This window comes from Pan troglodytes, chromosome 12 (genome assembly GCF_028858775.2).
Source record: "Pan troglodytes isolate AG18354 chromosome 12, NHGRI_mPanTro3-v2.0_pri, whole genome shotgun sequence".
Classification (NCBI taxonomy): Eukaryota; Metazoa; Chordata; class Mammalia; order Primates; family Hominidae; genus Pan; species Pan troglodytes.
The window spans coordinates 64,391,665-65,545,097 of NC_072410.2; the positions used below are offsets into that span (position 1 = coordinate 64,391,665).

The 1,153,433-nt window shown below is 35.3% G+C and overlaps 4 protein-coding genes, 2 long non-coding RNA genes, 1 other non-coding gene and 1 pseudogene across 35 annotated transcripts; 3 read left to right on the plus strand and 5 right to left on the minus strand.

Moving 5' to 3' along the window:
- Positions 1-1,221: 1,221 nt before the first annotated feature.
- LOC107971642 (uncharacterized) lies at positions 1,222-22,176 on the minus strand. The gene is made up of 4 exons (XR_001714552.2): positions 21,808-22,176; positions 3,985-4,340; positions 3,469-3,512; positions 1,222-1,632 (listed from the first exon to the last, which is right to left on the minus strand). It is a non-coding gene; the product is annotated as an uncharacterized LOC107971642 (long non-coding RNA).
- Positions 22,177-55,198: 33,022 nt separating this feature from the next.
- On the plus strand, positions 55,199-137,338 carry FANCL (FA complementation group L). 5 transcript variants are annotated; one of them, XM_063789060.1, is made up of 15 exons: positions 55,325-55,497; positions 64,602-64,660; positions 66,839-66,899; positions 69,921-69,977; positions 74,655-74,755; positions 92,352-92,448; positions 97,929-98,012; positions 102,309-102,353; positions 130,700-130,850; positions 133,047-133,130; positions 133,490-133,535; positions 133,617-133,698; positions 134,928-135,044; positions 136,402-136,473; positions 136,781-137,338. In XM_063789060.1, exons 1-15 carry the CDS (start codon positions 55,402-55,404, stop codon positions 136,814-136,816), a joined length of 1,188 nt encoding a protein of 395 aa, XP_063645130.1. In that variant the 5' UTR covers positions 55,325-55,401; the 3' UTR covers positions 136,817-137,338. The 5 variants fall into 5 exon arrangements, with proteins under 5 accessions (XP_001157414.3, XP_063645130.1, XP_009440767.3 ...); XM_054678412.2 differs by lacking the exon at positions 102,309-102,353 and adding an exon at positions 65,499-65,706 and having other exon boundaries at positions 55,343-55,497; XM_063789059.1 differs by lacking the exon at positions 102,309-102,353 and adding an exon at positions 65,499-65,706 and having other exon boundaries at positions 55,343-55,497; positions 97,929-97,997.
- On the minus strand, positions 134,914-249,711 carry VRK2 (VRK serine/threonine kinase 2). Of its 20 annotated transcripts, XM_063789057.1 has the most exons (16): positions 249,135-249,286; positions 247,293-247,433; positions 237,761-237,897; positions 236,044-236,160; positions 212,958-213,111; positions 212,139-212,188; positions 211,328-211,397; positions 209,862-209,949; positions 207,840-207,945; positions 206,563-206,655; positions 173,087-173,219; positions 164,343-164,463; positions 161,391-161,449; positions 156,750-156,916; positions 150,104-150,262; positions 134,914-137,232 (listed from the first exon to the last, which is right to left on the minus strand). In XM_063789057.1, exons 9-16 carry the CDS (start codon positions 207,933-207,935, stop codon positions 136,888-136,890), a joined length of 1,173 nt encoding a protein of 390 aa, XP_063645127.1. In that variant the 5' UTR covers positions 207,936-207,945; positions 209,862-209,949; positions 211,328-211,397; positions 212,139-212,188; positions 212,958-213,111; positions 236,044-236,160; positions 237,761-237,897; positions 247,293-247,433; positions 249,135-249,286; the 3' UTR covers positions 134,914-136,887. The 20 variants fall into 20 exon arrangements, with proteins under 20 accessions (XP_063645127.1, XP_063645121.1, XP_009440770.1 ...); XM_063789051.1 differs by lacking the exons at positions 247,293-247,433; positions 249,135-249,286 and adding an exon at positions 238,972-239,039; XM_009442495.4 differs by lacking the exons at positions 212,958-213,111; positions 236,044-236,160; positions 237,761-237,897; positions 249,135-249,286 and adding exons at positions 141,795-141,838; positions 249,395-249,711.
- LOC134807785 (formin-2-like) lies at positions 248,787-747,804 on the plus strand. The gene is made up of 7 exons (XM_063788893.1): positions 248,787-248,856; positions 249,261-249,739; positions 255,203-255,352; positions 378,212-378,360; positions 379,277-379,374; positions 630,762-630,814; positions 747,717-747,804. Exons 1-3 carry the CDS (start codon positions 248,787-248,789, stop codon positions 255,218-255,220), a joined length of 567 nt encoding a protein of 188 aa, XP_063644963.1. The 3' UTR covers positions 255,221-255,352; positions 378,212-378,360; positions 379,277-379,374; positions 630,762-630,814; positions 747,717-747,804.
- On the minus strand, positions 534,264-535,263 carry LOC134807816 (actin-like; annotated as a pseudogene).
- A 6,926-nt stretch (positions 747,805-754,730) lies between the features above and the next one.
- Positions 754,731-754,795, minus strand: LOC112208270 (small nucleolar RNA SNORD78). The gene has a single exon (XR_002942684.1). It is a non-coding gene; the product is annotated as a small nucleolar RNA SNORD78 (small nucleolar RNA).
- A 5,592-nt stretch (positions 754,796-760,387) lies between these two features.
- Positions 760,388-767,323, plus strand: LOC134807817 (uncharacterized). Its single transcript, XR_010149123.1, has 3 exons — positions 760,388-760,559; positions 762,618-762,824; positions 766,364-767,323. It is a non-coding gene; the product is annotated as an uncharacterized LOC134807817 (long non-coding RNA).
- Positions 767,324-1,071,878: 304,555 nt separating this feature from the next.
- LOC107973470 (embryonic stem cell-related gene protein-like) lies at positions 1,071,879-1,138,328 on the minus strand. Of its 6 annotated transcripts, none has more exons than XR_010149127.1 (7): positions 1,138,219-1,138,328; positions 1,089,334-1,089,442; positions 1,085,634-1,087,870; positions 1,079,777-1,079,936; positions 1,078,038-1,078,124; positions 1,074,548-1,074,639; positions 1,071,879-1,072,059 (listed from the first exon to the last, which is right to left on the minus strand). XR_010149127.1 is itself a non-coding variant. In XM_063789061.1 (5 exons), the coding sequence occupies exons 3-5, from the start codon at positions 1,085,660-1,085,662 to the stop codon at positions 1,071,979-1,071,981; spliced, it is 270 nt and encodes an 89-aa protein (XP_063645131.1). In that variant the 5' UTR covers positions 1,085,663-1,087,870; positions 1,089,334-1,089,442; positions 1,138,219-1,138,328; the 3' UTR covers positions 1,071,880-1,071,978. The 6 variants fall into 6 exon arrangements, 1 of the variants encoding a protein (XP_063645131.1); XR_010149124.1 differs by having other exon boundaries at positions 1,078,038-1,078,129; XR_010149125.1 differs by having other exon boundaries at positions 1,078,038-1,078,315.
- Between the last annotated feature and the right edge of the window lie 15,105 nt (positions 1,138,329-1,153,433).

Genomic DNA, 1,153,433 nt, shown 5'->3' on the forward strand with positions numbered 1-1,153,433 from the left:
TTTCTGGTCCAAAGACTTTTTGAACCACAGAGGTATAGCGTTCTAGCTCCCCTGGGATTTGAGTGGAAGGAGGTCTCAAAGATCTGTAAGAAGCCTTCCTGCCTTTCCTTGTGTTCTTCCAGCAAGACTCTCTAAAGGTTGAGATGAGAAAAAGATAAGATCAAGAACTGGAATGTCTTTATTCCATTTTTTTAATCTTTCCTGGGGCTTCTCTTAACTAAAAATAATCGTTTATACCACTAGTTTACAAAAACCTCCTGTAATAGGATGTTAGAAAGAGAGCCCATCTGATCAGCTTTAAGGAGTTAACCCAGTGACTTTGGCAAATAATTTGAGACCTCAGATTCTATCATTCATACCACTAATTAAACAAGAATATCAATATATCACCAACAGAGAGATGAATACAAATTAAAATGCTAAGGTGTTAGACAGATTAGAACTTTAGTTGTCTAGTTATATTGATAAGCAAAAGAGGTTTTCACAAATTATACTGATTTTGAAAATGGAGACTGGGAAAATATTCCATCCAAATGATATTTGACCAAACAGAGAATTTAGTTCAGAAGCACATATTTCACTGTAATTATTATATTTGCTTTTTAAAGTTGTAGTTAAATTAGTAAACCCTTCCCCAAAACAAAACATTGAAAAACAGCTTACATCTGACTGAAAAGTATTACTCAGAATAAATAGCACTAACAATACTGTTTTTTGAGTCTACATATGAAATTCAAAGAAAGATTCTTGAGGAGAATGTTTTCCTTTAATTTTCTCCTTTGCTGCAGAAATGCACATGCATTCCCTAAGCATGAAGAGAAAAAAAATACTCACAATTTCCTGTACTTTCTTTCTTATCATTGAACTTTTGTTTAGCTGAAGGATAAATTTGCTTTCCCCTAGCTACAGACTTTGAACACAGAAGTATGCTTTATAAAGGAGTAGCCACTACATGCAAAGCCAACTGCAACTCCTTGGAAATGTGGATTCTAAAGGACTTATTTTCCACAGCTTAAGCCAAATCACTTCTCTTATTCTGAGATGAGAATATTATGGTCATTTAATTTTTTGAGAATTTCTCACAGTTTTAATCTATTTTTGTAAAATCTTCTATTCAAAGTAATGATATTCCCAATACAAACTGAATAACTCTTCAGGGCATTAGATTATATTTCTTACTTAAAATGGTAAAAATCAGCCTGCAAAAAGGGACATAGTTTTTGTATGTTTTATTTTATAACACCTTGCTCATTGCTTGGCATGGAATAGGCATGCAACAAATACTTAAGCCAATTATGTAGATAAACTGAATTTTCAAGTTTTGTTTTTAAAGAATAATCATAATTTGAATTAAATATACCAACTTTCTGTCTACAATTACATTCTGAAATACACAATGCTAATGTCATTAGAGGTTGTAATAGAATATTTCTTCACAGTGCTTATACGTCAATTGAACATAACATATAAGCCACTGCTATAGGCAGAAGGATCTTAAATGCAAACTCAGATTGCCCCGGAATCTTTGATGTAGAATCCTTGCTTCAGGGTCTTCTTGCAACCATAACGTCCCTTGTCAACCAGACAGCTCTGACTGTTAGTCCTTGAGAGAGTTTCCATTTTTTTCATGACCTAAAAAGAAATAAAGAAAAAAAAAAAAAACAACACTGACATGAGTTATTGGATGTGAAAATTTAAAGTGATGCCAGTAAGAAATAGAAAGTATTTAATATACCTTTCCTTAATATTATTGTTAATAAATGTATGACTCTATATTTTCCCAACATTTCTTGTTTTATAAGGTTCAGTTTACACATCTCTTATTATTATTACTGTAATAGAATTCCTTTCATATACTAAGATTTAAGGTTTTAGGTTCCCTGATAATTTTCCTAACTAAAATGATGGGCACTGGGCTAATACATCTCATTGGTACATGTGAAATCTAACTTGAAAATTCTGTCTAATTCTATAATGCACTAATACTGATTACCTATCAGATTCCCCCATTCATTCAGAAATAAGAGTTTGTTACCACACGTTTTCACTTATAACTGGGAGATAAACAACGGGTACACATGGACATAATGATGGAAATAACAAACACTGGGGACTCCAAAATGGGGGATGGTGAGGGGAGGATGAGAGTTAAAAGTTACCCTCAATATTGACTATGTGGGTGATGGGTACACTAGAAGCCCAAATCTCACATTTACACTCTATATCCATTGAACAAACTTGCACATGTACCCTCTGAATCTAAAAGAAAAATAAACATGAAATTGTGTTTGTGGGTGGGGAGGTGTTATATATCTGCATAATCCTTCCCTACATAATCCTTACATACCCCTTCGTTACATAATCCATAATTTTAGGGAAAGTTGACCCTACTCCCAGTTCTAGGAGAGACCTGTAGATTAGCTTGAAAACTTTTTCTCCCATGAATTGAAGAAGCATGGAATCCCACTGAAGCTGGAAGCATCATCTCACCACAGTGGGAAGCAGTCATGGGGTAGAGCCCTTCCTGGAACCCACAAGAACTAACTGGAGAGGTAGAAAAGCACTCGAGGCAAGCTGAAGTCTCTGGATCAAGTGGCCCTGAAGTTTGCCCTACCTCTTTATTTTCCTTGCTTGAAGAATCAATCCTCTTTCTCAGTTGGACATTCCTGAGTTGAGTTTTCTGTTACTTGCAGCTTTACAGGTGCTAACTGATTCTCTAACTTTTCATTATGTAAATATATTTTCTTTCTTATTTTGTTATTGCCACAAAGGACATAAATCATTTATGGCAAATCCTATGTTTTGTGTTTTTGTGGCAACATAGCTGTGCCCCAAATTCCACTATTTGAATATTTAAACTCCAAATTCATTTTCTCAGTTGAGTTTTCGTTAGTTTTAATATCATAGTCAATATGGAATTACATTTTCAAAAACACCTATTTTAGACCTGACTGCCTCCCAAGTGACTCTGAGCCTGGGGATGTTAAGGTTTCATAAAAGATACAGCCCTGATAGAGAAATACTCTAATAAGAGCAGAAGGTTTAATCCACACCCTGCACACTCTGTGCACAATAAATCCTTTTACTCAAACAAAGAGTATAAGCAAAGTAACATTATTTGAACATTATCCTTAAAAAATTGATATATATATATAATTTCATTAAGGTACATTTTAAAATATACATACGTGCCATTAAACAAAGTGGCATTACAAAGAGCCATCTTTAAATCATTCCATTAATCATATCATAAAAACAATATTTGTATTGATAGGAATCAAGGAAACACTTTTCCAAAGAAACTGAGTGGCTATTACATTTTCTATTTTTAAGTTCCTCAATTGACGAATAATGTAGTTTTTTATATTTTTGCTGATAACTTTGCAAGCAACTTTAAGAAGACAGATGAACGTTACAAATGAAATTAACATATGTCTGGCAGCACCGTAATGCACTTAGTATACTTACCATTTGTTTTGATTATTTGGTTAGCATGTTCTTATTTACCCTTACTGTAAGAAACAGGATATGGTTAATCACAGGACTTTTAGCAACAATAAGAAAACACAACCAAAACCTGCTACCTATTTTTTCTGTATCTGTTAACATTACCTCTAGAACTCTCTTTTTGGTGATGAGGGCTCAATGCTCTTAAAATAGAACAAAGATGAATCACAATGAATAGAATAAATTTACTCCTAGCATTTGCGGTAAAGAAATAAATATAAGACCGACAGGAAAATTTTAGCAAACTGTTTATATATCTATAAACTATTCTGTATTTGTACATATAAAATATCAAGTATTCTGAATAATTTTAAATAGTTTGAAATCAGTCATTCTTTTTCTTGAGATTCATATTCTGGAATGATTACATTAGTTATCAAAGTAGCTAGATAAATAATCCTGAGCAAAAAAAATGTCATGATTCAACATTCTGGGTGTATGTTGCCTATGACTGAGGCATGGTGATTCTCCACTTACCAGAGCAAGAAATTCCCAGGAGCACAAGGAACAGAGATATGGTTCAACAAGAGCAGAAGAGAAAAAACAGGGGACCCATTCAGGCAGAGTTGGCTTAGAGATTGTGCCCAGTAAGTTAAACCCTGTGCACTGGATCCCTTCATTACTCCAGAAAGCACTGCAACCAACGAGTCTAATCATGTAGACAGAGGGCAGTTGCCAGAATGCAGAAAGCAACCTTCTCTAGAGTCGAGCAAAAGAAGCTGGTCATCTGAGAGATGTCCATCCTTTATCTTGGGGATGAAGCTTCTGGATACAATCAAGGGAAGATGACACCATCTCCATCAATAGATGAGGATTCAGGGCAGGCTTTCAAGCTAATAATAACACAGGAACTGAAGTTAGGTAATACAAAGAAAAACAGATGAGCCTAATGTCTCAGGAAATCGACCTAAAAAGTGTAACACTTTCTACCAGGAAATTAACACTGCTACTTATAGCATAATGCTGAATGATTTCTCCAAAAACTACAAATTGAAGAATATTTTAGATAATAACTTGATGAAACTGTATTAATAAAAGCTATGATACAGGCTTAAGGAAGCAGAAGATGTGAATTGTAGTTATCTTCACACATTGTATTGTAGATGTGTAGTTCTTGTAGTTATCTGCATCCGCATATTATAGACTGAACATGGTATACTGAATAGAGCACAAGTCATAGATTGTGCTTTCCAGACTTAGCTTTTGCCAGTAATTGCTTTGCTTTGTGAAAGCTAGAGCCAGTATGAGCCACAATTCCCCCATTTATAAAATGAAAATGAGGAATTCAGTCAGGATGATCTCTAAGATCTCTCAAAAATTCCATGCTTTATACATTGTTGGTAGATTTCCTGAAACAATAGGCATCATCTCTATTTTTAGTTTTCTCACCTATCTTGTAGTCATGTCAATATCCATTATTATATATAAGCTGATTTTCCTAAATCACTTGTCTTTTAAAGATTAGCAGCTCTCTCAATCTTTCCACAGCATCTAAAGGAAGCTGATCATATCAAACAGTGTTGAGTCACTACGGTGATTCTAAACAAGGAGAAACAAAGCATCCAGCAGCGATGTTGGACAAGAAATAGTCTCCAAAAGGATAAAAGTAAGGCTGGCAAAATCATTGTTTTGTACCTGCCTCCAATACATTTGCGAGGGGGTGTTAATGAAAAATGAGAGTGATGTTCCCATCACACATTTTTGGATTACTGTGCAGCAACATCAATTGGAAACCTAATGAAACAGAGACCACCTACAGAGGAGGGATAGTGTGTTCCTCTGTCTTCCTGCATCCAATTTACCAACTGACTCTATGGAACAAGCTGCTGGTTTGTTTGTGGCCTTCATACTGATTGGTCATACATTTAACACTGATAATTGGCAGTGCCAATTTCCACTATCTTTCACAAGTAAAAGAATGTTGTAACGCTTTACAATTGTGTGGTACTTGTAACAGGTAACAGGCACATTTTCTTCTACCCAGGTGATCTTAAAATTCCAGCACTGATATCATCTCATGATGGTGGACTGTTGGAATTAGACTAAGTCCCAGATGAATTGGTCATTCCCCCTATTTCATTGTTTCCATTGACTAACAGAATATGCTATGTATTCATCAAATAGAACTTCTGCCAATCAGGGAAATAGCAATAAGAAACTTGGTAGGTGAATTCCCACAAAACATATCAGGGACTACATAAAGAGCTGATGTTCCAAATGGAAGTGTTCTGTTCTTTGTTTTTGCACCTGTTCAAACTGGCATCTCGTATGAGGCTTGTGACTAGTCAAACATTACTACTTTCTGTCAAGCTGGCTGGGAGAGACAAAAGAAAGAGAATACAGTGTAAAATATTAGTTCATCCTTGTGTGTTATTTTGTGACCGCATTTTCCTTGTCAGCCTCCCTCCCTGTGCTTATCGTCAAATGCAGTTTATTCTTTTTTTTCTCTCTCTCAAATTTGACTTCTAGAAGCCATCTGGCATTCATTCTAATTCCCACATTACAGCTCTCCATAAGTCAGTCTGCTGACTGCCTGTCAGGTTATAGGATTAAGTTTAAGATTTTCCTAATTCGTTGTGAGGTTCTTCATGGATTTGATCTATTACATCTTCCTGAGCTTGTCCAGTTGTAGATTTCTGCATGTGATTTATGTCTAACAGGTGTTAGTTTGCTACAGCTTTCTAAATATTGGCTTCCCAATGCAAGGGAGGCTTGGGAAGACACTAGAACCCAAATTGTATTCCTACACAACTGGAGAATGGCCTCCCTGCTGAAATTCAGCATTGCAGAACTATTTATTAAGCTAAAAAGATTGATGTTTCAATATATGGAAAAGTAAAGAGACTCAAATTCCATCATCAACTCACCAGTTGCACCTATGTATCTGTGGCTCTCAGGATACAGTATATTATTTAACAGGTGGAACAACTAGGTGAGTTTTAAAATACAGATTTACCCCTTGCTATGAATTACTGTGAATTTGAGTGTTGTTTTCTAACGTCTTACTTTAAGCTGAATGCCTTTGTATAATTTTTGTTTTCCTGGTGTAAAGTTAAAATGCCTAATGGAAACCTACTCATTGTTAGGGAGAGAAAAAGGAAGATTTCTTTTAAAGACTGTATCTAGTAAAGCATTTTAAAACTCATTATTATACTTTTGAAAGATGTATATAGCATTGAAGAAAACAGCATAAGGAATAAAGTTTATTTAATAATGAACGTCCACATAAGTCTGACACCATTACAAATGTTTATTTCTTATGCTAAGTACATTTTAATAAAATTTCTAGATTGAGATATGGTGATTTCCATAGTTTTCATGTTGGGCCATTTATCTTATCTTTGTGTGAATGACATAACTCTTATGTTTATTAAACCCATAAAATCTTTAGCCTCATATTGGTCTTTTGTGTGATATATAAAGTGCTCTTTAGTTTTAAGCCACTGTATGCTTCATAGTTATTCCTCACTTTAGCTACAGCAAGAAAATTGTTACATTCATATTATAGATGAATAATCCAAGATACAGGGAGATTAAGGCACTTGCCTGTGGTCACACTGAGAGTTAATCAAAATTAAAATGCACAGCTCTGAGTTCCCAGGCCACTGCTCAGCCCCTGGAGCAATGCCACTTTGCACTATAAATTGTTCCGATAATTTTAAAAATTTATAATGTGCTCATCAATTTGCATATCTAAGTATGAATTACAAACATTAAAATTGGCTACAACTCCTCTTCAACCAATTACTAACAAGAAGCACCTAAAAGGTCAAAATCATGAAATACCAAAGTAAACAGACATGTGTGCACCTTTTGCTAAATACCAGTCACATAATCCAACATGTATTCATTATATTTTTGACACTAGGAAATAGTTTAAACCTTGGTTTATTCATTGTAGTTGACCTTGAATTATTAGAAGAAACTAAAGTGATATTTTAAAAAATTACTTTCATATGATTCACACATGATATGATCTTTAGATAGCAAATATTAAGGGAGTTACATATAGATGTCAGTATTAAGATATAGTGTAATTTGTCAATTGGAAATTGGCACTATTAAAAGAAAAAAGTCGGTAATATGTATTTAAAAAGCTATTCCGTATTATAAAATGTATTAAGCACTGACTACGTTCTGTTTGGGGAATTTCTTGATTTCTAACAGCATTTCTTGTATGATAAGAAGTTTTCTACAGTTTTCTACCTTCAGCTGTTGTTGTTCTCATTCTTTGTCCCATCATGGTTCCATTGTTTGGTTTCTCACAGTCAGCCTTAATGGGGCAATTAACCATACAGCATTGATGAAAATACTAACTCGAGAAAATTGTCAAAAGAACATAGAACATTCAGGATCATTTTTAAAAGGCTAGCGGTCTCACTGAAAACTGTAATTAAAGTATGTGTGATTTTGCTTGTGTGTTTGTTACATAATTCTCCTGGTCTACAGTTAAAGAAAATGTGGGCCCCTACAGTAGACTGCAATGGGAAAGCACTTTTATTCTCTAGTCAGTGATAATAAAGCATAACTCCTTGGGGAGGGACTTTTTCCCTATGGTATTCGCACTACCTTTCTTTTAAATGCTGCTAAGTGTGAAATTAGTGTTGTCCCTGAAAGTGCATAAGATTAATTGTTAGTAATTGAACAGAGTTTGGAGGCTAATTATATAAAAATTGATATTAAGAGAATACTACCAGATTGATTGAGTTTTACAGTTAGCATTTAGTTTTCAAATTACATGAGTTGAAAGCCAGTGGTAAGAAACAATAAAAATCCATTCAGAGCTGCTAAAGCAAATTAAGGTTTACTAGTCTTTGAAAGACAAATGAGTCAAATGCTGTAATATAGGGAAATCAGTAAAAATGGTTCTAAAATTAACTACAGAATTAAAATATCAATACCCCTAAGATTGTATAGGTTGACCACATTTTGTGTAGGTGACCTGACTTTCCCTGTGCACCTGACTAGATAAGGTAGAACAAACCAGGAAACTAGGACCATTCTTTGAAAATATAAGTTATGATGATTTGAAAGAAAGAGGGAAGGAAGGAAGGAAGGAAGGAAGGAAGGAAGGAAGGAGAGAAAGAAAGAAGGAAAGAAAGAAGGAAAACAAAGAAAGAAAGAAAGAAAAAAGAAAGAGGAAGAAAGAAAGGGAATCGGCTTGATATAGTGTGTGTTTGTCTCCTCCAAATGTGTTGAAATGTAATCCCCAGTATTGAAGGTGGGGCCTCATGAGAGGTATCTGAGTCATGGGGAAAGATCCCTCATGAATAACTTGGTGCCATCCTCACAGTAATGAGTGAGTTCTCCCTCTATGTGCTCACGTGAGATCTGGTTGTTTAAAAGACTCTGAGACTTCCCCATTACCTCTCTTGCTCCTGCTCATGCCATGTGTAATGCCCACTCCCCCTTCACCTTCCACCATGATTGTAAGCTTCCTGAGGCATTGCCAGGAATAGATGCCAGCACCATGCTTTTTGTACAGCCTGTAAAACCATGAGCAAAAATAAACTTCTTTTCCTAATAAATTACCCAGCCTCGGATATTTGTTTAGAGCAATGCAAGTAGAATAACACACAGCCTTACTACAAATGGAAACACGTAACTCTATACTAATTAAAACAGTAGAATTCTGGTATAAAAGTAGACAGAGGGGTCAATGGAATGGAAAGATATCCCTAAAATAGAATCTATCATGGGTAGTAAATTAATATATAAAAGGCATTTTCCAACTCAATCAGGAAAAAAGGGCTTACCAATAATTAGTTTCTAGATAATTGGTTGGCAATTTAGGAATAGGATCAATTTTGACTTTTACTTTATACCATATACCAACCACTGTTTTTAAATTTACTTTTGAAAAACTAAAGATACTTCAAATATAGGACCATGGTTGAAAGAATCAGATGGGCTGATTGAATTTGCATTCTCACACAAATTCACTTAGACCATTCCACTTTCCCTTTTTTTTTTTTTTGAGACAGGGTCTCACTCTGTCACCCAGTCTGGAGTGGTGTGCGGTAGTGTGATTATGGCTCACTGCAGCCTTGACGTCCAGGGCTCAAGTGACCTCCCACTTCAGCCTCCCGAGTAGCTGGTACTAAAGGCATGTGCCACCGTACTCCTGTGATTTTTAATTTTTTTAAAAAGGGAGGTCTTATGATGTTGCCCAGACTGGTTTCGAGCTCTTGGGCTGAAGCAATCCTCCTGCCTCAGACTCCCAGAGTGCTGGGATTACAGGCCACTGCGCCTGGCCAACTTTCCAATTTTTATAAATTAAACTTCCACCTAAGATTCCGTTTGAAAAAAAATTTTTCTACTAAAAAGAAAACAAAAAGGCTTGAAAATTTGCCATATACCAAAATACATTTAGACAGATTAAATATTTATTATTAAAAATAAAACACTGAAAATCCAAAGGAACACATAATTTACCAGAAGCAAATATCTGAAATAAGTAGAATTTTCCAAATATACATTCAATAGAAGAAAAATATGTGTAGGAAAGACTGAGAGATGACTACATGAAATTTAAAACTTTCTTTACATCAAAATAAACCAAAGTAAAAAGATGACAAAAATATTTGTATCACATATGAACTTAAATGTGTTAATTCCTTAGTTTTAAAAAGCCAATGAATTAAAACTACAAACATCTTAATTTGAGGGGAAAAAAAAAAGCACATTATGTGGGCAACAATTTTCCAGAAGGAAAATCCAGGTAAATATCATCATAATAAAGAGATAGTGGATGAGAAATTTCAAACAATTTTTGCAAAATAGAGAGTGAGTGAAAGAGTGGTTACTGATGAAAGAGCAAAGGGGGAGCCTGAACCTAGAAAGTACAGAACGGGCTGACTGATCTGCCCTACTGAGCCCCAGAGAGAAGCTGGCCTCCAAAACCCCATGAATGACACATGGGACTCTAAAGACAGGGGTTCATAGACAGAGTGTACATGGAATTCAGTCACTGTTGTTTCTCTCCACCCCCATCTCACCCTCTCCTTCAGACACATACGCATGCAAGCAGAATCCTCAGAAGTCAAGCTTTTATTTCCCAAGTTAAAAAGAAAACAAAATCAGTGTTTCCTTTTCCAAAGAAAATGAACCACTTCTCTGGGAAGAATTCAGGAGTGTGATAAGGCTGTTCCAGAGCAAAGTCTTCTTTTGTTGCTTTAGGGCCTCCCAGCATGATGGCTGGCTTTCACCCTACTCACCCTCCACCCTACTCACCCTACTCACCCTCCACCCTACTCACCCTACTCACCCTAAAGCAAAGCATGCCAGTGGATAAACTGCTCATGTACACAGCACACAGTCACTTATTTTTATTGTCACATTCTGAAACATCGATGGATAAGAAGGAATCACTTGGAATTGAGTGAAGCATGTATTATGAAAGAGAATGATCAAGAAGTACAAGCAGAAAGAAATGACCATCAAAGAAGTATAGGGTTCAAGCTAAAGAAAATAAAGAAAAAAAAATCTCAATAATACCTTACAAATATTTCAGAAAATACTGTAACCATAAGGTATAAACAGAATGCTATTTAAAAAGGAGGGTAATTCAGAGAACAAGAAGAACTCATGAAAATTAAAATCTGATGGCAAAACAAAGAACTATCACTAATAAAAAATATATGGGAAAATGAACAGCATCATGAGTATGCAAATTATCCAAATTAACACAAAAATACTCTGCTCTGTTTCACTATTAAGCATTAACAAGAGCAAAAGAAAATGTTAATAAAAATACTCAGTGTTGGGGAAAATGCAGTCAAACTCTGCTTGTGGTATTATAGATTTGTACAACTCTGGAAATAATTTAGCTATATGTATATAAAAAGAGAAAGACATAAAAACAAACTTTTGGCCTAGTGTAGAACAGTTCTCCAAGTAGCCTTATACCAACCAAGTTCTTCCCCCTTTCTTTCTTGTAGTTCTCAAGAATAACTGTAGAATGATCTGGAAATGCAACATCCTAGGATAGGAAAGGATTCACCAGAATAGCCCAAGCTCTATTGCAGTCCAATCCTGAAGACAGGATGTCCTTCAGTGCTTTAGCCCAGTGTGTCACATGTTCCTGAGGTACAAAACCCAAGGCTAGATGCTTTCTGGAGTCCCTCATCTGTGGCACACGTGGGACATCTGCAGCTGAGACTCCACGCTCCACAGGCAGCTTTCCTGAGCCTTGAGGGAATGACTGGTAATGAACCCAAGGCTTCTGTTGTCCCTTGCTACCTATTTATAACTAATAAACCCACTTCATGTAACTTATGTGTGGAGGTGTTCTGTCTCACTGGACTCAGACTACTTGGTAACTGGTGCACAGTTAATCTACTTCACACCTAGACATTTTTGTTCCCAAGTGAAAGATGTAAGGAAATGGAAACAAAACCTAGAAAGAGCTAGGTATGTAAATATATTATCATAATAGTATTGAAGAATAAAATACTGCTTTTGCAACAGCTGTTCTTGAATGAACCCTCAATAATCATTGCGTGCTTCTGAAATACCCACAAAGGAGCACTGAGGATATTTAAAATATTGGCCTGGGTGCGATGGCTCACGCCTGTAATCCCAGCACTTTGGGAGGCCTAGGCAGGTGGATCACTTGAAGTCAGGAGTTTGAGACCAGCCTGGCCAATGTGGTGAAACCCCATCTCTACTAAAAACATAAAAATTAGCCAGGCGTGGTGCCAGGCATCTGTAATCCCAGCTTCTTGGGAGGCTGAGGCAAGAGAATCACTTGAACCTGGGAGACGGAGGTTGCAGTGAGCTGAGATCGTGCCACTGCACTGCAGCCTGGGCAACAGAAAGAGACTCTGTCTCAAACAAAATAAATAAAAATATAAAATAAAAATCACCCAACACTAGGCTTGCATATCTTGCCTTTGGAAGTAAACCGCTTTGGCTTTTCCTATTCTCAGAATCACTGGTCAATAAAAGTTGTTTCCTAGATGAAATAATGTCTGGGATTTTGAAAGGTTAATAAGAACTATACAGAGTAAGAAAAGTTGGAATAGCATTTCAGGCTGTAGAAAAAGCACGAACAAGTGTGCAGATCATAAAACAGCACAGAGAACATGGAAAACTATAAGCAGCTTAGAGTTCCTAATGTTTAAACCATGAGGCTCGGAGTGGCTGGAGATGAGACCAGGGAAATTGGTAAGGAAGTGCAGATCAAGGAGGGTCTCATGATATACCAGTTAAGAAGTTCTGATTTTAGGTAATGAATGAAGAGCCAGGAAGGCTTAAGCAGAGGCATAACAAAATTAGATTGTGTTTTGGATATAGCATCATTGCTATAGATGTGGCAGGAATAAATAAGAAATATGGGGGTGGGGGTGGGAGTTGAGTTCAGTTTAGGACATGTTACATATGTTGTGATTATAAGACATCTAAAGAAGTATGTTTGATAGGCAGTTGCTTTTATAAATATAAAGGAGAGGGAATAGATTAGGATTGAAGATACATTTATTGAGGCCATTAGCATTATAAGTAAGAATTAAAGTCATGAAAATGATGAGATTGCCACACATTTACACAAAGAATTTATAAAAGAAGAAAATAAATAACTGTGAGTAAAAACTGGAACTTTGTGGGGCATCAGTATGAAAGAGACAGGCAAGAAGAAATAATCCCAAAGAAATGAAAAAGGAAACAACAGAGGTGGGAGAGAATGAAATAACAGTAAAATGTCAACCAAAGGGTAGAGAGTTTCAAGAAAATGTCAATAGTGTTAAATGGCATAGGGGGATTCATTTAGATATGGAACAAACATGACCATTGGACTTGATTATCTGGACATCATTGGTAATTTTTTCCAACACTAGTCCCTGCAGAACCGAATTGCAGGAAGTTTGAGTATTAGAAAGTCATAGAGGAAGCAAGAATTATGTCCTCTTTAAAAGCAGCTTTTGATAAAGCAATACAGGAGAGTGGGAGAAGTAAGTAGGAGAGAGCATAGGATGTGGAATTGGTGGGGGGGGGTGTAATTTAAGACTTGGAGACAGTTGAACATATTTATAGGACAATAAAAACATATAAGAGAAAATAAAGCATGGAAATAACAAAAGAGTACAATTTTGGAGTAAACAGTAAGTATTAAGATCTAAAGAATAAGAAATGTAGGTTTTAAACTGGGGAAGTAGACTTTAACCTTTGACAGGGTTCAGGACACACTATCCCCACATTTGGCACCCTGGCACTTGAGAAAAGAGTAGAAGCAGGAAGGTCTTTCTGACCTTCTCCTGTGGCTCTCCCCTGAAGCAGACTATAAAATAATTCTCTGACCATCCTTTAAAGTAGGTCATAAGACACTCATTCCAGAGGGATCCTCCCTATACCCAGAGGAAAGAATGAAGACACAGAGATACAAAGAAGAATTTGTACAAACAGGCCTTGCTAAGTTCCCCCTGGTTTATTACCATTAGATCATACTTCCTTTTGTCCAATCATAATTCTATACTGTTGTCCACTCTTAATCAAATCTAAACATAAAATAGATAGTGTATTAGGCCATTTTCATGCTCTTAATAAAGACATACCCAAGACTGGATAATTTATAAAAGACAGAGGTTTAATTGACTCACAGTTCAGCATGGCTGGGGTGGCCTAAGAAAACATACAATTATGGCAGAAGGGGATACAAACACGTCTTTCTTCACATGGTGGCACGAAGGAGAAGTGTTGAGGAAAAGGGGGAAAAGCCCCTTATAAAACCGTCAGATCTCGTGAGAACTCACTCACTATAATGAGAACAGCAGCATGGGGGTAACTACTCCCATCATTCAATTATGTCCCATTGGGTCCCTCCCACTACACATGGGGATTATGTGAACTACAATTCAAGATGAGATTTGGGTGGGGACACAGCCAAACTATATCGCATTGTTTTTTCTGTTTCTTTAGGTCTTTATTTCCAAAAGCTTGTGAGTTGCATAAAATTTATATTAAATACATTTGGAAGCTTTTTGCTTCTCAGTCTGTCTTTTATTATAGATGCCTGAACCATGACTCTTGTGATGGGTGAGAAAAATATGTTACTTTCCCCCCCTACACCCCTGAGACTTGAGAAAAGCAACTAAGAATGAATGGCAGGTATAGATCAACTAGTGGTCATGAGGGCAGGGGATGGCCAATGAATTGGTTGGGATCTCAAACCTCATAGCTTTATATTTGCTGCAAAATAGAAGGCAAGTTCATTTGGGTAAGAAAATTAAAGAAAATGGTAAGATGTTGAAGAGTCATGGAATCCAAATGGGAAATGGAGCTGGTAGGGTGCAATTTAAGTATTGTGAGATGGCATTGAGGTCCCAAGCCTCAATGGAACCTCTAAAATCTGAGAGCATTTTAAAAAAATACTACAATTGGTCCTCTGTATCTGTGGGTTCCACATCTGCGGATTCAACCGTGATTAGAAATATTTGGCAAAATAATAATAATGATACAACAATAAAAAATAACACAAATTTCCAAAAAGTGTAACAACTATTTATAGAACATTCACATTGTATTAGGTATTTTAAATAATTTAGAGATGATTTAAAGTATATGGGATGGTGTGTATTGGTCATCTGCAAATGCTATGCCATTGTATATAAGGAACTTGAGCCTCTGAGGATTTTTATGTAGGGGTTCCTGGAACCAATCCCCCAAGGATACCAAGGGTGAACTATAGTGTGCATATGCCATATATTATGCTAACCTCTTTGTATGGTCTGGGGAAGCACTGTCATAATCAAACAAACATTTTACTATTTCTGCAAATAAATTTATGGGTCAAGTTTTACCCCCAAATAAATTTGCACCAAACAAAAAGGCTTCTGGTTTTTAGAGTTTTTTAGATTTTATAATTGCAGGTAAGAGACTATCATTCTGCAAAGAGCAAGATAGCCACAAGTTGATAGGGGAGCATCTAGAAGCCAAAAGAGGAAGGAATTAGGAAAAGGTTCCCAACTATGGTGAATTTTGAGCTAAGTTTTGAAGGATAGTGAGTAATTAGCCAGGTGAATGAGGAGATAATAGTGTTCAAAACAAGAAATCTACCTTTCATCTTCTGGAATTAGTCATACATTTCATGGGTTAATCTTAATTTAGGTCTTCCCTGGGTTTCCTTAGAAATCATTTTATTTATTTATTTAGAGACAAAGTCTCACTCTATCTCTCAGGCTGGAGTGCAGTGGCAAAACCACGGTTCACTGCAGCCTCCATCTCCCAGGCTCAAGTGATCCTCCCACTTCAGCCTCCAGAGTAGCTGGAACTAAAGATGCACATGGAGTCAGGGTCCCACTGTGTTTGTTGCCCAGGCTGGTTTCAAGCTCCTGGGCTCAATCAGTCCTCCTACCTCAACCTCCCAAATTGTTGGGATTACAGTGTCAGCCACTGTGCTCTGACTAGAAAGCATTTAACAAGAGCTTCTACAATGGATCAATTTACACCTGATGTTTTGGTATTAATATCGAGTAAAGCCAATGACTTCTGGACTCCTGATAAAAGCTATTTGAATATTAAAAGGAGTCCTCTATTTAGCAGTAAAATTCCGAGTGAGAAATAGCAACAATAAACACATCTAGATCACATACAGGTATGGATTAATTAAAGTATTATTAACTCAAATAGTCGAGTACCTCATTACTAGAATTTAACTGAATCAAAGGATGCTTATATTACAAGAAAACTTTTTACCCTGGAAGAAATAACTTTTTAAGGGGAAAAATGCTTATCTATCATTTTGTACACTAGCATTAGCATTTGCTAGTTCAAATCTAATAAAGCCCTCTCCATGAATGCACCATTAATAAAATCTGCAAAATGGCTTCTCTCAACATTTTCTTTTTGATTTTTCATGATTTAATTAGAAACATCTTTTAAAAGGCTGGTTTTACTATGGTAGTATCACATCTGCATTTTCAGCAGTATGCTGTTTAATCACAACGGGTTATAAAGTGAAACTCCCAGTACTTATTGTATTATCTAGTAGAACCCACACATTTTGTATTTTTAGTGCCCCTGAGTCATCATCTTACATTTGTTCATCAACATTTTAACTGCCCCTCTTAAAAAAAATGTAATTTGATAGTTAATTTTCTAAACTTGTCATCCTTTTATTTTTTTCAAAGTAACGACATTTCATATGCCTTTGATATGCTTCATCCTGCACCTGAACCCTTTTCTCTAACAAGTCAAAATTTATTTCTCTTTTTCTACCTTATATTAACTTTTGCAATTTTTGTTTAGAGATTTCAAACTAAATTCTTCTAAGATTTTATGATCCTCAGTAAAAATGACTTAGCTATTTTATGCCACATCACTGGATAGTTTTAGAATATATGTAAATGCTATGGTGGTAATGTTGAAATTTGTAGTGTAAGATTAGTCTAGGAAAAAATGAAATATATATTATACATACATATAAATTTAAATATATTATACACATATAAAGTAGGTGTTGGGTTTTTTGGCAGCAAATTTTTTTTCTTTCAAGTTATTAACAAAGGACAGATTCCTTTTTCTAATAGAGACAAATTCTCCATTAAAAATACTGTCTTAAACTGACAAATAATAATTCTATATATTCTTAGGGTGCATAGTGATGTTTCGATACATATAATGTACAGTGATCAGATCTGGGTAGCTGGCATATCCATCATCTCAAACATTTATCATTTCTTTGTGTTAGAAGATGGATTTTTTTAATACCCAAAGGATGGTGAAAAGTTTTTGTGGGTTTAAGTGCTAGCTTGAGAGTTTTTTGTTCACTGTTCCTTGTCTGGAACAGAATCAAACAGGTGTAAATTGGATCAAAAACCTGTTGAAGAACTAGGGCTGTTTCCCTCTCCTACCCTCCGTACCTTCCTTCCATCATTCCTTCTTTTCTTCCTTCCTTCCTTCCCTTCCTTCCTTCCTTTTCCCTTCCTTCCTTATTTCCTTCTTTTCTTCCTTCCTTCATCCTTGCCTCCCTGTTTTCTTTCTGTCTTCTCTTAAATTGCAAAGAAAAAGCAAGAGCCAATTATTCAGATAAACATGTATTGTTAATTATTGTAAGCCCCCTTGAAAGCAGGAGCTGATTCTTAGCATCCTCCACCACTCCTAGCACAGTACCTTTATCACTGTCTACATTACATGGAGTAATAGCTTAGAGCATGGGTTCAAGAGTCCAGCTGCCTTGGTTTCAGCTCTAGTCCTGTCTTACTACATGTGTGGCTGTGGGCAAGTAACTGGACCTTCCTTTATTCTGAAAAATCTAATAATAATAGGATTCCACTTATACAGTTGTATTAATTAAATATGACATTTAAAGTACTTAGAACTCCTGACACATAATAAGAATTTAATAATTGTTAGTTACTGATATTGTTTTTCTGTTTCATTTTGCTGGCAAGATACATACATTCTTTTTCCTTTTTTGTGTGTCTTTTTAATTTACTCGACCAGCACTTCTTTATTTATTCATTGATTTATTCTTTTATTCAACACATATTATTTGAGCACTTGCCATGTTTCAGAAACAGTACTAGATTCTGGAGACTTAAAAGTAAACAAGAAACACATGGCCCTCTATTAATATGAGAGCTAAGAAGGGCTACCCAACTAAACAATAAAATACAATGCAGTGTTCCTAAGTGTTGTAACTAGAGTGGTGGGGGGTGCTACAGAGTTGGAGGGTACACACCCAACCCAGGTTGAGAAATGTACCTGGTGGGGACCCCCACCAGGTGACAGTAATATCATCTTGTTGGAGAATACTCTGCCTTGCCACTCTCTGTTTGACTCTCTAACTCCGAAAACATGTCCCTCCCTCATCTTAGCAGGCCTCTGAGGATTCACAAATTGGGTTATTTGACCCCCCCAAAAAGGATGGGGCCTCAAGAATCCATATACTTAGAAAGCACTTCAGTTGATCTTGAAGTAAGAGTCTGAACATTGAGCAATAACTGTTAGGCAAAATGGACAAGAGTAGCAAGATAAGAAATATTGGAATAAAATCTCAGTGCTGCTTCAGCATATCCAAATTATAAACAAATTGGTACAACATCCCAATATTGCATTAAAGAAAAGACCTTTCAGGTATGATGCATTTCAGAGAGATATTAATCCTAGACAGGACAATTAATGTCATCACCTTATATTCAGCGGTACATCTAAACCATGCTGGAAAGACCCAACTATTCGATTTTAAAAGACTTCCAAAGAAAGGGATTTTATGGCATTTCTTGTTGACACTTTCTAATAATTTTAATGTTAATTCTTATCACATTCTTGGACAAGATTAGGAACTTTGTCTCTTTTGCTCCTGTATTTCATTTTCTGCAGATTTTTCACCCTTGCAACCCCCTCTAATTCTCTCTCAACTTCTTAGTTCCTCTCTGTTATTCTACCTTGTTCTCAAACTCTTTGTCTAGAAAATATGTGGAGCTCATACTCATTAAAATCATGCAACTAGCCAGGTATGGTGGCTCATGCCTGTAATTCCAGCAGTTTGGGAGGCCGAGTTGGGCGGATCATTTGAGGTCAGAAGTTCAAGACCAGCCTGGCGAACATGACAAAACCCTGCCACTACTAGTAATACAAAAATTAGGCATGGTGGCACGCACTTGTAACCCCAGCTACTCGGGAGGCTGAGGCAGGAGAATCGCTTGAACCCATGAGGTGGAGGTTGCAGTGAGCTGAGATTGCACCACTGCACTCCAGCCTGGGCAACAGAGTAAGAGTCCGTCTCGAAATAAATAAGTAAATAAAGTAAAATAAAATAAAATAAAATAAAATCATGCAACAATTATAAGCTTCAAAGCATCATGTCTCTCCAGGAACATTTGTACTTTAAGGTGAGAAAGGCTTTTTAAACAATACAAATATATTTTGGAATTTTAGACAGAAGACAACTAATGAGGTAGAGCTGAGTTTTCTAGCTGTCCCTTAACAACCATCCTGGTTGGCTACGATCGGCAACTAATGCTTTATTTGTGGGTATTTAATTACTAGGATAATTCCTTTTATACTCCCTACTAGTTCTAGTTTGAGTGTATAGCTCATGTGCTGAGAACTACGTACTTCGATTGTTTCTGATTTATGGGGAAGCAAAATGAAATTGTCCACAATAGTTTTAAAAGCCAATTTTAACTTTTTATCTATGGCAGAATAATAATAATAATTGTCACCACCACTTAAATAGTGCCTTTCATCCTTAGACCTCAAGACGCTTCAGCGTTGTTCCTTTACATTATTTGAGTGAATATGTTTTGGAAGAGGGGACAAACTGAACAACACACAATACATCGTTAGCTATGCTAATTTTATTCCCTCCCCTCCCCTCCCCTCTCCTTTGCTTCCCTTTCCTTTCAGAATGAGTCCTGCTCTGTCACCCAGGCTGGAGTGCAGTGACACGATCTCGGCTCACTGCAATCTCCACCTCCTGGGTTCAAGCGATTCTCCTGCTTCAGCCTCTCTAGTAGCTGGGATTACAGGCACCCACTACCGCACCCAGCCTTGTTTTCTTTAACTAATGCAAAATAAATAGCCCTACTAAAAAGCCAGATAATATCTTGAAGATAAACTCTTTGGAAAGTAGGTTATTCTAAACAGAGGTGTTCAATGTAAGTTTGAAAATTTTTATTCACATATACACAAATCCCGAACTTGATTAACCAATACTGAATTTTTGGCTTCCATTTTATCATATAAAGAAACAAGCAACTTGCTTGTACACAGAAAAACGGCTTTAATGAATAGTAAAACTACAGCTTTTTAAGGCTTTACTGCCTTCTAAATTTTATGAGTAAATTTTGTGGAAAACTCTGTAAATACAGCATAATTATTTTGAAAATAGGAGCCTTTGTTATTAGTCATCTAACTGTCATGGTATATGAAGCCCCCTGCTGAATAAACAACAGACTGAAAAAAGTTACCTGTAGAGAGTTTTTGCTACTGAAAGAATAAAAACTAAAGCAATGGGGCGAACTTTTTCTTGTTCATAGACACAAATACTGAATGCTAAACCTGGCTGAGAAAAAAATCACTTTAGCCTGATAACCGGATTACTTAGAACAAAAATAGAGAAAATTAAGAACTGAAAGGCAGAAAATTAAGGTGGAATGCAATTTAAAGAGTAAGTAGATGATGTAGGCTCTCATTTTCTTCTCCCCCTGTGTCCAGCTAATTAAAATTACCATCAAAATGAAAGAGTCTAAACTTGTAAATATCTTTAGCTAATGATTTTGTCTTTTTAATCATCTTCACATTCAAAGTCTTCTTTTATTCATTTAGGGCTTTACAATAAAATGAAATTGTTTTTCCCCTGTAAAAATCCTTCTTTTAGTTTGCCTTGTCTGCTTCACTTTATATTATATACACTCTAGTTCTTATTTCTCTTTCTCTACATTTTTTTTTTCAACTTTTACTTTGAACATACTTTACAGAAGGCAAAATCTATATTAGTATAGAGTTTGTATTTTATTTTAAAATTTAAGTGCTGATCCAAATACAATGCTTCTAGGCTCTGTCACACACAAAAATACTTATTATAATGTATACCTTATAAAATTAAACTTTCAAAAATTAAGTAGATTCAATTTTCTTACTATAAATATTTCTTTATTGCATTAAACACTAGGAAAAGTCTTTATATTCCAAAGCAAAATCACAGCTAAAGAGCCTGCTGATCCATGGAAATTTTGCTTTATATCTATGTTTACAAATGTATATGCTTCAAGCTGTCCTGGAATTACTGTGTTTGGGGATCCAAAAAATTAAAGGCACCTAAGAAACATGAAGTCCACCATGGTGGGATCCTTCAAGTAACCAGGTCCAGTACACATTAATTGGTCACTGCCATCCACACCCTTTATTAGATGACTTGTGTCCAAACCTGGAGGTCAGATCTGGGCTTTGCATAGCATCCTGTGTCTCTCTTGATCAGTTTCTGCCCTAGCTGCTTCGGGGTGGGGGGGTTACTTTATTTTCCTCCGTGTTAGTGCTAAAATATCATTTAAACCCTGGCTGCTAAAAGTGTGTTCTTGGGGCAGAAACAGTCACATCCCCTGGGAGCTTTTTGAAAACATAGGATCCCAGGCATCTCATCAGATGTATTGAATCAGAATCATGTGCACATTAAAAGTTGAATCCCCAGTTAATGTGCATGTTGAAAGTTGAGAGTACTGTTTGATGAAGTCACCTCTAAGCACTCTAGATATATTTCTGCTTCTTTTTTTTTTTTTGCCTTTATACTTCTCCAACCTCCACCCATGAATAGACAGCATATAATGTCTAAGGTAGAAATGAGAGGATTGGCTTTCATACCTTATCAGCACAGTATTTGGCCTATTGTTACCAGGTGGTCCTTGCTCCCAGAGCTCCCAAGATGGTGGTGGGCCACTTCCAAAATGGCGGCAGGCTGCTTCCAAGATGGTGGCAAGCCTCGTGTTCTCTGACCTGGGGTTCTTGGCCTCACGGATTCCAAGGAATGGAATCTTGGGCCATGCAGTGAGTGTTATAGCTCTATTAGAAGCCATGGGTCATGGAAGAGAACCGTGGAACCCAGTGACTAGTGTTCAGCTTGATTAGGATGAACCCGGACACTTAGCCGTGCAGGAACAGTGGCAAGCCTTTAGCCCGACTGGGAGCTGTAATGGGCGCCTCGCTGGATCAGGAGCACAGCAGACACCTTGCTGGATCTGGACGGATGGAAGTCAGCAGCAGGTCTGCGACAGCGGCAAACAGCAGTGGTGGACGGCGGCGAGAGAAAGCTCAGCTCGAACCATGACAAATGTGGACCAAAAGAGAGTGCAGCTGCAAGATTTAATAGAGTGAAGACAGAGCTCCCATACAAAGGGAGGGGACCCAAAGAGCGTAGCTGTTGCTGGCTCAGATGCCTGGGTTTATATGCTGATCATTGTCCCTCCTGCTGTGCTCTCAGGCAATAGATGATTGGCTATTTCTTTACCTCCTGTTTTTGCCTAATTAGCATTTTAGTGAGCTCTCTTTACTATCTGATTGGTCGGGTGTGAGCTAAGTTGCAAGCCCCATGTTTAAAGGTGGAAGCGGTCACCTTCCCAGCTAGGCTTAGGGATTCTTAGTCAGCCTAGGAAATCCAGCTAGTCCTATCTCTCACTATGATGTCATTTCCCGTGACTCAGGTCCCTTCTTGATAAGCTGGCTAGAATGCCTTAACCATTCAGCCTGACTTAGGTAGTGATGATGATATGCCAACTAAGGCCAACTTGTTGGCCAACAATGCCTACCTACCTCTTGGATAAGGAACCAGCATGGGCCAGCCACACCCAAGACCAAACACAAGGGCAATAAAGGGACATGTCTGGGGCTGAGGGTAGTGTACTTCTGCTTTCTATAGCCAAGGATGGATTTTCCCAGCAGGTAGAGATATCTGTATACCGTATGTGATATCCCAGTCTACTGCCAAAAACACTTTGGTTGGCTGATAAGGGAGGAATCTAGCACTATGTTTCCAGCTTTCTTTTTCATTCATTCATTCCATGAACACATAGGATGATGTTTTCATCCTATCTCTCTGATAACTTATTTTCAATATCTTTTGCCAGCCATTTTCTTCTACCCATTCTTGAAATGTTTGAATTCCTCAAGGCAACCCCTTCTTTACTTACTCAATATATTGTCTAGATTCCATTCTCTCAGCAGTATGGTGGCTTCAATTACCATGTATATGCCAACTACTCCCATTTCTGTCTCTAGCCCAGATCTTTCTTCGATGCTCAAGACCCATATATCTAGTGTTCATTTTACAGGTCACTTGGATGTCTCGCAAGCAACTCAATCTCAATATGTTCAATAGCAAACTCACAATTTTCCATTTCAAGCCAGTTCTTTCTCTGATGTTCATCGATGCAGTAAATAATTCAACTCTGCTTTCAGCTATGCTTATCTTACCTCATAGCCAATTAATCAGCAAGCCTTATTGATTCTATTTGTTGTCTTTTGAATCCTTCTACTCTTCCTATTTCTATTACTCCACCTGAGTCCAAGCATCATCATAGCTTACTCACGTTCTTCAATAACCTCTCAAATAATATTTCTGTATCTGCTCTACTGTATGAAAAGCACAAGTTATAGCCTTGGGAAAGTTCATTTCAAAATAGCACTGGAGACATTCAACGGGCTAGCTAGAAGTTAGCAAAAGTAATTATCTAACTAGCCTCTTAACTGATCCCTGGTCCTTCTATATTTATAACACAGCCACTGAGATTTTACATACCAAGCAATGCCGTATATATTATAGTAAGTGATTTTTCCCCCTAAAAACTAGGATCTAATCACGTCACTCTCCCGCTTAAAGTCCCATAAACTCTTCCTATTTCCCTTAATCAAAATTCTTTACATTGGGCTCATTGACTTCAAGGTTCCCTAAGACCTGTCTCTTGCCTCACATATTACAATCATTTCATTCCTCTGCATACTCCTATTCTTTACATTCTAGTTTCTTGAAAATACTGTGTGTCTTCCTGGCTGGTACTCCCATATTTAGTATCCTTTCTTACCTAGCCCACTCCTAACCATTTTTCAAATCTCAGATTAGTCACTTCCTATGAGACTTTATGTCTTATACTTTAGACTAGGCCAGGTCTAGGTAATATGCTTTCTCATCAATTTCTATTTCTTTTTATGATAGATATTGCAATTGTAGTATGGTATATCTGCCTCTTCAGTTAGATGTAAGCTCCATCCTGGAAGCATTATTTTGGTTCTTGTTCACTACTTGTCTTAGTATGTTTTCACATTGCTATAAAGAACTGCCAAGGACTGGGTAATTTATAAAGAAAAGAGTTTTAATTGACTAAAAGTTCTTCATGGCTGGGGAGGCCTCAGGAAACTTATAGTCATAGAGGAAGGTGAAGAAGCAGCAAGTATCTTCTTCACAAGGCAGCAGGAGAGAGAGGAAGAGAGAACGAAGGGGGTAGAGCCCTGGTAAAACCATCAGATCTCATGAGAACTGACTCACCATCATAAGAACAGCATGGGGGGAGTTACCCCATGATCCAATCACCTCCCACCAAGTCCCTCCCTTGACACAGGGGGATTACATTTGGAGATGAGATTTGGTTGGTAACGAAGAACCAAACGACATCACTACTTTAGCTCCAGAAGTGCCTTATACAAGTAGTTCTCAATAAATATTTCAAATGAAGAAATAAAGTACCAAAGGAATGAATAAGTAGAGTATACTAGGTTCTAGGGATGCAGAAGAATCAGACATGACTCTATGCCTGGGTGAGAGGACTTTGAGCTCCATCATCCCACTGATTGCCAAGTTTGGTATGGCTGGTGTGGCCAAACATCCTTCTCATCCTCCATTGTTCCGTATGAGCCACACATAAAGTCATAGGCTTCAAAGGATTCTGGCATCTGGTGTAAATAGGTATGCAAGAGGCCAGGACATATTTGTAAGTTCATGATAAGGTTTGTAGCTTTATCAAGTAGTACACTTTGCACTTTATCAAATTAGTACAGTAGGTTCAGTTGCCAATATTCCCTAAGACTATTTCATAACTAATTTTATCCAACTGATGACTGCTTTTTATACCAACTCATGACCCATGATTCAAGAAAAGTCCGAATAGGGAATGTGTAAAGCCTGCAAGTGATGAAGTACTCAACAATGGTCACCTGCATATAGCATTCATTTCCATGAGTGAAGGCCTGGGTTAAGTTAGTAACCATTAGGACCAACTGATCGACCAAACAAATTTAACTTTTTAAAAATTCACAATCATCTGTATCTGAAGGCCACAATCATCTGTATCTGTATCTTATAGCCAGAACAATTCCCAGTTCAACTGCAGTTTGGGAAGTGTGAGGATGAATCAGACTTTGTCCCATCACCTCAGGGCCATAGGTCCTGCTCAGGATAGGTGCTTGTGTGATTCATTCTGTTGAATATGTTCCTCAAATACGTTCAAGATTCCAATATATTACAATTTATAGGAAAATGTGGTACTCAATATTTTGTAGCTCATTTATTTGTCTTTTTATTAATGTTTCTGTGTTTCTAACATTACCAAAAACTAATGAAATTCAGGCAAAATTTCTATATGTGGTAATTCTCTCAACAAATATTTATTTGAGTTTGTGTATGTTTAAGGGACTAGACTAAGTGCTGGAGATATGACAGAAAATAAAGCAGGAAAAAAAAATCCTGTTCTATGGAGTCTATATACACTATTGAGGGGAGATAGACAATAAGCAAAATAAACAAGTTACATTTATAGCTGTTAGAAGATAATAAGTCTAAGGGGGAAAAATCAAGCAAGCTAAGGGGTATGAGGTGTGGTGGTAGAGAGCTACAATTTTAAATAGAGTTGACTGAGAGGTCTTTTGAAAAGATGACATTCATACAATGACCTGACGAAAGGGACAGAGGGAAAATCCATCTGGGAGACAAACTTTCCAGGCAGTGGGGAGTTACCAGTACACAGCTGAGACAGGAACATGCCTGGGAAGTTTAAGGAATAACAAGGAGACCATTGTGCCTGGAACAGTGAGCAAGAATAATAGGTGATTGTATTAGAGAGGAAAAAGAGATAGTGAGAGAGATCATCTGGGGCCTTGTGAAATATTAAGAAAACCGATTTTACTTGATTGAAATGGTAAGCTGTTGGAGGGATTTGAGCAGTACAGTGACATGATATGATTTCCATAAAAATGATCTTAGCAGCGTCCACATTTGTAATAGAAAAGCAAGCGTGCAAGCAGAAATCAGTTAAGGTACTAGTTAGGGAACTATTTTTTTGAACTTCGTGGTGGTGTTATTACATCTTCGGTGACAATTTTAAATGAATTGCCTTAAGTTATGAATTTTAAATCTTATTTTTCATATAGTGATGGACCTGGTATAGGTGGATTAAACATAAACTAAATAAGCTTAGCATAACTATTCTTGCCTTTCTAGAAGTGGTAGAATTTCCTTGTGGAACCTGAGAAATGTTAATAGCAGTTCTGTGGCTGGCAGATATATATATATAGGGCACTGCTGGGTTAAAGCACATAGCCATGTTTTGTACAGTGAAGAAAGGCTGTCACTTTGTTACCATGCCATTCAGATAGCTTGGAAACCTATGATAGTCATTCATAAATTTATTATAGTAATTTCTTGAATTTTTATTGTTGCATAACACAGTTTTTAGTTGCTTTAAGAAACAGAAACAAATTTAATACATGTTCGCAGCCTTAAGAAACTTACTTGTAATAAGCCAATTAATCAACAAGCATTATTGATTCTATTTTCTGTCTTTTGAATCTTTCTACTCTTCCCATCTGTATTACTTCATCTGAGTCCAAGTATCGCCATACCTTAATCAGGTTCTTCCATAGCCTTTTAAATAGTCTTTCTGCATCTGCTCTAATGTAAGGTAATTTCATGAGATAAGGTTATAATGGAATAAGAATAATTTTTGTGGGGAATCAGAATTATTACCTACTTTATGATAACATACCACATATGTATGATCTGATATAGTCTAATTTCCTAAAGTTTTATATGAAAAGTTACTATAATCAACTTATTTCAGTGAATAATCTCACCAGATTTTGTGCCTAACCATTATATATGGCAACAGAAATTGACCTTCAGTGTAGATATAGATTGCTCATGAAAAAATAAAAGGCATAACTGTTAAAGAGTATCTGTTGCTTATAGGAGAGTTGAGAAATAGTCTTTGCAATGTTTTGTTAAAGGTTAAATAAAAAACAAACAGGGTCTACACTAACAACATAAAGTAGCAACCTGGAGCAATTCACTCAGAATTTCCAGACTTCAAAGTTAAGTTCTAAAATAACTTAAAATAGCTAAAATTTAATATAAAATTTTAATTTTACTAGAGGCCAAATAATGAAAATGTTTCTAAGCATTGGTGAGTGATCTATATTTTGTTAATCTCATTTTAACATTTTATATAATCAACAAATTTATAATAAGCACCAAACCACATCATAAAAATTGATGCATGGACCACAAACATTTTTCATATATATCTATATATTTATATTTGCAAGGAAGATAATGGCTTAACCTGGGTTTCATGATGCCTAGCCTGGTGTCTTTTCTCCCTCATCTATAGAATTCAAAGCACAAAAGGATCAGAAGAATCATCTATCTTGTCCTTCTTCCTGTCAATGCAGCATTCCTTCTGTAAAACCCAGCACGAATGAGTAATCCATCCACAATTTATAACTGGCCATAAAAATTATGTTAAATAGCCTTTTAAAAAATATTACTCTAGATCAGACTTAAATAATCTTATCTGGAAATGGTTAAAATGGTCCAGTTTCTTAAATGCCAGATTATTTTTAGACTTACATGTGCTGCCATTGAACAAGCCTTTTAATATGTAATGCTCAGAATCTTTGACGACATCCATGAAATATGTAAGCCTAAAACAAATAACGTATTATTTTGAGGGTTGTTTAAAAAATAGTTTATCAAGCCCTGACAGAATATTTTATGAACAGAGTAAACAGTATTTTTTTCCAGAGGAAATATTTTCTGTGACATTACAAAACAGCATTTGTCAAAATGAAATCTATCTGAACTCAAGGATTCAGTTCATAAGAAGGCCCCATGAAAAATGTTAGTACTAAATTAATTAATAGTGTCAGTATTAAAACAATAAAACAATTTATGGTATTAGAACTATTCCAATGGCAGCATAGATTAGCTTGCATTCCCTTTATTAACAGTTTCAATATTTCAATATTTTTCCATATAATTTTCAATTATGGATGATATCTCCTCTAAAAAATGATTACTATTACTTCTTCTCTGGTATAGTCTTAATTGTACAGAGTTCATACTCTCCCGCTGAATCTCAAGTTAAATTAAAGCATTCTAAAAGTGCATTTTATTGGTTTCAATGCTTCTGGGTTTTAAAGTTCATTTAAAGTTCACAATTTTTATTTTTTGGCAAAAATAGCTTTTCAATATGATTCAGTTTTGAAAAAGCAAAAGTGCAAAACTAACATTCAAACCTTTACTTTTCATCTCCGATAAAAATATAAAATTAGATTTATCAGTAAAATCTTGGATTCAACAATTCAGAACATATCCATCCATATGATTCAAATCAAATAAAACATTTTTAACATCTCTTTTGTATCAACATGCACACTGGTGAACACACCAAGCTAGAGTACTTGCCAGCAATAGTTTAGTTTGGGTAGGGAAGCAGAATAAATGAAACAGATGAAACAGAACAATGAAGCAAGTAAAAACATAGTTTCATAGAAACATCAAGTCAAGTTATTATAAGGCAGAGTCTTCATACAGTGCTAGATTAAGGATGGATTAAAATTAGGATGTAATTAGGATGATGTTGGAGATGAGTTTTGAGAAAGGTTTTGAAAAGTTTTAGTGTATGAATCAGCAGGGGGGTAGGGCAGGCAGGGGGCAAGAATTTCCAATGAGAGGAGTAGGGTGAAGATACGGAAAGAAACAATTGTAATACTGGTCAAGAAAATACTAACGGATAAAGCAGAGTGGGCAAGACTATACCACTTTGACCCATACAATCCTCTCATCTTTCATTTATTTATTTAGTCTACCAAGTGTTTACTTTGACTATTTAGCATAGGCCCTGTAGTATAACATTGCAATCACTCTGTGGCCAGAACACTCAATGCCTTAGATCCTGTCTTGCTGGACTACCCTCAGGCATGGCCAGTTTCAGACATCAGAACAACAAACTTTTTAGTTCTGTGCAGTGGATGCTAGTGAAAAACAGATGATTAAATTTGAATTATCTTTCTAATGTCAGTCACAATCCTACTCTCAAACTACTTCCTCTTGCCTTTTCATCATAATCTTGACAACTTCCAAGTCAAACTACTAACTCTGCAAATTTTTTTTCAAAGAGCTACTACCAATGTTGGAAAACAGAGGATTTTTCTCAGAGAGAGCAATGGCTCCCCTACTTGCTCTCCAAGTCTCACCTCAAGCTGTGGTACTAGTTACAGCCACCTGTAAACTCTGAAATTTGGATCAATTCTGCTTTTCTGTTCCTACACTCAGGATATTGAAGAAAAAAATTATACCTGCTCCTGCCATAGCTACAAATCCATCATCTCTGGATTCATCTGGGTTTTCAGAGGCATTTGGCAGAAATTTTATATGTCTCCTGTGTTTTTCAAGGTCCTCTCGCATTTTCCATTTTCTCCCTTCTGCCTTCCTCAGATCTCCTACCCTAACACCACTCTATTGATAAGACCATTGATCAAATTGAGTCCAAAGATAATACTGCCACTTGATTATATAAAGTGGGTTCATTTCCACTGGGGACCTTCTGGTGAGTATTTACTTGAGGCATAACCATTTTTAGGCTCTAGGACAATTTTAAGAAATCCACCTTCTATATACATGTATTCCATAAGCTTGCTTTTTACTAATCATATGATCTTGTTTCTTCCAAATACCCCATATCACTACTTCCTGCCCAGGAATCACTACATGACCTGACTTATGGGCCAGATCTGCTTCCATGAAAAATATCTAGCATGTGAAGCACAAGTTCTACCTACCAAAGGGATTTCTATTCTTCAATTTTCTAAGAGCCAGCAGTCTTGTACTATCCGGTATAGACATATTGTGTGTGGAACCGTCCTTAAATCAGTCTTAAGGCTTGACCTTCTCAGTCAATTGCTTATAGGAAACTACCTTTAAGCTATAGATGTTAGTTGAAGCCAGTGTGGGAATTTGGAGAAGGCATAGGAGTGTAGGACCTGTGCAGTTATCTGATTTTTCAGGGCACCTCAAGCTTTATAGCTGTGTTGATTCACTACTGGCAGCATAAGCTAAATGGAATCCCATGGTAAATGGTCTCCTGCAAAGATATTATCAAGTCAGGAACGGTATTAGTCCATTTTCACACTGCTATAAAGAACTACCTGAAGCTGGGCATGGTGGCTCATGCCTGTAATCCCATCAATTTGGGAGGGAGAGGTGGGCAGATAGTTTAGGCTTAGGAGTTTGAGACCAGTCTGGGCAACATGATGAAATCCCATCTCCACTAAAAATACAAAAATTAGCCAGGTTTGGTGGTACACACCTATAGTCCCAGCTACTTGGGAGGCTGAAGGGGAAGGATTGCTTGAGCCTGGGGTGATGGAGGCTGCAGTGAGCTGAGATCATGCCACTGAATTTCAGCCTGGGTAACAGAGTGAGATCCTGATTCAAGAAATAAAAATTAAAAAGTTAAAAGGGAAGAACCCTCAGTTCCAGGAATTGCCCATGTTTAAAAAAAAAAAAAGAAAGAAAAAAAGGTGAAAGGTGAAAGGTGAAGGGATGCAAGGCACATCTTACATGGTGGTAGGAGAGAGAGTGCTCCAGGGGGAACTACTAAATATTTTTAAACCATCAGATCTCATGAGAACTCACTATCAGGAGAAGAGCATGGGGGAAACCCACCCCATGACCCAGTTACCTCCCACCTGGTCCCTCCTTCAACACATGGGGATTATAATTGGTGATAAGATTTGGGTGGGGACACAGAGCCAAACTATATATTGGCTGCTGAATAGGGCATGGTCTTTGTCCAAACGTGAGAGTTCTATTTTATATCCTACCTGGAGTTACTAAGTCTTACTTCAGTATCTCAGTTTATTACGGAAGTTCAAGCACCATCGGAGGTCATAAGGATCAATTGACACAGTTACTTGCACTGAAACCCTGGACCAGGTGCTAAGCTTTCTTATACTATGGACCTCAATTATAGATGGACAAAAGTTGGATCACCTTGTTTGTGGTAAGGGTAATGCAGACAAATATGTTGCATCTAAGATTTAGACACCATTTTGAAAGCAGTAGCTGGACATGCCACAGATCCTCAAACACCAGGCCTGTTACCATCACATCAAATCTCTTTACTTTCACAGAATTTCATAGTCAAACATATGACTTAAGAAGTCATTCAGAATTGTTTCTACTTCCTGATCTTCATATCCTATCAGCATGATGTTTTGTGGGTATTGGATCAAAGTAAATGGTAATGTGGTCAAGATCTCAGCAAACTAGACTGTAGACTACAGCCAGAAAGCTGACATTTCCCTGAGGCATGACAATAAAGAATTACGGGTTCCTCTGTCAAAGATAGCAAACTTCTGGTGATTCATGTAAACCAAAATGGGAAAAAAATGTTTTAGCAAGATCAAGAACTGCCTCAAAAGTGCTAAAAGATACGTTAATTTATTTTAACAAGGAGGAAAAAAAATGCAATAGCAGCCACAATTTGAGCCTCAGCTAATGTTGTTTCCAATAATCTGCTATCATTCTTCAAGACCTATCACACTGCAAAAGCCAAGCCGGCCTATTAAATTCATCACCATATCTTCCCCTTTCAGGAAGCAGCTTCCAGGGTTGTAGTGCTCTTGTTCATTCTCTATTTTGGCAGGTAAGGAGAGTCAAATGACTGCACTTGGCCCTTCCTAAAACAATAGCCCTTACTTTAAAGGTCTGGGAAACCATGTGGGGATTCAAGAAACTGCCAGTTTCCTAAAATACCGATTCCAGCAATTCACTCAGGATCTGAGAATATGTTTTGGAGGATCCTACTGGGCCTACCATGCAATAAACTCAGATCAGAACTCCATTTATCACCTGAGCTCCATAATAATCCCCAACTCTTACCTGCTGACTACAGTGGAATTATAGGTCCCTAAGAATCAGTGATAACTTTGAGCCAATATCCAGTATTTCCTGAGTTTAAGTGTTTCCCTTTCCTCAATCCACAAATATTCAGGTTAACAACTGCCAGCCCCATTAGGAAAGACAAGGCGAAAGGTTCACAGTGTGCCTGTGTAGTGTTACAGCAGGGTCTTTCCTCATAGGTACTAGCCTTGCCTGCATTGGGTGGTACCGGGTCTTTGAACCCAAAATTCTCTAGCATATTGGCTCCAGTGAGGCCTCTGTTCACCAGACCTAGAATAGCTTTGGTTAAATAAATCAAGACACACCTTAATTGGCTGTCTGTCTGTTTCATTCCTGGGGACCCCATGATTAATTAACCACAGCCAGAGATTTCTGCTACTGAAGCCATTCCCTGATCCCTGAGTGTAGCATCTGGCTATTAAAACTATATCCACTTTGCTTCAGACTGTTAATAGTCATCACCTGGGCCATGCCTCAGCTGGCTTCTCATATCCCCACTGAGATCAGGAATACAAATGTTACTGTTGCTCCTTCCACAAGCATTCCCAGCCCAGAAAAAAAAAAAAAAAGCCAGCAGAGCACTTTTTAAATATTTGGGTATTTCTGTTTTTTGTTCTATTTTTACTGGCAAGGGAGAGAACTTTTTATGGCCCTAGCAGGATATAGGAGTGAAGCACATGACCCGTTTAATCTACTTCCTTATCTCCTAAATTCTTTAATTAATTAATTAATTAATTTATTTTTTATTATACTTTAAGTTTTAGGGTACATGTGCACAATGTGCAGGTTAGTTACATATGTATACATGTGACATGCTGGTGCGCTGCACCCACTAACTCGTCATCTAGCATTAGGTATATCTCCCAATGCTATCCCTCCCCCTCCTCCCACCCCACAACAGTCCCCAGAGTGTGATGTTCCCCTTCCTGTGTCCATGTGTTCTCATTGTTCAATTCCCACCTATGAGTGAGAATATGCGGTGTTTGGTTTTTTGTTCTTGCGATAGTTTACTGAGAATGATGATTTCCAATTTCATCCATGTCCCTACAAAGGACATGAACTCATCATTTTTTATGGCTGCATAGTATTCCATGGTGTATATGTGCCACATTTTCTTAATCCAGTCTATCATTGTTGGACATTTGGGTTGGCTCCAAGTCTTTGCTATTGTGAATAGTGCCGCAATAAACATACGTGTGCATGTGTCTTTATAGCAGCATGATTTATAGTCCTTTGGGTATATACCCAGTAATGGGATGGCTGGGTCAAATGGTATTTCTAGTTCTAGATCCCCGAGGAAACGCCACACTGACTTCCACAATGGTTGAACTAGTTTACAGTCCCACCAACAGTGTAAAAGTGTTCCTATTTCTCCACATCCTCTCCAGCACCTGTTGTTTCCTGACTTTTTAATGATTGCCATTCTAACTGGTGCGAGATGATATCTCATTGTGGTTTTGGTTTGCATTTCTCTGATGGCCAGTGATGGTGAGCATTTTCTCATGTGTTTTTTGGCTGCATAAATGTCTTCTTTTGAGAAGTATCTGTTCATTTCCTTCACCCACTTTTTGATGTGGTTGTTTGTTTTTTTCTTGTCAATTTGTTTGAGTTCATTGTAGATTCTGGATATTAGCCCTTTGTCAGATGAGTAGGTTGCGAAAATGTTCTCCCATTTTGTAGGTTGCCTGTTCACTCTGATGGTAGTTTCTTTTGCTGTGCAGAAGCTCTTTAGTTTAATTAGATCCCATTTGTCAATTTTGTCTTTTGTTGCCATTGCTTTTGGTGTTTTAGACATGAAGTCCTTGCCCGTGCCTATGTCCTGAATGGTAATGCCTAGGTTTTCTTCTAGGGTTTTTATGGTTTTAGGTCTAACGTTTAAGTTTTTAATTCATCTTGAATTAATTTTTGTGGAAGGTGTAAGGAAGGGATCCAGTTTCAGCTTTCTACATATGGCTAGCCAGTTTTCCCAGCACCATTTATTAAATAGGGAATCCTTTCCCCATTGCTTGTGTTTCTCAGGTTTGTCAACGATCAGATAGTTGTAGATATGCGGCGTTATTTCTGAGGGCTCTGTTCTGTTCCATTGATGTATATCTCTGTTTTGGTACCAGTACCATGCTGTTTTGGTTACTGTAGCCTTGTAGTATAGTTTGAAGTCAGGTAGCGTGATGCCTCCAGCTTTGTTCTTTTGGCTTAGGATTGACTTGGCGATGCAGGCTCTTTTTTGGTTCCATATGAACTTTAAAGTAGTTTTTTCCAATTCTGTGAAGAAAGTCATTGGTAGCTTGATGGGGATGGCATTGAATCTATAAATTACCTTGGGCAGTATGGCCATTTTCATGATATTGATTCTTCCTACCCATGAGCATGGAATGTTCTTCCATTTGTTTGTATCCTCTTTTATTTCCTTGAGCAGTGGTTTGTAGTTCTCCTTGAAGAGGTCCTTCACATCCCTTGTAAATTGGATTCCTAGGTATTTCATTCTCTTTGAAGCAATTGTGAATGGGAGTTCACTCATGATTTGGCTCTCTGTTTGTCTGTTATTAGTGTGTAAGAATGCTTGTGATTTTTGTACATTGATTTTGTATCCTGAGACATTGCTGAAGTTGCTTATCAGCTTCAGGAGATTTTGGGCTGAGACGATGGGGTTTTCTAGATATACAATCATGTCGTCTGCAAACAGGGACAATTTGACTTCCTCTTTTCCTAATTGAATACCCTTTATTTCCTTCTCCTGCCTAATTGCCCTGGCCAGAACTTCCAACACTATGTTGAATAGGAGTGGTGAGAGAGGGCATCCCTGTCTTGTGCCGGTTTTCAAAGGGAATGCTTCCAGTTTTTGCCCATTCAGTATGATATTGGCTGTGGGTTTGTCGTAGATAGCTCTTAGTATTTTGAGATATGTCCCATCAATACCTAATTTATTGAGAGTTTTTAGCATGAAGTGTTGTTGAATTTTGTCAAAGGCCTTTTCTGCATCTATTGAGATAATCATGTGGTTTTTGTCTTTGGTTCTGTTTATATGCTGGATTACATTTATTGATTTGCGTATATTGAACCAGCCTTGCATCCCAGGGATGAAGCCCACTTGATCATGGTGGATAAGCTTTTTGATGTGCTGCTGGATTTGGTTTGCCAGTATTTTATTGAGGATTTTTGCATCAATGTTCATCAAGGTTATTGGTTTAAAATTCTCTTTTCTGGTTGTGTCTCTGCCCGGCTTTGGTATCAGGATGATGCTGGCCTCATAAAATGAATTAGGCTTATCTCCTAAATTCTTTACATTGTTTCTTCTATGCTTTGCCAAGGACTTTCTGGCCTTTTATTTCACCAAATGAGGCCGAGGGTTTGCTTTAGCAAACCAAAAAAAAAAAAAAAAAAAAAAAAAAAGAACTGTTAAAATGACACCCAACTGCTTGAGCTTCCATATTGAATGTAGTACGTCTTATGAATGAAGCCGTCATAATGAATACAGCTTATCTGTGTTCTGGGGAAAAAAAGAAATTTTAGATTTCAACACCATTTTAATGTGATTGCACATTAAAATAATAAAAGGAGGTTTTTTTTATTGTTGTTGTTGTTTTAATATGATGCTAGTCACACTCCCCACTCCCAAAAATTTAAATAAGAGTTTCTGGGGTTAGACCAAGCGTTGCTTTTTCGAACCTGCCCAAATAATTTTGATCCACAAGGAGGTTTGAGAACCACTGCCAAAAAATCCTCATTCACTCTTATTAAATCAAATTTAGCCTAAGGCAAAACTCCTTACATATTTTAAGTTCAGCCTAAAGGTTTCTCCATGCATTGTGAACTATAACATCCATGGAGATGTAAACAGACTGTAGCCTACACTTGTGCCAATCACTGAGTTTTGGCCAATCAAATGTAGCCAACTGTTAAAACTGTGCTCAAATAAGGCAAACATGGAGCTATAACCAATCCAGTTGTTTATGTACCTTACTTCTGTTTTCTGTACATCACTTTCCTTTTTCTGTCTGTAAATCTTCCACCATGTGGCTGCACTGGAGTCTCTGAACCTATTCTGTCTCAGAGGCTGCCCGATTCATGAATCATTCGTAGCTCAATTAAATTTAATTCAGCTGAAGTTTTTCTTTCATCAACTCCCAAGATTTCTAGTACCACTTATATGCTGATAACATACATTTATAAATCATTCTAAGAACTTTCTCTGGGCTTCCCTCCTCAAAACAATGTCTCTTTGCCTCCTCTCCCTAATTTGCCAAGAATCTGGAGGCTTACACAATAGAAAAGAGATTATCAGATATTTTCACACTTACCTTATGCCAGGATCTGTGCCCAAGCTCACAGCAAGTAAACCGATTCTAGTCCCTACCTTCTTTGTGCTTACATTTGATTGCCTATTGAGTGTTTACTAACCTTTGTACTATTGACATTTTAGGGTGAATCATTCTTTGTTGTGGTGACCCTCCCATGCATTGTAGGGTGTTTAGCAGCATTCTAGGCATCTACCCACAGGAAGCCATTAATATTCCCTACACCCCCATTATGACAAACAAAAATGAATTCAGATATTATCAAATTTCCCCTGGGGTTTAAATTTGTTGTCAGTTGAGAACCATTGGCTTATGGTTATCTGTACATAAAGGTTTCCCAAGAACCTACATTTTAACTTGTTACATACAAAATATATTCATTTCTCCTCCATTGTTCCTAATCTTAGATGTTTATACCATTACCAATACTTCACCAATCCAGAACTCTGTATTTTCTGGGAAAAATGAATATTCTCACAGAGCTGGTGTGTTCAAATCAGGATTCAAACAAGGTTTCTGTTATGATTTAAATGTCCCCTCCAAAACTTATTTGAAATTTAATTGCCAACCTAATGGTATTGGAAGGTGAGGCCCTTAAACAGCAAATGGGTCTAGAGGGCTCTGCCTTCATGAATGGGTTCATACTATTGTCACAAGAGTGGGTTACTTATCATAGGAGTGGACTCCTGATAAAATTTCTTTCTTTTTTTTTTGGAGACGGAGTTTTGCCCTTGTGGCCCAGGCTGGAGTGTATGGTCTCTTCTCATTGCAACCTCCGCCTCCTGAGTTCAAGCGATTCTCCCACCTCAGCCTCCCAAATAGCTGGGATTACAGGCACCTGCCCCCACACCTGGCTAATTTTTGTATTTTTAGTAGAGATGGGGTTTCGCCATGTTGGCCAGGCTGGTCTTGAACTTCTGACCTTAGGTGATCCACCTGCTTTGGCCTCCCAAAGTGCTGGGATTACAGGTGTGAGTCACTGCGCCGGCCATTAAATTTATTTTCCTTATAAATTACTCGGTCTGTGGTTTTCTATTATAGCAGCAGAAAATGGACAAAGTTTCATATTGCTCTTGAGTCTTATATTTCTTAAGTCTCTTTTAAACTAGAGCAGTCCAGTCCCATTCTGCCTTTTTTCTCCTCATGCCATTGCCCAGCTGAAGGAATTGGGTCAGTTGTCCAATTGTATATTTGACATTCCAGATTTGCCTGATCACTTCCTCCTGATGTCATTTAACTGGTTCCTTTACCCACCCACCCCCTTTTTTTTCTGTAAACTAGGAGTTATATCCAAAAGCATGATTGGATTCAGGTCAAATCTATTTTTGGTGCTGTACTTTACATTGCAGCATATCAGTTGACACATAATGTCCTGCTTTTATAGAATGTCATGTCCTGATTATACCATTATAAAGTTGACAATTTTGTATCTTATGTATATATCTTTCATTACTACCTTTCATTACAATCTTTCATGCTTAAAGAGGTTTAAGCATCTCTTGAGGCTTATTGTTTAAGTCAATTATTTCTTCAGGAATTATTAAATGGTCATTGTCTGGAGATTCAATTTTGGCACAGACAATCTGAGATGACAATTAGACATCTAAAGTAATACCTAAAGTAGACCTTAAAAACCATGTACAATAAATAAAAATAAAAAATATTTTCCTCTTGCTCCTTCCTCCTAATTTTCCAAGGTTCCAGAGGCTTACACAATCTAAAAAGGGTAACCAGAAAGATAGTCACTTTACGATAGTCATTAGAGCTATTAGCCAAATATACTGGTTCTCCTGAGCACAAAGGGGTATGTACTTTTCTGCTCCCCTGAAGAAAGAAGTGGCTATGGTGCTTGCTTTGACCAATGAAATGTGAGCAGGAATGACATGTTTCACTTCCCTGAAGAAGCCTTTAAAGCCTACTACTTGATTTGTCCTTCCCTGCCCTCTGCTGCTGTGGTGGTGTTTCAACCTGTGTTGGAATGCAGCATGAGCAAGAGATAAATTTTGTTGTATTAAGCCACTGAGATTTAGAATTGTTTGTTAGCACTGGAAAACAGAGCCAATCCTGGCTGACATACACACCAAACAGGGAGAACCTAGAGTCTGATGATTGTCACAAGTAAGGCTAGTAACCAAGCCTGGCATCTGGAGAGTCTTAATGTACATCCCTATAGTGCAGGGTTTCTCAACCTAGTCACATTTGACATTTTGGGGGGATTATTCTTTGTTGAGGGAGGTCACCTTGTGCGTTGTAGGATGTTTAGCAACATCCTTGGCTTCTATCTACTAGACACCAGTAGTACTCCCCACACACAAGTTGTGGTAACCAAACTGTCTCCAAGCATTGCCAAATGTCCCCTGGGGGTCAACATTGCCCCAGTTGAAAACCATTGTTTTAGGGCATTCAGGTCTGCTGTTGTTGAAACACTGTACACAGGCTACTATAGATCTTAGAGGGAGAAATATCACCCTGCCAATCCTGAGTTCTGTCAGTGTGCCTTTGATTGGGTTCCCAGATTCAGAGTTTTTAAGGTGTGGCTCTTCCAGTCCATGGGGCAAAAAACACTCCCTTCCTCACTCCAGCCACCCCAGAATCATGGCGTTAGAGCTGGTTCTTCTGCCTGCTTCTTGTGATCCTGTATCGACTACCCTTAGAGATACATATCATCAGGGATGCTGTATTATTCTCACACTGCTAAAAAAGACATACCCGAGACTGGGTAATTTATAAAGGAAAGAGGTTTAATTGACTTGCAGTTCCACACGGCTGGGGAGGCCTCAGGAAACTTGCAATCATGGTGGAAATCACCTCTTCACAGGGCAGCAGGAGAGAGAATGAGTTCTGAGTGTAGGGGGAAGCCCCTAATCAAACCATCAGATCTTGTGAGAACTCACTATGACTAGAACAGCATGAGGGTAACCACCTCCATAATTCAATTACCTCCCACTGGGTCCCTCCCACAACAAACACGTGGGGATTACAGGAACTACAGTTCAAGATGATTTGGATAGAGACACAGCCAAACCATATCAGATGGTATAGCTATCATTTTTGACTCTGAAAAAAAATATCTAATTCATGTATATCCTTTTCAGGAAAGTAGATGTACCAAGCCATTTTTGACTTGGCTAACCTTATGGGACTCCAGATAAGCCAAACACTTCCCTTTGAAAAGTAGAACTAATCACAATGCCTCAGAGTAACTTGTCCTCTGTGGGCATCTCTCTCAATGGGAAAGAATGAAGAAACCTTACAAGTTTAATTTCTGGTGGGATATCCTAATAATTATAACTATAATAATAGTAACATTATTTTTAATAATTGCTAACATCTGTTGAGAGCTATGTACTAAGCCATGTTACATATATCTTATTAATCCTCCCAACAGTCCTAAAGGTATATATTTTGTTATTCCATATTTAAGAGATAAGAAAATAGGGGGAAAGAAGAGTTAAGTAATTTTCCCCCAATAATACACTAGTAACTTTCAGAGTCTGGACTCAAGTCCATTCATTCAGTTTGACTTCCGAGATCCCCTCTCTGAACTCCTTACATTAAAAATATAATCAAGTGAGAGTTCCACTTCTGGAAAAAAGGCAGGAGAACCTGTTGGAGACCATTCCCCAGTGATACTACCACAACTGGTGAAAATTATTTAAAAAAACAAAACAAAACATTTAATGTCTCTGGAAATTGTCTTAAGGGCATACAGTTTCTTCTTAAAGTAGGAAACAGTTATTCAAGAAACTCTACTAAATCTCAACAATGATGGCATCTGTGTCACTTGAGCCATAACACATTGTTTCTCTTCTGCCTTCTAGCTCAGGGTGACAGAAGCTCTACTTTGGATGGTTTTCACCAAAATGGTGCTCCCTCTCCCCTCAGTTCACAGTTATGGGTACAAAATCTCACTGGGAGAGGCAGGCCACAGGCATTTCTTTTTTTTCTTTTTTTTTTTGAGACGGAGTCTCACTCTGTTGCCCAGGCTGGAGTGCAGTGGTGTGATCTTGGCTCACTGCAAGCTCCGCCTCCCAGGTTCACACCATTCTGCCTCAGCCTCCCAAGTAGCTGGGACTACAGGCACCCGCCACCATGCCCGACTGATTTTTTTTTTTTTTTTTGTATTTTTTAGTAGAGACAGGGCTTCACCGTGTTAGCCAGGATGATCTCCATCTCCTGACCTCGTGATCCACCCGCCTCCGCCTCCTAAAGGGCTGAGATTACAGGTGTGAGCCACCGCGCCCAGCCGCCACCGGCATTTCTTATCCCCTCTAGCTCCAAGCTGCAGAGCCTAGATTCTGGTGAGTGCACCTAAGAAGTCAGACTCTTTTCCTCCATCTAGCCCCTACTAATAGGTCCTACCCTAGGTGCAGCATGGCACGGAACATTAGGGTCTCTGATCGTGCGCTTCAGCTTGCTTATACCGTGTAGGTCTCATAATGGGAGCCATAAGCTAAAAATAAGGTATACAAATGCCTAATAAGCATATGAAAAGATGCTCAATATCATTAGCCAGTGGGAAAATGCAAATAAACCACACTGAGGCATCACTTCACACCAACGAAGATGACTATAATCAAATAGGGATATAACAACAACTTTTGAGGAGTATGTGAAGACATTGGAACTGATATACTGCTGGTGAGAATGTAAAACAGTGCAGCATTTTGGAAAACAGGATGACAGTTCTTTAAAAGGTTAAATATCTCCAGAATTACTTTATGACCCAGCAGTTACATTCTAGGTATATACTCTAGGGAAATAAAAACATATCCACATAAATCTTGTACATGAATGTTCTTAGCAGCATTATTCTTAATAGCCCAAAAGTGGAGACCACCAAAATGTCCATCTACTGATAAGTGGTTAGTAAATAAAATATGACATATCCATACAATGGAACAATATTCAATCATAATTGAAGGACTGATAGGAGCTACAACATGGATGAACCCTGAAAACATTATGCTAAGTGAAAGCAGCCAGTTGCAAAAGACCACTTACTGTATAATTCAATTTATATGAAATGTAGAGAATAGGCAAATCTATAGAGACACAAAGTAGATTATTGTTTGCCTGGGGGTGCAGGTAGGGGAAATAGGGAGTGACAGTTAATAAGTATGGGGTTTCTTTGGGGGGATAAAAAATGTTCTAAAATTGATGGTAATGATGGTTGCACCACTCTGTGAATTAGTTAAAATGCTTGAATTATACAATTTAAAGGGATGGTTATATGATATATGAATTATGTATCAATAAAACTGTTATAAAATTACAATCAAGTGCTATAGTGTCTTCCTAATATTAGGAAGACACTATATAGTATAGTGAGAGTAGGAGCACAGTAGAGTGTAGTTAGAGAGCAGAGAGTAGGAGCTACATCTTATGTTATCTTTTTTCTTGTATCATAGAGGTCTAGTACAGAGGCAAAGAGCATGGATTTCAGAATTAGATAAACCTAAGTTTGAGTCCTAGTGTTGTGACATACTAGTTGTGTGACCTTGGGAAAATCATTTAAGTTCCCTAAGCCTCAGTTTTCTCATTTATATAACGGAGATGATAGAACTGTCAACAGAGATTCAATGAGATAATGCATGAAAAGCACTCACTATAGTGCTTAGCACATAGTAAGTTCTCAAGAAATGTTATACTGCATTTATAGCAGTTGCTCAATAAACACGTTAAAGAATAAATGGAAGAAGGCAATATAACGTGTGTGGACAAAGAACTGGGAGTAAGATCTTGAAAAACATTCAAATACAGTTATGACATTGAATTTCATACTGCCAGGATGAATAGGAACTTACTATGCATTCTTGGGTTGGGGAATATGGTAAGAAATTTTGAGCTAGAATTTTATAACAATTAGGAATAAAAGTCTTTTAGAGAAATGGTGCTATAGGCAAATAATAAAACTAGGAGAAAATAGAAATTATGTCTGCCTGGAATCAAGAAGCCACTTCTCTCCAAGCCTTAGTTTACAAAGCTGTAAAATGTATAGTAATCCTTGCTCCGGCTACCTCGCAGAATAATTGGCAAGCCCAAATTACATAATGTATATGAAGGAGTTTTGAAAAATATACAAATGAAAGTAATCACCCTTATTAAATCATTAGTCTTAAACAACAGCATCAGCTACCCTGCACATATATTTATTCAAATATTATTTTATGATCATCACTGGTTGGATTGTCTATGAAGCAGACTGTGAGAGAGAATGTTTAGGCCAGGCATGGTGGTTCACACCTGTAATCCCAGCACTTTGGGATACTGAGGCGGAAGGATTTCCTTGAGCCCAGAGGTTTGGGTTAAGCCTGGGCAACATAGTGGGACCCTGCCTCCACAACAAATAAAACATTAACCAGGTGTTGTGATGCATGCCTGTAGTCCCAGCAACTCAGGAGGCTGAGGTGGGAAGATTGCTTAAGCCCAGGAGGTTGAGGCTGCAGTAAGCCATGATTGTGCCAGTGCATTCCAGCCTGGGTAACAAAGTGAGACCCTGTCTCAAAAGGAAAAAAAAAAAAAAAAAAGAAAGAGAGTTTCTTAGAAGGAAGTTTCTTGGGACCCCTGGTGGAGTCAACACCTGTGGGAAAAGGGAAGAAGCCGGGTTGATTGGAGGGAGAAGCTGGACTGGGATTTAGGCACAAAAAGTCATCATCTGATTGTAAAAGGAGATCTGAAGCTGAGATAGCCCTTCAGAGTTATTCTCTATTGGAAGGAGGGGGCATGGCCTTCTTACTCCTGCACTGGCAGGCATTAAATCAGTGCCAACCTGGGAACTTGAGCATTGACTTTGAGCATTCAGCTCACTTTTCAGCAAAGGTCAATTCACAGAAAAAGCTGGCAGTTGAGCACTGTGGCTGGACAACCTTCTCAGCAGGTGAGGCAACGTCAATCAGTCCTGAGGAGAATGTGGGCAGCACAGCACCTCATCCTTAAAAATGATAAAGTAGAAGTTTGCCAGTCGTGAGGTAAATTCTACCAAAAAATTTCCCATTTGGATAAGTCAGGCCAATTGGTGCTGTTTTTGTCTCAATTACCTAATTCAGAAAAAACCCACCTTCTTCCTATGTAAATCAATGACTAAGATCATTTTAACTATGTCCATTTTTGGTAATGTTTTAAATAGAAAAGACTGGCCCGGCGTGGCGGCTCATGCCTATAATCCCAGCACTCTGGGAGGCCGAGTTGGGAGGATTGCTTGAGCCGGGGAGTTGGAGACCAGCCTGGGCACCATAGGGAGACCCTGTCTCTACGAATAATAAAAAAAAATTAGTTGGGCGTGGTGGCCCACGCCTGTGATCCCAGCTACTCAGGAGGCTGAGGAAGGAGGATTGCCTGAGCCTGGGAGATTGAGGCTGCAGTGAGCCTGATTGTGCCACCGCACTCCAGCCTAGCCAACAGAGCAAGACCCCAGCTCAGAAAAAAAAAAAAAAGACATGATTATTGAAAATATAAGTAGTCAAAATATTTAAATGTAGTCATTAGATCATTTTAGTTGCTAAAAAAAGAATTTCTTTTCATGAAATAAGTTCATTAGGAAGATTTGGTACAGAGAAATTATTGATTGCATCAGATATACATTTCTATTTTACCGGCATTAAGTTACTTTGATGTTGAAGTTTTGTATACATCTGGAAAACAATCTACTTTAAGATAATTAGAATAGCAAAATAATGTGGGTTTTAAAATACTTTGATAATAAACAAATCTGAGGCACATAGAAAATTGATTATATCATAAGATAAATTAATTTACTTTTAACACAAAAGCCTTTTTCCTTTTTCTTAAACAATAAAAGTATGCTAACATATTTGTCCATTGGAATCATCCACTTGGACTGCTGTTGCAAAGATTTTAAAAGTCAGTTTAAAATGCATTTTTTCCCCAAAAGCTTAAAAGCTTTAATTCTTGATAAGTTTTTTCTCATTTTAATGACTTTTTTCTACCTTCTGGGGTTTTTATTTTTTATTTCATTTTATTTTTATTTCTTTGAGACAGGGTCTTGTTCTGTTACCCAGGCTGGAGTGCAGTGGCATAATCTTAGCTCACTGAAATCTCTGCCTCCTAGGCTCAAGCAATCCTCTCACCTTAGCCCCCAGAGTAGCTAGGACCACAAGCATGCACCATCACACCCAGCTAATTTTTTGTATTTTTTATAGAGACAAATGTTGCCATGTTGCCAGGCTGACCTCGAAATCCTGGGCTCAAGTGATCCATCGGCCTCGGCCTCCCAACATGCTGAGATTACAGGCGTGAGCCGCCATGCCCAGCCCTTTCTGAGATTTTTAGATGTTCAGAATTATTGACCTTAGAAATAAGGAATAAAAAAGGCAAGAGCAAACTTAGGTGTAATAAAATATTCCAGAAATTCAGCATGAATTTGTTACCAGTCTGTAGTAATTAGTGTTCCTAAAGGTATTCGGTTTCATTACTCCACAGTAACAAGAGGCTAATGAAGTGTTTTCAAATGGAAGTTCAACAGAAAAAAACTTTGATAAATAGACAGTATTATTTATAATTGTTTATCTCAGGGTAGTTGTTTTAGACTCATTGAATGTATCTGAGTGTGCATCCTTAATCTGCACTATATCATTCAGGTTTTATCATAGAAACTAATTGAAGAATAATTATGGTGCATCAGAGCAGTGGTCTTTAAATGTTTTCAGTTACATGAATATTCTCTAAATTAATATTTTTGATTGCATATATTTCTGTTGACATCTAAAATTTTTCATTGTAAGTTTAGTTCCAAAGGATATGCTTTAGGCATATTGTAAATGTTTGGCTTTTTACATAAAATTGTTTACAATAAAGCTTTTTACAATAAGCTTTACTTTCAAACGTTCAAATGGAATCTAAATATGATACTCACCATTTTACTTAGAATAATGCATGCTGTATACGAGTGTAACAAATGAACCTCACAATTTCAGTGCCTTAATACCAAAAAGTTTATTCCTAGTTCATATCAAGCCGATTGGAAGACATTTGAGACACAACTTTTACTTTGTAGGTTTATCATTCCGAGGGCCCCAGAATCCGTTATTCAAACTAGCGGATAGGAGGAGAGAATGTTGAATCAAGCATAGAAGGTTTTTAATGGACCACCCACATTCCATTGGCTGCCACTCAATCACTTGTACATCAATCTGAAAGAAAGGTGGGAAAATGTAGCTTAGCTATGGGCCCAAGAGGAAAAGGAAATGAGTTTGATAAGCACTTAACAGACTCTACTGTAGTTTACCCTTCTGATAGCTGAATAGCCTTCTTCTTCCCTCACATAAAATTTACTCATCCCCTTCCCAAAGTGGACAACCCAACTGTATTTATCTCAAATTCCAGGACTGCTGGTGGTGCATGCCCTTCTATGAGAATCTGGATTTAGATTCCTCTGGTCACTGCAACTACCCTCCCGCCACCCAGACACACACCTGATACAAACAGACACACATACAACATCGGAGATGCAAAATACAGTGGTACAGCAGGAGTAGGATAAATACAATAAGCTTACCTATTTTGAAAAAGGAATAGCAGAAAATACAGAGCAGTTGCCGGTTCATAGCAGCAGTGAAATCCTACAGGGTAAGAACTGGAAAAAGCCTCTGCTCTGGCAGGAGAAAATATTTCTTGAATCAATTTTAATTCTGATCATTGGAAAGAAGTCCATTGTTCTCTGTGGTCCCTGGCTCTACACCACCCTTTCTTGCAAGATTTATCTTTGTCCATTACTATCCATAGTCACATCTAACATGGGTGTTGTTACTCCATTTTTAAATGGCCTAAAGACTTAGGGTTTTAGCTCAATACATCCTCCACAGTATATAAAGTTGTATTTCAATTAAATTAGGTTCACTGAAAATTGACTAAAGGAAAAGCCAAGAGTATTCTTGGGAAGGAATTGCCTATGGGGATTTATCTTCATTGAGTGAACTCATTTGCTTATCCAATGGGGCCATTAAAATTTCACATTCTTCTGAATCTACATCGGTTTTTCAGTCTCAGGACAGTAGGTGAAGAGTGTGTAATTTAGGTTGTGCTGTCTATGAAATGATGGAACACTAAGGTAAGGTAAAAATACTTAGTTTTAGAAAATTGAACAAATTTCAAATGTAGAAAATAACTTTATGTTAATGTTACCAGATTTTATTTATATTTGTTTACTAGGATAAGTATCAATATTCTAAAAGTCCTAAAACTTGTACGATTTTATCTTTTATCTTTGTCAGTCCGGTTTTCATTTAGAAGCCCAGCTACAAAACTTGGACTAGTCAGCCTTGACATGTGATATCTTTTCCTTTGTGCCTTTTTCCTTTCATAATATCTTTTTCTTTGTGCCTTATTTTTTAGGCCATAAAGGAAATGAGATTAAATTGAATCCTCCTCAAGTGGACTATTTGAAGAATAACCATTTTTCTTTTTAAAAAAACAACTTTATGTACTTAGGAAGAGTTTAAAGAATAGTTTTGAATTCCTGTTAATTTTCAATAATTACTTAAAATGTTTTTGTCATTTTAAAATGATAATATATAATCATTTTTGAATGATATAAACCTACAGAAAGGAGATTATCTACATCTGAATTTGTAAGGTTTTTATGTTCATAATTTGAATATAAGCATCTAATAAAATTTGGGAATTCTCATCAAACAAAATAGTAAAACTTTATGTAAAGATATTTTGCCTCAATTGCTTGTTGTTGCTCACTCTATACTGAACATGAACTTCATCTCCCAGTGCAATAATTGGTTCATAACTTTACAACATCATTTCCCGAAAGTACTTATTTTCCAACGGAAAATGTATAAGCTTAAACTTTCTTCTCTGTTGTTGACGAAATAGTGAAAATACCCAATGTTGGCATTTCACTTTAGATTTCACAAACATTTTTATTAAACAGAGTAACAAACAATATGAATAACAGTTTCAAAGTAAGTTCTTTTTTAGATTTATCATCCAGATAATTCATATTTAACTGTAATTATTTTGTAAAACCATTCATTTTTCACAAATGCATTTTTAGAGTTGCAAACAACCTCAGAAATCATTAAGTAACTTATCCAAAGTCAAGCATTCAGCCAGGTGTAGTGGCTCACGCCTGTAATCCCAGCATTTGGGGAGGCCGAGGCGGGTGGATCATTTGAGCCCAGGAGTTCAAGACCAGCCTGGGCAACATGGCAAAACCCCATCTCCACAAAAAAATACAAGAATTAGTTGGGCGTGTTGGTGGGTGCCTGTAGTCCCAGCTACTCGGGAGGCTGAGGTGGGAGCATTCTTTGATTCCAGGGAGGTTGAGGCCACAGTGAGTCATGATCTTGCCACTGCACTCCAGCCTAGGCACCAAAGTGAAATCCTGTCTCAAACAAACAAAGAAATAAACAAAACCCCCCAAAACTGAAGTCTAGCATTCATGAAAAGAAGGCCAACCCACAAAAGGAAAATGAGCACCCCCCCAAAAAATATGCAGAATTCAAGAAAAGGAACAATTAATGGATCTTATATAAAAGATGCTTGGCTTTATCATAATAAAAGAAATAATAATTTAAATTATAACACAATGCCACTTTCACTTACATATTGGCAAAGATCAAAGCATTTGATGACACATGTGAATTGATAAGGCTATAGAAAAGCAAGTACTCATAAATAACTGTGGGAGAGTGAACTGGTACAACTTCTCAAGAGGGCAATTTTGCAGTATCAATAGAAATTACTCTTGAATGTATACATTGGTCAAAACTTATACACACTAAAAAGGGTAAAATTTATGTAAATCATATCTTAATTTTTTAAAATGAGAAAAGTTAGTATTAGTCTTCTCAAAATAAACTTTATGTTACCTTTAGAGAGAATGAGGTTGATCTATAGTTACTGGTATGCAATAAACTCTAAGATATATTAAGTGAAAGCAATAAAATCAACTATTTGAACCCAAGTTTCTTTATTCTCTTTTCATGTTACTGTGCTTCCTTTAATTTAATAGATGACTTTTTAATTCTGACAGCATTTAGATTTCTGAAAATCTTTGCTAATGTCTTATTTTTAAGAATTCATTGTAAAGTAACTTGCTTTAAATAGAAAAATGAAAGATTCTTTACTTTTAAAATATCAGCTAATTATATATCCTTCTCTTCATCTTGGCATTGTTTTGGTCTTTTTCACACATTAGTATCTTATATATACTTCTTATGTTCCAAAATTGTATGCCTACATGTAATTTTAATGGCTTTTAGACATTCTACTATGTTACTATAACTTACCCATTTCCAACTTATTGGATATTTGGTTGTCTCCTATTTCTAGGAACATTTCTGGATTTTTTTTTGGTATATACTTCTATATGTGGTACTTGCTCAAAAGAAAATCATTTTTATGTTTCCTGCTGTATTTAAGCAGATTGTTTTTTAAAAAAACCTTTTGCCAATTACACATAACCATCAGCAAATGCATAATTATATCTGCTAATAATGACTTTTATATACTTAAGATTTTGTAGAATATAAGAAAGTGTTGCTAAGATACTTGAAATGTTTTTGTTATTTTGAAATTACTGTATACTTATAAAAATCCATTTTAAATTTTGGAACAAAAGTTAATTAACTTTTTAAAATTTATTTAACAACATTTCATAAAGTCAGGTATTTTCAGATTACAGGTAATATATGTTATTTTATTTGTTGTATTTAGAAACAAACAACATTAAATAGAAACCAAATTGTTATTTCAGCAAATCCTACCCCAATCAACAAAGGATTGTTTAAAAGAGATGGCATAGGCCATAACCAAATCTTATTTATTTTTCATAGATGAAGGACATTTTAGGATAAAAAAACTATAATTTCATTATCTCCTTATTTATTTGAGCATATTTCATTACTGTATAGATGACACATTCTCTAAAATGTAAAACTGGTTCCTTATTGCTTCTTATAATGTTACCCATCCATCTTTAGTATTTTCATAGATGATGTTCACTTCAGGTAAGCAACAAAATATAAATTAATTTTAGTAGTCACATGAAAGAAAAAATAGTTTTGAAAAAATAGAAAATACCTGGAAAACATACTGTAATATCTTTGGAATTACAGTGATCATATTGGATCTTCAGTCTGAAAATTCGTCATATAGAGTATACATTTTATTAGTAATGCAATGCCAAAAAAGTTTTAATTTTTGTGTGTGTTAGAAGGATTTCATAGTGTTTCAGAAATGGGGAGTAGTGCATCTCGTAAACATTCTCTTCTTTATTCTTACTAATAGAACTCTAGGTAATATATTAGCTTAAAAAAACTGTATTTCCCAGCCCCTTTGCATATGAGAATGGCTAGTGTTCGAAAGGACCTCTGAGAAAGCTATTATTGTCCTTCCCTCTAGTGATGGTTAGAGTTCTGGCAGCCATCTGGGACTGCAATGGACGGGTCAAGAAAATTTCAGCTCCCTAATGTCTGATCCAAATTGAGATAGATTTTTTAGCTTAAAAAAAAAGTTTATCTGTTTATAACTAAAATAATTTTTACATTAAGAAGTTCTTTTAAATAATGGCTTGACACTAACAAACTACATTTATTTAGCTGATATCCTCTAAGCCTTAAATATGTGCCAGGCTAACTCTGAGTTTGGCACTGTAAAACTTCTGTCTGAACAATTATTCATTTGATTAATGCAATAACTTTCAATTATAGCTGCACAATAAAATCAGATATGAGAATTTGGGTTTACTAAGTCTAGGTTAATGGTGTTAGCTTGTATCAGATTTGCCCAATTAAAACATAAATTTTTGTTTTGTTTTGTTTTTTATTTTTATTTTGAGACAGAGTCTCACTCTGTCACCCAGGCGGGAGTGCAGTGGTGTGATCTCAGCTCCCTGCAACTTCCGCCTCCCGGGTTCAAGCAATTCTTGTGCCTCAGCCTTCTGAGTAGCTGGAATTACAGGTGTGCACCACCATGCCTGGCCAATTTTTGTATTTTTAGTAGAGATGGGGTTTCACCATGTTGTCCAGGCTGGTCTCAAACTCCTGACCTCAAGTGATCTGCCTGCCTTGGCCTCCCAAAGTGCTGGGATTATAGGGATGAGCTACCGCGCCTGGCCCATGAATTTGGTACACACATACTTGTTAAAACAGATTGTTGAATCCTTCTTCCCGAAATGAGAGATCCAGTAGATCAGAGTTGGTGTGTTCTTTTAAGGTGATGCCGATGCTGCTGGTCCAGAGATCATACTTTTGAGAACCGTTCAGCATCACCTAGGCACCTATGTATTAAAATATTTTAAAATGATTTTGATGGTTTAGGGACAGTATTAGAAACTTTTATTGAGAATGAGTAAGATTAAATCTGTTTCCTCTCATTCCCTTTGATCTATTAGCTCAAGTTTCCAGAGTAAAAGTGAGGGATTTGTGCATCTTCTTTCCTCTTTGGATGTTGGAAGTCCTTTTCTCAGGGATGGAATTGCTTTCCTTTTGGTATCTTAGGGCAAGTGGGATTGACTAGCCTCAAGCAGAATTTCAAAATAAACGTAGAGTCATTTTTCCCTTTGATTTATCTTGCTGCATGCTTCATCCTCCTCTTAACAACTACTCTTCTCTAATCCTATGTACTTATTATTCTCTTTTTTCTCCTAACCTCTACAACTGTGGCCTTCTCAAGTTTGCACCCCCTGTAAATAGGTCTCTTCTATTCTGCCACTGTCAACTGCAACATTTATTTCCTGAGTTGTAATTTTTGTTAGATGCTAGTAATCTGAGGACATTTCTCCCAGTGGCTTATTAAAAAGTACAAAAGAGCTGTTAATCTCTCTAATCAGTGGCTTTCACTGGGTGTGGGGATGATGTTTCTTGGGAAGAGGGTCTTCGTGCTTTGCTAAGAAGAGGGTTGTTTAATAATCTGGATTCTTCTATACTTTTAAATGGCCCGTTTACATTCTTATCCTTTCTTTAGATGATGACCCCATAAATATTCTTCTGATTCCAGCCCAATCTTTGTAACCCATCAACTCTTTTAGCAGACTTAACCCTTAAATGGTCTTTTGTTTACCTGTAGTTGGGTTGTGGGTATCATTGCTCCTCAAGTCTACAGCCCAGAGTGAAGCAGAAATTGTTATTCTGTACCTGCAATGGATCTAGACTCATTATTGGTAAAAGCTACCTACCAAGGGAGTGTGCTCCAAAAGAGTTGGGGTAGGGTTATAGGAGCCAGGTTGTCTTCTCCATATATCACCCTACCAGACTTTGGTCACATAATTAAGTCTTCGTAGTTTATTTCTTATGGATATGCTCTTTTCAAGGCTGAAAAATTATTCACTACATCACAATTTATAAACTGCTATTTAGTGCATGGATAGAAAAACAGGCAAGAGCAAACTGATCTTTCAAATTAATAAATGCTTTTGCGTGATCAAATCCAAAGGCCTCTGTATAATTCTCAGTTTTTTCAACCTTTAGGTAGCATTTTACACTCCTGATCATGCCTTAATCTTGAATATCTGCTGTCTTTTCCATTCTATGACACAGTGCCACAGAGAATAGGATATTATTGGCTTGCTTTTCCAGTTTTTTTGAAAACTCTTTTAAATGGCTATTCTTCCTTCACTTTCCCCTAATTTTCATTTTCCCTTTATTTTCACATTTTGCAAGTTTCTTCCTTCATCTTTCTTCTCAGCAGACTCAAACAATCTCTCCTTTATTAATCTTATTAATGTTAATGGCAGGCATCCTATCTTCTTCCATTACTGGTGGGAACTGGGAGAAGAAACTCTTGGGACATGGCTAAACATTTGGGCTATAAAATAAGGATAACAGATGCTAACTGGAATGGTATAAGCATTTTAAATTTTAATTTTTAATTTTAAGACTAATAATTCTCCTTTAAAAAATTAAAATATAAAAGATAAAAGTCTCCATGGGCCATTATCTCCATTCTTTGTTCCCATCTCCCTCCCCTAAAGTAACCATTGCTAGTAATACAGAGCAACTTTACTTATATATTTGAATATAAATGTTATAATAGTAAGCATACCATTCTGGAATTTGTGCTTTTTATTTGTCAAAATGTTTGGATATTTTTCTGTGTTAGAATATAAAGTTCTTCCTCAGGCCATAGCATTTAAATAGTAGTAATTTTTGTGGCAAAGTATATAAATGAAATCCTGCCTAGGATACCTGGTGGAACTTGAACTTTAATGAGGATCTTTGTGCAGTTTGTCAGAGTGATTCCAAAATTGAAATCATGCTGATGGTGGTAGAAGTATTTCCTTGGCTTTCTGATCTTTAAACATATTGAGCATTTTTGGTTTTTTTTTTTGGATTTTGGGGTGGCTGACTTCAACTGGGCTATATATAAATGGTTCCAGCACAACCACGTATGAATTGATGATGGTAGTGAGTATCCAACTTTCAGTCTTGAACACCTAAGGATAATAGTCGAGTAATTGAATTAAAAAGTCTTTATATGGTGTCTTACCTTGTTCCCTGGTCATTGGATTTCTTCAATTATAGATTTTATTGATAAGGAATGCTCATTTACAAGTTCAACTATCATAACAGTGACTTGGATGTCTTTTCTTTAAAATCTAAGACGATAAATTAGCAATAAACGTGCTGGAAATCTTTAAGTCTAGTTACCTAATTATGGGGATTCCGAATCAAGGAGCCAACTGCTTTTGGCAAGTGGTTACACTGTCCAGTGTATCAATAGTAAAGGTGAATGTGATGTAAGGTCACAGCCAAAAGACTGTGTTCCAGGAAGTGACTCCTCACCAGACACCAAATCTTGTCCTTGCGTCTTGATTTTGGACTTCTCAGCCTCCATAACTGAGAAATAATTAATTTCTGCGGATTACCTATCCAGTTTATGGTATTCTGCTATAACAACCCAAATTAAGATATTTAGTAAATAATTTATTAGCACCTACGATGCAGCAGGAAGTATGCTAAATGATTAGGGAGAGCAATAATTTTCAGAAGATTAAAAAAGCTTTCCAAAAAGACATAGCACTTGAGAAGAACTTTCAAGAAAGGGTAGAAGTTCCATGGGGGAAAGTGTGGTGGTGGGGAAGTTTAACATACTGGATACAATAAAGATCTTAATTCACAGATAAATTATAAAGTGCTTGAAGTAAGGGACTATATGTTCTCTTAATCTTTGTGTTGATCCCACTTTTGCACAGCCTTTACTTTATTCTTATAGGAAAACATGTAGCATGGCCGTCCTTAATTACCAAATTGCAAAATAAAGCAGGTGTTATGTCCTGCCCCTGCAGAGATCCTCAAACCTTAGCATGCATCAGAATCACCTGGAGAGCTTGTTAAAACGCAGACTGCTGAGCCCTATTGCCAGTGTTTGGGATTCCCGAGGTTTGAAATAGGGGCCTGTAGGGAATGAGAAACATCTTTCTTTCCTGTTGCTAGATTCCTGTTTGAGTCCCTTATAAGAAAAGACAGATTAATAAGAGAAAAGCATGCAAATTTATTTAAATTTTATGTGGCATGGGAGCCTTCAGAAATGAAGCCCAAAGAAACAGGAAAACCTGTGCATTTTTAGAAGGAACAGTGGACAGTTGTGGGGAAGTACGGTTGGACAAAGTATGGTCTAATGGTAATAAACTGGGGTAAGTTGTCAAAGGTCTTTTTGTTCAGATTCTTTTCTATGTCTCCGTTTCTTTAGAGATAAGGATATTTCTTTCCTGTGGGTATAGGAAGAGCACCTCTGGATTGAGGATCCAATGACCCGCCTCAGGGAAGAAGGATGGGAGAAGGTCAGAGAGTGATCTTAGGTTTTGCTGTTTTCTCAAATGTCAAGGGGCCATATTTTGGGGTAGCATATCCTGAACCCCATCAGCGGTGAAAACTTGTATTTCTACATAGTTCCCAGGTGATGCTGTTGCTAGGTTCTAGGATCACATTTTGAGAACCACTGCTTTAATGTAATTTATATCTAACCACTGCTCCAGCATTCTTTTCTGTAAGCATCCAGAATGCTGTGACAAATTCTTGTCAAACTTTAAGAATCTTCAGGATGTCAAATTCTGTCTTGAGGTCAATAAAGATGGGCAGGGGACGAAATAATCTTTGCACAACCTTTGGCACATTACAATGATGTTTTTCAAATAGTAGGGCTCAAACGTGATGCATTGGAAAATTGGAAAATTGGAAAATCAAATAATCATATGGTAAATATTTTAGTAAGTTTCTTATTTAATCAACTCTTAATAAGACGGGATGGATAACATTCCTGAGTTAGAAAAACATATTGCAAGGGCTGTCAGAGGAAAATTAAGTTCAAGTCCATCAGCAATCTTTACTCATGTTTTGCTTTATATATTTGTGAGTGCCGTACACAGAACTGAGTCCAGTGTTGACTTGAGTCTAATCAATACACATATACGTATACATGTGTGTGCCTCAAATATATCTGATTGAACTTAGTAAGCCACAGAACTGTAATATATATGATATAATCAATGTTATACATTATATTACAATAATTATACACAAAATAATACATTATTCTGTATGTTAAGGGAGAGAGGACAACAGCAAAGAAGACAGAGTGCTACAACGTCCAGGCTGTAAAAGTCATTTTATTCTGGAGGAAATGCAACACCAAAGTTGTAACAGTCTTTCAATAAAGTAAAACAGAATCATCGAAAGGGCTCCTGGGACAATTGAGGCTAGAATGATCTTGGTCAGTCAGTCCTGTGGACTTGAGGGCAATCTTCCCTCCCACTACCGGTTGGGGAGCCCTGATGTCGCCTCCCGCAGAGCGCCACTTGGCCTGGCCTGCGCTTCACCTTCATTTCCGCCCGCGGAATCCTCCAGGATCTTCCCGCCAAGGCTGGGGTTTCCGCTCCGCGGCGTCCGAGCGCCAGCGGACTGCGCATGTGCAGGACCCAGCAGGTCTAGAGCTTTTCTGTGTTTCTCCGGACTTCGAGCCATGGCGGTGACGGAAGCGAGCCTGTTGCGCCAGTGTCCCCTGCTTCTGCCCCAGAACCGGTCGAAAACCGTGTATGAGGGATTCATCTCGGCTCAGGTACCCGCCCAGTGGTTGCTCTCTAGCTAAGAGAGCCTCTTGCAGCGTAGCTGCGCGCAGAAGTCTGTGACGGGCTAGGAGGTTAGGGGCCCAGACTTGTGGGGATTGAGAGGGGCGGCGCGTAACGGCTCTTGGGAGACTAAAGGTTTGAGAAGCGCCGCTGTCGCCGCCACCCCGGTGGTCGCCGCGCGGGATGGGGAGCGAGGAGGCGCGCGGCGTGGAGCGGGGCTGGGGCCACGCCTCCTCTCTCCCTAGCCCTTCCCCGAGTTTGGCTTCCATCTTCGTTCAGTGTCCCGCAATTGAATGTTTTTTAAATTTTTTTTTGTAAATTTTGCCTTAACTCGATTTTAACACCCTCCACCTTCACGGATGTTGATGAGTTCACTCGGGAATCTGGGCTAATTATTTTCGTGTTTCCTGTAGAAAGAACATTTGGGAAGAAAACCTTATTTTGGCCCTTTGCCAAGTCGTATGTACCTGTACACCCACAGTTACAATATCTTCCAGGAGAAGCGTGACAGCAATGGAATTAATTACCTTTGCTGATTCCAGTGGCCTCTCATATGGAGTTTATTACACATACTAACACATGTGTAGGGTTTTGAAGTTTACAAAGCGCTTTCCAGGTAAATAGCTCACTTAATCCTCAGCCCTTTGAGGCAGAAATTTTTAAAAGAATCATCATTCCCATTTTCTAGTTGAAGAAATCAAGGTATGGGAAACCGGAGACGTTATTTGCTGATGATCACATCAGAATCCCTTAAACGCAGGCTGTGTGATTTCAGTCCTGGATTTTTTTCTCTTTACATTGCACCAGGATACCTTAGGTTAGGATTTTGAGTGTAGACTTTTCCTTTCTGACCATTACACTCAACCTTGTGCCCACTTCCCCACCATCACGCATAGTCTTTGAGTATATGTGGAATTACCATATGACCATCACAGAAAGTAGAGATTAAAAATTCATTATTCCATATGGAAAAAAGTTAATCCACCTTTCCCTCTCCAATTAGAAGTATTCTTCTTGAATTACCTAGCTGAAAATATGATTCTCTTGTAGACAACATTTAGAAAAGTTGAAAAATTTTAAGTTACTTTTTTTTTTTTTTTACAGGAAGCATGTTATACCTAATTTTAGGCAAAATACTGCTATGTATGTCTATATCTGCTAAGGCCTTTTAGAAAACAAGTACACCCATTAGAGTTGAGATTAGATGAAAGTTTCTTTTATGACCATTGCTATAGCTAGAATTCCAATTTGTACCTGCCTTAGCAGTTTATTTAAATCTTAAACATTTTACGTGTCTAAAAATATTTTGTATATATTTTAAATTTACAGAAAAGTAGCAAGGATATACAGTACAAGTAATTCCAGTATACCCTTTACCTAGATTCACCAGTTTACATTTTCTCCATTTTACTGATCATTGTTAAGTATATGTATGTGGGTGGGTGTGTATACACATTATTTTCCTGAACCATTTGAGGTCAAATCAGGCATAGTTCCCCTTTATCCCTAAATAGTTGAGCATACATTCCATAAGAACGAGGACACACTCATACATAACCACAGTACAGTGATTAAAATCAGGATATTTAATGATATACTATTATCTAAGATAGAGTCCATATTTCAAATTTTGTTTATGATACAGTTGTATGTTTTATACCCCCATCCCCTACCATCTGTTGTTAAGATCCCACATTACATTTAGTTGTCATGTCTAACCTGGAACAATTCTCAGTCTGTTTGTGTTTTTTATAAGCTTGACATTTTTAAAGAGTACAGATTGGCTATTAGGTAGAATGTATCTCAATTTGGGTTTGAGTGATATTTCCTCACTATTAAATTCAGCTAATGCATTTTTGGCAGGGATACTACAGAAAGATTGTTTTGTCCTTCTCAAGGCTTGTGAGGTTACCTGGTTGGTTCCATTATTAATGATGTTAACTTTGATCACCTGGTTAAGGTATCATCTGCCAGAGTCTCCTTTTGTAATTAGTAAGTACTTTTGGGGAGGTACTCTGAGGCATCAAACTTTCACACACATTCTCTGGTTTTAGCGTCCATTGACTTTTGCTTGAGTCGACTATTACTATCACGGTTGCCAAATGATGATTTTCTAACTCTTGTCATTTCTATATTTATGAAGTGGCAACTCATTATAAGGAGTAGCATTGCCTGCTTTCTCATTTATTTAATTATATTAGAATGGATGCATGGACTTTTAAAAAAATTATTTGATTATAATCATTATTTATTTTGATCCTCGAATTGTCCCACATTTGGCCAGTGAGCAGGTTTTATGTATGTAAGTTTTTAAGGCTTTGCATTTCCTCTCATCAGTGTTTTAAAAGTATCCTATAGATGCTGACATGTAGTCTTATAACCACCATTTTTAGAAGCTATATGATGTCAATTTACTATGCACCTTAATAGGTTGTAAAAATTTTCTTGTGGAAGGTCCTTTTTGGTTTTTAATTTTGTTGCTGATTTCTAATTTTCCTTGTATTGTAATTAGACAGTATTGTTTATAAAAAAGTCTCCATGGAACTTACTGGTACTTTTTCCTGTGACCTAATATGTAATCAGTTTTAGGTGTTGTCTCTATTATCAGATTATCTCTTTCCTTTTGAGTGAGCTTTGGTAGTTTGTGTCTTTCAAGGAATTTGTTAGTTTCATCTAGGTTTCTGATTTTATTGGCTTAAAGTTATTTACAATAATCCCTTATTATCCTTTTAATGTCTTTAGGATCTGTAATGATGCTCTCTATGTTGGTTATCTTTTGCTGCTATTTACTTCAAACCTTAGTGGCTTAAAACAAAAACAATTATTGTCTCACTGTTTCTGTGGATTTGAAATTTGCGAACAACTTGGATGGTAGTTCTTGATCAAAATCTCTCATGATCTTGCAATCAAGATATTTGCCAAGACTTTGATGGTCTAAAACAGGGTGTCCAATCTTTTGGCTTCCCTGGGTCACATTGGAAGAAGAAGAATTGTCTTGGGCACACATAAAATACACTAATGATAGCTGATAAGCTAAAAAAAAATCACAAAAAATCCCATAATGTTTTAAGAAAGTTTATTAATTTGTGTTGGGCTGCATTCAGAGCTGTCCTGGGCTGCCAGTTGGTCAAGCTAGAGGTGGAGGATTTGCTTCCAAGATTGCTCATTCACATAGCTATTGGCCATGAGACCTCAGTCTGTTACTGCTCTTAACAGGAGGCCTTAGTTCCTCACCACATGGATCTTTATAGTGTTGCTTGACTGTTATCACACATGGCAGCTAGCTTCTCCTGAGTGTATGATACAACAGAGGGATCAATAAAGATGCACATTCTCTTTAATTTCTTAGTCTCTGAAGTCACACATATTTACTTCTGCTTTATTGTGTTAGACGCAAGTTTCTTAGTCTATATTCAAAAGGAGGGAAATTAGGCACCAACTCCTAGAGGTAGGAGTGTCAATTTATGGATATACGTTAAAAATAGCTTTCATCCTCATATCTGATGTAGGTAATTTATGTCTCATTTTTTCCCCCGATACATCTAGATAGAGGTTTATAAATTTTACTGATTTCTTCAAAGAACCTGTCTTTAATTTCTTCAATTTTTTTCTATTATTTTTATGTTTCTATATGATAGTTTTCTGATCTTAAGTTTCCTGATTTCTTTAGATGGAAGATTATTGATATGAGATCTTTCTTCTATTCTAGTACGGATATTTAGTGCTTTAAATTTTCTTTTGAATACTGGTTTAGCTATATCACACACATTTTGGTGTGCTGTAGTTTTGTTTTTATTCAGTTCCAAATGCCTTTTAATTTCTTCTTTGATCTATGGCTCACTTAGAATTATGATTATCTTTCTCAATATTAAGGATTTTCTAGATATCTTTTTGTTATTGATTTATAATTTAGTTTCATTTTGGTCACAGACTATAACTTGTATGATTTGAATTTTTAAAATATTTATTGAGCCTTAATTTTATGACCAATAATATAGTCTATCCTGGTGAATATACTGTGTGTACTCTAAGAGAATGACTGTTCTGTTGCTATTGGGTAGAGTATTATATAAATGCCAGTTAGGTCAAATTGGTTCAGAGTGCTACCCAGGCCCTTATTGGGTAGCACTGTGCTCACTGACTTTTTTGTCTGCTTTTTCTATCAGTTAGTGAGAGGGGGTGTTGAAATCTCCAACGATCTTTGTTGATTTTTCAATTTCTATTTAATTTCTATCAGTTTTGCTTCATATATTTTGAAGTTGTGTTATTAGGTCCATAAACTTTTAGAATTGTTAAGCACTCTTTATGAATTGACTCCTTTAGGATTATGAAATGACCTTTTTTATCTTTAGTAATAATGTTTTCTCTGAAATCTGTATTTTCCAATATTAACATATAGATTGCATCTTTCTTTTGATTGATGTTACCATGGTTTATCTTTACTTCTTTATTTTAAACTTATTTGTGTTTTAATATTTAGTGTGTTTCTTCTGTGCTTTGCTTTGTTATGCAATATGATAGTCATTGCCTTTTACTTGGGGGTGCTTCGACTATTTACATTTAACGTGGTTATTCATATCTTCGGATTTAAATCTACTCTTGGTGTGTGTTTTCTGTTTGTCTTACATATTTTTAATTGTTTTGGTATTTTTCTGCATTTTATATTATTGGAATTCTTTTTTATAATTCTGTTTTATCTCCTTTGCCAGTTTATTGGCTGTGTGTGTGTGTGTTTTTTTTAACTAGTTGCTTAAAGGGTTTATAATATACATATTAAATCTATCATGGTCTGCCTTAACGTAATATTAGGATTCCATTTTTTATGCACTATTGGTTTATCAACTATATAATTTTGTCACTTTTGATACTGTAAAGATGTTACTTCACTGTCTTGCTCTGTTTTCTATGAGAAATCTCTGCTCTTTTCTTTGTTTCTCTGTAAATAGAATATTTTTTTCCTCTGGCTGCTTTTAAGATTTTTCTTTTTGGTCATTGGTTTCAGTCACTTTGATGTGTGTTGTACCTTGGTGTAGCTTTTTTCGTGTTTTTCCTCCGTAAGGTCTGTGGAGCTTCTTGGATCTCTGAGTATATATTTTCATTTAATTTGGAAAAAACATCTGCCATTATTTTTTCTTTCTTTCTTTCTTTTTTTTTTTTGTTCCTCCTTTTCTGTCCTCTGTGTTGGGGACTCCAAATACATGCATTTAGGTCACTTTAAGTTGTCACAACTCACTCATGGTCTGTTCATTTTTTTTTCCCTCAATGTCTTTCTCTTTATTTGGGATATGTCTTCAGGTATACTAATACCTTCTTTTGTAAGGTGGAATCTGCTGTTGATACTATCTAGCATATTTTTTAAAAATTTCAAACATTATGTTTTTTGAGGGAGTCTTTATTTACATCTTTCCTGTCTCTATTTAGTACGCTCATGTTTTCCTTTACCTTCTTGAACGTATGAAATATAATTGTTTTAATTTTTTAAATCAGGTTTATCATCTGTGCCATTTTTATGTCTCTCTTGATTTTTCTCTTCATTGTGGGTATTGCCTTGCTTCTTTGCAGGAAATATATTGCTTGGTATATCTTGATTGGACGCTAGACATAGTGAATTCTACCTGTTGCATGCTAGATATTTTTGTTCTCTAAGTATTCTTCAGATTTGTTGTGAGCTACAGTTAAATTACTTGGAAACAGTTTGATCTTTCCAAGTAATTTTAAGCTTTAAGCTTTTAAGCATTGCTAGGTAGACCCAGAGCAGACTTTAGTCTAAGGTAGTTAGTCTCTACAAGTGAAGCAACACCTTCTGAGCACTCTATTTAATGGCTCTTACATTGCAAGGTTTCCACTCTGGCTGGTTGGAACATGGCTATACCCAGCCTTGTATGAACTTTGAGATTGTTTTGCAGACTGTTCCTGTACGTTCCCACCTTTGCGTGTTTTCCTCATATCCCTGGAGCAAGCAGTACTCAGCTGAAGACTCCTTGTCAGGAATCCTCTGAAATTCGCTGGAGTTTCTCTGTGTATATTTCTCTACTCTCCATGCATTTCTCTCCTGCTTGGTACTATACCTTGCAAATTGTACAGTTGTTGGCCTCCCCTTGATCACATGTTTCTTCTCACATCAGGGAGAATATTATGCTCTTATTTGTTTGTCCATCCCTATCTTGCAGCCTGAAAATACTCCCATCATAGAACCAGACAATTTTAGGCATTTTCACATTTGTTTCCCTTATTTCAAGGATCACTGTCCTGCGCTGCCTATTGTTTAATGTCTGAAAATCATTGTTTCATATGTTTTGTCCAATTTTTAAATAAGGAGGGAAGATAAATCCTGTCCTTTTTACTCTATAATAGCTAGAAGCAGTTCTCTTCAGTTTCTTAACATTTTCTATTTCATTCTTGCTTCATTTTTTAATTTGCTATAAGAAGTCTGTTTCCAATTATATTCTGTTTTCTATATATTTGATCTTTTACCTAGAGACTCTGGACTTTTTTCTTATTTTGAAAATCTGTTGATTAAGATATATCTCAGAGTTGATCATTGTGAATCACTTTTATCATGTGGCCACTTATCCCTTTTGGTATGTGGAACTCCAGAAAGTGTACTTGGATTATATTTTTTAATTTTTTTTTCTACTATTTTATTTTTCTTTCCAAGATCTCCAATTATATGTACTCTGGACTTTTTTGGATCTGTGTTCCACTTCAACTCCTTTTCTCTGATGGTCTTTAATTTTTTTCTCATTTGGTAAATTTCTTGCTTTTTCTTTGCCCTTTGTGACATTTGTATTTCATTTTGTTCTTCCTTGGACTCTTTTTAAATTTATTCCTTCACTTTCATATAATTTTGTGTTTTTCTTTATTTTCATTTCACCCTGCGTTTATTCAGCTCATTCATTTCTTTTCATTTTTTAAAATACAATTTCTCATTTTAGTTTTAAAATGTCTGAATCTGGATACAAATGCTCACTTATTTCATTTATTATTATAATTTGTTTATGGTTTCTGGGTTTTGTTTGCATGGAGTCTGTTATCACCTGAAATCTTGTGAGTCTCTTTTTGTTTCTTTGTCTCATAGTAGCTTTGCATTGATGAAGACAGTATCTTTGTATTCATGGACATTTTGGCTGTTTGCAATAGTTTATAAAATTCCTAGTTTAAGAATACCCTCTTCTGTTGGGTATTTTATTTATTGTACAATTTATTTAATGGATGAAATGTTGGCGAGTGCTGGGTGGGAAGGAGTTGTTTTTTTATTTACTCGTATAAGAGCCTAAGTTTCCCACTTTTCTTTTTCCTCCTAATACCCAGTTTCCAAAAGGTGTCTCTACCTATCTTTTCTCCTATCTTCTGCCGCTAAAGCATTCTTTCCCAGGACTGGCTCCTTGACTTTTGTGTTAATGCACATTAAGTCTTCTCTTTGTAGGTCAGTGTTCTGATTTACCAGAGCTTGTTACTATTTTTTTTACACTTACTTAGTCCTCCCAGTCTCTCTCCCATGCATTTTTTTCCTGACCTTCCTAGCACTCTAAAAAGAGTTGCTGTAGGAGTCCTAGAGTAGGTTCTATTGGAAAGTGCTTCATATTTTTCTTCCTGTAGGTAATTTGAGGTTTATCGTGTACCCTGTCTTCTGGCTGAAAACATGTGATATTTGTGGTTTTATTTATTCTTAATATGTTAATTGATGTAGCTTTTTGGTATGATATGTGGGGAGGTGGAGGTTTAGGTAACTGTTAGTATTTCCGTTGCCTGAAAGCCTGGAAAATCTGGCTTTTTTGAGAACAATTAATATTTCTAGATACTTTAACTAAAATGCTAATTTTGGACATTTTCTTGAATCAGGAAAGTATCGTGGCATGTGACATGTTATTTGACCTTTTAAAATGGCTGGGCTTTGCAAATAAGGGACTTTGGAATTTTATTCTTTCAGATAACAGCACAGATTTCTATAGTAGAATAGTTCTTCTATTTTTCGTGTAAATTAAGAATTCCAAATTGTTCTTACACCTTTGTGTGGGATGTCTATAATGTTAGGTTAAAGTTACTACATAATATCTTTTAGTGCTTTAATGAAACAGTGAATTATTGTTACTTGACCTTTTGAAAAGGTCAGTAGTACATTTTGTTTCATTTTTTTAAAGGACATTTAAATGTAATGAAAGTCAGAACTGTAATATTACCATGAAAGTAAAGGTTATAGGGTACATTTAATTGTGTTCCTCTGTTTTTCAAACTGCTTTGAGGGAGACTGTGCTAAAATTCCACATGGTAATTGTTTTTTGAGAATTTTATTACTTTTTCATTTTATTCTGTTGGAGTAAAAGATTACATTTCTGTTTGTCTTTTTCTGCTATTTTTGCTCAAGTTTCATGTGTATTATCCTATTTAAGTTACAAAGTTTAAACTACTTACCCATTCACTTTTCCAAGAAAGTAAAATGGAATAAATGTCTCAGAGGTCTTTCTTCTCTTAGAAAGACTCTTGAGTAAAATTGTGTTTGTTCAAATATATAGTTAATATGTTACTGATTTCAAAAAAGTTAGAGGCCCACTAATGGGAGAATTAAATATACTCTGATTTATGCAAGTATTTCACTTATGTCTGTATAGATTGTGTAACTAAATATATTTTCATTTTATTAAAATTTAGAAAGTAAGCTGAAAACAAGACTATATAATGTTATATATCCTTATTTTATATTGTGATTTTTTCTTCCATTAAAGCAATTTGAAGGAATTTCTTTTTTCATAAATTTATTTACTAAGAAATAACACTGAAATTTCTTCTATGGGCATGGTTAGCAATTTTGTAATATTTCTTGTGTTTGTGAGTGACTTTCTCTTTAAAAACAAAGTCTTATCTGAGTGTTTTGATTTCCCAGTAACTACAAAGTTTTCGTAAGACAGTTTTGAGTTATTTTCCCTCAAATGCAATATTGTGTTGCATATATTTTAACAAGTATAAAGATGTGGATAAAATTGATACCTTTTAGAAAATAAAGGAAAACATTGTCTTTTCTTTGTGATTCTGTTTAACTTCTCAGCATTAAGTGAAAGATAAAAATTTGAGTGATCCTTTTTGATATTTTCCACAGGGAAGAGACTTCCACCTTAGGATAGTGTTGCCTGAAGATTTACAACTGAAGAATGCAAGGTGATATGGTGTTTAGTTATAAACGTGCATTTTTGCGTTTTGGTGGGACAGGCAGTACATTTGGTATAAATTGATTCTAGTGACTAGAGTTTTGCCTAAAATGCTTATTAGTCATTTGCCCCAAAAGAAACATTTCTGATTTTTCCAAACCACTGCGGCATTTTTAAATATTTACCTGTTACTAAAGTGCTTTTAAACATTAGTTCTCTCATTTTAAAAAAAATATTTAAAGCAGTACACAGCCATTGTGTACACTTCACTAACAAATACTGAACAGGTATATAAAGGGAGAACAAAAGGATTAGAAAACTTTTTTTCCAACTTTTGACTGATATTATTAATGTGTATATTCATTATATGAGAAGAGTCACATCAGTTCAGTCCTGGCTTAATTTAGGTACCAACATTGAGTGCTGGTAGATACAACTAGTCAGGATATGAGACTGAAAATTTAGGTACCACCCCAAATCTCAATTCTGCCTCTAAATATTTCTGGAGAAGAATGGAGGAAAAGGAATCCAGAGATATTTATGAGTAGAATTGAGAGGATTTTGTGACCAACAGAAGTGTAGTTAAGAGGGAAAAAGGAATAGAGGATGCTTTTCAAATTCCCGGCTCAGATCTCTAAGCTAGAGAAGAGGTCACACATGGAAAAGTAGAAGAGAGATTGTTTTAAGGCATATTTGGTGTGAAATACCAAGAGGAGCTATTTAGTAGGTAGTAATGTAGTGGTGTGGAAATAGAGTGTGAGACCTGGAGTGCAGATGTGTGTGGAAGTTACAACAGATGAAGGATTTGAGACCTTGATTATGAATAGGCTTTTTGGTGCTGTGTCTAGTGGGGTAGAAGAGAAAGCCAGTGACAAGACCTTGGGGCGTACCAACATTTAAAGGACTGGTCACTAAAGAGGAACTTACAAGGAGACTAAGGATTGACCAGAGAAGAGGAAAACTTGGGCAGCAGAGTCTTTCAAGCCAAATAAAGAGAGGCTTCAGCAAGGCGTGGTTAGCAATGCTGAGGATTACAAAGAGATAGGTTAGATGCAGGTAGTTTTGTGTGGTGGCAGAAGCCATTTGTGTTGGATGAGTGGGAGGAAAGTATAAAGTATTTTGAAGAAAAAGAGGTGGTTAGAGAATGGTATGCATTCAAGAAGGAGTTATGATGTTCTTTAAAGATATATATTTGAGCAAGTTAATTCATTAAGGAGAAAAAAACTAGCAGAACATAAATTAAGGATACCACAATAAAGGGATAATTAATTGAAGTCACCAAGTTGGTAGCAAGGGAGAGAAAGCACATTTTGAGCAGGGGTTACCAATGGACATTTGAATGAACTGCTCTGCCACTAAGAGAGGAGATAGGGATGGTTATGGGGATTTGAAGACCAAGAATGGAGAGAGCTGTGACAGTTTGAAAAGGCCATGTTGGGGAAAACTCAGAGAGGCTTCCTACTTGTAGGTAAGTAAAAGTAATTCCTTAGAAGAGTTACTTAATAGTATCGGGAGCACAGCAGAGGTCAGCCAGTAAGTGGATGAACATTAACTTATCAGTTCTTTTACAATTAATTAGAAGTATGTATCTTTCTAGCCGGGCTTGGTGGTGGGTGTCTGTAGTCTCAGCTACTTGAGAGGCTGAGGCGGGAGGGTTTCTCGAGCCTAGGAGTTCAGGTTGCAGTCAGCTATTCTACTGCACTCCAGCCAGCCTGAGTGACAGAGCGAGATCCTGTCTCTAAAAAATAAAAAATAAAAATAAAATGTATCCTTTTAGTTATATTAATCGGGAATTTGAAGATAATATTGCTACACATGCTTTTTCAAATACATGTTTGATACATTATATTTGATGATATATTGTTATCAAAACTGTTGGTTTTATTTAACCTATCTTGGAAAAGAATCTACTTCAGTGGAAAACTTTGCTTCGGATGTGTTAAAGTTAAAAAACAAGATGTACTGTTTGCATGTCATTTACTGATTGCAGTTATTTATATTTTGAAATAAAATTAGTACCAACAGTTTGAAGACAAGACTTTGAACAGTATCAGTGGTAAAAATTTTATTAACTTGTCAAAATTATGTTTGTCATTCTTTTGTATGTACATGCATGTTTGTGTTAGCATACAAATAAGTTTTTAATTCTGAACAATGAATAAACCATTTTGTCTCATTAAAATTTTAGATTATTATGTAGTTGGCAGCTGAGAACAATACTTAGTGGATACCATCGAATAGTACAACAGGTAAGTCCTTTTTAAAAGGTTTATGTTTTCAGTGAAGATAAGAAATTACTAAATTTATTGTTCTTTAAAGACCTGCTTTGCACAATGTTGTAACAAACTGGTTTAATAGTTGTTAAGTTTTGTAGGTTTCATCTCTGTGTGTTTTTAAATCTCAGTGTCCTCAGGAGATCTCCAGGCAGCCTTTGTGTTGAAATCGATTTCCATCTTTGAGACTTTAGGTTCTTCAAATGCATTCACCCTTGTCCATATCCATCACTTCTTCAGTGATTTTTCTTCTGAGACTGAATGGTGGTGATAGGGAAAAAAAATCAGACCCATTTACAGCTGTGGGATATCTGTGGCAAAAATGGGATTTTAGTCCTAGATTAGCAACAGAAAAGATGTGGCAGAAATAATTTAGGATCATGTGTACTTGCATAATGAGGGAAGATAAATTAAAGGCTGCTTAGTGTGTTAATAGGCAGGATTAATTTCTTTATTCTTAATGTTTAGGTTCCTCTACCTGAAAATTCCTTTAAAGATTAGAAAAAAAAATCAGTTACTGAAGCAAAATAATGACATAATATAATTCTTCTTTTAGAAAAATAGTTTTTAGAATTGCCTTTCTTTTTATGCTTTATGCATTTGTGTGTTTTTTTCCTGATTTTCTATATTTCTGTGTCTTAAAGGCAGGTTATTATCTATGATAACTGACAATCACAGTAACTCTCCCATAAAGCATTAAAGCTGCAAAGAAGTATAGGAGATAAACTATTTGATTTATAGAATGAAGGTTATCATCCTGGCAATATAATTACAGAAGTTTTTTTAAGGATATGTTCAAATTATTTCTGTTTTCTTTCCATCCCTGTCTCCATCCCTTTGACTATTTATATTGTACACTAAAATTTAAGAAATGAATCTGTTGACATATTGAAATAGCATGGGAAAAAATGGTTTATGTAGTCTAATATTAAGATCTATTACACTGTTTTTCGCCAGCAAGTTATCAAGAGGATTCCTAGAAAAAAATCCCAATTATTTATCTTTCCTTGCCCCCCAATTGGTTAGGTAGAACCCAGTGTTAAAGTCGTCTTTTTATTTTACAGTCCCAGTGAATATTACTATTCTTTCCTTGTATCATTTTTAATTTTAGTAAACATGGGCCAGGGATTCAACAGACTTTTTCTGTAAAGAACCAGATAATAAGTTTTTCCGGCTTAGTAAGCCATAAGATCTCTGTTGCAGCTACTCAATTCTGCCGTTATAGCAACCATAGACAAGAGGTAAGTGAATGGGTATGGCTACATGCCAATAAAACTTTGTTTACAAAAACAGTATTGAGCTGGATTTGGCCTCTGGACTTTAGTTTCCAGACCCTGTCATTTATTTATCATCTGTAATAAACTAAGGGGAAAATGCAATGTAGAAGAAGGGATAGTCAAGGATTTGCTCTACACAGACCCACTCAAAGCTATGTTAAGATGTGAATCATATGTGTTCAGGCATTGTTGAAAACAATGTAAAACTTGAGAATATTTTTTTCTGTAGTTATTTTAAGAATGAAGGATTTCTAGGAAATGGAATAGTAACTCTTAAATATTCTACTTTAGAGATTATTTCCTTTTTTGCCATTTTATTATAACAGGTTTTACTTTAATGAATGACTGTCTCCATTTTGACTCATATGGATTAGTTGTGAGAGGACAAAAATCACAATTATAGGTAGTTTTTAAGGTCAAGGGAAAAATAAAAAAAGACCATATTGTTAATTAATAATTGTTAATTTATTGCTGCAACTAGATTTTAAAAATTACATAGAGTTGCCTGATTTTTATATTTTATACTCCTCTTCCCACTCACATCACTCCTATACCTCTTCTTTGTCTTTTTTTTTCTCTTCCTCCTCCTCCTCCTCTTCTTTCTCTTCTTCTTTAAAAAAAGTAATGATGAGGTTGTTAGATTTGCTAGACATAGTAGTGATACAGAAGGGCGGCAGGGAAGTGCTGAGTAGAGAAGGATGGGTCCCTGGTGAGGGCTCCACCCCCGGGCCTGTGCCCACTGACCTAGATGAGGACAGGCATTTCCCAAGACCACCCTGGCCTGCCATACCTCCATCTTGTGCCTATAAAAACCCGAGACCCTAGCACGCACACACACACACAAGTGGCTGGACGTTGAGAGAAATATATCAGTGGAGGAACACACAAGTGGCTGGACATCGAGAGGACATCGAGAGCATGTCAAGAGCACACCGATAGACTTCAGCATGCCGGCAGGCCATTGACCGGCAGAATGACGTGGAGTTCGACCAGGATGGTTGGAGGAGAGCCTGGGCCGCTGAGCAACCCGACGCCAGGGGAAAACCATCTCCCTTCTGTCTCCCACATCTACTGAGAGCTACTTGCACTTAATAAAACCTTGCACTCATTCTCCAAGCCCACATGTGATCCAGTTTTTCCAGTACACCAAGGCAGGAACCACGGGATACAGAAAGTTCTTTGTCCTTGCAATAAGGCAGGGGTCTAATTGAGCTGACTAACACAAGCTGCCTATGGATGGCTAAACTAAAAAAGCACCTTGTAACACACACCCACTGGGCTTTCAGTAGCTGTAAACATTCACCCCTAGACACTGCTGTGGGGTTGGAGCTCCACAGCCTGCCCGTCTGTATGCTCCCCTAGAGGTTTATGCAGCGGGGCACTGAAGAAGCAAGCCACACTCCCATCGCATGCCCTGCAAGGGGGACAAGGGATTCAGTAGTAAACAGTGCTCAAGAAACAGAGTAGTGTGAGGTTTTAAGTGACATTCTAACACAGTTTAATATATCAGCAAATTAGATTTGAGGACATTAATTACTGTTTCAAAATGAAATTGGTAGGAGTAGTAAAGTTGATGACCGATACTTCATTTCTTATACTTTTCAGATGTAGATATAGCTAATCTTTTTTTCACATTCACTTGGGCCTACATTTTTTTACAGTTTTAGTGGATAGAATATTTATTGTGCAAATGAAATTAATTGGAAATGTTTTGATCTAGAGAATGCAGCACTCTCCTGATCTAATGAGCTTTATGATGGAGTTGAAGATGCTTTTGGTAAGAATTTTTTTTTTCTGACACTGTTACCATACTGCAAGTCTTGATTTCTTTTTTGTAACTCCTTCAAAAACTGACATTATTAGAATTTGTCTTCTTAACTCTCAGTCATTTGATGTTTTCTTTTACTGTGTACATAAATATAGATGACACATTTCTTGAACTGTATGAGGGACATAACTGTTTGAAGGAACCTCTTTGATTGTATCCTAAACTAGGTATTCTTGACACTAGTGTTGGGCAGGTGGTGAAGAAATAAAATGTACTCCTGGCCTGTCAGCAGAGAGTTTAACATCTAAGAAGAGATTAGGTAGTCCTACTTAAAGATATAATATGATGTATAAATAATTTTGTGTATAGCTACAGATATCTGAAAAACTTATTAGGCTTCATTTTATGTATACTGTTACATATGTACTGTTTAATCAGTGTTGCATAAAATACTTGATTATTCAGTTTATCCTGTAGACGTTTTATTATTTTCTTAAAACCCAAGTTCATTTTATTACCCAAGTTTTCAACATAAACAAAAGAAGAGGGAAGATTATAGTGAATACTGCTGGGCCTGACCAAATTTTAACATTTTGCCAATCTTATTTCCTCTTCTACTTTTTTTAGAAGAAAGACACCGTAGTATTTTAAAGGAAATTCTGGATATTGTATGTATCCCTCTGTAAATATGTCAGTGTGTATCTCTTTAACAGCTAAGTGCTTTTTATCTGTTTTTAAATATATTATTATAACCTCAACAAATTTAATAATTTCTTACAGCTGCTTTGTTTGTATTAGTATGCAAACAAGGTCCTCACATTATATTTAGTTGATAAGTCTCTTAAGCCTTATATAAGACTTATAAGGTACTTACGTATAACATCATCTCCTCTTTACCTCACCCTTTTTATTCATGCCATGTATTTGTTGAATAAAACAAATTAGATGTCCTATAAAATCTTCTACATTCTGGATTTGGCTTGTAAGATATTCATGGTTTATCTTTTAACATATTCTACTTTCTTTGTAATCTGGCAGTTAGATCTAGAGGCTTCAGCAGATTTGGATTCATTTGTTCTTATGAGATTACTTGGTGCTCTGTATTTATTATATTACATGAGGATCCACGTGATATCTGATGGTTCCTTGGTTCCTGTTTTAGTAAATTTAAGATTGATCAATAGGTTTCGATCCATTCAATATAAAGTTTCCCATCAGACTGTCACCTAATGATTTTAGCCTCTAATAACAATCATTGCCTGTATCTAATGTTTCATTAGGATTTACAAATGGTAATTTTAAAAATTCCATCATCTGCATTTGTTAGTTGAAAATCTTCTGTAGAGAACTTCTCATCAGTTGTTTGGTTAATTTGAGGTACAGCTTATACTGGAGAGACTGGATAAGTGCTTGTTTCTTTTCCTTTTAAAACAGAAACCAATTTTTAGAATAATGAGTTTGTGCCTGGCAACTGTCACAGGGATCTAAAGTGTTTTTTTTTTTTAAAGTATCTTTATGAACTCATAGATTTTTATATATTAATTTTTTTATTGTAGTCATTTTCTTTTTGATGCTTAAATTGTCCCATTTTTTTGGTCAGCGCAAGTCCCTTCATATTGGCTCTTTTATTATAACCCAAGCTTGTTTGCCTTCTGATACCAGTTGCCCCAGGTTCATTTATTCATTTTATCCCATAACTGTAATCAGCCATTTCTCCAAAGAATCATGATTTCTTTGTGGGAAATAGTATTTGGATGCCTCAATCTGGAAACTTGAGTGTGCATTGCTGTTACTTGTAGGTTTTTTCAGTGGACAAAACTGAGAAAAAATACTTTTTGGAAGGAATATAATTATGAGTTTGTATTGATATTTACAATTCAAATTGGCATTATAGAATTTTTACTTGTTTGCTTGTATCACTTTTACTCTGAAAATGCTGTTTTCTAATGTTAACATCATTGTAGTATGGTTTTTTGTTATGTTCTACTTGTTATATTTCACTTATGCTTTTCCTGTCTATATGTTATGTTAGTTTATATAAAAATTACAATACTAATATTGCTAACAATGGAAAGTTTTGATATTTCTTTGTGATCCTTGTTGAGACCATTTTATTCCTAGCAGCAGCTACTACAATATTGATAACTTAGTTGCTAGATTGTTTTCTGGAGTCCTTTTTTAATGCTAATAAGAACCTTCTAAGGTAGGACTTTGATTAAATGTGTGAGATTAGAATAATAGTTTAAAATTAATTTCTAAAGTTTGAATTTTGATTTATGAGTTCATAAATCCTAATTAATAAGGGTTATCAAACTTGATTACAAATTACATCAAAGGCCTTAATGTAATAACCTTAAAAAGGTAAAGTGAACAAGTGAAGCATATTTGGTTTACATCTCCTTGACATTGGAGAAAAGTTTGCAACATTTATTTTATCTTTTTATTATAATTTTAATAAACAATACAAATACAAGGAGAGACTAAGGGAACCAGAGTAAAAGTATAGATATCATGTCCCATTAAACTCTTCTTATCAAAAATAACTTCATTAAATTGTAAGTCACAGCTCTCTTGGCCATGTAATTTTGGAGAAACACTTATTAGTTTAAAACGAAAATAAAATTTTGAGATCTCTGATTTACAATATCTAGTTAGTATATTTATTCAATTTCTGAATAAAAATGAAATCCTGTATTTTAGCTTTCTTCAGAAATTACGGACAAAGTTGGTGATTTTATTGCTCATTTAAGATAGTATACCTAAAGATATAAGAATTATTAGTGTTAGGCTGTATTGTAAGTAATAGGGTTCCTATACTATAATCACCAATAAATATGTTGAGAGTGATGCTCACATGAAATCAGTAGTTATTGAACTTATTCAGAAAATGTTGTAACTCTTCCATGGAGTTTCCTAGTAATAACTGCATATAGTGGGAGTTCAGTATATATTTAACAAGTGAACAATTACCTATATTTAAAATAATCCTAAGTGGTAGGTTATTTTATTTCTATTTTAGAGCTGAGCCACTGAAGCCTAAGGCCTCAAAATAGGAATTGTTAAAGTCAGTATTTAAAACTTCTGTTTGTGAAGCCTTTCCGCTATGTACCTTTGCCTCTTTTCTGTGAAGAATGTGTTGCTTCTCTGCTTTTGCCTTTTTAGCTGTTACGGTTCTAGAGTAGGAGTAACTTATCTGACTCAGAATAGAAGGTAGAGTGTATAAATGTCATAAACCTAAGATTGAAAAGTGTTTTTACTATTATCCAGGTTTATTTTTACCTTCAATTTTTGTGGATAGCAATAATTAATATTTCAGAATAAAAACAAATTTCGAAAGAAGTACTATAGTATATTAATGCATTTTATTTAATAACTAGTAGAGCACAATCTTCATAGTATTAGGTTGGTGCACAACCTAAATACGAATTTATTTTGGTGGACCATCAGTCTATTTTTAGGCAACATTAGTCATTTATATTATAAAAAAGGCAGCATATACTTTGTCTTCTAGGAGCTTACCCTCTAATTAAATCCATATTGATATTCTCAGCTGTATGGATCTATTTTCCCAGTTTTTTTTTTTTTCATCATAAAGCAGATTCAGAACGAAATTGAAGTAGTTCCCGTTAATAGTTTTGGTTTTGAAGTGCTGTTTTGTAATATCTATTCTTTCTAATATGATCTCAATTTAATAGTATCCTATCCTGGTTAAAAAAATTGATATATACTTAAAAAATAAGAGTAAACATATACTTAAAAGAATAAAAATTACAACCTTTTATTAGGATTATATTTTTCAGAAGTGTTTATAATTTTCAACTTGTCCCTGTCTACTTTCGTTATTTATTGTAGCTGATTTATTTAATTAATTATTTATTTACTTACTTTTTGTAATACCGTTTGATACTTCAGACCATATGAACATCTAAGTAATTTGTAGATAGATTTATTTTTACTTTCCAAATAAGCTGTCTATCTAGGTTGGTAACTTCAAAATAATTGATAATTTTAGCTTCAGCAATTCTAGTGATGTTTATGTGTCTTGTAAAAAATTTTAGTTTTGGTTGGGAGAACATAAACATTTTAAAGCCTTCATAGATAGGCCTAGCAAGGAACGGGACTGTAATCTAGCCAGATGGATGGCGTAATACTCCGACTTACCTGCTTGAAGAATAGTACAGAGTATAAGTCAGTGAAAAAAATTAGCATGTGGATATTTGTTCTGATAATGAGTTTGTTTGTTAGGATGTGGTTCATAATGGTATACAAATATGTCAGTTTAGGTAATGTACTTAGAGTTCAGGCCTTTCTTTAGAGGTACTTTTTAAAAAATGTATATATCAAACATCATATTCATGGGAATAGAGCCATAGTGAAGCCTTGAGGATGAATTTAATAAAAAGTTTTTTTTTTATCTCCGATAGGCATAATAGTCCAGGAGAATATTAAAATCTCAAGTTATTTTCATGGCATAAAAATTGACATTTTGCATGATCTTCAGTGCAGTCCTTTAACTTTTTCTTGTCTCTTTTTCATGAGCAGGGGAATGAGTCAGCCAGATTTCCGTAAAAAAAAGGCACTTTTATTAGGCACTAAGAAGATAATGAAATTATGCTTTGCAATCAGGTATTAACAGTTCATTGTCTTGCATTCCACAGCTAATTCAGGTTTTCTTCTTTTAAACAGGAAGTTGCCTTAAAGAATAGACAAGAGCTGTATGCACTACCTCCTCCTCCCCATTTCTACTCAAGCCTTATTGAAGAGATAGGAACTCTTGGTTGGGATAAGTATGTCTGTTTTAAAATATGTTTTAAATGCCTTTGTTTTATGTATTTTAACTTAATGTATTTCTAGTTTTAGCAATTTATACCTGATTTTAGTCAAAGTGTTTCATTGTAACTAGAGTATTTGATCCTTATTGTTGCTGTGAATTAAAGAGAGGGATATCATCATAAAAAATTGCCTTACAAAGTAAAATGCTAAATATAATTTGGAAAAAATGACATTTTTATGTAGACAGTAAGATGTTACCGTAATAGATACTTTCACTGAACATACAACTGTATTCTAAATTTTCCATGTTTGAAGAGTAATGCTGAGACACATGAAAGAGACTGGAAAAATTGCAGTATTTCTGGAATAATTGTTATTTTTGGTTAATATACAATTTGGCATGTCTAAATTTACATATATATAACATTATAAGTGCTTTTGTAATTTGAGTGGTAAATTTTAGCAACTAGGGTTTGTAAGAATCATCCAGCTTTCTTTGAAAAAAATGATTTTTTTTTTTAAAACTGATGCATAAAGAAACTTAAGTTCAGTAAACGTGTATGCAAGTTGTTAAAACTTAATCCACATACCACCTGGAAAAAGTATGTGATGATTTGTTTGCTATTCAGTTTCTGAATTTAGCTTCCTTCTTAGTGTGGATACTTTGAAACATTACATTTATTATTAAGTGTATTATAACCTTTCTACTTTGAGCTAAAGCACCAGTAAAAATATGCCAATTTTTAGTTCTTATCACTTTTTTTTTTTTTGAGACAGAGTCTCGCTCTGTTGCCTAGGCTGATTGCAAGCTCCGCCTCCCGGGTTTACGCCATTCCCCTGCCTCAGCCTCCCGAGTAGCTGGGACTACAGGCACCTGCCACCACGACCGGCTAATTTTTTGTATTTTTAGTAGAGACGGGGTTTCACCGTGTTAGCCAGGATCGGTCTCGATCTCCTGACCTCGTGATCCGCCCGCCTCGGCCTCCCAAAGTGCTGGGATTACAGGCGTGAGCCACCACGCCCGGCAATTCTTATCACTTCTTAACCATTATCAATAGTATTTTAGTATTCATTTATTATTTCCATTTAGATTGCTCTATTACTAAGATAAATCGAGGGCTAACTTAGGTACAATGTGGAAGGAATGTGCAATTTTTCACCACTAAGTTTTTCTTAATATGTTTTAAACAACTTATTATTCATCTGTTTTTTAGCTATTTTCTATGAGTTGGCCTTTTGATAACTAACCTAAAAAGAACCAGAAAATCAAATTGCTATTTAAAAGAGAACAAGGAACATATCTTAAGTGCAGAATATATGTCCTTTAATATATTTTATACCATTACCTGATAACTAAAGAAAAACTAAATAGAGACTTAAACATATTTTAGAGTTCCAAATTGTTCCCATGTAAATTTGTTTCTAGAGGTGATAAAAATGCACTGTGATTATTACAGAAATAAGAATTATTTTTGTTGCCTTTGCCTTCTACTTCCCTTTATATTCCTTAAAAGGCTTTTATTTAGAACAGTTTCTCTTCTTATGTGTAGATCAATTTTTTCCCTTTTGTTTTAACCACTAAAATTTGACTGAGTGGGCCATACCTCTTTTGGTGCACCTATGTGCAGAGATAGGTTAGCCATTCCTTCAGTCATGACTTTATGTAGACTTAATTTTTTATGAATACTTCTTTACCTTACCGCCTCCCTGATTAAGAGTCAAAGTGTGTACGATCTGTACTTAAGAGCCAAGTTATTTAAATACTGGTCTTGATAAAAATTACAGCCTCGGATTTCAACTGTTAAAACCTTACTAAAATCACGATTGCATGTAATAGTGTTTCACTGCAGATGGACTGCTTAAAGTCTCTGTAATCTTATTTTATATGTTTTCTCAGTTTTACCCACGGATATTAGAACCGAACTACTTTATTTTGCTCTCTTGTATGATTGCTCTTGAGGATGCCACTGACTTGGATTAAAGGATGTTGTATGAAATAGTCCTAAGATATGCAGTAGGGATTTTATGTTTGGATGTCTTCCATTGTATGATAATAGCACTATCTTTATGAGAAGCCATGAAAGAAGTTTTATTCTGTTTCAGATGCTAGAAAAGTCATGCTTTGCCTGACTATCCAACCTGCCACTTAATGAATAATGTGAACTATGTAATTGACTATGTTCTCTTTGACTTGGCCTCTAGGAAATTTAGAGTCAAATTTTTGGCACACTTTTTAGAGCCATGCTGGATATAGGATTTATATTTCTGTATGCTAATCTTATCCTGACTTTTGTTCTCCTGTGATTCTTCTCTTCATATCAAGGGTACATGTTATCTCTGTGACTCATCACTGTTGATCTTGATCTTGATTACCTGGTGAGGTAGTATTTGTCGGGTTTCTGCACCGTAAAGTTACTGTTTTTTTCTCTCTCTCTCCACACTTTACTCTTTGGAAGTCACTATACGTAGCTCACACTTCAGGAGTGGGCAGTTACGCTCACACCTCCTTTAGGGCAGAGTATTTACACAGATTTGGAATTTTTCTGCTCAGATTTTGTTCCCTCTCATTTATTTATTTTTTCAGTCATTTATTTGAAATACTATGGACTCATAGATATTTATTTTATACTTTGGGTTATAATCAAATACTATTTTATTTTCTTGCTCAATTTGTTCTAGCTTTGGCCATTGAGATCTCTTTCAGTTGGCTCCTGTGTCCTTTTGACAGGCCTCATCATTGTGGATATATATATATATATATATATATATATATTTTTTTTTTTTTTTTTTTTTTTTTTTTTGCATGTATTTACTTTCTGGCACTGAAAGAAATTTTGTATATTTCCTGCCCTTTCCTAGAATCAGCCATTTTTCCAAGGAGTCCTGGTTGCTTTTATTTGTGAGTGGTATTAGAAACTAGGATGTGGGCACTATGGGTGCTTGTTGCTATTGGTGTGTTGTTGTTTCTAGGCCTTCTTAGCTGAAAAACGGAAAAAAAAATGTGTTTATACTAACTCATGTGTACATACTTGTAAATGTTTTTGTATATAACCATTTATATCTGTATTAAGGTAAACATGATTTTATACTGATGCCTACAACTCCAGTCCATTACCATATGTAGTTTTGTAGCCCACTTGCTTGGTATATCTGAAATCTCATACAGGGAGAAACCGAGCTCCCATTATCTGTTATCCATTTACTTAATTGTTCAGTTGCAGTATACGTGCAGAGCACTATCAGAATTATTAATCTGTACCTCCATGGGTGACAACTTTATCAACTATACAATGCTTATTTTTATAGTTTTTTTTTTTTTTTGCCTTTATAGGCTTCACTCATTTTCAGTTACTTAGGTTAGAACCATTTCCTCCACCCTCTTCAATGTACTTCTTTCCCATATTTGTAACACAGATTGTTTTGTCACATTCTCTGTTTCATCCTACGTTCCTTTTAAAAAATGATTTTAGGATCTATAGTGATGCTGCCTTTTTCTTTCCACATGAGTTTTTTGTGCCTTTTTAATTTTTCTTAATCAGTTGTGCAAGAGCCATATCAATTTTTTAAGTTTTTTCAAAGACCCAACTTTTAGCGTTGTTAATTTTCTCTATTGTATATTTTTTTATCATTAATGTCTGCTTATTAAGAATTTAATTTTTTTAGATTTGCTTCCTTTGTAATTTGTTGAGATGGATATGTAGGTCATTGATTTTTTTCCAGTTTATCTTACTTTATTATATATTAATTTAAGGCTGTAAATTTGTAAGCAATTTTAGCTAGATCCCATAAGTTTTGATGTTATATTTTTATTACTATCAGTTAAAAATATTAATTTTCATTGTGATTTCTTTTGACTTATTTAGTATATCTCTTAATTTTCAAACAACTGGAGATTTTTGGGTTATTGAGTTCCAGTTTAAGTCTACTTTTGTCAGAAATCCTTTTAATTATCTCAATACTTTGAAGTTTACTGAGGCTTGCTTTATGACCCAGCACCTTGTCAATTTTGGTATGTGTTCTATTTCCACTTAAAAAGAGTATGTAATCTCTTGTTGGGTACAGTGCTTTGCTTTTATTCATTCCTCACATTTATTAATTATGTGTGTCAGATATCCAATATGTTTAATGATTTATTTTTTTTTTTGTCCGCTTGTCCTAAGAGCTCTGGAGAGAGCTGTGTTAAATTCTCCCAATATGATTGTGAATTTTTGGAATTTTTTTTGTTCCTCAAAATTTTGCTTTATGTCTATTTGCAGTCATGTTATTGGGTACATACAGATTTATAATTGCTATATCTTCCTTGTTGGTTTTCCCTTTTGTTATTAGGACATGTTTCTTTTCATCTCTAGAAATATTCTTGTCTTAATGTCTACTTTGTTATAACTACACAAGCTAATTAGTTACATATTTTGAAAACTACTCTACCATTTGCATTTTTTAAAACAGATTTTAATGCTCTATTGAAATTCTTCCTCTTTTTCTCTATTTTCTTTCATAGTTTTAAAATATTTTTCTTGCTGGCAGCCACCAGAAACTGGAAGAGGCAAGGAATAGATTCTCTCCTAGAGCCTCCAGAGGGAGCACATCTTTGCTGACACCTTGATTTTTGCCCAGTGAACAGATGTGGAACCCCTGGCCTCCAGAACTATGAGAGAATAAATTCCTCTTGTTTTAGCCAAACATATATATATATATAAATATATATATATATGTAATGTGTGTATTTTTTTCAAAGTCCTGTATTCTGGATCCCTTTCTGTTGTTTTTATTTCTCTTTATTTCAGTCATACAGAGTCTGCAATTCCTTATTCCCCTCCTTAGTCTCTGCTGCCAAGGGTTAAATAATTTTTTAAAAATATTTAAAAAGCTGTAATAAAATAACATCAAAGGAAATGGGAAAAAGGATTAGGGGGTCAGGAATCATGAAGGAGGGTAGAGAAGCGAGCCTCTTCTCCTCACCCGCTTTACCCCCGTGCTTGGATTCCAACCTGGGCGGTAGGGAGAACTACCCCACATCTCTAGGTACATCCCAGTTGTAGGTGAGGTCAGAGGTCAAGGTATGAAGGTACCTGTGTGTGAGTGGGAAGGTGGACAGTGTGCATTCTGTTTTCACTTTTTTGTGTATGGTTTATTGTCATATGATCTTATATTTTGGCATCCCTAATACTTTTTGAAAACTAAAGGGTTTTTCTCTACTTTTCTTTATTTTCATAACTGATTCAATACAGAATTGAAATGTTCTGTAACAAAAAATGTAAAATCTTAAATCTTGTCTCTGCTCAATAAGGTAACTATTCTTTCTTTCAAAAGAACTGGTGAAAGGAGATAAATGAGGAAACTGGCTTAATTTGGAGGCATTCTAGTTAGTGTACCTTTTCTCATTGCCCCTGCTGAATTTGCCCTTGGCTATTCAGACTTCAGTGCTATGTAGTGCTATGTTTACTGTTGGATATTGCACATAAAATAGTTTAGAGGCCCCAGATGATATTATTTTCTTCTGTACAGGGTTTAGGTTTTCTCTTCCTGGGAAGATAGAGTGGGAACAGATTGGCAAAGGGCCCAAGTGGGTTCAGGATGGGTTGTAGTTTTCATAGAGGTCAGTCTACCTCTGATTGCTGCCCTTCGTGTCTCAAGCTATAACCCTTTAGAGCTTCCAAGCAAGAGCCAGGTATATTCATTGGGATTTCCCCCCTGGTAGATCCTAAACTCTAACCTTTGTGTCTCCACAAGACCTCTCAATTACAGTTTGGGGTCCATTTTTGACAAAGCTCTATCACTTTTTTGTTAGCGTTGCTTTTAGGAGCAGTCTTTCAAGAGTTCCCACAGAGATCCTGGGGTATTCACTGAGACTTTATCTCACTGGTAGGCCCTGAATTCCAATTAATTTCTCCTTGTATTATGAACTTTCTAAATCTTGTTTTTCATTGCCTTTCTGCTTGACTTTTTATCCTCTTATTCCCTACAGTTTAAGGATTTATCAGAAGTCTTGAGGGAATATTGGCAGAATGTTAGGCCAGGTTCTGGGCCTACCTTTCCCCAGATTCTGGCCTTTCCAGTCTGTTATTTTTATCTCTCTATCCTCAAGAGATTGGCGGAAATGATGCTTTTTTTTGCCACTTAATAGCAGCTCTCTCTCTGGGCTCTTTGCCCAGATCCTTCTTCTCTTGCCCTGTGCCAGAATTGATAAATATATTGAGGAAAATGGCTTCAGAATGTTGGCTTACTTCACTTCTGTTCCCTCTTCTTTAGGACTTTGGCCCTTCAAGGCCTGGTCAGTTTAGCAATTCTTTGATGCTTTCAATTTTTTTCCCCCATTTTCTTTTTATCAGCCTACTTTAGTTGTTCACTGTAGAAGTGTTGGTCTTTAGCAAGCTATTCCATTTAGGCCAGAAATAGATGTTACATGTAATTGTAAGTGTACTATATTATGATATTGAGGACTGGTTGATATTTATTCATGAGATTAGGCTTTATTTATTAAGACATTGGTCTTGAGTAGGATTTGGGATGGTTGGAGCCTTTTAAATAAAATTAAGCATAACAATAGTGAGGAGAGACAGGGAAGACAAGCAAAAACTTGAGATGCACTAGCAGCAGTTCCTGCTGAGGTTATGATTAGTTTTGAGGCATTGATGTCATGGGCCTAGTCATTCTTTAGGTATAGATTGATGGAATAAAGAAATATTATTTTGACTTATCTTCAGATGCTTAATGTTTGTTTTTTAGAGCATAGTTGGAAATGTAGAAAGGGTTTGTCAAGGACAGAGGAAATGTTCTAGTTTTATTTCTGTTGTATTGAGATGGTGAGTTTGAGGCAGCCTACCTCAGTGGATCTGACATTGTTGAGAGAAGTGCAATAAGAAAAATCAGTTGAAGCGTTAAGGATGTGATATGAGATTTTTGAATCACTCATTTTTTTACCCTGCTAATAATATTTATGGACTTCCTATAATGTAAAGCACTAAGGATACATAAGGCAAGACTTAAGATTCCTCATGGGCCAGGTGTGGTGGCTCACACCTGTAATCCCAGTACTTTGGGGGGCTGAGGTGGGGCAGATCACTTGAGCTCAGGAGTTTGAGACCAACCTGGGCAACATGGTGAAACCCCGTGTCTACAAAATACAAAAATAAATAAATAAATAAATAAATAAATTAGGTGTGGTGGTACGCTCCTAGCTTCTCAGGAGGCTGAGGTGGGAGGATCACTTGAGCCTGGGTAGGTCGAGGCTGCAGGGAGCTGAGATCACACCACTGCACTTCAGTCTAGGTGACAGTGAGACCCTGTCAACAAGAGCAACAACAATAAAGATTCCTCATGGAACTTATATCTAGTGGAAGAGTCAGAATTTAGGTAGTTGATCATAGTAATACTGAATTATGACCATGATAAGAAGGGTAGAGTATAATTATAGGATTCTTGAGAGTTATAAGAGAAATAGTCAAGTATATAAAATATGGAGTGTTTTGTGAGCTAAATAGAAAGTGTTGTCTTTTGCTTTGTATTATACCCATTGTTCTGATGTAGGAGAAAAAGGAACAGATTTCTAACTTCGATAATAGATGAAAGCCAAAAATAAGGATATGAATACCTCTATCATATGTCACTTATCACAATATAATTGCCTCCTTTTTTCACTAAGATTATTACATACTGGGACTGTTGTTTATGAAGTTTCTGTTGTGTGCCACTGACTGTGCTAGGTGCTTCATGTATTCTTATTTAATTTCTCAGGATAAATTTTAGGATAAATATTTTTATTTCCAACTTTTTCTATAAAACAAGTGTATATAGACAGGGCTGGGTACATAACACCACTCAGGCATTCTGTGTGAATGATGCTCCCTAGAGTTGTCCCATAGGGCAGCTCCGATATGGAGCCTTTAATAAATTCTCCCGAACTACCTGGAGATAGTCACACATTGAGGGTGAAACTAATAAAAAGTATCTTACCACAAATAAAATGGACGATTTGCAAAATTAACACACCCTTGGAGAGTTTCAAAATCTGTTGCATAGATTTGTGAAAGATTATAGTTTAATTATAGTTACTAAGGTGGATGAATGACTTTTTTTCCCTCTCTTTTTTTTTTTTTCTTTTTTAAGAGACAAGGTTTTGCTGTATTGCCCAGGCGAGTCTCACACTCCTGGGCTGAAATGATTCTCCTGCCTCAGCCTCCCAAAATGCTGGGATTAACAGGTGTTCGCTGCCATGCCTGGCCTAGGATGAATAAATGACTTTCGATTTAGCTGCTGTTACTTAATCATTTGTTTTATACTGTTTAAAAATAAAGAATGTTTTAGCAGAAGAGAAGTGGTGTGCATGGATTGTGAGAAGCCAAAGAAGATAATTCTGTTTGTGTTAATCCATTACTGTCTGGTAGAGTGACAAAACCTATCAACTTTATTTTTATGGCTTAACTCTTAAATTAGGTCTGGTACACACATACACTGATAAAATTGGGTTTCAGGACCTGCTGATCTAAAGCTGAGACCTGAACTGTGCTGTCCACATACTAGAATTGCTACTGTTTAAGGCCCCGCCTGAGGAGCTGGCTAAATTCTTAATTTAAATTATCTTTTGAAATGACACACACAATGATTTGCATGACAGATTGATTTAAATGTATTTACAGAATCTTAATGATTTCTAGACTCTGTCAACAAGTCTGTATTTTCCTTACACTCTAAATAATAATCTTGTAGATTTGTCAGTATAATCATAAAATCTGATACAGAAAAATCCTTGTTAGATAATGCTGGCCTTGCTGTGTTTTTTAATTACATATTTGGTATTTCTAATCAACTCTATAGGATTAGACATTATACAAATTCTAAGTTGGAAAAGAAAAAGAAATATTTAAAATAAGATGAAAGCTTCCCTTTCCTTAGAAAGAAATATGGAAATAATATTGAGAATTAGTAGTTGACCTTAAGTTTGATTGCTATTGTTATAATTTCTGTTCTTATTTCAATTTCTATAAAAACACAGTCAAAACAGCAACTTCCCGAAAGGTTAACATGAAGATGGTATGACAGGTCTGGGTTATTTTGGGTGTAACACTGGCTCACAAAGGTAAGTGATACAAAATGATGTCTTGGTGGGTTTCTGTTAACTTCTGCCCATGTTGTTTTACAGAATGGCCTATTAAAAAAATAAGAATTAAACAGTCCTTTGTGTTTAACAAGATTTTCTGTTTGGTATTAAGAGTATCTTAGAGTTGAAAGTACCAAATACTTTTGCTTTGAGTAGCTTATCATACATACCATTTTGCCTAGGACAGCCCTAATTTATGCTTTTTGTTTTGGCCCCTGTCAGTCTCAAAAATGTCCCAGTTTGGAAGAAATACATATCACTTTATGATATGGTTTGGTTCTGTATCCCCTGTGTCCCCACCCAAATCTCATCTTGAGTTGTACTCCCACAATTCCCATGTGTTGCAGGAGGGACCCGGTGGAAGATAATTTAATCATGGGGGCAGTTTCCCCCATACTGTTCTCATGGTAATGAATAAGTCTTTGGAGATCTGATGGTTTTATCAGGGGTTTCTGCTTTTGCATCTTCCTCATTCTCTCTTTGCCTGCTGCCATCCATGTAAGATGGGACTTGCTCCTCTTTGCCTTCCACCATGATTGTGAGGCTTCCCCAGCCATGTGGAACTGTAAGTCCAATTAAACCTCTTTCTTTTGTAAATTGCCCAATCTTGGGTATGTCTTTATCAGCAGCATGAAAACAGACTAATACAGTAAATTGGTACCAGTAGAGTGGGGCACTGCTGAGAAGATACCTGAAAATGTGGAAGCGACTTTGGAACTGGGTAGCAGGCAGAGGTTGGAACAGTTTGGAAGGCTCAGAAGATAGGAAAATGTGGGAGAGTTTGGAACTTCCTAGAGACTAGTTGCATGGCTTTGCCCAAAATGCTGATGGTGATATGGACAGTAAGGTCCAGGCTGAGGTGGTCTCAGATGGAGGTGAGGAATTTGAGCAAAGGTTACTCTTGTTATGTTTTAGCAAAGAGGCTGGTGGTATTTTGCCCCTGTCCTAGAGATTTGTGGAACTATGAACTTGAGAGAGATGATTTAGGGTATCTGGTGGAAGAAATTTCTAAGCAGCAAAACATTGAAGAGGTGACTTGGGTGCTATTAAAAGCATTTAGTTTTAAAAGGGAAACAGCATAAAAGTTCAAAAAATTTGCAGCCTGACAATGCGATAGAAAAGAAAATCCCGTTTTCTGAGCAGAAATTCAAGCCAGCTGCAGAAATTTGCATAAGTAACAAGGAGCCAAATGTTAATCCCCAAGATAATGGGGAAAATGTCTCCAGGGCATGCCAGAGGTCTTCACGGCAGCCACTCACATAACAGGCCTGGAGGTGTAGGAGGAAAAAGTGGGCACAGGGTCCCAGAACTGTGTGCAGGCTAGGGACTTGGTTCCCTGCATCCCAGCTGCTCCAGCTGTGGCTGAAAAGGGCCAGTGTAGAGCTTGGGCCGTGGCTGCAGAGGGTGCAAACCCCAAGCCTTGGCAGCTTCCACATGTTGTTGAGCCTGTGGGTGCACAGAAGTCCAGAACTGAGGTTTCGGAACCTCCGCCTAGATTTCAGAAGATGTATGGAAATGCCTGGATGCCCAGGCAGAAGTTTGCTGCAGGGGTGGGGCCCTCATGGAGAACCTCTGTTAGGACAATGCGGAAGGGAAGTGTGGGGTTGGAGTCCCCACACAGAGTCCCTACTGAGGCACCACCTAGCGTAGCTGTGAGAAGAGGGCCACCATCTTCCAGACCCCAGAATGGTAGATCCACTGACAGCTTGCACACTGTGCCTGGAAAAGCCACAGGCACTCAACGCCAGCCCATGAACTCAGCCGGGTGGGGGTGCCATACCCTGCAAAATCACAGGGGTCTAGCTCCCCAAGGTCATGGGAACTCAACTCTTGTATCAGCATGATCTGGATGTGAGACATGGAGTCAAAGGAGATGATTTTGGAGCTTTAAGATTTGATTGCCCTGCTGGATTTTGGACTTGCATGGGGCCTGTAGCTCCTTTGTTTTGGCCAATTCCTCCCATTTGGAATGGCTGTATTTATTGAATGCCTATACCCGTGTTGTATCTAGGAAGTAACTAACTTGCTTTTGATTTTATTAGGCTCATCGGTGGAAGAGACTTGCCTTGTCTTAGATGAGACTTTGGACTGTGGACTTTTGAGTTAATGATGAAATAAGTTAAGACTTTGGGGGGCCTGTTGGGAAGGCATGATTGGTTTTGAAATGTGAGGACATTTGGGGAGGGGTCAGGGGTGGAATGATATGGTTTGACTCTGTGTCCCTACCCAAGTCTCATCTTGAATTGTACTCCCACAGTTCTCATGTGTTGTGGGAGGGACCCGGTGGGTGATAATTTAATCATGAGGGCGGTTTCCCCCATATTGTTCTCATGGTAATGAATAAGTGTCATGAGATGTGATGGTTTTATTAGGGGTTTCTGCTTTTGCATCTTCCTCATTCTGTCTTTGCTGCCATCCATGTAAGATGGGACTTGTTCCTTCTTGCATTGCACCATGATTGTGAGCCGGGATTCCCCAGCCACATGGAACTGTGAGTCCAATTAAGCCTTTTTCTTTTGTAAATTGCCAAGTCTTGGGTGTGTCTTAGCAGTATGAAAACAGACTAATACACTTTATAAGATACATTTATTGTAATAATCATATGTTCCTAGATAATTCAGAAGTTAAATGGTTCTAGTAGAAATGTGCTGATACTTTTGTCCTTTTTAAACAATATATTATTTATCATTTAGAGTCTAGAGTGAGTACACTTCAACTAGTTGAACTTTTCAAGTTTGTCTTGGGAAAGAGCTAACTGAGTTTTACTAAATCTGATGTGCGAACTGGGAGATTGTCAACATATATTGGTAGGTTTTTGATTAAGCCCACTATCTTAGAAGCTGATTAATGGTGATATTTTGTATAATTGTTAATGCATTTTGAAGATCTGTAACATATTGGGGAAATGGAGATCCTTGTTCATACTAAATTCATTCCAATAATTATACCAGAGCTTTAATTCTGGCTTATCTGCTGTGTGATCTTGGGCAAACTTAATCTCTTTAAGTCACATTTTTTCATCTTTTAAAGGAAGCTAATAATGCCTAATAATAAAGATTTCAAAGAGGCATGTTATGTGACTCATATAGTTCCTAGTGTAAAGTAGGTGTATCAAGTTGTTGAGATACTAGTTCAACTGACTGTCAGACTGCCTCTTTTATAGTACTTAATTAGTGTTATGACTTAATTACAACCAATAATGATAATTTTCTGTAAAACATAACAGCATAGACATTAACCAGTATGGTTTTCAGTTAAACTGAAAACCTTTATAAATAGGATGATTTTTCTTCATACATAAATCCATGTCATTGAATAATTGCAAATTATCTAGTAGTAAAAAAAAAATCATGTTTTTCTAGGTTGGTAATATGCTTACCAGTATTTAATTAAAACAGTTTGCTTTCAGCTATTGTTTGAAACTTACACATGAATCAGTAAATGTGAACCAGTCTGACAACATCCTCTACATTGTCATATATACATGGAACATGGTACACTGACACATACATAGGAATATAAAGCTTTCATATTCCTTATTAAAAAGTTTATTATGTGTTTGGCAAGCTAAAACTTACATGAAAAGGAGCAATGTGAGTTTGGAGGAATTTGAAGCATTTTGGGCTACAAATAATTTAGGAGAGTTCTTAGAGGAGATGAATGTTGGGATAAGCTTTGAAGGAATATACAGAGCCTTTAAAGGGAAGGAATGGTGAAGGCAAGGTTGTAGCAATAGAAATGTGCAATTTATTTTTTGACTTTGGAGTAGATCAGTGGCTCACATAAGGGGATTAACATATTAGGGCTAAACTGAGGGGTCTTGACTACGAGGCTAATGATTCTCTATATGCAGGTGACAGGGACTCATTGAATATTTTTGAGCAAGGGATTGATATGATTAAAAATGTATTTAGGAAGATTAGACACAGAAGGCAGAATGGATTGGTGTACAGAGAGGAAGTAAAGACACGCATTAGGAAGATTGTTTCTAGTAATCCAGATATGAAGTAGTTAATGCTTAAACTTGAGAGTGGCAATAAAAGTGGAAACTTGGATGCTTTATTCAAACATGAAGGTCTTCAGTCTGTCTTTTGAAGCAGTCTGCCTGTTGATGTTAATACTACTTAAATGCATCTAGATGGCTAAAGAAAATAAAAGCTAAATAACTTAAACTCTTGGTCAATATAAGTGCAGTATTTTATGAGCTATGTAAAACACATTTCTTCTACTTTGTTTTACTTGATGACATTCAGCTATTAACAGGGACAACAACAAAAACATCCCTGAAGCCTTATTATTAACAAACATTTTAAATGTTTAAAAAATTTAACTTATAAAGAAATATAGCAAATGATAAATACTAAATGGAGTGCCAAAGTAAAATATTTTATTTCTTTAGGTTTTGTACTTCAGTTTTATATTTGCTTTGTCAATTTTAGAATATGCTTAGCTTAGTGATAATATCTAAACTCCTTCTAAATACAAATCTTAATTCTTATTTTGTGGGCTTATTGCTAGCATTTTATTTAAAAATTGGAGCTTTCCAATGATGATAGTTTCCTAAATCATTATTTGAATGATTTATATTTTATTTAAGTGAATGAAAGTTATTTATTTCCTGTTGTCTAAAGTGAGATGTCCAACTTAACATAGACTTAAAAAAAATTTAGTGACATGGTCTCTGTTTTTCACCAAGGCCAGAGTGCAGTGGTGCCATCATAGCTCACTGCAACCTCAAACTTTTCAGCTCAAGCAAACCTTCTGCCTCAGTCTCCTGAATAGCTGAAACTACAGGTGCACGCCACTATGACGAGTTAGTTTTAAAAAGATTTTTGTAAAGATGAGGCCTCACTGTGTCGCCCAGGCTGGTCTTGAACTCTTGGGCTCAAGTAATCCTCCCCTCAGCTTCCCAGAGTGCTGGGATTATAGGCATGAGTCACTATGCCCGACATGAAATAGACTTCCTTAGACAAACTGATTTGATATCACTTGTAAGAGTTTATCACTCTTTTTTTCCTTTAAGATCTCTTCCATACACCAAACACCAAGATATTTTTTTCTGCCATAAATTGATACAAATAGTCTCTATTAGTTGTATCATAGGCTAGGCCACTATTAACAAAGAGAAATGTAAATCCTCAGTAGTTGAAACAAGGTAGAATTTTATTCATCTCTCATTTAACAATTCAGAGGTAGGCAGATGGTCAAGAGTGGGTTGGTGCCTCTCTTCACAAGGACATTCAAGAATCCAGGTTTCTTTTGTTTCTCAGCCATCCGCTGTGACTGCATTGTTCAGTAGCCATGTGTGGCTATTGACATTTACATTTAAATTAACTTAACTAAAAAACCCACTAGCCACATTTTGAGACCCTCATAGACACGTGGCTGGTGGCTACCGTTTTAAACAGTGCACATATGTCATACCTTCATCATCACAGAGTGTTTTGTTGGTTAGTGCTTTATAGAGTGTTGTTCCTGTCCTCATGATCTTTGCTAGCTCATATTGGCCTGTCCAAGTTGTAGTCTACAGGAAAGGAGAGTAAGAGGAGGGAAGAGAGGAAAGCATAGTTCTGTTATAAATGAACCCCCAAAAGCACACATCACTTGTGCTTGTAGTCCACTGGCCAAAATGTAGTTATATGCCAACACCTCCTTGCAAGGGCAGCTAGGACAAGTCACTAGTTGGGTGAAGTGGATCCTGCTAAAACTTGGTTTTATTGAGAGTTGAGTGGGGGCAGGGATCCTATTACCAAACTGGAGAAGGTAAGTTAAATACTAGAGGGCAATTGACAATCAAGGTCGCATATACTCAACCTATTAATAATCACAGTAAGGTTTCTTTCTGTGCCCCAAACAAAGTGACCAGGAAGCAGCATGGGTAAAATGTACCTTGATTTTAAATGGCCATGCTGATATTAATCTGAAAGTATAAATGTTTTTTACTGCTTTATTTAAATTGCGTCTTAAAGTTTAACAAAATCAACCTCATGGCCATTTTGGCTTACAGGCCACATTTTTGAGCGTGGCACTTTTTCTGTAGTGTATTACCTCTCTGACTTACATTGTGGGATGATGATAATTTTATGTTATGTGATTACAAACAAAGAACTAAAGAGCTTTTATTTCTGTGTTATTTTATAGATGTTAAAAAATGATTTTAAACATTGTGATGGTGAGCAACAATGTGAAGTACAGAAAGTAGTAGGTGGTGATTTAGTTTTTTCTTCCACCCCTCTTAAACGTGCATGCCTTCTCTCTCCCTCTTTATATTCATCATGGTTATGAACTATTTAAGGCTTATAAAGAAAAGCAGTCTCCCATATTATTTTCTATCCCCAGTCTTATTCTTTGAGACAAATACTTTGAAATATTCATGTTTACAACTTCCATGTTTCAAAATAATTTGCCTACGTGCAATATTTCTTTATTTTTTAGGAATTATGAACTGATTAATGAAAAAGAATTTAGCTAATGTATAATTTCTCTTTTGCTTTTCTTTTTTATTTTTCCATTAGCTTTACTGTTTCTTAAACCTCTTTCACGTCCATTCAATTAAAGATGGTATCTCTTGACTTTCAAATTAGCAATTACAGATTTTATTGTTTCTAATTTTCCATTCTGGTATCTTTCCCATTTCTACTTCCCAATTTTTGTCAATTTTTCATTTTAAATTGTAGTAGTCAAATATATTTACATTAGTCTCTATAACTATAATTAAGTCTTTTAGCATTGCGTATTCCTGGATTCTAAAAATTGTAACTAGTAACAGTTTAATTTTTTACGACTACGTAAATATTTTTAACTGAAAAGTTAGTGGCAGAGTAATTACCATTTTTTAATGCAGTTTTATTGTTTATAATTTGGTTTAAAGTTTCTTCTTCCACCTTTTATCATGTACTTAAAAATTCCCATAATTTCTGCCAGTATATCAGTCATACTCTCTATCCTGAACACTGCATTTTTGCCAGCTGTTTCTGCCTGGAGTCCTTGTTCTCTCTTCTTTTCTGTTTTATCAGCCAGTGCTCTTTTAACTACTCTACATTTTCCTAAAAGTTGTTGAAATTTGCTTTAATTAATACTATTCCTTCTTCTTTTTTTGTAACTGTAGGTTTATACCTTTGAAACATTTTTTAAATGATTAATTTTTCTGGAAGTAGAGAATATAAATGCATGTGCTTAACATCTTGAATCTGAAGTGTGGGAGTTTTAAGAGTCAGGTATTGATATATCTGAACTTTAGAGTCATATGGTAAAACGTGATAAAGACATTCTAATTTTTTTTGGAGGTGAAGCATTTACAGATATAGCTGAAAGAAAATATAGTCATTGTTATTTTTATGTGTATAAAACACTTTCTAGAATAGTTTTACTTTTGTTTTCTAAGACCCTAGACTTTCTACAGATTATGATAAAATTTCTATTGTATTATTGAAGATAGATATCTTCAGATTTAGACATATTTTCATTACAGTGTTTCACAACTTCATTGTGCATTTCTTGAAATTAGCCCATTTTATCATTATATAGTACCTGGTCAGTATCTAAATGGCATATAGTGATATTAAAAAAATATATTTCCTAAGTTAGGAGGCTTATATTCTGAACTCCAATGGGTCTTAATATCAGCCTGGGTGATAAGTTTTGCAATACTCTTAGACTACTTTTTATCTTTATAAGAGAATAGCATTGTAAAAATGTCAAAAATATCCATATGCCCAGTTCACTAGTAAATATACTGCTAAATTTGAACCTTTTTGGCAGTAGCTTATGCTACTCAAGGGACCGTATTTTTACAGAATTATATATTTCAAAAGATATTGGTTTCCATTGTAGAAAATTCATGCATTTAGGGTAACTTAAAGCCAAAGCAGTTGTGCTTGTGCTATATGTTTAGAATATTAGTCATCTTGAATACATGCATAGGTTAAGTGTCAGAAGCTATATATCGTGCAGAAAGAAAATTTATTGTTAGGAGACCAGGCTGTACCTGTGCTTATACAGCATTTTCCTTAGAGGATCAATTTGAGTATATGAACAAATACCAGCTAGATTTTTGTACGGTAACATTATTGATAATATAGGAGAAGTTCATTGAGGAGAAAAACAAAGGGAGCATAAAAGTCTCATACTGTATGAAACTACAGAAATGGATCAAAGAGTTTGACAGGAAGTTTAATGTGTACATAAGTAGAGGCTGACAGGAACATGCTGTGTGTGCCAAAGGTTCCAGTGATGGAAAACTGAAACATAGTGCTCACTGACCACAGCATGAGCCTTGACACACATTGTAAATAATCCAGAGATATATGACTGCATTAAGTGCTAGGCTGGTATATGAACGGCAGTAAATCTATAGCAGCAGAAAGGGTTGGCATGCAGAAATTGCTCTGATTAATTTTTATAATGGATTAATAGGAATATAGCAAATATTTTCATTTCAAATTCTACCATCTCCAGTTCCCCTCTCCAGCTCTCCCCGGTGTGATCATTTTTTATTCTCCTCTGCTCACCAGACTTGTGTATGCGGATACCTGCTTCAGTACCATCAAGTTAAAAGCAGAAGATGCTTCTGGTAGAGAGCATTTAATCACTCTCAAGTTGAAGGCAAAGGTATGTGCCTCGTTAAACTGTTATTGTGATCAGAAAATACTTTGTGAAATGAACTCTGTGAATGCTCTCAATGTAAGGAAGTGCTAGTTGCATCTAAAAATACATATATCATGCTTTAAAACATTGATTTTGGAAAGCCTCAAAGAATTTATTCACCACGTTTCCAAAAGCCTAGACAGTTTTATGTCATATTTTAGTCCAAATTTGCTCAAAATACAGACTTTATAACAAATACTACAAATACAATTTTATAGACTCAGAGTACCATGGTGTTAATTTTGTAACATCCTACATGTAACATGTAGAAGACAGTGGACACTTCCACTATCCCAAGTTGTACTGAGAAAATCTTTTGCATTCAGCTGTTACTATAAATTTCTTTTGTAGTTCTTATTCTTATCTGTGATCCCCACTCCCTAACACAAACAACATATATGCATACTTTTTTATAGTTTGTTTGCTTTGGCTGGGGTTTTCTGACTTAAGTATTTTAAGAATTTGCAGAGGTTATGCCTCTATTTATAGATCCCTTATAGGATAGTGATCTATAATCACAAATTTTATTGGCACAAAACATGGTTGTTTCATCTTTATTTTTTAGTTCTAAATTGTGAATTTGGACAAATAAGTAAAATAAACAAGTTTAGCATATTAATCATTTACCTAGTAATCACTGGAGAAACATGAGAATTTGAAGAAAACCAGGATGTCCAACTTTTTTTTTTTTATTATTCTTGGAGTCATCAATCAACTCTTTTTCAGAAGATTGTAGTGATGAAAAAGATCAATTGTGTTTGTCCTTTTTAAAAATGTGTCTGGCATTTAAGCTTTCCACAAGAGAAAATTAATATCTAAAGCTGTACTGGATGACACAGAAAAGTTGATATCTTATAGTGGTTCTATAACAGACAGGTTGAGAAATGACTAATTCTCTCACACACAGAATATGTATGTAGGTCTGATTTTAAGATCCATATGTGATAAGTCTTGGAAAAAATTAGTGGGATGGAAATCTCATTATTTGTAAAATAAGTTAGATAATTATTTTTATTAAATTGAAAAGATTTTTATTTTTTAGTTTGTAAAAGTGTGCTTTTTTTTTTTTTTTAAGAGAAATTTGCCTTTATCCTTCCAAAGGGTCACATGTTGCCAGTGGCAAGGGTTCTGTCATTTCCTTCAAAGCTCTATTTGTTTATATTTTGTACCTTAGTAAAATTAGCCGTTTTTCTATGAAGACCAAAACTAAAGATCTTAAATACACCCTGTCCTCATTTTTACAAGCTCTTCTACTTCCTAAGAAGATGTTGCTGTAAATTTGTGCTGCCTTTAACTATACCTACAAGATTTTAATCCAAGTTGATGACATTTAGTTCATTTATTGGCAGTATTCAGAGTGAGGATGTGACAATTTAATATGGTCCATTTTGTCTGCTTTTTTCTATACTTTTTCAAGGTAGATAAGATGATGCTTTTAGTATTTCTCTGGAGAATATTTTCCAGGGTCAGTTTTGCAACATCTATAGTTACGAAGCACTTTTATAGATACTCTCGCAAAAGAGAAGAGAAAGCTTTATTTAAGCTGGGAAGGAATTTGGCAAAAAAAGAAAAAAAAAACTGTTTTGGAAAAACAGAAGCATGTAACTGAATCTTATGTTGGTATGATTTATGAGAATCTTTCTCAATTTAGCTTAGCTTTTATATATACACCATAGCTGTCTTTGAGATGTGATAATTTTTTTTTTTTTAGGAAAAAAAAGTTAGTTCTAGATTGTGAATTTGGACAAATAAGTAGAATAAACAAGTTCAGCATGTTAATCATTTACCTAGTAATCACTGGGGAAACATGAGAATTTGAAGAAAACCAGAAAGTCTTTTTTTTTTTTTTTTTTTTTAGGAAAAAGGTATAGGTATATATAAAACCACCAGCAACTAATTGTCAAAACTTTTACTTTCAAAAGTAATTTACAACAACAAAAACTCCACATATAGGAATATTAACTGAAAAATATTTTAGGAAACAAAAATTTTAGGGAAAAAAAAAAGAAATTGGGCCTGCGATTGTCAGTCAACTACACTAATAGTTGAAACGTTAACTGTATGTTAAGAGTATATTATGCAAAATCTTAATCCAAACTAAGTTTTAAGTGGAATGCTGAATTTTTTTTATTAATAACATACCTCAAAGTAGGCTTTTTTCATAAATACACAAACCTTTATTTCTGTTACTTGATTTTTTAAATATACAGTAAATAAATGCATTTGTTCTATTTATTCTGGAATACATACTTACCCAATTCTACCACTTCCCCTCACGATCTCCAAGAAACTCAGAAAGAAAACAAATACCTATTTTGACTAGATGTCCTTTATTAAAAGTAAATATGTAAATAAAAAATAAGTAGAAGTAAACCAGATAAATTTTTTGGTTTTTATAGGTATATTTTTATGCAATGCTTACAGTGCATTCAGTACTGAATTACCTTTGCTTTACAAAAGAAGTAGCCCAGGGCTTCCTCAGCTTTGGTCAATCAAGATCAGTACTACTTGAAAAACAAATTACATATATGCATCACAGGGTGGGCACTCTTTCTCTGCTACAATTTGTATGTATTTACTTGGGGATCAGCCTTACTGCTTAGGTAGTCTAATCACAGAACAGACTTGGTTAAAATTTGTTTTAGAATATATTAATATTATAGAGTCTAAAAAATACTGTGTGTGATAAAAATATATACTTAATATTATGTAATCTTTTTTTTAGTTATTGATTTGATTTTCTGCAAATGAGATTTGGAGAACTATGTTTTACTTGAAAATAATTAAATACTATACTTATTTTTCAGTTAATATTCCTATATGATATGGAGCTTTTGTTGTTGTAAATTACTTTTGAAAGGAAAAGTTTTGACAATTAGTTGTCAGTGGTTTTATATATACCTATACAACTTACTATTGAAAAGTATCTTAATTTTGATCAAGTTACTTTCTTATATTGTATTTAGTCATCTACATTGTAGTTAATGCTATTATAATTCAGAAGCTATTCTGAAAATGAATATCTAGTATGCTAGTTTATATTTTAATATTTATGATAAATCATCCAGACTTATATAAATGTTCTTTTTAAGCTCTGTACTGTTATGTGAAGTTTGTTATATAAACAAAATTGATTTTGCACATGAATGTAATTAACACATATTGCAAATACTCATTTAACTCAGATATGAAGTAAAGCCACTTGCATAAAGATCAGTCTAATTTATTATATACATATTGTATTACAAATATAAAAATATATTTGAAAGATGTCATTATCTCAGAAACTACATACTGGACTCATTTATATACGTAGGATCATATATTTACTCTAACTTGCTTTTTTGTTTAACTATTTGTGGATCTCTTTCCATATCAGTACATTGATACCATTTACTATACTGAATCCTACTTGATGTAGTATCTTACTCTCTTTTAGCATAATGAGCTGTGTATGTACTTAATGGGGCCACAGATACTTTACTTTGTGTATCTACTCCAAATACAGTAAACATTTCATTAGTCTTATTTTATCTACATTGATGATTCATTGAAGTTAGAGAGTTGATATTGTTCATTGTCAGCATCACTAAGATAAATAGCAGCAACTCAAAATGAACTAAATTTTCCATTTTTGACCCATAGAGGTTTCAAGTGCACATTATTTTTAAAGAATTTTGACATTTTAGAAGGAAAAGAGATTTTGTATGTAACACTTCTAGTTGAGTTTTGTCATTTTTACATGTGAAACAGCCAGAGAAATTAAATGACTTGTTCAAGATCATACAACTTAGTTAGCAGAGCTGGAACCAAAGAAAGCTGAGGTCTCTGTCTACATTTACTTTGAGATAATCACGATTTTTAAATATGGTATACAAATTGTTTTTCCAGTGATTACAGCAATGATACTCTGAAGCACATCATCTGATATTTTTAATTGTCTGAAATAGAACTTCCTCTTTTAATTTCAGCATGATCTTTTTTTCTTTTTTTTTTTTTTTCCCAGAAGTAGACCACTGGAATATTTTTATATGATTTCTTATCTATTTGCCTTTGTGTTAATTAGTTCTACATAGCCAGATTCCATTAGTCAGAGTGTATATTGATAGTAAATCTTTTTAGCCAACTTATTATTGTAGCTAAATGTTAATTTTTTTGAAAGTGTTGATTTCAAATGTTTGTTAAATACTGTAGTGATTTTTTTCTTCCCTTTTACTTACCCAGCAGAGTACTGAAAAATAAGAGGCTGAAAAAAGTGAAAGCCTAAAACTTCTTTTAAATAATTTGCCAAATGAAAGTTTTCCTAAAACTAATTTTCTTTCAGTACATTTAGCTTTTTAATGAAAAGAAATGGGTATTTTTAATTACATGTGACTTTGAAGAATCAGAATTGGATTATAGAGAAATCATTAAGTATGATTCTCTAATAAGGAAATTGATTTTAAGAAATTTTATGTTTTGCCTTTGTTAACTTAAAAACTTGGTTTGTCCTCATGACTGCCACTTTTTATATGACTAGTTGAAGAAATAATTTTGTATTTAGCAATCTTTCAAAGGTTTTTCTTGCTAAAAACTGTTTTATTTTTTCTTAATAAGCCAGAAGATATTTCATTCTTTTTATTTATCTTCTTGCTAAAATTAATATCTTTAATATAGAAAATAATTTTTTAAATTGACAGCTATATGTATTCATGTTTGTGTATTTCTTAATTCCTTTAACTGATACTGCCTATTTAAATAGTGACTGATGCTATTTGAAATTAAATTTAGGACTAGAAGAAAATTAAATAACTCATTTGATCTCTTATTTTAAAGATAAACAGAGATCCAGTTTGGTTCATTCCTCAAATCATAACTTCAGCAGCTGACACAACGCTGACTTAATTCATTACCTTTTACTCAACACCGATTGCTTTGGCACTTCCAAATCACCAAACTTTCACCTCCATAGGTTGACTATAAATAAGCTCTTCACATCACTATGAAAGTGGAGCAAAAATATTTATATGTAATACATTTGCAGTTATAATAATATGTTTTCCCCCAATATATCTCGTTTTTCTTTTTTTTTTTTTTTTGAGATGGAGATTCACTCTGTTGCCCAGGCTGGAGTGCAGTGGCGCAGTCTCGGCTCACTGCCATCTCCGCCTCCCAGGTTCACGCCATTCTCCTGCCTCAGCCTCCCAAGTAGCTGGGACTACAGGCGCCCACCACAATGCCCGGCTAATTTTTTGTATTTTTTAGTAGAGGCGAGGTTTCACCGTATAACCAGGATGATCTCGATCTCCTGACCTTGTGATCCGCCCGCCTCGGCCTCCCAAAGTGCTGGGATTACAGGCGTGAGCCACCGCGCCCGGCCCCTAATACATCTAGTTTTTCTAAAATACCTCAGTGATATTAACACACAGAAGCAAAAATGGTCTAATTTTATGCTTTTTTAATAGTATCCTGCAGAATCACCAGATTATTTTGTGGATTTTCCTGTTCCATTTTGTGCCTCCCGGACACCTCAGGTAAATTCTCCTCAGGTAAATTCTTAAATTTGTTTTAAGTAATTAAAAAGTACAGTTGTCCCAGAGTATCCATGGGGAGATTATTTCTTGGGCCCTCTGTAAATACCAAAATCCATGCATACCCAAATCTCTTATATAAATGGGACTTTGTTTATAGCCTGTGCACACTCTTCTGTATACTTTAAGTTATCTCTAGATTATGATACCTGATACAATGCATTTGCCATGTAAGTAGTAGTTATACTGTAAATAGTTTTGTTATTTATTTATTTTTGAATATTTTCTGTCTGCAGTTGGTTGAATCTGCACATGTGGAATCCGTGGGTAGGGCCAACTGTAACTGTTTTTACTCAGGTAGTCATTATAGCTTATGAAGTAATCTTTGTTTTTTCAGTTTTCCTTAAGCATTTATTTATAAACACACCTTCTATAATGCTTCTTTTATATTTCCTTACAGTTAATGTCCATTTTCTTTCTCCCTCTCTACGCGCACACACAAACACACCCACTCACACCCACACCCATGCATAAATACACACACACGCACACACACACACACCATCCAGCCTGTAGATATTTATGCTTCATTTTCAGTAAACATGCAGAAGCACTTTTGACAGACATTTTCCTTTAAATTTAAATTCCAAAGAACTCTGTAGAAAGCAGTGAATGGTAACTGAAAAGTTGAGTGAAATGTTTTATATTGCTAAAACTTTTGACATTGATTACATAATATCAGAGAATCCTTTTCAGAGGAGAATGAATTTATGACTGAAAACATAAACCTTGGCATTTCTACTCCATTTTTATTGTTTTAAAGTATTTGTCCTTAGTTCATCTTTAAACTTTGATTATATTCTTTTATTTTGTGCTTTAGAACATTCAATATTTTGAGTAGAGAATACAGAAGATTCTCCTGCTTCTGTCAGTTGAATTTCGCAGTACATTGATGATATTAGCAAGATAATGTTTTTTAGAAGTGCACTGTAAACTATAACATAGATATAAGGTGGTGTGATTATCGGTAGTACTATCCATTTCATGTGTGTGATTTTTAAGGATGTGGCACAATGTGATTAGTTAGGGCATAGTTCTTTCACCAAGTAAATTGTGGCAGTTGATAGCAAAATGGAGAGAACATTTTTATTCTTAGGCAAAGAGAAAAAACATTTCTAGTGACATTTTACAAATATTCCGTAAATGGAGGCTACTCATTTTGGCTATAAAATTTTGGTTAGATTTAAATAAAAAATTATGCTTGTATTTTAAAACATGAATACATGAGTAAAGTAAATATATAAGAAATTAGTAAAAAAATAAAAAGCCTAATAGGATTTAAATAGTCTTGTCAAGACCAAAATGCCATTTTAATTATATATTGTATTTATCCAAAAATTATTTTTCTCATATCCTTTTTTTGTTTTTTTTTTAAAGTCCCAATCTCCCCACAATGGAAGTTGAGAAAACATAGCAAAATAGAGAAGAGAGAGCCTGTAATTTGCTTTTGGTATTTTGATGTATGCTATAAGTAAAATACTATGTTGATTTTTTTCTATTAAAGAATTGGAATTATGCATAAATTTTATAGCTTTCTTTTTTCATTTTAAAAAAATTTCATGAGACCCATGTCCCTTTTTTTAAAATACACATTTTCTATTTGGCTCTGGAAGTTCAATCTTGATGTTTTAAGTGAGATCATGAGAAAATATTATAGCTAGGTTGTGTTACTCTTCCCAGGTGTTATTTCTAAATTATACTTTAATATTTATCACAATTCCAAGGTTGAAAAATACACTGTTTATGAGTTTCTTTGTGTTTTAGATGTAGATAATTCTAGAAGTTTCCCCAGGCATTTATCTGTGGAAAAGTTTGCAATGCCATGAAAAGATTGTTTAGTACTTTATTTTGTTATTTAACAAAATCAGTTTGTGACTCTCTACTAGACTGGAAAGTCTTTGAAGGCAATTTCTTTTAAATTTTATATCCACATGCTCAGTGCCTTATTCATATAAGCATGGAATAAATATTGTATTAATAATATTCATTCAAATTTAAGTTTCAGGTTTAATTGGGTCATACAAGTTTTGTTTTGTAGTAACTCTAAGAAAATGTAGAATTCGTAGTAATGAATGTTATAAATTCTTAATTTGTGGAATATACTGAAATTCTAAGCAAAATACAGATAAATTAAAACAGCCTTTTATCACAACTCAGATTTGACAAATGTTAATATTTTGTCACTTTTGGTTCAGATACATCTATATTTCTCTTTTTCTTAAAAATAAAATATTTTAAGAATAACTAAGACCTGACCCCCTTTTCTGTCCCTCCTTCCCATCTTTCCTTTTTTTGCTTCTCTCCCTTTAAATAGTAACTGTTTACCCAAAATTGGTATATAGGCCATCCGTGCATACTTTTTGCCATATTTGTTTATGCCATATTTGCAGTCTCTTTTTTTAACATTATATAATTTCAGTGATTTATCCATAATCTTATGTTTGTCTACTATATTTATTTTAAATACTTTATATTATTCCATTATGTTAATCAGCAACTTGATTTATCTGTAGCACTACTGATAAGGTTATTCACAAATTCTGACAAACAGTGCTGCAGTGAACATCCTTCCATGTTTCCTTGTGCACATGTATGAGACTTTTAGTATGGGTTTTTCCTAGAAGTGAAAATGCTGGATTTCAGGCTATGTGCCTCTTTGGGGTTACGCAATATTGACAAATTGCCTTCCCTAGATTGTTGTATAAGTTTATATTCCCATTCAGCAATGCATATTCTTTCCAAGCTTTAGTCTCATCTTAGTCTGACCTTCTTATAAGTTTATAGTTATTATTGTGTCCATAGCCTTAGCCTATATTTTTTTCCTTTTATTATAAACATTTTATCTATATTTTGATACTAATTTTTTGTTAGTTATATGGGATATAAATATCTCTGTGGCATGTCTTTTAACTTTGTATATATTTTGTCATACAGAGTTTAACTTTCAGTCTGGTCACATCCTTCTCTTGTGGTTTCTGTTGTGTTTCAAATAAAATCTTTCATATATTTTTCTGAAAAGATATTCTGCTATAGTTCAGAAAGTTATTTTTGCTATTTAAGTATTTAAGTATGAGATAGCCCCTATATTCTATATGCTTATACAATTTGTGTCTTCTTCTTTTGTGCGGGTTGGGGGCTGATTTCACAGTTTTTCTTTTACACATGCCATTAATATTTAGAAAGTTTAAAAAATATATCATTTACCTATAAGATTCTGGCTGTATATCATAAGGACTTTGGATGGTACCAGCAGTGTGAACTCTGAGTCTTTTAGACATGATAAGAGTGTTGATAGTTTATGTTTTGAAAATAAGAAGAAATGTGAGACTTCTTTGTTATGTGTGATCTTTTTTAATTGGCTGGCTGAAAACAATTCTGCTTGTGGGAGTTTTTTTAAAACAATTTTTAAACAGTTGTCTCTCAAGCAATATAAATGTTACTGTTGTAGTTCAATAGCAGAGTTAGATTTAAGAGATGGTAAATAGATTTCAGATAATTGATTTTTTAAAAATCCCTTTCTGCTTTTGTGTATTTCCTCTTTGGAGTCAGTGTTTCTGGACTTTAAACTTGGAAGATCTTTATTTTTCTTCTTTTTTTGTGATATAATAGACATGACTTTGTGGCATCCATATTAAAAATGGGTAATTTTCCTTATGGTCCCTGTCTTCCTGCTGGGTTGATAATGTTTTGATGTATTTTTCTTTTGCTCTGATGAGAGGTCTGCTGCTGCTGCTCTGACATATTCATTTGGATGAATAATTATAACTTGCACAATGTCAAGCTGAAGATGGTAGGGTTTTGTGCGTCATGACAAGCCTAGTAGCCAGTGCAGGTGTCTCACAGCATGATCAGCAACAGCCAGTGTATTCTGGCTCAGAGGAGACATTTAGAGTAGTAAGAAATCAGCACCAAGGGCAAGGCTGCTGCTACTATTGCTGCCATGATATGTGCCAAAGAAGCACAAAGTGCTTCTCAAAGACAAGTGTCTAAGCACCTCTTTCTAGATATTTGCTTTATTTGTTTGCTCAGTTAATCTTTTATAGATTTTAGCATAGACGATGAGAACATCTCATAATTTTATTCTACTTCCTAACATCACAAATGCTTCAAAATATATCCTTAATAATTGTTTTAGAATTTTACATACAGGTCAGATGTGTAAATACTCTTGACTGAGACTGTAGAATGCCTTAATGTCAGATTTTAAGTGCACTGATGTTATGATTATAAAAAAACGAAATTCCTTTTGTCCAGGTCACTGATCAAGCAAAAATGGATGTGAAAATTGCGATTTTGCCTGTAAGTGTGCCACTAAGTGCAGGCTTGGTGAAGTATTCTTGCCATGGGCAGTTGGAATCCTCAGGTTCAGTGTGGTGTAGTAAATAGTGGTCTTTATATTTTTTTATGATGGAAATCTTACATTCTTAGAATAATGCCATGAATGCAAGAAGAGCAAAACTAATGATAAAGCCTCTGGCTGATAATCTGATGGTGAATGAAGAATTTGTAATTAAAGGAGTCAGTCCTGTTACATAGCAGGGAGCATTATCCATTAGAGCAGTATACTAGCATTTGGGTATTCTAAGTTGTGTTTACAATTCAGCCATTAATTTAATTGTATTAGTTCAGACAAGTCACATAACTGCCCTTTGCATCAGTTCATATGTACTGTATATGGAAATGGTGAACCTTTTTTCTTTTCATGGATATGTAAAGAAAAATAAATCGAGTTTAAAACAAACACAGTGTTGGGGCAAATCCCCCAGTTTTTCACCGTAATAATCCTGTGGAAGTTCTTTTGACCAACTGGATTCTTTTTCTTTCCATTTTTTCCTCTGCTGTTTTTGTTGGAGGACTTACAGTAGTGGAATTTTATTCACTCTTAAATTGGTTAATTTCTTATGCTTTTTCTTTTTTGGCAGTCTTACTGTTGCCACAGTGGTATGGCTGAAAAGACATCAAAGGGATCAAAACAAAGAAAATTTATTATTGAGATGATGTGATATGGTAGAAAAAGTATAAGCGTAACAGTCATTTGACCTATAGACTTAGTCACCTATCAGCTGCCTTTCTTTTATTTTTCTTTCTCGATAGCTAATTATTTATTTAAAAAGCAGCCTATATTGATTCTAAAAAAGAAGAGAAAGAGGAAAAATACAAGCAACTAAAATTAAAATGTAAAGTTACCATTAATGCTTTTATTTAGGCAGTAGTATTGAGGTGTCATTGTATAATTGTTTTGAAACTATGCTTGTCACTTAACAAAGTTTCATTTAAAAAATATCATTGATAATACTGTGCATTTGTTATTCCAAATCTTAGAATTACTTGGGTTTTAGTTACAATTGGGTTTACGTTTATCCAGCAAATTAAGAATTAATATGGCCAAAATCTAGAAAAACATTATCTCTACATTTACTTAGGTCCTTCAGTAAAGTAGCAATGATTTCTTAATCTACATGTTACATATTTTTGTTGAATTTTTTCTTAAGTATTTTAAAATTTTTGTTATTTTTAATGCAATCTTTTTAATTGTATTTTTTAGTTGATCATCAGGATGTGGGCAAGCTATTGATTTTTTAAAATGTTTTATTTTGATGAAATATGTGAACATAGCTTCAGAAGTTAAGTTTGCAAGGTCTTTTGTTGTTGTTGTTTTTGTTTTCTTTTTAGAAAAAACAGCATAGCCTTCATCTCACCTGTTTCTCCAGGGGCAAACACTTTTGGCTGTTAGCTGATTCTTTCAGTAGTTAATTTGTCATTACATGCTTTTGTATTTATACTACTTTTTGTTTTAGGCATTATCTACTAAATTCCACCGTAGATAATGAGGAGTTTGTTGTTTTCTCTACCTACCCTCACTCCATCCTATCTTCCTGCTTTCCCCAAATAACTATATTGTAATTTGGGTAATAATATTCAGTGTTTACATTATTATGAACATATTTGTATCCTATGTAGATATAAGTAATGTGGTTACTTATGTCTAATGTAATGTGGTTAACTGAGATTAATTTTCCTTTGTCACCCTCGTTTTTATTATTCCTAGAGATCACTTTTTAAAAAACTTTTCCATTTCTTTAGTTTTCTAAGTTGTTATAACTCATTCAACCTCCATATACTAAAATACCAATGGTATTTCTTAAGTAAATGTGTTTTATGGGCAGTGGGATGGATATATGACTTTGAATCTCACTTACTTGCCAGATTAAAGAAGATATTATATCGCTATAGTTTCAGTTGATTTCTAAGATTATAAAAATTGGTTTAAGCTTTGTAGAAGATTTGAGATCTGTGCATTTTGAGCACATGAGATACTTGTGGAATGGCAAAGCTCTCTCATGAATTTAAAGACCCAAAGAAACTAGTTACATGGAACAGGTTTTTTTAATCAAATGCCTTCATTGGTATGTTAACTGATTTACTTGCTGATGTTAATAAATATGACTTTATTATAGACCTTCACAGTAGGCTTCATATCTGCTCAGCCACTGTAGCATAGTATAAAGAGAATACAGAGTCTTAAAGTCTGGATCAAATTCTGGCTCTGTCTTTACCAGTGCATGACCTTGTGTAAATTACTTATTTATAAAAAGAGAGAAATAATATCTGTGTCATAGATTACATATGAGAACAAATTGGGGTGTTGTATATGAAAATCCTTTTGAATTGTAAAATGCTGTACAAATGTACAAAGTGATGTAGGGAGTTAATGCAGTTTGTAAACTGGTGAACTCTTAATATAGTGAGAGCTAATATGGGCAAAGAAGTAGTCTCTCTCCATGTGTAATGGTATTGTATATTTGTGGATTTATACACACGTATCTGTCAGACAGCAATTATTATCTATATATTGAATTATGTATACGTTAAAGACTTTAAAGACAGCATTTTATTTACGTGCAGTAAACAAGGAGTTTTCTATGCTCAAAAATGAAATAGGGATGATTAATGAAAAATCATGGTCAATCTCACCAGGCTACGTGGATGTGGAAGGTGACTGCATATACATTGTACTATAAATAACAGAGATAAGAGATGTTGAGAGAAATACTGTTTGGTTTCACAGTTTTATTGGTTAATATATTGTGAGTACTTTGATGAACTTAATGCTTAATGTTATGGTTTGGAGTAACTCAGTAAAATATTCTTATATAGCAGGTGTCCTAAGTAAGAGAAAACATGTGAGTATCAGTCTCCAAATGACTCCTTTAATGTTGTGATCAATATTTTAAAATACTTTTGGATAAAAATTATTTTTTTCAATATTAGTGAAGCAAATTTATTTTAATGCGAGTATAATTTATTAACATTCTCTCATGTTTTGTTCCTGACAGGGACTCTGGTAAATTGATACACTATGTCTATATGTCTATTTGAATTTTTTTTTTTATAATCCAGGGGCTAATTTGGAATATGTGGGTGTTTATAGCTTGTGCATGCATGCATGTATGTGTTTATAAGTTTTAAACCTTCATTTCTGAAAAACATGCCCATTGGAGAATAAAGATCCAATAGGTTGAAGACAGAAATGATAGATACTTCAGTGACAAAAAGTGTTAATTCAAATATGACCTCCTAGCATCACTAAGAAATGTTAATACTTAGAGCTAGAAAATATTCCCCCCTCATCTTTTTGTGCCAAAATAAAAGTTGAATTTTAGAAGCCAAACCAATTTATTAGATAGATATAGAATTGGAAAATATTGGAGTTTGTAAATAGTAGAGACACTGAGACAGTATTAATTAATTAGTTAAATGATGTCACTGTTAGTTCCTTGGCTCTGGCTGTGAGAATAACATTGTCAGCTAGCAGCAAACTGGTATTCTTTCTATTAGTTTTGAACTTATGTGATGTAAAGGTTTTTATGATTTTTTTTTATTTCATTGATTTTAGAGTGATGAAAAATTAAATATAGCTAACTTTTTTCTTTATGGATGGTAGCACCCTTTTGGGTATAACCTAACTGGAACAAAAAGCTAGTCTTTTTTCTTTCTTTTTTTCTGGTCCACTAATTGGCTTGGCCTTTTTTTTTTTTTTTCTTTTTGAATAGTCCACAATATAGGATGCTAAGGATAAGATTGAAAGTACCTACTTATTTTCAGCATGTGCTTGAGGAGCTTTCTTTCTTTCACTTTTCAAAAGTGGAATTGCTATAGTTACTCTGTGATGGCTACACATGAGGTGACTATGTTTCATTTGGTCCTGTGGGCAGATACCCTTTTCACATGAATGAAAAACACTAGCAGATTTTTTAAATGATCGGTGATCAGTGATCAGTTATAGTCAAAATAACTTAAGTATAGAAGAGGTGATATGTTCTTTACGGATTGCTTGACAGATAACAGTGTTTGACCAAACAAATTCAGTTACAGATATACCTGTAGAAAGAGTTGAAAACATCAATGAAGCCTGTAAGTAACTTCAAATGAACTGAATATTTAGATTTATCACCTGTTTAAAGATACCTGATGGAGATATTGCAAGTAATACTAAAATTAAATTTCTTAAAAAGCTTTATTTCTTAATATTCTCTTATTCTATTTATACTTTTGGAATCCCCCAAAGATAAAGAAAAAAAAAAGGATTACTAGGGGATTTATCTGCAAGTATTATAGGGAAGAATAAAAAAGATCAGAATTGAAAGCAACTGTTGCAAGTACCAGAAAATTATGCTATTAATTTAAGTGTCATCATAGCACAAAAGATCACATTCTGGCACTTTGTGGAAATTATTAAAATACTGGAAATAATAGTACTTAAGATGAAGATATTATACTCTAAGATCTGGTTAAGTGACTGACATTATTACTTCACTTCAGGTATTATGAAAGTAACAAAATGCTTTTAAAGATAATAAGCGTTACATTCTGAGATTGGCAGTGTTCATACTTTCCTGCTTAAGTGCTTTCCTAGCTCAACATAATTTAATAACAGTTATGGGGAAATAGCTAACATCTTAGTTCTCACATATATCTTTCCCTCTTCTCCAATATATACACATTTATATATCTATATATACATATAAAAGTAATACAGTTTTATTCTTTTAAGTGTTGGGTGTATGAACTCTTCTGCATTCTTTGTCCTTACTGTGAGGATTGTTACTATTTTGTGTTTTTTAAGTTCCTAATTGTTGAGAAAACTAACGAGAAGCTGTTAGTTTCTACACATCTACTGCTGTGTAGATCCATTACTGTTCATAAATCAGAATGACTGGTTTTTTAAATAGCTTTATTGAGATATAATTGACATACAGTAAACTGAATGTATTTAAGGTGTACACTTTGCTGAGTTTTGACAAATATCTACACACATTAAATTGTCACCACAATCAGGATAATAAACACATCCATCACATCCCAGTCACCTCCTTCCTCATTATTGTCCCTCCCTTTAGTCCTTCTCAACCTTCCCCCAGGGCCTCAGGCAACTACTGATGTGCTTTATGCTACCATTGATTTGTTTGCAGTTTACAGAATCTTATATAATTCTGGGTACTTTTCTGTGCCAGTCTTTTTTCCTTGGCATAATTACTTGGAGATTCAACCATGTTGTAGCATGTAATATAGTTCATTCTTTTTTTGGTAAGTATTGATGGATGTGCCACATATTGGCCATTCACCTTTTGATGGGCATATGGGTTGTTTTCAGAATTTGGCTAGTAAAATTTTCTCCAAATTGATCTAGAGATTCAATGCAATCGCAATCAAAATCCCAACAGCTCTTTTTTTTTTTTTTTTCCTAATTTAAGAAATTGACAAAATTATGGCTGGTGGCAGTGTCTCACACCCGTAATCCCAACACTTCAGGAGGCCGAGACGAGAGGACTGATTGAGCCCAGCAGTTGGAGACCATCTGGGCAACATGGTGAAACCTCGTCTCTACAAAAAATACAAAAATCAGCTGGGTGTGGGGGCATCGTGTCTGTAGTCCCCCAGCTACTCAGGAGGCTGAGGTGGGAGGATCAGTTGAGCTCAGGAGCTCAAGGTTGCAGTGAGCTGTGATCATGCCACTGCACTTCAGCCTGGGTGACAGAGAGACCCTATCTCAAAAAAAAACCAAAAAACAAAAAAACCCCGAAATTAAGAGAATTATTCCAAAATGTATGTGCAAAGGCTGCAAAGGTCCTGTGATAGTTAAAATAACTCTGAAAAAGAAAAAAGTTAGAAGACTAACACAACCTGATTTCAAGACTTAAAAATCTACTTTTTTCAGGATAATATGGTATTTTCATAAAGGTAGACAAGTAGATCACTGGAATAGATAATTCAGAAATATACCCATACGTATACAGACAGCTGTTTTCAACGAAGGTACAAAGATAGTTTAGTGGAGGAAGGACAGTCTTTCAACACATGGTGCTGAGACAATTAGATATCTGTAAGTGAAAATGACCTCATCGATCCGTATACAAAAATTAACTTACAATGAATTATAAACAATGTAAAAACATAAATATAAAGCTTCTAGAAGAAACACAGGGAAAAGTATTTGTAACTCTAGGCTAAGCAGATATTTCTTAGTATAACACCAAATGCAAGGTCCAAAAAAGAACAAATTGATAAATTGGTCGTCATCAAAATTAAAAATTTCTGTTCTTGAAAGACACTATTAAGAGAATTAGAAGCTAGACTGGAAAATGTTTGCAAATCATATATCTGATGTGTTTAAAATATATAAAGAACTCTCAAAGTTCAATAATAAAACTCAAAATGGACGTTGTTTTATGTATACACACGTTCTAGATTTTTCAAGGATAACACTTTTACTACCATTAGAGCTTTATATAAATTTATTTCATGTGTAAAAAGTTTTCAAAATATATTTACTTAGCTCTTAGGGAATTGAACTTATGTCAGTTGCTTGTCTTGTTCTGCCTAGAAATCAGGTAATTCTTGCTTCCAACTTCACTTTCTTTGCAACACTTTTTTTTTTATTATTATACTTTAAGTTTTAGGGTACGTGTGCACAACGTGCAGGTTTGTTACATATGTATACATGGGCCATGTTGGTTTGCTGCTCCCATTAACTCATCATTTGCATTAGGTATTTCTCCTAATGCTATCCCTTCCCCCATCCCCCCCACCCCACGACAGGCCCTGGTGTGTGGTGTTCCCTGCCCTGTGTCCAAGTGTTCTCATTGTTCAGTTCTCACCTATGAGTGAGAACATGCGGTGTTTGGTTTTCTGTGCTTGCGATAGTTTGCTGAGAATGATAGTTTCCAGCTTCATCCATGTCCCAACAAAGGACATGTACTCATCCTTTTTTATGGCTGCATAGTATTCCATGGTGTATATGTGACATATTTTCTTAATCCAGTCTATCATTGATGGACATTTGGGTTGGTTCCAAGTCTTTGCTATTGTGAATCATGCCGCAGTAAACGTATGTGTGCATGTGTTTTTATAGTAACATGGTTTATAATCCTTTGGGTATATACCCAGTAATGGGATTGCTGGGTCAAATGGTATTTCTAGTTTTAGATTCTTGAGGAATCGCCACACTGTCTTCCACAATGGTTGAACTAGTTCACACTCCCACCAACAGTGTAAAAGCATTCCTATTTCTCCACATCCTCTCCAGCACCTGTTGTTTCCTGACTTTTTAATGATTGCCATTCTAACTGGTGTGAGATGATATCTCATTCTGGTTTTGATTTTTGCAACACTTTTTACTCAACCACATTGCTTCAGTCAGCTTCGTGGTGGTGTATGTTGACAAAACAATTCACTGCAGTTCTGCCACTTTACTTCTTTTTGCCCCAGGGATTTTCTAATGCTTTAAGACCAAGGATGCTTGTGGAAGCCACAAGGCATACATACGTATCTACACCTGTAAGTGTGAGAGACTGAATCCCCTTTAGGGCAATTCAGCCAGTGGCATGGAAGCCAGAAAAAAATGCTCTTGCATTCTGGTTCTTGGACAGGAATTCTGAGGAACTTTTTCTACAGCTGCTTACATAGCTACCATTGACTACAATAACCAGCTTGAAAGCACATCCTTATTTTGGCATTCCCTACTGTGTTTCACTCTTTCCAGTCCCCACTCTTCGTTCCCTGAGTTCACTTCCAATAAATTTTCCCCATACATGTCCTTGTCTCTGGCTTTGCCTTCTGGGGAAATCTCAAGCTTGGGCCAGTTGTCATTGTTGTATGCTATAGATGAAGATATGTAGGACAAGGGTCCAAATATACCAATCATACTTATGGCCCAGAAATTTACCTTCTTAAAGAAAATTCTGATGTTTGCTTTTTGATTATTTGACTTATTTTTCAAGATTGAACAAAACCTATGCAATTATATATGACCTCCTAAGCAGTATAACTTGGCAGGCCTTCTTTAAAATCAATTTATAAATCAAAGGCTGCACTAGGCTTCTCTCAAATTATTTCCTTGCCCCTAGAAAATTGTAATCTTCTTCACAGTTGCTGTCGGCTTCCTTTGACTTGTCACTATTTGAAAATTTTTCTGTGACTACTGTATAACTAACAGTGGGTAATAGGCACTGACTTCTTAGCTGCACTTGTACCTGGTTTGCAGAATGTAAGAAAAGTGTTTCTCAATATTTCCGTGATAGGTACTAATATGTTTTTTAAAATGTTTAGACCTAAGTGTACAAGTAATTCAGCAGTGGAAAATAACACTGTACAAGCCAAACTACTGATTCCTTGACTAAAATTATATTCCCTAGTCATGGAACTAACAAAATTTTTGTTTATCTCCTGATTCCTTAACTTGTGCTTCTTAAGCAATAATTCAAAAATGAGATACATTTTAAGGCTTTAGAATAATGATACCCAGTTTTCGAGTGGTTTATTTCATTTATTAAACATGAGCAAGAATAACCAACCCTGTCCTTACCCTGCTTAATTATCGGGGTCTTTGACTCATTCATAACTTCCAGCATAAAAATTGGCAAGCATTGCCAAAAGCAACTGATGGTGCTTCAGTGTTATAAGACTATTCAGGAAGTAGAATAAGCCATTTAGTTTTTTTGTAAGTTCGTGATTTGGTGACCTTTGAATAGAGTAACTTTCTAATGGTTCATGATCTCAAGGTTTAAATGTCAGATATGCTAGTTGGATGGTTTGTTCAGAAATCTTTTCAGTATGTGTGTTCAGAAACTTTCAGGTGCATTAACACAGAGATCCCAAATACAGATCTTTTCACGGACGAGCCCATATACGGAACAGTCAGGGTAATTCTGATTTAGGTGCAGAGAATTTCATTAAGTGCCATAGGAGAACTTAATATTGGATTGATCTCTTAATATCTTTATGCTTTCTCTTTTCAAATGATGTGGAGATGTCTATTTTTTCCTTAAGATTAATTCTTTTTTCTTATTCTTCTGACCTTTGATTTTTCACCATAGGAAGATTAGATTCCATATCAGGGAATATTTCCCTGTTAAACTTAGCTTCTGTGCTCCCTCTGCATGTAGTATTATAGAGGTAGTTTTCTAGTTTCTCTTGTTTGGCCTGTGCCTTTTTTTTCTCCTGCAGTCCTACCCCACGTTAAGGCATACCAACAAATAGATTTTTTAAAGTCTGTGGTGGGTTGGTGTGCCTTCAACACGGACCTTTGCTGCAAACCTTTTGTGGAAGGCGAAGTAGAATGTACTTGGCTATTATTTATTCTCACTTTGTTTTATGTTTCCTAACTTTCTCACGATGTTTCCTCCCGTTTTGGGGGACTTTTTAAGGACAGGATGTTGCTGAGAATTGTGTTCTTTTCCTTCTCATACCATGCTAAGGCTAAGCTGAGAGGCTTCTGCATTAACTTGATTTCTAGGATACTTTTCTTCCTGTAAGACAGTTTATTGCTTTTGGGGCATGCAGCCTTATGTATGTATGTTTAAGGGTTGTTTTCTGTTGCTAATTTCTGTTGTCTTTAATTTTTCTCTTATATTTTTATTCATTTCCTTATTATTGTATGTATGCACAAAACAGACGGCATTTTTGCTTTGATTAGCAGATCTAACCGTTGCAAAGTTCTGGTTGTAATTTTTGGATCTTCACTGTATTTAAGCTGTACAGTTGTTTTGCTATTCCTGTTAAGAATTTGTGGTTCAAAACCTATTCCAAAACTCAAGAGTTTATTGACTATTGCAGTTTTTCTCCTATATTTTAGACAATAATAGTAGATTTATAATGCATTTTTTACTTCTCCTTTAAATACATGGAGATATAAAGTATAATGTAATCCAAATATTTTGATTCTCATATAAAAGGTTTTTGATTCTGATGTGAAAATTATTTTGATCAAAGAGTAAATTGTTATTGTATATTAAATCATATAAATAGACATTATTTATATTTAATGGATATATTCATATTTGTTAAAATCTCTTTATAAACAAGAATTGGTAATAAATGAGATTACATTGTAATAATTGGCATCTTGAAAGGGAATCTTGGTACTTTTAAGGGGAAAGCAATACCTACTTCATGGATTTTCAAACAGTTATATTTAGAATTCTTGACTTCTATACCTGGAAGTCACCTTAGAAGTTACCTTAGAAGTTGTCTCTTGTGCCATCCACAATTATAGGTGCAATGTTAAAGCTTAGAGAGGCTGAGTATGTCTTGCTTAAGATCAAATACCTTGTTACCATCAATATGAGAGCTGTGATTTCCTTGCAAACTGGGTGCTTTTATATCAGAGAAGCCAACATAGTCCTGTACATGGCTAAAATGTTAATTTCATTGAATCAACTTTAATGTATTTTTTTGCTATACTGTGAGCATCAGGAAATGAAAGGATGGGTAACAGATCACTTATTTTTATTTCTACATGTGCTTTTCTAGGATTATAAAAATGTTATAGAAAATATGGAAAGGTACAAAGAAGAGAATAAAAAATTGTCATTGTCATAAAAGAGGATTTTTAAAATATAACCACACTAACTAGGGACCAGTGAAAGATTAGAATAAAATCATTGAAGCAGAGTGAGAACAAAACCACTCTTGATTATTCTGCAGTGGATTAAGAGCATGGATAAAGATTCAATAGGACCTACAAAATGCTGACCTCTTCACTGAGGTTTGGTAATAAAAGCAGTAACTAATAAGGGGAGTGCTGTAAGAGAGGAGCCAAACCATGGGATTAAGCTATCTCAGTTAATGATGGAAAAGCTACTTTGGAGAATTCAGACCTACACCCATATACTTAATTTTTTTTTTCACCATCCTGTAACTCTGAAGCTCTGCAATTAGTGAAATAATCTCTAAACTTAAGAGTCTGGATATTTTTATTTGATCATGTATATACTTTTTAGGGAATTAGGTCTTTATTCATTTTTTTCTATTATCTGTTCATTTTTATTTTAAATATTTTTTAGTAACCTTATATATATTAAGGGTATCAATCCTTTGTCCAATATGGTACAGATATTTTGCTATTGTTTCATTAGGCTGTGAACTTCTCTAGGACGAGTACTATATGTCTTATAATAATGGCTCCTAATTTTTATACATTTACTCTCTTCTAAGAAGTTGACATTTTATCTTCATTATCTCACTCGGATCTTGTGAGGATTAACACTATTTCCATATTACAAATGCTAAGGGAGGTAAGTAACTTGCTAAAAAGGTGCAACTAATGTTAAGTGGTAGAGCTAGGAATGAGACTTACTTGACTATAGTTTTTGATCTTAATCAGCATACTCTTTTGCATCTTCTATTTTGTTAGTACCACCAGTATCTAGTATTGACTGTAACACTCAGTAGACACATTATTCAGAGTTGCTGTATTGAATTGTATTAGGACATCATTCATTTATGTAATATTTGTTTACTTAATTTTGTATAACCTGATGTGATGTGAGGATTGCATTCTTCAGTGCTTGACTCGTATAGTTTGTTGAATATGGTTACAAATTGACTATTTTAAGTTGAAGATAAAACTGTTTCTTCCGTGGGTTAGTTGTATAAAATGGGTTTTATTTCTTACAAATTTATTGTATACCCCTCAAAAATTCCAAAATTTATCACAGGAATAAAATAGAATATTATTTTAAACATTAACAACAAAAGTCAAAGTTATGATGAAAATGTTCTTAAGGGTGCCTTTCTTTTTGTGAATTGTATGGAAGTGTGACTCTGGTAATATTTGGACTGAAACAAGCATGGCTGTTCTTCATTCTTCCACTAGTGGTTTTTAACCTTATCTGCACATTAGAATCACTTGAGAAACTTTTAAAAGTCCCAGTATAAAGGCTGTATTGAACTAATATCAATTAAAAAGGAATGGGTGGAATAGAATTTGTATATTAATGTTTAAGTTCCTTAGGTGATTCCAGTACGATTTTCATTGTGGAGAAAGTTACAGTTACTGATAATATTTCTGTGGTTTCTTACCTATATCCATAGTTGAAGGAAATGCTACATTTTCCTTAGAAGTTAAGATGTATTTTTTTAGCCTATTTAAGATTCTCTGATTCAGAATGCTTATCATAGACATTTCAAAGATTATAATTTGTCTTATATAGTGAGCTTTTTTTCTGAGAAGACATATTTGTGTGTTTTAGAGAGGGTTTTAAATATATTATTTAAATATATAGATTTGAAGATTAATTTTAAAAGGCCAGTTATTAAATATTTTTTAAATGAAGCAAATTAGTCTATAACCTAATCCGGAAATAATAATTTGGTCAGCTTTCTCAGTTATAACAAATAACTCATATGTAATTTATATCATTTATTTAATATTTTTGAGATTCATTCCCCCCTCCAATGTTTCATTACAAATTTTCTGACATACAAGAAACATTGAAAAAGTTTATGGTGAATACCCATATATCCACCATCTAAATTTGATAGTTAATCTTTCCTATATTTGCTTTATCATGTTTTTCCATTTATTCATCCTTTCTTCCACCCATAAATCCAGCCATTTTTAGTTCTATACAAAGTAACTTGCAGGTATCTGAATACTTTCTTCAAAATAGGTCATCAGCATGCGTACGTTTAACTAGAGTTCAGTTCTTTGTAAAATTTGGAAACAGTAAAGTGCATAAATCATAAGTGTTCCATAAGTTCCAGTAAATGGATACACCAGTGCAATCCACAGTCAAGATGCAGAACATTATTATCATCACAGGGTTTTGTCCCATCCTAGTAAATCCCCATTATTTTGATTGTTTTCCACCAAAGCTTAGTTATGTCTATTCCAGATATTATAAACAGAGGCATACAGTATGTACTCTTTCCTACATAGGCTTATTTTACCCATCCATTTTCTGAAATTTATCCATGTTGTGACATGGATCAATAGTTCATTCCTTTTTATTCCTGAGTAATAGTCCATTGCATGAATATACTGAGGTTTGTTTATCCTTTTGCCTGTTGACAAACATCTGGAGTGTTACCAGTTTTTGGTGCTTATGAATGTAGCTGCTATGAGCATTCTGGTAACGGTATTTTTATGGATATATCTTTTCACTTTTTTTGGAGTAGAATTGCCAGGTAAAGGTAGGAATATATTTAGTTCTTAAAGAAATTGTCAAATCTTTTCAAAACAGTTGTGCCATTTACATGCGCACTGATAGTATATGAGAGTTCAGTTGCTTTGTGTCCTTAACATTTATTATTTTAATGTTATCTCATTAATATTAGTACTCTCACTTTTTTTTCTGAAAAGTTTCGATTTCTTTTTTGATTACTTTGCACATTACAAATGGGCACACACACACACAAAACCTTTAAACAATGGCACAGTAGCTCTGGTGAGATGTGAGACCGCTTATGTTAAAAAATGAGAAGGTGGCTATTTTTATTGTATTTTATTTTATTTTTTAATTATGTTTTAAGTTCTGGGATACATGTGCAGAACGTGCAGGTTTGTTACATAGGTATACACGTGCCATGGTGGTTTGCTGCACCCATCAACCCAACATCTACATTAGGTATTTCTCCTAATACTATCCCTCCCCTAATCCCCCACCCCCCGACAGGCCCTGGTGTGTGATATTTCCCTCCCTGTGTCCATGTGTTCTCATCGTTCAACTCCAGCTTATGAGCGAGAACATGCAGTGTTTGGTTTTCTGTTCACTGAGAATGATGGTTTCTAGCTTCATTCGTGTCCCTGCAAAGGACATGAACTCATCCTTTTTTATGGCTGCATAGTATTCCATGGTGTATATGTACCACATTTTCTTTTCCAGTCTATCATTGATGGGCATTTGGGTTGGTTTCAAGTCTTTGCTATTGTGAATAGTGCTGGAATAAACATATGTATGCATGTCTTTATAGTAGCATGATTTATAATCCTTTGGGTATATACCCCATAATGGGATTGCTGGATCAAATAGTATTTCTGCTTCTAGATCCTTGAGGAATCGCCACACTGTCTTCCACAATGGTTGAACTAATTTACACTTCGACCAACAGTGTCAAAGTGTTCCTATTTCTCCACATCCTCTTCAGCATCTGTTGTTTCCTGACTTTTTAATGATCGCCATTCTAACTGGCATGTGGTAGTATCTCATTGTGGTTTTGATTTGCATTTTTCTAATGACCAGTGATGATGAGCTTTTTTTCATATGTTTGTTGGCCACATAAATGTGTTCTTTTGAGAAATGTCTGTTCATATCCTTTGCCTACTTTTAGATACGGTTGTTTTTTTTCTCGTAAATTTAAGTTCCTTGTAGATTCTGGATATTAGCCCTGTGTCAGATGGATAGATGGCAGAAATATTCTCCCATTATGTAGATTGCCTGTTCACTCTAATGATAGTTTCTTTTGCTGTGAAGGAGCTCTTTAGTTTAATTAGATCCCATTTGTCAGTTTTTGTTGCCATTGCTTTTGGTGTTTTAGTCATGAAGTCTTTGCCCATGCCAGTGTACTGAATGGTTTTGCCTGGGTTTTCTTCTAGGGTTTTTATGGTTTTAGGTCTTATGTTTAAGTCTTTAATCCATATTGTGTTAATTTTTGTATAAGGTGTAAGGAAGGGGTCCCGTTTGAGTTTTCTGCATATGGCTAGCCAGTTTTCCCAACACCGTTTAATAAATAGGGAATCCTTTCCCCATTGCTTGTTTTTGTCAGGTTTGTCAAAGATCAGATGGTCGTAGATGTGTGGCGTTATTTCTGAGGCCTCTGTTCTGTTCCATTGGTCTATATCTCTGTTTTGGTACCAGTACCATGCTCTTTTGGTTACAGCATGCCTTGCAGTATAGTTTGAAGTCAGGTAGCATGATGCTTCCAGCTTTGTTCTTTTTGCTTAGGATTTTCTTGGCTATATGGGCTCTTTATTGGTTCCATATGAAATGTAAAGTAGTTTTTTTCTAATTCTGTGAAGAAAGCCAGTGGTAGATTGATGGGGATAGCATTGAATGTATAAATTACTTAGGGCAGTATGGCCATTTTCACGATATTGATTCTTTCTATCCATGAATATGGAATGTTTTTCCATTTGTGTCCTCTCTTATTTCCTTGAGCAGTGGTTTGTAGTTCTCCTTCAAGAGGTCCTTCACATCCCTTGTAAGTTGGATTCCTAGGTATTTTCTTCGCTTTGAAGCAATTGTGAATGGGAGTTCACTCATGATTTGGCTCTCTGTTTGTCTGTTATTAGTGTATAAGAATGCTTGTGATTTTTGTGCATTGATTTTGTATCCTGAGACCTTGCTGATGTTGCTTATCAGCTTAAGGAGATTTTGGGCTGAGACGATAGGGTTTTGTAAATATACAGTCATGTCATCTGCAAACAGAGACAATTTGACTTCCTCTCTTCCTATTTGAATACCTTTTATTTCTTTCTCTTGCCTGATTGCCCTGGCTAGAACTTCCAATACTGTGTTGAATAGGAGTGGTGAGAGAGAGCATCCTTGTCTTGTGCTGGTTTGCCAAGGGAATGCTTCCAGCTTTTGCCCATTCAGTATGATATTGACTGTGGGTTTGTCATAAATAGCTGTTACTATTTTGAGATATGTTCCATCAACACCTAATTTATTGAGAGTTTTTAGCATGAAGGGGTATTGAATTTTATTGAAGGCCTTTTCTGCATCTATTGAGATAATCATGTGGTTTTTGTCTTTGGTTCTGTTTGTGTGATGGGTTACGTTTATTGATTTGCTTATGTTGAACCAGCCTTGAATCCCAGGGTTGAAGCCAACCTGATCGTGGTAGATAAGCTTTTTGATGTGCTGCTAGATTAGGTTTGCCAGTATTTTGTTGAGGATTTTCACATTGATGTTCAGGGATATTGGCCAGAAATTTTCTTTTTCTGTTGTGCCTCCTCCAGATTTTGGTGTCAGGATGATGCAGGCCTCATAAAATGAGTTAGGGAGGAGTCATTTTTCTGTTTGAAATAGTTTCAGAAGGAATGGTACCAGCTCTTCTTTGTACCTCTGGTAGAATTTGGCTGTGAATCTGTGTGGTCCTGGGCTTTTTTTGGTTAGTAGGCTATTAAATACTGCCTCAATTTCGGAAGTTGTTATCGATCTATTTAGGGATTTGACTTCTTCCTGATTTAGTCTTGGGAGGGTGTATGTGTCCAGGAATTTATCCATTTCTTCTAGATTTTCTAGTTTATTTGTGTAGAGGTGTTTATAGCATTCTGTGATGGTAGTTTGTATTTCTGTAGGATCAGTGGCGATATCCCCTTCATCATTTTTATATTGTGTCTATTTGATTCTTCTCTCTTTTCTTCTTTATTAGTCTGGCTAGCGGTCTATTTGGGGTTTTTTTGTTTTGTTTTTTTAATCTTTTTTATTATTATTATAAGTTTTAGTGTACATGTGCACAATGTGCAGGTTACTTACATATGTATACATGTGCCATGCTGGTGTGCTGCACCCGTTAACTCGTCATTTAGCATTAGGTATATCTCCTAAAGCTATCCCTCCCCCCTCCCCCCACCCCACAACAGTCCCCAGAGTGTGATGTTCCCCTTCCTGTGTCCATCTGTTCTCATTGTTCAATTCCCACCTATGAGTGAGAATATGCAGTGTTTGGTTTTTTGTTCTTGCGATAGTTTACTGAGAATGATGATTTCCAGTTTCATCCATGTCCCTACAAAGGACATGAACTCATCCTTTTTTATGGCTGCATAGTATTCCATGGTGTATATGTGCCACATTTTCTTAATCCAGTCTATCATTGTTGGACATTTGGGTTGGTTCCAAGTCTTTGCTATTGTGAATAGTGCTGCAATAAACATACGTGTGCATGTGTCTTTATAGCAGCATGATTTATAGTCCTTTGGGTATATACCCAGTAATGGGATGGCTGGGTCAAATGGTATTTCTAGTCCTAGATCCCTGAGGAATCGCCACACTGACTTCCACAATGGTTGAACTAGTTTACAGTCCCACCAACAGTGTAAAAGTGTTCCTATTTCTCCACATCCTCTCCAGCACCTGTTGTTTCCTGACTTTTTAATGATTGCCATTCTAAGTGGTGTGAGATGATATCTCATTGTGGTTTTGATTTGCATTTCTCTGGTGGCCAGTGATGGTGAGCATTTTTTCATGTGTTTTTTGGCTGCATAAATGTCTTCTTTTGAGAAGTGTCTGTTCATGTCCTTTGCCCACTTTTTGATGGGCTTGTTTGTTTTTTTCTTGTCAATTTGTTTGAGTTCATTGTAGATTCTGGATATTAGCCCTTTGTCAGATGAGTAGGTTGCGAAAATGTTCTCCCATTTTGTAGGTTGCCTGTTCACTCTGATGGTAGTTTCTTTTGCTGTGCTGAAGCTCTTTAGTTTAATTAGATCCCATTTGTCAATTTTGTCTTTTGTTGCCATTGCTTTTGGTGTTTTAGACATGAAGTCCTTGCCTGTGCCTATGTCCTGAATGGTAATACCTAGGTTTTCTTCTAGGGTTTTTATGGTTTTAGGTCTAACATTGAAGTCTTTAATCCATCTTGAATTAATTTTTGTATAAGGTGTAAAGAAGGGATCCAGTTTCAGCTTTCTACATATGGCTAGCCAGTTTTCCCAGCACCATTTATTAAATAGGGAATCCTTTCCCCATTGCTTGTGTTTCTCAGGTTTGTCAACGATCAGATAGTTGTAGATATGCGGCGTTATTTCTGAGGGCTCTGTTCTGTTCCATTGATGTATATCTCTGTTTTGGTACCAGTACCATGCTGTTTTGGTTACTGTAGCCTTGTAGTATAGTTTGAAGTCAGGTAGCGTGATGCCTCCAGCTTTGTTCTTTTGGCTTAGGATTGACTTGGCGATGCGGGCTCTTTTTTGGTTCCATATGAACTTTAAAGTAGATTTTTCCAATTCTGTGAAGAAAGTCACTGGTAGCTTGATGGGGATGGCATTGAATCTATAAAGTACCTTGGGCAGTACGGCCATTTTCATGATATTGATTCTTCCTACCCATGAGCATGGAATGTTCTTCCATTTGTTTGTATCCTCTTTTATTTCCTTGAGCAGTGGTTTGTAGTTCTCCTTGAAGAGGTCCTTCACATCCCTTGTAAGTTGGATTCCCAGGTATTTTATTCTCTTTGAAGCAGTTGTGAATGGGAGTTCACTCATGATTTGGCTCTCTGTTTGTCTGTTATTAGTGTGTAAGAATGCTTGTGATTTTTGTACATTGATTTTGTATCCTGAGACTTTGCTGAAGTTGCTTATCAGCTTCAGGAGATTTTGGGCTGAGACAATGGGGTTTTCTAGATATACAATCATGTCGTCTGCAAACAGGGACAATTTGACTTCCTCTTTTCCTAATTGAATACCCTTTATTTCCTTCTCCTGCCTAATTGCCCTGGCCAGAACTTCCAACACTATGTTGAATAGGAGTGGTGAGAGAGAGCATCCCTGTCGTGCTGGTTTTCAAAGGGAATGCTTCAAGTTTTTGCCCATTCACTATGATATTGGCTGTGGGTTTGTCATAGATAGCTCTTATTATTTTGAGATACGTCCCATCAGTACCTAATTTATTGAGAGTTTTTAGCATGAAGTGTTGTTGAATTTTGTCAAAGGCCTTATCTGCATCTATTGAGATAATCATGTGGTTTTTGTCTTTGGTTCTGTTTATATGCTGGATTACATTTATTGATTTGTGTATATTGAACCAGCCTTGCATCCCAGGGATGAAGCCCACTTGATCATGGTGGATAACGTTTTTGATGTGCTGCTGGATTTGGTTTGCCAGTATTTTACTGAGGATTTTTGCATCAGTGTTCATCAAGGATATTGGTCTAAAATTCTCTTTTTTGGTTGTGTCTCTGCCCGGCTTTAGTATCAGGATGATGCTGTCCTCATAAAATGAGTTAGGGAGGATTCCCTCTTTTTCTATTGATTGGAATAGTTTCAGAAGGAATGGTACCAGTTCCTCCTTGTACCTCTGGTAGAATTCGGCTGTGAATCCTTCTGGTCTGGACTCTTTTTGGTTGGTAAGCTATTGATTATTGCCACAATTTCAGAGCCTGTTATTGGTCTATTCAGAGATTCAACTTCTTCCTGGTTTAATCTTGGGAGGGTGTATGTGTCAAGGAATTTATCCATTTCTTCTAGATTTTCTAGTTTATTTGCGTAGAGGTGTTTATAGTATTCTCTGATGGTAGTTTGTATTTCTGTGGGATCGGTGGTGATATCCCCTTTATCATTTTTTTATTGCATCTATTTGATTCTTCTCTCTTTTCTTCTTTGTTAGTCTTGCTAGCGGTCTATCAATTTTGTTGATCCTTTCAGAAAACCAGCTCCTGGATTCATTAATTTTTTGAAGGGTTTTTTGTGTCTCTATTTCCTTCAGTTCTGCGCTGGTTTTAGTTATTTCTTGCCTTCTGCTAGCTTTTGAATGTGTTTGCTCTTGCTTTTCTAGTTTTTTTAATTGTGATGTCAGGGTGTCAATTTTGGATCTTTGCTGCTTTCTCTTGTGGGCATTTAGTGCTATAAATTTCCCTCTACACACTGCTTTGAATGTGTCCCAGAGATTCTGGTATATTGTGTCTTTGTTCTCGTTGGTTTCAAGGAACATCTTTATTTCTGCCTTCATTTTGTTATGTAGCCAGTAGTCATTCAGGAGCAGGTTGTTCAGTTTCCATGTAGATGAGCGGTTTTGAGTGAGTTTCTTAATCCTGAGTTCTAGTTTGATTGCACTGTGGTCTGAGAGACAATTTGTTATAATTTCTGTTCTTTTACATTTGCTGAGGAGAGCTTTATTTCCAACTGTGTGGTCGATTTTGGAATAGGTGTGGTGTGGTGCTGAAAAAAATGTATATTCTGTTGATTTGGGGTGGAGAGTTCCATAGATGTCTATTAGGTCCACTTGGTGCAGAGCTGAGTTCAATTCCTGGGTATCCTTGTTAACTTTCTGTCTTGTTGATCTGTCTAATGTTGACAGTGGGGTGTTAAATTCTCCCATTATTATTGTGTGGGAGTCTTAAGTCTCTTTGTAGGTCACTCAGGACTTGCTTTTTGAATCTGGGTGCTCCTGTATTGGGTGCATATATATTTAGGATGGTTAGCTCTTCTTGTTGAATTGATCCCTTTACCATTATGTAATGGCCTTCTTTGTCTCTTTTGATCATTGTTGGTTTAAAGTCTGTTTCATCAGAGACTAGGATTGCAACCCCTGCCTTTTTTTGTTTTCCATTTGCTTGGTAGATCTTCCTCCATCCTTTTATTTTGAGCCTATGTGTGTCTCTGCTTGTGAGATGGGTTTCCTGAATACAGCACACTGATGGGTCTTGACTCTTTATCCAGTTTGCCAGTCTATGTCTTTTAATTGGAGCATTTAGTCCATTTACATTTAAAGTTAATATTGTTATGTGTGAGTTTGATCCTGTCATTATGATGTTAGCTGGTTATTTTGCTTGTTAGTTGATGCAGTTTCTTCCTAGCCTCGATGGTCTTTACAATTTGGCATGATTTTGCAGTGGCTGGTACTGGTTGTTCCTTTCCATGTTGAGTGCTTCCTTCAGGAGCTCTTTTAGGGCAGGCCTGGTGGTGACAAAATCTCTCAGCATTTGCTTGTCTGTAAAGGATTTTATTTCTCCTTCACTTATGAAGCTTAGTTTGGCTGGATATGAAATTCTGGGTTGAAAATTCTTTTCTTTAAGAATGTTGAATATTGGCTCCCACTCTCTTCTGGCTTGTAGAGTTTCTGCCGAGAGATCAGCTGTTAGTCTGATGGGCTTCCCGTTGTGGGTAACCCGACCTTTCTCTCTGGCTGCCCTTAACATTTTTTCCTTCATTTCAACTTTGGTGAATCTGACAATTATGTGTCTTGGAGTTGGTCTTCTCGAGAGTATCTTTGTGGCATTCTCTGTATTTCCTGAATCTGAATGTTGGCCTGCCTTGCTAGATTGGGGAAGTTTTCCTGGATAATATCCTTCAGAGTGTTTTCCAACTTGGTTCCATTCTCCTCATCACTTTCAGGTACACAAATCAGACATAGGTTTGGTCTTTTCACATGGTCCCATATTTCTTGGAGGCTTTGTTCGTTTCTTTTTATTCTTTTTTCTCTAAGCTTCCCTTCTCGCTTCATTTCATTCACTTCATCTTCCGTCACTGATACCCTTTCTTCCAGTTGATTGCATCGGCTCCTGAGGCTTCTGTATTCTTCACATAGTTCTCGAGCCTTGGCTTTCAGCTCCGTCAGCTGCTTTAAGCACTTCTCTGTATTGGTTATTCTAGTTATGCATTCGTCTAAATTTTTTTCAAAGTTTTCAGCTTCTTCGCCTTTGGTTTGAATTTCCTCCTGTAGCTCGTAGTAGTTTGATGGTCTGAAGCCTTCTTCTCTCAACTCGTCAAAGTCATACTCTGTCCAGCTTTGTTCCGTTGCTGGTGAGGAGCTGCGTTTCTTCGGAGGTGGAGAGGCGCTCTGCTTTTTAGAGTTTCCAGTTTTTCTGCTCTGTTTTTTCCCCATCTTTGTGGTTTTATCTGCTTTTGGTCTTTGATGATGGTGATGTACAGATGGATTTTTGGTGTGGATGTCCTTTCTGTTAACACACAGACCGTCAGCTAAGAGTCCTTTCTGTTAACAAACAGACCCTCTGTTAACAAAGACCCTCAGCTGCAGGTCTGTTGGAGTTTGCTAGAGGTCCCCTCCAGACCCTGTTTTCCTGGGTACCAGCAGCGGTGGCTGCGGAACAGCAGATTTTCGTGAACCACGAATGCTGCTGTCTGATGGTTCCTCTGGAAGTTTTGTCTCAGAGGAGTACCTGGCCATGTGAGGTGTCAGTCTGCCCCTACTGGGCGGTGCCTCCCAGTTAGGCTGCTCAGGGGTCAGGGGTCAAGAACCCACTTGAGGAGGCAGTCTGCCTGTTCTCAGATCTCCAGGTGCGTGCTGGGAGAACCACTGCTCTCTTCAAAGCTGTCGGACAGGGACATTTAAGTCTGCAGAGGTTACTGCTGTCTTTTTGTTTGTCTGTGCCCTGTCCCCAGAGGTGGAGCCTACAGAGGCAGGCAGGCCTCTTTGAGCTGTGGTGGGCTCCACTCAGTTCGAGCTTCCCGGCTGCTTTGTTTTCCTAAGCTAGCCTGGGCAATGGTGGGCGCCCCTCCCCCAGCCTCACTGCCACCTTGCAGTTTGATCTTAGACTGCTGTGCTAGCAATGAACGAGGCTCCGTGGGCGTAGGACTCTCCAAGCCATGTGCGGGATATAATCTCCTGGTGTGCCATTTTTTAAGCCCGTCGGAAAAGCGCAGTATTGGGGTGGGAGTGACCCGATTTTCCGGGTGCTGTCACCCCTTTCTTTGACTAGGAAAGGGAACTCCCTGACCCCTTGCACTTCCTGAGTGAGGCAATGCCTCGCCCTGCTTCTGCTCGCGCATGGTGCACTGCACCCACTGTCTTGCCCCCATGGTCTGGCACTCCCTAGTGAGATGAACCCGGTACCTCAGATGGAAATGCAGAAATCACCCGTCTTCTGCATTGCTCACGCTGGGAGCTGTAGAACGGAGCTGTTCCTATTCGGCCATCTTGGCTCCAATCCCCTATTTTGTTATTCTTTTCAAAAAACCAGCTCCTGGATTCATTGATTTTTTTGAAGGGTTTTTCGTGTCTCTATCTCCTTCAGTTCTGCTCTGATCTTAGTTATTTCTTGTCTTCTGCTAGCTTTTGAATGTTTGTTCTTGCTTCTGTAGTTTTTTTAATTGTGATGTTAGGGTGTCATTTTTAGTTCTTTCTGCTTTCTCATGTGGGCATTTCGTTATAAATTTCCCTTGAAACACTGCTTTGGCTGTGTCCCAGAGATTCTGGTACATTGTGTCTTTGTTCTCAATAACTTGTTTCAAAAAACTTATTTATTTCTGCCTTAATTTTGTTATTTACTCAGTAGTCATTCAGGAGAAGGTTGTTCAGTTTCTGTTTAGTTGTGCAGTTTTGAGTGAGTTTCTTAATCCTGAGTTCTAATTTGATTGCACTGTGGTTTGAGAGATTTTATTGAATTCCATCCTTTTGCATTTGCTGAAGAGTGTTTTACTTCAAATTTTGTGATCAGTTTTAAAAGAAGTGCGATGTGGTGCTGAGAGGAATGTATGTTTTGTTAATTTGGGTTGGAGAGTTGTGTAGATGTCTATTAGGTCTGCTTGGTCCAGAGCTGAGTTCAACTCCTGAATATCCTTGTTAATTTTGTGTCTCGTTGATCTGTCTAATATTGACAGTGGGGGTGCTACAGTCTCCCACTATTATTGTGTGGGAGTCTTAAGTCTCTTTGTAGGTCTCTGAGAACTTGCTTTATGAATCTGGTTGCTCCTGTATTGGCTGCATATACATTTAGGATTGTTAGCTCTCCTTGTTGCATTGATCCGTTTACCATTATGTAATGGCCTTCTTTGTCTCTTTTGATCTTTGTTGGTTTAAAGTCTGTTTTATCAGATACTAGTATTGCAAACCATGCTTTTTTTTTTTTTTTTGCTTTCCATTTGCTTGGTAAATATTCCTCCATCCCTTTATTTCGAGCCTGTGTGTTTCTTTGCACGTGAGATGGATCTCCTGAATACAGCATAGTAGTCGGTCTTCACTGTTTATCCAATTTGCCAGTCTGTGTCTTTTAATTGGGGGATTTAGCTCGTTTACATTTATGTGTAAATTTGATCCTGTCATTATGATGCTAGCTGGTTATTTTGTTAGTTAGTTGATGCAGTTTCTTCATAGTGTTGATGGTCTCTACATTTTCGTATGTTTTTGCAGTGGCTGGTACTGGTTTTTCCTTTGCATATTTCACGCGTCCTTCAGGAGCTCTTGTAAGGCAGGCCTGGTGGTGACAAGATCTCTCAGGATTTGCTTGTCTGTAAAGGATTTTATTTCTCCTTCACTCCTGAAGGTTAGTTTGGCGGGATAGGAAATTCTAGTTTGAAAATTCTTTTCTTTAAGAATATTAAATATTGGCCCCCACTCTCTTCTGGCTTGTAGGGTTTCTGCAGAGAGATCCGCTGTTAGTCTGATGGGCTTCCCTTTGTGGGTAACCCAACCTTTGTCTCTGGCTGCCCTTAACATTTTTTCCTTCATTTCAACCTTGATGAATCCGACCATTATGTGTCTTGTGGTTGCTGTTCTGGAGGAGTATCTTTGTGGTGTTCTCTGTATTTCCTGAATTGGAATGTTGGAGAAGCTCTCCTGGATAACATCCTGAAGAGTGTTTTTTAACTTGGTTCCACTCTCCCCATCACTTTCAGGCACACCAATCAAACATAGGTTTGGTCTTTTCACATAGTCTGATATTTCTTGGAGGCTTTGTTCATTCCTTCTCATTCTTTTTTCTCTAATCTTGTCTTCACACTTTATTTCATTAAGTTGATCTTAAATCTCTGATATCCTTTCTTCCGCTTGATTGATTCAGCAATTGATACTTGTGTATGCTTCACAAAGTTCTCGTGCTGTGTTTTTCAGCTTCATCAGGTCATTTATGTTCTTCTGTAACCTGGTTATTTTGGTTAGCAATTCCTCTAACTTTTTTTCAAGGTTCTTAGCTTCCTTCCATTGGGTTAGAACATGCTCCTTTAGCTCAGAGGAGTCTGTTATTACCCACTTTCTGAAGCCTACTTCTGTCAGTTTGTCAAACTCATTCTCTGTCCAGTTTTGTTCCCTTGCTGGCGAGGAGTTGTGATCCGTTGGAGAAAAGGCGTTCTGGTTTTTGGAATTTTCCTCCTTTTTGTGCCAGTTTTTCCTCATCGTCGTGGATTTATCTACGTTTGGTCTTTGATATTGTTGACTTTCATATGGGGTTTTGGTGTGGATGTCCTTTTTGTTGATGTTGATGCTATTGCTTTCTGTTTGTTAGTTTTCCATCTAACAGACCCCTCTGCTGCAGGTCTGCTGGATTTTGCTGGAGGTCCACTCCAGACCTTGTTTGCCTGGGTATCACCAGTGGAGGTTGCAGAACAGCAAAGATTTTGCTGCCTGTTCCTTTCTCTGGAAGCTTCATCCCAGAGGGCCATCCTCCAGATGTCAGCTGGAGCTCTCCTGTATGAGTTGTCTTTTGACCCCTGCTTGAGGAGGCAGTCTGTCCCTTAGCAGAGCTCGAGTGCTTTGGTGGGAGATCTGCTGCTCTTTTCAGAGCCAGCAGGCAGGAACATTTAAGTCTGCTGAAGCTGTGCCCACAGCCGCCCCTTTCCCCAGGTGCTCTGTCCCAGGGAGATGGGAGTTTTATCTATAAGCCTCTGACTTTGGCTGCTGCTGTTCTTTCAGAGGTGCCCTGCCCAGAGAGGAGGAATCTGGTGAGGCAGTCTGGCTATAGAGGCTTTGCTGAGCTGCGGTGAGCTCTGCCCAGTTCCAGCTTCCTGGTGGCATTGTTTACACTGTGAGGGGTAAACCACGTACTCAAGCCTCAGTAATGGTGGATGTCCCTTCCCCCACCAAGCTTGAGTGTCCCAGGTCTACTTCAGACTGCTGTGCTGGCAGCAAGAATTTCAAGCCAGTGGATCTTAGCTTGCTGGGCTTCTTGGGGTGGGATCCACTGAGATAGACCACTTGGCGCCCTGGCATCAGCTCCCTTTCTAGGGGAGTGAATAGTTTTGTCTTGCTGGTGCTCCAGGCGCCACTGGGGTATTAAAAAAAAAACTCCTGTAGCTAGCTCAGTGTCTGCCCAAATGACCACCCAGTTTTGTGCTTGAAACCCAGGGCCCTGGTGGCATAGGCACCAGAGGGAATCTCCTGATCTGCGGGTTGTGAAGACCGTGGGAAAAGCATATCTGGGCCAGAGTGCACCACTCCTCATGGCACAGTCCCTCATGGCTTCCCTTGGCTAGGGGAGGGAGCTCCCCAACTCCTTGCACTTCCCTGAGTGAGGTGATAGCCCACCCTGCTTTGGCTCGCCCTCCGTGGGCTGCACCCACTATCTAACCAGTCCCAATGAGATGAGCCGGTACCTTGGTTGGAAATGCAGAAATCACCTGCCTTCTGCCTTGATCTCGCTGGGAGTTGCAGACTGGATCTGTTCCTGTTCGGCCATCTTGCCAGCCACCAAGAATGTTAGCTATTTTTATTTTAAAAAATATTTTTTAGAGAACTCATCTCCCTGCAAAATACTTACTGAACTTTGATTTTAATTTTGGCCATATTATTTCTTGGCATTTGTGGTGCTGTATATAAAGTATTTAATTCCATTGGTAATATTTAGAAATAATTTATTTTTTTCAATTTGGGGAAAAAATTCAAAATAAGGGTTTTTAATGATTTAATGGACAAAATAAGCAGTTGGAGAAAAAACTATTAATCGCATAGCTTACTGATATAATAGTTTTGATGTCTATCCCCTAAGTTCGTTGAAATTGCTAAGAGAAGTGTTTCTGTGTCCAACTTGTCACATTTTTTATCTTTCTTTTCCCCATCTGGAATGTAAAAATAATGTTTAATGTATCTACCTCAAATGGCTAGCTAGTAAAATCGTATAATGGCTTTTAGGGTTTAAAATTCACTTTTTCTGTAATTACCAAGTAACTTCTAGTTCCAGGGATGTTTTGTTTTTGGCTATTTTCTTATTAAGAATACATTTTTCTGTTCAAAATGCAATTAGGATTTTATTTGCAGTTGTGCATAAGAGAAATGGACAATGCCATTGGAAAAAACTTCAAATAAAAGATGCCACTGTGAAAATATTTTATAACTCTTTTTTTGGCAGGGGAATTAACCTTATCTTGGGTATACAAAGGAATAGGTAATTACGGATTTTAAATACACATGTAGAAACAGACAGAGAAAGGAGAGACAGAGATACACTATTGTACTGATTTTAAAACTAGCTTCTTGGGAGTTTAATGTTCTGATTTCTGGATTCTGTCACCTAAACTTATAGGTAAGTAAAGTATACCAGAAGAGAACAGACATTATACCGTCAATATCCTCAAAGGTTATTTTTCAGATATTAGGCTCTAATTCCTACTTCACACCTTTTTTTTTTTCTTTTTGAGACGGAGTCTAGCTCTGTCACCAGGCTGGAGTGCAGTGGCGCGATCTCGGCCCACTGCAACCTCTGCCTCCCGGGTTCAAGTGATTCTCCTGCCTCTGTCTCCCAAATAGCTGGGACTATGGGCGCGTGCCACCACGCCCAGCTAATTTTTGTATTTTTAGAAGAGACAAGGTTTCACCTTATTGGCCAGGATGGTCTCTATCTCTTGACCTCGTGATCTGCGCACCTCAGCCTCCCATAGTGCTGGGATTACAGGCGTGAGCCACTGCACCTGGCCCACTTTTTAAAAAAATATGTGTAGAAGGTTAGAACAGTTGAATCCAGCACAGTGGAACTGAGCCATGAATTCATCCAAGTGTAAACCTTGACTGAAGTGACAAAATGGGATGGGTTTTCCTTAAGTATTAGGTATAAAATACATGTTTAAGGAATTGGCTAGTTTCTTTTCATCTTAGGGTGTATCATATTCTTAAATTATTGGTGTGGCCAGTTATTTCAAATTGAAAACATTTGTAGTATGTGACTTTACATTTTGTGTACTTGAAACAATAAACCCTTCTTATTAAACTGTTTTGATTTTGTATCAAAAGTATTTAGTAAGCAGTTGTATCTTTTAAACATACCACATTGTTACATGAGAAACTCCTTTGTTTAAAAACTGATTTTTAAGGTCAGTGATGGCATTACTTATTATTTAGTGAAACTATATTTAAGCTAATTCCTATAAAGGGATTAATATATGAAATGCTGAATTCAGAGATTGGCTAAAAGTTAAATGTGGAAAAACATCATTTGTACCTTCTGTTTTAATTCTTTAAAAATGTGTACAACCTTTTCATACTCTGCCTAATTAGGTCTCCAAAGTTTTTAATAATATTTAAAGGTAATCTCACTAAATTACAAATAGCACTGCATTTAACTTGATTGCTGCAGCAAACATGAAATTAAGATTTTCATACTAAAATATTATAGACATTTTGTATAGGTCCAATGTTAGCCATATCATGTACATTAATATTTATTAAAGTTGTGTGTACATACATCTTGTAGTACTCATTACTATTGCATACATGTAGTATATCAAGCATTATAATAAAAAAATTATGATTTTTAAAAAACCATTCTTTCTCAGGTGTATAGTCTACTGTCAATAAAAAAGAATCCTGTAAACGCTGTAGGAAGAGATGTGAAGCAGGGAGAGTTGACTGCTGTTTACTGGAGTCTACTTTGTAGCTAAAATGAAACAGCTTAAAATTTCTAAATTGAGTGTATTTTAAGTAAACGATTATCTGCTATTGGTAGAGTACCATATAACTTACTCAACTTTCATTTTTTCACAGAGCTCCTTAATAAGCATTTATAGTCAGTTTTTGGCAGCAATAGAATCACTAAAGGCATTCTGGGATGTTATGGATGAAATCGATGAGAAGACCTGGGTACTTGAGCCAGAAAAACCTCCACGGAGTGCAACAGCACGCAGAATTGCATTAGGTAGGGACAAGGAGGATTAAGGGTTTGTTTTTAGGTGTTTTATTTTGTATTATGAAAATAAATCTAACAATGACAGTTGGACTCAGACTTAACTTTATATGAAGTCAACTATTAAAATTTTCTAGTATAAACTTTTTTTTGGCTACACATTTAAATGTAAATATTTTAGGTGAAAAGGAGAAGTACTGAGGTGTTTCATTATAAAAGGTGATGATCCAATGGAGGTAACATTCAGAAGTAGAGTTTAATTAGCTGCTAATTAGCACAGGAATCGTGGAACAGGTAACTCAAAATTTACATTACATAGAACAAGAAAAAAGTCAGAATAATGCAGTCTTCATTTGTGAAACTTACAATCTTCTAAGATTAGTGTGTTCAGATCTGGGAATATTTTCTGTTAGAAATACAGAGGAAGATAAAAGAACTTGCAGTAGACCATGCAACTGAAGAGTAAACAGAAAGCACAGAGAAAGAATTTATAGTTTTAAGTATTTTCTTCACAAGTATATGAAATTTATGAATGAGATATGGTATAATCATAAATACCTGTGCAATGTTATGTTCTCTTGACTATAAAATGGCTGTGTATTTTCATTATAAGCAAGCAAAACATGTGACTTCAGCCTTTCTCAAGATTTTAGATAAACTATATTTAAGCTCACATTAAATACCATAGCTAGTTTTAAGATACCCATTTCTTTTTTTCTAAATAGATATGTTGTTCAAGGGTATTTTGAAATTCTGATGTGAATCACATCCAAGTTAGTGAGCAATTTTTATACTTTATACCTAGGTATAATATAGATTATCTGGGGGAAGAATGTGACATACGTGGTATTACGAGAAGAAAGTATAGTTTACAGCAGTTCTACAAATAGTATTGTTACTTTCCTGGTTTCAAAAAGTCTGTTTAATTTGGAACAATTAACCAAATTATGGTATATTTGTGAACAAGTAGATACTAAGAATGAAAATATTTTCTTCAAAGAAATGTAGTAAATCATTATTTTCATGGCCCCATTAATTATCAGGTTATGATTAAATATACTTACTATATTTCTCATTCAGCATACATAGTCTAGTTTTTAATTCATTCCCTATTTACCTTTTAGCTTCTTTTGTCTCCTCCAGGCATGATTTGCTTTCTTAAGACCAAGTTTTGAACAAGTGAATGGAAAAATTAGTTAATATGCCCATATTAAGTGAAAGTACTGTCTGGAGCCATTACCAGATGACAGTGTTGAGGGCTAATAAGAAATTTCTGTTCATAGTAAATAATGTGTTACCAAATGAGATTATAACTTTTTGTATTTTTATTTGTCTCATTGAATGGCTAGTCATTTTTTTCTGTTAATGACCTCTTTTTGCCAGATATGCAATAACTGCATTTATGTTGATGCCAGCCTTAGTGAAAGGCTTATTCTACAGTGTATGGAATTTATCAAGACATTTTTACCATGAAAATGAAATCCAAATTGATCTTAAGCAGTTACACTATGTACCTTCAAAAAATAGAAGTAAAATTTCTGAAACTTACGCTGTAGTCCAGTACAGTTAAAATGTATAAAAGAACCTAGTGCCAATTTTCTTAGGTCTTGCGAAATTAGGTTACTTATTGTTTTGGTTATTAATGAACAATTGCCAATGTGAATTAAATCTTTTGTTAAATTATAAGGGAAAGTTTCACATGCAGCAAAATAATACAGAAAATGTTTTTATAAATTTTTATAAAACTTGAATCTTTAATGTTTGTTTTTACCATTTACTGTACTGTTGGTCTTTTTACATTTGGCCATAGTTCTATGAAATGTAAACTTTTTCAGGAAAGCCATGAAAAATAATTTAGATAGTTATTTCTTAAACATGTGACTTGTGATAGTTTTGATATCAAAGACCTTTATCACTCCATAGAACATTTTTATTTAAACTTCAACACAGTTGACCAGAATTGCAATCTAATTAAATATATCAATTTGTTGACTGGCTGAAATTTAAGATCCTTTCAATGATAATCATATCAAAATTACTTCTTTTGGTTCAATTATATTTACCATTACATAAAACTACAAAACATTTGGTTAATCTTTCCGTGGGTATACAGTGAAATAGGTAGCCAGACCAACACCTCTTTATTTTTTATTGGGTTGTTTGATGAGCTGTTCTACTTCTAAAAGATTTAATCGTGTTTCATTCTAGGGAATAATGTTTCCATAAATATAGAGGTAGACCCCAGGCATCCTACTATGCTTCCTGAGTGCTTCTTTCTTGGAGCTGACCATGGTATGACATCTGAGATTTAAACGTTTTTTAATAGAGTCATAAAATCCTTGCCTACCATTGTTAAATTATTAGACAATATTAGTATATTAATGGTAGTTTTTATTTTTTGTCTGAGACGGAGTTTTGCTCTTGTTGCCCAGTATGTAGTGTAATGGCACGATCTCGGTTCACTGCAATAATGATAGTTATTTTAAATGAAAATGTCTCAGCATTCTGAACTGTATAATTTTGTTTTTTAACATAATACATATAATTTTGATTTTCTAATCAAGTAGTTAAGAAACATTCTGTATCAAATGTGGCTTTAGAAACCAAGAGTAGAGCATGCAATTATTAAATTTTTTTTTTTAAATCTGAAGTGGTAAAACCCCTGGGAATTAAGCTGAGCAGGAACATACATTTGTGGTAGGTACCTTGGCAATATAATTTTTACTTTTTGGTGATTTTACAAAGTTCACAGCATAATTTTTTTCCCCATGCTTTCAGGGATCCAGAAAATAGTGTGTTACAAAATTTGAAAGATGTTTTAGAAACTGATTTTCCAGCTCGTGCTATCCTGGAAAAATCTGTAAGTTTTATCAGTGTTTTGATATTCCAGACAGTATTGCATAATGAAGTTTAAATGCTTCTCTCAGTGAAAAATGAGGCTGAAAAAGGAGGGAATTAGAAAAATATTATAACACAGACTTCTGATCTGCATCAAAAAACTTGTTTACCTTTGATTGGTTGTTAAGTAACAACTGTCTCTTGGAACAGGGGGATTGATTTCAGGGCTGCCCATGGATACAAAAATCCACAGACATTAAAGTTCCACAGTTACCCTGCGGGACCCATATATAGAAAAAGTTGGCCCTCTGTATACAGAGATTTCACATAAACACAGGTTCTGCATCTTGTCAGTACTGTATTTTTGATCTGCATTTGGTTAAAAAAAAAATCTGTGTATAAGTAGACCTGTGCAGTTCAAACCCATGTTGTTCAAGTGTCAACTATATACTTTTTTCATGGTCTTCAGTAGTGACATCATTAATGACAGACATTTATTAAAAATAAGGGGAGAACTCCAAAGTAGCTAATGAGATGTTTGGCTTTTCTACATAGTCTGTTTATGGATGGCTCAAGTACTGATTAGCTTGATATAAGTGTTTGTGAAGCAGTTATAGTTTCTCAAAATTGAATAGATACCACTATATTGCAAAAATAATAGAATTGATTTTTGACAAGGCTGCTAAGGTTGTAGACTACTAAATGGTAGTGAGTTTCTTTTTCCTTTAGTTACAGAATTGTGCTGTTTAGTAATCACTAGCTAATATCAATTCCTTTCTTTAAATACTATCAGGGACATTATAACAATGTATGATATGGGAAAATTACTGATGCCCAAACATCTTGCCAGCCAAAAATGGAATCTCTTTTTTTTAGCCTAGCTGTGTATATTTGAGTGAAAAAGGAAACACTCTACAATAGCTTTGCTAGGTGTTAAATAGTAATGTAATTATATTTCCTATAATACAGCAATATGGTCACCTTTATAAAAACTATATTTATAAAACATTCTTCCTGATCTTACCTTGTGTTTTAAACACATAGATGATTTCGTATTCTAAAGTAGTTAGGAGAATTGTAATGTTCCCAACATAAAAGGTAAATGTTGAGGTGATGAATATCTTAATTATCCTGATGTGATCATTAAACATTGTATACATGTATCAAAATATCACACATACCCTCCCAAATATGTACAACGAATAAGTTAGTGAGACACATACGCTTTTTATAAATATTTTTCTTTTGAAGGATTTTACTATGGATTGTGGAATTTGTTATGCTTATCAACTTGACGGTACCATCCCTGATCAAGTCTGTGATAATTCCCAGTGTGGACAACCTTTCCATCAAATATGCTTATATGAGGTAAAAAATAAAAATATTTTCAAGACTTTTTTCCGCTAACACAACATAGGAAGTATTCCTGTTTGAAATACACAGAATCTAAAATCTGTTGAGTCAATAGTGATCCTCTCTTTTGCCATTAACTCCTTTTACCAGTTTATTCCAGATGCTTATGTGCTTCATTTCTTCATCACAGTTACTAATGAGTGGAGAAATGTTCTGAAGTATCCAAGAAGGGAGAAAATCTATCCAGAATATATTCATGGACTAGCTTATTGACACATAACAAATTAAATTGATGGTACATTGGAATCTTTCTATAAATTCCTTGTTACCACAATGTAAGCTTCATAGATTTACCCAAGGTGGAGGTGGTTGAAAGTGGCAGTAATACAGTGAAAATGAAATTAGTACTATGTAGTATCTATTACTTTTCAGGCTGCATTTAAGAATAGAATATATCCAATAATACTACTTTTCATGTTGAGAAGAATGCCTTTTGTGATCTGAGTCTCACAGCACTCAGGCAATGCCACTTTACTTACTGTATGTGAAGTCTACTTTCATTCCTGTCTTTAGTGCTTGGCTTCACCTTAGGGCCTAGTTGATACATGATAAACTGTGTGTAACTATATACAGAACACCTTGCAATTGTATGTTGCCTTCGGTTTCAGTCTTCCTTAATATCACATCTTTACTTTTGTGATTAGAGGTAGCAGTTGGTGCCGTCTGTACTTTGCCAATGGAGAACTTAGGCAGAGGCATCTATTTACCTTATATAAAATCATGAAATTACAGAAATACAGGTCAAATTACAGAAATACTCTAAGGGAACGTGATTTCTTTTGTAATTATGAATATTCATTTAATTTTTAAAAATTCACTGGCTCATGCTTATAATCAATGGGTTGAAAATTAACCCACTGTTAGTGATTAAGACCAGAACTAAGAGGGAAATTTTCAAGAGCCTATAGTATCTTTAACAGCAGGAGTTGTTAATTTCCTGGATTAATTTCCTGATTAAGGGATTTAGGGAAAGTCTATGAATGCCAGGAAGTTAGTATGCATTATTTTTATGTATGTCTATTCTGGGGATAAAGAAAATGCGTAATTCTTATCAGATTCTTAAAGGGGCCCATAATCTGGTTATAAACCAGTGGTTTAGGCCTTCAATTCCATGTTGATTTCCCTTGTTACTCAACATCTTAATAGTCTGCTATTGGCTCAGGAAATACATCCCTTACTCTTGCAAAACAAAATTAAGCTAGGTCTTCTGGAATAAAAACATAATGCACTTAAAAACAAAGGGAATGACGTTTGGAGTATCTGTAATTTGTAATCATGCTGACGCTTCTCCTTTATCTTTTAAAATTTGCAGTGGCTGAGAGGACTACTAACTAGTAGACAGAGTTTTAACATCATATTTGGTGAATGTCCATATTGTAGTAAGGTAAGCAAATTGTTAATCACATCTCATAAAATGTGCCTAGCTTTCAGTAATATGTTCTAGAAGATAGATCTATATAGTATATCAGTTTATCTAAAACTTTTGAAACTCATTCTCTGTATTTCTGTTTTTCAAATTCTCTGATCAAAAACATTAAACTCCTTTTCTAGATTTCCTAGGTGATCTGAAACTTCAGAAGTGTTTTCCAAACTGTACTATGACACTATTCTATGACACTATTTCTAATACAAAGCAATTTTATTTTTTAGAGTGTCCACAAACTTTGTTAAAATATGTTCTCTTTTTAAAGCCAATTACCTTAAAAATGTCTGGAAGGAAACACTGAACTAAGAATATAACATTTCGGTGAAGAGCTGGAAACTTAAAAAATTATCAAAAGGAATTTTGGTATCATCTTCAGAGAAAAAATAAAGCAAGAAATACTAACATCAAAAGGACAGGTATGATGATGCGATAATAATAAACATCTGCGTTTGTCTCTTCACTAAGAGTAAACTGGGAAATTGTAGGCCAAAGTCCAGTTGAACTTTCTAAGTCTGTGATCCTCGTGCTGACTGTGGAAGTGTATTTATACCAAGATGGAGATCTTGACTTCTTGAATATATCTGGACTGGTAAAATCTTGATGAGGCTCATAAAATGAGCTTGGGAATTGTGTATAGCTGATTTTTTGTGGGAAACTGTTTACTTCATTCAAAGGTTCTTGAGACTCTTGATATTTCTGTCTTCTCCTTGTGCTTTCCTATGGAAAAAATACATACATAGTTTAGTTTGTTAGACGTGAGTTATCCAAGTATTTATTTTGTGTAGTGTGTAAGAATGCTAAATAAAATGTTATACAAGATCAAGTTTTTGCGTGTTATTTTTCCTGAGAAGTAATTTTTAGGTAAAGATCTTAAAGATTTACACTTTTTAAGAGTTTATAAACATCCAACAAGCAAATCTGGATATAATTTGAGTGGTTCTTTTAAACCACGTAAGTAGGCCATCTCTTAAGTAAGTAATTTATAATCTAAAAATAAATAAATAGGATAGAATATGAAAACTGAATTTTCTTGGCAAAACCAAAAAATTGGGCTTAATCTTAAGGGGGTAAGATAGCCATAATTAGAAATATTTTGGTCATTAATGTGATTCTTTACCTTTTGATTCCATGGCAACTGAGAAGTGGTGCCCACTGTACAGTGGGCAAAGGATGAGGCTGTACACAGCCAAAGAAAACTGCCTCAGGGGTAGCTATAGTGTTATGTCTCTTGGAAAGCTATACAGACGAACCAGTATAGACCGAATAGATATTAATATAAAGCAAATTAAGTGGTATTAATATAAAACAAATTAACTGGTTACTTATGCAAGTTTCGGGAGCTACTTCTATGTTTTCATCATTCCTGTTGGCCAAAGTCCCAGGAATCAGTTTCCTGATCACCACTTAACTGGCCGAAAGTCGAGTTTTTCTGCTTTGCTTTGGTGACATCTGGCATGCCCCCCCTCAGCACCATTTATCAAGTAACTAACTAACTTAGAAGAGAAGAAATTTATAAAACAAAGCAAAATACTTTAAGCTTGTTCACTGTCCATCATTCTCAGAATAGCTACTACCTTCTCAACCTTTAAACTGCCACCCTTCAAACAAACAGCCCTCCCCTTTCTAGATACAGAGTTTTGGAAGTGTCAGAAAGGAGTCCTACATAAAACAAAGGATGTTTTAAAAACTAGCTTTCCTATGGAAAAAAAGGAAATTACTTGAGAGTTAAATGACTCACTTTAGAGTTAAATAACTCATTTTAAACTACTCTTTCTGAGCTAACGAAGTCACATTAATGCAGTTTTTCATAAGTTTGTCAGCTTTATTAACTAAAGTCAAAATAAGTGAATAATTATTCCAGTGGGCCTATAAAGCATAATACAAATAATAATTATGCTATCAAATCATAGTAAGAGCAGCATTTACATATAGCTCACATGTGCAAGGCTGGGAGATATCTCCACTTAGGTAAGGATAGAAGTCGAGCTACTATAATTTCCAGAATCATCTACTGTGTAATCTACACACTTAATCTCTCTTGAACATCAGCAAATGACATCATATGGCAAGGCACTCATCAAAGAATTTAACCACCTGTTGTCTTCAGTACACTGAGGGGGTCTGATTAGGATAGTCTATAACAGGAGTTGCCAAAATTTGGCTTGGCTAGTTGCCTGTTTTGTGAATAAAGTTTTATTGGAACAGAGCCACATCAATTTGTTTATGTATTGTCTATGTGGGCTTTTGCACTACAATGGCATTGTTGAATAGTTCTGACAAAAACTGTATGGAAAGTAAACTGAAAATATTTTCTTTCTGGCCTTTTAAGAAAAGGTTTGCTGACCCCTGCTCTACGGCATTATTCTTTGAGTATTAGAAAGCAAACAGATCATCATAACTTGTTAAAATGCAGATCTCATTCAAAAGGTCTAGGAGTATGACCTGAGATTCTGTATTTCTGAGAAGCTCCAGATGATGCCAATACAGCTGGTTTGCACAACCCACTTTGAGTAGCAAAGGGCTCAAGGCAATGCAGTAATCTACTGTGATAGAGCATTGGTTCTCAGCCTGGGTTGATCCTGCCCCACAGAGGACATTTAGCAATTTCTGGAGACATTTTGGGTTGTTACAGCTAGGAGGAGATACTATTGACACCTAGTAGATAAGTACTAGGAATGATGCGAAACATCCTACATCACAGGACAGCACCCCCACAACAAATAACAGCTCAGCTCCCAAATGTCAACAATGCAACTGTCAAGAAACCCTACATTAGAATAGTTATTAACTTTGAATGCACATCAGAATCGACTGGGAAGCTATGAAAAATATCAACACTACTTCCACTCTGGCCATGAAAATCTGATACCAGACTTCCCCTTCTGCTGTGAAAACCCATAAATAAATAGAAAACAAAATTAGTCAAAATATATGAAATAACTTAGGGATCTAAAACAAAGCTCAGGAAGGGAAAATAACATAGACCTAAGAAAGGCCACAATTTAAGATTTACTGCAGACTAGGCCAAAAAAGCCTGAACAGAAGTTATAAAATGATCAGGTTTAGTCACCAGTAAGTTAACTGTCTGCCAGAACTAACCTCAAAACTCTTTAAAGGAATGCAATAAAATCTGGAGTCTAAAGACCACAGCATCCACAATGTTCAGTATACAATAAAACTACTACAAATGAGATGCAGGAAATGTGACCCATAACCAGGAGAAAAAATAAACAGAGATTCAGGGCTGATCCAGATGGTACAATTATCAAACAAGGACTATAAAACATCTACATAAATATGTTCAAGGAATTAAAGTTGAACATAATTAATGAACAGATATGGGGGAGGTGGAATCTCAACATACAAAGAAATATACTTGTGGAACTGAAAAATACAAGGTATAACATGAAAAATTCATTGGCTAGGTTTAACAGCTGATTTGACAATCAACTAGAGGTCAGGCAAAAAACAACAACAACAACAACAAAAAAAACAAACAAAAACACACCACCACCCAACCTGAGGTACAGCAACATAAAAGACTGATTTAAAAAAATAGTTATTTAGCTGCCTATGAAAAAGGTAAAGTATTCTAACATGCATGTATTTGGAACTCAGAGAAATAAGAGAGATTAAGGCATGAAACAAATTGATGAAATCATACAAAACCTTTCCAATTTGAAGACAAATATCAACCCATAGATAAAAGTAGCTCTACGAACCCAAGGCACAATAAACAAAAGACAGCCATCCTTACAAAACCAAAAATAACAAGCAAATCTTGAAAGCCACAGAAAGAAATACATTATAAATGGGCCAATAAGAATAACTGCTAACTTCTTAGCAGAAAAAAAACAGACCTATGAAGATGGAAACATCCTTTTTAAAGTTCTGAAAGAATAGATTCCATATGCAATGAAGCTTTCAAAACCAAAGTGAGGGGCATCCAGTTATAGACAAGAAAGAGTAAGCATCCCGCCTTATTCTGGTAATTAAAGAGTGGACAAAAAGCACCTATCAAAACACTGAAAATTCGAAAAATGACCCTCCCTTGAGTCTCCACCCGCCATGTACTTTAGTACCTCCTATTACCCCAGCCTGGGCCATAAAAGAGCCTGCGGTCTGGAAACAGCAATATGCACAGACTGGAAAAAAAAAAAAAAAAGACAAAAACATGAAAAACATGCTCTATCTAACCAATAGCCCTGGGGGAGGACAGGTCTACAGGACAGAATCCTTTTATACCTGCTGAACCCTAGGTGAACACCATGAAAGAAGCTGTACCTTACTTCTCTCCAGGTGCTGTGGAAACGGGGCGGTGGGGTGGGGGGGATGGTGGGGGCGGTGGGGAGGTGGCAAGGGCGGGGTGAAGAGGGAGGGTACAGTCCTGTTGAGTATCATCACCCTACACTAACCAGGGAGCACACCTACCCTTCCCCCATCAAGCACTGTGGAGACGGGTAGAGCCCTGTTGACCGTCCTCACACTAACAAGGTGATACCCTATCCCACTGGGTGTTAGGGAGATTGTGAGATAGAGCTCTGACAACCTTTCCCAGCCTGTACTACTGAGGTGGTCCCCCTTCCTTCCCACCAGGAGACTACCAAAACTGTAAGGCAGAGCCATATAGCCTGTTCCTCCCTGCACTAACACAAGCAGATGTGGTGCCTGTCTTCCTCCCCACCAGACACTGTAGAGACCTACCAACCTTCTCCACCTTGCATTGAGCAAACATCAGAGCAACAGCAACCCTCCACGCTGGCCTCAGAAACTGGAGAGGCACTTGCCCTTTTGACCGTGCCTGCTGTGCATTAAACAGCAAAGAGTTGGCATCGCACATCTCCCTAACTAGAAAGCTCTGTTCTCAGTAATTGATATAACTACTAGAGTGAAAATCAGCAGGAATATAAAATAAATTAGTAACATCACAAGATAATGGGATCTAGTTGATATTTATAGACTACTTCACCCCCAAACAGGAAAATACATGTTCTTTTCAACTGCAACTGGAACCAACTGGAACCAGGCAGACCGTCATATCCTATCCATAAAACAAACCCTAACAAATTTATATTGTTAGACCATAATATAATTAAACTAGAAATCAATAACTGAAAAAAAAATCTTCAGATACTTGGGAATTAACACATTTCTAAATAAGGTATTAAAAGTCTCAAGGGGAAATATATTTTGAACTGAACAAAATTGAAATGTATAAATATTTACAGGATGCAGTACAAACAGGGTTTAGCAGGACACTTATAGCATGGAATACTTACATTAGAAAAAATAGTGGGTTCAAATCAATAGCCTAAGCTTCTACCTAAACTGGAAAAAAGGGAAGAAAATACACCAAGATCAAGATGAAGGAAAGAAATAATAGGAAAATCTCCAAATGCTTTAAAATTTAAAGACCCCTTTAAATGGGTCAAAGAGACCCCAGGAAAATTAAAAAATACATTGAACTGAATGGAAATAAAAATACGACATATCAAAACATGGGACATAGCTAATGTCATGCTAGAAGGGAAATTTATAATACTAAATACTTGTACTAGAAAAGACAAAAAGTCCCAATTTAATAATCTGTTTGCACTCAAAGAAATTATAAAAAGAAATGACAAGTATGTGACATTTGTTAATTAGTGTGAGTTAAACATCCCACAATGTAGACATATATCAAAGCATCACATTGTACCCCATAGATATGATATATACAATTATATTTGTCAAAAAAAGAATTAAAAAAAAATCCAAAGCAAGCAGAAAGAAATAGAAATTAGAGCAGAAATCAATAACATTGGCAATTAAAAAATACAGAATGATCAATCAAAAGCTGGTTCTGAGACATGACCAATAAGAATGACAAACTAGCAAGACTAACAGGGAAAGAAAACACAAACTACCAGTATCTGGGAAAAAACAAATATCACTACAGACCCCACAGGCATTTAAGGGATTTGAATAAAGGAATAGTATGAATAATTATACCAACAAAAATTTGATAGCTCAGATGAAATGGACCAATTCCTGGAAAAATCACAAATTACCAAAACTAACTCAAGATGAAATAATAAAAATGCAAGAGATAAATAGTTGTGACAAGAGTCCATATGACCTGCAAAACCTAAATTTTTTACCATCTGGCTCTTTACAGAAAAGTTTGCCTACTCTTGAAATAAATATCTGAATAGTCTTACTAAAGAAATTGAATTCATAGCTAAAAAGGAATCTCCAGACCCAGATGGTTTCACTAGAGAATTCTGCAAAACGTGAAAAAGAAACAAGATCAATTCTATACATTTTCTTCCAGAAATTAAGAAGAGGAGGAAGGCTTCTCAACTCATAAGGTCACCATTACCCTGATACCAAAACCAACAAAAACAGTAGAATAAAAAGATAACAACAGACATCAGCTCTCATGAGCACAGATGTAAAACTCCTCATTAAAATACTAGCAAATTAAATCCAGCAACATATAAAAAGAATAATATAAAATGAAGTGGGGTTGATTCAAGGAATGGAAGACTAATTCAATATTCAACCACAAACCAGTGTCATCCACCATGGTAACAGTCTAAAGAAGAAAAATCACATGATCATATTAATTGATACAGAAAAAGCATTTGACAATATTCAGCACCTATTCATGATGAAAACTCTTAGTACATTAGAAATGGAGGGGAGCTTCCTCAACTTTATAGAGAACATCTATAAAAATGTCTACAGCTAACCTACTAAATAGTGAATGGCCAAAAACTGGAAAGAAACCAAATGTTCTTCAATGGTATATCCATACTTCAGATTACTACTGAGCAATAAAAAGGAATGAACTGCTCATGTACACAAAACTTGGATTGATCTCAAGGGCATGATGACGAATGAAACAAAGCCATTCTCAACAAGTTACATATCATAAGATTTGATTTATATGATACACTCAAAATGATAAAATTACAGTGATGCAGAATAAACCCACTGCTTTCTGAGGATTAGGATTGGGAAGAGGGTGTCACTATAGCATGAGCAATTCCTACGTGGTCATGGAACAGGTCTGTAGGATAATTGTGGTGGTTACTCCATACATATAATAAAATATCTAAGGAACACAGACATGCACGAGTACATGTCAAAATTGGTGATATCCTAATAAGGTCTGTATTTTATGGTAGTATATGAATGTCAATTTCCTGCTTTGTAAAATTATATTATGGTTATGTAAAATGTTTTCATTTGCAGGAGTTGGGTGAAAGGGTAGGTAAGGGTATAGGGAGGCTGTATGTATTTTTGCAATTTCGGAGTCTACAGTTACTTCAAAATAAACTGTTAAAAAAAGAAATGCAGAAATAAAATATAAATCCACCACTACAAAAAAAAATGAAGGTGAAATACAAATATTTTCAGACAGACAAGAGGTGACAGAATTAGATTCCAGGAAATATATACTACAATAAATGTTAAAGGAATTTGTTCAGGCTGAAGAGAAATTATACCAAACTAAGATCTATTGAAGGAATAAAGAATTTCAGTAACTGTAAATACTGGGATATGTTAAGACTTTTTTTCCTTTTCCTTTCTTAATTTTTTTAAAACGAAAAATGGCTCCTTAAAGCAACAATACCAATGCATTCTGAAATATATTACACATGTAAAAGCAAAACGTATAACAACAATAGCAAAAAGGATGAGGGATAAAGGGAAGTATATATTTGTAAGGTTCTTACACATTAAGTCAAGATAGAATGTAATATGATCAGTTAAATGTGCACATGGTAATTTCTAGAGCCATGCTGTCTAATATGACTTGAGCACTTGAAATATGGCTAGTTATAATTGAGATGTGCTGTTACTATAAAATAGACACCAAATTTTGAAGACTTTAGAAAAAGATGTAAAATATCTCAGTAATATTATTCTGATTATAGCATTGTGGATACTGGTTTAATCAGAGGACGTTATTAAAATAGAGTCTACCTGTTTCTTTTTACTTTTTGAAATGTGGTTAGTAGAATTTTTTAAATTGCATATGTGGCTTGCATTATATTTCTGTTAGGCAGGATTGTGCTGAGCAGGGATTTGCAAACTTGTTTTGTAAAATGCCTGAGAGTAAATATTTTAGGCTTTTTTGACCATACAGTCTCTGTTGCAGTTAGCTCTGCCACTATGGAACAAAAGCAATCAAATACAATATGTAAGTGAATGAGTATGGCTATGTTCCAATAAAACTATTTACAAAAATAGGTGGTTGGCTGAATTTGGCCCATAGGCTATGGAGCTGACTGACCCCTTGCTCTAGAGTGACCACCAAAAAAAAAAAAAAAAAAAAAAAAGAACAAGCATAGAAGCATAGTTAAAAAAAAATTCTCAATTAGTCCAAAATAAAGCAAGAGGGAGGTAAAAAGGGACAAAGAACAAATGGGGCAAAAAGAAAGCAAATTGCATAATGGTAGATTAAACCCAGCTATATCAATAGTTACCTCAAATGGAAATGGAGCAAATACAGTTACATGAAATAGACATGGAGCAAATAAAAGATAGTGTTTGCCAGATTTTATAAAATAGCGAGGCTCAACTATATGCTAGTTACAAAAGCCACAGATAAAAAGACACAAGTGGATTAAACAAAGGATGGAAATGGATACAATGTATAAATATTAATCATAGGAAGGCTGGAATTGTTAAAAGTCAGATGAAGTAGAACTCAAGATAGAGTATTTAATAGATATAAAGAAAGATATTTCAGAATGATGAACAGGACAGTTAACCAAGAACATATAACTACTATCTGCATATACCTAATAACAGCATCAAAATCTATGAAGCAAAAATGTATAGAAGCAAAAATGTATAGAAGAGACAAATGGATAAATTCACAATTACAGTTGGTGATTGTAACATTCCTTTGTCATTAAATGATAAAACAAGAGGACAAAATAAAACAGTAAATATATAAGATTTGAACACTATTAAACAACTTAACCCCAAACTTCATAAGTATACAAGGAACATTCACTAAACTAGGCCTTTTCCTTGGTGACAAAATAAGTTTCAGTGAATTTTAAAAGATTGCAATAATACAGGATGTGTTCTGATGACAGCAAAATTAAATTAGAAATCAATAACAAAAAAGATACCCAGTAAACCTTAAAAATACGTAGGAATTAAAAAACATACTAATAAATAATCCATGGGTCAAATAAATCAAGGGACATTAGAAAATACATTGAACTGATTAATAATGAAAACACAACATATCAAAATTTGTGAAATAGACAGCCAAAGCACAGCTTACATATTTGTAGGTTTAACTATATACGTTAGGAAAAAAATGAAGGAAAAAATTAGTGATTTAAACTTTCACCTTATGAAGCTTGAAAGAATAAATTAAACGCAAAATAAGTAGAATCAAGCAAATGATAAAGAATTAGTGAAATAGAAAACATATCAATGGTAGGTTTTTAAAAAAAAAATCAACAAAACCAAAGGTTGGTCTTTGAAAAAAAAAACCAAAAAAACCAAAGCTGGTCTTTGAGAAGATCAATGAAAATGACAAGCCCTTAGCTAGACTATTAAAAAAAGAAAGAAACCAAAAGTTACCATTATCAGAACTGAAAGAGGGACATCAATATAGATATTGGTGATGATAAAGGGAAAATAAAGAATATCCTAACTTAGTGCTGATAAATTTGAAAACTTAGATGAGATGGACAAATTCTTTGAAAAATACAAATATAAAACTGACCCAAGAAAAAAAATCTAATGATCACTCTATATATTATAGAAAGTAAATGTGCAGTTAAAAAATTTCCTACAACAAATTATCAGCCCCGATGGTTTTCTTGCTAAATTCTATCCAACATTTAAGAAAGGCAAATCTTACAAAAACATTTTCTGAAAACAGAGTGCAACACTTCCAACTGGTATAATTCAATAATGACCCTGAAAACAAAACCATACAAGGGTATTACGAGAAAAGAAAATTACAGCTGCTCTATGAAGTAGCCATCCTTTTATTCCTTTACTTTCTTAATAAACTTGCTTTCACTTTGCAAAAAAAAAAAAAAAGAAAAGAAAAAGAAAATTACAGACCAGTATCCCTCATCAGTCTAGGTATAAAAACCTTCCATGGAACTGAAATTCAGCAGGAATTGAGTTGGAATTCAGCAAACAGAATTCAGCAGGAAAACACATCATGCCTAACTGGAGGTTTATCCCAGAAGTAAAAGGTTGATTTAACATTTAAAAATCAATGTAATTCATCGTACTAGTAAAGGGAAAAAATCATATGATCATCTCAAAAGATCTCAAAACAGTATTTAATATTCATTATTTACATTTATTTTTCAACAAATATGGTGAAATTTCCTCAGCCTGATAAAAGGGCATTTAGAAAAAATCAATAGCTAACTTAATGGTGAAAGAATGAATGCATTCCTCCTAAGATCAGGAACCAAGCAAGGATGGCCACTGTCACAACTTCTATTCAACGTAATACTAGAGCTGCTAGCAGATGTAATAAGACAATGATAAAAAATAAATAAAGGGCATATATTGGAAAGGAAGAGGTAAAACTGTCTCTATTCACAGACATCATTAACTATGTAGAAAGTCCTAAGAATCTATTTAAAAAATAATAAAACCTATTGGAACTAATAAGCACATTTAGAAAGATCCCAAGACACACGATTATATTGTATATCAAATACAACTGATATAGAAATAGAAAATAAATTCTATTTCTATATACCAGCAACAAATAACTGGAATATGAAATTTTGAAAATTACTACTTAAAATGGGATCAAAAATATTTAGAGATAATTTTAATGGAAGATGTATAGACATCTACACTAAAAACTACAAAACACTGTTGAGAGAAGTTAAAGAAAATGCACATAAATGCAGAGAAGTTCCACATAAATGCAGAGAAGTACCAGGTTTATGCACTGGAGGAGTCGACATTGTTGGGATGCCAGTTCTCCATAAACTCATCTTTAGACTTAATGTACTCCCAGTCAATATCCCATTGTGCATTTTTTGGTGGAAACTAACAAGCTGCTTCTTAAATTTTATGGAGGAGACTAGGACATAAAATGGCCAATACATTTTTGAAAGAAAATAAAAGGATTAAAGAACTATTCTAATTTCAGAACTTGCTGTAAAGCGACAGTAATTGATGCAGTGTGGTGTTGGTGTAAGGAGAGACAAGTAGAATAGAAGAAAATAGAGCCCAGAAATAGGCTCACACACACAGTTAGCTGACTTTTGAAAAGGGCTCCAAAGAAATTCATTAGGAACATCTTTTCAATAAATGATGGTGCAAACTATATGAAAAAGAGAACCTCAACCTCCACCTCACACAATACACATGAATTGATTTGAGATGGCTCATAGAACCAACAATGAAAGCTAAAACCATGAGCCTTGTATAGAAATATATAGCAAAATAACTTTGTGACCTTGAGGTAGGCAAAGGTTTCTTAGGTGTCTTTACAGAAAAACAAACAAACAAACAAACAAACTATTAAAATATTGATAAATTGAACTTCAAATAAAAAAACAAATAATATAAAAAGCTTCTGCACATCCTAAGATACTATGAATTAAATGATTAGGCAGGCCACATGCTAGGAGAGGATATCCATAATACAGATATCTGATAAGGACTCCTGTGGCTTAACAATAAAAAGACAAATATCCAAATAAAAATTAGAACACTCGAAAAAGAAACTTTGTAAGAACAGATATATGAAAGGTCAGTAAAAACGTGAAAGTGCTCAAACTTAATTAGACATCAGGTGAATAATTGGAAACACAATAATACACTAATACACATGTTAGAATGGCTAAAATTAAAAAGAGTGACAATACCAAATATTGGGGAGGACATGGAATGGCCAGAACTCTTGTACATTACTGGTGGGAGTACAGAATGGTACTTTCAAGAACTATTTGTCAGCTCTTTATAAAATTGAACATACACCTGCCCTACGACCCAGCAATTCTACATCTCAGGAGAAATGAAACATGTCCATTGAAGGATTTGTGCCAGAATGTTTGTAGCAACTATATTCATGGTGGCCAGAAATGAGTAGTAGCCCAAATGTCCATTAATAGGAGAATGGCCTTGTGAATTATGATGTAGTTACACAATGGACATGTGAACTATGATATAGTTATACAATGGAGTACTGTACAGCAATGGAAAAAACAAATTACTAATACATGCATGAACATGGATAAATCTCAAAAAAAAAAAAAAACACTGAGTGAAAGAAGCCAGGCCCAAATGAATGCATACTATATGACTGCATGTTTATGAAATTCTAGAAGAGTCAAATCTAATCTAGTGATGAGAATCAAAATGGCAGAACATTCCCTAGGGGAAGAGGACTGACTGGGGAAAAGAACCAAGACTTTCCAAAGTGATAAAATCTATATATACGTATCTCATTGCCACCACAGCCAAAAAGGAATCAATTTCTTTGCATCAGTATTTTCACAGTGCCTCCCTATCCCTGTACACCAGGTGATTTTGGTGGACTTAAGTAAGGGTTGAAAAAGAATCTCTCAACTAGAGATTTTTAGAATCTCTAAGTTTTGTCACCAAGCACGATTTGTCTTTAATTTTACCAATAGGAACTAAAATATGCCTAAGTGAAGTAGTTCCTTACATAAATTTAAAATGAAACAACAAATAATGCCACTATTTTATACTCAAAAGAATGTAAAAGATTGCTATTAGTACTAAAAAAAGCATTTCTGTCTCTGGATAAACTTGCAGGCTTGCTGGCTGGCTGAAGAATGCATAAGTACTATGCTTCTAATTTTTGCCTCGGCTGTCAAGAAGTTCAGAGCCAAATTCAGTGCTCAGTTTAGTGATTAATATCCCAGCTGCCTGATATATCAATTTTCTTGATTAGGTAGGGTATACAAGGTGGGGTATTAAATTATCCTGTTTCATACTGTAAACTACCTCAAATCATTTGGGGGAAATGATGGTGTATAAATCATATAAAATGTTGGTCATTTTGACAAAATTAAATATTTTTTCACTGCAGATAATAAATGCATTGTATGCTTCTCCTTGTTGTCAAAAAAGGTTAGATTAGGGAGGATTTTTGCTGTTACTTGAATGAGTCATCTGCTAAAAGGTGAGTCACTCTCCGCCCAAATGATTGAGTGATGTAAAAAATACATCATTTTAAAATACAACCACATTGACAGGGAAACAATTCACTTATATTTGATTATAAGGGTGAGACTTGAGGAACCAATGTGAAAGTATAGAATACATTGAGTCCCTAATGGATCATAGATGGCAAAAGAAATTTAAGTGCACTTCATTACATTCTTAGAATAAAGAAATCAGATCTGTACGCAAATGTGCTTACTGCTATTCTGTTTCTATGATAACTGGTGCTGGCCGCTTTAATTTTATCAGCTGGCTAGGATATTTTCTGTCCCTTCTCATTTAACAAAACCATACAACCTTGGCCCTCAGGAGAAAATAAGATGTTTTTATTCCCAAAGGGCATATTCTAATGTAACATTAAGTTAGAAAAAACACACACAAACAACCCTCTCACCTGAGCTGCTTCATTGTTCATCAATCCAATCAGTTTCTCCTCTTTCTGCACTTTCCATGTTGCACAGGACTCAGCGCTTCTCTCACTGTGGACTTTTTTTTCGATTAACCTATTGTGTGCCTTGTTGACTTGCTTTGTTGCAGCCTTTTGTGAATCAACCTGTTGGTATAGAGTAAGTAATAATATATAATGAAAACTTTTGGTATTTCTCTAAAAAATGCATATATGTCCAGATTCTTAAAAATTCTAAACTTGCCAAGCTTTAAAAAAGAAAATAAAGAGGAAAGCAGCAAGTGGACATTACAGAAAAACTATAGTCGTTGGCAAGATCCAGACCCTTTCTCATCAATGGGACAAAACCAATTAAAATTAGTGTCACTGCATGCACACGTATGTTTCTTACGGCACTATTCACAATAGCAAAGACTTGGAACCAACCCAAATGTGCATCAATGATAGACTGGATTAAGAAAATGTGGCACATATACACCGTGGAATACTATGCAGCCATTAAAAAGGATGAGTTCATGTCCTTTGTAGGGACATGGATGAAGCTGGAAACCATCATTCTGAGCAAACTATCGCAAGGACAGAAAACCAAACACCGCATGTTCTCACTCATACGTGGGAATTGAACAGAGAACACTTGGACACAGGGTGGGGAACATCACACACTGGGGCCTGTCATGGGGTGGGGGAAGGGAGGAGGGATAGCATTAGGAGAAATACCTAATGTAAATGATGAGTTAACGGGTGCAGCACACCAACATGGCACATGTATACATATGTAATAAACCTGCAGGTTGTGCACATGTACCCTAGAACTTAAAGTATAATAAAAAATAAAATAAAAAATAAAATTAGTGTCACTGTACTCTTTAGAAATTATCTCTACAGATAACTTGCTTACTGAAAACAACGTTTTTAGAGAAAATTGTCACATTTTAAAGCTGCACATGAATTCATTATTAACCTTTGCTGGGAGTGTATCCAGTATATCTTTGTAGTTTAAATTCTTATTAATTAAAATCTTAGTTTTCTATCATTGAAGTGAGCCTAATTAATGTGAATATATAAAAGGAGCTTGTGATGTTGCTTACATTTTTGTGCAGGTAGTTTAACCTTTGAGCAAGATGAATAACAGTTCATGTCATCGAATACTGTGTACCAGTATCAGAGGTTAAGTTCTTCTACAACAAGCTTGCTGTCTCTAAGGTTTCTTTTTCACACCATGATGATATCTGGGGGATGCCTGACTGTCAATAACCTTGAAGTAGACTCAGAAATAGAAGGGCAGAACCCACAACACTGTTGGAAGATTGAAAGCTACAGCGAATGTCCTTATATGAAGTATTTGTTCAGCAGCTTCATGTTTATACCAGCTGAAAGTGCCATCACCTTTTTTTCATGAGTTAAACAGGGGGCAGAAGATAGGAACAGCACAAAGGGGAAATAGTGGAGTAGCCAGTGCCAAAATAGAGAATGAATTACATTGGCTGGGCAAGCAGAGCCTTAATTTGTAGTCTCTCAATTTTTAGCTTTTATCGCCAAGTGTGTTCACTCCTTCCCTTTAAAATATGCTGGTGTTTTGTGGCTAAGCCTAAATTGTCACAACACCACTCTATTCTCCCCTCCTCCAGGATCCCAGCTCAAAACCACTGCCTTTCAGTAACCTGAAAGTTGGAAATGTTTCTTAATCATGCAGGAATTCTTTATTTTCACCACTCAACCTTCCCAAACTACTGGGAAAATTTATGTCACCATCTTCTGAGCCACTTTCTGCTGAAGTCATCTTGGTAATAAATGTACCTGATACCATTAGTGTGAAACAAAGGGTCTCCCGTGGTTCTTGCATACTGTTTTATCCTATTAAAACATTGGCTTACCAATTCTTGTGAAAATGTGTTCCATGTTATAAAGGGTGAGATTTGCCCTCCCAGCTTTATTGAGATATATTTGACAATAAAAATTATATATAAGGTATACAATGTGATGTTTTGATACATGTATACATTGCGAAATGAATACAACAATCAAGTTATTAACACATCACCTCACGTTAGTCACCATTTCTTTGTGTGAGAATACTTAAGATCTACTCTCTTAGCAGATTTCAAGAATACAACACAGTATTACTAACTACAGTCACCATGCTGTACATCAGATCCCCAGAACTCATTCATCTTATAACTGAAAGTTTGTACCTTTTGACTAGCATCTCCCCATTTTCCCCAGGTCTCATCCCGACAAATACTGTTCTATGCTCTGCTTTCATAAGTTTATTATTTTTTTTTAGATTCCACCTATAAATGAGATCATACAGTATTTGTCCCGTGTCTGGCTTATTTCACTTAGCATAATGTCCTCCAGATTCATCCATGATGTTGCAAATGTCAGGATTTCCTTTTTATGGCTGAATAATATTCCATTGTGTGTATGTGTGTATATGTATATATATGTGTATATGTATATATGTATGTGTATATATGTGTGCATATATACATATATATGTATATACATATATACACAAACAGACACAATATATATGAATAAAATACACTTCGTGGATAAAGAAAATGTGTTCTATAACCACAAATAATATTGTGGTTATGGACCACACTTTATCCATTCACCCATTGACACACACTTAGGTTGTGCTGTATCTTGATTATTGTGAATAGTGTTGCAATGAACATGGGAGTGCAGATACCTCTTTGACATCTGGTTTTATTTCCCTTGGATACATACCCAGAAGCAAGGTTGCTGGCAGTTTTATTTTTAGCTAAGATATTATTGAAGTTTTTAGTGCCTCCTATATGCTAGGCATTTTAGGTTTAAGAGTTTTTGCCCTGGGAGCCTCTGACGTATAAGCAAAATTTAGTATAATATATTCACTCCTCTGTGAAGGTTCCTGGAAGAGATGATGCCTCCTGTATCTGCTTTTAGTTGGCTGAATGGTTAGGTTGCACTGCCGTGGGCACTTCTAGCTACTAAACAAAATGATAGCCAATTAATGGAAAATTTTATTTCTAAGGAAACTTTTATTGTAAGAGTGAAGTAGATGATAGTGAACACAGTGAAACTTTTTCTCAAAGATAGAAAAGTAAATATAGAAAACACCCTGGGCATCCCTTATAATAGAAGGATACTACACAAATGTGAGACATTTTCAAGAAAGTAGGTATGAAAATGAGGTAGTTTTTATTTAATTTTCCATTGGAACTTCACACTGTTCTATAAAATCAAGAATACCTTTGGACTCCTAAAAATTAATAAACCAAAAATGTGCTTCTAATTAAGAATCTGTATTTCACTATCCTCATATACAGAAAATAAAGAGAAGTTCATAGAATTATTTTGAGACTTAAAGCTTAGGAAAAAATTTTGTAAACCGTTAAATTCTATACAAATACTACTACTACCAATAATAATATATTCAACTCCGGATATGCTATGGGAGCCTCAGATTTAAGGTGAATGAAGGGACAACCTTTTAGCTCTGACCTGCAGCTACTTCTCTGCCTAGCTAAAGCATTTAGGAAGGATGGGAGGGCTCATTATGCCCAAGTGTCTACACTATTACAATATAGTAACATATTATAGTATATTACTGTATATTGTATATATGATTCAAGCACCATAATAAGGTGGGAGTCATTGATAAACGGTTAAAAGGATCCTCTGGTTCTTGAAAAATAGTTTATTCAAGGGTCGTAATGGGGCCTTTAGTAACGCTGTTTTCCATCTTGGCTTTAACATTCTTATCTGGTAATTCTAGAGCTTTAGCTCACCTCAATAAGCATTCTTATTGAAATATTGTTTCTTTCAGTGAATTTTGGAAATTAAATCCTAGTGGGTGGCATAAAGAGACTGTGATGGTCTTGATGAGACAGTCTTCTAATTTGATTGGCGGTGCTAACTCAGGAGCCCCCAGAACTACTAGCAAGTGACTTCAGTTTTACATCCCTCATTTTGATTCAGGCAAATACCCCAAAAGATTTGTTTTTCATGAAAAAAATATCAATATCACTACTCTCTTGACAAAAATTCATTTCCAATTTAACTCCAATAACAATATTTGAGGACTTCTCTGTCCAGGTTTACAGAGAACAGTTGATAATGTCTAGTAAAATCCAGTATTGGAAAAAAAAAAAAAAACTTTTTCTTTTGCAAAAAGGTGATGTAAGTTTGGTGAGATTCTTAGGGTAATGTGCTACCTTCTAATACCTAATCAAAATATGTTTTTCTTAAAAATACTGTTATTTCCCTCTGTATAAGTTTCATTTGTTATTAGCAAAATAACATTTAAAAATGTAAACAGTTACAACTTTTTTCCCTTGAATACTGAATGATGGCAACATTTTATTTATTTATGTATACCTTTTCTGGTCCAATGTCTTCTTTTAAAATATCTTTGTCCAAAAAATGTATTAGTCCAGAATTCATTCACTACTCTGTTAAACAGCTCTATAACTAAATACTTAACTACATATAACTATAAACCCATTTATAAAGTAATAAGAAATGATTTTAGTTACTAATAACAGGATTCTGTCTGTGACTAAAAAGAAATTTGGAGCCATGTGATTGATATGCATTTTGGAATGATTTTTGTTATGGAAGCAATCTATTGTGGAAATCATCCTATACGTGCATCATTCAGGGGAACTGGGAACAGGATGGTTTATACTGTCATACCTTGCATTTGAACATTTTCAGGTTTGGTTTTTGTAGCACTGCAAAATCTGTAGACTTTGAAAATTAAGATACTTAAAGTTTAGCCACATATGGTGAGCCCATATCTTATGCTATCATTATTAAATATATGTATGCACTTAAAATACTATAATAAATAAATAAATATTGATCTGCTGCAAAATATATCCCCATATCATCTTACTGTCTATATATCCAGGCTGATCACATTTCTTAACAGAAATTAGCGTAGGTCTTAAAAGCATGTATTATTTTTAAGTGCTTTTTTTACTCATAATCAAAATAATCAAAAGGGATAAAATATTCTTGATGGAGGCTCATTGGAAAAAGTGTTTTATGTTCTATTCTCTACATATAAAAATGGTTTCACAACAAACACCCTTGAATTTGATGAAACTGAAAATTCTGGTGGATAATAATCAGAATTTTATATCAGAGGATATAGCTATCAGTTTTTAAAATGGCTTCTTTTATATTTCAATTAAGTTTATGAAACTGAAAAACTACAAAAAGGGAAAAATCTACTTAAATTAGCATAGATTAAGTGGTGACCATTATTGCAACGAAAATACTACGTCAAGGAAATGGCTCTTTGTTTTGTTGCAAAAGTGATAAAAACACAAAAGTCAATAAAACTGTTAAAACAAGTCTCAGTAATTACCAAGATCAAAATCCAGTGGCTTTTTATTAAACATGAACTTTTGTTCTGCCTTCTGCAATACGTAAATAGTGCTGACAATTGGTTTGTGAGGCACTTGCTACAATAAAATCTAATTGTATCATGAGAGAAAGGTGACAATCAGGAGATCATGAAAAAATTACATATTCTCACTGGTAGTTAATTAGCCATGCAAAACCTCCTCAAACAGATATTCTCTTCTATTAGGAATGATTACTATGCAGGCCTACAGATGTCAATACCACAGTCATTCAAATACTTCTTTTCCTACTAATTGAAGGTTGTAAAGCTCTGGTGCCAAGGTTTTGCTTCCAAAGAGCTAATTTATGACTAGAAGGATATTTTATGTCTTCAGTTGCAGCAACTACAAAATTCAGCAAATCAGAACCATCTGTGCACTGATACTTGACTCACCATTCATCTAGCAGCCTATCAGTCACATTAGTTTGCATCCCGCATTCTTGGCTCATGAACATGTGTGATGATCCAAAGTTCATAAGAAATATTAAAAATGAATAGCATCCTGACCCTATCTTACTGTACATGCATCAGGAAAAAAATGCCCTCCACACTCTATTTTTGCATAAGGATAGTGGTCAAGGAAGACATGGATGCTGCGTTGCCTGTCCACTATTCTTGCTAATAACGGCAGTCTAAGATTTCCACCACCCGCTTAAAAATGCTCGAAATCTTAATTTTTTTTTAAGTTGGTGTTGGTCTTTGGGAAGATGGCAGACTAAAAGAAGAGGTGTAACTTTTAAAAAATGATTTTTTTTTAACCTGGATCTCTGGCATAAACTCTTTTATTTTCTGTAAAGAACTGTTTCCATGGATTGAAATATCAGCACATACAAATAACCTGGTTAAATCGAAGACTGTTATCACCAAATTATGGCCAAATTGGTAGGCAAAAACACAGGGCAATATCTAAAGAAAACCTGGAGAAAAGAAGCAAATGATGGCTTTCTCATGAGTAACATCAGATTAGCCTTTACCCTAGTCACATCTCTATGACAGTAGTGACTGCTTTCTTTCATAGTACATAGTAGGCCACAGATCCTATTTTTCTCTGTGAGACAACAGGTCAAAAGAACTTGGAACAAACTTTTTTGGTGCTGAGTTAGGCGAAATGGGAGTTAAATATAAGGAAGAAGAAAGCTGTCAGACTCATTTTGAGACCTAAAACAACTTCATTCGATAGAAAAGTATCATAGAAGGTAATCATAGGATAGCAGGGATTATGTTACTTACTTTTTGACTGTTTGGAGTATGGACATTTATACTCTGTCCTTTTGTGGAAAAGTCCAGTGGTCCTAAAGGTATTCCATGAGGGTTCAAAATTTTCTTGAGGGCTTGATAGTTTGGCTTTTCATCATATGCTAAACTATGAGCACATACCAAAAATTGGGCTATTTCACCTGTGAATTATTAAATTTTTTACATGTCATTCACAATTGGCAAGAATTGTCAAGACTCCAGTAATCTTAAAATCTTTCTGTTATCTTTGTCTTTTACACATTTACATCTCCTGAAGAAACTAAAAATGAACAATTCAATCAAAATAACTTTTTAAATGATATTTAAAAATGACTGAAATATAGTGACCTACAGAATTGATGAGACAAACTAGTAATGTTTTTAACATATTTTTGTTGATATGCTTATAATTCACTGATCTTATGAGAGGAAGTATATTGTAATAATTATAGTGATTTTGATTTATGAGGTGCAACTATTAAGGACTACATAAATAATACAACTGACCATACTTCACACTTTATGTTGAACTTCTAAAAATTCAGTTAAAGTGTTACTTATTATAAACCTCTTTATTTCTAAGGAAAAAAACCTGCAAATTTTAATTAAGGCTTTGATTTTGGGATTATAACCGTATATTTAGAAAGGACCTTGAATTCCATGTTGTTAGCTAAGATTGACTTTAGAATGCATGAAACCTCCCTCATGTCCTCCATACCTAGCTAGCCTGGTACACAGCCTCGTGTTTTTGATTTTAGAGCAGTGGGAGGAGGAGTTGCCATCTTTTATTTTTTCTCTAGCGTAAAGAAATGTTCCCCTAGAACTACATAGTAAACCCCCTTTCCACAAAAAGGTTAAGAATTACCAACTTTTAAATACAAACAGAATTAGTAACCAACAGTTACAAACATCACTGCATTAAAATATTTGTAGCTTGCATTTCTGTTTCATGTTGAGGTTCAACCTAAAATTGGAATAGAAGTGGTGATAATACCAAATACTATTTAAAAACTGGCATGTTTTCATTTGTTCACAGAGATGTTTAGATATGCCTTTCCCTTTCAAAAATATATTACTGACTCAAACTCAAGTACTTCTTACTTTCTCACTTAGTTGCTTATATCCATGGTGGGAAAACCTGGGAAACTTCATGCGTTGGCAGGAGTGACTTCCTAATCCTTCACTTCCCCTCTAGGCCTACCTCCACTCAAAAGAAAGGAAAACTGCAGAGGCACTGGGTTTCACTCCCTATAGAGAAAAATTTCAAAAGGAATAGTCATCATCGCTTTCCCCCTATTAAAGTTAAGAGTGACCACTTTCACCATATAGTACAGAGCTATTTCCTGGGAACATGAAGCTAACGTGGTTAAAATGTAAACTCTTGGTTCTGGGCTTTTTTTCCTTGACACTGTAGCAATTATGCAACCTGTTTTTTTCATCTCTTTTATTTTTATCAAATTCTGTTATCTAGCATTCGGTCAACCAGATCTCTGTTAACTAGCAAGTGCTGCTATTTTATCACCATATTTATAACTGATGCTTCATGCAGCCCCTTCACAGGGGCTCGGGGGTATCCAATTTCTAAAGGGATGATTAAAAGATTAAATTACATTCACTACTATTTTAATATAAATATTGTTGTTTTATGGTCCTGTGAAGATTGGTAAGCCAAGTTTGGTACATATTACAATTCCATTAACCAGAATATCCAAAATGAGGAAGAGAGTTGAATGTGCTGGGAACAAATCACTGTTACAAGACAATGGAAAACTCCTGGCACTCCACCAACTGATAGCAGCTGTGCTGCAAAGCCTTCATGGGACTGGGGTTTGGAAAAATGAGGTACCAGTGAGGTAGGAGGGGGAGAAAATAAAAAGAGCCATTTCCATTATAAATTTATTATTACAAACCTGAAGCGTAGATATTGTGATGTAATACTGGTTTAAATGTTAGTCTTTCAAGATCTGGATTTATTATATTAAGTACATTTTAAAATTTACTAGCATATTGCCAGAACTATAAAGCAAAATGCCTTTAGTATGAAATTATATTTTTTAATCATCTGCTTTTTAAGCCAGTGAAGTATTAAGTATCATTACTATCAAGAGATAGAAACTTTTGAAACTATTATTATTATGCTTAGTTGGACATGTATGCTGCAAACTTCTGGCTGTTTTATTTCATAAAATGTTTCGGTAATAAACTTTTGTAAATCAGTTCCTTCATTTTCATGGTTGTGTTCTTCCTAAGCACAACCTCCTAATTTAAGAGACCTTCATGTAATATTAAAGTTTCAACACTTTTTGCTTTAGAAACAGAAATCTGCATTTTATAAATAATAGTATGGATTCAATAAAATGGTTTGTGCTAAGAAACAAAAACTGGGCGTGTCTCCCATCTAGATTACTCATCTGACTCAAATCTTTAACAATAGAGTATGACATAATATACACTGCCCACAAGCATTTATCTTGTACAATTCAGGGCATCTGGGCTTTCTTACCCTAAACTGAACAGTTCCTTTTTCTGCAGGATTGACAAGAAAGGTAAGAGATATACATACACACACATATATATGATATATATATATGATATATATGATATATATTATATATATGATATATATACACACATATGATATATATATGATATATATGATATATATGATACATATATTATATATGATATATACACATATATGATATATATATTATATATCATATATACACATATATGATATATATGTTATATATCATATATACACAAATATGATATATATAATATATATGATACATATACACATATATGAGATATATATGATATATATACACATATATGATATATTATATATCATATATATACACATATGATATATAATATATGATATATATACACATATATATGATATATATAATATATGATATATACACATATATGATATATATTATATATGATATATATACCATATATATGATATATATACCATATATGATATATATACCATATATGATATATATACCATATATGATATATATATCATATATATATGATATATATATGTTAATGACATCTTCCCATGTCTCTTTCTGTCCAGTTGATTAAAAGATAAACTATACGACTTGGTAAAAGTGCCAATAAGGGCCAGGCACAGTGGCCCACACCTGTAATCCCAGCACTTTGGGAGGCCAAGGTGGAGGGATCACGAGGTCAGGAGTTCGAGACCAGGCCTGGCCAATATGGTGAAACCCTGTCTCTACTAAAAATACAAAAAGTAGCTGGGCATCGTGGCACGTGTCTGTAGTCACAGCTACTTGGGAGGCTGAGGCAGAAGAATCGCTTGAACCCGGGAAGGGGAGGTTGCACTGAGCCGAGATCGTGCCACTGCACTCCAGCCTGGGTGACAGAGCGAGACTCTGTCTCAAAAAAAAAAAAAAATGCCATTAAGAATATTAGCCATAAAGGAGTACTGCCATTTTGACCAAGTTATTGACAATTATGAAAACAAAAATTTCATCTTGCAACCCATTCCCACAATGAGGATCTCTCCTGTGTGGCTCCCTCAATCTGATGAAAAGTACTAGAGAAAGGGCAAAACAAAAGACTCATGTGTGGATAGGCTTATTGGACTTGCAAATGGAGAGGGGAAGTAGAACTGGCTTATTCTTTCCTTTCCTCCACAAATGAAAATTTTGGTTTCCAGTGAAAGAAAGGCTGTGAATATAAGTTTAAGATGAGTTAACTCTCTAATTCTCAACCAGATGGAAACAGATGCTATTAGACCTTAGCTAGAGAGGTCAGTGTACATATCTACTTTCAGAAGTCAGCTGAAAGCTAACTTTGAGATTGTCCAGTGTAAACAGAAAACAAGATTCACTCTGATTATCTATCTCTGAAAAAAAGCAAGACTGATGGTGGGCACTGGCTTTTTCGTATAAGACAGTCTAACTCAATTGTTAAATTAGTGTTGAATAACATGTTGTGTATGCACATAAAATGACAGGAATGTGGGTAATTACTAGTTGACGTGCTATTTTATACAATATGTATTGATAACATTGTCAATTAAAAATTCCATTGTATACTAACTTGAAAATATGAAAATATGAAATATACCTCCAAATCCCAAAATCATATGCCTTTGCTAATAAAAATTTTTTTTTGCTGGCAGTTCAGTCAGCATAATTCTGGTCTAAACAGCATTCAGTGTTTAATGATTTGGTTTTTTAAATGACTGATGAAAAGTAGTTTTTCCTTAGGTCAACTTTATCTTCTTTCAACAATATATAGAGGAACAAAACCAGGAAGTCTTAACTCTAGAAATACCAGATACGGTTGACTATTAAGCCTGTGCATGATTCTCAAAATAGAGATCTTAAAAAAAACAAAAAAAAAAGCACTAAGCAGAACCTAGAATTTTCCACCTCAATATCTTCTTTTGAGGTTTTTTGTGTTCTAATGTTAAAGATGATTTAAACATTGTGTTCTTTAGCAACTTATTTGCAACATGAAGAGTTCCCTCCTTCCCACCCTGATGGGAATAGGAGCAAGTGGGTTAAGCAAAAGCTACCAAACGAGAACGACAAATGTGGCAACCTGTAAATCGTAAGAGAAGGTTGAAGTTATTATTTGACTTACAGCAACTGCTTCCAGAAGGAGCCCATTTAAGCACTGACTGGGGGAGCTCGTCCAACAGACTAAAACAAAATAAGGTAATGCACAATGAACATGTTTTCAACCCTGTGATTATTTTGACTAGAAAACAAAACACTCTATGTGTTGGTAGGTCACCAAAATTGTGACTTTCAATGCTTTTTTTTTTTTTGTCACCCAACTATAATGGATAGGAAAGTAAGCAGAAGTAGAGGAGAACCCTCAATGCCCGCAAACTAATTTTATATCAATAACCTAGACTAACGTAGGGGCAGAAAGGTGTGATCTCTTTTCTCACCCACCATAAGGGTTGCAGCCAACATTCCTATAACAAAAGACCAGTTAACAGGAGAAAGTATAACAAATTTATTTAATTAAAGTTTTATATGACACGACTTGAGAAATGAAGACCAAAGACCCAAGGAAGTCTATCTTTATGCTTAGGTTTGATGAAGAATAGACAGCTGTGTAGGAATGTGACTGGACAAAAGGGTATGTTCTAATGGTACTGAACTGGGGCGGGGGGATCCAGCAAAGCCTGTCCATATTCTTGATGTGTGTAGCATTTATTCCTCCTGGGGATGGGGCAGGACCCCTTTGGAATGAGGGTCTTAAAGGGAGAAGGGAGAGGGTGACCTTCCTAAGTTTAATGCCTTGCTTGGGGTACAGGGGTTCTAGTTTCTATAACCCGCTTTGGGGGGTTTCTATGACTCTCTTCTTGGGAGGAGAAGGGATGGGAGACAAGAGGGCAGGAGAAGGTCAGAGTGAGACTTGGCCTCTGAGGTGGCTTCTGGGGCCATCCAGTCTCTTTCAGTTCAAAGGTCTCAGCGTGCCAAAGCACCACACTTTGGGGTATTGCTCTCTGGGCCCCAATACTAAACAAGATGGAATTACAGGAATTATAATATAAATGCTTTAACTCAAAGTTTATGTATGCAGAAACACAGAAGTAGTAATATTTACCATGATTTTTTTTCTCGAAAACAACAATAAAAAATTCATGCAAACATTGTATCTAAGTATATATGTGCATTGTTCTCCATTGGGCAATATTTTATGCTGTCCCATGATTAAACAGGTTTGTGGGATGCTCAACTGGTAAGTATAATGCAAATATTCCAAAATCTAAAAATATCTGAAATCTGCAACACTTCTGGTCCCAAGCATTTCAAGTAAGGAATACACAACCTATAAAAACATTCAACTAAAATTATTTACATGTGTGAGTGAGTCACCACCTCTGGCATAGGCAGAGTAGCAACAATACACACATTGATCCAGCAGCATGCTATGTCAGGAAAATAAAAGGCATAAGGGAGATACAGTGTCTTGGCTGAATATACAATCACGCCCTTATGGGGAATTTCAGTGTCATACCTTCTCAGCAAGTTGAATAAATTATGATTATGTATTATGTACTATAATAAGTTTGAAAATGTCTTTGGTTTATCTGAATTATAAACTTCATAATATGATATTAGCTTTACTAGTCTATAGGTTTACATTATTAATCAAGTCAAAATGAAGGTATTGACATATGTAAGAGTCCCCAAAATGTAAACAGAAGTTATGCTTGATTTATTAGCATTATACATGTAAAATAATAATTTTACATGACATCCTATTATAAATATGCATAAGCAGGTATATTCATTATAGATACCTACAATGAATGTATCTATATATGCATATTGATAAAAAGTTAAAGCAAGTCATATTAGTCTTATCAAAAAAACAAATATATAATCATTAGAATTAAAATGTTAGTTTTTTAAAATAGCATCATTACTTTATTACAGTATTCTAATTAGGTAAACTAGTTGGAAAATTAAATACAAAAACTGTTTATACATCACTGTGTTTTGACTTGACCCATATTTTGAAATGTTACATGAAAGTTAATATGGACACATCAATCACTGCAGTAAATAACTGGTTTAGTTCTAATATAGATTTATATAAATGTTTTAGTTTTGGGTAAGGGACTAGGATGATCAAAATTCTGAGTGGAGAAATGTTTCATATATGTCAGTATTTACAAATGTAATATGTATTTTTCTGAATCTGCAGGCTAATCTTTCTCAGTATTAAGAACTGATGCCACACTGAATTTAAAGATAGATTTCTATGAATCAGCTAATTTTCCCCGGGCTTTGTACTCTTCTGTTGTGATTGTCCTACTTAAAACTTAGCTTAGCTGCTGCTTTTGCTACCTGTGGATAACTACTGTTGAGCATATCTTGGTATATAATGAAAAACTGGCTATTCTGTGCTCTATGCAATTGACTTTTTCTTAGGCCTGATCAGTGAGAGAATTGTAAAACAGTAACATAACACACCCTGTTCTTAGTCTGACCTAATTTTTATGCTAGCCGAATCCAGGTAATAAAAACTGAATGTAGAATATTAAAAATGTTTATCTGGCTACAAGATTATCTCATATAAATAGCTCATGTAAAAATTTTGTTTCTTAAGAAAGAAAACATACTTCCTCCAAGACAGAAATAAGAGGTATGTTGCTCTCACTTGAAAAATATAAGCCCTATTTGTCCCATTTCACAGTGCTGTTTTACACAGTTAATATCAATCGTACCAAGCTCAGACTACTTCAACATACTTGTACAATGCTAATTTGAAAATATTCTTCCTTGAAAACACTACCACCTAGAATCTAAGCTTTGGAAATACCATGTAAAAGAACAGATATTTCACTTTATATTTTGCACTGTAATTCAAGTACATGTCTTTTTACAATGTTATCTTAATGGATTTTATGTGTTAGTTGTTTGGTTTTTTTAAAACATATTTTTCAAACTAAAGAAATTTGCTTTGGTTGTCATGTTGGGTGAATGCCAATCTTCTCTGTGTTGTTAGCTCCCTTTAATGTATCCCTTCAGACCTGGTGCAGTACATGATGAAATACTTGAAAATTTGTACTTTGTTTTAGCAGTCTGCACAGCCACAGGGTCCTTCAGGTTCTGTTCCCAGGGAAGTTTCCCACACAACCACCGCAGCATGCAGTAGCCGAGGATCTCAACGTCACTTCGTCTGGACAAGGCTATAGGAGTAAGCATTAGAGAGAAAGATAAGGGATAAGCAAGTCCTTGAGAAATGGAGAAATCTTTGGTTGAACTACTACTGATGAAATATGAAAAAGCCAAATAGGCAAAATGTTTTATTTGTTCAGCTGGAATAAAACTTAAACGCCCAAGCATTTGGCCCCAGTCCACAGACAGGCAGTGACTGGTTGCTGTTGAAAGTAAGGGTCAGTTTCCTCACCTCCTCCAACTTCATCTTTCCTTAGTCTGGCCTGTCACATGAACTTGATCCCCATGGCCTCTGACATGATCCAGACAACCCATAACCCAGCACCAACACTTTCTCAAAGAGCCAAGCAGTAAAACAAAGAAATAAATGTCTGCAGCTAAATTACTAACATATGTTCCAGGAAGTCCATAGGGTCTGCATTGGTCATGCAGAGACCCTCTGAGTGCAGACTAAACACTGATGGCCTTTCCTGTTCCACTCACACTAGCAGCACTTGAAGTTGGAAGAATATGACAAAACTGCCATCTAGTGTGCAGTATTAAAAAAAGGGTCTTTCTGAAGATTTTTCAATCACATGAAAATACAATAAAAATATATCTACTGCTTTGGATACAGGGTTCTACAATTTTACAAATATTATTTTTAGACATAAGTAGCAGCAAGCTAAAATTCTGGTCCCATATCTATATAAAAGGGAGGCAATGGTATCAGAGGCTGGGGGGAGAGCCAAATAGAGGCCTTCAAAATTTAGAATAAGATGCCTTTTCCTAAAAAGTACATTAAAAGCACATTTTCAGGCCCTTGTATCATTTTATATCAAGCTATTAAATGCTGTAGTCTAATTTCATAATTTATATATATTTATAAGTACCTTATATAAGAAGATGGACAATGAAACCTAGGAAATGTATGAAATATAACTGATACATATTAACAAACCACTGAAATAATTATTAAAACATCAGCAAATACCTGTAAAATAAACTCATTTTTGTAGTCATTCAAAATTGTTATAAAACAATAGGCTGGTATTTACATTTCTGTCATTACTCGAATGTTCATCTGTGTAGGGATATATAATCTCCTAAGAGCAGTAAGTGGCTGTTAAACCTGCTATAAACAGGTATCCTATTTTATTATCTTTCATGAAATAAACACTGAAAAGTTACTCAGTGAACTTAGTTTTTAATTTAAAAAGTCATCTACTAAGAACAATGAAGCCAACACATCGTAACTACTTTTGGTTACCATGTATAAGTTATTATAAAAGCAGAAGACATGATTAGCTCTTACACTCTAACTGCTATTAGCGTATTGGATTATTAAAGGCCCTTCAATCTAGCAGAATGCTACAGTCCCATGGGTGCCATTTACTTTCTGCACAAGCTTCAACAATGTCCTAATGCAAGACTTGGCTCTCATATTAAAATAAAAACACAATCTCTACCACAGTGTTCTGTAGTGATTTCTTCAGTAATAAATCTCCCATTAATAATGGAATGGTTCCACTTGTACAGATGTGTTCACAAGTCTCCTTTCTATTATGGCAATTCCTGATTACCATCACTTAAAAAATCTCATATCCTCTAATTTTCAAAAAATGATATTCTGGCACAGTGTTTGGATGATATAAGCTACACACAAGCGGCCCTTTGAGGAAAAATAATCAGAATTAAAATAGATTGAACCTTCCTAGCCATTTCCCCCTACCCCCCAATTGAGGGATTAATTGATATGAAGCTGTAAGTAATGACAAGTCATTTAGATTTCTGAAGCCAATCTTTCATAAACTGGTCTTCATTTGAAATAGCCCTTTGAGAGTTAACTTTACTTCACTATTATAGTTTGGTCTTACCTAATTAAAATACATTATCACATTTTTCAATCTTTTATTTTCTTTTTTGCACATAGGTATTAATAACTACGGTTAGGTGAATGTTTTGCCACTGTTTCTGATAAGTCCTACATAAATGCATGCAGTGATAAAAAGAACACCCAATAGTCACCCTTTCCTTTCCCCCCACTGAAGAGTGACTAAAAATGTTTCTGACTACATACATCTACCTGAAATTCCCTCTCAGAAAAACAAATTGAAAAGTTTGAATGTTTAGTGAAGTTAAAATCTTAGACTTTGCCAATGATTGTCTTCTTTCCATCTACTGTACACAGAGGAGTAATTTTAATACCTGTTAAATTAATTAAAAACAAATGTTCTAGATGACAATATTAAAATCTATGTATGCAAGTATAGTTTACACAAAGAACTGATTATAGTCTGAGACTATTAATGTCTAACTATAAAAAATTTTTTTTAATTTGAAAGTTGCTTCTTTAATTATACAATTTTCAAATTCATTTTAAAACATATTAAGTGAAGCAGTAAATAGAGCTCTGGACTAGGAATGAGATCCAATTCTATCCCTGCCACTAATATTTTACATTTTCAGCTCTAAAATCAGATGATACTGTGCAATATATTTCTTTTTAATATATTTTCATTCATTTGAATAGAAAATACGTTATGCACTGTTTTGTTTCTGAGTCATGTATTTGCACAATTTATTGTAATACATAGGGTTCTTCAGTGGCATTTGGTAATTAATGTAATTATGGACAGTATATTTTCATGCAGATGTCCTAAAATGAAGTGTTTACTTATTATTGCTTGGAACTGTAATGAGATTTAGTTTAGATTTCTAAACTTTCTCAAGTTAGTTTCTAAATATTATTAATAGCATCTAACTTATATTGAGCTTACCAATATGCAGTAATATACATCACTCTTTTTGTTGAAAGCCTGTGGTATTCTCAAATGTTCTACATTTCTAAATTATAAAGTATTGCCAAAGTAAAAACAATTAGAAAGAAATAGGCACAGGTGAGGATTTAAATTCTATTTAACTAGAAAGAAAATTTTAGAAATGGCTGATAGTAGAACGCATAATTAAAATAAAAACAATTGATGTGATTTATGGAGAGCCGCTACTATGCCTGGCACTCTACCTGCTTTTTATTATTTCATCTCATCTTTCAAACAATTTAAAGTAAGTATTAGCCCTACTGACAAGTAACAATATGGAGTCTCAGAGAGGTTAAATAATTTGGTCAATATCACAGAGCAAAAATTAATGGAGCTCAGCACTGAAATCCAAGTCTTTCAAAAACCAAAGCCCGTGCTCAATCTCGCAATTACTTTGTTGCCAGGCGCCGTGGCTCATACCTGTAATCCCAGTACTTTGGGAGGCTGAGGTGGGCAGATCACCTGAGGTCAAGAGTTTAAGACCAGCCCGGCCAACATGGCGAAACCCCGTCTCTACTAAAAATACAAAAATCAGCGGGGCTTTGTGGCACACACCTGTAATCCCAGCTACTCAGGAGGCAGAGGCAGGAGAATTGCTTGAACCCAGGAAGTGGAGGTTGTGGTGAGCCGAGATAGCACCACTGTCCTCCAGCCTGGGCAACAGAGCGAGACTCCATCTCAGAAAAAAAAATAATAATTACTTTGCCTCCATCATTAGTTTTAATACCATTCAAACAACATTACACACAGGACTTCCATAGTGAGGAAGGTATTTGAAGCAGGCATTTAAACTTAAAGCACCAAGACATACTGACACAAAAATAGTTGTTTTGGCAAGGAATAAATGAGTGGAAGATCTGGATATCTAAGCTGCAGCACTGACCAAATTTTTCATGTTACTATCCTTTCATGAAACTATTTCTTTCAAGTTATTTCATTCCAATAAAGAAGGATCTTTAGTTAAAATATTTAATTATAAAGTGACAAACGGTCCCTCTAAACTGGTATAAGAACAACAGATAAGTTATCTTAGCGAACTAGTCCTTGGTTTAAAGACAAACTGGAATAAAATTAACTAGCCCAATTCACAAAATGGACTGAAAGAGGAATTGGGAGAAAAAGAAAAGTCTAAGTATTAATTCTAAGATTTATCTCCCTGTTTGCCTAAAGCGTTTTCTGTTTATTTCTTATACTGAGTAACATTATGGAGTATGAAGAAAAACAGGGTTCGGTAGGAAATAATAAAGTGAACTTGAAAATTTCTGCATCAAGCAGAGTTCAAATGCCCAAAATATTAATATGTGTGCTCAGAAAGACAATAAGAAAGCAGAAAACATCTGAATAAGATGCTCACCTGACAAAGTGAATGGTGACTATCTGCAGAACAAATTTAAAGTTTATTCTTAGTTTTCCAACTGGTAACCTATGTAATTCAGTATTTTGTCAATTCTGATGTATAAAGATCCAGAATATTTTATGGTGACCATGACTTACTGCAATTTCAAAAAGGATATCAGGAAATATTAGGATGCAATGTGTCATATTTCAGATAAAATATTAAACCCAGGCCTCTCTTATTTTTTCAGTACCTTTTAAATTAAGGCCTAGTTTTGTGTGTGTGAAACTTAGGAAAAGTCATTCAATAGGGCAAATGTATCTTAGACTTGGCCAATGTAAGTATTCTTAACCCAATGAAAAGGCCAAGACATAAGTATTGCGTAAACCATGTCATTTCCCCAAGTTTGGTAGCACGAAAATACATTCTCAGTTTATTTCACATATATTTTGTAAGTTGGAGTGCTAGATTAGAGTGAAATGAAACCATGAAAGAAATAACACAAGACTTGGATTTCACATACCGTAGCAATTGGCAAAAATTAAAAAAAAGTATGCAATATATTTATTTCTTTGATACTAAACATATTAGATAAACAAATGGACATTTAAAATACAATTTAGATATCATATTTTATGGTCATCAAAGATGTCAAATTAAGATAGGTATTACAGACTCAATGCACAGGTCTGAAGTATTTAAAAAAGCTCAATATGTTAAATGCAGTATATCTCTAGAGAAATTAGGTATTGACTGCATGCCTCAGTGAGTAGAAAAATCTACAAAAATCTATACCACACATTGATTCAAATATTGCTTTTTAACATTACTAAGAATGTAACCAATTTTAAAATACTATATTTGACACAAATATAATTCTCTTTAATTATCAGACAATAAGCCCAAAATATGTCAGTGTTTATACATGTTAGTTTTTATAAAGAATAAAAAAATTATAGAAGAAATAAGCCCAACATATATTACTCTAATTTTATACTAAATGATGCACTTTAGCCACTTACAAAATACCTGTAGGTCACACAAGAGAATTGAGTTTGGAAGAATAAACACAATTTTTAAAAAAACATACAGATATGCAGATGTACAGGAGTTGTAGGAATAGTTATCCATCCATTCATCCATCTGTCCATCCATCACGATACATCTCCATGCATATCTTTTGGTAATAACATAATAGCTAATTTTTTTCCCTTTCAACTACCCTCCTTTTATGTAAATTTGAATTAGAAAATGCTTAGATGTAATGACTGAATGGCAGCTTATACAAGTTCCTTCATTATAAAAACTCAATCCATAGAAAAATGAGATTTAGCTTGAGTTTTTAAATAACCTGCTACAAAAACTAGCACAGAACAGACAGTCTGATCAGGCTAATAGCAGTCTCTATTGAGTGGCTAACTCATAAGTCAGTTTTACATTGAAGCTTGAGTATTTCTCTTCAGGTCTCTTGGCCTGACCAAGAAATAGACCTGGCACTTGGCAAATGCTCTGGCACCTAGAAGTTCTATATCCTAGTGACTTTTTTTTTTTTTGCTTTTTGTACTTTATTTTGCACTATTTTTCCTCAGTATTTGATCTCATAGTTGGACTGAAAAAAAGATTTTTCTGAGATTACATAGTGGCTGTACTGAAAGTAAACACATGAATATTTATGAATCTGACCTGCATTTTCCTATAGGCTTTATGGCATTGTTTATTCTGGTTTCTAGATATGGCTAAATGATTATTTATTTTCTAATAAAATCCTCGACTGAAATGTTTTGCTTTGGAAAATTAAATGTAAAACATAGGAGTGAACAGTATTCAGACATTTGAGGATGTCATACATTCCATTTTATATCCCAGACTAAAACTTCACATTAAAATGTCAGCAAATATATATGTGGGTGTATATATCTATATATGTGTGTATATATGTGTACATATGTGCACATATATGTAATGTGTATATCTATATTTATATATGTATGTATATAATATATATGTATAGATATACATATAATATATATGTATATCTATACATATATATATCAATATGCCTAGAATTTTAGTGTAAATCCTATTTAAAATGCTTTAAGGAAATCTACTATTTTATAAGACTCTGGTAAAACCTTTGATAAAAATGAATGTTCATTCTATCATATAACTTTTCAGCAAATCCCAAAAATATTTAACGTAGGTTCTTCCCTGAATATACCTCCCCCAGGGATGTAATACCATCTTTCTGTGATCATTCTCAGTTCAGTCTTCTCCCCAAAGACCGAGGGTGGTGAAATCTTACCAACATATTCAACATGTATTAAGATTTTAGAATAAAAAATATAAGTAGACTAAAAAATAAAAATGTGTTCAAATCTTTCAAGAAGACAACACAATGAAAACGACACCCTAAACAATGAAATTAATTGAATAGGTCTTTCAGATTTACCACAGTCCAAACACTGACCATACCAACACATAAAAACTCTACTCCTCTTTCCACAATCACAGTGATTTCTTAGCAATTCCACTACTCAAAACTAGATCAGAGCAGTTTAGAGCTACCAGTTGAAATAAATGACTCAAACATAAGTTGGTATCATTATTAATATAACTGGACCAATGCTTAAGAACCTGTATGATGAATTTCCAGTTATACCATTATCAAAAAAGTACTTACTGTTTCTAAAAATTCTATTAGGTATAACAGAATAAAATATTTAATTCTTACATTTCTTGAGCATTTAATTCTCATTTCTTAATGTAAGATACGTCCCATATTATCTTTAAATTCTCACTAATTTATTAACAATATGAATACTGGAAAATCACACAACACTACAAAATTTCTTACTGATCATTACTTTTCTAACCAAACTATACTTGAAAAAAAATGTAGTCATTTCTTTTACTTTGATCAGGAATATAAAAGATAATTTCCGTTTCAGAAAATCAAGCCTATGAATCTTTCTGAAAGGAAGAAGTTATACTTGTTTTACTTTTGCATTGGCCTACCTTAAGCTAGTATGGGTTTTAATGCCCTGCAAAATGATCAAGACCCTCTACATTACATGGTCAATGGTCCTTTTAATAGAAAAGGCAATAATATACAGTTGTCTTCACCAACTAAAACTTGTTAGAAGGCATCAGTTTAGGGTAACAGTTCAACAACCATTAAGAAGTGCAAATATCTAATTGTCTTTTAGTAAAAATGTGGTCCTTTCAAAACTGTTTAAAAATTGTTTAGCATATTTGAAAATACTTCTATAAACAAAGTTTACAAAGAATATAATTTTGAAAGCCAAAGTTTTTCAATAATCACCATTTTTTCACTAGCATAACATTAGAATTGACTTTTTGTCTTGCTGACAGAGCAACTAAGAAAGTACAGTTGCATTGACCATATTGATTGTGAACAAAGCAACCATCAGTGGGACTTGGCACCATATATTTTCAATATTGACCTCCTACTTCCTTTTCCATGGCTTTCTGGGTCGGCTATTGGATTTGGACTGCAGTGTAATAAACAGCTAAGGTTTAATTAATGGTAAATGAATACAAGACATAGGTTATGACTTTAACTAATTAGGGAATTGTTGAATTAAGTCTGCCTTGGAATGCAAGGCAGTACAATCAATATCCAATAAAAGGACTATGTATGTAATTTACCTGCAAATGTGTTTCCAATACCATCAAAGTGAGTTTAAATAAGTAAGATATATGAAAGGCGACTGGGAGAGATTTCCACAAATTAACACTTTATGGTTTCAGAAAAAATAACCTTACTGCTGAGAGATGTATCTTCTAAAGCTTTGGTAAAGGTACAATGGAAAAACAGGAATAATTGTTCATATGTGCAACTTTTTTTTTTTTTTTTCTGAGGGGTCTTGCTCTGTCGCCCAGGTTGGGGAGCAGTGGTGTGATTATGACTCACTGCAGCCTCAACCTCCTTGGCTCAAGTGATCCTCGTCCCACCTCAGCCTCACAAGCAGCTGGGACTACAGGCAAGTGCCAACCCTTTTGTATTTTTTTGTAGAGATGGGGTTTCACCATGTTGCCCAAACTGGTCTTGAACTCCTGGACTCAAGCAATCCTCCTGCCTCAGCCTCCCAAAGTGCTGGGATTATAGGCGTGAGCCACTGCACCTGGCCCACATGCAACTTTACCAAATCTGTAATATTCACTTCAGTATAAACATTCACTGCTGACCTCCAAGTTTTACCTATACAAACTGTGGCTTTCTGGCTAAAATGAGCAGCAAGTTTTGATTACTTGACACACTTTTGCTCCTTCATCACTTGTCACAGTCTATATTTCTTTCCACTGTTAGAAGAAATATTCATTGGCATAACAGGAATTCACTACTTTTGATAAAAACCTCACCAGTGCTCTTATGCTTTAAACTGACTATGCAAAGGTCATTTCATGCAGCCTCATTACCCTTGTCTCTAATCATTCTTCTGAAATAAAAACAAGAAAAAGAAAAAAGAAACCCACCTACTCCCTTGTGGGCATCCAAGCTGGTAAACTCTATTGTCCCATTATGGCCTTTTCTAGGATTTTCCTGATACTGTTTGTGGTTCCCATTGGGACAATATCTGTAGGAAAGTCCATAATCTGCAAGATAAACCTGGAAGACAAGCACAGACAAATGAATAATGACTTTGTCCTCTGAAAACATAACCTTTATAATTAAGTCTTAAGAAACTGATAGGTTAAGAACAGCCTCAGATTTACATTTTATTAAACCAAATGGTGCCTTAGGATAAAATATGTACAACTGGGGGCCATAACAACTAACTTTTCAACTTAAATCCTTTCTTCATCATTGGCATATCTTATTTCTGAGTTGACTTAGATTTTTAATCTTTTTATTTTGCTCCTAAATTCCCTTCCCTCCAGGTGGGCATCTAGACATCATAAACCACAATATGTCTTTTTATCTGTATTCACACAGTTGAGGAGGCTCTGCTTTTTCCTGTAACCCCTCCCTGAAACATAAAACTATTTCAAGCAGGAAGGGGAGATAAGAGCAAACATTCTAAAAAGATAAAGTTGATTCTTGAACAACATGGGTTTGAACTGCACAGGTCCACTTATACGTGGATTTTCTGCTGCTTCTGCCATACTTGAGATGGCAAGACCAACCCCTCCTTCCTCAGCATACTCAACGTGAAGACGATGAAGACCTTCATGATGATCCACTTCCACTTAATAAATAGTAAATATATTTTCTCTTCCTTATGATTTTCTTAACATTTTCTTTTCTTTAGCTTACTTTATTGTAAGAATACGGTATGTATAATACATGTAACTATAGAATATGTATTACTCGATTGTTTATGTTATCAGGAAGGCTTCTGGTAAACAGACTATTAGTAACGTTTTTGGAGTCAAAAATTAAAATTATGCAAATTTTTGACTGTGCAGGGGAGTGGGGGTCAGCACCCCTAACCCTGGCATTGTCATAGGTCAACTGTAAACCTAATGTTATGAGTCTCCTTTAACAGGAAACATAATGATAGTGAAGAGACTGTAAGAGGTAATGACTCAACCCAAACACAAGAAACACCACTATTTTATCTGTATTTATGAATGGAACATCAATGCAGAACTTTTGACCTTTCATATGAATCCATATTATCACTGTTACCTTTCTAAGTCAGTTAGAATTGCAAGCAGGGTCTCCAAACAGAATACAGATTGTTAAAAGTCAGATAGCAATTCAAGTGAATTTACCTCAGATTACTTTTGGAGAGAAAAGGAAGGGGGAGAAGTAGTTTTACAGACAGAGCATATACTGAATGGAGAAGTGTTTTGACTAGACATTTACTGTGACATGTAGTCAGAAAATAGTAGTTCCCAACTGTGGTTACCATTCCCCCTCCCCAGAAAAAGAAAGCAGTTTCAACTTGGAAAATGTATCATTTCATACACATTTCTTTAAAATTAAGGGATTTAGGCAGTATTTCATAATGCAGCTTCAAGACAATAGAGTATTTACCATACAATCTGTACTTTAAAATGTATCTATTAAGAGGAAATTCTGCATTTGAATTTTAGTTTAAGTTTTTGGTTTTAGGATAGGCTCAGTAAGAGATATTTTAAACTTTAAAATATAAACAGCACAGAGTTTTCTTCATTTGTTGGAGTAACTTGCAAGGCTGTCTGAAAACAAATATTTCAGTTTGTCTCTCTCTCCCACAGATGCTGTTTCTTAACATGGCCTCAGAAGTAATTGATCTCTCTGCCCTAACTTAACTAGACATATCAGGATCAGATATGGAACAGGTTGCTTGCTTTCATTGTGTCTGATGCATTTTTGTCTTTATTTCAAGAACTAAACAGGCTTCACATTACAAAGCAGATATCAGAAAAATGAACATATTGATAATTACACAAATGGAATTGTATTTTAATATCATAGTTTACTATTTTAAAAAAGAGCTATCAAGAAGCTGTTTTATGTACTCACTAGCACAAAGAAATAAGACTTCACTTTTATGAGGTGCCTACTATGCACCAAGCAGTATGCTAAGTGCCTTACATCCGCTGATGCTGTAAGTCCCCTTATCTCCATTTTATTCATCTGGAAACTGAAGTTTAGTGAGGTTATGTGGCTTGTGTAGTAAAATGAAGTCAGGAATCTATGGCAATTCTGACTCTAGAGCTTTTACTCTCAATCACTGTCAAAGGGCAATAGTACCAGTCAAGTTAAAAACATAAGACTTTATTCGAGACTACTGCAATAGGAGAGAGGCGAGTGCAATATAGATGAGAGTTTGAACTAAACTTCAGTGAAACAAAAGGTGGGAGTTTTAAAGCACTGGGGTGAGACAGTAGAAAAGTACCAGAGGATGTTACAGCAAGGCTGGTCAATGTGATCATGCCATCTATGTTTGCTAATTGGTACTAAGGCTCCTACCTCCCACAATGACTAATATCCTGCAAAGGAATGACCATCTTGGGTTATACAACTGGCAGGTGGCTGATAGAAAACTTGTATCTCAAAGGGAAAGAAAAGAATTTTCAATTTCAAGTATTCTTAAGTTAATGCTCTAAGAAAAGAGACGTCAGGGGCCTACAGTCAGGAAGAAGACTGTCAAGTTGTGTCAAGCTAAGGGGAATATTAAGGCTGTCTTTGTCATCACTAAGCTACAGGCCTCTGGGTTGTGCTAGGTTGCTCAAACCTTGAAGGGCATTGTAGGGTTTACATTTAATATAAAGATGAAAACCTGGCCAGGCATGGTGGTGCACATTTGTAATCTGAGCTACTCGGGAAGCTGAGGCAGGAGAATTGCTTAAACTCAAAAGGCTGAGATTGAGTGAGCTGAAGATTGTGCCACTGCACTCCAGCCTGGGCAACAGAACAAGACTCTGTCTCAAAAAAAAAAAAAAAAAAAAAAAAAAAGAAAAGAAAAGAAAAGAAAAAAATAGACAAAAAGCTAACAATACAAAGTAGACATACATTAGCTATTTACTGACTGTTTCAGTCCATGAGTATTTCAGACCTAAAAACATTTTACAACATGCATGGGTGCAACCTTGAGGAGCATGCACTCTAAGAAAGAAATCTCTCCAACAACACTTGCTGTTTTCCAACCAATGAGAAATGTTCTTGGAGGTCTTTGTAGGAAGTTACAGGTAGGATTCAAATAATCACAAAAAGCTATTGAAGACAACAGCAGAGTTGAGACTCCTTTAGCAAAATGAACAACCATCCATCCCCACCCTCAACCTTCATATAAACCTTTTTTTCCTAGTTTGGACTTTTATCCACTAGCTTAGCATATGGTTCAAAATATTTATATAAATATAAATATAAATATAAAATAATATAAATATCCTTTAGAAAATTCTACGAAATATTCTCTAAGCTTCTCATGGAAGTTTTGTTACTAGTATATATTAATATATTCTTAAAATATAGATTATGGGGCACTACCAAAGAGATCTAGGAATGACTGACTGCCTTTGGTGAGTAGAAACTAAACATAAGAAGTCAAGTCACTAATCTGTCCCAAGTAATCAAAATGTTGACAAATTAATTTGACCTGTTGGGGCTCAGAAAATAATATTCCAATGTTACAGCACTTTGGCATGCTAAAAGCTTTTTTTTTTTTTTTGAGATGGAGTCTCGCTCTGTCACCCAGGCTGGAGTGCAGTGGCGTGATCTCGGCTCACTGCAACCTCCGCCTCCCAAGTTCCAGAGATTCTCCTGCCTCAGCCCCATGCCTGGCTAATTTTTTTTTCTTTTTTTTCTTTTTTGTATTTTTAGTAGAGATGGGGTTTCACCATCTTAGCCAGGCTGGTCTCAAACTCCTGACCTGAAGTGATCCACCCACCTCCGCCTCCCAAAGTGCTGGGATTACAGGCGTGAGCCACTGCGCCCAGCCAGAACTTTAAATTAAAGGAAACTGAAAGGCCTCAGAAATAAGCCTCAGAACCAAGATCTCTCTCTGTACTTCTGCTCGCTGTCTCTGTTAGGCCTCTGAGCCCAAGCCAAGCCATCACATCCCCTGTGACTTGCACATATATGCCCAGATGGCCTGAAGTAACTGAAGAATCACAAAAGAAGTGAAAAGGCCCTGCCCCGCCTTAACTGATGACATTCCACCATTGTGATTTGTTCCTGCCCCACCTTAACTGAGTGATTAACCCTGTGAATTTCCTTCTCCTGGCTCAGAAGCTCCCCCAGTGAGCACCTTGTGACCCCCGCCCCTGCCCACCAGAGAACAACCTCCTTTGACTGTAATTTTCCATTACCTTCCCAAATCCTATAAAACGGCCCCACCCCTATCTCCCTTCGCTGACTCTCTTTTCGGACTCAGCCGCCTGCACCCAGGTGAAATAAACAGCCATGTTGCTCACACAAAGCCTGTTTGGTAGTCTCTTCACACGGACACACATGAAATTTGGTGCCGTGACTCGGATCGGGGGACCTCCCTTGGGAGATCAATCCCCTGTCCTCCTGCTCTTTGCTCCATGAAAAAGATCCACCTACGACCTCAGGTCCTCAGTCTGACCAGCCCAAGAAACATCTCACCAATTTCAAATCCGGTAAGCGGCCTCTTTTTACTCTCTTCTCCAGCTTCCCTCACTATCCCTCAACCTCTTTCTCCTTTCAATCTTGGCACCACACTTCAATCTCTCCCTTCTCTTAATTTCAATTCCTTTCATTTTCTGGTAGAGATAAAGGAGACACGTTTTATCCATGGACCCAAAACTCCGGTGCCGGTCACGGACTGGAACGGCAGCCTTCCCTTGGTGTTTAATCATTGCAGGGACGCCTCTCTGATTATTCACCCACGTTTCAAAGGTGTCAGACCACGCAGGGACACCTGCCTTGGTCCTTCACCCTTAGCGGCAAGTCCCGCTTTTCTGGGGAAGGGGCAAGTACCCCAACCCCTTCTCTCCTTGTCTCTACCCCTTCTCTGCTTTTCTGGGGGAGGGGCAAGAACCCCTCAACCCCTTCTCCTTCACCCTTAGTGGCAAGTCCCACTTTTCTGGGGGAGGGGCAAGTACCCCTCAACCCCTTCTCCTTCACCCTTAGCGGCAAGTCCCGCTTTTCTAGGGGGCAAGAACCCCCAATCCCTTATTTCCGCTCCCCAACCTCTTATCTCTGTGCCCCAATTCCTTATTTCCATGCCCCAACCCTTTCTCTGCTTTTCTGGAGGGCAAGGAACCCCTACCCTTTCTCTGTGTCTCTACTCTTTTCTCTGGGCTTGCCTCCTTCACTATGGGCAAGCTTCCACCTTACATTCCTCCTCCTTCTCCCTTAGCCTATATTCTTAAGAACTTAAAACCACTTCAACTTTCACCTGACCTAAAATCTAAGCGTCTTATTTTCTTCTGCAATGCCACTTGACCCCAATACAAACTTGACAGTAGTTCCAAATAGCCGGAAAATGGCACTTTCAATTTTTCCATCCTACAAGATCTAAATAATTCTTGTCGTAAAAGGGGCAAATGGTCTGAGGTGCCTGACGTCCAGGCATTCTTATACACATCAGTCCCTTCCTAGTCTCTGTGCCCAGTGCAACTCATCCCAAATCTTCCTTCTTTCCCTCCCGCCTGTCCCCTCAGTCCCAACCCCAAGTATCGCTGAGTCTTTTTAATCTTCCTTTTCTACAGACCCATCTGACCTCTCCCCTCCTCACCAGGCCAAGCTAGGTCCAAATTCTTCCTCAGCCTCTGCTCCTCCACCCTGTAATCTTTTTATCGCCTCCCCTCCTCACACCTGGTCCGGCTTACAGTTTCCTTCTGTGACTAGCCCTCCCCAACCTGCCCAGCAATTTACTCTTAAAAAGGTGGCTGGAGCCAAAGACATAGTCAAGGTTAATGCTCCTTTTTCTTTATCCCAAATCAGAAGCGTTTAGGCTCTTTTTTATCAAATATAAAAACCCAGCCCAGTTCATGGCTTGTTCGGCAGCAACCCTGAGATGCTTTACAGCCCTAGACCCTAAAAGGTCAAAAGGCCATCTTATTCTCAATATACATTTTATTACCCAATCTGCTCCCGACATTAAATAAAACTCCAAAAATTAGAATCTGGCCCTCAAACCCCACAACAGGACTTAACCTTACCTTCAAGGTGTACAATAATAAAAAAAAAGTTGCAACTCCTTGCCTCCACTGTGAGACAAACCCCAGCCACATCTCCAGCACACAAGAACTTCCAAACGCCTGAACCGCAGCGGCCAGGCGTTCCTCCAGAACCTCCTCCCCCAGGAGCTTGCTACAAGTGCCAGAAATCTGGCCACCAGGCCAAGGAATGCCTGCAGCCCAGGATTCCTCCTAAGCCGTGTGCCATCTGTGCGGGACCCCATGGGAAATCGGACTGTTCAACTCACCTGGCAGCCACTCCCAGAGCCCCTGGAACTCTGGCCCAAGGCTCTCTGACTGACTCCTTCTTGGCTTAGCGGCTGAAGACTGATGCTGTCTGATTGCCTCGGAAGCCCCATAGACCATCACAGATGCCGAGCTTTAGGTAACTCTCAGAGTGGAGGGTAAGTCCATCCCCTTCTTAATCAATACGAAGGCTACCCACTCCACATTACCTTCTTTTCAAGGGCCTGTTTCCCTTGCCTCCATAACTGTTGTGGGTATTGACAGCCAGGCTTCTAAACCTCTTAACACTCCCCAACTCTGGTGCCAACTTAGACAATACTCTTTTAAGCACTCTTTTTTAGTTATCCCCACCTGCCCAGTTCCCTTATTAGGCCGAGATATTTTAACCAAATTATCTGCTTCCCTGACTATTCCTGGACTATAGCCGCATCTCATTGCTGCCCTTCTTCCCAATCCAAAGCCTCCTTTGTGTCCTCCTTTTGTATTCCCCCACCTTAACCCACAAGTATAAGATACCTCTACTCCCTCCTTGGCGACCGATCACGCACCCCTTACCATCTCATTAAAACCTAATCACCCTCACCCAACTCAACGCCAATATCCCATCCCACAGCATGCTTTAAAAGGATTAAAGCCTGTTATCACTCGCCTGCTACAGCATGGGCTTCTAAAACCTATAAACTCTCCTTACCATTCCCCCATTTTACCTGTCCTAAAACCAGACAAGCCTTACAAGTTAGTTCAGAATCTGCGCCTTATCAACCAAATTGTTTTGCCTATCCACCCTGTGGTGCCAAACCCATATGCTCTCCTATCCTCAAAACCTCCGTCTACAATCCATTATTCTGTTCTGGATCTCAAACATGCTTTCTTTACTATTCCTTTGCACCCTTCATCCCAGCCTCTCTTTGCCTTCACTTAGACTGACCCTGATACACATTAGGCTCAGCAAATTACCTGGGCTGTACTGCCGCAAGGCTTCACAGACAGCCCCCATTACTTCAGTCAAGCCCAAATTTCATCCTCATCTGTTACCTATCTTGGCATAATTCTCATAAAAACACACGTGCTCTCCCTGCTGATCATGTCCGATTAATCTCCAAAACCTCAATCCCTTACAAAACAACAACTCCTTTCCTTCCTAGGCATGGTTAGTGTGGTCAGAATTCTTACACAAGAGCCAGGACCACACCGTGTAGCCTTTCTGTCCAAACAACTTGACCTTACTGTCTTAGCCTAGCCCTCATGTCTGCATGCAGCGGCTGCCGCTGCTTTAATGCTATTAGAGGCCTTAAAAAATCACAAACTATGCTCAACTCACTCTCTACATTTCTCATAACTTCCAAAATCTATTTTCTTCCTCATACCTGACGCATATACTTTCTGCTCCCTGGCTCCTTCAGCTGAACTCACTCTTTAAGTCCCACAACTACCACTGTTTCTGGCCCGGACTTCAATCTGGCCTCCCACATTATTCCTGATACCACACCTGACCCCCATGACTGTATCTCTCTGATCCACCTGATATTCACCCCATTTCCCCATATTTCCTTCTTTCCTGTTCCTCACCCTGAACACATTTGGTTTATTGATGGCAGTTCCACCAGGCCTAATTGCCACACACCAGCAGAGGCAGGCTATGCTATAGTACGAGCCACTAGCCCGCCTCTCAGAACCTCTCATTTCCTTTCCATCGTGGCAATCTATCCTCAAGGAAATAACTTCTTAGTGTTCCATCTGCTATTCTACTACTCCTCGGGGATTATTCAGGCCCCCTCCCTTCCCTACACATCAAGCTCGAGGATTTGCCCCAACCCAGGATAGGCAAATTAGCTTTACTCAACATGTCCCGAGTCAGGAAACTAAAATACCTCTTAGTCTAAATAGACACTTTCACTGAATAAGTAAAGGCCTTTCCTACAGGGTCTGAGAAGGCCACCACAGTCATTTCTTCCCTTCTGTCAGACATAATTCCTCAGTTTACCCTTCCCACCTCTATACAGTCTGATAACAGACCAGCCTTTATTAGTCAAATCAGCCAAGCAGTTTTTCAGGCTCTTAGTATTCAGTGAAACCTTTATATCCCTTATGGTCCTCCGTCTTCAAGAAAAGTAGAACGGACTAAAGGTCTTTTAAAAACACACCTCACCAAGCTCAGCCACCAACTTAAAAAGGACTGGACAATACTTTTACCACTTTCGCTTCTCAGAATTCAGGCCTGTCCTCAGAATGCTACAAGGTACAGCCCATTTAAGCTCCTGTATAGACACTCCTTTTTATTAGGCCCCAGTCTCATTGGACACCAGACCAACTTAGACTGTGCCCCAAAAAAACTTGTTATCCCTACTATCTTTTGTCTAGTCATACTCCTATTCACCATTCTCAACTACTCATACATGCCCTGCTCTTGTTTACACTGCTGGTTTACACTGTTTCTCCAAGCCATCACAGCTGATATCTCCTGGTGCTATCCCCAAACTGCCACTCTAAACTCTTGAAGTAAATAATCTTTGCTGGCAGGACTATGCTGAATCTCCTTAGGCACTCTCTAATCAGATGTCCTGAGTCGTCCCAATTCTTAGACTTTTTATACCTGTTTTTCTCCTTCTCTTATTCCATTTAGTTTTTCAATTCATACAAAACCGTATCCAGGCCATCACCAATCATTCTATATGACAAATGTTTCTTCTAACAACCCCACAATATCACCCCTTACCACAAGACCTCCCTTCAGCTTAATCTCTCCCACTCTAGGTTCCCACACTGCCCCTAATCCCGCTTGAAGCAGCCCTGAGAAACATCGCCCATTCTCTCTCCATACCACCCCCAAAAATTTTCGCCGCCCCAACACTTCAACACTATTTTGTTTTATTTTTCTTATTAATATAAGAAAGCAGGAATGTCAGGCCTCTGAGCCCAAGCCAAGCCTTCGCATCCCCTGTGAGTTGCACGTATACACCCAGATGGCCTAAGTAACTGAAGAATCACAAAAGTGAAAAGGCCCTGCCCCGCCTTAACTGATGACATTCCACCATTGTGATTTGTTCCTGCCCCACCTTAACTAAGTGATTAACCCTGTGAATTTCCTTCTCCTGGCTCAGAAGCTCCCCCACTGAGCACCTTGTGACCCCGCCCCTGCCCACCAGAGAACAACCCCCTTTGACTGTAATTTTCCATTACTTTCCCAAATCCTATAAAATGGTCCCACCCCTATCTCCCTTCGCTGACTCCCTTTTTGGACTCAGCCCGCCTGCACCCAGGTGAAATAAACAGCCATATTGCTCACACAAAGCCTGTTTGGTGGTCTCTTCACACGGACCCGCATGAAAGTCTCTATGGTCCTCTTTCTTTCCAGAAGCAGCAGGAGGGGCTCTCTCTGAAGTTCCATCATCTGATTAAGGGAAGTTCTTCCAGAAGAAACGCAACTGTCTTTTTTTTTTTTTTTTTTTTGAGACGGAGTTTCGCTCCTGTTGCCCAGGTAGGAGTGGTGCAGTGGCACAGTCTCAGCTCACTGCAACCTCCGCCTCCTGGGTTCAAGTGAGTCTCCTGCCGCAGCCTCCTGAGTAGCTGGGATTACAGCCGTGTGCCACCACGCCCAGCTAATTTTTGTATTTTTAGTAGACACGGGGTTTCACCATGTTGGCCAGGCTAGTCTGGAACTCCTGACCTCATGATCTGCCTCCCTTGGCCTCCCAAAGTGCTGGGATTACAGGCGTGAGCCACTGTGCCCGGCCTAGAAATGCAATTGTCTTAAAACCCCTTCCCCAGGAATCTCATCAAATAACCAGGAAAGATTAGTCACCAAAGAAAAGACTAAAAGTCATAACCACACCCAGACAGGCTTTTATTCTTCTGAGGGCAGTTTCAAGAGATTACCTAAAAGACTTTATCTACATATTAAGACAACTTGTGTTCATAATGAAGTTCCACCCTTCAGCTTCCCACAATGTGCTGCAATGTCCCCCAGAGCTCAGAACAACTTTGTCCGAGGCCAGTAGTCTGTTGTTTGGGCTCATTCACTTCCCCTAAAAGTCATTTGCTTCTAAAATTGCATATACTTCCCCACTTCCCTCTTCCATATGAAGAGGGTATTTAAGCCTCAACCATCTGGACCTTCTTTGAGTCTCATATTTTCAGGACTCCCGTGTCCATGTACATAATAAATTTGTAGGCCTTTTTTTTTTTTTTTTTCCTGTTACTATACTGTCAGCTCATTCCAGTGACCCTTCAGAGAAGCATGGAAGAGAAGTTTTCTATCCACCCCTACAGACTACAATTAGGTCACACTGAGAGTTCTACTAAGATAACTCAGTAGAGAAAGACAGTCTAGAATTTTGCTAGAACAAAGGAGATGTGGGGGAGGGAAGGCTAGAAAATACCATCAAATAAGTAAAGGAAGGGAAGAAATGAAGTAATATCTTTTGAGGTTCTATTATCTAATAATCACTGGGCAAAGTACCTTTCTCAAATTATTTCATTAAATCTAGACAAACACATCCAGCCTGGTAGCACTGGTTTTATTTTACATATAAGAAAGCTGAGCATCCCAGCAGTTAAATAACTTGCCCAAGTCACAGAGCTTGTAAAGGATGAAAGCAGGATTCGAATCCTGGCTGATATGACTTCCAAATTCCATTCTCTTTTTTCAAAAATACAATATAGAATTAAGGGTTCTGTCAACTTCTGAAATTATGTTGAAGTCAAAAATGAGTTTGTGCAGAACTAAATCTATAGTAGGGGTCACAGTCTAGGTCCTATTTTTATACACCCTAAAGCTAAGAATAATTTTTACATTTTATAGAATTGTAAAGGGAAAGAAAAAGAGAAGAAAATGTAACAGAGAACCATATGTGACCCACAGAGCTCATAAAAGCCTAAAATATTTGCTATCTGGCTCTTTACAGAAAAAGTTGCCAATCTATAATCTAAAATAAAACTTGTTTTGTTTCAAAATTTTTTATATATTACCTTTTTTTTTCTGTGAAATCAAAAACAAACGGCTAATATTTTTCATTTTAATTGTAAATATATGTAATACCCCTAGTTTTAAACAGGCCTGTCTGTGGAACTCAAGATTTATACCAGGATCAGGTAGGTGTGATTATTTGCGTTGTAGTAAGACTAGCCACAGGAATATATAAATAGTTACTCCCTATGCATTTATTTTTATATTTTTAAAATAGAGATGGGGTCTCACTTTTTTGCCTGGGCTGGTCTTGAACTCCTGGGCTCAAGCAATCCTCCTGCTTCAGCTTCCCAAAATGGTGGGTTACAGGGGTGAGCTGCCACGCCCAGACTCCTTAATGCATTTCAAATGATTGTCCTTTTATGCACTTTTTCTGAATGTAGCCATCATTTCCCTTCTCCATGAGTACAAGGGACAGCCTTACCTGCTTCCCTTCACCTTGACACAGAGATTTTTCTATTACACTTTATTGACTGTCACATGGTTTTCTTGCCTTTCTTAGACATTACTGTTTTTTTATAACTTTGTGAGGTAGATAGGGCAGATGGATGTCATTATCGACATTTAACAGATGAAAAATATATTCCCAAACAACGTAAGCCACTCAACACTCACTAAGGCCAGCCTGTCCAAGGGTTTTGTTATTTTAGTGAACTTCTCGACTCCTCCAATAAACAACTAATTTTAACTAACGCTTTTACAGGCTTTCCATTTTGATACTTTATGATTGAAAAGGTAGTGTTGCAGCCACTGAGGTGTAATCCCATCAAGAAAGAAGTGGCCCTTTACTTGTAAGGAATGCAATAAGTCGACACCCACTAGGGGCAGGACCACTGGGTCCTACCACAGCGTGTGCACCAAGGCCACACTCTTCCTGGGCAGTTGATCATGGAGAGGGTGTGACTATTTCTACATAGCTGGGGTCTCTCCTAATGGGCAAGCTTTGCTCTGGAGCTCCCCAATGTCGGGAGTGGGCGCTGAGATTTTGTCAGATCTGCATCATGTCTGAAGCTCTCCCTCCTCAATTCTGCCTCTGGTTCCCTTTCCTTTCACAAGTGTCAGATCAACATCCCGCTCTGGAAGCCTTCCCTGTTCAATCCTGCTTCCTCCCCTTTTATCTTACATGGGCATTAGATTTCCTGCCTCCAAAAAGCCCTTGCCCTCCTAATTCTATCTCAGTATTAGCCTCCCCAAGAACCCCATTCTTGGCAAACAAGGTAAGGAAATTGAGGAGAAACAAAAAAGTACTGTATAATAATACAAAGCACAAATTTGTATCAAAACACAGTAGCATCTGTGAGGCTACATATATTTTTTAACAGATATGAATGATTCTTGTGAACATAAACATGCTGATGCTTCATTCCATGCTTCATTCCCTTTTTGTCATATAGTTATTTTCGTAAATATGCATTTGATTTATTGTTAAGATTTTTGCATTATGGTATGTTATTGAAAAAATAGGAATATATTATGCCCTATTAAAATAAATGATTGCTTTCTGTTTTGAAGAAAAGCCTTTAAAGTTGCTACATACATGTATATACATGTTCTCCCCAATTTATGACAGAGGGGTCAATAAATCACAGCCTTGATTAAAGAATGGAATGAAGATGAAAAGCAAATTAGCCTTTGAGTATGATCATGAAAAACACAAGTTTCATATACTAAGCAGCCCGTCTAGAAAATCACCTTCATATTTCACCTGGCCAGATCACCTTCCTATTTCACCTGGCCAGATTTGTACACAGGTATGCCATATTCCCAAGTTCTACACTTAGTTAAGCCTGTACTTCCAGTCTTCTTTGCTTCCTGATGCTTGTAGGCTTTTACACCGCTTTATTTTTCCAGATGGATGGGTAAAGCTAATGATTAAAAAGAACCCTGTGATTTTGTGGGCAACAGAGTAAGACCCCATCTCCAAATATATATATATATTTACATACAGAAAGAAAGAACCCTGTGAAATCCTCTCTCTGGTGAGTTATAAGAGAAGGGCCTTTATATGTAGAACCTGAAATGGTTTGGCTGTGTCTCCACCCAAAATCTCATCTTGAATTGTAATCTGAATTGTAATTCCCATGTGTTGAGGGAAGGACCCCTGGGAAGTGATTAGATCATGGGGGCGGTTCCCGCATGCTGTTCTTGTGATAGTGAGTGAATTCTCCTGAGATCTGATGGTTTTATAAGGGGCTTTTCACCCTTTCCCTCAGCACTTCTCTCTTGCCAGCATGTGAAGAAGGACATATTTGCTTCCCCTTCTGCCATGATAGTAGTTACCTGGTGCCTCCCCAGCCATGCAGAACTGTGAGTCAATTAAACCTCTTTTCTTTATAAATTACCCAGTTTTGGGTATTTTTTTTTTTTTCATAGCAGTATGGGAATGGACTACTACAGGTCCTTTTAAACACAAGGCAATTTACTGGGTTTTCACCTTGTCCACATGAATCTGCTATTTTAACAATGTACAAAGTTATTTAGCTTTTTTAAATTTATGCTTTGGCTCCACAGTTAAAGGCTGTAGGCTCCTAGGGGTTGAGGGACCGGGATAATGTCATATATACATTTTTGTATCCATAACAGCACCTACTCTAAGGCCTTCTGCACAGTTGGTTTGAATAAATTTTAATTGATTTAATTGATAATAATTAGACAAACTGAACTAAATTTTTTTAACAGATACCTGAGTGCCAAGCTTAACAGATACCTGAGTGCCAAGCATAATAAACAGGAAATATACACTTCAAAAAAGAAAGAAAAAGAAAAATGAATGCATACTTATCAAATACTTGCTGTCAGAGCATTAAATACTTTACATAAGTCAAATCATTTAATCCTCATGACCCTAAGAAGTTTTAAGATCTTTTGAGAATGAGAAAAAAGGATGAGTAAGGGTAGGTGATCTATGTAAAACAAATAAATTCTAGTAACTGGCAAAGCTGAGATTTGAACCTAAATCAACCTGACCAGAAGTTCTGAGTTATTTTCCATATGCCTCACATAGCAGAAAGGGAGATGGCATAAGCACATCTACAGGCCTAGAGGTAACATATACTCTGACAAAAGCATAAAAGTCTATGAAATTTTACAGCAAGGAAAGGCTATTTCTAACAGGGAGACTCAGAGAAAGAAGCAACATTTAAGTTGGGTACTGAATAATTTCTAAGACTTCCACAGATGGAGACAGGGAAGAAGAAACATACAAGAGGGCAACCAGAGCATGTGTCAGTGTGTGTTGAGGGCGCAGAAGTTGGTGGAAACACAACACAAGCCAGGGGAAAAAAAAAAAGACAGAAAGGTTTGCATCAGTTTCCAGAGAGCCTTGGAAACCATGCTAAGAAGGTGGGGCACAATTTTTGTAAGCAAATAGATGTCATGGAAGGATTTTTTTGGCAAAGAATAATAATATCAGCACTGGCATCATCATAAGGAGGAAATGGATGCAGAGAGTCCATTTAGGAGAATATAACAATACAGGCAATCAACAGAACTCGGACTAGGACAGTGGTGAGCAGAAGGGAGACAAAGAAGAGATCCACAAGTTACTGGATAAGAGGGTTGAGAGAAAGAGAGTCAAAGACAACTCTGAAAACAGTGTAACTGGCTGAGTAAGTGATGATTCAATAAATAGAGAAAAAGAGAGTAAGAAGAGGAAGGGGAGATTTGGTAAGAAAATGATTCAATCACTTTTGTACCAAAAGCAAACTAGCTGACTGGTGACTAACACCCTAATCCAACTAGTTCCTGGTTTGTCCGTTTATGGAGGACTGAGTGACAGAGTAAAAGTTGATGGAAAGACGTAAAGGGCCTCTTTCCCAACAAGGGTAAAATCTGCTGCTTTCCTGCTTCTCACGCAACCGAGAATCCTGAGTAGCAAGCAGCCAGACTGGCTCAAATGGAAGCATTTCTCAATGCTTGATACGACGTTGATATAAGAAGTAGGAGAATGTAAGCTGAAGACAGGGAGAAAAACATTTGGAGCTGGCAGAGAAAGAAGCAGGACACTAACGTGAACAAATGTCACTGTCCACTGGGATGTGACCCCACATTAAATCACATTTGTTCACTATTTTATGTCCACAATGAAGATTCACATGAGAGAATAGATGCATATACAGTTCTCAAAATGAGGTCGCTTATGAAGAACAATATTAAGTAAACTAATTTTTCCTGTTGTACAATATACCACCTTATAATTTAGACAATTTTGTACAATTAAATCTTTTTAATTAGCACACCTTGCTGTAATGAGAAATGTGTCCATTAAGGTCTCATAATGAGAGACTGATGAAAATTATACTAGGAAGAAAGTCACTATTCATGACTTTTAAAAATGGCAAGCTAGACACCACTTTTTAAACTTCATAAATTGTTCCAGAAAATATCATGCGTAAAGAGAGAAGACCTTGAAACTGAATGGATTCACAAGAAACTGAAAAAGGCCAGTTACTTTGCAGTATGAACAGCATTGTAGTTAGCTGTTTTACAAAAAAATAAAAGGTCTTCAATCAATAAAAAAGAAAAACCCACTGGGAAGAGTATATATATGTATTCAGCAACTTTAAAGCTTTTCTTTAAAACAAAAAGCCATCATTTATCTTATTTGAATAGGGAATAATATTTTCCTATCTTTCCACAAAATACCATAAGGCAAAAATCTTCACAATAAATTACATGCATACTTATGAAACCACTATATGACCAAATGAAGCAGCAACATGTTTATGTTCACAAGAATCACTCATATCTGTTAAAACATGGATGTAGCCTCAAAGATGCTACTATGTTTTGATGCAAATTTGTGTTTTGTATTATCATACAGTACTTTTTTGTTTCTCCTCAATTTCCCTGCCTTGTTTGCCAATAATAAAACCCTACAAATGATACTAGTGCTTTATCACAATTCCGTGTAGACAAAGTAACAGAACCTTAAAGAGGTGCTGGCTTACTTTTCAAATATGAGGTTTATTAGAATAAGCATGAAGATATAGTTTTCAAAACTATAGTTTATCTTTTATCTTTTAGTGAGCTGTAAAAAGCAGTTTCTGTTTTGATGGAAGCAACATGTGCTTATCCTTAAAAATAATCTGCTTTGTATGTTGGATCATTTTTTCCTCCTAGATCTTATAACTATCTATTCATATTTACAAACTGAAAATTTTATTCTTTCATATTTTTTGAGAGTGAAAGACTTAATGACATGCTCATGAAGTCATTATATTGGATAACCACCAGAAAAGCTGTGCCTCTATTACTGCGTCATTCCATCTACTGCCCCATTAGGACCAAGACTATGACTGCCTTAAATACTGCCATAAATTAAAGTATCAAAACAAAACCTTGATGTATATTTAGTAATATTATAAATGATAATAGCATTTTGACCTCATGATCTGCTTTTCTATTCTAACCTGGTTCTTTTAGCAAAACATCAAAGCCTGTTTGATTAAATAGGACTGTGACTTAACAGGCTTTCCAGACTTCTCGGGAAAATTCCCTCAACAGTTCATAGGCTAGCAGTTGCCTCTTTACTAAAAATACCTTCACCTATTATAGAAAATCTTTCCAATTACAGTCTATTTCCAACTTGTCCTTTTGACACAAGTTCTCAAGGATTATAAGAAAAAACCTATGATACTCTCAATTTCCAATCTAATCAAGACACACAACCTGTGTGTGTATATTAACAAAATTAAAAAAGCAATGGAAGAGGGGAATCTGGATTGCATTGGCTTAATGGTCTTCCTCTTTGTCTGATTCAAATCTGAACCTAATCAAGACTTTTCAGTTTATCAGTAAGCATTATCAGAGCTTGGTATATCTGTAAACAGCAGACACTCACAAAATGTTAGCTGATATAATTTGACTGTCATTGGTATATTATAAAAAGGTTCAACATACATAGGCTGTGTCTACATAAAACACAACTAACCAGCATTGGAAGTAGCTTACTTGGTTTACACTAACGACATATTCTATTAAATTCAAAGATAGTATTTGAGGTCGCTAGCAATAGTGCTACCTGCATAGCCCCTTGGAGTTCCATGATTTTTAAGAGCCACTAAAAAAGGGCACCTTTTAATTCATTTAATTTACACAGTTCAAGGAGTAATTCAAAATTCAGAAATGCCATTTTCCCACACTAACTGAAAAAAAAAGCCTATATGTAACAGTTTGTGAAGCAGGATGCTCAAATATTTTGGTCATAAATTGCTCTTTGGTCATGTATGCATCTGGGTTTTAGAAAACATGTTATTTTTTGTCTTTCTCATAATAGCTACTCTGACTGGCATAAGATGATATCTCAGTGTGGTTTTAATTTGCATTTCTCTGATGATTAGTGATGTTGAGCATTTTTTCCATATATTTATTGTCTATTTTTATGTCTTATTTTAAACAATATCTGTTCATGTCTTTTGCCCATCTTTTAATGGGGTTATTTTTTTTTCTTGTCAAGTTCCTTATAGATTCTGGATATTAGCCCTTTGTCATATGCATTGTTTGCAAATATTTTCTTCCACTCTGCAGGTTGTCTGTTCACTTGGTTGATTGTTTCTCTTGCTGTGCAGAGGTTTTTCAGTTTAATTAAATCCCACTTGTCTATTTTTGTTGCTTAAGCTTTTCAGGTCTTAGTCTATAATTATTTAACTAGACCAATGTCCACAAGAGCTTTCCCTTGTTTTACTTCTAGTATTTTTTATAGTTTCAGCCCTTACATTTAGGTCTTTAATCCATCTTGAGTTGATTTTTGTATATGGTGAGAGATAGGGGTCCATTTTCATTATTCTGTATATGGCAATCCAATTTTCCCAGCACAATTTATTGAACAGGGTGTCCTTTCCCCAGTGTGCATTTTTGTTGACTCTATCAACAATCACTTGGGTGTAGATATGTAGCTTTATTTATTGGTTCTCTATTCTGTTCCATTGATCTATGTGTCTATTTTGATACCAGAACGATGCTGTTTTGGTTACTATAGCCTTGCAGTATAATTTGTGGTCAGGTAATGTGATGCCTCCAGCTTTGTTCTTTGGGCTTAGGGTTGCTTTGGCTATTCAGGCCCCCTTTTCAGTTCTATGTGAATTTCAGGATGGTTTTGTCTAATTCTGTTGAGAAATGATGCTTGTATTTGGATAGAGATTGCATTGAATCTGCAGATTGTTTTGGGCACTGTGCTCATTTTAACAATTCTTCTGATCTATAAGCATGGAATGTTTTTCCATTTGTTTGTGTCATCTACAATTTCTTTCACCACTGTTTTGTAGTTTTCCTTGTAGAGATCTTTCACTTTCTTGGTTAAATATATTCTTAGGTATTTTATTTCATTTTTTTAGTTACTGTAAATAAAATTGCCTTTTCGATTTGGTTCTTAGCTTCACTGTTATTGGTGTATAGAAATACTACTGATTTTTATACATTGATTTTATATCCTCAAACTTTGCTAAATTCATTTATCAAAATTAAGAGTTTTTTGCAGGAGTTTTTAGGGTTTTCTAAATATAAGATCATATTGTTGGCAAATGGAGATAATTCGATTTCTTCTTTTGCAATCTGGATGTATTTCATTTCTTTCTCTTGCCTGAATGCTCTAGCTAGGCTATCCACTACTATGATAAATAGGAGTGGTAAAAGTGGGCATTCTTGTCTTATTCCAGTTTGTAGGGAGATTGCTTTCAACTTTCCCCCATTTAGTATGATGTTGGCATATATGGCCTTTGTTATTTTGAGGTATGTTCCTTCTACGTCTAGTTTGTTGAGGGTTTCTATCATGAAGAGATGCTGAATTTTATCACATGCTTTTTTTCTGCATGTATAATCATATGGTTTTTTTTTAAATTCTGCTTATGTGATGAATCACATCACAAGAATACTTGCATCCCTGGAATGAAACCTATTTGATCATGGTGTATTATCTTTTTAATGCACTGTGGGATTTGGTTTGCTAGTTTTTGTTGAGGATTTTGCATCTATGGTCATCAGGGATATTGATCCAACGTTTTCTTTTTTGTTTTGTCCTTGTTTAGCTTTGGTATAAGGGTCACACTGGCTTTGTAGAATGAACTAGGGAGTATTTCCTCTTCCTTGATTTTTTGGAACAGTTTCAGTAGGATTGGTACCAGTTCTTCTTTGTACTTTTGGTAGAATTTGGCAATGAATCCATCTGGTTACTGGCTTTTTTTGTTTGTTAAGATTTTTCTATTACCGATTCTATCTCGCTACTTTCTTATTGGTCTCTTCAGGATTTCTATTTCTTCCTGGTTCAATCTTGGGAGGTTGTATGTTTCTAGGAATGTATCCATTTCCTCTAGGTTTTCTAGTTTATAAGCATATAGTTGTTCACAGAAGTCTCTGATGATCTCTTGCATTTCTGTGGTAGTAGTTGTAATGTCTCCTTTTTAATTTCTGATTATGTGTATTTGGATCTTCTCTATTCTTGGTTAGTGTAGCCAGTAGTTTATCAATTTAGTTTTTCTTTTTAAAGAACAAACTTTTCATTTTGTTGATTTTTTTATTTTAATTTTTATTTATTTATTTATTTTTTGGTCTCAATTTCACTTAGTCCTGCTCTGATCTTTGCTATTTATTTTCTTCTGCTAGCTATGGGTATGGTTTGTTCTTGTTTTTCTATTTTTTTGAGATGTGATGTTTGGTTAATTTGTGATTTCTTTTTTTGAAGTACACACTTAAAGATATAAACTTCCCTGTTAGCAGTGCTTTTTTCTGTATCCCAAAGGCTTTGGTATGTTGTGTCTCCATTTTCATTCATTTCAAAAATTTTAAAATTTTTATCTGAATTTCATCATTGATCCAAAGATCAGCGAGGAATGTGTTGTTTAATTTCCATGTATTTGTATAGTTTCAATAATTACTCATGGTATTAATTTCTAGTTTTATTCCACTGTGGTGACACTTGATATGATTTTGATTTTTTAAAATGTATTGAGGCTAGTTTTGTGGCCTAACATACAGTCTATCTTGGAGAATGTTCCCTGTGATGATGAGTAAAATGTATATTCTGCAGCTCTTGGAATATCTGTTTCATCCTTTTGATCTAATGTTCAATTAAGTCTAGTTTCCTTGCTGATTTTCTGTCTCAATGATCTGTCTGGTGCTGTGAGTGGGGTGTTGAAGTCTCCCATTATTATTGTATTGCTATCTCTTTATTTAGGTCTCGTAATATTGTTTTATGAATCCGGCTGCTCCTGAGTTCAGGGCATGTATATTTACGACTGGTATAGCCTCTTGTTGAATTGTTTTATCATTATATAATAACCTCCTTTGTCTTTTTTTTTTTTTAACTGTTTTTGATTTAAAGCCTGTTTTATCTGATACAAGCATGGCTACTCCTGCTTGCTTTTGGTTTCTGCTTGCGTGGAATATCTTTTTCAATCCCTTGGCCTTCAATCTATAAGTGTCTTTACCAGCAAGGTGAGTTTCTTGTAACTAGTATATAGTTGGTTCATTTTTTAAAAAAAATCCATTCTGGCAATCTGTGTATTTTAATTGGAGTATTTAATCCATTTATATTCAAGGTTAATATTAATATGTGAGGGCTTTTTCCTCATGATGCTTTAACAGCTTTTGAGAAGGTACAATTCAACCCACAGCAGTTCCCATAGTCAGTTTCTCTATGTGAATGTGCTAATAGAGTTTTCTGCAAGGAAATAGTCATAATGGCTATATTAAATAGTAAAGATCTTTTGACACATTGGGTAGATCTTTCCCAATGGGAATTTAAGAAATCTACAGATGACTTAGTTACTATACCTGGCTATATACAGTATATCCAGCTCTACTTGGTTGGCTTGACCTGTTACTCCTGAACACTGATTAACAAATTCATTTATGCATTAATCTATTTAATTTCTCATTGTGCCCTCATCACTTATTGAATGCTTATTATGTTTCATGCTCTATACCAGCTTCTGGAAATATAAGTTGAAATAAACACAATCCCTGTTTTCCTATTTATAAGATAAGAAACATGCTCTCCTGATGTACATATATATCAAAGAGATCACATTCACCTGGTTCTATACCAGCAGTTTCCTAAATCAGATTTTAGCTAACAACCAGTTCTACCCAGTGAGTCAGACAGAGGCTATGAGAGATAAAAGGGACCAAAGAAATCACATGATCTAGGCTGCTGGATTTACAGAAAGAGAAAGTGTGGCACAGAGAAGTCCACTAAAAAAAGTCACAAAAAAAGAAAAAGAGAGCTTAAGTACAATTAGAATAATTAATCTGTATTTCTATATTCTCATATTTTAGGATAAAGAAGAAAATGGAAGATAAAACTGTACCTGACATTAAGGAATGACTGTGAAGTTTGTTAAGAGTAGTAATCACATTCTGATAATATAGTGAATTGTCCTTAGTTTTTGGAGATGCATACATACTAAAGTATTTAAGTAAAATGTAATGATATCTATAATTTACTTTAAAATATTTCCATCAAAAATAGATAAAAAATTTAAAAGTGATAGTCATACGGAGTTCTCTATTTTTCAGTATGTTTAAAAATTTTCAAAATAAAAAACTGAAAAAATCACATTGTTCTGCAGGGAAAATTATATATCTAACAGCTTCTTACTTGCCTCGGAATCTTACGAGCACTGGAAAAGAAGCCTCACAAAATATTTTAAATATCGAAACCATGGATTCTAAATCATAATTATTATGCTGTTTTCTTCAATATTTTCCATCCATCACTACCCTCCAATAATAATAAGACTCTAGTAGCCCATATTCAGATAGCTATCATTTACATAGGATTTCAAAACAAGAATTTTTTAATATGGCTCTAATCTGGTTTGGCCCATGTTAAGAATATATTTGGACAATAGGAACACTATTCACCTAAAAAATGCATTTGATTAAACAATTTTAAAATACTTTAATAAACAAATTGATGTTTAGTAAAATAGCAGTATTAACACATTACACAAAGTTAGATGGAAATAAAATTTAGCATAGAGTTTATTTTTCTTTGAAAAATAATACTGAGAGAACCTTAAAACAGTTTATAGAACTGATCCACAAAATCTAGATATATAGCAAATTATCAAAGTTCAAAAACAATGTATTCATATGACAGTTATACTGAGACAAAGAAAAATTAAGTGAAAGTATATAATTTTAAAATAATCCTATTAATGTAAAACTCATAAAATATTAATTTTAAAAGTCCAAATAATTAAAATCACAGGAACTACTTCCAAAGTCTCTTTGCTTATCTGAAAACATACAGCAGAACCTCACAAGGAAGGAAAGAATAACATGCATGTTAATCTATACTATAATGCTATCCACATAAACCCTATCCACTTTAAAGGAGTCTCACCAGCTATACCACCTAGTAATATTATAGTATCATTAAGCTAAAATATATAACACTATTCTAGAGATAATAAAATATAGATATTACAGTAAGTAAATTTTATATTCTTTATATATAGAAGTGATTAAAACTAAATTTTATAGATGTTGAACACAAGAAACACTACTTCTAAATAGTGACCATATTATGTGCACATTCCATGCAAAATTCTTACAAACACATTCACACTCCATTTTACAAGCAACCTGGATTGATAAATGGATTGTGTTAGAATTCCCTTCAGCAAACAGTAAACAAGCGGATTTAATGAGGCTTATGACCCTGCCCTACGAATATCCTAGGAACTTTGAAAGTAAGTATTTTGCCACCAGATACAGGTCAGGTATTACAACTCCTTCTTCCAGATCACTAAATTTTTTTCTACTTTTCAACTTCCTTAACTGTACAACAATAGGCAAGACACTTTGGAAACACTATAAGAAACATTACCTTCTGCAATGAGCTTTAAGTATTTGGAGAACACATTTTCATAAAATCATAGAATTTTAGAGCTAGAAGGAACCTTTCAGATCACTTAGTTGAAATCTCATATTTTATACACTAGAAAGCCAAAACCTATACAGGTTAAGTAATTTGCAATTCTGCTTAATGGCAGTGCTGAAACTAGAACCTAGTCTCTTGACTCTTAGTCCACCACAATCGCCAGGAATCAAGAAGGCACTGTGACAAGTGTTTTTAAAGAACACAGGTATACTAACATTCACATGTTGACATGAAGAATTATTCTCTACCTGTGAGGGCCATCCTCTTTGACCTAGTAGGCAGCTTGAGAACAGAAACACATGCAGCATAATGGGGCAAGGAGCTCTACAATCAAGGTATTCCTGGCACTGAGATGACAGATATTGCATCAAGACTGGCCTCATGCCTTAAGCAGTCAATAAAGTATTTCTTAAAGGGTTATAGGAAAGGAATACAAATACACATGCTGCGAGGAATATAAAAGAAGTATATCTCAGGAGTTCATTCTAGTTCAGAATGTAAGACAACACGAAGGCATGTGAGACCTGAGCACTCACAGGCTTAAAATATACATTAGGAGCTATAGGAAATTAGAAAAAGGAAAAGCTCAGTATAGACTAGAATCATTAAGAAAGGCTTCATATAAGCTGTTGCATGAAAAGAATATGTCTCTGATAAACAAAGAGGTGCCTTTCCAGATGTGAGCATCTGCACCACTGAAATAAAAGTTGTAATCTCAAACTGCATCAACTTCCTCCAAGTGACACTGGGAGATATAGGCAAGTGGGCATTACTCAAAACACCACTATCATTTTTGATAATTCCATTATAAGTAAGGAAACCAGAAGGATACATTTGTTTTCCAAACACTAGATCAGCCCTTATAAGGCCACTGTTCTAGTTATCGATTGTGCAACACCATATCATATTCCAAAATCAGCAAGGTTTCAAAGAGAGCTTAAAAATTTAGGTTAGGTGGTCCAAGAGGATAATATCTACCTACCTATCAATGAAGCACAAATTTGTAATTATAAACATAATATTATTAAAGCATACAACATAATGCCTAACACAATAAATGACCAAAAAGTTAGTTAAAATGGATTTTTATTGTCTTTTCTTAAGACGTATCACTTCTGTAAGTACATGTTTCTTAATATAGTCATGCATTGCTTAATGACAGGGATATGTTCTAAGAAATGTATTGTTAGGTAATTTCATCATTGTATGAACATCCTAGAGTGTACTTACACAACCCCTGATAGTACAGCCTTCTACACACCTAGGCTATATGGTACAACTTATAGCTCCTAGGCTACAAACCTGTACAGCATGTTACTATAGTAAATACTGTAGACAACTGTAACACAATAGCATTTGTGTATCTAAATATATCTAAACAGAAAAAGGTATATTAAAAGTACCATATAAAAGATTTGAAAATGGTATAGCTGTATAGGGCATTTACCACGAATGGAACTTACAGGACTGGAAGTTACTCTGGATGAGTCAGTGAGTGAGTGGTGAGTGAATGTGAAGGCCTAGGACATTACTGTATGCTACTGTAGACTTATAAAACACTGTACACGTAGGCTACATTAAATGTGTTTACAGTTTTTTTCTTTCTGCAATAATAAATTAACCTTAGCTTACCATACCATACTTTATAAACAATTTATTTTTTTAAAACTTTTTGACTCTTTTGTCATAACACTTAGCTTTAAACAAACATTGTATAGCTATACAAAAATACTTTCTTTATATCCTTATTCTGTAGGCTTTTTCTATATTTATTTTCTTTTTTATTTTTTTAAACCTTTTTGTTAAAAAATAAGACACAATCACACACACATTAGCCTAGACCTACACATGGTGAAGATCATGAATATCACTGTCTGCTACATCTCATCCCCCTGGAAGGTCTTCAGGGGCAATAACATGCATGGAGCTGTCCTCTCCTATGATAACAAACAATCTTCTGGAATACCTTCTGAAGGGCCTGTGTGAGGCTGTTTTACAGTTAACTTTTTTTTATATAAGTAGAAGGAATATACTCTAAAATAATAATAGTATAATAAATAAACATATAAACTAGTAACATAGTTGTTTATTATCATTATCAAGTACTATATAGTGTACATAATTGTTACGTGCTATACTTTCATACAAAGAGCAGCACAGGTTTGTTTATACCAGCATTACTGCAAACACATGAGTAATGTGTTGCCCTATGGCATTACTATGGCTGTGATATTACTAGGCAATAGAAACTTTCCAGCTCCATTATAATCTTACAGGACCACTGTTGTATATGTGGTCCGTTGCTGACTAAAACATCATAATATGGTACATGACTGTATAATTTAATTTAAAATTTTAATTTTTAATTTACATTTTTAACCAAACCAGTATAGGGGACAAACTACATTTGCTCTGCTAAATATGATACAACTACTGTTGTCGTAGCAAGTACTACAATAAAAATTACAAACTTTCATAAATAGTCCCTCTCCCCCTAAAAAACTTGAAAGATTAAAAAAAAACACATAAAACAAGATGAAAACACAGCAAATATAGTGACAAATGTATACCAAATAACAGCAATAATTTTTATTTAAAAAAAAACTATAGGAGAACAAGGAGACAGAGAGAAACACTAATAAGAGTAGACGTTTAAACACCACTGTTCGTACAAAACAGCTTAGGTGGACAAAAAGTAAATAAAGATATAGATGACATAAACAATACAGTGAATAAGGTAGATCTTTTGGATTTTTGCTGCCTTTTACAAAAGTAAATAAAGATACAGATGACATAAACAATACAGTGAATAAGGTAGATCTTTTGGATTTTTGCTGCATTTTACACTCTGAAAATAAGACTACCTTTTTCTCAAGCAAACATGGAAGACTGACAAAAACTGATCAGCTTTTAAGTCACAATTAAAGCATCAGTGCATTCCAAAGAGTAAACTTATTATAAACAATATCATAATAATATTGTGATAAGTCTAGGCATTAATAAAAACAATATTTAAAGGCCCTTCCACATAAAAATTTAAGAATTTCCTACTGAACTACTTTTTTGGTGAAAGAAAAATACAAACTTTCCAAAGAATAAAGAGAACAAAAACATTACATATCAAAATCAATTAGATATAATATAAAACAATAAGGGAGGAAAATTCATAGCCTTAAACTCTTATGGAAGGACATCCAATTGGAGAACTAGAAAAAGAAGAGAAAGGTAAAACTAAAAGAGTATATATGAAGACAAGATAAAGAAAAAGTCAGAAATTAATAATAAGAAAAAAGAAAAAATCTCATTAATGAGTCAAAATTGAACTTTGTTGAAAAACTAACAAAAGGGACTACTACTGGCCACCTTCATAAGGATAGAAAAAGGGAGAAAGCAAAATAAAATTTAAAATAACTAGAGAGAAACAATCACTGAAGTACGAAAAATTTAAGTCATAAGAAACTACAATGCAGACCACCGCACAAATAAAATTGAAAAAACAGATAACATGAATAACAACTAAAACAGACACTCAAATAGAGATAAAGAACTTAACCAATTTCTGAAAAAAGTAGAGAATCACAAAGAACTACCACGCAGAAAAGCAAAAGAATCAAATAGTTTCACATTCAAAGACCAGACGGTTCCAATGTAACAGAAATAGTTCTAAAACACAGAAAATAAAACCTCCAAATTCTTTTTATGAACCAAATATATTGGTACCAAAATATGATAAAAACAGAGCAAAATTAGAAAACTATGGATCAATATCACTTACGAATATCAATATGAAATCACATCATAAAATATTAATGAACTTCAACATTATACTAATATTATGCCATAACACATTGAGATTTATTCCTTAAAAGGTTGGTTCAATATTAGAAGCTCAGCAATATATTATACCATATTAAAAGATTTGAGACAAATATGATTACTTCTATAGATGTTAAACAAGACTCTGAAAAAATTCAATACCCATTCCATAAAAATAAAACACATTCAAGAACATAAGCGCTGACAGATATTTTCTTGACTTTATAAACAGATACACACACACTCATATTCACACATATATTCACAAACATATACACAAACCTTAGTCCTAAAGCCATCATCACATTTAATGGGGTAATACTTCAGGCATTTCCAATAAGATTAAGAAGAGTAAAAGATGATTACATTTCTTACTATTTAATACTGTATTGAATGTATTAGACAATGCAATTAGACAAGACAAATTAAATACAAGAACTGTAAAAGAAGAAAAACTACTGTATCTACTTGCATATGACAGTTTTCTAAGAAAACTCTAAAGAACCATTACTAAAACCACTCTGAACCACAAATAATTCCGTAAATTAACAGGATATAAAATTAATGCATGGAAATAAAAATTCTTCATATATATAAACAAAAATCATAAGAAATAATAGAATAAATCCACTGACAATATCAACAAAAAGGTATAATATTTTGAAACAAACATAATAAGAAATATGCAAAACCAGTAAGAGGAAAGCTTTAAAATAATCCTAATGACCTAATGCAAAATTGATGAAAAACAGAAACGTTCCTTGTTCTTATATGAACATCTATAAATCATACAGATGTGAGGTCTCCCCCAAATCAATTTTAAAACTTAACATAATTTCAATGAAAATGCCAACAAATATTTTTTTTTTTTTTTTTTTTTTTGAGACGGAGTCTCGCTCTGTCACCCAGGCTGGAGTGCAGTGGCGCAATCTTGGCTCACTGCAAGCTCCGCCTCCCGGGTTCACGCCATTCTCCTGCCTCAGCCTCCCGAGTGGCTGGGACTACAGGCACCTGCCACCACGCCCGGATAATTTTTGTATTTTTAGTAGAGGTGGGGTTTCACCATGTTAGCCAGGATGGTCTCGATCTCCTGACCTCGTGATCCACCTGCCTCAGCCTCCCAAAGTGCTGAGATTACAGGCGTGAGCCACGGCGCCCAGCACAAGTATTCCTTTTAAATGAAACTAAACAAAATAATACAGAAAATCCAGTATAAATAGCTAAGATAACACTGAAAATGGAGAACTACAGGGAACTACTAGTCCAATCCAATGTTAAATTACATTATAAAGCTTCAGAAATTAATGCAAAAGTATTTATGGCTGGTATTGTTATATAAATAGACAAATCAGTGCGATTCAACAGAAAGTACAGAAATAAAACCAAGTACATGAGGAAACTGAGTATATGACAAAAGTAACAACTAATATTACTGAAGCAAAGATATTTTAAAATAAATAGTGTTGGAACAACTGGAAAACCACTTATAATAAAGTGTAATGAATAAGAGAGCTTTAAGTTTAAAAAATGAAGGGTACTCAATTAGGAAAAGAGGAAGTCAAATTGTCCCTGTTTGCAGATGACATGATTATTTAGAAAACCCCATCGTCTCAGCCCAAAATCTCCTTAAGCTGATAAGCAACTTCAGCAAAGTCTCAGGATACAAAATCAATGTGCAAAAATCACAAGCATTCTTATACACCAATAATAGGCAAACAGAGAGCCAAATAATGAGTGAACTCCCATTCACAATTGCTTCAAAGAGAACAAAATACCTAGGAATCCAACTTACAAGGGATGTGAAGGACCTCTCCAAGGAGAACTACAAACCACTGCTCAATGGAATAAAAGAGGACACAAACAAATGGAAGAACATTCCATGCTCATGGATAGGAAGAATCAATATCATCAGAATGGCCATACTGCCCAAGGTAATTTATAGATTCAATGCCATCCCCATCAAGCTACCAATGACTTTCTTCACAGAACTGGAAAAAACTACTCTAAAGTTCATATGGAACCAAAAAAGGGCCTGCATTGCCAAGACAATCCTAAGCCAAAAGAACAAAGCTGGAGGCATCAGGCTACCTGACTTCAAACTATACTACAAGGCTACAGTAACCAAAACAGCATGGTACTGGTACCAAAACAGAGATATAGACCAATGGAACAGAACAGAGCCCTCAGAAATAATATCACACATCTACAACCATCTGATCTTTGAGAAACCTGACAAAAACAAGCAATGGGGAAAGGATTCCCTATTTAATAAATGGTGCTGGGAAAACTGGCTAGCCATATGTAGGAAGCTGAAACTGGATCCCTTCCTTACACCTTATACAAAAATTAATTCAAGATGGATTAAAGACTTAAATGTTAGACCTAAAACCATAAAAACCCAAGAAGAAAACCTAGGCAATACCATTCAGGACATAGGCATGGGCAAGGACTTCATGACTAAAACACCAAAAGCAATGGCAACAAAAGCCAAAATTGACAAATGGGATCTAATTAAACTAAAGAGCTTCTGCACAGCAAAAGAAACTACCATCAGAGTGAACAGGCAACCTACAGAATGGGAGAACATTTGCGCAACCTACTCATCTAACAAAGGACTAATATCCAGAATCTACAATGAACTCAAACAAATTTACAAGAAAAAAACAAACAACCCCATCAAAAAGTGGGTGAAGGATATGAACAGACACTTCTCAAAAGAAGACATTTATGCAGCCAAAAAACACATGAAAAAATGCTCATCATCACTGGCCATCAGAGAAATGCAAATCAAAACCACAATGAGATACCATCTCACACCAGTTAGAATGGCAATCATTAAAAAGTCAGGAAACAATAGGCACTGGAGAGGATGTGGAGAAATAGGAACACTTTTACACTGTTGGTGGGACTGTAAACTAGTTCAATCATTGTGGAAGTCGGTGTGGCGATTCCTCAGGGATCTAGAACTAGAAACACCATTTGACCCAGCCATCCCATTACTGGGTATATACCCAAAGGATTATAAATCATGCTGCTATGAAGACACATGCACATGTATGTTTATTGCAGCACTATTCACAATAGCAAAGACTTGTAACCAACCCAAATGTCCAACAATGATAGACTGGATTAAGAAAATGTGGCACATATACACCATGGAATACTATGCAGCCATAAAAAAGGATGAGTTCATGTCCTTTGTAGGGACATGGATGAAGCTGGAAACCATCATTCTCAGGAAACTATCGCAAGAACAAAAAACCAAACACCGCATGTTCTCACTCATAGGTGGGAATTGAACAATGAGAACACTTGGACACAGGAAGGGGAACAACACACACCGGGGCCTGTCATGGGGTCGGGGGAAGAAGGAGGGATAGCATTAGGAGATATACCTAATATAAATGACAAGTTCATGGGCGCAGCACACCAACATGGCACATGTATACATATATAACAAACCTGCACATTGTGCACATGTACCCTATAACTTAAAGTATGGAAAAAAAAATGAAACCAGGTGGAGCAAATGAGATATCACACATTGCTGATGGGAATGTTTAATGGTACAGTCACTCCAGAAAACAACTTGGCAGTTTCCATGCGAAACATACACTTTCATATGACCCAGAAATTCCACTCCTAGTTATTTACTCAAAAGAAAGTGAAACATATGTCTCCACAAAAGGCTGTATGTGAATGCTTAGCTTATAGCAACTTTATTTATAACTGTCAAAAACTGAAAACAACCCAGATAGCCATCAACAGGTGAACAGAAATTGTAGCAGTTTTCAACAGAATACTACTCAGCAATAAAAAGGAATGAACTACTAATGACCTACAAAGATAAATCTCAAAAGCATTATGTTAAGTGAAGGAAAACAGACCCAAAACAGTACATACCTTACAATTCCACTTATATACCATTCCTGGAAATGTAAAAATATAGGGACAGAAATCATCTCCTGGGGCTGGGAGCAATGCCAGGAGAAGGGGACTGACTCTAAACAGGAATGAGAGAACTTTTGGGAATGAAAGAAATGTTCTACATTTTGGTGGCAGTAGTGGTTACATGATATATACATCTGTCAAAAGATATCAAACTGTACATTTAAAAGGGTGACATTTACTGTTTGTAAATTATATCTCAAAAAACCTAATCTTTGAAAAGTATGCAGATATTGCCAAATTCCCTTCCACTAACTTTCTTATACCATTTAATTTACATTTCCAAAGGGCATTCTAAAAGTGCTGGTACCTTTATCAGCCTCAATATTATCAGACTATTATTTTAGACCTCTCCAATTTGATAAGTCCTTTAAAAAGGGTGCCTCGCTGTTTTGGTCTCCTTATCTTCTCATTTTTCACAAAGGTAGCCTTTTTTCCTGTTTAGGACAGTCATATTCCTTCTCTGTTCTGTTTATTCATTCTTTTCGATCATCGCTTTAACAAGGTATTTAGTGTTTTTCTTAATTTTTTTTTTAGTACCGGCTAGATATTCTCAAATATTTGTTATCTATCTATTTCCCAGTTTCTCACTCACCTTTCATTTTGAAAAAATTTTTATTAAGAAATTTAACCAATGCAGAGATCAAATATTCAATTATATTTTTTCTAATTTTTTATAGACTCAATCATTTAACTCTTTAAACGTGATAATACAGTAACAACTAGGTATATTGTTATTTAAGTTTAAATTAAGTTAAATTAAAAATTCAGTTTCTCAATATTAATATTTTAATATTAAAAATATAATCTACATTTTTTAAACAGACTATATTTTTTAGAGAAGTTTTAGGTTTGATTTAGGTAAATTTAGAGCAATGTAGGTAAAACTGAGTGGAAAATACAGTGAGTTCCCATATACCTCAAGCCCACACAAAGTCTCTCCGCTATCAACATCCCTCACTAGAGTAGCACATTTTTTATAGTGAATGAACCAAGAATGACAATCATTATCATCCAAAAGCCACAGTTTACATTATGTTCACTCTTGGTCTTGTCCATTCTATGGATCTTAACAACCAAATGATGACATGTATTCACCATTATGGTATCACGCAGAATAGTTTCACTGACCTAAAAATCCACTGTGCTTCACTCATTCATCCTTCCTCTCCCTTCTAACCTAGGGAGATAGTAAAAAATTGATCTTTTTACTGTCTCTATAGTTTTGCCTTTTCCAGAATGTCATATAGTTGAAATTGTATAGTAACTAGACTTTTCAGATTGGCTTCTTTTACATAGTAAAATACATTTAGGTTTCTTCCATGTTTTTTCATGGCTGAAAAGTTCATTTCTATTTAGCAATGAGTAATATTCCATTATCTGGATGTATCAGTTTATCCATTCACCTACTCAAAGACATCTTGGTTACTTCAATGTTTTGATGAGTATGAATAAACCGACTATAAGCATTCACGTGCAGGTTTTTGTGTGGATGTAAGTTTTCAACTCATTTGGGTAAATATTAATGAGCACAACTGCTGCTTGTTATGTTAAGAGTGTCTAGCTTTCTAAGTAACTGCCCAACTGTCTTCCAAAGTGGCTGTATCATTTTGCATTTCCATTAGCAACAAATTTCCATGAGCAACAAATGAGAGTTCCTGTTACTCCAAATACTCATCAGCAGTTGGTACTGTACTGACCACATTTTAAGTACTTAGCCACATATTGCTAATGGCTACCATATTGGACAGTGAAACAGAATATTTTCATCATTACACAAAGTTTTAATGGAAAAGCTTGCTTAAAACTTTTTTTTTTTTTTTTTTTTTTTTTTTGAGATGGAGTTTCTCTCTTATTGCCCAGGCTGGAGTGCAATGGCACCATCTCAGCTCACTGCAACATCCGCCTCCTGGGTTCAAGCAATTCTCCTGCCTCAGCCTCCTGAGTAGCTGGGATTACAGGCACCCACCACCACACCCGGCTAATTTTTGTATTTTTAGTAGAGACAGGGTTTCACCATGTTGGCCAGGCTGGTCTCAAACTCCTGTCCTCAGGTGATCCACTCACCTCGGCCTCTCAAAGTGCTGGGATTACAGGCATGAGCCACCGCGCCCGGCCTCTCTGCTTAAAACTTAATTGGTTATACAGTAGGAAATGATGAACTAATATGACAGCGTTTTAACCTCTACATAAATCCATCTCTACTCCCACTGGATTTTGATGGTTCTTTGCTTATCTATATTTGCTCAGAAATTCAAATTCCTGCTCAGCCACTTCTTAACTGTGTGGCCATTAACATATTATTTAACCCCTCTGACTCTCAGTTTCTCATCCTAATTACTCATTAGTTTGGTACAAAGATTAAATTAGATAAGCAGGTAAGATAAATTACAACATTCATCATGTTACGCCCTCATTTGTAAACTCTTCTGGGTTAGAAGTTTGTTTTCTGAATGTTTCACTTTCATACATTAAAGACCTTTATTAAAAGCAAAAGTATGTATTTACCTGGTCTGGATTTTTGTAACCCAAAAGTAGATTTGCTGCTTTTATATCACCATGAACATATTCATTTTCATGTATATATTCCAGTACATCCAACTGTGAAAATAAATAGATAAAATAAGGTTTACTGCTATTTAGAACTCATGATCAATTTCAACATTTTGAATATAGAATAACATGGGTTTTTTCATATTAACAATGACAAAGCGATGTATTTCACAATTACTGGTTAATTATTCTAAAATATCACATCTTCTGGTTGCTCATCCTAGAAAAAAGTAAAATGATCCTCAAAAATCAAGTATTTTAGTTGAAGTTCCGAAGGAAGAAAATCAAGATTCAAAAATGCTTATGCCTAATTCCTGATAGCCCAGTAGCCAAACCGCACTGCACAAAGAGGAAAAACATAGCATAAAATCAGAGATCTATGGTGAAATAATCTTGAAGCCCACTCAGCAATTCCTCACCTAAGCAATAATTATAAATCAAGCCTTGAGAATCTCAGAACAAAATGCCATGTCCATGAGCAAAGGGAAAGGTATTCTTCCTCTGTATGGTAATAGAAAACTCCTTAGCTTCATCTCTAAAGCCCTTCAGCCTTGCATGTTACATACACTTAGTACTCAATAAACATTTGCTGGCTTCGAGGATGGATAAATGAGAAAATTAATGCATTCTATTTGCTGCATTCCAATCTGGCATAAGCAGCTTCATGCTACTCAAAAGTGAAAAAATGAGACTTAAACAAACCAAATGCAAACATATAAGACAAATATGTAGTATAAACAAATGTGTGCCTGAGTGCTATTAAGAGTTCATTGCTTCTGCTTTGGCAAAGTATATTTTATTCATTGCCACAACTAATTATTGCCACCATCCCAAACTCATAATAAAGACTTCATAGCACCCCCCTACCATCACATGTTTAAAATGTCTGACAATATATTTTGCCATAATTTGCATTGTTATAACTGACAAAAGAAAGGTTATTCTTACAGCAATGAAAGCTTGTTCTGGTATGTAAAACAAAGCTCTAAGGAAAAAGAAGATCAGACTGGAGAACCAAAGCCTAATTGAGTTTGCAGTGCCATACACAGCACATTCTGTCACTTACAGAGCCCATTGTTATCAATTTCACCAAAATAGCCTCTACTCCTAATAACTGATGTCTCTAGGGCAATAATCATTCATTCTCTAATAATTCCACAAAGGGAAAAGATTTCTATATTGCAAGAAGTAAACAATTTGGAAATAGAGCATGCGAAATAAGTAATTCTTACCATTCGGATACCTAATTGCAGGACAGTTGACTTTTTAAAGGTACCATTCTGGCCTGAGATCTTCTGTAAATCTATTCCTAGTCTTTCCATTACCATAAATCTGTAACTGTAAGAAAAAAGCATCAAAAAGAGATCATCCTGAGAAAGTAATGCTTGAAACTGTCTATTTAATTTGAAACAAGAAAAATTACGCTCAACCTAACAACTAAGTATAATGCAATCTAAACCATTAGAGAATGAATGCACGTTCATAATTCTGCTATTCTTTTGCAGAAACTGCTCAATATTTACTTTGCAGCTGGTTTTCTATAAGAGAATGCTGTATTGAACCATTCACACTGTTTTACATAATGAAAAAATCTTTTTAAATTAGATAGTACTGAATGCAATTCATTTTGACTCCATGACTTTCTTGCCATATGGCCTTGAACAAATTATTGTCCACACTTGATTTTTTTTTTGAGACAGAGTCCCGCTCTGTCACCAGGCTGGAGTGCAGTGGTGCAATCTCAGCTCACTGCAACCTCCACCTCCCAGGTTCAAGCGATTCTCCTGCCTCAGCCTCCCAAGTAGCTGGGACTGCAGGCATGCACCACCACACCCAGCTAATTTTTGTATTTTTAGTAGAGACGGGGTTTCACCATGTTGGCCAGGATGGTCTCGACCTCTTGACCTCATGATCCGCCTGCCTTAGCCTCTCAAAGTGCTGGGATTACAGGCATGAGCCACCGTGCCCAGCCACATGAATTTTATATTTGTTTGTTTCTTTATAAGATCATATTTACCATCTCTATACATTTATAAACATGTCTTTAAGTGCACTTCTTCCTTTTCTGTTCTGTTTGGCACCTTCCATACCTTCTTTCCTTCCCTTCATTTATGTATCCACATCAGCCCCTATTCTATATCTATGCATGCATACACAAACACACACACTTAGGAATTTGTTTTACAAAAATGTGATCATATTATAAGTATTTTCTCCATCTTACTTTTTTCAATAGTATCTCATCAAAATCCTTCTAAGGCAACTAGTATAGCTCTAATGGACTTCTTTAATGGGCTACATATGACATGATATGGATGTACCATGATTCAATCAGCCCCATTCAGTCCCCCAGTGGCAGTCCTTTACTTCAAGATTACTGTTTGCTCATTTCTTTTAATTTAAAGCATTTAGAGACCATTTCAACAAAGTACTGACATCTGAGCTTATCCTCTCATCTATGGAATAAAAATAATATCACCTATTTTAACAGGCTATTCAAAGGACAAAATAAGATAAAGTATATAAAAATCTCTGGCACAAAAGGGTAAATATAAAATGACAGACTTTTTTTCTTTTTTCAAACACTATTAATAAATTATATATAGGACTAGCCATATTTGGTGGTTTTAAAGATATTTCTATAACTTATTTGTTGTGCTTCTCCTCAAGAGATAGAACTGAATTCTCGTCTCTCAGGACCAATGGATCTATCTAGTGACTAGCTTCTAGCAAAGAGAATAAAGCAGAAGCGATAATATCCCTTTTAAGATTAGATTACAAAAAATGATGACTTCCTTCTTGAATGCACTTGTGTGCATGCTCTCCCCGTCCCCCAATTAATTGCTCTAGAGAAAGCCAGCTATTTTTCATAACACTCAGGTAGCTTATGCAAAGACCCACATGATCAGGAAGTAAGAAGGCCTGCCAACAATCACATAAGTAAATTAGAAGGAGATCTTCTTAGGCCTACCAGTAGCCACATGAGGAACCCTGAAAACAAATACTTCCCCAGATGAGCCTTGAAATGAATGTAACCCAGCAGACAGCTGACTACATATCCTTATTAGAGATCCTGATCTAGAATCATACAGATAAGCCACTTGCAGTCTCCTCACCCACAGAAACTAAGACAATACAAGTTTGTGGTTATATGCCAATATGTTTTGGTAATTTGTTACATGGCAATAGTTAACTCATAGACCACATAAGGAATAGTTATAAAGAAATATTTGAATATAATAATTCCATTTTACCTTCTTCCCTTGAATTCAGTCAGACCAGATCCATAAAACAGAGGAATTCCTAAATAATCAAGTTGTTTGCGTTCTATCCACTTTTTGACTACAAAGACAAATTTATTTTTAAAAAGATTCATGTTATTTGAAAAGATACTTGTCACCTTTCTACAGACAAATTTATTTAGCTAACCAAAAAAGTAATTAGATCTTCCTAGAAGATAATTTTTTTTTCAATCAAACATCTCTATCTAATGGCCTCAAACTGTTACCACTATAATTGACAAAAAATTAGAAATTTTTAAATTAAATCAATAAAAACAAGTCATAGTCTTTGTATATTGATACCATATATATTAATGTTTCAATCTATAAAAAGAATTCATTATCTTATACACTAGCTAAATTTCTAAATATAACATATGTTAACCACCAAAAGATCAGTAGAGAGATGGCTTTTTCTTCCCTATTACTTCAAAATTTAAAACCATAATGGACCAAAAGAAAAAAAAAAGCAGAAATTGGGCAGAAAAACCATCTTACTTTGAAATTACTTTATACAAAAACTGGTTTTGATTAGTTTACAAAAAATCGAATCCACTTAAATAAAGTTAACTTTCATCATTTTTTTCATGACTCTAGCCTATGTTTTTTATGTTTAAGACAGCTCTACTGATAAACAATCAAGTTTAATGGATTCTATTTGTCACTGTGACATAGTTTAAGCAATTAGTAAAGACTACAGTCTTAATGTTTAGAAGACTTTATTAAGAAAAACTAAGTTAAATATTGAGGTCAGACCCATCACTCTTATTCTTAAACATGATGTAAAGGACCTTGACTATACAGTCATTACTCCTGTCTACTTCTTTAATGTTTTTCTTAGCCCATCTATATCACATTTATAAAATGCTGTTATTTTTCCTCTCTGCTTATATTCATTTCCCATTCAAATCTTCTAACTGGTCATTCTTACACTTGGTATCCAGCTCCAATTAATTTTCCAGCATTCAAGTTTCTAACATTTTCTTAAACATCTTAAAGTTTAATCATTTCCACATTTCCACACACCTTGCCCCAATCCATTCTACAATCGTTCCTTTTTTATACATATATCTACTTCCCATTTTAATGTTTTTTCCTTATAGCCGTCCTATCCAAATGGTTTACTGTAAAAGAAATAATTTCATTCTACTATCTTTTACACGTAGGGAACTCTTGGTAGCTTAGATTAACAACCTAACATTTTATGTAAAGTAGTAGAAACAACTTTGACTTAAAATATATAACCCATTATGTATGTCATGTCAAGATTTGTATACCATCTGTCTTGCTTTTATATGTTGTAACAGTTAACTGTATCATTTTACAATAAAATTTCTATTGAAAAGAATTTTCCAGAAGGCCAGAAAAAGACCAAAATATCAACACTCACTTTAGCAAGCACATATATGGAAGTAGCTTGCTTTGCTAATTTTACTTACTACAGTCTTTTTTTGCAACTCTCTGATAAAATTTAAGTTCTGAAAATAACGGGCCATTTTCTTGATATTCCTATAAAAAAAAGAATAATTAATTTTACTAGAAAAAAAAATCCCAAAGATGGAATTGTTATTTCAATTGTGAAAATATGAACATATATATGTAGTATATAATAGTACTTGAATCACTTTTTATAAAACATAGGCACCAGATTTCCACTAAAAATCTCAGAAAACACTAAATAAACTTGAAGAATCTAATTTTTAAACAACATATTGTACCACTATCCCTATACAGTCTTACACATAAAAGTAGTTTTCTTACAGAGAACACTTACTAGAAGCACTGAGAACTGTATACATAAACATATACAACACTCACTGTATACCAACATATACATCCGGGTGATACACAGCAAACTCTCCTTGTGGTCCACTCACACATGATACCTTTACTGAATGGTCTACTATATTTCATTCATTATACTAGGTACAGGGGACACCAAAAAGAAATAAAACCCTATGCTTGCCTTTAAGGACCTTACCATCTTGATTAGAGAGGTGGAGAGGGTGGGAGGGCATTTGGGAGGGAAAGAGAAGGAATAGCTAGATAGATAACACACCAGGGTAATAGCTGGCAATACAGAAAAACAAAGGTTCTCCAGTTTTAATGTTTTAACAACGTCAAAACAGATGATAACATTAGGTTTACTGATAAGGCAATAGTTACAAAAATTAACGTGAAAAACATTCTTAAAGCAGAAAAGGAAAAAGTCAAATATATGTGAAATACAAATCTATGAGCAACACTTACCACTTTTACTACATGTCTTGCATCTTTCTCTGGTTTATTTGTGGGGAAAGCTGCAGACAAAAAAAACACACAATGGAGAAAAATAGTTATTCCCAATTACTGAATACCTACCATATCCCAAACACTATGCTAAGCATTTTACATATGTAAGTTTATTATGTCATCCCAACAACCTTTTATGGTAGTAGGAATCAATCATCTGCATTTTATACAAGATGCTACTGAAGTTTGAGACGTTGAATAAATTGCTCACTAAGAGGTAATATATTAGAGACAGAAACTCAAATCTGCCTGACATCACAGCCCATACACTTGATCATAAACCATATTTAAATATTTAAATACAGAATCAATAGACAATATGAATCATATAGATCCAAAATGTGGGGGGAAATATTTTATAGATATATGGCATTAAAGCCAATATATAATACACAGTAAAATCCATTGATTCAATTGCACTAAATTAGAACTCATAATGATTCAGAAATAAAAATTGATTCAATTTAAGTAGAAAGTTCAAAACAATTTATACTTGACAAAATTCTAGAACAAGCAAGGTTAAAATGAGAATAAAGTCTTTAAAAATATCTTCTGAACCTACTAATCAATTACTTTTACATTAAAGAATACATATCTCATAAATTCATTTCAATTTCAAGTTACCTTACTTCATTTAATTCTTATTTTCCATTTGTTGTTCAGACGGTATAACCCTACTTTTAAAAACTCCAGTGTTCACATTTTAAAACAAATTAATCTTTTCCTCTACATTACCTAAATTATTAAAAGATTGTTTTCAAATCTCAATAAACTTACGTGTATATTTATTTGTACTGCAAAAGACTAAAACTTCGTCATTCGTTCATTTGTTCACTCTCCATCCATTCATTCCTTTACTCATTTAAATAGCTAAAATATTTATCAAGAAGCTAGAATACGCCAGGCACTGTGTTAAGTGTCTGGATGATATCTGAAGGAAAGGGAAAGGAAAAAAGGTGGAACTAGTATTGACTACAATTGAAAATCAGTAAGAAACAGACTTGAGAACAGGATCAAATTATTGAGATACAATATATTTTTATATATTCAATATATTTATTAAAATGCTGTGTCCTATTATTAACATTGTCCTTTTCTTTCTTCTAATTCTGTCAGCTGTTCTCTTTTTTCCATTAATTCACATCTTAGATATAAATATGTCACAAATTTTATTAAAATATATAAATTGTACATTACAGTTGAGCCAATCATACAATTTTTAAACCATTCTCCAGTTTTTAATTATCAGTAATGCTACTAACCAGTTGAAGAAAGTATTATTTCAGTTCTAGCTAATATTAAATTGTAAACCCAGACCTCTTTACAATAACAAAGAAACTAAACTTACTTATAGCACTTAAAATTATCTTTTCGTCTTCATTCATGTTAAGTTATTTCATTTTTACCCATGCAATAGTCCCAAGGAAACTGCAGGAAGAGTGGATTAGCCAGACCTACTTTCTTCTAAGAAGAAAACTTAAGAAAGTATACACAGGGGACAGAGTCCAGTCTTGGTATAGAAGAAGTGGTGAGAAATCCTTTGTTCCCACCCTATGACAAACTATTTTACTAGTATGGTTTCCAAGGCTAAGGAGAAATATCCTGTTCCAACCTTGGCCCACATAAAACAGTACCTACTTTAGGCACTTGTCTTTGCTACCTGAGGTAGATGTCAGTAGAAACTTTTGCCTCTTGTCTAAAAGCAAGTGACCACAGCAGCAAATAAATCTTTAAGCCCAACAGAATGTAATGAGCTAAAAAGTACAGAAGAAAATTGGGAGTTTCAAACAGATAAATAACAGATTATGTTACCACTGGAAAAAAAAGATGTCCAACCAGTCCAAGGCCTGACTCCTTGCCTATTTCAATCATTATATCCCTAATACTTTATAATCTGAATTTTCCTTTCACATTTCGAATGAACATAATCATGTGTTGACACATACCTGAAAATCTCTACGGTCATCACTTGATAGCTACACAATATTCTCTATACGCTTCCAAGTCAGATTATACTGGAGGGTCTAAGTCTAAAATCAATAGACTAGAAAGCTCTTAGAGACGGGTGCTTCATATGAACAAAGAGATTGTTCTGGTTACCACGGGGGTCTTTTTATAGTAGAATAAATATTCAATTAATAAAACAATTATTTTCTACTGTAAGCCAAGCCCCATTATAGCTAGTGAAATTAAATGACGAAACACACACACACACACACACACACACACACACACACGGACATGGTATATGCTTTTGCTGTCTGGTGGAGAAATCTAAGATGTCTTGGATTATAAGATGCATCATTAAATACACGTTCATCAAATACTCATACACAAATGTAAAACTGCAATCAAGAATACGGTAGACTGAAAACATTGACAAAAACAATACACAACGTAGAAAAAACATAATCAGAGTTAAAATGCTATAATGCCCTTGAGTTATCCAAAAAAGTAGGAAAGTGATTAACCTTACAGTTTGTTAAATAGAATGAATACCTTGAAATTTTAAGGGTAAATGCTAAAATAACAGAGGTTCATAACTCCAAAATCAGTAGAGGAGCAAAGAAGATAACAAAGAACATCTAAACAATTTAATAGATGGCAAGAAAAAAAGGTTTAAAGAAAAAGAAAACACAGTTAGAATAAATAAAAAAATACAAAATATGATAAAATTTAAAATACCAGAATAAATCAATTTTTAGCCATACATTTTTTCATATGTTAACATCTCTGAAATCTGAATGCATCTTAAAAGTGATGACATCTTACAGCTGCTGTTGAACACACACAGTTATGACACAGTTTTTATTGCTTATGCACACACACACTCAATCCTGTCTGTCCATTTGTCTTTACTTAACTGAGTTATGTACATAGCTGATAGTATTACATGTGGAGTTTAACTTAATGATTTGGCACTGAGAAGAAAAATTCTTGTGTATGTAGAAAAGGTAATTAACCAGAACAAAACAGAGCAGCAGGCCATGAATTTGATATCAATGAAAAAAATGTTTATTAAGATATGACTGCAACAATTGAGTATTCTGAGTTCCTTAAGTAAGACAAATTTTAAGGGTATTCTGTCATAGTTTAATGGGCAGCATTAGGTATTAGATCTAAATCAGGTCCTACAGAAACACAAAAGAAATTACTCAAGAGGAAGTAACAATTCTGAACTTTTAAGCATCTAATATGGGCTGCACATATGTACATAATATCTTAGATTTGATTACATATGTCAGTAATTATAATAAATTTAATAAACTTAAATACGCTAAGTTCACCAGCTGAAGAAATAAACTGTCAGACTGCTAAAAATATAAATGTATTTATAAGAGACAAACCTAGAATCTAGTGATGCAGACGAACAAATTAAAAATATAGAAAATAAATTAATAAGTACAAACTAACTTTAAAAGACTAGAACAAATATTTTAAAAACCAAATAAATCTCAGGAAAAAAGAATGATTAGATATGAACTTAGTCTAACCTAATCACAAAAGGAATGGTGCAACAGAAAGATAATAATTATGAACTTGAAATCATCTAAAAATGTAATTCAAAATACATGTCAAAAATTAGCAGAATAACTAACAGGAAAAAAAATTAACAACATTGCAACAAAAATAGTGAAAGATTTTAATACAATCCCATAATGTATAGGCAAGCAGACAATAAATACATTGAAACAATGCAATTAAGTTTTTTCTCTACATGCCAGATTTTTAAAAACACTAATAATTAAAAACATTCTTTTCAAACCCATCTAAAATATTTTTTTAAACTGTCCATATTTTCACCCAGAAAACAAGTCTCAACAAATACCATAGCATATTATTAAAGCTACGTTCTCTGGGGAAAAAGGAAATCACAATGGAAATCAGAAAATAGATAGGACTGAATAGTAAAAATATCATATAAAAACTAGTTAGAATGCAGTTAAAATGTGTATTTATTACTTGTCTTCCTCTGCTAGAATGTAAACTCCACAAATAAAGAAATATTTTTGCTTTATTCAGATGTGTTCCAAGCACCTAAAATAGAGCCTCAGGCATGTATTAAATATTTGGTGAATAAATTAACGAATAAAAAAGTTACCTGGAGAAAAATTTATAGCACTAAATATTTTGATTTTAAGAAAACTAAAAAATTAGTGAGCTAAGTGCTCCCCTTAATAACTTAGAAAAATGACGACATAAATAGAAATTAATAAGAAACTGAAAAGGCCTACAGGAATAATCTCTCAGTAGAAATGAGGACACCTAGCAACCATATTATGGTTTCTAAATATCATTTTCAATGAAATGAATCAGGGCTCCTTGGAGAAATGGCTGATTCCAGAGTTGAGACAGAGAAAATAAAACTAAGCAAATTAAGCAATAAAATTTATAATATTAAGTTGGTGCAAAAGTAATCACGGTTTTGCCATTGAAATTAATCATGACTGCTTTTGTGCCAACCTAATACTAATGAACTGTAACCCATAGGAAAAAAAATCCATTGTCTACTGATTTAAGTAAATAAATAAACAAATAAATGAGAGAGTTGATACAGCTCTTTCCTGCAGCTGAAATAAATTAATAAATATAAATTAAGATATGTAGAAGAAATGATAAAAATAGAAAATCATCATTTGGCAAATGTCACAGTAATAATTGGGGCAAGTGATAATTGGGGCAAGTAATAATTGGGGCAAGTCGTTAATAGATATTAAAACAGATAGGCAAATGGATGATTAAAAGCAACATAATGCAAATACATTCAATGTCTTCCCACAAGACACTTATTAATTGTAAATGGAAAATAATGAATTTATGGCAGGCTAACCTGGCAAATATCACCTTAATTATTAAAAGGGATCAAAGTTAATGTCACTAATAATGATATACAATAAATCATGCACCTACTGATAGTACTGGGAGAAGCAAAATATCATTTCTATGATATTCTTACTAAATAACACATAATCTGAATTTAAAGCAAACCCAAATTGAAGGACATTCTACAAAATACTAGCTGGTACTCTTCAAAAGTGTCAACCTCTTTGCAAATCACCTAAGAGGTAAATATACAGAATATATAAATAACTCCTATAACCCAACATCAACAAAAGTCCAGTTTAAAAATGGGCAAAATCAGCTCAGTGCAGTGGCTCATGCCTGTAATCCAAGCACTTGGGAGGCCGAGGCAGGCAGACTGCCTGAGCCTAGGAGTTTAAGACCAGTTTGGGCAACACAGAGTTACCCTTTCTCTAAAATAATAAAAAATCGGCAAAATACTTGAACAGCTATTTCTCTAAAGATACATACGAGTGGCCAACTTGCATATGAAAACATGCTCAACACCACTAATCATTAGAAAAACGCAAATCAAAACCACAATATCACCCCCTATCCATTAGGATGACTACTATAAAAACAAACAAAATTTGTTTTAAATTTTGAAAATAACAGATGCTGGCAAGGATGCAGAGAAATTGGAACTCTTGTGCACCGTTGATGGGATCATAAAATTACCCCATCACTATAAAAAATGGTATGGCGGCTCCTCAAAAAAAAAATAAATAAAATTACCATATGATCTAGCAATCCCATTTCTGGGTATGTATTGAAAATAATTAAAAGTAAGATCCTGAAGAAATACATGCACACCCATGCTCATAGCAGCATTACAGACAATTAGCCAAAAGTAGAAGCAACCCAAATGGCCATGGACAGATAATTAAACAAAAGGTGGCATATACTTGGAATGGAACATTAATCAACCTTTAAAAAGAAGGAAATCATGTCACATGCTACAACATAAATGAACCTTGAGGACATTAGGCTAAGTAAAATAAGCCACACCACACACAAAAAGACAAATACTATATGATTCTACATTTATGAGGTATCTAGAGTAGTTAAATCCATAGAAACAAAAAAGTAGAATGCTGGTTTCCAGGTGCTGGGAAAAGAGGAAAATGGAGAATTACTGTTTAATGAATATAGAGTTTCAGTACTGCAAAATGGGAACATTCTGCAGATCTGCTGCACAACAATGTGAATATACTTAACACTACTGAACTGTATATACAAACACAGTTTTAAAAATTCTGCAGCCTTACGGGCTACCAAAGACAAGGATTCTGAAAGAGGGCAAGCTAAGAAGCTATCACATTGGCCTGAGAAGAAAAAGAGTTCTGTCCAAGAAATGACAAAACTATGTTGCCAGCTATCTCTTTGCTGGAAGTATAGAGACATCTAGGGAGTTAACAATACTTAGACAAATTTCCATGCATGAAGAAGGAAGAGCAACAGAATTCTATATGGTATTGTTGGCCTTATCCCACTAACAACAGAACTCTACAGTAAATTGTGGCAGTACGCATATTTTTTTTTCAATAGGAAGAAGAATCACTAGGATAAGTTCAAGAGAACTGCCAGAGAGGGTATGGAAGGATGTGATGAAGTGAGAAGTCTCCCAGAAAATTACTATGCTTTGATTATTATGGAAATATCTTTAGTTTAAGAGTGGTCACTTTTGGGGGCCAGATGACACTTCTAATCCCATTTAAACACCCAAAAATATATTTAAAGAAGGTTAAAAAAAATGGAGGAGAGGCTTAGAGGTATAGGTTCTTTGCAGCCTAGTCTAACCTTTTCTAAGAGACAGAAGAATAACTCACCTACACAGATTGTGGGTAGGGGGCAGGAATTCTTCAGATAAGACTGGTCAATCAATTAGGATTTAGGAAAAATATCCTGAGACAACAAAGGCCTAGGATCAATTCAACAAATTAAGAATCCGAGGACTTGTGTGGAGGAAATCATGATTCAATGAACTGATAGGGTGTTCTAGGTTCTACACAATGTTTGTCCTTTGTATTTAAAGTTCTGCTTACACTAAGGTATTTAAAGCCTATAAAGAAAATATTTCAATAAATAATTTAGAGGAGAAAAAAAAGAGTGCTAAGCTCATAAAAGACAAAAAAAGATTGAAGAATTTTCCCAGAGGGAGTTACAGAGACAATGATAACTACACATATTGTGTCATCTTAGATTTTGAACCAAAAAAGGACATTAGTAGGACAACTGGCAAAATTTTAATGAAGTATATAAATAGGTTAATAGTATTGTATCAATGCTAATTTTCTGGTGTTGATAACTATGTAATGTACTATGTGCTATTTTGTAATATATCACCATTTAGGGCAGTCGAGTAGAGAATATGGAAACATTCTTTTTTTGCAAGCTCTTTAAAATTTAAAAATTAAAAGTTACAAAATAAAATTTTAAAGTATAAAAACAAACAAAATAGGTGATATTCAAGATTTCTCTTTAAAAAGGTAACAATCCTCTTACAAAATTGTGCGAGTACTGGAAAGAGAGCAAAACCATAGATGTGCATGAGATTTTGAAAAAAACTAATGATAAACACTATCATCTGTAAACTTAAAAACTTAGAAAAAATGACAATTTCCTAGAAAAAAATATAATTTACCAAAATAATTCAGAAAATAAAAAACCTAAATAGAAATATAATCATTAAAGGAAACAAATCAGTATTTCAAAAAAATATAGACAGTCTTCAACTTACAATGGTTCAACAGGGTTTTTCTACTTTACAATGGTGAAAAAGCACTGTGCATTCAGTAGAAATCATACTTCGAATTTTAAAATTTTGAACTTTTCTCAAGCTAGTGATATGAGGTATGATACTCTTACAAGAGATACTCAACACTTGATTAGAAAATAGGCTTTGTGTTAGCTGATTTTGCCCAATTGTAGGCTAATAAAAGTGTTCTGAGCACATTTAAGGTAGGCTAGGGTAAACTATGATGTTTAGTAGGCTAGATGTATTAAATGCCTTACTGACTTACAATAATTTCAATTTATGATGGACTTATCAGGACATAACCCCACTGTAAGGAGCATCTGTACAGATAAGATGGAGTAGAAACACTCAACTGTAGCTCTCCCACTGAAAACAGCTATAAAATATAGACCAAAAAAAAAAAAAAAAAAAAGAAGACAGTAGCTATTAGAAGGCTCTTAAAAAGTAAAGAGAGGTCTCCACTCAACATATTAAGAGCTTGGAGGTCCTTACTCCTGTCTTCTTAAGGGGGAGAAAAAAGAAAAAAACTGAACAATCTGAAAATCAACAGCTTTTCTTTAATCCATCAGAGAACTGAGGTTACAAGGCAAATCAGTGCCCAACAACTGGAAAGACAAGTGAATACAGAGAATCACATCTTATTGGGGCAGAGTTTTACTATAAGCCCTCCATGTTCTCACAGTGAATATCAGAAAAATCTCCTGTTTCCAGCAGGGGAAGGGAAACTACTTTGCCAGAACCTAATCAACATGGGAGAAGAAAAATAACCACTCCAGCCTCTTCTAGCTTTCCTATCTCACCTAAGTAGGGTACAGGAAGCTGAGAAATACTGGTGAAGGTCACATCCTGGGGCATAGGCCCCCCACCAAAAAAATAGGTTTATACTTATCATTAGGTAAATCCAAATCAAAAACACAAGATACCATCTTGTACCAGTCAGGATGACTATTACTAAAAAGTCAAAAAACAATAGATGTTGGCGAGGTTTCAGAGATAAGGGAACATTTATACACTGCTGGTGGGAATGTAAATCAGTTCAGCCACTGTGGAAAACAGTTGAAAGACTCTCGAAGAACTTAAAATAGAAATACTATTCAACCCAGCAATCCCATTGTTGCGTATATACCCAAAAGAATATAAATTGCTTTACCAAAAAGACCCATGCACATGAATGTTCATTGCAGCACTATTCACAATAGCAAAGATCAACCTAGATGTCCATCAATGGTGAACTATATAAAGAAAGTGTGGTACATATACACTACGGAATACTACACAGCCATAAAAAAGAATCAGATTGTGTCCTTTGCTGCAACATGGATGGAGCTGGAGGCCACTGTCCTAAGCAAATTAACACAGGAATAGAAAACTAGATACTGCATGTCCTCACTTATAAGCAGAAGGAAAACACTGAGTACACATGGACACAAAGAAGGGAACAAAAGACAACGGCGCCTACTTAAGGGTATAGGGTAGGAGAAGGGTGAGCACTGAAAAACTACCTATTATGCTGATTACCTAGGTGACAAAATTATCCGTATACCAAACTCCCATGACGCACAATTTACCCATGTAACAAACCTGCCATGTACCACTTGAACTTAAAATAAAACAGGAAAGAAACTAAATAATAAAAATAAAAAGCAGATTTAGTCATAAGATTATAAAAGGTCTCATATTCTCCCACACCTTACCAGCACATCAACAGTAGACCCACCTTGCAAGAAATGTTTTTAAAAAGCTCTTGAGAGTGAAGGAAAATAATATACCTGTTATTACTCAGATCTGCAAAAGAAATGAACCGTGCCAGAGAGGAAATAAATGAAGGTAAAATAAAAGCTTATTTTTTTATTTTAATTGGCAAAAAGTTTGTTCAAAATAACCATGTGTTGAGTTATTATAGCTTATGAATAAGTGAAATGAATTACAGCAAGAGACAGGAGAGAATAATTATAAGGTACCTGCACTAATTGTGAAGTAGTATAGTGTTATTTGAAAGTAAACTTTGACTAGTTGTAAATGTTGCCCTGCAAACTCTAAATCAACCACTAAAAATTTCTAAAGAAGAATTGATACTCCAAGAAAGGAGAGAAAATGGAGTCATACAAAATGCTCAATTAAAAACAGAGAAGGCAAAAAAAAAAGATAAAAAACCAAGAAAGAACAAGCATAACAAATAGAAAAAAGTTACAAATACAGCAGATAATAATCCAAATATACTAACAATCACTTTAAATGTTAATGATCTAAACACACCAATTAAAAGACAGATAGTGACAGAGTAGATTGAAAAAATAAGACAACTATATGATGTCTATAGGAAACCCACTTTAAATATAAAAACGCAGATAAAAGTAAAGGGACAAAGAAAGATCTATCATGCTAACACAAATCAAAAGAAAGCTGCAGTAGCTATACTGATATCAAACAAAGCAGATGTGATAGTTAATACTGAATGTCACCTTGATTGGATTGAAGGATAGAAAGTATTTATTCTGGACCTGTCTGTGAGGGTGTTGCCAAAGGAGATTAGCATTTGAGTCATGGGCTGGGAAAGGCAGGTCCACCCTTAATCTGGGTGGGCCCAATCTAATCAGCTGCCAAGGTGGCTAGGATAAAAGCAGGCAGAAGAATGTGAAAAGATTAGACTGTCTTAGCCTCCCAGCCTACATCATTCTCCCATGCTGGATGCTTCCTGCCCTCGAACATCCAACTTCAAGTTCTTCAGCTTTGGGACTCAGACTGGTTTCCTTGCTCCTCAGTTTGCAGATGGCCTATTGTGGGACCTTGTGATCATGTGAGTTTAATACTCCTTTATAAATTCCCTTTTATATAAATATAAATATAAATATAAATAAATAAATATATATATACATATATATATATATCCTATTAGTTCTGCCCCTCTATAGAAGCCTAATACAGCAGACTTAGAACCAGAAAAATAATCAGGAATAAAGAGGGATATTAAATAATAATAAAGGGGTCAATTCTTCAGGAAGACATAATAATCCTTAGTGTGTATATACTACCAACAGAATGTTAAAATACATGAGGTGAAAACTAAGAGAACTGGAAGGAAAAACAGACAAATCCACTGTTATAGCCGGAGACTTAAACACACTTCCATCAGTAATTGACAGATGCAGCAGGCAAAAAGTTAATAAGAATACGGTTGAACTGACAGCACCACCAATCAATGAATTTAACTGATATTTACAGAATACCTCATCCAACAACAGCAGAATATACATTCTTATCAAGCTCACATAGTATATTCACTAAGACAGAAAACATTCTGGGCCAAAAAACATACCTCAGCAAATTTAAAAGAATAGAAATCATACAAAGTATGTTCTCAGACCAAAATGGAATTAAATTAGAAATTAATGACTAAAAGTCAAAATACGTGGAATTTAAACAATATATGTCTAAATAACACATGGATCCAAAAACTCAAAGTACATTTTAAAAAGTATTTCAAACTAAATGAAAATGAAAACATAATTTCTAAAAATGTAGGGATGCAGCAGAAGTAGTGCTTAAAGGGAAATTTATAGCATTGAATACATATATCTGATTAGGAGAAAGATCTAAAATAAATTATCTAAACTTACATAGTAGAAAATCTAGATGGGTGGGCCTAGATGGGCTAATTGGTGAATTCTACGAACATTTAAAGAAGAAATAATACCAATTCTCTACAATCTCTCCTAGAAAACAGAAGAAAAGGAACATTCAACTAATTCTATAAAACCAGCATCACCCTAATAACAAAACCAGATAAAAACATTAAAAGAAAAAAAACTACAAATCAATATCTCTCATAAGGATGGATACAAAAATCCTCAACAAAACATTAGCAAATCAAATCCATCAATGCATAAAAAGATTTAAACACCACAACTTAATGGGATTTATTCCAGGTATACAAGGCTGGTTCAGCATTCAAAAATCCAACACATTAATAAGCTACAAAAGAAACATCATATGATCACATTAAAAAACAAAACCATTTGGCAAAATCTAATTCATCATAAAAATTCACAGTAATACTAGAAATAGATAGAAACTTTCTCAACTCGATAAAAAAAATCTACAAATAAAACCATAGCTAAAATTAAACTTACTGCTGAGAAACTAGATGCTTTCATCTTAAGACTGGGAACAAAGCAAGGATGTCTCCTCTCACTTCTATTCAGTATCATACTGAAAGTCCTAGCTAATACAATAAAACAAGAAAAGGAAGTAAAAGGTAAACAGATTGCAAAGGAAGAAATAAAACCATCTTTGTTCACATATGACATGATCTTATACATTGAAAATCCAGAAGAATCAAAGAAAAAACTCCTGGACTTAATACATCAGTATGGCAAAGTTGCAGAATACAAATTTAATATACAAAAGTCAGTTTTTTTCTTAAATAACATCAATGAGCAACTGGAATCTGAAATTAAACACAATACCATTTAAATTAGCACCAAAAAAGAAATATTAACACTTAGTTATAAATATAACAAAATACATACAAATGAGGAAAACTACAAACATCTGATGAAAGAAAATCTTCATCATGATATGGAGAGATACATCATGTTCATAAATAGGAAGACTCACTCATATTCTTAAGATGTCAGTCTCCTCAACTTGATATATAAAGTCAAAGCAATACTAATAAAAACACAAGTTATGTTGTGGATATCAACAAATTGATTCTAAAGTTTGTACATAAAGGCAAAAGATCCAGAACAGCAAACACAATACTGAAGAACAAAGTCAGAGGACTTGCACTATTCAAGTTCAAAGCTTTCTATAAACAATAATTAAGAAAATGTGGTACTGCAAAAAAAATAGACAAATAGATCAATGTAATAGATAGCCTAGAAATAGACCCGATATAGTCAAATATAAATAGGCAGTCAATCTTTACAAAAAAGCAAAGGCAATTCAATAGACGAAGTGTAGTCTTTTCAGTAAATGGTACTAGGACTGGACACTCACATGCAAAAATGTGAATCTAGACACTGATCTTTCCTAAAAATTAACTCAAAATGGATCATAAACCTAAATGTAAAATGCAAAAACGATAAACTTCTGGAAGATAACACAGATGAAAATCTGAGTGACCTAAGGGTAATGAGTTTTTACAGACATAATACCAAAAGCATAATCCATGCAAGAAAAGAACTGTTAAATTGGACTTCATTAACATTAAAAATTTTCTGCTCTGTCAAAGACACTGTTAAGAAAATAATAAGATAAATCACAGTCTGGGAGGAGATATTTGCAAAACATCTGACAAGACATATCAAAAATATACAAAATACTCTTAAAACTCAACAATAAAAAATGAACAACTCATTTTAAAATGAGCAAAATATTTAACAGAAACTTCTAAAAAAAGATGTAAAGGTGTAAAATAAACATACGAAAAGATGCTTAACATCATATATAACCAGGAAATTGCAAATTAAAACAATGAGATACAACTACACATCTATTAGAATGGCTAAAATCCAAAAACACAGACAATGCTAAATGCTGACAAGGATGCAGCACAACAGGAATTCTCATTCATTGCAGGTGGGAATATAAAATAGTACAGCCACTTTGAAAGACAGTTTAGCAGTTTCTTACAAAGCTAAACACAGTCTTAGTATACAATCCAGGAACTGCACTCCTGGGTATTTACCCAAATGAGTTGAAAGCTATGTTCACACAAAAATCCGCACATAAAACATTTATATCCGCTTTACTCACAACTGACAAAAACTGGAATCCACCCCCAGACATACTTCAACAGGTGAATGGATAAACAAACTGTGATATTATTATTTAGCCATAAAAAGAAATGTGCTATCAAGCCACAAAAAGATATGGAGGAACCTTAAAAACATATAGTTTTGTGAAAGAAGCTAGTCTGAAAAGGTTACATAGTGTAGGATTCTAACTATATGCCATTCTGAAAATGGCAAAACTATAGAAACAGTAAAAAGAGAAAGAGAAGTGGTTGCCTGAGGTTTAGGGGCAGGGAGGAAGACGAATAAATAGGTGTAGCACAAGGCAATTTCAAGGCAGTGAAATTAGTCTGTATGAGACTGTAATGGTGGACACATGATATTATGCATATACCAAAAACCCATAAAACTATATAACATAAAACCTTGGCACAGTGTTGCACGTCTGTAACCCCAACTACTTGAGAGGTTGATGTGGGAGGATCACTTGAGCCTAGGAGTTCAAGACCAGCATGGGTAACACACCAAGACTCCATCTCAAGAAAAAACAAATAACAACAAAAAAATTATACAACACAACTAATGAGATCTAGTTTAAATTACGGACTTTAGTGAATAATAATGTATCAATATTGTTTAATAAATTATAACATATTTACCACACTAATTCAAGTTGTTAGTAATAAAGAAAACTATAACAACAGTGGGAGAAAGAGGTAGTATATGAGAATTCTGTACTATCTGCTCAGTTTTCCACAAACCTGAAATTGCTCTAAGAGAGTCTCCTGATTAAAAATAATACAATAGCAGGTAGATTATGAGAAAAAGTCACAATTCACAGTAGTATCATACTTGAATCAGATATTCCATTTCTTCCCCTCTGGTATCCTTCCGTCAGAACTCAAGGAAGCCCAAACCTTGAAAGTTGACACTGGGGCAAACAAAAAATGCCCCAGTAGAAGCTCTCTAGTTAAGAAGAGTAGGAAATGAATATCCTAACAGTCGGAGAGTGCAGAAAATGCCATTATTCTTTTTTCCTATTTTTCACCTTTCGGTTCTTTCCCATCCCAGCACCCAAACAATTCTGTGGTGATGACAGTGGCAGCAGCAGCAGGGACACACAGAGATCTGAAACTCTCAAGGAAGGAAACTTTCCTCTCCAATCAAATGAGTTGTGGTCCCAAAAGAGAGTGGTATCTAATAACTTTTTATACTCTACACCCTCTTGCCATTTTCCGCAGACACAGGTGCATGGCAAGGCACGGTAAATAAAAGCCCAGATTTCTGGTCAGAGAACCTAAAAAGGAGATCCCAGAGAATAAGTACCAAGGAGAGAGCTTGGGAACGTCACCACAATAAGTTGTTTATAAACTCCTGGACTCACTCACAAGCTGTGTATACGTGGAGCTAACATTAAACAGCATATACAGACTTCGATAAGTAAACTACCAATACCCAAGTCCCAGGCTGGTCACTGAATGGAACACACATGACCTGAACAATACTTTTGCTATTGAAAACTAAACGAACACTGTATCCCAAACACAGACCTGTTAAAACTTGAAGCCTGAATGCAACCAGGAAGACTATCTGCTAAAACAAAATATCAGTATTCTCTGTTAGAAATAAGAGACCCAAATTCTTACAACATAATATGCAACATATCCATGAAGTAATTCAGAGTTACTAGGCATACAAAGAAGTAGAAAAAAACTGATATATGAAAAGACAATGAATAGATAATAATGACAAAATGACAGGGATGTTGAAATTATCTGACAGACTTCAAAGCAACCATTATAAAAATGTTTCAATAAATAAAGACAAACACTTTTGAAACAAAGGGAAAAACAGAAAAATGCAACAAAGACAGTAAATACAAAAAAGAATCAAATGATGTTTTCGGAACTAAAAGATATATAACCGAGTTTTTTTTTTTTTTTTTTTCCTGAGGGGGTGCAATACAATTAGGGAGATGACATAAGAAAAAGTCACTGAACTTGATGACAGATCAAAGGAAAATGATCCAACCTAAACAACAGAGAGATAAACTATGAAAAAATTGAACACCACCTTAGAAACTTATAGGCAGTAACAAAACATTGAACATGTAGAATCCCAGAAGAGAAGGAAGCTTGTGATACTGAAAAAACATTTGATGAAATAATGACTGAAATGTTCCAAGTTTTATATACACATAAGCCTACAGACTCAATAATGTCAAAGAACCCCCAATAGGATAAACCCAAAGAAATCAATGCCCAGACACATTATAGTCAAATCTGAAATCTAAAAACAAAGAAAAATCTTGAAAGCAGCCAGAGTGAACAATGCATTATGTATAGGGGAACAATGGCTCAAATGACTGCAAATTTATCATCAGAAATGATGAAGATGGGAAAAAAATTATCAATCCAACATCCAGCAAAAATACCTTTTGGAAAAGAAACTAAATGAAGACATTCTCAGGTGAAGAAAACTAAGAGAATTAATGGTCAGCAGACTTGCTGTGTTAAGAATTTCTAAAGAAAGATATTGAAGTACAAAAGCCTGTAATCCCAGCACTTTGGGAGGCCAAGGTGGACAGATCACTTGAGGTTAGGAGTTTGAGACCAGCCTGGGCAACATGGTGAAACCTCATCTCTACTAAAAATAGAAAAATTAGCTGGGCATCGTAGCATACACCTGTAGTGCCAGCTACTTGAGAGGCTGAGGCAGGGGAAATGCTTGAACCCAGGAGGTGCAGGCTGCAGTGAGCCAAGATTGTGCCACTGCACTCCAGGCTGGGTGACAAGGCGATACTCTGTCTCAAAAAAAAAAAAAACAACAAAGAAAGAAAAGAAAAGAAAAAGATATTGAGGAAAAAGAAAAGTTACACAAGGAAATTTGGAATATTAGGAATAAAGGAAGAGAAAACATGATCAATAGCTGGGAAAATGTAATAGATTGTGTGTCTCTTCTTCAGTTCTTCAAAATATATTTAACAGACGGAGCAAAACATGTAACATGAACTGAAGGGATTTTCAATGAATGGAGATATAATACACAAGACAACCACAATATTTAAAAATCTGTGAGATATAGCCTAAGCAGGACTTAATGGAAAAAAATTATAAAGAAAATAACCAGAAGTCAATGAAATGGAATAGAGTAAATGAAACCAAGAGCTATTTCTCTGAAATGATCAATAAAATCTATAAACTTGTATCAAGACAAAAAAGAAAACATGATTTGAAAGAGCAACATCAAAAATGAGAGACTATCACTATAAAACCTAATTACATTTAAATATAATAAATATTAACAATTCTATACCCATAAATTTGACAACTGTATTAGTCAGGGTTCTCTAGAGGGACAGAATTAATAGATGTATATAAATGTATATATGAAGGGGAGTTTATTAAGGAGTGTATTAAGGATTCACATGATCACAAGGTGAAGTCTCACAACAGGCCGTCTGCAAGCTTAGAAGCAACAAAGCCAGTCTGAGTCCCAAAACCTCAAATGCAGGGAAGCCAACAGTGCAGCCTTCAATCTGTGGCTGAAGGCCCGAGAGCCCCTGAAAAACCACTGGTGTGAGTCCAAGAGTCCAAAAGCTGAAGAACCTGCAGTCTTTATGTCAGTCAATCTTCAAGAGCAGGAAGCATCCAGCAGGAGAGAAAGATGAGGGTTGGAACACTCAGCAAGTCTGCTCTTTCCACCTTCTTCTGCATGCTTTGTTCTAGTCTCACTGGCAGCTGATTAGATGTTGCCCACTCAGGTTGAGGGTGGGTCTACCTCTCCCAATCCACTGACTCAAATGTTAATCTGCTTTGGCAACACCCTCACAGACATATCCAGGGATAATACTTTGCATCCTTCAATCCAATCAAGTTGACAATATTAACCATCACAACTGATGACAAATGGAGCAATTCCTTAAAAACCATGAACTACTAAGTTACCTAAAACAAATAACCAGATTAGTCCTAAATAACCACTAAAGAAAGTGAAACCATTTTTTTAAAAGAATGCCTTTCTGAAAAAGATATTTCTAAACCCAGTTAGCTTCACTGTATAACTATACAAAACATTTTAAAAATGAGTAACACTTAATTCTACACACTCACTTCCAGAAAACAAAAGAAAGAATACTTCAGAGCTAATTTTATGAGGCCAGGATTACCCTGATACAAAATTAGACAAAGATGGTAGGGGAAATAAATAAATAAATAAAAGTATACACTAATAGTCCTCCTTAACAAAGATGGAAAGATTCTCAAAATATAAGCAAATGGAATCCAGAAATATATAAAAATAATACACCATAATCAAATTAATTTGAGGAATGCAAGAATGTTTCAATATTCAAAAATCAATGTCATCTACCATATTAATAATCTAAAGAACCACCTGATCATATCAATTGAAGTAGAAAAGGCAATTGACAAAATTCAACACCCTTTTATGATCAAAACTCAGTATGCTTAACTTGATAAAGAGCAGGTATGAAAACCTACAGTTAACATCACACTGAATAGTGAGAAGCTGAATACATTCTCCCTAAAAACGAGAACAAGTCAAAAATGAGCACTCTCGCTATTTCTATTCAATAAATCACTGTAAGTCCTAGCCAGCGCAGGAAGTTAAGAATATAAATGAAAAGCACACATTTGGAAAGAAAGGTGTCCCTATCTCCAGATGATGTGATTGTCTACGTGGAAATTCCCAAAGAATCTGCCACAAAAGAAAACCCAATCCTAGAATAACTGGGTTTACCAAATTCATAGGATGTAAGGTCAACACACAACACACAACATACTACTAATATACTACTAATGTACAAATGGAAACTAAAATTTAAAAACCAAGAACATTTTCAATAGCTCCAAAAAATGTATATTGTCAATATATACCCAACAATACACGTATAGGACTAGTATGCTAATAACTACAAAAAGCTGATATAAGAAATCAGGGAAGACCTAAAGAAATAAGGACACATGCTGTACTTATGGTTTGGATGACTTTACATAGTAGAAATGTTAATTTTCCCCAAATTTATCAATAGATTTAGCTCAATATCAATTAAAATCCCAGCAATTTTTGTTGTCGTTGTTCTGGAAATATAAATTAATTATGTATATGGAAAAGCAAAGGAATTAAAATAGCTAAAACAATTTTGAAGAAAAAGTTGAAGGAATCACACTACCCAAATGTCCTTCAATGGTAGAATACACAAACTGTGATGCATTCATACAACAGACTACTACTTGACAATAAAAAACTGCTGACACACACAACAACTTGGGTCAATCTCAAAGGCATTACACTAAATGGAAAAAAAAATCACAAATGACACATATTACATGATTCCATTTATAGTAATCCCGTACATTCCCCAAAAGCCACATCTATAGTGATGCAGAATAGATCAATGGCTGCCAGAGATTAGGGGTAAAAGGAGGTTATGGTCACAAAGGGATAGTATGAGGAAGATTTTAGGGTGATGAATCTGTCCTGTATCCTAATTATGTTGGTGGGTGTGTTAAAATTCACAGAAATGTACAAAGATTTTTTTCTCTTTATTTTTATAAATAAGAAAAAAGATACAAGTACATAATCATAATACAAAATAGAATATGCTTAGTTATAAAACAGAAGCAAAAATATTGCAGAAAATAAATACACAATGTAAAACTGTGGTAGAAAATGCACAAAGAAAAGCAGTAGGCTTCAAGGGAAGGTGGACTTGAAATGAGCACAAACTGAATATGTAGAAATGAGAAAGAAGGTAAGTGATAAAGAGAAAAACAGAACAAGCAAAGTGATACTGGTATTTGTTTCCTGGATTAGATTCTAAAACTATGACATGTTAAAAATGTTTGTTTTCTTAATCACACATATTTTTAAAATAAATTCTTGTATACTTGAAAAACAGTGTATTCTCTGTAACACTGTTAAAAACTCTCCAAATTAAAACTTTTCCTATTACATATTTCACTTTATAACTTATTATTATAGCACAATCAGTTATCTTCAAACTCTTTTAGTAATGGAATGTTTCTTGGAATCCTGATATTTTGGAGATACTGCAGGTTCGGTTCCACAACAATGCAATAAAATGAATATTGCCATGAAGCAAGTAGTGTGAATTTTTTGGTTGCCCAGTACATATAAAAGTTATATTTACACTATACTGTAGTTTATTAAGGGTACAACAGCAGTATCTTTTAAAAAACAACGTACATGCCTTAATTTAAAAATGTTTTATTGCTAAAAAAATTTTAGCAATCATCTGAACTTTTAGCAAGTTATCTTTTTGCTTGTGGAGGGTCTTGATGTGGATAGCTGCTGACTGATCATGGTAGTGGGTGCTGAAGACTGCGGTGACTGTGGCAATTTCTAAAGATAGCAATGAAGTTTGCCACATCAATTGACTCTCGCTCTCACAAAAGATTTCTCTGTAGCTCACAATGTTGTTTGTTAGCATTTTATCTACAACAGACCTTTCAAAATTGAAGACAATCCTCTCAAACCATGCCACTGCTTTATCAGCTAAATTTATGTAATACTCTAAAACTTTGCTGTCATTTCAACAATGTTTATGGCATCTTTACCAGGATAGATTCTATCTCAGGAAACCACTCTCTTTGTTCATTCTTAAGAAGCAACTCCTCATGAATTAATGTTATCATGAGATTGAGCAGTTCAGTCACATCTTCAGTTTTCACCTCTAACTCCAGTTCTCTTGCAATTTCTGTCACATCTATAGTTGCTTCTTCACTGAAGGCTTGAACCCCGCAAAGTCACCCACAAGGGTTGGAAACAACTTCTTCCAAACTCTTGTTAACACTGCTATTTTTATCTCCTTCCCTGAATCATGAATGCTGTTAATGGCATCTGGATGGTGAATCATTTCCAGAAGATTTTCCATTCATTTTGCCCAGATCCATCTGAGGAATCATTATCTATGGCAGCTGAAGCCTTATGAAATTTATTTCTTAAATAGTAAGAACTTGAAAGTTAAGGTCACTCCTTTGATCCATGAGCTACAGAAGGGACACTATGTTAGCAGGCATGAAAACAACATTAATCTCCATGTACATCTCCATCAGAGCTCTTGGGTAACTAAAGTGCATTGTCAACAAGCAGTAATGTTTTGAAAGCAATTTTTTTGCTTCTGAGAAGTAGGTTTCAACAGCAGGCTTAAAATATTCAGTAAACTCTATTATTCATGCAAATGTATGGGGAACATGAGAAAATCTGTTACATGCATACAACCATAGTGACCAAGTCAGGGTATTCAGGGTGCCCATTACCCAAGTACAATACATTTTTGTTAAGTATAGACATCCTACACTGCTATCAAACACTGAATTCATTCCTTTTAGCTCGCTGTATGTTTGTACCCTTTAACCCACTTCTTCATCTCCCCTCTTCTCCCAAAATAGGTGAGGGACAGTTGTTCTCACTCATATGTTAAAAAAAAAAAAAAACTTTGACATATGCCTTAAATATACACAATTTTTAAAATAAGAAAAATAAAACTAAAAAAAAAAAATCAGTAAACCATGCTGTAAAAAGATGTGCTGTCATCCAGGCTTTGTTGTCCCATTTACAGGGTACAAGCAGAATAGATAGTAAACATAATTCTTAAGGGCCTTAGGATTTTCTGAATAGTAAGCACTGGCTTCGACTTAAAGTCATCATCTGCACTAGCCCATAAGAAGAAAGGCATCCTGTCCTTAGAAGCTTTGAACCCAGGCATTGACTTCTCTCTAGCAATGAATGTCCTACACAGTATCTTCTTCCAATAGAAGGCTGTTTCATTTACACTGAAAATTTGTTATTTAGTGTAACCACCTTCATCATTGATCTTAGCTAGAACTTCTGGATAACTTGCTGCAGCTTCTACATCAGCACTTGCCACTTCACCTTCCATTTTTATGTTTTGGAGATGACTTCTTTCCTTAAAACCTCATGAACCAACCTTTGCTAGCTTCAAACGATTCTTCTGCAGCTTCCTCGCCTCTCTCAGCTTTCCCAGAATGGAAGAGAGTTAGGAGCTTGCTCTGGATTAGGCTTTGGCTTAAGGGAATGTTGTGGCTGGTTTGATCTTCTATCCAGACCACTGAAACTTTCTCCTTATCAGCAGTAAGGCTGCTTCGCTTTAGCACTTTTAATTTCTTTTAAGAACTTTTCCTTTGCATTCACAATTGGGCTAACTGGTGTTTAAGAGGCCTAGCCTTTAACCTATCTGAGCTTTCGACATGCCTTCCTCACTAAGCTTAATTATTTCTAGCTTTTGATTTAAAGTGAGAGATGCATAACTCTTTCTTTCACTTGAATACTTAAAGGCCACGTTAGGGTTATTAATTGGCCTAATTTCAAAATTGCTGTATCACAGAGAATAGAGAGGTCTGAGGAAAGGGAGAATGATGGGAGCATGGCTGGTCAGTGGTGCAGTCAGGCCATGTGCTACATTTACCAATTAAATTCACCGTCTTGCATGGGTGCAGTTCATGATTCCTCAAAGCAATTATGATAGTCACAAGAAAGATCACTGATCACAGATCACCATAACAGATATAATAACAAAAAAGTTTGAAATATTGTCAAAATGACCAAAATGTGACACAGAGACATGCATGAAGCCCACGCTGCTGGAAAAATAGCACTGATGGATTTGGTTGATGCAGGGTTGCCACAACCTTCAGTGTGTAAAAAAACACAGTATCTGCAAAGCACAATAAAGTGATGTGCAATAAGACAAGGTAAGCCTGAATATGCAACAGATAAAGCAGAAATGCTAAGGTTGAAACATGGGACAGGAGACCAGAACCCTTACCCCTTTCACCTCTACACCTGGGTTCCATACAGACCAGTGTGAAGACTTAGTGGTAACTGGTTTGTCATTTTCTGAATTTATTTATAATATCTCCAGTCATATTTATAATTTCTTATTGAAGGTCTGCTTTCTCTTCAAGGATAAAAATAAACAATAGCATTCTCATTATATTATATTCTATCATTACATTTTCACTTTGTTCTACTAACCTTTTACCCTATATACATCCTTGTTTAGCTCTCTTAATGATTTTTACTGTGGAATATAAAATAACAACAGATCCTGCTATTGCTTTACTGTTTACTTACATGTGCATGAAAAACCTTAACCTTTTAGTGTCTTTATATCTTATCATTTTAAGTATTGCTCTTTTGGCAACCGATTATGAAGTTCTGTCAGTGATCTTCTTTAATTGAGGCTTACAGACTTTTTTTCCAATGTAGTTAACTGACAATTTTATTATAATACACTAATTTATATAATTGTTATTTTTCTTTGCTGTCTTTGGCCAGTTACTTACTGGTTGTGGTATATATTACATACTTATTTCATTTTACCACAAATTATATCTTCCAACCCATTTATCTATTTCTCAAACATTAACACTAATAAATTCTAACTTAGCTGTTTTTACTATTATTAACTAAATACATTTTGAGCTTCCCTAAAGGGTTGATATGTAACTTAACTGTTAACCCTATAATTCTGAACCACAGTTCATCAATTTAATTTAGAAATTTGAACTTTGTTATGAAACTCTACATTCATAACTTACAGTTCTTAAAAAAAAAATCCCCCAAGTTTTACTAAACTGGTTTTGCTTTATATCATCAAATCTTTTCTTAATATTTTAACCCATTTATCTCTTGTAAGTCATTTTCAATCATACACTCCTTTCAAGCCTATTTTAGCGATAATCTATTAAGAAATGATTTCAGGTTTACTAAGACCTCAAATGTTTCCTTCTACCTCCTAAGAGACATTCAATTTGGCCATACAATAGAATGAGAGCTATTATTTTTCTTAGCCATCATAAATCCTATTTTCAAAGTGTATGAAGTGAGAGCTGAAGTAGTTGACCTCCCTTCCTTAAATAATACTGTAAATTCTGTAATTTAGGTTTAAAAACCTAGTATGTAAGAATCTTTAGCCCTGTTCCTGCTCTTTTGAAGCACTTTCCAATCTTTATGCTGAAATTAGGCTGTAAATAAGGGAAATCTTTCCCACATTTTTCATTATGGTCTTTATTTTGCATGTCTTTACATTTTCATGTGATATTCTTAACTATCCAAAGATACACTACATAAACAGATAATAGAACCATTATTTTTTCCTCTTGATGGTCTCTTTATCTCATTTTTCTGTGACTGAGATCTGCTTCTTTACCAGCTGCATCCATTATTGCCTTAAGGCCTCTATCCATGTGCCAATATCAACAGATCATTTATAAATTTAACTCCCTCTTTCAGGATTTAACAGGTTTTCACAGTCAGAAGGAACTTAAAAGTGCTCCCCTCCCCAAAAAAATACTTATTTTTTAAAGCAGTTCTTTATTATAGTCAATCTACATTAAACTAGTTAATTTCAGAAGATTTATCTTGCTCAAAAGCTTTCTGCTAGAGTAGACATTCTGATTATTCTGGAAGACTACGCAATTTTTTCTTCCTCTTTTCATCACACAGCAACATTTACCTGTTAGCTATACAGGTTTGTTTTGTTTTCTTCTCACTTTTCTTGAAGTGTCTTGTGTGGGATTTTTTTGTTGTTGTTGTTGGTTTTACTACTTTTTCTTCTACTATCCTCCTTACACTGTGTAAGATAAAAGGTTTACATAACTAATTCTCCATTCTCAATTATAATACATTTGACATTGGAGATGTAAGATAGAACTGTAATACATGATTTTTTAATAGAAACAAGATCAAGTATAATGAATAGCTTTTCTTTACATTCTCCAGAATTTGACATTAATAATCCCATATCCCTGTAACTGCTCAAGAACATGTATTTAATGTAGTAACTTGTGTTTGTTCATTCTTTTCCTTGCTAAATATATATACACCAAATAAAAAAGTATTCTAGTATAAAATCTTGCATTGTAATAGCTAATAACTATCTGTTCTCTATTATAAACACCCAAAGGTTTACCACTACATGAAATGTTCTAACTTCTTCATGAAATCACCCTTGAGTATGTAATAAATCATTACTACTGTATAATATCTTGAAATAACTCATTTTAGTTATTTAAAAATAATTTTCCAAAACCTAGACTTTTATTATAACTAAAGTATAGTGGTATCTGAAACAAATTCCATAAAGGGATATGTTCTTTAACATGATCCTATTTATCTTAAGTATTTTCTGTTTGTTTTACTCTTTAAAAGACCTACTTTTCTAAGCAGTGTATCTTTAAATTATTATCCAATGAAAAAATATAGTCAAGAATCATTCAATATTTATAAAGGTATCTATTTTTATATGGTGCTTATTAAAATCATATCACAGGGATTTAAACAGGTCTATTTAGATCTTCCTGTTGCTTATATGACTCAAAACAAATGTATAAAATGTATAAAACTAGACAAATGTATTCAGTTTTGCAAAGGCATGAAAATCCAACAAATCTTTCTCATCAGATTGCATGAACTATCGGATGACTATTCGCACTTTTTTCCATAAAAATATTGTTTGAGGTATGGTACATTTTTAATGTAATTGTTCCAGTGCCTAACATTAGGCTTACTATAAATATCAGATGTTCTTTCACAGATTTTGAGATCTTAATAATATCAAAAACATATCACTGATGCTCTATGCCTTGTCAATCTGAATGAAAATGACACCATTATTAGCATCATCACTAACAGATTTCTTAAATTAGCTGCCAATACTATCAGTTACATATTTTGCTGTTACTTTAGAAATGAGCTTGTCATAAGCATGCCACTTGTCACTATTTTATCTGGCTAACAATAAATTCAAGTGTTCTTGGACAAGGGACATCAGTAGGGCAGGGACCAGAGTCCAAATATAGAAGAGACATTTTTTAAATTGTGGCCAGGAGGTAATTTACGTATCTTCTTTAGGCCTCAATGTCTTCCTTAGTTAAGCTGCTGAGAGGATTCAATGAAATAATTCATGCAATGCACTTAACACAGAGCTAGGTACACACTAAGTGAAAGATTTTAGTACTTTATAATAAATATGATAATTTCCTAAAAAAAAGAATTCAAAAACTAGTCCCAGCATTTATCAGATACTACAGACACATCTGACACATCTACTACTCTTTACCAGACTCTTCTTTCATTCTTTTTTACTTTTCTGTGTTCTATGTTCATGGCCTCATCAGTGAGACTTTGGTAACACTATGTCTAGGAGGTTCATTAGGTGGCACTCAGAATACCTGAAATGGAAGCTATGTTCTCTATGCGCCTCTTTCACACACGTTGAAGCTTCCGATTGCTCTTCCTTGAAATAAATTTGCGGGAAGCTGCCTTTACTCCACACTAAGCATTGGAGAGAGAAAAATGGCCAGTGTCTCTGGGGAATAATTAACAAAAGACAGTTTGTTTCATCTTCATGATAAAATACAGCATCCCTATTAAAAGGCAAATTCATCATTCCCAAAAGTTAAATAGAATGACACTTTTAAAGTAATTCCAGCTGATTAAATTTAGGGTTTTGAAAAAAAATTAATTCATGAATATACTCTGAATCTTTCATTTGATTTTAAAATGTATAAATGTTCATTTAACTTTGAGCCCTTGCCTCTCAGTGTTCTATTCTGAGCTAGTCAAACAAGTGGTAGCAGGCATGCTGGGCTCAATAATACTGCCTCTCATATTTAAATACTCTATTTCACTTGGATTGCAAATTAAAGACAGTCTCCTGAATGCTGACACATTTTCAATGATTGATTTTGCAAAACGTGTTGATTTTTCCTACACTGTTTTGCCTCTCTGTGTGTCAACTTTGGCCTTCTTTTCTTGCTCCTTTGCAGCACTGCTGTCTCTTTGAAGACATTGTCTGCCTGATATAAAAAAAAATGTACATTAAACCTCATGACTAATTATGTGGATAGAAAATTCCCGACCTCAAACATAAAATACCCCTGCCCAGAAACCATAACAAAAGCTTCTGACTATGTACAAAACCCTTAATCAAACCTTTCACAGACTTGGATTAAAAGAAATCCCAATAATTTATTTTCTGTTAACGTTGTGCTTACATTCTTTGAAAAGTTGATTTCTTATGCATGTTACATGCATACACACATAAGTCAATCCATTTTATAGTAAACACCATGCTTTTCCCCACAAACGTTTATACTTGCTATTAGGTCTACTTCAATTAAATACTACTCAGAAGAACTGTTTTATTAGAAAGAGAAAACTGATTTGTCTTAACACAATGTCCATTTTTCAGTCCCCTCTCCATACTATGCTTTAACAGAGTAGACTCTTCACAATAAATTCTACAATCTATGGATTAAGTACACAGCTTCTTGTATTTTAAAAATATACTTGAAAAGAGAATAAACACATACTTTTATCCCTTCAAACTCCCCAAAAGATACAAAAGAATTTATCTAAATCTGAAAGTACAGTGCCTTACACGCAGGTCACATGTAGGATAGAGCATGGAATTTTGTTGTCTCATACAACCTATTTATTGGGAAAATCATAATAGAACAGTTCTAGAGTTAATTTAACACATCATTTTTTAAGAACTATAACATGCAAGGCCATATTAAGCACTGTGAGTGACTGCCTGTAAGCAGTTTATAATGTAGTGTCTGTGTGCACAAGTTGGGGGAAACAGGTTAAAAAGACAGCATACAAAATAGTGACCGTCTGAAATAATGAGGTGAGCATTGTGTGAAAGCACACTATCGGAACAAAGAAAGAAGTTATGAACACTCCCCAGCATGCCTCTTTAGCATTTCAGAATTTTCATAAAGCCTACCAAGCCACCATTGGTTTCCACAACCAGTCCTAGCAGCAGACCCTCCTCGCTTCCAGTCTACCAAGTCTAGGTATTCTGCTGTTTGGCTGTTGCTTGCCTTTTCGTTAGACCAACTCTCCTCTACCTCTAGTTGTACATCTCACACTATTACCAAGTACAATAAAAGCATCACATGCCACCACACTACTATTTTGGGAAGCCCTGCAATGACTACCAGTGTACCAATTAACCAGTCCAACCCTGGATATAAAATGTTAGTTCCTCAAACACGTGACGCAGAATGGGAAGATGAGAGGAGGTGGGGTGAGAGTAGCCACACTAGTTACTCTTCAGAAATAGCCACACTACCTAAGCAGAACAGGTTGGATTAAGGTCTGCACATGAGCCAAAGCTGAGAATTCATTGCCTTTGTTGGCTCATGTCACTTCTTTAATTAATGTCACTTTCTGTGGTTTAATATCAGAGCAAGTGACAAGAGTGCTTCTGGATGAATTGTGTTTTCCGAGGACTGTATGGCACACTCTCCTGCAGTCTGACAGAGGGACATGCCAGTTTTACTTGGCAGTTACAATGCACCAGCTTTAGTTTTAGTAGTTTAATTTGTGGCAGTTATATGTTTTGAATACGTTGAAGTATTCACAACGGTCTCATGGAATCTGTTCCATAGATAAAGTTTACACAGTGAAAAAGCAAAAGCAACGGCTATAAGGCGATTAGGAAAAGCTTCTCTTGGCCACAGCTGGTCTTACAGGCATTCCTGTAAATTTTAGAGCATTTAGAAGATATGATTAAAATGATCAGAAGGAAGCGTGCCCTCTTTCAGGGGGTGGGGGAGGGGAGTTCTGTAGTGGGTGTGAGACAATCAGAAGGAAATATGATGTTTAGAACTCAATTTTATGCAAAATCCATTATTCAAGAAGCAAAGTTTATATACATGATAGACATGCAATGAAATAAATGTAAAAATAGAAAGTTTTGTCACTTATGCATTAAGTTGGTTCTAACATTTTGGTTAACTAAGTTTTTATTGATAGAAAACTCAGAAGATTTTCTGCATTGAGGAGAAAGGACTAAACTTTTTCCTTTGGTTTGTTAAAAATCTTTCTGTTTCTGGATGAAATTTTCTGAAGGTCTTTTATTTGGAGTTTTCCCTTCATCTGCTTTATACAATTTTGTGAAGCTTCATCAGCTCATAGTGAAAAGAGCTGCCTGCCACCAAGGAGTTCTTCTAAACTTTGCCTGCCCTTTCTAAATTTAGGGTTCTTTACTGCAGCAGGTTGAAGATCTGGCTTTGATTGCACCTGGCTCTGCTGGAGAATAGAAATATTCATCTCCACTGAATGCATGCTGCTTAAGTGCTGGAGGCACTTGCAGGAGAGTAACTCTCATTGGAAACTTCATTACAATACTTTCTCTTCCCTACATGAAGTAGTAATTCTCATTCACCAAAGATAGGATTTTGCCTGACACAGCCACAGGAGCTGCTGTTTGACTTTCAAAATTAATCAACTTCTAAGCTGGAGTAGAAATGGCATGTCCTTTAACCTTAAGCACAAAAAGCTCTCAACAGACTGTAGTTTTTATATCCCTGGATGGGAATTTGGGCCCCTGATACTTAAACTTGATTCACATACTGGGTTTCTGGCATGCTTTTGCCCATACCCATCTGCTAGCCTGGCACTGTGCCCATTCAGAAGGTGTGATGCCAGTTTCAATAGGGCATAGGTGCCAATCAAAGATGGGTTTGGAGGGGCAGCATGCAGAACGCAGCAAAAGTCACTTCTTCTGCCAGAAGATCCTCCTGTTATCATATAATGCCAATGAAGGGCCACATGCTTCATTGCTTGGGATCACATTGCATCTGTAGATGTTTCTGGCCTTCAATGGATGTCTTTCTACAGAATATTTCCCTCAAGTATTACTTGATCGAAGATGTTAAAGAAAAGATAAATCTACCTGGCTAACAAAAGGCTATGCTTTTAAAAGAAACAAGGGAAGTCCTCAACAATTATCTTGAAATAATTGCTGAGTTTTCTATCTTTTCTCCTAAAATATTTTTTCATGGAGAATACAACAGAGAGTTCAGGAATAACAGTCCATGTGATGGAGCTATCAGGGACAAACATTCTAAAGAAATACTAATTGCAAAATCAAGTATCTAAGTAGTATAAAAACCATAAATGCCTTTAAGTGTAGATGATGAAGAAATTTTCATCATCCAAGTAGCTAATTTCTAATGAGCTCTCTCATTTAGAGCTTTAAAGTTTCTTAATTTTCTTCTCATTTATCTGATATAGATATTCCTGTGTCTTAAAAGAAGAAACACACCTCATACTATTTATTCCTCTTCTTCCTTATCTAAAGAAAAAAACCTAAAACACTTCAGAAGCAGAAGTCTATCCATATTTCATAAGGAAGCCAGAGCTCTCAAAAGCTGAGAATTCTTTTATTGTGTGGCAATAGAGGTGAGCTCATTTCAGGAAGAAGAAATTTCCCCACAGCAATATGTTTCAAATTAAAAAAAAAAAACCTTGACCACTGTAAACAGTTACAAGATAGTAACAGGTCCAGTGGAAGAGACATAATATATAAATGCACTGAAGAATAGAGTATTTTATAAATCTTCCCTTAAGGCAAAAGAATTTGACAGTAAAATGTTGAAAATAAAGAAGAACCATAATATAAAATATGCTTAAAAATGGATATTTAAAAAAATGAAAAAGCCAAGCAAAAGCCAAGTCTTATAAATCTCCCTTTTAATGGAAGGAACCCAAACTTTCTTAAACACCCAGATTTCTTAACTGATAGATAACTGGGTACTGCTATCTCTTTAAAAACTCAAAATTTAAATATAAACAAAATTAAAATACATCTTACAGAGACTTTTATTTCTTGTCTGTAAGTCCAACAAACATATTAAATTTACAAAACTCCAAGTGATTCCTTCCTTGTTTTGAGTTTATATTACCTATTATTTACACCTTCTGGAGACTAATTTATCATAAACACTATAGTTTCTAGTCCAAATTATTCTCATTTTCACATTTATTCAATTCTTCTCTTCACTCCCACAGTATCATTTGCAAAATTGCCTAATAACAATTGCAGTGGCACCAAAACGTTGCATTGTGTCAGATAAGGCTATTTATCTCAAAGCTCTCTATAAACACTACCAAAATAACACTTAATAATGTAATATGTAATGAAGCAATATGTATTCCAACACACTACTTTGTTGCTAGCATTATCACTGGGCTCTTCTAAACTTTATTCTGCATACCTTAAAATCAATCTATTACAGCTCACTATTTATAAAGAAAATAAAAAATTATTTTATGAAGAAGTAAAAACATTCTATGTATGTGGTTTATATTTACTTGTTTTAAATATAAATGTTTCCTTATCAGTAAAATAAATGATTTAAACTTTGGTAATTTCTAAAAACCTATCCGCCAACAAAAGATTCCTTCTATGTTTCTGAAGTACAAAATTAGGCTAATCCAACAGCATGATCCAAAAATGTCTGGCAGTCACTTTGATGAAATTTAAACATCTGTCCATGGATAAATGATCTGATTTTCAGGCTTCACCACAGTTAACTTTAGTTATAATAATGTGTTATTCTTTATAAAAGCTTTGAGATAGTATCTTTATAAAAGATATTGCTACTGATGTCCTGTCAATAAAGCACATGCACATTCTTTTAGATGATGTCATGATAGGTGCCTTGTCTCAACTTTCCTGGTGACTAAGGATACTAATCTGCAGTAGATCGAAGAGTGACATCTATAATTATGGAAGAGAACAAAGCAAACTAGCTTGTGTGGGTTAAGTACTCCAATCTCAGTCTCAATTTCTCAGGCAAATTACTGTTGAACATCTATTCTGTGCTTGACACTCCAAAGATGCTAAATGGTCATCACTATGCCACCTTCAAAAAACTAAAACTGCTACAGATAAATCATATCTTTTACTTACATAATCAGCCTTCAAAAGAATGTGGCTAAAGTTTATCCTGTAATTCTGTTATTCTCAATTTTGAATAATTTCTGAAACCAATAGCTTTAATATCTGAGGCAGATTAAATACAGCTTATATGAGAACTTTTCACTACTATAGCAAATTTTAGGGGGAGCTTTTATCAGTTAGTAAAATGTCATAAAGTCTTACGCTGACATTCTCTATGTTCTCAGTTTTACCACATTAGTAGTTAAATCCACCAAAATTCATAGTAGAATAAATAGAAAATCCACCCTTCCAATGGAGTTCTTTGTCATCATCTTAATCCACTATGGCAGCATTTTTTTTTTTTTTTTTTTTTTTTGAGGCAGTCTCACTCCGTCACCCAAGCTAGAATGCAGTGGTGCAATCTTGGCTCACTGCAACCTCCTCCTCCCAGGTTCAAGCAATTCTCATGCCACAGCCTCCTGAGTACTGGGACTACACGCACACATTACCACAACCAGCTAATTTTTTTGTATTTTAGTAGAGATGGGGTTTCACCAAGTTGCCCAGGCTGGAGCTCAGGCAATCCACCCGCCTGGGCCTTCCAAAGTGCTAGGATTACTGGCATGAGCCACTGTGCCTGGCCCCACTATGGCACCAGTATTAAGAATGGGAAAGTCTATGGAAATAAATAACTAAATTACATTTATTAAATGCTTACCAAGTTCCTTAAAAAAAATCTCATTTAATTCTCCTCACAATTATTATTATCACAATTATGCAGAATAGAAACAACCCAAAGGATTAAGTAACTAGATGAATAAGTGGCTTCATCAGGTCAGGATTCAGGTCAGATATGCCTAATGCCAAAACCTCTGCTATTATTTATGCAATTCTCCCGTAATTTACTTGGTTCTGTGTTATACCCAGCATTATAGTAAAATTCTAACCCTCAGTTTTCTCTCCTTCCTGAAATTTAAAAAACTTTTTCATTCATTTGATACTAAAATGACAGCAATTTTTCCCATCCCCTAAACCAGTTTCCTTTCTTCCTTTTTCCTCCCCTTCTCTTTTCATATTCAAAGAAAGAACTTTGACTTTGTTCTTGTATTCAGTCTTTTCTTTTCACTCTTTTAGCTATTTCTTATTAATGCTAGAAGCACATTATTTCTCCAAGTCAAGAGTAAATACCAAACTTCTCTGCCCCTTCCCCTTAACTGTAAGCTGCTGATTACCGAAAGGCCCTGGCTACTGATCTCAAAGCTAGAGGACAGTTGTATATGTACAATGAGCTAGACAGAGCAGCTAGTTTCTTCTCAGCCTTAGGCAGTAAACGCTGATCAAGTGTCTGCTGAAAGAGGGTATCTGGAAAGAATCGAAATGAATGTCACTGGACACAAAAGTATTCAGGAAAATTTGAATTTTACTGCTTCTTCTCTTCATTTATATAGAGGAAGTGATGAGAACCATGATAAAATGCAAAAACATGATGTAATTTCATATTGATTTGTTTGTATAGCTTTGAAAATAGTAAAAACTAAGTTTAGTGAAATTAAACTGATTCTATGATTCATTAGCATCACTTTTAATGGAACAGTTATAACATTTGGAACACATATCTTTATTACAAATTCTGAAGTACTGGAGCCTTTTTTCTGAAAATAGCTAAATATTTCTTTAAAGTCCTTCCTCAGTGGTGTGTACTTGTTAATCTTCCTAGGTAGGGTCCAGGTTCTAAAGTTCAGATACTAGAGAATGTTCCATTACATATTGAACCTTGAAAATATATTGTAAAACAAACAGTATTATTTTGGTAATAAAAAAAAATAAGTAGGCTGGGCACAGTGGCTCACGTCTGTAATCCCAGCACTTCGGGAGGCCGAGGTGGGCAGATCACCTGAGGTCAGGAGTTCGAGACCATCCTGGCCAATATGGCAAAACCCCGTTTCTACTAAAAATACAAAAATTAGCCAGGCAGGGTGGCAGGTGCCTGTAGTCCCAGATGCTTGGGAGGTTGAGGCATGAGAATTGCTTGAACCTAGGAGGTGGAGGTTGCAGTGGGCCGAGATTGAGCCACTGCACTCCAGCCTGGGTGACAGAGCGAGACTCTGTCTCAAAAAAAAAAAAAAAAAAAAAAAAAAAGTAAAAATATGTGACACTGTACTAGACTGAAAGAAGCAAATATTTTTCTGCATTTGAATAGGGACAAGTAAGTCACATGCCTATGCAAGTATATTCCTTTATCATAACAGTAACAATAGTGACTATGTGTACACATAGATACATACAGGTATACAGACATACACTATTTAATCTTAAACATTCACTTGAATTTAAATACATATAATATTTACATTTCAAGAAAATCAAAGAGATAAAATCAACACATCAATACTTTTCTCTAGTTCTTTGAAATTACTCAAATAATACAAATATTAGAAAACCAAAAGTGATAAGCTATGGAATCCAAGGCTATAGCTCAGCCACATCAGAAATAATTTATTCAACACTATATCTCAACCTTGAGTCAAGACAGTATACTAGAGATCTTAACTCTTTGCTGTAAAAGAGAATTCACTAAGTTCAAGTTTCAAACAATACTTATCCTCACATAGTCTTTATTTGCACTATTCTATACAGCAGCCACATGTAGTTACTGAGCATATGAGCCACATGGGCTAACTGGGCTCTTGAGACTAGATACACCTTGGATTTTGAAGACTTTCATTTAAAAAAGTAAAATATTTCATTTGTTTATGTTGAGAGCATATTGAAATAATATTTTTGATATACTGGATTAAATATTATTAAAATAATTTCACCTGTTTCTTTTAACGTATTTTAATGTGGCTCCTAGAAAATTTTAAACTACATATGTAACTTGTATTACATTTCTATTGAACAGTGTTGACTATGTCACTCAATCTAGCACTTAATAACCATAGTATTTTTTCAAGCAATTTCAAGCAAGTTCAAACCCTTTAAATGGGTCCTTTACTTGACCCATACAATTTTTTGTGCTGATCTTGTCTTTCCAACTAGAATAGACACTTAAGTATTTAATAAGCAGATATTTATTGACCAAATTTCATTCATTCATTCATTCAAAACTACAATCTTAATTTTATCAGAAGAGGATCTTTTATATTTCAGGATCCATGAAGCATGTTTTTCTGGAAATATGTGATGAGAACCCAAGATTCCCTCAATGGAGGTATTTTATCAACTCCTTAATCTCCTATAGAAATAGATGTGATCTCAAGTCTCAAGTGAGTACATTTAGGAGAATTTATCCTTGAGGGTATATTTTTAAAAATCACTACTATTTTCCTTATTTTATTAATCAATCTTTTAATGGATATCCCCTCCTCATTCCAACTCAATGATCCATTAAAGTTCAGTGTAATTTTTAAATGCTTAAATGCAATGTAAAGGCCTATCCAGCCCATGGTTCCTTACCTGTACCACAGATCACAGAAAATAATTTTGAGTGTTTATTTTTTCAATTTTCCCAAGAATGGCACATCCCTAGGACCACTCTAGATGCACGAGAGAGAAGTTAATTCATTTCACAGAATAGATGCCTTAAGTTTTATCTATGAATTCTCCAGTAGAGCCCAATTAAGAAATGACTAGACTCTTGTATTGCCTAAATATTAATGATTAAGATTCACAAACAGAAAGTGTTTTTATCTATACAGTTGTGGTTTCTCATCTGAAAAAAGCATGTTTCTAAGAAAACAAGCTCTCAAAAAAAAGAAAGTTAGCATTTTGTCTGGCAGATTGTATAATTATGCTCTAAAAAGACTTCTAAGATTTACTCAGAAAAACATGGACAACAAGGAGTGGGTCAGTGATGTCTTGAACCTAGACACTGTACTCTATTATTACTTAATCGAGTACAATCATGAATTTTAATAAAGTACACATATGAATTCCATATTTCCATTCTTAAAATACCACTAAGTAATCACGGTTACAGTCACAGATATAAGAATAATTGGTAATTTAAGGTTTTACTTTACCTAAATATATCAATCCAAATCCTCCAGAGCCAATCTTCTTGCCCAGTACCCACTGATTGCCTTCCATATCATCCAGAACCTTGCCTTCTGGAAATGGAATAGGAAGTTTGTATTTTTCATTTCTTTTTGGTGGCATCACTTCTGTTGGCAGAAGGGGTGAGATAAATGGGTAAAAAGAAAAACAAACAAACAAAATTCTTAAAATACACTTCCCAAAATGTCTTCAATAGGGAACTTTCCCAGGTTCCCAGAAATTAGGATTCTAAAGTTAATTCAGTTTGGAAAAGCCCACACATTATATTCAAATTAGAAATTCACATACATTACAATACTGAGATCTAAGAGGTACGGATATTTAAAAAAAACAGAAGCAAACTAATCAAATTTCATCCAAAATTCATTTCGGGGTTCTATAGCACATATTAACAGTGCAGGATACACCTTAAGAAACACGAAATTAACAATTTCCAATGAAAAAAGAAAATAAATTTCATGTACATGGAAATATTGCTTTCATTGAGAATGTAAAATGTTAAAAGTGAGAAGGTCTTCAGTCACTAGAAAAGAACACAGAATTGGATTGGGAAGACACAGACAATGGCAATGGACATCTCACCACCGTGACACTAGGTACTCAGTAAACATTTGTTAAATGAGCCAGGGATTTTCACGGATATGTAACTTAGCAGAATACTAGGCCATCAGTTCTCGGGCTCCCAAAATATTCTCAGCATTTTGTCTTCTTACCCTCTTTCTCAGTTCATCACAGTGAAAATAGTCCTGCCTTAGAGATTACAACTGTGCCACCAACAACAAAAGCATAATCTCCACAGCACAGCTATGCAACTTTAATCAACTAATTATAATTGTACATAGGTTAGCAAATTTCTCAATGGGAAATTCTGAGTTAAAAGAGAAAATTTCTTAGGGGAAAATATATATGCCAGCATACATGCCTGAAAATAATTTAAATGTGAAGGTAACCATGATCCTCTAAGTATTTAAAACTATTAAGAGTTTCTGACATGAAAGTTAATTAAAAACGTATATACGTAAATGTAAAGTTTTCTTAATATAATCTTCCTAGCTTCCATAAAAGAAAGTATCTGTTTTTCCTTTAACGGGTTTTTCCTCCTTCACTTAACTGCTTTTTTAGTTAGCAGCATTGTCCCAGGTAGAGTCGCTGCGTGTATCTTTAACAATATTCACCTTCCTCCTCCTGATAGGCACACAAGGGCTGGGAATTTGGATGGCGACCTATGCCTAGAGCATTGATTGTATCATAAAGCAGGAAAAGTTTTTGTGGAGGTTTCCCTTGACCAGTACATTTTATAGGCTGGTGCCTATTACAGATTTAGTGATTTAAAACTTAAAGTCTCCAAAGTGTAAACTACTGATTAAGGAATAAATTCTAAATAATTATAAAAAAGATAAATACACTTTGGGGCAAGGCAGCGGCCTCAGGGCTTGAGGCGGTAAGGGAGACTCTACGAAATGCACATCCTGGGGGCGAGTCCCGAGTTCATCTGCCAAGGGAAACGACAGCCTCTCAGGGCCGGTCCCTGTCAGGGGTGTCCCTTCGGCTTCTGGGTACCTTCCCAGGGCTAAGATGAGTCCTCAACACGAGTTTCCGAGCAAACTGGTACCCAGGGGTTAACATGTGCCTGGGCTGACCTCCAACCCCGCCGCGGCCCCTGACCCTGCGGAAGGTAACGAGAAGCAGCGCGGCCCAGCCGCCGGGTCCGTCCGCCCTTAGCACGCCGGGGACCTACGGCCAACCCCGCGCCCCAACTTCCCGCCACAATTTTTCTCTGCACCGGCAAAAAGAGAAACTCCACCCACTTTTCCGCTAACACGTCGGACCCGCTTTTGGCAAACGTGAGTAGAAGGGGACGCCTTGTTCTCACTCCCAGCGGGGAAAAAGGAACCAAACGCGGAAGCAGCGACTCTGCCCGGGCCGGAGCTGAGGCCCGGGGGCTGGGACGGCCCGGAGTCCCCGGCATCTAACTCCGACGGCAGCCGTTTTCCGAGCGGGGCCGCGGCTCCGGCACTGCAAGCGGAGGTGCCGCCCGCCACCCAAGACCCCAGAGCAAGAGACTGACCGGGCCTCAGGATCCCCCGTCGCCGGGCCGCGCGCACCGCCTCCTGCCTGCCGCTGCGACGAGGCGGAGCCCCCGGGCCTACAGTCCCGCGGGGAGGCGGGCCCAGCACTCGAGCCTGCCCTCCCTAGGACCTGCCTAACTTCTCTCCAGCTGCGTCGGCCTCGCAGTGCAGAGGCCCGCGGAGCCTCACACAGGCCGCAGCCGGTTCCTTTCAGCGGCCTGTCCACGCCCCGGAGACGCCCAGGGGAAGGAGAGGGCGCGGCTACATGGGGAATGGGAGCTGTATTACTACCTCCACCCTGGCCCGCCAGCGTCTGGACGAAGAACCGCCGCCAGACCAATTTGGTACGAAATAAGCACGACATGCATTTGTGTAGGAGGAGTGTTAGATCTCCTGTACCACAACCTGAGTACTACGAGCTTCCAAATGGCTAGTCCTTACCGAGCTCTCGCCGAGCAACTAACTATTGGTACTAGCGAAGACTCCAGTTAGGAGGGCCTGTATGTAACTCACCGCGTTTAAGTTCTCAAAGGCATATTGGTTCAGGACCTATTTCTGCCATTAATCGTAGGATAATTTAACACCGTAATTAACAAACTTCAGGTTTTTTTGTCTGTGAAATGGAAATAACCCTTGTTGTTAGATTATAAGGTTATTGGTTATAAGATTATGACAATAAGATGAGGACTTTATTAAGCAGTTTTCTAATACATAAAGACTCATAGTGGCCAGGTGCGGTGGCTCACGCCTGTACTCCCAGCACATTGGGAGGCCGAGGCGGGTGGATCATCTGAGGTCAGGAGTTTGAGACCAGCCTGGCCAAAATGGTGAAACCCCATCTCTACTAAAAATACAAAAAATTAGCCAGGCGTGGTGGCGGACGCCTGTAATCCCAGCTACTCGGGAGGCTGAGGCAGGAGAAGCGCTTGAACCCAGGAAGCAGAGATTGCAATGAGCAGAGAGCGCGCCACTGCACCCCAGCCTGGGCAGCAAGAGCGAAACTCAGTCTCGAAGGAAAGAAAAAAAAGACTCATAGTAAGCTTATATTTTAGACTAAACCAAACAAATGCTTAGACAAAGATTATTAATACGTCAGCATTCTACATAGGAACCACCAATAATTGGTTGGGATACAAATACTGAAAGGAAAATTAGAGCCCTTTAATGACTTTGATAGAATAAGGAATTGGGACTCCCTACATCTTTCAGACTGTCACCAAAATGAAAGATGGCATGAGAAGACGTTTCTAAAAACAAACAAAAAAGTATTTTTAAAGAAACAGTCCATAGAATAATTGTGCCCTTAGTCATTCACTGGTCCAACAGTGTCCTTTCTTATTTTCTTAAGATATTTATATAACAGATGCATAATTACAGATATTTATGTAACAGATGCATAATAATCCTAATATCCGTATTGGGTACTCTTTCCTCCTTTCCAAATTTGTTTAGCTTTCCACCACTTCCCCGGCTCCCTTTTGAGAAGACACAACTCCAGTAGCAGCCACAGCAGATTACTTGTAGGTGGTTCCTCTTCCTACAGGCATGTATCCAGTGTTAGTAAATCCTGTTGGCTCAACCTTCAAAATACATCCAGCATCTATCACTTAGCACCCTTACCTGCATTCTGGCCCAAACCATATTTTTTCTCTAGGTAATTGTATTACCCTCCTAAACGTTTTATACCCTCTTATCCCTTTAGTCTGTTCACAGCAAACAGCCACATGATCCTTAAAGCTTAAATAATTACTGAGCTTAAAACAATTCAGTGTTATTCCAATTTACTCACAATTAGCCAGTCTTCTCTATGACTTTAAACAGCATTTCTCAACCTGGGCACTATTGACAGTCAGCCTGGATAATTCTTTGTTGGGGGTTTGGGAGAAGGAGGAGGATTGAGAGGTAGGCTGTCCTGTGCATTGTAGGATATTTAGCAGTATCCCTGGTCTCCTCAGCACTCCCTCCCACACAAGTTAACAACCAAAATATCCCCCAACATGACGAAATTTTGCCAAAATTGCCAGTCGTTGAAAACAACACTGATCTACCTATTACGCACTCCCACTCCCCAATCTCCTATTACTCTCTTCAACCACAGTGGCCTGCTGTTCTCAAGAACTTTTCGCATTTACTGCCACCTGGACCACTCTCCAACCTGGTATCCGTATAGACTGCTCCGTCACTTCCTTCAGGTCTTTATTTAAAAGTCAGTTCAGTGAGACCTTTCCTAAACATCCTATCTGAAATTTCAGCTCACCCACAATATTTCGTAGCCTCTTTCCCTGTATTTTTCCCAGTACCTACTGCTATACAGCAATATATTATACAGTTTATTATTTATTTTGACAAAAGACAAATAATCTTTTTCAGTAAATTGTATGTTTCATAAGGTCAGGCAACATTTTTGCCTGTTTTCGTCACTACTGTATCCCTAACCCCTAGAAAGGATATGGGCAACCATTTCCTTCTTCAATGAATAAATGAACCATGCTGGCCCCATTCCAATTCCCATGATTGGTTTAGACAGTACAAAATAAGCATGTGCTGAGTCTAGGTAACGAGGTGAAAAGAAGTTTGCTGGACACATTCTTGGAAGAGATAGTCTCTGATGTGATGGTTAAAATGGCTGCAGTCATCGTGTGACCACAAAGATGGGGAAAAGTACTAATCTAAAGCCCCAGGAATGGCAGAATATTCAACAAATGTTATAACAGCTAGACATCCATATATACAAAAAAAAGAAGAAAGAAAGAAACCTCAACCCTTAATTCACACCCCATGTAAAAATTTACTTGAAACTGATCATACAGCTAAATCTAAATACAAGATCTAAATCTCAAACTTTTTAGAGAAAACCTAGCAGAAACTCTATATAATCTTTAAATGTGTGCACTTATAAAGTATAAAAAATTTAAAAGCTGGAAACCTAAAAGAAGAAATTGACAATTTAACTTCATCAAAATGAAAAACTTTTGCTTTTCAAAAAATACTAATAAGTTACCAAGGATTTGGAACAACTTGGAACTCTCTTATATTGCTGTTGATGGTACAGCCACTCTGGAAAACAGTTTGGCAGGTTCTTATAGTGTCAAACATATAATTAACATACAACCCAGCATTCGCATATTTACCCAAGATAAATCTAAACCTGTATCCACACAAAGACTTGTAGGGGAATCTTTAGAGCAGCTTCATATGTGATAGCCAAAACTGGAAATAAATTTCCATCAACTGGTGAATGAATAAGCAAATTATACTGTATCTACTATACAATGAACTATCACTCAGCAATAAAAAGGAGCAAAGCACCAATACAGTCAACAAGCTGGATGAATATCAAAAACACAATGCTATGTAAAAGAAGACACAAAGGAGTATATATAATATAATAATTTATTCGAAATCAAAGAGCTGGGATTGACTGCAAGGAGCTGAAACGTTGCAAATGTTAAATTTCTTTACTGTGGTAATAGATACATTATTATACATTTGTCAAAATTCCTCTAGTTATACACTTAAAATTGAATTATATATAAATTATGCCTTAATAAAATCGATTTAAAAGAATGGCAAAAGAGAAAGATAGGAAGATCCTGAGTCTTTGAGGCCATTATTGAACTACTAATTCAACTAATCCTGAACCACCATATTTTCATATTCATCCATGAAGTGTTAAGTGTTCTTATGATTTAAACCACTTAGCATTGGTTTTTATATTTCTTGCAGCCAAAATCTTCCTAACAGTAAAATAAAGTTTCAAGTTTCATAAGTGCCAATGATTTTTAAATGTTAATAAATTTGTACTAAATAAAAATGGCAACAGGAGCAGGTAAACCTATATTGAGAATATGTGTTTTTTTTGAGTGTTGGGATTTAATGCAGAATTTTATGATTCAGAGCATATTGCTGTGTGTATGTTTCAAGATGAAAACTGACAGAATATAGAAATACAAATTTTGGAACTAGTGAAAGAACATCTTCTGAATGAACATGATGAGAAACAAGAAAGAAAAGAGAATCTAGACATGAAAGCAGTGAAGTGTGAGTCATCAGAAAAAAAATATGGGGAAAACTAGGTTTTCAAACAAAGCTATTTTGATAGATCTTACAGGCTATGAATGATTCACCACAAATACACACACACACAAAAGGACTTTCTTGGCTGTATGCCAACTTGTAGGTATGGCATGCGTTCTGCTTTTCAAAGAACTGGGTGCTATAAAATGCTTACACTGGTGAAAAAGAAAAAGAAAAACCCAACCATTTAGTAAGCATACTTTACAAGGCCAAGATCATTTCAAATCAATTAAAATGTTAAAGATGATGCATAGACAAAACATTCAGAAAAAGCCAATTTTTGTTATTTAAAGTGAGATAAGGGGATCATATCAGTGAAAGCGTTTTGCCTGCCAAAGAAGAGCTAGTATTTTTGTTCTGTAAAAATCAGGAGGCCATTTGCACTCATAAACTTACAATCTCTAAACAGCTAGGCAGTTCCTGACATAGAAATTTTGAAATTAATAATTTTGAAAATAATAGAATTCAGGTAAATGGAATTCCAAGCCCATTAGATAAACAATCAGACCAAGTATCTATGTCCTCTGCATTCTTTACATATAAGATGATTACAAAGTATAAACTTAATCATCCAAATGACATAATTCTTCATTGTCTATATAAATGAAGAATTAGAATATTAAAAATAATTAAAAATGTCATATCAATATGTCATGTAAACCAAAAAGTATCTGAGATAAGTCTCAATCAATTTAGAAGTTTGTTTTGCCAAGGTTAAGGACATGCCCGGGATACAGCCTCAGGAGGTCCTGAGAACATGTGCCCAGGATGGTTGGGCTACAGTTTGGTTTCGTATGTTTTAGGGAGACAGAAGACGTCAATCAATACTTGTAAAATGTACATTGGTTCAGTCTGGAAAGGCCCGACAGCTTGAAAGGGGGGTGGGAGGGGGGAGTTCCAGGTCATAGGTGGATTCAAAGATTTTCTGAGTTTATCTAAAGACCTGGAATCAGCAGAAAGGAATATCTGGGTTAAGATAAGGGGTTGTGGAGACCAAGGGTATTAGTTTACTGATGGAGCCTCCAGGTAGCAGGCTTCAGAGAGAATAGACTTTAAATGTTTCTTATCAGACTTAAAAAGATGCCAGATTCTTAGTTAATTCTCTTCTGGATCAGGAAAAAGACTTGGAAAGGGAAGGGGATTCTCTACAGAATGTAGATTTTTTCCACAAGAGAAAGTTTGCAGGGCCATTTCAAAACACGTCAAAGAAATATATTTGGGGATAAACTGCTTCATTTTTTTTCAGGGCCTGGTATCTGTCATGTTGGTATCTTATTGCTATAAAAAGTCTGTCTCGTCAGTCCAAAGGTCTGTGCTTTAATATTAATGCTGGTCAGTTGTGTGGGAATTTCAAAGGGCAGAGGGTATGCATACCCAACCACCCATTTCCATCATGGCCTGAACTGGTGTTTCCAGTTAACTTTGGAATGTCCTTGGCTGAAAAGAGGGGTCCATTCAGTTAGTTTGGGGGCTTAGAATTTTATTTTTCATTTATAGTCAAAAGGCTCAGTAAAAAATTTTTAAGCATATTAATTTGTGGAACCCTGCTGCCAAACAATATGTAAATGTAAATATGTATCAGATTATCTCTCAAACAATTGAATGTAGTAAACCAAAGATTGACTAGCCAAAAGTGGTATGATTCTTACCCTGTCCATTCCCCAAATACGAGCACCATAAAAGGTTAACTATAAGACTATATTTACACTCTACATCCTTTTTCCCCCCAGTTAACATCCCTGCAGTAACCAAAAACATGAGCTGGATAAGGAGGAGAAGAGGAGCTGGCCGAATGATTTTTAAGCAGAAGCTGAATGTTCAATAAGAATAGAGTTGACGCCTTCAGAGGAGAAGTAAGAAATAGTTTTCCTGTGTGTCATGTAAGTCATGTTTTTAGGCTTACCTTTCATGCAATTGCAACAACATCCTCTAAGGGTCTTGAATGAACCTTCTATTCCCCAAATATTCCTGACCATTCCCAATGACTATCCCAGATGTGCTCCATCACTTTGTCTCTCCTACTGTGAACCTTTTGGTTGGTATCTACTGTTGAGACATAGCTTACCTAATGAACTAGGTGGAAGTACCTGGCTAATGTTGCTAGCTGCCTTCTTCCACACAGCTCTATCTCTGACATTCTGTAGCTTGCAAGTCATCAAAATGGACCTGGGTTTTCTGCAGCCCTTAAGACACTTAAACCAAGTTGTGGTCCACACAGAAGCAAAGGCTTCTCTTGTCGCTTTGGGTCACAATTTCTCTTACTGCTTTACTACTTCCACTACAGGGGCTAACAAATGTTTTAATGTAAACAGTGTATTTAGGTTTTCCTCTAAGTCTCACTGCCAATTTCAGGACCTAAGCATGCAGTTGGGAGCTAGTGGACACGACAAGTAAAAGATATTATGTTATATTCAGATTTATTTTTCTTTAGATATCATAAAAGTAATTGGACAAACCTAGTCTTCCTGACTTCCCCTTCTGTTACCTGTTATATTGAGTTATCTCACTGAAGACTCCTTGTTATTTCAGGCAAATACACTCAGATGTCTGTGGATCTAGAAATGAGTGAAAAATATAGATTCCAGCTGAGAGATACACAATTATCAAATTCCTTAAGATATACCAATATTTAAATCTATTTATTATAAAATACATGCTTATCTGGGGAACATAGCGAGACCCTGTCTCTACCAAAAATTATTAATAGAAAGTAAAAAAAATTAGCCAGGTGTGGTAGTGTGTGCCTGTATTCCCAGCTACTCAGAAGGCTGAGGTGGGAGGATTGGGAGCCTGGGAGATTGAGGCTGCCGTGAGCTATGATCACAACACTACTCCAGCCTGGGCAACAGAGTGAGACTCTGTCTCAAAAATAAAAATAAAAATAAAAATAAAAAATAAATAAAAATAAAATACATGCTTATAGTAAATATTTAAGAAAATATCAAGAAGTAATTATAGAGGGGGAATTGCCCATAAAAAATTTTTAAAAATACTCTCTGTTAACATTTTAGTGCATTTCCTTTCAGTGTTTTATTTTTTATCCCGTAAAAGGTTTTAGGTTATATGCTTTCCACAGTTATACTCAAATTGTGTGTATATAATATTTTTATTCTGCTTTTTTCAATTAACAGTATAACAAACACATTTTCCCCCTCTCCAGTCATCAGTCACGATCCCCCATCCTTAAACAATTAGTCACTAAATCCTGAGTCTTTAATATGCTTATTGGGGTAATGAGTTGGGGAAAGACAAGGAGTGATCTCAGGAAGCCAGGAAATTCATATTGAAATAAAAAGAAATGCTAGGGAGAAAAATAATTAAGAAGGCTAGAGGAGAAACAGAAAAGACAAGAATTCAATCCTATTGGATGTAGGAGAAATTTTTAGGGAATAAGGAGAGAGGAATATGAAAGTTTTTTGTGGAGAACAGCTGCTCTGAGATAACTGAGACTGAAAGAGAAAGAAAAAGAGCATTTTTAAGAGTTGAATGTACTTCCCCTTTTGGCAATGTTGTGAGGAAGTGCAATTAGGATGCACATTGCTTTCAGTTATCTTTGGCTGCAGGAGAGTTGTTTCTTGGAATATGATCCTATGTGAGGATCTTTTCAAAATGAGGGTATAAACTGGCCAGGATGATGTAGGTTGTATAATAGCTTTTAAAATTGTTTTATTTTTACGTAAATCAGATAATACCTTACTTGCTCTTTCACATCTTGATTTTTATCAACTAATAGTATTGTGGCTTCCCCAACCTGCATCAATATATAAATATTTTATCATATTCCAGTTGTACATGTCTTCTAATATTCCATAGTGTAGATATATCATCATTTAACCGTTTTTATTTAGATGGATATTTAGGTTTTTTTTGTTTTATTCCAAATTATCATGAAAGCAGAATGTTGATCAGTCTTATTTCATCAGCACCTGTAGTAGTGGCTGAGGTTGTGTGGTTGAGGCTTGCATATTAAATTGACAAAGGACAGATTAACAGGAAAAAAGGCGTATGTATCTTTATTGATGCTAAATTTTTTTATGTGCATAGGGTCTCACAGAAAGAAAGTGAAAACTCAAGGAAGTTAGACTTGTAGGCATATATACCATTTTAACAAAGTGTGATATATTATGGAGAAGTGACTAGACAAAAGAAATGAGGGCTCCTAGGGGCAGTAAACTATGGAACAGAGACTGGTAAATCTGGGGTAGATAAGGCTTGTTTAGTAAGTTTAGTTAGGCAGATAAGAATAATTATCCCACTCTCGGGACTGGAGAGAAAAACACCTTTACAAATGAAAATCTGTGTTGCCTTTACAAAGGAAAATTTATACACCACTGTAAGGCAGAAAGGAGGAGGCCAGAAAGTTCTTCCTGTGTGTGCTCATGTTAGTCCATTTTCACACTGCTATTAAGAAATATCTGAGACTGGGTAGTTTATAAAGGAAAGATTTAATTGACTTACAGTTTAGCATGGCTGGGGAGGCCTCAAGAAACTTCAAGTACCTTTTTCACAAGGCAGCAGAAAAGAGAGCAGGGGAAACCTCCAATTATAAAACCATTAGATCTTGTGAGAACTCACTCACTATCACAAGAACAGCATGGGGGAAAACACCCCCATGATCCAATCACCTCCCACCAGGCCTCTCCCTCAACACCTGAGGATTACAATTCGAGATGAGATTTGGGTGGGGACACAGAGCCAAACCATATCAATGTTGCTCCTCAATTGCTTTCAGCTCCAAATCATCCTTATATCAAAGTGGCATATTTTGGGGTGTCATATTCTAATTCCTATATTGGCATGTAGCAGGCAATGACATAAATGCTTGTTGAATGAATACTTGCTACACTGCCTGTTTTTCAGTCTTTTATATTTTCCCAATGAGATGGCAAATTATTGTGTTGTTTTAATTTTTATTTTTCTGATTACTAGTAAGGTTAAGAAACTTCTCATTTGTTTATTAGGCATTTGTACTTTGTAAAATTAGTTGTTGGCCATAGCTCTACCCATTTTTCTACTCAGTTTGATCATTTTCTGAAAACAGTTTCTTTATTGGCAAAAAGAAGGGAGACATATTGCAGGAGTATTGTAAGGTTTAAATGAAAAGATGGCAAAGAACCTAGCATAATAAATATCTCCTTAGATATGAATGTACTTCCTCAATTTTCTCAATCCTGAGAATACTCTTGAGTAGGAAGGTATTGGCCCACATCTTTTAAAACACTTTTATGAAAAATGGGGGATTTTGTTTCTGTGTCTTCCACAAACAGCTTTTTTCTTTAAGCTTTTCATTGCAAACATGCAGATATTTATGGAACAAGAGTCAAAACCTACTTCTGCACCCCTCACCCCACCTGCCCCCTTTCCCATAGAAAATAAACAGATTCTAAGGTCTTTCAGTTTTTATTCTTAGGGCCTATAGACCTTGAGCTCAGTTTGTCTCAACTAAAATTATATAGGATCTTGAGTACTTGATTAAGAGTTTAGCCTTGACATTATAGACCTTGGCTGTGTAGCACGGAAGTCATGAAACACCTGCGACCATGTACATTTAAACGAATCAAGACACTGGGAATGGTGGCTCATGCCTGTAATCTCAGAACTTTGGAAGGCTAAGGCAGGAGGATTGCCTGAGCCCAGGAATTGGAGATCAGCCTGGGCAACATGATGAGACCCTATCTCTACAAAAAATACAAAAATTAGCTGGGCACGGTGGTGCATGCCTATAGTTTCAGCTACTCATGAGTCTGAAATGGGAGGATGGCTTGAGTCCAGGACAAGACTACAGTGAGTAGTGACTGCACCACTACACTCCAGACTAGGCAACAGAGTGAGACTCTGTCAAAAAAAAATTAATTAATAAAATTAAGATTAAGCAAAATGAAAAATTCAGTACCAGCTTCATGAGTTATGTATCAAGTGCTCCTTAGCCACATGTACCTAGTGGCTACCCTATTGGACAGTATAGATTGTAAAATATTTCCATCATTATAGAGAGTTATGTTGGACGTCACTGCTGTAGACAATAGAAAATCACTGGAGACTTGAGCAGGAGGCTAACACTAACTACTTGTGTGTGATAACCACACAGAATATAGAGTGATATATATGAGAATGGTCTATTCTTTAGCCAACACCATATTTTTTTGATTACTGTAATTCTAAACTACATTTTTTTTGGTTTTACATAGTATTTCTGTATATATTAATTTGAACATAGAAAAGTTGTGGAAGGCATATACCATCTCGATACTGATTACACTGGGTTATCTCAGCATATAGAATAGAAAGAGTTAGAGTAGATTAATGCTTTATTTTAGACCTATGGTACTTTTTACCTATTACAACAAAGAAAAATTCATTTGTGTTATTTCTATGAAATGAAATTAATGATATGCCCACTGCCTCTTCACCACATTCATTTTTTAAAAAAGATCCTAAGGGAAGTTAATTTAGTACTACATAGAATGTAGATACTTTATAGTTTAAAGGAATATATATTCCTTTTTTGCAATATAGAAAGCCCAAAGTAATATTATTATATCAAAAATACTCCCTTTCCTGGTGGAAAAGGATATACAATGCTGCTTCTATTCTACTTCCTATCTACCAGATATATTAGGTGAGAAAAAAGTGTCATACAATTGGGACCACTTCAATAAGCAATTAGATAAAATTAATGGTATATTATGTTGATCTCAGTTCTGAAAAGACCACGCTTTATTTAGCTATCTCAGACATATAAGAAAAAAAAATTACTGTTTTTCAAGGATGTTTAAGAGGGTGCTTATAAGCCACTCTTACGAAGTCTTTCTAATGGATAACAACCATAACTAGTAACGGAAGTTCTGTCTTCTAAGATAATTCCCCATTTATATAGTTCAAAAGAACAACTCTATTTTGAGGACAGTGTTTTTTACATAGTAATCTCATTTTATACCCAAATATTATCCCCATTTTCCTATTTCATATTTTCACACATACGTGGTTGGGTCTCATCTGATGCCACTTCAATTCACTTATAAAATAGAATAATTCTACTGCCCTTTCATACATCATGGAGCTTTGTCTCTTCTCTCCTTCCAAATTATATAGAAGAAGGCTACAAAAATCTTCTGCCCTAGAAGTAAAGTTAGCAATGTTGAATTGATTGGATAAGGGTAATGAACATTCAAATGTCAATATATTGGAGTGAGTCAATAGTGCGAAGTATTTATGACAGTGCTGATTCATTTCATAAGGCTACTCAATCAACTATGAAATGCAAATGTTACTCGAGTCATGAAATGTTCCTCTGAAACTATCTGGACAATCTGTTACAGAATAATTCATGCTACATAGATACTCTTGAGTTTTTAATGTACATAATACTTTCCTGGAATCCAGTTCCAACTCATAACAAAAATAAACTAATAAATAGATAACAGGCGAAACAGAGAGTAAGGAGACCATAGACTGATGAAGAAATCTTTGAAAACTTCTGGGTAATGTAATGATAAGAGCAGGTTTTTATCTCCCTGCTCCCAAATTCCCATTGAAATGTCCAATATAATATTTTTAAGGGGGAAAGAGGAAAAGAATTCTATGGTAGCAGCAGAAAGGAAAGATGAATACTGGCCATATGCAGGAAACTTTGGGGGCATTTCTGTTAAAAGTAATACAGATAGGATTATACTGTTGGAAGGCATGGAGTACCCATGTCAAACATCCTCTTCTAGGAAAGCAATGTACCCATAATACAGTAGAGAACATACTAACCAATTAATACCAACACACCTTGAGATTTGGAGGTATTAGGGCTAAAGATAAATCTCAGGCATCATGTCATCAGGAGCACAGCCTCATTTATGTTGACTAAAACGTTTGGACTATATCATATGTTTGCAAGGCCTCATGGGGCAATGACCTGGCACCACTGAAGCCAAGAGCGAACCACCAAGTGTTTAGAATAGTACCTAGTGTACAGATGTTCAATAAATATTTTGAAGGAATAAGTGAAGTTTTTTTGTTTTTGTTTTTTGTTTTTTAAAAAAAACCTCTGGAACCTGGTGTCAGCCTTCCTTTAGCACTGCCTTGAGGAATGAAGAACAAAGATGAGAGATGCTCTCATGCCCTAAGGCCAAGATAAGTTGATGGAATGGAACAGAGGGTAAGATGGAATGGCCAGAAACAGCAATTCAGATTCATTCACTCACTCATATATTCTTTGAGCTTGACTGAAGAGGGAGAATGTAATAAAACAAACCATCCCTGCCTTCTTAAAACTTAGAGCCTTGTAGAAGGAACAGTTGTTAAATAATCACTGAGAAAAACGATAGGATTCTATTAGGAGCTATAATAGGAGGAGCTGATTTCAGTAGTCAGGCAGGATCATGGGAGCAACACTTTGAGGGAGTAACACTTGAAATGAGACCTGAAAGATGAGGAATTGGTAGTGGGCAAACTGGGAAAGAAAGAACATTTCATGGAGAAAAGGACATATGCAAAGGTCCTGAGGTGGGAAGAAATTTGCTAAGGCCCCAAAACAACAACTGTGAGAGGTGTTAGCAGAAAACGATTCTGAAAGGTAGGCAAAGAACAGACCATACTGAAATTTGTGAGTTTAAGTATTTTTGACTTTTTCCTAAGTAAAATGAGCAACCCACTCTTCCTTAAATAAGAAAGTAACATGATATTATCTATATATTAAGACTAGCTACTAAGAAGAGAATGATTCATAGTGAGAGGTGGCAAGTAGTTACTAACATTTGTAAGCACCTACCTAGGATCCTCAGAAATTATTTGGGAAGCAACTGGATTATCCGTACTTACATTGCATGGGAGCTTGAGTTATTTTATTTCTATGACAAAGGAAAGAGTTGATCTAGACAAGATATATTCTAGTAGGAAATTGTATCAGATTAACAGAAACCATGCCCATTTCTTTTTGGCCATAAAACAAGACAGGGAAAGCACAGATGGCTCTCTGTGGATGACCAAACTGGGGAAAATTACCAGATTTCAGGAAAGATCCTATAGTTTAGACTACATAGCTTCTTTGAAGAATCAAACCTGCCTTCTTTTAAAAATAAATTTGCTGTGATAAGCAGAAAATCCTTCTAGGAAAATTTTGATTCATATAAATGTAAATAACAATTAAAGAGGATATTTTTACTTATGAAACTAAAGGTAGCCTGTATTAATTTACTATTGTTGATTAACAAATTACCACAAACTTAGTGACTTATATGATATAAATTAATTCTCTTACAGTCTGGAGGTCAGAAATCCTAAAATCAAGCTGTCAGCAGGGCTGTGTTCCTTCTTGAGGCTCTAGGGGAGAATTCATTTCTTTGACTTTTCAGGCTTCTAGAGGCCACCTGAATTCCTTGACTTGTGTCCCCATCTTCCATCTTCAAAGCCAATGTTATAACTTCTTCCGGTTTTTCTGTCTTGAACCCTCCTTCTTCATTCTTAGAAAGCCCCTTGTGATTACATTGTGCCCACCCAGATAATCCAGTGTACTCAGATCTGTAAAGCCCTTTTTGCCATGTAAAGCAACATATTTATAGAGCTTCAAATATTCTTCTTTATGACACTAAATGAGAGAAAGAAAGGAGTGTCAACCACAGAGTTGTAAACAAAATGATGGTGCTTAAAAATTCAAAACACAGTCAAGTTATCCTTATGCATGAAAGCAAACATAGAGATATTTTCAAATACATAAATGTCAGAACACATATGCTATAGACTGAGTGTCTGTGTCCCCCCAAAATTCATATGTTAAATCCTAACACCCAATGTGATGATATGTGATGGTATTTGTGAAGCAGGTTCAGTGTGCACTGGCTACCAACTTATCTGAGTCTTGTGAGACAGAACACCCACACACAACAAATTACGTGAAGCAGATTTGCTACTTACAGATAGGCAGCAAGAGATAGCAGAAGCTAGGATTCATGGTGAGCCAGTTTCCCAAGGCTCAGGAAAGCTGGCTGGGGTGCATAGAATCTCAACTATGCATGTCCCACTTGCACATTAGCAGAGAGACTGCAAAAAGCAGCCAGTCCTGTGTTTCATACTGTGATGTCACATGAGATGCTGAGCTAAAGCACTGAAGGACATTCTATCCTATCCTGAGGGAGACTGGAACAAAGCCTAGGCTGTCCCAGCTAGCACCCCTTTATCTCAAGATTTTGCATTGCCAGCACATTCTACACTTATTCTTGAGAGGTACAATTGAGAAAGGATGGAGAACTGCGTCAGTCCAAGGCCACCCAGAGAACTGCAGTATTTGCAGGTGGGACCTTTGGAAGATGATCAGATCATAAGGGTGGAGCAGGGTTAGTGCCCCTACAAAAGGGAACACAGAGGGCTCACTTCCCTTTTCTGCGACGTAAGGACACATGCTATTTTATGAACCTGTCAGTGGATCCTCACTAGACGATGAATCTTCCAGTGTCTTGATCTTGGAGTTCTCACCCTCCAGAACTGAATACATTTGAGAAATAAATCTTTTGTTTATAAAGCTACCCAGTCTATGGTATTTTGTTATAGCAGCCTGAGCTGACTAAGACAACATACCGGGACACTTAGATCAACTAAAACCTAGGGAAAAAAACATTAAGTATGAGTAAAAAGTAAGCACATAGCTTCTTGTCTGTCTGTTCATAACCACAACAACTCCTATGGAAGAGATTTTTGTTTCCTGAACCCCTTGAAAGAAAAATTTCTATGTAGAAGTAAGAAATAATTTGGATTTGATTGAGTTTTCTAAGAGTGAGTGAATAGGAAGGAAGACAGAAAGAGAAGACAGATCAACCAGAGAGATGATTTGAAGTTGTGTAGGGTGAAAGTTCATTGTAAGACACTGATTGTGTGACGGACAAAGAATCTGTTAAGAATGATAGTGTCTACTGTTCTACTCAAAGTTGTTTGGATTGTTATAATTTCAATTCCTCTTCTACTTTCCTTCCATTTTTTTCGTTTGTATGAGTGAATGTGTAAATTGAAGAGTCCATGTTCCACATCTGAGCAGATATGATTCAAATCAGAGATAGCACATGAAAAAGCAGCAATCCAGAGGTAGCTATGAGAACAAAAGCCTCTGAAAGTCCAGAAAATTTTAGGAAGGAGTTTTGAGTCAGTTTTACCTAGATTTTCAGAGAATGGGAAAGATATAAGCTATCATTTGGATTGTAAATTAATTAGGGAAATTACATCTGCTGGACACTGGTGGTGGTAATGATCTGATGTCTACATAATCATTTTAAATATCATTTTAAAGTGTACTTGAATGTTTTCTTTATTTTAACTCTCAACTTCAGTGGTTTCTTTTTCTCTGCCCTTACTGAAGCCTATCCTTGAGGGAAAGGAGGAGATTAACAGTCATACTCTTAGTCTTCTTACCACTAAAAAACATATCCCTCCCAAGCTCAGGACATCCTATCCTATCCTATCCTGAGGGGATAGGGGACACAGGAACAAAGCCTCTCTTCTTCTGATTTTCATTACACCACATTCTCCTAGTGCTCCTTCTGGCCCACTCGCTATTCCTTCTAAGTCTACTTTGCTTAATCTGCTTTTGCTCAGTTGGTACCCACAGTGCAGACACTGGCCAACTTTCACTGAAATGAAAGGTGTGATGAAAGATAGTCACTTACCATTTATTTATGACATACCACTGCAAACTTAGCAGCATAAAGTAGCAAGTATGTTATCATACTCACATATTCTGTGGGTCAGGAGCTTGAAAAGGGCACAGGGAAAATGGCTTAACTCTTTGAGAAGGTGTGCATGCTGGGAGTGACTCACAGCCTAGGAGCTGGAATCATCTAAATGTTTGATCAGTTACATGTTTGGACTCTAAGCCAGACTGATGAGCATAGCTTGGCTTCCTCACAGCATGTCAGCTTCAGAGTGCTGGCACTTCTTACATGGTATCTCAGGGCATAAAGCATGAGTGTTCCAAAGAACACGACAGAAGTTGCTTTGCCTCTTCTTACCAGCCTCGGAAGTCATATGCATCACTTTCAACTCCGTGCAATTTAAAGTCATATGCATCACTTTCAACGCCATGCTATTACTTGCTTATAATCACAAGCAACAAACAAGCCCACCCAGACTTAAGAAGAGAGGTAGACCCACCTCTGGGTATTATGAAAAGTACAATCTGCCACACAAGTTTTGACCAATCCAGTGAGTTTCAAGCTAGTATATTTGCTTTCCTGCTTGATATTTCTACTGGGATCTAACAGGCATTTCAAATACAACCTGGCCAAACAAGAAAATATGATATTTTTTTGCCCAAGCCAAAGCTTAGGATGATGGCAAGATTGTGAGAGGAAACGAGGTAGAGTGCATTAAAGACATTTTAGATTATTTAAATGAAAGAGAAGGAATTAAAGTCTATACAGCAAAGTATTAGAGACTTACATGTAAAACCCCAAACTATGAAAATCCTAGAAGAAAATCTAGGCAGTACCATTCAGGACATTTAAAAATGATATTTAAAACAAAGATGAATAAATGAAACACCTAAGACATTTAGATTATTTTAAAATGATTATTTAGGTGTGAAATTGCTAAGTGTTTTAAGTTAAACTTATTAGATCTGAGGAAAAAGCAGCAATATGTGTGCATATTAATTGAGCAAAACCTTGGTATCAAGCTGATGAGAGCTAAAGGAGGCCTCAGACAATCTAAAATACAGCAACGGCTTTATAATGGGAGAGGTCTTATAGCCATTGAGGATAAGGACAGGCATCATGCCTGAGACCACCTACCAAAAAACTGACTCTGAGGCTAAACTGGGTTGCTAACTTAGATGAAAAGTAAAGTATTGCTGGTAGCAATTAATCTAAATAACTAGCCTCTGAAGATTCTTTAGACTGGACCAGACAAATTCAAACTCCAGGAAAATATGGCATGCCAATAACTCTAGAGTTCAGTAATATTCAGAAAGGGCAAATGACAATGATAAGTGCTGTGTTAGATGTTTCTTTCAGATGGAAATGTGCCTTCTTCATCTAGATACTCAAGGTAAAGTAGGATGAGTCAAAGATAAATGTAGACCAGAAGCTCATTAGACCCCAGAGCTGGCAAAGACATTCTGATATAAAAACAGAATAAACCCCCCAAATCATAAGAACCTCAATATGACAGGGCAGGGAATCTATGTCTGCCTCAGTGTAGCAACTGGAATAATTTAATCTGGTCATAAGAGATGATTGTGGCTAAGAAAAGAAGACAGAGAGATCTCACAAGCTATGCTAGTCATACTGCTATCTTCCGGTCAAGACTTTGGTCAATATAGGAGTACTTTTAACTTTTTCTTTAAATGTTAGTGAAAGTTTCTTTTGTAAAAGTCAAACCTTGTTTCTACCTGAGTTGACACAAAGCAAGATGGTACCATCTAAGCAGTGTTAGGAGGAAAATCAGAGCCCTTTAAGAATTTAAGTCCAGTGGTAGACATGAGGACACTGGTTTAAGACAGAAAAGAATGGTGGAAGTAGGCCAAATAGGAAAAAGATGGTGAAGGTAGAAGAAAATTGGAGATGCAAATTATGTTGATCCTTCATGCCTGGGGATTTGTCTATTATTTTTTCCTCTCTATTTCATTCATAATACAAATAGAAAATAGCTAATCAGTTTTCATAGATCTCTTTAGGCTTTTCAAGAAATTTATCAAATAGACACCTCACCTGGCTTTTTAGGAATTATTGAATAACTGAACTGCAGTTAGACCTCTCATCTTCCAGAATGTCTAAAGGTATTTTTCTAGAGAGATCAAATTGTTAAGTGTTTTAATATAACTGTCAAAAGTTTTAAGAATCTAGGAATTATTCTATTGGCTTATTCTTCCTAAGAAACCACTTCTCTTCTATATATATATATATATATATATATATATTTATTATACTTTAAGTTCTAGGGTACATGTGCACAATGTGCAGGTTTGTTACATATGTATACATGTGCCATGTTGGTGTGCTGCACCCATTAACTCATCATTTACATTAGGTATATCTCCTAATGCTATCCCTCCCCACTCCCCCAACCCCACAACAGGCCCCGGTGTGTGATGTTCCCCTTCCTGTGTCCAAGTGTTCTCATTGTTCAGTTCCCACCTATGAGTGAGAACATGCAGTGTTTGGTTTTTTGTCCTTGCGATAGTTTGCTGAGAATGATGGTTTCCAGCTTCATCCATGTCCCTACAAAGAACATGAACTCATCATTTTTTATGGCTGCATAGTATTACAGTGTGGTGATTCCTCAGGGATCTAGAACTAGAAATACCATTTGACCCAGCCATCCCATTACTGGGTATATACCCAAAGGAATATAAATCATGGTGCTATAAAGACACATGCACACGTATGTTTATTGCAGCACTACTCACAATAGCAAAGACTTGGAACCAACCCAAATGTCCAACAATGATAGACTGGATTAAGAAAATGGCCACTTCTCTTCTTTATATTCCTGACCCTTGATGTAGAGCTGTAGTAAATAGAAACTATGGATAAGACCAGGAAATTATGTTACCTCTTGTCACTCTTAAGTGTCACCTCTTTCTGGGAGCCCTGGAGTACAAAGCATTAAATCAGGATCAATACAAGTCCCAAGATAAAAACAGTTTTCCTTGCGCTCTATCCTAAAAATAACTGGCGAGTCCAGGTGCAGTATTCAGACATTTTCCATCTAGATTAAAGACCTAGATTAAGGGATTGTTTGAGTCTATTTTATAATAGATTGTCACTGTCTTTCTTACTAGGCACTTCTTCACTTGAAAGCCTAGGCTGTGGTCTTTCTCCTTCACCAGACAGTTAAACACTGTAGTGTTGGTCACATTTTTCTAAAACTATGTTGTTTATCCACATTCAATTCCTCTTCTTAAGATCTCTCTTTAAAAATTTTGGCTATATTCATGGAAATTTAAATTTCTGTTTGGGATGGACTTTGTTCCCCCTTTATTACTGTCACCATTCCTATTATTCTCTTTGGCCTCCCATGCTGGACACTTATACTTCTATAAATCTTATAGATGGAGCTGGTATTATTTTTCTAGTTTGAAACACTTGTAATAAAGTTATGTCATTATTTCTATCTTTATAGGGGCCAATAGTTACATACAATGACTCAGAAGTACAAAAAAGTAATTTTAATTTATATACTTGACTAACTTTATAATTGACTTTTTAAACTCTGCAGTCCCCGTTTCCACCAATCCACCAAGCCCTTTCCAACCCTTTTCACCACTGCCCTCCATTACTACTGCTAACATGAGAACCAACAAAATCATATATTTGTTAAGTAGGGAAAATCCTGCTTTCTGCTGTTTAAAAGGCTCCTATAGGTATATATTCATTCAATTTAGAGGTTATACTATCAATCAGGGCTGTTTTTCTACTCCATAGAAGTCTTCTTACCACTATCCACCCCTGATCCTTTACCCTGGATGTAATTTGAATACCTGTGGAAACTTGCATATGACCATAGGGTTGGATGGCAAGGCATTCAGTCCCTGGATTCTCACTGGACTCCAGTGAGATTTTTTCTCATTTTGCTGAGTCACTGGGCAATCTGGATTGATGCCTTTAATTTTGGAGTACTATGGGATGGAACACTAGATTATTAGGAAGGGAGATGGTTAAACAGAGAAGGACACCCTTAGTTTGAACAAAACATTACTACTACTCAACTTATTATTACTTTATTTAAATAAAAGTTTAAAATTACTCTTTAGTTAGCCATGGCTTGGCTAAAAACTGTTAAAGTTGGCTGGGCATGGTGGCTCAAGCCTATAATCCCAGCACTTTGGGAGGTCAATCACTTGAGCCCAGGAGTTTAAGACCAGCCTAGGCAACAAAGTGAGATCCCATCTCTACAAACAAACAAAAAAAAAAAAAAAAAAAAAAAAGAAAAGAAAAAAAGCTGTGTGTGGCATACCTGTGCTCCTAGCTACTTAGAAGGCTGAGGTGAAAGGATTGCTTGAGCCAAGGAGGTTGAGGCTTCAGTGAGCTGTGACCATGTCACTGGACTCCAGCTTGGGTGACAGAATGAGACCCTGTCTCAAAAAAACAAAAACGAACAAACAAAAAAGCTGCTAAAGTTTATAGATTCATATTCCTTCAGCAGTAAACAAAGAAAGATTTCCCTTTTGATGCCAGCCTATGAGAAAAATAAGGTTATTAAATGGTACTTTATTCCATTAAGGTCAATACATTCTAAAAATAAAACAGAACCGTACTCTTTTAAAATGCTACACATGCCAATACTGACACGCTTCATCTAAGAATTCCACATTATTTGGGAACCTGCTTATTTTTCATAATTGCATATTCATAGAAAGAGTAATTGTGTATACGTAGTTGTCAGGAGTCATATTAACTTTCCTTAGTTAAACATATAGGATGTTCTCATGCTATAGAAATTATTTACATAAACTAGATACTGCATTGTCTCCCTCTCTCATTCCCTCACTTTCTCTTTCTCACACATGTGCACATGTGTGTGTGCGTGCACACACACACACACAATTAGTCTCACCGGCAACACTTGTTCTTAGGTAACAGACATTCCAATAAGCTCAGCAATTCAAAGATTTTCTATTATTCTCTTAGAAGGGACAATGTGCTAGGCAATTTTCACTTTGTACATCTCCATTATGCAATGGAACAAGTGAGACAGAGTACAATGTGAGACAGAGTACATTGAAAGAGGGAAGACTTGCAATAGTTGAAGTATTAAAATCCCCCAGTAGAGTCACATTTCATTTCATTAACACATAGTTTTATAGAACATTATTTAATGCATAAGGAGTAGTCATCTGTACTGAAATCACAGAGACCATTATATATTGATGAATAGCTTTGTACACCTTATAAATTAGTTGAAAAGAAACTAGGAGTATGGGAGCAAAAGTTAGATAAAGGAACACTACTGAGAAAGGCTAAACAGGAGTCGGTAATCTGCAAAGGTCAAGCAAAAGGTTTTGAGTGTCCTTAGCAGAATCTTACCTTTTCTATAAAGGCCACCCACCTGGCATCTTTTCTCTGGTAAACTGAACCAACCTTGATATACACCAAGATAAAGCATTCCAAAACAGAAGGGCATCCTTAAGCCATCTTGGGGATTCATTCCATTTCTGAAAAATAAGTTCAGGCCACATTTCTTGGCTCTCTGTCAGATCTAAGTCAGACAATAAGATAATTTGTGGCTTATGAATGAGCAAAATTTATAAAATAACCTTGAGCAACAAACGTAAGGTAGATAAAAGACATTTAAATTAAAATGATTAAAATATAGCAGACATTTTGATTAAAATGAAAACTAGCCTATGATTCTCTTCCTTTGTCTGGCTGTTTACTTAGGGATTTCTCCAAAATTGGCCTTTGAATTCTTCTTAAGAAGCCAAAAAGAAGAAGGAAACGACTTTCTCAGTCATAGCAATAGTAATGGCTTACCACATAATGAGCTATCAGTATATGGCAGGCCCAGTTCTAATTGCTTTACAGATATTAACTAATAGTTAAAAAAGAAAAAAATATGAGCAATGCCTTTTCTTGTGCCTATTTTACAGTGAATCAACCTGAGGATCTGAGCAGTTTAGTTATCTGCCTAAGGTCACATATCTTGGAATAAGCAGAGACAGGATTTGAACCTAGGAAGTTTAACTATAGAATCTGTGCTATTAGCCACTCTACTAAACTGCATATGGTGTTCAGTGCAACATGGGATTAAGGACAAGGATGGCTCAACTAAAGAATGACCATATGAAGCGTACTTTGCCCAGAAGAGAAGCCTTATCACATAGCCATTCTCTCTTTATTCTACAAATTAACCCCCATGTGTAAAAGCAATATCTGTCATCCACATTTACATTTGGTTTCTGGTAAAGGATTTTTCCTTTATATTTGAATTTCTTTTGATAATGTTTAGCCCCCAAAATGATGGATTCTTCTCATAAAATTGCTCTCACACTAATCAATTAAATTTAGCATCTTCAGCATGCATTATTACTTAAATATGATGTGACATCTTAAGAGCTTAGTATTGTAGGAGTCGATTCTTTATGATAGCATCAAAACTTTGAAATAAAATGTCTTAAGAGGTTTTGGCCCTTACATGGGAGGTAACAGATTTGCTCTAAATGGATCTGTGGATAGGCTGGCTAGAAATAAAGTTGGATAGGCCCAATTTTAGGACAAACAATTCCAAAATAAAATATCAGGAAGGCCACAATTCTCTTTTCCACCAAAAATAAACAGTATTGTTAAAGCCAGTGGGAGTTTCTCCTCAATGAACTGCTGTTGACTATTACAAATTAACTGAATTTAGAGTTCCACTACTAATTGAGGTTTTACTCACTTAAGTAGTTTAATTATTTTAATGTAATAGCACCCCCCCAAAAAAAACTTCTATTAATTCCTTATTTATTTATTTTCTAATCCTGTCATATCTACCTCTAAATTGGAAATATTTGCCACTGAACCCTCAACCTATTTACAAGTGTAAATTGTGGTTGTGAAACCTAAGGCCGATTCACAGAAACTACAATTTCAGCCTAAATACATGTTTATTTCAGGACTGCTCTCCTCTCTCCTCATCTTTGTACTTTTCCTGAGAGTCAAAAATATTTTTTGTATTTTTAGTAGAGACAGGATTTGGTGGCCGGCGCCTGTAGTCCCAGCTACTTGGGAGGGAGGCTGAGACAGGAGAATGACGTGAACCCGGGAGGCGGAGCTGGCAGTGAGCCATGAGCTGAGACAGCGTCACTGCACTCCAGCCTGGGCTACAGAGTGAGACTCCGTCTCAAAAAAAAAAAAAAAAAATTCTTACCAACTAGTTATTGTTCATCATTAATACTCAATCGTGTGATTACAAACGTCTTTCCTTTTTTCAGTAAATCTCTATATTTAGATAGTTTGGTAGTGAGCATGACCACTCCTCTCCAAAGCTTCTATATTGATTCTTTAATGATGTTCAGGTGCTGTTTCCAGCTGACCCATCTTAGCAGCTCTGATTATACTAATTTTTTCATACATATCTTAAAGGCCTAGAAACAGAAATCTTTGACTTCTAATGTGTATCTTTGACTGCTATCTAAAGACGAAGACAGAAACATGAAAGGAAATGGTAAGCTTTGGGGATTTCCTTGATTTCACTTTCAAATTGATGATCATTTTAATTGCAGACATTTTATTTTAATTTGTTAGCAATTTTTAGGCAGAGGGTAGGCTTTCAAAAAGTACATTTACTATTTTTTTCCTTCATAGATAACCTTTCAGATTTGAAGGCAGAGATTTGTACAGATATATATATATATATATATACATATATACAGATGTTCATAGCAACATTATTCACAAAAGCCAAGAAGCAACCAAAGGGTCCATTGACAATTGAATGGAGAAACAAAATGTGGTGTGTATGTATATAGAAATTTTGTTATATGCACACATACAAACACACACATATACACACAATGGAATATCACTCAGTCTTGAAAGAAAATTCTGATACGTACTACAACAGGGATGAACATTGAAGACATGCTAAGTGACATAAGCCAGTCACAAAAGGACAAATACGGTATGATTCAACTTATTTGACGTGCCTAAAGTAGTCAAATTCATACACACAGAAAGGAGGTTGGTAGTTGCCAGAGTATGGGAGGAAGGGATATGTGGAGTTATTCTTTAATGGCTACAGAGTTTCAGTCTGGGAAGATGAAAAAGGTCTCGAGATGGTTGGTGGTGATGTTGCAGAACAATGTGAATGTGCATAATGCCACAAAACTATACTCTTTTGAAATGGTTAAAATGCGAACTTTTATGTTATGTATATTTTACCATAGTAAAACAACCTCTGTAATTATTTTAAAATATCTCTTGATATCTCTCCTACCTTCCAGTATGTAAACTTCCTCATATTTTTTTCTTTTTTGAGTCAGGGTCTTGCTCTCTTGCCCAGGCAGAAGTGCAGTGGTGTGATCTTGGCTCACTGCAACCTCTGCCTCCTGGGTTCAAGCAATCCCTCAGTCTCAGCCTCCTGAGTAGCTGGGACTACAGGCAAGGGCCACAATGCTCAGCTAATTTTTGTATTTTTGTAGAGATGAAGTTTAGCCATGTTGCCTGGGCTGGTCTCAAACTCCTCTGCTCAAGTGATCTGCCCACCTCGGCCTCCCAAAGTGCTGGGGTTGCAGGCGTGAGCCATCGCGGGCAGCACAGTATATGAATTTCTTACCTCTCATATTCGTTTTGTGACACCATCACAGAATTTCTCAATGGCAACATACTCTTTTCCTACATTTGCTCTTTTCCTACTCCCCTCAACTTTTACAAAATCTGCCTTGTTGCTTAAAACACTATACAAAATTTACATTAGAAACATAATGTCTACGTAGCATCAGCACTGTGGCATTCACATTTTCCCACTGTGAACTCTAGGCAATGTATCCATGACTGTCAAGCATTATAGCATTCCATGCTCACTCAATTCACAGGCTGTTCCTGGCGGTTTCACAGAACTTTTCAAGTAATTACTTTCTTTAGTATCAAGGGACTTATAACAATCAAAGAGCATGTTGCTCATCTCAGTCATTGTCTGGGTGCAGTGACACCCATTCTAAAGGCACTGACACTATTTTGTGAGCCTGGCCTCATGATTGAGATCACATAATTGCAATAATTAGGAAACTCACTTCAGGATATTATCAAAATGACCCACCCAAACCCAAGTCCATATGGTTTGAAATAGCTAATGAGTCAGTTAATGTGCTATGTCCAGGAGTAATGGGTACTCAATATGGATAGCATGAAGGTATAATTTACCAACGTTCTGACTGATTAAGGGTTTCAAGTGGACATTTTGCAACCTAAACAGGGTATGAAGTATTAAGAGTTTTGATGGTTGAGACAAAAGGAAGAAACAGTGTTTAAAAGTCAGGGACATTGGAACTTGAACAATTTCTTTCAATCATATTTTCCAGGCTTACAAAGTTAATACTATATAAAATGGAATGAAGATGTAGGTTTAGGTAGCCAATTGTGATAATGTGGAAAGGTATGGGGGATGCTACTGGCTGAGTCCTTTGCATAACAGAAAAATAAAGAAAATGCTGAAAATTCAATCCACTGATTTGGGGGTGGGGTGGGGAAAAGAGAGAAAGTTCTATTACAAAGAAAAGATAGAATTAATATTAACAGTTGTCTATATGGAAGGGATTCACTGAGTGATTAGATATATTTTTATTTCATGGTAGTATAAACCCAAATAAACGGTCATAGTATTTTTGGCTAATTTGTTGTCTGCAGTATCTTGGAGACAATAAATATTTAGTCCAAGCATACTTATAAATTGGGATTAAGAAAAATTCTAAAGTAATGTTTTAATACTAATTTGAAACCTCTATGATAAAGGTCTGTATTACATTTTTTATTTTGGATATGAAGGGATGTAAGCCCAGTGCATTCTTATACAGAAAGAGTGCTTAATTTGGAGTCCATACACACTCAGTGGGTCCCTGGTTAGATGTTAGGAGCAATCTGTGAGCTTGGAAAGGAGGGGAAAAAAAATCACATTTTAATTTTTCACTCATTTGTACTGGAATTTAGCATTTCCTGTAATTATATAGCAAATCATTAGGATTAGCATTATGTGTGATTTTTTTTCCACCAAAAGTAGTTGAAGATGTTTTCATATCACGATAGAGCTGTTTAGCTCTTCCAAAATATCATTTATATTCATCAGTATTACAAAAGTCTGGCTGATATTAGACCTACTGCCAGGTCTAATATTTAAAAACCAATTTTAACATACTTTGTTTCTTTTATAATTGTATATTTTTAGTTTTATCCATTTTTAAAACATCAAAAACTTATAGAGAATGGGTCCAAACACTCTCCTAGACTATCAAAGGGGTCTATGGCACAATAAAGGTTAAGAACATATGCTATACTATGCAGTGGATTTATCAAGGTCCAAATGTTTTATACTGGACCAATGGCTTTTAGTTCCAGGTATCAGAATTAACTCGGAGATTTTACTTTATTATTTTAGAAAAAGATAATATGTGCACTTTAAAAAATGTTCAGTTGTACAAAAAGTTATACAATGGAAAGTGTCTCATGCCAACTCTGCTTCCCAGAAGCATCCACAATTTCTTATGAGCCTTTCTGGAGACATTCATATTTAAGCATATAATACATGCAAATGCTTATGTACATACACTTACATAGAACATGTATTTTTCTGCTTTTAACACAAATAGTAGCTTACTTGGCACAATAACCTTCATTTGGCACTTAACAGTATATCATAGCAGGGCATGGTGCTTTGCACCTGTAATCCCAGTGACTTGGGAGGCTGAGGCAGGAAGACTGCTTGAGGCCAGGAGTTCAAGACCAGCCTTCAAAACATATTGAGACTCTGTCTCTAAAAATATTAAAAAATTAGCCAGACATGGTGGTACACACCTGTAGTCAGAGTTAGGTAGGAGGCTGAGGTGGGAGAATTGCTTGAGGCCAAGAGGCTGCAGTGAGCTGTTATCACACCACTGCCCTCCAGGCCGGGACAACAGAGCAAGACTCTGTCTCTAAAAACAAAACAGTTTATCTTGGCAATTGTTTTATATCATAGAAATAAACTATCTTTTTGTTTTTAGTGGGTAGGTAGTACTTGATTATATGGAAGCATCATACTTTAGTTGACCAGATCTGTTAATTGTCACTTAATTAGCATTCTGTGTTTTACTATTTCAAGCAATGTCCCTAAGTAATATTTTAACATTTTCTCCATGTAGACCTTCTACATGTTTTAATATGTTTATTCGTAGTTATGTCACATTGTTTTAGATTTATTTTTATTTTTAATGCTCCTTTTAAATCCATTCCTAAAGTGCTTTTTTTGTTTCATATGTGTATTTGTATTCGCCTTCTAAAAAGTTTGAATTGTTTGAAAAGTTGAAAGTTTATAGTTTTCTAGTTCATCCAGTTGTTCTACTTTAATTTTGTGTAATCTAATCAATTCTCCATTTCTTGAAGCAGTATTTATTTACTCTTTACTCTGAGCAATAGGAAACTAGTACTGTCTGAGAAGTAGTTAGATGCTCTGGTCATCTACAGAAATTCAGCTTGGTGAATAATATCACACAGGTTATTTTGATGTGCTGCAAACATTAAAAAGCACTTGTTTAAAGGGAGAGTTTACACCAGAACTAAGAAGCCAGGAAGTCTGAATAATTCTAAAATAACTGGAATGCTAGTTATTTTTCTGTAGCATTTGAAAATCAAAGATGGATCAAGTTACATACTTACTATCATTTAGGTCAAAGCTTTCTATTCTCATCATACACTGCAGTTACCTAGACAATTGTCTCACTTGTCTATATCTCATTTGCTATAAAAAGCTAGTATCAATATGAGTCATGGCTAAGTGCTAAAGTTAATATTGCATAATGTTTACATGTATGGGAGCACTGCTGAATTTACTAAAAAAAAGCAGATATACTTATTAATTAGTCTTAAAGCAGGCACTACCCTGACACTTAAAGTATTAATAGTTACTTGTATTCTTAGTGTTGCCAACTTTGTGATAGCAATGTAAAAATTTCTCCTTATTGTTCTAATGTTTAACATGGCCACATTATTCAGCAGTTAATTCCACAAATATTTTTTGAGAATTGGATGTTATGCTCGGCATTGTAGTTACAAATTTGAGGAAGACCTAGTCCTTGCTTGCTATGAGTTCAATTTATTTATCTCCTAAGAAAAACATTTAAAAATGCATCTAAAATATTGTATAAAAAGTTCTGTAATATTGATAAGCATATTCAGGGAATACAAGCTAAGCTTTGTGGTATAGGGAAATTTATCAGAGAAGGGGACACATAACTAATGTATATGCAGAGGTTATGTGGATGCAGTGAGGGTGTAAACCGGGAAGTGCTGAGGTCCTGGGGCAGGAGAAGCATTTCAGGCAGATGGAACAAACCTGCAGAATAGAGAGAACCTGTCATTATACCCTTATAATTGGAAGTGGTCAGGTGTGCCTAGCTCACAGAGAAGAGAATTACAAGAAAAAAAATCAGAGTTTTGTTCTTAGCCATACTGTATCGCTACTATAAAGGTAAATAAACAACACCAAAGTTTAGATGTCATTTCTCCACAGTGGTCACTATTTTTATCCAGAGGAATTAGAGGAGTCAGATGTATTCTTAGGTAGCCTGGAGGGGATATCAGATATAGAAGTATTATAACTTAAAGAAGGTATAATTCAATATTACAACATTACATTTATAAATTTTAAAACTACTTTTGAAATATAAATTTGAGGAACATAAGAATCTAAAATTCTCTGCTACAAATGGAATTTTAGTTTTAAAATATGGGGAAACACTCACATACATGATTCACAAAATTGAAACCTTTTAGAATTAACAAGGTACGATGAACCAAATTTAAAAATTGCTCTCATTTCAGAACTGGACCGAATTTAATAGTTCTAAAACTTCTGTTTTTTAAAATATATTTTCAGCCAGGCATGGTGGCTAATGCCTGTAATCCCAGCATTTTGAGAGGCCGAGGCAGGTGGATCACCTGAGGTCAAGAGTTCGAGACCAGCTTGGCCAACATGGTGAAACCCTGTCTCTACTAAAAATACAAAAATTAGCCAGGATTGGTGGCGTGCACCTGTAATCCCAGCTACAAGGCAGGGCTGAGGCAGGAGAATCGCTTGTACCTTGGGAGGCGGAGGCTGCAGTAAGCCGAGATCGTGCCACTGTACTCCAGCCTGCGTGGCAGAGCAAGACTCTGTATCAAAAAATAAATAAAGAAAATAAAATATATTTTCTAATATTCAAGTGAGATTTCTTCTACATATTTGTTGTCTCTATTATGATGCAGTATGTACTACGAATATTTTCATGTAATTATCAAGTATCAGCTTAAAAAAATTCATGTGATCTGGATTGTTTGCTTAACAGAGATTTAACAACAAATCTAAGAGACTAGCTTTACTATCATTAATAAGAAATAAGGTAACTGACTTCCCTTTCAAAGAGATTTATTCTATATTTAATCACATACTTCAAATCTGGGTTCATTATATACTAATGTCAGTGCTTTGGGAAAGCAAAGATCTCCCATAAAAAAGAAAAATAGGAGCTTTCCACTTTAGGATAGTAACGTGAGCACATATATTTAACGCTCTTTCCCTAAGTCCCAAGGAATTGATCAGAGAAATGCAAATAGTGGGAAAAGTGAAAAAGAAATCATTAGCAGTGTTGGATAACAGGAAAGAAGGCCATGAAGAGGCCCCAGCGGAGAAAATTGTCCCTACAAAATCTGCGCGGATGGGATCAAATTGGGGACCATAATAACTAGTCTCTGACTAGGCAGTTATGGTGGAGGAAGTTCACCTGTGGAATAAGAGAGCAGAATTTGAGCCTCCTCTCCAAAATTTAATATTTGAACAGAGCTGGGAATTGAGCTCCCTGGAGTAGTCAGTGGAGAGCAAATAAAATGACTTTTACTGGTGCAATAGTATTCACTAATAGGACAACTGGCTGAGGTGGGCAACATCACAACAGGTTACCCAGGAGATTAGTCACGTCAGGTGGAAAGGTAGGGACAGGTGCTCAGCTTACTTTGGGCTATTCAACAACTGTGTCAAAAGACACCTCTTACCAAAGTGGAGGGTTTTCTATCCTGTGACTGCTCCCCAGAAATTCTCGTAGTGCTCACTGCAGCCACTTGGGACTCCCAGATTTAATAAAATATAGGTACAAAAAAAGTAAACTTTTTTTCCCCTTTCGACAAGAGTTAAAAGTTAGAAAAGGAAACCCCTATAATTTCTTGTTGTTCTCATGTCAACTCCCCTAAACAAAATGTCAGACTCCGTAAAGTTGAACAAACAGAAAATTCGCTAGTCAAATGAAAGTATTTGGTAGTTCCAGGTATGAAAACTATTGTGAGGAGGTAAAGCAAATGTCTTTTGAGGATAAATAAAAACAGATTTATTCCAAGAAACAGTAGCAAGTTTTCAGAAATCTCTGCTTCATATTCTCCACGAGAGTCTAGAAAACATGTTGTCTATAAAAATGCAACAATTTAGAAATTTTTAAAAGATTGCATTTAGATGCAAAACACTGTTCTAAAACTAAAACATGGCCAGGTGGTGGCTCACGGCTGTAATCCCAGCACTTTTGGAGGCTGAGGCGGGCAGATCACCTGAGGTCAAGAGTTTTGAGACCAGCCTGGCCAACATGGTGAATCCCCATCTCTACTAATTAAAAAAATACAAAACTTAGCCAGGTATGGTGGTGTGCACCTGTAATCCCAGCTACTCGGGAGGCTGAGGCAGGAGAATCCTTGAAGCTGAGACCTGGGAGGAGGAGGTTGCAGTGAGCCAAGATTGCGCCACTGCATTCCCGCCTGGGAGACAGAGCAAGACTCCATTTCAAAAAAATAATTAATTAAATTAAAACATACAATGGAGAATCTGCAAATTAGACATTCTGCAAGAGTGTATAATTAAAACACTATCAATAATAATTAATAGTTTTTGAACACTTATGTGCTAGGCAAGTTTTACTCCTTTACGTACAATAACAAATTTTATCCTTATAACAAAACTGTAAGATGGATATTATTATGCTCTCTATTTTATAGATTAGAAAACTGAGGCACAGAAAATTTAAGCAACTTGCCCAAGATAAAAGATTTGTAAGTGGTAGATCCAGGCAGTGTAACTCAAGAGTCCACAGAATTAATTCTAGAACGAGAAAAAGGAGGAGATAGAGAACCAATCATCAAAGAAAACATTTGAAGAAATTTACCTGAGTGAATAAATGTCTTCACTTGATTACAAAAAAAAAAAAAGCTAGCTATAAGAAAAAAACAAAATCAAATTTGCCTCAGAATTGATCTGTATAAAAATCAAATGTCTGAAGACAGAGATCAAGAACTTCATATGTAACAATTTCCAATATTCTATACCTAGCTAAGCTAACATTTACATTTGAGGGCAACATGTTTTCCCATGCTATGCAATGGCTCACAAAACATACCGTCTCCATATTTTTTCTCAAAATTTTAGCCAAAAAAAAATTCTTGTCAAATGAAAGTGGATTTTAATAAAATAACTGAAACATTGAAGTGAGCAATAAAAACACTTAAATAAATTTTATTTTTTATACACATAAATATGTATGATAACAATTTAAATACTTAGTGCAAAGGTCAAAAAGAGTTCTTGAAAGGGAAGATTATGACATTTCTTGCTTATTGAGTGATTGCCTAAGTGCCAGATGCTTTTCATGCGTCATTTAATTTAATATAAAATAATAATGAGATAGGTATTGAATTCTCAACCAATTTTCCATGTAAGGTCAATAGAATCAGAAAGTCTGCATAATTTGTCCATGGTCCCACAGCCAGGAAATAGTAAGGCCAGGATTCATAGCCAAGCATGCTTGACTCCAGAACAAACATTATACTGCATCATATTAACAATGTTAATTAATAATTAGTTGAATTTAAAAAGCCGAATAATTTAACAAACACACAAACAAGTGAAGAAGGAAATGAACAAACCTAAGATGAAAAATGATGGCAAAAGCTAAATGCTTGTTAAATCTCTGATGTAGCCACACAAGAGGACTTAATAGGTGTTCTTGATTTGGCAGAGAAATATAAGCTAAATATTCCTAAAATTTGAATATAGCCACTACCAGGATAAAAAAAAAATGATTGTATAACTTCTGTATTAGTGCTCTATTGTGCCTGTAACAAATTACCAATTGTAGCTTAAAATTGCACAAATGTATTATCTTAAAATTCTCAGGGTCAGAAATCTGAAGTGGATTTTACTGAGGGAAAATCAAGGTGTTAGCAGAACCTAAAAAAAAGAAGCAGAGTTTCCACTTGGGTTCTGTTCCTTCTTGATACCTTCCTGGTTCCGGGTCTTTAGGTGGCTACTGCAGATCTACACCTATACAATAATACTCTTTTACCTCAACTACCTTTAATGTGTCTCTTTTTTATAAAACTAACAAAAGTTCTAAAATGTGGTATCATTCAATTTAATGTCAGTTTCCCATACTAGGCTATAAATTTTTCAAAGGCGAGAATCATGCCGTATTCATCTTTGAATTCCCAGGACCAAACATAGTGTCTTGCATATCTAAGTACCCAAAGCATATTTGTGAACTGAAATGCAATGCTGCATAGAGTGCAAGCAGTATAGGAGTGAAATGGGTCTTTTGGATTACTCAACACAAGTGGTAACGTGAGTTGTTGAAGCAGAATGCAAGGGTAAAGGCTATACCTGGTTTTAACTGGTAAGAATTATGAAATTTTCCCTCGCACTGAAGCTAATTGATCACTGGTTTTACGAAACTGTTTTTATTTAATATCTTTTCCCCATATCTTGAAAGATTGTAATCAGTGAATCTGCTCTCATAATAAGAAATTAGCCAGATATTTAAATGTAGCAGAAAGGACATTGTATTAATTGGAGTTATCTTTGACCATACAGTATTGATAATTTACATTACTCTTGACCAATGCACAATATGCAGATTTGGTAATTTATCTCCTTAGGAATATATCACGGCAGACTACCTAGAGCAGATTACAATATAATATGTTCCCGAGTTGGTGCACCAATTTTTAATACATGTATCAATTTTAAAACTGATAAAAATGAATCAATTAGCAAAGAATTGTCTCTGCTAAAAATAGCTGTTGTTAAATCCCTGCTGTGAGAAAGTGGAAACATAGTGATATCATTATTATTTAGGTGATATTTCTATTATCTCCTGAAAGTATTTTGAAAGTATTACCCTATAGCATAAGCAAATTTGAGTAAATTAACAAAATTTTGCAGTCCAATATGAAATTATTATGAATATTTTAATCAGTTTGTACTGAGCAAGGCACTGTATCTTTTTTAAGGCAAGAATCATATCTGTTTTTTAAAAACTTTTTAGCAGTTTATTATTACTTATTTATAAAAATATAGAAAAGGAATTACAGATTCAAACATTTCAGATAACCAAAAAATTAAGTTCTTTACAAAGTTACCACTGATAGAGCATTTTGACTTATTTCTAGCGTATTAGCAGTCAGAATGTGTAAACATATTATACAAAGCTGGATATTCTGCATTGCTGCCTCATTATGCATTTTGATGACATTAGTAGATGTGTAAATAACAGACACAAATAAATTTGAATGGAAGTTACATAAATGCCTTCTGCAAATGCATACAAGTTATGTACTGGTAATAATCAAATTTTGGTTATGATATTTAAAGATCTTTTTATGCTATACCTATTTTCATGTTTCATCATGAAAATATATTGGCATTTAAAGAAGAAACTTCAATAGATTTTTGTTTTTTGCTGCTTGATTTTTTTATTCACCTAAAACTGGAATTAAATTTTTTTATAAAAACATAGAAAGTAGAATATATCTAAAATTTAAACGTTGCTCTTTTTTGAAAGGTAATTCTTCTTTACAAGCCTCCTTCTTCCAAGTTACAATTTGTAAAACTTTGAATTTTCAGATATTGACATGTCAAGCTTTCAACACTCTAAAATACACTGAAAGTTTTACGTTTTATATTTTTCATTGAAAAACCTGGCTGCATAATGGTAACTAAAATATTTAGTGTTATTAAGATATAATACATAAAATGTCTTGGAGTAAATATGATTTTTCCACTGTGTTATAATGAAAAATTAGATTTGGTCTTTGTCCTTTTTATACCTGGCACAGAGTGTCTAAATTCTTTGGAATTTCTTAAGTGTCTGGTGTGTATTTTGTTATTTATAATGAGCCCCTTTACCTGAGTTTATGCTAACGAGTGTAGTCCAGGTAGTCCCTTACATGGTTTCAAGGGAAGAATAAGCCACAGAAGTAATTTGAGGGCTTGAACTTTCAGCCCTATCCCCCCAAACTCTGGAGAGGGGAAGAGGGCTGAAGATTGAGTTCAATTGCCAATGACAGTGATTTAATTAAGCATGCCTGATAAATAAAGCCTTAAAAAAAACCTCTTGCACAATAATGTTAGAGGAGCTTCTGGTTGCTCCAAAATATTGAAGTGCTGAAAGGGTGGTGCTCATGTTACTGGAAAGGGGTCCCAATCCAGACCCCAAGAGAGGGTTCTTGGATCTCATGCAAGAAAGAATTCAGGGCGAGTCCATAGAATAAAGTGAAAGCAAGTTTATTAGGAAAGTAAAGGAATAAAAGAATGGCTACTCCATAGACATAGCAGCCCTGAGGGCTGCTGGTTGCCCATTTTTGTGGTTATTTCTTGATGATATGCTAAACGAAGGTGGATTATTCATGCCTCCCCTTTTTAGACCATATAGGGTGACTTCCTGATTACTGTAAATTTTGCTCCTGAAAAACTGTAAATTTCAGAGCTACTCTTTTGTTTGCCTTTTCTCAGAATAACCAGCTCAAAACATGCCAAAGAAATACATTTTGGAGTAACAGTGTCTGGTGTTCTACAGTCATATTTTGGGGCAGTGTGTCTTGAGCCCTAATGTGAGATTTAGCCCTTATATCTGGGGAATCTGATGCTATCCTAGAGTTAGTGTCATAAGAGGATTGAATTATAAGCCACCCAGTTGATATTAGAAAATCAGAAAATTGTTGAAAAATGGCAGACCCAGATACTGTTTTTCACAGAGTGATATTTAGTTCAGATAATAGCATAAACTGTGGCATAACAATGAGAATCTCTAGATTTCAACCATTATAATTTCATTTTATGGAACTGTTTTTGATTTTCCCTGTGTATTAACCTTGGTGCTTGCAAAATAAAATGTCAAAATAAAATTTACAAAATAAAATATAACAAAATAAAATGTAAATACCATGAATACATCTCTTACCATCTTAAAATTTTAAGCACTATTATTAGGAAGGAAAAAAATTCATAAAGAGGAAAAACACACCAGACACAACTTGTGTATTTCTTCCCTGATTTAATGTGATTCATTAGAGGAATGATACTAAATAATTATTTACAATACTTCGTTGAAATTCCAGTTCAAGTGTCTTCTGCTGACAGCCTTGGATAGAAGCTTTCTGACTGGCAGTTGAAGCAAGCATAAATGGAGGCAGAACTTTAGAACTGAAAAGAAGTGGTGGAAACCCAAAAAAGGAATGCCATTAATATTTCTAACTAAAACCAATTTCACTGGATGATATATGTAGAGCAGGGCCTGTGACCAATCCAGTTTTTCATCTCTGTCTAACCAATATGGCTGAAGTTTTGCCCTTGCCCTAGGGCAGCTATCATTTGAAGGAAAGTTGCTGCTCTTAATGCAAATTCAGTGACTTCAATTGTCTTCTCTGACATTACCAAAAAAAGATGCCCTGGGCTGTTAAATATATATATTTTTAAATTGGCATACATTGGGGAAAGTTCAAATGATTGGTTCTAAAAACAATGCACCTGACCTCCAAGGTATGGAGGCCAGCTAGTTTCACCTGATGGAGTTCCCCATTGAAATGCCTTTGAAAACAGAACACTTGTAGAGTCACAGTTGTACTAAAAAGTAAGGTTGTTAATATATTAAAAAGCATTTATTTGAAATCTTACGCTGGGCCAGGCCCTGTTTTAAGTAAACATATAGAGGAAATTCCCTGTCCTTACGTAAACATACATAGAAAATTCCCTGTCCTTGTAGAGATATTATTCTAGCTGCCATGGAGTTGGGAGCAGACAACAAACAATTAGCCCAGTTTGTTAGAAGATAAGGAGTGCTATGGGGTGGGAGGGATACAAAGAGTTGTCAGACTCTGAAAGGATTGACTGTGCAGAAAGATCAGAAGAAGAAACAATCACAAGCATGCCTGTGCCTCTGACAGGTAGGAGATAGGAAACTCCCTGCATACCCCGATTTTCCAATGGAGACCTATATTCCAACCAAAAGAGTCACGGTTTTTCCCTGATGGGGTGAGCAAAATTAACCAACAGGCTAAGTTGCCCTTATCCATTGAGTGGTTGAAATTCACAGTACGTAAACTAGCCAAGGGGGAGTAGGGGACACTAACCCTTGATATTAAATTGACAGTAAATAATAACAGAATTAGAAAAAAAAATAGGGAGTTGGTACTCTAAAGAAATTTTTTTCATGCAGCATTTTTAGTAAAAAGTATATCTAAACATAAATTAATAAGAGCTCATACTTGTTTGTCATGAAATTATAATACTGCTGTGAGGTAGAGATGATCATCATCTCTATTTTAGAAATGTGCTAACTAAGGCAATGACAAATTAAGTGATTTGCCCAAGGTCACACCTCTAATAGGTTGTGAAGATGGGATTTGAACCCAGACAGTCTGATTTGAGACTCTAAGCTCTCCAATTTAATATACCAAGTTGCTTTCTCATTGTAAAGGAGCCAGGTAGTGGAGATAAGTAAAAATAAATCCTGCCCTAGGCTTACCAAGTAAGTGTCTTTAGACACCACAAACTTGGGGATGTTCTGTACATACCTATTGTGCTTCAGCTTAAGGTATGAGAGGAGAATTTTGGTGGTGTCCTAGTGGACATTAAGTATTGGGCACTGGAATATACACTCACCCTGTCAATTTACAACCTATAGGCCTGCATATATGTATTCTCATTAAAGGATGGGTAAGTAGGAGAAAAAAACAGTATGGAGAATAAATGAAAGTATGCTCTCATGTAAGTAAAGCATAGGCTTAAAGATAATAGAAGAATCATATCTAAATGGGAAACAAAATTTTTCTTAAGCATCTGTATTGTACTCTTCACAATTTTAATAAAATATGAGCTGTATGAATAAAGTGAAAATGAACTGGTCTGATATGTTGAATGACAGAAAGAACATTAGTGATTAGAACTGACCCTGTAGAAAATCAAGTCATTGGAATTAAATAATATGTGGATACAATGCAAGGTGTGAACATCATGGGTGAAAACAAAATGATTGAGTGGTTAGAAGACATACTAGATCTGTCAATTGTATTATTTTAAAATTAAAAATAAAGACATCAACCTTTATTAATATTTACTATACAGATTGCACTGGTGGCTTCCCTTTGTTTATATATCACATGGTCATGGCTGATATTCAGTACAAGTGGTTCACAGACAAGAAAGTAGAAGAGGCTCCATGGTACACCTTGAGAGGTTGCTTTCTCAGACACTAGTTTATTTTTTTTACTCTACATATAGCAATGTATGTATATACCTGCAAGATATATCATATGTCCAGTTAAATAAATTCACAGATTATATTTTCCTAATCATAGAATTTGTTTTTTCAGTACGAGAAATGAGAAGTGACTGTAAAAATAGTGCACGCTTCCCTAATGATATTCCCTGCTACCGTTTCAATGTGTCCCCTACAAAATTCAGGAGTTGCCAATGGGCTAGTATTAGAAGGCGAGGCCTTTAAGAGGTCATTAGGCCATGAGAGCTCCTTCCTTGTGAATGGAATTAGTTGCCCTTATTAAAGGGGTTGGCAGAGGGAATCACCCTTCTACCTTCTCCCTGTGAGTATACCACATTCCTCCTTCTCTGTGGGATGCAGCAACAAGGTGCCATCTGGAAAGCAGAGGGCAACATTCATCAGACAACTAAACTTTCCAGTGCCTTGATCTTGGACTTCTCAGCCTCTAGAACAGTGAGAAAATAAATCTGTGTTCTTCTTAAATTACCCAGTCTCTGGTGTTTTGTTATAGCACAAATTGACTAAGACATCCTCTTTCCTCCTTTATCAGATATAACCAGTCTATTGAATTATGTATTAACCATTTCCTCACTTTATAATATCCTTGTTTTATATTTTATTATCTGCTTTTATATTTATATTTTATTCCTTCTACTTTTTGGGGAGAGATGTAATTCCTTTTTCTTTTTCTTTACTAACTACATAAATTGGATGCTTAGATTGTTGGTTTCCTTCCTTCCTACCTTCCTTCTCCCTTCCTTTTTTTCTTCCTTCCTTCACGTTTGTTAACCACAGGAAAAAAACCTTTAAATAGACATTAGGCATTATTGTTAAATAAACTGTTAAATTACTGTTAAATAAACAGTAGCTATTATTGTGGATTTGTCTGTTTTCCTTTGTAATTTTCTTCCTCTCCTGCTTCCTTTCTTCGTTCCTTCCTTCCTTTTCATCTTCCTGTTTTTTCTATAATATGAACTTAAATTTGATATTATGTATTTTCATCAGTTGACAATATTTCCTAATTTTTTACTGTAAGTTCATCTTTGCCTCATGTACTATATAGATCTTATTTGACCCTAGTGTAATTGACTTTTTAAGAAATATTCAAAAGGAGTTTTTAGTTATTCTACTGTAATTGATTTCTAGTTTAGTTTCACTCTGATTAGAAAACATGCTCTGTATGATTTCAGTTCATTGAAATTTGTTACAACTTATAGTTCTTTAAAAAATGTTCAGTGTTTATTTAAAGGTTTTTTTCTTGTGGTTTTTATGTTCAAAACACTACATTCTTATTTTTTCTTCTTCCGTTATTTACAGAGACAAGTTTGTTAAAGTAGTCAGCATTATTGTGGATTTTCTATTTCCCTTTGTAATTTTAGCATATTGCTTTATGAGTTATGAGGTTATGTTCTTGGAGGCACATACATTTAGAAATGTTGTATTTACGAAAACTTTTATTATCAGTAGCTGTCTTTATCTCTAGTGATTTTTTAAAATTTTATTTTAAAGTTTTCTCTTAATATAGGCATACAGTTGACCATTGAACAATATGGGGGTTAGGGACAGTGATTCCCTGCACAGTAGAAAATCTGTGTATAACTTTTGACTTCCCCAGAACTTAACTACTAATAGGCTTATGTTGACCAGAAGCCTTCACAATAACATAAACAGTTGATTAACACATATTTTGTATGTTATATGTAATATGTATTGTATTCTTACATAAAGTAAGCAGAGAAAATGTTATTAAGAAAATTATAAGAGGAAAATATATTAAGTATTTATTATGTGGAAGTAGATTGTCATATGCCTTTATCCTTGTCATCTTTACGTTATGTAGGGTGGGAAGGAGGAGGAAAAGGAGAGGTTATTCTTGCTGTCTCGGGGTGGAAGAGGTGGAAGAAAATCCACATGTTAAGTGGACCTATGCAGCTTGAGTCTGTGTTGTTCAAGGGCCAACTGTATTCGTTCTGTTAGCCATGATTTTCCAGAGAAAAGAATCAATTACATATACATACATAAACACACATATGTATGCGTGTGTATATATACATACATATATATGAGAGAGAGAGAGAGAGAGAGGGAGAGAGAGAGATTTATTATGAGAAATGGGTTCATTTAATTTTGGAGGCTGAGAAGTCCCAAGATCTCTATTTAGCAAACAGAAGATGCAGGAGAACTGATGGTATAGTTTCAGTCTTAGTCTAAAGAACTGAGAAGGAAGAATATTGATGGTGTCAGTTCCAGTCAAAGTCCAAAGGTCTTTGGGGAAGGCTGAGAGAAAGATTAATATTATTCATTTTCGACAATGTACTGGGGTCCTTCCTCAAGGGGACCCAGCCTTGCCCTCATTAGAAGGATTCTGGATCTGTATGTAAACTGGCTTGTCTAGGAATTGGGAGGTCATGACTCTCCATTTCTATGACTCAAATTAGACTTCTGTTCACTTGACCTAGAACTTTTCTGTCCGTAAAGGTCAAGTAAGAATTTAGTAGGCTTCCTTTCTGTTTCACTTTTAGGAACACCAATAATTAAATAGCCAATGCCATAGGTCAGTTCAAGGCCAGCTCTTCTGATTGTTGCTTTGACTCTACTGTCCTTCACAGTAACCATACCCACCTTGCCTTGGAGATTGAATCCTGCCTCTTGGCCCTTGGCATCCAGGATCCAATTACTCCCATTGCATTTAGGTTTTCTAATGTAGTGACTTCAATTCCCACTGTGAGGTCTGCTCCACAGAGAAGAGTGATCACAAAGATTTTCAAGAATGCTGAGGCTTCACTTACAAATTTATTTCCTCACAGTATTGGTCAGTGGTATGTCTTCTAGACCATTCCAATATAAGTGAATGGATCTTAAATGGTAAATCCACTCTAACATTCCAATCTCCCTAAGACTTTGAATTCTTTCCACTAAGTCAAACCAAGGCATGTCTGGCATTTTTAATTTACTCACTGTGGGCCACCTTTTGGTCCATTCTTCACTTTCCACCAAACAAACTTTTAAAATCCCTCCTAACTGCCAAAGCTTTAACATTAAATGCAGAATCTCTGCTCAGTGACTCTATGCCAATACGCCTGATCCAACATTATTTGCCTTTCACTATTATCTCACACCCTTTATACCAGTTTCCACACATGTCCCCCAGATTTCTCTCTGTATAAAGTAGAAAACTCAAGTAGTTCTTCTGGAGGGTAGCACATACCCTCAGGGGTTATACTTTTTACCTTACCTCTAGGGGGATGCTGGGACATGAGTCTAGCTACAGGTCTGGAAGCAAAGAGAGGTGGTGGGGTGGGTTCTTAGGAGAATCAGCATTGCCTTGCTTACCATCTGCCTCAGGGGAGGCTATTTCAGTTTCTTTAGTCAAAGCAGCAGCAATCCCCTTAGAGGAGGTTAGAGAGGCTACTACCCTTGAGGTTGGAGAGATCCCCTCCAGTAGGGCTGGGGAGGTCTCTTCTACTGTCAAAGAAGACTCATCAGAATTTAGGAGTTTAATGTCCGTAGCTTCATCTGGGTCTTCCAACTTACATGATCCTGTTCTTTCCCAATCAATGCCCTTGCTTTAACAGTAGACACCCTACCAAAGTGAGAAAATGTTTACCTCCTATCTCACTGAATGTTTTTACTGACCCTCTCAATAATTCTTCCATGTCTTTTTATATATCTTACATATGTTTTATATTTTTCTTCTTCTTGCATTTTTATGTCATTTCAACAGATTTGTTTTGCATCAACATTTCTTCAGTTAGGCCTCATTTATTTTTTACTTTACCCATTGTCTTTTAAATTTTAATTATCTTATTATTAAAAGCAACATATAGTCCAAATTTTATAAAAATATCAATATTTAGAAGACCAGAAACAACTATATCAAAAAGCAAGAGATATCTGAAAAAGTGCTAGAGTAAGAAATTTTCATTTTAATCTACACACTTTCTATAATTTTGAAATTTTCCATTATGAGCTTGCATTACTTTTGTAACCACAGAAGATTCTACATTTTTAGAAGAAAGCAATCTATTTAGATAATATTTTAAATGTTAATATCTTTATCTTCTTAGATGTTGTTTAATCCCTGTGTAAACATGGTTTCCTGACAAAATAGTTTTTGCATATAAATCCCTACAGGCTGACCTGGCTAATTATATAGTCATATCATGCAGAATACAATATATTGGACAAAACTTAATATTTTCTAGATGATAATTAAAATTGCAAGCCTTTTTTCTTCATTGCATGAATGTTAACCTAATGTTTATACATTTCTTTGCCTTTCAAGTGTGAAATTAGAGTAAATGGGCCACTAACTGGTCCCTGGAAGTAGAATAATGACCAGCTAACTGGACTGTAAGTCTCTACATTCACTGTAACTGCTGAGAATTTGATAGGTGATTATTTAATACAGTTTCAAATGATTTTCCACTATACTGGAAGAACTAGTATATGTCTCAATAATGCCTGATCAACTTCAGGATTTTTTGATATTTCACTAAACAATACATTTATCCTATTTGCCTGTTTTATTGAAAGGACTCAGATAAAATGTTAGGTAGAGAAAAATTACCACATATATGAAAGGGAAATCTGTATTCCTTGTGTTGAGTATACTTTTCTTTGGCAGCGGACATAATTTAAAAAGTTAACCATTATTGAGGAATATTAAAGGAATAGTTTATTCCATTTTATGAACAAAATCCAAAACAAATGACAAATGGCTGTCCAAGGATGTATTTATTTTATTTTTCTTGAAGCTCAGGTTTAAACTTCTTTATTTCAAACATCACTCATTATTTCAGAATAATGCCTAGATTTGTTTCACAGGCTAAAATCATTGCAATAACAGATTAGAAAACAGTCAATTGCCATTCTAATAAAAAGCTTTTGGTAAGAGGCTCATTTACAAGTCCTGAAAGAAGGAAATAGACTTAGTCACTGAACCACTCAGTAATACATTTTAGAAAAGTCATACAAATCATATCACATCTTCAGATAATACACAGTGGCTTAGCACCTCTATGGCTTCAAGAACTACCTTGGTAGGAACTATAAAAGCATATTATAGTTCCATAGGTTGTGGTAGGTCAGGATGTGTGTGTTTGTGTGTGTGTGCTGTATGCATGTATGTATGCGTGAAAGAAAAAGAGACAAAGAGAAAAAAGAGCAAGAGATTGAGAATGAGCAAGAAGAAAAGAAGAGAGTTGATTCTTACTATTAAACACAGGATTCTGAGAAAGAGTCAAAAGCTATTAATCTTTGAATTAAAGTAAAGAGGGAAAGCATTTCCTAATATTTGCAAAATGGCAGTCTGGAATTAGGAATGCTATCTATCTGTTCTAAATAGTGCAAGTATAAATTACACTAAGAATTCAATCTATAAGAAGGCCTCAGTGACAAGATTTAACAGTTATAGTAAACAAGTTATAGTAAACAATTATTAGAAAGTTAAAATTTTCTAAATTATTAGAAAACATAATTTTGTGTGAGAAAAATGTATAAATACCAACTGCCTTGATTCAGCCTGGATTAGAATTATAACTGAAATCACAGGCCACAAGACACCATGGTATATGATGAGAAGAAAAGAAGGTTGTAGAAACAATTGCTTTTGAGAATGCAATGCGCTGTTTTATGCTAAAATTGCCAGACAAGGTAGAGGACATCCAGTTAAATTTCAGATAAACTAATTTTATAGTCAAACTATGCTCAAAATATTGCATGGAATATAATTATGCTAAAAATAATTTGCAGTTTTCTGAAATTCAAATTTAACTGTGCATCTTATATTTTTATATGCTAACCCTGGAAACTCTATATTAGACATTAACTGATAATGTAAATAATAGAGATAATATTGATACATATTCATGAATTTTAAAAAACATAAAATAATTTTCCCGGTGGTGCTAAAGCCAGGTGTTTTAAAAACAAAAAAAATGTTGCAATGTGATTTTATGTCAGTTGTTATAAAGACCCAAGGAATAAATAATAGTAAGCAGTCAAGATACATTATATGGAACCTATATTTTGTCATTTTAAATTTGAATTTCTGGTTGGATTTTCTTTTTTAAGCAAGAAGGGCAAGAAGCCCTCCTGTGATCTGCTTTCTAGTCCAAAATAATTATCTGTTACAGAATGTAACATTTACTTAAGGCTTTGATTATTGTAAAGCTTAGTTTATGTATATGTTTGTTATGGTCAATTATAAGGATGGAAATTTTACTTTTTGAGAATATACCTGTTTGAATTTGAGTTTATTTACCTAAATTGTAGTGTACATACTAACACTAGAATCATTAACTAATTTTCGACAATTTAACTTCCAACACTATTGTATATAAGTGGCATGAATTTACTTGATGGGCATCATGACCCTGTGTTGATTTTCTTTCTACAAGTCTGCATGCAAATGATGTATTTTGTGATGTTAGCAGATTAATTTCCAAACACAAAATGAAGCATGCTTTAACAGTTGTAACAGCATTATTCTAATGTCTGAAAAGAGGCATTGTTTCTGTGAAAATACATTTACAAACTTTATATTGTAAAACATCTGTTGAAGATAGCATCAACATTTCCTATGCTCATTTCTACCTTTAAATTTGGACCAATTCTTTTCCCTTGCCTAAAATATTTGTTTCTGAGCTTCCACCTATGCAAATTCAGCTCAGCCTTTAGAGCTTGGATAAAGATATATAACCATATGATTAAAAAAAATAATCCTCTGCAGTTTCAGCTTATGGTGATCTCTCCATTTTTCTTCATTCTCAAAATAAGTGTGGTCTCCACTACCTATCTTCACACATACTGATTTTACTTTTTTTTTTGGAGATGGAATTTCGCTCTTGTTGCCCAAGCTGGAGTGCAATGGCATGGTCTTGGCTCACTGCATCCTCTGCCTTCTGGGTTCAAGCAATTCTGCCTCAGCCTCCCGAGTAGCTGGGATTATAGGCGCATGCCACCACACCTGGCTAATTTTTTATATTTTTAGTGGAAATGGGGTTTCACAATGTTAGCCAGGCTGGTCTTGAACTCCTGACCTCGGGTGATCCGCCACAGCCTCCCAAAGTGCTGGGATTACAGGCGTGAACCACCACGCCCAGCCTTTACTTTTATTTTAAATATCTCTTGAGATTTACTTCCTCACCAGAATTATATACAACAAAGAGCAGATACTATTCTCTATTATATTTTTCACAGCACTCATTCATTAATTCATTTAATAAATATTTATTGAGTTGCTACCATGTTCTAGGTTTGTGAAATACGGTAGGAATTCAACCATTATTTAGATTCTTTGTAATTTGTAATCTGACAGAATTGATAGTGGTGTTAAATTCTAGTCACACAAAGGTATGAATATCATGATCTTAAAGTCCCTGGAATATTGTAGATAACTAAAAAGAGGTTGTGGAATGGAAGAAAATAAAGTCTCCAATGACTCATATTATTATTATTACTACTACTATTTTTATTATTATTGAGACAGAGTCTTATTCTGTCGCCCAGGCTAGAGTGCAGTGGCACGATCTCGGCTCACTGCAACCTCTGCCTCCCAGGTTCAAGCGATTCTCCTGCCTCAGCCTCCCAAGTAGCTGGGCTTATAGGTGCGCGACACCACGCCTGGCTAATTTTTGTATTTTTAATAGAGACGGGGTTTCATTAAGTTGGGCAGGCTGGTCACAAACTCCTCACCTCAAGTGATCAGCCCGCCTTGTCCTCCCAAAGTGCTGGGATTACAGGTGTGAGCCACCACAATGGGCCAACTCATATATTTTAAAGGACTAGTTAATATTTTATTTTCCATAGAAATGCAGAAGATTAATTCTTACATGAAACAAAGTACATTAGATTTTCCTTCTAAAACTCTCAGAAAAGCGGAAACAGTCATTTCATTTTGAATTTGTGGCTGCATTTTGGTGATTTAGGGTGCATGAATCCAAACAAAATAATAATAGTTAAACATTCTTCTTTCATTGTATGCAATGACATGTGGAAATAGCCACAAGTATTTGTTCAAGTAAGCAAACATAATTGAATATCAGGAGGAATGATTAGGTACACTTTGAAACCTGATTATTCTTCATGGATGAAGGCATAAATGTATGAAAAAAGGTATGAAATGTATGAAAAAATAGTTCGGTTTATCCTACAGTTCAAAAACTGTCTTGGGCTTCTTTTTTTATTCCATCTGCTTCTCTAATTTAATATTTCATTTCATCTGTATAGTAAGAAGTGGTTTATTATTTTGAAAATTATGCCACTCATTAAAATATTACATTATGTATATAGAACATTGTTGTAGATAGAAAAACAGAGAATTCAGTATTTGAAAACCTGATCAGCTGCTGTGCATATTTATGTTATTCTAGCCTAGATGATTTCAAAGGCATTTTCTTGTACAGAGTCATCACAGAAGCAAATAAAAGTCCAGCTTCTGAATTTCTATTTGTATTATTACTATCTAATGAATTCTGTTGTACAGCAGGTGTCAAATCATATCTGTTGTTTTGCAATCGAGTATGAATAGAAGATATATTGCTATTGCAAATGAATCTAATATGAAACTAATGAGCAGTAATGAGCAACTGTTTTGTCATTATTGGGGCAACCACTGAGCTGCTAATAAATTCTCATTTTTGCTCTTTAGAAAAAGCAGTGACCAGGATTTATAACATGGCCTTAATGTCCCCAAAGCCTGAGGCAAAAATAAATAAATAAATGAATAAATAAATAGTGAAATCCTAAGCTGAGAATAATTTAGTCATTTTCTATATGATGGTCTTTTCTCTTATTAAAATGATCTAGTTATAATGCCTTTCAAGAATTTCTATAACTGAAGAAAAAATGAAGTATGGGTGTCCATTAAATGAATATGAAGTTGAGAAGATAGGCATCTTGCCTGATTTTCCTTAATGTAAATATAATAATTCTGGAGTTTTTCACTTGCCATTTCTTTTATAGTATAATGAAGTTAATGCAGGCAACTTTTTAAAAAACCCAGTTACCTTAGAGGTAAAATTATTGAGGGACTTTTGTAATTAACCTTATTAGTTTCTGTAAGTGGCCTAACTTGGTAAATAACCAAGAGTACTTATCACACAGTATTATGGCCATATGTTTTATGTCTCTGCCTTCTCTACAATAGTGTAAGAGCAGGGAGCTCAATAAATATTTATAGGATGAATGATGAAGAAATAATGGAATGCATGGGGGAAAAGCTAGTGCATTAAATTTGCATTCTTAGGTAGAAATGAGGTTTATTGTTTGTGCATACGTGTGTGCGTGTGTGCGTGTGTGCATGTGTGTGTGTATTAAATTTTTGTAGAGATGGAGTCTTGTTATATGGCTCAGGCTGGTCTCAAACTCCTGGCCTCAAGATGATCCTTCTACCTCGACCTCCCAAAATGCTGGGATTATAGGCATGAGCCACTAACTGGCTATAATAGTTTTTAATACACAAGTATTTAATGTGTCATAAGTGCTTAAGGACTCTACTTTAACTACGTTATACTTCCAGATGAAATGTTTTAGTATGTATGATTTATGTAACTTTGTTGCTTTAACTAATAAACGTACACTAACTCTAAAAACTAATTTTGTTATCTTTCTACATATGCTTGCTACAACTGATGGTTTTGATATATAACCCAAGACTTAATCAGTATTTAAAATAACATACAGGCTTCAGTAACATTCTTTCAAAATTTTTTATATTTATATAAATTTTATAGGCTCAAAAGTTCACCCATCTGATTAAAGATAAAGCTGTGAATTATTATCTTTGCTTTTATCAGGCTGTTGTAGACTTAAGTCTACAAACACAAAGCTATTTGATTTGAATAATTCAATGTTGCTCACTTTAGTAAGGCTTTTTCCCATTTCTAATGAAGTTAACATTATGTGCATACATGTAGAAATTTTACAGTTTTTGATATGTATTATCAAACTACGTATAAATATTATATTTATAGCCTATAGGATCTACCAAAACTTGTAGTAAACATAAACAAAGAAGGAACTACTATTTGATTGTTTAAAACACACAAAAGAAGTGCATTATATGGCCTGAAATACTATTTGACCCTGAAGATCCAAAATACTGCACAAAGATATTCTTATACAGAGTGATGAAGTTGATTTAAGATGGAGGTGTTTGGCTAAATGGGCTGTGCCTTTAAAACTGTTCTGTGTCAAGTCCTCCTCCAAATGAACCCAAGTGTTCTGAGACCCCCCCACCCCCTTATACCTTATAATGTAACAACTGTCCAATAGATATAAATTTTTTCATATTTATTAATATACACACAATTCTACAAAATTCTAGGTTTTGGAATGTCTGAAAATTGAAAGTAAAGTCTATATTTTGATCTTACAGTACAGATAACTATCCATACTGACTTCAGATACCTTCAGAATGAATTAGTCCAATATCAGACAATCCTTAGCATAGGCATCTGTGTTATTTGGAAGATGCTTTTTCATAGACTTACTTGTTGCAGCCAACAGTATCTGTGACTAATTGTACTAATCATAAATTCAAGTGAAGCAATGTCCTCAAAATACAACATGTAATTATTTTAGGTCTCTTATTCTCATGGTGATCTGAAGAACAGAAAGGATAGTTAACTGTGCCATATAGATATAACTTATGGTTCATCAGGGCCCGTTCATTAAAGTAAAATAAAATTCTCAATATAATCTTTAATTTTGGTAGGAGAATCTCCTATTGTTCAAAAATGTTAATAACCTTTAAAGAAATGTGCCCTAGAGATAACCTATATGTTTTAGGCTGTTTTCCATTGTTTCCCTGTCATCATGCGAAAGAAATTAAAATTATAAATTATCTCCCAGATTAACACTCGAAGTAATTCCTTCATATATTTTTGAGAATATATGTGAAAATACAATAGAGATTTTAAAAAACTGCTACTAAATCAAGGAAACATTTACCTTCACATTTTATTTATTGATTGTATTAGACATCAATTGCTTATATACTTTAAAGAGAATAGTAGCATAGTTTTTAAACAGTGCTAATTATGGATAGGGTGGAAACATGATACTCATAATTTACGATTACTTATCATAGTAATACTTGCATATAGTAACAATTAAAACAGGGCAGAAAGGCTTTTAATAAAAAGCAACAGTTCCGCTCAACCCTGCCCACCTTTTGGCTTGTTCCTGTCTTTATTTCCTTCAGTTATTACTTCCCTAATTCTTTTTTAAAAACAGAGGTGATATGTAGCCAGTATGTCCCAGTCAGCATCCATTCTGAATATAGACTTCTGTTCTGATCATTATGTGTCTATGTCATAATAGTTATCAAATATTAAAGCTGTTTGACTAATACAATTTATATCCTAATTTCTTTCTTTTTTCCTCCTTTTTTTTCTTTTTTTTTCTTTTTTTTTCTTTTTGAGTGTCTTCCTCTGTCATCCAGTCTGGAGTGCAGTAGTGCGGTCTTGGTTCACTGCAACCTCTGCCTTCTGAACTCAAGCCTGACTCCCACCCACTTCAGCCTCCTGAGTAGCTGGGACCACAGGCGCACCCCACCATTGCCTGGCTAATTTTTGTAGAGACAGTGTTTCACCATGTTGCCCAGGCTGGTCTCAAACTCCTGAGCTCAAGCGATCTGCCCACTTCAGCTTCCCAAACTGCCGGGATTACAGGTGTGAGCCACTATGCCTGGCCTACATCCCAGTTTCTTGATTTAACACATTTAAGCATTATCTATTGACTCAGCATATCTAAAAAAATTTAGCTCATTCACAATACCTGTCCCTCTTATGTTTCCCAATTTATGACAGTTGCATGATTTTAAAAATGTCTTTTAACTTTAACTTTGTAACTTTAAATAATCCGTCACTTCAATGCATAGTAGTTTCCCTGTGTTTCTTATTGATCTTATTGCATCTCTCAACTCCCCATCACTGAGGATATTCTTAGGCCTTCTACCATTTCTTCCCATCTTTTCTGCTTGGCATCTCCAATATTGGTAATATTTACATGTTTTTCTGAAGCCATATTGAAATCTTGTCTATTGGTTAATTATATCTAGATCTAGTTATCATTATAACTATGTAAATATTTCCTTCTCTACAAATCCAGAGTCAAAATCCCTGAGCAACTCAAAGGAGAAATTTCCTGGCATCAGACAAAATCGATTATCTATTTTTTCTTTCCATCAATGACTCAAAATCATGCCTTACTGAATTTGCTTCTTATTTGTATCAGAATTTCTTGTCTGGTTTTTGTTTTTCTTTTATATCTGGATTCATCTTTCTTTCCTTGTTAAGGTAAGCAACACATTAGCCATTTGATCATATCCCTAGCTTGTTACTCATTCTACCTATTGAATGAATCTTTCCAAAATTTTTGGAAAAAATATAATAAAAAAAGTACAACAGGAAAAAAATGAAAACAATACGGTGCAACAACTATTTATATAGCATTTTCATTTCATTAGGTATTATAAATAATCTAGAGATAATTTAAAACATATGGGGGATCTACATAGGTTATATGCAAATACCATGCCATTTTATACAAGGGACTTATACATCTTAGAATCTTTCAAAAATATTGGAAAAAATATAATAAAAAATAGTATAATAATAACAATCTTTCTCTTTTTTGGATGACATTACTTCTAAAGTCTAGAGACTTCCTGTTCTAATTTTGACTGAAATTATTCTTAACCTTGTGAATACAGTTGTATCCAATCAGTTGTAACCAATTCTCTATATTCTCCTCAAGACATGAGTTTAAAAAAGGTTGACTGCGCATGTTTGACTTCCTTCAGGATATGACCAATACCTATAGTACAGAGATTTCCCTTCTAATTTACAAGTGCAATCATTAGAGGAGCCTTTGGCTCTGGTCAGAGATTGGCCCTGCTTCTTACTCAGACTCTCACAGTTCTTGCTTATTCCTTGGGCGTTAACCAACTCTTCTTTATTTTGTCAGTTTTCAGAATGTGGTCTGTGGATCTCTGGATGTCTACAGAACCATTTCAGGGAGTTTGTGAACTGAAAAATATTTTTATAGTAACACTAAGGCATTATAGTCATCCCTCGGTTTCTGCAAGAGATTGGTTCCAGGACACCCCCATCCCCAACTCTGTCTCCTTATCCCCCAAGGATATGAAAATCTGTTGGATGTTTAAGTCCTTTGTATAAAATGGCATAGTATTTGCATATAACTTATGCACATCACCCTTATGCTCTAGGTTACTTATAATACCTAATGCAGTGTAAATGTTTTATAAATAGTTGTTGCACTGTATTGTTTTTATTTGTATTATTTGTTATTCTTGTATTGTTTTTTCCAAATATTTTCAATCCATGATTGGTTGAAATCTTGTGATGCAGAACCAATAGATACAGAAGACTGAGTGCACTTTGCTTATTTCTTTGTGTTGACATTTGCACTGATGGTGCAAAAGCAATGGTGGGTAAAAGTGCTGGCACCTTAGCATAAATCCAGGCAGTAGTACCAAACTGGACTCACAGTAAAAAGGAAAGAAAAGCAGTTTCACATAGAATGTTCTTGATGAAAAAGTAACACTTATTATTTTGATTAAATCTGGATGCTTGAGTACTAGTTTTTCAATATTCTGTGTGACAAGACAGGAAGTACTCATAAAGCACTTTTGCTGCACACTCAAACAGAGTAAGCCTTGAGAAAAAGCACTTATACAGTTATTTGGGAAATGAGCTGAACTAGACATCTTTTTTCACGGCATATCATTTTTATTTGAAAGAATGACTGACAAACTGTGATGATGTAGAATTGGATATTTGGCAATATTTTTTCTTGATAATGAATGAAATGAAACTATTGCTTCAAGGAAAACAACTCACAGTATTTGTTGCCAATAATAAAATTTGAGCTTTCGAGAAAAAATAAGTTTTTGGAAAATTTGTATCCACTACTGTGAGCTTGACAGCTTCTCAATAGTTATTTTCTATTGAGATTGGTGGTGATATTAATCAATGTGATTTTTAAAATGTATTTTGTAATGGAGGATCTACATAACTCAGTGAGCCATTATTTTCCAAATGACTAGTGCATGATGATATAAATCATAGATGGGTGAAAGAGCCATTCAAAATTTAACATTGACCCATTGATTTCAATATAACAGTGTATGGAAAATTCACTGATATGATCTCAGAGTCCACATTGCAACTAACCTTACAGAAACTGCCACTTGTCATGTATCATTGTAGTACCAAAGAAGAACACCTAAATTTGTCTGAAAAGACTATTAAAATACTTTTTCCCTTTCCTGTTAAATTTCTGTATAAGAACATATTTTCTTGATATTTTTAATCACAAGGAAGATATCACAACAAATTGAATACAGAAACAAAATTCAGCTGTCTTTACTGAACTAGACATTAAAAGCGATTTTCAAAAGTGTAAGATAATGTCATTCTCATTAATTTTTTTTGTTTGGGAAAATATAGGAATTTTTGATAAAAATCAATGTTGTTTATGTTAACATATAATGAGTTTATTGTTTTTTGCAAAGTGAACTAAAAATGTTTTTTTCAGGTTTAATTTATAAAATAGCAAATATTGAAAGATATAATCCATATAAACAAATGGTCTTTGGGATCTTTAATAATTTTTATGAGTCCAAGGGGGCCCTGAGACCAAAACTCAGTGATTTGGGAACCGCTGGTATTGACTTCTTGCCTGCAAAGACCTGAAGTATTTGCCATATTCTTTATGCCTAGCTGAGTTTTTGTTTCTCGATCTTTCAGAGTATTTTTGTTCTTCTGTTATTCATTCCAGTGGATCAGTAGTGGAAATGGAGATTGGCCAGTTATTTTATTCCTTTGAACTGTGTAGACAGTAGATGTTTTAGGTCCCCAAAAACCTTCATTTTGGAAAAATAATTACCTAGTTTACTTATAGATCATTAAATTTACCAGATTATTGACACTGATGGATGTCCCTATCTCTTTAAACTTATACAGTTTATGTTATAATGTTATGTCAATTTTACCATTTCCCTCTCCATTAGTAAAGGCTGTTCTCCTGGCAAAGTTACAGATTTTATTTTCTTCCCAGAAAGCTAACCATGACCTTACACCTTTCTGATTTAAAGAGGTGGGATCTTTTAAATTTCAATGACCATAAAGTTTTCTTTAAGAAACTCAAATAGAAGCATCCATCGACATTTCTGATAATTTTCTGAAGTAATAAGAAGAGGACAAAGATGGAGACATCCTTTAAAAAGGGGAGCCTTTATCATGGTAGCATTGCTTCATCTTTTTCTATAAGACTTGAAAGGCTGTTTTCAGTAATTTATGTTAATGCTTTATTTTCGAAGTTTTCTTTCTTTCATAAGCTCTTCATACTTTGACCAAGAACTGACCTTTCCCCTCTTTGAAATTTACCCTCCAACCTGCCCCTGTCTCCAGGCTAGCTTTTCATTAGGGAACATGGGAGACATACCCTGATGTTGCTATGCATTGCGCTCTGGTGGCAGGCCTCCTGACAAAAATCAAAGAGCTGCTAGTGCCATAAGGATGAACTCTGTGATCTCAGCCCCCTAAAGAGAAGCATCCCCAGAGAGAGGTTCAATTCATGTCAGAGTTAAATCTTACTTCATCTGAGAGCTGAGAAGCAGTCAGGCTTCTGAATATTTTTATTGAGAAACATTTTCCAAATCACAGATCAAATTAATATTTCAGTTACTTCTTTGAATGAATCAAGTTCAAGGCAACAAACAAAGCCAATGGCTCATGTGCAATGCGATTTAAATGAAGTTTTTAGCATTTTAAAACAGTTTTTGCTACTTTTTTTTTTTTTTAAAGCAGAGCAGGGACATGGCTTTTTCTAGAGATATATTGCTTTCAGGAGCTACCCATTGCTTAGCACACCCATTGCTTAGCACAATTTAATTCTAATGTAACTGTACTTGGGATTCTTAAATGCCATCAACGGGAATGCATGGAGTATACTCAGAGGAGTTAGAGTCTTCCTTTTACTTTTATGATGTTAAGTACCATACTAAGCTAAATAAGATTGTGTTACAGTACTGGAACCTGTCTTAAAGTGGAAGTAAGTTGTTATAATTCTGGCTTAGGAAAGACTGAGTTTAATTTTGCTAAATGTTGAAAGATGTATCTAACCTTCCCAGGAAATGTCTTGTGGCCTTAAATTAAGTGATAATATTTACTGAACACTAAAATATACCAGTTACTCTTCTAAGTAATTTACATGCATTAAATTATTTAACCAGTAGAACCACTTCATAGGATCAGTATTTTTATTGTGCCTATTTTTTAGGCATGGAAACCGAGGTACTAAGAGTTGAAAAACTTTACCCAAGAGAATTGGTGTCAGAAATGAAATCAGAATGCAGGCACTTTGGCTGTAGAGAGCATGAATTTAACTACTACACTATTATTCCACTCTAGGTTGTCAATATGTAGTGATCATAAAGAAACAACACTGAATTCTGTTAGCAGTCTGTGAGTTTTTCGTTATTTCTCATGTTTAACTTTACTGATTTATTTCTCTTTCACTGTAAAACAACTGAGATAGTCATACCTTGGTACATGCTCCCTACTCTGGAATGCCCTTCTTTCTTACTGTTCAAATTCAACCCATTCTTTAATGCTCATTTCTCCATAAAACTATCTATTAATCAGGCTTTCAAAATTAGAGATGGTATGGAACATAGAGGATTTCTAGAACGATTTCTCCTCAAAGCAAGTACTTACTGAGGCAACACTGAATCCATTAGCTTCTGATTGAAAACATGCTGTTACAGGGTACCTAATATCTTCTCTTCATAAACTTTTACTTAACTACTAATTATTGCCACCCTAAACTAGACTGATACCTTCGTTTTTTGACAGAAATTTAGGATTATACAACTATTATTAATCTCCTGTTTATTCATATATCTGTGCTTTTGATATACATGTTTTAATGTACCACTCTTCCAGATGCTTGAAGATAAAATAATAAAGACATTGGGCCTTGTCTTTACAAATCAAATTTTTTTTTTTTTTTGAGTTGGAGTCTCATGCTGTCGCCAGGCTGGAGTGCAGTGGCGCGATCTCGGCTCACTGCAACCTCCGCCTCCCGAGTTCAAGCAACTCTCCTGTCTCAGCCTCCTGAGTAGATGGGACTACAGGAGTGCGCCACCACGCCCAGATAATTTTTTTTTTTTTTTGTATTTTTAGTAGAGACGGGGTTTCACCATGTTGGCCAGGATAGTCTCGATCTAGACCTCGTGATCCGCCTGCCTTGGCCTCCCAAAGTGCTGGGGATTACAGGCGTGAGCTACCACACCCGGCCAAAATCAGATATTTTTAAGATGTCTAACCTAGACTAGGAGACTAGGGAATGGTTCACTAACAGTAATGTTAATGTCTGTGAACTAACACATGAATGTTATATGTCTATGAACATTCTTTGGACCCTAGTTCGGTAAATGCTACAGGGTGAGTAAACTCTACTTCCCTTAGACTTTGTTAGCTCACCAGCATTCATCTGTCCAAACAACTATTTGTAATGCTTTTCCCTGGGTAACTATATCCAGATTCTTCATGACAGTGCCTCCACCTGTCACCACTTTTTGGCTTTTTTTTTTTCTAAAATATAATTTACATGGAGTAATATTTACCTTTTTTTTTTAGTGTAGTTCCATGAGTTTGGCAAATGCACACAAATAATGTAACTGCTACCACATTACGATATAAAATCATAGTGAATATTTAAAACTTAATTTCCTAAATGGATGTGTAAGTAAAGGTACTGATGGTGTGGAGAATTACTAGTAAAATTTGGTACATTCAGAGGGTTTGCCTCTTACAGCTGAAGAGTGCTCATGGGTTCACTGATAAATATAGAATCTGTTCACATTAGAGGCAAAGGATAGGATGTAGATTAAAGTTTTTTTTTTTTTTTGTTTAAAGCAATTCTTGACATTCTCTTTCAGGAAGTGAATTTTGGAATATTCAAGTATGTCTTTTTTTCCCATCTATCCCTATGGACATGGGAATTCATAAAATTCCTATTCCCAACTCTTCATAAACTTAACATATGGTTTGTGTTCTCTACTTTTGTTTAATTGTGTGTGTGCATGTGTGTGTGTGTGTGTATGTCTGTGTGTGACTATCATAATGGGAAAATAAGAGGAACAGATTACATACTGAGTCTTTTCCCATGTGAACAGCTATCAAAGTATTTTCTAAACAACGAAGTATTATTGAAATGTAAGATATACTCCTCTCATTTTCACAATAGTGCTCAGCAAAAAATGGACAAAAGTTTTTATTTAATGAGTTCTTCTTTTTAATTGATTGAATGATTGCTTCCATATGTGTGAGCTCTACTGTAACACTAGACAAGTGACACTGGAGTGAGATTTACTTTAATATTAGGCTTAGGGCTGTTTTCTGATGATCTTTTTGATGATAAGTATAAAAAGTTGCTGTGCCATTTTGAAAGGCAAACTTTAATGTATTTCTGCCTGTGATCTGGTCCTATCATCTGGACAATATTTACCCTGAATAATTCTTTTCTTTCAGCTCAGTATGACATACTCATTTTCAGTACAAGACAGGTCATGTTTATCTGTTGCACTGTCTATGGTCCAGTGATCTCTTTTGTAGTCTAAGGGGAACTGTATAAAGACTGAACTGTGTCAAGGAGACTAAGAGTGTTAAAGTTCACGAAGAAATCAAGATAAGCCTTTGCAGAAACAAGAGGGAGTTAAAATTAGTATGAATTGATTTCCTACCCCCTTTTCAGAAATTGTTCTCACATGTTGAGAGTCTTTGGCCATTTATGTTATGCTCTGTGTTAAGACTGTGACATGACTATGCCAGAGGATGGCCAAGGTCAACAATGTGACCTATTTTTATTTTTTCTTAATAGGAAAAAGTTGCCATTCTTTTCCAACACTAGCAGAATCTTTCTGTGTGTGGCTTTGCAGACTCCTTTTTGTGAACATTTCACATCTTTTCCTTTGATTAAGCTTGTTAGATTTCAGACCTCCTTGAACTTTAAACTTCTCATTTCCAGCTTTTCCAGTTAGATGTTCTAAATCGAGTGATCTATTATACAATATTATTAGCTTATCTGTCCTTTGGCCATTCATTATTAATTTCAGATTTTTTTTTAAAATAATAAAACAAACAGGAGATAAACATTGTTTTAAATCATTTCTATTTAAAATTGGATGAATCTACTTACAAGTTTGAATTATCTAAAACAAATAAAAATGCATTTATTATATGAATACTTTATACATCTCAGCTTATCTTTCAGATTTTCTTAAGCTCTGAGTTACAAAGAGGTCCTAGTTGTTTATTGATTACATCAGTGGCACTTTATTGATTTGATCTTGAATCTGCCTAGTGGATTACTAATGTATTAAAAATAATATATCATCAGTCACTATGAAAACAACAAAATTTTTATTAAACCACGAAATATTTATAGATTGAAGTCATATGATCACCAATTAAAGACAAAATTAAGGCAAACATTTCTTTGTCAAAATGTCCAAGCAATTACCTTAATGTTCCAACTCACTTTTTGTGTATGAACATAATGAAGTGATATTAGAATTATATTAAGAAATATTGCTGTGAGACTTTGTCAAGATGGCAGGCTTAGCAGATAAAATACCACCCAATCACTTTCTGGACACAAAAAGAGAGAAATTCTAGAAAAATATAAAATTATTTAAATGTATATTTGAATGTGAATCCAATAAATGGAAAGCTTTGGTGCCAGAAACAAAGACTGAAATTAGACAGAGTAGTGAGCCACCACTGAAGCTGGGTGGTTCATGGGGGTCTCAGACCCTTGAGGCTATGTGTGAAGGTGATAAGGAATTGGATCCATGCAAAATGGGGTACTGAAACTGAGCTAGTAAGGGTTGCTATGTTCAGGAAAGTGGGAATAGGGAAAAATTCCCTCTGTTTGCTAGACTGGGAGCAATAGGAAGAAATTGGTATTTTCAGGTATCTTGGGTGGGAAAAATTAGGAGCTAGAATGTGCAACCCCAATCTGTGTTTTGCATAAATATGGGGTTTGTATTAATCAGGGTTCTCCAGAGAAATATAATACATATGCTATAGAAGAGGCTTATTATGGGAATTAGAACTAAAGAGGCTGTGAATTCCCACAATATGCTGTTTGTACACCAGGGAACCGGGAAATTGGTGGGGTAATTCAGTTCAAATCTGAAGGCCTGAGAACCAGGGGAGTTGAAGGTCTGGGAAGAGGTGGAAGCAGGTGGAGGTGGTATTGGTCTGTGTCTCAAAGTACCAACTTCGGAGAACCAGGAACTCTAATGCCTTAGGGCAGAATAAGATGGATATTCCAGCTCAAGAAGAAAGAGACTTTGCCCTTCCAATACCATTTCATTCAATTTGGATGCTGGATGGATTGGATGATGCCTCCCCATATTGATTAGGGTGGATCTTTCATGCTTAGTCTACTGCTTCAAATGCTAATCTCTTCCAGAAATACCCTCACAGACACACCCAGAAATAATGTTTTATTAGCTATCTAGGCATCTTAGCTCAGTCATGTAGACACATAAAATTAGCCATCACAGAGCTCAAATTCACACTGACTACACTTGCTGGTAGAACCACAACATAGGACTTGACTCATTGCTGAAGATAAAATATCTCAAGAAGTAGAAATCATAAAACTATGTGAAGAGATTTTAACATAAATATTTTGAAAATGTTAAAGAGAAAATGGAAGAGAAAACATAAAACTTGAATAGGACAGTATGAAAATGAAATGAGTTTTTTTTAACTTTTAATTATAATTTACCTACAGTGACACACCCTTTTTTTATACAGTCCTGCAAGATTTGGCAAAGGTATGTACAGTTGTGTAACCACCACCATTACAATCAAGATACAGAACAGTTCCAACACTCCCACAAATTTCCCATGCCATGCTTTGTGGTCAATCTTTCCTCCCAACCCCAGGCCCTAGTAACAACTGATCTGTTTTCTATCTCAGTAGTTTTGACTTTTCCAGAATGCCTTGTAAATTAAGTTTTTAAGTATATGTAGTAGCTTTTTGAGTGTAGCATCTCACACTCAGCATGACACATCTGAGATTCATCTATGTCATTACATGTATCAGGAGTTGCTTTTCTTTTTTCATTGAGCAGTATTTTATTGAATGGAGGTTCCACAATCTTTTTTGCCCATTTCCTAGCCAAGGGACATATAAATTGCTTTTAGCAATTTTGAATAAATATACTACAAATATTCATATATAGGTTTTTGTGTGAACATAAATTTTTATTTCATGTAGATAAGTGTCCAGGAGTTGAATTTCTGGGTCATATGGTTCGTGTATGTTTAATTTATTAGAAACCTCCAAACACCTTCCAAAGAGGTTATAACAATTTGCATTCCCACCAATAATGTATGAGGATTCTAGATTTTCTGCACCCACATCAGGAACTGGTAATGTCAGTTTATTTTTTTTTAAAGCTATTCAAATAGGTATGTAGTAGTATCTCATAATTTTAATTTACCTTTCCCTAATTACTAATGATCTTGAACACCTTTTCATGTGCATATTTGCCATATGTATATTTTCATCTGTGAAGTATTTGTTCAGAGTTTTGCCCATTTATATTGGATTGTTTGTCTTCTTACTGAGTTTTGAGAGTTGTTTATATATTCTGGATACAAGTCCTTTATCAGATACATAATTTGCATAGATTTTTTTCTTGGTTTGTGGTTTGTTGTTTTATTATAAGCACCTTCAGAGAGAAGAATTTTTTGATTTTGATAAAGTTCAATTTGTTAACTTTTCTTATAATATTTTATGCTTTTGATATTTCATTTTTTTCCCTATGGATGTTTTCTCTGGTTTTAGGTTTTACTTTTATGTCTGTCATCCGTTTGGATTTAATTTTTGTATATGGTGTGAGGTAGGAAAGGAAGTTTATATTTTTTTGCGTGTGTATATCCAGTTTTTCCAACACAATTTTTAAAAAATATTATCCTTTATCTAACAATTACTTTTGCATTTTTGTCAAAATCAATTGTCAAAAATCAATTGAGGCTGGGCACGATGGTTTATGCCTGTAATCCCAGCACTTTGGGAGGCCAAGGCAGGCAGATCACTTCAGGTCAGGAGTTCGAGACCAGCCTGGCCAACATGGTAAAACACTGTCTCTACTAATAATACAAAAATTAGCTGGGTGTGGTGGTGCGCACCTGTAATCCCAGCTGCTTGGGAGGCTGAGGCGGGAGAATCGCTTGAACCTGGGAGGCAGAGGTTGCAGTGAGTTGAGATCGTGCCACTGCACTCCAGCCTGGGAGACAGAGTGAGACTCCATCTCAAAAAAAAAAAAAAATCCATTGAACTATGTATTATTAGTGGGTCTATTTCTGAAGTCTTTTTTGTTGCAAATATATGTATGTATATGGCTTTATAGTCTTGATATCAGGTAATATAAGTCTTCAAATGTTATTCTTTTTTCAAAATTGTTTTGACTTTTCTAATTCCTTGGCTTTCCATATAAATTTCAGAATTAGTGTGTTGATTTCTATAAAGAAATCTTGCTGGAATTTTGATTGGAAATGTATTGAATCTATATTGAGTCCAAAATCTATATTAGATCTATCAGTTTGAAGAAGCTGACATTTAAAGAATATTGAATCTTAACAACATTATGTCTTTCAACCTATGAGCATGGCATATTTTTCTATTTATGTAGGTATTCTTTTTTTTTTAAAAGAAATATAGAAGAGAGATGACTTGATTCAAGTTAACTATTCTTCTGCTCTCTTGAATCCAGTTTTTAAGTTTTCTTTCTGCTTCTCTCCCAAGTAGAACACTCACAGGGTAAAATTTCCATTTCTTGCTCTGCTTTATGCTTCAAGGTGTATAAGAACATAATCTTTTTAAGTAGGTTACAAAGGCAGACATCTAAAGGTATTCTTTAATTTTTCCTACCATTGGTTTTGTAATTTTCAGCATATAGTCCATATTTAGTTGGATTTATGTCTAATTAATGTAAATGATACAGTTTTATTTGAATTTGCAAATGTTCATTGTTACTATATATAAGATACCGTTTTTTTCATATTGACTTTGCATTCTTTGTGCTTGTTAGTTCTAGCAGCATTTTAGTGGATTCCTTAGGATTTTCTACATGATAATCCTATTGTTCATAAATAGTGCCAGTTTTATTTTGAATTTTCCAATATGGATGCCTTTTATTTCTTTTTGTTGCCTTCTTGCCTACTGAAGCTATGACCTTCAGTATGATTTTGAATAGGATTAGTGAGAGCAGAACATCCTTATTTTGGTTCTGATCTTAGGGAAAAATCATTCAGTGTTTCACCAGTAAGTATAATGTTGGCTGTAGGTTTCTTGTAAATGTACTTTATTAACTTAAGGATGTAATATAATATCATATATATAGGAGCAGTATTAAAACATGTTTGATAAGGAAACCAAAAAATGTCAAAAGAGTGGTTGGCTCTGGGGAGGACTGGAGAAGGAATGGAATTAGAGGAGAATATTAACGAATTTCAGATTTGTGTATAATGTTTTATTTACAAAATAGCCACAGAAAATATGTCAAATCTTTACGTTTATTAATTCTAAGTTTTGAGCTTATACATATTTGTAGTTTTACCCTCCTTTTCTCTAAATATTAGAAATATATCACAAGGAACGTCTTGCTGCAATGTGTGAACATCTTAACAAAAATTTCATTAACCTTTAGACTTTATGATTGCATTAGTGAATTGCAGAAATCCAAATATTAATATAATTCAAAATTTAACTATTAAACTAAGTTTCACCCAATATTTGTCTATTTATCACTCTATCCATCTATCTTCCATCCATCCACTTCAGCAAGAGACTTATTTTTTATGAAATGCCTCAAATGATCAGAAAATCAGAGAATAATATAACAAATTTGCGTAGACTTCATGTTGATTTTTTAATCCCCCTCATAACATTTTTTTTAGTTGTTAAATGCTCTATATATTTTTATGTTTTAAAAATGTTCATTCCTATTTAATTATATCTTCCAGCTTGCTTTTGCTAAAAGGAAAGCTATTGAATTTTAAATGCTTATTTTATAATGATCCCTTTTAATAATTTTAATACTGTCTAGTTGTTTTTCTTTTGGGGGGTAAACAGTAATAGTAACCAAAAATATATAATTATTTTTCTTCTTTTCAAAATGTATATCTCATTGTTGTCCTCATCTAATTGGATGGACTGGAACTACAAGGACAATGTCAATGTACTGAGCATATGTTTTTCCCCTGATGTTGAAAGGATTTAATTCAATGTGTCAGGTATACTGGGTTGAGTTAGGCATCTTTATTATGTTAAACAAGGATCTTCCCTTTGTTAGTTTAGTAAGAAGATTGCATTTTATCAAACTTTTAAAAGTGTGTGCCATAGTTAGCTAAAAATACAATGCCTTTTAGCACTTATCCATACAATTATATGGTTTTTCTTCTCTTACCAGAGATAAATTGTATTGACATATTTCCCACTCTTGGATTCTAGAAATGACCTACTTGGTCACTGAGTATTTTTCTCTTAACACACTTGGCTAAGAGGGTTTTTTTCCTCTCATTTTCAGTGATACATTTAGTTGTACTGCACAGTGTTTTTTATTGTTGTTTGCTTTTTTTTTGTTAGGTTGTGATATCAAGGTGTTCTTGATTGTCACTTTTAAAAACTATTCATATGGAACAATGATGTTCATATTTAATATAAGGCTCTAAAAATTACATTTAGACAATACATCAGCACTTTTTCTATGGCTGCTTTATTGCCACAATTGTAGAGTTGAGTAGTTGAGATGAAGACAGTATGAAACTCAAAGTCTTTAATATTTACTCTGTGGCCCTTTATAGAAAAAGTTTGCGAGCTCCTGGCTTAGAGTATCAGCCATGCAGGAAGTATATGGGAACCCCAGTGATCTTTTTTGATGTCCCCCTATCTTGCCATTTCCTAACTTATCCAATTCCCTCAAAGCTGTTATATCAATATTGATGACTTTATCTTTGATTGGCTAATTTTATATTAAGTATTGATCAAAGAAAAAATGATCAAACAATTATTTCATCAACTGTTTTCTAACTGACTTTAATATTATTGTCATACTAAGTATCACTGTGTTTAATCCTCCAAATTTTCATCATGATGGTTATTGTAATCATTATTTCAGCCAAGATTTATTTGATTTTCTAACATGTTTTTGTGCAGCATTGTATACACTCTCCCTTGCAGGCTCTAATTCCCTCTTATTGACAGTAAACTTTTCAGCAGGAGAAATAAATCCCAAAACACAAAATGTGAAAGGAAGGCAAATACTTTCGATCTAGAATCCATTATTAGTTTTTTTCTATGCCTTTCCCTCCCATTTTCTTTATACTTATATGACAGTTTGGCAGGGTTGTGGTAGCATAATGACATCCCAAGTATCTCTATGCCCTAATCTCTGAAACCTGTGAATATGTTATCTTACATAAAAAAAGGAACTTTGCAGATGTGATCAAGGCTGTGGACCTTGAGATGGGAAAGTTATCCCAGGTTACCCAGGTGGGCCCAATCTAATCAAATGAGTCTTTAAAAGTTGAGAACCTTTCCTGGCTATGGGCAGAGGACGTATATATGAAAGAAGGGTTAAAGAAATGCAGTATTGTTGGCTTTAAAGATGGAAAGAGAGAGCCAAGATGGCTGACTAGATACAGCCAGGAAGAGCTTCACCCACGAGAGAAACCAGGCCCTCAAGTAGATCAGCGTACTCTGAACAGATGTTTGGAAAGAAGGCGTTGAGAGTGGACAGAGGGAGGACACAGATGTGGGCTAAAAAAGGAGGAAGTTGGAAACCCTGGACAGAGTGGCCCAGAGTCAGGATTCATTTCTGGCCCTGAGCAGCTCCTAGGGAAGGGGTGAATGAAGTAAGTGTGGCGTGGTCCATGGACCTCTGGGATCCTAGCTGTGGGAGACTCCACAACACCCAAAGACATCTGAGCTGGCAAGGAGAACTATCTAGAGAGTTGGCAGAGACAGAAGTCTAGCCTGTGTGGAGCCTTGATGGTTTGGTGTGGGAACGGCTGCACTGGAGCATGGCCATTGGTGCCCATTCCCCAATGTTCACTGTAATGCCCTAGGTGGCTGTAGCCTTTACTGGCTGCCAGACCTGGATAGTTCAGGGCTGTCTTGCTTGTGGGACAGGGTAAGTCTGATCTGAGTGTCCTCTATTCTCCACATCTGCCAGCCCCTCTGAGGGTTCCTGCCTTGCTGCACCTGCTTGCAGGGCAGCCTCAGCTTGCCACTGGCCACTCCTGTAGCTCTTTCATCAGCAGACCCCATCTAACCTTCAGAGTGCTTTTTCAGGTGGATCCCTGCCAATGTATACCAGCCTGCAGCCTCCCACAGCCATTGCATACCTGCATGCAGCCTTCCCCCACTGGCAAGCACCTGCCTGCAGCCTTCCCCTGCTGGTGTGCACCTGCCTACAGCCTGCTTCAGCCACTTTGGTGAAGTGACACTAGTGCTTTTGCATGCAGGGACCTACTGCAGCTCCTGCCGGTGCACATGTGTGTGCATGGACTCAATGCCACCCTCCGCCCAGAGCACTTTTGCCAGCAGCCCCCATTAGAGTGTTGTTGCCAGCAAACTGGGAATACCTCAGCCCCTCCAGTGCAGCAGGTGCTTAACCTGAAGAAGCCAGAGAGCAAAGCTGCAGGCCTGGTTCCAGCTCCCCAGGCTTACAGCACATAGCCCAGGAGTGCTGAGCTGAATCTTGGCCCCTGAAAGCATCCAGAATGAAGCCAATTGACTAAATCCAACTTATACCACAGTCAAACCCTCAAGGGCATCAAAGAACATAAAAGCAAAAAGCTCCATCCAAAAGACAGAAACTTCAAAGATTAAAGGAACATCAGCCCACACAGATGAGACGGAACCAGTGCAAGAACTCTGACAACTCTAAAAAGCAGAGTGTTTTCTTTACTCCAAATGACTGCACTAGTTCCCCAGCAATTGCTCTTAACCAGACTAAAATGGCTGAAATGATAGACATAGAGTTCATAATCTGGATGGCAAGGAAGCTCATCAACATGCAGGAGAAGGTTGAAACCCAATCCAAGGACCACAGTAAAATGGCCTAACAACTGAAAGATTACATAGCCATTTTGAAAAAGAACCAAATTAAACTTCTGGAAATTGAATAAAATCTCCAAGAAATATGGGATTATGTAAAGAAACCAAACTTATGACTCATTGGCACTCCTGAAAGAGATGGAGAGAAAGCAAGCAATGTGGAAAACGTATTTTAGAATATTGTCCACAAAAACTTCCTCAATCTCACCACAGAGGTTGGCATGCAAATCATAAAATTCAGGGAACCCCTGCCAGATACTACACAAGATGACTCATCCCTAAGACACATAATCATCAGATTCTCCAAAGTCAACATGAAATAAAAAAATCTTAAAGGCAGCTAAAGAGAAGGGGTAGGTAATATAAAAAGGGAACAGTGTCAAGTTAACAGCAAACTTTTCAGCAGAAACCTTACAAACCAGAATAGTTTGGGGCCTACATTCCACCCACCCAGGGTAGAAGTTCCACCCAGGAATTACATGTCTGGCCAAACTAAGCTTCATAAGTGAAAGAGAAATGGAATCCTTTTTCAGACCAGCAAATACTAAGGAATTCATTACCATGGGAGCTGCCTTATAAAAGGTCCTTAAGGGAGTGCTAAACATGGAAATGAAAGACCAATATCTGCCACCACAAAAATATACTTAAGTACATAGCCCACTGACATTATAAAGCAACTATACAATCAAATCTACATAAAAACTAGCTATTAATAAGAACACGATGACAGGATCAAATCCTAACATGTCAATATTAACTTTGAATGTAAGTGGGCTAAGTGCTTCACTTAAAAGACACAGTGGCAAGTTGGATAAAGAAGCAAGACCCAACTGTATACTGTCTTCAAGAGTCACGTCTCATATGAAGTGACACCCATAGGCTCAAAGTGAAGAGATGGAGAAAGATCTATCAAGCAAACAGAAAAGAAAAAAAAAGCAAGCATTGCTATTCTTATTTTAGACAAAACAGACTTGAAACCAACAATGATCAAAAAGGACAAAGAAGGGCATTACATATTGATAAAGGGTTCAATTAAACAAGAAGACTTAACAATCCTAAATGTATATGCACCCAACACTGAAGCACCCAGATTCATAAAACAAATTTCTGTAGACCTGGAAGAGACACATAACCACACAATAATAGTGGAAATTTCAACACAAATTGACAGTGTTGGACAAATCATTAAGACAGAAAACTTACAAAGATATTCAGTACCTAAATTTGATATTTGACCAAATGACCCTGAGAGACATCTACAAAATACTCCACCCAACAACAGAATTTATATATATTTTTTCATCTGCACACAGCACATACTCCAAGGTTGACCACGTGGTCTGCTATAAAGCAATTCTCAACAAATTCAAAAAAACCAAAATCATACTAATCACACTCTCAGACCACAATGCAATAAAAGTAAAAATTTATGCCAAGAAGTTCTCTCAAAAACCATACAATTACATGGAAATTTAACAACCTGTTCTTGAATGATTTTGGGTAAAGAATGAAATTAGGGCAAAAATAAAAAAAATTCTTTGAAACTCATGAAAACAAAGATAAATATACCAGAACCTCCAGGACACAGCTAAAGCAGTGTTAAGACAAAAGTTTATAGTGCTAAAAGCCTACATCAAGAAATTAGAAAGGTCTCAAATTAATGATCTAACAGCACATCTAGAGGTACTTGAAAAATAAGAGCAAACCAACCCCAAAGGTAGCAGAAAAGAAATAACCAAAATCAAAGCTGAACTGAACGAATTTGAGATGCAAAGATTCATGGAAAAAGTCAATGAAACCAAAAATTTGTTCTTTGAAAGAATTAATAAGATTTATAGACTCCTGGCTAGATTAACAAAAAAAGAGAGAGAGAATCCAAATAAACATAATCAGAAATGACAAAGGGAGCATTACCACAAATCCTACAGAAATACAAAAAACCCTCAGAGACTATTATGAACACCTCCATGCACACAAACCAGGAAACCTAAAATAAATGAATAAATTCCTGGAAACACAACCTTCTAAGATTGAACCAGGAAGAAATTGAAATCCTGAACAGACCAATAACAAGTTCTGAAGTTGAGTTAGTAATAAAAACCTTACCAACCAGAAAAATCCCTGGACCAGACATATTCACAACTGAATTTTAGCAGATATATAAAGAAGAGAGGGTGCTAGTGCTGGGGTTAAATTATTCCAAAAAATCAAGGAGGAGGGACTCCTCCTTAACTAATTCTATGAGGCCAACATCATTCCAATACCAAACCTGGCAGAGACACATGAAAAAGGAAAATTTCAGGCCAATATCCCTGGTGAACATAGATGCAATATCCTCAACACAATAATATCAAATTGAACCTAGCAGCACACATTGAAAAGCTAATTCACATGCAAATCAAAGCCACAATGAGATACCATCGCATGCCAGTCAGAACAGCGATTAGTAAAAAGTCAGGAAACAATAGATGCTGGCCCCGCTATGGAGAAATAGGAATGCTTTTACACTGTTGGTGGGAATGTAAATTACTTCGACCATTGTGGAAGACAGTATGGTAATTCCTCAAGGATCTAGAACCAGAAATACCATTTGACCCAGCAATCCCATTACTGGGTATATACCCAAAGGAATATAAATCATTCTACTGCAAAAACACATGCACACGTATGTTTATTGCAGTACTATTTACAATAGGAAAGACATGGAACCAACCCAAATGCCCATCAATGATAGACTGGATAAAGAAAACATGGTACATATACCACATGGAAAACTATGCAGCTATGAAAAGAAAAAGTCAGGAAACAATAGATCATGTCCTTTGCAGGGACATAGATGAAACTGGAAGCCATCATCTTCACCAAACTAACACAGGAACAGAAAACCAAACACCTCCTGTTCTAACTCATAATTGGGAGTTGAAGATTGAGAACACATGGACATGGAGAGGGGAACAACATACACCAGGGCCTGTTGTAGGGTCGGGGGTGAGGGGAGGGAACTTAGAGGACAGGTCAATAGGTGCAGCAAACCACCATGACACATGTATACCTATGAAACAAACCTGCATGTTCTGAAAAAGACAAAGGAAGAAAGAAAGAAGGAAGGAAGGAAGGAAGGAAACAAATCAAATAAGCCAATATATCAAAAAAAAAAAGATACTTGCCCTGAGGGATCACATGATCCATGTCTCTAGTGATGTGGCACCCAATATGTCAATCAATATGATTTAGATCGGGATGGTAAGTTGGCAGCATGTTTGAAATTTCATAAAGATTGTTCTGCTTGCCTTAATTGTATGATATCAATGACTTAAATTTCATAAAATGTTTATTAAGCAAGTGACTGGCTTTTTAGGTCTTCTGTTATCAAGGCTTAGAAGTGGACATGGCTGAGATCTAGAATGTAGCTATGAGGCAAATCGAAAGTAAAGCATTATGTCCCACATTGTGAATTTGTAGGAATTACTGTAATAATTTTTTTCTAATTGTTTCTGACTATGTCCATCTGTAACCTGGTTATTTATTAACAAATTTTTGGATATGTTCAATTTTTTAAGAATCACCCGAACTTCATACTGAGTGGTATTTTTCTTTATGCTTTGGAATCAGCACCAAGTATGTTAATGAATTATTTTTTCACCCATTAAGTCGTTTTTTTGTAACATACATTATTAAACAATACTCTTAAAGTAGAAAAAAAAGCTAATTCACTATGATCAAATAGTCTTTATTTCTATGACTTAAGCTTAGTTCAGCATATGCAAATCAATACATGTGATTCATCACATAAGCGGAAATAAAAACAAAAGTCACACGATCATCTCAATAGATGCAGAAAGGGCTTTAGATAAAATTCAACACCCTTCATGTTAAAAACCCTCAACAAACTAGTCATTGAAGGGACATGACTCAAAATGATAAGAGCCATCTCTGACAAACCTACAGCCAGCAACATACTGAACGAGCAGAAGCTGGAATCATTCCGCCTGAAAACCAGAACAAGACAAGAATGCCCATTGTCACCATTCCTATTCAACATCGTACTGGAAGCCCTAAACAGAGCCATCAGGCAAGAAAAAGAAATAAAAGGCATTCAAATAGGAAGAGTGGAAGTCAAACGATCTCTCTTTGCAGATGATATCAGTCTATATGTAGAAAACATCATAGACTCTGTTCAAAGTCTCCTAGAACATAAACAACTTCAGTAAAATTTCAGGACACAGAATTAATGTACAAAAATCGGTAGCATTTCTGTATACCAACAATGTCCAACCTGCAAGCCAAATCTAAAACACAATCTCATTCACAAAAGCCACAAAAAGAAAAAAAATACCCAGGAATACAGCTAACCAGGGATATGAAAGATCTCTACAATGATAACTACAAAACACTGCTGAAAGAACTCAGAGACTACACAAATAAATGAAACAATATTCCATGCTTATGGATAGCAAGAATCAATATTGTTAAAATGGCCATACTACCCAAAGCAATTTACAGATTTAATACTATTCCTATCAAACTGCCAATGTTATTTTTCGCAGAATTAGAAGAAAATGATTCTATAATTCATTTGGAAACAAACAAACAAAATCCTAAATAGCCAAAGCAATCCTAAATTAAAAGAACAAAGCCAGAGGCATCACACTACCTGACTTCAAATTATACTACAAGACTACAGTAACCAAAACAGCAGATATTGGTATAAAAACAGACATATAGACCAATGGAGCAGGTTAGAGAACCAAGAGATAAAGCCACACTCCTAAAACCATCCGATCTTTGACAAAGTTGACAATAGGGAAAGGACTCTGTCTCTATTCAATGAACAGTACTGGGAAAACTGGCTAGCCATGTACAGAAGATTGAAACTGATTCCCTTTCTTTCACCATATACAAAAATCAACTCAAGAGGAATTAAAAATTTAAATATAAGACCTGAAACTATAAAAACTTTGGAAGACAATCTAGGACATACCATTGTGGACATAGGTCTTGGCAAATATTTCATGACAAATTCTCCAAAAGCAATTGCAATGAAAACAAAAGTAGACAAGTGGGACCTAATTAAACTAAAGAGCTTCTGCACAGCAAAGGAAATTTTCAACAAAGTAAATAGACAACCTACAGTAGGGAAGAATATATTTGCAAACTATGAATGCGACAAAGATCTAATATCCAGAAACAATAAGAAATCTATAAGGAACTTAAATTTATAAGCAAAAAACAAACAACCCTATTAAAAAGTGAGTAAATGGCATGAAGAGATACTTCTCAAAAGAAGACATACAAGTGGCTAACAAGCATACGAAAAAATGCTTGACCTGCAGAATGGCTATTATTTAAAAAGTCAGGAAATAACAGACATTCAGACGTTTGCGAGGTTACAGAGCAAAGGGAATACTTATACTCTGCTGGTGGGAATGTAAATTAGTTCTGCCGCTGTGGAAAGTAGTTTTGAGATTTCTCAAAGAACTTAAAACAGAACTACCATTTGACCCAGCAATTCCATTACTGGATATATACCCAAAGGAATGTAAATCATTCTACCAAAAGGCACATGCACTTGTATGTTCATCACAACACTATTCACAATAGTGAAGACATAGAATCAACCTAGATGCTGAACAGTGGACTGAATAAAGAAATGGGTACATATACACCATGGAATACTACACAGCCACGAAAGAATGAAATAATGTCCTTTGCAGCAATATGAATGCAGCTGGAGGCCATTATCCTAAGTGACTTATCACAGAAACAGAAAACCAAATACCACATACTCTCACTTATAAGTGGGAGCTAAACGTTGAGTGCATGTGGACACAAACGGGAACAACAGACACTGGAGTCTACCTGAAGGTGGAGGGTGAGAGGAGGGTGAGGGTCAAAAAATACCTATCAGATACTATGCTCACTACCTGGGTGAAGAAATCATTTGCATATCAAACCCCAGTGACATGCAACTTACCCATGGAACAAATCTGCACATGTACCCAACTGAACCAAAAATAAAAGTAAAAAAAAAAAAAAAAGAGAGAGAAAACCAAATATGGCATGTTCTCACTTATAAGTAGGAGCCAAATCTTAGAATCTTGGGTACATGGTTGGGGACAGGTGGTAGGGACTCCGAAAGGAAGGAGGGAGGAGTACAAGGCCTAAAAAACTTCCTACTGGGTGCTATGTTTGCAGTCTGGGTGACGGGATCAGTAGAAGACCAAACCTAGCATCATATAATATCCCCTTGTAACAAACATGCACGTGTACCCCACCCCAAATCTAAAATAAAATTGAAATTTAAAAAATAGAGATGGAGGAAGGGGGTCAGAGCCAAAAACTTCAAGATAATACATTTGTGTTATTTGAAACCACAAAGTTTGTGGTAATTTGTTAAGGCAGCAATAGAAAACTAATATAAAAAGTCTATAGAGTATATCCTTGTTTTTTGGCACTTACTGTTGCTTCTAAGAAATTTACTGTCAGTCTGATTTTGTTTAGCATTTTTATGTGTTTGGAGCATGGTTGATTTGGGGTGTGTTTCATCTCAGTCACTGATATGAATACCTTGGTATTAAATGTATCTTTGTTATTAATTTCTTGGTAACAGTATATTTTTTTCATCGTGATTATAGAATATCGCTTTCACAAATTTTACTTTAAAAATGTTAGGGGTTGTCTATGGTCTAAAATATGATGAAATAATTTTATAGCTAATTCATGAAACATAATAAATAACATGTAATCTCTATAATTTATGATATGCTGTATAAAGTTTAACATATCTTAAAACTTATATTGTTTAAATTATCTTTATCAATTTGTATAGCCTACCTGATCTCTCAAACCTATGAGATGATCAATTCTTTCATTATTATTATGTAATTTTTAAGTTTCTGTGTGTATATATAAATAGCTTTTATATTGTTTGATGGCATTATTCATCAAGTAAGGGTTGGCTGTTTTATCTTGAGTATGTTTTTGCAGTTTATTATTTTCCGCTTTTATCTTCATTAATTCTTTTTACTGCCTACTTTTTGATTTCCTTTGATGTATGTTTTCTAGTTTTAGAGTTGGCTGTTTCCTTAATCTTTAAATGTTTTCTATTTAATAATTGAAGTACATATTCCTATGAATTTTTCTCTGAAGTGGCTTTGCCTTTATCTCACAGTTTATATGTTCAAATTTTCACTGAATTCTAAAGAGTCTATACTTTCAGCTAATTTTTTAGAAGAATTTTTTTCCTATTTTTATGAGACTAGATTTATAATTTTATATTTAATTTTTTGTTCTTTGCACTGTAATAAGAGAATATGGCCTGTCTGCCTTTTTGAATTTAGTGGGATTTTGCTATACCTCTTACTACATAGACAATTTATTAAAAAATCCCATATATACTTTAAAAATGTGAGTATTTTATGTTAGTTTGTTTTAGAATTACCAATATTTTAATCTGTTGGACTTTTGTGATCAATTAAATCTTGTTTAATTGTCAAGTTCACACTTGATCTGACAATTTTGGAAAGAAAGATATTATAAAATATTTCTTTATGATTAAAGCTTTATCAGTTTTTCTTTCGATCCATTTTCTTCACAGCAGAAACAATAGCTTTAAATAAATATAAAAACCTTATATGGCTTTCCATTTTGCTTAGAATAAAATATTAACTTGTTTCTGTTATCTTTCCCAGCATTCTTTAATCTGCAACAAACACTAAGCTAACTTCTTCCTCAGAGCCTTTGCACATGTCACTCTCATTTTCTGGAACACGTCTGCCTCCTCACCTTCCACCTTACACTTTGTTTTTGGCATCTGGCTTCTCTACCTCCTTCTCATCTTACAGTTTCAGGTGCTTAAGTGTTTCTCCCTCATATAAGCCCTCATAGAACTAAAATGGGCTCTTTCTTAAAGAAGAACAATTTTCAACTAATTTTTTTTTCTCCACTAGATATTGGCCTCAGCTGCTTTGAACGCAGAGGTTCCTCTGAGACTTTTGGGGATATATATATATATCTTTCAAGAAGTGAAAACCTCTCAGGAAGTTGTCCTTTCTTTATCGTTAAATTTTAGCTCTTGAAAATGATGTGCTTCTTTGCAATTTTAATCATAGTTTCATCATATCTTCCACAAAATCCTAAAATTTACTGCTGCTTTGATGGCCCACTTCATAGTTTGACAGCGCTGCTAGATAATTATTATTTTGTAGCTCTTTTCCTTTCATCTTACTGAGAGGTAAGGCGGCAAGAGAGGTAAATATATAAAAAGAATTCGTTATATAGAAATTCAGATTTTAAAGTGAAAAAATCCAAAGGAATGGGTATTGAATGACATGTTGGCAAATGCTTTTTAGACTATTTTGAGTAAACATATTTAAATTTGATACACTTATGTATTATAATCTGTTTCTTATTAGTCAACACTCTTGTTTAGTTGGAATAAATTTACTTGTTAATAAGAGATCATACTTTTTATATATTTTGTACTTGCATTTGCTTGGCCCTTAAAAATAGGAAAATATGTTCAAATTTATCCGTAAGAGAAACGCCAATTAAAATTACACTGAGTTATTAACTTCTCCCCTATCAGGTTGGCAAAAATCCAAAAGTTTGACAACTGTTGGCAAGGCTGTGAGGAAATAGGCACTCTTATATATTGCTGGTGATAATACAAAATGGTACAACCCCTATGGAAGAAAATTTGGCAATGTCTAACAAAACTCATAAGCATTTACACTTTGACCCAGAAAACTAATTACTAGGAATCTATTCCAAAGATATTCAGGAAAAATATGAAAAGGCATGTTCACAAGACTACTCACTAGAGAACCATTTATAACAGCAAAGACTAGAAAGAACCCAAATGCTCATCAATGGAAGATTGATTGAACTATTGTACACAATGGAAATATGTAGCTGTAAAAAGAAATGAGGAATATTTTTATACATACATATGGAATAATTCTTAGTATAGGTTTTTAAGTGAAAAGGAAAAGCATGTTGTAGACAACAATGAATGATTATCTATAGGGCCAAAAGAAGAAATAAAGAACATAAATATTTAAGATAAACAAATTTATATGTTTCGTTTCTTTATAGATTTGACTTTTTAATCATGGATGTGTTTTACATAAATATTAAAAATTAAGACAAAGAATACAAACAGTTAAAAACAAAATTAAAATGAGACAAATGAATCTATTCTGTATTGAATTCATGGCGTAATCTCCCGGAAACTAATCACTCCAAGAGGTTTTAAAATATAGTAAACTGGCTAAACTTTCTTAATGGGTTATATGCTAAAGACCAAAATAATGCAGAAAAAAATAAACTGTTTCTGGTAATCTACTGTTAGTGGTATTATCGTGTAACTGTTGCATGTGTATAGTAAGATAAAGCAAATAAACACATTAATGTTATTAGGAATTAAAATTTTTGGTAAGAGAGGTGTAGATTTTTAAAAATTAAGGAAGTTGAGTCTGAAATTATACATTGGAGTTAGAAATATCAATATTATGTCGTAATATATTTTCTGATGAAACAAACAAACAAAAAACATGTTTCATAGATTTATCTACTGAAAAGCCTAGAAACAATGCCAAACTTGATAGTAATGAACACCCACAATTGCCATATTGTGGCCTCTAAGTACCATTTCCCAGTAAAACAAACCAAGGTCTGAGGCAGAAAATATGCATGATAAACTGGAATACTGTGTCAAGCCATAAAGCAAGGATGCTGTAAAAAACTACAGTGGTCAACAGGACCCCAGAGCCAACCTGAAGAAGCTCTTATTGGCCAAAGACAATTCAATGTAATTAGGTACAGTAATTAGGTTAACTGTAATGAGTTGGATACATGAAATATGTTTAAATACATGAATACATAATAATAATTTTTAAAAATCTTACCAATTACCTTTGAGATTGCTAAGGAATGAGTTGAAGCATTTTTGTTTTTACCTTTCCTATGTAAAGCAGACTTTCCTGTATTTTTTATTTTATTAAATTGCCTTCTTTTTATGTAAGTATTCCAACTAATAAGTGAAAAAATAATATAATATCATAAATTTTCAACCCTAAATGAAATAAATGGATATAGGCATTAATTATAAATGGATACTATCATCACAAAAATAGATATAAGCAGGAATTGTGAGCCTCCCAGAGGAATATTTTACCTACACAGTATTCTTTCAAAATAAATAAATAAATACATAAATAGATAAATAAAATTAAGACTGTGTGGAAAAAAGTTAGCAGTCCTGAGACATCTTATCCTTAGAGAAAGCCCTGCTTGCAAGATGGGTTGATCCTTGACTGGTGTCTGGAAGCTGAATTTCAAGGGAGTTACCATCATTACCTACTAAGAATACTTACTGTACTTAAACTGTTTAAACAAGCAATGTGGTTTATGGTGAACCCTGCTTTCTTTATGGAAGTCTTGAATTGTATATACCAGGCAGAGGGTGCCTCCATGACAATCCTCAATGGTATACAACTTTTTACATGTGCTGTCATTTACTGCTAAGTGAGTACTATGTTATCCCACTAGGAGAGGGCTCTTGCAAGTTTGCACCTGATTTCCTCTGGATTTTGTCCCACATACCTTTTCCCTTTGCTGATTTTTCTTTGTATTATTTCTCTGTAATAAATGATGGCCATGAGTATGGCTATATGTTGAGTCCTGTGAGTTCTAGTGAATTATTGAAACTGGGCACCCCAATGCTAAGACTGTCTACCTTACCACCAGTTTATAAGAAATACATGGAATAGAGCAACGTGTAAATAATACTACAGAGATGCAACCAGCAGAGTCCAGAGTGTGAAAAGCTCTATAGTCTCTTTAACAAATAAATAGCAAGAAAAACAAAAAAGGAAAAAAAATCCTATCAATTAAGAGTCTTATGAAATATTTAAAGATAAAATGTAACAATGTCTGAGACTGGTTTTAATGTAATCTAGCAATGGTAGTAGAAGGGAGAAGAGAGTAGAATTATAGAGGAAACAAGATTGGTCATGAGTTGACATTTGTTAAAATTTAGTAATGGGTTTACATAGATTTATTTTGCTTTATAATAAATTTTAATGATATTATTATGTAAGACAATTGTAATTAAAGTTGAATTTAATTTTAAATTAAACTTTGAAATTATATTTGCTAATGTTTTAAAGTACTCTTGCATATATGTTTATGTGAGGTTTTCTCCAATATCCTTTTATCATTGACTGCTTTCAAAATTAAATTTATGTTTTCTTTATATTTTCTCTATGCTAGATTTTTGTTTTCTTTGTATTTTCTCTATGTGCTAAGAAAAATATATGTTAAAAGAAGGATCTGTTTCATGAAGATAAAAAAAACCACAAAGAATTCAAGCCAAGGTCTTTTTAAATAGACAATTCTTTTACATTTGTTTTTATTTTTAATTTCTGATTTACCTTGTTACTTCTTTGTTACTATGTAATAATGGCTTATATTTTTACAGAAAATGTCCATTTCAGAAAATTCTGATTTGGGGAAAATATACAATAGTCTCATATAATGAACTTTTTTTAATGGAATGTGAATATATATGTGTATATATATGTAAATATAAATATTAATAATGTTATATTATTTATGATTTATAATATATGATTATATGTTTACATCATAAATATTACATTATAAAAGATATACATTCTGTGTATATAAATATAAATATATATACATTTTATATGCCCTTTGTCATTTGTAATTACTCCATCTTCCCTCCCATACTCAAATAAACCTAAGATTCTGGACCTTAGCTACAAAGGGTAGAATATAGCATTATATGAAAAAAATAGCTTACGGGGGGGAAACTGAAACTGAAACACGTCCATACCAAGGGGTCAATGGAATTCTTTTATAGCGAAGCTGAAAGACCTCGGCATATGGACAGAAAACATGTTTGAAGCTATAAGGTGGACAATGGGGCTACCAAATCAAAGCAAGGGTGCTCCAAAAGCAGAATAAGAGGAGAGATTTCTTAAGCTGCTTAAGCATAGCCTCAGCTGACCGCAATACAAGAAATCAGCTCAAGGCTTTTGTTTCTGCGATTTCCTCAGTTTTTCTGTTTTAGATTTCATTTATTTTTGATTTGATATTTAGTATTTCCTTTCCGTTCATTTCCTTAGAACTTCTTGAAGTATTGTTTCTAAATTCTGGAAATAAAGTTTAATTCATTTAATTTTTGATTCTCTTTGTTTAATAAAAGTTGTATATAAGATGTGAATTTACTTTTGATGCAGCTTTAGTTTTACTCCAAAAACTTAGATATATAAATAATCCTAATTTTATTATTCTTCTAAATTGTTATTTTTTTAAATTAAAAGTGTAAATAAAATAATAACTAAATTTATAATTTATTTTCTCCTTGATCGGCAGTTAGGCAAATGCATTTAAATTTTTCAGTGTTTGATTTCCAAAACCATTTTTAAATATATTTATTTTCTTGCAATTCAAAAAAAAACTTGATTTCTTCAAATGGAAGATGAAAATTGTATATGTTGCTTTGTCTACTTTATTAGTTCCCAATACATTATCCATCCCATCTTTGTCATCTTCATCTTTGTCATGTTGATCCCCTCTTTTTCTTTTTGACAAGTATTGCTTTATAATTTTTGTCTCTTATGTTTTCTTTTTAGGTCCATTTATCACAATTATTTAGGCTAGCATTTCCCCATCTGTGACTCCCCCCAAACACTCTATTTTATAATACATTAATAAGTGTTTTGAAAAAAGAAAATCTTTAATGGTAAGGGAAACCTGGCAATGAGGCTTGCCTGAGGTAAGCACAATTATATTGACATCTTTATTTTAAGAGAGATTTTAAAGAGAGATTAATATAATCATAAATATTGTGGCTTGTCTTCAGGAAGTTGCATTATGCAAACTTTCTCAAAATTGTTTGACTATGGAGTCGATTTGTCCTAGAATATTTTTTAACATTCCATGAATTTGATGTTTTCGTAACAGAACAACATTGCTTTGGGCTTATCTCTAGATTTTTAACTAATATCAATACTCACTGCCAGTCAAATCTCCAATTTCTTCCTCATTATTCAGTTTTTAGTTTTGATTTATCTCATGGTAACATGGAGCAAATTTTTATTTTTCTGTGTGTGAAAAAGTACAAAATGGTATATTCTCTGATACCATCGATAATCTTAAAATGGCATTCACGTAATAACAACAGCTTGCTTGGGTATAAAAATCCTTGAGTCATAACTGTTTTCTTTCAAGGTACTACAAATGTTTATTTTCTTCTAGCATTCTGAGACCAATTTAGTTGTTGTTCCTCTGATATGAGTCTAGCCTTACACTAAAGAATCAAGCATTTCATTAGAATATGTTTTGATAAGTATCTATTTTTTTCCTAAGTCATAGTGAGCCTCCTCCATGTCTAGATTAAACATTTTCTTGGATGAGAGAGATGCTTTTTTCTGCACCTTGATTACTTAACTTTGGATTTCCTCTTATTCTTATTATTTATAGTTCATATGTTTATTCTTTTTCCGTAGTTTTCTTTCTTTCGTGATTTACATTACTTTTTCTTTTTCTTCAGCATACTAAAGGTAATTTTTTTATGTTTGTTCTACACACTGATAATTTAATTTTTTTGCAGTTTCAGGTTGGCTCTTCTGGTGCTTCTGAGATTTAGCTACCGCAGCTTTATTTTGGGGCAATTGCTTCCTATAATATTTTTTCTCTTCTTGTTTTAATCTTTGTTTATTATTTAATTTTATCTCATGTATAATTTATCTCAGTATGGCAGGCCCTACTTGTATAGAGATAATGTTCTTTTACATACTGGGACGCTTTTCACCTTCTTTTTTGTTAATTCTAAGTTTTCTATTTGTTGTTTTCTGGCTCAGCCTTGAATGAAGAAACGTGTTGCTCCCTGTGGTGAAACAATCAGAATACGTAGATTTTTTTCTAATTCCCTTTTAATTTATTCCTGGTCAAATTCTTAGTCCTGATCCTTTAAATATTTTTATTTGTTTAATGAAAAGCTGATTAAGGAGCAGAAAATAACTATACAAATCATCTATCCCACGTCTCCTTCTTATATAGATAAGTTCCTAAGGTCCAGGAAGGATAATTGCTTAAGTGCTCTAACCTTAGCATTGGTAGAGTAAAACACTAGAACGCAGGTCAGTTACCTTTGTATTGTATCAACTGCCTCACGCAAGATTTTTGTTTTCTTATATTTTTATTTTCTTGATTTATTGAAAAGCTTTAGAAGCTGAGATTGAGAAAGAAAAATAGCTTTTTCCCCCCAAGTGTGATTAAATTAGTACTGAATATTAAAAACCACCCATGTAAATTGTTGGCTTAACCTTCTGATGTGTTAAAAAAAAAAACCACACAAACTACATGAGATTATCTATCTTATTATTATTATTATTATACTTTAAGTTCTGGGGTACATGTGCAGAATGTGCATGTTTGTTACATAGGTATACATGTACCATGGTGGTTTGCTGCACCCATCAACCGGTCATCTACATTAGGTATTTCTCCTAATGCTATCCCTCCCCTAGCCCCGCACCCGCCGACAGGCCCCAGTGTGTGATGTTCCCCTCTCTGTGTCCATGTGTTCTCATTGTTTAACTCCCGCTTAGGAGTGAGAACATGCGGTGTTTGGTTTTCTGTTCTTGCGTTAGTTTGATAATACATTTATATCAGTGAACAAATTGAGGATATAACTTAATTATCTAGGATGAATATGTAAAAATTTCCACATATTTTCTCTGAATTCCAAATATAGACACTTAAATAATTCCTCTCAAACCGAACGTTTCTACTAGACTCTCTCCTGCTGATCACATGCTGATCCTTCTCTCTAGACCTTCACTACTGTCTGGTTCACTACTAACCATTCTACTGGGATAAGTAAAAGGTTCGTGAATGAATCTTTTGGGTCACTTTTTATTAGTCAATATACATTGAATATTTCCATAGTTTCTTGGAAGATTTTTGTCCCTAAAATACTTCCATAAACTAGTAACTCTCTTAAAAATAATTCTAGAGGATTCATAACTGTTATTCTTATTTTAATATTTTGTATCTGTTTTTACTTTGTTAAGTTTCCAGAATTATTCAACCTTCATTTATTTGCCTTATTTTTTTTCTGAAAAGCTTTTGTACATATATTTAATACTTTCTGTAATTATTTGATTAGATAATGGAGTAAGCAACTTCTAAAATTCCTTGTGAGTTGTCGCCATGAAAGAACCATAGATAAAAATATTCTTTATAGGATAAAATTTTTATTTTGGAACTGGACATATGCTAAGTGAACCAAACTGGAAGGCAGTCCTTAGGGGTTGTAAACTCAAAAACAAAAACATAACAGCTTATTTCCTATATACTTACTTCCCTTTTACCTGTCTCATGATACTGAACAAATTATGTAGCTGGTCATGTAGGGAAGCTAAGTTGGTCAAAGTGACCACAATGTGACTACTAGCTTGTTTTCTGCTTGCCCTTGATCCTGTATTCCTCAGCTGCAACCCAACCCACTGTGCGCAAATCATCCATTTGGCTCATGATAATGCCCATGGGCCTTGGGATGCAAGGGGAACCTGTACAAGGCAGTACAATGATGACACATTTTCTGTTTGCTGAGTGTGAGTAATAAACTCTTTTGCTCTGCTGTAGTAAGTCTTGTTGCCTACTTCTGGCATCTATGGTGTAGTAGCAGGTTCACTCCTTGCCATCCCCTGTGAGGCTGGAGTTGTTCCCTGTTTAAGATGTTAAAGCTTCTGAATGTATGTCTGTTATTTTAACTTGAGATAACTTGAAAATACTTAAAAAGGAGTGAAAGATTGCAGGCCTTGGTGAGGTATAAAGGATTGTATAACAATAATACATATATGTAAATGTACTTTTCATCAAGGAAATTAATGAATACATTAATATATGCTATATAAGGGTATGACCAATGAAGTCTGGCTGGTCACAATGCTGACAGGGCCTCTATATTGGATCACCTCAGTTCGGGGTCTGGACTCAGCCTCGGAATCTCATGAAATGGATGTTGTCATATGCTGAACGTGAGGTAGCCTCTCATGGATGAAGTTAGTCTAATAAAGGTCATGTCTAAATCAGAAATACAGTTTATTAATTTTTAATGAGAGATACTCTTTCTGGATAAAATAATGGAAGTATTCGCTAAGTAGGGAAAGCTCCCTCCCCCTTATCAAGAAACCTGAGAAGCAAATTCATAATCAAAAGACTGCTTTGTATGATCAGAATCAGAGTTGAGACTGATGGTCATAAGTGAGGCTTGATGAAGCAGCCTTGTCTTACTTCTCCAGTGCTGCAGTTACTCTGGTTCCTATACATTATTGACTGGCACATTGCCAACTTTCAAATTTCTGGTTCCCATTCTACACTTCTACTGCCTTCTATTCCTGTTTATCTGATACATTGTTTTTCTTGAATGTGTTATTATAACAGATTTAACTATTTTCCCATGAAACTATTTTTTGAAAGAGCCTGACCAGAAAAATATCTCCAGGACTCACCCTTAGCTGTGGAGGTCTTCCGGCTTTTTAAGATGACTTTGTAAATACCCAATCTAATATTTGTTTGTTTATTTCATTGTATGATGATGATCAGTTTTCAAGGTATCCTAATGTTAAATAATACAGTATATACCTATGATTGAGTGTGTGCATAATGCGCCAACTTAATGTTAGGTGCATCTGTTTACAATCACATATAAATGATCCAAAGTTTATTTATGTATTCAACAAATATGTATTTTGCATCTACTATGTGATTAATGCTTTTGTAAGTGCTGGTGATATAGTGATTAGACAGTCAAGCTTTTACCTTCAAGTAACACCTCACATTATAGTGACAGTTTTTTTTTGTTTTTTTTGTTTTTTTTTTGAGATGGATTCTCATTCTGTCACCCAGGCTGGAGTGCAGTGGTGCAATATTGACTCACTGCAACCTTCACCTCTCAGGTGATCCTTCTGCCTCAGCCTCTCAAGTAGCTGGGCCTACAGGTGCGTGCCACCACAACAGGCTAATTTTTGTATTTTTAGTAGAGACTGGGTTTCACCATATTGGCCAGGCTGGTCTCCCAACTCCTGACCTCAGGTGATCCGCCCACCTTGGCCTCCCACAGTGCTGGGATTTACAGGTGTGAGCCACTGCGCCTGGCCTATAGTGACAGTTAATGAGTATGAACATACATTTGGCTCTTGAACAACACAGTTTTGCACTGCATGAGTCCATTTATACATGGATTTTTTTTCAATACAAATTGCTGTGAGCGTGCCTGCCTTTCCTGTCTCCCTTCTACCTCCTCCATCCCTTCCACCTCCACCACTCTTGAGACAGCAAGACCAACTCCTCCTCTTCCTACTCCTCTTCAGTCTACTTAACCTGAAGATGATGAGGATGAAGACCTTTATGATGATCCATGTTCGCTGAACGAATAGTAAATATATTTTCTCTACCTTTTGATTTTCTTAATAATATTTTTCTTTTCTCTAGCTTACTTTATTATAAGAATACAGTTTATAATACATATAACATATGAAATCTATTTTAGTTGACTGCTTATGTTATCAGTTAGGCTTCCAGTCAACAGTAAGCTATTAGTTTCTAAGTTTTGGGGGAGTCAAAAGGTATATGTGGATTTTCAACTGTGTTGGGGGAGAGGGGAAGGGGCTAGCTCCCTAACCCTCATCTTTGTTTGAGGCTCAATCATATATTTATAGCATAATTTCAGATAGTAGTAAGCTTAGGAAGAAAAATGAAGCCAAGTAAAAACTGAAGAAAGATAGAGGCGGCTATTTTAGATGGTAACATGACAGTTTAAATGGTTCCTGGAGCACTAAAGACTATACTGGAATGTCATTAAACAAACAGGTGTATTTGCAAATCCTCTTATATCCAATTTGATCATAAAAACATTGCAATAACTGTAATGTAAATATGCAACATCAGTCAACAAATCTTGTATTCACTTATCTTTGTGATGCAGACATTACTATTGATTGGTTATAAAAAGAAAATATAAAAATGCTTATTCAAAGTCAGTCAATGTGTAAATACTTTGAAGACACTGTTACTGGGACTGATACGTGAATGTGTGATTAAATGGAGTGGATGCTATAGAAATTCAGATGATGTTCAGAAATTCTCAAACTTCAGTTAGTATATTAGTCTTTTGTTCTTTCATAATCCACAAAAAGCATGCAGCATACGGTAATGTGTCAAGAATTTTTTTAAAAAATCCTATTTATGTGTATAAGTTCACATAAGATGTATCTTCCTTTGCGTATTATATAATAATGCTAAAATATGAGGTCATTTAAGGATTTGCCGAACATGGTAAAAGAAATATATTTGCAGTTTTTACATTAGGATACAATTATGCTTTGGAAAAGTACTATTGCCTAAATACATCTTGAAAATATGCTTTTGAGAGGGAATGAATAGCACACAAATTCTGATTTCTTTTAAGTCATCTTGAAAAACAGACTACAGACACATGAGCTGAGCTTTAATAAAATGCTAATTAGGAGTGCATGCTACAATTTGAATGGTGGCTATATAAAATGTACAGAAATAACAGTAGAGGACTGGTATCTAGCTTTGGGGAACTAGCTGTGACATCTAGGTGCTACTCCTTTGATGGCATGACTCTAAAACCTCTAGTGCTGCCTGGGACTTTGAGATTATCTATTCAAACTCTCAATTTGCAGAAGAGGAAGTAAGGTTTAGCATGGGTAAGTGACTTGTTCAAATCCCTTGGCAAGCTGGCCGTTACTGTTGAGTTGGTGCCACGCTTTTTGTCCCATGCTGCCTCTTATCCCTCATCCCCTCCCAAATCGATTTTCCACCATTTTGTTGAACTTCACAGCACAAAGGCTTAGAAATAAAGTGCAATTTATAGGTGTAAATTATCCTCTTGTTTGCTAGCTCCTCCAGTGAAATACTTTGAAGAAGAAAAGGATGACAGTAAAATGAAAAATGAGGTTTAGGAATTTTATTTATCCATCTTTTTCTTACATTTCTGCCATAAGAAATTTTAAAAATTCATAAACTTGAATAAGATGATATCAGACATAGAGACCGGAAATACTGCATGTTCTCATTTATAGACTGGAGCTAAACACTGAGTACACATGGACTCAAAGAAGGAAACAAGAGACACAGGGGCCTACTTGAGGATGGAGGGAGGGAGGGGGGAGGGAGGGAGGAGGGAGAGGATCGAAAAACTACCGATCAAATACTATGCTTATTACCTAGGTGACTAATTAATCTCTACACCAAACTTCTGTGATGTACGGTTTACCTATATAACAAACTTGCATATGTACCCCGAACCTAAAATAAGAGTTAAAAAACAAAAAAAAGAAATAGAGGTTGGGAGGACAGGATTGGGGCAGAGTTGGTCAGAAAAAGAAGAAAAGGTAAAAAGGGGTCTGCTGGACCCTGAGGTTGATCATAGTTCCTAGCCCACAAATTGTCTCTCTGGGAGTTTATTTTTCTTTTCTGAATTTGAAAAGGAAAATATTAACCATTCTGGGTCTTCCTTTCCTTATCTGTAGGATGAAGAGGGTTGACTAATTAACCTCTGAAGTCCTTTCTAGTCTCACTAATCAAGGACTGGATATGTACTCAGCCTTTTGGAAATGTTATTGGAAGACATACAAAATACTGTTTTTGTTTGTTTGTTTGTTTGTTTTAGAGACAAGTCTCACTCTGTTGCTCAGGTTGGAGTGCAGTGGCGCAATCACAGCTTAGTATAGCCTGAACCTCTTGGGCTCAAACGATCCTCCCACTTCAGCCTCCCAAGCAGCTGGGACTACAGGCATTTGCCACCGTGCCCAGCTAATTTTTATCTATTTTGTAGAGACAGGGTTTCACCATGTTGCCAGGCTGTGTCTCCAACTTCTGGGCTCAAGCAGTCCTCCTGTCTCAGCCTCCCAAACTGCTGGGATTAGAGGCGTGAGCCACTGCCCCCAGCCCACACATATTCTTGACTGAGCCTGTATCAGTGCTCTCTATGTACAACTGGAAAGTATTGATGTCTGTGTCCAAGTAGATATAAAGCTATCCTTGCTGGTCAGTTAATAAGTCAGTTAAATTGGAATTACAGTCAACTATTGATTAATCAGAGTAATAAGTGGGGGGGGGGTTGGGTACAGTGGGAGACAACATAGATGACCACAAATCCTATGTGAAACAAGGCCTTGTTTTCAAGGATCAGTATAGCATGGTGGTTAGTAGCATGCAGTTAGTCATGTGTTTAAAACCCAAATCTACATTTCCTAGCTGTGTGACTTGTCAATGCCTGTAAGGGCTTACATTATATATATTTTATCTTACTATATCTGTGACTTAATGTCTTGCCTCATCATCCTGTTCTCACTTTTTTCAATCACAAAGTTCTCTTGCTCTCCTGTGGTCAGGCCAAGCATGCTCTCATCTCAGGGAGTTTGCATAGGCTGCTTCTGCCTGGACAGCTCTTCCTCCTTCCCTGGACAGATAACTGCATGAAGCATCACTCTTCTCTTTCCAATTTTCTTCATATGTCACCTTTTTAGAGAAACCATCCTGGCTATGCTAATTATAATGATAGAAATCCAACTCTTTGTATTCTTACCTTACTTAATGTTTCTTTATAGTTACTTCCTGAGATATTAATACATATGTATTTTTGTTTGTCTTTTGTCTATTCACATAAGGAAGTAAACTCTTTGATGACGTCCTTGTGTCTATTTTTACCATTTCCATATCGCCAGGGTCTAAAACATTGCCTGGCACACAGTAACTGTTCAGTACATATTTGTTGAATAAATGCATGCTACCCAGTGGAAGAGCTGGTAACAGAAATGGTTACATGTTGCTCCTCTCGGAAGAGAGACTGGTGATAATGGAGGAGGGCAGGGCCCTTCCCATCTGTTATGTTTGTTTTTACCCTGTTACACTTGTTATAAATTATTTTGAAGAGATTATGGCTGGATCCTGGTCTAAAATATGCCACCAAAGTTTGCACATCTAATCTGTATTTAATTTCATTTCTTCCGCTTCAATCTACTTTGCTTCTGATCATAAATGGAAATAAGCCAGCAGAAAGGAGATGGCATCTATCCACCCAGTATGTGTGTGGGAGTTCACTGTTCTGGAACCTGAACGCCATGAACCCTCACTCATGACCATAGATATGAACCTAGGAAAATACTTGTAAATGAATTAATTGAAATGATACACATTAAAAATGTTGCTAATGTGAATGTGAATGCAAATACAAGTAGATACAATCAATTTAAGTGAATGCACCAGACCATTCATGTGGCCACAATTTCTCAAGCCCCACTAACTTCAGATATTTTCTGTATCTTGCTAGCTTTATTTATGTCTCTTCAGCAGTTTGCCTTAGTGTGGAAGAACTGTATTAGGAGAAAAGACTGATGATGCGGTGAGCAACACTGGAGGTGAGGGTTGGAGTATAACATGTGACAAATTAACTTCTCCCTGATTGTTATCTCTGGCAGGTGTTTTGTCTTCCAACATGAAGTGTGTAAAAATATATTCAGATCTGCACTCTTTTTGGTTGTATGATATTAGAGACATGAAAAACAGACAACCAATTAAAGAACACCTTTACACAAGGGCACGGAAGCATTTATATCAGTGAAAAAGAGAAAAATGTCTTTGCTTTTCTCCCCCCATCCCCCGTCACACACCTCCCCCCGCCCCACAACACAAACACCTCTCCCTCACACATCTAATTCACACACACACACACATGCACACACATCCCAATTTCTCACCCCAGGGCTCGGATGATCAATGCTCAGTCTCAGCCTTGCTCCTGCTGAAGTCACAAGTGAGTTCTAACAAACCCCCCTCTAAGGCTACCTCCTATTGCCTGCTCTTCAGGACATGAGGAACACATCCACCGAAAACCATGTTTTCTTTGCATCCTAACTGAAACAGCATTAAAGGGGGAAATGGGAATTCAGCGCTGCCAGCTACAGTATCTCTCCTATCAGTTCACCAATAAGGCCTGGTAGGGACCTGCCGAGCCTCTGGATAAATTGTATTTTCCAAGGGTTAATTAAGCTGTCTTGAGCTTCTGCATGAAGAGGAACAAACTGGCACTTGCAGCGCTTTCTGAAACCTGCTGTCGACATTACAGTCCCTGCTGCTTTTAGCTGTATCGATCCGATGCCTGACCTGTGAAATCCTTGATGGCTGCTAACACTAGAAGCTTACTGGAGCTTTCCAAGGGAGCTTCGGGACAGCTTGTGTAGTCAGGTACAATTACCTATCCCTCCAGGAGAGCCAATTAGTTCACAAAGAGCTGGAGCAGAACAAATGTTTTGTATGTGATTTAGAATCCTAAAAAAGAAAAGGAAAAAAAGAGAAAAAAAGGCTTTGTTCTGTCTGATTCTTTTGTTCCTAATTTTATGATTATTGTTCGATTCACAGTGGTCCTCACATTTCCTCACATGTTTCCGAAAGAATGATAAGAACATGATAAACCAGATTTACAGTCTTCTCTCTTTAAACTATGAAAATTGCCTTGTGCTATTTAAGATCCAGTTTCTGGACTAATTGTATGAACTCAAAGATAGAACACCCAAGTTTGTTCTACTTTCCGCATTTCAGAAACTTTTTCTCTAAATGATACAATAAATTTTAGTCATAGTGAATCGCTCCTAAAAAATAGGATGAATGGCAACGACCCCTGCCTCTTAGTTTTGCAGGTAGAATGTAAGAATAAGAGATTCCTAGATAGAAATATGCTACACATATCCAGGCCTATATTAACATTAGCAAGATTGGTTATTAAGTACAGCTAAACTTTACAGACTGTCAACTAATACTATGGTGGCCTTTGAATACAAGCAATGACACAACTGATCTACATCTGTATGCCCTGAGTCCAAGACTGTTTCCCCAGTAATAAATATCAGTGTTACTGAGATATTCACATTCCCTTGACCACTTTCCTTTGTGACCAGTGATATTAATTTATGAGCTAGCTATAGGATGTGGTCTGTTCGTTGAATACATTAAAAAATTTTATTCTGAATACTGTCTGAATCATGCAGGGATCAATAATTAGCCCTTAAAAACATAATGTAGCAGTAGAATTAACTGCACATGAAATTTAATGTACTCAAATATCAAATAAACATCAAAATGAGGGAAAAATAAAAATCGGTTATTTTTAATAATAGAAAACAAAAAACATCATTTCGAGTCTTCTAGTGAATACAATCATATATATGTGATACATAGCATATGACACATATATGATATGTGTGTGTGTATATATGTGTGTGTGTGTATATATATATATATATATATATACACACACACACACATACACACATATATACATATAACTGTGTGGTAGCTGTCAAATTAACTGGGACCAGATGCCTTGGTTCCAGCTTAGAAGAAGCTCATGTAGACATTCGATTTCTTTTTCTGGAAAGAAGTACAATGAAGCTGATAAAAAGGTTTCATTATATTTTAAGTAATCTAAGTAAAAGAAGTTTCTTGACCTAAATTAGAGTCACAAATTCAAAGACATTAAAAACAAAACATAACAAAAATATCCATCAGTTGTGTTTTACTTTAGCTCCTCTTAGTAAAATCTGATTTTATTGATTTATAATACATGGGGGTAGAGGGCAGGATCCCAGTTGTGTGTCAATGCCTGAGTGCCTGAGATCCTCCTGTGTCCTGAGAAGGCCTGATGTTTGTCTCATGGACACAGTCAGTGTCAGTGAAAGTAGATTTGCATTGCCTCAACTTCGCTATATGAGAGAATAACTGCACAGCCTCAATCTTTCGTTGTTCTATTTGTAAAATGGATGGGGAATTTGGCAGCAGTGATAGTCTATGGTTTCAGATGCTTTCCTTTCTCCCTTATTAATGTCAGATAGTGTTGAGAAGACTCCAGTTAGGGTGATGGAAAGGAATTGGTAACAGTTTTCAGTACTGGAGAGTCTTGGCATACACAATTTGGAACTGGAAAAAAAAAATAGCCCTGCATGATTTGGAGCTAAATTCACTATTTCAATTGGTAAGAGGCAAACAGTTCATTCCATTTGTGGTCAAATATCTATGTCTATATCTATATGGATATATATATATATAGAAATATATATAATATAGTATATATATCTACATATAGTTTTAAATATATATAAGTATATATATCTACATATACTTTTGTTGGTTAGAAAATAAATGTTTTGAAAATGAGATAAAAAACATAAGATTTTAATTCCTCTAGAGTCCTCACTTTATTGCATAATCACTGATCATAGCCTTATCCAATCTAGGTGATTTTTACATGTTACAAGTTATGCTCTGAGAAAGCATGGGGTAGGTAATGCAAATCCTTCACTATCACTGGAAACACAATCTAATGTTGGTTTCAGTAGTATGACCCTGAAATATGAGCTACCTGGTACTTATTTATTTTTCAAAATGTATCTTTTTACAAGAGAAAATTAATTTAAAGTACAGTGAGAATTATTTGAAAGAGGTAGTAAAAATTTAGTAAACTCTTCCTCAATGTATATATAGGCCTCCTGAATAAACTATAGCTTTTGTTCTACTTCAATTATAAAAGACTATCATCATAAGTGAGCCTGGAACCTGCAGATATGAATTAAAGACCATCAATAAAGCTTCCTTTTTTTTTTCTCACCTCCTCTATTGAGTCTTGTAGTAAGAGGGAGAATAATTTCCTAAGGAATCAAGTTGAAAGCTTTCAATCTATTTAACAGTATAAAGTATATGATCATCTGATTTTTGTAAATTGTAAGAGGACTTAGAGCTACGTGCTGAAGATACACAGTACAAATGAGATCCCAAACTACATTTGCATATTTGAAATATCAATGTGCATGATATTTAATACAATGGCAGACATTTTAAAACTGTGTTTTAATAAGGAAGTAACAAGTTAGTGAAACCTGGAGACTCTTCTGAAAGCTTCATTTCTAAAATATCAAGAATATTCTTATTGAAAAATTGCTGCTGATAGTCATACAATGCCTACTTTCTTCTCCAAATAAGGCATAAATAATCCATGCTTTTGCCCTCTGAGACATGCCTGTAATTAGAACTAAGTATGGTTCTTCATACGAAGACCTAAAGAAGAGAAAGAATGGATTCCCCAAACTTAATATATGTAGTGTTCAAATGAAAAAGTGAACAAAGAATTAAATCCAAACCTAGAAAAAGTAAGAGAATTAGAGAACCAGATAGAGGGAAGAGTGTTTGTGCAAGTCTAAATGTTTACTGCTTCACAGTCCATTAGGACATCCTGGAAGAAGGCTTAGTGCAAAACGAATGAATACTATTATTTTACTTTATATTTTATAGTATTTTACAGATAGGGTCTCACTCTGTTACTCAGGCTGGAATGCAGTCTCATGATCACAGGTAGCTGCAGCCTCTAACTTCTGGGCTCAAGCAATCCTCCTGCCTCAGCCTCCCAAGTAACTAGTACTGCAGGCATGCATCACCATGCCCAGCAGATTTTTTATTTTTTCTTTTGTAGAGGTGGAGCCTTGCTATGTTGCTCAGGCTGGTTTTGAATTCCTGGCCTCAAGCAATCCTCCGTCCTTTGCCTCCCAAAGCAGCATTAGCCACCTCACCTGGCCTGAATACTATTTTTAATGCTGCAGGGTGCTCATTTCTTTTATAAATCTATTGTTATACGTTGAACATATTTGAATGTATTTATTATTAACAGTGAAAATAGGACACTTTTATTTTCAAGTTTATTTCTACATTAAACCAAATTCATCTCTCTAGAAAACCTTCTTTGTTTGTTAACCCTTATTTATAACATCTAATGCAATCTTCCCAATGGTGAAAAACTCACCAAAAGGATATCTGTCCTTGTACCCAAAATAAAATTTTTACTTTTTGCTAAATTATGATCGTAATATTTCTAATGTGCAAAAATTCTCATTGCTAATCTCTCACAGTAAACTTTTATTTAAAAAATTTAATTCTATTTTAAGTTCCAGGATACATGTGCAGGATGTGTAGGTTTTTTCTGCAGGTAAATGTGTGTGGTGGTGGTTTGCTGCACCTATCAACCTATCACCTGGGTGTTAAGCCCCACATTTTTTTAAATAGAGAAGATGTTTTTTGATAATTTGTAGTTTAGTATTCTGTGGGAAAATTAACTGTTTTATTCTGTTTTACCTCTGGTTCTTCAGCACTTTCAGATTTTGCTGTCAATTATATTCCATATGTGTTATATCTTTGAAAATTCAGCAAATCTGATGATAATACTTTTTAATGTTTTCTAATGTAATTCCTGATCTACTCTCATTTTTATATTTTGCTATCATTATCAGTGGGATTTAGGGAGTTGGTAGAGATATATTTATGTGTTTGCATATATTTAGATATATGTGTTTGCATATATTTACAGAAATTTCACATTTGCCACATCTTTACATTCTGAAATTATTTGGATATACAGACCTCTTATAATATACATCATTATTTTTCATGGTGTCGAGGATTGCATTATGTGGTATTTAAGACTCTATGATGGTATTAAATTAATCTTGTTCAAATAATATTAATTGAAGTTTACTCTGTTCAGGAGACAATGTTGAAACAATGCTCTTCATTTCTTTCCTCATATCTTCTATCCTATTCTAGGCCATAAGATGTTCTTCACCAATTCTTATAGGCTGTCTCTGTTACCCCATGTCCTAGTTTTGGTAAATATATCATAAACATTTTTTAATAGTCCACCATATCTATGCTTTATACTTAATTGGGGGAAAATATCAAGTTAATTTAACATCTCCAATAATCTACATAATTTCCAGACATAAACAATGCACGGTTTCTTTTTTCTGTGAGATTCTATCTTTCTATGTTGCTGACTTTTGTGTAAAAATTGGTGGCACTCTCAGTAGGCAATGTCTTACCTTTTCTTCCTGAGTAGTGATGATAAATTCACCCTTACATATTGAGATACATTTCAAGTTCCATCAGGCTCATGATTTTAAAATTTACAGGTGGGCCTGGGTGTATGCAGACTATGATTAGGAAATTGACCCTATAATCTAGTATCATCATTGACATCATCATATAGCAACACTCTGAACTTAGTAACACTAAGTGCAAAGATGAGATAAACCCTATACTTTTAGTATATTGAGTTTTAGGAACTTTTTTATTTCCTAAAAGATGTAACTTAGTTTAAGAAAAAAACTTACTGCATATTGAAGATTCAGCTTTTGCAGAATGGAAAAAAGAAAACATTAGACTGGTAGGAGTCAAGAAACAACATGTTGAATTGAGTCTGGTGCTAACTGAATGGTTTTGAGGAGGGCAGTTAGCCTATCTGGACCTTTGTTTCCTCATATTTAAACTGAAGGGGTTGGATGAGGCGATATTTACTTCTTGCATACAATTTCCACTGTATAGAACTCAGTGTGAATAGAATCAAATCCATAATGAGGTCATATGGATTACTTCCTTCAGTGGCTTAAGATTTCTAGATGATTTGGGTAAAAATAAGTATTGCATAATATTTCTGGTCTAGTGTTGAAAAGCCCACTAAATGCAAGTTTATGAAAATCAACTTTTCATAAACCCTCAAATTAGTAAGAAGTAAATAAAAGATGGCAGAAATATAAATATGTAGAGTCAAATAGTGAATTTACCAAGGGGCTGCAGTGTTCTAAACACTGAAACAAGGGCTGAAATGTTGGGAGGACATGGTGGTGAGATGGGAGAGGCATAGGAGAATATAACATGGGAAAAGAAGTTTTGCCAGGGAAAGACTGAATTCAAGCTGTTATCTTAAGTAATATTATCCATTATTAACTTTTTTGTGATACGATTTTATTCAGTTTTTTTGAAGAACCTTTTTACTTATAAAAATTCTGATTAATATAATAATATCAGTTCATTTTAATTTTTTTATAATGCACAAAGTATGGAATATAGAGTCAGAAGGACTTTTTTTTCCCTCTCTTCATTCTGGGCATCTTAGTGGAAATGTCTTCCTCTGATAGCGTGGCCATCAACATGTTACTCTTCATAGCTCACTTTAAAAAAATATATTAATGAGAATTATATTTAACCTTCCTACATCACAGAAATAGCATGAAAACAAGTAAATGACTGTATGTAAAAGATGAATACAGGAACTATAATAACTACCTTAATAAGTAGAAAAGTGTTTAAGTGTATAACTGCAGTTCTAATATTTTTTCATAATTCAATAACAATTTTCATATTTTATGGGATACACGCAAAGTGATTTCCCTTTTTTAATTACTGGAACTACCTAGTTCATTCCCAGGCTAATGAATCAAAAGAAAAATGCCCTATCAATAGTTAGAATCTGTATTATAGATATGGAACAATGAGGAAAGTAGTGACAAATCCTTCATAAAGATATGTTATGACAAATGCTCAAAATGAGCCTAGATGCAGAAAAAGTGCATTACAATCAAGACAAAAGTAATCAGCATCAATTCGAACAAATCAGATAAGAGCAAAAGTGATCTCTGTTTCTCCTTTATAAGCAGGTCAAAGCTGGCAACAGAGATGGGAAAGTAAATATGTAGTACTATTAGTTTCTGGATCATCATCTTCTGAAGTTTTGAAAAAAAGGAATATTCTGCTCCCTCTTCTCCTCCTCACCTTTTGTCTTTAAGGTTTCTCAACTCTGAGCTGCTTGGCTATAATTTGCATAAAGTTATCATGGCCACACATCACTCTGTCCTTGGGGAATGTAACAGATATGCATCATTGCACGACATCTGACGAGAAGCTCAGAAAATGAAGTTGGTGAAGGTATCATTGTCTTCTAAGTCAAGGCCCAGGTTGTCAGAAAAAGTGAGGGTGGCACATCCACAGTCAAATCCATGGAAGACTTTAGGTTTCAGTGGAGATGGCCCTGGCTTTCACCCAGAAGTCTTGGGTTGGGTTTCAATTAACAATGCAATATTTGACATCCCTCTGTTTTTTTTTTTTTTTTTCACTTTCAGTTTCCTCATCTGTAGTAAAGATAACACCTGCTCTCTCCATCTCCTTAGGTTATTTTGAGAGGCAAATGAGATCATGTATCCGAGAATACTTACATAAATGTTACTTTAATTCACTTTTATGTGTGTATCCTTGCTTTATGAACAATGTTTCTTCCAGGTAAGGATATGTATGTTCAGGATATATACCTAGTAAAATTCCTGGCACAGAGTATTTGTTAAATGTTTGTTGAATCTGAGTGAACCTGAAGCAACTTGGAAAAACCAGAGTTTGGAAGAAATAACAATGAAGCGAGCCAAAATGTTAATTCCCTTTTTCGTTTTTGTTATCTCCTTTCTTTCTTCTCTTTCATCTCTATTAAGTTCTCTAAAAATATGGAAGATTTTACTTTTCAAAGGAGAAGACATTGCATTTCCCTTTCCTTATGGGTATTATCAATTTCTCTCTGCCTTTATACAGGCATACCTTGGAGGTGTTGTGGGTTTTTTTCCAGACCACCAAAATAAAGTGAGTCACACTAGTTTTTGGTTTCCCAGTGCATATAAAAGTTATGTTTACATTATACTGTGTCTATTAAGTGTGCAATAGAATTATGTCTCTCTATCTCTATCTCTATCTCTCTCTCTCTATAAATATAAATTAAGGTATAAATATATAGATATATATGTCTTAATTTTAAAATACTTGCTGAGTGTAGTGGTTCACATCAGTAATCTCAGCTACTCAGGAGGCTGTGGCGGGAGGATCTCTTGAGGCTAGTAGTACAACACCAGCTTGAGCAATAGTGAGACCTCCTCTCTTAAAAAAAAAAAAAAAAGGAAGGAAAAAAAATTACCTGGACATGGTGGTATGCTTCTATAGTTTTAACTACTCAGGAGGCTGATGTGGGAGGATCACTTGAGCCCAGGAATCTGAGGCTGCCATGAGCTATGATTGCCCCACTGCACTCCATCCTGGGCAACAGAGACCACAACTCAGAAAAAAATGCTTTATTGCTTAAAAATGCTAACAATCATCTGAGCCTTCAGCAAGTCATAATTGTTTTGCTGGTAGAGAGTCTTGCCTCAGTGTACATGACTGCTGATGATGACAGTGATAGTGCTGAAGATTAGGGTGGCTGTGGCAATTTCTTCAAATAAGACAAAGTTTGCAGCATCAATTGCCTCTTCTTTTCATTAAAGATTTCTCTGTGTCTTGTGAAGCAGTTTGATAGCATTTTACCTCCAGTAGAACTTCTTTCAAAATTGGAGTCAATCCTCTCAAACCCTGCTGCTACTTTAGAAACTAAGTTTATGTGATATTCTAAATCTTTTGTTGTCATTTCAACAATATTCACAGTATCTTCACTAGGAGTAGATACTATCTCAGGAAACCACTTTCTTTGCTCGTCTGCATGAAGCAACTCTTCATCTGTTCAAGTTTTATCATGAGATTGCAGCAATTCAGTCACATCTTCAGGCTCCACTTTTAATTGCAGTTCTCTTGCTATTTCCACCACATCTGCCGTTACTTCCTCCACTGAAGTCTTAACCACCTCAAAGTCATTAATGAGGATTGGATCAACTTTTTCTAAAACTCATGCTAATATTGATATTTATTTTGACCTCCTCCCATGAATCACCAATGTTTATTTATTTATTATTTTTTTTTGAGATGGAGTCTTGCTCTGTCACCAGGCTGGAGTGCAGTGCTGCAATCTCGGCTCACTGCAACCTTTGCCTCCCGGGTTCAAGTGATTTCCCTGCCTCAGCCTCCTGAGTAGCTGGGACTACAGGCACACACCACCATGCCTGACTAAATTTTTGTATTTTAGTAGAGATGGAGTTTCACCATGTTGGCCAGGATGGTCTTGATCTCCTGACCTCGTGATCCACCCGCCTCAGCCTCCCAAAGTGCTGGGATTACAGGCATGAGCCACCATGCCCAGCCAGATCACCAATGTTCTTAATGGCATCTAGAATGGTGAATCCTTTACAGAGATTTTAAATTTATTTTCCCCGGATTCATCAGAAGAATCACCATCTATGACAGCTGTAGCCTTACAAAATGTATTTCTTAAATAATGACTTGAAATTTGAAATTACTCCTAGATGCATGAGCAGCAGAATGAATGTTGTGTTAGCAGGCACGAAGACAACATTAATCTCCTTATACATCTCCATTGAGTTCTTGGGTGACAAGGTGGATTGTCAACGAGCAGTAATATTTTGAAAGGAATCTTTTTCTCTAAGCAGTGGGTCTCAATAGTGGGCTTAAAATGTTCAGTGAACCACGCTGTAAAGACTTGAGCTGACATCCAGACTGTTGTTCCATTTATAGAGCACAGATGCAGTATATTCAGCATGATTCCTAAGGGCCCCACGATTTGCTGAATGGTAAGTGAGCATTGGCTCTGACATAAAATCACCAACTGTGTTAGTCCATAACAAGAGTCATCTTGTACTTTGAAGTTTTGAAGCCAGGAGTTGACCTCTTCTCTTTAGCTATGGAAGTCCTAGATGGCATCGTTTTTCAATAGAAGGCTGTTTTATCTACATGGAAAATGTATTGTTTATTGTAGCATCCTGTATCAGTAATGTTAGCTTTATCTGGATAATTTGCTATAGCTTCCACATCAGCACTTGCTACTTCATCTTGCACTTTTATGTTATAGAGATGGCTTCTTTCCTTAAATCTCATGAACTAACCTTTTCTAGGTTCAGGTGTTTCTTCTACAGCTTCTTCACCTCTCTCAACATTCACAGAATTGAAGAGAGTTCAGGTATTGCTCTTGATTAGGCTTTGGTAAGGGAATGTTGTGGTTGGTTTGATTTTCTATCCAGACCACTCAAACTTTCTTCTTATCAGCAATAAGGCTGTTTCACATTCTTATCATTTGTGTGTTCACTGGATTAGTACTTTCTAAATTTATTTCAAGAACTTTTCCTTTGCATTCACATCTTGGCTAACTGGTGCAAGAGGCCTAGCTTTCAATCTATCTGGGCTTTTGACATGCCTTCCTCATTAAGCTTAATCATTTCTAGCTTTTGATTTAAAGTGACAGACATATAACTCTTCCTTTCACTTGAATGCTTAGAGGCCATTGTAGGGTTATTAATCGGCATAATTTCAATATTATTGTGTCTCAAGGAACAGAGAAGTCCAAGGAGGGGGAGAGAAATAGGAGAATGGCCAGTTGGTGGAGCAGTAAAAACACACACAACATTTATCAATTAAATTTGCCACTTTATGTAGGCGCGGTCCATGGTGTCCCAAAACAATTACAATAATGATATCAAAGATCACTGATCACAGATCACCATAACAGACATAATGATAATAAAAAAGTTTGAAGCATTGTGACAGTTACCAAAATGTGATACAGAGAAAAGTGAGCACATGCTGTTGGAAAAATGGCCCTGATAGACTTACTCGATGCAGGGTTGCCACAAAGCTTCAATTCATAAAAAACATAATATCTGCAAAGCTTAATAAAATGAAGTGCAATAAAACAGGGTATACCTGAATATAACTTGTAATCATTATCAGAGCCCTTCTATTTTTGCAGAAAATTGTTCTTGATGCTACAATTTTTCCAGTTATTTTCAAATCCTTTTTTCTTCCTATGAAATCTCAATTTGCTGATTGTCTAGTTTAAAACAACTACTTCTATTCCCGCCCCCCGCCCCCCACCACCACTCCCAACTTAATGTTTTGCAATTTTACTTTCATAATTTTACTCTACCACTACTATTCTCAATAGGGTCATCAATGAATTCCTTCTATATAAATTCACAGCCCCTTTTCTAGCTTTACCTTAGTGTTACTTTCTACTGCATTTTACTTCATCACCTTTCCTTTCTTCCTTGCTACCCTTTTCCACTTAACTTCAATGACACCATAATTTCTTGCTTCTCAGACCTTTCAAAATACTCATTTTGTGTCTCTTTTTCAGGTTCTTTCTGCCCTCTTTTCCCATTAATGGCTATTTTTGGGGTGCTCAACTATGCTTTCTCCTACTTCTCTTTGATCCTCACCTTACCAAGAAAGCTTATGTGGGCTTTATTATTACCAGTACACAGATGGTATCCAAATCTTTCTTCTTTCTAAGAATGTTTCTTATTCTGATCAATGTGTCACTTAAATTTTTTTTTACCAGCACTTAAAACCCACAAGTTAAGATATTTTATTCGTTGGAGAGGCATAACTAGAGGCCATCTAAGGACCAGAAACAAGAAAAGCTTCTTTGCATTAACTATCATATTATCAGGAACTAAATATACATGCCTGCAGAACTGGATACAGCTAAAAATTTTCTTGAAGGCCACTGTTTAGCTTTAAAGATAAACAGAAATGGAAATTTAAATGCACTTGCCTTTCTTTCCTTCCCCCAAATGGCTTATAAATGGTATTGTGCATAGTAGACACTGATGTGGTCAACTAAATAAGTATGGCAGCAGTTAATGAGGACAGAAAGAAAATGTTAATTAGAAGTACTATATAGTGAAAAGCAGACTTTCCTAATGCTGGATCTTTACTTACATAATATTTCAGTGGTGGAGATTTGATCAAGTAGTAACAAGGTTAAGTAAGACAAAATCAGCTTGGTCAGTTTAAAAAGAATTTGAGTATAGCGCTTTGAATATAAAACATCCTTGCATAAATGATATTGTTTTAAGTCTAGTTCTGGGAACTTAAATCCTGTGACCTCATTTGAGCATGGCTTTGGACACTAGAATTATGAGTTTGTGATGGGTCAGAATTTCTCTTAGAATACATTTTCAGGAGAGAGTACTTAGCGGCTCAGCAATGCTTATTTATAAATCTGGTTTAACAGAATAGGAAAATACACCAAATGTGGAGAAATCGCTGAAGAGAAAGAGAGAGAAAAGGAAAAGTGTATAGGAATGTTACGAGAACGATATAATTTGAGCCCATCTCATTTGAATAATATAGAAAGTTCTGACTTGACTCTCAATGCCAGTGAGAAGTTTTGTTAGACTACCAACATACAGGGCTATACAGAAAAAAAGTGTGAGTCAGGCAACAGGTACACAACTCATGTGATAGATATGTTTGCATCCCGAGATATATTTGTTGCCTGCTCTGGTAGGAGCTGTGTTGAACTAAGAGTTACTAAATGATTTGTATGTAGGAAGAAATTGAAAACTGTTTACAGTACCCTCTGGGTGGCTCTGTAACCCAGGAGATGAGTAATTAATAAATGAAAGCATTTTCCACTGCCAGTGGTCTGCCATGTGTCAAGCTGGGCTGTTGGAAAGACCAGGGCAGGAAATTACCCATAAGTTTGTGAGGTTAAGATGATTTCATGAAACATGTTCCTAGAGTATCTGTGTTATTGATTTTATATACACATTGTGTTTGAATGTGCATGTGTAAATTTAAAAAAATATTTGGTGCCCAACAACATATTACATACTAATACTAATCCAGGAATATTAATATATTCCTGAAGGGAATCATTCTATAGAGTTGCATTTTTAAAATTTCTAGACCCATTTCTACTTGGTTCTTCAGAAAATCATGACCTCTTTAACTCTGGTGGTAGTTGCTTACATATTACACCATCTGTTTTTGTTTACTTAATAAATGCCATTTCTCTGGCATTGATGAAGTAACGAGTTTTGGAAAGCTGCTAATACACGTTAAATTTTCAAAGAATTTACTTTAACTGAGATGCTTTACTATGGGAAGTTTTCCTCATCATTTTGTAGATTGGTGCTCATCAGTGAAGTATAATTAAGATGGACAAAAAATTTTTTTTTGGCATATCTTCTGCTCTTCCTGAAGACTTCTTCATGAAGATCAGACACTATTATTTGCAAATTTCCTCTGGCTCATAGATCAGTATAGCCAGGCTATAGTAAACTGGAGTTGATTAAGTCTCTCATGCATCCTCACTTCTGTCACACACGTGAATCTCGTCTTTGATATCATGACTGTAGTAAGCTAGCAAACATCCAGAAGGCTCATAAATTTGGTTGAACAGAAAGTATTGATGTTAGATTTCAGAATATAATTTAGAATTATCTGGTTTTTATCAAGTCTATAATAATTTTAATTGTTTGATGTCTTCTTGGATATTATAAAATACTGAATCTCAAAATATGACGTATGAAATACCAATTGATTGATAATCAGGATTCTTTTAATGGGGGAAACCAAATCAATAAGTGTAATTTCTTTCTCTTGTTCTGGTAGTAAACAACAATGCCATGTAATCTTAAAGACTCTTTAAACATACTAACTCCCATCTTTTATTTAGTAAACTGTAAAGTTACTAAAATTTTACTTTAATAGTACTTATTAAGGGTTTGAATCAGAATTGTACTAAGAAATCTTCTTGCTGCATAATATGTGCAATTGTTACAAATGCTTGTGGCATGTAAATACTCATAAAAAGTTGAAATTTCCAAAAAAAACAGAGGAGACAGTTGTCCTGAGTTGTTCATGGCTTCTCATAGCTGATTTTTTATTTTTAAATTACTTAATAATAAAACATAGTTTTATTATAATCACTGTGTTTGGTGAAAGTTTTCTGGTTAACTCTAGATTTTGTAGTGATACATATTGTAATCAATATTTTAGAACTATATCTAGACTTTAAGACATATATGTGTTAGATTTTGGATATAAATAAATTATTCCTCTCCTACTAATGCAAATTTATGTAAAAGCTTGCAAAATATATAGATAATACTTGCTTGTAGAATGCTACTTCTTTGTTAATACCAAATCCTTTTCATCTGGATATTCAGTAGTGGACCTTTGGGTCTTTTGCTCTGGTTAAGTTGGTCTAAATATATTAAGAACTGCTATTTTAAATCATTCATTATAATAACTTGTATCACTTTGTCAGATCACTATTTACATGTCTTACTTAAGTTTTCTATGTTCTCTACATTTCCTAACCAAAATCTTGTTGCTCTGATAGGTCTTTTTATTATCTTCAAATATTTATTATCTCTTCCCATATGAGAGAATTAGACATTCCTGCCCATTGCCAAGAGCTTGCAGTCCTTTCTTGGTAAGGAGTATACATCCATGTCCATGTGACTAGCTTTTAACAATGAAGTATAGGTAGAAATGATGGGGTCAATTTTGAGCAGAAATTTAAAAAGCCATTTTTTAAAATATTCATTTATTTTGAAACCATGAAGAGGACTAGGTTGTAGGAAAGATATTTCAAGTAGAGTGAATAGCATGATGAGAATTTAAAATATATTTCTCAGCAAACTTTACAGGTATGGTGAACAGAACTGACTGGCAGGAAACAACAATTATGCTCAGCTTTGTATTTTCTCAGAAAAGTAGCTATTATGTGCCAGACCTTATACTGGTAGATATGGTGACAGTTGATAGACTCGATCTAGGCAAGAGTCATTTACACAAGAGATTTGAAAAGGGGTAACCAATGGTGCTATCATTGGGAAATCTCGATGATGGAAATTTAAGGAGGCACATACATACTTATATTCTTATTATAAATATAATTCAGGATCTACAGCATATCAAAGATAAATTATAGCCAACTTAATACAAGATTTTTTCAAGTTAAAAATTATGGGTCTTTTATTGACCTACTTGACATTTCTTTTCTTGGAAATTTTATATGTGAATTGGTGAATTCACATTATGCTTGCTTTCCATGTAGATACTGATCAGTTATTCCAGAGTATTCCCATTCTGTCATTTGCTTGTTTGACCTTGAGCAAGTTTCTGAGCCCATGCTGAGTCTCTGTTTCCTCATATGTAAATTGGCTGTAACAACAGAGTCTAATTCACAAGATTCTTTCTAGAATTAAATTGCTAGAATAAACGCATGCAAAACACTTTGCACTGCACCTGGTACGCTGTAGGGATTATTACTGCTCCACGTTTTTCTTCTTTTTCCTCTTTCTTCATCTTCTTGAAAAAAAAGGGAACAAGGGGGATGACTTTTTTTTTTGCCATTTCACTTGTTTACCTGATGCATGAATTAACGAATTAATGTTTTTCTTTTTTTTTTTTGAGACGGAGTCTCGCTCTGTTGCCTAGGCTGGAGTGCAGTGGCACGATCTCGGCTCACTGCAAGCTCCGCCTCCCGGGTTCACGCCATTCTCCTGCCTCAGCCTCCAGAGTAGCTGGGATTACAGGCGCCTGCCACCACGCCTGACCAATTTTTTGTATTTTTAGTAGACGGGGTTTCACCGTGTTAGCCAGGGTGGTCTTGATCTCCTGACCTCGTGATCCGCCTGCCTCGGCCTCCCGAAGTGTTGGGATTACAGGCGTGAGCCACTGCGCCCGGCCATGTTTTTCCTTTTAAAAAATTATTTTCTATCCTAATACTTCTAAGAATTTCATGGATTTCTTTGTTTTCCATTCTTTGTCCATCCATAGCTAAAGTGCTCTCTTAAATGGCCCCTCAGGCTCCCAATGTACAACCCTCACACACAAAATTAATTATTGTTTATCTGTTGGTAACAATTGGAATAAGGGATATAATGCTGAGAAATAAAGAAAGAGAAACCTTGAGTTCATAACCCCACACATGACTGTAGCTGTACACGCCTCCAAAAGATGGATGTCATGAAGCAGGAAGATGTGAGCATTAACAATGGCAAAGATTCCCTCTTACCCTTATAACATTGATTTTGTTCAAGCTCATAAAGGTTTTTTTTTTTTTTTTTTTTTTGGTCTGTTTGTTTGTTTTTCATTTAGATCAGCTGTCAGCAAACTACACTCTATGAGCCAAATCTGGCCCAGTGCCTGTCATTGTAAATAAGATTTTCTTGAACACAGATACACCCATTTCATTTACGAATTGTCTATGGCTGCTGTTTTGCTACAATGGCAGAATTGAATTGTTGCAACAGACACCATATGGCCTGCCAAGCAAAAAATGTTTGCTGTCTGACCCTTCACAGAAAGACTTTGCTGACCTCTGTTTCAGAGAAATGACCCTGTACATGTAGAACATTATTATTTCTTTAACCTCTAGGGCAAACTATGCCTTACCCTTTCCTCGGCCAAAAGACTAAGTCTAGTTGGAAAAAGGAAAAGAGTCTGCTCCTTATGCTTCCTTCCCTTTTGTTGTCTGGTGATCATCATCACCATATATGTGATGAATCATCAAGTTTATCATACCCTTGACCTTTAAGTAGCTGACTTTAAGTCCAGTCTTATGTCCATCTTACTCACTATACCTAGTAAATGACAATGTATCAGTGGCAAACTTTGTCCTTAGGGAAGTGCCAGAAGTTCCATTATCATTAGGTAATCATGTTACAACTTCTAGGTCCCCTTTCTAGGGCCTCAAGAGAGAAGCAAGACGTTCCATTCCCTGATTTTGAAAGAGCCTGACTTGTAAATCTAAAATTTACTCATGACCATAAACTTTTCTCATACAGTTGCCTGGAATAAAAATCAACAAATATAGTATGCTATTTGCCATAAAATTGGCAAGTAATGAAGTTCAATTGGATACTTTTGCTTGAAATTTTTCTTCTTAGACATGTGACTAGTGGTGTGGTCTGCTGGATAGATCATGTCTTGTGTACCTTCTTGGATATTTAATGATAAATAATAGGCCAGTAAGAAGTATTCAAGCATTCAGTTTGATAGCTTCAGAATGACTAGCTACTATATGCAGTAGGATTATAAAAATGGATTCAGGGGTTTGCTTCAGTTTATTGAAAAGCTGTGAAGTGTCCTTGAAACACTGTGGATTTTAATTGCTTATAATGCCCATATAAAATGATCCTATGAAAAGTGAATTTGATATTTTCCCTTTTCTATGCAAGTAACAATTAAAAAATATATAGGGAGAGAAAAAATCCTAAGGCATTGTCAGAAGTGCTGCATTCCACTTTATGAACCCTGAAGTAATGGATCTACAAGAGGTATATGCAGGAGCCTGTTATTGACTGTGAAGTCATTCTGCATCGGTTGACTGTGAACTGAAGTATCATTTTCCCTCTCATCCTGGCACCTGGATAATATTAAATTTGAACCTTTGATTTGATTGATACCTCTCAGCAGCAGGACATTTAGACATTTGTGTCATAAAACCAAAAGGAAATATTTTATATCATCGAACATGGCCCTGCAAGGTACAGTAGTTAAAACCAAATAAAGTTAGCATCAATTTTACAGTTATTTAAAAAGCATACACACAGGCACACACGTGCCCACATACACATAAACCCACCATAGAAATGCCCCCTTTTTTTTGTTTTGGAATGACATTTAGTAAAGCATAAAGTTTACCTAAAGAAGCTGAGGTAGCAGCTTTAAATGCAATAAACAGGGACCTACTTACATATGCAAAACAGAGACTCACAGGTGCAAGAAAGGTAATTGCTGGTACAAAATATGCCATTACCTGTTTTACATGCACAACTGCCTGATTCGTAAGGGCAACTAGCTAATTTTGTCTTCCTCTGCATAATTTTTATACACAAATTAGTTGCTTTGGAAAATTTGGCACGAATATTTCACTGTTCTTAAAATATATTATGTACAGAAGACAATAGAAGCATCAGAATGAGTCAGTAAAACACATTTTCTGTTTATTTTTATTTATTAAAAACTAGGAAACCTCTTCTGGAATCTTATTTTTCTTCCCCTGTTAAAAAGTTTTTGTCACTGTTGTTTCGTACAGTGTGTTTCATTAGTGCTTTAAAATCTGCTGAAGCCAGGCAGCAACTTGCCTGCCTATTAGTTTAACTGAAGACCCATCACAGCAGTGCATTATGCATTGTCTTGGGAACAATTAAGACATGCCATCCCCACAAAGCAGTTTTTAAGTGGGCAAAATATATTTAATGGTAGGGTTTGTGGCACCCAGAATGGAAATACAATGCAAACTATAGGGAATATGTACTTGCCCTAACATTAAACAGGTTTCTTATAATTCACATATACACTCTTGGGGATATGGTATCCTGTGAGTACATTTCAAGTGTCACTAATGAAATGTTTATTGTCTATGGCAGCCTATGCATAAGAGTGTAATCTGTGGCCAGCCAAAGGGCACTGTTAACAGCAGCAATAATGCAAATTTAATATGCACATAATGATTGATCTCTTTAGTAAAAAAGCTTATGAATAATATTCATATTTAAGACTAAGAGCTGAAGTACCCTGGGAATCAGGCATCAAGAGCCTAGCTATTGATGGATTTAGACAGGTCAGACAATGTCAGTCTAACAGTATTTGATCGATATAGAAAAGGTGTCAGAAAGGTGATTTGAGAAATACCTTTATAATATATACAAACATCAGATTTAGTATCCTCTTTCTTTTCTTAATGTAATCCACACATGTTTCTAAAGCAAGGGTGTTTTTTATTATTTCTATTTCGGGTGCTCATGGTAGATCAAATTAAAACACAGTATGTGTCCAGTTCAGCCATCCTGCTCACAATATCATATGATATGTAAAAAGCATAGTGTCAATATTCATGTAGAACTTATATGTCACTCTTAATATGTTTTTTAACCCTGAAATTTGGGAGCTGACTTTAGTTGAGGTCACTGTGTGCTTCATTTAATACAATTAACAGGTTTCTTAGTTTAGAGGACATATTTCTTGTGACCAAAAGGATTATCCACAGCTTTGTGGCATTTCAGTGTCCAGATTTCTTACAAAAGAGTGAGTTTAAAGTTTTTCTAGGAAACTGATGGAAGAAGTTTGATATTAAAGTTGAATTTCTACTCTAGGAGTTATTATTACAGAGAATCAGAATCAGTGCTTGTTCTCAGGAGGCATTTAGATCCAGATGGCATTCTTGTGTTACTCTCTAAGATCTGTAATAATACATTGTGTAAAATGTTATTGATGACTTTCATAGTGGTAATTTTTATTTGGGTCTTTTTTTTTTGGAGAGCAGGATACAGATGAGTTCTAGTATATAAATTTAATATCTAAATTTATTTCATAATATTTCTACGTGAAGTAATAGTTTAGTTAGCATTATTTGTTTCATTGTCTCATGTGAAACTGTGAGAACAGAAGTTGAGTTTTAATTGTTTCTTTAGTTGAAGTAAGTAGCAGTGATACTAATGTTCTTTCAAAAGAACTAACATATAAATAAATGTATGTAAAATAATATAGGAAGGAAAGGAAAGAAGAAAGACTGGAAAATGTTTGACCTTTTTTTCCCTATTTGTATGAGAACATGTTATAGTGTGGACAGTGCTCTTCTAAATAGACTGTATGATGGTTAATTCTGTGTCACCTTGACTGGGCCATGCAGTGCCCAGATTAAATATTTTTTCTGGTTTTGTCTGTGAGGGTGTTTCCAGATAAGATTAACAATTTAATCAGTGGACTCAGTAAAGCAGATTGTCCTCCTCAGCGTGAGTGGGCACCATCTAACCTGTTGAGGTCCTGAGTTGAACAAAAAAATGGAGGACAGGAGGACTTGAACTCATTCTCTTCTTGCCTGCTTGCTTGAGCTCGGACATGAGTCCTCTCTTTTCCTTGACTGGGATTTATATTATCTATTCCCCTGGGTCTCAGGCCTTGAGATTCAGACTGGAATTACACCACAGGCTCTCCTGGGGTGTCATCGTGCAGATAGCAGATCATGGGACTTAGCCTCCATAATTATATGAGCCAATTCATCATAATAAATCTCTCTATATATAATCTCTGTACTATATCTAAACTATTATTTCCATTTCTCTGGAGAACCTTGACTAATACAATGACTTTTATGAAAGTATAAGATATCTGAGTGTACTGTGAAATTTCTATTTTGAGAACAATTAGTATTTTAAATATTAAAAAAGGTACAATCTCAATATCTCATTGTCAATTGTGAGGGATGCAATGGGCGTCTTTACTAATTAATGAAACTGCATGTAAAAAAATTTATCAATACCCAATAAAAGGCTATTTCTTGATACTTCAAATTAATTATTCTGATATTTTCCAAGACATGTTAAAGAACACATAAGAACTAAGTGTTCTACCTAATTTCAAGCAAGTGTAAACAGAAAAATATACCATCAACTTCAATAGTTAACAATGGACAAAATAAAATGCAATATTATTGTTAACTGATACACTTTTTGCTGAAATGTGCATTTACTTTCACATAATTCTATACTTTCTCAATCAAAGTAACGTTTTGTATGGATGGGTAAATGTAATATAATTTTTATAGCACTATATGCTTTTTGTGGAAAAAAACATATAAACCAAAGGAAATGTGCTCTGTGCAGCCATGTGTCCTCATTTTTTTATTTGAATACATGAACAATCTGTATATACCTTTCATACAAAATATACATCAGGTATGGAAAGTAATGTGTCTGTTTTATTATAGAAAAAAGTGGCTGGTAGCTGGAGATGATATAGGAATAATAATATCACTGAAGAAAAAAATGAAAGTGAAGCCCTTTACAAAACAAGAATTGATTTTGAGCGGGATCAATACATGTTTGCATATAAAAATTACACCAACTTTGGAAAATACAATGAAAGTGCTGAAATCTGGAAATCACTAATGGAAAATGAACACTTGATAATAAAAGGCACAAAATGGAGGCTTAAATAAAGTGGTGTAAAGTTGTTTCTGAAAATATTCATTATGATTCAATGAAACTAAGAGAACTGGCTCCAAGCATGTATACATTCTGTTTGGACCTAGATTGCTTCCTTCTCTGCTCTTCCCTTTTCTACTCTTGTCTTTTCTTCCAGATCCCTCTTCAAGTATAGTTTCAGGCTCCACTATTGTCTGTTTCTCAGTTTGAACTGCCTGTGTTGCTCATACTCTGGAGTTTCTGTAATATTATGTCTCATTATTGCATCTCTGAATGAGGAATTGTTATTAGTGAGTAAAGTTAGACTAACCATGGAGCATTTTCCAAAAGAAGAGGAAAGCAAGTTCTTTTTTTGAAGTCATAAATAACTTTGAAAGCAAGAAGGAAGACAAGTCTCTTAAAAAAATGAACTCAGAGATACATGATCTTCAGGTTTATATGCATACATCTCTCATCTTGTCTCCATTGACTAGATATATTTTGCTTGAATGTAGATATGTGACAATTTCTGTTTATGAGAGAAACAGGCTTTCATAGAGGCCTTTTCCAGCTACTAGATGGGGGTAACCTAAAAGAAGTATAATGAAAGCCATGAAAGTTAGTACTAAAAAGTAATATTCAGAGAAAGCAAGAATAAGCTGTTATTTCAATCAGCATCAATCTGATAATGCATTAAGTGGTATCCTGTTTTCTAGAAAGTACAATTTCAATTACAAAAATTACAATGGATTCCCTCCTTTTAAATCTCCTATCACCTTGTACTTTTATTATGAACTTACTATATTCCACTTTGTATAACTGCTTCCAGTACCCAATTTTCTTCCACTGGGTTATAAGTTCCTTGAAGATTTCCAAGACTGTGTCTTGCCCATGGTCCTCTCCAAAGTATTTAGTTCAGCATCTCAGTAAATATTTGTTAACATAAAATTAATATATATTATCGATTAACATTTATTGAACATTATTATGTTATAGAGAAGGCAGTGTGTGCTAGGGTCTAGAGAAAGAAAAAGAATAAATTTTAAATGACTTAAAGGGTAGTTGACTTGGTAAGTATATTTTAAAGAATGAAAGATAAACAATAAGGCCAGGTGCAGTGGCTCACGCCATTAATCCCAGCACTTTGGGAGGCAAAGGTGGGTGGATCACGAGGACAGGAGTTCGAAATCAGCCTGGCCAATATGGTGAAACCCTGTCACTACCAAAAATACAAAAATTAGCTGGGTGTGGTTGCGGGCACCTGTAGTCCCAGCTACTTGGGAGGCTGAGGCAGGAGAATCACTTGAACCCAGGAGGTGGAGGTTGCAGTGAGCCGAGATCGTGCCATTGCACTCCAGCCTAGGAGACAGGGCAAGACTCCGCCTCAAAAAAAAAAAAAAAAAAAAAAAAGAAAGATAAACAATAATAGCTGATAGCATCTTCTAAATGCCAGAAGAGATTGTTAAGAGCTGCAGAAGTTACCAAAAGTGATTTGATCCTCTGAGTTGGAAGGGTAAAGAAAGTATGGCTTTCTTGCATGCCTCTGCTATTGCTTCTAAGGAGAAAAGTTCAACTCCTACACATTGCTGTGCAGATCTTTGAATGGAATTCAAAGCCACTGGGTCTGTTTACTTCCTGGCTTTCCAAATAGCAATGCTTAGTTCAAGGACAGACAGATTTATTTATATAATTACCATGTAAATAATGCACTTACACTATTCAAAATATGTAAAGTAGAATACAATTACAGCAAGAATCCTAATTCTTTACAGTAAATCATTGATGCACTAAGAAAAGCTATGATTTGTGTCCTTAGTGTCAGAGAAGCAGTGCCATTTTCTTGTTTCATTCTGTTTGTTTTTCTGAAGGAAGGAAAAAAGAAAAGAAAGAAAGAAAAGCGGGATTATTGAAAATAATGTATTTCAAGAGCATGAGGGATGCTTAGTATTTTTCTTATGAATCCCAGAGTAAAGACCCTGAACTCAAAAAATGGGGTATCCTAGGTCCCCAAAGCAATGAAGAAGTATTTGATACTTTATGTCTTTGTAATTAAAAGATTTCATAGCATGTGTTCATTTCTATTGCTTCTGAATTGGTCTACAGTACTTCTCAGAATGCTAACCCAGAAGCTACCTTTACCTATGCTATGTTGAAATACAAGCCTGGTCTGCCAACCTCAGATGTTTCAGTATTATCACAAAAGAACAACTTGCCTGGAAGAAAGAACTAGAATCTGGGAATCCTGCTGGGGAAAGAGCAGATATATTGTTTTAAACTGTGATCAGGTAAGGAAGGAGCTTGGTAAAATAGGATGTCATATCTGGAGAGCAGAATAACCAGTAGCAGTAATCCAGAAGTGTTAGAGTTTTAGCAAGACCAAACTACACATAATTGGATGCAGAGCTGGATTACTAACAACTAAACTTTTAGAAATTTTTATTGAGAGTTTAATATTCGTTAATTCAATCATTTATCCAATCAATATTTAATGACTTCTCTGTAGGTATAAGGATAAGGAAGAGGTACAATAAAAATACATCATATTCTACTATAGAAATTAATAAATACAACAGGAAATATTTATTTATCATAGAAATTAATAAATACAACAGGCGGAGGTTGCAGTGAGCTGAGATCCCTCCACTGCACTCCAGCCTGGACAACAGAGGACAGAGTGATACTCTATCTCAAAAAAACAAACAAACAAACAAACAAACAAAACAAAACAAAAAAATGAAAGCAAGGAGTAAAAGAAAATTATTTAATTTTGCATCACTAATGTGGAATTCTCTATTGCTTAAGCATTGTGTGGCTTAGTTGGGTTTTTGTAAGGCAAATGAAACGTGAATACATTATGAGTCATTTAGTGTTCTTAAACTTACCATTATTTGCTAGGTAAAATGCTGGAAAAATCAGCCTATAAGGTTCAAGAGAAATTATGTTGACAAAATTAAATAAATGACTGATCTGGTTGAAAAAATATAATTGCAGAAATAAATATAAATTGCAAGTAAGCTGGACAGTTAAAGTTTTAGTTTGGTCCCGTGGCTTGGCCTCAATCTAGCTTTTTGGGCAGATTTACTATTTCACATTGAGAAGGTCTTAGAATGAGAACTTAATAAATATTTGATGAGGTACTGATTGGCAACATTAATAAAGATGATGGGAGCTACATAAGCAAGTTGGTGGAATAGGAGCTTCCTACCATCACTTCCTTCTCCCCCACAGATGCAGCAATTTTGAGAACGACCCATCTAAAAAAGTATCTTTGTAGGAGTCTTGGAGTCCGGAAAAGTCCCAGCACACCTTGGAGCAAAATATCAAAAAGTTTATGCGTTGAAGAGTTAATAAAACAGTTTCACTTTATCTGTTACCCTTCCTCCAAGGCAGCACAGCTCAGTGTCAAGAGAGTCCCCTTTAGTCTGCAGTTTCTCTAATGACAGAAAGTAAGAGCATAGTGAAGGAGCACCTTGTTCCTCCAGCCATGCAGGATATTTCCCAAAAGGTATACTTTTTTATTACCTCACCCAGATTACTAAGGTAATCAGCACAGTTCAAAGATTGGGAGAGAATGAGAGCAGAGAAGAGAGGTCACAGACCCTACTAACCACTTTGTGAACTCTGCCAGGAAGCTGGCCCATGAATTTTACCTCCGGACCCACAAGGGACACCCCCAAAACTCCATGTGTCTCACTCCTCTTCTCCCAGGCCAGCATTCAGAGCACATACCTAAGGATAGGAAAAGCAAGCATCTCACACAGATGATTTGACCCTACTGAATTGTAAAAAGGCCTAAAAACTTCAGGATTTCAGAGCACTGCCCTAGAGAAAACAAATGGGAAGCTCTCAGCATCCAGCCTGGATTTTTGGGGTTGGAAGAAGGCATACAGTCTTAAGAATTCCCCCACACCCCACCAAGAGGAATCAATAGGTGTAGAATGGCACAAACAGAAAAGATCTGAGACAGTTTAAGAATCTTTAGCTGGGCTGACTGATGAAGGCATTTTTTCTGCCAAAATTAGTCAGAAAAGACTGAAGAAGGTGGTTGTTTCCTCAAATGCAAAGACAGCAATGCAAGACCTCAAGAAACACAAAAATCAAGGCAATGTGAGACCCCCAAAGAAATCCCCAATTATTCTCACAACCAAGTCCAAAGAAATGGAGATCTACCAATTTTCTGATAAAGAATTCAAAATAATTGTTTTAAGAAACCTAAGCAAGGTACAAAAAGCACAGATAGACAATTCAATGAAATCAGAAAAGCAATACATGAACAAAACAAGAAATTCAATTAAAAAATAGAAATCATCAAAACAAGCCAAACAGAAATTCTGGAGATAAAGAATGTAATAAATGAATGAAAAGTGCAATAGAGAGTATCAACAGTAGACTTAATCAAGTGGTAGAATCAGTGAACTGAAATTCAGACTATTTGAAATTATAAATACAGAGGAGAAAAAAGAAAAAAAAGAATGAGAAGGAATAAAGAAAGGCTATGGGAGGTATGGGACACCATCAAAGGAACTAGGGTTTGAATATTGAAATTTTCAGTAGAAAAGAGAAAGAAAGAAGCAGAAATCTTATTTAAAGAAATGGTGGATGAAAATGTCCCAAATCTGGGGGAACATATGAACACCTAGGTGCATGAAGCTCAAAGATTCCCAAATGGCTTCAACCTGACGAAGACTTTACCAAGACAGAATAAAATCAGACAGTCTAAAATCAAACATAAAGAGAGAATTTTCAAAGAAACAAAACAGGCTAGTTACGTACTGGGGAAACTACCATAAGTCTGTCTTTTGTCACAGGTGAGGAGAGAGTGGAATAATACATTCAACATGTTGGAAAAAAATAGTTTCCCTGGCAAAGATGTCCTTCAGAAATAACAGACATCACCTGGAGGGAGTTCATCACCATTAGACATGTCTTACAAGAAATGCTACAGAAAGTTCTTCAAGCTGATTCAAGGGCACTTATTAGTAACATAAAAATATATGAAAGTATGAAACTCACAATGGTTAGTATACAGTCAAATTCAGAATGTTTTAATACTGTAATAGTACTCTGTAAATTCCAACTCTAGTATAATGATTAAAAGACAAAGGTATTAAAAATAACTATAGGTTCAATAATTTGTTAACAGATACACGATATAAAAATATGTAAATTATGACATCACAAACATGGAATGCAAAGTTTGGGGTAGCAAAAGTATGGAGTTTTAGTACATGATAAAAGGCAAGCAGTTATCAACCTAAAATAGACTGTTAGACTCTATAAAATGTTTTATTTAAACTTCATGGTCACAAAACAAACAAACAAACACCACTCAAACCTATAGTAGATACACAAAAGACAAAGAGAATCCAAGGATTGCACTAAAGAAAATTATCAAATCACAAAGGAAGACAGCAAGAGGAAAAGAAAGAAACAAAGAATCTTCAAAACAGCAGCCAGAAAACATTGAACAAATTGGCAATTGCAAATCTCGATCTATCAATAACTTTGATCTAAATGGATTATATTTGCCCATCAAAAGACAGAATGGCTGGATGGATAAGAAAAAAAAACAACCCAAAAACTCAACTACAGGCTAAGACTCACTTAAAATCTTAAGAAGGAAATAGACAGCAGGTGGTGGCTTATGCCTGTAATCCCAGCACTTTGGGAGGCCGAGGTGGGTGGATCACGAGGTCAAGAAATCGAGACTATCCTGGCCAGGGTGAAACCCTGTCTCTACTAAAAATACAAAAATTAGCTGGGCGTGGTGGCAGGTGCCTGTAATCCCAGCTACTCGGGAGGCTGAGGCAGAAGAATCGCTTGAACCTGGGAGGCAGAGGTTGCGGTGAGCCGAGATTGCACCACTGCACTCCAGCCTGGCGACAGGACAGAGTGAGATACTGCCTCAAAAAAAAAAAAAAAAAAAAAAAAAAAAAGGAAAAAGAAAAAGAAAGAAATAAGAAATAGCAATACAGTAATTGATGACTCCAACACCCAACTTTCAACAATAAATGGATCATATAGAAAGAAAATAAACAACAAAATGTTGGACTTGAACTACCCTTTAGACCCAAAAGACATATACAGATCATTTCATCCAAACACAGCAGAATACATATTCTTCTTAGGCATACACAGATCATTCTGCAGAATAGGTCATATCGTAGTCCACAAAATAAGTCATATAAAGTTTAAGAAGACTGAAACCATATCAAGGATCTTTTCCAAAAATAAAAATACAAAACTAGAAATCAATAACAGGAAGAAAATTGAAATATTCACAATATATGGAAATTAAACAACATGCTCCCAAAAACAAAAGGGTCAAAAAAGAAATAAGAAATTATCTTGAGACAAATGAAAGTTGAAACTCAAAATACCAAAATTATGGAATGCAGCAAAAGCAGTGCTAAGGGAGGTTTATAACGTTAAATGCCTACATGAAGAACAAAGAAAAATATCAAATAAAAACTTCAGTTTACACCACAAGGAACTTGATAAAGAAGAACAAACAATCTAAGCCCAAAGCTAGTAGAATAAAGGAAATAATAAAGATCAGAGCAGAAATAAATCACCTAGAGACTAGAAAAATGATAGAAAAGATTAATTAAAAGAGTAAAATTTTAAAAAAGAGAAACAACATAACCTTTAGCTGGACTAAGTAAAAAAAGAGAAGGTTAATAAAATATAAAGTCAGAAATGAAAGAGGAGATGTTACAGCTGATTCCACAGAAATTCAGTCATAAGAAACTCCTTCGCATGATTATATGGCAATGAAATTGGATAACCTAGAATAAGTTGATAAAATCCTTTAAAAAGATAATCAATAAGATGAATTTTATATTTAAAAAGGTGAAATCTGAACAGATGAATAACGAGTAAGGATTTTGAATAGGTAATCAAAAATCTCCGGACAAATGAGAGCTCAGAACTGGATGGCTTCACTGGTAAATTCCATCAGACATCTAAAGAGAAAAACCAGTCTTCCTCAAACTCTTCCAAAAAATTGAAGAGGAGGGAACACTTCTAGTTTATCTTACAAGGCTAGCATTACCTTCAAACCAAAGCCAGACAAGGACAAAACAAGGAAAAAAATGCTATATATAGAATAGAAAAATCCTAAAATTTGTATGAAAACACAAAAGATCATAAATAGCTATAGCAATCTTATAGAGTAAGAAAAACAAAGAAGTAGGCATCACACTTCTTGATTTCAAATTATTTACAAATCCATAGTAATCAAAGCAGCATGGTACTGCCATAAAAACAGACGTATAGAACAATGTAACAGAATAGAAAGGTCAGAAACAAACCTATGTACGTACATTCAACTAATTTTTGACAAAGGCACCAAAAATACACAATAAGTAAAAGATAGTCTCTTCCATAAATGATGTTGAGGAAACTGAATATACATATACCAAAAAAAGAAAAAAAAGAAAGTTGATCCCTATGTTACACCACACACAAAAATCAACTCAAAATGGATAGAGAACTGAAGCACAAGATTGGAAGCTATAAATCTCTTAGAGGAAAATGAGAAAATGTCCATGACATCGATCTTGGTGATAATTTTTTGGATATGATACCAAAACCACAGGTGACAAAAGCAAAAACAAAGTGGGACTATATCGAACTAATACATTTCTGCACAGCAAAATAACAGTCAACAAAAGGCAAAGGCACACTATGGAATGAGATAATATATTTGCAAACCGTATACCTGATATGGGGTTAATATTCAGAATATCTAGAGAACTCATACAACTCAGTAGCAAAAAATCAAGTAAACATTAAAAATTGGGCAAAGGATCTGAATAGATATTCCTCAAAAGAAGAATACAAATAGCCAATAGGTGTATTAAAAGGGGCTCAACATCACTAATCATCAGGGAAATTGAAATCAAAACCATAATGAAATCTCGTAGAATGGTTGTAATAAAAAATTTAGAAGATAACAGCCAAGGATGTCAAGAAAAGGGAACTCTTGTACACTTTTGGTGGGAATGTAAATTGGTACAGCCATTATGAAAAACAATAAATATCCTCAAAAAATCAAAAATAAAATTACCATATGGTCCAGCCATCTTATTACTGGGTATACATACAAAAAAAAATCACTATCCTGAAAAGATACCCACATTCCCATGTTCATTGCAGCATTATTCACCCTAGTCAAGTTATGGAAACAAGTTAATTGTCCCTTGATGGATGAGTGGACATGAATATATAATATATGAATGCATAATATATAATATGTATGAATATATAATAAAAATACTCAGTACATGTATATGTAATAAAAATTATTCAGCTTTAAAAGAGAAGAAAATCCTCTCATTTGCAAAAATATAGATAAACCGGGAGGATATTATATTAAGTGAAATAAGCCAGACACAGAACGACAAATACTGCATGATATCTCTTATATGTGGTATTTTAAAAAATTGAACTCATAGAAACAAGAATAGATGGGGTGGTTGCTAGTGTTTGGGTGTGGGCTGGGGGAGAAATGAGGAGATGCTGGTCCATGGGTATAAGCTTTCAGTTGTAAGATGAATACATTCCGAAGAAATAATGTACAGCATGGTGACTGTAGTTAATATATTGGGCTTGGAAGTGGAGCAAAACGGCTAAATAGAAGTCTTCACAGACACCAAATTGAATCAAACGTCCACACAAAAATGCACCTTTATAACCACTAAAAACCAAGCGAGCAATCAAAGTACCAGGTTTTAACTTTGTATCACAGAAAGAAGCACTAAAGGAGATAGAAAAGACAGTCTTGAATTGCTGATGCCACCCCTCCTCAATCCCCTGGCAGTGGCTGCGTGGCCCAGAAAGAGAATCTATGTGTTTGGGGGAGGGAGCGCACAGTGATTGTGGAATTTTGCATTGGAACTCAGAGTTGTACTGTCACAGTGGAAAGCAACATGGGGCAGAACTCAGCTGGCACACACAGAGGAGCATTTAGACAAGCCCTAGCCAGAGGAGAATTGCCCATCACAATAGTTAGAACCTGAATTCTGATAAGCCTTGCCATAGCAGGCTAAAGTACTCTGGAGTACCAAAGAAACTTGAAAGGCCATGTAGGCCACAAGGTCTGCAATTCTTGGGCAAGTCCTGGTGCTGTGCTGGGCTTGGGGCCAGGAGATCTACAGGGCCCACAACTTAGTGAGACACCAGATGGGGTAGCCAAGGCAGTGCTTTTGCCACTCTTCCCCAGCCCCAGGTGGTGCAGCTCACAGCTCTGGGAGAAACTCCTGTCCTCTGCTTGAGGAGAGGAGAGGGAAGAGTAAAGAAGACTTTGCCTTGCAAGCTGGATACTAGCTCAGCTGCAGTAGGATAGGGCACCAGGCAGAGTCCAATAGCCCCCATTTTAGGCCCTAGCTTCTGGACAACATTTCTAGACACTCCCTGGGCCAAAAAGGAACCCATTGCCTTGAAGTGAAGGACCTAGTTCTAGAAGGATTCATCACCTGCTGACTAAAGAGCCTTGGACCCTGAATAATCAGCAATGACACCCAGGCAGTACTTTCTGTGGGCCTTGAGTAGGACTCAGAGATGTACTAGCTTCAGGTGAGATCCAGCACATTCCCAGCTTTGGTGGCTACAGGGAGAGACTCCTTCTGTTTGGGAAAAGGAGACAGAAGAGTAAAGGGGACTTTGTCTTCCACCTTAGGTACCAGCTCAGCCACAGTAGGGTAGAGGACCAAGCAGGCTCTTGCGGTCCCTGATTCCAGGCCTTGGTTCTTGGACAGCATTTCCAGAACAGTCCTAGGCCAGAGGGAACCCCACTTTCCTGAAGGGAGGGTCCTAGGCCTGGAGGCAATCACCAAAAGCTGACTGAAGAACACGTGGGCCTTGAGTGAACACTGGTGGTGGTTAGGCAGTACTCACCATAGGCCTAAGGCAGTGGTGGCCTTGGGGAGATACTGCTTTGCTTATGGAAAGGGGAAAGAAAAGTCAGAAGGACTTTGTCGTGTGGCTTGGGTGCCAACTCAGCCACAGTAGAATAAGGCACCAGGTATATTCCTGAGATTTTTGACTCCAAGTCCTGGCTCCTGGACAGCATCTCTGGACCTAGCTGGGACCAGGGAGAATGCACTGCCCTAAAGGCAAGGAGACAAGCTTGGCTGGCTTTGCTACCTGCGGATTGTAGAGCTCTTGGGCTTTGAGCAAACATAGGTGGTAGCCAGGCAGTGGTTATTGTGGGCCTTGGGCAAGACACAGACCATGGTGGCTTTAGGTCTGACCCAGCACAGTCCCAGTGTTGGTGGCCACTAGGGTGCTGTGTCATCCCTCCCCCAGCTCAAGGAAGCTTAGCATGGAGAAAGAGACTCCACTTGTTTGGGAGAAAGTAAGGGAAGAGAACAAAAATCTCTGTCTGGTAATCTAGAGAATTCTTCTGGATCTTATCCAAGACCACCAAGGTAGTACTTCTATGAGTCTACAAGAACCACCGCATTACTGGGCTTTGGATGCCACCTGATGCAGATATGGCTGCAGAGACTAAAAACATAGATTATAACACTTAAATTTCTTTGAATACTGAATACTGAGAAAGCCTTCCAAAGAAGGATGGGTATAAACAGGCCCAGACTGTGAAGACTACAATAAATATTTAACTCTTGAATGCTGAGAAACTGACAAATATCCACAAGCATCAAGACCTTCCAGGAAAACCTGACCTCACCAAATGAACTAAATAAGTCAGCAAGGACCAATCCTGGAGAGACAGAGATATATGACCTTCCCAACAGAATTCAAAATAGTTGTTTTGAGGAAACTCAATTAAATTCAAGATAACACAAAGAAAGAATTCAGAAGCCTATCATATAAATTTAACAAAGAGATTGAATAGTTAAAAAATCAAGCAGAAATTCTGGAGTTGAGAATGCAATGGACATACTAAAGAATGCATCAGAGTCTTTTAACAGCAGGATTAATCAAGCAGAAGAAGAATTAGTGAGCTTGAAGACAGGCTATCTGAAAATTCACAGTCAGAAGACAAAAGAAAAAATAATTTTAAAAAATGAATATCTACAAGATCTATTTACAAGGTTTGCCAGATAGCCTCAGAAGGGCAAATCTAAATTATTAGCCTTAAAGAGAAGGTAGAGAGATAGGAGTAGAAAGTTTATTGAAAGGGATAATAACTGAGAACTTCCCAAGCCTAGAGAAAGACATCAAAAGTCAAGTACAAGAAGGTTATATAACACCAAGGAGATTTAACCCAAAGAAGACATTTAATAATTAAACTCTCAAAGATCTATGATAAAGTATCCTAAAAGCAAGAGAAAATAAACAAATAACATATGAAGGAACTTCAATACATCTGGCAGCAGACTTTTAGTGGAAACCTTACAGGCCAGGAAACACTGGCATGACGTATTTAAAGTGCTGAAGGAAAAAAACCCCACTTTTATCCTAGAATTATAGATCCAGTGAAAATATCCTTCAAATATAAAGAAGAAATAAAGACGTTCCCAGACCAAAAAAGCTGAGGGATTTCATCAACACCAGACCTGTCCTACAAAAAATGCTAAAGGGAGTTTTTTAATCTGAAAAAATGAAGACATTAATGAGCAGTAAGAAATCATCTGAAGGTGTAAAACTCAGTGGCAATAGTTACACAGAATATTATAACTGTAATTGTGGTTCATAAACTACTTATATCCTGAGTAGAAAGACTAAAATATGCCCAGCAGTTTGGGAGGCCGAGGCAGGTGGATCATGAGGTCAGGAGTTCAAGAACAACCTGATCAACATGCTGACACCCCGTCTCTACTAAAAATACAAAAATTAACCCAGCATGGTGCCATGCACCTGTAATGCTAGCTACTCAGGAGGCTGAGGCAGGAGAATCTCTTCAACCCGAGAGGCAAAGGTTGCAGTGAGTTGAGATCACGCCACTGGACTCCAGCCTGGGCGATAGAGCGAGACTCCATCTCAAAAAAAAAAAAAAGACTAAAATATGAAAAGATCAAAAATAATAGCTACAACAACTTTTCAAGACATAGGCAATACAATAAAATATAAATAGAGACAACAAAATGTTCAAAAGTGGGGATAAGAAGTTTAAGTGTAGAGTTTTATTAGTTTTCTCTTTGCTTGTTTGTTTATGCAGTCTTTAGTTGTCATCCATTTAAAATAATGGGTTATAAGATATTATTCAGAAGCCTCCTGGGAACCTAAAAAAATATACGACAGACACACACACACACACACACACACACACACACACACACACACAGAAGAAATTAAAACATATTACCAGAGAAAACTACCTTCACTAAAAGGAAGACAGGAAGAAAGGAAAGAAAGAAGTCTACAAAACAACTGGAAAACAAATAACAAAATGGTAGGATTAAGTCTTTACTTATAAATAAGAACATTGAATATAAATGAACTAAACACTCTAATAAAAAACACAGAGTGGCTGAATGGATAGAAAAACAAGACCCAGTGATCTGTGACCTACAAGAAATACACTTCATCTATAAAGACTGAAAAAAAAAAGATGAAAAAAAGACTAAAAAAAGGGATGGAAAAGATATTCCATGCAGTGGAAACCAAAACAGAGCAGGAGTAGCTTTGCTTTATCAGACAAAATAGATTTCAAGACAAAAACTATAAAAAGAGGCCAACAATAAGGTCATTATATCATGATAAAGGGGTAAGTTCAGCAAGAGGATAAAACAATTCTCTGTCTCTCTCTCTATATATACACACACACACTATATATATACACACACTATATATGTATATATATAATTGTATATATATACACTATATACACACACACACATATATATATGTATATATATATGTGACACTGGAGGACACTGGAGGACCCAAATATATAAAGCAAATATTATTAAGGCTAAAGAGAGACCCCAATACAGTAGTAGCTGGAGACTTCAATACCCAACTTTCAGCACTGGACAGATCATCCAGACAGAAAATCAACAAAAAAGCATTAGACTTAATCTGCACTATAGAACAAGTGGACCTAGCAGATATATACAGAACAATTTATTCAATGGCTGCAGGATATACATTTTTTCCTCAGCACATGGATTATTCTCAAAGATACCCTATATTTTAGCTCACAAAAAAAGTCTTAAAAAATAAAAAAAGAAATTATATCAGGTATTTTCTCTAGCCACAATGGAATAAAACTAAAAATCAGTATCAAGAGAAATTGTATTAACTATAAAAACACATGGAAATTAAACAGTATGCTCCTGAATGACCAGTGGGTCAACGAAAAAATTAAGAAGGAAATTAAAACATTTTTTTCAAACAAATGATAATGGAAACAGAACATACCAAAATTTATGGGATATAGTGAAAGCAGCGCTAAGAGGAAAGTTTATAGCTATACACATCTATATCAAGAAAGCCAAAAACCTCAAATGAACAACCTAACAATACATCTTAAAAAACTAGAAAATCAAGAGAGCAAACCAAATTGAAAATTAGAAGAAAAGAAATAATAAAGATTAGAGAAAAATAAATAAAACAAATGAAAAATAATAAATCAGAGCAGAAATAAATGAAACTGAAGTGAAAAAAATTCAAAAGATCAACAAAATGAAAAGTTGATTTGTTAAAAAGATAAAGTAGACAAACCTTGAGCCAGACTATTAAAAAAAGAGAGAAGACCCAAATAAATAAAAGCAGAAATGAAAAAGAAAAAATTTCAACAAATACCACAGAAATTTGCAGGATCATTAGAAGCTACTATAAGCAACTATATGCCAATAAATTGGAAAATCCAGAAGAAATGGATAAATGCCTAGACACATACAATGTACCAAGATTGAATCATAAGGAAATCCAAAACCTGAACAGACCAAGAACAAGTAATTAAATTGAAGCCATAATAAAATGTGCAAAGAAAAGCCTACAACCCAATGGCAGCACTGCCAAATTTTACCAAACATTTGAAGAACTAATATCAATATTACTCAAACTATTTTGAAAAAATAGAGCAGGAGGGAATACTTTCAAACACATCTACAAGGCCAGTATTACCCAGATACCAAAACCAGACAAAGATATATCAAAAAAAGAAAACTTCCAGCCAATATTTCTGATGAATATTGATGGAAAAATCCTCAACAAAATACTAAACCAAATTCAACAACACATTAAAAAGATCACTAATCATCACCAAGTGGGATTGATCCCAGGGATGCAAAGATGGAGCAACATAGGCAAATCAATGAATGTGATACATCATATCAACAGAATGAAGAACAAAAATCTATATGATCATTTCAATCGATGCTGAAAATGCATTTGATAATATTCAACATCCCTTCATGATTAAAAAAAAACCCTAAAAAAACTGGAGGTGGAAGCAACATACCTTAACATAATAAAGACCATATATGACAGACCCATATTTAGTATCACATAGATTGGGGAAAAACTAAAAGCCTTTCCTGTAAGATTTGGAACATGACAAGGATGGTCACTGGCACCACTGTTATTCAACGTATTACTGGAAAGGCTAGCTGGAGCAATCAGACAACAGCAAGAAGTAAAGGGCATCCAAATGGGATAGAAAGAAATCAGATTATCCTTACTTGCAGATGATATGATCTTATATTTGAAAAAACCTAAAGGAAAACTATTAGAACTAATAAATTCAGTAAAGTTTCAGAATACAAGATCAACATACAAAAATCAGTAGCATTTCTATATGCCAGAAGTGAACAATATGAGAAAGGAGTCAAGAAATTAATCTCATTTATAATAGCTACAAATAAAATATCTAGGAATTACCTTAACCAAAGGAGTGAAAGATCTCTGCAATGAAAACTATAAAACACTGATGTAAGAAATTGAAGACACACAAAAAAATGGAAAGGCATTCCAAGTTCTTGGATTGGAAGAATCAATATTGTTAAAATGTCCATTCTAGTGGAAACAATCTACAAGTTCAATGCAGTCCCTATCAAAATACCGATGACTTTCTTCACAAAATAGAAAAAACAATTCTAAAATTTATATGGAATCACAAAAGACCTAGAATAGCCAAAGCTATCCTAAGCAAAAAGAACACTACTGAAGGAATCACATTACCTGACTTCAAAGTATACAGCAGAGGTGTAGTAACCGAAATGGCATGGTACTGACATAAAAACAGACACAGAGATCAGAAGAACGGAAGAGAGGACACAGAAATAAATTCACACATCTAGAATAGACTGATTTTTGACAAAGGTGCCAAGAACATACATTATGGAAAGGAAAGTCTCTTCAATAAATGTTGCTGGTAAAACTGGATATCCATACGCATAAGAACGAAACTAGACCCCTATCTCTCCCCATACAAAAATCAAATAAAAATGAATTAAAGACTGAAATCTAAGAACTGAAACTGAAACTACTAAAGGGAAACCTTGGAGAAATTCTCTAGACATTGGAATGGGCAAAAATTTCTTGAGTAATATCCACAAGCAAAGGCAACCAAAGCAAAAGGGGATAAATGGGATCACAACTAACTAAAAAGCTTCAGCACAGCAAAGGAAACAAAAAAAGGTGAAGAGACAACCCACAGAATGGAAGAAAATATTTGCAAACTATACATTTGACAAGGGATTAATAATCAGAATATATAAGAAGTTCAAACAACTTTATGGAAAAAATCTAATAATCTGATTTAAAAACAGACAAAAGATCTGAATAGACATTTCTCAAAAAAAAAACATACAAATGGCAAACAGGCATATGAAAAGGTACTCAACATCACTGGTCATCAGGAAAATGCAAATCAAAGCTACAAAGAGTTATCATCTCAGTTCAGTTAAAATAACTTTTATCTAAAAAACAGGAAATAACAAATACTGGTGAGGATGTGGAGAAAAGAGAACCCTCATACAGTATTGGTGGGAGTGTAAACTAGTACAATCACTGTGGAGAACAGTTTGGAAGTTCCTCAGAAAAAATGGAGCTAAAAATAGAGCTACCATATGATCCAGCAGTCTCACAGCTAGGTATATATCCCAAAGAATAGAAATCAGTTTATAGGAGAGATATCTGCACTTCTATGTTTATTGCAGCACCATTCACTCTAGTCAATATTTGGAAGCAACCTAAGTGTCCATCAGCAGATGAATGGATAACAAAAATGTGGTACACATACACAATGGAGTACTATTCAGCCGTAAAAGAAAATGAGATCCTGTCATTTGCAACAACATGGATGGAACTGGAGGACATTAAGTTAAGTGAAATAGGCCAGGCACAGAAAGACAAACTTCTCATATTCTCACTTATTTGTGAAAACTAAAAATTAAAACAATTGAACTCATGGAGATATAGATAGAATTACGGTTACTAGAAGCTGGGAAGAGGAGTGGGAATGATTAGTGGGTACAAAAATAGATAGAATGAATAAAATTTAGTATTATGATAGCATAACAGGGTACCTATAATCGACAATAATTTATTATGTATTAAAAATAACTATAATTGGATTGTTTGTATTGCAAAGAGAGAATAAATTCTTGAGGTCATGAATGCCCCATTTACCCTGATGTTATTATTACACATTGTATGCTTGTATCAAAATATCTCATGTAACCCATAGGTATATACACCTACGTACCCACAAAAATTAAAATCTAAAAAAAATTGTATACTAATTGTGAAAAGAATATCCAAAATCTACTCTCTTAGCATGATGAGGATATTCAAAATCTACTCTCTTAGCTTACAATTGTATTTGAATATTCTCATCACGCACACACACACACACACACACAAGAAGGTAACTATGTGAGGTGATGGTTATGTTAGCGTGATTGTGGTAATCATTTCATAACATATACATATATTTAAACATCACATTGTACACTTTAAACATATACAGTTTTTCTCAATTAAACCCCACTAAAGCTGAAAAAAGATGACGATGTTGACAACAATATATTAGTCTTCTGTATATATAGCAGAATTTTAGAATGCGTATCTTTCCTGTTTTTTTAATTTCTTTCAATTTAAAGGCAATAATTCAATTTTTGATGGATCAGCTATCCTTAGAAGAGTGAATTGTCAGGACTTTGTTAGGATCCAAATCCACTCAACTTATCTAAATCCCCTCAAACACAAGTAGCCTTAGGAAAACCTAAAGTTTGAGCTAATTGGGTTGTATTGTATATAAGAAATTCAGATGAGGTATTGAAAACAAGATTTTAGAGTTTACAGAGGATACTAAAACTAGAGGCTGAGCAAATAATGAGGAACAAAACAATCAGACTCAAAAGGATTTGGATTGTATAAGTAATTGGATCAGCAGATGGCAAATGCAGTTCAGTACAGGAAAATGTAAAATAGACTTGAAGCGAAAGAAACAAACTAGAGAATATGTGCTAAATGAAATAATCATCCAGAATGCTGACCAGGAAATGGAAAGGAGGGGCTATTATAAAACATAAATCATAGCAACTCCTAGCTTATGGCTAATTCTGTTGTTTTAGAATCCTAACAAAAAAAAATGTGCACACATATCATCTTTACTGGGAACTTACTGTTCCCTATGGGAACTAGCAGTTGCTTCAAATTGCAATCATTTCACTCAGTTTTGTAGAGGCACCTTTCAAAGTTTTTTTAAGGTGTTACTTTTTTGAGTGCAGATTTTTCTCCTCTTTGTTTAAGCTTATGCTCATTATTATATAATTACCCTTTTCAGATATTGCTGGGAAAATTCAGAACAATGTTTTCAGGATATTTTACTAATTACCCTATAATTCACCTTGTCAGACAATCCCCAGGAGGATCCACACAAGGCTATCACTCCCCATTTGTCCTATTCTCTGAAGATACAGTATACATTTTGCAAGGGTGGGAGATCAACTGTTTGGTGAGGCAAAGCTATAGGCAGTGGATTAAAAATGTGTGTGTGTGTGTGTGTGTGCGCGCGCTTAAGAATTACCTGGGCAGGTATTTTAAAATGGAATTACTTAGATTCCTTCTCCAGAGGTTGACACAGTACAACTGAGAAGGGGCCTCACAAGTGGCATCCCTAATAAGCACCCTTGATGATTCTGATGTAGGCCATCTTTGGGAGACATTTTGAAAAATACCAAGTAGCTAGCAAGAAAAAAGCAGAAAGAACACCAAGTCCTAGTCCCTGCTCATCTAACTGGCTGATTAATTTGTTAACAGTCACACCACTCAGGCCTCATGTTCTTCATCTGGAAAATGAGTTCAGTATCTGTCCATCATACCTGACAGAGGAGCAAATGAAATAACATCTAGAATCTTCTTGCATACAAATATAAATGAAGGTAAAATGCTTGCCAAAATATAACATGTACTATTCTGATCCCACAATAAAATGCTTTTAAGTGGATGATTGAGGCAGCCACCTACACCCAGCCGGAGTCAGATTTTCCTTTTCATCTATTGCCACAGGAATTCTCACCCATAGTTGATCTCTGCAACCAAATAGGTACTGAAAGTAGTAGGTGTTTTCCTTTGTGTATTTTTAAAAAGTGCTAAGAGAAGGTCACTAACTGTGTCCCCATGTTTTTGTTACTCTCAGGGAGCAACGTTTTGAATAGCAGTCTTCAGTGTTTAGATCCAGTTGCGTACCCTATGGTCACCGATACTCAACTCCAGCTTTTGTTGTTGAGAATGAAAATGACTTCCACTAGTCTGACAAGCACATAATAATCACCCTTTCATCACCTACTACTGAGGTCTCTTTCTCATCTGCAGAAAGTAAAACTGAAGTCTGTTTACAAATCATAACTGAGCCCATTGAGTAAAATATCCTGTGAAATCAATTGATCGTGAGGATATGTGAAAATTTCCATAGTTTGCGTCTTATTGAAATTCTGTATTAGCCAGACAGTCTTATCTGGAGTGTGACAGTTAGTTCAATTAAAGAATAATAAGTCCAAAAATGATATGAGTCAACTAAACAGAGGCATCCAGACATTGTGCTCTGGGCTGAGATTTACTATAAATATGGGAAGAGTGTATGCACTGCACAGCTTTTTTTTGGACTGATCTTATTCGATAAGCTTCTCTTTGGAACAGTCTGTGAACATGGCTACCATGTAATTAGCTAAGCAATAAGTTAGGTGTTTAAAAATATTTTTTCAGGTGCTTTTTTGTATTCATGATAGAGTCTCAACACCAAAAATCAATCTCAATCAAAGCAGCAACTGAGTTTATCATAAATTATCATGAAAAGGTTTTCTACTGAGTAGATGGTTAATTACTATCTAATTTGAATAATTTTGCATATTAATGAGGAATGAATGAAAATCATTTTTAGACTTTTAACTTCAGCTGAGAAACCCATGGAGATAATGGCTCCTTTTTAAGAGGTATGTGATCTCTGTTACCAAAGAAGATACTTTTTAAAAAAAATTTACTGACTTCGGTTGATTAATGGATTAGTGTTTTCCCATTAATAAACTATATCCAAATGAAAGACAACTTCATTATTTGACTCTGTAGCCCCTAGCTGCCTGCCAGGTAAGAAAAATGGAAAATAGATGAAGAATGTGCTAAGGAAAAATATAACCTTGCTCAGTCCTTCAAAATTTCTGGATACAGACATTTGTGTGTTACTGATTGTGAATGAATTTTTATAACTTGTATATTTTTGTCACATGAAGCTCTATGTATACTTGTTTACACATGATATTTAGATTTAGAATGTACATATTGAGCTGAAAATAAGGGTATACTCTTAAAACTATTACTGTATTCTCCAATTTGAAAAAGTGACTGACAATTGCCTCAGGACTCAGAAATTATTGCCAGCCAGAAATCGAAAGTCACTTTTATAAAGTATCATGAAAACTTTCTTAGCATTGCAAACAAAGAATAACACTTTTTATACTTTTTAAGAGAAATATTGTTTATATTTCTTATAAAACATTATAAAATATATTTCCATTTAGGAAAAATAAGGAACAAACTACTTATCTCCCTCCAGTTTTCTTTTACCTTTATCTTTTATTTCATACTCAAAACTTCCCTATTTGATACTTACTTTTAGACTATCTTTTTTTCCCCTCTTTGGGCAGAGTCTGCCATTATCCAATGATTCCATGCATTCAGTGGACTCTATACAGGATTTATTGCAGAATAATGCAGAACAGTCTTGATGAATTAAATTGGACAAGTATTTTTATACTTTGCAAACCAAAAACTTTAACCAAGATGGTCAATAGAACAAGATATTAATTCTTACAGCCCACATTCAACTTTTAAAATTGGATATTTTAGTCATGCCAATACCAGACCAGACAAGCATTGAGTTTAAAAATCTTCAGATATATAGAAATGTTCTTAAGATCAGCATTAATCAGCATTGTATTTTATCAAGAAGGATCATGATTAGATTGGACTCATGGAATTTCAATTGAGCACACAGATTTCAGAGCATGATTATAAAGTTCAATAGATGCCTTTGGGTTACTTAACTCAATAGAAGAGTAAAAAGTAGAAGTGAGTTTTCTTTCTGGGTCTAGAGAACATGTCTTTTATATTACTAAAAACTCCAACAACACAAGCTCAATAATATCTGAAAAAGGAACTGCTTAGATGGGTGCTTTCACAATCAGTCCCAGACTTGTCCCACTCACTATTCATTTACCATCATGGTCAGTACCTTCCTGGCCAGAAAGTGAAGAAGATTTTACCAATATAAGGGTGATAGACTCTAAAAGTGGCATTGACAATACATCTGAAGAAAAGTCTGGAAAAGAGGCAAGCCATTTTAAAAAGAACTAAAAACCTTGATGTTTCCAATTGAGCCATATGCCAGGGTAACTCTCAGGATAAGAAATGAACTATATTTTATATGCACAAAGTAGGATTTTTCAAAAAAAATGAAATGAAAAGTGGCATTAGCATGAGCTGTCCACTCCCCCTCTCCTCCTTCTGGTCTCTTCCAGTCTCTTTTGCCAAAGAACTGAGAATGAATTTTTGAGAGCCAAGGATATGGAAAGGAAGACAAAATAAAGCTGGGAGAATTTTGGCGGAATTACATGCTTAACATACTGCACCATTTCTTTAATATATTTAAATAGTCCTGTGTCATCAGTTGGTGGCTTTTCTTTTCAACAATTTGCAATGTATTTTGTTTTTCCTTAATTAAGCTTCACATGCTGGAATTAATTACTGCTGGGTAGTTGAAATCTGGTGGTCTAATTTTCAACTTTAGCTAATAAAGCTCAAAATCTACATTCAGCTCTGAAATGATCAACCTTACCAAATTATATTTGTCCACTTTTATCTTCTAGATAATGAATATACAGGGCAGCTGCAAACTGTGATTGTAAAATAACAAGATTATTTTTCATGTGTGACTTGTAAATCCTCTCTCTTTATAAAAAAAACTTTATCATATGAAAGATCTTTATATTATAGGGATTGCATGTAAAACACAGGTTGCACATGTGTCTCCAAAGTATTCAAAGCCATCCCCTCTCTTAACCATTAAAGTAAAGCTATATCAACATTTCATTTGTCAAAAAAAAGTGAAAATTTTCTATATCATAAGCAGTTCAGTATGCTACCCTGGAAAAGTTTTAAAATATCTAGATACCATTACCCCAAACTAAATATTTTAAAGACTCTAAAAACTTTAGTCATAAATTGGTTGAAAGCAGGAAACCAGTCTACATCTAGATCTAGTATGCCTAATTTTAGATAATAAAATACACATATACAATAAACTGCTCTCACATGCATAATGAGGTGTATTAGCAGGCATTATCATCTTTATTTTGCAGATGAATATATTAGGACTCAGAGATATTGAGATCTCAGGTCACTCTATGAAAGACTCGTCTTCAATTTGGGTCATCTGAATTTATAGCCTGACCTCCTTTTATTTATACCACAAGCAACCATTATAAAAGCAGAAAAGGAAGAACTGGAGGTAAGGGAGTAAAGGCTGATCAAGTGAGAGAGTGAGTAGGTCTAGTGCTAATTTCTTTACCTTTCTCTTTTCCTACATGTTGTTTCTTGTATTTCAACAAATTATCTCCCAGGTTGTTGGTATTCTTTCTCCAAGCCAGCTAGATCATGGATTATTAATCAACATTAAGGCATAAATGACTTCCTGACCAAATTTTAGCAAATTTTAGGAGATGATATCTGTATCCCTAATTAGAACCTAATGATTCATCAGCTAGTAATCTAGAGATTGTACATTTGAAAATTTACATTGTGTATACTTGTTACATGTACTCCTCACTTATTTAGGCTTCTAAAATAGTACTTTACATATGCTAGTTTATTTGATTCCCACAACAGCCTTATGAAGCAGATACTACTATGATCCTTATTCTACAAATGAGAAAACAGAAGGTAGAAGAACTTAAGTGACTTTCCAAAGAGTTGAAGCTGGAATTTGAAATTACATCTGTCCAATTTCAGAGCCAGACAGTCACTCCACACTTCTGTAAATGGCTTTTCTCTACTCTGACTTAGTAAAACACATGGTCTAAGCTTTCTTATTTATGAGCTGCATCACTTTGGGTAAGATACTTAATTAGCTAAGCATTAGTTTCCTCCTCATTTGTCAGATAGGGCTAGTGATTACAAAGAGGTTTTTTAAAATTAAAAAAATTGAAAACCAATATCATACATGAAAAAAATTGTAGTGCTATTATTATTATTATTATCATTGGGCTTAAGGAGGGTGGGTTGATATAGTGAATATTCAAAACTTATAGGCTAACCTGAAGTTAAATGCAGTTGTTTATAGTTGAACCATAGTTGACTATGGTTCTTTAGGGGGTAGTCTTTTTTTTTTTTTTTTCTCTGAGACGGAGTTTTGCTCTTGTTGCCAGGCTGGAGTGCAATGGCACGATCTCAGCTCACCGCAACCTCAGCCTCCCAGGTTCAAGCGATTCTCCTGCCTCAACCTCCTGAGTAGCTGGGATTACAGGTATGTGCCACCATGCTTGGCTAATTTTGTATTTTTAGTAGAGATGGGGTTTCTCCATGTTGGTCAGGCTGGTCTCGAACTCCTGACCTCAAGTGATCTGCCTGCCTCTACCTCCCAAAGGGCTGGGATTACAGGTTTGAGCCACCGCGCCCGCCCTTGGTGGGTATTCTTAAGATTGAAACATTTGTGGAGGTATTTATTTCTCCATCTAATGGGAGGCTTGTGCAGCAGTCCCCAGCCTTTTGGCACCAGGGACCAATTTCATGGAAGACAATTCCACGAAACTGGCATGGGGAATGGTGGTTTTGGGATGAAACTGTTTCACCTCATCAGGCATTAGATTCTCATAAGGAGCGTGCAACCTAGATCCCACACATGCACAGTTCACAAGCAGGGTTTGTGGTCCTATGACAATCTAATGTCTCTGCTGGGCTGACTGGAGGCGGATCTCAGGCTGTAATGCTGGCTTGCCCACCACTCACTTCTTGCTGTGTTTCCTGGTTCCTAACAGGCCACAAACCGGTACTGGTCTGCAGCCCAGCGGGTTGGGGACCCCTGATGTAAGATCTATCAATGCAGCTTGAGCCTTTTATGACAAATACAGCTTATCGCAGATAACTGTTTATAGTAAGGTTTCAGTTAGAAACTGGAATTTCCTCTTGTTCATGAAGATTTCTAGTCATCATTGTTCCATCTTCTGCTTTGGTAGGGAAGTGGAGTTGGGTACAGTGGAAATCTTTCAGCTGCATTTTTCCCCATATTATTTTACCATCCTAGGCAGCACATGTGTATATAATTATTGTATCTTTATTTTTTTAATCCATTCACCTGATTTCTTTAAATATGTGATGGTAGAACATGCTGATAAAACTTGCCACTTTGAAGTCAAATCTCATTATATAATTCTGGGCCTGATCTTCAAAAATAAAATAATAGAATTATTACTTTATAGTTGTTAGGTTATAAATGCTTTCATGTTTGCAAAATGTTTTTAGATTTATGTAGAATCATGTGTAGTTCATTATTGTAAAGTTTTATGATAACCAGAACTCACATTAATGTCTTTTGCTTAGTTTTCAATACATTTTCAACTAGAACATGTATTTAGTCTTTTTGGTTTTGAGGTAACTATTCCTATTCGGAGATAGAACTTTTAAAGAACTATGATTTTATTTTGCTATTACTAATTTTGTCCTTTTTATGTAAATATATATTATGTACATTTCATTTTACAGTGCACTTATTTAATATAAATAGTTCTATAAACTTGTATTTTTTGTGTGAGGATCTTGAAATCAAAATAATCAACAGCAAACATCACAACTACAGCTTCAGCTTTAAATATCTTATAATCCAATCAAATTGTTTGAGTAGTAATGTATTTAAATGTTGTTATGGAATCCCCTCCAGACTTTTAAAAATGGTTACTCTGTTCCTGGGTTTGCTATTTATGAAATTCATGAAGGATGACATATTTTAATAATAGAGAATTTGACTTGGAGAGCAATGTTTCTTTTTATGTCTCAATAAAATCTAAAATTTTCTGGCTTAACTTTCAGAGGGACACAGCCACAAATTATTCTTTTATTAGTGAATGTATATACATCTGTTGTTGCTGCTGTAATTAGAGTGACCTTAAATGAGAAGTCTTACCTGAGTTGTTTAATACCTTTTTGGATATTTGGATGAAGAAGAAGTTTTACCTAAGGAGATGAGGCACCAGGATGATACTAGGTGTGAAAAATACCTTTACAAAAGACTCATAGCAGAGGTCGTCATCTATAATTAAGTATAATGTAATATTTCAGGCCTTACCTAAGCCCTGATGTAGGTTAAATTATTTTTAAATTGTATAGGTTAAAAAAATGAATCGGGATAGAGTTATATTATTAGTCCTACAGAGCTGATATTAACTAAGGTTTTACTGTGTGCTATGTCCTAGGCTAAAACACTTTATACAATTCATGTAGTCGTTTTATGAGATAATTTCCATTTTTTCTGATAACGAACCTAAGTAAAAAAAAAAAAAAAGTAAGGTTAAGTGCCACAAATAGTAAACATTGGGATCTTGGCTATCTGACCTCAGAGCCTCATGTTTATTAGAAATTAATACAGATGTATTTAATTGCGCACATATATTTAATTGATTAATGGACAGAGGATCCTAATTGCAGAAGTAAATATTCTTGAAGTTTCAAAACATTAATATTCTATAAAATAAATTTTTTGTTTGAAAAGTTGATGTTTTTTCTCTTTAATGTATTAAGCAATTTTGTGTTTGACTTAAGAATTAGACAAGTAAATTGGCATTAGTTTTGTTGGCATTTATATAGGCAAGCTAATAACTTATTGTGGTTACATTTTAACATGACTTATTCAATTAAGGCTTTATTAAATACTTACATATAAATATTATTAAGCCCCATTAAAAAGTACTTTAAACTGAAATATGATATAGAAACAGTATTTTTTTAAATGCTACAATTTGGCATGAAAAAAATCCAATTTGGTATCCTAATATTCCATATGTCTCTGCAGTATTAAAACATGCAAAGAGTAGGTATAATTTGTGAAAATATCCTAATATTATTATAAACATATATTGAACAAAACAATGAAGATCATAGTAAAGTTGCAGTGAAAAGTGCATCTAAAGTTTTAGAAATATTTGGGTGCAATATAATATCACATATAAGAGCAAAATTTAAAGTCAGGGAGATATCTAGCTAGGCCACCAAACTGCCCTCCTTATTCAACTTTATTCCTCTGTAATTTAGTTGGCAGATAAATTTCTCCTGAAAACAGAAAAAGGAGATTTAGATACATTGGCCCATTCCTATCAAATAAAAAAAAATTGCTAATAATCTTTTGATGAGGAAATATTTGGAAAACTACTTTTTTAGCACTTATTATGTAGGAAGTAATTTAAAAAGCACTTTTATAGACAGTCATTTAACCTTTACGTAATCCCTATAAAATACCTATTACCAACTAGGTAAGTCTTTAAAACTCATGAGTTTCCATGACTTGCGTAATGTAAAATAACTAGAAATAAATTGGTAGGGCCAAGATTGAATCCCAGGCCTCATTCTCTAAATCCAGTGTGTTCTGGCCTCTCATGATCTTAGAATGTCCATGTTTCAGTCTGTTCAGGCTGCTATAACAAAAATATCATAGACTGTATGGTTTAAACAACAAGCATTTGTTTTTCACAGTCCTGCTGGCTGAGAATCTCAGATGCAGGTTCCAGCAGATTCAGTGTCTGAGGAGGCCCACTTCCTGGTTCATAGACAGCTGTCTTCTTGCTGTGTCCTCACATGGTGGAAAGAGTGAGGGATCTTTCTGGGATCTTTTTAGTAAGAGCACTAATTCCATTCATGAGGGCTTCACCATCATGTCCCAAAGTCCCCACCTTCTAATACTGTCACATTAGGGGTAAGGGTTTTAATATATGAATCTCGGGATACAAATATTTAGTCCATAACAGCCCATAAGGGTAAATGCATTCCTTTCCTGTTCTAAGCAATTTGTATGAGTTAATTCTTTCTCTACTTTGAATTTCCCAGCATACCAGAAGCTATTTGGCTGCCAGAAAATAGTCTTGTAACAAAAGCGGTTGCTTTTTAGTCAAATTACAAATATCCAACTAAACCATAAGAAACTCTTTATACAAAATTTCTTGGTGTCATCAAACATGTCCTTCCCAGCTCTTTTCTGATTTCCTCTCTGTTTCTGAGCTGGGTTTTGCCTCTGAGCTTATGAGCTGCTCTTCTCCCTTATATTTGTGCTCCTCCCTGTTTTGATTAATTACTTCACTCTATCCTCAAGTTTTAGTCTTTCGTATGAAAAAAAAAAACTTCTTCCTGAAAGCTGGACTTGCTTATCCCTCTGATGAACTCCAACCCAAACTTTGAGTGTTTTCATGCAGTAATGTGTCCCTTGGACACTCTTGGACTCCACCAGCCATGTCATCACTCAAAGTATGAACCCAGATGTCTGAATGAATTAGATAAGACACATGGCTTGTTCACTTGTAGATCTATACCAAAATTGCAGGATTTTTTCATGCAAAACCTAAACTAGCTCTTTTGCTAATTTCGTCCATAATTCTTTATACAACTGAGAAGTTAGAATCTAGCTGAAAATTTGAAACTATTTGCTGTGCATTTATATCAGTTAATACTAGGCATTAATAAAAGATACCTGCATTGTCTTCTTTTCATTTTGTATTGTAAATCCAGCCCTTTCATGGGGTCTAGTAAGATTTGTGTTTTAATGTGCTCCTATATTTAGCAAATATTTACTAAAGGCCTATTATGTGCTAAGCACTCTTCTAGGAGAGCAGGTTATCTCTTATAACTCATTATATTCCCAGTGAATAGCATTAAGTCTTATACATAATGTATCAATTGACAAGCCCTGCTGTTTTGCGAGGTCCTAAAAAGTACAACAGTAACATTCCTGATTTTTTTCTTGGAAATCAGATTTCAGTCTGCTTTGGTCTGATTTTCAGATTTCAGTCCATTTGTCGGTAATTAAATGTTCACGGAATCCCCAATTATATCCATAAATGTATGTGATTATCACTGTAAACTATCCAGGTTCCATTGATGCACATGAGTTATGCTAATGCCTTCAAGTTTATCTAGTTCTTTTATATGTCATTTTCCCTCTTTCCAGTACTTACCTCTTTGAATGAATCAGGGCAACCTTAAGAGAGAAAAACAAAGGTGGAAGTCCACTTAATAGTTACAAAGTAGATTCCCTTTGTGGGGCCAAGCAACTCCTGACAATGGGTGTGGGTTGGTCAGAGCTGGTTTCTGCGACCATCAGAACGCATCAGCACTGTCTGTGTTGTCTATATTGTGGGATTTCTCAAGGCTTTCAATATGCCAATATTAACTGTGACTCTCCAAAAAGGGTGTAGTGTTTCCCAAATGTATTTAACCATGGAACTTAACTCTTATTTTCTTTTGTCAGAGCATCTCTCAGAACAAGTCTCTAGGGACATATAGCTTGGGAAACTCTGAAACACAGAGTCACAAAAAGCATAATGTTTATAATCTAGAATATCTCTGAGGATCTTAATCCAAACTATGTTGCTGATATTACCATGAAGTAACTGGTGAGAGTAATGAGATGTAATGATTTTCATATTTTGCCGATGAGGAAACTGAGATGTAGAAAATTCAAGCAGATTTCCCATGATTGCTGCGTTGAGAAATGTTTAAAAAAAAAAAAAAAGACCCAAAAAACCCTAGAGAACTCAAGTCTGTCTGACCCAATCTTAAAATCATTCCCCAATACTGTCTATTGCTCACTGGTTCTAACTGGGCATTTGGGCCTAGTCTGCAAACTCTGTGTTCCTGGGCCATAGCAGACTTAAAACCAAATCTCTGAGTTTTAATCTCAACATTGGTTAGTCCTTGAGGTGTAAGAGGATGACATCTAGTGAGAGCTTTTCTAAGGGATTAATTCACAGTATTTCATCCTTTTCTGTAGTATTGGCTTTGGAACTTATGTTGGGGGCAGGGATCAACCATCACCACTACCATAGCCACCAGTTTTTATTAAGCAGTAATTATGTGTTGGGTTGGGTAACAAACATTTGAAAACGTATACTTTATCTCCTTTAATCTTTCCCTCAGTCCTATAAGGTTGGCAACATTATAAAGAAACACATTCAGATAAACAAATGATAAAAAAGTCAAATATTTAGTAAATAGAGAAGCCGGGGATTAAATCCAGATCTGATTGATGGCAAATATTACAGGCTTGTCATGATCCATTTTGTCTTCAAAATCTACAGAGATAAACCCTGTATAAATTTCTCCTGGGGTCATGAAGAGACTGGGGTATGAAAGTGCCACACATTTCCTGTCTTCACAAGTTTACTTATTTTCAAAGCTGAGCGTTGTGTTTTATTGTCATAATCCAGGGAAGAGTACAATAGGGGAGTCAGCATCTCAGCCATTCTGATAGAATGCACCTTGACTTTGTTGAACTCCAGAGCTGACCTTCCCAGTGTTGAAAATCTGCATGGAGAAAGGGATTTATCTGGAGCTGTTACAGCTCTGGCATTTAGGCAGCCATGTAGGAATAGCTAGCTATGTGTTTTGTAGAAAATAGATCAACGATGGGGCCCCCATGGGAATGTTTTTTTTTTTTCCTCGATCTTACTTCATGGTTTTAAGTAGTATGGGTTTATTTTACCTATCACGCTAATTACAAATGATTTACCATTTTAATCTGGAATGAAAGATTTTATTTTTTATAAATTGACTATGTGGATGAAACATTTTTCTTCTTATTCCTAAAATACCTGTTATTATGGCTTATAGGATCAATAATTTTTACATTTCACAAAGCTTCTAAGAATATCTGAACATAGAAAATGGCAAGAAAAGGATAGAGGTTCAAATGAAACTGTTCAGCAGGTCAATAATTTAACGCTTTCAGAAAGTATGCAATATCAATTCTTGACAGATCTCTAAGACAGATTTCTTCATTAAAAATCTATTAAGAGTTAGAAGGAATTTATTAAACAAGTTATTAATATTTCAGGGCATTGCTAAATAGCAAATTAAAGCAAAGCAAAAATAGCATAGGAAAAATATATTTCATGATTAAAAATGAATTTCTTCTTGACAGCGAGTTTTACCAAAGGATAATTATTTCTCAAATATTTCAGTTTGGAATTTTAATCTTTGTTTGTTTGTTTTTGCATCCTGAGCTACCTAGCAGTCTGTGGTTTTATCCAGTACTATATCAGTTTATATGTTTTCTCCTTTTGAGAACTAAAACACACACACACACACACACACACACACACACATACACTCAGGCTGAATATTTCTCCTGGATCTTTTTCTTTACAAGTGTAAATCATCACTTATGATAGTGAAAGAGTGCAGTACTTAATCCCCATAGTGATGCTATGACCCTGATGATCTTCAGTTTACTCTTGGTATTTCAGTTTATAATAATAGGTGGGTGGTTTATATTTGTAACTAATAAAATGCTTCCTAAAATATTGGACTGGTGATAGTTTTAAGGTTTATGACATTTTTACTTTATACAAAGTCAAATGAGTTCAGTTATGTTAGAAGGTAAACTGAGGCATAATAAAATGTTAGAGAGCTTATTTGAGCACTCCCTCGAGAATCAGGAAGCTCCAAACCAAAAGCAGTTCATGAGCTCCACTGAGGGAATGCAAAGGGGAGGCTTTTACAGAACAGACACAGAAATAAAGCAAGCACAATATTTGATTGGTTATAGTTATACTGTTGCCTTATTTGGTATATCCTATTGGAACGTCCCTAATTATATTAATAATTTTCTAAGGTTTTGGCTACTTTTGATTGGTTGAGCTTAAGTTTTGTTTTCTTTCTAATATAGGCATTTACAAGAAATCACCCCAAGTTAAGTTTCACTTCTGTTTGCAAACCCAGCAACCCTTAGGTCACTAATGAGGTCTACTCGTTTTAGCTGCTCAGGGATTCTTCAGGCCTGGTCTTCATTTTAATTTAACAGGTAACAAACTTCAAGATATGGCCTCATCAAAAACTACTTTGAAAAACTATTCTTCATATCTGGTCAAATATTTGGTTCAATTAACTAAAAACCTGTCACACACAGTTTAGAAAACACTTAGTAATTAGTAAAATATGGTAGTGTGGATGCCTCAAAAAGGTTTATTAAGAGCCAGTCATTTAACTTCAGACATTTTGGAGGATTGGTTATACATTCAGAAATGATGGAGCTCAAGTTTTCTTTTTAATGTTTTCATCCATCTATATATGCATGCATACACTCATCAAATACTTCTTCATCATGTTTTATGTTAAAACACTGCAAGATTCTTAGAGAGACACAGACAAAATTGTGACTATCCTTAAAAGATTTATAGATAAGTCCAGAGCATAAGTAGTCACAGCTGCCAATTTCAGAATTTTGTCAGATGTATAATTATAATATATCTTAGAAAATAATGGGTGGCAAAAGCTGTGCATATTGTAAGAGGCAAAGCAACATCTTTAAATCATATGTGATGTGTGGTCATCCTAATGAAAACTAGAAGAATCAACCCAAGATAAAACCACATACGATGTACAACTTTGTGCTCTGCTCCTCTAAGTTCTTTAACTCCTGACTATGCTTTTTGGTTTCTGATTTTGGATTCTTCCTTAGATTTGCCTTCCAGAAGTTCCTTGAAAATCTCTTGATCCCCTCTTGTGAATCCTTTTGGCCTTCATTCTCATATTCTCATAAACAGTCTAGCAGTCACCCACTGCTAGACTGTTTCTTAGAGCCTGTATTGATGAAATGATCTTCTGTACTTGGATTATCATGTTCTGACTTTGTTAGATCATCTTTGGCCCTGACTCCCTGTCACACCAGGCATAGCACAGAAAAAGAAATCCAGACATTCGCCAGGAGATGGAGAGATTACATTTACCTGAGTGTAACAAGGAAGGCTTATTGGAAGCAGAGAGATTTGACTTGGCTCTTGAAGGATGAGAAGAATATGGATAGAGTCAGTGAGAAGCATCTTGTAGGATGAAGGAAATAGCATACTTTCCCCATGAGGACAATCAGAGAAGTAGGATTCTGGATGGAAGTTGTGAACTGAAGCGTGTGAATAGCCAGGGTTGGAGGGAGTTTAGGATGTTTGAAGTGGTTGTAGTTGCTCTGTTTGGAAATGCTAGTTGTTTATTTGAGCTGAGGGAGATTATGACAAAAAGCTTTTTGAAAACAATGAATCTGGCAGAGCATAGGGTGAGTTGGAGTTGAGAGATAGAAGACTATTGTGACAGTCATTGGAGATGTTCCAACATAGGCTAGTGACAACTTTGCAAATGTTAAGGGAGAATGAAGCATTAAACATGGAGTAGATGGAATTTTAAAGTCCTTCCCAGCCATAAGTTATAGAAGTAGAGTAGAATACTAGGCTATGAAGTCACATTGTCTAATTTGCATGCTGGTTCCACCACTACTGACTATCACCTTGGGTGAATTACTTAGTTCTAAAAGTCCTCAGCTGGGCGCAGTGGCTCACGCCTATAATCCCAGCACTTTGGGAGGCAGAGGCGGGAGGATCACGAGGTCAGGAGTTCAAGACCAGCCTGGTCAACATAGTGAAATCCCGTCTCTACTAAAAATACAAAAAAAAATTAGCCGCACGTGGTGGTGGGCACCTGTAGTCCCAGCTACTTGGGAGGCTGAGGCAGGATAATCGCTTGAATCTGGGAGGTGGAGGTTGCAGTGAGCCGAGATCGCGCCACTGCACTCCAGCCTGGGTGACACAGCAAGACTCTGTCTCAAAAAAATAAAAATAATAATAAAAAAAGTTCTCCATGGCTTTTCTCATCTGTAAAACAGGAATACTTTTAGAATTTATTTCATCATATTTGTGTAAGATTTAAACAGTGTACATATGTGAAGCCCTTAGCATAAGACATCACACAGATAAGACCTCAATACATGTTTGCCTGCACTGTGCAGTTTATAGACATTGAGGTTTTAAACTGTGTTAATACAAAGGGGAGAAAATGGGCTAGGTGGAAAAAACAGCGCTGAGGTAAAATTCACAGGATTTGTAACTCATTAAATGCAGATCAAAGTGAGGCAGAGGACCAGGAGAAATTAACAAAAACTCAACATTGTAAGTAAGAGTGCTTAACTATGACGATTAGATTCCTTCTTTTCAAAATTAGAAAGGGAGGCCCCACCCCCATAATATTTTCCTTTTCTAATTGACATAGTTAAAACATATAACTTAAATTTATGAATTCAGAATACATTTTTTCGTGAACAGAATTGTTTATAAATTGCCTGCTTCTATTTTGGGGAAAAAATAAGGCATTTGACTTTTTCCCATCTGAGTAACAAATCTTAGACAAAAGTGATCTTCCCCACATTCCTATGGACACTGAACAAGCATTCAGTACTTAGTGCAACAGCATAGACTAGTGGTAGGAAGGAAGATTGTAATGAGGACGCCCAGACACTACTTTTTATCTTATCCAGGGCACATTTTAGTTTTAAGCTACACTTAGAACAAAATTATCTATAGCTGTAGCAACAGACTATGTGACAAAATAAAACTGGTTTAAGGTAATTTTAAGTACCTCGTGGCTTGTTTACTAATGACTAGAATCTTTGAGAAGTACTTATTTCTTTCTCTTTTGACTGCTGTAAGGAATAATCACATATTCAAATGTTTTTTAAAAAGTATTTCCTTTCCTTCAGTTGAAGACTTCCGCTATTTTAAATAAATTATGTCTCAAGAATATTAGTTTAATTTGTATCATGGGGGCTAATGGTATTAATTTTCCTGCATCAATTTTTTTTATCCAGATAGGTGCTATATATCAACACTTACGTACACTAAGAACACTATAGAGGCAAATAAAATTAATTCAGAATCAGATCCTGAATTTAGAATTGTATAATCAAACATGTATACAACTTATAGAATATAGAAAAATATGCTGTATTACCAATATGGACCAAAGAATAAATGCTGTATTGCCAATATGGACAAAATAAATAAATGCTATATTACCAATCTAAAGAGCCATGGAAGCAGAGAGGATAGGGGGATTAAACTCCTTTGAGAAAAAAAAATCCTTGCAGGATTTTGTACTTAGGATATTGCCCAGCACAGACTGGACATTCAGTAAACATTTGCTTAATAAATGAATGATCTATAAATGATCTCCCAAATCTTTGGGGTTATAAACATAACTGTTGTTTTATTACTTCTCATGGATTCCTGTGGGTTGGAATTTGGGAATAGTCTGAGCTGGGTGGTCTTTCCTAGAGTTGTGGCCAGTTGTTTGCTACAGCTAGTGCTAGAGCTGGAGGATGGGAGGTCGAAGCAGCTGGGGGCTGCCATCATCTCTCACTCTTTGTGTAGCCTCATGGCCTCTCCAGGCAGCTTCTTCTTTTGGGTGGGTTTAGTCTGCCTTACAGCATGGTGGCCTCAATGCCATCAGACTTCTTGCAAGCTTTCAGGAACAAGTATTTTAGCCAACAAAGCAGAAGCTTCTTGGTCATTAATGACCTAGACACAAAAAGTCAATAACATCATTTCTGCCATACACTGTTAGTCAAAATAGTCACAAAGCCAGCCCATTTTTAAGGTAGGAAACACAGACCATTTCTTCATGGGAATAGTGTCCAAGTCACATTTAAGAAGGGTATGTGAGATGGAGGTATTGTTGTGACTGCCTGTGGAAAACAGAATCAGCAGAGTGATTTCAATGTTCATTTTTAAGCCACATAATGAGTGTTTCTTACACCTTTTTGTCTTTTTTTTTTTAACAGAATATGTCATAAAACTCTAACAAAAATTTGGAAGTGGATTTGGAATCAGAAGTCAGAATAGATTATTTATGAACTCTCCAATTTCTACCCAGTTTTGTGTAGTGTTTCTTTAAAATTTCTAACTTTTTTAATATGTAAAGTCTTGATTTAGGCTGTGTCTATGTGATTGTGTGCTAAACAACTGCAAATAAAACAACCTGTCTAATTAGGTCACTACCATGATAAAAAAATTAATCTATCAAATTTACTGTTTGGCATGACATAATAAGAAAAACAACAAACCAGAGAAACAAACTGAAACAAAGAAAAACAAACACACATACACAATACCCCAAAGCAAATCAAGACAAACACTTATCTCATGTGTAATTTACTTAACTCTTCATTTGTCAACATGTTTCTTTGATATGGCATAGAACACAAAATCTTATTTGACAAATAATGTGTCTCAGATTTTATTTTAGCAAAATTTTTCATCAGAGTTACAACTCAATGGATTGTGTTTTACTTTGCATGCAAAGAATCTCTTAATTCCAAGAGCTTTATGACATACAGAAAAATATTTCAGGCCAATATGATACCAGTTGGTGCACCAGGCAGACTAAGATAACTTATCAACTCTGTTCCACTTTGGATATACCTATACCAAGAGACAGTAGAAACATCAAAAAGCCAAGTACTAGAAACTGTAATACCTCTAATGACTAAAAGCATGGTAGTAATTGTCTTTTGTCCATCTGATCATGGAAGTCATTCAATGGAAAATGTGAAATAACAGATGTTTCAGCAATGTCCCCTGATTTCTAGATTTTGCAGCTCACAAAGGGAAATGTCAAACACTACATGCATATTATTATTTTTTAATGAGAAAAGTGAACTCCATGATACTCTTTGGAAAATAAAAAAAATCATTATTGAAAAAAACTTACTTTTAATATTTCCTTTTTTTTTTTTTTTTTTTTTTGAGACAGATTCTTGCTGTGTTGCCCAGGCTGGAGTGCAGTGGTGCGATCTCACCTCACTGCAAGCTCCGCCTCCCGGGTTCACGCCATTCTCCTGCCTCAGCCTCCCAAGTAGCTGGTACTACAGGCGCCTGCGACCACGCCCGGCTAATTTTTTGTATTTTTAGTAGAGACGGGGTTTCACCGCGTTAGCCAGGATGGTCTCCACTCCTGACCTCGTGATCCGCCCACCTCAGCCTCCCAAAGTGCTAGGATTACAGGCGTGAGCCACTGCACCCGGCCAATATTTCCTTTTTAAAAACTAAGTACCACACTTCAAACTTAAGGAGTTTTATATGCTATGATTTGATTCGAATTTTAGGATGGAGACACAGGCTGGAAAAATATTTTTCTCCAGGTTTACCTTCATTATTATAGATAAGGGTAAAGGAGCTTATTAAGAGAAATAATAGTCTGAAAGTAGCATCCGAATGTAGACGCAGCTTATAAATAAAATATAAAATTTTACTGAAGTAATTAGTAACATCTGTAGGATACACTAGGGTTTAAGGTAGTATACTGCTTGTGGCGTCTGAAGGTTGTTTGTTGCTGAGAAACTGGGTGCTGATTTTATTTTCAAGAGGGTCTTTTGTTGTTATAAATACCTCATAGCATCACAAGAAGTAACAGCTCAGCATCTATCTCTTCTACCGCAAATACCATTTCAGTTCATTCATCTCCTTCGTGTGTTCTCAGCTGCTGGATTCAGACCTGGGGAAAAGTACTTTTCTCTTTTTTTGCCGTATTTCTTACTTTGTTTTAGTTACCTCAATAACTCTCTCTTTTTGTTCTACTTTGGAAGGTATAGCCATTAAATAAGTTCACAATTTATATTTTCTGTCTGAGGCACAGAAAAGTTTCTCAGTATTTTCTTAAAGGCACACAGGTAACCTCCTCATTTATAAAATTCAGGCATAAAGCCTATAATGCTTAAAAACAAATATCTGGTTCCTTTCCCATGGTGGCTTCAACAACATTACTGTATATATATACATATATCTCCACACAATACTGGGTGGAAGGAATCGTGTAATATAGAATTATGATTAACATATTTGCTCTGGCTCATCTTTGGGTGCTCTGTCTTAATGCCGAATGCACATGGGGGGGTAATTTTTCTAGCCCTTCACCATTCCATTCCTCAACACATGACTAAGAAGCCACGTCTGAATATGCTGAGCACTCAATGAGCAGTTCTGCATGTTCCTTATTTGAAACAGAAGCTAGCTATGAAGAAAGCTGGATGAATCAGAGTATAAGTAAAGATTGGCTCCACTTGAGCTACCTGTACGGTGAGATATCTCTTAGTTCATACCAACAATATGGTCATATTTACCAGTTGCAATTTCTAAGGCATTCTCTCATTAAATTAGTGGTTGAGCAGGTGTAGCTAAAAATGCCTTCAATCACTTCTGTGTTATTTTGAGAGAGGAGTTTTGCAAGCCATTGAAATTTAATTTTAGAATCCCATTCAGTAAGCTGGAAAATAAAAGGATGGCAAACTGGAGTTTCTGGTTTTGCTTTTACATATGGTAACACAATTAAGGCTTTTATAACCAAAGGAAAGTGATAACTGCAGAAGAAAATTGTGAAAATACTAACATTTAGTAAAGTGTTTGTATACATTGTTAAACTCATTTCCATAATTCTGGAAAGAAGAGGGGGTAAACATTGCTGTTCGCATTTTATACACATGTCAGTAGTATTAAGTTATTAAAGAATAAGGATATATATATATACATATATAATGAGAATATATATTTTGAATGAAAATATATACAGTACATATATGTATACACACAACTAGAATAGCTTAGCTTTTCCATTTTTTCAAACTTTCTCTTTCTCATTAATGTCTTCTTTCAAGAATTTCTTGCATATAAGCTTTCTAGAATGTTCTATATCTATTTCCATCTCATTTATCCTTCAGTTGTCATGTTTTATTCTTTGTTTTAAAGGAGTAATGTTAAGAGGCCAATGGTACAGTACATAAACTGATCAGAGGGACAGAAGAAGGCATCATGAGCCTCACTATGAAACACTTCTTAATGACATGTTCCTTATGAATCCGGCCTGCTAAAAAGTTGTTATTCAGTCAAAAGTATGTCACCAAATAGTGGTTTAAAGTGGAACACCCCACACACCCCACAGGTGTACAAATCATGCATAGAACTCTCTTCTACTTATGTTCCTAGACTTTGTCACTAACCTCACCATTGAGCAAGTAAAAGTTTATCTGCTTTCCAAGAAAGCATCCATTGAATTATAAATACTATCATATAATTTGTAGAGTAGTACAATAATGTATATACAGTATCATTTCTCCCTAACTATTCTGAGTATGTAAAATAAATCATGAGTCATAAAATATTTGCCTAAAGTGAAAACCATCCTTCAGAAATGATTCATGAGCAACAGTGATGTTAATTTTTAGAAAGTTTGCTGCCCTTTGAGACTATTCTTTTGCGTTAGGCATAGGTCCTAAAGTGAATTGAACAAAAAGCTTGAAGATGAACAAATGTAAATTAATAAACTTAAATTTACAATATACAAATATAAATACACCTGATTGTATTTTTAGTTAATATACTAGAAAAGTATACCAAACGAAATTTCACATTACTTAATTTTCTGAGCTTGAATTTTTGCCTTTTCATGTATACAAATATATATACACAGACAAACAGACACACATACACAAGTACACTCATGCCTTGCCTTCACTGTAAATGAGCTGACATTCTGGGTTTAATTATTTTCAGAAGCCACACTTAACTAAGACTTGATCAAAGAGGAATTTTTAAAGTATGTCTTTTAGGGTCTCCACTCATTCCTATTAGATTTCCTTCTGCTTAGGTTGCCTTCTGATGGTCAGGTTCAACATTAAAAAACATAGTTCCTATCAGGTATCATAGATGACATCTACTTTGGTTTTATTTTTTAGCAGCAAAACAGTCCATATTTTCTTTGTAATTTATCTTTGGTATAAGTATCATTCAGTTTTCTCTATGACGCCCTTTTGAAGTACATTTAAATCTTCCTTAAAATATAGTGAGCACTCTTCTAGAGAATGTCTAACTTTATTTTAGTTCCTTAGATTTGTAATACATAGCTTTAGCAATACATCTCAGCATATTACTTGTGTTTTTTTTTTTTTTTTTTTTTTTTGCTGAAGCTTGATGTTATAAAGAGATATTGGAAGTTTGCTTTTTTGGATAATTCCCTAGACTATATCAGATTTCTACTTAGGACTCTTGTGTCTTCTGACTGGGATAATTGACATACAATTCATATTTTCTTCATTTTATTATATTAAGAAATGGCATGAGATGATTCTAGGTTCTCACATTTTTATATACTTAATGCATTAAGAAAAAAGAAAAGTGTAATTTCTAACTAGAGGCTCAGGATGAAAAAAGAGAATCGATGTCTGGCATTAGAAGTGGTGGTGGGGGTCTTGGTGGGCAACACTGTCCAAAGACCTCTCATATCTGAAGGCAAGACTGCTAATAATTTTATAGTATTAAATTAGGATGCTGCCCTATCTGCTTCTGCCTTCTTTCCCAATTATGTTCATATCAAGTCCAGTAGGGAAGGAGATGTTGATTTTTTTGGGAAGCCAATCCATCATTTCTTTGAGAGTGCCAGATAGGTGCCAGGTATGGTGGAATTTGGATTCTGCCACTGCAAGGATGACATCACTTGGTGACCTCCTTCCAAGTAATCCGTTAGGTAACATGTCATACAAATTTCATCTCCTATAAACAGGGGTGGTTTTAAAGAAAACAAAAAACAACAACTGTAGAGTAAATGTTCTGTCTTAATTGTCAGATGTTTTGACCACTAAACCACTTTTAAATTCTCAGGAAGTTGTAGTTCTGTGTGTGTGTGTGTGTGTGTGTGTGTGTGTATGTGTGTGTGTCTGTTCTACCAGTCCTGAGTACTGTGCTGCCTGCACTACAATCTTGGAAATGATTCCTTTCACTTCAAGATCCAAGTCATTACTGTGAATAATTAAAAAGCAGGGCTCTACCCTACTGGTAACCTCTTTCCACCTTGAAATAATCTCATTTACTGGCACTGTTGTGGTCATGTCTCTCCCTTCACCCAATTTTCAGACTCGTTTGCCAGCTCTCTTCCTATTGTGGGTCTGCACTTTAAGCACTCACTTTCCTTATTGAAATGTTTCGTGACAAGGTAAGTGTAATATTAAACGTGCATGCAGTTCCTCATCATGTTTCTCCTTTGTGCCAATTATGTATCTTGACTTAGTCTTTTGTGGCACAGGGAACTATTGTATTCCTAACTCACACAGACCCTCTTCTCCAGCAAAACTGAATATCTGGAGCACCAGCCAGTGCCCTGCAAAAAATGGTCTCTCTCCTGTCTATTAAGGTGCAAATTTAGTTATAGACTTTCCCTTTTTCATCTTGCTTAGAAATTCTATACCATCCAGTGTCTGTGTTCTTTCTAGAAGATGTCCAATAAATACCTGCTGAATTTAAATGTGTATTTCCTTCATCAAAATACTGCTTCATTATGCTAAGTGAAATAAGCCAGACACAGAAAGAAAGATACCGCATGGCCTCACTTTTATATGGAATCTGGAAAAAAAAAAGTCAAGTACTATACATAGAGACAAAGAGTAGAAAAGTGGTTGCCTGAGGTAAGGGTAGAGTAAGAAATGGGAAGATGTAGGTAAGAAGTGGCAGTAATGTAGGATGATTAAGTGTAGTGGTCTAATGTGCAGCATGAGGACTAGAGTTAATAATGTTCTACGGCGTACTGGAAATTTGTTAAGAGGGAAGATTTTAGGTGCTCTTACACATACACACAAAAAAAGTAATAATGTGAGATGATGGATATGTTAATTTACTTGACTATAGTAATCATTTCACTATGTATATGTATATCAAAACATCATGTTGTACATCTTAACTATATGCAATAAAATACATAAGTTTCTTGGGGACAGGGACTGTGCATCTGAAATTTACAAATGGTATTAAATATTTTAAAAATATAGCTTTAACTGGCAAATTGGTTCAATACTTTTTTAGAAGGGTCAGATTTCTGGTTTGTTCAAAAATTCTTCCAAGTTTTCTGTTTCACATAGTAGTTCTTCAAAGGGACTCAGCTATTTTTCCACTATGTAATGACAAAATTTCTGGATTCTGTAGGTCTTCCTCTGTGTATTTTATGGGGAAAAAGCATTTGTCCAGCCTGCTTCTTTGTAGAAATAACTGAAAGGGCAATAGTATGAAACTTGTTAGTTTTTAAAAAATGGAAAGAAGTGGGGGTGCTTTTAATTGTATGAGAAATTTAATTAGATTTAGGCTAATTAAATTCATTTTTTATATTAACATGTTCACAAATATTATTGCATCTCGTTAGATTTCATTCTTCTAGCCTTACTGAACAATATTCAGTAGTAGTTTCAGATTACAATAAGTTCATTATGAAGATAAGGTGGAATTAGTGTAGGAAGCTCAGCTGGTTGAAGGGGTCTGTACTTTAATTACTGCAGAGGGTGTGCATATTAATTACAACACAAGTGATATTTACTGTACCTCAGGAACATATGACAGGGTAAAGATACTGACAGCACCAGCTAATAAACTCAGTATGATAATGAGGAGAAAAGACCATAAAAATAGAAGGAAATAAAATTATTCATAAAGTATATTGATCCCAAAGTAAAGACATTAAGCTCTGATGAAGGGCAACAAAAGGGAAGCTCCTCACTTTATCAAACAAATAACCAAAGTAGAGAAATGTTAGCAGGGAGACAGATTGTCATTATACTGGTCACATGATCACACTCCAGAGAGTACACAGGAGCCATAAAATGGGAGATTTTTAATAAATCAGCAGAAAGCCATACTGTCACCTGCAGGAACTGAGGTCGCAATGGCTAAGGACAGCTCCTTAGAGTAGAGAAGTCAGATCTGCTGCAGCATAAACTGGAAGGAACCACATGCATACAAAATTGGGTTTAAGAGCCACTGTCCTCTCTGGAAAAGCAAGGGGGGAACCTAGGAATGCTGTGAGAATTACTCTCAGTAGCAACCTGGAGGCCATCACCTACTTCTCTCTGCAGTTTTAGATCACCAGCTATGATTTTGAGGTGGCCAAGGGGAGCGGTAGGGGTTGGTTGAGTAACTTTTCCCAGGAAATGCTCAATTCTGCTCTGATTCTGTCTAAATCCATATGGCTCAAAGGAAAGTTCAAATTTTGGCTGTAGTGACTAAATTTGAGGCTTGGCTTTGTTTTGTTTTTACATGGGCCTTTCAAAGAGATGGTCATTCTTTTTTTATGATTATTTAGTCAGCTACCTAACATTTATAAACAACCTCATTTTAGAAAGCAAGCAGCTGAATTACTAATTTTTATTTTACATCAAATAAAATATAGTTTACATCAAATATAGTCAGGTTTTTGCTAAGTACTTGTTATTTTGGTGGCTTATTCGCCCAAATCTGCCACAGATTGTGCTCATAGTTGACTTATCATGGATAGAAAGTACAATAGTTACCAATTTAAAATAAATTTTATCTTAATGCATGGGAATAATATTGACGACTCTTGAGATAAGTTAATTTTATGAGGAAAGTATTTTTGTGGGTATAGGGATAAATAATGATGTTAATATGTGTCTCATCTATGTGATAAATATTTTGTATGTGTGAACTTAAATCGATATAGTAAGTGAAAATGCAGTTCTGGTTAAAACACCTCGAAAGCATAGTAGTGAACCTAGAGCAAATGGAATAAAGGGCATACCCAGGACATTGTGGAATCTGGATCTCCATCTTGGTAGCGCCATTAGAGTTGTTTGGAGACAGAACACAGAAGTGGAGATTCTTCATTTTGGTTGAAATTTATAAAATCGTGAATTGAAAGGATTAGATACTAAATTACAGCATGAAATTATGGAACATCTCACTTTGCAACTTAGGCAAGACAAATAATAGGAAAAATTAACCAATTAACTCAGATCTGAAATGTTTTATGTTTCCTGTGGCAGAAGAGAGGATAACCCTAAACACAGTCATCCCTTGTTTTCTATTTCTCATTCTGTTCTTTTCAGGGCCTTATTCCATTTATTCCTAATATTCCAATCTTTTCATGCTAGCCTTTTTATTTTTTTGGTGGTGGGATCAAGAGGTTATTCACTCACATTAAGGTGCAACATATCCGGAAATATTTTTATTTTGAGAGCAATGCTTCATGAAATCGCACATGTTATAGTTTGACTATCAGTGAAATAGTTATGCATAAGCAAAGGATTCAGCTGAAATTACTTAAATATATGAAATAGTTATAAACATGGCCCACATAAAAGGCCAGGCATAGCCAGAACATGGGGTAAAGAGGTGATGATATGGTTCATAATTGTTATTGTTTTGTACTGGGTTATTTTCACCAATATATGTGTGATATTATGATACTAAGACACCAAAGCTGTAGGACTAAATAATACCTCAAACAAGAACTTGGGGTGTTCAATAAATATTTAATGGATGAATGATGAAATGATTGAATGATTAAATGAATATACTTCAGTTGGTAGTTTCATCAATTCTTGAAAATTACCACTAGTGCTTCTGTTGTACCTAGTGAACTGGCTTCTGTTTTAACAATGGTGTTTGGCTTTTTGTGCTGGCATTCCCTAATCACAATATCTCTGTCATCACCTGAGATGTAAATGCTGGCCAGAGTGGATTGCCGCCGTCGGGTGGCTAGGTCCTTTCTCGGTGTTTCAATGTAAAGGATATAGGTGATAATGGGATGCACCTGTGTTGAAACCTGGGCCGTGAAGCTGTCTGCAGCTTGCCCTTTGAGAGTTTCAAACAGTTTTACGATCATATAAATAGCTTTAGCAGACTTTCAATTATCAAGATGTTAATATATGTATACATTTTGTCCAAAATATCCTGAAGCTTGAAACCAAAAGAATGGTTTAGGTGCACACCAATTATATGTATGAGATCCTCAGGAACAGATGGGAGATTGCAAATCTACATCCCTAATCAACTAGGATTTAGGCTAGGCTACTTACTAGAATTCAAGAATCAGAACCTTTGGAAAAATAGGGGGAAGATTTATTTTAAATGATGTTGAGTCTAATTCTGATTTTCTCTTTGAGGTTTATTGGCTTCTGCTATAGGTTTGCTTCTTTTTGTCAAAGTTTCTAGTTTTTATTATTATATTTCCTGGTCCCTCTCACTAAATTGTTGCCCTTGTGCCATCTCATTTGTCCTTAGTTTCTTCCTCTTCCTCCTGTACATTGCTTCAAGGATCTATAGTTCATCGTTCACCATTATTACTCATTCTCCTCCTATCAAATCTGGTTCTGATACTTATTTCAGCAAATTATGCTTTCTCTTTTTTATATTTCTACTTTAATGGCTAATTTTTCAACTTGACACTCTGGAACTGCTCTTTTCTAACACAGGAAGAGTTGAGTTTATTGAGAATTTGGTTTAGGGACATCTATTGATGTCTGAGAAAGGAGAGTAGTCCTTAGCTTCCCTCACTTATTTATTCTGTGAATAATGGGGAGATACGGAATGTTTGATGCAAATATCAAGTAGACATGAATTCTGATGTTCAAATGTGTTCATAGAAAGCAGGGAATTTAGGAATTAAAATACCAGTGAGACAAAATGGGTTGTATCACCTGAAGATTGGGGTAACAGCCTACATCAAGTTAAGAAAATCATTATCTTAAATTTGAAATACATGTAAGGACAGTCTCATATTGGCTGCAATTAAATGTTTAAATTTAAACAAAATAAGTGACATTTAAAACTATGTATATTATATATAAAATGTGCTTTGTAATCTCTACAATTATAGAGAGCCACAAAATCCTTATGTCTCAACTACACAGAAAATCTTGTTAATTTTCATTGCAGTAAAGCAAAACTTGTGGAAAGTCCCCAAAGCATTTGAACCTTAGTGCAGGGTTTAACTCCTCTCAGTGCTTCAAACTCTGAGTAATTTAATAGATTAAAGTTTTAGAAGGTTAAGTTTTAGTTATAAACAAATTTATGTTTTTGTATGTTGATAATTAGAAAAAAGTATTTTGTGAAAGTCTGAGGAAGCAAGATTGAATAGATAATTAAAAATCACAAAATTCTAACCAATAAGTGAGATGGATATGATTGTTCATGCCTATTCTGTTTCTTAGACTTTGTAAATCTTCATGAATCTCTTTCTTTTTTTTCCCCCAAGATCATGTTGTCTATTTATTGCCACAAAGTAGGAGTCGTAGTCAAGGTTTCCTGTAAGTCTTAGCTGTACTGCTTCAAAGACTGTGTTAAAATAATAATTCATTGAGCAACCTCAAAGATGCTTCATACAATAGTGTTAAGGAGCAATAAAGGAACAAAAAAGGCAACCTATGATGGAGAATTAGCAAATCTCTTAGAAATTGCCAAATTGACCAGCGTCACTAGGAAACACTGAGAAAAGTGAAGGTGTTGTGTTTGGTATGTGACTTTGTAATAACCAATATCAAAACAAAAAATGTTTGATTTCATTTGGAAAGAATCATTTTTCCTGTTACCTTTTCTGAAACAATCCTCACCCTCTGTTCCCTCATTCCTGTTACAATTAGTCATTACCTACTGTTGCTTGTGATTTGTTGGCAGTCTATAGCTGCAATCTGTTGCTCTGTGACAGATCGATTTGTTCAGCCCACAGACTCATTCCTGAATTCAGCCAAAATGAATATATACATATATATATAATGTATATGTATACAGCGTGTATATAGAAAAGAAAAAGTCCAAGGTGCATTGTTTTAGCTAATGTGGCAAATTATTCTTCCAAAAGGATCTTCTTAAAGGACACTCTTAATGAACCCTACATGTATTTAAACATGTGTGAACAACACTAAGCAACCCCCTATGTGGAATGGGCTCAGAGTCCACATGTGTAGACTGTGGAATTTGAAGTATGTTTGTTTAGCATTATCACTTTTACAGGAGACAATTTCAATGCAATATTTTAGTTAGAGAAGAGTAGTTACTGCTGAGCCTACTGAAGAGAATTTGTAGAAACCCTGTTGTTTATACCCACACACATGTAGATGTATATACACACCACTAAGTTTAAATAATCCCAGTAAGATTCATATTGCTCCGGTTTTTCAGCAAAAGAAATTATAGTTTAGTCGCAATCAATTTAACAGTCAGAGCTTTGGTGTAGCAAAATATGTGCTTCGTAGCCCTTCAAAATTTACGCAGTTTGTACATATAGATATGTGCTGTATATATTTTGAAGTGATACGTATGTTGAAATTTTTTCTTCACTTAAAACCGTGCTGCATAATTGATTGGAAGAGTTACTCTCATTACAGTCTATTTTTGCAGCAAAGCAGAGGCTATTTGAGATGCTTGTGGGTTTTTTTTTTTAAATGCTTTACTTTATTGCAAGGAAAGGAAAAACTAGTCATTATATAGCAAGATGCTATTCGTTTTTGCTTTGTTCTGAACAATGCTGAATTAAGTAACATCACTTCATGGCAAGATAAATAAATAAAAAAGATTTTCCCTATTAGCTTTTAGTATCACTCTTGTCTGACTCAGTAAGACCTTCTTTGGTGAAGATCTATACACACACACACATACTCATTGACGTTTACAAAATATGTAGTCTCTTCAGTTTGCTATCTCATAAACCCCAGGAAGAGCTTACTTCTGAACATTTCTATATAATAGGGTCACCTCAATAGTAAGGCCTGGACCACAAGAGTTGCCAAATTAAGAAAACTGGTTGGCTCTTGGGGAAAATACTGCTGAAAAAAAAGGCAGATGTTTCACTGTACGCGATACATTGGTGAACACTCTCAGTCTGTCAGCATGCATTTTCTCAAAGTATAAACTATCCTCTGCTTTGGTTCCTGTTTTCATTTTGAGTTTTTGAAGAAGTCCCCTTGTCTGGCTCCAGGGAAACTACAAACTTTCCTCACTCTAAAAATAAGACAAGGTAGTCATTCACGAGAAATTACTCTAACCACTCAAGAAATACTTATAAAGAAATTTTTTTTCAAGCACACTTTGGAAGGAGACTGTGAGTTTTATGGTCATTATACAACTTAACAAATAAATTCATGATAGCTGAAACAGAATTTAAACAATGTACAAAAGCCATAGGGGCTAGTAAATAGCACAGGCAGGATTACATTGCAAAATGCTTGCATTTTCAGTCTGATTACTCTTTCCACTAAATCTTTTTATGCAGGAAAGAAAAAGATTATTAAACATAAGTATTGTGAAAACTGAGTGAAAATGTTACTCCAAGTAACCAAAGGATATAGAAAGGGGCAGCTCTGTTATATTTTGTTTTACATTATTATTGCCTCTGTAATCATTTAAGATAATCTTTTTTTAAAATAAAGTTTTTTTACAATTATATAATTTTCAGAATTAAGATTAGAAAAATTACTTAGGTGAATACAAGAATTCATTGAAACATTACATAAGATTAAAGTCTACTTTCGACACGATTTCATTGCACATGGACTCTGAAGACTTTATCAAATTATCTGGATTTTACTAGATCTGAATAAATAGCAGCAACGCGCAGAGAAACTAATTCAAACATATTCCTTTGTTCTGGTAAATTACTACATATGCCTCTAGCTCCCTTGTATCTGAGGTTCTATAAAAAAGATTTTTTTTGCCCTTCCAGTGTGTTTTATCCACCATTTAAAAACACATTTAAAATATATTGCAATTGCGTGAGAAGTGACATAAATACATTTGGTGATTAATATTTATTTGATCAACTGTGAGTGCAACAATATGACTTCTAATTTGAAACCACACAAGCTTCCTTTTCAGCAATCCTGCCTTTCAAAGCCTTTCATTTGCTACATCACAGGCTGATCTTGGAAAGAGAACCTGTCAGATGTACTTTTTCCTACTTTTTTTCCAACTTGAACTGTTGAAATGGGGGAGTAAGCATTTAGCCCTATTTCCAGGTGTACCATATTGAAACTTATAAAAAAAAGTGTAAAGTGTGTGGGGGAATGGAGAATCTCTTGAACTGAAGGCCTGTGGGTGATTCCTGACATCTTGGCCTGTTAAAACATGTTGTAGAGTATGTATATTTGAAGGCCTGTATGTACATTATCTGCAATATACAAACACATCCACATACACATTCTGCAAAAAAGGCAAGAATGGATGTCAAGGAAACATCTCCCAATATTAAATAAAGATCCTGTTCCTTTTTATATTATTATTCCTATTGTTTTATTTCTATCCCCTATTCTAGCGGTGTCCTTTGTGGCACTTCAGCTATGATGAGATGGGCGGGCGAGCAGCTTCCTCCAGAATTGACGCCAGCTGGTTTGGAAGACTGGCAAACCCTCAACTCTCCCTCTATCCACCACGTTAGAGATTGACTTTATTATCTGCTGTAGCTCCATGCCATGCCCAGTCTCTAAAGGCCCAGAATGCAGGCATGTAACACAGCCCTATTCACCATTGCATTTATTTTGATTCAGTCATAACTTCAGGAATTGCCTTTTAACAACAACTACAAAAATGTGAGGGTCATCCACTTCTAATGCTGGAAACCCTGTGATAATCTGTTCCATGCATTCAAATGAAAATATGACTTCTTGGCAGAGAATAGCATTATAATGTAAAATCCCATATGCTGTTATACAGTATGTTGCAATCTGTTTTACGGCTGCCTCTATTCTAACGAGTGAATACTGCCAATAAAGCAATTGAAGATAACACTAATTGCTTATTTCTGTGATCCATAATTTTTATGGCTGCCTTATAGCTCTTTAGTCAAATAGATGCTTTTTGGCCTTTAAGATCTAGAACTCATGTACTGTAGCAATTGAAACTGGAAATGCACATGCTGGTCTGAGAGGCTTTTCTGTACTTGATTAATAGGATGCAGCAGAAAAATAATTGAAAGATGTGAAAGAAAATAGAAGTCTTAAATCAGCTCTAACAGGTAAACATTAGATTTGATCAATATTTAGATCACTTTAAATAAATAAATAATTATATGGCTGTGTATAAAATGAAATTAGGCTGTAAGGTCTTCTCTGGCTTTGATGCATTTGGGGGCCTGTTGAGCACAAAGGTGACAGTGGAAATCATGGTTGTGTGTGAGCACAGCTAACTGAGATGAAGATCGCATCTGACCCTGGGCTGTGCCACATATTGACTATGTGACTGTGTGATCTTGAGCCAGTGATTCAACATTTTTGAGTTTAGGTTCCTCTCAGAAATGCTAGGATGACTCAATGGATGTGAAAGCACTTTGCTAACTGTAAAGTACTAGACACTCTGTTAGTGATTATCTGTGCCTGATCCCTGTTTGGGCCCATTATGACATGCTTTCTCATGGATAACCTTATAGAAACCCCAAATAATACTGTAATTGTCCGAGAACATATGCAGTCCTTTGCTACTCAAAGTGCAGCCTGTGGACTGGTAGCATCAGCATCACCTGGGAGCATGTTAGAAATGCACAATCCCGGGCCCCACCCTGGACCCACTAATCAGAATCTTCCTTTTATCAAAATCTCCTGGTGATTAGTGTGCACATGAAAGAATTCAGAAGCCCTGATCTAGTCTAACTTATTTCATACAAGAGAAAGGTGACATTCAGCAAAGTGAAGTGGTTCACAAGAGGTCACATAGTATGCTCAGAACTAAGCCACGATGACAGCCCAGGTCCTCTGACCCTAAGTCTAATCCATGATGTCTCCACCACAAAATACAGAGGATTTCATTTTATCTTGTGACAGATTTCATATTGACTATGTAGGCTCAAAAGTGGGTAATATATTTGTAGCCTAAAATAGGGTAAGTCTAAAAAGTCATAGGTTTCTGCTTGCTTTGGTCAAATAGTAAAATAAAAATCAAAGCAAATAATCAATAGGTTGTATTACTGAGCTTAAATTGTATGCAAAAAGTATCTAGAATACTCCTAGATTTCTATTTATAAAGTTCATTAGATACATTCTTAAATTTCTCAGATTGAAGGATTTAACATATATGCTCTTAAATTCAGAAAAGATGCAACTGCAATGATCACAGGGACCTAATATTCAATTTTTATATTTGTATCCAGCATTCTAGCTATTATGATCTTTTTGGTAGAAAAAAAGAGATGATGCTTATGTATAATAAATATATTTCTCCTATTCAAAGAGTAATACACAAAGCACTGTGCCCAAAGAGAGGTGCCAAAGGATCTTACAAGCAATAGCTTAAAAATGCTCACAATTCCCTGATAAGATATACACATAGGTATGCAGTTTTGAAAAATACCACTAGATTGGTTTCATTATACACACACAAACACACATCGTATATACTATGTTATTAGACACTCTTGTAATATTTCTTACATTTATTAAGAGTTGAATGGATGGAACGGGAAGGCATTATGTTAGGTGAAATAAGCCAGACACATAAAGACAAATATCACGTGTTCTCATTCATATGTGGGAGCTAAAAAAAAAAGAAAAAAAATTGAACTCACGGAGATAGAGAATAGAACTGGTGCTTACGAGAGGGTGGGAAGAAAGCAGGGAAGCCCATATGCAGTGGGGATGGTTAATAGGTACAAAATACAGTTAGATATAATGAATAAGATCTCATATTTAGTAGCACAATACGGTGACTATAGTTAACAATAATTATATAATTTAAAATTACTAAAAGGGTGAAATTGGAATGTTCCTAACACATAGAAATGGCAAATGCTTGAGGTCTGTATACCCCAATTACCTTGATACATTGTATGCCTGTATCAAAATATCCCATGTACGCTGTGAATATATACAACCATTATGTGTTCATAATAACTAAAAATAAAAAATTTAAAAAAGAAGAAAGTCACTAAAGTCTATTTTTTTAAAGAAAAACTTGAATACTATGAACCACATACACATTATTATCTCATTTAATCTTCACCAAAATTTGATGGGGTACTGTTATCCTCATTTTATAGATGTAATGAGGAGCCTGGGGTTGAGGGAGGTCAAGAAAAGAACTTGCCCAAGGATACATAGCCAGCAAGATAAAACAAAGAGAGAAAGTTAATGTGAAGTTTAAGTGGACCTCCCAAATCAAAGTTGTGACTTGAAAGTAAGACTTTTGAGTTCTAACTTCTTAAATCCTGGTTTAACGTGGTCTCTTTGGATGTGAACCTCTACCATGACTTCCTGCAGTCATATTGAGGTGGTGGTGGCCTTTTCTTCCTTTTGTACTAAGCACATAGATCTGTGAAACCACTGGCGCCTCTTGTCTGAGGAGTCAAGGTCTAGAGGTGTCTGTATCTGGGGAAGGAGCCTTCAGCTGCTCTGCTCTTCGCAGTCAGACATTGCCTCCCTGAAGATTCAGAGTCCAGGTTCTTGGTTCAACAGTTCTACTTCTCTAGTTCTGAGATTGATAATGAATAAGTGCTGCAATAAAAAATGCCAACATACTTGAGAATATTCTTAATGAAATCAGTTTCACAGGCTTTTGTAGGGAAGTACTGAAGCTGGGGAGGGGAGACAGAGCTAGCCAAAATATTTCTAGGTAGAGCTGTGGGAGCTTTATATCCGAAGGTGCAGAACTGAAGAGACATGATTGAGAGATAAAGGAGCAGGAAGAGACAACCTTTACTAGTAATTGCAGAGACAGTCTAAATAAAGTAGCAATTAATAAGCCAAATGATAAAATGATTGATCTAGAGCTTTCTCTCTAGCTTTCTTTTTTTAAGGAAACACAAGCAAACTTCAAATGTTCACTCCCATTTTATATGACACATCCTGCTCCTTGCTGATAGCCTTATGTGTAGAATCTCTAAAGCTGTACCTTGCCAAATGTTAACTAACAGTGTATGCTGAAACCTCATTATGAAAGGAGTATAATAAGATAATAAGGAATATTGCAACCAGCTGTAACCTATAACATTCTAGTAACTATCTTGTTATAAGAGATAAACCCTGCTTACTAAATTCCAACACTTTGTAACACCTCAGAGGAAAAAAATAAAAGATAGCGGTTTTTCTTGCACTTGTTTTTCTTTATATTAGATTATTAGATTCTATATTATCTTAGAGTTCTAGGTTTAACTATCTGATTTTTTAAAGTACTGGAGAAAAGATCAATTTATCTCCACCCCCTAACATATTACTTGAATATATACTAGTATTTGTGATACTTCCTTACAAAGGAATTAATACTTCCCTGTGCAAGTACTAATGACATTTTTTAGAGAAAAGGAAAGAGTAGTAAGTCATCTCTTGGATCTAAAACAAATGTAAACCACCTCAAAGCTTTTTTCTTAGAAGAAACCTCATGCGATATGCACCATATCAAGATTATAGACACAGAATTATACCGCACTCTTTTTTATTTAAATCCAGGTGTAATTTGTGAAACCTTTCTGCTTCATTCTAGAAATGAAACTCTAGCATTGCCTTCATGTTGGGCTCTGATCAGTTTGGTTTTTCAGATACACCAAGGGGCTTTTATTTCATATCTTTTTGAAATTGACTAGTTTCTAAAGTTATTCTTCTATTATAATTTAACACATTAAGAGAATAGAAAAAAGAGAGATAGTGTGGTATTATTTTATTACTACATAAAACTCCACTGTCAGAATGGAAAATATAGGAAAAGCTTGGCACACAGATGGCTAAAAAGTTAAAGCTGAGTAAATGATCAGAGAGAGAAAAACAGAACAGTATTGAGTCTATGTTCCTCCATATTATTTTGTATGCATATCTTTGAATTTGAAATTCAAATAAGGAATATATATATATATGTAATTGCAAACAATTTTTTGATAAACAAGTAGGCCAGATAACCAAATAAGAAGATGCCGTTTTGCCCTCTCATTCCATTTGATAACAGAAGCACCTGTGTCACCTTATGTTATAGGAATGGAATTATAGGGATTAATATGGACAAAGTTAACCCCTTTTAACTTACTATCGCATAATGTTTTCAGCTTCCATGCCATGAGGATTCTGGGCAGTGCAGGGTGGGGGAGATTGGAGGGGTGCAGAGGAAAGGAAGATGTGAGGGGAGAGGAATAATAGAAACCTTTTTAATATATTGATGTGAAATGAGAAGTAATTCAGAAATGCAATTTAGTGATGACCTCTCCTCTGGGTGGATATGAAAAACAGCCTTGTTTTCTTTTATAAAGAAATGCTGGCATGCTTGACTTTAGTGAATCAAGAGAATTGTTTGGCAAATAACAGTGATGGTGTGTGTCCTTGTCAGAACACCTGCTGTATTCTCCCAGCAAACGCTGGGGCCACGGCGTCTCTCCTCTAATGACACCTCATCAATCCGCTCCTATCAATGTCCCAGCCATGGAGGTGACTTCGAGTGCTCAGAAGCCTTAGAAAATGTCAACGTTTTGGGAGAAAAGGTCAGTCACAGCTTCCCCCCCACCTCCCCTGCCAAGCCACCGTGGGCCTGGCGTTCATTATCCTAATTAAATCCAGCAGCTGAACATCTTCTTATCTGTAGGGGAGGAGAGCAGGGGCATGATGCAATAGGATTGATTTGCATATCCAAAGTTAATTAGTGCGGAGGAGCAGGTGTACAGTAATAATAATTATCACACATGACAATCACCTGTGACCACTTCCCCGCGCCCCTTTCGGGATTCAGCACAGTGATTGCTGGCTGGTTTTTTCCTTGCTTGATACCCATCCTGAGCTGTTTATGTCCTTGTGCCTCTCTTCACAAACCTGCTGTGAGTAGATTGTCTGTTCCTTAACAGGCGCTGTATTTTTCTCTAAAGGTATATTTTCCCCTGTTTCATTTGGAGGGAGAGACTATTGTAAGGCAGCTATTTTCAATTTTGTTTGCTGAAGTTGTCACATCCTGTTGGAGCCTGGGTATTTATTTTTAGATTACATGTAAGTGGATAAGGAAAAAAAATGCTCAGGATCATAATTTGAAAATCCCACTTTGCATCATTTGAAGATTCTATCTTGAGCATATGCTGGGAAATCAGTCTGATCCAAAATAAACTTATTAGGCAACAGACACATGAAACCAAGTGACAATTTGATGTTTGCCACAAGATTATCCATGCCAGTTTGAAGAGGGCAGAGGGAGCTGAATACAGAACTTGAATCTTCCTAGTCTGTGGACAGTGCAGTAGAATGCAGGCTGCTGATGCTCACTGGACACAAACCTGAAGAAACTGAAAAATATTTGGGTGGGTTGTTTAGGATCTGAAGAATCCAGGGTAAACAAACAATCAAACACTAGCATGATACTCCAGTAGGAAGACGTCAAATTGTAGCCTTGAAGCAAATTCAGTGCAGCTTGCAGGATGGCTCTCATGATGCCTTCATCACAGAAAGCTTAGATAGATTACACTCTTTGGATTTAGTTTGCACATAAATGTGTAGGTTATGCATGTTGAAAAGTGTTTTCTCTGTCAAACGAGGGTAATTTTTTCAAATTAAGCCAAAAAGCATGCCCTGGAAATTGGATGTGCCTTTACAGAAATGAATTATTGCTGTATGTTATACAGGAATTTAACAGTCACAATGGTAGGCTAATAAGTAGGTAAGAACAGAATATTAAATACAAAGAAATTTTTGTGGGTAAAAGGGAGGCATTAATGTTAAATTAGCTATGAAACTGTGAGTGTTTTTAATTTTTTTTTTTCATTTTGACTTTTGTCTCTTTCACTTTTGTCAGGGTACACTTTTGCCAATCAAGTCAAGTATAACAGGTAGGCCTCCCTTTCACACAGCTTTAATGATAAGTGACAGAGACGGCAAAAGGCATTCAACTGCCTGCAGAATGCATTAAAAATTTAAAACTTTACTTATCAGTCTTTTATTAAAACTTTGTGTAATTGTACAAAATTATTTCCCCACTGGGTTACCTTTCAATATGGAGTACAATTATATTTCTGACACAAAATAATTATAATTTTAAAAAGCTATAAGAAAAAAGTATTATTTTTTAAAGCAAAATCCATCCATTTTACATCCATGAAGAGGTATTGCAATGAAAAGTTAAGCAATTGCTGAGCCAAAACTCCAGTTGTGAACATTTAACTTTCAGTACTAGACAGCTAGGTGGAAATCTAGAAATGTAAAAGATTTATGGCTTATGGTCAAAGACTTCCTAGTCCTTGTTTGTTTATTAAGATAATAACTTTTATGTAGTATACCTTTAATCTATCCATGTTAGTGTAGCTAAAATGCCACATCTAAATTCTTTCCAACAGGATAAAAACCATTAGTAACTGTGTTTTGGGGAATTATCTGTGTTTTTTCTACATGCCTGACATCATCTTATGTAAAGATTTTAAATTCAAGAGCTACTAGCCCTGGACAGTGCATGGGCAGAGCAACATTCTAATAATTCCCAAATCTTCCCTATGGTCATCTGGTCTTTTATCTAAAATTCTATTGAGCAACTTTCCAGAAAAACAGGTGTCCTGTGTACATTCTCCTAAGAGATAGAGATCAACACATATTCTCTTGGGCATCTTTGTGTATAAGTTGCTATAGTTGAAACTCTGGGAAATATGGAGACGAATTCATATTTCAACTAGGGTCTTTTGGAATCAGCTCAAATGTCCATAAAAGCTGACACTACTACACTTTCCTAGCTTACACCCTGATGGCACATCCTTTTTGAATATAAGGAATACTTACTATGTATTTACTAAGAACTCAGCATGATATTAGGCAATTGCACTTAAATCCAAAGATTTTCAAGTCTTGTTCAAATCTGTTCTTGTCTTCAACTAGCTCACAGTTTAGAAGGAAAATTAGATATGTGAAAACCAAACTATAATTCTATGTGAAAAATTCCAGGACTCTTCTAAGTGAGGAGTGTGCCATTGTCCATTTGTTGTCAGAAAATACTGGAACTTGTATGTGTATTTATCTTTCATGCTATTATTTTAAATTTCTCTTTTTGTACTTCATGTACACAGCATAAATATATAAATTGGGGATCTAAAAACTTAAATTCAAAATTTAAATGATCTTCTACATGGAATACATTTATATCTTTATGTCATATGTAGAAGTTTTCATAATTCATTTGGAAACTAGCATCATATGGTTATGGTTATACTGTGTATGAGAGGTTTGGAAACTTTAATTATAATCTTGATTATACTAGTAGTGCATCTTTAAACAAATAATTTAACATTTAATGTATCTGAGGTTCTGTGTCTTATATTTTTGCATAAATCCCCCCCTTAAATAACAAGCATGTATTGAGAGTTAACTCAGATTCAGAAACTTTTCTAAGCAATCTAAGTGTATTAATCCACTTGATACTCATAACTTTATTAGAAAAGTACTATTATCCCCATTTTACAAATAAACAAACTGAAACAAAGACAGATTAAATAACTTTCCCCGGGTGGCAAAGCTAAGAAGAGGCAGGCCAGGAGTCTGAAGGTGGGGTTAGAGGATTTCTAAAATAATTTCGAATTCTAAATTCATTGAGTTTCCTATGGTAGTGCTATGGGCTCATTTGATCATTTATTGAACATTTACTTTGTGCCAGACATTGTGCTAGGTGTAGATTATACCAAAATGAAAGATGACTCCCAGTCTATCGGGAAGATAGCCATGTAATCATGTAGCTATGGAAACACAGAAGGGAAAGCACGAACTGGCCAGGAAATGTCAGAAAGAACAATATTAATAGAAGTGCCAAAGTAGAAGTAGAGAATGACAGGTAAACAGGGCAAGCAAAGGTATTAAACCAGAGAGGGCAGCATTAGCCAGGGAGCACATGTAAAAGAGAATGATGTGTTTGAGAAAATGAAAGCGGCTCAGCATGGTTAGAGTCCATGTTGTGTATGGGAGGAATAACGAGAGGCTGGAAATGGGACAGGGGCCAGATCCTGAATAGCCTTATTTGTTGAGTGATTTTAGCTTGTACTGGATAACGAGTTACTGAGAAACTTTAAGGGATGGAATTATATGATTAGATGTGTATTTTAGAAGTTCTATTCTGGCTCTGGTATGGAGATTGGAGAGGAGAGATGTGAGGCTGAGGACTGGGAGTTTCATTTTAAGAGTATTGAACTTCTCTGTTCACTCATTCTTTCGTGAAATTCTGTTAATCACTCATTGACTTAACCTGTATTTTTTGATGCGCCTACTATGTGCCAGACATTGTTCTAGATGCTTGAACTCTATTAGTGAAGAACACAGGCAAAAATCCTTGCCCTTGAGGAGCATAAACCGTGGCATAGTTCATGTGTAATTACAAGGAAGGACTTGGTTAAAGGGACAGTGTGGTTAGAGAGGGGAGAGGTATCTGTGATATATTTAGGAGGCAGAACTGACAGGACCAGTCATTAGGAGTGAATCATGGATTTTTAAAATAAGGTCTGAAAAACCATTGAGAATTAATTCTTGTGAAGGAAAATTATCCCAACAATGAAAGTGGGAATTTACTATTCAGGAAAGCTGGGGGAGGGCAGTCAAACTGACTTTATGGGCACTGGGAGTAGGGTGGGGAGGAATGAGTAGCCACCGGGAACATTCTTTAGTCCATCAAGATGACTCAGGAGACTAACAGCCAATTGCCCATCACGAACCTTTTGACCTTTGATCTCAGAAGTTTCCAGAGCAAAATGTCTTCTTGAAAGTTTTGATTTTACGTTTGGAGGGGGAATGAATACAACATCACTGGCAGCTATGTTTCTAGAAGGGACTTCCTAAAAACAAAACAATTAAACATGGAGGTTTTATATGGTGAATTTAGATTCTCATGGCCTACAAAAAGCTGAAGCCCTGTGATTATCTTTGCCCAATCAGGGTGAGTCAGACCCACCTATTGCCAACTTTAGAGGATAATATATTAACTTTGTAAATGAAAAGAAACAGCAAGTTTACATAGAAGTTTAAATCACACTGAACACTGCAACAAGTCTCCACAGATAACAATAGTACTTTGCCAGCTGTGGTCTCCTTGACCTGCTAAGGTGTTGCAGAAATTATAACGAACAAAGAGAGGCTGGGTAAGTGGATGGTTAGAACATCAGATTTTCAAGGCTTTTTCTATCCTTAGTGTTGACTTATTTAAGTCAGGCTTTGGGTCAGATTCTTGACTCTTGTATGCCTGCTTGTCCACTGGGAGAAGGGGGAGAAGAGCAGTACTTGGCACCCAGAGAAAGTTCATGAAGTGCGTTAAGGGCCTGAGTTGAAAGGCTGTGACATCATACAGAAGTGGATAGCATTCTATTTTTATTGACAGCATGAATAAGAAGCATAGGTGGTCTGACTGAAAACGTCTCTGAATAAGAGTCTTTTCAGAAATGTGGAATGATTGGCAAAGGCCTAGAAGGCAGGAATGTCATATGCCTTGGCCCTGGAAATTGTCATTTGGCATAGAAGGGGTAGCATTAGAGTTGGCCTCAGATCCTCATGGGCTCAGAGGTGTGGAGGAGGGAGAACAAGTAGAGCTCTCCGTCTCCACTGTTGGGGCCCTATTACATGCTGCTGAAATAACTCTGACATGTTGGGGCTGTTAATGCAAATTTAGAAAATAAATCAGTCTTGGGGAGATGAGTGATAAAATGCAAACAACAGGGAAAGAAAGGGTCTTTGTTTACTTTCTCTTTTCCTGGTGTATGGCTAAACAGGTTAAACACCTGTGAGAAGAGGGTGCTTCAGGGACACCCTTATACTCAAATTGTTCATGGGTGTCTTGGAGATTGCACTTCTCTCCTTGTGCAGTGATTAGTTGCCTCTTCGTCACTGGCGACGCTGGCAGCGAGGAGCAGGGCCTTCACCTGCAGGTGTTGCCATGGCAAAGGACACTTGGAATAGATTCAGGCAACATTAAAATGCAAAAGTGAAAATAAGAATAGAGAGAAAATAGAAGCTTGATTCAGGGAGACATTTGAGTGGGTCAAATCGCCTCCCTCACAATAGCCATTGCCAAACTTGAGATCAACCCCACCTTTTCCCTCTTGACTCCTGAGGTTCTCTGAGCTCTGGCTATGAGGTGCAAAAGACGACTTTTTTTTTTTTTTTAAACACAGTAAGGTTTACATTATTTTGTTCCTAAGAAATATGATTTGGTTTCTTAATCCAAACAGGGTTAAGAAATTATGAAATGAGAATTGGTTTTTGGATGCTATAAAACAATTCCTTTTTTTAAAAAAATTCAAAAGTTGGCTAGCAAAGTAGCTCGTTTTATTGGCTCTGGATTTTTCTCTCATTACCACCTTCTTTAACATCCACGTGGCTTATCAAGGAAGCCAAGCCACATTTTTCCTGTGTCATCCCAAGAGACTTTGCCTTAACTTTCACTTGGTTTTCACATTGAATTAAGCGTTTTCTTTCTTACCACTTCTGTATATTTGTCTATTATTCAGAATAGTCAGGTTTATTTACTAAGCTTCCCTAGAACTTGAAGATATTTATGGTCAGAATTCCTGTAAGTCATTATTCTCTAAGTCAGAAAATCATCTATGTCTCTAAATATTTTAAGAATTCCCAGTTAAAGCCAGTGGCAGATTCCCTTTTTACACTCTGACTTGTTGATTTGCTTTGTTATCTAGGTAGTGATGGTTAATAATAACATAGTAGTAATAAATATTTACTGACTGTATAACCAGTTACATTAGAATTCTTGGGGATGGGCCTAGGTATAGGTGCAATCTCAGTGCTCCCCAGGGTTAAGGAACTGTGTGGTGGAGGTTCATGGGATGATTGGGAAGGTAATGCCTGTTCCATGGTGGATACTTGAGCCACATTGGTTTGCTGAATTGCTTATGAGTTATTGTAAAAAAAAAATGTACCTTGCCTTTGGTTACCCCTTCTCTTTACAAGGGCAGGGTAAAATATGGGGCTCAGCTAGGCTGTGGGAATAGGGAATGGTGTGGGAGAAGCTTGGGCCTAGGAGCAACATCTGTGGGACTCTTCCTTCTATGCCCTTCTGAATCTATTGAGAAGGATCAGCTAACTCTTTGGTGCTATGCTATTAGAAACCCGGAATTAAAATAGAATATTTCTTAAAATGGAAGGGCTTGCAGTTAACTCAGCTCTGTACAATGAGGCCTCATTGTTGGTAAGCACTTGGGCAGGGAGGAACCATCTTCTGGATATTGGAGTTATCTGCATGCTCTATGGATTTTCATTTCATATCATTTCTGTGTTTCCTATAAAAATGAAGAGAAAGTTTCTTCACTGTGAACCTTCTCTTATGTGATCTAGGGTACAATTAACCCTACTCAGCTTTCATCTTGAAAATCGATTCAAGTAAACAAATGACATTTCTTAAGAAAGGTCAGTGGGGAGGTTGTACTGTAACATCTATTCTAAGCTGGAACCTGGGAAGTCCTCACAGGTCCCACAACAAGAAAATTTCATTTAAATGGACTAGGAGAAAAAGGGCAGAAAGAAGAATGAAGAGGGCCTAATACTGAACTGTAGTTCTCCTACATCCAGAGGTTAATAAAGTTCCTAAGTTTGCTATGTACAAAGAAAATTGCCTCCAGAATAACTAGTAATACTAGCATTCTCTGACCATTTGAAGGTCAATATAGTAAAATACTTTTCTGAATCTGCTGTCTACCTCGAAAAAGGTATGTACAAAGATTGCACCAGATTTTCTGAATATTCTGGACAAATTCTGATCTGGTTGTACAGTTTAACCAATTGTCAATATGCCAATACCCTATGCGTGAAGCTGAGGCACCAGAATGATTTGCTGTCTACTCAACATCTCCCTTATTCCACACTATAAGTAGGTCCCAGAAGTACTTTGATGGGACAAAAAGAATTAATGCCAAAGTTGAATGAGTTACAGCCGCTACCACCTAATTAAAATGATTTTGTGCCAGTTGCTTTTGTTGGGCAAGATCCACACATAATATAATTTTAATCCTGTTTATATGCACTCTTGGGATAGATTTGAGATCAGCATTGCCATTTAAGTGAGGTTAATCAAGCATACTGTATGCAGCTTTCGTTTCTCCACTGTATGTGAAAGGTGACCATTGCTGACAGGTTACCCAACTGGCCGCTTACTCTATTAACAAGAAGGAGGTGGTTTTCAGTGTCTGGTCATTAACCTAGCCTCAGCCCCAGCGACTCTTTTTGCCTAGTCCTTGGAATAGTGCAGCTGTTGTCAGTCGCAGAGGAGAACTCTAGTTATGAACCGCTTTGCTTTGGCTGCAGCGACATGCCTCTACACAAGGAGAGGGGGAGGGAGAAAAAAAGAAAAAAAAATACAACTCCCCTAAAAAGCAAACACCGTTTTTTTTTGTATGCCTGGCTCTGTTTATGTATATAAAACGGACATTATGGTGGAGTGAAAAAGACCCTCGTAAAAATCCTTCTTGAAAACTATTGTTGCTGACAGCCGTGACCTCTGTGAGTCTGCATGTTTACCCATAATTCATAATTAACAAAGACATTAGAACTGCCACAGGAGAATTCTGGGCTTTATTTCTTTCTAACTGGGCAGTACTAATGCTGGAAGTGCTCCCAAATCAGTGATTTAACATTTCAGGAAATCTTGGAGAGGCAGCAGAAGCCTCCTTATATAGCTCATACGCTGGGACTTTGGTGATACAGATACGGCCGAGATAATTATTCAGCTCTCGTTATTGCTGTAGCTCTGCACCTGATCCCCAAGCCATTAGAGCACTCTGCAGGTTATTACAACTATCAAACATCAAGGTCTCTTTTCTAGTCTCTTGACTATGTGGTTATCATTTTACTTCTTTTAAATCCCCCATCTGCATAGAAAGCCTCTGTGTTTTTTACAGAGATCTGCTCACAGCCTTCCCCCCCCCTTTCTTTATTGCTCCCTAAATGGAGTCCTTTTCTTACTAGCACATTAGCATAAAAATATAAACCTCATGCTTCTCCACTTGTATTGTTTTTATACCCTCTCTCTTGTTTGATTTCCTCTTTGAGGCTGTGCACACCTACACTTTAATTTGGGCAGCCAATGAGTCAGTGGAAGAGAATTCTCTTGAGCTCAAGGAAACCATGATAATATAATTTCTGATGATGGGTGTTATCAGTGGCCATGTTTAACCTTTTCCTTAGTTGAAGGCCCTCTTGACTTTATTGGGTGTTTCTATCTATTGCTGCTGTATCATAGATTATGCCCCGAACCAGCAAATTGCAAGAGAATATAATGACAACTTGCCAAAAAAAAAAAAAAAAAAAAAAGAAGAAGGGGGGAGGATTTTGTATTGCGGATGTACTTAATAATTCATTAGTTTTTTTTATCTCTTTCCCAGAAAGTGTACCCTTTCTTGAAATTTAATAGGAAACTGTCTTTTTGATGACATGTATTTTCAGTTTTGGTCACAATCTAGTCCTGTAATAAGTTTGCTTCCATTACTTTTCTAAACAAACTATAAGATATTAAAACCAGACAGCTCTGAATATTCTGAGCACTGTGTCAGCTATCTAGGGATAGGCAGTCACTTATGATACATAAAGATAATAATACAAATTAAGAGTCTGAAGCAGGTCTCTTTGGACTGCATCTTAAATGAAAGCAAGTTGTTGTTTCTGAATGTTTTACACAGACTTGCTTCTCTTCAAAACCTTTATTTAGCATGATCTCCACCAAACACCTGTAATAAAAAAAAGGCACTCCACCCGCTGCAGGCCTATATATAGAAAAAGCTAATCCACAAGGGGTGAGGGGCAGTCACAGACAGCATGGTGGGGCTGAGAAACATATGGCTTCCTCACTTAATATTGCTGCACAGTTGTCCCACACCATATTCCCTTAAATGGGCATTAATTTTGTAGCCAAATTAGCAGGCTATAAAAAATGAAAATAAAGACACTTTTTGATACTACAAAAAACCACCATTAAGCATGACTTGATAGCATCTATCCATTATCTCTGTGTGTATATTGTCGGCAGGTGTAGTAAGTGGTGCATGTAAAAAATGAAATATAGAGAGGTTTCAAATGTAGGTAGTGTTTTTATGAGCAGGGAAAGTTAAGTAACTGTGTGCTTTAATCTGTACTTTACTTCATCAGCCTATGCAGAGAAACCATCTGATATTCCTGACTTATAGAAGAGACTGGTTTCTTTTAGGATCTCCTTCTGGCCCCTTCTGTTGAACCAAGGAGGTTTTAAATATTTTTAAAATCATATTCTCCTCTTTTGTTAACTTAATGGTGAATGTGTATTTTCTTCCCTAGGAACTAAGGAGCATAGACTTCAACACAAAATATATATTTATTAATGCAAATTCATGTAGATCAACTATAAAAGTAAATCAGTAGGTAGCATTTGTTGTGAATTGTTTCCCCATTATCAATGACAGCAGTAAGAATGCTTCACCTTGGGAACTTTGTATTACTGCTGAATCATTTGAATACTGTCAGAGGTTCCCTATTTAGGGTGTACTTTCATTTTTACTACTATATGAAATTGTAATTCCTCCATATGTGGTGATCCTTAATACCAGAAACTATGAGTTAAAATCTTTCATTTTATCTAGTCTGCCCTTCTTATTTAATGTGAAAACAAACTCAGAGAAGCCAAATAACTTGCTTAAAGTCACACAGCCAGCTAGTTCATAGAAAACTTTGGTTCTGGTCTCTTGACTCTTTCTTTCTGCTATACCACATTGCTGCTTCCAATAATTATATAATTATCGATATTCCCAAAGCAAGAGAAGGCACTTGTGAGTTTTATTTCTAGAAAAAGTGATAGTTTGTTCTTAGCCATTCATTCGCTCATTGGTGAGAAAAATGCATAAATTTGCAAGATGGCGGGCCAGCAATATGGCAAAGGTCTTTTCTTTGTATGACAACCAACTGACCCCTAAATGAATTGAACCCTGACCCCCTTCCTCATTAGCTCCAAGAAAGCTAACTAGCCCAGAAACAATTGTTACAAGCAAGCTACAACACAAATTCACCATGTTATTCCTATGGGATTAATTAGAGAGCTAAAACAATGCTTTCTCTTTGAAAGACATAGAGAATCATATTGTTATGTTCTTCTGACTTGCGAACCTCTTGAAATTTAATGCAAAATTTTATGTAAGGACAAATATATATTCCTCTGGAGAGAGGGTTCCAAGTTTGCATAAGATTTTCACGATGTTTGTGAGTGTGTGTGTGTGTGTGTGTGACATCCAAAATAGGTTAAAAGAGTTGTTCTATTTCATGCTCCAGTGCATTGTGCTGATGTCATCACTGGTATTGGTGCACTACCAAAAATACAAGAATTGCATTATGCTTCACCATATTGGAGGGCTATATTATTTATATATTTTTTTCCTCTGAAAAAGGGATGGCAAGTAAATCTATACATGTAGCCCTTATAATTAGCACCAAATCGATAAGGAGTAATTTGGGATATTATGATAATTTAATTTGAATAGGGATGAATGTCAACCAAATCTTGAGTGCTGACTTTTTGTACCCAATGAGAAAAAGAAGGCTATAGCCTTGAGTGTGGGGACATGATAGTATCCAGGATAAGGAGAGTGGACTATACGAAAAATGAAATATTCAAATATTTGACAGCATCTTTAACTTACTTAGATGTTATACAATAAGTAGTCAATAGGACCTTTCTAGTAATCAGGGGGTTAAAGCACTATAAAGAAACTTCCATATGTACTTTGTTATCCAAGAGACAGATAGAGAGATGTCGTTCTACTGATATATTACATAAATCATGGTGCCAGCCAGAAAAACAACAGATGACCAATTTGTACAAAGCATTTTTTCCTTATGTTACATTTATTTAAAATACATTAAATCGTTGTGCTAAAATTGAGGCAGCTGGCAGTCCAGGCAACCTTATAAGATTTGTGTTTTCTGGATCCAGGCCCATTCATTTGGAAAGGTGAATCCACTGGGCTAATATATTTGCTTAGTCATATGCCAAGCCCTTGGAGAACACAGGTAGTCCAGAATTTACCATGCATTCCATTTTTTTAAAAAAATCAGAAATCTCCTGACAAATGAAAGTCAGATGGTTAATGCCCATTTACTTCCAAGTGAAGTCACTGATTAATGGTGCCAAGTCTCAACCCAAAGAAAAAGACTCATAGGGGATGTAATCTGAGAAATCTGGCCATTTTCCAGGGGCTTCTTGTCTCTTACTTTATATACATCAACAACGTGGTGATGCCTAGTTGACCTTAAAAATAAAAGTCATGTCTGAGTTGGATGGGTTTGTGTTAAACTGATTCAAGCATGGGCCTAATATGTTAATGGCATTTTAATGTTTGCTGTAGCATTATTTTAGCCCATAGTTTTTTTTTTTATCAAACTCTTAATGAGTGATGACCTCCTCAAAATGGTAAAGATCACTCAATGTTAAGGGTTTTATACTTACTTAAACCAACTTTTAGTGACTATTGTCAACTGCATTTGAAACCAATACTGGATAAACAGGGCCGTAAGAGAGAAACTCATCTTAAGTGGTCTAGTGTCGTATTGTGGCAGTTTCTTTAGTGACAGCTTAACTTCTGTTAGTAGTCTCACAGGGATGTAGTCATCTGACAGTCTGTGGTCATGTGAATATCTAGTCATTCAATGACATTAGTCATTCAAATGAGAAGTTGGTTTCAACAAATTTGTCTTCCCTGTTGGCCAATATTCAGAACATGGGATTTCTTCAAGAAGCTTCATCTTGAAAATTGAAGCTACCAAAATGATAGGTTTCTATTTAAATTCATCAACTATTTTTGTGTCACTACTGTGTGCAAAACATGCTAGGAACATATTTGGTAAATTTTTAAGGACTTAAATATTCTTTTTCTCTTAGGAGACTGAATTCTCTTAGGAACATAAAAAAGAAATACAAAACAAAGTCTGTTCTCTCTGTTTATGATCTTGATGGAGAGATTTGTATTTTAGAGAGACAGGCAAACAATGAACAGTTCCAGACCATGAATTGTACCCAGTTGAATGTCAAGATATATAATAGAGATGGTCATGAAAAGTTAGAAGAAGCGGAGGTTATAGGAGGTCATTAACCTAAAGAGGTCATTATGAAAGGTTTCTACAAAGAACACTAATGGAAGAGGTAGGAATTGAAATAAGCTCCAAAGTGTGCAGAAGATTCAGATGTGTAGGGTTGGGAAAGCATTTGATGGTGTTGGCTGATAATGAGAGTATTCTAATAGATTCATAACACCACTATTAGAATGGATATAAGACAAGTTTTGTCTGTGAGCACTTAAAATATGGTTAGTGGCTTTCCATGCTGGAGAAGGACAAAAATATGAAGCAGGGAGAAAGGAATTGATTTTTTTTTTTCCTTTTAAAACTAAGAGTATGCTGCAAAATAATGGGGACAACCTTGGGGACTTGAAAATATTTCCATTAAGAGTGAGCCCAGGAAAGGGCACAAGTGAAGGGTTCTTGGTAATTATATTAGAGTTAGATCCAGAAATGCTAGAATTTAATTAGTGGAACATGTTCATGGCAGAGCTTCCAGGATTGAAAACCCTGGACAAAATGATGCCCAAAATAAGTAGCTTTGGTTGACTTTTAAAGGTTGAGATAACCTAGAAATTTCTTATTTTCATCTCAACTAACAGATATATGTTATGTATACACTGCTAAGTAGATGGGTTACAATGTATGTATGAAAGGATTGAAGTGTGGTAGTATAAAGTAGAGTATATATGCTAATAGAATACCTGTCTTAGTCTTTTTGGGCTGCTATAACTAAATACCATAAACAAGCTAGCTTATAAATGACAAATTTATTTCTCCCAGTTCTGGAGGCTGGGAAGTCCAAGATCAAGACCCTAGTCAATTCCACATCTAGTGAAGGCTTGCTCTGGCTCATAGATGGCACCTTTTTCCTGTGTCCTCACATGGTGGAAGTGGCAGACAAGCTTCCTCAGGCCTTTTTTTATAATGGCACTAATCACCTCTCAAAGGCCCCATCTTTTAACACCCTCACCTTGGAAATTAGGATTTCAACATATGAATTTGGGGGAACAGAAATATTCAAACCACAGCAATAACCCAAATTAACCAATAACCTCGAGGTAAGTTAAAGTTATTTATCAGCCTGAATTTTTAATTGATTTGAAATCATGCCCAACCATTATTTTTTTCTTCATGTGACACATCTTAAAAATTATCAAGACTTTAATGGAAGAAAAGGAATTAGATTGATCTGTCTTCTACAAAATGACAAAAATCAGAACTGTGGCCAAGAATAAGGGTCCTGGTTTACTATAACATTGGATTTCTTTTCTTCCCTGTATTCCCCTTCCCCTCTACTTCCCTTTATTTCTAATAAAGTGTTAGAGTTTGAATTCTTAAATTATCAGGAATCACTTTCTCATGCAAGGGGACAGTATCTTTCTGCATCTTAACAAGATGTAAAATTTTGAGCAATTTATAATAAAATCAAGATTTCCATTCTATCTATATACATCAAGCATGGTCAAGAATAGCAATAGAGTATAGAGGTTAAACATTCAGGCTTTGGGGTCAGAAGAACTTGAGCTTGGACCCTGGCTACTTATGCTGTGTATAGTCAAGTTGCTGCAACTCTTTCAGTCTCAGGTACCTTATGTGTTAAATAAGTTTAATAGATTATACTTCATAAACTATTGGAAAAATTAAGATAATATATGCAAAGCATTTCACATAATACCCGAAACAAAAAGCTTACAGCCATTGTACCTTTTAATATCGCATTGTTGGGGTTCAGAACATATCAAACCAAAGTATGACTAGGAGACGAGAATATGCCACTGCAAAATATACTTCTTTGGCATATTTTGAGCAGGTTATTTTTAGAAACTGTAGACACAGGAGTAGCTCTGAAAAGTTGCCCGTTTGTAAAGAAAATTTACATCTATAAAGGAAATCTATATTAGTAAAGGTATCTGTATTTGGAAAAGGGCTGTTCCTAGACCACTTTTATTACCTGAGAGACTTTTTATCTGCATAACAAGATGACATTCATTTACCATACATTTTCTCCCCTCACCCTCCCATAACTTGTCTCCACCACCCCACCAGGAGCCTCAGGCCCCAATTCGTTTCTGTAGCTCAGGATGCTATATAAGCTTCAAGCTTGATCTTCTTTGAGTCATATTTTTTTGTGGGACTCTCATGTACTCTTGTAATTAAATATGGTTTTTTTCCCTGTTAATATGTATTATGTCAATATAATGCATTGTCCAGCCAAAGAACCTGCAAGATAAAGGGAAGCCATTTTTTTCTTCCCCTAGAGTACTCAGATCTGACTTTAAGCCTGGCCAGTGAAATATCTCAGAGTTGTTTTACTATCACATTTGCATTAAAAAGTTATATACTAGACTTCAAAGTTTAGGATATAGATCCTACTTGTTTACTGATTGCATCCTTGATAAGTTAGTTATTTACAATTTGGACTAAGCCTTGCTCTGCATCTGGTCCTGTTGAAATCTATCTTCCATTCCTCCTCCTCAGCAGAGGGCAACTCCTCAGCCTTGCTGAACTAGCTGTGACATTTCAGAACTCCTGGATAATAAATCCTCCAAACTGGTTAGTGTGCACATGTGGTAGCTAATTTTTTTCCTGACCAGTCTTTTGTATTATGAACAATCCATGTCCTAAATGCTAATTAGCTAAACTGGGGATCAAATAATTATCTTGGGTATAGAATATGATTTTTTTTAGAAGTGCTCAAATAAAATGCAAAATAGGCTAAAATCGTTTCTTTCAAGTGAGTAGAATACCTATCTTACAAATTGGCCAGAAAAGGTATTTACCTGATTGATGGTAACTGTCCTCAAAGATAAATCATAATTTAAACTTTTTAAGTGGTATTTGAAGACTGAACCATTAGAGTCAATGAGATTTGAGTGGCTAAAACTTCATGCCATGTTTTAAAGGATAAAACCTTGACCAAAAAAGTCACTGACTGTGTCTTTAGCCAAAACATTGTGGAAAATCATCTCAGCTCCTTGAGCAGATAATGTACATTGACAAAAAAGAAGCTAAATATAGTTTACAAATGTTTTCTGATATTTAGGCAATATAATGCAATACTGAGCTTTAAAAAGGTAAGTCTACATGTATGTTTATTTGACAATCTGAAATGTTTCAAGGAGACTGTTAGGTCCTTTCAGGTAGATAATGCGGAGAATGAAATTTATAGTTATGTCCAAACATACCTTTAGAAGACATTACATTCTCTAGTGACTCTACCATTCTAGTCTAACATGTCAACTCTTGTTCATGCCCTAGATTTTTTTTTCACTCATTACCTCTCCATTTTATTTTTATGTTGTCTATTCATACTCTCCAATGTGAACTATTTGCTTTTCAAATGCACCTTACAAAAAACTGGCATCTTTATAGCTATGCTTAGGTGGTGACACTGGCTGAAAAAAGCAAGGGATTTTGAAATACGAGCCAAAATATCCTGGCATTCCAACCATCCATCAGGTACTAGAATCCGAGATCTGTCCTTAATATGTCTCTTTTTGAATACTTTTTGTGGCCAAAATGTCGTGTAAACTCAGTATCTGTTTAGGGATCTTGCTGGTAGCTAAACATGGGAATGTGGTTCAGTAGAATCGGTTCCGTTGCTTGTTATGGTTATATTTGCATATTTTCTTAAGGAAATGGTCTTAAAAAACAGGAGTCAGCCTTTAAGAGACTGCTTTTCTTTGGACATGTTGATGGAGGAGAGTTTTAGAGAAGGGGCTGAAAGCTGGAGGCATATGGCTGGTTTCATCTTCCGTGTGCCTTTTTCACTGCCTGTCTTTAGCATCTCCGCTTCATTGCCCACGTGTCACCTGTGCTTAGCCATGAGGTGATATATCCTCTCCTATTCCAAAAACATTGATCTAAGTCTCCCTCCTTCCATTTTTTAATAAATCTTAGTGAAGCAATATAACATTCCAGGTCAGTCCTGTAGTGCTGTTCGGGCCTTGCTGGAGCGGCTGTTGCAGAGCATAGAAACTTGCTGGCACAATATTGCAAAGTGACTCTGTGGGGGCTGGACGACTTCCAGCCAGCAATGAACCACGGCCAAGAAACGCCAATATGGATAATGCAAACAAGAGAGATTTGGGGCACATTTCGATTTAACCATCTGATTTAATTGACAGAATAAATGCACCTGTCAACGGGTAATATTCTTGTGATTAGTTTTGGCTGTGATGATGAGATGATGTTAAAAGAATGTCAGAACAACCTGTCCTGGGACTCTTACAGGCAGTTTTGAGTGAGGGAAGGTCAGTTTTTAGCTAGTTCAAAGAAGCAGGATTATCTTCTTGTAATGTGAGGATATTTTATGGAGACAGTGAACATTTTATTTGGCGTTTTCCCTCTGTGCTTAGCCTTCACCACAAATCAGACAAAGTAGGGAATAGAGGCGCACAGAAGTAATTGGCTTTTGAATCAGTCTCTATGGCTACTGGGGATAGTCCTCATTTGGAAATGGACAACTCTAGGTATTAAGCTTAAACCTGCAACCGAGTGGTCTCACATTCCCCCACATTGTGTTTCTTTTTGCTACCAGAGTAAGCAATTTAAGTAGAATTTCAGTGGGATAAGTCCTTTAACTGAAGTCCTGTTTTCTTCAGAGAAATTGTAATTTATGATCTTAGACCAAGTATATTAATTAATGCTAATTCCATCATTAACCATTTGCTGCCCAACTACAATCTCTTCTCTGGAAATTGTGCTTCTAATGTGGCTGATGACCAAATAAATAACTTTAATAATCTTCCCCAGGCTCTCTGACCTCTCTGAGCTATTTAACATTGTTGAACTTTTTCTCCTTTTTGAAAGTGCTACCTCTGTTGGCTTTCCTGAGGGAGCTTTCCTTTCATTATTCCTCTTTCTCTCTGGTCTCTTCTTCTTGGTTTCCTCTACTGATCATTCATTCATTCATTTATATTTTATTTTTTTGAATGACAAATAAGAATTGTATGTATTGTGTACACTAAGATATTTTGAAATGTGTACATATTGTGGAATGACTCAAGCTAATATACTTACAATTTTTTGTGGTGAGAACACTCAAAGTCTTTGTGATTTTAAAAATATAATACATTGTTATTAACTGTAGTCACCATGTTGTACAATAGATCTCTTGAACCTACTCCTTATGTCTAACAGGACTTTTATATTCTTTGACCAACATCTTCCCAGCCCCTGGTAACCACCATTCTCCTCTCTAATTTTATGAGTCCAACTGTTTTAGATTCCACATGTAAGTGAGATCATGCAGTATTTGTCTTTCTGTCACTGACCACTCATTCTTTATCCACTCTATGTGGCCATTATTCAAACTCCTAGTTCTGTCCTCATTCTATTTTCTCCCCTCATTTCTCCCTGTACAGTGCCCCGCAACACACCATGATGTTCCTCCACATCCTTCCATAGATGCCTCTTAAGTGTACCTTCTAGAACAAATGTTATGCCAGATTCCTGATCACATAATGAATTCCCTGCAGGATATATCCCAGACTGAATGAGCCATTATGACTATTCCATTTCTATTCCTAACCATTATCCCTGTTATACCCATAATCTCTAAACTGTGAAACTAAACTTTTTGGAATAGAAATATCTTTGAGTACCTGACGAAGGGTATGGATTTTCTTCTTAGGCAAAGGTTCATACAGACCTCTATTTGAGGCCGATTCCTAAACTCTGAATTCTATCCTTTATTCTTGAGGATGCACCATCTTTGGATTAATAACCTCCGCTCTGAGCATCTTTGAATGCTCCCTTTTATTTTTTCCCTGACGTCCAGCCAGCAACCAACTCCTATAGGACAGTATTTCTCAAATTCTGGACTATAAACCAAGAATCGCTTGATTTACCTCAATTTATCCTCCTGAATTGGAGTGTCTTCAGATGGGACAGGCACGACTTCATTTGAGATCCACTGCTACAGAGTGTGCTTTTGCTGTGCACCTTCCTCCACTTTTGCCTTTATGTTCCAACTGCCAACGCCCTACTGCAGCTTTCATTATTTCTTACCAGTGATGTTGCAATAATTGCTACCACTATTGATTGCCTCCTTGATGCCAGGTGCTTTTCATGCATTATCTCATTTAATGTTCACAACTCTCTAGGAAGTAGGCCCTATTAACTCATCTTTCAGGTGTGAAAAGTCAACCTAAGAAAGGTCAAGCAAGTTGCTCAAGGTTACACAGCTAGTAAGTGGTTGTTCTGGAATTAAAATCTAGTGTTATTGAGTTCCAAAGTTCAGACGCCTCTCTGAGGCACCCTACTGCTTCTCACTGCTGTAGCCTCTCTGCCTTCTGTCTCTCTCTCACCATCATTCCTTAGTTGTTTCCAGACAAATTTTTCTAAAGTCGATTTCAGCCAACCTCTGTGAGAAATCATATCATCTTACATTGTATTTCTTTTTTCTGACCCTCCAGGAGATGCCAGGATCCTGAAGTTCATGGACTGTGTCTGTCCTGTGTAGAGGCGGAAACTCATAAATATTTTGAATAAATAATAGCCATTACCTTATCAGAAAACTTTAGTAATTTCCTATTTGCCTGTGAGTAATTTCTAAACTCCTCAGTAAGTCATTCAGTTTTCCATATTAAATTTGACCCTTTTTATCCTTATTTAAACATTTTCTATGGGTAGTCAAATATGCCTTTCCAAATGTGCTCTTTGCTTATTCAACTATCCTCCTTTGTGCTTGCTATTATCTTGATCTAAGATTTGTTACTGCTCTATTATATTATTAAATATTATCAGTCCCTTAAGGCTCACCAAAAATGTCATACTCTGTGGAGGATTCCCTGTTCTTCACCTGTGCAGAAGCTGATTTATTTTCAAAAACATCACAGCGCTTTTTATCACCTTTAAGCTACTAGTCTGATTGTTTCTATTGCAGATAGTTTGTACATTTTTAATTTTGCCTATCATGTTATAAATCCATTAACAACAGGGTAATGTCTCATTCACTTCTGGAACCCCTCCATCTCTATAAGTGTGCTTTGCATGTTGTATAACAACTTGTTGAATATGTCACTGGTCAGAAATTCAGTGTGAGAAAATTGGTAAAATGGTATACTATACATGTAAAAGACTTTGTTAAAAGGATTAGAGGTTAATACACATTTCCAACCAGGTATCTTCATTACTCTTAATGTTATGCCCAATTCTTAGATAAAAAAAGCAGCTTAAAAAGTTTTAGGGAAGATATCCTTGCTATGCTAGGTATGGGGTGGATACCTAAAATGTCTTAAAACATGATCTTTTTCATACCCAAAGTGAATTATTGGCAGAGTGTACAAATCTCAATGATCAGCAGCAACTGCAAAGCTGCATACTTCTACAGGTGAGAATTTTTTTTTTTTTTAAACAGAGTCTCACTCTGTCGCCCAGGCTGGAGTGCGATGGTGCAATCTCCACCTCCTGGGTTCAGGCGATTCTCCTCAGCCTCCAGAGTAGTTGGGATTACAGGCTCCTGCCACTATGCCCAGCTAATTATTTTGTATTTTTAGTAGAGACAGGGTTTCACCATGTTGGTCAGGCTGGTCTTGAACTCCTGACCTCAGGTGATCTGCCCACCTCGGCCTCCCAAAGTGTTGGGATTACAGGTGTGAGCCACTGTGCCTAGCCCAGGTGAGAATGTTTAAACCTTTACTTGGTGACCATTATCCCAGTATCTTGGACTTTAGGATAACTTAACTTTCATGTGCTTCTCAAACAGCTATAAAGGCAAATCAACATGGATAATTTGAGTCAAATTTGGGTTCCAGACATCTCCATGTTCTGTTCAGTATGGACTAACTCTGTTAACCAACTGTGAGGGGTAATACATGGTCAGTGGTGACTTGAGTTGATTTGAATATAGAACCCCAGGGTAAAAGAAAATTACTTTAAGATATGCCTTAGCAAAAGAAAGGAAAAACGAGTATCATTTTAAGAAGCAACAGGAATATCTTAGGCTCCCTTGAATTCAAATAGTCAGTTTTCAGTAAAAGAACAAAACACTGAATTACTCTCTCATTAATACCTATATATTAGATCTGTGGTATTAACTTTTACAGCTGTTAGATGGCACTGCTATCTCATCAACTTGTTACTGAAAGTGTATTTATATGGTTTAAATAGGGTTACAATAAAAGGAAATTCTCCCAGTGACAGGCTCAGAGGCTCAATGTACCTCTAAACAAAGGGTTTGGAAGGAGTGGGGCTGGTAGCTGATGCTGTTAGGAGCAACTGGCTTTAAATTCATGTTTAAGTCACTGAAACCAGATATTCAAATAGAGTACATTGGGTTAAGAAAGATCAGAAGTAGCTGAGTCCAAGTACGTCCTGCATTTGCCACAGTCTCCAGCACCACCCTGGCATCACTGGTGAATGGTGAAGACTTAGTAGGGAGCTCTAAAACTAATAATTCATAGATTTACACGAGAGAGCAAGAGATAATAATTTGGGAAAGTCTTGAGAATAGGTTACACATGTGTTCTGTGAACATAGAACATAAAATTGTTATATAAGTTCAGTGTTATTGGTGCAGGAGTTTGGATTATTTCTAGATTGTTGGGTGAGGGTGATCATCTGATCAGAACCAGAAAACTGTTTTGGTAGAGGAAAAGATAGGAAATATTTTGAGCTTTGTGGACATGTGCCTGCCTCCTTTTCTTCTTTCTCCTCTGCTTTGTCTCTCCATCCCCATTCTCCTCTTCCTCTTTCTTTTCCTCCTAACTGCTTTGTTGTTTCCCCTTAGAAATATAAAAGATAATTCTTGATTCACAACACATACAAAATAGAGTACAGACTGTATTTCGCCCATGAGTCACAGTTTCCTGACCCCTGTTCTAGGTAATAAAAACTATACAAGTGAACAGTTTCCACATAGGCTATGGATAGGTTTATAATTTTCACAGAATTGAAATAGAATGAAATACTCCTAAAGTCATGTTAGTGAACATTTATTTGTATTTTTGATTATTGTTTAAAATCAATATCCATGATATGAAAATCAATTACCTTGTATCAAAAATAAATTTAGAAAATGATTTAACTTGGATATATTTGAAGTGTTAAGTAACCAAAAGTTACTTTTCTAAAAAAAGTGGACAGGACTCCAAAATGAAGTTTATATTAATTAAAGATGTGGAGACATACACAGGTATTTCTTATAATTCACCACTATCTTAAAAATAATCCGGCACAACTGTCCTCTAGCTACCCAGATTAGCTTTATGTGTCTCTTGAGGTCAGAGTCATGAATCTCCTTTCCATGTTTCTATCCTTGACTGCTTTCCCAATCTCTACTTCTAGCTCCTTTCAGTTTATCATAAAATTTTCTGTTAAAATTGTTTGCATAATACAATTGCATAAAGCATGAATGCTAAAGTGTAGAATTGATTCCTGAGGTTACTGGGACAATAGCTTAAGTAAGTATATTTAGAATACCCAACTTGAGTATAGAAAGCAAAGATAGGTTAAAAATATTTCTTCAAGTGGTTAATACATGTTGGGCTTCTTGTTAGTAGAGTTTAGAAAATGAGAAATGAAGATCTAATAGCTAAAATAAGAGATTAAAATTATCTTTATCTTTAAATATTTTTAAATGAATGTATTACAAAAAACAATGGGAGAGCATGGAAATATGAGTTGATAGTTTCCTTTATGGTATTGTACAGCCTCCAAAACAGTTTTTCATTCTCAGTATTCTGAATGAAGCAATACATAAGGGAAGACATTGCTAGCTTATCAGATAATGTGCGTTTAGAAATGCACTTTCAGTATAATAGAAATTGCCATTTTGAAATAAATGGGAAAATGATTTCATATATTTGAATGCAGATATCCCAAAATCCAGGAAAAGGTCTTCTTTCCTCAACTATTTCTTAGTTGTGAAGGTACAGTGTTAATGGAATGAGCCACACATTCAGCAGTGTTCTGAGTTGTGAGCAGGTAATTCTACCCCAGTCCTTGAATTTATATCACTTTATTTTAAGAAGAGCTCTGCTTTTGTAATTCTTATTCCTGAGAATATTGTTTTTATACTAAAGATTCTTAACCACACAGCATGAAAAAATGAAACTTTTATACATAAACAGGTACTATTAAGAGTAAGAAAGAGCTGTTTCTAATCATTCTCATATAGCAATTGTTGGGATTAGACAGAATGGAAGTGCATTGTGAACAGGTTTATTTTCAGATGTTATTTCTTTGCTTCTGGCTCAATGTATTTGGGGTCAACTTTTCACTGAAATTGACATTAACATGACTTCAGGTTCAAGTAAAGGAAATAAAACTGAATCATATTTTACAATTTATGTAGATAATAAATTATCTCAGCCTGTTTCCTTGTTTTTGACATAACATGCCATGTTTCTCTATACCCTAATTCTTCAAAGTTCTGATTTGGTACCTGGAAGTTAACTGACAAGGACATTCACTTGGATATTCAAGGGATATATCTGCATTTCCATAGAGGATTCTTAAAAAACAAGAAACTTTTAGACTCAGGAAAGTGAAAATAGAAGATCAAAATGTACAAGTTAGTATTTTTGAATATGTAGGTACCAAAACATGTATCCTGCAGACTACAACACTGCAGAGATATTCTCTGCTCTCTCTTTGCCTTTTCCACACACCAGATACATGGGTTCACCGTTTTACAGAACTTTTAAAAACTTGGAAGGTTTATATTTTTCAAATTTGGTAGCTCCTAGAATAATAGTATATATCAAAAAAAGAAAAAGAAAAGTTATCCTTACACGTATATTTTAATTATTCTGTCAGTTCTTGTCTCCGATCTTTAGGCTACTGTCAAGGCCTAATGTTTTCTCCAGAGTTTTCTGTGGGCTCATGAGGGTGGCTTCTGTTTGAAGAGCAAATAGAGAAGACATGAACTAAAGACAACTCTTCTAGATTTCTCACAGAGCCAAGTGCAAGCTGCTCTTGCACTCAAAAGGAATGAAAGAACAAAGTCTGTCCAAATTGATTCCTAGCTTGAAGCTTTCAGCTAGGATATAAATCTGCCCTGTTCACCTTTCACAAAGCTAATCCCAAATCAGTTTATGGGATTAGTGCAGTTACTCTGTACATCACTTAAATGGTATTTGAGGCATTTTTTGTGAGAACTAGCTTCTGCTGGATGTTTTCTCCTATTTTCCACACACAGTACAGTTCTTTCTTCAACATTTAAAAAACTATAAAGAAAGGGGTCTTGATACCCAAAATGCCAAAAGAAACCGTAGGCTTCTAACTGATAGTACACATTTCGAAGGAAATCAAATCCTGGTTAAACTTCTTGATCTTTTAGTAGTAACTCATTTGTCTGCAAGGAAGGGTATACATTTTGCTCTATACTGTTATTTGAAGGAAAGATGAATTTTTCACAAGTGTTTCAAAATTCACTTTGAACTGAGTGATCAGTTTGTCAGTACTTGATGTCTTGGTTTGACTTCAGTTCTTAAAAACAGGCTTAAAGAGGCAGTTACAATAATAGAAATAGTAAACTTACCTAATGAAAGACAGCTTCCCATCTCCAGTAACTTTCTTCAATTGCTTTCTTATTATCTCATCTTTACTCATTCAGTAAACATTAGTCAGGTATCTTGTGTGTGCCATACATTACGGTGTGCACTAGGGATAAATGACCTGTGGTCTTTGCCCTGGAGGAGCTCTCAGTAATATTGCCTATTTCTTGAATTGGTTGCAATTATAAAACTTCATATAACATACAGCTTATTTTAAATTTGGGCATGAAGCTATTTGCATTGAAAAGTACAGGTTGACCATCCCTAATCCAAAATCTAAAATGCTCCCAAATTTGAAATTTTTTGAGTGATGACATAACACCACAAATGGAAAATTCCATACCTGACCTCATGTGACAGGTCACAGTCAAAACTTTGTTTCATTCACAAAATTATTTAAAATATTGTGTAAATTTACTTCAAGCTATGTAAATAAGGTTTATATGAAATATAAATAAATTTCATTTCATGTTTAGACTTGGGTCTCATCCCTAAGATATCTTATTTTATGTGTGTGTATATTTATACACACACACATACACATATGCACACATATATATTATAAATATATATATATTTGCATATATATATGCAAATATTCCAAAATCTGAAAAAATCTGAGATCCAAAACACTTCTGGTCCCAAGCATTTTGGATAAGGCATACTCAACCTGTATTGCATTTTTTCCCACTAATCGTTTTCATAAAATTGGAGGCATATTCTTGAATAAAAAAATTATTTTGTGTAAGACTAAAACATTTTTTAAAGTCTATATTTGTCTATAGCATTCTAGTAATTTTTATATTAATGTAACATTTTGGGGGAACTTAAGTTCTTGTATACGTGTGTGTGTGTGTGTGTGAGTGTGTATGCTTTTCACAATTCCATTCCTAGAACACGAAGGACATTTATTTCATATTCAGGTATCCATGACTCCACAGCCTCAGCATTTTCAATTCTCCCCTTCCTTCCCTTCTGAATGTTTTTCAGAGCTGGACAAAAATAGCACTCTCTGTCATCTAAGTATTTCTGTATTAACATAATGGAGTTTATGTCGGTGATTTTCTTGATCTTTTTGAGACTTTACACTGTATAAAATTAACTCCCCCATAGCCATTTCTAGAAATTTATAATATGCTTATCAGGTTTACTAGCAACAAAATTGCTTTAAATATATTTTGAAATTCATATAATTACACCAGAGTTGCATTGAAGTTTTCTGAAGTGCTTTATCAGTTTTCAGACCACATTAAAATTTGTTCATTATCTCAAGTGAGAAATTTACTTGTTATTTATAGTACTATTTGCATAGAATTGAGTAAGTGAGGAGAAGGCCAATCTGAAAAAATTGCATGCCAGATCGCCACAACACATCTTGTACTGAGATGACAGTCTTCCATTCAGGCAAATATCCTATGTTAAGTTCATGTTATGAGTAATAAATAGGACCTTTGTGGGAAGAAAAAAAAGTAACAAACATGAAACAAGTTCGGAATAAATAGAAATATATATGATGCTTTTGAATAAGAAATATTAATATTAAAAAAACACAATCACTCTTCAATTGATAAATACTTGTGTAAATTTTTGTAATTAAGTTTAACTTATATATGCGACAATACACAAATCTTAGGTACGTGGCTCAAAGAATTTTTATAAATTGAATATATCCATGTAATCATCAGCAGTATTTGATAGGTTCAATTGTTTAGCATTCTTGTCAACACTTGAGATCGTTAATCATTTTGATTGTAGCCATTTTGATAGGTATGTAATTGTACAGAACTGTGGTTTTAATTGGCATTTATCTAGTAACTAATTATTTTGAATATCTTTTCATTTGCTTATTAGCCATGTGGATAAACTATTTTGCAAAGTACCTTTTCAGATCTTTTGCCCATTTCTCCATTTCTGTAATTTTCTTATTTATTTCTAGGTTGTCTTAATATATTCAGGGTCGGAATCTCTTGTCATATAAATATATTGCAGACATCTTTTCCTATTCTGTGTTTTGCCTTTTGATATGTGGTGTCTTTTAATAAAAAGTTCTTAATTCAATGATTTTTTCATAAAATTGATCCTTATCTTCATGACTAATGCTTTCTGTATTCTGTTTAAGAAATTTTGCCCATGCCAAGGTCATAAGGTATTCTCCTATGTTTTATTATTTTACCTTTTCTGTTTAGTTAAAATATTAATAAACATATTAATAAGGCCAGGTGTGGGGGCTCACACCTGTAATCCCAGCAGTTTGGGAGGCCAAGACAGGAGGACTGCTTGAGACCAGGAGTTCAAGACCAACCTAGGCAATATAGCAAGACGATGTTTCTACAAAACATAATTAAAAATTAGCTGGGCATGGGGTGCATGCTTGTAGTCCCAGCTACTCAAGAGGCTGAGACAGGAGGAATCCTTGAGTTTAGGAGTTTTAATTTAATTTTAATACAATTTAAAATATTTTTTAAAATTTTTTTAAATTAAAAAAATTATATAAAAAATTAAATTTTTTTATTATAAAATTTTAATTTAAAAATTTATTACTATTTAAATAATAAACATTATCTATCTATCTATATAAACTATTTCCTCTAAACTTCCATATTAGGAATTCTTAATTTACTTTAGAATTGATCTTTATTTAGATTATGAGGTAGGGGTCCGGGTTCATTTTCCCCCTAACTATTCAGTTGATGAAGTTCTTTTCCACACTTCATCTTAATGCTATTTTTGTTGAAAACCAACGTTTATATGTCTATGAATATATTTTTGGACTCTCTATTGTATTCCATTAGCCCATTTCTAATCTAAGAACTTTGATCACAGTTTGCTTCCACAGTCTACAACTTGACCTTTTGCGATTGGTTATATCCACTGAAGTTATGAATTATTTATATTTTAGGTAATGGAGTGTACAATTTCTTTCAGGAGGTAGATATGTCTCCTAGGTAGCAAACATTTTTCCATTTGACAATCTGTTGTGTAACATTATGGATTAGTGGTTTTTTTTCTTTTAATTTTTATTTTTAGTTCTGGGGTACATGTGCAGGATGTGCAGGTTTGTTACATAGGTAAACATGTGCCATGGTGGTTTGCTGCACTTATCAACCCATCACCTAGGTATTAAACCCAGTATGCATTAGCTATTTTTCCTAATGCTCTCTATTCCTCCAACCTACCCCCAACAGGCCCCAGTGAGTGTTGTTCCCCTTCCTGTGTCCATGTGTTCTCATTGTTTAGCTCCCACTTATGCGTGAGAACATGTGGTGTTTGGTTTTCTGTTCCTACATTAGTTTGCTGAGGATAATGGCTTCTAGCTTCATCCATGTCCCTGCAAAGGACATGATCTCATTCCTCTTTATAGATCCATAGTATTCTATTGTTCGTATGTACCATATTTTCTTTGTCTAGTCTATCATTTATGAGCATTTGGGTTGATTCCATGTCTTTGCTATTGAGAATAGTGCTGCAATGAACACATGCATACATGTATCTTTGGTTTTTATAGACTCAGTTTGCTCCAGTTGAGTATACTGTTTTATGTATATATTTTTATTTTAATTAATTAATTTTTTTTGAGACAGAGTCTCACTCTGTGGAGTGCAGTGGTGTGATCTTGGCTCACTGCAACCTCTGCCTCCTGGGTTCAAGCGATTCTTCTGCCTCAGCCTCCCATGTAAAAGTAGCTGGGAGTACAAGCACACGCCACCACACCTGGCTACTTTTTGTAATTTTGATAGAGGTGGGGTTTCATCATGTTGGCCAGGATGGTCTCAAACTCCTGGCCTCAATTTGTCCACCCACCTCAGTCTCCCAAAGTGTTGGAATTACAGGCATGAACCACTGCCCCTGGCCTGAGTATATATTTTTTGTTCAAATATGCAATCCCACAAAAACTGGAAATGGGAATTCCTTTAAGATGGCTTATTTGTTCTTTTTAACACCAGTAGAAGTTATATTTGATAGTTTCTTTCATATATTGAAATAAAATTTTCCAACCATATCTTGAATTTTCATACCCCACCTGTAGAATTTGCTCCTCTCCAAAGAGATATCCATTCTTTATGTTGAAATTAATATAAATGATCAAAATATGAGCACTGGGTAAAAATATTATTTAACATTAAGGTCAAGTGAGAACAGCTAGCAAATTTAATGGCAAAGTAGAAACATTAGGGCTTTTATTAAATGCAGTGTTTCAATATCAAAGATATGGCATCAACCTAGGTACCCATTAATGGTGAACTGGATAAAGAAAATGTGGTATATTATATCATGAAATACTATGTAGACATAAAAAAAATGATATCAGGTTCTTTCCAGCAAACATGGATGTAGTTGGAGGCCATTATTCTAGGCAAATTAACTAAAGAACAGAAAACCAAATACCACATGTTCTCACTTATAAGAGAGAGCTAAATAAACATTGAATACCCACAGATATGAAGATGGGAACAATAGACACTGGGACAACTAGACAGGGGAGGGAGGGAGGAAAGTGTGGACTGAAAAACACCTATTGGATACTATGCTTACTAAGGGGTGATCATTTGTGCCCCGAACTTCAGTGTCACACAATATACCCAAGTAGCAAACCAGCACACGTACCCTTTAATCTATAATAAAAGTTGAAATTATAAAAATAAAAATAAATGCAGTGTTTTTCTTTAGTTCTAACTTTACTTTTATGTTTTCCTTGTTCTAACGTTAGTGTTATAAAACCATTTTTTTCCTGTTTGAGAGACTACCTTTGCCTTTATATCATGCATAACATTTTTATTAGCTTTATCATTATCATAGAATGCTATATATTACCTACCAAATCATATGTTTAAGTTAAAATACAATCAAAAGTTTTTAAAAATGCAACTAAAGACTTACAGAAAAGTTGTAAGAATAAGACAAAGAGTTCTGATATTAGATTTCATCCATACATCTTAAGTTTGCCCATTGTCTCAATAATTGGCTATATAGCAGAAGGATCCACTGTAGGATCATGAGTTACATCTAGTTGTCTTACTTTTATCTAGTTTTTTTTCATGGCTTTTTTTATTCTAGTATTTGTCAACTTGGAACAGTTCTTTAGTCTTTTTTGACCACTATGTCTTTGACATTTTTCAAGATTAAAGGTCAGGTATTTTAACTGCTCCTCAATTTGGATAGGTTCAAACTGATTAAACCCAGGTTATATATTTTGGGCCTAAATATCACAGAAGTGATGCTTTGGTTTTCTCATTGTATGGTATCTGGTGGCACGTGTCAGTTTGCCCCATTACTGTGAGGTTTTATGTTGATCATTTAGTTAAAGTGGAGTCAGGAGATTGAGTACGTTAACATATACTTAAAAAAATAAGAAAATATTCTGAGGATAATGGGAGCCAGTTTTCTTATAGTTGGAGAAACAAAGTAAAAATATGGAAGAAAGTTAGAAAAAACTCTTAGGTGTTAAATTGGATCTAGAGTCATTTCTGTGAACTCTTAGTTTTCAGTTAGTTAACTGCAAATATTAAGATGCACATATGTGTATACATATGTATATGTGAATATATTTAAATATACCCACAAATATATTTTAACTCTGTCCACTGAGAGGCCCTGGGAGCACTAACACCTTAAGCAGTGAAGAAACTTGATTTTGAAATGCCACTGGCCACTAAAAGGAATCAAGGTTTCTTGGGAAAATAGCTAATTTTAAAGCTAGGGCAGAAAAGAGTAAGATGAGTTTGAAATATCTTGATCAACCAGAAAGTGTGGAGATTCTGAAAACATGAGGATTTTTAAAAAGGACACAGGAGGAAGCCTTAAAAAACTCCTGCATGCCAAATCTTAAATATTTTGAGCATGAAAATAAACAATTATAGAAAGAATATAACTTCTTGGATAAAATAGAAATCTTTGAGTTACTGTGTGATACGGTTAGGCTTTGTGTCCCCACCCAAATCTCATCTTGAATTGTAATCCCCATAATCCCTACTTGTCAAGGGAGAGATCAGGTGGAGGTAATTGAATCATGAGGGTGGTTTCCCCCATGCTGTTCTCATTATAGTGAGTTAGTTCTCACGAGATCTGATGGTTTTATAAGGCTCTTACCCCTTCACTTGGCACTGCCCCTTCCTGCCACCTTGTGAAGAACGTGCCTGCTTCCCCTTCACTTTCTGCCATGAATCTAAGTCTCCTGAGGCCTCCCAAGCCATGCTGAACTGTGAGTTAATTAAACCTCTTTCATTTTAAGTTGCCCAGTCTCATATATTTCTTTATAGCAGCATGAGAACAGAGTAATACAGTAAATTGGTACCGGGAGTGGGACTGTACCCTGCAAAGCCACAGGGGCAGAGCTGCCAAAGGCCATGGAAGCCCACGTCTTGCATCAGCATGACCTGGATGTGAGACATGGGGTCAAAGGAGATTATTTTGGAGTATTAAGATTTGACTGCCCCATTGGATTTCAGACTTGCATGGGGTGTGCAGCCCCTTCATTTTGGCCAATTTCTCCCATTTGGAATGGGTGTATTTACCCAATGCCTGTAACCGCATTGTATCTAGGAAGTAACTAACTTGCTTTTGATTTTACAGGCTCATAGGCAGAGGGACTTGCCTTGCCTGAGATGCGACTTTGCACTTAGACTTTTAGGTTAATGCTGGAATAAATTAAGACTTTGGGGGACTTGTTGAGAAGGCATGATTGGTTTTGACATGTGAAAGGGACATGAGATTTGGGAGCAGCCAGGGGAGGAATAATATTGTTAGGCTTTGTGTCTCCACCCAAACATCATCTTGAATTGTAATCCCCATAATCCCCATGTTTCAAGGGAGAGACCAGGTGGAGTTAATTGAATCATGGAGGCACTTTCCCCCATGCTTTTCTTGGGATAATGAGTGAGTTCTCATGAGATCCAATGGTTTTATAAGGGGTTCTTCCCCCTTTGCTAGGAACTTCTTCCTGCTGCCTTGTGAAAAAAGTGCCTTACTTCCCCTTTTCCTTCTGCCAAGATTGTGAGCTTCCTGAAGCCTCCTCAGCCATGTGGAACTGTGAGTCAATTAAACCTCCTTCCTTTATAAATTACCTAGTCTCAGCCATGCTGAACTGTGAGTCAATTAAACCTCTTTCCTTTATAAATTAACTAGCCTCAAGTATTTCTTTATAGCAGCATGAGAACAAACTAATGCACTGCTCATAAAATTTAATAAACAAATCAAGAAAGGGAAAAAAATTCTTACAGTAGACTGTCAACTAATAGATGTGGAAGGTGTTGTAGGATTAGAAAGTCACCATTTGGCAGCCATCATTATAATAAGTAGTTTAGGCAACAAACATAAAGAGAGGCTAAAACCAATGGGAGCAAGTAGAATGAGGAATGGAATTTTACATGGTCTCAAAGTACCTATTCACAAAATAATTATAACGGAAAACAGTTTCTTTGAAATATGGAAAGCTTGCTCTCATTATGCTCGAAATATTTTCTTTTGCTAAATCTATGTGAATGTGGTCCACCTCCTAATCCAACCAGGACCCTAAGGGGTTGGATGGCCACTGGAATTTCTTTCCATCGCATTTAGACATCCTTCTTAGCGGATATTGACTGCCATTGGATTGTCTTGTCCCTCTTTGATGCCTCTTTTTTTATATTTGTAAATATATAAAAACCACCCTTTATTAAATTAAGGTGGGTCCAGTTCTCTATTTCTTTGTTCAAACACACCAGGATCATAGCCTCAAACCGAGAGACTAAAGTATCACATAAAAGGAAAAATATTTTTCAACACCTTTAATATTTAAAGGTCTTTGTTCTGTCCATCTCATTTGAGCATATCAGTTATCTCTGGATCAGTAAAGACATATTTTCTGAAATAAACCATACCTGAACTTTAGTAACTTAAAATACAATCATATTTATAATAACATTTCAGTTAGCTTTATAGGCATTTTGATTTATAATATATAGAAACTTCAAATAATTCTTAGAATTATTAAAACATGTAGCATTTAAATTATTTTAAACCTTGAGCTTAAAAAGCCAAACACTTTTTACCAGGTCCAGCATGTTTATTTTTTAAATAAAAGTTTTTTAAATAATGGAATTTATTTTTGTATCTTTATCAAACACATAAATAAGCTGTAGTATATTCATACAATATAATATTATTTACCAATAAGAAAAGGGCTATTGGCCAGGCAGAGTGGTTCACGCCTATAATCCCAGCAGTTTGGGAGGCTAAGGTGAGCGGATTACCTGAGGTCAGGAGTTTGAGACCCGCCTCGCCAACATGGCAAAATCGCGTCTCTACTAAAAATACAAAAATTAGCCAGGCGTGGTGGTGGGTGACTGTAATCCCAGCTACTTGGGAGGCTGAGGCAGGAGAATTGCTTGAACCCAGAAGGCAGAGGTTGCAGTGAGCCAAGATCGCGCCACTGCAGTGCAGCCTGGGCGAGAAGAGCAAAACTCCATCTCCAAAAAAAAAAAAAAAAAAAAAAAGCTATTGAGTCATTTTAAAAAGATATGAAAGTACCTTAAATAAATATTAGTAAGCCAGTATTAAATAAATATACAAAGTATGTAAATAAATATACAAAGCCAGTATGAAAAGGCTACATATCTTAAATGATTCCAATTATGTGATACTCTAGAATAGACAAAACCGTAGAAACAGAACTGATCAGTGATCACAACTGATACAGAGATTTGAGGAAAATAGGAATGGTTGAATGGGTGAAAAGGGATGTTTTTATGGCAGTAAAATTATTCTGTATGATATGAAATGGTGGATACAAGGCATTACACATTTGTCAAAACCAATAGAACTGCAGAACAAAGAATGAATTTTGATGTAGCAAATTTAAAGAACATTTAGGAGGTTGGGAGATCAAGGTATAGATTGCAGAAAGTGTCTAAAGAATCTAGCTGTATTACAAATGTATGACACATCCTCACTGAAAGGGATTGGGAGTAAGGTGTTGACCTGAGTATTTATGGAAATAAGTGGAGTCTATAAGACTAAAGGAAAGAGCCTGAACGTAAGCACTACACTCTGGTAAATAGAATTACTTCTTTTCAGGGTCTGGATTAACAATTTTGATTTTGCTATGCAGGTATACTGCAATGGAGCAATTAAGTAAATGGATGGCAGATGGTGCAAGGACAGCTTTGTTTCTATTAGAGTGGGAATCTGCATATAAGCAAGAGGAGGAAGCTAGAATAATCTATGGGGTAATGGATTACACTTGAAGACATTAGTATAAACTCATGTTTAATATAGCTTCATAAAGGTATAAATGGCTACATTAAAAAATTTATAGCTATATTTATATACACAGGTTAATACAGACATATGTTTTTTGCTCTGTCAGCTGAGAAGGTTTATAGGAAACCACATACCAGTATCAATGAGCATGCCTAGAGCCCAGGTCTTGGTTTCTAGTGTCATTCTCCAACAAAAGTAATGAAGGCTTTTTGGAGAAATGTCTTTTTTTCTAAAACCAGGTTAGGAAATACACAAGAGGAACCTGGAGTGTTTTGCCTTCCTTTCTCTTCCTTTCCCATCCTTCCCTGCATTGTTTTTTAAATGTTTAAACACAGAAAATATTTGTTATATAATGAGGAAAGAACAAAGTTACAATAAAAGCAATGTCAAGTTAGATGCTTAGGTTTCACTTTTAGATTTCAAACTTACCACTTCCTTGTGTAGGTCTCTGGAAATTTTGGATCTACCTTCAACAAGCCATTGAGAGCCACAGCATTGAGAATCACAATATTGTATGTTTTCACTGGAGAATTAAATATGGCATTATGGGTACTCCAATCCTGATCATGAGTCTACATGAGATAAATTATATTTACAGAAGACTATATGAGGAATATGTAGATCATCCCATGCTCTAGTTAGTCATGGACAAGTATATGACACTTGTGCTACTATTTTCCCTGTCCTGTCCTGTGATTGTGGCAGACATGAATAATTGAGTACAGCTCTTTTTCTAGGCTAAGAAAATGGTCAGAGTTGGCCCTGGAGATGAAACCTCATTACCATTCCTTTTCTAGCAACTGAGTTATTTTCTTGAGTCAAGCTACACCATCAGAAAGCTGTCTTATATTAATACTTATCCAAACTGATATCCTTTTTAGTGCCTCAAACTAGATCCTGATCAGGCATGTTATAACAAGTTCGTATGTTTATTTTAGTGCAAAAAAAATTGAAATCCATGCATAGTTTTTTCATAATATGTATTTACCATAAACTTTTTGAAGTACTCTTGTGTACATATGTATACACACACACACAAATACATACCCCACATTTTCTTTATTTTTTAAAATTTATGGACACAGGTTGATTCCATAGCTTGGCTATGGTGTATAATGCAGCAATAAACACGGGAGTGCAGATATATCTTTGGCATACTGACTTTATTTCATTGGGATATATACCCAGACATGGGATTGATGAATTGTGTGGTAGTTCTATTTTTAATGTTTTGAGGAACCTTCATATTGTTTTCCATAATGGCTGTATCAATTTACATTCTCACCAACAGTGTACAAGAGTTCCCTTTTCTCCACATTCTTACCAAAGCTTGTTATCTTTCTGCTTTTTGGTAATAGCTGTCCTAAGAGATGTGAAGTGATATCTCATTGTGATTTTGATTTGCATTTCCCTGATGATCAGTGATGTTAAGGAGATTTGCATATATCTTTTGGCCATTCGTATGTCTTTTGAGACATGTCTTATTTAGGTCTTTTGCCCACTTTGTAATTGGGTTATTTGTTTACTTGCTACTATAGTGTCCTTGTCTAATTTTGCTATCAGGGTAATGCTGGCCTCACAAAATGAGTTTGGAAGTGTTCCTTCTTCTTCAGTTGTTTGGGAGAGTTTGAGAAAGATGAGTATTTGTTGTTCTTTAAATGTTAGTTAAAATTGATCGGTAAAGCTATCAGGTCCTGGGCTTTTTTTGAGGAAGGAGAAAGTTTTTGATTAATGATTCAGTCACCTCACTCATTATTGGTTTGTTCATATTTTCTATTCTTTAATGATTCTGTCTAGGCAGTGTATTTATAGGAATTTTTTTTTTTAGGTTATTCAGTTTGTTGACATATAATTGTTGAGAGTAGTCTTTTATGATCATTTGTATTTCTGTGGTATCAGTTGTAATGTCTTCTTATTCACTCATTCATTTAGCCACTCTATCTTTTAATTGAAAAATTAATCTAATTACATGTATATTTAATAATGATAATAAACCAATTTAATTAAGAATAAAAAAACAATGAAAATCAGTGAAAGCAAAATGTGTTCTTTAAAAAGGTCAATAATATCATCTAAATTCTATGCAGACTAACCAAGAAACAAAGAGAAGGAACTAAATTTAATATAAGTAAGGAAAGAAAGAACATCCCTACAGTCATCATAAATATTAAAATGATGCTAAGAGAATACCGAAAGTAAAAATGATGGCAGTGGCAGGCCTTCTGAAGTGGCCGCTGCCGGCACGCCAGCTGCAATGGGGAGGAGTGGGGTGCAGGTGGCAGGAACAGCTGTGCGAGCAGCAGCAGCAGAGACGGGTCCCCTGAGCCCCCTCATCTCTGAGGCACCTGACTGCGCTACCCCCACCCTCCCATGGCTGGGCAGGACCCAGTCCCAGGCCTGGAGCCTCTGCTGCAGCCTCCATCTCACTCCCTACCACGTCCCAGGAGCCCACAAGCACCTGCCCGAAGGCGCCAAGTTCCTGTACCTCGGGAAGAGGCTCTGTGTGGTGTCGCCGGAGAGTGCATCCCCAGGATCTGCCCTGCATTGAGGTGATCGTCGAGCCTGACACTCCTGACGGCTGGGCCCAGGGCCCATGATCCACTCCCAGAGGCAGCCACCCCTGGGCAGTGCCATATGTGGGTGACAGGGAGCCCTGGGCCTCCCCTGACCACTGGGGCCACAGGAAGAACTCATGGTGATGTCACCCCTGCTCTAGACGCCAGCCTGGGCCCAGCCAAAGACCTGGAGCCCCTGCCCCAGGCTGCGAGTAGATGAACAGGGAATCTCTCCAGGACCACCATGACGAAGACCCCCAGAGTTTCCACAACCTGGGGAAGGGCATCTCCATGCAGGACCATGGGTCTTGGGGACAGCAGCCCAGGGAGCTCCTCCAGGGAGGACACAGCAGGTGCAGACGTGACTTGGACAGCACATCAGTGGCTTCATCATCCACAGAGCAGGAGAGCAGCAGTGGGGCTTGGTGACACTGGACCCCCTGGAGTAAGCTTGGATGTCCTTAGCCTCTGATGGCCAATGGGGCAGCCTAGGAGGTTGCTCCCTAATAAGCCCAGCTGCCAGTCAAACAGGGCTTCATCATGGTTGCACCCACCTGCACGCAGCCACCAAGCATGGCAGACAGTAGCTCTGCCCTCCCGGGTGCAGCTGCAACCGCTGAAGCCATGGCTGTGGACCTGGACATCTCTGCACTTTTGGGGATGTGGGAACCCCCTCCACCCCTGCAGGCCTGAAAGTGCCTCCTCTAGCTGTCTGGCCTCTCCCCATTCCTGGCACCTGCTCCGAGTCTGGAGCAAAGTTGAGGCCAAGCCTGGGTGCTGTTGCAACCTGGCAGGTGTGCACATGCTCTGGGCAGCACTGACATGCCAGCCCCCTGCAACCTCAGCCCCCTCCAGATTTTGAGCACCGACAAGCACTGGGAGGAGGCTGAGAGCAACTTGGCAGCTGGCCTGTAGGTACCCCTTTGCATGAATAGCCTGGGTACCATAAACAGCAGTAATAGGCAGACAAGCTCCTGGATGGAAAGGGGTGGGTCCCCAGTGAAGCCCCACCCTAAAGCCTGGGAAGGCCTGAAGGCCAGGGACCAGGCTGCCAGTCCCATGGACCAGAATGGGAACCTGTGGTGCTTTTTTCGGGCCCACCTGTGGCCACCCATAGACCAATCAGCACGCATTTCCTCTCCTCTGAGGCCCACTAAAGCTCTGGACTCAGCTAGACTTAAGGAGAAAATGGGACAACCAGCCTCAGAGACGAGCTACCACCCCAGGGTCTCCTCTCTGCTGAGAGCTGAACACTTGTCAGGTCACCCTGGGTACAGAGAGGAGCTGCCCTTGTCAGTTTCCTCTTGAGCTGTTCCATTGCTCAATAAATTTCCCCTTTGTCTTGCTCACCCTCTACTTGTCTGCACACCTCATTCTTCTTGGATGCAGGACAGGGACTTGGGAATGGTGGGGCTAAAAAAGCTGTAAACCAAACAGCTGAAACATGCCCCTTGCTTGCCACATTGAGGGTGATAAGAAGGAGAGGAGAGAGATGGAGAGAAGAGCTGCTGCCCTTTTGGGAGCCCAGACCTAGGAGCTCCCCTAGCCAGGAGTGTGACACTCTTTTTAGTGCTCTGTGGTTCCTGGCATCTCCAAGCTTCTGGGCACCACTGCATTCCCCGGTGTCAGACATAGAAGCTGGTTATGGTATACCTGGTCCAGCTGCAGTCTTGCAGGGAGCCAAAACCTATTCCAGTGCCTGGAGCTGCCCACCCCACTGCAGCTGGCATGCCTGGCTGTGCACAGTAGCCAGACCCCATGCTCACTCACATACCACCTGGCTCGTCCTTTGCAGGTGTGGGATCCAGGCCAGTAGCATGAACCAAGTGCAGCCTGCCAGGCTGAGTCAGTGGAATAAGCCCAGCAGGCCAGAGCAAAACGTGGGCAAAGGCGCCACTGACCACAGAGTTTTCCTGCTGGCAAAGCGACACCCCAAGGATTCTGTGACAAAAATATGTACCCATAAATTGATATAATTAAGTGAAACAAATTAGTTTCTTGAAGGATACAACCTACCAACATTTATTCAAGAGGAAACAGACTATCTGAATAGTTTTTTTAATCTATTAAGGAAAGTAAATTTGTAGTAAAAAATTTTCTTACAAAAAAACTTTAGGTCTTGACGGTTTCATAGTTAAATTCCATCACATATTTAAGGAAGAAATAATACCAATTTTTCTCAATTCCTTCCAGAAGTGTTTTATTTCTTCTTTAAATGTTCTATTTGATATAAAATAATTGTACATATTTTTGGGATATGTAGTGATATTTTGATTCATATATAGTGATCCAATTGGGGTAATTAGCATATTCATCATCTCAAACATTTATCATTTCTTTGTATTGGGAACATTCTATTCTAAGTATATTTAAAGTAATTGATAGCTAGAGGGACTTACTCTTGCTATTTTATTAAAATTTTCTTACTGTTTTTAGCTTCTTCTCTTCCTCTGTTGCTATCTTCCTTGTGATTTGATTGTTTTTTGCAGTGACATGCTTTGATTCATTTCCCTTTACCTTTTGTATATCTACTAAAGGTGTTTTTTTGTTTGTTTTATTTGGTTAGCATGAGGTTTAAATAAAACATCTCATATTTGTAACAGTCTGTTTTAATTTTATAACATCTTTGGTTGCATAGAAAAACTATACATTTTTACTGCTCTTTTCATGTTTGTTATTGATGTCACAATTTACATAGTATCATATTATGTATTTATTTACAAATTATTCTACCTATAATTATTCTTAATACTTGCATCTTTTAATTTTATACTAGAGATAAAAGTGATTTGTGTACCATCTTTAAAGTATTATAGTATTCTGAATTTAAGTAAATTCTTACCTTTATAGTGAGTTATAAGCTTGTATACATTTTTATCACGCTAGTTAGTATCCTTTCATTTCAACTTGAACTTTTAAAAAAACTTTTTGATATGGCAGGTCTAGTGGTGATGAACTCCCTCAACTTTTGTTTGTCTGAGAAACTCTTTATCTCTCATTTCTGAAGGATAGCTGTGTAGGGTATAGTATTCTTGGGTGCCAATTTTTTTTTCTTTAAGTACTTTGAATATATAATCTCATTGTCTCCTAACTGCAAAGTTTCTACTGAGAAATATGCATATGTGTAATGAGATTCCCTTCTATGTAACAAGTTGTTTTTCTCCACTACTTTTAGAATGCTTTATTTTTGACTTTTGATAATTTAATTATAGTGTGTTTCAGTGAAGATACCTTTATGTTTAATCTATTTGTGGTTCTTTGGCTGCATAAATCTGAATATTCATTTCCCTCAGCAGATTTGGGAAATTTTCCATCATTATTTCTTTCTTTCTTTTCTGTTTTTTTTTGTTTTTTTTGAAATGGAGTTTTGCTCTTGTTGCCCAGGCTGGAGCGCAATGGCATGATCTTGGCTCACCGCAACCTCCATCTCCCAGGTTCAAACAATTCTCCTGCCTGAGCCTCCTGAGTAGCTGGGATTACAGGCATGTGTCACCACACCCGGCTAATTTTGTATTTTTAGTAGAGATGGGGTTTCTCCATGTTGGTCAGGCTGGTCTCAAACTCCTGACCTCATATGTTTTTACCCTTTTCTCTCTTTCTGTTCCTTTTATGATGTCCATAAAGCATATATTAGTTTGCTGGATGGTGTCCATATGTCCCATTGGCTTTCTCCTCTTTTTTCACTTTGTTCCTCTGACTGGGTAATTTCAAATGACCTGTCTTTGAAGTTGGTCATTTTTTTTTTCTTCTACTTGATCAAGTCTTCTGTTCCCTTGGTTGTGATATGTTTCTTTGATTATTTGAGATTATTGTGGTTTTGTATTGATGTCTTTGGATTTGAAGAAGTAGACACCTTTTTTAGATTTTACACAGTGGTTTTGGCAGGAAAGCTCTTCACTAGAAAACTCTCCAAAAATTACAGGTAGGACAGCTGGCAGGAAACATGGGTGGGCTTGCTGCTAGATTCCTTAGGTAGACTGGCCTGGTGACTTGGCCAGCAGTGGGGCAAGCATGGTTCTTGGGTCCCCAAGAGCCAGCCCTCACACCTGAACACATGAGTGTGCCTGGAGCCTGGGTCCACTTGAGTAGGCCTGGAGCTTACAGACATAGAATCTGGGACTGTAGGAACTGACCTTGTCCAAGGATAGCCATTGTGTCTGAGTCCTCAGGGGCCAGACTAAAGCCAAGGGGACCAGCCTGGAGCTTGGTGCTACAGGTATGGACTTTGAGACTTGGAACCAGGTGGCTGGTCTGGCACTGGGGTGAGCCTGGAGCCTGTGCTCGAGAGGCCAGCCTGGAGTATGGGCCCGTAGGGGTTGGCCTGGCATAAGGACTCACTGGATTAGGCCTGGTGCAGGGGTCCAAAGCAAAATTGAGTGCTCACTTTACTCCCCTTCCTCTATGTGAAGGGTATCTCTTTCATGCTGTGCAGGTCTGGGGAGGGGTGATCTGGATAATGTGAAACTGTTCTTTCTACCCTCTTCAATGTATCTTTTCTTGTTTCTGTGCTCTAACCAGGTACTGTAATCTCTCACCTGGATTTCCTAGCTCTTGTAGAGATATTTTTATGCATGGATAGTCATTCAAATTAAAGTTTCTGTGAGAGAATGAGCACTGGAAACCCCTATTCTATCATCTTGCTGATGTCACTCTGCCAATAATATTTCTCTTTTAACCTTGAATTCCAGTAAGCTCTGAGACAAATTTTAATTTCAACTTTTGCAGTTGTGTTTTTATTTGTTTCTTTAGTGTTACCTCTCATTGTTTCATAAATATGAGACATCCATGGTTGAATTTCATACTATTATTTTTTCTAGTTTTCTACTAATATTTTTCATGATTATACCTTTTCTAATTTTATTTTGTTGCTGTTTAATATTTATGAAATAAGTAGTGTGTAGTTTTTTAACATGAAACATCTGAATTATATATTTTAATTCCTTATTAAAAATTTCAAATATATATAATTACTTGGATTTGACTTAAAAATTGAATACCTTGTTGTATAGATATTCCTTGGGCACACTTTTAGCAAGCTGATATTTATGATGTATTTGAAAGAGTATTTGACAAGGATTTAGAAGATTCTTACTTTTTTATTGTTATGTTTAACCTGAGATTATTGATTTAATGTCTCTAGGACTCATTTTTTTTCTCAAAGTAGGGGAAAATATATAACCCCTCTGCTGTAAAAACTTATTGTTTTTAGATATTTGCTTTTATTTTTAGCAAATTCCCTTTATTTAGTGAATTTCAAAAAAAGTAAGCAAAATTAATCACCAACTAAAGAATAAAATGCAAATATCTCCATGTTCAAAATTCATTTTATAATTTGTTGGGAAAGAAAATTCTTAGAGAAAGTCTTGCCAGAAAAAAAGAAACACCAAATTTCATTTGGGTATTTGGCTAACATTTTATTTTAATACTTTTTGAGGGATGCATCATAATAGTTGAAATTTCCATGACTTCATATGCTACTAGCCATCACTAAAGTTATTAGAAGTTTGAATCTACAGATGTTTCCAGTGGAACCTTTTCTACTAGAATTGTAATCAGACTGAGAGTTTAAAGTGAAAGACAGTAATGTATAGAGTCTTAGAAGACTCTATTCTAAGACTTTTCCTTTCCTCTTCCCCATTTGGAGCTTCCAATGACCTATAAGTAAAGGTTGATGTACAAGATTAAAACAGTATAAGCAGATTTTATTCCAATTTGCCAAAGCATTTGTGCGAAGTAGATGATAACAGTCTACCCCTAAATTTTCAATGTGATCTTTGAATAAACTATTATATGATGGTAAATTTTACTGCTTATTTATTGCCATACAATGAACACAAATGACTTTTCTACTTTAGCAGGCCTTAACTTCCATGAGTAATCAGAAACATGACAATAAAAACTAGAAATATTCAACATTTTTAATTACACTCCTCATACATTCAAATAACTACTATACTACACAAGTAAACCATTGATAATACCTACTAAGAAGGGCAGGAATATAATTGGAAGTTCTGGTGGCTGAAAATGAAGATCTGTCTTATTTTAAGTTATAAGAGTTTTAAAATCATAATTTGATTTGGCAATTTCTTCTGAGTAAACATATCATCTCTTATCTATATCAAAGTATGTTTAAATCATATTAGCATGCTAAGTGTTTGAACCATTTAGAAAACTGGGAAAGGGTTGGAAGTTTAAGTAAAAATTAAAGGAAGTGTTGGGAATGATTTGATAAAAGCCCAAAAGAGTGAACAATTCAAGAGGTCTGACAATAAATATAAAATCGGGCAGAACTTTTATCTGATCATCAGTGTGTGTGAAATTCCAGGTATTTTTTTAAAGGAGGCATTCTTAAGTGAGTCTCTATTTTTGAAATTTTGTGTTATTCCTCAATCAGAAGCTACTTATCTGTGAAAGTTCCCTAAAAGAATATTTACTCACTCTTTCTTTTTCTTTCCTAAGGTCTACAGAGTATATTCACAAAACTAAAAATTTTGACAAACACATTAGAGAGTAGTTTATTAGTATTGATTACTATAGTCAGAGAAAAAAAGTTTCTTTGCAATATCTTAGAAAACACAAAGAATCTAAAATATTCAACACAACAGTGCAACTAGCAGCCTTACTTGGTCTCCTGTGATTTCTAGCTCCTTTAACAGTTAAATCCTCAAAGGTCACATCTGGTTACAGGAAGAAGAGTCTATATTTCAGAATATCAGATTCTCATCAGGGTTTCATTACATGGGACATAGGCACAGCTCCCCCCAGTGCAAGTAGAGATGTTCGTTCTTTAGAATTTAAAATTGGAAAAGGATATTCTAACTTGGCTGCATCCTAGAATAAAGGAAATATTAAGATAAAACCAACTAATGGCATCCAGAAAAAAGAATGAACAGACATTGGGAGCATTGAAAGAGATGGGGATTTTGAGGGGTGTCTATATGTATAGAGCAGGAACACCACAGATTTTCTATTTAAATTAATGAAATGTTTCCAATTTAATTTACTTTTGTGATTCACCCCACCTCCCGCCCCCCACCAACCAGATAGGGCTTGAGCAGGATATAGAGACGACTGAGAGCTTCAAGTCTTACTAATAACCCAAAGAATGACTTTAATAACTCTGAAGCCTGTGGAGGATGGGAACTCTGGCTTCCATCTGCTCTAATGACATTTCAGTGGGCTTGTCCATGGAACATTGATCTCAGTATCTCTGGGGAAGGCTGAGAAACACACTTTCCTATTTAGAGTTATGTCCATGGCTGGTCATCTGGCGAGGCAGAACCATCCGGTTGCCTGTCCTCTGGGACTGAGCACAATGCTGATCTATTCTCACCCATAGTTTATGTTGCTTGCCTGTTCAGCTGGTGCCAACCCAAGCAAGACCTAGTGTTTCTCAGTGACCTTGGTAGCCAAACTGAACAATCACACCAGGCAGATAAGTTTGCTCTAAATGTCCACTAATATAACAGTTATTTATCTCTTCACTTTTCTTGAGATATCTAATGACACTTGGAAAAACTTGAGAAGCAAGAGATTTGATAGAGGGTGGATAAGACAAGTGATTTGCGAGTAGCATAAACACTGATAAAAAAAATTCAGTGCTCAGCTAGGGATTTTTAATTTTTTTGCATCTTCCCTTTTCCCACCAAAAGCTATTTGAATGCCTGCATATTTGAGATAGATTATTTAAAAAGAATGCCATTCTTCTCTCCTTGTTTCATTATTCAGGGAAGTCATTAAGAGAGAAAATAGCATAATATATACTTAGTATTTAATTTCACTGGGACAGTCAGCATGATAATTCTGATGCTAGAGATTTCCTAATAAGAACATGGCAGATTGGTTTTAGACTTGACAATTACAGATGAGGTTAGAAAACAGACTAGCAGTGGTTGACCGCAAGCAGTGATTATGGCTGTTGTGGCATGACCATGAGCTGACCATGAGTCACACAATATACCAGTTCTGGTTAAAGCACATGCTTCTCTTCTTCATGCTCACATTGGAAGATCTCCTTCCCTAACATATGGTGATGTTGATGACCTTCTTTATAAAATTCATGACACTCTTTTGGTTTGTCTCTTCTATGTTATGGCTCCTTTTCATTATTCAGCTGTTCTTCCTTCTCTGCTGTAGCCTCTGGTATACGTGCCTCATTCAGGCACTTACCTCACTCTGATTTTGGCAGTCTCCCTGAGACATTTCAGATTCAAATTATTTTCATAATTAATATGAATCTTGACCAATGTTGCTAGCTGTAAATCTGTACCTCTAGAGGATCTCTATTTTTTTTCTTTTCTTTCCTAGTGACTTGTCCCAGACCTTATTAATTTTTGACTAGGAGTCTTAGACTGATCCACACATAAAGCATTCTTATTCTCTCTATGGCCATCTGTCTTGGAGATAAGGAAAAGAGGGCAGGTAGCAAACTCTGAATGAAAAGTCTTTACAAATAATGTTGATTATTTCTTTTTTCCAGGAGATAAAGAGGTGAACTCTGAAGGATTTGATTTATAATACGTTGTTATTTTTTTAACGCATGAATTAGAGTTAATTGATTAATAAGACCTAGCTAAATGATTTGTTGAACCTTGTCTTCCAGAATTGTATAAAGCAAATAACCAACATTTGCAAGTAGAAATTTAGGGAAAGGAGACAATCAATGATTCTGATATTAGCTGCCTTGGGGTACATGAGTGGATGAGAAGCATGCCTCAAAGAAAAAGTCATCTACATTGCATTTACTGTAAGCATATACATCCTGAGTATTAGGAAGATGACTGAGAATTCTTCCCAAGGACTGCAAGTAAGAGAATAGGGTACTGGTAGTTGATGTGTTTAAAAAATGCATCCAGTCCCTGTAAATTCGAATAGATTTCTAGATACAGATGTGTTACCTTGCTGAAATATGGGAGCATTCTCCTCAAAAGCTTTGGCCTTCCTCGGAATATAAATAACAGAAAAAATTTAATCAGTTCTCTCTACAATTGTCCTTTCCCATTTTTCTATCATTTTCTGGGGCACCTTCTCTTCATATGTCAGTTACATATTCTAAGTAGCAGCAATTTTGTCTCTCTGTTGTTTCTTCACTACTCTGTATACGCATTTGTCTTTGCATTCTTGCTCCAATTCTTTTCTCACTTGGAATGCCCTTCTACCCACTTTGAAAGCATAAAGATCTACCTCTACTCAAAAATTTTGAATAAAAAATTTTCACTTCTTTATATTTTCATAATATGTTGTTTTTAATCATTGTTATATCACAAATTATAATACTCCATATGTTAACATTTTTGTTTCTGAATCTTCTTACAGTAATATTCCCTGTCATGCAGCCGCTCAACAAATGTTTCTAAATAAAATTGAACTCATTTAAGTTATATTAAGCTAGAGCTCATCATTAGGTCTTGGTGAGTGAGCCATCATCAAAATCATAATCTTTATTTTAACTACTATAGAACCAAAGCCCAAGATTTTAAAATAGAATATCAAGATCCACTTTCTTGGGTGGTTTCTATCATGAATTATTTAATTCATAAATTTTATTAAGTTGGGATCTGTGCTAAGGATGTTAATACTGTGCTGGTTGAATAAGAAATGATCTATACTCTCCAGGAGCTCTGTAAGGAAATAGACACCTAAGTAAGACATTAAAATTAAAGGTGATATGGATAATGTGAACAGGGTCAAAGGATTCAGGACCAACTATGCGTGGGGGATATCAGGAAAGACTTCAGAGAGGTTTTGAAAGATCAGTAGGAGCTCTCCAGTTTGAGAGAGATCATAGAGTGTTAATATAATTTCAAATTTCAATTTAAAATTTGTCTAATTATGGAACTGCTGTGCTGGTGATCATTCTAGGGATTTATTTGAATGAATTTTTAATGTATGTGTGTGTGTGAGAGAAAGAGTGTATATGTGTCTGTGTGCGTGTGCACGCACGTGTGAAGCTCAAAAGGAAGGGGGAATCTCGAGTTCTGTGAGGAAGTGCCAAATATAGAGATGAGGGGAAATGGGAATCTGTCTCATCTTAAACTTCTGCACTAATTTAAAGTCTGGAGGGAGAAGAGTTAACCAGAACCTTCATTTCCTTATATGTGGGGAAAAAATAGAACCAGAATCTAGAGGCATGGTGTTCATGAGGGAAGTTTTGAGATTCTAGGAATAAATCTGTTAACTTAAAGAGGAGATTACAAGGTATAAACAGAGTGGAGAAGAGAATCATTTTATCCTAACCCCTGAACCCTTAACTTCATTTCACACTAAAATATATTCCTGGCATCATGGTGACATTTACTGACTGCTAACTGAGGGTGGAAAGTGACTATACCTAGAACATGGATGGGAGGGGGCATAACCCTAACTCTGAGCACCTGTGAGGGTGAGAATGCCAAGAAAGATTTAGGTTAGTCTTGGAGGGAACTGGACAGTGCCTCTGATAAGCCACTGATATTAAACCATTTCTGTACTTTTAGCATCATTTGTACCCCAAACATGAGGAGATCCAGAGAAATTCTGATTGTCACAAAAGGTGCTTGAGTGGGGGAAGAGAGTGAAAAGAGTATCTTCTAGAAATTTCCATCTGAGGTAATCTTTTACTTCCTCAGAGTGTGAATGATGAAGTCAGGCTTTACATCTAGAAATACTGCAGTCTATATGCATTAGAAATGTCTTGGTAGGAACATAAGATGTTTTTTCTATGAGTTCTCAAGAATAGCAGAAGGTTTTAGGAGACTGATCTTGTGAACTGGGAAGCGAGACAATTACTGGTTGTGTGGCTTTGGGCAAATTGCTTAAATTCTGGGTCTAAGTTTCTTCATTTGTAAAATAGAATACTGAACTTGCAGAGCTATTGTGAAGATCAGGTATATTTAAAGAACCTGACAAAGTAGGCACTGGTTATATGACAGTGTTCTATCAATAGATAATTGTGCTATTACCCTTAATACGTATTATTTAATTTTGCATCTTAGCCATCTCCTTTGTCATTCAATTCAGTGAGTGCTAGAGTTATATTCCATAGGATAGATTTAAGCTATGGAAAATTTTATCTTTTTAATAGATAGGGATTTAAATAAATTATTTCTTGTTGATAGTATATATGTCATTACAAATAACATTTTCATAGTTTTGTGCTTTACACATAGTACTTTTAGCTTCATATGGCATAACATTTGATAAAGGGCATTTTACTTTATGTGCTAACTGTAAGCATACCTTGCTGAGAAATTCTACGCTTTTTTTTTCCTGCTCTCTGTACTTTTTTTGCCTAATACGAACTTCTTCAGATAAGGGGTCTGAATACAATTTGACTATTACTGCAGTAGCAGATATTAGAGTATCACAGATTTGTTGCTACTAATGAATTCTGATTTATGTTGAAATCAGAGCACTCCAGGAAAAGAATGATGGCTCAATTTATTTCTATAACGATAGAAATCAAGCAATGCTTCCTACTTGCTAGTGTATATGTGTAACCATTGATTCAATATGGAAAAACTTAGACTTGTAAAATTAAGAAGACATGGCTTGTTTTGAATATCCTGATAAACTCAACAAATCTCTTTCTTTCCTTTAAAAACCTCTACATGAATAAGTGAATGAGATCTTACAGTCTTAAGTATGCCCATTCAAAAATCCCTCTAGGTGGTAATACTAAAGATACTAATATTTGGTTTCTATCCAGTGAGAAGATTAAAATTAATAAAATCATTATAAAGGCATATGTTTTACAGAGACCGTGAAATTAAAGTTGATGTGGAGTTTGAGTCAAAGGAAAAAAATGCGCTTATGATGCAAGCATAAAAGTTGGTCAAAAATAAGGAAAAAAGTATTGCCCTTAAAACTTTTGTGAAAAATATACACTTCCAAATAATATATGGAGCTGTTGAAGTCACATGCCTTTTGTATGTTTTCTCCAGTGTTCTATTTTACAGAGCTCACAACTTATCTTTACTTAATTTTAAAAAATTATACTTAAAAGATCAAGTATGAGAAAGAACCGAGTCGACAAAATATAGCAATGGTATTGTTTCCCATATCTTGGCAATGAGATAAGTCCTGAAGTTACTGCCTGTGAGAATGTATTGGTTTTTTTTTTTGTTTAAAAAAAAAACCATACAGATGGTCTTATCATATTCAGGAATGTTGGTGGCATTAAGTTTTAGTTTTAGACACTCATTGCTGAGAATAATTATCCCTTTGGATAAATATTTTCTATCCTTAAACAGTTGATATTTTCTTCATTTCAAATCCAGGTAAACTAACATACCTATTGGATTTGATTCAGATCTATAATTCATTTCTGTCCTTCCCATCCATAAGAGTGATTAGATTAAATTAATATTGTTCCCCATCCCAAACAGCATTAGGGCATTGATTTGTAAATATCATCAGAATGAGATTTTATCATTTGCAAAAAATACCGAAATAGGATTGTCAAAGACCCCTAGTGTCAGATAGGACAAGAGCAAGACAAAATTATCACTGAAAATTTGTTTCTACCTTGTGTTATGTCATATACCAAAATAATTCATAAAAAGTTGTAAATGATGTTTGGTTATTCTGAATTGATGGCATGATGCAGAATTTACTTCCTGATTCCTCAATATAATTTTTAAATGTTTTATTTAAAAAAAATTTCGGCTTACAGAAAAGTTGCAACAACAGTATGTAATTCCTGTACATAATTCATTCAGTTTTTCCTAATGTAACATCTTGCATAGTATGATGATCAAAATTAAGAAATTAACATTGGTGTAATATTACTGCCTGAAACTACAGACTTTATTCAGATTTCACCAGTTTTCTTAAAAAATTATGATTCTTTTTCCTTTCTTCCAGTATCCAATTCAGGATTCCACAACATAGGCAGGCGACCATGAAGGCAACATACCTTTGTGTGACTTTGACACTTTTGAAAAGTACTGGTCAGCTCTTTAGTAGAATAACCCTTGATTTATATTGTTTGATTTATTTCTCATAATTAAGGTTATGCATGTTTCACAAGGATACTACAGAAATGATGCACCCTTCTCATTTATAACATCAGGAGATACGTCATATTGATATATCTTATTAGAGTGCTCTTAAGGTGATGTCTGCTGGATTTTCCACTATAAAGTTATTACTTTCCTCTTTGTAATAAATAAGTATCCCAGGGGAGATTATTTGAGGTTATATAAATATTCTGTTTCTCCTCAAACTTTACCCACAAATTTTAGCATCTATTGGCAGATCGGGTTTGCAACAATTATTATTGTGATTGTCTAATGGTGATTTTTCTATTTCCTGCATTCCTTCTCTGCTTATAACTTGAAATTATTTTTATAAAAAGAACTTCCCCTTCTTCCCTATTTATTTTTAATTCACCTATTTACATCAGTATGAACTCATAAATATTAATTTCCTTCTATGGGCTATAAAGCAATACCATCATTATTCATTTTGTTACTCAGTTTGTCTTCACTTTGGCCATGTGGAACTCTTTCACACTGGTGCTTGTGCCCTTCAACATGCGCCATCTTTTTTGAGCACTTCCTTACTTTGTGACACCACAAAATGCTCCGAACCAGGAGCTTTGGCTTCCCTTGGCCACATTGAAAGAAGAAAAATTGCCTTCGTCCACACACAAAATACATTAAAGATAGCTGATGAGCTAAAAAAAAAAAAAAAAAAAAAAAAAAGCAAAAAAATCTCAAAATGGTTTAAGGAAGTTTACAAATTTGTGTTGGGCCACATTCAAAGCTGCCCTGGGCCATGTCCGGCCTGCCAGCCACAGGCTGGACAAGTTTGCTCTAAACTCATTTTAATTTTCTCTATTGCAGATCTCTCGAAACCACTTTACCAAGAAGCCATTGTTTCTTTTGTTGAAAAATAACATTTAGAAACTAAGTTCTGGGTCTAGGTGTGCTGACTGCTACTGGGTGACATTACTTCTTAACCCTTTCAATAGACAGAGCTAGAAAATATATGTGTGTATAATGACACATGTATATGCATACATATATTTTTATTTCTGTATTTATCTGCATACATATATTTAAAAATGAGTTCATACTGATACTTTCAATTCCAGTTTAATACAGTAAGGTTCAGGATTGCCTTTTCTTCATTATTTGTAACTTCTTTCTCGAACATTGAGAAATCTGGCTCTTCTTTTTGTGTTATATTTACCTATTTGATCAACCTTGGTATATACACATAAATTAGTTCCAGATTGCCTGACCCATTAATGTGTAATAAATAATTTTTCTAACTAGGTTATAGTGTTTGAGTAGAGTACTTTTTATCTTTAGCCTCATAATATTCAGCCAATATACTTTTTTTCCCAAGTAACTTAGGTTATTTTTTCCTTTCAAATTCCTTATGATTATGCTATTCATTTGTAATATAGTTGGTTTATTCATGTAGCTTGTTTTCATTTTTGGGTTCCACCGCATCTAATTGACTTTTAAAAATTTATACACTAATTCTTTGTGATATGTACAAGGCTATGGGTTTGAAAAACGTATAGAGCCATTTATCTACCATTACAGTCATGATAAGTTTCGTTGTCCTCAAAATGCCCTCATGATCCCTCATTGTAAAATATTCTTTCTACTAACTTGTATTCTTGACACTGATTTTTACTCTTATAATTTTGCCCTTTATGACATCATATAAATGAAATAATGCAATATGTACACTTACAGGTATATCTTCTTAGTAAAATGTATTTAAGCTTCATATATGTGTGAGTCAATAGTTTGTGTCTCTTCATTGTTGAGTAGTATCCTATGTATGAATGTACCATGATTTGATTATCAATTCGTGTGAAGAACATCTGGGTTGTTTCCGGAATTTGGCAATTAGGAATAAATTTTCTGTGAAGATTCACAGATAGGGATTTTGCGAACATTAGTTTTTGTTTGTTGGGGGGAAATATCTAGCAGTGGTACACATTGGATCATATGGTAAGTACATGTTTAACTTCTTAAGAAAGTGCCAAACTGTTTCCCAGAAGGTTGATATCACTTTGCATTTCCACAAGCAATGTATGCTCTGTGCCTTCACTAGTACTTCATAGCATCATCATCCTCATTACAGGCAAGGAACTGGAAATTAGATTTATTAAAAATCTTGCCCAAGATCACAAATACAATGTCAGGACTGAAACTGAACTCAAGCCCAGTGTGTTCTAAATTCAGTTATTTTTCCACTGCATCTTTTCATAGAACAATTTTTGTTCGCTTTTGTTTATAGACATCAGGTTCTTTAAGTTTATTTTCCAAAGAATATTTGTTTTTGTTATTTCAGCCAATCATTGTGAATGACTCTTGAAAAGTAGGTAGGATTGTTATTAATAATTGTGTTTCCATATGAGAAAGATGAGTTCTGAAGGAGTCGGTCAAGAAATATGCAATGCGTTTTAGTGACTGGACTAGAACTGACAGTGGCCATTTTCTTCTAGGGCACAAACCACATAGAAGACAAAATATTCCGGCTTTTTATATACAAAATAAAAATGTTAGATGCTTTTTCTTCTTCTTGGAAAAGGTAGCTCTTCTCCTCTGAAAAATAGAAAGTCCATAAAAATGAATATCTCTGAAGTATTAATAGAAGTAGTGGGGGTGCGGAGGCTTGGGAAAATACAATGAGAGTCAACAATAATCTAAGAATCTTATGTGCACATTCTTAGAGCTCCTGCTGTAGGAACTTTAGACAAAACTGGAAGAAGTTCAGATGGTTTGGCCTGCCTCCCCCCACCTCTTTTTTAAAATTCCTTTTTCTGGGATACTCTGGCCAAAGACTAACAAGCAGTGAAATGGCAAAAGGCAGGCAGCAGGCAGAAAAAGTAGAAGCAAATGGCTGGGGTAAAACACAAACTGTATGATTAGGCTCTGAATAATCAGGAATTGGATTGGAGCTTGTTATACATATTTCATGGTCATAATTTGATATTTGCAACAAAAAGAGAAAGAATCATCTTTATAAAAGCCAAAAAACAAAAAAACAAATGCTAGGTTGACTTTGGGATGTCTATCTCTCTTTCTCCCTCAAAATATTAACAATTTACCTTGCTGATCCTCTCCATGTGATCTAGTTAGTTGCACTTAGCACATTGGAGGGAAATAAAGAGTGATTCACATTATCATTTTAATGGTGCATGGATTCTTTCATTATGTAGTTGGTTCACATACATCAACATTTTAAATTTTGGACATTCTAAAATACATTTGGCAAACTGTTAAGGAGAAAACCGTCTGTGAGCCTGTAGGAACTAAAACCTGGTACATGTCTGAACAAATGCAGAAGCCCCATTTTTGCTGTTCAGTTTTATAAGTTATGTAGCTTTGTGTGACCTTTTTAAAAATATTCAAGTGGTTTTGAAATATCATTAAAAAATGATCAGTGGTAATTGTCTTAATAATAGTGGTCACATGAAAAAAAAAATATTGTTAAGTGGAACCCTTTCCTAACCCCTGATGCGATTTTTAAAGGCCCTTTGAAAAAAAGCAAGGCACTTGAAAGTTACTTATTAAAGACCAAATGAAAACACAACTTGCAAAGAGGCTTTTAATTTCATAATGATTCAGGTTTTTGAGCATAAAACAAGACCTAAGACCAGCTCTTAATTATTTATAGATTGATTCTGCAGTTTCTGTGTAATTCAGTCTCCTTACTTTGGCTAGGAGGGCAGGAATAGGTGGAGAAACTGAAATAAATCAGGTTTCTTATATTTTATTACCAGGAGTAAAAAGTCTGGTGTGATATAAAGTTTTGGAATTATCTATACCGTTTGACCTTTTACTATGGATAATTAAAAACATACCATGAGTGAAAAGGTAGGTAAAAACCCTAATGTATTAAATAACAACTGTGCCAGATATTATGTGAGGCTCTTTATATATATTACATCCTTAGTCTCCAAAGCAATCCTGTGTATTGTTTATGATTATCTTCTTTTGCATAGGTGGAAACTAATGGTCAGATAGTTGAAATCACTTACCAAGTCAGATGGGTAGCAAGTAGGAAGGCTAAGATTCAAATGGGTCTGGCTCTCCTTACAATCCATGCTCTTTCCACGGAATTGGTTACTTGTACCATGACTGTTCTGTGATGTAATCCATACAAATTAAAATGATTAAATGATTTTGCAGAGAACAGGTAAGAGTTGGGTCTAGGCTAATTTGGATTCTACACAGTGAGAAACAATGGCTACCTTCTTTAAGGATCCTTATATTAAGATGTATCAGAAAATGCATTCCATACCAAAAACCTCGCTGTTTTACAACTTATATGGAAAAACTACAGAGATTCTATGGGACTGCAAGTCAGTACACATTTTCTGTACAACAATCTGGAAAAAAATGTTTATACCCCTTAGACCCAGTAAATGTAGGTGGTAATTTTTAAGGATCGTCAAAAATTAAAGTACAAGGATATTCATTTCAGTACTATTTATAATAGTGTAAAATTGTAAACCATGCAAATGCTCCATAGTTAAAAAAGTAAAGAAATTATAAAATCACACATATTTTGATGTATTATGCAGTCATTAAAAATAAGTTTCAAAGAGTATTTAGTAACAAAGACAAAATTCTAACAATGTGATGTTCAGATGCCCTATAAATATGTATTGAATAAATAAATAAAATACTAAATTCAAAATAATGTATAAGGAATTAACATTTTCCAAACAAGAGATCATGAAGAAATACTATGTTTTACTTTTCCTAAAGGTAAACTTTTTTTGAAGTAGAGCGTATACAGTGTACAAATCATTAGTGATTCTGAATTCTTATAGCTAAATGAATTTTTACAAAGGGAACACCCTATGTAACCACTACATAGTTAAGAAACAGAACTCTATCTGCAGCCCCAGAAGCCCCCTATTCCACACCCTGTCATTATACCTCACTCCCAAAGGTAACCATCCTGTGACTTCTAACATTCTAGATTATGGCTATGATACTCTATATTATTGTTAGATTTTTCTAAACCTCTGGATTATGCTTGTATTTGAATTTAATATAAATGATTCATTTATTAGGTATTCTTTTATGTCTAGCCAATTTTGCTCAAATTGTGTCAACGAAATTCATACATATATAGCAGTATTCTGTTAATTATTGAAGCTGCTTTACTATTATCTTGTATATTTATCTATACATACTCTGGATGGATATTTATCTATTTCCAGTTTTTGGCAAATAGGCAATTAATGCTCTAATACATGCCTTTTAGTGAACATATATATGCATTTCTAACATACCAGTGAGTGAGCCTGTTGGGTTATGTGATGTGCATATATCTGACTTTAGTGATGCTACCAGTTTTCCAAAGTAGTTGTACCTGTAGACGGTACCATCTGCAGAGTTTGAGAGCTCCACTTGTTTCACATCCTCATCATCACTTTGAATTATCAGTGCTTTCTAATTCCAGCCATTCCAAACGGTGTATAGTGGTATTTTATAATAATGAAGTTGTTTTCATATGTTTATTGGTCATCTTGATCTTTTGATTTGTGAAGTGTCTGTTGAAGCTACTTGCCTATTTTTCTATTTTTTTCTCTTTTTTTAAATTTTCATATAGGGGTTACCTATACATCCTGAATTGAGTTCCTTTGTTAGGTATGTGTATTTCAGATTTCTTCTTCCAGAGTGTAGCTTGCATTTTTATTCTTTTAATGACATTTTTGATACAAAGAAGTTCTTAATTTTGATGCAGTTTAATTTATCCATCTTTTCCAACTGTAACTTGGGCTTTTTGTGTCCTTTGCAGAAAGAAACATATTAAACTGTGTTAACTTATAGAGGCTTTCTTATCTTTCGCAGTAGGCATATACATCAAGGTTCATATTTTATACATTTTCACTTTTGACCTAGAACCAATAATTGAAAGATCATCCCTTTCTGCTATACTGTTGTGTATAAGCTGTATGATCTTTTCCATTAATCAAGTAACTGTATGTTTATGGGATGTTTATAGACTTGTTCTGGTCTCTGTATTTTCTTTTATTAGTCCACACATATGTTCTTGAAGGAAGACCACAGGATGTTAGTTACTGAATGTCTATAATCAATCTTGCTCACAAGAAGTGCCAAGCTTTTATATTTGTTCTTCTACATTGCCTTATCATTTCTGGTCCTTTATATTTCTACCAAAACATTATATCACCAACTTATTTTAGGCCTTCTAAAAAATTCTTTCATGAGGCTCGGGTCGGTGTCTCACGCCTGTAATCCTAGCACTTTGGGAGGCTGAGGTGGGCAGATCACGAGGTCAGGAGATCGAGACCATCCTGGCTAACATGGTGAAACCCTGTCTCTACTAAAAATAAAAATTAAAAAAAACTAGCCGGGTGTGGTAGCGGGCGCCTGTAGTCCCAGATACTGGGGAGGCTGAGGCAGGAGAATGTCGTGAACCCGGGAAGTGGAGCTTGTAGTGAGCCGAGATTGCACCACTGCACTCCAGACTGGGTGACAGAGTGAGACTCCATCTCAAAAAAAAAAAAATTCTTTCATCAATGTAGTGTAGAATAATTAATATGTGTTAGGTAGGTTTTGGTGCAATTTTAATTTATATCATTTTAAAACTTCCATTTTTAAACTGACATTGCCAGCATATTAAATATTAGATTTCTGTGTATTTATCCTATATTCAGCTCCCTTGATGAATCACTGATTTTTTAATTAATAATTGTTAAAATTAATAAATATTGATACCGATTATTTAATATTGATAATCAATAATGACTTATGAACAATTGATATATTAGTTTACTGCTAAATTTAAATTAGTTTTTGATTTTTATATATAACCATGTTGTTAATGAATAATAGCAGTTTTATGATTTTTTTCCAAATTTTATATATTTATATGTTCTTTTTACCTTATTACCATGACTAGAAAGTACAGAATACATTGCTGTTAACTATATCACCATCTTGTACTTATTCATCCTGTCTAACTGAAACTTTGTACCTTTTGACCAACACTTCTTAGCCTCTGGCAATTACAGTTCTACTCTGTAAATCTGTGAGTTCAACTTTTTTCAGAGTTCACATGTAAGTAAGGATCATGCAGTATTTCTTTCTGTGCTTGACTCAATTTACTTAGTGTAATGTTTTTGAGATTCATCCATATTGTTGCAAATGACAGGATTTTCTTTTTTAAAAGCTGAGTTATTCTATTGCATACATAAATACCACATTTTCTTTATTCATCTGGACATAGGTTGATTCTATATCTTGGCTTTAGTGATAATGCAGCAATAAACATAGTAGTTCACATATCTTTTCAAGATACTAATTTTAATTCCTTTGGATATACATTCAGAAGTGTGGTAGTCCTATTTTAATTTTTTTTATTATACTTTAAGTTCTGGAGTACATGTGCAGAACGTGCATGTTTGTTACATAGGTGTACATGTGCCATGGTGGTTTGCTGCACCCATCAACCCATCATCTACATTAGAGATTTCTCCTAATGCTATCCCTCCCCTACCCTCCAACCCCCTGATAGGCCCAGGTGTGTGATGTTCCCCTCCCTGTGTGCCTGTGTTCTTATTGTTCAACTCCCACTTATGAGTGAGAACATGTGGTGTTTGGTTTTCTGTTCTTGTGTTAGTTTGCTGAAAATGATCATTTCCAGCTTCATCCATGTCCCTGAAAAGGACATTAACTCATCCATTTTTATGACTGCATAGTATTCCATGGTGTATATGTGCCCCATTTTCTTTATCCAGTCTCTCATTGATGGGCATTTGGGTTGGTTCTAAGTCTTTGCTATTGTGTGCGTGCCACAATAAACATACGTGTGCATGTGTCTTTATAGTAGAATGTTTTATAAACCTTTGGGTATATACCCAGTAATGAGATTGCTGGATCAAATGGTATTTCTGGTTCTAGATCCTTGAGGAATTGCTATATTCTCTTCCACAATGGTTCAACTAATTTACACTCCTACCAACAGTGTAAAAGCGTTTCAATTTCTCCACAGCCTCTCCAGCACCTGTTGTTTCCTGACTTTTTAATTATTGCTATTCTAACTGGTGTGAGATGGTACCTCATTATGGTTTTGATTTGCATTTCTCTAATGACCAGTGATAGTGAGCATTTTTTCGTGTCTGTTGGCTGCATAAATATCTTCTTTTGAGAAGTGTCTGTTCATATCCTTTGCCCACTTTTTGATGGGATTGTTTGGTTTTTTTTTGTAAATTTGTTAAGTTCTTTGTAGATTCAGGATATTAGCTCTTTGTCAGATATTAGCTATTAGATATTAGCTATTTGTCAGGATATTAGCTCTTTGGATAGATTGCAATAATTTTCTCCCATTCTGTAGGTTGCCTGTTCACTCTGATGATAGTTTCTTCTGCTGTGTAGAAGCTGTTGAGTTTAATTAGATCCCATTTGTCAATTTTGACTTTCCTTGCCATTGCTTCTGGTGTTTTAGTCATGAAGTCTTTGCCCATGCCTATGTCCTGAATGGTATTGTCTAGGTTTTCTTCTAGGATTTTTATGGTTTTAGGTCTCACATTTAAGTCTTTAATCTATCTTGAGTTAATTTTTGTATAAGGGGTAAGGAAGGGGCCCAGTTTCAATTTTCTGCCTATGGCTAGCCTGTTTTCCCAACACCATTTATTAAATAGGGAATCCTTCCCCTATTGCTTGTTTTGGTCAGGTTTGTCAAAGATCAGATGCTTGTAGATGTGTGGCATTATTTCTGAGGCCTCTGTTCTATTCCGTTGGTCTGTATCTCTGTTTTGGTACCAGTACCATGCTGTTTTGGTTACTGTGGCATTGTAGTATAGTTTGAAGTCAGGTAGCATGATGCTTCCAGCTTTATTCTTTTGGTTTAGGATTGTCTTGGCTATGCAGGCTCATTTTTGGTTCCGTATGAAATTTAAAAAAGTTTTTTCTAATTCTGTGAAGAAAATCAATGGTAGCTTGATGGGGATAGCACTGAATCTATAAATTACTTTAGGCAGTATGGCCATTTTCACAATATTGATTCTTCCTATCCATGAGCATGGAATGTTTTGCCATTTGTTTGTGTCCTCTCTTATTTCCTTGAGCAGTGGTTTGTAGTTCTCCTTGAAGAGGTCCTTCACATCCCTTGTAAGTTGTATTCCTAGGTATTTTATACTCTTTACAGCAATTGTGAATGGGAGTTCACTCATGATTTGGTTACGTTTGTCTATTATTGGTGTATAGGAATGCTTGTGATTTTTGCACATTGATTTTGTATCCTGAGACTTTGCTGAAGTTGCTTATCCACTTAAAGGAGATTTTTGGCTGAGACAATGGGGTTTTCTAAATATACAATCATGTCATCTGCAAACAGAGATAATTTGACGTCCTGTCTTCCTATTTGAATACTCTTTATTTCTTTCTCTTGCCTGATTGCCCTGGCCAGAACTTCCAATACTATGTTGAATAGGAGTGGTGAGAGAGGGCATCTCTGTCTTGTGCCAGTTTTCAAAGGGAATGCTTCCAGCTGTTGCCCATTCAGTATGATATTGGCTGTGGGTTTGTCATAAATAGCTCTTATTATTTTGAGGTATGTTGCATCAATACCTAGTTTATTGAGATGTTTTAGCATGAAGCAGTGTTAAATTTTGTCAAAGGCCTTTTCTGCATCTGTTTAGATAATCGTGTGGTTTTTGTCATTGGTTCTGTTTATATGATGGATTACATGTACTGATTTGCATGTGTTGAACCAGCCTTGCATCCCAGGGATGAAGCCGACTGAATCATGGTAGATAAGCCTCATATATATGTGTGTATATATATACACATGTATATATAAAACTTTAAGTTCTAGGGTACATGTGCGCAACGTGCAGGTTTGTTACATATGTATACATGTGCCATGTTGGTGTGCTGCACCCATTAACTTGAAGCTTTTTATATGCTGCTGGATTTGGTTTGCCAGTATTTTGAGAATTTTTACATTGATGTTAATCAGGGATATTGGCCTGAAATTTTCTTTTTTTGTTGTGTCTCTGCCAGGTTTTGGTATCAGGATGATGCTGGCCTCATAAAATGACTCAGGGAGGACTCCTTCTTTTTCAATTGTTTGGAATAGTTTCAGAAGGAATGGTATATGCTCCTCTTTGTACCTCTGGTAGAATTCGGCTGTGAATCCTTCTTGTACTGGGCTTTTTTTGGTTGGTAGGCTATTAATTACTGCCTCAATTTCAGAACTTGTTTTTGTACTATTCTATTCGGGGATTCCACTTCTTCCTGGTTTAGACTTGGGAGAATGTATATGTCCAGGAATTTATGCATTTCTTCTAGATTTTCTAGTTGATTTGCATAGAGGTGTTTATAGTATTCTCTGATGGTACTTTGTATTTCTGTGGGATCAGTAGTGATATCCCCTTTATCATTTTTTATTGCGTTTATTTGATTCTTCTCTCTTTTCTTTATTAGTCTGGCTAGTGGTCTATCTATTTTGTTGATCTTTTCAAAAAACCAGCTCCTGGATTCATTGATTTTTTTTTTTGAAGGGTTTTTTTATGTCTCTATATCCTTCAGTTCTGCTCTGATCTTAGTTATTTCTTGTCTCTATCTCCTTCAGTTCTGCTCTGATCTTAGTTATTTCTTGTCTTCTGCTAGCTTTTGAATTTGTTTGCTCTTGCTTCTCTAGTTCTTTAATTGTGATGTTAGGGTATCGATTATAGGATCTTTCCTGCACACAGTTTCTCTTGTGGGCATTTAGTCCTATAAATTCTCCTCTAAACACTGCTTTAGCTTAGTCCCAGAGTTCTGGTATGTTGTGTCTTTGTTCTCATTGGTTTCAAAGAACTTATGTATTTCTGCCTTAATTTTATTATTTACTCAGTAGTCATTCAGGAGCAGGTTGTTCAGTTTCCATGTAGTTGTGTAGTTTTGCGTGAGTTTCTTAATCCTGAGTTCTAATTTAATGGCACTGTGGTCTGAGAGACTGCTTGTTATGATTTCCATCCTTTTGCATTTGCTAAGTAGTGTTTTAGTTCCAATTGTGTGGTCAATTTTAGAATAAGTGCGATGTGGTGCTGAGAAGAATGTATATTCTTTTGATTTGGGGTGGAGAGTTGTGTAGATGTCTATTAGGGCTTCTTGGTCCACAGCTGAATTCATGTCCTGAATATCCTTGTTAATTTTCTGTCTTGTTGATCTGCCTAATATTGAAAGTGGGGTGTTAAAGTCTCCCACTATTATTGTGTGGGAGTCTAAGTGTCTTTGTAGGTCTCTAAGAACTTGCCTTATGAATCTGGGTGCTCCTGTATTGGGTGCATGTATATTTAGGAGAGTTAGTGCTTCTTGTTGCATTGATCCCTTTACCATTATGTAATGCCCTTCTTTGTCTCTTTTGATCTTTGTTGGTTTAAAGTCTGTTTCATCAGAGAGTAGGATCGCAACCCCTGCTTTTTATTTTTGGCTTTCCGTTTGCTTGGTAAATATTCCTCCATCCCTTTATTTTGAGCTTATGTGTGTCTTTGCATGTGAGATGGGTCTCCTGAATGCAGCACATTGATGCGTCTTGACTCTTTATCCAATTTGCCAGTCTGTGTCTTTTAATTGAGGCATTTAGCCCATTTACATTTAAGTTTAACATTCTCATGTGTGAATTTGATCCTGTTATTATGATGCTAGCTGGTTATTTTACCCATTAGTTGATGCAGTTTCTTCATAGCGTCAATGGTCTTTACAATTTGTTATGTTTTTGCAGTGGCTGGTACTGGTTGTTCCTTTCCATGTTTAGTGCTTCCTTCAGGAGCTCTTGTAAGGCAGGTCTGGTGGTGACAAAGTCTCTCAGCATTTGCTTGTCTGTAAAGGATTTTATTTCTCCTTCACTTATGAAGCTTAGTTTGGCTGGATATAAAATTTTGGTTTGAAAATTCTTTAAGAATGTTGAATATTGGCCCCCACTGTCTTCTGGCTTGTAGGCTTTCTGCAGAGAGATCTGCTGTCTGATGGGCTTCCCTTTGTGGGTAACCCAACCTTTCTCTCTGGCTGCCTGTAACATTTTTTCCTTTATTTCAACATTGGTGAATCTGATGATTATGTATCTTGGGGTTGCTCTTCTTGAGGAGTATCTTTATGGTGTTCTCTGTATTTCCTGAATTTGAATGTTGGCCTGCCTTGCTAGGTTGGAGACGTTCTCCTGGATAATATCCTGAAGAGTGTTTTCCAACTTGGTTCCACTCTCCCCATCACTTTCAGGTACACCAGTCAAACACAGGTTTGGTCTTTTTACATAGTCCTATTTCTTGGAGGCTTTGTTTGTTCCTTTTCATTCTTTTGTACTCTAATTCAGTCTTCATGTTTTATTTCATTAAGTTGATCTCCAATATCTGATATCCTTTCTTTCCTATCTATCAATAGCTGGATGGATTCAGCTGTTGATATTTGTGTATGTCTCACAAAGTTCTCCTGTTGTGTTTTTCAGCTCCATCAGGTCATTTATGTTCTTCTCTAAACTGGTTATTCTAGTTAGCAATTCCTCTAACCTTTTTTCAAGGTTCTTAGCTTCCTTGCATTGGGTTAGAACATGCTCTTTTAGCTTGGAAGAGTTTGTTATTACCTACCTTCTGAAGCCTACTTCTGTCAATTCGTCAATCTCATTGTCCGTCTAGTTTTGTTCCCTTGCTGGCAAGGAGTTGTGATCCTTTGGAGGAGAAAAGGCATTCTGGTTTTTGGAATTTTCAGCCTTTTTGCACTGGTTTCTCCCCATCTTCGTGGATTTATCTACCTTTGATGTTGGTGACCTTCGGATGTGGTTTCTGTGTCTGGACGTTTTTTGTTGATGTTGTTGCCTTTCCTTTCTGTTTGTTCATTTTCCTTCTAACAGTCAGGCCCCCCTGCTGCAGTTCTGCTGGAGTTTGCTAGAGGTCCACTCCAGACCCTGTTTGCTTGGGTATCACCAGCAGAGGCTGCAGAATAGCAAAGATTGCTGCCTGTTCCTTCCTCTGGAAGCTTTGTCCCAGAGGGGCACCCGCCAGGTGCCAGCTGGAGCTCTCCTGTATGAGATGTCTGTCGGCCCCTGTGGGGAGGTGTCTCCCACTCAAGAGACATGGGGGTCAGGGACCTACTTGAGGAAGCAGTCTGACCGTTAGCAGAGTTCAAACGCTGTGCTGAGAGATCTACTGCTCTCTTCAGAGCTGGTAGGCAGGGACGTTTAAGTCTGCTGAAGCTGCATCCGCAGCCACCCCTTCCCCCAGGTATTCTGTCCCAGGGAGATGGAGGTTTTATCTATAAGCCCCTAACTGGGGCTGCTGCCTTTTTTCAGAGATGCCCTGCGCAGATAAGAGGAATCTAGAGAGGCAGTCTGGCTACAGTAGCTTTGCTGAGCTGTGGAGGGCTCAGCCCATTTGGAACTTCCTGGTGGCTTTGTTTACACTGTGAGGGGAAAACCGCCTACTCAAGCCTCAGTAATGGTGGAGGCCCCATCCCCACTAGGCTTGAGCATCCCAGGTCGACTTCAGACTGCTGTGCTGGCAGCGAGAATTTCAAGCCAGTGGATCTTAGCTTGCTGGGATCCGTGTGGGTGGGATCTGCTGAGCTAGATCACTTGGCTCCCTGGCTTCAGCTCCCTTTCCGGTGGAGTGAACAGGTCTGTCTTGCTGGTGTTCCAGGCACCCCTGGGGTATGGAGAAAAAAAAACAAAACAAAAAAAACAAAAAAAAAACTCCTGCAACTAGCTCAGTGTCTGCCCAAATTGCCGCCCAGTTTTGTGCTTGAAACCCAGGAGCCTGGTGGCATAGGCACCAGAGGGGATCTCCTGGTCTGTGAGTTGCGAAGACTGTGAGAAAAGCATAGAATCTGGGCTGGAGTGCACCGTTCCTCACAGCACAATCCCTCACGGCTTTCCTTGGCTAGGGGAGGGAGTTCCCTGACCCTCTGTGCTTCCTGGGTGAGGTGATGCCCCACCCTGCTTTGGCTCACCCTCTGTGGGCTGCACCTACTGTCTAACCAGTCCCAGTGAGATGAGCCAGGTACCTCAGTTGGAAATGCAGTAATCACCTGCCTTCTAGGTTGATTTTGCTGGGCGCTGCAGACCACAGCTGTTCCTATTTGGCCATCTTGCCAGCCTCCAAAAACCCTATTTTAACTTTTTGAGGAAATTTCATTCTATTTTCCTTAATAGCTGTATCAGTTTACATTCTTATTGACAGTGTACAAGGTTTCCCTTTACTCCACATCTTTGCTACCGTTTATATTTTGTATTTTTGATAACAGCTATTCTAACAAGTGTGAGGTGACATCTCATTGTGGTTTTGATTTGCATTTCCCCAATGATTAGCGATGTTAAGTATTTTTTTATATGCCTATTGGCCATTTGTATGACTTCTTTTGAAAAATGTCTATTCAGGTCCTTTGCCCATTTTTAGATCAGGTTACCTGTTTGTTTGCTATTGAGTTGTTTGAGTTCTTTATATATTTTATATATTAACCTCTTATCATATGGAAGGTTTGCAATTATTTTTTCCCATGCCATAGGTTGTCTTTTTACTCTCTTATTTCCTCTGCTTTGCAGAAACCTTTAGATTGGTTTCATCCCATTTGTCTGTGCTTTTGTTGTGTATGCTTTCGGGATCCAAAAAGTAATTTTCCAGATCAATGTCAAGAAGTCTTTATCCTTTGTTTTCTTTTAGTAGTTTTATCATTTCAAACCTTATGTTTAAATCTTCGTTTTGAGTTGATTTTTGTATGTAGTTTGAGTTAAGGGTGCAATTTTTTTCTGCTACATGTAGATACCCAGTTTTCTTAGCACTATTTATTGAAGAAACTGTCCTTTTTTTCATTGTATGATTTTGATACCTCTGTTGAAATCAATTGATATAAATGCATGGGATTTGTTTCTGAGCTCTCTATTATTTTCAATTATCTGTTTTTATGGCATTACCATGCAGTGTTGATTACTATAGCTTTGTAATATGGTATGAGATCAGAAAATGTGGTTACTTTAACTTTGTACTTTTTTGCTCAAGATTGCATTGACTATTCGGTGTATTTTGTGGTTCCATATGTATTTTACTATTTTTTTTCTATTTCTGTAAAAATGCCATTGGAATTTTGGTAGGAATTACATTAAGTCTGCAGATTGCTTTGAATAGTATGGGCATTTTTAACAATATAAAGTTGTTTGATTCTTCCAATCCATAAATATAGTATACCTTTCTATTTATTTGTGTTTTATTAAATTTCTTTTGTCTGTGTTTTATAATTTATCTGTCCGGTATGTAGGTTTTTCACTTCCTAGGTTAAATTTATTCCTACATATTTTACTCTTTTTGATGCTATTGTAAATGAGATTTTTGTCTTGATTCTTTTTTGGATAATTTGTTTTTAGTTTATGGAAACACTACTAATTTTTGTATGTTGATTCTGTATCCTTCAGTTTTACTTACAGTATTAGTAGTAATGGTTTTTTCGTGGTCTTTAAAGTTTTCTGTATGAAAAAATATATATCCTTTTTTAAAAAAAATCATCAGTAAACACAGGTAATTTAACTTCTTTTATGACTTGGATGCCTTTAATTTCTTTTTTCTTGCCTAATTGTTTTGGCTAGGACTTCCACTACTATGTTGTATAGAAATGGCAAGAGTAGTCATTCTTGTTTTGTTCCTGATCTTAGAGTAAAAGCTTCAACTTTTCACTGTTAAGTATGATGTTAGCTGTGGGCTCATAATACACAGTCTTCATTCACTGTGTTAAGGTACAGTCCTTCTATACTTAATTGGTGGAGGCCTTTTTTTTTCTTTAATCATGAAATGATGTTAAATTTTGTCAAATGGTTTTTCTTCATTCATGGAGAGGATAATATGTTTTTTGTCCTTCCTTCTGGTAATTTGGTATACTGTATTTATTGATTTGCATATGTTTGAACCTTCTTGCATCCCAGGGGTGAATCCCAGTTGATTATGGTGTATGATCCTTGTAATGGGCTCTTGAATTCAGTTTTCTGAGTTTTTCTGTTGAGGATTTTTGCATCTATGTTAATCAGAAACATTGGCCTGTCATTTCTTTTTCTTATAGTGTCCTTGTCTAGTTTTGATATTGGGGTAATGCTGGCCTCATAAGTTTGGAAGTATTCTCTCTTTAATTTTTTGGAGGAGTTTGAGGATTGGTGTTATTGTTTAAATGTTTGGTAAATTTCAATTATGAAGACAACAGGTTCTGAGATTTTCTTTGACAGGAGAAGTTTTATTGCTGATTAGGCTCCTTGCTTGTTATTGGTTTGTTCAGATATTCTATTTCTTCAGAATTCAGTCTGAGTAGGTTTTATCTGTTTAGGAATTTGTTCTTCTAGGTTATCCAAATTGTTGGCATATAATTGTTCATAGTAGTTTCTTATGATCCTTTGTAATTCTGTGGTATTAGTTACAGTGTCTCCTCTTTTATTTTTGATTCTATTTATTTTAGTCTTCTCTCTTTTTTAATTAATCTAGCTAAAGGTTTGCCAATTTCGATTATCTTTTTTAAAAAAGCAACTCTTGATTAACTCTATTGTTTTATTACTATTTCACACATGTGTTCTCTGATCTTTGTTATTTTTTTATCCTTGCTTTTATTAACTTTGTTCTTATTTTATCCTTCTTTTTCTAGTTCCTTGAGGTGTAATGTTAGGTTACTTATTTGAGATATTTCTGCTTTTTTAATGTAAGCATTTATTGCTATAAACTTTCCTCTTAGAACTGCTTTTACTGCATCCGTTAAGTTTTGATATGTGGTGTTTCCATTTGCATATGTTTACAAGAGTTTTTTTGTTTCCCTTTTCATGTCTTAGACCCACTGGTTCTTCAGGAGCATGTTGTTTAATTTCCACATATTTGTAAATTTTCCAATTTTACTTCTATCAATTTCTAGTTTCATTTCTTGGTTGTCAGAAAAGGTGCTTGATATGATTTCAATCTTCTTAAATTTCTTATGACTAGTTTTGTGGCCTAAAATATGTCTATCCTGGAGAATGTTTCATGTGCACTTGAGAAAAACACATATTCTGTTGCATTTGGACGAAATGTTCTGTATTTATTTTATGTTGATTTTATGTTTATTTTATGTTGATTCAGTATAAAGTGCAGTTCAAGTCCAGTGGTTCCTTATTGACTTTCTGTCTAGATGATCATTTATTGCTAAAAGTAGGATATTAAAGTCCTCTATTATTGTATTGCTGTCTATTTCTCCCTTCAGATTTGTTAATATTTAAGTAGTCTAATGTTGGATGCATGTAGGTATGTGTACACACACATGCACACAGACACACAATTGTTACATTCTCTTGATGAATTGGCATTTTTATCATTATATAATAGTTACCTTTTTGTCCCTTGTGATAGTTTTTTACTTTAAGTCTATTTTGTCTGATATATCCATACTCTCCTTTGTTAATTATTAATTATTAATAAGTAATTTTTATTAATATGGAATTTTTTCTCATCCCTTCACTTTCAATGTATATGTGTTTTTAAAGATAAAGTGAATATCTTGTTGGCAGCATATAGTTGAATTCTGTTTCATAAAATCCATTAAGCCATTTACATTTAAAGTTATTGATAGGTAAAAATTTACTATTGCCATTTTGTTATTTTCTGACTGTTTTGTAATTTTTAGTAGTCTTTATTTTTAACTTTTTGTTAATAATTTTCATTGAGATATAAATATGAATTTATATGAAATTTGAATCTTTATATTGTTAAAAAGGTGAATTAGACTGGTAGATTGTTTTAAATGGGCTTTACTTTTTCAGACTATTTTTAGGTTCACAGCAAAATTAAGCAGAAGATACAGAAAACTTCTCTACACACTTAGCCTTACCACATCCATGGCCTCCGTCCTTATCAAAATCTCCTGCCAGAATGGTACATTTGTCATACTTGATGAACCTCTATTGACAAAACATTATCACCCAGAGTTCATAATTTATATTAGTGTTCACTCTTGGCATTATATATTCTTTGAGTTTGAGTAAATATATGATGGCAAGTATCTGTCATTATAATATTATACAGTGTGGTTTCACTGCCTTAGAAATCCTCTGTGCTCTGTCTATCCCTCCTTCCTCAAACCCTTAGCAACCACTGATATTTTACATTTCCCTACTTTTGCCTTTTTCACTATGTCATATAATTGAAATCATACAATATGTGGCCTTTTTATGTTTGCTTCTTTCACTTAATAATATGTATTAAGATTCCTCTTTATCTTTTCATGGTATAATAGCTCATTTCTTTTTAATAGTAAATAATATTTTATTGTGCTGTTTACTACAGTTTATTTATTCATTTATCTCCTGAAGGACATCTTAGTTGTTTGCAAATTTTGGCAATTATGACTAAAGCTGCTATAAATATGTGTGTTTAAGTTTTTGTGTAGACGTGAGTTTTCAGTTCCTTTGGATAAATACCAAAGATCATAACGCTGGATTGTATAGTAAGATTATGTTTAGTTTTGTAAGAAAGCACCAAACTGTCTTCCAAATTGATTATACAATTTTGAAATCTTACTAGCAATGAATAAAAGTTTTTGCTTTTCTACATCTCCATCAGCATTTGGTGCTGTCAGTATTTTCACCATGCTAATAGGTACATAGGGGGCTCTTATTTTCATTTTAATTTGAATTTCCCTCATTAAATATGATATGGAGCATTTCAGCTTGCCATCTCTATATCTTCTTTAGTGAGATGTCTGTTAAAGTCTTTGGCCCACTTTTAAATTGAGCTAATTGTGACTTTATTAAATTTTAAAAATTATTTGTATATATTTATAACAGTCCTTTAATATGACATTAATATCCTTTAATACTTTAATATGATATTTAATCCTTTAATATGATATTAATCCTTTAATATGATATTTTCTTATAATAAGAAAATACTTGCCTTTTGCAAATATTTTCTTCCAATCTGTGGCTTGTCTTTTCATTCTCTTGACAGTGTCTTTCACAAAATAGGACTTTTTAATTGTAATGAAGTTCAGCTTATCAATTTATTTTCCCAGATTGTGCCTTTAGTATTGCAAGTAAAAAGTTATGACCAAATCCATGGTCATCTAGATTTTCTTCTATGTTATTTTCTAAGATCTTTTATAGTTTTTCATTTTATGTTTAGTTCTGTGAGCCATTTTTGGTTAATTTTTATACAGGTGTAAGGTTTGTGTCTAAATTTATTTATGTATTTTGCATGTCGATGTGTAATTGTTTTAGCACCATTTGTTGAAAATATTATATTTTCTTCATTGCGTTGCCTTTGCTCCTTTGTCAAAAATCAATTGACTATATTTATGTGAACCTATTTCTGGGCTCTCTTTTGTTTTAGTCTATCTCTTTTTTTTACTAAAACCACACTGTCTTGATAGTATATTAAGTCAGGTGGTGTCAGTTTTCCAACTTTGTTCTTCCCTTTCAATATTTTTTAATTACCGTGGGTCTTTTGCCTTTCCATATAAACTTTAGAGTAAGTTAGTCGATAGTCACAAAATAACTTGCCAGTACTTTGACTGGGATTGCATTGCATCTGTTGATCAAGTTAGGTAGAACTGACATTTTGACAGTGTTGAGTCTTCCTATCTATGAACATGGAATATCTCTCCATTTATTTTGTTCTTTTTAATTTCTTTTTATCAGAGTTTAGTCATTTCTCTCACATAAATCTTGTCCATATTTTGTTGGATCGATACCTAGATATTTCATTTCTGGGGGTGCTAATGTAAATGGTACTATATTTTAATATCAAATTTCACTTGTTAATTTCTAGTACAAAGAAAGGCAATTGACTTTTGTATATTAACCTTATATCCTGCAACCCTCTTATTAATGTTTATTATTTCCAGGACATATTTTTTCAATATGTTTCAGATTTTCTACACAGATCATATCATCTTCAAACAAAGACTGTTTTCTTTCTTTCTTTCAATTTGCATACCTGTCACTTCCTTTTCTTATTGCTGTAGCTAGGACTTCCCAGTACAATGTTGAAAAGTGGTAAGAAGGTACATCTTTGCCTTTATCCTGATAATAGAGGAAAGCTTCATATTTCTTACAATTAATTATAATGTTAGCTGTAGGGTCATTTGTTTTTGTATAGATATTCTTTGCCTAGTTGAGTAAATTTCCCTTTATTTCTAATTTACTGAGAGGTTTTTTTCATTTAAATAATGAATAGGTTTCCATTTCGTCAAATGCTTTCTCTGCATCTATTGTTATGATCATGTTTTTTTCTTATTTAGTCAGTTGATATGATAGATACGTTGCTGTGTTTTGAATGTATCCTCAAAGTGCATGCATTAAAACCTTAATCCCTAAATTCATATGTTGATTGGAGGTGGGGCCTTTGGGAGGCAGTTAGGATTAGATAAGTTAATCAGGGTGGAGTTCTCATGATAGGATTGGTGGTTTTATAAAAAGAGGAAGAGAGACCTAAGCCAACATGCATAATCTTGCCCTCTTGCCATGTGATGGCCTTCACTATGTAATGACACAGCAAGAAGGCCTTCACTAGATGCCAGCAGCATGCTCTTAAGACTTCCCAGTCTCCAGAACTATTAGCTAAGTTAATTTCTTTTACTTAATAGTTATCCAGCCTGTGGTATTCTGTTATATCAATGCAGAAAAACTAAGACATATATCAGTTGATTTCCAAATGTCAAACCAGTCTTGCATACATGGGATAAATGACACTTAGTCATATACTGTGTAATTATTTTTATACATTTTTCCAATTCAATTTGCTTTTTTTGGCAGAGTTTTGCTTCTGTGTTCATGAGAGATTTTGATCTGTAGTTTCCTTTTCTTGCAGTTTTTTGATCTTGTTTCAATATTTGGGGAATTCTAACCTTATAAAATGAGTTAGGAAGTACTTCCTGTGCTTCTGTATTTTGAAAGAGATTGTAGAGAATTGGTTTAAGTTCTTCCTTAAGTGTTTATAGAATTCGGCAGTGAACTTTTATGGATCTAGTGCTTCACTCTTTTTTTTTTTTTTTTTTTTTTGAGACAGGGTTTCACTCTGTCACCTAGGCTGGAGTCCAGTGGCATGATCTGGGCTCACTCCAACCTCTGCCTCCTGGGCTCAGGTAGTCCTCCCACCTCAGCCTCTCACAGTAACCAGGACTACAGGTGTGCATCACAAATGCCTGGCTAATTTTCATATTTTTTTGGAGAGATGGGGTTTCACCATGTTGCCACACCTGGTCTTGAATTCCTGAGCTCAAACCATCTGCCCTCTTTGGCCTCCTAAAGTTCACTGGTGGATTTTTAAAGTTAAATTAACTATACATTCCTGCAGGGGAGATGTCTTTGTGATGTGTTATACTTTTTAATGTATTGCTAGATTTTATTTGATAGTATTTTGTTTAAAATTGCTGTATCAATATTCATGATAGTTAGGCTATAACTATCCTTTCTACACTTGATTCTAGATAAAAGGCCAAGAAGTGACTACTTTTCCTTTTTTATAATAGCTTCATCATGTTTTGGTTTCAGAATTAAGCTATGCTCAAACGTTGTTCTCTTTTTCCTTTGTACTGGAAAGCTTGGTGTAAGACTGACATTATTTCTTTCTTAGAATTTTAAAAGACTTAAGTGATGAAGCAATCCATGATGATTTATTTGTGGGAAGGGTTTTAAAAACATATTCAAATTCCTTAATAGATTTAGGAATAGAGAAATTTGCTGTTTCTTCTTGTGTTCATTTTTAAGATTTGTTTTTTGTGTGTGCCATTTTGCCTTTCACCTAAAATTTCAAATTTATTAGAAAATTGTGATCATAATCTTCTATGTTTTTAATATATATGAAATCAATGTAATGATATATTTTATTTGTTCCCAATATTAAAAAAAACCTTAGGTTTGCCATAATGTTTTTTTAAGCCAAACTTTGGCTTTTGTATTTATTCTTATTCCTATGTTACATGTTACTACAAACATGTTGGCTTAAAACAGCACACATTTATTTTCTTACAGTTCTGTAAGCCAAAAATCCAAAACCAGTTTTACTGGGCTGAAAATTATGGTATCGGCAGGATCATATTCCCTCCAGTGATTATATGGAGTAATAAATTTTCTTGCCTGTTTCAACGTCCAGAATTATGTTCCTTGCTTTTCTTGGCTTGTGGTCCCTTCCTCTATCTTCTCAGTCAAAAGCATGGTACCTTTCCTCCTTTGTCATGTCACCTTCTGTCTCTGTAGTCCGTATTTTTTTACTTCAGTCTTATGAGGCACTTGTGACTATATTTAGGGTCCACCCAGATAATCCAGTATAATCTGCCATTCCCCAAATACTTAATTTAGTCATATATGTAAAGTTCCTTTTGCCATGTAAGATATGATTCAAACTACAAGAATTATAGTATCTTGGGAGCCATTATCCAGCCTACCACAACCTTGTTGATTTTTTTCACTGTGTTATTTGTTGTACATGTTATTAATTTCTGGAGTTATTTTTTTAAATTTTTATATTCTTTGATTTTGCTCTTTGTGTTACTTCTTTTTATAGATAAATAATTGATTTTTGGGGTTTTTTGTTTTCTAATATGTTTTCTAGTATTTTTTGTTTTCTTTTATTAAGTGGCATATTCATTATATCTAAAACATATTTTACATTATATGAAGTAAAATAAATAAAATATATTTAATTTTGGTAGTTTTAAAAATCATTATTTAGAAGAGTTTGCATCGTTTCCAAACACCTGGGAATATTCCTAGTTATCTTTTTGCTATTGATTTGCATTTAATTATCCTTAAGTGAAAATATTACTTTAATCCTTGATTAGCTAGCTTTTTAAAAGCAGTTTAATGAGCCATTATATTAATATTATCAAATATTTCATTGGCACTTGGAAATAACTTATTTTTTGGTACATCTATTGTATATGTTCATATTGCCAGAAAATCATCATATGATTTAGTTCTATCAGTTACTGAGAACAAGTGTAGTAAAGTCTCTTACAATGACTGTAGATTTTTGCGCTTATTTGTGTCCTGTCTATTTTTGCCTTATATATTTTGCAGCTATGTTATTGGCTGGATACAAATTTAGTATTGTTATAAGTTCTTGATGAAGTAACATTTTTCATTGTAAAATGTCCTTTATAAATGCTCATGTTTTAAACTCTATTTTCATATTATTATAGATCTACCAGCTTTATTTTAATAAGTATTCACAGGGATATCTTTTTAGATCTTCTTATATCACTGCTATGTCTTCGTTACCTTCAACTTTTCATATTTAAAGAAATTTATGGTTTGCCTCTTGTAAACATCATATAATTAGTTTTTTTAATCCACTGTGAAAACCTTTCACAAGAAAAAGGGGACACTTTTTCCCCCTTCCTTGGAATAATTTAGGTACTGTGGTCATTCTTTCTAAATGGTTAGATTCTTAGGTAAAAAACATCTAGACTTTGATTTGTTTGGTAAAAAGCTGTGTAATTACTTATTTAATTTATCTAAAGGTCATTATGACTTCTAAGGTTTTCTCTCTTTTCATAGGTAAGTTTTAGTAGTGATGATTTTACAGACATAGGTTTGTAGGACATGGACCTTTAGGGCTTATGGTTATTTAGAATTATGTTGTTTAATTTCTAAACATTTAGATATTGAGTTCTAACTTAATTCCACAATGGTCGAAGATAATATATTTTATTATTTCAATTTTTTGGAGTGCGTTGAAACTTGCTTTATGTCCCAGGATATATTTTCTGTATTAGAAGATCTCTCATACATTTGAAAAAATGAATATTCTGTAGTAATTGCATACAGTTTTCTATGTGTATTCAAATAATTTCAGCAACCATGTTGCTCCAATATTCCACATCTGTTCTTCCTTCTGGGATCATTTGCCTCCAGTTTGATGAAATTCCTTTTGTTTTTCTTGTAGAGTGGGTGCACTGACCATAAATTATGCTGAGGATATCTTTATTTCACTTTCACTTTTGAAAGATACATTTGCCAGGTATAGAAATATATGTTGGCATTTCATTTTCCAAAACTATAACAATGTAATTTCATTGTCGTCTGACTTTTATGACTAATGATGAGAAGTAAACTCTTATTTTTATTGTTATCTCCTAAACAACAACAGTTGCCCCTTACTCTCACTCTGGCTGCTTTTAGAGTTAATTCTGGCTTTGAGCAGCTTGACTGTGATATGTGTTGGTGTCATTTTTCTTCTGTTTATTCTATTTGTGGTCCACTGAGGTTCTTGAATATGTAAGTTGATGTCATTAACCACATCTTTAATCATATGAAGAAAATTCTAATTTTTAACCATTATTTCTTAAGTATTGTCTATCACATTACCTCCTAATTATCTGGGACTTCAAAAGATGTGCATGTCTACAATGTCTCATATCCCTCTTACATTTCTGTTTTGGTTTCTTTTTTTCTTTATATATCAAACTTAAAGGTTTTCAATAACCAGTTTTTTAGTTTACTAATCCTATTTTATGATATACCTAGTCTTTTGTTAAATATATCCACTGAGTTCTTAATTTGTAATATTATATTTTGTATTTCTACCATGTAAATTCCATTTTTATAGATTGTAATGCTCTAATAAAACATATCATATTTTCATTTATTTATCTATCTTTTCCTCAATTTACTGTCATGTTAGTGATAATTGCTTTCAAGACCTTGTCTGCTAACTTCAATAACTGAAGCATCTCTGGATAAGCACATAATTTATTTTTGATTATCAATCATTTACTCTTGTTTCCTTGCATGTGTAGCAATTTTTAATTGTATTTTTGATATTGTGAATGATATTTTGTATAGAATCTCAAGGATTTTATCACCCACTGATAAGGGTTCAGTTTTGTTCTGGGCAATAATTGCATTTCAGTTGGATAATCTAGATTATCATGTGGAGGGTTGGTTTTAGGCTTTAATAGGGTGTGTCTATTTTGATATTGCCCTTAATTCTGTGGTATAGGCCTTACTCCTAGGGCATGGTGTTTCTAGGATCTCAAAAAAAATTCCTGGGTATTCACCAAAGATATTTTTCTTTGGCTGGGGTTGATCTCCAACATCGATCCCATTTTGTGCAATATATGAAATTTCTGTTTCAATCTAAGCCCCTCAGTAACAATTTCTGCTAGAATTCCTGAAATCTTGTCCTATGCGTGTTCAGGTTAATAGTTAGCCAAAGGCTTTAATGATACCACTACATCAATATTTTTTGCTCCTGGATTGATGCTTTCTTCTCTCTAATTTCCTGATTTCCAAACTTCAGTCTCCTTAACAGCTCTGTTTCCTCTGCCTCGTGGACTTGTAATTCTTCCATTTACAGCAGATTAGAAAATATGACCAGGAAGAAAACAAGGGTAAATGTGAGGCTTAATTTGGCACTTCCCTTCTCTCAAGGATTGCAGTCATGTGATCTTTGCTGCCAGTGCCTCAAAACGTGTTTGTTTTTTGGTTGGTTTTTAATTTTATAATTGTCTGTGGCAAAAGCTTATTTGTTTCAAATGTCCTTTGGGTCTTTGGTAAGATTCATCTTTTCATTCCCCCTTAATATTACTTTATTATACATTCTCTTTTTCCTGATCATTTATAACAGAAGACTATGAATTTCTTATTCAAATAAAAAAGTTTGCATTTGTTAATCTTCTCATTATTTGCTATTATCTTTACTATTTTCTTCCTTCAGCTCTGTTTTGTTTCTTCTTCTCTTCTTGGGATGGATGATAATCTTAATTTTAGCTTTTTAATTTTACTAATATGCACATCCAAAAATATAAATATTCCTCTTGGTTTTGCTTTAGCTATATCACTCAGATTTTTCTAGGTAGTATTTTTTAATAGTCAGTAGAAAATATTATCTATCTTCTCATAAGTACTTTAGATGTAAATATTTCTTAATTTAGAAATACATGTAATATTCTACTTTGTTGTTGATTCCTAGTGCAATTACAATTGATTTAGAGAAAAAGTGCTCTACGATATTAAACATTTGAAATTTTTCTGATTTGTCAGTACATATGAGTATATGGTCAATTTTTGTAAGTCTTGTGTCCTTAAAAAGAATGTGTAGTCTCTAATTCTATGTATGTCCAATAAGTCAAATTTATTAATTGTGTTCTTTAAATTCTAGGTTGACAATTGTTTTATATCAGTATTTTAAATATATGATATTATTCTCTTTTAGCTTCCAATTTTAATATTAAGAAAACTTTTGTTAGTCTTACTGTCTGACTTTAAAGAAGCTTCCTTTTGAATCTCTAATTAGGTATGTATGTACACATGTATTGTACCTTTCCAGGGATCCTCTAAATATTTGCTTTCTATTATGTTTTCTTTTTCCTTGTCTTTCACTGCTTCATTATGGGTAGTTTCTTCTGATTTTTATTTCATTTCTAATTTCTTTAGTTCCTAAGTCTATTAAGTTCTTAATTTTGTCCTTAATTTTTGTCTTTGTAATTTTCTTTTCTAGAATTTTTACTTGACTCTTTATCAGATCTGATATTATGTAATATATTTACCACTTCATTTCTGAATTTTTCAAATGTAGCTTTTGTCTCTAACAAAATGAGTTGTTCTACAGTGTTAATTTTTATAGTGTCTAATAATCACCGAACCTGGATTTTCTGTAGGTCTGTAAATATTGCCCATTTTATTTTTTCTGTAGGTTTTTTCGTCTAGTCTTACCTCTTTTACACTTGGTATATTGGATGTGTACTTAAAACATTATTTAAAAAAATATTTTAAGGCTTAGGATAATGCTATTTTCGTTTATCTAGAACTTTTGTTTCCTTTTGCCTGGCACCTAGGGAAAGACAGCAATCTCTGATTTTCTTTATCCATATTCTATGTTTGAAAATTCCTGGGCCAATCAGAAGACTAAAGTTAGGCTGCAGTTTCTGTGAGAACCAGTTTACTTCTGGTCCACTTTACTCAAAATATGCAGCTCTTCACAATCTCAACCCAAAATAGGATTGGTGTAGCTGGGTTTCCACCTTAGTTGCATTCAGGACTCTTAACTTCTAAGACAAACCAAATCTTACTTAGTTTTACCTCTCACCACTTTTTTCAAGTAGACAAATGGCTTTATGGCTAAAAGCTATTCTCTCTGGACAGGTGATAGTTTTTAAACCCAGCTTGGTAGTTCCTTATTCTTTTGTTAGCTATGTAAAACTTTTAAGAAGATTGAAAGTATTTTAACTCATTGTAACTCATTATATTGTATTTCATATGGTTACTTCAAAATATTTACTCTCCCACTAATGGAAACAAAAGTTCATCTACTTTGGTTCCCTGTAGATATCGATTTGACCCAATATAACATTTTGAAAAGACCAGCTTCTGCCTGCTGATCTGCAGTAACACTCTTCTCATAAATCACGAATCCACATATTGATTGTTTCTGGACCCTCTAAACTGTTTCACTGGACTATTATGTCTTACACCAATGCCACAATATTAATTATTTTGTACTTACAGTAATAAATGTCTAGCAAAGTCCTCTCACTTTGTTTATTCTTTGTTTTTCAATATACATCTTAGAATTATCTTATTTTCATAAAAATGCTGCTGGGTAGCTGGTTGGATTATTGAATCTATATATTTGAGAACCAACTTTTTAAAATGTTGAATACAATCAATGAATATGTTATATCCTTCCATATATTTGTGCACTCCAATTTTCCTTCATAACATTTGTTATTTGGCAATGCAGAAGATTTGCAAAGCTTTTATTATTTTAATTCTGGATATTTAAAGATTTTTTTACTACTGCACATATTTTTTTAAAAACTTAGTTTTTCTAATTTTTGTTGCTTTTACATAGGTATGTAATTGATGCTTTAAAAAACATTGACCATGAAGCCACCAAACTTGTGTACTTGGTTAATTAATTAATTAATTAACTAACTAGAGTTCAGGTTTTGTTCTGTCACCCAGGTTAGAGTGCAGCAGCATAATCATAGTTTACTGCAGCCTTGAACTCTTGGGGTCAAGTGATCCTCCCACCTCAGCCTCCTGACTAACTAGAACTACAGGACTACCACTCCTGGCTAATATTTATTCATTTATTTATTTTCATAGACAAAGTCTCATTATGTTGCCCTGGCTGATCTTGAATTCCTGACCTCTCGGGCAGTCCTCCCACCTCAGCCTTCCAAAGGGCTGGGATTACAGAAGTGAACCGCCATGCCTGGCCAACTTATTTATTAATTCAATTAAAGTACCTGTGAATTCTTTTGAATTTTCTTCATATACAATCATCATCTGAAAATAAGAAAGTTTATTTCTTCCTCAACAGTCTTTAATCCTTCCATTTATCTTTTCTCGTCTTCTCGTAATAGGTACATTGTTGGATAGAAGTGGTAACAGCGTGCATTTTTATTTCATTCCCATTAACAGGAATACTTGCAGTATTTCACCATTAAGTGTAATGTTTACTGTAGATGTCCTACAGCCTTTATTGGAATAAGGAGGTCTCCTTCTCTTGTAAATGTGCTAGGGCTATTTATTATGATTCAATTTTCTCAAATATTTCTCTATATCTCTATAGATGATAATATGTATTATTTGGATTATTTTTGAGTATTATAAACTTTTCCCCCAGAATAAACCAACTTTGTTGTAATACATTATCTTATGTACACATTGCTGAATTTATTTTGCTATATTTTGTTTCAAATTATTGCGTCTATGTTCATGAGTGAGATTGATATGTAATTTTTCTTTCTGATAATGCCCTCGTCAGGTTATTGCCTTAATATTTTTATAAAAATATTTGAGAAATTGTTATTTTTCTTTTCTCTTGATGCATTTTCTCTAACAGTGGACTTTAGGCATCTGTTTTCTTTTTGTGGTTTATTGGAAAGTTTTATTTCTCTAGGAATTTTTAATTTAATCTAAATATGTATAATATTTAAATAAATATTTTAATATAAATATTTAAATAAATATTTTAATATAAATATTTAAATAAATATTTTAATATAAATATTTAAATTTATTTGTAAATGTCTGCAAACTTTTTTTTTTTCTTTTTTTGAGATGGTGTCTTGCTCTGTTTGCCCAGGCTGGAGTGCGGTGGTGCAATCTTGGCTCACCTCAGCCTCCACCTCCCGGGTTCTCCTGCCTCAGCCTCCCGAGTAGCTGGGACCACAGGGACATGCCACCATGCCCAGCTAATTTTTGTATTTTTAGTAGAGATGGGTTTTCACGATTTTGGCCAGGCTGGTCTCAAACTCCTGGCCTCAAAGTGCTGGGATTACAGGCATGAGCCACAATGCCCAGCCTCAAATATTTTGTATCTACGGCCAGATAGTAAAATAATTTAGGCTTTGTGGTTATACAGTGCTTCTCATATCTATTCATGAATGAAGGCATGGATAATATGTGAATGAAGTGTGCCTGTGTTCCAGTAAAATGTAATTTATAGGCATTGAAATTTAAATTTCAAATATTTTTCACATATAATACATTATTTTTATTTTTTTCAACCATTAAAAATATGTAAACCATTCTTAGCTCATGGATATATAAAAACAGACAGTGGATATGGACAGCAGGCCATAGTTTAATAACCTCTGGCATACAGTTGTTCAAATACTCTCGTGATTTTTCTGAGGTATACAGAATCGTTAAGAATGTTCACATATTTATTAATATTGGCTATTTATTTTCTTTGTAAGACTAATTAAGAAAATTAGTCTTGCCAGAGGCTTGCCAATTTTAAATTGTTTTTAAAGAACCAAATTTTGGCTTTGTTCATCTCCTGTATTTTTTTTTCTAGTTCACTTATTTGTTCTTATAGTTATTTTCTTTTTATTTTGTTTAGATTTAATTTGCTGTTCTTTCATTTTTTTAGAAGTATGCTTGAACATTGATTTCAGCTTTTCTAATTTTTCATTTAAGGTTACAAATTATTTCTCTAAGTATGGCTTTAGCTTTCCCCTTCTACCTTTAGTATTATTTTCATTATTGTTAAAAATATTTTCTAATTTTCATTTGATTTCAAATTCAACTCATGAATTATTTAGTGCTGTATTTATTAATTTATATCCACATGTGTACCTATACAGATAGATTTTCTTTTATCTTTTTAGTATTAATAGGTTAATTCCATTTTGGTTAGATCCAATATTCTATACGGTTAAATCCTTTGAATTTGGTTGCATTTTTATTTATAGGTGAAAATATTTCCAGTTTTAACAATTGTTTTATGCAGTCTTCTACAATATGTCAATTTGCTCAAATTTATTAATTTTGTTATTCAGATCTATTTTTTTGAGGATTTTCATTTCAACTTGATTCATCAGTGATTAAGTTATATTTCTTGGATTCTCCCATTTTAGCTGTGAGTTTGTTTCTGTTTCCTTTTTGGAAATGTCAGTTTTTCCTTTATATATTGTTAAGTCTATATTTCAGATAAATAAATAAATTTAAAATTGAACCTTTCATTGTTATGAAATGGCTTTCTTAATCTCTATTACTGCCTCTGGTCTTAAAATGTATTTTGAATGATGTTAATATACCTACACTAGGTTTCTTTATTGTTTACATGAGATGTTTCCTATTCTTTTACTTCAAAATATATATCCTATATTTGTAGTATTACTCTTAATAGAAAGCAAGTATATTGAATTTTACTTTTTGTATTTAATGTGACAACATGTTTATATTTCATGTAATATGGGATATATTTGAGTTTAAATTAACTAGTTCTTTTTTATTTTTTCTGCGTTACGTCTCCTATGTTTCTTTCACTTTCTTCTTCCCTTCTTTTCTGTTTGTTGAATTATTATTTTTTTAAAATTCCCCTCTATTAGCTTGTTAGCTTCATCTTTTACTAACTGCACTATAGCACAACATATGATTTTTCTTCTGACATTCACAATTGTATTTAATTGTACATATAGTTTTTAACTCAACTATATATTATTCCATTCAGCCAATATTCAATTAGAATTATATCTGCCCTGTCAATTGCTCTGAACACATTATTGATTCTCTGGGTTTCATTTGTTATCTTTTTTTCCTTGACTGTAGAAATCCCTTTAAAATTTTCTTAAGTATGAATTCACTGTTAATAAATTCTTTGAGTTTTTTTAAAAAATAAAACCCTATAGTTTGCTTATATTTTAAATGGATATAGAATCCTAGGTTGGTAGTTGTTTTCCATCAACATTCTCAAGATTCCATATTATTTGATTTTTCTTGCTTACATACTTTTTATTTAATAGCTGTCAGTCTTATTGTTGCTTCCTTGCATGCAATATGCCTTTTTTCTCTAGCTACTTTTAAATATATTTCTTGTTTTGGTTTTCTTAAGTTCTATAATAAATGTACAAAGGTGTTTTACCTATATTTATTCTTATTGAAATGTATCGTTTCACTCATATCTGTTTTTTGTAATATTATATCAATTTTTGAAGAATTTCAGTCATTTTCTCATGAAATACTTATTCTGACGCTCTCTTTTTCTGGAACTCAGACACTTTCATCATGTCTAATTATCTCATGTTCTTTTTTGTATTTTCTATCCTTCTATGTCTTTATAATTTAGTTTTAATATTATGTTCTAATTTATCTTTCAGTTTACAGTCCTTTCAGCTTTATCCAAATTTTTATTAAGTCTGTTTGAGTTCTTGTTTTCAAGTTGTGCTTTTTAATTCTAGAATTTTCAGTTGGTTCTTTTTTATACTTATAGGTTACCAATTTTCTGCTAACATCATCAGTATTGTTTTTTACTTCTTAGGATGTATTAATTACAGTTTTTTTTTTAATTCAGCATCTCTGATGTCCACTACATAGATCTTCTTTAGGACTCTTGTGTGGTTTGTATATTCTCCAAGTTTTTTTTCATTTGTTTGTTTTGAGACAGAGTCTTGCTCTGTCACCCAGGCTGGAGTGCAGTCCATGATCTCAGCTCACTGCAACTTCTGCCTCCTGAGTTCAAGCTATTCTCCTGCCTCAGCCTCCCGAGTAGCTGGGACCACAGGCATACACCACCATGTCTGACTAATTTTTTGTATTTTTAGTACAGACAAGGATGTATCATGTTGGCCAGGCTGGTCTTGAACTCCTGACCTTAAGTGATCCACCTGCATTGGCCTCCCAAAGTGCTGGGATTACGGGCATGAGCCACTGTACTCAGCTTATACTCCAAGTTTTTTATTATGTTTGTTTTCTTCCAGGCCTGGTTATGTTAATTGTTGCCAAACACTGTACATGACTGCAAACATATCTAAAGTCTCTGGATGACCTTCTCATTCTCCAGAATGCATTTACCTTTGCTTCTGACAGGCAGTTAGAGTAGAGACATTAATAATACAGAGTCACCTCAACCCTATAAGAAATTGAAGTGATTTGAAACTGAGCTTTGGTACTTGTGAGAACTGGTTTATTTTCAGTTTTCACTTACTCTTAGAATGTAACCTTTTGAAATCCAAACTGAAAACCTGAGGTATATATGAGGTCATCTCTTCTTGAACTCTAATTTTTGTTTTTTCAACTTAGCACATCTGTTAAAATATCTGCTCAGTTTCTCAGTCCCTGCAAAATCCCTGCATGAAATTTGCCATCACCCTGCAGTCTCAGTTACAGGGCTCACCTTGCTAGGCTTTTATTCTCTTCTTAGAACCTTGGTATCTCTCTAATTTCTTCAAAAGGATTTCATATATACATTTATATATAATTTATATATGTATTTATACACTTAAATATCAGTATGGAATAGGGAAATATACATATATATTTCCTCTTCCTAAATATATATAATTTGGACATATGTATACATAATTTTTGTTAAAATTATATATATATATTTGGACAATATAATATTTAGGAGATAGGAAAAATACGTATAAATATGTTTATAAAATATATTGTCCAAATTTTGCAATTGTTTTCCCTGAGAGGGTTGGTCTGAAATAATGTCATCTGCTATTGATGGCAGGAGAGCTCCCACTCATTGTATTTTACATTTGTATAGTTTTCTATTCCTTACTGATATTTTGAAATGTATCTTTCATGTCTTTAAACATAGTAAGTGTTGTTGCTTTATGAACTGTATCTGGTAATTTCAATATCTGATGCACATCTCTGTTTACTGTCTGCTGTTTCTGCTGGTTCTGGCTTACATGAGTACCCTATTTCTTTTTTGTACTTGTTCCTTTTGTCTGTGTACTCCAATTGCCCTTGAAAAAGTATATTTTTTGAGGCCCCAAATGAAGGCACATTCTGCCAGACTTACATTTGCTTCTAACTAGTGCATGCAGTTGTGATGAATAGAAAGTACTTTTAACCCAAGATAAACTTGGCATTCTTGGGAACCTCTAGAAAGCAAATCTACTAGAAGTTTTGCCAGAGACAACATTTATTCAAAGAACATTTTAAAATCTTTTCTTTCTTTTCTCTCAATTGTTCTTGTAGTACTTACAAGGCATTGCTAATGGATAACTTTCATATTAGGTACGCAACTGTTTGTGTTCCAAATTAACGTGAGGGAGTCTCCTCTCAGACTCTCTGCTATAGGAAGCCCTAGGATTTGACTTCCTTTATCCTCTGTCTATAGCACATTTTGGTAAACTTAGCACACACCTTCTAGGTAAAAGCAGTTTGGTGCTTGGCTTAGTCTTTCTGTGCTACAATAACGAAATACCATGGACTGGGTAATTTATAAAGAACAGAAATTTATTGTCTTATAGTGCTGAAGACTGAGAAGCTCAAGATTAAGGGGCTGACATATTTGGTGTCTAGTGAGGGCTATTCTCTGTTTTCAAGATGGCATCTTGTTGCTGCATCCTCTGGTGGGGCTGAACACTGTCTCCTCACATGGTGCAAGAGACAGAAGAACAAAAAGGGCCAAAGTTCGTTCCCTCTAGCCCTTTTATAAGGCACTAATCCATTAATGAGGACAGATCCTTCATACTTTTATTATTTTACAAAAGGCTTCTTCTCTTAATACAATCAGAATGGGGATTCAATCTCAATATGAATTTTGGAGGAGACACATTCAAACTATAGCAGTGCTCATGTATACAATTTATATATTCATGTTTTCTTCTTCCTACCCTCAAGTTTGTGCCTGTAGTTCTCACCAGTTGTTAGCTCTGAAATCGTATTAGATTTAAATATTTAAATCTCTTTAAATATTTTAAAGGAATTTTCAAATACTTTATCTAGTATTTTAATTTGTATAACTGGTAGATTTGGTTTAAATAAAATAATTCATCGTAATTTGAAATAGAATTTTTCTATCTTTTTGTTTTTAATGTATTAGGAAAAGAAAATGTGGCCTTATGAAGTATGTTGTTGAGAAGTTATTGAATTTATTTTTGATGTGGTAATAAAATATGGTCAAAATTATCTCCTGGATGTTTAAGACAAATGGTTCTTTTATTCTTTATTGGGCTTAATGTTGTTTATATATATAATTTTAGTTACATATGTATCTATTATGGCAAATCAATAAGCTTTAGTGTTTGTACATATGTGTACATAACATTTAATATTCTTTCAAATATATATTCACTTCTTTGTGTACTTTAAGTATCAATTTTCAATACATGTACATTAATATGTTTACTATGATAAATATTTTTAGTTTTTTAAAAAATTTCAAACTGTTTTAAATTTATGCCCACGAAGAAGTGAGAAGGTTGATAATGAAAAGAGAAAATATCTGAATAGTTGTGAGGCTAAACCTAGAATCAGCAGTGGGATAGCAGGTAGCTAGGGTATGATGAACAGGCTGGAGAGTTAGAAACACACAGATGTTAGGATTCTGTGTCTTATATCATGCAAAGATTTAAACAATAAACCGGGTAATAGGTCCTAACATGCATCTTTAATTTTGTTTCTTTCATCTGGTTTTCTTAATGAAAAATGATTACTGAGTTGAGTTTCTTGAACTCTTGGAAAAGCTTTAAAATATGTGTAACTGTCTTTTTAAAAAAATGACTTCATGGGAAAAGGTATTGTTGTATGCAGATTTCCAGTGGAAACCTGCAGATGCTCACATAAGAAACATTCTTGCCCACTCTTTTGAATAAACATGTTGCAAACCCAGTATATTTGCATACCCAAGAGAATAATTGTCTCAAAGATATGGGCTGTGAACACATGTGGTTGTCTGCCAGATTATGAACACCAGACTTGAGACATATATTTTTCAGGTGTACAGCTTGAGGAAATTATTGAACACTCAGCACAAATGCCATGTCTTGGGGAATATTTGGAGAAATGTAGGCGCTACTGTATTTTAAATAATCAGTCCCTCTAGCTCTCATTGTGACTGATGGAAAATTTATTTTATTTTCCCTTGACAAAGGGAAACAAAATTGTAGCTCTCTTAATGCATAGTTTGTTAAGCAATTTCCATTTTGTAGTTGCATCTCACAGATGTTCTAAAATGGTTAAGCCAAAAAAGCATGTTTTAATTCACAAATAACTTAGAACAAAATACACTCCTATCAGTTGGTTAATGTGTGTGTGTATATGTATGTATGTATGTATGTGTATATATATATATATATATATTCTCATTGATAACTCACACACAAAAAGACGCATTTTTATAGGGCCGGTATAATCCTTTCTTACTTTATGGGTAAAAAGTTATAAAGTCACATACTATGCCTGAATGTTTGACTTTTTATTTATATTTTGCAATTTAATGCAGTGGAGCTGGAAGATGTGAAAAATGTTTAGATACACATGCAGCTCCTGTAGGTCTGAACAAACTCAAGTCCTCAACCTATTATCTTCAGAATTTGTTATAACAGATGCCTATTAAATTGGACCAGATCTTATTTTTAGAGTAGCCCCCAAATAACTACTTTTTCAAAATATGTCCAGTGCTAGCAACAGCTTCTTGTGGAAAGCAGCTGTTTCAAATCATCCTGTTTTAATAGGGCAACTATAGAGCCTGGTTTGCACAGACCACTGTACCTTAGACCTTTTGTCTGGGATTAACTATTACTGTTACTTATGCTCTCAAAAGGTACAGTTTTAAATGATAGATTATGCAGCCACACCAGATTTAGGAGGCTAAGTTCAGTAACATTCTGAAGGAGGAATAATGGCCTAACATTAGAGTCATACTATACCTCCTCCCATTAAAGTATGCCTTTACTTCAAGCATCCCCCGGCTCCCACTCTTTGGCTTAAATATATAATTTCTTTATATTTTTGTTAAAGGTATACTCAAGGTTTTTTAGCTTGGTGATTGTGGAAAATATTACCACTATCTATAATTTAATTAATAAATCCAGTACAGACTTCTGTCAGGTTTCTCCTGCAGTAGAGTAAGAAAAGTTCTCTATATTAATGCATTTTAGTGGTTCATTTTTCCACCATTATCTGCCCACTAACAAGTCCTCAAATATAAGCAACTTATAGAAAATATTTTTGATGTGCCAGCTAAATATATTTAAGTGTGGGTAAGTTATTCCTGCAGAACGTTAACTGTCAAAAGTTTCCCAGTAACTAACCAATGGCTTTATGTTAATTTCCATATGTCTTCCGTCATTGGATTCTTGCTTTAGAGAAAGGTATGCTCTTCTTTGGTCAGACTTACAGATAACTAAGGCTATTTTTGCATTGATTTCCTGTTTCTTTGTAAAAATTTTGAACCCTACCTTCTCAATTCTAGAAATTGGGTGATCAGGAAGCTAATTAGGCTTCTGAGCAGATAGCATGTGGGAACCTGACTTACCACATTCTTACAGGAATACCGTGTGGTCATTTTTCTTAATCTTTCTCAGAGCATGCTTTTATATATACATGAACAAACCAAAACTCATGAATCACATGGATGTTTTGAACCTAAGGCTAAACAAATGGCAGGAACCACAAAGATTAATGAAAAAATAAGTTTTATAGAATGAGATACATTCAGTGTAATCTTCTGTTCATCTACATGTGGAGTAATTTTCTATAATCATAATCATATTGATGATCAGGTGGGCTCAGGATCTCAACATGCTCAGAAATGCTATAGGTAATAGGAACTGCTGTATTCTTAAAAGATTTTAAGTGAGGAAACTGAGCTATCAAAAATAGTTCTTGTTTAAACTTTAAAGCGAGCTAATCATCTATGTGTGAAGCCATTCCAGATAGAGTTTTACCTTTATTTTCTATTTTTGTTATTAAAAAGTGTGAGAAATAACATCTTATTTATTCTATTAAGGTGAAAGGTCAGTAGCCACCTGTAGGATGTGTATCTTCTACCATCATGATAACAAGCTTGGTCAGAGCTTAAAATAAAAGAGGTGTTACCTTTTTTCATTTTTACAATTTTACTGTATTTCTTAATTTTAAGGGTGGAGAAGGAGGAGGATTATTGTCTTTCAACAGGCTTCATTTGTCCTATTTCTCATACAACATTGTTCAGTTTTGGAATGTGTGTCAGGTGATATTCAGGCTTATAGTAGAGTAAGACATTGTAACTTGCAATTTCTTCTAATATAAGAAGTGAGAAACAGAGGCTACACTCACGTTTTCATAATTTGTTTTTCTTCTCAGTAGAAGACCCTTGATTGCTAACTTTCTCAATGCCAAGTAACAGAAACTATCGACGTATCCTGTGTAACAAATATTACTTTCTTTGTTCCTGCTCATGATCATTAGTGACTTCCAGATAACTTATCAATTATTGTCTTCTATAATACATAGCACTAAACACTTGAACATAGATGCTTGTATTTGATAGTCATCTGGCATCATTTATATCATTTATGAACATGAACATGTACAATTGACAAGTCCTTCATAGATCCATGGCAAGTATAAGCCATCACTGGTGAATGATTTCACAATTTGTAACAGCTCACATGGTTTTGAGACCTTAAACCTTAACCATTCTTCTTTGCATCTTCTGTCACCCACCATGTTCAACACGAATTTCCTGGTGGCCCAGATACTTGCCAAAGCAGGAAAAGCCTCCCCAAGATTATCTTGCTTTAAATGCGCAGGAGAATCTGAGCTTGTATGTCATTGTTATTGATTAATCATATCTACAGTGTTGTTGATTTTTTCTGGTTGATTTGGAAATGAGAGATGGCAATCAGAAAACTATCAACACATTGAAAATAAAGGCACTTTTAAGATAGGAAATAAATAAGGCAGGAAATACTCTCTACTGAGTAGGGAGGCAAATTCTGAAAATTTTCAGATACTTTTTATTCCTGACATAGAACCTTGCCTAGATGTGATGAATGTGGGTTTTAAATTGAGCTCTGCCCCACACCTTCAGGCAAATGAGTCTCCACAAAGGAAAGGTAATCATAACTCCAAAACCAAGTAGGTATATTACAAAGAAACAATAATAAGATATAAACATACCATTTAATCATTAAATTGAAATGGATATGTTTTTCCTAGCACCTAATAGATTATCTCAAAAAGAATAAAATTCACATATATTAAGTTCTTGATTAAGCCCTACATATTGAGCTTTCTCCTCATTCTTTGCGTTTAAGATAGAAATAATGTTATTTTAAAGGTTAAATGTTTTTTAGAAAACCATTTCACTTTTACATAAATTTAAACTTTCTGAATATTTAAGAATTATATAAATATAAACTATTGTTTCCTTTCAAAATTTGTTTCACAAGAGCAGACAATAGATCTCCACTTTCAGCTGCACATTTAGATGTTTCTTTTATTTTTGAGTGTACTTTCTCCTCAATCTTTCCACAGAATTAAAAATTTTGTTCCTCTCATGTTTTATTGAAAAGGCTCTCTGCCATTATATCATTTCGTTTTCCGGTTTTATTCTTTTGTGTGAAGGCACATGCAGCATCCCTGGTTTAAGGACTCTAGACAGCGAGAGAAATGGATAGCCACGAGAGTATCTCTAGTCAAGGTTGAAAGAGAGCGCATAGCTTTCTAAAACGAACGCCGTGAATGGGGGACATTTAGGTTATTGCCATGACAATTCTAATTGTTGGAACTTTATTCTTATTATGGTCTTTATTCAGTTGGATTCACCCTAACAGCACACATAGACGAGTCACTTTAATTTCTGGGCTGGTTTTGGAGAACATGTAGCCAAGAATCATCATCTTTTTGTTGCGATAACAAAACACACGGTCAAGGGGGTCTAAATGGAATTGCATTTTATAGGCATGCAGAGATCGGTATGAAGTAAGACATGCTCTCTTTGACCTCTGGAAGCTCTCTCTAACAAATGATGGGGCTACATTTTAAATTACAGGAGATTCCAATTACTGTGAAATTATGGGGCTATATGAGCTCCCTCTATGGGCTAATTTAACGTCTGCAAATTATATTTCTTGTTCTTCTTTTTTTTTTTTTTTTTTCCTTCTTCCCATTTTTTTCCCCAACAAAGCCTCTGTGTGGCCTCTGGGATGGGGTGGCCGCCTAAGGGCCCTGAGGTTGTGCTCCTTGGAGCGTGTGCAAGATGGCTGCCCCAAGGCTGTTTGAAGCTGGCGCGTTTGAAGCTGCCGCGCGTGTTTGAAGCTGCGGCATTTGAAGCTGTCGGGCTTGAAGCTGGCGCCTGTGTTTGAAGCTGCGGCATTTGATGTTGCTGAGGACGTTTGTAAATTTGAGACAGACTTTAATATTGTTAGACGGTAGGGGAGTCCTTTTCAACCCCCTTTTCATTTTTTTTTTACTTGAACTTTTAAAAAAGTTTTATTTAACTTTTTTTTTTTTTCAACTATTTTAACTACTTATGTCAGCCGAGGAATGCTGTGATTCACAGTCATTATTGTAAGGAGGCTGTTATGTATTTTTAGTGCTGCTGGGACCATAGGAATTCTTGAGTGGCTTTGACTGGATACAACAATGTGGAGAATAATCCCAACTGTGAAAAGTGCTACTGTGGCCACAGAACAGTACAGAATAATTTTTGAAAAAGGGCAATCTTCTTGTTGCTTTTAGAAGAAGGCCGAGTATGCTCGCTGTTGCATTAGCAAGATTGATGATTGTAGAGGTAGAACAAATGTATGTGAGCAGAAGAAGTTGGGAATTCATAGGTGTAGGAATTAAGTTTGCAGTTGTGGAGCAAAGCATTTTCTATTTTTCTTCCTATTATTTTCCCTTCCAAATTCTATAAAAAAGTAGGGAGAAAGGTGGGTGTAGTTATAAAACAATGCTGTCAACCCTTTGGACAATACTATAAAAATGAGTGGTGTCTGATATGAAGAGCATCTATTCTGAAATGTGAGAGAGAAGAGAATGAATATTGCTGCTGTTGGTAAAGGAAAGAAAACAGATGGTTTTCTTATAGTCTGTAGATTATGGTTTTATAAATATCTTGTTTGGAGGAACCCTAGATGTAGAGGTGAAAAGCTGGGAAAATTGGGAAAGAGCCATGAGTTGTCAAATCCAAAATAGGATGGATGAGAAACATTTTGGTTTTGGTGCAAATCATTTTTCACTTAATTCTCAGCCTGGATCAACATCATGCACTTGAATGCAGAGCTGATGAAATACGACATTTTTATGTTGTCCATGGTTCCTGGCTGATGGATGGTTTAGGTTAGAAGGCTACTTTGGTGGCTTTGCCATGAGTTTTTCTCTTTGGAAGTAGAGTGTTTCATTCTGCTAATGATTATTCTTTTGAAAGTTAAGTAATGCTTTCTTGACATTGGCTATTTGTCAGAGCTTAAACCTTTTTACTTACATGTCCACCATTAAGTTTTTTCACTGTGCAGAGCACAGATTTCTATAGACTATACTTCTGTTATTCAGCCATAATTTGGGTTTTATTTCTACAACCCAAAAAGATTAAGCTGTTTGTTTCTGTATTTCAGACATTTGTAGCAAGGATTTACTATTCTTTCAGTTCCAGAAAAAGCTATCTATTAATTTCATATCATTAAAATTGAGTTATTGCCTTATAATCTAGATGGAACTAGGTTTTATTCTAATAAATAATTTAAACATGTGCTTTACCTATTTAAGAGTAAAATGTGTCTTGCATACCTTTTGAATGATGAAAACATTTATTTCCCATTACTTCATAAAGCAGATGATCTTGGAACCTGTTTTCTTAAGAATAATTGTTTTTAAGGATTTTCCATCATTAGTTCATCATTTCTGATTTGGGTAGGTATAGAAATTGGGTATTTTTCTTTGTCCTATATAAATACATTTCTATCCCAATGCAACTTGCCATTATGAGCTTCTTCAATTGCATTCCTTTGAATCGGTGTGTCTTTTCTGATCTATTAGCTAATCATTTATTTTAATGTTAATGTTTTACCAAATTTGTATTTTGAACTTTACATGAACAATATTGACATCATTTTTTGAGAACTGAGTAAGTACCTACACACTATCAATGAAATATACTAATACTGAATCTATTATAACAAGTCATTTAATAACTTATAAAACATTAAAAACTAAACAATATAGGAAGTTCATAAAATTATTGGTGCTGCACCTTTTGGTTTATATACTGTTTTCAGAATTAAAAAAGAATTTCCTAATTTAAGAAAACAGGGCATTTTACACATCTATACACACACATACACATGGGTGCACAAGTGTTTATGTCTTTGTGTGTGTGTGCGTGTGTATGTATATTGTTTATTATAAAGTCTTCCTCATCAATTCCATTTTTTTTCTTACTCATCAACCTCTGTGATATTCAACCCATGTTACTGGTTTTTTAAGCTTTGAGAGAATTCTTTGATTTTCCTACTCCTTGTCAAAATGTAGTCTATGTAGTCTAGTAATCTACATTTGATAACAAAAGAGTTGCTTGAGAGTAATTGAACACACATGCTTCAGTGAGAACTGCATGCATTTTATCATATATTTGCTTAAGCATAAATAATTTAAGGAAAAGGATAAAAGTTGAAAACTGATGTCTCTTATACAGTAAGAAGCTTGTGGGCAAGCTTAATCAGTCTGGTTGCATGTCCCATATTACCCTTGTTCCTTGCTGGTTTAGGCTAATAAATTGCTTCTTATTTTTCAGAACATTTATTGTAATTTTTTAAAACATACATTAAAAAAATTTTCCTCTTTCCATTTTATTTCATTAAAATTAATTTCAGGTAACTTTTCTTTTAATGAATTTCCACACATATGTACCTCTTTCAATGACTCCCCAAAATACAGGCTGTAAACTGATTAATGATTTCTCCTTCTTCACTGTGTAGCTCTTTTTCTCTTACCTGAGTGTTCTGTCCTCCATCTATTTTTTTCTGCCTCTATCAGAATTCTCTGCCATCCAATCATGATGTTTATAATTTGCTCCCTGTGATACAGAAATAACAAGAGTAACTTGATGAATGGGATCCAAGCTGAAAACGGCTTTTTCCATTACACAGCATTGTGACATTATTTTTCTTACAACTCTTAATAACAGTATCTTTGTTATAACACTGCATAGACTTATTGATTCTATTAATACTTATGCGATTTGTTATTACCTCATATTTTTCTCTTTTAATAAGTTAATCACATTTGTTTCCTTAAGTGTTTTGTTACCTTATTTTTAAAGCAGAAAAGATTAGAAATTCTATACATAAACTTTCTGTTTTTTGTATACTTTAAAAAATAAGCTTTATTGAGATATTGTTAACATACAATAAAATTTCCCAATATTGAATACATAATTCAATGAGATTTGAAAAATGTATACAGCCCTATAACTATCAGTGCAGTCATCAAACGTTTGCATCAGCCTGAAAATGTCTCCCATATCTCCTTTGACGTCAATTTCCTACGTATACCCACTGGCTCTGGCTACCAGTGATCTTTCTTTCACTATAGTTCTGCCTTTTGTAGAATTTCATGTCAGTGAAATCACACAGCATGTGCCCTTTTGTGTCTAGCTTCTTTCACTTAGCATAAGACTTTTGAATTTCACTCATGCTGTGGCATGTGTCACTGTATTTTTTCTTGCCGTTGCTGAATAGTATTCTGTGGTATGGATACACCACAATTTATTCATTTAGCATTTGGTGACTTTTTTAGTTGTTTCAGTTTTTGGTGATTATGAATGAAGCTGCTGTAAGCATTTGCCTGCTGATTTGTTGTGTGAACATAAGTTTTAATTTCTCTTGAGTAAATATCTGGGCATGGAGTTGCTGGTACACATATGTTGAAATGTTAGACTGTTCTCCAGAGTAGCTGTAATATTTCACATTCCCACCAGCAATGTATGGCAGTTCCAGTAATTTTACATCCTCACCAACACTTGATGTTGTTAGTCTTTTTAATTTTAGCTAAAGAAGTGAGTGAGTATATATATCTTTTAACATTTTTTTCAATTGCAATTATTCACTTCTGTTTTTTTACCAAGTTTATAATTATTACTATATCTACTGGATTGCATCATGCTTTTATTTTTTCATATGTTATATGTCGTATAACATTTTTATTTTGAAGGTTGAAGGCTATAAATATATTATCATTTCTTGGTTTCTTTTAGTGCCTGATAACGTAAGGTAACTAAAATCCAAATGTGAACAAATAAGTAGATCAGAGTGGGTCTGGCATGAGCATGTTAATAAATGATTTTTGCCATTGTTTTCTGAGAGCTAGAAATATAATATTTGAAAGAGATTTTATCTGACTTAAAACACTGGGTTTTATTGGTATCCATCAACTATCATAGAACTTACAAATGGAATTGCTTATTTCAAAAATATTAGCAACCTGATAAAGTGCAGGAACTAGTTTTTTCCAATACATTTTTATATCTTTTCAACAACTGAAGGATCACTATACAACTCAGCCCTGTCATTTCCTAAAATGGCTCGTTTTTATTCTTTGTCTCATTAGATAGCTTAGAGAACAGTGTACCATTGTCTATTAAAGAAGCTACTTTTATTTAATCCAATACCTACTTACATTTGTCAGAATTGGTGATTTTTTAACCTTTTTTTATAGCACTAACTGTTCTCAGATCTCTGGCTTTGTTCCCTGGATGTTAAAAAAGACACATAGTCACTTTGTTGAAGTCCTTCTTTAAAAATCCAGTGTAAATGAGAATCATCATCATCATCTCTATCGCTCTATTCTTTTCTAAGAATATTTCATTTCAATATATACTGGAGCTCTGATTTTTCTCACTAAGGCTCTGTTGCTACTTCATAATAATTACTTGGTTAAGTCATATTTTTTCATGAAAGAGTTAATACAGAAATCAAAAGTAAATAATACTGAGTTGTGTAGCCATAAACTCTCTTTTCTCAAATAACTATACCTTGCAAGTAAACCCTTACTTCAGAAAAATGGTTGTAAAATGATCTTTAAACTAGGTAATATATATTCATTTTTTCATGAATTACTTTGTCAAGTTCTATGTGTAAAGACAAATCAGAGTTTCATACAAACTTTTAGCTTTGTCAGATTTTATAAGTAAACAATATGATACTACTATGGAGTGTAGTTGTTATTAAAACAACAAGTTGATTCAACTTCTTGGGCAGTTCACTCTTAGTTCATGAAAGGGTTTTATGTTGAATGGAAGGTAGTTTTTCATGTTACATTTTCTCATAAAAACAAATTTTCTATTTTTGATTTTTAAATCTGGTATTATTAGTGAATAAAGACATTGGGAGTATTTGCACATAATATATTGAATGATGAAGCTAAAGAATGAACATTTGGAAATTATTTCATTTTATTTCTATGTTCAGTTAATAATATTAACCCAGATTTTAAAATTTTATTTCAATTTAGAATACTGTTAAGGCATGAGCAACTGGAATCTTTTCTGATATGTGGAAGAAAAAAATTGAATGATAAACCTGTATCAGAAAGAATTCAAAATTAAAGTTTTACAACATTTGCTCTAGTTATTAAATACTTTCTCAAACCTGAGATATTTATTCCTTTACATCCTTCTGTATTTTGGTTCAGGATTGATTGAAATTATTCCAAATAACCTGTATTTAGGTCATCAGTAAGTATATTTAACGAATGACCAAATGCACACATCTTTACACTAGATTTCTGTTTTGATTTCTGAAAAGCCAGGCTGTTTTCTAGGAAACACCCACTGTGGATTTTTCTGAGGTCAAAATTGCAGCAACCATGGGTAATTCTGCATATTTGCTTACTCACGAGTCCCCGAAGAATTATTGTATCTGACTCTTCTATAATGAATGTCTTCTTAGTCCAGCCTAAATCCTCCCTGGCAATTTGCATCATAGGAACCCCCACATCTGTTATATAGTAGGGCTGAATTCCAGAGAATTAAGCTCTCTCCTTAGGAGATAGTGCTCTCATTCATGCTACACAGAGGGAGGGCATTCCTGCCTTCCCCCTAACTAACCCATTCCTTGGCCAGGAGAGTTATTCCTAATAGTGTGTGATCCAGAAAATTGATTATTTTAATACATTGTTCTTTATAAATGTGATTATTATAAACTAGAACATTATGGCTTACCATCCAATTTGAAGTCTAAATTTTTCTCTGGGAATTTGAATATATGTGCTGTCTGATTTTTGATAAAATAGATTTTGAATTTCATTTTGATTATCTCTTATTTTAAGGAGAGGAAAACTATGACAGAATTTAATTTACCTCTTTTACGGAATGCATATGTTTATCACACAGTACTTTTCCTTATTTGGTTATTTCCATTGTCTGCTCTCTATTACTTACTCATTGTACTTGTGAAAAGTTTATAGTTTGTTTATTGCTTATGAATTTTGTGTCAGAATTGATTTTAAAATAGGTTTCTTAGAACAATATCTTTGGCTGAGTTGCTTTCATACTTTCTAACTTAGAAAAATATATAACAAAAATTCCTGTTTGAGATACAATGAAAATGCAAAATACCTTGATATAACATCAGGAAGAAAAACCATTTGGGTACTATATAATGAAAATGATAAAAGTTTGCTGAGACCTGAGACAATTTTTATCAAGTGAAGACTAAATGTACTCAAAGATGGCTGTTCTTAACATATTAATTCACAGAATTGATATAATTAAATTTTTAAAATGTTATTTAGAAAAATTTGGCACAGTAAATCTAAATCTAATGTTTACTTCTCAGAAGGAACCGGGGGAAATAGCTAATACAATCATTTGGTAAGTTGTAAAACTACTGATGGGATTTCAATACATGCTATCCCAAAATATGGCACCTTGGCATTTGAGAAAACAGCAGAAGCAGGAAGATCTCTCTGACCAGCCCCTGCACTTCTCTACTGAAGCAGGCCATAAATAATTTTGTGATCTTCCCTTGAAGTAGGCCTTAGGACCCTCATTTGAGAGGTACTCTCCCTACACCAGGAGGAAAGGAATGTCCTTATCTCTGAAGACAAAGGACACAGAGAAGAATCTGAACAAACAGGCCTTGCTGAGGTCCCTTCCAGTTTATTATTATTCACTCTTATTCTCTTTATCCAATCATACTTCTCCATTACTTACCACTCTTGATCAAACCTAAGCATAAAAATAAACAAGTTTACCTGGGTTTTTTGGTTCTCCGTTTCTGAAGGCTTCTGTCACATAACTTACATAAGTATGTGTACTTTTCTTTATTAATCTGTCTTTTGTTGTGGGGGCCTCAGTCATGAGTCATAAATCCAGTGATGGGAAAGAAAGACAATTTCTCCTACACTACAATAATTAAGGCAGTGTGATTTTGACAAAAGAGTAATGGAAAAGAAGCAAAATCAAGATAGCTTCAAATATGTAAAATTTTGAGTTGGTATTATAATTAAGTGGAGGAATGATGGACTATTAAGTAGCCCAGGGACAATTGGTTAACAAATGTGGAAACATTTAAATTAGGTTTGTTCTAGTTTTACTGTATATCATATACTAATATAAATTCCAGATATTTAAAGATATAAAAGTATAAGATCTCTGAAAACTATAAAAAATAGAATTGACTGTCTGATTTAGTAACAATAAATAACTAAGCATAAAATTTAAAATCAGCAGAGTGAGGAGGCAGAGCAAGATGGCAGAATAGAAGGTCCCAACCATCACTGATTGCCACCTCCTCCCTCTGCAAGGACATGAAGTTAACAACTATCTACATAGGAAAAAACAACTTCATAGGAACTGAAAATCAGATGAGCACTCACAGTACCTGTTTTTAACTTCATATTGCTGAAAAGGGCACTGAAAAGATTAGAAAAACAGTCCCAAATCGCTACAGACACCACTCCACTTCCACCCCTTCCCAATGCCTGGCAGCGGTGGTGTGGTGTGGAGAGTGTCTCTGGGCACTGAAGGTGGTAGAAAACAGCAATTATGAGGCATTGAACTCAGTGCTGTCTTGTTAGAGCAGGAAGAAAACCCGAACAAAACTCAGCTGATGCCCACTCACAGAGGGAACATTTAAACTTGAAAGGCAGTCTAGGCCATAAAAACTGTGACTCCTGGGAGAGTCCCAGTGCTGAACTAGGCCCGGTGACAGTGGACTGGGTGGGGCATGTGACATACTGAGACACCACCTGGGACAGCCAAGGGAGTGCTGGCATCACCCTTCCTTTAAATCCAGGATGCACAGCTCAAGGCTCCAAAAGAGACCCTTCCCATCTACCTGAAGAGAGGAGAGGAAAGAGTGGAGAGGACCTTGTCTTGCATCTTGGATATCAGCTCAGGCATATCAGGATCAGGCATCAGTCAGCGTCATGAGGCCTCTGTTACAGCTCCCAGATGACATTTCTAGACACACCCTGGGCCAGAACGGAACCTACTGCCTTGAAGGAAAGGATCCAGACCTGGCAGCATTCATCACCTGCTAACTGAAGAGTTCTTAGGACCTGAATAAACAGCAGTGATACCCAGGCACTACATTGAGGGCCTTGGTGAGCTTCTGAGACTTCCTGGTTTCAGATACCAACACCGCCACAGGAGGGTAGAGCACCAAGCAGGTTCTTGGGGTCCCTGATTCCAAGAACTCGGAGTCCCCATCCAAGGACTTGACTCTTGGATGGCATTTCTGAACCCCCCCCCGGAGCAGAGGGGAGCCCACTGCACTTAAGAGAGCATCTCAGGCCAGGCAGCGTTTACTGCAAGCTGACTTAAGAGACGTTGGGCCTTAAGGGAACATTGGAAGTAGTCTGGCAGTGCTCCTAATGTCCAAGAGTGTCAGCAGCTACGAGGTGAGGCTCCACTGCCTTTGGAAAAAGGAGGGAAGAGTGGGAAGAGCCGTGTGTTGTGCTTTGCCAGCTTAGCCACGATATAATAGAACACAAGGTAAACTTCTAAGGCTTTTGACTCTAGTCTCTGACTCCCAGAAGGCACTTCTGAACCCACCTGAGGTCTTGGGACCTTGCTGTCCTTAAAGAGAGAATATAGGCCTGGCTGTCTTTGCCACATGGTGATTGAAGAGCCCCAGGGCCTTGAGTGAACATAGGCAGTAGCCAGGAAGTGGTGACAGCAGGCCATGTGTGAGACCCAACACTGTGCTGTTTCAGGTCCGAACCAGTGCAGTCATAGTGGTGGTGACCACAAGGGTACTTGTTTACTCCACCCCCAGCTTTAGGTGACTCAAAACAGAGAGACTCTATATGTGTGGGAGAAAGTAAGGGAAGAGAGCAAGAGTCTTTACCTGGTAATCCAGAAAATTCTCCTAGATCTTGTCCAAGACTGTCCTCTCCAGATGGTGCCTCTGTGAGTCTGCAAGAACACAGTGTGACTGGGCTTTGGGTGCCCCCTAATGCAGAAATAGCTTAAATTATAACACCCAAGTCATTTCAAATATCTGGAAAGCTTTCCCAAGAAGAATGGATACAGATAAGGCCAGACAGTGGAGACTATAATGAATACCTACCTCTTCAATGCTCAGACAGTGAAGAACATCTACTAGTGCCAGCATTATCCAGGAAGACATGACCTCACCAAATGAACTAAATAAGGCACCAGGGACCAATCCTGGAGAAATAGATGTGTGACTTTTCAGACAAAATAGCTGTGTTGAGGAAACTCAAAGAAATTCAAGATAACAGAAAGAATTCAGAATTGTAACAGATAAATTTAACAAAGAGATTGAAATAATTGAAAAGAATCCAGCAGTAATTCTGGACCTGAAAAATGCAATTGGTGTACTGAAGAATGCATCAGAGTCCTTTAATACTGGAATGGATCAAGCAGAAGAAAGGATTAGTGAGCTTAAAGACAGGCTATTTGAAAATACACAGAGGAGACAAAAAGGAACAAAGCATGCCTACAGGATCTAGAAAATAGACTCAAAAGGGCAAATCTAAGAGTTATTGGCCTTAGAGAAGAGATAAAGAAAGAGATAGGGGTAGAAAATTTATTCAAGAAATAGGGATAATAACAGAGAACTTCTCAAAGCTACAGAAAGATATAAATACCCAAGTATAAGAAGGTTATAGAACACCAAGCAGGTTTAACCCAAAGAAAACTAAGTGAAGGCATTTGATAGTTAAACTCCGAAAGGTTAAGGATAAAGAAAGGATTGTAAAAGAAGCAAGAGAAAAGATACAAATAACACACAATGGAGCTCCAGTACATCTCACAGCAGACTCTTCAGTGAAAATCTTACAGGCCAGGAGAGAGTGGCATGCCATATTTAACATGCCGAAGAAAAGAAAACGTTTACTCTATAATAGTATATCTGGGGAATATATCCTCCAAACATCAAGGAGAAATAAAGACTTTTTCAGACAATCAAAAGCTGAGGGATTTCATCAATGTCAGACCCATCTTTCAAGAAATGCTAAAGAGGAAATGCTTTTCTTTCAATCAGAAAGGAAAGAACATTAATGAGCAATAAATCACCTGAAGTTATAAAACTTACTGGTAATAATAAGTACACAGAATATCATAGAATATTATAGCACTGTAATGTGATGTGTAAACTACTCTTATGCTAAGTAGGAAGACTAAATGATCTAGTAAAAAATAACAATTTTTCAAGACATAGTAAAATAAGATGTAAATAGAAACAACAAAAAGTTAAAAAGCAGGAAAATGAAGTTAAGGTGAGTTTTTATTAGTTTTCTTTTTGCTTGTTTGTTCATGCAAATAGTGTTAAGTTGCTATCAGGTTAAAGTAATGGGTTATAAGAGAGTATTTGCAAAGCTCATGGAAACCTCAAATCAAAAAACATACAATGGATACACAATAAAAAAGCAAGAAATGAAATATCTCTGGGGCAAGATGAGAATGAAAGAAGAGGAGATCACAAAACAACTAGAAGACAAATAACAAAATGGTAGGAGTAAGTTCTTATAAATAATAACATTGAATGAAAATGGATGAAACTGTCCAATCAAAAGACACAGACTGGATGAATGGATGAAAGAACCAGACTGATTGTTTGCTACAAGAAACACTCTTCACCATAAAGACACATGTAGACTAAAGATATAGAGATAAAAAAAGCTATTCCATGCCAATTGAAACCAAAAAAAGGAGGAATCATTATGTCAGACAAAATAGATTTCCAGACCTAAACTATAAGAAGAGACAAAGAAGGTCACTATTATAATATGATACAGGTGTCAATTTAGCAACAGGATATAACAATTTTAAATATGTATGTACCCAACCCTGGAGCGCCCAGATTTATCAAGAAAATATTAAAGCTAAAGAGAGATGTAGACCCCAATACAGTAACAGATGGAGACTTCAACACCCCACTTTCAGCATTAGACAGATCTTCCGAACGGAAAATCAACAAAGAAACATCAGCCTTATTCTGCATTGTAGGCTAAATGGACCTAATAAGATATTTACAGAACATTTTCTTATCCAAGAGCTGCAGAATACACAAATACACATGCTTTTCCTTAGCACATGGATTATTCTCAAGGATAGACCATATGTTAAGTCACAAAACAAGTCTTAAACATTCAAAAGTATTGAAATAATATTGAGCATCTTCTGTGAATACAATGAAATAAGACCAGGAATTAATAACAAGAAGAATTTTGGAAACTACACAATTACATGAAAATTAAACAGTATGCTCCTGAATGACCATTGAGTCAATTAAGAAATTAAGAGTGCAATTGAAAAAATTCTGGAAACAAATGATAATGGAAACAGCATACCAAAACCTATTAGATGCAGGAAAAGCAGTATTAAGAGAGAAGTTGATGGCTATAAGTGCCTACATCAAAAAAGGGAAAAACCTTCAAATAAAAAATATAATGATGTATCTTATAGAACTAGAAAAGCAAGAGCAAACCAAATTTAAAATTAGTAGAAAAGATATGATAAATATCAAAACACAAATAAATGAAATTGAAATAAGAAACAAGAGATCAATGAAACAAAATGTTGGTATTTTGCAAAGTTAAACAAAATTGACAAATCTTTAGCCAGACTAAGAAAAATAAATAAATTAGAAATGTAAAAGAAGACATTACAGCTGATACTGCAGAAATTCAAAGGATCATTAGTGAATACTGTGAGCAAGTATATACCAATAAATTGGAAATCTCAAGAAGTGGGCATACTTTTAGATACATAAAACCTGCAAGGATTGAACCAGGAAGAAATCCAAAGCCTGAACAGACAAATAACAAGTAATGAGATCAAAGCCATAATAAAAAGTCCCGAACTAAAGAAAAGCCTGGGACCTGATGGCTTTACTGCTGAATTCCACCAAACATTTAAAGAATTAATACCTATTCTACTCAAACTATCCTGAAAAAAATAGGGGAGGAGGGAATCCTTCCAAACGCATTTTACAAGGCCAGTATTACCCTGACATCAAAACCAGGCAAAGACACGTCAAACAAAGAAAACTACAGACCAGTATCTTTGAATATTGATGCAAAAATTCTCCACAAAATACTAGCAAGCCAAATTCAACAATACATTAGAAAGATCATTTATCATGACCAAGTGGGATTTATCCCTGAAATACAAGGATGGTTTAACTTGTGCAAATCAATCAGTGTAATACATTGTATCAACATGAAAGATAAAAATCACATGATCATTTCAATTGACGCTGCAAATGGATTTGATAAAATTAATCCATTAATGGTAAAAACTCTCAAAAAACTGGGGATAAAAGGAACATACCTCACCATATGAAAGTCATATGTAACAGACCCACAGCTTGTGTCATAATGGGGAAATATTGAAAGCTTTTCCTTTAAGACCTGGAACATGATGAAGATACACACTGTCACCATTGTTACTTAACATAGTACTGGAAGTCCTAGTTAGAGCAGTTAGGCAAGAGAATAGTATAAAGGGTGTCCGAATGGAAAAGAAGTCAAATTATGCTTGTTTGCAGATGATATAATCTTATATTTGGAAACTTTTAGAACAATAAACAAATTCACTAAAGTTGTAGTATACAAAATTAACATAAAAAATGAGCAGCGTTTTTACATGCTAACAGTATGGTGCTGGCATAAAAACACACATAGACTAATAGAACAGAATAGAAAACCCAGAAACAAACCCAGACACCTACAGTGAACTTATTTTTGACAAAGGTGCCAAGAACATATACTGGGGAAAGGAAAAGACAAGTCTCTTCAATAAATGGTGCTGGAAAAAGTGGATGTCCATATATAGAACAATGAAACTAGACCCCTACTCTCTCTTGCCATATACAAAAATCAAAATGAATTAAAGTCTTAAGTGTAAGACCTCAAACCATGAAACAACTATGAGAAAACACTGGGGAAAATCTCCAGGACATTGGTGTGGGCAAAGATTTATTGAACAGTACCCCACAAGCACAGGCAACCAAAGCAAAAGGGGACAAATGGTATTACATCAAGTTCAAAAGTCTCTGCACAGCAAAGGATACAATCAACAAAGTGAAGACACAACTCACAGAATGGGAGAAAATGTTTGCAAACTACCCCTCTGACAAGGGATATATAACCAGAATATATAAGGAGCTCAAACAATTCTATATGAAAAAAATCTAATAATCTGGTCAAAAGATGGGCAAAATATTTGAATAGACATTTCCCAAAAGAAGACATGCAAATGACAAACAGGCATATGAAAGGTGCTCAACATCGTTGATTATCAGAGAAATGCACATCAAAACTATAATGAGATATCATCTCGCCCCAGTTAAAATGGCTTATATCCAAAAGACAGGCAATAACAAATGCTGGCAAGGATGTGGAGAAAAGGGAACCTTGTACACTGTTAGCGGGAATGTAAGTTAGTACAACCGCTATGGTGAACAGTTTAGATGTTCCTCAAAAAACTAAAAATTAAGCTACCATACCATCTAGCAATTCTCTTGCTGCATATATATCTCAAAGAAAAGCAATCTGTATATTGAAGAGGTATCTGCACTCCTATGTTTGTTGCAGCATTGTTTACAATAGCTAAGATTTGGGAGCAACCTAAGTGTCCATCAACAGATGAAAGGATAAAGTAAATGTGGTACTTATACAAAATGGAGTACTATTTAGACATAAAAAAGAATGAGATTCAGTCATTTACCACAACATGGGTGGAACTGAAGGTCATTATGTTAAGTGAAATAAGACAGGCACAGAAAGACAAACATCACATATTTTCACTTATTGGTGGGATCTAAGAATCAAAAATATTTGAATTCATGTACATAGAGAATATAAGGATGTTTACCAGAGGCTGTGAAGGGTAGTGGGGAATTAGTGGAGAGGTGGGGGTGGTTAATGGATACAAAAAGAAATAGGATAAATAAGACCTACTATTTGCTAGCACAACAGGATAACTATAGTCAATAATAACTGAACATTTTAAAATAACTTAAAGATGTAATTGGATTGTTTGTAACTTAATGGATAAATGCTTGATGGGATGGATATTCCATTCTTCATGGTGTGCTTATTTCACATTGCATGCTTATATCAAAACATCTCATATACCTTATAAATATATATAACTATACCCACATAAATTAAAAATAAAAAAATTAAAAAGGGAAAACCATAGGTTTGACTACATAAAAATGTAATAATTTTTGAATGGAAAAACCGTCCTTGGAGAAAATAACCTAGAAAAACTATTAGCAGCAACTATTTCAGAGACATTGCATCTTCATGGTCAAAGAATTCATATAAGTTGACACCTAGAATGCTAAAATCCTAATAGAAAAGTGGACCAAGTACAGATTAGAAAAGTTACAAGATAATTTTTAACATATTAAAAAGTTCAATTTAACTAGGAATTAGATATGTACCCATAAACACACCAATGATTTAAATGAAGTTGTTGAGATTTTGTTGAATATCCTTCCAGTCTGTGTTATCTATCCTATCTGTACCTATTGCTTGATCTGTCCATCTATATACTTACTTTGTATGTCACTCTTCATCCATTTAGCTATCCATCCATTTACACATTTTTTTGAAAAGAGATCATAATGTATACTTTTTTTTTGTTTTTTCCGTTTAACATATTTTGAACTTCTCATATCATTGTACGTTCATTACGTTCAAATCTTTGCATCTTGTTACACTGCATGGATGTACTGTAGCTTATTCAAATGAGCTGTCTTACTGGGCACTTATGTTGCTTACACTTTTTTAACAGTTACATATTGAACATTATCACACTGATCAGATTATTTTCTAGAGGTAAATTTGGAAAGGCTGGTTTTGCTGTTTAAAAAGTGTGCAAATGTTTCAGACTTTTGCTGCATATTGCTAAATTATTCACCTTTCTACCAGTAATACATCAGAGTAAGCACTCACAAATTCTTGTAAACACTGGCTAGTATAGTTAGAATTTTATGTCAGTAGAAATGATTGGCAATATCTTACTTTTTTACTTTTTTACTTCGCTTTTTTTGATTATTAAAGTGACAAACATTGTTTTGTGGTTTTTGGTCATTTTTTGGTGAAATTCCTAATCATATCATTTCCCCCAATTTTTCCTTTGATATATTAATCTTTTCATTATTTATAAAGGTTACATTTATATTTAGGTAAATATGCCTTTGAATTATGTAGACTTTTTTATAAAGAGAAATTTTAAAAAATCTTTAATTAACAAACCTACCAGCTTTATGCTTCATGGTTTCTACTTTCAGTGTTATAATTATAAACCCCTACTGGAAACCAAGATTATATTAACTAGAAGGAGAATATTTTGATTCATCTATTCCATTTTCCTCCAGGTTTATAGTTGGATCTTTCATTATAGAATGTATGATCAATGGGATTTTTTAACATAGAGCCTTAGAGGAAAACTCAGGACCACCTGGTTTTTAATTAAAATGAATTCTTTTAGAAGATTATATTGTGAATATAGCTTCCCAGTGACTTCCTTCTTAGTATTCAAATTGGGCTCACTGGAAGGACTGAATTGTATTAAGATCTTAGGTTAGCATAATTATTTTTAATGTTAATGTTTTTATATATAGTGACCGAGTTATTCTGGATTTGACTAAGTAACAATATACTACTTTAGTAACTCACTTGAGTTTTGTTTTGTGAGGAAGTTTTATTACTCAACATTCATATCTTAGAAGGTCAAATTATTCTAGAAGATACTGCTTTGATTTTAGAGGAACAGGTTTATTGATGTGGTGAGAAAATCACTGGTGAGTGAATCCCAAGCATTCACTAAATTAGTAAATTTAAAACATGATAACTGCTATGGATTGAAAGGTGATCCTTGTTTTGAAGGAATTGAAAAGGTAAAGTAATCAATACGTTTGTGAGAAGGTATATCAGGATGCCTGGCTTGGCTTTTTCTAAACCACATAACACTTCCCACTCTATTCTACTGGCATTGAGTGTATTATTAGTCGCATGTGTGTTTGCATTGGAAAGACAGTGAGTATCAATGCTCTATCACCAAGGACAGTGTGTTTTAATCACTTGGATCTTCTTAATAAAAAATACAGATTTTGAATTTGTGGGTTTTGACTGGACCTGAGATTCTGCATTCCTATTGAGTCTCCAGATAAAAAGCACTGTGCTGGTTCATAGACTCCTCTTTGAGTAGAAAGTGTGGAGAACTCTTGTATTGACACTTTTACTTCTCTATAAGTAAAGTAATAGGTAAAACACATGAAATAGTAAAATTGCAATACAGTAAAAACATTAAACATCTTATAAGTATCAAGTAAAGCAAATGCTTTTCTCCTGTTAATGTTTCTTTGGTTACAGAAAGACCCAAGCTGAGAACCTAGAAGGGTAGAAGGAAAAAATATTTTTCCTCTTTTATTATGAAAGGTAGGATCCTTTAATAATTTGACGTTAATGGTGTATATGATAGCTGTGTAGGTATCTGAATCTAGAGAAACAAGGATAGTGCCTCTCATCTTTGTGTTTCATCTTCTGCTGTAGGCATTGCCAGGAGTTCCATTTGGAGAGAAGCAGAAAACACGATTTGGGGTAGTGTTTAACTGCTAGTTCAGGCTTCAACAAAAAAAGCTGATCTCATTTCTGCCCAGTTTAGGTGCACACACACACACACACACACACACGTATATATATTTGATATAAAATGTTGAACTATTTTGAAATATAGTTGAGTACTACTGTATTAGAATAGTGGTTCTTATTTTTTCTTCAAACTAGCAAATGTCATATGATTTCAACACAGAAGTTGATCAACATGTCTAAAAAGAACAGCTATCCATAGCCAATACTTTAAGCATTTATTCTCTTAGAATATCAGCTGGGAAGGTAACATCCTTCTGGATATTTTTGTCATATTTGGGTATTTTTGGCTCTCCATGAAGATGAATAGTTTCTATTTTTTATGGTCTTTGATAGTAAAGTAAAACTCTGTATTATAAATTTTATATGTTTCCTTATGTTTTATAATTTATAACTAAAATTTTTGAAAGGCCCGAGCAAGGTTAATGACCAAACTAATAAAGCATGCTCCATGGGATGCCTCACCTCTTATACAAATACATAGCGCTACATTTATAAAGTTCTATTTTGTGGAGTACCAACAAGAGTCATTTTCAAGTGAGTAAGATTTTTAATCTCAATTTTGCCATCTGACAATCACTTAAGTATTGCCCAGTTCAAGGGTATATATTATAGCCAATCCCAAGTAATTTCCACTTATTTTCCAATACACAGTATTACGTTCTTTGAAAAATGTAATACAATGTGTATGATACCATGTGAGTTTCGATGCAAACTTTATCACTAATGAGATATTACTGAAGAATTTCTTGGATTGTGAGCCCTTGGGAGGCAGCTGGGGAGATGGCTATGTCCTCTTACTTTCTTTGTTTTCCTAAAAACTGATGTACAGTGTAGAGAGTCAGTATGTCTGTGTATTTCAGAGACATGCTCATAATGCTTATTTTATTTTCCAAGACATTATTCTTGTGATTAGAGTTTTGTTGTTTCTGTTGTTCGTGTAGCAGTGGGAGTTTATCATTACTTATTTAGACAATGCATAGATTGATTTTTTCTCTTTTTTTGGGGGGGCCTAAACATTTCATGTCTCACCAGTTGCATGTATTCATAAAATGTCTTTATCATATTGTGATTCTGTTCATCACTTAAATGGATCCAGTAAAAAAAACTATGATGGTATAAAGAGAGCATGGGATGGCAAACTGAAGTCCATAGGCCAAATCTGACTCACTGCCTGTTTTTGTAAATAAAATATTTTTACCTGTTTGTCTGGAACACAGCTATGCACATTCATTTAGGTATCTTATATGGCTGCTTTTGCATTACAAAGGCAGAGTTGAATAGCTGGGATAGAGACCATATGAATTGTAAAACCTAAAATATTTGCCAATTAGCCCTCAAACCCATGATGTTAAGGGATGATATTGAGAAGGTGATTATTGGGTCATCTACTTCTTCACACAAAATTCATTCAGTATTCATCCAGCAATATCAGGTAAACCAATGGGGGACTTATAAGATAAAGCAATGAAAAGGAAAAATAATCTTCATTTCCCTTCTGATAATATGCAGAATAGATACCCTGAACCACACTCCCGTAAAAATGTTTAAAGATAAAATAAAACTGTAAAATTGCATAGCAGAGCTAGCAAGAAATTTTGGCTTCCTCCGACTCCAGCAATAAACTGAAGGTGGGAATAGGCGAAGATAGATAAGCTAGTAATCAAGTTGGGTTTTGCCTAGGAGGCTTTTGCATGACTACAGTGAAGCTGATCTTTGATTTTGATGTCTTGGCAGGGTACACAAGACTTGAAACAAATCTACTGCCTATATAAGATGTAAGGTCTTTTGGGAGACTGTTACATGACTCTGTACCCTAAAAGGCTGCACTTTTAGCTTAAGGGTGAACTAGAAATAAACTTCCATAAACAGGATAAATTTCTTATACAAAACTTTGGTGGTAGGTAGAAAGGGGTGGGAAACATCTTTGCAATTTTATAATACAATCTGGCCTTGTTTGGACCCAAGTTAAAACATCTCTGTGGAAACAATAACCAAACAAATAGAAAAAACTCATGTAAAGGATTTATTTTAAAATGGTACCTCATTTGTAATGGTCTGGAAGTAAATAGAAATCCACTTTATAAGAAATTACTTTCAATTCAGGCTTCATAGAATTCCTAAAGATAAAGTTACAAGGGAAGTGAGTGCATAATCAAAAAAATAAAACTTCCACATACAAACAAGGAGATAAATCACCATGAATGAGAACCAGCAAAAATAATAGTAATACTAACCAGTAGAAATTTAACAAAATAAATTTATGCAATCATAAAATTAGATTAATATGTCTAAAGAATTTGAAGATTGGTAGAAAAATAGACTATCAAATCAGATTTGAAAAATCTAAATTTAACAATAAAATCACTATTTTAAAAAAATTAAAGAATTTGTTAAGTAGCAAACAATACAGAGGCAAAGAGAGTATGAGGGAACTGGAATATCTGAAGAAATAATTCAGAAGGACAAAAGGATAGAAAATACAGAAGAAGACAAGTGGATAGACATGTAATAATGGAAAAAACCTCACATATTTCTAACTGGACCCTCAGAAGGCAAGGTTAGAATGTCAAAAAGGCATTGTTTAGAGAAATAATGGGAAAGGATTTGCAGAACTGATGGAAAATTTTTAACTTTTAATTAAGATACAGAAGTCTCAAAGGATACATAAAAATAAACCCAAATCTTGAAGATTCATAATGAATCTGCAGAAGACAAAAATATACAAAAGATCTAAAAAGCTGCTCAGTGAATAAAAAACATTACACACAAAGAAAAAACATTACACACAAACGTTACAGCTGACATTGCAATAATAGTAATAGAAGGTAGAGGAAAGTGTGGAATTGTATCTGCATATTGAAAATAATTGTCTTTTTGGAATTATACATCCAGAAAACTGTCCACTCAGAATGAAGTAATATGAAGAAAACTGATGATAAATATGTGCTGACAGAATTAACTACCAACACTCTTACCAAAGAGAATTTTAAAATGAGTCCTTCAGGAAGAAGAACAATCCCATTTTGAAAGTCTAAGATTAAAAAAAAAGGTAAGTGTGTAGAATTCTAATTTGAGGGAATAATTAACCAAAATACTGCCCCAAAATAATATTTGGAGGACACAATTAGAGTTAAAGCGTTCCAAGTTTCTTGTAAAGTTTGGAAAGAATTTTAAAAGATTGGTTATCTTCAGGTTTAATTTAAGTATATTTATTAAAATTTCTTTTTTTTTCTTTTCTGAGACAGGGTCTCCCTCTGCCACCTGGGATGCAGTGCAGTGGCCTGACCACAGGTAATTGCAGCCTCCGCCTCGCAGGCTCAAGCGATCCTCCCACCTCAGCTTCCCAGATAGCTGGGACTACAGACACACACCATCACACTGGGCTAATTTCTGTACTTTTTGTACAGATGTGGTTTTGCCATGTTGCCCAGCCTGGCCTCAAACTCCTGGACACAAGTGATCCTCCCACGTTGGCCTCCCAAAGTGTTGGATTTACAAACATGAGCCACTGTGCCTGACCTTTGCTTATTAAAATGTCTAAAGAACTACTAAAAGATAAAATGTGTATCTAGCCCTCAGGTTATTAGAAGGAAAATTGTAGTGAGGAAAAAAATCAGTATAAAAGTCATTAAAGTAGGTAATAAGAGAGTGGGAAAAAATGTGGTAAATAGAAAGCACAACTAATTAGATGAATGAAAGTTTTCAGTTAAAAAGCAAAACAGCTTAAACTTTTTGTTTAGAAGCTAGGAACATTTTTTTAAAAAACAAAAATTTTAGCCTAAAAGAAACGAACGCGGCCGGGAGCGATGGCTCACGCTTGTAATCCCAGCACTTTGGGAGGCCAAGGCGGGCAGATCACAAGGTCAGGAGATCGAGACCATCCTGGCTAACATAGTGAAACCCCATCTCTACTAAAAATACAAAAACAGCCAGGCGTGGTGGCGGGCGCCTGTAGTCCCAGCTACTCAGGAGGCTGAGGCAGGAGAATGGTGTGAACCCAGGAGGTGGAGCTTGCAGTAAGCCAAGACTGTGCCACTGCACTTCAGCCTGGGTGACAGAGCAAGACTCCATCTCAAAAAAAAAAAAAAAAAAAAAAAAATGCATGAAACTTAAGTAGTGAAAAAAAAGTACCAGGCAAACATTAACCAACAAAATCTGGGATAGGTATATTTATATAAGATAAGATAGATCTTAAGGCAGTATAAAAATAATTTTATTTTATTTTATCTTTTTGAGACAGTCTCACTCTGTTGCCCAGGCTGGAGTACAGTGGTGCAATCTCCACTCACTGCAACCTCCGCCTCCCGGGTTCAAGCTATTCTTGTGCCTCAGCCTCCCGAGTAGCTGGGATTACAGGTGCGTACCACCACACCCGGCTAATTTTTTGTGTATTTTTTTTTTTTAGTAGAGATGGGGTTTCACCATGTTGGCCAGGTTGGTCTCGAACTCCTGACCTTGGGTGATCCACCCATCTTGGCCTCCCAAAGTGCTGGGATTACAGGCATGAGCCACCATGCCAGGCGGGCCAAAAAACGATAATTTAGATATAAAGTGGGCCAAAACATACTGACGAAAGTTTCACTTAAGCAAGATATAAAAGTTCTAAACTTTATGTACTTAAAACTACAGCTTCAAAATATGTAAAGCCCAAATTGATAAAACTACAAAAAAAAAAAAAAAAAGACAGGTGTACCAGATTTGAATATATGTCTCTACGAATTTACAGACCAGGAGGAATTGAATAACATAATGTAGGCAACTTTTTTTTTTTTTTTTTTTTTTTTTTGAGACGGAGTCTCGCTCTGTCGCCCAGGCTGGAGTGCAGTGGCACAATCTCGGCTCACTGCAATCTCTGCCTCCCGGGTTCATGCCATTCTCCCGCCTCAGCCTCCCAAGTAGCTGGGACTACAGGCGCCCGCCACCACGCCAGGCTAATTTTTCATATTTTTAGTAGAGACGGGGTTTCACCGTGTTAGCCAGGATGGTCTCAATCTCCTGACCTCGTGATCTGCCCGCCTCGGGCTCCCAAAGTGCGGGGATTACAGGCATGAGCCACCGCGCCCTGCCAATGTGGGCAACTTTTGTGGGAGAGATGTATAGGGAATACTATCCCCAATGACCATGAGAGATACAGAAAAATAGCCAAATTTGATCAAGTTCTAATGTCTTAATTAGAAAAGGATTGAGAATAAGTTCAAAGATAATAGGAGAAAGGAAATAACACACATAAAGGTCTAATTAATAAAATAATATGAAAAGAAGAAAATGAGTGTTAAAAAAGATCAAAGCTGGTTCATTAAAAAGACTGGCAAGAGAGTTCAAAAGCCCAAAAGAGGACAAAATAAATAGTATTAAGAATGAATCAAAAATGAAAAAGTTCAGCAGGGTTTAAAGTGATTTGAAAAGGGCATTATGAACACCTTTATGCTGCCAAAGTTGAGACCATGTGAAATGTTAAATTCCTAACATAAATTACCAAAACAGAGTGAAAATAAATAGAACAATTGAATGTCCATATCCATTAAATATTTGAATCAGTAATCTTCTCTTCAAGTATCACCACTGCCACACAATTTTGTTGGGATCTTTTACCAAAACTTTAAGGAACTGAAAATTCCAATCTTATAAAATTATTTCAGAAGACAGAAAAAGGAAGTCTACCCTCTAACTTATTTTTTGAGACAGTATAAGAAATAATTATAGCCTTATTTCTTAGGTTTAAAAAGTTAAAGTATTAGCAGAATAAATCTAAGAATGTATAGACATTGTATCAAAACTAAGTAGCTTTTTTTTTTTTTAAAAAAAAGGGGGGAATGAAAGGTGGCACAGCATTAGAAAACAATTATTTTGTAGATCCAGAAAAATTAATTGATAAAATTCAATAATAATGATTAAAATTTTAGCAAAGCAGGTAGAAAAAAATTCTTAACCACATAACAGGTTTCTAAATCAAATAGTATCATAATAAATTGTGAAATATTGAAAGTTTTATCTTTTTCAATGTGGACTTGGATAATGTGATTTTAAAATGTGTATGGAAAAGCAAGAAAAGCCAAGACACTCCTGCAGAAGAACAGTAAGGATGGAGGACACGCCCTACCAAATATAAATTCTTATTATAAAGTTAGAATCATTAAGATTTATGTTGTTTGTTCAGGTTTAGACAAATAGGCCAGTGGGAACAGAAGAGAAAGCCCAGAAACCAACACTTTCATTAAGACCCCACTGACATGTCAGTGAGGGAAAGTACCGAGTACAATAAGGTGTGCTGAGACAGGTGCTTGTCAATATGGGGGCAAAAAAATAACCTAACTTGCCTCACTCTTTGTCACAATATATACAAAAATTAGTTCCATGTATTAAAAACCTATTAAAATGTGAATTTCTAAAATTTTGGAAGACAATACGGAGAATATATTTTTGTCTTGGGGTTAAGAAGTTTTAAATAAAAACAGAATTAGACAACAAAGGCAAATTTGACTTCATAAAAATATATCTGTTTCAATAGATATCATGAAGTGAAAATAGACCACAAATGTGAAGAACATGTTAACTATATATATGTGTGAATGTGCATGTAAAATATATACATACACACGTATTGACAAAATATTAGAATCTATAATGTACAAAGATATCGTACAAATTTATATGTAAAAGACAACTAATACCAAAGTAAAGACAAATTTGCGTTTCACATTAAAGGATGCATGATTAGGAAGCGAACAAAAAATGTTTGACTGCATTAGCTGTCATAAAATACAAATTGAAATTATAATAAAATACCATTTACAGTTAACAGATTGGTAGAAGTTAAAAGTCTTCAATATCTTGTGCTGGTAGAAATGTAGAAGAATAGGAACTCTTATAAAATGTATTCAGAAATGAAAATAGTTAGAACCCCTTTAGAAATCATTGTGTATCATGTAATCAAGTGGAACATTTAGATTCCCTACAATCCAGCAGAATTTATCCAACAAAAATTCTTTACAAGTGTACTTGTAGATATGAAAAATAACATGAATAAATATTTTGTTTATAGTAGCAAGGGAAGTGGAAAATATCCCAAATATCCATTGTCAGTAGAATGGATAAGTGAATTTTATGTATTCATGAAATGCAATATTATAAGGCAATATGAATGGACTTGCTACAACTATATATATATTATGAAGTCTAAACGGCATAGTATTGAGTGAACAAACCAAGGCATAGATTATTTTCAATATAATTCCATTTATAAAAAAATAAAATATGCAAAATCAAAATATTACTAAGATAATAAATAAGGCATAACATGGACTAAACTCAGGATCATGGTTACCTCTAAGTGTGCAGTGCTGATGGGGATATGACCAGAGAGGTGGCCTTAGAAATAGCAAAAACGTTATTTAAAAAACTGGATGGGCACTGTGTGGGTATTTGTTTTATTGCTATTTTTGTTCACATATTATTCATACGTTATAAATATTCCTCATTGTATGTTTATTTAAAAAATATCCATATAGTTGATGTTAGAAGATTCTTTCAGTAATTCCAGTTATAGTCTATCCTGCTTTAAGTGTGCTTCTGTAAAGTTAATTAGCTCTTACACTATTGTAAACATGGGAATGATACCTGTTTAGATGGAATCATGTAGGTTCATATTGCAATTCATATTTTGTAATCGCATTTAGACTCAAAGTGAAGCCAACACAGCAGAACATGCAAAACATAGAGACATAGTCTATTGACTGCAAGTTATTTTACGGGTTCAATTTAACCATATCCTGTTTTGGATGATCTAATTGAGTAGTTTTCCCAGTGTGTGTTTTGTTGTTTTTTATGTAATTCAGCAGCTTCAGCTTTTCTTACACTCTCTTCCATCAAGCCACTTTTACTCATCATTATTTAAAAGTGAAGTCTCATATTTACTGTAGTATTTCTTTACTTATTAGTCACTTAACATGTCTTTTAAACTGTGAAAATATTTAAAATTAGAATGATTTTATTGTGAGCTCAACTTATAAGTTTCATAGATTATAATTAGTGCCCCTAATAATTTTTTCCTTAAAATCTTAAAATTCTCCCTTAAAATCAATTTTTATTTTTATTGTCCAATTTTGTAGAACTTGAGGGTTATTTTTTTCAGAATGCATATATTATGTTTTTACAGAAATTCCTGTGTCTTCATCAGTTTTGATTAGATTTAGCCTTATATATAAAATTACTAAAAAATGTACTGCTTGCCTACCACAGGTACAAGCCAGTGATCCATTGCTAGGTACTGAGGGAAATGCACATGGACAACTAATATAATTGTGATCATAAGTGATATAAAGCCTGCCTATAAAAGAAAGATTAAGTTATTAACAATCAAGTCCTGCAGAGTCTTGACCTAATCTAACTTTCCAGTCTCTCCTTCCTGTGTTTGTCTTCCAGTTGCTCTCCCCTTCAGCCATGTGGACTTATTATCTGTTCTTCACACACACACTGTGAGCCTCGGAGGAGATAAGCAAATTGGAGAGCTTTTACCTTGCCAATCCTTCCTTCATTGTGCTGACAGTGTTAATTTCCTACAATATTAATCATATCGCACAAAATTCACATCTTCCATTTAAAACCTTTAATGGTTCTACACAGCCTACAAAATTAAGTACATATTCATTGCACAGTTCCCATAGATCCTTCAGTATACAGTCCTGACTGTCATTTAACATTTCTTCCTCACTGACCCTGTGCTTTAGTAACCCTCAGGAGTCATAATTCCTTAGGCATACCAGATACTTTCATGGATTCACACCTTGTCTTGGTTTGTAATGCTGTAACTGTGCATTGCCTCTTTTTGTTCACTTCTGTATTCAGTTGAATGTTTACTCAATCATCACGGTGCAAATAGAAGACCACATATTACATGTGGCTGCATACTAGACAGAGTAAACATTTGTAGAATAAATGAGCTTTGTTCACATGGCTCCTTATCATATAATCTTGTGCATGTATGTTTATTGTTAGTATTTTATTTGTTTGGTTTGCCCAGCACATCTTACATTTTCAGTTCTAGATTTTCTACTCATTTTGTATTTTTGGGAAAGTAGCCTATTTTCTTTGAGCCACAGTTTCTTCCTCTGTAAAACAGGGCCAAAAATTTGACCTAAATCACAGGGATTTGGGGACAAAGCCAATACTTTGCTAATTACCAAGAGCTATCCATGTGTCAGATTAACTATAATAGTTTTTAAAAGTTCTTAAAATATTGAAGTTGAAATTCTGTTTAAACATTTCAGATCAGACACCAACTCTCTGACTTCTATAAAGAACTTACAAATAAAATGCTCCTAGTTTTTCACTGTCATCAGTTTTAGCTCTTACTTTATGTAATTAGTCTGTAAGCTCCATGAGGACAGTTTTATTCATTGCTGTTATCTTCTGGAATTGTCAAATGTGTGAATGAACAGATAACCATTAGTATCAAATATAGCAACTTGAACAGGGGTTGGCAAGAGGCTAGATATATTGAATAAACTTATTAAATAGATGGTCCTTGTGTTAAAAAAATCCAAGATAATTTTAAAAACAGTCTTCCACCCGAGCATTTAATGGGGAAGCCCTTTCTGTATCAACCTTCCTATCATTAACAATGACTGTGAAATTTCACTGGGACCCTGGATGTATTTTATGTACTTATAAACAGTAAAGCATTATCAATAATTACATTAGCCATTGTTATTTAAATCACTATTAGTCATAAATATACACCTATTGAACATATACATACCTATACTTACCTATAAAATGGATAAATAACTCCCTCTTCTCATATGGTATTTATGTTGCTAAAATCCAGAGTCCAAACAACCAAAAATCAGAGCCAGGGGAGTCAGAATCCTTGAGTTCAATTCCCATCAGTCCTGCATTCTACTTTTTTATCCTTCTGTGGCTTAGTCCTCAACTATGAAAGGAGGCTAAAATAGATACCAGCTCATTGGACTGTTTGAGGATTAATGATTCAATAAATGTCAGCCTTTGTCAAAGTTCCTGCCCCAGAGCAAGTGCCCATATACTGTTAGGTGATGCTGTTGTTTGTGGTTGCTCTTTTTATTATAATCATCTTCATGTGCCTTCTGAGGCCTTAAAGAAACACTAAATTTTATTTATATATATATATATATATATAATCTTACATATGTGATATACATATGTAAAGGAGATTTTCTAAGATTCAGTACATGAAGCCCTGCTTTGACATCTCCCTCTCAAGCAGTAACCTATGAAGACATTCATCTACTGAAAACTGGGCAGCTTTAGCACTTCCAGAGCTTCAGCAGTAGTTGGAGATGTAGGGCCAGACACATAGGGAAAGGGGATAGCAGAAAAGGGTAGAGGAAGCTGGTTTTCTACCAGCTGATCTATCAAAGAACTGCTAGTTGGATGAGACTGGATCCTGCATTAGAAGATGAGGGCAAGATGCAGCAAATTACAGACTGCAACAATATCTTAACTGCTTGGCTTTATCAAAATGTCTTTGTTACCTGAGTATAATCAACTTAATTGACAAGAAGAGAGATTTCACTCTTTGTAAATCATAATTTTCATTTATTAGCTCTAGCTGTTTTTTTTTTTTTGGTCTTAGGATTTTAAAAAATGAGCTTTACTGAAGATACACATTTATGGAATTCAGGAATCTCCAGCAATTGTTCTCTATATTTGTTTTTTCTTTTTTTCTTTTTTTAGGGGGGATCTCTTCTAGAAAACTGATTGGCTAAGAATTAATGATTGTTATTTTTTTAATACCAGAATTTGTTCTATTAACTAGCATAGCTGCAGACTTTCATGACATGAGACCCTACATGTGATACTAATTATATTCGTTAATTTGAGTCCTTCTGATTTCTCACGTTAGACTTAGTAAAATATATACCTAGCTGTTTAACTGAGTGTTTTCAGAGGATTTTTCAAAAATAATAATTTATTCTAATTTTAATATTCCCTAGGTAATATTGAAATAAACCAGCTCTGTATAATTTAGCCTGAGATAAAAGCATCAGTATATTTGGAACATAAACCTAATTCTATCTTTTGTTGAACTGCCCAATTTAGTAAAAGCATTTCAATGGTACTTCTTAAATGTAGTGTGACTTAGAATACTGGAAGCTGCCCACCAGAATGTAAAAAGAGGAGAATGATTTATATTTAATTGGTCTAAACCTACTTCACCTAGGTCAATAAGAAGAGAAATCAGCAACATTAATCAAGATAAAATTATCAGTTGATTAATCAGTGTTCTGATTACTGCATAGTTCTTTACCTTTTCAATTTTAATTACTAAACCTCATTGTCTTTTCCATATGGCTAATGTATTCATGGTGTATTTTTTCTCCTAGTGAAATAAGATAAAAATATACATTCTAGATATTAAAATATCAAATGTAGAAAATTACTAGTGCCTCTTAAGAATTTCCCCAAAAGGTATAAATAAGCTATTAGATTTTACAAGAAAGGAATGATAACTTCATGGATATTTAAGTGAATACTCTTAGTGGGTAATACAACTATGATTATGGAACTAAGCTTTGTGAAACAGTAGATTTTAATGCAATTGGTATTAAACATAAATTAGGAAAATACATTGGAGACTTTCAAGATTATTTGTTTTAGTGAAGGCCTGAATATTTTTTGGTGAATGTCTTTATTAGGAATATGGTGACCCTACTACATGGTTTCTTAACCTTGGCACTATTAAAATTTGGGCCTGATCATTCTTTGTTGCAGTGGGGCTGTCCTGTGCGTTGTAGAATGTTTAGCAGCATCCCTGGCCTCTACTGACAAGATGCCAGTAGTCTCCCCAGCCCCTCTATCCCTACCCTCTACCCCTATACAAATGTCTCCAGGCGTTAACAATTATCCCCTGGGGGGCAAACATATCCCCTTACTGAGAACCACTGATTTCACTGGCTTTCATTTGAAAAATTTACTTTAAAACAGATATACCGTATAATAAGACATCCTTGCTAGGTGAGTGTAAGTTTTTTACAGGTTAACTATTTTTATGGGAAACTCTTGATATATAAATTCCCAGACACTTTTGATGACATAATAATGATGATCATTGAGATGACAGGAATAACGAATATTCACTAAGTTTATCTATGTCATCATGTATGAAGGTATAGCAGTTCTGTGAGGTAGGCCCTGTTGTTACTCTCTCGGGAGTTTAGAAAGTTTAAATAATGCCCACATTTAAATAAAGGCCTAGTTAAGCCTTCCTCACTCAATTCGATAGAATTTGAAGCAAAATAACCCTTCTTGAGGAAGATTTTGCATTTCTAAGAAGGTGAAAAATTTGTGCTTTCTTTTTTTTTTTTTTTTTTTTTGAGATGGAGTCTTGCTCTGTTGCCAGGCTGGAGTGCAGTAGTGCAATCTCAGCTAACTCCAACCTCTGCCTCCCGGGTTCAAGCTATCCTCCTGCCTCAGCTTCCTGAGTAGCTGGGACTACAGGCGTGCACCACCATACCCAGCTAATTTTTTGTATTTTTAGTGGACACGGGGTTTCACCATGTTGGCCAGGATGGTCTCGATCTCTTGACCTCGTGATCCGCAATAGTTTAGAATGTTGATTACATTTTAAATTGTATCAATTTGTGATCTATTGAGGAAATTAATGTAAAATATTTGGGTTTTACTTAGACACTACACAAGAATTATCTTGAATGGTAATGCCTAGGTTTTCTTCTAGGGTTTTTATGGTTTTAGGTCTAACGTTTAAATCTTTAATCCATCTTGAATTGATTTTTGTATAAGGTGTAAGGAAGGGATCCAGTTTCAGCTTTCTACATATGGCTAGCCAGGAGGGGGGAGGGATAGCATTGGGAGATATACCTAATGCTAGATGACGAGTTAGTGGGTGCAGTGCACCAGCATGGCACATGTATACATATGTAACTAACCTGCACAATGTGCACATGTACCCTAAAACTTAAAGTGTAATTAAAAAAAAAAAAAAAAGAATTATCTTAAAATTCAAATGTGAACTTATTTGATGTTTAACTGAAAGACAGTTATGAAACTGATTATAGTAAAATAGGCATTGTGGTTATTATAAGGGAAAGATGATTTTCTCTGAAATGAAAAGTGTTTTCTTGGCAAGTTTTCCTTCCTTCTTCTCTCCCCTTTTTCTTCTGGTCTTCCCTTTTTTTCCTTCTCTCCTACTTTTCTTCTCTTTCCATTGTTCATTATGAACTGTATTATTTCTATTACATATTATATATGCTTGAAATTGGAAAACTGTTGAGTTTAGCTACTGCTTGTAACTAAATGACTTGAGCAATAATTAATTCCATTTGCATGATCTTAATGCACAAATGTGAATACTGATGTGGCAGATACCTAATTGTGTTTCTTAGCTATTTGATTCAATTATAAATATTATGTTTTCCCCACTGATGTAGGCTCAACATTCTACCTCTCCTACAAAGATTACTTATAAAATTTTATATTTGGCCTTAGATTATATAAAGTATAATATGTCAGTTATAGACTTGCAATGATTTGTATCTCCTTTTTAGGGAAATGTATTCAGAAAATTGGACTGAATGTGCATGGCTGCATCTATAAGTATTTATTCTAGCATAAAGCCTGTTCTAAGGCATATGGTATGTTTAGCTACAGGACTCTTAAATGACAAGAGTCAACCTATATATCAATAATTTTTTTACTGTGATAGCTTCCTTATTACCTTTTAAGTGCTTCATAATAAAAATTGCTATTTTTTTCTTTGTGGAAAAAAGAATATTTGCAAAGCCTAGAGATAAATGAATCTATAATTTTTATATGGGAATATGACAATTTTTTATGGCCACAGTATTTAGTATAATGTTTTGTGTTTCTTAATCATAATACCATTAGAAAATTAATTGGCTTAATGTTTAAATTATAAGAGTAAAACAAATCCTTTGCTGAGCATAATGGTAGACTAGCCCGGTTACCTCAGTCCCTCTTTGTAGCATATTAAAGTTCTATTCCTAATAGTATGAACGTCATGTTCAGCATGTCTTGCAGATGTTTGCTTTGCCATTTTCAACCAGAATCTTGGATAAAATGTTAGGCTGGGCTAACATAGCATACAGAATACTTGAATGTTATAGGTACGCGTTTGTATATCACAATAGATCTCACTCATAAGAGATAGTTTCCAGAACACTTAACCAAATATCGTAAGGGAACCAAGAAAAAGAAAAGAAAAAGAAAGACACCTAACAGAAAAATGATCAAAGAACAAGGGTGCCGGTTCACAAAAGAAGTAAAATTTAAATTTAAATAAAGTATGTTTAATCCTATTGGTAAGCAAAGTATTTGAAAATGAACCACAATGAATTTATTCTTGGCAATGAGCAAATACTTAAAACAATACTAATGGCCAACACTGAGATGATGGTTAGTGTAACTTCCTAAGAGGATAGTTGGACAATATGTATGGTAATGTAAATTTCCAAATGTTGATACACTTTGATTCAGATATTTTTAAGGATTTTAAAAAAATAAACATATATATAGATGTGCCCAGATATTCAGCTATAATATTTTAGTTATGTAGTGTTATTTATATTAGCAAAACTGTTATATCACCATTGTACAATGCTGATAAATTAATGGATCCAGGCTTGGATCATCAATGGCTGCTAACATCAGAAAAAAGTAAACAATCCTGTATTATGTACCACCTGAGGGTAGTATACCATACCATCTATGAAATATTCTTGCCAAAACGTAGAACCAAAATTTGAACAAAATTCCTTATCTAAGACTCTATTTCTAGGAAGTACAGTTGATAGAGGAGCATGGTAAATGACACTGATCCAAAACATGGGAAATACTATAGGTTCATTGGCCTAATTTTGTTTGTTTTTCTTTGTGTTTTTGCTGACAAATAAATTGCAAGGGGAAAAACACAGAAAGGAACCTCTTAACTATTTGCAGTGTATGGCTCTTATTTGGATGTTGATATTAACAGTCTGAGGAAGGAAAGGGAAGAAGGAGAAAGAAGGGGTAAAGATGAAGGATTTTTAACACTGTCTAATTTAAAGGCACACAGTGAAATATGTGCAGATGAAATAATGAGTGGATTTGTTTCAAAATAATCTGAGGGTGGTATGGGGAATACATAAGGGTACAGATAAAACAAGACTGACCATGAGGTGATAATTGTTGAAGCTGGGTCATGGATGGGTACATAGCAGTTTATTCTAACAGTATTGCTTAAAAACAATGGCCACAGCAACAACCTCAAATGTCCAACAATATGGCTTTGATTAAACAATTTATGGTATAACCACAAGATAAAATAATATGCAGCGATTAAAATGATATTTATATTATATAGAATGTTTAAAAATACTTAAGCATTCAAAATATTCATAGAACATTAATAAGTGTAAAAAGGTTACAAAACAGGATGTAGCGGATAATCCAATTCAAATGCATAGAAAGGAAATCAAGATTAGTAATAATGGTTTCTGAGTTAGGGAATTAATTACTTTCATTTGTTTTCTTTGTGCTTTTTTGTATATTTTTCAAATTTCTGCAATAGGTACACATACATTTTATCAGATTTATAATATCATTAAAAATTAGGGAAAGAAAAAATGTAGTTTAAAAAGCTTTTCTCCCTAAATGATGAAAACTTACATTTTATGTGTTCTATAGAAGTAAAGTTTCAACATGTGGACAAAGCATATACTATTTTGTGGTTATATATTATAAATAATATATTACCATAACTTTGCTGGAAAAGTCAAGGGAAATTAGTTTCATTATTTGTATCTTGTTTAAGAAGAAAATGTAGTACACTGTGTGTGTGTGTGTGTGTGTGTGTTCGCTGCATGAGAGAGGGTCAAGGAAAAGGAGTCTAACATTTGCAGGATACCTAGATTAAGCTATATATATTACCTTTAGAATTCTCAGTACAGACTTTTGAGGTTGATTTGTATGTCTGCTTTAGAGGTAAGGAAACAGAGACACAGTTTGCAGCATGTAACTGCTGGAGCTGAAAATCAAGCCAAGGGCATTTGGGCTTCCACTAGACCTCCTTGTACCATTTAGCAATCTGACCCTTTTACTAGGGTGTTTATTTCGTCAAAGTATACTGCTAAAACGTTTTGCTATTACCATACTATGAAACTAAAAATTATATAATCTATTATTCTGGTACTTGTTATCCAGTTTCCAAAATATTTTCATTAAAATAAAGTTTGAAACTTAAAAATTATTTTACTTAGAAAGAAAGGAATTGGTAAGAGATACCTAAACCTGCTACATTGCCTGCTACAGTGATGGCATCACTTTCCTCTTGACTCTCCCTGCTAGGTGCAGCTTTCAGCACGGTAGAGCACAAGAGATGACATCTGGGGTGGCTAAGGATCACCTGGCTCTATATTCTTATTCCAGATGAACTCCACAGATCCTTTGATACCACCATTTGGGTTACTTTGTCAGCTAGTTGTTTTTTGTTTTTTACTTCGAGGACTATTTATTAAGAAACGTGTAGTAAAGTCTAGAGTGGAATTCACTAACTGATAAGAAAGATGAGTTAGCTGTTAAAGGGAGGGTCCAGGAAAGGAAGAATGCAACCTAAATAGGTGAGCATTTCAATGAAGAGGTGACTCTTTGGGGTTGGCATGTTTATTTCCTTGCTCCATAAGCTTTTGTTGAGCACCCGTCATGTGCCAGGATATCAACTTGGTAAACAGTCTCAAAATAGATCCTTTAATTTTTTTCAAATAAGATGGACTTTAAAACATTTTACATGGATATAGATATAATGGTAAGTGCAGCCCAGATTGGTATTGGTTTGTTGCACCCTTACCCTTCCACTCTTAAACTCTAGTGCTTATTCATCTGTGACTTGAAAGAGTAAGACCTGAAAACACAGGCACAAAGTAAGCTATTTGGGAAAACAAGGCATAGCTTTTACTCCCTACTTCCAGAGGAACATGCACACACACACGCACATGCACACACACATATTATATGTAATCTTTAAAATATTAATATATTTTAATCTGTACTGTTTTAGAATACATTAAGTATTGAAATCTTGGCACTTCTACCAATGTGCTTCAGAAAGAATCATGATATTCATATAAGAGTGTAATAGCATCATACTGACAGTCCTGTTTGTTTTGTTTCCAAAATGTATCGAGATACTATTTTGTTTGTCATGACCCTTAACATAGACTTCCCTTTAATTATAGTCTTTATTCCAATATAAAGGATGCAATCCCTTGACCAATCAATTTATTTATCTCTATTCTAATAATTCTATAAAAATGTGCAAACAGCATCTGTTCACTTCATGGATTTAAAAAATCATGAGTAATCATTCTCAATAATGGGAGAAATTTCTTGTAATTCAAAATTTCAAGAAGTCTCCATTGAGAAATCTGAGTGGTACATCTATTTTATGTGTTTGTAGTTTTTGAAAATTGACCAGCCTGGCCAACATGGTGAAACCCAATCTCTACTAAAAATACAAAAACTAGCTGGATGTGGTGGCACACGCCTGTAGTCCCAGCTACTTGGGAGGCTGAGGCAGCAGAATTGCTTGAACCCGGGAGGCAGAGGTTGCAGTGACCTGAGATCACGCCACTGCAGTCTAGCCTGGGTGACAGAGCAAGACTCTGTCTCAAGGTAATAATAATAATAATAAGAAAATTGTTATGTGGGCACCCTTAAGTTACTTTACCTTTTTATTTCTAATTATGTCCATTATTGGAATATTCCAAATGCCAAAAAGACTGAGTTTTTCTATACTTATATATAGAATGTGTAAGATTAATGGGCAATGAGAGTGGCAGCTGTCTGTCTTTTCCTATATATATATATATGCACTTTTGGCAACCCTCTTACCTTCATGTTTTATTTCCAAAGTAGTTTAAACCTTAGATCTAAGAAATAACTTCTTTCTGAATTTACACCAAAAACAGGGAATCTATTTAGACTAGTTCGAGCATGTTGTAAAACGTTTTGAACTTTGATGAAACATGTAAGAGTTTCTGCTGTTTTCACATTGATAAGAACCATGTGCATTGTACTAGCCTTCCTTTAGTATTTTGATACAAATTTTCCTCATGCATTCATTAAATATCAACATATAGCTTTTACACACTGGCAAAATAATAGAGCTGATGCTTAGCTTGGTGCTTCATATTTTTTTCTGAATTGAATTTTGATCTCATTTGATTTAATATTACAGTCCATTTTTCTGACATGTACTAAATGTGTAGTGTTTTATTTATTGTAATTGAGGACCTTGTTCTGTGATCATCTTTTTGAGCACTCAAGAAAGAACATGAGTAGGTATAAGTACTGCAAACACACTGGTCATTGAACATACCAATGAGTAAAAGATGAGGGGGTTGCTGATAAAGGAAAAAGAAGTACCTTTCTTTCAATATTTATTGAGGATTGTTTTTAATGAAGTGTTCTGTCTAAAGTGGAAATACTGCTCTTTTTGTCCCTCTTCAAAATCTCTTTAGTAGGTCAAATTGCTGTTTGTGGCTGTATCTTCATTGTTTAGAGATCTTGGAAAAGGCTGAAGGCCTAAGCTTAGTTATTAATTATTATACTGGTGTTTTGTTTATTATGATAGGACAGAGTAAAATCCATTAATATGAAAGAGGAAGAGGAATGTCGATCCATTGTACCACTTGGTGGGTTTGTGAAACTTTATTTCTGATAAAAATATGGAGAACATATTTGCAATGGGGTTTGGATAATGCAATTTTGGTATCATATGCCATGATTTCCGTATTGGAGAAATGAAAACTGTTGAAGCACGCCAGAGCTACAAATGCTTTCCCTTTCCCTGTGGGAAAAAAATCTTACTGTGTGGGATCAGTTTGGGGCATGATGAGTCTCAGAATAGCCACACCTAGCCTGAGCAGGCTTAAATTTGCCATCCTAGTTCTGCAGATTATGCTAACTTAATAAAATAAAAATAACCTAATGCACACCTAACAGCACATCACTGAAAACATCATTGTTTTAATAGTAACTGCATTTTCAATATTCCAATATATTTGAAACCACTTTTCGAAGTGGTTTCACATCATTATCTTTTTTTTTTCTGGTTATGGCAGCACTTTCATTTTTTCTTACACAATGATGTGTTGCTGGGGCCTCATGTTCTCACATAACAGTAGAAAACCAAAGTCTGTTATCATGTCTTAAAGAATCGAGAATTGTGTACAAAAAACCCTCACATAAATTTAAAGGATGAATAAATTTACAGGTGTAAGTGCAAACTGCTTCCAACTCAAGGCAAGTAACAGTCCATGGTGTTCTGGCAGGAAAACATCAGGTAAGAAAGGAAGCGGGATCCTACAGCTTGGACTTTTCCAACCCTAAGAGACTGGCAAGATAGAAATGACAACTGGTTCAGGAGCCCTTGCCAGCCTCTAGAGAAATCCCATGACACTCAGCCATGACACTTTAATACCCTCTGCAGATCGGAGACTACTGGCTACTCGGGCTCAACACGCCATTGACTTGTCTCTCATAAGCTTGTTCTTTCCTCAGCCATGAACTGACCCAGCCACATGTACTAAAGGTTGAAATCAAAGGTATGTACAGTGTATTAAACAAATGACTAGGGAATAGTTAACCTGAATACAAGGTTAAAATCAGCAACAAGTTCTACAGTCCAGTCTTGCTATCAGATACAACCTTCAAGGACAAATTTGTTTTCAAGGGCTTATTACAGTTTCATGAGGCTAGCATGAGGTGTATACATGTGCCAGGGGCAAATTTATACTTCTGAATTAACTCATGAAGCAAATGCTACAAGCAACTGCCTGCAGTCCATTTAGAAGCATTTGCAGTGGATGATGGAGGGGCCTGACTCATGGTACTCCTGCTTCCTAATCCACATCTATTGGAAAGTAGACAGCGAGGCCAGGATGGAGCCGCAGATGCACACCAAGTACTTGCACTCAGCAGGGAGGTGATCTTCTTGGTGCTGGGTACCAGGGTGGCAATCTCCTTACGTAACCTGCCCATGATGCCTGGGTATGTGGTGGTGCCATCGGACAGCACCATGTTGGTGTACAGGTCCTTGTGGATGCCCACATCATACTTCATGGTGGAGTTATTAGGTTATTTTTATTTTATTAAGTTAGCATAATCTTCAGAACTGGAACAGCGCCTCCAGACGTCAGAACCACTCATTACTAATGGTGATCACCTGGCTGTTGGACAGTTGGTAGCTCTTCTCCAGGAGGAGGATGCAGTGGTGGCCATATCCTGCTCAAAGTCCGGGGTAACATACCATAGCTTCTCTTGATGTCACGCATGATCTCCCTCTCGACTGTTTTGGTGAAGCTGTAGCTGTGCTCTGTAAGGATCTTCATGAAATTGTTGGACAGGTCCCGGCCAGCCTGGTCTAGACACAGGATGGCTAGGGAAGGGTGTAGCCCTCATAGATGGGCACTGTGTGGGTGACCCTATCTCCAGAATGCATGACAATACCAGTGGTGCACTCAGAGACATAGAGGGACATTACAGCTTGGATGCCCACATGCATGGCCAGGGTATTGAAGGTCTCAAACATGATCTGAATCATCTTCTTTCTATTGGCCTTGAGGTTCAGGGAGGCCTCAGCAGCACAGGGTGCTCCTCCAGGGCCATGCGCAGCTTGTTGTAGAAGGTATGGTCCTAGATCTTCTCCATGTTGCCCCAGTTGGTGTCCATGCAGTGCTGGATGGGGTACTTCAGGGTCAGCATCTGGCTTGCTCTGGGTCTTGTCACCCATGTAGGAGTCCTTCTTGCCCATGCCCACTATCACACTGTGGTGCCAGGGGCACCTGATGATGGAGAGAAACATGGCTCAGGGGGTGTCTTCCCCAGCAAAGCCAGCTTTGCACATGCCAGAGCCACTATCAATGATGAGCCAGCAATCTTTTCTTTCAGTGAGATTGATGGAGGAGCTGGGAGGTGGAGCGTAGACCATTTGCAGCGAGTGAGCCACATCATTATCTTATGCTTTCCTTCCAACAACTTTTAGATAGATAACCAGGGCCCCACTGCTGGGCTTGTTTTAGAGGCATAGAGAAAGGCTCAACTCCTGTTCTTGATTTCCTTCTCTTACATTCTTGACTATTCCTTCTTTATCCTGCCCCTTCATCCTCTTCCTCTATGAAGGCTTTTCATATCTGTAACATAAAAAGGATTAACTCACTCTCATTTTAAACAAAGAAACAAAAACATCATCCTATTCTTCAACAGCATCCTTCTTTTTTTCCCCCAATATTCCCAATACAACCAGCCCTGTGCCTCCATTGCCCTTTACAGCCAAGTGTCAGGAGAGGGGGCCTCAGTCATCGTGTGAAGATTTCCTTGCATTCCCTCCTTGAATTTCTCAGTCCCATTGTGAATTCTCTTCAGTGCTGGCACTGAGATCCATCTCCTGCTTCTTCCAGCTCTCTCTTCCATCTTGGACAGCTACTCTCACCTTTTCAGGGAGCTCAATCTAATTTGAGGCTTCTTTCTCCAAAACTGCATTTCTGTCCCAGCCTCTCTTATGCAAAATCTTACACAACTTACACACATATACACACACACCAATTTCCAATATATTCAAGTTAGCTTCCTGTTAAAAATGGATTACCAACTTTCCTTAATGACATGATGATCAACCTTGTTGCTCAGGCCAGATTTCTGGGTCAAGTCTGGGAATCTCATCAGCTTTCATCATGTTCATTCTTCAACAACACGTGTTTTGATAATCTTATCCACTCAAATTCTGTCAATTACAATTTTGTTTTTAAAATTCAAATGTATTTCCTCGTTTCATCCTCACAGGCACTATGTTATTATAAAGTCTTATCTTGCTTGCATTACTGCAAAAGTGTTCCAACTGGTATCTTTGCTTCTAATTTCCCTTCTTTCCAAATATCTATACTCCTGCCAGAGTGGTAGTGGTGTTTCTAACACTTACCTGCTTAAAACCCACTTATTTTTTTCTTACCACCTTTCAGTGGAAAATCTGAAGTCTTTAATACCTAACAAGAGGAACTTTTTGACTTGTTTTAGCCTCTTTCCAACTCTTTCTCCTCATTTCCCTTGCATATTACCCTGTAACTGCAAGGAACCACCTGAAGTTCTTAGGATATTTTCAGTCATCTGGTATCCTTGCTTGAAATGTCCCTAAACTGGGTTAATAAGTGTCTTTCCCGAATGTATATTAGGCACCTCAGAATGTTACCTCATTAGGAAGTAAGTCTTTTTAAAATTGCATATATTTAAGGAGTGCAACAGGATATTTTGATACACATAGTGGAATGATTATCACAGTCAAGCAAATGAACATATCCATCACCTCAAATAATTCCTTTTTTGTGTGTGTAAGGTAAACTACCTAAAATCTCTCTTAGCAAGTTTACAGCACAAAATACAAGATTATTAACTCTAGTCCTTATCCTATCCATTAGATCTCTAGACTTCTCCGACATCATTGCAACTTTGTACCCTTTGAGCTACTTCTCCCACTTTCTTCTCGCTCTTTGCTTCTGGTAACCACCCATTCTGTTCTTCTCTCTGTTTCTATGTACTCAACTTAAAAAAAAATTCCACATGTGATATCATGTAGTATTTGTCTTTCTGTGTTTGAATTATTTCACTTAGCGTAATGTCCTCCAGGTTCATCGATGTTGTTGCAAATGGCATCCTTTTCTTTTTAAAGGCTAAATAATATTCCATTGTGTATATGCATGTGTGTGTTTACATTCATACATATATAGGTCTCACAGTTTATCCAGTCATTCATTGGACACTTTGCAGCTGTAATTAGTTAATAGGAAATCATGCTGGATTAGGGTGGGCCCTAAATGCAGTATCACTGGTGCCTTATAAGAAAAGGAAAACAGACACAGAGACCCTGACACACAGGGGAGAAGGCCAAGTGAAGGCAGATGCAGAGACTGGAGTAAGGTCTGCACAAGCTGAGGAATGCCAAGGATCACCAGCAACTACCAGAAGCTAGGAGAGACGCGTGCGGTAGATTCTTTCAGAGCCTGGAGAAAGAGCCAACTCTGCCAACACTTTGATTTCAGACATACAACCTCCAGGACTGTGAAATAATAAATTGTTTTTGTTTAAAGCCAACCAGTATGTGGTGATTTTTAAAGGCAGCCCTAGGACACTAAGTTACCCTCCCCCAATTTTCTCCGAATTCAAAAAGCCTTCAGGGGTAGAGCGTTGTGGCTCACGCCTATAATCCCAGCACTTTGGGAGGCCGAGGCGGGCGGACTGCCTGAGCTCAGGAGTTCATGACCAACCTGGGCAACATGGTGAAACCCCGTTTCTACTGAAATACAAAAACTGAGTTGTGCGTGGTGGCATGCGCCTATAGTCCCAGCTACTTGGGAGGCCAAGGCAGGAGAATTGCTTGAACCTGGGAGGTGGAGGTTGCAGTGAGCTGAGATCATGCCACTGCACTCCAGCCTGGGCGACAGAGTGATAATCCATCTCAAAAAATAATAATAATAAAATAAATAAATAAATAAGAGCCTTCAGGACTTCCCACAGGTCAGGGTGGGGACCAGCTTCTGGGCACCATGTGCTTCTCTGTTCTATTGCCATGTGAAAGCCACCAGCCAGTGAGCTACTTGAGGGCAACACATGATCCTTAGCGCTCTGCCTGCAGTGTTCAGTGCAGTCCCTGGCATGTAATGGGATGGTTTTTTGTCAGTTAATTGCATCCGTGAAATGTCCTTTTAATCCTAGTATTTTGTTTTGCTGCATTTTGTCTTTAATGGCAGACGTAACTGAGGTATCCAGTGTGTACTTAATTTTAACTTTCCTTTTGAGAGGCCCTAATGAATAGCTGGCTGTTCTTTAGGGACGAAGTGCTGCAGTCAATTGAAAATCCAGTGTGGTGGTTGGTTACTATTTCAGCAGAGATGAGTTTTTCCGGTTCAATAGCTGGCTTTGTGGCAGGGCCATGGAAGAGGTGTAAATGTGTAGAGTGGACTGGGCCCCAGTCCACTAGAACTTGTGGACATACAGGAGCTTTCTGTTCTGAGTGAGTGAGAATAGTGGCCACTTTAGGGCAGAAGAAACTTATTTTCATGGCTGAGGCTCCTATACCAAAGATTGATTAATGAGATACAAGCATACAAATTTGCTTAATATAAGTTTTGTGTGACATGGGAGCCTTCATAAGGAAAATGCCCAGAGAAACAGGTAAACTTGTAAATTTGTATGCTTAGGTTTGATGAAGAGTGAACAGTTATGAGGAAGTATGCAAAGATGAAGGGAATGTGATCTAATGGCAAGAAACTGGGGGAGCTTAGCAAGGCCTGTTTGCTCTGATCCTTCTCTGTGTCCCTCTGTCTCCAGGAATAAGAATGTTCCTTTCCTCCAGATCAAGGGAGGATACTTTTGGAATTAGGGTCTTATGCTCTGCTTCAGAGGAGAAGTGTGGGAGAAGGTTAGAGAGCAACCTTCCTAGGCTTTATGACCTGCTCTAAGGGAGAAAGGTGAGAAGAAAGTAAGGACGACTGTCCTGCTTCTTGTTTTTCAAATGCCAAGGTGCCATAGTTGGGAGAAGCATATCCTGAACCCATCACAGGTACATGATTACCTGGAATAAGTTCCTGGGAGTTGGGTACCTTCCTTCTTTCGGTGGTTTCATATCTATGGCCACCTTCCACTCCCCAAACACTCCCTACCCTTCCTCCTTTTTCCCCCATACACATACAGAACATTGATCTGCTTCTTCTGAATGTTCCTCAAATATGCCAATTTTTTTTTGTTACCATAACTGACTAATTTTGCTGAGTGTCATTTCATTCTTCTCTTATGTATGACTATAAGTAAAAGATAAGAGATGAACATTTTATTTTCTCTGTTACTAAGTCCATTCCCTTTTGATTCATCACAAGGCAAAATGAATCTCAAAAATCTTAATGAAGTCGGTAGTTCCAGTGCACATTAAGAGAAAATTATCTTACAGAAAAAATACACATCAACTATTTGGTTAACTGATGAGAAACTAAAGACCAAGTTTGGAAATTGTTCAAGTTTTCTATGAATATTCATAAATAATTAACTTGCATCTCAATTTAGAACCTAACAACAGTTCATTTCAATTTTTAAAAAATATCCGAGTTAATTATATGCTGAGGTCTCCTTGCTGGGTCCTCTCTCCTAGTGGCAATTGAATAACTGCAGTTGGTGACAATAACCCTGTGTTTCTGTGGCGTTCACCACATTGCTGTGTAGCTGGAGGAAGATACATAATGAAACTCTTTGAAGGACAGCTGGCTTCCTAAGGGGTGCTCTCTCCCTTTCCCTACTCCCAATCTTTTCCTTTGGGGGTAAATTCCTTTTGTTCACACTTTTTACTGAAAGTGAAAAAAAAAAGTGTGCAAAATAAGAGGCAAGAAGAAAAGAACCTGCCCTAAAGTAAATACATGGTGAAAAACGAGATAGGTTTATCCTGTTGGAATTTTCCATGCCTTCAGAAGCAGATGCTTAGTCCTGTGAGGGATGCAGAGATTGCAAGCCTCCCAGGGTAAAAAAATAAAAAGAAAAAGAAGAAAAAGAAAAAAATTCAGGAAGAACTCAGTCTAACCGGACGAAGGGACCCCTGTACTTTGTGAAAGAAGGCTGCATAGAAGAATCAGAGCCCTGGGCTGTCAGAGGGAGGCCATTCGGGGACTGCCCCTTTTGTCTCCTCGCCTTGTATGGGCTGGAGGATGGAAAAATTGTGGACAAAAGGCCCGAGGAGGGCGGAGGGTCGGGTCTGAACTCTCGAGGCGCAGCTCTCAGCGTTATTCACCATGCCACGTTTCCGCCAAATGCTCCTGTCCAGTTCCCAGCCCGGGCCGGGTGCCGACGGCGGGGTAACACTGCCATCTAGTGGCCATCTCTCCCCTGCCAGCTGGCTCTCAGTGCCCTCTTGCTGGCTCGGTCGTTCCCTCACTCCCCCTCTCTCCCTTTCTCTCTTGCTCTCTCTCCTACGCCCCTCTCTCTCTTTCTAAAAAAGGTTTTTTATCCCGTCAAGGAAAAAAAAAAACCTGGCTCTTGGAAAACAACCAACTCTGTTGGAACTCAGAGATAATAATCAGTTTCTCTGGGCTTGTGAAATTGGCTCATTAAGCGTGCTTTTTAACAGAAAATATTGGAAGCGATTAAGTCTGCTTTACTGAGTGGGCATGAAATGGCCAACCTTCGGCCACCCACAGCTTCTAGGTGCCTGGCGCCGTTTTATGCATGCAGCGTAATGTCTTTACTTGAAGTGCTGTTTATTCATCACCTGCTTATTTATCTCTTTGCATTTGGCAGGCACATCGATCAATGTTAAACTGTCACACAAGGTTATTTTTCTTTTACATAACAGTATAGGCCTAAGGCAGTGGCATATTAAAAGTAATAACTTTCTAACTTGTAGCTCAAGATGACAGCCCCATTTTTACCCGAATATATTACAGCAAGGAATTCCTCATTCCGTTCTCCCTCCCCCTCCCTCTATTTCACTAGTAGGCAGCTCTTCCAAGGTCAAAGGCTTCATTCTGTCTAGCCTCCCTCCCACTTTGCATACCACTCAGCTTCCTCTTCACCTCCAGTTATCTCCACCTTTTAGGCTGATCCGCCCACAGAGAACATTCTGTGCACCTGGTGTACACATCTTGCTTGTCCCTCTTTATGATGGCATTTACCCCTTTGCATAAAGATGTGGGGGCCAGCTGATCTCTGGAAAAGAAGTAGAAAACGACTGCATATGATAGTGAGAATCGTGATGGTCTCATTTCCATCTCCACAGACATCTCACTAAATGTAATAGTATATTTGGCTTTAGAGTTATAATAAGCAACAACAACCACAGACCCTATGAAAAGAATCGAAGGAGAAACATCTGAAAGCAACGGTATTGCTTTGAAGCAACTGGTGTGATTTGAGGCTGTTGAGTCCACTTATTTTCTTCCTCCTTTCTTTGGTTTTAGGTTAATTTGTGCCCAGTTTGTGATACTTCCTTTCTTGGCAATAGGCCAAGAAAATTTTCTTAGTGCAAACAGGTTTTCTTTTTCTTTTTCTTTTTTTTCCCTCTCCAGTCCAGCCTAAAAATGCCTACAGATGGGATATCAAATCTTTTTAGTATCACATTTCAAAGTGGCCCTTAGAATTTCTTCCTGTCCTTGATCTCTCCTTTTGAATTTCAAGTCAGACTTAGATTCTGTTGCTAAATATGTTTCGGACAGTGGTTCTCAGATACAATGCTTTGATAATCTTGTGTACACAGCAATGAAGTGTCTTAGCATAGCAGACATTGTTGTGGTACAACTATTCTTCTGACCTAAGGTACCACATCCAGTCTGATAGTCTGTCTCTGTGTGCACCAAAATAACTCATCTAGAAAGCAGGAGGAGGGAAGTGTAAGTGGTTAAACAAATGTGGTCCAGTAGACTACTGAAGTACCTGCTTTGGAGGCTCACAAGCTTGGCATTGAATCTGGCCCACCTTTTGGATTTGCTTATGCATTCCTATGCATAGAAAGATGGTGGAATACTGATCTATGGTGATGTATTTTATCATGGGTAGCACAGCCCCAGAAAAAAAGCATGTCCATTTAAAAAATGCAGCCCGGCCTGTGTCTATGCTCCTACGATCAATATTTGCATTAAAATGGCTTAAATGTATGTGGCACAGAAGCTGTCCATTCTTTCAACCTGACCTGCTGCATTGATTAGGGCTAGTAATAGAGGGAGAAAGAGCAAATCAGGCAAGGAAAAGAATTAAAAGGAAAAATAGAAGAAAATGAAAGCTGTCACTATGAGTCCTGTAGGAGATATACTTTAAGCCAATCATGGATGCCATCTTTACTCAGCAGCCCACTCTGCAGGAGAATGCACCCTCTCCGTATCTCTCATAGGGCTATTTTGTCTTTTAAAAACCAACAAAAGGATTTCTGGTTGTCTCTAAGACTGGGCAACTCAGAAGCTTGTGATTAAGAACTCAATGTTTCCAGACAGCTCTGTGGATTTAGCTACTTTTCTTACTTGTGTGTGTGTGTGTGTGTGTGTGTGTGTGTATGTGTGCTTCAGCAGTCCATATGTGTGAGCTATACTTTGTTGGGCTAAAAATCTCTTTAAAAAGAATTATAACCACCACTTATTAATTGATCATTTTGTACCACATATTGCTAAGTGCTTTGCAGGGATTGATTGATTGATGGTAGCTATGTGGTATCAATACATTGATTCTTTAAAGCTGCTTTATATACTGGTCATTCTGATCCCATGTTTAGTTGGCATCCAAGGATAGATTTGTAACTAGTCCTAAATCAAACCATCAGTAAAGGGCAGTAGTTCTTCAAATCTGGATCTCTGATTCCACAGCCCAGACTCTTAACCATCATGCTGGGTAATGTTCATTGTGGATGTCTTATCAAAGTAAACATCACATTTAACACTGTTTATGAAGATATATAATGCCCACTTTATAATATTGGAACCCACCGTCATATCACCATAGACACTTTCAATTATTTGGTGCACAAAATATTTTCAGTGGAAACATGGATGGAAATTATCTCCAAGAAAAGGCCAATGAATAATAAGAGCAGAGATACAAGGTGTTAGTACTTTGTTTACCTTCTGTTGTGGCAAAGAAATAACCCATATATATCTTGCTTGTTGAGGTGAAGCAATCTCCAGAAATATGGAAGTTTCTGAAGGGAACCGCTTCAGGGAGCTCATTCAGGGGTTAACTGGACTGGAGTATGAGGACTATAATATATGTGTCCAGACACATAGTAATAGGCACTAAATGAATACTTGTTCATATAATATTCAAGACATATGTGTTAAGTAATTGCTGTTGAAACCAGTGCTGGATAAGCTATTTCATAATATCTAAAAACTGATTCCATAGTTAAGGATAAAAGCAGACATGTGAAATAGTTAAATTCCTTCACAAGACAGTATGTGATCTTAAATTTGATCTTAAGTTTCCATATGAGCCTTATAGAAAATAAATTTATGAGGAATTTAGAAAATGGAGAGTGTTGGGAGGTGGAGTGTTTGAAGAAAGCCTTGTAGAGTAGGACTTGAAGATGAGTGGATAGAATGTACATAGGAAGATAGAGGATATTCAGAATAGAGAAATATGTAAGTACAGTTTGGAATTTTGGAATGAGTATCCCTGCTGAAGCTAATGTTTAGTTGTCATAGGCTACTGGATTAAGTTAAGCCAGACCACAAAGACCCTGAAGGTCAAGATTGGACAGCTGAATGCTTTTGAATTAAGTATCTTCTTTTATTGTCTTGGGGAATCAGGCAAATTTGTCTGCTGAAATTACAGCTTGGAAATTTGACCTACTTAGGGCATTGCTTGGAGCGTTGGAGTTTCAAACAAGCCCTTCACTCTAAAGCAAGAATCTCTTGATACTTTCATTTTCTCAAGGATGAAAAGAAATTAAAAGTAACACATGTGAAAATTTTACTTATGAGGCTAACTTGAAGTAGGAGAATTACCCCAAGAGAGACACAAAAAGGTAAAAGCAATTTTCCGAATCTAAAATTGTTAGAGCAATGTGTTGACAAGTTTGCTTTTTGCCAAAACTGGTACATAAAAAGACACCTTATCAGAGAGATCAATTTGTGTGCAATAGTCATTCACATTAGAAAAAGAGTTTCTGTATGTTTCCTTTAAAGAGAAGTCCCTTTGTACATTTTAAATGTGGTTTGATGTACTAAACTAAGTACAGCCAGAAACACACACACACACACACACACACACACACACACACTGAAAACAATCCCACAAACAAAGATAGTTTTTTAAGGAAGTCATAGCTTATCAACTCGTTCATAGAGCGAGGTATATATACTTACAAGTTGCTACCACAACTCAGATTGAGTTGGATAATAATGCCAATGCATTACAAAGTCACAAGTGAATTTCTGATTTTAGGAAGGCTCTACATGCTTAGAAAAATGGGTTCCGAGGGAGTTTAGTTATCCATGTAAGAAGCTGGGTTTGAAATAACAGTGAGAATAGTATCTCACCACAGGACACTTTAGGATGAGGCTTTGTGTAATAGGTCCATATAGGATCTAACATTGTCTTACCTTGTCTCATTTTGAGTGAGTCCCTTTGTTTGCCTCTCAGTTTTTCGGATTCTTCATTAAAGAATGATGTTTTGTATCCTACTAGAAGGTTCTCAAAGAGCAGTTCCTGGAAAAGTAGCATCAGCATTACATGAGCACCTGGTAGAAATGCAAATTCTTGGCCCTCACCCCTGAATTACTGAATCAGAAACTTGAGGCGGAGCTCAGCATTCTGTGTTTCAACAAGTCCTCCAGGTGATTCTGATGCACGCTGAATTTGGGAATCACTCTCTTAACTTCATAAAGTTCATCTTCTTATGCTCTAACACTCAAAGTGTTATAAATACTTTTGATTTAAATTCATGGACAGTTTATTTCTACACAAATAATGCTAAAGGCCTTTGCTTTTATAGCTTTGCTTGATTTGCATAGTTTTTTGTCTTTTCCTGCTGGTGGCACCTGCAGTGTCTCCCAGTTCTGACGTTTTACTCTCTGGCTTTATTTCCCAGCCAGCTGTATGGGGGGCCTCAGGTTACCTGAGCAGAGCAAGATCGTAAGGGCTTGCTGGTTTGCTTGCTTTTTCTTTTCTTTTCTTTTCTTTTCTTTTCTTTTCTTTTCTTTTCTTTCTTTCTTTTCTTTCTTTCTTTCCTTCTTTCCTTCTTTCTTTCTTTCTTTCTTGCAATTTGTCATTTAGGGATTTTTTAAAAAAATGAATTTCTATATTTGAAGTATTATTCTAGCTAGGTCAGGTTGCTTGAAGTTTGATCGTCAGATAATAAGTTAAATGACATTTATCTATCACTTGAAATAAAAATTCTTTTTAGTTAGATAAAGACTGGTAAGTCTCAAAATCATCTTTTTTAGGGATCATTTAATTTCAGTTGGCTTAAGATGGTATTTGTATTAAGTTAACAGGGTGCTAATTTAACATAGGTTTATAGTCATTCGAAGCCATTTTCATTCATTAAGAAAAATCTCTCTCTAGATTAGATTATCGTAAGGGTTTGAATGGCAATAGGGATTCTTCTGTCCAGGCCTGAGGATTTTCCAGATGAATGCACACTCTTTTTTGCTTTACTGTTGAGAAGTGTAATTTTTTTTTTTTTAAACTATAGAGAAGAGCACTGACAGTGGTACCCAGCTTTGCCTTGGGCAGAAAAAAGAAAGAAATAAAACATCTCCACACATATTCTGCATTGTGTTCATATATTGGCTCTATAATATTTTATGATTTATATAATGCTAGTACATATGATAATTTCTACATCCTGATTTATAATTTCCTGAACATTTTGGATATTATATGCAATGTCAAAATTCTTGTTCACTTTGAAATTTTTAAAAAATATTAAATCTAGTGAAATGTTTGCAGCCTGACTGCATTCAACACCAAAAAGTACATGAAAAAAAAACAAAATATATGTATCCCCATTTAGTTTCCCAAAAGGCATGAATTGCAAAGGATCTTAGAATATTATTTAATTTTTTTTGAGGGAGAAGAAAGAGATTCTCTGTTTAGAGCGCAGAACATGCCCCAACTGTTTCATGCACTCTCTAAACCAGGCTGCCACCCCAGTAGTCACTTACAAGCAGTTGGAGACTTTTACATTTCCTTCATCCATCCCAGGTTTTTCCTCTCCTGCATCCAGGTCTTCTAGTTTCCTTTGTTTCTCTGGCTTTGACTTTCAGGGCCATCTAAACAACTGGAGAAAAATGACCCTCTGGCCACTTGAAATTCACTCATCCAAGTTTTGGCCTCAGAAGGCTGTACCCTTAGCCACTTGGGCAATACTCTTCATAAACCCCTATTTAAAGTGGTTTTCACTAGTTTAACCTTCAGAACAAATGAGGAAAATGAGAAAATAATGATGAGTCAGTACTAACTGGACACGAAGGACCTTCCTGCACGTGTAGGCCCTCCTAGTCTAGCTAAATATTTGCAAATTTTTTAAAGAATATATTCTTTTGCATATTATAATATTTAATATATATGATAGGCAATATTATAATATATTTAATATTATATACAATATTGATATTATATTACAAATATCTAACATCTAACATAATACTCATATTTGTATAATTTTTACTTTTTGTGATAGAAGATATGGCTGTGATTAATTATAGAACTTTAACTGTATAATACATTTGGCCACAGGTTTACTTAAGCTGAATTAGTTTCAAATAATCTTTTTTGCTTTACATTGGAAAGTAAATGAACTCCCAACCATTTAACAGAAATGGTTGAATTGGCTGGACTCTGTAAGCACCTCTTTCTGGGTCTGGTGGTGCTCAAGTAGAGAAGATTCTTGACTTATCAGAGAGGTTAGGAGGTAGAAGTGACAGTTAGATCTGCATGTGGATATTGTATTACTCTACTTTTCCTTGTGACATTCTAGGTTTTATATAATATAAATCTATTTCTAAAATTCAGCAACGTGTCATTAATATATGATGCTTTCAGCAACGTTTCTGAAGGTTGAAGACACAACAGTACATTCCCTTAAGGAAATGAAAGCTTCTCTGAGTGGGTTTCTAACTTTCATGGAAATGTGAATTGAAAGTTTCAGGAGAATGCAGGGCCAAAATAATAGGTAAGATTAATGTGAATTGGAGATTATGAAAGCCATGCAAATAATACAATTATAATAAGCCATGCAAATTAGGTTCAAAATTTAACTTTTCTGCAAATCTTGATTTTATTAACTTAATACTCAGAGTACCAATTTAATTCCTACCTAGGTTTTACTTATTGAATAATCTGGACTGTGAGAAAAAAAATCCACCATTTTCTAGTAGAACAGCAATTAACTTACCTCTTTAATTTCTAAAGCTATTTTGAACAGAAAAATCTTGAGAGACAAAGTAAGGCATTGCCTTAGTTTCTAACAGAAACAATAATAGTTAAGAGAACATACTCTGGCAAAACTGAGTTCAAATTTAATATTTTCTAACAGTGTAATTGGGATTAGATTTAATTGAATTTAAGTATATCTCTTATTTTTTATTTAATATACTCATAGAACAGGAGCTGGCCAACTTTGGCTCATGGACCAAATTCAGTTGGCTTCCTGTTTTTGTAAATAAAGTTTGTTGGAATTCAGTTATGTTTACTTGCGCACATATTCTATATGGCTGCTTTCACCCTACCAAGGGAGAACTGAGTAGCTCTAAGAGACCACATGGTCCCCAAAGCTTAAAATATTTGTTCTCTGATTGGCCCTTCACTGAAAAAGTTTGCCAACCCCTATCAAAGATTGTATTTTATTGATCTTAGGATCCCACTCTCCACTTTCCTTGAATGAGGTTGGTTACTGGAAACTGGAAAAAATGTAGTCTCCTATCACAGGCAGACAATACCTTGGTAGTAGGAACTTGAATTCTTTTTGTGTTCCTATCACTTCTCTCTTCCAGCTTAAGAAAATTATGTTACTGCTGTATAATAGGAGAAAGTAGGTTTGTTTGATTTCTAAGGTCATTCCCTTCCTCTCTCCCTACTTTCCTTCCTTATTTGCCTATCATTCAAATTGTTCCTCATTATATTCACTGAACACAGCCTTCCCTTACCACTCTTGCCCAAATTACCTCCTCCTTCCTCTGAATTCTATAGCATTGCAATGTAATCATAGATTACATGTTGGTGCTTGTTTCATATATGTGATACTATTATTTGTTCTTCTTTATTATTTTCAATTATAGGTCCCTAAGAGTAAAAACGATATTTTTCCTTTTCATATCTTTTTTTTTTTTTTTTTTTTTTTGAGACGGAGTCTCGCTCTGTCGCCCAGGCTGGAGTGCAGTGGCGCGATCTCGGCTCACTGCAAGCTCCGCCTCCCGGGTTCACGCCATTCTCCTGCCTCAGCCTCCCGAGTAGCTGGGACTACAGGCGCCCGCTACCACGCCCGGCTAATTTTTTGTATTTTTTAGTAGAGACGGGGTTTCACCGTGTTAGCCAGGATGGTCTCGATCTCCTGACCTCGTGATCCGCCCGCCTCGGCCTCCCCCTTTTCATATCTTATAACAATTGTGTTTGAAATAGCACTAAGTAATTATCCTTTTGTTTGTTTTTAGTATTACGGAACTTGCAGGACTTATAAACAGTTGTCTCACATGTCCTGAAATGACCTGAACCCAATATTATTTGCATTTATGTAAAAGCAGTTACGCTTTATTAGGAAAAGCCACTGTAGTTGACAGATTTACATGAATAGAGACAGGAAGTGGACTGACATAAATATTAGTCCTAAGAAGAGAAATTAGAGGATGCAGTGAATGGGTTATCTTGCTTGAGTAGGAAGAAATTGCAGAAACAGCCATGGAGATGATAGATCCATATTGGAGATCTAACATTTATATGCTTAAGTCAGACCAAAATATTTAATTCTCATTATATTAGTGAGAGAGAAAATACAAGGTAATGCTTTGTGCAACACTGTGTACAAAGAAAACCCATTGACTTATGATGGAATTGTTAGCTAATATTGTTAATATTTATTGATTTCCTCCAATATACTTCAAGGTTGATTAGAAAAATACAAAATATATAGGTCTTTCTTTTATCCCATTTGATGGAGCCAAAATGGACCACTCTCCCATTCACTTTCCTTCCTGGTTATTTAATTTTTACTGATTTAACCATTGGAAGAAAGTTTGAGGTAAGGATTTATGCGGTTATTGTTACTACCTTTTTCTCATTGATATTTAAAATGAGGAAGATCATTTTATTGCTCTTGTGGTACCTTTGTTATCTGATTTAGATATCATGGCTGTTTATTCGGGTGTTAGAAATAAGTGTTCCTTATTAGGCAAATGACTAGCTAAAGCATTGGCATGCAGGAGTGGTAGTTATTTGAACTACATACAACATCAAGAGATAGACTCATTAAATGGGAAGGTTTGAAAATACAGAAAACTACACAAATACCTTTTATTAATTTCAAGAATATCAAGGATTGATAGCAATTTGTGTATCTCTGTTTCACAAATGATAAAACATGTTTTAAGAAGAAAATGAATTTTCATATGATCAAGCAGAAGTTGCTTTTTTGACTCAGCAATGGCCTGAAATACCTACCAATAAATAATAAAAATGTACATTTAACTTCATTTTTAATTACAATTATCTGTGAACAACACAGATTTGAACTTTCCAGGTCCACTTGTTTGTGGACTTTTTCCCCTTTGGCCGTTCGTGAGAAGGCAAGACCAACCTGAAGACCTTTATGACGATCCATTTCCATTTAATGAATAGGAAACACATTTTCTCTCATGATTTTCTTAATAACATTTTCTTTTCTCTAGCTTAGTTGATTGTAGAATACAGTATATAATACATATAACATTCAAAATATGTGTTAACGTACTGTTAATGTTATTGGTGAGGCTTCTGGTCAGCAGTAGGCTGTTAGTAGTTAAGTTCTGGGGATACAAAATTTATAAGTTGGATTTTTGACTGCATGGGGAGTTGGCACCTTTAACCTCTACATTGCTCAAGGGTGAACTGCACTTGTTGGGTTCACACAAGGTTCCACATATGGTCCAGAGCACATAGAAGAAATTACCCAGATCCCAGGAAGCTTAATGTATCCCTTAGTCTGTGAAAATAATACTCCATAAGATATACCCACAAGATCCCTGTCCATACCTACCCATTCTTGCCCAATCTGGATATCATTCAAAAGATGGGGCTGTGCATGGTGTGTGTATATGTGTTTATTATAGCAGTACATCTTAAGTTTTTCAATTAAATTACCTCTTTATAGTGAAGGAAGTTCTGACTGAGTCTTTAAAACATTTCTTGGATGTCCTATATAAGTTTCTGTCTACAAGTGTTGTAGGTATTAAAGAATGATAGAGCTTTTTTTTTTTTGTTATAAAATGTTTAGGTTAAGTGCAATGTGTCATTTCTCTTGGTTTAGAAAATTGAAGACAATATGGAATGAAATAAACTTGTTTTATTTACATAATGGATAAAAAGCTTTTTCTAGAATTTAAGGATGCTAGGGATAATTGTCTAGAATTTAGGGAAGCTAGGGGTAATTGAATTAATTGAACATTCAATTAAAAATCTCATGCCAGTTAGAAAATGTCTTAGCAATTATTCAAATAAGAATCCAAGCCAGTTAATATGACATGACTGTGGTTGAATAGGACAAAGGAAAAGTATGGAGGAAACAACATCTTATGACATAATGGCTACACATACACCAACATGCTGAATTAATTTTCCATTTGACTTCTGAATGTAAGAATGGCAATTAGAGTAGCAGAGTAAATAAATGAATAAATGTATCATTTGTGAATCAGAGAAGTGAGATAGTGTTTAGGAATTCTTGAGTAACATTTCATGATACAGACAGAAAGAAACTCTGCCTTTGAGCTGAGATGTGAAAAAATGTAGTGAACTCTCCTCATCTGAATCAGATTGATGATTATTCATCCTAGGATCAGAAACCAAATTCGAGGCCATGAAAGGCCAGATCAGAAGGACACACTTCCTTTGCCTTCTCCTTTTCTCACTTCTACTCTGATCTTCTCTTCATCTTTCCTATCACTCCAACACCCATGGAGACCGGAAGAATCTTGGAGCTTGGAGCCTTGTTCTCCCATCCTGCTCCATCCAGTCATGGCCACTCTAGATAGGATGAACAATGACATGACTGTGTATTTTCCAACCTTTAGGGGAGCTGCCTGGGCCATGTCTGTCATGCCAGTGAAACACAGTTTTCCACCAACCGTACTTCAGTTGATGGAAGAACAAAATCATTGAGTCATAAAACTCATCTGGATTTCAAATCCGTCTTTGAGATAATGTAAACTGTTGTTCTTGGATGCACCCCAGGGACCACTGCTTAATTTCTCAGATCATTTTCCCCTCTTAGGTTGTGTATATACCAGTGCCTCTATAGTTCCCTTATGACACTGTGCATTTTTTAATACTGCAAAAGCAGAAAAAAATCACTTTTTTGGTAAATATTCTTTCAGTAGAATTGCAATCAATGTAGTCAGAGCTAACAAGCAGATGGATGTATTTGAATGCCATTATCTTGTGTACAATGATATTATCTGTTTCATGAAAAATTCAGTAGTTTGGGCTGCTTTAGTGAAGGGAAGATGGAAGTAAAAAAATAGCAAGAAAAACATGATCAGACTCAGAATCCCTGAGGGGGTCCCATTGCATCATTTAGCAGGAGAATGAGCAATGCAGGAGGAGCAGTGATGGCGGAGTTGCTGTCTGTGCTCCTTATGGCATTCTTGGCTTCAGGTCCCACTCAAGCCCCACAGCTGTAGGTGGGAGCTCCTGGGCCTGCTAAAGCATCACACCGTGACATTTTTATCATCCGTCTAAGAGAAGAAAATAAATTTGCTAACAGAATAGAGCTGGCAGGCTCATACTACCTTGTCATATTCCAGACATCTCCTGGTCTGGCCTGAGCCAGAGGAAAGTAAAGTGTGGGCCAGAAAGTGTATGATGGACACGGAGTAGACTTAACTAGTTGAGAGAAGAATGTGGGTTTTCTGAGAAAGGAATATGAGTGTCTTTTATTGGAGATTTGAGATGAAAACACTTGAGCTGCAGGGAGGCTGTGACCTTAGTTTTGTTCTCTATAGGCAAGGATATATTGACAAAAACAAAATGGAGTTGAATACTGTGCTGATTTTTTTTTAATATAATACACGTTGTGAGGAAAAAAAATTTCTATTGCCTGATGATTGAAATACAAACTCCTTGTGGACCTTATTAAAGGTGACATCTACCTAGTTCTCCAAATAGGCTTATCTTTTTTTCTTTGAATATATTATATACCTTAATCCATGCCTTTAAAAAATTTGGCTTGAAAAATCCTGTCCCAATATCCCAGGATCTGGGCCCTTTGATATCCTGTCCTTCTATAAAACCATATTGCCAGTTTCATTATTTCAGTGAATGTTTCCTGGGTGATTATTTTTCTTTCTGCGTGTCTATTACATATGGTTTATGTTGTGTATTTCTTACAGAGCAGGCACCATCTCATATTGCTTATGACACTTTGCGTCCCAAATTGGGCTATGAGTCACTTGAGGTTAATCTTAGTGACTGCAGTATATAATAAAATGCCTCAAACACATAAGACACCTAGAAAGTGCAACTTATTGATAATACAGATGAATAATGGCATAATTCATGTTTCTGTAATTAAATTCTGTGAATGATGACATGGATATTTGCAGGGAATGCAAAGTATTAATATCACAAGATTTCTTATAAAAATGTCCCCTTTATCTTAATATGAAGAACTTTAAAAAAAACTTGCTTTTGTTTTTCTCCCTGGGATACTACAATTAAGAAAGATTGTTATGTGTATTAGGTTTTTCTAGGAAAAATAATACATGACTAACAGTTCAATGCAGGTACCCTCAGGAAATTTTAAGAGAAGCACAGAGCAAAAATATATACCATACACAGATAAACACATACATAGCATAAATATAACATAGACTATAAGTAATAATACATATTTCTATTACAGTGATACTAGGCACATTGTATGAATATTTGCTCTGGAGGAAAAATTACTGCACTGATTGTTGAAGCCCTATTCAAGTATGAGCATGGGCAGGAGGAAAATTCATGATCTTTTCCAGTGGGCAGATATTTCTAATACCTGGATTCCACAGTCTTAATCTTTTCCTTGACACTTTCTATGTACACCTTTTCTTGTGTCTTTTCTTTTACCATTCCAATTTTGAGATTTTTCTCACCTTAATCCATCTCATTCTAACTTCCATCTTTTCTTCATTTTCTGTTCCTCTCTTATCTCTTAAAGAGTAATGAGTGTAAAATTTCATTGGACATAATTATTTAATAGTTTTATTAAAATAATAAGTAATTTTAAAATCATCCTGCTGATATTACATCCTTTCCTTTTTAACTGCTACGTTAAAATGACAGTGTCTTTATGTCTCTACATATTTCATTAGCAATGAAATTAACATGAATTTCATTCTAATCTTAATAGCTTGAGTAAAGTATATTTTAATTTTTTTACCTCTAAGTGATGCAACAGGAGAAGTGATGAAACAAAAGATTTTTCTTTATTATAAAAAAGTGGTTATTTTTATTAAAATCTCTCTCAGCTATGTGGTAAAAATGAGACTGGAAGTTAGATATTTTATAGCTATGTCTTTTACAATTTGCAGATAAATGAGTGTACTGTATTTAAACTCATGTAAAAATTGAGTAGAAATGATCTGAAAAGCACAGTAGCTAAAAACAGGGATTTTTTTGTTTTGTTTTTGTTTTTTAGGGTGCCAACTGTGTATGGTACTTACGCAAAATTCTAGCAAACGGAAAGAACCAGAAAATAAATATTAATAAATCACATTAAACTATATAAGTCAATGGACTCTTTTATAAAGAAAGCACATTTGTTACACTTATTGATTACAGATAACTTGAATATAGTAACAGAGATATACATGAGCAGATCTGACAAATAAGGTATTTAATGTTCCTTTTCTGATTTCCTGACTTGTAAATATGTTAAGAACTGTGTCTTTAAATATGGCCTGGTGTATTAGATAGGATATAGAATATAAATTTCTTAAAATGTTCTTGACCAAAGATGAAAAAATTTCCAGATTTAATGAGATTTATGTTAAGAACACTGGCCAGTTGTTGCAATGACAATAAATGACACCTGAGTATAAGATCACCAAAAACATGTCATCATATTTCTTGAGGCAAATTTTAAAGAAATATGCTCTTGTGGTTAGTATGATTGTTGGTGAGACTAACACTGTCATTGTTCTGGCTGAGGAGGCAAAGTCTGTGTTACGTGTTTTGTTGTATCCAAGGTTCCCAATACAGTGGAGGGCTTTGCTAAATAGCCTTTTCAGGGGATGTGGACTTTAAAAATAAAGGTGAACTGTTTGTTCCTTTCCTGTGAAGTATCAGCTGCACTCTAAAATAATGTAGAGTATCTTTAGATCTTGAACCAAGCCCATTATATATATTATTTTAAATTCTCTTTCACTATATAATAAATTGAGGAGACTATATTGACACTAACTTGCCATTCATTTAGCTCTCAAAAATGACAGCTTTCACTCCAAAGACTTGTAAGCAGTGTTATTCTGCCTGTCCCATCATTACAAACAAATTAAAATTCAAGATCGAAATATTGTTATCAGTTGAGAAAGCTGCCAGCTCTTTAAGAAGAGCCTATCTTTCATGATAAGGACAGACTAGTACCCTTTGGAGCAAAAAACTGCAGCTATACATTCCTTATTTTGTATGATTTCACTGTTTTCCAGAGGCTCAAGGAAGGTTAGAAATGAAGTTATGGGATTAAAAAAAATATTTAATCTAAGTTGTAAAGGAGCTTGGAACCATAACACAAGCATCATAATTAACTTTAATAATTATAAATGTAAAGGCAGACAAGCCACAAGGTTTTAATGGTGTGCCACATGCTTCTGCTAATTATTTTAGAGTTTGGACACATTCAGTGCCAGCTAATTATAAACCCTGCTATGGAAATCATCTGTTTATATTAGACTTATTGATCTCTAGTGTTTAAGCAATATGAAAAGGGAAATCTACAATGCTGGACCATCTGCTTTGTATTCCTAATTGCTTTTAAGGAATCAAATATATAAATAGTCAGCTTTTTATATATTGGGCTTCTAACTCTTTCGAGAGACATATAGTACAAACCCAAGTGAATTTTAAAAGCCTATTTGAAATGTTGCTTCCCTGGCTCCTCGCAAATACCCTTCACCCCTTGCCCACATCATATTTTCCTCTGACCTTTCTGCAGATCTCCAAAGCACCTTCTTTTCCCCCAGATCTCACAAACTGGTCAAGGTAACTGAGACTTGAGTTGCTTACCATCTTCTAATTACACCTTTTCTTTTACTTTCTATAAACAAGTCATTTTCCCACCCCCCCCATTCCCTTATAACCATGAATATTACATCATGAGTGCAGAAGAGGATGGCAAGGAAAAAAATGTCCAGGTGAATGTTTTTCTCTTCTGGGAAATATTTCACTTTAGGACAAATTAAATTTCCTGGTGTGTAGAGTGGATGCCCAGTGGGACCAGAGCAGTGTTACTTCTCAACCCTAACAGGCCTGGCAGGAAAGTCTGCTCTTAGGGTACATCTTGTGATTCTACATGGAGGTTGAGATTAAATGAAGAAAGAGTTGACTTCTTAGAATAAAGTTGTTCACTTCATCCATCACTGCCTACATAGCTATTATTTAAGAGTGTTCAACTCATTGGCCGAAAATATCCACACCCTGGAAAAACTTGCCTGCTTGCTTGCTTTCTCTCTTTCTTTTTCTTTTTCTTTCTTTCTTTCTTTCTTTCTTTCTTTCTTTCTTTCTTTCTTTCTTTCTTTCTTTCTTTCTTCTTTCTTTTTTCTTTCTTTCGTTTTTCTTTCTTTCTCTTTCTCTCTCTCTTTCTTTCTTTCTCTCTCTCTCTCTCTTTCTTTTTCTTTTCTTTCTTTTCATGGAGTCTCACTCTGTCACCCAGGTGTTGCATAATGCTCTAAATAAAAGAAGATTTAATTAAAAATGTATCTGCTACCATCACTAATATGCAGTCATGTGTCTTGGGCAATACTTAGGTGGCAAACTCCTCACCCCAGTGTTTGTTAAAATAGCTAGTTGTGTTAGAATGGTTGTGACTTTTCTGCAAAGAATTATCTGTTAGAAATCTGCTCCTCTGAAGTATTTTATCTACCCCTCCGTAAAGGCTATACTCATTCTGCTTTTTTCTAAAGTTTTGAATGGAAGTTCTATTACCTACCACTTAGCCTGGTACTGTTGACTACAAGATATCTGAGTTTTAATCTTGGCACATATATAATTGTAAGGCAGGCCTTCTGTATAGTCTAAGTTCATTTTAATCAGAGTTACAGGTTCCATTCAGTTCCTCAGTGAAAAAGAGAATAGTCAAAGTCAGAAAGGAATTAGGAGCTTTTTAAAAAGGTGCTTTAAACAGCTCATGTTCCCCAAGCCCTCAAAGAAAGTTACAAATCAAGAGAGCACAATTGGCAGCTACATTATCAAAGACCTTCTGATAATGCTACCATTAACATTGAATAATATTGTTTAATGGGCTTTTTAAAAGCAGCCATCCTTTGGATCTGACACTTCAGCATGATTATCTTCCATTCCCATTTAAGGCTACAACAATCCCGTGATAATTATAACATCCGTTTCCATCTGGAGTTCAGGGGACTCATACATGTGAATATAGAGAGACAGTTGAGCATCTTTGGTTTAGAAAGTGGACATTAATTTGAAATTTGTAACAACTGCCATTTTTATTTTAGTTTAAATAGCCGATCTGAAATATCCTCCCACCAGGTCTTTTTTGCCACCAGCAGGTTGTGGCAGTTTTCTACGTAAATTGGCCTCATGATTGTGCTTTTATGGACACTAAAAATATAAGAGTAGAAAAATCATTATCACTCACATTTTCTTTCCTGTAAACTGAGATAATTTCAAAGACACTATTTGGTCATTTCCTATGAATTGTCATTTAACAAAAATCCAAACATCTTGGCATTAAATTCATTCATTTCCTAATATCTCTCAATTTGTTTCTAAGAAGCAAGCATTCTCATTACTAGCTGCATTTTTTTACAAAAACAACAACCACAACAAAACAGGGCCAATGACAGTGCTTGATGCATAGTAGTGCTTCGAAATTTTTCAAATATTGTTGAATGGATGGTTTGACAAATATTTAAACACTCCATTAGGATTTTTATTTAAGTGAAGTTTTTATGAAATTTTTATTAGGTGAAGAATTACTAGGTTAAGCCATATGAAACTGCGTTTTTGTAGGTAAAGAAATCAAGTATCGACAATTTCGTATGTTCAGTTTAATACATTCGAAGACAATAGCTTTCTCTCTGATGTATCTTCTTGGTAAATAAGAATGTTTTTGTTTTTTTAAAATGGAATTAAATCATTTTTCTACCTTAACTATAGTAACGCAATGAAGAAAGCCAAAAATGGTGGGATCGGTCTAACTGAAGTAAAATATGACTTTTATTGATGAACTGTGTCTATTTTATCAGCTACAAAGGGTGGAAAATTTACATGCGCTAAAACAAGCTTTTTGTTTTGACAATTATTAATCTAATTACAGACTCTGTTACATACTTTAGCTGAGGATTTGATATCAAAGTCACGTTTCTTTCTGGTAAGACCTTTCACCGACTTGCATTTTCTTCCACTGGGAAACCCCATCTCAAGAGTTGGGTTGAATTGTGTCTGTTCAGCCAGTCAAATCTAAATCCTATAGAATTGTCTACCTGTATATCTTCGATATTTTTGGCAGTCCTCTTCTTAAGTTTATAGAAAAATTAGCATATTAATGGTGAGATTTATAACCTTTGCTTGATATCAGAAATTTAGACTGGAGGGATATACTGTGATGAAGGGATCTGCAGTAATGATTTAAAGTTCTTGTGTGTTGTTCCTGAATGTTATAACTAGCAATGGGTGCACTGATTCCTATAAGACATTTTAGAAATGTGCTTTCAATTGTGTTACATACTTTCTACCTTGACTTCAAGATGGACTGGTCGTGCTTAGGAATTCTTGGGGATTTATATTTATTAGCTTAATAAGATATACTATCCCATGAACCCACACTTTCAAACTAATATGGCTACCACTTTCTCACACATTCTTCATTTTGAATAAAACCTGAATACTAGTCACCTGAAGGAGGCTAAATATTATCAGAGTAGTAAATTTGAAATTCATTTCACACTCTTATTTTTTTCTTTATAAATCACATATACTGATTGTCTTTTATTTTTCATTTATATAGCTAAATATTTTAAACTTTTAACTCTGATTAGCATTAATAATATTACTAATTTCATTTTTTTATAGTGAAAACCATTGGGGGAAAATGGAAACTCAGTAAATTTCCTTCAATGAGGGCTGACTCTCCTTAGTGTGAGAATGAGAATCCAATCAGCCCTTTGTGAGGCTGTGATGTCCTCTAAATATACAAAACATAGGATGAGATAATTGAATTTGGTCTCTGGGGTTCCAAGAATAGCACAACCTGGGAATGCTGGTGTCCTCAAAAGAGCAGGACGAAATTGCCACTCATATAATTCATATAATCCTCATTTTCAAACTCGATTCAAACTTTTGCACTAGAATCCCACGAACAGCGTTCTTTAGGTAGTGAGAACACATACACCTCTTTCCTTTTTTTTTTTTTTTTTAAAGAAGGTACGATAAAGAAGGGATGGTTGTGCCATTTTACATTATTTCCTTTATATTACAGTGGGAGCTCCCAAACTAAATTTTGAGTTTCAGACAAACACATTGTGAAATAGCCAAGATATTAAACTCCCCTAAGTTAAGAGGATCTTGGAGTGACCTCCAACTGTAGTGTGGCTTCTGAGAAGCTGTAATTAGGGTTCATGAGATGAAATCATGCAATTCTAGTTAGCGTTTGACTCATCGCAGAAGTCTTATTGCGGGGAACAAATGGGAATATTTTAGAGTCGTAAAGTGAATGATAGAAACTAAACTTTTATCTTCTTTGATTACATGGTAGAAAGGGTTAAAATTCTCTATGTAGATCACTGAAGTTTTATTATATAAGATGACCTTAGGAACTGTCATCTCCCTTGAATTTATACAAAGAATTCAAAGTAAAGGTTTTCTAGGTTACACTTCTTTTTTCAACCCTTTGTCCTGTCAGCTCAGTCCTTGATATCTTCATCTGCCGACATGCCCAGATGTGCAGTGAATGTTGATTTGAGCTGGCCCCTCAACCCCTCCCTGCTGGTGTCATTAAAACCAGGGAGGCAGCGGCTCCCCTGGCATCTTTGGCACGGCTTGGCTTTACACTGCGGACTAAATTATTGATGAAGAGCACTTCTGTCGCAGTGTGTTTTACCCACCTTTAAATGAAACAGTGCGGATTGAGCTGTCACTGCCTCCTCACTCCCTGCAACTTCTACATGACATTTATGATGTGGTTCAGATTGCACCGAAGCAATTAATTTCCAGTAGAGTCTGCACTCAGAATGAAGATCCCTGACAATTACTGAGGGCTGGTTTCTCAATGAGCACACGACACACTCATCAATACCGTACACAAAAGGAAAACATCAAAATATATGTAAAGACGTCTCTGGGATTTGTGATCCTTTTCTCCTCTTCAGATCTACTTCTGGGTACTGACTTTGTGTCTGTATTGTGCATTTGGTTCACCTCTGTCTTTTTCTGAAAAGATGGGTGGACTTACCTTCCCAGCACGTATTTTAGGTATGCCTGCCAAAATTGTTTAAAAATTGTATTGGCTACTCTGTATGGTTATTCTATTTGAAGCTTTTTTCTGTTTTTACTAATAAGGTATTCTTTGATATTTGCATTTAGTTTCTCAAGTGATTCTGTGACCCTCACTTATTTTTCAGTTCATCCAATGAATGAAATAAGCAGCATATGTATACATATGTGTCTCTGGGTAGATGTATACTTGAGTATGTGTACATATGCATGTGTATATACATATGTGAACATATTTTTAAAAGAACACAATAAATATTTCCAAACATATGAAATTTAATATTTGATCAATTATAATAATGTTTTGCCTATTTCTTTTAAAAAATTGTAAAATATTCAGATTAACTTGGAGAAGAGTGATCTTCATTATATAACATTTTAAAAGACATAAATTTTAGTATTTTGAGAATGAGATGATGTCAACCTAGGCTATTCAGATCATTTTAAAAGTTCTTCAAAAGATTTTGTTGAATAGATTTAAAAATATTTGTAATTAGCCTATCTATTCTTCTGAAGGCTTAAATATAAATTATCTTAAATATTTCCCCTGGATTCCTGTTTGTCATTGTAATTTCTGCAGTTAACTTTTCTTTCATAGGTAGTCTTCTGTTTTGTCCATACTGCCTCATACTCAGCAAAAGTGTCTTCTAAATTAATGAGTTTTTAATTTTCAGTTTTCTCATTTAAATGCCTTGCTCCAGAGCCAGTGGTTAAAATGCACATGTAACTTGGCATCGTTCTGTGCTGAGGTGCTTCTGGAAAGCAGCAGCATCATTGTCTTTATTACAAAGGCACTACACAGCTAAGCATTAACGAGTGGAGACTTCCAGTGGACTTCAAACAGGATCCAGGAAATAACTTGTGTACCAGGAGATGGCAGTTTGATTAGATATAATGTATCAATCAGTTAATGGAGGAATCTGGATAACCCCAAGAAACATCACCACAACCTTATGAAAATCCAACAGTGGGTTAGGAGGCACTTTATATGGCAGTGTACTTTCTCTTATGCCTCCTGTCCTCAGTACAGCTACACTTCTAACATTTAGTGGCCAAAGGACGGGAGAATACTTGTTGTATTTTCCTATCTCAAATTTGATATTTTTCCAGCCCTGTTGAAATCAAGAAAGATGAAATGTCTCTCCTTAGTATTCAGAATTTAATCTCATTCTTTTTTATCTTTAAGGCTATTTATTGTAATAAATCATTTTCTCGGTACTTCAAGAGATCAGATGGTTCAGAAAGATAGATTTCAGGCGAAAAAAAATCCCATCTTAGTATTACCTACTCTTGCCTCAAATAATATCTGTATTTCAGAGAGAGAAAGATACAGTCTATTTTGGGCTAAGTTACAAAACAACAACAAGCCCAAAATGATAACCCACACTGGTTTTGATCAAGATATTTTGGACACGCTTGTATGTATACTCAAATAAGTCAATTATACTAATTAGTATTATACTAAATAGTATTATGCTAATACTATTTGGGGATATCTTTGAGTAAATTATACCTTATTGACCTAAGAAGTCTATGAGAAGACTCCAAAATTAGAAAAAAATTCTAATTATGATTTATCTAGAAAATGATAATCATGATACCGTTTTTGAGCACTTATCCCACTTACTACCCACCAAGTTTTATCTCTTTAATTACAATGACTTTAAAAACAATTTTTGAATTTTTAAAAATTTTTTTAGAGAGATGAGGTCTTGTTATGTTGTCCAAGATGCTCAAGCAATCTTTCCACCTAAGCCTACTAAGTAGCTGGGACTATAGATACATGCCACCATGCCCAGCTCACAATAACTTTTTGAGACACTTTTATCATACTCATTTAACAGGTGAGGAAAGCAAGGCTTAGAGAGGTTACATGATTTGCCTAAGGCCACAGAGTCACTAGCAGGAAAGTCAGTATTCTATCCTAGGTCTTCCTGATAACAAAGTCTACCGTTTACTGGTTTACTATACTAGATTCTTTGCATTTCTTTTAAGATTCACTTAAACGCCTTATTATGGTGGGTATACCTTACTCTGTTTTATATGGTTCTTCATTTCTAGAGTTATTAATTTTTACTTATGTAGAATAAAAATGGTTAAGCTATTCTAGTCACTAGTTCAATTTTTGACTTTGTAGTTTGAATCCAGGGCCCATTCTTCACCTTTCTCTCTCTCATATAATACAGATAGTAGAGACTGGTTGCCTACTACCAATGGATACATAAAATCACGACCAATTGACTGTTCTAAAACTGCACAGTTCATGCTTCAAAGTGTTTGTTTATATAGAGAAAGTAAAAGCAAAAAGTTCTAAGCTTCCAAGCTTAGACTATGTATCTAATTATACAAATAATTTATACTAAAATGCCACTATTATTTAATATTCGGAGAAAGTCTTTTCCTTTTAGTCTCCATATTGTACCTACATCCCCAGTAAATCACGGAACTTAAGACTTTCATTTCTTCCTATCATTTTAATTCCTTCCACTCACGTTGTGTCTCTGTAATTGGCTTCTTTTGGGCCACTGAGTCAGATAACTGGAAGTCTTCTAAAATGAATTTGACAAAGACTTTGGGCAACCCAGCAAATCATCTTCAAACTGTTGTGTTTCTCATTGCCCCATGGCCATGAAGTTGCGAATAAAATGTTTTCTCATTACATTGGAGTTGTTAATATAAAGAGTAAGTAAATAAATTTACTTGTTACAGGCTAAAAATCTGACTGTATATTTTAAGAAATTTAACCTTGTGGGGAGGGGGACAGGTGGGGAATCTCTCTGATAATGCGATACACTTTAGTAGAGATAGAATCTGAGTTTAGAGACCTGAAGTCCACATCAAAGGTGTTCTATTTACTTGTTCTATAATCCTGAGCAAGTCAATTAGCATCTGAAACTTCTTCAACATCTATAAAACGAGGATAGTTTTGTCTTTTGAGGTTATTAGAATTTTGAAAGGAGGTAATATATGTGGGAAATATTTTCAATGGTAAATTGCTAGGTAGATATTAGACTATTTAAAATGATCAAGGCAAGATAGAATTTATGTATCTACCTTGATATATAAGAACAGAGGTTGCAGCCTAGGGTAGATACAGTGTCTCCATGCTCTGTCCAGGGACCCAGTCTCCTTCTTTCTGCTCTGCCATTTTTAGCTCATGGCTTCGATCCTCAGTGTCATCTTATAGCCTAAAACTGACTGTTAGAGGTCTAGTCATTATATGTACCTTTCAGGCAGATAGTAGGAAGGAAAGGGGAAATGACCAAAAGAGCCAAAAAGGAAGACTAGGGGAAAAAGAATTTTCCTAGAACACCATCCTATGATTGCTGCCTGTAATTTGTTGTGAGGCTGAAGAATGTTTTCTTTTAGCTGGGTACGTTACTGGAGTTCTCTTGGTAAATGAGAAGATTATGAATATTGTGTAGACAACCAGTGCCCTATGTCTTGGGATTATGTGTGATTTAGATTTTCTCTGCAGTAGACTATGTGGACTACAGTTCAAAGACTATATTTATTTGATACAATGGTGGTAATTAAAACAAACTGGTGTATAATTTTAGCCTATTAAATCATGTTACCCTAAAGATTTCCAAATTGGATGTTTTTTTCAGTTACCATTTGTAAATTTACTAGGAATGCTGTGATAGTTAACATTGAGTGTCAACTTGATTGGATTGAAGGATATGAAGTATTGTTCCTGGGTGTGTCTGTGAAGGTGTTGCCAAAGGAAATTAACATTTGATTCAGTGAACTGGGAGATACAGGCCCATCCTCAATCTGGGTGGGCACCATCTAATCAGCTGCTAGGATAAAAGCAGGCAGAAGATCTTGGAAAGACTAGACTGACGTAGTCTCTGGCCTCCATCTTTCTCCCATGCTGGATGCTTCCTGCCCTTGAGCATCTGACTCCAAGTTCTTCAGCTTTGGGACTCTTGGACCTTTGACCACAGACTGAAGGTTGCACTGTCAGCTTCCCTACTTTTGAGGTTTTGGGACTCAGACTGGCTTCCTTGCTCCTCAGCTTGCAGACGGCCTATTGTGAGACCTTACCTTATGATCATGTGCATCAATACTCCTTAATAAATTCCTCTTTATATATACATCTAGCCTATTAGTTCTGTCCCTCTAGAGAACCCTGACTAATATAAATGCTTTATTTAAAGATTGCATATATATACTATTATTTTGATCACATTACAGTCATCTTTGAGTTAGGGCAACAAACATGTACTATGAAATAAGATTCACTTCTTTTACAGAAAATGATGCCAATTTTAAAGAATAAATTTTAGCATGGGATATTGGGCAGTTCTAGATTCTTCTAGCATTTAATGAGGCTTAATGATGCTAGTAACTTTACTTGAAGTTTAAATGACTTATTTTTCCAAGTGATTTCAGAAACCCCTAGAAACTCTGCTAAATAAAATGAATCAATAGAATTAAATGAGTTAGTTAATACATGTGAAACACTTAGAACAATGTTAAGCATAAAATTAACTTCTCCATAGCTATAGCTTTGTGCTGCATTAGTATTAGTGTTAAAATGGCTTTCATTAATAAATATATTAATGCTTTTTAAAGGCAGAGGGTTAAAAATGATGAAGGAAATACTATCCTTCTTCCACATCTTATATAATAGAAAATATTAATTGATCTATACCTTATTTGATAAAAAAGTTTCAAAAAGATAATGTTCAATACATTTCCCTCTGTTTCATTCTCCAAGTTTCAAAAATTAATATGCTTACTACACAGACATAATTATTTGACATGTGAAGTATAATTTTCCTTGTAGCATGTGCAATGGATATTTATCATGGTTTTTGCTTGTCCAACATGTGAAGCCTGGATAGGGTGAATGTCTCCTTTGCCTGCGTCTTGGCAGACAACACTTTTCACTAAATACAATGTTAGGTTAAGTGTCTCCCAGTTCTCAGTGAGTGAAGCTGTAGACATCTGAAGTACTATCATTGGATACTTCAGCCTGGGATTTTGAATCTGCGTGATGATACAAAGATGTTGGGCCTGTTGAGGGACTAATCATGGAGTTGAAGTAGAGTGAAAATGGGGCTATCCCAATGGCATGATAATGGTGGTGGTCTCTGCACCTCCCACACATACTCTGTATGTTCCTGTGTACTTTGCTGGCTGTTTGTCCAGTAGGTCCATCAATTTTGTGTGCCTCCACATATCCTTCCAATAAATCCATTTTCTGTTTTAAGTTAGGCAAATCTGGCTTCTGTTACTTGTAATAAGAACTTTGATTAGCTCAATGTGAACCAAAAAATTGAGAAAAAGAAATATTAGAAATATATGAAACATGAGAAATGAGAACCACTTCTTGGGTAGACATTGTCATTTAGTGAAATTATAATTCATTTCATTATAATTCAGAGAAATGTTAGAAGTCATAACATTATGCATACTTTCCTGTATTTTTTCTTGTTAGATTTTTAGCAAAAATGGAACCCACAGTTTGGAAGTCACTTTTCATTAAATTGCTTGGCATATTGAAGTGGCCATTTTTCTTGGGTATTCAAGCAAACCCAAGGAATCTATGCTTATTTGTTTTATGAATACTAGTGAAAAAAGTGACAAACATTTCCTCTTGGTTATACTGGTAATATGGCTAATGTTCATAACATGGTTATCCGTTTTTCAATGAGAAAGAGAAATGAGCTTCGGGTCTGAATGTTAAACCTAATGACACAGTTTTCTGGTCAAGGCAAGTGCTCCCTTTGTAATCACTTTTGCTGGCTTTCCATAAAATACTAGGGAGATTGCTATGGTACTGATATGGTTTGGCTGTGTCCCTGCCCAAATCTCATCTTGAATTGTAGTTCCCATAATTCCCACGTGTTGTGGGAGGGGACCAGTGGGAAGTAATTGAATCATGGGGACAGTTTCTCCTATACTGTTCTCAGTGTAGTGAATAAGTCTCATGAGATCTGATGGTTTTGGAAGGCATTTCCCTTCTTGCTTGGCTCTCAGTCTCTCGTTTTGCCTGCCCTTTAAGACACACCTTTGTTCTTCCCTCACCTTCCGCCATGTTTATGAGACCTCCCCAGCCCATGGAACTGTGAGTCCATTAAACCTCTTTTTCTTTATAAATTACCCAGTCACGTGTATGTCTTTATCAGCAGTGAGAATGAACTATTACAGGAACTCAGTAATGTCTGAGAGACAGATTGAACCAAATACCCAAAGAAATCAGAGGATTGTTCATTTACTCCTAAGAAGTATAAACAATGTTTGGAAGCATGTAGGTAATACTACTATACTAACAAATGTTTAGGGAAATTTTCTCATTTGATCCAAATTAGTCTATTTAGGACAATTTGTGTTATACTACCCTTCCAGACTGTACCTCTTGATGTGTAGGAAGATGTAAAGAAGTAGGTGTGAAATATTACCTGTGAAGGAAGCAATGTGTTTCCATAGACCTCTATTTTCTCTGAGTAAGCAACCACTAGGGAGAAATAAGGTCATGTGTCATGTACACAGAGCCAAAGTACAGAAGATTTATGACTTAGTGAATATGTAGATATCGTAGTGTTCTTGACCAAGCTGGCAAACTGTCCTTGAGTACATCTGAGGTTTCATTTTAAAAACAAAACAACAAAACAAAATAAAACAAAACAAAACTTCAAAAAGAGAAAGAGACAGACATATACATGCTGTCTCTGAACACAGGGATAGTCTCTGAATTCACAAAAATAATGACGGCTCATCCTGTTCTCTTGGGAGAGTGGGGTGGGAATTTCCATATTTTGCTTTCGAGGCACTTTCAGAGCCATGTACTGCCATAATTCATATATCATTGGATTAAGAGGCATATGACTCTAGTATCAGTAAGAGCCTGTGTAGTAGATTTGCTGATTTAAGGAAAAGAAAAAGAAAGAACTTAGGGCCTCATTTGAGACAAGTGTTTGTACTTCAAAGAGCAGAATGACAGGACAGAGCATCTATTTGCTGCATCTTTTACCAAGGAGAGAAATAATATATCTCACACTGATTAACCAACTTGTGCGTGTTAAAATTTTAACTTTCATTATGCCTTTATGCTGTTGTCAGGTTCTCTCTGATAAGGAATATTTTAAAGATGTTTTGGCATTTCTTAGGAAGATGATTGATCCTGAAGAGTAAGAGCTGATAGCCAGAAGAATATTTTGTTGAGGAATGGATACTGCAAAATGTCCTGGCAAGAGTTACTCATTTTCTTTACAAAAGCTGACCACACTTAGCCATTGGTACCTACTATGCAGCAGTTTTATTTCCCAGCACTGGCATTCTACTAGTTATGATGTGTGTAGTATAATACTTATATAGCAATATTTTCCCTCTCTTGCTTCTCATGATCTTTGGACAAAGCTCATATTCCAAAATGTTCTGTTGATTTTATCCTTTGGATATTCTTGAACCTTGTAGCTCATGACACCCACTTAGGCCATTATATAGCTATGGGGTTCAAAGAGAATTTTCTGAAGTATGCATTGACTTCCAAAATATTCTGCACTATCCTTATATTGCTATTCTTGGAGACTGTCCATTTTTCAAAATATAAGAATTTTTGGCAGCATAGGTAACAAAGCTACATACCTTTGGAGTAATTCCCAGCTCTCCCTCGTCACCCTCACATCCAAGTTATTTGCTTTATCCTTTTGATTTTACCTTGTAATGCCTCAAGCATCCCACAAATGCTTTCCATTTGGACATTGTTTCCACTTATATTTCCACTGCTGGTCTGGAGTACCACAATAGGCTCCTAATTGAGTTCTCCATTTTTTCTTACTGATTCTAAAGCATATTACTGCTAGATTAAGCTTCTTAAAACATAGATCTGAATTTATTGACTCATTGATTAAAACTTCATTTATTACTGTCCCAGATGTTTCAGGAGTATTCCTAACTCTTGCCTCATGCCCCTCCCCTTGAATTTAATTAAGATATTTGCTTTTCTCTGAATATTTCCAGTAATCTCCTGACTCCATGCCTTTATTCGTGTCTTTGCCTCAAAACTAGAGTGTTCTTTATCTTTATTGTTTCTCTTAAAAGTCCTGTCCAATTGCCAATTCCATGTAAATTGTAAGCTCTTTCATGAAGACATCTTGATGACCATACCTGAATGCCACTTGTTCCTTCTTGTTTGAATCCCCTTTGATTTGTTAGTAGCGATCCTATGCCATCTACTCTGTCATAGAGAAATTTGTGTACTTGTCACTCTGCTTTCTCTATTATGAGTTCTTCAAAGGCAGGAACTCTTTGTTCTTGTATTTTTCTCCTATATTTTCTAACCATGCATTTAATATTGTAGAAGCTTATTCATTATATAGAATTTTTGATAATCTAGGGTAAAAAAGAACATCCTTTTAAAGTCAGCTGACCTAATATTAACACAAAACTCTATGACTGCTTTATTTTATGAGAATAAGTTCTCCACAAAGTCCGTAAAGCAAAGGTATACAAAATGAAAAAATATTTTAAACAACAGAGACTACGTAGATTCAGTTTATTTAACCCTGCATATACCTACCTATATTTTAGATTCTATTTATTTATGATGCACAAAGAAGCACATGTCATTGTCCTTATGATAATTTTTATCATTTTGATCTCAGAGGCTTTGTTATGGAACTTTGTAAAGTGAGAAACATTTTCTCGCGTATTACCCACATTTTCCTCCTGTCTTATGGAAGAAGAATCGTTCCTGTGTCTTTCCACAATTAATGCCACCATCTCTGTTTTCTTAAAAACTATTTTTTTCTGTCTTTTCTGAGATTTAGTACCATAAAGTCTTTCTTCTCTCATGTCTTTAAATTATTTTCCTTACTGCTTCCTTGTAGTCTAAAAATGTGCTCAAGTCTTTACATACTTGAACCACAGTTTTCTTTAGCTACTATTATATTTTCCTTTTTTTTCCAGCACCACCAAACTTTTCGAAAACAGAGTCTATCCTGAAGGCCTCAATTTCTCCACTCCTCATTCGTTCAATGTAGTTGAGTTCTAAGTTATCCCTCCACTGACACTGCTTTTAGAAAAAATCTCACTTTTTTTTTTTTTAAGATCTAGGCACCTCTTTTCAGTTCCAACCCAAATACTTTGTGTTATTTTGAGAAAGTCAGCAACGTCCTTCTTGAAACTCTTTTCTGCAATACTACTTTTGTGTGATCCTTCTCTTTCCTTCTTTTTCTTTCCAACTAGTACTTACATAATACTGCCTAAATACATTGTGCTTGACATAATGAAGATAAAAAGATATATACTATCCTTGTGTTAAAACTTAGTCTCAATGGATAGACAACATATATATTATGCATAAAAAGTTATATAATGAAATTTCAGAGTTAAAGTAATCCCCATTTCAAATGAATTTCATATTTGGGCTACTATATAAGCATTTTAATTGGTATTACTTTATTCAGAATCACTTAACTTTCATACTTCTTATAAATTTTTCAAAATTTAACTTTAAGTTCAAGATACAGGTACAGGTTTGTTATATAGGTAAACTTTTGTCATGTGGGTTCATTGTATAGATTATTTCATCACCCAGGTATTAAGCCTAGTATCCATTAGTTATTTCTTCCAGATCCTCTCTCTCCTCCCACCCTCCACTGTCCAATCAGCCTCACTGTGTGTTGTTCCCCTCTATGTGTCCATGTGTTCTCATCATTTAGCTGCCACTTATAAGAATATGTCGTATTTGGTTTTCTGTTCCCGCATTAGTTTGCTAAGGATAATGGTTTCCAGCTCCATTTGTCTTCCTGCAAAGGACATGATCTTGTTAGTTTTTATGGCTGCATAGTATTCCATAGTGTATATGTACCACATTTTCTTTATCCAGTCTACCACTGATGGACATTTAGATTGATTCCATGTCTTTGCTATTAAGAATAGTGTTGGAATGAATATATGTGTGCATATGTCTAATAGAATGATTTATCTTCCTTTGGGTATATACCCAGTAATGAGATTGCTGGGTTGAATGGTATTTCTGTTTTTCGGTCTTTGAGGAATCACCATGGTGTCATTCTTCGCAGAACTAGAAAAAAACTATTTTAAAATTCATATGGAACCAAAAGAGAGCCTGAATAGCTAACACACTCCTAAACAAAACAAAGCTGGAGGCATCACACTACCCAACTTCAAACTATACTACAGGGTTATAGTAACCAAAACAGCATAGCACTAGTACAAAGACAGACATATAGACCAATGGGACATAATAGAGAACCCAGAAATAAGGCTGCACACCTACAAGTATTTTTGACAAATCTGACAAAGACAAGCAATGGAAAAAGGATTCCCTACTTCATAAATGGTGCTTGAATAACTGGCTAACCATATGTAGAAGACTGAAACTGGACCCCTTCCTTACACCTTTACAAAACTTACTCAAGATGGATTAAAGACTTAAAACACAAAACTATAAAAACCCTGGAAGACAACCTAGGTAATACTATTCAGGACATAGGAACAGGCAAAGATTTCATGACAAAGACACCAAAAGCAATTGCAACAAAACAAAAATTGACAAATGGGATCTAATTAAACTTAAGAGCTTCTAAACAGCAAATGAAACTATCAATAAACAGACAACCTATAAAATAAGAGAAAAAAATTTTAAACTATGTATATGACAATGATCTAATATCTAGCACCTATAAAGAACTTAAACAAATTTAAAAGTAAAAACCAAACAATTCTATTAAAAAGTGGGCAAACAACAGGAACAGATACTTTTAAAAAGAAGACATGCATGTGGACAGAAAGCATATGAAGAAAAAAGGTCAGTATCACTGATCATTAGAGAAATGCAAATCAAAACCCCAATGAGATACCACCTCACACCAATCAGAATGGCTATTATTAAAAAGTAAAAATGTAACAGATGTTGGCAAGGTTGCAGAGAAAAAGGAACACCTACATACTGTTGTTGGGAGTATAAATTAATTCAACCACCTTGGAAGTTGGTACTTTTTAATAAAATGAGTTAAATTTTTCTAAAATATTCACTGTGAATGTGGTGTTCATATATATATATATATATATATATATATAGAGAGAGAGAGAGAGAGAGAGAGAGAGAGACGGAATCTTGCTCTGTCACCCAGGCTGGAGTGCTGTGGCGTGACCTCAGCTCACTGCAACCTCTGCCTCCTGGGTTCAAGCAATTCTTCTGTCTCAGCCTCCTGAGTAGCTGGGATTACAGGTGCGCACCACCACACTTGGCTAATTTTTGTATTTTTAGTAGAGATGGGCTTTCGCCATGTTGGCCAGGCTGGTCTCAAACTCCTGACCTCAGGTGATCTGCCCACTTCGGCCTCCCAAAGTGCTGGGATTACAGGCATGAGCCACCGTGCCTGGCCTCATGTAAATGTTTTCAACATTACTCCAGCTACTCCATAAAATCAACTCTTTGGCAATATCAGAGCTCTCCATATTTGGGTGATATGTCCAGCGAACTTGGACTGCTCATCACTCCCAAATGCCCATGAAACATTTTCCCCCTTGTTTTTTGATCATATTATCATTATTACAGTGGAAGGCAGTCTCTAAGAAGGCCCCAGATGATCCCTACCTCCTGATATTCACATCTATGTGTAATACATAGAATATGGCAGAAATGATGTAATGTCAGTTCTCAGGTCTTTTCGCCTTGAGTGTTCTCTCTCTCTCCCTCACCCAGAGGAAGCCAGCTGCTTTGTCATAAGGCATCCCTATAGAAAGGCCCACATGACAAGGGACTGAGGCTAGCCAACATGTGAGTTATCCTAGAAGTGGAAGTTTTCAGATGAGACTGTAGCCCCAACCAGCAGCTTGATTGCAATCCCATGAGAGACCTTGAGTCAGATTGCTAATCTACAGAAATTATGACATAATAAATAAAATGTTTGTTGCTTTAAGCTACTAAATTGTTGGATAATGTGTTACACAACAAGAAGTAACTAATGTATCTGCTTAAAATAGCCTTACATGTTTTTTTTTCTTGAGACAGAGTCTCACTGTGTCATCCAGGCTGGAGTGCAGTGGCACAATATTGGATCACTGCAACCTCCGCCTCCTGGGTTCAAATGATTCTCCTGCCTCAGCCTCCTGAGTAGCTGGCACTACAGGCGTGTGCCACCACACCCGGCTAATTTTTTGTATTTTTAGTAGAGATGGGGTTTCACTGTGTTAGCCAGGATGGTCTCGATCTCCTGATCTCATGGTCTGCCCACCTCGGCCTCCCAAAGTGCTGGGATTACAGGCTGATGCCTCTGTGCCCAGCCCGCCTTACGCTCTTGTTTAACCATCAGTAATATACCAGTTCTAACACTAACTACTCTCTACCTACTTACTGCTTGCTGAAAATGTTTCCTTCTTCGTCTATATTCCTATAATATTTAGTTGGTGCCCTTCATTGTCATGTGTCACCTGCTTCCTCGTTTATGTCCCCAAGATGATAAATATCTTTAAATAAGAGCAACTGGTTCATATATTCCCGTAGCACCTAGAAAACTCCTGATATTCACACCCATGTGACTTGAATGTGTGTGAGTTTAATGTCTATTTGTTGAGTAAGTATAACAAAGCTATGCTTGGTTAATCATCAGAATAAATCTAAAGAACAATAATTATCATAGGACGAGAAATAATTACCTTAATGTTTATGGTAAAATTGTTTTATCAAAAAATGATACGCAGAGAGGAGTGGCAAGGTCATATGGAGTGAATATGACTGAAATTGCAGATAAACTGAAAAGAACAGAGGATGTTGTGGGACCAGTTAACAACTGGTTGGTAGGCACGAAGAATTTGAATGAATGCATAGCTGAACAGAAGCCCTAGCCAGGTTCTGCTGGGTGTTTTAGTTTTAGATACAATGGTTGATACTTCTAGGGTCTCCAGGAGGCCTGTACACATGGCAAAATGCAGCTGAACTGCATTTAACATAGCACAGAGTACTTGTTTACTAAATATTTTATTCAACTTGAGAATTTAAGGTGCGAGAGTGATATTCAGGGTATTAGCTGGTAAGTGCTGAACTTTATAAGCAACTGGAAGGCCCTAATGTCATTGAGCAAGCATATAGCAAAGTTTAAGTCGTTTAGTTAGAGTATTCTGGTGGTGATGTACAAAATTGGATACAGGAACACTGTTAAGTGGGAATAATTAGGTAGCAACTAGTTAAGTCATGAACTTATAAGAGACTTTTATGTATTTATATTGGGCATTCTATTTCGAAAATCTGAATAACTCTCTTAGTTAATAGACTCTCTTGAAACACACCATTAAAATATACTATTAAAACTTAGTTGATCCTTGTAACTACAACTAAATTATTTGTATGGGCTTAAGGGAACAGCTGTATTATTTCTATCCTTTTACTTTTATAAAGGAAATAATAAGTCAGTATATGCTTTTATTGCTGGCTATTTAGAAGTTGTACATACAATGGGAAGTATGTGGAACCAGCTAACACCTGACCCATACTTATGCCATATAATAAACTATTCAAAAATTCCAAGCACCTTCAAGACTTTTTTTTTTTTTTTTTGAAACAGAGTCTCGCTCTGTCGCCCAGGCTGGAGTGCAGTGGCGCAGTCTCGGCTCACTGCAAGCTCCGCCTCCCGGGTTCACGCCATTCTCCCGCCTCAGCCTCCTGAGTAGCTGGGATTACAGGCGCCCGACACCCGCGCCCGGCTAATTTTTTGTATTTTTAGTAGAGACAAGTTTTCACTGAAGACTTCTTGAAAGCTTACAGGTCATCAGAATGTTATAGAGTGGAGGGATTTTTTAAAAATAACATTTTTGTGGAGATTATACAGGGTTACAAAAGAAGGACTATTCCAGATGGCAATAGTCTGTGACTTCAAAACATTTACTATCTTGTAGGAAAGGATTGGGTATGACCAATTTGATTTATCTACTTTCTGGTCTCAATAATGCATAACATAGGAGATAAAATTAAATTAAATCTATATCAATTCCGGTATTTCACCTATGCTTAAAGAATGAGGACAATGAAAAAGATAAGCCTACAGCTACGAGATTAGTGTTAGAAGTGGATAAAGGAAGACTAGAAAGAAGAAATGAAAGTGAGAAAGAAGTGACTAAAGCATGGGAGGCGAAAAGAGCAAACACAAGGTTGAAGGGTAAGAGTGATTGAGGTCAATGTGGAGTCAAGGGCAATAATCCAAAACGAGCAGGAAATATAACCAGTGAAAAAAATTAGCCAGATGGGAGGAAGAATCAATTGATTTGTGATAAAAGAAGGAAATGAAAGAAGAGAGTGAAAGAAGAAAAGAATACACTTAGGGCTTAAACAGTACTTTTCATTTTCAGAAAGCTTTATAAATATTAACTAATTAACCCTCATTTCAGCCCTGGGCATAAGCAATATTATCATAGTTATTATTATTAATAACTGAATGTAAAAGGGGTCAGAAAGGGTTAGACACACAAAGCTTTAAATCTTGTACATGTATTTTATTTCTCTGACATGAAAGCAGTAGCTGGAAGGAAAGTTTTGTTTCAAATTCTTGTAAATCCATTATTACTGGATGAGAACCGCATTTGTTTTGCTTCTTCCACCTTAATAACCTTAGGCCATAGGATCTGAAGACGTAGTCTGCATCTGACTATCAAGAATTCTTCGCCTGCAACTCATCCTTGATGGTAGGACTAAACAGAGAGCGTTAAATTCAGTGTCAGGACTTAAGATTGACAGGATTCGTTGTATTATTTCTAAGAACAACGTGTAACTTCTCCTGATTACTATTCAATTGCAACACGGCAGTAGAAACCAGTTGCACAGTTTATGGTAGCAAATAACACGCATTGTGTTCGTTTTGGAGCCTTTCTCTTTTCTTTGATTCCATTGAGGCAGGATGGGAACTCTCCATTCAGGAACAGTTTAGTTCCAGCTTGCTGAACACACTGTTGCTTTCCTGGAGGGAAAAATATTAGAAAATGGATTGAATACATCTTTAAATGTACATAGTAGAATTCATTTCTTATGCCAGTTAGAACAAGCAAACAGCCACATGCCTGTAATAATGTAAATTTTGCTTTCATTATGACCCTACATCCACAAGCTAATTACACTGCAGATACAAAGGCTGTCGACTTTCCTTCTCTGGAGTGATAAAGGAGCCTGCTGGGTAAAATAGCCACTACTCATGTTATTTCTGGACATATCCAAGCTACTGCAAGATGTTCCTTGCTTTAAAAGTGAATTTTAGCATGAATTCATGCAGTATTTTAAAAAAACCGTGACAGTTATTGTAGGGGGTGCAAATGAAGTATATGTTGGAGTTGAAGGAAGATTGTTTCACTCTCCTTATTCCAGTTTGCCGTTTTTTATTCTTTTTAGCAAAACAAATTTTATACAGGTTGATTTTCTTTCCCTTTGGTGCACACTACATGCCACTACGTTTCTTAAATAGGATTCCCTAATCCTTACGAAGGGTTTTTCAAAAACAATCATAATGTAAAATTCACATACATAAAATAATTATGTAATTTATGATGCGCAAGTGGCCATCTCTTCTCTTTTATGTGAAACAAATCAGACAAATATTTACTGAATTTGAAAAGTAAAGATAAACTATTAATTGATCATTTTGTTTAGGTAAAAATATCTTTGGCTCCTTTCACATATTATTGGGATCTTATAATTCTTTAAGACATGATACAATAATTCTTAAATTTCAAAATAAAAAAACCTTTCAATTCCACTTTCATTATTCTTTTACTTTAAAATAATAAAATGAATATGTCAAGGCTAACAAAATAAAACTTTAATAACATTTTTTTCCAAATTAACACAACGATTCCAGATCTAGTCATTACTTGACATATATACTGAAGCCTGCAAATTTCACCAAGAAATGTGTGTGCTGTAAAGTGACAAAATAATTTGGATTGAAGGACTATAGTTTGCAAATAACTTTTCACAATTTCTTGATATTACTGATACCATAACAAAATCACTGTGATTTTAAAAAGTATTGTTAGTATGCAATAAAATTTCCTAAAATAATGTATTTTGAACAAAAAACGACTTTGGAGGTCCTATTCTATACCTGTTAATTATTTTAAAACTATAGGGATATATAAGAAGCAAACTTTTGTGAGTCTGTGCCCACAAATAATATGTAGTCTTCGTAAACTGTAAACTAAAATATATGAAATGACTAGAAAACTGCTTGGAATGCCTAGCTACATGACATTACGTTGTAGAGCTTGAGAGAAGAGGGGGATCAAGGTGGATTAGTGACATCTCAAAATACATCATGGAGCTACATCTAAAATTATAATCATATGATACTGTAATTAATTGTGGGAATAGTGCCTTTTAGAATAGCACATGCACTTAGAACCAGCAGACGAAACTATTTCCAGTGTCATAAACGGTATACATTCTCTACAAATATTTCTAATTAGGAGAGTAGGACATTTCCTTTAGATTTCTTTTAGTCTACAGGTAAGCAATTTATGTCTTCTGAAATGGACTGATGTTATTTTGCTCAGGGAACTGCTACAGGAGCAATCTCTTAGGTTTTGCACATCACAGAACTTTACATAAAACACTTTAGTCTTTTCTTTTAAACTCATATTTAATGAGATGTGAATTAAAAAGTCTATTTTTGATTAAATCACTACATTTGAGACTCTCTCTCCCCACCAAAAAGGGAAGGGCAGGGTAAGGGATGTTTGTGCCATAATCAATTACGGAGTTCATTATTTTAAAAATATATCTAAAATATTTCATAAAAATTTAAAGAATAACTTTAATATTTATATTTGAATTAGCTTGAAATATATATAATATATATATGCACATTCAAAAGAAGAAAGGGACAGATATATCATTAATGATATTTCTCAAATTATATGATTATATGGATGAAATAAAATTAACGAAGACCATTAATGACCTCTACTTAAAAAAAAAAAAAGTAAATGACTGAAAAGTATGCATTTGCTTTCATTTAGGAGGGTATAAGTATATCATGACCCATCATGGAATAGCTAGCTAGATGATACATTCTCTCTGTCATTTTTCACAATTCATGAATTGGGCATTAAAGACAAAATAAATGGTATATATAATATGGAACAAATAATTTTGCCATATTAGGAGGTGAATTTAGGGGGTTTCTTTAGTTTAGAGTAGCCCTCTCCCCAAAAAGAGAAACTACCACCAAGAAATTTCTAGAATTCAGTCTTCTAAACTGGTATGGTGGATGGAAATATTTTTGTTTCTGGAAAAAATGCATAAGGTGCTATTTCTCCTGGCAAAAATATGAAAACATGAACTGCACGATTTTTTCCCAGCAAGCGACTGATCTCCACATACATCTATCATTATTCAGCTTCAAACTAAAAAGTCTTATTCTGAATACCAATTCCTATAAACTATGTAGCTCTCAATTATGGAATCTGAAACTGCTGGTTCCATGATGATAAAGGAACATGCTGTTTGAAAGACCACAATTTGACTGCAAGTAATCAATATACTATTTGGAAAGAAACCTAGATGTGCAGTTTTATTTAGAAATGCTGAGAGCACTGCACTGAAGCCTTCTCCACAAGTCTGGCAATGTCAGGTGGCTCTTTGTCAGTCTTCTTTATGCCTGTTCATTTTCAGAGGCAGCAGAACATTTTCTCGTTCACTGCCATTAATAGAAGATACCTCTTCTGTAATTTTCAGGGAAGAGGACAATCATTTGTAGCCAAATATATTTTCACTTTTCTTTTATTTTTCATGAAGCTTCCTTACATTGTATGCCCTGAAATGGAAAGAGTAAAATGAAGAATTTGAACTTCTAGGCCAGAAACATGCAAATGCTTTGGATGAAACTAACATTTGTCAATTTGAGTTTTACAAAATTGGTGTAGCATTTAATTCATTCTTTTAATCAAAGAGAAAATGTCATGTTTACTGAGCACCCAGGTTTGTGGTTGAAACATGATTATGAAATGTGAATCCTTTTAATAGCCCTAGATTGTCCTTCTCTTTATTTTTATATCTGGGAATATGGAAGATCAAAGAGGTTAAGTACTTCAGGTCACACAGGTTAAAACAACCACCAGAGACAGAATTTGAACCTGATTCTCCATCATCATAAAGCCCATAAAAGGGCCTAGTAACTACTACCAAGGCACCTAAGGTACAGTGCCTAGAATGACCTAAGAATCTATTGTATATTCTATATATGCCCCATTTTCTGAAGCTTGTTAAATTGCCTGAAGGATATTACAATGGGTTTCCTTCATTAGAAATTTCACAAGAATTTTGCCAAAACCACAAAGGCAAGGTGACTTCATGATATATTAGTTAATATAGATTCATATTTGAATGGTTATCTTTTTTTTTTTTTTTAGACGGAGTTTCACTCTTGTCATCCAGGCTGGAGTACAATGGGTCAATCTTGGCTCACTGCAACTTCTGCCTCCCAGGTTCAAGCGGTTCTCCTGCCTCAGCCTCCCAAGTAGCTGGTACTACAGGCGTCTGCCACCACTCCTGGCTAATTTTTTGTATTTTTAGTAGAGACAGGGTTTCACCATGTTGGCCAGGCTGGTCTCGAACACCTGACCTCAGTTGATCCACCTGCCTCAGCCTCCCAAAGTGCTGGGATTACAGGCATGAGCCACCGCGCCCAGCGAGTGGTTATTTGCTTGTAATGCTTGTCTGATCTGGAAAGAATGCATATTGTGTTGGCTGAAGGGGATAAGATGACAAAAATGGGATAGGGAAAGGGAGCAGCCAGGGAGAATAGAAAAAAGGAAAAGAAGTCTTCCTTGGATGACCTTACAGAGAATTACCCGAACTCCTAAGCCATACGAATGGAGTGAAGGGAATCTTGTATTAAAGAAAAAAAGAAAAAGTTTTATCCGCTTTTCCCTTAATTAAATTAGGGCCATTTGAATAACTACCTGAATAATGGCATCGGGAAGAAAAGAGCAGAAGGCATGAGAGTTTTTTCTGTTTGTTATATTTAGAGAATGTTTTGCAATTCTTTCAGTGTCACGTTAGAAGGCAGCATCATTTGCACAATATGAATTAGCCTCAGAAATTTCTAGGCACATTCACATTTAAAGTAAGATGACTTTATTTTGGTCAGGCTGGTAGAGTCACTGCTTTGTCTTGTGTTTCCTAAACCTTTCCTGACAGCGTGCTAGGTAAGAGTCCTCCCATCCTATTCCCTCTGCTTGTGGGACTTTTATTAAGATGGTGGGACAGCTCAGCCAGGTGCCAGTTTGACGCTGTGTGGCTGTAACTTAATATTCCTCAGTAACTCTGCTTTGGAGTTAGGGGCTATGGGAGGTATTCGTTAATCCTTCACAATTTCTGCCACAGATATTTTTTTAACTCTCTTTAGAATATAAGAGGTATGAGAGGAACTGGTCAGGCCTAAGGCAGCCTGCAGTGTGGTGGGACTCCACCCTTTCCCTTTGCCACGGCTCCATTTACTCCTTTGGAATGTGCCGATAATTCCCACGGAATAGTAATAGGTTTTCAGTGGAATATTTTGTGGAAACGGAACTGGTTTGGTCTGGGGTTCATGTCTTGAGGAGGCCAGGAAGACACAGCGGACTGAGGGGGGCTGAGATGGTCTGTCTCTCGTGGAGTTGGAGTACCCTCTGCTGTTCAAGAGAAGAAGTGCACTTACAGATAGCTCTAGCCAGTGCTTTCTCTAGGTAAAGAAAAACCTCCAAAATGCTTCTTAGAAAACCAGATAGATGCCCTCAGAAGATCGCTGAGCTTCCGGCTTCATGCAGTTGTCGGGGTTTTGACTCTTAAGGAAATCCCATTGAGACTGAGTATGCGATGAGACCAGAGCCTATGCGGAGGGTAGTTTTTCTTGGTCATAAAGTGTGGTATGAGCAATGGTTCTAGAATGATAGGTATTTGGGTTATTTTTCATGTGTTCGAATGCCACCATAAAATATTCTTTTTTGTGTGTAATCAATCTTTTTATATCTGAGAAACCTGGATATTGTAATTCTAGTTTTGGAGGTTTCTGAATATCTTCTTTTGAAGTGTTTTTACACGTAAAGTCAGCATTGAAAATTGTTCTCGTGGCAAGTAGTTTCCTTCCTTCCTTCCTTCCTTCCTTCCTTCCTTCCTTCCTTCCTTTCTTTCTTTCTTTCTTTCCTTCCTTCCTTCCTTCCTTTCCATTTTTTTGCTTTACTTTCTAATGTATTTTGTTATTCTCTGCTGTGAAATAGCTTATTTCTATATAGTCCTGTAATTTATAAGCACTTTCACATAATCTCATCATAGCAGCTCTACAATGCAAGCTACATAGTTCCCACTTTATAGACAGAGAATCAAGGCCAAGATCATGTCCAGACATGCAGGTGGCCTCAGAAGTGAGCACTGTGTCAGATTTTCTAAGACAGGAGTAATAGTGGTTAATTCTTTAGTGACTACAATTTGTCAGCATTATACTAAACATTTTTAAGCATTACACGTTTATTCTTCATGTCAAGTCACAGGTAGGTATTATTATAACTGTCACTTCATAGATATGCAAATAATAATCTTTAAAGGTTAGTAATAGTCAAATAGCCGGTAAGTGAAAAAACTGGGTTTTAAATGTGGTGCATCTGAATCTGGAGGCTCCAATGTGTGGCCAACTTTTGACATATGGAGAAAACGATGTAAACCTTGACCTCAAGCAGTTTAGTATTTTTAAATTGTGGTAAAATATACATAACTTAAAATTTACAATTTTAGCAATTTTTAAGTGTAAAGTTTAGAGGCGTTACACACATTGACATTGTTGTGCAAGAATCACCAACATCCATGTCCAAAAATCTTTCATCTTTCCAAGCTGAAACTCTGTACCCATTAAACAATAACACCCATTCTCCTCTCCCTCCAGCCCTGGCAGCTACCATTGTATTGTCTGTTTCTATGAATTTGACTACTTTAGGTACCTTATATAAGTGGAACCATACAATATTTGTCTTTTTGTGTCTGGATTATTTCATTTAGCATAATGTCTTCAAGGCTCGTCCTTATAGCATGTGTCAGAATGTCATTCTTTTTAAGGGTGTATAATACTCCATTGTATCTATATACCACATTTATTTATTCACTGATCCATGGATGTTGGGATGTTTCCAGATTTTCAGTATTATGAATAGTGTTGCTATGAACACTGATGCACAAATACCTGTTTGCTTCCCTGATTTTAGTTCTTTTGCGTACATACCCAGAAATGAAATAGCTGGATTATATGGTAATTCCATGCTTAGTTTTTTAAACATAGAATTGCCATACTGTTTTCTGTGGTAGTTACACCATTTTATACTCCCACAAGCAATGCTTAAGGGCAGTAATTTCTCCACATCCTTGCCACTTATTATTTTCTAATTTTTTAAAAAAATAGTCATCTTAATGAATGTGAAGGGATAGCTTACTGTGGTTTTGATGTACATTTCCCTAATGGTTAGTGATATTAAACATCTTTTTATATTCTTAGTGGCCAACTATATATCTTCTTGTGAGAAAAGTCTATTCAAGTCCTTTAACTGTTTTTAAATTGGGTTGTTGTTGAGTTCTATGAGTTGTTCATATATTCTGGATATTGAACCCTTATTAGAATATGATTTGCAAATATTTTATTCCATATGTTGCCTTTTATACTCTGTTGATAGTAGCTATAGAAAGATAGATGTTGTTAGATGTGCAGAATTTTTAGATTTTGATGAAGTGCTATTTATCTCTGTTTGCTTTTGCTGCCTTTTGGTATCATATCCAAGATCTTTGCCAAATCCAATGTCATGAAGTTTTTATCTTATGTTTTCTTTTAAGAGTTTTATAGTTTTAACTGTTACATCTCTTTACATGTCTTTAATCCATTTTGAATTAATTTTGTATATGGAGTAAGGTACGGGTCCAACCTCATTCTTTTGCATGTGAATATCCAGTTTTCTTAACATCATTTGTCAAAAAGAACTATACTTTTCTGATTGAATATCTAGCATTCTTGTCAAAGTCATTTGGTTATATATGCAAGAGTTTATTTCTGGGCTTTCTTTACTATTCCGTTGATCTATATGTCTGTCTTTTCCTATTACACAGAAATTTTGCTCTTATATAGTGCCAGTTTTTACCAAAATTTGTTCTGATTAGAGTTTTTTCTTGAAGCTCAAACATTCTGTCAGTAATGTAATTAATGAAAAAGAAAAATCAATCTAGTTTTTCCTCATATTTATGTGTTATGCATATAGGTGATAAACCGAATAACTTAAAGTTTTAATTTACAAATACATAAATTGGTTTGATGTGATATGGAAACAACTGTATTTCTCAAAGTTGTTTTAACCTGTGTATAGAAGGCTAAAATTTTCATCTATTCATTGCATTCATTAGGTCTAACAGCTGAATTCCTCCTAGTCAAGTGGATTTGGGTAATGTAGTTTGTCCTATTTGTTTACCTACTACTGTAGCTTGGATGTTTGATCCCTCCAAACCTCATGTTGAAATTTGATCCCGTTTTGGAGGCTGGACCTAATGTAAGGTGTTTGGGTGATGGTGGTGGAACCCTCCGGCATAGATTAATGCCTTCCCTTGGGGGTGAGTGACTTCTCACTCTATTAGTTCCTGTGAGAGCTGGTTAAAAAGAACCTGGCACTTCCCCTGCCACTTTCTCTCTTGCTCTGTGGTTTCTGTAGGCACTAGTTTCTTCTTCCAATATAGTGGAAGTAGACTTAGACCCTCACCAGAAGCTGAGCAGATGCTGGCACCATACTTCTTATACAGTCTACAGAACCATAAGCCAATAAACCTCTTTTATCAGTTGACCAGCCTCAGTTATGCCTTTAGAGTAACACTAAGTGGACTAAGATACCTATTCATGTAGGTAATAGCCATGGGACAGGTTTACAAAAATAAATTTTTAATACTTAGACAAATACTTGAAAAGAATAATACCAAAAGTAGACCAATTTTACTTATGACTATAGATGCACAAATATTAAACATAGTATTATCAAATTCTGATTTTTAAAATGAAAACTATACCAAATAAGGTTTAATCTAGAAATTTAAGATTGCAATCTATAACCCTTTTTCATCACACTACATGATCATAAGAAAAAGACTGTGAAAACTTTCTGATAGATGATTTAAAGGCATTTATAAATGTAACAGATACTCATGATTTAAAAATTAAAAAATAAAAATAAAAAACAACTTTCAATGCACTAGAGATGGGGACCCACATTCCAAAAAAGAATATGTGTTTAAAAGCAACCGCCAATGCCTACTGAGTAGAAAAGGCAGAAGGGTATCTCTCATTACTGTCATTATCCATCACAAAGAGAAAATTCTAATCAATACATAATATCAAAATTAATACTAAGTATATTTAAATAAAAGTAAATAACCATAGCATCTGTAAGTAATAATTTTGTTGACTTGGAAACTGAAAGATAATCAACTTACAAACTATTCAAAAATAATATTGAGTTAAGGAACATGGCTAGTCATGAATTTAATGTAAAGAATATAAACATATTCTGTAAATACTGAATACTTACTAGGAATGGATAAACATTTTGGTCACAATAGTAATTTCTATTTTCATCCCTTTCTCACTGATTCTTTCACAAACATTAATTTCTTTTTGTATTTACTATTCTATTCTATTGTATGACTATATATTTTGGACCAGAACGACACTGCCTTAATTATAACTTTATCATACGTCTTGATATTTGGCACGCAAAAGTCCCTATTCCCCCATTCACACCACTAAACTAAAGATTTTTTCTGGTATTTTAGGCAAGAGTATTTGGGTTGTTCTTTAAACTGAATTTTAGAGTCACATAGTTCCATTAAAAAAATCCCAATAGAGGGCCGGGGGCAATGGCCCGCATCTGTAATCCCAGCACTTTGGGAGGCTAAGGCATGTGGATCATGAGGTCAGGCGTTCGAGACCATCCTGGCTAACACGGTGAAACCCCGTCTCTACTAAAAATACAAAAAATTAGCCGGGCCTGGTGGCTGGTGCCTGTAATCCCAGCTACTTGGAAGGCTGAGGCAGGAGAATTGCTTGAAGCTGGGAGGCGGAGGTTGCAGTGAGCCGAGATCATGCTGCTGCACTCCAGCCTGGGCGACAGTGCGAGACTCTGTCTCAAGAAAACAACAAAAAAAATAAATAAAAAGAAAAAACCTATTGGGATTTTTGGTCATAATTCTATACTCACAGCATTTTTGCAGTAGAAGCACTGTAGGCCTCAGCTAGTCCAATTTCTCTCATTGTAGACATAAAGAAAAATGCCCTCAGACTCCAGATACTGAATCCTTCAGTGGTGCATAACAGAGTTTACTTCTATGCACATGTTATGTCTTTGCAAGAGACAGATATGAAAATGGAACTTTTTCTCTAGAAACAGGATAGAAACAGTTGTGATATTCAAGAAGGTTGGATTCAAGAAAGGCAGTCCCCATTTAATGTTCTAAAGAAAGCCCCTTCTGTGGTTTCTAACACTATTCAAATCAGCTGAAGCTTTACATTGTATTTGAATAAAAATGCATGATAATTGAAGGGGTGGGGAAACTGAGATAATGAGTGTGTACAGTAGATCCAGGGTTAGAGGGATTTCCATGAGAAGAATACTGTATTTTTTGGCCCATTCTGAGGTCCTCATAGACTTTTCTTTAGAAGACAAAGCAAGTATGACATTAAAAAAATTCATTTTACACCTGTCACTTTTGGTCCCAAGAAGATCGTTAACAGCATGACAGGGATATTGTAGTACAATAGTCAAGTAACAGTAGTAGTGACAACCGCATTAACTATGATAATATCTTAATTTTACGTCATACTTTTCTTACAAAAAGCACTCCTAGGAACTCTCATTTTTAATTACATTTTCTCTCAGATCATTCTTCTGTGGTGGTCAGAGGCAAATATTGCCTTCTTTTTACAGATGGTAAAACATGAGTTAGTGAGAAACGAAAAAATCTCCACAGGTCTCAGAGGCCACCTGGAGTGGCTTCCATGACTGCTTTTTTTCAGGCAACGTCATCCTTCTAAAATGATTGTAACTACTGGTCCTGTCCTTCCAGCCTCCTTATAATTCAACAAAAACTTGAAGAATGAAGTCCAATTTATTCCCTTATTGGAATATGTGCTAATGAAGGAATGAATACTTTTGCTGGAAAAGTGAAGTGTTTGCAAACGTTTTTGTTGCATCTGCTTTTAGAACAATGTTAGGGCCGTGGAGCAGCAAAACTCCACGTGCACCATTTTCATTTTGGTGTACGTAAATACTGCTCTCTGGAGCACAACTCCTATATGCAAACCTCATCATTTAATTGTTTGGGGCAAGACCCTGGTCATTTTTAAATATTAACACATAATTTTATTCTACTACCAGAGTTGAAAATCACTGTCTTTGTACACTGTGTTGTTTGATAGTGATTTTATTCTAGTTTCGAAGTACTTAGATGATGTAAAAAATAACGTAAATTTTATATTGTCTATTATTTTCTTTACTGATATAAGGAAGCATTAGGTCTGTTTAATCTGTTATTTTTGAGATGTAAAATCTAGTTCTAAATATAAAATATAATGTCTTTCGTGGAGCACTTTTCCAACTTCATCACTTTTGTTTCCTACACCCACATTTTGTATATTTTGTTTGCTACACCCGAAGCACAATCAGAAACAAACATTTTACCTAGAGCCGTCTACTAGAATGCGAGAAGTGGGGACATAGTTTCAGGCACAGAGAAGCAGTTGTTTCTTCTCTGGAATGAATGAAGCCCTAGGAAAAATAACTCTCAATAATCCCAGTCTGAGCATTCATGTGTTCATTGTGGAGTCCTCACATAGCCATAGGTCAGTGTTAAAGAAGAAACTACCTTATAAGACAGAACTCTGGTCAGAAAGCCTAAGTACTTGGTTTTATCATATCATAATATGCAGAGGGGAATCTCCCTATTGAACTTTCTGTAATCTATGCTATTAAAATCCATAGAATCATGAATCCATAAAACAGTAAAAGCAGGATTGGCATGTGGACTAAACTCTCCAGTAAAGGTGAGTAAACAGAGATTTACAAAAGCACCCAGGATCTTAGCAATACATTTGGGATAGACCAGGTCTCTGTAATCCCAGTTTGTGCTCTTTTGACTGGACTAGGTGTGGTTCTATGTGGTTCCCATAATTTGTGTTCTGTCTTACAAACCTCGCTGTACTTGGGTGAATGTGGAATGTCTTCTGCATCTTTTCTGCTTCTGCCTTCCACTCCCTCCTTTCTCCTAATCAGTGCTTCTCCACCATCAACAAGGTTTTACGTGTAGAGTATGCCTCTAGATGAATACTGATTGAGTCTGAGCTGGCAGTCGACTGCCTCTCAGAATTACAATGACCCATAATAATGTTTAGGTCAAAAGATTTATTTGAAGCTCATAGATACTTTTGGAAGCCATATTCAAAAACATTTCTTCAAATAAAAAGAATAGTTTCTTTTTAAATTAGACTAGATCCTATGTCTTTTTGGAGTTATGGAACTAAAGTAAGTGATAGAAGTGGAGTAGCTCTAAGAAAGCTTTTGTATTATAGCAAACAAATTGATAGACTCTAGAATGGTGCTAAAATACTGTGCACCAAAAACAAGACAAGACAAAACTGATTATTTAGCAATGCTTTTTGTTTTGTTTTTGTTTTTGTTTTTTGTTTTTGTTTTTGTTTTTCTCCTCCACAGTATTCTCATAGAGTACCTCTTAAGGAAGAGATCCATGCCCTGGATTGCACTTGCTTTTAGAGAAGCCAGTGGTTGAGTCTTTCAGGAGCCAGAAACATTAGGGAATTTTTTTTATCAGCCCTCCCCCAGCAATTTGCCACATAATCTGGTTCAATGGGTGATTTTTGAATTTAAGATAAGTTTGTATTGCATCCCAAATTGAGACACAGTGACAGTCATTCTTTCGAATATGAAAAAGCTGCTTATGCTTTAACCCAAGAGAGTCTGTCATGTTAGTAGATTTTTAAACAATTTGGATCCTATCCTGATACTCTCATGATTTGATGTATATGCAATTTATTACAGTTTTGTAATATATTTACAAGTATGCTTGTCAAGGCTAGGAGATATAATTTGGAGGCCTTGAAGTACAGTAAAATCAACTGGCTTAGGCACGCATGGAACTCATGTGCTTGCCAATTACAACCCACCACATAATTCATCGATCACAGTTTACCTGAAGATAGCCATTCACTTATCCATGTATTTAATCGATATAATGACATAGCTCATAGTTGTTTAGTCCTTTGTCATCACTAAAGGATATTTAGGTAAATTTTCTCACTTGAGCTTAACAAGTCTCCTACGGAGTTAAATATTGACTCTTAGAAGTAAGGAAAGGAAAAGCCATGAACAGCCTGTCTTGCCCAAGTACACGTAGCTCATGAATGAGACCATGATGGTGCAAAATCAAAAATTTTTTATTCCAAACACAATATTCTTTCCACCCCACCTCGGCTGCAAGGCATTTTGTAGAGAATCTGTCTGGGGAGAAGGTGACTTTTGTGGTGTGGTTCTGGAGGAATAAGGACACTGAAGTGCCAGCCCTCTCAGGTGTTCCATATTAACATCTCAGCTTTGCAGTCAAGGTTTGGCATGAGAGCATTGTGACAGTGGCACTGTAGAGCAAGAGAACTGAATGTTAAAAGATCTGAATTTTAGACATGCTGGATAACTACTTCATTATTCCAGACTTTTCTCCAACTTTATAGTAAACAGCTAGACTGCAAAATACTTTAGATCAGTGATCAGCATACAGCTCCCTGGGCCAAACTCAGCTTCCTTTTATAAAAAAGGTTTTATTGGGACACAGCTACGCACATTTGATTATGTTATTTTCCATGACTCCTTTCACACTATAATGGCAGTGCTGAGTAGTTGCCACAGAGACCATATGCCCTGCAAAGCCCTTGACTGAGAAAGTTTGCCATCTCTTGTTTTTGGTCTCGTCTGTTTTATTTTGTTATTTTATTTTATCTTATTCTGTTTTATTTGTCAATGGGAGAATGAGCATTTTCTCAAAGAAGTATTTTTGAAGTACATCTTTAGCTAATGGAGGGCATTTGTTTTAGCCAGCAAAGATTCAGCTGTCACTGTACAAGGTCCCTGGAGAAGCCGTCTTTCTCATTCCAGGAACTAAGAAAGGTGTTTTCTAGGTCTGTATCACATTTCCACAAATACAGGTTCAATTAAAGTACCTTTTCTTTTAATTTTTCCCATTCTTTATTGTCATTCAACCTTGGGTTGAGCCAGCGAGATTGGTAAGAGCTGCCCCCTGGAGACCTCCTGCAAATGCTATTCCATGAAGTAGTGGTTTTCCAATGTGCATCTCATACAAAACCAAACAATACAAATAATGCTGCTATTGTACCTTTCTTATGGCTGGTCTCAAGGGGGTGAGACTGTCATCATAAAACATAACAAAGCTGCTATAGAAATGGACAGACAGAGGAGAGAGTAGTCTGAGGGCCTCAGAACCTCAACAGAAACTTCCTCTAAACTGGCAGCTGAAAGCTGCAGGGTTTTTTCTTGGATATTTATTGAAATGTGAAGATTTCTTGTCTCAATGGGTAGTTGCAGAATTTTTTATACTGTTATCTACATGTGAATTATTGACTGGATTATCAAAGCCATTATACTTATAAATCTTGAAGTATTAACTGAGAAGCAGGAATAACTTTTTAAAACCCCAGATTGTTAGATAAGTAAGTGCTAACAGGCAACCTTATTTCTCTTGCTAGATGGCTTTTGATGAAATCAACAGAATGCACAAGTTAGGTAAATGAATGTGGAGTTAGATTTACTGAAACTCATCATGGTATAAGCTCCCCAGTAGCATAGGTTATTCTGTTTTAAACAAAAATTACTTGATTTTTATTTACTTAGGAACATTCTTTTGCTTAATCATATCACATACCTCTCCTATTTGTTTGTTAAATCTAGTTTTTCAACATTTGGTGCAAAGATGTATTTACATAACTTGTATGATTCATAATATTCCTATATCCAGAATTTGGTAGACAGATTGTCATATAGAGGGAAGCCAGACTGCAAGGAAAAATTCTTTCTATACGACTCACTGCATAATCATGAAAGGAAGAAAAATCTGACCTATTCAGATTTCTGCCTTCAGCACCTACTTTTTGGTGTCCTCAGAACTCACGTTTTGTGGTCTGAATAAAAAGTAAGTAACAGCTAACTCAGCTTTCTGTAAGTTATAGTAATACTTCCATTAGACATGGGGAATATTGATAGATTCAAAAGATGAATAAGAAATCTCCAGGAGGACCAAACTGCACTGTGGAGGTTTGGAAATATTTCTTTGCTTTTGGTACAGAAGGTGAAGCAGAATGATTTCAGTTGGAAAAAAAGATCTAAGCTTGGCAAGGCTACTCAGAAGCCATTATAATGTTAATTATAATGTTAATTAAAGAATGTTCATGAAAGGGAAAAAAACAAAAATCCATCTCTATAGTGGGTTCCAATCTATGGGCCAAACAGAAGCAATTTCCCCTCTTCTTAAACACCAAATCCTACAGCTGGATGTTTAGACCATATCTGATCTCTGCCTTGTTGATCCCCTGACCAATCCATCACGTGAAAACAAACTTGTCAGGCAGTAGTGTCTCAGTATGCTGCCCTCTCAGATGTATTCCCCAGTTGGCTGACATCACGCCAACTAGTGAAAATCCCACACTTGAGTGGTGCTCTCTGTCAGGCGTTGGGGCGAGGAAAACAAGCGTGCTGGGGCAGACATCCTGTATCCATCCCAGAGTCAGAGGGTCTCTGAGGAGCAGCCAAATAAGCTGCTCACTTCAGAATACCTTATTATACATTTATTCTACAACCCCAAGATGGGAGTTGCTACCCCCATAGCACAACTGGCCTCAATGTCTGTATAGCCCAAGAAATCCACATAACTCATGCAGGCTACAGCAACTAACAATAGGACCTATGCTGTATTGAGCTCTGCTAACATTAAAATAACAATCTAAAATCCCCAGGATAACTTTCCATAAATCTAATGCATGAGTTCTTTTTTTTTATTGAAGAGTAATACCAGCAGTTAAACCTTATAGGTATCCAAAAGCAATTACAAAATGAGGAGATTATGGTGGCGATATTGTAAATGGGAACTCACTTAAACGTCAAAGCACTTGCCATAAAAGTGGCAATAATGATGCTAAACACAATACACTGTTTCAAATATTAGTTTTTTCATTTTTTCCTCTATTAGACATGATGAGGTTCAAACAACCATCACCAAACTGACTGTGAAAATAATAATATCATCATTATCATGTGCTGGCAAAACACGAATGGCTCTGTCATTCTGTCCTACAGACGCTTACTAATGGAACAAGAATCAGACATAAATCCCTAGAGGTAAAAATGGCAGGGCATTACCAGGCTCAGAGCATAATTGTAAACCTGCATGCTAATAAGTTTGGCTTTTAAAGATACCAATCATAGCAAAAATGGCAATAAAGATAATTTTTCAGGCTGTAATTATTTGCTGGTCATAAAATATTTTTAGCTTTGGAACATTTGTTGTTACTGTTTGGTATTTACTTCCAGCCTACTTGTTAATCCAATTCAATCTAATTCCTTAAGAACAAGCTGCATGCCTGCTTCTCCTTTCCTTCTTTCATGAGCACTAATCAAGTTCCTACTGTATATAGGTATTGTGCTAAACAGCAAGAGAAGCATACTGCACGGGCTTAGTCCTATAGCAATTGATTGTCGGGTTGAGGGAAATTTTAAAAGGGGGTGTACATGCCAATTAGAAAAACTCAAGGCAAAAAAATTAAATAAGTAAACAGGAAAACTTACATTCTTCTATTGGATTTACCAAAGTCCATCTCAGGTGAGAAGAAAGCTATGACTAAATCAATCTTAAACTTATATCTGAAAATTCAAACAAGGAATTGCAGAATTGGATTGACTGATCTTTATCATATTCTGCTTAGGAATGTGCAAAGGGGTCGAATTACTGCTTGGTGAATATTCATAGTTGTTCAACAATCTCAAATTTTTAATATTTCAGAGGGATGTTCAAAATCGTTCCAGAAGCTGGTAATTAAAGGAAAGCAATAAAAATCTTTTTTTCAATGGGAAAGTACAATACTGTTCTGCTAAAATTTCTGATTCCAAGGACATTTCTAATGGTAAAAGATCTTAAGAAAAATGAAGGAGGTGAAGATGTGGCTGCTTCTGTTTTGAGTAGAAGCATATGTTTATACTTCTCGGTGGGAAACTTCTAGGCAGCAATCAAGGGACCTTACCTTACAAGTACTGTATAAGTGAAGAGTTTAAAATAGTTTTTAGTTGAAAAAGAACAGGAAACTATTTCAAAACTGAAAAAAATGATTTCTGATTGTAATCAAGTAGCCTTACCCATTTCCGTCTCATAATGAATATCAATTAGTAGAAAACATGAGAAAATAAATTTTAATGTACTAAAAAATTAGATACACATATCAGAAAAAGTATGAAAATGATGTGCTTTCTTCTAAGCCCTATCGTTACTTCCACAATAACCAACAGATCTAATCTGCCAACTATCTAACTTCCTTCCTTCCTTTCTCTCCCTGTCTCTTCCTTTCTTCTTTTTAGGCTGTCCTAGAAGTAATTAAAGTTAGTGATGGGTAGTGGCCTCTGCTTCTCTTGGCTGTGGTTGTCAGACACAAGTTTTGTTTGTTTGCTTGATTTGTTGAAAAGACCATCCTATTTGGTGAGCGTAAAGTCTCATCACTTTTTTTCTTTTTGAACAGCAGATTCTATGATGGTACCAAAAAGGTGAAAAACTTTTACTTGTGCATTATAAAGTAGGAGACATAAACTTTCCTCTCCTTTACATCTGCCCTCTCCTCCCTCTTTTTCGTTCGTCCCTTTTTTCTTCCCTGATCCTCCTTTAGGGGTCCCACAGTGCTTTCATTTCACCCCTCTACCCCAAAAAAAGTCAGGCGTTTCCACCTGCATGTTTCATAGAACGTTAAACCAATATGTCTAGAGATTCACCATCATCATCTCTCTACACGATTTCTGTTAACACTATCACCATTCATAAAAAAGTCGATTCATCAAGACTTCTCTTTTTCACAAGCCCCTCATGTCCAGGTACTGCTGCCTCTATAATTCTTTGGCCAAACATTTCTTTCTTTTCTTCTCTCTCCCAGAGGTTTACATCTCATTATGTCATTACTGAACATTACAAATAGCTTTTTATTGGGTTTTCTATCTAGCAAGTTTTAACTTATAAAATACATTTGATTAGTGATTACCAGATTTATATTCTGGTCATATCACGAGGAAGGCTGAAAACATTCACTGTCAACCTGGTGTCTCCAGAACAGAGGATATGTAGTGATGATAAGCAGATGAATACAAAGTAGGGAAAAGTACAAATAGTAATAACTTCATTTCAGGGTTGTTTGGAAGATTAGATATTTATAGCACACAGCATAATGTCACTCATCTAAATTGAGCTTAAAAATGTTATTATTGGCCAGGTGCGGTGGCTCAGGCCTGTAATCCCAGCACTTTGGGAGGCCGAGGTGGGCGGATCACGAGGTCAAGAAATTGAGACAATCCTGGCCAACATGGTGAAATGCTGTCTCTACTAAAAATACAAAATTTGGCTGGGTGTGGTGGCGCATGCCTGTAGTCTCAGCTTCTCGGGAGGCTGAGGCAGGAGAATCACTGGAACCTCGGAGGCAGAGGTTGCAGTGAGCTGAGATCACGCCACTGCACTCCAGCCTGGTGACAGAGCGAGACTCTATCTCAAAAAAAAAAGTTATTACTGCCTTCTTCTGTTTGGACATTGTTGGAGTAATGGAGAAAAGAGATTATGTTTCCTCTCTTCTGGATAGATTTCATAGAACACTATAGTCTTTGAGATATAAATTTTAAGACAGTTTTATCAGCACATAGATTTAAAAGCTTGATTTGGAATTTATTAATCATTCGCTTGTGTAATTTATTTTGGAAACATTATAAAAACAAAAATTAACAAACCCTCGCTCCCTTGCTGCAAAAAAACAAAAACAAAAACAAAAACACAAACAACCCACATTAGAACCTCACAAATGGAACTATATTCTGAAATTTAAACTGGGCATTTTTAATACAGTTTAAAAAATTACGTGGCTGTATTATTCAAATGAGAAAAGTAGTTGATGTGCATTCAGATTAGTTCCTTTAATAATGCTTTTAAAAAACTCTATGGCTATTACTGACTCGGTAGTACAATGATAATTTGCAATGCCCCATTGGCTTCAATAAAAGGGTAAATAAAATGGTTTAAGTTATCTTAGAGAGGCTAGTATGAGGCAGTATAAAAAGTAAGGGATTTTTTTTTAAACTCCGAAAATAAAAGGCACAAAGTGAAATATATGCATTCTACCCACTTATGTTCCCAAAGGAGCCTCCAGCTTCCAGGAGACCAGTATAAGCTGAATTTGTAAAGACAAGTTTCAACTCCTATTTACTCTTCAATCGTGAGTAGGCTAAGACTTGGATAAAAAAGTTCTGGAGCCCTAGAAGAAGGCACACGGCAAGATGGCTCAAGCCACAAGATAGAGAAAAAAGAAAATTCCTACCTCAGAAGAAGTTGTTAGAGGGTGATTTTATCCAAAAGTTCTTTGAACCAGAGCGAAAAGTTCTTAGATGTTTGGATCTGGTTTTCTGCCCAAGCTAAATAACTCACCAGAAACCCAAACTGCTAGTTTAAAGAGGATTAAGATTAGGCTTCTTCTAAAACAGTATGACCTTGTGCTAAGGCTTCCACTAAATTTGTTGTCACCATACCTGACGTCTCTCAGATGTCACACTCACCCTATGAAGCACATAGCTCTAGAGCAATTATAAGAGCCTCTGGACTCGGGAAACCCTCATGCTTGCTTTATTACCTGTGACCAATGGCTACAGCCAATATGCTGATATAGGACCTGCCTGCTGGTCTCAAAATTCCCAAGTCTGAGAATTGTTCACCTTCACTGAGTCTGTGACCTGTGATCACACATATCTGATGTCTCATTTTTCTCTGGCAGAATATCTATCTCGATGAGGTTTCATTTTGTCTCTGGCAGAATATCTATCTCGATGAGGTTTTCCTGATTTTTCACTCTGTTGCAACTTTTCTTCTGTTTTCTCTGAAGGAGAAATGACATGTAATTTAGTACCTACTTAAAGGCCCACATTGATGCTGACAGTTATGCTATCTGGCCCATGCTTTGTTATCTAGAACTGATAGAATTAAATTTGATTTAATTTTTTCTAAAGCTCATCCATTTAATAACTGTCCTTCTATAGGCATGGTCTACTAATGGTAACTGTTATTAGTACAGAGGTAATAAAATCACCTTTTACTTTCAGCTTTGTACAGTGACCCACACATTTTGTTGTGTATGTCAACAGAAATTGTATGTTTCTACAATCATTGACACTTGTTTATGGGGCTTTTAAGCCCCATAAAAGCCATAATTTGGAGAAATTAAATCTAAGTAATAATATTTAGGCTAAGTGTGTCTGTGATGCTCAGCAGGATTTCAGTGCAAGATCCAAGTCAATTGGCTCCAATTACAGATGATCAAAATGTGTTCTAGTCTGTCTTAATACTAGGACAGTTAATACAAAATGCACTCCATATTTTATTCCCCCAGTTTACATTTTCTGTCTGTGATTGGAAGGATTTTAAGTCACAGTGACAAAGTAAAAATTTTGTTCCTCAGAGATTTTAAATGCAGAAGAATAAGTCATAGAAAGAGAGAGATTAAATAAAGTGATTTTAACTCCACTGTTACTTTTAAGAATACTCAGGCAGCTCATACAGTGTATTATAGTGATTAAAACACTCAATAAAGCTAGCTATGTGGATTTGAATCCCAGCTCTACTTCTTGTTGGCTTGTGAGCTTGGGCAAGGTCTTTGCTTTAGATAACTTATTTGTTAAATTGAAATAATACTACTATTCATTTCCTAGAGCCATTTGGAGATTTAAATGAATTAATAGGTAATAAGTGTTTAAAATATTTTGTAGCACAGACTAAAAGCTCAATAAATATAATTTCTATGCAAGCTTTTACATGTTGTCAAGGTTCATAGGAGCCAAATTGCAGAATTCACAGATGCAGTTCAATTAGAACACACTTGAGATGCTACTTTAATCACAGAACATTTCGATAACATTTTAATAGAGGACATTTTAAAGCCTTTTGCTATGTAGGCCCAGAATGTTTTGAATGAGGGAAAACAGAAAGTTGGGAGGTCACAATTACTTTACAAAAAAATCTTTACATTTCTGTATGTAACAAAATATGCCAGGTTTATATATTTCATTTTGTATTTCATATTATTTATATTTCTCATAAAGTAAACGTGTTATTGACTAGACAATCAAATTTACCAATAATTATATTTATTCTTATTTCAATATGGACTACCAGAGTAAGACCTTAAAATGGAAGATAATCGTTTTATTTTATTATGCCACACCTTTTTTTCCCACCTTTAAATTTTTCTAAAATTAAGGAATATTATAACACTTTCCAAATTATATGAGATTATACTATAAGGAGAGGTATGGTATATTAAATATGCTTGCATATTTTACTCTTCTTTCAAGATGTGGATTCCCTTGAATTTGACCTGTTTTTAATGATATAGTTGATCAATAGACTATTGTTGAAGTGATATTCCAGAATTTCTAAGGCTTAGTCAGCATGTTCCTAGAATGTTTGTTCTTAGGAGAAAACAGCCTCTCTTTAACAAGTCCTACTATGCTGAGGCTACCTTGCTGTGAAGATGACCAAAGCTAGCTATGTTGACAGACCACATGGAGAGAGATGCACACACAGTCCCAGCTGTTCCAGTAACCCAACCTAGGCGAGTAAAGAAGTCATCTTAAGGCTGCGTGCAGTGGCTCATGCCTGTAATCCCCGCACTTTGGGAGGCTGAGGTGGGAGGACTGTTTGAGCCCATGAGTTCAAGACCAGCCTAGGCAACATAAGGAGACCCTGTCTCTACTAAAAATTAGCCAGATGTGGTGGTGCTTGCCTGTGTTCCCATCTACTTGGGAGGCTGAGGTGCAAGGATCACCTGAGCCCAGAAGGTGGAGGCTGCAGTGAGCCGCGATTGTCCCACTGTGCTCCAGCCTGGGTGACAGAGTGAGACCCTGTCTCAAGAAAAACAACAAACACACACAAGAACGAGAAACAAAGTCATCTTAGACACTGCAGTATTAGCAGACACAAAGTGGAAAATTGATGAACCTGCACAACAGACTGGAACCAAGACTCCAAACATACCACCCAGTAGAGCTGTCCCAGCCATCTTAACCTATTCAAGCCACCTTAGTTGAGAACTCAGATATTATGGAGAAAAGATTAGCTATTCTACTGTGCCTTATTCAAATTCCAGACCTACAAAATGGCAAAGTTAACCAACTGCTTGCTGGTTAGGTTTTAATCCCACTAAATTTTGGGGTGGTGGTTATGCAGCAATAAATATCTGGAACAAAGGGAAATAGTATCATGTGACTGGAAGTCCAAGGTCTCATTTTAAAATTTAAGACATTGTCTTCTTTTTTCTTTTATCTTTGCTCCTGTCTCCATTACTCCTCACTGAGAAAACAAAAAAACCTACCCACTATTGGTTTGCTGTCATTTAAATATCCTTGTCTCTGATTGATCTTCTACCCATAGGTCATCAAAGTCTGTAATACTTTCCCTGACAAGGCATGTAGATTTTGCTTAAAATTAAAAAAAGTTTGCATACAAAGTAATCAATATTATGCTTTGGTTTTACTCTTAGAAGTTCTACTTTCACTCACCTGGTAAGCCTAGAAACAAAGAAGCTATTATGCGCATCATACCCAGGGTTTTTAATTTTAAATGATGACTTTATAGCTCAAGCACATGCCAAGGGAGGAAACAAGGCAGGTACATGGCCACAGAGAGCCTGCTGAGTATGTGCGAACAACACTTGAGCACATGTCTAGAGGAGTGAGTCTGTTAGAATGTTAACAATAGCATTTTCTGTTTTCACTTAAGTGGTGGTTCATTTAGGAGGTACTTTTCCCAAAGGAACAATCATTTTTGAGACTTTAAAATCTCTGAATAGTATATTTTCACTCAACCAATTCTCATAGCCTTCTGTAAAATATCACAAAATCTCAGAGTTTATGAAGAAGGAATATTTTGTTTTGTTGCGATTTCCTCCAAAGAGAGAAAAAGTAAACACACATGGTCTTAAATAGTGTTGTGCTGTTTAAAACTCTAACTTACAACTAGTGAAGAAATATGGTTTCCTATAATCATAAAGCTTTTACCCATAGGTAATTCCATTTTTAAGTGTTTTCGGTAGAGAACATCCCTCTCCTTTCCTTCAAGTTTTCATTCTCCTTATCTTTTGATTGATGACCAAGAATGGCATTTAATTTAGGAATCCCAACTAATTACTGTTTTTCAGACACCAGATACCATCACTTTTTTTGGTAGTCCTCAATTTAAAATTATATTTATTTCTAAAATTTAAAAAATTTTTAATTTTGGGGTACATAGTAGGTGTATGGGGACTTGTATTAAATATTTACTTTGATATTCTCTTGAGACTCCACTCATGCACACACACAATTTCTGTCTGCCTCTTTCTATATAATCTTTCTCCCTTTCAGCTATCAATCCATTTATCCATCTATGTACTAGATTGCTGGAACTTAGCACCCTCTTCCAAAAACTCAGTTTTTAAAAGCCTCAAGGAGGTTCCTCATGACGGTTCACAAATCAGTCTATCATCAAAAATCATCATTATGCATCTGCCATATTTTTTTCTTTTACTTAGGTTCTGATTGGATGTCTTGGAGTCTGAAGTCCAATTTAGGGAGTTTCAGAGTCACTATGGGGATACAGTTCTTCATGAAATGCCTGTGACTAGGTCATGGGTGTTCTCTCAATGTTTTGTTCTTCTGATGGTCCAGGTCAATACCTGTTCTGTCATCATTGACATCTCTCTTTCATGACACAAATGCAACCTATAAGTCAATTTTGATTGCTTTAGTGCAATATACTACCACCTTGGGACTGTAACAATAGCAGCTTAGCCAGTCTCCCTGCTTCTATTCACCACCAATCAGCCAGAATAACTGTGTTTTATTTTTTAACCTAAGTGATATCATGTCCTAGTTCTTTTACTGGGAATAGAAGGGCCTTCCAGCCATGCCTCCGCCTGGGACCAGGCCACTGACTGGTCTGGTGCTGCTCTCCCCTAGCCACATTGTGCTCCCTAGCACCAGGCCTTTCTGCATTTCCTCCAGCTGCCAAGTGCTCTCCCCTCAAGTGTGCTTTCCTCCAGGCATGAGCAGGGTTCACGCTATCTCTTCCTTCAAATCTCAGTTAACATTTCTCTGTATTAGGTAGACGACCCCAGCTAGATGAGTTCTTTCACTACCACACCATTCCCTCTTGCATTTATTTTTCTTTACAGCATTTTTCATTACTGAATGTATTATACTCTTTCTTATAGTATAACATACTATGATATTTAAGATATACTATCATTATAACATATTTTTATATAAATATACATGTACCATATAAGATGATTACATACTATTTTTTTTTTAACTCGGTAACTGCCTTAAGAACAGAAAAACGTGTCTTTCATTTTTACATTACCAACAGCAAAAACAGGGACTATCATAAAGTAGTTGCTCAATAAATACTTGTCAATCAAATGAGCTTATAAACAAATGGAAGTCCCTGATCTTCAGAGTGCCAAACCTGGGCTCAGATGGGTGTTTAGATGAGAATGGCCCTCTTCTCAATTCCACATGGTGTCACTTGGGACCAACATATTGAGCTGTTTATCCCAAGAATATCACAGTCTGTGATCTTTGCCTCTCCCAAACCGATAAACATTTACAAACAAAACCCTAGTTCGTTCATGTTTGCACACACCCCTTGTCACAAGAAGAATTTAAATCAGTTCATGTGATTCCTTTTTGTCCCCATACATTCTTTCTAAATTCTTTCACCAGTCATTTCTCCCTGCATACACATTCTTGTCAAAACTTCTCAGGCCTACATGCGAAAGAGAAGCCTCATATTTTACATTCTTTTGCACAGAAGAAACAGTAGGGGGTAGAGAGACGTTTCCTTTTGGTAGCTGCCTCTGAATTTAAGCAGTTGCCCAAAGGAGAAGAAAAACCTGAGCTGTGGGGTTGGGGAGGCAAAATAGAATCTCTTTGCATTATTGGTTCACAAACTACTCATTACCTAGCAATCTGCTTTATCTCTCTTGAAAATATAGTACCACTGTTACCATGATGTTAGTTTTCTACAACACCTTCGTTATTAACAACATAGTATTTCATTTTCTAATTCCACAGTGAAATTTATTTATTCAACTCTCCTTTTGCTGTTTAGGCTATTTTCAATTTCTTACTATTGCAAACAAAATTGTCATGGATATCTCTGAGACTAATACTGGCTCAAGGGTTTGGCACCTTGTTAAAGTTAATAATTACCCACCAGGATTATTAAAACAATTTGCACACTTAGCAACAATACTTGAGAAGGCCCATATCTTGTTACCTGCACAGAGCTCTTTTCAATCTTTTTAATCTCTGAAAGTAATAGGCCCCCAATGGCATCTCATTGTTTTTTAAAATGTGTATTTCTTTCATAATCAAATTTTAACATTTTATATTTAATAAACATTCAGATATCCTATTTTGTGAGCCTAATTTATGCCCTTTGGCCATTTTGACCATTTATCACTCTCTGTTTCTCTTTTTTTTTTTTTTTTTTTTTTTTGAGACAGTGTCTCACTTTGTTGCCCAGGCTGGAGTGCAGTGGTGCGATCATAGCTCACTTTAACCTTGAACTTCTGGCCTTGAACAAGTGATTCTTCCACCTCAGTCTTTCAAGTAGCTAGGACCACAGGCACAGGCCACCATGCACCACTAATTTAATTTTTTTTTTTCTCTGTAGAAATGGAGTCTCCTTATGTTGTCCTGACTTGTCTTAAACTCTTGGCCTCAAGTGATCCTTCCACCTTGGCCTCCCCAAAACTGGAATTACAGGTGTGGCTGACTGCCACGGTTACTACTTGAGACTATCATTACAACAGTTACTACAGATACTGCTTGAGACAGTCATTACGAGACTGAAGGAAGGAGGACGAATGTAGAAATAAAAACTTAAGACAAAAGTAACTATTTTAAAGGAAGGGGCTAGGGGAGGAAGAAGAGGGCTCCCTGCTTCTAGTAAGCAAAGGCAGCAACCTTGAGCTTCCACAGCCCTTTGTATTTATTGGGTAGAAAGAGCAGGGAGGTGGAGGTAATGATTGGTCAGCTGCTCGATTGATCACAGGTTCACATTATTGCTAACAGGCTTCAGATGTGCCTAATCACACACTTGTGCCTGGGTCGTGACTGCCCTCAGCATTCCTTCTGGGTGGCAGAGGCAGTTTGTCCATCTGCCAACATTCTGCATTTATGAGAACAGTTTGCTGTTTACTCATACAGCCTCCAGTGGTATACTGGGTTGATCACGACCCTTACTCTTTTGGCCTTCAACATATAGGTGTGAGCCACTGTATCTGGGCATTTTTCTCTTCTGGTATTTGCTTTTACTTTTACATTAAAATAAACAAATAATGGTCTTTATGAAGCATGTTAGATATTTACAGGTAGCAGACAGTTTATTCAAGTTTTACTTTTGTCCTTCTTGTGTCCAAGAGTGAGATGACTGTTTCCTGGGGTCTTGGAGGAACGGTGTATATGAACTGCAGGTTAGAACCTGTAGTAGCTCATCTGATACCTAGGAATTTCTTTTGACGCTTTCTAGGGTTGGAATCTCATAACATCCTCTCTCCTTGATGTTGGTACATCCCTCAAAGAAAGTTTTTTGGTAACTTTTCAAGGGATAATGGGATAAAAGAAAAAATATTTAAAAGGACACATTGGATTAATTTTTCTCAGCTTTGAATATATCAGAAGATTTTCATTTTCTCCTTTTAATTTGGTTGGCAATTTTTAACTATGGCCTCATTGTTGTCTGACATCAAGTATTGCTGTTTAAAAAGCCAATTACATTCTGAGAAGACAACATGAAATGACTGGTCAATAAGGCAGGACACAAGCTTAATCGCTTCCCCCAATTTGTTATATCTGTGAAGAGCCAGCTTAGCTTCTGAGCTCCTGGTATAATCAGCTAAGGCCTCTGTTGTAACTGCATCTCAATTCAACTTCTTTATCTGCCAGATCTGCAGCTTGCATTCCCTCCCAGGTGGTGTTTTATGAGAGTATGCCCTCATAAACTTCCTGTATGCAAATCTGCACATGAGAGTCTTTCTTAGAGCACCAGAGCTAAGACAATTAGTCCCAAGAGAGGATCAAGAAAACAGATACTAAATTGGAATGCTGAATCATCAGTAAATGGTAGGTAACATCACTGGTGGTAGATGGAGTACAGATAGGCTCTGGCACACTCTGGTGATGCAGTTGTTAAAACTTTCACCAGTGGTGACCTGGCATGGAAAACCAGGAAAGGAATTAATTGGCAGATGCAATATTTTAGAATCTAGAGAGGTTCAGAGTAAGTAGTAATTATAAGTACCATAGAATCTTATGATTGGTGAATATAAGCTATGCTTTAGAGAAAGATGATGAAATATGAAGTGATTAATCACCAATTTAATGTAAAATATTAAAGTCAGAAGGGCTCCTTTTTAGCATACGAAAGGATGCTTATTTCTTGCAGCCAAGGACAGAAAAGACTGAAGGTGATGCATAGGACTTAATTTTAAAAGATGGTAAAACTCCAGAGAAGGTTAAGTTCTCAATCTGGCAAGTTTTCTGTGCTCTGACCTTGTTTGGAAAGTAGAGGGAACTTGAGCCTTGGGATAGGAAAAATGGGTTGATGCTTTTAAGGCTGTTGAAACTCCTTATCTCCCTGTATCCTCTGAGTCTGCTGAAGTGTCTTGCTCCTCATTGTTAAATGCCAGAACTTCACACTAGCTTAAATACAATGCAGAGACTCTGTCTTACAAGGCCAGGTACCCTTCTCCCCTCCTGTACTTATCTTCTGCCTCTCGTTGCCACCAGACTAATGACTAGGGTGAAAGTGCATAACTCATATGGAAAAGTTCTGAGCTTTCCATGGGACAAAAGGGGCTAACATTGAAAGATCTGAAGGAGCTAGCCAAGATATACTGGCAAGATCCAATAAAGTAGTTTTTGACTGGATCCTGAGAATTCTGGTTCAAGGAGGACAATAAAAAGTTGGACAAGAGAGTGTATTGACTCAGGAATACTTTTCTCTGTTAAGGGATTTTATACCCTAGCAAGGACCATATGAGTTAACACTTCTATACTATTTGATAGGCATTTTGCAAAAAGCTATAGTCCACAATGAGTAAATTTAAAATGACAGAGCTCCATAGATGACACAATATGGGATCGAAGACTAAGAGAAATAAACATGGTAGAGTAGATACATTAGGAAAATCCAGAAAAACTCCTGCCAACCATATTATTTGGGAATGTCAGTTCAAATAGGATAGACAACAGTACATATTTACATGCTTGCCTTAGGGCAATATTAACTCTTCCATCCTCTAATATGGTCCAATGATCTCATGTAAATCTGGATGAGCAAGAAGTCACAAGTATATTCAAGTCATGGGTAATATGTATGTGCCCCAGAAAGTGAGAGAAAAACCTATTGAGGTTCCGAGACCTATCACATTAGTGAAGTTTGTAGCAATTGATTGATCTGGAAAACGTTAGGACATCCTCTCCAACATAAATACAAATTATTACACTTTCCAGACCCTACCACTAAGAGAAAAGCACAACGCCTGGTAAACCTCTTTAAATTAGAGAGGTAGCTCATTCCACACTTTGGTAGAATACTTATCTACCAAGTAACACAGACAGCTTCCAGCTTTGAGTGTAGCTTACAGAAGAAAAGGACTCTACAGAAGTTTTAGACTCTCCTGCAATTAGCTCTGCTATCTGGCCCATATGACCCAGCAGATCCTACAGTATTAGAGGCATCTGTGGTGAGAAAAGTTGCCATGTGGAGTTTATAGCAAACCCCAATAAAAGTATCACAACTTAGATACATATAACATCCATAAGAGATACCGATGCACCATTCACAGCTCCTGGTATGCTAATGGTTCCTGGCAGACATGGAGTGCTTGTCCATGGGAGATTAGGCCACTATGCAGCTTGAACTGCCCACCATGAGCTGGGTCAAGGTTAGATCGGCTCACTAGCAATCCATCGTAGGATAGAAAAGTTGCATCCAGAATCAAGTACAAATAGCTAGGCAGAGGAGTTGCAAGAGTGAGAATTGGTTATATAATATACCACCTAGAAGTTACAAGATTGACTGAGTTATGCAATGGCTCAGTTGTATCACCAGCGTCACCAGCTTGGAGATAATGCCCTAGGAGGATGGAGTGCCATGCTCTAAGCCATAGTGTAGAAATCAACAATTTTTATGTCATGATGTACTCCCCATAGATAGGAGACACCTGGATCCATGAAGCAGAAATATCCCTGTTTACTATCATTCCCAGGAACACACTTGAGGAACTTGTGCTGCTCTTCCCCACAACTTCAGGCATGTCTGAGATCTGAGCTCCCAGAGAAACAATGCTTTTGCCAGGGAACATAACAATAGTTCCGTCAGACTTGTTTATGGCTGCCACCTTGTCACTTCAGATTCCCTGGGCTAGGAGAACAGCAGCAGGCAAGGAAATGTGTCCTGGCCATCAGGAGGAGGTAGGTCTTCAGTTACACAATGGGTATAGGGAAGAATGTTTGTCACCTAGGTGATCCAGTGAGTCTCTCTTGATAGTCCCTTGCTTATATTTATGCTAAATATAAAAATGCAGAAGCCATGGACTAAGACGGTGATGAAGACCAGGGGCTCAAACCCCTTAGGGATGATGGTCTGGATCATCCCATCATCACTTAAACCAGGAGAGGTGCTAGCTGTGGTTGAGGAGAATACAGAATCTTAGTGCAGAAGGGGAATAATGAATATCACTTGTAGCTCCAAGAATAATTGTAACAGCAGGGGCTTTAGTTAGTCCTAGTCACCTTCCTCTTATAAGTTTTTCCAGGCAAGAGGATGACCAGAATTCTAGAGAAGATGTTCCTAGATGGGGTACACTTATTATATGAAGCAAGTGAATCTTCGCAACATAAACATGGTTAGTAGTGGATGATATGGTGTGTATACCAGACCCCTCTGGCAAGAGTAAGGCACTCATTCTCCCAGCTGCCAGGAGTGTTGCCTGTCGACTAATCACAGCTGAGTCCCTCCCTGAGCATTCTCCTTAGCCTCAGGCAGCTGACTCATCCAGTGTTATAACCCCCCTTAGGTGAACTGAAGCTTTTATACAATGACTAGTCAATGCAGGAGTGCAGAGGCCTTGTTCCAATTTGGGAAATCTTCGATGAGTTTTTTCAGCGCCAGAGCTCCCCACGAGTGAGGCTGAAGCTTCTGTTCTGCATCCCAGTTCAGCTTTCTCCATAGCCCAGTCGTGATTTTTCTCACTCCATCATAGATGTTTTTTTCAGATAAACAATCCTCAATCCACCTTCGGTATGCAAATTTCCATCTCAGTGTCTGTCTCCTGGGGGAACCCAGCCTAAGATAGAATATCGAAAAAATAGAAAGGCATACTATGTTTTATTAATGAAAAGATTTAACATCATTAATATGTCCATTGTGATTGAGTTTATTTTTAAGTTTAATGCTGACCCAATAAAAATTTAGATAAATTTATATTTAATTAGACAGGGCAGTTCAAAAGTTCATATCAAATAAAGAAATAAGCAAGAATAGCCAGGATTATGCAAAGATGAGGTTAGTTGATTCAGGTCATCCTATATGTCAGAATATCTACTTTCTCCAACTTCACAACTGTTAAACAATCATCTGTAGAAAAGTACTTTTTCTTCACAATCTGTTTTTAAATCACGTTTGTCTCATATTGGGGCAAAATAGCCAGATATAACCAGACAAAATATCAATGACAGGGAATTTTTATAGTGTAGTGAAATTATGAAAGAATTTATCTATCACCAAGATGTTTTATATCAAATTTATGCCCTTATTACCACTGAACTCAATCTAGTGTGCTGTACATTTTATAAACTTATAGCATAAACATATTTATGGCTGAGAATTGATTTATTAATACTAATTTTTTGCTCATAGTAATATGTTCTACAATGTTAAAGTAGTTACATAAAATACACTGAATGGAGCCTCCATCATTAAGTTCAAGGAAAATATTAAGATGATCAACATCTGAGGCAAAGGTTTATGCAGCTCATCTGTACAGAAATTCAATTAGTAATTTTTTCATGGTATATATTTTCCTGTTTTATAGTAGCAGTAATAACCTTTAAGTAGTCTGTAAATGGCTGAAAATATCTGACCTGTACACTCAGCTAAGAATGTACAGACTGTAACTTTATTTTGCTGTTTGATAATATTGATGGTTAGTTTCTATGATTTTCTTCACAGTGAAAAATGAATATTTGTTACATAGAAGACTGTCTACAAGTTCTATGGTATTTCAGACTGGATATTTCTGATGAGAATTTTGACTCATCACTAAAATGTTACTGGGAGTAAAACAATTGCTATTTGTAATTGTTGTACAAGTTCCTTACACTGTCTTTTAATGCAAATATAATGTGACTATTTCAATAAAATCAACTGATAATATGAGGTGAGATAATTATTCTCTATAAGGCATCAACGTTTCTTATTACTTTTTTTATTATTATGCTCTAAGTTTTAGGGTACATGTGCACAACGTGCAGGTTTGTTATATATGTATACATGTGCCATGTTGGTGTGCTGCACCCATTAACTGGTCATTTAGCATTAGGTATATCTCCTAATGCTGTCCCTCCCCCCTCCCCCCACCCCACAACAGTCTCTGGTGTGTGATGTTCCCCTTCCTGTGTGCCTGCGTTCTCACTGTTCAATTCCCACCTATGAGTGAGAACATGCGGTGTTTGGTCTTTTGTCCGTTTCTTATTACTTTTAAAAAGCTAAGACATCTTTTCCTTTGCCTCTCTCACTTCATATCCACTACTGGGACAGTTTGGAAAAAGATTGGAATGTACTTGCAAATCAATAGCTGCTCCAGCTGGAAAATCAGCACTTTTATAGATATCCTTGTGGGTGAAACTTTAAGAGTAAACTTTTACTAGGATGATGACTTTGACACCGCTATGCTGTTTTTTCTATTCAAGGGTAGTATTATGCTTTGTGTCAATCCGGTATTTCTTAGTACCCCATAACTTTCTGTTTCACTTATTGTCACTAATTCTTAACCAAGCTTCTGCTTCAACCAAAAGAACTGATGGACTACTGACCTCATTTGATGCTAATTACCACCTCAGTGGTTCCCTTAACTGTCCCTGTTTGTGTTCAAATACATCACTTCTTTCAAGAGCCAACTCCCAATTTATCTTCTTCCCACAAGACCTGCTTTAATTTTACCTTTTTAACAGCCTCCATACATTTTTTTCTTTTTTGCTCACATTTACATAGAATAAAGTTATGTAGAATTGAGTTCTACATAACTCAATGCTTCATGTTTTATCTATCCCATTTAAATTTAAGGAACATTATACAGTGTTTCCTTTTATCCATCTAAATAACACAGTTATTTGCATTGTGGTTACCTAATACATACTGTTTAATTGTATATTTTTTCTAGAGATAATTTTTACTCTTCTTTACCTTGAGCTGATTTTCTTTACCTTGAGCAGAAATGGATTAAAGGTAAAATCAAATAATTATAAATTTCAGCTTGTTAAATAGGGTTAACCATAAAGGGATCAGGATTATTTTTAGCTACCCTGGCTCTACTGTCTGATCTCCCAGTGTGTTTCCCTAAACTCTTCCATTTTCAACAGCAGTTTGTGTCAGTGCACAAGATTTAAATGCTATATCAAAATAACAGCAAATGAAAAATAAGTGTAGTTGGCTTTGCAAATAGTTTTGTTACCATGTTTCTTTAAATTGAAGTAATTGTTAAATTTAGGACAGAAGATGAGCTAAATATAAAATGAAAAGCAATATGCTAGCTAGTGGAGTTGTGCAAGGAGGCAGCAGTATTCACTGTGGCTCATTCAAACCAAATCACTTGATGCTCAGTCTCATAGGAAAATGGAGACTGTGATCTGGGAATTGTGGTTAAAGTGGCTGCTGCTGTGTGGGGAGTGCAGTTCTGGAACTTTAAAAGCCCATTGACTGCAAATAGTACATGTTCAAACACATTTGTTGAATAAATAATTGAATGAAAATGAATAAATAAATGATCTTTGTAGGTTTTGTTTCCCAGAGGGTCAACCGTGTCAGAGAAAACAGGAGCAAACATCTGCAATAATACAAGCTTAATGTTGAAAACCACATTTTAAAACATTAGCAGGCAGGTCAAAGCACATTGAACAACATTAAGAATAATTGTGCACATAGCACCTTTTCTGTCGTCATGTAATCTCCAGGCAACATATAAATATGACTATCTGCTCTCCCTTGAGAAAAAACCAGTAATTTCCTAATGTAGGAATCAATTTTGTTCTCCTGCCCTTTTCTGCCTTCTTTTCTTTCACATTCCAAAAATTTCACATAAAAGATCATTTATATATAAAAAATGAAATCAGTATGTTAAAGAGATATCTGCACTCCCATGTTCATTGCAGCACTATTCTGCACAGCCAAGATAGGGAAACAATCTATGTGTCCATCAATGGATGAATGGATAAAGTAAGTGTGGCATGTATACACAAAGGAATACTATTCAGCCTTTAAAAATAAGGAAATCCTGTCATTTGCAACAACATAGATGAATCTGGAGGAAATTATATTAAGTGAAATAAACCAGGCACACAAAGACAAATATATTGCACAATCTCACTTAAATGTGGAGTCTGAAACAGTGGACTTCATGAAAGAAGGTACAATGGTTGTCCCAGGGGCTGGGAAAATGTTGGTCAATAATATAAAATTTCAGTCAGGTAGCAGAAACAAGTTCAAGAGATCTAGCCTGGTGACTATACTTAATTTTTGAAAATTGTTGAGAGTACTTTTGAAGTATTCTCAGCACCAAAAAATGATAAATATGTGAGATCATAATATGTTAACTAGCTCAATTTAGCCATTCCACATTGTATACATATTTATTTCAAAACAACATGTAAATAATAAATATGTACAAGTTTTAAAAATTTCCACTTTTATTTTAGATTCAGGGCATATACATGCAAGCTTATTATAAGGGTGTATTGCATGATGTGGAGGTTTGGTATTCTGTTGATCCTGTCACTCAGATACTGAACATAGTACCCAGTAGAAAGTTTTTCAGCCCTTGTCCCCATCTCTCCCTACTTTCCTCTTTACTTCCCTCCTTTTAGAGTCCCCAGTGTCTGTTGTTCCCATTATTCTGCCTGTGTGTACCCAAGATTCAGCTCCCACTTACAAGTGAGAACATGGGGTATTTGGTTTTGTGTTTCTGTGTTAATTTGCTTAGGATAATGGCCTCCATCTGCATCCATGTTGTTGCAAAGGACGCGATTTTATTCTTTTTATGGCTGCATAGTATTTCGTAGTGTATATGTACATTTTCTTTGTCCACTCTACCATTGATGGGCACCTAGATGGATTCCATGTCTTTTCTATTGATTTTATGTCTTTGGTGTGATGAACACATGAGTGCATGTGTCTTTTTGGTAGAATGATTTATTTTTCCTTTGGGTATCTACCCAGTAATGGGATTCCTGGGTCAAATGGCAGTTCTATTTTTAGTTATTTGAGAAATCTCCAAACTGATTTTCACAGTGGCTGAACTAATTTACAGTCCCACCAGCAGTGTAAAAGCATTCCTCTTTCTCCATAGCCTCACCAGCATGTGTTACTTTTTGACTTTTTATTAATAGCCATACCAAAGATGTGAAATGGTATCTCATTGTGGTTCTGATTTGTATTTCCCTGATGATTAGTGATGCTGGGCATTTTTTACATGTTTGTTGGCTGTTTGAATGTCTTCTTTTAAGAAGTGTCTGTTCATGTCCTTTGCCCACTTTTGAATGGAGTTATTTGTTTTCTTCTTGTTGATTTTTTAAAGTTCCTTATAGATTCGGGATATTAGCCCTTTGTTGGGTTCATAGTTTGTGAATATTTTCCCCCATTCTGTAGGTTGTCTGTTTAATCTGTTGATAGTTTCTTCTGTGAAGAAGCTCTTTACTTTAATTAGATCCCACCTGTCAATTTTTTTTGTTGCAATTGCTTTTGAGGACTTGCTCATAAATTATTTGTCAAGGTTGATATTCAGAAGGATATTTCCTAGGTTTCCTTCTAGTATTTTTAGAGTTTGAAGTCTTACATTTAAGTCTTTAATTGATCTTCAGTGAATTTTCGTATATGTACAGCGATAGATCAGGGTCCGGTTTTATTCTTCTGCATAGGGATAGCCAATTTTCCCAGCACCATTTACTGAATAGGGAATCCTTCTACATTGCTTATTTTTGTTAATCTTGTTGAAGATCAGTAGATTGTAGATATGGTGCTTTATTTCTGAGTTCTTGATGCTTTCCATTGGTCTATGTATCTATTTTTGGAATCAGCACCATGCTGTTTTGTTTACTGTAGCCTTGTAGTATAGTTTGAAGGTGGGTAATGTGATGCCCTTGGCTTTGTTCTTTATACTCAAGATTGCTTTGGCTATTCCGGCACTTTTTTGGTTCCAAATAAATTTTAAAATAGTTTTTTCTAATTCTTTGAGAAATGATATTGGTGATTTGATAAGAATAGCATTTAATGTGTAGATTGCTTTGGGCAGCATAAATATTTTAACAATACTCATTTTTCCAATTCATGAACATGGATTGTTTTTCCATTTGTTTGTGTTGTCTCTGATTTCTTTCAGCAGTGCTTTGTAGTTCTCCTTGTAGAGATCTTTCACCTCCTGAGTTAGCTGTCTTTCCAAGTATTTTATTATTTTTGTAGCTATTGTAAATGAGATTGTGTTCTTAATTTGACTTTCAGCTTGAATGTTTTGAGTGTAAAAAATGCACTAATTTTTGTAGTTTGATTTTGTATCTTGAAATTTTACTGAAGTCATTTCTTAGGTATAGGAGCCTTTTGGTGGAGTCTTTAGGGCATTCTATGTATAGAATCATTTCATCAGTAAAGACAGATAATTTGATTTCGTCTTTTCATATTTGGATGTCTTTTATTTCTTTCTCTTGCCTGATTGCTCTGGCTAGGATTTCCAATAATATGTTGAATAGGAGTGATGAGATTAGGCATTCTTGTCATATTCCAGTTCTTAAGGAGATGTTATCAACTTTTGCCTGTTCAGTATGAGATTGGCTATAGGCATGTGACAGATGGCTCTTATTATTTTGAGGCATGTTTCTTTGATGCCTAGTTTGTTGAGGGTTTTTTTTTTAATCATAAAGAGATGTTGGATGTTATGGAAAGCTTTTTTGTGTGTGTCTATTGAGGTGATCATATAGTTCTATTTTTAATTCTGTTTATGTGGTGAATCACATTTATTGGTTTGCATATGTTGAAGCAGCCTTGCATTACAGGAATAAAGCTCATTCGATAGTGGTGAATTAACTTTTTGATGTGCTGCTGAATTCAGTTTGCTAGTATTTTGTTGAGGATTTTCATATCTGTGTTCATTAGGGATATTGGCCTGTAGTTTTCTTCTTTTGTTGTGTCTTTGCTGGAGTTTGGAATCAAGATAATACTAGTTTCTTAGAATAGGTTAGAAATAAACTTCTCCTTCTCATTTTTTTTTTTAGAATATTTTCAGTAGGTTTGGTACCCGCTCTTTTTTGTATGTCTCATAGAATTTGTCTGGGAATCCATATGGTCCAGGGCTTTTTTTTTTTTTTTTTCTTGGTAGGTTTTTCTATTACTGATTAAATTTTGGAACTTGTTATTGGTCTGTTCAGGGTTTCAATTTCTTCCTGATTCAATCTTGGGAAGTTGTATGTTTCCAGGAATTTACCCATTCTTCTAGATTTTCTCATTTGTGTGCATTGAAGTGTTCACAGAAGTCTCTGAGAATATTTTGCATTTCTGTGGGATCAGTTCTAATGTCACATTAATCATTTCTGGTTGTATTAATTTGGATCTTCTCTCATTTTTTCTTGTTAATCTTGTTAGCAGCCTATGGATCTTATTTATCCTTTCAAAAAAGCAATTTTTCATTTTTTATCAATCCTTTGTATGGTTTTTTGAATCTCAATTTCATTTAGTTTAGCTCTGATTTTAGCTATTTCTTTTCTTCTGCTAGCTTTGTGATTAGTTTGTTCTTGCACCTTTAGGTGCAATATTATGTCATTAATTTGAAATCTTTCTAACTTCCTGATGTAGACATTTAGTGCTATGAACTTTTCTCTTAACGCTGCTTTCCCCATATCCCAGAGATTTTGGAATGTTATTTCTCTGTTTTCATTTATTTCAAAGATTTTTTAAAATTTCTGCCTTAATTTGGGTATTTATCCAAAAGTCATTCAGGAGCAAGTTGTTTAATTTCTGTTATTGTGTGGTGAGATCCTCTTGGTATTAATTTGTATTTTCATTCCACTTTTGTCTGAGTATATGCTTGGTATAATTTTGCCTTTTTTGAATTTATCAAGAGTGGCTTTATGGTTGAGCATGTGGCTTATCTGAGAGTATGTACTGTGTGCAAATGAGAATAATGTATATTTTGTGGTTGTTGGGTGGAGTATTCTGTATATGTCTATTAGGTCCAATTAGTCAAGTCAATTATTCCAGAATTTCTTTGCTAGTTTTCTGCCTTGGTGATCTAACTCTGTTAGTGGGGTGCTAATGTTCTCCACTATTATTGTCTGGCTGTCTTAGTCTTTTTATAGGTCTAGCAGTACTTCTCTTATGAATTTGGGTGCTCCAATACTGGGTGCATATATATTTAGGAAAGTTAAATTCTTCTTGTTGAATTGAACCCTTTACCATTATGTAACAACCTTCTGTGTCCCCCTTTTTTTTTTACACTATTGTTAAAGTCTGTTTTATCTGATACAAGAATAGCAACCCCTGCTCTACTTTGTCTACTTTGTTTTCTATTTGTGTAATTGATCTTTGAGCCTATGGGTGTCTTACATGTGACACAGGTCTCTTGAAAACAGCACAAGTTTAGGCCTTGATTTTTATCCAAATTGCCACTCTGTGTCTATTAAGTGGGACACTTACCTTCAAGGCTGCCGAGACCAGCTCAGTCAGGGAGACCCTAACCCAGCAGCGCTAGAGGAATTAAAGACACACACACAGAAATATAGAGGTGTGAAGTGGGAAATCAGGGGTCTCACAGCCTTCAGAGCTGAGAGCCCTGAACAGAGATTTACCCACGTATTTATTAACAGCAAGCCAGTCATTAGCATTGTTTCTATAGATATTCAATTAACTAAAAGTATCCCTTATGGGAGACGAAGGGATGGGCAGAAATAAAGGAATAGGTTGGGCTAGTTACCTGCAGCAGAAGCATGTCCTTAAGGCACAGATCACTCATGCTATTGTTTGTGGTTTAAGAATGCCTTTAAGTGGTTTTCTGTCCTGGGAGGGCCAGTAAACCCACAAACTTCCAGCGTGGGCATTATGGCCATCATGAATATGTCACAGTGCTGCAGAGACTTTGTTTATGGCCAGTTTTGGGGCCAATTTATGGCCAGATTTTGGGAGGCCTGTTCCCAACACAAGGCTAATATTGATATATGAGGTTTTGTTTCTGTTGTGGTGGTGTTAATTGGTTGCATTGTAGTCTCAATTGTGTTGTTTTATTAATAGGGTCTGTGGCATATGTACTTATATTTGTTTTTTTGATAGCAGGTATATTTCTTTTGTTTCCATGTTTAAAACTCCCTTAAGCCTCTCTTGTAAGGCTGGTCTCATGGTAACAAATTCCCTTAGTGACTGCTTGTCTGGAAAATATTTTCTTTCTCCTTCACTTATAAAGCTTAGCTTGGCCGGATATGAAACTCTTGGTTAGAATTTATTTTCTATAAGAATGCTAAAAATAGGCCTCTACTCCCTTCTCACTTGTAAGGTTTCTGCTGAGAAATCCACTGTCAGTCTAATTGGGTTCCCTTTTTACACTATGTAACCCTTTTCTCTAGCTGCCTTTCAGATTTTTTCTTGTGTGCTGACCTTGGAAAATCTGATGACTGTGTGCCTTAAAATGTTTATCTTGTAGAGAAGCTTTCAGGGGTTCTCTGATTTTCTTGTATTTTCATGCTGACCTCTATTGTGAGATTGGGAAAATTTTCATGGATTATATCCTCAAATATGTTTTCCAAGTTGCTTACTCTCTCTTTTTCTCTCTCAGCAATGCCAGTGAGGCATAGAGTTGGTTGATTTACATATCCCATAACTCTCGGATGCTTTGTTCATTTTTTAAAGTGTTTTTTCTTTATTTTTGTCTGACTGGGTTGATTTAATGGACCAATCTTCGAGCTCTGATTTTTTTTTTTTCTTTCTGCTTGGTCTAATCTTTTGCAAGGACTTCTAATTTTGTTTTCAAATTTCTGTAGTTAATTTTTCAATTCCAGAAGTTTACTTTGTTTTTTTTTCTTAATGTGGCCATGTCATCTTTTAAATGTTGAATCTTTTTTTCTGAGTTCATTAAATTGGATTTCAACTTTCTCTTGCACCTTTTTTAGCTTCCTTGTCATCTAGATTCTGAATTCTATTATTGTCATTTCAGACATTTCAATCTGGTTAGGATTCATTGTTATAGGGTGAGTGTAATCCTTTAAAGATAATGAAACACTCTGGCTTTTTGAATTACTGTAGTTCTTGAGCTGATTTCTTCTTATCTGAGGGAACTGCTGTTTCTGTTTCTGTTTGAATTTGCTGTTACTTGGAAAGGTCTTTTTGTTTTTTATCTTATATCTCTTGAGGGTTTGACTGTGTGGATGTTGTTTATAGTCAATTGGTTTTGTTTCCGGGTACTTTCAGATGGCCATGTCTCTGTAAAGGTTCCGCGGTTGTAGATAGGATCCTGTGGTGGGTTTCAGATGCTTTGTGTGTTGGAGGAATGCATATTTGTTTGGTGGTATAATTAAGGCTTCAGTCCACTATATAGCATGTAAGAGTAAGGGCTAGCAGATAGGATGTTACTCAGTTGTGCACCCCTTTTGTTTTTCAGTGTGTATACAGCAGTGCTCTGAGGAGGGGAGGCAGGAGAGTGAGAGATAAGTCCCTCTTAAGTCATTTTCCAGGCCTTGGTGATGTCCCGTTCAACTAATGGCACTGAGCTTACGTTCCCTTTGCCCCAAGAGGAGCTTTGGTGGGTTGCCCTCCTTCCTCTTTTAGGTGCAGTCACAGATGAGGGTTAGGTCCCCAGGAGATCTTCAACTTGCCAGGTGTCCACTGGTCCCCTATGCTTGTGAGAGTCAGAGCAGGTTGTGAGGTTATGTCTGTTAGTGGTCTGTTGGTACAGTGGGTCAAGGGCAGAGGATCCCTGGTCATGGCAGTATTACCATGGATATACAACTAAGAAGACAGCTGCAGCTTGGGGTTTTCAGCCTAGCCAACAGCTGTGGTGCCTGCCCAACTGATGCTCCCCCAACCCGACAGCTTTTCATCCATGTCCGCCCCAGGAACAGGCCCTACGATTTAGGCTTGTCCTAAGCCTTCTATGCCCAGGTTGCTGAGCCATTCCAGATGATCTGGGCCATAGAACCCCCTGGGGAAGGAACTGCAGCTGGCTGTTAGGCCACACTCTTTCCAGACCAGTCTTGTGGAGGGAGGGATGGCAAGTTCCTGTACCGGCACACAAACCTGCACCTCACTCCTCTCTCTTCTGAGAGTGGGGGCTCCTCCTTTGCTTGAGTTCTGGCCCCAGATCTCAACTTGATACCCGTGGGTGGTGTGCTCAATTCCTGAGGAGTTGGTACTGGGCCCATGGATTTGTTCTCCGGCCCCTGGGGGTTGGGCACTGGCTGTGCTGGAGGGGCTGAACTGCTCCTAGGCCACCAGCCAAAAAGTCAGGTGGTATGGGAGTAGTGGGGGTGGGAGCTGTGCTGTGGACACTGTCCTGTTAGAGTGGCCAGACAGGCACTCTTAGGAGGGGCCAACCAGTGAGGAAACTCATCGATGGGATGCACCACAGTCCTGCAGCAATGGCAACTCTGCTGTCTTCTGGCCTGGTAGAGAGCAGAAGCTGCAGCCACTGAGTGAAAGATCAGGGGTTTGTGGGGATGGGTGCCTTACGGTGCTGTTTTGTTGCAGCTGTACTGAGCAGTGAAACCTTCTGGGTTCTGCCAAGGTTTGAGCTGTGCCTCTGCCTGATCTCCAGGTGGCTCCATGTGCCAGTTTAAATGTCTATGGGGGTTGTGGGAATGCCACTAATTAAGATCCCAAAGGTCTGCAGTGAGAGTGTGGTGCTACAGAGTTCCTTCATTTAGCCCTTCCTTAGGTCCAGTTCAGGGCCAGAGGCCAGTCCTGGCACTTGGCATCTCTGAGCAGGCTTCCCAGTTTCTTCCTTCTTCAGCCACAGTGTCTGCATCACCTCCCTATTGATTTTCAGTGTTTTCTCTCAAAAGATCTGTTTGAAGTGTGATGATTTACTTGAAATTTTGGTTCCTCTCAGTAGAAGAGGCATTTTCTGGCTACATCTAGTCAGCCCTCTTGCCCCGGCAAATGCACATGCAATTTTTATTTGTCAATTAAAATTAATTAATTAAAAAATATTAATATACTGACAGCAGACTTTTAAATACAAGCACACAGCTAAATGCATCTTTATTTGAAAGCTTTCTTTAGCATAAAGCTAAACACTGATCTATTTTGTATCAAGCTGATATTGAAATGGAAGCAAGTATTTGAGGTCACAAAATGAAACTGAGTTTGTTAACTTATATTTCCAGCCTTTATATATTTCTTTCTCTTTTTTTGAGGTGGAGTCTTGCTTTGTCACCCAGGCTGGAGTGCAGTGGCGCCATCTCATCTCACTACAACCTCCGCCTCCTGGGTTCAAGCGATTCTCCTGCCTCAGCCTCCCGAGTAGGTGGGACTACAGGTGTGCGCTACCATGCCCAGCTAATTTTTGTATTTTTAGTTGAGACATGGTTTCACCATATTGGCTAGGCTGGTCTCGAATTCCTGGCCTCAGATTATCCGCCCACCTCGGTCTCCCAAAGTGCTGGGATTACATGCTTGAGCCACTACGTCCGGCCAGAATTTATATATTTCTTAAGCTCTATGAATAAAGTTCTGTCAGGCACTATGGATTGATTTGAAAAGTAATATATTGAAATACCTGTCCTCAAAGAGAATGCCATCTAAATAGGGAAAGAACACACATACATGATAATAATTGAACATGTATATGTGATCAAAATTATAATAGAAGCCAGTGAATAAATTCCATATAAGTGAAACAAATAACACAAAAGCACAATTGCAGCTGATTTGTAAGAAGGATGACATTTTGTAGACAACTCATAGAAGGCTTGTGCCTTTCAGAGTAAAAATACTCCCTGCAAACAAGAACTGTAAGTTAGTCTCCTTTAAACACTATTTTGGCATATAAATAACAATATAAACTGTAGTTTCTCTGAATGAAAAAGGGCTTATATATGAGGCATATAAGAACAATAGCATGATGGCAAAAATAATCATTCCTACTTACATGTCATGAAGTCCACACTTGGTCAGAAGCATAAATGTCAATGTAATTTTTATGTTGAACAAGCACAACTCAGGGAGTGTAATCCAAAAATGACTTTATATTAGTTTCCTTTCTCCCTTTAGATTTATCTCTGGGACAACTATTTCTCTGTCCTTGCAGGCCTCATGGCATTTTCTTAAATAATAATAAATATAAAATGTCTTACAGTCAAGTTAAACCACAAAACAGTCTCAGTTCAGTAATTAGAAAGATCAATAACAGGTAATTTTCAAAACTCAAAATTTCTTTACAATTTGGACTCCTCTCCTTCCTCTGTAGCAGATGGGAAGTCTTACATCAGGGCAGGAGAGCTGGTTTCTCTTCTCTTACCCCATCTAAGGCTTATACGCTCCTCTCACCAGCTTGTTCACCATAGTAATTTCTGACCACTTAGAGCTGGTGTTTGGGGAGGGAAGAGATTAAAGAGGTCAGAAAATGTCCTACTGGATTCACACTGGCATTAATTGATGTTGGTGCTTTCTGAACACTGAAGATGTTTCCGGCAATAATTTTGTGTCTGTCTCTCATCCAGGCATGTTTATGACTTCTTTGGATAATTCCCCTCTTTCTTAGAATTTTTCCCTGGAAGTTCATTTGGAATGGTCAAATGCTTCTCCATTTTGGCTTGATAACTTACTGCCTCCTCTACTTCTAAGAATCTAGTCATACCTCTAGCCTCTCCTGTTTTTCTTTCCAGTTTTTTTTCTCTAGGTATCCTTCTTGGATAGTACTTAGGGAAAACCATGTGAACCCTTTTTCAGACAAGGCCCCTATAGCCCAAGAGAATCACTCACACATCTGTGTGTGGGAAGTGGTTAAGAACTATATGTTGAACACTTTTCTCTTAGTCCATTCAGGAAAACAAAATATCTTAGACTGGGTAATTTATAAAGAGTAGAAATTCAATGCTTATGGTTCTGGAGGCTATGAAGTCCAAGATCAAAACATCAGTGCATTCAGTGCCTGGTGAGGGTTCACTTTCTTCAAAGATAGTAACTTCTTGCTGCCTTCTCACATGGCAGAGGGGTGAACAAGCTTCCTCAGACTTCTTACATAATGACACTAATCCCTCGCAAAGGCCCCACCTTCGAACACCTTCCAGCTTTCCAACACCACTGTACTGAAGATTGTTTCAACCTAAGAATTTTGGGGGTTGCGGGGGTGATGAGGACACATTTAGACCAAAGCAATCTCTGTTGGAAAATTTTCACTTCATCTAATCCTTCTTGTGGAGGGATTATCTTTGAGCCATAGCTGATATTTAACATTTTAACATCTTTTTGTATCAGTATAGTAAGCAAAGAGAGTAAGCTATATAACTTTAATCAAATTAGTTAACTTCCAAACTCCAGCCTTCTACTCTTTTTGTTTGGAAGATTAATGATAATATTTATGTATAGTACTTAGAACAAGGCCTGTTTCATAGTAAGTGACCAATACCTGAGAGCTATTATTATTTATTATCTGTAGAAACATTATATTTGAGATGAAGAAAAATATGCATTTTTACATACACCCTCTGAAGATGTGTCATTCTTGTAATTGTTAGCATACCCTAAGATTTTAAAATAAGAAAACATGTCTAGTGACTTGAATATTTGCTGCAATGTTTGTTTTCTGCTGTACAAGATTTGAATGCCTTCAATATTTTATTCAGCCCCTTAGTACATATTTTCCTCTTTCTTTTCTAACTGCTTACTGTATTTGAGGGAGAAAAGGAAGGGGCTTTATTAAAATGCTCCGATGTATATGTCCTTTCCTAACATTGCTTTTTACAGGAAAAATATCTTTTGGTGATAGAAACAGAGTGGTGTGAGTAGGGCAACAGTAAATCTGTCCTAAAGCCACTTTCCAACTGTAAATCATCATTACAGGGGATTGGCTTTCTGCTCATGGTGACACTTTACCCAGTGAAGTGACCAGAAGGATTGGAAACGATTTCTATAATATCAGCCTCTGGCATGATTCATTTCTGCTCTCGTCTCAGCAAGTGGAAGCTTAGTTTCTGATACTGAGGATCAAAAGATGGCAGCCTCACTACAATGAAATCTCCAGATATTGCTATATCTCCCACGTTGTCAGGTTCCATTAGATAAAATATATTTTGAAGCAATTATTTGGTTTTCATCAATACTGCCTTAAATGAAATCTATTTTTCATTCTTAGCTTACAGGTCTGATAGCCATAAAACATAAAAAAAAACCCTAATTATTTAAATTTCTAAGAATTCACAAAAATACATATAAGTAACTTATATGCTTATTTTTTATACTGAGATGAATAATTTTAAACTAAAATTGGCATAAAATATCAGTTGAATATCAATAATTTTTATTTTAATTTAAACTTTTTATTATAAAATAAAATACATAAATGGAAAACCAAATGTGCAGCTTAATGACTTAATTTAGGTGAATACCTCTTCACCACCACCCAGGTCAACAATGAAAAATTTCTTCAGCCTTTGTCCCTGTATGTGCCTTATCCTTATTTCACCTCCTACCTCTTCCAGAAGTAACCACTATCCTGACTTTTACAGCAATTACTTCCTTGAATTTTAAAATAGTCTTATCATTTAAGTGCATGTTCCAAGAGGGTATAGTTTAGTCTTTTCCAGTTTTGCACTTGATGATTTAAAATTTTCTGTTAATCTACAATTTACCCTCTCACTTTCTTTTCCTTGTCATTTATTTTCTGAAGGATACAAACCTTTTCTTTGCAGAGTTTCAAAGCCTGAATGTTGCTGATTATAAACTCTAGATGATTCAACCTGTCTTCTGTATTTTCTAAAATTTCACAGCTGAATCCAGGGGATTTATCAGAATCAGGTACTAACCCTCTGACAAGATTTTAGGTGTCTTTTTTTAGGAGAGCAAAGTGTCTGGATGTTTCTTTTTCTGTGATTTCTATAGCTGTTAATATTCAATGCCTAGATTAATTAACTTGTGGGGTTGCAAAATTTGATTATATTCAAATTCCATAAATTCTTTTTCATTATTAGCTAAAATACCTTAAAAAGGAGATGGTTTCTCTCATTTGCTGTTTGGCTACCCAGTGCTTCAGTTTATATAAAAAAGCAGAATAAATTGCTTAATTTTTAAAATCAATGATTAAGAAAATTAGATTCTTATTATCCTCCAAATATAGCCATTTCTTTTTTCTAATAGTATTAGCAATTTATAGTTTTAAATATTTGGATGAGTTTCACCCAGTTCTAATTATTATCACCATTGAAGCTCAAATTGTTCCACCTTGGACTGGGGGAGACTTTTCAGTTTCACTATGGCGTTATTTTGATACAACTCTAATAGATTTTTGATAGTTCCCTTGCAATCTAGTATGACAGGATGCTCCGGTTTTATGTAACTGTAACTGCCATTTTCTCACCAGCTCTGGGTTCTTTTAGTGTAAAATGGTACTTCAAGACCACAGTATGCAGCCACCAGTGTTACTGTTCACAGTTGTTTGTTTTTTGTTTTTAAATCTTTTTAGTGGGCAGAGATAGGATATGTGGGTGTGTGTGTCTGTTTGTGACTCATAGGTTCATATAGCTACTTATAATTCAAATTCAGCACTGTAGAGTTTTTTGAATTTAATCACTTTTTAATTACATCTATATTTCCTTTCTGCCATGCTAAAAAGCCTGGTTCTTAAACATATAGGGGATGATAGAATGTTTCATTCTACACACACAACAGTATCAAAATAACAATACTAATACTACTGTTACTAATATGTAATTGAAAGCATATAAATAATTTCTTGCATATACTCTTATTACCACTACTATCTTTTATAATTATAGTTGTTTTTAGCATAACATTTACTAGAATTTTTTCTAGTACACAGATAAAAAACACACAAGCTTGCATGCAATGGTGTTCCCCAATCGATACACTCTAGTTGATTTTTTAAAAATAATAGAAATGAAAAATGTAGAGCACAGAATTATTTTTACTTTTAAACTCATTACATTTCAAAAATCAACGAGGTACGATTCCTTTTCAAAAGCTCTCACAACAAATTTATGAGAAATGTTTTTGTTCATGTTGAAAACTTAAAAGGAACCATATGAGTATTTCATTTACTTTTTTACTATTTGCATTAAATATATACAGACAGGATGTCCTATGTGTCATTTTTGAATGACACCATATATTTGTAAAAATAGACAAACAATGAGATGCGTGAATACCTTAAAAACTTGTTACTGAGAGCATAGATGAATAAACATCGCCTTACGTGTCTTTTCTTTTGATTTTTGAGCCTAGTGTATTTGTTAAGTAGAGACAGCTTCCATTTGACATTCTGTAGTTTTTCTTAAAAGCCATCATCAACTCCTATTAGTTGCAGTAGGCTTGTAATAAATGCATATCTCAGACAATTGCCTTACTTTCAAAAAGTATAGCAGTTGTAAATGGGTTCTACCTAGTGATCCTATCTAGTGAATATCATCTTATAGTTGTGTCTGTAATACAGAAAAAGAAATTAGATTTTGATATCCCTTTCTATCCTAAAGTATTCCTAAGTGGGTAAGAAAATATTATAAATCAGAAAGTTTTCTTTGTAATGCCCGGATGTTACCCATACATTTTGTGTGGTTTTTCTCTGTGTAAGAGACTCCATTTTTAAAGAAGTTGCTCCATTTTACTAGTGTTGCCTATAATGTATTTTCATGTTTACAAATTATGGCCAGCATAGATTATGCTAAATGTTTCCTCTTTGATGACAACTGATAATTAGAAAGACCCTTATTACTTCCAAAGAGAAAATATTATCTCTAACTTGGAGAAGTTTGAGACATCAGTAAGGTAAGAATAACCGAGTTTGCACACTACTTTATTTAAATTGAAATGGGTTAAAAGTGAGCATTTTTTTTCTCATTTTTCCCCAAAAAGTGCAAACTACTTATTTTTTCTTTTCATATTGCCACTGTCTGAAGAGTCCCAGAGTCTCATTAATGAGATCACACTCTTCCCTATATTCTTTTTCAACAAGGTAATTATGATGCCCGGCCAACTTTAGACAGCAATTTGAAAGTTGACTTCTTCACTTGAGGGCTGATTTCTGAAATCCTAATGTGTCTCAAAGTTTAGCTCATTGTAGATGAAGCCATTTCCTCAAACATGGGGATGACCCAGGAAAACTATGAGCTTTGGAATCACAAGGACCTTGGTTTAAATCTTGGCTCAAAGCCTCTCTAGGTGACCTGGGGCAAATTACCTTCCTTCCTGGTTCTCGGTTTCCTCATGTATAAAATAGACATAATAATATCATATGTACAGTGTGGTTCCTAGATTTGGAGTTTAGCATACTATATATTTTGAACATTTTATAAATGTGCCCAATCCTTTGTCATATGTAAAAAAATATATCTGCTAAGGTAAATAAAGGAAATATATATGATTTGAAAAATCTCCTTAGATGACTTCAATATTCTTCTACTACTCTTAAAGACTCAATACCTTAAAGGTTTCAGTAATTTTAGCCTCTTCATTAAGAAAAGTAAAGATGCCAGGAAATCATGACTGAACAACTATGCAAATCAATCTCTTGGATATAAGGCACCACACCAAAAGACTAAGTTTAAATTAACGGTAATTCTCATGGGTATCTTATTTGTTTAAATTAATTAACACATTTATTTATTACCTATATACATTATATATATATTTAAAAATCTTAATAGGATTCATTTAAATGTCACCAATGCTTTTAAAAGGAAGCTGCATGATTCTGTTTTATAGAAGAATATTTAAAAGTAAAGTATTTGTTATGTAAAGAACTGATTTATTGTTTTCACTTTAAGAAAACGCTTATATTAGAAAATGTAAACTTACAGAAATTGAGATTTTTTTTAAAAGCAAAGACTCACTGGGTAGGAAGACTACACATTGACATTATGCTAATGAGAGACTTGAATCACTGACACCTGCGTTGCTTAGTGGGACACAATACCGATTCAAGGTCTCTGTCCTTTTGTTGATTTAAAATGTTATCCTTGAAATAGCAATGTTATAAATATTAATAAAAATACTAAGAGCTTGGCAAGCGGATTCTAAGAAGACTAATGACTTCCAGTTAAATATCAAGACATTATTCTAACAGACCTTTTACTAGGCAACAAAGATGGAACAACACTGTAAGCCCTTCATAAAGGTCTTGATAACCATTCAATTGAGACAAAAATTACATCAATTATTTGACCTAAATAGACTGACTGATGTTCCTGAGTGAATGAATCAGCCTTTGGTTATCATTTCACACTACCAAAAACTAGTCTGGCTAGTTATTTTGACTCCTTTAATTGGTTGTTTTTCTAGTTGGTGTGTGTATGCACATACATGCACACACTTCCTAAAATGTGTGAGAACCAATAACTCATATCAGTTCACTCTCAGGCAGTCTGATGTATGTCAGCAAATATTCAAAAACATAACACTGGGCAAAAGTAAGATACATAAAGATATTTAGATAAAAATACCATTTTATTGTTCATTTATCAAAACTATATTTACTATTGTTAATGGCAAATATACATAAATAATAGAAAGAAGGCACATTAAGGGCACAAGACTTGTGCCGAAGAAATAGTGAGGTAAGTAGATGGGGAAAAACAAGAGTTCATGTTGTGGACAATTGTGGTGGTGTGCTATAAAATGCAGAGTGAGATCGATCACAGTAATCCTATGTTAGAAACTAAAATCTAGATGTTTGTAATTTATTTTTGTGTTAGAGTATGGGCAGTTTTCAAATTGATTTGAACCTATTCAGCATATAACATGACACAATTTTCTTCTATTCTTCCTGTGTGAAGTTGAATGTTGAGGATGTAGGATTGAAGAGAACATCACATTTCCAGTTGTTCCCTCCAAATCCTTTTAATATAAGCTGGCTATCAGGCCGAATTATGCTACATATCCTGGTTAACCCAAATGTCTATGTTAGTGAGGAAAGTTTTCTTACTTCATTAAAATTTGTGTTATGAATGCCTTCCACCACTAATGAATTTTGGCGAAAATTCTATAGTTGGGACATCAACTTAGCTTCTTTATTAAAACAATAATTAATACAACATATTTTGCCTGGCAAACATAAAATAGAAAAAAGTATAACCAATATTTTAGAAATGCATTAGGGAATCAGACACATAGAGAATTCTCAGTGTGATAGTTTGTAAATAGTTATTTTTGTGAGAACTTCCAAAGATTAATGCAAATCCATGAAAGATTAACGATGTTCTGATTTGTTTCAAAATCAGGAAATCTCAACAGTCCAACTTGTCAATCTGACTTTCTCTATACTCATATTCTAAGCCATTGAGTGTTTATGTGATTACCTTAAACTCATTTTGTTTGTGATGTACATATTAATCTGTAGCTGTTTGTATGAAACACCAGCTTTCAAGGGCCATTTTTTTTTTTCTTCCTTTAAGCCTGGTGTTTTGAGTACAGTACAAAAGAAGTGGAATGAAATTGTAGCTTATTCATGTATATGCATTCATTTCACATAGAGGTCTTCCTCTGAGATTGATCAAATCAAGTAAGAGAAAATTCTCTGTAGTCAGCAAAATACACAGTACATGTCTCTGTTTCTTGTCAAGCACCTCAGATCTGCATGTGAAGATGACTTAAAACCCTATTAATAGACTTCCAGAAAGAAAGAAAACAGCATGAGTAAAAAAATTGTAAATAATTGCCCATTTCTATAGCAAAGTTCAAACTTCTCTCTTGAAATGGTGAACCAACTCAAATAACATTAGGAAATGTCCTTGTTTTGGGAATAATTAATGGCCCTGTACTTTATTCAGTGTTTGCTATGTACAGTCATATAGGAAAATAAAATGTTAAAAGGTCAAAGGCTAAAGTTGCAGTAAAATGTGTACAGCAGATTTACTTGTGTTAAGTTTTTGTTTAGAGAAAGTGCTAATTTTTATTTCACATGTTATTTGTATTGTGCAGAACAAAGAAAAAATACATTTTTTAAATAATTAAGGAGCTCTAGTCCTTTTTTAGGGAAAAGCTTTAAGCTATGTCACACCTATTGGGGTATCTTTTATTTAATATACTCAAATGACTGTTAGTTTTACATTTCAAACTTTAAGGTGGGTAGGTATTAAAATAATGTTTATCACTAATGACCCATCAACAACAACAAAAATCCACGATACATAGTTATGCACAAATATTCCAAATTATTTAAATATAAATAGTATGCTAGAAAGTATTGTACAATGTAGGGAAAATATTAACATTATTGTTACCTCAACAGTTGATGATAGCAATTGACTAGTGAAATGGCTTGCCCAAACTGTGCTTTTTTTGAATGCAATTTCAGTAATATAGAAGTGCATATTCTAAGAAATATGGGAAAATGTATGAAATTGTTACATAAACTGCTTTGACTAAAGTAGAGATTGTGATGAAGTATAATCTCCTCAAGTAAACAGTTATTATGTTAAGAAAGGAGAAGTAATCACACAATTTAAATGTTTTGCTTTGGCAGTTCCACTCATATTTTCCAACCCTGCATTTCCCTAAGGTGATGCATTCCTGCTGGTCTGCAGCTTACAGAAACAGGCAAGGGGCCAGTACATACAGGAATCAAAATCTGCGTAGAAAATATTGCATTTTTAGAAAGCAGCTAAATGCACCTAGGTCCAATTTTGTTACTTTGACTGAAAGGACCATCAATGGAAATTAAGTTCAGATGAGACATATCAGTTGACTGGAAAGATTTCTGTGACATAAATCACACTGTGCAACAGATATCAGCCCAAGAACCGTCTTCTGAAACATGAAAGGAGAGAAAATTATTGCAGAACCCACAGGTTAAATTTCCACATAATTCTCTGGATGCTTGCGAAGCAGGCTAAGCATATTTCTCCAAACCTCTATACTGCGTTCTTGTCCTCAAGCCCTCAGTTCATAGTCTTTCAGCTCTGCATTAGATGGATGTCAAAATTTACTCACACTAAAGTAGTTAAGACATAACTATGAGATAATATCTGTATTAAAATATCTCCTTAAATATCTTATGCATCCCAAAAAATACATAAGAAAAAAAGTAAATGTGCATCCCAAATAATAGTTTTTCTTTCATTTCAGTACTTAACTGATTTTCTTTAGAATGTTTTGGGAATTTCATCCAGAACCTGGCATTTATGTTTTTAAATGATCTTAAGTGGTGGTAAAAATTGAGTCTTAAGGGTAGAATTTGATTCTTGAGAGCAGAATTGAACTTGTTGAAGCTTTGTGATGTTCTTCTGATTCACGAGGAAAGAAAAAAGAATGTTGATGATTTTATTTTGCATCTTAGAAACTAGTCCTAAAGGCAGTTCCCAAAGAAGTTTCCAAAAACATTTTGAGTAATCGAAACATTTGTGGAACAAGCCTATGGACTTCCTGTGTGACTGCTTGTAAAACAAGATGATATGCTTGTCTTAGAATTCTTTGGTGTTTTCAAATCTCTCTAACAGAAAATTTCCGTTGACCAGGTGTTGGGTTTATCACCTGGAAGATATGCTGATTCTCTGTTTGTTAAACTGTCATTCACATACACCACATGAGATTATATCTTTAACTTGTCAGGAAACTACTGAAGCATGTTATAGCTGCTTTAGTGGTAAAGAAAGAATTCGGTCAACAAAGTATTTTTTAAAAACTTATTCATTTTTAGCATGAAGTCAGACATCTTGAGTCCAAATTTCAATTCCATTCATTTCTGGGCAATTTACCTCAATGTTCTTGGCTTTATTTTCTTCATCTATAAAATGGGGATAATGATTACAACTGTCTCTGAAGATTGTGCTGACAGAAAATTAAATCATATGAAATATTCAATCTTGACATGTAAAAAGCATTTAATAAATATCAGATATGCTTGTTGCTTTTGTGGTGATACTTTCTAAATGACACAATTTAAAGCATTGTTCCTTCCACGTGGCTTTTAATTTTGGTAACATAATGCTTTTAGCTAAAAATGCATAAATTACATTCAGATTCGATAAAGGCTTCATGAAGAATTGAGAAATAAATTTGAGGCAGAATAGTAATTTCTATCAAGACTCTTAGATACTTGAGCCTGGCCTTTACTGAAACTCCTGCTATCATTTAATGTTTTGGTTATCGCCCATCTGAGAATCTCTCATGTAACTGAGGGTCACTCCTTCAAATCAATATGAAGAAGCACAATTCTAAAGCATTTTTTTTCACATTTTTTCAGGTTTAGAAATAAGTATCAATGTGACTTCTCTCTTAAAAAGGGCTTTTGAAATATACTGCTTTGTTAACAGAAATTTTTATTCATATTCTGATTTTAATTGGAAGAACTCAAAATATACCATATTTTTATTTAAAAGATAATTTTTATATTCATTAGATGTCATGAGTATTAAACAGTTTTAAACTGTCACATAAATTTGATATGAAATTTATAAATTAAGAAATGGAAGATAAACATCTAAACTTACAAGTTAACCAGATAAGTTGTTTCATCAATTTAGGCTTCTAGGCTTGATGGTGCCCAAGCTTTTCTGCTGTATCTTGGCTTTTGAAATGTAGATACAACCTAAATAGTTCCTGAAGGAATGTAAAGGGATTACATAGTCTTAAATTTTTTATTTTCTGATTTAGAAAGTATAAGGAGATATTTTTTCCTGGATAAACATGACTGATTTAAGGGGTGGGAAGAGATGGTTGAAATTTAAAATAATTGTGTAATGACGATGTTTTTGAAAATTATTGGCAGAAGTAGATTTTCTTGATAATTGCATGATGTAGTGATATCTGTGAATGATTACAAACACAGAATACAGGAATTTATTGTCTTAGCTTTGGTTTCCCAGAAAGTAGAGTCTGAAGCAGAGGGCTTAACTGGTGCTAATCTAATGGGGTGTGGGTGGGAGGTGATCCCAGGAAGAGAAGTAAGGGACAAAGAAGTGAACAAGAGAGGAGGGAGAGTTAAAATGATAATGCATTATTTAGTTAGCTACCCCCAAGTACAACTGAGAGCTAGATCCCACAGCAATATTCCCAAGAATCCACGGAAGCTGTGTCTCAAGACAATTCATCAGAGGAAAATAATGAATCATTTGTGAACCTGCTTCCTTCTCTCATTGGTCAAATGTTCACCTCAAGAGTGTAACAGTTTATTCCTGGTTCCCAGGGGAGAAAATGAAAAGTTTATGAAAACAGTCTGTGATAAAGCATGGTCAGGATATGCATGTGTGAAATGGCTGGGCCAAGAGACAGATGAGGCATTCATTTCTGAATTCTAAACATTCAGATGAAAAATTATCAACCATACTTATGCAAACCAGGAATCGCTCCTTGTTAATTTTTTAAAATGTAATTTATGTCACATTTTTTATGCCCAGTTTGAATTTTTTATGTACATATGATCTCTTCTAACCAGAATTATGGCTTTATGTAATAGAAACTCATCTGTAAAGGAGATTTATCATGAAGAACACAAATTTTAAGGATAAGCATATGAGGACTAGACAGGCAACTCCTCTATGCCACCAAGAACCAGGCACCTCTGTTCCCTGCTCCCACTTCCTACTGAAGACTATTCCAGGTCATTCCTCCTGACCAGTTTTTAGTCAAGAAAGACAAAGTAAAAGAAATAGCCCATGTGTTATGTATGTGTCCTGATAGACAAAACTGAGTTACATGAGATAACAAAGTATCTATTACATGAATCTATTATATATATAAAATTTAAAAATTAACATGATAAAATAAGCACTTCTAATCATACTGAAAGTGTATTTTGCTAAAGAGTTTAGTTCAAATATTAGTGGCTATGGAGAAATTTCCTGCAATTGAAATCACTTTAAAATTTATTTAGCATTCTACAATCAATCTACATAATTCACCAGATTAACAGAATAAAGGATAAAATATACAATTATCTCAATATATGCATAAAATGCACTTGATGAAACCCAATACCCATTCTTATTTTTAAAAATGTCAACAAACTAGAGGAAAATCTTTTATCTGGTGAAAACTGTCAATTTTTTTAAAGCTGCCGTTTTAACATCATACTTAAGAGTAAAATATTCAACATCTTCTCCATGAGTTTCAGAGCAGGGCAAGGATGTCCAATATTGCAATTTCTATTCAACACTTAACTGAGCATTTTAGCCATTGCAATGAGGCAAAACAAGAGAAAAGTTATGAGAAAATGACATAAAGTTGTCATTAATTTCAACTAACACAATTGTGTACATATAAAATCAAATGATATACAAACTATTGAATTTAAGTGAATTTTAGTAATTTCGCTAGAATCAAGGTCAATAAACAAAAGTGTGCAAATTTTTATAGACTAGCAAACACGTAATGAAGTTTTAAAATATCATTTACAATAGCACTGAAAAGCATTAAACTCTTAATGAATCAGTATAATGAAAGCTGTGCAAGTTCTTTACATTGAAAACCACAAAACATTGCTGAGAGAAATAAATAGCTATATAATGTTCTAGAATTAGAGACTCAATATTGCAGTTCTTTTATTTGAGCAAGATAGTGCAAATGCAATCAAACTTCCAGTAGAATTTTTGTGGAAATTGACAGGAAAATTGTACAATTTATGAGGAAATGCAAAGACTATAATAGTCAAGGCAATACTGAAGAAGAAAAAGCCATGGGAGTCACACTAGTATATATTAAGACTTTGTATGGAGCTACACTAATTACTACCATGTGGTATTTAAATAAGAGTAGAAAAATAAACCAATGGAATAGAATAAAAAGGTCATCAATAGATTGACAAATATACACATCTGTTTTACAACCAAGTTGCCACCGCAATTTAATGAGGAAAAAATGATTTTAAAATAAACAATACAAGGTTACAATTCTATTCCTAGATATGTAACCAAGAAAAATAAAGAATAATGCATACCATATGACTGTGTTTATAACAACTTTAAGAACAAGCAAAACTCATCTATGATTACAAATGTTAGACTGTCATTACATTTGTTGAGGGCAGGCCCTTTGACTAGAGAGGAGCAGGAGGGAACTTTCTGGTGATGGAACAGCTTTTCTATATTTTGACTGCATTTGGTTACATGGGGATATAGTTTGTCAAAAGTCATGGAACTGTGCCTGAAGATCTTAAGTTATACTTCATATAATGGTGCTGGATACAATGGATACTCATATCAGAAATGAACCTCAATATTTATTTCACACTACACACAAAATTAAGTTGAGAAGGGTCATACAAATAAAGATAAGGAGTTAAATAATACAATTTCTAAAAGTAAACATGGAAAAATATCTTCATGACCTTTGGGTCAGCCAATATTTCCTAAACAGGACATAGAAAGTACTATTTACTTAAAAAAAAGAAGTTGAGAAGTTAGATTTAATAAAAACGAAGAACCTTTCATTTAAAAAATCCTTGAATGAATAGAAAAACAATGCACCGAAGGTAGAAAATATTTGCCATACTTGTATCTGACCAAATATACTTGCATAAGTCCAGAATATGTAAATCCTATGAGTAATAAGGAAAAAGAAAGACAGCCCAAAAGAAAGTGGTAGGAACTTCTAAATGGCCAGCAAAGGTATAAAAAGTTGCTTGGCATAATTAGTTAAGAAATGTAAATTGAAACAAAAATATAATGTGACTAGACTCACACTAGAGTGTATAAGATTTTTTTAAAATCCCTGAAAATCCAAAGATTTGGTGAATGTATAGAGCAACTGGTACTCTCACGATTGTTGTGGGAGGATAAATTGGTATAGCAATTTTGAAAAACTGTTTGCCAATATCTGCTTAAACTAAATATGTATATAAATTATTATCCAGTTATTTTATTATTCAATAATATAATACTGCAATTATTATCTTGGCATAAGTTTTTTTTAGTACTTGGAAGATACTCTGTAGTTATCTTCTGATTCTGGTTTTCTTTCTTCAAACCTATAAATGTTTGTAATAAGACTCCTACTGCTCAATTTTGAAATTTGCCTAGTCTGTAGGCTGAAGTAATGACTTCATGTTTACTTTTTTTAATTACATAGAAATGAATCAGATATAATCTTTATTGTGTATGTTGCAAGGTGAGATGGGAATTCGCCAATCATATGCAACCCTAGTTAAAATAAAAAATCAACCACTGCCCAAAAGAGTCATGTAAAACATGTCAGTTTAAAATGATGACAGGAAAGTAAATTGATAATAACATTTTCTCCAAGCATTCAATTTATTCCTTGGCTTTTGAAATAAAATTCTGATAGTACACTGAAGAAAAGAATAAAATAGTTCAATAACAAAGCTAACTAAAAATAAACTTTTGTTAAAAGAAGGTAATACTTATTTTGTTTTTACAGGTTCAAGGAAAAGTTAGTGGAAGCCGTTATCCATGTCAACATTGAACCAGAAGGTAAATAATTTTATAATACATTAACATTTCACCTAGAGATTATTTTTATTGATTCCCCTAAGGATATATAATTATTGTTCAGTAGCTTTTAATGAAAGAAATTCAATTGCAAAATCAAAGTGTTTATATATATATATATATATATATATATATATATATATATATATATTTTTTTTTTTTAATGTTCTGGGATACACGTGCAGAACCTTGTTACATTGGTATACATGTGCCATGGTGGTTTGCTGCACCCATTATCCCATCGTCTACATTAGGTATTTCTCCTAATGCTATCCCTCCCCTTGCTTGCCACTTCCCAACAGGCCCCAGTGTGTGTTGTTCCCCTCCCTGTGCCCATATGTTCTCATTGTTCAACTCCCACTAATGAGTAAGAACATGTGGTGGTTGGTTTTCTGTTCTTGTATTAGTTTGCTGAGAATGATGGTTTCCAGCTTCATCCATGTCCCTGCAAAGGATGTGAACTCATTCTTTTTTATGGCTGCATAGTATTCCATGGTGTATATGTCCCACATTTTCTTTATCCAGTCTATCATTGATGCGCATTTGGGTTGGTTCCAAGTCTTTGGTATTGTGAATAGTGCTGTAATAAATATATGTGTGCATGTGTCTTTATAGTAGAATGATTTATAATCCTTTGGGTATATACCCAGTAATGGGATTGCTGGGTCAAATGGTATTTCTGGTTTTAGATCCTTGAGGTATTGCCACACTGCCTTCCACAATGGTTGAACTAATTTACACTCCCACCAACAGTGTAAAAGCATTCCTATTTCTCCACATCCTCTCCAGCAAAAAGTGTTTTTTATTGACTGTCAAATACCATAGACAGTGCCAGTCACAATTGAATTGCTAAAATTAAATGTAATTTTTTATAAAAAATAAGATATAAATTAAGATGTAGATGAAAAGTTTGGAGAGGTTTTGGAATAATTCATACTTCCACTAGGTTCTCTGCAGTGACTGTTTGGGAAACCAATGAGTTTCTTCTTTCTTTATTCTCCCTCTCTATTCATCTTCCCTTCACTCCTTGTCCTTTCTCCATTTTCTCATCATTTTTATAAGTCCAAGTAAGCAAAATTTCAGCCCTATTTCATGAAAATTGTCTCATGCAGCACTTCCCATTATTAAAATATGTTTATAAACCTTTAATACCATCCGTCAATTTATAGCAAATTCTCAAATAAGGAAGTGGTCCTATCTGATACTTTATTTGGATGTCAATCATTTGCAGTCTTAAACAAGTTTTCACATATATGCAATATTGAAAATGTCAGTTTGTCTCCCAGGCCAGCCTATACAATCCTATTTAATTCATAGCATAATTTCCAAATCTTATTTTACAATAAAATTTGGAAAAATAAATGTACTCTAACACTTCTAATAAAACAAAACAATAAAATACCAAAATACAATGATGATTTTTATTAAAAACATTGGAACTAGAGGAAATTAGATTTAATGGAACAGAGATAAGATAAATCTACAATTTAATAAACTCTCCTAGCATTTGTCAGGTACTCTGTATTTTACCTAGAATTCTTAGCCTTATAACACCCTGTAAAGTAGCTATTATTCCTGTTTTGCAGGTAAGTACTCTGAAGCTCAACAAGTTTAAGTAATTTATCTAGGGCCAAAAAACTGAAAAAAAGAATCCAAGGATGGGCCTAGCATGGTGGCTCACGCATGTAATCCCAGCACTTTTGGAGGCTGAGGTGGGTGGATCACCTGAGGTCAGCAGTTTGAGACCAGCCTGGTCAACAAGGTGAAATCCCATCTCTACTAAAAAACATACAAAACTTTGCTGAGTGTGCGGGCATGCACCTGTAATCCCAGTAACTTGGGAGGCTGAAGAATGGGAATCGCTTGAAGCCAAGAGGTGGAGGTTGCAGTGAGCCGAGATCCGGCCACTGCACTCCAGCCTGGGAAACAGAGTGAGACTCCTATCAAAATAATAATTAAAAAAAGAATCTGAGGATGAATTTTCTTAACCTGAGTATGATTAGCTTGAATTCTTTCTACCATCCCATGCTATGAGGAGTCCAGGTAGTTTCATTTCACTTTCAAAGATTTCACACTGAATATTCTTCACAGATTTCCTGACTAGGAAGGAACACTTGAAATGACTCTTTTTCAAATGCATTACTTTAAAACTGAAAAAACTAGGCAGGGTGTGGTGGCTCACGCCTGTAATCCCAGCACTTTGGGAGGCCGAGGCAGGAGGATCACCTGAGGTCAGGAGTTCGAGACGACCGTGGCCAACATGGTGAAATCCTGTCTCTACTGAAAATACAAAAAGTTAGCCAGGCAGGGTGGCGTGTGCCTGTAATCCCAGCTATGCAGGAGACTGAAGCAGGAGAATCGCTGGAACCCAGGAGGCAGAGGTTGCAGTGAGATGAGATCATGTCACTGCACTCCAGCCTGAATGACAGAGCGAGACTGTCTCAAAAAAAAAAAAAAAAAAAAAAAAAAAAAAGAAAAGAAAAGAAAAAGAAAAACCTGAGAAAACTAAGGCTGTACTTACAGGCAAGGCCAATCCCAAATTCTGTTTCTTTAGATTCTGGTGACTGCTTTCCTATTTCTAATGATAGTGACAAAATTAAGATTCTCATTATGTCTTGCCTAGATTATTGCAGTAGTTTCCTCATTTGTCTCTCTGGCTTCAGTTAATAATCCTATATACTTCTATTCGAGTAAACTTATCAAATATAAATGCTTGAATAGATTCATAACTGAGTGGTTCTTAGGTTGGGACCAGGAGTGAATTCAGCAAAGGAGACTAAAAGATGTAACTCTCAAGGTATTTAGTACATTATTAAGCATATTACAACTGACAAACCAAGCATAGATGATGAGTATCATGAAACAAAGATTAGGTTTCATGCAATTCTGTGCCCATTTGCTGTTTAAAATGAAGAAAACAAAAATTATTTGATTGCTTGCATTTTATTTCAGTAATTTTTCTTCATTACTATGCTAATTATTTTAACTTCTACTCTTTGAAATCCTCTTCCCAGCCAAGTTCTGAAAAAACTGAATAAAAAAGTGTCAGATGGAGGCCAAAACATCAACCTCCTTTCTAATAAAATGCAAGATGGAGGATGTGGCTTAGTATTAGGTAGATTTGCCATTTAGTTGGAGGCAGCCATAGACAGCCAAGGCCTCCCTACTCCCTAGCCTCACTAGTATTATAATTTTTCATCTCAAATTCCACTTTTTTGTTTCTTTTTATGGACCACATAGCAAAGGTTGCAACATTTATAGAAGTCCATTAAATAGCATCCCACTTCCTTGCCAGCTTTCTGAAAAATTGAAATAATATAAAAGGATTACCAATAGAAATCAGAATGTCAATTTTACTATTGACAAATGCTAAGTTGGAGGGCTTTGTTCCAGAACCAAATGGGCTTACTGAATATGCTCAAAAATTAGGTGGATTTACCAACTGTCCTAGTCTGTTTGTACTACTGTAACATAATACCATAAATTTATAATTTATAAAGAGCAGAAGTTTATTTCTCACAGTTCTGAAGGCTGGGAAGTTGAAGATCAAGGCACCAGCATCTGGTAAGGGCCTTCTTGTTGCTTCTTCAAATGGCAGAAGGACAAAAGGGACAAATGCTCGTTCCTCATATGGCAAAAGAGTAAGAGAAAATTAACCCAATGCTTTGTGGTTTCTTTTATAAGGGACTTAAACACTACTTATGAGAGAGGAGCCCTCATGGTTTAACCACCTCTTAAAGACTCCACCTCTTAACATAAGCATACCTCATTTTGTTGCATTTTGCAGATATTGTGTTTTTTACAAATTAGAGGTTTGTGGCAACCCTGCATTGAGGAACTTTGTCAGTACCATTTTTTCTAATGGCATATGCTCATTTTGTGTCTCTGTGTCACATTTGGGTAATTCTTGCAATATTTCAAATTTTTTTATTATTCTGTTTCTTTTATGGTGATCTGTGATTAGCAATCTTTGATGTTACTATTGTAACTATTTTGCACTCCATGCACCTGCCTGTATAACACAGTGAACTTAATCCATAGATGTATGTGTTCTGACTGCTTTACCGACTGGATGTTTCCCCATTTCTCTTTCTGTCCCTGGGCCTCCCTATTCCCTGAGATGCAACAATAATGAAATTAGGCCAATTAATAACCCTACAATGGCTTCTAAACATTCAAGTGGAAGGAAGAGTTGCACATTTCTCACTTTAAATCAAAAGCTAGAAATGATAAAGCTTAGTGAGAAAGACATGTCAAAAGCTAAGATAAACTAGGCCTCTTGCTCCAGACAGCCAAATTTTGAATTCAGAGGAAAAGTTTTTGAAGGAAATTAAAAGTACTACTTTAATCAACATAATACAAATGATAAGAAAGCAAAACAGCCTTATTGCTAATACGGAGAAAATTTTAGTGGTCTGAATAGAATATCAAACTAGCCAAAACACTCCTGTAAGCCAAAACCTAATCCAGAGCAAGGCCCAACTCTCTTCAATGCTGTGGAGGCTGAGAGGTGAGGAAGCTGCAGAAGAAAAGTTTGAAGCTAGTAGAGGATGCTTTATGAGGTTTAAGGAAAGAAACTCTGCATAACATAAAAGTGTGGGATGAAGCATCAAGTGCTGCTGGAGAAGTGACATCAAGTTACTCGGAAGATCTAGCTAAGGTCATTGATGAATGTGGTCACACTAAGCAATAGATTTTCAATGTAGATGAACCAGTCTTCTATTGGAAGGAAGTGCCTCCAGAAGAGAAGTCAATGCCCAGCTTTAAAGCTTCAAAGGATGGGCAGACTCTCTTGTTAAGGGCAATGCAGCTGGTGAAGCCAATGCTTACTTGTCATTCTAAAAATTCTGGGGCTTTTAAGAGTTATGTCAAATTGGCTATCTGTGCCCTATTAATGGAAAAACTAAGCCTAAATGACAGCACATTTCTTTACAGCATGGTTTGCTGAATATTTTAAGCCTGCTGTTGAGACATACTGCTCAGAAAAAACAAACAAAAAAAGCATTCCTTTCAAAATATTACTGTTCACTAACAATGCTCCTGGTCACTCAAGAGCTCCAGTGGAGAGGTACATAGAGATTAATGTTTCCTTTCCTGCTAGCACATCATCTATTCTGCAGCCCATGGATCAAGGAGTAATTTTGACTTTGAAGTCCTGTTATTTAAGAAATAGGTTTATTATTACTATTATTATTATTTTTGAGATGGTGTTTCACTCTTGTTGCCCAGGCTGGAGTGCAATGGTGCAATCTCAGCTTACTGTAACTTCTGCCTCCTGAGTTCAAGCGATTCTCCTGCCACAGCCTCCCAAGTAGCTGGGGTTACAGGCATGTGCCGCCACAGCCCACTAATTTTGTATTTTTAGTAGAGACAGGGTTTCACCATATTGGTCAGGCTGGTCTAGAACTCCTGACCTCAGGTGATCCACCTGCCTCAGACTCCCAAAGTTGTGGGATTACAGGCATGAGCCACCATGCCTGGCCTAAGAAATACATTTCATAAGACTATAGCTGCCATTGATTGATAGGGATTCCTTGGATGGATCTGCCCAAAGTAAATTGAAGCCTTCTGGAAAGGATTCAACAGTCTAGATGCCATTAAGAACACTGATAATTTATGGCAGGAGGTCAAAATATCAGCATTAATGAGAGATTGGAAGAAGTTGATTGCAGCCCTCATGCATGACTTTAAGGGGTTCAATCTTCAGTAGAGGATATGACTATATATACATTGAAAAACAAACAAACAAAAATAGTGTGACTTGCTTCATTTAGATATTAGCTTTATTGTGCTGGTGTGGAACCAAACCCACAATATCTTTGAGGCATGCCTATACTATCACATTGGAAACAACTACATTTTGGAGGGAATATGTTCAAACCAGAGTGCCAACAGATGACCAGCAGTGCTGGACTTGGGCAGGCCCTCAGTTGGTGGAGGAAGGCAAATAGCTGCCTTGGGAGAAAAGTGGAGAATAATTGTTTTTATGGGTAGTTCAGTCTCAAGAGGAAGAAAGGAGGGTCTGGCTATGTAAGTCCTGTTTTTTCTTCCCAAATTACATCCCCAACGAAGATGGAGTGAATAAATGTGTATAGGGAAACCAAGGTGTATACCCATACGGAAAAACATCAGGAATGGGGGAAAAGTGGTGCCTCAACAAACCCTTAGGTTTTTTGTTTGGCAAGATGTGTTATTGGTGCTATTTTACATTTAGCTGCTTTTTTTTTTTTTTTTTTGACAAAAAGAAATCAATAGTAATGTCTTCTAGGGACAATCAGAGCCCTTAGAAGAAAATTGTTATAAAAACTACCTTTTTAGCCTGTATTTTCATATGCCAAAGAAATGAAGTAAAATTTTACTAATGTGTGTGTTGGAGGGATATTTGGGAATTGAAGAGGGAACTTGGCTGAAGGACAAAGCACATGGCTTCAGCTTGATTCTGCTGAGGTGGATAAAAGGAAGTGGTGGAGGAGACACTGACTTAGGAAGTTCCCTGAATAACCATGGTGGAAGAGTTGTGTTGCTGTATGGTGTGAAACGTTAGAGTATGGAGAGAAACATACAATGTATCTCAATGTTCACAAGTTGAGTGTTCTTACACTGGAGTGAATGGCCCAGCAGGCATGGGACAAGCAAGCTTACCTTACTACCACCTCTTCTCCTTTGATGTGATGCACACCAGTGTTATGAATCTGCTTTTGTTATTTTTACCCCTGAAGAATCAAGTAGATAAGTGAATTCTAATGTATCCCAGCAGATAAATAGCAATCCTGTCTAATCTTTGCCCTTACCACACTTAGAAGCATCCTTCCAATGCCCATGTAAGTAGTTCTAGACTGACAGCTGCTCTTCTGGGCAATCTAAGTCACTAGTCCCTGAGTAGCAGGCACTCTGGAGGGGAGTCCCCAGTACATGAATTGTGGGATCAGGGACACACAGAAATTATTTTTTAGAATCCCTCTAGAAAGGAAGTTCAAGGATATATACCACCTCCCTCTGGATATGTTAACTATTTTTTAATGATGTTATCTGATATCTTAACAATGTACACAGAGCAGTAGAGCCTTGAGTTTGTTGTTTAAATATCTTTGATGCTGTGTCATAACAAATTAATTTCTAGATGTTGCCAATTTGGCAGAGAAAGCTGATTATTTCCTGCAATCACTCTGCATATGTGCACACGATTATAATTAATGATCAGGGATGCCAGCCGTACTTTAATAATGATCCTTCAGTGTTTAGGAGCCTAATAGAGCAACTGGCATTTGTGCCCTCTGTTGGGACAGAGGCAAGAGAAAGGAGGCAGTGAATCTGGATAGATCTATCAATGTCAGAGAATCAATAGTTTGCTGATTTCTGTTATAAATTTGAAGATTCTGAGGGGGTTATTGACAAAGCTGCTGCTGTGAATATTAACAGAGTGTTTATGTAGCCTTCAATGAAGCACTGCAAGTTCTGATTAGATTGAAATTGGTCTTTTGGCAACTTTGCAATTTGTGCTTCCTCAACATACCAGTATTCCACACAAGGACTCTAAGAAGATTAGTGATAGATATCAGAGGAATTATGTGAGCACAAAATGTCAAGATATCAAAGGTGTTTCATCATAAGAAAATGAGATTTATCAACTCTCACTGACCGACATTTACACATTTTTATAGACTATTTTTTCCATTTCTTCATAAAAATGTGACCAACAAGTGAATGTTCTTAAGTATATGATAACATCAAAGATTAAAAATAAGAGGGAGAGAGAGGGGAAAAGGGGTGAAAGAAAACATAAATCTTTATAGAGAGTATTTTAATAAAATTATCTAAAATCCTAGAATTCCAAAGTAATTAAAGATCAAAATGACTCTGTGTTTAGTTAAATAGTTTATCTTGAAGTATTTTAGATTTTCTAGCACTCCTGTAACATTAAGAGATGGATTTGCTTACCATTTAGGACCATTTCCTGCACAAATTATACCTACAGTCCCACAGACCCTTTAAAGATGCTGCTTACTAGAATTCTAAAATGCTTCGGATGACATTAATTTTTCTTCTACCATGTCTGATAGTACTATAGTACATCATTCCAAAGCAAATTACCTTCTCAATGAAAGAATTGAGATGATTGTATTCTAAATAGGGCTAGCTAGAGGTACTATCTTCAATTGCTCAATAAAACCTTTTGTATCAGTAGAAAAAAAAATGCAAGGAAATGACTTCTGATGTCATGATGCTGCTTGTAAGCATGACAAGAACCAGAAAGCCCTAATTTCTTAACCATGACTTGAATAGTACTTTCCTTTGATTATTAATAAGTGGATTCTTAAATTAGAGAAGTTATCTTTCATCTCGTGTTTGTGTGTGTGTGTGTGTGTGTGTGTGTATTTTTAGTGTGGAAAGACTTTGGTGTATATTTGATCTTCCAGGTTGATGAAGAAGTCAAAGTTAAAGACACTTTCTTGTCACTCATAGTTACATTGAATAGATACATAGAGGTAGACAGGAGGAAAAAGTTAACTTGAGGATAACCACAATAACTATGTATCCCTTGAGGACTCTGCTGGCTCCTAAGGCAAGAAAAGTCATCTTTCTAGAGTTCATCAATGCCTTTTTAAAGGCATTCTTTACTCTTGGAAAACAGAGATGAGATAGAAAGATGTAGATGACATCAGGGGCCTCTGAACAGGATTTTAAGAGGCTCAAACTTTTTGAACTTTAAAAAACTTATCCCATTATATTTGATCAATTTTAATAAAGAATGACCTATTTTATTGAAGAATAATTCATTTAAAATGTATAATTTGACAAATTTTGACAAATGTATGATGAAATTCTAGAAAACGCAAATTAATATATTGGAAACCAAAAGGGGATCTGTTGCCGGGCTCAGAGGCAGAAGGAAAAATGGACTATAATGGATAAAAATAGAAATACTTTCTATCTTGATTGTGGCAATGGTTTTACAGGTGTACTACTTTTTTTATCAAGAACTTTCTGAGGCTCTGCCTTTCTTATCGACTGTGTATATGTTTAGATCCTGTTTTTGTGTATATAGTTTCTGGGATTTTTGCTTTCAGTTTCTTGTGACTTTTTGAGTTGTAGACATTTTCAATTAAAAAACTCAAAAGGGCTGTGGAGAAAGGGGAACACTTATATACTGCTAGCAAGAATGTAAATTAGTTCAGCCGGTGTAGAAAGTGGTTTGAAGATTTCTCAAAGAACTTAAAACAGAACTACCATTTGACCCAGCAATTCCATTATTGGATATATACCCAAAGGAATATAAATCATTCTACCATAAAGACACATGCATGTGTATATTTATTGCAGCACTATTCACAATAGCAAAAACAGAATCAACCTAAATGCCCATCAATAGTAGATTGGATGAAGAAAATGTAGTATTATACACCAAGGAATACTATGCAGCCATAAAAAGAACAAGATAATGTCCTTTGCAGCAACATGGATGGAGCTGGAGGCCATTATCTTAAGCAAACTAATGCAGAAATAGGAAAAAAAAACACTGCATGTTCTCACTTGTAAGTGGGAGCTAAACATTGGGTACCCATGAACACAAAGAAGGAAAAATAGACAACAAGGCCTGCTTTGAGGGAGAGGGTGGGAGGAGGGTGAGGATCAAAAAACTATCTATTGGGTACTGTTCTTATGACCTGGGTGATGCAATAGTCTGTATACCAAACCCCAACATGCAGTGTATTTACAGAACAAACCTGCATATGCATCTCTGAAACTAAAATTTAAAAAAAAGTTCAGTCTAATCTCAATGGACTGGCATTTGCCATTCAAAATATCCTCTCTGGAGTTAGATCCCAAAATGCTTTGAACAGTGAACAACATATTAAATTGATTTTTCAAATGACCCCCCCACAAAAAAAAAGACAAGCTCAAAGAAGAATCAAGCTGAGTATGATCTGGAAATTGTTTTAGAATGGGTTGACTGTATCAGCTTTATTAAATTGACATTTACAGGAAGTTTAATGTAAATACTTTGCATAGTTAAAAAAGTAAAGACAACATATTGCAAAATAAGGCATATATAAAAATATTAAATACCTCATAAATGTGATTAGACTTGAATGCTTCTACTGGGATTGGGGATCAATGTCATCCTCATTGACATGGATATTTCTGCTTTGGAAATGAAGTAGAAACAGTATTGTTTTAATTTCAAAGAGATACATAATTATCTTTATAACACACCTTGTACAATAACTTTGCCTAGTGTTGATAAAGTCATTCTCTTACTTTCTATCATTTTACCTTTTAATTTTAGTGCAATTTTTTCTTTGAAGAAAATTTTTATTTTATTGTAATTACCATACAGAGCTGTGCATATAGCGGGTACTAAGCAAATTCTAACTACATTAATAGAGTAAAGTTAGTTTATTCTGAGCTGATGTTCAAATAGGAGCTCTAATTAACATTACAAGAGTCAATTTGGGGACATTTGGTTTCTGAAATTGCGATGTACAAACTTATACTTTGAGCTCTTTGTTTTGTATTCTTACACTTGTATCAAACTATATCTCAAATTTTTCATTCACACTTAACAGATAGACTACTATTAATACATTTTAGAAATGTTCCCCCCTCAGGATTATTTGAATTTTAATAAAGTCAAGGTGCAAAATCTAAAAACATGAAGGTCAGAAAAGATAATTTTATGTCTCAATTAATGGATGCAAGAGGATTTGAGAGTACATCACAGCTTTTCCAATGCCTTGGTTTTCAAGTATGAAGCCAGCACAGGATGTGTATTATATACATACTTAATGGCCAAGAAACCTTGACAAAAATTTCAACAGGTAACTGGTACCATATGAGACTATTTTTGTAAGAAGTATAGCATAGGATTTCAATCACATACAAGTTGTATAAATTCAGTAGTAGCATATATAACCAACCCATTCATTTTTCCTGCAACGTCTCTTAAGCCAAGTGCTTTTCAATGTCTGTATAATATTTGAAATATATTTGAACACTATTTAGCAAGTATTCCTTGAAGCTTGTATCACCTTAATCTTTGCTCAAGAAATATGAAACACAGCTCTTCCCTTATAAAATTTACAGTGGCAAAAACTAAAGAAACTTTAGTATTGAACTGCATAAAATTTAAGAGAAATTAAAAGAAAGAACTGAAAAACTCATTTTGGAAAGTGAGGTTTCCTAAACTATGTTCAAAGGACAGGTATGTTTTTGCAATAATTTGAATCTTAGCAAAAAATATCTGTGGAGGAGGAGGAGAGAATACTTTAGTAGAATTTACTGTTCTGTCCTTTTTTTCTGAAACCAATCTAAAATGTAGTTTGAATATTATTCAACAGGAAGGAGTAGTTTTTATTTATGGCCATTATTTTTGGTGGTGGTTCTAATTTCTGTAAGTATCTTGTTATGCAAAGTGTGCTCCAAGCACCACTGTCTTTGGCATTACCTGGGACCTTGTAAGAAATACAGATACATATGTAACAAACCTGCACGTTGTGCACATGTACCCTAAAACTGAAAGTATAATCATAACAAAATAAAAAAAAAGAAATGCAGATTCTCGGGACCCAGTGCAGCCCTACTAGATCAGAATCTGCATTTCGACAAGATCTTAATTGATTCATATGCACAGCAAAGTTTAAGAATTACTGTTGTAGATAAATTTTGATACATCCTAGAATCACTTGGGGAGCTATTAAGATCCTGATACCCAAATCATATTCTATATCCAGTATCCATTAATTCAAACTCTGATGAATGGATTAAACCTGGGCGTTAGAATTGTTTTTTGTAAAGCTGCCCACGTAGTCCCAGTGTGCACCCAGGTTGAGCATCAGTGCATGAGCTATTACCACCATAGCACTTAGAGCAGCAGCAGGTAGAATTTAGAGGCATTCCTCAATACTTTATAAATTCTGATTGTCTAAGTTGCTTTACAAAGCTCACTGAGTGCACACAAAGTATTAGCATATCCTTTTAACATGTGCGTGAAAATTTAATTAGGCATCATTTGAGCAGCTGCTCTTGAGACTGGTTTTTCTTTTCCCAAGATTTCTCTGCAGACAGGGTTGGCTGCATAAAATGTAAAACATTGAAGTTTTTTGGTTCCCTTAAGGAATATGCAGTAACAACATTTGATCAAAGATAAACATGATGAAGTGAAATAGGATGTACTGTAAAAGAGTCATTTTCTCCCTATATGAGAATTCATCTGAAATTCCCTTTTGCTTGGGCAACTTCCCTAATGAATAAAGATTTTTTATCTTTTAAAATAATTAATTCTTTTTTATAATTCTTGAAGCATAAATAGTAAAGTATTATTATTAATCATTCTTAGTGATAAGAATAATCATGTTTTCTAAAAACGATAGGCATTCAAGACAGTAAAATGTTACATGTTAGAAATTTAGGAAGATCAAAGAGAATCAATAAACAAATTTAACGTATCTTTTGTCCTTTCATATAAAACTTACAAAAGAGATATATAAAATACAAATTTTAAATGGAACTAATAGAATCAGATCTCTGATTTCCTACATATTTCTGTTGCAAAATAATTTTATGGGATGTTTATCAGCTTTACTAACATGCACACTTAAATTATACTTCACTGACTTAAGTATTCATAGGTATACTTAATTACACTTAAGGCCAAAGATGAAAAATAAGATAAAAACTCAATATAAAGTGTCCTAAAGTTATATTTGGAGATAAGCCCGGTGAATATAAAAATAGTTATTTCATGGATAAGATTTTGATATTTTCTTCCCCAAGTATCATTATTTGTATCTGTGATTGTATATGTATTTTAATTCTTTATTTTATAACAACTTAGACTGACATAAATTAGAAAAAACAGCACTAAAGGGGCAGAACTCCCATAACAGTAAAGAACTCTGAAAAATGACTTCTAAATAAAAGCAATAAAAACTCTAGCAAAATTTGTCAAAATCAGCTTTTTCAGAATTTTCAAAATAAGCTAACTTTGCAAAATCTGAAGAGGTTTTATTAAAAAATGACTGAAACTTAGTACAAGGAGCTTCATGGTATTTCAGTTTGCCTCATTTTCATCCCTTTTGTAATAATTCGGTGGTATCCTTGAAAACCAGCTGAATAGCAGCCCCTGGAAGGGGAAGTCCAGATTTGAAGTTCCTCAAGATGCTCCGTCTCTAGAGAATTGTATCTCTAGGGCATTTGCTGAAACAATCAGCAGCAATTTCCTAACACTGTTGCTGCAGAGGTGATGATACCAGTTGAGGCAAATAAGTTGTGAAACATTTATTTTTTTTTAATCTGTAGAATACAATGTCAATAGGAGACTTTGCAAAGTTCCTACTTGTTGCTAAGAATCTAGAATACCAGGTGCACACATAAGTGTTGTACAGGTGTAGGGCTGTGTACATGCTAAGGAAAGACCTGAGGGAGCCCTAATCTTTCACCTCTGGCCATCCTTGGGACCTTGCAAGTGAAGGTCAAAAGTAAATTAATGGAGAATTGAAGCTGTGCCCCAAAGCACACACAGGCCTTTTGACAAAGGGAGGAAGACTTAGTGATTTAAGGTATTTAAGAAAATTTCTGTATAATCATTAGCTGAACATTGAGCTAACCAGAGACCTTCGTGACTGCACACAACAAGGAATATAAACTTTGCATACTTAGTTCAGGAAAGTCACCAAATAAACAAAAAACAACAAAAGAAAACAAAGCAGATTAAAAACAATAATACAACAAATCCTGGACAGGGGATCTCATTTCCAGAGTTGTTCATATTATATTGAAATGTCCAGTTGATAGTGACAGTAGGCAGTCAAATGCCTAGGCAGATAGGGGTGGGTCACTGTTGAAACCTTACCTCTAAGCCAAAGACAATTTAAAGCCTGAAAGCCAAGCTACAAGTCAAATCCTGGGACCAGATTGAGAATGTTTCTTCCCATTTGTCATGCTTTCCTCTCATCGATCCCCATCCTTCACCTATTTTACATATACCTACCCTTTCCTAATTGGTTTTCTACACTGCCATGCCCACCTTTGAGTGGTGCCTTTGCGTTAGCCTTTCTTTGCATACTCACAAACAAATCAGCATGTGTTCCCCTATACTGAACCCATAAAAGCCCAAGACTCAGTCACCCTGGGAGAGAAACCACCCTACTCCAGGTGGAGGATCTCCCTTGCATCCCCTCTTTGCTGAGAGCTGTGTCATTGTTCAATAAAATTATTCTCTGCCTTCCTCACTCTTTGATTGTCAGTGTATCCTCATTCTTCTTGGACATGGGACAAGAGCTCTGGTCTCACCAAATGTGTGCTTGGCCCTCTGCCATTTACCAGGGGAGGGCCGCTGCTCCAGATGACAGAAATGGCGGTGGGGCTGAGCCACCCCTGAAGCCATGGGCTGAGGCAGGGCAAGGGTGTTGCCACCCAGTTGTCTCCAGCTGGCAAAAGCGATCAGGAAAGATCCTGTGTCGCAATTTTCAAAAAAAGTTGTGAGATGCATAAAGATATAGGAAAGTATGGCCCATATACAGGAAAAAGCAATCAAGAGAAAGTGTTTCTGAGAAAACTTAGATGTTGGATTTATAAGATGTGTTATTTTTCTTTTGATGCCATATCAAATTACCAAAAACTAGTAGCTTAAAACAATATAAACTTATTATCCTACAGTTTTGCAGCTCAGAAGTTCAACTGGATCACTGGGCTAAAATCTAGGAGTCAGCAGGACTGACTTCCTTTCTGGAATCTATAGGGCATGATTTATTTCCTTGCCTTTTCTGGCTTCTAAAGGCCACCTATGTGTTTCTTAGATCATTGTCTTATTATTCCCTCTTCATGGCTTGAAATAAAAGATTGAATTTTTCTCACTTTGAATCTCTCCATCTCTTCTTGCATAGTTGCATCTCTTTCTGACTAAAGACAGGAAAGTTTCTCTGCTTGTAAAGATTCATGTGATTGAATTAGGAATGCCCAGAGAATACAGAATAATCTCCCAGTCTCAAGGTCCATTAATTTAATAATCCTGTAAACTCCTTTTAACCATGTAGTGTAGCATAGTCACAGATTTCAATGATTAAGAAATGGACTTCTTTGGAGAGTCATTATTCTGCATATCACATAAGATAAAGACTAAACAAGCTACTACAAATAAGTTTTTAAAAATCTAAAGGAAACCATGTATAAAAAAGTAAAGTACAAGTACTATTTCACCAGAGAATATCACTAAAAATAAAAATTGTGAAAAGAAATCAAATAGAATTATTGATGTGGAAAAATACAATAACTGAATTGTAAGTTTCACCACAAGGATTCAACAGCAGACTTGAGTTGGTAGAAGAAAGAGTAAATTAACTTCAAAAGAGGTCAAATATACATTTTGAAAATAAAGAGAAAAGAACAAAGAAAAAGAGAAGAATAAACAGAGCTTCAGAACCTGCGAAGTGCTATTATGTATACCAACATACATATAAGGAATACCCCAGAAAGAGAAGACAAATGAAAGGACAAAAAGAATATTTGAAGAAATAATGGCTGACAATGTTCCAAATTCAATAAAAACATTAATCTACCTACTCAAGAAGCTCAGTGAACTCCAAGTAGGAGAAACAAAGAAATCTATCTTTAGACACATTGTAGGTTGTTAAAAGTGAAAGATTGAGAATCTTAAGAGCAGTGAAAGAAACATGATTCATAGTATACAAGGCTATTTACTTGATTAACTGTTAAATCCTTGGTAGCTACCATAGAGACCAGAAGGTAGTGGGAGGATATATTTAAAGTGCTATAAGAAAATGACTGCCAACCAATTATTTTATATCGAAAAAAGCTATCAATTAAATATGAAAATTATAGTTAGACATTACTAGATTAAAAAAAAACAGAGAATTCATCCTTAGAAGACATATCCTATAATAAATACCAAAGGCTAAAATGAAATGACAATAGATAATTAAAAAGTACACAGAAAGAAATAAAGAGTACTTGTAAAATAGCTTAATAGGTAAGTATAAAACCAACTTTTTGTAATCCTTTTTTGTTTGTAAACCTTTTTTTTGTTCTATATGATTTACAAGACAGCTTCATAAAGCAATAATTAAAAATATGTATTGCTGGGCATACAATGTATAAAGATTTAATTTGTATGACAATAACACAAAGGAGTGGGGAGAAAATGGATATACAAGAGCAAAGTTGTTGTATATTATTATAAGCAATTGGTTTTAATTGGAATTATACTTTTATAAATTATGATGTTACTTGCAATGACTAGGGCAACCACTAAAAAAATGCATAAAAATAAAGTAAAAAATGACAATAGAATTGAAAGTCTTAACAATTGTAAATGTATCTACACACCTAACAAAAGAGCCCCAAACTTCATGAGGCAAACACTGCTAGAATTGAAGGGAGAACTAGACAGTGTAACAAAAATTCTTAGAAAAGTCAATACTCCACTTTTAATAATGGATACAACAATTAGGCAAATGATCATCAAGGAGACAGAACACTCACATAACACTATAAACAAACTATATGTAACAGACATCTCTATAACACTCCACCCAATAACAGTAGAATACAAATTCTTCATAGGTTTCCATGGAATGTTGTCTATCATAGACCATATATGAGGCCTTAAAATAGCTTGAATACATTTTAACAAATTAAAATTATGTCAAGTATTTTCTCCAACCACAATGAAATTAAATTTGAAATCAATGACAATGAAATTTTAAAAATTCATAAGTATATAAAATTTAGACAACACACTTCTAAATAACTATGGGGTTGAAAAGATCCATGAGAAAAATTAGAAGACACTTTGAGACAAATTAAAATGAAAACATAATAGACCAAAACTTATGGGTCACAGCTAAAGAGGTACTTAAAGAATTACAAAAATAGTGGTAAATGACTATTTTAAAAGATAAAAAGATTTCAAATCAGTAACCTAAACGTTTGACCAAGAAACTTGAAAAAGAAGAGAAAACTGAACTCCAAGTAAAAAGGAAGACAGAAATAATAAAGATTAAGGTATAAATAAATGAAAAAAGCGATAGAAAAACAATAGAGAAAACTTTTGGAAAAGTTGGTTCTTGGAAAAGATCAACAAAATCGAGAAACATTTAGCTAGAGTGATCTGATAAGGCAAAAAGAGAGGACTTAAATTACTAAAATCAAGAATGATAGGGCATTACTACTGCTTTTACAAAAAATAAAAAGGATTAGAAGGAAATACTCTGAACAATTTTATGCAAAAAGTTAATATATATGAAATGGAAATATTTCTAGAATGACATAGACTCTTGAAACTGACTCAAGAAGAAACAGATCATCTGAATAGACTTACAAATAAGGAGGTTATATTAGTGATTTAAAAACTTTACACATACACACAAATACTGTCCCAGATGGCTTCACTAGTAAATTATACCAAACATTCAAAAAGAATTATCATCAATCTTTCACAAATGCTTACAAAAGAAAGAAGAGGTGAGAGCATTTATCTACTAATTCTATAAGGTCAGAATTATTCAGATACTAAAACTATAAAAAGATTTCACTTGAAAATAAAAGACCAGTATAGACCAATATCCCTTTTAAATACAGATACATAAATCCTCACAATACTAGGCAACCAAATCCAGCAACATATGTTAATAAAAAGGATTACCTACAATAATTCAGTGGGATTTATCCAAGAAATAAAATGTTGGATAACACCCAAACACCAATCATTATGATACATCCTATTATTAAAATAAAAGATAAACATGACATGACCATCCAAGTAGATGTAGAAAAATCATTTTACAAAAGCCAACACCCTTTTACGATAAAACACTTACCACACTGCAAATAGAAGAGAGTATCCTCCCTTGTGGGCAATAATCAAGATTCCAGGTCCTTCCTGTGTCTGTATGATGGCCAAGATGCCTCTTCCCCATCAGACATAGCAGAACTTCACTTTAGTAATTAAGGACATTATTTAATGCAGAATTGAATAAAAGCAGGTTCCACCTTCTCTCTCCCTTTGCCATTCCAATGGCTTTTATGGACCTCAGTTTCCTTATGTGCTTTTTGAAAGGGTCGAAGGAAGGACAGAAGAATCTGATAACATCTGAGGTAGCTTCCACATATGTCTTACTCTAAGACACCTTGCTCTTTAGACTACCAGGTCATAAACAAGGCATTACCATGTGGCTGGAGGAAGCAGTCACACGCAAATAGGGAGCTGCTTAGGTGTTGGCCAACCTATGAAAGGACAGAAAGAAGCAGGAACCCTTTCAGTCCCATCTCTTGTCTGAGGCTGAAACCTGGGCTGATGCTGTCTAACTCTGCACCTTTGCTATGACCCATGCCACCCCTCCTTGTCACACTCTGAAGCTTTTCCCAGGGGCTTCTCACCCCACCTGCCATATTCCTCCCAGCTCCCCAACATAATGCAGCCAAGATCTCAGCCCATCCCTCAGTGCTGTTTTGTGAGGCCTGAATGTTCACCATGGCTCCCAGCCACAGCTCACTTTCATGTCTTGGCTCTGCAGTCCAGGGGAGCCAAGGCAGAGCTGGGCCTCCTGAGCCAATACTGGCAAGAACTAGGAGATGCCAGTTTTGTCCCTCAGTTTCCCAACCTTTAGCATTATGTGCTGTTTTTTGAGGACCCACAAGTTCTACCATCCTCAGACTCCCCATTGCCTCTGTCTACACTGCTCTTCCTTTTCCCTCCTACTTCATCACCCTCCTGCATCACCCTCCTGCTTCAGTGGTCCATCAGGCCCATGCTCTGTCCTTGTCAAGGCAGTAACTACCTAAAGGATGAACTCTATGTCCATGCCAGGCCAGGATCAACTGACCTCAATTCCAGAGGGACCATGGGATAACCCTGACTTACCTTCCCCTTTCCCTACTTCATCCCATATTTCTCTTTCTTTCATTCTCCCCACCTCCTGGGGCTTCCAGTTCCTTCTTACCCCATCCCCATATCCAAAATACAGAACACCCTCAACCTGATAAAAAAAAAAAAGTATCTACAAAAACATGCAGTTAAAATCATACTTAACGTGAAAAAATGAATGCTTCCTGCTAAGATGCGCACCAGACAAGGATGTCTTCTCTTACCACTTCTATTCAGCATTATACTGGAGGTCCTAGCTAGAGCAATTAGGAAAGAAAAAGAAAAGGCATGCAGATTGGAAAATGTTTTAGTTTATTCTCACATTGCTATAAGGAAATATCTAAGACTGGGTAATTTATAAAGAAAATAGGTTTAATTGGCTCACAGTTCCATAGGCTGTCCAGGAAGCATGATGCTGGCTGGCAACCTGGGGAGGCCTCAGGAAACTTTTACTCATGGTTAAAGACAAAGCAGAAGCAGTTGTCTTCACGTGGCTGGAGCAGGAGGAAGGTGGGGGAAGTGCCACACACTTTTAATCAACTAGATCTCGTGAGAACTCTGTCAGGAGAAGAGCACCAAGGGGGGAAATCTGCCATCATGATCTAATCATCTCCCACGAGGCCCCAGCTCCAACATTGGGGATTACAATTTGACATGAGATTTGGACAGGAACACAAGTGCAAACCATGTCAGAAAAGAGGTAAAATTATTTCTCCTTGCCAATGATATATTTTGTGAATAGAAAATCCTATGGAATCCAAAATAAATTATTAGAGCTTATTAATGATTCAGGAAGTTTTCTGGATAAAAACTAATATATAACAATCAGTATATATTTATACAATAGAAATGAACAATCTAAAAATAAAATTATAGAAATAATTCAATTTACAGTAACACCAAAAAATAAGAAATAAAAGAAGTGTAAGACTCATATACAAAATTCTACAAAATATTGGAGAAAGAAAAAAGAATAATTGAATAAAAGAATTCCTAATTAATGGATTGGAAGACTTAATGTTTGTAAAGATAGCAATACTCCTCAACTTGGTAAACAAATTTAATGCAATCTGTTTCAAAATCATATCTGCTGTATGTACCAAAATTGGGAAGCTGAATCTAAATTAAACTCAAGATGGACTAAAGACCTAAACCTAGGACCTGAAACCAAAAAAAAATTCTAGAAGAAAACATTGGAAAAAACCTTCTAGACATTGGCTTAGGCAAGGATTTCATGACCAAGAACCCAAAAGCAAATGCAATTAAAAACAAAAATAAATTTGTTTAAGCTTATCTTTGTTTTTATTGCATTTGGTTTGGGTTCCTGGTCATAAATCCTTGCCTAAGCCAATGTCTAGAAGAGTTTTTCCAACGTTAAACAACCCCATTAAAAAGTGGGTGAAGGATATGAACAGACACTTCTCAAAAGAAGACATTTATATGGCCAACAAACATATGAAAAAATGCTCATCATCACTGGTCATTAGAAAAATGCAAATCAAAACCATAATGAGTTACCATCTCACATCAGTTAGAATGGCGATAATTGAAAAATCTGGAAACAACAGATGCTGGTGAGGATGCGGAGAAATAGGAATACTTTTACGTTGTTGTTGTGAGTGTAAATTAGTTCAACCATTGTGGAAGACAGTGTGGTGACTCCTCAAGGATCTAGAACCAGAAATACCATTTGACTCAGCAATCCCATTACTGGGTATATATCCAAAGGATTATAAATCATTCTACTATAAAGACACATGTACACGTGTGTTTATTGCAGCACTATTAACAATAGCAAAGACTTGGAATGAACCCAAACACGTGTCAATGATAGACTGTATAAAGAAAATGTGGCACATATACACCATGGAATACTATGCAGCCATAAAAAAGAATGAGTTCATGTCCTTTGCAGGGACATGGATGAAGCTGGAAACCGTCATCCTCAGCAAACTAACACAGGAACAATAAACCAAACATCACATGTTCTCACTCATAACTGGGAGTTGAACAATGAGCACGCATAGACACATTGAGGGGAACATCACACACCAGGGCCTGTTGCGGGGGTGGGAGGAAACAGAAGGGAGAGCATTAGGACAAATACCTAATGCATGAGGAGCTTAAAACCTAGATACGGGGTTGATAGGTGCAGCAAACCACCATGGCACATGTATTACTATGTAACAAACTTGCATGTTCAGCACATGTATTCCAAAACTTAAAAAGAAAAACAAAGATAAATAGCTGGGACCTAATGAAACTAAAGTGCTTTTCCATGGCAAAAGTAACAGTCAGCAGAGTAAACAGTCACACCACAGAGTGGGAGAAAATCTTCACAATCTATACATCTGACAAAGGACTAATATCCAGAATCTACAATGTACTCAAATCAGGAAGATAAAAACAAACAATCCCATCAAAAAGTGGGCTAAAGACATAAATAGACAATTCTTAAAATAAGATATACAAATGGACAGTAAACATATGAAAAAAATGCTCAACATCACTAATGATCAGGGAAATGCAAATCAAAACCACCATGCAATACCAACTTACCCCTGCAAGAATGGCCATAATCAAAAAAAAAAAAAAAAAGTAGATGTTGGCATGGATGCAGCAAACAGGCAACACTTCTACACTGCTGATGGGAATGTAAACTAGTACAGCCACTATAGAAAACAGTGTGGAGATTCCTTAAAGAACTAAAGGTAGAACTACGACTTGATCCAGCAATCCCACTACTGGATATCCACCCAGAAGAAAAGTAGTCATTGTTTGAAGAAGATACTTGCATGTGCATGTTTATAGCAGCACAATTTGCAATTGCAAAATTGTGGAACTGACCCAAATGCCCATCAATCAACAAGTGGATAAACTATGGTATATATGTATGATGGAATACTACGCAGCCATAGAAAGGAATGAATTAACAGCATTTGCAGTGACCTGGATAAGGTTGGAGACTATTATTCTAAGTGAAGTAACTCAGGAATGGAAAACCAAGCATCATATGTTCTCACTGATATGTGGGAGCTAAGCTATGAGGACAGAGAAGCATATGAATGATACAATGGACTGTAGGTACTTGGGGGAAAGAGCGGGAGGGGTAAGGGATAAAAGACTACAGATATGGTGCAGTGTATACTGCTTAGATTATGGGTGCATCAAAATCTCCCAAATCACCACTAAAGAACTTACTCATGTAACCAAATACCGCCTGTACCCCAATAACTTATGGAAAAAAATTAAAAAAATAAAACAAAATAAATAGGGAAATGTGGCTGTGCATAGTGGCTCACACCTGTAATCCCAACATTTTAGGAGGCCAAGGTGGGTGGATCACCTGAGGTCAGGAGTTCAAGACCAGCCTGGCCAACATGGTGAAACCCCATGTCTACTAAAATTACAAAAATTAGCTGAGTGTGATGGTGTGTGTCTGTATTCCCAGCTACTCAGGAGGCAGAGGCAGGAGAATCTCTTGAACCCAGGAGGCGGAGTTGCAGTGAGCCGAGATTGTACCACGGTACTCCAGCCTGGGTGATAGAGCATAACCTTGCCTCAAAAAATTAATTAAAAAATTAATAGGGGAAAGGGAAGGGACCAGAATAGCCTAAGCAATCCTGAAAGAGACCAATGTTAGAAGACTTATACTTCCAGATTTCAAAACTTTCTATAACCATGGTACTATACCATATACTATAACCATGATAATACTGGCCTAAGAATGAACACTTTTCAATGGCTAAGAATTGAGAATCCAAACAAAAACCCTACACTTTTGGTCAAGGATACCAAGGCAATTCAGTGCGTGCAAGAATAGTGTTTTTGCTATCGTGAATAATGCTGCAATAAACATACATGTGCATGTGTCTTTATAGCAGCATGATTTATAGTCCTTTGGGTATATACCCAGTAATGGGATAGCTGGGTCAAATGGTATTTCTAGTTCTAGATCCCTGAGGAATCACCACACTGACTTCCGCAATGGTTGAACTAGTTTACAGTCCCACCAACAGTGTAAAAGTGTTCCCATTTCTCCACATCCTCTCCAGCACGTGTTGTTTCCTGACTTTTTAATGATAGCCGTTCTAACTGGTGTGAGATGGTATCTCATTGTGGTTTTACCCAAATGTCCAACAATGATAGACTGGATTAAGAAAATGTGGCACATATACACCATGGAATACTATGCAGCCATAAAAAATGATGAGTTTGTGTCCTTTGTAGGGACATGGATGAAATTGGAAATCATCATTCTCAGTAACCTATCGCAAGAACAAAAAACCAAACACCGCATATTCTCACTCATAGGTGGGAATTGAACAATGAGATCACATGGACACAGGAAGGGGAATATTACACTCTGGGGACTGTTGTGGGGTGGGGGGAGGGGGGAGGGATAGCATTGGGAGATATACCTAATGCTAGATGACGAGTCAGTGGGTGCAGCGCACCAGCATGGCACATGTATACATATGTAACTAACCTGCACAATGTGCACATGTACCCTAAAACTTAAAAGTATAATAATAAAAAAAAGAATAGTGTTTTTGACCAATGGTGATTGGACAGCTGAATACCTATACTACAAAGAATGAAGCCGAACACCCACCTCATACTATATAAAAAGTAACTAAAAATGGGGCATAGACCTACATGTAAGAGTTAAAACTATAAAAATCTTATAAGAAATTAGAGGAGTAAATCTTTATGATTTTAGTTTAGGCAATAGTTTCTTAGTTATGAACCACAATTGCAAGTGACACAAAATAAATAAATTGAACTTCATTACAATTATGATTATTATTTTTGCTTTAAAGGGCAACATTAAGAAAAGTTAAAAGGCAATTCAAAGAATGGGAGAAAATGTATGCAATTCTCATAATACTGCAAACAATATTCTCTTGTATTCAGAATGTATCAAGAAATTTTATAACTTCACAATAAGAAGACGAATAATTCACTTAAAAAATGAGTCAAGAATTTGAATAGACATTTTCCAAAGAAGATATACAAATGGAAAACAAGCCTACAGAATGATGTGAACATCATTAGTTAGTAGAAAAATGCAAATCAAAATCACAGTGAGATACTGTTTTGTGCCCATTAGTATGGCTACAATTTTTAAAAGACAATAGCGAAGTATTGGCAAGGATGTGGCGTAACTGGAACCCTCAGACATTGCTGTTGCCAATGTAAAATGATGTATGTTGCCACTTTGGAAAACAGTTTTTCAGGTTCTCTAAATATAAAATGTAGAATAATATTATAATGTAGTTATTCAAATTCTAGGTACATACCAAAGTGAAATGAAACAAATATAAAGAGCCCCTCTCCCCAAAATTGAAGAAATCCAAATGTCCATCAACTGCTAAATGAACAAAGTGTGGTTTATCTATGCAATTGAATATTATTCTGCAATAAAGTAAATGAATGAAGGATACATGCTGCACCATAGAGGAACCTTGAAAACACTGTGCTCAGTGAAAGAATCCAGTCACAAAAGACCACATGTTGTATTACTCTACTTATATTAAAGGTCCAGAATAAATAAATCCATCAGACAGAAAGTAGACTTGGATTGTTAGGGGTTGAATGGAGCGTAACTGCTAATGGGGTGATAAAAATAGGAAAATTAGAGTGGTGATGGTTGCACAATTCTGGGAACATTCTAATAACCACTCAATTGTATATTTTTAAATTGTGAGTTTTATGATAGGTAAATTATATCTCATTGCTGTTATTAAAATGTTCTAAAATTATCAAATATCTTTTGCCTACATTCTGCAAATTTACCCCATATTTTCCCAATGTGCTTCTTTCTCACATAGATAGATATATAGATACATTCATTACAGGTAATGCCAACTTTGATTACTTGAGGGCAAATTTCCCTACTTTATTATTATTTTTCCCCTTTATGCTTAATAAATATCTTAATAAATATATTTTGGATAGTGTTAATGTCCCATTTTTTGGCATAACAACTTTACTTAGTTTTAGCTTGGGAGTGTGTGTGTGTGTGTGTGTGTGTGTGTGTGTGTACCTGTGTGTTAGTAGAAAGGATTGGAGAGTAGTTGTCAAAATATAGGGGATAAAAAAACTAAATGTCCAAACCTATTTTTTTATTCTGATTAAGCCCTTACTAAATTGAATTTCATATGACTTTCAAATCTGGGAAAATGAATTATAGTAACTCTGGATAGTGGTTTTAGCAGTAAAAATGCTAAGAGAAATATAAAATTGAATAATTGATACCATGGAATTAAAAAGCTAAGGCAATATCTTATTTAACAGAGTTCTGCAGCTTTCTTTTTATTAAATTCCGTGTTTATGCTTCTTAAATATTGTGTGTTGCTTCTTAGATATCTACACACACTGAGTACTTGGCAAAGATTATATCATGTGACATTTAATTTATGTCCACATGTATTTGCTGAAAGTTTAAAATTTAGTCGCTTCAAAATGTACAGAGATACATTAGTCTGCTTGTTTGATCTTTTAAATGATTGATAAATTAAATATACAGCAAACCATTGTACCAAATCTGGACCTTAAGATACCTCAATGTTTCCATAGCATTTGAAACATGAGATGAAGAGAGAGCAGAAGATGCAGGAAAACTGTTAAATGTACTTTCGTTCTCATATTTCTGATTTGCTCCTCCAGAAGAGACTCTAGTTTCATGTGGACCCAATTTTTAAGGAATTCCAGGAAAAAGAATGTCCTGGTTTTCTGTAATCTGTGAACCAAGTAGGCTAAAATTATGCTATATTTCATAGAAGTTTCTCTATTTTTGAGTGAGGTTCATCCAGGAGAAAGAATTACACAGTTCACTCAAAACTTAATTCAAAAAGCAGAAAACTCCTCAAAGTAAATCCTTAAAAGTGTTTTCTTCAACCTGAGCTTTCTATACACACTCAAAAGAATCAAATGAACAGCTCTTTTTAAAGTGATGTTCTTACCTTGTAGATAATTGCTTTATGTTCAAACTCAGTGTTTCTATGTACACATTTTAATTTTAAGTTCCATTCCTAACAACCTTGCTCTCACATATGTTCATTTTATGATAATGAGAATGTCCGCTTTATATTTACCTGGGTTTACATCTGAACTTGTAGCACATTGTGTATGTCCACCTATATGTCCTTATCCATATTTCACCCTATTTTCCCAACTTTAGAAATTAGGGAACTGTAACTTAATAAAAATATTTCTAATTATGCTTGAAGAGAAATTCAGGTCTTGTGAATTTGATTTACATACTCCTTCTGTTAAATCATACTTTTGTTCAACACTGAATGAATGTGATGATTTTGAACACCCAGGAGTATGTGTTGGAGTATTTTCTATGAAAAAAAGTATTTTCTTTTGTAAGCAGTTATAGTGTATGAACCCTCATTTACACAACTCTGAAATCTTCAATCATGTAAATCAAAATTCATAGACATGTTTACTACATTTTAATATATGTTGTCTTTTATATAAAAATGTACTGGAGCTGGCAAGAGAGCCTTATAAAGCAAATGGTTCTTATAAACCACAAATCCAGAGAACTGAACACTAGATAAATGGAGTTGTAAAATATATATCAGTGGCTAGAATTTGTGTGTGATTAGGTTAACATAAATAGGCTAAACCTTGGTGCTATCCTTTGGATTTGTTCTTAATATTTAGCAATTCATGTGTATAAACAGTTAAAACAATAAGACCCAAATTGTCTGCACATTAAACAGCGTAACAGATTTTAAACAAATTGCCATCATCCTGCTTTATTTTGCTTATCTTATTGATGTATTTGTCCCTTTGATGTTTGATTTATGCATTTTATTCAGTCCACCTTTTGTTTTGAGCTAATAGTAAAGCTAGCTTTACTATTTTTAATGTGGACATGTAGAAAAGTTCACATAATTTTTTAGTAGTTGAAATGGCACCTTTGAACTTGAAAAGCATAAGACCAATGGGGATTTGCTTTGGTTTTAAAATTTATGCCCTACAAAATGGAAGACATGACATGCTGAGACTCCAACTCATTTGGTTTTGTTGAATATAATTCTTATACCATTTTTTGTGGATTAATTAAAACTCTACTTTTCATTTGAAAGTATATAAAATATTTTGCCTTCAACATCAAAAATAGAACAATATTCTGGCTGTCTTGTGTGGAAGCTCACGAAGACAAGAGCAATGGACCTATGAATCTCTCATTTATCCACAGAGCCTGATATACAAGAAGTAGTCAGTACTTGATTTCTTAAATGAACAAATGTTTGAGTGAATACAATCTTTCTGGTTTGACACAGACCAAATTTGGGAATGGAGAGTGGAGACTGCACATAGTGGGAATGTGGCTTACTAAATAAGTCATTTTGATGAATTCAATGTAATCCCATGTAACTAGCCAAGTTTGAAGATTTTACTTGATTTTTGCCATTTAATTATTTCTAAACTTCTGCCTGTAATGTACAAATGGCACACATTAATTTCTCACTGTCACATGATTTCGCAGGTTGGTTCCTAGCTCTACTAGTCAATTTTCTATAATACTCTCTAGAGTATCACATTGTCTTTTGACAGACTGGTAATTAACCTAGGTCTTCATTAGAAAGGGAGGACAATGTATTGGTTTTAAGCATTCTTAGTAATGAGATGATTTATTCCTAACCAAATTGAAATGTAATACATTAGTAATGAGTATCACAAAGCTTACTAATTTCATTTACATTCATTCATCCAACAAACATTACTCACAATTTCAGGCATCTTATTATGTGCTAAGTAATGTTTACTAAGTTATTCCATTGACCTTTTAATACATTATTATTTCTAGACCTACTGGAAATAAGGTTGAATTTAGCTGGACATAAATGTATTTACACTTCCTGTTAGCGTAAGTGCAGGCATTTAGAATTTTCCAACATCTATGTTTGTTAGACCATAAGTAATTAATAAATAACTTTTAATTGATACATTGATAGATCCTTTCTATCCGAGGTAGTTAATTGCATTAGAAAAGATGGACTATGTTATGATGAAGAAACAAACAGTAGGTTATATAGATTATATTAGTATTTCCAATTATTTGCTCTCCTTCAGCTCAGATCATCCTTCCCCATTGGTTTCTGTGTGACTTGTAGTGCCTCCTTGTAGAATAATGTATATTCCTACCCCATTGCCATGGGGCAAAACTCTTTGTTTTGCCTTTGCCAAGGGAACATGAATGGGCATGACGAATATCACATTAAAACAGACACTTTAATGGTCATTGCATGGTTTCACCCTCTTTTCTCGTTAGCATTAGGACAAAACAGGGGCTGCTTCCTAAGTCTACATCCTTGGATGGAGAGTACTTCTAAAGTAGAGATTCAAAGTTGGGGCTGACCCAAACCATCATGTAACATGAGAGAAAAATAAGCGGTTGTTATTGTAGACCACTAAAAATTTGGGGTTCTTTGTTCTTGCACCCTTATTTAACAAAAGCTGATCAATATAAATAGCAAAGTTATTTCTCACTCATTCTACCTGTCTGTTCTATGTGGTCTATGCTCTGTTCCTCATTGTCCTCCCTCAAGGACCACATTTCATAGAACTTTTACCACATTGGCAGGTAATGTGGCAGAGGGAAAGTAACATGGCAAACCCTGCTCCAGCAGTTGACGTTTCCTTCAGAAAACGACACACCTCAAGTTTCAAAGACCAACACAAGTCACATAATTTAATTAAAGGGAGTGAAAGGAAGAAAACTGACAAACAGTGAAAGATTACCACAAAAATGAACACTCCACAGTTTACAGTCTTTTTCAGAACTGATTGAGTATATCAATCTTCTTTTGCAAAGAAGGATTCAGGTTTGGCTTTGAACATTCTCACAGAAAAGACCTTTATCCAGTACTAATAAAGAATAAAACAGGACTGAAGACAGCAGAGAAAAAATTCTACGTTTTCATTTGAATGAGTCCCTCATTTATAATTTGGTATTTAAGAACAAAAGCTCAAACAATCCGGTTCATTAATTTGCAATACATTTTCCTGAAGATAGAGTGTTCTATATCTGTGCTGTCCAATATGGTAGCCACTTTCAACAGGGGGCTGCTGAGCCCTCGAAAGGTGGCTAGTGTAAATGTGGATAGCCAAAAGTGTATCCTATCAGAGTTCAGGTTTAGAAGCAAATCTGTTTTCAGAGAAAACAGTTTTCATCTGTTCTCAGCTTTGTCCTAGGAAAGCATCCAACTTGTACTTTTTTCCATTTTAGGTTTTCCTTTCTTGTGGGCAGATTTCCTAAAGATTGGGACTATCTGCCACCATTTTTGGAATAATCAGAAACACACTGAGGTTGTATCTTAAGAGCAATTACTGCCATAGGCTATACTCTGGAGAAACATACTTTAAGGATCCCCATAGATTTCATGATCAAGAGAATGGATATGAGTATCTTCAGAAAATTTCCAGTAATTTCAAATTATAAGGTAGACAATAGGCTTCATCTGTAGACCAAAGATCATTTGCTTTGCTATTTTTCCTAAACTTCTATTGTGCATATACAAGTGTCCATTTCACTTCTTTGTGTTGGATGATTAATAGGCATCTTAAACTTAAGGTATTCTACAATTGAAATCTTTATTTTCTTCCCCAAATTTTAGCTGCCCCCAGCACAATCCATCTCAAAATAATTTTACTCTATTTTAAATGCAAAAAATGGAAGTCATTTCTAATTCCATTGTCTCTCTCATAACCTCATCCCATCCATCATTAGCCCATTCCACTCCTCAAAATATATACAAATCCAAGTCATCATCATTGCCTCCACTGCTACTTCCCTAAGTTACATGACCATCACCTTTGTCCAAAACTGTTGTGTGCTAGCTAATGGACCTCTTACTTCCTAATTGGCTTCCTGTCTCCTTACTGTATTTTGTCCCAGTAAAAACTTAATTTTGTGAAAACATAAGACAAATTTCAACACCCCCCTGCACAAAACCCTTTAAAGGTTTACAAGGCCCTTATTATTTGGTTTCTGGCTACCCACTTACCTTAGCTAAATAAGCTTCTTTCCTCTTGCTTGAACACATCAAACAACTTCCTTCCTCAGGCCCTTCGCACTTGCCATTCCTTCTTCCCTAAATGCTTTTTCTCCAGAGATCTGTAGGGCATGCTTTCTCTTTTTATTCAAGATTCTACTAAAAAGCATCTCTTCAGAGAGGCCTTTTCTAACTCCATTATCTAAAATACCATACCCTTATTTTGTATCTTCTCACTTGTTTTTTTTCCACTAATTTCCACCTGAATTTATCTTGTTCATTATTTGTTTAGATTTTTTGTTTTAATCAGTTGGTTTTTTTTCCACAGGAATGTAAGCACCATAAGGTCAGGCATGTTAATTTACTGCTCTATTCATATTTCCTAAAATAAGGTTGGGAACAGAGTAAAGTGCAAATAAACATTTGTTGAATGAACAAATGAATCTCTAAATAGTTATGCAAACATTAATTATGCTCTTTTGTAAAAGGACTTTGCAATTTGGAACTAGCTTGCCTTAGACGAAGTCCATTAAGAAATCATTAGTTCCCTGCTTGTCTGGTAATTCCAAAGGCAATTAATTATAAATTGAAAACAAATGCATTTTATGTATAATGTATTTTTGAATAATAATTCACTAACACTTCAGAAAAATGACCACAAGCAGTTATGGTTTTGTGACTAAGTCAATTTCCATCAGATTTTTGTGCTATGGGTTTGGTTGTAAAGTGGTCAAGCAATTATATAGCAGTTCATATTTTGTCTGAAAAGTTTGCTTTTAAAAGACATTTACTGATTTTAAGAAATGGCCAATAGTTTGTGGCCAACTAACAAGAAAATTTTCAATTACTTAAATTATTATTTTCTGATCCCAGAATGCTTTACAAGCTTTATCTAATAAAGCTTCAGTAACTGATTTCTAAGGAAAGCATTGGTAACATTCCATACTTTCATTGCTCTTTAGGGCATTTTGTTATTTAAAAAGGGAGAATGATTTCAGAGGCTCATAAAGCCTTTTAAAGACTGCACGGCCTGAGTGCTCACCTGGACTTTTCAAATGATCCAAGGCAGGTGTCCTCCATGTACTTAAATAAACTGGATTCCCCAACATCTTGGTCCATTGACCTACCTCCTTTTCCTTCATCTTGTTTTTCCATTTTCTCATCCTTGACGCCTGTTTCTGAGCCATGACTCTGAGGCTGGTCTTGCCAGATACATACCTCTTTTGTTCAGGTTTCCTCTTCTAACTATCTGAGGGTCTCATGTAAAAATTATATTTCCAGTCTCTCTTCTGACTGCAACTGTTACATATTCTTTTCTCTAAAATTGACCTTCACAATTCATGAGCTTCAGTTTTGTAATGCTCAAATTATACTGTTTACAAAGAAAATTACCTAGGTGTGTCTCTTTATTTTATTAGATTTGCTAGCTGATGAATCACATAAAAGAAGCTCTATTCTTACCAAGACAAATCTGCAGAGGATATTAATAGAAAACCTTAATTAATCCCCTGAAATTCTAGTATTTCCCATTTCTCAGAAGACAAAAGTGAGGCTCAAAGAAATTAAACGATTTTTCTCCAGTTTTGCTAAGGTAATAACTAATGAATTTGGGGTTCAAAACAAGTCATACATTATTGTAAATTCCCTGCTATTTCTGCTATATTATTGATGCAAAACATATATTTTAAAAAGCAAATTTTAACATGCAATAAATGGTAAAAAGAAAAAAGACTCCACAAACTTAAAAGCCTTGTATCAGACTTTGAAACTTGTTCTAAAGCCTTAAAATTAAATTACACTTTCAATGATCCTGGAAGGAGCCTTTGGCATTACTTCATTATTCTTTCAAAATTTAACTAATTTAAAGGTGACATGAATAAAATATTCATTAAAACTACAGCAGCCATTTATCTATGACCTTTAACAAAGCTGCTATTAACTTTCAATTGACTCACAGTTGTAGATTGAACCTTACCTAATAAAGTATCCATTCCTTTCTAAACCTTCCTGGTAGAGTTTTGATTTACATCCAAAAACTGTCTATAAATATTGTACCTTAGCCAGCTCCATGCTTCCTACTTCTTATTTCTTAAATCACTGTAATGCTTCAAGCCAATATTATTCCTAGTATTTTAGTAAAGAACGTCTCCATTAAATACATCTGAAGCTCTCTATTTTAATTACTGGTTTCTTTAATCTAGTTTTCCTTATAGGGAATTGCAATGCCATGTGATTTTTTAAAGATTCAAAAATGTTCCCAGGTGAACTAATTATGCCATTTTATTTCCATAACTATTGGAGTAGAACCTTCTGAGGGATCTTTCTGATGGATCTGTGTCCCTTGACTGTCCCCAAAACCTCATTCCTGATATTTTATATGCACAAGATACAAATGTGTACTTACTGTAGAATTAAATACTCATCATCTATCTGAATGAAATCTGCCTAAATATCCAAAGCCTAATTGATTTGAAATTATATTTTAGTACATAATAATTAAACATGCAGAAGGAGGTAAAGGAGGTAAAGATATGATAGCACACAGAAATTCCAGGTCTTTTTGCTCCAGATAGCTGCCACTCTCCACCTTTCTCTACCTTGCTTTGCTCCTTTCCCAGAGAGATTAACCTGGTATCCACCCAAACAGTGGTTTCCCACATTCTCTGATCTCTGGTTAGGTTTGGTTAATGGGGGCTTAGAAAGAAGAAAGGGGACTCATGTCAGGGTATTCTGGGTATTTATTTTGCTAGCTCTTTCCCTACAGGATTTTCTTGGATTCAGTTGTGATCCTCCAACTAATACTATTGTTCCTTCCAAAGTGATTTTCTGTGTATACCTCTTTTCTTCTAGTTCTGGTAATGTTTCCTTTCTCTCTTTGTCTCTTTAGTTCTAAAGAGTTACAGCAGCCTCACAGCTACTCATGTCAGATTACTGCACTATTCCTTTTGGTTCTCCTTTACTCACACAGAGTGTCTTTGTAAATAACTCATTCTTGGTTTACTATAATTTAAGTGTACCGTTTCTTTCCTTTTGGGATCCTGACTGTTACATACACTTTTGAAGCCTAGAATTTTTTTCTTAATTGTATGAGTTATATTCGCCTGAAAGTCAAGAGCCATGACTTGGTCACTAAGCATGATACTAAATTTGTTCCAGATTTAATTAACATCAAGTGACTTCTTTTTTGCGTAATAATATACTTCCAAATTTATATTTCTTATGTCACTGTGATGCTTCAAGTCAGTCTTATTCCTTACATACTTGTATATGTCAGAAAAAAGATATCTTTATTAAGTACATTTAAAACTCTCCATTTAATTAAACATTTAAAAAAGTTGTTTTAAATGTTTCTAAAAAATTTTCTAAAACTCAATGAGCAAACATGGTATTTTATTAATTTTATTTTTTCACAAATTTTATATGATCTTTAAGAAATGATAGACATACATTAGTTATGATACAATACAAGGAATTAGAAGTAATGTGGAAGCCCAGATTGTATCCTCTCTGAGTTGCTGGCTTAGTGTGTATTTCCTGACAATCAAAATATTATACTTAAGTTCCTTAAGGGGCCCATTTTTAAAGTAAGTGAATGGTTACTTTGGAGACTTCCACTTAGGGGCACCCATGCTTGTGGCAGACAATGCTTCTGCCGCAAGTAGCTAGGAAAGATGGATGAAATATGATAACCATCTACTTGGAGATGGTGGAGAGCTATTCAGGTTAAGATCCTAGAGAGGAAAGAATCACAGAGGAAAGATTAGAAACCAGTAAACAATGAAATGACACCTTTAAAGTGCTGAAATAAAGTAATTGTTAATCTATACACATACTATGCCATTCTATACTCAGTGAAAATATGCTTTAAAAGTGATGGTGTAATGAAGACATGTTCACATAAAGAAAAACTGATAGAGATTTTTCATTGGCAAACTCATACTCAAAGAAATAGTAAAGGGAGCTTTTCAGGCTGAGAGTAGGGAGTTTAACCCAAAAGTAGGTGAAAGGAAAATAAAGGAACTGATCAGGTGGGAAAAAGAGAAAGCAAATATTAAGATGATGGGATATTAAACTAAATATGTCATTAATTGCATTATAAATAAATGGAGAATAAACCCCAATTAAAAAATTGTCAGGATAGATGAAAAGGTAAAACACAACATATGCTACACATAAAATATAAATATAGAAATGATAAAGAAAAAACAGAAAAAGGTAACAGTTGCTATATAAGAAAGGTAGTATAATTACATTTTTATATAGTAATGCATATTTTAATATTTTTATATGGTTATAGATAAACATATTCAAAATGATAATGGTAGACTTTAACATAACTGTATTAACTGACAGGGCACGTATTTTTCATGTGTATATAAAATATTTACCAATACTCACCAATTTACCGATATGCTGGGTCATAAAACAGGTCCCTAAAATTTCAAAGCAATGAAATAATTTGAAGTATGTTTTTTAAAAAATCTGAAAAGTTAACTAGAAAATTAAAAAATGTTTAGAAATTTAAAATGACATTTCTGCAGTAACACAAAGTTCTAAGACTACATTATAAATTGATAAATATTTTGAGCTGAACAATAGTGAAAATCAAGCAGATCGAACTTGTAGAATGTAACTAATACTGGGCTTAGGGAGAAATTTATTACTTTAAGCTCATATATTGGAGAGGAAAGGTTAAAATTTATCCAATTATCCCAAGAAAATGGAGACACACAATATTCAAAACTGAGGAAATTAGAATAAAGGAAATCATAAAAATAAGAACAGAAAATAATGAAACACATATCAAACATATAGCAGAGGAAAGCACAAATCCAAAAGCTAGTTCATTAAAAATATTAATAAAATTAATCATCTTCTAATCAATCTGTTCAAGGAAAAAAAGAGAAAAGGTACAATTTACCAAAGTAAGAAATGAAAAAGGCTAACCACAATAGATTATACAAACATAAAAATATAATAAGAAAACATTACAAATTTGTAGCAATGAATTTAAAAATGCAGAGCAGTAGACAATTTCCTGAAGGTAGAACACATATTAACAAAACTGACAAAAGAAGAAATAGAAAATTGGAATAGTTGTATCTATAAAAATATTTAATACATTATTAAAAGCCTTCCAATAAAGAAAATGTCAAGCTAAATGTTTTCACTAATGAATTCTTCCAACCGCTTAAAAAAGAAATAGCTCCAATATTGAACAAATGCTTTCAGGATACAAATAAAAGAGAGGCAAAACTTGTCAATGTTTTAAAAGACCATCATAACCTTTATACCATAACCTGAGTTAAATCAAATCCAGTGATGTAAAGGAAAGATAAAATATTCAAAAGAGATTTTATTCTAGGAATTAAAGACTGAATTAACATTTGAAAATCAATAAATGTAAACCCTACCTTGACGGCATAGAAAGAGATATATCTTAAGATAAACCCAATAAATACTATAAAACTTTTGATAAAATTCAACACCCATGCCTTATAAAAAATGCTAAACAAATTATTAATAGAAGTGAACTTCTTTAATATCATAAGAATATTTGCCAAAACAAACAAATATGCAAGCCCATAAAAACATCTGCCTATTCGTGAGTTGTCAACAAATTTTCCTTGGAGATGTGGAATGAGACAAAGATGCCTATGCTACCAATTCTATTCAATATGGCGGTACAGGTTCTAGTCATTGCAATAAAGCAAGTAAAAGAAAAGCATAAGAATTAGAAAAGGAAGAATTTAACTATCTGGAGATAATATGATTATGCCCATAGAAATATAAAAGTATTTAGAGACAAGCTATTAGAAATAATGTTAAGATCATTAGATTATATATATACACACATACATACATATATATACAAAAATAAATTTTATTGTTATATACCAGCCATAAATAATTGTAAATGAAATAAAATGATACAATTTACTGAAGTATAAAATTTCATATACTAACCTTGACTTATATTTCATACCGTAAAGACATATGATTTCCAACTGGATCAGTGATCTGTGAAAGAGAAACCAATCAACCTTCTATAAAAAAACACAACAGAGTATCATCATGACTTTGAGGTATACAAGGTTTTTTTTAAACAGGACACAAAAATACTAGCTGTAAAGAGGAAAAAAAGATTAATTGTGCTACATTTAATATTAAGACTTTCTGTTTATTGAACAACACCATTAAAATAGTGAACGTTTAACTCACAGAGATAGGATAAAGGACTCATGTTTTTAAAATGATGAAAAACTTAAATCAATAAAAAAAGAAAGATCACCCAATAGAAAAATTGTTAAACAACTTAAAATGTCACCTTATACAGGAAGATATCTACATAGCCAATAAATATAGGAAAAATAACTTATTCTTATTTGTCATCAGGGAGATAAAACTTTAAATTGCAAATAAATAACCATTATATATACATCAGAATAGCATTGCAATTAAAGGACTTACAGTACCAAATATCATAAGAATTTGGCACACTGGGATTTTTTTACACCGCAGTGGAGCCCAAATGGCAAAACACTATTGAAATCACTCTTGTAACCAGCTTTAACCTTAGCAATATATACTAAAGTTTATCATGTGTACATTTTGACACACCAGTTCCACTCCTGGATATATGTCCAAAGGAAATATACGTAGTAGTTCATCAAAAAATCTTTAAAAGAATGTTCACAGCTGTATTATTCATAAGAGGTAAATACAGGAAGTAACTTAACAGGATAATTAAATAACTTATTTAAATACAGTATGGAATATTTTTACAGTATATTATTATAAAACAATAAGAATAAAAGATGTTATATTGCTGCACGCGACAACATGATTTTGAACGTTATAAGTTAAGGCAGTGATTACTTTTGGAGGGGTTAGTGACAGAGTGGAAAGTGAGACTTTCTGAGATGCTGCTAATATATTTTTTTAATTTGAAGCTACTTAGAATGGGTGAATAATTATTGAGCTGGTATGTATGTTATACTTTAGATAAAATGATTACTTAAAAATATATTTTTTCAGAAAAATATTAGCACCTGTTATAATATAAAAACAAAACAAAAAATAGCAAAACATTACATATTCTAAGTTACTCGTTATCACAAGTAGGCTTAGTGTATTTAGCTAGGTGATATAAACAGGGTCCAATAGCTAATAGACTGCTACATTAAACAGACAATCTTTTAATCAAACACCATTTATGCTTGAGGTAGTAGTGCAGGAGGAAGAATTTCTTTGGTTCTTTGGATGGCTTCAATTCTCAGAGGCTTTTTTTGGAAGAAGTTATTTTTCCATAATCATCTCCTTTACACCTTTTTTTCCTCTTTACCTGAAGGAGCAGTTCAGGGAGAAGAACATGAGAATCTTGAAGGCAATTTCAGAAACTAGTCTCCCTCCTTGTTTCCCCCTCTCTTCTAGTCTCCATTTTCAGAAAGTATGAGTGTTTCTTTTTTGAGTTTGGGGACAAAATTTAGCATTGGAGTATATTAACATTTCATCAAGAGCAAACATACATTTAAAGCAATTATTTTGTGACCCAAAGCTTAGCAGTGAGCTAATGTCTCATAGCAATTAACAAATTGACTGTACCAATACCTTAAAATAAGACGTATGAGTTTTCTTAGTCATCTTCGGCCGTAGATTTTTTGGATTCATGCCATTACTATCAGATGCCTACTTTCAGACAACTCTGACCGAAGTCATATAAATCTGCTAAAAGATTCTTCATTTATGAATAACCAGAAGACTGGGAGATTCTGGCTCCACAGAGCTGGGGAATTTTTTAGTGACAACTACAAAAAGCTTTCTAAAGGGATTCTATGTTTCCACTCTTGCTCCCTTCCTGCCTCCCGCTCCCCCCCCCCCCACTGTCCTCATGGTCTGCTCTTAATGAAGTAGTCAGAAAAGATATTTTTATTGCCATGCACACAACTGTCTTAATAGTTTCCCATCGAATTTGTAATCTATGTTACTATGCCTATTGATATGGTTTGGCTCTGTGTCCCCACCCAGATCTCACCGTGAATTATAATAATCCCCACATGTTGTGGGAGGGAGCCAGTGGGAGGTAACTGAATAATGAGGGCAGGTTTTTCCCATGCCGTTCTCGTGATAGTCAGTAAGTTTCATGAGATCTGATGGTTTTATAAAGAGGAGTTCCCCTGCACATGCCCTCTTCCTTGCTGTCATGTAAGACGTGTCTTTGCTCTTCCTTTACCTTCCACCATGATTGTGAGGTCTCACCAGCCATGTGGAGCTGTGAATCCATTAAACCTCTTTCCTTTATGAATTACTCAGTCTCAGGTATGTCTTTACAAGCAGCGTGAGAACGAACTAATATACCTGTGAAACCCTAGTGCTTTGGGTAGTGATGTGTTGGTAAATGTTTAACAACCCGCTCTCTGGGGGTAGAAGAGTCCTGATTTGTAGCATTTACTGATTTCCATGGTGTAAATGCTCCTACCATGGCTAACTTTAAGATACAAAAGTTCAAAAAGGGGTTCACAAAATTCCTGAAAATTTAACAGTAAGGCTGTGTAACCCTATTCGAACTTGCTCCAGCACACCCCTTGATCTCAGCTACCCCTCTGCCGTAATTTCATTCTGTCTCCCACCTTAATTATCCCATTTCAAACTTTTTGTTTCTCTCCTCTTACTCTTTAGTCTAATTTTTCTTACAATTCTCTACTTTTTTATATTAGAATATAAACTGTGTGGAGGCAGGGATTATATCCCAAAATCTGGAAGGATATCCAGAGTTGTGAGCCAAAGATGTGTCTCCACATACGCTTAGCAAGGATAGAACACTGTTATGCATCAGTTTTTGTAGTCACACATGTCACTCAGAAAATTCCAATACAGTATTAGTGAATAGGGGAGATTAATTTTCCCAAACTTTTTTTTTTTTTTACAGAATAGGTCCTCTATCATTATTCTAAAGAATGAATACCTTTGAAATGTTTCCAACTTCTAACTGAGCTTAATTTGTTACAAATGAATGAGAGAGATAAATGAAAAGAAGGCATACCTGCTGATTAATCAAAATAAAGGAGAAGCATATATTTTAACTTTGTCTTAAGGTAGCTTATCATCTTAGCGAGCAGATTAATAGCTTTTCATGCCATTAGTTATTTTGGCTATGGTGGCTCTAAAATATTGATAAAAGAAAAAGACTGACCTCACAGCCATGAATTGCCCATATAAGTATATATATGCAGTTAGAGAATGTCCTTCAGCAATGTATTTGTTTTAACCTTATAAAAATATATTTAAGTCACTAGGGAGTAAGGGCACATGTACTGCCTGTCAGAGAGCATGGACAAAAGAGATAAAGACAGAAAGCAGATGAAAGAGAAATAATTTCATCTTACTGCCTTTGGAAGCAGTTTTTACATAGACAAACTTCTATTTATGGATTACGAGTTTAACCCTTTAGAAATAATGTAATTTCTTTAAGAGATACAGGTATTACCCATTTTTAGATTCAACTGAATATGAAATGCTCAGTGGTTTATGACTAAAACACATAATCTCATCTTTTCTTATCTTGGAATGTAAGAACCACTGGTAATTAGTTCCAGAAATGATGCAAAGCAGATATTAGGATAATCAATACATTCAAACATTTCTGTCTTTCCTTGTACATGCTGGTTGCTTTGTGATCCATACAGATTGCCCAACAAGATACCTAGGCTGAAAAGTGGAGTCTATCTTTTCTTCACCATATCCTCAGTGCTGAGCCTTGAAAATGAGGGATGTATTTTCATGTGCAAAATGAGAGTTTCTAATTTCATTGCCTACTGTTTACAAAAAGCTAAAATGGAAAAACTTATTTGTAGATTTTTATCTGAATATATATATTCAGATATATTCTTTTCTCTCTCTCTTTTTTTTTTTTTTTTTTTTTTGAGACGGAGTCTTACTCTGTTGCCCGGACTAGAGCTAGAGTGCAGTGGTGCAATCTCAGCTTCTCAGCTCACTGCAATCTCTGCCTCCTGGGTTCAAGCAATTCTCCCTCCTCAGCCTTCCAAGTAGCTGGGACTACAGGCATGCGCCATCAAACCCAGCTAATTTTTGTATTTTTAGTAGAGATGGGATTTCACCATGTTGGCCAGGCTGGTCTCGAACTCCTGACCTCAAGTGCTCCTCCTGCCTCGGCCTCTCAAAATGCTGGGATTACAGGCATGAGCCACCATGCCTGGCCATATTCTTCTCTATATTGTATATTTCAAAATAGCTAAAAGAGATTTTAAATGTTCTAACCACAATAAATGATAAATATTTGAGGTGATGGATATGCTAATTATTCTGATTTGATCGTTCCACAATGTACACATGTATCAAAATATTACTCTATACTCCACAAATATATAAAATTATTGTCAATTTAAAATAAAATAAATCTTACCAAAAGCTGTATCTGCCTTTTGATTTATCTGCTTTCTGTTGACGTTCTGGGAGGGTATACAAGGTATAGGTAAATGGCTACTATTCATGCCATCCTACCAATAAAACAAAGGGACAATATCTTATGTGTCCCCAGCCTAGAGAAAACTATTATTTTCCCTCCTTTCTTCTTTTGCTCTCTTATCCTCTATTTTCCTTATAGTCTAAACTGTCTGGTGTCCTGCTAAGAGTGTACTCAAAGTGAATGTTTCTCTTTCCTCTCTTCGCTTTGTGCATTATAAGCAAAAGAGTTGGGGATTAGCTTCCAAGTTGTGTACAACTTGAAAGCAGGTTTTTCACTCTCAGACACACTGATGTTTATAATTTCTATGTCACAATGTCCTATGTAGCTTCTTATGGCAGCCACCTGGGAGTTTATTACCAGGTGAACTTGGCTACATCCAAACTGATTAAACCCTGAAGCAGGGGGCCCACATTGCATCTGATTTCCATCTGATACTGAACAAACAGCTTAGGAGAGAATTATAGATAGAAAGAGGCTCCATAGCCTAGAAGTGGTCCTTTGACTCTTCTGAATATTCACATAATCTCTTCCCCGAGATGCCAGTTTTGTAGAAGGCCTACTATTGGTCTGGTTGGAACCACTAGCACCAGAATGATCAATACTGCCTTGGCTCTTCCAGTGGCCCCTGTGGGACATTTCTTGGTCTTCTATCACTCCCCTAGAAACGGAAAATATGTCTTACCTGTTTCCCATAGTTTATTTTTCTAGCTTGCCCTGATTTCAGAGTCACTTAGTTTACCTTGCCTCTTTGTTCCCCGTGATAACTGGTTTCTAAAAATAAAGGCACCTGGTGGAATGCATGTTCTTTTTGATCTAACTGATTTAAATCAGTCAGCAATTTGCCTAGCTATTTGTTATATTAGCATCTCAGCTCATATTTTAGTCATTTGGGTTGCTATAACAAGCAACAGAAATGTATTACACACAGTTCTCGAGTCTGGGAAGTCCAAGATCAAAGAGTCAGCAGATTCAGTATCTAGAGAGGGCTCTCTCTCTGCATCAAAAATGATGCCATTACCTGAGTCCTCACCGAGTGAAAGGGACAAAAGTTCCGTGTTGATATTGCACTATATCTCATTTATCAGTAAACCATTTTTCCCTATCTCAGTCTATTTTTGAGACCCCTACTAAATATCTATATTCTCTCAGAAAGATAAGAAACTCAAATTTATATAATACAAAAGTAATAGATATGCCTTAACCCTTAACTGGTTACTTACCAATTCCTGGCTCAAATGATCAGTTTTACTGACTTCTTCAGATTTGCTCCAATGACTCCTAACTCCCATGTAAAAATGTGAGGGCAGAAACTATTATAAAGTATCTTAAATAAATCCCTATACATAATATTTTAAATGTTAAAAGAGTAAAATATCATTAAAATATAATACTCTGTGCTGGCAATCGTATAATGAAACAGATAAATCTATACCTGGATGCTGCCAGTGAAAATTAATACAAATCCTTATAAAGAGATTTAACAATGTATATCTTAATTTGTAAACATTTAATTTTTCCACCTAACAAGGTAATAGGACTTGCTTGCCTAGTTTATTTACAAGTACTGTTGACAGTTTTGTTTAAATAGCAAAAACTGGAAACAAGTAACAGGTTAGATGCAAAAGCTGTAATACTTTAGCACAATGATATTATATAGCCAATTAAAACAAAATGTTGCTAAAATGTTAATGATGAGGGAGATATGTTTTATGAACATAAGATATGACTCAGTATAAATACATAATCTGTATTCATATGGGTCACCCTGACCCTCAGAAACCCAGTTGAACTTAACCTAAACCTTGTGTCTACGGTCCTATGGGACTCCAGAAGCCAGATAGCATGTTTGCTGTCTTTGAGACTGCACCTTACTTCTTCGTACTTGTTTTCAACCTTTTGCTTTGCATCACCTTGACTCAAATCTCAATGCCTTCACTGGTTTCTACAAGAAACCCATTCACAGAAAATAGTTGTGTTTTCTAAAAGTCGATGTTGAAGACTTAGGTGGGCAGGGGTAGAGGCAATGGCTGTATTACTGGATGTGAAAAATTATAGAGAAGGTTACAAATTGTAATATGATGTTCTGCTATCTCCTGGCTCCACTGTCACCTTCTCTTCCTTCTTCCTTTCTTTTCTGTCCCTCACCCCTCACTTTAAAAAAAAGAAAAGGCAGGTCGCGGTGGCTCACGCCTGTAATCCCAGCACTTTGGGAGGCTGAGGTGGGGGGATCACGAGGTCAGGAGATCGGGACCATCCTGGGTAACACGGTGAAACCCCGTCTCTACTAAAAAAATACAAAAAATTAGCCAGGCGTGGTGGCAGGTGCCTATAGTTCCAGCTACTCGGGAGGCTGAGGCAGGAGAATGGCGTGAACCCAGGAGGCAGAGCTTGCAGTGAGCTGAGATTGCGCCACTGCACTCCAGCCTGGGCGACAGAGTGAGACTCCGTCTCAAAAAAACAAACAAGCAAAAAAATAGAAAATCCTTTCTTGGTGTCATGCAGGGTTAATTTAGCCATAGTCAAGCCTTTTTATCCCAATCAGATTGGATAAGGGACTTTCTTCTCAATAAGTATGGTCTGTTCATGACCCCTTTTCAGATTTAAACATTTTCTCCATTAAATTGCTTATCGTCCAATCCCTATTTAGTCCAAACAACAGATATGTTCCTCTATATTTACCTCTTTAGCTGCCTGTCCCTCGTTTCAAGAAACATCTCCTGCTCTTATTTGTTAGCATATTTGTAGCTGATCTTACCTGCTGGGCAAGATCTCACTGTTTCATTTTGTATTCACTCCCTCTAGAAGGATGTTGTCTGTAAAGAATAAAACTGTTCTTTGATTAAGGATATAGAGGTTGTTGTAAACCCATGTGAGCATCTCCAGAATATTTTACAATTCCTTTTGTCAGAGCAAAATAAGCTATCTGTATATAAATAAAATACCGTAAGGAAACACATTCAAATTAGTAACAGTGGCTATTGGTGATTGATATAATCATTAATGGTTTTTATGTTTTATTATATGCTCCATATTACATGTATATACACAAACATATATTATCTATTTACTTTCAGTTACAAAGAATACAACTCAACTAACTACATAAGATATAGCATATTTTATTACAGGGTCATACACATACTGTTAAGTTATATTCTGATGGTTATTTAGAGTAATCGTGTATGTTTTTCTAAATTCAGAAGTATGCTTACCCAGAAGTAAGTATTTATTCTCTTGAAATGTAAGAACTTTCAATAAGCATAAGGAATAAAAAACTTAAGCTACAAACACCTTGGCATATTCCAAGATAGAATGCAAATAGCAAATGTTCCAAGGTAATTTTCACATTCTCAAGTAAATGTATTATTTTTCTTGATCTTTCTCTTATGAAATCTTTCTGTAGCTGAATATCTTATGGACTTATGCTAAGCTTTCAGCTGCTCTGCTCCAATGCCATAATATTTGCAAGTCTCTTCCAAGCCAAACCATCTATATTATGCTGTATCACCGCACATTAAGTGTCATTAAATATCTATTTCATTTACTACAAAATTTGACATGTCTGTCTTAAATCGAATACCTGGTTTAAAATTGCTCAATACAGGGCTGTTACTTAGTATTAGACCAAGGAAAAGGCTAAATGCTAGCATGCAAAGACCTTAGAAAATAATTTTCATCTGTTGCTGAAAAAACAAAAGTTGGCTTTCATGTTGTGAATTTTAATGGAAAAAATTATGTGGACTTTGCTTCACAAAGATATTTATGGAACTGGAGAATTCATTTCTACTTTTTCCTACATGCTGTCATTTGTTAACTCTCCATATCAATCTAAAAAGAATTTTGTAAGGTATAGAAATGCTAAAAAAAAAAAAAAAAAAACAAGCCTGAATACGTTAGTTTAACTTTTTACTTGCAATAGAAAAAAGGTTGTGTCGTAGGAGAATATAATTAGATGTATCTTGTTTAAATTTTGCACTTGCAACATTGTTTTGTGACAGTGGTTAGAAATGATTAAAAAGATTTGTCTGAATTTTTCTATAGGCATTTTGGCCATCAGGTTGATAACTAGAGGAATGCTATTAACAACTGAAAAGTTTCTTTCTCTTTGATTATCCAATATTAATTTCTATCAGTTATTCTCCATTCACAAAGCCAAAAGGAAAAAACAAATGACATTTGTTCATTATGAACACTACACATTAAGCTAGGAGTTCCCACTGCTTGAAACATTCCCGTCACTGAACTTTATTTAAGAAAACCTCCTTATCTTTCAAGACCTAACTAAAATCCATTAGTTTCAGGATATCTGCTCCACCTCCAGGTGATGTCCTGAATTATATCCATTACTTTTTTCAAGCCCATTTCATGTGTGTGTGTGTGTAAATGTGTTTTCATTTAAAAAAACTTTAAAGTTTTCAAAGATAGGAAATTATGCCTTATATTTATTTGGAACTCCTGCAATACACTTTAAAATGGGAATGAGTATTTAAAATCCTTAATCATTGATTCAACATGGGTTCAGGACCATCGAAATGAATGGTGGCTGCCAACAACCAGTATATCCTTACTATGTGCACAAGTTAAATAGCTCTGCTATAAGGTACTTATACATATGTAATTTTTGGTGTAAGAAAATAATAATTAAACAGGGAACAAAGTAGTAAATAATTTCACTAGTATGTGTCATTAGACTATAATTTAATAAAACTTTATGCCTAATAAAATTAGAAAGACATAAAGCAAATCACCATTGTTTCTATTTTCTACAACAAAAGAAGTTATTGTTAAGTTCCATATTATTAGAAGACAGACCATATCCCTACGATATTTTGAAAACTGAGCTGGTATTCCTGTTATTAGCATAAATCAGAGGCAGTCAATATGTATGTATTTGATTGTTAACAACAGACAAGAACTATTAATTGTATGTCCAATTTGTGCCAGGGGCAGTGAGTGCTAAGGGTTAGGAGGGATATGTGATGTGGAATCTATGATTACAAATCTCCACAAGTCCTTTCATACCATTTGAAGCAAGGCAGCCCAAAAGAAAAGCTAGAACCAAGAGGTATTACACTCGAGTAATGAATAACCCTACGAGCCACTTTATTAGCAAACCAAATGATAGTACTATTTGTTTTTGGTATCTTTTGCTTTTCATTATTTTTCATGTAAAAGCTGAACTTGTGCTGTTGGGTTTTTTTTTTTTCCTCTCTCTCTCTCTTTTACTTTGCAGCAGTGACAATTTATGGATTCAATAATTTCTCATATTCTACTTGAAAAATGTTTCTTTATCCAAAGGTTAACTCCTTTAGGAGTACAAACCTCTAAATTTTCTCTTTCGCTGTATTAGTCGGTACAACTAGATTCACTAGACTCATAAATCTATCAATTTTCTAGTCTATAACTGTGTAATCCCTGAAATCTCATAGATATAAATGGAATTGCTAATTTTCAATAAATCTACAGAAACAGGTAATAGTGTCATGGACCCCCAGTTCCAATCATTTTAGCTATAATAAATGATACCACAGGGGACTCACTTTGGGTCATAAAATTTACTGATCAGGATACAGATTTTAACCCCCAAAATATTTTATAACTTTCCCTTCTTTGCTACTTTAAAGTATGGATTCTAAGAATGATTTCTCAGTTAAAACTGGTTATAGATAGGAAAGAGAGAAAAATAAATTTACAGTTTTCCAAGTTAGTATTCACTATTGTAAAAAGACAACACCTAAGTAACATTCTTGAAGTTATTTCAAATATAATATGTGTATAGGTAACTTAAAAGTTACACATATTGAAAAATATGAGATTGCTATTTATATTCTTATATTTTTAGATACAAAAATGCACAACAGAAGTGTACTTTTCTAATGGATGATAAGCTTATCCTTTTAAAACCAGTTCTTTAAACATACAATTAAAGATTTTAATTTATTTGAATATGTAAATATTTTAATTTCTTTAAATAATTACAAAATGTTTTCCTACTGTTCTTTAAAAGTGGAGTAATAAACTTTTCACTTGATGTTTTTATACTTTCGTTGTAAGACTTTTACCAATATGTCTAAAACAAAATAACTCCGTAATAACTTAGATATATTTTACCAATATGTTATTAGACAGTTATATTGGTAAAGTATGTCTAAACATGTCCATTTTACCAATATGTCTAAAACTCCATAATAACTATCACAATAACTCCATAATAACTTAAAAATGAATGAAAGATTTTTTTAGATGTATCTCCAAGTATTTTTTCAGCTCTGCAATTGTATGTGGAATGACCTCTAAACAATATTACTAAGAAATCACGTTTCAAACAGACACAAGGAATTGGTAAAAAATAAAATTTTCAATGGTACTCTAAAAGTAACATTTCAACAAAAAATAATTGTGAAAGGTAAAAGTTGAAATTCATCCTAAATGAATGTTTTTCCTCTGTAGTATTGAAACCTTTAAAGTCTTTGAGTTCCAAAGGACAAACTTTGGGATTTCCCTGGTTAAACTCAAAGTGACTGTGTGACAGAAGGGGTGGCTTAGCTATATTCTTTGCTGTATTTTTATAACTAAAGCTAGAGTGATTAGGGAAGTTGCAGTGTCAAATCAGTATTCTCTCATTTGTCTACCAGAAAGCAGTCTTACTAGAAATGCACATACATAAGATTTTTGATTTGGTTCCAGTTAACACTTGATGTGTCAAGTACCAGGCAGTAAAATGCAGATCCAGTAACATTTCTTCTTCTTTTGTGGCTAGCTCATGGTAACATTCAGACAGCTTCTCTAGCTTTTTAAATGCAAATTTCCCTCTTTTCTATGGGACAAGTTGAGTTGCTAGTAGATACTAACTAAATAAGTCATATAAAAGAAGTGCAATATATAATTACTTCAAAATAGGTCTTAAATGTGTGTTTCTAATATAAATAAGCAATAAGGGAAAGTTAGGATTATCTGAAACAATTGGAAGTATCAAAGATAACTCTTTTTAAAAGCAACCATGTATTTATTTATCTTCCTAAAAATTTCTGGTAATCTTGACAAAAAGATTGATTTTACTGGCTAGGTCAGCACCCTTATTAAAATTAAACATTCTGTCATACAACAGAAACTATGCTGAGATACAAGATAGATCACAACATGTTGAGAAATATGTGAATATACTTTTATGCCCCCATAAATATTTATTAACAGCACACATGTTTGATAAATATATTCTGAAGAATAACTCAAATATGTCATATTTAAAGCATTTCAGAGAGGTATATGACTTCTTCTGATTAACTCATTGAAAGTAGGATTGAAATTTCTAGGGTCAAAATCATTACTGCTGTTCCTGACTTTGCCACTAATGACTGGGCTCTAGCTATTATAATTTGGCAGACTAAGTAACATCCTGTTGACCTTTGGAAAAATAAAACATTATTCACTAGTTCTGGTACTGATACTATTTTTAGATACAGAACTGTCTTTTTCATTTAGCAGTGCCATATGTGTGAATATCACTGCCTAAATCTTTCATGTGCATGAATTAGCCATTTGTTTATTGTTAACCAGTCACTTATCTATTTATGTATTCCTATAACTTTGTTCCACAAGTCATTTCAACAGCATATAGGGAATATGGTTTGAATTCTTTCTTGGAACTTGGTAAAATAATTCCACCAAGCTTTTGGGAAGGTCCTGCCATAAGATGCAGTGGAGAAGAGAACAATTTTAGCCATGCACATGTTTTGTTGCAGTGATGCCAAATGCCCACTGGCAAGCTAGACATCTGGATATTTGAATTAAAACTTCCTTTCTCCGCAGATTTTTGTTACATGGGCAGACATTGTTTCAATGAAAAGCTTTTGCCTGTTTGTTTGATGTCCTGAAATATATGAATACATATACGTGAGGCCAAATTGATAGACATCTGATTTAAACCAGTATTCTTGAACTGACCCCTTTTAAAAATGACAAAAAAAAACTTTCCTCCAAAATCATAAAGAAAATACATTCAACTGGGTGAACCAATATAAAAAGAATTCATTCTAAAGGACCTAATTCTCAGGTTTCTCTTTTTCAGACAGGTTATTTTCTTTGAAATATCATTTTAATTCATGGATTAGTGACAAAAAGAATGTATTACATGAAAAGACAGTCTGGTAATTATAGATTTCCCAGCAGACTGAAACAGTGTATCACATTGAACACATAAAAACAGGAAAATGCTTGAGATATTATCATTTTATATTGAGAAACAGTTTAATTATTTAGAGTGTGGTTTTATTTTTTCATATGCAGCCAATCATATTCTATTATTAAAAACTGTTGCCATGGTTTCTGGCTTGGAAAATTATATTTATTGTGTTATGGCAACATATTGGAGATTTTGCTTTCACATTAAAAAAAGATTGAATAAAATTAGTTTTTCCAATAAATTAAATTGTGCTACACAAATGTATTTATAATTAGGACTCATTAAAAATATCCGGTATTGGTCCACTTTGCATTTTGAAAATTCTCAAGTTAGAACAAGAATCGGCCTCTTTTTCTTCGTATTTCTTCAAATTAGCTCCACTTTGTCTTTCTTTTTGAAGTGTTTAGGGTTAATCCAAAAACACCTTGCAGGTGGGATTGCAATGTCCGAAGGGACAGAGGGGGCCTGGCCATGCTTCTGCTCAGAATAAAGGAAGAAAAGTCTAAAAGAGAGAAGTGGATTCTGGGAAGCTTGATCTGTTTAATAAGTCAGAGAACTTTAAATTTCTTCAACATTTGTTTTCTGTGGATGATTAGGCCTTATTGCTTTCGCGTGCACCATCTCTTTGCCTCTTCTTTCAAACAAATTTATAATTATATATTATTTCATTTTACCTGTTACTTAGTGCACATTTGATCCTCAGAACAACCTTGTAAAGCACATTTTATGTACCCATTTCAGAACCTGGGAAAGAACCTCTAAGAATGGCTGAAGCAGTTCGCCTGCCCATCAGTGGCTGGCAGAACCAGTGGAGCTATGTGAATCTTGGTACTGCAGAGCTAGAGTTAGACTATAGGATTGATTTAGAGAGGAGAAAAGAACTTACCTTTTTTGAGTACTTACTACATGCTAGGCACTATGCCAAATGTTTAACAATATATTGGCTCATTCGGTCTACAAAATAATATATAAGTTGGCAGTATGATCTTCATTTTACTGAATAAAAAAAGAGTCTCAAAGACGTTAATGTTATTTTTGGAAATTAATGACAGATAAAACTTTATAAGCATTGACTGCATGCCATATATCATGGTAATATGGATTGATTCATTTACTCTTTCTAATGACTTTAAAAATGAATAAGTATTCATTTTTTCTACTTTTTAGATAAAAAAGCCAAGATTTAAAATTGTTAAGTAATTTTCCCAAACTCAAATAGAAGAAATTGATTATGTCAAATCAACACTATTGTCTTTTACTAAAAACGTCAAAAATAGAAAAGTCAGTATGAAATCATTTACCTTCACAGGGAATGTGAGGGAAGAAGAGACTGGCTGCTAGGTATAACTATGACTCCCACAGAATGGAGCTATCTAGGCCTCTCATTGCACTTTCTTCTCTTTCCAGTGATACAGCTAGCCTTGAGTAATTTGATTCCCCATGATGCCTTGCCAGATACAAAGTGTTTCCTACTTCACTTTCTGAATTATGTCTGTGTTGTTCTAAGAGTTGTGCTAAAATCCTGAAGACATTTCCCAGCCTGATGGTTGTTAGTCAGGCATATGTCTTAGCAATATTTGTATTCTCTGCTATTGCTTTTCAGTGTCTCAAATGAAGAGTAAGTAGAGATATTGAAAGACTCAGATCAGGCAATGTACAATTAAAAATGCATTTTAGAAGAATATTTGCTGGAAAGGAAGTAATACTTCTGAATTACCTATAATTTTGAATTGCCTTTGGAAATTTTTCTCATAAATTATTAGTGTATTCAGATTTTCCCTGTACCTTAACGTCTCAACAAATCAAGAGTAAGTTGAAAATTTTTGTTTCAATTTTATTTAGGTCTGCTCTGATCTTGGTTATTTATTTTCTTCTGCAGAGTTTGGGTTTGGTTTGTTCCTATTTCTCTAGTTCCTTGAGGTGTGACTTCATATTATCTATTTGTGCTCTTTCAGACTTTTTGATGTAGGCATGTAAAGCTATGAACTTTCTTCTTAGCACTGACTTTGCTGTATCCCAGAGGTTTTGATAGGTTGTATCACTATTATCGTTCAGTTCAAATAATTTTTAAATTTTCATCTTGATGTCATTGTTGACCCAATGATCATTCAAGAGTAGGTTTTTAATTTCCATGTACTTGATTGGTTTGAAGGCTCCTTTTGGAGTTGATTTCCAATTTTATTCCACTGTGGTCTGAGAGAGTACTTGATATAATTTCAATTTTCTTAAATTTATTGAGACTTGTTTTGTGGCCTATCGTATGGTCTATCGTGGAGAAAGTTGCATCTGCTGATGAAGAGAAGTGTATATTCTGCAGTTGTTGCATAGAATGTTCTGGAAATACCTGTTAAGTTCATTTGTTCTAGATTATAGTTTAAATCCATTGTTTCTTTGTTGACTTTCTGTCTTGATGACCTGTTTAGTGCTGTCAGTGGAGTATTGAAGTCCCCTACTATTATTGTGTTGTTGTCTATCTCATTTCTAAGGTCTAGTAGTAATTGTTTTATAAATTTGGGAACTCCAGTGTTAGGTGCATATATATTTATAGTATTATGATATTTTCCTGTTGGACAAGACCTTTGATAATTATATAGTGTCCCTCTTTGTCTTTTTAAACTGCTGTGGCTTTAAAGTTTGTTTTGTCTGATATAAGAATAGCTAGATTTCTCTTTAAATATCAATGTGTTTGAATATGTATAATTAATGTACACAATTTAAAAGATATGTATATTTCCTAGCACACAAATATACTAATTGACAAGCAAGTCATGGATTTTTACAAATAATAAAGTATAATACTTGAAATGCAAATGTATTATGTTGAAGTTATGAATAAAAGGACAACCTTGACTGTTATTCACTGAATAACTGAATGAACTACATTAAATATTAAAACATAAAAGCATACAATAAAAAGAAAATAGATACAACAAAACTCATTAATCCAGCAACATTTTAAAAAATTCATTTTCATTACTAGGAAAGAGAAATAATACAATATAGTCTTTACAACTTACTGTACTCTCTACAGAAGTATGTTTTCTAGCTATACCAACTCTGTTTGCTTGATGAGTTCAAGAGAGTAAAAGACAATTAGAGCCTGAAATCTGTGTAAACAGGATAAGAGAAGATGAAAATAGTCGTATATTTTCAACAATGTGTTTTAATGAGAGCACCAAAAACCACAACGATGCTGTTGAGCTCAACTGTGAAAATATGAGTTTCTGTCACACCTGTGGTTCCTCAATTTTAAAAAAAAAGTATTTTTCCTTCAGTGATGTCTTCGGGGTATCCAGTGGGTTACATTTTGCAATGTTTTATCTTGATTTGGCTTATTTCAGAAGCCAGTGATTCATGGCTCAGCTGCACTGGGCTCCCATGTTAGAATCCAAGTGCTGTCTCAAAAAGTGGTGTGAAATATAGCCTTAAAGAGTGACTCTGAAATTAAGACTGTCTTCTCGTTTAAAAAAATCCCTGATTCCCATATTCTGAACAGCCAAGAAGTATGATTTATAAAGTGGTTAGAAACATGTGGTGTCTCAAATCCTACTATTTGCAAAGTTTATTTACATAGACCTTTGTTGATTTGAGTTGTGGATTTTCTTTGTTAAATTCATAATTTTGTGTCAATGGGAAAAAAGGTCAAAGAGTTTCGTAACCAAAAAGAAAGTCCTAGATCTCAGAAAATAATTTAAATTCCTTTGAGTCACATGAGGTTTAAATTTCAAGATAAAGTATTCAAGTTTAATGTTAAAAATATAATTTTTAGTGCCTATCTTTTATCCTTCAGAAGGAAATTATTTAAGCATGGATATGGGAAGACATTGTTGTTAAGCAAATGCACGGAGGATTTCAGTGCTGAAATACAGATACAGCTGTTCAAATTGTCAAAGAAAAATGCTCTTTTCAATTGTGCACCTTCACTGTATTCTACTTCCATGTTTGATAATATTTTACACATTGAGTTTCAGTTTTTCAACAGTTGTTATATTTCGTTGATCCTTTTCTCAGTATGATGCCTGACTCAATCTCAAATATAATATCTTTCAGATAGAAATATTTCTCTCACTGATTTCAAATAAATTCCCAATGTGAAAGTGATACCCCAAATTTTAGATAAAGAAGGAAGAACCTGTACTACATAGCATATACAAAAAGAATTGGCACTGGTGTATGACTTTATAAAAAAGAAAAGTCAGTGAATGAGATGTCTCCTTTGGTACATCTGCAAGCAAGACTTTATTTTCATTGGAGCAAGCATGTTAAAAATTGGGGAGAAGAAAACATGCCTTTGCCACTTGTGAATTTTAGCTGCTATTTTTTTCTGCAAGCACCTTGTAGGGAAAGAGTAACCTCAAAGCTCTCTAGAGAGATGAGGTATGAGCAAATTGCACATTGAGATAAATTTGAATAGAGAAATTTTACAAAAATAAAGTGAATTGAAAACCTTAAAAAAAAACTCAATATAATGCTTAATGGTACATGTGAGAAAAAGACAGCTTGAAAATGTGGCATGAAATAAACAGATCACCACTTAGAAACATAACATTCACTAATCCTAGAGACACAATTGAAGTTCATACCAAGTACAGGGCCTGGGAGTTTGGCCAAGAAAATTATCTCACGGGGCCTAGAGCTTGATTTGTATTTCACATAATATGAAGTGGCATTCATTACCTTGTAATTGACATGCAGATAAGAAGAAATTATTTATGGCATAATTAACTGGGAGGGAAAGAGTACCATATATGTACATATGGGAGAACTGAGGGTTTCTGACAGGACCATAAACCATAAAGAGACTTTTGACAATGATCAGACCTATGAGGTAAACTGCTGCCTTGAAAATTCATTCAGCTTTATGTACCTAATATATTTGTAATCATCTTTTAGTGTCATGCTTGAGGTGTGAAGCGGGTATTTATGAAATTTTTCTCCCTGACAAAAAATGGCTAAAGTTGTTTTGATGTTTTGAAACATTAGTATTTCCAAAAGGATCTTAGAACATAATTTTGTTTGGGAGACGCTGGGTTGAAGAAAGAAAATAGGACTCCTCAGAGCTTTTAATATCTAATATATATTGTGACTTTCCAAGAGGAAGTAAATTATATAATACTTCCTAACTTATTTAACTGTAAAACTCTACTCTTTGGAATGCCTTTTTGGAAAACAACTTACAAAAAAAAAAAAAAAAAAAAAAAAAAGAAAGAAAGAAAAGAAAAAGAAGAAAAAGTAAGCTGAAATAACTGTTATTTAGAACTTCCACTAACAACTTGCATGTGCCTGACTTTTACATAATTAAAACAGGTGATTTTCATGCAAAGCCTTCCCTACTTTATTTCATCTTGATTAGACCATCTCTGAATAAGGTTCTCCAACCTCATCCAGAAACTTTTCAGGTATGGGTGCTCCAGTTTGGTAAGGTAGCCTTTTTAAGAGCTTCCTCCCAGTCAGTCAGTGGTGCTGGCACTGCCCAGACTTGCACACTTCTCGCTAAGAAGCCCAGTTATCCAGTAAACACCAGATCACCAAGGTCGGCCCTGGGCTGCCAGCCCTCCCAGGGCTGGTTTCACCTGCATACCCAGTAATGGGGAAATCAGGGCTTTATGTTCTGGATCATGAACTGGAAACACAAATAAGTCATAGAAACACTTCCAGCTTGGATGATTGCTACAAAAGACTATTAACATCTCATTAACTCTTGACCTACTCATCTTGAATGTGCCTTTACTCATGTGGTTTTCCACACCTGGAAGGCTCACTCTCTCCACTTTTGCTTTCCAAATACTTTCTTTTTGATAGCATTAACAGAAATGCATGAAAGCTATGAAGTGTTTTTTTGTGTGTGTGTGTTCCCATAAAACTTTATTTATTTATTTATTTTTTCTTTTATTATTATACTTTAAGTTTTAGGGTACATGTGCACATTGTGCAGGTTAGTTACATATGTATACATGTGCCACGCTGGTGCGCTGCACCCACTAACTCGTCATCTAGCATTAGGTATATCTCCCAATGCTATCCCTCCCCCCTCCCCCCACCCCACAACAGGCCCCAGAGTGTGATGTTCCCCTTCCTGTGTCCATGTGATCTCATTGTTCAATTCCCACCTATGAGTGAGAATATGCGGTGTTTGGTTTTCTGTTCTTGCGATAGTTTACTGAGAATGATGATTTCCAATTTCATCCATGTCCCTACAAAGGACATGAACTCATCATTTTCTATGGCTGCATAGTATTCAATGGTGTATATGTGCCACATTTTCTTAATCCAGTCTATCATTGTTGGACATTTGGGTTGGTTCCAAGTCTTTGCTATTGTGAATAGTGCCGCAATAAACATACATGTGCATGTGTCTTTATAGCAGCATGATTTATAGTCCTTTGGGTATATACCCAGTAATGGGATGGCTGGGTCAAATGGTATTTCTATTTCTAGATCCCTGAGGAATCGCCACACTGACTTCCTCAATGGTTGAACTAGTTTACAGTCCCACCAACAGTGTAAAAGTGTTCCTATTTCTCCACATCCTCTCCAGCACCTGTTGTTTCCTGACTTTTTAATGATTGCCATTCTAAGTGGTGTGAGATGGTATCTCATTGTGGTTTTGATTTGCATTTCTCTGATGGCCAGTGATGATGAGCATTTTTTCATGTGTTTTTTGGCTGCATAAATGTCTTCTTTTGAGAAGTGTCTGTTCATGTCCTTTGCCCACTTTTTGATGGGGTTGTTTGTTGTTTTCTTGTCAATTTGTTTGAGTTCATTGTAGATTCTGGATATTAGCCCTTTGACAGATGAGTAGGTTGCAAAAATTTTCTCCCATTTTGTAGGTTGCCTGTTCACTCTGATGGTAGTTTCTTTTGCTGTGCAGAAGCTCTTTAGTTTAATTAGATCCCATTTGTCAATTTTGTCTTTTGTTGCCATTGCTTTTGGTGTTTTAGACATGAAGTCCTTGCCCATGCCTATGTCCTGAATGGTATTGCCTAGGTTTTCTTCTGGGTTTTTATGGTTTTAGGTCTAATGTTTAAGTCTTTAATCCATCTTGAATTGATTTTTGTATAAGGTGTAAGGAAGGGATCCAGTTTCAGCTTTCTACATATGGCTAGCCAGTTTTCCCAGCACCATTTATTAAATAGGGAATCCTTTCCCCATTGCTTGTTTTTCTCAGGTTTGTCAAAGATCAGATAGTTGTAGATATGCGGTGTTATTTCTCAGGGCTCTGTTCTGTTCCATTGATCTATATCTCTGTTTTGGTACCAGTACCATGCTGTTTTGGTTACTGTAGCCTTGTAGTATAGTTTGAAGTCAGGTAGTGTGATGCCTCCAGCTTTGTTCTTTTGGCTTTGGATTGACTTGGTGATGCGGGCTCTTTTTTGGTTCCATATGAACTTTAAAGTAGTTTTTTCCAATTCTGTGAAGAAAGGCATTGGTATCTTGATGGGGATGGCATTGAATCTGTAAATTACCTTGGGCAGTATGGCCATTTTCACGATATTGATTCTTCCTACCCATGAGCATGGAATGTTCTTCCATTTGTTTGTATCCTCTTTTATTTCATTGAGCAGTGGTTTGTATTCTCCTTGTAGAGGTCCTTCACGTCCCTTGTAAGTTGGATTCCTAGGTATTTTATTCTCTTTGAAGCAATTGTGAATGGGAGTTCACTCATGATTTGGCTCTCTGTCTGTTGTTGGTGTATAAGAATGCTTGTGATTTTTGTACATTGATTTTGTATCCTGAGATTTTGCTGAAGTTGCTTATCAGCTTAAGGAGATTTTGGGCTGAGACAATGGGGTTTTCTAGATATACAATCATGTCGTCTGCAAACAGGGACAATTTGACTTCCTCTTTTCCTAATTGAATACCCTTTATTTCCTTCTCCTGCCTAATTGCCCTGGCCAGAACTTCCAACACTATGTTGAATAGGAGTGGTGAGAGAGGGCATCCCTGTCTTGTGCCAGTTTTCAAAGGGAATGCTTCCAGTTTTTGCCCATTCAGTATGATATTGGCTGTGGATTTGTCATAGATAGCTCTTATTATTTTGAAATATGTCCCATCAATACCTAATTTATTGAGACTTTTTAGCAGGAAGGGTTGTTGAATTTTGTCAAAGGCCTTTTCTGCATCTATTGAGATAATCATGTGGTTTTTGTCTTTGGCTCTGTTTATATGCTGGATTACATTTATTGATTTGTGTATATTGAACCAGCCTTGCATCCCAGGGATGAAGCCCACTTGATCATGGTGGATAAGCTTTTTGATGTGCTGTTGGATTCGGTTTGCCAGTATTTTATTGAGGATTTTTGCATCAATGTTCATCAAGGATATTGGTCTAAAATTCTCTTTTTTTGTTGTGTCTCTGCCCGGCTTTGGTATCAGAATGATGTTGGCCTCATAAAATGAGTTAGGGAGGATTCCCTCTTTTTCTATTGATTGGAATAGTTTCAGAAGGAATGGTACCAGTTCCTCCTTGTACCTCTGGTAGAATTCGGCTGTGAATCCATCTGGTCCTGGACTCTTTTTGGTTGGTAAGCTATTGATTATTGCCACAATTTCAGATCCTGTTATTGGTCTATTCAGAGATTCAACTTCTTCCTGGTTTAGTCTTGGGAGAGTGTATGTGTCGAGGAATTTATCCATTTCTTCTAGATTTTCTAGTTTATTTGCGTAGAGGTGTTTGTAGTATTTTCTGATGGTAGTTTGTATTTCTGTGGGATTGGTGGTGATATCCCCTTTATCATTTTTTATTGCGTCTATTTGATTCTTCTCTCTTTTTTTCTTTATTAGTCTTGCTAGCAGTTTATCAAGTTTGTTGATCCTTTCAAAAAACCAGCTCCTGGATTCATTAATTTTTTGAAGGGTTTTTCGTGTCTCTATTTCCTTCAGTTCTGCTCTGATTTTAGTTATTTCTTGTCTTCTGCTAGCTTTTGAATGTGTTTGCTCTTGCTTTTGTAGTTCTTTTAATTGTGATGTTAGGGTGTCAATTTTGGATCTTTCCTGCTTTCTCTTGTGGGCATTTAGTGCTATAAATTTCCCTCTACACACTGCTTTCAATGCATCCCAGAGATTCTGCTATGTTGTGTCTTTGTTCTCGTTGGTTTCAAAGAACATCTGTATTTCTGCCTTCATTTCATTATGTACCCAGTAGTCATTCAGGAGCAGGTTGTTCAGTTTCCATGTAGTTGAGTGGTTTTGAGTGAGATTCTTAATCCTGAGTTCTAGTTTGATTGCACTGTGGTCTGAGAGATAGTTTGTTATAATTTCTGTTCTTTTACATTTGCTGAGGAGAGCTTTACTTCCAAGTATGTGGTCAATTTTGGAATAGGTGTGGTGTGGTGCTGAAAAAAATGTATATTCTGTTGATTTGGGGTGGAGAGTTCTGTAGATGTCTATTAGGTCCGCTTGGTGCACAGCTGAGTTCAATTCCTGGGTATCCTTGTTGACTTTCTGTCTCGTTGATCTGTCTAATGTTGACAGTGGGGTGTTAAAGTCTCCCATTATTAATGTGTGGGAGTCTAAGTCTCTTTGTAGGTCACTCCGGACTTGCTTTATGAATCTGGGTGCTCCTGTATTGGGTGCATATATATTTAGGATAGTTAGCTCTTCTTGTTGAATTGATCCCTTTACCATTATGTAATGGCCTTCTTTGTCTCTTTTGATCTTTATTGGTTTAAAGTCTGTTCTATCAGAGACTAGGATTGCAACCCCTGCCTTTTTTTGTTTTCCATTTGCTTGATAGATCTTCCTCCATCCTTTTATTTTGAGCCTATGTGTGTCTCTGCACGTGAGATGGGTTTCCTGAATACAGCACACTGATGGGTCTTGACTCTTTTTCCAATTTGCCAGTCTATGTCTTTTAATTGGAGCATTTAGTCCATTTACATTTAAAGTTAATATTGTTATGTGTGAATTTGATCCTGTCATTATGATGTTAGCTGGTTATTTTGCTCGTTAGTTGATGCAGTTTCTTCCTAGTCTCGATGGTCTTTACATATTGGCATGATTTTGCAGCGGCTGGTACCGGTTGTTCCTTTCCATGTTTAGTGCTTCCTTCAGGAGCTCTTTTAGGGCAGGCCCGGTGGTGACAAAATCTCTCAGCATTTGCTTGTCCGTAAAGTATTTTATTTCTCCTTCACTTATGAAGCTTAGTTTGGCTGGATATGAAATTCTGGGTTGAAAATTCTTTTAAGTATGTTGAATATTGGCCCCCACTCTCTTCTGGCTTGTAGGGTTTCTGCCAAGAGATCCGCTGTTAGTCTGTTGGGCTTCCCTTTGAGGGTAACCCGACCTTTCTCTCTGGCTGCCCTTAACATTTTTTCCTTCATTTCAACTTTGGTGAATCTGACAATTATGTGTCTTGGAGTTGCTCTTCTCGAGGAGTATCTTTGTGGCGTTCTCTGTATTTCCTGAATCTGAATGTTGGCCTGCCTTGCTAGATTGGGGAAGTTCTCCTGGATAATATCCTACAGAGTGTTTTCCAACTTGGTTCCATTCTCCCCGTCACTTTCAGGTACACCAATCAGACATAAATTTGGTCTTTTCACATAGTCCCATATTTCTTGGAGGCTTTGCTCGTTTCTTTTTATTCTTTTTTCTCTAAACTTCCCTTCTCACTTCATTTCATTCATTTCATCTTCCATCGCTGATACCCTTTCTTCCAGTTGATCGCATTGGCTCCTGAGGCTTCTGCATTCTTCACGTAGTTCTCGAGCCTTGGTTTTCAGCTCCATCAGCTCCTTTAAGCACTTCTCTGTATTGGTTATTCTAGTTATACATTCTTCTAAATTTTTTTCAAAGTTTTCAACTTCTTTGCCTTTGGTTTGAATGTCCTCCCGTAGCTCTGAGTAATTTGATCGTCTGAAGCCTTCTTCTCTCAGCTCGTCAATGTCATTCTCCATCCAGCTTTGTTCCATTGCTGGTGAGGAGCTGCGTTCCTTTGGAGGAGGAGAGGCGCTCTGCGTTTTAGAGTTTCCAGTTTTTCTGTTCTGTTTTTTCCCCATCTTTGTGGTTTTATCTACTTTTGGTCTTTGATGATGGTGATGTCCTTTTGGTGTGGATGTCCTTTCTGTTTGTTAGTTTTCCTTCTAACAGACAGGACCCTCAGCTGCAGGTCTGTTGGAGTACCCTGCCGTGTGAGGTGTCAGTGTGCCCCTGCTAGGGGGTGCCTCCCAGTTAGGCTGCTCGGGGGTCAGGGGTCAGGGACCCACTTGAGGAGGCAGTCTGCCTGTTCTCAGATCTCCAGCTGCATACTGGGAGAACCACTGCTCTCTTCAAAGCTGTCAGACAGGGACATTTAATTCTGCAGAGGTTACTGCTGTCTTTTTGTTTGTCTGTGCCCTGCCCCCAGATGTGGAGCCTACAGAGGCAGGCAGGCCTCCTTGAGCTTTGGTGGGCGCCACCCTGTTCGAGCTTCCCGGCTGCTTTGTTCCCCTAAGCAAGCCTGGGCAATGGCGGGCGCCCCTCCCCCAGCCTCGCTGCCGCCTTGCAGTTTGATCTCAGACTGCTGTGCTAGCAATCAGGGAGACTCCGTGGGCGTAGGACCCTCCGAGCCAGGTGTGGGATATAATCTCGTGGTGCGCCGTTTTTTAAGCCTGTTGGAAAAGCGCAGTATTCGGGTGGGAGTGACCCGATTTTCCAGGTGCTGTCCGTCACCCCTTTCTTTGACTAGGAAAGGGAACTCCCTGACCCCTTGAGCTTCCTGAGTGAGGCAATGCCTCACCCTGCTTCGGCTCGCGCACGGTGCGCGCACCCACCGACCTGCGCCCACTGTCTGGCATTCCCTAGTGAGATGAACCCGGTACCTCAGATGGAAATGCAGAAATCACCCGTCTTCTGTGTCACTCACACTGGGAGCTGTAGATCGGAGCTGTTCCTATTCGGCCATGTTTCCCCATCTGAAGTGTTTGTTATACAGTCAGTATCTTACCTTGAATTGATTTATACACGTTTATTCAACTTTTATTTTGAGAATTAAAAAAAATTAAACACACAACCACCACTGTACCCATGGCCCAGAATTTATAGTTGTTAAAAATGCCAGCATTTTTTCCTGTTTTTCTAAAAAAAAGAAATAACATACTGTGCCTAAATATGAAATATTTTATCCATCTTCTCATGTCCTATTCACCTCTCTATTCCCAGCAGCAAAAACTATAGAGGCATAAATTTAGTGTGTCTCCTCACATTTATATTTATAGATTGTTATTAATGAATATGATTTCATGAAAAATATATGATATTTTGTGTGATTTTCGTAAAAACTCATACAAGTCATATCATATTGCATACACAGCATTTTGACAGTAGCTGTTTACTCTCACCATTTTTGGTAAAGTTCTATTCTTATCAACATGGTCAGGGGTAGTTAGCCTTTTTTGTACCATAGGACCCTTTGGCAGCCCAGCAAACCCAGTGAATTCCTTCTCAGAGTATATTTTAAATTTTTTGTAATAAAATACATAGGATTCCAAAGGAACTCAATTATATTAAAATATAAATACCAAAAAGGTAAAAACAAATTATAATATAGGAACATTTTTAAAATTAATGCATTAAACAGTAAGATATAGTGGTGAATCCACAGTACTGTAATTTGGAGAAAGTGATGAATGTAAACAATATTTCTAGATGTCTGCAACCTACAGATTTGAATCTTGACAGTCTCAGGTATGATTCAAGCCACTCTGGTTTGTTGACTGTATTTATAATAAAAGGAAATGCTAAAATTTCAGGTAGAGCCAGGATAATAATGATGTAATTTTATTTTGATTTAAGTTCATGGGTCTTCTGAGTTATTTATATATTCTTTATAAATTAAATTAACTTTTATTTTATTTTACTTTAGGTTCTGGGATACATGTGCAGAATGTGCAGGTTTGTTACATAGGTATACATGTGCCATGGTGGTTTGCTGCACCTGTTGACCCATCCTCTGTGTTCCCTCTTCACGTCCCCCAGCCTCCAACAGGCCCTGGTATATGTTATTCCCCTCACTGTGTCCATGTGTTCTCATTGTTCAACTCCCACTTATGAGTGAGACCATGTGGTGTTTGGTTTTCTGTTCCTGTGTTAGTTTGCTGAGAATGATGGCTTCTAGCTTCATCCATGTCCCTGAAAAGGACATGTTCTCATTCCTTTTTATGGCTGCATAGTATTCCACAGTGTATATGTACAACATTTTGTTTAACCAGTCTATTGTTGATGGGCATTTGGGTTGGTTCCATGACTTTGTTATTGTAAGTAGTGCTGCAATAAACATACGTGTGCATGTGGCTTTATAGCAGAATGATTTATAATCCTTTGAGTATATACCCAGCAGTGACATTGCTGGGTCAAGTGGTATTTCTGATTCTAGATCCTTGAGGAATTGCCATACTATCTTCCACAATGGTTGAACTAATTTACATTCCCACCAACAGTATAAAAGCATTCCTATTTCTCCACAGCCTGGCCAGCATCTAAATCTTGACTTTTTAATAATCGCCATTCTGACTGACATGAGATGGTATCTCATTGTGGTTTTGATGTGCATTTCTGTAATGATAAGTGATGTTGAGCTTTTTTTCATATGTTTGTTGGCTGCGTAAATGTCTTATTTTGAGAAGTATCTTTTTATATCCTTTGCCTACTTTTTGATTTTTTTTTTCTTGTAAATTTGTTTAGGTTCCTTATAAATTTAGGATATTAGACCTTTGTCAGATGGGTAGATTGCAAAAATTTTCTCCCATTCTGTAGGTTGCCTGCTCACTATGATGATAGTTTCTTTTGCTGTTCAGAAGCTGTTTAGTTTAATTATATCCCATTTGTCAATTTTGGCTTTTGTTGCAATTGCTTTTGGCATTTTTATCATGAAGTCTTTGCCCATACCTACATCCTGAATGGTATTGACTATGTGTTCTTCTAGGGTTTTCATGGTTTTGCGTTTTACATTTAAGTCTTTAATCCATATTGAGTTAATTTTTGTATAACGTGAAGGAAAGGGTCTAGTATCAGTTTTCTGCATATGGCTAGCCAGTTTTCCCAGCACCATTTATTGAGTAGGAGATCCTTTCCCCACTGCTTGTTTTTGTCAGGTTTTTTGAAGATCAGATGGTTGTAGGTGTGTGGTGCTAATTCTGAGGTCTCTGTTCTGTTCCATTGGTCTATATGTCTGTTTTGGTACCAGTATCATGCTGTTTTGCTTACTGTAGCCTTGTAGTATAGTTTGAAATCAGGTAGCGTGACACCTCCAGCTTTGTTCTTTTTGCTAAGAATTGTCTTGGCTATATGGCATCTTCTTTGACTCCATATGAAATTTAAAGTAGCTTTTCCTCGTTCTGCAAAGAATGTCAGTGGTAGTTTGATGGAAATAGCATTGAATCTATAAATTGATGCAAACATCTTTAATAATATACTGGCAGACCAAATTCAGCAGCACATCCAAAATCTTATCAGCCACGCTCAAGTTGGATGCTTCCCCGTGATGCAAGGTTGGTTCAACATACACAAATCAACATATGTAATTCACAACATAAACAGAACTAAAGACAAAAACCATATAATTATCTCAATAGATGCAGAAAAGGCCTTTGATAAAATTCAATATCCCTTTGTGTTAAAAACTCTCAATAAAATAGGTATTGATGGAACATATCATCTCAAAATAGTAAGAGCTATTTATGACAAAGCCACAGCCAATATCATATTGAATGGGCAAAAGCTGGAAGCATTCCCTTTGAAAACTGGTACAAGATGAGGATGACCTCTCTCACCACTCCTGTTCAAGATAGTGTTGGAAGTTCTGGCCAGGGCAATTAGGCAAGAGAAAGAAATAAATGATATTCAAAGAGGAAGAGAGGAAGTCAAGTTGTCTCTGTTTGCAGATGACGTGATTTTATATTTAGAAAACCCCAACATCTCAGCCCAAAAACTCCTTAAGCTGATAAGCAACTTTGGCAAGGTCTTAGGATACAAAATCAATGTGCAAAAATCACAAGCATTTATTTACACCAACAATAGACAAGCTGAGAGCCAAATCATGAATGAACTCCCATTCACAACTGCTACAAAGAGAATAAAATACATGGGAATATAGCTAATAAGGAATGCGAAGGATGTCTTCAAAGAGAACTACAAACCACTGCTCAAGGAAATAAGAGAGGACACAAACAAATGGAAAAACATTCCATGTTCATGGATAGGAAGAATCAGTATCATGAAAATGGCCATACTGCCCAAAGTAATTTATATTCTTGATTCTAAATATTTATTGGCTGGATGCAGTGGCTCATGCCTGTAATCTTGAAAGGCTGAGAGAAGAGGATTGCTTGAGCCCAGGGATTTGAGACCAGCCTAGACAGAATACAAAGACCCCATCTCTACTAAAAATAAAAAAAATTAGCTGGGTGTTGTGGTGCATACCTATAGTCCTGCCTACTTTGGTGGGCTGAGATAGGAGGATCACTTGAGCCTTGGAGGTTGAAGCTGCAGTGAGCCATGATTATGCCACTGCACTCCAGCCTGGGTGAGAGTGAGACCCTGTCTCAAATAAATAAATATCTTTCTTATCCTAATTTTTTGCCTATGTTTTTTTTCCCGGTATGTTATTTGATTTTGTAAGCTATGGTTATGGAATTTTTGGATTCAGACAAATTTAAAGTTTGTGATTTAGTACAATGTATACTTTTTTACTTTTAAGGGCTTTGCCTTTTGTGTCTTATTTAAAGAACACTTTCTTATATTTTATTCATAAAATTAAAATGGTATTTTTTACTCTTAGTTTTTTAGTATATATGCAACTTTTTAAAAAACATGGATTTTTGAAGGAAAGGACTTATTTTTTTCTGCAGTATCTTATTTAATCTTTATGATAAAGCCAACATTTTGGTGTTATTATTGTTATTATTATCCTTTTCAAGAAACAGACTAACTCCAATCTTCCCTATGACATCAGTACTGAGCACTCCCTTTAGCGGATATCTTAATCTTTCTGAATATCTCTTCCTATTTGTATTCATCGTCATATTTTTTCATTTAATTTTTCTTATTTTTTGTGAGTTCATTTGTTGCTTACAAAGATTGTATGCATTGAGGAATCATGTGCTTAAATTTTCAGTAATGGCTAACAGAGTGTTGGGCACACAAAAACTCTCAGTTAATATTTGCCAAATGATTGAAATTAATATAATGTGTTTTACCTTAAAACATTTTCTAAATTTACCATATATTAATAAAAACAATCTAGTTTATATCAGAGTTAATTCTTGAAATAGAGGAAGTTTTTTTTCTTTTTTAAATTGTTTTTTCAGCATATAGAACATTCTCACTTTCTGTATTCCTTATTCCAATATAAGATATACCTCCAAAATAATGACAATGATTTTCATAATCTACGCACAGAAATCAAGTCTTCCTCAGTGTACAAGAAAGACAAAACTTCCCTTCTATAGAAAAAGGGAAGGGGAAACCTCGCGACCTTCAAAGTCTAGCCTGTTACCTGCCGCTCGGTCTCCAGGTGGTCTTCAGGTAGTCAGGACATGTGCTGAATATCTGGCTGTGAGGACCCAACAGAACAAGGGCAATCCTGTCTGGCCCTCCTCCTCTTCAACTCAATTAGGATTTCTTCTACTATTCTGAGCTTTTACTATCATAGCTAAAATTCTGTGACTATGTGAAAGTCAAGGAAACTACTTTTACCCAGAAACAATTTAACAGCTACAACAATTGTTCTCTTCAGCATCTAGAAATCATGTTATTAACCTAAATTTATTAGCTAGGAATATTGTCACTATGAAAGGAAGCACTCTGAGTTTCTATTTTCCTTAATCAGAAAGTTATGCTTTTTCTTTCTAAACCTATTTTTTCAAATATTTTACTTTAAAATAATTTCACTTTTTTGGTAATGATTTCAATTTTTTTTATTTTGAAAGAATTTTAGACTTAGAGAAAATTTGTAAAAAATAGTACAGAGAGTTCCTGCATAAAACCTCATAACCTTTACCTAGTTTATGTAATATTTTATATAACTATAGCATGATGATCAAAAATATGAAATAAACATTGCAACAATATTATCAATTAACTAAACTTTCTATACATATTTTGCCAGTGTTTCCACTATGGCCCCTTTCTCTTACAGGATGTAATACAGGATCCTATATTGAATTTATTTGTGGTGTCTTAGAATTCCCCCATCTGTGACAGTTCTGTCCTTTTTCTTTCATGACCTTGGCATTTTGGAGAGTATTATTTACTTATTTTGTAGACTATCATGTTTGGGGGGTTTGACTAATATTTTCTCATGAGTAGATTTAAGTTGCATTTTTAGCAAGAATACCACAATGGCGATGTGCCTTTCTCAATGTATCATATCAAGGGGGCAATTGATGTTCATGTGTCTTTTTACTGGTGATGTTAACTTTAACCACTTGGTTAAGGTGATGGCCTACTGGATTGCTTTACTCTTATTATTTTTTTCACTTGAAATTGATACATCTTGGGAAAGATACCCTGAGACTCTGCAAATACCTTGTTTCTTCTTAAATTTTCACCCATGAATTTCAGCATTCATTGGTGGATCTTTCCAGCAACAGTCAGTATTATGGTGTTCTAATGGTGATATTCTATTTTCCATGCATGTATTTATTATATATTTATATGAGTTTTAATTTTTTTCTATGGATTATATTCCAATACTGTTGTTGTTTATTTGTTGCCTCAAATTGTTCCAGTTCTGGACATTGAGAGCTCTTTCAGGTCAGTTTCTGTGCCTTTTTGTTGTGCTCACATCCTTTATGGAGCACTTCCTCATTTACTGCCACCATATGACGCTCCAGATTCCTCTTGTATTGTTCCTGCCATAGTCCTTGAGTCAACCATTTCTCCACAATCCCTATTTCCTTTTGTTCATCAATGACATTTAGCCACTGACATTTAAGTAGGCTTTCAAAGGTTAAAATGTGTACCGTAGTGTCTGCCTTGCTCTAGAAAAAGGGTCAGCAAACTATAAATCACCATATTGCAAACAGGCTTTGCAGACTGTACAGTCTCTGTTGCCTCTACCCCACCCTAATGTTGTGGCACAAAAACAGCCACAGACCAGTAGATGAATAGGTGGGGTATGGTTCCAACAGAACTTTATTTACAAAAAGTAAATGGTAGTTTGGATTTGGTTCACGGGGCTGTAGTTTGCCACCCCTTGCTATAGAATGACAAGCCATGTGTTGATTTTCACATATGTTTTAAATGATATTTTACAAACAAAATGGAGGTCAAGGCTGTAGTAAGCCATGATCACACACCACTGCACTCCAGCCTAAGTGACAGAGAGAGACCCTGTCTCTCTAAAAATTAAATAAATAAAAAATGAAGACAAAATTTAATCTGTTTTATTTTTCTCTATTGAGAAAGGGACTGGATTATGTTGATATAAATGGAATTAGCTTAAGGTTTCTTTGTGTTTTCTCTTTTAATACAAAACAATTTTGAATTACATTACTGTGTTCAAAATAGGGAAACAATGACAATTACTATTTCCCAATTGCTTTAAAGCATTGGACATGTAGATGGTAAAGCATTCACTTATTTTCAGATGAACCAGTAAGTAAACAGGTAAAGCAATTTATAGATTATTAAAGTTAACTAAATAAATGGTGTTGAGGAAGTAGGAAAGACAACAGGTTGGAGCATCTGAAAAGTTTCATTGAGGAAGTGAAGATTGAGATTGGCACAAAAGCATGGGCAGAACTTGAATCCCCTAAAGAAGGAGAAATAAAATTGATGATTTAGGAACAATTTAAAAAATAAAGGGATTCAAAAATAGCCTGGGAATATTCAGGAAAATGCGTGGCAAAGAATAGCAATAGCAATTCGAAAAGGAAGGTAGGAGCTAAACCCAATTCTACTAGCATTTCTGCTAATCACACAGTAGTTTGGTTTTAGGATGTGGCTGGCTTTTATGTAATCTTGTATTACCAAAAGCAATTGACACAATGTTTTGTATGTTTCAATGATCCTATAGTATTAAAAAAATCTTTAAATGAATTAAAGATTAAAATATTATTTATTTGTGTTCATATGTTAAGAATTTTTTTGCCATTATTTGCAAGCTTTTTAGTGTTAATTGTATAATTCATAGGCCTTGTCAAGAAGAAAATTTTGTAAGACACAAGAAGACTTACTTTTGCACTTAGTTTCTATGATAGATTTTCTTTGGCTCTCTAGTAAGTGCACAATGAATCATATAACTCATTCTTAAAAGTCTGAATCTCAACCCACTTTCGTGTGGAGTCAAGTAGCTCCCTGCCTTATTTGAATGCATCCTTAAGCTCATAGACAGGTCATTTTATTGCCTTTTGCCCCAGCAGTATCTGTGCTAATTCCTGAGCAAGATGATGATTCACATGGACAAAGAAACTGCCAGAGAGTTTCTGTGAGAATGCCTCTGGTTCTGCTATTTTATGTCCCTTTTCTAAGAATTAATTGATCAGTAATAACTGCTAATGAAATACAATTCTGTGAGGTGAGATGATTTTGTAAGTGAAATCAAACGCTTCATTGAAAATATACTGTTGAAATTTTTCTTATTCAATGGCCTTAAAATGTTCTCATTTAGATGCCACTAAATTCATCATTATTTCTGCTGCTAAGTCAATTAATAAAAATGAAATCAAGCTACACCTTGAGCTTCTTGTATAAGAGCTGGTCTTACTGACTTGAATAGATATTTGATTCCTATATTTCTGACAATTAACATTGCTTTGGCAGAAAATAACGTACCATAATAATCAAACATTCCAAAACCAAGCCTTTTTTGATACGGAATTTAGTGGGTGTGAAGACTTTTTGCATGAACTGACATATGTCAAAAAGAGCCAGTGAGCTCCTCAATATGCAGTCTACTCACACTTACATATCTATGATAGGGAAACTTCTTAAGGATCGGGCTTGATGGCTTCTCTCTTAGTCTCTGCTGCCTGCTTTAATATACCTTGCATCACATTCTATGCTGAGCATTGCAGCTCCTTCAGGAAGCAGCTTCAGTCTTCACAAGCCACAAACACAGACAACATCCCTTTCTTCTAACTCTGTTTGACGCTCTTAAATGAGGCAAACTGTTTGTTTGTTTCTTTGTTTGTTTTAATGTTCTCAGATCCCAAAGACATGTCCTATAGACCATCTCAAGAATAACTCTTCATCATTCCTGGCATTTGGCTGGCACATTCCATTCTCCTGCTTAGCTCAGAATCTGGTCTTAAAATGGCCATTTATTATTTTTATTTTTATTTTTACTCAACCATCTGTCAAAGCCCTATTTTGCTTCAAGACTTAGGTTAAATTCTAGACTCTCTTTGAGTTCTTTATGGACTCCAGCTTCACTTCCAGTTCTGAGTGGCCTCTGTTTCTTATGGTTTCCTGCACCTCTCAAGGGGCTCCTTACAAATGCTGTTTGTCATTGTGATTACCCTTTATGCACATTCCCATCTCCCCCAGAAGATTGTAAGCCTCCCCCGCCCTTAGAAAGGAAACATGTATTGTACCTCACCATACAGTAGTGGAGCATAATGGTATGTCCAGCCAAAGCAGACCTTCAGTAAATGTCTGTGACAAGGAACAATGGCATTTATTAATCCCTAGCTTCATCAAAGAGAAATAGCAAGGAAGCTACTGTACTCTACCAAGTTACCTAAAATAATTTTAGTATTTGCAGAGAGGCAAATCTGTTGGAAACAATATCACTTCAGAGTTTCAAGTATTCATGTGAGGATCTGTAAAAAAACAGATTATAACAAATTGGTTCTCAATTTTTAGAAGCAATAAATAATTTTGTAATGTAGAGAGACTGTCTTACTCCAGTGTAGAATGTCTGCTCAGAGAGTAACCATGAATCTAGACGAAGTAAACATTTGATTTTAAGCTTACTGAAAAGCCGCAGGAACTGAAGTTCTATTATTCCCTAAATGTTCAGGGACGCTAACAGATTTCTGCATATGAAATATTATTTTATGAGTCCTGTAAAGATTTACCAAGTCTAATAGCATTAGTGTTAAGCATTTGAGACCTACAATGGCTCATTTCTATACCCTTAAAAAGTGATGTACTGCCATGTACAGTGTAGACAGACACACATATCACCAGGAATGCAGTTCCAAGTTTTATCTTTAAAACTAATGTGTTATATGACTAAAAAAACTATGGCTTATATTATCATCTCTAAAAGGTGAAATATTTTCTTTTTGACTCCTTTTCCAGATGTTCAGCTATTAGCATAATCTGGGAAAACAACCTATTGGGATCAGTTCAGCTCCTGTAAGACTGATAATCTAGGTCCAAATCTGTAAATGCACCAACAAACCAGGGTGGTTTCTGTCTGAACATCATACACATGTGAGCCTGCAGTTTACTTTGTAAAATGTTGAAAGCATATTATATAAACTAATTGTCACAAATAATTTAGACAAATTATCATAAAGCCAAAAGGACATTTCTGTCAACATTTTTGAAGTTTTCTTATGATGCAAAGATTTTTCTAAGACAGCACCCAGATAACTCCCAAATAACAAAGGTCTTGGGTTTTATTCTTAAGATCTTCATTTGTTTGTGTTTGTGATGAAAATTTGTGGACATCTGAGAAGAGAAAGAGAGTCTCATTTTGATTCTTCATTTCATACAATCAGAGTAGACAAGAAAATAAGATATTTATCTAAAACTAGTGAACTTCCTATTAAATACAATGTCAAGTCCCCAGGAATCATGTTCCTGATCTCCTCTGAAAGAATAACTTTGCATTTAAAAATATCCCACTACATATAGCTCCTTTCACCTTCTCCATACCTGTTAAATAAACTTGTCATTTTTACGGTCATTTCAGGAAAAGAGTTCCTCACTCCTCTCCTTGGAGACCTAGACATAACCAGTTTGTCTCTGGGGTTGACCCCCGTCTCCTCTGAAAGGCCAGCTGCATGATTTGATAGTCACAGCTGTCATTATCATCCAGCTTGGCACATGCCCCTAGGGTTTTCCTGTTGAGCAAGGGACTGAACCTTGCTGCCCATGCTTCCTCATACCAATTATAACTTCTGTGCAGTTATCTAAAAGGGAGAAAAATTTATCAACATCCTTTCTAGCCTTGTAATGAGGAAGCAATTTTCCCTTATTATAACTGACTAAATATGTGCCGGCTGACCCTCACGGCCCCTCATCACCCTCCTCCTGTCCCTCTGGAAATCATGCCCAAGACTCACAATTCATTTCAGATTTCCTTGACTCCCTTATGTGTTTCATTTATTTCTATTAATCTCACACTTGTTCCATCTTCATCTTGCCTGTGCTGAATGCCTTTTCTCACTCTATGCCCCCATTACATCACTTTCTGATGGACTGCTCATTAAGGCCTGACTCCTGTTTCTCATTTCTTGATTTTCTGTCACTGGGCTTTCTCACCAAAACTGTACTTCTTGGGCACAAGAAGAGGAGGATCCTTGTGCCATGCAAATTGTGTAGTAGGTTCCACTCACTTTTTCTTTTGTCAATTTTAAGATGCTTATGTGTCTTAGACTCTCTTTTTGTTCAAAGAATTTTTAGATTTTGTGTGTCTGTTTTAGCCAGAAACAGTGACATCTGTTGGCTGCAAGCAGTGGAAGCATGAGTTACACTGATGAGAAAATAGGAAAGACAATGAATATATCATCATTTTTGTGCCTTTTTACTTCTAGGTAGAGTAGAGGTATTTCAAAGCCATTGTGCGAATAAGCCAGCTCCCCTATATTGAAGAAAAAGGAAATTATCTCTGAAGATTTGATAATAAACTAAGAAAGACATTACAGCAAAACAATTTTGGACACTTAGGTTAATACCCTACCTTTGCAACATGTAACCCTTTGAAACAGCCCAATTCAATAAAAAGGTTCTAGGATGAGAGAATATTTCACTCTGATGAATGCTTATGTACTCAGTACTTTGGTTTAGGCATAGTGAAGTGACTAAGCTAATACCTATTCTTCCTTTTCTTCCTTCAGAATACAACATCTAGTTTTTAGCTGGGCATATGATAAGCTGAATAAAGACCACATTTCTCAGGCTCCTCTTACCAACATGGCACATGTATACATATGTAACAAACCTGCACGTTGTGCACATGTACCCTAAAACTTAAAGTATAGTAATAATAAAAAAAAGAAAAAACCAATAAATAAATAAATAAATAAATAAATAAATAAATAAAGCAGAAATGTTTTGCGTGGGCTTCAAAGACATGTTAAGACTATTACATGCCCACTGCCCCTTCTTCATCCTATTCTCCATTTGATTCCTGGATCATGAAGCAGATGTCAAACTCTCTAACAGTCATGTTGAATTGTAAGGGCAAGGATCGTATCTTAGGAATGAAGAAATAGTGAGTTTGAAAAAGCCTGGGTCTGAAAACTTCATTCCTAGAACCATAATATCAGGCATAAAATTATTTTGCATGTGACAGCATGAGAAATAAACTATATTGTTTGTCATGATTGTTTTTGTTTTTCCCTGTGAGACACAGCCACATGTAATTCTGATTCAGAGAACTCTGTGGTGGCTTCAATAGATGGGACAGAATATTGAGAGACTGTGACTGTACTGTTTGCTCATAAAAGACTGGGAATCAGAAATTATATAACTGAGTTTAGGCTGTGGTCACATACAAATCAGATTTCTATAATTGCCTTATCTATCCCTGAAGACATTTACTAGTTCTCTAAGAAGCCAGCACTTTTATTTAAAGGTAATTTGTCCTAAAGAGAGAATTTGACAGGAAGACAAAGGTTTATATGCATTTATTTCAATGGTGCCATTATATGTGATATAATACATTATATGTAAAAAGAACAATTTTAAATAGTTTATCTGTTAGTACAATTTGTTAAATAATAATTACACATCTACACTTTTGGTATATTTTTGGCCATTAAAGATGATATATTATGCATTCATTAAAGATATTAAAATGAAAGTGTGTTCAGGACATATTATTGAGTGAAAAAAATCTCATATAGATTTCTGGTTATAATAGCATTACAAATTATTTGGGGAATCCTCTCTGCTCTACATATATGACAAATATAGATAAGATGTAGAATGAGGAGATCCAAATGGCTAGGTTCCTAAGATGGAAAGGATACATCTTGATAAAAAAGGGAAAAGAATGGAATTGCTAGATCATATGGTTGTTCTATTTTTAATTTTTTAAGGAACCTCCATACTGTTTTACATAATGGCTGTACTAATTTACATTCCCACCATCTTTTCCTTTCTCCATATCCTTGCCAGAATTTGTTATTTTTTTTTTGTCTCTGATAATAACTCCTTCTAACTGGGGTAAAGTGATATCTCATTGTGGTTTTGATTTGCATTTCCCTGATGATAAGTAATGTTGAGTTTTTTTTCATATATCTGTTGGCCATTTGTATGCATGTTTTCTTTCGATAAATGTCTATTCAGGTTTTTTGCCCATTTTAAATTCAGATTATTTGTTTTTTTTTCTGCTATTGAATTGTATGAGTTCCTTATAAATTCTGGACACTAACCCCTTGTCAGATGCCTAGTTTGCAAATATATTCTTCCATTCTATAAGTTGACTCCTTACTCTATTGATTGTTTCATTTGCTGAGGGGAACCTTTTTAGTTTGATACTACTTAGACATAAAACAATGAAATCTTATTGTTTACAGCAACATGGATGATTGGGAGATCATTATGTTAAGTGAAATGAGCCAGACACAGAAAGACAAACACCACATAATCTCACTCATGTGGAATTTTAAAAGGGTGATATTATATGAGTAGAGAATAGAACAGCAGTTACTGGAAGTTGGGGAGGATGGGGGATGAGGAATAGGAAAAGTTTGGTCAATGGTCAAAATTGCAGTTCCAGTAAGTTCTGGGTGTTTTAGTACATAGCTGGGTGACTACAGCTAATGATAATGTATTCTATCTTTTAAGATGGCTAGAAGAGAGGATTTTGAATGGTATCACCACAAAGAAATGATACATATTTTAAGTGATAGATATGCTAATTACCCTGATTTAATCATTATATAATGTATACATGCAGTGAAACAACACACTGTGCTCTATAAATATGTACAACTATTATGCGTCAATTATTTTTAAAATTTAGAAATTAAAAAAACAGAAAAGAACATTAAATAAATGGATAGATATGTTCATGAAAGAGAAAAATCAAAATTATAAAGATATCAATTATAGTCAATTTATCCTAATATCAGTTTTATTCAAAATCTTAGCAAGAATTTTGAGAGCACTCAAAAGCTTATCTTAAAACTTTTATGAAAACAAATATCTAAGAATATTAAAATAAAAATTTTAAGAACAAGGGTACAATAAATATCTTATGTGTTACAAATTTAAATATAAACAGAAATAAGATTGTCTATTAGGGTTAATGGCTCAAAAATATGAAAAATTATAAATATAAAAGATTGCTAGGGTTAGCAACATTAAAATAAATACAAAAAAAGAAAAATTCTACATAAGAAAAAACATCATTCATTTAATTCACAAACTAAGTTTTGGTGAAGAGATGTGTAATGAATTAAAATGAAAAAGATTATATTCCAGGGTATAAAAAGAGTTTATATTCCAGAGTATAAAATGCGCGTGCACACACACACACACACACACATTCAGGAGCCCACAGATTTGAGAGTGGCACCAGTCATGCAGTATTAACTCAAGTAGGAAAAATAAGAAGAGTTTTTGGTTTTGAGAAACAGATGCTACATTAATTTTTAAAATATATTTGCTTACTCAACAGATATTTTTTGAGTCTCAACATGCAAACAACCATGCTAGGTACTATGGGGTATAAAGAGGTAAAGAAAACCTGGTAAAAAATATAGATACTGAGATAAATATATCTGGTTTCAAGTTCAGATACACCTTTTGCTGTGTGATTTTAAGTAAGTTCTTAGCCTCTCTTTCTATTAGAATTTTCCCATTTGTTAAAGAATAGTAATATTATTTATTTCCTGGATTTTCTGTGATACTAATGAGTTTACATTTAATACATATATGTGTGTATGTGTGTGAGAATCTTTTCCTTCTCCCTCTCCCACACACATCTGTACTTGTGTGTGTATGCCTGATAAATAGTTTGTATTCAGTAAATGAGTTTCAATTTTCTCTCACCTAGTAATGTTGTAGCTGTCATAATGTTTTAGTGTAATGCATTACTCATGTGTATATATTTCAGAATGTATGTATTACTCTAAAAGATGTAGAGAAAAAGGCAGATTGGCTATGGACTTTCATATATGATGATAACATCACCATGTTAATACCACATTTTAAGGTATTCTTTTTTCCTCATATATTCCAGATTTGAAGTTGAAGAAGCAGCAACCTAGAAATACCAACAATGACCAAAATAAAATTCCAATAAAGACCTGCTTTTGGTAGCCAAAAGACCAGGAGAGGGGCAGACTAGCAAGACAGAAACTTTCAGACAATTACTGCTCTACATCCAAACACCACAAAAAAAACTATAGTTCTACTCTACCCATGCCAGCAAAGAATGAGTGGGAAGACATTTCCACTTCTATGGGGTTGTAATGAGGCATTTCAATATCCCTGACACAGAGATGCTAGAAAAGGCCAGTAGGAAGCTGGGACCTTCATCTCCACCAGTAAGTAATAAAGTCCTACTCCCTTTGGTGTCAGTGGAAAAAATGTGGGAAGCTTGGATTTTCACTCTTACCTGGCAGTCATGAGGTGCTTCTCTCCATCCGTCCCGGGAGCTATCCAAAAAGGCCCAGCGGAGAATAGGAACTTTTGCCATTCCGCGGTGGTAATGAGGCCACCAACACTGTAGTGTTGGTAGAGATCATATGGGTAGCCAGAACTTCCACCCTGGTCCAGTGATAACAGAGACTATATGTGAGGTTTCAGTGGAGGTCAGAAGCCAAGTAGAAAACCTGGACTTCTATCTCTACCTGGTTAGTAAGGCAGCATCACCTGCCTCCTCCGCTTACATCCCCCCACAACTTTCCCTGCCGTGGTAGTGTCACAGAAAGCCAGCTAAAATAGAAGGTTAAAATAAGGTCTAGAGTTTTATAATATAAAAATGTCCAGTTTCAATAAAGTATCACTCAACATACCAGGAAAGAACCAGGAAAAACTCAAGAACAAAAACCTTCAAAACAATTAAAAAGATACAATGAATAGATGTCAAACTCAAGATGACAGAGAAGTTAAAATTATTTGGAAAAAATTTAAAGCAGCCATAGTAAAATTATTCAGTGGACAATTACAAACACACATGAAATAAATGAAAAAATAAAAAATGTCAAAGAGATATACTAGATAGACTTCCCCTAAAAGAATGGTGGAAAAAATTCTCCAAGCAGAAAAGAAACAATAAAAGAAGGAATACTGGAACAGCAGGAAGAAAGTGCATGGCAAGTTAAAATATGGGAAATTATAGTAGGTTTTCTTTCTCACGAGTTTTCTAAATTGGGTTTAATGGTTGAAGCAAAAAGTACAACACTATGCAATTCTAATTTTATGTAAGAAGAAAATAATATTTAATACAATTATAAATTATAAATGGCGAGGACAGAGGAATATGAAAGGAGGTAAACTTTCTAAACTTTCTAAACTTATAATCAAAATATTATAGTGATAACACAATTATGCTATATAAGATATGTGTATGTGTTATATACAGTCTTGCTTAATGATGGGGAAACATTTTGAGAAATCCATTGTTAGGCAATTTTCTCATTGTGTAAATATTATAGAGTGTACTTACACAAAACTAGATGGTATAGCCTGGTACCCACCTAGGATATATGGTATAATCTATTGTTGTTTCTAGGCTACAAATCTGTACAGCTAGTTATTGTACTGAATGTTATAAGCAGTTGGAGCACAATAAGTATCTTTGTTATCTAAACATATCTAAAGACAGAAAATGTACAGTAAAAAATGGTACAAAAGATATAAAATGATATGCCTGTATAGGGTTCTTAGCATGAATGAAGCTTGTGGGACTGAAAATTGCTTTGTAAGTAGGTGGTGAGTGAATGTAAACACCTAGGATATTACTATGGACTTTATAATAAACACTGTGTTCTTAGGGTACAATTCATTTAATTTTTTTTTCTTTTTTAGTAATAAATTAACCACAGCTTACTGTAACATTTTTACTTTACAAACTTTTTAAATTTTTGAAAACTTTTTGAGTCTTTTGTGCTAACAGCTTAAAACACAAATACATTGTATAGCTGTACAAAAATATTTTCTTTCTTATTTTTTTAATTTTAATTTTTATTTATTTATTTATTTTGTTTTTTAAATTTTTTATTATTGTACTTTAAGTTTTAGGGTACATGTGCACAATGTGCAGGTTACTTACATATGTATACATGTGCCACGCTGGTGCGCTGCACCCGCTAACTCCTCATCTAGCATTAGGTATATCTCCCAATGCTATCCCTCCCCCCTCCCCCCACCCCACAACAGGCCCCAGAGTGTGATGTTCCCCTTCCTGTGTCCATGTGTTCTCATTGTTCAATTCCCACCTATGAGTGAGAATATGCGGTGTTTGGTTTTCTGTTCTTGCGATAGTTTACTGAGAATGATGATTTCCAATTTCATCCATGTCCCTGCAAAGGACATGAACTCATCATTTTTTATGGCTGCATAGTATTCCATGGTGTATATGTGCCACATTTTCTTAATCCAGTCTATCATTGTTGGACATTTGGGTTGGTTCCAAGTCTTTGCTATTGTGAATGGTGCCGCAATAAACATACATGTGCATGTGTCTTTATAGCAGCATGATTTATAGTCCTTTGGGTATATACCCAGTAATGGGATGGCTGGGTCAAATGGTGTTTCTAGTTCTAGATCCCTGAGGAATGGCCACACTGACTTCCACAATGGTTGAACTAGTTTACAGTCCCACCAACAGTGTAAAAGTGTTCCTATTTCTCCACATCCTCTCCGGCACCTGTTGTTTCCTGACTTTTTAATGATTGCCATTCTAACTGGTGTGAGATGGTATCTCTTTGTGGTTTTGATTTGCATTTCTCTGATGGCCAGTGATGGTGAGCATTTTTTCATGTGTTTTTTGGCTGCATAAATGTCTTCTTTTGAGAAGTGTCTGTTCATGTCCTTTGCCCACTTTTTGATGGGGTTGTTTGTTTTTTTCTTGTCAATTTGTTTGAGTTCATTGTAGATTCTGGATATTAGCCCTTTGTCAAATGAGTAGGTTGCGAAAATTTTCTCCCATTTTGTAGGTTGTCTGTTCACTCTGATGGTAGTTTCTTTTGCTGTGCAGAAGCTCTTTAGTTTAATTAGATCCCATTTGTCAATTTTGTCTTTTGTTGCCATTGCTTTTGGTGTTTTAGACATGAAGTACTTGCCCATGCCTATGTCCTGAATGGTAATGCCTAGGTTTTCTTCTAGGGTTTTTATGGTTTTAGGTCTAACATTTAAGTCTTTAATCCATGTTGAATTGATTTTTGTTTAAGGTATAAGGAAGGGATCCAGTTTCAGCTTTCTACATATGGCTAACCAGTTTTCCCAGCACCATTTATTAAATAGGGAATCCTTTCCCCATTGCTTGTTTTTCTCAGGTTTGTCAAAGATCAGATAGTTGTAGATATGCGGCGTTATTTCTGAGGGCTCTGTTCTGCTCCATTGATCTATATCTCTGTTTTGGTACCAGTACCATGCTGTTTTAGTTACTGTAGCCTTGTAGTACAGTTTGAAGTCAGGTAGTGTGATGCCTCCAGCTTTGTTCTTTTGGCTTAGGATTGACTTTGCAATGCGGGCTCTTTTTTGGTTCCATATGAACTTTAAAGTAGTTTTTTCCAATTCTGTGAAGAAAGTCATTGGTAGCTTGATGGGGATGGCATTGAATCTGTAAATTACCTTGGGCAGTATGGCCATTTTCACGATATTGATTCTTCCTACCCATGAGCATGGAATGTTCTTCCATTTGTTTGTATTCTTTTTTATTTCCTTGAGAAGGGGTTTGTAGTTCTCCTTGAAGAGGTCCTTCACATCCCTTGTAAGTTGTATTCCTAGGTATTTTATTCTCTTTGAAGCAATTGTGAATGGGAGTTCACTCATGATTTGGCTCTCTGTTTGTCTGTTGTTGGTGTATAAGAATGCTTGTGATTTTTGTACATTGATTTGTATCCTGAGACTTTGCTGAAGTTGCTTATCAGCTTAAGGAGATTTTGGGCTGAGACAATGGGGTTTTCTAGATATACAATCATGTCGTCTGCAAACAGGGACAATTTGACTTCCTCTTTTCCTAATTGAATACCCTTTATTTCCTTCTCCTGCCTAATTGCCCTGGCCAGAACTTCCAACACTATGTTGAATAGGAGTGGTGAGAGAGGGCATCCCTGTCTTGTGCCAGTTTTCAAAGGGAATGCTTCCAGTTTTTGCCCATTCAGTATGATATTGGCTGTGGATTTGTCATAGATAGCTCTTATTATTTTGAAATATGTCCCATCAATACCTAATTTATTGAGACTTTTTAGCATGAAGGTTGTTGAATTTTGTCAAAGGCCTTTTCTGCATCTATTGAGATAATCATGTGGTTTTTGTCTTTGGCTCTGTTTATATGCTGGATTACATTTATTGATTTGTGTATATTGAACGAGCCTTGCATCCCATGGATGAAGCCCACTTGATCATGGTGGATAAGCTTTTTGATGTGCTGCTGGATTCGGTTTGCCAGTATTTTATTGAGGATTTTTGCATCAATGTTCATCAAGGATATTGGTCTAAAATTCTCTTTTTTGGTTGTGTCTCTGCCCGGCTTTGGTATCAGAATGATGTTGGCCTCATAAAATGAGTTAGGGAGGATTCCCTCTTTTTCTATTGATTGGAATAGTTTCAGAAGGAATGGTACCAGTTCCTCCTTGTACCTCTGGTAGAATTCGGCTGTGAATCCATCTGGTCCTGGACTCTTTTTGGTTGGTAAGCTATTGATTATTGCCACAATTTCAGATCCTGTTACTGGTCTATTCAGAGATTCAACTTCTTCGTGGTTTAGTCTTGGGAGAGTGTATGTGTCGAGGAATTTATCCATTTCTTCTAGATTTTCTAGTTTATTTGCGTAGAGGTTTTTGTAGTATTCTCTGATGGTAGTTTGTATTTCTGTGGGATCGGTGGTGATATCCCCTTTATCATTTTTTATTGCGTCTATTTGATTCTTCTCTCTTTTTTTCTTTAGTATTGCTAGCGGTTTATCAAGTTTGTTGATCCTTTCAAAAAACCAGCTCCTGGATTCATTAATTTTTTGAAGGGTTTTTTGTGTCTCTATTTCCTCCAGTTCTGCTCTGAATTTAGGTATTTCTTGCCTTCTGCTAGCTTTTGAATGTGTTTGCTCTTGCTTTTGTAGTTCTTTTAATTGTGATGTTAGGGTGTCAATTTTGGATCTTGGTGCAGAGCTTGTTTTCCATTTGCTTGATAGATCTTCCTCCATCCTTTCATTTTGAGCCTATGTGTGTCTCTGCATGTGAGATGGGTTTTCTGAATACAGCACACTGATGGGTCTTGACTCTTTATCCAATTTGCCAGTCTATGTCTTTTAATTGGAGCATTTAGTCCATTTACATTTAAAGTTAATATTGTTATGTGTGAATTTGATCCTGTCATTATGATATTAGCTGGTTATTTTGCTTGTTAGTTGATGCAGTTTCTTCCTAGTCTCGATGGTCTTTACATTTTGGCATGATTTTGCAGTGGCTGGTACCAGTTGTTCCTTTCCATGGTTAGTGCTTCCTTCAGGAGCTCTTTTAGGGCAGGCCTGGTGGTGACAAAATCTCTCAGCATTTGCTTGTCTGTAAAGTATTTTATTTCTCCTTCATTTATGAAGCTTAGTTTGGCTGGATATGAAATTCTGGGTTGAAAATTCTTTCCTTTAAGAATGTTGAATATTGGCCCCCACTCTCTTCTGGCTTGTAGAGTTTCTGCTGAGAGATCCGCTTTTAGTCTGATGGGCTTCCCTTTGAGGGTAACCCGACCTTTTTCTCTGGCTGCCCTTAACATTTTTTCCCTCATTTCAACTTTGGTGAATCTGACAATTATGTGTCTTGGAGTTGCTCTTCTCGAGGAGTATCTTTGTGGCGTTCTCTGTATTTCCTGAATTTGAATGTTGGCCTGCCTTGCTAGATTGGGGAAGTTCTCCTGGATAATATCCTGCAGAGTGTTTTCCAACTTGGTTCCATTCTCCCTGTCACTTTCAGGTACACCAATCAGACATAGATTTGGTCTTTTCACGTAGTCCCATATTTCTTGGAGGCTTTGCTCGTTTCTTTTTATTCTTTTTTCTCTAAACTTCCCTTCTCACTTCATTTCATTCATTTCATCTTCCATCGCTGATACCTTTCTTCCAGTTGATCGCATCGGCTCCTGAGGCTTCTGCATTCTTCACGTAGTTCTCGAGCCTTGGTTTTCAGCTCCATCAGCTCCTTTAAGCACTTCTCTGTATTGGTTATTCTAGTTATACATTCTTCTAAATTTTTTTCAAAGTTTTCAACTTCTTTGCCTTTGGTTTGAATGTCCTCCCGTAGCTCTGAGTAATTTGATCGTCTGAAGCCTTCCTCTCTCAGCTCGTCAAAGTCATTCTCCGTCCAGCTTTGTTCCGTTGCTGGTGAGGAACTGCGTTCCTTTGGAGGAGGAGAGGCGCTCTGCTTTTTTAGAGTTTCCAGTTTTTCTGTTCTGTTTTTTCCCCATCTTTGTGGTTTTATCTACTTTTGGTCTTTGATGATGGTGATGTACAGATGGGTTTTTGGTGTGGATATCCTTTCTGTTTGTTAGTTTTCCTTCTAACAGACAGGACCCTCAGCTGCAGGTCTTTTGGAGTACCCTGCCGTGTGAGGTGTCAGTGTGCACCTGCTAGGGGGTGCCTCCCAGTTAGGCTGCTCGGGGGTCAGGTGTCAGGGACCCACTTGAGAAGGCAGTCTGCCCGTTCTCAGATCTTATTTAATAAGCTATTTTCTATTTAAGAAATTTTCATTTTTAATTGATTTACTTTTACAACTTTTTTGTTAAAAACTAAGACACAAAAACACACATTAGCGTAGGCCTACACAGAGTCAGGATCATCAACATCACTGTCTACCACCTCCACATCTTTTCCCACTAGAAGGTCTTTAGGGGTAATAGCATGCATGAAGCTGCCATTTCCTATGATAACAATGCCTTCTTCAAGAATGCCTGCTCAGGGACCTGCCTGAGTTTGTTTTACAGCTATTTTTTATAAGTAGAATGAGTACACTCTAAAATAATGATAAAAAGTACAGTAAAGTAAATACTAGGCAATAGAAATTGTTTAGCTTCATTATAATTTTATGGGACTGTCTTCTTATACATCAGTTGCAAAAATATTATATGGTACATAATTGCATACACACACATGTGTATATACATACACATATATGTACACATAAATAAATTCATGGGGAATATATACATATGTGTGTCTATATGTGTGTGTGTATATACATATAATGCAACAACTAGAACAACCACTAAAAATGCTATACAAAGAGATGCAATCAATAATAATATAGACAAATTGAAATAGAATTCTAACACCCATAGCTAACATAATAGTTAATGGTGAAAGACTAGAAATTGTCCCCTTAAAATCAGGAGCAAAACAAGGATGCTTACATTTGCCACTTTTATTCAGCATTGCCATGGAAATTCAAGCCAGAGCAATGAAGTATGAAAAAGAAATAAAAATCAAGAAAATTAGAAAAAGGTAAAATTGTTTTTATTTTCAGATGACAATTTTTTGTTTTTTTGAGACAAGGTCTTGCTCTGTCACCCAGGCTGGGGTGCAGTGGTGTGATCACGGCTCACCGCAGCCTTAACCTCCCCAGGCTCAAGTGATTTTTCACCTCAGCCTCCTGATTAGCAGGGACTACAGGTGCACACTACTATGTCCAGCTAATTTTTATATTTTTGTTGAGATGGGGTTTCACCATGTTGCCCAGGCTAGTCTTGAACTCCTGGGCTCAAGTGATCTGCAAACCTCCACCTCCCAAAGTGCTGTGATTATAAGAATGAGCCGTTGTGCCTGGCTAATGATCATTTTATACAGAAATAATTCTAAGGAATCTACACAAAAATCTTTTGGGGCTATTAAACAAACTCAGCAAAATTTCAGGATAAAAATAAACACATAAAAATCAGCTGTGCTTCCATACACTAGTAATAAATAATTTGCAAATCAAATTATGTGAACAGTTCCATTCATAATAGCATAAAAAGAATAAAATACTTAGAAATGAACTTAATCAAAAGGTATGAGATTTGTACAATGAAAAGTATGAAACACTGCTGAAGAAATAAAACATCTACTTAATTGGAAAGACATGCAGTGTTCATGGATAGAAATGCCTAGTATTGTAAAGATGCTAGTACTTTCCCAAACAATCTATATATTCAAATGTGACCCCTATCAAAATTTGAATGGCCATTTTTGCCAAAATGAAAAAGCTAATCCAAAAAATTCATATGGAATTGCAAGGGACACTAGCCAAAATGATTTTGAAAAAGAAAAACAAAGTTGGAGGACTCTCACTTTTAAGTTTCAAAATGTATTACAAGGCAGCAGTAATAAAAACTGTGGTGTTACCATAATGGTAGACATATAGACCAATAGAACATAACTGAGAATTCAGAACCCATATATCTATAGTCAACTGATTTTCAACAAAGGTGCCAACACTATTCAGAGGGAAAAGAATAGTGTCTTAAACAAATGGTGATGAGACAACTGGATACCTACATGTAAAAAAGAATGACTTTTGACTCCTACCTTAATACCATATACAAAAATTCACTCAAAAGGAATAAGAAATCTAAATATAAAAATAGAAAGTATAAAACCCTTATAAGAAAATATAAGAGTAAATCTTGATGATTATGGATTTGGCAATAGATTCTTAGATATGACACATAAAGACACCCAACAAGAGAAAAAGACAATACATTGGACTTTATCAACATTAAAAACTTTTGGAATACTAGGCTTAATATCTGGGTGATGAAATAATCTGTACAACAACCCCCCATGACACATGTTTACCTGTGTAACAAACCTGCACATCCTGCACATGTACCCCTGAACTTAAAATTAAAAAAAAAAAGAAAGACAAATGTCACATGTTCTCACTTATTTGTGAGATCTAAAAATTAATTTAACTCATGGACATAGAGAGTAGAAAGATGGTTACCACAAGCTGGGAAAAGTAGTGGGGATGGCGAGGAGGTGGGGAAGGTTAATGAGTTCCAAAATAGTTAGAATGAATAAGACCTACTATTTGACAGCACAACAGGATGACTATAGTCAATAATAACTTAATTGTACATTTAAAAGTAACTGAAAGAGTATAATTGGTCTGTTTGTAACACAGAGGATAAATGCTTGAGGGGATGTATACCCCACTCTACATGATATGATTATTACACATTGTATACCTGTATCAAAATATCTCATGTACAAATACTATGTCCCCACAAAAATTAAAAATAAAAATATTTTTTAAATTTGTGTAGCAAATCACATTTTCAAGAAAGTGAAAAGACAATCCAGAGAATGGGAGAAATATTTTACAAATCACGTATCTCATAAGGGACTCCTACGCAGAAAATACAAAGAATATTTAAAACCCAATATTACAAAGACAAATAACCAGTTTTGAAAATGAGCAAAGGATCTGAATGGATATTCATCCAAAGTGGATATACAAACAGCCAATAGACACATGAAAATTGTGTCAACATAATTAGTACTTCACAGTCACTAGGATGGCTATAATTCAAACAAAACAAAACAAAAAATAAAAAAAACAGAAAACATTGTTAAAGAAGACATGAGAAATTGAGTCTTTGAACATTGCTCAAAGATATGTAAAATGGTACAGCTTGAGTGAAAAACAGTTTAGCAATTCCTCAAAAAGTTAAACATAGAATTACCATATGCCATGGCAATTCCAGGCATAGGTATATACCCAAAGAAATTATAAACCAATGTTCAAACAAACATTTGTTTATAAGTCTTAATAGAAGAACTATTCACCACAGCCAAAAGGTAGAAACACCTGAAATGTCCATCAACTGGTAAATGAATAACCAAAATGTGGCATATTTATACAATAAAATATTATTCAGCCATTAAGAGGAATAAAGTGCTGGTACATCCTCTAACATGGATGAGCCTTAAAAACATGATGTGAAGTAAAAGAAGCCAGACAGAATAGGTCATATATTGTATGGTTGCATTTATCAGAAAGCTGATTATTGTTTGCTGTGGGGTAGTGGTAAGGGGAGAATGGGGAATGATTACTTAATGGAAATGAGATGTTTTTAGGATAATAATCATGTTTTGGAAGTAGATAAAACTTACAGTTGTAGAACACTGGAATGTATATGGTATACATTCCACTCCACCCTGCCCTAGCTAGCCACAGTGATCTTTCTCTTTCTTGAACATATCAAGCTAATTGCTGAGTAAAGGCCTTGCTATTCTCTCCTCTTGCAGCACTATTCCAGCTTTATCTGCATGGTCACATATGACTCTATATTCAGTTCAAGTGCTGTTTCTTCTGAGGGGATTCTTTAATCACCCCAGCTATGACAAGTACTCATATTATTGTATCTACCATCTTCACCACTTTGATCACAACTCAAACTTGCCTTGTTTGCTTAGGAATTTAATTGTAGTTTCCTGTCTCAGTCGAATAAAATGTAAATTTTATGAAAGCAAGGGCCTTACTTGTCTTATTCACTCCTGTACCTTCACCAGTTAAGTAATAATTCCTGGCATATACTAGGCTTTCTGTTGATTAAATGAATGAATGACTTTCAAATAATATCTTGGCAAAAAATCATGGAGTGGATGAATTCAGGAATTTTGTACTCCCTAAGAAGCGCCCCAGCGTGTGGACTTGGTATGTTATTTCTTGTTTACAACCCAAGAGCATATTCTGACTTTACCCTTGAATGCGTGTCTCAAACTTCCCAAAACTATTCCCCCAACACTGTCTCTGAGGCGGTTTCAACTGTGCTTTATAAACTCCTCCTCCGCCCTATTAATCTCATTGCAATTTTTAACCACACTATCAGGTTGCCCTGCACAGAACCGGAGCAGTTTAATCTTTGTGGGAAATTTATTCCATTTGGTTAAATTCTAGATTGAATGTTAGCTTATTTGAAGACTTCATCTCTTCTTCTTCTTTATCTTATGTCTGTTAGCCAGCCATGCAAAACCTTTCTTCATATCTTGCTTATTAGAGCAATTTTAGTGTTGAATTTACAGTCATTCAATTATGATTACCTCCTTTTTCTGAAAAACATTTTTTCTAAATATAATTGTATTTTAGAAATCTAGTATAAATGCATGTATAGGTTTCTCTTTGTATTATGTTTTCTACAAATTCCTCTGTTGCTTTAGCAGATCCTATCACTTTAGAAGTAAATAGATACTTTCTTAACATGATTTAAATAACAAAAAACAAGATTTATAAAGTGATAATTGTAAATTTTTAAGAATTTTTTTGTGGGAAGAAATAAATAATGAAAAAATTAATGCCCTTGGAAATATTACTGCAAAAATATGGAACAGGGCTAATTTCATAATATATAGAGAGCATTCAGAAAAATAAACAATAAAAGAACCAACAAACAGGCCGGGCGCAGTGGCTCACGCCTGTAATCCCAGCACTTTAGGAGGCTGAGGTGGGCAAATCACAAGGTCAGGAGTTCAAGACCACGGTGAAACCCCGTCTCTACTAAAAATACAAAAAAAAAAAAAATTAGCTGGGTGCGGTGGCAGATGCCTGTAGCCCCAGCTACTCAGGAGGCTGAGGCAGGAGAATGGTGTGAACCTGGAAGGCGGAGCTTGCAGTGAGCCGAGATCGTGCCACTGCACTCCAGCCTGGGTGACAGAGCGAGACCCCATCTCAAAAAAAAAAAAAAAAAAAAAGAACCAACAAACAAAAGGAGGCGCAACTTTTTAAAAGAGGAATACAACAGAAAACACATTTTAATTTTTAAAAAAAAATTTAAAAAAGCAAAATAACAGATTAATTATAAACATGGAAATATGTCAGTATCACTCATAATTTAAAACATGCTTATAAAACATAATGAAATAGATGTTTAATTCTATAAGTAAGATTGGAAAAACTGAAACAGAAATATACAACATTGATGCAGTCTAAGAAAATGCATAATTTCATACACTGTTGGTTAGAAAAGACAATGACACACTTCCTTCTAAGACAGTTTAATGTTATCTATCAAATTTATTATGTCTATATCCCTTCACTTTACAATTCTGTTTTCAGAAGTTTATCCTGAATGAAGTGTATAAAATGTATGAAAAGAAGTATTTATAGGAATAATCATTACAGCATTAATTTCAGTATTTATAAAATACTCAGTAGTGGGCTAGAATTGGTTAAACCCATTATGCAACTAGGTCTGCCTTTAACACTTCCAGAGCCTGGAACAAAGGTGATGGAGGTTATATAGGAAAGATGAGATAGACATTTTACATATTCTCTTATTTGCCAGTTTTAAAAAATGCTTTGTTTTGGCAGAAGAGATTGGGAAGATGTTAGCTAAAAGATACAAAATTTCAGTTAAGATGAATAAGTTCAACAGATCTATTGTAAAACATGGTGACTATAATTAATAACAATATATTGTTGAGAAAAAGTTTTAAAGTTCTCACTAAAAAAATGCTAAGTATATAAAGTAATGTATATGTTAAATAGCTTGATTTAGCCATTCCATAATACACACATATTTCAAAACAGCATGTTGTACTTGATAAATATATACAATTTTATGTATTAATTAAAATAATAAATATTAAAAATAAATTCAAAGAAATGATTTGTTTCTTTAGAATCTTCTAAAGATGATGACTATTTTTCCAAATGAATGGCTGATATTTTAATATATTTGATACATTTCAAAATATTGCAGTTGGTATGTTTATTCATGCTTACATTATTTGATTTTTATCCAGTAAAAAGCTCTTTAAGCTTTCTCCTGGATCCTATTGACATGCCACTGATAGTCTTTGTTAGTTTCCATACTGTCTAGTATGAAATAATTTTTCAGACTCACAAATGTCTGGTGCCATACCTGCCTTTCAAAAAGCCCTTCCATTTTGTGGGATAGGGTATTTAGAAGTTATAATTTGAGCACTAGGATTGTTTGTTTCTCATGGATTCGTTTTTATTTCTGGGACTAGTATTCAGGCCTAAGGAGTATTTATTTATTCTGTAAAGATGAAATATACCATAAGATATACTTATATAATGAGTAATTAATTAATTCAAATAATTATTATATTTTATATAAATAATTTAAACTCAGTTCTGTAGGGCAATTACTTAACTGCTTTGATCTTGTCTTTTCATTTGTATTTCATTGTTACTAAAATAATTATTCATTCACTTTTTTCCATAAAACACACACCACAAATTCAGTATAATAATATTAATATTCTCACCAACAGTTTAAGTACTAAAAGCAATTTCAGATTTTAAGATAACATTATATTTGTGCTTCAGAAATACCTCATTAAAGGTATTCAGTTAAAGTACTGTGTTTTATAGTCACCTGGAAATTTCCTCTCTGCATGATTACACTACCAAGTTAGTATGAAGTTCAGCTTATATGAATTATTTTACTTCAGATATTTAGAAATTGCTTCTCTGAAAATTAACTTTGTATTATAACTGTATAACACATTTATATAGATTAAAATATATCAAATGTGGTATATTCAGAGCAGTATAATTTTTGTTCCTTTTCTTCCAATGCAATTCTTCTCTACCCCTATATGTAAGAATATTATACATATGCAGACCCATATATAGTTTATCTTTTTAGATAAACACATGTACACACACATATTTAATATTCAACAATGCAAATGAGAATTGAATGGAAATTACTACCACTTGCGGGAAACTAAATTTTTACATTAGCAAATTAATATAAATTATTTTAAAGTATGAAATGTGATATATCAATTAGGTTTTATCATATTTTCCTATACAGGTTGAGTGTTCCTTGTCTGAAATGCTTGGGACAAGAAATATTTTGGATTTTTAATTTTTTAGGATCTCAGAATATTTGCATTACTTATCAGTTGAGCATCTCAAATCTGAAACTCTGAAATCTAAAATCCTCCAATGAGGATTTCCTTTGAGCATCATATCAGCACTGAAAAAGTTTTGAATTTTGGAGCATTTGGGATTTCAGATTTCAGGACTTGGGTTAGTCAATCTGTATTTTCTGAACTCTGTTTTCTGTGAACAAAATGGCATTGGCAACAGAGTATGTGCCATCGTAATTTTCCTTTAAAGAAGTGCTATTGCCACAGAATTATTAATACAATGCACTTACACCTTTACCCATTTATGGATATTCACTGAGCATTCACTCTCTGATATTTAGTCCCCTTGTGAACAATTACAAGAAAGGATAACAAGAGTTAATCTATAATTTCTATTTTGCATAACATTTCTCAGCATGATGCTATTTTTTTAAAGATTCAATTTCATGCAACACCAGTAGCTTAATGCTTTAACCAACATAGCTAAACAGAATTTGTGCTTTAAGTTCCATTACAGTGGCCTGTAATGGAAGCACCTTTACAAACCCTTTGTATCAGTAAAACTCTTTGTATCACTTTGAATTATGTTTGAGTAGATGTACCAGAAACCCAACTAAAATAGCTTCAGTAAATAGGGGCTCATTTTTCTCACATTATGAGAAAGCCAGAGGAAATTAGTTCTTAGGGAAAGTCCAAGACCCTTTAAAATTTCTACGACATTATCCTTTTCATATGATATTTATTTTTTTATGGTTTCGAAACGGCTTATCTGCCTTTAGATATTGTTCATATTCTAAGGCAGGAAAAAAGAGGTACTAGCAAAGGTACCTGCCAGCTGAGCCTACTCTTTTTATAGTATTAAAAAACAACAACAACACAACAACAAAAAAAACCTTCCTGTAGGATACACCCAGTAGATTTACTCTTTAGTCTCATTTGTCCAAACTGGATCACATATTCATTAATAGCTACAACAGAGTTATACTACTTCTCTGGGAACAATTGGGGTTCTATGTAAAGAAGGCAGAAAGCATGGTCACTGGTAAGAAACCAAGAATTTCTGCCTTATGCCTCAAATCGGTCTCAGTGATATATTTTAGGGTAGTTTTTCCTAAAATGAAAGCATTATATATCTTGTCTTACTGAGGTATCTGAATATAAACAAAATCTATTTTCCAGAAAACGAAAATTTTGATTTAAGATTTTTAAGGACTATCATGAAAAATATGTTTCACAAATGTTTGTATTAGTTTCCTACATTTGCCATAACAAAGTACCACAGACTGGATGGCTTCAACAATGAGTATTTTATTCACAATTCTGAAATCTAGAAGTGTAAGATCAAGGTGATGGGAAAGTTGGTGTCTTCTAAAGTGTCTCTCCTTGGCTTGTAGGTAGTTGTTTTCTCCCCGTGTTTTTACATTGTTCTCCCTCTGTGTGCATCTGCATTTTGATCTCTTCTTATAAAGACACCAATCTTATGTGATTAGGGCCCATGCATGTGACCTCATGTTAACTGAATTTCCTTTTTGAAGACCAAATTTCTAAACACAGCCACATTCTGGAGTACCGGAGATTAAGACTCCAACATATAAAAATTTTGGATGGTACTTCAGCCAAGAACACTGCGGAAGCATAGCAAACATAGAAATAAAATAAATAAATAAATAAATAAATAAATAAATAAATAAACTACCATAGCAGGGTGATAAGAGACTATTTCTGGATCATCCATTTCAATGTTTAAACTGTATCCCAATTTCTAGTTTCACTTCATCAGTAACAATTGAAAATGGTAACCAAAAAATCTTTACTAGGTCAAGTATAAAACTAACATTGCCAGATGATTTCTAGTTCATATGATCTATATATTCTAATAGCTTAATTAATTAATTTGCTTAGCTGGCATAAGTAGCATCATATGTGATTGAAGTTATTCAGGCATTAAACTGTGAGGAAGTAGCAAACCCAATTAGATTAAGTCCAAGCATATCTCTCTGGGATTTGTGGAAGACATTTAAACAGAAACATGTCATTTTCATGGTCCAATTTACTTGTACCTTTCTACTTAGATTTATTGTGATTTGTCTTTTCTTTCTGTGTGATTATTGGCAGATTACAATTAGCTGCAGATGCAACAGGAAAGATTATAATTTTGGAATATTTTTGTTAATTAACTTGGGTTCCTATTTTAATAACATGCATGACTTATTCCTAAGATGCTAATGAAGTATGGAAAATAAAGGCAGTTACTGTTACTTGGTTTATTTTTCTGCTATTTTATATTATATAAAGTGTCTTCTAAGCTGTGGAAAGCAAAACAAATATGGACAATGGTGATATTCAATGTGAGTTATTAAAACAAATAGAATTCAATCCAAGCACATATGAATTAATATTGATTTTAGTTAATGATTATTTGAGAGTCAATCAATGTTAAAATATCTCATTCATTAAATAATTATAGTTATTATAGTTTGCAACATAGAAAGAGAGCGATCTTAGAAGGTGGGACAGATAGAGTTGGTTTGTCAGCTGGAACTCAAGGTTATTATTGCTAACAGTGAAGAATTTCCCTCACACCATTAAGCGGAACTATCTAGGAAGGGTCTTCAAAGTTGAGGTATCAAATCTGAAAAAGGAGACCAGTTTAATGCCAGTGAAATAATCACTGCATGAGATGATTCTGATTAATTTGATCCTGATGATATAATGCTCAATGCCTGTTTCTGCTTCTACCTCTTCTACAGGGTACTCTGTCCAATGTGAAGATGTAATGGGCAACAAATCCATGATTCAATGTTTGCATAAGCATTTATCTAAAATAGGACCATCTATCTCAAATATTCTCTCTAGTTTAATTCAATTAATTAAATGAACTTAAATTAATCATATAAACATAGAGATTTTATTAGATGCCTTGCCCAGCTTATATACCTGAGATACAATGATAATTAATTGTGTATAAGGTTAGAAGATGATAAGTATTAGGAAAAAAAAAGTAGCTCAGGACATATGTTGACAAGACCTTTTTGTTGTATAACAATAAACATTCATTTAACTGATATGTCTATGAATCAGTGATCTATATTGGGAAGTTCTTTTGGTCAGTCACATTAGGGTCTCTGCCACATTCTATCAACCTAAACAAATCACAAAGCCAACCCACATTCAAAGCATAAGGAAATCGACTGTACCTTTTTAGTTAGAAAACCTACAAAGTTACTTGGTAAACATGTGCATACAGAGATGGAGAGAAGTGGAGTTACTAATAAAATCAACCTATCATGGTCTGCCCTCATGGAGTGTATAATTATTCACATCCCTTCCACATAAAAAATATGTTCTTCCCATCTGATGATGATATGATATGAATGTTTGTGTTCCCACCAAAATTCATATGTTGAAATCCTAACCTCCAAGATGATAGTATTAGGAGGTGGGGCCTTTTGAGAGATGGTTAGTGCCGCACTCATGAATGGCACCAGTGCCCACATAAAATAGGCCCAAAGGAGCTCTTGCACCCCTTCCACAATGTGAAGACATATCTAGAAGGTGCTATCTGTGAACCAGAAGGTGGACCCTCACCAGACACTAAATCCACTGACTCCTTGATCTTGGACGTTCTAGCTTTCAGGACTGTGAGAAATAAATTTCTGTTGTTAATAAGCTACACAGTATATAGTATTTTGTTACAACAGCCCAAACAGACTAAGATACATGACTATCAACAACCACATCCAATCGCAGCATCAAATTCAGAGTCTAAGATTTTGTGATTTCTATTGGTCTGGATGTGGCCCCTCTTGTTCCAGAAACCTGCACGGTAGTTCCTCCTCATCTGTTGCTTTGCTTTCTACAGTTTCAGCTTCTCATGGTCAACTGTGATCCGAAAATATTAAATGAAAATTTACAAAAATAAACAATGCATGAGTTTTAAATCATACTATGTTCTAAGTAGTGTGATGAAATCTCTCACCAGCCCACTGTGTTCCACCTGGGACATGAATCATCACTTTGTCTAGCATATTCATAAGGTACACTCTGCTTGCCTATAGGTCACTTAGTAGCTGCTTTTGTTATCAAACTGAAAAATCACAATATGTATAGGATTTGGTTCTATTCATGGTTTTAGGCATTCATTTGGGGTCTTGGGACATATCTTCCATGGATAAGGAAGTATGACTGTAACAACAAGAAAAAGATGTGTGCCTCTGAAGCGCTCAACATACAATGATAAAACAGGGAAAATTATTTATGAAAAGGAAAAGAACGAGAAGCACATAGCAGTCCCTGGTCCACAGAAATTCTGAAATTTTATTGAGGTGAAGTTCCAGGTTCTCCCCTGATTTGGGGGAATATTATTTTATTTGAGTCTTGTTCTGCTCCTTAGAAATGAATTATCTGTTTGTTGTTCTCAGTGACTTTTGGCTTTTCCTTCTGAGATGTCCTTTCTTTTCCACCCATGCTGGGCACTTTTTAAGAAATTGTCCTGATACTGAACATCTGTTTCAGCCTATAGAAAGTTGGGGGTCCAGGGTCTCTTTCTTTCTCAGTCTCACAACATTTTTGTGCACACTGGCAGTGCTTTTGCCAATATGGCTCTCTTAAAACGTTCTGGATTTTTTATGTACTGTATTTGAAATTATTCTTTTCCATGTTTCAAATGCTATGCTCACATTTCTTTCAAATAATTTCTCTTGTCTGAATCATTTCTAGTTGGGCTGTAAGAAAATGCCCTTATAACAACCGGAAGTTGTTTTATCTGGTTGAAAGGCTTCCTGTAATACCTCTTATTCTTTTAGAGGTATTACAAAGGAAACTATAGCTACACGTTTGATTTTGTCTGTGCCCTGAAGTCATGTCTTACTTAAATAATTTTTCTTGGCTGAAGAGGTTCAAATTAAGAAGTGCAGTTATGTGTTCCATAATGTTTCAATCAACAATGGACCACATATACAATGGTAGTCTCACAAGATTATAATATCATAGTTTTACTGTATTTTTCTATGTTCACATATGTTTAGATAAAGAAATACCTACGATTGTGTCATAATTGCCTATAGTATTTGGTACAGTAACATGCTGTACAGGTTTGTAGCCTAGGAGCAATAGGCTATTTCACATAGCATAGGTGTGTAGTAGGCAATATCTAGGTTTCTGGAAGTAGGATGTTCCTACCATGATAAAATCCCCTGATGACAAATTTCTGAGATGTGCTTGTGTCGTTAAGCACTGTGTGACTATAGTTTAGTTTCCCAGCTCAGGAAGTTCTGGCCTCCCTATTATCTCCATACTTTTCTCTGCAAATTGATCAGTTATTGTCTGAGTTCATCTGCTTCATATGATACCTTAACTTTTGCTGTAGAAAAAAATCTCAGCACATGCTTCCAAAATTATGCCTGGATACAACTTTGGACAAGTATGAAAGTTCATTAGGTACATTTTCTATATTTCAAGTTATTGACTTTGATAATTTTGAAATTGTTTTGGCAATGTAAGACCTGGGTTACTACTTTTTCAGCCTTCTATAACAGTATTCTTGTCATATCTTCAGCTTCTTTATCATTTCCTAGCTCTGTCCTCTGACTGGTACCAAAGTCAATAACATATATTTTATTTTTTTTATAGTAGCACCACAAGTAGAGGTACTAAGTTATCTATTGCTATGATGATACTGAGAACAAACAACCACCAACTTCACTAACATACACCAATAAAAGTTTATTTAACTTACTGTGTAGGTCAAAAATTTAGGCTGGGTTTGTCTAGGCACTCTTTCTTGTCCTAATGAGGCTCTCTCACCCGTGTAATATTTGATTGTGGATTGGCATATCTTGATGCCCTTGGTTGGAACTCATGAAATGTTTTGACTCTGCTCCATGTATTTCACCTTCAGCAAGCTAGTTATGGTATATTCTTCTAGTGAAGGCACAGGATAGTGAGGGAGCAAGGGGAAACACAAGCAATCTTGAGATCTAGGCTGGCAACCAGAACATCATCATTCTGCCACATTTTATTGGGCAAAAAAAGTCACAAGGTGAATTCAAATTTGAAGGTTAGAGAAATAAACTATATTGTTAGAGGAACTAAAAAGTCACAAAGCAGAGAGTGTGGATACACGAAGGGACAAAACATTGGGGGCCATTTATGTAAGTATTTTACCACAGTGATATTTGAGAAAATATTTAAAGGAGATAAATGAATCAAGCAAATGAATATCTAAAATATATACTTTCCATGAAAAGAAAACAGCCAGTGCAAAGTCTCCAAGGCAAGAATAGGCCTAGGTCATTAGAGCAAGCCACAATGCTAGAGTAGACTGGAAATTGGTAAGAATGAGGTCAGAGAGGAAATGGGGCAGATCATACAGGCTTGTAATATATTAAAGGTCTTTGCTTTTACTCAGAGTGAAATGGAGAGCCATGAAGGGTTTTGAACAATGGCATAATCTTACTTCTGTCTTATAAGGACATATCTGCCTACTATGCTGAGGGTAGATTAATAAAACAAAGTGGAAAGCAAGGAGACTAGTAGGAGGCTCTTTCAGAAATCCATGTTCTCAGACTAAGGTATAATAGTCAATGTCTTAATCCATTTGTGTTGCTATAAAAGAATACCCAAGGCTGGGTAATTTATAAAGCAAAGAGATTTATTTGACTTACATTTCTTCAGGCTGTACAAAAAGTTTGTCTCCAACATCTGGTCCTGATGAGGGCTTCAGGCTGCTTCTACTCATTGTAGAAGGTGAAGGGGAGGTGGCAAGTACAGGGATCACATTGTGAGATAGAAAGCAAGAAAGAGAGGAAAGGGAGATGCTGGGCTTTTTTGTTTTGTTTTTTTTTTTTAACAATGCAGCTCTTGCTAGGACTATCAGAGTAAGAACTCACTCACCACCCCTAACCAGGTAGATCATTAATCTATTCGTGAGGGATCCACCCCAGGACCTGAAGACTGCCCCACCACCCAGTGCGGCCACATTGGGGATTAACTTTCAACGTGAGATCTGGAGAGATAAAACATCCAAACTACTGCAGTCGAAGAGATAAAATGTAGTCAGAATTTTGCTATATCTTGAAGGTAGAATCAGTGGGATTTACTGATTAATAGGCTATGGAATGAAGAAAAGGGATCAGTGATAACACTGAGGCTTTTGGTTGTGTACCTGGAAAGATGAAGTCATCAATGAAGATAATGGAAATAGTGGGAGAAATATATTGGAGAGAAGATTGAGTGTTTAGTTTTGAAAATGTTACATTTGATATTTTTATTAAACATCTATATGGAGATGTTGAGTAGACAAAATTGTGAAGAGAGATCTGAATTGAAAATATGAATTTGGGGGACATACAGATGATATTTAAAGCCATGAGACTGAATGAGACTACCATGGGAATGACTGAAGACAGAGACAAGAAGAATAACCAAGAGCTGAGCCTCTAGGTACATGAACGCCAAAAACAAAATAGAATAAAACACACATACATTAAAAATGCTCAATTTTATGAATAACAATAAAAACAAAATTAAGAAAATCATAAAATACCAGTTGGTTATAAAAATGACTATGATTATTAAAAATCATAATAACTCCCAGTTTTATAGTTTTATGCAGTTTCTATAGGACCTTGTAGAAAACAACATCCCAGTTTATTCACTTTTAAGCATTTACCAAATGGAATTACATATGAATTGCAGAAATTATATAAACATATTTATTGCATGATTATATTGAAAAGTGAAAACTTGCATACATTATTTCTGCAAGGTATTAGTTGTATTGTTTTAACAAAGTATTTTGGCAAAATATTTATTACGATCCATTGATTCCTCTGCTAAGTTTTCACCTAGTTGGATATGTGGAGATAGATGGGTAAACATTTACATATAACCATATTAACTGAGAGTAATATAAAATATTGAAATATTAAAAACAACCCAATAGCATATGCTATATTGTGTAAGTTTCCAAATTTTCTATTTTATATATAGTTAATTTACTTAAGTAATTTATTTTGGAAAAAATATTAACTTTTAAAATATGAAACGTAAGTATATTGCTTTCTTTATCTGTTGACTAACATGTAGGGTAATTTGTATTAGAAATGCTCCTCAACTTACAATGGGGTTCTTTCCTAGTTCCACATGGTAGAATCATCTTATGGATGGTGTCATTACCTAAAATAAGAAAGTAGAGAAGAAATCATTTGATTTTGAACATGTTCTATGCCTTCAAAACCTCCATGGAAAAAAGTCCAGAAAATACATGGAAAGACATATCAGGTGCTACAAAAATAGTTCAGATGTAGAACACGTAGACATGTTCAGGAGTTAGAATTCTGGAAAGTAATTGGTGCTCTAAGTGAAAAACATATTTAGAGACAAGCAGTCTAAGGACAGAAACTTGGTAAATGTCAACATTTAAGGTTGGGAGAAGTGAAAGGACAGAATAAAAAAGGCCTACAAGGTGTAATTACAGATGTAGAGAATTAAGGCAACACTGGGCCACAGAAGTCAAGAGAGGAGCATTTCAGGGGAGTGAGCAGAAGTCAGACACTGCCAGCAAAAGTCCACTAGAATGCATCCATCTTTAAAAAATAGCATTGCATTTAGTAATGAGATAGGTGATGAAAATTTCCAAATAAGTGGGAAGTTGAAAGTAGAAGTATTATTGCAGACAGTTTAGGAGTATGTAGGTGAAAGAAAGTGAAAGTTAAAACATGTCTTGAGGTGAACCTACTTACAAAACTAGGGCAATGATGCAGGTAGTGTGACAGAACTCTTAGCAGTTACCCAGGTCTGGTGCCCACTTCTACACCAAGACTGCCTGATATAAGGAGAGAGTCCGCAGAAGTTTATCTTTAACCCTTTTCAATGACAGAAAAATCTTTTTATTCTATGGGTGAAGCTTTGGAAGACATATATGAAAGAAAGCCCCAGTTTCTGTGTTCTGAAATCCGTCACTATTCCTAGGCTTCTTCCCACAGTTACTAAGCATGGTGAGTATACTAAGGCAGGCACATTCTTGGGACAGAACACTGGCTCCAGGTCTCCCCAAGAGGCCTGCTGAACTCCAGGTCTCCCTAAGAGGCCTGTTGAACTCCCTTAGCCTATAGATTCTGAGGTGCTTCCTTCCATTCTGTCCCCTATCTGTCCTTCACTGCAGGACAGACCTGCACTGTGGTCTGACTGCTTACCCAGCCTTTCTGACTCCTGCCCAATTTTTCTCTCACATAGGCATCTGTTCTCATAAAATCCTTGCACATTTAACCCCATCTGGGTATCTGCTTCTCAGAGGACCTGGGTTAACACCCACATATAGTAGAAAGTATCAGATGTTGTTTGAAACTGTGACCCTCTTAAGCCATGTGCTATTTGTTGAAGACAGTGACGTACATTTACAAAATTGTCTGTCTTAATGTTCAAAAAGTAGGTAACGGTTAGGCTTTACTAATTTTACAGTTGAGTCAGTCCATCTTTGTCCATATCCCCCTTTTGATGGTCCCCCTGTACAGTGTTCCTTAAATTTTGAATATCCTGCATATTGAAAGTCATAAACAGTATCATCTAGTGATATTTGGCTTTCTTTCTATTCTTGAGTACGTTCATAGTTTCCTCCAGTGAGCATGGTGAAACTGGAAGGTAGTGCAAGGATTCTTTACTTTTTCTCTACTTCATGTGTAGTATTCATGTTGATATTTATCTAATTTGTAAAGTGATAGATGCTGGTTGTTGAGGAAGAGATAGTATAAATCATACTAATAATCTTACTACCAGGGTGAAGGGATTGCCAGGATACTTCCAGTGTTCATTAGCATGTGCTTTGCATCACAAGATAGTAGGAAAACAAAGAAGAAAATATCATTGGGTGAGAAAGCCCCAGAGAAATGCACCTCTAAATTATGGGTAAAACTTGCTCCATCAATCTTTTTTCTTCATAATATTTCTCTCAAGGAATAAAGGCTACTCCAATGATCGGTTTAGAAATATGGATGCTGTTGTATGAGGATGAGTTAACTGGATTTGGCCTGAATTTTATTCATTAACTTTTCAGTAAGACTCCAAAGAATCAGGCAAGTATACTAGTCTCCGCTGTGTTCATGTCACTGTGGGATCATAGGAGGGAGAGGAGTCCTGTAGTGCTAACATATATCCCAGTATTTCAAAATAGAGGCCTTCACATCTATACAAACACTCCCTCTATAAAAGATGCTGAGCTCATCCAGTTTGAAGGAAAGGGAGACTCTTGAGAATGCAGCTTTATACTAAGGGTTCTTATTAAATGATACTTGATCCTATTCAAGTGAAGCCATGTGAAATGTGCCCAGTGGGTATAATTATTTTGATTAGTGGACTCTAATGCAGATACCATCACATTTCCATACCACAGTTAACATTTAACAGAATAGGCAGTTTCAGATTATTAACAACAGGCCATAAGCAATCCTGGCATTTCCTAGGAAACATCTAATTGGAAACTATGACTTGGGAAGAGACATCTATTTCCTCAAAATTGATTACTTTGTTCTATTCAGAGAAAATAAAAGTATAGAATAGGCCATGACAAATTGTCATTTACTCGTGTATTCTACTGAGACACTAGGGTATGGCTCTGGGAAATACTGCCAGGAGATAGGAAATCAGAAAGTTTACAAGTAAGGCAAAACACAAAAATTACAAATCCAACTCCCCCACCCCAATAGACTAAGGACTCATCAACATTAAAAAGACACAACATCTTTTAAAAATTTAATAAAAGCACTGGAGTAGACATTTTTCCTTTTTCTTGACAGATCAGCATCTGAACTCACTTCTCATTTTGGAGGAATACCTCATTGTATCTAAGTAGAAAGTAAGACCCTCATCCTCACTGTGAAGGTGAAGGGAGACAAATTGTTTCTCTCTCTTTCTATCCCTTAATGCTTAAACTCTGGAGAAAGTGATGCAAAGAGGAAGGGATAGATTGTCTTTGCGAGGGCTTCACAGAATCTTGCAAGATGTGCATCAAAAAAAGGATTGACGTATGGTCTTGGTTTTAAGTATTCAGTCACAGCTGTGTTCAGCAGCATAGATGGCCATGGTACCAAACAGCATTCTAATCAGTCTAGTCCTTTAGCCTGGACTTAGCTATCGTTGTCATTGCCTAGGCTTCTTATTCACCCATTTCCCCAAATTTATCTCGCCTGATTCTAATCTATGAGCCACTAAATAACTAATTTTTTTATGTTATCTAAAATTGTAGCTGTTACTTATGGCCAAGAGCCCTGAATGATATGTTACCTCATTTAAAAATATATAAGTGATTTCAAATAATCCTGTCAGATAATATTTTTCATTCATCATTTTCTTGGAATTATAGCCCCTGAGTATTAACAGTAACACCAGAGGGCATACTTTAAACAATCCTCTTAACACATGATATACTCTATAACATTACTGGTTAGTGGCTATCTGGCCTTTGTTCAAATGCTTTCAGTGACAGAAAGCTACCAATTTCTCAAGGCTGATTACTCCATTTTAAGACAACTGTAATTTTTAGTTATTTATTCCATCTAGCTTTCTTTAACTGTAAGATATGTGGTGATTTATTTGGCAGTCTCATCTAAGTTTCAGCTCAACTTGAGATTGCAGTGAAGTGTATATCTCTGTTATGAAAGGCTGTGGTCATAAATTTAGTTTCATTAAAGTTTAATTAAAAGTATTTTGGGCCAGGCATGGTGGCTCACACCTGTAATCCCAGCATTTTGGGAGGTCAAGATGGGTAGATCACTTGGGATGAGGAGTTCAAGACCAGCCTGGCCAACATGGTGAAACCCCATCTCCACTAAAAATACAAAAAATTAGCCAGGCATGGTGGTGCGTGCTTGTAATCCCAGTTACTTGTGAGGCTGAGGAAGGAGAATCGCTTGAACCTGGGAGGCAGAGGTTGCAGTGAGCTTGATCATGTCAGCACTCCAGCCTGGGTGACAGAGTGAGACTCTGTCTCAAAAAAAAAAAAAAAAAAATATATATATATATATATATATATATATATATGAATATGGCACAAATATGGGCTCCAGAGAACCCCCCTTGGGAAAATTTATTTCTAGTTCAGATTTGGGTCTGGCTTCGTAAATTTAGTACAAGTGTTAAGTCTCGTTAGCTCACCCCTATTGGAAAATGCTTCCACAATCAGGTTGTCATCCCCAAACTGCTTTATTTAGAATCAGATTTGGGTTCAGTAACAAGTGTTGGGGTGGAGGAGGGAGACTAGGATCAATGTGAGTGTTGGATTGGCTCCTTTGACAAAGAGAAGCAATAGTGCTTATGTATATGAATATTGTGACAAATGTTTTCTAAAAAAAAAAAAAAAAGCCTGCCAAAGTGGGTGAATAAAATGCAGCTAATTCAAAGTTTAAAAACTCTCAGAGTGAGTGATGTCCTCACTTGGCCTAAAACATGTGGCTGATTGCTGTTTATTAGCAATATGCTTTCCTCCTTTGCAATGGCTGTAATAAATCTACAATTAGAATTCCCTCAATTAGCTAATTCATGGGCCAGAGCCAAGATTTAAATTTCTGCTGCTGAAAATATCATTTCATTGATCGAAATCACACAGGTGAAGAATAAAGATGCAGCTGCTTATGTAAACTTCAGAATTTATATCAGGAGTGAAGACCCATAAAAATACTTGCTAAAAATGATACCTAATTAAAACAATTCCTCATATCTCTAGAGTCTTTATGCTTTTTTGTTTAGTTTTATCAATGGAAGAATCCAGGGTAATAGAATATGCTGGCAAACAATATATTAATGTGCATTAATGTGTGAATTTTCTTATTTTTAAAAGTCCGTGTATTTTGTATTATCTTGTAAACACAGTTTAAATGGCTTGTAGTGAGGTAGTTATTACTGAAGGCAGCCCCCCAAAATAATATATAATGAATTTATATAACTAATACATACAGTAGTTTAGCCCTTGGAAGAGTGTGTCATTGGAAATTAATCCTTGAGGGTCCTTTAGTGCATTTCCCATTAAAACTCACCCTATTCCTCTTCCCATGCTTACATTTCTTTGAACAATTTGGGAGGTAGAAGTGCAGACACAAAGATGAAATTTCCAGATAAGCAGTTCTGTTTCCATAGTCCGGGCAACATAAGCATCCATTCACCCCCCTGGTAAAGTGAGTTTGTAAGGTATACAGAATTCAAAGTTCAAAAATTCTCAACATTTTTGAAGTACCACACTGTCCCAAAGGCCACTCCCCTGTCTGGCATATCCTTCCTATCATTTCTTTCTAAATGACTCTGTTTACTCTTCAACTATTGACTCAATCACATCTTCCTTTCACTGATCTCTGTGATTAAGTATTTTATGCACTCGCTTGGAAAAATGTACTTCTCTTCTTAGTACTGCTCATTCCTATTATATGATAATGAATATGTGGTTATTTGATTAATGCTTGTCTCACCTCCTGCAAACCCTGAGCAACTTGAGGGAAGGAGCCGTATCTAGTTTTGCTCACTATTGTATTCCCAGCACCTGCCATAGTGGCTGCTAATCAGTAGGCACTTGATAAATATTGATAAAACAGATTAAATCTTCACACTCATTTTCAGAAGCCTTTTCCAAATCTGTACAGTTTTCCTGCTTCTCTACCATAAAGAGAAAGAAAATACCTCCTCTTGATGAGGAAAATTATTTCCCTGTGCTTTAGACTCCATCCACTCCAGTTTTCTCCAGTAACTCACCCCAGCAATCCCTAATTTTGCTTGTATCTTCAATCTTTTTCTCTGTTCCTTCAGAATAAATGTATCATCCAGAATCTTCTATTTTACAAACAAATATAAACACAAAAAGGAGCAAAAATAAAAATAAAACATTCCTAAACCTCCATTCAATTATTTCTTTTATTGGACCTAAATTGTAGAACATCTACAATTTTTGTAGTCATCTACCATTTGTCAGCCATATTTCAGGCTAAATAGTGAAGAACATAGATGTAGATTCTGTAAAAAAAAAAAAAACAAAAAACAAAAACAAAAACAAAAACTGAGAGTCAGCTGCCATCCCTTCTCTGTCCTTCAAAGCCAAACTTCTTGTTTCTTTACAATATTATTTTCCCTTGAGTTTACCTTCTCACTTTCTATTCACCCCTCCACCTCCAGAAGTTCCATACCAAATAGCTAACCAATAAGTGGTTAAGCCTTATCAAATTTGACATTTGATCAAATTTGATCCTTATCAAATTTGACATTTGATCAAATTTGATCCTTATCAAATTTGACATTCTTTTAGCATTTGGACTGATTACTCTCTCCTGGATCCTCTTTCCTCTCTTGGTTGCATGAAACTTACCTTTTTTGGTTCATGGAAGATTTTTCTTGCTTTCATAAATAAACTATTATTTCTCTATTTATATTACATGTTGGTATTCCTTGTGGTTCCATTTTTAGTACCCTTCTTAGGCATTTTCCAGGTGATCTCAATTAATCTGCTGTCTTAAACTATAATATATAAGTCTCAACATATCCTGCCAAAGTTTCTAGTTTGATTTTCAAATCTATAGGCACAATTACTGTTCTTCTTCATCTGGATAGCCCGCAGATTATTTCCAAAACAAATTCATTGGCATGTCCTTCCAGAACAATTTGTTCTCTTTTCTCTGTCTTGAAAGGTACCCTTCACTTAGTTGCTTGAGCCAGAGCCATGATGTTCACCTTTGATTTCTGACTACATCTTCTCCTCATTTGCTGTGATAGTCAATCATCAAGTAACATTGATTTTACTTGCTTAAAATTCTTTAGCTTCCATTCTCTTTCCTCTACGTTCACTACTCCTACTTCCTTTTGGAATGTATCTTCTCGTATGCAGATTATTATAATAGTCTCTTAAGTGGTTTCCCTTATAAATCTAGTTTCGACATTCCTGCCAGCACAATTTTATAATATGCAAATACGGCCATGTTGTTCTAGTGCTAAACGTTCTTCACTAGATCACTTGAACTGTCAAGTCAGCATCAGCCCCTAAGCACGTGCCTAGCCATTCTTATTTCACATCTCTTGTGCATGCTTCTTTCAAATTTTATGTTCAGTCAACTTCAACTTCCCCAAGGGACCATATTTCCTCTCGTTTCCAGAATTAGTGCACAGTTCTTTATTGTGTCTTCCTTGATCTTCCCAATATAATTAAGCAGTCTTTGTTCTTTGATAATAGAATCCCACGGTTATCTTTATTATATATTTATCCAGTGTAGAGGATAAAATGTACTCAAAATCCCTTAACTAGACATACTCTTTTTTAACTATCACCTCCCCTTCCCACATAAACACACACACACACACACACACACACACACACACACACCCCTATCATGGAAAGAGGGTGTTGATAATCTGACTTGTTTTCTTGATGGGAACTCAGATTAAAAGATCATACCATGAGGTTGGTACTTTCTGTGAAGTAGATCATATGTGTCCTCTGCTTGAAATATTTCCCCATTAAACTGAGAATAAAAGATAAGCACCTTCAAATAGTTTAACAGATTTTACTGTCATTTACCTCTTGAAACTCACATTGCTCTCCACCTGTTTAAAACTTTCCAGCCACATGGCCTTATTTCAGTGCTTTGAGTATGCAAAACCCCATTGCCCGTGGTCTTTTCTTTCTGAATGCTACTCCCCAACCCCCACTTCACTATTTTTTATCTGGATATTCCCAACCATCATTTAGGTCTCATCTTAAATGTCAATATCTCAGATAAACCTTCCTTGATTTCTCATTTTGTAATGAGCACTTTCTGTCATTCTCACAATGTATCTTGTTATGTTACGTGATTGAATTATTATAATTTATCATTGTCATCTACTTCTTCCATTTTACCATGAGGCCCATGAGTCTCATGGAGTATAAGAAGATCAGATCATGTCTGTTTTTTTCACCACTGTATAAGCTGTTGGGCATCTTTAGGTGTTCAGAATCCTTTTAATAAGTATAATGTTTTGGGGACAAAGACCATAATGTGCTTTCATTGCTTGCCTGGGAGGGAGTAGAGATGGAAGCTAACATTGCTGACATTTTACACATGCTTAGGACCTCATTATGTAACCCCCTAAAGTTTTCAATCCTTCACCCATATCCTTTTGGACCCCTTTAATCTTTTGGAACATTTCAGTTCCCTGAGTGCTTTCTCTCTCAGCAGCCAGTGTTGGCATCTCTGTGCAGAGGCTGCCCTTAGGCTGGTAGAGAGTGCCTGGAAATTTATTATCTCCTGAGGTCCAAGCTCTTATCAAAGGTCTGAAAAGTTTCAGGGGAGGAAGTATAAATACTCCATCTCCCTTAGCCCGGATTAAGACCACAATTTCCTCTGTCTCCAAAAGTTCCATGTGGAATTGAGCTATGCTCTCTGTGGTTTTCCTTAGTTCCGTATCCTTGCTTGACTTGTATCCATCCCTTTTTTAATCCCAATTCCTCACTCGTCTATTGTTTTTTCCTAATAAGTCATTTTCACACAAATCCTTGGCTCAGAGTCTGTTTCTGGGGAACTCTAACAGACATCAAATTTCAAAGAAGAGGCTTTGAATGCTTTTCATGTCCTTGAGTACAAACTTTTGACCTATGTTGTCAGTCAAATTCTAAATTATTTTTTGTTTAAACAGGCACAGATGGAGAATGTGCTGGAAAGGACTTAGTGATCTGCCTGTCCAATGGCCTTGTTTTATTGATGAGGGACTGAGCAGCAGAAGGGCGGGTGCTTGCTTGAGGTCACAGCCTTCGTGACTGGGGGATGGCCACCAGGACTAGAATCCTGATATTTCTGACATCAAGAAGCTTTCATAAATTTAAATTGAGTGATTTAAAAAGGTTGGAAAGAAACCAAACACTATTAAAATAAAAGAAATTGGCCTTCAGATAAAAATAATTCATAGGAGCATTAAAGTCATTAAAATACATCCTGAGGATAAGCTGAACTGATAGCAACTTAGTGTCCCTTACTATGTTTTATACAGCAATTTTATAAAGTCATTTCTTCTAATGCCTCCTACAGAGAAAACATCTGGTAATTATGTAGCTTTAGGATACATATATGTGGGTATGTATATATAGGTGCCTGTGTGTGTATAACAAAGCATTGAGTTTTCTTAAAAATAAAAATTTGAAATGTTTACAAAATTGCTGTTAAAAGCCACAGTATGGCTGCTTCACAGATTGTGATGAGTAATAGCATCATATGTCTTACCTGAGAGCCCTCAAAGTGCTTTAAATGTATTGTACTTGTGACTTATGAGGTTCCCAGACAAGATATAAACCTATAATTTTCTGCCATCATCGTTACTCAAGATGACAGGCTCAACCTGGAATGGAATTGATTTATTAGACTTTTTTTATTCAGATGAAGCTAACACATAACTATAAATTCTCTGATTAATGAAAAGATTCTAATACCAGAGCTAACACATCTTCATGATTTGGCCTCTAAAGCTAATTTAAGCAAAGTTGTGAATACCACTCCATAAAAAACACCCATTGCTGCGTGTGTGTGTGTATGTGCTTGTGTGAGGGCTCGTGCATTCAGTGATAGGCCCAAGAAATTTTATGAGAGGTGAAAGGGATTCTTTTGGTGACATCAATTTTATTGGTAGTAAAATGTTACAGAGCTTTTGTGATAGTTTTTCTAGAAAGAGGAGTAGGATATGAAATTTAAATGTATTGCCTTGAAGTCAATTTCTGATAGCTTAACATTATTTTAACTAAAATGAAAACAAACAGTGCAACGTTTTCAATAAGTAGACTGAGAAATGATTGATTTAGTAATCACCCAAACTTCCACACTATGCAGGAATGCTCTAAATACCATTTCCTAGAAGTCATGTTTGAGTACTATAGGGGATAGAGAGTTTAGTATTTACAGTTTTAGACAAAAATACATTTTAGAAAAATTTAACTTATATTCATAAGAAGTATATCTTTCCATAAATCCGAGGCCCTTGTCAGAATTCTGCCCTCTGCTGATGCACAGACTTATGCAAGAAAGATTAGAATAGGTTATTTTTTCACAGCCACCATATGCACAATGCTCTTTGCTTATCTAGTTGGAAAGTAGACCTCTCTTTTTCATTTCTCATGCAACATGGTTTCCAAATTTCTCATAATCCTGTCATGGTTGAATTGGTGAAATTCTCTTCTAATGTGGCATTCCACTGAGAGGAAAAAAACAGTACTTTTGCTGCTCCTAATTTATTTCTGCAACAAATAGTTATTTAGTGTCTATTTTGTGTCAGCACTACTCTAGGCATTGATTGAGGGATACAATGGGAAGAAAAAAACTCTCTGTCTTCACAGCATTTTATTATTATTATTATTATTATACTTTAAGTTTTAGGGTACATGTGCACATTGCGCAGGTTAGTTACATATGTATACATGTGCCATGCTGGTGCGCTGCACCCACTAACTCATCATCTAGCATTAGGTATATCTCCCAGTGCTATCCCTCCCCACTCCCCCCACCCCACAACAGTCCCCAGAGTGTGATGTTCCCCTACCTGTGTCCATGTGTTCTCATTGTTCAATTCGCACCTATGAGTGAGAATATGCGGTGTTTGGTTTTTTGTTCTTGCGATAGTTTACTGAGAATGATGATTTCCAATTTCATCCATGTCCCTACAAAGGACATGAACTCATCATTTTTTATGGCTGCATAGTATTCCATGGTGTATATGTGCCACATTTTCTTAATCCAGTCTATCATTGTTGGACATTTGGGTTGGTTCCAAGTCTTTGCTATTGTGAATAATGCCGCAGTAAACATACATGTGCATGTGCCTTTATAGCAGCATGATTTATAGTCCTTTGGGTATATACCCAGTAATGGGGTGGCTGGGTCAAATGGTATTTCTAGTTCTAGATCCCTGAGGAATCGCCACACTGACTTCCACAATGGTTGAACTAGTTTACAGTCCCACCAACAGTGTAAAAGTGTTCCTATTTCTCCACATCCTCTCCAGCACCTGTTTTTTCCTGACTTTTTAATGATTGCCATTCTAACTGGTGTGAGATGGTATCTCATTGTGGTTTTGATTTGCATTTCTCTGATGGCCAGTGATGGTGAGCATTTTTTCATGTGTTTTTTGGCTGCATAAATGTCTTCTTTTGAGAAGTGTCTGTTCATGTCCTTCGCCCACTTTTTGATGGGGTTGTTTGTTGTTTTCTTGTCAATTTGTTTGAGTTCATTGTAGATTCTGGATATTAGCCCTTTGTCAGATGAGTAGGTTGCGAAAATTTTCTCCCATTTTGTAGGTTGCCTGTTCACTCTGATGGTAGTTTCTTTTGCTGTGCAGAAGCTCTTTAGTTTAATTGGATCCCATTTGTCAATTTTGTCTTTTGTTGCCATTGCTTTTGGTGTTTTAGACATGAAGTCCTTGCCCATGCCTATGTCCTGAATGGTAATGCCTAGGTTTTCTTCTAGGGTTTTTATGGTTTTAGGTCTAACGTTTAAGTCTTTAATCCGTCTTGAATTGATTTTTTTATAAGGTGTAAGGAAGGGATCCAGTTTCAGCTTTCTACATATGGCTAGCCAGTTTTCCCAGCACCATTTATTAAATAGGGAATCCTTTCCCCATTGCTTGTTTTTCTCAGGTTTGTCAAAGATCAGATAGTTGTAGATATGCGGCGTTATTTCTGAGGGCTCTGTTCTGTTCCATTGATCTATATCTCTGTTTTGGTACCAGTACCATGCTGTTTTGGTTACTGTAGCCTTGTAGTATAGTTTGAAGTCAGGTAGCGTGATGCCTCCAGCTTTGTTCTTTTGGCTTAGGATTGACTTGGCGATGCGGGCTCTTTTTTGGTTCCATATGAACTTTAAAGTAGTTTTTTCCAATTCTGTGAAGAAAGGCATGGGTAGCTTGATGGGGATGGCATTGAATCTGTAAATTACCTTGGGCAGTATGGCCATTTTCACGATATTGATTCTTCCTACCCATGAGCATGGAATGTTCTTCCATTTGTTTGTATCCTCTTTTATTTCCTCGAGCAGTGGTTTGTAGTTCTCCTTGAAGAGGTCCTTCACATCCCTTGTAAGTTGGATTCCTAGGTATTTTATTCTCTTTGAAGCAATTGTGAATGGGAGTTCACTCATGATTTGGCTCTCTGTTTGTCTGTTGTTGGTGTATAAGAATGCTTGTGATTTTTGTACATTGATTTTGTATCCTGAGACTTTGCTGAAGTTGCTTATCAGCTTAAGGAGATTTTGGGCTGAGACAATGGGGTTTTCTAGATATACAATCATGTCGTCTGCAAACAGGGACAATTTGACTTCCTCTTTTCCTAATTGAATACCCTTTATTTCCTTCTCCTGCCTCATTGCCCTGGCCAGAACTTCCAACACTATGTTGAATAGGAGTGGTGAGAGAGGGCATCCCTGTCTTGTGCCAGTTTTCAAAGGGAATGCTTCCAGTTTTTGCCCATTCAGTATGATATTGGCTGTGGGTTTGTCATAGATAGCTCTTATTATTTTGAAATGCATCCCATGAATACCTAATTTATTGAGAGTTTTCAGCATGAAGCATTGTTGAATTTTGTCAAAGGCCTTTTCTGCATCTATTGAGATAATCATGTGGTTTTTGTCTTTGGCTCTGTTTATATGCTGGATTACACTTATTGATTTGCGTATATTGAACCAGCCTTGCATCCCAGGGATGAAGCCCACTTGATCATGGTGGATAAGCTTTTTGATGTGCTGCTGGATTCGGTTTGCCAGTATTTTATTGAGGATTTTTGCATCAATGTTCATCAAGGATATTGGTCTAAAATTCTCTTTTTTTGTTGTGTCTCTGCCTGGCTTTGGTATCAGAATGATGCTGGCCTCATAAAATGAGTTAGGGAGGATTCCCTCTTTTTCTATTGATTGGAATAGTTTCAGAAGGAATGGTACCAGTTCCTCCTTGTACCTCCTTCACAGCATTTTTAAGTATGTTCAGCAGTGCATATTTTAAAAGGTAACCTATCTCCCTAAATCCAAACTCTCTTTTCTTTGTAATGTAGTCTAAACTATGTTAAACATTTTAATTCAGCAAATAAATCATATTTGCTCATATTTAACAAATCATAAATTAAAATATTTAGGGTTTATATATGAGCATTGGACAATCTCCCATTCTAACTTTTACCTTGAATAATTTCTGAAATGAACACATTTCTTGTCTTTTAAAAATATTTTATCTCGTCATCCAACTTGAAATAATTTTTATAATTTAATCTTGTGTGTGAAAGACCCTTTCTGGTTTTGAGTCAACAAAAAGTTAATAAAAACATTTTTTGGGACTTTACTAAGTTGTGGTTAAAAGTGTTACTTAGGCAAGGAGTCAAGTACAGAATCTTGAAATCTCGTCGTTTCAAGACGGTAATAGAATGTGAAGCAAACATTATGGCTAATAACAAAAATACTTCAGTGAAACTGAAAGTAACAGAAATTCTACTTCCACAGGTAACCATCATTACCAAGTTATTGTTTGTCTCTACAGAATTTTAAAGGATATATTTTTATACAAATTGTATTATATTTTACACGTCTGCATTTTAACTAACATACGTATCATATATCCATTCCCATTTTAAAATGTAAAAAAATTCCTTTTCCTTTGGAATATATGCAATTTTCCCCCACTGTACACATATACTCATACTCCAATTTATTTAATCTATTCATTATTCATTGACATTTAGGCTGTTTCCAGAATTTTTTCATTATAAGCAACATGGAGCATACATAGTGGGATATACATTTTTGTACACTTGCACTATTCTTAGCCTAAGATAAACTTTCAGAAGTGGATCAAATTATATTCAAACTTAAATTTTGGAATACATTACCAGATTGCCCACTGGAAAGCATGAAACATTTTACACAACCATCTCTATAAATTGAATTTTTATCTTCTTTAACCCTTCCTAACAAGAAGTATTATAAATCTTCCTAATCGTTTTCCATTTAATATTTTGTTTTAATTTGCATTTGCATGTCTAACGGCAATTTGTGTTATATACTAACTTGCTACCTGCCCAATTTTCTATTTGGATGATTTTATTTTTCTTTTTGATTTGCTAGAATATACTGACTTTTCTGGTCATATGTTGCACAAATTTCTTTTAAAATATATCTTTTGTGTGTAGTGTATATAAAATGTGTATGCTGTCAAATCTCAAAAAAACTTTCGGTACTATTAATTTGATCTTTAATCAACTATTTAGATTTGATTGAACAACAGATGATTGTAACAGCATTCCAATATCAAAATGGAACTTGGAGAGGGTTGGGGAGTTGTAACGAAAACAGTCCTGGAAGATAGTATTGTTTAATCTTGTGTAAAATACTTCAACCTCTCTAAATCTCAATTTCTGTATTTGTAAAAAAAAAAAAACAAAAAACCAAAAAAAAAAAAAAAAACCTAAAACAAAAATCGAGAAGAATAATGTCTACCTGTGTAAAGGGATATTCTGATGATAAAGTGTGCTAATCTATATGTTAGAAATTTTTTTACTATGTGAGACAATATTTAATGATCTCTTTAATTTTATTTTTTATTTTTTATTTTATTTTTATTATACTTTAAGTTTTAGGGTACATGTGCACAACGTGCAGGTTAGTTACATATGTATACATGTGCCATGCTGGTGTGCTGCATCCATTAACTCGTCATTTAGTATTAGACATATCTCCTAGTGCTATCCCTCCCCCCTCCCCCCACCCCACAACAGTCCCCAGAGTGTGATAGTCCCCTTCCTGTGTCCATGTGATCTCATTGTTCAATTCCCACCTATGAGTGAGAACATGTGGTGTTTGGTTTTTTGTCCTTGCGATAGTTTACTGAGAATGATGATTTCCAATTTCATCCATGTCCCTACAAAGGACATGAACTCATCATTTTTTATGGCTGCATAGTATTCCACGGTGTATATGTGCCACATTTTCTTAATCCAGTCTATCATTGTTGGACATTTGGGTTGGTTGCAAGTCTTTGCTATTGTGAATAGTGCCGCAATAAACATACATGTGCATGTGTCTTTATAGCAGCATAATTTATAGTCCTTTGGGTATATACCCAGTAATGGGATGGCTGGGTCAAATGGTATTTCTATTTCTAGATCCCTGAAGAATCGCCACACTGACTTCCACAATGGTTGAACTAGTTTACAGTCCCACCAACAGTGTAAAAGTGTTCCCATTTCTCCACATCCTCCCCAGCACCTGTTGTTTCCTGACTTTTTAATGATTGCCATTCTAACTGGTGTGAGATGGTATCTCTTTGTGGTTTTGATTTGCATTTCTCTGATGGCCAGTGATAGTGAGCATTTTTTCATGTGTTTTTTGGCTGCATAAATGTCTTCTTTTGAGAAGTGTCTGTTCATGTCCTTCGCCCACTTTTTGATGGGGTTGTTTGTTGTTTTCTTGTCAATTTGTTTGAGTTCATTGTAGATTCTGGATATTAGCCCTTTGTCAAATGAGTAGGTTGCGAAAATTTTCTCCCATTTTGTAGGTTGCCTGTTCACTCTGATGGTAGTTTCTTTTGCTGTGCAGAAGCTCTTTAATTAGATCCCATTTGTCAATTTTGTCTTTTGTTGCCATTGCTTTTGGTGTTTTAGACATGAAGTCCTTGCCCATGCCTATGTCCTGAATGGTAATGCCTAGGTTAACTACTCTGTTTATATAAATCTAACAGGTTATGGCACCTAGCTATCTAAGCAGTAGTTTGAAGAACCATTATCTTTATTTCTTGTCTAAATGAGGTTCTTGTGATCTTTTAGGACTTCTGTGGTTTCCCATGATTCTTAAATATCACTGGCATCACAACTATAAGTTATCTGAATACTTAGGATACAATTCGTCTCCATATAAAGAGAAAAATTTTCATAAGGCTGCTGGGAGCTCTCACTACCTCCTCATCTTTTCTGAGTTTCAATTTTCCCCTAAAGACATTTATTCTCTCCTTTACAGTTTGGTCATTATTCTCTTTGAAAAGGCAAAATAATTTCATTTGCCTTTTGTTATTTGTTTACCCTGCTTTCCAGCAGTATGATTATCTACTACTGTTTTTTCTTGCTTTGGACATAGTTTCAGGCACCCTGTGGTTATAGCTGATAATTTTTTCTGGCTTCCCCTAATGTGGGGATTTAGCTTTCTGAAATGAATTCTTATGACTTTTTTTTTTTAATTTCTCTCTCTATCTTGCTCTTCTATATTCATTTTAGGTTATGTCCCACTTCCCATCTGCCTTAGTCCATTCGGGCTGCTATAAAAAATCCCATAAACTGGGTGTCAACAGAAATGTATTTTTTATAGTTCCAGAGGCTGAGAAGTCATGATAAAGGCACCTACAGCTTTGGTATCTGGTGAGGGTCTACTTCCTGGTTACTTTCTGTGCCCTCACCTCACATGATGGAAGAGACAAATGAGCTCCCCTGGTTCTTTTTTACAAGGGTACCAATCCCTTCATGAGAGCTCCACCTTTATGCTCTCATCACTTGCCATAGATCCAGCTTTCTAATATCATCACATTGATGATTAGTTTCAACATATGAATTTGGGAGAGATATAAGTATTCAAATCATGGCAACATCTATCCAGATTTAGTGTTTCAAGAGAATGGACAGCCAAGATAGATTTTACTAGTATCAGAGACCACAGAGAGAATTTTCTCACTCAAGACAATGGGAAATACCAAAGCTAAGGAAGAAACTATGGGAAGAAGGAAGCCAGAAAGAAGATGTGGAGTTGTATAACCAGTGAGCTGAAAGACTTGGTGAAGTCAGCAACCAAGGATGTTAGAGTAAACACAATAAGGATAAAACAAATCAATTATGAGCAGGCCGGGCTTGGTGGCTCATGCCTGTAATCCTAACACTTTGGGAGGCTAAGGCAGGAAGATTGCTTGAGGCCAGGAGTTTCAGACCATCCTGGGCAACATAGCAAGACCCCTTCTCTAAAAAAAAAAAATCATAAAGGGCTTAATGGAGGTCAAGAAAAATTGTATTTGTTGCCTGCTTTTAAAGACTGGCTGAAGCGTGGTTGGAAAATGAATAAATCTTACATTCTTGTTCAGATTCTGACCTAGGATTCCCCTAGATTCCCTTTGGAATTCAGTGGTTTCACTTCTGGATTTCATTTATCGTCTTCTCAATATGGGCAGGGCTGTTAACAGATCAATAATTCAGCTTCGTGAAAATCTAGGTTTTGTATATTTGAGTCATGAGGTTAAGTATTAACAGAAAATTAATAATCCCTTTGAATTTCCATGTATTAGCTCTTTCATAGGTCATTGTGAGTGTATAAAGAGATGTTCTATTTAAAGAGCTCTGGTCTTTTGCTGGGAAGATGGAAGGGAATTTAATGAGCCCTTGCTGTATGTTGGTATCAGGGCAATGGTGAAAGAACTCAGCTGCAGGCTAGAAAAATCAAATATGCCCAAGTGACAAGTCATAGGGAATTACTACATGGACAGATATAATCTGACTCCTATACACCAATATAGAAGGAATTAGCATCTTAATAATAGTTAGTCCTCCAATCCATGAACATGTCCATTTACTTAGATCTTTTAACGTTTCTCTCAGTAATGTTTATATAGCTTTTGCATGTTTTTCAGTAGATTTATACCTAGGTATTTGATATTTCGATGCTATTGTAAATTATGGCTTTTAAAATTTTATTTTCTAATTATATCCAACAAATAGAAACAAATTATCCAATGACCTTCATAAACCCACCTATTAATTCTATGGATTTTTCTGTAGATTTAAAAAATTTTATGTATATTAAATTGTCAACTATATAAAGTAGAGTTTTAGCATTTTTTTAGAACTTATATTTTTTGTGGATAAATATTTTGGGAGATAATTTGCATTAAATTTAGAAAAAGACATAGAGCATGAGGGTCCTGGAATAGCGCTGGCAATAACTAGAACTCCTAGTAAAGTGTTTCAAAACTCCTAGTAGAACCCTAGTAAAGTGTTTTTCTCCTTGCTAAAGACCATAGGAAAATGTGGGTGGTGTATGAGAAATCATACAGTCGTCTCAGAAATGTCACCGTGTGGATATTGATGGTGGTGTTTCATAGATCCGTGGGCCTCCACCTGTATAGTAATACATTTGATTCAGCCAGGTTACAATAGCTAATATTTCTAAGGAGTTGTTATGTTCCAGACATAATGTGCTTTAAATTTTAATTCATATCATCAAAACAATCCAGTGAGATATAAATGATTATACTTTCCATTTTACAGATGAGAAAGCATAGGCACAGGGAAGTTAAATAACTTTCCTAGGATTACACAATAAGAGAGTGAACCATTCTTTTTTAACAAATTGAGATGCTGTTTTTCTAAAACTTGAGTTCTTAACCATTGTGTTTACTATTTCCCATTGGTCTTCTAGGTCATAGCATATTCACAAAGCTATTGCATATCCCTTAATCTACTCTGAAGTGGGTATATCCAATAAATGATCAAATAAAATTCACAATACCACTAAATGGCAAAATCCAAGGTACAGTGGGTACGTAAGACAAACCCCAGTGCTTGTCTCACTATTGATAGGCTACTTACTTTTCCTAGTTATCATGTTACTTGGACCAACACAATGCACGTGACTTGCCTCATTGCAATAAAGACAAGGCTAACAGCATACCCAATAACGGGAATAATCAACCAGCATGTTTAGAGAGGTAGCTTCATGAATATTCCACCATACCACCCTAGTGGTATGTCCAACATGCATGTCCAACATGCATTATGTTGGACAATGCATTTGCCAAAGTGGCAACAGCATGACCAGGTCAGATTTATTGCATTGCACAGCCCAGGAGCCACCAGTAGATGTCTTCAAACTCACATAAACCAAATATTTCTTAGAGAATAATTCACTTAACTATGAGAGCTACTTCATCACTCAGTGGCTTCCAAGATTGCCCTCTGAGTTAAATCTATTCTTCTGAATCAATCTAATTTAGCTTGTTCCACGTTATCTTATTAGACCTAACCGGTAACCCTGGAGGCCTCAAAATTAGAGGTTTGCAGCATCCTAGTTGGTGAGGTTGTCAAACATAGCAGAAGTCATGTGTGACTCTAAACATTTTGCCTGCCAAAACCTGTAGTTTTTCACTCTGGAAAGATTGTACCAATTCTAAAAGGAAGATTGTTAATTTTGTAAAAATATTAGCCATTTTTATATAGCATTAATATTTCCCACTTTCAACTATTTAGTATCTTGATGACAAGTGATCCATGTTTTAGCTGTGAATAGTCATAGATGAACAAGCCAAAGTACCAATAGCCAGTCCACAATTTTCAAATTTGATGTACTAAATTTTTTTCTTAAAGCACAAGGTTCTTCTCATAGCCCATTAAAATGGTATATAAGGCAATAGCTAGGTAATGGTCTATGAGGATTTAGAGAAGAAAGTGAAAAATAAAATACCTCCTTTTTCTTTACAGTGTGTGAGTAAAACACCTTACCGTAAGGTGTTTATTTGCCAATAAATTGATTAACTGCAAGCTGTACATGGCTGTTTTAAACAGATATTTCAAAAGTAGACTCCAGAAAGTAAATGAGTTGAAAGAGATAATGGCAACTTACCCTGATTACACATTTTGAAAAGATTAACCTACACTGCACTGACATGCTCCACTGTTGAGAAAAAAAGGTATGATAAATGATGGCAATGAGCCTTCTACTATCATGTATATATATATATGATATGATATATATGATAGTATTATATGTAATATATAAGAATTATATATTATATATTATAATATATAATTATAATATAGATAATATAAGAAATATATATTACACACAATATATAAGAATTATATATAATATATGTAATATTTATATCACATAGGAGCAATTACTGTAAAAAGAAACAGCTGTGAGCATTACCCCTTTTCTACCTACAAAAACAAAAAAGCAAAAGGAAAAAGGTGACTGATATAGTTTGGCTGCATCCCTACCCAAATCTCATCTTGAATTGTCGTTTCCATAATCCCCATGTGTCGTGGGAAAGACCTGATGAGAGGTAATTTAATCACAGTGGTGGTTCCCCTCATGTTGTTTTCCTAATAGTGAGTGAGTTCTCATGAGATCTGATGGTTTTATAAGGAGCTTTTCCCTCTTTTGCTTGGCAGTTCTTGCTATGGCCATGTGAAGAAGGAAGTGTTTGCTTTACCTTCCACCATGACTGTAAGTTTCCTGAGGCCTCCCCAGTCATGCTGAACTGTGAGTCAATTAAACCTCTTTCCTTTATAAAACTACCCACTCTTGGGTATGTCTTTATTAGCAGTGTGAGAATAGACTAATACAGTGACTATTTACTTTGAAATAGTGTAGTTGTCTGACAGGTTTTTCCTGCCCACTGTGCAGACAAAACCAATTTACTGAGACCATGGTCTTGCAGTAAAGAAAGAGTTTGATTAACACTAGGCTAACCACAGAGAAGATGGGGGAGTTATTATTCAAATCAGTCTCTCCAAGAAGTCTGAAGATAGAGTTTTAATGGATAATTTGGTGGGCAGGGGCTAGAGAATGGGTACTGCTGATTGGTTGGGGATAAAATCATAGAGGTTCTCATGCACTAAGTCTGCCTCTGGGTGGGGGCCACAGGACCAGTTCAGTCATGAGTCATGGATTCAGGTGGGATTGGTCAGTTGCCAGAATGCAAAAAAGCATGAAAAACTTATCAAAAGACCAATCTTAGGTTCTACAATAGTGATGATATCTATAGGAGCAATTGGCGAAGTCATAAATCTTGTGACCCCTGGTCACGTGACTCCTAAGCAGTAAGGGATTAAAGAAATTATGCCTCCATTTTAGCAGAGTTCCAATTCCTCCCATAATCCTAATCTCATTGCCTTTCATAAATTTTCAGTGCCTGAGAAAAAAGAATGTTAGTTTTATGGAAGCAGTGCTGTCATTCATGCTTCAAAAGTAAACCACAAAATAAGTTCCTCCATGGTTAGCTTGGCCCATAACCAGGAATGCATCAGGATAGCCAGCCTATGAGGCTAGACGCAAGATGAAGTCAGCCATGCTAGATTCTCCTCACTGTCATAATCTGCAAAGGTGGTTTTAATCACTAACAGAGATAGAACATCAGCCTAGATTGACAGGGTTGGGCTACATCCAGGACACACTGCTTCCCCCAAGTGCTAGTTCTGGGAGAACATGGTACACTTGTTTAGCATCAAGCAATTGTGATTTAAATTATTGCCTCTTCTTTCTCCTGGAAAGTGGCAATTAATGCAAAGTGAGAAGTGGTATGCTCTACTGCAAATTAAAGGAACAGAAAATTTGAGGATAGTAGAGGGGGAAAAAATCTCTGGTTCTTAAGTTTGAAGGGAGGAGACAGGTATGGGAGTTGAGAAAACACTTGAGTCAGGAAGGGAAGAGAAGAAGAAATTAGTTTTTGTTGTGGTTTTTCCTTTGCATTTGCAATGTTTTAGTAGTGGGCCTATGACTCACTGTGTTAAAGACCATTCATATGTATTCTCAATTAATATCAAGACAGCTTTGGGGGTCACACATTAATATTCCTATTTTACAAATCAGTAAACAGATGTTTGGTGATGTTAAATTCCTTGCTGGAGATAAACAATTAGTTGATGAAGGAGTCAGAACCCAACCTATGTCTCTCTGGCTCCAAGTGCAGACTGCTTCCATTAAGTATATTTGTTGCAGGAAGTAGAAAGGATCACTTCACTGCCTAAGTCTTGGTTTCCTCATCTATACAGTTGGGTAATAAGATGGATCTGATTGTGTTGTGAGAAGTATTTTGGAATGGTCCATGGGAAAGACTCAGGACAGGGCATATCACAAAGCTTAGTGCATGACAGTTGAAAGTTTGCAGTGATTGATTGCAGCAGAAGATTGTGGTTAAACCTGTGGCAGGTGCTTTGTCAGGAAGTAAGACACCTTCTGGAGCATTGCATCTTCTCTTTGTCAGAACCACAGACAATAACCCTGTTTGCAGGCAGTCATCTTGAAACCATGTTCGGAATTACTCCGAAGAGGAAGAATACGAGAGAATATGAATGAAATAGAGGAAACCCATCCCACTACTGGAAAACCAGTTTAAACCGCTTCCTGATTTGGCTCAGTGCTGTCACTCTAGAGGAAGGATTTTAGTGGAGCACGTATTCTAAAACCGGATTATTTATAGCTACTACTCAGCACCGCCTACTGGTAAGCTGACAGAAAACAGAACTCAAACTATGCAAGGCTAAAAAAAATTGAGCACATTAGTTTGAAAAAGTCAAATTGCAGTAGGGAAATGGTTACAAGAGACACTGTGCATCAACATAATAGAACAACACATAGACCCTATAAGATAGAATCCACAGAAACATGGAGTTTGAAATAGTGAATATAAAGTTAGATTACAATATTATAAACAAATATGCCAAACATGTTTTCATGGAATTAAGAAGGGAGAGAAAGAAAAAATACACCCATATTGATGAATTTAATTTTTTTCTTTCAAATTTGCTATTTTGTACATTAGTCACAAGCGTATTCTTCAAAAATAATCTGTAATAGAGGACAATTGTACTGAAATGTATTCAATAGATAAATAGACAAAAATAGAAGTGATCATATATCTTATGTACATTACATTATTTTTTCTCTCCAACTTTCTATAACCTTATTTTTTAAAAGTAGAGACTTGTTTAGATTAAAAAGCTAAAATATGCACACAGTAAACAACAAATCCAAACTTTACTGAAGTTATGTAATATAGTATGTCTCCCTGAGCCCTAGGATCTAAATCTAACGCGCAGAAATGTATCAGGCTTAGAAGTTCTTGCTGATACTTCTAAAATGTTTCTATGAATATACAAATGTGTGTGTGCATGCAAGCAAGCACGTGTTTGTGTGTGTAATATATCAATTTTTTTCTCTCACATGTGGGACCATATTAAACAGGTTGTTGTGTATTTGTCATTTTGCTGAAAATTGTGTATTAAAAAGGCTGTCTTGTAGCTGTGTCTTGTTCAGGTGTCTCTAAGACTTCCGTAAGGCCATTGAAGCATGTCAACCTTATATAAAAGGTTGGCTAGTACAAAAAGATGATGAATTTAGGCAACAGAGCTATATTTAATAAATGCCATTTTTAGGATTCATGTCGAAAGAATTGGCGAGTTCTTTAAATTTGGTTTTGTTTTTATCAAAGAAATACTTGCATGGAGTATCACTGATCAAATAGTTCTGCAAGGCTCATAGCCAAAATAAGTAGTCCTTTTACTGTACTTTGCGAGTCATACAAACTCCCATTCCTCAGAGGAGGTAATTTTTATCATTTAAAAAACTTTTCTAGATTACATACTTTCTTATTTCTATGTAGGATGCTTGTGGGCAAATTTTACATTTAGTGAATTTTATGGAATATCTGTTTCTTTTCTACTGTGCAAAATGAAGACTCGTGAAGCATCTTTCAGCCCTCTTTCCAAACACACAGGCACATATTCTCTAATACAATCAATAGAGTTACATCAAATATGGCTTGATCAATATTCAGTGTGTGGACCCATTTGATCGTATATATATTATCTGCAGATGGGACTTTTTATGACTTGAGAAAATCTGGATTTACACTATTTTATGTAGAAAAGAGTATTTTATTTCTTGCTTTCCTGGAGTTAATAATTACCTCTTTTTAACCTTTGCTTAGGTTTCTATCTACCTATTAGTAATTTCTTTCTAAATTCTCAAACATTTGAAAATCTTCTCTCTATATATTCAAACACATCAGTTCCTTCCTCTTTTTTCCCTTCCTTCCTTCTTTCTTTCTTCCCTTCCTCCCTCCCTCTCTTCCTTCCTTCCTGCTTTCATTTCTTCCTTGATTTCTTTTTTCTTTTCCTTTCTTCCTTTCTTTTTCTTTTTCTTTCTTTCTTTCTTTTTCTTTCTTTCTCTCTCTCTCTCTCCTTCCTTTCTTCCTTCCTTCCTCCTTTCCTTTCCTTTTCTTTTCTTTCTCTTTATTTTTTCTCCTTCACTCCTCCCTTCCTTCCTTCCTCCCTCCCTCCCTCCTTTCCTTCTCTCCTCTCCTTCCCTCTCCCTTTCCCTTCCCTCCCCCTCCCCTCCCTTCCACTCCCCTCCCCTCCTCTCCCTTCCCCTCCCATCCTGTCCTCTCCTCAGCTTTGTTCTCTTCTCTCCTGTTGCCCTACTCTAATTTGAATGGGCCTGTGGCACAACTGTCATTCTGCAAACTTTCTACAGATTTTCCCGTGCTAGAGCACCTGGATTCTGTGTCTTACACTTTTTTGACTTATGCTTTCATTTGGGGAATAAATTGTTTAGGAACTTCCAAAGAAAAGGTGCTTGAGTGTTTTTGTTTTTGTTTGAAATTTGATAACCTGGCTGAAAGGAACTTCTAGATCATAAATCATTTTTCTCAAAACTTTGAAAGCAATGTACTCTTGTTTTCTAGTTTCTAGTGTTTTCATTTTTACTTGTTTTTGTTTTGTTTAGAGATTTCTGAAGCACTTTTGACTTCTTACCTTGTGCATGTGACCTCCTATTTCCTCTTGAAGTGTTTAGGATCTTCTTTTTGTATTCAAGGTTCAGAAATTTCGTATTTATGTGTCTCAGTGTGGTTCACTCTTTATTCTTTTTTGCAAACAATATGGTGGGTCTTTTCTTGAAATATTTCTCCAACAATTGTACTTATTCAATTTTGTTTATCTTTTCTCTTTCTAGAATTCTCTTCTTTTTAAATTAGATCGCCTGAACCAACTTCAGAATTTTCTTCTCTCCTTGCAGTTTCTTCTTTTCTTTCTTCTTTCCTTTCTTGCTTGTTTTTTGTTTTTGTTTTTATTTTTTTCTTTTGAGACAGAGTCTTGCTCTGCCACCCAGGCTGGAGCGTAATGGCATAATCACTACACTATTTGTAAACCTGAACTCCTGTGTTCAAGCAATTCTTCTGCCTCAGCCTCCTGAGTAGCTCGGACTACAGGCACACACTACTGTGCCTGACTAATTATTTAAAATTTGTTTGTGGTCTCACTATGTTGCCCAAGCTGGTCTCAAACTCCTAGCCTTAAGCAATCCTCCTGCCTCAGCCTCCCAAATCTCTGGGATTACTGACACGGGCCACAGTGTCTAGCTTCTTTCTTCTTTCTTTTACTTTTTTTCTCTTTATTTTCTTCCTTCCTCCATCCCTCCCTCCTTTCTCTCTCTTTCTTTCTTTTTTTCTTCCTTTCCTTTCCTTTCCTCTCCTTTCCTTTGCTTTCCTTTCTCTTCCTTTCCTTTCTTTTTTGTATTTTGGGTCTTTTTTTGAGATTTGGTCAATTTTCTAAAATTTCTACTGAATTTTTATTTTCCTTTGGCATGTTTGTATTTTATTTCAAGAGCACTCCTTTGTTTTCTAAATGTTCTCTTTTGTGTAATCATCTCTTCTTTCATGGAAGCAGCAACCTCAATTATTTCTCTGAGCATAACATGGCTGGGTTATTTTTCCCCTGCTAATTGTATTCAGCCTTCCACACTGTCTCTATTTTCCAAGTTTCTTTGTGATTTTTCCTATCTTTTTTTTTTATTTTGATCTCTGTTATCTTAGGGACTTTTCTCAAATGTGTGGTAATCCATGACTTTAGTAGTGAGCCACTAAACTTGATTAAAGGGGGGTGTATGTGTAAGAGAGAGAGGAAAATATGTTTGTTGAGATTCATTATGGGTAGGTTTGTTTGTGCAGCTTATTTAGGAATTTCTGTCGGTATCTGTGGATCTCTCCTCTTAAAATTGTTTTCCCAGAGAATAAACCTGTAGTATTCTCTGGGGCAAACAGAGAGGGATAGTTCTCATACTTTAGGGTACAGAAACAAATTTTATCTTTACCTTCACCGTCTGCTGTATCTGATATTTCTAAACCCAGAGCCCTTCTGTTCTATCTCTTCAGTAATTAAACTTACAGTCCTATAAAGTGGTGGGGGTCTAGCTGTTCTTTACAAAGACTTGAATTTATTAATTCATTTCTTCAACAAATATTTACCAAGTGCTTACAATATGCCAAACACTGTTTTAGACAAAATGGAAATGTCTGTTTTCAAAACAAAATACTTTGCTCTTGTGATTTTCATCCCCAAGGGAACCCTGACTTTCAGAACTCGCCAGTGTCTGCAAATTCTAAACTTTGTGTTCTGTAATGTGAATTGGCTTGCTTTATTTATTTATTTTTAGCTTCTTTGCATATTCTGTTTTCATTTTTCTATTTGGTTTGTTCAATGAGAAACCACTTGCTCATTTGCTTTTCAGGTCTAAAATTGGGTTGCTGCCATCTCCTATTCAATTCTTTTGTCTTTTGGGTTTATTTCACACGTTTTTGGTCATTTCATGGGATTTAGGGAGGATATAGAGGTAAATGTGTATGTTCAATCTGCCACCTTTGTTAGAAGCACCTGTGAGTAATTTAGCCCAAATAAGCCCCAGCATCCTAATTCCTTTGTACCTGTGATGTGCTTGGGTAGGCCAGTATGTCAACACAATTGGGAATTTGGACTGTCCTGTATTAAAAGCCATTTCTGTTACAGGCTGACCCTGTCTGAAAAGGTCTTCTGGCATCAGAATATGCACCTAGTCTGTGCTACTCTTCTTGCAGTTACTGTGTCCTCTGACAGAACTGCTATTCCTTTTCTGGCCAGACCTCAAAGGACCCAGATAATCTGTATAGCCTCAGTAAGTCTTTTGGCTAAGCCCCCTCACAATTTTTTTCCTCTTTTGGTCTTTGGAAGTTTCAATAGGAGGCAGCATACAAGTTTGTATTTTTATCACTATTCTGTGCATCTGTGGTTTGGGGGGAAGAAATAGTCACTTGTCTAGAAGAGAAAGGGCATTATTTGTTCTCATCTGGAATGAGAAAATTCCTCTTGAGCAGTTTACCAGGGTTGCAAGCAAAAGACGACAAACATATTCTACCACCCTCTGGAAACTTTTCATGGTGGTAGAATTTGTGGAGCTGAGTGACACAGGCTCTCTATTGTAACTCACCAAACTCAAGATGCTGTGACTAAAACTCATGCTACTCCTCAGTGGTTGGCATGTCTTAGTTCAATGTCAATTTTGTTCCAAGAGATCAAAACCATACATTCTTACGTGAAATCCTTACCATCAGAGTATTGTTTAATGTCTTCTCATTTTATGATAAGCTTTTATTCTTCAGTATTAAATTGGTCTATATAATCATTTCAGGTCAGATATTTGAGCAACATCATTACAGAGAAACTTTGATTTTCCATAATTTTCAAAATAGAGCCTGGTTCCAGAGCTCACAGAGAATGAGGGTTCCTAGGAGTTCAGCCCTGAGTTGCTAATTTCTATTTTGACATTAAACCTGGGAAATGCTTTTTAGACTGTCTTGAGAAGATTTCGAGGAAGGAGAAGAAAGAGAATTCAATCTTTTATTAAGCCGTTAAGCTGGTTTGTGAATTCTAAACATGTGGTAGGAAAGGAATGAAGAAAGTTAGTGCTTCTGACCTTCTTATTCCTAAAAATAGTTATTATGTGAATAAAAAGTTTACCATCCTGAAAATAAATATTTCAAAGGGAAGAAAATGTCAGAAGATTTCGAGACTATGAAAATTAGTTATGTGAATACTAACATTAGAACTCTTAACATTGGCATAGCACAACATTACCTGACCAACTCTTTGGCATCTCTTTAGATTTCTATCACACTGTATTGTAAATTGTCTGCCCCTATAGACTTTATTCTCAATAAAGTAATAAACCCTCATGTATACTTCCTTGAAAATGTCATGCTACCTAGAACATATTTGAAGTATAGTAAATATTCATGACTATTTACAAAATGACTGCTTAATTATTTTTACAAAAGATAAATAATGAAGACATCTGCTGTGAAAGGCACAAGGAAATGTTGAAATGAACATATTAATTAATTATTTATTTAGGATGTACTTGTTGAATGCCCACCGTGTGTCATGTATTTTGATAAGCTCCTAAGAGTATTTAATTCGGGAGATAGAGGTGGCAATGCATTCGCCAGATTACAATCGATTGGTGAAGACAAATGATTAAATAAATAAACACAAAAGTGTGTTAAATGCTATAGTGGCAGAATTATAAACAATTTAGATGGCATTATGACTGGGACTTCTAATCCAGATGTGGGAAAAGAGTCCCAGGTAAAGCTGCTACCTTGAATGATGAATACGAGCTGTCCACAACTTCTAGTTCCAGTATTGTTAAAGGAGCTAGTATTAGATCTAACTGATTATCTAAGCAACTATAAAACTAGACCAATTATGTGAAGCAAATATTTATAGCTATTGGATAGCAGCCATTGTAAGGCTGAAATCCTCTTGGGAGTGTAGGGGAAGCATTCTATTTGTCATGGCTTTCTGCCTAGGGCAATGTCCGATGCTTGAAAGTAGGAAGAACTCTCACTGGGTAGAGTAAAACAAGAGTTTGGTGTTTGGGGGCTGCTAACATGGTTGGAATTTGTGGAGCATGTTGGCAGGTGGAAGGTAGCCATAGGCCTCACTACCTATAAATCTGAAGAGGAGTTATCCTCTGATTCTTGGGGTGCAAAGTGAAATTCCATTAAGGCATAATAGCAGGATGAAGGGCCGACAGCTCAGCAGAGATTTCTCAGCAGACATTTCCACAAAGATCATGCCCGAAAAGTTGTGTAGATGACAAAGTTTTGACTCAACTAGAGTCCAGACTCCTCAGTAGCTAAGCCAGGCATTCAGTTGAAACCCTCAAACAGGCATGCATTTAAAGTAAAGATCTAATGCTGACTACTTTATGCTATCTTTGGCAAGTTCTTTACTCTAGAACTAAGGGCAAAACTGAAACAAACTCATCCTTAAAAAGACAAAAAACAAGGCTGAAGAAAATAAAACAATCCACCTGTAATCAAATGCCTCCAAAGCAAAAAGATAGCATAATCCACAGTCTATAATATATCATCCATAATGTCCAGCATACAAAAACAGAAAGTACTAGACAAGCAAAAAGGTAGGAAAGCATTGCCCATTTTCAAGAAATAAAAGAGCTTATAGGAGCCAAGCCACAACTGAACTAGATGTTTTAATTATTGAACAATGATTCTAAATACCTATTAGAAACCTGTACATGAACTTGGAGATGAACAGCTAAGCAACTGGATGGGAAAGATGTCAGCAGAAATAGGAAGCTACCCCTAAAAAGAATTTTTTTAAAAAGAAAATGCCAATCTTATATATTTCAGAAAATAGAAGAGAAGATATGTTCACATTTACTTCATAAACCAGTACAATCTTGACAAAGGTGTTAAAAGGAAAAAAAAATATGCATCTGATATGGTTTGCCTATGTGTCCCTACTCAAATCTCATCTAGAATTGTACTCTCCATGTGTTGAGGTAGGGACCTGGTAGGAGGTGATTCAATCATGAGGGCAGTTTCCCCCATGCTATTCTCCTGATAGTAGGGAAGTTCTCATGAGATCTGGTTGTTTGATAAGTGTCTGGGATTTCCCCTTATGGCACACTATCTCCTGCTACCGTGTAAGAGGGTGCCTGTTTCTCCTTTGCCTTCTGCCATGATCGTAAGTTTCCTGAGGCTTCTCCAGCCATGCAGAACTGTGAGTCAATTAAACCTCTTTTGTTTATAAATGACTCAGTTTCAGTCAGTGTGAAAACTGACTAATGCATCATCATTCCAAAATTCCTTTATCAATATTAGCAAATTAAATTTACCAATATACTTGAAATCATGATTAAATGAGTTTTATCCTAAGAGAGAAAGACTAGGTTAACATTCATAAATCAATCATCACCATCTATCAATACACATAATAAAGAAGAAAACACAATCGTCTCAATTAAGAAAAGTTATTCAATTAAAATTCAAAATCAATTAGCTATAGAAATGATATTAGCAAACTAGAAATAGAAAGAAACTTCCTTAAAATGACAAAGGTATTTATGGAAAACCTATAGGGAATACAGGTAATAGTATATTTAATGATGACAAAGCAGATGACAAAAACTTTCCCTCCTATATTTGGGAAGAAAAAAGTTCCAATTTTACCATCAATGTTTTAAAAATACTGTTCTGCAGGTCCTAGCTAGTACTAGGAAAAGTAATAAGAAAAGAGGAAAAAAGAAAGAAAGAATGAATGAAAGACGAAAGAAAGAGCATATATAAATAAAATGAAAAAAACTATATTCCCATAATGACATAATTGTGTGTATCAAAAATGTAAATCAATGCCGTCTATAAAGAAACTGCTAGAAAGGATAAATTAACTTGGCAATATTGCTGGATATAAAGGATATAAAGTAAATGTAAAAACATCAATGCATGTCCATAGAATAGTCCCCCCAAAACAAACAAAATCTGGAAACCCAAATTTAGAAAATTATTATTTATAATAGTTTCAAAAATTAAAAATGCAGGAAGATATTAACAAATACGTAAAAACTCCATACAACAAAGTATAAAAACTTGTTTGATAGTTTGAAATTAAAGATGTTCAAAAAACCCCAGAAAAATATGTTAATTTAAAGATTGGCAAACTTGATTTTATTGAGATGTCATTTCTCCTAAATTTATCTATAATTTCAAGACAATTCCAACAAAAATTACAGCAGAATTTTCTGCAGAAATTGACATGTAGATTGAAGAAACTTATTTAAAAATGAAAACTTCATTATGTGGCTCTTGACTAGCCAACACAATCTTGAAGGAGAAACACAAAATTGGAGGATTTTAGTACCAGATTTTGGTACATATTGTAAAACTAGAATAAGTAAGACATGATGCTGTTGGAGTTAGGATAAAAAAAAATACCAATAGCACAAAATAGATATTCTAGGCCTAGATCTCCACACATGTAATCGGCTGATTTTTGTCAAACTTAATCTGAGAAAGGAGATTATTTTCAGTAACTAATAGTGGAACAACTAGATAATTATATGGAAAAACTTGAAGTTTTCTTATATCACACACAAAACAGTAATTTGAGATGGTTCACAGGCCTAAATGTAAAAGTTAAATCTATAAATATTCTATAATAAAATATGTTCATAAGTTTTGGGTTGGAAAACATTTCTTAGGTGAGATCAAGCGTCACTAATAATAAACAGAAAAAGTTAATCGGACTTAGCTAAAATGTAAATATTTTGCTTATCAAAAAACAATATTGCAAAAGTGAAAGTCAAGCCACAGATTTGGAAAAGGTATTTTTAAAACATGTATCTGACTCTTAGCTTTTATTAAGGTTATATGAAGAACACCTATAACTTAATTATGAAAAGAAAAACAACACAATTAAAACATGGACGAAAGACTCTAACATTTTACCAAATCTTTATATAAGAATTCCCACAGCACATATGAAAAGTTGTTTGGTGCCACTGAATCACTGGAAAAATGCAAACTGAAACCACAGTGTGATGCGACAACACCCTCATTTGAATGCTTGAAATGAAAAATACTAAAATATCAAATATTGGTGAGGATATGGAACAACTAGAACCCCGTGTATTATTGGTGTCCATGTAAAATAGAATAACTGTTATGGAAACCAGCAGTTTCTTAAAAGTTAAATATCCCAAACAAGAGAGCTGGAGATGAGATTGGAAGAAGCCACAAGTGGAAGGAAAAGTTGGAGGTCACAGTAGGACCGAAGATACTCTTGCACCCCAGCCTACATTATTCTCTGTTAGAATGGATGCAGGTCCCTGTCGTCTTTGCATATCTGCAGTAGCTTTTTGGTGAGGTATAGGATTCTGTCTTTTAACAGGCTTCTGACATTTTCTCTTAAGCCTTGCTTACTCCCTCCACCAAGTGGAAAATAGATGTACTGTCTTCTTCTTCTCAGTTTCTGCCGTGTCCAGCAAACTTGTCTTGCTTGAATAAAGAAAGGATGAAGCTACTTTATTGAACAGGGAGGTCTCACATCATTGGCAAACTGACAGATGAGGCTGTTTTCTTCATGCACTGAGAAGGGGAGGCTTTTGGGACCCCTTGCAGAAAACGCAACCATGTACACATGTACTTTTTGGAAACTTTGTCTCTTCAAACTAGTTTGTTCTTAGTTGTATGAGAGAAAGTGATGTCTTGCCTCAGTTGTAAATGATTATTGTGCTTTTAGTAATTTAGAAAATCCTCTTTATAAATTATGCAACCTTTAGATTTTAATAAAATCATTTGAGGATTCATCAGTTTAAATCTTATGCCCACCCCCTTCTATACTCTTTACAGGATGTTCCTGTAAGATTCTTTACTCCTTTTTGTGTGTGGCCTCATAAATAAGTTAAAGAAAAATAACAATTGTCTAATGACTGATTGTCTGATTGCTACATTGCCAAACTTTTTCTGGCTGTGTTTCAGGTATAAGTTAAGAATCTGCTATGGTGTTTTTAGAAGATTAACTTTAAAATAGATTCTTCATTAAAATGCACAGTATTGATTTTTAAATTTGATTATCTAAATGGGAAAAAAATCCTAGGATAAGAATACAGTGACTGTTCATGCCAATCAAACTTATTTTTAGTACGGAAGAGCACCAGAACTAATGACAAGCATCATTAGGTATTGAGGCGTCACAGAAACTGAAATTCTTCATACATATAAAATAAAAGTCTTCACAATAAAGCGAATAATATGACATCTTACACAGAAAATAACACTTGCAAATTGTAATGAAGATTCCTGAAATGTAAAATAAGTGCCTGTATGCATAAGATCTTGGCTAACTATGAGCCATGAGGAGATATTAAAATAAGAAAATTCTCATATACTTGGCAAGTTTTTGTTAGTCAATGTATCAATCATTGTGACAATCCTTTTCACCAGCCAAATTCTTCTTATTTCTATCCCCTTCATTATCCTTGGTGGAGAATCTAATGAGCAGTGAAATGTCCAAAATATAGGAATCTGGAAGAAGTGAAGATCCTTAATAAGTCAGCATGAGAAAGTCAGTTCCTGCTAATGTTTCCTGAAACAAACCAAAGGAGTCAATCATCAGGTATACAAAGATGCCATATTCATCACAATTACTTACAAAAATTCACTATAATTTAATGTACAACTCTTTTTTTAGAAATAGCCCTTGAGTAAATAATAATCACTTAACCTGAAGCTAAATTGACCTTAAGATAAATCATTAGACAATTTCCAAGAAACTTGGCAAATAGCATTTGCATTATTACTGCTATTAGAGTATGGGAGGTTTGGATAATTTATAAACAAATAAACCAAACAGCTGGATGATGCAGAATTCATCAGGCTGAAAACCACCTCTGGGGATTTAAGAACAGACCCCTTGCCATTAGTCTTAGGCAGTGTCACAGCTCTTCTGATGCGGACGTAAAATCTTTTATTGTTACTTTAAAACCCCAAGTGTAATAACAACATAGATTTTCTCCCCAGCTGAGTCCAACTTCCACACTGACAATTCATATAATTAAAAGGAGCAGGAGGGGACATTCCTTACACTGTCTTGTGAATGAACACCTCTTTCTTTTGTTGGGCCCTGACGAGAAAACTCTTTGTTCTATGCCATATATTCCAATTGCTAAAGCATATGTTACACGTATCAGATAGGGGATCCGATAACCCTAACCTTTTTTCAATATGCACTTCTACTTGCAAACCTTTTCACTGGTCCTAACCAAATTGTTTCCAGCCTTCAAGGGAAATGTTCTAAAGAAAATCTCTAGGAAAATAGAAAGATTAAAAATACAGCAAAGTCATTACGCAAATGTAAGATCATTCAAAGCTATCCTGAATGAACAAGGTAAGGTGTAAAAATGGAAGAAAGAAGTTGTAGCACAACTTTTCTAGCACATCTCAGATTATTTCAAATTCTTTTTCAGTGAGACCACTGTATGATTATTAATAAAGCCACATATAATGTTCAACCATGCACCCTCTTTTACTAAACCACAAAAGGCTTCAATTTTTTTATTTCATGGTTATACTTTCATTTATTCATGTTTAGAGTCATATGTAACCTAAAGATGCAATTACCATTTTTAAGGGCATTCCTGCTTTAAAATACAGCAAAGGGCCTGTCTTAAAGGCACTGGGGACTCTTCTACAAAATGCCTCCTAGCCTGCTGGTTTACTCCACATTCAGGAAATACAACATTTCAAAATACTTAGGGACATAATTTTGTGGAGCAAATTTAAATTCCATCCAGTAAAATTAGAAAATGAACAGAAGTTCTGGGCAGTTTAAAATGACATGGTGCATACCTTATTAAATTTTAAAGAATAGAGTATAAATTGTACGAAGTATGTTCTTGGACCATAATGGAATTAAATAAGAAATCACAGTAATATAGTTAGAAAATCCTAAAATATTTAGAGATCAAACAACACACTTCTAAGTAACACATGGGCCTAAGAAAAAGTCTCAAAAGAAATTTTAACATATTTTGAATTAAATGAAAATGAAAACATAAGGTATCAAAATTTGTGAGCAGTAGCAGTGATTACAGGGAAATTTATGTATTTAATGCATTCATTAGAAAAAAATAAAGACCTAACATTAAAAATGTAAGTTTCAACCTTAGGAAACTAAAAAAAGAAGAGAAAATTATATTCCAAAAAGAAATAATAAAAGAGCAGAAATTGATAAATTAAAAGCAAGAAGTTTATAGTGAAAAACAAGGAAACCAAAAGCTGGTTCTTTGAAAGTATCAGTAAAATTGTGAAACTTTTCATTATGCTAACCAAGAACAAAAAGTGAAAAGTCACAAATTACTAATATTAGAAATGAAAAAAGGTCACACCACTACTGATCCCACAGACATGAAGAAAGTGATAAAGGAATATTATGAAGAAGTCTATTCCCATAGATCTATAACTTAGATGAAATAGAATGATTCCTTGAAAGCAAAAATCTTCCAAAACTCAAGCAAGGAGAAATACATAATTTGGCCTGTATGTATTAAATGTATTGATTCAACAATTACAAACATTTCAAAATAGAAGTCACCAGATGCAGATGGTTTCACTAGTGAATGCTACTAGACATTTCAAGAAGAAAATAGTATCAATTCTGTCCAATCTTTTCCAGAAATAGAAGCAGAGGAAGCAGTAACTCATTCTATGAGGCCAGCATTACACAAATATGAAAACTAAACAAAGACATTGAAAGAAGAAAACTATAGAACACTATCACTCATGAACACAGATCCAAAATTCCTCAACAAAATATCAGCAAATGGACTCCAACACTGTATAAAAATAATTATATACCATGACAAAGTACAATTTGTTCAAGGTATGTATGCAAGGCTGGGTTAATATGAATAATCAATTAATGTAGTTGATCATATCAACTGGCTAAAGAATACATATCATATGATTATATAAATAAATGTGATGCAGAGAAAGCACTTGACAAAATCCAACACTACATACATGATGAGAAATTTTCAGCCAATTAGAAAGAGAGAGGGACTTTTTTTTATCTTAGTAAATAATATCTACAAAAACTCTAAGCTAACATCATTAATGAGGAGAAGCTAAATGCTTTCCTCCTAAGATTGGGAGCAAGACAAGGGTATCTCTTCTTTGATTCCTATTCAACAGTGTGCTGGGAGTTCTAGTTAATGTAATAAGATAAAAAATGGCAATAAAATCTATACAGATTATGAAGAAACAAGTAAAACTGTCTTTGTTTGCAAATGATATAATTATCTGTAAAAACATTCCAAAATTCTAGAAGAAAAAACCTTCTGGAGCTAATATTAATTGATTATATCAAGGTTGGAAGACACAAGGTTGATCTAAAAAGTCAGTTGCCTTGGAATGCACCAGCAATGAAACACTAGAATTTGAAATCCGAAACATAATGCCATTTACTGTAGCACCAACACATGAAATATAGTCCCCCCTTGGTATCTGTGGGGATTGGTTCCAGGATTCCCAGATCAAATTAAATATACATATATTTTATCTGCAGTTGGTTGAATGCATGGATGCAGAAGGCCTAACTGTACTTAGATATAAATCTAACCAAGTAAAATGAAGTCTTTTTCAAAAATAAAAAGTAATGAGCTTTTCAGCCGAAAAATAACATGAAGAGAACATAAATGCATATTGCTAAGTGAAAGAAGCCAGACTGATAAGGTTGCATATTGTATGATTACAACTATATGACATTCTGGAAAAGGCAAAATTATGGAGGCATGAAAAATTGCTGTTGCAAGGGGGTGGGGAAGAAGAGATGAATAGGTGGAGCACAGTAGATCATTAGGGCACTGAATATTGTGTATGATACTGTAATGCTGGATACATGACCCTAAGTGTTTGTCAAACCCATAAAGCTATACAAAACAAAGAATGAGCCCTAGTGTGAATATTGGAGATTAGTTAATAATAATGTATTGAGGGAGAAAAAGAATTTGTAGGAATGCAAGAACCGAGGAATGCAAGTCCTTTAATTATTAGGCCCAGAGAGACATTAAAATGAGACCACAATCACACTCTACTCTCCCCTTTGAGCTACCTGTTTCTCTCTTGAAACTGCTTGCTGTTGCCGCAAGTAGCTGTAAATTAACCTAATAATGCCACACCGGACACTATAACCTATATCCTGTAGCTTACAAATGTAAAGCCAGTCTCTAATCAATGTTATTCTGTAAACCGATGAGAATTTCTGACAACTTTTTATCAGCCCATTCCTGGTCCCCGTTTTTTGCCTTTAAAAATCTGCTTCTTGCTAATTGGAGTGTATGACCCAAAGAAACTCTCTACTTTCACTTATTTATTTATCTATTTATTATTTATTTATTTAGACAGAGTCTCGCTCTGTCATCCAGGCAGGCTAGAGTGCAGAGGTGTGATCTCGGCTCACTGCAACCTCCGCCTTCCAGGTTCAAGTGATTTTCCTGCCTCAGTCTCCCAAGTACCTGGGATTACAGGTGCATGCCACCATGCCTGGCTAATTTTTGTATTTTTAGTAGTTATGTGGTTTCACCATGTTGGCCAGGCTAGTGTCCAACTCCTGACCTCAGGTGATCCGCCCACCTCTGCCTCCCAAAGTGCTGGGATTACAGGCATGAGCCACCCACTGCTCCCAGCCTATACACTCTCTAATTTTGCCTCAGATTCTTCCTTTTAGGTCAACAGTATCAGTAATGGTTCAACAATGGTGCCAAGGGTACCACACCAGTGCAAGAAGTTAATAATACTAGAAACAATGTGAGAGGGGCAAGTAATGTAACCTGACAATGGATTCATTTTGCCTGCTGCCCAGATGGAGCTGATTTATTAAGACAGGGGAATCACAATAGAGAAAGAGCTTAATTCATGCAGAGCTGGCTGAAGAGGAGATCGGAGTTTTAATATTACTGAAATCAGTCTCCCACAAAATTTGGAGGCTATGGTTTTTCAAGGATAGTTTGGGGGAAGAGGTGGCACGCTGAGGAGGTTGAGGGGCTGGGGGAGTGAGGGAGGTGAAGGGATGGGTAGACAGTGCGTGCTTGCTGCTGACTGGTTGAGGATGCAGTACAGGTGTAGGAAATGCTCTTCATGTGCACTGACTCACTTCTGGGTAAAGGTACAGAAGGAATTGGCAGGCACAGGTGGAGCCATTGGGTGTCAGACATGCAGAAGAACCTGAAAAGACATGTCAAAATACCAATCATAGGTTCTAGAATAGTGCTGTTATCTGCAGGAGTAATTGGGGAAGTTACATATCTTGTGACCTCTGGAATAATAGCGGGTAATCATTTATGTCTACACCTTAGTAGAATTCAGGGAAAAAGGAAATCATAGGACACCAGATCAGGCTTAGATATTAGGAGTCTGAGCACATCACAGAAGTAATTGGACTTACCCCAAAACAAAACAACAAAAACTAAAAGAGTTTTTTAAAATAGCATTCAAAAATTAAGAATGAAGAAGAATCCAAAATTCAGAGCAAAAAGAAAGGAACAATATATGGCAAGATATAAGACTGTGGATAAAACACTAGATGTAGTCACTATCTTATTTTTATTTTAGTCATTTTAGCAGGTAGGCAGTGAGAAGTATCTCACTGTGATTTTAATTTGTGTTTCTCAAATAACTAATTATGCCAAACATTTCTTGTGTTTTATTGCCATTTGTATATCTTCTTTGATAAACTTCTTATTGAAATCTTTTGCCCATTTTCCCTCTCATTTTTATTGTAAATGCTATGAATTTATTGTAGAAGCTGCGTTAGTTGTAAATGTCCCACATTGTGAATTTGTTTGCATCACACCATTTAACATATCCTTTTGTTCCCTATATTTTCCATAAAGAGAAGTTATCCCAGAAGGTTTGATTAGTTTTAGGCCCAACTTTCTGGTCAAGAACACGTTACTGCTAGTGCTGTGTGCTTCACATAGCATTGCATCAGAAGATTGTCACATTTTAAACAATAATGCCATTGATCAGGGATCCCTCTATTGTAAAATTCCTCATCAATCTTTTAATGAATGATTGCTGCCTGAATCAATTATTTCATTAAATGCTGCAATATTTTTTTTACTTTTTTCTATATTTACTACGGGAAATTTTTCTATAAAGATTTTTTCTCTTTTATCAATTCATAAAAGGAAAGATAGGATAAATGCTTATTTCATTTTAATTTATAATTTTCATACAGAGTTGTTGATGCCTTAGTTATTTCCAATATTCTTAGTTGCTGTCATTGTTGATTATTGGATTTCTCTTATTTAAAAAAATTGAGTATCATCAAAAACATAATTTTAAAATATATATGTAGTGGATTTCAGTTAAATGCATTCATTGTTTTCTGTTATTCAAATTGTCTCATCTTTCCCACAGGAGCATCCTTCGTGCTGATTAGTCTGTTGATAATTTTGTCAAGCAAATGACACCTGTTATCACCTCCAAGGAAGGAGTCCCACTTCAGCTGAAGCAGTAGTGCCAAGTTTTAACCCACTCCATCTTTCAGGGTGGCCAAGAAAGATAGGACTCTATTTAGTCTGGCAAACCCTCTGCAGGAGTCTCCCCAAAAGTAGAGTGCCCCAAACCATTCTGAGATGGGGCCAGCTGGGATTCAAAAGAAGCACCAAATATTAAGTTGATTAGTTTGAAGCATACATTAGGAGAACCTTACTTACAGAATGCTGCAGCATATCCTCAGGCAGAAAGGGAAAGAAAGGAATGTTTTACCTGAATATGACTTCAGTGACGAGGTCAAGGTAGGAAGCTTATATAAGAGTTTAATGAAGTTGGCTCACGGAGAGGACTAGTTTCTTTTTTCCTGTTTGATTTTTTTAAATCAACTTTTATTTTAAGTTCCAGGGTACATGTGCAGGATGTGCACATTTGTTACATAGGTAAGTGTGTGCCACGGTGTTTTGCTGCACGGAACAACCTATCACTTACGTACTAAGGCCAGCACCATTAGCTGTTCTCCGTGATGCTCTCCCTCCACACCACCCCTCTGACAGGCCCCAGTATAGGTTGTTCCCGAGCATGTATCCATGTGTTCTCATCATTCAGCACCCACTTATAGGTGAGAACATGCAGTGTTTGGTTTTCTGTGTTAGTTTGCTGAGGATAATGGCTTCCAGCTCCGTCCATGTCCCTGCAAAGGACATGATCTCATTCCTTTTTGTGGCTACACAGTATTCCATGGTGCATATGTACCACGTTTCCTTTATTCAGTTTGTCATTGATGGCCATTTGGGTTAAATGCATGTCTTTGCTATTGTGAATAGTACTGCAATGAACATACATGTGCATGTATCTTTATAATAGGAAGATTTATATTCCTTTGGGTATGTACCTATTAATGGGATCTCTCGGTCCAATGGTATTTCTGCTTCTAGATCTTTGAGAAATCACCACAATGTCTTCCACAATGGTTGAACTAATTTACATTTCCACCAATGGTGTAAAAGTGCTCCTTTTTCTTCACAGCCTTGCCAGCATCTTTTGTTTCTTGACTTTTTATTTTATTTATTTACCTATTTTTTTTTTTTTTTGAGACAGAGTCTCGCTCTGTTGCCCAGGCTGGAGTACAGTGGCACAACTTTGACTTACTGCAACCCATGCCTCCCAGGTTCAAGCAATCCTCCTGCTTCAGCCCCCCTAGTAGCTGGGATTACAGTCACGTGCCAACATGCCTGGCTAATTTTTGTGTTTTTAGTAGAGACAGGGTTTCGCCATGTTGGCCAGGCTGGTCTCAAACTCATGACCTCAAGTGACCCACCCACCTCAGCCTCCTAAAGTTCTGGGATTACAGCCATGAGCCACTGTGCCAGGCCTCTTGACTTTTTAATAATCACATTATGACTGGCATAAGATGGTATCTCATTGTGGTTTTGATATGCATTTCTCTAATGATCAGTGATGTTGAGCACTTTTTCATATGTTTCTTGGATGCATGAATGTCTTCTTTGGAGAAATGTCTGTTCATGTCCTTTGCCCACTTTGTAATGGAGTTGTTTGGTTTTTTTCTTCTAAGTTTGTTTAAGTTCCTTGCAAACTTTGAATATTAAACCTTTGTCAGATGGATAGATTTCAAAGATTTTCTCCCATTCTGTAGGTTGTCTGTTCACTCTGACGATAGTTTATTTAGCTGTGCAAAAGCTCTTTAATTAGATCCCATTTGTCAATTTTTGCTTTTGTTGCAATTCCTTTGAGTGTTTTCATTATGAAATCTTTGCCCATGACTATATCCTGAGTGGTAGTGCCTAGATTTTCTTCTAGGGTTTCTAGTTTTCAGTTTTACATTTAAGTTTTTAATCCATCTTGAGATAATTTTTGTATAAGGTATAAGTAAGCGGTCCAGTTTCAGTTTTCTGCATATGTCTAGCCAGTTCTCCCAGCACCGTTTATTAAATCGGGAATTTTTTCCCCATTGCTTGTTTTTGTCAGATTTGTCAAAGATCAGATGGTTGTAGGTGTGCAGTCTTGTTTAAAAGTTTTCTATTCTGTTCTGTTGGTCTATACATCTTTTTTATTTTTTTTTCTTTTCTTTTTCTTTTTCTTTTTTTATTTTTATTTTTTTACCAGTACCATGCTGTTTCAGTTACTGTAGACTTATAGTATAGCTTGAAGTTGAGTAGTGTGATGCCTCCAGATTTGTTCTTTTTGCTTAAGATTGTCTTGGCTATATGAGCTCTTTTTTGGTTCCATATGAATTAAAAAAATTTTCCTAATTCTGTGAAGAATGTCAATGGTAGTTTAATGGGAATAGCATTAAATCTATAAATTAGTTTGGGTAGTATCACCATTTTTACAAAATTGATTTTTCACATCCATGGGCATGAAACGTTTTTCCATTTGTTTGTGTCCTCTCTGAGTTCCTTGAGTAGTGGTTTGTAGTTCTCATTGAAGAGATCCTTCACTTGCCTTGTTAACTGTATTCCTAGATATTTTATTCTCTTTGTAGCAATTATAAATAGGAATTCATTCATGATTTGGCTCTCTGTATGCCTGTTGTTGGTGTATAGGAATGCTAGCAATTTTTCCATGTTGATTTGTATCCTGAAACTTTGCTGAAGTTGCTTATCAGCTTAAAAAGCTTTGGGGCTGAGATGGTGGGGTTTCCTTGATGTAGGATTATATCATCTGTAAACAAAGATAATGTGACTTCTCCCCTTTCTATCTGAATATCCTTTATTTCTTTCTCTTGCTTGATTGCCCTGGCCAGAACTTCCAATACTATGTTGAATAGGAGTATTGAGAGACGGCATACTTTTCTTGTACCAGTTTTCAAAGGGAATGCTTCCAGCTTTTGCCCATTCAATATGATATTGGCTGTGGGTTTGTCATAAATAGCTCTTATTATTTTGAGATGATATGTTCCATCAACACCTAGTTTATTGAGAGTTTTTAACATGAAGCAATGTTGAATTTTATCAGATGCCTTTTCTGCATATATATAACCTCTGTCCTTTATAAATTACCCAGTCTTAGGTAGTGATTATAGCTGTGTGAAAATGGACTAATTCGGATATATATCTATATACAACATAAAACCCAGAGAGAGACATTGATATGGTTAGGCTTTGTGTCCCCTCCCAAATCTCATCTTGAATTGTAATCCCCATAATCTTCATGTGTCATGGGAGAGACCAGGTTGAGGTAATTGAATCATGGAAGCTGTTTCCCTCCTGCCGTTCTTATGATAGTGAGTGAGTTCTCATAACATCTGGTGGTTTTATAAGGGACTCTTTCCCCTTCACTCAGCACTTCTTCCCCCTGCCACCTTGTGTTGAAGGTGCCTTGCTTCCCCTTCACCTTCTGCCATGATTGTAAGTTTCCTGAGGCCTCCCCAGCCATGCTAAACTGTGAGTCAATTAAACCTTTTTCCTTTACCCAGTCTTGGGCCGGTTATTTATACCCAGCCCTTTATCCAGTTATTTATAGCATTGTGAAAATGGACTAATACAAATATAGATATATCTCTCCAGATTCCAGTTATTGTTCCCTCTACCTGCTCTTTCTTTCAGGATAAAGAGCTAAACGTTACACTAATCTTTCTTGCTGAACTCTTACAGTTTCCATGTTCTGTCAAAATTTGCAAATTGTCTCTTTTTAAATGAACCTAAAATTTCTATATTTGCTTGTGCTGTAATTTTCCTACTAGCATCCTGTATAATACAGAAGTAAAAAAGGAAATCATCAGTATAAGCTTTAAGATGAGTATTAAGAAATTTTAGTCAGTATTGGGAGGAGGTAGAGCAGGTAGAGTAAGATAGCTGAATAGAACCCTCCAGGGATCAGTGATCATACCCCCTGTGGGAACACCAAATTTTACAACTATGCACAAAAGAAAGCACCTTCATAAAGACCAAAAACCAGGTGAAAAATCACAGTACCTGGTTTTAACATTATATCAAGGAAAGAGACACTGAAGAGAGTAGGAAAGACAGTGTTGTATTGCCTCACTACCCCTCCCTTATTCCTTGACAGCACAGCTTGCCTTGTGGAGAGAGAATCTATGTGCTTGTATGAGGGAGAGTTAAGTGATTGTGGGACTTTTCATTGGAGCTCAGTGCCGCCCTGTCACAGTGGAACACAATGTAGGGCAGAATTCGGCTGGACCCCATGGAGGGAGCATTTAGAGCATCTTTAGCCAGAGGGGAATCCTCTGCCCCAGCAGTAGGAACCTGAGTTCCAGCAAGCCCCGCTGCTAGTGGACTCAAGTGCCCCGCGGTACTGAATAAATTTGAAAGGCAGTCTAGGCCACAAAGACTGCAGTCCTTGGGCAAGTCCTGGTGCTATACTGGGCTCAGAACCTGTGGACTTTGGCTGCATGCAACCCAGTGAGACACCAGCTGGGGCAGCCAACAAAGTACTTGTGCCATCCCTCCCCTAACCATGGGTAATGCAGCTTAGAGAGAGACTCCTTCCACTTGCAGAAAGGAGAAGGAGGAGTAAAGAGAACTTTGTTTTGAAACTTGAACACTAGCTACGCCACTGTATAGTAAAGCACCAAGCAGAGTCCTGAAGCCCCTGATTCCAGGCCCTAGTTCCTGGCTGACATTTATAGACCCACCCTGGGCCAAAAGGAAACCTGCCTCTCTGAAGGGAAGGACTCAGCCCTGGAGGGCTTCATCACCTGCTGACTAAGGTGCCATTGGTCCTGGAATAAACATCAGCAGTAGCCAGGCAGTAGTTGCCATGAACCTTGGGTAAGACCTAGTACTGTGACCCAGTGCAGTCCTGGCTGTGGTGGCCCAGGGTGTGCTTGCATTGACTCTCCTCCACTTCCAGACAGCCAAGCATGGAAAGACAGACTCTGGTTGCTTGGCAAAAGTAAGGAAATAGAACAAGAGACTCTGTCTCATATCCATAGAATTCTCCCAGATCTTACCAAAGCACACCAAGGTGGTACTTTTATGAGTCTGCAAGAGTTGCAGTGTTACTGGGCTTGTGGTGCCCCCTAGCACAGATATGGCTATAGTAACCAGAGACTCCAATCTCAACATTCAATTCCCGTTGAATACCTGGAAAGCTTTCTCAAGTAGATGGGTACAAGCAAACCTGGAATGAGAAGATTAAAACAAATACCTAATTCTTCAGTGCCCAGATCTTGATGAACATCCAAAACCATCAAGAACATCCAAGAAAACATGACCTCATCATCGAATGAACTAAATAAAACACCAGTGAGCAATCCCAGAGTGAAAAAGATATGTGACCTTTCAGACAGAGAATTAAAAATAACTGTTTTGAGGAAGCTCAACAAAATTCAAGATAACCCATGGCAGAAGTTTACCTATGTAATAAATCTGCACTTGTACCCCTGACCTTAAAATAAAAGTTAAAATAATGAAAAAAAAACAAGAAAGGAATTCAGAGTCCTATCAGAGAAATTTAACAAAGAGATTAATAAAATAATTTTTAAAATCAAGCAGGAATGGAGCTAAAAAATCATTTGACAAAATGAAAAATACATCGAAGTCTCTCAACAGCAGAACTGATCAAACAATAAAATAATTAGTGATCTTGATGACAAGCTATATAAAAAGTACATAATCAGAGGAGAAAAACATGGGATAAAAAATAATAAAGCACATCTACAAGACTTAGAAAATAGTTTCCAAATGGCAAATCTAAGAGTTATTGGCCCTAATGAGGAGGTAGAGAGAGAGAGAGAGAGATCAGAGTAGAAAGTTTGTTTAATAAAATAATAACAGAAAATGTTCAAAACCTAGAGAAAGATGCCAATAATTAAGTACAAAAAGGTCATAGAACACCAAGCAGATTTAATTCAAACTTTCAAAGTTCCGGAATAAAGAAAGTATCCTAAAAGCAGCAAGAGAAAAGAAACAACATATAAAGGAACTCCAATACATCTGGCAGCAGACTTCTCAGTGGAAACCTTACAGGCGAGGAGAGAGTGGCATGACACATATCAAAGTGCTAAAAGAAAAAAAATTATCTTAGAATAGTATATCCAGTGAAAGTATCATTCAAACATAAAGGAAAATAAACACTTTCCCAGACAAACAAAAACGGAGAAACTTCGTCAATACCAGACCTGTCCTATAAGAAATGCTAAAGGGAGTTTTTCAATCTGAAAGAAAATGACATTACCAAGCAATAAGAAATCACCTGATGGCACAAGACTCACTAGTAACAGTAAGTACAAAGAGAAATACATAATGCTCTAACGCTATGATTGTCATGTGTAAACCACTCATGTTATCTTGAGTAGGAAGATTAAAATACAATCCTATCAACAATAATAACTGTAACAACTTTTTAAGAGATAGTCTAAAAAGGTATACATGGAAACAATAAAAAGTGGTCAGGGATGGAGTTTTAATGTGAGTTCTTATTAGTATTTTCTTTGCTTGATTGTTGTTGTTTATGAAACCAGAGTTAAGTTGTCATCAGAATATTTGGATAAAAGCAATCCTAAGCAAAACAACAACAAAAACACCCAGAGCTGGAAGCATCACCTTACATAACTTCAAATTATACTACAAGGCTATAGTAACCAAAATATCTTAGTACTGGGATAAAAATAGACTGATAGATCAATAGAACAAAATTGAGAACCCAGAAATAAAGCCACATGTCTACAACCAACAGATCTACACAGTCAACAAAAATATACACTGGGAAAATGACACCCTATTCAATAAACGGTGCCGGGAAAATTGGAAAGCCATATGCAGAAGAGAGAACTGGACCAATATCTCTCAACACATTCAAAAATTAACTCAAGATAGGTTAAAAACCTAAATGTAAGACCAGAAACCATAAAAATCCTGGAAGAATATTTAGAAAATACACTTCTGGACATTGGCCTAGGCAAAGGATTTATGAGCAAGCTCTCAAAAGCAAATGCGACAAAAACAAAGACAAATGGTACTTAATTAAATTAAAAAGGTCTGCACGCCAAAAAACAAAAAACAAAACAATCAACAGAATAGATAGACAACCTACAGAATAGGAGAAAATATTTGTAAACCATTTATCTGAAAAAAGGCTAATATCCAGAATTTACAAGGAATGAAAACATTCAACAACAAAAAAGCCAAATAACCTCCTTAAAAAGTGGTCAAAGGACACAAAGACACAGTTTTCAAAAGAAGGTATGCAAGTGCCAAAAAATATGAAAAAATGCTCAATATCACTAATCACCAGAGGAAAGCAAATTGAAATCACAATGAGATACCATTTTACACCAGTCAAAATGGGCATTATTTAAAAGTCTAAACACAGCAGATATTGGTCAGGATGCAGAGAAAATGGAATTATACACTGTTGGTGAGAACATAAATCAGTACAACCTCTATGGAAAACAGTATGGTGATTTTTCAACAAAGTTAAAAATAAATACCAGATAATCCAGCAATCCCACTTCTAGGTGTCTATTAAAAAGAAAATAAATCATTATATCAAAAAGGCGCTTATGCTCGTATGTGTACTACAGTATTTTTCACAATAGTGAAGATATAGGATCAACCTAAGTGTCCATCAATGGAGGACTGGATTTAAAAAATGTGATATCAATACACTATGGAATTCTACTTAGCCATAAAAATAATGAAATCATGTCTTTTCAACAACTTGGATGGAACTGGAGGCCATTATCCTAAGTAACATAGCTCAGAAACAGAAAGCCAAATACTGCATGCTGTCACCTACATGTGGGGGCCAAAACAAGAGGTACACATTGACATACAGAGTGGAATGATGTACATTGGAGACTACAAAAGGTGGGATAGTGTAGGGGGCGAGGGTTGGAAAAGTACCTACTGGGTGCAATGTACACTATTTGGATAATGGGTACACTAGAAGCCCAGACTTCACCACTATGCAATATATGCATATAAGAAACCTACACTTGTATCCCTTAAATATATTTAAATAAACAAATAAGTCAGAAAGTAACAAGTGACAAGAAAAAAAAGATAGGTGTGATAATTATGCAGCAGCCAAATGAAACAGCTGCCAATGTCCAAAGCTTGAACAGTTTGAAAAATAAACAATGCTGTATTGGAATATCATACAGAGTATAAAATATATTTATGTTTTGTTGGAGTAGGAGAACAAATATACAAACTATTTTATTCTGCCCCTGGCCCTCACCAAATGTCAAATTCTTCTCACAATGCAAAATACATTCATGCTGTTGCAGGACTTTTCCTTAGTTCAGCTAAAGACGGGATCCTCGTCAGTCCTGTGACCATGAAAATTTAGGCTCGCATGGTTTGAATGGTGAGTAAGACACAGTTTATTGGGTAGAAAGGAAGAAAAGGGTGAAACAGGGACTCTTACAAGGCCAGAGTCCCTGCTACAGCACTTCCCGTCCTGCCATTTGAATCCCAGGTTCCACGCAGGAAGCAGAGGGGCCAGATTCCTCCCTGCTGAAAACTGTGCAAACTTCCCAAGGCTCTACCCCAGTGGGCAGGCTGGTTGAAATTTCTCCAGGAACCCCTCCCATGTGGCTGTCTCAGTGCTTTCCCAATAGTCTCCCAAAGTCTTAACTCATTCCAGCATTAACTGAAAAGTCCCAAGTCCCAAGCCCAAAGTCTCATCTGGAGATTAATTCCTTCCACCTATGAGCCTGTGAAATCAAAGTAAGTTATTTACTTCCAAGATACAACGTGGGTACAGATATTGGGTGAACATTCCCATTCCAAAAGGGAGAAATCAGCCAAAAGAAGGGCTACAGGCTCCACACAAGTTTGAAATTCTGCGGGGCAGTAATTAAGTCTTGAAGTTCCAAAATAATCTCCTTTAACCTACAGGACACACTCATGCAAAGGTGGGCTTCCAAGGCTTTGGGGAACTCCATCCCTGTGGCTTTGCAGGGTTCAGCCCCTGTGTCTTCTCGCATGGTTTGGAGTTGAATGCCTGCAGCTTTTCCAGGTGCAGTATGCAAGATTCCAGTTGAATCAACGATTCTGGGGTCTGGAGGATGTTGGCCCTCCTCCTACAGTTCCACTAGGTAGTGCCCTAGTGGGGATTCCTTGTAGGGCCTCCAACCCTACACTTCTTCTTTATACTGCCCTAATAGAGGTTGTCTGTGTGGGTCCCATCCCTGCAGCAGTCTTCTGCCTTGGCACCTGGGATTTCTCATACATCCTCTGAAATCTAGGCAAAGGGTGCTGAGCCTTCTTCACTTTTACACTCTGTGTGCCTACAGGCTTTACACTCCATAAAAGCTTCCAAGGTTTATGGCTTGCATCCTCCAGAATGGTGGCCCAAGCTGTTCCTTGGGCCCTTTGAGCTGAGGCTGGAGCCCACGTGGACACAATTTGAGAGGCAGCCTCCTGGAATGGTACAGGGCAGTGTTTCCCTGGGCCTGGGCCAGGAAACCATTCAGTCCTTCTAAAAGGCCTCAGGGCCTGTGATGCAAGAAGCTGGCTCAGAGACCTCTGAAATGCTTTCAAGCCCTTTTTCCTATTTTGTTTGCACTTGGTTCTTTGTTAATTATGCAAATCTCACTAGCAAGTGGTTTCTCCACAGCCTGCTTGAATCCTTCTCCAGAAAATGGGATTTTCTTTCCTACCACATAGCCAGGCTACAAATTTTTCAAACTTTTACCCTCTGCTTTTCTCTTTAAATATAACTTCCAAATTTAAGTCATTTCTTTGTCCCCACATCTGAGTGTAAGTTGTTAGAAGCAGCCAGGCCATGTCGTGAATGCTTTGGTGCTTAGAAATTTCTTCCACCAGATAACCTAGGTTATTACTCTCAAGTTCAAATTTCCAGATTCCTAAGGCATAAACATATTATAGCCAAGTTCTTTGCTAAGGCATAAGAAGAGTGACCTTTGCTCCAGTCTCAAATAAGTTCTACATTTCTAGCTGAGGCCTCATCAGCCTGAACTTCACTATTCATCTTGATAGACAAGCATCTGGTCACAACCATTTAATCAGTCTATAAGAAACTCCACACTTTGTCTCATCTTCATGTTTCCTTCTGAGCCCCCTAAATTCTTCCAACCTTTGACCATTACCCAGTTACGAAGCTGCTTCCACTTTTTCAGATATATTTATAACAACACTCTACTCTTTGTACCAATTTTCTATGTTAGATGGTTATTATATTGCTATAAATAAATACCTGAGGCTGAGTAAATTTATAAGAAAAAGGAATATAATTGGTTCTGCAGCCTGTATGGGAAGCATGGCACTGGCATCTGCTTGGCTTCTGGAGAGGCCCCAGGAAGATTTTACTAATGGTGGAAGGTGAAACAGGAGCAGACACATCATATGGTTAAAGCAGGAACAAGAGAGATGGGAGAGGGCTTTTGAACAACCAGATCTTCTGAGAACTCACTATTATGGGAACAACACCAAGCCATGCAGAATCTGTCCCCATGAGCCAAACAACTCCTATAAGGCCACACCTCCAACATTGGTGATTACATTTCAACATGAGATTTGGCTGGGGACAACTATCCAAACTACATTAATTATCCTGATACAAAAACCTGACAAAGGCACAACAAAAAAGAGAAAACTATAGGTAAATATCTCTGATGAATGTTGATGCAAAAATCTTCAACAAAATACAAATACACTGAATTCAACAACACATTAAAAAGATCATTCATCACGAACAAGCAGGATTTATCTTATGCATGCAAGGATGGCTTGACATATGCAAATAAATCATGTGATACATTATATCAATAGAATGAATGACAATACCATATAATCATTACAATTGATGCTGAAAAGCATTCAATAACATGCATCATCTTCTTGTGAGTAAAAAAGATCATACCAACCACAGTTGGTATCATACTGAATGGGGAAAAAGTAAAAGCCTTTCCTCTGAGATTTGGGATAAGACAGAATGCCCACTTTCACCACTGTCATTCAACATAGCACTGGAAGACATAGCTAGAGCAATTAAACAAAGAAAGAAATAAACAGCATTCAAATTGAAACAGAGGAAGTGAAATTATCCTTCTGTGTAGACATTATGATCTCATATTTAGAAAAATCTAAAGACTACACCAAAAATCTATTAGAACTGATAAATTCAGTAAAGTTGTAAGATACAAAATCAACACACAAAAATCAGTATCATTTCTATATGGCAATAGCAAACAATCTGAAAAATAAATCAAGAAAGTAATCCCATTTATGAATGAATAGCTACAAATAAAACAAAATGCCTAGGAATAAAGTTAAAAATAAGTGAATGATCTCTTCAATGAAAACTATAAAACAATGTTGCAAGAAATTGAAGAGGACACCAAAAAAATGGAAAAAATATTTTATGTTTATGAATTGGAAGAATCAGTATTGTTAAAATGTCCATACTATCCAACACAATCTACAGATTCAATGCAGTTTCTATCAAAATACTGATATCATACTTCACGGAAATAGAATAGAACATTTTTAAATATGTATGGAAACACAAAAGACCCAGTATACCCAAAGTCATCCTGAGGAAAAAGAACAAAACTAGAAAACTCACATTACCTGATTTCAAATTACACAACAGTGTTATAGTAACCTACAGATTGCTAATGGCAAAGAAAACACAACAAAACAACAACAACAAAAGAAAAACAGTCACATGGACCAATAGGTAAGAACAGAAAACCCAAAAATAAATCCATACATATACCATGAATTCATTTTTGACAATGGTGCCAAGAACATGCATTTGGAAAGGACAGTTTATTTAATACTTGATACTGAGAAAACTGGATATTTATATGGGAAGAATGAAACTATGTCTCTATCTCTTGCTATATTCAAAATTCAAATCAAAATGGATTAAAGACTTAAATCTAAGACCTAAAACTATGAAACTACTAAAAGAAAACATTGAGGAAACTAGCCAGGACATTGGTCTGGGCAAAGATTGCTTGAGTAATATCTCAAAACCACAGGCAACCAAAGCAAAAATGAACAAATGGGAGTTTGTCCCATTGTGTTATAAAGCTTCTGCACAGCAACAGAAGCAATCAAAAGAGTGAAGAGGCAATCTACAGAATGAGAGGAAATATTTGCAAATTAACCATCTGATAAGGATTAATAACTAGAATATATAAGGAGCTCAAACAAATCAATTTAAAAAATCTAATAATTCAATTAAAAAATGGGCAAAAGATCTGAATAGACATTTCTCAAGACACACAAATGGCAAACAGGTGTGTGAAAACTAGGTACCATTATTTATCAGAGAAATGCAAATCAAAACTACAAGGAGAGATCATCTCACCCCAGTTAAAATGGCCTTTGACCAAAAGACAAATAACAACAAATGCTGATGAGGAGGTGGAGAAAAAGGAACCCTGATATACTGTTGTTGGTGGGAATGTAAATTAGTACAACCACTGTGGAGAACTACCATATGATCCAGCAATCCCACTGCTAGGTATAAATTTAAAAGAAAGGAAATCAGTATATTGAAGAAATATCTGCCCCCCCATGTTTATTGCAGAACTATTCACAGTGGCCAAGATTTGAAATCAACCTAAGTGTTTCTCAACAGATGAATGAATAAAGATATGGCACATATACAGAGTGAAATAGTATTCAGCTTTAAGAAAGCATGAAATCCTGTCATTTGCAACAACATGGATGGAACTGGAGGACATTATATTAAGTGAAATAAGCCAGGAACAGAAAGACAAATTTCACAGCTTCTCACTCATAGATGCGAACTAACAATTAAAACAATTGAACTCATGAATAGCTAGAGTAGAATGATTGTTAACAGAGGCCAGCAAGGAAGGGTAGCAGGGAAGAGGAGAAAATATGGAGACAGTTAATGAGTGCAAAAACATTCTTAGATAGCATAAGATCTACTATTTGATAGCAGAACAAGGTGACTACAGCCAAATTTTTTTTTTGTATATTTTAAAATAACGAAGAGTGGAACTGAAATGTTCCTAACACAAAGAAATGACAAATGATGGTTAAACACTTGATAATGATAAATGATACCTCAATTACCCTGATGTGGTTATCACATATTGTATGACTATATCAAAACATCACATGCATCCCAGAATATATATACCTACTATGTACTCATAAAATTAAAAATTAAAAAAATTAGAATATCCATCAAAGTATTAGGCAATATAACACTTTTGCCTCCAAAAATATTAATTTATTGATATTTGGTAATTTGCCTTATACCTTTTTAAAAATATATTATTATTATGGTATAGATACTGTGCTGCTCAATAAATATGTAGATACTGTACTGCTCAATAAATATGAATAAATTTAAAACCCCTGTTTAACCCAAAGAAACAACTTTTAAAAACAGCACTCTTTAATACTTAGGAATACATTAGGCACCCAAAAAATTATGCCTGTACAAAGTATGTGTTACTATGAATCTGGTCAAAGAGCAAGAAATACAGCTTAATGGATATAGCAGTAATTTCAGTGTCAGCCATTACTAGTGATATTTTCTATATATCATTGACTTTAAAGCAATTACAGAATTAAAATCTTCTGCAAAAACAAAAGTGCTTCTCCAAAAGGGTAACATTGCCTATTTGTCTATTTGACTATTGCTTTCCTTCTCTCCCTCCCTTCCTTCCTTCCTTCCTTCCTTCCTTCCTTCCTTCCTTCCTTCCTTCCTTCCTTCCTTCCTTCCTTCTCTCTCTCTCTCTGTTTCTTTCTTTCTTTTGACAGGGTCTCTCACACTGTCACTCGGGCTTCAGTGCAGTGGCACCATCATAGCTCACTGCAACCTCTAACTGCTGGGCTCACGCAACCCTCCCACTTCAGCCTCCTAATAGCTAGGACTACAGGTGCACTCCACTGTGCCCAGCTAACTTTTTTATTTTTATTTTTGTAGAGACACTGTGGCACTTTGTTGGCCAGGCTCATCTCTAACTCTTGACTTCAAGTGATCCTCCTGCCTTGGCCTCTCAAAGTGCTAGGATTACAGGTGTGAGCCACCCTGCCCAGCCTGCATTGCCTATTTTCTACCAGCTAGATCAATCTGATAACTCTGGTCCGCAGACATAATATAAATACAAATATCTATGTCTATTTGTACTGAACTTTCTGAATTCTAGAAATTTCCTCTTCCTTACTTTCATAAAAAAATGTGGTCTTTTCTCTTTAGGATTCTATAATAGCAATTTCAAACATTTACCAAAAGCTTATTTTACTCAGATCATCTTTTGACCTCACTCCAGAAAAGATAACCAGTCCAGTTACTCTTATGAATCTATCATTACTATTATAATACTTTTAACTTGTACAGTGCTTCGACGTTTTCAAAATGCTTTCATATATTTCAGTTTATTTATTCCATAATGGTTTATAGAGAGTTTAAAATGATTATTTTTTTCAGAATTACAGATGAGGAAATAAAAATTTAGCTAAATTAAATTAATTTTCCAAGAACAAACAGTTCAGGGAGATATTACATTTGGATAAAATCTGAGTCTTCTAATTCCAATTCTAGTGCTCTTTTCAGTAGATCCTGTTTATAAAACATAGCATTAAGCATATCAAGTCAAAATAAAATACTTTATAAAATCTAAAATTGCCTAATTAGAACTAAACAAATATACAAACAAACAACTTCTATTTTAAAAGTCTGGGTTTATATTATATATGTTTGCTACATATGCTGATAAATGGAGAATAAGCTATGTTTCTAATCTGCACTATTACTATTATCTCAGAGGTACTAGCCTTATGACCTTAGGTGGGTTAGACCTTCCTTTTATCACAGATGCTTCTTCTAGTTCTATTACTGAGGATAATAATTTCTTAGAGTCTGCCAAATAGTAGACACTCCATAATTGAGAGTGATGGCAGTTGTTACCACTATAATTCCCACTACTCTTATTCCATCTAAATCTGGGTGGTCTTTTAATGCAGGGAGCCAGCATTGTGCCATTTATTTCTTTGCCCTGGCATGTCAATAGGGCAGGGTGAAGGGTTAGTTGGAAGATGGCCCATTTACCAGGTTTCATTGACTCTCTTATCCAGGAAGCTTTTGTTGGCTTAGTTTATTTACTTAAATATTTAAATATTTTCTTTACTTTGCTATAAAATTAGAGTGATGTTAATATACAATGATGATAATTTAATAATTTGTAAATAATCTGTAGACTGCAAAGTGTCAAACATATTACAGTAACCCCTGCCTTCATCCATGGTGGATGTGTTCCAAGGCCTCCAGCAGATGCCTATAAGTGTGGATAGTACTGAACCCAATATATACTGTTTTTTTCCTTTACATACACATCTATGATACAGTTTATAAATTAGGCACAGTAAGAGATTAACAACAAGAACTAATAATAACATAGAATAATTATAACACTATACCATAATAAAAGTTATATGCACGTGGTCTCTCTCAAAATATCTTACTGTACTGTAACTAAAACTGCTAAAAGCAAAACTCTGGAAAAAGGGGGCCTATTATCTTGTTCCATATAGTAGGTTTAATGAATCATAATATGAGCTAAATAGTCACTATTCCTTTAAGGGTTCACGTCATTACTTTAATTCATAATTAATATATGTGTTAGACAAATACATTGGGAATCAAATGGAAAACAAATATAGGACAAATATTTATGATTGACAAACACTTTATATCGATATGGGAAGCAAATGTTAAAAGTAATCTGTTTCTATAATACACACAGGATACATTTCTGCTAACCAGGCTCAGAATCTATAATTGTTTAACCACCCGCAAGGGTAAACTGATAACATTTCCTTTTATTCTGCACTGTATTTGGCTTTCAAATTAATAGTCACATTCTGTCTAGAATGTTACTGGCAGTTAAACAGATGTCTGAAAGTGGCTGAGGACATTTCAGTTACTATAAAATCCTCTTGATTTTCTGTGTCGATACAATTGACTTTACTTGCAGTTGCAGTTGAATTTTGACACAAAGGTACCCATGGTATTAATACCTTATAACCACTAGGTGTCACTATTCTCAAAGCAATAAATTAGAATTGTGCTATGATGTAATCTAAAGCATACAACATTTGCAGTTTGCATCTCTCTCTCTCTCATCTCTCTCTCTCTCTCTCTCTCTGTCTCTCTCATTCTTTTCCCCTTTAAATTTGTGAATTTGGTTTAAAGATAAAATTGGATTCCTAAAAACCGTTCTGAAAGTAAAGCAGGTTGATATGCCCAAATATACACTTTATTCATTGATACTGATTACTATCAAACTGAAATTTTCTGTATTGTAAGAAAAAATGATAAGAAAATACAGAATTAAGGCAAAAGAAATGGGGTTTTCCCAGGGGTTTTTAGCCTCTCCTAAATACCCATAATCCATTTGCAAAGAGAAGGACTGAGAGACAAAGGAAGTTGTGTTAGCATGAAAGAAAAACATCATGTCACTTTTCTTTGTTTAGTAATTTAGAGAAAATGCATCCCCTGTATTTGTATAAATAACACAATTCACAGATATGATTCTACTCTATGAGAGACCCAATTAATAGAACCAGTCAACATTACATGAGAACTCATAAAATGCTACCCTGAAGAAGTGGCAAAGAACTGTCTGTAGCAGTTCCTTGGCTAGAAAAAATAACATTTTTCAATTACAATTTTCAAGGAAAAAAAGCTTGGAAAAGCATTATATATTTAAAATAGTTAATATATAATGAAAGGTATACTTTGTGTAATATTTATAGTCTTATTTCTAATTCTCTATATTTTACAAAGAACAAGTATTACTTTCTTGTTTAAAAATAGATAAAATGCACAATATGCCATTAATACCACACACATCCTCCATCCTTTTTCTGAATATCGATAGCTGATAACTCCAAATGCTGCATAATGGGGATCTGGATCTGAGGAACTTACCATCCATTAACCTGTTAAGAAAATGAATGACCTATAATATCAGAAAAAAACATCAAACATGTTTTACTCACCTCACTTTTCTCTAGACTGTGCCTGTTTCTACTTTTACACCTAGGAGATATCTGGCAAACTGTATTCTATTAACCTGAAAGACAAGCCCCTGGCAACAAACTTAGATGATTTATCAAAGACCCTACTTTTCAGTAAGAAAGAGAAACAGACATGAAGTAATATTAACAAAAAGCAATAAAGGATTCAGAGACATCATCTAGGTAATTAATAGAGCCACTGAATGGAGCTTACCAAGTATGGCAATGGCTGTAGCTTATTGAATAATTGAAGGTAGTAATTTTCTTCAAGTATATTAACAAAACAAATGTCTTTGAATAGCCATTCATTCATTGACTCATTTTTTCATTCAACAAATATTTACTGAGTGACTTACTAGTCCAGGTACTATTCTATCTACCTGATCAACAGCAGTAAATGAAAGAAAACAAAAATCTGTGCCCTCCGGGCATGTATGTTGCAGTAGAGAAAATGACAGGAAATAGTATAATTGTCTTGTTCATTTTTTAATGAAATCTAAATTGTTATGATACTTTTAAGAAATACACCTAATAATAACCAAATATTTATTCTTTAACCATCTTCAAATTCTGTAACTAGCATTTCTGTAAAACTTGCAACATACTAATATGAAATTATAACATATTTAATAGGTTTTTGTACTAAATAGCATTTTCCTATCCAACAGCAGTTATTTTCCATTTTGCTCAAGAGCCATAATATCACCAAAAAAGAGTATGTATATATTCAAAGGAGAATATATACATATCACACACATGATAGAAAAGCAAAACTATTTTATCTCTTCATGATTTTGTCATTGGTAAATTATCTAGGAAACTTTCTCTGTATCAATATATTTTGATATATACAGGGATGATTTCATATTGTTAGTATGTTTTCATAGTAGGCATATCATTTTTTCTCTTCTAAAGGATGTTACTAATATGCTAACATCAAAAGGATGTATGTTTTGTCCACTGAAATTGAGGGTTTGCTCTAATTAACAAATTCAGTGGTCTTTTCTCAGTTTTCTCCCCCTTGACATTTTATGATGGTGTTAGTGATGAATGCATTGTATCTTTATTAGTAACATATATCTTTAAATGTGCTTACAAAATCAAGGCATAGATATAAAAATTGAAGAAGAGTATTTCTTAGAGGAAAGCAATTATCCATGTCAAAGGAAATTTTCGAATACATATAGTCTACATGGATTTAATCACCATTTCTTACATAGAGATTAATGCAAAACTCACTAAAAAGGATGATAATTCTTAGTCAATTTATAATTTTTCATTTATTAGTTTTTTTCTTTGTTGTTGTTGTTGTTGGTTTTTTTTTTTAGTTGGAGTCTCTCTCTGTTGCCCAGGCTGGAGCACAGTCATGCGATCTCAGCTCACTACAATCTCTGCCTCCCGGGTTCAAGCAATTCTTCTGCCTCAGCCTCCTCTAAGTAGCTGGGAATACAGGCTTGCACCACCATGCCTGGCTAATTTTTGTATTTTTAGTAGAGACGGGGTTTGACCATATTGGCTAGGCTGGTCGCGAACTCCTGACCTCGTGATCCACTCACCTCGGCCTCTCAAAGTGCTGGGATTACAAGCGTGAGCCACCATGCCTGGCCTGTTTATTAGTTTTTAATCTTATATATTTGCTGCTGCCTTATTTGGTAAATAATATTTAACATTTTAGTTTCGAAATCCTTAGAAATAGCTAGGTTAATTTCTTTTGCTTTTCCTTTTTTCATCATCTTTTTCTCCTCATATTCCAATAAACAATCACTTTTTCCAGAAGGCAGGTGAAGTTTATAGTCACTTCTCTGCTGCTGCTGAGATGGTGCCCATCCTTCTGATTTTTTGCCATTGGGATCTACATCCATAGCCACTTTCTTCTTTCCTTTTATTGCCTCTTCATTTCTTTTATTTGATAAACATTGGATTTCCTGGATTGAGCTTCTGTGTCTCTGTGTCTTAAACCCCATCTTTCTTTTTTTTTTGTCTATATTTTGGAATAGTTTCTCAACTTGAACTTATAAATTCCTAATGCTGTATTCCACTATAGCCATTTAATATTAAAATCAGTACTTTATCTCTTATAAATTAAAATTTTGATTTCTGTATACTTTTTCCTGTTTTATGACTATTTCACATCATCTCTTCGATTTATGGGTGGACTCTTCTTTAATATATCTAGGAGAATATTAACTAGAGCTTCTTTTTACATGTTCTTCTACTGCCCACATTACCAAGGCCAGTAATTGTTTTCTTTCTTATTATGGCCTATTTTGCCTTTCCTCAAATGTTGGCAATTTTTGTTTGGTTATTTGCATTTATCGAGGAATGGCTGGCTGACCAGGTAGCTGGTGAGGGTTTTCTTTGCATTGGATAGGTTTCTTGACTATAGCTCCTCACCTATGAATATGAGGGCTAAGTGAGATTTCTGGTAAATTCATATTTTTGTCATCAAGCAGGCTTTCCTCTAAGGTGAGGGGAAGGGATCTCTACATATGTTGTGTTTTTGGGTTTAGCAAATAAAAATGCAAGATGCCTAGTTAAGTGTGAATTTCAGATAAATAATAAATAATATTTTAGAATGAGTGTGTCCCATGTAATATTTTGGAAATATTTTAATTATTTTTGTATATCTGAAGTTCATACATCCTGTTTTTTTTGTTTTTGTATTTTATCTAGTAAACCTATTATCAGGTAAAAGTTTATGGAAACTCAGCTATATCTTAGATTCTGCCTTTGGTCTTTCTACATTCCAGTTATCCATTTCATTTTACAGAGCTTCTTAGATAAATTGACCACAGCGATTAGTGAATGGGGTTGGGGACACCAGGCATATATGTATGCAATCTTATTCACCTAATTTACAACCCCTGAATGCTCTTCTGCTTTGAGCCAGTCATGGGCACTTTTGCTCATAGTTACACTGTGAAGAACAGCACTCCTGTGATGCAGTTGTCATCTGTGCTTTGCTTAAGTTATCAATGAATCTGCATTCTATCTCCAGAAATTTTTCAAAACATCCAACCTGAAAATGGCATAGTTTTATATTTTTAGCACTGTTGTGCATCTATTTGTTTTGTTTTACAGTCTTTACCATGGGATCTTGGAGGGGAAGAAAGACTACATGGATGACAGGAGCCGTTGTCTTCCAATGTGTATCCACACCTCTCATTCGGAATTAATCATTCATCCTATGCTCAGAAAAGTAGAGACTATTTGATAAATTATGTTAAAGATTTCATAAATTCTGAACTGCATTTCTTCCAGCTGCTACTATATTTCTTTGCTGCAGTTTACACTAAAAGTCTTCACAATAATTTATATTTTTTTTGTCTCCAAACCTCGCTAACTATTCTATTGAAAACTCACTTGAGTCAGGCTTTCATCACAACCATTCTATCTTAAAACTGAAGAATAAGAGAGCCATTTTCACAGTTTGTAGACTATCTCACTTCTCAGTGATAATTTTAGGCATTATTCAAACCTGTTTTGGCTTCAAATATAGTATTAATTCAATAGCTAGGTATATGACAAAAATAGTGAATATGGATCCCTGCTTCACAATTTTTCTCAAATACATTCAAGATGGGTTAACTACATTAAAAAATTTCACCTAAAAAACTACTAGAAGAAAGCATTGCTAAATATTTAAAAAGTTTTGGAGCAAAGAAAATTAAACATAATACGAAAGACATCATTCATTGAGGAAAATAGTGATAGATTTAACAAAAATAATTTAACAAATTATTTAACAAAAATAATACTTTTGTGAATTGAGAGAGTGTAAAAGTAAACAAATAAAAATGTTAGATAAATATTTGCAAGAATTATTGATAAAAAATATGACACTCAATATGTAAGTAATCTCTTAAGAATCAATGGAAAAAACACCCAATACCAAAATGGGCACAGGACGTAATCAGACATGCTAGAAAGAATGATGTGCTAAAGGCTGGTGAAAAGATCATTCTAAAATGCTCAGTCTAATTATAATTCGAGAATTGTGAATTAAACAGCAACTTGCTGCATTTTCTTGCCTATTAGGAGTATAATCTTTGAAGAATGTCAATTCTCTGGGAGAGAATAAAGTAACAGCCTCTTTTATGCATGGCTGGCAGATATTTAAATTGACAAGAAAAAAAAACCCACAAAACTTTCTAGGGAACAAAATGACAATATTCAAAAATAAAAAAAAAGGCTTACAATCTACATATACTTTTACTCAGCTTGGGAATTTATTCTGAGGAAATAATGAAATAGAGAATGTACAAACATGGTATACATATGTATGTGTGTGTGTATATATATATACATATATATATGTATGTATTCCAGAGCATTGACTACAATAATATTTATAAGAAATAAATATTTTAAAACCGACAAAAACAGGATTGGTTATACAAACCATGGCTAATTTCTGTGATGGTATATTATTCAGTTATTAAATGATTTTGTGCAAGTGTTTTAAGTCTTTTATTTATGCTCACAATTATATCGCTAGGTGAGCATATTGGCTTAAAAATAATACATATAATAGTTATAAAATAGTACACATAATACGAATATAAGTTTTTCCTGCCTTCTTTGATTTCATATACAATCAAGCCCAAGGTCTGTCCATTTATTTATTTATTATTTAAATATTTATTTATTTATTTCTCATATCCTTTCCCTGTTTTCTGTCCCTGCAACCACTGAACTTGTTTAGATGTTTCCCAGTGGAACTATTAAGATAGCTTCTTTATCAGTCCTTCTATCTTTTATATCTATCCTACCAAAGAACAGTTTTTCTATATTAGTGTGTTCTCATGCTGCTAATAAAGACATACCCAAGACTGGGTAATTTATGAAGGAAAGAGGTTTAATTGACTCACAGTGCAGCATGGCTGGGGAGGCCTCAGGAATTTACAATCATGGCAGAAGGGGGAGCAAACATGTCCTTCTTTATAAGGCAGCAGGAAGGAGAAGTGCTGAGCAAAGGGGGAAAAACCCCTGTAACACCATCGGATCTCATGGGAACTCACTCACTATCACAAGAATAGCACGGGGCTAACCACCCCCATAATTCAATTACCTCCCACTGGGTCCCTCCCAAGACATGTGGTGATTATGGGAACTACAATTCAAGATTTCAATGGGGACACAGCCAAACCATATCACTTTCTAATACTCAAATTTAGTCTCCTTCTTAAAATTCTTCAATGGTTTCTATAGCATGCCAGAAAATGTCCAATCTGCTGAGCACATATCATCCCAAAATATTTTTGATCTGAAGCCTAGCTACCTGTCCCTAGGTGTGTGTCCCATCACTGTGCTTCTTAATTTCCTTCTGTATCGGTTTCCTAGGGCTGCCATAACAAATTACTACAAATGTGGTGGCATCAAACAACAGAAATTTATTCTCTCACTGTTCTGGAGGCCAGAAGTTCAAAATTAAGGTGATTTACTCTGGAGGCTGTGAAGAAGAGTTCAGTCCATGCTTCTCTCCTGGCTTCTGATGACTGCCAGCAACTTTGGCTTTCCTCTGCTTGAGGCTGTGTAACTCCAGTCTCTGAGTCCGACGTCACTTGGCTTTCCTTTTTCTTCTTCTGTTTGTCAAATCTCCCCTAACTTTCTCTTATAAGGACACCAGTCATTGGATTTAGGGCCCACCCTAAATCTAGAATGATCTTATCTTGAGAACCTTAATTATGTGTGCAAAGGCCATATTTCTAAATCAGGTCGCACTCAAAGTACTAGTGGTTGAACTTGGGTATATCTTTTTGAGAATGCTATTCAACCCATTGTACCTTCACTTCTTATTCTTTAGTACTGGAATCTGTATGATCCCCAAAACCATCCTCCTTCTTTACACATATTGCAGATGAGATACTTCCTGCCTGGAATGTTATTTTCCATGTGTATCAACAAAGTTTTTCCTATTTTTCTAGTTGTATCTCAAGGTCTAGTTTGTACAAGACTTTTCTAGCTGTTACATAAGACCTAGCTTCTCTCATACCTCTAAATGACCAATGGCCAGTACATCAGTGTACCACTGCAATGGGAAGTTTTCTTCCATGATTCTCTATACTGAACTGTGACTCCTTATACACAGAAATAATGCATTTTCATCTTGGCACTCCTAGGATTCCTTAGGTCAATACATTTCTTCACAAATGCTTTATCAGACACTGCACTGTAGGATACTGAAATGTACGTAAACAGATATTCTTGAGCATAAATGTCTCCGCATGACATGGTACTGGAGACTGAAGGAGCTGCCAGGGAAATAAATAGAATACATAGCTCTTGACCTCAAGCATTTTGTTATAGAGTGAAAACAAACTTTAAAAGATTAAATATATATTTGGGACATGCATTTAATTAAATTACAAAGGAAAGGAAACACACCCTAATTTCTATCTGTGTTAAGGAGAGTATATAATCACTGCAATGGCACAGATGCAGGCTTCACAAGAAAATGCAAATTAAAGGGGACCTTACAGAAAGAGTGGGGTTTGGAGGGCACGCAAGAGGGCACGCAAGATGTCCTTTAAATACATAACGAGGAGGAAATAGTTTATGCAAGTCATTGAATCTTCAATTAGCTCAGTTCACTTGAGAGCTCCATCCGTGAAGGCCATGTATTTAGAAAGAGCAATGTCATATCCTACAGAGAAATAGAGTTTGGAGCCTGACAGATCTGGCTTTGAATTGCCCTGTGCTGTTTCCTAGCTATGTGACCTCAGGTAAATTATGTAACACTCTGAATCAGCATTCTAATTCATAAATTGTTGAGAAGAAATCTTACCTTCCTTTATAGTCATGTGAATTCAAATGACAATACATATGTATAGGTTCTATTTTATAGGTATTAGTCAATGAAGGTGAAATTCCTTTGGAGTTGTATTTTTATTTTATTATTCTTAATTTGTTTCCCTTTTATTTTTCCAGTAGACTGATACTAAGGTCAATTCAAGATAGTGAGAATATGTCTTTCTGATTTAGATAAAGAGCACACTTAAAGCTGTTGTTGATTCAGCTGAAAAGGACATTGAATCTAGAAACCCCATACTTAATTCATGGCTTATGCTTGGGAATGTCATGATAACCAGGCTTTACCACCAATTATGCAATAAAGAGAGCATCAGCCATCCACCTCCTCAGCAGCAATTAATAAAGAAGGAGGATATGGTGTTTGCCCAGGGATTAGAACTTCTCTGTGGGAAGGTGCTAAATTTGTAATGAGTTGGTATCTAACTGAAATTAGGAGCCAGCTGTAGGTTTACTGACTTTTTTCATTCTAAATTTAGAGAAAGCTGGGTAGTCATAGAAGTGAAAAGTTTTCAAATTGTGAGATTTCTCTAGCAGAGCAACTGTTGTTTCTTGCTGTGCTGACATGGCAATGATTCGCAAACTTGAACCTGCATCAGAATCTCCTGGAGGATTTATTAAGCCTAGATTGCTGTGCACTCACCTCCAGAATATCTGCTTTAGGAGGTCTGGCATGGAGTGTGATCACTTGCATTTCTGTAAGCTCACTGGTGATACTCATGCTGCTGGATCAAGAATTACACTTGAGAACTACAGTTTTAGAGAAACAACACTTAATCTCACAAAAGGGCTTTGTGTTTAACAATAATATTTAAATGTTTAGCATGTAAATGTGAGTGGGGCTTAATGGCTGCATACACAAAATAATTAAATAATCCTTGTATTGCAACTGGAATTCCCCATCAATCCTTCACTTATGTTGAATTTGGGGAGCTTTCTCATCAGTGGAGGAGAAAACAGATATGTTTTCTGTCATAATGTTTCAACCACTTCTCACTGCAAACAATTGAATATTTATCACCTGTGATTCACATAGCATGGGATGTGAGAGAAGGAGAATGTTAGCAGCAGCTGCTGTGATAAGTTTTGCATCAATTTGTGATAATGGCACTTAACACGGGAAGCCATGAACTGCTTTAAAATTAGGGCAGCTACAACTCTGGCATCAAATGAATGTTTGTCACTAAAGCAGTCCCAGACTCACAAACACAGCTGATTCGGAGAACACTGACTGATACATTGATATTTTAATCCATGAGTTAGACCAGATGGTTCTGATACTTTACAGCCAGGATATCCTAATACCATTAGCTTCAAGTCAGTGTTTGAATAGATCGCCTATAGTTTTTTTTTTTTCCATACAAAGTGCTTTATTAAGTAATATTCTTTGTTCTTGAATATCCTGAATGAAAAGTAGAAATCTAGGTGACACACTTCAATAAATTGCTTCTTATTATTGAAATACAGTTGGTAAGAATCATAAATACAAATTTGGGTGACACAGAACCAGATCTGCCATGAGGAAAATATTGTCTCTACTTAAATGTAAATGAACACATCCATTCTCAAAAATGTTTATTCTAAATAAAAATACATTGATTAAAAAAAAGAAACAATATGGACTTTTGCTTCTAAGTTGAAGGAGATACGTTTGCTTCTACTTCTTCTGCTAGGTACAACTAAAAACCCTGCACATTACATAAAAATGTTGAGCAAGTGACATCTGTTTCCTACCACAAGAAGCGGTAGACTCACAATGTCAATTCAGGAATCGGAACAGTTTGCAGGTATTGGAGTCTTCAACTGCTCTGAACCGAATGGTTTTGTTCTCCCCAAATTCATATGTTGAAGCCCTAATCCCAAAGGTAATGGTATTTGGAAGTGGGGCCTTTACCTATGAGGGTGGGGCCTCCAAGATGAGATTAGTACTCCTGTAAGTAGATGAAGGGACCAAAGCTCCCTCTTCTCCAATACACTCCTCACCCCAGCATATGAAGATACAGTGAGAAGGCAACCTTCTGTGAACCAAGAACCTGACCATGCTGGCACCCTGATCTTGGACTTCGAGCTTCCAGAACGATGAGAAATAAATATCCGTTTTTAAGCCATACAATATTTTGTTACAGCAGTCCAAACCAAGATAAAAAGAAAGACGTAACTCCTATAGGCACTAGATGGAACAGTATTTTATCCACATAGAGAAGAGACAGAGCAAGATCAGTTTAAATAGCAGGTGTCAGTAACCCACGGCCCGCAGGTCTCATCTCGCAGCAAGGGCAGGGTGATGGTCTTCACAAACCCTCTTGTGCTACAGAGATGTCTGCTCTCACCACTCTTATTCAATACAGTATTGAATGGTCTAGCCAGTGTAGTAGGCAAGAAAATTGAATAAAAGACATAAAGATCAGAAATAAAGACATAAAACTATCCCTATTAGTAGATTACATTACGCCTACATAGAAAATCCCAAGAAATTGACAATAAAAATGCCTAAAACTAATAAATGACTTCCATAAGGTTGCTGAGTACTAAGTCAACAACAAAAAAATTTTATTTCTATATACTAGCAATAAATACGTGAACATTAAAATTATAATTGTTTGTAATATTAAATAGGTATATTTTTAACAAAAATTATGCCACACTTACATGCTGATAACTACAAAATGCTGTAAAATAAATCAAAGATGACCTAAATAAACTAAGAGACATACCGTGTTACCGTGTTCATGGATTAGAAGAGTTAGTATAGCAGCAATTCCAATTCCTCCCAAATGGATTTTTCATGGCTTGTAGGGAGGGGTAGGCATAGAACAAAGGAACAGAATAGAGGACTCAGAAATTGATTACAAAATTCTGCCCAACTTATTTCTTTAAAATGTGCAAAAGCAATCGAATAGAGGAAAGATAGTATTCTCAACAAATAGTGCTAGAGCAATTTAACACCCATTACAATAAATTTAACTCAAATTGGATCATCTACTTAAATATAAAACATAAAACTATAAAACACTTAGACAAAAATAGGATAATATCTGGGGGATGTAGACTTAGCAAACAGTTCTTAAACTTGAAAACAAAAGCATGTTTCATAAGAGAAAAACATGATTAACTGAACTCTATTAAAAAAAAAAAAATGGCCGGGCGCAGTGGCTCATGCCTATAATCCCAGCACTTTGGGAAGCCAAGGCAGGCAGATCACTTGAGGTCAGGAGTTTGAGACCAGCCTGGCAACATGGTGAAACCTCGTCTCTACTAAAAATACAAAAACTAGCCAGGCGTGGTAGCATTTGTCTGGAATCCCAGCTACTCGGGAGGCTGAGGCGGTAGAATTGCTTGAACCCGGGAAGCAGAGGTTGCAGAGAGCAGAGATCTCACCACTGCACTCCAGCCTGGGCAACACAGTGAGACCCTGTCTCAAAAAATAATAATAATAAATTTTAAAAAAACAACTTTTGCTCCATGAAGAACCTCATTAAGAAGATAAATAGACAAGCTACAGGGTGAAAGAAAATATTTACAAACCCTATATGCAACAAATTACTAAGATGTAGACTATATAAAGGATTCATAAAACTTAATAGTAAGCAAAAATCCAATTATGGAATGAACAAAAAACACAAAGAAGTAACTTCTCAAAAAGAATATATAGATGACAAATAAGCTTATAAAAATATGTTTAACATCGTTAGCCATTAGGAAAACGCAAATTAAAATCACAATGAGATATTACTATATATTTCTCGGAACGGCCTAAAAAAAGTAAAATATCAAATGCTGGCAAAGATATGGACAAACTAGATCACACGTACATTGATAATGGGAATGTAAAATTATACAGGCATTCTGGAAAATACTTTGATAGTTTATTTAAAAAAATAAGTGTACAACTACTTTATGCCCCATTATTTGTACCTTTAGAAATTTATCTCACATAAATGAAAATATGTTAATACGAAAACATGTGCATGAATATTTATAGCAACTTTATTCACAATATCTCCAAAAAAGACACAACTCTGATGTTTTTCAATGGTTGAATATTTAAATAAACTATGACATATGTCAAGCATGGAATACTGCTCAGCAAGAAAAAGGAATGCATTATTGTCATGCACAACAATCTGGATGGATCTTAAGAGAATTATGCTGACTGTAAAAAGCCAACCCAAAAATGTCACATAAGGTATAATTTCACTTTTATCGAATTATTGAAATGTCACAGTTATAAAAATGAAAAAAGATTAATGATTGCCAGAAATTAAGGAAGGGTTGGGGGCATGAGGGAAGCAGGTGTGTTTATAAAAAGACAACATGAGAGAGACTATTTGTTGGAAATAGTCTGTATCTTCACAGAATCAATGTAAATATCTTGGTTGTTACATTTTACTGTAATGTTGCAAAGTGTTACCATTGAAAGAAACTGGGTAAAACTGGATAAATGAAATCTCTCTGTATTATTTCTTACAAATACATGTGAATCTACAATGATCTCAAAATAAAAATTTTAATTAAAAAATGATGTATTTTGACAGCTCCCTGCCAGTCTGAGTCAAGTAACACTGAACTAGGAGGTATGATTAATTATGTTATTTAATTCTCATAACAGTATGTAGGTAATTAGTATTTTTCCCTTTCATGATGACTACACTGGTGCCCTGAAAAATTGGATAATTTTTCTAAGGTCACATTTTTATTTTAAGGAATATTTTTTAAAACCTAAGGTAAGTAGGTAAAAGTCATTGCCAATATTAAAACAGAATCTTCTGATGTCAGATGCAATGCTTCCTCTCCTTACACACATTCCTTTCTCATATTCTATTATTTATTATTTGATGTGGTTAGTAGAGAGCAAATCTTTTATTCTATTAATATTCATATAGCATCTTATACATTTTAAACCTCTGAGTTAAGAACAGTAGGTATTATAATCCCAATTTGAAAGCTGAAAGGACTGATGAGTAATTCTAGCTAGCTTCTGGCATCCTGAGTTCTAGCACTATACTCTTCCATTGTAACATCAGCAGGTGACATGATTTGGCTGTGTCCTCACCCAAATCTCACCTTGAATTGTAATAATCTCCACGTGTCAAGGGCGGGGCCAGGTGGATATAATTGAGTCATGGGGGCAGTTTCACCCATATTGTTCTCATGGTAGTGAATAAGTCTCACAAGATCTGATGGTTTTATAAATGAGAGTTCCCGTGCACAAGCTCTCCTACCTGCTGCCATGTAAGATGTGACTTTGCTCCTCATTCACCTTCTGCCATGATTGTGAGGCCTCCCTGGCCATATGAAACTGTGAGTCAATTAAACCTCTTTCCTTTATAAATTGCCCAGTCTCTGGCATGTCTTCATTAGTAGTGTGAGAACAGACTAATACAGCAGGGAAGGCAGAACATGTCCAATCACTCACAGGGTACACTAGTGAACATTTTTACTAACATAATTCTTGTGTTTGGTCTTAATTTTTTTCTTCTTTTGTGTATTTTAAATAGTAAATTCTTCAAGTTCTAATAGACTGAGCCAATGTTACTATGTGTCCCTGGTCTGCAGTGTGGAACAAAGCCATCTTGCCTACTCTGCTGAGAAAGTATATCCTGAATCTATGCAGCTTGCTCTTTCTCTCAGCTAGACCTTAGGTAAAGTCACCATTTTCTATTTCCTTTAATCCTACAACAAACTCCTAGTTGGTTTTCCCACATCTGGTTTTGTGTTCTTTATTTTCTTCTTCATCCTCAGATTGCTAATCTTTTAAAAAGACAAGCTGAATCTTCTCATTCTTTTGCTCTGTGGTATATCTTAACATTGTTCAAAATATTTTCTGTCTTTCTCTACTAGATATGGAGTAGAGACCCAATGGTGCCATAATAGACATTTAATATGAGCAAAAAAAAAAAAAAGATGTTTGTTTTTTAAAAACCAAAAAACATTGTTTTTACAACCACTTTGGGATTCATTTCTTATTACAGCAGACACTTGCTTGTGCTTTCTGATCTGACTGACATATGTGCCACATTCTCTGACAACTTTTTTTGTATCTGCGATTGAGTCCAAAATACCTAGCCTTCCAAACACTACATAAACTAGCCTCTGCAAACTCCACCGATCTTACTTCTCATCACATTTCTTACCCTAAATATTCTCAAAATGCATGGAACAGATGTTTACACTGTTTTCTCCTTCATACACTCGCCATTATGCTGCATTGTGTCTACAATATTCCTTACCTCACTATGAGTCAAAATTATTCCTATTAATTCTTTAGGGGTTGGCTTAAATATCTTTTTCTCAGAAAAGTGTTTCATGACTACCTGCCATCTAGCATAAGCCTTTCTTTTACACAATCACAATTCCCTGTTGTTGAGAGTTGTCTTCAAATCATATTTATTCTACAAAATTTCTCCTACAAAATAAGTGTAATCAGAAAATTGTGAGGCAGTCATGTTGCTATTGTTGTTATTCTAAAGAGAAATGAGGCAACAGATTGTGATGAGAACATGATTAAGATTCCATCTCATATTTATTTGATTGTATTTCTGAGAAAATATGACTTTTGGGTTAAGAGATTATATATTGTGTATTTGGAACCCAATGAATAAATATTAAATACAATATACTGAAGTACTAATAATTCATTAAGTTTTGAAAATTGAACATTGGATTTCTATAAATAATAACATTTGATCTTAGTGCAGTAACAATGTGATGAGATCCGTAATCCAGAACCTATACTTCAATAAGAAAGAGGTGGGATCAAGGTTAATCAAGTCATGGAATTTTGGACCTCAGAATATGTAGACTCTAGTAAGGGAAGAGCCAAAGAAACACTCAATTTATAGTTATTAAATTTATGTTTGTTTAATTACCATAATCTGTCTTCCCCACTGGACTCAAACTCCATGAAGACTAGAGCTATGGTTGTATTATCACATTCACTGTGCCAAGGACTGTACCTGACATACAGCAGAAGTTTAACAGTATGACAGTAAATACTTCTTTTTGCAGAAATATACTGTCCATCTGAATTATCAATTGCAATTGAATAGTGGTAACTTATTTCTACAAAATGTGAATACGTAATAACAATTCATCCTATGGCTACCCAAAATAACAGGGTGCTTGATATTTATTTAGGTAGGTACATTCTCCAGATATGTTTACAAGGGTTATTCTCTATGTTGAAATCTGGTTTGGGCCAACAATAGCTACTACTTATTGCTTCCTTATGATGTGTTAGACACTATTCAAAAGCAATACCTACTTTATATTATTTAATCTGTATAATGATCCTGTGACATATATATTTTTTGACAGACAAAAAAGAATCTGATATTCAGATAAACTAAGTGATTTGCCCAAAGTCACATAGGTAGAAAGTAGCTCAGATTGAATTGAAACTCAGCCCTAAAAAACCCAGGCTCCTAAGACCTATGGTTCTGCTTCCTCATAGTTCCATGACCAACCTCTTTGAATCTGATATAGATGACCAACTCTGCTCATTTTGGAAGGTTACAGGTTGCTTATAGTTACTTTCCTCCTTCAATACTAAATTCAAAGACAAGATTATATCTGCTTTTTATTTTAATTTAACTACACAATGATAAAACCAGAAACTTAATGATCTTGAAAATGCTAATATTTCACGATAAGGAGTCTGTATGGACACTTTAGTTGATACCTTAATTGATGGTTTTATCTAGTGTGAACATGAAACAGCAGATTTCATTACGTAAACTGCCCTTTTCTGTAAAACTTGGCAGGGTCAATATTCTCTGGGATTCTAGGTTTCAAAGAGAACTAACCAATGGGAATTTGATAAGTGAGTTGCACCATTATCACTGAGAAGCTCACATTTTATTAGGTCTTTTTGCATGTTAAAAATTCCACATGGGACATTTTTAAAAGGGTAACACAATGTGCCTTAGGATCACTCAATAAATGAAAAACAGACTAAATAGAGTGAATAGAAACCCCAAGTCACATTGGTACTCTCTACTCCCTTCTCCTGGGAATCCTATCTAATTTTAGAGAAAGTTTCAAGTACTATGTCAGTAATGCTAGCTTTGATCTGAGGTTTATTTTAAAGCATCACTTCCCAAAATATTATTCAGAAAACCAATGCCCTAGTTCTATTGTCTGTCCAAGGACAAACAAGACCCTTCCAGAAGTGCTACTCTACAAATAAGCAATCTACAGAATGGTATGTCATTGATGCTAGTATTAACAGGAGTGGGCAAAAGGTGGAAATATTTAATGATGCCACCCCTCTTGTTCCTGGAAATCAGGGGAATAATATTTAAGGACACTTTCAAAAGCCATTTAATTAAGTAATTATATCATCTAATCCCAACTGCATTTATTGAAAATATATCACCTTCATAATAACTATCATTTATAAACTATATGCTACATTGTATTTTGCACTTCAATTTTGATTTCATTTCATCTTCACAGTAACCATATAAGGTAGGAATAATTAACTTCATTTTACAGTTGAGGAAACTGATGGTTTTAAAGATATTAAGTTACTTGTCTAACGTCACCCTCTTGGCAAATAATACAGCCAGAAGTTGAAATAAGAATTTTCTATTTTGAACTCTAAATTGCTTTCTACCTAGTACTTATGATGTGCAAAAGCTTACCAGACACACAAATGACTGCTCCCAAATTGAAAGGTAACCAAAACTCCTGCAGTGCTAGTTGAGTATGCTGATTCCTAGGGTACATCCTGAGAGTTTCTCATACAGTAGGTCTGAGTGCGGCCTTGAAACAAGTATTTTTAGAATGCATCCCAGGGGTTTCTGATCAGCCAATTGGAGTAATTTCCAGGGTGCAAAGGGAAATATAATTAGATTCTACCATGTAGGTGATTTGATTGTAGAAAAGAATATTAACTACTGTTGACAGAAACATATATTTTGAACATATTTTGCCTCTATAATTATACTAATCAGTACTGGACACTTAGTAGACTTTAACACATTCTTAAATGATCAGGAGAACAAATGTATTTTTTCCCTTGATAGTTATTCTTTGTGTTTTTCAAGACAAAACAGATGTAAAGTTGTTCCAAATTAGCATTTGGATACTCTTCGTACACATTTAAAACACCAAAATATTCACATTCTCTGTGTAAATCTTAAGCTATTGGCCATGTGTTGAACAGCCATATCTAATGCCACCATTCCCGTGATATAATTGTAATAGTAAATGCTCTCATAGGGTCAAATGGAAATGATTTTATGATTTTCTTTCATGTCTTTATTTATTCATTTACCTTTGTTTACTCCATGTCTGTCTATTATCTGCAATGAATAACCTAAAGCAATTTGTTATTCCCATGTTTTTTATGAAAGTAGTATCTATTACTTATTTAAAGTTCTTGTAGATCAGTCACCGGTTATAAGCACTTTAAATATATTAAACACATTTTATACTCAAAACATTTCTCTGCAGTAGCTCCTGTTATGATTCCATAATAATATTTTATAAGTAGGGAAAATGAGTCACAGAGCCACTAAGTGATATCTTGCTGCAGTAAAAAAAAAAAAAAATACAGTATCTACATATGCAAGATAAACAATGAAGCATCTTATTGTCAACCTGGGAATATTAATTTTCTAGTTTCTCCAGCACTGGATTTCAGCCAAACAAATTACTTGCTTTTCAAGCTGCAATACAACTCTCTGGATCTTAGCTCCAATAAAGCAGTGGTTTAATTTTCTACAGTATTTACTTATTGAAATGGACATTGTGTAAGGGTTTGTTTTTGAAGGGAAGTAGGCAACACTTAGTATCTACGGTGAATCAAGCCAAATTGGTAACAGTCATAGAATCCAAATATTCTCAGTGAAATTGACTTCTCTTCAAGGTGTTTACATTATATTATTCATATTGTTTTCCTTGTGGAATTGTATGCACAATAGGTATGCATGTAGACAGGGGGTGTATGAATGACAATTTTTGTTTTATGGCTAACATTTGTAGAGTAGTTACTATATGGTAGACATTGGGCAAAATGTTTACCCTGGATTATCCCAATTAATCTTTGCAACTGTTTTGATAAGTAATTTCTTCACTTATTTCAATTTCAAAGGTTATAAGAAAGGTTTTAGAGGTGTATGTATGCCTTAGGTCTAGTAAAACATATAATTGGTATTTGAATATATACTTCTGGCTTCAGAGACTGCCTTCATAACCGTAACACTTAAACTGAAACCCATATAAATTCAAATATTGTCTATTGGTAGTTGTTGGGTGACTACCTCACCCAGCTAAAAATCAACTACAACAACTATAGGATAGGGAGATCTGCCTTTATACTAGTTTAGGTGAAAACATAATAGGTGAAAATTTTAGCTGACCACAAGGAAGAAGTCCCAGTTCTAGGAAACAGAGTCTCATTAGCTTGGTTGTATTAGAGGAAGTCTAGAATTTTTTTGGAGTAAAGAAATCCTTTGAGCTGAGTAGACAAAATTTTACCAGATTGAATGGTAAATATATGGAGGGGAAACCAGCTGTGGTATAATTGGGGATGGTTCATAGGTGGGCAAGCAGCCTGGGAAGGGAGATTGGCTCCTGCACATTAGGAAGGGCCCAGAGAGACTTGCCAAAGAGTTTGGATTTAATTCTGTAGATGGTGAAATTTATTTCAAGGAAGGGGTTATCACTGTCGGGTATACACATTAGACGTGATTGGGGCAGTAGTGATAGAGCCAGAAGGGAATCATCGTGGAGCTGAAGTGACAGACCTGCTAAGACAGAGACCTGCAATTGAAAATGGAGACAATGATGAGAACCAAGGAAAGGTCCTTTTCATAGGCTAGGAATTGAGCAAATTGTGGAGTCTTTATACAAGGCATTGAACACAGAATGAGGAGGAAAGGGTTTTGGGGAAATTAGTTTGACTTTCTATTAGATAATTTGAGGTGCTTGGAGGACTTTGGTAAGAAATGTCAGTTGGCAGTACAGAGTGCAAGGGATTAGCAGGAGTGAACAGATTTGGACAGTGGAGGAAAGCTCCTGAGACGTGGGTATGAGTGTTTCAAGCACAGATGTCTGAGAAGCAGCATCCAAGCTCTGCTTTGCCCTGTCTAGATTAAAGTTGGATTAAATATTCAGTTCCATTTGTCACCTTTTAGAAGAGACGTTAGAAAATCTTCTGATAAGGAACCTGGATTCTACCTTACCTGACATACCCTTGGTTTGAAAAAAAAGAATGCAAAGAGGAAATGATAAATATCTCCAAGTTTTGGCACGGCTTCAGAAAACAGAAATCAAGGAAGAAAACATTCAGTTCAAAGTCAGTGGTTTCCCATTCACTAGAGGTCTGTACAGGGAGCTGTGGCCTGAGAAACTAAATGAAATAGCCACACTGGCTTCGTGCTGTGGAACAGAAGTGAAAAGAAAAAAACAAAATAAACCCAATAAACATTTGGGTGTGAGGAACACAGCTACCACCAGAGGGCAGCCACTCCTTGAGAGGTTCAGCCGGCCAAACAAAGCAGTTATATTTGAGGGTTTTATAACAGAGTTCATGGTTATCAGGGAAATGCACACTGTGATCACCAATCACCAGCACATGTGGACATAGCCAGGCAAGTCAGAATTCCAAAGGTAATGTTACTAGTCAGACCTGCAGTTTTCTAAGCAGGCAGGTGATTTGTTCTGTTTACCTGGCCATTCAGAATTAACCAGGTCACAATTTTTCTACATAGAAAATTGGCTTTTTTTCTTTCCTTTCTCTAATAAGGGAATCCTTCCACTCTTTCCAGAACAGCATGTACTTTGATGGGCCAAATTTTGGTAGCAGCATCCTTTGTATCTGAAGAGGCTGTTGTGATCTTAATCACAGACAATCTATGCAGTTATTAAAATATTAAACAGTAAAGGTGGAGTCTAAAAGTATAATGCAGACTCTAACAATACAGAGATGTCTGTGGATTTTAGTAACAGCTCATCTTTTAAAATGTAAAAGATGATAATGAGGGTTTTCTTTTTCAATCACCCTATAACAATGCTGCAAGCTACGCCATATTACTTTCTTTAACAGATGATTAAACCAAACCTCTGTGAATATCTATTATATCCAAGTTATAACAATCAGAAAATAGCAGGACTGCGATTGACTCAAATATGTTTTGTTCGAAAGTCTCTGTTTTTTTTTTTTTTTTTTGTCTCCCAAACCAAAACCTTTCTCCTACACTGAAAACTCCTTTCAAGAACCTCAGGGGGAAGCATGATAAAGGTACAAAAAGGTATCCAAGAGGCTGGGCGCGGTGGCTCACGCTGTAATCCCAGCACTTTGGAAGGCCGAGGCATGCGGATCAGCAGGTCAGGAGATCGAGACCATCCTGGCTAATATGGTGAAACCCCGTCTCTACTAAAAATACAAAAAAATTAGCTGGGCATGGTGGCGGGCGCCTGTAGTCCCAGCTACTAGGGAGGCTGAGGCAGGAGAATGGCGTGAACCCGGGAGGCGGAGCTTGCACTGAGCCGAGGTCGGGCCACTGCACTCCAGCCTGGGCGACAGAGTGAGACTCCGTCTCAAAAATAAATAAATAAATAAATAAAGTATCCAAGAAAGCATTTGCAGTGTCTGCATGTTCTCCAGCGTCAGCGCCAGAGCAATGAAAATCCCTCTCTGCAGGGGTACAGCAGCAAGTCTCTAACCTTTTAGTGGAAGGAACGTGTCCTGGGACAGATGTTTGGGTGCTGCCCTTGCTTCACTTTAATCTGTTTGGAAATCAAACCACATGTTTTCCCAGCTATTTTGCATATGATTTTTGGTAAATCTCATTATCTTCAGCGAGCAAAAGGAGTTATCTGGAAGTTAGTACTAAAGAGCATCAAATGAAGGAGAAAATAGATTAAGTGCTCCTCATATTGTTAGAGGAGAGAAGAGTGAGTAGAAGCTATCCTCTGACCTAAACTGACTTGGAAACCTGCTCCCTGCCTCACCATTCCAGAAAATTCAAGCGGGAAATAGAGACAGTATGCATCCTCTTCGACAATTTGAGAGGGGAAATTGCACTGGAGTCAGGAGATGAGCGAGAGTTCCTTATTCTTCAATTTTGGAAACTAATCTTTAGTAATAATAATAATGATCCCCGAAATTGTAGGCACCATCTCATAGTTAAACACAAAGATCATATGCTTTCTCCAATATTGAACTAATGCTAAAGACATGATACTCTCGATTGAACAGCAGCAACAACAGGAAAATAGCCGTGTTTTGAGATTCTCCCTTTCCCACTCTGTTGGGTGCCCCTGCTTGGTGCTGTTTCGGTACATCAAGCACAACAGCATATGCAGCACTTTGCTTGGTATAAATGTTTCGGAAGCTGGTGTTGCTAAGCTGTGGCTAATTTCAAATGCAAAAAGAAAAAAAATACTTCTCTTGGAAAATATGCTTGCTACAACCTTCATTCCTCCTTCAACTATTTGTGTAGTTCCTAAGTGGAATAGTTCGTTTTATGCAAAGCTGAAGGGAAAGGGAAAGGAAACAAATATTTAAAAGCATGTTGCTATTTATTCTCTCTGTATCTTCAAACAGTCAAATATTTACTCATAAAAGATGCTGAAAAAGGTCATCCAATCAAGGTCATGAGATTTTTTGAGTTAATAATTTCGATCATATCTTTTTTCAGAGTCTGCATTTCTGAAAAGTAAAGGTACTTATTCTTAATCTCTATATGTATGGCTATTTTGTGTTTCTTTTATATCTTCCATAATATTATAAACTAGTTTACACATAACAGTGACAGATTGTGTGTCTTTTCTGTTAGGCACAATGGTGGCTGTCAGGTTCCAATTGATCAAGTTTTCACTTAGAATCCCAAACCCAAACAGAATTGCAGTTTTTGTTAACAATTAGAAGTTTATGGTATTTTTGACCCTTTAATTTGATTCATAATATTAGTATTCTATCACTGCTATAACAAATTTCAACAAATATAGTGACTTAAAACAATACAAATTTGTTGTCTTACACTGCCTGCAGATCAGAAGTCCTAAAATCAAGGTGTTAGCAGGATTGTGTTTCCTTCTGTAGGCTCTGGGACTGTAGGAGAGAATCTTATTCCCTGTCTTTTCCAGCTTCTAGAAGTTGCCTGCATTCCTTGGCTTACAGGCCCTTCCACCATCTCCAAAGCCAACAGGACAGCACCTTCCAATCTCTTTTCCTCTCTCTCTCCCTGTCTTCTCTCCTATTCTTCTCTACTTTCCTCATTACATCTCCTTGGACTCTGACTCTCCTGCCTTCCTCTCATAAGGAAGGGACCCTTGTGATTACATTGGGCTTTCCCAGACAATTCAAGATAATAATCACATCTGTGAAGTCTCTTTTGCCATGTAAACATACACAAATATTAGGACGTAGGTCTTGGGCTTCTTCATGGAGCCATTACTCTGCATACCACACTCAGGCACTTGAACTTATCTCCTAGTTAGAATTCCTTTGTTTTATGCATTCCTAAAGTGTTTTGAAAAAAAAAAGCCAAAAATATTTTTAAAGTATGTAAAAAAAATGACATGAAAATGTTCAGGCTTTTGAGTCTTGTATTAGTGTGTTTTCACGCTGCTGATAAAGACATACCCAAGACTGGGCAATTTACAAAAGAAAGAGGTTTAATGGACTTAAGGTTCTACATGGCTGTCTAGGCCTCACAATCATGGTGGAAGGTGAAAGTCACGTCTCACATGGCAGCAGACAAGAGAAGAGAGCTTGTGTAGGGAAACTCCCCCTTATAAAACCATGAGATTGGCCAGGCACAGTGGCTCACACCTGTAATCCCAACACTTTGGGAGGCAGGGGCGGGTGGATCACTTGAGGTCAGGAGTTCAAGGCCAGCCTGGCCAACATGGTGAAACCATCTCTACTAAAAATACAAAAATTAGCTCGGTATGGTGACATACACTTGTAATCCCAGCTACTTGGGAGGCTGAGGTATGAGAATCCTGTGAACCTGGGAGGTGGAGGTTGCAGTGATCCGAGATTGCAAAACTGCACTCCAGTCTGGGCAATAGGATGAGACTCTGTCTCAAAGAACAAAAAACAAAAAACAACATCAGATCTTGGGAGATTTATTCACTATCACGAGAACAGCATGGGAAAGACCTGCCCCCATGATTCAATTACTTCCCACTGGGTCCCTCCCACAACATGTGGGAATTCAATATGATATTTGGGTGGGAACACAACCAGACCATATCAGTTCTATATATAGCATTCAGTACTAGTCCTCTGGGTGCCAGGGCAAGTCTAGGAAGTACATTTATTTCTGGCTGTTACAGAAGGAAACTGTTCACTGAGTTTAAATAATACTCAGTGCAGCACCTGAAGAGTTCAATTTCTCCAGCTAAAGGTAGTGGCTCCCTGAATTCTACTGGATGGGACTCTGGAGGATATGTTTGTTTTTGTTGTTGAAAACAGTTAAAATTGAAATTCTGTTAGAGTACATATTCTTATTAAAATAGAAAATAAACTTAATATTTTGGATCTTAATGTTTTTCCCAAGGGGAAATCATTACACACAGCTCACACAGCATGAGAGCCATGAGTGTGCCTTGGGCAGACTAAGACTCACTGTGGATCTATTTCCATACTGAATACAAGTTCATTTAAAATGTGTTTATTTGCCTATTTTCCTATCACTGAGTTTTATGGATAAGTAAACTAGGGCTTACCAATGCTAAGGGTATCGAGACATGCTACATGGACTTGGCTTGCAGAAAAATCCAGTGGGGCAAAAGAGCTCCTTTTCATGTTTCTTAAGTTGAGGGAGAGGGTAATGGATCATATTCTGAGCTTAGAGGTTTTGAAACGTTGTATTTGTCAGGCTCACGAAACATGATTTCTGACATTACTCTCTCCGGCCACCCTTTCTGGAGGAAGAACAAAGTGGTGACCCATTTTGTGTTAAAAGGAAGAGTGAATGCAAAGGCATGGATGAGGGATTCAGATATATCCCTACTAGACCCCTACAACTGCACCCCAATTTCCTCTACAGATGAAATTGTAGAATAGAAATTATAGCACTGTAGCACAGAGAGCTGAAGTGGGTTCATGTTCTCCATCGAAAGGCTGAAAGTATTTTCTGCAAACTTTTGGATGGTTTATGGACTAGTGGGAATAAGCCACATACATATGCTTTGATATATACACACATATATACTGAAGGTTAGATACATTTCAAAGGATACAGTATCTTATCATGAATAAAGTTTTCATGAAGATAGAGGAATAGTGTGAGGAAGGGGTTCTCCTGGGCCCTCTTGTCCCTGATAGAGGCTCATACCTGTGGATAATGCAGTCTTTGAAAGAAAGCATGTCTTGTGATCAAGAAAACTCGATTCTTGCCATGTCATAGTCTTTAAACAATCTGTTTTATAATACCATTCATGATGAATATGCGTTTCATTTGACAGAAGGTTTCAAAAACCTCAAGACTCCCATGTTTGATCCAAATTCAGTGTCAGCTAAAATTAAACAGTTATTCAGGAAGAAAAAAAAATAGCCAGTTTTCTCTGGATAATAACTCAGCTTTTTCTCTGACATCTCTTTGCAGTCCACATTTCCACTCCGATTTCAGACCCATTTATCTGGGTGGATTTGACTCTCAGTTTGATCCAAAGACTGCTGCCTGAAATCTATTTATCTTCAGCTCACAAAGGATTATGTTTTCTGTGTTTAGCCAACACCACAACGACTCTGTTGGTAGTTGTGGCTTTGCTTTGTAACATCTTTTTGTATTAGTTAACTTTGTGAGCAACATCATGGAATTAAGATGTTTCAGTGCTTCTAATTGGCAGCAACCCTTTGTTTTTAATTTTATGCTCTAATCATCATAGTTTGACCAGTAGAAGAACTTTCAACCTAGTTCTTGTAGCCATTTTCACACATCTTTAAACATTATCCTTGCTTTCCAATAACAGCAAGCTATTCCAGGACAATCTTGAGTTCTGTTACACTCAGCGCGAACTCAATGACTCCACAAGAATCAGAGCCCTGATTCTCATTAGTGGAGGCTAATTTTGTGTGTAGTAGTCTTGCACATTACAGTGTTTCATGGAAAAGTTGGGAATAGAAGAGAAATGACAACAGAAGAAGAGCAACCTAGAGCACTGAAGTAGTAACAAGAGTCCCCTCTTCCACAAAAAGTTCATTATTTCAATTTTTTTCTTTACTAAGTTTATTTTTACCTCTCTCTAGTAAGAGAGCTTCTTAATCTAAAATTTTCCCTTTCTTTATACACCAGTTTTGATATAACTGTTATATATTATCATACCAAGCCATGTGTGCCTAAAGTGGTCTACTTGAGGTCCAGTAATTCCCTTAACCCTGAGTACTTCCCCTACGGTGTAACGTAGGTTGGTAGGTTGTACCACAATATAAATAGGCCAACCAGGCTTTCAATTTCCTCCTTGGATCTGTGTAGTGGCCATGATGAGAATTCATTTTTTAAAGCATATTTTATTAAAACACTCCAGGAATACAGAAGTATGTAAAATAATATACAAGTTATCAAAATGATAAACAGCTCTATAGACACTCTCGTGTCTAAAAATCGTTACCAAGGACATTGACTCTCCCTTGAGCTATCCCAAGTCGCAATTCCCTACTTCCACCATAGCACTGTTCTGGCCCACCTGTTACCTTGCCTTTATTTTATAATAATTTTTAAAAATGTGCTTTTCCTATAACCATAGTGTTTAATTTTGTCTATTTTAAGATTTTGATGACTGGGGTATATTGAACTCAATCTTCCATGACTTGCTTTTTAAAATTATGATAATTATGATTATATTGATGCCTGTGCTTTATATCATTTTACTGTTGCATGTTATTCTGTAACAATCATGAATTGCTCAACAATGGAGATACACTCTGAGAAATGCACTGTTAGGTGATTTCATCTTTCTAGAGCATACTTACACACACCTAGATGGCGTAGCCTCCTACACACCTAGCCTATGTGGTATAACATATTGTTCCTAGGCTACAAACCTGTATAGCATGTTACTGTACTGAATACTGTGGGGAATTGTAACACAGTGGCAAGTAGTTGTGTATTTAAATATAGAAAAGGTACAGTAAAAATATGGTATAATGTGTGGGACCACTGTCATACATACTGTTTTTGACCTAAAAGTCGTTATGGGTCAGATGACTATATTTGAACATGTTGCAACTTATATGCTCTACTAATGAACACTTAGGCAATTTCCTGTTTTGAGATTATAGACACTGCTATAACAAATGTTCTAATATTTGACTCATGATGCAAAAGATGTAAAAGTTTCCACAGGTTATACTCTTGAGTCTTATATATTTACTTCCAAATTTACTGGAAAATCTCAAATTGCTTTCTAAAGTGGTTTTACCAGTTTGTATGTCTATTGTAAATGTGGAAGACTACACATTGGGATATTAGGCACCCTCAGACTTTATTTTTGCCAATTTTGTGGAGGTTAAACACTATTATATTGTATTTCTAACTTTAATTTCTCTGATACCCAGTGAACTTGAGTAGCTTTTCAAATAAATTTTTGGCCATTCATGTTTCCTACTTTGTGAAATGCTGTTAGCATCTTTTGCCATTTTTTTCCTAATGGGTTGTCTTTTTCTTATTGACAATAATTCATTTTTAACTGCCTGTGGGATGTCTCCAGCAAAGACTGCCGATACTATCTGAATGATCTAAACTCTTTTAAAGACAGCATGCAATGCAACCCTACCACTAGGCCCTGCTACTGTCTTTTCTCAGAAGGCCTCCTGTCTCTGTAGACGAGAAGTCCAGGAAACCCAGGCCCTTCCTCCCATCAGCCTGGGAGGAACTCTTCAGATGTCCTTTATCAGGGATTCAACACTCTCAAAGATCCCAAATTTAAGCCTAAAATCTCTCCTTCCTGACTATCTAGACTTTCTTTTATTTACAATAAAGGGGGGAAACCCTTCTTGTTGGTAGGACCTTGTTTGATTCTCATCCACCCATCTCTCTTGTTGCTTCTTTCACATTAGGAAGGTTTGTTTGGGGTACTGTGACTTCTTCCAGATCAGGATGTGGGGACATGCCTCTAGTTGTGGCCACTTGTGAATCCAGATCTGAGTACAAAGCTATTCTCACACTCCTCTCCTCTCCTGTTTACCTAGTCCTATGTATTTCCTATGAAGTTCTTCGCGAGCACTCAGGATCGAGCCTTTCATTTTCTCCACCTCAATTCTTTTGTTTCCCCACTAATGTCAGCACTCTGCTAAATTTTCTGATTTCACTAATTAACCTAATAGTTTTACTCCTCCAATACAATAAATATTTACTATGCAAAACTCTAAAATGAACCAAAGGAGAAAGAGAAAAGGACTTCTTAGAGAAATCTGACACATCCCTAGCCATCCATCCCCTTTGTCTCATGTAACTTCAGCTCAGGAATTGTTTTTTTCTTCTCTAAATAAAATGCAGTTCAAAACATAGTAGTTATTCCTTCTTAGTTTTTTTGATTTGGTGAGTTTTTTTTGTTTTAAATTTTTTCTTTGTTTTTGTTTTCTTTTTTTTTTCCCCCTCACATTTCATGGATCACTCCTGAAACAAAAAGGCTTGTAGTTCTGAATAGTTATACCCTCAGCCAAATACTCTTGGCCAAATATCTATTCACTCATTGAAAAAAATTTGTATTTACAAGTGTGTGAATAGAAATTCAGGATTTAAAAAAAGGTGTGTATATACTTATATCAATGAAAATATTTAAGGAAGCCCTGAAATAACTGAACATTAATTTTGGTTATCAATGTGTTTGTACAAATCAAAAAATACTAAGGCCAGAATTTTCTTCCATTGGAAAGCATGGGTCCACATTTATTGGTAGAATGTAACTTATAGTTAAAAATTTTATATTGGAAAGTCTCCTCCTGGGCCACTCATTAAGCAAAGATAAATGGAAACAGATTTGTCCTTAAATTATAACCACCCATGTGACATAAAACCTTGGCATATAGTTAACCTTCCTTGTTTTGTAGTCCCCTGTCCCCACTCTTCTCTTTAACTTAACCTCTTTCTCCAGCAACCTGTCGGTACTCTGCCCCCACATTGCTACATCCATCCAATTTTTTTGTCTGAAAAGTTACCTCCTAACAGTCTAAAGGGGCCTTGAGGGGGTTTTCAGTGCTTCTCCCAATTCCCTTGCATTTTTCAACTCCTTTCAAGATCCTCAACTATTTCCTCTGCCTAAGCGAACTAGGGTAAGAAAAGCCAGGGTATAGGAATTTGGATTGCCCTACTTTCAAACGGTCCGCTGGTAAAGAACAGAGATGTAGCCCTTTGCTATGTGTCTCAGTCCATTTGTACTGCTGTAACAGAATACCTGAGACTGGGTAATTTATCAGGAACAGAAATTTATTTTCTCACATTTCTGGAGGCTGAGAAGCCAAAGATCAAGGCACTGGCAGGTTTGGTTGTCCAGTGAGGGCTGCATCCTCCAGAGGGAAGGAAGGCTGTTTCCTCAAGTGGAGGAAAGTGGAAGGGGGAGTGACCTGAAAGTTTTTGTGGGAAACCTTTTTTATGGAGGCCTGAATCACATTGACGAGGGAGGAGACTTCATGACCTAGTGACCCCTTAGAGGCCCCACTTCTTAATACCATCAATTGGCAACATCTGAATTTTGGACAGAACACATTCAAACCATAGCAGTATGTCTCCCTTTAGGAGCAACTACCCAAAGTTTTCTTGCTCTGTGCCACTGAGTCTCCACTTGAATGTTTTTACCACATGGTTTCTTCCTGCAATTTGCTGATTCCCTCCTGATCCCAATTTAAATTGCTTTAGTGGACTTTGCTTTAGTTCTACAACCATGAACATTGAGGACTCTCAGTGGTTTAGTTAAGAGCAGGAGTGGATCCGGATTATCTCAAAATGCCTTTTGCTTGCCCCTTGATTCCAAAAGGAATTCAAAACATCTGGGGACATCAACTAAAAAGTCTCTCTAGATTTAGATAGGCAGCTCTTCCTTGTTCTTTTTATACTTGGGGCTTGCAAAGGCATCCCAAAAGAACATAGTAATTCTATGATGTTTAATTTGAAGACATATTAACAAACATTGGTCTCTCCAGTTTTCTGCATCAAATAAATAGGACTGTGTCCTCATCTGGAACAAGTAAAAAGAGATGGAAACTAGGAGTGCCTGGATAATTTCTGTATCCTGTTTTTCAGCTTTTTGGATGGCCCATTTTTCTATAACCTAATTCTTACTACGTATCTTTATACCTGATTTGTTCTGAATTGAATTTGGTCTTATAACTATGGACACACATAAAATACATTTTCATATGTTTCTTTGGCGACTTCAATGGGCTTATCATTTCTTAAGTGCATAATAGTAGCTCATATTTACTGAGTGCATATGATGTGCCCTGCTTGGGAGAAGTGCTCTGTGGGTGCTATTTCAGTAAGAAACTTAAGCGCAGGTATAAAATGGTAGAGCCAAAATTAAGTCCAGGTGAGTTTGATGCTTGGACCCTAGCTCTTTACTACCATTCTCCACTGGATACATTTGATCACAGACAGGCTATTGTAACTTCCTCGAAGAGATGGACTTTGCCTCATGCAGGGAATCCCTGATTTAAATGCTTCACATCTTGACACCCTGTTTACCAGTAGCACCTAGGAAGTCATGAGCTACCTGCATTTCGATTGCCTTTATATCTTCACGGCCTCCTTATATACAGGAGTTCACAGCAAGTTCAGATATTCACAATGGCTAAGTCATGATTTATCTTTAACCCGGATTTAAGACATTGTCTTATAAGAGAACACAGCTTTTCACATAATAGGAGCTTCTAACTTATTTGCTGAATGAAAGATACCTTGACTTAATCCGGAATTTAAATAATTTCTTGAAACAATCACATTAGATTTTGGCCTCTCATCATTGTTCAGTTTACCTGTCTGCTTTGCTTCGCTGATTACTAAAAGCACGAAAATAACTGAGAAGGCAGCTTTTTTTTTAATAAAAGAAATGAAGAAAAACAAAAACATGATAAATGGAGGCAGAGGGAATTGGTGCACAGACCCATATCCATGGAAGGCAGAAGATCTGATTGACAACAGAAAATTAGTGAGCTGTAGAAATGTGAAACTTAGAGGCATTCTAGAAAGGAGAGAGAGAGACTAGAAAATAAAATAGCAGCAACACAGGGAAGAAAAATGATCATGTCAGCAGCAGAGAGAGCCAAAATGAACAGTTAATGAAAGAATTTCTAAGCGAAGGACTTGGGGCATCATACACACAGAGATAAATAGCATCAGGGAGAGGTCCCACCCAGGGCTGATCGGATTCAAATGGCTGGATCCTTTAGTCTGGATTTTACATGAGAGAACAAGCACAACGCTGGGCATTAGCTCTCATTTTCGGTCTCACTAAGGATATTAGGGTTGACTTATAGCATCAGGGATGTTTTCAGATTAATAATGTTATATATTTCTATTTTTTTTTTTTACCTCAAACTCCAATTTAGGGCTTAGATAACATTTTAGACAATGTATTTTATGTCAGAGACCACTGGCCCATAAAAAACAATTATCCACATTGTAAAATAGAATTATTTTTTCCATAAGATAATAGAATTTTCATATATACACACCTTTTAAATTAAGTAGAGTGCATAGTTATGTATTCATTTTCAGAAAAATATGCATGTTATGCATATGCCCACAGTAACACACACACACATATGCACACACACACAAAATCTTCACTTCTATTATTGGCCTTAGAGAAGAAAATAAGTCTTAAGGAGAAGTGGAAAGAGAAATAGGCAAAGGTGAGGGATATGGAAGTGGAATAGATACACATAGCCTGAAAGGAAACAGACAGCCTAAGGCCCTGGTGTCTTTCTGAGAAATTTCAGTAATGTGGCTCATTTTGATGTTTCAGCCTTGTATCTTCCAAACTACAATCTACACTGCTCTTAGAATCATCTTTGCACAAATCTGATTATATAATTTTCTTGCCTCATTACTTGCGATGATTTCTTATATTCTCTTGAATGAAGTAAAAGTTTCTTAGTTTGACGTTTTTCTCACAACCTACTTTTCTCTTTTTATTGGCCTTATACATCACTACACACATTCTACCCTGCAGCTACTTTGAACCACCTTCCATTTCTTTCAAGTGTGCTACTTCTTCTGTGTGTGTTCTTTTTCTTCTCTTTTTCTTGCACACAGTTATGCGTGAGCATAATGAGTAAAATGGTTCTATGTCATTTCTTGGAGGGAAGCAAATTTCTCTGCCTTTTCCCCTGCTCCCATTCCAGAGACAACTAATTTCACCCCTATTGAGTAATTATTTTGGTATTGATCTAAATTTCTAAATAAAAGCTTACATTGCAGCATTTTTATTTTTCAGCCTGAATTATTAATAGCTGACCTCCTTTTTAATGTAAGAATTTTGATATTTTTAGTTCTCCAATTGCTATTTCCACCATGCATGAATGGTACTTCTATCCCCCAACATTGTGATATTGTTATATGGAATTTTTATAAGACTGTTGTTCAGTATTTGCATTATTATATTGTAAACACTGCTTACAACTGATCCAGTCAATAAACTACAATTACTTTTCCCTCCTAGAAACCTTTTTATTTTACTGGGAACTAATAATTTTCATATCTTTACGTACTCATCAGTAACCAACTTTTTAAAAATTTCCTGAATCTCCTCTAAAGACATTTAGTTATTTCACATATTCTGTCCATTTCATCTTCCTGAAGCAGTACTCCTTCTAGTCAGATTTGACTGCCCTCTATTCTTGGAGCACAGCTGTTGTGTGAGCCCCTCCTTTCACATATATTCAAGGATTCCCTTCACTGCTATCCACGTTTGATTTCCTGTTTCTTGTTATCTCATATCTCTCTTTTTCTTAGTTTATATCCTCATCTTGATGGAGCACATCCTTCAGTATTTCCTCGGAATGCATGCATGGGAGGTCACTTTTTTGAAAACCTGTGTGTTTGAAATTATTTTTATCTCATCCCGACTCTTACTGAAAGTTTGTAAAGCTATAGAATTCTATGTTGAAAATCATTTTTTTTTGAGATTTTCAAAGACATTTGTGCCGCTGAAAATGACTAGAGTAACACAAACAATGCAACTGAGTAGTCTTACTTTAAATTCATGGCCAAAAACTTCAGATGAGCAGAGGATCACACTCTATTTCTGTAGTCTATTTATTTTCCCACTCTCCTAGAAGCTTATTTCACATTCTTCCTTTCTCTTCAAATATCAATTTTCCCTGTCTTCTTACTTTCAGCTGATAGTCTTAATGACAATTTCACTGAGACAACTAAAACATTCAGCAGAGATCCCCAGATTCATACAACTATGTCTATCCATCTACTAGCATCTGATCCAACCACTGGACCTTCCTTCCTGGTCCCACAGATGTACTGATAAACCATCCATGCTCTGCTCTAAAACCTATTCCTTCACTTGAGCACCAGAAATTAGTTTCGCATTTCTACAGCTCACTAATTTTCTGTTGTCAATCAGACCTTCTGCCTTCCATGGATATGGGTCTGTGTACCAATTCCCTCGGCCCCATTTATCCATGGAAAACAATTCCATTTATGATAGGTACACAAAATAAAATACTTAGGAATAAATTTAACCAAGGAGATGAAAAATACAGGTCTTAGAAATTACAGAACTTTGAGAAAAGAAATTACAGAATATACAAGGAAATGAAAAAATACTCTGTGTTCATGGGTTGGAATAATTCATATTGTTAAAATGTCCGTACTTCCCAACTTGATCTACAGATTCAATGCAATCTGCATCAAAATTCCAATGCCATTTTTTTTTTACAGAAATAGGAAAAACAATCCCAAAAGTCATAATGGAACCACACAAATGTACACACACACACACACACACACACACACACAAACCGTAAACAGCCAAGGCAATTCTGAGCAAAAGGAACAAAACTGGAAGCATCAAACTACAGACTACCTGACTTTAAATTATAAATACTTCCCAACTTGAACATTTTGACTTATGATTTTTACAGTTTACACTGGGTTTATTGGGACATAACCCTATTGTAAGTCGGGGATCATCTGTATATTACAAACCTACAATAATTAAAATAGCATAATACTGGCATAAAAATAGATATATCAATGAATGGAACATGATAGAGAGCCCCTAAATGAACCCATACATTTATAGTCAATTGCTTTTGACAAAGCTGTCAAAAACATATAATGGGGAAAGGCTTGGGAAAACTGGATATTCAGTGCAGAAGAACAAAATTGGACCCTTATCTCACACCATGAACAAAAACCAACTCAAAATAAAGACTTGAATGTAGGGCCTGAAACTATAAAAGTAATAGAAAAAACATAAGGCAAAACTTATATAACATCGGTCTCCGCAATGATTATGTTTTTATATTTGACTCCAAAAGCTCAGGCAACAAAATTGAGAATGTCTTGAATTGTTTTCCCTTTTTCTTCTACATCAAATTTTCCCTTTCAAAAGAATCAAGCCAATCAGCATAGAACCATGCTTTTTCTCTCATTTTAGAAAAAGAAAGAACATTTCTCTTTATTCTACTACAGCTATAATTTTATTATGTCATCATTTTTAAAACAGTATTTTGGAGCTTTGTTGGTATTATCCTGTTCTAAGTTTGTGGTTGCAATTAAATCTCTTCTCTCTCTGGTATTAATTATAGGGTTCAATTTTCAAATTTTTAAAAATTAACTTATTTTACTGTAAGTGTTCTTCTTCCTGAATAGATTCAATTTTGACAAAGTTGCTTTTATTTTGTTTTTCCTATTTCATTCTCTGACCTTTTTATTTCTTCAGAAGCCTGCTATTCTTTGGTTGAATACTAGTGTTTTAGATTTATGGAGTTAAATTCAAATGTATGAGTGTCACTTGACTATAATATTGCTCTTCCATTTAGTTGGGGAACTTCTAATACCTCTGGCATGTGGTCTTTTAACTTGAGCAAACCATTTTCTCCAAATAAGACTCTGAATCTCCATTTCAATTAGTTGCCAGTATTCTTGTAGCAAAATGTAAGAACAGGGCTGAGAATCCCAGCATCCATAATGCAGATGTGTATTTAATTTTAGTGTTTTTAGTACACTACACACACTCTCAATTTGATCTGTTAATTCCCCAGTCCAGAAAACATCACATCATTCTTGTCACAATTAGAGAATAGCAATTTGGCAGCTATACAGAGAGGTAGAGGAGATCCAAGAATTTGTTTACTGAAAACTTTCAACTTTCATCAAATCATCATAATTGTAGCTTCTCCCTTCTTTCTGTCTGTCCCCAGGCATCCCAGACAGACTAAAACATCTCAACAAGGTCTGATTTGCTCCCTTGCTCCCTGCAGTTTGAAGGAGGGAACTGGGAAATGGGCTGCTGCCTCCTCAGACCAAGTTCAGGCTGCACAGGGGAGAGGTAGGGCAAGGCAAATAAAAACACCATCAAATTCCTGTTTCCAGGTTTCTTTCTTTCTTTCTTTCTTTCTTTCTTTCTTTCTTTCTTTCTTTCTTTCTTTCTTTCTTTCTTTCCTTCTTTCCTTCTTTCTTTCTCTCTCTTTCTTTCTCTCTCTCTCTCTCTTTCTTTCTCTCCCTTCCTTCCTTCCTTCCTTCCTTCCTTCCTTCCTTCCTTCCTTCCTTCCTTCCTTCCTTCCTTCCTTCTCTCTGTCTCTCTGTGTCTGTCTCTCTCTCTCTCTCTCTCTCGGTTACTGTTAAACTTTAAGGTTATTTCTATGAGACTGATTCAACCATATTCTGATTTCTTTTTCTCTCTCTTTTTTTCTTTTTGCTGTTTCTGTGGTGTAACAAGAGCTTAGAGAACTTTCTACTTCACGATTTTGCTGTTGGCCCATAGAGCCAAATCCTGGTTCCTTTGTAACAGTTTTCAAGTCTCTAACCAAAATATTTTCTTTTAACTCCTTACAAATCTTTACCATAATTATTTTAATGTCTAGGTCTGCTAAATCATTATCTATAGTTCCTGTGGGTTTTCTCTATTGCTTTTTTTCCTTTGATTTCAATGAAGTTTCATCTCTCTAACAGTCTAGTTTTTTTAAATTGAATTCTACATTGTATACAAAAGTTTTAAATATAATTTGAATTCTAGGGTGTTGTTTCTTTGTACAAGAGGATTTACTTTGCTTGCTTTGCTTATGATAGGTAGCTAAATAGGGACAAATCCAGAGATCAAGACAATTCAAATTGGGGCTTAAGTTTTTTTGAGGTCTAATCTATTTCTGATTTCATCCTTAATCATAGACAGAATGACTTTGGGATTCCACTTAAAGTCCAGATTATTTACCAGTATTCTATTTTTGTTTTTAGTAGGCCTTGAACTTCATTGTTTTTCTCTCTAGCCTCAAGAATCCTAAACATACTTTCTTACCCTCCCAATAGTCTTTGTGATAACTTGTTAAAAATAAAATGCAAGGCCCATTTCTCTGGTTTTCCTTCCTCCAGGATCATTTCTCTGTAAATTATATCTGATATCTGCAAAGAAACACTTTATTTAATTTTATTAAAATTGTTTATCTTTTTTAATTTTCCCATTGGGGAGATTGGACCTCCACAGAAAATTAAAAGCTAATCTGCCATTGTCTGAAACAGAATTTGTCTGATCTTGAAAGGTTTAGAAAAATGCATTAGAAAGATAACTAGCCACAAACATCTCTAGAATACCCAGAATTTCTAAAGTCCTAGATTATTTTGAAAACTGTAAGCAATTTATTTCCTTATAAGTATATAGATATAATGTGTTTTGAAATGCCTTCTTTATTTATGGATCATGACTATACCACTTTTCTTCTTTATGAAATAATATGGTTCTACTTATCTTTCAGTGATTTTGCTAGCTACCCCATAGTCACTGAGAGACATTATAAATGTAAGATTTTCATAGCTCTTTTAAGCAAAATATAAATTACATTAGATATTTATATGTAATAGTAATAATTATGTGATCTTTTCATTTAGTTTTTTGTTTAACCAAGGAGTTGGAGAAAAGCCTCACAAATAATGTTGTAGTATGATTTTACTCAACTAACTTTTATTTTGCGGTCATGTAATTTGGCTTGCATTTTATTTTATTAAAATTCAGCCATTTCTTAAAATAAAAATTATAAAGAAAATGTGGTACAATACACCACGGAATATTATGCATCCATAAAAAGGAACGAGATCATGTCTTTGCAGGGAACTGGAAGCCATTATCCTCAGCAAACTAATGCTGGAACAGAAAACCAAACACTGCATGTTCTCAGTTACAAGTGGTAGCTGAACAAGGAGAACACATGGACACTGGGAGGGGAAGAACACACACTGAGGCCTGTTGTGGGGAGGGAAGGGGTGGGAAGAGAGCATCAGGGAAAATAGCTAATGCATGCTGGGCTTAATACCTAGATGATGGGTTGGTAGGTGCAGCAAATCACCATGGCACACATTTACCTATGTAACAAACCTGCGCATCCTGCACATGTACCCCAGAACTTGAAATAAAATAAAATATAAAAATAAAAAAGATAAGTAAGGAAGTTTTATTTATATAGCTCTTTACAGATTAGTTGATATTTATTGCAGTGTAAAATGATTCAACATACATTTTTTATGCATGTGGAAAAAGCCAATTGGGTTCTAATTTAGTGACTTTAAACTCTGGCTTTGCACCAAAATTTTGTGTAAATTTGTAATTTTACAGGCCTTATTCCAGGCCTATAACATAAAATTCTCTTAGATGTACTACTGAGGCTTGTTTAGTTTCTAAAACATTGCAGTGTGGGCTTATGTGCAGTCAGAGATGGAGGCCACTGTTGAGTGAGTCTGTTAAGTTCAACTTCTCTATGAGGACAGTGGCCACAGGGGAGAAGGTATGTCTGAGTCACCTGTTTCTACTTCTCTGAACACAGCGTTGTTTCATGAACTAAAGTGAATCATCTAACCTGTATATTACTAAAACCAGAAGTCCAAGATAGGTATCCTGATTTGAGAACTCTCAATAAGAGTACCCTTTCTTTGGAAAATGTGAACATAAATTTAAAAGAATACACACACACACACACGTATACAAACACACAGAGATAGAAGAATCTAGAGCAATGAATAAAAAAAAAAACTACATACAATGTGAAAAGGAACAGGAGGCACACAATGAGATGGGGGTTGGGGGAGAGAGAGAGATAAAATGGAAGAGAGAATTTTCGCATAACATAGACAGCGTCAAATACCCACATCATATTGAAGGACATGATAACCAGGTCTGCAGGTCTGCACTTGTGTCAGGAGAGCTGATGTTGTATCATGGGAAGAAGAGAAGCAGTCATCATTTCAAGCCTTATAATGCTTGTGTGCAGCATCTTGACCAGTTTGGGGCATATTTTTTTTAATATCCTTGTGTATTTTTATGTGACCTGAAATAAACTGGGTATTTCTCTATTTCTTAAAACTTGAAGAACATTAATTAACAGATTTATGAATGAATATGTCTTAAAATTAGAAAAAAAGTGTTATGTGGGAAGAGTGAGGCAACAGATGTGAAAATACCAAAAGGAAGCAATATTTAAATGATATTTTACATCTTAGAGGGAATCCATCTGAATTTAGAAGAGAAACATTTGATATTGCTTTGTAATAAATCACTGGGTCATAGCTTTAATAGGTAAGGTGTAAAGAATGTTTGGAAAAAAATGAAAAATAGATCTTAGAAAAAAATAGTTATTTGGGGGCAATCCTAGAGTCTGATTTTCCAATGAAAGAATTTTTTCTTTCTATGGGGTGGAAACAGAAGCTTTTTTATTTTCCTCAATTCACAAAAGAGAACCTTTATCAGGACTGCTAGACAGTTTGATATTTTTCTCCTTAGCTAGGGCAAACATGTAAACAGTTATCTTAGACCTACCTGAGAAAGCTAAAGAGAAGTACTTGGATTGCTTAGATGTTGACAGATGCGGATGCTGTATTGGGATGGAGCGGCACTTACAGAGTTCATCAGGGCAAAAATATGGACCAAGGTATGGAAATGAGCTAAAGTGGGACTATTTCATTTCCTTCTTAAAAATGCTATCTTGGAGGAAAAAGATCTTCATCTTTTAGATGAACCCTGAAGATATAGCTAGCTTGCTTTGGGGCTACACAAGTAGTTGATGATTTTCCAGCATAGAGATGAATCCAAAGGGACATAAAAGAGCTAAAAATCCCTTATGATTGGGGTTGCAGAGTGGTAGGGGTGGGTGACTGGTAGGAGACGACGGGGGGTGAGGGGAGGTGGGTAGGGTTGGGTGGGGCTGGTGGGTGGGTAGGGGTGTGTGGTTGGGGGGTGGGTGGGGAGGGTGAGAGTTACCTCTTTAAATAACCGAGGAAAGTGTCTCTTGACAGAAAGAGTTAAGCTTAAGTATTTGCCAGGTTCTGAGAGTTTGAAGGCAGCTTATAATACTAAGCTGTTTGCTGTAGGAAGCCTCCAAAGTGGCCCCCAAAGACTCTTGCACAGTGGTATTTTATACCATTGTGTAGGCCCCTCCCACATTAAGTACTCCCGGCTGGTGTAACAATTCGATATCATGGGAATGACAAGGTGTGAATTCTGATGTTAGGTCTTAAAAGACATAACTGCTTCTGCTTTGCTCTCTCTTGGAATATTTGTCAAAAGGACACTTACACGGCCCTGTGGAAAGATCCCCAGAGTGAGGAATTGAGGCCTCTTGTCACAGCCAGGATCAGTTTGCCAGTCATGTGATAGTTATTTTGGAAGTGAATCTGCTGACCCCATTAGTCTTTTAGGTGATCAAAGGCATGCTTGACATTTTGACAGCAACTTAATGTGAGACTCAAGAGAGAAAGACGTAGCTAAGATGCTCCTGAATTCCTGGCCCAGGGAAATGTTGTGAGATAATAAATATATATCGCTATTTTAAGCTGCTAAGTTTTGGGGTAATTTGTAACATAGCAATAGATCACTAATAAAAATTTTGTACCTGGAAGTAGGAATGCTGCCAAATAAATGTCTGACAATGTGAGAGAGGCTTTATAGCTTATAAGTGAGCAGAAGTGGGAGTATTAGTGAAAACCTAAAGTGCTGTGAACAGACTGTTAGTAGAAGAATGATGAAACTTGAAAAGTAACAAAAATGTTATTGGAATCCAGAAGACAGGAAATCTTTTATTTTTTTCTTTTCTTTTTTTTTGAGACAGTCTCACTCTGTCACCCAGGCTGCAGTACAGTGGTGCAATCTTGGCTCACTTCAACTTCTGCCTCAGAGATTCAAGCAATTCTCAACTCCATGCCTCAGCCTCCTGAGTAGCTAGGACTACATGCGTGCACCACCACACCTGGCTAATTTTTGTATTTTTAGTAGAGATGGGGTTTCACCATGTTGGCCAGGCTGGTTTCAAATTCCTGGCCTCAAGTGATCCGCCCTCCTAGGCCTCCCAAAGTGCTGGGATTACAGGTGTGAGCCAGTTCACCTGGCCGGGAATCTTTGATAGTGGCATAGTGGCAGAAAGTATAGCAACACTGTCATCTATGGGAATGTGGAAAAAAAAAAAGTACCTAATAGACTGAGTAATCAAACTAAGTTGATTTCTGGGAATTTTTTAAAGATATCTTCTTCTGGCCGGGCTTGGTGGCTCACACCTGTAATCCCAGCACTTTGGGAGGCTGAGGCAGGTAGATCATGAGGTCAGGAGTTCGAGACCAGCGTGGCCAATATGATGAAACCCCATCTCTACTAAAAATACAAAAATTAGCTGGTCATGGTGGTGCACGTCTATAGCCCCAGCTACTCAGGAGGCTGAGGCAGAATAATCGCTGGGACCCGGGAGGCAGAGGTTGCAGTGAGATGAGATCGTGCCACTGCACTCCAGCCTGGGCAACAGAGCAAGACTCCATATCCAAAAAAAAAAAAAAAAGAAAAAGAAAAAAAACCCTTATTCTCACTGTGGTTTTTGATTTGCATTTCTCTAATGACTGGTGATCGGGGGCTTGAAAACTAGATGATGGGTTGATGGGTGTAGCAAACCACCATAGCACATGTATACCTAGGTAACAAACCTGCACGTTCTGCAGATGATCCCAATCTCAGAATTTAACGTTAATAAATAAATAAATAATAAATAAAAAGATACCTTCTTCTGTCTTCCTGCTGCTTATACTAAAATGTGGGAGGAGAAAAATAAGCTAAAGGAATGGCTGCTAAACTAAAGGGAGCCAGTAATTGCTGATTTTTAGAATTTCCAGCCTCTCCTGTTTGGGAACAATCCTAAAATTAGAAACGGATTCTAGCTGATCATGTTTCCTGATAAACATGATCTAAATATGGAACTGAGGATGTGGCTGTAGAATCATCGCTTAGAGTTCAGATCCACGAAATCTAGTGCCTCAGAGAATAATTCAGTGAAACAACACATGCTAGTAAGCTTTCAGGTTGCTGCTAAGCACTTTTAGCAGAACTCCAAGGTAAGTTAGGCCTTATCACAGAATGATTAGGGTGTGTGGCTTTTGTTTAATATAGTGAATCCCTATAAGATTATAGGGAGACCTATACAATTTCAGTGCAAATTATATTGGTCAAAACACAGTCGGATTGTACCGAAAATAAGAGTCAACACAAACAACAGTCTTTGGATTCTCAAACTTCTACAAGAAATAGTTAGGTTGCAAAAACTCTGCAGCTGCAAATGTAGGCTATCTTTCATTGAAAAGAAAGGCTATATCTATCAAAGGAACTATAGCTACATAGGGTGGAGGTAAATAATGAAGGAAAAAGATTTATACCTTGCCCCCCCTTCTATTGCTACAGCCTTCTTTCCTGCAACAAACTTTACCTGGGGGAGGATAATAACATTGTATGAATAAAGACTGAAGTTTTGGGTTTTATATGGATCTGAATAAATGAATTTCTGAAGCAAAATCTGTTCTGTGACTCAAAGTATTCAGTAGACTTTCTGGTACATAAGAATTGCTGACAATTTAATTTATTGTGCAAATAAGTATACTTCTGAGAGTGAATTGGGCTTTAATAATGATTAGTGCTAGGAAATTTGGGCTATCTTTTCATTATTCTTTTGAGTTACAATAACTGCTTCTTACTTTCCAAGACTTCTTTCTTAGATTAGTATTCTTCTTTCATAAAAAACACTCAGATAAATCCTATGTAATTTTATGTACTTGTTTACATGATTGGAAAGTCTAATTGAAATTGGAAACTACGTAACTATCCATGATAATATGTGACTCACTGTGACAGATTTGTATTACCTCTCTGAAAATTCCAATCTTATCCTTTGAAATGTGTTCGTACTTGGGAGAACTTCTTTGTGATAGATTTAACAGTTCGTTCAATACTTACTTTCTATTTTCATTAAGATTGCTCATTCACTAAATGTTATGGCAGTGCTCTTCATAATTAATGAACCTTACTCTGGGAAAGCACGTGTTTTGCTCAAGGCCAAAGAGTCCCATTGGCATTCATTTTTTCCTGGTAGTCAGCCGAACTTCAGATTTGGCAAATGTGAACCAAACTCTGAAACTCTAAAAATGTAGTTCTATCTAGTTTTTAATCTTAGAAAAATCTCCATGCTTTGTGTTTCCATCCCTCTCTGTACTTTGCCATCACCTCACCGTTAAAATATGGTGCTTTGACTGTAATTTCTTGTTTACTATAACCACACAAAAATTTCCTTCAAACACTTAAGTTATATGATGCTACCTGCCAGATCATTTGTATTTACTATCTTCAGCACCTAACACAGGCTTCTGTAACATAGTAAATGCACACAAAAATATCTAGTAAATAACTGAATGAAAAAAGAATGGATAGATAGGCAAATGTTACTGTTTTTATATTTTGTTTTTTATAAGTTTAGCCAGTATCTCAGAGATATCCTCCTAATGAGATATTTAGTAGTTTAAAGAAAATATTAACTCTGGACAGATTGTAAAGCCAAAGGCATACATTCAGTAATTATTAAAAGCAGTATTAGATCTATCACAGCTAAAGCTGAAAATAATTATTTTTTGATGGCTATGATATTATAATATGAAAATGTGGGGCTGCCAAAGCATACAAAGAAATTCAGGAGAAGTACAATTTATTAGTAACCTTGTGACTGTTTATATAGAGATTTGTATTATAACTTCTTGAACTCAAAGAGGATATATTCAGGACATGTTTTCTGAATTAGAGTTCACCTGAGAGGAAGAAGGGGAGGCCAACACCTTCTCTATAACACATTTCTGAAGATAATGTTAATGGAGCTTTTCTTTTCTTCCCCCTCTCCTTCCTCTATATGGAGGGCACTTTATAAATAGTATTTTATAAAGTAGTCTCAGGTCCCCAGTAAATGCTCATCATAGCAGACATCTTCAAAAGGATCACTGCAGCTTTAGCTGCTCATCAGAGGCCCCTAACAAGTTAGCTGACTCGAAGAATGAAGAAAACAAACTTACCTTGCCAGCAAATGGGATCAGCTCTGTCACAATACCAAATTGTCCCTACATGCTTCAGCACCTGCTACAATAAAAGAAGACATAATATAATTGCTGTTGGGAAGAGATGCACAACCAGGGACTACAGCAAGAGCTTCAGCAGCTGTTTGTAGTGAAAATAAGTCATTTTCTATCTGTGCTCAGAGCTTTGAGAGAATCACGAAAATGACATTCTCTTAGAATTAGCAATGCTTTCCTTCGGAAACTTTACAGGTATACACCTAAAAGGAGACATACCGAGAAAGTTCAGTAGAACTATTGTAATGCTACTGAGACCACAAAAAGTAGTTGATAGTTTATTTGGTAATCAATCAATCAATCAATCAGGTATTGGTCTGTGATTTAACAACTCATGTGTTTGTGTCTAATTTCCATAATTCAGTCAGAAGCTACTTCTAGTTTGGAATGTACCTGATTCGCCTATGTGTCACCAGTAGCATCTGGCCTTTCAAATAGTGGATGCTCAGTAGCTGTAGGTTCACTAGATTTTTGATAGAAATAGAATGTGTTACATGATTTTCCTTCACGTGTTTTTTACACCCAATTTTGTTTAACGGATGAAATCTGATTCTTCATATATCTAATACCAAGTCTTTAGTAAAACGATCCCCAGCTGTACTTGGAGTGCAATAGTATATTTGCAAAGAAGAAATACATGATTTGCTAAGCTTGAGATTTAAGCTAATATTTGAAATCAGGAGACTTACATTAAGGGATATTTTAAATAATAACTCCTATGGTCCTCGTCTAGCAGACTGAGAATACAGTTATAATACATCAATGATAAAAAAATTATACCAAATTCATAATGTATTTCATATTCTATTTCCCATGTAAGCAAGTGAGTTTTAAGATAAAACACAATATTATTAAAAGTCAGATGGTGAAAACAGATCTTGGTTATTTCTTCTACCACTGCTAGATAGACCTTTGATAGATTTCTTTGCTGTACGCTACTTCTCAGCTTGCGGTAGGTCTCTCATTACACAACTTATTTTCTTACTGAGCTACCTAATGCTCTCAACAAATCATCTTTTATCTATTCGGAAAATAAATTATGTGTTTAGCTTCATGGAACACATTGGTATCTGAACTGTCTACCTGTAGTAGAAAAATTACATACAACCTATGCATCCAAACTCTCCTGTTAGCAGAAAAAATAATATAACAAATATCAGAATCTTCAAAAGGCAGAAAACCTGCCCTGAATCCAAGACATCAGAAGTGTAGGCAAGGTTAGTTAGATAAATGTCTGGATTTGATTTCTCTTTTTCATTCCTTGATTTGAAATGACTTGTCATCAATAAAACGTTTAATTCACCCTGAGACCAAGCATCAACTTTATGCCAGCCTGCTCAAAGATCATCTCTCTCTCAATTGCCTCATATACTGGAAGGTTTAGGCATTCCAAACAGCAACTGCAATAAAACTCAGTAAGTCAGTCCTCAAAATAAACATGTCACCTTTTCAATTTCCCTTATAAAGTAATTTTGGGCCCTTTTACCTACTTCTTGCTTCCAGTGCTGCGGCATCATCTACATTTTTTCCTTTCCCACCATGATTGGTTGCTGCCATTATGCACACAAATTTTTATCTTAGAGTATTGCTATATTATATATTTATAAATTTATATATCTAAATTAATATAATTTAAAGTTATATATAATATATAATATTTATACACGTATTTATATATAAATTTAAATATTCAAACAGCTTTTGTAGACTGTGAGGATTGAAACTTGTTTTATCACTACCTCTAGTTACTGACATGTAATAAGTTTCAAAAATAATTATTGAATAAATCAATGAATAATTGAATGGATGAATAATTTCTGCTAATTTGGAGAGAAGATAGCTGTGATGTTGTGGGTGTTCGGGGAAAGGATATGACTTGGAAATACCAGTGTCTGTTTAGGCAATTAAACTTTTTGTTTTAGGATATCTTCAGAAAAACTAGAAATACTTACTGTCTTTACACTGTCTCAAAGAGATGTAAAAGCCAGAACAGAAACACTTTGTCCTTACTATAGAATACAAAATGTATGTTTGCATGTGTGTGTGTGTGTGTGTGTGTGTGTGTGTGTGTGTGTGGGTGGGTGTAGGTGTGTTTGTATTTTGCGAAAGGATTTCAAGGACACAGCCATTGGGATACGTTGCTGGAGTTGGGGGTGGGGGAAGAGTACATTTTGCAAGTAGGTAAAATATTCAGCCTAGAGTAGAATAAAATAAATTTTTCTGATTTTATTAATATTTAAATTTGTAATTTTCACAGATGACTGTGAAAGTATATTCTAAACAAATTTATTATAGTTTATTTTTTGGTAGTTGAGACAACACATGTTTCTTCTCTCACTGTTCTGGAGGCCACAGTCAAACTGAGTCTTGTAGGACCAAAATCAATGTGTTAGGAGGGCTTTCTTCTGGAGGCTCCCAGGAGAATCCAATGCTTGTTTTTCCTTTTGCAGAGACTTGTAGCTACATCACTTCAATCTCTTCTTCCATCTTCACTTCAACTTCTGTCCTTTATTCAAATATCCCTCTATATCCCTCTTATAGGGATGTATGTGATGGCATTTAGGACCCTCTCAGATAATTCAGATAATTTCCCCATTTTAAGATCCTTAATTTAACGTGGATGGAGAGGTTAGACTAGCAGATTGTTCCTCTGCAGAGCGCATTTTGCCACATAAGGTATAAAAGTTTGCTAGGGCTGCCATGACAAAATGCCACAGACTGAGTGGCTTAAACAAAATAAGTTAAATTTCGTAAAGTTCTGGAGGCCAGAAGTCCAAGATCAAGACATCAGCAGATGTGGTTCTTCTGAGGCCCCACTTCTTGGCATGTTGATGGCTGCCTTCTCACTGTGTGTAACACGGTCTTTGCACCATGAGTGCTCATTCCACGTGTCAATGTGTTCAGATTTGCTCTTCTTATATGGACACCAGCAAAATTGGGTTAGGGCCTATCTTAATAGCCTCATTTTAACTTAATATAGCTCTTTAAAAGACCTATCACTTTTAGGAAGTATGCAATCAAAAAATATTATTTTCATTCTTTCAATGTAGTCAATCCTGAGTATTTACAGGTTGAAATAAGCAAATTTATTTTACATTATACTGGCTGCATTTACAGAATAGTTTTTTTTAAATGCTATTAAGGATTGAGGTAAAATCCTAGGAAATATTGGAATTCTGCATGTTCTTATTTCATTTATACACAAAATATACACTAACAATCAATGAAAAGATTCAAGCAGTTGACACTAAACTACCAGCTTGACTGTTTAAATCAGGTAAATGTACTAGCTTTTTTGTTATTTGGCTCATACAATCTTAACTTTCTATAAAATCTTTGTCCAAAAGCCCAGTTTCCCTGGTGAGGATACTTTGAGTACTACTTACTGGGAGAAGTTGCTGAAGCTTTGATTCGTTTTCTACAATACTAAATATAAAGCAGCAATTAAGACTTTATATTTACAGACATTTCAAGTAGATCGAAGATGCTTATTGATTAGATATGTGATCTAAGTACACTTACCATCCATTGGTTTTCTATTTCTTGTTAATCCTTAACAGACGGTACAGAATTCATTATGGCTCAGCCCGAATCACAGCAAATTTTTCCTTGTCAGCAGAACAACATTCCTAATTCCTCAGGGAGTGAGTTAACTTTTAAACTCTCTTAGAAAAGACTTAACTTTTAAGAAGACAGCCATCAAAATACATACCTATGTTTATTCAACATTTCCTTCTCATTCTGCCATTCTAAAGACAAGAAATAAATAGAATAACAGCTCTATTATTCAACAACTGTTTGTTGAACAGCTATTACGTGCTGGGGCAGGGTGCTAAACACTGATATGTACAGAGAAAAAGAGAACTTTGCCCCTAAGGATACATGTTTTACTGTGAGATGCAAATATACTAACATATACTTAAATTATATTGTACTTGAACTATGATAGAAATAAAAAAAAAAGAGGGAATTTGGAAGACTGACTAATTCCCTTTGAAACAGAAATGAAGTCAAAGAAGCCCAGCCGATTATCTACTTCTAGCAGTATTATTTGCCATAAATGAAAGTGCCATGGTCCAAATTTTCTTGGCCCTTGCCTCTTTATTGTGAAACAGCATAGGGTTATTCTTCATAAAAAGTTATTTAATGACTTTAAACCACCCTCATTTATTCCTTACTTAAAAATAAAATTTTATTTGATCTACCACTAGATGACTGATTAAGAAAATAAGACACCCAAAGACATGTGCAACACAAAGAAAAAGCACAAGATTGCCAGGCACAGTGGCTCACGCCTGTAATCCCAACACTTTGGGAGGTCGAGGCAGGCGGATCACCTGAAGTCAGGAGTTCAAGACCAGCCTGGCCAACATGGCAAAACCCCGTCTCTACTCAAAATACAAAAATTAGCCAGGTGTAGTGGCCCATGCCTGTAACCCCAGCTATTCGGGAGGCTGAGGTAGGAGAATCACTTGAACCCGGGAGGCGGAGGTTGCATGAGCCAAGATCACGCCACTGCACTCCAGCCTGGGTGACAGAGAGAGATTCTGTCTCAAAAAAAAAAAATAAATACAAAATAGAAAAAGCACAAGATTAAAGATATAAAGGTTGAAAGGGTATTTGAGAAAATTAAGAAACACATTCCTAATTTTAAAAACTCTAAGTAATACAGAAAAGTAGAGACCCACTTAACTGTAAGAAAGACAGTTTACCAACAATAGTGGAAAATATTATCCCAAATCAGTAACTCCAACTGCATTTCAATTAAAATCAGAAACTAGACCAAAATGTCATAACCACAAGTATTCTAACACTGATTGCAGTAAATACAAAAGTAAAATAACCTAACTGCAAAATTTATTTTAAAATTATAAGAAAAAACAAATATCTAATATGTGATAGGAAAATATGAGAAGGAAATAAGTTACAATATATAAAAAAGAGAACTAGATATTAGAATGTAATATAAAACCACATTAATAAAATTAAGGTGGTATTGATGTAAACTAGCAATAGACAAATTGATCAGTGGAATCCATTCATGTTCAAAAGCAGACTCCATTGTATATGTGAGAATTTAATACATAATCACCTTGATTTTTCTCTTATAGTGAGGAATATGTGATTTGTTTAAAAAATTTACTAACATAAACAGGCATTCCTTTAGAAGAAAATGCTGTATTCAAAGAATAATTCCAAAATTATTAAGTAATATATGAGACTAAAAGCACTTGCAAATTACAAAGATTCTTTCTTTCTCTAGTGTCTTGTCCAAAAATGCAGCTGGGCTAGGTGTTTGTAACGTGTGTGTGTGTGTGTGTGTGATGTATTAAGATCTGAATGTTTATGTCTCCCCAAAATTTATGTTGAAATCCTACCCTCAAGGTGATAGTACTAGGAGATGAGGTCTTTGGGACATAATTAGGTGATGAGAGTGGGTCACTCATGAATGACATTAGTGTACTTATAAAAGAGATCTGAGAGCGATTTCTCACTCCCTGCACATGGGAGAACATAGCTAGAAGGCATCACCTATAAGCTGGAAAGGGAGCCCTTACCAGACACCAAATCTACCTCAGATTTGGACTTTTCAGACCCCAGAATTGTGATAAATAAATTTCTGGTGTTTATAGCCTACCCAGTTTACATTATTTTGTTATAGCAGCTTGGATAGACTAAGACATTGTGTGTGTGTATACACATATATACATATATGTTATACATACATGTATTTTCTGGGAAATAAAATGGAAATAAAGGATATATAGGAATTATGAAATTTAGGGTACAGGTGAGCTAATGTACGTTCAGGGAAAAGAGAAAATGTGGAGTCAAGCATAAATGTTTTTTAAAAGTATGATACAATATCCAAGATATGTGTTGTTATTTTTATGCCCTCATAAAAATTAAGTATGTGACATGTATATTTTTAAAATATCCTAAAAATGATTTCAGATTAGAAAACAACTAAGTTACATTCATTTGCAATTAAATTATCTCTGTGAATATAGTTTAACCAAACATATTGATAGGCAATGAAGACTGTGGTTTCTATAATCACTAGGGATATTCCAGTTCACAAATTTTCATGGAATGTAGACCCCCCACTAAATGAAGCTTATACACAAAGGAGAAATATCTTTGAAATTGCTATTCTAATGCTTGGTAGCTTATATTCATTAAGTTCATGATAACATTTTCTCAGGAAGTTAATCTCCATGGATAGACCTTAAGGTTGAAGTTCAATTTATACCCTAGGTTAGCTCCTTACACTCTCTATCCACCATAATTAGATATTAGAGCTTCTTAAAACTGTCACCTCTATTTGTTGCATCATCTCTGATTTCTTTCATCAGTGTTTTGTAATTGTCATTGTAGAGATTTTTCACCTTTTTGCTTAGCTGTATTCCTAGGTATTTTCATGCTCATGGGTAGGAAGAATAAATATCATGAAAATGGCCATACTGCCCAAAGCAATTTACAAATTCAGTGCTATTCCTAACAAACTACCAATGTCATTTTTCACAGATTAAGAAAAAAAAAAGATTCTAAAATTTTTGTGGAATAAAAAGAGCCCTAAGAGCCAAAGCAATCCTAAGCAAAAAAACACAAAGTCAGAGGCATCATGTTACCTGACCTGAAACTATACTGCAAGGCTGCTGTAACCAAAACAGCATGGCACTGTTCCAAAAACAGACAGGTAGACCAATGGAACAGAATAGAGAAGCCAGAAATAAATCTGCACACCTAAAACAATCTGATCATTGACAAAGTCAACAAAAATAAACAGTGGGGAAAAGACTCCTCATTCAATAAATGGTGCTAGGATGACTGGCTATCCATATGCCGAAGAAGGAAACTGGACCTCTACTTTTCACCCTATACAAAAATTAATGGAAGTAAGATTAAAGACAAATGTTAGACAGGAAAAATAACTAATGGGTACAAGGCTTAATACCTGGGTGACAAAATAATCTGTACAACAAACCCCCATGATACAAGTTTACCTATATAACAAGCCTGCACATGTACCCCTGAACTTAAAAGTTAAATTAAAAAAAAAAAAAGATTCTAGAAGAAAACATAGAAAAACTCCTTCTCAGTATTGGCCCTAGCAAAAAATTTATGGCTAAATCCTCAAAAGCAACTACAACAACAACACATTGACAAATAGGACCTAATTAAACTAAAGAGTGTCTGCACAGCAAGAGAAACTAAAGAGAGTAAACAGACAACCTATAGAATGGGAGAAAATATTTGCAAACTATGCATCTGACAAAGGCCTAATATCCAGAATCTGTAAGCAACTTAAATAAACAAGCAAGAAACATACCCCATTAAAAAGCGGGCAAAAGGGCACAAACACACACTTCTCAAAAGAAAACATACAAGCAGCCAACAAATATATTTTTAAAATGCTCATAATCACTAATCATCAGAGAAATCCAAATCAAAGCCACAATGGGATACCATCTCACACCACTCAGAATGGGTTTTGCTAAAATGTCCGAAAGTCACAGATACTGGCAAGGCTGTGGAGAAAGAGGGATACTTATACACTGCTTGTGGGAATGTAAATTAGTCCAGCCACTCAGGGGAGCAGTTTGGAGGTTTCTCAGAGAACTAAGAGTTAAACTATAATTGGATCCAGTGATTCCACTATCAGGTATGTACCCAAAGGAAACCAATCTGTGAATCTGGTCATTCTACCAAAAAGACACACGTACCCATATGTTCATCACAGTGCTATTCACAATAGCAAAGACATTTGCTAGATGCCAATCAACTCTGGATTGGATAAAGAATATGTGGTACATTTATACCATGGAATACTATGGAACCATAAAAAGAATGAAATCATGTTCTTTGCAGTAACATGGATGCAGCTGGAGGCCATTATCCTAAGTGAACTAATACAGAAACAGATAACCAAATACTGCATGTTCTCATTTATAAGTGGGAGCTGAACATCAAGTACACGTGGACATAAAGATGAGAACAATAGACACTGGGAAATACAAGAGGAAGGAGAGAGAGAAGGAGTCAAGGGGCTGAAAAACTACCTACTGGGTACTATGCTCACCACCTGGGAGACAGATTCATTCATACTATGAACCTCAGCAGCATGCAATATACCTGTGTAACAGTCCACATGTTCCCACTAAACCCATAATAAAAGCTGAAAAATAAATAATTTTTAAAAAACTGTCGTCTCTTTAAAAAACAAGCATCCTGATGCACTCTTCTGCTTATTTTGAGGATTGCACTAGATAACACATATAAAGCCCCTAGCAGAGAGCTTGGTATAGACTGAGTGCTTAATAAATACTAGCTATTTCTATAAATAGAGCCTCACAATGTACAGTGGTGGTACAGTGTTACAGCAGTGAAAAGCACATTCCAATGTCTGATTGGATAGGGTATGGCTTTTTTTTTTTTTTTTTTTTTTTGCATAGAAAGTGGTGAAAGAAAGCTGTGAATCTCTCTTTCAAATTTTCTTCAATAGAAATTCACTTATCACTAAGAAACACCTCATTTTAGTTCTGCAGCAGAATCAGGTCTGAGAGATGTTTGCTCTAACAGGATATTACTGTCATTACTGAGATGTCAGAACACTCTGAATTGGAAAAACGCTCTAGAAGTGTGAGTGAATGAAAGAAAAAGAACTCAGAATTTTCCCCTTTTTGGCTTTCATTTAGTTTCTTTTTATCCAATCTGATATGCTGAAATGACAATTTTGATTAATATATCTTACTTACTATGTTCTGGCGGTGAGAGAGAGAGAAAGAAAGATAAAGAGAGAGACAGATATAGAGACAAAGATAGATAATCTAAATGTAGCCACTTCCAATCTGCCTCAGATACCAGGGATGCCTCTATTATATTGTTGTTTCTGTTGTCTCTACCTCTTTTGATAGAAAATGGCCAATCTCTTTTTGATTTGTGGATTTATTCTATATCATCAGTGTGCATTGTAATGTAAGCACTCTGTATGAGATTCCTATATTACCAGCAAATTTTACACTTCTTGAAGCAGGGGTGAACATTGGGAATGGTAACTGTATTGGAAGTCAGAAATTTCTGATTTTGCATATCTGAAAATATCTAGCTATATGTCTTTAAGGAATATCATTTACATTGAGACTCTTGAATTTATGTTTACTAATTTAATTTTCAAAATTGCATTTCAAAGAAGATGTTATAATGTTATAATCCCCATTTAACAGATAATGAAACTGAAACTCAGATGCGCTAGGTGATTTGTTCGAAGTCACATAGTCTCTGAGTGGCAAACGAGGTATTGGTGTCTATGTCTAAGGCCACAGTCAGGTATTCTCTTGACAAACTGTGCTACTGCTCCCCTCCACTTAATTTCTCTTAAATTAAACAAAAAGGAGTAGGCTAAATGAACGCTAAAGTCTCTTTTTACACTACAATTTATGATTCGTATTCATAAAATTTGGTTATATTGACTTCTCTGAGAACCTTAGAAGAAGGGGCTTTGCAAAACAATGGAGGAATAGGATAGAAAATCTAGAACATTTGAAACTTACCACAATTTGACCTTGGCAACGATTTGTTGACTGTGATCCCAAAAGCATAGGCAAGGAAATCAAACATAAATGGGATAGTATCAAACAAAAAAAATCAACACAGTAAGGAAAATAATCAACAGAGTGAAGAGGCAAACTAAAGAAATGAGAGAAAATATTGGCAAACCTAAGATGTTTATATCCAAAATATAAAAGAAAATCAATGCTCCTCTTTTTTTCTTGAGATGGAGTCTTGCGCCGTCGCCCAGGCTGGAGTGCAGTGGCATGAACTCGGCTCACTGCAAGCTCTGGCTCCTGGGTTCACGCCATTCTCCTGCCTCAGCCTTTCGAGTAGCTGGGACCACAGGCGCCCTCCACCATGCCTGGCTAATTTTTTTGTATTTTTAGTAGAGATGGGGTTTCACCCTGTTAGTCGGGATAGTCTCGATCTCCTGACCTCGTGATCCACCCGCCTCAGCCTCCCAAAGTGCTGGGATTACAGGCGTGAACCACCGCGCCCGGCCAATGCCCCTTTTTTTTTTTGGCTAAGATCAAGTGAAAAATATATAAGAAACTAAAAACAAAACAAAACAAAAAAAAAAAACACCTCAATAGCAAGAAAACAAACAAGTTGATTAATAAATGGACTAAGGGGCGGGGCATGGTAGCTCAAGCCTGTAATCCCAGCACTTTGGGAGGTCAGGAGTTTGAGACCAGCCTGGCCAACATGGTTGAAACTCGTCTTTACTAAAAAAACAAAAAACAAAAACAAAAACAAAAATTAGCTGGGCGTGGTTGTGCATGCCTATGATCCCAGCTACTCAGGAGGTTGAGGCAGGGGAATCCCTTGAACCCAGAAGGTGGAGGTTGCAGTGAGCCAAGATCGTGCCACTGTACTCCAGCCTGGGTGACAGAGTGAGACTCCATCTCAAAAAAAAAAAAAAAAAAAAAAGAGGACTAAGGACCTAAATAGACCTATCTCAAAAAAAAAAAAAAACTTTGAAATGACCAAGAGGTCTATGAAAAAATGCTCAGCTTCACTAATTGTTAGAGAAATGCAAATTAAAGCCACTATGAGATATCACCTTGCAACTGTTAGAATAGCTGTTATCAAAAAAATGAAAGATAACAAGTGTTGGCAAGGATGTGGAGAAGATGGAACTCTTGCTCACTGATGGTGTGAATATAAATTAGTACAGCTATTATGGAAAATGGTATGGAGATGCCTCAAAAAATTAAAAATAAAACTACCGTATGATACAGCAAGTCTCCTTATATATATATATGTAATATGTATAAAAATATATTTTAATATATAATTGTGTGTGTATATATATATTTTTATATATTATATATATATGTATATCCCCAAAGGGAACGAAATCAGCATGCTGAAGAGACATCTGTATTCCCATGTTCATTGTGGCAATATTCATGACTACAATGATATGAAATAAATGTGTGCCCATAAAGAGACAAATGAATAAAGAAAATGTGGTATATGTACACAATGAAATATTATTCAGCCTGAAGAAAAGGAAATCCTGTCATTTTCAATAACATGGATAAACCTGCAAGACACGATGCTAAGTGAAATAAACCAGGCACAGAAAGAAAAATACCGCATGATCTTACATATATGTGAAATCTAAAATAGTCATACTCATAGAAACAGAAACTAGTGTTGTGATTACCAGGGACTGGGGGCTCGGGGGGTTGGTTGGTCAGCTGTTGGTGAAAGAGTATAAAGTTTCAATTAGAAGGAATTACTTCTAGAAATATATTGTACAGCATGATTACTATAGTAAATAATAAGGTACTGTATACTTAAAAATTGCAAAGAGAGTAGGTTTTAAATGTTATCAATAAACAAATAATTATGTAAGGTGATGAATATCTTAATTAGCTTGATTTAGTCACTCCACAATGTATACACATATATCAAAATGTCACATTTTATCCCATAAATATATACAATAAAATAAATAAAGATATATGTACTAAAAGAAGCAAACATGCTTTCAGAGAGACTATTTCTCTTTTATTTTTGGACAATTGGGCATTTCAAATAATTAAAATACCATTTAGAAATGTTACTTTTCCTTTTGATATGTTACATAAAGCAATTGTTCTTAGGTGAAAGAAGACATTGGAATAACCCTACTTTGGTAAGTCTTTATACTAAAATCCACAGCTGAATGTACTGCCCTATACAGTGGTCTTGCAAAGGTTAGAGGAAACATAAAAATTGGGAAAAAATAATAAAAATACCCAGATTTTCTAATGAAAAGGAAAGTGGTTATTTTAAGATTGAAGACATAGCACACAATTCAGTTGCTAAACTTGATTAGATTCCCTTATACAGCCTGAGAAAAATGAGCCTGAAATGGAAGCAATTACAGAATACAGAATAAAACTATTTTTTAAAAAGTGTCTTTTATGTTAGGAAAGGTCCTGAAAGGGCACCATCTAACTGTAAAATACTTGGCTGCCCAAAGTAATCCCATAAGAAATGGATCTTGAATTGAGATAAGAAGAAAAATGAAAAATGACTTTATCTTACTAAAAGTATCCTGCACAATAGGAGAACATTTTGTGAAAGGAATAACAGCTGTAATCATATGTTGCATAAGATGTTTCATTTCTTTATTCTCCCATATATCTACAAAATAGTTGTAAGTAGTGGAATTTATTTTAAACTTTCAAGAAAGTATTGCCTTATTCTTTTTTATTCCTCCTTCATTTCCATTTTAGTTAAAAGACTACTTATGATTACATGTAATCACCTGATAGAGGAATATATGTTGTCCTATATTTCTTTAGCATTAACATTTAGCATTCCTGTCTCTATTCAGAAATAATGAAGAACAAACAGCAGATTTGGTAAATTGCATTATTCTTCATCCCTCCCTGTAATCAAACCCCAATTTTTCATGCATTCCTATAACCAAGCCCTTTGCTGTATAATTTACAGCTCTTTCCATAAGAGGGGTGGTGTTTATTTTCCCACCCCTTGACTTTGAGTTCAGCTCAGTGACTCTCTTTGCTTGATAAAATGATACAAAACGACAATGTGCCACTTCAAAATTTAGGCCTCAGGAGTTCATGCAGGCTTCTGTTTGTTTTCACTTCTGCCCTTGCCAGGAGGGAAACATGTTAACTAGCCAGCTGGTTCTAGGAGCAGAAAGAGAAACATGAGGTATAGAGCTGTCGCAGCCAAGCCCACCCTAGATTGGCCTGCCCTCAAGCAACTCAAACTTAGTGAGAATAAATGACTGCTATTTTAAGCCTCTCAGCTTAGGAGATGTTTGTTATGCAGAGCATCTTTCAGTAGATAAATTACACAGCGGATACAGTGTATGTGAAATCTGATGACAATACACACATATACACACATTCAGCAATGACTGTAGGTTCTTTTGAGTTCAATTACTTAACATGCATTGGCAGAATGAGTCTTAATATGAAATAAAGCCAGGTTCTCTCTTTCCTCTAAATAGCAGGAGCACTTGTTATATTATAATAAACATCATTCTGTTGCACACTCTCAAAAATCCTGTAACTCTCCCTCTTGACACCCATCATATTTGTAATACACTGTTAATTCTATTTAAATTTCTGCTTTGCCCAGTAGAATGAATAATATCTAAGAATTACTGTTATTTTTATTTCTTACACAATGCTATGAGGAACTCTTAATATCACTGTTTGACAGATGATGCATCTGAGGTCCAGAGATGCTAAGTAAATTACCTAACATCACATAGCAGGAAAGTAGCATAACTGAAGTTGAAATCCAAGCAGCCTGGTCCAGAACTGTTGCTCTAAACCATTTTCCTATACAGCACCACGGTCTTGGAGGTAATTGTTCTGCCCCATTACCTTGCTAAGCACCCGACATGTACATGCAGAACCATTGTTGAAAGGTTTAATTTGACATGTTGAAGCTGAGGTGGCACATACACTGTGAAAGGAGGAAATCTAATATCATGAAGCAGCCACTGTGGCATGTGCTGATGACTTACAAGCTGGAAAAAAAAAACCAGACATAATCCTTGCTCTCTTGGTACATACATTCCAGTGATGCAGATAGAAATAAACAAAGAAACAAGAAGTGACCATTACAAAATGTGGAAGGGCTGTTGAAATAACAACCAAACAAACAGAGTGATGCTAGAAAACAATGAGTATGAATGAAAAACATTCTATTTTTTTGATGGTTAGAGAATGCCTTCATTTAAAAGAAAGTATTTAATCTGAGATCTGACAAATGGGTAGGAGCAATGGAGGAGATCATTGAGGAAGAATGTGTAAGGGTCCCAGGGCAGGAAAAGCCACTATTCAACTTTCTCTAGACAGTTGCTGAAACCTTCCAATGCTCTGTCAACATTCACTTCCCAGTGAATTCTCCACACTGGTGAACTTTCTCAAGTTGTTCTCCATTATTTTAGGGAAGAGAAAACAACTACTTAACAAGGTTGGTAGGCTTGGCTCATGCCTTTTTTCCAAACTCATTTAATTCTTTTTTGCTTTCTGTCCTGGCTATCTGTCCTTCCATAACCTTGTCCTTGTCATGCTTTCTTATGCCTCACATCTGCACATTTACACATATAGAGTTTTCTGCCTGAGTCCTTCTTTTTAAGAAATAATGTGTGCTGACATCTCAGATTTCAACTAAAGAATCAGTATTCTGAGGATCCTTGTTTTGTTTCCTGACCATATCAAATTTCACTTATGTGACATCCATAGCACAGGATTCATTACTTCTCTGTATATTTGCAAAAGTAATATTTTATAATTGTGTTTGCATGTGCATGCATGGGTGTGTGAACACGGGATGAGCATAAATTTAATGAAGTCATGAATGTTGTCTTTTTGTAAGTACCATTACATCCCATGTGTTTGAAAAATGCCTGACAAACATCAGATGCTCAACACGTTTATTTAGCATATTGAGTAAAACTTATTGAAGAGTTTTAGGTAGGGGGATTACATAATACAATGTGTATTTTAAGATTACCCCATTTGTTGCTTCAGGAGGAATGAGCTGGAAAGGTGGCAATTGTGAAATCTCTATTCACAATGATCTTTTACCTGGGCTACTATAGCAGCCTGTTAACCATGCTGCTTGTTAACTTCAAACTGCAAAGCAAAATGAAGTGGCAGCAAAACAGATTCTAAAAAGTAGTTGGATTTGAGATCATATTGGGGAAAGAATTTTCAAGATTTACTGATATTAGGTAAGAATGATAAAAAAAATGAAACCAATTAAGAATAGCTCCTAGGTTTGTGGGAGCATACTTAACAATATTTACGGCGATAAGGAAAACTCATGTGCAAGGAAAATTCTGTAATTGGGGAATTAAAGGCTTTGTCTTTGGCCATGTTAAATTTAAGATGTCTTTGAAACATTCATTAGACAATGTCGAATAGACAGTTGAATTTATTTATCTGGAGGCCTATGGGAGAAGATTCAAATAAAGATATAAATTTAGGTATCATCAGTATATACATTTCATTGAAAATTATGACAATAAGCAAAAACATGTATGAAGAAAGGGTAGTAAGAGACAGATTAGAGCTAATTCCTTCAGAATATCTACCTTTATAAATAAATGAGTTTAAAGAAAGAGTAGAAAGTATTTTCAACAAATAATGCTGGAACATTTAGGTAGCTATTGATATGGTTTGGATCGGTGTTCCCACCAAATCTCATGTTAACATGTAATCCCCAGTGTTGGAGGTAGGTAGGACCTGTTGGAAGATGATTGGATCATGGGGGTGGTCCTTCATGAATGGTTTAGCACCATCTCCTGATGCTGTTCTCGTGATAGTGAGTTCTCATGAGATCTGATTGTTTAAAACTGTGTGGCACCTCCCCCACATCCCTCTTGCTCCTGCTCAGGCCATATAAGACTCGCCTGCTCTCCGTTCACATTCCACCATGATTGTAAGTTTCCTGAGGTCTCCCCAGAAGCAGAAGCCACTATGCTTCCTGTACAGCCTGCTCAATTGTGAGCCTATTAAACCTCTTTTCTTTATAAATTACTCAGTCTCAGGTATTTCTTTATAGCAGTGTGAAAGTAGACTAATACAGCCATATTGAAAACAAATAAATATAGAAAATCTTGATTTTTGACCTCTTACCATGTAAAAAATTAAAGCTAGATAATAGATTAAAAGAAAGATAAAGCTCTAAATAATATAGAATAAAATATAGATGTGTATATTTACAACTTTGGGTTAGGCAAATATTGTTTAGCTAGGACACAAAAAACATTGTGCTTAAAAGAAATAGAAGATGATAAATTGAGTTATTCAAAATTAAAAACATCTGTTCTTCAAAAGACATTATTAAAGAATTAAATAATAAACCACAGACTGGGAAAAAGCATTCATAATTAATATATTTGACAAAGGAATTGCAGAATACAAAAAGGACCCCTAAAACTCAAAAAGGCAAACAACCCGATTGAAAATATTGGCCAAAGATTTGAAAGATACTTCACTAAAACTATCCAAATGACCAATAGTCATATAAGATACTCAACATCATTAATAATTAGAAAAAAATAAACAGACTAAAGCTCCAATGAGAAATGACTTCATAGAATGAACTTCAGAAATTCTCAAATAACTTTATAGAAATCACCTCACAGAGTCGGCCAGGTGTGGTGGCTCACGCCTGTAATCCCAGCACTTTGGGAGGCTGAGGCGGGCAGATCACTTGAGGTCAGTAGTTCAAGACCAGCTTGGGCAACATGGCGAAATCCTGTCTCTACTAAAAATACGAAAATTGGCTGGGCGTGGTGGTGGGTGCCTGTATACATGCATGTGTATATACTTTAAAGCACATTGCAGACAACAATACTCTTCACTACTAAACACTTCAGCATGAATATCATTAACTAGACATTGCATTCTAAATTTCATTAGAATTTAATTTTTTTCTTTTGATGTAAAATGTAGCTACAAAGAAATGCAAAAAATTTAAGTACGCCTTTTCATGAATTTTGAAAATTGCATACAATTATGTAAACTAAACCCCTGTTGAGACATAAAACTGTCCACAGAATGTTTCCTAATGCCTTTTCCCAGTCAACCCGTACCCCCATTCTTCCAATTGCAACTCCTGCTCTGATATTCCCCTCAGTCTCCCACAGATTAGTTTCCTTTTTCTGGAATTTCAAATAAATGAAATAATTTTTGTAAGACTTCTTATACTCGGTATAAAGTTTTCCAATTTCGCTCATCTTACTTACTTATAAATAGTTCATTCATTTTCATTGCTGTGTAGTGTTTCATTGTATAAATATACGACAGATTTTAAAAATTCATTTACCAGTTGATGGACCTATGTGTTTTCTCCAATTTTGTGCTACTATGAATAAATCTTTGAACATTTGTGTACTAATCTTTTAGCAGACATATGTTTTTGTTTCTCTTGGTAAATATTTTGGACTAGAATCAGTGAGCTACAGGATAAGTATATATTTAGTGTTATAAAGAAATGGAAGACATTTGCCAAACTGGTTATAAAGCTTAGGTTTCCACAAAATGTATGAGAACTCCAATTTTTCACATCCTCTTCAAAATTTGGTACACACCATCTCATTGATTTTGTACTGGCTACAGCCTCTGTCAAGTACATTCTTCCTTCACGTATCTATGTGGACTGTTCACTCATACTCTTCAGTGTTTTTTTCGAGTCACTTTCTCAGTGTAGCCCCTACCTTTTAAATCTGACTTAAAATTGTACCCAGAGCACCCACCCAACCCACAACACTATCTTCCTTTGTCTTTAATGTTCCCAGATAATTTATGTATTTATCAGTTTGTCTATACCCACCTATCTGATACCTATATCACGGATTGTGAACTCCATGAAAATAAGGAATTTTTGCTATTTGTTCACTTCTTCATTACTTGTTTTTGTAAATATTCCTGGCTCAAACTAGGCACTCAGTAGACATTTGTAGAATCAGTGCATATCTAGGAACACTGTGGAGTCGATAGAGACACAGCAAGATCCTATGTTTACAAGAGGGCACTTTTGCTTGTAGCCAAAAATCATCTAGGAAAAACTTTCAGATGTTTGGGTTAAATTAACTCACCTGATTCACCAATTAAAATGTCTTTCGTTCTTTTTTTTTTTTACTTGAGCCTAAAAAGGGACAACAGATATTATAGTAATTCATTGTGACTGATGGTGTATGCCTCAATGTCTAAAATAAACATTTTTCTCAAAGCCTACAAAAAAACTTTTAAGAAAATTAGTGTTTTTTTGGTTTGTTTTTTAAAGAACAACTAATTTTAACATCTCTCAGAATGTCTGGAAGACTTTTGTAATAAAAATTAAAAGTCTAGAAAATGTTGTGGCACTTACCTCATTATGGATCATGTATCACTCATACAGAGGGAACACATATGGCAGTTTAATTGTACATTGTTTCTTGAAATTGTTTTAAGATTCACTTATCTTCTAACTATACAGCAGAATTCTTCCCAGAATTCTTTGCCTTGTTAATGAGTTCCTCATTTGAATATATTGAGAAAAGTTTCAGAATTGGTACAGCTGTTCAGTGAAACACTGTAAAACTTTTACTTTTACAGTTTTCCCTTCTGAGAATTTAACTTTCTTTTGGGTAGTTTATTCATCAGAATAAGACCACAGGTTCTCAAAGTAGCTAAAAATTGTTTACATTATTGAATACAAAAGTCCCTCTACTTATAAGATTGTTAAGTTCTGAAAGACAGCTTGCAACACATTTTTTTCTAAGTCCACAGAATGTCCAAGGGGGATGAGTGTAGTGTAAGCTTACAGTCTATGGATATACTACTATTAGGAATTGTATATTGTCTTTAAAGCTTTAAAAATGAGCACATTTCTCTTTTCCTTGATGATATAATAGGAATGATATTTTAAAATTTTTACTGGATTTTCTTATTTAGCATTGTGAGCTTGTAACATTGACCTTTCCCTGCCTGAGATAGCCATTACTCCATTATTTTGGGAGAAAATTAAGGTTAAAAGAAATAAGTTTTACTAAGGAAGGAAGGTATAGAAAAATATAGTAATGAGAGAGGGGGAAATAAATTATATATATAATGTATATTATATATAATAAATATATAGTATATTAAATATGTAATATAATTATATATAATATATAATAAATATATAATATATTAAATATACAATATATAATAAATATATTATATATTAAATATATAATATTAAATATATTATATATTAAATATATAATATATTATATATTATATATTTAATATATAATATTAAATATATTATATATTAAATATATAATATTAAATATATTATATATTAAATATATAATATTTAATATATAATATATTAAATACATAATATTAAATATATAATATATTAAATATCTAATATTAGATATAATATTAAATATATAATATATTATATAAAATATTATATATCTAATATTAGATATATAATATATAATATATTATATACTATTATATATAATATAATATATTATATAAAATATTACATATCTAATATTATATATAAAATATTATATATCTAATATTATATATAATATTATATATCTAATATTATATATATAATATTATATATCTAATATATATAACATATATATTAGATATATAATATTATATATATAATATTAGATATATAATATTAAATATATAATATATTAAATATATAATATTAAATATCTATAATATAATAAATAAATATATATACATATAACTTGGATAGATTTTTCCAAATTCCTTTTTCTCTTCCCTTTCCATTTTAGGATATCTAGGATCAAGTAATAAAGCCCCATGTTATAGTTTGAGACAGTGTAGATAAGTACCCATTTTGTGTATGACATCAATACTATTTCTTCTGTAGAAGGAAGTCATGGCTTAGGAGAACTAAAAGAAAAAGCCAATTTCTGTTCCCAGGGATTCAGAGAAAATGGAAGGAGAGAGGAGCAGGAGATAAAATAGGTATCATTTGCTTATCCTTAGGAAATATCCCCCTTTTTTTTCATTTTATGTCTGAATCTGTGGGAAAATGTACTGTAGATAAGAATTAGGTAAGAATTCAAATGTCATATATTACAAGCAGTTCTTCAAAAGAGAAAGTTAGCTCAAAGATTTAAATGCTTTCTGAGTAAAAAAGGAGCCACACTGTGTATAAAGAATGGGGGTGGTGCTGGTAAGTTCATTTTTGGAATACTAAGTTGATTTCTGCAAAGCCTAGTGAGCTCATTTCAAGTTTACATGAGCAAATTCAATTTCCTATAATAGGCATAATTTACAGGCTTTGTGGTTATCACATGTATTGCACTTAAGATTACATTTTAGGAGATTAAGATAATATCTTGATAGTAAACTCCACAGTAACATAAAGGGAGACTTGCCCATTTTTTTCAAATGAAAATATGTGCAGAACAATAATTATAATAAAAATAAATGGAGCATGATTAGCTTTCATTCTAAGTTAAGTCTTTCTGTCAGTAGCACTGTTTGCTCTTTCTGCTTCTGGGATTTCCAGCTTGTTTATACTTTAAAACTCTACTGTAACTTCCATAACTTGCACATGGATTAGGGCATACTGTTATTGGCTCCAGTCTCTGCCAGAGCCTAACAATACGGGTTGGAAGTGGGCTAACATTCTTACTTAAAATTTTTTAGGTGGATGGGATATGAGAAGGAGAGTAAGGCAGGCAACTCTGCTTTGTCAAAGAGGGATCTCCAGTATCTTTCAGACTCCATTTCCTCGACAAGGCTAATAAAGTAGGTGTAGTTGTCATTTTTAGCACGTAAAAGCACAAGACATCCTGTTACATTTGAATTTCAGATAAATAACACACAATTACTTAGCATAATTATGTCCATGTAACATCTGGACATAGTTATGGTACAAAAATTATTTATCATTCATCTGAAATTCAAAAGTTTGAAGAGGGTGAATATCATAGCTATTTATGGGGATACTCACTAAAAGGTATGTGGCCTCTACTGCCCCCTGCATTCTGGAATAGTGCCTTAGGATCCAGTATCTTAAATATCAAGGCTTCTAACCTCTGCCTGTTGAAGATTTTTAAGTTGCATTATATAAGAAGCATGAGTGGCTTTCCTGTCAGGACAAAAGGCTAGATTCCAAGGTTATAAATATATACAATTTTTATTTGTGAGTTAAAATAAATAAATAAAAATATTGAGAAACTGAGCACTTTTCTCCAAGGGAGACTCGCTTCTCTCTGCTACCTCTGTATCACATTTCTTAGATTTATCACATGCACGAAAATGAGTATAATTATTCTTTTATATAGCTTTATCTTCAATATGACTATGAGATCTTTGAGGGTAAATGCTGTCTCAGTATACTTGGTAAAATGTCTGTCAAGAGAAGACACATGGATAATGAGATTGAATTGCACAGAAAAAAAATGGTGGCAAAAAAGAGATATGTGCAAATGCATACATGGCTAAAATAAGCTTTTTTCCTCCCTCGTAATTTCCATAAAAAATGCTAGAAAATATGAGCAAGCAAAATCAATAAAGAATAGAAAAATCCCCTGTAATTCCATTGCTCAAACATTTTAGAAAGTTTTTTGTCAGCTTCCTACTCTCAATCCTTGCTATAGAATTATGACATACAGTGATCATACTCTAGATTTTCTGTTAGAAATGTCTGGAACAATGCTCCTTCATAGAAAGTCCAAATCTACAGCCATTTTTAACGATGAGGCATGACTGTTTGCAATTAACTTTTTACAGATAAAATTAGCCATTAAGTAAATTTTTATTTTTTATTACTGTAAACAGCAATGTAATGAGAAGCTGTGAGTCTATATAATTGGTTACCTGGTGTTTTATTTCTTTATTTTCTTTTATGAGACAATGCCTCCTTATTTCTTTTATTAATGTCTATTTTTATCCTTTTTTCCATATGACTGCTATATTTATTTGTAAAGATTTTCTCCAGACCCTTGTTTGTATTAATTTGGAACTAATCAAATGTTTTATAATTTTATCTTCTAATTCACTTACTTATTCATTTAACAAACCTTTATTGGGGGAACTTCTATTTGCCTGGCATTGGACAAACCAAGATAACAAATACGGCTTGTATTCTAGTGGGAAGAATCATGGGAATACACAAGTAAACAAAAAAAATTACATGGATTTGCATTTGCAGTGAAAATTGTGACAAAGCACACAATGGCTGAGATAGTTAATCCTGTGGATGGTCAGGGAAGGCTTCTGCATGAATGGACATTTAAGCTGTCACATAATATATGCAACATGCAGGAGGAAGAACATTAGTGAATCAGGGAACAGCTTGTACAAATGTCTCAAGGCTACATTTTTTGATCCCAAAAATTGGCTCGTCTAGAGCATAATCAGTAAAGAAATATTCATGCAAGATGAGCTAGGAGACACAAGACAGAGCCTTATGAACCTTGCTAAGTATTTCAGATTTTTTTTTGATTATGTTGTGCCGCTATTAAAGTGATCTATTAAACATACTTGTAATTTGCCTGAAGAATATTTCAAATCACCTCTTGTTTATTAGCAAACAGCCATGTCATTTCTTGCTCTGGAGTACTTCCGATTAATTATTTAAGATTTGAAGCTAACAGGGGTACAACAGAATAATTAGAGGTACATATTGAAAGAAGCAATAATTCAATCAGATTTATGTTCTAAACACACACTTTTTCTTAACCTGTGCAGTAGAAGCATACACCTTCTCTCTGTTATTGTTTTTTAACTTCATCTTTATTTTTAATTATGAATCTTATCTGTTCTGATGAATCTATTTCATTTGTAGCAACGTATGGCTTATTAAAAGTTGGAATTGAGCCAGAGTCTAAATGGGTTGGGTCTTACCACTGGGTGATGGCTCTTGCCTGAAGGAGGTTATCCCAGGATGTGATCTTATGAAGATAATGTCTTCTATGTCACAGGGGTGTATTTTGAGAACTATGTAGAAAATTAGAAACTAAATTTTTGCAAATGCAAGTGGATCAGTTTTTATGCATATAGTGAGGAATATTTTATTCAGGATTGTTTTTCCTGAACTGAATTATAACACACTGCTTCCTTTACTATTCCTACTGTGACTTTAACCAGTGAGTTGTATAATTATGTACCTGAAATAGATTTGAAGAGCTCTGTATCCATCAAAGATCACAGAACCAGGAATTAAAACCCTAAGACAGCACTTCTTAGAATTTATGATAGGTGCTATTTAAGTAATTTCTCCTCCACTAGACACTGTTTTATGCTTCTGATATATTTGCTCTATTCCTCCAATCAACTCTAAATGATAATATTTGATATTTCTATTCTATATATGAAGAAACTGAGATTCAGAGAAGTTGCACCACTCTTTCAAAGTCATAATAAGTGGTCAGAATTCAAACCTCATCTGTTTTCTTATGCCAATACTATAGTAGCCTTTCTATTAAAACATCCTGTTTTCCTTTCCTTTGAAGGAAATCTCTATAACATGATGTCTCATAACCAGGGACTGTGCTAACAAATATGGCATCAATTTTGTGCAAGTTTGAAAGAGCATCTCACATACTGCGGGCAGCCTGATACCAAACCCATATGACTTGACAAGTAGAGTTCAGGCTGAATTTCAGTCCCCATTCTCTCTCTCAACCGGGGCCCTACACCTGTGAGGAACTTACCTGTCACTGTGTGAGCACCTTGAACATGATGGAAAGTATATTATATTAACAAGTAGTCTAAATTAAAATATCTACTTATTATTTTAAAACCAATTACTTGAACTACAGTAAAACAAAAATCCTTAGTTTTTCCAGTAAATTTGATTATTCTGAATATTAAATCTTATCCCAAGGTATAGTTTGGAGTACAGCATTTTGCTATATTCTGACAAGTTTAATACAACCTTTTTAATAATGTGCCTGATATCTGGTTTATAATGAGATTAAACACTGCTTTTTAATAACTTCTCCTTTTAAATTATGAAAGCTAAGTAAAGTCAAATGTCTATCTAAATGCCATTTTATAATATTTCTTTATTAATTTAAAAATGTTGGCTGGGCACAGTGGCACATGCCTGTAATTCCAGACCTTTGGGAGACTGGGGTGGGAGGATCACTTCAGAAGCTCGAGACCAGCCTAGGTAACATAGTAAGACCCTGTCTCTACAAAAAATAGAAAAAAGAAGCCAGGTGTGGTGGCATGCACCTGTAGTCTCAGCTACTCGAGAGGCTGAGGTGAGAGGATCACTTGAGCCTGGGGAGTGGAGGCTGCAGTGAGCCATGATGGTGCCATTGCACTTCAGCCTGGGTGACAGAGTAAGACCCTATCTGAAAAAAAAAAATGTTAAACGAAATAAATAAAAATGTTAAGTGTGGGAAATTATAGACATTGAATAGTATCACGAATGTTAGGTAACGATAATTACAGGAATCAAAACATTGACTCCTTTTATCTGTTAATAAAAATTTATTTGTCCAGCCTAGTTTTGATAGTGGGGCATGGAGTAGATGTTGGGGGGTGTGGGGCAGGGAGATGAGGTTAGAATGTCATTTTAAAATCAGGTCTAGCTCAATGACTTCTGAGGCTGGGTCACAAATGTAGCATAGCTTCCATGCAAAATTTGCTTTCATAAGATACTCACTCTTAGAATCCAGGTGCCATAATGTGTGGAAGTTTCAGTCATATGAAGAAACCATGTGTAGGTGTTTTGGCTGAGAGCTCCCAGTGAGGTTCTAGCTCATAGCAAGCATCAGCCTACAGAAACTTGACTGAGGTGGCTTTTGAGATGACTCCAGCCCAGATGCTGTCAGACTGCAACTTCGTGAAAGACCATATGAGACAACCCCCTAGATAAGGTTAGTCACCACAGAATGAGGAGAGATAAGAAAAATAAACAATAGTTACTGTTTTTGCTAGAAGTTTGGGATTTCTTAGGCAGCACTAGATAACCAAAGCTTTTCTACTTGAAGGAACAACTGATATTGTAAGCATCAGAGAACAACAACAACAACAAAAAATAGTAATTACAAAAACCGAGAGATGTCAGAGACAGATGAGATCAGTGTAGGTCATCGTATCTAAAAAAAAATTCATGGAGAAAGTGGAACATAAGCTGGATATTGAAGGAAGATTAAGTATAACATCATCCAACAAGACGTATATCAATTAATAAAATCAAGTAGCACAGTATAGAAGGTGAATTAACATTCTTCTAAATAAAAAATGTTTAGTGGTTTTTATTGAGGAGGTAATTTACATAAATTATGACTAAAGAAGTTAGTAAACAACTTTAACATCACCTCATCTCTTAATTTGGAATCACCATTTTACCTTGAACAATATAAGATCACCTTGTGCTAATGTCAATAAAAAAAACTGATTGAACTTGTAACATACAGAATAGTCAAATATTTGATCTCTATAATGAAAAATAAAAATATGCTGTACTACTGTATTTATAAACCAGAAAAGTTATGCAGTCAAGTAAACTTGAATTAACAAACACCATAATATAGGTATCATTTTTCTTATCTTTTAAAAGACTTTGATGAAAAGGAGTTTTGGATTCATAACTAAAGAAGGTATGGTAATCTCTACACTTTTATTCATCTTGCATTAAATGGAAAGTTTGCCAAATAATCTGATAATTAAGAAGAATATTGCACATTAATTTGACACTGCCTTTACTATCATAAATTTCGCTTTACATTCCCAAGACCTCCTGTCCAATAGAAGACATGACTATATGATATAATGTTGTTTTCCGCACTCAAAGTGTAAGTCTTTGAATAGACAAAATGTCTAATAGGGTGTAATTTCCTCTCAGACTTGTTGGATATCGATCATTGGAGTGCAATCTCTCATTTTATCTTCTAGTAGAACATTTGAACTAGCTCATAAACCAGCTCATTCTCATTGTGGTAGGTTAGGTTACTCCTCATCACATATTAACTGCCTACTCCTCTGCATGGCCGAAGCGTACTTCTCCAGTTCATAGGCAAAAAATTTGGCTATATGACTGGCTGTGGCCAGCTGGGTTGTGGGCAACAGTGTCAGAAGGCTAGTTCTGAGCTGGGATTTTGGAAGGATTTGCAATGGAAGAACATGCCCCAGGCGTTCATTACTCCTTCCAGTTGTTTTCTAGAATGACTGCATGCAAAGCAGACCTGAACCCAAATGTAATATCATCCAGCATATCCAAGCTCAGACAAAATCTGTTGAATTGCAGCCAAATAGCAGACACGTGAGTGTAAAATAAATGTCTGGTATTTTAAGCTACTGAGATATTAGGGTTCTTATTATACATTATTTTTAAAGCCTGAATAATATATATGTTTTGAAATATTAAAAACAATTTTATTCCTTTAAGTTTTCAACTCTTCCTGAAACTATAGGAATGAAATTTGCCCCAGAAAAGAGCTATCAGTTTATTCTAATCATTTGTTATATTCCAAATATGTAAGGACTTATTAATAGTTTTCTGAAGTAAATATTTTGCCAGATCATTATTTTACTGATGAATTTTATAATCCCATTTATGATATATAAGTGAAATTTATTTATATCTATCCTACTCAATCTGGATAAGTTTGGAGTATACTAATGTCTTCTTAAAGAACAAAACACAGTGAGCATGCTGACAGACAGTGCCCATGAAACTCCCTTTTAGAATACAAATGTTTTTGGGTCAGAGTACATTTTGTTTAAAAAAGTCTATTCTCTAGGGAATAACTTGAGATATTACAGGGAAATAACTTTTCTTGTAATGCTATACTTTATAACCAAACACACACACACAAAAACCAAAAAGCAGTCAACCACTTGTCACTAGAGCAAAGAAGTTGTAAATTACATAGACTATCTCCGACATGTGGCTTTAGGCAAATTTTCTTATTACTCAATCCATATTTTGCACCTCACTTATTTTAGTTCATAGCAACTTCTATAGCTTATTCAACCACACTCTAGATTGCTTTCCAGGTTTTTATTGTTTCACACATATTTCTTTGTGTAGAGAAATCTTGTTCAGAAGCTCAGGTATTGCTTTATTTCTATTATAAAGACTAAGTTCTTCCTGAAGGATGTATGATAATGCTGCCATTTAGACTGTAAGTAATTGAGTCCAGGCTCCACTCCAGGTCCTACTCTGCTTTATAAGTTTGGTTCTAATATATATTCTAATTAAAGCTTCATTTTGAATCAAGCTAATCCACGGACTACGTGCTGTCTGCAATCCTTCAATGAACATGTGCTGCTTATGTTTATTTTTTTCAGGTTGTAAGACACTATTCAATTATTCCAGAAATGCATACATCTAGTGTGCAAAATGAAAATCCAAGTGCTGAACACTAGTTAAATTTGAACAGAATTGCTAAGTTAAATAAACAGAAAATAATTTGTCAGGGATCACGTACATATTCACTTGCTCCAAAAGGGTAGATGGCTCATATAACATTTTGGAAACCCATCTTCAATCTATTTAATGAGTTAAGCATTCTTGAGTAATAATAATTGTTATTTATTTAATATTTTAAATCTACTGTGGTACTTGATTCTTTAAATAGCCCTAGGGAGAAGCTAACACATCTAAATCATAATAATTTAATGAATTATAAAAAGGGTATTTCATATCAGGAGAGAATTGCCGATCTGATAACTTAGTGATTGTGCTTGGAAGAAAAAAAGAAAACTCATGTATCTACCTTATAATATTATCTCATATGCATATTTTCAATTGCATTAAAGATTTATTTAAAAATAAAACTACAAGTGTACTAAAATAAACATAGATGAATATGTAAATAATATTTGGCTGAAATGGCTATTTTAAGCATTAAAACAAAGATTGAAATTACAAGAAAAAAGATGTTTGATGCAACTACATTAAAAGCATTTTAAAATAAGTATATCAAATGCAACCAAAACATTAATAAGCAAATACCCAAGTAGACATACATTTGTAAAATGCATCACAAAATCAGTTAGGTTTTCGTAAAGAAACTAACCAAGGTGGTGACACCTATAGGAGGGGTAAATGAGGAAATTTTAATAAAATAATTTGTTATAAATGTGTGGGCAGAGTTAAAAAGAACAATGAATTAAGAAACAGTTGGTTTCTAGGTCTACCTGCACTAGACCTGTAGATGCAAGGGGAGCTAGTAGTTATCAGACACTGGCGAGACCAGTAGCTGTAGGAAAAAAGCTGTCTAACAGGAGCTATGGCCAATGATAATGATAACTGGCAGCCTAGCAGGGATAAAGCCAAAAGTATAAATTTCCAGAATTATCTCTCCTCTGATTGCTGTGGTTCCCTCTTTCCTCTGCTTTCCCTCTGGCCAGAACCAACCAGAAATTAGAGGAGACGGTAACCTAGTTTGTGTAGTCCATGAAGATTGACATCCAAAGTCACAAAGCAGTCTGGCATGTGGATTTGTAGGGACAAATGGAGACTATTCCAGCATAGTCCACATATTAAAACTTTCTACATCCACTTTAATCCTCCAGCCAGATGAAAAGTTTTGTGTAAACTCAGGAGACATACAAGTTCCATCAGTTATTGTATGATGACAACATGATGTCAATTTCTCATCATACAATCACGTAAATCCTAAGTCATTAGCCCTTATCAGTGCTGTTACTAACATGTAATGGAGGAAGAAAAAATAATTAACATAAAGCATAGCTAATACAGGCCCACTTCTATGGATAGTCATTAGGCCTGAGTTGATAATTTCATTTTCTTCTTCCACAACCCACTCCAGTTTCCCACCACTCCCTTTTTGGATCTTGGCTGAATGGGGATCATTATTTGATGGGGTGTGATCCAAATGTTTATTTCCACATAATCTTGGTACTTGGTAGTCCTTTGGATAAAGGACCATTAAAAACTATTCCAGTGAATTCCTTTGGTTTCAGATAAACACTTTATTGCTTCAATTGGGTTGGGGTAATCTAATAACCCTGTTCAATAGAAGCCTTATCATTTTCCTCAGCACCACCAGGAAACTGTAATGGATGAGCAACAGCCTCAGGTTCCAACTTAACCAAAATCTGATTGTAATCCCTCAGGGGAATCATTCTTTCTTGGGCATTAGAACCCAAATCTACTGAGCAAATGGCTGCAACGATGGAAAACAGATACTCCTCAAGTGGATTATTAAGTAAAATAATGAGAGCGGTCATTCCCACTTCACCCCTTTGTTCGTGAATACATGCATTCTAATGCTGGGGGAGATAACACTAAGTACCAGGTGCTACCTTAAAGAATATACTGTAAGGCAGCAGCTTATAAATTGCATATGCTTGAATTACAGCTTATAAGCTATATAAGCTATAATGTAAAGGACAGCACCCCAGTCTCACAATGTGTTCTCTCCCCACTGGTACCTTAACAGAGTCTTCAATAGGCCATTCTACTAATCTATAAGCTGTGTGAATCTGGGTGATGGAATATACACTACAACTTGGGAATTCTGTGAAAGTCTGTTGCCATATTTTCTTCATTATAATGTGATTTTTAAAAATCAGAAACAATGCCATGTGTCATATTATGGTGATGAGTAAGTCATTCTGAAAGCCCACAGTATGGTAGTCGGGGAAGGGAAATCCATATCTGAAATATGCATCTCTTCCTTAGTGGGGAAACGTACTATCTCCCCCAAAGTGAAAAGTAATCAGCTTGCCATTTGGTGGTCGTCTGGTCTCATCAGGGAACGATGGCCCGTTAGGTGCACAGCATTGACCTCTGCTATTGGCAGAATGGGCCATCAGCAGTGGTAACCGTAGATCAGCCTTGGGAGAGGAAGTTCATGGTGTTGAGTCTGCTGTACACACTTTGAAACAGGAGAGTTGTTGGGAAAAGTGACTGCCTGACATTCAGAGAATGAGTCATCAATTCCATTCCATTATTGAGACTCTCCCACAGTGGATTGGGATCACTACTGGTTGGGATAATACAGGCATTTATTTTCACATAATCTGAGTAGGCATATATTGGACACAGATATCTTCACACTCTGTGTTCGTTCTGATAGTTTATCCATTTTCCTCTTTCTTTAAACTCCTACTTCTAAATCTACGAATGTTGATTTTTCTGTTCTGAGCTACCCATTGTTAAGCACTGTCCATGAAACAGTGTGTATCTGTGTTTCAGGATTTCTTCCCTTCTATATCACATGCACTAACAGATGTGTCAAATGATAGTCTGACCACTGAGAGGATCCAGTTCCAGGATAGCATCTGCGAGTGGCTGTAATTATGTAAGTCCACAGACACCGTTGCACCAACAGACCCATCTAGTCACCAGGCCCATGTATATTCCTCATCTGTTAACTGACCATAGGGAACTCCCCATGAGGCTATACATGTTGGTGGAGGAAGAAGCAGTAAAGGAGTAGGAATATGTGTCATGGGAGTCTGAGCCACCTTCTCATGCAGCTTTCTAGTGCTTTCCAGACTTGCTCAGTGTCATTTGTCATTTTTATTACACAATATAATAATGCTGAAGTGCATGTCTAATTTTAGAATTTGATGAATCATGCAATATTCAAGTCACTGTAGACAACGTGGGACACATAATCAATTGCTCTTTCATGGGCAGCACTATGTCTCTACCAGGGCCTAATAACTTTGCAAGTAGAGGACATTTTTTAAGCATAAGAGGGCATGACCTTACTCCAAAACTTGTGATGTGGTTCTCCTCTTGCAGTTTTCCAAAGACTTTATGTAACATCTCAGTCTGCCCCAGACACTTTGAATACCATGTGGTCATTTAGTCATAAGGCATGAGGAGCAAAGTACCTTACATCTGAGCCTGGGAACTGCTGCAGGGTCTTTTATATTCGAGATTGTATTCAAAATGGGCAGTCTGGTAAATGGGTCAGAGTATCACACACTGATGCAGCAAGTGCTGTCTTTAAAATCCACAAGGTCCAACAAGTACTATGTCTCTTGTTAGTTGTGAGTTGTGCAAAGTGGAACAACTCTTCTTTTGCTTAGAATGGGCATCTTGATGGGCCACAAGCTACCAAACTTCTAAAAACTTCACTGATACAGTGGTGCCTCAGCATAATGTCATCAGCCTAATGAACTTGTATGGTTCTGTGGTAAATCATGATCATCAGAGATCCCTTGATCCTGTATTATTAATATGTCTAAGAGCAGGTGGTAAAACAGTGAAGATGCTGTCACTGCCGCATCAGAATGGTTTAAAGTTATCATTGTTGATAAGAATTAAAATGAAAGCATTTTTTTTTTCAGGATAGGATCAGTAAGTTTTTTCTGTAAAGGGTTAGATATAAATAGCTTAGACTTTAGGCTACATAGTCTTCTTGTTTGCTTTTAATAGGACGAGAAAAATGTAAAAAGCACTCTTAGTTCTTGGACCATCCTAAAACACTCCATAGGCTGTAGGTTGCCAACTCCTGTTCCAGGTGAGTAGTTGCAATTGGCATCACCATTCAAGTTTGCAATATTCCACAGTCATTTTCCAAGCCACTTCTAGCCAACAGGGAAGTTACACGGCAATGTGCTGATGTAGTATTTCTGCTTTTTTTCTGACTTATTCAAGTTTTCCAAGATGCCACTAGTCTCAGAAAATTCTAATAAGTAAATCCTTACTATTTCAATTTTTTTCATTAAGCATTTCAATTTATTTTTTACCTATCTCACCTTTTCCCAAATACTTAAAGAAGCTTGAACTTTTTATTCTATAAAGATAGTCATTATTCTGGGTATATTTTATCATATTTAGCTTTGGCATAGAGGTTAAGTGTCTGTTTGTTAATAATACTACTTTAAGAATAATGTTACTAAAATATTAATATTAATTAAAAAGAATTAATTATTAGATATTTTTCTATGTACTTACTGGGGGCTGAATTATTGATTTTATGATTATTAGTTTATTCTGTGAAGGAGTTAAAGCAGGTATTTTGCATTATAAAATTAAGAAAAGATTCCAGGTGCAGTGGCTCACGCCTGTAATCCCAGCACTTTGGGAGGCTGAGGCAGGTGGATCACCCGATGTCAGGAGTTCAAGACCAGCCTGGCCAACATGGTGAGACCCTGTCTCTTCTAAAATTACAAAAATTAGCTGGGCATGGTGGTGGGCGCCTGTAATCCCAGCTAGTCGGGAGGCTGAGGCAGTAGAATTGCTTGAACCTGGCTGAGATCGGGCCATTGCACTCCAGCCTGGGCAACATAAACAAAACTTCGTCTCAAAAACAAAAATTAACAAAAGATACTTTGCAGTTCAACTTTTTCACTGATTGTGTGAATAAATAGACATAGTTTGGTATATGTAATAATTTTTCCACTCTCTTAAAATAAAACACTTTTTCAAACTCCTGATAGCGTAAGATACAGATTAGATATTATTTTCTCTAAACACACACAAAAAGGTTTTATTAATGCTCTGGGCCTGCACAGAAGCTTTATAAAAACTCAACTACTTTACCAAAAATTTTCTATTCCAGCAAAATATTGACCAGAGACATGATAGATAAGTAAATAAAGTATACCCTGTATTATTGGCAGTTATCACAGTTCTGTTCAACTAATACAAAGACTAAATGAACTCTTCTGAAGTAACACAAGTTGCAAAATATAAACTGTGCGTAGCAAGATCAGTTGTTCTGGAAACATATACACTATAGGCCTTACTTGTCTAAGTCTGGTCTATAATCAGTGAACTTGGGATATCATCTTTTTATTCAAATAGATAAATTTTCTCAGGTGCCATTTTGATGTCAATTGTGACTAATGAAATCTTGCTTGTAATCTTCATTTGTCATTTTATTCCACTCTTGTATGTTCCTTTGAGTCTTTGAGCTTCAGTGCTTCATAAGGTAAAAACATGCTATTAGGGAAATTGCTCTGTTTATAAAATACTGTGGAAGTCTTTGGCCTTGGTTGAATTGGAGTAAGATGTTTTTTCTTCCTCTTTTTAAGAATTATTATTGAATAGTTTTTATTTATCTGTGAGAATCCTTGACCCTTACCAAGCACCTTGAAAATTGTTATTTTCCCCAAGATAGGAAAAGTTCTGGAAAGGAGCTCAGCCCTGTGATTTGGTGTACTCTTGGTAATAATGTTGACAATCCCTGATATTTGTCATCAAATAGAGCACAGACTGTGTTGGAGACCTTATTGATGCAGAATCGCAGCACCAATGAAGCCTACAGACAAATTGTTTTCTGCTAAGTCCCTTGATACAGGATTAACATTATTACTGGTGCTGTATAAATTATAGCCTGAATGTAATTAAGAAAGCAATTGAAGTTTTTTCTTCAGAGACCAGTAGAACCATAGCTTCATTGCATATAAGAATTCTATAATATGAAACAGTTTGAAAATAAAATGAAGTGTAAATAATTATGCCAAAATAATAGGTCTGTAATATAACTATAAAAATGGCATTGTCCTGTATTTTTAAACACTTTTTCACTTAACAGTATATTGAAAACATCATTTAATTCATTGAAAATTCTTTCATTATTAATGGCTGCATAGTATTCTTTTGTTGGATATTTAATAGGATTGTCTTGTTTTTTTGGATTACAAAGACTGACCCTGAAATGAACTTTTTTATACTTTCTTATAGCCTGAAGTTTGCCTCTATCAGTTAATACTATGCTTTGACAAATGCCATGAAAGTAATTATCTGCATAACTTGTTTGCATATTCATGTTTAATTTTGTTTTTAGTACACGTCTTGAAACTGCTCTCCAGTGAAGCTAGAATAAATTTAAAATCCCTACCTCAAGATGTCAGAGCATCTTTGCTTCTTTCTCTAACCAACATAATTTCTTTAAGAGTTTTCCTTTTTTTAATATTCACTGAATATACCCGTTAGTCAAACACCAAAAGCTCATAGGTAGAAACATTTGGCTGAAGTTTAGTGTGAAACCAAATACCACTCACAGAATAAATTTGACATAAAATGAGAATATTTTATCAAAATTTATAACAAAAATAATGATAGGTTTTACAATCATATTAGTAAAAATTTAGGAGTCATTTTTTAAAAAGGTTACATTGCTATGAAGAACAATAATATCTCAGCATCTGTGCTATTAAATTGAATATACTGCATTTCTGCCATAATATAATGATAATTATATTTCACTACAGTTAGCGGAATGCAGAGTGCTTTTGCTGACATCTCATTTTACCCTAGTAATTACTTATTTTTTCTCATATTATTTATATTACTTATTTTGTCTGAATTACATATTAGTTATTATCAAATGCATAGATTGAAGTGTTTTTCATAAGATATGGAGAGTTTATTCTGAAAGACTGACAACCTAAATGAAATTCAATATCTCAATATAAATAAAATTATTGAATTTATTGGTTTAATATTATAAATACTGGTATACCAGAGATTCTGTAGAAAAATAATATGATACAATGTAATCTTTATTATTCTGCCTGATTTTTTTTACACTTAAAATTTTTTCTACATACTTTAAAAATTTATGAGTTCAAAAATGTGTGTAACATTTTAAAAATGTTACTTGGTTAACACATTCTCTGAACAGTTTTATAGTCTGCTAATTTATTTCTGTGTAACTATTTAAAAGTTAATAACAAATGTTGCAGTGTATAAAATTAGCCACTTTTCAGAATCATAATTGTTGCTGAATTTTACCCAAGCAATGATAAGTATAAATTTATACTTCAAATAACATACAGAATCACAGAATTTCAGCCACTTAAATGTAAGAACTTCATTATAAGTGATATCCAGAAGCTTACTTACATTTGAAAGTTAATATTAATAATAATTCTGAATGGCATTCCTTGATTACATGACTGATATTCTTATGGTGACTAGATGTGATGTCAAGTTATGATTTATACCTTTTTATGCACAAGTCTAGGCAGGACAGTTACAATGTTAAAGGAGGCATTTAGTGATTAAGCATTAAAAGATACAATCAAAGTGAAATGGCAGATTGGGACAGAATATTATGGCTGCAGTCAAAATTCAATAAACACCCAAGTCAAAATGTGACACAGTTTTTAATATATATTTGTCATTTATCTTTTGCGTTTTATGTATTTCTTGCTCATTTCTTCTAGGTCTCTCTCTGGTAGGGCTGCTCATTTTAAAATCACAGATATAATTACTATGAAAAGTTGTAATCACTGTGGAAAATATTTTCATCTTTTAGCAGATTATCTAGGAAATAAGCAGCAAGATTTACTCAAACACTTGTTATATAAATTTTATTTTGCTGAATTAAAATTTATTTTATTGAAAGAACTTGCAAATATGCCCTCCAATAAGCATAGATTTGCTCCAGTTTTTAAATGGCTATTAAATGGTTTAAATTTTTTGCAACATGATAATCTCTTTAAAGTTTATCTTGCCTGCTTAGGTGAAATAATCAAGCCCTAGTTGGCAGATGAAATCAGAAAATAATTTTGAGACAGTTAAGTGTGTAATTCTTCCCAAAAGTTCACGGAAATGAGGGAAAAACAAGATAGTCTTAATGCATTTTAACTTTAAACTAATTATAATCAATACTCAGATTATCTTTCTGCCATTCTCACATGCACTTTGCAAGTCATCAATTCTCAAATTTTATTTATACCAGAACAAAAATCTGCTTGAAGCTATCTTCCTACCGCAGATGCCTTCATAAACCAATTTTCACATAGTCTTTAGTTGGACACATGATTTTCATTAAAAAATTATGTCTGTAATATAATCACCATTTTATAGAAGTCCACAAAAACTAGAGATAACAAAAAAAGAAAGAATAAGGAAAATTCACACAAACAAACACATATACTTTCCTACTGAGTCTCTACTTCTAGTTTTCAATTTTCAAAATGGGTTTTTCTGTTCTGATGCACTAGCCAACTTTGGTCAAATTATTTTTCCATGAATTCACATTTTTTTGCTATCTATTTTTATATAATTCAATATTGATCTTGAAAATTTTTAAATGAACATGTCAATATGGCTAAACTATATAATCATTACATTGAATAAAAGATTTAATTCAGCTGTAAATGACTGCCTATCTTCAAAGTGTAGGTCTCTTTATTTTTCACTGCTTTTGCATGGAAAGAGGAAAAGAAACACCCTGATATCTACATCATCTATATCTATATGTATTTATATATGTATATGTATATGTATGTATGTGTGTATATGTGTGTGTGTGTATATATATATATACACAATATGATGATTTTTGGTATTCTACCCACTTATTAATAATCTTCAGCCACTTTCAAAAAACAAGAATTAGCTATCTCCTTAGATTTCTCTCATTGACTATTTAACTGTTTAGTGCATCAGAGTTCCTGTACCTAAGAAAAACATCATTAGGAAAGAAAATAAACTGTACAGAAAAAAAAATATCAAAGACTCTAAAATTTTTATACCTCTGTGTTTAGACCATTTACATTCTATCATGCTTTATTCATTGCAAGGGAAAATTTTTTAAAAATATCTGAATTCGTTTGCATTTTTTAATCTCCTTTGGTCAAGTGGTAGTCCGGTCATTGCAGCATTGCCTGCATGCATGCATATTAAAACTTGTAGATGTGTTCCAGTGGATTGGAAGAAAATCTTGAGGACAATTGAGGTAAAACTGTATGATAAATGTTCTTGATGACAGAAAAAAATATTTTTGATAAAGCATAACATCTATGACTTGAATTGTAGCAGTTCAGAAAAATGGAACATTTAAAGTGAAGATATTTTAGTAACAACTATTTTTAATTTGTGATGTATGCAAATGAGTGATAAGATAAAAATCTAAGTGTTAAATCTAAAAGAACTCTTTAAATGTGTATAAAACAAAAAATACTAAGTGTGATGAAAGCTTTGTAGCAAGGTTAAATTGACAGTATATTTTCTTCATGTACAAATAGTGTTTCATCTATTTTTCTCAAATTACAACTAATTACAATTAATGGAATATTATATTTAATGGAATATAGTATCAACAGCCCTTCTTTAGATGAGGGAACTGAAGATTAGCATGGTTGAGTAACTTGATCAAAACTGCATGGTAATTTATGTGTTAGTTTTCTACTACTGCAAAAAAAATTACCATGTATTTAGTGGCTTAAAACAACAAAAATGTATTATCTTACATGTCGGTAAGCCAGAAGTCCAAAATGAGTTGCACTGGGCTAAAATCAAGGTATCCACACGGCTGTTTTCCTTTCTGGTGGCTTTAAGGGAGAATTCATTCCATGTTTTTCCCATCTTCTAGAGGCACTTATATTCTTGGTTTCCTTCCATTGTCAAAACCTGCAAGGGCTGGTAGATTCTATTTCACATCATATCATTCTGACACTAACTCTTCAGACTCCCTCTGTTACTTATATGAAGGCTCTTGTGATAACACTGACCTCACTAAAAAAATCCTGGCGAATCTCCCTACCATAAAGTCAGCTAATTAGCAACCTTAATTCCATCTGCTACCTTACTTTCCCTTTGACATGTAACATAATCTATTTATAGATTCCAGGGATTCAGTCATACACATCTTTGAGGAGCCATTATTCTGTCTACTACAACTGGTGGGAGAGAATTTAGTCTCAGTTTGTTTCACTGCAAAGCTGACGGTCTTCACTATGCTGTATTACTTATTAAAGAGCTCAGCATGTAAAGTTTTTCTTCCAGGCTGTGAATATTTTATCACACTGGAAGAAGTAGAGCATGACCAGTTATTTACAGTAAGTTTGAGCAGGAGGAAAGGGTAAGGAACTTGACACTATACCAGTTAACTGGTGATGGACATTAAGGGCAACAGAACTGTAGGTCTTGAACACAGAACATTTATTTCTTCTGGATTAATGTCCAAAATGTCAGGTAAAAGCAGAATGAGATTCAGACATCTAACTGGGGAGGGGTGGTTATAGAGGAATTTTTCAGCAGATAAATTGAGCACAGGCCTTCAGAACAAGCACTTGGGACATATATACTTAAAAGATAAATAGTTAAATAAGACTCCTAACATTCATGTAACTGTGCTTTGCCAACTTGCTGAAGTGTGGGACATGTCTAGTCCAAGGGACTTAATAGAAGACTAGGTTTAGTTATAAAAACAGTCAGGAGTACTAGGGAAATAGTCTAATCAGAAATCAGAAACAGTATCAAAGGCAGAAAAGCAACTAGGAGCTAGCACAATTAGGAATGGGTGTTTATATAAGATTGGGACTTAAGTTTGATGAAGGAATTAAGTCATCAGTTAAGACACACATTACGGGCAGATGATCCATAAGAATCATGATGCCCAGCCAAGCGAGGGAGCAGAGACTGCTCAAATACTTCATGGCTCACATCAGGAATGGCCTTAGGAGTTGAATTGGGTCTGAGTGCAGGGGATCCTAAAAATAAAATTACTTCTAATGCAAGATATCACTGTCTCTTACATAGTAGTCCTTCAATAACTACTTATTAAAAATAAGTAGGAAAATATCTAGTTGTTACATGATTTAAAAATAATTTCTAGAATTATAATACAAAATTTCTGAAACCATGGAACGTATTATTGGGGTTTTAAGAAGTGTTATTTTTGAGGTTTTAAAATATACATCAAAGATCACTGGACAAAAACATCAAAGATGTTGAAATATACAAAACAGGACAAATTAAATGATCAATAAAGAGTACAGGCATTGAGACGAGTTAAGAAGAATAATCCTGTAGTGCCATCAGCAAGATGGTGGGATACAAATTCTCAGCCCTTGTTCACCTATAGAAATGCTGATTTAACAATGATGTATGGACCAAAATACTTCTATGAGAATTACAGACTCTAGTTAAGAATTTGCTGTACCCTAGGCAAGCACAAAGATAAGGAGAGCCACATTGAAATGGATAAAAAGAACAATTTCACTTTAACCACAGGTCACAAAGTTAAGGAAAGATACTGTGGTTTGATGTTAATTAGAATGTAATCCATGCAGAAGATTTTAAATTCTGAGCCAGGGCACTTGTACAATTCTACCAAACTGACAATGAGACATGTCACTCTCTAGCTATTTAAACCAAGATTACGTACTTTTCTTTTGCATTGATTATGGATGCTAAAATGTAAAATTCAAATCAAGTTTGGAAAGTAAAGTACACAAAATATTTTAAAGATTATGAGGTTGAAATTAAATTATTTGAGACATATTCTGCTTAAAATTACTATAAAATATGCATCATTTTTCTTAGAGGATTTCTTTGTCAAACTTATCAACTTCATTCCCAAAGTTACTCCAGTGTTAAACCTGAGAAATTTTAACTTTAAGAATTTAGTAGTTTGTATAACTTTAAGAATTATGTAACTTGAATCATTGTAATTTCCATTTTACATACCAATTATAATCATTGAAGCTGGTTATCAGAGGAAGAAAAAAGAGGAGAAGAAGAAAAGCAGAATGGTTATAATTTTCTGGTCTGGTTTAAGCAACTTTGACCTTTGACAGATAGGGAATAGGGTGTGATCCCATACTCTATGTTTCTCAAGTCAGTCACTGACATCTGTCTCCTCTTCCCTATCTATTCCCTGCCTAGTAATTTTGTGGGTCAGGCATTGTACAGGCAATTGGGCCTCTTCTATTGATGTTACCATGCTTTGTGACTCAGGATTGAATCATGAATGAGAGTATATTCTTAGAAATCTTTTAATCCAATATTTTAGTGTATGTGCTTCTGAAGATAAATTGAACGATTTGCTGTATTTCAAATAAGGTCTGTAGTTTAGTTAATAATATTGTACCAATGCTAATTTCCTGTTCTTGATAATTTTACCATACTTATGTAAGATATTAACATTAGAAGAAGCAGCATGAGATATAGAAATACATTCTTTGTACTATTGTTGAACATTTGTGAGACTCTAAAATCAGTTTAAAATGCTTAGATTTTTAAAGCAGATTTGTAGTAAAAACCTTGGAAACTTGTGATGTTTCAAATTCTTCATTTTGCACATTAGATGCTCAAAAATGTTAAAGGACTTACCAATATCTTCGGTTTGAGTTAAAGCCAAGATGAGATCTAAGAGTGTTGTTAAGTTGCCTGGGCACTTCTTTCCTCTGTTTTAACATATGAAAATGAAACTTCATTCCTCAGAAATTGGTTACTGTTGATCATCCCATTTGAATCAGAACTTCCCCAGTTTCAATTTCCTCAGTATTTATGCAATATGAAGATGAATGTCAAAATTATTTTCCTTATCTCCTGTCATATTAACAATATATGTAACACTGAATAATATGATAGTGAAAAAATATTCTTCTCAAGTAGTCTTGTTTGTTTGTCTATATAAGAGAGTTAATAAAGCTACCAGACTATAGCAATTTAAGAAAAAACATTAAACTTTGTAAACAAGATATATTTTAATATAATTATTCACATTACAAAAGTATTCAACTTTTAAAATGTGAATATTAAGCTCCTTTAATTATTGAGGAAACATTTGATTCACAAAAAGTAAATTATACATGTTAGGAATGCATCTATTTCAAAAAATGAGGACAAGTTTTATATTTGCATTTTTCTTTGATTGTAAGATACAAGCTATAACTTAAAGAACTTCCACTTGTTTTTAAAACAGAGACAAAACTATTTAACCTATAAAGCTCTCTGCATTCCTTATTTATTAATTATGTAGTTTAGTGTTCAGTGAATAAATATTACCTTCAGGTCTGAGAATGATCTTCTGAAATTATTGAAAGCATTTTTCTTTATATGTTCTTCCAAAGTATAAATTAACAAAAAATAAAAATATGAAAAAATGTTAAAGGTGAAAGGAAGAAAAAGTAATCAGCTCCAACTTGGATCCTTGTTATTTATAAATACAAGTTTTTTGGTATCAGTTTACAAACATCAAGTCCTAAAAGGTGTTAATGGTCAGCAACAGATTTAGTCTTGAGAATGACTACATGGTATGAATTGAGTTAGCTGGGAAGAGCTGTCTGTTCCCAAAGACTTCTACTGCAGCATTGCTCATTACCTGAAACTCTGGTATTGGTGTTTTGAAGATAGAGCATATGTTCGAGGAGGGAAGTAAAGGCTATATCTGAGAATCTTGGATTCTGGGTTGTACAGTGTTTTGCCAGTAATTCTTTTTCTTGCCTTAAACAAAGAACTTTATAGTTCTTGGTCTCCACTTCCCTTCTGAAAAGGTTTCTTCACATGTTAAGATTTTACCCACATACTAGAGACCATACTGTTAAAGTTCCCAGAAACATTATGCCTGGCCCTTGCATGCCTCGCTCCATCATGGTGTTACATTTCCAGCCCTCCCACCCCACCATGGATATAATTTATATTCCTAATTTGAAAGTAGTTTAAAATATTTTTATAGATTCCTAAGTGTAGCCGACAAAGAATGAGGTTTTGTGACAAGACCCCCTTGCCAAAAGGAACACACATTTGTCAGAGATTGTAAATACAGCCTCCATTTTATGTGTTTTACAGTTTATGAAACATTTTACACAGAGCACTTAATCTCCTAAACAGCCCTAAGAAATAAATATTATCATGATTATGTTATGAAAGTTGAATTTGAAGATCAGAGAATGGTTGCCTAGAGTCACCTATTAGCAAGAGCTGGAACCCATCCAGCCACTCTGCTTTGTACTCTACCATGCTGTCTTAAGGGCACACCAACTAGCAGAAGTTATTTGAAAGACAGAAAGCTCTGGGAGCACCTATGAGCTGACAGTTTTTTTTTTTTTTTTTCAATATCTGATTAATATAAGTGAGTGAAAGGAAAAGAGGGACATAAATATGACTTGACATTTTATTTTGTTTTAGCCTGTGCAAATTGTGCTTCTTTGCATATTTCTCTCTATTATCTCTTACTATATTCACATGGACTTAACAGTGGTAGTGTGGGAAATTCTTTTATAGGAATATGTCTCTCGACTTTGAGGTTTAGAAAGGAATGGCTCTGAATACACACACTTGAAAGTGAACAGTGCATTATGTGAGACTTGAGACCCATCAAACCTAAAGTGCCTTACTTCTGAGCCTATTCATGAAAGGACTTGAGGTGGCTGAATGAGTCATGTATATGATCTAAATTAAATCTGAAGAGAAACTGTTCAAAATTCTCATTGGCTGCATTTCTAAAGTTAGAAAAAAGTAAAAAAAAATGTGATCAGACAAGAGAGCTTCATCCTGAAATCCTAGAAAATGGCAGTTCTTAGGAAATTTAGGGAAGGGAACAAGGGAGGAATATGGGCATGATGAAAAAACAAAATCAAATTAAAAATTCTTAAAGCTTAGGAAATATTAATTTTAGGTGAGAAAATAGGTCTTTACTCAGGAAGTCAGCATTAAGAGGCTGATTAGTCAAATTTAAGAAACCTTTGGTATTGAAATCGCTATCACACAGATATGGGTTAGATCTTTGCCCTGGGCTCTGAGCAGCTGCTTAATCACTCTAAGCATCAGTTTCTTTATCTACACAGCGGAAACATGGATTTCTTTGATAAGATATTTTGAAGTTTAGCATAAAAAATAAGTAACAAACTATTTTTACCCCTATTTACTATTTTACTGCATTGCAGGGGTAATTTTTTTCTAAGGAACAAAACACTGTTGCCAAAGTTCTTACTAATAAAACTAGATTATCTGCATGGGCTTGCAATAAGTATGACATCCTTGACAATAAAAATAGTTTGTTCAGGAAAAGCAGTAAAATATATAAAATACACCTCTATAACCTCTCATCTTAAACCTATGTTCCCTTTTTACTTCCCTTTTTGACTTCCAGGTGCTTAGCACAGTGTTTGGGTAATGACTGCCTAGACCTTATCCTAACATGAGCCACCTATTAATCTACTGACCTCAGGCAAGTTTCCTAAGCAGGGGACTGCAGGACCCTGACCATTGCTAGGGCCAAAATCCATTCTGATTGGTTAGTATCGGTGCTGTACTGATTGTTCAATATAATTAATGACACCTCCAGAAACAAACAATCTCATTCATTGTTTGTAAATATATAGGATATTTCTACAAGCACATTCAAGACATTGATAGTAGTAGCGGTAGTTATTTCTGGGAATAGAACCTGGATGAATAAGAGAGTAAGGGCGATTTCTTTTCACCATATATGACTTTAAATCTGAAATATGTATTATGAATGTATAAATGCCTCAGCAAAGCAGTGACTTTTTTTCTCAAGTTGAGCAACTTTATTTAAAAATAATGTAAGGTAAGTGTAGACCTTAAATATAGACCTTAGGATATATAAAATAATAAATAGAAATAAGTACTTCTGATTTGCCTTAGACAAGTTTTATGAAGGAAACAACGGCCTTCTATCTGCTCTATTTTTTTTTTTTTTTGCATTAATGGCTGAGCCCAAAGTCTCCCATTCAGTTTAATGTAAATCATTATTTAAAAGCATTTTGCAAAATCATAATTGTTTTCTTTTAAAATAATTCTTTAAATAATTATTTTAAAATAATTTTTACTTTTTAAATAAATCAGGTACTGAAAGGCAAATACCTTGATTATTCCATTTTATAAATATTTATACTGGACAGCTACATAGATGCTAATTAACTTATTCAAAATTACGTAGTAAGTAAAAAGAGTTAGGATTCAAACTTTTAAATCTTTTTGACTGCAAAGCTATGCCATTCTGAAACAATGTGTGCTAGCAGATGTTGGGAGGGCAACCCCCGGAATGGTAGTGCAAGACCAGAAGCTGAGGGTAAACTAGGCTGAGAGGCTGTGCACAGAAAGGACCGAAGATGAATGCCAGAGGACTTGAATTTCAGCTAATGGGTGGTATTCCAGTTATTGTTGGTAAACTGGTTAAAGAAAATGTGGTACATATACACAATGAAATAGTGTGCAGCCATAAAAAAAGAACGTGATAATGTTCTTTGCAGCAACATGGATGGAGCTGGAGGCCATTATCCTAAGTGAGATAACATAGGAACAGAAAACAAAATACTGCATGTTCTCACTTATAAGTGGGAGATAAACGTTAATTATATATGGACACAAAGAAGGGAATGACAGACACTAGGGCCTACCTGAGGTGGATGGTGGGAGGAGAGTAAGGATTATCAAACTACCTATGGGGAGCTATGTTTAGTACCTGGGTGACAAAACAATCTGTACACCAAACCCCGTGACATGCAATTTACTTACATAACAAACCCTAAACCTAAAATAAAGTAATAATATATAAATAACAATAAATAAACAAATAAAAATTTTAAAAAGAAAGTCTGATCTTCTTCAGAATGATTTTTGTGTGTACGAAAAATGGACTTTTGCCTAGTCATACTGTTGAACTATATGTTGAAATTCTAACTTCCTATGTGACTATATTTAGAGATAGGAACTTCAAAGAGGTAATTAAGGTTAAATGAGGTCATAAGAGTGGAGTTCTATTTCAGTGTGTTTCCCTATGAGAAGATGAAGAGGCACCAGAAATGCATGTGAGCAGAGAAAGACCATATAAAGACTCAGTGAGAAGGTGGTTATCATCAAGTCAAAGAAAATGACCTAAAGAGGAACTAACCCTGGCATTACCTTGATATTGGCCTTTCAGCTTTCAGAAATGGCAGAAAATAAATTTCTGTTTAAGCTACCCAGTAAGTGGTATTTTGTTAGGCTAGCCCTAGTAGACTTCATATACAGCTCAAACAAAATAAAATGCCTTTCTCCACATTAAGAAACATCCAGGGTCTATTTGCCCCAGTAAAATGACAAATAGAATTCAGGGCAGGGCCATAAGTGCAGCATCTTCCATTTCATTCCAGCTCAAATCTTTCACTGGATGTTTGGAGGGGGCATGCTGAGACTAGTGGATTCAAAGATATTCTTATTGATCCATCACAAAGTGAAGTAATGAAAGAACCTCTCTTGATGATGGAATATAAATTGGTTTAATACAGTTGTACCTTTAACGAAAATAGAACTGCATCTGGTTTGTGATTATCTTTTTTCTATAATGCGATGTACCCAACATCAAAAGTACTGACACATGAAGTTTTTTTTCTAAAAATAATGTAAATTCTACTGCTGTGAAAATAATGTCTTTAATCAACTATGTATACATATATATGGAGCCTCAGTATGACATTTTGTCTGATTTAAAATGATTACAAACACTTAGTAAATGACCTGACAACTGAAGGAAGACAGTCGGGCTTTCTTGTCTCAAAAACTTTACTTACATATTTTAGATCATGTTATTTTGCTTGTGTATATATGTTTGTTAACCACTTATTGTAGAAAAAATTAACCATACATAGAAATTGAAAGAAGATTATAGTAAATTCTTCACCATTACTCATCTTCAACAATTATCAATATCTGGCTCACCTAGTGTTATTAAGACTCCTATCAATTTCCCCTTTTCATATCATTTTGAAGCAAATCTAAAATGTTGTGTTGTTATTTCATCTATAAGTATTTCAATGTCTGATTCTGAAGGATTAATGCTTTTCTCTTATAAAGGTTATCATAATATTTTTATTCCACAAACTTAACAATAAATCTTTAATATCAGAAAACATCCAATCATTGTTCAAACTTTCTAGTTTTCTCACAAATGCCACAATTATTTTTAGTTTCTTGTTTTAAAATCAGAAACTAAGTTCTAAACATTGCAATCAGTTGATACGTCTCATATATATATGTATATATATTTAATTATACTTTAAGTTCTAGGGTACATGTGCACAACGTGCAGGTTTGTCACATATGTATACATGTGCCATGTTGGTGTGCTGTACCCATTAACTCATCATTGACATTAGGTATATCTCCTAATGCTATCCCTCCCCCCTCCCCCCTCCCCTCACCCCACAACAGGCCCCGGTGTGTGATGTTCCCCTTCCTGTGTCCAATGAACAATGAGTTGATACATCTCTTAAGTCCAGTTTAGTATATGGGCTTCTCTCTACCTTTTTTATTTCTTGAAATTTATTTGTTGAATCAGAAACAAGGTACTTTGTCCAGGATAATTTTCTGCAGTTTAGATTTTGCTGATTACATCCCTCACGTGTCCTTTAATATGTTCTTCTGTCCTCATTATTTTCCTGTAGATTAGAATTGAAAGCTTGATGTAATTTACATTTATTGTGTTATTTTTCTTCCCTTTTTAACAATACTGTTTCACAGATAGTGTTATGTTTACCTAAAATGAAGCACATAATGTCTGTCTTGTTTTTTGGTGTTAGCCGTCATTGTTGATCAATGTCTAAGTTCATTTGTCATTAAAGTATTTAAGATAATATTTTAATTTTGTATTTTTATCAGTTTATCACCTGCAGTTCTCCCATAAAAATAAACATTGTCTGATCTTCTATTTGGGCTCAAGCAATCCTCCCATCACAATCTCCCAAGCATCTGGGACTACAGGTGCACACCACCACACCTGGCTAATTATTTTTATTTTTGTAAACACAGAGAATCTCACTATGTTTCCCAGACAGGCCTCAAAGCCCTGTCCTCAAGTGATCCTCCCACCTCAAACTTTTAAATCGCTGGGATAACAGGTGTAAGGCACCATGCGTGGCCACTATTTCTTTTTTAAACATCATGAAAAACTCATGTACTTAAATGTATTTTACATAACTCAATTATTTTATTTTTGATACTAAAGTTTTTTCTATGTTCATCCACTGAGAGACTCAACAGTTACTACTGAGTTCTTTAGTATGACCTTCGCATGATGTTTAATATCTCTTTTGCTATCTCAGATTTTTTTTAAGTTGTTTCTAGGCTGACAGGTTGCTTCAAGGCTGCAATTTCCCCAAAGAACCCTGCTTCCTTTTCTAGGAAAACAAAACATTGAAAGCAAAGAACACTGGAAGTGTTTTTTGCTGCCATATTGTCATTATTTTGAGAACATTTCAGAGGCTATCAAAAGTAAAATTACCTTTTGAATTTTATATTTAGTGATTACATGTTAATTTAATTGTTTTATAATTACTAAAATATGCAGATACAAAAATCAAATCTAGAAAACAATATCTATTTTAAATAATCTTTTTGTCCCTATTAGTTTTGACTGAATTTCTATCTTGAGTAACTAATTATATACAGTCTTTCTCTGTTCTTTTTTATATTCTCTATCTCTCTCCTTCTTCTTATAGAAATAGGTGTTGAAAAACAGATATGGAATATATATGGTAGGTAAAACTAGTAGTATTTCATGATAAAGAGATTGTATGTGTATTGTAAGGAAAAGAAAGAATAACCCCAAAGTTTTTGGCATAAGCAGCAGGATGAATAGAGATGCCCCTTACTGAGATAGGAAAGACTAGAGGAAAAATAAGTTTGAAAGAGAGATAAATAAATAATTATTTGGACCTGTCAAGTTTGATATGCCTTTTAGACATCCAAGAGCCAATATCAGGTACAGTTGAATATAGCCTTCAAGTAGAATGTGATCTCCAAGAGAACAGCTTCTTTTGTCTATTTTGTTTACTGCTGTATTGTCAGAACTTAGAAGAGGCATGTAGTAGATGTTCAATAAACATTCACTGATTGAATAAAAATATACAGAAGGAAACATTTTTAAAATGTATCCTAGAACTTAGAAAATAGCTGTCTCCTTATTCCAAACCAAAATCTCTCCAGTCCATATAATTTTAATCTTCTACTTGGTCTGTATATAGTTTCAGTTTAGAGCATTCATGATACAATTATCTTCTAATTCCTAATAGAAGAAACAAGTATGCAACTGGCAGATAGACCATATAAGTCAAATCAACTACCCAGATTTGAGTCCTTTATTCCCTTCATATGTAACAATTTTTATCCAATATTTTTGACTTTCCAGTTAAATTTCAATGTCACCCAAAAAACACAAAGACTTTGTAATGAGTTCTTAGTATGGTCTTCACTGTAGTTGAATTTCAATCCCCGAGTTTCACAATATGTGAATAGGGCATAGTATCACAAGGTAACTTTTCCACCTACTCAGATGTCTTCAGTCTTGCTCTGTGGGTATAAAATGGTTTTCTTTGTATCATGCCCTACTTTTATGATTTCATAAAACTTTTATACTTGCTCTACCAATATTTTCTGAGAGAACTACAAAGGTTGTACATTTATTGTTGTTTAACTTTGGTTGTCTTTGGCCTAACAGGTTCAGAGAGAAATCCTAATTTTCTCTACTATTTTGTCAAAGCAAATTGTTGGAAAAAATAAGATTGGCATTTATTCCAAGCCACTCATTACATCATCATTTAAAACTGGATTAGACTTTGCAGTCTAATTGCAGTAAAGGCCAAACCATTATTTTAAATTGCAGTATGGGTGATCAGAGATGGTGACACTCCAATATGTGTGAACAAGCATTTTCATGTAGGTGAAGAATTTGAATTACATGTTTTTATTCATTTTATTTCTATTCATTTGATTTTATTCATTTGATTATTTCATTTGATTATTTCAAATTTGATTATTTCATTTGATTCGTTTGATTATTCATTTGATTTTATTCATTTGATTTCTAGGTTCTTTACTATAAGTTTGAGATCCTAGGTCTCATTTGATATTACTTTGAATTGTTATCAACATAAGCAAATATGATATTGACTGATTTGTAACTGGTTTCATCAAGGTTTTATAGCACACTGTAGAATTATTTCTAGGTACATCTAAATGTCAACTCTAGTCATGAGAGAGTTAAGTGATAAATAATATTGCACAATTATGATTGTATTCATTTCGAAGACATACTATATCAATATATTTTAAGCTGAATTATAAAAAAGTTTTTTTAATTGTTGATTTTATAAATTATATTCTTAAAAATGCAAATTAATTTGGTAGTAATAAAGTCACTGCAAAGTTGCCAGGTCAAGAGAGGATTAGAAGAAGATAAATAGTTAAAAAGGGGAAGAATCAAGAGGAGATATTAGTAAATCTGATTAAGTCAATTTTGAAGGCGAAGGCAAGAAATATATCTGTTGTGGTACTTAGTAACTGGTAAATGAAAATTTCATAAATCTTTTCTATGTTTGTTCTACCCCACTACTCAGAGTGTATTAAATTAATATTCAAGGTTATACCTATATAGTTTCAGCCCTTTAAAGGTGTTAGTGATATAACTTTTTTGTATGTTTTCCTTATTCTGTTTAATGTAAAATTATCTGCTAGCTATAAGCCAAATAGTCTATCTTTCTAGAGGTAATTTTTCAACTTTTTGTAGACTTGAAATCAAACACTTTTCATAAGTTTTGGATTCCCAAGATCACTATACTGCATTCTGAAACTAATTCAATAATATTTTGTTAAGTTTTACAACCTTTTATCTAGAGATTTTCTTGTGAGTTCAGACCCTTTTACAATAAAGAAAATTGCCACATTATATAATTAAATAAATGAATTAGCATGTGATGAGAATTCTTATGGGGTAGGAGGAAAAATAAAAATACAAATGATGAGACCTCAGGAAACTTACCACTTCAAGTGAAGATTAGAAAAAGAGAAATAGTAAAGAACAAGAAGAATCAGGAAGAGATATTAATAAGTCTCATTAAGTCGATTTTGAAGGTGAAGGCAAGGAACATATTTGTTGTCATTCTCACTAGTACATGGATTCCAGTTTTTATCATACAGAAAATTCTTGTTTTCTTCTTGCAATGAAGATCAGAATATGTATATTAGTGAGAATTTGGTTAATAAAAATAATTTTGCTTTGTTTTCCTGTTTTCTTCCACATCATACTGTTATGGATAACTAAACATGATCATATATAATACAACCTTCCAGTTTATTTCTTATCTACCCTCCAGAATAATTTCTTTTTTATTTATTTATTTATTTTTATTATACTTTAAGTTTTAGGGTACATGTGCACATTGTGCAGGTTAATTACATATGTATACATGTGCCATGCTGGTGTGCTGCACCCACTAACACGTCATCTAGCATTAGGTATATCTCCCAATGCTATCCCTCCCCCCTCCCACTACCCCACAATAGTCCCCAGAGTGTGATATTCCCCTTCCTGTGTCCATGTGATCTCATTGTTCAATTCCCACCTATGAGTGAGAATATGCGGTGTTTGGTTTTTTGTTCTTGCGATAGTTTGCTGAGAATGATGATTTCCAATTTCATCCATGTCCCTACAAAGGACATGAACTCATCATTTTTTATGGCTGCATAGTATTCCATGGTGCATATGTGCCACATTTTCTTAATCCAGTCTATCATTGTTGGACATTTGGGTTGGTTCCAAGTCTTTGCTATTGTGAATAATGCCGCAATAAACATACATGTGCATGTGTCTTTATAGCAGCATGATTTATAATCCTTTGGGTATATACCCAGTAATGGGATGGCTGGGTCAAATGGTATTTCTAGTTCTAGATCCCTGAGGAATCGCCACACTGACTTCCACAATGGTTGAACTAGTTTACAGTCCCACCAACAGTGTAAAAGTGTTCCTATTTCTCCACATCCTCCCCAGCACCTGTTGTTTCCTGACCTTTTTAATGATTGCCAATCTAACTGGTGTGAGATGGTATCTCATTGTGGTTATGATTTGCATTTCTCTGATGGACAGTGATGATGAGCATTTTTTCATGTGTTTTTTGGCTGCATAAATGTCTTCTTTTGAGAAGTGTCTGTTCATGTCCTTTGCCCACTTTTTGATGGGGTTATTTGTTTTTTTCTTGTAAATTTATTTGAGTTCATTGTAGATTCTGGATATTAGCCCTTTGTCAGATGAGTAGGTTGCAAAAATTTTCTCCCATTTTGTAGGTTGCCTGTTCACTCTGATGGTAGTTTCTTTTGCTGTGCAGAAGCTCTTTAGTTTAATTAGATCCCATTTGTCAATTTTGGCTTTTGTTGCCATTGCTTTTGGTGTTTTAGACATGAAGTCCTTGCCCATGCCTATGTCCTGAATGGTAATGCCTAGGTTTTCTCCTAGGGTTTTTACAGTTTTAGGTCTAATGTTTAAGTCTTTAATCCATCTTGAATTGATTTTTGTATAAGGTGTAAGGAAGGGATCCAGTTTCAGCTTTCTACATATGGCTAGCCAGTTTTCCCAGCACCATTTATTAAATAGGGAATCCTTTCCCCATTGCTTGTTTTTCTCAGGTTTGTCAAAGATCAGATAGTTGTAGATATGCGGCATTATTTCTCAGGGCTCTGTTCTGTTCCATTGATCTATATCTCTGTTTTGGTACCAGTACCATGCTGTTTTGGTTACTGTAGCCTTGTAGTATAGTTTGAAGTCAGGTAGTGTGATGCCTCCAGCTTTGTTCTTTTGGCTTAGGATTGACTTGGCACTGCGGGCTCTGTTTTGGTTCCATATGAACTTTAAAGTAGTTTTTTCCAATTCTGTGAAGAAAGGCATTGGTAGCTTGATGGGGATGGCATTGAATCTGTAAATTACCTTGGGCAGTATGGCCATTTTCACGATATTGATTCTTCCTACCCATGAGCATGGAATGTTCTTCCATTTGTTTGTATCCTATTTCCTTGAGCAGTGGTTTGTAGTTTTCTTTGAAGAGGTACTTCACATCCCTTGTAAGTTGGATTCCTAGGTATTTTATTCTCTCTGAAGCAATTGTGAATGGGATTTCACTCATGATTTGGCTCTCTGTTTGTCTGTTGTTGGTGTATAAGAATGCTTGTGATTTTTGTACATTGATTTTGTATCCTGAGACTTTGCTGAAGTTGCCTATCAGCTTAAGGAGATTTTGGGCTGAGACAATGGGGTTTTCTAGATATACAATCATGTCGTCTGCAAACAGGGACAATTTGACTTCCTCTTTTCCTAATTGAATACCCTTTATTTCCTTCTCCTGCCTCATTGCCCTGGCCAGAACTTCCAACGCTATGTTGAATAGGAGTGGTGAGAGAGGGCATCCCTGTCTTGCGCCAGTTTTCAAAGGGAATGCTTCCAGTTTTTGCCCATTCAGTATGATATTGGCTGTGGGTTTGTCATAGATAGCTCTTATTATTTTCAAATACGTCCCATCAATACCTAATTTATTGAGAGTTTTTAGCATGAAGGGTTGTTGAATTTTGTCAAAGGCTTTTTCTGCATCTATTGAGATAATCATGTGGTTTTTGTCTTTGGCTCTGTTTATATGCTGGATTACATTTATTGATTTGCGTATATTGAACCAGCCTTGCATCCCAAGGATGAAGCCCATTTGATCATGGTGGATAAGCTTTTTGATGTGCTACTGGATTCGTTTCGCCAGTATTATACTGAGGATTTTTGCATCAATGTTCATCAAGGATATTGGTCTAAAATTCTCTTTTTTTGTTGTGTCTCTGCCCGGCTTTGGTATCAGAATGATGCTGGCCTCATAAAATGAGTTAGGGAGGATTCCCTCTTTTTCTATTGATTGGAATAGTTTCAGAAGGAATGGTACCAGCTCCTCCTTGTACCTCTGGTAGAATTCAGCTGTGAATCCATCTGGTCCTGGACTCTTTTGGGTTGGTAAGCTATTGATTATTGCCACAATTTCAGATCCTGTTATTGGTCTATTCAGAGATTCAACTTCTTCGTGGTTTAGTCTTGGGAGAGTGTATGTGTCGAGGAATTTATCCATTTCTTCTAGATTTTCTAGTTTATTTGCGTAGAGTTGTTTGTAGTATTCTCTGATGGTAGTTTGTATTTCTGTGGGATCGGTGGTGATATCCCCTTTATCATTTTTTATTGCGTCTATTTGATTCTTCTCTCTTTTTTTCTTTATTAGTCTTGCTAGCGGTCTATCAATTTTGTTGATCCTTTCAAAACACCAGCTCCTGGATTCATTAATTTTTTGAAGGATTTTTTGTGTCTCTATTTCCTTCAGTTCTGCTCTGATTTTAGTTATTTCTTGCCTTCTGCTAGCTTTTGAATGTGTTTGCTCTTGCTTTTCTAGTTCTTTTAATTGTGATGTTAGGGTGTCAATTTTGGATCTTTCCTGCTTTCTCTTGTGGGCATTTAGTGCTATAAATTTCCCTCTACACACTGCTTTGAATGCGTACCAGAGATTCTGGTATGTTGTGTCTTTGTTCTCGTTGGTTTCAAAGATCATCTTTATTTCTGCCTTCATTTCGTTATGTACCTAGTAGTCATTCAAGAGCAGGTTGTTCAGTTTCCATGTAGTTGAGCGGTTTTGAGTGAGATTCTTAATCCTGAGTTCTAGTTTGATGGCACTGTGGTCTGAGAGATAGTTTGTTATAATCTCTGTTCTTTTACATTTGCTGAGGAGAGCTTTACTTCCAAGTATGTGGTCAATTTTGGAATAGGTGTGGTGCGGTGCTGAAAAAAATGTATATTCTGTTGATTTTGGGTGGAGAGTTCTGTAGATGTCTATTAGGTCTGCTTGGTGCAGAGCTGAGTTCAATTCCTGGGTATCCTTGTTGACTTTCTGTCTCGTTGATCTGTCTAATGTTGACAGTGGGGTGTTAAAGTCTCCCATTATTAATGTGTGGGAGTCTAAGTCTCTTTGTAGGTCACTCAGGACTTGCTTTATGAAACTGGGTTCTCCTGTATTGGGTTCATATATATTAAGGATAGTTATCTCTTCTTGTTGAATTGATCCCTTTACCATTATGTAATGGTCTTCTTTGTCTCTTTTGATCTTTGTTGGTTTAAAGTCTGTTTTATCAGAGACTAGGATTGCAACCCCTGCCTTTTTTTGTTTTCCATTTGCTTGGTAGATCTTCCTCCATCCTTTTATTTTGAGCCTATGTGTGTCTCTGCACGTGAGATGGGTTTCCTGAATACAGCACACTGATGGGTCTTGACTCTTTATCCAATTTGCCAGTCTGTGTCTTTTAATTGGAGCATTTAGTCCATTTACATTTAAAGTTAATATTGTTATGTGTGAATTTGATCCTGTCATTATGATGTTAGCTGGTTCTTTTGCTGGTTAGTTGATGCAGTTTCTTCCTAGTCTCAACGGTCTTTACATTTTGGCATGATTTTGCAGCGGCTGGTACCGATTGTTCCTTTCCATGTTTAGTGCTTCCTTCAGGAGCTCTTTTAGGGCAGGCCTGCTGGTGACAAAATCTCTCAGCATTTGCTTGTCTGTAAAGTATTTTATTTCTCCTTCACTTATGAAGCTTAGTTTGGCTGGATATGAAATTCTGGGTTGAAAATTCTTTTCTTTAAGAATGTTGAATATTGGCCCCCACTCTCTTCTGGCTTGTAGGGTTTCTGCTGAGAGATCCGCTGTTAGTCTGATGGGCTTCCCTTTGAGGGTAACCTGACCTTTCTCTTTGGCTGCCCTTAACATTTTTTCCTTCATTTCAACTTTGGTGAATCTGACAATTATGTGTCTTGGAGTTGCTCTTCTCGAGGAGTATCTTTGTGGCGTTCTCTGTATTTCCTAAATCTGAACGTTGGCCTGCCTTGCTAGATTGGGGAAGTTCTCCTGGATAATATCCTGCAGAGTGTTTTCCAACTTGGTTCCATTCTCCCCATCACTTTCAGGTACACCAATCAGACGTAGATTTGGTCTTTTCACATAGTCTCATATTTCTTGGAGGCTTTGCTCATTTGTTTTTATTCTTTTTTCTCTAAACTTCCCTTCTTGCTTCATTGCATTCATTTCATCTTCCATTGCTGATACCCTTTCTTCCAGTTCATCGCATCAGCTCCTGAGGCTTCTGCATTCTTCACGTAGTTCTCGAGCCTTGGTTTTCAGCTCTACCAGCTCCTTTAAGCACTTCTCTGTATTGGTTATTCTAGTTATACATTCTTCTAAATTTTTTTCAAAGTTTTCAACTTCTTTGCCTTTGGTTTGAATGTCCTCCCGTAGCTCAGAGTAATTTGATCATCTGAAGCCTTCTTCTCTCAGCTGGTCAAAGTCATTCTCCATCCAGCTTTGTTCCGTTGCTGGTGAGGAACTGTGTTCCTTTGGAGGAGGAGAGGCGCTCTGCTTTTTAGAGTTTCCATTTTTCTGTTCTGTTTTTTCCCCATCTTTGTGGTTTTATCTACTTTTGGTCTTTGATGATGGTGATGTATAGATGGGTTTTTGGTGTGGATGTCCTTTCTGTTTGTTAGTTTTCCTTCTAACAGACAGGACCCTCAGCTGCAGGTCTGTTGGAGTACCCTGCCGTGTGAGGTGTCAGTGTGCCCCTGCTGGGGGGTGCCTCCCAGTTAGGCTGCTCGGGGTCAGGGACCCACTTGAGGAGGCAGTCTGCTCGTTCTCAGATCTCCAGCTGCATGCTGGGAGAACCACTGCTCTCTTCAAAGCTGTCAGACAGGGACATTTAAGTCTGCAGAGGTTACTGCTGTCTTTTTGTTTGTCTGTGCCCTGCCCCCAGAGGTGGAGCCTACAGAGGCAGGCAGGCCTCCTTGAGCTGTGGTGGGCTCCACCCAGTTGGAGCTTCCCAGCTGCTTTGTTTACCTAAGCAAGCCTGGGCAATGGCGGGCGCCCCTCCCCCAGCCTCGCTGCGCCTTGCAGTTTGATCTCAGACTGCTGTGCTAGCAATCAGCGAGACTCCGTAGGCTTAGGACCCTCCGAGCCAGGTGGGGGATATAATCTCGTGGTTCGCCGTTTTTTAAGCCGGTCAGAAAAGCGCAGTATTCGGGTGGGAGTGACCCGATTTTCCAGGTGTGTCCATCACCCCTTTCTTTGACTCGGAAAGGGAACTCCCTGACCCCTTGCGCTTCCCAAGTGAGGCAATGCCTCGCCCTGCTTTGGCTCGCGCACAGTGCGCGCACCCACTGACCTGCACCGTCTGGCACTCCCAAGTGAGATGAACCCGGTACCTCAGATGGAAATGCAGAAATCACCCGTCTTCTGCGTCGCTCACGATGGGAGCTGTAGACAGGAGCTGTTCCTATTCGGCCATCTTGGCTCCTCCCTCCTCCAGAATAATTTCTAATGAAGAGTCAAATGGCGAAAAACATCAAAGGTTAGCTTGAATAATATAAATAGAATTATAGAGAAATACTTGTATTTTGCAAATATATATTATTTTCTACATTGTTACACTGCTGCAGTGTGCTAAATGTTTGTAAGCCTTGTTATCTGGGGTTTCGGGCCCTAGGCAAAAGAGACAAAAAACAAAAGTAAAATTATAGTTGTGGATAAATTATAACCTTGCTAATATCATATGGTTGTGGTATAAAGATGTATTAATTGTTCTGTTTCAAATATATTTTAAGTTTACGGGATATAAAAAAGGAAATATACACAGACCAAGGTGGGAAGCTGGATATACTTTGTGGTTTAATCTGAGGTGAAGGTTAACTTCATTGCTAGTTAAAATTTAAGTACAAAGATACATTTTACACACAAGCATTTGTGAAACATTTTTGATAGCTCTCATCACATCTTTAGAAAATAAGAGTTGATAAGAAAAAAAGGGATTAGGAAAGAGGTAACAGTCAAGTAAATTATTATTTTAAAAATGGTCTCAAATATTATTACTGACCTTCTTCCTCCCATGAACAATGACTTAAGCTTGAGGAGATATTAAAAATATTGTCATTGAAACCGATTATATTGCCTTGATATGTCCTTAGAATTGAATAGACTGATTAAAACAGGTATTTCAACAGCAAGCTTTTAGACTCATAATTATTTACAGAGATGTTTAAGGTGACCTTTCACTATTGGGATGAACTAGTCTCTGATATTTATAAGAATAAGTAATTTAACCTGCCAAACAAACTTGATAAAGGAGCTTTATTAGAATCTGCTGCTTTCTAAATCCTTCAAGGTTTATTAGTTCCTGTACCCTGACAGAGCAACACACTAATAACTATTATGGATTACCTTCCAGTAAAGTAGGTATTTAAAGGCTAGAAAGGCACAAAAATACCTTACGATATATTAGAAGAATGAGAAATTTTGTAGTACAACAGCTCCAAAATGTAATTCAAGTATTGCTCATTAGTTCTGAATCCTATAGCTAAAAGTGGACTGAATAAACCAGATTCTGAAGTCAGTGCTGGCTTAAATAGAGTGTTAGACCAAAGAACTCTTAATTTTTGGCATTGATATTTATCTTGACATGGCACCAATGTGAAGGAGAAACTTTGAGAAAAAATAGCGTATGGCATTTTTAATGTGCTGCTGATTTAATATACAATAATTTCATTAGACAACTATAAATCAAGATAATCTTTCAACAGGAGAGTGAATCCTCCTTCAGTTAAGGGAGCGACCTAATTTCAAACACATTAGCAGGGAAATTAACACATTAGACTTACTAGAGGACCTGTCTGCTTCAAATGGTTTCAGAGCTGCTCTGGGGAAGTGGTTCTCAGGGTAAACTGTACTTTCCTCCAACTTTTGGCATCATTCTACAGAAGTGAGCGACATTCTAAGGAGGGAGGCATAGTGCAATGGATAGTCATTAGAGGATTTTACCCATCTTCTTAGTGGGAGAAAGGGTACTAAGGGAATGAAATGCATGACTTACAAATGAGCCCCCACCTCTTCTGACACCCATCCTCAAACAACACATATGATTTTGTTTGCATTTTCTGACTCAAAGTTTGTATGTCATCAAAAGCTAAACTTATTTAGCATAAACACAGGGAACGGAAAAGCCAGAATGTTCTAGGTCTATCACTCATAGTTCCCAGAGAATGGCAATTAATAATAAAGCTGATGACAATGAAAATTATGAGCTAGGTAACATTTTTAGCACTTAACATATAGTAATTTATTTTATATAATCCTCTCAATAACATTCAATAGAAAATAAAACTAAGGCATGAAGTGATTAATAACTTACCTAAAGCCACAAAACAGCAAACCCGACAATATAAACCTAACAGTCTGGCTCCATGTCCCCAGCCTTTAATCACTATTGCGCACTGTCACACCAGGGTCTTCTTTCTTTCATCTTGCACCAAATTCAAGATGAACAATTGCATTTTGTATAAAAATTTAAAAAGATAATTCCTTGGCCCTTTCTCAGACTTGGAATTCTGCGTGTTTTCATTGCAGTAGAATATTGAAAGGCAGTTAGGATGTTAAGATGGCTCCCAGTGAAGATGATATTAGTTCAATTATGTTTTTCAAACATATGACCCTATGAAATGAACTGCGAAAATGTGAAGAAATATTTTCAGGTCACATACTCCTATGTATTAAAAGCTCATGCAAGTCATATAGGCAAGAAACTTGTATAAACTTGTATAACCCAGTTGTTCACATTTCACTTGAAAAGAGACTATCTTCTGCCTTTTAGAGAGCACCTCATAACCTCTGGAGAAACTGATTTTCTCAGGAACATCATTTGAGAAATAAATACTGGTTTCTGCAAATAAATCAAATGTTGAGTGGCCTAAGATAACCTACTCTAGGACAGGATGGAGATTGAATCTCTCCTAGTTTGTCGGACTCATACCTCACACATTGATACCATATTCATCATTTCCCTTTAATTTTTTTCTCCATACACCTTACCTTTATTGGCAATATTTAGGTGCTTTCTTTTAGTTCCTGCTGTGTTTCATTCCATTTGCAGAGAGAAAGCTACTAGAGAGTCAGAAAACACTTTGCTTTAACACAGTCTTCAGCTACATCTGAGCACTGCTAGTGCTTTTGATCTATAACAGTACTAGCTGTAGAATGGAGCCAAGGAATACAATATAGAAGGTCATTTGACTCTGGGTATTTTCCTCCAACCACACAAGTCAATGTAAGGATTAGAATAATTATTTGCAGTTGTATTTTTCCACAATTTACCACTTCAAATTATCTAAGGGGAGAAAAGCTCCTCTAAATATTTTCCTTTTTATTTTTGTCTATATAATTTTGCCTTCCACAAATACGTTTTAAGAAAACTAGCAATTAATTGTTACATTAGAAATCTAAATCTTGCTGCATAATGGCTGAAATTACAGAATTTTTTATGTATAAATGAATGCAACCAATCCTAATGAGAATAAATAGAGGATTCAGGGCTTGTTATAGCAAAGGAGTTAGCAACTATCACCATAATATAGCAGACTCAGCCAGGCAGGGAAGTGGGAAAGCGTTACAGTGGAAAAAAAAAAAGAGAGAGAGAGAAGGCTTTTGGTATGCTCTGCTTGGAAATTATTGGTATGGGTTAGTTGAAAGTGGGCACATTAGAAGTGGAGCATCCTATGTGATTGGTTTGGGAGCCTATTTGGCTTTCTCTGGCTGGTCCTAAGCTGGACACAGAGGGGAGTGAGGAGGATAGGGAAGCTAGGAGTCATTTACCAAGTCCTAATGATCCTGGGATAATTGCTGAAGAGCTTATGGTCTGATTTCTTCAGGCTGGTTGCTGCAGAGGTGGTGGGTCTGAGATCTATTGTCATACGTGACATTTTCTATTTTTATATTTAGTTTCTCATGCATCACACAAGCCTAAGTTTGTATCATGACTATTTTTTGACAACTTCATAATCTTAGGCAAGGTATTGCTCTCAGAGCCTTAGTTTCATTACATGAACTTAAGAATCACAATATTTACTCAGTAGAGTCATTGTGAGGGCAAAATAAAACTTAAAAAGTAAAAGAATCACTATATATTTGTTTTTGTGATTTTTTGTTTTGTTAATTTTCAATTTAATTTTTGCAGTTACATAGTTGGCATATATATTTATGAGGTACATGAGATGTTTTGATACAAGAACACAATGTGTAATAATCTCATTATGTAAAATGGAGTATTCATCCCCACAAGCATTTATCCTTTGTGTTTCAAACAATGCAATTATACCCTTTAGTTATTTTAAAGTGTAAAATAATATTATTATTAACTGTAATATCCCTGTTGTGCTATCAAATACTACTTCTTCTTTATTCTTTCTATTTTTTTTTTTTTTTTTGTAGCCATTAAACATCTCTCCCCCAATCCTCCCACTACCAGCCTCTGGTAACCAGCCCTCTACTCGCTACATGTATTCAATTGTTTTTATTTTTAGATCCCACAAAAAGGTGAGAACATGAGACATTTGTCTTTCTGTGCCTGGCTTATTAGCATAATGACCTCCAGTTACAACCATGTTGTTGCAAATAACAGGATCTCATTCTTTTTTGTGACTGAATAGAGCTCCATTGTATATAGGTACTACATTTTCCTTATCCATTCATCTATTGATAGATATATAGGTTGCTTACAAATTTTGGCTAATGTACACAGTGCTGCAACAAATGTAGGAGTACAGATATCACTTCAATATACTGATTTTTTTTCTTTTGGGTATATACCCAGCAGTGTGACTGCTGGATCATATTGTAGCTCTATTTTTAGTTTTTTGAGGATCCTCCAAACTGTTCTCCATAGTGGTTGTACTAATTTACAATCCTACTAACAGTATGTGAGGGTGTCTTTTTCTTCCCTTCCTCAGTAGCATTTGTTATTGCCTGTCTTTTGGATAAAAGCCATTTTAACTGGGGTGAGATTATATCTCATTATAGTTGCATTTTTCTAGTGATTGGTGATGTTGAGCACCTTTTCATATGCCTGTTTGCCATTTGTATATCTTCTTTTGAAAAAGTCTATTCAAATATTTTGCCCATTTTTAATCAGATTATTATTTTCCTATAGAATGTTTTCCAGCACAATTTTTTAAAGAGACTCTCTTTTCCTCAGTGTATGTTCTTGTCACCTTTGCCAAAAATGAGTTTGTTGTAGGCATGTGATTGGTTTTTTGGTTCTCCATCTTGTTCCATTAGTCTATGTATCTGTTTTTATGCCAGTACCATGCTGTTTTGGTTACTATAGCTCTGTAGTATAATTTGAAGTCAAATAATGTGATTTCTTCACTTTTGTTCTTTTTGCTTAGGATAGCTTTGGCTATTTTGGCTTATGTGGTTCCATATACATTTTAGGATTTTTTTTTTCTATGTCTGTGAAGAATGTCTTATTTTCATAGGAAATGCATTGAATCTGTAGATTGTTTAGGGTAGTATGGACATTTTAACCACATTGATTCTTCTAATCTATGAACATGAAATATATTTCCATTACTTGGTGCTTTCTTTAATTTCTTTCATCAATGTTTTATAGTTTTTATTATAGAGATCTTTTACTTCTGTGGTTAAATTATTTTCTAGGTATTTAATTTTATGCATGGCTATTGTAAATGGGATCGCTTTTTAATTTCTTTTTCATATTGTTTACTGTTAGCATATAGAAATACTCCTAATTTTTGTATGCTGATTTTGTATCATGCAACTTTACTGAATTTGTTTATCAGTTCTAATAGTTTTTTGGTGGAGTGTACGTTTTTAGAAATATAAGGTCAAATTATCTGCAAACAAGGATAATTTCACTTCTTCTTTTTGAATTTGGATACCCTTTATTTGTTTCTCTTGTCTGATTGCTGTAGCTGGGACTTTCAATACTATGTTGAATAACAGTGGGCATCCTTGTCGTATTCCAGATCTTAGAGGAATTTCCCCATTCAGTGTGACACTACCTGTTGATCTGTTATATATGGCTTTTATTATTTTGAGGTATATTCATTTTATTCCTAGGTTTTTGAGCTTTTTTTAAACAGGAAGAGATGTTGAATTTTATCAAATGCTTTTTCAGTATCAATTGAGGCAATCATATGGTATTTGTCCTTCATTTTGTTGATATTATGCAGTACATTGATTGATTTTTGTACACTGAACCATCCTTGCATCCCTGGGGTAAATCCCACTTGGTCTTGATGAATAATTTTCTTAATGTAGTATTAAATTCAATTTGCTATAATTTTGTTGAAGATTTTGCATCAATGTTCATCAGAGATATTAGCCTGCAGTTTTCTCTTTTTTAATAAGTTTTTATCTGATTATGTTATCCAGGTAATACTGAACTCATAGAATAAGTTTGGAAGTATTTTCTTCTCCTCTACTCTTCAGAACAGTTTCAGAAGGATTGGTATTAGTTGTTCTTTAAATGTTTTGTAGAATTCATCAGTGGAGCCATCACGTCCCGAGCTCTCCTTTACTGAGAGACTTTTATTACAGTTTTGATCTCATTGCTTGTTATTGTTCTGTTCAGGTTTTAGATTTCTTTAAGATTCAATATTGGCAGGTAATATATGTCTAGAAATTTATTCATTTCTTCTAGATTTTCCAAATTATTGGAATATTGCTACTCATAGTAGCCAATAATGATCCTTTGAATTTCTGCAGTGTAAGTTATAATGTCTCCTTTCTCATTTCTGATTTTATTTATTTGGAGCCTCTCTTTTTTTCTTATTTAGCCTGGCTAAAGGTTTGTCAATTTAGTTTAACTTTTCAGAAAACCAACTTTTTGTTTCATTGATTTTTTGTATTGTTTTCTTCGATTTTATTTACTTCTTCTCTGATAGTTATTATTTCTTTTCTTCACTAATTTTGGGTTTGGTTTCCTCTTGCTTTCCTAATTATTTAAGATGCATTGTTAGGTTGTTTATCTTGAGTTTTTCTTCATTTTTGATGTAGGCACATAGAGCTATAAACTTCCTTCTTAGTACTGCTTTTGCTGTATTCCATTAGTTTTGATGTGCTGTGTTTCCATTATCATTTGCTTCAAGAAAATTTTAGATTTCCTTCTTAATTTCTTTATTGACCCACTGGTCATTCAGGAGAATATTGCTTAATTTCTATGAGTTTGTATAGTTTCCAAAATTCCTTATTTATTTTTAGTTTTATTCCATTGTGGTCAGTAATATGCTTGTTATTATTTTAATTTTTTTGGAATTTTTTCAGACTTGTTTTGTGGCCCCTGAGAATGATCCATGTGCTGAGGGAAAAAAATGCATATTCTGCAGTATTTGGATGAAATGTTCTGTAAATATCTATTAGGTCAATTTGGTCTATAGTGTTCAGATTAAGTCTGATGTTTCTTTGTTTGCTTTCTATCTGAAAGATCTGTCCAATGCTGAAAGTGATGTGTTGAAATCTCCAGCTATTATTCTATTGTGAGCTACCTCTCTTTAGCTCTAATAATATTTGCTTCATACATCTGGGTGCTCCAGTGTGTATATATATATGTAAAATTTTTATATCATCTTGCTCAACTGTCCCCTTTATAGTGACCTTCTTTGTCACTTCTTACAGTTTTTGCCTAGAAATCTATTTTGTCTTATGTAAGTATAGTGACTCCTGCTCCTTTTTGGCTTCCATTGACATGGGATATATTTTTCGATCCCTTTATTTTTAGTCTATGTGTGTCCTTGTAGGTGAATTGTGTTTCCTGTAGGCAACAAGATATTTGATCTTGTTTTATCATTTGCATTCAGCTACTCTGTATCTTTTGACTAGAGAATTTAGTCCATTTACATTCAATGTTATTATTGATAAGTAAAAACTTACTCTTGCCATTTTGTTATTTGTTCTCTGGTTGTTTTATGCTACCTTCTTTCTTTCCTTCTTGCCTTCCTTTTAATGCAGGTGAGTTTCTCTGGTGATATGATTGTCTCTTACCATTTCTTTTTTGCATATCCTTTATACATTTTTTGGTTTGAGGTTACTCATTATTTTAAGCTGATAAGAACTTAACACTTAACTTCCTCCCCCAATTTTAACTGTTTTTTAAAAATTTCTATTTATAATAAATCTTATTGTACTCTCTGTCTCTTGAAAAGTTGCTGTAGTTATTATTATTATTATTATTATTGAGATGGAGTCTTGCTCTGTCACCAGATTGGAGTGTGGTGGCATGATCTCGGCTTACTGCAACCTCTGCCCCTAGGTTCAAGTTATTCTCCTGCCTCAGCCTCCCAAGTAGCTGGGACTACAGTTGCACGCCACCACGCCCAGCTAATTTTTTTGTATTTTTAGTAGAGATGGGGTTTCACCATGTTGGCCAGGATGGTCTTGATCTCTTGACCTTGTAATCTGCCCATCTCGGCCTCCCAAAGTGCTGGGATTACAGGTGTGAGCCCCTGTGCCTGGCCTGTTTATTATTTTTGGTTGGATCATTGCTTAGTCTTCTACTTAGATAAAAGTTGTTTGTTCATACATCACAATTACAGTCATAACATTCTGTGGGGTTTTTTGTGTAGTTACTATTACTGGTGAGTTTTGTACCCTCAGATAATTTCTTGTTGTTTATTAACATCCTTTTCTTTCTGGTTTAAATACTCCCTTTAGCATTTCTTGTAAGTTAGATCTGATGTTGATGAAATCTGCCATATTTTGTTTGTCTGGGAAAGTCTTTATTCTTCCTTCATGTTTGAAGCATATTTTCACAGATATACTATTGTAAAGTAAGTTTTGTTTTTTTATTTTTGTTTTTCTTCATTCCCTTAAATATGTCTTTGTGGACCACTCTCTTGGCCTACGAAGTTTTCACTGAAAAGTCTGGTGCCAGACATATTGCAGCTAAATTGCATGTTATTTGTTTCTTTCATCTTGCTGCTTTTAGAATCTTTTTTTAAATCTTTGAACTCTGAGAGTTTGATTATTGAATGCCTTGAGGTAGGCTTACTTGGGTTATACCTGTTTGGCAGTCTATAACCTTCTTGTACTTCAATGTTGGTATCTTTCTCTAGGTTTGGGAAGTTCTCTGATATTATCCCATTGAATAAACTTTCTACCCCTTTCTCTTTCTGTACCTCCTCTTTAAGGCCAGTAATTTAGATTTGCCCTTTTGAGGCAATTTTCTAGATCCTGTAGGCATGTTTCATTGCTTTTTATTCTTTTTTTGTCTCCACTGACTGTATATTTTCAAGTAGCCTGTCTTCAAGACCACACATTCTTTCTCCTGTTTGATTAATTCTGCTGTTGAGAGACTCTGATGCATTCTTCAGCATGTCATTGCATTTTTAACTCTAGAATTCTGCTTGATTTTTTCAAATTATTTTAATCTCTTATTAAAATATCTGATAAAATTTTAAATTCCTTCTTCATGTTGCCTTAAATTTCTTTGAGTTTCCTCAACACAGTTATTTGGAATTCTCTGTCTGAAAGATCACATATATCTGTTTCTCCAGGATTTGTCCCTGATGCATTTAGTTCATTTGGTGACATTCTGTCTTCCTGCATGGTCTTGACACTTGTAGACATTCATTTGTTTCTGGGCATTGAAAAGTTAGGTATTTATTGTAGTTTTCTCCACTTGGGCTTGGTTGTACCTGCCCTTTTTGGGAACCTTTCCAGATATTTAATACAACTTGAGTGTTGTAATCTAAGCTGTATCTGCTTTAAGGGGCACCTAAAACACAGTAACACTGTGGTTCTTTCAGACTCGTAGAAGTACAGCCTTGATAGTCTTGGAAAAGACCCAGAAGAATTCTCTGGGTTACCAGAAAGAGACTCTTTGTTCTCTCCCCATACCTTCTCCTAAAGAAACTGTTTTGAGCCACCTGGGCTGGAGGTGAAGTGACTAAAGAAACACTGTAGGCATCAACACTAGGCCTGTGCTGGGTTCGACCTAAGTCAGCACAGCATTGGGTCTCACAAAACACCTGCCATAACCACTCCCTGGCTATGGCCTACTTTCATTCAAAAACTTAGGGCTCTACAATCTACAGGTAACAAAGCCAGCCAGCCTTGCATTTCTTCATTTCATAGTTACAAGTTCCCTTAGGCCCTGGGTGGGTCCAGAGTTGCTGACTTGGAGTCAGAAACTAAATTCAAAAATCTTAGAAGTATATGTGATATTCTATTGTACTGAGGCTGGGCTGACAGTGAAACCATAAAATGCAGTTTTTCCCACTCTTCTTTCTCTTTTCCAAAGGCAAAGGAACCTCATGCCATGTCCACCACCACCACAGGCCCAGGGGGAGTACTGCCAGAACACAGTCAATGTTTCTTAACCCAAGGGCTCTTCAGTCATCTTGTGGTGAATGCTGCTTGGCCTGGGATTCACACTTTAGGGAAGTGGGCTCCCTCTGACTCAGGACAGGTCCAGAAATGCTGTCCAAGAGTCAAGTCTTAGAATCGGAAACCCCAATAGCCTGCTTGGTGCTTTATCCCCACTGGGGCTGAGCTGGATGGCACCTAAAGTGCAAGACAAAGTCACCTTTACTTTTACCTCTGCTTTTGTCAAGTGAAAGAAGCCTCACCCTGTAGCTGGGAATGTGCTGAGTCTCACCTGAAACCAGCAAGTCTCAGAGTCTCACTCAAGGCCTTCAATGTAATACTTTGTTATTGGTCCTGGTTATTCAGGGCCCAAGGGCTTTTCAGTTAGCAGGTAATGAATCCTACCAGAACTGGGATCATCCTTTCAAGGCTGGGATCATCCTTTCAAGGCCCAGGTCCCCTTCTAGCCAAGTATGTGTTTGGAAATGTTATCTAGGAGCCAGAGCCTGGAAAATGAGCCTAAGGACTCTGACCAGTGTCCTATCCTGCTGTGGCTGTACTGGAATCCAGGATATAAGATAAAGTCCTCCTCACTGTTTCTTCTCCTTTCCTCAAGTGGATGGAAGGGGTCTCTTTGAACCTGTCAGCTGTATAGCCCGAGGTTAGGGGAGGAGTAATACCAGCACTCTTTTAGCCTGCCTGGATAGTCTCCCAGTGAATTATGTGTCCCCTGACTCCCTCCCCACCAAGTTCTCTGTCTCTGGGCCCCATTCAGCACAAGGACTTGCATAAGAGTTGCAGTCTTTGTGGCCTTGATTGCCTTTCAAGTTTATTCTGTTAGCCAGAGCACTTTAGTGCAAGGCTTGTGGGAACCACATGTGGACTCCTGGGATCAGAGATTCCCCTCTGGCTAGGGGAGGTTTAAATGCTCCCTCTGTGGGTGGGCATCAGCTGAGTTTGGTTCAGTTGTGTTTTCCATTATAATAGGGAGCACTAAGTTCAATGTCTCACAATTGCTGCACTCTCCCTATAACCAGTGCACAGAAATGTTCTCCACAGCATGTGGCTGCTGCCAGGAGACAGGGGAGGGGTTGTATCAGTGATTAAAGACTGTTTTTCCTAGTCTTCAGTGTCTCTTTCAGCAATATGAAGTTAAAACCGGGTACTGTGAGTGCACACCTGATTTTTGGTTCTTATAAAGGTGACTTTGGTAGATAGTTGTTAAATTGATGTCTCTGCAGGCAAGGGCGGGCAGAGGTGGGGGGACAATCAGTGGAGGCTTCCATTATGCCAGCTTGTTCTGCTCCTCAACTATACATTTTTTAACATAGTAACCAATAAGTAAATAAAATCTCTGTTGCTGTTATCATGTTATGTCCTTTTCTAAAAGTAGCACCAATAGGACATTTTTTTCAAATTGTTGCACTTGAAAGCAAAAGGTTATTGTGTTTAATATTAATAAAATTTATAGATACTGATAATGTAGCATCAAACACTCCACTCTCCAAACCTTTTCATACCCCTTCTTTGAATCACTCAGATACTAGAAATGAAGCAGCCTCTCCTTTCGTTGAGGAATTTGTGTGAAGCTTCTGTCTTTTTAAGTCTATGTTAGTTTTTAGGTTTCTAGTTGGCTGTTCTAAATTCAGCTCATTTAATTAATCTCTCGCTTCATAGAAAGGCTTATAGTATAAGGAACTCTATTTTGTTTCATAGCTATAATTCATTCTTCTGTGATTTACTAATGCATGATTATGAAAGTTAGAAAAGAAACAATGTCAAATTATATTGATACTATAAATATTTTTCTTTGCCACAGCAGCAGTGTGTTAAGATTTCATTGACTTATCTACAGTTCAAACACTCTTACTCAATGTAAAGTGAGCCAAATGTCATGTTCAAATAAATTTATATTCTTTTATGATCCCCTAATAAATTCCAGCATATTTCCAAACTCTCAATTGTACTAATTTTTAAGGGATATTATTTTTCTTTCACATAAAACTCTCAGAGTTCTCCATCCCTACCAAATCCAGACTTTATGGAGCATAGAATGTGGCAGATTTATCATCCACGGATAATTCTTTCTTCACTACAATACTGAGATATATTTTTTTGCTGCTTTCCTATTATGTCTCCTTCCTTAGTTTACATCTCTAAGTAACTTCTTAAAATAAAAATGTGTTCTGGCATGTCTAAAAATGTTTTAATTTTTTTCATTATTCTTGGCTGTGGTTTTTACTAGTGAAGTGGCAACATCAAGGATATTATGTAGGTGCTTACTTAATGAGAAAGAAACTCTGCTTTACCCACTCTTACTTGCCTGGGATGGACTCCACAAGTGGCAGGCATACTTTCCACCCAGTTGCTGGAATCTGGAGACATTTTGATATGAAGAACATAGAGCCACCATCCAAAGAAAGAGGAATGTGTGGATGAGGTGGGTGAGATGTGGGGCCAAGAGCCACCCTGTTCAGTTTGATTCACTGACTCAATGACACCCTGGTCCAGATGTGCCCTCCTCTCTCTCAGGAGAGCCCAGTTTTCACAACTAGGACAGAAGCTAGAGGTGAGAAAATTTTCTGAGTCCCTGATTACTCAACCAAGATTTCACTTCTTGATGCCTAGTGATTGCAAACTGCAGTTTCCCACATAGAGGTGGTAACCAGTCCAGAGCTTGAGCACTCCAGGCTGTCACCTGGAAAGGCAGGCAGGAGTGGAGAAGGAACGTACAAATTGGGATGCCCTGCCTGGGTTTCTGGGACTCACAGTACTAATCCACCTGAGTGGTGTCTGCAGGGCAAATGAAAACAAGCAGTCGGCAGCATTAGCCTATAGGTCAGAGTGAGCCAACCCTTGCACTGGGCCTTCATTTTTTTCCTCATATTTGCCATGTCTATGTCATGTTCTGAAGGAATTACTTTCCATATTCACTTCTATACTATTTACCTCTATATTTCAGCAATTACATATCCGAGATTACTTTCTTATTCTGTGACTGTTATTTTTTTTAATGCCATCTTATTTGAAATTTATGAATTAACAATCTTCACAAATGTCTGTCAGAATAGTAGTTTTCTTTGGACTAGGACTATCAGATAAATAAAGGTATAAATAAAGAAGTAAATACATAAAATTTAAAATAAAGACACCATATATTGCAAGAAACAAACTTACACTACTTTTTTATGATAAGCTATACCCCATACAATATTTGAGATATTATACTAAAAAGGTTCTACTAGTATGAAATTTAAATTTAAGTGGAATTCTTGTATTTTATCTGGCAGCCCTAATTCTGATCCCTAAGATATTCTAGTTCCTGCTATCTACTTTCTACCATCCAGAAAATTATCAAACTATTTGTCCACTGAAAGTTCTCTTCATATTGCCTTTATCTTTGTAATTTTGGTTTTATTTTTATCCTTATTATCCTTTAAATAAAATTTCCGAAAGAAGAAAAGTAAATGTGTGAGTATAGACCTGAATGTTGAAATAGAAATAATGTCAAAAAATTAGAATTATAGAGTAGGACTACCCAAAATACAATTTAAAAAAATGTTTAAAAGTCCATGATTTTTAATAATGACAATGATTTTGACACCACTGTATACCAAAAGTTTAAATTAGCTGTTTGATAGATTTTATTTTATTTGTCCTTTTTACATTTATCTGGAAAAAAAAAAAAGAAAGCTAATATATCTTTCATCATAATAGTGATAGCAGGGACCAAGGCCAAGTGGCTCAGGACCCAACTATCTTCCCAACACTTAACACAGGAATTCTCACAAGGAGTATCAACAATAGCATTCCCAATGCCTTATTAACGCCATTCCAACCATTATGCAGGTTATGAGTTATCCGTTAACACATACCATATTTTATTTAGTCTATGATATAAACACTATATATTTTTCTGGAGTTTAGATATCGTTACTAATATCAAGAGAAAACCTTACACTGTTGCATGGAAAACAGTATATTGTAAATATCTTTACCTGTACTTATGTCCACATAAGCCATATCTTAATATAAATATTTTTTCTGCCCTATTAGAACTATGGTTGTGTTATTTTTTTGGTGATATGTCACAGGATGGTTTTTCAAATTTAAATTTGCATTTTTAAGTTGAGAAAGAAAAAAGAGTTATGTAAATTTTGAATTTGGCCTTGCACTCAGAGTAGGCCATGATATTCTCTTAAGATATAAATAGTTTCACAAAATACCAATCTCAGACAAGGTTACTATGGGACCAAGATAAAATAAGATAAAAAAGGACCACTTCATAATCTTCTCTATGCATAGTCAAAGACACATTTACTTTGTCTCCCACACAATACCAAACACCCCTCTCTTAGCCGAAAGGAGAAATTACTACTCATTTTCCAAGTAAAACCTTATCCTTTTTCTAATCTCCCCTTTGTCTAGGTAGGATTTATTGAGATAACCCATCATAGATTGCTACTACTTTCTGACAGCATCCAATCTACAGCAAATTTCTCTACACCCTCCCTCAAATCACTTAACAATTCTAAATACTATAATAGCTTTTTAAACACCTTTTTACTGAGACATTACAGTTCCCCTTGTGTGTCCTCCTCATGGCAATGACTAATAAACCAATTTGGATAACTTCACATGTGTTCCTGGGAGTCTAGGTCTGAAGGGGATTGATAATTGCTATTTAACATTTCTTTAAAATATTATGCTATGATTCAATATTCAAATAAAATTTTAATGTTTACAAACCACCTGTCACTTTTATTGTATATGATTAAAGGCATTAGGAGTCATCAAATATCATAGTTTATATAATAAAATGAGATTGGTAATGGTTGGAGTAAAGGTAGGCTATGTTTATGTTGATGGAACAAAGAAAATCCAAAATCTAAATGGCTTAACACAATAGTGTTCACCAGTGTTATCCTACGTGTGCCTGTGGATCAGCACGTGTAGTCATTTAGGAACTCAGGATGTTGCAGAATCAATTTTGACACTTGCTTCTCTTATTACTGTGTTAAGGAAAATAGAACATTGTGAAATGTGTACAGACTCCCAAATCTTCTTACCAGAGGTAACATTTCTCACCCATCAAGATTACATGGCACAGTTAGACCCTTAGTCAGTCTTCTATGGATAATTTTGTCAAATTCACAGGATTATGTTGAAAACACTTAAACTCACTCAGCAGTTTTAACAATGGCTGTGACATTTCTAATTTTATCTAGTTTTGCTCTGAGGCCAAAGTCCATTTGACTTATTTGACTTATTGCTTAAAGGTGTTTTCTGTTACTCTGCAAATTCCTATATTTATAGATTTTCTTCTGTTGTTTTTTAATACTGGTTGAAAACTGGCCATTTATTTTCTAAATTTTCATATATCTTCTATTATAATTTGAGATAATCCTATAATCTATCGTATACTTAGAAAAGTAATCAGAATACTTGAACAGGTCAAGTGACTATTAAAATGGTGAGACTAATTATTGATTAGATACCAAACATCAAAGAGTCAAAATCACCTTGCTAACCTCTAGAAAGGGAAGTTAAACATCCAGAAATACATAACTAAATTAAGACGAAAGATAAAAGGAAGCGAGAACACTAAGAAAAAAAATTTAGAAACAGTTGTATTTCACTTGCTTTTGTTTCTTTCTTTCCGTATTCTTTGAAATTATAGTCAATCCTGATGTACTAGTGTAGGCATCAGCAAACTTTTTTTCTGTAAAGGAACAGATAGTAAATATTTTAGGCTTTGAGGACTATATGATCTCTGCCTTAACTTTAAAATTTGCATTAAAATTCAAAAGCAGCCATAGGCAATATGGTAATGAATGGTCCTGGCTGTGTTCCAATAAGACTTTACAAAAAGAGGTCATATGTCAGATTTGGCCAACAGCCTGTATTTTGCTGACCACAGTAACAAAGAATTCTTATTTATGCACATATTCATATCTTGCATATTTTGATAAGCTACTGATGGCCAAATGTAGAATGGCAGAATCTTTAGACTCTGAGTGTAAGCAATGCTTAAATGGAAGCTTTAATTTTATTACTGAAGAAAAAGTAATATATAATTATATAGATAAAATATGCAATTTGGGGGTAGTTAATATGTGTGTACATTTAACGACATTTTTGTGCTACCCTTGAAAATGTTATTAATCTGATAGTGAATCTTTAAGTTAAATGAGTTCTGTGATAAAGGAAGTATAGTATGAATATCCTATACAGATAATATTCAGAGAAACACACTTTGGGGATGCAATGTAGTAAGAGGAGACAGAAAGCTAAATTTATAGATGTCTTAATTCATCTGTGAGGATAATTTCATCTCCCCCATAATCTCTTTCCCTGCAAACGAAAGACTTCTAGGTGAAAAATATCTTTACTGGCAGAGATCTTCCCTCAGTGTGCAGATTCCTAAACAAAATTATGGTTTTATACAAATATAAAAAGTTTATTGTGTTCTTTATAGAGACCAAATGCCTATGTGTCCATAGAAGAGAAATGTGACGGAAGATTTTAAACATATGTGGGAATCTAATTTAGCTGTCTATGTTATCAGAATCAATTGCTATAGCTAAATAAATTGGGCAGTGCAACATATGAGACATCTGTTACAAACAATGCCAAAATGACCAAATTAGCCATGTGTTATTTTTAGAATCTTGTCTAATTATGCAGCACTTCTCCCTGACAGAACTTTGATTTGGAGATAGCGTAAGTGATAAAGAATGATAAGAAGTGAATTCTATTTTAATGACTTACTTGATTTATTCTATACTAATAATACTAACAACTATAAAGACAGCTGAGATGGCTGGGGAAATATAAGGTGAATACAAAAATTCATGAAATAATTGTTTCAATGTTAGCACTTCCTAGTAAAATAGAGCATGCAGATGCTTATATCCCAGGAGCCCTCCCAAAAGAAATGCTTGTGTTTGTGCATGAGACAGAAAGAGAGATATATGTAGTATCACTGTTTATGTTAGCAAAAGAGCAGTAACTTAATAGCCATAAATAGTAGATAAGATCATTAAATAATATACTCATAAAAGGAAATAGTCTACTTCAGGAAAAACAAAACAAAACTGCAACTACTTGCATGAATATAAATTTAAAATATAATAGTAAGTTAAATATGTCACTCATGTAAGAATACTTTTATAATTTCATTTATTTAAATTTTATGAGCAGGTAAAATTCAAGAATATATTGTTTATAGCTGCATACATAGATGGAAAATGAGAAAGCAAAGCAAGGAAATAATTGACAGTGAAGTTAGGCTACTGGTTAATACAGAGTGGGATAGGTAAAGGGACGAGATTGGGAAGAATAATACAGGAAGTGTCTAAGAAATAAAATTTTCTATATTTTTACTTGTCTAAGGGGCACATGGGTGTTTTAAAAATTATTTATATAGTGTTTACATATTTTTATGGATATTTTAGAATTAAGAATAAAAATAGTTTTTGATACTCTTAGCTGTTAATATATTAGAGGTAACTATTCTTCTATAATTTAATTTTAAAGAATTCCTGTTATGTGAGCCTTGTTTTCATCAATTATTTGCTCCGCCTACATGCATACACAAAGACAAAAAAATCTGTATTTTATTCCTTGTTCCTAAATGCAATTTTCAGTAATTAACAATAGATATAAATTTTACTCTGTCACAAGACTCAATGTAAGCAATCGATTTACCTCATCGATTAAAATCGCATTTTCTCTAGCTAAAGTCATTTGTTCCCCTATATGAGCCCAAGGGAATAAGAATAATAAATTTTGTACTGTAAAAGCTGTGAGGGAGGCATAATATATGTAAAATTTATGGCACCTGGCTTAGAAACTTTGTAGTATACTTGAGGGAAACTTGAATTGACACAGAAAAAGTAGAGTAGCCATACCAAAGAAAGAATATCACAAATCTCAAGAAGTTAAATCCCCTGAGAAACAAGATCAAAAGGAGGTAAGACTCTATTCACTCACTCAAAAGCACATATTATATATCTAGTATATTGAAGGAAATGTGCTAGTTTCAGTGCAAATATATGTGAAGAAAGATATATGATACGTCTCAGGAAGAAGAATGAGAATAAATGACTATTTTCTTCACCCAAAATTAACACTAAAGAAATCACATGAAGAAATGTAGACTTCAGAAAGTAACATCTTTACTGACAAAAAATTTTCTATGGAAAGAAAGCTTTTTTGAACTAGAGGTTAAATATTCTGGTTCAGTGCAGATTGTTGCTGGGTAAGGGGTGGGACCATAAATTGCAGAAAAACTGTTTAAGATCAATTATTTTTTCTCTCCAATATGCCATGGGACATTTTCCCTTTCAATGTTACTGCAGAAACCTGTTTAATTGCAAAAATTTTTGGAAAAATCACTCACTTTGGGTGAATAATTAGTACTGAATATGCCTTATCCTGCTCTAAACCACCACAGCTTGTACGTTTAAACCCAAGAATAATTCCTTTTCTCTGATGCTGATTCTCTCTAATTGTTTGAAGGTGGGAAGGAGAGGGAAGGAGTATTGGAAGAATAAACCTCAGCACATATAGATCAAAAGCTAAAAATAAGCATAATAAATAAGAATAATTATTATGATAAGAAAATAGAAAATTATTGAAATATAAAACAAAAATGGTCAAGTAGAAATACTTTAATGCAAAATGTAATATTAGAAATAATAAATAAAGTAGATATAGTGAATAGAGAGGCATATGTACCTGAATTAGTAGTAAAAGATAAGATCAAGGAACTGTTCTAGAAGGAAACATGGAAGTAAAAATAGTGACAATGTAAAAGATGATAATATTCCCAGAAAGTGAGAAATTGTATTTAAAAATTCACAGGAGGAAATATTTTAATAAATGCAAGGTAAATTTTCTGGAGTTAAAAAAATATGAAAGCACTTAATCTTAAAGAGCTCATAAAATGTCGAGAGCAAAAGATAATTATAAAAGAGAAGCACATAAAAATTGCAGAACTGTAAAGTAGAGTATCTTAAATAAAATGACCAGTATGGACAAAACAATGAGTCAATAAACTAGATAAATAGAAATTATGTAATATGCATAAGAAGTGTGAAAAGGTTGAAAAAGTAAATAGAACCTCTGAAATGTGTCAGCCATTATCAATTTGTAAAACATAACTATAATTGGAAACTATGAGGAAAGAAAAGAGATAATGAGCTCAAAGGATTTATTTAAAGAAACAGTGTCTAGGCTAGGCGCTGTGGCTTCCGCCTGTAATCCCAGCACTTTGGGAGGCCAAGGCAGGCAGATTACCTGAGGTCAGGAGTTGGAGACCAGCCTGACGAACATGGAGAAATCTCGTCTCTACTAAAAGTACAAAATTAGCTGGGTGTGGTGGCGCATGCCTGTAATCCCAGCTACTCGGGAGGCTGAGGCAGGAGACTCACTTGAACCCGGGAGGTTGCGGTGAGCCAAGATCGTGCGATTGCACTCCAGCCTGGGCAACAATAGCGAAACTCCATCTCAAAAAAAAAAAAAAAAAAAAAGGAAAAAAAGAAAAGAAAAAAGAAAAAGAAACAGTGTCTAAAATTTTCCTAAATTTGGTAAAAAACAAAGGCAACATACAAATCTGAGTAGTCAGCAAATCTTAAGCAGAATAAAAGAAGAAGAAAACACCTCAACATATCATAGTCAAGTTGATAAAAACAGAGAGACAGAGAGAGAGAGAAAGAGAGAAATGGGTGTCTTGAAAACCTGTCTTTTGAAAATAATGGAGGAAGGAAGACAATGTAATGGTATCTTTAAAGAGATGAAAGATGGAGGTAGAGCAAGATGGCTAAATAGAAGCCTCCAGCAATCATCCTTGCTGCAGGAATACCAACCTGAACAACTATCCACACAAAAAACACCTTCATAAGAACCAATGATCAAGTGAGTAATCACAGTACCTGGCTTTAATCATATTAAGGAAAGACGTATTTAAGAGAATAGAAGAAACAGTCTTGAATCATTGATACCATACTTGCATGTTCTGTTGGTGGCTGCATGGCACAGAGAGAGACTGTGCACTTGGGAGAGAAAGAGCACAGTGATTGTGGGACTTTGCATTGGAACTCAGTGTGGTTCTGTTATAGTGGAAAGCAACAGAGGGCAAAACTCAGCCACTGCCCACAGAGGGAGCACTTAGAACAGCCCTTGCCAGAGGAAAATCACCCGTACTAGTGGTCGGAACCTTATCTCCAGTAATCCCCACCACTGCAGGCTAAAGGGCTCTGGGGTCTTAAATAAACATGAAAGGGAGTCCAGGCCACAGGACTAGAATTACTGGGTGAGTACTAGTTCTGTGCTGAGGACACACAACTTAGTGAGTCGCCAGCTAGAGTGGCCAAAGGAGTGCTTGCATTCCTCCTCCCCCAACATCAGGCAGTGCAGCTCATAGCTCTGGAAGAGACCCTTTCCCTCTGTCTGAGGAGAGGAGAATGAAAAGTAAAGAATAATTTGTCTCACAATTTGGATAGCAACTCAGCCACTATAGTATAGGACACAAGACAGCATCCTAAAGTCTCTAATCTAGGCCCTAGCTCCCAGGCAATATTTGTGGAGACACCCTTGGTCAGAAGGGAACCCCCTGTCTTGAAGGAAAGAACGCAGTCCCGTTGATGGCAGCGGTGGCCCATCTGGAGCGGCCGTTGCCCTTGACGCTGGGTGCAGTTGGGGAGGCGCAGCCAAAGCTGCATGCTCCATGGTGTCAGTGGGAGCCAGGAGCAGGAAGAAACCCCACCCCTGCCAAGTTGGAGGGGCAAGAGCTCCTCCCTTCCAGGCACAGCTGTAGCCACCCAGCCACCTCTGCAAACCTTGGCATCTCTACACTCTCGGCGGCCCGGAAAGCCACCCCAGGCTCAGAAGTGCCTGCTCCCACTGCCTGGCCTCTCCCTGCTCCCAGCACCTGCTCACATTTCAGAGCGAAGTTGTGGCTGTGCTCAGGCACTATCATGACCTGGCTGGGTGTGCATGTGCTCGAGGCAGTGATGACATGCCAGCTCCCTGCCACCTCAGCCCCCTCCAGACTTTGGGCACCAACAGGCAAGCGAGGGAGGCTGAAGAGAGGCTAAGGGTGGCTTGGCGCAGGCCTGCAGGCAAGCCTGGACGCCATGGGCACCATGGATGGCAGGTTAATGGTGGCAGGAGGCAGACAGGTTCCTGGGCAGAAAGGGGCAGGCCCCCGGCGAAATCCCACCTTCAGGCCAGGGACGGCCTTAGACCTGGAGGCTGGGCTGCCAGTTCCGCTGAACAGAATGAGAACTTATGGTGCTTTTTCTGGGCCCACTCACAGCCATCCATGGACGAATCAGCACACACTTCCTCCCCTGTGAAGCCCATAAAAACCCCAAACTGCGCCAGACTCAGGCAGATGACCCAATAACCTGCCTGCAGAGAGGAGCTACCCACTGTGTGTCTCCTCTCTGCTGAGAGCTGAACTCTTGTCAGGACACCTGCCTGTGGAGAAGAGCTACCCACTGCAGGTCTCCTCTGAGCCGTTCTGTCACTCAGTAAAGCTCCTCTTCACCTTGCTCACCCTCCACTTGTCCATGTACCTCATTTTCTTGGATGTGGGACAAGAACTTGGGACCCGCTGAATGGCAGGGTTGAAAGAGCAGTATCTGACAGGACTGAAACATGCCCCTTGCTCACCATGTTGTGGGCAACAAGAAGGAGAGAAGAGAGAAGGAGAGAAGAAAGAAGGAGAGAAGAGCTGGAGCTCTTTGGGAAGCCCAGACCTAGGAGCTCCCCAAGCCAGAGCTATGTCACTTTCTTTGAGGCTCTGTGGTTCCTGGCATCTCCAAGCTTATGGTCCAGGCACAACAACATTCCCCAGTGCCAGCTGTGGAAGTTGCTTGCGGTACTCCTGGTCCAACTGCAGCCTAGCAGGAAGCCAGTGCCCATGCTGGAACCTGGAGCTGCCCACCCTACCACAGCCAGAGTGCCTGGCTGTGCACAGTTGCCAGACTGCACGCTCACTCACTCATACACCCTTCACCACTCTGTGGTTGGCTTGCCCTCGGCAGGCATGGGATCCAGGCTAGTGGCATGAGCTGAGTACAGCCTTCTTGGCCAAGTAGGTGGAACAAGCCAGCCAGCCCGAGCAAAACTCAGGCAGAGGTACCACTGGCCCAGAGGTTTTCGGCCAGAAAAGCAACACCCCAAGGATCCTGTGACCTTGGCAGGGCACATTACTTGCTGACTAAAAAGCCCTTGGATCACGAATAATCAGCAGTAGTAGCCAGGCAGTACTCACAGTGGGCCTTGGGTGAGAATCAGAGCAGTGCTGGCTTCAGGCGTGACTCAGCACATTCTTAGCTATGGTGCCTATGGGGAGAGACTCCTTCTGCTTGAGAAAAGGAGAAGGAAGAGTAAATGAGGACCTTGTCATGCATCCTGGGTACAACTCGGCCACAGTGAGGTAGATCACCAAGTGGGTTTCCGGGGTCCCCTATTCCAGGCCTTGACTCCTGTATGGCATTTTTACACCCAACCTGGACAACAGGAGAGCCCACTGGCCTGGAGGGAGTGATTCTGGACTGACAACTATAACCACAAGCTGACTTAGGAGCCTTTGGGTCTTAAATAAACATCAGTGCTCTGATATTCAAAACGGTGACTCTGTTTGGAGGAAACTCAATAAAATTCAAGACAACATAAACAAGAAATACAGAATCCTATTGGATAAATTTAACAGAGAGATTGAGATAATTAAAAAGATTCAAGCAGAAATTCTGAAGATTAAAAATGCATGTGACATATTGAAATATGCATCAGAGTCTCTTAGCAAGAGAATTGATCAAGCAGAAGAAAGAATCAGTGAGTTTGAAGACAAGCTATTTGAAAACACACAGACAGAGGAGGCAAAAGACAAAAGAATTTAAAAAAATGAAGCATGCCTTCAAGTTCTGGAAAATAGCCACAAAAGGGCAAATCTAAGAACGTTAAAAAGGAGTTATAAAGAGACATAGTGGTAGAAAAATAATTCAAGTAGGTAATAACAGAGAACTGCCCAAACCTAGAGAAATATATCAATATTCAAGTACAAGAAGGTTATAGAAGGATAAGCAAATATAATACAAAGAACACTACCTGAAGGCATGTAATAATCAGACTCCCAAATGTCAAGGAGAAAGAAAGGATTCTAAAAGTAACAAGAGGAAAAAAAAATATACAATGAAGCTTCAATATATCTAGCAGCAGACTTCATGGTGAAAACCTTACAGGCCAGCAGAGAGTGGTATGACATATTTAAAGTGCTAAAGGAGGAAATCTTTTATCCTAGCATAGAATATTCACCAAAATTGTTCTTCAAACATGAAGGAGAAATACTTCCTGAGAGGAACAAATGCTAAAGGATTTCAACAACACTAGACCTGTTGTAGAAATCAAATCATAGTTATACATTATATCAACAGAGTGAATGATAAAAACCATATGATCATTTCAATTAGTGCTGAAATAGCATTTGATAAAAATTCAACATTTCTTCTTAATAAAAACCCTTATATACTGAGTTTAGGAGGAAGATAACTCAACACAAAAAGGGCCACATATAAGAGACTCACAGCTAGTATCATACTAAATGGGGCAACAATGAAAGCCTTTTCTCTAAGATCTGGAACAAGACAAGAATGTCCACTTTCACCACTGTTATTTAACATAGTTCTGGAACTCTTCACTACAGCAATCACACAAGAGAAAGAAATAAAGGGCATCCAAATTGGAAAGGAAGAAGTCAAATTTTTTTTTGTTTGCAGATGATATGATACTATATTTGGAAAACCTAAAGACTCCACCAAAAGAACTATTAGTAATGATTTTAAAAATTCAGTAAAGTTGTAGGATACAAAATCAACATACAAAAATCAGAAGTATTTCTATATGCCAACAGTGAACAATCTGAAAAAATAATCAAGACAGTAATCCCCTTTACAAGAGCTACAAATGAAATTAAGTACCTAGGAATTAACCAAAGTAGGGCAAGAGCTCTATAATGAAAACTATAAAACATTGGTGCAAGAAATTGAAGAGAACACAAAAAATAATGAAACGATTTCATGCTCATGGACTGGAAAAATAAAAATTGGGCAGTATTTTCCATACTTCCCAAAGCAATCTACAGAGCCAACGTAATCTCTAGCAAAATACCAGATATTCTTCACAGAAATAGAATAATCTTAAAATTTATGTGGAATCACAATAGACCCAAAATAGCCAAAGCTATCATAAGCAAAAAGAACAAACTGGAAGAATCACATTATCTGATTTAAAATTATATCACACAGTATAGTAACCAAAACAACATGGTACTGGAATAAAAACGGTTACATAGACCAATGGAACACTACTGAGAATCGAGAAATAATATACTTCTCAGTAACGCAAGAATCAAAGGAAAATTTGAGAAAATGTTAAAAATAGGAAATGTTTTATACTAAATTAGAATGAAAATACAACATATCAAAATTTAGTCTATGAACTAAAGCAACACTTATAAGGGAATGTTTTCAAGAAGTTACAAAAAGATAAGTAAATGAAACAAATAAATGGTAGAAAGAAGGAAATGATAAAATTATGGCAGAAAAGAAGAAAAATTAAAACACAAAAACAAAGGCTTGACAAGCCAAAAGTTAGTTCTTGAAAAGATTAATACAATTGTTGAAACACTACGAATATCAATCACCAACGTCAGGAAGAAAATAAAAGACATCCTTACAGAAACTACAAACAATAAAATTAAAATAAGTGAATATTATGAATTCCTTTTGTAGATTAAACTAGTTGAAATTGACAAACTATTATAAAATACACTTAATAAAACAAAGAATAAATGAAAATATGAATAAATCTATTAAATAATGGAACTCATCAAAAACCTTCTATCAGAGAAAACTCCAGTTTCATAGAGTCTCATTGGTGAATTTTTTCTGTTATTTAGGGAATAAGTAATTCCAGTCATACACAACTCTTTCAGAAAATAGAACACACAGTTCAACTTGCTTCATAAGATCAGCCTAACCCTGGTACCTACTGAAGGCTTTATAGTAAACTAAAATGAGAGAGTAACATTTCTCATGGACATAGGCACAGACATTTTCAATAAAATATCAGCAAATTGGATGCACAAAAATATAAATAATAAAGAAGGTACAGTTTATCTTGATAATACAAAATGTTTTAACAATCCAGAATCAGTCAATGCAGTTCACTTAATTAACAAAGTAAAAAAAAGTGATCATTTTCATCAATATGTTGAATAAAAGCATTTAAGAAAATCTAACAGCCTTTCATGATAAAAATTTCAACAAAATAGGAATGGAAATAACATTCTTTAATATGATAAAGGGCATCTGTAAAATATCCATAGCCATTGCTTTTTTTCTTAAAATTGGAGAAAGGAAGTATAGACATACTACATTTATTTATTTATTTATTTATTTATTTATTTATTTATTTATTTATATGGAGTTTGCTCTTGTTGCCCAGGCTGGAGTGCAATGGCACGATCTCAGCTCACTGCAACCTCCACCTCCCGGGTTCAAGCGATTCTCCTGCCTCAGCCTCCCGATTAGCTGGGATTACAGGCATGCACCATCATGCCCAGTAAAATTTTTTTTGTATTTTTAGTAGAGATGGGGTTTCTCCATACTACGTTTATTTCATATTGTACTGGAGATTGTTTTGAGAGCATAACGATAAGAAAAAGAAATGAAAGATACAGATTGAAATGAAAAATGTAACAGCCTTTATTCACAGATGATCAGACATGATTGTACAAAATAAAAACCCTAAAAATGTATAAGACAAATTTTGTATCTAATAAATAACTTCAGCAAAGTCATGAGACACTAGGACATTAAAAATAAATTGTATTTCTATATAATATTAGTATATAGTACTAGTGTATTGAATAATGTAATCACAAATTTGTACCATCTGAGACCTCAGACTGTGACCTATTTGGAAATCTGGTCTTTGCAGTTAATTGAGTTAGGAGGTGGTTGTACTGTGTTAGGGTGGGCCCTAAATCCAATGACTAATTTACTCATAAGGAAAGGAGAGATCACAGAGACACAGAAAAGTCATGTGAAGATGGAAGCAGAGATTAAACTTACGTTGCTGCAAGCCAAGGAACCCCAGAGGTTTTCAGAAGTTGGAAATACATAACTACTCTATGATCCAATTCCTAAGATAAATTAAAACATATGTTCAAAAAGAAAAGACTTCTTCATACCTGTAATCCCAGCACTTTGGGAGGCCTAGGCGGGCAGATCATGAGGCCAGAAGTTCGAGACCATCCTGGCTAACACAGTGAAACTCCATCTCTACTAAAAACACAAAAAATTAGCCAGGCGTGGTGCTAGGCGCCTGTAGTCCCAGCTACTCGGGAGGCTGAGGCAGGAGAATGGCATGAACCCGGGAGGTGGAGCTTGCCGTGAGCCGAGATCATGCCACTGTACTCCAGCCTGCACGACAGAGTGAGACTCCGTCTCAAAAAAAAAAAAAAGAAAGAAAGAAAGAAAAAAAGACTTCTGCAAGAAAGTTCACAGAAGCTTTAAACACACACACAAAATAGCCCCAAACAAAAATGGTGAAAGTGTCCATCAGTGGGATAATGAATTAAAAAGTTGTGATATGAAGTAGTGATAAACCAAACAGTTTGAATTAATCTCAGAAGCCAAATGCTGGCCAAACACAGAGCACATACTATATTATTTCATGTATATGAAATCCTGGTTCGTGCCATATGAATCTACAGGTATAGAAGGAACTGAAAGAAGCTTCCTGTAGAAAAAGTGAGGTTGCCTTTAAAGAGGATTTAAGTACAGTTTCTAGATTAGGCTGATAAAAAATGTGTGTATATCTTGATTTAGGTGGTAGTTATGAGTGTATGTATGTATCAAAACTTAAATTGCAATGAACTCCAAACACACATACGCAAACGCTCCAGTTTCTTAAATGAGTCTCTGGCAGCAAATCTTGATACCACATTTCTGTTTCTTCTCTCATTAGTATTTTTAAATGAAAGTTAAAATAAATTGAAATACAATTCTGTTTTCAAGTATACTATTTTAGTGGATCTTATCCTTTTCCTGGTCTAATTGAAGCTTCACACATTTAATGCCTTTCGGGGTGACTGATCCATAATTATGCCCAAAACTTCATGCATTTCAATTGAATGGTGTTACATATTTCTTAATCATTTATCTCCAATTTGTAGTGCTCTTCACAAGGTTCCTTATTATGTCAGTTTACCACACACCCACTTAGCTACATGGCATATTGGACTCCACCTGTGTTGGGTTTGTAGCTTCCTCTATTTCTTTCCTCCCCAGCAATTTTGGCTGATTAGTATTTCCAGTTAGTTCACAGTCATTGCCTTTCTCTAGATCATTTATAAAGATTAAAGTCAGCAGAAATCCAAGGACTAATCTCAGCAGGATGCCAGACAAGTATATTCTCAATATATGTCTTTGTCTATTAACAAGGAAATGAGGTAAAAGAAAATATCGACTTTAGTATATAACTGTTTGCAAAAGAGAGTATTGGGTTCAAGGATTGACAAAATAGTCTGTCCAGAATCCATAGCAACAAAGAAACTCTGCTGCTAGAATCATAGGTTAAAAAGGGAGCCGTTTGAGGAAGATAATTACTAGGCTAGAACACTTAGGCACCTAAAATGAGCAGAGGCATTGTGGTCACCCTGTGAACAAGGGTTTTATTAAAGATATGGTGAGTCAGGCTATCAGAGATAAAGATATTAATGGGGCTGTTAGGCAGATCTGAAGATATCATTGAGCATGCAGAGCAGGTGCAACGAATAGCAGGGCTTGACTGGTACAGGGTCTTTTTGTCCTGCAGCTCGGCACAGAGATGCCTAATATCTCAATACTTTAAAAAAGTAGAAAAAAGGCTCTGTATTTGCAACAACTTCTCATATGGCTCTCAGCCTGAATTCTATAGGCGCTAATGTATCAGAGCATATCCTGATGTATTACACTCTTTGTTTTACTACTTGTGAAATATACCCCAAATTTACTATTTGTGAATTCCAAACTAGAGGATAAAACTCTTCCTTCTACATTTTATACTCATTTCCAACTGGTCAAATGTGTTTGATTCTTCTCTTACACAGTTCTCAGGTCATCCTCTCCTCACTATTCCCACCACCACTATCTTTGTTGAGAACCTACTCATGAGATTTATTGCAATAAATTCAGCCATTTTTTTTATACAATGTAACTTAAAAAGTTCATAGTATTTCCAATGATTATGAAGATAATACTACAGGTAATACTACTTCTACTACTACTGTTACCCTGTGTAATGCTTTCATGACATAGCTGGATTTCTACCCTGCCCTAGTTATGCTTATCTTTAAGAAACAAGAGACCTGTGAAAAAAAGTGTCCTTTGTAACCAGACCAGCTGAGATTGGTTAGAACCATCACAGCCAATCAAATAACTTAAAAAAGACCTCAGGCTTCACTATAATCCCATTTCCATGCTAAATAACATTCCCATCTCTCACCATAACAATGACCAGAAGAAGCCCTAAAAGGACTAAATGAAGGCAGAAGTTCACCACTCATTTCCGGAAAAGACATGACTATTCCTTCTCTCATTTTTAATATTCAATCCCATCACCAGAGAAATCCTATATTTTAACCCCTTACTCCTCATTAGTTTAGTTTATTAGTGAGCCATTCTCCCCCTTCTCAATTTCATGGCCATGGAATCAATTCTGCACTGCTTGATGCCCACTTTTTGTTTTACATATTAGTTTTATAACACTGAACAGTGAAAGACCCCATTTTCTGGGGAACCAGACTTGTTGGTAACAATACTACTACTACTATATCCCATTGCAAACTTGTCTTTTCCCCAGGGTATGTTGTTGGTACCTTTGACAAAAATGAGTTCACTGTAGATGTGTGGATTTATTTCTGTGTTCTCTATTCTGTTCCACTGGTCTATGTGTCTATTTTTATGCCAGTACAATGCTGTTTTGGTTACTATTGCTCTTTAGTATAGTTTTAAGTCAGGTAATGTGCTTTTTCCAATTCTGTTCTATTTTTTCGTTTTTAATTTATTTATATTATTTATTTATTTAAAAAATTTTTGTGGGCACATAGTAGGTGTGTATATTTATGGGTACATGAGATATTTTGATATGGGCATGCAATGTGAAATAACCATGTCATGGAGAATGGAGTACCTATGCCCTCAAGCATTTATCCTATGAGTTACAAACAATCCAATAACATTTTTAAAGTTATTTTAAAATATGCAATTAAGTTATTGACTATAGTTATTCTTTTGTGGTATCAATAGTAGGTCTTATTCATTCTTTCTAACTTTTTTATTTTCTGTTCATTAACTACCCACACTTTCCCCTCTCAAGTTCCCCACTACCCTTCCCAGCCTCTGGTAACCATCCTTCTACTTTCTATGTCCACAAATTAAATTGTTTTGATATTTAGATCTCAAAAATAAGTGAAACATGTGATGCTTGTCTTCCTGTGCCTGGCTTATTTCACTTAATGTAATGATCTCCAGTTCCATCCATATTGTTGCAAATGACTGGATCTCATTCTTTTTTATTGCTAAATAGTACTCCATTGTGTATTTGTACCACATTTTCCTTATTTATTCATCTGTTGATGGACACTTACATTGCTTCTAAATATTAGCTATCGTAAACAGTGCTACAACCAATATGGGAGTGCAGATACATCTTCAGTATTGGCTTGCTTTCTTTTGGGTATATACCCAGCAATAGGATTGCTGGATCATATGATAGCTGAATTTTAGTTTTCTGAGGAACCTCTAAACTGTTCTCCATAGTGGTTGTGTTAATTTACATGCCCACCATAGTGTTCAAAGTTTCCATTTTTTCCACATTCTCACAGGACTTTATTGCCTGTCTTTTGGATATAAGCCATTTTAAATGGGGTGAGAGGATATCTCATTGTAGTTTTGATTTACACTTCTCTGATGATCAGTGATGTTGAGCATTCGGATGGAATGTTCTCTATACATCTATTAAGTCTATATGTTATATAGGGCAGACTAAGTGCAATGCTTTTTTGTTGTGTTTCTGTCTAGATGACCTGTTTAATGCTGCAAGGGAGGTGTTGAAGTCTCCAGCTTTATTTGTATTGAGGTTAATCTCTCTATCTCTAAGAATATTTGCTCTATGTAACCAGATTCTATATTTGCTCTATATAACTGGTTTCCATAGATGCAGTTGGGTCCATATGTATTTACAATCATTATATCCTGTTGTTGGACTGACCCTTTATCATTATTGTCTCCTCTTTAAGTTTTTGTCTTGAAATATATTTTATCTGGTATCAGTTTAACTTCTCTTGCTCTATTTGGATTTCCATTGGCATGAAATATTTTTTTCCGTCCCTTTATTTTCAGTCTATGTGTCTTTCTAGGTGAAGTGTGTTCTTGTAGGCAACAGATCATTGGACCATATTATTTCATCCATTGAGCTACTCCATGTCTTTTGATTAGAGAATTTATTTCACTTACATTCAATATTATTATTAATAAATGATTATTTACTCTTGCTATTTTGTTATTTGTTTCCTGTTTTGTGGTCTCTTTGTCCTTCTTTCCTTCCTTCCAGTTTTCCTTCTAATGAAAGTGATTTTCTGTGGTAGTGTGATTTAATTTCTTTTTATTTTTTGTATATCTGTTGTATGTTTTTTGATTTGAGATTACCAGGAGGCTTGAAAATACTATATTATAACCCATTGTTTTCAGCTTATTATGACATTCTTTGCAAAAGCCAACAAGCAAAACGTAAAAACTCCACACATTAACTTCATTCCCGTACTTTTTAATTTTTTTGTTTCTATCTTATTTTATTGTCTATGTCTTGAAAAGTTGTGGTCATTATTATTTTAGATTGGTTTATCTTTTAGTCTTTCTACTTAGAATAGGTGTAGTTTACACACTACAGTTACAGTATTATGATATTCTGTGTTTTTCTGCATACTTACTATTACCAGTGAGCATTGTACCTTAAATGGTTTCTTATTGCTCATTAATGTCATTTGCATTCTGATTGAATTACTTCCTTTGGCTTTTCTGATAGCGCAGGTCTAGTATTTTTGAAACCCCTCAGCTTTTGGTTGTCTGGGAAAGTCTTTATTTCTCATTCATGTTTGAAGGGCATTTTCACTGGATATACTGTTCTAGCATAAAATGTTTGCCTTTAGCACTTTAAATATATTATGCCAGTCTCTCCTGGGGTTTCCACTTAAAAGTCTGCTGCCAGATATATGGGAGCTCCACGGTATGTTATTTGTTTCTTTCCTTTTACTGCTTTTAGGATCCATTATTTATACTTGACTCTTAAGATTATTAAATACCTTGAGCTAGTCTTATTTGGATTAAATTTGCTAGGTGTTCTATAACCCTTTTGTATTTGAATATTGCTATATTTATCTTGGTTTAGGAAGTTCTCAGTTATTATCCCTTTGAATAAACTCTCTACCCCTATCTCTCTCTGTAACTCCTCTTTATGGCAACTCTTAGATTTGCCCTTTTGAGACTATTTTCTAGGTATTTTAGGTGTGCTTCATTGTGTATTATTCTTTTTTTTACTTTATCTCCTCCTCCTAATTCTTTCTTCTGCTTGATTAATTCTATTAAAAGATTCTGATGGATTCTTCAGTATATCAGTTGCATTTTTCACCTTCAGAATTTCTGCTTGATTCTTTTTAATTACTTCAATGTCTTCGTTAATTTTATATGCTAGAATTCCGGGTTCTTTCTTTGTGTTATATTGAATTCCGTTGAGTTTCCTTGAAAGAACTATTTTGAATTCTCTGTCTGAAAGATCACGTATTTCAATTTCTCCAGGATTGGTCCCTGGTGCTTTATTTAGTTCATTTGATGAGTTCATGCTTTCCTAGATGGTTTTATGCTTTTGGTGTTTGATCACTGAAAAGTTAGGTATCTGTGGTAGTCTTTGCAGTCTGGGCTTGTTTCTACCAGTCCTTTTGGGGAAGCCTTTTCAGGCATTCAAAAGGAATTGGCTGTTGTGATCTAAGCTGTATCTACTTTAGAGGACACCCCAAGGGCAATGCTGTGATTCTTCCAGACTCATTGAGGTATACTTTGGTGATCTTGGATTAGATCCAGAAGAATTCTCTGGATTACCAGGTAGAGACTCTTGTTTTCTTATTTTCTCCCAAAACAAAGGAGTCTCTCTCTCTGTTTTGAGCCACCTGGAGCTGTGGGTGGGGTGACACAAGCACTCACAACTTGATTTTTAGATCTCACAAATAAGTGAAACATGTGCTGAGTCAGACATGAAGCCAGCACAGAACTGGGTTTTGCCCAAGGGCTGCAGTGTCCACTACTTGGCCACTGCCTGTGTTTACTGAAGTCCCTCAGGCTCTACAATCAGCAGATGGGAAAGCCAGCCATGCTTGTTTTCTTACTTCAAGGGTGACAAGGTCCCTGACACCTCACATAGGTTTAGAAATGCTGTCCAAGAGCCCCAGTCTGGAGTAAAAAACTTTAGAAATCTACCTGTGTTCTATTATACTGTGGCTGAGTTGGCACTCAAACCATTACATGTAGCCCTTCCAACTACTCCTTCCTCTTTCTGCAGGCAGAGGAGCTTCACCCTGTGGCCACTACCTTCACAGACCCATGAGGTGCACTGCAGGTTACCAATGATATTCACTTCAAGCCCAAGGGCTCTTCAGTGTGTTTTTGGTAAATGCTGCCAGGCCTGGCATTCACCCTTGAGGGTAGTGGGCTCCCTTTTGGCCCAGGGAAGGTTCAGTAATGCCATGAAAGAGGCAAGGCCTAGAAGCTGAGACCCCAATAGCCCACTTCATCCTCTACTTTCCTGTGGCTGACCTCATACCTAAGGTGCAAGACAAAGTCTCTCTTACTTCCCCACTGCTTTTCTCAAACAGGAGTCTGTCATTATAGCCACCATAGCTTGGAATGTGCCAGGTCTCACCTGGACCCAAGGCCCACAATGCAATTCCTGGGTACTACTGCTTATTCTGGGCCCAAGGGCTGTCAGCAGGTTATGAGTCCTTCCCTTTAAGGCAGTGGGTTTCATTCTGGCCAAGTGTGTGCCTAGAAATGTCATCCAGGGACTATGGCCAAAATGGGGGCCTCATGACTTTAATTAGGACTGTGTTCTACTGTGGCTGAGCTGATATCCAAAACACAAGACAAAGAAAACACGTTCTGGCCCCACAGCAGCTAGAGGTGGAGGTCTCTGACTCCCAAAGCCCAAGTGAGCATGTGTTACAGTGTGCTTTTTCAGCTTTGCCATCTGCAAACTGTTTGTGCTAATCAGCTCAGTATTGCCTCTGTCTTATCACAAGGGCAGCGGGATAGTGTGATAACCTTCTGTATCCTGAGTTCTTGCCCAGTGTACTGGAAGAATCAGATCAAACATAGGCTGGAAGGATGAGTGCAAGGTTTTACTTAGTGGAGGCAGTTATCAGTGAGATGGATGGGGAGCCAGAAGTGAGGAGATGGAGTGGGAAGATGGTCTTTCCCTGGTGTTGGGTTGCCCAGCGGCCAGGCTGTTCTCCAACCACCACTGCCTAAAATCCCCTTGGTGTCCAGACGTCCTTCCTCTTCTCTCTTTGTCTTCTGCGTTGTTCTGTTTTCGCTAGGCTACTGGTTCCAATGTCCAGCTACTGGTGTGTGCCCGCTAAGGTCTCCAGTTTATATGGTGGCAGGATAGGGTGTGTAGAAGACCAAAAAGCAACTTTTTGGGCACAAAAACAGAAATGCCTGTCCTCAAAAGGGCCGTGGGTCTTCAGGCTTGACAATTGGGCCTTTACTGGGAAACCACCCTCTTCTACCCAGTATTTCCCTGTCTCCTGTTCATGTCACTGCTACCATGATTTTCAGGCAAGAAAGCATATAATTGCAAAGTGAATACAGGCTTCAGTTTTTCCTGGCTGAATATTTAGGGACACAGGAGGAATTGGCATCCTCAGCTTAGTGCCATGCAGGTACAATTTCTAAACCTAATTTCTTCCAGAATTATGCTTCCCTCTGGGGTAGCTGCTTTCCCTGAGGTCAGAATGCTTGTTAATATTTTCTGTCATTACTGCTGTACTTGTCTCTGCCATCCTTCCTTATAGCCAGTTTGCCCCTGTTTGGAACTTCTTGAAATCAAGAGCAGAGAGTTTCCGTGGAGAGTACATATGCTGTGATCCCTTTCCCTGTCGTTTATTATTTGACCTTTAAAGACTGATTCAAAATACAATTATTTCAGGTTGCTCCTTCATTCTAAGGCATGAAAATTCAGGCTCCTTTGGCTCTGGGGACTTATTTCATAGATGTCAAAATGTTTATGGTTATTGTCATTAATGTCAAAATCTGTGAGTACATTTAGAGCTTCCTGAGAAAAAGAAAATTAAAAATATTGAAGTGACTGTAAATAATTATTTAATATTATCCAAGCACACAATTTTAAAAAATATATCACAAAACCCCTGCAATTCCAATAATAATACATTTATGGAATTAATTGTTTCTTGGATATTTAATATCTTTCTTTATAAATTAAAAATAATAATGTAATCCTGAAGCTATTTGAAAAGATGCTTATATCTGTACACTACATTTATAGTTTTACCACTTTGTTTATAGTCTAGCCACCAGTTTACTCATTTCTAATAAACTATATATTTTATTATTTCTCAGAGGGATGAATGTAAATTTGGATAGGTAATTCATAGATTTGTGGAAAATCAATTCATATGTATATAATGAGAATGTTATGCATTATACAGAAATATAATTTGAAGGAGTAAAATAATCCAATAGATATTCACCTTCCAGTTATTAAATGCAATCATATTTAATAGTCCATTTATTTCAACCTAAGGATAATGCTAAGCTATGAATTAGTTATAAACTGAATGTCTTAAAAGCAAATGTCCAATGCTTTTGTGATTTTTTCAAAGCCCAATAAGCATACAAAGTTAAAATATTATTTCAAGTTGAATATATATATATAGATATGACATATCTATGTAAATACACATATGACTTAGGATGTGTTTGTATATAGTTAACTGATAACATCCATAATTGATAACTGATAAGGATATTGGGAAAGTGAAAACATTTTATACTTCTGTTTGGAGTACAATTTGGCACAAACTTTATAAGTAGCAAATTTTTGTACATAGCATTTAATACATAGCAAAAACCAAAATGACTTAATACCTTTGTATTCAGCAATTATGCTTCTGTTATTTATAATACACCATATGTACAGGGTTTAATAGATAAACTTGTTCCTTAAGAATAGATATTAAAGGTGAAAAAAATACAAACAGTAGAGAAGTGTTTAGAGATAATAAAATTCCATTCCATTTACCTGATGTCTCCCTGTTGTAAACCCCTGAGATAAACACTATTTATATTTTCTTAAGTTATCATCTGGAACTGCTTTATGTGAATGTGTGCACACACACATATATACTAACCTTTAAATATAAACATGATCATTCTATACATACTATTATATTAAGGCTTTTATCTTATTTATTCTTTAGAAATATTTTCATCGTTTCCTGCATATGAAAATACCATAATTTATGCAACCAATTCACTATTGATGGGCACTTAGGTCATTACAGCTTTCTGCAATAAACATACTGCAATAAATATCTCTATGTATGGATCATAGGGTGCTTTATAGGTAGAAACTTTCAATGCCTTCCCAGGAATAAAATTTCTGCGACAAGGGGTATATGGTTTTAAGATGTCAATAATTACCATTAAATTTCCTTCAAAGACTTACACCACTTTTCAATGTCATCAGCAGTGAATAGAAATACCTATTTTCCAAGCACTTGCAAGTTTTTTGCTATTGCCAAACTTTTCAATCTTTGCCAGTCTAAGAGAAACAGCCAACTATGTGGAAACGGGAGCTTTGTAAATGTACATTTGAAGTAGAAGCTGAAGATGTCTTGGCCTGTGGGAAAAAAATGAACTATTTTCAGTGTGATTCAAGTATCATGAATTATGAGAGACTGATAGGAGATGGGGTCAGAGAAATTTGGCAAGGGACGGATCACATGGGGGCCTTACTGACTGTAGTAATGAGATAAAATGTTATTATGAATACATCATCAGCACATTAAATAATCTAATATTAAGTTTTGGAAAGATCCTTCAGCTGCCATATAGGGAGTAGACTGTAGTGATGAAATAATAGAAATAGGTATAGATAGAGGTTGTTAAAAAAATCAAGATGTATAAGTGTAGAAAAGGAGAAGAGATTTTATTTCTTATAAAGGGTTATGGCCTGCAAGGCGGCCATCTGCAGGCCTGGGAGCATGCGTCAGGCCAAGACCAGAAACAGACACTTCTAAAGAGGAGGGATTGGGGTAAAAGCTTGCTTTATGCAGAACAGGTTAGCTAAACATATATATTCAACAGGTTACAGGAGAAGCTATGAATATTGATGGAGGTGGTCCTGACACATGCAGACTGAAGAAAAACGCACAAAACATATGACCCATGTTCACTTTGGGGTGGAGACTTAACATTTAAATGTATTATAATTGGGGTTTATATGTTAAATGGTCTTTTCAGGACATGAAGGCACGCAAATGCACAATCTCTGAACTGGCCAGAAACAGTCCATGGTCTGTGGTCTTCTTATCAGGGGAAAGTTACTGAAATTAGTCTCTTGTCCAGTGAAAAGTGTAGTTATGGCTGGTGAAACAGGGGTGCAGTTAGTCCACAGCTGGTGGAGCTGAAAATTATTTTAATATTGTTTTTTTTTTTCTTTTTTTAAATTTATTTATTTTTATTATACTTTAAGTTTTAGGGTACATGTGCACATTGTGCAGGTTAGTTACATATGTATACATGTGCCATGCTGGTGCGCTGCACCCACTAACTCGTCATCTAGCATTAGGTATATCTCCCAATGCTATCCCTCCCCCTCCCCCAACCCCACAACAGTCCCCAGAGTGTGATATTCCCCTTCCTGTGTCCATGTGATCTCATTGTTCAATTCCCACCTATGAGTGAGAATATGCGGTGTTTGGTTTTTTGTTCTTGCGATAGTTTGCTGAGAATGATGGTTTCCAGTTTCATCCATGTCCCTACAAAGGACATGAACTCATCATTTTTTATGGCTGCATAGTATTCCATGGTGTATATGTGCCACATTTTCTTAATCCAGTCTATCATTGTTGGGCATTTGGGTTGGTTCCAAGTCTTTGCTATTGTGAATAATGCCGCAATAAACATACATGTGCATGTGTCTTTATAGCAGCATGATTTATAGTCCTTTGGGTATATACCCAGTAATGGGATGGCTGGGTCAAATGGTATTTCTAGTTCTAGATCGCTGAGGAATTGCCACACTGACAGAGTTAAATGTTAGACCTAAAACCATAAAAACCCTAGAAGGAAACCTAGGCATTACCATTCAGGACATAGGCATGGGCAAGGACTTCATGTCCAAAACACCAAAAGCAATGGCAACAAAAGACAAAATTGACAAATGGGATCTAATTAAACTAAAGAGCTTCTGCACAGCAAAAGAAACTACCATCAGAGTGAACAGGCAACCTACAAAATGGGAGAAAATTTTCGCAACCTACTCATCTGACAAAGGGCTAATATCCAGAATCTACAATGAACTCAAACAAATTTACAAGAAAAAAACATTAATATTGTTTATATCAAGGGCAATGCATGTTTAGGAGCTAGAGAAAAACAAAACAAAAACAAAAAAACCCTTTTGGGAGTTATAGTTTATTCTTTAAGTGTAGAATGCATGACTTAACCCTTGCCTGGCAAGGCCATAGGTCCTTTTTAAAACTTGGTATCTTATTGCCACAAAGAGTCTATTCTGTCAGTCTTATCTCTATTTTAACATTTATTTTAAATTGATAAGGTGCACATGTGAGAATAGGTGAAGGTACAGGTATAAAATAGATATAAAAAGTTTCTACCGTATTTACAATCTCTATATTTTTATTTTACTAAGAATTTTTAAACTCAGGAATAAATTTGATTTTATTAAATTACTTTTTCTTGGCTGGGCACGATGGCTCATGCCTATAATCCCAGCACTTTGGGAAGCCAAGGTGGGCAGATCACTTGAGGTCAGAAGTTGAAGACCAGCCTGGCCAACATGGCGAAATCCCGTCTCTACTAAAATACAAAAATTAGCCAGGCGTGGTGACATGTGCCTGTCATCCCAGCTACTCAGGAGGCTGAGTCAGTAGAATCACTTGAACCTGGGAGGTGGAGGTTGCAGTGAGCCGAGTTTGCATCACTACACTCCAGCCTTGGCAACAGAGCGAGAATCCATCTCAAAACAACAACAACAACAACAAAAGTATTTTTGTATTTAAGAGATATTCTTAATGTTTTATCCCTTTACTCTAATTTATTTTAAATTGTAAGATGTGCTTACTTACTAGTGGAGCATCTGTGTTTGTTGATATAAATCCATTTTTCTAAATTCTAATTAATTAACTAATTAATTAAAGTTTTGTGATTGAGCAGTCTTGTGTTTCCTTTTTTTCTTGTTCTAGGAATTTCTCCTAGGAATTTCATCAGTCTGTGTTCTTACTTTTAATTTTTAATTTTGCTAGTTATGGTTTTAAATAGTTTTATGTGACAATTTAAAATAGTTTTTTTGAATCTGCGTTTCTGAACACCAAATTTTTTAATGTTTTCTTTTCAGAGCATGATTTGCAAGAGGAACTGCTACACATTTTACACTTATTTACTCCAACCTTTCCTGCTAATTCCAGGTTTATTGGTAAGCACTGGGGCCTGTTCCAAGATAGCTGCATATATATTTTTCACAGCATAACTTTTAATTCCACATTCACAATATTTACATTTTGTGTTTTATAAATGTGTAATTTAAAAAATTTCTAAATGTTACCTATAAGGTAAATCCTCAAGGGTAACATTATTATAAAATATGTAGTATTTAGAAAGTTTTAAAAACCTATATTGCATGTGTGTATATTTTATAAGGTTATAAAATTGTTTAAAAATTATTATATAATATGTTGTTTGAGTTGATATACTATATTTGGATATAGTATAATCCTTTAAACTGCTACATTATAGTCAATGATGAATAGGTTATATTTCATTTAGTTTTTTCTATTAATGGATTATTTTTAGTTTATTTAATTTGGTTCCTAGATTAATATCTATGTTGTGTCTTCTCTTAAAATTTCATATTTCCACAATGCTGTCCAAAATATCTGTCAATAATACAGATGGATAAAAAATATTCATTTTTAGAAACTTAAAAAGTGTGATTAACCAATTTACATTTATTTTTATTGTTGTTCTTATTCTAGAATTTGACTTCATATTTTTGACAGGCATTCTTACGCTTATATTTTCTTGAGAAAGTTAATTTCTAGGAATTACATTTATCTTCATGTAACTGAATGCAAAGTTAACATCAATGTAAGTAAAGAGTTGTATTTATTGAATGGCATAGCTTTTCTTGTAATCACCTAGAACTCAGACTCTTAGAACTCAAGAGTTCCACTCTACTAATTAAATGATTCATTGTCCTGGTGTCAAGATGGCAATCCAAGTTCAGACTAGAATCATATTCCAGAAGAAATTAGAGAAGGGCAAGGGACAAAACACATGCATCCCCGGCATTTGTCATTCTCCTTAATCAGAGAAACAGTAGCTTTTCTAGTAACTCCATCCGGAAGACTTCCAATTGTGTCTCATTGGCCATAACTGCCAGTGATACATCATTCTTTTTGTTTCCTTCTTATGGAGACAGTCTCACTATGTTGCTGAGGCTTGTCTCAAACTCCCGGGCTCAAGCAATCCTTCCGCCTCTTTCTTCCAAAGTGTTGGGATTACAAGTATGAACTATCACATCTGGCATACATCATTACATCATTCTTTAACCTGGTTATTTTTTATTTTTATTTATTTATTTATTTTTTTGAGACGGAGTCTCTCGGTCTGTCTCCCAGGCTGGAGTGCAGTGGCGGGATCTCGTCTCACTGCAAGCTCCGCCTCCCGGGTTCACTCCATTCTCCTGCCTCAGCCTCCAGAGTAGGTGGGACTACAGGCACCCGCCACCAGGCCCGGCTAATTTTTTTTTGTATTTTTTTTAGTAGAGACGGGATTTCACCGTGTTAGCCAGGATGGTCTCGATTTTCTGATCTCGTGATCCGCCCGCCTTGGCCTTCCAAAGTGCTGGGATTACAGGCATGAGCCACCGCGCCGGCCTCTTTAACCTGGTTATTTAAGCAATAGTCCCTATGGTAGTGTAGTGGCAGTCTATGCAATGTGGTGATTTTCTGAGTGTTTTCTATAAAGACATCGTTAATTTTCTAGCCCAAGATACAAGATGATTATGTATTTATTTTTATATTTTTCAATATTATTTCCTATTGTTTGATTTGAGGGATCTTAGCAAATACTTAGGCTATAATTTTGAACTTAATTTACATAGTATTTAAATTTGCACAATTTTAATCTTACATGTACATTTTGATAATTAAATTCCTCACCATAATTATTTTACTGAGTGGCTTCTTCTATCGTACATATTGCTAGGAATATCTAAGAAATGCTCCATTTCAATCTGAAATTTAATTGTTTTAGCCATTTAAGAAAACTGTTCTATTATATTTTTCTGACTTATGCATTTATTTTTTTTCTATTGGGAGGCATTAATTAGAAATATGAGTCTTTTAAAATTTAATTTATTTTTTTTTTCTTTGCACTTTTTGGAATTTTTAAATGAATATTTTTCATGGCACTGATTTGGTATTCAATTGTATCTATTCTGTTAATTATTTTTTCCAACTTATACATTAGTTAGTTGTATAAAGTCCCAATGTGTTATCATAGATCAAAAATTCTCTTTTCATTTTATTCTGCTGTCTTAACATAATATATTTCTCTAATTTTGTCAAAAGTTTGAAGAATTTCTTCCGTAAAAAGTTATTGTTTCTGGTAGTACACCTTCTAAAATGTCTTTTATATCCTTTCCTCCTTTTTTTTCCTTTCTTTGCTTCTTTCATTCCTTTCTTCCCACCCTGTCTCCCTCCCTGCCCCTCCCCTGCCCTCCCCTCATCTCTCCTTCCCTCCCCTCCCCTCTCCTCCCCTCCCCTCCCCTCTCCTCCCCTCCCCTCTACTGTCCTCCCCTCTCCTCTCCTCCCCTCTCCTCTCCTCCCCTCTCCTGTCCTCCCCTCCTGTTTCCTCTCCTCCCCTCCCCTCCCCTTCCCTCTCCTACCCTCTCCTTTCCTTTCCTTTCCTTCATTTGTTTCTAAGATAAAATTTTGGTAGTCTTTTGTCACAGTCCTTTTTATTTTCCTTACAAACTACTCATTTTCTAAAAAGACAAGTCTTTGGGCCACGTTTTAGCTCAGTTAAAGGATTAGTAGCTTCTGTTTTCTTTATGTGAACCTTTTGCAAGACTTCTTAGATTTATAGTTTGATGACTGGCTGTTAATTTCTTTTATACTCTATTTTTATAAATTACTGAAAAGTTAAGGTAAACTGCCTTTATGGAGGTTGTGGGGCATTACAGTGGATGGATCTGGTTTCCCCTCTTTCATTTATACAATTTTGTTAAACATGCCTCACCAGAGTTACTACTCTGGGTCAGAGAGTGCCCTCTTCTGCTTGAATTGTTCTTGTTTTCTAGATACTCTCCCACCTCATTTCTAAGAGTAGAAATAAGTTTTTGTGTTTCTGAAACAACTAATCATATTAGGTGCTTATTTAGTATATGCTTTCAGACCTCCGTCCTTCCAAAAAAAAGGTGAAGTATGAATATTAGCCATATAATTTCTTATTTGCAATATGGCAAGAAGATTTTATGTGGTTCTTTCAACCACCCAATCTTCGCTGGAGACTTCTGGAAATTTGACCATGCACCATTTCCATCTCTTTAATATCCCCTTCTACATATTCTAATTATAGATGTATGGAGTGAAAACAACACATTGACTTTAAAATTTTTCTAATTTAGGGATGACTTTCTAATATGAGAAAATGTCTCAATAATTTGATTAATGCCAGTGTATATTTCTGCCACTTCAAATTATATTTTTAGTATAGATAGATTAGTTGGGAGAGAGGTTTTATTATCCTGCTTCTCCAGGACTACTTTAAAGTAACAGAACCATTTATAACAACAAAAAATGAACACTTGGAACAAGTATGTAGATTATGTTATTCTCCCCCTTGATGCTACATTGGCAACTCTTAAAATGCATTGAAGGAATATTTACATTCTTGTGAAAATTATCCTAAGATTCTAAACAAAAAATAAAATTAAAATAATATGTGATTATTTAAAAGTATATATATATATATATATACACACACATACTCACATACATACATATATGGAAAGAGTTGTACTATAAGAATTGGTTAAGTAATCTCATATTACATTTACAAATGATGTTACACTTCTTTAATATGATTTTCAGAATGTTTCAATTTTTAAAATAATAAGTATGTCATATGTTCTTTAAAGTACAGTCTGTAAGTTCTAGGAAAAAGACACACAGGAGAGAAAAGTTAAAATTTCATAAACCAGTTTGGATAAGCACAATTTAATTCCCAGAATCGAGGAATAAAAAACTATGCTGATTTCATTATTGTATAATTCTGTTTCTTTGGATTACAATTTCAAATTCAAACAATGGTTGAAATTGTTTTTATAAATATAACTAATTCATGGAAAGAAAAAACTCATCTTCCTTTAAAATACTTTGGTGCAGACTTTGTGGTAAACAGCAGGGTTTATGAATTGCTAATAATTACTCTACTTAGAAAGTTATCTCTCCCTATTTTTAAAAAGAAAGGTTAGAATATACAATGTGTAACATTTTTTAGTCTGTAAACTTGTCATTGTAATGGTATCTATCACAGAAGCTTGTTGAGAGGTTAAGTTAGTAAATGTTAGCGCTAGTTTTATTAGTTTGTAGAGATGAATAATTAATGAAATAACATCAGAAAATCAATAATTTAATAAAATACTTAAAGCAATGACAATAATAAAAGTACCAGAGCTCATAAGTAAAATAATTTAGAAAATCAAATTTCATATAGTGTGAAAAAATAAATCTGATTAAACATTACTCTTTCTAAGAAAATGTTTTACATTTCTCTACACATAGTCTTAATATTGTCATTTGGGGTAAAATTTAATATACAACTAAAATACATTTAATATCTTACCTTCTTCAAATACATGAAGATTTATAAAACTGAAAGAGCAAACATCTTTATCTTCCTCTTTGGTAAAATGCCTATAGCAATTTATTTCTTAGAGAAGCATAAGAACTTCCAGCAAATTAACAAATCAAATACAAGTGCCACTCAGGACTTTACTAAATAATTTGTCTTACAGTTTTTAGGGGTAGCTTTCACGTAAAATTCTTCAGTAGCTGATACTCAGCACCTACAAGTTTCCACGCACCCCAAGTGCCTAGCTTTCTAAGTTAATTTTAGCTTTGAATGTATATTTGAATTTGCTTTCAATTCCTGAGATTCCATGTTATTCTCACCAAGCAATGCTTTGATGCTTTATCACATGTCATTTTCTCTGCCTGAAAAAGTATTTCATCCTCTTTGATCCTGTCCCATTACTAGCCACTCAGAAAATTTACATTCCATCAGGGATCACTTTTCTACTATTTCCCATTGCACTTTTTATGTATCTTCTTCATGGCAAGAATGCTGCTTCTGTATTTTGTATGTACATATGTTTTTCCACTTGACGATTAGTTACTTGAGTAAAGGACACGACCACATTTGAATAGTTTTACATTTTATTTTTTAAACTAGCCAAACTCGTCCATATTTCAGGAGCTCATGGCAAAGACAGCTAGTAACCTAGTGAACATCTATTATCTTTGCTAGACTACAAATACTACCTTGACCCGTTACTGCTAGAAATAAAGGCTAAATTTTCAATCTTATTTGCGCTAGATGTGGTCAAATAAACGTTAAGTATTGGGAGGGAATTCTGGGAAGGTTCTTTAAAGGGATCTTAGTCAACTGGAAGGAGCACCATTTTTACTCTTCTGCCCGGCTTAAAAATTAAACTGTTATGTCAGATGTGATGACCAGAGCCTTAGCCATTATCGTGACTTTGAGAATGGATGCCACATTGTAAGACGGTGAGGCACCCTGTTAGATCAAAGAGCCAGATCCACAATACCATAAAGCTAATGTAGCAAACTGGAGAGGGCTACTTTACATGAGACATTAAATATTTGAATATTAAGGCCATTATATTTTGGTACTCTGTTACTCTGTCAAATGCAATCTCTACCTTACACAGAGCTAAGTTAAAAACCAAAAGAAACAGAAATGTTAAATATAACATTCATTATTTTGTGGGCAAGATAAAAGAAAAAGGCATTGTAACAGTAAAGGCACTTTTAGTACTTACTCATCACCTGGTTTTTTGAAAATACAATAAAAATTTAACAAAATACCCATAAAAGTATTTTAACATGGCAACATTATGATTCATGTGCTGTCATTTGACAATGTGGACTTTGGACTTTTAGATATGATCTCCTTTGGCTTTCAGAAGACTATCATCACCAGCAACAACTTCTATTTTTGTTACTTTTTCTTAGTATTTTTTGGATTCTCTTCCTCCATATGCCTTCAAATGTCATTATCCATTATAGTTTTATTTCTGACCTTTTCTCTGCTCATTTGTTGTACTCTTCCTAGGTGTGCTCTTCAGCTGACAGAATATCAAGTGCTAAATTTATGGACTTATGGGTCAAGACCTAAACCCACATTTGTAACTCTTTAATGAATATCTCCGTTCTTATGTCTCGTAGGACCTTGCAGAATCACCAGGTGTAAAGGACTTGTTTATTTCTACTTTCATTCTCTGTCCCAGCTCTCTTAGTCACTCCTCCTGTAGTTTCCTCTATCTTGACTATTTGTACCACTGTCCTTCTCTAAATTAGAATCTTCATCTCCAATTTCTTTCTCCCATCCATGACTATCAGTCACTAATGATGACCTCAGAAATGGAGGCTGGATTCATTATTTCCTCCCTATCTAATGGGCTTTGGTATTCGATTACTCATCACTGCAGCAGCCTCATAACTTCCTGACACATATTTCTCATTCTCCTGGCTAATTCCCCACTCATAACTCATGATGCCACTGCTAATTGTTTTCAAAAATATACCAAAAAAATTGAAATTTGATCCTGTTTATTGGTTCCTCATTGTCTACAAGCCACTGTTCTGATTCTTTGTCACAGAAAGTCTACCACAATCTATCTTCAGCTATAGGTTCTATGCCCCAGCCTATCTGAACTTCCTCAATACTCTATGACCTTTCATTCCTTTCTGGACTGTGCTCTTGCCTCTGTCTAAAAGATTCTTTTTTTAAATTTTCTTTTAAATTTCTTTTTGATCACCTTAGTAATTCCAAATTCATGTTAAACTTTGCTTTCTTTGCAAAGCCTTAGTCAGTTCTCCCAGAAAGTTAGTGATTTTGTTATATATGATATTATAAACTCTAAAACAGCACTTACTTCCCTATAGAATACACCTTATAAACTATGAATTTACCAATTTGGCTCCCATACTGTACTTGAGACTCTTGAGGGCATGGGCATCTTAAAAAGTATTATTCCTTATAATTCCCTAAGATTTAAAAGAAGATGCTCAACATGTAAAAAGATAATCTTTTCTATACAGGGGATACGATATAAGTGAAAAACATGGCTAGTCTAAAGATTTACAAGACACGCACTCAGCAATGGTGTACAAGGATATAAGTTGTATTTAAAGCTTATTTTAGCAGGTTTTTGCTGGTCAACTAGGATATGCCAAGAACACGTTAGTAAAGATGTACTGCAACTTTTAAACAGATCTGTAGAGACTACCTAGAACCTTTATTAAAGCAAACTCATTCGGCTTATCTCAGTTTAATGACTACATGACTTAGGTTACTGCTCTTAAAACAAACACATCAAAGAAAATTTTACCTATAGTTCAAATTTCCGTGATTAGTGCAACATTTTACTGTCCATAAAATTTAAAATGTGTCTTTTCATCTTAAGTTTTAAAGTTTGAAGAGGCTAATCTGTGACTTTCACTTTTGTCTGCACTGATTGTATTACTCCTGAAAAAGACTACATTTTTAGCTTTGAAGTCTAGAGTCCTGATTTAGCCAAAGAAGAGGATAAGAGAAACAGCATTTGTGGGGTTTTCATTTACAGAACAACCTGACCTGATTTTGAAGCTGAGTTAGTGGGAGAAGATATTTTTCAGTCTCTGTTAATACATACCATTTGTATGACTAGCCATTGTCCCCCTAAAAATGAAACTGACAAAAATTTTCCAAAGATTAATAGCAGTCATCCACACTTATCTTCTCAATCAAACCAAGCATCTGAGATAGATTCTTTTTTAAAAAAAACCACCATTAGCAAGCCTTTATCTCCCACTTCTCAAATCAGTCACTTCTCTATAAAATAAAATGATTTCCTCAACAACAACCCCTGACATTCCTTCTTTAAAGAAAGTTTGTGACATTAAAATGAAATCAAGTAAGGAATCAAAATGGGCTATAATATTCCTTCAAATATGAAAATATACTAGCTTTTGAGCTAGATAATAAGATCTTTCCAGGAAACTTTGCATTTTACAACTAGATAGATACCTTTGGTCCTTAATAGTTGCCTTTATTACATAAAGGTTTTCTATTTCTCTTTTTAAAAAAGTACTACTATATATAAACATCCTTACAATAGTAGATGAGAAGCAAAACAATCATGTATCTAACAGCTGTTCATAATATGTAATATCACAGATTTCTGCTCCATAAATTGAAAAAATAAAATTATTCAAATGTTTGAAAAACATAATACAACAGTTGCAATACCCAGTCCTAATTATAATTCTCATTTATGAATTATATCTTAGTAATATTTTCTGTTTAATTATGTAATAGTGTGTACTATGAGTGTCAAGACAATCTTGAGCTGCATGTTTTAAGAATTAGCATTTTAGAAAAACATCTATAGTTTTAGTTTAGAAATTTGTACTTACATGTACAAGCATATAAATGATAATGTTCAGCAAATGCAAAAAAATACCATAATGTATATGGTTATATTTTAATTTTATATTTTATTTTTACTAATATAAAATTATACTTTTTTGCTTTAAATATTTTGAATTGCATTTTGTCTTATATGAATACTGTGAATCTTCCTTAATAAATAAAACTTTACATCATTATGGACTGAATGTACAAACCAACAATGATCCAACCGTAATAAAAATACAATTCTGACCCATGACTTGAAGTAACCAGCTCAGTAGACAAAGCACTATCCACAGCAACCAGTCCAGGAAGCCAAAAATAAATCCCTGTAGCAACTGGCCAGGGCTTGATTCATGCCTAGTGTTCCATTGGAACACTAAGCATGTGGGAGTTATTTATATCTTACTGCTCAAGGTCATCGGCAAGGTCTGATTTTTCACTCATGCAAAAAAATAAAAAAAATTGCAACCTCCGGGATAAATGGGTTAATAATTGATAGCTTTCCTAAACTTTGTGTCAGCTTTCAACTTAGGACCAGCTGGAGAAAGCTAAATATGCTTCCTTAAACAATCACATAGAATATCTTGATTCTAGTTAGCTAGCCTACAGCTTTTTTATGGCAATAGCCTCCAATCAGGGCATGCCTGAAGTCTTTTCTTCTTTTCTACTATGAAGTTTTCATGCTGCTCTGTCTGCATTTGAGTCTCTGCTAAATGTAACTGATGATGGCTGACTCCCTTGCTATAGCAAGGTCATTTGAGTCATCTTCAGTTATTCCTATAAGACCACTACAAAGCCATATTTCCCACTCTGCTTCACTGGTGTAAATAACTACTGTAATAAATTCACTGGTTGTCTTTTTCATAATGTTTTTTGTAATTTTCAATAAAATTGGTGTATTTGTGAATATTATTAATATGCTTGGCAGGATTTTAAAATTCATGTATTTGCTGGGCACGGTGGCTCATGCCTGTAATCCCACCACTTTGGCAGGCTGAAGCAGGAGGATTACTTGAGGCCAGTAGTTCAAGACCATCTTAGGCAACATAGCAAGACTCTGTCTTTACAAAAAAATTAAAAAAAAAATTAGCCAGGCTCAGTGACTTGTGCCTGTAGTCCTAACTACTTGGGAGCCAGAGGCAGTAGGATTACTTGGGCCCAGGAGTTTGAGTGAGCACCCCAGCCTGGACAATACAGCAAGACCCTATCTCAAAAAAAATTCTTATATTTACTATCATACAATTATCTTTCTTAAACATTTTTTCAGTCCCTGTTATGATTTTGCAAGCTCTCCATATTGGTAAATGTAGTTGATTTTAACTACAGTATAATATTCAATGCTATGAATGTATAATGTCCAGTATTCTATTGATGGACATTTAGATTTTTTCCCACTTTTTGGCTGAATATCTTTGTATATTCTTCCACATTTCTTTTAGCTCTTATTTTGCATGTGTAAAAATTTCTCTAATGTTCATACTTACAAGTGGAATTGCTGGAATTAGAATATGGGCCTTTTCACCTTAATGTAATCTTGTAAAATTACCCTCAAGGTAATTGTATCTACTTACTCTAAAATCAACTGAGTAATTTATTTATATCCTTGGACTTTTAAAATTTTTCAAATCTGATGATTGATAAATTATATGCCACTGTCCTATTAATTTATGTTTTCCTAAGGAGATTGAGCTTTTTTCCTTGTGCTTAGTGGTAATTCACACTTTCTCTGGAAGAACTTATTTGACCATTTTCTTTTTGCGTCATTTATCATTTTCTTATTTTCTGTCAAAGAAAAATTGCACCAGACAAGTTAAAGAGGCAAGGAAGATTTTACTTAAGAATATTGCAATAAGGGAGAGAGATGAAATTCAAATCTGCTGAACCAAAATGAAGGAGAAATTTAAGCACAGGGATGAGTTAGTGGAAAGTACAGGGGGAAATTAGGGGAAGGTTGGTCAATGTGATTAGGACATCAGTGTTTGCTAACTGGTACATAACAAAGTTAGACTTCAACACAGAGACTGGGGGATAGGAGGGTACTATCTCCTTTGATGATCACATTTCAAAAGATGGCTCCCAGGTTCTTTAGAAAATTTCTTGTGTGTAAAGCTTGCAAGAAGCTAGAAGAAGATTTACATCTCAAAGAGGCTAGAAATAATTTACAGTTGCAAGTTTTCTAAAGTAAATCCTCAAAGAAAAGGGAAGTCCAGGAGCCTATAGTTAGGAAGAAATCTGTCTAAAGTTTTATCAAGCTGAGGGAAAAATTAAGGCTGGCTATCTTGGCCACAATTTAGAAGAGTTTTAAAATCCTATTTAAAAATCCTTTTCTGGTTAATTTTTAATGTTTTTTATGTTGTCCTTTATATTATAAGTGATTCAAGTTTTAATGCATCAGATTTGTCAACATTTTTCTTGATGTTTGTGCTTCTTGATAATTTAATAGTAGACATTTCTTAAGTAGTTTCACCTTGGGAAGGATTTGAGGTTTACACAAATTGTAGTCATGGGAGGTAAATTAAAAAAATATATACAATATTCTTGTTCCTGGATTTTTAACTAATACATACTTTTGTGTTTCCAAGTGGCTTATGTGATCGATTTGTATACAATAAATATACATCTAGTTTGGTTTACCTTTACACCTGATGGGTCTGTTTACATGGGAGGAAACTCTAAAAAATGTATAACTCTCTTTTTGGGTGATTATTTTATAATTTGATAACAATGGTGACATCTTGCTCTCTTAATTGCTCTCCTGGCTTCTTTCTGATACCAAAGGCTTCCCTGGTAATAAAAATGGGCTATGGGTCAAGGGTTAGTATTAAAGCTGGGGTGTCCATGTAAACAGGAAGCAGTTATGTGGTCTGGCACTTTTTTGGCTTCCTTGAAAGTGATAGTCATTATATCTGGAAAAAAACAGACTAAAGGATCCTAAGGAAACAGCTCCAGAGCTGCCACCTCCAACAAATAGCACTGGCAAGGGGCCTGCTGCCCTGAGGGACTTCAGCTGGGATCAAAGATTACCAACACCTACTCACTTGAAATGTCATCCTCATCACCTGTGATATGTGCAATTTCCTGAACACCTGTGATTCACCATTACTCACCTTTAATTCTGCCAATTTACAGCCAGTTTTCTGTCATTATATCAATACTTCTCCATCTTTAGCAGTCATCTCTCCAATCTTCAATGTTTGGTTAAAATTAGCTCTCTGTCTCTCTTTCTTTTTTTCCTTCAGGAGGCTAGACCACTCCTTGACAAGTATTTTCTGTAAACTCTTCTTTAATTTTGTATATGCCACGTGTAGCAGACATGTGTTAGAATTGTGTTAGAAATATATATTCTATGCATTTTTCTTTTTGATCAACATTATTAAGGTATATAGTACACAAAAAGATGCATTTGTTTTAAACATTCAGTTTAATGAGTCTTGACAAAATTATACCTTTCTATAACCATCACTACAGTCATGATGTAGAATATTTTCATCCCTCCAGAGAGTTTGCTTGTTCCCTTTTCAGTCATCCTCCCACAAACCTTGCTTCTACCCTGTTTTTTCACCTCCAGGCTCCTGGAAATCACTAATGTGCCTTCTTATGTGTGTGTATGTTTGTAAGCACTACTGAGGTATAATTGACATTAAAAAGCTGTATGTATTTAATATATGTGCAACTTGATGAGTTTGGAGATAAATATATACCTGTGAAACCATTATCACAGTCAATGCCATAAACAAATCCATCACCCCAATGTTTTCTCTCACCTTCTTGATTTATTATTATTATTTATTGCTTAATGTATTTATTATTTTTAAATTATTATTGTGAAAGAACTCAACATAAGATCTACCTTCTTAGCAAATTACTATGGTTTAGTTTTGCCATTTCTAGTCTACTATATATACAAAAGTTTACAGTATGGACTCTTGTTTTTAGCTTCTATCACTGGACATGATGTTGTAGTGGATCACACATATTGTGCATAATAAGTAGTTTATTAATTATAATTGCTGATCTGTATGTCATTGTATATTCCACAAATTGTTTATCCATTCTTCAGGCTATAGACATTTGATTGCTTTTAGGTTGGGACCAATGTGAATAAGGAGCATTATGGTTAAATGCAAGAATTTCCATAAATACAAATTTTTATATCTCTTGACTAAATATTCATGAGTTGAAATACTGTGTCACTTAGTAAGTGTATATGCAATTCTTTGTGAACTGATTATTTTCTCTAGTGGTTGTACCATTTTATACTTTGAACAGCAATGAGTAAAAATTCCAGTTGCTGTAAAACATTCTTATCAACACTAGGTATTTTTAGTCATTTAAATTTAATTGTAGCCTGTGTAGGGGGTTTTAACTTGTATCTTCCTAGTTGTAATGATGTTTAACATCCTTTCATGTATTTATTGGCTTACTTTTTTTGGAAGAAACTGTTAAAATATTTTGATTAATTTTTATATTTACATACACTAAATTTATTTGCTTTGGCATATAATGAATTTTAATAAAGCACACAGTTTTGTAACCAATACCATAATCAAGATATAAAACAGTTATATTACTGAAAAATATCTTCCTGATATCCTTTGGTTATATTTTGAACATTTTTAGTTAAGTTGTTTGCTTTTTTATTTTAGGCTGTATAAGTTAAAATATATGTAATCTTGAATACCAGTCTTTCAACTGAAATAAGTATTATAAATACTTGCCTTTTAATTTTTAATGCTGTCTTTTAAAGTGCAAAATTTAAATTTTGATATTCAATTTGGAAGTTAACATTTTTCCCTTAACTTTTTTGCAGAAATTATATATTATGTTTTCTAAAGGAAGTTTTATAGTTTTTTTAAAATAATATTTGGTTTTGGGGAGTCTGGCATGAGTTATAGATCAAAGTTTTGGTGTTTTCTTTCCTTTTTTATTTTTTAAAAAATGAATAGCCAATTTAATTGCCTTCTTCTTAATTCTGCGGTACATGTTTTTCATTGTTCTTATGTTTCTTCAAGTTTTTAACATAAATGGGTTTATAATTTTGACATGCTTTCTCTGCATCTATTACAATGACTTATGGCCTTTTTCTTTATTCTGTTAATGTGGTAAATTAAATTGATTTAGTTTTCCAATGTTAACTGATCTTTCATTGCTGAAATAAGTTATACTTTGCTGGATACAATTTGTTATTATTTTTCTAAACATATTTGCTTCTATATTCATGAGAAAGTTTGCCTACAATGTTCTTTTCTTACAGTATTTTTCTCTGCTTTAGGTATTAGGATAACAGTAGTCTAGTAAAATGTACTGGAGAGTGTTATTTTCTCCTGTATTTTCTGACTTCCTAGTAGAATTGTTATTATATCTTTCTTAAATATTTCATAGAGTTTTCTAGTAAAGTGACCAAGGTTTGGGATTAACTTTATATGAATTTTTAATTGTGAATTCAGTATCTTTAATATATTTCTAGGCTATTGATTTTGCATGTATTCTTAAATATTTTTTAATAATGATATCTTGAAACTGTTTTGCATTTCATCTAGGTTGTTGAACCTTGATGAATTAGACAATATTTATTTATGAAATTCCTGAAAAATTATATTTAGGTATATCATTGTGTTTCTCTTTTCCTTGTTTCCCAATGTATTTCATATTTTCTTTTCCTCATTTCTTTGCATTGGGCATTTTTGATACCTAATTTTTATAATGAAATTTTTAATATTCTCTAACTTTAAAAATATGTTTATAATCTACAGTAATGTTCCCTTTTTAATTTTTGATATTTGTCTTTTTCATTTTTTTACTTTTTGTGGGTACATAGTAGGTGTACCCTACTATTTATGGGTACATGAGATGTTTTGATATAGGCATGCATATAAAATAAGCACATCATGGAGAATGGAGTTTTCCTAACCTCTAGCATGCTTGGAGTTACAAACATTCCAATTAAAATCTTTAAGTTATTTTAAAATGTACAATGATGTTATTATTGACTATAGTCACCCTGTTGTGCTACCAAATACTAGGTCTTATTTATTGTTTCTGATTTTTTTTTTTTTTTGGTACCCATTAACCAACCCCACATCCCCCTACTATTTCAACTATCCTTTCCAGCCTCTGGTAACTATCCTTTTACTTGCCATGTCCATGAGTTTGTTTTGATTTTTAGATCCCACAAATATGTGAGAACATGCAATGTATGTCTTTCTGTGCCTGGCTTATTTCACTTAACATAATGATCTCCAGTTCCATTGATGTTGTTGCAAACAACTGGATCTCATTCCTTTTTATGGCTGACTAGTCCTCTATTGTGTATATGTACCACCTTTTCTTTAGCTATTCATCTATTTAGAGACACTTCGGTTTCCTCCAAATCTTAGCTGTTGTAAACAGTCCTGCAACAAACACAGGAGTGCAAATATCTCTTTGATATATTGATTTTTTTTCTTTTGGGTGTATACCCAGCAGTGGGAGTGCAGGATCATATGGTAGCTGAATTTTTAGTTTTTTGAGGAATCTCCAAACTGTTCTCTATACTGGCTGTAATAATTTACATTCTCTCCAACAGTGTACAAGGTTTGCCTTTTCTCCACATTCTCGCCAGCATTTGTTATTGCCCGTCTTTTGGATATAAGCCATTTTAACTGGGATGAGACAATATCTCATTGAAGTTTTGATTTGCATTTCTCTGAGGATCAATGATGTTGAGCACCTTCTCATATGCCTGTTTGCCATTTGTGTGTCTTCTTTTGAGAAATATCTATTCAAATATTTTGCCCATTTTTGATCAGATTATTAGATTTTTCTATTATGGTGGTAGTTTGAGCTCTTTATATATTCTGGTTATTAATCCCTTGACAAATGGGTAGTTTGCAAATATTTTATCCCATTTTGTGGGTTGTCTCTTCATTTTGTTAACTGTGTCCTTTGTAGTACAGAAGCTTTTTAACTTGATATGTTTCCATCTGTCTATTTTTGCTTTGGTTGCCTGTGCTTATTTGGTACTGCTTATGAAATTTTTACCCAGACCAATGGCCTAGAGATTTTCCCCAATGTTTTGCTGTATTAGTTTCATAGTTTCAGGTCTTAGATTTCAGTTTTTAATCTATTTTGATTTGATTTTTATATATGGAGACAGAATTGGGAGGGGTCTAGTTTCATTCTTCTGCATATGGATATTCAGTTTTCCCAGACTATTAATTGAAGAGGCTAACAATAAAATGTATGTTCTTGGCACCTTTGTCAAAAAATGAATTCACTGAAAGTGTGTGGATTTGTTTCTGGGTTCTCTGTTCCTTTTTATTGGTCTGTGTGTCTGTTTTTATGTCAGTACTCTGCTGTTTTGATTACTATAGCTCTGTTGCATACTTTGAAGTCACATAGTGTGATTCCTCCAATTTTGTTCTTTTTGCTTCGCATAGCTTTGGCTATTCTGGGTCTTTTGTGATTCCATTTAAATATTAAGATTGTTTTTTCTGTTTCTGTAAGAATGTCATTGGTATTTTCATAGGGATTGCATTGAATCTGTAGATTGCTTTGGGTAGTAAGGACATTTTAACAATATTAGTTTTTCCAGTACACAAACATGGAATATTCTCCTATTTTTTGGTGTCATTTTTTATTTCTTTCATCAGTGTTTTACAGTTTTCATTATAGAGATCTTTCACTTCTTTGGTTAATTCTTGGGTATTTAATTTTGTGTGTGGCTATTGTAAATAGGATAACTTTTTAATTTCTTTTTCAGATTGTTCATTCTTGGCAAATAGAAACGATATTGATTTTATATATTGATTTTATACCTTGCAAATTTACTGAATTTGTTTGTCAATTCTCATAGATTTTTGGTGGAGTTTTTAGATTTTTCTAAATACAAGATTATGTCATCTGCAAACAAGAATAATTTGTTTTTGGTCATTTAGATGTTTATTTTATTAATCAGTCTAGATAGATATTTGTCAATATTATTAATCTTTTCCAAGAAAAGCTTTTAGTGTCATTTGTTTTCTCTTTTATGTTTTGTATTTTAGTAATGTTTGCTTTAACCTTATCATTCCATTTCTTCTACTAATGGTGGTTTTACTCCTTTTCCAGCTGCATATGTCTGAGATAACTGATTCAGACCTTATTATTTCTTAATACAGATTTTTTAACTTATAAATTTCCCTCTAAGTACTTTGTTAATTTTATTCCTAAAGTTTGGCATTTGTGTTTCAATATCATTAAGTTTAACAGATTTACCAATGTCCTTAGTGATTTCTTCTTTGTCCCTTGGCCTTTCTTACTGTACTTTTTTTTTTCTATTCACAAATACTTGTGTTTCATCTAGGTATCTTTTTCTTACAAATTACAGCTATAGTTTAACTCTATTTTTGCTTTACTTTGTTGAGTTTTATTTCATGAACTAGTGTATGGATATTTGTGAATGTTCTATGTTCACTGGAAAAGAATGTATATTCTGCTATAGTTGAGTGTTGAGATCTAAAAAATTTAATTGTGTAAATTCATTTGATAGTGCTGTTCAGGTCTTACATTTTCCTATTAACTTATGTCTACTGCTTTTCTCTAGTATTGAGAGAGGATTGTTGTAATCACCAATAACTATTTCAGATGCATTTATTTCTTCTTCAATTTTGTTGTTTTTGCTCATGTTGTTTTGACACACTGTTATCAAGCATCATATATTTATAATTATTTCATCTTGACTTATAGATGTTTTATCATCATAAAATGTATTTTTTATCCTAGTAATATTTGTTTTTTGAGATCTACTTGGGGTACTATTAACAAAGCCTCAGTTTTCTCATGATTAGTATTTACATGATGTATATTATATATTATTTTCATTTTAATTTATCAATATTTTTATTTTAAGTGTGTTTCCTGTAATAGCATATAGATGGTCTCCTTTTTTAAAATATCCAGTCCGAAAGACTATTTTTATTTGTATTTAATATGATCATCAATATATTGGTGTTTAAGTCTACTGTCTTGCTATTTGTTTTCTATGTATTCCATCTGTTCTTTATTCCTTATCTTTCTTTTCCTGTCTGCTTTCAGTATTATAACTTTCAGTGCCGTATTCAATTTTATTTTCTTTATTTGACTGATAGTCCTATACTTTAATTTTACTGGTTTCTCTGATGCTTACAGTAAACATCTTTAAATTATTACATTAGCCTCCAAATAATATTATTCCACTACATGGGAAATATTTTTAAAAATTAGCAACATTTTTTAGTACCCTCTTGCATTTTTTTGTACTATTATTATCTCTACTTTTATTTTTACATATGATATAAAACATGCTACATTGTTGCTATTTTTGCTTTAAACAGTTAATTCCATTTTAAGGAAATCAAATGAAAAAATATTATCTTCTTTCCATTTGTTTACCATTTTAAATAATGTTTATTCCTTTGTATAGAAGCAAGTTTCCATCTGCTACCTTTAGCTTTCCACTTGAAGAATTTATTGTAACATTTCTTATAATACAGACCGGCTGGAGACAAATTTTCTTTATTTTGCCTTTGAAAGATTTTCAACAGCATAATAGACCCTTTAGGGAAGTGTTGTTGCATTTGTGTCGACATACTTTTTATCACTTTAAAGTTATTGTTTTATTGTCTTCTGGATTGCTTTATTCCCAATACAAAGTCAGCAGGTATTCTACATTTTTCTTCACATGTAATATGTTATTTTTTTCTGCCTGATTTCTAAATGTTCTCTTTACTATGGGGTTTTAACCATTTGACCTCTTCATTTTTTTTCTTATTTTGTCACATTATTAGCATATGCATTGATATCATTTACTACATAACAAAATAAAATAAATTATTATCCTATAGAATAAAAGTGATCCTTTTATTAAAAAATTAAAAATATTGGAGGCCAATCTTGAGTTTCTTGAATAAAATTGATCTTCTTTTATCCTATCTCAGGAGAAATATCTACTGCAATGGCCATTTCAACAAGAATGGTAGAGTCAAGGCAGAAAATATATTTTCATTGTTTGGAAATATATTTTTTAAAAAATACTTTGACTATATTCCCCTTGAGAACTGAAACAAGAGAAGAATGCTCACTCTTGCTATTCTTATTCAACATAGCACTGCAGTTCTTACCCAGAGCAGTCAAGCAAAAGAAAGAAAGAAAACATATGCAATAGGAACACATGAAGTCAAACTATCTGTTTGCAGACAATATGACTCTATACTTAGAAAACCAAATAGTCTCTGCCCTAAAGCTCCTATATCTGAAAAACAGTTTCAGCAAAGTTTCAGGATACAAAATCAAAGTACCAAAATCAGTAGCATATCTATATACCAACAACATCCAAGCTGAGAGCCAAGAATACAACTCCATTCTCAATAGCCACAAAAGAATAAAATACCTAGGAATACAGCTAAACAGATAGGTGAAAGATCTCTACAATGAGAATTACAAAACACTGCTCAAATAAATCAGAAAGGACACAAACAATGGAAAAATATTCCATGATCACAAATAGGAAGATTCAATATTGTTAAAATGGCCACACTGCCCAAAGCAATTTACAAATTCAATGCTATTTCTAACAAACTACCAATGACATTCTTCACAGAATATTTTTTTAAAATCTATTTAAAAACTTATACGAAACTTAAAAAGAGCCCAAATAGACAAGGCAATCCCTAAGCAAAAAGAACAAAGCTGGAGGCATCATGTTATCTGATTTCAAAGTATACTATAAGGCTATGGGAACCAAAACAGCATACAAAGATAGACACAAAACTAGACACATAGCCCAGCAAAAATGCCACATACCTACAACAATCTGATCTTCAACAAACCCAACAAAAACAAGCCCAGGAAAAGGATACCTATTCAATAACTGGTGCTGGAATAACTGGCTAGCCATATGCAGAAAACTGAAACTAGACCACTTCTTTATACCATATATCAAAATGAATTCAAGATGAGTTAGACTTAAGGCTAAAACCAAAAACTACAGAAACCCTGGAAGGTAAACTGGGAAATACCTTTCTGGACATAGGCTCTGGGATAGAGTTCATGATGAAGATACTAAAAGCAATTGCAATAAAAACAAAAATTGAGAAATGAGACCTAATTAAACTAAAGAGCTTCTGCACAGCAAAAGAAACTATCAACAGAGTAAACAGAGAACCTGCAGAATGGGAGAGAAATGTTTGCAAAGTGTACCCCTCAAAGGTGTAATACCCAGAGTCTATAAGGAACTTAAACAAATTAAAAAGCAAAAGACAACTACATTAAAACATGGGCAAAAGACATGAAAAGACAGTTTTCAAAAGAAGACATACATGCGACCAACAAGCATAAGAAAAAATGCTCAACATCACTGATTATTACAGAAATGGAAATCAAACTACAATGAGATACCATCTCACACTAGTCAGAATGGCTACTTTTAAAAAATAAAAAATAACAAATACTGGTGAGGTTGTGGAGGAAAGGGAATGCTTATAAACTGCTGGTGGGAATGTAAATAGTTTAGCCATTGTGGAAAGCAGCATAACAATTTCTCAAATAACTTAAAACAGAATTACTATTTGACCCAGCAATCCCATCATTGGGTATATACCCAAAGAAATTTAAATCATCCTACCATAAAGACACATGTACACATACCTTCACTGCAGCACCATTCATAATAGCAAAGACATGGAATCAACCTAAATGCCCATCAGTGATAGACTGGAAAAGGAAAATGTGGTACATATATACCATGGAATACTACGCAGTCATAAAATGAAGAATGAGATCATGTCTTTTACAGCAACGTGGATGAAACTAGAGGCCATTATTGTAAGCAAACTAATGCAGGAACAGAAAACCAAATACTGCATGTTCTCACTCATAAGTGGGAGCTGAACTTTGAGTACACATGGACACAAAGAAGGGAACAATAGACACCAGAGCCTACACTGGGGTGGAGGGTTGGAGGAGGGAGATGATCAAAAAACTACCTATAGGGCACTATGATTATTACCTGGTGACAAAATAATCTGCACATCGAACTCCCATAGCATGCAACTGACCTTATAACAAATCTGCATGAGTACCCCTAAACCTAAAACAAAAGTTAAAAAGAATATTTTGACTCTAATTAATGACAATCACTAGGTAGGTTGGCAGTGACTCAAAAATAAGAGTTCTTAAAATTCATAAAATTTTTGCTTTTAGGTTGAAAACGGGAATGGACATTTATTTCAATAAGTGTATTTTCAATGGCTCAGACAACTTATATCCTCTGATTTATATCTTCCAATTTGTGCAACACCTAATATGAACTAGTATGATTTGAAAGGTCTCACAAAACCTCTCCCTCTAGATGACGGTCCAACAGTAGTAGCTTGTTGCTATGCATTGAGTTGATAGTTCAATGATACCCACATTTCATATTCATAGCGTTTCTGGTAATTGAGTATGTATGCAGTAGGTATCTACCCATCATTACTTTGAGTTAAACAGGTATAAAAACTTCCTCTTGCACAGTAGAGCAGAGGGGGAAAAGCTTCCCTAACTATTAATGAATCATTCTTATTGAATCCATTGAGTTGGAAAAGATTGGAGTGATCTGGCTAAAAGTTGCCTATACTGTTTTAGATTGAGAGGGAATTATGTAGAAAGGGGAAAGGAAAGAATTCTAATTCAAAAAAAAAGTGTGAGATGTTATATGTATTATTTTACTCTTGCTGTAACTTAGTGGCTTAAAACAACAAAAATGTGTTCTTTTAGAGTTCTGGAGGTCAGAAGTTCAAAGTCAGTTTCCATGGAATAAAGTGTAGTGTAAGTAGGGCTTGTTCCTTCTGGAGGCTCTGAGGAGATATTTCATTTCTTTCCTTTTTCTAGCATTGGGAGGACTCCCCAAATCCTGGGCTTGTAATCCTTCATCACACCATGCCAATCTCTTGTTCTGTCATCACATCTCCTATTCCTCTTCTAGAGTGAAATCTCCCTTTGCCACCTTTCTATTAGGATGCTTGTGATTACATTTAAGGCCCACCCAGATAATCTACGTTAGCTTTCAATATTAAGATACTTGATTTAATCATATCTGCAATATCTCTATTGCTATATAAGAAAATATTTGAAAGTTCTGGGGATTAGGACATGGATATCTTTGGGTGCTAATTTTCAGTTCACCATGCTATAGCACTATCTGCATGAATATGCTAGAATTTTCTCCCATTAAAAATTATTTATAAAATATTACTTGTGATTCTTTGCTAGTTAAATGATTCTTAAACAGAACTAATTTTTTTTACAACTCGTGCTGTCTGCAATTGAAGAATATTTACATCATACTTTATTATAAAACATGATCTTGATTTGTCAAACAGTAATTGACTAGCATGTCTTTTCTTACTCTTTGTTAAACTGGTTGTCCCATTCTACTGTACTATTCCAAATTGAAACTAATGTTATTGGATTAAGGGACTCAACCTACTTTAGTGTTACCTCAACCTAACCTAACTAATTACATCTGCAACAACCCTATTCCCCAGTAATGTCACATCATAAAGTACTGGGGGTTAGGAGTTCCACATATAAATGTTGGGAGAACCACAATTCAACCCATAACAGACTATGAAGTGGAAAACCAGTGATTCAAACCATCTCTTGTCTTTTACAGATGAGAGAGTGAAAACCAAACAGGTTTGGAGTCATGGCAAAGATTACACAGTGAATGATAGAGGTCTAGCTGAGATAACAACTAAAGACACCCAACACAGACAAGGGCTTATTCCATGTTATTAGAATTGATTCTATTTTGGATAATTAAGCATAGAAATCTGACATTTCTTGGCTGATTTCAGCTGGGTGTGTACACTAGATATGCATGTTTTAAATAAGTGGCACAGCCTGAGTTAAACATTCTCTTACAAGAATTTCAGCCCAAGAGACACTTGTGAGATTGCTTCATAAAAGAAATCTTGGCAGCTCATCCCATCTCAATTGTAATTTAAAAGAAATTGCCCATCAATTTTGTATATGCCTTCATTTGTGCCAAACAACTTTATCATGTCAGAGACAGCAAAAATGATTAATTTACTTACATTGCATTCAGTAAGTCATCAGGGGAGGATCTTATTTTTTTTCCATGTACAGAATTTCTAGAAAGTGCCTATTCCTCTAAAACATTTTCAGGTTTAATGAAATTTTGGTTATAACAACAATTTAGCATCGTAAAAGCATAATACTGAGAGCTGCTTTTAGAATTCATCAGAAACAAGACTTAGGATTTAGACAGATAATAAAGTTTTAAAATAATACTTGTGGCTAGGTATTATTTTGAGAATGCCAAGTAAGTGACATCAACATTATTTAGATTCCTTCTATCTTCACCTTTCCTTCAGTGAAAGTCAGAAAACCAAGAGATATATTTACCTAGCTCTAAGTCTGTATTGATTTGTAATTTACAATGCTCAATATGAAACTAGTTATTACTATACAGAGCAACTGAAATTGTGTTGTCTGAAGCTATTAAGTACATTCTGCAGAAATAACATAGGCCCAAGCAAAGTTAGAAAGTCCTAGTTTATGGTGAGAAGAAAAAATAATTTCTAACTCTCAGGGTAGCTCTCTTTTCACTCCATATTTATAACAAATGAAACTGGGAGCTTAGAAAGTGGACAATACCTTGTCATGCTCAGTGCTATGGGGAACCAGGGATGCAACTGGAACCAGAGCTTATTGAAGTGTTTATTTATATATTTTTCCTCTAGGGTATCCTTGTTTCTTTTCTTAACTAAACCATTAAGTTAAATTTGACTCCTTATCATAGGTTAGATATCAGAGAATGTTAAGAAACCAAGTACAACTGAAAAACTCTCCATTATTACAACGTTAAGCTTAGGATAACCCTTAGAATAATCATACTCACCTGAATCCACTGACACTAGTCATTGCAGAAGCACTGCATTCAGTAGATTTACTTTCAGTTTTCAGGAGATAATAAAATTACAAATACAGGATAGCCTGCACATTGAAAAAATGCAGATATTATTTTCCAAGTCTGAAAAATAAGGGTTTTTTTTGAAAGTTAAATACAGATGTTCCCTTAATAGCTTGAGTTTTCCAGTGTTGAAAAATTCAGTAAAATTAAATTTTGATGTTTTATCTGTATTTTTAATGTAGAAAATTTACATTTTTTACAAAAATGATATGCAAGTAGTTTTTGCTGTTTAGTTATAATAATTATGGTTTGGTGCAGTGGCTCATGTCTGCAATCCTAACAGTTTGGGAGGCAGAGGCAAGAAGATTGCTTGAGCCAGGAGTTCAAGACCAGCTTGGGCAACATAGTGAGAACCTATCTCTAAAAAAAAAAAAAAAAAAAAAAGTAAGTAGATGGATATGGTGGTGCATGCCTGTAGTCCCCGCTACTTGGAAGGCTGAAGGAAGAGGATCACTTAAGCCTGGGAATTCAAGGCTGCAATGAGCCATGATCCCACCACTGCACTCCAGCCTGGGCAATAGAGTGAAATTCTGTCTCAAAAAGGAATAATAATTTGACAAGTTAAAATATTTTAAGCAGAGGAAATTGAGAACATTTCCACGTACTCTCAAGTCAACTGAATATCATAAAACCAAAGAGCATTTATTTAGATAACATCTCACATTTTTGGAACATCTGAGGTTAAATTATAGACATGTAGTCAAGTCCTTTCACACTTAACATCACTCTTTTCTCATTCTTTTTTCCTTACAAGTAGAACTTTACTTTTTCACTCTCTTTTTAAAATTTTCCTATACTACCAAATAGATATGAATTCCAAGATGATAATTATGCTTGCTAGTAATTTGCACTTACAAGATATGTCAGAGTATATAAGTGTGCTTTTTCCTCTGAAAGCTCCCTTTGACTGTCTTGCATTCTTCTGAAAACTTTTTCTACTACCTCCTCAAAATGGAAAAAGCTAAGGTATCTGTCAAACTATTTCCAAAGAAAGTTTATTTGTATATATAGCTTGTAAAAGCAAAAGTGTGTGCTGTACAAGAAGCAAAATGTACTTGAGTACTGTTCTCTAGGTATTTTCTAAGAGATTTAAACTGCATGCTCACTATGTGGGTAACAGGTTTATTCATATACCAAGCCTCAGTGACACACAAGTTACCCATGTAACAAACCTGCATCTGTACCCCCGAACCTAAAATAATAAAATAAATTAAATAGACAATAGATAGATAGATAGATAGAACTGGCAAAGGACATAAAGTTCACTGAGAATCAGATTCTCAGGAGTACATACGAGCTAAATTTCTTTCCAAAACACACAAATTTAAAATTTCCCTTGATAATATTTGAGAAATTCGGTTATTAAAACAGAGAATCAAAACAGGGCATATAAAGTAGGAAAACTTAGCGGATTTATTTTAAAACATATTGAATGCTACCTTGTCTAAGTGTAGAGTCATGTAAGAGGAGTAAATTCTGTTAAGATTACTCTATTTGGCTTTTCTTTACTAACTTTGGTTGTGATATAACCTAAACTTACTTTTTAGCCTAGAGATTTTAACTGCCTCATTAATGTATTATCAGACATTAAAGGGTAAGAATAAATTACCTCAAAGGCCTTATAATTACCTTTCCCATCTTATACGTGCTCCCAACCTGGAAGTAGACAAACCAATGTCAATGTGATCATCATTGCCATAAGCATTCCAAAATAACTAACACTCTAACCTTTCAGAAATATTGATTTCCCACCAGCAAAATGTAGTTCTTTAAAAAAAAAAAAAAGGCACATTTTACTTTTTATTTCCAAATATAATCTCAGGAAGCTTTATATTTTAAGAAATTATTGTATTTGTTTCTTGGTAAATCTTAGCTACTTATTTCCACACTAGTATATATAGGTTGGCTTTCTAGAGAACATATAGATGCCTTAATCTTCCTCTCATCCTTTAAAATGCAAACATTTATGTAAAAGTTGGCATTTGTCAAGCTGATCATAGAGTAAACCAAAAAAAAGACAAGAAAAATAAGAGAAAATGGGATTAAATAAAGAAAATTGCTTCCTTCAACATTGAATCCCCTTGAAATTGTTGGAGCTGTATCAAATTGAGTAAGTGACTTCTTAACGTTGTATTTGTGATTTCACCTTACCTTGGAAAATGAAAAATGTGAATGTGGATGTCAGCCTATACAATGAGAATTTTCTTAGTCTGTTAATTGACATTATTTGATTATAAGTTCAAACTCAATGTGAAATAATTTAAATTTAATAGAAAAATTAAGATACAGGGGGTTTTCACTGAAATCAATATAGAAATATACTTGGGCTTTCTTATACTTTTAAATACTTATATTTAGTTAACACTGTATCTTGGAAATCTGAATCTTTCTAATTATTATTACAGCTGCATAATTGTCTATTTATACTCAGTCTCCTACAGGTGAATATTAATATTTTTCTAATATTTGCTTTTACATATGATACCATTGCAAATAACTTTGAACATATGTTATTTCATAGTATGAAGTACCTAACATAAATTTTTAGGAGTAGGAAAGGGTAATTTTGTGTTAATTGCCAAATTTCCTCTCATATATGTGGTCCAACTTTTCATTCCCACATGAGTAAATGAGAGAACTATTTCCTTTATAGCCTTGCCAACAAAGCATGTTGTTTAGCTTTAAAATTTTTGCTGATTTTGTAAGTGAGAAATGGTATCTAAGTCTAAATTTAATCTTCATGTTTTATTATGAGAAAAGTTGAGTGTTTTTGAAATGTTTAAATGTAAGCTTTTTAAAATATAAATCTTATGTTGTAAACTGTTTCCTCATGATTTTGTATATTTGGGGGTCTACTTATGCATTAAATTTTGTTTTAAAAGATTTTTAAATGCTTATCATATGTTAAGTAGGTTAGCCTTTTTCTTCTTTTAATATAGTATTTATGGGAAATATTTTCTCTTTTCTTTTGGCTTTGCTTACGATATTTTTTTCTATGAAAATATTTTTTCAAGTGGTTAAATTATCAATATGTTTTTTATTGCTTGTGGATTTTAACAAAAAAAGAAAACACCTTCATCCATCACAGTAATAAATTATTATTTTTTCTGTTTTGCTTGGTGGTTATATTTCAGATCTATTTGGAAATTGTTCTATAGAATTATATTAGGTGTGAATCTTAACGTTGTCCAACTGACTCTTTAGGTTTTAAAACTTTATGAATTTTAAAATTACTGAACACCTAACTGATATGAGATGCCTGCTTTACCATGTACTAAAATTTCATATGCACATTGGCCTATATTTGGAATTTCTCTTCTTTTCAATTGGTTTCTTTGTGTATTTCTGCATTAGTATATCCTTTTAATTATAGGGGGTTTATATATACTATATTTAGTTCTCTTATTCCTTCATTGCTTTTCTTCTTTTGAATTTTCATACATATACTTGGAAGCTTATTTTCCCACATAAACTTCTTTTCTTTTTATTGTTGAAGGAATACTTAACATAAGATCTACCCTCCTAAGACATTTTTAAGTGCACAATATAACATTTTTAACCATAGACACAATATTGTACAGCAAATCTCTAGAATGTATTCACCTTGTATGATTAAAACTTTATATCTCTTTATATCCTTTATATACCCTTTACGTATGTATATATCGTATATATTATATCCTATATATGCCTTTATATCCTTTTGTATATTGAAGAGCAAATCCCCATTTGCCCTTCAACTTAGGCCCTGACAACCACCATTCTACTCTCTGTGTCTGAGTTTGATTATTTTAGGTACATCATATAAGCGAAATCATGCAATATTTGTCCTTCTGTGACTGGCTAATTTTACTTATAATAATGGCAGAATTTCACTTTCAAGGGTGAATAATATTTCATTGTATGTATACACCACAGTATATCCATTCATCTATCCATGGATATTTAGGTTGTTTCCATATCTTGGCCATTGTGAATAATGCTGCAATGAGCATGAGATTAGAGATATCTGTTCAATATAGTGATTTAAATTCCTTTGTATATATATTCAGAAGTGAAATTGCTGGGTTATGTTAGTTCTATTTAAAATTTTTGAGGGATCCCCATATTATTTCCATAGCTGCCGAACTATTTTATATTTCAACCACCAAGGTACAAGGATTCCAATTTCTTCACATCCTCACAAATACTTTTTGTTTTCTTTTATAATGGCCATCCTAACAGGTGTAAGTGATATATCATTGTGGTTTTGATTTGGATTTCCTTGATGATAAGTTAAGTTGAGCATCTTTTCACATATCTGTTGACCATGTGTATGTCTTTGGAAAAATGTCTACTCAGATGTTTTGCCCATCTTATAATTAAGTTATTTGGATTTGTTTTTGTTTGTTTTTGCTATTAGTTGTAATAGTTTTTAATATGTTTTGGATATTAATGCCTTTTTCTCTCTTTTTTTTTAAAAAAAACTTTATTTAAGTTCTGGGATACATGTGCAGAATGTGCAGTTTTGTTACATAGGTATACATGCACCATGGTAGTTTGCTGCACCTATCAACCCATCATCTAGGTGGTTTTTTTTTTCTCTCTCTCTTTTTTTGAGATGGAGTCTCGCTCTGTCGCTAGGCTGGAATACAGTGGCACGAGATTTTGGCTCACTGCAATCTCCACCTCCTGGGTTCAAGCGATTCTCCTCATCATCTAGGTTTTATGCCCTGCATGCATTAGGTATTTGTCCTAATGCTCTCCCTCTCCTTTCCACCTACCCACCGACAGGCCCTGGTGTATGTTGTTCCCCTCCCTGTGTCCATGTGTTCTCATTGTTCATCATACATGTGCATGTGTCTTTATAGTAGAATGATTTATAATCCTTTGGGTATATACCCAGTAATGGGATTGCTAGGTCAAATGGTATTTCTGGTTGTAGATCCTTGAGGAATCGCCACACTGTTTTCCACAATGGTTTAACTAATTTACACTCCCACCAACAGTGTAAAAGCGTTCCTATTTCTCCACAGCCCCACCAACATCTATTGTTTCCTGAATTTTTAATAATCACCATTCTGACTGGTATGAGATGCTGTCTCATTGTGGTTTTGATTTGCATTTCTTTAATGATCAGTGATGATGAGCTTTTTTTCTTATGTTTGTTGGCCACATAAATGTCTTCTTTTGAGAAGTGTCTATTCATATCCTTTGCACACTTTTTGTTGGGGTTGTTGGTTTCTTTCTTGTAAATTTGTTTAAGTTTCTAGTAGATTTTAGGTATTAGAACTTTATCAGATGGGTAGATTGCAAAAATTTTCTCCCATTCTGTAGGTTGCCTGTTCACTCTGATGACAGTTTCTCTCGCTGTGCAGAAGCTCTTTAGGTTAATTAGATCCAATTTATCAATTTTGGCTTTTATTGAAGTTGCTTTTGGTGTTTTTGTCATGAAGTCTTTTCCCGTGCCTATATCCTGTATGGTATTGCCTAGGTTTTCTTCTAGGCTTTTTATGGTTTGGGGTTGTATATTTAAGTCTTTAATCCATCTTGAGTTATTTTTTGTATAATACGTAAGGTAGGAGTCCAGTTTCAGTGTTCTGCATATGGCTAGCCAGTTTTCCCAGCATCATTTATTGAATAGGGAATCCTTTCCACATTGCTTGTTTTTTTCAGGTTTGTTGAAGATCAGATGGTTGTAGATGTGTGGTGTTATTTCTGAGGTCTCTGTTCTGTTCCATTGGTCTGTATGTCTGCTTTGGTACCAGTACCATGTGGTTTGGTTTACTGTAGCCTTGTAGTGTAGTTTGAAGTCAGGTAATGTGATGTCTCCAGGTTTGTTATTTTTGCTTAGGATTGTTTTGGCTATACAGGCTCTTTTTTGGTTCCAAATGAAATTTAAAGTAATTTTTTCCAGCTATTCAAAGAAAGTCACTAGTAGCTTGAAGGGAATAGCACTGAATCTACAAATTACTTTAGGCAGTATGGCCATTTTCACAGTACTGATTCTTCCTATCCATGAGCATGGAATATTTTTCCATTTGTTTGTGTCCTTTCTTATTTGCTTGTGCAGTGGTTTGTGGTTCTCCTTAAAGAGGTGCTTCAAGTCCTTTGTAAGTTGTATTCCTAGGTATTTTATTCTCTCTGTAGCAATTGTAAATGTTAACTCTTTATCAGATATATGACTTGCAAATATTTTCTCCCACTCTGGTGGTTGCCTTTTGACTCTGTTTATTGTTTCCTTTGCTTTGCAGATGACTTCTAGTTTGATATAGTCCCAGTGTCTTTTCTTGCTTTAGTTTCTTGTTCTTTTTGTGTCATAATCAAAAAATTATGGTCTGGGCCAATGCCATAAAGCTTTTCCTCTCTCTTATTCTAAGATTTTCAGACTTTTAGGCTTTCTGTTTAAATCTTTAATAAATTTTTCCTTGACTTTAGTGTATAATGCAAAAAAAATCAGCCCAATTTCATTATTTTACATGTAGATATATGGTTTTACCGTGGTCATTTGTTGAAGATACTATCTTTCCTCATTGTGTATTCTTAGCATCATCCTTGTCAAAGATCAGTTGATAGTATAAGGGTGGGTTTATTTCTTATATCTCTGTTCTATTCTGTTCCATTGATCCATATGTTTGTTTTTATGCCGTTACCATACTACTTTAATTAATGTTGCTTTGTAATATATTTTGAAGTCAGAAATGTGATACCTCCAGCTTTGTTTTCCTTTCCCAATATTGCTTTGGCTATTTAGGGTCTTTTATGGTTCCATATGTGTTTTAGGATTATTTTTCTATCACTGTGAAAAATGTCGTTGGTATTTTGATAGGAAACACATTGAATCTATAGATAGCTTTGGGTAATATATGAAGTGTTAACAAAACTAAGTCTTCCTATTCATGAATACAGGATGTCTTTCCATTTATTTGTGTCTCCTTTAATTTTTTTCATCAAAGTTTTGTTAATTCTTAGTGTACAAGTATTTTACCACCTGGGTAATATATTTTGGATTTTAGGTAATACATGATGTCCACTTGACGTCACTGATGTTGCTAATTTAATGATTTGGTTAAGGTAGTATTTGTTAGGTTTCTTATCTGTAAAGTTATTATTTATTTATTTACCTACTGTATTCATGGACAGTGAGTTACTAAGATAAGTTTATTCTCAAGAGGGGTGGGAACTGCTGAACTCTACATGTATTATTTGGAATTTTTCTATATGGAAGATTTGTTACTTCTCCCTCATATATTTGTTCAATCGTTTTTTCATATTCATTTGATTCAGGTATATTTATTTTATCCTTTGAGTTATAATCCAATGCTGCATTATTTATTTCGTCTTTCAGGTTGGCTCCTATGTTCTTTTTTTTTAGACATGGTCTCACTCTGTTGCCCAGGCTGGAGTGAAGTGGCACAATCTCAACTCACTGCAACCTCTGCCTCCCAGAAGCAATTCTCATGTCTCAGCTTCCCTATTAGCTGGGACTACAGATATGTGCCACCATGCCTGGCTAATTTTTGTATTTTTGTTTTTTCTTGGTAGAGATGGGGGTTTCAACATGTTGGCCAGGCTGGTCTCGAAGTCCTGACCTCAAGTGATCCACCCACCTCAGCGTCCCAAATCTCCTGTTCTTTTCACCATTCTTTTGTTTTTAGAGAACTTCCTTCCTTTCTGGCATTACAGATATTGCAAGCTCATCATGCGTATTTCAAGCCTCAGCCCTAAAATTATTCATTTATTTAAGAAGACCTGCTTGCTTTTGTTAGAGGATGGTATTTTCTACATCTCTGCATTGGCCATGTTCATTACTACTCGGGTGTCATTGTTTATAGGCCCTCTCAAGGAACAGATTTGGTTAATATATGTATGATCACTAGCCATTGTATATACACACATATATAAAGGTGTCTCTGTCTATATTCTATGAATACATTCAGATAAACATAAGTTCATGTTGATGTTTCTAACTCTAATATAGCACCACAGGATTCATTCTAGCCTTCTCATCTGCTCATCTATAATATCCTATTCCAACATGGAGAAATACGGTTCCCACCATTCGCCATTTATTTCACTGTTCAATCTCCGTAGGCAGAAAAAAATTCATAATTGCTTACCTATAACCAAATGAGAAACAAACTTGCCGACCAGAGAATTATGTTTATTTATGGTTCCTTTGATCTTTAGCCTTACAGTTTCCAGACATCATTTTGCAGAATTGTGTAATTCAGCCTCTTTTTTCCTTTCACCTCATTTTGTGTAATATGTAATACATTTGTCATATTGTAACACAGTTAGATTCATTTATCGCAATTTGCATTCAATTCTTGGGATCCCAGACATCTTGGTTGATGATGCTAGATTTTGGTTTTTAGTTTGCTTACATTTTTACTTTTAGTTTTATTGCTTTGAGATCAGAGAATGTTATGCTATTAACTCGTATTTATAGAAATTATATAGGTATTTTTGGTGTCCTTAAATATTTTCACGTTTTGTGAATATTCAGAGTATTTAGTCATTCATTGGGATATGTGGTTCTATGGACATTTACAAATGCATAAATTCATGTATCTACCATCGTTGCCTCCTGGGGTTAATTTTCACGACTGTATTTTTTAAGAGATTATTCATTTTATCTAGGTTTTCAAATGTACTTACATAGATTTCTGTGAAACAGATCTATCTGTCTTATGTACCAATTTGTAATTGTCTGTCTTTAATAGTTATTTCCTTTACTTTTACTTAGTTATTTCTTACTTTGTACTACAGTTATTTACTATACTTGTACTTTTTTTCTTGATTGAATTATTTATTAATTTTTTTGCCTATTTATTGACTGAAAAACTAACTTTTTGCCTTTATGTTTGTATTTCTACTCTTTTTTTCTGGTTTTTAGCTCATTCTTTCCTGTATTTATCATTTATCTCAACTTTTGCCTTTTTTGTAGTCTATTTGGTTGTTCATGTATTACACATTTTGAGCAGAAAATTTTTTCAATTATTTTATTTAGCTTTTATTTATGTAAGTATTCAAGGCTACAAATTCTCTTGTGATCACTTCTTTAGTTTTACCACAAAAGTGTTCTAATTTGTAGGTTTTCAAGATCACTACTTTTAAGAAATTCTCTACATTTTATTTTAGTCATCATTTATACAAGGGTTGTTTAATAATGATTTTAAAATATTACACAAAGAAGGGCCATTTCATTTATGCTTTTTCTTCAACTTTTATTGCTTTGAGATCAGTGAATATTATTGACATTTTCTCTTATTCCCAGAAATTATAGAGATATTTTAAAGGTTGTCATGTTTTGCAAATGTTCAGAGTATGTTTATGACTGTGTTATTTATTACCAAGTTATAAAATTCAAGATCTACTTTATTTGTTATATTGTTTGAGGTCTCTTGACCTTTCCTGAACTGAGAGCAATGTATTGCAATCTCTAACTATTTGTGGTTTTGTTTTTATTAATCGCTGATTTAAAAAATATTTTCTCTTTGTATGTTTGCTGTGCTATTTGTTCCATAAACATAGATATTGATAATTCTTATACATCCACTATGAATTTCAGTCTTAATCATTTTTAAATGTCATTCGTTGCCTCATTTCATGCTTTTTGTCTTGAATTGTTCTTTCTCTGTTATCAGGATCACAACCACTCTTTTCCTAATGTTTGCATTTTCCTGGTATACTTTTTCTGTCACCGCCCCCCAATCTCCTGCCCCCTACACCTTTTACAAACTCTTTTTGAATAGATTTATTTCATTTCTCTACAGTAGCAATTATACAGCATTGAGCTGGGTTTCTCTTTGTATCCAGATCTGAATACCTTTTTCTGTTATTAGATTTAATAAGCCTATTTGTATTTGTAGTGTGACCATTGTGTTTGGGCTAAGATTTACGTACTACAGCTATGTAGATTTTGTTATATTTATTGGGTTTGATTCTGTTTTTGCTAAATTGGACATTTAATTTGGAATTTGGAGGATCTGTAGTTTTAACTAGTGATTACCTTTATATTAATGACTTTTCTATTTCTCTTGGTCTTTCTCTGTTTCTCTTCTTCCTTCTTTTCCTCTTCCTTCCTTTTATCTTTTCTTCTTTCTTTTTTTTACTTGAACGTGTTTTTTGGTTTATTAATTTTAAGTTATTTTTTATTATTACCTATTTAATATCTGTGCACAGTGGCATACTGGTAAATCTTTATCAACTGCCATCCACAGGGGTCGGGAGAGAAAAAGCTCTGGTGTGTTTATTTCATTGACGGAAATATTCCCACTATTACCAATGGCAAGCTACCAACATGATGTCACTAAATGCATTCAGGGAAAGAAACTCAGATTTGCATAATCACTTCTTGCAAACTCATCTGAGCCCACTCCAGTATACCACTCTGTCTGCCATATCCATTAATTCATCCTACTTTCCCTTCTTTCTCTCTTATTTCTCCCCCATTTTGGGGGCTATGTTATTTCTACTTTATACAGGAAACACATAACATTTACATTTAGTCCACTTTGATTAAGACTAATATTTAAAATTCTAAGAGTTAAACATTTATTATCGGCCTCTCCCCCCAGCTTTTTTTTTTTTTTTTTTTTTGGTAGTACCTCCAGGTAACTTGTGATGGGACCAAGCTCACCCTCTGGCAAAATCCTCAGGAAGGCTCAAGGTAGAGTGTTCCTGAGTCCTTTCATGTCTAAAACTATGTTTTTGTAGACTTCATATGACACAGATTGATCAAATATAATAATTTTAGTTCAAACTTTCTTGAGTGATTTGAAATTGTTGCATTTTCTAATGGTTAGTTATATATCTATACAGTCAAAATAATTATTTCTTTATTTTTACATTCTGTTACTTAAAACATTCTCAGACTTGGCTGAAATATTTCATTTATTCCAAAGTACACAGAACTTCCAAAGGTCAAGGGAGGTTTCTTTTATTTTTTAAATTTTTTAATTACTAGTTTTACATATTAGTATTTTCCATGATTTCATTAATTTTTATTTAGTATCTCTAATTAAATATATATTGGATAACTTTTGCCTACTTTCTACAGATATCATTTTTTCTTGGCACTTTTTTTATTTAATTTTTTTACTTTTAACTACTGATTCATATACTAAATTGCTTTGATTATTTTCTATTAAATTCATCCTTTCTTATCAATCTTTTAAGTTAAATATTTCTCAAATAATTTTATTTTTTTCTCAATTTCTTTCTTTTTTGTTCACTTGTTATCTTGATTTTTCAAAATATTTTTTGAAATGTGTTGCCTTTTATATCAGTATGTTTGTGTTTAAGCATATTTAAGTCAGGTTGGATTGTCATGCTAAAGCTTTTTCTGCTTCATAGTTGGAGGCTAAGGAAGAATGCTTTAATTTTCATGGTCTATTTTCTTCTACTGCTGCTATTTCTTAATATTGCCTTGTGTTCAGTGCCTTTCTAAATATTTCATATTTTTCGGCACCAGTATTAAAAGGAATGGTGTGAGATCGGGGTTTAATAGTTTTCTAACATTCAGAGGTGTGGTTTTCTGTTGTTTAAGTGAAGTGCAGTCACTATACCAAATGGACCCCTTTTATGGTTAGGGGAGGATTTATTCTTTCACAGGAATGTGGTTCCTTACTGTGGTTTCCTTCTTTTTTTCTGCTAAACACTAAGCGTCCCAGGATCATATTCTCCTGAAATGTTTTCATCTCTCCCTCAAAAGATTTCCTTGTTGCCAGTGGTCTTATTCATGTTTCAGACTTGTTTTCAGTATTCTTAAATTTGCATACATGTCACGCTTTCTTGGGTGAGAAAGATTTCTTCTGTGTTCCATCATTGATGGATGCCCTCTTCCTCTCCACTGTCTCCTACCAGGCTTCATCTACATTTCTGTTTTGGTGATGACTCAAGACTGCTGGGTTTGATGTTTACTTTCTACTTATATGTGTATCAAAGTTTGTGTTGTTATTATTTTGTCTCCTACTTATGCTTTGAGCTTAGGTTATAAGTAGTTTTATTTGCTCCCCTGTTTGATATCTATATGTGGATATGTATGAATGGAATATGGGGAATATGTGTGATGAGATTGACATTTAATAGGTATTTTTTATCACAGAGAAAACTGGAGGTACATCTCCCCCAACCTACCCCACCAATACTTACCTTTATAAATAGAAAACTAGTTGGACTATGTATTTATATGATGGGATTTAATTATAAATATGTAGTTTTTCTATAAGATTTCTGAGAAAATTAACATCAATGTAAAAGCAGAAATAAAATAGATGAGTGCTAGAACTAAGAGAACCACATTATTACAGTTCTTTCAGAAAATTTCTAATATATAAACCTCGGAATTAAAGAAATCCTAGTGGGCACACTCACCATTCTCCTGCCAGTGAAACTACAATTTACATTTAAATAAAGAAAATTAACTGGATGATAAAAGAGTTCTACTAATATACACTGGAGAGCCCAGAGCCCTCCAAAAATTAGAATGATCAAACGAAAATCAATGTATTTGCAAGCATATTTGTAATTAACATAGATGTTTTAAAAAGTGGATTTGGGAGCTGATGACTCTGAAGAAGCAGAAAACCAATTATCTGAAATAAATTCACAGCAATGACAACAAAGACATTGAAAGATGTTCTAATTCAGGTTTTCAACTAAGACTTGCATGTATAAAATTTGATCAGTCATTTTTAAAAATAAATAAGCCAGGTCAAGAAAACTATTATGAATATAAAAAGAAAATTACTAAATCAAGAAAACACAAAAAGATATTAATAACACTTTAAACTTATGATTATAACCTCACATTGACCCCCTAATAGTGCCCAGCAATTATATGACTTTTCTCTAGTGTGTTATATTTAGTCCCCTTCCAAATCTTAAGTGATTGATACAGTTTTCCCACATCATTGAAATTAAAAAAATGAAACCATCGGCTGGGCACAGTGGCTCATGCCTGTAATCCTAGCACTTTGGGAAACCAAGGCAGGTGGATCACTTGAGGTCATGAGTTGAAACCAGCCTGGACAACATGGTGAAACCCCATCTCTACTAAAAATACAAAAATTAGCTGGGCGTGGTGGTGCACACCTGTAATCCCAGCTACCCAGGAGGTTGAGGCAGGAGAATCACTGGAACCCGGGAGGCAGAGGCTGCAGTGAGCCGAGATCTCACCATTGCACTGTAGCCTGGGCAACAGAGAGAGACTCCATCTCAAAAACAAACAAAAAACAAACAAACAACAAACAAAAAAACCCCGAAACCATCACACTTGAGTTCTAAGGTCTCTCCTCCAACCAAACCTAAAACCTGCATGGATTTTCACAGAGGAAGAATCTCTACTCTATGACAGGCAACTCTCTGAGAAGTAATATCCCAACTCATCTCATCTTCACACACAACTTACTCTCTTTATTTCCTCTCCCTTCTGGTGTAGTCAACTTTCAATATTTTGTTTATGATTATTGCATCTATTTTTCTAGGTTTTGATTCCTGAGTTTTACTTACCAATTTGTCATCAGATTTATGTTAGTTTCTCTTGTTGAGTTGTGGAGTTATATAGTCTAGAAAAAAAGTTATTTAAAATGGAAATTATCAGAATTTGGAAAAACATAGGTAGAATTCACCCACCTCAACACACACACACACACACACACACACACACACACACACACAAACTGTGCTTGATCATGATAATGATGGTGATAATTATAACTTTTACTTTCTTTTAATGTTTTTCACTATAGCTTTTGATATATTAGGTTTTCAGTTTTTCTAATTTTTAAGAGTAAAATTTAGTAGTTTATATTTATTCTAGAAAAATCAACCACTCAACCAGTTTCAAATTTTCAAAATTGAAGTGTTGATTCTAAATTTTAAGTATCTTGTTTTGTGTAAATGTATCTTTTTCCTTGTTTTAATACATTCACATTTTTCTGATTATTGATACAGTTGGACTTATGCCTACAATCTTAATAAATTTTCTCTTTACCACGCTCTGCATTTTTTTTGTATCTTTTTTGCCTTTGATTTAATCAATTATACTTTGTTAAATCAAGTTTATAAATGCAGTTTTTTTTTTTTTTTGACAGGGTCTCACTGTCACCCTGAGTGACACTGTCTCACTGAAATGTAGTGGTGTAATCACTGCTCACTGCAGTCTCAACCTCCCAGGCTCAAGCAATCTTTCCACCTTAGCCTCAAGCAGTCTTTCCACCTCAGCCTCTTGGGTAGCTGGGATGACAGGTGCATGCCTTTATGCCAGGCTAATTTTTGTATCTTTTGTAGAGACAAGAGTTTTGTCATGTTGCCCAGGCTGGCCTCAAACTCCTGGGCTTACGCCATCCACCCTCAGCCTCCCAAGGTGCTGAAATTACAGGCATGAGTCATCACACACCTAGTAAACACAAGTATTTTTGTAAGTATTTACTTCCTATTTGTGTTATTCTTGACCATATTTAGATATGCATATATTAATAGTTAGAAGTAGATATTTATATTCAGCATCAAAATTATTCCCCTGAAAAGGGGAAGAATGAGAACATGTTTACATTTCCCTTGTTCTTTGACATTTATATTACCTGAGATTTTTGAGTTTACATAAAATGTTCAGAGAAATTTCTCATATTCTATGATACAACAAATTCTATCATTTTCAAAATTTGGAACAATTACAGCATACATTCTCTGAAAACAATACAGTTAATTTTTAAAATAAGAGATTTAAACTGTCATCATGAGGATGATTAAATATAGTTCAGTTGAACAAACTTTATTTAAGTATGTACAGCATACTAGAAACTGTGATAGGTGCTGGAGATTCAAAGATTGACAAATAAGTATTTAAAGATAAATTCATGAGAAAGAAATTCATTTTACATAAAGACAATTGACTGGTGTGAATCACTTTGAAGTGTTGAGATATAATGCTATAATAGAAAATTGAGGCTGGGTGCAGTGACTCTTGCCTGTAATCCTATCACATTGGGAGGCTGAGGCAGGCAGATTACTTGAGGCCAGGAGTTCCAGACCAGGCTTGCCAACATGGTGAAACCCCGTCTCTACTAAAATTAGAGAAATTAGCTGGGCACGGTGGTGCATGCCTGTAATCCCAGCTATTTGAGAGGCTGAGGCAAGAGAACTGCTTGAACCCGGGAGGCGGAGGTTGCAGTGAGCCAAGATTGTATCACTCCACTCCAGCCTGGACAACTGTGGGAGACTCTGTCTCAAAAAAAGAAAATTGAGGTGCAGTCAGAATAGAAGGCAGCATGCTAAGTAGCTAAAAAAACAATGCCAACACTAGCCTATGCCTTTGGTAGCCTAAGAGGCACACGTCATTTTCTGCTATAAACATTTCTGAAATTTGTCCCGTGTAATACAGTATAGCTACTGTGTATGCATCTTAGAAAACACTCTTCGACTCTGCAAAGACAGGCAATCCATGTCCTCCATCTCTGAGTGATAGGCATTCTTCCTCTGCTTCTACTGCAACCATGACAATATTTTTAAACTGATACACTAAGAATGAAACATGGCCGGGCGTGGTGGCTCATGCCTGTAATCCCAGCATTTTGGGAAGTCAAGGTGGGTGGATCACCTTAGGTCAGGAGTTCGAGTCCAGCCTGGCCAACATAGTGAAACCCCATATCTACTAAAAATACTAAAATTAGCTGGGCATGGTGGCACATGCCTATAATCCCAGCTACCTGGGAGGCTGAGGCAGAAGAATCGCTTGAACCTGGGAGGTGGAGGTTGCAGTGAGCTGACATCGTGCCATTGCACGCCAGCCTGGACAACAAGAGTGAGACTCTGCCAAAAAAAAAAAAAAAGAATAAAACATATTACATAGTTTTCATTCTTAACTTATCTTTAAATATTTAGTCATAAATATATGCATATTATCTATTAGGTTGGGGGCAAATGAATGAAGAAATCATAAGGCAACTAGTTAAAACAACTAGACATTTGAAAATTTCACCAAGGAGTGAAAAAATGTAAGGTTAGCCTACAATGCTTACTTCTGAAAGAAGGCCATATTTGGTATTTATGATTACCATCCTGAAATATCTATTTGGTATTTATTTTAGATTTGTCTGGTACCTCCATTTTGAGGGCTCTGTGTTCATAGTGTACAGTCAAATCTTCATGATTGAGAAATCTGAGTCTGTTTATCCTTAACACTGCACATGTACTTTCAAATAGTTTCCCGGGGTGCCATCCTACCTCTTTATTCTCCATTATGCTTCAGACACATGGTTTCATCTTGATTGTAGTGATAATCACTGAAAATCACTTTCCATTTACAAAAATTTTGTTGATTCTTATCTGCTATTATCTTCTCTCATTCTTTTTGTCTGTATGGAGTTATGCTCTCATACATTTTGGAGGTTTGGAAAAGGGGAAAGACAATACATGTAGTCATCACTCCATGTGTAACATCTCCTCATTCATTTCTCAACTCATCATAGGGATCCTGTCTTTCTCTATGAGTTTAACTTCTCCATGTATAGCATTGCTATTTGTCACATTTATTTTGCCATTAATTATCTCAGGTTATTGTTCTTTAAGAGCCAGGACCTGGTCCAGACATTTTTGATATATTCCAAGTTATCTTTGTTAATGCATTCTCTATGCTGGGGTAACCAAACATTTTTCTGCGAACAACTAGATGGTAAATATATTAAGTCTGTGGGTATTACATTTTCTGGTGCAACTACTCAACTCCATTTAAAGTGTGAAAGAAGCCATAGGTGAGAGATAAATGAATAGTCTATTTATATACAGTGAAATATTAATTCCATAAAATTTTTACACCGCATATGATATTTCCCTTTTATTTTTCAACAATTTTTAATTCGTGGATTGTACAAACACAGGCAGCAAACCAGATTTAACCGACGGGCCATAGTTTGCTGATCTCTACTCCATACAACTAGTAATTTTGAAATTCAAGTTTAACGCTGGCTAAAATAGTGTTTCTGGTAGGACTTCTGTAAATCATAATTTGCCGCATCCCTCTCAAGGTAGCCAGAAGAGAACATTTTGAATGCTGTCATCACAGATAAATAATAAATGTTTAAAATGATGGTGCTATTTTCTGACCCCTCCAGACCTCATGTTGAAATTTGATCCCCAATGATGAAGTTCCGTGGAACCTAATGAGAGATATTTGGAGGTATGGGGATGAATGCCTCAAGAATGGCTTGGTGCTTTCGTAAAAGTAATAAGTGAGTTCTTGCTCTGTTAGTAAAACAGTTAAAATGAGCTTGACACCACCTCCACCACCCTTTCTCTCTCACCATTGGATCTCTGTAGAGGGTGGCTCTGGCTGTCCATCCCCTTCCACCAAGAGTGAAAGCAGCCTGTGGCCCTTGCCAGATGCAGATGTCCAATCTTAACATTTCCAGACATCAGACTTGGAAGTCAAATAAGCCTTTTTTCCTTATAAATTACCAAGCCTCAGGTATTCCTTTATAGAAACACAAATGGACTGAGATGTATGGATACAGTAATTATCCTGATTTGATTGTTATGCTATGTACACATGCATTGAACATCATATTTGCCCCGTAAGTATGTACAATTACTATGCATCGAGTGTAAATAAAAATTTATTTAAAATAATTTTGTACCTTAGTTTTCTAATCCATAAAATAATAATATCTAAGAATAGGAGTATTTGGGGGATTAAATCAATTAAGTCATGTTGTGTCCGGAATTGGTGGGTTCTCGGTCTCACTGACCTCAAGAATGAAGCTACGGACCCTCGCAGTGAGTGTTACAGTTCTTAAAGGCGGCATGTCCGGAGTTTGTTCCTTCTGATATTCAGATGTGTTAGGAGTTCCTTCCTTCTGGTGGGTTTGTGGTCTCGCTGGCTCAGGAGTGAAGCTGCAGACCTTTGCGGTGAGTGTTACAGCTCTTAAGGCGGTGCATCTGGAGTTGTTCGTTCCTCCCGGTGGGTGGGTTCGTGGTCTCGCTGGCTTCAGGAGTGAAGCTGCAGACCTTCGCGGTGAGTGTTACAACTCATAAAGGCAGTGTGGACCCAAAGAGTGAGCAGCACCAAGATTTATTGCAAAGAGCAAAAGAACAAAGCTTCCACAGTGTGGAAGGGGACCCCAGCAGGTTGCCACTGCTGCCTCAGGCAGCCTGCTTTTATTCTCTTATCTGGCCCCACCCACATCCTGCTGATTGGTCCATTTTACGGAGAGCTGATTGGTCCACTTTACAGAGAGCTGATTGGTCTGTTTTGACAGGGTTCTGATTGGTGCATTTACAATCCCTGAGCTAGACACAAAAGTTCTCCACCTCCCCACTAGATTAGCTAGGTAAGCGCTCAATAATCGTTAGCCATGCTCATTGCTGTTGTTATCTTGACTCAATAATTTGGCATGGAAGGTAAAAGAATTTGAAGTTAAAATTATTAGTAACTTCAGCATCTCCAAATTTCTAGATTTTACAGATGTGAGAGAAACAAGGAACACTGAGAAGTGCTAACATCATGGTCCATTATTTTAACTCTCATGTCTTTGTCTCTTTACTGTACTGAGAATATTTGAGGATTACACTTGTTTTAGTTTTGATACACATTGTGTTTGTTATTGGTTTTTTATAATAAGGTTTAATAATTATTACCACCTATGAAATCTTATTAAATAACCCACATAACACTGATGTTTTAAAATAATATACTTAAAAATATCACCAAGATTAATATTTTTTAATTTTTAGTGTTTTGTAGGGATGGGGTCTTGCTATATATTGCCCAGGCTTGACTCAAATTGCTGGGCTCAAGTGAGCTTCAGTCTTCTGAGTAGCTGGGGCTACAGGTGAGCCCTACCTAACCGGGATGAATTTCTATTTAAAAATAAAAGGCAATAAAATTATTTTGTGTGTTAGTAATGTAATTAGTGATATATGAATAGTTCCATTTATATATATTCTCTAAATGAAAATACATTGACCAAGAAAACAAATGTTTATACAAAATTAAAAAATATCAAGTTTGCATAAGAACTTAATTTAAGGCCGGGTGTGGTAGCTCATGCCTGTAATTCCAGCACTTTGGGAGGCCGAGGCGGGTGGATCACCTGAAGTCAGGAATTCAAGACCAGCCTGGCCAACATGGTGAAACCCCATCTCTACTAAAAATACAAAAATTAGCCAGGCATGGTGGCAGGCACCTGTAATCCCAGCTACTTAGGAGGCTGAGGCAGGAGAATCGCTTGAACCGGGGAGGCGGAGGTTGCAGTGAGCCGAGATCGCGCCATTGCACTCCAGCCTGGGGGACAAAAAAAAAAAAGTTAAAAAAATTAATTTAATTTTTATAACATTTTATTACACATGGAAAGTGACCAGATACTTGAAATAAATAAACATTTTTTAAAAGTTAAGTAATTATTAATTTCTTATATTTTCTCTGTAATAACTGCACTCTCAGTGATGATAGCTTTTTTTAATCTTGACTACGGAAGCTATAATCTCTATAATTTTTTTCTACAGTATTTTAAAATAACTAAACTTTAAATAATTATTGAGCATTTGTTTTATACTGGGTGATTAGCATAGTTTTTTTGTAATTTCTTTTATTTTTTATTTTATTTTTTTTTGAGACAAAGTCTCACTGCTGGAGTGCAATGGCACGATCTTGGCTCACTGCAATCTCCACCTCCCAGGTTCAAGCCATTCTCCTGCCTCGGCCTCCCGAGTAGCTGGGATTACAGGCACGTGCCATCACACCCAGTTAATTTTTGTATTTTTAGTAGAGACGGGGTTTCACCACGGTGGCCAAGATGGTCTCGATCTCCTGACCAGTGTAGCTTATTTGTATTTTAATAATGTTCATTAAATTTTCTTAAGTAGAGAATTTTTAAAAGGTACTGCAGTTGACTGGGTAGGTCTTAAAGAGTAGTATTCAGAACTCAGCTATCTTACAAATCATCTTAATCAAATACATATATATTTAGCTTAACATTAACTCAGGCTATGTTTAAATGCTTGTGAAGATGACTCAATTTTTAAATTACCTCACAAAACTTTGAGATTACATCATCATTAAACAAAAGCATTTATTCATCTTCTCTGTTCTCTGTACTAGTTAATGAATACTTTTCCATCCAAGGAATTCATTAAAAACCAAATGTAATAACAATCCTAATCTCAACACAATATGCCAATATTTAATTTTAAATAATGTATGAATAAAATTTTAAAATATGTTTTCTCTATTAAAGATTTATTTTTTCTATTATAAAGTTGCTAACCAAATGTCTTCTTAAATCTCAGCTTTACCGTTAGATAAATACATCTTTAGATATATTTTAGATATGTGTTTCTTGTATGACTTTAAATTTTTCCATGAAATAGTTTTTTAAGATATTATAAATTAATGATAATACTCTTTAGCAAATGTATATTAACATCTGTATTCAAGACCAAAAAGATATGTAGAAGGGGTAGGGAGAGAGAGAAAGAGGAAGAGAGAGAGAGACAGAGAGACAGATAGAGGCAGAGAAAGAGAGAGAGAGAGCCAGCAATGTATGGGAAGCAGAAAGTAAGGGCAATATATGAAATGGCAGAGTCTAAAGAAGCTAAGTTTGCACTTTTACCCAAAGCAGTTCTAAAGCAAACATGTGTAAGGCTTGCAATGTGAGAGTGGGCAAGAGAATATCAGCTTAAAATTCAGGCCTTAAATTCATTAAAATGGAAATATTTGACATTTTCTACCGGACCAGGTATTTATTGGCATAGTTTCACATGGAACTTAATCATGTGTGAACATTTAACTTGCATCTAGCATACTCATCATTATAATTTAATGGTTTAATAGTATTAAAACAGAACCAAACATAAGGAAACTCACCCACTGTATCTTAGACATTACATGTGGTCGTTGCAACATTGCCTTAAAATACAATTCATGATCTCTCCCATCACCCATTGAGTCTGAGCTAAATAAAGATCGCTATTTTCAATTCAAAAGCACCATTAAAATAAAGACATAATTAGTGTTCAAAACTTGGTTTGTGTCAGGAGTAATTAGTTAAATAATGTAGCATTCGTTGCAACATCGTACTTAATACACAATTAAAATTATCAGGCATTCTCTTCTGCAGTAAAACAGCAGAAATCTAACCCACAAGATTATTTTGGAGGGGGAAAATGCAGAAAGTAACTCATTTTTCATAAATAAATAATTTCTTTTAATCTATTTCATTTCTCCCTACTCCTAACATTCCTCCACAGCTACCCCCATTTCTAATGGGAGGATGGTTTGCTAAAAGGCTAATTCTTGAGGTGAACTACATAGTATAAAAATTATTTTGAAATTGCACCTTGCTTGGCTTTATATTTGCATTTTTATCAAATATTTATTGTTCTTCCTTCCTCTGAAAAGCACTATTTAGTGTGCATAATTTGTATATATTCCTATTTTCTTCATGATTACATATATAAATTCTTTTCCCTAGGAATGAATGCACTCAATCATGAAAAATCTTCATCTTCAAAGTTCCTGAAGCACATTTTCTAGGATTTCATATCTTTAAATACATTTAATTCATTTCCATATTTATCATGAAAAGACAGTGCATATATATGCACAATTTCACAATATAAATAAATAATATACTTATTTTTTCTGAATTCTGCCTTTAATTTGGCAAAAGGATATCAATATGGAAAAGACTCTTTACATGTAAGTTCTAAATAATCAAATAGATATTATTTTTCTATTCCCACAATGCAGATATCTAGGAAGACATACCAGTTTAGGAAAATGATACTATAAACAGACTGTTTTTATAAATTTTAAGGTAGGTTTTTTGAAGTTCTGAATTGATCCAACATACAATAACTACCCTTTTGAGAGTGATCCACTGTGACAGCAATAACTCTTTCATTGGTGACCAGCTCTGGCGTATGTAGATAATTTTCCATTCACATGTAAAGTATTTATTTAAATTTATTTATGTAGCAAAAAGCTGGTTTCGGTCATTGAAATGATGTTTCTGTCTGTGGCTAAGCCTCATGCAAACTTTCAGACTTTCACAGGAATGAAATCATAAGGATCTGGGGAATACATTCAGGAAACTGAGTCACACAACTTTCACATTTTTTTCACTACTTAGTGGTCATTTTATTCCTAAGAATGGCTTTGTTGACTGAATATATTTTTAAACAATGAAGATTTGTTTTCCCACCAAAGAATGCAATTAATAAAATATGTAAAATTAATCCATATTCTTTTTGGAAATTTGTGTTACCTTAGTGTCTTCTTACGATGGGAAACTATTAGGAATACTCTTAAACAGCACTTTGTTAATAGAAGTTGTGCAGGGACAGATTGCTTATGCCAGAAATAAACTTCTTAATACGTTCCTCAAAGATGGAGCACAAATTAATACTCTTTAGGTTTCTTTTCAATTTTTTTGTGCCATTTTGAACAGTTTTGTAGGAAAGGTTTCTGAGGACTAAAAACACCTGCTTTAGTAAACAGTAGTTTTGCAGACACATGGATTCCAATTCCTTTACTTGTAAGGAAATGCCATCTCACCCTATAGGATCAGGACAGTTAAGGAGACAAAGTTCTTACCCAATTGGCACACTGTGCACACATGCACACACTCACACACATATGCACAAACTGTAGTATGTTTGCATTGTAAAATAAATAAAATAATAAGAAAAATAAAAACAAGAAATTGAATCTTCACACGTCCCCTACCCAAAATTAACCACAGTTGACATTTTAGTTTACAAAGAAGTAAATGAGTCCAGCATACTATGATGTCATGGAGCAAGTATGTAAAGTATGACATTAATGTTATAGCACCTCCCTTGGCAACTGATACTTGAGTAAGTATTCTATGGTGCGTGAGTCTTTAAAACTGTAGATAACCCAATCAAGCAGTCAATTTAACTAAAAAGAAGCACAATCAAATTAATACCTTTGGGTTGTATTAGGCAAAATATGAAAAGGATTAGATCCAGTGAGAGTACAGTTGAAACAAGTCAACTTGTTTAGAGTACAGTTAGTACAGTTGACTTGTTTCAACTGTACTCTCCTGGACATGTCTTCCCTTATTGGGATTATTTTCCTTAACTTGAAATGAACTTTCTCAAATAATCTTAATGATAAAATGATTTCAATTACAATGGTAAATAATTTGGGTCTGAAGATCCTAATCTGTTTAAATGAATCTATTGACTAAGCACCTAGTAATAATGACTTTTATGGAGCAGATTTAAAGTAAGAAAGAAAAGGCTCTCAAATGAATAGCAATACAATTTATGACCTTTCAGAAATCCCTAGACTCACTAACTCTCTTGAGCAGCTCCTGGGCTATCACAGACAACGTATTTTAATGCACTCGCCAAAAAAAAGGTCATTGAAAATGGAAAAGCACATTCAATTGCACGTGTCCTTATGCTAATTTATAAATTCAATGACTTTCTCTTGAAAAATTAAGGTAGAAAAAATTGCAAAGGTCAAATATATTAAAAATTTTGTAAAAAGACTCATAATTAGATTCTTAGATTAGTGTCTGAGTGGGTGCAACAATAACAAAACAGTCAAAGGAAAATTAGCATTCCTTTGATTAGCCAGAAATGGCACTTGGACAAAGAGTCATCACACTACAGTTTATGCTTATATTTCCATCACTTTAAGCTGTTTTCTCCCAATCTTTGATATTCTACTAATTTGGAACATCTCAAGGATGCTTTTAAAAACATACAATTGAAAAGTACTTCGGGTGCAATGTTTTATTTTACACATGAAGCAATAAAAATGCATGAGATGAAATTACCTTCACAGGGCCACAATAATTCTTAGTCATAAAGGCAGAACAAGTACATGACTTCTGAAATCAAGTTCACTGATTTTTTTGCTATGTGATTTTGTCACCTATGGATACAAATTATATTCCTTAGCTTGGAGATACTGCCATTTAGTTATATAACTTCAACAAAATCTTGGCAGGGAGGTGATGCAGAGAAATATTTTGTAAACCAAGTCTAGAAAAATTGCTTCTGTAAATTTAAGGCTGTTTTTTTGTTACAGAATTTAACCATATTGAGCCCCAGATTTTCAGCCAAACAAAAATATATTATTTCTAAGACCTTCTTAAAGTATAAAATTTTAGGATTCATGTCATCTTCTGGTGTTAGCTGAAAGAGGTCATGGATGCTTTTGGAGGTGAACTTATCATTCACTATCTATATGCCTCTGATAAACCAAGTTTATTCATTCCTGAGAGTACTCTCAGACAAAGCATAAAGTTTTCTATAATGTTCTGTGAAGCAATATTATTATGCTACAGTTTATTCACGGAATAAAATTTAACTCTGAAAGAAAACCTTCAGATTTAGATGATTTAATATGTGTCAGACTGAAAAGTCTGTCACTAGGATTATAGGCAAATAATCGTATTTTTAATGAGGAATCATAGCATTTAGAGACACACCGAAATGCTTTTATATAAAACATTTAAAACTGCAATGGATTTGTGCCAAATCATTAAAAAATATAAAGTATGCTTAGTATTTCATTTATTTCCATGAAATTCTAAAGTATCCATAGAGTCATTATTTAAGCATCCTGAAACTTAATTTATCTGTATAAAATCAAGAGAGTGATCATGAAGTAAAACCATTTTGCAAGGCATTTATTCTTACCTGGGAATCTGGGATTGGAACTTAGAGGCTTACAGAAAATTTCAATTTATCTCTACACCTTACATATGTAAACTCCAATTCTGCTGGATACCTTTAGTCCACCATTTTGTGAGAAGTACAGAAAGCTGGGGTGGAGAGTGTTGAGGAAGTATAAGTAAAAACAAAATATCTGCCAACCCAGAAAACCTCTGGGCAAAAGTAGCAAAGAAAGAAAACAGTTTTATTACTGAATAAGCATTAAACCAGAATGTGATGCACATCATTGGAAATCTGCTAAAGAGGTTCCAAAGACAGAAGGAAATCTTACTGTTTCACATAGTCAAGCATATACAACCCATTGCGTACATTTCTTAAGATAAACAATAACTAGTCCTCAAATAAGAGGACTTGACAGCATCATTTTTCACACATAGTTCATCCTCAATTCACTTGGTAATTAGGATAACTACCTGTGTTTGCTAATTTCTTGTATCTAAAGGAAGAATAAATTTATTATGTCTATGAATGAAGATGGGTTTGCAGCTTGAAATCAGGCACCAGCTGAAACTAGGCTCTTGTCCTCTCACGCAAATTGGGAGATAGGGGTACTACCTTTCTTGATGACTGTAGTTCAAAGAAATAGTTTCTGAGTCCTGGAAAAACACATCCCTACTTTGTAAAGCTCACAAGATGCTTACTTAGCTTTTTAAAATATTTACAGGTATCTCAGATGGGTAGAGGAAGAATATATACAATTACTGATTTTCTAAAACAAGCACTCTAAGAAATGAGGGGAGAGTCTCTTTCACTCTTTTTTAATCTGAGAATATTAAAATTTATTTTTCTTGTTCAATATGTATTTGTCCTTACATGAGGGTTAAGTTATCGTAAGTGCATGTCTTTCACATAATATTTTACATAATACTTTGTTGAATTATACCTTCTTGATTCTAAACTAAAAGATACTTGACTTACATTTGTAAATATATTTGCTATAAATTCAGTAATGCTTTAGTCTACTTCCAATGCATCATTTGTTGTCTAAATGTAGCTTTATAATTAGCCCTCTTTTAGAAATGTGTTTGTGTGTCTCTGTGTATAAAGGAAAAAAGTAATCTGCATCTCTTTCCCCCTAACACAGTCACGGCCCATCTAGTGGCTGGCTACCTGACACAGGAAATCCTTCCGCTTTTAGGGTGCACTTGATTGATGGTTATTATAAAACAAAGAAAAAAAAACAATGGCTTGAAAGTTCTAGTAATTAATATGGGGCTCTAATACCACAATAGCACTTTCTATTAAAATCAACATATTACTATTTCATTATGAGACAGATTTTCTTTTATGGGTTTAAAATATAATCTGGAGAGAATGTCAAAGGACTTTAATTTACTTATTTATTTATTTATTTATTATACTTTAAGTTCTAGGGTACACGTGCACAGCATGCAGGTTTGTTACATATGTATACATGTGCCATGTTGGTGTGCTGCACCCATTAGCTCGTCATTTACATTAGGTATATCTCCTAATGCTATCCCTCCCCCCTCCCCCCACCCCACAACAGGCCTCGGTGTATGATGTTCCCCTTCCTGTGTCCAAGTGTTTGCATTGTTCAGTTCCCACCTATGAGTGAAAACATGTGGTGTTTGATTTTCTGTCCTTGCGATAGTTTGCTGAGAATGATGGTTTCCAGCTTCATCCATGACCCTAGAAAGGACATGAATTCATCTTTTTTATGGCTGCATAGTATTCCATGGTGTATATGTGCCAAAATTTTCTTAATCCAGTCTATCATTGTTGGACATTCGGGTTGGTTCCAAGTCTTTGCTATTGTGAATAGTGCTGCAATAAACATACATGTGCATGTGTCTTTATAGCAGCATGATTTATAATCCTTTGGGTATATACCCAGTAATGGGATGGCTGGGTCAAATGGTATTTCTAGTTCTGGATCCCTGAGGAATCACCACACTGTCTTCCACAGTGGTTGAACTAGTTTACAGTCCCACCAACAGTGTAAAAGTGTTCCTATTTCTCCACATCCTCTCCAGCACCTGTTGTTTCCTGACTTTTGAATGATTGCCATTCTAACTGGTGTGAGATGGTATCTCATTGTGGTTTTGATTTGCATTTCTCTGATGGCCAGTGATGATAAGCATTTTTTCATGTGTCTGTTGGCTGCAAAAACGTCTGCTTTTGAGAAGTGTCTGCTCATATCCTTCACCCACTTGTTGATGGGTTTGTTTGTTTTTTACTTGTAAATTTGTTTGAGTTCTTTGTAGATTCTGGATATTAGCCCTTTGTCAGATGAGTAGATTGCAAAAATTTTCTCCCATTCTGTAGGTTGCCTATTCACTCTGATGGTAGTTTCTTTTGCTGTGCAGAAGCTCTTTAGTTTAACTAGATCCCATTTGTCAATTTTGTCTTTTGTTGCCATTGCTTTTGGTGTTTTAGACATGAAGTCCTTGCCCATGCCTATGTCCTGAATGGTATTGCCTAGGTTTTCGTCTAAGGTTTTTATGGTTTTAGGTCTAACATTTAAGTCTTTAATCCATCTTGAATTAATTTTTATATAAGGTGTAAGGAAGGGATCCAGTTTCAGCTTTCTACGTATGGCTAGCCAGTTTTCCCAGCACCATTTATTAAATAGGGAATCCGTTCCCCATTGCTTGTTTTTCTCAGGTTTGTCAAAGATCAGATGGTTGTAGATGTGTGGTATTATTTCTGAGAGCTCTGTTCTGTTCCATTGGTCTATATCTCTGTTTTGGTACCAGTACAATGCTGTTTTGGTTACTGTAGCCTTGTAGTATAGTTTGAAGTTAGGTAGCATGATGCCTCCAGCTGAGGACTTTTTTTTTACTTTTTTTAGAATCACATTAAAAAGTTAACATTAAAATTAAAATTTGAGTAAACATTCTGATTGAAGTTAAAGAAATATGTCTGTGTAAATCCTTGTATTTGTTAAAAAATAAAATGGCATATTAAGCAAAAAATATGTAAATATTAAATAGGTATCAGTTCTAAATGTATAATCATGTCTGGGAGAAAAAAAGGGCATTTTATTCTTTTAAAAGGCAAGTTCTAGGTCACATTTTTAAAAGCACAAGAATTAAGTCGAGTTCATGGGAGAGAAAGATTTGAAGGAATACAACCAGGAAATTGAAGGGCGAAGGGGAAAGCAAAAAAAAGGTAACCATTTCTTCTTCTCCTCTTCCTCCTGCTCCTCGTCCTTCTGTAATATTCACACAGTGAAATAAATGCACAGAGTTTAATTATACAGTTTTTATAAGTTTTGACAAATCTAAACACATGTGTCATCCAGAAGTATATTAAGATATGAAACATTTAACTTAAGAAAGTAATCTACCCCTTCACTGTTTACATCCCACTTTCTTGGAAGCAACCAGTGCTCTGATTTCTATCACCAAAGATTAGTTGTGTCTTTTCTAGAAGTTCATATAAATGTATCATATGGTATGTATTCTTTGATATATTGCTTCTTGGATTAGCACATCTGTAAAATTTCCATGATATATTTTATCACTTATGAATACCTCACTATTATTTTCTTTATTCTTTTCTTTATTCTGCTTATTCTTTTCTTTATTCTGTTCATTGCTAAGTAATAATATGCTATTATTAGAATTTTCAACAATGTGTTTATACATTTTCCAATTGATGAACTATTTCCATTTTGAGTCCATGTTAATTAAACTGTTAGGAAGATTTTTGTCAAAAGTCTTTTTTGTGAACTGTATTTTATTTAATTTTCTAACTATAGATCTAGAAGTGAAATTGCTGTATCACAAACACAGGGTAGTCATACCTTTAAATTTATGAATTACTGCCAAGCTGTTTTCCCAAGTGATTCCAACATTTTACACCTACAAGAAATGTACTTTGTTCCATATCACTGTTGGCATTTGGTCATGCCCGTCTTTACATTTTAGGCATTCTAGTATTCATACATATGGAATGGGTTTATAATTATATCGCTTTAGTTTTAATTTACATTTCTTTGATGCCTAAAAGTGTCAACACATGTTCTTTGTCATATATTTATACATATATTTAACATAGCACATATATATATATGAGATATGAGATATATGACATAGGACATATATATGACATAGGACATATATATGAGATATATATGCATATAAATGAGATATGCATATATGTGAAATATATCTCATATAGGAGATATATATGTAATTGTACCTTCTTGACTCTAATCTGCTTTATATAGCTCATATATATTATATCTTATGTATATGAGACATATATATATCATATATATATTAATCTATATACATCTATGAGAGATCTATATAGCTCATATATTTTATACATACACACACTCATATATATATGTGTGTGTGTGTATATATATATAGGATATACCTCTTCTCTCTCAGAAGAAGCCAGATTTATCACTCTGTCAATTATTGTTCTTCTCTGAGACAGAAGAAGCCAAATTTATCGATTGCTTCTCTTGTGAGTTTTCTTTTCTCTGTTCTGTAAAAGCTATTTCTGTCTACCCTAGTTGTTTCTCCCTAGAAGCTTTATATGTTTGGTCCTTACATTTAATCTATAAACTATATAAAATTAATTTTTGTTCATAGTGTGAAGTGAAGGTCGAATGCTTTTCCCTGATTCACAGTTTGTAGGTGTGTTGCTTAATCCACATATTGGGAGATGTTTTGGGTATCTTATTTTTTATTGATTTCAAATTTAATTACATTTTTTCCTGAAAGAACATTTGCTATGTATTTCCATTTTGAAAACATGTAATCAAGCTTAATTTATAGGCTGGCATATGAACTACCTTGATGAATCTTCTATGTACATTGGATTGGAAAAAATCTCTGTTTTGTCATGGCAGTTCTAATGATCTAATGTTCTATAAAGGTTGATACACACACAGACACCAGGTACTGATTTTTATAAAAATAATTGTTTTGTCAGTTACTAAGAGAATATATTACATCTCCCACGTTATTGTGATTTAATTCTTCCTTTAGTTCTTTCAGTTTTTGTATTGTATAATTCAATTCTTTGTTATTACATTTATGTACATTTAGGACAGTTATGTTCTCTTGATTAGCTGGTTATTTTATTATTTTATGAATGCCTTTATCTATGGTAATTTTTTCTGCTCTAAAACACAAATGGTTGAAATTATTTAAACCTGTCATTTAAAAATCCGATTAGAGTTTTCACAGTATGTCTTTTTCTTTCCTTTATGTCTTACTATTTAGTGCTGTATCTATAGCTTATCTCTCAGAAACAGCATAGTTGAGTCTTGCTTTTTTATTTGACTTGTCAGTCTCTGCTGTGTTTTTGGGGGTGGGAGAGTTTTAGTTTATTCGTATTTCAAATAATTATTGATACTGTTGGTTTAAGTGTACAATCTATTTTTATTGTTCTATGTGTTCTTTAATTGTTTCATATTTTTGTCATCTTTTTATTAAATGAAGCATTTATTTTTATAATTCTATCTCATTTAATAACATTTTAGCCGACTGGTGTTTGGTTTATATTTTTATTGTTAGCTCAAAATATCAATAGTGTCCATCCTTAATTTTTCACCAAGTTAATATAGCATTTTTAGAAATTACAACAAAATTTAAGAAACTTAAAACAGCGTACGTTGATTTATTCTGCTTCCAACTTTTGTGCTATTATTATCACATATTTAACTTCAATGTATTTTATAAACTCCATAATATGTTGTCACTATTTTGCATTAAACAGCCATATATATTTTAAAATAATTAAGAAAATAAAATGATCTTTTAGATATACAATATCTAAAAGATATATTTCTTCTTATATATTGTATATTTTTAGATATTCAATATCTAAAATACACATTTCTTTTCATCATGTAGGCCTATGTTTCCATTTGATAGTATTTCCTCTTATTTTAAATAATGTTTAAAATATTGGGTAGGGCAGAATTTTTCTGGCAATGAGTCCTTTTAGTTCTTGTTCTTTTTTTTTTTTTTTTTTTAAAGGTTATGATTTGACTCTGGAAAGTTTTTGTTCATTTTTAAAGCTTTATTTATTTCAGCTCTATTTTAGAAAGATAGGTTTGGTAGTTATAAAATTTTAAATTGATATTTTTCTTCTTTCAGTACTTTAAAGTGCCATTCTATTTCTTTGTGGTTTGTTATTTTTTTCTGATGAGAAATTGACAGTTATTCTTTTTTTAGAAGAAAATCTAAGCCCATTTTATTAAATAAATCAAAATTGCATTTAAAATGTTTTTACAAATAGATCATAAGGCTCAGATGCCTGCATTTTAGGTACTTCCAAAGTTTTTAAAATTAAGTAATGTCCACCTTCTGAAACCTCAGAATATATATATACATGTATATACACATACTTTTAATAAGGGCGTATTATGAGCACATTGAAGAAAGACAATAATTTCCAACTCATTTCATGTGGCCAGCATGTATCTGATGTCAAAATCTGACAATAACATGAAAAGAAGCAAAAATTTCAGACTAATCTCCCATTATTAACACAAATTCTACTTCAAACGATAGTAAATTTAATTTTATAATTTATATAAAATATGAACATTTGAGTTATTCCATGAGTGCTAGTTTGGTCCAACATCAAAAAATAATAATACATAATACAATTCACTATATTATCAGCAGAAAACAAATGACGAAACCATTTCAACATACGTCATAAAGCTCTTTATCTATTTCACCATCTGTAATAGAAACTCTAGCAAACTAAGGAGGAAAGGAACTTGTTTATACTGATAAAGAGTTCCTACAAAAGATGTTATACTTAATGGCAAAAAATGGAATTTTATCCCTCTGAGATAGTGAATCATGCAAAGATAACTTGCTATCACCACTTCTATTTAATATTATGCAAGAGAAACAGCAAGTACAGCAGGTTAAGTAATAAAAATTATAGGTAGACATGTGAAGCAGTTTTGAACCCAAATATCATCCAGAAGATGACTTCAGCTGATTACAGCCAAGCCTAACAGAACTGTAGCCTACTTGCACATCCATGAGAAGGAAATAAATGCGTATTGTGGCAAACCACTGAATTTGGATTATTTTTATGTAACATTACTTCAACTAAAACCGAAACAATGCAGCTTTCAAAGATTTAATGGGCAAATGGGTAATTCTTAATTTAGATCTGTAAACTCATAAGGCCTTTGAGAAATTGAGCTAGAGATCATAAAAAGACTGGAAAAGAAAAGAATACTGGACATTTAATGTAAAATCATAGTATCTTAAATTAATATGTTTCTATTGTGTGTCATTGTTCTATAAATTTTCACAATTTTTTTCTTTTTTTCTATTTTTACGTTAAGTTCTGGATACATGTGCACAACGTGCAGGTTTGTTACCTAGGTATACGTGTACCATGGTGGTTTGTTGCACCTATTGACTCATCATCTAAGTTCCCTCCCCTCGCCTCCCACCCCTCAACATGCCCTGGTGTGTGTTGTTCCCCTCCCTGTGTTCCTGTGTTCTCATTGTTCACCTCCCACTTATGAGTGAGAACACGTGGTGTTTGTTTGTTTTCCTGTGTTAGTTTGCTGAGGATGATGGCTTCCAGCTTCATCCATGTCCCTAAAAAGCACATGATCTCATTTTTTAATGGCTGCAGATTATTCCATGGTGTATATGTACCACATTTTCTTTATTCAGTCTATCACTGATAGGTATATGGGTTGGAACGCTGGAAGAAAACCTAGGCAATACCATTCAGGACATAGGCATGAGCAAAGACTTCATGATGAAAACACCAAAGCAATTGCAACAAAAGCCAAAATTGACAAATGGGATCTAATTAAACTAAAGAGCTTCTTCTGCACAGCAGAAGAAACTAACATCAGAGTGAACAGGCAAGGCAACCTACAGAGTGGGAGAAAAATTTTGCAATCTATACATCTGACAAAGTCTAATATCCAAAATTTACAAAGAGCTCAAACAAATTTACAAGAAACAAACAAACAACCCCATCAAAAAGTAGGCAAAGGATATGAACAGACACTTCTCAAAAGAAGACATTTAAGTGGCCAACAAACATATGTAAAAAAAGCTCAGCTCACTGATCATTAAAGAAATGCAAGTCAAAACCACAATGAGATATCATCTCACACCAGTCAGAACAGTGATTATTAAAAAGTTAAGAACAGTAGTTGCTGGCGAGACTGTGGAGAAATAGGAATGCTTTTACATTGTTGGTGGGAATGTAAATTAGTTCAACCATTGTGGAAGGCAGTATGGAGATTCCTCAAGGATCTAGAACTAGAAATACCATTTGACCCAGCAATCCCATTACTGGGTATATACTCAAAGGAATATAAATCATTCTACTATAAAGACACATGCACACATATGTTTATTGCAGTACTATTTATAATAGCAAAGTCATGGGCAGTTATTATGATCTATATTCATATAGATATCTGTGTGATTTTTCAAACTTTTCTTACTTAAAGATTGTTTTAAATTCTTCTAATTTTTGTGGGTACATAGTAGATGTATATATTTATGAGGTACATGAGGTATTTTGATGCAGGTATGCAATGTATAATAATCACATCATGGAAAATGGGGTATTCATCCCTTTAGGCATTTATTCTTTGTGTTACAAAGAGTTCAGTTATACTCTTTTGGTTGTTTTTAAATGTGCCATTAAATTATTCTTTACTATAGCTACCCTGTTGTGCTGTCAAATACTAGGTCTTATTCACTCTTTATATTTTTTGTACCTGTTGAACATCCCCACCTCCCACTATCCCCTGACTGTGTTTTGTTTTCCACAATTTTACTATGATGTCCTTACTTTCATTTGTCTATTTGTATGTATGCATTTATCCTGCCTGAGATTTATAAGTACCGTAAATATGTGGATTGCTATTTCCCATCAAATTTGGAAATTTCTTTTTTTACGGTCCTCATATCTTTTCTCTTTTTTGAGAGTCTCATTATGCATATTTGACTACTTAATATTTTCCCTACAAGTCAGTGAGGCTATGTCAATTTCTTTTTGTTTTACTTTTATTTTATTTTCAGGGGTATACATGCAGATTTGTTATATAGGTGAATTGCATGGGGGTTTAATGTACAATTTTTTCACCCAGGTAATAAACATAGTACCTAATAGGTAGTTTTTTGACTGTTACCCTCCTCTCATATTCCACCCTCAGGTAGGTCCCAGGGTCAGTTGTTCCCTTCTTTATATCCATATTTACTCAATGTTTAGCTCCCACTTATAAGTGAGACTATGCAGTATTTGGTTTTCTGTTCCTGCATCAGTTTGCTTAGGATCATGGACTCCAGCTTCATCCATGTTGCCGCAAAGGACACGATCTCATTCTTTTTCATAGCTGCATAGCATTCCGTGGTGTATATGCACCATATTTTCTTTATCTAGTCTATCATTAATGGGCATTTAGATTGATTCCATGTTTTTGCTTTTGTAAATAGTGCTATGATGAAAATATGTGTGCATGTGTCTTTATAGTAGAATGATTTATGTCCCTTTGAGTATATACCCAATATTTGGATCGCTAGGTCAAATGGTAATTCTATTTTAAATTCTTTCAGAAATTGCCAAACTGCTTTTGACACTTGCTGAACTAGTTTACACTCCCATCAGCAGTAAATAAGCATTTCTTGTTCTCCACAACCTTGACAGCACCTATAATTTTTTGACTTTATAATAATAGCCATTCTGACTGGTGTGAGAAACTCATTGTGGTTCTGACATTCATTTCTGTAATGATCAGTGATGTTGAGAATTTTTTACATGCTTGTTGGCTACATGAATGCCCATTTTTGAAAAGTGTCTGTTCATATCCTTTGCCCACTTTATAATGGGGTTGTGTGTTTTTGCTTGTAAATTTGTTTAAATTCCATATAGATTCTGGATATTAGACCTTTGATTGGTGTATAGTTTGAAAATATTTTCTCCCAGTCTGTAGATCGTCTGTTTACTCTGTTGATAGTTTCTTTAGCTGCACAGAAGCTCTTTAATTACACCCAATTTGTCAATATTTGTTTTTGTTTCAATGGCTTTTGGCACCTTTGTGGTGAAGTATTTGCCAAGTCCTAGGTCCAGAATGGTATTTCCTAGGTTATCTTCCAAGGTTTGTATAGGTTTTGGTTTCAGATTTAAGTGTTTAATCCATCTTGAGTAGATTTTTGTATATGGTATAAAAAAAAGGTCCAGTTTCAATCTTCTGCATGTGGCCACCATGTATTGAGCAGGGAATCCTTTCCTCACTGCTTGTTTATGTTGATTTTGTGGAAGATTAGATGGTTGTAGGTGTACGGCCTTATTTCTGGGCTCTCTATTCAGTTCCGTTTGTCTATGTGTCTGTTTTCATACCTGACACATATGCCATGCTGTGTTTGTTTTGGTTACTGTAGACTTGTGGCATAATTTGAAGTATGGCCATGTGATGCCTCCAGCATTGTTCTTTTTGATTAGGATTGCCTTAGATATATATATTTATCTTATATATATATATATATATATATATATAGTGTGTGTGTGTGTGTGTGTGTGTGTATACACATATATATAGAGAGAGAAAGAGATAGAGAGAGAGAGAAAGTTTTTCTAATTCTGTGAAGAATGTCATTGGTAGTTTGATAGGAATAGCATTGTATCTATAAATTGTTTTGGGCAATATGGCTATTTTGACAATATTGATTCTTGCTATCTATGACCATGGAATGCTTTGCCATTTGTGGCATCTCTGATTTATTTGAACTGTGTTTTGTAATTCTTGTTGTAGAGGGATTACACCTCCTTGGTTAGCTGTATTCCTAGGTAGTTTTTGTTGTTGTTGCTATTATGAATGGGATTGTGTTCTTGATTTGGCTCTCAGCTTGGATGTTGTTGGCACATAGGAATGCTACTGATTTTTGTACACTGATTTTGTATCCTGAAACTTTGCTGTAGGTGTTTATCAGACCAATGAGATTTTGAGCAGAGACTATGGGGTTTTCTAGGTATAGAATAATACCATCTGCAAACAGGGATTGTTTGACTTTCTCTCTTCCTATTTGGATGTCTTTTATTTCTTTCCCTTGTCTGATTGCTCTAGCTAAGACTTCTAATATTATTTTTAATAGGAGTGATGAGAGAGGACATTATTGTCTTGTTCTGGTTTTCAAAAGGAATGCTTCCAGCTTTTACCCACTCAATATGATGTTGGCCATGGGTTTTTCATGGATGGCTCTTATTATTTTGAAGTATATTTCTTCAATGCCTAGGTTTTTGGAGGGTTTTAACATGGAGGAATGTTAAATTTTATCAAAAGCCTTTTCTGCATCTATTGAGATGATCAGGTGGTTTTTGTTTGTAGTTCTGTTTATATGGTGAATAATATTTATTGCACCAATCTTGCATCTCAGGGATAAAGCCTACTTGATTGTGATGGGCTAGCTTTTTGAAGTGCTTCTGTAATTTTCTTGTATTTTGTTGAATATATTTACATCTACGTTCTTCAAAGCTACTGGCCTGAAATTTTCTTTTTTTGGTGTGTCTCTTCCAGGCTTTGCTATCAGGAAGATTCCGGCTTCAGGGAATGAGGAAGGAGTCCCTTCTCCTCAATTTTTTAGAATAGTTTCAGTAGGAATATTAGCAGCTTTTCCTTATATATCTGGTATAATTCAGCTGTGAATCTGTCTGGTTCTGGGCTTTTTTTTTTTTTTTTTTTTTGGTTGGTAGGCTTTTTATTGCTGATTCAATATCAGAACTCATTATTGGTCTCTTTAGGGATTCGACATTTTCCTGATCAGTCTTGGAAGGTTGTGTTTTACCAGGAATTTATCCATTTCTTCTGAGTTTTCTAGCTTGGGTGCAAAAAAGTATTTGTAATAGTCTCTGAGGGTTTTTTATATTTCTGTGGGTTGAGTGGTAATGTCCCCTTTGTCATTCCAGATACATAAAGCAAGGTCTTGGAGACCTATGAAGAGATTTAGATAACCACACAATAATAGTGGAAGACTTTAACACCCTAATGAAAGTATTAGCAGAATATCGAGGCAGAAAACTAAGATACTCAGGACCTTAACTTAACACTTGACAAATGGACCTAATAGACATCTACAAAACTTTCGACCCCCAAACAACAGAATATACATTCTTTTCATTGACACATGCCACATACTCTAAAATCGTCCACACAATGGGGCGTAAAACAACCCTCCAGAAATTAAAACAAAAAAAATTATACCAACAATACTCTTGGACCACAAAGCAATAAAAATAGGAATCAATGCTAAGAAAAATAACTTAAAACCATACAATTAAATGGAAATTAAGCAATCTTCTTCTGAATGACTTCTGGGTAACTAATGAAATTAAGGCAGGAATTAAGAAGTTCTTTGAAATAATGAGGATAAAAGATACAATATATCAGAATCTCTGGGACACAGCCAAAGCAGTGTTAAGAGGGACTATAATAGCACTAAATGCCCACATCAGAAAGTTCGAAGCGAACAGCCTAATATCACATCTAGAGGAACCTAGCAGAAGACAAGAAATAACAAAAATCAAAGCTGAACTGAAGGAAATTGAGACATGAAAAACCATACATGAGATCAATTATTCCAGGAGCTGGTTCTTTGAAAGAATTAAAAAGATAGATGGACTGCTACCTAGACTAATATAGAAAAAAAGAGAGAAGATCCAAATAAACACAATTAAAAATATTGTCAATTTCTTTAAAATCTTTATCCTCTCCACGTCGTATTTAGAATAGTGTCTATTGCCTTATATGCAGATGTAGTGTCACTATACAATCTGATTTTAATAAAATCCAGTACATTTTTAATTTCAGACATTGTGTTTAAGCATTTATAATTTCACTTGTGACTTTTTTATTGTTTCAGTTTTTTCTCCTTAAAGTGCATTCGTTCAACAATTTATGTCTGTCTTTTGCTTGAGTATCTTGTGAATATTTATAATAGTTGGTTAAGTTCCTTGGCTATTAATTTCAACATCTGTGTTATGTTTGGCTCTTCAAATTATTATCAGTCACAAAATCAACTCCACTCTCGTCAGAACTTCAAAGACTACTAGCATTTTGCAATCTCTGGTGTCTCACTTCAGCTTTTCCACTATGGTTCTCTAACATGGTCTTTTGCTCTGTTAGATTAGTATTTGGCTGAGCGAAAAACAACTAAAGGCACACATCTGAAACTCCTTCCCTGTGAATATTCCTCCATTCCAATGCCTGCAACTGCAAATTCCAATCACCTCAGCAGTCATGAACATTGATTTCTTTTTCTCCAACTAGTAAAACCACTGATCCCTTCATTTGAGCTCGACTTCCCTGCACTTAGTTTTGAATTTTTCCCTTGTCCAATAGTAAGGTAAGTAGTGTATAGCTCTTTTAATGTGTTTTAGTTTTTTGAATGATCAAACCACTGCGTGATATGTTGTTCAATACTTGAAAAGTGTTTCTTCATAGATTTTGTTCAGTTTTATAAATTTTTATATCATAAGTGAGATACTCATTGATTCAGTATGGCCAAAACCTTAATTTCAAGTAATAATTTTTCAAGCATTTATTATATGAAAATGTTTTTTATCAGTGTGTTAAAAACACAAATAAATTTCCTAGTCCCTACAACATATAAATTATGGATTGTTTTCCCAATGGTACAGTTAAAAAACTTGAGTGTCTATGGGCTTAAACTATCTAAGGTAATACAAGGTAAGTGGTTACTAAGTGTTGAGCTGTGTTTTAAATTCAGGTCTGTCAGACACCAAAATCTATTCTTTTAAAATTTAAGCTTATTGTTTGGGAATAGTTTATAGCCTACCTATTTGTTTAATGAAATCTTCAAGCATGCCTAATAGGTATGTTGTATTTAAAACAAATACTGTCAGAGCTGTACAACCTGTGCTTGAAGTAAAAATGCAGAGCACAGAGCCACATATATGCTGACTCTGCCAAACCCTCACCATTCTACTCCTGGGTGATGGAAAATTAGCTCTGCATGACTCCTAGTCATCTTTTCAATACAGTTTGAAACCATTGCGCTATATTATGTGGCTTATGAGGAATCATTGAAGCTACTGTGGATATTTTATCTGTAGAAGAAAGAGCTAAATGAGGATACAATAGCTACTTAAATAAGTTTTTAAAAGCCAAGAAGAGGGTGATTACTTGGGGGACAGATTTTGAGGGCATGCAGTTGTGAGGTAGAGTTTATGCCAAGCTGCAGAGCATGAATCTGGATGTAATATAAGATGCAGGTACTGAGTTGATTTAAAAATCATGTAGCTATTAAATATTCTTTCCACCCACAGACACACACACAGAGAAGAACAACAACAACAAGAAGAGAATTGCAATGATGTGAAGTAATGTACATGTTAATTAGCTTGAATTAGCTTGATTGTGGTGATTATTTCACAATGTACATGTATATCAGATCATAAACTTGTATATCTTAAATGAATACAACTTTTATTTGTCAATTATACCTCATTCAAGCTGGAAAAGTAATAAAATAATTCTGTTAGAATCAACTGGCTATGTAAAATTTGCAAGAAGCAGTATTAAATATTTTATCATCTGTAAATTGTATACTACATATTGTTTATATTGGTAAAATCTGTAATCAATTTATTATTCAGGATTTTCCAGAAAGACCCAATGAATAGTATATAGATATGTAAACAGATAGATACATAGATAGATAGGTAGGTAGATAGATAGGTAAATAGATAGATACATAGATCATAGAGAGGAGATTGATTAAGGGAATTCGTTCACATGACTATGTAGGCTAAGAAGTCCCATAGCATGTTGTCTGAAAACTGGGAAGCCGGGGAAGCTGGTAGCATGGCTGTTCAAGACCAAAACCCTTAGAATCAGAGAAATAATTGTGTAACTCTGAGCCCAAGGCCAAAAGCCTGTGAATGTGGTAGGAGCAGGAGGTGAGGGCATGTTCGTACAAGTCCAGGAGTCCAAAGAACAAAAACCTGGCATTCTGATGCCCATATCCAAAGGCCAGAGAAGAAGGCTGTCCCAACTTCAGAAAACAAAGAGTGAGTTCTCCTTTCCACTGTCTTTTTGTTCTATCAGGGCTCCCAGCCTATTGGATGGTTCCTGGCCCATAGTGAGGTGGGATATTCCCCACTTGGTCCACCAGCTCACATGCCGTCTCCTGTGGAAACACTCTCACAAGACACACCTGCTAATGCTGCTTTACCAGATACCTAGGCATCCCTTAATCTAGTCAAGTTGATATTCTAAACTTATTTATTACAGGTATATATTAATAAAAACGAATAAAGGCCATGTGAAGAGTCCAAATAAGATATGATCCTGAAAAGGATGGGTAAAGATGTAGAATTCAGATGCACGGCCCAAGACGAAAACGAGGAAGACCAGATCAAAGCAAGTTACTGTGTTTCAGGGCAGTAGGAGGTAGATAATCCTAGACTATCTGGGACAGATACTCAACTTAAAAGCTACCCTGCAGTCAGGGTAGGTAAGGAGCTTATACGAATGCAAAACCATCTTGAAGAATTGTGTAGAAGGAAATATTATACTGAATGATAAATGAGATTAACTTCTATAAGATTCTCAGTTATATATTACATTTTTAATACTTGAAATTAAGTCCATGGGTTCCTACTGGACTGTCAAGATATTTATCTCAGTAATATTTTGAAAAATTGGGACATTTTTGATTATCAGGTTAAATCAGATATTTAGTTAAAAGGCACATATTCTGCTAAGATACTATCAATCAAGCATATTTTAGAACTCCAAACTAAGAAAGTTGTGTAGTTTTAATTACTATTCACAAGATATTTTAATGCTGGGCCAGGATATCCTATAAACCAGAGTCCATATAAAATTCAGCAAGTTTTTGCTATCCTATTGAGCTCTGTGACTACTTTGTAAAAATAATCCAAGATCAAATATAGATTTGATCTTGCAAGGAATCAGAGAGTCCAGTGTTTTAGCCATTTGGGTAAGCAAATGGGGCAAAACAATTGATGAGTTCCAGTTATATACTATAATTAATGAGTAGTCATAGCGACTAATATGTGTCAGCTTTCTCTTTGCTGGAGGAAGAAAAACTAAAAGAAGTTGGAAGGTCAATATATTCTTTATTGTTTATACATGCATATACATTATACGTGTGTGTGTATCTGTGTATATACACACATATACAGATATAGATACACACACACACACACACACACACACACACACACATATATATATAAACTGGATCTAAATTCCAGAAATTGCAAGATTTTAGAAAATCGTATTTTCAAGATAGGTTTTCTTTAACTTAGATCCTGGTAGTGAAAATACATTTGCAATCCTAAAAATATCATTAAACTAGTTTCATTAGGACTTAGAAATAGTTTGCAGCTCAAGTAGAAAACAGATTAAACCTATGTCGTATTAATGAGTAAAATCTCACCTTGTTTATCTTTTGATGAAGTAACATAAATCAGTTCTTTCTCAGTACTGACTTTGAAAATGAATCCTTCATGTTTCAATCAACAGTCAGCCCTGAAATGAACTTATAGCTGCACCTAATTTATCTTCCTCAAAAATCTGGTTGTTGAATGTGTTGAATTCATTAGGCAATGAAAGGGGGGATGGGTACTTTTATTTTTATTCATGCATCATTACAGGGCATGTAGGAACCTTATAAAATTCAAGATGTATAGGATCAAAGTTGTTTCAGAAGACAAGAAGATGCTGAGACTTTGATTAGAGTTTGGAGTTCCTCAAATTCATTGGAGGTTGTTTGTTAAAAATTATATCTTTTTGTTTGTGTATGTGTGTGTGAGGGAGAAAGAGGGGGTGAGGTTGACAGAGAAAAACTGTTATGTCTCTCTAATTAGATGGGAAGCTTGCAAAGGTAAGAAAATATGTTTTGTTTACTGTTATATCCTCAAAAATTTACAAAATGCCTGAGAGAAAATAGAAGCTCAATTAATAATACTTGAACACTTAATGGCCAATTAATAACACTTGGATGAACCTATAGTAAATATATTATCCAAGAGCTGTGCAATATAATGTGAATTCTGTTCATTTTTCCATTTCTACAAGATAATTTTATTAAAAAATCAATTACTATTATTATGCTCCATCAGTTCCTATTTCATTTAACTATGGAGAGGGTTTGAATAATCCAGACCCTAGTTGGGTTAGACACTGCTAAATTTTGCGTTTAGAGCAAGAATCAAGCAGCATGATTCACTCGTTATGTTTTATTTTTATGCAATTCTATACCCAGATATCTTTGTTTTATCAGCGGCTCTTGTAACGGTAGAGAGCTGTTGACATCAAGCTTTCCTCAATTCAATTTTATTGGTTGTCAGTTAACCACCTTATCTATGTATTAGTTGCCCATTGTTTTGATTTTTGAGTAATATTTTATTATTTAGGTATTCTACAATTTGTTTTTTCATTCACTACCTAATGAACATTTCTGGGTCATAATCCAATGTATTTATTTATTTATTTATTTATTTATTTATTTTTACTTAAAATTTTCTAATGTTAGCCCTTAGAAGCTTTTTTAGGTTGTTTTCTTTGCCATTTAAGCATATCTCCAGACTTTTTTGGATATTTCCTTATTCTCCGACAGCAGAAGATACTCCTAATCATCAGGTGAATCAACCACTTCAAGAATCTCTGATTCCTTTTATTAGACAATGCATGGTTTGTCTTTTCATTCACTTAGCAGGATTTAGTTCACTTATTCATGAAAAAATAGGTTCTAATTTTGAATAAGTCCAATTTATCTGTATTTTTCTTGTAATGGGTACTGTGGCACAAAACAAACCTTTTTTCTAATATATGGCTATGAATATTTTTCTCTATATATTATATAATTCATGAATTATAGTTTTAAATTTTAGATTTCAGTCTACGGTTCATATTGATTTAATGTTTGCATAAGTTTAGATGTATGTATTGAAGTTCCAGTTAGTTAGGCACCACTAGTTGAGTGAACAAAACTTTCTCTAGTGAATTTCTTTTGCGTTGTTACTAATGAATAGCAGACTGTATGTTATGTGTATATTTATGTGCTCTGTAATCTGTTCTATGTTGTTCTTTTGCCCAGAACATGATAACACATGTAGAGCAGAGCACTGTACATCAGTTACTAATGCCAGAAGAGGACTCTCACTATATGGAGGGTAATGAAGATCATCACAATACCAGCCACCAGGAATAGAAGTCCAGATACTTCTGCCCACTGTCTGTTAGTATTGGAGTCACCAAAAAAACCCAAGTCAAGTACTTGGTGGAAAATTACTTTACTCACAAAAAGATACAGAGCAAGATCAGTTTCGGTAGTGGACATCTGTCACCATGGTCCCTCCTAAAAGACAATGCAGGGCAACTGGCCTATGAGCACCCAACTAGTGCTGCACTAGAAGGACCCTGACACCTCCTCCGTGAAGTCTGAAATATCAAAAACTAGGGGCATGCCTGAGCGCCATTGAAACACAGTGCTTAAGCTGAACAGAGACGTACTCATTGAGTCTGAAACAGAGAAAGATACTTTCTCACTAAATCTAAACCTAGGATAGGTACTGCCTTTCCCAATACAACAGATTTTAGTAAATCCTCCAACTTTGTTTGACTTTGTTCCATTTGTTTTGGTAATTATCTATGCTGTCCCTTTCTATATACGACTAGCATAAGCTAGTCAATAAAACAAAAATATATACAGCAAATTAGATTGGGTTTGCATCATTCTATAGATTAGGAGAATATTGAACATTATAAAAATAGTGAATATTCCAATTCATGAACTCAATATATTTATTCATTTACTAAGACATTCTTGATTTCTTATTCAGCATTCGTAGGTAACATGCAAATCCTGTATCTATTTTTGTTAACTTTATACCTACATATTTTGTTTTTCCTGATGCTATTGTAACTATTACTTTAAAATTTAATTTCCATGTGCCTATAGTCCCAACTTCTTGGGAGACTGAGGCAAAAGACTCAGTTGGGCCCAGGAGGGAGTTTGAGTCTAGTCTGGGCAACACAGAACCCCACCTCTAAAAATTAAATTAAGTTAAAATTAAAAAAAAAATTTCCATTTGTTCATGCCCATTATGCAAATATGTAATTGACAGTACCCTGGAACATTCCAAAATTATTTTACTAAATCTGGAGATTTTGTTATAGATCTAAAGACTGTGAATTCATATGCAAATATCTTGCTTATATAAATAGACTTATTTTACCATTTTTATTCTCTAAGATTTTATTTCTTTGTCTTGTTTTATTTTACTTACTAGGACTTTCGAAACTAGTGAGAGAGATCATCATTGCCTTGATCCTGATATTAAGGGATAAGTTTACTCGTACTTTACTCAGTTGTGTTGAGTTGGTTGATGAGCTTGTTGAATGCATGCTTCATCACTTTTACTGTGTTTTTCATTTCTTTTTTTTATTTTTTTATTTTATTTTATTATTATTATACTTTAATTTTTAGGGTACGTGTGCACAATGTGCAGATTTGTTACATATGTATACATGTGCCATGTTGGTGTGCTGCACCCATTAACTCGTTATTTAGCATTAGGTATATCTCCTAATGCTATCCCTCCCCACTCCCCCCACCCCACAACAGTCCCTGGAGTGTGATGTTCCCCTTCCTGTGTCCATGTGTTCTCATTGTTCAATTCCCACCTATGAGAACATGCGGTGTTTGGTTTTTTGTCCTTGCGATAGTTTGCTGAGAATGATGGTTTCCAGTTTCATCCATGTCCCTACAAAGGACATGAACTCATCATTTTTTATGGCTGCATAGTATTCCATGGTGTATATGTGCCACATTTTCTTAATCCAGTCTATCATTGTTGGACATTTGGGTTGGTTCCAAGTCTTTGCTATTGTGAATAGTGCCGCAATAAACATACATGTGCATGTGTCTTTATAGCAGCATGATTTATAATCCTTTGGGTATATACCCAGTAATGGGATGGCTGGGTCAAATGGTATTTCCAGTTCTAGATCCCTGAGGAATTGCCACACTGACTTCCACAATGGTTGAACTAGTTTACAGTCCCACCAGCAGTGTAAAAGTGTTCCTGTTTCTCCACATCCTCTCCAACACCTGTTGTTTCCTGACTTTTTAATGATAGCCATTCTAACTGGTGTGAGATGGTATCTCATTGTGGTTTTGATTTGCATTTCTCTGATGACCAGTGATGATGAGCATTTTTTCATGTGTTTGTTGGCTGCATAAATGTCTTCTTTTGAGAAGTGTCTGTTCATATCCTTTGCCCACTTTTTGATAGGGTTGTTTGTTTTTTTCTTGTAAATTTGTTTGAGTTCATTGTAGATTCTGGATATTAGCCCTTTGTCAGATGAGTAGGTTATGAAAATTTTCTCCCATTTTGTAGGCTGCCTGTTCACTCTGATGGTAGTTTCTTTTGCTGTGCAGAAGCTCTTTACTTTAATTAGATCCCATTTGTCAATTTTGGCTTTTGTTGCCATTGCTTTTGGTGATTTAGACATGAAGTCCTTGCCTATGCCTATGTCCTGAATGGTATTGCCTAGATTTTCTTCTAGGGTTTTTATGGTTTTAGGTCTAACATGTAAGTCTTTAGTCCATCTTGAATTAATTTTTGTATAAGGTGTAAGGAAGGGATCCATTTTCAGCTTTCTACATATGGCTAGCCAGTTTTCCCAGCACCATTTATTAAATAGGGAATCCTTTCCCCATTGCTTTTTTTTGTCAGGCTTGTCAAAGATCAGATGGTTGTAGATATGCAGCATTATTTCTGAGGGCTCTGTTCTGTTCCATTGATCTATATCTCTGTTTTGGTACGAGTACCATGCTGTTTTGGTTACTGTAGCCTTGTAGTATAGTTTGAAGTCAGGTAGCATGATGCCTCCAGCTTTGTTCTTTTGGCTTAGGATTGACTTGGCAATGCGGGCTCTTTTTTGGTTCCATATGAACTTTAAAGTAGTTTTTTCCAATTCTGTGAAGAAAGTCATTGGTAGCTTGATGGGGATGGCATTAAATCTATAAATTACCTTGGGCAGTATGGCCATTTTCATGATATTGATTCTTCCTACCCATGAGCATGGAATGTTCTTCCATCTGTTTTTGTCCTCTTTTATTTTGTTGAGCAGTGGCTTGTAGTTCTCCTTGAAGAGTTCCTTCACATCCCTTGTAAGTTGGATTCCCAGGTAGTTTATTCTCTTTGAAGCAATTGTGAATGGGAGTTCACTCATGATTTGGCTCTCTGTTTGTCTGTTATTGATGTATAAGAATTCTTGTGATTTTTGTACATTGATTTTGTATCCTGAGACTTTGCTGAAGTTGCTTATCAGCTTAAGGAGATTTTGGGCTGCGATGTTGGGGTGTTCTAGATATACAATCATGTCATCTGCAAACAGGGACAATTTGACTTCCTCTTTTCCTAATTGAATACCCTTTATTTCCTTCTCCTGCCTGATTCCCCTGGCCAGAACTTCCAACACTATGTTGAATACGAGTGGTGAGAGAGGGCATTCCTATCTTGTGCCAGTTTTCAAAGGGAATGCTTCCAGTTTTTGCCCATTCAGTATGATATTGGCTGTGGGTTTGTCATAGATAGTTATTATTTTGAGATACATCCCATCAATACCTAATTTATTGAGAGTTTTTAGCATGAAGCGTTGTTGAATTTTGTCAAAGGCCTTTTCTGCATCTATTGAGATAATCATGTGGTTTTTGTCTTTCATTCTGTTTATATGTTGGATTACATTTATTGATTTGCGTATGTTGAACCAGACTTGCATGCCAGGGATGAAGCCCACTTGATCATGGTGGATAAGCTTTTTGATGTGCTGCTGGATTCGGTTTGCCAGTATTTTATTGAGGAATTTTGCATCAATGTTCATCACGGATATTGGTCTAAAATTCCCTTTTTTTGTTGTGTCTCTGCCCGGCTTTGGTATCAGGATGATGCTGGCCTCATAAAATGAGTTAGGGAGGATTCCCTCTTTTTCTATTGATTGGAATAGTTTCAGAAGGAATGGTACCAGCTCCTCTTTGTACCTCTGGTAGAATTCAGCTGTGAATCCATCTGGTCCTGGACTTTTTTTGGTTGGTAAGCTATTGATTATTGCCTCAATTTCAGAGCCTGTTATTGGTCTATTCAGAGATTCAACTTCTTCCTCGTTTAGTCTTGGGAGGGTGTATGTGTCGAGGAATTTATCTATTTCTTATAGATTTTCTAGTTTATTTGAGTAGAGGAAACACACAAATATAAAAGCAAAATGTTTTTATATCGTGTTATATAAATATCATATCATATAAATAAAGACTTATTTTACCATTGAAAATAATAAACACTTTGCTGTTTATTATTTTATCTCTAGACACTAGCTCAGAGCCTGCAATTCTGTAATTGGCTAATAAGCACTTAGTGAATGAACAAATGAATGCATGTATGAATACATGAAGACATCAAAGAAGTAGGTTTTTGCAAAATTTCAGAGGCATATAAATGACAGATTAACGAATCAGAAACATTTGATATCTACAATATAAAAGTATATCACATAGAAAAACATGAAATTCTGGCTGGGTGCATTGGCTCATGCCTGTAATCCCAGCACTTTGAGAGGCCGAGGCAAGTGGATCACCTGAGGTCAGGAGTTCAAGACCAGACTGACCAACAAGGTGAAACCCTGTCTCTGCTAAAATACAAAAATTAGCTGGATGTGGTGGCACGCGTCTGTAGTACCAGCTACTCAGGATGCTGAGACAGGAGAATTGCTTGAACCCGGGAGGCGGAGGTTGCAGTGAGCTGAGATTGCGCCACTGCACTCCAGCCTGGGCGACGGAGTGAGACTCCATCTCAAAAAAAAAAAAAAAAAACATGAAATTCTAACTTTATTAACTATTTTATACTATTAGGAAAATATATTAGTTAAATTTGTCTGAATATCACTAGCCAAAAAAAAAAAAAAAAAAGTATCACTGAGAAACCATTCCCTTGTACATTTTTTGGAAAACTTGAGAATAATTTCACAGTCTCCATAATATGAAATATTTAGAAAACTCTGGAATGGATCAAACTTCAGCGATTTACTTTAAAGACAATAAAAGTGTTGTTTTATTTTTTCAGTTGGAGTCTCTCTCTGTTGCCCAGGCTGGAGTGCAGTGGGGCGATCTCGGCTCACTGCAAGCTCTGCCTCCCAGGTTCACGCCATTCTCCTCCCTCAGCCTCCCGAGTAGCTGGGATTACAGGCGCCCGCCACCATGCCGGGCTAGTGTTTTTGTATTTTTAGTAGAGACAGGGTTTCACCGTGTTAGCCAGGATGGTCTCGATCTCCTGACCTTGTGATCCGCCCGCCTCAGCCTCCCAAAGTGCTGGGAATACAGGCGTGAGCCACCATGCCCGGCGAGAGTAAACATTTTAATATTAAAGTACTGCATGTGTAAAAATTTTATTACCCAGAATATAACGTTATTTCTTTTTGAAAGATCCACTGGGCAATATGGCAACTGGGGTGAGTTGGGGGAAACAAAAATAGACCAAACAAACAAAATCAAAAGGCAAAGGGCAAAGCAAGAGTAAAAACTGATGAGAAGCATGATTGTACGTAGGATTTTCTGATGTCTCTATTAGCATAAAATAAATGTAGTTTTATCATCTTCAAGGCTAACAAAAGAGTATGATTCTCTGAAAAAAAGGGAATAAAGAATTGAGTCTATCACTTGAAAGAGAGAAGAGGGAAAATTATCTCAGCCAGGTGAACTCAGTTTTGTATTTTTGACAAGATAGAAATATTTAAAAGTTTTTACATTATTATACGAAATTTCTGCACTTAGAAGCAGACAAATATCGATAAACAATGCCTCTCTCAGGATGTAAATAACAACGATGCACTAAATTAAATAACAAATAATAATATTCATTTCCTGAGTGTCTCTTCTCTGTTCTTAGATAAAATAATTGCATACTTTCTTTAACATTTATTCAAACATTCAGCAAGTTATTGTTTGGTCCCCTTCACTGTCTGGTACTCTTATAAGAATATTTGATAATTGCACATATTATATTTAGTAATGGCTGTGACTAAATAACAAATTAAGTTTTACAGTAAAAGGTAATAAAGCAAGTGTTTAATTCAAAAAGGACATTCCGATTTCATTTGTGGATGAAATTTCAGAGAGATGTCACATAGACACCAGCCATTTACTTTAACTATCTTGTATATAAAATATTTCTCTGTAAAACAAAGAAACAATGTTAAAAATTAGGTATCCAGTTAACAGGTTCTAGTTTCTATACATGAAGAGGGACTGTTGCCTTCAAATTTGTTTCAAACTTATATGGGTGAAGGAAAAATACATTTTTGTACTTAGTATTCAAATATACTTATCTATTAAAATTCATTAGGGTGCGATTTACTTATGTGAAGAGTTGTTCTCTTATTTGCCACTTTTTGGCAAATAGTGTGAGTTTCAATTCATTTTTGAATGTGAACAGACAAGAAGAAATTGACAAAAAAATTTGGCTCACAACATCATATTCTAGCAGCATATTAGTTCATCTTTAATAGTGCTTGTAAGAAAATACCAATAAAGCTGCTTTGTTTGTGTTTGTTTTATGTATATTTTTGTGTTTGTCAGAAAGCCAGTGGTAGCTTACATAGCTGGGAACTTCTGAGCAAATTACTTATTTGTTAATTAGTGGTTTCAACCTAAAATATGATTTCCTTATAGGAGTGTGGATACATAATTATATATTTCCCTATACGGGTGTACATATATATTTATATATTACATAGTATATGTTTATATACAAATATATACTTATATATAATATAAATTATAAATGTATTTAACTATATATGTGTATATATTTATATATATTTATACACACACATACAATGGTGCAGAATTTGGGTTTTGGAAATTGATGACAATTTTTTCTTTTTTTTAAATTTCCTGTTTCAAAATTTATTTTTTAAATTAACAAATAATAATTGTACATATTCATGAGTTACACAGTGATGTTTCAATAATGTAATATATATTGATCTGATAAGGGCAATTAGCATATCCATCATCTCAAACATTTGTCATTTATTTGTGTTGGGAACATTCAATATTCTCCTTCTAGCTATTAGAAACTATATATTATTGTTAACTATGATCATCCTACAATGGTATAGAACACTAAAACTCATTCCTCCTATTTGGCTGTAATTTTGTAATTTTTAACAAATCTCTCCCTATCCTCTACCTTCCCCTTCCCCTTCTCAGCATATCATATCTACTGCTCTACTTTTTACTTCTATGAGATCAACTTTTTTTTAGCTTCTACATACGAGTGAGAAAATTTTTTTTTAACTTTCTGTTCCTGGCTTATTTTGCTTACCATAATGTCTTCCAGTTCCTGGATGACAGCTCTTTCTTCTAACAATGTACTTACAACTAGAAAATAATGAGAATGTTGGAAACTATATTTGTATGATAATTATATTTCTAATTCTAAATACCAGGAACACAATTTTCTCTTCCTTATATTCTGACTGTGGGGACCACTCATTCCCCTATTGAGTGGAAGAAATGACCAGTGCTAAAAGAAATATTCAGGACCCAATGTAATTTACATTAGTATGGGGGAAGGGGAGTTAGGAAACAGAGAGATAATTAAGGAAAAAAATGGCATAAAGTAAATTGATTAGTGTCTCTCTGCTCTTTCCTCAGTATCAAAAAATATTAAATAAGAAATAAATTAAGAGATGATGTCTGGCCTAACCATCTCATTGTACAGAAGCTGAAATCGTTGTGCAGTAATGTGAGACTTCCCCAAGACCTATGTGGACTTAATAGAAAAAAGGAACCTGATAAACAGCTCTCCTCAGTATCCTCTCTTGTCACATATTGCTTCTTTGAATTAAGGGAAGCAAATTATCTAAGTGATTTGAATGAGCATTATAATAAAAATTAATGAATATTACTAACTCTTTTAAGTTAAAAAATTCTGACACTTACATTTTTATATTAGCTCTATATAGTCTCTGTAAAACAGCAGTGCCATGTACTCCAATCAGCAATAACTTTTATCTTTATTGCATTTGTCTAATACTGTGATTTTTCGTTTAGTTCATAAACATTATCTTATTTTATCATCACTATCACAGTCTGAGATTTGATAATCTGCTTGTTTGTATGAAGATTCAGAAATGCAGAAAAGCTAAGAGAATTAATCCAATTTCACACAGCATCTATAGGTCTCAAAACCTGGTCATATGATGCAACATTTTTCTTTACACTGCTGCTAGATTATATTAGCTAGGGGGTTAAAATCGTGTAGTCAGTAACCATGTACTCCTCCTTAGTTAATAATTCATATTTTGTATATTCAAAGATTCACCTGACATCCTTTCAAGGAACCCTATGAATGAGACCCTACCAATATGAGGTACCATGAGGAACATGGACAAGTACCACATGGAGCCCCTTCTTTTAGAAATTGACATTATCTATTTGATAGATTTTAGATATTTAGAGAAGTAAAACACTAATCTGCAAAAAACGCAAACGCAGTTCAAGAAAATAGCACAATATGTGGCAACAAAAGTGTAATTAAATATCTAAGTGATTTCACAGGAGGTCAGGATTGCTTCTGTCTAGCAGAGTAAGATAGATCTGCTTGGAAGAGATGGAATCTGAAATGGGAGTCTAAACCCGAAAACTTTCTTACACCACTATGTCAGAGAGAAGATGGAGAGAAGGTGCACATTATAAAATGATGGTCCAGTCCATGTTCAGATGTAGTGAAGTATTTGTTGTTTGTGGTACAGCAAATATGCAAGTTTGTTTACTCAACAAGAAACTGATTTCTGGAGTGTTGTAATGCAAGAAAGCATCTTTCTTATTTTTTAAATAATTATTATGTTTCAAATTGCTGAGAAATACCCTCTGGAAGCTTTTTTTCTGCACAATAGCACCATTCTAAATATTAATAGAAATCTTTTATGGTGGTGGGGAGGTGTATAAATTTTATTTTTTAGGTAAGCTTAGTTATATTGAAGTATAACTTGTACAGAGAAGTCTGCAGATTATAAATTCAGTATATGCAATTTTTACAATGGAAAACACCTATGAACCAGCATCAAAATAAAAATCAAACCTTACAAGAGATGCTGAAATTTCTAATGCATCTCTTAGTCCTTAACCAAAGATAATCACTCCTGGAACTTCTCTTACTATAGTCTCCCAAATTCTAAACCTTATAAAACAAATGTGTACTCTTCTATATCTGATTTTATTTACTGAAGAACACTGTTGCGTGCAAAAAAAAGTCTGTAATATTCATTGCTGAAGGGTTCAGTTGCATTACTCTGAAACAATTTATTTATCTTTGCTACTTTCATGAGTGCTACAGAAAGTTTCTATGAATATTCTTGTACATGACTTTCATTGTATTCATGAACATGTATTGCTCTTGGGTTCATCTCCAGGGAGAAAATTGAGTCATAAAATAATTTATGTTCAACTTTGTGAAATATTGACCAATGAATTTCCAAAGTGGTTGCATCTAATTGTATATCCCTAATCCATAAAAATATCAATATTTTCAACTATGTTAACATTATTCGATATTGTTACTCAATTGCATTTTAGATATCCTAGTGGTTGTGTAAAGCTATCTCTTTGTAATTATAACTCACACTTTAATAATGAACAAAGAAGTTGAACATTTTTTCATATCTTTATTTGGATTTTTTAATTCCCATTACATATTTTTAATACTCTAAATTGAACCAATAATTTTACATTGATTTGTGAGAATTCTTAAAAATGTATTATTATTATTATTTATTTGTATAAATTTAAGGGATCTAAGTGCATTTATGTTACATGGATATATTGCATAGTGGTAAAGCCTGGGCTTTGGTGTAACCATCACCTACATAGTATACAGTATACCCATATACCCATTATGTAATATCTCATTCCTCACCACCTGCCCACCCTTCCAAGTCTCCAGTGTCTAATATTCCATATCCTATCTCTATGTGTACACACAAAAAAATTACTGATTTGAATTATTGGCAAGATAAATATTTTTCAAGTATTATCTCCCAGCATTTAGCTGACCTCTTTTACTGATGATAAGCTTTTGAAGAAGAAAATATTTTAATTTTAATAAAGTTCAATTTTTTGTTCTTTTACTTCTGGTTGTTTTTTGCTCACTGTTCAGGAAACATTTGTCTAATCTAGGAAGATGAATATATTTTCTTATATTTTCTTCTCAGCCTTTTATTTTACCTTTGACATGTAGGATGACAATCTACCTGTAATTAATTTTTGTGCATAATGTAAGATGTTATTTTTTCATTATGGATATCCAATTGTTACAGCACCATTTTCATAAAATTATCATTTCCTCCTTTTAATTGAGTTCTGCCTTTGGAAAAATTAAAGACTATATATAAGTGGACTTGTTTCTAGAGTCTTTGCTACTCTGTTTTTCTTTTCTCTCACCAATACCATATCATCTTAAAAACTATAGCCTCATGATGATTCTTTTCATTAAAAGGAAAACCTTACCGAGGACTCTCTTACCTTCACTGACTGCCTAGATAATTTCTTTTTAACTCTTATATAACTAACTTAGATTGTTTGGACAAAGTAGTTTCCTCCAAACTTTTCACTGCCAAGATGGCATTTACTGTCACCTTTTTCTTTCTTTCTTTTTTTTTCTTTTCTATCCTTTCTTTTCTCCTTCCTTTCTTCATTGATATGAATTTATGCATTGTTATTTCATCAAAAAATTACAATCCATTTGTATCATTATTTATTTTGAAGCTCAAATTTTCCCAGATGTAGTCAGTGAAAAATATTTCAGGCTGGTTCCTGAGTCCTCTGAAACAGCTCATTACTCTTTGAGACTGTCCTTAGCTTCTAGTGTAAAACTAGGGTTCTAGGCTTTATATTTTCTCTGCTCCATCCTAGAATCAGTCATTTCTCCAAAGAACCTTGGTTGCCTGTAGTGAAAAATAATATTTATGAGCAAAAGGAAATATATTATGTATGCTTTCTCCTTCCATATGTGTAACTCTCTTTTCCAACAGTTAAATCCTATCTTCTATCCTTAATATATTTCCTCATTGAATGAAATAAAATTTATAGAAAACATGGGTTTCAAAATTTCTAATTGATACCACTCTTTAAAGAAAATCTGTTATTTACTAATTAGAGTTCAAAGATTTTTTAGCCATCTCCTTTTTAAGATAAATTTTACATTTACTAGTATAAAAATAATTCTACCAAGATATAGAATATTTCCATTACCCCAGAAATTTATCCCTGCCTCTTCTCAGTTAATCCACAGATTAATTTTCCATATTATATATAAATGGACTCATTCATGCAGTAGGCACATTTCTTCCTGGAATCTTTTGGTTTGGTTATATCTGCTGTTTTTATTCATATCATCATGGTTACAAATACCTCCTTCATTTTCATTACATAGCACTATTCCAACTATTCCACTGTATTAATAATTGTTGTTTGTTTATCCTTTCTCCTGTTTATAATATATTGGGTAGCTTTCCATTGTGTTCTATGATGAATTAAGTTGATATGAATATTCTAGTCTAAGTCTTTGTGTGGACGTATATTTTCATTTTTGTTGGATAAGTATTCAAAAGTGGATAGACTAGGGAATGGAGAAGATGACTATTTAAGTTTACAAGACTTTCCTGAAACTATTTCCCAGTTAGTTCTGACACTCTATCTCCAACCAAAAATGTATGAGAGTTCTGGTTGTTCCTAACCTTTAACAACATTTGATGTTTATATTTTTCTAAATGCTAATGTTTATGTAATAGTGTTTCATTGTAGCTTTGCATTTGATAATCTTTGAAGCTATTATAAATGGCATCATCTAGCATTGCATTTTCCAAATTGTTGTTGATAGTTTATAGTGAATACTATTGATATATTTATGTATATTAATATTGCACTTAAGAATTTTGATAAATTCTCATCTTTATAATGTATCAATAGATTATTTGGAATTTTTAATATATAATATATCATCTGTGAATAATTATGAATTTATTTTTCACTTCTATTCTTTTTACATTTTATCAAACAATTTTTTTTATCAAAAGAGTGAAGCATTTGAAACATCACCTTGAAAAAAAAATTCTTTACAATTCATTATCTATATCAGCATGGCAGCATTCCTCAAAGCAAAAACACATTTAAAAGGAAAGGAAGAAGAGTGGTTGGTAATTAAAAAATATATATTAAGAACGTCTCAGGGAAGTGTCCAATGTCTAATTATCTGTGTCCTTAGGAGAAGACAGAATGACTGATGACGGAAGCACCTGCGATCTTCTTGTGCTGTGGGCTTCAGGGGAATCCAAGAGTTCCTGGCAAAGAGGATCTAATGAAGACTGACATTGATCAATAAAGGCATGGGGCTAAAAGAGCAACAATAAGAATACCTTAAAGTTGTACTCAGAAGATAGGAGCTATCTCTGCTTCCTTTCAGAAACATCATTATTACCTTGAATCAGAGCCTGCCAGAAGCATTTTGCACAACAATTGTAAGAAGAGACTGAAACTTCAGAAACACTCTTAGGTAGGTGTTATGCTTCAGAGATTTTGTAAATCCAGAGAAAATAATTGACCGAAAGATTCAGATATGCCTTAATCTGTTTTTTGATGTTGTTGTTGTTCTATTTAAAAGGTCACATCTTTTTCTTTCTTTTTTTTTTTAGACGGAGTTTTGCTCTTGTTGCTGGGGCTGGAGGGCAATGGCATGATCTCAGCTCACCGCAAACTCCGCCTCCCAGGTTCAAACGATTCTCTTGCCTCAGCCTCCCGAGTAGCTGGGATTACAGGCATGCACCATCACTCCCAGCCAATTTTGTATTTTTAGTAGAGAAGGGGTTTCTCTATGTTGGTCAGGCTGGTCTCAAACTCCTGACCTCAGGTGATCCGTCCGCCTTGGCCTCCCAAAGTGCTGGGATTACAGGCATGAGCCACTGCGCCCGGTAAAAGGTCACATCTTTAAGCAACAGCTTTGAATATTCCATTAAATTACCATTCCTTTTATAGCTAGATGTTTGTACTGAATAAAGTAGAGCATCTGTCAGTACAAATAGACAATAGTCAAACAGACACTGTCCATTTCTCTTTCACAGTGATGAACTATTTCTTCCTACATGAACAGACACCTATAAGAAGTAATCCATTGCTTAGTGATACTACTCACTTTCTTTTTGACAGAAGTAGAGAATAGAAAATCCTTGTGCATACGAGTTACGTAAGAGGCCGTGGCCATTATTCTGACATTAGTTATGTTAGACTACAACTGATGCATACCCATTTAAAGAGAAAATATTGCTTGTTACTTTCACTTTATTCAGCATAGAGAGACACCAAAGTAGGTACACAGTTGAGTAGTTTTCACAAGAAATAACATCTGTATCTACAGTTTGAAACAATGAGTTATTTGCTCATACTTTTGCAATGTTGGTGGATCATCTGGCTGGTATTTCCTCTGGTCTTGTCTTTCGTCTCTCTTACAGTTTTAGTTATTTGGTAGCTTGACTGGGGCTGGATGACCCAGAAAAGTCTCACTCACATTTCTGGTGGTTAGTTGTGGCTGCTCTTTGGATGACTTATTCTTCTTTTATTGGCCCAGCCAGCAGGTTAGCCTGTAGGATAATATAGCAGTAACAGCATTCTAGAAGAGCAAGTCCTGATGCTCAGGTGCTCATTAATTCTGTACTTGCCTCATGTTTTTTTTTTATTTGTCATTGGCCAAGGCAAATCCCATGGCCAAAACCTTAGTCGATGTGTAAAGGTATGGATACAGGAAGGTATGACTCATTGGAGGCATCCATTAAATTAATAATCTACTATAATGCCCCAGTATACATAAGACTGGTATATATGTAAAACATGGTTTATTTTTCATATTTTTGTTCTTGGTTTCATATGCTTAAATTTTTTTTAGACTTACAGAAGAAAGGAAAACAAAAACCATAAAAAAAGAGTAAGAAGCGTTCCTATATGCTTTTCACCCACTTCCTGTAATGTTGACATTTATTTAGCCACAATACAATTAACAAAACTAAGAATTAAACATGAGTGCATATTATTAACTAAAATACAGGCTTTATTCAGTATTCACTAACTTACCTACTAGTATATTTTTCTCTTTTAGGATCCAATCTAGCATTCCATATTATTGCTTCCACCTAGTTTTCTCCAACTTGTGACAGTTTCTGAATCTTTCCCTGTCTTTCATGACCTTGACACTTTTGGCGAAAACTGGTCTTTTGTTTTGCAAACTGTCCTCCAATTTAGATTTGTCTGATGCTTTTTCATCGTTAGATGAAAAAAACATATGCCTTTTCGGCAGGAATACCACAGAAGTGATGTGCCTTTCTTAGTGTGTCCAATAGGAGTTACTTGATGTCAGTAAGTAGTGATGCATTGACCTTAACCTTGATCACTTGGTTAAGCTGGTGCCTTCTGGGTTTCTCCACCGAAAAAATACCTCTCTCCTTAAGCACATGCTTGAAATCAACTGAATTTCCAAGGAGAAAGGAAAAACGAGTTAAAAATATCTTTACTTTAATTTTACTAAACACTTTTCAACTTAATTTCTTAATGTAGTCTCACAATATGCAGGGGAATATAACCTACTTTCCCCAGATAACTTTCTATTTCTATTTTGGAATATTGTCTTACAATATTTTTTTATTGGACAATTTCTACTAGAAGTAGATTGTCCCTCATCTTAAATTTTAATATTTTTTTCTTGCCTATCACTAAGATTTTACACAATTAGGTTTCTGCTCTATATATTCTTAAACATCTATTAACATACGATCAAAGATCATCCAATTAAATAGTATACAGCATTTACTTATGATAAATATGACTCTACAAATTAGTTATATGAAAGACCCTTGCAACAGTGTTCAATAGTGACTTATCCAAACAACCTTTCTATGTCTTTTGACCTTTTGCATTTAGACATGTTTGTCTTGCAAGCACAGGCAATGACTGTTGTTTTGTTTCATTGTGTTTTTCATTTCTGGACTATCTTTTCAGGCTTTTTGTTTTGTAATAAACAAGTTTGGCAGATAGAAATAGTGTTTCTCTCTGGAGCAATGTTCAGGCTTGCTTACTGACCTTTTATAACATATTTATATTCTGAGCTCAGAGTTCCTCTCCTGTAATGCAGTTCACTGTATGTTCAGATGTCATTTGACTCTGCATTTCCCAATAGGAAGTTGGACATAGCCTGCTGGGTGCGGTGGCTTATGCCTATAATCCCAGCACTTTTGGAGGCTCAGGCGGACAGATCACCTGAGGTTGGGAGTTAGAGACCAGCCTGACCAACATGGAGAAACTCTGTCTCTACTAAAAATACAAAATTAGCCGGGTGTCGTGGCACATGCCTGTAATCCCAAGTACTCGGGAGGCTGAGGCAGGAGAGTCGCTTGAAGCCTGGAGGCGGAGATTGCAGTGAGCTGAGATCTTGCCATTGCACTCCAGCCTGGGCAACAAGAGGAAAACTCCGTCTCAAAAAAAAAAAAAAAAAAAGAAAAGAAAAAGAAGTTGGACACAGTGAAATGACACAAGCAGATGTTAATTCACATGCTACTGCTATTGCTGTGAGTAGTAGTCCTTTATTTCTGACCCAGGGATATCATGGTTCCAGAAAGGTAAAATCTCAAACTCTGCACAAGCCTTGAGCTGCCTGTTACAGTCTTTTCTCTCAGTCTCCTTGGAGCCTCTCAAGCTGAACAAGGACATACACAGAGGAGATTAATGCCAAATGGAAGTGCCAAACTGTGGAGGAAACAGGTTACAATAATTTTGTGGTATATTAAAGAAAGGAAGCATTTGGATTCATGGGAAAACAAAGACTTCTTGAAATTATGTATTTTCAACCAGAAAACAATAAAAATTTAGCTTTTTTCCTATATCTGTTATTTTATTCTGTAAGAGATAATATAGTACATTTTATTTTAATTAGTTTTTTTAAATTTCCTTAATGCTAATAAAACTAAATAATATAAATTTTGATCCTGGAAAGAGTTATTAAAACACATCATTCTCTCTCAACTCCTTATCCCTTTAGCAGTAAACACTGGTGATGATGCAGTGTTTTCCTGTGCGTAAAAATTCATGTAAGCATATCTGAATATCGGCAATTTTTAGTTAACATTCTTATATAACTATGTCCATGCTTTATAAGCTTATTAAGTTTTCTTCCCGACTTAATATCTTGGAGACATTTTGTGTTACTATATTTGGAGCTACTTAATTGTTAAAATTGCTGCTAATATTGTTCAATGTATTTAACTATTTCCCATCTTATACATGCACATGTGCACACATAAACACACATGAATGCATTTGATAATGAGATGATACTGTGTGAATTATTTTGTAAGCAACCTGCTCATTTAATCCTTTCATTTGTTTTTCTTATTCAATATAAAACAGTATTACTTTCCAAATTCTCTACTAATTAGAATTTATTAATATATTTTTCTCAATTTGTCACTACTATGAGCAATGCTAAAATGATAATCTTTGATCAGATATTTATTTGCAGATATTCAAGTGCACCTAGCGAAAAGAATCCCAGCAATAGAATTTCTTGTTCAAAACTTTGGTATTTTAAAATCACATTGTAGGTAATAATTTTATTTCTTCTTTTAATAAAGTTATTCTTTGAATTAATTTTTGCCTTAATATAATGGCCAGAATATCCTGTAAAATATGGAATAAAAGTAGATTTGGGAGCACCTTGATTGGTTCCTGTTTCTAAATGTAATATTGTGTTATTTTCTATTTAGAATAATGCTTACTCAAAGTTGATTTTCTAAGTATCATTTTAATCAGATTAAGAAGACTTCATGATTTGCCTAGATTTTCTTGAATTTTTGTCCCAAATTAAAGTTGACATTTACTAAATCATTGTTGTGCATTTATGTAGATGATTATATGGCTTTTAGTTTTAGTTTTGCTCATGTAAAATCATCCTTGAATTTCTCAGATAAATTCAACTTGATTTTTTAATATAAATACATTATTATATTTTGTTTAGAATTTTCTATGTATATGCTTAGATTGATGTACAACTTTATCTTACTGTAATCACTGATTTGGCATAACTACTACACCAAAGTCTTCAGATCAGTTGGAATGTATTTCCCCTTTTTCTGGTATCTGAAGTTTTCATAAGCAAGTTAAATTTGATCGTAAAATACAAAAAGATAAGGAAAAAATGAAATACACTGTATTTTTAAGTTTTTAAAAAGATGATTATAAAGTGCTTATGAATTGTATTAAAATTGTAGGTACATTTATTATATAAGAAGAGACATAATCTATAACATCTCATAATCTTGTGTTGAAGTCATTAACTCCAGTTCTTTTTGTGACTTATTGTATTATTAGCCTCTAAGACTTGATTTTCTTATTTATAAAATAGTATTAGCTTTAAGGTCATAGTGGAGTTAAAATAAAACAACATTTGTAGAACAAATGTCACAGTTCTTGGCACACAGGATACACTCAATAAATGTCGACTTTTTATTCTATTATATATATTTTTTTCATTATCAAAGTCTGAATTAATACTGTCTTTAGGCTCAGAAGGTGCTATTCATTAGTTCAAAAAATATTTTTGAAAGGTTAATATCATTTGTCAAGACTCTTCTAAATCATTTGAATATTTCATTCAATGATTCTATAGAACACATAAAAAAAAACTGAAGTACTTGTTATGTCTTTTGCAGATCTGCATTTCCAAACAACAACCAAAACTGCTGGATGCAAGGTGGCTGCTTACACTACAGACCTGTTACATATATTCCAACCCCATAATGTTAGGGGTTTACAAGGATAATATTTGTGAACTTTCACATTCTATGTAGTGGTCACAATGAAGTCCTCTAAAGGCATCCTTTGATGGAAGCAATTTGGACATTTATGATGGCTCAAAACAAGGTTCCAAGCAATGAGACTACATTAGTGTAGATCACCAATATAAATAGAACAGCTATCATATCATATCAGTTCTGTCCACAGCACGTGAGTAGGAGAAGTTCTGAAATAAGATCATCAGGAACAAAGAAAGGAGTATTTCAGAATATATTCAGTTGATTGCAAATGTAGCCAATCCTGCTTGACTGAATGTTTGCAAAATTCAATTCTCTGTTTGCAGATTCAGGTACAGCAGGTCTTTGAATAACAGTCATTTCATTCAACATTGTTTCCTTATAACGTTGATGAGAAAAAAAGAATATATATATATATATTCCCACTAGGGTTCACTGTCTGGGTAGAGTCTACATGTTTTCCCCATGTCTGGATGGGTTTTTTTCTGGGTACCCAGGTCTCCCTGACATTCCAAAGTTATGCACATTCAGTTCATTGGAGTATCTAATGGTCCCAGTCAGAGTGAGTGTGGGGGGTCAGTGAGTACACCTGGTGATACTACCTGTCTAGGGATGGTTGCTTCCTGTCTGGTGTCCTAAGCTGCAGGGAGAAGCTCAGGCCACCTGCAACCCTAAACTGGAATAAGCAGGTAAATCATTACCTTATGTGCTTATACTGATACTTTTATTCGTCTTTCTTAAATACATATATAGCTCACATTTATGTTGAGATTTAATATTAGAAGTGATTTGGTCATTATTTACAAGTTGGTGATGATTTTCTGACCATAAATATGCCATAGGAACATAACTCTTGTTATATCAATTAGCCTGTCATAAAGCTGGCTTTTGCTCTTCAAGTTTCTACTAACCTATCAACATTAAGTGAAGACTTACTGTATAAAGAATGTAGATTGTTAGAAATAAAGTTTTACCCTGAGGGAAAAAATGGTATCTACCATTCAGCTCTGTCCCTTGGTTTATCAATTATTTAGCAATATTTAAATATTCATTCAGTTCTATTGTTCATTATATACAATGGTCTTTGTGTGTGTGTGTCTGTGTGTGTATCATACATATTTTTATTCTAGAGATTCTATTTGATTATCTTATTTTAGCTGACCCCCAACTGAGTTGCTCCAAATGCTGCAGCAATAAAGTTCTCACAAGGGAGTTCTTTGGGATTCCAAAGAAAGAAGCAGTAAACTGCAGGGTGACCAATCCAAAGCATGTGTTAGATGACCTCGCAAAGTACTGCAGCATATCTTCAGGCAGACAGAGAGAAAGGGATGCTCTTCCTCAGTATGTCTGCAGCAATGGCATCAGGATGTGGAGTTTATATGCAAGCTTAAAGAACTTGGCTCAGGGCACAGGCCGGTTTCTTTAAGTGTTTTGATCCACATCCTAAACATCTTTATCAGTGTCTGGGAATGTTCAAGGTCCCAGCTCGGGTTAAGCCTGACAGGAAAAAGGGGCAGCTGGCAGGGTCACACAGTGCTTAAAGCATGACTGTGTTTCTTAGGACACAGAAAGAAAGTGGGGAGGACTAGAGGACCCTATAGTTTGTGTTTTCAACTTAAAATAATTATTTTCAATGGATCGTTATTTGTTAGTCATCATTTCTTTCCTCTATTGTTTCTTCAAAGATACTAAAGATAATTTTTACCCTTTATATAGGTCAGTTATTGTATGTGATAGTTCTTAAGAATCGAAATCTTTTGCTGTTTCTGACTCTGACAGATAGTAACCGGCTATCTCCCGCATTTTTCAATTATTTTTAGTTCATATTTTATTGAATTCATCAATGGGAGAGCCAATGGGTCTGAATTGGGAATATCTTCCTTTAGAAATGTTCTGTATTGTTTCTGCCAGAAGTTAGGGGAGATATTTGCTTATAGCTGGGATCATAGTTTTATATACTTTTATCTGTATTATTAATTTCATCATAAGTATTTTCTCATATTCTAACTATCCCTGAATAAACATAATTTTTAATGGTTAACATTCATAATGCAAGTACAACAATTAAAGTAAGCATTCTGTTCTTGTTAGACACTTTCATTGTTATACTATTACAAACAACAACTTAATGCTGTTATTCATTATGTTTCACTTGAATTATTTTCTCATGTTAGATGTAAAAGTTACTAGGGCAGAGGTAATGAAGCATTCTGAGGTCTGTGATTGTAAAATTGCTATTCAAAGGTTACACAAATTTATGCTCTTGTAAGCAGTGTATCAAAGTGATCATCTCAGCCTACTTTTGTTCTGATGGCTAATTTGTAGGTTAAGGAGGGTATTTATTAGACTTTAAAGTGCTGTGTATATAGCACTTCAACTATATATATATACATATATACATATATATAGTACTTTAAATTTGATTTTTGTTATTTTTTAATTTCTAATGAAGTTGAGCATTTTCCTTATATGGTGTCCATTATTTATTTTATTTCTAGTATTGAAGAATTCTTGTTATATTGTTATCTTAGATTGGCTTTACTTTTTGTTGGTTTACTATTAACCTTATCTTTTCTCAGATCTCGATGGAAAGTTCAAGACAAAATCAGTTTAAGAATTTAGAAAATCTTATCGCTTCTCGGCCTTTTGGCTAAGATCAAATGAAGAATTTAGAAAATCTTGGGACTTCTTTATTCCATCTGTGCATACGGTACTATTTATAATTTGGGGGTTTTGGGCTTCTGGTTTGTATTATATTTAGTTTTATATAAGTCAGAGACTATATGCCTAAATCAACATATGCCCAGTGGTTGAATGGTGGGCTCAATTTTTTCCAGTGAAAATATATTGCTTGGAAAACAGAGTAACTGACTCAATTTTATGATGGCTAAATCCAAATTTCTTAAATTGTATACTTTCTCTGTCGATCAATATCGATGTTTTAAAATTAATATCATGCCCTTACAAAATGATGCTTATATCAACTGCATTTGCATGTTTTTGTTTGTTTGATGACAAAGTCTTGCTCTGTCACCCAGGCTGGAGTGCAGTGGCACAGTCTTGGCTCACGGCAATCTCTGCCTTCCGGGTTCAAGCGATTCTCCTGCCTCAACCTCCTGAGTAGCTAGGATTACAGGGGCATGCCACCACGCCTGGCTAATTTTTGTGTTTTTGGTAGAGACAGGGTTTCACCATGTTGGCCAGGCTGTTCTCAAACTCCTGACCTCAGGTGATCCACCTGCCTTGGCCTCCCAAAGTGCCGGGATTACCTCGGCCTCCCAAAGTGCTGGGCCACTGTGCCCTGTACGATTTGCAAGTTTTTAAATTTAAACTCTATTCTCCTCAACTCAGGAGTCAGGCAGAATAACAGGGTAACCGTTTTCCATCTTTATAGTGAAAATAGCTATCTAATATTTAATTAACCAGTTTAGTAGCTTGTGAGATACACTGATATATTACCCAGAAACACTCAAATATCGTATTGGCTTGTTAACTAAATGTGCATGCCTGTGTCTTAAGTTTTTATATATGTATATAAATGTTGTAGCATATGAAATATATGCCTATGTATGTGTTTATGTAATAGCATTAAAATTTGCATGTATTGCCTGTAAACATACTTGCATATGTGTGTGTTTCACATTTCCTGGAAAGTAACTGTTATTTTCTGCTGCCTCAGAATTTCAGACTTCTAAATGCTTGACTTTTAGGTGCTAAATTATTGTTAGTGCTAAAGGAATTGTTCATTACTTTTAATGGCAAAAACTGCAATTCCTATTGCACCAACCTAACATCTTAGTACGGCATGTTAACAAATTCCAAAAGCAGTTTTGCAGCATGTAGCTTGTCTAATCACATTTTGGGTAATTCTAGATTCATGGAAGTGGGTCAGGAAAGAGGAGAAATTACATAAAAAGCGTTATCAGAGAGCTGAGGTATTTCCTCCCTCTTCAACAAATCAAGAGACTTCAGAGAATAATCTGAAAAGTTTAAGAGTCCCCAGGATTTGGGAATCCTGGGAATATATCTGAATCTCACCTGTGAAAGTATGAGAGAAAGGTGTGGCTAGTGCAGCAGCTGGTGGCAGACTAGAGAGATATTACAAAAGTACGCTTTATTTCCCCTAACAGGAGAGGTCCAGGGCCTATCTCCCATGGGCTAGATGTGGCTCTCAATTAACGAACCACTTTTAGTCATTTTGGGAGAGAGTTCACCCACAAAGGCCACTTACTGGGAGGAAACAGAGAATGTCTAGGTATGGTAGACTGTGGGGATCTAGGGATTGAGAGAAATCATAATTGGTCTCCTAAAGGAGGCATCAAGTCTATGGGCTGAGGTCCCCGTTGGTAAAATATCAAAGGAGGGAAAAAGTCCTTGATATGATTTGGATGTGTCTCCACCAAATCTCATGTTGAACTGTAATCCCCAATGTTGGAGGTGGGGCCTGGCGGGAGGTAAGTGGATCATGGCAAATTTTGTCCTTGGTACTGTCCTCACGGTAGTTAGTGAGTTCTGGTGAGATCTGGTTTTTTAAGTGTGTGGCACTCCTCCTCCCTCTCTTGCTCCTGTTCCCACAATGTAAGACATTGCTTCCCGTTTGCCTTCTGCCATGATTGGAAGCTTCCTGAGGCCTCCCCAGAAGCAGAAGCCACTATGCTTCCTGTACAGCCTGCAGAACTGTGAGCCAATTAAACCTCTTTTCTTTATAAATTTTGTAGTCTCAGGTATTTCTTTATATCAGTGGGAGAATGGCCTAGTACAGTTCTTATATGGTATCTGCCACATAAGTGGGCATTGATGCCACATGAAAAATGTAGCGATCAAGTAAGATGACACTTCTCATAGCTATCCTGCCTTTATGCAGACACTTACTATGTACCCACAAAATTTAAAAAAGAAAACTCAAAGTAAAGCGGTTTTTTTTTTTTAATCATGGAAGTTAAGGGGGAAAAAAAGCAAAGCAAAGAAAGCACACAATCTGAAATACAAAAAAAAGTTTTGGGGAGCAGAATTTATCCTTCATTTTTCATTATATCTCTCACCAATGTTGTAACCACTTTGAGAAATGTATACTTTGTTGTTTCCCTACTTGCCCTCTCTTTTTCATTCTCATTTGGACAGAATTCAGTTAATCATACGTTGTGTTTAGGGCACATTAGTTCCTAGAAGTCTCCTCTTGGTTAATTTTTGAACATTGGAGTATTTTCTGATTTTTGCTGTTCTTAGTGCTTCCTGACTTAATTCCCATGAGGTCAGAAAATGTTCTGTATGAATTCAAAACTTTTGAAATGTACTAACACTGCTTTATGGCCCAGAAGTATATGACTAATCTTTCTACATTTTCTGTGTGAATGTGAAATAAAAATGCATAGTCAGAAGTTTATAGATGTAGTATCATATATAAATCGCAAGTTTATTTCAAATATTCTCTCCTTGATCATTTTTATCTCACTTCTCTATCAATTACTGAGAATTGTGTGTTAATAATTTTCACTGTAATGATTAATTTTTATATTTCTTCCAGTAATTATTATTTTTCATATTGAAGTCAAATAACTAGAGACATGTAAATTCAGAAGGCTATTTTGCAATTATTAATGCAGATATACTATGTTTTTTTGTGGTAGTTGTATGCGATATCGTAATTTCATCAACTTTTGAATAATTTGGATGCATTTATTTTTTTAAGTGGGGTTTTAAAAATCCAGTCTGATAACCTTTGTCTTTCAATCAGATCACTTATAACATTTACATATGATGATATTATCAATATTTTACTTCATCCTGAAATGTATTGTAGCCACCCTTATCAGTTCCTGTTTCCATTCATCATTTTGCATTATTTTAGAGTAATTATTTGTCATTTCATCTTTAAAACTTTATTTGTGTGTTAATGGCACATCCTATTCTTATTATCTCATGGATACATATAAAATTATAATATGTATAATTATCAAATCTAAACATACTTGAAAATATTGTCCAAATTTTTTTATATCAAACTGAGCTTTCCTTCAAGAAAGAAAGCTATGTAAAATAAGTTTTAAACACCTAATACACCTAATACTAATTTGGTACTAATGAGCTTTACCTTACTAATCTTACTAACATCAAAATGTATTTACCCAAGACACGAATGGGGGAAACGTTGACAAACTGACTTCTATAAAGCATTGAATAAGTTAAATGGCAGAGCTAAAAGTACAACAAAGGTGGAAATAAATGTGTAGAAACAATGTCCACATGTCATATGCTCTGACAAAGTAAAAATAACAACTTAAAAGTTATGAAGAGAGAAGAAAGTGAAAGGAAAAGTGGAATTGCATTATTAATATACAAGTAAGAAATGAAAGTAATACGTTTTTACATGGACACATCATGTAGTAGACTTCTGACTAAAAGAGACTGAAACTGAGGGAATTATACAAATATATTAGCATAATTATGCTTCCTAGAACAACAACAGCAAAAACAACAAAAACTTCACAAGTTGCCAAAGAAATACAAACAGCAAAAAGTTCAAACATAAAGAAGGCCGACAACATAGTGGAAAAGACAAATAGTAAATATAAGATAATACAAAAAATAAGATAACTGGATGGAACAAACACCAAACAAATTTATCTTACGAAAATATGTAACTCTATTTTATCTCAGCTTTTTAAAGGAAAAAGATTTTCAGATGGCACACAAAGCAAAGCCCATCCCTCTGCTGTATATAGAGGATATACTTAAAAGCATTCAAAAAGGCTGAAACTACAGGGTGACAAATAAATCTCAGGTAATCACAAGCTAAGTGAAGGCATAGGTGTCAAACATAATATCTGGTAAGGTTCCAAGTCTTTGCTATTGTGAATAATGCCGCAATAAACATACGTGTGCATATGTCTTTAGAGCAGTATGATTTATAGTCCTTTGGGTATATACCCAGTAATGGGATGGCTGGGTCAAATGGTATTTCTAGTTCTAGATCCCTGAGGAATCACCACGCTGACTTCCACAGTGGTTGAACTAGTTTACAGTCCCACCAACAGTGTAAAAGTGTTCCTATTTCTCCACATCCTCTCCAGCACCTGTTGTTTCCTGACTTTTGAATGATTGCCATTCTAACTGGTGTGAGATGGTATCTCATTGTGATTTTGATTTGCATTTCTCTGATGGCCAGTGATGGTGAGCATTTTTTCATGTGTCTTTTGGCTGCATAAATGTCTTCTTTTGAGAAGTGTCTGTTCATGTCCTTTGCCCACTTTTTGATGGGGTTGTTTGCTTTTTTCTTGTAAATTTGTTTGAGTTCATTGTAGATTCTGGATATTAGCCCTTTGTCAGATGAGTATGTTGCAAAAATTTTCTCCCATTCTGTAGGTTGCCTGTTCACTCTGATGGTAGTTTCTTCTGCTGTGCAGAAGCTCTTTAGTTTAATTAGATCCCATTTGTCAATTTTGGCTTTTGTTGCCATTGCTTTTGGTGATTTAGACATGAAGTCCTTGCCCATGCCTATGTCCTGAATGGTAATGCCTAGGTTTTCTTCTAGGGTTTTTATGGTTTTAAGTCTAACGTTTAAGTCTTTAATCCATCTTGAACTGATTTTTGTAAAAGGTGTAAGGAAGGGATCCGGTTTCAGCTTTCTACATATGGCTAGCCAGTTTTCCCAGCACCATTTAATAATAGGGAATCCTCTCCCCATTGCTTGTTTTTGTCAGGTTTGTCAAAGATCAGATAGTTGTAGATATGCAGCATTATTTCTGAGGGCTCTGTTCTGTTCCACTGATCTGTATCTCTGTTTTGGTACCAGTACCATGCTGTTTTGGTTACTGTAGCCTTGTAGTATAGTTTAAAGTCAGGTAGTGTGATGCCTCCAGCTTTGTTCTTTGGCTTAGGATTGACTTGGTGATGCAGGCTCTTTTTTGGTTCCATATGAACTTTAAAGTAGTTTTTTTCCAATTATGTGAAGAAAGTCATTGGTAGTTTGATGGGGATGGCATTGAATCTGTAAATTACCTTGGGCAGTATGGCCATTTTCATGATATTGATTCTTCCTACCCATGAGCATGGAATGTTCTTCCATTTGTTTGTATCCTCTTTTATTTCCTTGAACAGTGGTTTGTAGTTCTCCTTGAAGAGGTCCTTCACATCCTTTGTAAGTTGGATTCCCAGGTATTTTATTCTCTTTGAAGCAATTGTGAATGGGAGTTCACTCATGATTTGGCTCTCTGTTTGTCTGTTGTTGGTGTATAAGAATGCTTGTGATTTTTGTACATTGATTTTGTATCCTGAGACTTTGCTGAAGTTGCTTATCAGCTTAAGGAGATTTTGGGCTGAGACAATGGGGTTTTCTAGATATACAATCATGTCATCTGCAAACAGGGACAATTTGACTTCCTCTTTTCCTAATTGAATACCCTTTATTTCCTTCTCCTGCCTAATTGCCCTGGCCAGAACTTCCAACACTATGTTGAATAGGAGTGGTGAGAGAGGGCATCCCTGTCTTGTGCCAGTTTTCAAAGGGAATGCTTCCAGTTTTTGCCCGTTCAGTATGATATTGGCTGTGGGTTTGTCATAGATAGCTCTTATTATTTTCAAATACGTCCCATCAATACCTAATTTATTGAGAGCTTTTAGCATGAAGGGTTGTTGAATTTTGTCAAAGGCCTTTTCTGCATCTATTGAGATAATCATGTGGTTTTTGTCTTTGGCTCTGTTTATATGCTGGATTACATTATTGATTTGCATATGTTGAACCAGCCTTGCATCCCAGGGATGAAGCCCACTTGATCATGGTGGATAAGCTTTTTGATGTGCTGCTGGATTCGTTTTGCCAGTATCTTATTGAGGATTTTTGCATCAATGTTCATCAAGGAAATTGGTCTAAAATTCTCTTTTTTGGTTGTGTCTCTGCCCGGCTTTGGTATCAGGATGATGCTGGCCTCATAAAATGAGTTAGGGAGGATTCCCTCTTTTTCTATTGATTGGAATAGTTTCAGAAGGAATGTTACCAGTTCCTCCTTGTACCTCTGGTAGAATTCGGCTATGAATCCATCTGGTCCTGGACTCTTTTTGGTTGGTAAGCTATTGATTATTGCCACAATTTCAGAGCCTGTTATTGGTCTATTCAGAGATTCAACTTCTTCGTGGTTTAGTCTTGGGAGAGTGTATGTGTCGAGGAATTTATCCATTTCTTCTAGATTTTCTAGTTTATTTGCGTAGAGGTGTTTGTAGTATTCTCTGATGGTAGTTTGTATTTCTGTGGGATCGGTGGTGATATCCCCTTTATCATTTTTTATTGCGTCTATTTGATTCTTCTCTCTTTTTTTCTTTATTAGTCTTGCTAGCGGTCTATCAATTTTGTTGATCCTTTCAAGAAACCAGCTCCTGGATTCATTAATTTTTTGAAGGGTTTTTTGTGTCTCTATTTCCTTCAGTTCTGCTCTGATGTTAGTTATTTCTTGCCCTCTGCTAGCTTTTGAATGTGTTTGCTCTTGCTTTTCTAGTTCTTTTAATTGTGATGTTAGGGTGTTAATTTTGGATCTTTCCTGCTTTCTGTTGTGGTCATTTAGTGCTATAAATTTCCCTCTACACACTGCTTTCAGTGTGTCCCAGAGATTCTGGTATGTTGTGTCTTTGTTCTCATTGGTTTCAAAGAACATCTTTGTTTCTGCCTTCATTTCGTTATGTACCCAGTAGTCATTCAGGAGCAGGTTGTTCAGTTTCCATGTAGTTGAGCGGTTTTGAGTGAGATTCTTAATCCTGAGTTCTAGTTTGATTGCACTGTGGTCTGAGAGATAGTTTGTTATAATCTCTGTTCTTTTACATTTGCTGAGGAGTGCTTTACTTCCAAGTATGTGGTCAATTTTGGAATAGGTGTGGTGTGTTGCTGAAAAAAATGTATATTCTGTTGATTTGGGGTGGAGAGTTCTGTAGATGTCTATTAGGTCTGCTTGGTGCATAGCTGAGTTCAATTCCTGGGTATCTTTGTTGACTTTCTTTCTCATTGATCTGTCTAATATTGACAGTGGGGTGTTAAAGTCTCCCATTATTAATGTGTGGGAGTCTAAGTCTCTTTGTAGGTCACTCAGGACTTGCTTTATGAATCTGGGTGCTCCTGTATTGGGTGCATATATATTTAGGATAGTTATCTCTTCTTGTTGAATTGATCCCTTTACCATTATGTAATGGCCTTCTTTGTCTCTTTTGATCTTTGTTGGTTTAAAGTCTGTTTTATCCGAGACTAGGATTGCAACCCCTGCCTTTTTTTGTTTTCCATTTGCTTGGTAGATCTTCCTCCATCCTTTTATTTTGAGCCTCTGTGTGTCTCTGCATGTGAGATGGGTTTCCTGAATACAGCACACTGATGGGTCTTAACTCTTTATCCAATTTGTCAGTCTGTGTCTTTCAATTGGAAAATTTAGTCCATTTACATTTAAAGTTAATATTGTTATATGTGCAACCCAAATGTCCAACAATGATAGACTGGATTAAGAAAGTGTGGCTCGTATACACCATGGAATACTATGCAGCCATAAAAAATGATGAGTTCATGTCCTTTGTAGGGACTTGGATGAAATTGGAAATCATCATTCTCAGTAAACTATCGCAAGAACAAAAAACCAAACACCGCATATTCTCACTCATAGGTGGGAATTGAACAATGAAAACACATGGACACAGGAAGGGGAACATCACACTCTGGGGACTGTTGTGGGGTCGGGGGAGGGGGGAAGGATAGCATTGGGAGATATACCTAATGCTAGATGATGAGTTAGTGGGTGCAGCGCACCAGCATGGCACATGTATACATATGTAACTAACCTGCACATTGTGCACATGTACCCTAAAACTTAAAGTATAATAATAATAAATAAATAAATAAAGAATAATGCAAAAAAAAAATCTGGGAAGGTTGAATTTGAGCAAAACATTATTAAACAAGATGAAGAAGTACAGTTTATAATTTTAAAAGCTAAAATTTACAATGAAGATAGAGTTATAGTTGGGGGGTCTTAAAATATTATACTTCATTTTTTTAAAAAAAGCCAAAAGAATCCTAAAAGATGTAATTTAAAGGTAGATATTAAAGATATGTATCCAGCTTTGAACACCAATGTTAGAGAATTAGCCTCCTTTTAAAAAGAAGGAGTATTCATGAAAAGCAGTTTAAAAAATAGATTATCTATTCATGCAAAAATATTCAATATATTTCCAAAGTATAATCTAACCAATGAAATAAAACTATAACTTAGTAATAAAATTAAAAATAGAAAATATAAATTTAAAAAGATAATGACACATTTTGACCAGAGTGATAAAAGGGACTTATCCTAAATTCCCGGAAGTCCACAATATCTCAGGCTTCTGAAGATCTGTTATCCTTGTTCCATGGGTCTGTGAATCTTCAAATCAATATAACCAGATGCTTCAAAAAAAACTGTGACTTCAGTGTGCATTGCTCTTTTCTGAGTCCCCATTTTCACCTTTATTATAGTATAATAATTCCTTAATCTTGTCCAATTTTCAATTTTTTAAGATTTATCATTTTGCTTTATCAGTCTTAACTATTTTGACAAAATGACACAATAGCCTTTATATACTTTTTCTTTTGTCAGTGGAGATATTTACCCACTAATATCTAGTTTCCATGTGTGTTAATTTTTTCTCAATTTTTAAATGTATTACCCATTTAACTTTATCTTAATTATCATTTCCCACTTAACTATTTGAATTAACATTCATCTGAAATTCTATCATTTAGGTTTTCAAAACCCATTCTTTTTTTTGATACATAAAACAGTTGACCTTTGAACAATGAGGGAGTTAGGAGCACCAACATGCCAATATAGTCAAAAATCTGAGTATTACTTTTGACTTCACAATAACTGAACTACTGATAAGCTACTATTGACCAGAAGCCTTAACAATGACATAAAAAGTAGTTAACATATATTTTGTATCTTATATATATTACATGCTCTATTCTTACAACAAAGGAACCTAGAGAAAAGACAATATTATTAAGAAAGTAATAAAGTAGAAAAAATATATTTATTATTCACTAAGTGGAAGTGGATTATCATAAAGGTCTTCATCCTCATTATCTTCACAATGAGTGGGCTGAGGAAGAGGAGAAAAAGAAAGGGTTGATCTTGATGTTTCAGGTGGCCGAGGCAGAAGGAAACTCATTTATGTGTAATATTCAATTCAGGGTAACTGGGATATCCATGACCTCAAATATTTGTCTTTTCTTTATATTGAGAACATTTGAATTCTCTTCTATTATAGCTATTTTGAAATATGTAATTAATGATTGTTAACATCACCCTACTGAAATATTAAACACTAGATCTTATTCCTTATTTCCCAAAACTCAATTGGCAATCGTAAACACATTTGTCTTTTTCCATTTTTGTAAGTATTAATGAATTCCTTTAACAACATGTTTGCATTAGTTTGATAGGGGTGCCATAAAAAGGTACCATAGACTAGGAGGCTAGAACAATATATATATAAACTTATTTTTCACAGTTCTAAATGCTGAACATCAGAGATCAAGTTGTTGCCAGAGTTGACGTTTTCTGAGGCCTCTCATCCTGGCTTTTATATGGCATTTTTCTCCCTGTGTCTTCACATGATCCTCCCTCTGTGCATGTCTGTGTCCTAATCTCCTCTTGTTATCAGAACAAGGTTCATATTAAATTAAAACCCACCAAGGATTACTTACTAACTTACTAAAGACCCTATCTTCAAATGCAGTCACATTCTGAGGTAATAGGTGGTAAGACTTCAACACATATATTTGTATACAAAATTTATACAACATATACATTTTTAGGGCAACACAATTCAGCCCATAAAATTCTTGATCAGATGCTTTGTATAGTTTTTATTATTTGCTAAAATTTGCCAATTTGCTTCAACAATATGGCACACATTTTATTCCAACCAGAAGTTTTTTCAATTATTTCCCCATCTGTTTTTTAAAGTCATTTGTTTTTTCTTTTATGCTAATTGAACATTTGAGTTTGATCTCCTACCAAGTTAAGGAGTTCAGACTTTATGCTGAATGTAATAGAGAGCTATAGAACACTGTTGACCACCTCAGGTTGTTGCATTAGGAAGATTGTTGTGGCATTATGATAGGTTTGGCTGTGTCCCCACCCAAATCCCATCTTGAATTGTAACTCCCACAATTCCCACATGTTATGGGAGGAACCTGGTGGGAGATGAATGAATTATGGGGTGGGTCTTTCTTGCAATGTTCTTGTGATAGTGAATGAGTCTCAGGAGATCTGATGGTTTTAAAAATGGGAGTTTCCCTTCACAAGCTCTCCTTCTCTTGTCTGCCACCATGTGAGATGTGCCTTTCACCTTCTGCCATGACTGTGAGGCATCCCCCGGCACATAGAACTGTGAGTCCAATAAACCTCTTTATTTTGTAAATGGCCCAGTCTTGAGTATGTCTTTATCAGCAGTGTGAAAATGGACTAATACACATTATGTTCAGGATAAATTGTAATGAGGAGAAATAGAAACAAATATAATCTAGTTGCATAGTAATTGCCACCATCCATGTGTTATGTAATGACAGACTAAAAGTGGTGGTGGCAGTAGGAATGAGAAGAAATGGACTGATGTGAAAGACAGCAGAAAGGAAGAAAAATAGTGATAGTATAAATTACATGAAAATGGTTAATTTGTTTTCTAAAACAACTTTTGGAATACATGATTGACATGTGTCTCAAGAGAGCTAAGGGCTTCTGATTGCTTATTATAAATCATTCAACCTAATATTTTACCATACTCTTACAATATATCTAGATAGGAGTCCTAAGCAGAAGGCATCACTGGTATTCAGTGAAAAATAAATTGGGAGAATGTGTGAAATATAAAATATATTAGTCCATTCTCACATTGCTATAAGGAAATACCTGAGACTGGGTGATTTATAAGGAAAGAGGTTTAACTCACAGTTCAGCATTACTGAGGAGGCCTCAGGAAACTTAGAATCATGGCAGAAGGCAAAGGGGAAGCAAGTCCCTTTCTGTACAAGGCAGCAGGAAGGAGAAGTGCTGAAAAGGGGGAAGAGCCTCTTATAATACCATCAGATCTCATGAGAACTCACAATCACAAGAACAGCATGGGGGAAACTTCCCCATGGTTCAATTACCCCCACCTGGTCTCTCCCTTGATATGTGGGGATTTTGGGGATTACAATTTTGGTGAGGAGACACAAAACCTAACCATATTATTCCTCCCCTGGCCTCTCCCAAATCTCATGTCCTCGCATTTCAAAACCAATTATACCTTCCCAATGGTCCCTCAAAGTCTTAAGTCCAGCATTAACCCAGAAGTCGAAGTCCAATTCCAAAGTCTCATCTGATATAAGGCAAGTTTCTTTCACCTATGAACCTGTGAAATCAAAAGCAAGTTAGTTACTTTCTAGATACAATGGGAGTACAGGTATTAGGTAACTACACCCATTCCAAATGGAAGAAATTGACCAAAAAGACGGGGCTACGGGCTGCATGCAAGTCCAAAATCCACTGTGGCAGTTAAATCTTAAAGCTCCAAAATGATCTCCTTTGACTCCATATCTCACATCCAGGTCACATTGATGCAAAAGGTGGGCTCCCATGGCCTTGGACATTTATGCCCTGTGGATTTGCAGGATACAGCCACACTCCCAACTTCTTGGAGTTGGGACTCCAAGACTTCATGGTCTGGCATTGAGTGTCTGTGGCTTTTCTGGATGCATGGTGCAGGCTGTTGGTGGATCTACCATTCTGGGGTCTGGAGGACAGTGGCTTTCTTCTCACAGCTCCACCAGGCAGTGCCGCAGGGGGGATTCTGTGTGGGGGGTCCAATCCCACATTTCCCTTCTGCACTGCCTTAGCAGAAATTCTCCATGAGGGCTCTGCCTCTGAAGCAAACTTCCGCCTTGACATCTAGGTGTTTCCATACATCCTTTGAAATCTAGGGGGAGGTTCTCATACCTCAGTTCTTGACTTCTGTGTACCCACAGGCCCAAGACAACATGGAAGCTGCCAAAACTTGGGACTTGCACTCTCTGAAGCAATGATCTGAGCTATAAGTTGGCCCCTTTTAGCCAGGGCTGGTGTGGCTGGGATGCAGGGCACCAAGTCCCCAGGCTGCACACAGCAGTGAGGCCTTGGTCCCATCGCAGTACACAATTCCTTTTAGGCTTCCAGGCCTATGATAGGAGGGATTGCCACAAAGGTCTCTGACATGCCCTGAAGACATTTTCCCCATTGTCTTGGCTGTTAACATTAGGCTTCTCGTTACTTATGCAAATTTCTGCAGCCAGCTTGAATATCTCCCTAGAAAATGGATTTTTCTTTTCTATCGCATTATCAAATGGCAAAGTTTTCAAACTTTTATGCTCTGCTTTCCTTTTAAACATAAGTTCCAGTTTCATATCATCTCTCTCCAGTTCAAGGTTCTACAGGTTTCTAGGAGCAAAATGCTGCCAGTCTCTTTGCTAAAGCCTAGCAAGAGTTGACCTTTGCTCCAGTTCCCAATAAGTTTCTCATTTCCATCTGATATGGTTTGAATGTATCCCCACTCAAAATCTCATCTTGAATTATAATTTGAATTGTAATCCCCATGCGTTGTGGGCAGGCATTTGTGGGAGGTGATTAGATCATGGGGGCAATTCCCCTCTGCTGTTCTTGTGATAGTGAGTTAGTTCTCATGAGATCTGAATGGTTTTATAAAGGGCAGTTCCCCTCCACATGTTCCCTTGCCTGCAGCCATGTAAGATGTGCCTTTGCTCCTCCTTTGCCTTCTTCCATAACTGTGAGGCCTCCCCAGCCATGTGGAACTGTGAGTCCAGTAAACATCCTTTTTTAATTAAATTTCCTAGTCTCTGATATTTCTTCACAGCAGTATGAAAATAGACTAATACAGTAAATCAGTACAAGTAGAGTGTGGTGATGCTATTAAGATACCAGAAAATGTGGAAGCGACTTTGGAAGTGGGTAACAGCAGAGGATGGGACAGTTTGGAGGGCTCAGAAGAAGACAGGAAGATATGGGAAAGTTTGGAGCTTCCTAGAAACTTGTTGAATGGTTTTGACCAAAAAATCCAGGCTGAGGTGGTCTCAGATGCAGATGAGGAACTTACTGGGAACTTGAACAAAAGTCCTTCTTGCTATGCATTAGCAAAAAGATTGGAGGCACTTTGCCCCTGCCCTAGAGATCTGTGGAACTTTGAAATTAAGAGAGATGGTCTGCAATTGGAACTTATGTTTAAAAGGAAAGCAGAGCATACAAGTTTGGAAAATTTGTAGCCTGACCATGTGATAAAAAAAGAAAAACCCATTTTCTGAGGAGAAATTCTAGCCGGCTGCAGAAATTTGCATAAGTAAAAAGAGGCCAAATGTTAATAGCCAAGACAATGGGGAAAATGTCTCCAGGGCATGTCAGAGGTCTTCACAGCAGCCCTTCCCATCACAGGCCTGGAGGCCTGGGAGGAAAAAATGGTTTTGTATCCTGGGCCCAGGACTTTGCTGCTTTGTGCAGTCTTGGAACTTAGTTCCCTGCATCCCAGCCATGACTAAAAGGAGCCAAGGTACAGCTTGGGCTATGGCTTCAGAGGGTGCAAGCCCCAAGCTTTGGCAGTATCCACGTGGTGTTCATCCTGTAGGTGAGCAGAAGACAAGAAATGAGGTAATGGTACCTCCATCTAGATTTCAGAGGATTTATGGAAACACTTACTACCCAGGAAGAAGTTTGCTGCTAGAGCAGAGCCCTCATGGAGAACCTCTGCTAGAGCAGTGCCAAAGGGAATTGTGGTGTTGGAGCCCCTAAACAGAGTCCCCACTGGGGCACTGCCTAGTGGAGCTGTGAGAAGAGGGTCACTGTCCTCCACAACCCACAATTGTAGATCCACTGACAGCTTGCACTGTGCACCTGGAAAAGCCACAGACACTCAACTACAGCCATGAAAGCAGCCAGGAGTAGGACTGTACCTTGCAAAGCCCCAGGAGCAGAGCTGCCCAAGGCTGTGGGAGACCACTTCTTGCATTGGCATGACCTGGATATAAGACATGAAGTCAAAAGAGATCATTTTGGAACTTTAAGGTATAATGACTGCCCTATTGGATTTCAGACTTTCATGGGGCCTGTAGACACTCATTTCAGCCCATTTCTCTCATTTGAAACAGGTTTACTTACCCAATGTCTGTACCCCCATTGTATCTAGGAAGTAAATAACTTGCATTTGATTTTACAGCTTTATAGGCGGAAGGAACTTGTGTCCGATGGGACTGTGAACTTGGACTTTTGGGTTAATGCTGGAATGAGTTAAGACTTTGGGGTACTGTTGAAAGGGCATGATTGTGTTTTCAAATATGAGGATATGACATTTAGGAGGGGTCAGGAGTGGAATGATATGGTTTGGCTGTGTCCCAACCCAAAATCTCATCTTGAATTGCAATTTGAATTGTAATTCTCAGATTTTGGAGGTGGGACCTCATGGGAGGTGACTAAATCATGGGGGCGGTTCCCCCATGCTGTTCTTGTGATATTGAGTGAGTTCTCATGAGATCTGATGGTTTTATGAAGGAGAGCTCCCCTGAACATGCTTTATTTTCTGCAGCCATGTAATAAAATACCTTTGCTCCTTTTATGCCTTCTGCCATGGTTCTGAGGCATCTCCAGCAGCATAAAACTGTGAGCCCATTAAACTTCTTTTTCTGTATAAATACCCAGTCTTGGGTATTTCTTCATTGCAGTATAAAAATAGACTCATACAGCATCTGAGGCCACCTGAGCCTAAACTTCATTATCCATATTACTATCAGAATTTTGGTCAAAGCCATTCAACAAGTCTCTAGGAAGTTCAAAACTTTCTCACATTTTCCTGTTTTCTTCTGAGCCCTCCAAACTTTTCCAATCTCTTTCTATTATCCAGTTCCAAAGTTGATTCCACATTTTTGGGTATCTTTATAGCAGCACCTCACTCAATGTGTTACCAATTTACTGTACAGGTCCATTCTCACATTGCTGTAAAGAAATATCTGAGTCTGGGTAATTTATGAAGAAAAGAAGTTTAATTGACTCACAGTTCAGCATGGCTGGGGAGACTTCAGGAAACCTACAATCATGGCAGAAGGTGAAGAGGAAGAGGCACCTTCTTCACAAGGTGGCAGGAAGGGGAAGTGCTGAGCAAAGGGGAAAGAACCCCTTATAATACCATCAGCTCTCATGAGAACTCACTCACTATCATGAGAATATCATGGGGGAAACTTCCGCCGTGGATTCAATTACCTCCACCTAGTCTCTCCTTTGACATGTGGGGATTATGGGGATTACAATTCAAGATGAGATTTGAGTGGGAAATAGGAAATGATTAGGAAGATGTTTTATAGTGTTTCACCTCAGAGTGACATTATATTTTCCAAAATGCAGGAACTTAGTAAGAATAGTCCAGAAATTATAAACCAAAGAGTGGAGAAATCAGAAGACTTAGCTCTTAATGATAGCATACTACAGAAAGAAATACACTGAATCTGAATCCAAGTTCTGCAATTTATTAGCTGTGTGAATTTAGGCAAATTATTTCATCTTGTTGAGTTTTGGTTTTCTCAGTTACAAAAGAAGAATTGTAATAGGTACTTAAAGGTGTTGTTGAATTGTATTAAATATTGTTTCTGAAATATTTAGAATGCACTACATAAATGATAGCTTTTTATCATTAATATCATTGTTATTGGCACTGCTTTTTTCCTCACATTGCTGATTTACACAGCCTATTTTTATAACCTTCATGTAAGTTCCTTCATAGCAATCTTCTCAACTGAAGTCAGCGCACACTCTAGCCCCAATCTCAGAGCTTTGTCCATGCTAATTTTCACAATGATTATTGTGGAAGCACGTTTAGGCTATAGGTAGACACATGGTGTGTTTAGAATGCAGGAGAAGGTAGAAGAAAGCCTTTCAATGAAGAATTCAATAGTTGAATTATTTCAGATTTGAAACTTGGAAAATTATTTTTTATAAAGAAGTAACTCCATTTTGAAATGAAATGGAAGCTATGGTAGTGTTAACTGTGATGACTGCTTATACACTTGCTGGAATCCTTGCTACTACCGAAATATTTTTTCTCAAGGTTCATCACTTTGCTGAATCTCCTAGAAGTTATATCACCCACCAAATGATTGACAGTAATTATAGTCCTACTAGGTGTGACTGAAGATAGCAAATATTTTGATACCTGGATATTAATATAAATATAAGTTTCCAGGGGTGTTCATACATCAAAGAATATAATTCTGAAAGCGTGTATATTTAATTTCTGTGGATTCAGAGAATGGAATGGTAACTTTTTTCAATTCTATGATTTTGGAACATTTCCATAAATGTCATGTGTATGTGCGTGTGTGCACACGCACGCATGCACTCACATCATGGATAAATACATAGAAACTAAGGGCTATTTATTTCGAGAACTGGTAATGATTACTTGAATAGTGCAAGAATAGGAATTTTATTACTTGTAATGTGCCACACTAATTGCCTATTAATGTTACCAAAAACCAAACTTAAAATGCTCAATTAAAACCACAAAAGGCAGAACAAAGACTAGAAGACAAAAATAGAAACATAAAATGTGGACAATGAATAGAAAATAGTAAAATGTATAATATTAATCCCACTATATCAATAGTCATTTTGAATATCAATGGTTTTAATGTACCAAATATTAAGCAGAGATTGTTAGAGTAGATTTTCTAAAAGGATCCAACTCTATGTTGTCTACAAGAAAACCACTTTAAATATAAAGATTAAAAGTAAGGAGTCAGAGAAAGATACACATTTCTAGAGCTAATCAAAATAAAGAGGGAGTAGCTGTATTAATTTCAGATAGAGCCAACTTTGGAGGACAGAAAGTTGTCAGGGATGAAAAGGGTCATTATGTAATGATAAAAGGATCGTTTCTTCAAGAAGACATAGCAATCCTTAATGTGTATGCAAGTAACAATGGAGTGTCAAATATGTGAAGCAAAAACTGATAGAACTTCAAAGATTAAAAAGTATCCAGTATTATAATTGGAGATGTTCATACCCTTCTATCAGAAATGAACTAATCTAGCAGTCAGGAAGTCAGCAACGACAGAGTTGAACTCAACAACATCATTAATTAGCTGAATATAATTGGTATCTATCAACTTTTTTACCCCCCAAACAACAGAATACACATTTCTGTCTAGTTCAAATGAGCATAAAAATGGGCCACATTCTGGGCCATTAAGCACATCTCAAAAAATTTAAAAGAATATATTTTTTACAATGTATGCTCTCAGACCACAATGGAATTAAACTAGAAACCAATAACAGAAAAATTGCTGTAAAATACCAAAATGCTGGATGATTAAACAAGACACTTCTAAATAACACATAGATCAAAGTAGAAATATTTTAAAAATAAACACATTTGGGACTACATGGAAGTGAAAACACAACTTATTAAAAATTGTGTGATGCAGCAGAGTAGTGATTAGAGAAAAGCTTATAATATTGACTTTATATATTTAAAACATCTAAAATTAATAATCTAAGCTTCTTTAGGAAACTAGAAAAAAGAAAGGTAAATCCTAAGTAAGCATATGGGAAAAGAATTAAAACAGAGCAGAAATCAATAAAACTGAAAACAGATAATCTGTACAAAAATTAACAAATCCAAGAGCTGGTTCTTTGCAAAGACCAATAAAATAATTAAGCCTTTATCCAGGCCAATAAAGAAATAAAGAGAGAATATAAATAAATAATATCAGAAATGAAACAGGGGGATATAATTACCAATCCTATGCACAGTAAAAGATAATACAGAAATATTGTAAACAACCTTATGCCCACGAATTTGATAACCTGGATAAAATTAAACAATTCCTTGAAAGGCACAATCTGACAAAGCTCACCGAAGAAGAAACGGACAAACTGAATAGTATTATGTGTATTAAATAAATTGAATCAATAATAGCCTTCCAAAACAGGAAGCATCAAGGCCATATGAGTTTACTGGTGAATTCTACCCAACATTTAAGAAAGAAATTATACCAATTCTCTATAATCCCTTTCAGAAGATAGGAGCAGAAGGAATACTTCTTAACTCATTCTATTAGGCCACAGTTACCCTGATAATAAAACCTAATGAAATGACTAGGAAATGACTAGAAAAAATAACTAAAGACCAGCATCTCTCATGAACACAGATGTATAAATCCTCAACACAAGATTGGCAAATCAAATACAGCAACAGTTAAAAAACTGTACACTATGACCAAATGGTATTTATTCCAGGTGAGCAAGGATGGTCCAACATTTGAAAAACAATTAATGTAATTCATCACATCAAAAGGCTAGATAATATCACATAACCTTATCAATAGGTGCAGAAAAGGCATTAGACAATATTAAATACTCATTCAAAATAAAAACTCTTAGCAAACTAGGAATAGAAAGAAACATCCTTAATGATAAATAATCTCTGTAAAAATCTACAACTAATATCAATCTTTTCATTAATTATTTTTATTTTTAGAGATGGGTCTTGTTCTGTCATGCAGGCTGCAGTTCAGTGGCATGATGATAGTTCACTGTAACCTTGAACTCCTGAGCTCAAGCAATCCTCCCAACTCAGACTCTTGAGTAGCTAGGACTACAGGCATGCACCACTATGCTCAGCTACCTCTTTTATTTTTATTTTGTTGTTGTACAGGCAGAGTCTCCCTGTGATGCCCAGGCTGGTCTCAAACTCCTGACTTCGAGCAATCCTCCCACCTTGGTCTCTCAAATTCTGAGATTACAGACATGAGCCACCACACCTAGTGGACGTCAGTCCTGAGAAACTAGAAGTTTTCCTGCTAAGATCAGGAAAAGGGCAAGGATGTTCCCGCTTACCACTCCTTGTCAACATTTTAGTGAAAGTTCTAGATAATGCAATAAGATAATAAAATGAAATAAAATGTATACAAAATGAAGAGGAAGAAATAAAACTGTTTTTATTTGCAGATGACATGGTTGTCTATGCAGAAAACCACAAAGACTCAACAACAACACTAAAAATCTCCTGGGACTATTAAGTTATTATAGCAAGGTTGAAGGACAGAAGGTTAATATACATAAATCCATTACTTCCCTATATATCAGTAATGAACAATTGTAATTTGAAATTTAAAAAGAATACCATTTACATAACAACAAAGAATGAATACTTAAATACACCTCTAACAAAATATGTACAAGATCTATATGAGGAAAAACACAAAACACTGATGAATCAAATAAGAACTAAATAAACAGAGAGCTATTTAATGCTCATTGATAGAAAGACTGGTTATTGTCAATACATCAGTTCTTCCCAAAATGATCCATAGACTTTATAAAATCCTGATTAAAATATCAGCAAGCTATTCTGTAAATATCACCAGAATTATTCTAAAGTTCATATGGAGAAGCTGAAGACCCGGAATAGCAAACAAAATATTAAAGGAGAACAAAGTTAGAAGGCTGATGCTATCCAACTTCAAGACTTACTATATTCTATGGTAATAAAGGGAATGTGGTGTTGTGGAAAAAACAGACAGATCAGTAGAACAGAATACAGAGCCCAGAAATAGACTCACATAAATATAATCAAGCTAGCTTTGATAAAAGAGTAAAGTCAATACATTGGAGCAATGATAATCTTTTTAACAAATGGTACTGGCACAACTGGACAACCACATACAAAATCATGGATGTAGACATAGCTCATATATCCTTTACAAAAATTAACTCAAAGTGGATCATATCCCTATACGTAAAACCAAACATATGAAATTTATAGAAGATAACATAGGAGAAAACCTAGATAACCTTGGTTATAGTGATGACATTTTGGATGAAACATCAAAGACACAATTCATGAAATAAATAATTGATATATTTAGTTTTATTAAAATTAAAAACTTATGCCCTACAAAATACTGGCAAAAGAATAAGAAGACAAACCACAGAATGGGAAAATATACTTTTCAAAGACATTTCTGATGAAGAACTTTTACCCAAAATGTACAAAAAATTCTTAAAATTTAATAATAATAAAATGGAAGACCTAATTAAAAATTGAAGCAGATCAGACTTCACCACTATACGATTTGTCCATGTAACCAATAACCACTTGTACCCCTAAAGCCATTGAAATTTTAAAAATCGGCCAAAGGCCTAAAGAAATACCTCACCAAAGATGATATGCTGATGGCAAATGAACACATGAAAATATACTAAATATCACATCATTAGAGAAATGCAAATTAAACCAACAATGAGATACGACTGCACATCTACTAGAATGGCTTAAATCCAAACACTAACACCACCAAATCCAAAGACTAACACCACCAAATGCTTGTAAGGATATGGAGAAACAGCAACTCTCCTTCATCGCTTGTAGAAATGAAAACTAGTAAAGCCACTTTAGAAGATAATGTGGCAGTTTCTTCCCAAACTAAACAGATTCTTACCATATGATTCAACAGTCATACCTCTTAATATTTTCTCAAATGATACGAAAACTTATGTCAGTGCAAAGGCCTGCATGCAGATATTTATAGCAACTTTATTCGTAATTGTCAAAACTTGACAGCAAACAAGTTGGCCTTTTGGTAGGTAAATGAATAAACTGTAATGCATCCAGACAATGAAATATTATTTAGCAATAAAAAGAAGTATACCATCAAGCCATGAAAGACATGGAACGACCTTAAATTCATGTTTTTAAGTGAAAGAAGCCAAATGTGAAAAGGCTGTTTATTTGTAGTTCCCATGACATGACATTCTGGAAAAAGTGAAACTATAGAGAGCAAAATGATCAGTGGTTGCCTAGGGTTTGAAAGGAGGGAGGAATGAGCACTGAGTATGTTTAGGGCAGTGCAGTACTCTGGTATAATACTCTAATGGTGGGCACATGTCATTATATATTTGTCTCTTTTAAAATTTATTTATTTTTTAATTATACTTTAAGTTCTAGGGTACATGTGCACAACGTGCAGGTTTGTTACATAGGTACACCTGTGCCATGTAGGTTTGCTGCATTTGTCTTTTAATAAAATTGACAGCTGATTCTTAGGAAAAATTTTCAAAAATTACAAACCTTTAGTTAGATTTACCAAGTCAAAAAAGAGAAGACTCAAATTAATAAAGTCGGAACATAAATAAGGGACATTAGTCTGATATTACAGAAATTTTTGAAAGATCATAAATAAATACTATGAATAATCATGTGCCAATAAATTAGATAACTAAGATGAAATAAACAGATTCATAGAAAATTTTAATTAATTGAATTGATTTAAAATTTCTCTTTGAAGTAGGGTAAATGAGAAATTATAGACGTATGAATATGGCCATAACTTGTAGTTTTTATTTATTTAGAATTTTAGACTTGATAATAATGAACACTTATATGTCATGCACAATTCTACACTCTTTACATGTATTAACACACATTAATACTCAAAAGACTCGATGAAATAGACACTATTATTATGCCAATTGTATATTGAGAAGTTCATCTACTTGCATAACATCACCCAGCTAGTGAATAGCACAACCAGCTAGCCAATTGAATACAGAGTTCTTAAAGGTAGTCATAATGGCATACCACTTAGAGACATGTATATAGTATATTTACCCTTTCAAGAAGTCAAGAGAACATCTAGATCAACATTGTTTCCTATTTGCAGCTCATAAATTACTATTGAAGGTAAGTTTCCATCATGGAAATGAAAGAGTCTATTTCTAGTACATTGAAAAATGTAGCACAAATCAATGTTAGGTTGCTTTCATGAATGAGCAAAATTCAAGAACTAGAAGAAAATAACTATATACTTTAAGCACTCTGTGTCAAACATATAAGTGTAAATTAACAAATACTGCTACTTTTAAATGTATTGCCCATGATCTGAGTTAGCTTAAATTTAAGTCATACTTAAATGATAGCAATTCACATTTTTATTAAAAACAAATTATTTGGAAATGGATTTAAGATACAGAGTTATTTCATAGAACTTTGTACTCCTGGTAAACTCACAGAAGGTAAGGAAAATTAACAAACAAAAATTTAAAGTGATTTTAATTTTAAGATTAAATTTTAAAAGTTTTAATTACATCTTATTTTTCTATTTTTAAATAATTATTTTAATTGACAAATAAAAATTGTTTATATTTATCATGTACAACAAGATGTTTGAAATATGCATATATAATGGTTATTTGAGCTAATTAACATATGTATTACCTAATTACCTAACATATTTATTTTTGATAATGAAAACAAAAATCTACTCTCTTCTCAATTTTCAAGAATACAATACATTGTTGTTAACTGTAGTTATCATGGTGTCCCATAGATTTGTTTGAAATTATTCCTCTTATTTAAGTGAAATCATGTATACCTTAACCAAAATCTCTCCCCACTACCCCCAACAGCCTCTCGTGGTCACCATTTTATTCTCTGCAGGTATGAGTACAACATTTTTAGATTCTTCATGTAAGCGAGATCATGTGATATTACTTTTTTTCTGCGGCTGGCTTATTTTACTTAGCATAAAGTACTCAGGTTCATCCACATTGTCCCAAATGACATGATTTCCTTCTTTCTTTATTTTGTTATTTTATTTTATTTTTATTTAAGTTCTGGGATACATGTGCAGAACGTGCAGGTTTGTTATGTAGGTATACATGTGCAATGGTGGTTTGCTGCACCTATCCACCATTATCTGGGTTTTAAGCCCTGCATGCATTAGGTATTTGTTCTAACGCTCTCCTTCCCCTTGCTCCCCACCTCCCAACAGGCCCTGGTGTGTGATGTTTCCCTCCCTGTGTCCATGTGTTCTCATTGTTCAACTCCCACTTATGAGTGAGAACATGCGGTGTTTGGTTTTCTGTTCCTGTATTGGTTTGCTGAGAATGATGGCTTCCAACTTCATCCATGTCCCTTCAAAGGACATGAACTCATGCGTTTTTATGTCTGCATATATTCCATGGTGTATATGTGCCACATTTTCTTTATCCAGTCTATCATTGATGGGCGTTTGAGTTGGTTCCAAGTCTTTGCTGTTGTAAATAGTACCGCAATAAACATACATGTGCATGTGTCTTTATAGTAGAATGATTTATAATTCTTTGGGTATATAACCAGCAATGGGGTTGCTGGGTCAAATGGTATTTCTGGTTCTAGATACTTGAGGAATTGCTACACTGTCTTCCACAGTAGTTGAACTAATTTACACTCCCATCAACAGTGTAAAAGCATTCCTATTTCTCCACAGCCTTGCCAGCATCTGTTGTTTTTTCACTTTATAATAATCACCATTATGACTGGTGTGAGATGGTATCTCACTGTGGTTTTGATTTACATTTCCCTAATGACCAGTGGTGATGAGCTTTTTTTCATATGCTTGTTGGCTGCACAAATGTCTTCTTTTGAGAAGTGTCTGTTCATATTCTTTGCCCACTTTTTGGTGGTGTTGTTTGTTTTTTTCTTGTAAATTTGTTTAAGTTCTTGGTAGATTCAGGATATTATACCTTTGTCAGATGGGTAGATTGCAAAAACTTTCTCCCATTCTGTAGATTGCCAGTTCACTCTGATGCTAGTTTCTTTTGCTGTGCAGAAGCTCTTTAGGTTAATTAGACCCCATTTGTCAGTTTTGGCTTCTGTTGAAATTACTTTTGGTGTTTTAGTCATGAAGTCTTTTCTCATGCCTATGTCCTGAATGGTATTGCCTAGGTTTTTTTTTCTAGTGTTTTTATGGTTTTAGGTTTTACATTTAAGTCTTTAATCCATCTTGAGTTAATGTTTGTATAAGGTGTAAAGAAGGGGTCCAGTTTCTGTTTTCTGCATATGGCTATCCAGTTTTCCCACCACCATTTATTAAATAGGGAATGCTTTCCCTATTGCTTGTTTTTGTCAGGTTTGTTGAAAATCAGATTGTTGTAGCTGTGTAGTGTTATTTCTGAGGTCTCTGTTCTGTTCCATCAGTCCATGTATCTGTTTTGGTACCAGTACCATGCTATTTTGGTTACTATAGCCTTGTATTATAGTTTGAAGTCAGGCAGCGTGATGCCTCCAGCTTTTTTCTTTTTGCTTAGTATTGTCTTGGCTATATGGGCTCTTTTTTGGTTCCATATGAAATTTAAAGTAGTATTTTCTAATTCTGAAAAGAACGTCAGTAGTAGGTTGACGGGAATAGTATTGAATCTATAAATTACTTTGGACATTATGGCCATTTTCACAACATTGAGTCTTCCTAACCATGATCATGGATTTTCCATTTGTTTGGGTGAACTACAAACCACTGCTAAGGAAATAAGAGAGGATTTCCTTCTTTCTTTAAGGCTGAATAGAATTCTTCTGTGTATATATACCACATTCTTCAGTCCATTTTTCTATTGCTGAAAACTTAGGTTGATTCCCTGTCTTGGCTATTGTGAATAATTATGCAATGAACACGGGAAGGCAGATATCTCTTTGACATACTGATTTCATTTTCTTTGGACGTATACTCAGTAGTGGGATTCCTGGACCATATGGTAGTTCTAATTTTTTTAAGAACCTCCATATTGTTTACCTTAATGGCTGTATTAATTTACCTTCCAACCAACCGTTTGCATGGGTTCACTTTTCTCCACTTTCTTCCTAACAGTTTTTATCTTTCCTCTTTTTGATAATAGCCATTCTAACATACATGAGAGGATATTTCATTGTGGTTTTAATTGGCAATTCCCGGATGATAAGGAAGTTGAACTTTTTTTCAAATACCTCCTGGCAATTTGTATGTCTTATTTTAAGAAATGTCTATTCAGATCCTTTGCCCATTTTTTAATTTTATGTGTATCTTTATGTGTATCTTCCTATCCAGTTGTTTCAATTCCTTATGTATTTTAAATATTGACCTCTTACCAAATGTATGGATTAGAAATATTTTCTCCCATTCAATAGGGTTATCTTTACTCTGTTGATTGTTTCCTTGGCTTAGAAAACGTTTTTCAGTTTGATGCAAAATGATGTGCTTATTTTGGTTTTTGTTGGCTGTGCATTTGGAGTCAGAGCCAACAAATCATTGTCTTGAAGCTTTTCAACTATGTTTTCTTCTAGCAGTTTTATAGTTTCAGGTCTTAGGTTTAAGTCTTTAATTCATTTTGAGTTGGTTTTGTGTGTGGTGTGATGTAAGGGATGCATGTGGATATTCATTTTCCTGACAACATTTATTGACGAGATTGTCTTTTCCCCATCATGGGTTCTTGGCACCTTTGTCAAAAATCAGTTGACCTTAAAAATGTGGATTTATTTCTGGGCTCTCTATTCTTTTCCATTGAATGATCTGTTTGTTTTTATACCAGTACCATGCTGTTTTGATTACTAAAACTTTGCAGTATATTTTGAAGTCTGTTGATCTATTTGCTAAGATTTTTTGGCTATTCAGGATATTTTGTGGTTCCTGACAGTTTTAAGAATTTTTTCATCTGTCCGTGAAAAATTGTATTACAAATGTGATAGGTGTTGCATTACATCTTTGGTTCACTCTGGGGAATTTTAACATTTTAACAATATTAATTCTAATTTATGAACATGAGATATATTTCCATTTTTGTGTCTTATTCAAGTTCTATCATCAATGTTATGTAGTTTTCAGTGTTATAGGTCTTTTACCTCCTTGGTTAAGTTTATTCCAAAGTATTTAATTTATTTATTTAGTAGATATTGTAAATGGAATTGTTTTCTTGATTTCTCACCAAGATAGTTCACTGTTAATATATAGAAATGCTGCTGATTTTTTTGTATGTTGATTTTGTATCCTGCAAGTTAATTGAATGTATTTACTAATTCTAATAGTTTTTGGCTGAAGTCTTTAGAATTTTCTCTACATAAGCTTCTGTCTGCAAATAGGGACAATTTAACTTCTTCCTTTCTGAAATGTGTGCCTTTTCTTTCTTTCTTTCTCTTGCCTAATATCTTTGGCAAGAATGTCCAGTACTGGCTGGGCACGGTGGCTCACACGTGTAATCCCAGCACTTTGGAAGGCCGAGGTGGGCAGATCACAAGGTCAGGAGTTTGAGTAGAGATGGTAAAACCCCATCTCTACTAAACATACAAAAAAAAAAAAAAATTAGTCAGGTGTGGTGGTGTGTGCCCATAATCCCAGCTATTCGGGAGGCTGAGGCAGGAGAATCACTTGAACCTGGGAGGCAGAGGTTGCAGCGACCCGAGATCATGCCATTGCACTCCAGCCTGGGCCGCAGGGCAAGACTCCATCTCAAAAAAAAAAAAAAAAAAAAAAGTCCAGTACTATTCTGAATATAAGTGGCAAGAGTAAGTATCCTTGTCTTTTGCCTGATCTTAGAGATAAAAAAAATTTAACTTTTCACCGTTGACTATGCTCTTTAGTGTGGTTTGTCATATATGGTTGTTATTTGACATTCATTGTTTTCGGGTACACAATATGGCCTTTATTTTGGTGAGATACATTCTCCCTATGCATAATTTGTTGAGAGTCTTTATCATATTTGGCATATGAAAGAATGTTGAATTTTGTCGAATCTTTTTTCATTTATTGAGATAATCAGATGATTTTTGTTCTTCATTTTGTTAATTTAGTGTAGAGCATTTGTGTATGTTGAACCATCCTAGCATCCCAATAATAGATTCTACTTGATCATGGTGAATATTCCATTTACTGTGCTGTTAAATTTTTTTGGCTAGTATTTTGTTGAAGATTTTTGCGTCTATATTCATCAGGAATAGTGTCTATTATTTTGTTTTTTTTGGTTTGTTTTCCTTGTCATTTGTATCAGGGTAATGCTGACTTTGTAAAATGACTTTGAAAGTATTTCCCCCTTAATTGTTATAAGTTTAGAAAGAATGTTTACATGTTTGGTAGAATTTAGTAATGAAGTCATTGGGTCCTGTACTTTCTTTCTTTCTTTTTTTATTCATGGGAGTTTTTGTTTGTTGTTACTAATTAAGTACCCTTACTGTCCTTATTGGTCCATTCATATTTTCTGTTTCTTTGTAACTAAATATTGGTAGGTTTTATGTGTCCAAGAATGTATCGATTTCTTCTTAATTGTCAATTTGTTGGCATATGATTATTAATAGTACTCTCATAATCCTGTGTATTTATGTGGTATCAGTTTTTATATTTCTTGTTTTATTTCTGATTTTATTTATTTGCATCTTCTCCCATTTTTTTACTTAGTCTAGCTAAAGGTTTGTCAATTTTCAAAAAATCCCTCAATATTGCTGATCTTTTCTATTTTTTTCTAGCCTCTGTATTATTTATTTTTTTCTAATCTTTACTACTTTCTTCCTTTTAATAAATTTGGGCCTAGTTTATACTTTTTCTAGTTTCTTGAGATATAACATTAGGTGTCTTCTTTTTTGATGTGGGCACTTACTGCTATAAACTTTCATCTAAGAATTACTTTTGCTGCATCCCGTAAGTTGTGGTATGTTGTGTGTCCTTTTATGTTTATCTCAAAAAAAGAAAAAAAATCCCAGTGTTTTGGACAGTCTGGAGCCTTAGGCTGCCAAGGCTGGCCTGGACACTGGGTGTACCTGGAAACTGAATCTGCAGGGCTTGCCTGGCATTAGGGATGGGGATAAGGCATAAGTGCTGGGGCTGGACGGTACCCTGGGTTCACTGGCATTGGCACGGCACCGGGACAGGCTTGCATGCTCAGTACACTAGTAGTAGCTTAGAATCTGGGGCCATGAGGAGCTTCCTTTTACTAGAATGGGCCCTGTGTTGTGGTTCTTTTTTCTTCTTTTCCCAAGCAGAGGGTATCTTTCTACACATTACACTGCCTGGGTTGAAGAAGGAATGAGGTGGGTGATGTAAAACTATACTTTCTAACTTCTCCAATGAGTCTTTTCTTATTTCCATGCTACACTTGGGTGCTGTAATCTCTCACCCTGTTTCATTTGCTCTTTGCAAAGGTATTTTTGTGCATGAATAGTTGTTTAAGCTAATGGTTTTTAAGAGGATAAGCAGTGAAAAGTCCTCTTCCATGGTCTTGCTGAAGTCTCTTTATTAACAGAGTAAGAATTAGAAGTCTTCCTAAGTTTAATATGTGGCACCAGTTGATAGTTATATTTGGTATACATATTAGTACTATAATTTTATTTTGAAGATAAAGGCTAGTTCATTTTTCACTTATGGGACTATTAATCAAAATATGAATTAAACAGAATTTTTAAATAAATATTTTATGGAGGAGTATCAGCTTCATGAGAAGACTAATCTTAAGTGAGGGAAATGAGATTTTGGAGACACACTTCATAATAACCTGCTGGAAAATTACTTATTATTTGTTCTTTAAAATTCTGAAAATGTCTAAGTCTGGTTTGTCAAAACTAATATATGGCTTTGTCTAGAAAATAAATGTTTCAGTGTGAGGCCTCTCATCTGAAATTGTGTGAGAAGAGAAAAAAACATAAATAATATCTATGATAAATATGTTATTGTAAAATCAAGTAGCTGTTTTAAAAGACTCCTTAATATAACTGACTCTCTTATTTAAATGCAATTCTTTATTTTTATCTTTCATACGTACATGTTATTACATCATTCTGAAATTGTTGCTGTTATTCATCGGAAATGTATACTGACATACACTCAGAATATTTATATAATGGCACAAGTATTATAAGAGATTTAATAGAGTATATACATTTACATGTAAAACTCGGAATAAGGGGTCTTTAAAATTCAATTTCTTTAATAAGAGCTTACTGTGATGGGAAATAGTTTTTGGTGACTTACAACTGGAAATAGTTATTTCTAATAACCAAAAGTAGAAATACAGAAGGAGAAGGAGATTTGAGGGGGGAACATTTTGAACATATTGATTTTGTGATGTCTATGAAATATAAATATGGGAGTGTTCAGTAGGCACATAAAATTATGGGTTTTGAATTATGGTCATAGTTTGACCAAGGGCTACATTTGAAATTTTTCATTTTACGGGTACTAAAATGTAGATGGGCCGTCTCTTTCAGGTTTGATAATTTCCAAAGTGGGTCCTGCATGAAACCAAAGATACCAAGAAAAGAAGTCATACTGGATTGAGTGATTACCAATAAAAACAGAATGGATAAGTTAATATATGAAGTAAACAGTAAGAAAATAGGCATAAAAAGGAATGAGTGTTATACTGAAGAAAAGGGATAGATTAGGGTCCAAAGGGCTCAATATCATGGAAGAGTAGCTATACCAAATAAATGTAAGGAAAGGAGAATTAGGATAGGATGTGTCACAGAATGAAATTAGTTATGTTACTTGGAAGAGTGGGAATCGTTGAATCTTCTCTAACTTGGAAGAAAGAATTCAGCCAAGAGATTCATAGCAAAGGTTAAGTAGCAGAGTTAATTAAAGGATGATAAAGTACATTCCTACAGAGGAGTGGAAAAAAGTTCTGGGCTGGACCAGCTGGAAAAATAGTAGTAGCAGTATTTATTTAAAGAGACAGTACACTCTGCAAGATGAGACAAAAAATTTGGGATTGTTGCAATTCTCAAACATTAGATGTGTGAATGAAGTGGATAGACCAAAAATTAAAAGTAGGAAAAATAGATGTCTAATGTGTTTTGCAACAGTTCAACAATAAAAAGGAGGAAATCAAGCTCCACAAAACAGGAAATGAATTGCCATTTATACTTCATTTATCCCATCTATCAACATTCAGTTTCATTGCCCAATTACAGAGGCTGTAGGTCACTGTTAATTATTGACAACACTATTACACACTTTTATTATTTAGTATAAATGAGAAAAATTATTCATCTTAAGTGCCTTGGTTTAATTTCTGCTTTAGCAAATACAGTTACTTTCACTCAGGTCCATGTGAAGAGACCACCGAACAGGCTTTGTGTGAGCAACAAGGCTGTTTATTTCACCTGGGTGCAGGCGGGCTGAGTCCAAAAAGAGAGTCAGTGAAGGGAGATAGGGGTGGGGCCGTTTTATAAGATTTGTTTGGATCGGTAAAGGAAAATTACAGTCAAAGGGTGGTTGTTCTCTGGTGGGCAGGAGTGGAGGGTCACAAGGTGCTCAGTAGGGGAGCTTTTGAGCCAGGATGAGCCAGGAGAAGGAATTTCACAAGATAATGTCATCAGTTAAGGCAGGAACAGGCCATTTTCATTTCTTTTCTGGTGGAATGTCATCAGTTAAGGCAGGAACCGGCCATCTGGATGTGTACGTGCAAGTCACAAGGGATATGATGGCTTAGCTTGGGGTCAGAGGCCTGACATTCCTGTCTTCTTATATTAATAAGAAAAATAAAATGAAATAGTGGTAAAGTGTTGGAACGGTGGAAATTTTGGGGGGTGGTATGGAGAGATAATGGGTGATGTTTCTCAGGGCTGCTTTGAACGGGATTAGTGGTGGCGTGGGAACCTAGAGTGGAAGAGATTAAGCTGAAGGAAGATTTTGTGGTAAGGGGTGATATTGTGGGGTTGTTAGAAGAAACATTTGTCATGTAGAATTATTGATGATGGCCTGGATACAGTTTTTGAATGAATTGAAAAACTAAATGGAATAAGAGAAGGAGAAAAACAGGTATTAAAGAACTAAGAATTGGGAGGACCTAGGACATCTTATTAGAGAGTGTCCAAGGGGATTCAGCGTAATTACTTACTTGGTTGGCAAGTTTTTGGGCTGTATCCTTGAGTTTTTTTATGTTGTCATATACCAGGCCAGATCGATTTAGGTAAAAACAACACTCTTCATTTAAGAATATACAGAGTCCTCCTTTTTCAGCAGTGAGTAAGTCAAGGCCTTGGTGGTTTTGGAGGACAACTGCAGCTAAAGAGTCAACTTGGGCCTGGAGGACTGATAAAGTTTGTGACCTGTCTGTGATGCTAGCAGAGAAGTCATTAGAGCGGTTACAGAAGGTCATGCCAGAGGTTGAAATTCCTGCTATTCCAGTACTGAGAGCAATAGTGGAGGCAGAAAGTCTTAAACTGACAAGCAAGGGAATTAGTGGAATAACTCTTTTTTGTTGTGTCGGTGTCATGAAGGGAACAGAGAGCTCTTCAGTCCTATTTGCAAATTGAATTTTGGGAGTAAGGAAAACTAGTGTGCATGTGCCTGTCCAATTAGCAGGTAGACACATGTAGGTAGAGGATCTACAGAGGAAGAAGAGACATTGTGCGAGGCAAAACTGGAGATGCAAACTAAAAACATGAGAAGGAGTGCTGAAAGAGGTGTCTTGTACCTAGACTCCTAGGGATGCAGCTAGGGCGGCAGCCATCAGAGGTTGTAATGGGGACTGATGAGGTAACTGTGTAGGAGGGGAGGTTCGATTTTCATGGTGTGTGAGAAAACGTTGAGTGTCTATGAGCAACCTTTCACTGTTATTTGCGGGGCTGGGTATAAGTAAATAAGGAGAGGGCTTTGGAGATGAAGAGTAAAGGAACATTGAGAAGGTGAAAGGTTACCTAGGGGAATTCCAGTGAGTCTTTGCCAAGAGATACATAAGTGAGTGGCCACGGGAATAGTAGTTTGTGTTGTGAGAGGTCTAAATATGGGAGGAGTAGAGTTGATATAAGGAGAAAGTTTTTTTAACTAAGTACAGAGGAGGGCGGCAGCTTGCTGATGTGAAATGTCTGAGGAGGTCTTGCTGGACCTGTCTAGAAAATAAATGAGTTCTTCAGGAGGGTAAATGTGAGGGCTGTTAAAGGAAGTTCGGAGGTGTAAGGAGACAGAAGATGTTGCCTAGTCTGCATGTAAGGAGGGACAGCTGTTTAGGTGCTGGAAGAAAGGGAAATGCAAAGCCAGTGTTTGTTCGCTAAGGAGGGATGAGAAACAGCTAGGAGAGAATGAGTAAGGTTGATAGTGTGGTGGAGATAGCTGGGGAGAGGTAGAGGGTGGCATAAGAATGGGAATGAGAATAAGAGTGAGCATAAAAGTAAAGAATAGAACTTCAGGTCCCCTGCCAGCAAAGATCATCTATCCACTCTAAGAGGGCGTTAAGAGTTAAGAGTTGCCAGTCCTGGGCAGGGGCAAATCCTTGAGCTTGATGTGTAGGGAAGGGAGGGGGCCTGAATAATCCCTGAGGAGTAGTAGAATAGCAGATGGAACACTGAGAAGCTATTCATGTGAGGATAGATTTCCACAATGGAAAGGAAATGAGAGGTTCCAAGAGGCGGGCTGGTGGCTTGTACTATAGCATAGCCTGCCTTTGCTGGTATGTGGCGATTAGGCCTGGTGGAACTACCATCAATAAACCAAGTGTGTTCAGGGTGAGGAACAGGAAACAAGGAAATATGGGGAAATGGGGTGAATGTTAGATGGATCAGAGAGATACAGTCATAGGGTTCAGGTGTGGTATCCGGAATAGTGTGGGAGGCCAGATTGAAGTCTGGGCCAGGAACAATGGTAATTGTGGGAGACTCAACAAAGAGTGAGTACAGCTGAAGAAGCCAGGGAGCAGAAAGTATATGTGTCAGGTGTGAGGAAAAAAAAGATTTTGGAACTTATGAGAATTGTAGAGAGGGAGTTGAGCATAGTTTGTGATTTTAAGGGCCTCTACAAGTATTAGGGTGGCAGCGGCCGCCGCATGCAGACCTGAGGGCCAGGCTAAAACAGTAAGGTCAAGTTGTTTGGACAGAAAGCCTACAGGGTGCAGTCCCGGCTCTTGTGTAAGAATTCTGACTGCATTAACCATGCCTAGGAAGGAAAGGAGTTGTTGTTTTGTAGAAGGTTTTGGGGTTTGAAAGATCAGTCAGACACGATTGGCAGGGAGAGCACGTGTGTTTTTATGAGAATTATGCTGAGATAGGTAACAGATGAGGAAGAAATTTGGGCTTGAGTGAAGTAATGGGAGCTGTCTGTGAAGTCTTGCGGCAGTACAGCCCAGGTAATTTGCTGAGCCTGATGGGTGTCAGGGTCAGTCCAAGAGAAAACTAAGAGAGGCTGGGATGAAGGGTGCAAAGGAATAGCCAAGAAAGCATGTTTGAGATCCAGAAGAGAATAATGGGTTGTGGAGGGAGGTATTGAGGATAGGAGAGTATACGGGTTTGGCATCACGGGGTGGACAGGCAAAACAATTTGGTTGATAAGGTGCAGATCCTGAACTAACCTGTAAGGCCTGTCTGGTTTTAGGACAGGTAAAATGGGGGAATTGTAAGGAGAGTTTATAGGCTTTAAAAGGCCATGCTGTAGCAGGTGAGTGATAACAGGCTTTAATCCTTTTAAATCGCACTATGGGATGGGATATTGGCTTTGAGCAGGGTAAGGGTGATTAGGTTTTAATGAGATGGTAAGGGGTGCATGATCGGTCACCAAGGAGGGAGTAGAGGTATCTTATACTTGTGGGCTAAGGTGGGGAGATACAAGGGGAGGATGTGAAGGAGGCTTTGAAGTGGGGGAAAAGGCGGCAATGAGTCATGGCTGTAGCCCAGGAATAGTCAGGGAAGCAGATAATTAAACTATCTCAGCCTAATAAGGGAACTGGGCAGGTGGGGATAATTAAAAGGAGTGCTTAAAAGAGTATTGTCTAAGTTGGCACCAGAGTTGGGGAATTTTAAGAGGTTTAAGCCTGGCCGTCAATACCCACAACGTTATAGGGGCGAAGGAAACAGGCCCTTGAAAAGAAGGTAATGTGGAGTGGGTAGCCTTTGTATTGATTAAGAAGGGGATGGATTTACCCTCCACTGTGAGAGTAACCTAAAGCATCTGTGATGGTCCAGGAAGCTTCTGAGGCAATTGGGCAGCCTCAGTCTTCAGCCACTAAGCCAAGAAGATCAGGGAAGGAGTCAGAGAGCCTCGGGCCAGAGTTCCAGGGGTGCTGGGAGTGGCTGCCGGGTGAGTTGGACTGGGGGAAAAGGTGATTTCCAGTGGGGTCCCACATAGATGGGACACGGCTTGGAGGAATCCTGGGGTGTGGGCATTCCTTGGCCTGGTGGCCAGATTTCCAGCACTTGTAGCAAGCTCCTGGGGGAGGGAAGCCTGGAGGAATGCCTGGCTGCTGCAGTTTAGGTGTTTGGAAGTTCTTGTGTGCTGGAGATGTGGCTGGGGTTTGTCTCACAGTGGAGGCAAGGAATTGCAACTCAGAAATACATTGCTACTTGGCTGCCTCTACTCTATTATTGTACATCTTGAAGGTGAGGTTAATTAAGTCCTGTTGTGGGGTTTGAGGGTTGGAATTTAATTTTTGGAGCTTTATTTAATGTCGGGAGCAGATTGGGTAATAAAATAAAATGCATATTGAGAATAAGACGTCCTTCTGACCTTTCAGGGTCTAGGGCTGTAAAGCGTCTCAGGGTTGCTGCCAAACGAGCTATGAACTGGGCTGGGTTTTTATATTTGATGAAAAAGAGCCTAAACGTGAACTGATTTTGGGAGAGTTCGGAAAAAGAAAAAGGAGCATTAACCTTGACTATGCCTTTAGCTCCAGCCACCTTTTGTAAGACGAAATTGCTGGGCAGGTTGGGGAGGGCTAGTTGCAGAACAAAACTGTAAGCCCGACCGGCTGTGAGGAGGGGAGGTGATAAAAGGATTATAGGGTTGGGGAGCAGAGGCTGAGGAAGAAATGGGACCTAGTTTGGCCTGGTGAGGAGGGGAGAGGTCAGATGGGTCTGAAGAAAAGGAAGATTAGAAAGACTCAGTGATGCTTGGGGTTGGGACTGAGGGGACAGGTGGGAGGGAAAGAAGGAAGATTTCGGATGAGTTGCTTTGGGAACAGAGACTACGGAGGGACCGATGTGTAAAAGAATGCCTGGACGTCAGGCACCTCAGACCATTTGCCCATTTTATGACAAGAATTATTTAGATCTTGTAGGATGGAAAAATTGAAAGTGCCATTTTCTGAACCACTGTCGAATTTGTATTGGGGTCAAGTGGCATTGCAGAAGAAAATAAGGCATTTAGGTTTTAGGTCAGGTGTGAGTTGAAGAGGTTTTAGGTTTTTAAGAACACAGGCTAAGGGAGAAGAAGGGGGAATGGAGGGTGGAAGCTTGCCCATAGTGAAAGAGGCAAGCCCAGAGAAAAGAAAGAGTAGAGACACGGAGAGAAGGGGTGGGGGGTTCTTGACCCCCAGAAAAGTGGTACTTGCCACTAAGGATGAAGAAGAAGGGGTTAGGAGGTTCTTGTCCCCCAGAAAAGCAGAGAAGGGGTAGAAACACAGAAGGGGTTGGGGGACTTCTTGCCCCCCAGAAAAGCGGTACTTGCCGCTAAGGGTGAAGGACCAAGGCAGGCATCCCCGCATGGTCAGACACCTCTGAAACGTGGGTGAATAATCAGGCAGGCATCCCCGTGTGATTAAACACCAAGGGAAGACTGTCTTCCCGAGTCTGTGACTGGTGCCGGAGTTTTGGGTCCATGGATAAAATGCATCTCCTTTGTCTCTACCAGAAAAGGAAAGGAACTTAAATTAAGAGAAGGGAGAGATTGAAGTGTAGCACCAAGATTGAAAGGAGAAAGAGGTTGAGGGATAGTGAGAGAGGTTGGAGAAGAGAGTAAAAAGAGGCTGCTTACCAGATTTAAAATTGGTGAGATGTTCCTTGGGCTGGTTGGTTGGAGGATCACAGGTCGCAGGGGGATTTTTTATATATATACACAAATATAATATATATATACACACAGATATAATATATATAATATGTACATACAATGTTTATACTTAATGTTTATATAATATATAATGTTTACATATAGTTTATATCATGTATACACATATACATTATTATATATGTATATTATATATACATTATATATTTTAAAGTATATATATTATATATAATGTACGTAATATATATAATTACATATAATAATTATATAATATATAATATATCTGTAATTATTATATTATATATAGTATATATAGTATATATTACATTATATATTATCTATAGTATATGTTATATGTTATATATAGTAAATGTTATATACTATATTATATATAGTATATATTATATTATGTATATTCTATATAGTATATATAGTATTTATTATATATTATACACAGTATATATAGTATATATTATATTATATATTATATATAGTATATATAGTATATGTTACATTACATTATCTATATTATATATAGTATATAAAGTATATATTATATTATATATTATATATAATTATATATTAATTGTATATTATATAAAATATATATTATATATACATAATGTATAATATATAATATATATAATTATATAACATATATTATATATGTAATATATATACTATACAATTATAAATATAAAATTATATATTATACATTATAAAAATATATATACTATATATAAATATATATAAATATTATATATTTATATTTTACATATATTTTATATATATAATATAAATATATAATAAATTTATATAATCAATTATATATAAATATTATACTTATAAAATATATAAATATATCATATTAATATAATATATAAATATATATTATACAAATATCTATATAATTTGAATTATATATATTTATATTATATATAATATAAATATTAAATAAATATATATAAATATATTATATAAACAGGTACATAATATATAAATATATATTATAAATATATAATATAATATATAAATATATATTATAAATATATAATATTATAATATATAATGAATTTAACATATATATAATATATTTATATTGAAAATATATAATATATATATATTTAGAATATATAATGTATGATATAAAATATAATATAAAAATAAATATAATAATTTATATTTTATTTTATATTTATAATTATATTTATAATCATATATTTATTACATATTTTTAATATATTAATATATATAATACATAATATATAGTATGTTATATATAATACATAATATATAGTATGTTATATATAATATATAAGATATAGTATGTTATATATAATACAAAATGTATAATATATTATATATAATACATAATATATACTATACTATATATAGTATATGATATATTATATATTATATAATATATAGTATATTATATATAATATATAATATATAGTATATTGTATATATAATATCTAGTATATTCTATATACCATAGATTATATAGAATATATATTATATATATGGTATATGATATATAATACACAATATATAATATATATAATACACTATATAGTATATATAATACACAATATTGTATATTATATATGATACACAATATTGCATATTATATATAATACACAATATTATATATCATATATAATACACAATATTATATATCATATATAATACACAATATTGTGTATTATATATAATACACAATACTGTATATTATATATAGTACATATTGTATATTATATAATACATATTGTATATTATATATAATACAGTATATTATATAGAATAAATATTGTATATTATATAATAAATATGGTATATTATATAGTAAATATTGTATATTATATAATAAATATTGTATATTATATAAGATATATTGTATATTATATAATGTATAATATTGTATATTATGTAATGTATAATATTGTATATTATATATATGATACAATATGTAACAGATTATATATTATATATAATGGATTGTATATAATAGCAATTATATATAGTGTATAATCTATTATATATTTTGGGCACAATATATATGATAATTATATATATAATCTATTATTTATAATATATATTATATGTTATAAATTGTATCTTATATATAATATACAATGTATGTGTTATATAATATATATAATATATGATGTATAATATATAATATATAACATATAATAGATTATATATAATATATATAAGAATTATTGTTATATATATTTTATATAGTCCATTATATATTATATATTATATATAATATACTACATATAGTATTTAATATATAGTATATTATGTACTATATATTATATATTATATATAATACATAGTATACTATCTATAAGATATAATATATAATATATAATATATTGTATATTATATATAAATGTTATATATAATTGGTTATATATTCTATATATTATATAAGAGATTGTATGTATTATATGTACTATATATAATATATATTATATATTATATGTAATCTTTTATATAATACATATTATAAATAATAATATATAATAATATTAATATAAAATAATATATAGTAATTATCTAATTATAACTTATATAAAAATACATAAGTTATAATTATATATTTATAATTATAACTTATATATTTATAATTATAAAATATAATAATTTATATTATGTTATATATTATAAATAAGTAATTCATAAAAAATATAAAAATATATGTAGTCTATGTAATATATAATATATAATACATAAATATATAATATATATTTCATATAATATATATAATAATACAATATATATTCTATATAATATATAGTCTATATAATATAATATATAGTATACAATATAATATATATTGTATATAATATAATACATATTATATAATAAAATATATATTGTATATAATATAATATATATTTTATATAATATATTATACAATATATAATACATAACATACAATTTATATAATATATAATACATAATATATAATATATATAATATAAAATATAATATAATATATAATATATATTATATTATATATATAATATAATATATAATAAATATTATATATTATGTAATAAATATTAAATATTATATATGTAATATATTATAATAATATTTAATATATACATATAACATGTAATGCATATTTCATATATAAATATATAATATGTATATTTCATATATAAATATATATGTATATTTTATATATAAATGTATATATTTTATATGTAAATATATAAGTATATATTATATATAATATAATATAATATAGTATATATAATATACTATATTATATATGTAATTATATATATTTAATTATATATAAGTGTATATAATTATAATATTTAATTATACATAATTACATTTATAATATTTATTTATGATTATATATAATCTGTAATGATATATATAATTATATTTATAATATATCATTATATATAATATATGTTATAATACATTTTATGTGTATATTATAATATATATTCACTCATATATGTTTATATTATATTATATATTATATAGACACATGTATGTATATATTATATGTGTATATATTATATATAACAGTTATATATGATGTTTATGTATGTATAATGTACATTATATATACATATATGTATAGATGTATACATATATAATGTATATATATCTATAAATATATTATGTAAATTTTATATATTATTTATACATAATGTATATGTTTATATAATGTACATTTTATATACATATATGTATATATAATGTATGTATTACATATATGTATATATGTGTATGTGTATAATTTGTATATGTATATATGTTTATGTGTGTATGTATATATGTATAATATAATATATACATATTCATATATAATATATGTATAATATGTACATGTGCATATATAATATATGTATATATGTTTATGTATATATGTGTATATACGTATATTTTTATATGTGTTTATATGTATATATGTTTATACATATATACATATAAAATACTTTAAGTTCTAGAGCACATATGCACAACGTGAAGGTTTGTTACATATGTATACATGTGACATGCTGGTGTGCTGCACCCATTAACTACTCATTTACCTTAGGTTTATCTCCTAAGGCTATCCCTCCCCTCTCCCCCTTCCCACAGCAGGCCCACAGCAGTGTGTGGTGTTCCCCTTTCTGCGTCCAAGTGTTCTTATTGTTCTATTCCCACCTATGAGTCAGAACATGCGGTGTTTGGTTTTTTGTCCTTGCGATAGTTTGCTGAGAATGATGGTTTCCAGCTTCAGCCATTTACCTACAAAGGACATGAACTCATACTTTTTTATGGCTGCATAGTGTTGCATGGTGTATATGTGCCACATTTTTTTAATCCAGTCTATCATTTTTGGACATTTGGGTTGGTTCCAAGTCTTTGCTATTGTGAATATTGCCACAGTAAACATACGTGTGCATGTGTCTTTGTATCAGCATGATTTATAATCCTTTGGGTAGATACCCAGTAATGGGATGGCTTGGTCAAATGGTATTTCTAGTTCTTGTTCCCTGAGGAATCGCCACACTGTCTTCCACAATGGTTGAACTAGTTTACAGTCCCACCAACAGTGTAAAAGTGTTCGTATTTCTCCACATCCTCTCCAGCACCTGTTGTTTCCTGACTTTTTAATGATCGCCATTCTAACTGGTGTGAGATGGTACCTCATTGTGGTTTTGATTTGCATTTCTCTGATGGCCAGTGATGATGAGCATTTTTTCATGTGTCTGTTGGCTGCATAAATGTCTTCTTTTGAGAAGTGTCTGTTCATATCCTGTGCCTGCTTTTTGATGTGGTTGTTTGTTTTTTTCTGGTAAATTTTTTGAGTTCTTAGTAGATTCTGGATATTAGCCCTTTGTCAGATGAGTAGATTGCAAAATTCTTCTCCCATTCTGTAGGACAGGGGATTGATCTCCCAAGGGAGGTACCCCAGTCCGAGTCAGGGCACCAAAATTTCACTTGCATTGGTGTGAAGAGACCACCAAACAGGCTTTGTGTGAGCAACAAGGCTGTTTATTTCACCTGGATGCAGACGGGCTGAGTCCAAAAAGAATCAGCGAAGGGAGATAGGGGTGGGGCCATTTTATAAGATTTGGGTAGGTAAAGGAAAATTACAGTCAAAGGGGGGTTCTCTGGTAGGCAGGAGTGGGGGTCACAAGGTGCTCAGTAGAGGAGCTTTTGAGCCAGGAGAAGGAATTTCACAAGATAATGTCATCAGTTAAGGCAGGAACAGGCCATTTTCATTTCTTTTCTGGTGGAATGTCATCAGTTAAGGCAGGAACCGGCCATCTGGATGTGTACGTGTGGGTCACAAGGGATATGATGGCTTAGCTTGGGCTCAGAGACCTGACAGTTACTGTGCCATAAAAAATACCTTTATAGAAAAATATAGATAGATAGATATAGACATAGCTACATGGAGTCCTCTATTTAAATGAATTTTCAATAGAAGAAAATTCCAGAGCCATTTCAAACCTGGCCAGTCTCTTAAAATTATTGTACTGAAATAAATCTTGAAAAAAAAGTATGCAATAATCAATGGGTAATTACATAATTTCTAGACTATTCCGCAAACTAAATTCCTCAACTTGTATTAAAAAGGCTATCAAAATAATTTAAATTCTTACTTGTTAAATAGGAACCAGAGTCCTATTTATGGGTGTAGGAAGAGAATAATATGCATATTTCCTGACCTTCTATCAAATGTTGAGTGCAAACGAGAAATGTAAGTAGTTTGGAAAGTTTTCTCCTAAGGCAAGAGTTATAGATAAAATAAAAGAAAACTTAAGATGATTTTGTGAAGTCCTTCCAGCTCTGCAACTCACTCCCAAGCAACCCCAAGACCTTGAATGTGTATATTAATGTCATGCCATCAGTAGTATCAACATGACAAGGATGGAGAAGGCTGATAAAAATCTATGATTTATATGCAAAAAGACAGCTATCCGGAGTAATTATGCTATTTTAAGGCAACTTCCCCTTAACAGTTTTAGCTAGATTTGCTGGAAATGAACCTTCTATATGTCATGCAGTGTTCAGTGGTAGTTCAAAATCACAATTTCAATGATTAAAATATTATCCCTATCTTATGATTTCCAAATTGCTGTGTCCAAAAACATGAAGGTAGAGAGAGAAATTTTTTTCTATAAAAAAATTGTAAAATCAGATAACTGATTTTACAATTTATCATTTAACATTTTTAAGAATATATATGAGCTCATGACTATATGAAGAACTTGGCTTGTTCTCTTTCCAAAATATTTTCTCGTAGTATAATTTCTCAGCTAGGTTTAGCCTTTGTTGCTGCTTTTTTCCCCTCACATACTCAAAGTTGAAAGTGACCATGTTTTCCAGTGAATCACTATTTTCAAGGCAGTCTCTGAGCACTTACGGCAGTGAAGAGGAAGCAATAATTGGACGGTATTCCTTCAGGCTTGATACTTTTAAAGTTACCTTTAACCTTAAGTGAGCTAAGTTGGCAGGTGGGAAAGATTTATTTGAAACATTTTATAAAATAAAACCATTTCTGAGAAATTTAGCTGTTAAAAATATTTGACTGCCAAAGGGAGTCATCTTTCAATCTTGTTTACCGCATACTCTGCTCATGTGTTATGGTATAAGCAAAGTGGAAGGTAGTGATTTAAAATGCCCTGTTTTATTAAACTCTTTTATATTGTAAACTCTTTTACAATATCAAAGAGAAGGTAGTTTACATTGATTGAGCAGTTATTATAGGAGGAGCTGATCTAAGCACTCTACAAATATTAATGTACTTAATCTTTATAGCAATCATTAGAGGCGAGTATTATTATTAGCCACATTTAGCAGATAAGGACAGAGAGATGAAGACAGGTTAATTTGTCCATGGTTACCAGCTACATAAGCTGTTAGTAACTGTCAGGCCTCTGAGCCCAAGCTAAGCCATCACATCCCCTGTGACCTGCACATATACATGCAGACGGCCTGAAGCAACTGAAGAACCACAAAAGATGATATTCCACCATTGTGATCTGTTCCTTCTCCACCCTAACTGATCAATTGCGTTTATGACAATATGCCCTTCCCGCCCTTGCGATAATGTACTTGTGATATTCCCCCACCCTTAAGAAGATACTTTGTAATATTCTCCCCACCCTTGAGAATGTACTTGGTGAGATCCATCCACTGCCCACAAAACATTGCTCCTAACTCCACCGCCCATCCCAAACCTATAAGATCTAATGATAATCCCACCACCTTTTGCTGACTCTCTTTTCAGACTCAGCCGGCCTGCACCCAGGTGATTAAAAAGCTTTATTACTCACACAAAGTCTGTTTGATGGTCTCTTCACACAGATGCACCTGACAGTAACCTATGAGGCTATTGAAGGGGTTTGAGAGAGTTAATATATGGCACCTGTTTTTCACAATTCTAAATTGGAAACAACGTGAAAAATAGATGTTATACATATAATGTTGAATATATATGTATTATATATATAATATATATATTCAACTTGTTACTTATAATGTGTATGTTGAAGAACATAGCATTAAGTCTCTTAACCAAGTAGGGTTACTAATATTTTAACAATAAATTGGACAAACTTCCTTTTGACATATAGGTCAACATATTCACAGGATTAGGACGTGGACATTTTAAAAAGGCATTATTAAGTCTAACATACCTCCCAAATGCACCAATGGAGAAATAAATGACCTCTGGGAAGGCATACATAAAAGAGCAAAAGATTAACATTGTTACCACAGTTTGTCTTGCTTCACACGGTATCATAATGTCAGAGGAAGCAATTCCCTCCCCAGTCAGTCTTCTGTAGTGTATACATTTTGTTTCCCCCAGTGGGTTTAATCATTAAGCTCTTTCTCAATCAAAACTAGTCTAGTCTTTCTCAGGACAAGAAATCATGAGTGGCTTGCACTCTATTAACATATTTTCTAAGTATCTGCTACTGTTGCTTTACGTATCTTTTTGGGATCATTAATGTGTATTGGAGGTTTTCCAATCCCCTGGATGACTCTTTTATCTATCAGGAAAACCTTCATTAAATAATGTAGAAGGGCACTCTATCCACAATGCAATAAATTCTGTTCCATTTTTTTCTCACCCCAAATTAGATTGAGATACAGTCCATTATGGTTCAACTGAAGTTATACAATATATTAAATATAAAATATACTTTAAAATTAAATAAATGTAGACATACACATAAGAATAGCAACAGCAAAGATATGCTTTAGATTTGAATATAAATTTTTTCCCATTATGAAGTTCTTGGTATATACTGAAGAGCAAAAATTAAATCTTCTTGCAAATTAATGTCTAAAGATATTAAAAATTGAATGAAATTTAAAAATCCCATTATCTTGCTATTAAGAGTTAAAATTTTTAATAGCTAAAGCTTAAAAATGTACTCCAAGCAATTATATAACCTCATTACCCTCGATTAGATGAATTATTTATGTCTGAATTGACTTGGATCTCTAATCACCTTTAGCCTGGGTTCTGTCTCACTAGAATGGGTATAGGTACTTCAGGACTCAGGAATCAACTTTTCTTTTAGTCAGTAATTGAAAACTAGATGAATATTCATAAAAATACAGAATATAAATATATTGGATTATATTCCTGAAATTAAAAAAGGATTGTAATTGTACTAACAGATGATGATAAAAAATATGGTTTGAGACAGAGAATACTAACATGAGTTCTTCAGGCATAAATATTAGAAGAAATAGTAACATAGAAAATATGTGAGTAAACATAAATGAATACTGAGTGAAGAAAATAATAATGTATTTTGTGTTTTAAGGCATAAGTAGAATTAGAACAGATGATAAAATAGCATGTAATTTAAGAGAAGGGTAAATGGAATGTCATACTCTAAAGTTCTACAATTATTGAGTACATAGGAAAGTAAGTAATATATAAAGAGTTTAAATAACTTGATAATTTGTGATTTAATAATCTTTTGGTGAAGCCATTACAATCATTGTAATCTATAACAAGTGAAAAGAGGGGAAGTATAATACAAATAACTATTTGATTAATCCAGAGTAGTCAATACATAAAATAGGTGGAAAAGAACACAGGATCTAAGAGTCAAGTAGAAAAGAAATAGCACAACAATGGGAATTAATTACTAAATACATCAGCAATTGTGTTAAATGTAACTAAACTAGATAGTTCAATTTTTAAAAATAAGATATAGGACCAGGACAGTAGGACCAGAACTGTGATAATCTTGTAAGTTCTGTTAACACTATGGACTCCTTAAAAAGTGAGATAGAACATTTTGCCTTTCCCTGAATATCACATAAATGGAGTTGTACAATATTACTTTTTTCAATCTAGCTTCTTTCATTTTCTATGCTTTTGAAATGCATTCAAGTTGTTACATTTATCAGTATTACATTCTTTATTTAATGCTGAACAATATTCCATTGTGAAAAATATCAACGTTTGTTTCTCCACTTGCCTACTGGGGTTGTCATTGAGATACATCGTGAAGCAAGCTAACACAGGAACAAAAAACCAAATAGTGCATGTTCTCAGTTATAATTGGGAGCTAAATAATGAGAACGCATGGACACATAGAAGGGAACAACACACACTAGGGCCTTTTGGAGGGTGGAGGGTGGAGGGTGGGAGGAAGGAGAGCATCAGGAAAAGTAAATTGGTACTAGGCTTAATATATGGGTGATGAAAAAATCTTACAACATAACCCCATGGCACAAGTTTAGCTATGTAACAATCCTGCACTTGTACACATGAACTTAGAATAAAAATTTAAAAAGTCTCTGCCCTTTAGTTGATATTTTGTGTGGTCACTCCTTTCAGTTTGAGTCACTATACTAGGTGTGTATCTCATTCTGATTTGATTTGTATTTATTTAAATCGATGTGTTTATTTACTCTCTGTTTCTCTTTTTTGTTGAAGTTTCTGATCAATTATTTTGTCCATTTTATGGGGATTGTTTGTACTAATATGGTATAATATCTTTATATATATCATGCCTAGTATTTTCATTTTCTTAACAGTGTTTTATAAAACCATCAGATTATAATTTTGATGATGTCCAGTTTATCTATTTTTCCTTTAAGGATTAGTGCTTCTTAGATTCTAAGAAAATCTTTGCTTAAGTTTACAGTGTTTTCTCCTATGATTTCTAATAGAAGTTTTCTAGATTTAACTCATAATTAGGTCTATGATGCATTTCTAATTAAATGTTATATAATGCAAAATAATGATCCAGATTCCTTCCTATGAATATAGATGTCCAAATATTCCCAGACCATTTGTAAGAGATACTACCGTGGTAGACTGGTAATAACACCCAAAGATGCACCAATGTCCTAATCCCAATATCCTATGACTATTAACATATTTGAAAAAGAGTTTTTGCAGATGTAATTACATTAAGGGCCTTAAAATGACAACAGTATTTAGGATTATCCAGGTAAGCCCAAAATAATAAGTTTCCTTTTCAGAGAGTGTCAGCAAGAAATTGGACACACACACACACACACACACACACACACACACACACACACACAATCACACACACAGAGAGAGAGAGAGGGAGAGGATGTAGTGATGTGAGAAGACTGAGGAAAAAACTGGAGTAATGCAGCCACAATCAAGTAATATTGGCAGCTATTAAAAGCTAGAAGAAGCAAGAAACAGCTTTCTCCAGAGAAAGTAAAACCCTGCCCACACTTTGATTTTGACTCACTGAAGCTAACTTCAGATATCTGGCCTCCAGAAATGTGAGAGTACATTTCTGCTGTCTTAAAACACCACAATTTATGGTAATTTCTTACAACAGCCACAGAAAACTAATACAGTATAGATATCCCATATTTTCTTTATGTATTCATCAGTTGATTGACATTTGCATTGTTTTCACATTTTAATGATTATGAATAATGTTGGCATGAATTTTCATGTACAAGTATTTGTGTGAACATATGTTTTCTTGGGTAAATACTTAGGTGTAGAAATGCTGGGTCTTAAGATAAATTTATATGCTGAACTTTTTGAGAAATTGTCAAACTATTTCCAACAGCAGAATGTACATTCCCAAAGCAATATTCTTGACATAACATAATTATACCTTGTGTGTACATTAACACAGATTTACAATTTTTGCTTATGCAATTGCCTTTTAAGTAAGGCAGAAAAAATAATTTCAGACAAAATACAAATTTTTTCTTTGTTGTGTATGTAGTTAACTTTACTGATGTTCTTCATTTCATTACTTTTCAGTGTGGATTCTAGTTACTGAATATTGCCCTTTTATTTTATCATGAAGTACTTTCTTTAGTAGTTCTTTTTAAGACACTCAGCAAGTCGTAAATTCTCTCAGTTTTTATGTGGAAATAACTTCATTTCTCTATTTTTGAGGGATAGTTTTTCTGGACATGTAATTCTTGGTTGACAATTTTGTTTTTTGATTTTCTTGTTCAGCACTTTGTATATGTCCTAGTCTCCATGGTTTATGTTGAGATATTAGGAGTTATTCTTATTTAGGATCCCTCAAAAGTTAGGGGTCAATTCTATTCCTGCTTTCAAGATTCATATTGGTCTTTGGCTTTTACAGTATTATTGTGATGTGCCAAGTTGTGCCTCTCCAAGTTTATAGCATATAAAGTTTGTTGAGGCTTCTGAATGTACAGATTAGTGTTTTTGGAAAGTTTTTGTCCATCCTTTGTTCAAACACTATTTCTGTTCCTCTCTCTGCTTCTGAGGCCCATTCTTTTTCAGATGCTGGTATGCTTGATGGTTTCCCATAGGTCTCTGGCTCTGTTTATTTTTCTTCAGTATTTAGCATTTTGGTATTCTGATTGAAGAAGTTCAATTGGCCATTCTTCAAGTTGCTGATTTGTTCCTCTGCCTGTTCAAATATGTAGTGGAGACCCTCTGGTATATTTTTTAGTTCAGTTATTGTACTTTTCAACTCTATAATTTCTATTTGATTGTTATTTATAATTTATATCTCTTTATTGATATGTCCTTTCTCTTAATTTTCTTTCTTTAGACAAAGTTTCATTTACTCTTTGAATATATATACGAGTAATGATTTAGAGACATTGATGAATAAGTCTAATGTCTATACTTCCTCAAAGAATGTTTCTATTGATTGCTTTTTTCCCCTGTGTATAGGTTGTAGTTTTTGTTTCTTTGCATGTCTTATATTTTTTGTTGAAAGCTGGACATTTTAAATAATAAATTTTGGCAACTCTGGAAAATACATTCTCTCCTGGGGGCTTGCTATAACTGCTACTTGCTGAAGTTATTACTGTTTTTTAGTAACTTTTCTAAACTAATTTTATAAAATCTGTATTCTTTATTGTGCATGACCACTAAAGTCTCTACTCTAGTGCTCAGCTAATAATTTGATATAAACTTTCTTAAATGCATGGAATCAATAAATTTCCTATTATCTTCTGAGGGGCTGTTTGTGTGTACTGGGGTACATTTCAACCCTCAATCAAGGCAGCTCAGACTTCTGATCTAAACTTCATTTTCAGCATGCACAGAGCTTGAAGGTCAGCCAGAGTTGAGGACTTAGGGCCTTTTCAGGTATTTCCTCAAAATGCACGTGCAAATGATTTATAGTCCCCACAAAGATTTTGGAGCTTTTCAAAGCCCCTATGATTGTCTCATTCTGCGCTTTTTACTTTTAAACATTTTCCCCAACCTTTGTCCATTGCCTCAGGCAGCCACAAAAATAAAAGACTTGTCTGTAATTGTTGTAGACAAACACCCACCCAGGGTTCTAATTTTTTTTTTTTTCTGGTCTCTTCTTAGAAAAATTAAGTACTGACACATCAGTTCTCTAAATTCTTTCATCCACATCACTTTTGTCAAGACCTTAGTTTGGTTATTGCTTTACAGTGTCTTGGAATCCTTTTATGCCTTTTCTCTGCCTTTACTTGACATTCCATTCCCTATTGTTTTTTTGTTCTAGTTTCATGATGTTAATAATTATAGTTTATAGAGTGCTTACTAATAATAGTTACAGTTTACAGAATGCTTACTGTGTTCTTGGCAGTTCAGAGAAAGTGTTATTTGTGGTTCATGTATATTTTCATTATATTGAGGTTATCAAAAATTATATTTTTCTTTGATTTCTTATTGAAAAAGTAATTTTCAGTTGTATTTTTATTTTTTGTGCTATTCAGAATGATATCAAATGCTTCCTTGTTCTGAAACATTTTACATATATCTCCTTCTGGATTATTTTATTCATTTGTTTACTGAATCTTGAAAAATAAGGAGTCTATCACAAACTCAAAATTGCTATTAGGTGCTGGATTGGGCTCTTCATAAGCCCTGGACATTTTAACATATTGTATGTTGGCAGTATTTACAATTTGCAATTCTACAATATAGAAGAATTACTGATATGTTACACTTACACCAGTCACTACTGTTAATAGACTTCAAATACAGTATGTTTGCTAGTTTCTGATAGACTTCATCACTGAGAAGCTTCCTAGATTAAACAAAAAATATATTTCCCATCATGCACTACACTCAGTGGTACTTTTATGCCCCAACTAGACAGCATTTTTATTAGCATTTCAGGTATACCACCCCTCAAAATGTGATTTTACAACTTAATTTCTATTCTCTGTGTGTATGTTGCAATCTATATATAAAAATAAACATATATGTGAGATGTGGGGTGTGAAGGAAGAGACAATATATTGTTCTTGTTCAGTTAGTAACAGAAGAATCACTGTTCAGTTCCCTTGTCATTGATAATTCTGAGACTATACACTGGAAAATAGGATGTGGAGTAAGGTCAAAATATACCAGTAAGATTTTTTTCTATTTTTGACAATTTTAAATCCTTTCAGGAGCAAAACAAATGTTTCTCACAGGATGTGATTTAGTAACAGGATTCTGGGGATGTCACTTCACCAGCCTGAAACTTCTTTGCCAAGGTGCCTTTGCCTGGGTTTTGCCCTGGCCTGCTGGGCTTGTTCTGCCCACTTGGCCAGGCAGGCTGCACTTGGCTTAAGCTACTGGCCTGCATCCCACACCTGCCAAGAGTGAGCCAGACACAGAGCAGCAAGGGGTGTGTGAGCAAGCATGGGGTCTGGCCACTGTGCAAAGCCAGGCATGCCTGCCGGGGCAGGGTAGTCAGCTCCAGGTGCCAGTATGGGTACTGTCTCTCTGTGAGGCTGTGGCTGGATTGGGTGAATCACAAGCAGCTTCCATGGCTGGCACTGGAGAACATGGTAGCACTCAGAATCTTGGAGATGACATCAACTGCAGAGCCCCAAAGTGGATGTGACAGCCCTCGCTCAGGGAGCTCCTATGTCTGGGCTCCCCAAAGGGCCACAGCTCTTTTTTCCTCCTCTCTTCCCTCCTTGTCACCCACAATGTGGCAAGCAAGGGTTGTATTTCAGCCTGTTTGTGTTACAGCTCATTCAGCCCCACCATTTGGTGGATGCTGAGTTCTTGTCCTGCATCCAGAAAGAATAATGTATATGGACAAGTGGAGGGTGAGCAAGACAACGAGGAGCTTTACTGAGTGACAGATCAACTCAGAGGAGACCTACATTGGGTAGCTCCTCTCCTCAGGCAGAGTGTCCTGATGAGTGTTCAGCTCTCAGCAGAGAGGAGACCCTGGGGTTGGTAGCTCCTCTCTGCAGCTAGTCGTCCTGTCATCTCTTCAGCTCTTAGCAGAGAAGAGACCTGGAGTGTGTAGCTCCTCTCTGCAGCTGGTAGTCCTGTCATCTCTTCATCTCTCAGCAGAGAAGAGACCTGGAGTGTGTTGCTTCTCTCTGCAGCTGATTGTCCTGTCATCTCTTCAGCTTTCAGCAGAGAGGAGACCCTGGTTGGTAACTCCTCTCCACAGCTGGTTATCCTGTCATCTCCTCAGCTTTCAGCAGAGAGGAGACCCAGGAGTGGGTAGCTTCTTTCCATAGCTGGTCATCCTGTCTTCTCCTCATGTCTGGCTGAGCCTAGGGTTTTTATGGGCTTCACAGGGGAGAAAGTGTGTGCTGATTGGTCCATGGGCAGGCCTGGAAAAAGCACCGTAAGTTCCCGCTCCAGTCTGCAGGACTGGCAGCCTGATCCCCAGGCTTCAGGGCTTCCCCAGCTTGAAGGTGAGACTTCACTGGGACCTGGCCCTTTCGACCCAGAAGGCTGTCTGCCTCCTGCCTCTATTCATGGTTTTCAGGCTGTTCATGCTCAGGGCACCTGCAGGCTAGCAATGAGCTGCCTTTAGCACCCCCCAAGCTCCCTCCCATGCTTGTCGGTGCCCAGAGTTCAGAGGAGCCTGAGGCGGCAGGGGGCTGGCATGTTATCACTGCCCTGAGCATGTACACACACAGCTTGGCTGTGACAGCACCTGGGCTTGGCCCCAAACTTGCTCCCAAGATCAGGGCAGGTGCCAGGAGGAGGGAGAGGCCAGGCAGCAGGAGCAGACACCTCTGAGCCTGCAGGTATAGGGGGGACCTTCCTAGGCCCCCAAGAGTGCAGAGATGCCCAGGTCCACAGCTGTGGCTTGGGCAGCTGCAACTGTGCCTAGAGGTTGGGGCTCCTGCCTGCTCCTGGCCCCCAAGTGCACAGGGAGGCCCATTCCACAGCTGTGGCTTGGGCAGCTACAGCTGCACCTGGGAGGGTGGGGCTCCTCCTTGCTCCTGGCCTCCAAAGGAACAGGAGGCCTGGGTCTGCAGCCACGACTTGAGCAGCTGCAACTGCACCTGGGAAGGTAAGACTCCTATCTGGTCCCAGCTCCTGTGGGCTCCATGGAGCATGCAGCCCAGCCATGCCTCCCCCACTGCAGCCTGCGGCATCTTGGGAGTGGCCACTCCAGGCAGGTCACCTCTGCTATCAATTTTAAATTTAGTTTTATACATAGTCCTAAATGAGAGACTCTTTGCTGAGAGGTTGACTACCAGATTGATTATTCCTTCACTCTTTCAGAATTTTGTCTTGTTCCTTACTTTTTAAAAATTGTGTATGTTGATGGGTACTATGTGATATTTTGAACTATCTATACATTGTAGAAAGGTTTAATCAACCTAAATAACATATTCATCACCTGACCAATTTATCTTTTTTGGGGGGTGAGAATGTTAAACATCTGTTCTTTTAGCAATTTTGAAATATACAATAAATTATTATTAATTGTTACCATACAGTACAATTAATCAATAAAACGTATTCCTCCAGTCTGAGACTTTGTACCCTTTGATCAACATATTTTTTTCCAAACCTCTCCCTCACCCCCAGGCTCTTATCATCACCTGTCTACTACTCTCTGTTTCTATGAAACTGACTTTTCTAGTTTACACATATAAGTGAGATCATACAGTATTTGTCTTTCTGTGCTTGGCTTATTTAACTTAGCATAATGTCCAGCAGTTCCATTTCTATTGTCACAAATTACAGAATTACAGAATTTCTTTCCTTTTTAAGGATATATATTATTCCATTATATCATTTACCAAATTTTGTTTATCCATTCAAAACCTAATGGACACTTAGATTGCTTCCATATCTTGTGTATTGTGAATAATGATGAAATAAATATGAGAATGCAGATATCTCTTCAACATACCAATTTTTAAATTCCTTTGGATATATATTCAGAAGTGAAATTGCTGGATCATATGGTTATTATATTTTCAGTTTTTTAAGTAACCTCCACACTGTCTTCCAAAGTGGCTGTACTAATTTACATTCTCATCAACAGTGTACAAGGGTTCCCTGTTAACCACATCCTTGCAAACTCTTGTTATCATCTATCCTTTTAATAGTAGCCACACTACCAGGTGCAAGGTGATATCTCACTGTGGTTTTAATTGGTATTTCCCTGATGATTAGAGGTGTTGAGCATTTTTTCATGTATCTGTGGCAATTTGTGTATCGTCTTTTGTGTTCTTGGCATCCTTGTCGAAATCAATTGACTGTAGATATCTTGGTTTATTTCTCAACTTCCTATCCTGCTCATTGGCCAATGAGTCTGTTTTTATGCCATCACCATGTGTTTTGATTACAAGAACTTTATAATATATTTTGCAGTAAGGAATTGTGATGACTTTGGCTTAATTCTTTTTGCTTAAGATTTCTTTGGTTATTTGAGGCTTTTTCTGGTTCCATATAAATTTTAGAATTGCTTTTTCTATTCCTGTGACAAATTACATTAGAATTTTTATAGAAATTATATTGAATCTATAAATTAAGTTGGATAGTATGGATACTTTAAAAATATTAATTCTTTCAATCCATGAACAAAGGATATCTTTTTATTTATTTCTTCAACTATTTTCATCAACGTTTTGTAGTTTTCAATGTACAGATTTTTCACCTCTTTGGCTAAATTTCTTGTGACGTATTTGAAATTTGTTCATTTTCAGGATTCTCAAATTATTAGTTTAGTATGCTCAATTATACAATTTAATTACATTTAATTTTGATTAGATATTTTAAGAATATGTAAATAAAAACTGATTTACATAATTCTACAGTTAGTGCAGAGAGAAAAATTCATCTCTTTCGGCAAGCAAATAAGATGTATAATTTTATGTAGAGAAAATCAAATTCATTAGTAAATTATTATGTTTGTTTCACCTAGACTAAGAAACTCTAAATAAATACTTTAAGTTTCCAATATTCTTTACATTAAAAAAAAGATTTATCTCATTGTATTTCAACATACGGCTCCTGCATGTATTATTGTTTTGTGTTCCAGAACAATAAAGCAACATTTGTCAGCAAACATTCATATGCTTGCTGCTACCTCTGTCTTCTTTTAAAGACTAAAATCAGCCAGAGATAATGGACTCCAGGGAGGAAGTAAACAAATTATAGAGGAAGAACACAATTCCTCAGAGCAAGTTGGCAGCATGGATTCTCCATCCTAGACTTGTTATACTCTGGTGAGAAATCTGTAAAGAAGCCATTACTTCTTGTCAGTGATAGCACTAGCAGCATGTAAAACGTTGATATTCAGCCCTGAGAAATTGAACTTGCTACATTGTTTAAAAATAGCATTGGTCAGAGTAAGAGTGGATTTTTACAGACAGAACATGCAGCTCTATCATTTTGTTTTGCTGAATTTGAATAGGTAACATCTACCCTAAATGGGTTGCAGGAATGAAAAAAAAAAATGAAACAACTTGGATTTTAATTTGTAAGTCCTGGATCTGAGTCTCAGATCTTAGTTTACCACGTAGGTGGGCAAATTAATCATTTTGATAGTCAATTATCTTGGTTGAATATAGAAAATACAAATACCATATCATTGTGAAGAATTAACAATAGCCAGAATACATAAAAACATGTGGAAACTACAACGCAATGTATTATATTATGGGAAATTAGTATTTTATTATGTAGAGTGGTTTATGGCTGAATTCAGTAAGTATTGAAATAGGGTAAAATTACATGTACATATAGTGGTGAACACAACAAAACTGATGAGTAGTAGATTGAAAGCTTAATCACTCTTAATTACCCCGGCTGACTTTCTCTCTTTTACAATTTGTCTCACTCCTTCAGTGATAATATTTACATTATAACTTCTTGCATTAATGTTCACTTTTTAAAAATTTCTCCTTTATGGCCAGGGGCGTTGGCTCATGCCTGTAATCCCAGCACTTTGGGAAGCTGAGGCAGGCGGATCATGAGGTCAGATTGAAACCATCCTGGCTAACATGGTGAAACCCCATCTCTACTAAAAATGCAAAAAACTATCCAGGCGTGGTGGCAGGTGCCTGTAGTCCCAGCTACTTGGGAAGCTGGCGCAGGAGAATGGCGTGAACCTGGGAGGTGGAGATTGAGCCACTGCACTCCAGCCTGGGCAACAGAGTGAGACTTTGTCTCAAAAAAAAAAAAAAAAAAAATTCTCTTTTATAATTTTTTGGTGTTTTGCCTTGCCAATTTATTCTCCATTTATGAAGCACATGCTGGGAAATAATTTTTGTCTGATAGCTCATTAATTCATTTATTCATTCATTGTTTATTTACTTCTTTAGTTTCTTCATTCTTTAAAATGTTGCCCATTTACATTTTCGATGAATATTAACATGGAGTATACATATATGAAAAGAAATGGTTTCTTCTCCGAAGTAGTTTGTAAGTACATAAGGAAGATGAATTAGGTACATGAGCAAGTTTAATGAAAGGGAGAAAGTTGACGACCATCCTAAGGGAAAGACAGGTTAATTATGGGAATTACAGGTGGGAAAACAAACTCCCAGACGATGAGGGATGTAAAGACTTAAGCGGCATTTGAGCTCCTACATGAAATGGGTACCATATGGGTAGAGGTAGGGAGACATTGGCAGGGAGAACATATAAGAATAAATTCAAGAATATGGGCAAATTAGTCAGCATGGTTGGAAGAAAGCAAATATTAGAAATTGTTTGTATTGAAGTTACAGGCAATAGGCTGTAGTAAAGAAATTTGAAAAAGGACATTGTGACCCTGCCATGAGGACTCTTGAATTGTAAAAAAAAAAAAAAAAAGGAAAAATTGGGAAGCTCTTCAGTTAGAAATGAGAAGCTGTAGACTGATAAGTAGGTGGTTAAGATGACGAAAGATGGAACCAGTGAAAAGGTTATGTGTGAGACCAAAGTTCTTGTTATGTTAGTACAAGAGGGAATGGAGATTTGAGAAGTTTGGGAGTTAAGTAGGATAGTAGTTCTAATTTATTAGGCGACTACTCTGTGTCAAGGGCTTCACATGCATTATTTAATCTTACCCTCATGGCAAGCCTAAGAGGAGGTTCTGTTTCACAGAGAGATAACTGGGGCCCAAGACCACACAGCTGTGAAGCAGGGGAACTGAGATTTGAACCCAGGCAGTTTGATTCCAGAGCTGGTGCTCTTAGCTTTTGTGCTATTCTGGAACTTCATTACAGATAGGGAGGCATGAGAAATGTAGAATTCTGACTTGATAAGAAAAGTTTTCCAGTCCTTGTGATTTGAGAAAATGCAGATGATAATACAGAAAAAATGGCAGAGTAGAATGAAGGAAGACAAAATGAGTCCCATCTTATATGTGTTGAGTTTTAGTCTTTAGGGATCACAAAAGAAGAGATTTCCTGCAAGCAAATAGAAAATCACGATTAACTCAGAAAAGGCATTTGGAGAAACATATTTCAGAGTTTTCTCAAAAGAGAAGATGAAGGATGCTGAAAAAGGGCGTAAGAAGACAGGGAATATGAGCAGAGAAAAAGTGGGTCACACCCAGGCCTTAGGATAGTCAGGAAGGCAAAAGCGATTTCAGCTTGAAACAGAAGCATAATTTCATCTCAGAGAGTTTAAACTTATCTAGAGCAGCAATTTTCTCCTGCTTGGAGAAGTCACTGCACTGCAGGGTACCATGAGCCTGTAAATCAATTAAACCTAAATTACAAAGTCAAATGGCATCTGTTCCCATCCTGACATAAAACCTGCAAAGATGAAAAATCACTGGCTGGAATAAGTTAAAAATTTTATAAGTTGCTTTTCCAATGAGTGTTTTTTTCACACAATTTCAATAACACAGAAGCAGTTTTGGGGCTGGTAGGGTCCTCAGAGGTCACCTGATTTAACACCCTCATTTTATAAGCAGGAAATCCAAGGCACAGATAAGTGACCACAAGTTATAGAACTAGATTTTTCATCAGTGGGTTCATTCATATTTATACTCACTAAATATTTGGAGACCAAGTTGTTTTTATTTCTTAATATATACCTTAGAGTATTATTGAGAAGAAATGTTTTATAACATATGGTCCTAAGTTATTGAGACTTTATTTTACATATATTTTACTTTCCCTTTACTAAGAACGTATTCATCATTCTGTTTTGTTTTTTTCCCAAGGCAATTTTGATAGCATGAATGAAAGCAGAGATTGTCCACAAACAAATGACCTTTCTGGCTTTTAAGAATATCTGAGGTCCTTGAGAGAAAAGCAGGAAAGGGAGAAGAGCCTTCACTGAAGGAAGGGAGGAAAGTAGAATGGGGAAAGAAAAGAAGAGAATGCAACAGGGAAAAAGGCTTGTAGGTACCTAAGTGTTCAGTACCTTTCTCCACCTCTTCTGAAGGCCCCATTGAGACTCTGCCCAATAAGAAATTATTAGGCCGGGCGCGGTGACTCACGCCTGTAATCCCAGCACTTTGGGGAGGCCAAGGCGGGCGGATAACGAGGTCAGGAGATGGAGACCATCCTGGCTAACATGGGTGAAACCCCGTCTCTACTAAAAATACAAAAAAAATTAGCCAGACGTGGTGGCGGGCACCTGTAGTTCCAGCTACTCGGAAGGCAGAGGCAGGAGAATGGTGTGAACCTGGGAGGTGGAGCTTGCCGTGAGCCAAGATCGCGCTACTGCACTCCAGCGTGGGTGACAGAGCGAGACTTAGTCTCAAAAAAAAAAAAAAAAAAAAAAAAAAAACAAAGAAAAGAGAAAATTATCAATACTTTATTTATGCAACCATTCCTCTCTGCTATTCTACATGCAGTCTATAAAAATCCTGCCCCCCTGTGCTGGTTATCTTCTAGTCTAGAAATAGAAGTTATCTCTCCAAACCTCATTTTTTCCCTTCAGGAGGATATTTATAGACCCACTAGCAACAGGCTCACCATGGAGTCTGAAAAAGAATGCATTCATATCATTACTTCCTTTTGTTTTTAATACAATGCCAATTTTATTTTAACTAATTTTAATTTTAGCATTTTTTTCATTAGTTTTTGATTACTCTTAAAAATGTCTCCCAAATATTCAGGTAAAATATTTTAGGAAACTGTTGCAACAAAAACCCACAGAGAGGAATGGTTACCTTTTTCTGGGAAGTATAAGAAGGCAATCCAGTATATAAGTCACTCCTTGTAAGGTGCCAAAGCAATGTTGTCAACAACTTCTTCTGAGTTAGGCAAACTGCAATAAGAAGTATAAATAATAGTTTAGCAAAAAGTCAAAAGAGGAATAATACTTTTGATATGTTCTCTAAAGTTATGCAGAGAAGATTAGAGCCAAACTAGACTTGAAAATTGATGTTTTTAACCAAAGGCATATGGGAATGCTGAGTTTCTTTTGGCATAATGAATGGGGAAAGAGCCTTAGAATGGTTACAATAAGAAAACAGTTAAGGGAAAACTGAAGAGAGGATATTCAAATATATTCAGAAGAAGAAAAGCCATGCAAGAGACTTTGGGACTAATCGTATGGTGTATAGAAATGGTTCTTTACTTAGAATTGGTAATCTTTTGGAAAACCTGGATTCCTGAGTTGCATCTCCAAACCAATTAAATCAGAGCCTCCAGAGATGGGACCCAGGCATGGGTGTTTTAAAACTCATCACATTTTTGTAATGTGCAACAACGTTGAACACCTGTCCCTCTGACATATTCTTTCCTTAGTCTTTCTAATTCTTTTTTTAAAAATGTGTTGGTATTTTCTGTTTATATATAAACTAAAATCCTATCTCATTCTCTGTGCACTCAAAGTGATTATTTGCGGTTTTTTAAATGTGCATAAAAGGAAGATCTGTTGGAAGAATAGATTAACAGAGGCAGGAATACAAATAAAGCCAGGGCTCTGCTGAATACCTTTGAGACTCGGCGTGGCCAAAGCTAAGCTAAGAGGAAGCCTATTGTGCAAATGAACTGGAAAACAGTATTTGCCTTGGAGAAATCGGAGGCTTTTCATAGTTACTGGGGGAAGTAACTGGGAATGTTTTTACTGCCCAAGCAACTATTTTTCAAATAGCTCTATTGTAATGTTGTATAGAAGAAAGCTTTTATTTTGGATAGGCAATGGGAAATATAAGTTTAAAGGCCGAGGATAATCTCTGGAATGACGTATTTTAGTTATCTGTGTGATGTAAACAGGTCTTTGGAAAAAGAGTAGAGTTGACTGTGATCTTTCACTCTTGTCAATAAATAAAGTTGATAAATAAAATAACTGTTTCTGATATTCTTTTCTGGTAAAAGTCATTGCATCAGACTTTTCTGGAAAAGTCATTTTTTTTTCTATATCAAGAGTTGTTTAAGTCATTGTAAAGGGTCATGTTGTGGGGTGAGACAGCTGCCCATAATGGAAAACAAACATCTCCCCTCATCCTCCAAACAGTAGGTTTGGAGAAACTTACTTCTAAAAAATGATCCCTCTTTGACATAAAATAAAAGGGTAACTAGTTCTCTGATGGTAATGACATGAGTTACAGATACAGCATCTGAAGAGCCAGAGAAGCATGGAGAGCAGAGGGTCTTTGTATAAAGAGGCAAATGGAAACATAGACAGAGCATTGGAGAGAAAAGACAGGGAGATAAGACAATGAGCCTCAGGGTCCTCTAGTCAAATACTGGTCCAAGGGTAGAGATGCTACATAGGAAGTGAAAAGTATGTTGTTTGAAAGAAGGATCACTGAGAGGGGTAATCTGAATACCTAGGAGCTGGTTGAGCAGCTACCATTAACAGAACATCTGGTCATCTTACACACAGGGTTTTCATAAATCAAACTTTTATGTTTTCTAATAAACCACCATTCTTCATGAAAATGAACACTTTGAACTAATTGCATCTGAAGACCTCTAAAATATTCTCAAGTGTGGGATAAATGGTAAACTAAAGGGGTTTTTGTATTTCAATCAGGGTGTTTTCATACTTGATGTAGGTGGTCAAATACAGCCTGCTAGATATAGATATGTAGATACAGATATATGAATAGGTATAGATATCTGTATAACTATATCTAGGTCTAGATGTAATAATTGCATTAAATTTGTATGGTATATTTACTATAATACAAATATAGTATATTTGTATTAAATTATTAAATTATTAAAAACTTACATATTTATGTCAAAAGTCTGATGCAGATGATATGGTCTTTCTCCAGAAACTTCTTAGTCTATATTGTGACTGTTGTGTTACAGATTGCCATATACTCCACACGATACCTCTTTCACTACAGATACTACCTACGATTAGAGGCTACTGAATTATGAGTCCTATTCAGTGTTGGAAGCTCTCTATGCCACTGGGTGCATAGGATGGAGCTTTGGAAAATGCTGTCATCTGTAGAATATGTTGCTGCCAAAACTCAAGAAAACTTACCAGCCTATCAGGGATTGAACTTTCTTTTCTTTGTGGTGAAAGTGTGAGGTGGAATAATCTATCTTGTTCTTTGAAACTAATGTCCCAGTCTGTTCTGGACCACTAGACCCTTACAAATTTATTGATAGCAAACCTGTGAATCACCATCGGGCTCACTTTCCATCTTCTGAATCACATGTGTCTTACCAAGGCTTTTATTGTACTTGCCATTTCCTGATTATACATATTTATTACCATGATGCTGTCAATATAGTGAAAACGGTCTGATATTCTACATGATATAGACATAGTCGAGGTTTCTTCAGACCATATTATAACAGACAGTAGGAGAGTTAGCAAAGCTTTGATGCAAGACTGAAAAATGAATACTGTTATCTATTCCAAATGAATAGTAACTGTTTCTGATATTCTTTTCTGGTAGGGATGGAAAAGAACATTTTGGGAGATTAGTGGCTAAATACCATATACATGAAGTGACATTAATCTTCTCTAGTCAAGATAACCACCTCTTCTACAATAGCTTGATGTGGGGATATTGCTTGGCTGAGTTTGTGGTAATCTACAGTATTTTCGAGGATCTCTTTGGTTTTATAGGGCCAGACTTGGTAACTGAAAGGAGATATGATAAAGACGCCACCTCTGTCTCCTTTCTGTTTTTAAGATAGTATCAATCTCTGCAGTTTTACCTGGAATATGATGTTGTCACTATTGTGTCAGTGTTGGTGGTGGAGGGGTACGGGGCTCTTCCTTTTGATGAGTCATGGAACCAGTAGACACACTCAAGCTGAACTTGCACCAGGATCCCATTTATTACCTGGCCTTCGTATATTCCTAGCCTCACATGCAAACCATGAAGGTGAGATAATTTGTGTTCATGGATATCATTGGCAACTCAGTTCTTACATGCAACAATCCTCAGAATATTAGGTTTGGGTATTCTTTTCCCAGTGTGCAGTTATTTAAGCAAATGGTTATAGTGCTCTTTGGGAAAAGAAGTAATCATTACAGTGTGTAATTGCTGGAATGCTACCAGGGTACTTTCTCTTGGGAACCAAGCTTGTTCTTCATTCAGTGGGTTCAGGGGTTGGAACACTGACTCGCATCTGGAAATTGGACAATAGATTGTGACATTTTGTTAAGAGGACTGCCTTTAATCTCCTGATCAGCCTTCCTGGAGTTGTTGTTGTAAATATTGGGCAATGCTATCATTGGATGCACATCTATCTTGACTCTAAGAAAAGTGTGTTCTATCAGCCATATCTGCGGCTCTCTGCCTGCCATGCTCCTCTAGGCAATATTTCAACTTTCAACACTAATTCAACACTAATTGAAACTGTCTTGTTTTAAACTGTTAAAAGCCACCACCTAGACTCCATTATTTTGAAATGTTATCATCCCCACTCTTATTAAGGAGACCATTTCCTTAACATTTTTCCTCTCATAAATTGTACTCCACAGTTAGGCTGTAGGTTGTAATGCTGGTAGGCTTTTCACTACCATATTCCTCATTACTTTGTTAAATGAAGTATTTTCCTGGCCCTCCTGAGAGCATAGTCATCTAGCAGTTTGCCCAGGCTTACATGAAATGTCCACTCTGGCATGCCCATTTTTCCAAACGATTTCCCCTCTTTTACTACCATCTTCCATAGCAATATTGACACTCCTATTCTACTTATAGTGGGCCACATTTTCTCCAAGTTGCTAAGAAACATCCTAGCATTATCTTTTGGAGTCTTTCCCAAAGTGTTTTGCCAGAATGTTTTTAAAACAACAGTTGTTCTGTATAGATAAACTCTTCCATATATAATTTCATCTTCTCCCTGAATTTTGTTTTCACGGTTCCTCTGCAGGACCAGCTGTCTTGGTCTTGCAGCTCTTTGGGATATTGCTCCCTACCTCCCTTCACAAGCTTGTCACTTCCATGACCAGATTATGGTGTGACATCTCTGCTTATTGACTTTTTACTTAAGAGGAAAGCGAGGTCCAGATTTTGAGGAAGGCACATGATGTCTTGCAGGAGAGAGGCCTTCTTTAAGATAAGTGGGACCCTAGCCTTTAACAGAGAGAAATGTGCCACTTCTACAGCTCCAAAGAGTTCAAAGGAATTTGGAGATTCAATATTTTGAAGGGCATGCACCCATATGACCCCATCCCTTATGTCAGGGTCCCATTTTTTCCCAATCAGGACTTTGAATTTGACATATAAGATTTGTCTAGCTTAAATGTTAAACCTTTATTAGAACTGTGCTATTTCCATTTGGCTCTCTTCCTAGTCCTCAGCTTTCTCTGTCCTTAGTATGTAGGAAATAAAAGACTGTTAGGTGCTTCCAACAAGTCTCTCTGACATTCGATTACCTTTTTAATAGATAATAACCCCCAGACTTTCCTTTTTTTTCTCCAGAGCATCAATTACCCCTAGAATAGTTATCCTTATCAATACTATTTATCCTGTATTTCTTAAGCACATGATACATTGCTTCTCCTGGTTTATCTCTCCAGTTTATCGCTGATAAACATTTTGACAATTGCACCGAAATCTTGTTACAGAACCTATCCAAGTTCTGTCTACCACCAGTGGTTTGGCCTTCATTGTCAGCTGGCTGGCAAATGTTCCAATCCATCTGATTTCTCAGGCTACTACTAGAAGCAACTGTTGCAGGTCAGGTTATTGATGAAGCAGACTCTAAAATGAAATTAGCATACAGGAGGTTTAGTAGCTAGTGCTCTTAGAATTAACACTGGGAAGAGGAAAAGGAATTAGGCTTAAATGGAGGAACACTGGTGAGCTCTGAAGCTTGGGTAGATCTTCAGAGTTGTCTTGATTTGGGGTGGTTTAAACCCCAGAATTTACCAGTCACTGGATTTAAGCTGTTGACTGCTACGGCCATATGACCTTGTACAAGGAGGCTTTTTTTCAGCTGAAGGCAATTCCCAAGGGTTGACTGTTGAAGGTTTTTTTGACAACAGCACTCCTTAAAACTGGGTGAAAACAGCCTCAATCCTGATGGGAAGACCTGGGCAATACAGTACTATCCACAACACATTGCTCGGGGCAATCAGATTGAAAGCCACAATCACAAAGTTGTATCTGTTGGTAAACATGTGATTTTAGAACACAGAACCAAAAATACATGGCCCTTGTCTCAGGAGAAGCACTGTTGCCATAGCAATAAAGCACAAATATGTCATCACTATTACTAGCTCTGAAATTATAAAGCCCACTTGCAAAGTGATTAGGAAGAAAAAATAAATTGGAGCAAAATTCAGTTACCTCACTGTTTTCTTATGACCAAGACTTTATCAGAAGCTGAAATGTGAAAAGATACCTATAATTAACTTCATAAAATTTTAAAAGAAAAACTTGCTTATGAAAAAATATATTTAGGGAAGTCACTCGCCAGACACACTAACATGTGCATTTTTATTATCTGTAACTGCTGTTACTACCCTCACTGTTCTCAACCCTGCCCCTCACCATCTACCCTCTGGAGCATTGAAAATTAAACTTTAAACTTAGCAAGCAGTCACGTTGTAACTTCTGTGTTTCAATAGACTGTTTGTGAATAGCTCAGCTTCTTGATTTTCAATGTTGTTTTATGGCTGTTTCCCTTCTCTTTATACAGAGGGACTTTGGTTTATGGAGGAGCTTATAGGATCCTCACTGTCCTCTGCAGCAGTGGTATTTTTTGCCTTCTTAATCACTGCTACAGCTCCCAGCATCTGCTGGTTCTCTGCACCTGGTAACTGTTAATAATCTGTCAGCCAGTCAGGCTCCATCCTAGTTCTCTTTGGCTTTGGTTTCTCTGAAGAATTGCCGGACACTTTTTTCATCCTAAACCTGAATGTGCTACCTAGTATAGCAGAGCTGCAGGATCCCTTCTCTTGAGCCACTGTGACACTCTCTGCTGGCTGGCCAGTCAGCATCATCAGCCAGCTCCCCCTAGCTCTCCACAGGGCATGTCGGAACTCCTGGATTCCTTATGAGAGCTGGAGGGCTCTAAGAAGCTGCCATCCCAGGCCGTGGTGTCAACTTAGATGTTTGTCACCACATCAGCATTGTACATAGAAATGGTTCATAGAAATGGTACATAGAAATGGTACATAGAAAGGAGTGTACTATCCAGTACACTCCTTGTCCCCCTCCAAGACATCAGCCCATAGATTAGGGGTCAAAACATTAATGTCTTACTGCCTGTTTTCCTTCTCTCCATTTCTATTATCTTCTGAACCTACAGCCTCAGTTCTTAAAGCCTCCCATTTTTACTACCTATTCAGTAGAGACTTCCCCACACGTCATAGCCTCTTTCTTCTTCCCTAAGGTTATCAGCAACCCCATCTTCCCTGAATTTTTCATTGTGAATAAATGAGGAATGGCTGCAAACACACATGATTACTGGAAGAGGAATTAAAAACACAATGTTTATTATATATATATGTATTTATATATATACGTATATATATATATAAAACTTTGGATCTGTATCTATATTTTCCTTTTTATCAGTATGTACTTTAGCCACCTCCATTCTCATTTTTAAAAAATGTCTGCTTTTTCTATAGATTTTAAATTATACTAGCACTATTAGATTTTATAGTGACCCATTTAAAAAGAATAGTAATCACTATATTTCCTACCTTACTTTAGATAACACCTTTAACTCATTTAAAATCAGTGAAACTATTATATGTGACTTAATTTAAGTAGAATATACAGTCAACAGTCTTAAAACTTTTTGAGTGGGATTTTTTTTTCTTTGTTTGCCTTTCTAAGTTTTCAAAGCAAAGTTATTAAATATAAATAATGTGTTGCTTTATTTATTTTGGCTGTATATATATTAGCAAGTATGTGTACTTCCTAATATTTCCTTTGCCTTGTATGTCAGATAAAACCTACTTTGCAGAGAAGCTAGAGTTCCTAAAATAATCTGCTAAACTTATAGACAAAGTACATATTTTCTCTAGTGCCTCCTCAAGAACATAGGATAAGTCACTAAGCTAATTTCCATAAACAGTGATAATAGCTCAGCTATCGAAAAGATAAAAAACAGGCTGGGCATGGTGACTCATGCCTATAATCGCAGCACTCTGGGAGGCCAAGGTGGGCAGATAACCTGAGGTCAGGATTTCGAGACCAACCTGGCCAATGTGGCGAAACCCCATCTCTATTAAAAATACAAAAATTAGCCTGGCATCGTGGCATGCACCTGTAGCCCCAGCTACTTGGGAGGCTGAGGAAGGAGAATTGCTTGAACTCGGGAGATGGAGGTTGCCGTGAACCAAGATTATGCCATCGCACTCCAGCCCGGGTGACAGAGCGAGACTCCATCTTCAAAGGAAAAAAAAGAAAAAGAAAATGTCATAAACAGAGATAATAGCTCAGCTATCGAAAATGTCATCCGACAATTCTTTAATATGAAATTTGTTGAACCATTTTAACCCCTGAGCATTGTAAGATGAAACAAATAATGATATTTTAGTTAATGGCTATTATGATAAACACAACATAAAAATTCTTTTTAAATCTTGAACTTCAGCTATAATATTTATTTTGTGGATGGAGCCACCCAAGCTTAAAACTATAGTCTATTTTTTAGAAGAATGTTTACGAGACTATATATTCCCTTGTATAACATTTAAAAGGCAATGAAATCTCAATTGCCCCAATAAGAGTGAGAAACAATGAGATCAGTGATCTTTACCAGAAGACATGTGTTCATATATTTCATCAGGATGCATTTTTCATATATTAAACCAGTATTTCACTTAACTAGAGATTTTGTGATTACAGTGTTGTAAGATGACTTTTATTACTTGAAATTTATACTGAGGCATTATGTGTAATACATAGGTGTAATTTCCTTGTTAGAAATCTGCAGTTTGGGTTGCATTTTATGTACATGAAATACTAAGACGATAAGTGTCCTCCAGTAGAGGGAAGTATATCTTAACCTTGACTGCAATTAGAATCAGAGTTGAGTTTATTTGTTTTCAGTATTGATGCATAGGCCACCCCCACCCCACCACCAAATGATTCTGATTCAGCTGAGCTGGGGTGAGCTTGGACACTGGATTTCCTCCCAGGGTTGAAAACCACTGCTCAAATTTACCATGGAACATAGCATTTAGATTTGCCCTTATAATGTAGACATTCAACCTCAAGTCTCAAATATTTGTTAGATTCCCAAAGTCTGATTATCAAGTATTTAAAGTTTGAATTGATAGGATAACAATGTTGCAGTCTCAGATGAACTACTACAAATTATTCATGATCATGCAGTGTTTTTATGTAATCTACTTTGACTATTTTTCTCAACTTAATCCTTTATCTTGAACATTGAAGTGAGTTTTCAGATGGAAATTAATCCACAGAAGATATATCCAGGCAAAAAAAAAGTCATCCTTTAAAAGATGTCCAATTAATCTGCACAGTAACATGGAGAATATGATTTGGTTCTAGAGATTGATATGATATAGTAACGGGAAACCCACCATTTGCTATGTTTAAAGAACCTGTTTCTCAAGGGGAAAATATCATCTAAAAGTTACTTGATGTATGTTATATAGATTTCAGGAAGAAAAAATTTTATTCATGTTCAATTGTGAGATTTTAGTTTGATCAAATAGGTTCAAAATAGAAAGTTGATTTATCATTGAAGAAGGTTTCAGATGATTAGCGCAGCTCTGAACTCAATTCTCATCTCAAATCCTGTTCCAAAACCAAATGTATTATTTCCTCTTCTTTTCTAAATGTCAAGAATAGACAAATTAGTGAAACACACGGAACAAGAAATACTTAATTCATAACTTTAAACAAATATGTAGGCTGTTGTCTCATTCCTTTTTCTCTTAGATCCACTTAACCAGACAACTTGACAACTGTCTTGATTAATAACGCACATATCACTCAGGACAAATTTGTGGGCTTAAAAAATGTTCTTGTCATGGGGAAATTTATCCCTGGTCTTCAAACTGTATGTTCACTCATATTTTATGATTTTGTTTGCAAAAGCTGTGGTTGCTAAAATCGATGAGCTGCACTGGTACACACAGCAGGAGCATCCTATTTCTCCAACCAAAAATCTATCATATTATGAGCAGAAACAAAGTGAAGTGTTGGGTATATGAACACACAGGGCCTTTTATACTCAGTTCTGGAAAAAAAAAAGAGGAGATGTGGAGGAACTAACAAAAAATACCCTCTGGACAGTGCATATAGAGGCGGAGAACCTCCTGACTCTCAAAATTTCCAGATCTGTTTTAACAGTCCTTCTAGTTAGTCAGAGACTAAAGGAATGGAAAAAGGCAGAAGGCAGAATGCTGAGACCTAATGCAGCCTTCACTTTCCCAGAGAATATGAATGTCTTCATTGGCCATGCCTCTCAAATTTTACTATGCATGTGAATCACTCAGGCATCTTTTTGAAATGCAGAATTGTTTCAATAGGTATAAAATGAGACCTGAGATTTTATATTTTAACAGGTGATGCTGAGGTTGCTGGTCCAATTATTCAAAGCACAGCTGCTGAATATAGTCTCGGTGTGAGTTCAATTCTTTAACTCACTTTGGAACCATTCCCTTTTATAAGACCAGTGGTCAAATGAAACAATAGGGAACACTGGAGAGTTATGAGTTGATTGTGTATTCACTTGTCCTATGAGTAGGTGCATAAGAATGAACCAGACATCCTTAATGAAGCACTTCATTGCCTCTAATTACAGAAGAAAAAGCATTCCCTTCAAATCTCACTACCCTGTTCTACCTAGTACATGCAGGCCTTTTGACATTAAAATATTATATTTCAATTAGAAATTTCAAATAATCTAATGAGCTGGTGACAAAACTACTTTCAGCTATTGGAAGAGCAGTGATCAAGAGAGATGAATTAAGATTTTGCCCACGTGTAAAGAAATGGAGTCAGTGGCAATAATAGGTTCTGTCACTAGTGGAGCAAACTAACTGCTTTTAAAAAATTAACCCCGAACTTTATTCTCATGTTATTTTTAATGGAATTGAGAAAAGAAGTACTCCGTGTACTATTTATAATACTAATAGAAAAATCAAATAATTGTTTAAAGTCTTCATTCTCCATATTTTTAATTTTCTGCTTTTATTATTTGGAAACTGTATTGAATTTGAGAAAGAGATTGTCATAAAATCTAATTAGGAACAATAATTATGGAATGCTTAATGTGATCAAGCAGGCAATATTTTAGGTATTAATTTAATGAATCCCTGTGAGGTTTGCACAATTACTTTTATTTTTATTTTAAGGGTAAGGAAACTGAAAATTTGAGCAACTGATCATGCTTTCCACAGCTGGTAAGCATCAGAGACAGAACTTGAAACTATGCATTCTGACTGCAGTGCCCATGCAGGTAACCACTTGGTAATTCTGCCTTGTTAGGTATAAAAGTGCAAGGTGTGATTTCAGAGAAACTAGAATGTTCCTCAAACACAGCTTCTGCCCCTAAACCACTCACTAGACACCAAAGCTACAGGTACTTGAATTTATCTTTCTCATTCATTGTCCTTACCAACATTTAGCACAGGTAACCTAAAAGTACTTGCCCATTGCATTCAAAAAAGAAACAACGATCTCCTATAAACTCAACTGTTCATTTCCTCTTTTATAGCCAGGTTACTAAGTCCTGGAGAAAAAAATAAATTGTTTGTCCTGAAGTCATTACATGTTCATTATCTCCAGCCTTAGTTAAATACTCCTTTTTTTTTTTCAGAAGTCCTTCCCTTCAAGCAATTTATACCTTTGCCACTCCCTTCAGCCTTGCCCCTCACCTTCTTCTCACTCTCAGAAAATGTCCTTGGCTCTTATTTCCCAATGACTATTGAGTCCATTAAATGTTAAGTCCTTTAAACCCTCTCATTCTCACAAACATCCCCATATACTTCCATTCAGCCATCTTTTCTTGGCTTTATTTTAGTTTCCTTGGAAATAATGCCCCTCTTGTCATTCAAAATTTATGACCCTCGGCTGTGGATGACACCCATTGCCCTCCTCCAGGCTGTCTTTAGCAGTCAGTCTCCTTGCACTGCAGCTTCTATTGCTTCCATGTGCAAAACTTTCCCAACATTAAAAGGAAAACAAAAAAAGCAAGAAGAAACTAAACTATATTCAGTTTTTTGCTATTTTTAGCTAGTGATCTCTTTCACCTCTTACCCCTTCAGAATTATTTTAAAGAAGAATATAGACTTAAGCTGGGTTCAGTGACTCACGCATGTAATCCTAGCACTTTGGGAAGCTGAGGCGGGCAGATCAATTGAGGTCAGTTTGAGACCAGCCTGGCAATCATGATGAAACCCTGTCTCTACAAAAAATGAAAAAATAATTAGCCAGGCGTGGTGGTGGACTCCTGTAATCCTAGCTATTCAGGAGGCTGAAGCATGGGAATTGCTTGAACCCAGGAGACGGAAGTTGCAGTGAGCAGAGACTGTGCCACTGCACTCCAGCCTGGGGAACAGAGCAATACTCTATCTCAAAAAAAAAAAAAATATATTATATATATATATATTTTTTCATGCGCGTCCGTGTGAAGAGACCACCAAACAGACTTTGTGTGAGCAATAAAGCTGTTTATTTCACCTGAGTGCAGGTGGGCTAAGTCAGCGAAGGGAGATAGGGGTGGGGCCATTTTATAGGATTTGGGAAAGTAATGGAAAATTACAGTCAAAGGGGGTTGTTCTCTGGTGGGCAGGGGTGGATCTCACAAAGTACATTCTCAAGGGTGGGGAGAATTACAAAGAACCTTCTTAAGGGTGGGGGAGACTACAAAGTATCTTCTTAAGGGTAGGGGAGATTACAAAGTACATTGATCAGTTAGGGTGGGGCAGGAACAAATCACAATGGTGGAATGTCATCAGTTAAGGCTGTTTTTACTTCTTTTGTGGATCTTCAGTTACTTCAGGCCATCTGGATGTATACTTGCAAGTCACAGGGGATGCGATGGCCTGGCCTGGGCTCAGAGACCTGACATTCCTGCCTTCTTATATTAATAAGACAAATAAAACAAAATAGTGTTGAAGTGTTGGGGCAGCGAAAATTTTTGGGGGGTAGTATGGAGAGAGAATGGGCGATGTTTCTCAGGGCTGCTTCAAGCGGGATTAGGGGTGGTATGGGAACCTAGAGTGGGAGAGATTAAGCTGAAGGGAGGTCTCGTGGTAAGGGGTGATATTGTGGGGATGTAAGAAGAAACATTTGTCATATAGAATGATTGGTGATGGCCTGGATACGGTTTTAGATGAATAGAGAAACTAAATGGAATAAGAGAAGGAGAAAAACAGGTATAAAAGGTCTAAGAATTGGAAGGACCTAGGACATCTGATTAGAGAGTGCCTAAGGAGATTCAGCATAGTCCTGCTGAATTATTTATTTACTTCAAGAGTTTAGAGTGGCAGTTTGGGGCTAGCACCAGGAGATATCAGCTGTGATGGCTTGGAGAAACAGTGTAAACCGGCAGTGTAAACAAGAGCAGGGCATGTATGAGTAGTTGAGAATGGTGAATAGGAGTATGACTAGACAAAAGATAATAGGGATGACAAGTTTTTTTGGGGCACAGTCTAAGTTGGTCTGGTGTCAAATGAGACTGGGGCCTAATAAAAAGGAACATCTATACAGGAGCTTAAATGGGCTGTACCTTGTAGCATTCTGAGGACAGGCCTGAATTCTGAGAAGCAAAAGTGGTAAAAGTATTGTCCAGTCCTTTTTAAGTTGGTGGCTGAGCTTGGTGAGCTGTGTTTTTAAAAGACCTTTAGTCCATTCTACTTTTCTTGAAGACGGAGGACGGTAAGGGATATAAAGGTTTCACTGAAACCTACTAAGAGCCTGAAAAACTGCTTGGCTGATTTGTCTAATAAAGGCTGGTCTGTTATCAGACTGTATAGAGGTGGGAAGGCTAAACTGAGGAATTATGTCTGACAGAAGGAAAGAAATGACTGCGGTGGCCTTCTTAGACCCTGTAGGAAAGGCCTTTACTTATTCAGTGAAAGTGTCTATTCGGACTAAGGTATTTTAGTTTCCTGACTCGGGCATGTTGAGTAAAGCTAATTTGCCCGTCCTGGGTGGGGGCAAATCCTCGAGCTTGGTGTGTAGGAAAGGGAGGGGGCCTGAATAATCCCTGAGGAGTAGTAGAATAGCAGATGGAACACAGAGAAGTTATTTCCTTGAGGACAGATTTCCACGATGGAAAGGAAATGAGAGGTTCTGAAAGGCGGGCTAGTGGCTTGTACTATAGCATAGCCTGCCTTTGCTGGTATGTGGCGATTAGGCCTGGTGGAACTGCCATCAATAAATCAAGCGTGATCAGGGTGAGGAACAGTAAAGAAGGAAATATGGGAAATGGGATGAATATCAGGTAGATCAGAGAGATACAGTCATGGGGGTCAGGTGTGGTATCAGGAATAATGTGGGAGGCCAGATTGAAGTCCGGGCCAGGAACAATGGTAATTGTGGGACTTAAAGAGTGAGTACAGCTGAAGGAGCCGGGGAGCAGAAGGTATATGAGTCAGGTTTGAGGAAGAAAATAGATTTTGGAAGTTATGAGAAATGTAGAGAGTGAGTTGAGCATAGTTTGTGATTTTGAGGGCCTCTAAAAGTATTAAAGCAGCAGCAGCCGCTGCACGCAGACATGAGGGCTAGGCTAAAACAGTAAGGTCAAGTTTGGACAGAAAGGCTACAGGGTGCGGTCCTGGCGCTTGTGTAAGAATTCTGACCGCACTAACCATGCCTAGGAAGGAAAGGAGTTGTTTTGTAAGGGATTGAGGTTTGGGAGATTAATTGGACACGATCAGCAGGGAAAGCACGTGTGTTTTTATGAGAATTATGCTGAGATAGGTAACAGATGAGGATGAAATTTGGGCTTGACTGAAGTAATGGGGACTGTCTGTGAAGCCTTGCGGCAGTACAGCCCAGGTGATTTGCTGAGCCTAATGGGTGTCAGGGTCAGTCTAAGTGAAAGCAAAGAGAGGCTGGGATGAAGGGTGCAAAAGAATAGTAAAGAAAGCATGTTTGAGATCCAGAACAGAATAATGGGTAGTAGAGGGAGGTACTGAGGATAGGAGAGTATATGGGTTTGGCACCACGGGGTGGATAGGCAAAACAATTTGGTTGATAAGGTGCAGATTCTGAACTAACTTGTAAGCCTTGTCTGGTTTTAGGACAGGTAAAATGGGGGAATGGTAAGGAGAGTTTATAGGTTTTAGAAGCCCATGCTGTAGCAGGCGAGTGATAACAGGCTTTAATCCTTTTAAAGAGTGCTGTGGGATGGGATCTTGACATTGAGCAGGGTAAGGGTGATTAGGTTTTAATGAGATGGTAAGGGATGCATGATCGGTCGCCAAGGAGGGAGTAGAGGTATCTTATACTTGTGGGTTAAGGTTGGGAGATATAAGGGGAGGACGCAAAGGAGGCTTTGGATTGGGAAGAAGGGCAGCAATGAGATGTGGCTATAGTCCAGGAATAGTCAGGGAAGCAGATAATTTAGTTAAAGTGTCTCAGCCTAATAAGGAAACTGGGCAGGTGGGGATAACTAAAAAGGAGTGCTTAAAAGAGTACTGTCTAAGTTGGACCAGAGTTGGGGAGTTTTAAGAGGTTTAGAAGCCTGGCTGTCAATACCCATAACAGTTATGGAGGCAAGGGAAACAGGCCCTTGAAAAGAAGGTAATGTGGAGTGGGTAGCCTCCATATTGATTAAGAAGGGGATGGTCTTACCTTCCACTGTGAGAGTTACCCAAAGCTCGGCGTCCGTGACGGTCTACGGGGCTTTGGAGGCGATCAGGCAGCATCAGTCTTCAGCCGCTAAACTGAGAAGGAGTCAGTCAGAGAGCCTTGGGCCAGAGTTCCAGGGGCTCTGGGAGTGGCTGCCAGGTGAGTTGAACAGTCCAGTTTCCAGTGGGGTCCCACACAGATGGGACACGGCTTAGGAGGAATCCTGGGCTGCGGGCATTCCTTGCCCTGGTGGCCAGATTTCTGGCACTTGTAGCAAGCTCCTGGGGGAGGAGGTTCTGGAGGAATGCCTGGCCGCTGCGGTTCAGGCGTTTGGAAGTTCTTGTGTGCTGGAGATGTGGCTGGGGTTTGTCTCACAGTGGAGGCAAGGAATTGCAACTTTTTTCTATTATTGTACACCTTGAAGGCGAGGGTAATTAAATCCTGTTGTGGGGTTTGAGGGCCGGAATTTAATTTTTGGAGTTTTATTTAATGTCGGGAGCAGATTGGGTAATAAAATGTATATTGAGAATAAGATGGCCTTTTGACCTTTTAGGGTCTAGGGCTGTAAAGCGTCTCAAGGTTGCTGCCGAACGAGCCATGAACTGGGCTGGGTTTTTATGTTTGATGAAAAAGCCTAAACGCTATCTGATTTGGGATAAAGAAAAAGGAGCATTAACCTTGACTATGTCTTTAGCTCCAGCCACCTTTTTAAGAATAAATTGCTGGGCAGGTGGGGGAGGGCTAGTTGCAGAACAAAACTGTAAGCCAGACCACGTGTGAGGAGGGGAGGCAATAAAAAGATTACAGGGTGGAGGAGTGGAGGCTGAGGAAGAATTGGGACCTAGCTTGGGCTGGCAAGGAGGGGAGAGGTCAGATGGGTCTGTAGAAAAGGAAGATTAGAAAGACTCAGTGATGCTTGGGGTTGGGACTGAGGGGACAGGTGGGAGGGAAAGAAGGAAGATTTGGGACGAGTTGCACTGGGCACAGAGACTAGGAAGGGACTGATGTATAAAAGAATGCCTGGACGTCAGGCACCTCAGACTATTTGCCCATTTTATGACAAGAATTATTTACATCTTGTAGGATGGAAAAATTGAAAGTGCCGTTTTCCGGCTATTTGGAACTACTGTTGAGTTTGTATTGGGGTCAAGGAGCATTGTAGAAGAAAATAAGGCATTTAGGTTTTAGGTCAGGTGTGAGTTGAAGAGGTTTTAAGTTTTTGAGAACACAGGCTAAGGGAGAAGGAGGAATGGAAGGTGGAAGCTTACCCACAGTGAAGGAGGCAAGCCCAGAGAAAAGAGTAGAGACACGGAGAAGGGGTGGGGGGTTCTTGACCTCCAGAAAAGCAGAGAAGGGGTTGGGGCACGGAAATAAGAGGTCAGGGTGTGGAAATAAGGGATTGGGGGGTTCTTGCCCCCTAGGAAAGCGGGACTTGCCGCTAAGGGTGACGGACCAAGGCAGGCATCCCTGCGTGGTCTGACACCCTTGAAACGTGGGTGTATAATCAGAGAGGCGTCCCTGCAATGATTAAACACCAAGGGAAGGCTGCCTTCCCAGTCCATGACCAGCGCCGGAGTTTTGGGTCCACGGATAAAACATGTCTCTTTTGTCTCTACCAGAAAATGAAAGGAATTGAAATTAAGAGAAGGGAGAGATTGAAGTGTAGCGCCAAGATTGAAAGGAGAAAGAGGTTGAGGGATAGTGAGGGAGGTTGGAGAAGAGAGTAAAAAGAGGCCGCTTACCGGATTTGAAATTGGTGAGATGTTTCTTGGGCTGGTGGGTCTGAGGACCTGAGGTCGTAGGTGGATCTTTCTCATGGAGCAAAAAGCAGGAGGACAGGGGATTGATCTCCCAAGGGAGGTCCCCCAATCCGAGTCACGGCACCAAATTTCATGCATGTCCCTGTGAAGAGACCACCAAACAGACTTTGTGTGAGCAATAAAGCTGTTTATTTCACCTGGGTGCAGGTGGGCTGAGTCTGAAAAGAGAGTCAGCAAAGGGAGATGGGGTGGGGCCATTTTATAGGATTTGGGAAGGTAATGGAAAATTACAGTCAAAGGGGGTTGTTCTCTGGTGTGCAGGGGTGGATCTCACAAAGTACATTCTCAAGGGTGGGGAGAATTACAAAGAATCTTCTTAAGGGTGGGGGAGACTACAAAGTACCTTCTTAAGGGTGGGGGAGATTACAAAGTACATTGATCAGTTAGGGTGGGGCAGGAACAAATCACAATGGTGGAATGTCACCAGTTAAGGCTGTTTTTACTTCTTTTGTGGATCTTCAGTTACTTTAGGCCATCTGGATGTATACGTGCAAGTCACAGGGGATGCGATGGCCTGGCATGGGCTCAGAGGCCTGACATATATATATATATTATATATATATTCTATAGATACCTATTATATATATATTATATATATACACATATGTATCTATATTATATATATTATATAATATATACATATGTATAGTATAGATATATATATTAGATATTATATATTATTATATATAATATCTAATATATATATCTATAATATCTATAATATATCTATTATATCTATAATATCTATAATATATCTATTATATCTATAATATCTATATCTATTATATCTATAATATCTATATCTATTATATCTATAATATCTATATCTATTATATCTATAATATCTATAATATGTCTATTATATGTATAATATCTATAATATATATTATAGATATAATATGTATAATATAGATATTATATCTATAATATGTATAATATAGATATTATATCTATAATATCTATATAATATCTATAATATCTATATTATATCTATATCTATAATATATATTATATCTATAATATCTATAATATATTATATCTATAATATCTATAATATATTATATCTATAATATCTATAATATATTATATCTATAATATATATAATATATCTATAATATCTATAATATATCTATAATATCTATAATATATTATATCTATAATATCTATAATATATTATATCTATAATATCTATAATATATCTATAATATCTATAATATATCTATAATATCTATAATATATCTATAATATCTATAATATATCTATAATATCTATAATATATTATATCTATAATATCTATAATATATTATATCGATAATATCTATATTATATCTATAATATCTATAATATCTATAATATATTATATCTATAATATCTATAATATATCTATAATATCTATAATATATCTATAATATCCATAATATATTATATAATATATATATATTTGCTACCTCTCTTTACATCGTTATCTCTTGTTCTCTATTTGGTCTTTGTATTTGTTGATTTTACATTCTTCTAAATCACCAATGACATCATATTGAAGTTTAATGTACACTTGTCATTTTTTATTTCCATTCATTTGTTCAGTTTTTGACATGATTACTTCCTTTTATTTAAAATTCTCTCTGTCATTATTTTCTAGGATAAAACTACCTTTTTTTCTTGTTAACATTGCAAAGTGGTGAAACTGGGAAACTAAAGAGAGATATTTGAGGATATGAAAATGTTATATGTTGTTTTAATATAGCTCTATAGCATATGAACATATATAGGCCAAGCATAATAGACCAGTCATTTTAATTTTGATAACAGACTATTGCTCTGGCATCTTCCTCTAAACAGCAGAAAATGATGTAAAATAATATTCTGAATTTCCTCATCCCTGTAGATGTCACAAATATCGCACCCTGAGAAATGGGTCCTGAGAAAAATAACCAGAAAGAAAAAAGTTTCATCTTAGGCAAAGTAACATCTCTTTGATCATGTGTGACTTTTTGTGTCTGCCATTCACCATCATAATCAAGGTCAGAGAATTTCACAGTGGTGTTCACAGGGTAGCACATAGCACCTCCACATTGAGCTAGCTGAAGTCAAAGGACTTAGCCTGGAAATTAGAAGTGCCTTTCCACAAGTCATTTTTGCAATTCTGAGAAAAATCCAATACGGATTCTTTCCAGAATTGTACATGTACCTGATCTCTCACTTGTAATTTCCAGAAGCCAGTTTGCTGGGTTAAATATCTGTATCTGGAAGATTTAAATTGTTCATCTAATGTGGTTTTAAGTCTCCCTATTCTTGCTCAATTTACAGGTTTATTAATTTACTGCCTTACCTCTCTCATTTTTAAAATGAGGATAATAATAGTACCTACCTCAAAGGGTTACTGTGGATATTAAATTTGTAAATATATTTTAGGTACTTAATTACTCTTGTCCTTCCTAATTTCTATCAGCTGCTCTTTGGGTCTCAGATTTATATGGAAAGCATTGAGGAACATCAACTTTCTCCTTCTTCTTCAATTGATTCATTACATTTTCAACTACAAAGAGGCAAATAAACACTTTTCATCTTACAAGTGATGAGGCTAGGAATCTTCAGTCACCTCGGGTTTCTCAAGATTTAAAAGCAGATAAGAAAACTGCCTAATAGATTTGTCATGTGGATTAAATGATAAATTATGTGATGCACAAAGTATACAGAAGTGCTTCAGTATTTAATTATGGTAATTATGATAAGCAGAATCATCCTTAGTGCTATAATTTTATGTTCTACTGTTTACATTAACCACAGTTAGTAGTGGTAGTGACAGGAGTACTACTAACTGTGAGAGTGATTTTTGTATTGCTCTACTGTATCAGATATATCAAAAAAAAAATTCAACTCAGTCTAGTTAGTGCCCTTCCTGGGTACCTGTACTTTATTTTCTTTTTGATTATTCCAGACATTCTTTTTCAGATGCTATCTCAAATTATTAATCTTCACCTCTCTGCTACCACTCAGGCAGTTATTTCAAAAAATTCAAAGAAAGCATTCAACCACCTTCAAGATACAATGCTGGTTTTTTTTTTTCATATATAGAATCAAAATAAATTTCTGTGGATATAAACCTTTCAGCCTTTTGGTATTTTTAATGCTTAGAAAAATATTGCCTTGTAGAAGAGATTCTAGACTTTCTTCCATTATCTTGATGAATTTGTTATTTCCTCTCTATCACTCTGGCAGATGGAGCAGAAGAGTGTGTGTGTGTCTGTGTGTGTGTGTGTATTCAGAGGAGACAAATAGATTTTTATGGGATAAATATTCAATATTACAGACAAGGAAAAGAAGAAATAGATTAACACCAATTAAGATCATTTTTTTTTTAACAAAAAGAGTAGTTATCACCTTAATTCAATCATAGTAATAGTCATACAGTGACAACTGCTAGTAGCAAATTGAAAGGTACAATAACAATATCCTTGGAGGTATTTCAGATAACCTATAAACTCCAAATGAAAAAGCTGAAAGAAAGGAGTATTAGATAAATACATTTATTTTTTCTGAGAAGCATAGCTTTCTGCTAAAGTTTATCTGCTCTGGAGCCAAAACCCAGGAAGTATACAAAGCACTCACTATGAGGAAAGGTGATTGAATTATTTACACCAACAGAAAAAGTAAAGTATATGCATTTATAATCCCTACTAACTGTGTACCATTGAATTATGTAAGGTGGAATAAATAATACTCTGACTGATTTTATTCTCTGTATTTTCCAAAGTTATTTCAACATGAATATTCATGACAATGAACATCTATGAAAACAATTAATATTAAACTTCTGTATACATCTAAACTATTACCTCTTTATCCCCACAATATTGGCACACCGTACTATTCAGAAACTATACCAAGGTAACGTTGTTCTGATTTCGCTTTTCAAGTCTGTTCTGGAGGATTTTGATGGTACAGTGTTATAGCCTGTAATTTTGATAGTTATTTTTTCACCAAGTGTATTTGGTAGAGAGATATTTTCCTTCTTTTTAATACTTCTAACTTCTTCATTAATAAAAAAAAATTGGAAATCCAAGGTAATTACCACATTACACTAAAGCTTATACTCAAGCACCAGTACCAGATTCCCAAGGTACATGGATATAATATGTGGCACATAACTCTTGAGATAGTCTTATTGAATATTAGTTTGGTGTTGTTCTTTTCCTCTTCTTTTTGTTTATTTTCTTTGCTACTCCTCCATTTTTGTGGATGTATGTCTTCCTATCAGCATATTAGAATTGCTAAGCTATAGACTAACTGACACTTGTTTGGTATTTGGCGGGTGGGGAGGCGCTTTTTTAAAAACTTTTATTTTAGATTCAGGGAGTACATGTGCAGGTTTATTACCTGAGTCTATTGTATGATGTTGAGGTTTGCTATATGAATGATCCTATCATCCAGGTAGTGAGGATAGTACCCAAAAGTTAGCTTTTCAACCCTTGGACCCTCCATCTCTCCCACCTTTAGTAGGCCCCAGTGACTACTGTTACCATCCTTACGAGTACCTAATGTTTAGCTCCCATTTATAAGTGAGAATGTGTGGTATTTGGTTTTTTCTGTTCTTGCATTATTAGCTTAGGATAATAACTTCCAGATGCATCCATGTGGCTGCAAAGACCATGATTTAATTCTTTTTTACAGCTGCATGGTGTTCCACGGTGTATATATACCACATTTTCCTTATCCAATCCACTATTGATGGGCACCTAGGTTGAGTCCATGTCTTTGCTATTGTGAATACTGCTGTGATGAGTACATGTGTCTTTTTGGTAAAATGATTCACTTTCTTTTGTATATATATCCAATAACAGGTTTGCTGGGTCAAATGGTGGTTCTGTTTTTAGTTATTTGAGAAATCTCCAAACCACTTTCCACAGTGGCTGAATTAATTTACATTCCCACCAACACTGTATATATGTTCCTTTTCTCCTCATCTTCCCCATCATCTGTTGTTTTTTGACTTTTTAGTAATAGCAATTTTGACTGACATGACATATTACCTTGTTGTAATTTTATTTGCATTTTTCTTATGGTTATTGATATAGAACTTTTTTTATATGTTTCTTGGCCCTTTGTATGTCTTATTTTGAGAAATGTCCATTTCTTTTGGCCACTTTTTAATGGGGTTGTTTTTCAATTGTTGAATTGCATAAGCTCCTTATAGAGTCGGGATATTAGACCCTTGTTGAATATATAGTTTGAGAATATTTTCTCCTATCTTGTAAGTTGTCTGTTTACTCTGTTGATAGTTTCTTTTGTTATGCCAAAGCTATTTAGTTTAATTAGGACTCACTTTTTTAATTTCTATTTTAAGTTCCAGGGTACATGTGCAGGATGTGCAGGTTTGTTACATAGGTAAACATGCGCCATGGTGGTTTGCTGCACCTATAAATCCATCACCTAGGTATTATGCCCAGCATACACTAGCTATTTTTCCTGATTCCTTAATTTTTCTTTCTGTTACAATTTCTCTTTTTTTTTTATTATACTTTAAGTTTTAGGGTACATGTGCACATTGTGCAGGTTAGATACATATGTATACATGTGCCATGCTGGTGCACTGCACCCACTAACTCGTCATCTAGCATTAGGTATATCTCCCAATGCTATCCCTCCCCCCTCCCCCCACCCCACAACAGTCCCCAGAGTGTGATATTCCCCTTCCTGTGTCCATGTGATCTCATTGTTCAATTCCCACCTATGAGTGAGAATATGCGGTGTTTGGTTTTTTGTTCTTGCGATAGTTTACCGAGAATGATGATTTCCAGTTTCATCCATGTCCCTACAGAAGACAATTTCTCTTGAGGACTTGGTCACAAATTCCTTTGAAAAGGTGATGTCCAGAATGGTGTTTCCTAGGTTTTCTTCTACAATTTTTATAGTTCATGGTCTTATATTTAAATCTTTATTCCCTCTTGAGTTTATTTTTATGTATGGTGAAGGGTAGGAGTTCAGTTTTATTCTTCGGCATTTGGCTAGCCAGCTTGTCCAGCACCATTTTTTCAATAGGGAGTCCTTTTCCCATTGCTCAGTTTTGTGAAATTTGTCAAAGATGGCTGTAGGTTTGTGGCTTTATTTCTGGGTTCTTTATTCTGTTTCATTGGTCTATGTATCTGTTTTTATACCAGTGCCATGCTGTTTTGGTTATTGTAGTCTTATAGCATACTTTGAAGTCAGGTAATGCTATGCTTCCAGCTATGTTCTTTTTGCTTGGTACTTTTGCTTTTTGGATTCCATACAAACTTTAGAATAGCTTTTTTCCAATTCTGAGAAAAATGACATTGGTAGTTTGATAGGAAATGCATTGAATCTGTAGATTGTTTTGGGTAGTATGACCATTTTAACAATACAGATTATTTCAATCCATCAACCTGTAGTGTTTCTTCATTTGTTTTTGTCATCTCTGATTTCTCTTAGCAGTGTTTTGTAGTCCTTCTTGTACAGATCTTTCACCTTCTTGGTTGGACGTATTCCTAGGTATTTTATTTTTTATTTTATTTCTGTGGCTATTGTGAGATTGTGTTCTTAAATTCAACCTGGATGCTGTTCATGTATAAAAATGCTACTGATTTTTATACATTGATTTTTGTATGCTGAAACTTTACAAAAGTCATTTATGAGGACCAGGAAACTTTTGGCAGAGTCTTTAGGGTTTTCTAGGTAGAGAATCATATTACTAGTGAAGACAGGTAATTTGAATTTGTCTTTTCTTATTTAGATGCCTTTTATTTCCTTCACTTACATGATTGCTCTGGCTAACATTCCCAGTGTTGTTGAATAGGAGTGGTGAGAGTGGACATCCCTGTTCTGTTTCAGTTCTCAAAGGGAATGCTACCAGTTTTTCCCTGTTTAGTATGATGTTGGCTATGGGTTTTTCACAGACTGCCCTTATTGTTTTGAGGTATGTTCCTTCAAGGGCTTTTATTATGAAGGGAAGTTCGATTTTATTGAAAGCCTTTTCTGCATCTATTGAGATGCAGAAAGAGATCCTGTGGTTTTTGTTTTTAATTCTGTATATGTGGGCAATCACATTTATTGATTTACATATATTGAGCAAACCCTGCATCACAGGAATCAAGCCTACTTGATCATGATAAATTAAATTTTTGATGTGCTGTTGAATTTGATTTGGTAGTGTTGTGTTGAGGATGGTAGTGTTGTGTTGAGGATTTTTGTATCTATGTTCATTTGTAGTTTTCTTTTTTCCTTGTTTCTTTTCCAGATTTTGGTATCAAGGTAATGCTGGCTTCATATAATAAATTAGAGAGAGGTCCCTCCTCCTCAATATTTTGGCATAGTTTCATTAGAATTGATACCAGTTCTTTTTAATCATGTGGTAGAATTTGGTTGTAAATCCTTCTTGTCTGGGGCTCTTTTTGGTTGGTAGGCTTTTTAATACTGATTCAGGTTTGGAACTTGATATTGGTCTCTTCAGTGTTTCAATTTGGTTTCATTGATTCTTTGTATGTATTTTTAGGTCTTAATTGTGTTCACTTTTGATCTGATTTTAGTTATTTCTTTTCTTCTGCTAGCTTTCTGGTTAGTTTTGTTCTTATTTTCCTAGTTCCTCTGGGTGTGATGTTAGATTGTTAATTTGATATCTTTTTAAATTTAAGAGGTAGGCATTCAGCACTATAAACTTTCCTCTTGACACTCTTTTGTTGCATCCTAGAGATTTTGGTATGTTGTGTCTCTATTTACATTTATTTCAAATAATTTTTTTACTTCTGCCTTAATTTTGTTGTTTACGCAAAAGTCATTCAGGAGCAAGTTGTTTAATTTCCACATATTGTATAGTTTTGAGAGTGCTCCTTGATATTGATTTCTATTTTTATTTCACTGTATTGTGAGATTATAATTGGTACGATTTTGAGTTTCTTGGTTCCATAAGTCAAGTCTGGTTCCTTATAGCAGGCTGCTTATATTTGAAAGCATGTCATTCCAGTCAAAGCCTGGGTAAAAATAACCAGTTTCTTCAATTGTGTCCTGTTGCAAAAGAAAACAGATGCTAATTACACTTATGCAAATAACTATATTGCCATAAGTTAAGAATGCTCACAACTAGTTTTCAAATTTGGAGAAATCAGAGAGAAATATGCCTCAAATTTCGTTTATAGGAGTATACTCAATTGTTAAAAGCTGTAAATAGCTTAAAATAAAAGTGTTCTTGACTTTGAAAACCAAAACAAAGAATCAGTAACATTTTCAACAAAAGTCATAAAAGGAATAATTTAGTCTTAGTTCAGTCCATGAGGTTTACTGCTGTTCTGCTTGATATACATGAACATTCCAGCTTTCCATGAGAGTTCTGAAAGTTTTTCCTCTATTCTAATGTCACAATCTCCAAAGCTATAAAAAACCTGAATTCAAGAGCACCTGTCAAAGTCCTATAGCTGATTATAACCACCTTTTGAAGAGGCTCAAAACAAGACAACAGTTGTCTGTGGGTGACAAAATTCTCAGGACAGCCATAGTTAAAGCCAAAATTCACTAGGAATCTTGGTTATTCCTGTGGTATACCATCAATTTTACACAATAATTATAATTACTACTAGCAACATATATAGAGACATATCACAATTACAGGAAACTTACATAATTTTGTAACACATACTAATAATATATTTATATGAACATAATCCAGAGAAAGTTAAACACCATTTTATATCAGACAGTGTTTCCTATATGATTTTAATATATTAAATAAGCTGAATATGTCTTTTTTGCACTTTAGGGGACCTAAATTTTACCTTTTTTTAATTTAGAATTTGATCTTGGAAGACTTGTCAAATATCAAAGGTTTGAAACACTGGATATCACAAAACAGAACTTCAGGTCACTATCAGTCATTCATTTAGCCAGAATGATTACTCGAATATTTTAAAAATGCAAAATCTCATACTCACTAAGAGAGGAGAGAATCAGCTTTCTAATAAAGACCCAAGAAAGACAGCATGAGGTCAAGTGAATCTGTCTTCTCTCTCTCCCCACCCTTTCTTTTATTGTAGTTTACTCAAAAGGCAAATAAAAATTTTTAATTGTCTCTCAATATTACATAAAATTATTTTTCAAAAGAGAAAATCAAATTTCATGTTTGTGTTAGTGCATCTTTAATGTTAAAATTTTATTAAAAACTAGTTTTATCAATCTATCCAGTGTTAATTACCTTGACTATAAGGTAATATTTTCATAAACTTTTTAGAACCCTTTACAATTTTCCATTAATCAGCAGATCAATTTTCTAAGGAAACCCTGTTATTTGAACACATGGGTCCAGATTCTGGCTAGATGTGGGAAGGTGTGCTGGAAAGTGGGCTGGTGTGCACAGAAAGGGTGAGTGCTGAGGGGATATGGTAGGACAATGAAAGCAGCTGTTACAACTTCTTCCAGAGAAAACATTCTTTTAAAAATGAGACATAAATTAAAGGCAGTTGTGTAAGGAATAATACCATGGTTGCTGAAGACTCATAGACCAGGATTGAAATCCAAACTCTGCCATATCCTGGGAGGCTAATCCTGATAAAAGTATTTAATTTCTCTCAGGTTGGGCTTCATTGTCTGCAAAATGAAAAACATGGTATCCATCTCAAAATTTGTAAAGCTTAAATGAATTACCTAAGAAATGCTTAACACAGAATCTAGTATTCAATGTATAGTAAATATTAATGTAATTAAAAGGCAGTTTGGTATTTAAAAATTATATTACCCTTAATGCTGACCATCACTTACCAGAGTTATTTTAAGAATGCAGGGAATCTCATCCAGGTTATCCTTCTCTCACAACTGTTGAACTCAGATTTGAATCCTCTAGTTTCATAGCATGCACAGCCTTTTAAAAAGTCTGTTCACTCTGGTTGGGGGCAGCACTAATGGCTAGCTTATTCTTTTTTATGTTGGAACCTCCCTATAAGTTAAAATAGATAAATGCAGAGGTTCATAGATTCAGAGAGTCTCAGATACACCTCTAACATTTGTGGGACCTGTGTCAAGAGAAGAGATGGCAACATACCCTTTGTCTAAAAGTTAAAATCAAGCTAACATAACTAATACAAAAAATCTTCTATTTTTCTGTTCTGGATAAATACTGAATCATCTTGCTTGTATGTGGTATCCAAAGTATTCAAATACATAGAAGCAGAAAGTAGAATGGTGGTTGCCAAGGAATTGGGGAAGGGGTAATGGGGGGGATTTTCAAGGGTACACAGTTTCAGTTATGCAAGATAAGTTTTGGAGATCTACTGTACAATGTAGAGCATACGGTTAACAAAACTGTATCACACACTTAAATATTTTCTAAAAAGGGTTAATCTTAGGTTAAGTGCTCCTACCACAGAAAGAAAAATGTAATTATTATAATAATAACTAAAAATGGCACGAAAAAACTTTTAGAAGTGATAAATAAGTCTATAGCATAAATTGTGATGATTTCCTGGGTGTATACTTATCTTCAAACACATCAAGTTGTATACATTGTATATCTATCTATGTATATGTATATCTATCTACAGCCTTTTCTCTGTCAACTATACCTCATTAAAGTGGCTAAAAATATTCTATGTAGTGGAAATATTGAAATGTATGTATTAAGCTACAATTTCCAGAGAAGGAAAGTTGGTATAATATAAATTGTAAATAAATATAATTTTATTATGCATGTCTGATTATTTTCTGAGTCAGTGGCATTTGGATGACTAATACATTAAGACTGACATGAGTCACAAATTATGTTTATGCAATCTTAACTTACATTTTTATCAACATTAACAACTATGTTGTTATAATCAGAATAACACATTTTCTTCTGTTGAGAGTAATGCCAAATTAGACAACTTTTAAAAACAAATTATTTTGAAATAATTTGTTGGAATAATGATATATTGCCAGCATTTAAAGAACAAATGTTTTATTGTTTTTAAAGTCAACTTTTTGAGGTATAATTTCCATATAATGATGTTCACCCTTCTTAAGTGTACAGTTGATGAATTTGACAAATGTTTATAGTCATGCAGTCACCAAAGCAATGCAGTTGTTAGATATTTTCATCATCCAGAAATTCCCTCGTGCCTCTTTGTAGATAATCCCTGTCACCACTCTCAGCCTACAACAGCTCTTACTGAGTTATTATAGCTCTAGTTATTTTACTTTTGTAGTTTCAATATAGAAAATTTTAGCCCACTGAGACAATAGCCATTACAATTGTCCATAAAATTCTTAAATTGGTAGTTAGATTAAGATGTAAACCAAAGAATTGAAATAATATTGTTCAAATTTTGTGATGAGGTGACAAATATTAAAGTGTCATCACAGAAAATATTACAAAATACTGTAATTTCATTTTATAAATTGCTATCTCAGATTGCAGTTTTCACCATCACTTAAAACAATATCTAGTTTCATAGATTATTGTTTCCATTCTTCTTTCAAATGTTTCAATGGTAACATAGTATTAAAAAATGGAAATAGCATATGTTGCCAAATTTGTTTTTTCTTTATATACTTTGATCTATAATTGCCAGTGTTATTCCCTATAGAAATAAGTGTTGAGCTTATATGTTCATGAATCTTATCTTTCATAGTCATAGAAATTGTGTTGATTTTCTTGTTCTAATTATCTTATTTTTATTGGAATAATATTTGTATTCCTTTTTTTCCACATGTTGTATCTATCTTTTTTTCCACATGTTGTATCTATTTAGGAAACAAATTTCTCTAAAATTTTAAAAATACTGTAATCATTTTAATAGTGAAATCATTCAGATCTGTTAGCATTTTTTTTTGCTAAGCTTTCACTGATATTAAAGGTAAATTAGTTTATACTCAATAATGTGGAAAATATAAATTCAATTTTAGTTTTTGTCTAAGACCACAATTCACCCTCCATTTGAAGATCACCTCTTGTTTTACCTTTTTTAAAACTGCATCTTATTGTATAAAATACATCAAATTTTTTATTGTGATTATTCTCTCTTAGATCCTAAACTGGAACAATAAGAGAAGCATGCAGGAAACAAATGCACGGTGTGACTGGCAAAACATGCTGCATTACTCAAGAATGTATTGCTTCCTTGCTATTGGAAAGAAGGATTCACAAGTTAATTTTTTTTTCTTCCTTTACCCAAGTGTTTCCAAAGCTGAAAAGCTCCTTATATTTCAAAACAGTGCCCTAAAAAAAGTTAGTAGCACAATCCAAACCTTCAGAACTTCCAAAAACAGTTGTTCTTTGTTTTGAAGATATAGAGCAAGAGATGTGGTAAGGAACTTCCTAGAGGTCTGACTCAGTCAGAAGAACAGATGGGTGGTTTATGGGTTGAGCTGTACCGGTGTGTCTGAGTATTCTTTAATACATTTATTTTGTGTGCATTTGAGATATTCAGGGCCTCCACATTACATCACTCAGAGCAGGAAAGTCCCTTGAATGGACTGAAAGATGGGTACTGATTGATCTCACCTCTCATCTTTATGACAGTCCTTTAGCTTTGATGATGGCTATTAATATCTTCTACTTTTATAACTGTATGTTACCGGTTTCTTCATGTCTTCTGTTAAACAGCTTGATTTACTCCCTGACCTGGGTTTTGAAGTAAATAATAGCCACAAGTCTCCAATTGTTAGCAGACAATTTAAGAGGTCTTTCTTTCTTTTTCTTTTTTTTTCTTACTTCGCACTTCCTACTTTTTTCTTAGCACTTCCTCAGTTTTCATGTAATTCACCAAAGATTGTTCAAGGAATGTCATCTCTTTACTGTTTTCCTCCATATGACTGGTTGGCAGTGCATCATTGCTAGCATGGTCATCCAGAGGCTTTATCTCTCAGAAGAGGAGAAACTGCATCTGTTCTGTATATGCTGCTCTTGCTGCATGTTGCTAACCCTTCATACTAGAACACCTTGTTGGACCCTTTTTCTACCTGGTAATTATGCTTAGCCATCTGCAAAAGCCTTTCTGTTCTTAATACAGTTTCTTCTTTGGCCCTGACTACTCACAGTTCTCTTTCTTAATTACAGACAGGAATATTTGGATCTGAATTTTATAGATACAAATATAACTAAATAAAAAATACATAACAGTTGAATACCATATATTTCATATTTGTGGTAGCACTGTTCACAATAGCTAAGATTTGGAAGCAACCTACGTGTCCATCAGCAAATGAGTGGATAAAGAAAATGTGGTACATATACACAAGGGAGTATACTATTCAGCCATAAAAAATAATGAGATTCTGTCATTTATAACAGCATGGAAGGAACTGGGGATCATTATGTTAAGTGAAATAAGCCAGGCATAGAAAGACAAACACTGTATTTTCTCACTTATTTATGGAATCTAAAAATCAAAACTATTGAACTCATGAACATAGCGTTTAGAAGGATGGTTACCAGAGGCTGGGAAGGGTAGTGGGGGGCTGGTAGGGAGGTGGGGGTGGTTAATGGGTACAAAAACATAGTTAGATAAAATGAATAAGACTTACCACTTGATAGCACAACAGGGTGACTATAGTCAATAATAACTTAATTATACCTTGAAAAATAACTAAAAGAGTATCACTGAATTGTAACACAAAGAATAAATGCTTGAGGTGATTGATAGATACTCAGTCTCCATGTTTTTATTATTTCACATTGCATGGGTTTATCAAAATATCTCATGTACTCTATAAGTATATATACACTTACTCTGTACTCACAAAAATTAAAAGTTAAAAAAATTAAAATAAATATTTAAATAACATATTTCCTATTTGACATACATGCTAGATAGGTCTACCACTCTCACTCTTCTCCTGTCTACAATCTTGAGGTTTTGATATCTGTTCTTTAAAATCTCTTTTCTTTACAATGTATGTCTATTTATGCAATCTCCAAACAAATTAGCTTTATTATTGCTATTAAATTTGTAATAAAAACAGAAGTTTTCATTTTCCTTTCCATACAATTGTTATTACAGAGAGATTGATTCATTGAAGTTTAGGAGTGATTAAAGCAAAAATGTGGAAAGCATGATATAAATGAATTGATACCAAAATCAGAAATGCAGATGGGTAACTAAAGTCCTGTATTGCTTCAAAGAAGTGAATGGGATTCCTTCCACCAGAGTCCCAATGGGACACATCTTCAAGGGAGAAAACCATGTCTGTTAATGTGAGATGCCAGGTCAATTAAGGAAGAGACAGAAGATAGAGGGGGAGTCTGTCAATGAAGAAGAAAGGAATCCCTAGACTGAATGGAATTTAGATTGAGGAAGCACATTTTTAAAAGGGGGAAGGTAAACAGAATAGCCGTAGAAGTTTGAGAGAAGACAGCTGTCAATCATGTTTCTTATTTGTAGGCTGGCCAGGATGGCTGGCTGAATTTAGGAAACTAGGAGGGAGGTTGAGCATGATAGATACATTAGCAAGAAGGGAATGATTGTGGATCAAACAGTTCTAACCATTTTCACAGTGCCTATGGTGATATGCAAATGTATTGCATAGGCAAGTAGGCAGGGATTAAATTAGATACTCACATGATATTCTAAACTAAGCCATTTTACCTTTTATCAAAAGACTTCATTTAAACTAGACATATCCAGAAATCCTTTTATAATATTGAGATTTATCATGACATCATTTAAAACAGTGAAGAAATTCATGTCGATTTTGCATATTATATTAACTTTTATATCATATTGCCTTAGCTTATCAAAAGGACTTGGTTACATATGAATGGAAGAAATCCAGGTTATTAAAGCCACCAATCCAAATGTAACTCTAATACTGGCTTGTGATCAGTAATACTGCATAAGCCCAAAAAGCACAAGAAGCAGGACTGAGTACTTTGGCCTGAGGACTTTTGGATCATAGGGTATCCCTAGTTTTCCTGCTGGTATGCCAAAAAAGAATATATGCTATTACTAACATTTTCTACTGAACATATAGTAATACCACAGGGATGCCTGAATAATCCATATGCAAATCAAAGGGAAGGGCAACCTGACTATTAAAAGTAGACACTGGAGGTCTCTGGGACCTGTTTCCCTTGCCAAGATTGGGCGATCTCCTGTCATGGCTCTGAAGTGTCTTCTAGTCGGATGTTATGTAATTGCACTTATTCTTATTCATCTCACATCTTCAGATGTCTGGTCTGCAGAGTCTGAAATGATGCTGCATAACTCCTTTCTTGTCACATGGCACAAAAACTCATTCTTCAACAAAAGTAAAATGAACTGTTTCTGCTCTGCTCAGAGTAAACGCCAGAAGCTTCATAAAAATCCAGAGATTATCAGCTGATAATAATGCATATGGTGGTAAAGACAGAAATTATTAACACATGACCCAATGCTGGTTTCTTCTATATTTTAAGGGGCAATAGGGACCCATAAAAGTGGGTCGTTAAAAAAAAGTTATTCAAGCTTCTAGCATGCACATCCAAATGCTCACTACAGTATTATTCATCTCATCCTGGACCCCTTTGAGAATTACACCCTCCCTTCTGAGACAAATAACATAAGATCATTTGTAAAAAAGAGTATACAATCTGCTTTCTAAGTCAACTTAAGACTTGAACTCATATTGCCTAAATTGGTGTTTTTTCTTTTTTCTCCTTTTCTCTTACCCAGTAATTTTCAACCACAGGTGATTTAGCCCATGGGGGAATAATTTGCAAACATCCAGAGAGAGTTTGATTGTCATACTCTTAGAGGAGCAGGGTAACAGGTATCTAGTGAGTAGTGGCCAGAGACACTGCTCAGCATCCTACAATGTATATGACACCCCCACCCACCACCACACAGAGACACAACCAAGAATTACTCAGTCCAAAGTGTCAATAGTGGCCGGGAGCAGTGGTTCACACCTGTAATCCCAGCACTTTGGAAGGCCGAGGTGTGTGGATCACTTGAGGTCAGGAGTTCAAGACCAGCCTGGCAACATGTGAAACCTCATATCTACTAAAAATGTTTTTTAAAAATTAGCCAGGTGTGGTGGCTGGCATCTGTAATGCCAGTTACTCAAGAGGCTGAGGCAGGAGAATAGCTTGAACCCAGGAGATGGAGGTCGCAGTGAGCCCACATTGTGCCACTGCACTCCAGCCTGGGTGACAGAGCAAGACTCAGTCTCAAAAACAAAAACAAAAAATGACAAAGTGTCAATAGTGCTTCTGTTGAGAAACCAAAAGCTAGCTCTTTATATTTCTTCTCAGGGAGACCCATACAATTTGTTTTTTAAATGATACAGCTCCTCCTCACTCAATAATCAATGAACACAGCTTGTTGTATTCAGTTATGGTAGTGTATGTTTAGTGATTTGACTTGAGACGTAAGCCAGAAGGATGCATGGTAAGACATTAGCTTTTGCATCAAAATCAGACTATTTGATTTAATGAAACAAGAAACTGTTTATCTGATGTGACCCATTAGCTTCATGGAAAGTTGAAACCTGTAACCCCATTTAGTGATAACATATGGTGGGACCTAGTATGAAGTGAGTTTTGGGATGTCTTTCTACTAAATATGAAACTTCTCGAGGAGTTTTAGGATCACTGTAGTCATATCCAGGATAAAGAAATCCTAGAACTAGTATAATGTCAAATATGTCGGAGTATCAAAGCTCTTCCATCACAATCTAGAACTTCATGAGATTTATTTTTGAGATAAAATCTCTTCTCTGATTAAAATAATGTAAATTTATCTGTGCCAGAGTGTGCTCATCAGTTGTATTTCACCCTACCCCTACTTGTTTATTCCAGGAAAACCATTCTCAAAGGTTTCTTGTTTTTGTTTTGTTTTTCTTTTTCCTTTATTTTCTGCAGCTGGAAGGCTCTATCCTTTACCTTTTTATCTGTTTACTTTCCAGTCTTAATGACTTCAGCTCAAGTACACCAAATTCTCTAATTTGATACATAGTTATTTCAACATACACGAGATTTCCTTCTTATTAAAGTGTTTTTACAATGGCTATCTACTTTTGAGTAAAGGACAGGATAAGAGCCACTTGGTAGGAGGGATGTTTACATTCGATTGTCACTCATCTTGATGCCCTGTCTCTAATCCTCTTCTGATACTACCCTCAATGAGAAACCCCCTTCCTCAGAAATGACAGCATGTAGCATTGTTTTAAGAACATGTTGTCTTATGTTCTCAACCTTTTTTTGTGTAATATTGTCTCTGCAGTCATATATAAATGTCAGAACTTTATCCTATACCCCTTAATAATTTGCATATTGCCTAAGACAATCTATGTCAACTATATATTAACAATAAATACTTAGCTGAAAATTATCTAGTTAGAAAATGAAGTCCTAGTCCAAAGGAAAAAAAGTATCTTGAACTCCTTAGGATGAGATTTCCAAAGTTATCTGTATGCAGTTAAACAGCAAATACTTGGCTTATGTTAATAATAGAGCTTTATAGTCTGACCCATGATAAGAGGATGACTGTGAACAGAAACATTTTAGGTTTGATTGCATTAATATTTTATTGGAAGCAGCCAAGCAAATTATAGATTGATTGTAAACAGCACACAATCAGTGGCTATAGAGAATTCCAATATCCAACAACACTTTAGCTTCTTTAAGAAACAGTAGCAAATTTTCAGAAAAATAATTCAAGCTTTAATTTCCTAATTTAAATGGTATCACTCACTTAAGCAGTTTAGCTGATTATAATTATAAAAACTTGCCATGTACTTAGCAGCAACTTGCACATTCTCCTGTGGTCTAACAGTTACAATGATTGCTAATAGTTTCAATGATGTAATTTTTTCAATTAAGATTTTTAATATACAAAACACTGACACTGAGATTAAGCATTTTATTTCAGGGGTAAAGCTTTCTCCTTTTCTATCAATATATCAGGTGGCAAAACAGTTATTCATGCTATTGCTTTACTATGCTTTCAAATATATTTGCTACTTGAATTAGGCCATCTTAAATTAATACATGCTAATTTCTTTTGTATCCAAAATGCTACCTCTTTGTGGAATGACAGTGGGTTGCTTAAGGCTCTGAGGCACTGTAGTCCTTGCTTTTACAAGAATATAATGATTATGTCTAATTTTACCCAGCTTAGAAAGCCAGGAGATCAAGGTGAAGATAGGGTGCTTTCAGCTCAGTTCATATCAATATTTACTAAGTGCCTTCTATATGCCAGGGATACTGCAAAGAAGGGGGAAATAAAAGATGAATGTGATGCTGCTGTTCTCAAGGAGATCAGAGTCTAGAGCTGAAAAGAAGAATCAGCTGGAGTAGACATTAAGATAAGAATTGATCAGCAGGCAAGCAGGGACTAGGGTTGTTTAAATGAGAGGCAAAGTAACTTTTTAAATTGAAGCAAAGTTAATTTTTTTCTTCACTGAAAGTCAACCATTCCAGAAAAGTGCAGCTTATTTTTTAGTCATTAAATTCTTATTCATTATTAAGGGCATTAATGGCTACCAAGAACCACCACAAACATTATTGTTATTGGTGTTCTTCCCGCCTTCAATACGCTGCAGCGTTTAAACATAAAATAGATCATTATTTCCCTTTTGTCTCTCTCACCTCATACCCCATATTATATATTATATTATGTATCATACTATATGTCATTTAATAATATATATTATCATATATAATTATATATATTTTTTATGGATACAAAATAGTTGTACATATTTATAGGGTATATGTGCTATTTTCATACAAGCATACAATATGTAATAATCAAATGAGGAAAATTGTGGCTGGGCACTGTGGCTCACACCTGTAATCCCAACATTTTGAGAGGCCGAGTTGGGTGGATCACTGGAGGTCAGGTGTTAATGTGCAGCCTGGCCAACATGGTGAAACCCTGTCTCTAATAAAAATACAAAAATTAGCTGAGCGTGGTGGCACGTACCTGTAATCTCAGCTACTCAGGAGGCTGAGGCAGGAGAATCTCTTGAACCCAGGAGATGGAGGTTGCAGTGAGCAAAGATCGTGCTACTGCTGTACACTTTCCAGCCTGGGTGATAGAGCAAGACTCTGCCTCAAAAAAAAAAAAAAAAAAAAGAGCAAAATGGAGATATTCTTCACCTCCAACGTTTATTATTTCTTTGTGTTGAAAACATTCCAAATCCAATCTTCTAGTTACATTGAAATATACAATAAATTATTGTTAATTATGGGAACGCTATTGTGCTACCAAACACTGGACTTTATTCCTTCTATCTATCTATATTTTTGTACCCATTAGTCAATCTCTTTTTCTTCCCCTGCATCTCTCTTTCTCCGTCTACATTTCCCAGCCTCTGGTAACAATCATTCTACTCTCTACTGCCATGAGATCAATATTCTAGCTCCCACATATAAGTGAGAACATGAACATGAGATACTTATCTTTCAATGCTTGGCTTATTCTCCTTAACATAATATCCTGCAGTTCTATCCACGTTGTTGCAAATATCAGGATATCATCCTTTTTCATGGCTGAATAATATGCCACTGTCTATATGTAACACATTGTCTTTATCCATTCATCTATCAATGGACACTTAACGTTGAATCTGTGTCTTGGCTAATGTGCATAGTACTGCAGTAGACATGGGGGTGCAGATACCTCTTCAATATACTGAAGTCCTTTTGTTTTGGGATAAATATCCAGCTGTGGGATTGCTGGATCACATGCTAGTTCTATTTTTAGTTTTTTGAGGAACTTGCCCACTATCTTTTGCAGTGGACGTACTAACTTACATTCCCACTGACAGCTTATTAGCTTTCCCCTTTCTCCACATCCTCACAAGTATTTATTATTCCCTGTCTTTTTGATAAAAGCCATTCTAACTAGGGTAAGATAACTTATGTGGTTTTGATTTGCATTTCTCTGACGGTTATTGATATTGAGCAATTTTTTATATATCTGTTGGCCATTTGTATGTATTCAAGAAATGTCTATTCAGATTTTTGCCCATTTCTTACTTGGATCATTTATTATTATTATTATTATTATTATTATTATATTATTTTGCTATTGTGTTGTTTGAGTTTCTTATATATCCTGGTTATTAATCACTTGTCAGTTGAATAGTTTTATCCAATTCTGTAACTTGTCTCTTCACTTTCTTGATTGTTTCCTTTGTTGTGCAGATGCTTTTAACTTGATGTGATGCCATGTGTCCATTTTTGCTTTATTTGCCTGTGCTTTTGAGAGCTTCCTCAAGAAATCTTTTTCCAGATCAATGTCCTGAAGCATTTCCCAATGTTTTCTTGTAGGAGTTTCATAGTTTCAGGTCTTACATTTAAGGTTTTAATATATTTTGATTTAATTTTTTTATATGGTGAGAGATAAAAGTTTAGTTTCATTCTTCTGCTTATGGATATCCTGTTTCCCCAGCACTATTGTTGAAGAGACTGTCCTTTCCCAAATGTATCTTCCTGATGCTGTTGTCAACAGGTATCTTCCAGTAATTTCCCATGCTTGAAAATTAGGAATTTTATGCAAATATTTTTAAAAATTTCTTAAGGAATCCTCTAGATTCTTCTAGATTAGTGGTTCTTAATCTTTATAGCTCTTGGAGAGCTTTAAGGTGCCTAGGTCACAATCCAGATTAGTTAAAGTGTCAGTACTTTAAAAAGCTCCATTGAGGTCAAGGACTCTTCTAGGGTGAAAACAAGATCAATCATGCTGATGGATATTCTGGCTTTGGGAGTGCGAGAACCACTGACATTGAGGAATGTGCAAAGAAAAATATCATCCCCGCATGGAAATTGAATGGTGGTTGCTCCATGTGGTTTCTAGGCCCCAAGCATCTTACAGTATTGTAGGAAGCAGATAACTCTAAGAGGCCAGGTGTCAAACACAATTGCCTAGAAGTAGCTTTGTAAGTAGCTAACTCGCTAACAAGCAGAGAGAACTGGTGAGTTTGAAGATAGTGACAGAAAGGGCAGCCACTGTTGCTCATGATTAAAAAGCCACATTATTGAGTACTGACTTTTAGGATTAATTCACAGAGTAATAATGGGTCAGGACCAAATGCAAAGGCTTTTGGCTTTTTCAAAAGATTTGAAAGTTGCCATTAGCCTATAGGGGAACAGGGGCTATTATTACCCTGTTGATAAATGTAGTTAATAGTGAGATCCTGAGAGAACACAAGCAACTCATCCAAAATTACACACACAGTAAAAAGACAGCACTGGAACGAATTTACTCAATCTTAGTCCTCCTCCATGTCTATTACGTTATTCTGACAGTGAAGAAATTGATATATTTAATTTTACTGTGTTGGAGGAGAAAATTTAACATGCCTCACTTTACATGTGATTAATCAGTGCCTAAATGAACTTATTTGTTGGGGTAAAATCTAGATTGTCCATCTCTATTTAATACAGGTATTTCTGTAAAAGGAGAACTACAACATCATAAAGCAGGAAGACAAAGGTTAAAGCACTGAGGCCTTGAATTGCAGGTAAATAAATGTAGCTCTTATATATCAGTGAAGTGGGGACATTAAGTTTATAAAACAGTAAATCTAGATCTAGATTTTACACTGAAGGCAATCCAAAAGCACCTGTTTATTTTCTTGAATTATGCATTAGAGATTAGGATTTCTGAAATACTCAGCACTGATTATTGCTAGGGGAATGGTATAGATTTAACTGCACTATTAAGTGAGATAAAGTGTGCTCAGAAGGGCAATTGCATATACCCTATACTTCTAAGCTCAATTCTTTCTTTAAATAGGTTTTGTTAAACCTATTCAACTTGAAGTTATCTACAAGTTTCTTATGCTCTGGTAGCACTTTAAACAATAATCCGTGCAATAGATGGTCAGTATGAAGCATGATCTTTTATTACTTTTATCTTTTAGATTTCTTTTATAGATGAGTTTTCTTGATAAAGAATGGCACCAGCAGCACTAGTTAGATGTCTTTGCTCTATCCTTCAAGGGATGAGTATGTTTAGGAAGTAGCCCAAATTTAATATTTCCTATGATGTTTATTTTAATTATTTGTTTCTAGACTCTTCATGTCATATATATGTATGTTGAACATAAAATAACAATTTCCCAATTTCCCTCTTCTATAATTAGATGCAGATTCATTTTTCTAAAAAGTGAATACAAACTTATGAAACTATAGAATAGTATCATCATCATTGTGAGGGCAGAATTACACTGGCTGAGAGAAAACAATAATTTCAATCTCTCTCTCTCTCTTTTTAATTTTCAACTCTTTGACTCTTTGTTCCCACTGTCTATTGTTGACAAAGGAAACTCAAATGTGTAATACCACTGAGCTTGATTAGATACACAAGGAAAGTTATGTAGTATGTTTAATCTGCAACCTGTGTACATTAAAAAACAAATTGAAATGGGTTTTTGGAAGTGCATTGTCATGAATCAATGTGCTTTCTGGGTCTAAGGAACATAAGACAAGCATCTTTTTGTTTTTGTTTTTAAGAGAAGCGTAAATAGCTGAAACCGAAGCACAATCTGTTATCAATACTTATGGGTCAGGAGATGTGTTTCTTCCTCATTTAATTTAGTTTATATTTTTGAAATGAAATCAAGATAATCATTTAGGCCAGTTCTTTTTTATTTTTTAATTTTTAATTTTTTTTTTTTTTGAGATGGAGTCTCTGTCTCTCTCACCCAGGCTGGAGTGCGCCAGCATGATCGCGGCTCACTGCAACTCCACCTCCCGGGTTCAAGTGATTCTCCTGCCTTTAGGCCAGTTCTTTACTTTACTCTAGTAGTCTTAGATGTGATTTGTAGGAACACATTGGAGTATATGAAAACTTTCCTAGGAGTACATGGTCATGAAGATTATTAAAAAACTTTCATTTTAAAATTTCAGTTACCATATGTATTCTTTTCTAATATGGGTCTGGCTGAGAATGTGTCTGTTATTAAGGCATCCTATGGATTTTCCTTTCTGATGGTTTATCTCTCAAATACCAAAAGAATGATAAATATGGTTGTTAATGTTAAGAAAATGGAAAAATCAATGACTGAGTATGAAATCATTTTGCAAGAAAGATTGTTACCAATGTCTTATTTTCAACAAAATTGACACAGGACTCAATTAAACTAATAGCATATAGAAAGTCAAAAATAAGTTTTTATGATTGATTACTATGTGAGATTTGGTATAGAACTCCATTCTGTTCTTATTTGCTAATTTATGTTCATTAGCTTTTCAAAGCTTAAAATAATGACAGAAATAGAAAAAATACATTTATCCATATGATATTCGATAAGAAATTATCTGTCCACAGATATAATAAATCAAAATTTCCATAACTTTCCATCCACCTCATACTTATATTTCCAGTAAAATTATACTTTTATGTTTATTAATCATTTTTAAATCTTCATATAACTATTTTTAAATCTGACATTTGGTGTTCTAATATTAAATGAGACAGTTCTCATGAAAATCATTATCTTTGAAACTTGCTTCACACAAAACTAAGTTTACATACAGGTTATTTATTGCAAAGGAATAAGAGAGGATGATCAAGAATGACTTTTAAGTTTAAAATAGATTGGAATGAAATTCCATGAACTAAATGCAATGAAAAATAATGTATTAAAGAAGAAAAAAGAATGGTGTACAATAACTGATTGTTAAAACGTTTTGCACGTGTGTGTATATGTATATGATAATATGTATAACAGTATGTATTTTTATGCCACTTAAATTGTTTAAAGATTGACATAATATTCTGCCTCAAATTATTCTTTCCAACTATTTAAAATTGAAATACAATATTTTAAGATGACTTAATGGTGAGTACATATATTTTCTAAATTATTTTTAAAATACGCACACAAAGGTTTCAGATGCATACAACTCTGAGTAATGTGGCCTTCCCAAATATCTCTTTCTAGACTAACCAAGCATTTGCTAAACCTTCCAGAGGCTAAAATATAATTTGAGGATAGTTAGTTGAGTTGCTTGCATTGAGAGTGGAAACAAATCTCATTCCCACTTTCTTTAGCTAGATAGCTCTTGAATTCCATGGGTCCAGGTACATGAAAGATTTTTCCAGCTCATCCGGAATGATTCATTACTAATTACAGGAGAGAATTCTGCACTATTCCCTATTGTCCATATGTCTGATAGTTTCCAAAAGTTAGATTCCAAGGAATCAAATGTGGGGCACTAGTCAGAATATATTTCAAAATCAGGGCAGCCACTAGATATTTCCTTGGTGAGGGAGTATGCTTAGTAAGAATATTGTCATTGGGGTCTAAGAGAAATTTTTTTCAGAGCTCGCAGAAACTCTAGGAACAGGACTCAGTATAAGAATAAGACAGACCAGAGCTCCTGTGTTTTCATCTGGAGGACATGCTGTGCCTTAGTCACCATTTTATTAGATTATTTTATATAGTACTTTTATCCAAAGTGATAATAAAAACAGTTTTGCATAATTGCCCTGTAAATCAGATTTATTGGGTCATACTCAAGAATAAAGTTGAAAAAAATCAACTCTATGGAAATTTTATCATATTTTTACTGAGGAATGTGAATATATAAAATTAATGTTTATGTTATTGCTATGACTTAATTTATATTAATAATCTTTCAATGAAAATAATTCCTAACACAGTAATTTAAAAATCAAATAAGAAACCTCATGCTATATAAAAATGTGTTAAATAAGAAAAATGTATGTCAGACTCTAAATGGGTTAAATACCATTTTTTCTTTCATGGTGTTTGAAATAAGTATTTTGGGAAGCTCGTTTTAAAATATATATTTTAAAAGGAGATGTTGAACATAAATCTTTCGCAGAATTTGTGCTAAGCATAAATCTCCCATATATCTCAGTTTACTCCATGTCAGTAGAGTTACACAAAACTAACAAATTAATATCTTCATAAAGAGGGAGTAGATACAAGTACATGATATGTAGCTAATAGAGATAGATATGTGATAAATGGAGATAGATCCATAGCTATATAGATGGATACATAGAGATAGATATATATGAATATTAGTATATAAATTATACAGTACTCAGGATGGTAGGGAACTCAAGTAAGTCAGACTGAGATTTTGTTACAAAATGTGACATTTTGCTAGATCCATTTACAACCATACTTTCCCCCCGTGGGATTATGGAGACTCCTATGAAAGAATCTCAGTCATTTCTGAAGATATAGAGGTTTGGACCAGAGCATTTGGTTTGATAAGGGACAGAATGGCTTCCTGGGAGTGGATTTATCCCAAAGTTACAAGGGAACTTCAATAAAATACAATATCAACAGATCATTTAGTCATGACTATATTGATATGACCCAACCTTGATATTCTCTCCCAACATGCATTTGGGGGAGAATGAACTACAGTCAACTTAGAAAAGCTTGCATCTTGGGAGCTATGCACACATTATGGCCTTAATAAACATAGTTCAGAGAAGTGAGAACTGTTTCTCTACTCAATTCCACCAAAGAGTGAGGAGCAACAGGACTCTGACCTGGAAACAATGGAATAACTGAGAGAAAATGACAGATGGGAATGAATCCATGATTGTCAGTGCCTTGAAAGTCAGTGTTTTTATTTTTTAATAATGGAAGGCACTGCATGATATAGACAATAAGGCCAGACAAAAATCTCAGAAGCAAATTGAAGAGGCTGAAGATACTTCCAGGCATACTGAGTGCAAGAAACTTTGAAAAAGAGTATCTGAAGTACAGCCATAGTAGAGGTGATTCATAAGCCCCAAAACTCCCAATTTAGGGCTCTTATAAGACTGGTTACATGGTCTAGGCTTGAAGCTTGAGTGGATAACAGTCTCCTCCTAACCAAAATCTAAACTGTAGGAATCCTATCCTCAGGTACAAAACTACAGCTAGGTAGAAGAAATAAGTTCTAGTGTTCTATGCCACTATAAGATGACTATAGTTAACAGTAAAATATTATATACTTTCAAATAGCCAGAAGGATACTGAATGCTCCCCACATGAAGAAGTAATAAATGATTCATATGATGGGTATGCTAAAATCCTGATTTGATCACTATATATTACAGGTACTGAAACATCATTATGTACTCCATGAATCAGTACAATTATTATCAGTCAATTAAAAAATTAAAATAAATAAAACAATTAAAAAAAGAAGGTAGTCATAGAAACTCAGAACCATTAGCATATGTACCAGTGACCCTTTTGTTTTACTACTGGACAGATTGAAATGTGGAAAGAGAGATATAGATTATAAAGAAGGCTCTATCTAATTTAGCTACTTAATAATGCTCACAAGAAGGAAAACACAAAACCTGGTGTCTCTGTCCCAGGCAGCAAATAGACAATGTTATCATGAGGTATCCTCTGTAAATAACAGTACCCTCCTCTAATATGAAAATATGTCCCAATAAATGTCCTGACCTTTTTTCAAGAAAACAGGCTGCTCTCTTTTCTTTGAGATTAAAATGTATCTAAAGCAGTGAGCTGAGAATTCAGAAGTTAGAAGCTGCAAGAGAGTCCCCAGCCTCGTAAGCTGGTATTTGACAAGTACAATAGTTATTTCCATCTTAACAGCCAAATCATCTGGAGGGGTTTTAAATAACTACAGATGCCCAAAGCATACCCTATGGCCAGAGAACCAAACTTTCAAGGGGTGAAGACTACACATCTGTATTTTCTAATAGCTCATATGTTAATTGCGATTCTACAATGAAGTTTGTAAATCACTACTCTACAGTTTTTGTAAAATTAGGCCTTACTTTCAAATCTCTGTATTAGGTTGACACACTGGAAGGAATGTGAGAATAAGAGTTGACCCAGGCCACCTTCTCTACTGTAAACCTTTGAAGACTAGGTGAAGGAGAGGCATGTCAGCAGATGCCTAAGGCTTTAGAACTTGCTTGGTCCAGGTCCTGTGACAGCAGTTGCTGATTCCATCACTTCTTTATTTTACAAACTAATCTACATTTTCATGAAATTAAGAACCAAACTACACAAAGCAGAGAGAGTAGAAAAGAAATCTTTAGGTTTTACCAACAAAACTCTGCCTGATTATAATATTTAATAGCCTTAGTGCCAACAAGGCTTCTCAGAATAATTGTGTCCATATGCTGGCTCCACTCTCTCAGCTCTTATTTACTGTTTGTTGCTAAAATATTTTATTATGCAAATCTCTGTAAGTACAAATTTAAATCAAATTGACCCCACTTGGTATGGGATTCTTAATTTAAAATACACTAATGTAATTATGCTCTAAATTCTTTATTTTACAAATAAGCTTTAACCAAACCAACTTTACAGCTAACATTTATTGTATGATATTGTCTAAAAATGTACTTTAATACAAAGAAAAACCAAACTTTAAGTTAGGGAATCTAAGAACTGCCCCATTTTTTAATTGCCTCTAAAGACTTAAAAACCTATGGGAGCCATTTCATCTCTCCACATCAGAATTTTTTCATCTGCAAAGTTGATATCATAGCCACACCAACTTACCTCTTAGGATTGTGTAAAAAATACAGAATTCAGTATAAAATAATATAAAGTATAATGCAATTAAAAGTTAACTGGTTATGATTATTTAAATAACTAAGCTCAACTATGGAATGAAGTTGAAACAAATTTGGAACTTATGCTTGGTGAAGGAATGAATGAAAGCATAATTCCATGATGATGATATTAAGGACTTGTCTCTTATTATATCCTACTAAATGTAGTAATAAAGTGTTGACAATATTCTCTTCCTTGACATATGAGATCTTTGTGTTCCTATTGCACTTGCTTAGTGTCTAGTTTGCACTGAAAGTAAATGTTTACACAAAGGTTATAATTTGCTCTATTATGACTAGGTTGAGGGAAGGAGTAGCTGTTCTTGTTCAAATGTTGTGAAGTCTGTCTCTGTTTTTTGTTTTGTTTTTGTTTTTTTTTTTTTGTTTAAATTCTTTGGTCTCTCTTTTGAAGGCTAAGAAAGCAAATATCACCTCTGTACTCTTACCTTGCAGATAGAGGTTTTTCTTTTCATTGTGATGGGAGTGCATTCCTAAGAGCAACATTTTAATCAGTATACCATTTTTTGGGGTCACATTTCATTCCAGTGGTAAGGAACTAGTAAATTTTGCATAAGTAGAAACAAAAATTCATAATATATTTTTTTCAGCTCACTGACTTCACCTTTTAAGGGGCTATTAATAATTCAAATTGGTGCTCATTACCCTTGACAAGTTAGTAAACTGTGCTTTTAAATCTTTTGCTTATGTCTCATATTCTTGTATATCCTTTTCCATTTATGTAAATGTTATCTTCCCAATCATTTAGCCTTGAAAACTTCTGAGTCATTTGAATCCTGGCACTTTCTTTTCATTTCTCCCTCTCTCTATCTCTCCCTCTTTTTATACTTCATCTGCTGGTTTGGATTCTATAGGTTTTATTTTAAGTAATTAAAATTTCAATATACATATTTAACTGTATATATTTCTAGCATGATCCAAATTTTTTCATGAAAGCACCTTATGCTTAACAGTCCTTTAAATGCTTCCATTGTCATTTTGCAAATCATTATTGTCTGGAGATTTGGCTCCGGTATTTTTAAAATCAGCTACAAAATGAATCATGTATTACAGTCAATAATTCCCAAAATATGTTACTGATTAATTTGCTCTTACTTACATTTCACTTCTTTGCCATGGATTTAATTTCCATGCTGCATGTATCCTTGACTAGTCCTTTCAGAGCTCACAGAACAATGCCACACATTCAGATTTCAATGGATTCTTATCTGGCTTCTATACCTAAATTCTATGAAAACTGCTACTGCTAGTGTTACAATAATTTTCACATTATTAAAATCCAATGGACATTTTTTTTACTCTTCTTACAGTGTTCTCAGAATCATTCACCCCATTTCTGTTTTTTCCTTCGTGAGGACTTTTCTGCTCTAGAGTCACTACCTACTTACCATGTTTGCCTTTTCCTTTCTAGGCATTCCTCTGTTTCCTTTCAGACTCCTCATCCAACCTCTAACTGTCTTCCTCTTGCCCTTTTCATTTAAACACTTTCTAGATCATCTCATCCATTCCTTTACCTTTAAATGTCACATAGGTATACTGATGGTGAAGATACCTATATATATAGTGCTGATCTTTCAAAACTGTATATCTTGATCTCTCCATCTGGTTACCTTCCATTTATCTAAAATTTCACTTGTCCTAAGCTGAACTCCTAATTTTTGGATCTTCCATTTATATTTCTCCTTCAAACTTCTCCATCTTTCCACATGGCACTAGCATGTGCTCTGTACTTCAAGCTGTGACCTAGTGATCCACAGCCATACCAGCTTCTCTCTCCATCCTCATCAGCAAATCTCTATGATTATTAGTAAAAGTCCTATATTAAATCTTAGCCCTTGTTCCTATGTCTGCTGTCACCTTCCTCACCTGTCCGCCATAGCCTAATGAAGTACTTTTATTTTATTTATGCTTTTTTTTTTTTTTTTTTGTGAAGGAGTCTCACTCTGTCACCTAGGCTGGAGTGCAGTGGCACACAATCTCGGCTCACTGCAACCTCCGCCTCCCAGGTTCAAGTGATTCTCCTGCCTCGGCCTCCCAAGTAGGTGGGACTACAGGCATGTGCCACCATGCCCGGTTAATTTTTCTGTATTTTTAGTAGAGACGGGGTTTCACCCTGTTGGCCAGGATGGTCTCCATCTCCTGACCTCATGATCCATCCACCTTGGCCTCCCAAAGTGCTGGGATTACAGGCTGAACCACCACGCCTGGCCTGAAGTAGTACTTCAGTGAATTTTCTACTTCCTCTTTCTCTTAGAACAACTATTGCTCGCTCCATAGACAGTATGACTTTTAAAAAATATATAAATTTGGATATTGTCATCTCTTTGTTAAAAAGTAAAAATTATCTTGAGATAAATATAACATCTTTAATATGGCCAGGAAGTTATTGTTTACTCCTACTGTGAAATTATTCAACATGCTTTTTCCTGAATCTGGAATGGTTTTTCTCCATTTATGGCCTGACTTATCACCACACTTTAGGGCTAAGTTTAAATGTCCAAATAATTTTTCACTCATTCATTTATTCCACAAGTATTTCTTGACTTCCTATTATGTACAAGGCTTTATTCTAGGTACTGGAATACCTTAGTGACAAAGCTAGAAGAGAAAGGAAAGGAAAGAATGAAGATGAATAGATAGGAAGATAGATACATATAATCTCTATCTTCATCATTATCAATATATGTTAATTGCTATGAAGTAATTTCTAAGAGAGGTCTTGTCTAATACCAATCTAAATTGGATTTTCCTTGTTCTTCTTCCTAACAACCTGATTTTTTATAGCATTTATAAGAATTTATAATAGTGCACGTATTCATGTTATTTTTCCATAGATAATCTTTTTACTATACTGTAAACTCCATGTGTTAGGTGCCATGCTTCTTTTAGCACTAATTTATCTTTGGCATTAAAACCCAGGTTGGCACATAATAGGTTTTGTAATAGATATTTGTGTAACAACTACCCAATTATTTCTTTTTAATATTAATCTTTTAAAAATTGTATCCTAAATGCTCCCAGGAGATGTCCTGGGTCAGAAACAGATTTCTTACTATCTCACAGTAAAAATTGAATGCTTCGACTGCCCTTCTTTTATCCTTGCAGTGACATGATGAAAGCTGATAGTTTTTTTTTTTTTTTTCTATCTGAATATCCAGATACTCCATGGGTGAGAGACAAAGTAAATTTTTTTTTTTGCTCTCTGCTAATAAAGAGGAAAGAGGCCACTGTATCCCTCCCTTTCTAAAAGGGTCTCCTTAGAGACCCTGAATCCTAATGGGCCTGAATCCTTACTCCAATCATTTGGTATATGTAAATAAAATATCTCTACGAGGCAGATAGCCCCCTGTGTCTGAGGCATTGTTTCTTCTGAAATATCAATACTGGGGAGATAATGCTCCAGTCTCCTTGACATCCTGAAGCTTAATCTAGGGAACTATTACAGGATATAACCATTTGGTCCTCTTGAGGAAATATTAGTTTTATTATACTTTCATATCAGGAACATTAAGTAGACAAATAGCTAGAGATCAAATTCTTATGTATGTGAAGAATGGAATGTTCCTGTGTCTCAGGAGGCTAAAGATTTCTACAGGAACGCTAAAAAAATACAGCGAAATTTTATTTCCCCATAAATAATGAAGTGAATACATAAATAAAAGTAGGGCACTGATAACACGACGAAGTGAACACATGAGTGAAAGCAAGACAGTCTTATATGGAATAACCTTTCAGATGTGAACTTACTTCAACAATCTCATCTATGTTTTTGCTGGGTAACAGTCCTCCACGAAGTCTCATACTCCTCAGTCTTAGTGGGTACACCAAACATGCAAGGCCCTGACAGCTCTTTTCCTTTGCCAGAGTTGTGTTTACAATGAGTAACCATGAGGTATGAGATCATGTCTCCCTCTAGAACAGTGTGTGCTTGCTTATTGCTTACTATAGGTTAGTCAATTATCGATGCTCAGTATTCTCCTGCAATGCAACCCACTGCATGTGCAGCAACCATCTGGGCCCTCTGCATTAGCCCCATTGAACCAGTGGAACAAGAAGAAATAATGTAAACATGATGTTCATCCTGCCATGAGTAATGAAATTCTCTTTACCTCTCACCCAGGAGTCTCATGTGTCTCATGTCTACTGCCAGCATCCATGAAACAGTAACAACAGGCTAACTTGTTCACAAGGAGGGTAAAATTAAATCCCAGGGCCTGACAATTATTCTTAGCATACAGTTGAGAGGTAGCAGGAGGTTGAGTTGACAATTTAATTTAACCATGCTTTGGATGTGCACTACAGTTTCTGTATTATTCTGGATCTGCAACCAGAATAATGTTCTTTCTCTTATTGGTCTCACCTACAGGTCACTCAAATTATCCCCAGTGAGGGCATCAGATGTAGCTGATACTCCCGTTTGTGTGATATATGCCTTTGGGATATATCTGCATTCACAGATAGTGCCTGCAGTGGCTGTCAACTCAATTCTACTGATAATTTAGGGACACTCTATCAGAGTAGAAGGGTCTTTGGAGTGGCCATGCAGCATGTCTAGCAGAGATATATTATAAACCTTTACTGAAATTCTCGTTGTTTTCCAAATATACCATGTTCTTGTGTTCTCCTGGGATTTTGCACATTTGTTTCTTTTTATCTCAATCTATTGCCATTATACTCACCTTTTATAACCAAATTGAGGATCACACTTCTCTGATATATCTTCTGATTCTCCCTTGTGAAAGCCAAACTAGTTCCTCCCCTTTTGTTTGCTTAGTTACTATATACCTCTATAACGTACTGGTTAAGCATGAAAATTTCCTGTCATGACCGAGAAAATGGAGTGATCAAATTATACCAAGATAAACACTTAGAAAACTTTCAAAAATTTATTTATGCTCATCAAAATATTATCCACTGCATATTCCTTGTTACACACTGCAACAACACTTATCTCTGAATGTCACCAGATAAGTTGTTGATATATTTTTCACACCTTATTTTACAGGCTAACTTGTCTAATAGATTGTACCACTGTCCATTATGTCATAGAAGTAGCTGACACAGCCTCAGTCAACCTTGGAAGGATAGGGAAGGGTTAAATGAATCTGAAATATTACGCAATATACACCTAACCTATTCTAGGTTACTTTTGAATACAGTGGTTTCTAAGACTGAGTTTATATTAAAACGTATATTATGAAATTGATTCTGAAATTGAACTACTGCTGGAGCCACAGTTAAAAAAAAAAAACAAAAAAAGAGGATGAAAATTTGGAGTTGGGAAATGATAAAAATAGGTTTTAAAGAACATATAATTTACAACCTATTTTGCTTTTATTGGTTTATTTTAGTGTCACTTTCCAGCTTCTTTAACAATAAGATGAAATGATAACCCAAGGGAAAGTTTCGTTATTACATTTTAGAGGAAAATATGAGCATTGAATGTTTTAGTAGAAAAGATAAAATAAGCACTAAGTGAAACATATCTATCACCAAATTCATTAATATAAAAAATTGAAACAATTTAGATAATTTTTAAATCCTTAACTAGGAAAACATCTCATTTGATCATTTCAATTTTTATCTCTTGCATTTGAAGACTTTATGCCAGTCAACAAGTTATATAATATGTTAAACAGCAGTAACCAATGTGGTTATTTATAAATCTCTATGTGTATAAAGTTAAAATCTCTAACATTATCATGGTGTTGCCATTTAGTTAAAAAATAGCAATAGTTTAAAAATAATTGCAAAGAAGTCATGTCACTATGTTGGGAAGTGTTCAGTTTTTAAGAAGAAAACGTTATCAGTCTGAAAAAGAAAAATTTCTTCTAAACCATTACAATTATGCTGGTAGAAGTCAGCAACCTCATAAAACATCCATTTGGATGATTAGTATTAAGCTAATCAGTAGCAAATCTCATGGAAAAGAGCTATGTTTTGGTTGGTATGTTTGAAGGTACTTATTACATTATTTTAAACAATTAACTAGATAAATTAAAATGGACTATGCCAGGGCAAAAGTGAGTTTGCCATCACAAATAATTACTACAATTTATTGCATATGAGATTTAAAGGGCAATCAAAGGGACAGAAAGAATTAATCCATCATCAATGAGGGAGGTAGCTATCCTTATAATTACATATTTTAGATAGCCTATTTAAGTACCTAAGTATATAATCATTTAAAATGCCAATGTCTCAGAAATGTGTTACATACTTCTAAATGGAAACTAATGCCTATAATTGAATGTTCTCTTGACACACGATTTAGATTATGACAATCAAACATTTTACTCCCTGTTAACTAGCCTATTAGCCTCTGTTAACTTTCCTAATTCTAATTTCCACTATCTAATAAATGTGGTGTAGAATGAGAAACAAGAAAGTCCAAGGTTCTTATATTGTCTAAACAACTCAATACTTTCTGATGGATGATTTAAATTTCTGTTGACTTCTGCTTCTCTTAAGAGTATGGGTTTTGTATTTTTATATGGCACATAGTTTTTTTTGAAAGTTAGAAATCTGTATTGATTCTGAGGCAAATAAGTCGTTTGTTTGTTTGTTTTCTTAACTGGACATTACTTTTCTCCTGCTTTGCCTTTAGTTCAGAGCATTGAGTCAATCCAGTTTTTAATCAGCTGGGTTTGGGATTTGTGGTTGCTACAGTTACCCTCTGGTGAACCACCTGTTTCAAATTCCTTGAATGTGACCTTCCTACCTTCACCTTTAGGTCTTCCCTCCATGCTGTGCCTCAAAGCAGATCTCTCTCTATGCTCTTGCTCCTTCCCCAGCAGTATTCTGCTGTTCCTTATTATTTGATGCTTGCTAACCTGTTGGTAGTTGGAGGCTTGGGGAAGGCATTCACTGTGGTTCTGATTAAGCTTTCATTCTAGGCAAATACTGTGTTTCCTGGCTTTCAGGGTTAAAGCCTTCTAATGACCACGCTCCTCCCTCAACTGGAGGAGACTCTAATCACAGCACATTTTTGCCACTTCCTCTACGTTGGAGTGATTTTTCTGTCTCCCTCTCTCAGATAAAATAAATTTTCACCATTTCTCTAAGAAAAATGCTGTATAGTGCCCTTCACCAACAGCTTAAGGCTTTTTTATTTCCTGTAGAAAACAAACAACAACAACAACAACAACAACAAACGAGGAGTAGGGGTGTGGGGGAAGGAATTTGAAGCTTGTTTTGGATCTTTACTGCAGTTGCTGAGTCTCCTTTAACCCAGAATAGCACCACATGGGAGACATTTTAGGATGCTCAACAATCTTTTTGGTGAGGCTATTGAGTTCTATGGAAAAAATCCTGTGAGTGAGAGAAAAGTCTTCTCTCAGACTGTACCCACCAGGAGTTCTACATTCTCTGCTATCCCATACTCAGGCTTTAGCATTCCATTAAACAATTTATCCAGACTAATCTTACCAGTGTGCAATAGCATCTTCCTCAGGTAAGCAAGTGCCTGAATCTCATTTTTCCAGAAGAAACTTGTTTTTGTTAAATTTTTAGTTATTTGGTTGACCTATAAACTCAAATCTATGGAGTGTTCAAGAAAATTATGAATGTGTAGCTAGTCTAGTTTTTTGTTGTTTTTATTTTAAGAATAGGAGTGAAATGGTTTGGACATTTGTCCCCTCCAAATCTCATGTTAAAATGTGATTCCCAGTGTTGGAGGTGGGACCTGATGGAAGGTAACTGGATCATGGAGGCAGATCCCTCAGGAATGGTTTATCACCATTACTTTGGTGATAAGTGAGTTCTCATTCAATTCGCACAGGATCTGGTTGTTTAAAGGTCTGGGACCTCTCCCCAACCTCCTTTCTCTTGCTCCCGTTCTCACCATGTGAGGTGCCTGCTTCCTCTTTGCCTTCTCACATGGTTGAAAGCTTCCTCAGGCTGGCTTTCACCAGATGCTGGCACCATGCTTCTTGTATAACCTGCAGAACTGTGAGCCAATTAAACCTTTTTTTCTGTATAAATTAGCCAGCCTCAGATATTTCTTCACACAATGTAAAAACAGCCTAAAACAGAAAATTGGTACCCAAGAGTGGGGCATTGCTACAAAGATAACTAAATATGTAGAAGCAGATTTAGAACTCGGTAATGGACAGAGGTTGGTAGAGTTTGGATGGCTCAGAAGAAGATAGAATGATGAGAGAAAGTCTGGAACTTCACAGAGACTTGTTAAATGTTTGAGATAAAAATGCTGATAGAGATATGGGCAGCAATATCAGACTAAGGAGATCTCAGATGGAAATGAGAAACTTATCAGGAACTTGCATAAAGGTCACCCGTGTTATTCCCTAGCAAAAAACTTGGCTGCACTGCATCCATGTCCTAGGGCTTTAAGAAAGTTTGAACTGAAGAATGACGACGTAAGGTATCTGGTGAAAGAAATTCCTGTAGCAAAGAGTTCAATAAGTGAGCATAGCTGCCTCTAATAGCCTAAGATCATATGTGGGAGCAAAGGAATGGCTTAAAGTTGGAACTCATATTTAAAAGAGAAGTGGAGTGTCAAAATTTGAAAAATTTGCAGCCTGCCCATGTGACAGAAGAGGAAAAGACACTTTCTGGAGAGAAATACAAGCAAGCTGCCCAGGCAGCCATTTGCTAGAGAGATTAGCATGACTAAAAGGGAGCCAAGTGCTACTATCTAAGACAATGGGGAAAAGGTTTCAAAGGCATTTCAGAAATCTCTCACACAGGGCATCTCATTACAGACTAGAGACCTAGGAGAAAAGAATGGTTTCTTTGACAGACCCATGGCCCGCTGCCCTGGGCAAGCCCAGGACACTGCTCCTAGAATCCTGGCTGCTCTACCTACAGCTCCAGCTTGATTGGACCCATATACTACTTGGGTCACTGCTTTGGAGAGCATAGGCCACAATAAGCACTGGTGGCTTCCATGTGGTTTTAAGTCTCTGGGTGCATATAATGCAATAGTGAAGGAGGCTTGGCATCTTCCCTTTAGATTTTAAAGCATGTATGAGAAAGCCTGGGTGCTCAGGCAGACACCTGCTACAGGGGCAGAACCCTCACAGAAAACCTCTACTAGGGTAGTGCTGAGGGGAAATGTGGGATTGGAGCCCCCCAGACAAAGTCCACACCAGGGCACTGCCTAGTGGAGCTGTGGGAAGGAGGCCTTCATCATCCAGACCTGAAAATGATAGATCTACTGGGAGCTTTTATCCTGAGCCTGGGAAAGCCACAAGCACTCAACTCCAACCTGTGAGAGCAGCCACAGGGCCTGCACCCTGCAAAGCCACAGGGACAGAACAACCCAAGGACTTGGGAACCCACCCCTTGCTCTAGTATACCTTGGATGCAGGACATGGAGTCAAATGAGATTATTTTGGAGCTTTAAGATTTAATGACTGCTCCACTAAGTTTTAGACTTGAGTGGAGCCTGTAGACCCTTTCGTTTGGTCAATTTCTCCTATTTGGAATGGGAATGTATATACAAAGCTTGTATCACCATTGTATCTTGACAGAAAATAACTTGTATTTAATCTCATGGGCTCACAGGTAGAAGGAACGCATCTCCAAATGAGACTTTGGACTTGGTACTTGACACTTGGGACTTTGGAGTTAATGCTGGAACAAATTAAGACTTTTGGGGTTATTGCAAAGGCATGATTGTATTTTGAAATGTGAGAAGGACATGAGATTTGGGGAGGCAGGGATAGAATAATATGGTTTGGATGCTTGTGCCCTCCAAATCTCATGTTAAAATGGGAGTCCCAGTTTTGGAGGTGGGGTGTGGTGGGTGATGATTGGATCATGGACGTGGGTCTCTCATGAATGGTTTAGCACCATCACCTTGGTAATAAGTGAGTTCTCTCTCAGTTCTTGTGAAATCTGGTTGCTTAAATACCTGGAACCTCTCTCCCTTCTTCTGTTGCTATTGCTCTCACCATGTGACATGCTGGCTTCCTGATAAACTTCACCATGATTATAAGCTCCTTAAGGCCTCACCAGAAGTAGATGCCAGCACCATGCTTCCTGTACAACATGCAGAACTGTGAGCCAATTAAACCTCTTTTCTTTTAAAATGGCCAGTCTCAGATATTTCTCTCTAGCAGCGTAAGAATAGCCTAATACAGAGAGTGGTGCTTTTCTAGCTTTCTATATACTAAGCAGATGTTGGAAGTTCAAATATGATTTTAAATCTTAAAAGAAAAGCATTAGTATTAATTCAGTTACAATGAGATCCTAGAAGGACATTAACAAGTACCTTTATTATTTAATATTATCTTAGACATAAAGCAAATTATATAAAATAATAAATTTAGCACATGAATGCTGTGTTGGACATGTAATAAGTACATATCAATATTGACACATAAATTGCCTTTGATAAGATCTTTTGCTTTAACATGTAAGAAAATTGTAAACACTTAAAGTACTTAAAGTCTACCTATGGGTCATGATCCACGAAGGCCAAGGACTACTGTTCTGCAACTGGCAGCTTTCCGTCACATAAGACTTCCATGATGCATTACCTATATCATAGTTATGTTGAGATTAGCATCTAATTCTCTAATTAGGATAACCATGCAAACTTCACAGGTATGTTGTCATAAAACATAGCATAATATTCTCAAAACAAAAAACTGCCTGTTCTGAAGAAGAGTAAAGTAGAACTGGTTTAAAATAGTGAGTTACCTTTAGCAAATAAGAAAACTCTCCAATGAAAAAAATAACATGTTTTATACACATATTGTATATGTGTTTTGTGTATTTTTAATATAATGTACATAAAATTCATGTGGGAAAGATAATTTTTAATAAAAAGGTATTTGCATTTTAAAATCAATAGCAATGAATGAAATACACATTACATGTATACTGATGAGAGGAAGGGCATAAAACTATATGTGACTATCTACATGATTTCCATTTTATATTGCCTTTCTTTTAGGTCTTTCAACTTTCTTCTCCATATCTTCAAAATTTGGAGACTGAGAGCTGATAAAATAGTTTTACTTACACAACACATAATGTCCTTCCACATTCTGTTTGAAGACATCACTGACACCCCAGGACCTTCCCTTTCATTGTATGTATTTTGATAACATAAAGTACCTAATACTTGTAATCAAATCAGAATTTTCAAGGCCTGTGTTCTTTCTGTTGATCTTCCTGGTATTGTAAATATATCTCAATCAGTTAAAATGAAATATAAAATGAATTAATTTTACTACAGAGTCAATTACATACTAATACAATTTATAGCAAAAATATACTTAAATTTAGCAGATGTTGAAAAATTAACAAAGCAAGTTTATTCAGTTACAAGATAAAATAAATTCAGTAGAATGCTTTTATCACATAGCAAGATCTAATTATGTTCAGAAGACACATGCTATAAATTTTTCAGCAAAATTCATAAAGCAGTCCATGCATGTAATCTCTTACAACATGCATTGTTATAAAGGAGGAGGCTAACATATGGCTCAATTCAACACATCCCTTTTCTATATGAGCAGAAGCCTACCATTGAGCATTCTGGTGGTTTCTGTACATTTAAAATTCAAGACTGTAAAACTACACTAATGTAGTACAACCTTTATGCTTGTTATTAACTCTTACAGTTGCCTAGATTTTTATTGCCTGAGGAAAAGCTGGAAATAAATAAAATGATTAGGTTGGGTAGAGAAGTCAAGCCTTGGGGAACATGGGAAGAAAAAAAAAACTATCTGGAATTAATCATGAAGGGAGAGGAGAAGTCTGCTGTTGAATTTGATTAGTTATTTGGAAATTCCACCAAACACATGGCTCACAACCTAGTATTTATTCCAAACAAGAGAAAAGATTGAGAAGCACCATAGTTATGGAATTATGTAAGTATAACAGTGAACAATCCAACCTCATTTCTAAAGTTGTTACAATAAGTGAATAGTCTGTTGTCTATTTACCTTGTTTAAATTAAACAGAAATGTTTTGTTTTAATTTTATATTCACTGACATTTGCATGCATTTGCCATTTTTGTTGTTTAGCATTGCAGATTTCTTTCTTTTGTATTTTTATTTTTACTTTTATTTTAAGTTCTGGGGTACATGTGCAAGATGTGCAAGTTTGTTACATAGGCCAAGGTGTGTCATGGTGGTTTGCTGTGCCTATCAACCCATCTCCTAGGTATTACGCCCAGCATGCATTAACTATTTTTCCTAATGCTCTCCTTGCCTCCCCCCAACCCTACCCCAACAGGCCCCAGTAAGTGTTGTTCCCCTCTCTGTGTCCATGTGTTCTCATTGTTCAGCTCCCACTTATAAGTGAGAATGTGGTGTTTGGTTTTCTGTTCCTGCATTAGTTTGATGAAGATAATGGCTCCCAGCTTCATCCATGCCCCTGCAAAGGACATGATCTCATTCCTTTTCATGGCTGCACAGTATTCTGTGGTGTATATGTACCACATTTTCTTTATTCAGTCTATCACTGATGGGAATTTGGGTTGATTCCATGTCTTTGCTATTGTGAATAGTGTTGCAATGAACATACACGTACATGTATCTTTATAATAGAAAGATTTATATTTCTTTGGGTATATATCCAGTAATGGGATTGCTGGGTTGAATGGTATTTCTGGTTCTAAATCTTTGAGAAATTGCCACAGTGTCTTCCACAATGGTTGAACTAATTTACACTCCCACCAAAAGTGTAGAAGTGTTCTTATTTCTCCACCACTTCACCAGCATCTGTAGTTTCTTGACCTTTTAGTAATTGCTATTCTGACTGGCATGAGATGGTATCTCATTGTGGTTTTAATTTGCATTTCTCTAATGATCAGTGACGTCGAGCTTTTTTTTGTATTTTTTTTTTTGGCTGCATGTATGTCTTTTATTGAGATGTTTCTGTTCATATCCTTTGCTCACTTTTTAATGGGGTTGTTTTTTCCTTGTAAATTTGCTTAAGTTCCTTGTGGATTCTGACAAAGCGTATTAGACCTTTGACAGATGAATAGATTGCAAATTATTTCACATTCTGTGGGTTGTCTGTTTGTTATGATGATAGTTTCATTTGCTGTGCTGAAGCTCTTAGTTTAATTATATACCATTTTTCAATTATTGCTTTTGTTGCAATTGCTATTGGCGATTTCATCATAAAATCTTTGCTATGCCCATGTCCTGAATGGTATTGCCTAGATTTTCTTCTAGGGCTCTTACAGTTTCGGGTTTTACACTTAAGTTTTTAATTCATCTTGAGTTGATTTTTGTATAAGGTGTAAGGATGGGGTCCAGTTTCAATTTTCTGTATATGGCTAGCCAGTTCTCCCAGCACGACTTATTAAACAGGAAGTCCTTTCCGCATTGCTTGTTTTTGTCAGGTTTGTTGAAGATCAGATGGATGTAGATGTGTGGTGTTATTTCTGAGGCCTCTGTTCTGTTTCATTGGTCTATGTGTCTGTTTTTGTACCAGTACTATGCAGTTTTGGTTACTGTAGTCTTGTAGTATAGTCTGAAGTCAGGTAGTGTGATGCCTCTGGCTTTGTTAATTTTGCTTAGTATTGTCTTTGCTATGTGAGCTCTTTTTGGTTCCATGTGAATTTTAAAATAGTTTTTCCTAATTCTGTGAAGAATGTCAGTGGTAGTTTAATGGGAATAGCATTGAATCTATAAATTGTTTTGGGCAGTATGGCCATTTTTACAATATTGATTCTTCCTATCCATGAGCATGGAATGTTTTTCCATCTGCTTGTGTCATCTCTGATTTCCTTGAGCAGTGGTTAGTAGTTTCCCCTTGAAGAGGTCCTTTACTTCCCTTGTTAGCCATATTCCGAGGTAGTTTATTCTCTTAGTGGCAATTTTGAATGGGAGTGTTTTTATGGTTTGGCTCTCTGCTTGTCTGTTGTTGGTGTATAGGAATGCTTCTGATTTCTGCACATTGATTTTGTATTCTGAGACTTTGCTGAAGATGCTTATCAGTTTAAGAAGCTTCTGGACTCAGTTAATGGGTTTTTCTAGATATATGATCATGTCATTTGCAAATAAAGACAATTTGACTTTCTCTCTTCCTATTTGAGTACCCTTTATTTCTTTCTCCTGGCTAATTGCTCTAGCCAGAACTTCCAACACTATGTTGAATGAGTGTTAAGAGAGGACATCCTTGTCTTATGCCAGTTTTCAAGGGGAATGGTTTCAGCTTTTGCCCATTCAGTATAATATTGGCTGTGGGTTTATTATAAATGGCTTTTATTATTATGTGGTATGTTCTTTCAACACCTAGTTTATTGAGAGTTTTTAATATGAAGGCTGTTGAATTTTATCAAATGACTTTTCTGCATCTATTGAGATAATCACGAGGTTTTTGTCTTTAGTTCTGTTTATGTGATTAATTACCTTTATTGATTTGTGTATTTTGAACTGGCCTTGAATTCCAGGGATGAAGCTGACTTGATCGTGGTGGATAAGCTTTTTGATGTGCTGCTGGATTCTGTTTGCCAGTATTTTACTGAGGATTTTTGAATCCATGTTCATCAGGGTATTTGATAGAAGTTTTCTTTTTTGGTGTATCTCTCCCAGGTTTTGGTATCACGATAATTCTGACCTCATACAATGAGTTAGGGAGAAGTCCCTCCTTTTCAATTGTTTGGAATGGTTTCAGAAGAAATGGTACCAGCTCCTCTTTGTATTTCTGATAGAATTCAGCTGTAAACCCAACTGGGACTGGGTTTTTTTTTTTTTTTTTCTTCTTGTTGGTAGGCTATTTATTAATTACCACCTCAGTTTCAGAACTTGTTTGTCTACTCAAGGATTCAACTTCTTCCTGGTTCAGTCTTGGGAGGGTGTGTGTCTCCAGGAATTTATCAATTTCTTCTATGCAAATAAATTAGAAAATCTAGAAGTGTTTATAGTATTCTCTGATGATTGTATTTCTGTGGGGTCAGTGGTGGTATCCCCCTTATTATTTCTGATTGTGTTTATTTGAATCTTTTCTTCTTTATCAGTCTCACTAGCAATCCATTTTATTATCATTATTTTTTAAATAAGCTCCTGGATTCACTGATTTTTTGAAGTTTTTTGTATGTGTCTCTATCTACTTCAGTTTGCTCTAAGCTTGGTTATTTCTTTTTTTCTTTTCTTTTTTTTTTTTTTTCTGAGACGGAGTCCTGCTCTTTAGCCCAGGCCGGATTGCAGTGGCACACAATCTCGGCTCACTGCAAGCTCCACCTCCCAGGTTCATGCCATTCTCCTGCCTCAGCCTCCCGAGTAGCTGGGACTACAGGCACCCGCCACCGCGCCCGGCTAATTTTTTGTATTTTTAGTAGAGATGGGGTTTCACCGTGTTAGCCAAGATGGTCTCGATCTCCTGACCTTGTGATCCGCCCGCCTCGGCCTCCCAAAGTGCTGGGATTACAGGTGTGAGCCACCGCTCCTAGCCAAAGCTTGGTTATTTCTTGTTTTCTGCTAGCTCTGGGGTTTTTTTGCCCTTGGTTCTCTAGTTCTTTTAGTTGTGATGTTACAGTGTCAATTTGAGATTTTTCTAGTTTTTTGATGTGGGCATTTAGTGCTATAAATTTTCCTCTTAACACTGCTTTAGCTGTATCCCAGAAATTCTGGTATGTTGTCTCTTTGTTCTCATTGGTTTCAAAGAACTTCCTGATTTCTGCCTTAAATTCATTATTTAGCCAGGAGTCATTAAGAAGCAGGTTGTTCAGTTTCCATATAGTTGTGTTGTTTTGAGTGGGTTTCCTATTCTTCAGTTCTAATTTGATTGTGCTGTGGTCTGAGAAACTATTATGATTTCAGTTCTCTGTATTTGCTGAGGAGTGTTTTACTTCCAATTATGTGATCAATTTTACAGTAAGTGCCATGTGGCATAGAAAAAATCATATATTCCATTGTTCTGAGGTGGAGAGTTCTGTAGATACCTATAAGGTCCACTTGGTCTAGAGCTGAGTTCAAGTCCTGAATGTCTGTTAATTTTCTGTCTCAATGATCTGTCTAATACTGACAGTGAGATATTAAATCTCCCACTATTATTGTGTGTGTGGGGGGGTCTAAGTATCTTAGTAGGTCTTTAAGAACTTGTTTTATGAATGTGGGTGCTCCTGTATTGGGTGCATATATATTCAGGATAGTTAGCTATTCTTGTTAAATTGAACCCTTTGACATTACATAATGCCCTTCTTTATCTTTTTTTGATGTTTGTTGGCTTAAAGTCTATTTTCTGAGAAACTAGGATTGTAACCTCTGCTTTTTTGTGTTTTCCATTTGCTTGGTAAATTTTCCTCCATCCCTTTATTTTAAGTCTATGTGCATCTTTGCACATGAGATTTGTCTCTTGAATACAGCACACCAATAGGTCTTATGTTTTTATCCAGCTTGCCATTCTGTGTCTTTTAACTGGGGCATTTAGTCCATTTACATTTAAGGTTAATATTGTTGTGTGAATTTGATCCTGTCATCATGATGCTGGCTGGTTAATTTTGCAAACTTATTAATGTAGTTGCTTCATAGTGTCATTGGTCTGTGTACTTCAATGTGTTTTTGTAGTGGCTGGTAATGGATTTTCCTATCCATGTTTAGTGCTTTCTTTAGGAGCTCTTGCAGGGTAGGCCTGGTAGTGACAAAATCACTCAGCATTTCTTTGTCTGAAAAATATTTTATTTCTCCTTCGATTATAAAGCTTAGTTTGGCAGGATATAAAATTCTGTGTTGGAATTTATTTTCTTTAAAAATGTTGACTATTGGTCCCCAATCTCTTCTGTCTTGGAGGGTTTCCACTGAGAGGTCTGCTGTTAGTCTGATGGACTTTCCTATGTAGGTGACCTGGCCTTTCTCTCTGGATGCCCTTAACAGTTCTTCCTTTATGTCAACCTTGGAGAATCTGATAATTATGTGTCTTAGGGTAGATCTTTTCATGGAGTATCTTATTGGAGTTCTCTAGATTTCCTGAATTTGAATATTGGCCTGTCTTGCTAGGTTGGGAAAATTCTCCTGAGTGGGAAAATTCTCCTGAGTGATATCCTGAAGTGTGTTTTCCAACTTGGTTCAATTCTCCCCATCTTTTTCAGGTACTGCAATTAGTTGTAGGTTTGATGTTTTTACATAGTCCCATAGTTCTTTGAGGTTTGTTCACTCCTTTTTATTCTTTTCTCCCTAATCTTGTCTGCCTACCTTATTTCAGCCAGATATTCTTCAAGTTCTGATATTCTCTCTTCTGCTTGATTGATTTGACTATTGATACTTGTGTTAACATCATGAAGTTCTCGTGCTGTGATTTTCAGTTCCATCAGGTCATTTTTGTTCCTCTCTAAACTGGTTATTCTAGTTAACAGCTCCTGTAATCTTTTATCATGGTTTTTAGCTTCTTCACATTGAGTTAGAACATAATCCTTTAGCTCAGAGAAATTCATTATTACCCACTTTCTGAAGCCTACTTCTGTCAGTTCATCCATCTCAGCTTCAGCCTGATTCTGTGCCCTTGCTGGAGAAGTGTTGCAATCATTTGGAGAAGAGACATTTTGGCTTTTGCAATTTTCCGTGTCTTTGCTCATCTTCATGGATTTATCTACCTTGGATCTTCGAGGCTGATGACCTTTCAGTGGGGTTTTTGTGGGGTCTTTGTTGTTGTTGTTATTTTCTGTTTGTTTGTTTGTTTTTGTTCTAACAGTCAGGCTGCTGCAGTTTGCTGGGGGCACTTCAGACCCTGTTTGCCTGGGAATCACCAGTGGAGGCTGCAGAACAGCAAAGATTGCTGCCTGCTCCTCCCTTCAGAAGCTTCATCCCAGAGGGGCACTGACCTAGTGCCAGCTGGAACTGTCGTATATGAGGTGTCTGGTGACCCCTGTTGGGAGGTCTCACCCAGTCAAGTCAGGAGGCATGGGATCCAAGACCCGCTTAAGGAGGCAGTCTGAGTTTCCCTTAGTGGAGCTAGTGCACTGTGCTGGGGGAATTCCCCTCATCTGGATCAGCCAGTCTCTTCAGAGCCAGTAGACAGGAAAGATTAAGTCTGCTGAACTTGAGAACGCAATGCACCCTCCCCTGCAGTGCTCTGTCCCAGGGAGATGAGATTTCTGTCTGTAAGCCCCTGACTGGAGCTGCTGGAATTCCTGCAGGGATGGCCTGCCCAGTGAGGAAGGATGGCTCTGGGTCCAACCTAAAAAGGCAGCCTGGCCATGATCTGCCACAGCCTCTTTGCTGCACTGTGGGAGAATTCCACCCAGTGCAAACCTCTCAGTCTCCTTTGCACTGTCAGGGGAAAACCACCAACTACAGCTGCAGTAATGGCAGTCGCACCTCCCCTGGAAACTCAGTCCTCCCATGCAGACTCCAGACTGCTGTGCTGGTAGTAGGGGTCTTAAGCCAGTGGGTCTTAGCTTTCAGGGCTCCATGGGAGTGGGACCAACTGATCAAGACTGCTTGGCTCCCTGGCTTTAGCCTTTCCACTTGGCTTTAGCCTTTCCACTCCTGTGAGGTTCTCCTGCCTCACTGGAGTTCCAGGTACCACTGGAGTATGTAAAAACTCCTGCAGCTCAGTGCCAGCCTGAACAGCCACTGGCGGGAGTGGCTGTCGTTGGTTAGTTGGTTATCCCAGTTTTGTGCTTGAGACCCAGGGCCCCAGTGGTATAGACTCACAATGCAATCTCCTGATCCGCGGATTGCACAAATCCATGGGAGAAGCGCGGTATCTCTGGCAGGTAGCACAGACCCTCACTGTTTCCCTTGGCTGGGGGAGGGAGGTCCCCCCACCTCATGCAGCTCCTGGGTAAAGTGACACCCCACCCTGCTTCTGCTCACCCTCCATGGGTCACGCCACCTGCCTAATCAGTCCCAATAAGATGAACTTGGTACCTTAGTTGGAGATACAGAAATCACCCACCTTCCGTGTTCATCTCGCTGGGAGCTGCAGATGGGAGCTGTTTCTATTTGTCTGTCTTGGCCCCTTTCTCGCATTGCAGATTTCTTTAAGCTCTCCCTGTCCCCCACCTCCATCCATGAACACAAACGAACCACCACTCAAGGTTCTGAGCAATTCACCTCTTCCCTTAAGTCATCTTGGCCATTTTAGCTAGAAATGTTCTCTTTCAAACATACTTTCATTTTTCTAGAGGCCATCCATGTGCCATGAAATTAGTGGACTAATATGCCTAAAACCAAACTTCATTGTGCAACCCTAATATTGACTATCTCTAAGTGATTGTATGGCTGTAGTGGAAGTTGTGGTGAAGTTTTGCTGAGGACACTGACATCAGCTGGGCCAATCCCAGTCCCCAGTGGTAGCAGGAATGCTAGTGTGTATGTCCTTGGGCCCCAGAGTAGCAGGCTCTGGCACTTGGTACAGGTGACTTGTTCAGGTGCTATCAGTGACTGTGGTGGTCCATGCAGGTGGGCAGGTTTTCAGGGCCCTGGGCAGAGGGCATGGCATCTGTGATAGCAGCAGCTGTGGCAGGACGACCCTTTGACTCCCAAGTCATCTGCACTGGTGTTGGCAATGGCTGCAACTGCTGTGTGGGTAAGTCCCCAGGCCTGCTGGTGGCATGTGCAGTTTAGTGCTAACGCTGGTGTAGTGGCAGGAAGAGTGGACTTGTTTTCAGGCCCCCAGGAGGAGTGCTCAGTGGCCAACGGTGGTGGATGGAATGGAGTGATTCCCAAGCCTTCAAATGACATTATTGAATGCTGGAAATTCAAGCCAGGAAGGGAGGAGTAGGTCTCAGGTGCCCCAGCAGTGCATGTGGGTGCTGGCTGTGGTAAACAGGGTGGGGTGATCTCCAGGTACCAGTGAAGTCTCATGTGGGGAAGACATCAGTGGTGAGGAGGGGTTGCTGCCCTTATGGCATATGTGAAGGCACTGTGTCCCTGCTGCCAGGGAGAGGAGGGTTGTTTAATGGCAGCATTTGTAGCCAGGTGGCTGAGGAGTGTGTCTTTTGGCCCCAGGTGACAGCTGCAGGCATGGTAGCTTATTCTCAAGGTACATATAAATGCATATTGACCTCGATGAGGGTGATGGGGGTGCTGCCAGTGACTTGTGCTTAGGCTTCCAGAGGCAGCAGCCAGCAATGGCAGTGGCTGGGGACAGCGGATTTCAGTGGGGCTCCAGGGATATGAAAATGTATGTTATTAGGCCCCAGGGTGGGATGCAATCTGGTGGTGTCTTGGCTCCCAAAATGGTGCTGTGCCACAGCTGCTTAGGTTTTGGCAGTGTATGGGCCTCACCATGAGCTCTCTCTGGAGTAATGCCTTTCTGTAGTCTCTAGGTAGCTTTCTATGTTGGTTTCAGGACCTGCGACTGTCAAGGGGCTCTCCTGTGGCTAGAATCACAGGAGTCTACTTGGGGATGTGGACTGCTGGGGATGTCTGAGTTGCTCTTCCCCCACATTGCAGACCCTACCCAGTGCTCCTGGCCAAGCCTGACCTACCTGACTTTTCTCTCTTTCCTTGCTTCCTGTTACTTCTCTGTTGAATTCTGGTGTTCTTTCTTAGGCACTATATTTCAAGTGTGATCATCTCCCTATTTTGGTTCTTTGTGAACAAGGCAAATGCTAGATACCTCTAGTCAGCCACCTTGAAGTCCCTCACTTATTGGAATTTCAGAATGACTGAAGGAACTTTTTAAATTTTGGCTTAATAGATTCTGAGGTAGAGCTGTTTCCTTAGATAATCCATGATATAAAAATATTTAATATTTTCTTTCAGAGGTCATTATATTTCCCAGGTAAGCATAAGGGGATCAGGACTGCTTGCCAATAATCTATGAGATGATAAGAGACAAAAGGGAGTTTGGAATCTCAGTACAGTTTGGAATTGGTCAGCACCTCTGTTTTCAGGATAATATCCTTCTTAATTTGTCTAGTATATCCAGATGAGAGTCCTTCAATTTTAACCTGTCCAATATTAAATCTTCAGTCTTCTATGAGTATGGAGAAGAAGAGTGCTGCTCCAACTGCACTAAGTAAGGTGGAGAGAAGGTCTTGTAGTCTATCCTGTACTCCGACCATATATTAAAATGGCTGAGTGTCTTCATTTACACTTACAGATTTAATGGCGGCATGAGTTCATGGTCCTTTTGTGAGTACTGAAGCAAAACTCAAGTTAGTTCTTGGCTTTCCCCATGGTAGCTTAGGATTTGTCTTCCATGGATTCAGTGAGTAAGTAAGTTACCACTCTTCCATATGTTCTCTACCCTCTAAAATGTTGCTTACTCCTCTTTTATTCTTTTTGTATTTGTGGATTTATGTCTTTTCAAAAACCCCTTTAATATTATTTCCCATGTTTGGGTGGGAGACAAACTTAATACAGATGGTCCATAACTTATGTTGGTTTAAGTTCGATTTTTTTACTTTAAACTGGTACAAAAGTGATAGACATTCAGTAGAAACTATGCCTCAGTATAGTATTCAATAAATTAGATAGGATTTTCGACACTTTATTATAATATAAGATAGGCTAGATGTGTTAGATGATTGAGCCCAACTGCAGGCTCTCTAACTGCTCTGAGCATGTTTAAGGTAGGCCAGGCTAAACTACAACTTTCAGCAGGTTAGTTGTATTGGATGCATTTTTGACTTACAATATTTTCAACTAAAAATGGGTTTGTTGGGACCAGGACCCCATCATAAGTCAAGGGGCATCTGTTTGTATATTTAATCAAAAATCTTTTTGCATGTTAATGTTTAAAGATGAAAAATATGTTAATTATTAGCAGCATTAGACAATTTGACAGTATTACATATACAGTATTATATATATACACACATATATGTTTATAACTTGTTATCTATATTTTTAAAGATAGAGATATAAATGTAAATAATTGGGGTTAAATTCTTAAACTTTTACAAATAAGTGTCATGAAAAAGATTTTGAACACTACTGGCCCACAAAATGAGGAAAACATTCTTAAGTTTGTCATAAATACTCCAGCAAGCTGTCCTGGACACATTTTTAGGACTCCTCTTAAGCAGCTCCCCATGCTCTTCTGTCTCTATGCCTCATCAAAAAGCTACTAGATATTCCCTGAATACGCCAAGTGAGGAGTGGATGGTAAATAATTTCCTCTCCTTTGTTTTCTCTACAGAACCCACATAGCGCTTCTTCTACATTATTTAAGATAATTTCTAAATCACCCTTATATTCTTGAGATGCCAACTCTGATTCATCTGCTAAATATTTATTGACCCTCTGTCTTTTATACATATTAATACAATGTGAAATGCAATAATGCACAGTGTCAGAGTGGATAATTGCGGTAACAACTGCATGTTAGTCCAATCATATAATTTTATGTTAACTTGTGGTTATGCTCCCTTTGTGTGTGTAATTAAATTGTTATGACTGGCTCAATTTTTCAGAATTAGTGTTTCAGAATTAGAGAAGTGTAGGAGCTGAAGAAATCCTGAGAAAGGACACCTAAAACAGATAATTCTTTGGTAAGCAAACAAGGTTATTGACTAACTTCCATGTTAAAGAAACACTTTATTTTCTCCCCATTTCTGTTATTTCCCAGGAGGGATTGCCCCTTAACACATTCATGGCCTTCCTGAACTTTTCCTCAATCTGTCTCTAAGGGGATGCAGTGATTGACCTGGTAGCTGCATTGGAGAAGAACAGCTCTAAAAATATATCAAAATCCACCTAATTTCTCCTGGAGGAGGCACAAGTTGAGTTATGCCTGCAGAGGTGGCTCTTCATGGGGTGGCTGCCCACATTTAGTTCCCAATTCCATGCCCTTTGGTTAACATGCTCTATCTCAGGCTCTACCCAAAAGAAAAGTGATGTTTTGGTCTGTAATTGGGATTACTCTTTCTTTTATTATTTTTATTTTTGCTTATGCAGCTTATTGAAAAATCAATGATTTCAACCTTTCCAATCAATTTGTTTCAGATTTCCGTTTAGAGATCATGAAAATAATAAAATATTCTTGTGCTTTCAATTTGAAGTTCAAGAAGCATAAAATTTAATAAAATTATTTTAACACTTTTTTATTCAAAACATTTTAGTCTAAATTTCTAGAATTTGGCCAAAAGATGTATGCATTTTTTAAATGGTATCTTCTGTTATTCTTTTCTTCTTCCTGATCATTTTTATAAGTGCTGCTTAAATATTTCTAACTTAAAATGTCATCTACTGTACAGATTCTGGGTATCCATACCAATTTTTAGAATCAGAATTTCTGGCAGACAGACCTTAGAATTACTATATTAATACATATGCCAAGCGATTCTTACCTTTTAACTACTATGGACAACCCTGATCTACACAATTGTCTTGCTGCTGATGGTAGAGTAGACATAAGGCTGGCAAAAGTCAACAGTTATTGAAATATAGATTTAACATACTGGAACAACAAACAGGTAGATTAGTAATGTAAGATTCATGGATCTTTCCAGCACTGCCCGACCAGAAATAAGCTGGATGTGGTGGCGCACATCTGTAGTTTCAGCTACTTGAAAGGCTGGAGGATTTGTTGAGCCCAGGAGTTTGAGATCAGCCTGAGCAAGAGTCAGACCATGTCTCTAAAATAAATTAATTAACTCAATTAAATAATCACTGTGCTGCAACTTGAAAAAATTCAGGCAGGAAAACAGATGAATTACTGTAGAAGTTTATGTCAATCAATAAATTGTACTACCCTGTATTCCCAGAGTTTGACTTTTTCTGGCATCTCATCATGGGAGTTTATAGATAGCTGACTTCTCTGTTTCTGCTAACCACAGTCAACTGCCATGGAAACATACTTTCAGTATCTAAAAACAGAGCATGGTGATTTAAACTAATCACAGAATGAGTTTATATGCATGTCTTCCATACACAATAACAGAAAAGAATAGAAAGTCCCACTCAAAAATATATATGAATTTCTCTGCAAGCTTTCAAGATTTCTGAAGTAAAATAAAATATGCCTAACAAACATTTTCAAAACTATTATAGCATTTATGAAACACACATACATACACACACTTCAGACAGTCCATGAAATAAGCCGTATTTAATTTTAAATAGAGTTCTCAACAGTTACAATAAACCAAATAACTATTTTTCTGGCTAAACTGCAAGGTACTTTAAAAGCCATATATCTAGAATACTAGCAAATTGGAAGTAACAATTTTATTGTAACTTAATCATAGAAAAATCATTTTTTCTGTATTCTATTTCTTCAAAGCAGGTGACTATGTCCAGTCCACACTCAAAAGGAGGTGACTGTAGAATCATGTAAATAATAGGAGACAGGGATAATTGAAACTGCCTATCACTTACCCAGCATCTATTCACTTATAACCGTAGGGATTTCTTGACTTGTCATATATATCATTATGTAACCAAACCCAGGTTTGGCAGCTCACTGCTCAAAAGCCAGACTTGAGACACAAGGGTTGGTAGGGAGGAAAACGGGTATATTTGGAGAATCAGCAAACCAAGAAGATAATCAGCAAACCAAGAAGATAGTGGACTATTGTCCTAGAATATCACCTTAAGTCAGTACAAAATTTAGACCCTTTTTATGTTAAGGCCAGGGAAGAGAAGAGATTGAGATCAAGAGGTAACTAACAAACAAACAACCACAGACATCTGGGCACCAGCGAGTGTCCAAGAAGGTTGGAAACTTCCTTCCTTGTCCTTTGTCAGGTCACAGTGCTCCTCTAAGTCAAGTCTTTAACAAAACATACTTGTTTACATACTTTTCCTTTAATTTCAGAATTAGTTTTTTAAACTACGTGACTGCTGCTTTTGTATATTATTTTAGTGTTCTAAAATTATCCTGGCCTATGTATAAGAATGGGAAAAGGTTATTTAAACAAACAAAAATGGAGTTAGTTATGTTAGTTCTATTGCTTTTTTATTGTTATAATCAAAAAGCCCTCATTCTGACTTTTTTTCTTACTTTTATTCTCATTTTCCTAGCTGACTTGTTTATAATATATTGCGACTGCTATATTTTATTTTATTCAAGCCATTTAATTAAATTTTCTGTCTCCCTGGGTACAGAGGAGGGACTTAGATAAGACTCTTATTTGCGTTGCTCGCTCATTTTGTGCTGTGTTCCACAGACCATAAAACCAATTTATCCATCATGTTTAGAAAATGTGTACACAAGTTGATTGGAATGCCCTCTTATATATTTAAAACATATTTATTATTATTTATGAATTACTGATTTTTAAAAAGTTTTAGTCTTATAGTGAGTCCAAATCCTCCAATCCAATGTTAAAACTTTCTCAGTGTTGACAGAAAAAGTGTCTAATTTTTAAGCCAACGCCTTTTCCTATGCCATGTACTTGACATGTTACTTAATAATATTCATCACTGTGTAGTTTTTTTACTCCTTATGCAAACAACATAGTGAAGTTTCCCTTTAATAATAATGCAAACCAACATAATACACCTTCAATAAAATATCCGGAAGTATTTGGCAACAATACACCAAAAAAGTGCCACTTAAAATTCTTATATTTGTGGTGAGCATTTTACAATAGAAATAAAATATCAGTTTTGAAACATGTTCCATTCAATAGTGTTTTCATAAATATCCTATTGTATTACATTTATAAACTATATAAAGACCATACCAATATTTTTTTTGGTCTTAGTATATGCTACAATTCAATACTTTTTTGATATTCCATTTTAATATAAGGCCCAGAATAACAATTCACTACAATTTCTTATTGCTGCAACCAATTAACAAAATGTTTTCTTGATGAACTTAAAGTGAATATACTTGAATACATAAACTTGAATGCATAAATATGAAGAACTACCTGTTTTAGCCATATGTTGTTTGCCAGAGTGACTATATTTACTTATTAGCTAAGAGATTTGAGTCAGTTGCAGCTTTGGAATTTAGAATGTCAACAAATAGAGGGTCATTGCTGATGAGAAGAGAATACAAAATGTGAGCATGAGAGAGGAGAAAAAGAATATTCAGAGAGGAACTGAGATTCAATTGTACAGAACGTTTAATTATAACACAGCATATGTGCTCCTAAATATCACTGCATTATGCAAATATGTAAATAAAAAGTATGGAACTCATGAATAAAATAGGAGCAAAACGCTCAAAATGTCATCAATGACATATTAAATAATATTGATAGGAACTACATTCAAAGGAGTAACATAGTTTTACATGTGCTAAATGGTTAAGAAACGCATCAACAGTTCAAAAATATGGCACTTGATCTTGAAAAGACCTGATATTTGCTTGTGGAAGTAGTTCTCAGAATGGTAGTGAATTATTGTGAGGCAATGGAAGAAGGGCTATCCAAAATATGATGGAAAGTTTTAACACCAGATGTGGATGGGTAAACTCATGGTCCTCTGGTCAAATATGACAGTTAAGCAATCTTTCAAAGCCTTAAATCCTAGGATATATTTTTCTGCTTTTGAGATATAGTTTTGGAGGTATATGCTTATATATGATACTTGTCCATTGAAACTGAAAAACAAAAATTCCAATATATAGTCTTTTCCTGTAATCAACTTCTGCATCATCACTGGTAATTCTTGTGCAACTTTCTCATCTATTCTCACAGTTTTGCTCAGTAGCTGAAGGGTTTGGAAATTGAACTCGTGTTTGAAACTACTACTCTTAGACCCTAATAGCACTAAAAAGAGGCATTCTAGGAGAATTTGGTGCTTACCATTTAAAATCCTCATATATAATTAGTGCTTTCTCTTTGGTTGTAAAGAGGTTGTTTGAGTTTCAAGCCATATGGTTGATAATCTTTCCATTTCTTTAGGCTTTCTTCTTATTGACTTTGCAGCACTTGGTATTGTTATAGCTATTGACGTTTCTTTGCTTTTCATTGTTTTGTCTTTCATAGCCTGCCATATGTGTTCCTTTATGTCCACTGCTTGGAGACATCACATGTTCTCTCAGGTTTTGGTTTTTCTATCTTTTTAAAAACATTTATTATTTCAAGCTTCACTTCAACACTTTAAACTTCTCTTTGCACCAACTTCATGGTATTTTTGAACCAGGACTCTTGAACATGTTTTGAATAATAAATGAGTGCTTTTACTTTTATTTTGTTTCTGTTTTTTGGCTTTTTTTGAGACAGAGTCTCACTCTGTCGCCCAGGCTAGAGTGCAGTGGTGCAGTCTTGGCTCACTGCAACCTCCGCCTCCTGGGTTCGAACAATTCTCCTGCCTCAGCCTCCCAAGTAGCTGTGATTACAGGTGCGCACCACCATGCCTGGCTAATTTTTGTATTTTTGTAGACACAGTGTTTCACCATGGTGGCCAGGCTGCTCTCGAACTCCTGACCTCAGGTGATCCACCCGCCTCGGCCTCCCAAAGTGCTGGGATTACAGGCATGAACCACTGTGCCTGGCAGTATTTTTGTGTTAATATAAAAAAAGAAAACTTCACAAATGTGAAGAATAGCAGAACATATTTTTAGGATTGTGAATGCATTGGATTAAGAGAACTGGTATATGTTTGAAGTGTGTGCTTCTGTGTATTTTGTTTATTGTTATACAGGCTGATTTAGCTGAGTGCAATTTTCTGCTTTCTCCTACTTTTACTTCAAGAAATGAATCATGCTTAAACAAATGTGAAATATTTATTATGCTCGAATTGATCCCTAATGCATCAATACATTGGAGCAAATTTACCTTTCCAAAACAAGCATAATAAAGTGTAAGTACAAATATATTTCAATAAACAAATAAATAACTTTAAAATATACCAGAATTTAGGAGAGATTTGATACTCTTCTTATTTGAGGAAGCCTGCAATTTATTTTTTTATATTACTTCCTGGTATAGTACTTTGTCTAACATATGTTTGGCATAAATTCTGAAATCTTTTTATTTCTACCCTTTCCTTCCTTAAGACAAGGTATATAAGCAGCAAAATGGTAGTGTTTGTTACTGTTTTTTGATGGTTTATACTAAAAAAGGGGCTTTGCAGCACTGCTAGAGCCAAATCTGTCACCCTTTCAAACGTTACCATTATAACTGAGAACAATTTCCAAACATGCAATTCCAGATTAAACAAACAACATTGTTATTCCTCAACAGACACAGTATTATATAATGAATTCTCAGTATGTAATGATGCAAACATTCAAGACCCATATTGTATATTATATTTTGTAGAAATGGTTTTCCATATTTTTACTCTTATTGACTGTAATTTAAGATTCTTCAAATGGAGACTCTTATTTTAACCATCTTTCCACTAAAGATTATAGAATTAGGTGGTGAAACCCCGTCTCTACTAAAAATACAAAAATTAGCCAGGCACCAAGACAGGTGACTGTAATCCCAGCTACTCAGGAGGCTGAGGCTGAGGCTGAGGCAGGGGAATCCCTTGAATCCAGGAGGCAGAGGTTGCAGTCAGCCGAGATCATGCCATTGCACTCCAGCCTAGGCAACAGAGTGAGACTCTGTCTCAAAAACAAACAAACAAACACAAAAATTGTAGATTAGGGATATCCTAGTCTGATAGAGGCCAAGAAAATCAAAGAGATGACAGGGTAAGATGCCCTGGTCTGAGACCAAGAAAATCAAATAGGTGACAAGATAAACTGATTCAGAAATTAGCACTGTTTTTTCTTCTATTGTGTCATCATCAAAATTATAAAAGTATTTTTTTCTTCAGCACTTTCCAGGAAATAGCAATATTTCTTCCTAACAGAAATTCATACAATATATTATTTCATATCCTGCTAAGACTCAGCAGTGATGCAACTGACAATCCAATGGCTTTACAAATAATTAAATTACAGATTTAATTGGCATTTCCCTAACTAAAATATAAATTGAAGATCTTCTCATTTATATATCTTTTTCCCCATGTCTTTTTATATAATTTGCCCATTTTATTGTGATACATTGTTATCAAATCAGTAAATTTTTATTGATGCATAAGGTTTCACATAAGTTGTAAATATTTCATCTGTCTCTCAATTTTCTGTTTATTTTTTGCAGCATCTGTCATACACACTTTGCAGTTTGATAATACAATATGTCTGTCTATCATTTACTTCATAGACTTTGGGTTTTCCAGTTTACTAAAGAAGTTATATTCTAATTTTAGGGTTCCAACTTTCTATTCTATGAGATAAGCAGCCAACCAAAGGTTCCAAAATCTCTAAATAAAACAGTATTTTACAAGTTGAAATGCCATATGAGTTCTCATAGAAAAATTGTGGATTGTCTATTTTGTTCTCCTGGCATTTGCTAGTTTCTGAGCCAAGCTTTTGATTATATCGGTCCTATTTTAAGTTTTTAATATCTTCCAAGACCAGGTGTCCATTATTCTTAAATTTTATCTTTTTTAATTTACATTCTTTTCATTTTCAAATTATATTACATTGTTAAACATATATATTTGGATTTTAACTGGAAATGCATTAATTTATGTATTAATTTAGAGATTAATAATATTGTGATGATTTTTGAACCTACCTTTGTAGGACTATATTATATTACTCTAAGTTATTTACTGTAATAAAGTTGTATATATTTTAACATTTATGTCTTTTGGATTTTCTTGTTTATCTTATACTTAGTGATTTTATTGTTATTGTAACCAAAAAAAAGCTTTCCATTTTATGACTAACAACTGGTTTTTCTAGTAGAGGTAGAAAGAGAGAGAAAGAATGAAAGACATAGAGACAGAGAAGGAAACCATGTTTCTACCAGACATTAATTTTTCTGGTTAATTTTTCTATCGTCTGCTAACTTTTATAGAATTGCATAATTATATAATAACAATTTCTGTTGAGAGGTAACTGTTTACTTTTATTTTTATAATGTAGCAATTTAATGCTTTTATAATAATTTTATTATATTTACATATTATGTTAGAACCTCGAAATATTCGTTAATTATGTTAATTATGCCAGTAAGTATTCTTGTCATGTTTCTAATTTAATTGGTTTGACATTATTTTGTTTATGATGCTATTTGTTGTTGGTTTGGGTTGTATATAATACTTTCGTATGGGAAGAGAAATGAATGAGGAAATCTTTCCTTTATGTTAGCAGAAAGTTCAGGAATGGTTAGAACAAATACACTTGTAAATTTCTATTGCTCACTTTGAATTTGTAAAGTTGAATAACCTGAAGAGTTTGATGTAAATGAATGAATATATACAGAGTTACAAATATACTTGGAAATGCAGGAAACAGGAGGAAAAACAAGATTAATGAATATGTGAAGTAGGTGTTTCCACTAATATTGAATGTTGTATGAGGAAGATGATAGTTTTATTTTGTTAAAATAATGAGTACTCAAACAGAAGGAGTGAAATAATAAACTTTTAGAAACAACAACAGAGACTTCCAGTTGCAACTCCAGTATGTGAAGAGCTTGGAAGTTATTGCTTTCATCCTTAAAACAAGAAAAAAGTAACTTACAACAGTGAGAATCCACGACCTTTCTGAAACCCATCAAAGAAATAAGGTTTTAGAACAAATTGACCACCATGATATCTGACAAGAGAGGTTAATTGAAAGAATCAGAGCTGAGATTTTCTTGCCTAGAGCAGAAATCACTTTAATTATAAAGCGGTATAAATATTTAAGTGGTAGTTTAATTGAATTTCTGGGGACTGAGAGTGGACTAGGCCAATAAAACTTTCCAAATTCAAGTGAAAAGAGAGAAAAAAAAAACAGAGACTAGAACATCAAATAATTTGGGGAAATTTTCAAAGTGCATAACAACATACACATGATTAAAATACTAGGGAAAGAGATAACAAAGCACAAGAAATATTTGAAGTAATAATGGCCAAGGGCATTCCAAAATCAATCATATACAAAAAAAGATGTAAGAAGTTCAGAAAACACCAAGCAAGTTTTTTTTAAAAAAATAACTAGCCATATCATATTATTTAAACAGCCAAAACCAAAAACAATGAGAACATCTTCTATAATGCCAGAGAAGAAAAAAAAAATCTTACCTATTGTTGTGAGTTAGTTAAATGTGTCTCCAACGAAAAAGTATATTCAAGCCTTAACTCCTGGTACCCATTAATGTGACCTTATTTGGAACTAGGATCTTTGCAGAGATAATCAGGTTAAGATGAGGTCATAATGGATTAGGGTGAGACCTAGTCAAATGACTGATGTCCTTGTAAAGAGGGAAATTTGGGCATAGGCACAAAGAGGAAAGTACATCCTATGAAGTCACTCAGATTATAGTAATTTGTTATGGCAGTCCTAGGAAACTAATACACATCTAAGAATAAGGATAGAAGTTACAGTAGGCTTCTTGTCACAAATCATGCAAGCAAGAAGAGAGTGAAATGAAATACTTAAAGTGTTGAGAAAAGAAATCCACCAACCTAGAATATATGTCTAGTTAAATTAATTATGACTCAAAAGTGATGGAGAAATAAAGACTTAACTCAGACAAACAAAAACTAGGGGGAATTTATCATTGAAGTCTTTCTCTACGAGAAATCTTAAAAGAAGTTTTCTTCAAAGAGAGGAAAAATAATATAAATTAGAAACTCTGATATCCATAAAGCAAGAGTGCTGGAGAATAAATAAATAAATGTAAAATAAAAATTTTGATTTTCTTATTCTTGATCATTCTAAAAGTTAGCTGTTTAAATAATAACAACAACAAAATTACTATTACAAAAGTGAAATGAATTACAGCAATGACAGAGGAGATGGGACGAAAGATTCAGGAAATCATGTAAGATACCTGTGGTACACCTGAGACAGTATAGTGGTATTTGCAGGATGGCCTTAAATTAGTTATAAGTATATGTTAGAAATGCTAAGGTAACCACTAATTCTTTTTATAAGAAATATACTTTTAATGTTAACAAAGGAGATACAATGAAACATATTACGCTCAAAATCAAAGAAGGAACTCAGTGGAAGAGGAAGGTAAGGCCAATGAACAAATACAACAAGTAGAACACTTATTAAAACATGGTAGATATTAATATAAATATACTAATAATTTAAATATTAATCATCTAGTCAGAGCAATTAGGCAAGAGAAGGAAATAAAAGGCATCCAAATTGGAAAAGAGGAAGTCAAGCTATCTCTGTTTGCTGATGATATGTTCTCATACCTAGAAAATGCTAAACACTCCTCCAAAAGACTCCTAGATTTGATAAATAAATTCAGTAAACTCACAGGTTACAAAATCAATGTACACAAGTTAATAGCACTGCTATACAACAACAATTCAAGCTGCGAATGAAATAAAGAACTTACTTAATCTCCTTTCCAAGAGCTACAAAAAAAAAAATATTTAGGAATACACTTAACCAAGGAAGTGAAATATATCACAATGAGAACTACAAAACACTGCTGAAAGAAATCAGAGATGACACAAACAAATAGAAATACATTTCATTTTCATTGATTGGAAGAACAATATCATGAAAATGATCATACTTCCCAAAGCAATCTATAGATTCAATGAATTTTCTATCAAACAACCAACAACATTTTTCACAGAATTGGAAAATAACTATTGCAAAATTCATACAAAACCAAAAAAGTCTAGAATAACCAAACCAATCCTAAGCAAAAAGATTCTGGAGGCAACACATTACCCAACCTTAAGTTATACTATAAAGCTATAGTCATTAAAATAGCATGTACTGGTATAAAAGTAGATACACAGACCAATGAAACAGAATAGAGAACCCAGAAATAAAGCCAAATTCTTACAACCAACTGATTTTTGACAAAGCATGCAATTAATAAAAATTAGAGAAACGACTCCCTATTCATACATGGTGCTAGGAAAATTGGATAGCCACATGTTGAAGAATAATACTGGATTCCTATGCCTCACCATATACAAAAATTAACTCAAGATTGATTAAAGACTTCAATATAGGATCTGAAACTATAAAATTTCTAGAGGAAAACCTAGGAAAATCTATTCTGGACATTGGCCTAGGCAAAGAATTTATGACAAAGATCACAAAAGCAAATGCAACAAAACTAAAAATAAAATAAATGGGACTTAATTAAACAGAAAGGATTTTGCACAGCAAAAGAAATAACCATCAGAATAAACTGACAACCTACAGAATGAGGAAAATATTTGCCAACTATGCATCCAATGATGAACTAATATCTAGGATCTACAAGTAACTCAAACAAACAGGCAAGATAAAAACATATGATCCCATTAAAAAATGGGAAATGACATGAATAGACTTTTTTCAAAAGAAGATATACAAATGGCCAAAAAACATGAAAAAATGCTCAACATTATTATCATCAGGCATATGCAAATTAAAACCAGAATGACAACCCAATTACCTCAGCTAGAATGGCCATCGTTAAAATGTCAAAAAAATAAAAAGATGGCACAGATGTGGTGAAATGACAATGCTTATAAACTGTTGGCATGGATGTAAATTAGTACAACTTCTACGGAAAAAAATATGGAGATTTCTCAAGGAACTAAAAGATTTACCATTCAATCAAGCAATCCCACTACTGGATATCTATCCAAAGGAAAATAAATCATTAAATCAGAAAGACATCTGCATGTATATGTTTATCACAGCACAATTCACAGTTGAAAAGATAAGGAATCAACCTAAGTGTTCATCAACCCATGAGAAATATATATATGCACACACACACATACACACCATGGAATAATACTCAGCTATAATAGAGAATGCAATAATGTATTTGCAGGAACTTGGATAGAACTGGAGGCTATTATTCTTAGTGAAGTAACTAAGGAATGGAAAACCAAGAATCACACATTCTCACTTGTAAGTGGGAGCTAAGCTATGGGTACACCAAGACAGGGTGGTATAGTGGACATTGGAGACTCAAAAAGGAGGAGGGTAGGAAATGGGTGAAAGACAAGAAACTGGGTACAATATGCACTACTCAGGAGATGGATGGGTGCACTAAAATCCCAGACTTCACCACTATACAATTCATCCATGTGACAAAAAACTAATTGTACCCCTAAAGCTATTGAAACATTAAAAAAAGTCATTGAACTGTAAAAAATAAACATTAAAATAAATATTAACCATCTGAATACAGTAATTAAATGATAAATACTGTCAAAATGGATTACTAAAAAGTAATAATCAACTAGATGTTTTCTACGGGTAACAAATTCTCTTTAATCACAAATACTTAGATAAGTTGAAAGGAAGAAGACGGATAAACATATACCATGCTATCACTAATTTAAAAATATCTAGAATAGTTTCACATAAATCAAAATTCAAAAAAAAGGGAAATTATCAAAGATTAAATAAGACTATTATGTGATGATAAAGGACTATTGTCCTAGAAGACACAACAATCCTAAAAATATAGGTACTTCAACAGATCAACATACATAAGGCAAAAGCTGGTAGACCTACAGAGAAAAATAGGCATATCCAAAATTATAACAGGGGACTTCAACATATCTCTGTCAGTACTTGATATATTAAGCAGCCAAAAAATTAGTAAAGATATAGCTGAGCTGAACAGCACTATCAATGCACTTTTTCTAACTTACGTTTATAGAATATTCCATTCAACAACAGCTTTTCAAGTTCACTTAGGTCATTCACCAAGATGGACCATATTCTGGGCCATAAAACACACCTAAGCAAATTTAAAATAATAGAGATCATACACAGTATTTTGCAGCTTACAGTTGAATTAAACTAGAAATTAATGATGAAAAATACCTGAATAATCTTCGAATATTCAAAAACTTTTAGAAAACTCTTTAAAATAACACATGGATCAAAGAAATATCAAGAGAAATTTAAAAATAGTTTGAACTAGATGACAAATGAAAGTGCAACATAGCAAAATTTGTGGAATATGGTAAAAGAAAATTAAACCCAAAACACAAAGAATACAAGAAATAATAACAGTTAAAGGAGAAATCAATACATTTGTAAACATTAAAACAATAGAAAAAATAAACAAAACCAGTATCTTGTTTTTTGAAAATAGCACTGATTGATAAACCTCTAGGAAGGCTAAACAAGAAAAAAAAAAAAAGGAAAAAAAAGAACCACAAGTTCACAGTATCAGAAGTGAAGTAAGGGTCATCAGATTTCATGTTCATTAAGAGGATAATAAAGATATATGATAAACAACTCTATGCCTGCAAATTTGATAATTTAGATGAAATGGACCTAATTCCTTAAAATACACAAATATCAAAACTCACCTAAGGATAAATTGATAATATATATAAGCCTATATTTATCATATAAGTTGAATTAATAATTAATAACCTACCAGAACAAATTAGGCCTATATGGTTTCACTGATGAATTCTAATAAAGATTTCAGGACAAAATTACATGAATTATATGCAAGATATTCTAGAAATTAGAAGCAGAAAGAAAAATTTTTAACTCTTACCATGAAGGAAAAATTATCATAATACTAAAACCAGATAAAGACATTAGAAGAAAACACAAATTACAAACCAGTATCTCTTATAAACACATATGTAAATATTCTCATCAAAAAATTAGCAAATAAAATCCAACAAAATGGAGAATAATGCATTACAAAAGTGAGATATTATAGATATACAAGTCTAGATTCAAGGTTCAACATCTGAAAACCAATCAATGAAATTCACCATATCAACAAACTAAAATAGGAAAATCACATGATCATAGGAATAAACGCAGAAAAAGCATTTGACAAACTCCAATATTCATGCATAATAAAACCTTCTGGCAAACTTGAAATAGAGGGAAACTTCCTCAATTTGATAAATACCATCTACCAAAAACTTGCAGCTCAGAGAAGAAAGTCTACATGACTTTAAGTTTGGTAATAACTTTTTAGATACAGCAAAGCCATGATCCATGAAAAATAAAAAAAATCTAAGTTGGGTTGTTTTTTTCCTTTTTTTTTTAAAGACAGAGTCTCGCTCCATTGCCCAGGCTGGAGTGTAGTGACACAATCACGGCTCACTGCAACCTCCACCTCCTGGGTTCAAGCAATTCTCCTGCTTCAGCTCCCCAAGTAGCTGGAATTACAGGCATGCACCACCATGCCCAGCTAATTTTTGTATTTTTAGTAGTGGCGGGGTTTTGCCATGTGGGACAGGCTGATCTCGAACTCCTGACCTCAGGTGATCCACCCGCCTTGGCCTCACAAAGTGCTGGGATTACAGGCGTGAGCCACCACTTCTGGCAAGATTGGAATTTTATAAAAGGAAAAACTTCTGCTCTGTAAAAGACAATAAGAAAACAAGCCACAGACTGGAGGAAAATATTTTCAAAAGATAGATACATCTGGGAAAGAGCTGTTATCCAAAACATACAGAGAATTCTTAAAACTTGACAGTAAGAAAACAAACAATCCAATTTAAAAATGGGCAAAAGACCTGAACTCCTCACCAAAGAAGATATATAGATAGTAACCATATGAAAAGATGCTCAACATCGTATGTCATTTGGAAATTGCAAATTAAAACAATGTATTATCAATGCACACCTATGAAAGTGGTGAAAATCCAAAACACTGACACCAAATGCTGGTGAGTATTTGGAACAACAAAAATTTTCATTTATTGCTTATGGGAATACAGGTGGCACAGCCACTTTGAAAGACAGTTTGGCTGTTTCTTACAAAACTAAACATACTTTTATCATATGATCCAGCATTGCACTTTTTGGTATTTACCTAAATGAACTAAAAATGTACCCACCCAAAAAACTGCACACAGATGCTTATAGCAGTTTTATTCATAATTGCCAAAACTTAGAAACAACCAAGATGTTCTTCTGTTAGGTGAAAGGATAAATAAAATGTGGTACATCCAGACAATGGAATATTATTCATGGCTTAAAAATGAGCTATCAACCCATAAAAATATATGAAGACACTTTAAATGGATATTATTAAGTGAAAGAAGCCAATCTAAAAAGGCTACATACTGTATAATTTCAACTATATGACATTCAGGAAAAGGCAAAACTATGAAAACAGTAAAAAGATCAGTGGTTGCCTGGAGTTGGCTTAGGGTGAGCGAATAAATAGAGTACAGAGGATTTTTAGGGCAGCAAAACCACTGTTTATGATACTTTAATGGTAGATAACATGTCATTATTCATTTGTCAAAACCCAATGAATCTGCCATATTGAGAGTGAATCCTAAACTACGGACTTTGGGTGATAATGATGTGTCAAGGTAGGTTCATCTAATATAATAAATGTCCCACTGTGGTGCAGGATATTGAAAGCAGGAGAGGTTGTGCCATGCAGGGACAGGAATTATACAGTAACTCTCTGTACTTTCCACTTATTTCTTCTGTGAATTAAAAGCTTTCTAAAAAATAACGTTTCTTAAAATATTTTCAAAATTACTTATCCAGCTCATGTGCAAAACTACATTTTATTCCAAAGAAAATGGGACTACTATTACCTTGTGCTGTTGATGTACGTGTCAAAGGAAAATCATACAAAAGGATGTGTACATCTCAGTGTTACAGTAACAGACATACTGAGACAAAGCCCCTAGCAGAGCACAGAGCAAAAGCTCAATATATGGTTATTATTTTGTAACTATTCAAATCTTGGTTCTGATTATTGCCATCTGTATCATCATTATGACTTTCTAGTTGTTATTAATAAAAGAGCAAACTAGGTAAATTTTCAATCTAGTGATAAATTGTTTATTACTCCATTTGGTTGCTTACAGCATTCCTATAAGTCATTTCAGGACATGGCCCAAGGATATTTCTTGTTACAGATAACAAGAAAGGTAGCATTCCTGCCCACTCCAGAGTAGCACGTGGAACTATACCTTGCATTTGGATGATTATTCTGTCTATCCTCAAATGAGCATTGATGGATTTCCTGCAATCCATCTGGGTACAACCAAGGAAAAGGATACTTTGTTGTTTCTGTTAGGGAGATAAAATGTGGCATGGAGAGACAAAGTCCTAGGTTCTATCCAGGCAAGAGCAGGGGGGGATGGGAGGAAGCTCACCTGGAGGTCGAGTATCTCTCCCTTTCCCTAGCTGATCCCTGGGCAAACTCAGCTGCCAGAAAATCCACAAAGCCCATGGTAGGACTTTGACACTTTGTGGGGGCTCTAAAAGCATCACATTAGATACAGGGCCTATTTTGCCACATACCCTACTTCATAAATCAAAGTTTCATAAATGGGTATTGTATATTAGCATATGTTTATATAAACATTTATATACATTTATGTATGTATATAAACTCACAATATAGGGCAGAATACTGTTATCTTTGTCCCTCTATTTATGTGTTGCCTCTCATTTCTATGAACCCCAAACATGCTGGGGTTCCACATGTAATTTGTGGCAGTTCAGTAAAATAATAATCAAGACCTACAGAGGATGTTTCAGCCATATAAGACTATGGCCCAAACTTAGCAGACAAAGTCCCAAGTCCCACAAGCAGCGCACACCAACAGAACAAGAGGAAAGACTTCATCATCATGCCTGAAGAAGACTGCATTTATTCACATGAATGATCCCAGAACAGGATGCAGTGAAGGAACACACACACCTCAGTGACAGCAGCTTCCTTCCTGCTGGCATACCACCAGGAAGGGAAGCCCAAAGCCCAGGCAGGCCACGTGCTCAGGGGTCTCCTATTTCCACAACCAGGGCATGCATGTCTGAAATTCTGACCTAATGCCTGCATATTCTTCCCCAAAGTCAGAGAACAATTGACTGGTTTCTTTTGCTACAAAATTCATAAAGAAGAAAGAAACATTTACTAAAAATACGAGTATAAACAATTTTTATTTTCCATATATTTTCTCCTTTTTTTATATACTTTTGTGAAACATTTAAAAGGTGAGATCTTAGCTTTTGGGTTCTATTTGTACTAGCATTTTTCAGACTGTGGGTCATGACTGATGAGTGAATTAGAAATCAATTCCATGGGTTATGAGCAGCATTTTTGTAATTAAATAGAATTGAATAATAAAAAAACCCTGCAGCTAACATAATATTTAATGATGATATCTTTTCCCCTAATTTTATGAAGGTATTATTTCCCAAGGAGAAGTAGAAAAAAATGGAAAACATTTCCCAAGGAAAATCTAAAAACCTGTTAGATGTTGGAGATTCTGGATAAACTTGGACATATTGATCTTTAGTTGCTCAGCAGTGACAGAGACTCCTTCCTCCAATACTTGGCCTGTGAATCCCAGCTTAAACACAATATTGGCTAGGAGGTGGGTAAGATGTTTTAGAAAAATAAATAATTTTTAAAAAGTAACACATAAGCAGTTGGTTTTACTAGTGGATGATATAATTCAATATTGATAGTGTAAGTTTTCTTTAAATGAAACAAAAACATATAACGCATTTGGCAAAACATTTCCATACATTGTTCCAGTTTGAAAACGAGTAACAAATATTAAAAAAGAAACAGGGATATTTGAGTACAGAAATTCCTTTGTATACTTGTATTTTTTGAATTTGTTGGAAGCAGTTTTCCTTAATGATCCACATGTATTTAATATGGACTTAGGTGTTTAAGTTATATGGACTTTTCCATCAGTAACTAATTAGGTGCAACAAAATATATAGTATTATAACTACAACCAATAATATGTCATCTGGCTAGAGGTGGCTGGGGCAAAAAAGTGTGCGTGTGTATATACATATATATATTTACACAAATATATATACACATATATATACACACATATACATTTTTATGTATATATCTCTAATAAATATTAGATATATATACATTTATGTATATATGTAATAAATATTAGATAACAAGCAAGCAGAGGCATTACAGATTATCCTGGAAAGCAGATTAACATCATTAAATCTGGTTATAAACTGTTTAAGTATTATAGATGGTAATAAAAACTAGTGAATCCAATTACAAGTTATAAAAATTTTTAATAGGGCAGAATTAACTCAAAAGTTTTGAAAAAAAAGTTTGCCTTAAAAATTTTATAGTTTCCAGGGCACAGTAATTTTTTTTAATGGAGAACAAATAATTGAAGACGAGAGATCCGGTTTATAAAAGTTTGTAATTTTCTCAAAATAAAAGACCTGGATGAAAAACTCATGATTAATTCAACACCCATCAAAAATTTAAAAACCTATTTTAATAAATTGAATTTTATTTAGGCTCTGATTTTTGTTATTCATTAACATTTTATTGGACCCACTTATATTTTAAAATGAAACCACTGTATCTATAAATAAAATATATTGAATTGCTTTTCATAAATTCAAATTTGTAATAATCAGAATTGTCATAGGAGAGATAAAAGAGTAACTCTTGTACACAAAAATTTATAGACATTTAGTGTTGCTTGATTTATAGTAAGGAAAACCTGAAGAATAGAAAGCCATTGCTAAATAATATAAATTAGTTAAATAAATATTGGCACAGCTATTCAAAGTGATTATTTTTAAAAACACAAAATTTGCCTAGATTTCTTATTTATCTCAGAAAATGCTCACATGATATTAAATAAAAGAAGAAAAAAGCTTGCACAAACCACATATATACATATTTGTATACACACACACATGCACACACAGCAGGAGGAATAAAAAGGAAAAAATAATTTTAAAGTGTGTGTGTGTGTGTGTGTATAACATGTATGTATTCCACAATGGAATTCTTGTCTCCTCTGAGCCTCTCAGAGTTCTGGATTTCAGGCTGGATGACTCTTCAGGGAAGGAGAACCTCAGTCATGATTATTAGAGGCCAAGGGAGAAGCTGTGTTACAATTCAGGCCCTGTGGCAGCTCTGTGTAGCTGAGGCAGCCAGAGAAGGGGCTGAAGTACTCCCAGCTGCTAGAGTAGCAGGTCTTTCTTTGCAAGGGCATTTGGCCATCACATGATCTTCTCCACCACACTATGTAATCTGAACCTAGCTAAGTGGATACTTGTTACACATAATAGATTGATTGAACAGTACAGATGAAATTAACAATATAGATGAAGTTAAACAATATAGATGAAATAAGGACTATTATAGCTAAAAGTCCAGTCCATTATCCACTCAGGCTTTAGAAAAATCATTTGTCCACAAGAAAAACACCAATAATGTAGACTTGTCAGAAACCCTCTCCCATAGCAGATACATTACATTATTTATATAGAAAAAAATATCCAGCAAACTGCATAAAAATCTGCGGAAACCTGTCTATTTTAGGTAGATTATTTGATCAGAAAGAAATTTCCCAAAACAGAGGAAAATTTCTCCCCAAATGTAACCTTATTTGCACATTTATAATAAGGAAAACCTGAAGAAATAAAAGCTGTTGCTTTTTATGTTTTTTGCAACTGAACAATTTATCCTTGTTTACTAAGAGATTCTTGTGATTTTACTGTCAGAATATAAAAATTATTATTTTTATTATTTTTAAAGGTGCCACAAATGTATACACATGTTTTATAATTTTATGTGGAAAAAAATCATATTTACCATGTATCAAATTATTGGTCCATTCTTTACTCAAGTAACAGTTTGGCCATATAGGTCATTATTAACTAAGAGTGGGCAACTAAATAATCAACTAAGTCTACTGCCCACTTTATTATGAAATTACATTTTGAAATCAGAGTAATATGTGCTTTTATCAGTAAATGACTATGTTTTCTAAAATATATGGGCATTATATGTATATATAAAATACTATTAATATTATATCAATTTTTTATTAATATCTCAATACATCACATTAATATATTATACATTAATATATTCCTTAGTTCCACTATTAATACATTTATTATATAATATTATGTTTTATAATTATATAATAGATTACATTAATGTATAAGCATATAACTCATTTCATTGTGCTTCCCTTTATTGTACTTTGCAGATGTTGCTTCTTTCACAAATTGAAGGTTTGTGGCAACCTTGCATCAAGCAAGTCTATTGGCACCTTTGTTTCAATAGCATATGCTCATTTGGTTTCTCTATGCCACGTTTTAATAATTCTCACAGTATTTCAAACTTTTTCATTATTCTCGTATCTGTATGTTGATCTGTGATTAGTGATCTTTGATGTTACTATTTTAATTGTCTTGTGGTCCCACGAACCATGCCCTTCTGAGATGAAAACAAAATTAATAAAGTTGTTTGTGTTCTAACTGCTCTCCAGCTGTTTGTTTCCATCTCTTCCTCTCCTTGGGCCTCCCTATTCCTGAAGACAAAACAATATTGAAATTAAGCCAAATGGGTTAAAAATCCTACAATGCCCTCTAAGTGTTCAAGTGAAAGGAAGAGTCACATGTTTCTCACCAAATCCAAAGCTAGAAATGATTAAGTTAGTAAGGAAGTCATGTCAAAGCCAAGACAGGTCAAAAGCTAGGCCTCACATCAAACAGTTAGCCAAGTTGGAATGCAAAGGAAATAGTCTTGAAGAAAATTAAAAGTGCTACTCCAATGAACACATGAATGATAAGAAAGTGAATAAGCCTTATTGCTGATATGGAGAAAGTTTTAGTGCTCTAGATAGAAGATGAAGCCAGCTACAGCATTCCTTTAGGCTAAAGCTTAATCCAGAGCCAGGCCCTAACTCTCTTCAGCTCTATAAAGGCTTAGACAGGTGAGGACACAGCAGAAGAAAAGTTTAAAACTAGCAGATTAGTTCCTGAGGTTTAAGAGAAAAAGCCATTTCCACAACATAAAAGTGCAATGTGAAGCAGTAAGTGTTGGTGTAGAAACTGCAGCAGGTTATCCAGAAGATCTAGTAATATCACTGACGAAGATGACTATATTAAGCAACAGATTTCAATGTTGATGAAACAGTCTTATGATGAAAAAATATGCCATTTAAGACTGTCATAGTTAGAGAGGAGAAGTCAATGTATGGCTTCAAATCTTCAAAGGACAGTCTGCGTCTGTTGCTAGGCACTAGTGGGCCTGGTGAGTTCAAGTTGAAGCCAATGTTTACTTACTGTTTTGAAAATCCTACAGCCCTTAAAATACATGCTAAATCTACTCTTCATGTAGTCTATAAATCAAACAATAAATCTGGTGTACAGCGTGGCTTACTGAATATTTTAATAACACTATTAAACCTGCTGCTCAGAAAAAAATAAAAAATCCCTTTAAGAATATTACTGCTCATTGACTATGCACCTAGTGACCCAAGAACTCTGATGGAGATGTACAAGGAGATTAATGTTGGTTTTATGACTGCTATCACAACAACCATTCTGCAACCCATGGATCAAGGAGTAATTTTGACTTTCAAGTACTGCTATTTCAGAAACATATTTCATAAGTCAATAGCTGTCATAAGTAGTGATTTATCTGGTTGATCTGGGCAAAGTAAATGGAAAACCTTCTGCAAAGAATTCACCATTCTAGATGCCATTAAGAACATTAGTGATTCATGGGAGGAGGTCAAATAGCAACATTAACAAGAGTTTAAAAGAAATTGATTTCAACCATCATGGATGACATAGAGGGGTTTGTAATTTTAGATGAGGAAGTAACTACAGATGTAGTGAAAATAGGAAGACAAAGAATTAAAAGTGCAGTCTGAAGAGGCAACTGAATTGCAGCCATCACATGATAGAACTTGGAGAAGGAGTAGTTGCTTCTTATGGATGAGCAAAGAAATTGGTTTCTTGAGATAAAATCTACTCCTCATGAACATGCTATGTACATTATGAAGATGACAACAACCAATTTGGACTACCATGTAGACTTAATAAGTTTGCAGCAGAGTTAGAAAGGACCAACTCCAATTCTCAAAAAACCTCTACTGTGTGTAAAATGTCATCAAAGAGCATTGCATGCTACAGAGAAATAGTTCCTGAAGAGTCAATCAATGCGGCAAACTTCATTGTTGTCTTATTTTAAGAAATTGCCACAGCCACCCCAACCGTTAGCAACCATCCCTCTGATCAGTCAGTAGCCACCAACATCAAGGCAAGACTCTCGGCCAGAAAAAAGATTATGACTTGCTGAAGGCATAGATGAATGTTAGCATCTTCTAGCAATAAAATATTTTTGATCAAGGTAAGTAATACACATTTTTAAAAACGTGATGCTATTTCATACTTAATAATCTACAGTACAGTGTAAATGTAACTATTATATGCACTGGGAAAACTAAAAAAATCCTTTGACTGGCTTTATTGCAATATTGGCTTTATTGCAATATTTGCTTTATTGTGGTAGTCTAGAGGTGAACCCACAATATCTCCAAGGTATGACTGTATTATTTTATACAAAAATACTATGCCCATATGGAAAAAAATAGTCATTTGCTGGAAAAGCATATATTACTCTTATTTCTGCATCACATATATGTATACATAATTGCAGTAATTACATATACATATATATAAGTAATTGAAGTTATAATCATATATGTGTGTGTATATATGTATGTGTGTGTGTGTGTGTGTGTGTGTATATATATGATGATTAACTGCAGGTACAGATTGAGCATCCCTTATTCAAAGTGCTTAGGACCAGAAGTGTTTCAGATTTCTGATTGTTTCAGATATTGGAGTGTTTGCATATACATAGTGAGATATCTTAAGGATGGCACTCAAGTCTAAACATGAAATTCATTTATATTTAATATACACCTATAAAAACAGCCTGAGGGTAATTTCATACAATAGTTTTAATACTTTTGTGCATGAAACAAAGCTTGTGTACATTGATCCATCAGAAAGCAAAGCTGTCATTATGTCATGTTTGTGCTCAAATAGTTTCAGATTTTGAAGCATTTTGGGTTTTGAATTTTGGGATTAGGGATGCTCCACCAGTCTATATATATATATACATACATACATATACATACCACACACACACACACACACAGACACATATATACTGTACATACACATACACGGTGTGTATACATATATACACATACACTATATGTACATGCACATACACTGTATATGTACACATACTATATATATATACACACTGCATGTACACACATACTGTATATATATGTACACACACACACACTGTATACACATACACACACACACAGTAAAGCAATAATATTGATGGGCTCCATAAAATATACAAGTAGAACAATGTTTGAGATTTACTAGCTCACAGAAAATTAGGACATCTCTAATGTGTAATATATATTTCAAAGCTATAAATGCCAGGTTTTAGTTTAATAGATAGAACAGATAGCAGATTTAATGTAACAGAGAGAAGATGTTTTATCTCTTATCCCCAGGGCTTCTGTCATGCCATAAAAGCAAGTCTGCTATTTAAATCATAATAAGAATCTGAGAAAAAGTCTTTTGTAGGCTATATCAATTTTTTTTTAATTTTTATGTTTTGTTTTAATCACACCAATTTTTAAGTTAGTTGACCATAAAACAGCAAACAGTGAGGGACTAAACTTGTGGGCTCATCACACAGTATCAAGCATAGTTCCTCTCTTCTATTTAAAATATAAATTCTAATTATGTAAGAATAGTTTTTTAACATGAATAAACAATATTCTAAATGATAATTTTACATAACTCATTAAACAAACTAGACAATTTGCTGGAGATTCATGTGTATAATCATCCACTAGTATCACAGAAACAAAGATGTTGTTTCTTAGAAATTCTGACTCTGTGAAACCTAAAAATGGCATAATTGGTCTTTTTAGGTGCATTGCATATTTTTCAGTAGGTAAATCATTCAAGGTGGCAATATTTTACTAAATTTCAGTATTAAAAAAAGAAAAGAAGCAATATTTTAAAACATAAAACAATGAAAACTTTTTTACAGAATGGAAAGTTTTATTACAAGGAAGGCTGAGGGAATGCAGAATAAGTCTGTCTCTTTAATAAAATGCTCCATCCATCATCCAAAGTACACAATATTTTACTTTCATGCCAACACATTTCTTTGGCAGTGTCATCATATGGTGATAAGAGCACAGGCATTGAAATAAGAGACACTTGCAACTTACAAGCTGAGTGATGCTGAGGGATATAGTTGGGTTCACCCATCTCCAATTCCTTCATCAGTCAAATAGAAATAATAAGACATACTGTACAGGGTTCTTGCCTGTAAAGTGTGTATTATTTCATATGATGCCAATGGCACTTTCCATTTACTGTTATTTTTATTTAGGGCACATGTTGTTTTTAATGAAAAAAAAAGGTACTTATTAGAAGTCACCTGACTTGCTATGTTATTTTTCTAACTCCTGGGAATATGACACCC

Excerpts from the sequence above, each read along its gene's own strand:
- FANCL (XM_063789060.1), top strand. The coding sequence starts at position 55,402 with ATGGCGGTGACGGAAGCGAGCCTGTTGCGCCAGTGTCCCCTGCTTCTG. Across the intron at positions 69,978-74,654 it reads TGGAGTTGAAGATGCTTTTG|GAAGTTGCCTTAAAGAATAG; the intron begins GTAAGAATTTTT and ends TCTTTTAAACAG. Across the intron at positions 133,699-134,927 it reads GTGCTATCCTGGAAAAATCT|GATTTTACTATGGATTGTGG; the intron begins GTAAGTTTTATC and ends TTTCTTTTGAAG.
- VRK2 (XM_515492.9), bottom strand. The coding sequence starts at position 247,428 with ATGCCACCAAAAAGAAATGAAAAATACAAACTTCCTATTCCATTTCCA. Across the intron at positions 211,398-212,138 it reads CAAGACATGTAGTAAAAGTG|GAATATCAAGAAAATGGCCC; the intron begins GTAAGTGTTGCT and ends TTTTTTTTATAG. Across the intron at positions 137,233-150,103 it reads TGAACAATGAAGCAGCTCAG|GAAAGCACAAGGAGAAGACA; the intron begins GTGAGAGGGTTG and ends TTTTTTCCATAG.
- LOC134807785 (XM_063788893.1), top strand. The coding sequence starts at position 248,787 with ATGCACATCCTGGGGGCGAGTCCCGAGTTCATCTGCCAAGGGAAACGA. Across the intron at positions 248,857-249,260 it reads GCCTCTCAGGGCCGGTCCCT|GCCCGGGGGCTGGGACGGCC; the intron begins GTCAGGGGTGTC and ends GCCGGAGCTGAG.
- LOC107973470 (XM_063789061.1), bottom strand. The coding sequence starts at position 1,085,662 with ATGGATGAAACTGGAAATCATCATTCTCG. Across the intron at positions 1,079,937-1,085,633 it reads ACTGGAAATCATCATTCTCG|GGACATGCATGAAATTTGGT; the intron begins GTAAACTATCGC and ends GTCTCTTCACAG. Across the intron at positions 1,072,060-1,079,776 it reads TCTCACCAATTTCAAATCCG|AAAAGAAGAGGAAATAATAC; the intron begins GTAAGCGGCCTC and ends CTTGACATTTAG.